The sequence below is a fragment of the Carcharodon carcharias genome, chromosome 15 (genome assembly GCF_017639515.1).
Source record: "Carcharodon carcharias isolate sCarCar2 chromosome 15, sCarCar2.pri, whole genome shotgun sequence".
NCBI classification, from domain to species: Eukaryota; Metazoa; Chordata; class Chondrichthyes; order Lamniformes; family Lamnidae; genus Carcharodon; species Carcharodon carcharias.
Genome location: NC_054481.1, coordinates 46,112,214 through 47,265,646, shown reverse-complemented (window position 1 = coordinate 47,265,646; position 1,153,433 = coordinate 46,112,214). Strand labels below are relative to the sequence as shown.

At 42.5% G+C, this 1,153,433-nt stretch overlaps 1 protein-coding gene and 1 non-coding gene across 2 annotated transcripts; one reads left to right on the top strand and one right to left on the bottom strand.

The window, feature by feature from the left end:
* Window positions 1-54,124: 54,124 nt before the first annotated feature.
* On the bottom strand, window positions 54,125-54,231 carry LOC121288747. Its single transcript, XR_005945428.1, has one exon. It is a non-coding gene; the product is annotated as a U6 spliceosomal RNA (small nuclear RNA).
* A 138,739-nt stretch (window positions 54,232-192,970) lies between these two features.
* sdk1a (sidekick cell adhesion molecule 1a) lies at window positions 192,971-1,147,755 on the top strand. Its single transcript, XM_041207300.1, has 45 exons — window positions 192,971-193,656; window positions 514,302-514,461; window positions 522,505-522,611; window positions 560,462-560,609; window positions 665,940-666,073; window positions 796,185-796,296; window positions 813,499-813,686; window positions 814,790-814,873; window positions 815,035-815,229; window positions 824,101-824,217; window positions 825,720-825,887; window positions 866,623-866,725; window positions 867,475-867,651; window positions 871,391-871,527; window positions 891,298-891,445; window positions 900,105-900,245; window positions 902,156-902,337; window positions 908,891-909,006; window positions 933,329-933,524; window positions 941,480-941,578; window positions 964,263-964,454; window positions 964,708-964,829; window positions 970,805-970,914; window positions 976,507-976,657; window positions 981,303-981,540; window positions 990,654-990,769; window positions 994,489-994,678; window positions 1,014,352-1,014,450; window positions 1,029,866-1,030,060; window positions 1,041,585-1,041,786; window positions 1,045,090-1,045,193; window positions 1,046,610-1,046,680; window positions 1,066,636-1,066,771; window positions 1,076,834-1,076,890; window positions 1,084,389-1,084,490; window positions 1,084,592-1,084,707; window positions 1,089,227-1,089,413; window positions 1,105,500-1,105,637; window positions 1,106,026-1,106,187; window positions 1,112,805-1,112,930; window positions 1,115,661-1,115,825; window positions 1,134,940-1,135,077; window positions 1,137,619-1,137,739; window positions 1,144,920-1,145,049; window positions 1,147,338-1,147,755. Exons 1-45 carry the CDS (start codon window positions 193,041-193,043, stop codon window positions 1,147,614-1,147,616), a joined length of 6,975 nt encoding a protein of 2,324 aa, XP_041063234.1. The 5' UTR covers window positions 192,971-193,040; the 3' UTR covers window positions 1,147,617-1,147,755.
* Window positions 1,147,756-1,153,433: the final 5,678 nt, after the last annotated feature.

Below are 1,153,433 nucleotides of genomic sequence, written 5' to 3'. Positions count from 1 at the left end.
ATTTAAATATTTTGATGAGGCAGCGTTGTTCTGTTTTTTTTCCTCTCTCTTCCAGTTTTAATTTAGCAACTAAAGGGAGGCAGTGACTGCTGCATGAAACAGCTAAGTGCCTTTTTAGCACTACCTGTGGGCCAGCAGGAGAAGTGCTTCCCCTAAATCCCCAAGTAATCTGTTAACCTACACAGCAATGGCCCTCCACCCCCAAGAAATCTAATGCTTTCCAAATCTCTCCTGGTGCCCCCACCCCACCCCATCCCATCAATGTCTCATCCATACCCTTATTCCCATCTTCTCCCCAACCATGGCCTGGTGTCAAACGCATACCCACCCTCAACCCTCTCAATCTGCCTTGATTATCATATTATAAAGGTGAATTTAATCTACATCTATTATAATGGTCAAGGATTTCTCTGAACACTTTTAACTTGTGTTTAAAGCAACAAGGCAATTTCAATAAGTAGGCCATCTCCTTAATCCATCATGCAACTTACAATTACTAACATGGGATTTACAATTTTACTATCAACCCAAGGGATGTTCCTAAATGCTGTTGCAATGTAGTTACATATACTGACCAGTGTGATTTTAGCCCCCAAGGCAGTTATTCATTCCTTCATGAAAGACAGGAATCAACACAGCACCATTTCTGGTGGGCCTTATTCCCATTGGAGCACAGGAACCAGAATAGGCCATTCAGCCCTTTGACCCTGTTCCACCATTCAATTAAATTGAATGTCCAATCTGAATTTTAAACTCCATCTACCCATCTTGGTTCTGTAACTTTTAATACCCTTGTTTAACAAAAGTCTTTCAAACTCAGTTCTGAAATTCTCAGTTGATGCCTCAGCATCGACAGCTTTGTAGAGGACAGAAATTTCACAATTCAACTATCCTACTCCCAAATGATCTAATCTTTACCTGATTTGAATCTGTGCCTTCAAACTTAAATATCCTACTTACATTTCAGCATTTTAGTACCACTCTGTTTTAAATCACATTCTTACTGGGTATTTTTTTCTCCAAAGAAAAAAGTTACATTCTGTAATTCTTCCTCATAACTTGGAGCTCTAATTGCCGTTAGCTCTTCATGTGACCCCCCTTGCAGTGCTTCAGTGTTCCTTTGAAGGGAGGGACCCCAAACCACAGAAATATATTAAATGTGGATCCTGTGAAGTCACTAGGATGTTTTACTACATTAAAGGCTTCATATAAATACAGGCTCTTCTTATTGTTGTAATTGGAAGAGCAAGAAAAATAAAATGACTATTGTCAGTGGTAGTGATCTTCCAGAATCTTCCATGACAGAACATTTATAGTATCATGTATCTTGGAGACACCCATATGTTTAATTTAAGTTATATACAGTTCATTCATGTTAACTCTGCCCAAAGGCAGGTCCTTGGCTCATTGCTTGCTGATGCTTCATCCTGAGCCATTTCCTTCACTGTTTTTGTCACTGGCGGTTTGCCATTGCCTTCTACTTTCAGGGGCAAGGCAAAGAGCCAGACCCCAAGTTGACCTAATCCAAAAGAGTAATTGGACCCATGCTGTTGGTATTATTCTGGACCACACACTAGCCATCTATGCAACTGAGCTAACCGATTAAATACAGCAACAGATGCAATATTTTCTCTTGCAATCAGATCTGACAAGTCAACATCAATCAAAATCACACCACTTTAAATGGTAAATGTACATTGTATCTCCCCCACTGTCAGGCTGTACAGTGTTTTGGATTTTAAGTTAGCTGAGTGGTATCATGCTCGTCTCAGAGTTAGAAGGCTGTTGCTTCAAAGTCTCATTCCAGAGATTCTAACATATAACCTAGGTTGAAACTACAATGCAGTATTGTAGGAACATACAAAATTGGAGGAGTAGGCCATCTGCACCTTCGAGCTTGTTTCACCATTCAACTAGCTCATAGCTGATCTTCTACCTCAACATCATTTTCCTGCACTATCCCCATATCCCTTGTTATCTTTAATATCTAGAAATCTATCCATCGCTGTCTTGAATATACTTGATAACTGAGCCTTCACAGCCCTCTGGGAGAATTCCAAAGATTCACCACCCTCTGAGTGAAGAAATCCCTTCTCATCTCAGGCCTACCTCTTATTCTGAGTTCTAGACCACCACCTCCAGCCAGTGCAAACATCCTTCCTGCATCTACCCTGTTGAGCCCTGTAAGAATTCTGCATGCTTCAATGAGATCACCTCTCATTCTTCAAAACTCTAGAGAATACAGGCCCAGTCTCCTCGATCTCTCCTCATAGGACAATCCTGCCACCCCAGGGATCAGTATACTGGTGAACCTTTGTTGCACTCCCATTATGGCAAGCATATCCTTCCTTAGGTAAGGAGACCAAAATTGTACACAATACCCCAGGAGTGGTCTCACCAAGGCTCTTTTTAATTGCAGTATGACTTAACTCCTGCATTCAAATCATAGGAGTGCTTCACTGTTGGTTGGGCCACCTTCCAGACAAGACGTTGACCTGAGACCCTGTCCACCTGTTCAAATGGATGTAAAAGGTCTCATAGTACTATTTGAAAATAAGGAAAACTTGTGTGGAATTCCTATAAGGGATGGAGTTCAGTTAAGGTTACCTCCATAGTGTTTTTCTTGCAGCTTTCTGGTACTAAATACTATTACGTAAGGAGAGGTGATCATAACTTGACCAGAAGAGGTGGAATGGTCGTACAAGACATATTTTACTCAATGGTTCAGTCATAGGAAACTTAACAGGAAATAGATCCTGGCAGAGAACAACAGTGAGGTACAATGATATGAATTAAAAAGGAAATGAATATCGGTTCCAAAACATTGCACTGAGACAGAGGTAACAAAAACCAGCATACTCCTTATTAATAAATAAAAGCAAAAAATAAATACTGTGGATGCTGTAAATCTGAAATAAAAACAGAAACATTTCTACCTCTCTTTAGTCTGAAGAAGTCATAAGGACTCGAAACATTAGCTCTATTTCTCTGTCCACAGATTTTGCCAGGCCTGCTGAGGTTTTCCCTATTAAACAGGGATACATAGTCATCTTAGAACATTAAAATACAAAACCTAAAGAATAAGTGAAGTATGCCTTAACTATCCAATAAACAAAATAAATGATATAGCTTGCAATAATTTTGGTGCAATAATATTACTGAGTTCCTAAGTAATTTTTGGCTCAATGATTCATAGAGATAAGCAATCAGGTAGGGCATGGAAAAAGCAGAGGTCAAAAGAAATGACCAGATGGCGGATAAGAGAGCCCACCAGAAGGAAAAAAGCCAATGCTATTCATTTGTATCAACTGTGGAAGGGACTGCCACTCACAAATCGACATCTACAGCACACATATGTTCAGTACAAAAGTGACATACACCCTGGGCACAGTCCATCGAGATGGACAGATGCCATCATCATCAATGGTTCAATCAAGTGAATGTTTTAAAAAAAAATCTTTAATTCATACCTTCCCTCACTACCATTTTGTACAAGTGAACATACATTCTGTTATCACAGCATCTACAGCACGTCACTCCAGTAGTGAGATTACATGATTGGATATACCCATCATGCACACATGCAGGAAACCAATTAACCTTTGAGGACAGTGTTAGCATTTCTGCACTGAAAGCAAATACAACGCAAAAAAAAAATTTGTTTATTCTATGCATTTCTCCCAGGCTCCAATGGGAGAAAAGCACTAATGTCAGTTGTCCTCAAGTGCTTTTTTAAATGTTTCTGAACAGATAGAAAAACTGAAGAAGAAAATCAAATTTCTTAGAATCTGATCCAGATCTTTGGCCAATATCTGTAGCCATATTCACATAGATAGAACCTTATTCCTTGTGAGCTGTGGCTCAGTGGGCAGCACCCTTACCTCTCAGTGAGAAGACTGTGGGTACAAACCCCAATCCATGCACATCGCTACCAAGGCCAGTAGCTTGAGTCGGGAAATTTCCCGGTTCCCTTAACCCACCTCAGTATAAAGGCCTCCAAATTGCACTAACTTCACTCCGGGGAGTGTGGTGGAGGGGGAGAGATATGGATGGGTGGCAGGCGCAGAATAGAGTCCGGCTCACTGCCCCCAAAAGCGGAGCGTGGGTAGCTGAGTGCTGAGGTGGGCTGCTTAAAAAGCCCACCTTGGCGCTCTGGGACTCCATCCCACTTGTATTGTGATATTTTAGACCCACTAACCCCCCTGCTCCAACCTCCGATCCACTCCCCATGCCAACTCATGCACCCCACCCACCCCAATGGCCCCTCATATCCTCCATGCCAACTCATGGCCCTTCCATGCCCAATCCAGGCCATAAGCACAAAATCTAAATTGGGATTCTAGTGGTGTGCTGCAATGTTAAATGAGCTACATTTTGGACTACATGCTAAACTCAGGTTCCATTTGCTCTCTTGGGTGGATGCAAAAAATCCCATGCACTATTTGAAAAAGAGCAGGGGAGGTTTCCCCAGTATCCTAACCAATATTTATCCCTCAACTAGCATCACTAAAATAGATTATCAGCTCATTTTGTGGGACCTCGCTTTCTCCAAATTAGCTGCCACATTTTCTACATTACATTAGTGATTACACTTCAAGGGCTTTGAGTAAGGCAGCAGTATACCTGTATCGCTTTCATATATCACAGCCCAGTGATCTGGTAATTGGGACAGTGTGCACTCTTAACCTTTGCACATTTTACCTTTTTAGTTCTGAATGTGTGGACAATTTGTTAAATGTACACAGCATTTTTTATTAAATCTTTACATGTTATTTCAAACTATAATTCCATCCCTTCATCCTGCTAATGGTGAGAGAGGTTCCTATGCCAAGGAACTCCCTCCCTAAATCCTCCATCTCACCACATCTCTCTCCATCTTTAAACACCATCACAAACCTATCTATTTCACCAAGCTTTCCATCATCTCTCTTAAATCTCCTACCATGACTAAGCATTTGCTTATTCATTATCTCTTTAATTAATTTTTTCCTTCCCTTAATGTCAAATGTTTTGGAATATTCTCTAAGTGAAAGATACAACTTGGTGCTGTTAGTTGTTAATTGGTTAGAGTCTTCTGTGCCTACTAGCAGAAGAGACAACCTGTTTTTTCCTGTCCAGAACAAGGTGTCTGACTCCAATCGGAGCATCATCTTATCTTAGGTCTAGCAGACTGCAATTTTCCACAGTTAATTTTTACACTTGCAAATCTGTGACAGGCTTGTCTCATCTTTGGGTCATTTCCATAATGAAAGGCAGATCGTCAGTATAATTCACAACATATTACCAGAAGGACCATTAGGCTGCTCTTCAGAATGGCTCCTTCCTGGCTCCACTGGAATTTATACTCTGACCAACACAGCTCTCAGGGTCACGAGAGTGGGCAATCCTTCCTGTCACATTGAACTGTTGTTAGCAGTTAGCTGCGGTTGTTTTCCTTAGAAAAGAGAAAGTTAAGGGGAGATTTTATAAAGGCTATAATGGAGGGATTGACAGAGTAAGTAAGGAGAAACTGTTTCTAAAGGCAGAAAGGTCAGTAACTCGAGGACACAATTAAGGTAATTGGCAAAAGAATCAGAGGTGAGATGAGGAGAATTTGTTTTATGCAACCAGTTGTTGTGTCTGGAAAACACTGCCTGAAAGAGTGGTGGAAGCAGTATCAATAATAACTTTCAAAAGGGAATTAAGTAAATACTTAAAGGGAAATATTTGCAGGGCTATGGGAAAGAGCAGGGGAATGGAACTAATTGGGCTCTTTCAAAGGGTTGGCACAGGCACAATGGGCCAATTGGCTTCAACTACTGGGTATCAGGCTAGGTTTTATTGCTGTCAGGTGATGTTTCCACGTCAGGAGGGATAATTGGCTACCCTCAAACAGGCAAGAGATGAGAAAATTTATCACAAAGTAAGGCCAATTTGCCACTCAAGACTGGTCCCTACATAGACCATTTGTTTACTGTGCCATGAATTCTACCTCACCTATTAAATCTGCTCAGGGAAAGTCCTGCCTAGATAATCCCTGATGTAGTGGTAATCAATTTTTATTTGTTTTACATCCAGAATACGTATCCATTCCTTCTGGCTGAGACACTGAGGAGAAAACAATATTTTGATAGAGTTCACCTGAATAAAATGTGCGTAAACCATAATACAGTACTAAGGTAAAAACAGGATATGATTCCTTTATTACTGGGACACCCTCATTTACCGATAACAGAGTGCACACTCTCTCCCCAAAGGCACACCTTCATTCACCCAAATGCAGTGCAGAGTCCCTATCTATAGACACACTCGTATTCACCATGTTACTTAGCACACACTCTGCACAAAGACACACCCGCACTCATCCTGATACTGTAAACACTCGGCGTGTGGACACATCTGCACCTCACCCTGATATGCCCCTGGGTCACACTATCAATTCACTAGAGCTGTAAAGATACTGGAAAGATTACACGGAGGTTTGGGGTCAACTTATGGGAGTGACCAATGATTCTGAACCCAAAGTAACATAGACGGAAATTTGTAACACATGCCCAGGGGTTCTGAGGGACAAAGGAGAATTATTTGGACATGTCTTTTACGCCACCTATGCCTTGAGATGTTTACTACAGTAAAGGTGTTGTTACTAAGGCATTCTGTATATATAACACAGGAATGAAGATTGGATGAAGAAATGCTAAATGGAATGGCAAGGGCTAAATTTCATTATATGAGTACCGGAATGCCTAAACATTGAAACTGAGGCATTTAGCAATTTCACCAAATACTGTATAATCCAAATCATTTTGAAGAATATCCAGAGAGAGCTCACATAATTTAATTTCTGTGAGTATTAAACCTGATATTGGCTTCTAAGAAGGATGTTAAGTTTAAGAATGCCTGGCATTGTGTATTTTACTTTAAAATCTACAAATTGTCATTTTATCTAATGGGTTGATTGTGGCTGTAACACCGTATCATACTTATAGAACCATAGAATCTTTTACTGGAAGCCAATCAGCCTGCCATGGCTGTGCCAGCTAACTAATTAGTCCAACTGCCCTGCTTTTTCTCCTTAGTCCTCCAATCTTTTCCTTTTTCAAATACAAATCCATACTCATTTTCACTTTCGTAAACTGAAAGGTTTTTGTGGTTAAAAATTAAATTATTCTTCTCCCCTTCCAGACAGTGGAAACAAACTCTGACATTTGAATTATAATAAGAATAGAATTTGCTTTTATGCAGTTTTATAATCTGTGCACCTGAAACACAATTGTTGATTCACATCTTCATAAGGCCTAGACTTTTCAGAGTCATATTTTGCCCTGCTAAACACTTAAGCAAGAAACTCTCTACTTGTTTTAAATGTAAGTTAATACAAAGTCTTTCACAGAAAACACCAAAATACTCAGCAGGTCAGGCTGTCTCGCTACACAGATGCTAGCTGACCCGCTCAGTATTTCCAGAATTTTCTGTTTATACTCCTAATTTATATTTCCAGCATCCGCAGTCTTTCACCTTTGTATTTATGCCATTAATTCACATTTATTTGTATGTTAAAATTGTACTTTCTCCTCCTCTCAACTCAGATTTCCAGCAGCTGCATGGAATTCCAGCACCCTTCGGTTGACCATTCATAAATAACCATGGATGATGATGCTAAAAGTAGTTTTAACTTGCATTCATATAGTTCCTTTCATGACCTCAAGGTGTCCCAAAGCGCTGTGCAACCAATGAAGTACGTTTGAAGTGTAGTCACTGCTGTAATGTAGAAAATATGGCAGACAATTTGTGTGCAGCAAGCTCTCACAAGCAGCATTGAGATCATGACTATATGATCTGATTTGGTGATGTTGGTTTAAGGTTAAATACTGTCCAGTTCTTCTTCGAAATAGTGCCACAGTATCTTTTCACACATCTGTAAGGACAGACAGGGCTTTTGCTTAACATCTCATCCAAAAAGTAAATTTAAATGCATTACTTCAGTGGTTTTATTCTGCCTCTGGGACAGAATCATCCATTTTGGAGGTGGGACATACATTGTAGACATTAGCTTCTGATTGGTTATACAGTGACTCTAATTGCAGATTTTCCAACCAATTGTTTGTCCGGGTCAAAAGATTGAAATGATCATGTCAAAGACACAATTAGGTCAACTTTTAACTTTGTTGTCTATTGTTAGAGAATAACCTCTACAGATAAAGTAGTTCTCAAGCTGCCAATGCTGGAAATCCAATTACACCTCAATGACATAACTCAATAGATATATTCCAAAGTTTAAACCCATCCTATGTCATGGACTACTCCACCACCTAGACAGCGGGCAAGTGACCTGTTCCCAAACTTCTGTCATTGCAGCTCTTTAACCAACTATCAGGAAGTGCATGGAGCCACAAACTGACTCACAGACAACTTTTATTCCCCCATTATATGGGTGAGTCCTTCTATTTGAAATCTTCCTGATGGCCCTATTTGGCTTAAAACCCGTTTCTAGGTTAGTCAGAGACTAAATATATAAATTGACTTAATCCCAACACTGGAGCAAACACATGAAACTATTAGCTAAAATTGACTGACATTCTAAAGCCAATACTGACCCTGATAAAGATAACATAGCAGTGTGACAGACAACTGAATGGACCATAGAGATCTGGAGTTCTTTATCCCAAAAAGTTACAGATGCTGGGACAAAAGTATCTGTCAACACTGAGGTTGCTAGATTTTTGTTGAGTAAGGGGATAAGGAAATGGAACTAAGGTGGCTAATTGGAGTTGAGGTATAACTGAATGGCACAGCAAGCTCAAAGAGTTGCATTCCTGTTCCAGTTCCTAGCTAAATGAATTATTTCATCATTAGGACTCTAAGGTAAAACCTGACAACATCTTTATGAAAATGTATTGAATATACTCTGATTTACATAACCAATTACCTAGACAAAACCAAACAGGTTTTAATGCCTGAATTTATTTTAAACCCAAGTGTGAAATTCGGTGCCAAGTTAACTTGTGGCAACATATAAACTTAAGTGTGGGTGGAAAACGTGGGAAAAGCTTTGCAACATAATAGCTGGACAATGTGATTTGGCTGGAGTTATATGCTCCTTCCAAGATGTTCCAGAGCTGAAGGTTTTCTGTGAAATGTTGCAAGAAGGTGATAAGAGGTTTTCAGTTGTCAGTCTAACTGTTTCGGCTAAATATCTAATTCTTGTAGCAATGAATGAGGTGCCGTGAATTTACCAAGGCCTTGTTTGTAGCTCAGCACTCTAATGTAGATAATGCTCAAAGTTTACATTTGTAATTGGATTATAGGCATGTGTGTTTTTTTTTAAATTTACTTTTAAATGATTCATATCACACAGTGCAGTGTATTCAACAGCTTTCAATTTCACTAGCACAACAAATTAAGGTAAAATGACTTGCTTTAAAGCGAAGGCACTTACCCCAAGAGGTACCCAAAGTAATCTTTAAATGAGAGTTTTATTCTAAAAGATGAATTTTAATTGCCTCTCCACAAAGACCCAGCAGTTTTTAATTTGCTCAAAGTGGAGCAATTGCACTCCAATGGCATCAGCTAAAGCGGGTGTCTTGCAACATGTCTTCTAAAGGACATTGGTGTCAGTGTGATCACTCTTCCTCAGAGCAGTCACAAGTCATTAGAGTTTATTTGCCCTAATTTGCTGTCAGATTGTCATGAAAACAGAACACAAATATATCCAGAGCAAGCAAAAATGAAAAGATGATTTATAATGGATCTGGTGCTAACTAAACCATGCCAGCTGTCTTCTAATTATGAAGGAAGTAATGCATTTTCTCCACTGCAACATGTTTCATCACATACACAAACACACCATCTCAACAATGGATTGCTTGGGGAGGAATGGGGGAGAAGAGGTAGGAAGGAAAGAAGGAACAAATTGAGGACAGGAGGAAGGAAGAAGGGGTTTGCATTCAGATTATACCTTTCACAGCCTCAGGATACTCCATGTGCTTTACAGTCAATTAAGTATCTTTGAAGTCCTGAAATGTTATTTAATCATTGCTTCCAATGATTAAACTCACCAATTGATGCTGTGCCACCAATTGAGGTTTCATAGGCCAGGTACGTCACAGATTGTGCAGTGCCCCGATCTTGGCTGGAAGGGCAATTGAGCAAGCATCATCCTAGGCCTGAGGAGGGGGAAGAAATCAACTCCATTCCTGCCCCCATTGCTATCCAGGGGACTCCTGATAGAAAGTGTAAATCTGTGTGTGGATGAAGGCAAGGACCAGACAGAATAGGATCTGACCATGTTGCTATTAACAGCTAAAATAGTATTCCAACCCTCAAAGAATTGATCCCCCACAATTTAGCACTTTAAGAGAGGGACACAGTATTATTCAAAACTACTTAAGTATGAGTAATCCAGTAATGTGATATGTGCAGTAAAAGGGAACACTCTTTAAATGCTTATAAAATGTTAACTAAAGTCATATTATCCAAGTTAAATCCATACATTCAAACACTTTATATTTGTTTTATTATGAATCTTAACATAGGTCTCCAGAGATACAGCAACTTTAAAAACATCTATTAATTGAGTGTAAGCCAGTTCCACAGTTGTTATATTCATTGCATAAATGTCATAAAGAGCATCGAGAATGGATGTCGAACAATCATCACCTTTTATCACACTGTTGGGCAACTTATTATAAAAAACACTTTCCCTTGCTCCACATAACAACTCCAGTAGCTGAGCATGTCCAAGCAATAAAACAGCTCTTCAACAAGAACTCAATGGTTAACTCTCGAGATTTTCTGGTTCTAATGTTTGGCTGTATTCCAAACTAAGCCCTATTTTACATATTTCTCATTTTTAAAAAAAAATGTACCATAGATGCCAACTTAAATATGTGTGTCAGCCATTTACACAACTTGTTTGTTCAGAAACTTTTAAAATCAAGAGTTTCTTGAAGCTGGTTACTTCCCTCATGAGCTTCACAAAACAGAAATCCCTTCCATAAGCAGTACAGGTTTTACTTGCAGATCAAACTACACCAAACTTGCCCTATTATTCTGCTCTCAAATGCATGGATAAGTAATTTACGTTTCTCATCCGGCTCAAGGTGAAATACGTGATTCCGCTCGTCGTTAAGACTTGTGCAACTCAGGGGAGAGCTGCGACGAAGTTTGCTTTTCAGGCAATAAGGCAGAAACAATCAGTCTCAAAGTCTGTGGGCAAACTCCCATTGCCGGTAATGGTTCCCATTCGTTTAATATTGTCATTATCTGATACTCAACCAAACATTGCAGTATGTACGTCTGTGGGCTTACCTTGCAGACTCATTTTCATTGATCTCTCGCCGCTCCTGCCTTCCAACTGCTCCGCGGATTGTAGTTCATAGTTGCTTCGATCAAACAAAGTGGAGCTCACTCAGCTCTGCTTGAGTCGAGTACTTTCAGGTCGATCGGTTTGGAGATGCTGGCTTTGACAAAATGAAACCCACATTGCTTCAGAGCTGCTGTCAAGCATGTGGGCGGAGAGTTTTCAAAACCACACCAACACATTGTAATTTAGATGAACCCATGTAAACTGAAACTTTCTGCGTGCAAACCTGCCCCGACCCCGTGATCAGGGACCCGCAGATAACAAGTTAGCTTAATTCAATTTCTGTCGTACAAAATAAACGTCATTGACAGTACCACGATTGAGAAGGGAAATCATTTATCAACTCCTTTAGAAAAGAGCCAGATACAACATCTGGTTAGGCACAGAACTGATTGAAAAATTATATGAAACAGAGTGGTCACTATGACGCTAGGGTCAAGGAACTATGGTTTGTGAAATCCAACTAGTCTGGGTGCTCAACGTGTGCATTTGCATTGTCAGTAGAATATATTTATATATAGGCTACAGTTTTGCTCGTCTAAATGTAGCAGTATGTTGCATTGTTTGTAAGTGTTGCATGTGGGTATGAGGTGATATAATTGTGATCATTAGGATTCTAAAGACTAGGTGATTAAGCACAAAAAAATCAACGCTGACACTCCAGTGTAGTACTAAGGAAGTGCTGCGCTGTGGGAGGTGCTGTCTTTCTGATGGGACTTAAACTGAGCCCCCTCCTCCCCCAACTGGGTGTACGATTTCAAAGAAGAGCAGGCGAACATTTATTTCACAATCAACATCACTAAATGAGATAAGCTGATTATTATAACTGCTATTTGTGGGAGCTTGCTATACATAAACTGGCTGCTGCATTTCCCACACTACAATAGTAGCTACTCTTCAAAAGGCTTTCATTGGCTGTGAAGCACTTTGGGACATCCTGCCATCATGAAAGGGACTGTATAAATGCAGGCCTTTATTTATTTGTTCATAGGATGTAGATATCGCTGGCTAGACCAACATTTATTGCCCACCCCTAATTGCCCTTGAGAAGATGGTGATGAACCGCCTTCCTTAACTGCTGCAGCCCATGTGGTGTAGGCACATCCACAGGGCTGTTAGAAGGGGAATTCCAGGATTTTGACCCAGTGACAGTAAAGGAATGGTGATATGGTTCCAAGTCAGGATGGTGTGTGTCTTGGAGGGGAAATTGCAGGGGGTGGTGTTTCTATGTGTCTGCAACCTTCCAGGTGCTAGAGATTGCGGTTTGGAAGGTGCTGTCTGGTTTGGCTTGTTGCCCTTTACTAGTGTTGTCTTCTGGCTTGCTGAGGTTTCTTTTATTCTAGGCATAACTTAGGAGAAAGTCAGTACTTAGTTTTTCTTAAAACTATTTATTTACACTATTAACATCCAACACCTCCTGGTAAGTAAAAAAAAACAAAAACAGAATTACCTGGAAAAACTCAGCAGGTCTGGCAGCATCGGCGGAGAAGAAAAGAGTTGACGTTTCGAGTCCTCATGACCCTTCGACAGAACTTGCGTTCGAGTCCAAGAAAGAGTTGAAATATAAGCTGGTTTAAGGTGTGTGTGTGGGGGGCGGAGAGATAGAGAGACAAAGAGGTGGAGGGGGGGGTGGGGGTGTGTGGTTGTAGGGACAAACAAGCAGTGATAGAAGCAGATCATCAAAAGATGTCAACGACAATAGTACAATAGAACACATAGGTGTTAAAATTAAAGTTGGTGATATTATCTAAACGAATGTGCTAATTAAGAATGGATGGTAGGGCACTCAAGGTATAGCTCTAGTGGTTTTTTTTTATATATAATGGAAATAGGTGGGAAAAGGAAAATCTTTATAATTTATTGGAAAAAAAGGGAAGGGGGAAACAGAAAGGGGGTGGGGATGGGGGAGGGAGCTTACGACCTAAAGTTGTTGAATTCAATATTCAGTCCAGAAGGCTGTAAAGTCCCTAGTCGGAAGATGAGGTGTTGTTCCTCCAGTTTGCGTTGGGCTTCACTGGAACAATGCAGCAAGCCAAGGACAGACATGTGGGCAAGAGAGCAGGGTGGAGTGTTGAAATGGCAAGCGACAGGGAGGTTTGGGTCATTCTTGCGGACAGACCGCAGGTGTTCTGCAAAGCGGTCGCCCAGTTTACGTTTGGTCTCTCCAATGTAGAGGAGACCACATTGGGAGCAACGGATGCAGTAGACTAAGTTGGGGGAAATGCAAGTGAAATGCTGCTTCACTTGAAAGGAGTGTTTGGGTCCTTGGACGGTGAGGAGAGAGGAAGTGAAGGGGCAGGTGTTGCATTTTTTGCGTGGGCATGGGGTGGTGCCATAGGAGGGGGTTGAGGAGTAGGGGGTGATGGAGGAGTAGACCAGGGTGTCCCGGAGGGAGCGATCCCTACGGAATGCCGATAAGGGGGGTGAAGGGAAGATGTGTTTGGTGGTGGCATCATGCTGGAGTTGGCGGAAATGGCAGAGGATGATCCTTTGAATGCGGAGGCTGGTGGGGTGATAAGTGAGGACAAGGGGGACCCTATCATGTTTCTGGGAGGGAGGAGAAGGCGTGAGGGCGGATGCGCGGGAGATGGGCCGGACACGGTTGAGGGCCCTGTCAACGACCGTGGGTGGAAAACCTCGGTTAAGGAAGAAGGAGGACATGTCAGAGGAACTGTTTTTGAATGTAGCATCATCGGAACAGATGCGCCGGAGGCGAAGGAATTGAGAGAATGGGATGGAGTCCTTACAGGAAGCAGGGTGTGAGGAGCTGTAGTCGAGATAGCTGTGGGAGTCGGTGGGTTTGTAATGGATATTGGTGGACAGTCTATCACCAGAGATTGAGACAGAGAGGTCAAGGAAGGGAAGGGAAGTGTCAGAGATGGACCACGTGAAAATGATGGAGGGGTGGAGATTGGAAGCAAAATTAATAAATTTTTCCAAGTCCTGACGAGAGCATGAAGCGGCACCGAAGTAATCATCGATGTACCGGAGAAAGAGTTGTGGAAGGGGGCCGGAGTAGGACTGCAACAAGGAATGTTCCACATACCCCATAAAGAGACAGGCATAGCTGGGGCCCATGCGGGTACCCATAGCCACACCTTTTATTTGGAGGAAGTGAGAGGAGTTGAAGGAGAAATTGTTCAGTGTGAGAACAAGTTCAGCCAGACGGAGGAGAGTAGTGGTGGATGGGGATTGTTCGGGCCTCTGTTCGAGGAAGAAGCTAAGGGCCCTCGGACCATCCTGGTGGGGGATGGAGTTGTAGAGGGATTGGACGTCCATGGTGAAGAGTAAGCGGTTGGGGCCAGGGAACTGGAAATTGTTGATGTGACGTAAGGTGTCAGAGGAATCACGGATGTAGGTGGGAAGGGACTGGACAAGGGGAGAGAGAAGGGAGTCAAGATAACGAGAAATGAGTTCTGTGGGGCAGGAGCAAGCTGAGACGATCGGTCTACCGGGGCAGTTCTGTTTGTAGATTTTGGGTAGGAGATAGAAGCGGGCCGTCCGAGGTTGGGCGACTATCAGGTTGGAAGCTGTGGGAGGGAGATCCCCAGAGGAGATGAGGTCAGTGACAGTCCTGGAAACAATGGCTTGATGTTCAGTGGTGGGGTCATGGTCCAGGGAGAGGTAGGAGGAAGTGTCTGCGAGTTGACGCTCAGCCTCCGCGAGGTAGAGGTCAGTGCGCCAGACAACAACAGCACCACCCTTGTCAGCGGGTTTGATGACAATGTCAGGGTTGGACCTGAGAGAATGGAGTGCAGTAAGTTCAGAGAGAGACAGGTTAGAATGGGTGAGAGGAGCAGAGAAATTGAGACGACTAATGTCGCGCCGACAGTTCTCAATGAAAAGATCGAGAGAAGGTAAGAATCCAGAGGGAGGGGTCCAGGTGGAGGGAGAATATTGGAGATGGGTAAAAGGATCCGTTGAACTGGGAGAGGACTCCTGCCCAAAGAAGTGAGCCCGGAGACGAAGACGGCGGAAGAAGAGTTCAGTATCATGCTGAGCCCGAAATTCATTGAGGTGAGGGCGTAAGGGTATGAAACTAAGTCCTTTGCTGAGCACAGAACGTTCAGCATCGGAGAGGGGAAGGTCAGGGGGTATAGTGAATACACGGCTGGGGTTGGGATTGGAAGAAAGGGTGGGGACGGAGGAACAGGCAGGGGTGGGGGTCCTAGATGGGTGTTGGTGTCGATGAGTTGTTGTAGCTTGCGTTCCTTAGCACTTGAGAGAAAGAGAAAAAGTTTCTTGTTGAGGCGTCGGATGAGCCGAAGGATAAAATGAAACTGGGGGCACGCGCAGCTTTGAAAAAGGGTACGGCGGTGCTGCTGGAGGGAGAGGTCGAGTGTGTTCATATGGCAGCGCATGGCACTGAGTGTGGATTTCAGAATGTGACGGGAACAGCAGTCCGAGAAACGTTTTATGTCCCGGAGATACCTGTAATCCTGGGTGGGTTCGAAACATGAGGGGTGGAACTTCAGTTGAAATCCACGTGGGGTAAGTCGGAGACGGAGACAGTCACTGAGAAAGGAGATATGGCTGTGAAAGCGGGTTTTAGTAAACACCTTGTCAAACACTAGGAGGGAAATGGAAAGCAAAGAAGGTGAGCAAGACAACAGAGAGATACGGAAATCTTGTCGCAGAGAGGAACAGAACTTCTTCAAGGAGGTAGGCATTTCTTGAAGAGCAGTGGCAGTCAATTAAACACAGAGATAAAAACAAAAAAACTGCGGATGCTGGAAATCCAAAACAAAAACAGAATTACCTGGAAAAACTCAGCAGGTAAGTTGTTCTCTGGCCACAGACTGTTCTGTGTCTTGTTTCCTTGGAGTCTCTTGGTCATCTGGCCCTGACATCATGCTTATATAATCATTTACATCTTTGTGTAATTAACATAACCATTGACCCTTTACTCCAAATCTCCCCCAAATACAATCTCAAAACTGTTAAATTATTTTGTTAAACATTTCCACCATCTCCCCCCAAAGTCATAACATCATAAGGTGAGATCAGGGAGAGACATAAAAGCACCAGATGGGCTCAACCTGATTATTCTTGGTTGAGTGTGCTGGCTGACGCTTGGTTCCGTGACTCGCGCGTCACTTCTTGAGGTGTTTGCTGTAGAGTCCATCTCACCAATCCCATCATAGTAATACTGGAATGATTGTCTCCTTGTGGTTTCTAAGAATATCAGAGCGTGTTTCTTTGGAGAACCCAAGTGCTGCTTGTACAAAGTGGCTGCTGAGTTTGCTGTCTGACTGTACCTTTTGCCTGACAGTCTCTTATCCACTCTTTTTGCCCAGGCACTAGCATGGATAGTGTTTTCACTCTGTGCTGCTACTTATACCAGCTGGACTATTTCTCTTTTGTGTTTGCTCACGACATCCTACTCAGTCATGATCTTATAAGATGATGCTGGGTCTGAGTTTATGTTGCAATGAAGGAATTTGGATCTTTAGCATTCTCCGCATCAATGATTCTGCTGGTGAAAAGCTATTACTTAATGATGTTGCCCTATAATTGAGTAAGGCTAACGCTAGGTCATTGTTCTTTTTCATCGACATTTTGATGGGTTTTACATCTCTCTCTGCTTCTCCATTAGCCTGCGGATGTTGTGGCAAACTGGTCACATGGTGAAATCCATATTCCACTGTGAATTGTCGGAAATGTCCATTGATAAACTGTGGACTGTTGTCCAAGACTATCTCATCCCAAATATCATGTGTAGAGTAAATGTGTTTCAAAGCTTTTATCATGGCTTCTGCAGTTGTGGTATGGTGTCTGCTGATTTCCAACCAGTGAGAGTAATGGTCAATGACTATAATGTAGATTTTTCCACTTGAAGTCAAATAGATCAGTCCTGGCCTTTGCCAAGTTCTGGACAGAAATGTTGACGATAGTAATCATTCTGTTGGTTTCTGGCTGTTGATGGCACAAGCATGGTACATCGAAATAAGTTCTATGGCTTTCAAAACTCCAGGCCACCATACTGATTGGTATGCTTGTGCTCTGCATTTGGTCATATCCAAATGACCACTGTGGAATTTTTTAAGATGTCTTCTTGCATCGCTCTCCGGATTACTGGCCTGTCATGGAACACTAAAAGGTCATCAACAATCATCAGATGCTTTTGTTGTTCATGGTATTGTCTTAACACCTGATTGCCTGGGACATATTCAGGCCAACCATTTTGGCAGTATGTTCTGACCTGACTGCATTCTGTGTCCTTTAACTGGGCTTCCCTAATCTCTGAGTTTGTTTGCAAAAGCTGATAGGTTACTTTTTATTGAGGAAGAATATGCTTCCACTTCAGGAATAAGTGTCAAGTCTTGTTGTGTAGCCTGGTCAACTGTAACTCTTGACAGTGTTTTGGCAGTTGTTTGACTTTTCCCTGGCACGTATTGTGTTATAGAGTCATAGGCATATGAGTTGTAGTCGGAAACGCGCATCTTTGCAATTTCCTTGGAGTTCAGGAGAGTAACCAGAGGTTTATGGTCCATCTTAATCCTGAATTGTAAGCCTATTAAGTCATCTGACAATTTTCCACAGACCCATGTCGCCACTAATGATTCCATTTCAATCGCTGCATAACCTTTTTCAGTCTCTGTCATTGATCTAGAGGCATAATAAACTGTTTTTCTCCTGCCATTTTCCTGAACCTGTAGAAGAACGCTCCAAGCCTTGATGATGATGCATCAGCTATCACCATTGTCGGCACTTTGGGGTCATAATGTGCAAGCATGTCTGAAGAGATGACCGGCTCTTTGATCCTGTTAAAGGCATTCTTTTGCTCGACTGCCCAATATCATCACTAACCTTTTCTCAGAAGGTCTCGTAAAGGTTTGTTGATGCCAGAAGGATTTGGGATGAATTTCCCCACCTGGTTGGCCATGCCTAAAAATCTTTGTAAGTCAGCAACAAACTTGAGCTGTGGAAATTCTTTAATCGCCTTTGTCTCTTGGGGGTCTACTGTTGCCCCTTTTTGCAGTGTAATATGGCCTAAAATCTGACAGTGGTTTTCCCAAACTCTCACTTTTCATTCAGAGTGAGACCTGCTTGTTCAAGCACTTTTAAAACCTCCTGGACTCTATAATAATGCTCTTCTTTGGTAGCAATATGGATGAGCAGGCTGCAAATAATTCCTTCTCTGCCTTTGGTAATGTTGGACATAATGCGTTGAAAGATTTCTGGAGCAGGGGATATGCCAAAGGGAAGTTGTTTGAAACAAAAGCAACTGAAGGGAGTGATAAATGGTGTCAACAACCTTGATTCTTGGCCACGGGGCATCTGTCAAAAACCTCTGTTGGCATCGAGCTTCGTAAAAAGAACACTTTTGGGCAACTTCACCAGACTGTCACTAACAGAAGACATCAGGTGTATCTTTCTTTGAACAGTTTTATTTAGCTGTGTCAGATCAACACAGAGCCTGTTTTCGCCATTAGGTTTAGGGATTATCACTAGCCCTGTGCACCATTTTGTAGACACTGTAACAGCACAGATAACTCCTTGATGTAGCATCCTGTCAAGTTGCTCTTTGACTTTGTCGATCAGTGGATGTGGTACTCTCCTAGGGGTAAATAAGCAGATGGGGTTTGGTATCAGGGAGTAGAGTGATGTGATACTCACTTTTGAGCTTTCCCAGTCCCTGGAACAACTTATGAAATCCATTACTAAATATGGCTCCGCTGTCGTCTGCGTTACCTCATCGAACCTTCGTAGAAGACCAAGTCCTGAACACGTTGCTGTGCTAAGCAGAGGAATTTGCTGGTTCTGTAAGATATAAAGAGTTTCATTAATTTCTTTATCTTTATGTTGAAGGGTTGATATGATCTGACCCTTTATTTTGAGGCCTATGCTTCCTGTTCCCTTTAGCTTTATTTTTGATCATTATGCCAGTCCAATTTATCTGATCAGACTGAGAGTCCTAGCCCCAGTGTCCATTTTAAATTCTGTTCTGCATCCTTTGACTTCCAGCTCTACAGAGCAGAACTGTTTATTAGGATCTTTGACTTCTCCTAAGAAAACATCAGGTTGAACTGCTATTTTTCCAATTTCCTGGACTTCCAAATAGTTGGAAGCTTGTTCCAGCTTTCTTGTTTTAAGTTATGCTTTAGATCTGCAGAATTGTTTAAAATGCCCATTCATGCCACAGAGAAAGCATTCAGCTTCCCCGATGGGCATTCTTCATGGCAATACTGCTTTATAGCACCTCATCTGGAACATTATAAAATAGTTGGAAGGGTTCTTCCCACCCCTTTGGCTTTGGCAGACTTTTCAGTGCGTTGGGCTCCTAGCTTTGGGCCTACATACTGGATCAACCCCTCCCAAGCCTCGACATCTCCCCAAAGTACATTCTGATTCTGCATTTGCAGCTCCTCCTGCCTTGTAAACTTTTCGGCCTTCTCTAATGTTAATTCCTCCTTGGTTCGCAAGAAGTCTGACAGCAACTTGTTGAGCACACCGACTACAATGCGGTCACGAATTCAGTCACATTTTAAAGCTCCCTAGTGGCAGCTACTAGTCAATCTATACAAGTCGTTAATAAATGAATTGATAGATTCACCCGGCCTTTGGTTCCTTTGGTTGAATCTTGCCTGTTCAATTTCCAGGTCCTCCTTAGGACTGAAGTAATTATTGAAGGCCCTCAAAACCTCCTTATAGGATGGTGAATCCTTGTGTCTCCAGGACATCATCAACTATTTCCCCAATTGCATATAGAAGAGTACTGACCTGATGTTTTTATGCCCTCTCTTGTAAGCCCAAAGCTATTCAGTACCTTACAAACTGTTGGCATTAGAGCTCCCATTGCTGTCTTTGCTGCAGACCATCAATGTGTTGAAAGGACTGTGGAAGGGATAGTGGCTATTCAATGGCTGTAGACGTCGTGAGTTGTTCACACATTGTCCCTTACCAAGGTATATCTTGGTTTTGTTCTTCTTCTTTGTGAAGTCAAGCTGTTCCTAGGTCTTGACTCATGGGTTACAAATCGGTGGTCTCAGTTTTCTTAAACTGCAATCTCCAGCACTGCCACCATGGGTTTGTTTATTGCCCTTTAATAGTGTTGTCTTCTGGCTCGATGAGATTTCACTTACTCTAGGAGTGACTTGGAGAAAGTTAGTATTTATTTTTTCTTAAAACTATTTATTTACACTACTTACATCCAAGACTTCATGATAAGTACCTTGTTCTCTAGACACAGACTGTTCAATGTCTTGTTGCTTCCTTGGAGTCTTTTGGTCATCTGACCCTGATGTCATGCTTACATCATCATTAAGGTCATTGTCTAATTTACATAACTGTCAACCTTTTATTCTACAATGTCGAAGGAGCCTTGGTGAGTTGCTGCAGTGCATCTTGTAGATGGTACACACTGCTGCCATTGTGCGTTGGTGGTAGAGGGAGTGAATGTTTAAGAAGGTGAATGTGGTTTCAGTTGAGCAAGCTGCTTTGTCCTAGATGGAGTCAAGCTTTTTCAGTGTTGATGGAGCTGCAATCATCCTGACTTGTGCCTTGTAGATGGTAGGCAGGCTTTGGGGAATCAGGAGGTGAGTTCACCTAAGAATTCCCAGCCTCTGACCTGCTCTTGTAACCAAAGTATTTATATGGCTAGTCCAGTTCAACTTCTGGTCAGTGGTAAACCCCAGAATGTTGATAGTGGCAGATTCAGTGATGGTAATGCCATTGAATGTCAGGAGAAATGGTTAAATTCTCGCTTGTTGAAGATGAAGATGGTTATTGCCTGGCGCTTGTGTGGTGCGAATGTTATTTGTCCCTTACCATCCCAAGCCTGAATGTTGTCCAGTTCTTGCTGCATATAGACATGGACTGCTTCAGTATCTGAGGAGTTGTGAAAGGTGCTGACATTGTCCAATCATCTGTGATCACCCCCAATCCCGACCTTATAATGGAAGGAAGGTCATTGATGAAGCAGCTGAAGATACTGGGCTTAGAACTCTACCCTGAGGAACTCCTGCAGTGATGTCCTGGGACTGAAATGATTGACCTCCAACAACCATAAGCACCTTCCTCTGTGCTAGGTATGACTCCACCAGTGGAGAGTTTTCCCCCAATTTCCATTGACTCTATTTTTGATAGGGCTCCTTGATGCCACACTTGGTCAATGCTGCCTTGATGTCAAAGGCAGTAACTCTCACCTCACCTCGGGAGTTCAGCTCTTTTGTCCATGCTTGGATAAAGGCTGTAATGATGTCAGGAGCTGAATGTCCCTGGCAGAACCCAAACTAAGTGTCAGTGAGCAGGTTATTGCTGAATAAGTGCCACTTGATAGCACTGTCAATGACATCTTCCACCACTGTGGATGATTGAGAGCAGACTGACGGTAACTGGCCAGGTTGGATTTCCCCTGCTTTTTGTGAACAGGACTAAATTGGGCAATTTTCCACATTGCTTTGTGGATGCCAGTGTTGTAGCTGTACTGGAACAGTTTGGCTAGGGGCATGGCAAGTTTTGGAGCACAAGACTTCAGTATTATTGCTGGAATGTTGCTGGGGCACATATCCTTTGCAGTATCCAGTGCCTTCAGCCGTTTCTTGATATCACGTGGAGAGAATCGAATTGGCTGAAGACTGGCATCAGTGATACCAAGGAACTCCAGAGGAGACCGAGATGGGTCACCCACCCAGCACTTCATGTTACAGATGGTTGCAAATGCTTCAGCCTCATCTTTTGCACTGATGTTCCAGGCACCCCCATCATTGAGGATGGTGATATTTGTGGAGCCTCCTCCTCTAGTGAGTTGTTTAATTATCCACCACCATTCACGACTGGATGTGGCAGGACTGCATAGCATAGATCTGGTTGTGGAATCAATCAGCTCTGTCTTTCACTTGCTGCTTATGCTGTTTGGCATGCAAGTAATCCTGTGTTATAGCTTCACTAGGTTGACGCCTCAGTTATAGGTATACCTGGTGCTACTCCTGGTATGCCCTTCTGCATTCTTCATTGAACCAAGGTTAATCCCCTGGCTTGGTGGTAATGGTAGAGTGGGGGATACTCTGGGCAATGATGTTATAGATTGTGGTTGAGTACAATTCTGCTGCTGCTGATGGCATATAGCACCTCGTTGATGCTCAGTTCTGAAATGCTAAATCTGTTCGAAATCTATCCCATTTACATTTATGAGTAAAGTCAGGCGTAATGATAAAGGACAAGCAGCAGATGATTATCAAAAGAGCAAACGTTACAAAACAAAAAATGCTGGAAATGTTCAGCAGATTAGGCAGCATCTGTGGAAAGAAACAGAGTTAACATTTCAGGTTGAGATGACCTTTCATCAGAACTGTTCAGAGCTTTAATGAGCTCATAATCATTTCCTTGAACAATTCCGTGACATAAAAATTTGAACTAGAAATGCCTCGATCTGCCCTGTGAGTGGATTGATAATAAGGAATCTCACTTTCTGACTCTCTAAAGGCACAAGTCAGGAGTATGATGAAATGCTCGACTTGCCTTAATGAGTGCAGCTCATCTGCAACAAGATTCAAGAAGCTCAACACCATGAAGGACAAGGCAACCTGTTTGATTAGCACCCCATCCACTAACTTATATACTCGCTCACCCCACCACTGACACACAGTGGCAGCCATATACATCTACAAGATGCACTGCAGCAGCTCACCAAGGTTTGTTCAACAGCACCTTCCAGAGGAGCCTCAGTGAGATTAGTTTAAGTTTTAAAAAGCTAAATAGAGAAAAAAAAAATTAAGACATGTCCCCTCATGTGACAGTGTCACATTAGCTGGGACAGGTCAATGAATTTTTAAAAATTTTTTAATTCAATTTATAAACACTTCATGAGACCTCATCCCGCCTGTGGATGAGGTTCCATGAAAAATGCAAAGGCCGCCTGGGCTCTTCGCCTGCCTGCCAACCTTAAGGGTGAATGGGCAGCTCAGTTTATTGGTTTAATTAGTTTTTAAATGGCCTTAGTAGGCCTTTGACAATGCGACAGGCACGCAGCCAAGTCGGCTGCGCGCCCGCCAAACTGAAAATTTAAATGACGCGCGGTGATGTCAGGACACACACCTGACATCTCGCCACATCATTTTTCACCTCGGCAAGTGGGCCCCGTCCTCGCTCACCGAGCCAAAAATTCTGGCCCAAGTTTACAACAAGAATAAATAGCTCCACAATGCACCTGACGTCCTGACTGTGAGCCCATCAATTCTGAAGGAAAGCAAGAAAAGTATACTTACCAGTCATGCCACTCTTCAGCAGAATCGACCCTTATGACTCATCCACGGGAGATTGGAGCCAGTACATAGAACACCTAGGTTTTTATTTTGTGGCGAATGAAGTAACAGCAGAGGAGAAGCAGAAAGCAATTCTTTTAAGTGTCTGCAGGAACAAAGCATATGACCTCATTCGTAGTCTGACGGCCCGACTTGCCCAATACTAAATCTTCTAAAGAGCTGATAGACCTCATGAAGACACATTTTCAGCTGAAGCCTTTGGTGATTATGCAATTATGCTCTGAAGAAGAGTCATACGGACTCAAACGTTAACTGTTTTTTTTTCTCTCCACTAATGCTGTTTGACCTGCTGGGTTTGTCCAGCATTTTCTGTTTTTGTTTCAGATTTCCAGCATCTGCAGTGTTTTGCTTTTATCTTGATGCAAAGATTTAAGTTCAACTCATAGTAGGGGCCCCCGGTGAGTTAATCGCAACTTATATCATGAAGTTAAAACAGTTGACTGAGCACTGCACCTTTGGATATAGACTCAATGAAATGTTGCGAGATTGTTTGGTTTGCAACATACACAATGACGCCATTCAGCACCGTTTATTTGCAGAAGTTAATACTGATCTGAAGCACGCCATGGAGATAGTGCTAGCAACAGAGAGTGCTGAGAGGGACTCACAGGCTTTGCAGAGTGTGCAGCATGGCGCCGTTCTTCAGTTGGGGCAACAGCCTACCACTGGGCGTGGCGCGAAAACCAGGGAGACAACCACAAAGCGGGAAACAGTCTCCACTGCTCGAAACATGAAAAGGCAGACTGGAAGCACCTCACCAGCAATTCAGAAATGAATTTATTACCGATGTGGGGGTAACCATGTACCAGAAACCTGCAGATTTAAGGAGGCCATTACTGTCACAAAAAAGGGCATGTTATAAAGTAATGCAGGGTGAAATCAAGACAGCCATTCAGACAGCAGACCAAGATGATTGAAATGCAAAATATAACTGAACCAGAAGCTGCTGATACTGATATCTGTTCCTTTTACAATGTCAAAGCAGTAAAAACTGAACCAATCACCGTCACCCTTCAAGTAAATGGCAAGACTCTAGTCATGGAGGTTGACATAGGAGCGTCGACCGCAGTGGCGGGAGAACATGTATTTAAATACCTAAGTGAAGGTACCCAGCCATTGAATCTGGAGCAAACCACGGCTCAGCTGAAGATATACACTGGAGAGGCAATGCAGATAAAAGGGATCACCTCTGTACCAGTATCCTACAGGCAACTGACAGTCCAGCTTCCAGTGGTTATTATAACAGGTGAAGGACCTAGTCTTCTGGGCCACGACTGGTGAAAAGAAATTAAGCACAACTGGTCAGAAATTTTTTAAGTTAGAACAGGAAAAATTCCTGAACTGTTAAGGAAGTATGAAAGTGTGTTTCGCAACGAATTGGGAAAGATAAAAGGCCTACAAGCAAAAATATATGTACAATCGGAGGCAACATCCCCCCAGTTCTTTAAGGCCAGACCTGTGCCTCACACCCTAAGGAAGAATTGTGCCGCTTAGAGAAGTTAGGCATCATCCAGCCAGTCCAATTTTTAGAATGGGCAGCGCCCAAGGTTCCCGTGATGAAACCAGAACAAATTATTCTCCTTTGTTAGGTTTGCTGGAGGAAAATCCTACACCAAACTGAACATGAGCCATGCATCCCAACAGCTTGAACTGGACAGCACGTCTAGAGGGTATGTATCCATCAACATGGACAAGGACCTGTACATGCCTACCCTTTGGTGTATCATCTGCCTGTGCAATTTTCCAAAGAACCATGGAAAGCCTACTACAAGGACTTCCCAGAGTTATAGTGTACATGGATGACATCCTGATCACAGGATCAACAGAACATTTAGCCAACCTAGAAGAGGTTTTAAGGAGATTTTTGGAAGCTGGTGTACGATTGAAGAAAGAGAGTGTACTTTCCAAGTAACTGAAGTCACTTATTTGGGTCGAGTGGATGGCCAGGGGTTGCATCCAGTGGAGGAGAAAGTCAGGGCAATCAAGGAGGCGCTCTCTCCTACTAGTGTCACTGAACCCAAGTCTTTTTTGGATGCAGTAAATTATTATGGTCACTTCTTGCCAAACTTGTCAACAGTGTTAGCCTTTTTACATTTATTATTGAAACAGAACCATAGATAGTCATGGAAGGCACAACAAGAAGCTTTCGTAAAAGTCAAGAAGCTATTACGCTCATCATATCGGCTAGTACATTTTAACCCATCAAAAAAATTAATATTAACCTGTGATACATCTCCCTATGGGGATGGGAGCTGTGTTGTCACACAAGATGAAAGATGGTTCCGAAAGGCCATTAGGATATGTCTCCAGAACCGTCTCTGCAGCCGAGAAGGGTAACTCACAACTTGAAAAAGAAAACTTATCTGTAATATGTGGAGTAAAGAAATTCCATCAATATCTGCATGGTCGACATTTTACCAGTGTCAGATCACAAGCCACTAATGGGTTTATTTAGTGAAAATAAAGCAATTCTGCCCTTAGCCCCTGCCAGAATTCAACAATGGGCCTTGATTTTGTCAGCATATGAGTACACCTTTATGCACCATTCGGGTGTGCATATAGCAAATGCAGACACCCTCAGTCATCTTCCTTTGCAGATAGCATTACACGTGCCCCGGTACCACAAGAATTGTATTTGTGTTGAATTTCCTGGACTCCTCGCCAGTCTGTGTGAAGCAGATAAAGAATTGGACAAACCGGGATCCAATTTTATCAGAAGTCCAAGACCAGGTATTGCAAGGACAGTTGAATGCACCAGTCTCTGAAGAGATAAGACTAAGTCTATGCCCCATAAAATTGAGTTAAATTGTCAAGATGGAATCTTGTTGTGGGGAGTAAGTGTCATCATCCCTTTGCAAGGAAGAGAACCACTTTTGACAAAGCTTCACAGTGCGTATCCAGGCATTTCGAAGATGAAGATGCTTGCATGAAATTATGTCTGGTGGCCAGGTGTAGAACAGTGATATAGAAAAAAATGGCCAAACACTGTCCCCAGCGTCAGCAACAACAGAAGTTGCCTGTTTCAGCTCCAATGCATCTGTGGGAATGGCCTGGTCGACCCTGGGTTGGACGACATATAGACTATGTATGTCCATTTTTAGGTGCCTTGTTTTTATTGATCATTCTAAGTGGATGGATGTTTATGAAGTTAGATCACCGACATCATGTGCAACTATTAAAAAGCTGTGCCAATGTTTTAGTATACATGGCCCACCAGAAGTCATTGTTTCAGATAATGGTACTGTCTTCACTAGTACAGAATTCCAGAGATTCATTAGTTTATATGAGATTAAACATATTAAAATAGCACCATATCATCCAATGGGTTAAGAGAAAGAGCAGTGCAAACCTTCAAAACAGGAATGAAGAAGCTATCCAAAGGAACATTAAAACTTGAATTTGACGATTTCTTCTCAACTATCACATGACTCCTCATGCAACTATGGGTTCAACACCGTCTGAATTACTGATGAAACACCGCCTTCATACAAGATTGAGTCTGGTGTTTCCAAACTTAGAAGGGAAGGTATAGAAGAAACCGAATAGTCAGAAAGTAAATCATGATATTCACAGCAAAGCTCGAATATTTACTGTGCGAGCAACAGTTTTCGTGTGAAATTTTGGAAATGGGCTCCTGCTATAATTGTCTCTGAAACTCGACCTTTGTCATTCCAAGTGGAAGTGGAAGGCCAAATTGTTTGAAAACGTGTGGATCATCTAAGGAGCAGAGAGATTCTCCAATAACCAGTTATTCCACCTGTAGTTGATGTCGAACCTTTAATCCCTGAGGTGCCAGGTCAAACTAAGATAGACATTCCTGATGTCTCTGTTAAATGAAATAATTCTGAACTGCCATTGTTTAAGGATGACCCGGATGTTGCAGTTCCTGATCATGTCGATCCAGTGGGAGGATCTCAAGTCACAGGGCTACATTGCTCTAACCAAATTAGAAAATCACCTCAGAGACTTAATCTGGAATTGCATGACCTGTGTATATATGTATATTATATGGATTAAGATATTCTTGTAAATAAGAGATGTAAAAAAATTAAAGGGGGAGGAATGTGGTGATTATAAGTAAAACATTTCCTACTGTTTTAGGGGTCATGTGTTTGTATTAATGAATCAGCCCTAACCGCCGATAATCTTAGGAGCAGAGTTTTCTATGGACCTGGTTCAAGCATGTAGCTTCTTTGGCGGCTCTGTAAATAAAGTTAACTGTTTCAGGTAAGAAACCTGTCTGGCACACCAAGTTCATTACAGAGCCCAGGGAGTGGGGAGAGTCAGGGACCGTGTTCTGTGGGGCAAGTGATGCAGAGGGGGCGGGGGGGGGGGGGTGACATATTGGGGCACCAAGCAGGGCAACACCCCACCCCACTGCCCTGAATGAGATGTCACCCTTCCTTCCCGCCTTTGTTCATATAGGCTTTTAAAAATGGCCAGACCACTCCCACCTGACTTGCCACATGTGTTATGGCATGGGCAGCATATTATTCAGGTCAATAGGCTTGCCAACATGCCTAAATGACCCCTAATTATTTACATGTGGTGGGTGGACTGCCAATTGTGGCACCCGTCTACCTAGCGTATCAAAGGGGTGAGTTTAGGGGTGGGCGACAAAGTGGTGGGCTAGCTGCCCCCACTGGAAACTGCCGCCCAGTGGCGGCACATAAAATCCAGCCAATTATCTAATTTATTTAATCCCCTGAGGGAGTGAACGAATCACAGAAAAAGCTTATTAAACTGGTGAAATCTCTCCCTAACACCATACAGTAAATTCCGTAAAATTTCAATAGCAGGTATACATCATAGACTCCTCATAAATATGATAGCCTGCTAAACCACATACAACACTTGAATATATATTTCCACTTGCATGGATCAAATACATTAAACGTTTTTTTCATAATACACACTTTCTGTAATCATCACAAGTGTAATTATCAAACATAGGCTGAAATTTTCTAAGCTTCGTGGACACAATTTTGGTGGTGGAGGGGGGAGTGAAAAATTGAACAGAGATGGGGGAACCAAGAAGGCAATTAAGACAGTTAAGGGCTCCATTATGGCCATTGGTATAGAGGGAGGAAAGTTTCCTGATATCATACATGCCATCCACTGGATCAGAAGCCCAGCAATCTGACAATCCCAGCAATGCATCAGAGGCGGCTTCACATCTGGAGGTCTGAGATGCATAATAATTAAGAACTTTTAAACATTTGGTAGTAACTTTCAATGTTGGCATATCCCCAAGCAGAAGACAAGCCGTTGCAGCCAGTTCATAGAGATTGATGTCTCCACGACTGTTGTACTTGACACAGTGGTAGCTGTAACCCTCTCTATTGAAGGCACCATTGCTGTTCCTGCTGCTGACCCCTCATCAGCATCCACACTGTGAAGGTGGCTGGCTGCATTGAATGCACCTCTGGAACCTGTCATCATTCCTCATAGAATAGAGCTCCTGGGTCTGGCTTGTTAATTCTCTGCCTTCTGTGAGATTATGCCAAGGGGATGCTGATCTCAGATGCCAACCAGGGGTTGGAACCCTGAAATGAGGCTTCTTTTGGTCAAAGATTCCGGACTTAGTTTCTGCTGCATTTTAATTGCCACACTTTAGATGTCACACTTCATGTATCTTCTAGCTTGCCTTGAGTAACCCTATAGGAGGTTTCTCACTATATTGACTATTGGATATGACTATTACATTCACCCTCATTAGAGATAAAAGAAATGTGCACATTGGCCCCCAAGCAACTTTACTATCAAGTAGCATGACATGGGCAAGGACATTAACACCCTGTCTGGATCCACTAAATATGAAACCAACAATTACAGAACAGTAACAATGTTTTATTACACACTTAATTTTCTTAGAAAATTGGACTCTAGAAAAGGAAATAATACTTGGCACGATGAGATTGCATTGATCACAGAAAATAATTTCTTTAGAATTCAGGAAGTTTCTTCAGTAGTACTGAAGAATGTCAAGCACAAAGGCATTTTAGACAGTCTTCTGCATTAAGCTGATTGCTGAAATATTTAACATGAATATTCTGATCTCTTAACCTACAATTGCTGTTGAGTAGATATCTGATTAAGTGTTCCGAAGAAGTCATTCTGTTTCTCTCTCCACAGATGCTGCCAGGTCTGCTGAGTTTTCCAGCATTTTCTGTTTTTATTTCTGACTCCAGCATCCGCAGCATTTTCTTTTTATCTGATTAGGTGTTAGTTGAAATTATTCAAATTTAACACATGCAAAGCAGAAATCAGCCACCTGTTCTGGACAGTGAATACAACAGCATTCAGACAATGAGGGGCAGAAGTGGCAATGAATGACAAAACACAAAACCGGACCGCAATTTAATAGGAAAAGAATCAATGGACAGCATGATGCATTCTAACACTTCTTCTTTTGGCATTAAAACAGAACTGTTCACAACAGCCTCAATAACCCATATCAGGACAGTGAGCAAAGAAATATAGAGGAATACAGGCAGCTTCAGCATAACTTTACAGAGCATATCTAAATTTAAAATATATTATAAAACCTTTTAAGTTTCAGCCTGCCTGTTATTGATTCCATATTCTCTCTAACCTGCCCAATACTGGCTCGAAAGTCTTCCATACCAACCATTACATTGGTTGTTCTTTCCCTCAGACCAAACATAATCTACAATATTGTATATATCACCATCGATTCCTAGAACTTGAATATTACTGAAAAGAGAGGCATGTTACTGAAGCTTTTTGTCTTGCCGTCATCAGGACAAATGCAAGAATGCCAAATTTCAAATGATCACAACAACTTACACTGCAGGAGGAAAGGATTTTTTGGCAAGCTGACTCCGATTGGCCAAAGCGTTGCCATGGAGAAAGCAATAAAGAACTAATGGTTCCCGAAGTTTCCAGGCAATTCAAAAATGGTGTAAGGCTTGAATATATTCCTTCTGTTTGCCTGGAATGTGTTCCTATGTATGAATGTATGTCGCTTCTAGCAAGCGTAAATGAACCATGTTACAAGCTCAGCTAATTATCTTAAATTGGTTGTTAGCGTAGCATAACTATGCCTATGGTTCTTCATTGCTTTCTCCAAGGCAAATCCTCAGCCAATCAGAAACAACTTTCCACCAAACAGCCCCTTTTCTCCTATAGTATAAGTTGTTATGATTGTTTAAAATTTGGCTTTAGAAACATAGAAAACATAGAAATAGGAAGAGCAGGTCCCTTGAGCCTGCTCCGCCATTCAATGTGATCATGGCTGATCCTCTATCACACCACCATACTCCCACCTCTCGCCATATCCCTTGATGCATTTAGAGTCCAGAAATCTATCTGTTTCCTTCTTAACTGTATTCAGTGACCTGGCTTCCACAGCCAGGTAGAGAATTCCACAGGTTCACTACTCTCTGAGTGGAGGAGTTTCTCCTCATCTCAGTCCTAAATGGTCTACCCCATTCCCTGAGTCTGTAATCTCTTGTTCTAGACTCCCCCAGCCAGAGAAAACATCATCCCTGCATCCAGTCAGTCCATTCCCATCAGAATTTTATACGTTTCAATGAGACCCCCTCTCATTCTCCTAAACTCCAGTGACTACAGGCCTAGTTGGCACAATCTGACCTCATACGACAATCCTGCCATCCCAGGAATCAGTCTGGATTCTTGCATTTGTCCAGATGAATGCAAGACAAAAAGCTTTGGCAACATGTCTCTCTCTTCAGCCATAATCAGATTTCTAGAATAAACATAACAATTGAGAACAATTGAGAATTGTTGTTGACATCTTTTGATGATCTGCTTCTACCACTGCTTGTTTGTCCCTACAACCACACCCCCCCTCCACTTCTCTCTCTCTCTCCGCACCCCCCACACACCTTAAACCAGCTTATATTTCAACTCTTTCTTGGACTCGAACTCAAGTTCTGTCGAAGGGTCATGAAGACTCGAAACGCCAACTCTTTTCTTCTCCGCTGATGCTGCCAGACCTGCTGAGTTTTTCCAGGTAATTCTGTTTTTGAATTGAGAACTTAGTTGATCAGCATTTGAAAACACTGGAAAAACTCAGCAGGTCTGACAGCATCTGTGGAAATAAAGACAGAGTTCACATTTTGAGTCCATATGACTCTTCAAAGGTGAAGGGAAGTAGTAATGTGATGAAATATATTTTTTATATTTCACCACATTTCTACTTCCCTTCAGCTCTGAAGAAGAGTCTTACGGACTTGAAACATTAACTCTGTCTTTATCTCCACAGATGCTGTCAGACCTGCTCAATTTTTCCAGCATTTTTTGTTTTTGTTTCAGATTTCCAACATCTGCAGTATTTTATTTTTATCACAAAACACTTATTGGGCGAAATTTTAACTCACTCAAAATCCACTTATTCTGCAGAGTTAACATCAATCACAATGTGACCGATTACAATCTTCACTAATGTTACAAAAATGTGCTTTTTAAAGATACAGTTTCCAATTTTTTTTCTCTGGCTGAATTTTAAAAAGCCAGCACCCTCTGAAGACAATGGAAACTGCCCAGACTACTACAATATACAGGTTATATTCTACCAAGTAGGATGAAAAGAAAAGACACTCAACTCCCTGAGGAATATGAAAGAGTCCATCTCTTGTTGGTTTTACACTATCCTGAGACTTTTCAAAAGTTTCTGAAATAAGATATCAAAATGCAATTACTTGTGCTGAAACAATAACTGCAGCAGACATAGACTAAGAGAATTTCTGAGGAAATACAGCCAGCAGAGTACTTAAAGGAATGCTTACCAAGCAGGAGAGAAAAAAAAAAGACAATGCTATACTGAATCAAGCTGCTGAAGGTGTGCCCTTTCTGTATCTCCCTTCCTCTCTCCTCACTCCGAAGAATTGTGCCCGGATTTAAAAGGTAACCATCCTGAGAAAACTACTGCAAACTGAGATTTTTTGGGAATAAAACATGGAAATCTGTTCTATACAACTACACCCAGGGAGACAACTGGACAAACTAGCTGCAACATGAAATCATTGCATTGAGGCCAGCCAAAGAACAGCTGACCATATACTCCTTTGATTTATCTTCTTCACAAACTGTAAAAAATCCTTAAGCTTAAAATCCTAAATCCTTATCCTCTTATTCCGCCATCTGTATTGGTGTGTGTGTATGGGCCCAACAGGAATGTGATTGTAATTTACCTTGGCCAGGATTTTATATTTGTCAGGCGGGCTCAGCGGGAGCAGGCGGGTTTTGGTCGAGAATCCGACGGCCACCTGCAATCGGCTCTGCACCGCGATTTTACACAGGCCAATTAAGGCCTGCCCAGCATACAATGCAACAGCAGCATCAGCAGAAGGGGTGGGCGGGGGCAGGAGCTCAACGTCCGCCAGGTCCAATGGTGACCTGGCGGCCAATTCAAAAAAGACTGTGGCAGCCATGCGAAGGTCCCAAGTGACTCCGAGGTCTATGAGTGCTATGAAGAACTTCAGTGCTGAATACAGCAGGTGGGAGGGCAAGTCGATGGGGCAGTCGGCCTCACGTTTTCCCAGCGAGTGTCTCGCTGCCCTCCTGGAGGAGGTGGCAACATGTCAGGATATACTTGTCTCCAGAGGCAGGAGGAGGAGGCCCCACAACCTCACCAGAAATGCCTGGGAGGAGGTGGCATCCAGGGTCAGCTGCCATGATGTGGTGAGATGCACATGGGTACAGTGCCGTAAGCAGTTCAATGATCTCCTGCAATTGGGAAGGGTGAGTACCATGTTGGCATAGGTCACTTAGCACAGCAGTTAGGAGCGGCCCTCCCCACTCCTCCCCTGGACCTCAGAGTTCTTAGAGTGCAAGTGGCAAATGTCAATGAAGCAACATCTGGGAAAGTGGGTGAACCTTGGCTGCTTGGAATGAGTGTCTTGCGGCTCCGGGGTCACGATATCTGCCGAGTATGCGAGGTGTTCCTCAGGTGGGGTTGGCCAGGCTGCAATGGCAATGCAGGTACAGGGTGAACTAATCAATGCTCCTCTGTCCTTTCAGGAGAAGACATCCCATAGAAATGCAGAAAGGCTGCAGGCTGGCAGAGGACTACCCCACTTTCTAATCTTGACCATATACGAGCAGGAGGCCATGGAGCTGGAGAGGCGCCATGCGCCTAGGTCAACTGGCCGCAGTGAGGTTGGGGTGCCACAGGGAGATAAGAGTGCAGTGCACTGAGGTCAGAATGTCTGTCATAGCAACCATTCCATTGCTGTCTCTATATTAATGTCAGCCTCGAACATGGAATCCCCATTGATAATGGAAAGACGAGGGCACCCTGATCTGGGTGTCAGGTATGCACAGTAACAGTGTTATGACTTCAACTAATGACATGTCCTTGTTCTTCTTTTCAGGCTCACCAGAAGCCCGTTGGGGTCAGGAGCCTGAAGGCATGCCTCTCACCCCAGAGGATACAGATTATAGAAATGCACCAGTGTCACACCCTCTCAGCCAGGCAGGCACCAGCACAGATACCAGCAACTTGTTGGGCATTAGATCCTTGGATAGTATCTCAGTGCACAGTGGTGAAGCCACTTCACACTCGCTTGAGGTGCAGGCGGAGGCAGAGAGTGCCCAGGGCGCCAGCAGTCAGAAGACTGCTGGAGACCAGGAACATGCTCAGTCGGCGGCTGACAATGGGCCTCTGGAGTCATCCCTGAGGCAGCAGATGCTGGAAGTCCAGCAGGGTGTGACGGAGGATCTGGTGGAGATACATGAGGGAGTGCATGCCATGGTCTCCATTGTGGAGGGGTCCATGCGGAGCATGAGCAATGCAATGACCCTCATGGCCGAGTGCACTGCCCCCTCCATGGAGAGAGTGGCGATTCTCATGGGGAGGCTGCTCCAGGAGCTCAAACAGGGGATCCTGGGGATGCGCTTGGACCTGCAAGCCCTCACACCGGCAATGACCTCAGGTGGTCACTGTCAGTGTGGGAGATGGATTGGGCACCCAGTATCCCAGCTAGGTGCCCATCCATCAATGGTGAGCAGGGAGGTCCAATGCAACCTGACATTGGTGTACGAGCTGCTTGTCATCTCTTCAGGGCACTCTGGATGATGGCAGCAGCTCCTCCGCCCCTCTGCCAGTGACCATGGTATCCGATGAGGCTGTGGCAACTGGGGAGATGCCAGCCATGCCACTGGCTGCTCCCTCCCAGGCAGAGCCAGCACAGGCTCCACGGGCCAGAGAACGCCCGCCATGGTCACCAAGGCAAACAAGGCAACAGAGTGAGCAGGCGATCTCCAATGTCAGTGCCAGCAAGGGGGGAATACCGAGGTGTAGTACCTACAAGTGAAAACTTAAAGCACCTTAAGCACGACATGGGCTTATCATTGGTGATATTTTGTTCCTCCACCTTTAAGTTAATTGTTATTAGGTGTAATGGAGAACACATTTTCATTTAATTTGTTTTATGTATGCCAAGCACCACACCATTAAATGTGTTTGTATTCAACAAGCCTCTGGGTGCTTCATTAATTCTTCAGGTGCAGGGTATCCATGATGTTATGAGTGACTTGTTTGTCATTGAACTTTATTGCAATGGCACATTATGTATGTTGTTCACCAAGCAAATGTTCCTGTCAGGTATCGTGTATGGATCCTGCAACCCTGGCATGTGGTGGTGATTCTTCTTTGGTAGGCAGGCTGAAGGAGCGTTTGATCAAAGTCTCCCGGATGTCCCTGCCTCCCTGGAGGTTGCCCAGGTCAGCAGATGTCCTGCTTGTCCTTGGACTCACTACTGGACTCATCGTCTGTTGTCAGAACAGCTGCGTCAACATCTTCTTCCCTTCACTGAGTCCCCCCTTTTCCAGCGCTAGATTGTGGAGAGCGCAGCATGCAACCGCTATCAATGACACATAATCTGGGGGGTATTGCAGTGCACCCACTGAACAGCCCAGGCATCGGAAGCGCATCTTGAGAAGACCAATGGTTCTCTCTACCACTGCCCTTGTGGAGGCCTGGCTCCTGCTCGGCCTCTGTTCTTGGATGGCGGAGAGGCATCATGAGCCATCTTTTCAGGGGATAGCCCTTGTCGCCCAGCAGCCATCCATCCAGCCGGGCTGGAACACTGAACAGCCTCGAAACCTGGGAGTGTCTCAGGATGTAAGCATCATGGGAGCTGCCTGGTTACCTTGCACAGACTTGCAGAATCTGCATCCTGTAATCACACACTATCTGCACATTCATGGAGTGGAATCCCTTTCTGTTGATGAAGGCAGCAGTCTCACCCACTGGTGCCTTGATGGCCACATGTGTGCAGTCGATTGCACCCTGGACACGGGGGAACCCAGCAATTGCGGCAAAGCCTCTGGCTCACTCTGTCTGGCTGGCCTCGTCCGTGTGGTCATGAATGAAAGTCAATGCACGCCTGAACTGAGCGTCTGTCACCAGCTTGACACAACTGCGAACAACTGAGTGGGAGACACCACAAAAATCACCCACCGACCCCTGGAAAGAGCCAGAGGCATAGAAGTCGAGGGCCACTGTGACCTTCAGCGCCACTGTCATGGCATGTCCACCCACACTGTCGGAGCTGATCTCAGGGCTGATCATCTGACAGATGGAGGTCATGCTCTCCCTTGAGAGGCAGAGCCTCCTTTGGCATTGCACCTCATACATATTGAGGTAGCTGCATCACCACCTGTAAACCCTGGCAGCAGGATAGTGGCATCTTCTGCGGCCGCTTCCGCCTTGGACTTCCTGCTGGCCCGGCGCCCCTTGTGCCTGCGCCTCTCCTCCCATGGTCGCTCCCCTGGAGGCTGAAAAGAGACACCTGGCCTCCTCCCCCTTCTGGCCCTCTCTTCCTCCTCAAAGGATGTGCCTCCAGCGAAGACCACAATCCCCATTCCCTGGGTAAGGAAAGGCTGTCTGATACCTGGAAGGCCCCAAGTGGTATGACTCCTCCGGAGTCCTGAACTGAAGCCTCTTATTTCTGCCAGAGCAGCTCTGAAATGTAGATGTCCTGTTCACACAATCAAGCAGCATCAACTTATAATCTAAAGTTCTAACAACTCGCATTAACAAGGCCACTCACCCCTCTTATTCAGCCCGTGGATGAGGTTTTTGAAAATGTGGCCTACCCGCCTGCCTGTTGCACCCGTGCAATGCCCTGAAAATCACCTGGCTGCTTTAAATCACAGACAATTGGTGCCTCAAGGGCCTTAACTGGCCCGTTAATTAATGGCCAGCGCGCCTCCGCCCTCATAGTCTAGTGAAATATCGCAACAGTGCGCGGTGACGTTGGAACCATGCCCGACATCAATGTGTGTCATTTTACACACCGGAGTGTCGGGCACGCACCCACAAGCTGAATGTAAAATTCTGCCCCTAGTTTTTTTCATTCAAGAAATAGTTTCGATACAATTATCTTGTTCTTTGTTTAACCTAAGGAAACCTGTTTGACTAATTCTTTGCAATCTGAATTCTTTGCGGATGACACAAAGATTGGCCGGGTGGTTAACAGTGAGGCTGAATGTCTTGGGCTATAGGAAGATATGGACGGGATGGTCAAATGGGCAGATAAGTGGCAGATGGAATTTAACCCTGAAAAGTGTCAGGTGATACACTTTGAAAGGAGTAATTTGACAAGGATGTATTCAATGAACGGCATGGCACTAGGAAGTTCTGAGGAATAAAGGGACATTGGCGTGTGTGTCCATAGATCTCTGAAGGCAGAGGGGCATGTTAGTGGGGTGATGAAAAAGGCAAATGGGACACTTGCCTTAATCAATCGAGGCATAGATTACAAAAGTAGGGAGATCATATTGGAGTTGTATAGAACCTTAGTGAGGCCACAGCTGGAGTACTGTGTGCAGTTCTGGTCGCCACATTATAGGAAGGATATGATTGCACTGGAGGGGTTGCAGAGGAGATACACCAGGATGTTGCCTGGGATGAAACATTTAAGTTATGAAGAGAGGTTGAATAGACTTGGGTTGTTTTCGTTGGAATAGAGAAGACTGAGGGGGCGACCTGATCGAGGTGTACAAGATTATGAGGGGCATGGACAGGGTGGATAGGGTGCAGCTGTTCCCCTTAGTTGAAGGGTCAGTCACAAGGGGGCATAAGTTCAAGGTGAGGGGCAGGTTGTTTAGGGGGGATGTGAGGAAAAACCTTTTTACCCAGAGGGTGGTGACTGTCTGGAATGCACTGCCTGGGAGGGTGGTGGAGGTGGTTGCCTCACATCCTTTAAAAAGTACCTGGAAGAGCACTTGGCATGTCATAACATTCAAGGCTATGGGCCAAGTGCTGGTAAATGGGATTAGGTAGGTAGGTCAGGTGTTTCTCACATATTGGTACAGACTCGATGGGCCGAAGGGCCTCTTCTGCACTGTGATTCTGATTCTGTGATTCTATGAATAGTGGGACTCCTGCAGCACTGGCAAAGCATATCCTCTCTGAATTAAAAAAACCATGTTGTAATCAGACCTGGAGTGGGAGAATAGGGGTGTCATTTTACCCTGCCTCAAGTGGTCATAACACTAACGAATATTACCAAACATTATGTAGAAATTACAGTGAGGCCTGACTATTTTGGTTATTAACTAATGAATGGCACAATACTGTTTATTGTATAAAATAACAAAGAGGCTAATTTAATTCAAAATAGCTGCAGAAACCTCAGGGCTCATTTGATGTTGGAGATCATTAAAATTGCAATTTGCAGTGTCATATCATTACTATCATATTTATAATTGTAATAATCTCTTAACACACACTCATGCATTCATGACTTTGCAGGTAATACAATGTGACATGACGCTAAACACTGATGTGAAAAATTTACCTTATCTTTAACGCTTATTTTAGCTAACCTGCACAAATGTTTTCTTCTTTCTATGTATTTCTCTCCATGTTTAAAATATTTCTTCTTTCCTCTTAGGTTCTTTGGAGTAATTCAACTATTGTGGCCCTGGTTTTACATTGTTTCTTCTTCTATTGGGATAGACTTCCCATGTCTGGAGACGCACAATAAAATTTCTGTTTAAAGAATATAATTACAGGAAATTAAAATACTTAACTAAAAATCATAGCAGTTAAGGTTTGAGTGTACTTGAAAAAAAATGTTGTTGAACTAAGCAAAACTGTTTCGTCCAACTCTCCTCTGTGATTCAGGAAATAATCTGCTTTCATTAGTAAGCTTGATATTACTTCTTTGAATTTATAGTGTAGTTACCAAACGATTTTGACACAAAGACTTGGGAAAATTCTTATATTTTCTACGTTTCTTGTTTCTAGTAAAGATCAATGAGGCCACCAGACTTTGTTCTAATAACAGGAAATAAAGGATAAAACAATACATAAATGGGACTCAGTGATGAAATAAATCATTAAAAAGTGATTGTTTTCATTCAGTTTTCCATACTTAACAGTAGTTTCTTTGTCATCAGTAGTGAGTGTGGACATTTCTTTTTCTGGGAGGTAAGGGGGAAGCAATTCCACTTTGCTTTTGCTGTTGAACTTCTGCAGCCTAATGTATATTTTAGCTATTGAGGAATACTGTTATGGAACAGTTGATGGTAAATGCTGAGCAGCTCAAATCCCAGAGAGAAACTTGAAACAGCTGCCTTAACTGTTTTTACAATTTGTGCTTTTATTTCGAGATGCGTGCCTTGAATTCAGGAGAAATAAGTCCACCAAAGGATTTTTACAAAACTAAATTAACCATTAATAAAAGTAATAATTTTAAGCACACACATTAGGTCTACAAATTACTGTTATGATAACTCTTAGCTCCCTTAATTAATCTGACTCCCAGTTACACCTCCGTTAATGCAACAATAAAAACAAAATAGATTTTAACAGACTCAGGCAAAGCACACAATACCCTGGACAGGGATATTCACAGTGAGTTCTCTTAGCTTCTGTTCCTATAGGCAGCAACTTGGTACATAGAGGCTGGAGGCTTTTCACACTTGTTAGATCTGAGAATGCCTTCTTCTTACACATAACTTCAACTCCTTTATACAGGTTTCTCCCTTTTTAATGTAAATCCCATTATCCCAATATGTCTTTGCAACTTTACCTTTCTAATAATAAAAATCTTTCATAGTAACAATTTTATCAGTAAGCTTTTGGAAAAATAAACACACTGTTTGGCTTCTTGTGGCTAAGTGTAACATTTCACTCTCTCCTTTGAAATTCAAACTACTCTGGCTTATCTAAACATGCAAATTTTTCTTTACACCTCACATTCTAAAATGCCAGCCATGTTTACTTATTTAGCATTTCAAACCTAGCTTCTCTTCTGATACATCAAAGCCTTCAGACCAGCTGTCTTTAATTCAATTAAGTCCCACACACATACACATACAGACTATTCAGGCTTGGCCTAAATAGCCAAGTGGTTATGGTACTAGGTTTGTAACCCCAAGATCAAGAGTTCAAATCTCACAATGGCAAACTATGAAACAATGTAACTTCATCTGAAACAGATGGAAATGGGTTTGTACTCGAAAGAGTTACAGACTATCCAGACTCCACTATTCCTATTTTGCAATAAATCTCAATAACATTATGAAAATTATTATATTTTCATGAGAAATACACTGTAATCTCACCAGTTCAGAATACTTGGGACTAAGTCATTTCTGGATTTTGGATTTTTCTGGATTGTAGAATTATGTTAGAATGCCTAACTACAAGTGTGTGAACCGGAAAACAAGATAGATATAGATATTTACCTGAAACATAAAACAGTGCTAAAATATTATGAAACAGTCATAAAAATAGTTTTACTTATCCAAATACTCTATCTTCCATGTTTCTGATCCCAAAGTACTATCTAAAAGGATGCCAATGATGTTGAGGGTCTGCTCAAAAAAATCCCGGACAACTTTTGTTTCTGGGCAATAGATTTCCAGAGCGGAGAGCTGACAGTGGACCAGGATTTGGTTTCTTAGCTCAGCCATTTGCTATTTTGTGTCAGGTTAAAAAATAATCTCCATTTTACCTCCAATTTTGTAAACAAATACCAGATAAAGACAGGCTAGGCTGGATTTTAATCTGCAGGAGCACATGGGTTTGGGAGTGGGTAGGGTCTTCAAACTGGTAAAATTGACACCTCAACAGAAACCCAGCTCCAACCTGTTGTTTTCCAAGTTTCACTGCAGTGCGTTAGACTGTGTGAGCAATCCAAGGGAGAGGCAGGTTTCTACTTACATTCAATTAGAATGATATTAACAAGGATTTTTCAGTTCAACTTTGTATCTATGGGTTTCCCTGAGCTTCCTGGAACTCACCAGTGAATGTAAGGTAAAAACACAGGGGCAATTAAAGGGCTGAAGTAATGTCAGGGAAAGATGCCAATAAAGGCTCAGTACTCATAACTGCTTTCTTACCTGCTTGTGGGAAAAAGCATTTGCTTACAAGTAGTGCTGAATGGTTACTTTACTCAATTTAGAGGCTTCTTCAACAATTCGGAGGCTTGATCTTCAATTTGGTGGTCTTTCAGATCAGGCTGTATGCTTCTTCTGCTGCCTTACATTGGATCTCAGATGAGGAACAATAACCAGCAACAGCATAAGCAGCAGTAGCAGCCTTCTAGTCATTGACTCCTAACCTTACAGGAGAGGGAACCAACAGAGAGATATAGCTCACGAGGTGTCATACCCAGCACACAAGGTCTTACTGGAAGAGGATAAGCTTCCTCAACATGTTGGGATACCTGCGTCTCGGGAGGCTCAAGCTGTCAGTTCAGGTGGCACAGACATTTGTAGCTGAACCTGGTGACCATGCTTTACCAGTGGCTTTCAAAGTCACCACTGCCCTCACTTCTTTGCCTCTGATCTTTCCAGGACACTGCTGGAGACATTGGCAGGATCTTACAGTCAGCGATTTACAAAGGGTAAGTCAGGTGACTGATGGATTGTTTACCAGGGTCACTAATTATGTTAACTTTGTCTGCAATGATGTCAGTCAGAATGAGCAGGTGTTTGAATTTGTAGCTCTGGTGCTTCCCACAGGTACAGCGCATCATTGACTGCATGCATATACATCACTAAGGGTTTCCACCCCATGAATGCGCAGCTGGTGTGTAACCACAGAAGGATCTTTATTTAGATGTGTGCAATATTCCTGGAAATTTTGCTTTCATTCTGTTGCATTCCACCCTCCCAATCATCTTTGCACCTGGAAGCACCTCCGATTCTCTGTTTCCCCTGGTGTTCTGTGCTCTCTTCTCCTCCAAGGAGGGAAAGAAGAAACCTATGCATTAGAGTAATGGCATGAGTCCACCCAATGGATGGAGAGCATTTCTTGAGACTGACGAGGCATGACATTGCATAAGGAGTATTAGAGATGAGTGGATAAATGGAGATGTGAGGTCATGCATAGACAGGGATGGGATGGGTGCAAAAAACAAAAAAACTGCGGATGCTGGAAATCCAAAACAAAAACAGAATTACCTGGAAAAACTCAGCAGCACCTGCAAGATAAGTGGATGTGAGGATTATAGGCTTGAGTAGGTTTGAGAAGGCAGAGTGAGTGTGTTGGGTGATATGTACATCAGGATGTAGGTGAATGTGACACTGTTCTCACCTTTCCTGCCCCAGTTATGTCACTGAATTTAGGAGCATGTTCCTGCTGCTGACTTCTTCTGCCACTTCCAACCACATCTTCTTTGTTTCCCCAGCAGCTGGTTTCTTCCCATTGGTAGCGAAGACACTACAGCTCCTCACAAAGCCTGACAGCACATCCAGGGAGTTGTCCGTAAAGTGCAGCACAGCCTTTGACCAGCTACCTTCCATTTCTAACCATTCTTCTCTCCTCCTCCCAAAACTGCTTCAATTTGCATGTTTAGATTTTCCTTTTAAATATTGAAGTTGAGGTTGCATCTCTTGGTCGTCATCATGTTGGCTGACAATTGGACAGCACACCAGGAAACAAAAAGTTAATGAAGTGGCTGCATTAAAAAGTGACTGAAAGCTGTGCTTCATATATTTCTGGATTTCCTACGTGTTGTCTAGCTTCTGCCCATTCCCAGCCCACCTGCACATTAAAATCTAGCCCAGAGTTTCAGTGGGGTTGTTAGAACAGCTGCTATACTTCACTCCTCGGCCTAAGAATAAGGAAATAACAAACCCTGACAAGTGTCCAGAGACCCTTGCTGTACATGTTTGTGTGCGGATATCAAGGGAAGACCACATTGAGCTCTGCTGTGATAGAAGCCTCCCAACAGTCGCTGCCTGAACTCACAAATGAAAAATGGACAAGGTGGTGTGCAGTACCCAGCATGGAAAGAATTCTACCTCAGCATGATTCAGCACCTTCAGCAAAGGAGAGAAAACAGCAACAGAAAAGCAAAGTGCTGAGGAAATCTGAAATAAAAATAGAATATTCTAGAAGTAGAAAGAAACAGAGTCAAAGTTTCAGGTCAATGAACTTTCACCAGAATTGACAAAAATTAGAGATGTAATAGCTTTTCAGCAAGTAGCACAGCAGGGAAATAATGGAGGGTTGGGTGGGGGGAGGGGATAAAAGACCAAGGGCCAAGTTTTCAGAACCTGATACAGGCGGGATTTCAAAATCAGGGTGCCACAGGTCATCTCAGGATCCTGATGCCTCTGGGACAGTTTGGAATTTTCAAAGGGCCTGGGGGTGGGGCGGGGGGTTACAGGGAACTGGAATGGGAAACCTGCTCTCTACCAATTAATAGCCCGTTGACCAATCCTGTGGAGATTGTGATTTTTAGTGTTTCTTCGGCAGACCCGAACAATCTGGTGCACATTAGTGCAGAGCCATCAGGTTCATTGCAGGGACGTCAGAAATTTCGCTGCATTTGATTAAACCTATTCATTCCTGGACCTACTTGCACCAGTGTGAGCAATGGACCTTCATTTTGCCTGCATGGCCTCTTTAACCTGTATCAATGCTGCTGGCCCTCTGAGGAGCTGCCTGCTTTACTCAGCAAGGCAATGGCAGGCCCCAGCAATGCTGCTGCCTGCTTTTGCTGTGGGTCCCAAGCAGGTAGCTCCTGCCTCCTCACAATGCTTGGTGCCGTTAATCGGGCGCTGAGATCACCTCATAGCCAATTAGGGCATTTGAATTTAAAAAGGCTGCATTTGCTGCCACTGCACTGCATGCACAGTTATATCGTTTCTCTCTGCAATGACATTGTGAGCGACAGAGATCAGAACTCTACTTATTCTCCCAGCCTCAGTGTAATACTTAACCTCTCCATTTAGTTTCTAATGTTTTTAGGATTTTGAAACCAGTAAGGGCTGTTTTGTTCAGAACATAACACAACACCCATTTTTTCCTAGGCAATTTCCTTTAGCTTTATCTTTTTCTGTGGCATGCACCCATTTCAAACAAGCAAGCATGTACTTGGAGGCTGGAGGGTTCGGTGCTCTGTACCTGGATGATTCAATATGCCCACATTATGAGCACAAAAAATCTGCACAAATTTTTCAAAATTTCAATGATAATACTAAATATATAGATTGTGCTTTATCGAAACTCAAATTCTGAGTGGCAGTTTAAATTTGTGTATCTGTTTTCCATTGCTGGCAAGGGCAGACCCTTGTTTCATCAATGCCAACCTGGATCTAATGCTGGGGGCCTTCTGGGAGAGGAGGGAGGTCCTCTTCCCAGAGGGTAGCAGGAAGAGGCTACCTCATCATGCAGCAGGGGCACTTCCCTCTGCCCCAATTCATCCTCCTCTTATACCTCCTGCTTCTCCCCCATTCAGCTGTCTCCTTTCGGGGCATCACCGTGCGCAAGGTCCATAGCTCTGTGAAGAGGGCCATGTTATGGAGAGTGCAGCAAATCGCCACAATGACCAAGATCCTTGCAGGATCAGTCCAGGAACCAGAATCGCATCTTCAGAAGCCCATGGTTTGCTCATTGGTTATCCTGCTGACCAGGCGGCATTGGCTGCATCATCGCTGTGCCGCTGTCCATGACTCTTATAGACAGATAAGTAGCCATCTCTTCAAACAATTTCCCTTTCTCCCACGCACCTAGATGGTTGGAGTGAAAATCATAAACAGCCTGGGCTGATGGAGGATGAAGGAGTCATGGCAATGGCCATGAAATCGAGCGCACGCATGGTGGAAGCTCTTATTGTGGTCACAGACCAGCTGAACATTGAGAGTGTAAGTCCTTCCTATTGATGGATCTCACTGGCTGGTCATAGGGTACCTTGATGGCCACATGGGTGCAATCGATGATGCCTTGCACCTGGGGAATCCTGCAATGGAGGTGAAACCCACTGCCCTCTGTCCCTGTGAGGTCGTGTGCGGCACTAATGGATGTGCTGTTCAGGTCTGGCAAAGAGGGCATCAGGGACCAGCGAGATGCAGTGGTGTTTAGCTGTTTTTGAGATGCCACTCAGGTCTGCATTTGAATCTTGGAAGGCATAAGCAAAGAGATTCAAGGCCACGGTAATTTTGATGGCTACTGAGAGGGCACAACAACCAGTGCTATGACATGTGAAGTCTTTAGCAACAAGGTCACAGGTGTCAGTGACCATCTGCCTGGAGAGTCGCAATCTCCTGAGGCACTGGTTCTTGGTCATCTCCAGGTAGCTCTGTTTTCAGCAGTTGATCCTATGTTGAGGGGTTGGCCTCCATTACCTTCCTGCCCCCTTTCCTCTCCAATTCCCTCCTGATGCCTGGGATTCCACCCTTCCTGTGGAGCGTGTTCTCCTTCAGCATCACTGGTCCTAAAATCTGACAGTCCTGTCCCCAGTGCAAACTAGAGCCTTCCTTCTGAGCAAGTGGGCATCCAAATGTCTTTGGCAGACTGGGGCCTCTGCTCTTCTGCCCACATGATGCCAGGGGATGTCAATCCCAATCAATATCCGAGTCCTAAGTGCCCGCTCTCTCTGATACCTGTGCAGCCCCAAGGACATCCCCTTACCATGTGCCCTGTCCTCCTTTGTCCTGCTGACCCTCCTATAGGGCCGGGGTGATACCCAGGGCAGCCTTGACTGGCTCCCCACAGTGTACCCACCTCCCCTCACCTGAGCTTCTGAAACCCATGCACCTTTTTAAATATTCCACCTTTCTCCTTCAACAAACTCTAAACAAGCTTTTCAGCAAATTTAATTGGGAGGACAGTAGGATTCCTGTCCCACCCTTCCCCTGCCCTGAAGATTATTGCTGGTGCGGGGAACGGTATGAGTATTTTCAGTCCTCTGATCCCTCCCCCAACCCACCCCTTTCCCATTCCCTCCCTGCCTCAGCTTTCAGCTTTGTGGATGGGAAGGGGCCTGAAAATTCAGCCCCAAGCTTTAAAGATTAATGTACTCGACAATGCTACAGGCAACCGAGAAGAAAAGTCAAAGGAGCATTAAGAAAATATGATTTTTAAAAATTTTCTTACAACATTTTCATTTTCCTGTTTTAAATGTAAAAAGAGTATAGGTAGATGCAGGGTGTGGGGAGGCTGTTTTGCTAGTGCAGATGCCTAGTGGTGGGAGATCATGTGATAAAATCACCAGGAATATGCCCAATCAGAAGTAGCGCTCTACCTATACCAGTTGGAGCGCACTCAGCAAGGAGGAAATGCTACAGACAAACTGAGAAAGGGAGCATAGCAAAGAGGAACCAATATGGTTGAGAAGGCAGAAAAACCCCATTGAACTCTGCAGCACAAAACTGCTAGCCAGCAGCAGTAATAGTCGTTCTGAAACTGAAATGGTGCTCACACAAAATAATCGTGATCAACGTGCTGTTGGTGTAGTATACTGAGAATTATTCATCAGCTACTAAATTACTTTCAATGTGTGAGGAGTGGGTTGGAGGTGTTGAGAGGAACAAGGCCGCAAAATGGCAGGCTCATAAATTTCTAACACACCATGTGGACTCTACCCAATGTATTCAGTCTCCTAGGCAGGTGAATGTATGGATAAAACTTCAAACATGATAAAGGAGTTAATAATTTCTTCCTCTGTTTCCAACTCTCTCCTTACAAAAAAACTAATCTAGTGAGACTCAAGGGCATGAATCCAACATCAAGGCTGTAGTGAAGTGCATATGTTCATTTAGCAATCCTTCACAGCACTTGGTGAGTGATGAATCTGTGACATATCTGTGTATTTTTACCTGAGACTATGGGCGTTAGTCCACCAATGGTCCACTCTGACATTTACTGATATTAAAGAGCATTAATTATTAATGTGCACAATTTTTGTAAAAAACAATTGTTGTAAAGCCCTTGAAAGAATACATGACATGTGAATCATTTGCTCAACCCAAATGGATGAGCAGGCAACATATATCCAATGTAAGAACATGAGAAAACAGCAGGTTGCGAATTGGCCATTTGGCCTGTGGAGACCCTGTTTTCCACAAACCATGTACAATTCACACTATCATAGGTTCTGCTCAACATGTTCACTCTCCTGCAGGGTGATAGTTGCAGGGAATACATCCAAATAAGACTAATGATATCATCCTTTCTCCTCTATCCGTAAGATAATCAAGTAAAATGCTGAAGCATATCTCTATAATATTGCAAATAAAGGACTTGCACTTATGCACCTTTCACAATCTCAGACCTTCCCAAAGTGCTTTGTAGCCAATGAAGTACAGTCCCCACTGCTTCCAGTAGGGGCACTTGGATGGATGAGATTTGCCTCCTATCTGTGATGTAAACGCAGAAGTGCCAAACTTCTATCATAATTGTCATTTAAATTCACCAAAGGGATTTGGCCAGGGGCTAACAATATTCCCTTTGATTCCCATTTATTGTCAAAAGTTACATCAAAACCAAATTTAATGGCATCTGACAAAAAAGGAACTTTGACATCATCAAAACACATTCCTGTATTCAACTCACTTTTCAAACAGCCCCTCAGAGGATTTTGTGTTTAATATTTAAAATGAAGTAATATGATGTCAAGCTCAGCAAGAAGGGATCACAACAGAGACAGAAATTCCAAAGCCTTTTTAAAGTCATTTTCTCTTGTTAAACGTCAAGAAACATGTATTTTCAATGTGGGAAAGTGAATTGAGGACTGCTTGAAGCAACAGTCCAGCTTGCAAGCAATGACTAACTTCATGACGCATATGGCAAGGTTTTAATAGTTGTTTGAATTCCCCAAAATAGCCACCATGCTTAATGCAGTTTAAGCAGTGTCTGTCGTTGATGCAAATGGCAATGGGAAATGGTCAGCACCTTTAGCTTGAAATAGGTGGCTGTACTGGATAAGTGAAAGGTTGTAAGTGGTGGGGACTGTAATTTTGAACTGTAGGAATGTAGGAAACAGGGCAGCCAATTCGCACACAGCAAGATCTCACAAACAGCAATATGATATGACCACATAATCTGATTTAGTCATGTTGGTTGAGGATTAAATATCAGCCAATATTCTGGGCAGGGGAGGAATGGGAGCTCCCCTGCTCTTCTTTGTGTAGTTTGTGTTCACCTAGAGGGCAGATGAGGCCTCAGTTTTAACATCCCGTCCAAAATAAAGCACCTCTGACAATGCAGCACTCCCTCATACTGCACTGGAATGTCAGCCTGAGTTATATGCTGAAATCTCTGGGGTGGGGCTTGAACCCACAACCTTCTATTTGATTGGTGGGAGTGCTATAAACTGTGCCATGGTTGCCACCCAAGTCTATATTTGTTTCCATAACAATTAGAATCTACAGTGCATTACAGTGGTCTAGGGATAAAAAAAAATCTTAACTTCAGGGTACTGATCAAAAAGTAAATTAGCATCATCCCTTTTCCTTCCCTCTTCCCTCTAACTCCCCTTGATGATCTGACCATGAATTGTACATCTAGGAATATGGCACATGCTGAGAGAGCTTGGAAAGAGACCATATTCCAATAAGGGCATGGTTCAATATGTCTTGAAGAAAATAGAAATTAACTTGGAATTCATCCAAAATATACATATAAAGTGCTGTTTACAGTTTAAATCATTTTATCAATAAATTTTACTTGTGGGATATGAGAATTGAAGTTCAATGCTTGCACATCCCTGGAACTGTGGCAAGTTGACCTGGAGAAGGTATCATGACTTGTACTAAATTGGGCTCTGGTCAATCAGACAGCTGTCAAAGATAAACTCCATGAGACAAAGAGTCATAGAGGTCTACAGCACAGCAAAAGGCCCTTTTTCCCATCGAATCTGCGTCAGTAAAACAAGTACCTAACTATTCTAATCCCATTTTCCAGCACTAGGCCCATAGCCTTGTATGCCATGGCATCGCAAGTGCACATCCAAATGCTTCTTAAATGTTATGAGGGTTTCTGCCTCTACCACCCTTTCAGGCAATGAGTTCCAGACTCCCACCACCCTCTGGGTGAAAAAAATTCTTCCTCACATCCCCTCTAAACCTCCTGCCCCTTACCTTAAATCTATGCCCCATGGTTATTGATCCTTCCACCAAAGGGAAAAGTTCCTTCCTGCCTACTCTATCTATGCCCCTCATAATTTTATACACCTCAATCATGTCCCCCCTCAATTTCCTCTGCTCCAGGGAAAATAACCCCAGTCTATCCAATCTCCTCATAACTAAAACTCTCCAGCCCAGACAGCATCCTGGTAAATCTTCTCTGCGCTCTCTCTAGTGCAATCACATCCTTCCTATAATGCGGATTCCAGAACTGCACGCAATACTCTAGCTGTCGCCTAATCAACATTTTATACAGTTCCAGCATAACCTCCCTGCTCTTATATTCTATACCTTGGCTAATAAAGGCAAGTATTTCATATGCCTTCTTAACCACCTTATCTACCTGTCCCGCTACCTTAAGGGACCAGTGGACATGCACACCAAGGTCCCTCTGATCCTGGTGGCATCATAAACATAGTGGACATTCATCCCCTTATTTTGTTCAATTCACTTCTCCTAAACCAGGCAACTCGTGACAAAATACACCTTCAAACGATCTGCAAGATTATTGTTAGCATTCAGCCTCTTTCCTTCCATGTTACACTATGCTTGTTACACTAGTCATCAAAGTTAAACTTTAATCACTCATGGCTGATATCATTACTCTTGCTTATTTCCTTGCACAAGTATTTCTCGTATTTAGCACTCAACACTAAAAGCAAATTCAGGATGATGGACTGGAAACCCATAATGCTTTGTTTGACACACTGCAAATTTAAAATATATCTACTCTTCCCCTGTGTTAGGAGCGAGTGTGTGACTCTCAGCTTCTGATGATGACAGTTTGGGAAAGCACATGGGAACTGAGTTCTTTAACTAAACCTGTGTGATATATATTATAGCGAAAGAAATTTCCACAATTAATCTTGTTCTAATGGGGTTTATTGTGTTCCTATATTCAGTCACATCAGTTTGGGGTAGCTTTGGGATCAGAACACATCCAGAGAAAATGTGTAACTCTGCTTTGTCTTGTCAAAGCTAACATGTTTATAATTATAATCTTGCAGTCATGTGCTGCTTGCAAATCATTTCATCCGATAGGGAAAATCAGGTAATGAAATCTACAACTTCTCATTTTGAAGCAAAGACATTACGGAGCTGGTGATCCAGCTGTCAGTAAATTTTCCATTCAATTTCCACAACATAGAAAATAGGATTTTCAACAAGGTCTGTTTTAGCCAATGTTAAACCAATTTGATTTTTATACCCCATGTTTCTTTGGATAAAAGCAGTTTTTTTAAAACAATTCCGTAACTAGCAATTTAGCCAATTGTCAGGAGTGCAATAAATATTACAATTGTATCGATTTTCTGCCTCTGCTGTTTTACTCAAAAGGTGAAATTTGGGAATATCCCCCTTTATCCTTCCATTGTAAGTAACTATAACAGCAAAGTAATAACTCATATGTGAATGACTAGGGTCCAGTATCATCTCTGAAGACGGGGAAGAATCATTGATAGGGATACAATGGAAAAAAACTTTGCTTAACTAGCATTAAAAATAACCTGAGTGAAATTAAAGAAAAAAACAATTAATTATAGATCAATCATATTTACATAGATTGAGGAATAACCGACTTTTTTTCAATGCCTAAGGTTATTAAATGGTCACAGTTGAAAGATTGTAATATATGAAGCATTAAAACATTATTAAACTTTGGAGAGATTGTGCAGGAGGGAGGGCTTTAGATGCTTGGGATATTGGGATTGGTTCTGGGGACCTGGAATTGTACAGACTGGTATGCATATCTCCATTTCATATATTTAAGACAAACAAAGCCAGGACCAATTTCCTCGCAAGTGCATTGCTAGTGCTGTGGGAGAGTTTAAATTAATTTGTCAGGGGATGGGAAGCAGGCTGTAGCATTAAAAATAAGGTGTACAAAGGATTAGGAGGGACATAGTGCTGGAGTAAGGAATTACACTAAGACAGAATACAGTAAGATTTAATTTAGGTTTTCCAATGCATGTATGTAAACACATGAAACATTGTAAATAAGACTGGTGAGCTTCAGGCACTAATAGGCACACAGCAATATGATGTAGTGATGACAACAGAGAACTGGCTCAAAATAAGGCTGCACTGCGTTCTATATATTCCTGCATACTAAGTGTTTAAGAAAGATAGGGAAGGAAAGAAAGGAGCAGAGGTGGCAGTATTGATTAATGAGAATATTGCAGGGCCAGAGAGAAAGGATGTTCTAGAAGGGTCAAGGACAGAATCTATTGGGTTCGAGTTAAGATACAATAGAGGTGCCATTACACTACTATGTATTCTACAGGCCACCAACCACTGGGAAAGATACAGATGAGCAAATTTGAAGGGAAGTTATAGAAAGGTGAAAAAACTATAGAGCAGTGACAATGGGGACTTCAATTCTCATCATATACACTGGGATAGCAATAGTATAAAGGGCAGAGAGGGAGAAAAGTTTCTGAAGTATGTTCAGCAGAATTTTCTTCACCAGCATGTTTCAGACTTGCTGAGGAAGGAGATACTGCTGGGTTTGGTTCTGGAGAATGAAGTAGGCCAAGTGGATAAAATGTCAGTTAGGGAACAGTGATTCATAAGATTTAGATTAGCCACGAAAAAGGACAAGGAACAGTCTAGAGTGAAAATACTTCATTGGAGGAGGGCCAATTTCAATGGTTTGAGAACAGACCTGTCCCCAGTCAACCGGATGAAAGATTGGCAGGTAAAACTGTAATGTAACAATGGGCTGCCTTTAAAAAGATGATAGTTCAGATACAGTCAAGGTGCATTCCCACGATTGGGAAAGGTGGGAGAAAGAAAACCAGAGTTCCCTGGATGACAGGAGTCAGAAAGTATGATGAAGCAAGGAAAAAGTGCATAGCACAAATCTCCAGCTGATAATACATGTAAGAAACAGGCTGAATATGGAAAATTTAGCGGTGATGTACACAAGGAACGAAGAAAGGCAAAGTGAGAATGAGAAGAGAATGACAACTAATGTAAAAGAGTTCCAAAGGTCTTCTATAGACATATAAATAGTAAAAAGGTCGTAAGAAGAGGAGTGGGGCTGATTTGGGACCAAAAAGAGGATTTATGCATGGAGGCAGTGGGCATGGCTGAGGTACTAAATGAATAATTTGCATCTGTCTTTACCAAGGAAGAAAATGTTGCCAAGGTCATAATGAAAGAGGAGCTGGTTGAGACACCAGATGGAGTAAAAATTGATAAACAGAAGATATTAGAAAGGCTGATTGTACTTAAAGTTGATACATCTTCAGGACCAGGTGAGATGCATCCGAGGATGCTGAGGGAACTAAGGGTGGAAACTGAAGGAAATCCTCGCCAATCCTTCTTAGGTGTGGGGGTGGAGTACCAGAAGACTGGAAAATTATAAACACCGTTGTCCAAAAAAATAGTGTAAGGATAACCCCAGCAACTACAGGTTGTTAAATGTCATACAGCCACTTGTTGAAAGAAGAAACTAGAAGTCAATCTTTACTCAGCTTTAGATATGTTCACAAAGTAGACAGTACAAATGCATAACTCCTAACCCTTCAACCCACCCACCACCAGTGTTAATAAGTATCTCTTTATACTCTTTTTGAGTAAATGATAAATAAATAAACAAAGTAACTAAGTAAAAATCCTTGAAGGGGTACTGTAAATAAAACAAAAACTACAAAGGGAACTTATGAAATTAAAATAACATTCCCGGGGCTGATGATGCGCTCCAGCCCCTGCGGTGCCCACTGGTGGCGGAAGGTCTTGAGCATACCAGCAGACACCATGTGCTTCCTCTCCAGCAACACTTGGGTGCAGACATAACCACGGGAGAGAGGCAGGCAGTTGGGAGGAACGACCCTCTCAATCGCCCACTGTCACTTTTGCCAGGCCCAGGAGCAGGCGAACAAGGAGGTCTTCCATCTGCCTGCCACCCTCTGCACCGGGTGGCCAAAGATCAGGAGTGTGGGGTTGAAGTGCAAACGAAACTCAAAGAGTCGCTCCCTCAAATAATTAAAAAGGGGTTGCAACCTCTCACAACCTACATAAGCATGGAGCACAGATTCCTTAAGGCTGCAGAAAATAAAGATGGTCTAGGAGTCCATGAATCATCTTAACCTTCAATAACATGGGTCTGCCACATGCAAAACCTTTCACGCCAAATCCGTGATGGAAAAGGGGAGGACTCCCATGTAGAGAGCCTACCTCGGGACCCCCTGCCTCCTCCAGATGGCAGGATGGAGCGCCACAGCGTGTCCTAAATGGCTGACTAGAGCAAGGATGTGGAGAGTGCACAGCAGCAGCCTGTACAGGAAACCCCTTAGCACGGAGGGAATTTCCATGAGTTGGCTCAAATTGTGGGGTTAGGGTTCCTCAGGGAGGTTTCAGGGCCCAGGGCCACTGTGAAATTCCGCCCAAACAGGAGTCAATTTGGATGGGAGTCCAACGCACGCTTGTGCCATCTCGACACCACGAGTGCAGTCAGGACTGAGCACCACATTTTTGAGACTCTGAGTGGCTTTGGCTGCAAGCTGGACATCTAGGGACCCATGTTGCACAGTTAAAAGTGTTTCTTTACACTCGTTAATAAATCAACTAAGCAAATAAACTATCCAACTAATGAACCATCACTTAAAGGGATACTATAACAAACAAAAACTATAAAGGAACCTGAACAAATTAAAATAACGTTCCCATGGGCTGGTGAGGCATTCCAGCCTCTGTGGCTCCCACTGGTTGCTGAAGCCCTCAAATATACCAGTGGACACTGCACTCCCTCTCCACGGACATCCAGACGCAGACGTAACTGCGAAAGGGGGCAGGCATTTGGGTCTCACAACCCCCTCAACAGCCCACCAGGCCTAGGAGCAGGCTACCAAGGAGCCCTCTGCCCTGGTTGCCCCCTCCTGCATTGGGTGGTGAAAGATTAAGAGTGTCGGGCTGAAGCTCAAGAAATGGTCCCATGGGATCTTTTGCACCCACCTGCACAAGCAGATGGGAACTCATAGCTTTAACTTCTCATTGAAAATATGGCACATCCAACAGTGCAGTATTCCCTCAGTGTGGCACTGAAGTGTCAGATTTGATTTTTGTGCTCAAGTCTTGAATGGAAATTGAAGCCAAAACATGCTGACTCAAAGGCAACAGAACTACCGACTGAAATGTTTTGAAAGTCTAAAATATGGAACGCTTCACGAATTTGCGTGTCATCCATGCACAGGGGCCATGCTAATCTTCTCTGTATCGTTCCAATTTTAGTATATGTGCTGCCGAAGCGAGCACAGAACTACCAACTGAGTTGCAGCTGGTGTTACACTCTGTTAATTATACCAAATGAACAAAATAAACTAATTAACTGATGAACCACCCCTTAAAGAGGCACTGTAACAAAAATAAAACTTCAAAAGAAACTTAGCAAATTAAATTACAACGCCATTTTGGGTTGAGATAATGCACGCCAGTCCCTGAGGTGCCCACTATTCGTGGAAGGCCTCAAGCGAACGAGTGGACACTGTATGCTCCCTCTCCGAGGATACCCAGGCGCAAACATAGCCGCGGAAGAGAGCTGGGCTGTGCGACCCTATCCCCCCAAAACCACCTGTTGCTGGACCTGAGTGGCCACCTTGGTTGGGCCAAATTAAATTTTAACTTCCATAGGTATTTGAAGCTATGTTCCCAGAGTATTAGCCTAGACCTCTGGATTAGTTCAGTGATAATACCCCTACGCCATCGTACAAACCACCAATATATACGTCTCTTTAAAGTCTTTTGAGCACAATAGTGAAACAAATAAACTAATGAACTAATTAACAGCCCCTCAAAGGGGCAGTGTTTATTTATACTCTTGAGCATACCAATGAAATAAACTAATTAACTAGTAACAAATTAACTCATGAAGGGGGAACTGTAGCAAAATCTCAAAGGAAACTTAATAAACTAAAATGTTGTTTTGGGGGCTGATAATGCACTTCAGCCTCTGCAGCGCACACTGGTCGCAGAAGAACAGTCTCTTTACATGTTCTTTTAAAGAAACCCTTGAAACAATAAAATAACTAAGTAATGTTGGAGGGGCGAGGAGAGGGGGGGCAGGGCCGATGACAACCCCCTAAAGAGGCCCTATAACAAAAATCAAACCTACCAAAGGAAACTTGTCTAATCAAACAATAATGTCATTCTTGGGCTGCCAATGCGCTCCAGCCCCCACTGTGCCCATCAGTTGCAGAAGGCCTCAAGCGTACCGGTGGAGACTGCATGCTCCCTCTCCAGAGATATCTGGTATGAACATAGCCATGGAAGAGGGGCAGACAGTCAGGTCAAAAGACCCCCTTGACTGCTCCCTGCCTTGACCTGTTAATGGCCACTTTGGCCAAGTCCAAGGGCAGACTTACAAGGAAGTCCTCCTCCCTCCTTGCCCCCCTCCACACTGGGTGACCAAAGATCAGGAGCGTGGGGTTGAAGTGCAATAAAATTTGAGGAGCAGCCCGTTCAAAGAGTCAAAAAGGGGCTGCAACCAATTACACCCTATATAGACAAGGAACACCTCAACACTGCAGCAAATACAGGCAGCCTTGGAGTCCGTGAACCACCTTATTCTCCTATTGCACGGGACTACTCCATGACACACCCTCCATGCCAGGTCCCCGATGGAAAAGGAGAGGACTCCCACATACAGCGCCTTCCACTGGGAACCCCTGCCACAGACAGATTGTAAGACAGAATGCCTTGGCGTGTCCAGATGGTTAATGAGGGTGAGGAAGTGAAGGGTGTGCAGCAGTCTGTACAGGAAAACCCTCCACGCCAAATGAAAAGGCACAGAGGGAATTTCCACGAGACGGATCAAATTGTGTGGCTGATGTTCCTGAGGGAGGTGTCAGGACACAGGGCCAACGTGAGATTCCATCTGAACGGGTCAGACGGCAGACCACCACACGCTTGAGATGCCCCAACAGCTTGTGTGCAGTCAGGACTGAGCATCATAATTTTAAGGCCGTGGATGACTTTGGCCGTGAGCTGGATAAACCAAGGCCCTGCCTGGTGATTTAAAACAAAAACCTGAGGGGACAACTGCACTGTTAGCCTTGAATATGAATTTAAGGCCCTAGATGGTGCTTGAACTGCAAGAAGCTGATGTGAAGGCTGCCAACTGAGCCAATCCAATAAGTGCAATGCTCGCTCAGTACTTGTACTGTCAATGTTGATTTTTACTCTCAAGCCCAGGAATGAAATTTGAATTTGGAACCTTACAATTTAGAGGTGTATATGCTGCCATCTGAGCGTAAAGACATGAGTGAACCAGATGGGTTTTTACAACTATCAGTGATAGCTTCATGATCACCATTCCTGGGACTGGTTTTCAATTCCAGGTTTTTTTACTCATTGAATTTAATTTCCACGAGCTGGCATGGTGGAATTTAAACCCCTGTTCTCCAGAAGATTAGCCTGGCCTTCTAGATTACTGGTCCTGTGAAATTGTCACTGTGCCACCATCCCAATTAATGATTGTTTCATGGTTACCATTACTGAGACTAGCTTTCAATTCCAGAATTCTTTTTCAATTGAATTCCAATTCCACCAGCTGATGTGGTGGGATTTGAACTTATGCCCCCAGAACATTAGCTTGGCCTCTAGATTACTAGTCTAGTGACATTACCACTATACCACCATCACCCCTGGGGACCAGTGAACTAAATAGGTTTTTACAATAATTGCCATAATCAGCACTACTGAGACTAACTTCTCATATTCCAGATTTATTAATTGAATTCCAATTCCACCAGCTACCATGGTGGCACTTGAACCCCTACTCCCCAGAGAATTAACATGAATCTTTTGCCAAGTGACATTACCAGTACACCACCATACAAGCCACCAATAGATCTTTTTATACTTTTTTGAGTACAACAGTGAAACAATTAAACTAATGAATTAATTAATAGCCTCTTAAAGGGACAGTGTCTCTTTATACTCTTCAGTATACCAATAAAATATACAAACTAACTAATAAATTAATTAACCAATGAAAGGGGTACTGTAACAAAAACAAAGCTTCAGAGGAAACTTAATAAATTAAATTAAAATGTCATTTTGGGGACTGATGATGCACTCCAGCCCCTGAGGTCACAAAAGGTCAGTTTCTTTAGACTTTTATTGGATTCAAATTTCACCATCTGCTATGATGGGACTCGAACCCAGGTCCCCAGAGCATTACCCTGGCTCTCTAGATTATGGGTCCAGTGACAATACCACAACAACATGACCTTCCTGTTTCTTTATAGACTCCTTTTGAGAAGCAAAATCAACAAATTAAACTAAAAATCAGAGGGGGTGACAGCCCCTAGTGGGGCACTAACTAAAACAAAAATGTGAAAGGAAACTTACAAAATTAAACCAAAATATTATTTCTGGACTGTTTCTTTATATGTGCACAAGGAATTATCCAATAAGTGCACCCCCACCCACCTGTGGACACTTAACCTTAATTTATTCAATTAACATGACTGGTTAGTCTAACCTCGGTGTTGGGAAAGATTTTAGAAATTATAGTCCAGAACAGAATAGACCTGCAGAGTATAAAACAAAGTTATGGTGAATCTTTATAAAACACTTGTTTGGCTTCAACTGGAGTATTGTGTTCAATTCTGAGCATCACATTTCAGAAGGGAAGTGAAAGTTTCAGGGAGGATGCAGAAAAGATTTACGAGAATCGTTGCTGGGATGAGAGCTTTCAATTATATGGATAGATTGGAGAATCTGGGGATGTTCTCCTTAGACAGGAGAAGATTGGGAGGAGATATAATAGAGGTGTTCGAAATCCTGAGGGGACTAGACAAAATAGATCGAGAAAAATTGGTCTGATTGGCAGAAAGATTGAGAACCAGAAGACACATATTTAAGGTGATTGTCAAAAGAACCAAAGGCAACATGAAGAAAAACTTTCTATGCAGGAAATGGTTAGGACCTGGAATGCACTGCGTGTTGGTGTGGCAGAGACAGATTCAATCATGGCTTTGAAAAGAGAATTGGATAATTGTCGGAAAAGAAAAAAATTTGCAGGACTGTGGGGAAAGGGTGGGGGAGTGGGACTAACCATATTGATCTTGCACAGAGTGGGCACACATTTGATGGGCTGAATGAGCTCCTTCTGTGCTGTAACCATTTTACGATTCTATGAAATTGCCCAATATTAACTGGAGTAACTGAGTTATCAGTGCATGAAATATTACAGCTGTTCTTCAATCCTTGTTGTTTTTTTCTCCCATGTGGACACCATTCTTCTGTTTTCTAAAAAATTAAAAAGAGCAAAAAGTTGCAATTTGTTGACATGCCTTTGATATTTTCAGGCTTTTGTCTTTTGAGATTTAGTCTATTCCTTCGGAAATTGTTTGTCCATGATTTTTGAGAACAACTTATAATAACATTTAGAATATCATGGAGAGTTTGGCCTAGAAATTTGATTGGTCCCATGGGAGTGCAGGCAGTGTGGGTTTGGTGACAGTCTCATCCATCCTTTCTTGTGGGAGCAGACAAAATATGAAATCTGTGATGCAAACTCACTGCCATAAGACAGGCGTGCAGCCAGAGTGACACATGCTGCTTATTGACTACGTGTTTATTAGAGGAAATTGGGCCTCTCCAAAGCCACATAAAGGCAGCCAACACCTCTTAAACTGAAGACTCACCGAGGCAACAGGGAGGGAACAATTGGGAACAGGAACAAGGCTGGAACACATTTAGATCAGGCTGCCTGGTTCTCCAATGTCACTTTGAAGACCATGGAGCAGGGAGTAGACACAATGAAAGAGATTCTCTTCTGACAACACTTCCATTGCTTATTGGGAACAAGTCACTGCAGAGGTATACTCAAGGGGCTTAGTTTCCAAACCATGACTGTAATGACAAAAGAAGTTCAACAACCTCAGCAGAGTTGTCAAGATAAGAATATTACCTCTCCCTTCAACTAGCCTTTCGTCACACCCACATCATCTAAGGCCTCATGACTCACAATACTCCAGTCATCCTCCTCCAATCACTACACCACACTTTACCTCCTTCTCCTCCAAGTCACTCCTCAGATACTGAAGCAGTCCCTGTCCATATGCAACAAGAACTGGAAAATATTCAGGTTTGGGCTGATAAGTGGCAAATAACATTTGTGCCACGCAAGTATCAAACAATGACCATCTTCAACAAGAGAGAACCAAGCCATCTCCCCTTGACATTCCATGGCATTACCATCACTGAATGCCCCATTATCAACATCTTGGGGGTTAATTGACCAGAAACTGAACTGGACCAGCCATATAAATACTGGCTACAAGAGCAGGTCAGAGGCTAGGAATCCTGCGGTGAATAATTCAAGTCCTGACTCCCTAAAGCCTGTCCACCATCTACAAGGCACAAGTCAGGAGTGTGATGGAATACTCGCCACTTGCCTGGATAAATGCAGCTCCATCAACACTCAAGAAGTTTGACACCATCCAGGATAAAGCAGTCCACTTGATGGCACCCATCCACCACCTTAAACATTTACTCCCTCCACCATAGATGCACAATGGCAGCAGTCTATGCCATCTACAAGATGCACTGCAGCAACTCACCAAGGTTCCTTCAGCAGCACCTTCCAAACCCATGACCTATACCACCTAGAAGGACAAGGACAGCAGATGAATGGGAACACCACCACCTCCAAGCTCCCCTCCTAGCCACACACCACCCTGACGTGGAACTCCAGTCACTCTCCTACAACCACGACACTATACTTCACCCCCTTCTCCTCCAACCCACTCCTCAGATACTGAAGCAGTCCCTGTTCATATGCAGTAAGACCTGGAAAACATTCATGTTTGGGCTGATAAGTGGCAAGTAACGTTCATGCCGCGCTGTTCCTTCACTGTCTCTGGGTCAAAATCCTGGAACTCCCTTCCTAACAACGTTGTGGGTGTACCTACAACTACTCTTTCCTCACACTCATGTCACCACCTTCTCAAGGGTAATTAGGGATGGGCAATAAATGCTGCCCTAGCCAGTGGTGCCCACATCCCATGGAAGAATGAATAAAAACAGATGTACTCTGCACCCTCTTCACTCACCACTATTGCAACCCTAACTTCCCCACACCCTATCTTGCACACAATATCCACAATATTTGACCATGATGGATATATTCACAAAACAGTTGACAAAGCCATTCCCTTCTTTCTTTTTGGACATGAGGATGGAGATTGGAGAAGTTCCACTCATTATAGTCTGTCTAAAATATATCTGACCAGATGAAACAACATAATGGAAGTTAGAATGGTGAAAGTAAACTCCACAAGCAATGAAAGCCAGGACCAGATTTTTAAATGAACTGTCCAGTAGCTTTACAGGCTACACAGTGCATAAATTAAACAAGTAAGATATAAGGCAGGGGAGAGCATTTTGGGGGAATGGGTTGAAATTTTAATTGCTCCTGTTTGATAGTAATTGTATTGGCTGGACAAATGTTTCCCAACCAATTTGGAGAGAAAGTTGGCAAAAGGTATGCTAATGAGACCCAGCTGTCAAAATCTGCCAGCCTCCCTGTCACTGGATAGATCAGGAATTCACTAAGCTGAGTTCCCGCCTGGGAGTTAAAATTGAGCCCGTTGCATAGTACCTCCTCAGAGCTTACCTTTTCACATTTTTTTATTGCCTGGATAAATCAAGCTGTGAAAAGTGGTCATGTCCCCAGTGAGAGAGGCTCAGAGTGGTAATTCATTTCATAAGTGACATGTGAAGCTGCTATGCCCCGCACGTCACTCTGAGCACACAGGAGGTCACTTTTTCACATCTACCAACAGTTACACTCCAGACAGTTGCCGTGATTGGCACTGTTAAACATTACAGAGTCACAGAATGATCACCCAGGACTTATATTCTGCAACAATCTCCTGAGCCTCTTTGATAAATTGGCTCATCTCTTTTCATTTATCTGTGGGAATGGTCGAGGATAGCAATGGCAGAAAAATGGAGGAAGCTTTATGGGATTACTTTGCATCATTTTATTCTGCATCACTTTGCACTTCCACTAATCCTGCTCCTGTCAAATTATGCAATATTTACTGTAATTGTCACTTACACACTAAAGCTGTCCAGACAGTGCTTAGCTCAACAGAGGACCATGCCGTGTACGGTATTCAAAGAACTATGGCTCCATATCATTTTTTTATACTGGGATGCTTGTTGAACAAGTGTTGAGTCCTAACATTAATGCCAGTAAGAAATGCAAAGAATGCACTGATCCGGCAATTGATAAAGCTGCTGGAGCACTTTGATGAAGCCACTTGTCAAATGAATGCTGGCTTTACTTCTGTTTGCAGGCAAGCCTTAACTGTGAATATTGCTGTTAATAATTGAAGCACACAGAGAGCAAAGAACTGGCTTCTCTCATGGCCCCCAAGGATGTTGCCATCCTTATTATTCTGTTGGCAGACTGTCTCTAGATCCATTGTAGTTTCACCTTCTATTACAGTCATTGTTTATTATACCTGATTTATCGCAAAATCTTCTTTTGAAAATTGAGCTTTTCTTTAAGAGTTTTTCTAATTAAATCATATATAGGATACATATTGTATGGACAAAACATGCACGCAAAAATCATTTATTTCTGCAAATGTCCCATATTTCCAGAGAAGCACTGTACCAAGTGCAAGTTAATGACTTTGTTCAGTCAGGCTAGTGAAAAAGAAAAACATGCATTTACTAAGTGCCTTTCACCACCCCAGGACATCCCAAAGTGCAGGGGAACACAAGACAGAATGCCTCTGGAGGATTTCATATGTGGGTTGCAAACTACCACCATTTCCCATTTCATTATCATCTTCCTTGTCATCATCTCAGTTGAAAAGGAGGTAATTGCATCTGTGTTTTTCCTCCTCCACATAATTATCATCTCCCTTTTTGTGTGACATCCCCATTGCTATAAAGGATCTGAAGGAGAGTAGAAGTTAAAAATGGGTAGGTATAACTTGGGTAAGGAGTCAGAGAATGAAGAGAAAAGTTGTGCCTGTGCTGTGCCAGGGTGGTAGGGTGTTCGATCACTGACTAGCACTGGCAACATGCTGTCGACCTCATCATCTCCCATGGCAAGACTGTTGCCCAAAGACCTTCATAGCCTTCACTTTGTGGGGCATGAAGGGTCTAAAGGTGGTTATGCCTCTCTTGTGCCCTGCCATTAGCATGCATTTATGCACCATCCTGCAGGCTGATTGAATGGATAAGGTGAAGGCTTGCAGTTGAGAGTGTTCACCAAGTAGCTTGGGAGAGCTGAAGCAAGAAATGTGGAAGTATCATCAGCCTGTTAAAGTGGATAAAAGTGTTTTAGAGTTGTGCCTGTAAGTAATTGCTGTTTGAAAAACTGGGAAGACATGGTGCAAGATCCCAAGTTTGAGCACCACAATGACTAGTTTGCAGAGTCAAATGTCCCTTTAATAAGGTGAAGAATGTGTTAGGCGCCTGGGTTAGCAAGGAAGAAAAGGGAGCGTGTGCATTGTATTGTACTTCTCCTGTGAAGTAGTTGAACTTCTTGCAGTCCTGGCACGTGAGAATGTTGGCACTCAGTGCCAGTGTCACCTCCCTCCAGGTGACACAAGTGATATATTCAGTAACATTTTGACTGTGAATGGCAAACATATCATTTCTTGCAGCTGTAACATGCTTCCAATAAATTGGAAAGATAATAACCCACATTTCAGGGAAGGTGTTTTATGCAGCTGTAATGTATCTTCTCTCACAAGAAATTTTTCGAATGGAATGCATTGTGATGATTTTCACAATCTAATGGAATTACAAACTACATATAACATAAAAATCATTTAACCAGTCAAGTCACCTACTGGGGACTTAAAAAGCGCCTCATGAAGCTGAATAATGGGGGGCAGTTTGGATTGCGCACTACATTTTTAGGACTTGGATATATTAGTGGAATGGCTGGTGCAGTGTTGAAAGACACATGTCCAGCAGGCTGTGCTTAGCTGCTGAGTGTTTTTACTGCTTTCTTTATGAATCGCACTACCAGTAATCATTAAGTTACTGACTTTAAAGCATGATGCATTTGCAGCTAAATAGTGTTTACATTTTGAGAAGTGCAGCCCTAATAATATACAGTGGCTCTCACTGAAGGGAAGACCACATAAAGAATGCAGAAAGGAAAATCCTCCTAAATCAAACGAAATCAAAGAATATGTGTATTTGAACTGAACAGGGGAAATTAATACATTGATTACTAACGAACATTCAGAAACAATGCAAAAAAGGAGCATTAATCAATAGGCTGTATTACACAACCTGTTTGGGTAGGAAATGGTCATTACCTTTGACAAACTAAGTAGCGAATATTCAGAAAAGGTGTATGAAAAGACAGACAGCAAGAAAGAAAGAGCGAAAGATATTCCCCACATACTCGATTAATGCAGGATAACTGTTATTTGTATATTCATTCTATATAATTGTATGCAGGTGGTGGGCATTAACTAGGTTTTCACTTCTGCTCTGTTATGGCCACAGCTGATGTTATTGTTGAACAAGCCAGACCCTAGAGTGAAGTCTGTCTCGTTGATCATAAACCTTTTTTCTTATTGTGATAAAGAGGAAGAAGAGCATAGAACTCCAGTAACACCTTTATAATTTTTTTAATTAAAAGATTTATTAAAAAGAAAAAAATGTAAGCACACAAGATAAAAGTTACACAGTTAAAACAATCTTCCAGAACAACTTCTCAGACACTTCCACTCTGATGTGAAATTCCAAGAGGAGGTTCAGAAACAAACTGTTTCCTAAAACAAAGGCATTCCTGGCTTCGCAGTGGAATTGTTTTCTTCAATTTAAGTCTTTCACAGCTTTACATCACCGCAGCACACCGAAGCTGGCATCCCCATAACAACTCTCTACAGTTAAATAACCCTTTCCTTAAGTATCTTTTTCCCCTTTCACTTCACGTTCTATTGTCCTCAAACACCTCTTTGAAACTCAACTTCTCTAAATATAAAAAAGTCTTTCATGTTTTCTATTTTGTCTCTACTTTCATAAAATCTAATATACCTTCCCTTGTTTACTCATGGAACCCCTGTAAGATGCAAATGTTCCCTGTTACCTCTTGAACTCCCTTTTGAAACTTAACAGCCGAAAACCAATTTCCCCACTTATCTCACAAGCAAATTTCAGATCCAACCTATTTACTTGTAACCCAAACCCACCATAACCTCTCATTACAAATGAACAAACCTAACACCTTTAACCTTTCAGCTCTTAGCCACCTCACAGCCAACCTGTCTCAAGTAACCTTCCTCCTGTTTAACTAACCCTGGACAAACACACACCCACAGCTGCTAACACAGAAAATATAATCACAAACATATAAAATTATACATCTCTCATCAAAGCCCCTATAATAGAAACAGACCGAAACTGTGGTCAGGTTAGAAGGTTGTAATGTGTATCTTTGTAAATAAAGGCTTTTATAAATGTGTAAAGAGTGGCTCCAGTTCTATCCTTCACCACTTGACCTCCTGGATTGTAACACTGTAGCAGAGAATGGTTGCCTAAAGGTGATGGTTGGAAACTACGAAAAACTTTTCATACAGTGAACTAAAATCTGAGTGGTCATTGTGGAAACGGGCTGAAAGCACGTGTAAATTGAAGAGGTATGGTTATCTTCCAATATTCTCAGAGGCTGAACCATACAACCAGTGGAAGAATTAAGTGGATGTGTTGACACATGTCACCGCCCTACCAAAGAGAAAACAATGTATGGCCTTGGGGTTGTTACTTTCTACAAGAAATAAAATCAGAAGTGATGTTATTTGTGAGATGGATGCCAATTAGCTGGATGGTGATGAAGGTTTGGACCTTCTAGAGCTCTTGGATGAAATTTACATGAAAGATAATCTGTTAAATGCCCATGAGGCACAGTCAGAATTTAATAGATTCGGGAAACAGATGGTAATTCCATAGAAGAATATATCATGGGCTTGAACAGATTTCATTAAAAAATGGATTGGTACTAGCATTTAAATGATTGGATTATGCTAAAGTGTCTTATATGGACAGGCAGCTGGTTCTAAATGGTCCAGTTCTCAGAGGTCAGATGCAGTATCTGCTGTTGGATCAGATAACTCCTGTCTAAAAAAAATCCTGGGAACAGTCATTTCCTTCAGCCTTTGTGGAACAAATGAGACTTCCCACAGTGACACAAAGAATAGAGGACTCAATGATTGCCAGATTTCAAAATCGTCCAGATACTGGATGTAGGCATCAATACAACAGAAGGATTCAAGATAGACAGAATGAGGATGAAAGCATCTTTAGTACATCTGTCTATTACATCAGAAGACAAAATTGGAACCAAAAGAAGGGGTGAATGAATCCCAGGAATGCCACAGGAACAGTTAACCGGTGTTTCAGGTGTAATTGGTCAATTGAGCTGGTTGTATGTTCAGATCTGATGTTAATTTTGATGTGTTAGAGTTAAGTACAATGATAAAACATCTTAAAGTCGAAAATGTTTTAAGGGCAAATAAAGCGCAAACAAAGTTAAATCAGAATAAAAGTATACTTAAATTTCCATCCTTAGGTGAGCCAGAAAACATGAAGCTAGTCATTTTTAGTAATGTTGCACACACTCACTCTCATACACACAGACATACTCACACACTCACTCTCACACACACACACTCTCACTCTCACACACACACACACTCTCACACACACACATATTCACACACTCACTCTCACACACACACTCTCACATACACAAACACACACTCACACACTCACTTTCACACACACACACTCACATACTCACTCTCACACACACACACTCACTCTCACACACACACACTCACACCATGCTAATCTTGCTGATAAGTGTTCTAGTGCATCTGATTTCATAATATTTCTGATGGGTGAGAATGAAGATGTTGTCCTTTAGCTGGGGTGCAAAGAAAATTAAAAGTGTCATGACCACGGATCCTATCCCCGAATTACCGATGGACATACTGAACATTTGAGTAAGACATGTGTTTTTTTAAAAAGGCCATACAAACAAAAACTAGCTGAAACTGTAAGGTAACCACTTGCTGGAAAATTCCTATGTGGATTATTTGACCAACTAGTTCAGAGAGAATGGAATGTTGCACTTAACAAGGTGTAACACGGCCTACATCAGACAGAGGCAATTCAAAGGAAAAGATACAATGCAAACTGAACTGTAATCTCCTGTGGTTGCAGAGATAATGGAAAATTATTACCATCTCAGCCAAAACACCCTCCTGTTGAGTTATATCCCAGACTGTGAACATGAACTGAGTTGAAAAAACAGATCTGGGTGAAAGACGTTTGTTTATCCCTTCCAGGAAAACACAAGGAAAGGGGTTTTAAAAAGCCAACTGAAACCTTAGTTCTGTGTCCTAGTCTGGTGTTCTGATGTGGTGTGTGCATCTGCTGTGGAGGTGGGCATCCCTGCGCTTGCAGGTTTAAAAAAAATCTCTCTCTCTGGTTGCTGGAAGCAAGTCACAAGTCTGCAAAGCCACAGTCGAAAAGGAATCAGGACAACTCCTTTCAGCTAACCTGCAGAATCAGGAATCTCCAACCCAACTGCTCAACTGCCAAAGTCAGTGCTACCTGAATCATCACAACTTAACAGCCGCAACATTTCACCATCTATTCCTTTGGCAAGCCAAAGGACTGATTTACATATCTTTTTTAACTTTTATTTTTGGACTTAAATTCTCATTTCTAATTTGTGTGTGTTCCGTTTTAATTATTTTTTCTCATGTTTAGTGACTAATAAGCTCACTTTATTTGACTCAAGACAGCCTGGTTAAGTTGGCTTCTTTTAAAACATAAATACATTTGTACTGGGAAAAGGTGTCCATGAAGGAAGGGATTCTTTTTAAATTAACCTGGTTGCAACCAATTGAGGGGATTGAATAAAGAAAGGGAGCCAGTTCATCCTTCCTCACCCGGGAGCATAATAATTTGGGGTACCTCATCCGGGATCATAACAAATTGGGCAAACTTTGCCTGGGGACCGGTCATAACAAATGGGTTGTTGATAGAGTTATGATCCTAGACCAGACCCCCAAGTTTTTCGTAAGATCCAGTTAGGGACCAATAACGTTTTGTTTAAAGTAGTCAAAGTGTGAGATTCAGGACACTTGTTAAAAGCCACATGATTCAACAGGTTTTGAACAAACAAAAATAAACTTTCTAAACAAAAGTCAAAGAGATAAAACAATTTACAATATCTATTTTATACTCTAACAATCAGGGTTAATATGAGGTACATGTGAATTAAGAGGTAAACTGCAATTGAATACACAACACTGTACAATAAACAGCAAAAGCAACCAAGACAAATCCCACAGATTTCTCAGCAACCCACCCAGATGTCAGTAAACACCGTGAGTCAACCAGTCTCACTGGAACTCTCTCTTCCTCATGAGGGACTCCAAACTTTTCACTGTCAGAGCCAGCTAATAGCAACAATTTTTCTGCCTGGAGCCTGCTAACAGCAGCTCCTTTACAGTATGGCCTTTACCCCTGCTGCAGAACACTCCCTCCCCCAGCAAACACAGAGATAAATTAAAACCCTAGAACTTTTTTAAATTCCACCTGTCTCCATGTCTTCCAGGGCTCACTGAATGCTTATAAAGTAATTGGAGCTTTAACTCTTAAAACAAAACAACTCTCTGGACTGCATTTCTTCGCAAGCAGTGCAACACTTAATCTCCAATTCTCCAGCTAAGTAAGCCCACCTACTGTTTTGTGAAACAAAAACAGAATTACCTGGAAAAACTCAGCAGGTCTGGCAGCATCGGCGGAGAAGGACAAAGTTGACGTTTCGAGTCCTCATGACCCTTCAAATTGGACTGCTGTTTTGTGATCTTACCTTTCTAGCTGTTAAATCAACATGGTCCCAACCTTTTAAGCACAATAGTCTTCAAGCTGCTTTAGTTCCATTTATCCCATTTTCTATAGTTAAACTTTAATCTTCCCCAAACTAAAAATTACCCCTAAAACATTACTGTAAACCATGAATTAGGCATTTATAACAATAGTGCTCTAGCTGCCAAAACACTGACTCTTGTGCAGGCAATGGATATGGGATTCTATTTGTCAAATATTTTAAGTGAGATTCTGTACAACATACGTGCTGAAGATAGTATATCCGTTGAACGATATATATATTATTATTCCTTGTAGGATAACATGTACTCTATGAAGAGTGAGCAAATGTTATGGATTGGCCTTGCTGGCTTTAAACAAATACTGGAGAGAAAGGAAATCTCTAGAATTAAATATAAATAAAAACAGAAAATGCTGTAAAAACTGATCAGGTCTGGCAGCATCTGTGGAGAGAGAAACAGAATTAACATTTTAAGTCTGCATGACTTCTCCACAGTTGAAGAGAGGCAGAGAAGTGATGGATTTTATACTGTGAAAGAGGTGGAGAGGTAGTCAGGGATTAGTGGGAACTCAGAAGAGATTAGACAAAAATGCCATGGACATGAGACAAAGGAAGTGTAAATGATCATGTTAAAGACTAAGGAAGATGCTAATAGTGGCATAAAGGTCAGACGGCAGAATGTGTTAATAGCAGAACAAGCGTCAGTGCTCTTTGAAAGTAAAACATAAGAACAAGTTGAAACTGGCCCTGTGAGAGGGTGTTGGGGAAAAATAAGAAAAAAAAATTTTTTTAAATGATCACAATGGAGGACAGAGTTCATAGGCAGAGGTTTTTGAACTCAATATTGAGTTCAGAAGGCTGTAAAGTGCCTCATTGGAAGGAGGTAATGTTCCTCCCATTGGCATTGGGCTCTGCCTGTCTTGTTGTGGGTGTGTGGAACATTCCTTCTTCTAGTCCTACTCAAGCCCCCTCTCAACTCTTTTTCTGGTACATGGATGATTATATTGGTGCCACTTCCTGCTCTCGTCTGGACCTGGAAAAATTTATTGATTTTGCTTCCAATTTCCACCTCTCTCTCACCTTCACATGGTCCATCTCCGAGACTTCCCTTCCCTTCCTTGACTTCTCTGTCTCCATTTCTGTTGATAGGCTGTTCACCAATATTCATTACAAACCCACCAACTCCCACAGCTACCTTGACTACAGCTCCTCACACCCTCATTCCTGTAAGGACTCTATCCCATTCTCTCGGTTCCTCTGCCTCCATCACATCTGTTCCAATGATGCCACCTTCTAAAACGGCGCTTCCAACAGGTCTTCCTTTTTCCTTAACCAAGGGTGCCTCCCCGCTCTGTTTGACAGGGCCCTCAACCATGTCTGACCCATCTCCCACACCTCTGCCCACACCCCTTCCCCTCCCTCCCAGAACCATGACAGAGTGCCCCCTGTCCTCACTATTCACTCCACCAGCCTCTGTATTCAAATGATTATCTTTTGCCATTTCTGCCAACTCCAGCATGATGCCACTACCAAACACATCTTCCCCTCACCCTCCCATCAGCATTCCATAGGGACCGTTCTCTCTGGGACACCCCGGTCCACTCCTCCATCATCCCCAACTCCTCATCCCCTTTCCACAGCACTTTCCCATGCAATCACAGAAGGTGCAACACCTGCTCCTTTACCTCCTCCCGCCTCACTGTGCAGGTGAAGCAGTGCTTGTTTCACTTGCACTTCCTTAAATTTGGTTTACTGTATTCGCCGCTCACAATGCCTCCACATTGGGAAGACTAAACACAGACCGGGTGACTGCTTTGCAGAACACCTCTTCTTAGTCCGTAAGCAAGACGCAGGCCATTTCAATTCACCTCAGTTCACCATCTTGCTGTCATGCTCACATTTCCGTCATTGGTTCTAGTGAAGCCCAATGCAAACTGGAGGAACAGCATCTCATCTTCCGATTAGGCACTTTACAGCCTTCTGGACATTGACATTGAGTTCAACAATTTCAAACCATGAACTCTCCTTCATTTTGATCATTTTTTAAAATAATTTATTTTTTTTCCTTTTTTTTCCCCAACCCCCTCCCCCAACAGGGCCAGTCTGTAACTTGTTCTTACATTCTACTTTCAAAGAGCACTGACCCTTGTTTTATTATTAACACATTCTGCCATCTGACCTTTACAAGACTGTTAGCAGCTCCCTTAGTCTTGAACACTATCATGAACACTCCCTTTGTCTCGTGTCCATGACATCTTTGTCTAAACTCTCCTGAGCTTCCACTAATCCCTGACCTTCTATTTTATTCCACCTCTTTTACAGTAGGAAATCCATCACATTTCAACCTCTCTTCCGCTCTGAAGAAGAATCATATAGACTCAAAATGTTAACTGTGTTTCTCTCTCCACAGATGCTGTCAGATTTGCTGAGCTTTTCCAACATTTTCTATTTTTATTTTAGATTTCCAGCATCCGCAGTAATTTACTTTTATTGTAAAATTACACAGGTGGATACAAATCATTAACTGTTAGATTGTTTTGCAAGGAGAAATGCAACTATGAATAAATTGTTTGGATGCCATTGAGGAATTCTTTGACGTATGAAACCATCTAAAGCAGGGAAATCGCATTAGCGCCAATGTGCCTGCTATAGATGATGGAGACTGTAATTGGTTTCAGCAGACTTTGCCTCAATAGATCAACACAGCACAACCAGTTTTTCCCCTTCAAGATACAAATTCCACTTTCGTGCTGAAGCTGCAGAAGATAAAGGCAACAGTGACCAGCACTCACTCTTATACTCCTTCAAAAGCAGAGAGTGATTTTAACCCACCCGCCTAGTAGGAACTGGCTGGTTGCACATTTAAAATTGCCTCTGACAACATAACGCCTTGTGTCTGCTCAGATTCCAACTACTGTCACTTTAACTGCATTCTGTTTTCAGATGGCTGAAACACCCAACTGATGCTAAATATCACAATCGCCTCCCTAATATAGGAAAAAATGATAAGTGCTGCATGATGTCTACGGATATATACTATTATAAAATTAAAGGAAATTATTGGAGATACCAGCTGAGGCTATTAACCAAAACAAATTAGATTAAAATGCCATTTAGTAGAGACATATTTGTTATCTCAAATAAGATAATGATGAACATTTCGATTATGAAACAAATATAACATCTATTACAGTTTATAAGGCACAATATCTGCTTTAAAGTTATTTAGAGCACAAATATTACTATGAATAGAGTTTCATTTCATACAAATCACATCATTGTTTCCAGCCCATTTGTAAACTTTCATTTCTAAGGCAAGTTAATACAATTAAAAACAATCGTATAATTCATTTCAGCAGATTTTTATATTAATTGCAACTCAAAATATTAACAGTCACAATATATTATAGGTGGTGAAATACTAATATTGAAAACACTGCTGAGGAGATGGAGAAATTGAAAATTGGCTATGATACAAATTTTTTGCTGACCTTTGCATCTGCGCTGATTTGTTAAGCAGTTTAATGACATTCAGAATAAATAATAGCATCACTAGTATAATTTCTGGGTTACCAAAGGTTCGTCAAATTGAGCTCTGTTTTAAGTACCCAAGCACTAGGTGTTTTAATATTTTTTTACATGTTAAGAATGTTACATTTACTGAGAAACTGACTAGAGTACCCTAGTGAAACCAGTAAATGGTACAGTCTATTAAAACAAATACTGCAAATCTGAAACAAAAACAGACAATGTTGGAAATACTCAACTGGTCTGCCAGCATCTGTGGCAAGAGACATAGAATTAATGGGCAGAATCTTGCTCTTGTTGGGTGGGCTCAGTGGGGGTAGGCAGGCGTGGTCAGTAAGCCGACTGCTGCCTGCGATCGAGGCCGGACCATAATTTCATGCTGGCAGGCCAGTTAAGGTCCGCCCAGCATGAAACATGAGCGGCAGTGCTCAGAGCTGCCTGTGTGGGCGGGGGGAGGAGGGTGAGCAGGGTGAGCACTAACTTCGAGCATGCGCACAAGTGTGTGTTTGAGAATCTCCCTGAGGCAGAAGCATTTTCAAAAAAAAAATTAAGAAATTAAAAATGTAATAAAACATGTCCCCTCATATGACTCATATGTCACATGTTATTAAATAAATTTTAAAATTTGTATTTTATTTTTATTTAGGAAACTTCATCCTGCTCGTGGATGAGGTTTCCTAAAAAGTGCAAAGGCCACTTGGCCTTTTCGCCTGCCTGCCAACAGTAAGGTTGGACGGGCAGCAAAAAATTTCTTTTAATTATATTTTTAATGGCCTGAATAGGCCTTTTAATTGTCATCGGGTACGCTGCTGACTCTGGCACCCGCCCGCTTGCCCGACGTCCTCGCACGTCATTTTACCCTCGGTCGGGTCGGGCACACACCCGTCCAACGAGCTAAAAGTCTTGCCCAATTTTTCAGACAATGAAATAGATGAAAGGTCACTGACCTGAAATGTTGGACTGAATTTTACCGCAGGCTTTGGGATCCTGACGTCGAGTTGAAAAGTGGGTTCCGAGCCTGCTCTTGTTTCGGCGATTTCACTGCAGGTGGCCTCCGAATTGGCTGCCTGTAGGCTCAGTGTCCACTTAAAACAGGCAGGTTCCTGATGCTGCCAGCCCAAGCAGAGGGCTGGAAGCTCTGGAACCTCAGCAGCCCCATCAGAAGAGGCCCTCGGACAGGTAAGTACGAATCAAAAGTTAGGGTGCAGAAGGCGGTAGGTTCCATGAGCCGGGGTGGGGGGGAACCCTTCCGGGTGCATCACTGGGCCCTGAAGCTGGTTTTCCTGCCCATGGCTTCCATTTTGGACTATGGAGTCTCTGGCTCTGTTGGCCTCCTGAGTTACCAAAGAAAGGTCGCCTCCATGAAGCTGGCAGCCTTCCCAGGCGGCAGGCATCCACTCTGCCATCAGCAAATGCCAGTGGCCCCATTAAATAGCCTTTAATAAGGCCTTTAACTGTGCAAATTGGCTGCTGGCAAATTTATCGCCACATCGCCCACCTCTGCCACCCCCCACCCCCACCCCAATCATTTGCCATCCCCACCTCTATCCCCACTACCTGGGACCGATAAAATTCAGTCCATTAACTCCATTTTTCTCTCTCTATAAATGCTGCCAAACACACTGAGTATTTGAAGCATTTTCTGCTTTTATTATGGATGGTACAGTGGAGTGTTTTTACGTCATTTTTCAGTGAGTTAAAATCAGGTTACTCAAAGGTAGCGAACTAGACATTTATGAAAAATGCTTATTTTTGTGATAAATTTGTTTTAAGCTGTATTAATAAGAGTGGATCAGGTTAATTTCATGATTGTGCAAATGAATGGGACAGAACCTGAACCATAAACTCACTTTGGAAAAACAGTGCAGCTTGTGCCAGTTTCACAACCCTCTGAATGAAGAAGCTTCCCCTTATCTCAATCCTAAATGATCGTCCCCTTCTCCTGAAACTGTGCCCCAATGTTCTAGGTTCCCCAACCAGGGCGTCCCAATGTCACCGCACGTCATTTAGATTGTCAGTTCAGCGGGCACGCAGCTGCGTCGGCTGTGTCAACTATTAAGGCCATTAACAAAGTAATTAAAACTGTTAAGAACGCTTAAGGTTGGCGGGCAGGCGAAGAGCCCAGGCGGTCTTCGCATTTTTCATGAAACCTCATCCACAGGCGGGATGAGGGTTCATGAAGGGTTTATAAATCACATAAAATGTTTTGAAAAAATTAATGGGCATGTCCCAGCTCATGTGATAGTTTCACATGAGGGGACATGTCCTTAAAATTTTTTTTTGCCTTTATTCCATTTTTCAAAACTTAAAAGTAATCTCCCTCAGGCACCTCCGTGCTTCAGGGAGATTTCTGTGCTCTTTCGTGCGCATGGGCGAAGGGGCACAGGCCCTGACTCAGAGAATCCCGCCCCCACCCCTGCCCGCACAGGGAGCGCTCAGCATTTCTAGGTGTGTGTCACACTGGATGGGCCTTAATTGGTCCGCCCACATAAAATGGTGGCACACACCCGAGTGGGGGCGCCAATCGGGTTCGCGCTCGTTCCCGCCCGCCCCCGTACAACCCCCCCAACAGGGGGAAATCTCTGCCCAATGTTTCAGTGTCTATCCTGTCAAGCCCCTTCAGAATCTTGAAGGTTTCAATGAGATCATCTCTCATTCCTCTAAACTCCAGAAAATATGGACCCAATTTACTCAGCCTCTCATTATAAGACAATTCTCTCGTCCCAGGGACCATTCTAGTGAACCTTCATGTACCACCTCCAATACGAATATATCTTTCCTTAAATGTGAAGACCAAAACCGTGCACAGTATTCAAAGTGTAGTTTCACCAAAGCCCTGTACAATTTCCTTTGGTGGGGAATCCAGTTAAAGGGTACAATCTTAAAGTTAGGCCATCCAGGAGTGAAACCAAGAGGCACTTTTTGCAGAGGAAATCTAGAAAACTTGCCCCTCCCCCCACTGAAATTTTAAAGGCTGAAATCAATAGATTTTTCTTGGGGTACAGCAGCAAGCGATATGGAACAAAGATGGGCAAATGAAGTTGAGGTACACATCAATCATGATTTGCTTGAATGTTGAAACAAGCTAACGGGGACCTGATAGCCAAGTTCCTAAATTTCATTAAAGCAAAATAGTGCGGATGCTGGAAATCTGAAATAAAAACAGAAGATGATGCAGAAACTCAGAAGGTCTGGTGGCATCTGTGGAGAGAGAAACAGAGCTAATGTTTCAATGTTTCTGCAGAGCTCATGATTTTTGCATTCATGCTCCTTTCTAATTCAGATTCCTAAGTACCACTCACAACATTCACCAGCTTGATTCCATGAGGTCCAGTATCTGTGGTATTTTGCTTCTAATTCAATTGCAGAGCCCAGCTAACAAGTTCGAGGCTGCATCGAAGTTGTAACCATTGGTCTTAGAGAAAAAGGGTGTTTCCCCTTGATCAGGAGCTTCCAGTAGCTTTGAAGACATATATTAGTAACATGGCCCATACATGGTCAAGAGAATCCATCGCTTTACTCACTTTCCATTTGTTCCATGCCTGCCTCACCCTCAGCAACAAGCTACCCTGCTGTGACACATCAATCTCCATTTTCTCCTCCTCCACTGGTATCACCACAACAATGAATGGCACTCCACCAGCCAGGCATTGAAACTCCCTGGCATTATGAACACACTTCTCCAGCAAGCACATATGTACACGGTGTCACTCCTGTTTCATGGCCCATCTGTGCTGCTCACTCTCAGGCATGTGCAGCACCGCATCGTTGAGATGGGATGCCTTCTCAAAGCTGCGTTCATCCACTATTGACCATGGAGTTAGAGTGTGCATGAAGTGGTGCCTTGGGTTGCATCATGCATGGGTCTATCACCTGGCATCACATTTCATGGGCACCTATTAATTTGTGCTGGGCTTCCAGTTTATAATTCTAAATGCCACTCACATTTCCAAACTGCACTAGGTCATTAAATCTCTTCCAGCACATTCTTACAACCAATTCCTAGCTACCGATTTCATTAGCCACCTCCAGCCATGCCTTCCTCATGAGGCTTGCTCACCTCCACCTCCCATCCCTGGAAAGAGCACCTCTCTTCATTGCCTTGCTGCTGCACCTCGAGGGTGGCATCACTGAACCTTGGAGTGACCCTTCCTCACAATAAAGGCATTTCTCTGCAGCCTCTATTGCTCTGCACCTCTTCCTCAGGGTTTTTTAGCTGCAGCCTACCTGAAGGCCCCCTTTAAAAATGACAGCTTTCAGCTGGCTGCCAGCAATAGTAGCTGTCCGCCACCAGTAACTGACAGCTTTCCTACTTTAGTTGATTTTTGATCACAATATCGCCGTGGAAGTCCACCACCTGCCCATCTGGTTGTCACTCCACTGTTAAGTCATCCACCCAATTAATAAAATCAAGCCGAATAAGTCTGAACTCTCAGTACAGTTAAATAAGCTCAAGGTAAGTTTATAAAGCAGCATTTTGTTTTTGCTGTTTTTAATTCTCCCAGCATGGAGTTTTGTGAGATAGGAATTAATTTTGGAAATCTTCTCCAACATCTGCTTTCCTGACAAATTTTCAACACAAGAAGTTTTGCAGCAGGATCTATGGATGAAATGTTATCCCAAAAAACTGCTGTAATCCCTGAACATCCTTCAAGCCTCTGGTTGGCATCACACAGGATTTATACCCAATGCAGCATCAAACTCAAGCAGTGTGAGACTGTCCTATATACAATCAGGTCATAACACTGTTCCAGAGCTAAACCATCTCAGCTCTAGTTTAGGTTGGTCTTGGCATTACACGTTTAAATTCCTTCCCTAAACACACAGCCTCCCGCTTCTCCTTTAAGACTCTTCCCTGAAGACTACTTAATTGGCCAACATTCTGTCACCTCTCCTGATATCACTGCCTAGATCAGCGTCAATTTTGCCTGTGAAGCGCCTTGGGATCTTTTTCTACATTGAAGGCAAAATAAAAGTGCACATCGTTGCTGTTGCCATTTAGTGCACTACAAAGTGGAAAATGTTTCCTGTGAAGTCTAGACAAGTGTCAGGCAGCTTTCAGCTGAAACTTCGCCACCCACTAATCACAAGTCAAGCTCTTTCATTCTCTCTCCATCATGTTCACACATTCACAAGTTACTAGGTTCATCCTCAGCATAAATTCCTTTCCTGCAAAGAGGTACTGATTATTCTAAAATGATGTCTCATATTTGGGGTTATGTATCCTATATTCGGTTTGTAAAAAAAACTTTTTTTTCATTCCCACGACTTAAGGCAAGTTAATTGACCGCAACATGAACTACGGGAGTGTCAAATGGGAATACTGTACAATAAAAAAAACTGTTAAATGCACATAATAAGATTGTCTGTGGAACCATTCAATATCACAGAGGCAGACATCTTTCAGTAACACTGGTACTCCCTGTCAAACAACATGGTGCACCTTAGGGTTGTTTTACTTTCCTGATGTACTTTTCTAACCTTCCCTGAAGTCACTCAAGTTACATCAAGCCAATAGGACAGGAATAAGTCTTTTGTCACAACTGACTTATGCCAGACTTTGTGTTCTACATGAGCTTCCTCCCAACCCTCATCATCTCAGCCTTTCAGCAGAGCCTTTTAATCCTTTCTCCTCATGAACTTGTCTAACTTCCCCTTAAGTGAGTCTTTAGTATTTGCATCCACTAATCCTTGTGGTAGCACATTTCACATTCTCACCACTCTTTACAATTATAAGATTATTATGTTTTTGGACTGTGTCTTTAACTTAGGGAAAATGAAGGGAGTTATGTAACCTGTTCTGAAGTCTGCCTGACAGCAAGGCAGGGTGGTCTGATCATTAGAGATTAAAGGAGGCTTAGATTGCTTTATTGGGAAGAAATTATGTTAGGAAATAGAGATAGCTTAAGTAAGTTATACTTGTATTTGTGGGTGTTCGGAATGAGTTTTAGCTTTAAAGTTTAAGTTTGATTTGTATTTCTGTTTCTGTGTTAAGAAATAGAGTTTTAGTTTCACTTCAAAAGGCTGCTTGCATTTCTTATGAGACGTTTACGGCCCCTATAAAGTGAAAGAAAACAAACAAGAGTAGGAAGAACAGTGCTGTTGCCTAGCAACATGGGGCCAGATAGGCAAGTTCCACCCACAGACACACAAACAGAAGAAGAAAGACTGCAGTTTGTTTTGGAAGCTGTTTGAGTTCAGTTGGTTTGAGGGCAGCTATGAAGCGGAAGCATCGTAAAAGGGGACAGGTAGCAAGTCCCAAGCTAAGAAAAACCAAAGAAGTCCAGGGGAGTGGAAGAAGAGAAAGCCCAAAGAAGACCTTCTAGTTAAAGGAAGGACAGGAACCTGGGAAGAGGTCCTGTTAGGTGAAGTTAAGAGTGAGGGGTAGAGAGGAAGGCCCCACACTTCACATTTAAAGTGGGAACAGCTTGTAAGAAGCAAGAAGGTTCAAAGAGACAACTGAAGGTCTGTAATTCTTTGCTATGGGCATGTGAAGCAGTGGTGTACTGTTAATGCTGAGTTGTTGAAAGAGAGTGCATGGAAGACAGCTTGAGTGCATGTGGTGGCCCAGGGAAGAGGAACATCAGAAGGAGAGTTCCAGACCCTGGAGGTGAACCCTTGTGGAAGGTACCTGAGCGAAACTGACAGTTTGGGAAAAGTTTCCAAGGCTAGGTCCTGGAGAGTGGAGATTGGAATCCCCCTTGTAAAGGACGGACTTCAAAGAGAATGGTTGGCTCATGGTGTGACAAGGTCTGGGGGGAGTGGAAGAGAGATCCATAGCATCTGGTTGAGGTGGCATCTGTCACTTGGCTTCAGGGTGTGGTGTGTCTGACCACAGGGTGCCATAGGTTTACATGGACTGTGTATTTAGTGTGAACATTAGAATATAAGATAAGTTTTGTAACTTGTAGTATCCTTACAAATCTATATACATCTGTAAAGGTATAGTTGTGGATGAAGGAGTATTGTAATATAGTTCATCTTTTCTTATTGAATAAATGTTTTATTCTTCTGTTAAAAGTTCATTTGCTGACTCTGGTGACTCTGTTCAGTAGCTAATCTCCACATATCTAAACAAACAAATAAAAGTTAGGATCTATCGAGCTGGGTTCCACTCTGCGATCAGGCTTGTCTAGGGGTAACCTCAGCTGGGGATCATAACAAGGGGCAAGGTGTTTATACTTAAAGCCAATGTCAGCAGCCTGTGTGCTAACAGTAGATAGACTATGGCCAGGATTTTCTGGCCCCAGTGGCATTGGGCGGCATGGCGAGTGGTGTACAGGGGGAGCAATATGGCAAGAAGGCCAAAAATCGGTTTCACACAGTCATTAAAGCAGGTTGTGGTCGTCGGCTCCATCGTGGGCCATGTTTCCCACCACCACATATCAGGAACCTAATTTCAATATTTTAGCATCTCATTATAAGCCTTGCTCACCAGAATCATCCCCCCACACGGGATCATCAGGCACATCGGCATGATTATACGCCGATGTGTTTCGCAACTGTACTCAAGTGACGTGCACCTGGTGAGCTGCACTTCATTTGAGACTTCGAGCATTGTTTGCCTACCTTACTTTGGGCAGCACTCACAGTCGTTAGTGCCAGACTTCACAGGCAGCACCACACTGTTAATAGGGAGTGGCTCGAGGGCAGGTCTCTACCTACCAGACAAGCCATAAGGTGAGGGTGGCTTTTCAACAGCTGCAGGGCTAGAGCTTACTTGGGAAAGAGGGAGAAGTGGCCTCAGGTAAGGGAAGAGGCTGCAGGGCGAGGGCATTACTGAGGAAGGAGGGTATCCCAGGGTGTGTGTAGGGGCACACGTTGATCTGTGCAAGTGGTCACAAGATGGTGAGGGCTGAGGAGGCAGTCTCCAGAGGAGATGAGGCCAGATGGAGATGTGAGGGTATGTGTGAGAGAATGAGTGGTGATGCCCCTTGAGCTGGCAGTGAGTGAGATGCCAGTGAATGTGTGTTGGCCTTGTGAGAGTGGGCAAGTTCAAATTGATGAGATGGTTTCCTTACCCTGCTGGCATAGGTGAGATCATTCATCCATTTTCTGCACTGGATGGCCGACCTCTTGTGTGCAATATTGGCATTGACCACCTCTGCCACTGCCTCCCAAGCCAGAGCGTTGAGACTGATGGGCCTCCTGCGGCTGGAGTAGAGGTAGAGGACTTCGTGGCAGGCTTCCACGGTGTCCGGAAGAAATCCCAAGGATGTGTCACTGAATTGGGGAGGGCAGCACTCTTCTTGGCTTCTGGGGCTATGTCTTCACTGGAGCAGTCCTGGGCTGCAATTATTGAGAAGTGTGCACATGGCTGCAGTTTAAATATAGCGCTCTGTGTGAGGAAGCGGTGAGGTAAAGGCAGGGCAGACAAATCGGAGGCCAGCCACCAGCAAAACTGTGTGTTTCCTGTGGCTGCATAATTAATGAGGAGGTAATGGGACGATACAGTGCAAAAACCCGCCATTACGGCCGGCGGGTAAAATGGCTTCTCTTCCGCCTGCTACTGAACTTTGTGCAAACCTAGGATGATTCCACCCTGTGAATCTCCAAAGTCCCAGAAAAATGTTCAGGATGCCAGGTTGTAAATACTTGTGCTTTAAACTTCCAAGGTAAAAGAGAGTTCGGGTCTCAAGGATAACTAATCAGTATTTCTAACTGGTTGCAAGGCTCATGTGATTCATATGGCCTGGATGATGGGCTTTGAGATGGGAAGGGCACAGAGGCTTTCCTAAAATATCACTGAATATCAGACAGGTTTGCCTGCCATGATCTAGGAAAGGGAGAGCAGCTGTAGGCAGGAAGTTGTTGGCGTTCACCACACATGAATGTGGGTGGGAACTCACATTCAGATTGGAAAGACCAAATTTCTGAGGAGTTAAAACAAGGCTGGAAGATTTGCCTAGCTTTAGCCAGAGGGAGAAGTCTCCAGGAAAATTCACACCGTGAAAGACAGTTCTGGAGTTAAAAGTTTCCAGGCTGGAAAAGAAGAAGATTGGAAGTAAACCCTTGGAAGCTAAGAGTCACTTTGGACTAATTCCGAGAGAATTGAATGTCTATAGTACTTAAAGGTCAGTGTAAAGTATATCTGTGAAGTGTGTTTTCTTGATTGTGCGAGAAAAAAAAGGGGAAAATGCTGTTCTGTGGTTTAAAGTACATGTTGCCTACAAAACTGGTGTTGATTCAATGGTTTTTTTCAGTCTTGTGTTACAGTAGAAGTCTTAAAACGTGAACTCTTGTCATGTTATCATTTCAGCTATTAACTGAAAGTTCAAATTTCCTTTTAGAAGTTATCAGTCTCTAGGGAGACCATAACAGCATCCTTTCCAATGCCTCTATATGCTTTATATAATATAAAGCTAGATTTTCCAGCCCCTGGAAGCAGTTTTGCAGATAGGGGTGCTGGTAAAATTCCATGGGAGCCATGCCTACCTCCTACCCACCTGCCACTGCCACAAGTTTACCAGGCTTTGGCACCAGCCCTCACAGTGAGAGGTGCCAGGCTAGGTGCTTGGCGTGGGCCTCTCCTGCTGTGAGTTTATATCCCAGCTGCAGTGAGATAAGGCCCTTAAACAGCCATTAATTGGCCCCTTAAGGGCTTCTATTGGCCCACGGCTGGGTGGATTGCCCAAAGTCTGTCCAAAGAGATGGGTTGCAACATTAATTATGATATTTGGACTTTGAGCCTCATTGTTATTCGACTGTTGAATCTTAATGGTGGTCGGTCAGGTTTCCTGAACGTTAGGGAACCTAGCAGCTTCAGCAAGGTGAGGACTTAGTGGCTTAAGGAGGTAAGTGTCTTCACAACTACCTCTTGGATTCAGATGCCTACCTGCGGAGTCTCCTCAACCAGGCCCCACCATAACAACCTCAACCCCAAGACTTCCATCCTCACTCCCACCCACAACCAATTTTCTAATTATTTTTTATGAATATGATAAATTAATGCAACAGTGCTTCTGATCCTCTTTAAGTTTAATTAGTTTCTCAATTATCTTCCCCCTTTCTATCTTAAGTGTCTTTATAGCTTATTTGATTTCTGCTAATGACATGCCCACCTTATTAATCACCATGGTAAATATCGAGGCAAAGTAATGATTCAATATTTCTGCCATTTTGCTGTCATTAACTGCCAACTTAACTTGCTTAGTGTTCATGTCCCGAACCTGACTTTTCTTGTTATTAATGTGCCTGTAGAATACTTTGCTATTTCTTTTTATATTCCATAATTATTTAATTTTGTAGTTGGAGCATATTTCCACTGATGACGGAAAACCTTTAGGGCTAGATTTTACCGTCGGCAAGCTGGGGGGTTGGGGCACGCTCAACGACACATAAAATGACACGCAGTGACATCGGGCCGAACTCCTGACGTCACCGCGCCCCATTTAAATTTTCAGGAAGGCGGGGGCACAGCAAAATCAGCTGCACACCCGCCGACCTGTCAACGGCCAATTGATAGAACAATTAAAGTAATTAGTGGACCTGCCCGTCCAACCTTAAGGTTGGTGGGCAGGCCAGGAGCACCAGCAGGAACTAGAAGAAACATGAAACCTCATCCACGGGCGGGATGAGGTTTCATGTAGGGTTTTAAAAATTTTAATAAAGTTTTTTTGGAAATTATGAACATGTCCCAACTCATGTGACAGTGTCACATGAGGGAACATGTTAGGGAAATTTTATTTTTCCATTTTGAGCTTTTTCACATTTAGAGCCGATCTCCCTGAGGCAGCATTTAGCCTCAGGGAGATGAGTGCACTCTTTTGTGCGCATGTGCGAAAGAATGCACTCTCGATTTTAGGAATCTCCACCCCCCACAGCCCGCACAGGGAGCACATAGTTCTTCCCTGCGGACGTCACACTGGGCGGGCCTTAATTGGCCCGCCAACGTAAAATGTCGCCGCGTCTCCAAGCGGGGGCATCAATCGGAAGTGCGCCCGTATACGCCCGCCCATCAACTTCCCCCAACAATGGTGGGAAAATTCAGCCCTTCGTGCTTTCATCAACTTTTTTCATTACTATTGTTATATCCTCCATTCTCACACAAATGCCACCAACTATATAAGAGGTTATTGAAGGGGGACTCCACAACCTGGACAGATTTAACAAGGACAACTTCCTGAATTTTGAAAAAAAATTCTTTGCGTATTACCCAAAAGAACAGTCGAGTTGGACAGAATCACAGAACGCATCACTGTGGCTGCAGAATGTCTTCACAAATGATAACTAATGGTAACTAATTGTGAAAACATTGAATTCTGAGACTGCTACGGTGTTTTAAACTATGCCAAACCAATTTAACATTTTATTATGATTGTGAATGAATTCTAAGCAATTTCGACTGGGGCCCTTGGTCTCTTTCCAACACATCTCTCAAGGCCATGAAAGGCTTTGATTATTTTTTACATAATGATGTTCCGTTGGAGTGGTGAATGAGGTTGAATTTAACAAAATGCCCATCTGGTGATAATGCAGAAAACTAGTTATTAAATATTACAGCTCAGGCCACATCATACGCAGTTGATCATACTGGGCCCCTTTGAGCATGAGTGAGCAAAACAATTTGAATCAGGTAATTATGTTGTTACAGACATCGCATAGGGCCCACAATTAATCAAGGATTATTTCTCCATGATCAGAGGCAACTGAAAGCTGCAGCCACAAGCCCTGGAATGTCTCCCTTCAATATCTGTAGTTCATATACACTGAGGTTTCTCTGCATTAACTTTACACAATGCTGTCAAGGAAGCTGCAGAAAACCTTACCTCAGAGGATTGCGGAAGTGATGACATCATCTCTAGAGGAGGCTTCTGGATGTCAGCATGCTTAATTTTGAAATTGCATCCAATTTGATAATGGTAAAGTGATACTATTTCCTCCTGTGTTCTGCAGAAGTAGAATTTTTGTTTCCATTTAACATGGGCCTCACCACCGACTGATACAATTTAGAGTCACGACGCTGGTAAATTCTTCAGTTTCACTTAGAGGCATTCAGTTAAGATCAAGGTTTTTAATTGTGACAAGATTTATAGCACTACACTTTCACATCTCAGCACACAGATTTTAATTTTTCAATTTAACCATCAATCTTATTTCAGTTTCTGTTCACTGTTGATTGTGGGTAAACAAATTTGCTGTTAATAGATTATGTGGAGTTTTTCTTTAAATACTAGGTTGGTGCCCCCTTAGGAAATTTCAGGAAAATTTTCAACATCAAAGAAAGCTAAGGTCTTATCTGTCATCTAAAAGCAGATCATATTTGCCTGTTCCAAAACATATAGAAATGTCTAATGGATCTGCGCAATGCACCATAAAACACCCCACTGCCCCACCACCACTCCAAGGAATAACAGGATGTTTCCAGATTTAAACCCAGTCAGTGATGAATTAGGTGGTTTCCACGGGATGGCAATACAGCTAATGCAGTTAGCCTCAGAACTCCTGGGTTAGGAAGGGCAAATCAGCAAAGCTTTCCATTCATGGTTAGAAGGTTGTGGGTTCAAGTCCAGGAATTGAGCACAAAAATCAAAGCTGACTCTCCAACACAGTACTGAGGGAGCGCTTCATTGTCAGAGGTGCCTACTTTCAGCTGAGATGTTAAACTGAGGCCTGTCTGTCATCTTAAATGGACATAAAAGATCCTACGGCACCATTTCGAAGAAGAGAATGGGAGTTATCCTGAGTGTGCTGGCCAATATTCATCCCTCAATCGACATCACAAAAGCAGATTATCTGATCATTATCACATTGCTGTTTGTGGGAGCTTGCTGTGTGCAAATTGGCTGCTGTGTTCACAACAGTGACTGTTTCAGAAGCACATCATTAGGACTCTCTATATTCATGAAAGGTGCCATATGAATGCAAATACACATCTTTTTATATGGTTACACTTCCTGGGAGTTTATGTGCTAATAATGGATAAAAAGAGTTTTGCATTTAACTGTGAAGGCCCTTGACCCACTTTTGTTGTCATAGTGTTCAGCTGACTTGGTCCTCCTTTTTGGAGCTCTCTACCTAAAACTCCCCTTTCCACCTTTGAAAACCCAAGGCTTGAGTCTCTTTGACTCAGTTTTTGTCACCATAAAAAAATAACTAAAACTCATGGTGACAGGATGTAAAATTTGTTGACAGGAAATGCATGCATTCTCAAACTTTTAATAAGATACTGCATAACATTGCTGGCCAAATGTATTGGCAATATTAAAAATCAATCCACCAAATTAACAAAACAAAAGTCAGAATGAATACATTAAGTATGAAAAGAACCAGAATTAAGTTGATTTCTTGAAAGAGGAAACACCAGTGAGGAGTTATTGAGGTTTTTGCTTAGCAAAAGGAAGAGACACATGGCAGTTTTCATGCAGTACTGCACAATTCTATGAAAGGTATGGAAAAAAGACCAAATGAGAAGTTTTCATTGAACTGGCAGAGGCATGATGACCTCTTTATATTCTGCATAACTCCATGATGAGTATGGGGAAATTGGGCAGGTTGCCCATCAACCCCCCAAACTCCTCTCCACCGAGTCTGCAGAAATCGAATGAATTGATACTTGCAATGCAAATTTCTCAATGCTCTTCATTTTTGTAAGTAATTGCTTAATTTAAAACAAATTCATATTCATATGCAAGCACGTGGTGGTAAAACTATGTTTTTGTGAAGCCATTTTGCTGATTCATTCTTGAGGCTTTTGATCCAAAGGCAAGTTCCTAATATTTTGTTCCTTCTTTAAGACTGCTGGACACTCACATAACTTCAAGTCAGCCTGAGTATTTATTTTAAAATAGATCATCCAATTTATTTCTTTTTGGTGTGTGGTTCCACGGGTGCTCATGGCCTGCTGCTCCTCACCCAGATGTCCACTGTTCATGTGAAAGCCTACATTTACATATATGTGCGTGGGTCCAGACTGGATTGCAATCAGAAATATGAAACCTGCCCAATTTCCCCATGCTCTTCATGGAGTTATGCAGAATATAAAGAGGTCATCATGCCTCTGCCAGTTCAATCAAAAACTTTTCATTTAATCTTTTTTCAATGCCTTTCATAGAATTGTACAGTGCAGGAGACCATTCAGCCCACCATCCCTGTGCTACCTCTTTAAAATAGCTATCCAATCAGTACCACTCACTTGTGCTTTCTCCATACCACAGCACTGAAATGGCCCACAATTACAAACACAAATAAACATTGTCTGTGGCTGTGGTGCACAATCCAACCTTGTCCCCACCGAGCTCTCTGCAGCTTCTGACACAGTCCAGCACATCATCATCTCCAACCCCAACAAGTGACATAGAAACATGGAATCATAGAATATGGGCAGCACAGAAGAAGGACATTCAGCCTGTCATATCTGTGTTGGCTGTCTGCAAGAGCAATTCAACTAATGTCACTCTCCAACCATTTCCCTGTAACACTGCAAATTTTTCCTCTTCAGTTAATGATCCAATTCTCTTTTGAAAACCGCAAATTGAATTTCCTGCCACCACACTCACATGCAGTGCATTTCAGATCCTAACCACTCACTGTGTAAAAATGTTTTTCTTTATGTTACCACTGTTTCCTTTGCCAACAACTTCAATCAGTTTGCTCTGGTTCTTGATCCTTTCGCCAATGGGAACAGTTTCTTTCTATTTACTCTGACCAGATCCCTCATGATTTTGAATACCTTATCAACTCTCCTCTCAATCTCCTCTTTTCCAAGGAAAATAGCCCCAGTTTCTCTAATTTGGCAATATAACTGGTTCCAAGGATGAAGAACTTAATTCTTGTAAATCTTTGCTGCACTTTGCTAGTGGCTTCACATCCTTCCTAAACTTCGTGCCCAGAACTCAGCACGATAGTCCAGTTGAGGAAAATCAGTGTTTTAAATCAGGTTTATCATAACTTCCTTGCTTTTGTACTTTATTTCCCTAGTTATAAAGCCAAGGATCCTGGATGCTTTTACTTTATTTTATATTGCCTCTCCCGATTCTTCCTACTAAAATTAAGCACTTCACAATTCTCTGCATTAAATTCCACCTGTCACACTTTTTCTCCAATTCCACCAACTTGTCTATGACCTTTTAAATTTAACACTATCCTCACAGTTCACAATACCTCCAAGTATCATGTCATCTACAAATTTTGAAATTGTGCCATGTACGTTAAAGTCTAGTTTATTAGTTCATATCAAGAAGAGTAAGGGTCCTGACACAGACCCCTGAAGAACCCCACTCTATACCTTCCTCCAGTCTGAAAAACAACCATTCAAAAATCTGTTTTCTGCCACTCGGCCGATCTTGTATCTGTGTTGCCAATGTCTCTTATTCCATGAGCTCTAACTTTGCTCGCAAGTCTGTTTTGTGATTCTTAGTCAAATGCCATTGAAAGTCCATGTGCACCACATTAGCTGCTCATCAAAAAAATGAAGCAAGTTTGTTAACATGATTTGTTCTTAACAAATCCATGTTGGCGTTCCTGAATTAACCCGCATTTGCCCAAGTAATAATTCTTGTTGCCCTCAATTATTGTTTCTAAAAGTGTTCCCCTCCCCCGAACCAAGGTTAAATTGACTGTCCTGTTCTTGCTGAGTTTGTCTTTACACCCCTTTCTGAACAAGGGTGTAACATTTGCAATTCTCCAGTCCTCTGGCACCACCTGTATTCTAAGGAGGATTTGAAGAATATGGCCATTGTCTCAGCAATTTCCACTCTTACTTCCCTCAGTATCCTTGGATGCATCTCATCTGGTTCTGGTGACTTATTAACTTTTAAGTACAGCCAACCTATGTAGTAGCTCCTCCTTATCAATTTTAAACCCAGCAAGTGCTTCAACTACCTCTTTTTTCACCATGACTTATTGGCATCTTCTTCTTAGGTAAAGACAGATGCAAAGTACTCATTTAGTATCTCAAGCCATTCGCTTTAATATTATCCATCTGACATCTGCCACATGCACCCTTTTTTCTGTTTCATTTTATCTTCTATCTCTTTCGCCATCCAGGGAGCTCTGGATTTGTTTGCCCTATCTTTTCCTCTCGGGAATGTATCTCAACCGAACCTGAACTATATCCTCATTAAAAGCAGCCCACTGATCAGTTACAGTTTGGCCTGCCAATCATTGCCAGATCTGTTCTCATACCATTGTAGTTTGCCCTTGCCCAATTAATTAATCATACTTTTGATTGCTCCTTGTCCTTTTCCAAAGCCAAACTAAACATTGTGATCTAACATTCGCTATCCCCTAAATGTTCCCTCACTGACACTTGATCTACTCGGCCCACCTCATTCCCAAGAACGAGACTCAGCAATGCCTCCTTTCCATTGTTCAATATGTTCCACATTATATGTGCATTACCTTAAATGACTTGTTTCAAGAACAGACTTAAACCATCCAGCATTCAGAATTGTTAAATAGTAACTAAATGGCAGCAGATCATAGAATCATAACAGTGCAGAAACAGGCCATTCAGTCTACTGGGCCTATGCCTGTTCTTGAAACAGCTACCAATTGGTTCCATATTTTCCCCATAGCCCTGATATTTTTTTTTCCTTTTCAAGTACACATCCAATTCAGCTTTGAAAGTTACTATTGAATCTGCTTCCTTCACCCTTTCATGCAATGCATTCATACTCACTTGCTGAGTAAGACAATTTCTCCCGGTAAATCACTTCTGCAGTCTCCAAGGCCTTGACACCTTTTCTATAGAGTGGTGCCAAGAAATGGACACAATATTCCAGCTGAAGTCTAACTATTGATTTACCAAGATTTGGCATAACTTCCTTGCTTTTTGTACTCTATGCCTCTATTTATGAAGCCAAGAATCCCCTAGGCTTACTTAATAGCCTTATTGGATAACTGAATAAGGAATTAGTTTCTTTATAACCTTTCTGTTGTTAAAATACTCTACTTAATTAGATCATACAAACAAAGTTTATTTTCTATTATTAAATATAAAAGACTCGTACTTCTTGTCCAAATCATGCTCCCACCATGTTTTATTACTCAAATGGAATTATCCCTTGAGAGATATACACAGGAACGAGAAGCTGCCACTACCATCATTTTATCTGGATTAAAGAAGATGCTTTCTGATGGCTGGAGAGGATCAGCACAGCGCGCTCTGATTACAGGAATGAGAAACTGCTGGAAAACATCCACTGTAATTGAACAGAGGAAACAGTGAGCCAACTAATGAAAGGAATGGCATCATCACTTTGGTTTGGATCCTGTGTTAAAATAAACAACTACACAACCACCATCAATTCTGAAGTTAATTGAACCCTTGTTAATATCCAGAACCACAATTTCTAAAATCTTGAATCTCCATTTCAAGTGTTACTGGTAACATGGCTGTTTTGTAGTCATGTTTTTCATACAAAAAGCTGAGCTGAAATGCACGTGAGATTCAACCTACAACAATCAGTTTAGAGTGAGGAGCCCAATGTAAATTCGATAACACTAAAGGCATATTAAATATTTGAATTAACATTTCTGGTTGTGACAAGGGTCATCTCTTGCTCAGATTGTTAGTAGATTTATGACAACAGAGAGTGGGAATTTACATTATAGAGCTGAGATTACCATGCTGCTAACAGAGCATCATAATTTCCACCCTTAAGCCTTTTAGGAATATAGAAACAAGAGTGAGTCATTCAGTAAGTCCATGGGCAGGATCTTTAGGTCGGCGAGCGGGTGGCAGGGCCCGCTCGCTAACACATAAAATTACGTGGGATGATGTCGGGCAGAACTCCCGATGTCACTCCGTATCATTTCCATTTTCAGGTCGGCGGGGGCGCAGCTGAATCAGCTGTCTGCCCCCCAACCTGTCAACACCCTATTGAGGCCATTGACAAAGTCATTAACCTCATTAATGGACCTACCCGTCCAACCTTAAGGTTGGTGGGCAGACCGGGAGCCCTGACGGGCTTCAGAAAAAGCATGAAACCTCATCCACGGGTGGGATGAGGTTTCCTGAGGGTTTTTTAAAATTTAATAAATGTCTGATTTAAAGTGATGAACATGTCCCAACTCATGTGACAGGGAAATTTTGCTTTTGTAATTTTTAAATTTGGTGCTGATCTTCCTGAGGCAGCACTTAGCTGAAGGAATCCTGCCCTCCCACCGCATCCACCCCCCCCCCCCCCCCCACCCCCAACCACCACCACCGCACAGGGAGTGCATAGCGCTTTCTGGCAGACATCACACTGGCTGGGACTAAATTGGCCCACCCATATAAAATGGCGGTGCGCCCCCAATCCAGGGCGCCAATCGGTGGCACTCCTGCCCGCACCCACTCCTGCACTTCCCCCCACCCCCCCCACGGGGGGAAAATTTTTCCCCATGAAAGCATAATGGTAGACTATTGTGGTAGACTAACAGCCCAAAGATCGTGAATTAAATTCCCACCGTATCAAATTATGAAATTGATTCAATTAACAAATTTGAAGATCTTGCAGCAAAAGAAATCCAAAAAACAAGCTGCATTTTTATATAAATCCACAACTGGGGCCCATAATGTAATTCAGGGAAGAGAATCTACCATCTCTTGGTAGGAAATTCTTGCAAAGAGGTCCAATTCAGGGTGACCCTAATGGCTATTATTTTAATAACAGGAATGCTGCTTCTGAGTGTGCTAATAAGAGGCTAATTCCTGTTTTAAGACCCAAACCCAAATCTGGTTTACATTGAATGCGTCAGGCAGAGGCATGATATAACAAACATTACTAAAAACTGATTATCCAGTCATTATCTTATTGATGTTTCTGGGATATTGCTGTGTATAATTTACTGCTGCATTTGCCACACTACAAGCATAATAATTATACTTCAAAAGTACTTTATTTGCTGCAAAGCACTCCTGAGGTCATTAAAGACAACGGGCGGAATCATCCCAGGTTTGCACAAAGTGCGAAAGTGGGTGAGGAAAAAAATTGTCTTACCCACCAGCCGCAATGATGGGTTTTTGTCCCGCGTCATTAATTATGCAGCCCCAGGAAACACGCCGTCTCACTGGCAGGCAGCCTCCGAATTTCCTGCCATACCGTTACCTCGCCACTCAAGGGACGTCACCACTCACTCTCTCTGATACACCCTCACATCTCCATCTGGCTTCAAATCCTCTGAAGACTGCCTCCTTAGCCCTCATCATCTTGAGGCCACTTGCACAGGTCAACATGTGCCCCCACACATACCCTGGGATACCCCCGTTCCCCAGTACAGCCCTCGCCCTGCAGCTTCTTCACTTGTCTGAGGCCACTTCTTCCTCTTCCCCAAGCAAGCCCTAATCCTGCAGCCAATGAAAAGTCATCCCCACTAATTTGGCTGCCTTGCCATATTGTCATCTCCACCCTGGCCCGCCATGACTCCTGGTGCCAACAGGACTGGAAAATTCCGGCCAATATATTTGCACGTTCATTATTTCTGTCTTTCTTTCATCAAAACACTACCAAAATGACATTAAATAATCAGGTGCTATTAAATGTGTTCGTGCTGTGCGCAATTTAGCAGCTGTATTTGCTTGCATAACAGTGACTGAACTTCAGAAATAGTTTCATCTTTTGGTTATCTCCACCTATCACTGGCCCTCTATCCAGCTCTTCTTGTCCCACCCCCACCTTAAACCAGCTTATATTTCACAAAGATAAAACCAAAAAACTGTGGATGCTGGAAATCCAAAACAAAAACAGAATTACCTGGAAAAACTCAGCAGGTCTGGCAGCATCGGCAGAGAAGAAAAGAGTTGACGTTTCGAGTCCTCATGACCCTTCCATAGAACTGAGTGAATATAAGGAGAGGGGTGAAATATAAGCTGGTTTAAGGTGGGGTGGGGTGGGGTGTGGTGTGGTTGTAGGGATAAGCAAGCAGTGATAGGAGCAGATAATCAAAAGATGTCACAGACAAGAGAACAAAAGAACACAGAGGTGTTGAAGGTAGTGATATTATCTAAACAAATGTGTTGTTCTTTTGTTTGTGACATCTTTTGATTATCTGCTCCTATCACGGCTTGCTTGTCCCTACAACTACACCACCACCCCTCCACCACTTCTCTCCCCTCCGCAACACCGCACCGCCCCCCCCCCCACCGCCCCCCCCACCCCCCCGCAACTTAAACCAGCTTATATTTCACCTCTCCTTATATTCACTCAGTTCTGTTGAAGAGTCATGCGGACTCGAAATGTTAACTGTGCTCCTCTCCCCTCTCCACAGATGCTGCCAGACCTGCTGAGTTTTTCTAGGTATTTTTGTTTTTGTTTCAGAAATAATTCATTGGTTGTAAAATGCTTTGGGCCTACCTAAAGATACAATAAGATGCTATAAAAACACAAATTCTTTCTCTGCTGGTTGCTATTGAAAATGCCACAAAACTCCCATAAATGTCTTTTACAATTAAAATTTAGGCTAATGTAAAATGGTAAATTTACACTTAAAATCATGTAACATGCAAAGGTTGATAATCATAGTTGCAACAATTAAAAATTCGTACTGGTTTTAAGTGATTTTTATGATATCATAAGAGATAGCAAAGCTATAACTGATTTATATGAACAATATTTATTCACTTTCACACTTTGTTTTTAAGTTACCATTCATTGCATGCTATTCTCCAGCAGAGAAGTTGGAAGCTAGTCTGCTGACTATGCTGCTGTGTAAATACATATTAGGTGGTTGTTAGGTGGTTGTTAGATGGTGAATAACTTGGGTGAGTGACTTAAGGGTTGATCTTGCCCCAGCACATGAGATTAAAAAAAAGCTCATGTCTAAAAGGTCACAAAACTCATAAGTGCCCAGTCCAGATTCACAAAGGATTAACGTTGTCAATGCTTATAAGCATATAGGACCATTAACGGATAGACAGGATAAAGCTACATGGAGCAATAGAGAGATGGCAAAAATATTGAATAATTATTTCTCTTTGTATTCACCATGGAGATAGAACAGATAGATATGATATTAAATGATGAGAAGAGTAATGAGACAAGTACATTTAAAATTTAAAAAGGATGTATTGAAGAAACTAAACAAACTCAGAAACCCCTAATCCAGATGGATTGCAACCAAATATTTTAAAAGAATCTAGGGAAGAGACAGCAGAGGCACTAACTACACATATTTAATAATTTGTTAGCAATAGGTGTAGTGCCAGAGGACTGCCAGATGGCTGTGTAATTCCTGTATTTAAGAATGGGGACAGAATGTTTCCATGGAATTACAGATCAGTCAGCTTAACATCGATAGAAGAAAAAATAATGATATCCCTACTAAAGGAAGGAATTGGAAGAAAATCTGGGAATGATAAAACATAACAATGGGCAGAATATTCTGCCTGTCGGGTGGGCGTGGACCCGATTGGGGTGGCACCACAATTTTGCGCAAGCGGCCCAATTAAGGCCCGCCCAGTGCATTTCCGACTCCTGTGAATAGCAGGAGTGTGTGGGCTGCACCGGGCGTGCACAGACCGCAGGGTCCAATGGCGACCTGGCAGTCTGTTTAAAGGAAAGCCTGGCAGCCTCCTGAAGGCTGCTCACAATGGCCACTTCCAGGTCACACAGCAGGGGGTCGGGTGAGCAGGCCAGGCTGGAGGGAAGGGCAGAGGAGCAGGGCAGGCTGCAGGGTAGGCCAGCTATAGTTTTGCGTGCAGTTTTGCGCCCTGCAGCCTCTTCACTTGCCTGAGGCCACTTCTTCCCCTTCCCCAAGCAAGCCCTAGCCCTGCAGCCAATGAAAAGTCACCCCCACTAATTTGTGGTGGAGAGAACCATCGGTCTTCTCAAGATGCACTTCTGATGCCTGGACGCACTCCAGTACCCCCCAGATCGTGTGTCGGTGATAGTGGTTGCATTAAAAGCACCCCTCGCTTTTCTGATGACTGCCTTACTGCCCTCCTCAAGGAGGTGGCAGCACGGTGGAAGGTGTTGGTCCCCCAGGATGGGTGGAGGAGGTACCCTACACGATGAAGCGTGCCTGGGAGGAGTTGGCGGAGGTGGTGCTTCAAAAATTTGTTGCACTCTGGAAGGATGAGTACTATGTTGGCATTGGGCATTTAACCCAGCAGGTAGCTTTAGCCTTTGAGGGCCCCTTCCACCCCACTCAAGTCTTACTGTTGTGACTGCATTGAATCATGTTGGGCATTTCTCGTACACTGGGTGGCCAAGCAGATAGTGCCCATGTTTACATCAGCCTCAGTGGTTCACGAGAAGATGTGTTCTCCCTTGCACCATGTGTTGCTCTTAGTTACACATGACTAGTCTGGGGGCAACCTGCAGGAGATGCAGCTGGGCGCATGCTCCAAACTCCAACACATGTCCTATTCATGGTGATGAGATTGTGGAAGGGGAGCCTCAAGGTCTCGTGGCCAAGAGCCAACTGCTGCCCTCGAAGCTGCACGTAGTTGCGCCTCCTTGCTATGGGATCTAAAACCGTGTTTCCTGAAGTGATGGAAGCAGAATGTGTCCATGGTGGCCGTTTGTGGGGTGGTCGGTGGGGGTGGGGGGTGCTTGGGAGCAGGTGTACTATCTTTGTGACTGATCAGCAGTATCGGGGAAAGGAGGCACTGGAGGCCTGATATGGGCCACTGTGGTTGGGGTGGGGCTTGCGCATGCAGAGTCCATGTACGATTAACTGCAATGAATGGTCTCCTCTGTTTTTGAGGAGAACAATGCTCACAATGCCCTTGAGCGTTCGAGGACTAGAGGCGGCCAGGTCCAGTTCATGACGTTAAGCCGTTTCGAACAGAAGGCCCTGGAGCCTGAGAGGCCCCATGAGCCCAGGTCAACTAGTGTCGGTGAGGCTCGGGTGGAATGGCCAGGTATTTCAGGCCAACAGTGAGATCTGCTCCGTCCTTCCAACATCCATAACGTTGATGATTGTTTGATTTGTTATTATTGCAACATTGCTCAGTCATGGAGTGATAGAGTCAGAGGTGTGGGTCATAGACAAAGGTCCCTTGGCCCTTTGAAGATGCGCGTGTCAAGCACTTTCCAAAGTCGTCTTATTCCCATGGCCTTGTATGCCATGGCATCGCAACTGCACATCCAAATACTTATTACATGTTAGGAGGGTTTCTGCGTCCACCACCCTTTCAGGCAGTGCGTTCCACATTCCCAACACATTGTGTATGCAAATGTTGTTCATCACATCATCTGTCAACCTCATGCCCCTTACCTTAAACCTATGCCACATGGTTACTGATCCCTCCACCAAGGGGAAAAGTCCCTTTCTGTCGACCCTATCTATGCCCCTCATAATGTCATGAGCCTCAATAATGTTACCCCTCAATCTCCTCTGCTCCAGGGGAAATAACCCCAGTCTATGCTATGTCTCCTCATAAGTTAAACTCTCCAGCCCAGCCAGCATCCTGGTCAATGACCTCTGCACTCTCTCCACTCCAATCACATCCCTCTCGTGAAGCGCATTTCACAATGCACGCAAAACTAAAGCTGTGACCTAGGCAGCATTTTCTGTACTTAGAACATTACCTCCCTGTTCCTATATTTTATTCCTCGGCTAATAAAGGCAAGTTTGCCTTTACCTTCTTAAACGCCTTATGCATCTGTCCCGCTCCCTTAGCGGGCCTGTCGACGTGCTCAGCAAGATCTCTCTGATCCTTCTTACTTTCCACGGTCCTACCATTCCTCGTGTATTCCCATGCCTTGTTTCTCTGGCCCAAGTGCGGCACCTCACACTTATCCACATAACATTCCATTTGGCATCTCTTAGGCCATCTGACCAGCCCGTCTGTATCCGTCTGTAATGTAAGGGTCTCACCCTGTCTATTTGCCACCCCATCAATATTAGTGTCCATAGGTTCGGGAAGGTTGAGCGCATAATGAGCCGGGGGAAAGGGATGAAGTGTATCACTGTGTGCACTCTAACTGATCCACTGTCCTTGTTGTTCGTTTCAGCATCATCAGAGCCTGGCCATCAGGAGGATTTCCTGAAGCCCCTCTCACACCTGAGGGTCCTCAAGTGTCACCTGCGTCACACCATTTCTGCAAGGCAGGCACCAGCGCAGATACTAGCACCTCAGTGGGCACTGGAACATTGGCTAGTGTCCCGGGGCACAGAGGAGAGGGCACTTCACAATCGCTGGAGGAGCTGGCAGAGACAGAGAATGCCAATGGTGCAAGCAGTCAGAGGACTGCAGGGGACCAGGTACATGCTGAGTCGGGGCGTGATGATGTGCCTCTGGAGTCGTCCGCCACGCAGCGAAATGCGGGCAGGAAATGCGGCCGGATGTGTGGGAGCATCTGGGAGTGTTACATGAGACTATGCTTCGCTTGGTGTCCGTGGTGGAGGACTCCACGCAAAGCATCACTGATGCAATGAGTCTCATGGCAGAGCGCATGCTTCCTCCGTGGAGAAAGTGGTGACTCTCATGGAGAGGGGCTTCCAGGAGAACAAGCAGCTTCTCCTGGGGTTACACTTGGACCTGCAAGTCCTCACAGCGCCAGTGGCCACAGCTGGTCATTGCCAATGTGGGAGATGGTGTGAGCTTCAAACTTCCCAGCTCGTTTCCCATCCATCGATGGTGAGCGGGGAGGTCCGGGGTGACCTCACGTCGGTGGAGCAGCTGCCTGTTGCGGGCTCCTCTCACAGCGCTCTGGATGAGGACAACTGTTGCTCCACCCCTCTCCCAGTGACCGCTTCATCGGGTGAGGCTGCAATGACTGGGGAAATGCCAGCTGTGAACCTGGCAGATCCCTCCCAGATGAGGCCAGCACAGGCTCCACAGGCCAGAGGGCAGCCGCCAAGGTCATTGAGGCCAACAGGACAGCAGAGTGAGCAGGCTGTCTCAGATGCCACTCCGAGCGAAGGGGCGGCACCAAGACATAGCACCCGTAAATGTAAGCATAAGTCATCTTAGGCACACCACGGGTTTCTCATTGGTGCTTTTGTGTTGGCCCTAGATTAGAGACTTGTTATTTGTTTCTGCTTGAAAAACACTTTGTTTTGACTTTGTGAGAACTTCTGATGGTGAAAATTAAAACCAGATGTGTTACCATGGCTGAAGGTGGCTCCTTCGTTCTGCATTTGTATGTTCTACATACATGTCATGAGTGTTTGAGTGGACATTGAAATTTATGTCCAAAGCCCTTAGTTGCAGCTGATGACCTGGCAGATGTAGCATTTAAGTGCCGAGTAGGGAAGCACCAGGCAAGGCTGGTCCTCCTGATCCATTTGTGTGGAACTAACTGAAGGTTCGTTGGATTAAAGTGTCCCAGGTGTCCCTGCCTCCTTGGTGTAGTCCCGGGTCAGTGTTTAGCTCCTCATCACTCCCATGTGTTCCCTCATCTTCAGAAGCACTACTGGACTCATCGTGTGCAGCTGCATCCACTGTGTCAATGTCTTCAATGTCCACTGCGTCCCTCCTTTCCAGCGCAAGATTGTGGAGAGCACAGCATGCAACCAGTATCACCGAGACACGATCTGGGGGGTACTGGATGCGCCCCCTGAGCGGTCCAGGCATTGGAAGCACATCTTGAGAAGACTGATGGCTCTCTCCACCACCACCCTTGTGGAGGTATGGCTCCTATTGTACTGCTTCTCAGCTTCTGATATTGGATGGCGGAGAGGTGTCATGAGCCACCTTCTGAGGGGATAGCCTTTGTTACCCAGCAGCCATCCATCAAGCCGAGCCAGAGCACTGAAGAGCACCGGCACTTGGGAATGTCTGAGGATGTAGGTGTCATGGGAGCTGCCTGGGTACCTGGCACAGACTTGTAGAATCAGCATCCTGTGATTATACACTATCGGCATGTTCATGGAGTGGAGTCCCTTCCTGTTGACAAAGGCACCAGCTCACCTGCTGGTGCCTTGATGGCCATGTGTGTGCTGTCTTTGGCACCCTGGACACGGGGGAATCCAGCAATGGCCGCGAAGCCTCTGGCTTGCTGTGTCTGACTTGCCTGGTCCCAGCGGAAGTGGGTGAAGGTCAATGCATGCCTGAAAAGAACGTCTGTGACCTGCTTGACACAAGTGTGGACAGATGATTGGGAGACACCGCAAAGATCACCCACCGAGCCCTGGAAGGAACCAGTGACCTTCAGAGCCACTGGCATGGGGTGTCTGCCCACACAGTTAGGGGAGATCTCAGGGCCAATCATCTGACACATGTAGTTGACTGTCTCCCTTGACAGTCAGAGCCTCCTTCAGCATTGCACCTCAGTCACATTGAGGTAGCTGCTTTGCCGCTTGTATACCCTGGCAGCAGGATAGTGGCGTTTTCTGCGGCCCATTCCACCTTGGACGACCTCTTGGCCCTGTGCCCCTTGTGCATGCGCCTGTACTCCCAAAGGTGCACTCCTGGCCTCCTTATTCTAGCCCTCCCTTCCTCCTCAGAGGAGCTCCCTCCAGTGGAGATGTCAGAACCCATACCCAGGCTAAAGGGAGGCCTCCGGAAAGCTGCAGGCCTGGTAAAGATTACTAACTGCAGAGTACTGAGGTGAAGCTTCAAAGTACAGAGAAAGCTGCTGGAATTTGTTCTGAACTGCTACAGATCACACAGGCAAGTTTAAAAAGCTTTCTGCAATAAATACTCACAGACCAGATTGACAACCCCACTGGGCCCTCTTATCCTGCCTGTGGATGAGTTTGTTTAAAAAGTCCCTTACCCGACCCAAAGATCACACGGACAGCTGAAAATCACCATCAATTGACGATTTAAGGGCCTTAACTAGCCCATTAATTAATGGCGGGCGTGCATGGAACTTTATCGCGCGCCCGCCCAGCGACATATCACGATGGCGCACGGTGATGTCGGAACGCTCGCACAACGTGACCGCGCTTCATTTTACATGCTGACATGTGGGGCCCGCCCCCCACACGCTAAGCAGAAAATTCTGCCCAGTGAATATTCAACATGGATTCCAAAAGGGAAAACCTTGCTTGACCAACCTTATTGGATTTTTGAGGCCGTAACACAGAGAATAGACAATGGTTATGTCGTAGATGTAATTTATCTATATTTTCAAAAGACCTTTGATAAGGTGCCCTGTAATAGACTAATGAATAAGGTCAGGGGATGTGAAGTAAGGGGACAGGTGGCAGAATGGATTGCTAGCTGGCTTCAAGACAGGAAGCAGAGAGTGGGAGTAACGGGTAGTTATTCAGAACGGCAGAAGGTGGGAAGTGGTGTTCCATTAGGGTCAGCGCCTGAGGTTCCCAATTTACATTAACGATTTGGACTTTAAAATCAAAAACACACAATTTCTAAATTTGCAGATGTCACCAAATTGGAGGGGATGGTCAATACTGAGTCGGACTGCAATAAATTATGTTAACATACTTGCAGAAATGGCAAATAATTGATAAATGAAGTTCAACATGAAATAAATATGAAGTAGTCCATTTGGTGGGAAGAATAGGAAGGCCACATTACTTCGAAGGTCCAAGTATAGTTGGGGTAGAGGAACAGAGAAATTATAGCGTACAGATACACTGATCACTAAAAGTTGTGCCAAACATCAGCAAGGCAATAAAAAAACATACCAAGCAACTAGGCTTTATTTCTAGAGGGATAAAATTGAAAAGTAGTGAAGCAGGGGTGAAGTGCTACCAGAGTGCACTGGAGCTATTTACTCCTGTTTAAAGGTTTTTATGGATAGTCCTGTAACCCATTATCCCACGTGATTCATAGGAACCATAACAAATAGTTACCAATGCTGCGTGCAGCAATTTAGACACCCATCCTTAACTCAAAGAGCTCTCAGGCTAACTCAGCTGTCGAAATCCAGCTTCTCTTTCCTGACAACAATATAAAACATTGCTAAAGAAGTGAAATTACTCACAAAAGATGCATTGATATAAAATTCCAGAGGTCAGCTGTGAATTTTAAAACTAACGAGAACAGTCCCAAAGATTAGTAGTTTGGAAATGTCACTGGATTTTCTCTAACTCTGGCTCCAGCCTTCCCCATTTCTGATACCTCCTATTTTACCTCCAGTACCTCCTATCTCAAAGCCGGATCGGCACCACACGCCAACCCCAAATAATCGGGTAATATCACTTACTCAATTTCTGCATAACCATTGCTTTGATCTTAAGTAGAGCATACTTGTTTTCCGTCCTTTGGTAAATCATATAATTACCCACAAACTCATTGGTCCTGACCCAATTTTGACAGATAATGGGCCAGACTTTGTGATCCGTATCACATACAAATGGCTGGATCTTGCAGTTCCGAAGGCGGCGAAAGCTGAGATGTTCACTGCTTTTGAGAGCCGGAATGACACAGTAAACTCTGGGGAGCCCACTCATGATCAAATCCAGAATTTACGGGTGAGCCTTTTTGAACTCTGGCGAAGTCCGCACTGCCGGTGCCAGTTCATTATTGGCAGTTTCAATCACAAATAAAGGAGATTCCCTCAGTCATATCATCAAGCAAAGCCTGATAAAAAATATAGAAGGAACTCCCACACCCCTGCTAATTGACGTTAAATGACTTATGCGGTATTGCTACAAAAATTCATTGAAATGCACTTAACTAAGTTATGTATGAAATGCCGTAAAAAAGATAAAAGCAGAATTTTATCTTTTTCTCTCACAAATCTGATGGTAAAGTCTTGATGGTAAAGTCTCCTTTGCTGATCGGCCATCCGTTATACACCCCACTTGATTTTCCTTACCACTGATCTCAGTGAAATCCACTCCATTAATTGACTGGATTTTCAGTCTATAAGACTGGTTTTGATTTTAATCCTCACTGTCTCCAATATTGAAGCTATTTGTTTTGCAGAAGTAACACATGCAGGGGAATTTGGATCATTGATGGCAACAATCAGAACAGGAGAACAATCCTCTTGCAACCATGTGGGACTTGTGACACAGAGGCAGCCGGCATGGGGATCATATCGAGTAAATTTCACCTGCATTATTATGTGAAGCACAAGGGAAAGTTTGGCCCTGTGTTCCTGGAGCTTGATTTCATAATAAGAGTTGGTGGAATATCTGGAGCTCAAGTTGTGGCTGTGAATCCGGAGCCTGGGGAGGTTAAGAGATGGCAGAGGGAAGGCTGGGCCCAGGCTCCCGGGCCTCAGGCTGCTGCCGATGAATGTTACTGAGTCAATGTGCAGCAGCAACGATAACAGTAACCCTCCCCTGACTAAAAAAATACAGACCTTACAACCCCCTGCAAACAGCTTTCTCATAAACAGGCATTTTCAGGGTCTTTGAAGCTCCAGCTTCCCAGGATCTAAGACAGCATCAATATCCCTAAACATCCTGTGGTGTTTGCCTACTGAACATTAATTTCTTGGCTGTGATGGCCTGAGGATGCGAAGCACAGTTTCGTGTTTGTATTCCCTGCTGGCAGCTTTACATGGAATTTACAGAACAAACACAGGCCATTTGGCCCATCTCATCTTGGTGATATTTATATTCCACACAAGCCTCCTCCCACCCTTGATTACACTATCACAGTAACTTTCAGCTTCTTTCTTCCTCATGTGAATATCAAATTTTTTGAATGTATCTATACGAGAATCATAAAATGGTTACAGCAAAGAAGGAGGCCATTCAGCACATTGTCTCTGGGCAGAATTTTCCCAGATTTGCACTGAGTGCGGTAGCGAGCAGGTAAAACAATGTCTCATCATCGGCTGCGATGATGGGTTTTCATGCTGTATTGTCCCAAACCTGCCTCATTATTTACGCACTCCCGGGAACACACTATTTCCATGGTGGGTGGGCTCTCCTTCACCTGCCCACTATCACCCTGCCGCTGCGTCACGCTGGGCATCATGTTTAGAGTTCAGCCTCAAGCAAAGTGCTCACTGCTTCCAGCTCACCACTGCTGCACAGAAGACATGGCCAGCAAACTAAAAAAGACTGCAGCCCCCCGCTTCAACAACGGGTCCCTTGAGCGACTGCTGGATGCTGTGGAGGCCCACCAGGATGTCCTGTACCCCTGCTCTGGCCGCAGGATGGGCAGCAATGTGACCAATCCAGCTTAGGAGGCGGTGGCAGTGATGGTCAGCACCAATGCCCTACAGAAGAAGACAGCCACAGTAAGTCACTCTTCTTATCACTCTCAAACCCATCACACATCTTCAGGGCCCTCACTCACTGCCAGTTCAAGGGACATCACCATTCACTTTCTCACACTCACCATCATTGTCCTCATCCCGTCCATGGGACCGCTCATCACCCACACTTGCCAGGCTTATCATCTGGCCTGGCAGGCATCTTGCTCACTCTTTATCCATCTCTATTCATGCAGGCACACAACAAGAGGGAGAGGTTGCAGACTGGTGGAGGAATGCCTGAAATCAAGGTCCTCACAGACTTTGAAAACTGAGCCATCCAGCTGGCCGGTGAGGATCTGGACCGTTCCTGTGCTGACGGTGAGATCAGTGCTGCTCTACCAAGTGAGGATCCAGCGGTGCAACATCCATCAGACTACCGTGCCAGGAATAGATGTCTGCTGCACTTCTCAGATTGCAAGGCACGATGGAGGAGTCTGTTCGCCTTCAGGCTTAGGTGATAGAGCCAGCATCGCAATGCACTGAGGCCAACACTGGTAGGACGGCGGCCACCATGCAGAACCTTGGTCCAGGATGTCGCTCCTGCATTGCTGTGCGGGCGCAACTCCATCACTGATGCCACAGTTGGCTTTCAACAGCACATGTGACAGAGGGATGCTGGGCAGCTCGACTTCACTCCAACTACCCCTGCTCCTCAAGCAGTCAGCCTGGGGCACCCAGAGGGAGGATAAGCAGGTGTTCACCCGCGGGGCTGTCCATTCAGGTGACTCCGTGAGTGTCCGGCCAATCCGACTCCCCTCTTCCTGTGATCTCAGCAGCTCCAGCTCCACAGGCTGAGAGGATGCCACTGCCACACAGCATAACCCCAAAAACAGGCCGGGGTCCTCCAAGTCTTGGCCCTTCAGAGGATGCCCACCAAAGTTATTGCAGACAGGTTGTCACAGTCAGCAGGCTGCCTCCACTTCTGCTGTGGGTGTCCAGGGAGCAACAAGACGTAGTGGCAGGGTTAGGAAAGTTAAGGAGAATTTGTTGCACAGCCTGGGCACAGGTGTTGATCACTTGTACATACTGTTCACTATTGTCAATAAATTCCCAAAAATGACTCCCTGCCTATGGCTCCTTGTTCTGATGAGCAGTGTTCTTATCATTCAGATGTAAAACTTTTCTGCACAAGATAAAGGCAGGTGTCTCAGTCCAGGGCCTCTTCCCTGTGCTTTGTGCAGCCTTCAGACCGCAGTGATGGTCTGGCCTCACGCTCACTGGAAACATTTCTGATGCCTGCACCTCGACAGCGCTTATTGTTGCTGCCAGAATGTAGTGGGCAGGTGCCACAGAGTTCCCTCATTCTCTCTGTGTGCTCTCAGAACCTGTAAGGTGGGGCTGGCCCCCCATCTCTTCAGCATCTGTGACCAGTGATGCTGTGCTCCAGCTCCTGAAGGACACAGGTGCTGAAGGCAGACAAAGGATCAGAACTTCTGAAGTTTCATGGCTGTGTCTCTCTGAGATGACCCTGATCACAGAGTGCAAGTGAACTGCCCTCAGCCAGACAGGAGTCAGACATTCTCAGAGGCTATGTGAAGATCTGTGGAGTGTCCTCACTGCATGACGTCATCATCCTCCTGTAATCGAGCGACTATTAAGGCCTGTATTGCATCTCCATGACAGGAGCATTCTCACAGAGGGTATTCGTGCTGCCATAAGCCAGACTGGAGTCAAACTTTCACAAGTGCAATGTGAGGATCTATGGGGTCACCTCACAGCATGTCATCATCTTCCTCCACAAATCTACCAACTATGAGGGCCTCCTGAGCGCAACTGCCTCCTCTAGCCAGTGTGAGGGCCTCATCCCCATCATTATTGCTTCCGAGGACCTCCTCAGCCTCAACCCCATCGGCGTCTTCCTCATTGGAGTGGACGTGCAGCTCCTCCACCTCCTCCTCAGTCAGCTCCACTCCCTGTTGCAGCGCCAGGTTGTAAACAGGGCAGCAGACGACAATGATGGGTGACACCCTCTGCAGATTATAGTGCAGGGGTCAACCAGACCGGTCCAGGCACCAGAACCACATCTTCAGCATCCCGATGGTTTGCTCCACCAAGTTGTGAGCTGCTGCACGACCGTCGTTATACCGTCTCTCAGCTGCAGTCTGAGGCTGCTGCATGGGTGTCATCAGCCATGGCCTCTGTGGGTAGCCCTTGTCCCCGAGGAGACAACCCTCCAGCCTCTGTGGACCCTGGAAGACATCAAGGATCTGTGACTGACTGAGGATATAGGCGTCGTGCACACTCGCTGGAAACTGTGCACACCTGCCAGATGTGTTTCTGGTGGTTACATACCAGCTGTTGTTTAGTGAGTGGAAGCCTTTGCTGTTGATGAAATCCACCATGTGTAGCAACGGAGATCTGAGCGCCACATGAGTCCAGTCAATTGCACCCTGCATCTGTGAGAATCCTGAGATCAGAGCGAATCCAATCACTCTTACATCCTGGCTGTCCCGGTCTGGGCGAAATGCACAAAGTTGTATGCCACAGAGAAGGTGGCATCCATGACCTCATGGATGCATTTGTGGGTGGCGGATTGTGAAATCCCACAGAGGTCACCTGTGGAGCACGGAAAGGTGCCACTGGCATAGAAATTGAGACTTTCATGTCCACTGGCAGTGGATGCCCTCCATGTCCCCTTGGCGCCAAGTGCTGCAGTAAGTGGCAGATGTGAGTGACCAGGTCCCTAGACATGCGCAGTCATCGGCGACACTGGTTCTCAGTCATCTGCAGGAATGACAGACAGCGTCAACAGACCCTGGGTGCTGCTAGGCGCTGACCAGCCACGGCTCATTGTCACTCCTGGGCAGTGTGTGTGGGAGCCCCTGCTGCCCCTTCTTCCTGACGTTGCTGCTCCTGCCTTTGTGTGTCCAGGAGCCTCACTCGCTCTCTCCTCCGTCTGCTCCACTCTCTGTAGGCCATCAGGCTTACAGCTAGGTCACCAGGCTCCATGATTCTGACGTGGTCCTCCTGCGGCATGAAAGAGAGATAGAGATGCGGTTAGCATGGCTGTACTTAGCACCTTTCCTGGCCCAGCGTGACCGTCCCTTAATGCTTCGGAACGTGCTGGTCGCCCCTCGGATGGCCACAGATAAATGCGCTGCATGGCCGTCCTGTCAACCTGAGACATGAGGGACAATGGTCCAAACCAGGATGCTGAGATTGAAAGGGGCTGTGAGTGCCTCCAGCAGTGACTGCTTTGTGGCCAGTGTTGGCGAGGAGATTGTACAACGTGTGCAGTCCAACTGCTCTGCGGTCCAAGGAAGTGGTCGCAAAATCGCAGTCTGTGCTGGGGTGGGGGCACAGGGCTGGAGGTCTGGAGCACTTGGTGGCATTTTGGTGCCTCCATGTTGCTTGCATGGGCGGGCAGGCTAGGAGCCCGACCCCAATCATATCACTGTGGCTGCACCTGAACTGTTTCAGTTACAGAGGCCTGGTCAGTTTATACAGGTGTCCCTACTGCGTGGCCACATCCCTGGCTTACCCTGCCCCCCACCTCAATTTCTTGTGTGTGGGATGCAACCCCAGGGCAGCATTTGCCCCGGACACCACCCACACCACCCTCCCTCGCCGACAACAGTCATCTCCATGGCAGGGTGGCACATCACCCAGGCCCCCTGGTGCCCCTGAAGCCTGCCAAGCATTGGGCAACCCTGGCGAGCTCGGCAGAACGATGCTGTTCACTCACTTTCCGTTCCCCCAAAGTGAAGGCTGCCAAGTACACATTGCCTGCGCCTGTTGTGAAACACATCGACGTGCTTTCCCACTGACAGGAACGGATGATCCGGTGGGGGTCCAAGAACCTGGCGGGATGGCCTTTTAATGATATGCTGATGTATTACAATGAGCTCCAAACGACCCCTGGCAGGAAACGTGACCCAACTTCGGCGGGCTGAGCAGGTGATCACGACCTGCCTTCCCACTGTCATGAAACCGAACGCACCTTATTGTCCACATACACCACCGGGCCAGCGGGCATGGAAAATTCATCCCACTGTGTCAGTTTTCTACAACAGAAACTCAGCTAGTCTCACTCATCTACCTTTTCCCTGTAGCCCAGTAAAATCCTTTCTCTTCAGATAATTATCCAGGTCCCTTTTGAAAACCACAATTGAATCTGTCTCCACCATGCACTCATGCAGTGCATTCCATATCCAAACCACTTGTTGTATTAAGAAGTTTTTCCTCATTTAACCACCGGTTCTTTTGTTAGTCACCTTAGGGTTCTCAACCTTCTGCTGATTGAAACAGTTTCTCCCCATTAACTCTAACCAGACTCCTCATGATTTTGAATACATCAAAGAAATCTCCTCTCAGCCTTCTCTTTTCCATAGAGAACAGCCCCAGCTTCATCAATCTAGTCACATAACTGAAGTCTCTCATCCTCAGAACCATTCTTGTAAATCTTTTCTGTACCCTTTCTAAAACTTTCACATCCTTCCCGTTGAGGCTGACTCAGTGTTTTATGAAGGTTCATAACTCACCGTGCCCCTATTTATAAAACCCAGGATTCAGTATAATTTATTAACTATTTTCTTAACCTGCTGTGCCACCTTCGATGATTTATGCACATATACACTCAGGTCCCTCTGCTCCTGCATTTCCTTTAGAATTGTACCCCTTATGTTATGTGACCTCTACCTATCTTCTGACCAAAATTTATCACTTTGCATTTCGCTACATTAGATTTCATCTGTCATGTGTCTGTCCATTCCACCAACTATCTATATCCTGTTGAAGTCTATCACGATTTAACTCACAGTTCACAATACTTCCAAATCTTGTATTATCTTCAAATTTTGAAGTTGTGCCCCATACATCCAGGTCTAGGTTATTAATATAAATCAAGAAAAGCAGTGTCCCCTCTATATACCATCCCCAGTCAGAAGTAAATAAAGTTTTCTGTAATTAATCTTCTAATAGGCTTGTAATAAATAATTAAACTGTTGCATAATGAAATTCTAGCTATGCTAAAAAATTAATGATTCAAAACACCACATGGTTCAAAATAAAATGTCTACAGGCAAGAATATTTTTCACTTAAAAAAGCATAGTTTTACTGATGTCTGGGGATTCAAACAATTAATACATAGGAAAACAACATAATAGTAGATTTAGAAATGGGATGGCCAACACATTTTCTTAGATCACCGGAACCTCAAAATTTGGCACCACGCCCCTGCAGTGAAGTTATGTTAAACTTGTATCAAACCTTGGTTAGAAGATCATATTTAGAGTATGGATGCAGTTCTGGTCATCATATTACAAAAAGGATATAGAGGCACTGGAGAGGGTGCAGAGAAGATTTCTAAGGATAATACCAGAAATGCATGAGTATACATATCAGGAAAGGATGAACAGGCTGGGTCTCTTTACTCTTGAAAAAAGGCGGCTGAGGGATGGTGCAATGGAGCTCTTTAAAATTATGAGAGCTTTTGATAAGAGTGGATACAAACAGAATATTTTCTCTTGTGGGGAAGAACATTACTAAGCGGCCATTAATATAAGATAGTCACTAAGAAATCCATAGGGGATTCAGAAGAAACCTCTTTACCCAAAGAGTGGTGAGAACATGGAAATCGCTACTACAGGAAATAGTTGAAGCGAATAGTGTAGATGCATTTAAGGGGAAGTCAAACAACCAAATAAATGAGAGAAAAGGAAATAGAGGGGTATGATGATAAATTTAGATGAGGAAAGATGGAAGGAGGCTTGGGTGGAGCATAAAGACCGGCATGGACTGGTTGAGCTGAATGATCTTTTTCTGTGTCATATATCCAATTTTTGTATTCCTCCATAAGCAATGAATGTACAGTATCCTACAAAATCACATCAAGAGTGTCATGACATCAAAGATGTAAGACGCAAAGTACAATAATAATGGTGAGACATTTGCACTTTGCATGTGGATGGTGAAAAGCATTCTGAGAAATAGTGATTAAGATTACTACTACTCCCCTAAGTATAAGAGCAAGTTTTAAATAGATTTATTCATAGGTGGTGCAGTGAAATTTGGATGTAGAGGGAACCATTTTCAAGTAGGATCCAAAATGAGCTTGAAGTAGCTGAGGAATCTATTGCATCCACCCAAATCTGCCGATGTGAAGCATATGCCATTTTGGTGGGCATGCCTTATTTCCATTGCGGAGGCAAGATATTTGCATTACTCGTGTTCGACAATTAGGGAAACAGGAAATCTGATGAGGCTCCCGCAATTTAAAGGCATCCCGCACCTCTTAAAGGGGAATTACTAAACAGGTGAGTCCTACTGAAAATTGTCCCTGGAGTTTCCACTATTATCCCTTATCCCCACTAGGACCAGAAAGGAACAGAGGAAGGAAAGGAATAAGATTGTGCATAATTTGACTCCAGCTTATAAGAACAGTTTTATCAGAGTGTAATTCCAACCAACATCTCACAAATTACAGATGTTGGCAAGTGTGCTTTCACATATCAGGTCAAAATTAAGCATTGAGAGCCAATGTGAAATCTTAAGCAGGAAACTTTTACTAAACATAAAGCTGCAAAAACAAAACCTCAAAACAACGATTTTCCAATCATTGCCACCTGATTAAGTTGGGCAGTTTCAATTGGAAAATTGGCAGATTTCTACCACTCCAGATCACAAGTCACTTTTGCACGTGCCCCACTGTTCAGTAGGATTTTGAGCAAATGTAGAAGATCTTGTCTATTTTTGGGATATTGCCATGCAAATTCATTAAAATAACATCAAATTATCATATTGTCATCATTTTTGCCTGATATGCAATAGTTCTTTTTCACTCCATGCTATATCTCCAAACTCCTGCTGATACCCAAACTCCAAATGAGGGGTTATACTGCTGCCAAAGAACTAGAAAAAAAATTTGATCCCCCACTTGTTGGAAATTGGGATTCAGAAGGTCAGTTAACCCTTTATACCCTTTTTCCAAATTCTAAAATAATTTGAAGAGATAACCCTTATTGGTGACAGTGGTTATATTTTATTCAGCACATATAAGACCTGAGACATGCTGATGTCTGAGTAGTAGTGTCAAAGCACAACAGCATTACTATTACACTCTGGATATAAACACAACCTCCACTGTTACAACGAGGTGAGAAGGGGTGCAATGACACCTCTATTTTGCCAGTTTTTGTTTGGTTGCAGAAGAGATTTTGAATTTTGAAAGGATGCTGTATTGCCAATTTGATATGTACTTGACAGTGTACAGTTTGTAAGAATTAAGCCAGACAGGTATTCTTGAGTTAAGCACGTAAAGGGTTAGTTTTATTGTGCTAAAACCCACCCAGGTGAAAATATTTTAAAATATTAAAAATGTACAAAAACCTCCTACTTTCCACTAACATGTGCAAACACACAATCAAATGTCAAGCATGCAGAAAAAAAATACAACTTTACTGAATGTCAGATGTTAAAATTGGCCAAGTTAAAATGTAGATTTAAAAAAATGCCAAGTCAATAAAGATTCACTGGTTGCATTTGGAGGAGTTGGTTCTTCAGCTGAGGCAGTTGGTTTAAAGTTGTGGCCGGTAATCCAGTGACTTCCAGGAGAGAGTCTCTGTCTGCTGTAGGAATGTAGACCAGGTGGCCAACCATTCCTCGTCTTATGGGATTGGCCAATATCTGAGTCCACTGTTTCAAGCTGAATGCTACAGAGATGCTGTTTGTCCCGTAATTCGGACCTTTAAATTTGCGCATGTGCAGTACCCACTCCCCTCCTGTTTGAGTACTATAACAGCTTTGGCAGGACACCAACCCACACCACCACCCCCAACCCCCCAACTCACACAGTTCTGGCAGTGCCCCCCCCCCGACCATCCCACTGCAACATGGCCGGCAGTCCCTTAATTTTCTCTACTAGTGTTGGCCATCTTGATGTTGAACACTTTTAACTCAACAAAACAGTATTCAAAATTTAGTTGAGATATTGCACAGAGTGGAGGAAAGAGACAGCCGCTCTCTCCAGCAGCTAGAATATCGGCCAAATCCCAAATTCAAGCATCCACACAAAAAGTTGTATTGCATGATCTCTCTCCATGTTGGCTGTATATTCTAAAAGGAAGTTGATCAGCTCATGTCTGGCACAACTCCTCTTAGCTAATGTGATAACCCAAGTGATTATTTTTTAATGTTCCATCAAAAATCTCCTGAATGGTTCACTCTTCCATTTGATGAGATAGGAAGGAAGCTTTTCACACCTCAAAGAAGGTCATTGTCTGTTGGGGCTTCTATCCCAAAGCCTCCATGAAATAAGGCTACATAGATGCAAATTGGCAGCAATTTTAAGTCAATGTCATTGTGTTCCAGTGAAATTTCCCCTTTTAAAAAAAAGCTTTATTTGTGAAACCAGCTGATGAGATATCAAATTAATTCCAAACAGCATATTTGCATGGCACCATGTTAAACGCTCCCTGTTCTGCCCAAGATGCCATGGCACCAGTCAATGCAATATGTAAAACCTCTACAAATATGTACTCAGGGAATCCCTTCTTCTATTTTTTTAAAGAGCAAGTCTATAAAGACTGACTTAACCCAATAACTGCCTAGCTATCATTTGAACAGACCAAATACAAAACATGTCATTGAACCTAAACAAAAACAGAAACAGAAATACCTGGAAAAACTCAACAGGTCTGGCAGCATCGGTGAAGAGTACAGTTGACGTTTCGAGTCCTCATGACCCTTCAACAGAACTAAGTAAAATTAGGAAAGAGGTGAAATATAAGCTAGTTTAAGGGGGGTGGGCGGGGTGGTGGTGGTGGTGGTGTGTTGGGACAAGCAGCCAGTGATAGGTGGAGATAACCAAAAGCTGACACAGACAAAAGAACAAAGAGATGTTAAAGGTAGTGATATTATCTAAAGGAATGTGCTAATTGAGAGTAGAAAGCAGGACGAGCAAGGTACAGATAGTTCTAGTAGGGGTGGGGGAATACTAAAAGGTAGAAATAAACAATGGTGGAAATACATTTAAAAATAATGGAAACAGGTGGGAAAAGAAAAAAATCTATATAAATTATTGGAAAAAACAAAAAGGAGGGGGAAGAAACGGGAAGGGGGTGGTGTTGGAGGAGAGAGTTCAAGATCTAAAATTGTTGAACTCAATATTCAGTCTGGAAGGCTGTAAAGTGCCTAGCTGGAAGATGAGGTGCTGTTCCTCCAGTTTGCATTGAGCTTCACTGGAACAATGCAGCAAGCCAAGGACAAACATGTGGGCAAGAGAGCAGGGTGAAGTGTTGAAATGGCAAGTGACAGGGAGGTCTGGGTCATGCTTGCGGACAGACCGAAGGTGTTCTGCAAAGCAGTCACCCAGTCTGCAGTTGGTCTCTCCAATGTAGAGGAAACTGCATTGGGAGCAATGAATGCAGTAGACTAAGTTGAGGGAAGTGCAAGTGAAATGCTGCTTCACTTGAAAGGAGTGTTTGGGCCCTTGGACGGTGAGGAGAGAGGAAGTGAAGGGGCAGGTGTTGCATCTTCTGCGTTTGCATGGAGAGGTGCCGTGGGAGGAGGAGTAGGGGGTGATGGAGGAGTGGTCCAGGGTGTCACGGAGGGAACAATCCCTATGGAATGCTGCCGGGGGAGTTGAAGGAAAGATGTGTTTGGTGGTGGCATCATGCTGGAGTTGGCGGAAATGGCGGAGGATGATCCTTTAAACGCGGAGGCTGGTGGGGTGATAAGTGAGGACAAGGGGGATCCTATCATGTTTCTGGGTGGGAGGAGAAGGCGTGAGGGCGGATGCACAGGAAATGGGCCGGACACGGTTGAGGGCCCTGTCAACTACCGTGGGTGGAAACCTCGGTTAAGGAAGAAGGAGGACATATCAGAGGAACTGTTTTTGAAGGTAGCATCATCAGAACAGATGCGACGGAGGCGAAGGAACTGAGAGAATGGGATGGAGTCCTTACAGGAAGCGGGGTGTGAGGAACTGTAGTCGAGGTAGCTGTGGGATTCGGTAGGCTTGTAATGGATATTGATGGACAGTCTATCACCAAAAATTGAGACAGAGAGGTCAAGGAAGGGAAGGGAAGTGTCAGAGATGGACCATGTGAAAATGATGGAGGAGTGGAAATTGTAAGCAAAATTAATAAATTTTTCCAGGTCCCGAAGAGAGCATGAAGCAGCACTGAAGTAATCATCGATGTACTGGAGAAAGAGTTGTGGGAGGGGGCCGGAGCGTTCCACATACCCCATAAAGAGACAGGCAAAGCAGGGGCCCATGCAGGTACCCATAGCCACACCTTTTATTTGGAGGAAGTGAGAGGAGTTAAAGGAGAAATTGTTCAATGTGAGAACAAGTTCAGCCAGATGGAGGAGAGTAATGGTGGATGGGGATTGTTCGGGCTTCTGTTCGAGGAAGAAGCAGAGAGCCCTCAGACATCCAGGTGGGGTATGGAGGTGTAGAGGGATTGGATGTCCATGGTGAAGAGGAGGCAGTTGGGGCCAGGGAACTGGAAATTGTTGATGTGTCAGAGGAATGACGGATGTAGGTGAGAAGGAACTGGACAAGGAGAGAGAGAAGGGAGTCAAGATAGCGAGAAATGAGTTCCATGGGGCAGGAACAGGCTGACAAGATCGGTCTGCCGGGACAGTGCTGTTTGTGGATTTTGGGTAGGAGGTAGAAGCAGGCCGTCCGAGGTTGGGCAACTATCAGGTTGGAAGCTGTGGAAGGAAGATCTCCAGAGGAGATGAGATCAGTGACAGTCCTGGAAACAATGGCTTGATGTTCAGTGGTGGGGTCATGGTCCAGGGAGAGGTAGAGGTCAGCGCGCCAGACAACAACAGCACCACCCTTGTCAGCGGGTTTGATGACAATGTTAGGGTTGGACCTGAGAGATTGGAGTGCAGTAAGTTCAGAGAGAGACAGGCTAGAATGGGTGAGAGGAGCAGAGAAATTGAGATGACTAATATCACGCCGACAGTTCTCAATGAAAAGATCAAGAGAAGGTAAGAATCCAGAGGGAGGGGTCCAGGTGGAGGGAGAATATTGGAGGTGTGTAAAAGGATCCATTGAATGGGGAGAGGATTCCTGCCCAAAGAAGTGAGCACAGAGTCAAAGGCGGCGGAAGAAGAGTTCAGCATCGTGCCGAGCCCGAAATTCATTGAGATGAGGGCGTAAGGGTATGAAACTAAGTCTTTTGCTGAGCACTGAACGTTCAGCGTCGGAGAGGGGAAGGTCAGGGGTATAGTGAATATACGGCCGGGGCTGGGATTGGAAGACGGGGTGGGGACAGAGGGACAGGCAGGGTTGGAAGGTCCTGGATGGGTGTTGGTGTCGATGAGTTGTTGGAGCTTGCGTTCCTTAGCACTTGAGAGAAAGAGAAAAAGTTTCTTGTTGAGGCGTCGGATGAAACGAAGAATAAAATGAAACTGGGGGCACGCTCTGTTGAAGGGTCATGAGGACTCGAAACGTCAGCTGTACTCTTCTCCGCCGATGCTGCCAGACCTACTGAGTTTTTGCAGGTACTTCTGTTTCTGTTTTTGTATTGGATTTCCAGCATCCATAGTTTTTTGTTTTTATCTCTTTTTTATGTCATTGAACCATCTGTGCTTGCCCAAGCCACGTCAAACTCTGAAATAATTGGCTTCCCATGTTTCATCCCCGGTACATGGAATCAGCATTTCCATGCCAAGCAATGAAAACATGATGGCCTTGGAACCTAGTTGTCTTGTCGAGGATTCAAGGCACCATTGTTTTCTCTGTCCTCTGGGAGCTGTTTATCTCCCTGTTCCCACAACATGTTGTCTGTTCTCACACTTTACTAAACTATTGCTTTTTGACCTTATGGACCAATAAAACATTTGGTTAATGAAGGCCTCAGTTCCCATCAAGTCACCTGCCATCCTTACCCAGAGCATAATCACAAAAGAAAAAAATAGTATAACAATAAAATTAAAAATAGATGCACAGCCAGTCATAACGTTTAATTTAGTGTTTGTTAATTAGTAAGAAAATGCAAAATAGCAGTCCACCAGGATTCTTACAAACTACTGGACTATTATTCTTATACTACTACTGTTGTGTCACTGTGAAAAGTGGAAACTGATTTTCATCAACAATAAAGTAACAGTACTACAGCAGCCTCATTGTCACTGGAATGCCACCACACCTCTCCCACCAACCCCACCCCTCCCCCTAGCCTCCAACGTTCAGCTACTCTTGCAAAACCATTCCATTTTTCATTTCCCGTTTAAACAATGGAAGTGTGCTTCAGTCAATCAGGTAATCAATCATTAAAAAAAGAAAGATTTGCATTTCTGGAGCATTGTTCACAATCTCTGGACCTCCCAGAGTGCTTTACAGCCAATTAAGTAGTTTTTGATGTGTAGTCACTCTTGTATGAATATAGCATCTACAGTAATTGAAGCAACAGCACCTCCTGTGGTCATACAAGGTTCCAGTTGTAAGTGTGAGTATATAACCTGTAACATATACACTCATATCTTCAACAGAAACTTACAATAATCAGATATAAAACAAGCAAATCATCTGCTTGTTACATAACAGAGTAACCTCTACAATAATTAATGTCTGTTCCTACTGAATTTTCATATGAACTGAATATCTGCTGGTTCTGTATTCAATGCAAATTTATTCCAGCAGTCAAAAAGGCAAAGCTGTGAATGATGTAGTATTTACTGGGGATGAAAGGGATATACTGTATGAACTGGACTTAAAATTAATTTTTTGTAGATGCAATGTAATAGTCATATTATGTATTTCACCTTCTCAGATGTCTTTTATCCACTTACCCAGCTTCTCTGAGCCTCTCCACATGTGATGGACCAGGTTATTAGCACAGCCCAGGCTGATATTCAGCATCATGCTGAGGGAATGTTGCACTGTAAGAGGTGCCATAAGGAAATAAGAAATAGGAGCAGGAGTAGGCCTTATGGTCCCTCATGTCTGCTCAACAATTCAATCAGTTCACAGCTGATTTTTCCTGTCCAATCCCCATATCCTTTGATTCTTTTAGTGTCCAAGGGTTGCATCTTTGGGGCCTGAATCAGGCCTGAACAGAAGCCGGTGGCCAGAAAAAAAGGCAGCAACGTTGTGCGTGCTGATGTCCTGACTCTGTTCTGGTCATCAGAAATTTTTACAAGGGCAGGGGAGAGCATGGGCCTGCAGAACTTGTCTGTGGTCCTGTTGAAGCCAATTAAGCTAGTTAAGAGCGGTATTTATTGTGGGACAAGGCCTGTGCTGTACCTTCCAGGTGGTTGCACGTGCACATGGCTTAACGAAACACCAGTTCTAGACTGTCCAGACGGCAGAAACAGCCTTTCACATCTCACGTCTTTCAATGAAACATTTAACAGAGGCTCCGTTTGTCCTCTCAGGACAGCATGATTTATCTGACATTTCAAAGAAAAGCAAGGAAAAGCTACCCAGTATTTCCACGTAGTGCCAAGACTAGGCCTGAAAACAAGCCCAGACAACCCTTTCACCCTATGAATTTCATTGATGCGGTTTTCTATCAGTTGCAAACAAGAAGCAGAAGCTGGGGGTTCCCCACAAAGGTATTGAGAAGGAAAGAACAGAGATCTCGATTCAGATAGTGAAGTTATGCATGGTTGAGACTTAGCAACAGTTTAATGTGGGCCCAACTCCAGCCTGGTAAGTATAATCAAGGGCTAATAAGAAGAGATGTTCCAATTTTCACTGTCACTTTATGACCATCCCGTGCCTCCTTGGACAGTGTGGTTCTCATCAGGAACCAACTGTTGGAGATTTCTTAGGCATCTTCTCTGTAGCCATGCTGGTGAACAAAAAATCTAAGCAACATTGAAAATTAGCAGTGTCCCACAAAATGAGCATTGCAAATGAGCTGATCTTCACAGATGTTGCAGAAATTTAGTCTGTTCGAAATACTCCCAGAAGGGAATTGGAATCTCTTTAAGGAAGGCAGACAGATGTATAGATTTTTTTTCAAAAAGTAATAACTTAAAAAGAGAAAAGTTATAGCATCATAATAAAGAGAGATGAACACATTCCTCTGGAGCATTCATTTAATCAGCACCGACTTCAGCAATAACATCTATTATTAAAAGTATTATTTCCCCATAATATTTGAATGCTGCTGCTGTATTTTTTGTAGGAAGAGGTGAAAATTATTTCAGCATGGAGAAAATTAATTTAAAAATAGAGGCTTCCAGAACATAAATTAGCAGCAATGAAATAGAAACAGTCCAAGGGTGCTTACAGCGATTAGGAATGGTAACAGAAAATGCTGCAATAAGAGGCAAGGGTTGCATTCACAAGGAACACAGGCAGATACTACATTATAATATATTGGCTATGGCTGCACTCCTGAAAACTCTTACCCTCCTTCCACTTATAAGAAATAACATCTGGTTCACACTACTGTACCCAATTTAAATACACATTTCTCAATATCATTTTTTTGTTTTAATTTGTGAGCATGCTTAAAGGTTTGCATGGTAAATATTGTTGTAGTATTGTACTGCTGCTTTAATTTCAGTTGTATTGAAAACAGGACATGGAAACACGCTGAACAGTAATTATTTATTCAGCGCAGATGTAAATTAATACCAGCTCTTTCTATAATAAGGTATTGTGTAAAACAGGGTGAGACCAATAGCCATGAGCAACATCTTTCAATTCAGTTGCGGTTTTGTCTGCAAAAGACTTGATTATATAGGGATACCATTGTTGTATAGAGCATCAATACGACATTGTTTAGTAATAACAGAGTTGGTCAAAAAATTGTCAAAAATAACTGGCCCCTATATATTAAACTAATGGCAGAATGTAAATCAAAATAGGATTATTGTCATTCTTGTTAATGATGTGCTGCATCAAGCTTTTTTATCCAGAATATTTCAAGCTTTAAAGATTAAAAAATAGACTATCAAAGGAGGTTTTCAGTTCAGTAGTTGGAGATTGCATTGCACCATTGAAGAATGTCGGAATATGATTTGTTCAATATAATGCAACACCCACAACAACTAGTCCATTCATGGAAAACAAACACCCAGGTCATATTAACCTTTAGAGAACAATAGTGGCATTTCTTCACCGACTTTAAAAAAAAATGTATTGAAGGGTGGCCAACACTATTTGCACTGTGCAATGGGAGTCCAAAACATGGGGTTATGACCTTTGAATACTGGCTTAAATGATAGTGAAACTTGCCAGGGTGAGGTTTGAATACCCTGAATGTTTTCCATTCCCTTCCTGAAACTGCTATACTGCTGCTGGGATGTGGATTCCCAGGGCTGGCAGTCTTCTGATGCTCCACCATTATTTAAGTAGTGCAAATTGTCAAGCTATTTGACTACATAGGACATCACAGCTAAGCCTAGTGTTGATCTCACTAACACATAAACGTGCACAGACACACAGGGCTCACTGAATAACAATCAGGAACAGTAATCCTCATTTATTTTCCCCATATTTAGCTTGGGGATTCTGAGACCAGCTGTAGGTCTCAAAATGCTGCCTGATCAGCTAACTTAGCGTATCCGAGGGATTGAATCCGAGATCTTTAATTCAGTATGGCTAAGTCTCACAGCAATCCCCTAAATCATCTGGAGACATATGATTAGATCTCAACTGGGTTGCTGGAGTGAGTATTGTGAAGCGAGGGAGAAAGTGAGAACTGAACAACAGCTGTCCTGCTTCATAGAAGTATGTGTCTTTAGCTAAACCAAAGCTTTTGGTAGGATTATGGGTCTGGATCATCTGATAAATGAACCAACAAAACGGAAAGCAACAGTTAGGGATCTCCCATCAAAAGGGCATTTTAAACAGAAAATGTTCAAACATCACAGACATGAGGCAGAATTTTACAATAAGCATGCAGGTGCAGGTCCAACATGCCAGAATGTAAAATGACATGCGATGACATCGGGCGTGTATCCCGATGTCAACGCACACCCTCGCTAGGCGGGTGTGCAATGAGGACAGAGGCGCGGCCGCCATTAATTAACGGGCCAGTTAAGGCCCTTGAGGCACCAATTGTCTTTGATTTTGCACAGCCCATGCGATTTTTCAGGATGTTCCATGGGCACAATGGGCAGGCGGGTAGGCCACATTTTCAAAAACCTCATCGCTAGGCGGGATAAGTGGGGTGAGTGCAAGTCGTTAGTACTTTAGATTATAACTTACAGCTGCTTGCTTGTGTGAACAGGACAACTTCATTTCACTTCAGAGCTGCTTTGACAGAAATAACAGACTTCAGTTTAGGACTCCGGAGCAGTCATAACACTTGGGGCCTTCAGACAGCCTTCCCTTACCCTGGGAATGGGGATTGTGGTCTCCGCTGGAGGCACCTCCTCTGAGGAGGAAGAGAGGGCCAGAAGGGGAAGGAGGCCAGGTGTTCAGCCTCCAGGGGCGTGACCTGTGGGAGGACAGGTGCAGGCACAAGGGGCCAACACAAAGTCCAAGGTGGAAGGGACCACAGAAGATGCCACTATCCTGATGCCAGGGTTTACAGGTGGCGAAGCAGCTACCTCAATATGTCTGAGCTGCAATGCTGAAGGAGGCTCTGCTTCTCAAGGAAGACCGTGACTTCCATCTGTCAGATGATTGGCCCTGAGATCAACTTCAACAGTATGGGTGGACACCCCATGACAGTGGCGCTGAAGGTCACAGTGACCCTCAACTTCTATGCCTCCAGCTCTTTCCAGGGGTCGGTGGATGATCTTTGTGGAGTCTCCCAATTAGCTCTCCATGGTTGTGTCAAGCTGACAGACGCTCTGTTCAGGTGTGCATTGACTTTCATTCACTACCGCACGGACGAGGCAGCCAGGCAGAGTGCACCAGAGGCTTTTTCGCGACTGCTGAGTTCTCCCGTGTCCAGGGTGCAATAGACTGCCCACATGTGGCCATCAAGGCACCAGTGGGTGAGCTCGGTGCCTTCATCAACAGGAAGGGCTTCCATTCCATGAACGTGCAGATAGTGTGTGATCACAGGATGCAGATTCTGCAAGTCTGTGCAAGGTATCCAGGCAGCTCCCATGATGCTTACATCCTGAGACACTCCCTGGTGCCGAGGCTCTTCTGTGCTCCAGCCCAGCTGGATGGATGGCTGCTGGGTGACAAGGGCTATCCCCTCAAAAGATGGCTCATGACACTTCTCCACCATTCAAGAACAGAGGCCAAGCAGCAGTACAATAGGAGGCACGCCTCCACAAGGGCTTTGGGAGAGAGAACCATCGGACTTCTCAAGATGCGCTTCCGATGCCTGGGCCGTTCAGGGGGCGCACTGCAATACCCCCCACACCGTGTGTCACTGATAGTGGTTGCATGCTGTGCTCTCCACAATCTGGCACTGGAAAGGGGAATGCAGTGGAGGAAAATGATGTTGATGCAGCTGCTCTGGCAGCAGACAATGAGTCCAGTAGTGAGTCCGAAATGAGCACACTCAGGAGAACGCTGAGGGGATAGATGCTGACCTGGGCAACATCCAGGGAGATAGGGACACCCAGGAGGCTTTGATCCAACACTCCTTCAGCTAGCCTACCAAAGATGAACCACCACTACATGCCAGGGCTGCAGAATCCATACTCGGTACCTGACAGGAACATTTGCTTGGTGAACAACATGCACTATGTGCCATTTCAATAAAGTTCAGTGATAAACAAGTAACTCATACAAGTAACTTTACCTGCAGAACTAATGAAGCACCCAGAGGCTTGTTGAATACAAACACATTTAATGGTGTCCTTGGCATACAGAAAACTAATTAAATGAAAAGGTGTTCTCCATCACACCTAATAATAATTAACTTAAAAGTGGAGGAACAAAATATCACCAGTGATAAGCCCATGATGTGCTTAAGGTGCTTTAAGTTTTCACTTGTAGGTGCTACACCTAGGTACTCCCCCCTCGTTGAACACAAACACATCTAATGGTGCCTGGCATACAGAAAACTAATTAAATGGAAAGGTGTTCTCCATCACACCTACTAATAACTAACTTAGTAATGGGGCAAAAAAATATCACCAGTGATAAGCTCGTGTTGCGCGTAAGGTGCTTTAAGTTTTTGTTTGTGGGTGCTACGTCTTTGTGCTCTTCCCTCGCTGGCACTGACATTGGAGACAGCCTGCTCACTCTGCTGTCCTGTTGGTCTTGACCTAGGTGGGCGTCCTCTGGCCGGTGGAGCCTGTGCTGGCCCCGCCTGGGAGGGAGCAGCCTGTGGCACAGGTGGCATTTCCCTGGTCGCCGCAGCCTCATCAGATGCCATGGTCACTGGCAGAGGGGCAGAGGGGTGGAGGAGCTGCTGCCCTCATCCTTCTTCTTGAGAGGAGCCCACAGAGATGACAAGCAGCTCGTGCGCCAATGTCAGGTTGCCTTGGACCTCCCTGCTCACCATTGATGGATGGGCACCTAGCTGGGTTACTGAGTGCCCAATCCATCTCCCACACTGACAGTGACCACCTGAGGTCATTGCCGGTGTGAGGGCTTGCAGGTTCGAGCGTATCACCAGGAAGCCCTGATTCAGCTCCTGGAGCAGCCTCTCCATGAGGGTCGCCACTCTCTCCATGGAGGGGGCAGTACGTTGGCCATGAGGGCCATTGCATTGCTCATGCTCCGCGAGGACTCCTCCACAATGGAGACCATGGCATGCATTCGCTCATGTATCTCCACCATATCCTCCCATACCAGTCCATCCCTGCTGGACTTCCAGCATCTGCTGCCTCAGAGACAGCTCCAGCAGCACATCATCAGCCACCAACTGAGCATGTTCCTGGTCCCCAGCAGTCCTCCAGCTGTCAGCACCCTGGGCACTCTCTGCCTCCGCCTGCACCTCAAGCAAGTGTGAAGTGCCCTCACCGCTGTGCAACAAGATACTTTCCATCGACCTAATGTCCACCAAGTTGCTGGTATCTGTGCTGGTGCCTGCCTGGCTGAGAGGGTGTGACGCTAGTGCATTTCTATAATCTGTATCCTCTGGGGTGAGAGGCATGCCTTCAGGCTCCTGACCCCAATGGACTTCTGGTGAGCCTGAAAAAAAGAACAAGGACATGTCATTAGTTGAAGTCATTACACTGTTACTGTGCATACCTTACACCCAGATCAGGGTGCCTCGTCTTTCCAATATCAATGGGGATTCCATGTGCAAGGCTGACATTAATATAGAGACAGCAATAGAATGGTTGCTATGACAGACATTCTGACCTCAGTGCACTGTACTTTTACCTTAATTGGCCCGCCTGCATAAAATGGCGGTGCGGAGCCGATCGCAGGCGGCGGTCGGGTACCCGACCACCCCCGCCCACTTCCGCAAAGTCCACCCGACCAATGTAAAATAATTTTGTTTTAGTTCATAATGCTGTCTAGAATCATAATCAGTGGGCTTTTTATTAATCTGGACAAAGAAGCTTAGCCAACCACAGCAACACCTTCAATGTATCAAAATATCTCAAAGCACTTCACTGGAGCATTAAGAAAGAAAATTTGACACCAAGCCACAAAAGGAGATAATACAGCAGATGACCACAGAGGAGCACCTTATGGAAGAAAGAGAGATGGAAAGGCTGAGAGATTTAGAGAGGGAATTCTGCGCTTTGGGCTTTGGAAGCTAAAGATTGTGGCTACTTACCCATGAGCCTATGTAGGTCAGCAAGCACAGGGTTGAGGGGTGAAAGAAGTTTGGTGCAGGTTAGGACACTGGCAGCAGTTTTGAATGACCTCAAGTTAATGAAGGATGGAAAGTGGGAGATCAGACAGGAGTGCACTGGAATAGTCAAATCTAGAGGTAACAAAGGCATGCATGAGGGTTTCAGCAGCAGTTGAGCTGAGACAGGGGCGGACAGGTTCATGTTATGGAGGTTGAAGTAAGAAATCAAATATGGATAGTTAACCACAGCTGCTCCAAGGAATTTACTTATTTAATTAATGGCAGCTTGAGACATTGAAAACTGAAGTATGTGTGTTTATGGCCAAATACATTTAAGTTTCCTATCATACGATGTTTCTCTAAACTTATTTTAAATATTTAAAATTAGAATATTCTCGTTACAGGAGGAAAAAGAGATCATGTGGTCAAAGTTTGTATTGAGCAATATGACTTTGTGTCCATGGAGGGGGAATATAAGTACCTCAAATTTTGCCAATAGTCAATTCCCCACTCTTCTGTTTTTAAATTATTTTTGATCTTGGTCTGACAGAGCTGGTGATATTGGCAGATAAGTTAATTGCCTAATGGCTTGTTGAAAATACAATTGTTTTGGTACTGCCTCTTTAATTTCAGGTAAAATGGAGGATTGAAAGTGGTCATATGACCTGCTTGAATTTTGCCCAACAACTAGCCTGTGTAGCTTAGCTGTTAAAGATTAAAGGGTGCCCAAGTTGACTTATTGGGAAGGAGGTTCAGGGTGTTCATGTTTGTAGACAATGATAAAAGCTGACTGTGGATAGACTGTTAGATCTGGATTTTGACTACCGAAGCAGGTAGTTTGAGTTGGGAAATTTCCTGATGCACTGATCTGCCTCAGTAAAACATACCCAAATGCATGAGTTTTGCTCCAGGGGTGTGGACTGGTGTGGGACAGAGTCAGGCCCACTGACATATGTGGCACGGGGAAGGACAAGTGCTGAGGCAGGCTGGTCAGAAGATCCACCTTGGTTTTCTGGGACTTCATCCCAGTTGTTTTAGAAGTTGTGAGGCCCTCTATCCCTCACCTCTCCTCGCCCGCACCCACCCCCATAGGCCCTCATACACTCTATGCCAACTCAATGCTAACCCATGCCATCACCCAACATCCATGGCCCTTCATACTCTCAATGCCACTTACATAGCCATCACTAAGTATCCATCATGGACAGGCCTCAGAAACCATGGGCAGAATTTTGCCATTGGCATTCGGGGTCCGGAACACAATTTCATGCTGGCGGGCCAATTAAGGCCCACCCAGTGTGAAACGCAAGCGGCTGCGCTAAGCGCTGCCTGTGCAGGCGGAGGGGAGGAGTGTAAGCTGGGCAAGCGTGAGTACATGCTATATAATCTCGCTGAGGCAGAGAGCTGCCTCAGGAGATGAAGATATATGAAAAAAAAATTTAAATAGAAATGTAATGAAACATGTCCCCTCATGTGACTCTGTCACATGAGCAGGGGTATGTTATTAATGAAAAATAAAGTTTTTATTTTATTTTTATTTGCTTTAGAAACCTCATCTGTGGGTGGGCACACTGCTGAGTCCAATGCCGCCTGCCGACCGAAATATAGTGCATGTGCGTGATGACATCAGGAACCTCGCCCGATGTCATCAAGCATCATTTTATGTTTGGTCAGGTCAGATGCATGCTCGCTCACCGAGTGAAAAATTTTACCCCATTTGGAGATGAGAAAAGCTAACAATCTGCAACTGTCACTCCTATATACTTGATAGTGAAAAACTCCCATTCATAAAATCTATTCAAAGATTTAAATTTCCTCAAATGATTAGTTGCTTACTAAAAACAAACTTCTATTCAGTAGCCGTATCAAAGACAGCTAAGCCTTTAATAGACGCTCTAAGCTGTCAACCAAACTGCAAACTCAGACTCCCTGCTGAGATAATAGTAGATTTTGAAACTCAGCCAAGCATTCATAATGACATAATGCTAGCCCTTGGGGAAATACCAACAAAGAACTTTATTGAAACTGCATGACCAAATGCTGCTTTAAAAAAAAATCTATGCCTGTCAATTGAAGCAGTCCAACAGAGGTTTTTTTTGAACTCCCACTGAGAGCTACAGCCCTTTTTTAAGTTTAGAATGGGGCATTTAAAGATTTTCAGATAATGACAGTTACACAGGCTTAGCTGGCCTTTAAGAGGGTTTACATCTACTCCATCAATTCATGACTCCCACACTGCAGGTTAAGGCCCTTGGACCAGGCAAAATGGGGTTTGTTTGAACTTAACACAGAGTTCAAATGGTCTTGCTGAGTTCAGGTTTCCCTCATGTGTGAATCATGTCCAGTCCCCTTTCCCTTAATGGCAAAAAGTTGATCTGTCAGAAATAGGAATCTGTCAGAAACTCAGACTTCCACATCTGGGTTTTGCCCTCCCCCGTTTTTAAAAGTACACAGAATCTTCCCGACTCTGCAAACATCCAGCCCTTAGTCTCCAAGTCTCACAGGAAGGTATTAGGAGCATCAAGCTTTATTAACAGGCACACTTCAGGCTGTTTGTGTAATTCCAAAACTGAATGGAGTTGGTGGGGGGGGGGGTCTAGAAGATATCTAATTAGCATTTCTACCTGGATACAAGGCCCATATGATTCACCTTACCATGGAGATGAGCTTTGGGAATCCATAGAAAGCCATTATTGTATTGAGTTACATGGTTTCTAAGACATCCCTGAACCTCACAGGTACAAATCAGTCTGTAAGAATCTGAGAAAGAGAGAGAAAACAGGTAGTAGAGGCAGCTAGCTATGCATCTGACGCAGAGAAAATTCTGACTATTGTTTGCCACTAAGATTGCAGGTGAGAACTTGTGCTCAGATTGAAGAGACTGAGTTGTGATGATTTAAAGGGGGCTGGAAGATTTGCTGAGCTTGGACTGGATGGAAGGAATCTCTAGTGTAACGCTCACAGTGGAAGTAAGATCTGGGAAAGGAAAAAGGAAACAAGCCATCAGGAGTGGAGAATAGCTTTGGACTAGTTCCAGAAGAGAAAGTGTTTACTTAAGAACTAGTCCAAAGTAAAACCATGGCATGGAATTGTCAGTCATGTTAAAAGTCACATAGGGGATCTTTTCTGTGGTTTAAAGTATAAATTGCCGACTAACATGTGGGCTGTCAATGCTGCTTTTAATTTGTTTGTGATAGTAAAAGTCTTAAAACTTGAAATCATGTGTGACCCTTTCAGTCAGTCACACATTCAAACATATTTTTAAAAGTTATCGGTCTCTACGGGAATTGTAACAGGCTACATATAACATGAAATGGAACCCATGCTGTCCTAATACAAAACAAATGTTATTTGTCATGTTCGAGGGAAATACAATTGTTGAGAATTCTTCACTATAACAGGGATAGTGAAGCTTTGGTTCTTGGCTTCTCCTGACCATAGCTCTTAATCAAATTGCTAGTGGAGAGAGGGCGGGGCATAGTGTTTGTTTGGAATAATGCATTTCAGCATTTCGTTAACATATTTCGATTGACTGAGTACAAGGAGTCTTAAGTTCAAGACTTTGTTAAACCTACATTCCTGAAGTCTACCATTATTACTCAAGGAGGTCATTTATAGTCTCTATTCTCTTCAGTGTTTTTCTTTTCATTAAATTTCACACAAGCACACTGATTTGTGGTAATTCTGCAGGACACAAAACATTAGTCATAAAGCTTTCTCTACAAAACCTGTAAATCCAGTCTTGTTGGAACAGAATCTTAATAATTAAGAGATCAGCATGCAAATTCTGCATCAAGTAGCAACTTCAAGCCATGTGCAGCACTTGTTTGAGTAAATTGGTAATGTTCCAGAATTCCCAAGAAAAGGATGAGAAACATATTTCAATCTTATTTCATTAACAGAAACAACAACTTGTTTTATATAAAAGCAAAATATTGCAGATGCTGGAAATCTGAAACAAAAACAGAAAATGCTGGAAAAACTCAGCAGGTCTGACAGCATCTGTGGAGAGAGAAACAGAATTGATGTTTCGAGTCCATATGACCCTTCTTCAGAGCTGATCTGTTTCTCTTTTCACAGATGCTGTCAGACCTGCTAAGTTTTTCTAGCAGTTTCTGAACTTGTTTTATATAGTGGCTTTGATTTAGTAAAATATCCTTTCTCCTTGTCAGAGGGGTTGAGTGGGAGTGGGCGCAGGCGTGCACACAGCCGATTGCTGCCCGTGATCGGCTGAGCGCTCCCTGTGCGGGCGGTGGGGGGGGGTTGCCTGAATTGGGGCCTGTGCTCTTTTGCATATGTGCGCGAAAGAATGCAGGAATCTCCCCGAGGCACAGAGCTGCCTCAGCGAGATTAGTTTCAGTTTAAAAAAGTTTAATAAAGGAAAAAAAATTTTGTAAGACATGTCCCCTCATGTGAAACTGTCACATGAGTTGGGACATGTCTATTAATTTTATGAAAACATTTTCACAAAACTTTAAAAACTTTCATGAAACCTCATCCCGCCCGTGCTCTTCGCCTGCCTGCCAAACTTAAGGTTGGACGGGTAACTCAGCTAATTGCCTCAATTGATTTTTAAATGGTCTTAATAGGCCTTTGACAGTTCGGTGGGCGCACAGCCAACTCAGGCGCGCGTCCGCTGAACTGAAAATGTGAATGATGCACGGTGATGTCGGGATGCACGCCCAATGTCATCGCGGTTCATTTTACACCTCGGTGGCGAAAATTCTACCGTAAGACATTTCACAGAAGTGCTATCAAAAAAAATTTGATACCAAGCCATTTAAGGCAATATTAGGGTGGATCAAAGGCTTGTTTAAAGAGGTGGTTTTAAGCAGCATCCTAATGGAGGAAAGAAAGATAGAAACATGGGAGGAATTTAGGAAGGGAATTTCAGAGCTTAGGGCCTAGACAGCTGAAGACGTGGCAACCAATGGTGGAGCAATTAAAATTTGGAATGGTTAAATTGCTAGAATCAGATAAGCGCCAATATTTTGGATGGTTGTGGGCTGGAGGAAGTTACAGAGATAGAGAAGAGTGAAAAACCATGGCGGGATTTACCAAAATTTTACAACTGAGGAATCCAAATTCAGGCACTCCACCCCATCTCCAACCCCAATTCACACGTGTAGCATTCAATTATTTGTTAAATTGCAGTTTGATTCCAGAATTTTTGCCTCTGCTAATCTGTTCAGAAACTCATTCCACATGTTGACCACATTTGGTTTGAAGGCTAAATTGTGAAATTCGTCCTAAAATTATCTTTTGCTGAATATAATATTCAATCTATGGTCTGTACAGTTTGATCATCACTTCCTCTGACTTGCATTTACTATTTTGGCTTTTTGTTTTAACATTTTCTTGGTGTTATTAAATGCTGCATCTCATCGGTTGGACATGTTAAATCAGGTTAGTACTTTCCAGATCCCTTTCAACTTCATCCTCAGGTACTTCAACACTATTCATGAAGAATATTTGTTGCCTAGTTTTCCTTCCTCTGTGCAATATTTTACATTGGGCCAAATTTTCATCTCCCTATGGAGGTGTAAATCGGGTCACCCCACTGAACTTAAGTTTTTTTTGCTGGAAAAATAATTTTCCTCTGCCTTCTTGACCCCACACCATGTTTGTTTGGCCTTTAGTGGGTCAGGCAGGTCTTTGTTTATAAAAATAATAGGTGCTTAAAGGCTTATAAATATTTTTGCACTGGAGGAGATTTTTTCCAAGTATCAATGATAGTGTTTAGAATTCTGTTTTTTTTAATTAAATCTTTTTCAATGATTTTAAAATAATTCCCTTTGCTATAACATGGCTTCGGAGGACTGCATTTTGTGCAAATTGGGTGAGTGGCTATGGAGGATACATTGGGGTATTGGAAGTGGCATAGGGTGGTATGGGTGATCTAAGGGGTCATGAGGTTGGCACAGACAATCTGATGGGCATGGAGGAGGCCTGGTTGATCTGAGAGGGCAGGGGTGGCATGGAGGGTGGAGGGTGAGGAGGAATGGAGGTGGCATGGGTGATCTGAGGGGGCATGGGGGTGCAACAGTAGCACGGGGAGTTGGTGGGGAACTAAGAGGGGTGAGGTTTATGGGGCCTTTAAACAATGTTGGGAGCTGGGCTGTTGTATTAGAGACCAAGACGGGCCATCTAATTGGCCCACCTCTGCAACTACACTCTTCACGCACTCTGTTGTGGTTTACAAAATGCACTGCGAACCAGGCCCGTGCGAAAGGGCAAAAATCCCGGGAATAGTCACATGAACGAAATTTGCATTTCAGAAGGTGCAAATGTGCGCAAGTCGGGTTTCCCCGAGTCCTCATGAAAATCAGGGCCTATGTCTGCATGAAATTTGATCTGCCATTGTTAGCCCATTCACACATTTTCATTGAAGTCAATGGAAATAAAAATAAGTGATATGTAAAACAAGTTGCCAATTTGCTATTGCCTGTTTTACACCATCAAAGTCAAGATCTACCCCACTGTCTTTATTCTTTTATCTTTCCAATGCAATGCTTTCCTCTCCTACTTATTTGTAAAGTAATCATGTGATATGAAGCCCAGATTGCAGCAAGATTATCAAACAATTTAGCACCTTCAAGGAAGCATCACTATCCTGATTTTAAGACATATTATTTGTTCGGGTAAAAAATATACAGATCACTTATTCAAGCTAGAGTGGCAGGCTTACTCTCTTCACTATCAATAGACAATTGAGCCAGAGATATTACCAAAAGCTTTAGTTGAAATGCTGAGAGTTACTCTCCCAAATCTGACAATCCTCAGTCTCTTTTGTCCCTCGCTATCTTTCATGTCTATAGTCATGTCCTGAAACATCCATTTGCCCCTATACATTGTCTGAATAGCTGAGCTACACTAAAAATTCGACAGAGAGTTTAGCTGGATCTTTGAGAATAGATGTTGTGGACAGGAGCAACAGACTTTCTGAGATTATCTATGTATCTCCATAGGGATAAGAAGCCACTAAAATTGGAGGACTGCTTTCATTTTAAACAAGTCAAGCTCAAAGCCCTCCATGCAAGAAACCAAGAAAAAGATACAGAAATACTTTTACTCTGAGGTCAGCCTCTAAAGTTGAATATTAACATATCCTATGAAAACAGAGTACAAGGAAAAAGGAAGTGCCTTTATCTACTGAAAATAAGGAACTCCTTTTGCTAGGTCTTCCATAAATAGTTAAGTATCTCTATTCCTCACTCACACTCCATCACCAACGAAATAGTTTTGAAGAACACCAGGGAAGGTATCCCTGGTGCCCAGGCTAATATTCATCCCTCACCCAACATCATTAAAACAGATTATCTGGTCATTATCCCATTGCTGTTTGTGAGACCTTCTGTACCAAAATTAGCTGCTGTTTCCTACATTATTATAGTGACTACACTTCAAAAGTACTTCATTGGCTGTAACTTTGGGATGTCCTGAGGTCATGAAAGGCACAATAGAAATGCAAATCCTTTCTTTCTATCCATGTTATTGTTTGTGTAAGTGACCACATGTAATAAAAGGAGTGAACTACCACTGCAATGGTTCCTATCTGAAATAAAACACCCAAATTCAGATGCGATACTGTTGCAATGCATACTACATGTGTCTTTGAGACCAGTGGCAGTGGTGCAGGAAATTGGTCCAGTATTCTCATTTATCACCAGCAAGCTGTGGGTGCTAGTTGCAGCCCCAGAGACAGCTTGTTGGTCCTGAAAAGCACAAAAATCGGTCACCTTGGAGCAGCCCAAAGTGGTAACAGGCTCTGAGACATGGGGAGGCATTTGGGAGGTGGCCAGCAAGACATTGCCACTGTGGTTCATGAAGTTAACACAGGGCTAGGGGGAAAAATGAGCAATGTACTTTTCAAGACACAGCCTTCACCAACCTGTTTAAGGATCTGGTTTGGCTGCTAAGCACCTGAATACGCTGATTGCTAACAAATTGTGTGAAGGGAGCCTGAACCAAATGGTTTATCTTCTATTTCCAAATAATTGATGTTACAAATGGTTCAATTCAGCTTCAATGGACACCTCCCTGGTGTTGATACTGGGGCCTTTGTAACGGTGATGCTATTGAAGGTTAAGAAGTGATGACTTAGCTCTCTCTTACTCCAGCTAGTCATTATTTGACATGTGTGCCACAAATGTTGTCTATCACTTGTCAGCTCAAGCCTGGATATAAGTATGTTTAACTGGTTTAAGGAAACAAGACGTTTATGTAGAATTTTATTCTCATTTTCTGTACTGTTTGCAAACGTGGGCATTAAAATAAGTGTAGGAGATGTTGTAGTGCAGTGGTAGCATCCCTACCTCTTAGCCAGAAGCTCTGGGTTCAAATCCCACACCAGGACTTGCTGGCCATGGAAGGAGTGTTAATGATGTGGTTCCACAGGCTCATAAGCAGCTTGGTAATGCTTATGCTACCTCCCCACTATTCCCCAATGGGAAAAAATATACACATAAAAAATTACAAAGAAGGGTGAAGGTGATAGAATTAAAATAGGAATACATTGAAAATTCCTTATGTGGTATACCCCTATCAAGTCAATGCCCAAAATCCTTTAGAGACTGGTGCTATTGTAGGATTCTCCATTCCCAATTCTCTCCATTGATTGGAGACCCCAATCTGTATTTTATTTCTTCAGCCTTCATTGACTCAAGCAGTTTCTATTCCTTTCTTCCTGTGCTCTCAAATGATTTGTAGCTTTTCTACTTGTTCCCTCCTCTCACTCCTTCATTGATGAAATTGTTCTAAACAGATCAAGGCAGCATTAGATCCAACAATATGTCAAGTGCTGCCTGTCGAAAGCACTCAAGCCATCACCATTTGGCAACATTCTCATATGTAGTTTGGTTGTTCTTCCAGTAGCTGCTATTATCGTAATTAGTAAATCCCATTTACTCAACGCTACCACAGACATCCCCAGACAAAATTCCATTGTCAACCTTTTCTTCACTTTGATTCCTACAACACAATATTACACTCTTAATAAATGTCCAAAACCACTGAGACCCTGAGCTCTGAAAGTTCGTCCCTAAACCTTTTCGCCTTTCAATTTCTCCCTCCTCCCTTAAGTCGCTCCTTAAAACTTACCTCTTTGACCAAACCTTTAGTCACCTGACCTAATATCTCCAGAGTCAAGTTTTGATTTGATAGGAATTTACTATGCTAAGGTGCAATGTAAATGCAAATTGTGGTTCTTCTTGAATGGAGCTGTGATTTCAGAATCCTGGAGATTGCAATTTTGTTGCTGTTTAGATGCCTCCTAATCCTTTTCCTTGCACTTTTTCCATAGGTCCTGCAACTGATAGAAGATAACAGGAAAACTAATGAAGGACAACATTAGCTGAAACATAAGCATGTAACTTCTGCTGCCATGGAAACTGGTCCAAACATTGAGGGGCAGAAACATGCAGCTGCAGCTCTGGAGGCTGATGTGCATATAAATAGCATCTCCAAAAATAAAAAGTTGGCGCAGATCCATCAACTTTAATTAGTTTGAGGTACCAGGCTTACATGTCCAATGTCTGAAACTGAGATAGCTCAGACTGCATATGATCCTACCTCAAAGAGGTATGAAGAGTGGGAGAAAAAAAATCTATTAATACAAGTTGTTGTTGTTGCTGCTTATGTGGATGTGTGGGGAAGAACTTGAAGTTACATGAATGAGACAGTTTGGAAACCTCACTAAGGAAAGAGGGCAGGACAGTTCAATTGCAGCATGTTGAATTCCAAGCGTTCTGACCTCCTTTGATTATCTTGATAGAAAAGCTGAACAGAGACGAGATGGTACCCCTGGAGAAAGTCAATGGTGAGTGAGTTGGCAACTGGTTCAAAAACAGCATAGAAAGAAGCCTGGAAGCAGGTGACCTGTCCAACTTCCTACTTGGAAAATTACGGGCAGTAAGGAGCAATCTACAGGATAAAACTAGTGAGCTTGGAATTTCCTTGAATGTTTTCATCATAATTACAGCAGAAAAGCAACACCGTGCCTTTTATTTCTGAAGAAACTTGCACATAATTGATTTATGTTGGTTATACGCTGAAACACCACAAACTCAAAATTTATTGATCTTTTGCACCACTTCCAAGATACATCTGCTGAAACCTCTGCTGCTCATTTACAAAGCTCTGCCCAATAACCCGCTCCATGCAAAAGACCAGCTCCCATAACTCTCCTTTGCAAATAATTTGTTGATGAATGCCCAAATATTTAGGGTGCAGAATGGTTCAGCATCACCTAATTACATACAGCCTATGGCACAGAAACAGACCATTCCATTCACCTGGTCTGTACTCAACTTTATGCTCCAAATCCTTCATCTAACACACTAGGAGTGGAGGTTGGGGGTGGGGGCAGGTGGTGAAGAGCAGGTGGCGGGGAAGGGAGGTGTCACTGGATCTTTCCCCTGGCATGATGGTTAACATGAATTAAAATACAAGCTTTGCCACGCTATCCTTGAGTAACCTGAGCTGTGCTGGGTTCGCTGCTCCTACTCCTGCACTTAAGCCTTGTGCTGAGCCCTGAGTGCACAAAGGATGCTGCCACCTTACCCATTGTTATGTCTAATATTGGTGTAATTGGGTTTTCTAGAGATTGATGGTGATTTTTTTCTCAGTTGCTTTTGAAGTTTTATTACTGAGACCAGCACTATACTTAAGCAAAGTCTCAGTGGCAATTTCAGTGCACCTGAAAGTTTTTGGAACCCAAGCCCATCACTCCTCACACACACACTCAGAAGAAATGAACAGTTGAATAGTTTTCCCAATGGGTATGACCCCATTCTGGATAATAATGGAAGAGGACGAGGTGCAGCAGAGACATTGAGAGTAAAATGTCATGGCAGAGGACAGCAGCGCACTTGATATTACCTTTATTGTTGGCACAGCATTTGCATTTGTCTTATGCCAGTTTTTTAGTCCCAGTGTAGGCACATGAGCTCTGCAGGAAATTTAAACATACATTCTTGTTGGCAAAATTAGCGCCAAAACTGGAGAAAATTTCAGTGTAATTCCTATGCACGCTGAATCCAGAACAATCAGAGATAGCATTATGTAAATAGATTGCCACCAGTACACTGCTGTATTCATGTTGGAACTTTTCAAACAGCTTCATTAAAATACACAGAATTTAGACAATTGATCATTCCATGATTAATCATAGTACTAAACAATTGTTCAATACAGGCTGAGCCAATTTGATGATACCTGCATCAGCGTATAAAAATAGCCAACATCCAAATTTTCAATTCATTCACCATGGACTATGGAAGTGTCTGTAAATAATTACCATACTTAGGAACATAGGAACAGGAGCAAGCCATTTAGCCTCTCGAGCCTGTTCTACTCTCCAATGTGTGTGGGTGAATCTGCGACCAAACTCCACATACTCACCTCTGCCCTATATTCCTTAAAATCTTTGGTTAACAAAAATCAATTTAAAATTAACAATTGATCTAGCATCAACTGCTATTTGAAAAAGGGAGTTTCAAACTTCTACCTTTTTTGTGTAGAAATGTTTCCTCATTTTGCTTTGAAAGTGCTTGGCTCTAATTTTTAGATAGTGGTCTCCAGCCCTACACTCCCAAACCAGTGAAAACAGATTCTTTCTGTCGACCATATCTGTTTCCTCTATACCTTGAAAACTTGAATCAAATCACCTCTTATTTTTCTAAATTTCAGGGAATACAACTTTAATTTGTGTAATCTCTTCTCATAATTTAACTCTTGGGGCAGGATTTTCCTGTGAGATTCTGAAACCCACTGTAGGCGCAAATGGGGTCAGAAGCCTGCACTGTGTTGTCACTCACTTGTGACTTTCCCCAAATTGGCCAATTATTGGCCAGAGAACAGGCTCATCATCCAATTAAGGATGGTGGTGGGCTCTCAAAGCTGGAAGGCCAATAGGAGACCTACCAGCCTGAAAGCAGCAGCAGGATGCCATGGCGGAAAAGTGAGCCTTTGGGCGCTCCAAAATAGAGGTGCTCTCTCTCCAGCTTTTTCAAATTTAAACTGATAAAGGCTTTGTACAGCTGGGCCCATCGTTAAGGGTGGGTGAGAGAGAGAATCTCCATAGGGCAACCTAAAGCTATGGCTTCACCCAGGCAGCCAGCAAGGGCCTCTAAGCCTGTCTGGAGCATTGGCCTCCAGCTCTGCTGCTGGGAGATTGCCTCAAGGTAGCCAAACTGTCTGTCGCCATCTGCAGGACCTGGAAGCTAACTGGAAAATCACAGTTGTGAGTTTATTAGGCTACCCTTGCTTGTAGACTTGTAGCCCTGCCATTCTGCCTCCGGAAAAATGACCTGGGGATGTGATGGAGCAGGGGACCAGCACGGAGGCCAGTGGCGCGAAGTTCTGCACCTACCCTCCTCTGTTGCCGCTCTCGGCAGGGGCTCAAATCAAGCCCCTGCAATCCAGCTATCATTCTAGTAAATCTACACTGCAATCCCTCCAGTATATGCCTCATAAGGTGGAGTGTCCTGAACTTGCAAAAAAGTGTTATCGAATCAGAGCTTTGTATAGCTGAAGTGTAACTTCTACCCCCTTGTAGTTTCGCTCTCTAGATGTAAAGGTACTTTTAAAACTCTTCAATAATTTCCTGTGCCTGTTTGTGACATTTTAATGATCTATGTATCCCAAGTCTCTTGGACCTTCTAGCTTCTCATGATTTAGAAAGTACCCTGTTCCATATTTTTAGGCCCAAATTGGATGACTTGATATTTGCCTACACTGAAGTCCATTTACCTGTGTTTTCCTCTCACAATTAAACATACTTTTATTACCATTTGATACACTACATAAAATGTATTGTTTATTGTACTGCCTGAAAGTTTTGATGAGTCAAATGAACAAACAAGTTTCCAATAAACATTCACGTACAAACTGAGGTGGAAGATACATAAGTTTTGTTAGCCACATTTATCTCTTTAATAATAAAAAAACCAGATTGTTATAATGCATAACATTTCAGCTTCCTGTAATTGTAAAGCAGAGGCGTTCATACTTTCCTGTGTGTGGGAACCCTCCCGTACAGACTGACACTCCCAGGAACATTATGTCCCAATTTGTTTCAGGTGCACAGTGGAAAACAATGCTGTCATTGTAAAGAAGATTTGTATTAGTATATAATGACAACAAGTCCACAAATAATGAAAGAAAAATATAGAATAACAATTTCTCAAGACACAGCGCTGGTGCCAGACAGCCAGAAATCTGATGATCTTTGGCCCCTGGGATCTACAGATCCTTGTTTGAAACACTGTCAAACCTCAGAACTAACATAGAAAAAGCAGAACATCAAGTAAATCTGAAAAATAAAACTTCTCCATTTTGGCTGCATTATAAACAGGCAAAGGGGAAGGTGCAAGAACTGGAAATAGCAGCTATATGAGGAGAATTCAAACTTGTTAATTATATTGAATCTTAACTGAATCAAAAGCACTGCTTAAAGTAGTGAGGGTAGAATTTTTACTGTAACAGAAATGTCCCTAAATAAACTGCTAGAGTACTCTCACAATGAAACACATTTTTATTGTTTCCTTACATATTGCTAAAAACATATTATTTACCATATACCCTGAAATTTTTGGTGAGTCTATTGAACAATCAAGTTTCAAATAAACTCAAATTGATAAATCTGGACAATATCAAAACCTATGCCTCTTCCATATTGGTTTTACAGTGGCTGCTTATTGGAAATCACATCATTCATTCAGCCCACCAAAAATTTCAGGCAGTACAGTTCATATTAAGGACATTCCTTCTGCAACTTCAACAATAATAACCTGCATTTATACACCATTTTAACACAGTAAAACATCCCAAGGCATTTCAAAGGAATGTAATCAGACAAAATTTGACATTGTTCCGCATAAGGAGGTATTCATACAGATGACCATAAGCTTGGTCAAAGAGATAGGTTTTAAGGAGCATCTTAAGGGAGGTAGAGAGGTTTAGGGAGAGAATTCCAGAGCTTAGGGCCCACGTAGCTGAAGACATGGCCACCAACGGTAGAGTAATTAAAATCAGTGATGGGCAAAGTGCATGTGCAAGAGGAGCACAGTGATCTTGGAGGGTTGTAGGGTTTGATGAGGTTACAGAGATGAGGCCATGGAGGGCTTTACAAACAAGAGGTTAGATTTTACCACCCTTTGGAGGAAGGCTGGATGATGGGAAGGGTGGCAGAAAAGATTGGGAAGGTGGCAGGTAGCATGCCTGTTGTTTTCTCATGCCATGCCATTTTTCCTGTGGCTGACACTTTGCCCACCTGGAGCCCAGGTGAGTCACTTAAGTGGCCATTTATGGTCCTCTTTCATCTCCGCCAGAATTTTACCAGCACATGGGGGGCCCTCTGGCATGTGGGGAGACTGCTAGGTAAACCCTGGTAGCTTCCAGCAGTCTCCAGTGGAAAAGGCCCTTTTTTGGGCATTCTTTGCCCCATGGAGGGCCCCCTGGCAATGAAGGCCACAACTTTTTTTATTTGTTCATGGGATGTGGGCATCGCTGGCTAGGCTAGCGTTTATTGGCCATTCTAATTGCCCTTATTCAGAGGGCATTTAAGAGTCAACTACATTGCTGTGGGTCTGGAGTCACATGTAGGCCAGACCAGGTAAGGACAGCAGGTTTCCTTCCCTAAGGGACATTAGTGAACTAAATGGGTTTTTATGACAATTGACAATGGTTTTGTGGTCATCATCATCATTTAATTCAAGATTTTTATTGATTCAAGTTTCACCATCTGCCATGGTGGAATTCGAACCCAGGTCCCGAGAGCATTGACCTGGGTCTCTGGAATACTGGTCCAGTGACAATACCACTATGCCAGCCCCTCCCCAAGAAACTGCAGCAGCGGTGCCACCTGCCCTCAGAGAAACCCACCCCACCCTCACCAGGTTCTGACTGAGTGGCCCGATCGCACCCAGATCCCACTTTGAGGGTGCATGGCCTTCGATACACCCTCAGCCTTTAGGTGCAGCCCCAGCGGTGGTGCTGCTGAGACTGCTGCCCCTCTGATTGGCTGGCATTTCTTGGGGGACGGACAGCTGTCCTTAATAGCAATGGTAACCACTTAATTGAGACAAGATGTGACACCAGGTCCTGCTGACCACCGAATGGCTTTGCAGCTGCAACCCCCTCCCACCACTCCACCCCTCACTTTCAGCCATGGAAGCAGGACCCCTTCCGCCTCCATAAAATCCAACCCAAAGAAGAGAATTTTAAAATTGAGGCAGAAACCTGGGAGAAATTATGTAAATGGCCATTTACATCTTTTCTCCAGGGTTTCAGCTGATCTTCTGCCAATATTCGGGCAGGAAATTAGCAGGACACCAATGGAAGTTCTACTTACATGAGTCTGAACTGACCAGCCACATTTTGGTTCTCAGGCTGGGGGGGCAACACTGACAAGAGACCCACTCCTAGTTCTTGTTTTCCCTGAGTAGTCAGTGTTGAGCCTTCATCCAAGAGGGATCATGTTCACAAATGTGTCCAATTCAGAAGGCGTTAAGAATTAACGTTTCAAATTGGAACCACATGTAGACCAACTCCTGGTATAATTTCCTGTTGGACATTATTGAACCAGCTGGGTTTTTACATCAAAACAGCACCTTTCATGCCATTTTTTCTGGTGCTAACTCATGAATTATCAAATGTACTCAATTCAATTTCAAAGATTGCCAGATTGAAATTTGATACCCAAGATAATGGCTACCCCATTACCATAACTAGCACTTGGAAATGGGTACAGTAGTGTAATAAAAACAGGAAATGTTGAAATACTCAGTAGGTCAGGCAGCATCTGTGGAGAGAAGCATAGAGTTAACATTTCGGGTCTGTAACCTTTCATCTTTTATTTTAGATTTATAGCTTCTGCAGTAGTTTGCTTTTGTTTAGGTATAATAGTGTAGTAATCTGTGGCATCATGCAGAAAAAAAAGAAAAACTGTGCAAAGGTAAAAGGGATAACAAACAAAGATGTGTACATGGTAACTCCCCTGGAATTCATGTGATAATGCACATGTCCACATCAGGTTTACTTATCACTGTCAGACACCAATCAGCAGAGGGTGCTGTCTGACCTGAGTGAGTACATTAGCATCACTTTTGAAAAGTGCATTGTTCCAGTTTGTAATACAGCAATCAAATACATTATAATACATTCATGAGCATACATTATGTAATGCAATTAAAGCTCTTATTTTGCCTGATAATTTAGTTCTTCTTTCAGGTAAAAGTAGAATAATTTGCTGCATCAAAACCCTACTTGCCTTTCATATTACAAAATGTTTTGCTATTTAACAACTGGAAGCATCACACAAAATTGTAGCACAATACTGCACAGGCAACCATGTGACGTGTGAAATCAAAAAGGTCCCACAATTTCAAAAGCTTTAACAATTAATTTATGTTACACTTTAAAAGCCCCTAATAGTGGGGAGGTAGTTTTACAGAAAAAAAGATCATACTTACTAAGGGGAAACTTTCAGCCATTATTTTACCACTACATCAAGACTGCATCAATGCCCTGAAGCACTCCTTGTTCTCAATCAGCTATTCATTCCTTGAACCCTTTCCCTGAAAATGTTGCTTCAGTGCTTTCTCTAAGATGCATTAAGATCTCATTTGGATCTCTTCCAATCTTCTCACTCTCCATACTTTCACTAACCCGCATGCCTTAATATAATAATAGTATTGTGTTTTTCTTCATTTATTTTATGTCCTTTTTGTTTTCCATCTAACATAGCTCCTATTTGAAGTATTAGGCTTCCTGTTGTAATCAGACAAACAAGCTGAGTCTTTTGTTTGCTCCCTTGATGAATTATTTATAGGTACATATTAATATTTATCTTGAATGTGTGAAATGTCTAAGTTGATATCTGCACCCTCCCCAGGTGAGAATTCTGGAAGCTCATCATGAGTGAGTTGTAACAACCATCGGATCTCTAGTATTTCATACAAACATTAAATAAATAAATAGTTTATTAAACAATGAAGAATCCAGTGCATAGCATCCAGACATTTAACCTCAGATTTGGGAGAGCTGTAACCAAGGCAGCAAGGTCAAATGCAGGCTAACCAAAACAATTTAAAGGTGCAAGGCTTTGAGATATATTGGATCAGAAATTCGTTATTGCTGCTTAGCCGGCGCAAACTGGATGCAGGTACAATCCCCAAACAGCCTTTATGCCTCTCATTAACATATTCAAAGGTCCCTAAGCCTGTTTAAGATGACTGTTAGACCACCTGCAAAGCCACCTTTAGCAATTTTACGGTACTCGTAACACAAGCAAAGATCAGGCGCACAACACTGCATCGTGAAATCGATCCTTCTTGCTCCCATTTTCCGACCTGACAAAGGGTTTACTGAGGGCCAGTTTCTATCCAATCATTCTTAGAAATGATGTTACCAGTGCATTGATGAACGGCATTATACAAATTATAGCACAGAACCAGGCCTTTCTTTTTACTGACCACATCTAAGAGTGTTTGCTCTTCAATGGAACTATCTAGTCTAGCCCAGTTTCACTGCTTGTTTCCTGTATATACATCCTACTGTTTCAAATGCTTAATCAATTTCCCTTTGAATGATGCAATAGCCTCAAACTCAAAAGCTACTTCTGGTGAAACATTATTTTCCTATTAAGTACCTACATTCACCCTTCTTTCTTCCAATGATAATCCAGAGTCTTTGGTGATTTGCCACTGTACCATTTGGCAACCAATGTAAACTGATTTTCTCTATTCACCTTCTCAAAGCTTTTCATACTTCTGAAAACCTCTCAATATATGTCCCTTTGCCTTTCATTGAAAAAAAAATCCAATTTGTCAAGCTTTCCTTCATGACTATAATCCATTTTCCCTTGTTTCATTTGAATGAACCTTTGCTGTAACCTTTCCATGGCTGCAATATCCTGTCTTGGGTCCACATGCAATATTCCATCTGAGGCAACCTAACCAACAAGTAATGCAAATTCATCATCAATTTCTTGGCGGAGTATTTGACTAATCCCCATAAACAGAGATGCTTGGTAGTACGGAACTTGAATATTGCTGAAAAGAGAGACATGTTGCTGAAGCTTTTCATCTTGCACTCATCAGGACAAATGCAAGAATGCCAAATTTCAAATAATCACACCAATTTATACTAAAGGAGAAAACGGGTGCTGATTGGTTGGCAAATCAACTCTGATTGGCTGAGACATTGCTATGGACAAAGTAATGGGGAACTACCAGCTCCCCTTTCTTCTGGGTGATTAAAGAAAAGTGTAAGGCTTGAGCATATTCCTTTTGTTTGCAGAGAATGGGTCCGTGCGTAAGAATGTAGGTTGCTTCTAGCAGGTGTAAATCAGTCACATTACAAACTCGACTGATTATCTTGAATTCAAATTTGTTCAGCAAATGCTGACCAATTGCAAAATCACATCTAACAGTAGACGTTTTGTTTTGGGTTTTGCAAGCGCTTTGTATTCTGCCTATCTATTACAAACAGTCAGAGGAACATGTTGTTCTCTGCTAACATAAGGAATATAAGCCTTGTGTCTTTTTTGAATTATTCAGAAGCTTGGGGAGACTATAGTTGTTTTCTCCATGGCAACGTCTCAGCCAATCAGAGTCGACTTGCCAACCAATCAGGGCCCCTTTTCTCCAGTAGTATAAAATGTTGCGAAATTTGCCATTCTTGCATTTGTCCTGATGACTGCAAGATGAAAAGCTTCAGCAACATGTCTCTCTGTTCAGCAAGAGGGAAGTGTGGAAGGGCAATAGTGATAGGGGATTCATTAGTGAGGGGAGTAGGCTGGTGCTTCTGCAGCCGTAGATGTGGCTCCAGGATGGTATGTTGCCTCCTGCGTGCCAGGGTCAGGGATGTCACGGAAGGCTGCAGGGCATTCTCAAAAAGGGAGGGTGAACAGTCAGAGGTCGTGGTCCATGTTGGGACCAATGATATAGAAAGAAAGAGAAATGAGGTCCTGCAAGCAGGCTTTAGGGAGTTAGGTAGGAAATTGAAAAGCAGTATTTCAAAGGTTGTAATCACCGGATTACTCCTGGTGCCACGCAGTAGTAAGTATAGGAACAGAAGGATAGAGCAGATGAATGCGTGGCTGAAGAGATGGTGCAGGAGGGTGGGGCTTTAGATTCCTGGGGCACTGGGACCATTTCTGGGGGAGGTGGGATCTGTACAAGTTGGACAGAAACAACATCCTCGCGGGGAGGTTTGCTAATGCTGTTGGTGCAGATTTAAACTAAATTGGCAGAGGAATGGGATCCTGTAAAGTAGTTCAGAGGGGAGAGAAGCTGAGATGGAATTAGAAGTTAAAGTGTGAGTAAGTGAGTCTGGAAAGCAGAGGAAACATAGGCTAGATAAGAAAGAAGAGAGCTTAGAATGGCTAAATGGAATATATTTTAATGTAAGGAGCTTGAGGAATAAGACAGACAAGCTGAGGGCACAGATAGGCGCATGAAAGTATAATATCATAGGGCAGAATTTTGCCCTCGTCGGCCACGCTTGGTGAGGGTGTGTGGGAGCGGTCAGGAAACCAACAGCCGCCCACAATCGGGGCCAGACTGCGATATCATGCTGGTGGGCCAATTAAGGCCCACCCAGCATGAAATGCACGCTCAGCGCTACCTGTGTGGGTAGGGGGAGGAGGGCAAGAGCCCAAGTTTGCGCATGCGCTTAGATGCACCTTGCAAAAGCTCCCTGAGGCACAGAGCTGCCTAAGGTGGATGAAGATATGAAAAATTAAAAATAAAGATTTTTAAAATGTTATGAAATTTGTCCCCATGTTATGAATGAAATGTTAACATTTTAATTTTATTTTTATTTGCTGTTGGAAACCTTATCCCACCTGTGGATGAGGTTTCCTAAAAATATGCGAAGGCCGCTTGGCCTTTTCACTTGCCATCCAACCATAAGGATGGGTAGCGAAAACATTTTTTCAATAATAACTTTAATGGCCTTAATAGGCCTTTTAATTGTCGAAGGGCATGCTGCCGACTTCCAAGCTCGCCCAGTGACCGAAATATCATGCAAGTGCACGATGACATCAGGATGCTCATCTGACATCATCGCATGTCATTTTATGCTCATTCGGGTCAGGCATGCACTATATTCTGGCCGTAGCTATGACCGAGACTTGGCTAAAAGAGCAGGATTGGCAGCTCAACATTCCTGGTTAAAGGGTATTCAGATGAGATAGAGAGGAAGATAGGAGAGGAGGGGGCATTGCAATATTAATCAAGGAATCAATTATAGCAGTGAGGAGGAATGTTATCCTGGAAGGATCATCAAATGAGGCCATATGGTTAGAAGGTAAAAGACACAAAAGGGGCAAACACACTGTTGGGTGTATACTATAGGCCCCCAAACAGTCATGGGGAGATAGAGTATCAAATATGTAATCAAATTTCAGAGAAGTGTAAGAATAATAGGGCAGTAAGAGTAAGGGATTTTAACTACCCGAATATTAACCGGGATAGTTTTACTGTGCAAGGTAGGGAGGGAGCAAAATTCTTAAGTTGCATCCAGGAGAACTTTTTTAGCCAGTACATAGAAAGCCCAACAAGGGAGGGGGCAATGCTGGACCGAATATTTGAAAATGAGCCTGGGCAGGTGGAAGGCGTATCAGTAGGGGAGAATTTTTGAGATAATGACCATAACTCAATTAGATTTAAAATAGTTATGGAAAAGGATAAGATTGGGCCGGGAATAAATGTTGTAAACTAGGGAAAGGCTAATTTTATTAAGATGAGATAAGATTTCACCTAAGTGGACTGGGAGCAACTACTTGTAGATAAAACTGTGTCAGAGCAGTGGGAGGCATTCAAGGAGGAAATAGCGAGAGTACAGGGCAAATATGTTCCCGTAAAGACAAAGGGGAGGGACCAGGTCTGGAGAACCCTGGATGTCAAGGGACATAATGGTTAGGATTAAGGAAAAAAGAGATGCTTATGGCAGATACCGAGGGCTCAATATGGCAGAGTCCCTTGAGAAGTATAAAAAGTGCAGGGGGACCTTATAAAAGGGACTTAGGAAAGCTAAGAGAGTGCATGAGAAAGCATTGGTGGGTAGAATAAAGGAAAACCCAAAGAGTTTTTAAAAAATATATAAAGAGCAAGAGAATAACTAGGAAACAGTAGGGCCAATTAGGGACCATAGCTATAACCTGTGTGTGGACCCAGAAGGTGTGGGTATAGTCCTCACTGAATACTTTGTGTCAGTCTTCACAATGGAAAAGGATGATGCAGATATAGACACCAGGGTAGAGGACTGTGAAATATTAGAGGAAATTAACCCAGAGAGAGAGAAGGTTCTGGGGGGTTTAGTGGCCTTAAAAGTGGATAAATCGACAGGCTCAGATGAGATGTATCCCAAGCTGTTGAGGGAGGCAAGGGAAGGGATATCAGGTGCCCTGGCAGTAATTTTCAATTCCTCTCTGGCCACAGGTGAGGTGCCAGAGGATTGGAGGACTTCTAACTTTCTCCCATTATTAAAAATGGAAGGGAAATTACAGGCCAGTCAGTCGAACCTCAGTGGCGGGGAAGTTACTAGAAAGAACTCTGAGGGACAGAATATATTTGCACTTGGACTGGCATGGATTAATCAGGGACAGTCAGCATGGATTTGTTAAGAAAGGTCAAGTTTGACAAATTTTATTGAATTTTTTGAGGAGGTTACCCGGAGTGTTGATGAGGGTAATATATTTGATGTGGTCCACGTGAACTTTAGCAAGGCTTTTGATAAGGTCCCTCATGGCAGACTGGTCAAGAAAGTAAGAGCCCATGGGATCCAAGGCAAAGAGGCATGTTGGATTCAAAGTTGGCTGAGAGGCAGGAAGCAGAGAGTGATGGTAGAGGGATGTTCTGTGTCTGGAAGTCTGTTTCCAGTGGGGTTCCACAGGTCTTGGTATTGGGGCCCTTGCTATTTGTGATATACATAAATGATTTAAATTTAAATATAGGGGGCATGACCAAGAAGTTCACGGATGACACAAAAATTGGTAGGGTGGTAAATAGTGAGGAGGATAGCTGTAAACTGCAGGAGGATATCAATAGACTTTTCAGGTGGGCCAAGCACTGGCAAATGGAATTCAACCTAGAAAAGTGTGAGGTAATGCACTTGGGGACGGCTAACAAGGCAAGGGATTACACTGTGAATGATACGACCCTGCAAATTACTAAAGATCAGAGGGACCTTGGTGTGCATATCCACAGATCCCTGAAGGTGGCAGGGCAGGTAGATAAGGTGGTTAAGAAGGCATATGGGATACTTTCCTTTATTAGCCAAGGAACAGAATACAAGAGCAGGGAGGTTATGCTGGAACTGTATAAAATGCTGGTTAGGCCACAACTGGAGTACTGCGTGCAGTTCTGGTCACCACATTTTGGAAGGATGTGATTGCACTGGAGAGGGCACAGAGGAGATTTACCAGGATGCTGTGTAGGCTGGAGGGTCTGAGTTATGAGGAAAGATTGGATAGGCTGGGGTTGTTTTTCTTGGAGCAACGAAGGTTGAGAGGGGACCTGATACAGGTGTATAGGATTATGAGGGACATTGATTGGGTGGATAAGAAGGCACTTTTTCCATTCGTAGAAGGGTCAATAACCAAGGAGCATAGATTTAAGGTAAGAGGTAGAAGGCTAAGAAGGGAGTTGAGAAGAAAGTTTTCACCCAGAGGGTGATGGGAGTCTGAAACTCACTGCCTGAAAGGGTGGTTGAGTCAGAAACTCTAGTAACATTTAAGAAGTATTTAGATATTCACTTGCCTCCAGGGTTGTGGGCCAAGCACGGGAAAATGGGATTAGTGCATTCAGATCTTTGTTGACCGGCATGGACATGATGGGCCGAATGGCCTGCTTCTTTGCTGTGAACATCTGATAGTCTATGTGAGTCAATGGAGAAAGAGCTGGGAGTGGGACCAATTGGATTGCTCTTCAAAAGAATTGCCATCCACCTGATGGGCCTTATACCCTCCTTCCGTGCTGTACTATTCTATGATGCAACATCACCCACACATATTCCAAGGCACACACTGATGCGCTTCCCTCTTTCTTGCAAAAGAAGCTGGCACCTGATAGCAGGCAGAAGTGAGGGACGAGAGGTGGACTCATGTGCCTGCATGTTTCAACCCCCTTAGGCCACTACTGTAACTTCAACCCCCACCTATGGCACCTCCCCATGCCCATGCAAAAGATGCAACACCTGCCCCTTCACTTCCTCTCTCCTTACCGTCCAAGGGCCCAAGCACTCCTTTCAAGTGAAGCAGCATTTCACTTGTATTTCCCCCAACTTAGTCTACTGCATTCGTTGCTCTCAATGCGGTCTCCTCTACATTGGAGAGACCAAACGTAATCTGGGCGACCGCTTTGCAGAACACTTGCGGTCTGTCCGCAAGAATGACCCAAACCTCCCTGTCACCTGCTATTTTAACACTCCACCCTGCTCTCTTGCCCACATGTCTGTCCTTGGCTTGCTGCATTGTTCCAGTGAAGCCCAACGCAAACTGGAGGAACAGCACCTCATCTTCTGACTAGGCACTTTACAGCCTTCTGGACTGAATATTGAATTCAACAACTTTAGATCTTGAACTCCCTCCTCCATCCCCACCCCCTTTCTGTTTCTTCCCCCTTCCTTTTGCTTTTTCCAATAATTTATATAGATTTTTCTTTTCCCACCTATTTCCATTATTTTAAAATCTTTTATGCCCTGCTAGCCTTTCCACCCCACCCCCACTAGAGCTGTACCTTGAGTGCCCTACCATCCATTCTTAATTAGCACATTCGTTTAGATAATATCACCACCTTCAACGCCTCTGTGTTCTTTTGTTCTTTTGTCTGTGACATCTTTTGATCATCTGCTCCTATCACTGCTTGCTTGTCCCTACAACCACACCACCCCCACCCCACCTTAAACCAGCTTATATTTCACCCCTTTCCTAAGATTCACTCAGTTCTGTTGAAGGGTCAGGAGGACTCGAAACGTCAACTCTTTTCTTCTCCGCCGATTCTGCCAGACCTGCTGAGTTTTTCCAGGTAATTCTGTTTTTGTACTGTAACTTCAGTCTCTGCTTTGCCAAGATTGAAAAGTATTTCAGTGGTTTGTCATTTACATTAATGTCCATCATTTCTGCCACTTCTTCCAGGCAATAATTTTCAATTATTGAAATTTGAATTCAATAAAAATTTGGAATTAATAATCTAATGATGACCATGAAACCACTGTCGATCCATTCGGTTCACTTTTGTCCTTCAGGGAAGGAAATCTGACATCTCAACATGCTCTGGCCTACGTGTGACTCTGGACCCTCAGCAATGTGGTTGATTCTTAAATGCCCTCTGAAATGGCTGAGCAATCCACTCAGTTGTATCAAACCACTAAAAAATTTAACAGGAATGGAACTGGACAGACCACCTGGCATCGACCTAGGAACCGGAAATGACAAAAACAAACTCAGCACTGTTGACCCTGCAAAGTCCTCCTTACTCACATCAGGGGGTTAGTGCCAAAATTGGGAAAGCTGTCTCACAGACAGGTGAAGCAACAGCCTGACATAGTCATACTCACAGGATCATACCTTACAGATTATGTCCCAGACACCACCATCACCATCCCTGGTTATGTCCTGTCCCGTCAGCAGGACAGACCCAGCAGAGGTGGCGGCACAGTGGTATACACTCGGGAAGAAATTGCCCTGGGAGCCCTCTACATCGACTCCAGACCCCGTGAAGCATCATGTCAGCGGGTCAAAAATGGGTACTGCTCCCCCTCAGCTGATGAATCAGTGCTCCTCCATGCTCAACACCACTTGGAGGAAGCACGGAGGGTGGCAAGGGCATAGAATGTACTCTGGATGGGGATTTCAATGTCCATCACCAAGAGTGGCTCGGTAGCAGCACTACAGACTTAGCTGGCCAAGTCCTAAAGGGCATAGCTGCTAGGCTGGGTCTGCGGCAGTTTGTGAGGGAACCAAGAAGAAGGAAAAACATACTTGACCACATCCTCACCGACCTGCCTGCTGCAGATGTGTCTGTCCATGACAGATTCGGTAGGAGTGACCACTGCACAGTCCTTGTGGGGACAAAGTCCTGTCTTCATATTTGATGAGAACCTCCATCGTGTTGTGTGGCACTACCACCGTGCTAAATGAGATAGATCTAGCAGCTCAAAACTAGGCACCCATGCGGCACTATGGGCCTTCAGCAATAGCAGAATTGTACTCAACCACAATCTGTAACCTCATGGCCCGACATATATCCCACTCTACCATTACCATCAAGCCAGGGGATCAACCCTGGTTCAATGAAGAGTGCAGGAGGGCATGCCAAGGGCAGCACCAGGCATGCCTAAAAATGAGGTGTCAACCTGGTGAAGCTATTACACAGGACTGCTTGCATGCCAACCAGCATAAGCAGCAAGTGACAGACAGGGCTAAGAAATTCCACAACCATCAGATCTAAGCTCTGAAGTCTTGCCATATCCAGTTGCAAATGGGGGTGGACATTTAAACAACTCACTGGAGGAGGAGGCTCCACAAATATCCCCATCCTCAATGATGGAGGAGCCCAGCACATCAGTGCAAAAGATAAGGCTGAAGCATTTGCAACAATCTTCAGCCAGAAGTGCCAAGTGGATGATCCATCTCGGCCTCCTCCAAACGTCCCCAGCATCACAGATACCAGTTTTCAGTCAATTCGATTTACTCCACGTGATATTAAGAAACGGCTGATGGCACTGGATACTGCAAAAGCTATGGGCCCTGACAAAATTTGGACAATAATACTGAAGACTTGTGCTCCAGAACTTGCCACGCCCTTAGCCAAGCTGTTCTAGTACAGCTACAATGCTGGCATCTACCCGGCTATGTGGAAAATTGCCCAGGTATATCCTGTACACAAAAAGCAGGACAAATCCAACCCAGCCAATTACCCCCCATCCATCCACTCTCCATTAAAGTAATGGATGGGGTCAGCAACAGTGCTATGAAGCAGCACTTGCTTAGCAATAACCTGCTCACTGACACCTATGTTGGGTTCCACCAGGGCCACTCAGCTCCTGAACTCATAACAGCCCTGGTTCAAACATGGGCAAAAGAGCTGAACTCCAGAGGTGAGGTAAGAGTGGCTGCCCTTGTATTAAGGGAGCATTTGACTGAGTGTGGCATCAAGGACCCCAGACAAAGCTGGGGTCAATGGGAATCAGTGGGAAAGTTCTCTGCTGGTTGGATTCATACCTAGTACAAAGGAAGATGGTTCTGATTGTTGGAGGTCAATCATCTCAGTTCCAGGACATCACTGCAGGAGTTCCTCAGGGTAGTGTCCTGATGTTCAGCACCATTCATGACTCCTCAGATACTGAAGCAGTCCATGTCCAAATGCAGCAAGATCTGGAAAATATCGAGGCTTGGGCTGACAAGTGGCAAGTAACATTCGCGCCATAGAAGTGTCAGGCAATGATCATCTTCATCAAGAGAGAATCCAACTATCGCCTCTTGATGGTCAATGGCATTACCATCACTGAATCCCCCGCTATAAACATCCTGGGGATTACCATTGACCAGAAACTGAACTGGACCAGACATATATATGCTGTGGCTACAAGAGCAAGTCAGACGCTAGGAATCGTGCGATGAGTAAGCCACCTCCTGACTCCCCGAAGCCTGTCCACCATCTACAAGGCACAAGTCAAGAGTGTGATGGGATAATCCCCACTTGTCTGGATGAGTGGAGCTTCCACAACACTCAAGAAGCTTGACACTGCCCAGGACAATGCAGCCCACTTGATTGGCACCACATCCACAAACATTCACTACCTCCACCATCGACGCACAGTAACAGCAGTGTGTACCATTAACAAGACCCACTGCAGGAATTCACCAAGGCTCTTTCGACAGCACTTTCCAAACCAATGATCACTACCATCTAGGAGGACAAGGGCAGCAGATAGATGGGAACACCACCAACTGGAAGTTCCCCTCCAATTCACTCATCATCCTGAATTGGAAATAATGACTTTTGGGATCACTTAGCTCTGTCTTTCATGTGCTGCTTATGCTGTTTGGCATGCAAGTAGTCCTGTGTTATAGCTTCACCAGGTTGACACCTCATTTTTAGGTATGGCTGGTGCTGCTCCTGACATGCCCTCCCACACTCTTTACTGAATCAGGGTTGATCTCCTGGCTTGATGGCAATAGTAGAGTGGGGATATGCCGGGCTATGAGGTTGCAGATTGTGTTTGAGTACAATTCTGGTGCTGCCCAATGGTCCACAGAGCCTCACGGATGTCCAGTCTTGAATTGTTAGATCTGTTCGGAATCTATCCCATTTAGCATGGTGGTAGTCCCACACAACATGATGGATGGTACCCTCAATGTGAAGACGGGACTTCATTTCCACAATGACTGTACAGTAGTCACTCTTACCGATACTCTCATGGACAGGCAGGTTGGTGAGGATGAGGTCAAGTATGTTTTTCCATCTTGTTGGTTCCCTCACCAACTGCCGCTGACCCAGTCTCGCAGCAATGTCAATTAGGACACGGCCAGCTCAATCTGTAGTGGTGCTACTGAGCCACTCTTGGTGATGGTCATTGAAGTCCCCCACCCAGAGTGCATTCTGTGCCCTTGCCACCCTCAGTGCTTCCTCCAAGTAATGTTCAACATGGAGGAGCACTGATTCATCAGCTGAGGGACGTGGTAATCAGCAGGAGGTTTCCTTGCCCATGTTTGACCTGAACCATGAGATTTCATGGGATCCAGAGTCAATGTTGAGGAATCCCAGAGAAACTCCCTCCTAACTATATACCACTGTGCCACCACCTCTGCTGGGCCTGTCCTACCTGTGGGACAGGACATACTCAGGGATGTGCCGGTGGTGTCTGGGACATTATCTATAAGGTATGATTCTGTGACGATGACTATTTCAGGCTATTGCTTGACTAGTCTGTGAGACAGCTCTCCCAATTTTGGCACTAGCCCCCAGATGTTAGTAAGGAGGACTTTGCAGGGTCGACAGGGCTGAGATTGGTGTTGTCGTTTCCGGTGCCTAGGTCAATGCTGGGTAGTCCATCCGGTTTCATTCCTTTTTTGTGATCAACTGAGTGGCTTGCTAGGCCATTTCAGAGGGCATTTTAAGAGTCAACCACATTGCTGTGATCCTGGAGTCACATGTAGGCCAGACCAGGTCAGGACGACAGATTTCCTTCCCCAAAGGGCACTGGTGAACCAGATGGGTTTTTACAACAGTCAACAGATTTTTATTGAATTCAAATTCCACCATCTGCAGTGGTGGGATTTGAACCCGGGTCCGCAGAGCATTACCCTGGGTCTCTGGCCCCCCACATCACTGCAGGAATTCCTCAGGGTAGTGTCCTAGGCCCAATCATCTTTCAGCTGCTTCATCAATGACCTTCCTTCCATCATAAGGTCCGAAGCGCGGATGTTCACTGATGATTGCACAACGTTCACCTCCTCACAACTCCTCACATACTGAAGCAGTCCATGTCAAAATGCAGCAAGACTTGGACAATATCCAGGCTTGGGCTGACAAGTGGCAAATAAGATTTGCACCACACAAGTGCCAGGCAATGACCATCTTCAACAATAGAGAATCTAACCAACTCCCCTTGACATTCAGTAGCATTAGCATTGCTGAATCCCCCATTATCAACATCCTGGGGGTTACCATTGACCAGAAACTGAACTGGACTAGCCATATAAATACTGTGGCTACAAGAGCAGGTCAGAGGCTAGGAATCCTGCGGAGAGTAACTCACCTCCTGACTCCCCAAAACCTGTCCACCACCTACAAGGCACAAGTCAGGCATGTGAAGGAATTCTCTCCACTTGCCTGGAAGCGCGCAGCTCCAACATCACTTAAGAAGCTTGACACTATGCAGGACAAAGTAGCCCCCTTGATTGGCATCCCATCCACAAACATTCACTCCCTCCACCACCAACACACATTGGCAGCAATGTGTACCATCTGCAAGGTGCACTGCAGGAACTCACCAACATTCCTTAGACAGCATCTTCCAAACCCATGATCACTACTATCTATAAAGACAAGGGTGTGAGACAGGTGGGACAACACAACCTAGAATTTCCCTTCCAAGCCACTCATCATCCTGACTTGGAAATATATCGCGGTTACTTCACTGTCTCTGGGTCAAAATCCTGGAACTCCCTCCCTAATAGCACTGTGGGTATACCTACACCACATGGGCTGCAGCAGTTCAAGAAGGTAGCTCACCACCACCTTTTCAAGGCTGGCTGACCCAGCCAGCGAAGCCCACATTCCATTAACGAATAAAAAAAAACTAATCAGTGTAAATAGGAAGTGGACTTTAAAATGCACAAGAAAGACCAATATTTTTAAAAATACATTTATGATTGCAGAGTCCAAAGACAGGGTTGGGTTTAGGAATTAGCTCCGTTTTGCTATTCAAATCCAAATCGAGCCAATTTGTTTCCTTAGATTTTACGATTTTTCCCAGTTCAGAATAAGTTGATACTTATAGTTTGCATCTTTTTCTATGCCAGATATAGCATATTCTCCTAGAACCATTACAATCGTAACTGAAATTTCTGAATAATGGAACCTAAATTTGGATTCCCATTTAATCAACCACACTCATCCCTAATCAAGCTCATAATGACGCGTCTTGATATAAAAGGTTAAAAATCATTCATATAAAATTCTAATGTCAAACTGTCTACTTGAACATTAAGAAAGAATGATTTCAGATCAAATGCTGCTTTCAAAGCAATGCGTTTTCCATGAATTTGCAATAAGACACGAAGTTCATTCTCTGAATTACTGAAACTATTAAGTGAGTAGAATTTTCTTAAGTGGTATGATGACCTTATCCCATAACTATTGTACTCAAGGTTAATTGTACATATTATTAAATATTTGCTTTGTTGACCTTTACATATTGGTGCTTTGTTGCAGGTTCTTTGAGTGACAATTCTGACAAAGACCATGTACAAAACTATTCAGAGAAGTGCACAATAAGTTCATTTCAATTAATAACATCTCACCCTCCTTTTCACAGATGAACAATTACATTATTACCATAACGTATTCTCTATGTCTTTTCTAATAATAGCCTAGTCATGTTAACATGCATTGAAACAGAAAAATATATATGTTTAAACTGCTTTCAGGAAGCTTTCTTCCCTGATAGATATGGTTTTCAATCATACGGATGTGGAAATTAGTATATTTTATCACAGTCATTTTGATCCAAGAGGTTCCTGCTTTAATGTGTTTTGATTAGTCTAACAGAGGACAGTTGGATATATGTTTTAGTGTATATTATTTCTGTTCTTGGAATTTGTGTGATTGAGATAAGGCTGCTTATATTATCATATCCTAGGTAGAGAGCATGGAGTGAACTTTTAATCCGTAATGTCCACCTTATCAGAAAATTTGATTCTTATCTTGAAACCCATGGAATTTTGAGAATTTCTGTCCCTAGTTGTGAAAAAGCTTATAACAGATTGAAAATAATTTTTAAAAACTTTCACTGCAAAATTTGATTGTATTGTGCCTTATATTCGGTGCTAAAGGTACAGATTTTGGTGCAAAATGCCACCAATGCTGTGTGAACATTCCTGGTGTTGGCCATGCCAGATGCAATTTGAGCAGGTTGTTAGTGCACACATTAGAATCAGAATAGGCAGAGTGTGCCATCAATCAGTGTGTTGCTCTGATTCGACTCTGGTGGTGCCATTTTCAACCTCAGCACTCCAGCCTTGTTAACCTTGTTAAGCATTCCTGAACATGCAATCAACAGCAGGAAGAACCCACTCATCCTCTCCCCACAAGCCCTATTTAAAGGTATCGGAACCTATTCTCAGGTTAGTTGCTTATTTATTTCTGCTGGTTGTTGCAAAGTTGGTTAAACACTTTTGTACCGCTACTTCAAGTTCCACAAAGGGTTTGACTCAGTGTCCAGACAGAGTAGGACCACACAGTGCATCGTTCAGGTCAACGCTGCTGCCATTATTCTGCATCAATCTACTATCAATACTATCAGTATTTGAGCCGCTGTGAAAAAACAGTGTATGGCTACTGGGCAACAAGGTTTATCCGCAGGCCATGTCTCTGGTGCACAGCCTGTGGGCAGAATGCGTGGAATAAAAGCCATGACGCCACATGATATGTTATCAAGAAAACCACTGAGGTGCTTAAGCAACACATCTGCTGCCTGAACCATTCTGGAAGAGCCCTGCAGTACTGGATCAGCATAGCGCATGTCACCATTTGTCATGGTCTGCTGCATCCTGCACAATCTCACCATCATGAGGGCACAGCCCCTGCCACCAGGTATACAGTGAGCAGCTGAGGAGCAGGAGAAGGAGAAATGGAGGAGGCAACAAATGAATCCACGTTTTGGCCAGGCTCTCTGTGATTAGCTCATGTGATTGTGGTTCCAGGGAACACAACCCCTATTCCCCATTCACCAACAGTCCTATGCTTTAACTTCCCTCAGTAAGGTCATCATAGTGTTCTCTTGTCACAATGCAGACACAAAAGCCGCCAAAAAACAAATATTCCAAACCAACTTTACCAAACAAATCATCCAATATTCCATACAAAAGTCAACTAATCACCCTTATGCATCCCTTAGCGCTTGGCTTCTATGTGCTTTGCCAGTCCCAGTGCTCTGACACAGTGCATCCCCAATGGCTGGAGCATGGCTGCAGAAGGCTGCAGACATTCAATGCGGGAAATTGGAGATGGCCTTGCAGGACAACTTCAGACATCAAGCAGCTCTGGCCCTGGAAGGCCAACTTTGAAAAGCACCATCTCAGCATGGGCAGCAGTAGTCTGGGGTGGCTGACTGGCAGGAAACAGCAAGGGCAGTGATGTAGCGACTGTGGTGGGAAGATAAACGCTGTCATCATGAGATTTGTTCTCTATGGAGCCACTGTCACTCCCCTATGACAGTATCTCACAAATCCTAGTAATGTTGGAGGACGGATTGCTGGACATGTTAGAGCCTGCATGTCCTTTTGAACATTGGTATCCACAGCCATACAACAACAGCCTGAGCATGTGTGGCAGCAAGCTGAGCCTTCATTACTTCCCTCTGAGCTACCACAGCAGTACTGAGGCATTGGGTGGCTTCTGCCTATGTTACAACGGAAGCTGAGACATCAGCCATCATGGTCAGGTCCATATGGGTTCTCACTGATTTGGCCACCACTCCTACTCAGGAAGGGATAAATGCTAAGCTCTGTGCAAAGCCCTGTGCAAGGTTTCTGCCAGATCTCTTGCTTCTTGACAGTGACTGTAAGCTTTCTGGCAAGTTTGAGTGCAGTATTTCATTGAACATGCCTGTTAGCTTTTTTTTATGTACACTGCACGATCAAAGTCCTCATGTGAGTCTGCTGCAGAGAACTTGTGTGTGACCTTACCCTTTGATGAGCTGGCACCTTTGCTACCTTTCCCCAGTCTTGGCTGCAGGCCATTCATGCCCGGTGACTCGCTACATGCAGATCTCACCTCTAAGCTACCCTCGAAAATACATGCAGTATTGGAGGCGGTGCTTGTGAATGTAAGGGTGGGCGATGGTGCTTCTACATCATCAATCTCTTGCTTCTCTTTTACTTCTTGCTCCTGCACTACTGCCTGGCCAGTTGGCAGTTCTCGGGTACTTAAAAAGAGAAAGGTACAAGAGTAAGGTTGTCGTGAGGGAAGTGGGAAGATATGTGCATGCTTACACCATCTGCAGCTTGTAAATGAGAAGAGATTATGGGATGTGGGTGAAATGGGATGAGAAGGATTAGGTATGGATACTATCATCGTGAATGCTGTCAGCCCTGCCAATGTCCAGGACCTCAGTCACGGCTGCTCCAAAGTTTGTGGGCACTGTCTCCTCCACTGGGGTGAGGACATATAGCCCCTTGCCTGTCCTCCTTTACCTAGGTGCTGCTGCCTGCAGTTTGTTCAGTCATGTATTTCAAGAGAGAGTTAAGCCCATCAGTGAGTGTTGCGCAATGTGTTTAAGTGATGTATCGGTCATGATTGAACAGCAGCAGTGTGTGCAACCTGTGAGATGTTGGTGTGCAGCTTGCAGCAGTGCGAAGTATGTGAGGTTGAGTTAAAGTTATGAAGTATGAGTTGTGGCTGATGGAGACAGTTGGTAGGTAAGTGAAGGGGTGTGAGGCTACAGCTTCAGTTTTAAGAATGTGGCATCTGAACATGCATTCTCTGACCTTGATCAGTCATGTGGGATTATTAAATTTCTTATGGTACTGAATCAAGTCTTCAGAGCTGTACTTCCAGCATTGACTGCAATGGCTATCTGCTCCCACTGCCTTCACCGTGGCTACCTGCAGGGCTTTTTGGTTCCCTGTGGATATAGAATCCCTCTCCTCCTGTCCACCTGCTGTACTAAAGTCTCCAGTGCACTGTTGTAGAACCTTGAAACCTGCTTTCTGCCATATTGTGTAATTCTTGTTTCTTTCTCAGGGGAAATTCACTGCTGGAATGACTTCCAGCACCTGCTCCAGTCAAAATGAGGTACAGGTTAGCTTTTGATAGTGCAGGCTAAATTGAACTCATGCTAACCTCTCACTATTTTGCACCCATGCTTAGGTGTATGGCCACTCAACAGCATGCTCAGCACTGGCTGCACACTGCAATTAAGCAAATGAGCAGCCAGCATAGGCTTGCGAATTTACTGCATTCCAAGCAGTATTAATCTTGCATTGTGATTCCTGCTTCCATTTCTGAGGCCGGGATTTTCTGGCCCCTTCGCGGGCGGGACCTGTCGCGGGCAAGGCGGTGCCCCAGCCAGAAGTTCATTAACTTGTGGCGAGACCAGAAGATCGTAGCAGCAGGTGGGCGTTGAAAATCCCACCCTCAGCTTTTTTAAAAATTTATGACCCTTTCCTTCAAATATGGTAAACAACAGTTTACTGTTGCAAAATCAGGTAACTTAAAAGTGTAAGGTGTTTCTTGAAGCATTAGCGCCCATACTTAGTTTAGAGAGAGCAATATTTTGCATTGATACTTGAAATAATATTTTAATTTTTTTTAAAGAAAGCACTTGAATCTGCAGAAATGAAACACAATTTTTACATTTCTAATTGGTGACTGGAATATTATAGGCAGGCTTTGGCTGATAAATGCCAGATGTTTTCTTGTAACTGTTAAAATAAAACATTGAGCTTGATTATCAGTTAAGATTGAGAAGTAGAAATTTTACATAAGGTCCTGCTTATTGAATCAAATCAAAATGATACCGATCTTGCAAAATCACCAGAGGCTCAATGGGCCCACTGCAATTTTTTTCATAAATAACTGTTCTGCTATATCAGCAGCTGGGATTTGGACACAGCTCTACTTTTGATCCATAAACAAAGACTGCAGGGGCTAAAATGGATGACAAAGAACCTTTATATACTAAGTGGGAATCTTCATTCTATGTACCTCAAGCACATTTGTCATTGTATATCCTTCCACTGGAAATACTGAAGAGAATGAAAGCAAAATACTGTGGATGTTGGAAATCTGAAATAAAAACAGAAAGTGTTGAAAATACTCGGCAGGTCTGGCAGCATCTATGGAGGGAGAAACAGAGTTAACATTTCGAGTCAAGTAGGACTCTCCTTCAGAACTGAAGGAAGGAAGAAATGTGATGTGTTTTGTGCTGTTGAAAGGGAGAGAGAGAGAGAGGAAGAACAAGAGGGAAGGTCTGGGACACGGTAGAGGGCAGGAGAGATTAAATGACAAAGATGTCATGGAACAAAATGCTAAAGTAGTGGTAATTGTTATAGCAAAGAAGCAAAACATTTGTACAGCATAAGTGTGAATGGCAGAAGAATAACCAGCTCTGTCCAAAAGCAAAAACATGAAAAATAAGATTCAGATCAGCACCTGGCAAAAAGACCAGAGTCTGTGTACAGGAAATGCATACAATGAGAAATTAGCAGAGCATTTAAATTTAATGGTGAGGAAAGGTGCACAGTTCCATTTGAGTTTTCTTCTTTAAGCTGTGATTCCTTTCATTTTTTGTTGTTGTTGTTATTGCAGCTTTGGTTTGTGGTGGCCATGCACAACCTTTGCTATTTTACTTTGTCCCATCACTAAACATTGCTGCTTTATTGTTACTCCACTTTTCATTTTCCAGCTTGCCACCCACATGTGGAAAGACAAATATTTAATAACAATAAAATACAGAGACAGAAAGAAACTCTAATGAGAATTTTGCTTCAGGCATGGGGAAACAGCTGAAAGAAAAAACATGGATTAAGAGATCTAAGTAACCACATTCAAAGACTTGGCCCTTTTAAAGAAAAAATAACCTTCTATAGCTCATTGCTCTTTTGTGAACATTTTAAAAAGTTCATTGTTCTTTCATACAGCCTTTTAAGAATAATTTTGAATCCATTTTGTTTTCCTGATGTCTGTGTACCAAGACCTAATAAGATGTGCCCCAGCCAGTGCTTCCTTACAACACCTTATTTAATCTTTGTTTATGCGTGGTTGATTACTTCTATTATGAACAAATTGAACAGGTTTGCCATGTTACAGAGTCACAATGCGGGGCTGTTTAAGGAAAAGTAACACTTTTGTGGGTCTGTGGAAAACTAATTAAAGCTGATGGTGGTAAAGGGAACTTGAATTAGCTTGTCTATTCCAAATCAAGCCTAAATGTAGTAAGAACGTCTTGCTTCTAGTTGCACTCCCACATTATAAACACAGTCCAGGCATGTTATGTCTTGTTAAGAGATCTCTGTTACAAGTGGATTTCTGTCAAACCACCATAGTCATAGAAAAATGGATAAGGACTGAAAATGAGCATTGGGTTGCATTGTGTGATTAAACTATGTCTGTTTGTTGCAATGGAAGCAACATGCAAACTTCGCGCTGCCTGCTAATTTTAGTCATGTGCAGCCCAGAGCTAAACGCACTGTGGAGTGGCTGTATTCAATCTTCAGTCACCTACCAACATTCTCTCAGAAGCTTGCCTCATATTTAATATTCAGAGCCTCACTTCACCCTTACAGACTGAGCATTGCACTCACATCTCTCAACTTGCACACACTGCCAACTATTCAACTTTAACAGGCACAGCACCCGAGCACACCACTCACTAATACACTTCTGTTCTTCCTCCAGGATAAGATAGCACATACAGCAACATCTAACCTGTGGCGAACAGGCATGACTAGTTATCCTCCTCCAAATGGAGGAGATGGTGCTGGCTATTATTGGACTGACCATAGCTGAGGATGTGGCCAGCAATGGGATTGAATCCATAGAGGGTATGTTCCTACCTATTCCACCTTAGCACAACCCACTTCCCTCTCATCCCATAATGTCCTCTGATTTACCAGTCACAGATGGTGTAAGCATGTACCTCTTGCTTTCCCCCAGTCTCCTCACATTGAGCCTTTTTTCTTTCAGACATCCAAGAACTGGCAGCTGGTCAAGCAGTGGTGTAACAGAAGCAGGACGTGAACAATGAAGAAACATCATCACTCGCTCTCACACTCACAAGCACCAGTTCAGGGTACCGGGTGAAGTTTAGAAGATATCATAGGGGTGTGATCTACATGTGGTGAGTCACGGGACATGAATGGCCTGCTGTCAGGGTAGAGGAAAAGGGTAATATAGATATCACCTCACTGGAATGCAAGGGTCCACATGAGTTCTGCTGCAGGGGACTCAGCTGAGGACTTCGCTGAGGCGGTGTGGGGGAAAAAGGCTGATGGGCATGCACAATGAAATGCTCAGTGCATTGGCAGGTCTTCTAGAAAGACTGCAGTCACTGTCAAGAAAAGCCTGGCACCAACTTGGCACAGGATTTAGCACAGAGCTTGGAGCCCATTCTTTCCTGTATGGAAGTGGTGGCCAAATCCATAACAGCACTTGCAGACTCAATTAAGATGCAAAGTTGGATGGCTGATATCTTGGCTTCCATTGCAGCACAAGTAGAAAACACCCAACGTTTGAGTGCTGCAATGGAAACACGGACTAAGGTCATGAAATCTCAGACTGCTGCCATCATGACTGCAAATACAATGCTCAATAGAGATTTGTCCTGCGGTTGAATACTAGGACTGCTGAGGCATCAGGCTGGGGAGTGGTAATGGTTCTGTGGAACATGAACCTGCTGCCTTCTCTCATGGTGACAAGATTTGACCTCACAGCCCTGCCATTCCACCAGTGCCTGAGGTGTTATAGTCCAAAGCCTGGTCTTCTAGGCCCTGAGCCACTTCTGTGTCCTGCAATGCCATCTGCAATCTCCTCCACTGAAAGTCAGCAGCCTACAATCAACTATGCTGTAGCTACTGGAGTACCATTGCATAGGAGTACCACGACAGACAAAAAATGACAAGGACCAAGGAAATGATCAAGGGTGATTTTTGTATGGAAGATTGGATTGTTTGTTTGATTAAGTTAGTTGGTATGGTTGTTTTGTGGTGTTTTTTATTTCAGCATCATGACCAAGAGGAAATTGTGATGTGCAGTGACTGAGGGATGGTAAAGTGTCAGACTGTTATAGAATAGGGATTTTTGGATTGTATTCAGTGGAACTGTGGTCTAATGAGGTGATAATGGACAACCTGGCAAGAAAGTGAATGTATTGGTTGCCTCCTCCCTTCCTCCTTGCTGTATCCCTGGTGACTACAGCTATGCCCTTATGATGGCAAGGCTGTGCCAGACAAAGCAGACTATTAGGAATTGGGACACATGCTCAGGTGAGTACCAGAGGGCTCCCAGAGCAGCCCAGGCACAGGAGCTGTTGCTTGAGCAACCCAATCATCTGTTCATATTCATGTGGCAACATGGTTTTCATTATATACATGCTGACCACATGTGGTTGGGTTATGCAGCAGAACTTTGAGAAAATCAGCATTTAGATCTTGTCATCCAGCAGCCACCCTTTGTTTTCAAATGGTGGCTCAAATACTGAGGGAACAGTGGACTGACATAGAATAAATACATCATGACTGCTGCCATGATAGTGGGCATTCACCAGCATGATGTACCGAGTATGATCACACACCAACTGCACATTCAGGGCATGGAACGCATGGTATTTAGATGCAGCGCTCACAAAATCCCGTGTGTGCAATTGATGGCATCCTGCACACGGGGAAGCCTGCAATTCTGGCAAAGCCGAGTGCACATTCCACCTGCTTCTCTCTGGTCATACAGAAGATAAACTCCCCTCTCCTGCCATATATTGGCTCACTGACCTCCCTTATGCAGCCATGGATGGCAAACTGGGGGATATTACAAATGTTACCTCCTCCTGCCTGGAAATATCCTGATTTAAAGCAACTTATTTGATGTGGAGCTGGTGATGGTGTAGTGGTACTGTCACTGGACTGGTAATCCAGAGACCCAGAGTAATAATGCTCTGGGGACCTGAGCTTGAATCCCACCACAACAGATGGTGAAATTTGAATTCAATAAAAATTTGGAATTTAAAGTCTAATTAAAGGGTTCACTAATGCCCTTTATGGAAGGAAACCTGCTGTCCTTACCCACAGCAATGTGGGTGACTCTGAAATAACCTATCAAACCATTCAGTTTTATCAAACCACTAAAATGTCTAAAAGGAATGGAACCGGATGGACCACCCAGCATCGACCTAGGCACAGGAAATGACAATGACAAACTTAGCCCTGCAAAGTCCTCCTTGGTAACATCTGGGGGCGGGTGCCAAAATTGGGAGAGCTGTCTCACAGACAGGACAAGCAACAGCCTGACGTAGTCATCCTCACGGAATCATATCTTGAAGATAATATCCCAGATACCATCATCACCATCCCTGGGTATGTCCTATCCCACCGGCAGGACAGACACAGCAGAAAGTCATAGATAGTTGTGAGCTAGTTGACCCTGGACCCCATGAAATCTCATGGCATTAGGTCAAACGTGGGCAAGGAAACCTCTTACTGATAACCACATACCATCTCCCCTCAGCTGATGAATCAGTGCTCCTCCATATTGAATACCACTTGGAGGAAGCACTGAGGGTAGCAAGGGCACAAAATGTTCTCTGGGTGGGGGACTTCGATGGCCTTCATCCAAGAGAGGCTCAGTAGCACCACTACTGACTGAGCTGGCCCAGTCCTAAAGGACTGCTAGACCTTGTCCATGACAATATCAGTAGGAGTGACCACCGCAAAATCTTTGCGGTGACAAAGTCCCGTCTTCACATTGAGGATACTCTCCATTGTGTTGTGTGGCACTACCACCATTCTTAATGGGATAGGTTTCGAACAGATCTAGCAACTCAAGACTGGACATCCATGAGGCGCCGTGGGCCATCAGCAGCAGCAGAACTGTACTCAAACACAATCTGTAATGTCATGGCCTGGCATATTCCCCCATACTATCATTATACCACCAACCCAGGGGATTAAACCTAGTTCAATGAATAGTGCAAGAGGACATGCCAGGAGCAGCACCAGGCATACCTAAAAAAAGGTGTCAACCTGGTGAAGCTACAACACAGGACGACTTGCATGCCAAACAGCATAAGCAGCAAGTGATAGACAGAGCTAAACAATTCCACAAACAACAGATCAAATCCAAGCTTTGCAGTCCTGCCACATCCAGTCGGGAATGGTGGTAGACAATTAAACAACTCGCTGGAGGAGGAGGTTCCACAAATATCCCCATCCTCAATGATAGGGGAGCCCAGCACAGTGCAAAACATAAGGCTGAAACATTTGCAACAAGCTTCAGCCAGAAGTGCTGACTGGATGATCCATCTCGGCCTCCCCCAGAGGTGCTCAGCATCACAGATGCTAGTCTTTAGCCAATTTGATTCGTTCCATGTGATATCATGAAATGGCTGAAGGCACAGGCTACTGCAAAATCTATGTGCCCTGACAATATTCCGGCAATAGCACTGAAGACTTGTGCTCTAGAATTTCCTGCAACCTTGGCCAGGCTGTTCTAGTACAACTATAATACCAGCAATGTGGAAAGTTTTCCAGGTATATCCTGTACAAAAATAAGCAGGAAAAATCCAACCCAGCCAATTACCACCCCATCAGTCTACTCTTGATCATCAGCAAAGTGATGGAAAGAGTCATCAACAGTGCTAGCAAGAATCTGCCAAAGCTGCTCGGCTCCTTACCTCATTACAGCCTTGGCTCAATCATGGATAAAAAAAACTAAACTGCAGAGATGAGGTGGGAGTGACTGCCCTTGACATCAAGACAGCATTTGGCCAAGTATGGCATCAGGGAGCACCAGCAAAACTGGGGTCAATGGGAATAAAGGGGAAAACTCTCTACTTGTTGGAGTTATACCTAGAAGGAAGGAAGATGATTGTGGTTGCTGGAGGTCAGTCATCTGAGCTCCAGGACATTACTGCAGGAGTTCCTCCAGGTAGTGTCCTCGGCCCAACCATCTTCAGCTGCTTCATCAATGACCTTCCTTCCATCTTAAGGTCAGAAGTGGGGATGTTTGCTGATGATTGCACAATGTTCAGCACCATTCACAACTTCTCAGAAACTGAAGCAGTCCATGTCCAATTGCAGCTTGACCTGGACAACATCCAGGCTTGGGCTGACAAGTGGCAAATAACATTCGCGTCATACAAGTGCCAGGCAATGACCATCCCCAATAAGAGAGAATCTAACCATCTCTCCTTGACATTCAATGGCATTAGCATTGCTGAATCCCCCACTATCAACATCCATTGACCAGGAACTGAACTGGACTAACCATATAAATACTGTGGCTACAAGAACAGGTCAGAGGCGAGGAATCCTGCGGTGAGTAACTCACCTCCTGACTCCCCAAAGTCTGTCCACCATCTACAAGGCACAAGTCAAGAGTGTGATGGAATACTCTCCACTTGCTTGGAGTGCAGCTCCAACAACTCTCAGGAAGCTTGACCCAGGACAAAGCAGTCGCTTGATTGGCACCTCATCCACAAACATTCACTTCCTCCACCACCGATGCACGGTAGCAGTAGTGTGAACCATCTGCAAGATGTACTGCAGGAACTCACCAATAATCCTCAGATAGCACCTTCCAAACGTACGACCACTGCCATCCAGAAGGACAAGGGCAGCAGACACATGGGAACACCACCACCCGGTAGTTACCCTCCAAGCCATTCACCATCCTGACTTGGAAATATATTTCCATTCCTTCACTGTCACTGGGTCAAAATCCTGGAACTCCCTTCCCAACAACACTGTGGGCGTACCTACACCACATGGACTGTAGTGGTTCAAGAAGGCAGTTCACCACCACCTCTTCAAGGGCAATTAGGGATGGGCAATAAATGCTGGCCTAGCCAACAATACCCACATCCCATGAATGAATAAAATAAGACAACTTCACAGCGATTGGCAGTGCTGTCCATGCCTTGCTCTGAGGTTGTAGGTCTGGTTTCAAGAAGTAGCAGATTACCATGAGCACCTCCTTTGTAAAATAGAGAATGCACACACTGTTCCTGGCTTAGGCTGAGGTGGAAAATGGCATCACTGGCATCAAAATCAGTGTTAAACACACTGATGTCACAAGCTGTCTATTCTGATATTTCCAGAACAGGCTCCTAATGCCCACACTTCTGACTTCCCAATTCCAGTGCAAGCTGCAGCAGAAGTGCATGTGCACAGCTTAGAAGCCATTTGGAACCAAAACAATATCAATGGCACCAAAACTACAGGCACTATGGAGCCAAATTTCATGGGTATCCTACTTATAGCTGAGAATATTGGCGAACCCTGGAAACAGATAAACATAACAATACGGAAACAAAATGGAGGGGCAGAGATTAAGGTCTGAAATTGTTGAACTTGATGTTGAATCCAGAAGGCTGGTAAATGCCTAATTGAAAGATGAGGGGCTGTTCCTCAAAACTGCATTGAGCTTCACTACAAAACTGAAGTAGGCTGAGGAAAGAGACATCAGCATGAGAGCAAGGTGGAGAATTAAAATGGAAAGCCACCAGAAGCTTAGGGCCATGCTTGCGGATTGAATGGAGGTGCTTGAAAGTGGTCATCCAATCTGAGTTTGCTCTCCCCAATGTAAGGGGTCTCTGTGGTCAACAATTTCAGATTGTAATCTATGCCCACCTCCACCTCCAAGCCATCCCCGCCCCACCCCGCCCATTTTGTCTCCTTTTCTTCGCATGTGTTGGTCTTAACCTACTTTTCTTGTTTTTGCTTTCAGGCAGCAGCTGTTCATTATTCTGCTATTCACACCTTCTCTGTACCATCTTTGTTTCTTTACTTGTCACATTACAATTTCCTTTACCTCCTCCCACCAACCCTTTTACTCCTGCCTTCTACTTTACCACAGACCCTCCCTATTTTTTGGAACCTCCCCATTGTACCTCCTTTAAAGGTTATTATATTTCTAACTTTTCCCAGTTCTGTAGAAGATCACAACCTGAAACTTTAACTCTGTTTCTCTCTCCACAGATGCTGCCAGAACTGCTGAGTATTTCCAGCATTTGGTGTTTTTATTTCAGATTTCCAGCATCCACTGTGCTTTGCTTTTGGATATCAACACATAAATCTATTTTTATGATCTCCATTGAGACCAATAACTTTTAAAAAAATGTTTGAATTCCCAATGACAAACGTAAAGGAATTGCTTGACAAGATTAAGTTTTAGGACTTTTACTGTAACAAACTAAAAGCAACATTGATTAAACATTTTTTGGTTAGCAACTAGTACTGTAAATGACAGAAAACATGTCCTCCCTTTAACATAAATGAAAATCCCACACCACAGTTGTATTTCACTGCCTGCTCTCTGCAGAAGTGCAGTTTTTATAAGAAGGGCTTGTTGTTAGGCAGAATTCAAAGCAGATCACATGACCCTCTTCATTCCTCCATTTTACCTTGAAAGGGAGAGGCCCAAAGCATCTTATAAAACTTCACATTCATCGCACTATCTTTAGTTAATATCTACAATAGGAAAGAAAAACTTTAAATATGTATAGCACCTTAACATATTTCTTGGAGATATCTGCCCTTTACATCCATTCAATGAAGTACATTGACTAAAAGCAGCCATTTTGCATCTGGGAATGAGATGAATGCATAGGTATGCTAGAGGGAAGAAGGTCAGCCAGGAAAATGCCACATTCTAAAGTAGCACCATGAAATCTTTCATGTTCACCTGTATAGGGCTTTGGCATGACATAAATGAAAAACAGCACCTAGAATTCAGTACTAGGTTATGTGCCCAAGCCCTGGACTAGGAGTTAGACCCCTAACCTTCTAACTCAGAGGCCAGAGTATTACCAACAGAGCCAAACTGACATGAGAGTATTAAAAGGAATGTGAAAAGTGAAGATTTGGTAGCCCTGGAAGAGGATGAGTATGTTACACTATTAAGACCTTCCAGCACCGAATCTTGGGAACACAATCCCAAAATCAAATTTCCATCCCTTTTGCTACACTCATCATAATATCATTGCCTATGTTGTCCTGCTCAATAGCTCACTTGGTTCTCCCTTTGACACTCTTATCCTCATCAGGTTGTTCATGCTCCTCCATCTTGTTGTTTCACCCAGTGCCCTTCAAAACTGCCATCATCACTCCCCTCCCTGAAAAAGCTCTCCTTTGAAGTTTCCATCATCTCTGACCATAGCCTTGACTCCAGTTTCCTTTTCCTTGCTAAGATTCTTCAGCTGTCTCAGCCTTAAATTCTGCAAATTTCTCCGCAAACGTTCGCCGCATTGTTATCTTCAACAGCCTCCTCAAAACCTGTCTGTTTGATCACGCTTTAGGTGCTCTCCTTAATGTTTTATCACTTCTGGTCATCAATTTCTCCTCTGTAAGTACTCACTATGTTAAACAAGCTGGATCAATCTAAGTTGTTGCTGCCGCTACTAACGTTGAGTGGCCATGTGGCATGATAGTATGGCAGTATCACTGTATCAGTACTGCAAAATACCACAGATGCTAGCAATATGAAACAAAATCAGAAAATACTGAAAACATTCAGCAGGTTAGGCAGCATCTGTGCAGAAAACACACAAGTTGACATTTTGCATATGAACTCTTCATCTTAAACTTGCAAAGGGCATTTTGTTCTTTTGAATCCTCACCACAATCAGTTATTTTATGATCATTCACTAAGAGATGCACTCATCAGAAGGCAGCCCAGGTTACTTTTTTTATTCTTCAGGTAAAATGCCTCATCATCATAAATTCCAGCCAAGAGTTGTAAGTGTCCTTATTTGTCTATACTTGAGGCAAGTGTTTTACTACCTGTACTATTCCAGGGACTGATGACAAAGTGTGCGAGAATTCTTGAACAGTTTTGAATCTCGTCCAGACAGATGAGTCAAAATAGCCCTCTCTCAGATGATTGTTATGATTGCTAAATGAAATGAGTCTGGGAATTTCAATCTGGTGTTGTCTGAACATGAATACACAACACAAATGGCTTTAAAATTGATCGTTGAAAAAAACATAAAGCATACAAATCAAATGGTATGATGCAGCCAGATACAAACAAAACTAACCATATAGTAAACAGTCTTAAATCCTCATGTCCCTGCACTCATACATTTGTCAGACATCATAGCTATTTTCTCAGCGGGTTTTCCAAATACTATCGAAATGAGAAATCTAAGTCAGCAATAACTAACAAGTGTGGCACCGACACAAACTCAGTTAGCACATGTATTAATGCTCAGGCACCATACTGTGGAATATTCAGGAGAATTCCCATGATTCCACACAGTAACCTCACCAGGCTAAATGCAGTCGTGTAAAGATTTTTCAATATTCAACCCCATAATTACAATCAGATGCCTATAAACAATTACACATCACAAGCCATTTAATTGACCATCTAGATTGATTGAATTTGGGACTATAATTAACTGGAATATTCCAGTAATTGAAGTAAATAGCTAAGTAGCTTATGCAAGAACAGCTATTAATATTTTTTCACAGCCATAGAGCACACTTACACAAATTTGTAAATTATTCAACAGCATAGTGGTACATTTTAATATTTGATATATTCAATTACACACCTAGTTTTGTTCCTTCTTGCTGTGTGTTAAGTGACTGCTGCTAATCAGTCTATACAAACAGTGAGCTTTTTTTCCCTGCTTCCTTGCTCACCCCATGAAAACCACAATTTAAGTCTACAGCATTTGTGCTGGAGAATATAAATTGCACTCCAGTGCAGCCCTTCCTAGAACAGCAGTCATTTTTTTCCGAATAGAACTGATTGTTATAGTCATGCAGAAGTCATATTGAAACTAGCACCAGCTAATGACATGGACCTGAACATCTGTTTTTTTGTGTTTAAAGAGGCAATATATTTAATGAGCTGATTTATAATCCCTCAGCATTATAAAAGGATGTATTTGCAAGTCTCTTGTTACCATATTAAACTGCTGATGAGAAACAGCCTCAGAGCAGCCGTTTTGCATGGAACTCTCCCTTATGTGAATGGGGAGTCCTGCTCCTGGCATATCTGTCCTAAATATGATGCCAATCATTGGGAAACTGCATATGAAATCACTGTACTTAGCTCTAATCTAACCAGCAACGCTAAAGCATTAAGTAGTGTAACAATAACAGCTGAGGAACAGCAGTAACATTTCAGATATCCCTCTTTACAATATTTAGGACTGTAAAGCAATATAATTCCTGTAAAGAATTTTATCCTTTTGCCACAGAAACAGTAATCAGAAGAAGTCAATCTTATAGCCAGATCCCTAGGGTTGCTAAGAGTTTCCTACAGAACTGGATGATGGATGAGATCGATAGCTTGAAGCTATTGCCAAGAAGAATGTTCTGCTCAAGGTTAGTTCAACACCACACAGGTTATTGGAATGTGTAAACTATGCTTCAAGCTGGTAAATCAGCACAATGAGATGAATAACTACTCTTGTTGATATGTTGGGCATTAGTGAATGCCATTGGCCAACAGCTGACTCCATAAGGATGGTGAAGGAAAATAAATCCATACTATATTCATTATGCCAGAAGGTATCAAGGAAGGTGCTGAACTGATCATTATTGAAGCTCAACTTGTTTTTATGGAATAGAAATCTATCAGCAGCAGATTGCTACATTCGAGGTTCCGGACACATTTCTTCAAAATGGCCAATATACAGCACTATTCACCCATAAATGAATACTGCTGTGCAGTTAAAGATTCTTGAACGTGTACAGGTTACCTAGGAAAGTCACATTATCAAGATTTTGCATCAAGGAGCTGAATGCTCAATGAGAATAGACAATGAGCTACCTGACTGGTTCCATATAACAACTGGTGTCAAGAAAAGCTGAATCTTGTATTAGGCATCCCTTGGACCGGTGGAGAACTTGGGGACCCAGACTTTTCAGATGATATCTTATTAAAACAAATATAGAAGACTTGCAAAGAAAATCAAACAATCTCACAAAAATGATAGAAAAGTTGTGCTACATATTAATGGTGTAACAACCCAGATCATGAAAGTTAACATTGCTCCCAACAAAAAAAAACGTCTAAAATGACTTCACACTGCATTTCATTTACTTAGGCAGTGCAGTACACACCAATGGAGGCTGCATGTCAGATATCCAAGTTCCCATTGGGAAACTAGTGGAGCTTTTCAAATTCCTCACTCAATCTCGAAAACAAACATGACTGGAAAAAGAATAAAGCTGAGAGCTTTTACGAGCAACGTGCTGGCTATCTCCTATACAGAATATAAATATGGTGATCCAACGAAGCCATCTAAAAGAAGCTCACCAGCTTCCAGTGTAAATGCCTAGACAGCTCTTTAAAATCACATTTGTTTAACAAAGTAAGAAAAGTGCCAGACAGCACAAGTGTCTTCACTGATTATAACAGTGCTGAAAGCAGATGGATCTTTTATTGGCTACATTCTGAGGATACCTGACACAAGAATCTCTAAGCAGTCATGGAATTGAGAGCCACAGGGGAGAAAAGCTAGAGGAATTCTATGCAACACATTAACAACATGTGCACCCGCAGTGTACTTGCAGCTCCGGGAGCTGGAGGCAAAAGGCCTAGACAGAATTGGATTGTTTTGAGTGTTTATTGCATTATACGGCTCAATAGCACAGGAAGGACTTTGATGATAGTCCACAAATAGAACCTGGGGTTGGTGGGAGTGTGGTGTTGAGGAGGGCTTCAGGCTTGCTACCATGGTCAGAATCTTCCAGGTTACCCTGCAAAACCGATACTCTACTGGGTAGTTGGACCCTGCTGGACAAGCAACAGGGAGCTTATTAGTACCTTGTGCCCAGTTGCACAAGCTCTCTTGATTCAAGTCTAGAACTTGGTGCGAGTCGGTAACTGAAAAAAGAATATGCACTGCCTATCAGACAAACACAAACACTACTTAAATGATTTAAGGACATAAAAACATAAGAAATAGGTGCAGGAGAAGACCAAATAGCCCATCAAGGCTACTCTGCCATTCAATACGATCATGGCTGATATTTCGCCTCGATTCCACTTTTCCATCTGCTCCCCATACTCTTTGATTCCCTGAAAGCCCAAAATATGTCTATCTCAACTTTAAATATATTAAATTATGGACTACCACAGCCCTATGGGGTAGAGAATTGCAAAGATTCACGACCATTTGAGTGAAGAAATTTCTCCTCACCTTGGTCCTAAATGATTGGTCCTGTATACCTGAGATTGTGCCCCTGTGCTCTAGGTCCCCCAGCCAGGGGAAACAACCTTTGTGTCTAGCCTGTCAAGACCCTTCAGAATTTTGGATGTTTCAATGAGATCACCACTCATTCTTCTAAACTCCAGAGAATTGCAGCAATTTACTCAGCCTCTCGTCATAGAAACCAATCTTGTAAATCTTTGCGGTATCACCTCCAATGCAAGTATATCCTTCCTTAAATATGGAGACCAAAGCTGCGCACAGTACTCCAAGTGTGGTCTCACCAAAGCCCTAATTAATTGTAGCAAGTCTTCCTTATTCTTGGACTCCAATCCCCTTGTAATAAAGTCCCAACATGCCATTTGCCTTCCTAATTTCTTGTGTACCTACATGCTAACTGTATTCCTTGTACGAGAGTACACCCAAATTCCTCTGAACATCAACTTTTACAAGTTTCAGGCCTTTTTAACAAATTGTTTTTCTGTTTTTACTGCCAAATAAATAATCTTGCACTTCTTGACATTATATTCCATGTGCCACCTTGTTGCCCACACATTTAACCCACTTACATCTCTTTGCAGCCTCCCTGTGTCCTCCTCAGAGCTTGCATTCCAACCTGACTTTGTATGATCAGTAAACTTAGATACATTACTCCCGAACTCTTGGTTGAAGTTATTAACATAGATTGTAAATAGCTGAGGCCCTAGCACTCCATTAGTAACTTGAAAATGCCCCATTTATCCCTACTCATTGCTTCCTATCTGTTGATTAACCTGCTATCCATGACAATGTATTACCCTCCATCTCCTTGAGCCTTATCTTGCCTATTAATCTTTTGTGTGGCATCTTGTCGAAATCCTTTCCGGAATAAAAGTATACTACATCTACAGTTTCCTCTTTATCTATCCTACTGGTTATATCCTCAGAAAAATTCTAATTTGGCAATAATTATTCCCCTTTTGTTAAATAATGTTGATTTTGTCTGATCGCGCTACAATTGTCTAATGGCATTGTTAAGACATCCTTAATAATAGATTCCAGCACTTTCCCGATGACTGACGTCAGGCTAACTGAGCCTGTAATTCCGTGCTTTCTCTCTCCTTCCTTTCTTAAACAGTGGTGTTACATTTGCTAGCTTATCTGCTGGAATCATTTCAGAATCTGGGGAATTTTGGAAAACAATAACCAGTGCAGCCACTATCTCTGCAGCTACCTCTTTTAGAACCCTAGATGTAGGCAATTAGTTCCAGGAGATTTATCATATATTCATACTCTAAGTTTCTCTAATACTTTTTCTCTGCTGATATTAATTACCTTAAGTTTCTCATTCTTGTTTGTTCCTAGGTTACCTTCTATGCCTGGTATATAATTTGTGTCTTCTATTGTGAAGACAGACCCAAAATATTTATTCAGCATCTCTGCCATTTCCTCATTCCCTATGATAATTTCTCCAGTTTCAGCCTCATGAGACCAATGTTTACTTTAGCTATTCTCCTCTTTATATAGTTGTAAAAACTCTTAAAATCTGTTTTATTATATTCCTGACTAGTTTACTCTCATATTCCAATTTTTCCCTTATCAAGTTTTCAGTGGCCCTTCTCTGGGTTCTAAAACATTCCCAATCCTCAGGTTTACTGTTATTCCTTGCAACCTTATAAGCTTCTTCTTTTAATCCAATACTGTCTTTAACTTCCTTGGTAAGCAACAGATGGATCTTTCCTGGTGAATTTTTTTAATGGAATGTGTTTTTGTTGAACATTTTAAATTGTTTCTTTAAATATTTCCAACTGTTTTTTTTATCACCATACCATTTAGTCTATTTAACCAATCAGTAAGATCTCCCTTTGTGCCAAAATAATTGGCTTTAAGTTTCTTGTTTGGAACTGGAATAATTCACTTTCAAACTTAATGGCCAAGATATTCCTGTCGGCAATTTGGGGGCGGGGCCTGCTCGCCGAAGGGAAAATGACGCGGGATGACATCGGGAGGAATCCCCAACGTCATCCCAGTCCCTTTAAATTTTTAGGAAGGCAGGCGGACAACAAAATCAGCTGTCCACCCGCTGACCTGTCAATGGCCAATTGAGGCCATTGACAGGCTAATTAAAGTAAGTAAAGACCTGCCCGACCAACCTTAAGGCTGGTGGGCAGGCCAGGAGCCCCAGTGGGCTCCAGATTATTCATGAAACTTCATCCACTGGACATGAAGTTTCATGTCCATTTTGTAAAAAGTAATAAAGTTTATGTGTTTTTTATTAACATGTCCCATCTCATGTGACATTGAGAGGACATGTGAATAATTTTTTAATGTTTCTATTTTTACACTTAACTTACCTGTCACAAATCTCCCTGAGGCAGCATTTTGCCTCAGGAAGCAGTGCGCTCTTTTGTGTGCATGCGCAAAAGAGCGGACTTTAACAGATGGGGAATCCCTCCCCCACTCCCACCGCTGGCCTGGTCTTAATTGACCCGCCCACTTAAAATGGTGGCGGGACCCATTTCAGTGGCGGGGGTCGGCTGGCCATCCTCCGCCAAGCTGGTGGGGCCCGCACACCATCCGAGGGCAAAATTCTGCCCAATATGGTGCTGAATCTTCAGCTTGGCGAGCAAAGGCAGGCCTCGCTTGCCGAGGCGTAAAAAGACGCGTGGTGACATTGGGCGTGTTTCCTGATGTCATGGCGTGTCAGACATTCAGTTCGGCAGACGCGCGCCCGAGTCAAAGGCCTATTAAGGGCATTTAAATGTCAATTAAAATAATTTATGGAGCTGTCCATCCAACCTTAAGTTTGGCAGGCAGGCGAAGAGCCCAGACGGCCTTCGCATTTTTCATGGAACCTCATCCATGGGCAGGATGAAGTTTCATGAATGATTTTAAATTTTGACAAAATTTTTATTGAAATTAATGCATATGTCCCAGCTCACATGACAGTTTCACATGAGGGGGCATGTCATAAAAATTCTCTCGCCACTTTTTAGACATTTTGGACTTAAAACTAATCTCCTTGAGGCACCTTTGTGCCTCGGGGAGATTTCTGCGCTCTTTCACCCGCACTTCTGACTCAGGCAACTCCCACCCTGCCCACACAGAGATGCACAGCACTTTTAGGTGCATTTCATGTTGGGCAGGCCTTAATTGGCCCACCTACGTAAAATGGTGGCGCCGATCAGATCCGCTCACGCACCGCCTGCCCAACAGGCAGAAAATTCTGCCCATGGAGTTCATTTGCATTATGATCAATTTTTCCCAGTGAATCTTTAACTATGAGATAATTAATTAACCCTGCCTCATTATAATACTATAACAATACTAGATCTAAAAAGGCTTCAGCTTTGTTAGTTCTGCAATGTATTGTTCCAGGAAACAGTTGTGAAAGCACTTTACAAAATCATCTTCTAGCCTACGGCCGGGATTTTCCGGCCCCATTGCGGGCAGGACCCACCACGGGCAAGGGGGCACCCCAGCCAGGAGTCCTTTGAATTACGGCAGGACTGGACGATCCCAGCGGCGGGCAGTGCGGAAAATCCCGCCCTATCTGTGCCAATTTGATTGATCCAGTTTATATGAAGATTAAAGTCTCCCACAAATATTATATTGCATTTGTTACAAAAACTTAAGAAATAGGAGCAGGAGTAGGCCATTTGGCCCCTCATGCCTGCCCTGCCATTCAATAAGATCATGGCTGATCTACCCCAGGCCTCAACTCCTCTTTTGTGCCAGCTCTTCATAGCCCTCAACTCCCCAATGTTTCAAAAATCTATCCACCTCCTCTTTAAATACTTTCAGTGATCTAGCATCCACAACTCTGAGGTAGAGAATTCCAGACATTCACTAGCCTCTGAGAGAAGAAGTTCCTTTGCATCTCAATATTAAATGTGTGTCCCCTTATTCTGTAACTATGACCCCTATTTTGAGGTTCCCCCACGAGTGGAAACATCTTTTCAACATGTCAAGCCCCCTCAGAATCTTGTACGTTTTAATAAGATCACCCCTCATTCTTCTAAACTCTAATGAATAAAGACCTAACCTGTTTAGCCGTTCTTGATAAGTCAACCCCTTCAGCCTAGTGAATCTCTTTTGAACTGCCTCCAATGCCAGTATATCCTTTCTTAAATATGGGGACCAAAACTGTACATAGTACTCCAGGTTCAGCCTCACTAACACCCTGTACAGTTGTAACAAACGTTATGACCGATGCAGTTGGTAAAGCAGAGATATTTAAAACACCCAGAGGGAAACTTTAAACAACTGTCATAACCTATAATTTTAAGTGTTATGTTTGAGACACAACTCTAAATTCAGGAATCAGACCATCAGTTCTAGAGGCTTTATATTAAACTAATTGAAACATTTTATTAATTTATACAGGTTAAAATTTATATACACATGGCTACAAATTACTACTAACGTAACTTTTAACAAATTTCCAAACTAATCTCCATTAAGGCAACAGCAACCCATAGACTTAACCAAACACCAAGCAATGCATTTTTACCTTATTAATTCAAGATGGTTCTTTTCACTGTGGAGCCAGTTGGAGGCTTGCAGCTGTCTTTTGATCTTACATTGCCTCTGCTCTGCACACCCAGAAACTACTGAAGTTGTACTTGCCACTACTGATTGAATTCAAATTCTCATTGTCTCACCAGCCTCTTTGAACTTTACCTTTTAACAATGAAACCCCATTCATTGTACCAAATTTTATTAGTAATATAAACATATGGCTTGGTAGCTGCTCGAAAGGCGTCAAGTTTTCACCCCACCTCTTGAATGCTCTGTTCAAAAAAATGCAAATGCACGCTATCTTTCTTATATATCGAAACTAGTACATAGCAAGGCACCAGATTAGCTGGCTTTAATCCAATTAAGACACACCCACAGAACTTAACCTGTATTTTAAAACAAAACTATTTTCCAAAATATATACATTAATAGCTTCATGACACAAGACTTCCCTGTTTTTAAACTCCAAACCCCTAGCAATACAGGCCAAAATTCCAATCGCCTTCTTAATTACCTGCATGCTAACCTTTTGTGTTTCTTGCACAAGAACACTTAGATCCCTTTGTACTGCATATTTTGGAGTCTCTCTTCATTTAAATAATAGGTTGCCTTCTGATTTTTCCTACCAAAGTCAATGACCTCACACTTTCCTACATTAAACTCCATCTGCCATGTTATTGCCCACTCACACAACTCTTGCAGATTTCTTAAGTCCTCATCACAACATGCCCTCCCACCTATTTTTTTTATTGTCAGCAAATTTGGATACATTACATTCTGCCCCCTCCTCCAAGTCATTAATATAGATAGTAAATAATTGAGGCCCTAGGGCTGATCCTTGTGGCACTCCACCAGTTACGTCTTTCCAACCTGAAAAAAACCCATTAATCCTAACTCTCTGTCTTCTGTGTGTTAACCAATCCGCAATCCGTGCTAATACATTACCCCCAATACCATGAGCTCTTATCTTGTGCAAAAACCTTTTGTGTGGCACCTTATCGAATGCCTTCTGGAAATCCAAATACACTACATCGACCGGTTCGCCTTTATCAACTCTGCTTCTTATATCCTCAGAGAACTCAAGCAAATTTGTCAAACATGATTTCCCTTTCACAAAACCATGTTGACTCTGTTTAATTGCGTTAAGCTTTTCTAAATGTCCTATTTCTTCCTTAAGAATGAACTCTAGCATTTTCCCAATGACAGATGTTAGGCTGACTGGCCTATAATTTCCTGCTTTTTGTCTCCCTCCCTTCTTGAACAGGCACTGGGACCCTCTGGAAATCCAGTGAGTTCTGGAATATTTCGACCAATGCCTCCACTATCTCTGCAGCCACTTCCTTTAAAACCCTTTGATGCGGGCCATCAGGTCCTGGCGATTTGTCTGCCTTTAGCCCCATTAGTTTCTCAAATATTTTGTTCCGAGTGATAGAGACTGTTACAAGATCTTTCCTCTCATTAGCTCCTTGCTTATCTGATATCTTTGGGATGTTTATAGTGTCCTCCACCATGAAGACCGATGCAAAATATTGATTTAAATTATCTGCCATTTCCCTGTTCCCCGTTATTAATTCTCTAGTCGCATCTTCCAAGGGTCCTATGCTCACTTTAGCTACTCTCTTTTTAAATACCTGTAGAAGCTCTTGCTGTTTGTTTTTATATTTCTTACCAATTTACTTTCATAATCAATTTTCTCCCTCTTTATTGGCTTTTTAGTCATCCACTGCTGGTTCCTAAAATAATTCCCAATCCTCTGGCCTACTACTAGTTTTCGCGCTTTGTATGCATTAGTTTTTGAATGGATAGTCTCCTTGACTTCCTTTGTTAGCCATAACCATTAAGCTCCAATTATTTGTTCCTTAATGCACTATTCAATGGTATAACTACTGTTGCCTGCAGCCACGAGGAGATGTCCTTAACTCTGGGACAGGCCGGCAACATAACCTTCGAAACTCATAGTCATAGCTGCAAAGGATAACATCTCTGAAAGAAAAGAGACATACTGTTGAAGCTTTTTGTCTTGCACTCATCAGGACAGAATTGCAAAACCACCAAATTTCAAAGGAATCAACAATTTATACTGCATGAGAAAAGGCAAGTGATTGATTGGCAAGTGGACACTGGTTGGTAGAGGTTGTCCCCCAAACTTTTGCTTAGTTGAAAAAGGTGCAATGCTTGGACATATTATTTGTTTGCAAAGGACAGGGCCCTGCGTATGAATATAAGAAGCTTCTTGCAGTATCTATCCCCCTGTCTGTATTGTCCCCTATCACTATCACATTCCTTTTCACTCCCTTCACTTCAGTGGTATCCTGCACCATGGTGCCATGGTCAATTAGTTCATCCATCCTGGAGTTCTTGTTCACATAGGCAGCAAGTATGTCATACCCATTGGTCAAGTCAAGCACTGACGCTTCTCTATCACTAAATGCTGGAGCCCCATACTTACTTGATTCACAGTCATACCTTCCTGTCCCTGACCATTGACCAACTCTGCAGTTCTACTTAACCTAAAGGATTTCCCTGCTGCCCATAACAAAATTCCCAGGTAACTCTCCTCCTCTCTGATGCCCTGTAATGTCTGCAGCTCAGACTCCAACTCAGCAACTCTGAGGTGAAATTGCTCAAACTGCAGTCACTTAGTGCAGATATGGTTGTGTAGGACTGCAATACATTCCACAAACTCACAAGTTGCAGACAATGTACATCACCTGCCTGGCTATGTCTGTCTCAACGTATTTATTTATTTGATTTGTTAACCATGATAATTTCATGAAGGAGACAAAGCATAGAGACAATAGAATACTCACTAGACACTGGAAGTAAAAAGAAAAGAATAAAAATCAGCACCTCCCGCTGCGCAAATTCTGGTTCATGAAGCACACTTTCCCTGGTCACTATGTGTGATAGCAAACTGTTCACTTATATAAACAGCTTATGACTCACACCCAAGTTACAATTGCTAAGTCAGCTTCCTGCTATAATAATTAACACTTATTCAGACAACTTTCAACTGATTGACATTTAACTGTCACTGCCAGGCTGTTTCTGTTAACTAGGTATCTCAAGTAGCTTGCAGTTTCTTTTACAGTTTTAAGGTTCTAAGTCAGATTCTAACTGTTAGTTCAAATTACAGCTTGAGAAATACTTCCCACAGAGACCCCATTTGCACCAAATTCCCAATTTAGCATGCAGTTCACGAAGCCTGTTGACCCCGAATCACTCTGTGCTCCCTACTCTGTGCTGTATCTTTTCAAAATGTCTATTATTTCTCATTGGCTTGGTTTGCAGACTCTCAAACATATTGGTGAATTTTTCACAGGTCAAACACACAGCCAAGCAAAAAAACAAATATACAAAAACAACCTGCAGGTTAATAAATGTGAAGCCCCATCATACTAATCACATTTCTCACAAAACTTTTGGTCTATTGTATTATTCTATCATCAACTTTCAATTTGTGTAAGTGTAAACAGTCTTTGGTCTGCTCTGTAAGGAAAATAATCAGAAATCTTAATGGTTGGGTGGGTGATTCACCTCATGAACAGCTGATCTTCTGCCATCTTTGCATAGAATATGTATGGGCTAGAAGCTATAAACCACATGATGGGTTGCGGTAGAGTTGCCATTTTCTGCCGTATATAGTTGAAAAATGGGTAGCCTGCTATTTGTGGTAGCGTAATAAAAGGAAAATTGTTATAGAATTACATAGAGTGAGATGAAAATTCTATCAGCATATCCTTCTATTTCTTTCTCACTCATGTATTTATCTTGTTTGCCCTTAAATGCATCAATGTTATTCACTTCAACTACACCATCTGGCAGTGAGTTGCACATTCTTACCACTCTCTGGGTAAAGTAGTTTCTTCTGAATTTCCAATTGGATTTTATTAGTGACTATCTTATATTGATGCCCCTAGTCTTGGTTTTCCCCTTATTCTGCAATAGGTTTGTATCAAAATATATTGAATGCGATAAAGAATAAGCAAGCAATGTTCATCCAAGGACAGGCAGCAGTGAATAGCTGCCTCAGATAAGATTGAAACTATCACCTAACATACATTTTTATAGGAAATACAATTGTGGAGACTTTTCACATTTGGATTATCCACTAAGCACAAGACATTCATATGAAGGCATCAAAGCTGAGCAGCAAGGAAAGTGGCCAATGCACCTTTTAATCCAAAAGATGCCAAGTTTGCACATTTAATATAGGGAACCCTTCCTCCACACCAAGCTTTTTAATAAGATCCAGCTATTTGAGTCTTCATAGTTTTCCCCAACTTTTCAAATACCTAGCTGATTGTTTCTTCTTTAGAAAAACACAATTGCTCCACATTAAATACTTTGAGTGAGATCTTAACTCATTGAAACACTAACCATTCACACAGTTAAAATCAGACCTTAACAACATGGCATTAATGCCACGTCTAAAGCACGTTGGAAAGTTGGAGCTAATATAATCAGGCTTCACCAGCTCAAATCCTCATCATCACAATAATCCAAACATCAATTTTCTCAGTTGCTCACACTTACTTCTGAGTCAGAATATTGTGGATTCAAGCTCCATTGAAAGATGTAAATGTATAATCTACGTCGACAGAGAAAGGGTCTTGCATTTATACAGCACCATCATGACTGTAGGACATCCCAAAGTGCCCTACAGGTGGGCTGGGTTTTACATTCCCCGGCAGCAGGTTTGAAGGTGGGAAGCTTGTGAAATCAAGTAGTTGGCAGTCCCATTGCCTACCCACCCACCCTCAACCTGTCTGACATTTTACAGGGCCTGGGGAGGTGTCGGATGAGCCAGCCACCCCTTACGCCTATCGAGGCCCTTAAGTGGCCAATCCATCCCACCAGTATTTTACCCACAGCAGGGGGAGGCCCACACCATGCAGGAAGCCCGGCAACTTTAGCTGAAGGGTGGGGGGGGTTGTGGTATAAATCCTTCGTGAGCTCCCTAAGTCCAAGAGCGAGGTGTACACAGTGCCAGATTTCAGGCAGCTGCTGCTGAGTTTCTTGCTGAAGGAGAACGAGAGGCTCACAAGAAGTCTGACTGCTTTTTGGAGGGCCGGCAAAAGAAGCTATTTTTGCTCCAATAAAAACAGGAAGTTTTGGAAATGCCAGCATCTGTGCAGAGAGAAACAGAGGTCAGTGACCCTCATCGGAACTAGTGCAGATCATGGACTTTATGTCTGGCCTGCTGAGTATTTCTAGCATTTTCTGTTTATATTTCAGATTGTCAGCATCTGCATTACTTTTACTCCTGTCATATGCTTTGTGCTGGGCATTTTGCAAGTGTGGTTAATTTCAATTTAAAATGAGAAAATATTTATTACTCAATGCAAAGTGTAATTTCTCTGTTCACAAAGCCCACTAGTGTGGATAGAAATAGCACATTATTGCCAGTGAATAGGTTTGTGCTAATGTTCTGGAAGGTTTTGCCATTTTTAGACTTGGAAGTGAAATCAGAAGTCATGTGCCATTAGAATCTGTCACTGTCAGTTCAAGATATTCTCAGTTGTACATGAGGTTGTTGTTTGCAGTGCTTAGGAAGTTCAAGTTTTTTGGATGTTGCTGTCTGGATACTGCATAGGGCCAGGTTCAAAGAAGCAGAGCTGGTTGCACAATCTGAATGACCAAGTTGTGTGTAATTGTCTGAAAAAGCTGTGATTGTAAAGTGTATCATACTGAAGCCTGAGTTTTTGATAGGCTTTATAAATGGAGGCATAGATTACAAAAGCCAAGAAGTTTTGCTAAACCTATATAAAACAGTTCAACCCCACTGTGACCATGGTTCCCAATTCTTGGCACCCGAAGGATGTGAGGGGGTGGGTTTAAAGGGTGCAGAGAAGTGGATAAGCTGCCCGGAAACAGGCAAAGCACCAAGGCCCATGGTTTCTCTCCTTGGTCCAACCCAAGGTCATACTCCCCTTTACCCACCTCCCTGGCCTCTCTGGCTGTAGTCCCAGCAGTGGACACCACTCTCACCAGTGCTTCTGAGACAACAGAGCTGCTGGCCATCTGATGGCTGGTAGTTCTCTAAGGCAAAACATCTCCCCAAGATAGAGGCAGACGTTTTGCCTTGAAGCAATTAATGTTGTTCCTAGCACTAAATTGACGTGGGGTAACTGTCAGGATCATGGACAGGCTTTTTATCCAGGGTGGCAGGAATCACAGCTCCTCATAAAATACAGTTCAATATTTCACTGCTTGGTCCCAGCAGCATTTCTAGCTCAATTAAAATTGCAGGGGACAGATCACATCAATTGCAATGTTGCAACACGCCCAAATTTATTGGTTTATTGTAAAATCACAGCTACTTGATGTACCTGCCATTATTTTTACTCCAATTAAACATGCTGCCAGGGCTTGAGATGTGTGGTATTTGCTGATATCTATTTTCTACTTCAAAGTAAACAGATGACACTGAAGCTTTGGGAAGTGACTTTTACCCAAAACAATACAGACAATTGAATGTAGCAATTTAAAATACCCTAAACCAAATGGACACATCCACTAATCAATAACTAAAGTGGTGACAAGCTCACCACAATCTTCTCAACAATATTATTTTGTATATGTCAAATTGAGCAGTTGTCGTTTAAAGGGTGTTATTTAAACTCTTCAAAAATAACCGCACAGATAAAGAAAATACAATGAATATGCAGCCTTTTGAATATCGCTGTCACAACTGCTAACGTGTAGGCTGCTCTGAGGAGATATAATTGTTCACCTCTTCCACTCTCCGTTGAGGTCATAATACCCATTAAAATAACTGCACTCACTACAGTACTGTACTGCAGTCAGCTTCTGACTTTTCAGAGGTGTGTATGGAAAGTCCCAGAGCAATATTTTCAGATTAGTCTACTTTTTGCACATTCTTAAATGCCATTAAATACAAGGAGTTACTTTCAAACAATTTGCTTTTGCAAGAAGAATATTTTCTCACTTGTGCCTTAAATGGCTCATGGAATTATACAGAAGGCTTCTAGAAATTTGAATTATGCTTAAACTAAATCATTGGAAGCAGCTGAGAAACAGGTGGCAGATGTTGCAACTTTTTTTTGAATATGCCAAACAGTCACAAAACTACACGATTTTTAGAAGACAAATTTTGCAGAGGTATGGGTTGCAGAATAAGCAGAGACTGCAATAAAGAAATGTAAGAACTTGAAGATAATATTCTCAGAGTTGACATGGTTCACTGAGTTGATGCACTAACATACTTCGTCATACAGAGAATGCATTATTGGGTTTCCCATCACAATTATCTTCAATGCAAAGCTCCTGGTTTCAATCTAGATTTCAGGCAGGCACAAAGAAAGAATGAAAGAACTTGCATTTATACTGTGAATGCCACACCTCAGGACTTCCTAAAGCACTTTACAGCCAATATGGTATTTTTGAAGTTTGGTCACCATTGTAGGAAATGACGCAAACCTTTTTCCTGTAGAGAAGTCAGTGTCTGAATTTTCAGGCTCCTCTGAAATACCTCCCAGCAACTGGTTGTATTATGCAAGAATGCAAATATGGCTATCTGTTCTTTTGGAGCAACAACGGTGCCTGGAGCAGGGACAATCCAGTAGAAGAACAGGAATAATTAACAACAATAACTCCTTGGCCTTTTCAGGTCATGTATTATCTGCGGGAAGTAGGCAGGATAGGCAAATAGGTCAATGATCTACTTCCAGGAGTCCATCACTACAGCCCCAATGTCAGCTTCAGCAAAACTACAAAATAAAACTGGAAAGAAAAATTTATGATCATGTAAATAATGTGGAAAAATAAAGAAGAATTTTGAGAAGGAACAAAATAATAGATTAAGCAATTTCACCTTAGCAATATTGCTACAAATTTACTCTGGGGTATCGAATAAAAGAATGTTTACAATGTGAATAATTTGAGATCAGAGGTTCTGGGAAGGCAAGAACAAAATATCTTTGGATATTAAGAAAGTTTGATAATGTGATAGAGAAATAGGGTGGGATTTTGGGTTTTGGGTCAGGACCTCAAGGTCGGGGTCAAAGGGGGGCTCTGACCCTATACCATGTCGGGAACAGTCACCCAGCAGTGATCTTCCCTGAACTGGTCAATTAGTGGCCAGAAGGTATCCTTGTCACTTAAGGATAGCGAGCGGGCTCTAGAAGCTAGAGGGTCCGTAGGAGGCCCTCCAATTCTGAAGGAGCCGCAGCCTGCTGTTGCAGGTAAGGGAGAGTGTGGGCACCTCCATTTTGAGGCTTTAAAAAATCTAAAATAGAAAATAACCAGAGCTGCTGGGTAACTATTGTCAAGGGGAAACCCCTCCACAGGGCAGCTTGTGGTTGTGGGCAGAAATGTATAGAGAGCCTCAAAGCCGGCCTGGAGTGCTGGGAGGCTGCCTACAGCAGCTGACCTATTCTTGTGTCGCTTGCGGGCGAGGAGGCCTCCTTCCTCAATCTCGCCTCTGGGAAAATGATTAGGAGGGTGAAGTGGTACTGACAAATCAGACCATTGGTCAGAAGTGTGAAATTAAGCACCTGCCCATCTCCATTCTCACTCTAACATTGGGGCGAATGGTATCAAAAATGATGCAAAACTGCAGCTTGCATCTGTCAGTTTAAGATATCTAATATTTTTATCAGTTTTGTTCAATCAATTAATCAACTTTGTTGTGTTACAGTGATGAGTGATTGGCTGTCTCATTTAGGCTGTGCTGGAACTGTGGTAATTTATAACCCAGGCCCTGAATTCATCTGCAAGTAATTACTCAGGAGTTACATTACATTTTACTTTAATTCAAAGGTTGAATTTTGTCGAGTATTTGTAAAACAGAATGTGAATCGCTGTAAGAAATGTCAGTTTTAAAATTTCAAGCAATTGTTCTATTTTTAGAAATCTGGACAATATTAGCACTTAAGCCACATTTAATATCCAGCCAACTCAGTACAAGAATCTTTCATCCTGAACATCGACCTCTGTGGCTATATTTTTTAAAAGGTTATACTCATCAAAACTCTTGCCCCAAACTATTTAGAGAGAAAGACTGACTGAAATGCATGACGTAGGAATGATAAAGATAAAACAAGCTGACATTTTGGATTATCAATGACATTCATTGGATTTAATTGCAAATATTACAGACTAACCTGACTTGATGAAAAGTTGGTAATTACTAACAACTCAGAATGTGTCAAGTGATTTCAGCACAATGCATTCCACAGATTAATCTGTGACAGATAAGAAAGGGAATTTTATAAAGTGTAAAGGGAATAAAATTAATCCCAAAAGCACAGTTTACAGCATTTGTTGTTCTCACCATTGCACTTACTGTTTTTATAGCAGAGTAAGTTCATAATGTGATTTCATCTAGAGAGCAGGATTTCTGTGCTTCTATTTTTATTTGCTACATGTGGAATTGGAAGAGGTGAGGGATTGGAGGGCTATGGGGAAAGCGCAAGGGATTAGGACTTATTGGATAGCTCTTTCATAGATCTGGCATAAACACAATGGATCGGATGGCCTCATGTGATGTATGATTCTACAATTATGTACATTTTTACTGTCAAAATTGAGATCATAAAAGTGTCATGCCCATAAGACATGAAAGAGTATATATTGTGTGTGTGTATATATATATATATATATATATACACACACACATATGCATATATATATATATATATATCTCATCCTAGCTACTTTATAAAATTATTTTTTTCATGGACAAAGGCTTTATACTGACTGAAGCCTGACTAGCTACGGTTCACACAAAAGGAATTTCTAGCCTTCAGAAAACAATAAGGATCTTGTTCAGTTGAAAGAGGTGCTAATGTCCCTTGTGACAGAAGAAATCAAATTCCAAGGAAATGTACAAAGACCCTTTACATTTCTAAGGCAGAGATCTGGCCAATGATGACATACATCTGCGAGGACAAAGGGGCTCTGAAACCACTGGAACTTATTAATGGATGCAATATAAATCCAGACCAGGAGTATACATCCTTTGTCCAAACCAAGGGGAAGAAGTGAGGGTTATGTCACATGACCCCACCACACAGCTACTAGACCCTGTAATATCGCCTTCCAGAGCTGACGCCAGGTAGTCTGCCATCTTCCACCAACAAAGCAGCCACAGAAACAGAGCTCTGTCCAGGTTTAAATTGCCTGGCCCTCATCTGGACTGTTTTCTACTGGAACATCTGTACCAGTGCCTACTGCAAGACTGATTCATCTCCAAGTGCTTCTACCATCGTGGAAGTCAGTGCTGGTCAAGTGGATCACCCCGCATCACTTTCAGCCAGCTAACCTCTCTGCAGGAATACACCATTGGACTTTTGACTCTGGACTCTTGATTCATGTGAAACAATAATTCTTATTTTGTCTGTGGTTTTTGCCTTGTACCTCTTTCTTTCTCTTATCCCTCTTTTATTGTGTGAATGTACTGGAGGCTATGTTGTGAACCTCCTTCCTGCATTTTTGAGTGTGTGTAAAATAAACTAACCCTCTGATTTTACCTTGTCTCGAGTTTGCTGTGGGGTTATTAATAGAAGATTGGATCAACTCAAAAACTTAAGGGTTGGGGAAAATATGCCACCACTTATAAAGGGGGAAATCAAAAATCAAAAACACAGTTCTGTTTACGGGTGGGTGGTGAAAGGATAAATCAGGGCTGTTTTAAATTAAATCCCCTCCTGTCCATAACAAAAGAAACTATTAAATGAGGTAAAACCTCAGTTCAATCCATAATTCATGATTAGAACATCACAGACAGCCCTAGCAGAAGGCTAGAGAGGGGGAATATTGAATAATTGGCTGAACCCAGGCTTTTCTGGTGTAACTCCTATCTCTAATTACAAAGAACTGGAGCTGATCTGGGAATGACTGGATCATTCCCCTCCTTAGTCATCAAGGTTAAGTAAAATTACAATTTTGTACTGTAGTATTTTTCAATAACAATTAGTTGCTTAACTTACTAATTCCTGACTTTTCATAAAAACACTTGGGCAATATTATAAATTGTGCTACTAGTTTATGTAAATTCAACCTGTCTTCATGACTACAGTTCTATATCTGACACTTACCTGTTTCGTAATTCATTGGATGATCACATCAGAATAAAAACATGAAATGCTTGGCTAAACATTTCCAAATATTAGTGCTGGTTGTTATATTTGAAACAGATTTTTTTGAAGTTTATCCATTGCATTTTAAGAGTTACATAGGAAAAACTATTTGACACATCAGTAAAGATGTCAGGGTCAACTGTACCAATTTTCCTTTTTGTCTTGTTGCTTTACTCCATCAGTTTTCTCATCACTTCTTTTTTGAAGGAGTTATTGGACTCGCATTCCACGACCACTAATCACTCTCTATTATCTTGTATTATTCATATGTGAAGTTTTATAGTGAATGTCGGCAGGCTATTTGGTTGAGTGGGTTGGAGGAGAGTTGGGGAGGAGGGGGACATCCCAGCTGAATTGGTCCAGTCTTTATTTGACAACAGAGTTGCTCTTCCAGCAGGAATTGCAATCAGGAGTAGAAATCTCAGCTGATTTTTCCCAACCCAACTGAGCACTGAAGCCAATTGTTGTGCCACAGCCATTGTTCTGACTGAGATCAGCAAACATAGCACAGCATGGAGATCAAGCGAAGAGCCTGAGTTTCTCACTGGCTGAGCCACCAAACCAACACTGCATTAGATTTTAGTGGGGCATTGTCTGCTTTAAATAAAATTGCAAAATCTTTGCTTAATTTGTTTGCAAACATGTTGTGCAATTGCATTGGACATTGGCCAGGATTTTCAGTTCGGGGTTGGGAATCTGAAGTTGGGACCAGTTCTGGGTTCCGACCCCACAAAGCATGTTTCAGACACAGCCGCCCAGATTTTTGTGTTTTTTATTTAACATTATGCTAACTATTTACGAGGCAGTTTCTACACAATGTTCTACATGGAACTATTTCTTTCCATGCTCTGTAATCATGTGATCGTATGTCATTGATGATGTAAACTATATATTTCCTTCTCCTCCTTCAGATACCATGCCTTAAGAGGGTGTTGGAGACCGTGGACTTCCATTGGATTGGGCCATGATAATGCTTGGCAAAGTAATGCAGGAATTTGCCATTGCTTTCTGCAGTATGGCTGACCAGGAAACTTCTCACTCTTACTGCCTGCCATCGGGCACATTGAAAGGATTTAGAGGTTGATAATCAACCTGTTATGAATGTAACTTCTGTGGCCATCATGTTCTGAAGTGGGACTTGAACCCAGAGCTTCTGGCCCAGAGGTAGGGGGATGCTACCACTGCACCACAAAACCTCCCGCAGTCCAGATTTTTAAAGGACCAAGCTAATTAATGGCGGGCAATGGATTTGCTGTCTAATGGTGGACACACTCAGGAGGGCCAATGGGAGGCCCTCGAGCAATGATGCATCAGCAGCCACACTGGCTGAGGTGGGAGCTGCTGATTCATGATGGAGAGAGAGAGGATGCCTCAAAATGGAGGCACCCTCCGAAGAAGAGGTCAGATATTTTTAAAATTTAAAATGGCCACAGCTGCTTGGTCATGATTGTAGAGGGACACCCCTTCCATGGGACAGCCAGTGGCCATACTGTGGCTCAACAGCCATGACTGGTGTGGATCTGGGGTTGTCTCTTGTGGGATCAAGTGTAGCCCGTCCCCATTTTGCCAACATGAGCCCACCATGAATTTTCTAGCTGTGATCCAGGTCTTACTCGCATTGAAGACAGGAAATTCCTGTTGACTTGGGAATGGGCATAACTGCACTCAATTTGCTACCCACTATCATCTCCAATCCCGACCCTGACCTGTTTCTAAAATCCAGCCCAATATTATAATGACTAAATTAACATGCCACTTCTCCCTTCTAGAACAAGAAAGATTTGATAAACACTTTTGCACAAAGATTGTACAACACTGACTCTTAAAAGGAGTTACATGATGCCACAGTATGGCCACTGGCTGTCCCATGGAAGGGGTGTCCCTCTACAATCATGACCAAACAGCTGTGGTTTTCAACTTTGAAGCCGTCATGATTTTTCCTATAGATTTCATGTTGTGTAGCCTCATAATTTTCCAATTATATCAGTAAAACATTACATTGAGGGAAGTCTGACACAGCAGGAAGTCTTTCTGGGGTTTCTGCAGCTCTTCTGCCAAAGTTGCATCAGATGAGTGGAAGAACCCCTGTGGAAATTCATTCTCAGTATGTGTAAGTTAACTTTGTAACATTATAAATGTGGAATACACCTTCTTTACTGGAGTAGTAAACTATTTGCACCACTGTTTTTCACTGAAAAGCTTTTAGTAACCATAGAAACGCAGTTCATTCGGGGTTATGATCTAAGAAGCACTACAAGTATTATTGTTTGTAGACATATTGGATTTTACTGAAGGAACACATTCATAAAGTCTTATGTGAGGTCACATTACCAATAGTTGATTAGCACATGGTGACCTTTGATTAAATATCTGTGAAAACTCTGGCAATCATAATTTCATTATCACCTAGGTTATCCACTGGAACTCTATAAATATGCCAAAAAGAAATAAAGTGGATTTTTGACTATAGCTGAAATAAGGAGAGTTTCCTGATGAACAAAATAAAAAGGAAGAAATGGAGGGCTCTTGTCAAAAATACAAAGAAAGGAAAGCTTGGAAGGAGTTGGCTTCCATCTCACCCTCATTTTTCAACAAATGATAGCTCACTGATATATTTTGTATCAAATCAATGTAGGGTTTGCAACAGGCAAACCTTTCTAAGGACTGAAATCGGTACTTGAATTCCTAACAAATTTGGTTATATCTTAGGCCTGCATCACTTGGACAAGGCTTCACCCTCAGAAAATGTTCCTTGTGCTGTAAGGTTTCTAACAAGTTTGCTCAGAGATGAAGATAAACCTACTTCAATGCTAAAATTATTATTTTTTATTCAGCAGGCTTGGTAATTTGCTACCATATCTGCGCTATATTTTATAATGTTCCTGTACAATTTCTTGTTTATAAAAAATCTTTCTGTATAATTATTGTTTATAGGAGTCCTATAAATATACTTATACTTTGAATTCCTTATGGAGAAGATGCAAAGGGATAATGGCTATCAGGAGATCCTCTTTAACATGTTTGTACTCTTAAAAATTAAGATTTCTGTTAACTTCCAGGGACTGATCAAACTAATTTTGGGGGGGATTTTCAAACTTCTGCTGAGTATCAGTCAAGAAATTCCAAAAATGATGCTACTAGAAATGACAAGAAATGCTCAACAACTTTTGAAATGGGCCTTTTACTGTTTAATCAAAAGCTGTAGACTTTACTGAATGCCTTCTGTTTGGTCCCTTCAGTGGCTCCATACAATGTACTTCTACAAAAACAGAATGAAGTATTAAAGAGTTCCATCCTCAAGGGAAGAATTTTCCCCCGGTGGGGGGGGGGGTGGAGAGAGTGCAGGAGTGGGCACGTGCAGGTGCGCCTCCGATTGGGGGTGTGCTGCTATTTTACGTGGGCAGGCCAATTAAGGCCCGCCCAGCTTGAAGTCCACCAGGAAGTGCTAAGCACTCCCTGTGCGCATGGAGGGGTAAGCTGGGAGTGCACTCTTTCGCGCATGCATGTGAAAGAGTGCACTCATCTTCCTGATGCTAAGTGCTGCCTCAGGGAGATCGGCGCCAAATTCAAAAATGGTCAATGCACAAACATAAAATTTCCCTGACATGTTCCCTCTTGTGACATGTCCATCACTTTTATTCAAACTTTTTAAACATTTTTAAAAACCCTCATGAAACCTCATCCCACCTGTGGATGAGGTTTCATGCTTTTTCTGAAGCCTGTCTGGGCTCCTGGCCTGCCCACCAACCTTAAGGTTGGATGGGCAGGTCCATTAACTACTTAAATTATTTTTTAAATGGCCTCAATTCGGCTGTGCCCCTGCCGACTTGAAAATTAAAATGATGCGGGGTGATGTCGGGAGTTCTGCTCGAGGTCATCCTGTGTCATTTTACGTGTCGGCGAGTGGGCCCTGACCCATGACCTCAATATCCTGGCCCAAGATGCATTTCTTTGTCATCAGCTACAGAAATATGCAAATCTGTCAGACAACAAAGGGTTGCTTCTCATCAAAGATAGTATGTCTGTTGTAGAGCTAGACAGCGTTGTCTTGTATAAAATATTATGAAATACTGAGCAGGCAGATTTTAGTACACAATGGGTTGGCCTTGGGTCAGGTGCTTAAATTTTAAATATGAATCCTCACTCTCAACCCACCTCTTTCTGGGTTTTATGGAGGTAGGACAAGGAATGGGTAGCCAACCCATTCCTTGGAGGTGAGTTGGAAATTTAAATATTTTGTTGAGGAAGGCAGCCTCTAATTTAACCAGTTTTCAGGTTTAACTTTGGGCGGTCGGGTTTCCCAGGCTTTGGGAAACCTGGCACTAAATTGAGGTAAGGACAGCTTCAGGAAGAAGGTAAGTATTTTCACAGCACTGCTTCTGAGCCAGAAGGAGCAGGAGTGCTTCTCCCCTCTCTCAAACTGCACTCCAACACACCTGCTTCCCCCATACACATGCCCTCATGGTTGGGGATTAGATTCGCCTGGAATCAGATCCCCCTGAGATCTGAGATTGGACATCCTCTGGGGATTTTGGATCAGACTTACTTGGTCCTGCAACCTGGCTGGAAAAAAGGCATGTTAATCAGGCTGCCTTCCAGGCGAGGAATTTGTCAGGGCCAAAAGATGCACACTGTGGAGTTAAACCCCATATCTAGAGCTTTGTTTCTGTCCTTAATACTAGATAATGTAAAAAAAAGTTTCTATAGCTCATTTTTAGAAATAATTAGCAGTGGAGTCAAAGTATGAATGCTTATGCCATCAATAAATGAATCTTAGAATAGCTGCTTTTAAATCAACAGGATGAAAACTGACTGTAGAACAGAGACCACGGGAGAGATTTTAACTCATTCAAAAATTATCCACTTAGAGTTAAAACCTGGCTCTACAACTCCAACTTAGAGCACTCCTGTCCAACATTCCTATTAAATTTTTACATTATTTTACCTCGGAGGAAGCACTTTACAGCAGTAAAGTGGAAATTATTAAAATAGGTTCTAGTTTCCTGTAATTCCACCTATAGGTTTCTCAGCAGAATAATATATATTTTAATAAACAAATTGTTTCAGGAAAACTTGGTTGTGCTGACCCAGCTTTATGCCCAACCAGATCAAGACAGTTATAGTCTCTACCATTTTAGTTACAGTTTGTAATCTATATTTTATATATTTTTTTCAAGGTACAGGACAGTGCCATCTAGTGCTTGTAAAAGAAATAATGCTTTTAGATTAAACAGAAATTACATTTTCAGTGACTAATTTTTAGCTTAAGAAATATGGGAAGAGACACATATAATATCTGGACTGTAGTAAACGTGTAAAGCATTTGTAGAGGAGAGTAGCAGTGGATAATTGTGGCCTTTGGAAAGATAATGGTATTGTAAGGGTGACAGCATAAGTGGCCTGGATACCAAAAACAACTAAGCTACTCAAACTTGCTAATGACAGAAAATAGGGGGAGTGGTTGAGACACAGAATGCAGCAAAATGCTCTCCAAAGAATTCAGGTTGAATATGCAGATATATGGCTGATGAAATTTAGACTGCTAAATGAAAAGTATTACACAAGGGTCAAAAAATGTGAGTCACAGTATACAGTGAATGGAATTGAATTAGCAGAAGATGATATAGAACGAAACCTGGGAGTAATAGCTGGTATGCCATTTTCAACATTGAGGTAATGTAGTGAAGTAATTTAAAAGGCTATAGAATGTTTCCAGAACAATGCCAATACTTTACAATGCATTGTTTATCCTTAGATACTGTGTACAATTGATCACAAAGCTAAAAACAATGATATACCTCTGTGACAAAATGTATTAAAAAAAATCCAATTTTTAAATCCAGGTTAAGGTGGATCCTTACCTAATTTAAAAAGCAGAAAGAGATGGTTTACCTTTTCAAATAAAGGAAGATTTTTTGATCAATAATTAATTAAGATAAAATCTTTGCTCGGGGTGTGATTGGAGACAATGAGCGTGCATTTCAAATAGAAATTGCAAGGTGCAACAGTTGAGCAAATATTCTAATAAGACTACTATAAATGATATCTTTGTACTTTATAACAGGTATTTACTATCATTACATTTTAAGAAGATTCCCATTAGCCATCTGTAGGACTTAGTCCCTGCAGATTGCATTTTAACCTTAATTAGTGAATGTTCTTGGCACATGTGAAAGGAGTGTCATTGTTTAGTTCATGATAAATTGACTGTCCAAAAAGTAAATTTGACATTATGAGTTGGAAGATTTTGCTACTGAAGAGCATAATAGACAGTGCTTCTGAGAGCCTCTGGAAATTTCTAAGAATTTCTCTTTAGGAGTGTGTTTGAGAGAAATCGCATTTTAAAAAAATCCTTGAAGAAATAATCACTGAACAACCACTTGAGCAAAGGGAGGTTAACCCTATTGTGACCATTCTGGTTTTCCATAGAAGATAAGTTGTAAAGGCAACTGTCCCTTTTGGTGCACATTCTAGAAGCACATTTATTTTTAACTTTTCACTGTAGTATACTACCAAGTATCGATGCTTCATTTTGAAATTCATAAATGTATTAATTTTAAGAAATCCAAGTCCACTGTGATATTTGCAAGTGTGTCAATACAAGATATTGTATAGAAGATACAAGGTATTGCTGCAAAGTAGGACATTTTTAATCCTTAACTACATAACCTGAGATGTACACTTCCAGATCATGAGGGCAACTGCTTACTTATAGGAAGCCAAAAGAACACAAGAAATAGGAGTAGGCCATTTGGCCCTTCGAGCCTGGTCCACTATTCATTACAATAATGGCTGATCTTCAGTCTGAAATCTGTACACTATTGAAAGGGAAAACATAGACTTCATTATCCAAAAAATGGTTAAGTGTTTGGAATAAGTTATTGAAAGAGGAAACTTGAGCAATCATATTAAATTTAACTTAAGGCTAATGGTCCTGATGGGAGAAACATTGTTCAAACAGGATGAGTTCTTAGTCTAAATTGTCATTTCTGATCCGTGACAATTTTTTCTATCCCTAAATTAAATTTGATTATAAATGCCTTGCAGCGCATTGAGGTTTCCCATGATGGTGTTCTGGGAATTTGCCAGTATTAAAACTAAAGGACACTAACTAAAGTGATTAGCCTGGTGCCACTGGGGAAAGTGTCCATCCTAGATGAGAAATGGCGACGCCCTCGACAGCGTGTGAATCTGGGCAGTGGTTTGGCTGTATGAAGAAGGGGCCCGTTGATTTTTCAGGGAGATAGTGATGTGGTGGAGGATGAAACTGCGGTGTGAGAATCGGGTTATCACAAAGTAAGGTGTTGAAAGGTGGTCTTATTGAGACATTACGACTACAAAACAGGCTTATTTTGGAATTCTCCCTTTTGAAAATGACTTAAGTACTCAGTTAAGATAATTATTATTCTTGCACCTTATTGAAGACCAGTTGCTCGATATACTCCATTTTCTGCGCTCGAGATTAGTTCCAACGAAGAAACAATCAACATTGTCTCCTCTTTTCTTCCCTCTATTGGTTGGCTGGGGCTCATTGTAAGAGACCAATCCCCGGCGATACAGTCTCTTTTCCCCCTTTACCAATTAAAGAACCAGCGCCGATCTGCAGATCAATCAGAGTGGAGATCTCAATTTAACCAACCAGGATGACAGACACGGTCCCAACTGCAGCGAATCAGCGAGTGGGAAAATCGCACTCGAGCAATCAGAAGTCAGGATTGTTCCCCCCCAACGCCGTGCGGATTATTAGCCAATCAGGTTTCGAGTTGTGGTCGATGGTCTTGACCAATCGGAAACACGCTCGAGCTTGCTCCAGCTCTAACCGAAGGAGTTTGTCTGGTGATAGGGAAAGCGGCGGGGAAGAAGAAAATTGAAAGCTCCCGTTAGAAACCGGCTCAAAACAAGAGGAAAACCTGGAGGAAAGTCATCGGACAAGAGGCATTTACCTCAAAATTAAATTTTTGCTCTCTTCCAGGGGCTTAAAGTTTGAAGATTTTTGTTTGCAAGAAGCGCATTAGACGTGTAAATCTGAACCTGTATCTGCGTGTGTGGAGAGCGTCCCTGGTCCCGCTCCACTGGCTGATAAACTTCAAACTTTGCCAACTGCAGCTTTTCCAGTTGGGAAGCAAATTTAATTTTTTCAAAGTAAAAGTTTGGGAATTATTTCAATAATGAGTTGAAACTTTATCTCTGAGACTTACCTTTAAGATTTGGGATTTTCTCCCCCAACGCCCCCCCCCCCCCCTTCCCTCCTCCCCTCCTCGGTTGGAAGAAGGAAACTTTCATTCGAGAGATAAGTTTGCTTTTTCAAAATAAAACAGACCGTTGGAGTTAATCATCAACCAGGTATTGCAAGAGGCAGGGGTGGAAGTTCAGAGGGATTCGTTCTTGCTGTCTGGAGTTTCCTCGGGCTGCTGAGGATTGGAATTTTAAAAAAAGATAGCGAGGATCGGGAAGGAAACGCGTCCATTTCCACCTCTGCTTTCCCCTCGGGGGAGTGAAGGCAGTCTGTCGGAGCAGGGTGTCGCATTCTCCATCCAGGAAATCAGGACTTTGGGGGGAAGAGAGAGAGATCCGACCCCTAATCAGGGAGGTGGCAATCATTAAAAGGCGGCAGGAGCTTAAACCAAACCCGAACCTCCTCCCGAAGGCAACCAGCCAAAAAAAAACAACTCGGCCAGCGGCTTGGAGGTGGTGTTCATTCAATTTAATATCTATATACATATTCGGTGGGGGGGGGGGGGGGGGGCGGAGGTGGTGGTGGAATCAGTAAATACCAAAGCGTATCGATTGCTGGAGCGAGCTGACTGTACTAATCGAGGTGATCAACAGATGATGGGAGACGTGAGTTGTGGGCTGGTCGATGTTCAGGTCATCGCCGCGCTACTTGCGGATGATGATAGGTATCCAGAGGTGATCAATACCCCGGAGGCTGCAAACTCGGGCCCGGAAACGATGATCGGTAATCCAAGCAGGGAGACCAGGAAGAGGAAACCGCACTCTGGGGCTACGAGCCATGAACTAATTGTAAACCCAGCGACATCCGTAATCAATCATACGGAGGATCGATGCCAAAGGATTGCCCTGCAGGGACCGATCGGGAGCCTTCAAACAGAAGGAATCGATGAGCGGGGGTCGATCCAGCGCCAGAATCCAGCTCTTAACCAGGGGTTCGGAATTGCCAAAGAAAACGGGAGTACGGATGATACAATCAATAACCAAAGGGAAATGAAGCAAAGGCCTTGTTTGAGTGGAGTAATCAATAACCAGATTGGAAACCGAAGTGCTGATGAGATCGATGCATTGATCATAGGAGCGAAATCGAGAGTATTTAGTGGAAAAGTCGGATTTGCTGGTGCGAGAGGAAACTTTAATTTGTTTGGGTGTTCTGGTAGATTGTGGACGTTTGTGCTGTTTCATATCCACGTGCTGCAGACCCTGGCCCAAGGTAAGATTAGAGCGCAACATTAAATGAGTCTAATGTTCTCCCAACGCGCAGTATTGAAGTGATGTTTTGGGACTCGATTTTATTTAAAAAAAATCTTACAGGTGATATCAGGGACGGTTCACAGTACACACTCCTACTTTAAACGTTGACATGAAAATTTTAGTTTTCATTTGGTTAATTTGCATGCTGTTAGTAAACAAAACGGCATTTTGCAAGCTGCAAAAGCACTCAAGGGTTAAATGTGAAACGTGGAGGATTGTGCACAATTAGTTTTCGCAGTTTTACTTTCTAAGCTGACTTTTGTAGCATTAAGGAACAATTATACACTGGCGGGTGAGTTAATGAGACTGCGTCCTTTGTTTTTTGCCATGGGAACAAAATAAAGAATTGAAATGTTATTAGCCAGTCTAAATTAGCACTTCTACTGGTTCCGCTTTTCAATACAGAATTGCAACGCTAAGTAGCAGCATAATGTGCGTATTTATTTTATCGACTCCATGCAATCTCTCAATCTCCTTGTTCTGTACCTTTCCATATGGCATTGTGGATTACTTATTTTCGTTATTTTAAACAATCTTTTTTTCCGTATATAAGCAAAGCCTGACTGGCAAAAAGTATAAATAACGCTTTGCTTCATAATCATTATCTGATACGTTCCAGAAAGTATTCGAAACCGGTTTGTTTTACCCAGTGAATAAAGCGATATTGTACCGTATATGGTGTGTTGCTGAACTTCTTTTGCTTGAGGGACACGCCATTATAATGTATATAAATGCAAGCGCCTCGTTTATTCAAGTGCCAGCGTTCTAAATTAAATTCGTATCCCTGTAAGTAGTGATATGAATTCAGTACAAAGGACTTCTATGTTATACTCATACCACTCCTTAAAAGGGTTCATTTTTTAAAAAAATTGGAGTACCTGTCTATTAATTCTAACCTTTTTATCATATTTGTATTCGGTTTCATACTCAATAATTGTTTTTAACCTTTGAATCCTTCCACTACCTGAAACTGTTCTCTAAGGAAAATGCTAAGGTTCATTAACATCTGACAGGCCATGATGTCAATGCTTCTTTCATGGCAGTAACCATCTTTTTATACCAGCTGGTAGGATGGTTAGTCCTATACAGCAGGACATTTTTATGGGCTGCCATAACTTAGAATAAGGAGGAGCACCCGCGCCCACTAGATATCAGTTGGAACTCCAGTGTCCACTTGCTGGGACTGCCTAGAGGAGTGTTTAAGTGCTGCACCTTTGACTCTTGAGTTTGGAAGGCTATTACTAAGCCTAAGGCACATACCATTGGTCCTAACAAAATTAAAGGTAAATCGGTGATGGGGAAAATGCCAGTTCTTTGCAGCACATTATTCAAGACACTCTGCAATTGGAAACTTCAGGTTATATTTTGTGGCGGTTATTTTCGATTGTGCATCCCAAGTGGAGCAGAGACCAGTCATAAAACTTAGGCTTTACCTAAAAACATTTGCATTAATTCATTTGCTTCAGTAGTGCAAAGAATCATAGTTTATTTGTTTGCTATAATATTCTATTTGGCCCATCAGGTCAGTACCTTTTTTTTCAAACTCTTCAGGAATTGGCCCTATTGATTGATTGGAAAATTGCCATTGCCACTGCACTATTTAAGAAGGGTATAAGAGGAAGTTATAGATCTATTAGTCTGGTATATTTTATGGGGAGATTACTAGAATCTATTAATGGAGACAGAGTGATGCACTTGGACAAGCATGAACTGATTGGAGAGCTAGCAAGAATTTATAAAAGGCTAATCATGCCCAACAAATCTATTTGAATTTTGAGATAAAACTAATGTGGTAGATAAGGGAGAGTCAAAAGTTGCTCTTTGTGAACTTCTAGAAGGCATTCAATAAGGTTCCAAATGAGGCTGCTTTAAAAAAAAAAGCACATGAAACTGGAGGCAACTAATGACATGCATAGGGAGATGGTTTTGAGGCAAAGAGCAAGTACCATGGGTATATACTTCAGTTGGAAAGGCGTGATGTGCATTGTGCCCCAGAGATCTATACTGGGGCCTCAGTTTTTCACCAAGTTTATTGACAACTCAAATTTAGGTGGCGTAGTAAATGGTGTAATTGGGAACTATTGTGACACAGCTGATGGTAAATGCTGAGCTGTTCAAATCCCAGAGGGAAACTTGAAACAATTGTCATAACCAATTTTGCAATTTGTATGTTTCGAGATGCAGGCTTTGGATTCAGTAGTAATAAGACCAACAAGTCTCGAGGGTTTTATTAAACTAAATTAAACATTTATTAATACAAGAGATTGTAAGCACATATATATGTTTTACAAAATTAGTACTATAATAACTGCAAAAATCCCCTTATTAATCTGACTCTTAGTTACACCTCTGTTAAGGCAACAGTAAAATACACAGATTTAAACAGACCCCTGGCAAAGCACCCTGGACAGTCCCATTCAAAATGAGTTTCAGCTTTGGGTCCTTGCAAACAGTGTTTCGAGGCTTACAGGCTGGAGGTTTTAGATCTTAGAATTCCTCTCCTTTTACCAACAGTCTTCGCTTCCTTTATACGCACTTGTTTCTTTGAATGCAAATTTTCATTGGATCACTAGGTTATTTGAACTTTACCTCTTCTAACAATAAAACCCTTTCATAATGCCAATTTTAATAGCTTTGGAAAACAAGTTGCATGGACTGGTCTTGTGTGGACCCTTGAGTGTAGAAGATTGAGGGATGATCTAATTGTGGCGTTTAAGATGACCCTTTTACCTTTCCATCTCACATGGTCTCTTGTTAATCCTACGGGTCGAGTATCCATCATCCAAAATCCTTGGGACTGATCGCGTTTCAGATAATCTTGATTTTCAAATACTGCATATGGAATTAGCTCTACTTGCATTGCAATAGCCTGGGCTAGCTATAGTCTTAAGTAATTAAAATGGCTTGAAAAGTAAGATGTCACTGAGTAATAAATACATGCTACCTGTAATTTCCTACCTGTGGCATCATTTGTGATCCTGCCTATAGGAGAGGGTTCAGAGTCTTGATGTACATTCTTGAGTAGTTCTTCCAGTTTCATCTGCCTCACTAACATTGGTTTTTATTTCATAAGTTTTTTAATAGATTCAAATTTCATGCTCGCTTATAAATGCATGTTGTTTGCGTGCATCTATCAACCCGTCGCTATCTTAATATGGTCTATAGGCACTTTCTCTACCATATTCACTGTCATCCTCACTTTCAAGTTAATCATGATGTAACACCGTTTATGCAATCTCCCTGTCAGTCAAAGAATGCGTGATGGGAGCATTGTTATCAACGTTAAACAATTCTTCCTCGATATTCTCAGCTTCCAGCATATTCACACATTCCATTGATATACCTTTTGCATACTCAAGCAGCTGGTTTACTGGATTATTTTCTTTGTTCACACAAAAACCTTCAAATTCTTCTTCAATATTATCATCTTCAGTGAACATTGTTGTGGGCCAAAGGCTATGCCACCCGTTGGCCAGGGTGTCTTTATCAACAAGATACCAGGCTTTAGCAGATGTGTAAATGGTGTCCTTAACTATGAACTCCTTTGGGAAGCATTTCACCCCCAGCCTTCTGTTCATAACATCAAGCATACTATTCAAGAAGGAGTCTTTATATTTATGCTTCATGGACCAAAAATGCCCTGGTCCATCAGTTGAATTAATGACATTATGTTGGGGGAAATAAATGGCAAAAGCATTGTTCTTCACCAGCAGTTCAGCAGGGGGAAATGCTGAACAATTGTCTAGGAGCAACATGATTTTACAGTTTTCTTCAAGTCCAGCTATCCAAAATACACATGTACCTCTGGTACACAGTGGTAGTGAAACCAACCAGAAAACAGGCTCTCTCAAAGGCATAATAATGAACAGGCAATGTCTGAATACTCTTGAAGCACCTGGGGCATTTGCCATTCATGATTACAGCCAATTTATATTTGTGTGCCAGCTGCCTTGACACATCCAAGAACAGCCAACCTATACTTTGCATTCTTAACACCTGTTGTTAGTCTTTTCTTAGGGACATAAAGCCAGAACAGACTCATTTAGTCAACATTGTAAATTCGTTCAGGCGAAAAGTGTTCATCTGAAATTAGCGTAGCAAACTCATCAATAAATTTTCAGCAGCATCAGCCTGCAGATGCTTTATCACCACAAACTTTCAAAAGCTTGATGCCATGACACATCTGAAAACAGCCTGTTGTGTATTCACATGCACCTTCAAGCCTGAGTTCTCCATTGTAGCTCTTGGCTTGCTGCATGATCAATGGGCCAGTCAGCGAAAATCTTTCACTCCTATGCTGATGAATCTATTCCATCATGTTCATTTTTCCTGACTTATGCAAAATTTTCCTATTGCTCCTTAACTTCTTTGGATCACTTTCAATATAAAATTTCAACAGTTTGCCTTTTTGCTACTTTAAATCATGTATGGCGGTGATACCCACCCCATACTCATCACTCAATTGCCTCACAGATGCACCATGGTCAAGTTTTTTGCAACAACTCTACTTTCTTAGCAGTTGATAACGAATTATGCTTCGTTTTCCTTTTCTCATTGTTAGCCATCAGGGTATCTGATGGTCTTTTTGACATGTCCACCATTAAAATCAAAAGATAAACAGTGCAGACAAACAAGACTTCCTGTGCTATAAGGTCGGGTGTGGTCGGTGAGGTTCATGTTAGCTTGTGTTTAAAGGTTGAGGCTCAAAAACTGTGATTTTTGGATGCTTTCTGTTTTCGGATTTATGGATAAAGGGTACTCTACCGGTAACATATAAATTACTGATTGGACCATCTCTGATCAATTCCTTGGATTGCTCACCCACATCCCTTTTCCATGCCCCAACCCTGCCTCCTTTTGGTATTTTTCCCTTGGGGAGAGGGGAACTATACTCCAGTTCACTTCTGACCTTTCAAAATCTAAACTATCTAGCCTTTGGCCCTCCTTTTGCCACAACATTTATTGCAGCTATTGATTTACTGAACTGCACCCTCATGTCCACCTTTTCCCTAGTCCCCAGTCAAACCATTAACCCCTCTTTCACCCTGACCATTTCTCCTGGGTTGTTCCTCATCTCTGCTCCCTTGAGTCCAAGGGAAGCTGACTTGAATGGATAAGGCAGACAACTGGTTTAGCCATCCGCTACCAGATCTGGATGCACCTTTTAAACATTATTAGGCCCTGCTCTCATCCAGGGTCATTCTGGAAGTCAAAAATAACCTTTGATTTATTTTCTGTGCTGCAAACCATTTTCTTAAACCCTTCTCTGTTGCTTGCACTGCCCTCTGCAGCTTCAAGTGCCAGGAGCTCATGGATGACTTTCTCACTAAGATTGAAACAACCTGATCAGCTACTGCTGCTCTTTTCCCCCTCTTCCACTAGCCCAGCTAGCTAACCTTTAATGCTTTCCCAACCCCTGTCTTATCTCTGAACTCCCATCTTTATTTAGTTTTCCTCCTATCTTCCCCCATGCCCCCTTTGAGCGCACCTTGTCCTTGAGACCGCCTCCTCTTAGTCCTGTTCCTACCAAACTGCTGATCGCCCAACTTCTTTTCCTAGTCCCATATTAATATTGTAAACAATTCTTGCTATTCTGTAGTTATCCCCTTATCCTCACGATAACAGCCCCTAACCCCATCCTCCTTGCAAACTACTGTTTAATCTCCCCCTCCTTTCCAAAGCCCTTGAACATATAGTCACCTCCCAAACGCGTTCTCACCTTCCCAGAAACTCCATATTTGAATCCCTACAATTGAGTTTTCCTGCTACGGTACCAAAATGGCTCTTAGCAAAGTCACAAATGGCATCCATCATGACTGTAACAAAGGTGAACTTTCTCTCCTGTAAGGAACATATCTTTTCATTTTCTGTTGGACTGGGGATTAAAAATACAATGGCTGCAGTTTGAAAGACACATCCACTGGAACAGGATGCAAGATATATACAGTGTTGCTATCTTGGAACAGTGTGTGCCATGAAAGACAGGATGGTGCCAGAAAGGAGTCCTGAACCAAGGGAGCTGCCTGGCAATGATGTTTTTAATTGGCTTCTAACCAGGTGACCAAGTTTTGTGTGAGAGTAGTGCAGAATAGCTCCTAGCCTGAAAGGAACAAGACCTAAAACATCTTTCTCCTGTGTGTGGAAGATTCCAGTGATTCTACAATAATAGCTAGCTGACTTTTCTTCCCATACCTCTATAACCTGCACTCTCATGGAAAACCCCTGCCAAGAAGCATTGGGGAAAATCACTTTTAGAGACATTGAAAGGCAAGGGCTCAACCAGTGAACTAAATACTGAAAGTGCTGGAAGACCACTTCATGTCACCTACAAGAACTGAAAGGAATTTGGAAAGTATCAATCAAAATCAACCCATTGAATCCTGTAGCTCCAGAATTGGTGCTATTGAACTGTTTTATCCTACCCTTAAAATCCATGTTTTTGTGTGTTTCGTGTGTGTATAGGGATTTGAGAAGTGGGTATGGTTTAAGCTATAGTGTTAGAAGGTAGTTCATATTTCTTTCTTTTGCTACTGGTTAAAGACAATTTGTTCAATAAACAGTTATTTACTTAAGTTTACAAACCTGGTGCTCGTATTCTGTTAATCTAAATTAAACAGGTAGAATTGGGGCAGTCTGATGGTTTGACCAAACTTTACATTTCTAGCAGCTAGGGAAACAGTAGGGCTTGATATCGCAGCGCACTATCCTCCGTGAGTTGTGACACTCCTTGTCCTCCTTGACCTGTCTGCAACCTTTGACATGGTTGACCACATTTTTTTTTCTCTCCGTGTCTTCACTGTCGTCCAGCTGGTTGGGAATGCTCTCATGTTCCACTGTTAGCTATCTAACCGTACCCAGAGATTCACTTGCAATGATGTCCCTTATTCAGCACAATTAACTTTGATGTCCCCCAAGGATCTATCCTTGGTCCCCTTCTATTTATCAACATTTATTTATCGATGACATATAAAGACTTGACTATTCTAACACACTCCTGGCTAGTCTCCCATATTCTAACCTCCAAACTTGATGCCATCTAAAACTCTACTGCTCATGTCTTAATTTGCACCAGGCCCTGTGCTCACTGACCTACGTTTATTGACTGGGAGCTAAAATCGAGTTTAAAATTCTCATCTTTGCTTTCAAATCCTTTAGTGGTATCACCACTCTCTATCTCTGCTTTCTGCTCTTGCCCCACAACCCCCTTAGATATCTGCACTCCTGCAATTTTGGCCTCTTGTGCATTACCAATTACAGTTGGTCCACCAGTGGTGACCGTGCATTCAGTTGCATAGGCCCAAGCTCTGGAATTCTTTCCCTGATCCTTTCTGCCTCTACCTCGCTTTCCTCCTTTAAGACACTCCCTTGATCAAAGTTTGTTTTTAAGCTTTTGATCATCTGACCTAATTTCCTTGTGGCTCAATGCATATTTGGTTTTATAATAGTGCTGTGACATGCCTTGGGATATTTCATGATATTAAAGACACTACATAAATATAAGTAGTTGATTTACTGGAGTTTATAGGGTAGATGGAGAGAAACTAATTCCCTCTGGTGGGGAGCTAAGAACAAGGGAGAATAACCTTAAAGTTGGAGCTAGGCTGTTTAAGGGTGATGTCAGGAGGCATTTCTTCACATGAAGGATAATGGAAATCTAGAACACTCTTCGTGGATAAGTTATTGAGGCTAGACCAACGGAAAAAGTAAAAACTAGAGATTGATAGACTAGAGTATTGAGGGTCTTGGAACTAAGGTGAGTAAATAGTGTTAATACTGAGCAGCCGAGTTTTACGAACCACTCTTCAGTTGTAGTTCTGATAAACTTGTGTCACATTAACCTTTCTAGCAATAGAAGTATAAGCCTTCATAATCTTGAACTTTGAAGTACAGTGAAAACATTGAATTTAACTGGCTGTACTGTCATAATGTAAACCAAAGATCAAAAATTTGTTGGGCTAATAAAGGTTTATTTTAAGCTAGTATGTGTGTAATTAAAAAGGGGGGGAGAGAAATCAACCAATGCAAGTCTTTTTGCTTGAATTGATGTTTCATGCATCTTCTGCTAACAGTGCATACAGTCAAAAGTACTTCATTGACTGTAAAGTGCTTTGAGACTTCGGGTTGTGAGAAGCGCTATATTAATGCAAGTCTTTCTCTTTTTGAAAATCTGGCTTTTCAATAAAATAGGTGTTTGTGTACTGGTGATGTAATTAAGTTAATGTCCTGTGGTATGTTCCATCCATCTTGCCTAAGAATATAATAAAGCTCTAAAATTTTGAACTGTTTGACCAAAGGCATCCAATTACTTCTGAAATTTTGATGGCTTGTTCGTGGTTGCAGATATGTTTCCTTTGAGACTATGGTTTTTTAACCAAAACCTTTTTTTAAAACTCCCTGGGGTTCTAAATACATGAATGGAAAGGTTAGCCAAAGAATTATTTCAAAAGTTTTAGAACAAAAGCAAGATGTGATAACTCTGCTTCATGGCCACAATTCAAAAATACTCCCCTGTCTCCAATTTCTTTAAGTTTTAAAGATACAGCTTCAGTATCAGCATTAGCTAGTTAGATTCAGTACTTGGTGTACTTCATTTTTCTTGTTAAAAGGGGTAAAGCCGCCATCTGACGTGACAAAATAGATCACACTGAAAACACTTGGTATCAGAGAGGAAGCATATTGGAAAGATTTAGGAAATGAAAGACATGCAAAGATGTAGTCTTCCATTCAAAGATGCTGGTGGAAATTGGCTCCCCCCATTCCTCTTTCACTGCTTATTGGAATTGGGCAACATGCCAATGGATTAGAAAATAGCAATGTGATATCTTCCTTTTAATTAAAAATAGTAATGAATCTTCAGTTTACAGACATGAGGCTTACCCCGTTATGGGGCAAAATGATCAAGGCTTTAATAAAGTATAGGAAAAGGTATAATCTGGAAGGGAAGATTTTGATTAGAGAGCACCAGCATGGGTTCAGAAGAAAATGTCTGCATTTGAACAATTTACTGGTTTTCTGAGTTATAGGTTAGGTGGATAAAGATTTGGTAATGGGTGTTGTCTCATTTGGATTTCAAGAAAGAACAGACTTACATTAATGTTGTTTGAGTTCTTTGGCTATTCCAAAGTACTTTTATTAAAGCCTGTTAATTACATTTTCAGGTAAGCATTTAGACAGCCAAATTGCAAACAAACGCGTGGTTTGAAGGATAAATGTTGGCTAGGACATGAGAATTCCCCTACTTTTAAAAGTGCCATGGGATCTCTTCTGCCCATGCGAACAGACAAATGGGACTTCAGTTTGATATCAGACTGTGACACATCCTTAGACTTGAACTGAATTGTTAACCTAAGTTATGTGCACAAGTCCTACTGTGGGCTTTGAACTTGAGTCTTTAGCTCAGTGTTATCAATCATTCCTGAATCAAATCTGTTATTTGACACTGAACAGGCCAGTTCCCAAGCTGTTTTCCTATAGCATAGTGGGTAAAGTATTAGACTGGATTGACATGATATTGAAAGCTAAATAACAAAAGATGATGTAGTGTCAGATTGTTGGAGTGGAAACCAATTATCAGTGGAATCTCATAAGGTTTGATATAATTTTAGTTACTGATTAGAGATGGAATATTGTAATCTTAACCAAAATGCAAAGACGTTGCAATAGGTTAGGTCAATAGGCAGAGAAGTGTCAGATGGCGTTCAACATGGATAAGTTATAGAGTCATGAGATCGGATTGAATAACTGAATATTGATTGCCATGTTATATGGCACCATGCTTGAGCTGACAGACTAGGTAATAAATTTGAGGGGCTTATTGGATAGGGTGTTAAAGTTGTTAGTTCAGCATTCTTAGGAAGTGACAGAAGTACAGGCTGGATGTTCCATATCTGGCATCTCTATCTGATCGTGCCGGAATTTGGAATTTCTCGGATTTTGGACTCCCCTGATTTATTACACTCACTATGCTAACCTAGTTGCTGAAGTTATGTTTTAATCATCCATGGTTGATTGCTTGCCCAGTCACTATTTCCTTGCATAAGTATTCCTCGTAGAATATACTGATGCAAGGAAGTTTGATTATTAATCCTCAAATCTTCCAAGATGTCCATCATCCCATCTTTCACAGAAGCAGAGGAAGTAGACTACGCCATTTCAAAAATGTCTGATTTTCAGACAGCTGGATTTTGGATGTTCAACCTGCAATTAAAATGTTACAAAAGGTTGCAATGTCTGGTTCAGGGTGTAAAATTAGTTTAAGGAGGTGAAATTTTATTTGGCTTTGGTGAATGAATAAGGAATATTGTGTGGTTTTGGTCTTCATTGCAGGAAAGATGTAGAATTATTGCGGAGAGTTCAGAAGTGTTTTGAAGCTGAGTTCTGAAAGACTTGGTTAGGGGGAAAGGTTGTTTATCTTGGGGCTTTAGTCTTTGGAGGACAGGAGAATGAGCAGGGATTTTCCCAGCAGAGGTGACAGCACACACTGTATAGTTGGGAGTAAGTGGCCCTGGGAGTCCTCAACATAACTCAAGACCCCATGAAGTTTCATAGTATCAGGTCAATCTTGGGCAAGAAAACCTCCTGATTACTATCCTCCACCCTTCCTCAACTCATGAATCAGCACTCCTCCATGTTGAACACCACTTGGAAGAAGCATTGAGGGTAGCAAGGACACAATGTACTCTGGATGGGGTCTTCAATGTATGAATGGCTCAGTAGCACCCAACTGTCCAAGTCCTTAAAGACCTAGCAAGACTGGGCCTGAGTGGGTGCTGAGAGAGCCAACACAAAAAAACTTGAAAACAAAAACAATTACCTAGAAAAACTCAGCAGGTCTGGCAGCATTGGCGGAGAAGAAAAGAGTTGACGTTTCGAGTCCTCATGACCCTTCAGCAAAAGAACTTGATCTGGCCCTCACTTTCTACTAAACATAAATGCATCTGTCCATGACAATATTGGTGGCAGTAAAGACTGCACATTCTCAAGTCCCACATTTACCCCTGTGGTACCTGCTATATCGTTTGACACTACCATGTTGCTAAATGGGATAGATTCAAAAAAAATCTAGCAGTTTAACTGGATATCCACAGCATGTCACGGGCTAAAAGCAGCAGCAGAATTGTATTCCACTGTATTCTTTAATCCTGTGGCCTGGCCTATCCATCTCTCTAACATTACCATCAAGCCAAATGTTTAATGAATGCAGAAGAGCATGCCAGGAACAGCACCAGGCCTACCTTTTTTTAAAAAAACATGTTAACCTGATGAAGATGCAACATAGGCTACAAACATGCTAAATAGTGGAAGCAGTGCACAAGTGACAGAGCTAAGCAATCCCACAATCAATGGATCAGATTGAAGTGCTGCATTCCTGTCACATCCAGTATTGAATTGTCATGAAACATCTAATGGTAGGAGGAGGCCCCAAAAACATCGCCACCCTCAATGATGGCAGAGCCCCGCAAGAGTGTAAAAGGAAAATCTAAAGCATTCGCAACCACCTTTAGCCAGATGGAGTGGGTAGTCCATGTTGGTCTCTGTGATTCCCACTATTGTGAATGTCAATTCTACTTCGCTGAGTGATATTGGGAAACAGCTGCTTTTGTACTGATGAGTGGCAAGTATTATTCACTCCAGGCAATGACCATCCCTTCTTGCCTGTGCCTGATACACTGGCCAAGGACATGGCCCCAAAGAAAGGGCCAAAGCAAGTGGTGAAAGGGGCGAGAGCAAGCGCAAATGGAGACGGTAGGAGACTTACAGCCTCTACATCCACTGGGTTTTGAAACAGATCCAACCCGAGAGCAGCTTCTCCTCCAAGGCCACGTCTGCCTTGGACATGTTAATCATTACCTGCGAGGCTTCCCGCCTGGTTGGCTACAGCAAATGGCAGACCTTGTCCTTCAGGGAGACCCAGACTGCCGTCCACCTCCTGCTGCTGGGGGGACCTGGCCAAACATGCTGTCTCCAAGGGGACCGAGGCAGTTACCAAGTACGCCAGTTGCTAATAAGATTCACGGGTGGCTCCAATTCAAAAAGGCTCAAACAATAGAGTTTCTTAACTATCTTCCCTTGACATTCAACAGCTTTAAATTGTCCATCAATATTCTGGGGTTCACCATTGGGTAGAAAGTGAAGTGGACCAGCCACACAATTACTGTGGCTACAAGACATGTCAGAGGTTGGGAACTCTGTGTGGTGAGTAACATGCCATCTGATTCCCTTTAACCTGTCCACGATCTGCAAGGCACAGATCAGGAGTATGATGGAATACACCCCATTGCCTAGAAGAATGCAGCCCCAATAACACTGAAGAAGATCAGTAACATGCAGAATAAAACAGCCTGCTTGATTGGTATCTTAACAATATTAAAACACCCACTCCCTCTACCACTGACACATTGGTTGCTCTGTGTATGATCTACAATATATATTGCATCAGTGGCATATCCTAATCCACAATCTCTCTTGCCTGGATGGACAAAGGCAGCAGATGAATGGGAATACCACCACCTCCAGGTTCTCCCTCCAAGCCACACATCATCCTGACTTGTAACTATATCGCCATTGCTTCAGTGTGACTGAGTCAAAATGCAGGAACTCCCTTCCTCGCAGCATTAACTACTCTATGGACTGCAGCAGTTCAAAGTGACTCCCCACCACTTTCTTGAGGGCAATTTGGAGATGGACAATAAATGCTGGCCTTTCCAGCGACACTTGCATCCATTAATGAATTAAAAAAACAATTCCCTCCATACTTTGAGGAAGGATGTTCTTGCTATAGAGGGAGTGCAGCGAAGGTTTACCAGATTGATTCCTGGGATGGTGGGACTGACCTATGAGGAGAGATTGAGTCGGTTAGGATTATATTTGCTGGAGTTCAGAAGAATGAGGGGTATCTTGTTGAAACCTATAAAATTCTAACAGGGCTGGACAGGGTAGATGCAGGAAGGATGTTCCTGATTTTGGGGGGAGTCCAGAACTAAGGGTCACAGTCTGAGGATCCGGGGTAGACCATTTAGGACTGAGATGAGAAATTTCTTCACCCAGAGTGGTGAGCCTGTGGAATTCGCTACCACAGAAAGTAGTTGAGGCCAAAATATTGTATGTTTTCAACAAGGAGTTAGATATAGCTCTTAGGGGTGAAAGGGATCATAGGTTATGGGGAGAAAGCGGGAGCAGGCTGTTGAGTTAGATGATCAGCCATGATCATAATGAATGGCGGAGAAGGCTCGAAGGTCTGAATGGCCTATTCCTGCTCCTAGTTTCTATGTTACCCCACTGAGTTTCCTCATTTCTGATCTCCCCTTGCTATGCATTGAATGTTATTGGCAGAAGCCTGGTTAGGTTAAGGTCAGTGTTGGTTTGAACTGAGCATTTGGATTAGAGCAAAAGTGACCTAGGATTTTTAATTGCTCTGGTTCTGGGATGGAGGAATTGGACTTCACATAGTGCTTGCTCTTGGTAAAATTATATTTTCAAATGGGCAATTTTGTGCTTTGACCAAAGCCCCCCCCCCCGCCCCCAAAACAACCAGAACTGACATATGACTTAAAGGTAAATATAACAACCATGGGGCAAGAAAACCATGAGCCATGGAGAAAACTTGCTTAACTAAACAACAGTTGTCCAACATAAAACATCTGTATTAATCTGAATTGATAATGTCTGCTATTTTGTATTTAATTATCATAGCAATTTACTTTACATTCCTATCTATCTGAGAGGATAAATGGCATTTGAAATTGCTTGGCTGTGAAATAATTTTTATTTGGACAGGCGGATGTGGATTTTTTTTTTTCTCGCCATTATTAATGCTTTTATTTCTTAGACGAGTTGTCACAGAAGGTCGACTTCAAGAATAGATGGTTTGTGTACTTAACGTGCTAACCCCTGCTCTTTTCCTTTGGACTTTGGATTCCTTCAAATCATAGTGCCAGAGGTGAAAATTGCTAAATCTTGACAGAAATGAAAACTGACATTGTGAATGGATCCTTTCACTCATTCCATATGGTTGATTTGAAGGAAAACTGTTTCTAGTCATTGTATTTCACACACAAGAAAATAATTCATGAACTGTCTCTCTCTTCAAAAGATGCTGTCAGTGGTTTTTAGACACTTAAGTACTGAAGAAATTCTCAGTATGAGCTTACTGTAACAAGTACGAGACCAGGACAAGGTTATTGATCCAGGTCTAGTTTTTTAGAAGTTTTTTTTTTTGCTGGAGATTGGGGAACTCTCATGGAAATTGCAACTATTACAGGTACGCTTTCCAGCTGGAGTTACTACATTCCAAACAACAGGAATCTGCTGTTTTCTTTTTGCACTTTAACCAGCTGCTCAAAAATGCTGAGGCAAATTGTAGCATTGCAATTGCCACTGGAGTTGAAATTAACTAACTTAAGGAATAAATCTGTGGCATTCTGTACCAGTGTATCTTTGTATTCAATTGTCCAGACCATTGACCTAAGCCATTGAGTGAACTCAAATCTGATTTTTAACAACAAATTTCTAAAATAAATTGAAATGCTAACTAATTGGTTTGAAGCACTTAATTGTAAAGATCAAATCTAAAACATTAGATTTGAAATACTCAAATGGCATTTATTTCACATGTTAATAAATTCCTAACAAAATAAAGGTATTTGCTGAGATTTCAGATTTTTGTTCCCCTTTTAATGACTATCTAACGGATAGTTGTTGGTGATAAGAAGTCTACACACAGCTTTTTGTAGTTGTTGCCAGATCAGTGATGAATTAAAGGTTGAAAGTTTTTTGGTCATTCATAAAGATTTGCACGTCTTTAAAAAAAAAATTCAAGCAAATACTTATTTTGAGTAATTGCATCTGTAAAAGTCAACTGACATGGTAGAAGTTTCTGAATAATAATGCTAATAACAGCATGTTTTCTTTCTGGTGTAAGTTTCTCTTTCTGCTCTAGGCCTTTTCTTTACTATTTACTTTTAATATGAAATTTGAGTACTTTATCCATTGCTATCGAGATACATCCCTGCCATGCCTAAACTTTTGGTTTATATTTGCAGTGTTTGAAATTGTACCCAGGTGTGCTGGACTAAAATCAGTAATTTTTAACAATAGGATTATGAAGGGTTTAGGACTGTTACTTATTCACACATGTCCCTTCAGCTTTCATTTGAAGCTCTCTTCTGTTCTTTTAAACAGAAAATGAAATGACGTGTCTTGAAATTGGGGGTGAGATGGGGAACAAAAGTGAGAAAAATTGCTGAACCACCATGTATTCTGTTTGTTGTGTTCTCGCTCCTCATTTTATTTTGTACAGTACTTTTTGTGTACCCCCTACTAATCAAACAATAGGGAATGTAAGTGACTGGTAAATTACACAGAACAAATCTGTTGTACTCATGTAACTCCAGCAGCACAAGCACATTTGTTGCAACTACTGCACGACTCTGTCTCCTGATTACATTTTTTTTAAAAAAAGCTCAATTTTCAGATTACTCTATTTACAAGTGAGGAATTTTTCATAATTGTTCATTATTTGTGATGGTATTGTTCATATTCTCAGTTATTGCTGCAGTCCATTTGAGAAAGTTGTACTACTTTAATTCTTTGAAAGATTTTTGAATTAACTGCAGTACCTTTCAGAGTTTATCATTATCAAAGCAATCAATCAGGATTCAAGTGCAACTAATTTGGTGACATGTTGAGTTTTTTAAATAAGAGTTTAAGACAGATTACAACATCACTAGCTATACGGCAAAAACATAGGATTGTGAGAAGTAGCAAATACTGGTCCAGATCGGGCAGGATGGCTGGTGTACGCTTTCTCCTCCCAATTCATCTCTTGGTGCCAAGGCCTTCTCAAATGCCTCAAGGAGTGTTTTGACCAGAGTCTTCCTTCAGAGTACGTTTTCCAATGTCTACTGCACTGAGCTTTCCCAAAAGTCTTTTACTTTCTACCCTTTTTCAGGGGCTGATACCTGGATGGATTATTGACAGGGTATTATAGGCCTATAAAGATTTACTTCAGTCCTATCAGGTGTTGAGATCTTTGAGTTGAAAATCCTGCCTTTGATGCCATTAGCTTTTTGAGCCTTAGCATGTACCTTCTGGCCATAATTAGTCACCTCTTGCCTCGTAGCCATAGAGTTATACAGCACAGAAACAGGCCCTTCGGCCCATTGTGTCCAAGCCAGCCATCGAGCACCTATCTATTCTAATCCCATTTTTCCAGCACTTGGCCTGTAGCCCTGTATGCTATGGCATTTCAAATGCTCATCTAAATACTACTTAAATGATGTGAACGTTCCTGCCTCTACCATCCCTGCAGGCAGTGTGTTCCACCTCTTGGGTGGAAAAAAAATTTCCTCAAATCCCCTCTAAGCCTCCTGCCCCTTACCTTAAACCTATGTCCCCCTGGTTATTGACACCTCTGCTAAGGGGAGAAGTTTATTTCTATCTATGCCCCTCAATTTTGTATACCACTTTCAGGACCTCCTCAGCATTCTCTGCTCTAAGGAAAATAACCCGAGCCTATCCAGTCTCTCTTCATAGCTGAAATGCTCCAGCCCAGGCAACATCCTGGTGAATGTCCTCTGCATCCTCTCCAGTGCACTCACATCCATCCTATAGTGTGGCAACTAGAACTGCACACAGTACTCAGCTGTGGCCTAACTAGCGTTTTATACAGCTCCAACGTAACCTCCCTGTTCTTATATTATATACCTTGGCTAATAAAGGCAAGTATCCCATATGCCTTCTTAACCACCATATCTATCTGTGCTGATGCCTTCAGGGATCTATGGATATGTACAAGGTCTCTCTGATCCTCTGTATTTCCTAGGGTTCTACCATTCATTTTGTATTCCCTTGCCGTGTTAGTCCTCCCAAAATGCATCACCTCACACTTCATCTTTTCGTTATCACCTCAAGTTGTTCTTCCCAGACTTGTTCCATCCTCCTGGTATTATTCCATACCAAACTAACTCCCAAAGATTTCATTCATTCCACTCTTATTTATGTCCATATTATAGCTGACGAGCTATTCATAATAGCCACTCTGAGCTGTCCTTGTTCCTAATCAAGTTGTTGAACCCTGTTCACTAAAATCACTTCAATTCTACTTCCACACACTAATTAACTTGCCTACTTCAAACATCTTAATTAAGTAAGGTTAAATGAAAAGTTTAGCACAGCGCTATGATTGTTTGAATATCTACTAGTTTGTCTGCCACTTTTGTAAGAGGCCTTGTTTGCCCATGGGCCTCTTTTTGGGCTAGCGATTGTTACATAAGACTAATTATCCCACTGGTCTTGTTTTTAGAGAAACTAAACCTTGAGCAGCACTAACATATTCCTTTTACTTATTTCAAGCTAATTGTATAGATACTAAGCATGTAGGTAATTTCTAAGTGGATTTTGCAGGATTTGTGGCATTATTCCAATAGCTCAAGTGGAGAGCATTGGTAAAGAGGAAGGAGAATTGAGATATTGAAAAGAAATAAGTGGTTAAATTTGAAGAGAGACAGAACAAATGCAGTGAATGGTGAGGGTGAGGTCATGAATATGATGATGAGTTTAGAAATAGCTTGGAAGAAAGTGAACAACTGTGTGCCAGAGAGCAGGAACAGGTTTTGTCAGTGAACTGTAAAATATGGAATTTGTTTCTGTACTGGCAAACAAAACCTATGAATAATTTACAAATCCACATAATGGTTAAAATTTGGAATAATGGATGTTTGAGGATGTACTGCAACAGTGTAGTTTTTGAGTAGGTTTTGTGCTTGAAGAACATGTGCAAATCACAAAGCCAAGGATTCACACATAGAAAACTCAACCAATGATTTAAAGCTCTTCAGTACTTGTTCTAGCTATGCAATATTTTATATAATCGAAGTTGACTCTCAAACGGCTAACATTCCAGGGAAGGAGAAAGAAAACACTTCAAAGATACTCCGAAGTGCACTGACATTGATCTTGATGACCAGGAGGAGCTTGCTACCAATCGTTGAGAATGGTGACGATTTGTTCATAAAGCTGCATCATGCTTTTATGATGAAGCAGAGCAGTGGCAGAGAAGGAAAGAAAAAGAAGCAAATCTGGGATGCCCTGCCCCATGTGCGCAAAGATCTGTGGGTTAAGAATCTGCCTGTTCAGTCACATGAAGACCCATGGTAAAAACTTGCAACCCTGAGTAGATGTATCCTTGAAACAAGGGACAGCTGTTGACTATATTATATATTCTTCTTTGTCTTCATAGCTTAATAGGAAAATGAATATCTTTTGATTTTAAGTGCGCAATATATAGTATATCTGCAAACAATTTTCTCATGCCAATACTAACAATACTTGTTGCATTTCACATGTGCACAATGGTAGTATGTCATGTATGAATATTATTGAATGTTTACAATTCAAATGAAATAATCTTGTTTCTGAATCATCAACTCCCCTCAACATGGTCAAACCTGCATTATATATTCTCCTAATGGTTTTTTTGTGGTGATGAACAATGGATCTTCATAACTTGGGATTCAGAATAATAAGGACTCTTTTCTTGTGCATGCCTGTCTTGTTTTGTAGATGCTGTGCCAAACAATAACAATTTGTATTCATATAGTGCTTTTAGCATAGTAAAAGTTTCCAGAATGTTTAAAAGGAAAATTATCAAACATGGCCACCGTGGTGGATTGAAGAAAATTGGGCCTGCAAGAGGCCAGAGTTGGAGATAGCTCAGAGGATTTACAGCTGGAGGAAGTTACAGAGAGGGGGGGGAAGGGCCAAGGCCAAGGTGGGATTTGAAAACAAGAATGCAAATTTTAATATTGAGATATGGCTGGACCTGAAGTTAGTGTAGGTCAATCAGTCCAGGAGTGGTGGTGGATGAACAGGAAATGGTGCAAGTTTGAATGTGAAGTTTTGGATGAGATCAAGTTTGTGGAGAGCCCAAGTTAGGAGCCTGGCGAGGAGAGAACTGAAATTGTAGAGTCTAGAAGTAACAAAGGCAGATGAGCTGAGGAGGGGGCAGAGATGGATGATACGGAGGTGGAAGTAGGTGGTTTTGGCCATTCGCTGGATATGGATTCAGAAGCTCAACTCGATTAAATAAAATGCTAAACTGCGAGCGGTGTGCTTCAGCAACAAGTTGTGTTTATATAGTGCCTTCACTTAAAGTTGTGTATTTCAGGAACGCAGCTGCATTCTCTACACACACCCACACACCCACACACCCACACCCCGCCCCGGTCCCGACAACCTTTTGGTTTGGATATTTTTCTTGGAGCACTTTGCTTCAGAGATTTGGAGAAAAATTGCTGTTCCCTTACATGAAAATCTCCAATCACACTTCCTTCATGATGGCGCTGATTGGGTTACAGGACCCAACAACACATCAACTTGAAACAGCATGAAATCATGCAAAATGGCCTTGCAGTGATGCGCAACAATGATGCACAGTAACACAAAATGATGACGTCGGGACTGCTGGCCCTAAAAGCTCCGTCACTTTAATGTGGCTCAACTTAAAACAGGGACCAGCTGACAAAATTTGACAGAGCCACATATCAAGGGCAGTTGGTCACAGAGGTAGGTTTTGAGTGTCTGAGTGAACGGAGAGAGAATTCCAAGGCATCATGCCCAGGCAGCTGAAAGCACTTGGCTGCTATGGAGCTGTCAAGTGGATTCGATAGTCCATGTTTTGGAAATTACTTTTTGACAAACTTGGGATGAAGTTCATTGCACACCTCTATGTTGCTTGTGAGAGTGCTCACATACTCCCATGCTTGTTGTCTTTTTATTTTCCTTTCTATATCCAATTGTTCCACATCTTTTTGGGTATTATCCTCGCGAGGTTTATTTATACATATGCAAGGATTGAACAGCTCTTGTAGGACACTGGAAGTGACTGTCAGGTTGGTGTTGGGTGATCACATATATTATATCATTGATGAGGTGGGATTTGGACATGTCCCACGCAAGGAGACTTTGTTTTGTGTAGTCCTCCTTGTCTCAAATTCCACACTTCTTTGATCCATTTCTTGCGATTGCCCTCATCCATCCAGTCTTTCTCGTGAATATGGATGACAGCAGCTTTCTGAAATTTTTCTTTGGGAAGTTTTCCCTTTTGAATGTTACTATCTGCTTTAATTTTGTTCCAAACATCTTACAGTCCAGTGGTTCCATCTTGTATCTTCTCTTGGCCAGTTGTCTTTACCGTCACTATTTTTAACCAAACTTGGTAATCGTCTTGTTTGCTGGCATGTTGAAGTTTATGGTGTTTCGTACTGATTTCAGTGCAGGCCCATTGGTATGCATTCTTCTGTCAGATGACAAAATTGTTACTATTTGGTGATTTAACCTTGACTACAGAAGCCAGATGGTGTGAAATTCTCATTTTCAAATGGAGGACTGAATTGTGCCTTTTCATGAATCTTGAGCACTACCTGGCACTAGCCTTGATTCTGGAAAACCATCTTTCCTTGCTACTCAGGACGTAGAGTCAGTTGGCTCCGCTAGTGATATGAGCATTTTTGCCACTCTTTCTTCCTCCAGTTTAAATGAGCTGTGTACTTGTTAGTCTTTCTCGAAGGCATTGTGATAGAAAATGTGGCACACATTAGTCTTGTTAATTGGCTGGGAGATTGATATTAGAATTGGAGAGGGCAATTCTAAAGGTTCTCTCACGTGCCTTTTAAATTAATGAACCATAGTAATAATCGCTAAGTGATTAACATTTACAACATGGTGTGGTCCCTGAAAAGCTTGGGTCGATGTTCAGATTAGTTACATGAAAAATTACTTTTTTTTTTAGGCAAAAAATCACGGTTGATTGTTCCATGAGTAACTTTTGTTTGAATGTTTTATATTCCCTCATTAGATGTGGGTGTTGTTGGCTAGGCCAGTATTTATTGCGCATCCCTAATTGCCATTGAGAATGTGGTGGTGAGCTGTCATCTTGGATCTGCTACAGTCCCACAGTGCTGTTAGGGAGAAAATTTTGACCCAGCAACATTGAAGGAACAGCGATATAGTTCCAAGTCAGGATGGTGTGTGGCTTGCAGAGGAACTTGCAGGTGGTGGTGGTGTTCCTATGCATCTGTTGACCTTGTCCTTGTCAGGCTTGGCCAAACTGCAGCTCACAAGCCACATACAGCTCTTTGATACTTAAGTGCAGCTCATGGAATAAGATTGGCTGAATTGCCTTTTTGCACTTCAATTTAATATGAAATGTTATGAAACTTGTCAGGAACAAAGGTTGGGAACTCCAAGCCCCGACAGGCTTTGGGCTTCCAGCATGCACAGGAGATTGTTTTATAATCTGGAAAACAAGTCTGCATGCTCAGATAATACTATGAGTGTTTCACTGTCATGTTTCTTGATGGCATGTTCCCTTAGTTACATTCACTACCTGACGGGAATTATTTTTCTTTGTTCTCTTTCCTGTTCAAATATCATTACTTCAGGTCATTCTCGAGGGAATTCTTTTGTCTTTTTACAGAAGAACATAAGAAATGGGAAATGGATTAAGCCATTTGGTCCTACGAGACTGCTCTGTTGTTCAACAAGACCATGGCTGATCATATGCCTCAACTGCATGTTCCCGCACTATCCCCATATCCCTTTAATTCCCAAAGCATATTGAATGCTGTTTTCAATATACTCAATAACTGAGCATCCACAACTCTTTGGAGTAGAGAATTCCAAAGCCTCACAACCCTTGTAAGTGAAGTTTCAGTCCTAATGGTTGATTCCTTATCTTGAGACTCTGACCCTATTTTCTAGACTCTCCAGCCAAGGGAAATTTTTTTTTCAGCATCTTCCCTGTCAAGCCTCAAGATTTTTTTGTTTCAATGAGATTACCTCTTATATTTAACTCTAAGGAACATAGGCCTAGTTTCTTCAAGGGACAATCCCGTCATCTCAGGGACTAATCTAGAGGACCTTTGCACTCCTCCAAGGCAAGTATGTCCATCCTTTGGCCAGGAGACCAAAGCTGTTCACAGTAATCTGTGAGATCTCATCAACGCCTAGTATAATTGTCATAAAACTTCATAATTCTTACACTTCAGTCAATAGCACAAAGGCCAACATACCCTTTGCCTTCCTAATTACTTGCTGTACCTCTATGTTAAGCTTCTGTGATTCACATATAAGGGCACCCTGATCCCTCTGAATCTAAAATATTTCCCAGTCTCTTAGCATTCTAGAAATGTTCTACTTTTTCAAGAAAAAAGTGTTACCTACCGAAGTAAACAGCTTCCATGCTTTGTCACATTGCATTCCATTGTCATATTCTTGTCCTCTCGCCCAACCTGTTGATATCCTTCTGCAGCTTTTTTTGTGCCTTCCTCTGCTTTATTTTTCCACCGAAGTTCTGTATCATCAGCAAAACTGAATACTTTCCCCTCATTCCCCTCAGCTAAATCATTAATATAGATTGTAAATAGCTGAGGCCCAAGTACTGATCGTTCAGGTACACCACTAGTTATCAACTCAAACATGTCTCATTTATTTCTACTGGTTGTCCATTAATCAATCCTTGATCCATGTTAATGTTATCCCCAATCCCATGAGTCTTAATTTTGCATAATAACTTTTCTGTGGCACCTTTAAAAATACTTTTTGAATATCCAAATCCACTACATTCACTAGCTCCCACGTATTTAGCCTACAAGCTAAATCCTCAAAAACTTGGCAGATTTGACAAACATGATTTCCCTTTCATAAATTTGTGTTAACTCTGCTTGATCATATATTATGATTTTCTAGTGCCTGTTACATGTCCCTAATAATAGATGCTAGCATTTTTCCGACTAATGGGGCTAACTGGCCTAAAGTTCACCATTTTCTCTCTTCCTCCTGTCTTAAATAGCTGGCCACAAACCCTTCCAATTGGGAGCTGTTCTTCAATCTAAGTAATTCTGGAAGATTAAAACCAATGCATCCACTATCTCTGCAGCTACCTTGTTTAAAACCTCAGGATTCAGATCAAGTCCAGGGCATTTGTCAACACAGCCCCATTAATTTCTCCAGTGCTATTTCTTATACTTCACCAAGTTCTTTTTGAAAATTGTGCATGTTTGGAATGGCATGTGGTACAGTGCAAGATCTTGCTTTTTGATCCTTCACGTGTTGAGTTATTTATTTGCTCTTATGCCACTGAGATGCTAACTAGATGCCAGTGTTTCCCGTCAGTAAGCCTTTGGGTATCTTTTTTGTCAGCTGACTTCAGAATGAGCATTCTAGGCTACCTGATCATAGGGTAAATGGGGAAGAGTACAAAAATAGCTTAGAGTTTGGACGAGCAGTTGGGGTAGTAACTGCACAGGTACATGTCTGTATTTAATTTGAATTTGATTTGGTGCTATGGAACAATGTGATTGTATAATAGGATGCAAGTCTGCACCTGTAATTTTTGAATTTGTGGATTCCTAGCCTATTGGGGTATATGCTTGGTTGAAGTAAAAATGTATAAATGTCTTTGTTTGCTTCAGTCCCTCCCCAGTTGCAAAGGAACTGAGGCTTTTGCATACATACATACGAACATATGAATTAGGAGCAGGAGTAGGCCAATTGGTCCCTTGCCTGTTCCACCATTCAATAAGATCATGGCTGATTTGAATGTAACTTCAACCCCACATTCCTGCCTACCCCCTGATAACCTTTCACCCCCTTGTTAATCAAGAATCTATCTAGCTCGGCCTTAAAAACATTCAAAGATTCTTCTACCACCTTTTGAGGAAGAGAATTCCAAAGACACTCAAAAAATTTCTCATCTGTCTTAAATGAGCGTCTCCTTATTTTTAAACAGTGACCCCTAGTTTTAGATTCTTTCACAAGAGGAAACATCGTCTCCACATCCATCCTGTCAAGACCCCCCGAGGATCTTTAAAGGTTCCAATTAAGCTGCCTCTTGCTCTTCTAAATTCCGGTGGATACAAGACTAACCTGTCCAGCCTTTCCTCATAGGACAATCCATCCATTTCTGATGGTATTCGAGTAAACCTTCTCTGAACTGCTTCAAACGCATTTACATCTTTCTTTAAATAAGGAGACCAGTACTGTACACACTGCTCCTGAAGTGGCCTTGCCAATGCCCTGTACAACTGAAGCATAACCTCCCTATTTTTGTAATCAATTCCCCTTACAATAAATTATAACCTTCTATTAGCTTTCCTAATTAGCTGCTGTATCTGCATACTAACCTTTTGAGATTCATGCACTAGTACACCCAGATCACTCTGAATCTGAGCTCTGCAATCTTTCACCATTTAGATAATAAGCTTTTTTATTCTTCCTGCCAAAATGAATGATTTTACATCTGCCCACATTATACTCCATTTACCAGATCTTTGCCCACTCACTAAACCTATCTGTCTCACTTTGTATTCTCCTTCTGTCCTCTTCACAATTTACTTTCCTGCCTCTTGTGTCAACATCAAATTTAGCAACCACTTCCTTGGTTCTTTCATCCAAGTCATTTATATAAATTGTAAAAAGTTGAGGCCCCAGCACTGATCCCTGTGGCACACCACTTGTCACTGCCAGCCAGAAAAAAACCCATTTATGCCAACTCGCTGGCTAGCTAACAGGAAGCAATCTTCTATCCATGCCAATACGTTACTCCCCTACACCATGAGCTTTTATTTTCTGCAGTAACCTTTGATGTGGCACTTTAACAAATGCCTTCTGGGAATCTAAGTACAGTACATCCGCCTTTATCCATGACACATATGACTTCTTCAAAGAACTCCAGTAAATTGGTTAAACACGATTTCCCTTTCACAAAACCATGTTGACTCTGCCTGATTGCCTTGAAGTTTTCAAAGTGCTGTGCAATAACATCTTTAATAATAGCTTCTAACCTTTTCCCTGTGATAGATGTTAGGCTAGCTGGCCTATAGTTTCCTGCTTTCTGTCTCCCTTTTTGAATAAGGGAGTTATATTTGCTATTTTTCAACCTAATGGAATCTTCCCCGAATCTAGAGAATTTTGGAAAATTAAAACCGATGCATCAACTACCTCACAAGTCACTTCTTTCAAGACCTTAAAGGTGAAGTCCATCCAGTCCTGGGAACTTGTCAGCCTACAGCTCCAACAATTTGCTCAATACCACTTCACTGGTGATTTGTAATTTTCCTGAGTTCCTCCCTCCCTTTCATTTTCTTATTTACACCCATTTCCAGGATGTTACTCGTGTCATCTGTAGTGAAGACTGAAGCAAAATACCTGTTAATTCATCCACTATGTAATAACTTTCCATTTTCGTTTCCCCAGAAGCACACTCTATAGGACCAACGCTCACTTGTCAACTCTTATTTAAATATCTATCTATATAAACTCTTACTATCCGTCTTTAGAGTATGAGAGAAAGCTAGCTAGTAATATTTTTCTCTCCTTATTAATCTTTTTGTGATTCTTTGCTGCTGTTCATATTCGTTCCAATCTTTTGACCTGCCACCCGTCTTTGCAAAATTATATACTTTAAGTTTGGCACTGTCCTTAACTTTTTTAGTTAACCACGGATGGTGGGCCCTCCCCTTGGAATTTTTCTTTCTCATTGGAATATACATATTCTGTGCATTCTGAAATATCCCTTTAAATGTCTACCATTGACTTATCCTTTTAACCTCATTTGCCAGTTTCCTTTAGCTAGCTCTGCCCTTATTTAAGTTTAAGATACTGGTTTCTCCCTCAAAATGAGTATAAAATTCAATCATATTATGATTGCAGCTACCTAGGTGTGCTTTCACTAGGAGGCAATCAGTTAATCCAATCTTGTTACTCAATACCAGGTCTAGTATAGCCTCGTTTCTGGTTAGCTCCAGAAAGTTTCTTAGAATGTTTTTCAGATTGTGCTTTTCTATGATCTCCTCATCTACACTATCTTTGCCCATCTAATGTTTTCAGTCTATAAGAAGATTAAAAACCCCCATGATTATTGTTGACTTTCTGGCAAGCTCCCATTATCCCTTTTATATTCTGTCCTATTGTGTAGTTGCAATGAGGGGGCCTGTACACCACTCCAACAAGTGAGTTCTTGCCTTTGTCATTCCTCATCTCGACTTGAACCACTTCTACATCCTGGTTTCCTGAACTTGGGTCATCCCTCTCTAATATGCTAATACCATCTTTAATTAACAGAGCCTCCCCTCCACCTTTTTGCTAACTTCCTGTCCTTATTAAATGTCTCACACCCTTCAATATTCAGGTCCCAATCTGTCATCCTGTAGCCATGTCTCTAATGACTATCAGGTCATACTTATTTATTTCCATTTGCGCTGTATGCATTTAGATACAAAGCCTTTAGTTTTGTCCTTTTATTATTTTTATAGCAACTGGCCTTATCTGCTGATTTACTCTTAGATGTGTACTGTCTGTCCCTTCCTGTCACAGTCTGTTTATCATTTCCCATATTAATACCTGTCTCTTTTGCCCTGCCTCTACTCTTTGATCTTCCAAATTTGATCCCTTGCACTCACTATTCAGTTTAATATCCCTCTCTACTTCCCTAGTTAGGCGGCTCGCGAGGACACCAGCCCCAGCATGGTTCAGGTGTAGACTGCCGCAATGGTACAGATCTCACTTTCCCCAATACTGGTATCAGTGCCCCACAAACTGGAACCCACTTCTTCCACACCAGTCTTTTGAGTCACACATTAATTTCTCTAATTCTTTTTTTCCTATGGCAATTTGCACATGGCTCAGCTAATAATCCAGAAATTTCTACCTTTTGAGGGTATGCTTCTTAATTTGGTGCACACCATACTGACTATGCAGAGCCTGTTCCCTCATCCTGCCTATGTCGCTGGTACCTACATGGACCACGACCACTGGATCCTCCCCCTCCCACTGCAAGTTCCTCTCCAGCCGTGAGCAGATGTCCAAAGCCTGGCACCAGGCAGGGAACAAAGCCGTCTGGACTCTCGCTCTTTGCTACAGAGAACAGTGCTAATCCCCCTTACTATACTGTCCCTTGCTACCACTATATTCCATTTCTCGCTCTCCTCCCCCCCCCACCCCCACCCCCCAAAACTTGGATGGCTTCTTGTACTTTGGTGCCATGGTAAGTTTGCTCATCCACCCTGCAGCCCCCACTCTCATCCACACAAACCTGTTGGATAATTGCAGAGGCCCACAGTCCTAGAATCTTGTCCTCTGGGTCCCCTTACCTGTCTCACTTGCAGTCACACCGTCCTGTCCCTGGCCACTGATGAAATCAGAAGACTCCTATCCTAAATGGTGTGACTGGTACAGAGCATCCAGCTAACTTTTCCCCCTCCCTGATGTGTCAAGAGTCTGCAGCTTGGCCTCCAGCTCAGTGACTCTGAGCTGAAGGTCCTCAAGCTGCAAACACTTGCTGCAGAAATGTTTGCCCTGGATCACAATGTTATCCAGGAGCTCCCACATGCTGCAGGCTTGACTCTTCACCCGCCCTTAGTGTTTTAAATAAATAAGTGATTAATATAATTAAGTAATTATGTTGCTTTCTTATATATTTTATTAACTCTACCACCAAATTGTGTACTATTTTAAACCTTAGGGATAGAATAGAACTTGCCCACTTACCAGATACTGCCCAAACAGCTAGCTCCTTTCCCTGTAGTAGAGCAAGCACCAATTTTCTATGGGGCGAGAAAGATAGAAAAAGGCAACGAACAACTTCTTTTCCTCCTAATTCCCACTTCCCATCAAACCCCAATTATTTACTCAGTTAGTCAGCGGCACTTCATTTGCTGAAGCTGCTCTGAAGAACCCTGAATTTATAGTCAACAGAACTGGGACTACAGTAACCAGATTCAACCAGTTCGCTGGTTAACTACTCAGCTCCTACAGCTGAGAGTGAGTTTACACTTTCTAAACTGCAAGAAAGAAATAACTTAGCCTGCTTACATAGTACTTTCCAGTTACTGCTAATTACAGACTACGTTAAATTTTAAGAGCAAAATTAACACTTAAATTAATCCTCAGGTTGGTCCCCCCCACCCTGAGTACGTTCTGCGCCCTTGTCACCCTTGGTGCTTCCTTTATAAGGTATTCAACATGGAGTACTGTTTCATCAGCTGAGGGGAGTTGTTCGTTGCCTCTTTCTGTCTTTCTCGTCCCATAGAAATTTGTGCTTGCTCAACTGCAGAGAAAGGAGCTAGCTGTTTGGGTAGTATCTGGTAAGTGGGCAAGTTCTATTCTATCCCTAAGATTTAAAATAGTACACACATTGGTGAAGTTAATAAAATATATAAAGCAACATAATTACCTAGTTATATTAATCACTTATTTATTTAAAATAATTGTGGCCTGTGGTAATTGGCAGTAGGTTTCCTTGACCATGTGTTTCCTGATGCCATGAGACTTCATCGGTCCTGAAATTGATGTTGAGGACTTCCAGGGCAACTCCATCCCAATTGTATACCACTGTGCGGCCTGCTGGGCCTGTGCTGCTGGTGGGACAGGACAAATCCAGGGATGGTGAAGATGGTGCCTGGGACTTAGTCGTGCTCACGGAATGATACCTTACAATGTTAGATTTTTGCTTGACTAATCTGTGGGACAGTGCTCCATAATTTGGCACTAGCCCCTGGATGTTAGTAAGGAGGTCTTTGCAGCGCTGACAGGGCTGGATGTACTGTTGTCATTTCTGGTGCCTGGATCGATGCCAGGGGGTCTGTCTGGTTCCATTCTTTTTATCTGTTTAGCGGTTTGACACATCTGAGTGGCTTGCTAAGCCATTTCAAAGGGCAGTTAAGAGTCAACCACATTGCTCTGGGCCTGGAGCCAGACCACAGCAGGTAAGGATGGCAGGTCTCCTTCCCTTAAGGATATTAGTGAAAATGTAACATTTTTGAAACCAAGCTGTGTTTGACCCTTTTAACTTGTAAGTTATAACTTGCAGTTTGCAAATCCTGATATGGCTTAAATTAAAAGCAGTCATAAGATCATGAGAATCTGACAAATTGAATTGATTAATTATCTTTCAGCGCTTGTTTTGAATTAATTTAAAAGCTGAACTTTGATATGTTAAATAAATTTAAAATTCTTCCTGAATATCTTCATTGAATTCTTTAAAAGGATATACAGTTCTGTCTGTGTGTCATGAATATAACTGTGGTTTAAACTGTATGAATCTGTCCTATAGTGGCACTTGTTGCCAGCTGCTTGATACTCAAAAGAATAAAAAGATGTCTTGAAAATCTGGGGGTAGAGTGTGCAAAATTGGGTTCTGTAACTGTTTCTTTTGGTAATACGGGTGCAGTTCAGGACCTACAGTGGTATCCAGTATGCACGCATTTCTGCTGTGAATAGTGCTGGATATCATCTTTAGTGAGGGTGTCAGCACCATGTTAGGTAGCATCAACATTCAAAGCAGGCTGTTTATGACATCATGCTGATTTGAACCACCAGTGATGCTATTTTGGAGAGCAAATCTCTAACTGATGTCCTTTCTGAACCTTGGAAACCTGAATGTCAGTTAAGCATCTGGAAGGACTTTTTTTTTCCCACCCAACCCTCCCAACCCCAACCATGTGCTATTTAAAGGGATCATCAATTGGTTGATTTCTTCTAGTTGTTGCTATTATTTGAGAAGTGTTTGGTGCTTTCTGTAGCTCTGGCAAAAGTCTGCCAGGAGTGTTGTTGTATTTACTGATTTCAGGGCTTCAGCACAAACACAGATGTGGAAATGTGAGTAGGCATTTCCCTTGGAATAGTGCATGGCTGGGAGAATGAATAGAAACAACTCAGGACAAATTGGCAGGTGGTTGGGGGGATGTGGATGGGAGGGAGGAAGAGAGAAGGACTCTCGAGCAAGAGGCCATAGGGTGTTTAGGGAGCATTCTCTGTTCTTTGCTGTAGTTCATGTCAATGTGTGAGACACCTGTGCTTCAATAATTACCGTCTGCTGCAACCGCAACTGAACATAACAGAAGAAATAGGAGCAGGAGAAGGCCATTCGGTCCCTCGAGCCTGCTCCATCATTCAGCCAGGTCATGGCTGATCTGATTGTGGCCTCAAATTCTCTTCCCTGCCTGTCCCTCAAATCTGATCTACAAGCAAGTCAATAGCTGTCTGTCCAGCATTGAATATATTCGGTGACCCAGACTCCACTGCCCTCTGGAGTTGAGAATTTTAAAGATCAACGACCCTCTGAGAGAAGTTCCTTCTTACCTCTGTCTTATTCCGCAACTGTACACCCTAGTTCTAGATTCCCCCACAAAGGGAAGCATCCTCTCAGCATCTACCCTGTAAAGCCCCCTCAGAATATTCTATGTTTTAATAAGATGACCTTTCATTCTGCTAAACTCCAAGTATAAGCCTAACCTCACCCTTTCTTCTTAATACAACCCCTGCATCCCAGAATTCGCTCAATGAACCTTCTCTGAACTGCTTTCATTGTAAGTACATCCTTCTTTAAGGAGACCAAAACTGTACACAGCACTCCAGGTGTGGGCTCACCAAGCACAGCACAGTTGTAGCAAGACTTCCCTACTTTTATACTCTGCCCCCTTATAGTAAAGGCCAAAATTCCATTTGCCTTGCTCATTACTTATTGTACCTGTGTGCTGACTTTTTGTGATTCCTGTACAAAGACATCCAGATCCCCCTCAGAGCAACGCAAAGACCTCATTGCCAGTGGCTGTGAAGATGACAGCAATTAACATCTACGTGCCTGGTTCCATCCATGCTGGAGCTGGTCAAATTTGCAATATCTCAGGTTGCCGTCCACTGTTGCATGAGGGATGGCACTGAGGCGCACTATTCAAAGATAGTCAATTGGATTTTATTCTCCCTCACAGCAGACCAGTAGACATGGTGAGCTTTGCCAGGATTACAGACTTTTGCATGTATGAGGTGCCATTGATTGCACGGACATCACTTTGCAGACGCTGCATATGAATTCTAAGATGTGCTGCAACAAAGTGATTTCATTTCATTGCCTCAATGTCCAGCAGATGTGTGACCATAGGCAGTGAATATTGCAGGTCAGTGCCAATTCATTTCACTCCATGCGATATCAAAAAACAGCTGAAGGCAGTTGATACTGCAAAGACAATGGGCCCTGACAACTTTTTGACAGTAGTACAAGACTTGTGCTCCTGAATTAGCTCCGCCCCTAACCAAGTGGTTCCAGTACAGTTACAACACTGGTATCTACCTGGCATTGTGGAAAATTGCCCAGCTATGTCCTGTCCACAAAAAGCAGGACATACACAACCTGGCCAATTGCAGCCCCATCAGTCTACTCTTGATTGTCAGCAGACAATCAAGAATATTGTTGACGGTGATATCAAACGGCACTTACTCAGCAGTAACCTGCTCACTGACGCTCAGTTTGGGATTACAGCCATGGTCCAACATGGACAAAAGAGTTGAACTCCGGAAGTGAGGTGAAGATGATGGCATTTGACATCAAGGCAGCATTCGACCGAGTGTGGCATCAAGGTGCCCTAGCAAAACTAGAGTCAACATAAATCGGTGGGGTGGGGGGAGCTTTGGTTGGAGCCATGCATAGCACAAAGGAAGATGGTTGTAGTTGTTGGAGGTCAGCCACCTCAGTTCCAGGACATCACTGCAGGAGTTCTTCAGGGCAGTGTCCTCAGCCCAACCATCTTCAGCTGCTTCATCAATGACCTACCTTCCATCATAAGGTGAGAAGTGGGCATATTCGCTGATGGTTGCACAATGTTTGGCACCATTTGTGATTCCTCAAATTGTGAAGCAGCCTCTGTCAATATGTGACAATATCTGGACAATATCCAGGCTTGGGCTGACGAGTTGCTGGTAATATTCGTGCCACACAAGCACCAGGCAATGACCATCTCCCTCAAGAGAATTTAACCATTGTCCCATGACATTCAATGGCATTACCATTGCTGAACCTCCCCAATCTCAATAACTGGGGGGGTTACTATTGACCAGAAACTGAACTGGACCATCCATATAAATACTGTGGCTACAAGAGCAGGTCAGAGGCTAGGAATCCTGTGCTGAGTAACTCGCCACCTGACTCCCCAAAGCCTGCCCACCATCTCCAAAGTATAAACCAGGAGTGTGATGGAATACTCTACTTGTTAAATGCAGCTCCAACAATACTCAAAGCTTAACATCATCCAGGACAAAAAAGCCTGCTTAATTGACACCCCATCCATTGCCGTAAACATTCACTCCCTCCACCACCAACGTGCAGTGGCAGCAGTGTGCACCATTTACAAGATGCACTGCAGCAACTTGCCCAGGATCCTTTGATAGCACTTTCCAAACCCATGACCCCTACCGCCTGGAAGGACAGTGGCAGCAGAAGCAAGGGAACACCACCACTTGCAAGCTCCCCCTCCAAGCCACATACCATCCTGACTTGGAAATATATCGCAGTTCTTTCATTGTCCTTCATTTCTAAATTTGCAGATGACACCAGAATAGGTGGGAAATAAGTTGCAATGAAGAAATAAGAAATTTACAAATGGATATGGACAGGTTAGGTGAATGGGCCAAAATTTGGCAGATGGAATTTAACGTGGATAAGTGTGAGATTATCCATTTTGGTTTGAAGAATAAAAAATGACACATTTAAATGGAAAGAAACCTCAATGCTTCAGTGCAGAGGGATCTAGGTGTCCTCGTGCATGGATCGCTGAAAGCTAATATGCAGGTACAGCAGGTAATAAGGAAGGCAAATGGAATTTTGGCATTTATTGTCAAAGGAATAGAGTATAAAAATAGGGAAGTGTTGTTGCAACTGTACAAGGCATTGGTGAGACCGCACATAGAAACTAGGAGCAGGAGTAGGCCATTCAGCCCTTCAAGCCTGCTCTGCCATTCATTATGATCATGGCTGATCATCCGACTCAGTAGCCTGCTCCTGCTTTCACCCCATACCCTTTGACCCCTTTCACCTCAAGAGCTATATCTAACTCCTTCTTGAAAGCATACAATGTTTTGGTCTCAACTACTTTCTGTGGTAATGAATTCCACAGGCTCACCACTCTCTCTGGGTGAAGAAATTTCACCTCACCTCCGTCCCAAATGGTCTACCCCATATCCTCAGACTGTGACCCCTGGTTCTGGACTCCCCCACCATCAGGAACAACCTTCCTGCATCTACCCTGTCTAGCCCTGTTAGAATTTTATAGGTTTCTATGAGATCCCCCCTCATTCTTCTGAGCTCCAGCGAATATAATCCTAATCGACTCGATCTCTCCTCATATGTCAGTCCCACCATCCCAGGAATCAGTCTGGTAAACCTTCGCTGCACTCCCTCTATAGCAAGAACATCCTTCCTTAGATAAGGAGACCAAAACTGCACACAATATTCCAAGTGTGGTCTCACCAAGGCCCTGCACAATTGCAGCAAGATATTTCTGTTCCTGTACTCAAATCCTCTGGCTATGAAGGCCAACATTCCATTTGCCTTCTTTACCGCCTGCTGCACCTGCAGGCTTACCTTCAGAGACTGGTGTACGAGGACACCCAGCTCTCATTGCACATTTCCCCTCTCTCAATTTATAGCCATTCAGATAATCTGCCTTCCTGTTTTTGCTATCAAAATGGATAACCTCACATCTATCCACATTATACTGCATCTGCCATGCATTTGCCCACTCACTCAGCTTGTCCAAATCACACTGAAGCATCTCTGCACCCTCCTCACAGCTCATCCTCCCACCCAGCTTTGTGTCACCTAGAGTACTGTGCAGATTTTTGGTCTCCTTACTTGAGGAAGGATGTAACTCTTTCGAGCACAAACACGTTTCCATCTGTTCCTATTCAGATGAAGTTACATTGTTTCATAGTTTGCCATTGTGAGATTTGAACTCTTGATCTTAGGGTTATAAACCCAGTACCATAACCACTTGGCTATTTAGGCCAAGCTTGAGGAAGGATGTAGTTGCATTAGAGGCGGTTCAAACGAGGTTCACTAGATTGATTCCAGTAATGTGGGGCCTGTCTTATGAAGTGAGATTGAGCAATTTAGGCCTATACTCGAGTTTAGAACGATGAGAGGAGATCTAATTGAGGTATATAAGATGCTAAAGGGGATAAGACAAAGTAGATGTGGAGTGGATGTTTCCCCTTGTGGGGCTTTCTAGAATGAGAGGCCATAGTTTTAGGCTAAGGAGTGGTAGATTTAAATCAGATGAGGAGGAATTATTTTTCTCAAAGGATCATGAATCTGTGGAATTCACTACCTCTGCAATGGATTCTGGGATGCTGAATAAATTTGAGGAGGAGATAGACATTTTTAATTAGTAACGGGTTGAAAGGTTATGGGGAGAGGGCAGGAAATTGGAGTTGAGACTGAAATGAAATCAGCCATGATCATATTGAATGGCAGGGCAGGCTCGAGGGGCTGAATTGCCTACTCCTGCTCCTAGTTCTTATGTCACTGGGTCAAAATCCTGGAACTCCCTTCCTAACAGCACTGTGGGTGTACCTACACTACATGGACTGCTGCAGTTCAAGAAGATAGGTCACCCACACCTTCTCAAGGGCAGTTAAGGATGGGCAATAAATGCTGGCCTAGGCAGTGATGTCCACATCCCATGAACAACAATGAAATGTCTATGCCTGTTGTCCTATCATCTGGCAGTTTGTTGCCTGCATTTGAGCCACCAAGACAAAACCCAAGGATAGTTATACTGGGCGCCACCTAAGCACAGTTGTGCAACATGCTTAGTGACTGCCTTGCTGCCATGTGAAAAGTGTTCGGGCAAACCATTGGTTTGCTGAAACAATGCTTCTACTACCTGGATGTCTTTGGAGGAGCATGGCAAAATGGTGTTGAAATTTGCCATCATGAAGGTACAGTCCTTGCCACTAGAAATATGGTGAGTGGAGGAGCAGGATGAACAAAATGAAACCTTGATGGCACCTTTCTGGCTGGACTGTTTGTGAATGACCAATTTGAGTGCAATACCAGTAACCACAACCCCAATTACTCATTCACCAGTAGTCCCATATCTATCTTTCCATCTGTTGCTGACAGTGTCTGCTTTGCCACAATACCAAAATTAAAACTACCACAAACCAAACAAATCACTCAACTATGGCATCAAGCTGATTAGATGTTTCAATTTTTTTTTTAATGCTGTGATTTCCAAGCTTTGCCAATTTACAGACGAGAAGTCTATCGTCAACCTGGAAAGTCTGTTGTTGATGTGACACGCATTGTAGCTGGGAGCAGCTGGCATTTTCAGTTCCTGGTATTCTGACAATATATAGCATCAGGGTCTGAAGAGAAAGGAACAATTTAAAAAGGAAAAAAAAATGATCGCATACACATTTCAGTCATTTTTAAGATACAGAGCATATTGCACAGTCGATGACTTGGTAACGTCAGCTGGCTTATAAATATTTGTATCCTGTGCTGAAATCTGGTGGCCTGAGAAAACCCACATGATGGGTAGAGGAGGAAAGGCCAGTGGTCCCAGGTGGGCAAGGGTGTGAAGGTGGAAACAAAGGGAAATACAAGTGAGGCAGTGATATTCCTTCATTCTGTTCCATGATCCTGCTCAGTTTCAGGTGGAGAACTAGCGGAGAAGTTGAAGTCATGCAGTCAGCTGCGCATCAATATTTTACTGGCCCCAGTAGTTTTGCATGTTATATTTGAAGTACAACTAAGGACACAACTTGCTATATAATTCTAGAATTCTGTTTTGCTAACAATTCATTGACATTATTTGGACAGTTAGCAAGATCTTTGGTTTGCTAGGAAAAGATTTCATATTACATCTAATAATTTTGGCTCTATTTTTATTTTCTGCTGGTGCAATAGCTCTTCTAAATATATATTTAGAGCACTTGATGCGAGTGAAGATGTGGGCAGCAGAATTTGAGGTCCTGAAGTTTAGAGGATAGCATGTGGGACACCAGACAGGAGTGCATCAGAATAATAGAATCTAGAGATATTGAAAGCAGCAGATGAACTGAGACAGAGGATGGTACAGATGTGGATATAAGCCATTTTAGTGGTGGCATGAATGAGGTTACAAGTTCCTTGTTGAATTAGCAGTTACCCTGATGCTTGTTTAGTATGGTGGCTGCTTGTGTTTCGTTAATTTGCAGGTCCCTTGTGAGGTCATACTGGGTGAGCAATGTTGATTTTAGTGTAATGATAATGCCAAGGTATCTGACACAATTGACCACTGCACCCTCCTTCAGAGCCTCCCCATTGTTATCAGCTGGGTGGGACAGTTCTCACATGGTTCCACTCTTATCCATCTAGTTGTAGCCAGAGAATCACTTGCAAAGGCTTCTCTTCCTGCTCCCACGTATTAACTCTGGAGTCCCCCAAGGATCTATCCATATCTGTACCATCCTCTGTCTCAGCTCATCTGCTGCTTTCAATCTGAGATTAAGCCAGTCAGCTTACAGCCTTGGTATCGCACTTGATCCAGAGGTGAACTTGTAACCTCATGTTCATGCCACCACTAAGATGGCTTATATCCACATCTGTACCATCCTCTGTCTCAGTTCATCTGCTGTCAATATCTCTAGATTCTACCTTTCTGACGCACTCTCGTCTGGTGTCCCATATTCTATCCTCTAAACTTCAGGACCTCAAATTCTGCTGCCTACATCTTTACTCGCATCAAGTGCTCTGAATATATATTTAGAAGAGCTATTGCACCAACAGAAAATAAAAATAGAGCCAAAATTATTAGATGTGATATGAAATCTTTTCCTAGCAAACCAAAGATCTTTAAACCTGCTGCGAGAGGGTTTTAATAATGATTTACTAAATCTTGTGCTTGTGACTGACATTAGCTCCTGGCCAACAATGCCTCATTCTTGTTTTCAAATCTCTCCATGCCTTGCTCTCATCTTTTGTAATCTCCAGCCCCATGAACCTCTGATATATCTGTGCTGCTCTAATTGTAGTCTGTTGTGTATTCCCAATTATAATTGTTCCAGCATGCTGCCTTTGCCCAGTTATCTGGACCCAAGCTCTGGAATTCCCTCCCTACACCCCTCCACCTCTACCTCACTTTCCTCCTTGTAAGATGATTCTTAAAACTGATCTCTTTGACCAACTTTGGGTCTTCTGAGCTAATATCTCCTTATGTGGCTCAGTTTTTTTAATGCTCCTGTGAAGAGCCCTGATGTTTCACTGTGATAAAGGTGTGATATAAATATTTGTTGTAATGCTGGATTGCTGATTCCTGAAAATGCAAAGCTCACTTTATAGAATGACGTGAAGATTTCTGTTGCATTGCAGTTGGGTGAAAAGCTGCATCAGAAGCTTATTACATGGTGCAACAATAGGATCCAAGGTTAAGTTAATACATTTGAGCTTTGTCCACCAGCTCAAGATGCATGGTTCTTTTGTGTTTTGCCATATTCACATGCTTTCTTCCTTTCCTGGTTCCTTTTCCACTATTCAGCCTTCCTGAAGTATGCTTTAATTGACAGGATGTAGAGATCCTGGCTGCAGACTGTTTGTTTCATGACTGCTGTCAGTTCTGCTGTGTCATCAACTTACTAAGATAAACTTGCAGTATGGAGAGACCTTCTCATTATATATTTCTTGTAAATTTTCCCTTCTCCCCCTTTACCTTAGTATGAAATATTCCAAATTGTGCAGTTACTTGTCAGGGAATAGATGAAGCGCAACCAAAATATAGAAGGTTTAGGAGACTGCTAAGTCTGACTCTGCATCCTTGGTATAAGTCTACTTATTTTGTTCTAAGGCTGCCGGATTCTGTTCCCCTTGCCAGCTTGTTCTGTTGCAGTTTCAGACAGGCCCCTCCCCTTCTTCGCACCCAGTGCCTTAGCATTCTTTCTTTTAAATTGTCTGTCTTTCTATTCTTCTTTTGTCTTCTGTTTAAGACAACATCCATCCAGGACAAAGCAGCCTGCTTGATTGGCACCCCATCTACCACTATAAACATTCACTTCCTCCACCACTGATGCACTGTGTACCTAGACCATATGGGCTGCAGTGGCTCACTGCCATCTTCTCGAGGGAAAATAGGGATAGGCAATAAATGCTGGCCTAGGATGCAGGAGTCACTGGCATGAAAGAAAAAAAGTCATTTCATACATTTTATCATTTACTGCTTTTTTTCCTCTTTTTAATCACTTTACACACTGTTCTACTTCATCCCTTGTGTTTGTGTTCCTCACCCTTCCCTTTGGTCTATTTCTTTTAAAATGCTGTTTCTCTGATTTTTCTGCCCCCCCCCCCCACCCCCAAGTTCTGATGAGGGATTATATCTGAAACAAGTTCTGCAGATGCTGATAAGAGATGCTGAGCAAAGCCAACATATTCTTTTTGTTTCAAATTTGCAGCATTATCAATTCTTTTTGATGTGTGGAGGGTCATTTATTGGGGGACAGCACTGTCGCTTCTAGGTTATTGTTAGTTCAAATTTAAATCTTAGTGGTAACAACTAGACTCCAGAGAATTCTGTATTTTCCTGGGCTACCTGTTTTTTTGCACAAAATTGCAACTTGTGCACTGTGATGTTGAAAAATGATCTAATATTACAGCACAAATGTTGAGAGTTTGGAAGATTTTAGCTTGTTCTGTGTATGTCCGGTATGAAACATACATTCTGGAGCTGTGACCTCTATCAGTAACATTTGTTCAGTGTCGATAATGACTTTAAAAGCTGATTTTCTTTCCAGCAAATTGAGAACCAGAATATCAAAGTCTGACCTGGTTGTAACACTGCAATGATCAGACCAGGTTGATGACTTTTCAGGACCACTTTGGACACTTCAAGTGCATGATTAATCCATTTACCGGCAACCCACAGAATTGGTGATACAGAAACAGATGATTGCATTGGTGATGGTCCAGCAGAAAACTGCAGTTCCCAAATAAATTCTGTGCCACAATGCACTTCCAACGTCCAGTTTTTAACTCCGGTGTATAACTATTATAACTCATCTACACAGTACAAGGAAAACCAGTTTGGAATTTATTGAGAAGGTGTTAACTGCTTGAGAGATTGTAGGCAGACTTTTATTATCAGAAAATGTTGCATTGATTTTTGCTGGCTGGAATTGTGTGTCTAAGATGTTTTTTTGATGCAAGGCTTTTTCATTTCACCTGAAAGCAGTGGTCACTAACAAATAGAAAATTTGTGGTGTTTAATTTTAATCACTGATGCTATTACATTTTAAATAAACAATCCTGTATTGTATTTCTATTTTTCTATGCATTCAATATTATTTGCACGGCAAATCAATGCACATGGCACCTTTGCCCTACTGTTCATTTTGATAGAATTTCAAAGTGACCTACATAACACATGCTACCAAAATAACTTCCTACAATATTGTCAGAAATGTTCCCAGTCTTGTCGCTTCTTGATTTTTGTTCTTGAAGCCATATTTCCCAGGTGTTTCACTATTAACACAGGGCAAATTTGAAGAGGGAAAGAAGCCCAGTTGAGGAGTACTTGTTCTCCCTAAGTATTTTTCTAGTGACTTGTGTAGCACATTTTCCTATGTTTAGGCACCTTGATATTTACTCCCACATCACTGCTTTCCATTTAAAAAGTTGCAAGCATCCTGCTATGCGGATGGATTCTGCCGTCGCGAAGACCATCAACTTCTGCTTCTGTAACATTGCCCGACCACCCCTGCATTTGCTCAGCATCTGCTGAATAATATGAACATACGCATCAGGAGTAGGCCATTTGGCCCCTCAAACCTGCTCTGCCATTTGATGGATGACCTGATGTGGCCCCAGCTCTACTTTCCCATCTACTTCCCATACCCTTTGACTCCCTTGTCAGTCAAGAATCTATCTAACTTGGCCTTAAAAAATATTCACTGACCCTGTCAGCACTGTTCTCTCGGAAGAAAATTTCACAGACCTGTGACCCGAAGAGAAAAATTCTCCTCACCTCTGTCTTAAATGGGAGACCCCTTATTTTTAAACTCTGTCCCTTCGTTCTAGTCTTGCCAAAAAGGGGAAACATCCTCTCGGCATCTACCCTTGGGATCTTGCATGTTTTAATAAGATCACCCCTCATTCTTCTAAACTCCAATTATATAGGGCCAACCTGTTCAACTTTTCCTTATAAGAGAGCCTCTTCATCCCAGGGATCAGCCAAGTGAACCTTCTCTGAACTGCTTTTAATGCAATTATATCCTTTAAGTAAGGAGACCAAAAGTGCACACACTACTGCAGATGTGGTTTCACCAACAGTAACCAGGAAAAAAAATCCAACCACTGAAAATGAGTCAATTGAATCATTCGTAATGCTTAAAAGAAAAAATATGCCAGCCTTTACTGCACTCGCTATCATTTCAAATAGATAAAATAAAGTTAGTGATTTTTAAATTATTTTGCAATAATTAAATTTAAGTAAATTGTCTTTTGTCTCAAAGTACATTTACACCTTGAATGTCTGTTCTCTGTCTCTCAACCTGGATTTAGACTTAAATAAAAGCAAAATCTTGTGGATGCTGGAGATCTGAAATAAAAAAAAATGCTGGAAAAACTCAGCAGGTCTGACAGCGTCTGTGGAGACAGAAACAGTGTTAAGGTTTTGAGTCCCACATGAGTCATCTTCAGAACAAGTTGTTATTAGACTGGAAACATTAACGTGTTTCTCCTCCACGAATCTGCCAGACCTGCTGAGTTTTTCTAGCACTTTGTTTTTATTTCTGGATTTGGACTTTTTTTTTGTTGCTGCAAGCTGTTTTCTTATAGCAATGCATTTGTCAGCTACTAATGTACTTAGTGGGCTATGTGTTAATAGATAATGTTACATTTTTATACTTTCATAGGATATGAGCATTGCTCGTAAGGGCAGTGTTTATTGCCTAACCCTAATTACCCTTGAGAAGGTTGTGGTGTGCTGTCATCTTGAACTGCGGCAGTTCAGCTAGTATAGGTACATTGCTATTAGAAAGGTAGTGCTGGGATTTTGACCCAGCAACAATGAAGGAATGGCAATACAGTTCCAAGTCGGGATGGCGTGTTGCTTGCAGATGGTGGTGTCCTTGTAATCTGCTGCTCGTTGTTTTAGGTACTAAAGGTTTGGAAGGTGCTGCAGTGGATCTTGTACTGTATATGGTACACATGGCCACTACAGTGTGTTAGTGGTAGAGTGTGAATGTTTTGAGTGGTGGCTGGGGTGTTGATCAAGTGGTTGCTTTGTTCTAGATGGTATTGAGCTTTTCAATGTTGCTGGAGCTGAACTCATCCAGGCAAGTGGGGAGTATTCATCACACCCCTGACTTGTGCCTTGTAGACAGCGGATAGACTTTTGGAAGTCAGGAGGTGAGATACCTGCTGCAGAATTCCATTTTTTGATCTGTTGTAGCCACAGTATTTATATGGATGATCCAGTTCAGTTTCTAGTGAATGGTAAACCACCCCTTCCCCCCCACCGTCCCCATAATGTTGATATTGAGGGATTCAGCAATGGTAATGCCATTGAATATAAAGGGGAGATGGTTAGATTCTCTCTTGTTGGAGATGGTCATTGCCTGCTATGGGTGTGGTATGAATGTTACTTGCCACATCAGCCTAAACCTGAATGTTGCCCAGGCTGCACTGCATGTGATGTGGGCTGCTTCAGTATATGAGGAGTTGCAGATGGTACTAAATACTGTGCAACCATTCCTGCTCCTGACCTTTATAATAGAGTGGAGGTCATTGATGCAGCTGAAGATGGTTGGGCCTAAGACATCACTCTGAGGAACTCCTGTAGTGATGTCCTGGAACTGAGATGATTGACCTCCAACAACCACAACCATCTTCCACTGTGCTAGATATGAATCCAACCAGTGGACCGTCCCCCCTCCGATTGACTTCAGTCTTGCTTGGGCTTCTTGATATCACACTAGGTCAAATGCTGAATTGATACCAAGGGCATTCACTCTCACCTCCCCTCTAGTTCAGTTCTTGTATTCATTTTTTGTATCAAGGCTGTAATGTGGCCTGGACCTGTGTGGTCCTGCTGGACTCCAAACTGAGTATTCGTGATCAGGTTATTGCTGTGCAAGTGCCACTTGATAACACTGTGATCCATTACTTGGATCGAGAGTAAGCTGATGGGATGGTATATGGATTTGCCCTGCTTTTTGTGGATGGGATGTACCTGAGTAATTTTCCAAATTGTCGTGTAGATGCCCGTATTGGAGCTGTACCGGAACAGCTTGGCTAGGGTAGTTCTGAAGACGTTGTCAGGGTCCAAAGCCTTTGCTGTATCCAGTGCCTTGAGTTATTTCTTGATATCACGTGGAGTGAATAGAGTTAGCTGAAGACTACCATCTGTGATAGGGAACTCAGGTAGAGGCTGGGATGGATCATCCACTTGGCATTTCTGGCTGAAGATGGCTGCAGATCGTTCAGCCTTGTCTCTTGCACTGATGTGCTGGGCTCCCCCATCATTTGAGCATCGGGATATTTGTGACGTTTCCTCCTTTAATTGTCTACCGCCATTCATGACTGGATGTGGCAGTACTACAGAGTTTTGATCTGATCCCTTTGCTGTGGAAACACTTAACTCGGTCTCTCACATACTGCTGATGTTTGGCATGCAAGCAGTCCTGTGTTGTAGTTCCACCAGGTTGAGGCCTCATATTTTTAGGTATGTCCAGTGCTCCCTCTGGCATGCCCTCCTGCACTCCTCATTGAACCAGGGTTGATCCCTGGCTTGATGGCAGAATAATGGCAATACCAGGCCGTGAGATTACATATTGTAGTTGTGCACAAGCCTGCTGCTTATAATGGTCCATAACACCTCATGGATACCCAGTTTTGAGCTGCAAGATCTGTTCTGAATCTATCCAATTTAGCATGGTGGTAGTGCTACACAACATGATGGACGGTGTCCTCTGAAGATGGGACTTAGCCTCCAAAGAATTGTGTGGTGGTCACTTTTAGTCATGGACATCTGCAGCAGGTAGTTTGATGAGGTCAAAGTCAAGTAGGTTTTTCCTTTGTTAGTTTCCTTGCCGCTGCACCAACCTGGCAAGATAGTCCTTCAGAACTTGGCCATCTCTGTCAGTAGTGGTACTATGGAGTTGCCCTTGGTGATGGACATTGAATTCCCCCACCCAGAGTACGTTCTGTACCCTTGCTATCCTCTGTGTTTCTTTAAAGTGGTGTTCAATATCTAGGAGTGCTGGGTCATCAGCTGAGGAAGGGTGATAGCTCGTAATTAACAGGAGGTTTTCTTGTTCATGTTTGAGCTCTGGTATCATGAAGCATTTGAGGTCTCGAGTCAATGTTTAGGACTTGCAGGGCAATTCCTCCTTGACTTGCATACCACTGTACTGCCACACCCTAGCAGGTCTGCCCTGCTCTTGGGACAGGGCATACCCAGGGATGGTGATTTGAGGTGTCTGGGTCATTGGTTGTAAGGTATGATTTTGAGAGTGTGACTATGTTGAGCTGTTGTTTGGGTAGTCTGTGGGCCAGCTGTCCCAATTTTGGCACAAACTCCCAGATGTTGGTAATGAGGATTTTGCAGTGTTTGCTGGGTGTGCCATTGTCATTTCTGGTCTCTTGGTTGATGCTGGGTTCTCTGTCTGGTTTTATTTATTTTTTCACTTTTTTGTAGTGCTTTTGTACAACAAAGTAGCTTGCTAGGCCATTTTGCAAGGCAGTTAAGGGTTGACCACATTTGTGTGCATCTGGAGTCACGTATATGTGAGACTGGGTAAGATTACAGACTTCCTTAGGACTTAATGGGTTTTTGACAATAAACTGTCAGTTTCATGATCACCATTAATGTAATTCCAGATTTATTAATTAGTTGGATTTAAATTTCACCAGATATTGTGGGATTTGAACCAGTGTCCCCAGACTACTAGCCTGGTTCTGTGACATTACCACCACACCATTGTCCTGTAACCCTTCTCTTCCCATCCTTCAAACCTGTTGTCATCACCCCTCTTGGAAGTGTGGGGGTAAAGGAAATATTGACTTGCATTTATATAGTGCCTTTCACAAGCTGGATATTGCAAAGCCAATCATTAAAGTGTGGTCACTGTTGCCATGTAGGAAATGAGTGCCAGTTCACCATTGAGAGCCATGTGATCATGACTGGTTAATCTGTTTTTGTGATGTTGATGGAGGGATAATTACTGGTGAGGACACTGGGGATAACTCCCCAGCTATTCTCTGAAATAGTGCCACGGCAACTTTTTTATGGCCACTTGAGAGCAGACAGGATCTTTGTTTTACGTTCTCATCTGAAAGACTGTACCTCTGACAGCACAGTACTGGAGTGTCAGACTAGATTTTTGTGCTGAAGTCCTGGAGTGGGACATGAACCTTTTGACTCATAGGCGAGAGTGCAATCAATTGTGCCACAGCTGATTAAACATTGTTACAGCTCTTGTTTAAAGTGACAAATGACATTCTTTGTGACAGTGATAAACTATCCCTTCTCACCCTTCTTGATCTGTCTGTTTTCAACACAATTTATCACACCGTTCTCCTCCAATGCCTCTCCTCCAGCTGAGTGGAACTGCCTTAAATTGTTTCTTGTTTTATCCATCTAATTGTAGAGAATCACCTGCAATGGCTTCATTTGCCACTCTCACTCTGTTAACCTCTGAGTTTCCCAAGGATCTATTCTTGGCCCCATCCTGTTCTCATCTACATGCTACTCCAGAGCGATATCATCCAAAAACGCATCCGATTTCACCTGTATGCCACCAACACTTAGTTCTAATTCAACACTAACTCTTTGGACCCCCTCAACTGTCTGATTTGTCCAATGTTTGGATGAGCAGAAATTTCCTCCAACTTGATTTTGGGAAGACTGAGGCCATTCTCTTTCGTACACACAAACTCCATCCCTTATCGACCATTTGCTGTCTAAGTGTTGGGTTGAGTTTCCAATCACGCATGTACACCATCCCCACGACCGCCTCCTTCCACCTTGGTAACATCGCTTTACTCTAATCTTCCCTTCCTTCAACTCCTCTACTGAAACCCTCATCCATGTCTCCAGTTATTTCTAGATTTAACTATTCCAAAGCTGTACTGCCTGGCCTCCCATCTCCCAACCTACGTGAAGTTATGCTCATCTAAAATTTTGCTGCCTTTATCTTAACTTGCTCCAAATCTCATTCACTTATCCCCCTTGTGCTTGCTGACCTTTCACTGGTTCCCTATCTGATGAAATTCAATTTTCAAAATCCTTATTCTTGTTTTAAAATCTCTCCATGGCCTCATCCCTCTCCATCTCTGTAGCGTCCTCCAGCCTTACAAGCCTTTGAGATTTCTGTGCTCCTTCAGTTTTGGCCACTTGTGTGCTCTGATTTAAATTGCTTCATCTGCCTTCCTCCTTTTACCCATTTCTCTTTTAAAGATGCTCCTAAAAATCTACCTCTTGATTCAAACTTCTGGTCATCTTATCATTTGGTGTCAAATAAGTCACTTTTTATTGATATTGGCCTTGTTAATACCTTTGAACATTTTTCTACATTTAAGGACACTATATAAATGTAGATTGTAGTTGTTGATGTGTTCTAGGACATTTTCCATGTGCTCAGACTGCAGGATCCAGCTTCAGCTCATAGGTAAAAATATTAAGCCTAAGACCAAAGTTGAGTGATGCTGAATCCTTGAAGTAAAAACTTCAGAAAGAAAGCATTACAAATGCAACAAAATAAATTTGGTGGGTTAATTGAATGCTGTTTTATAAAACTTTGGGAGGGAAAAAGAATGTTTATCGACCTTATTTTGGATATTACACCTGTTTCACTAAGGAAAAAAAATGAAAATGACAGTTGAGTTTTTGTTTTCAAAAGGCATTTTGAGTGATCCATTTGGTTCAACAAGCTAAAGATGAAATGTTGATATGATTAGATATCTCTTTGCAGTTATTAATATTGGTGTCTAGATTTTCATAAGTTTTGCTATTGGCAGTTTCTGGGTTGAATGTTGAACTAACAAGTATGACTCAGAACCTTGATATAAGGTCATGAATTTTGTGCACAAGTTAGACATGCCATACTAAAGGTTTTTTTAATAATTTATAGATGCATAAAGTTTTATATATTTCAAAATTGATTTTAACTTGCGTTTCCTTTTCCCTAAGCCCACACAATTAACAACTTTCTAATACATCATTTGGTCTTACTTTCTAATTGCACATTTTATTACAGTTTCAATATAGGTTGACAATATACCATAAAATCCTTCAACTTTAAGAGCAATGCCATAGGAGATCTGCTAGTATATTAAGTAAAGGTCACCCATGAATATAAGATTAATCAAAGCTACTGATTTACGGTTTTTACAGAAAAATGAGCAATCGCAGAATTCAACCCCAAAGCAGAATTTGGTTGCTTTAAAAATCTGAATTTAACTTATTCATTTACCACAGAACATTTGATCCTGCTAATATATTGTTTCATGCTATAATACCCCCTTTTGTTAACATCTGAAGTTCAATTTCTGAGGTATCCTGCTGAAATTCTGTCCAGCCTGTAAAATATTCCTGTTTACACCTAATTTTTCTTAATAGTTACTTGTCCAACTTAATCTTCTATTCTTTGACTCATTACTGCAGCCTATTTATTAAATATACATAACCTATTAATTATAGATGCAGTTCCCCAAATTCTGAGCCCTACGACCTACTTGTTAAATGGCTGTTTTCTGGAACATATGACAGACTTTAGAGCTTATATCATCATCCTGGCCTAAACCCTTTATTTCGTGGCCACCCTTTTCAGAGCGAGAACATTTTGTAGTCTCTCTTATAAAGTTACAGCATGATTACAGCACAGAAGGAGGTCAGTTTAGCCCATCAATTTTGTGTATAATCTAAATGGGGCATAGACACTGCAGATCCAGCCCAAGTCTGAAATGTGAACTCCGCCCACAGTAGATCTGACTGGTTTATTGTGCACCAAGCCATTGGAGTTTGGAAGCCAGGAAATTTTACTAGCTTTTGAACAGCATATAATAACAGCATTTCCCCTCCCACTATGTCAGTAATGTCTTTGAACAATTTCTTTTACTTAACTGTGCTACTTTTCTTTAAGAGCTAATGCTTTTTCCAAGTGTTTTTTCAGGATATCTAATTTCAAGAAATAGCCTATTTCAAGTCCTTTGATGTTGGCACAGATTTCAAATTTACAAAAATGTTAAACTATTGGCTTCAGCAAGTCACCTGTGCTGAGTTAGCAGATCACTGTTGGAGCAGCAGCATTGGTGCTAAAATTGGTCTTGCACCTTACTACATTTCAAAAGTAGTTCATTGGCTGTAAAGTGCTTATTCCTGGGGTCTGAAAAGGTAGTATATAAAGTTCTTCAATTTTGAAAGGAGGGGTAAGTAGAGCTTCACTGATTTTAATTACCATTATCTTTTAAATAATGTAATTAGTTGATTGGGAATAATTTAAAATTGTGAATGTGTAAAGTATTATTGTATTTAAATTTCCATTGAGATCAAATATGTGTGCGTCTGTCTTTTTTTGGCACTGTTTGCAGGTTACACTGACCTTGCTGTTCCAGTATGAAGTAGAACCATTTATGGAGCAAGTGGAAAGTGCAATTGAGCTCATGCTGTTTGTAGATCTACATTTTACTTAAGTAGGTGCAAAGAGGATTGTGTTAGCAACATTTCAGTCCCTAATTCTTCAAATATTGCAGCTAATAAGCTAATTGCACATTTAATTAAGTTTTATTTTAGTATTTAGTGGTGTTGATAGCCTAGGAAGGGGGTGGTGTGTGTGTGTATTTCATGGAGTGAGATCCAATATTCTGCTGTTAGAGCTAAAAGATTACTCTTCATTTTTATTTATTTTTCTTTCATTCTTCAGTTCAGGGTGGTGTTTGAGTCAGGAATTTGGCACTTTGCAAATGCAAACCAGGGTTCTATCACTGGCTCAAAAACAAAATGCTGGAAAAACTCAGCAGGCCTAACAGCACCTGTGGAGAGAAAAACAGAATTAACGTTTTAAGTCTGTATGACTCTTCAGCCCTGAAGAAGAGTCATACGGACTCAACGTTAACTCTTTTTTTCTCTCCACAAATGCTGTTAGACCGGCTGAGTTTTTCCAGTATTTTCTGTTTTTGTTTCAGATTTCCAGCATCCACAGTATTTTACTTTTATTTTCTCACTGGCAGTAGGACCCAATTGGAGTTTGTATATAAATGGTCAGATCTTGTCATGCAAACTCCACCAGGTTGTGTCATCTTGAGTGACCAGAGGGCACAAATTTTAGTGGTTGGCAAAAGAACCTGAAGAAAGTCCTGCTTGCGCACCAAGTGGTTAGGTTTTGGAATGTGCTGATAGGGTGGCAAAAACAAATTCAGTTGTAATCTTGAGATGGAAATTAGATAATACTTGGAAGGAGCAAAGTTCACAGGGATTTGGGCAAAGAGCAATGGAGTGGTACTAACTAGATTGCATCTTTGAAAGAGCTGGTGCAAACCTAATGAGCTGAATGACCTTCTTTTGTGCTGTGCCATTCTATGATTCTGTGACTTAACCTTTTAAAGAGACTTCTGGAAACTGCTCAATTGGAATGAGGCCCAATACCAAATTTCAGTCGTGCCTCTGGTTGGTTGGGACCACAAAGCAATTGCTTTGGCAACTTGCTGTCCATTTTGTGTAAGTTCAGTTTCTTGGCAATTGTGTTTAAAGTGGAAGACATCTCCAGAATTTCTTTCCAATTCAGTATCCAATACTTGCAGTCATGGCAGTGTTATGCTTTTGCTTAGAGAAGAAGTTTTGTACCATATTTGCATTGTAGTACAGGTCTAAAGCAAAATTGATAATATAGAGCGCCGCTCCCAAGTGTTTCCAAAAGAGCCAACTTCACGAAGTCCAATCGAAGATTCTATTCTTAACAGTGAAATATTATTTAAGCAACTCTGCTTGTCATGAGATTACAGTGAGCAATATCATTTATAGCTATCCACTAGTGTGAGTGTGACTCATTGCATCCGCACATAAAGCATGAAAGTAGCTTCAGTAGTGTCCACTTCGTAGCCAAGGTAATCTGGCCAAATGCTGCTTTGAGATAATTTGAAATCCTTCACTTACATGAGAAGATTAAGTATAAGCATATTGATTTCCCAAAGTTCATGAACCTCTGATCACCCTAATCCTTATTCTTTACTCATTAAGACCTTTACCACTGCATCAATGGAACCAGTGTTGCCTCTGAGGTTTGGTTGGGTGCGCAGCCAGAAAGCACGATGCAGGCTGCTCTCAAATTGTCCCGTTTAAGATTGTATACATGGGGTCGTGCAAAACAAGGTACCCATGCATTGAAATGAACAGGCTGCGCATAATAACAAAAAAAAAGAAAACATTGGAACTCCTATATGGCTCTGGGAGTCAATCCAATGAGCAGCTGAACATTGCATAGCAAGGCCTGAGATTTCATCCACTATTTAATCTGATCCTCAGCAATGGAGAATGTCTACAGTTAATCTCGGGGTGTGTACTTTAGATAGGGGAACCTTGTCTAAGGTTCTGCTCCTGATTGCTTTCCAGCAATCGTGTATTTGTGAGTTACAAGTGGTGAGGACAGAATCCAGCTCAGTTGTGATCTTACCTCCTCCCTCGTGGTCAAACAGCTTACCAATGCTCCCACCAAGACCCACATGCAAAAAGCAGCCAGTTGGGTGGGGCTACAGGATGGTGCCTGCAGCACTTTAAATTGAACCATGGTTAACAGCTTCAGGAGGGAAAGGAAGAAAATTGATTTCCTGTTTGAATGAATGAAACTATCATTATCTGTCTCAGTTGTGCTGAGCACAATCCTGGATTAAGAGTTATTCAGAATGACTTGGCTGTATAAAATTATGAATGAGTTTAAGGAAACACCTCTACCTAGTTACTGTATTATGTTAATACTGAGAAAACCACAGATGCACTTTTGATGAAGCTAATCCCATGGATTCTAAAGCTAAATTGAGAAGGTTATAGAATGTGCTAATCCATTCAAGTTGTGGCTGTAAGCTTTTTAAATTTGCTGCCATATTTGTTGGCTTACTTGTGGAATTCTAAACTGCTTTCCCATTCCATATTCTGTGTGTTTAGCACATATGAAAATACAAATTAGGAGCAGGATTTGACCACTTGGTCCCTCCAGTCTGCTCTGCCACTCAATAAGATCATGGCTGATCTGAATGTAACATCAAACCCACATTTCTGTCTACCCCTGATAACCTTTCACCCCCTTGTTAATCTCGAATCTATTGAGCTTTGCCTTAAAATATTCAAAGACACTGCTTCCACCGCCATTTGAGAAAGAGTTCGAAAGACACTCAACCCTCAAAAAAAAAAATTTTCCTTCCTCTGTCTTAAATGAACAACCCCATATTTTTAACAGTGACCCCCACTTCTAGATTCCTGATTACTTGCTATACCTGCACACTAACCTTTTGTGATTCATGCAGTAGGACACCCAGACCCCACTGAATCTGAGCTCTGCAATCCTTCACCATTTGGATAATCTTTTTCATTCTTCCTGCCAAAATGAATGATTTCACATTTGCCCACATTATACCCCATTTTCCAGATCTTTGCTCACTCACTTAACCTATCTATTTCACTTTATAGCCTCCTCATGCCCTCTTTCACAATTTACTCTCTTACCTATCTTTGTCATCAGCAAATTTAGCAGACACTCCTTTGGTCCCTTCATCCAAGTCATTTACATAAATTGTAAAAAGTTGAGGGCCCAGCACTGACCACTGTGGCACACCACTCATCACTGCCAACCAGAAAAAGATCCATTTATGCCAACTCTCTGCTTCCTGCTAACTAGCCAGTCTTCTATCTATGCCAATGCTATCCCGACACCATCAGCATTTATTTTCTGCAATGATGTTTGATGTGGCACTTCATCAAATGTTTTCTGGAAATCTAAGTACAGTAATCCACCGGTTCCCCTTTATGCCCAGTACATGTGACTCCTTCAAAGAACTTCAATAAAATGGTTAAACATTTTTTTTTTACAAAACCATGTTGACTCTGCCTGATTGCCTTGAATTTTTCAAAGTGCCCTGCTATAACATCTTCAATAATATTGTCTAACATTTTCCCTGTGGCAGATGTTAGGCTAACTGGCTTATAGTTTCCTGCTTTCTGTCTCCTTACCCTTTTGAATAAGGGAGTTATATTTGCTATTTTCCAATCTAATGGAACCTTTCCTGAATCTAGAGAATTTTGGAAAATAAAAGCCAATGCATCAACTGTCTCACTAGCCACTTCTTTTAAGACCTTAGGGTGAAGTCCATCTGGACCGGGGGATTTGTCAGCCCAGAGCCCGAACAATTTGCCCAATACCATTTCACTGGTAATTGTAACTTTCCTGAGTTCCACCCCCCTTCCATTTCCTGATTTAGATCTATTTCCAGGATGTTACCTGTGTCCTCTATAGTAAAGACTGAAGCAAAATACCCATTTAATTCATCCGCCAAGCCACTATTTTCCATTATTAATCCCCCAGACGCACACTCAATAGGACCAATGCTCACATTGTTAACTCTTATTTCAATATCTATAAAAACGCTCTTACTTATCTGTCGTTATATTACTAGCTAGCTTTCTCTCATACTCTAATATTTCCATCCTTATTAATCTTTTTGTGATTCTTTGCTGTTCTTTATATTGGTTGCAATCTTCTGACCTGCCACTTGTCTTTGTGTAATTAAATGCTTTTTCTTTAAGTTTGATACAGTCTTCAACTTCTTTAGTTAACCACAGATGGTGGGCCCTCCCCTTGGAATTTTTCTTTCCCATTGGAGCATACATATTCTGTGCATTCTGAAATATCCCTTTAAATGTCCACCACCTAACTTCTATTGGAGGCCTGTACACTGCTCCCTTAAGTGACTTCTTGCCTTTATCGTTCCTCATCTCAACCCAAACCGCTTCTACTTCCAGGTTTCCTGAACTTAGGTCATCCATCTCTATTGTGCTAATACCATCATTAATTAACAGAGCTACTCCTCCACCTTTTTCCTAATTTCCTGGTCCTTCTTAAATGTCTCTCACCCTTCAATATTCAGGTCTCAATCTGTCATCCTATAGCCATGTCTCTAATGACTATCAAATCGTACTTATTTATTTCCATTTGCACTATCAGTTAACTTGTTTTGTTTTGATTGCTATGTGTGTTTAGATACAGAGCCTTTAGTTTTGCCCTTTTTATTAATTTTGTAGCAACTAGCCTTATCTGCTGATTTACTCTTAGATGTGTACTGTCTGTCCCTTCCTGTCAGTCTGTTTATCATTTCCCATTTCAATACCCATCTCTCTTGCCTTATCTCTACTCTTTAGTTTACCTCATCTTCTAAATTTGATCCCTTGCACTCACTATTCAGTTTAAAATCCTCTCTACTTCCCTAGTTAGGTGGCTCATGAGGACACCAGCCCCAACACGGTTCAGGTGTAGACCATCCCAACAGTACAGATCCCTCTTTCCCCAATACTGGTATAATTGCTCCACAAACTGGAACCCACTTCTCCCACACCTGCCTTTTGAGCCAAGTATTCATTTCTCTAATCTTATTTGTCCTATGCCAATTTGCACGTGGCTCAGGCAATAATCCAGAAATTATTACCTTTTGAAGTTCTGCTTAATTTGGTGTCTAGTTCATCATACTGACTATGCAGAATCTCCTTCCTCATCCTGCCTATGTCGTTGGTACCTACATGGACCACAACCATTGGATCCTCCCCTCCCACTGCAAGTTTCTCTCCAGCCCTGAGCAGATGCCCTGAACCCTAGCACCAGGCAGGCAACAAAGCTGTCTGGACTCTCGCTCTTTGCCACAGAGAACAGTGTCAATCCCCCTTACTATACTGTCCCCTACTACCACTACCTTTTTTGCTGCCCCCACTTGGATGGCTTCTTGTACCACAGTGCTATGGTCACTTTGCTCATTCACCCTGCAGCCCCCACACTCATCCAAACAAGTTGAGAGAACCTCAAACCTGTTGAACAATTGCAGAGCCTCATAATCCTGCACTCCTGCCTCTGGGTCCCCTTAGTTGCCTCACTTGTGGTCATGCCCATCTGTCCCTGGCCACTAAACAAATCAGAAGATTCCTTTCCTAAATGGTGTGACTGCCTCCTGGTATAAAGCATCCAGGTAACTTTCCCCCTCCCTGATGTGTCGCAGAGTCTGCAGCTCAGCCTCCAGCTCAATGACTGAGTCAAAGTTCTTCAAGCTGCAAACACTTACTGCAGAGGTGTTTGCCCTGAACCACAATGTTATCCAGGAGAGCCCAGATGCTGCAGGCTTGACACATCACCTGTCCTGCCATTCTTAATGTGTTTTAAATAATGATTTAGTTATATTAATCACTTACTTATGTTGCTTTCTTATACATTTCATTAACTTTACCACCAAATTGTATACTATTTTAAACCTTAGCGATAGAATAGAACTTGCCCACTTACCAGACACTCACCAAACAGCTAGCTCCTTCGCTGTAGTAGAGCAAGGACCCATTTCTATGGGATGAGGAAGAAAGAAAGAGTAAACGAACAACTCCTCCTTCTCTCCCTTCACTGAACTCCCCTCTCTCCAAATTCCAAGCCTTCATTCAGTTAATCAGCCACACTCTCTGGTTTTATTCATTAATGTACGTGGTTCTGGTTTCCTTCAAGTAACTTTTTAAATTATCTATAAAAACACAATTCTGCCAATTTAGGATAGTAGTATGATTTATTTAATTGACATGCCCATCTTTTCAAGACGTCTTACGTTTGTGATGTAACACCAATTCCTTTGAGGGTTAATTGCACTTTGTGAACTGTTTCTTGTTAATGTTGAAATTGTTTCAAAGTTGACCCTAGACCTCTAGTTGAAGTCCTCTGTACCATGGTGCATGATCCCTCCTCACCTTCTCGACAGTCTTTGACACGGTTGACCACATCATGCTCCTCTAACACTTATCCTCCCTTATCCATCTCAGTGGGATCCTCTGGAGAGGGAAGTGTGAATCCTAATCTAATCATAGTGGTATCTCTGGCAATTATTTTTCTCCGCCTTTGCAGTCCTGTAGATCTGTCCTTCCCCTCCCTTCCCTTCCTCATCTACCTGCCTTGGCGACACCTACCTCGCAACATGGGTTATCTTTGATATGTATACGGCCACCTAATTTGTCCTCTTCACCACCTCTCGATTAACTCCCTTGTTTAACTCCCTTGTTTACATGCTGTAAAACGGTGTCTGACATTCTGCTTGGATGAACTACACTTTCTCTTGCTAAACACTGGTAAGTCTGAAGCCCCAGCATAAACCTTTTATCCTTGCCAGTGAAGCCATTGCTTTTTCCAATTGCTGTCTAAGCCTGAAAAAAAGTGTTCACCACCACCACTGCACCCTATTCAATCTTGCATCTGCTCCATCTAGCTACTTCCATGTCCAAAAAATTGCCAACTTCTTCCTTTGTCTTTGCTATATGTTGCTGAAATCTTCATCCATGCTTTTGTCACTTCCAGACTTCTAATACTGTACTCTCCAGCCGTCCTTTCATTCTCCACCTTCTGTAAACTTGGCTGCTGCTTCTGCTATCCTATCCTGCACCAAGTCCTTCTCACGCATTACCCCTACCCTTGCTGACCATGTTGGTCCCTGGTTCTCCCAAAGACTAAATGAGAATTCTCACCCTGGTTTTGAAATTCCTCCATACCCTTGCCGCCTTTTTCACATAGTAATCTCCTCCGGCCCAGAACTCTCTCCCCACCATCCCAAAACGCACTTCACCTGACTCTGGTTCTCATTTTTAAAGTGTTACTTAAACTCAACTTTTTGGTCTTCCCTCCACTATCTCTTTTTTCATTGAGGTTTGTGAAGCATCTTAGGATGCTTTTCTACATTAAAGATGCTATATTTTGTAAATTGTAACCCTGGGTCAGTGGCATAGCCACCTGTTGCCCTTCGAAGATAGATGAATTTATTTTCAGCTATGTTGAAATTATTTTCACCCAGTTATTATGAAGAATTAGATTTACCATAGCAGTTCTCTATTATGACCCCTAAATCTATCTAAATTCAGGTTCTAAGATTGATTTATTTCTTAGCACTCTGCTTTATTGAATTTCAGTTGTTTATTTTCCTGTTACTGATTGAGTCCCTTTCATCAGGTATGTTTTACTCTTGTGGAAATTTACATTCCTGGGTTATTCCCACCTAAATAAAGTGTCAGGTGCCTACAATTGGCTTCAATCTGAGTGGCAGCATTTTTCCTGCCTTAAGATGTGGGGAGGGAATGCTTGTCAAATTTGAACAATGCACTGGCTTTTAATTGCTTGAACTAACTTGCTGTTGCAGGGGAGCCATAAACGTGCTAGCACTTGTTATCAGAAGTGGTGCTGCAAATGCTGTACTGATGCAAGCCTTGCTTATCAAATATAAAGCATAACTAGTTGCTTTCTTATTCATTGCACAGTTATTAATTATCAAATTATTTATATAACAAAATGTGAACACTCTGAAATTCGCAAATTGGACTAGTCATACAAGGGAATAAAATGGTATTGGATAGTTGAAATGAATGAACCTTTTCATCTGTTAACGGAGTGAGAGATTCTGGAGCTGCTGTTTGATAGCACCCATGACCTGACACAGCTGGTTAAGTAGCCTTGGAAACGAAAGAAAGCATCGACTCTATTTCCTTTTATTTTGTAGGTTTAAATTTGCATCTAAAAAGTGTCAAAACAGCAAAGCTACATGACACTGTAACTAATATATTGGGCTGTAATTTCTGAGCTCTGTCATATTTGGGGTTGAGGGGGATGGAGGGTAGGGGTTGAGATAAGGTTTGTACCAGTGCAAACTTCCCCTGGGAAATTGCCTTCCACTGAGAACCATTCAAAAAGGCAATTTTTAAGCGGCAAACTTCGATGGTTCCAACTGGGTTACGTCAATAGTTCCCCAAAGAAAGTTAGAATTAAAGCATCTTCTAACTTCTGTGTAACAATTGCACAAACCAAAAAAAAAATCCCACTTACACTATACATTTCCCTTTTCCATGGCCTGTCAATGACGTTTTAAACAACTTAAACCCTTAAACTTAACTGGTTTACAGCCATAAAAAAGGGGGCGTTGCCTCCTTGCATCCGACAGAGCTGCACTCGACGCTCAGCCCTGGGGACGAGCTGCACTGACTGGACCTCGCCCAGCCTGAGTTGGAAGGTCAGGCGAGACAGGGTCGAAGGATCAAAATATGCTAGGAGCAGAGTGGCGATCTGACTCTGCCACTCCGAGGAAGTTCAGGCCCAATTCTTTATTACATTTTCAAATTTTAAAGCAAATCACAAAATTAAATCCTTTTTCTTGTGCTTATGTAGGTTGCAACTTGGAAGTTATTTTCTAGGTGTATCTTTTTACCAGTCTTCAACTTTTGAAAGATTTTTCTTGCTTTGATAATGAAATTCTAGCTTGAAGGTAAACAGTGTTGGGATAATGGCAGGTAACTAAATTGAAGTTCAGTTTTACTGAATTTCCTAATAACGACATATGACCTAGTTAAAAATTATAACCAGGTTTCTATGCCTTCCAAATTTTGATCCGATCATTTTTTCATATTCTGCTGAATTGTATTTCTATTTAACCAGTACTTTTTTGAATAACTTCTCTCTTATCCTGTATACATTTGAATGTTAACCAAGAAAAGCAACAAAAAATTAAACTCCTAGCATTGTTGCATTCAGCGTGTGGTACTAAAAATACCCACAATGGTAAAGGAAAATATGTAAAAATTACAATTCTGTTGTACACTTGACATAAAACCTTAAGTTGGGATTAATTTAAAAACGAAAGCAAAATACTGCAGATGCTGGAAATCTGAATTAAAACAGAAAATACTGGAAATACTCCGATCTGGTGTATTTTTGGAGTGAGAAACAGAGTTACCATTTCAGATTGATGACCATTGGGAGTACGATAAGTTAGAAATATATGTTTTAAGTAGGTTAAATGGAGGAAGAATGGAAAAAGAGTAGAAGAATAAGTCTGTGATGGGGTGGAAGACTGGAGATATGAGAGAGGAGTTGGTGGGGCAAAGTCAGTGTAGTAATGGGACAAGTTGAGACACAAAAAATCTGCCTAAAGGAAGTGGTGAGTGACAGAATAATGAATGATGTGGTGCTGGTTGAGAGTTTGCATCTGAAATTCTTGAACTCTGCATAGTTCAGAAGGGTGTCAAGTGCCTAATGGAAAGATGAGGTGTTACTCAAGTTTACATTAAGCTTTTTGGAACACTGCAGTAAGCCGAGAACAGAGATGTCAGTGAGAGAATTAAAATGGCAGACTGCCAGGAGTCATGCTTGCGGACTGAATGGAAGTGTGCTTTAAAGTGGTGTGAAGAACATATTTTTAATTTTTCTTGGACTGTGGCTTTTAAAAACTACCATGGCTGCAGTTTAAAAGAGAGCTTCACTGGAGTAGGAAGAAGAAAATTTACAATGTTGCTATCTCCTGGAACAGTGTGCGCCAGGTTGGACAGAATGGCGCTGGAAAAGAGACCTGGTTCAAGAGGGAACTGCCTAGCGACAGCATTTTCATTGGCACCTGACCAAGTGGCCAGATTTTGTGTGAGGATGGTGTAGTAGATCAGCTGCTTTCCTGAAAAGAGGAAAGACCTGAAACCTCTTTTTTTGTAAGACTCCAACAATCCTGCCATAGTAGCTCGCGAGCTGTTCTTCACATTGCTGTACCCTTTCTTTGAGAAACCCCTGTCAGGAGGAAAAGGGGAAAAATCGCCAGTGGAGACATTAAGAGCAAGTTTCAACCAGAGAACCATGGACTGCAAGAGCTGGGAGTCAGCCACGACAACCTGCAAGGAATTTGGAAGAAAGCAATCAAAATTAACTAATCTAACTGGCCTAGCTTAAATGTGACTCCAGACCCACAACAATGTGGTTGACTCTTTAATGAATACACTCAGTTGTACCAAAACCAGTACAAAGTTGAAAAGGAATGAAACCGGATGAACTATCCAGCAGAAGCCTAGGAATCAAATGAACATGGCAAACTCAGCCCTGCTGACACTGCCAAGTCCTCCTTAACTAATATCTGGAGGCTTGAGCCAAAATTGGGAGAGCTGCCCCTGCAAACAATCATGTTTAACTAACCTGCTATGCTCACAGAATCATACCTTATAATATCCCAGGCACCACTATCACCATCTCTGGGTATGTCCTATCCCATGGGAAGGACAGACCCAGCAGAGATGATGGCACAGTGGTATACAGAGGGAGTTGCCCTGAGAGTCCTCATTGACTTCATCCCCATGAAGTTTCATGGCATCAGGTCAATCAGGGGCATGGAAACCTCCTGCTGATGACCACGTACCCCACTAAGGTGATGAATCAGTATTCCTCCACGTTGAACACCACTTGGAGGAAGCACCAAGGGTGGCAAGGGTACAGAATGTATTCTTGTTGGGGACTTCAATGTCCATCACCAAGAGTGGCTTCGTAGCACCAGCACAGACTGAGCTGGCCGAGTTGTAAAAGACTTGGCTGCTAGACAGGGTCTGTGGCAGGTGGTGAGGGAACCAAGAGGGAAAATCATACTTGACTTAATCTTCACCGTCCCGCTTGCTGCAGATGCATCTGTCCATGACAGTAGGAGTGACCTCTGCACAGTTCTTGTAGAGATGAAGTCCTGTCTTCGCATTGAAGATATCCTCCATCGTGTTGTGTGGCACTACCACAATTCAAAATGGGGTAGATATCGAATAGATCTGGCAACTCCAGACTGGGCATCCATGAGGTTCTGTGGGCATCAGCAGCAAAATTGTACTCGAACACAACATATAACGACGTATCCCCACCTCCATGACCGTCAAGCCAGGGGATTAACCCTGGTTCAATGAAGAGCGCAGGAGCAGCACCAGGCATATCTAAAAATGAAGTGTCAACCTGATGAAACTACAACACAGGACTATTTGCATGTCAACCTGCTAGTTAGAGTGAAGCGATTCCACAACCAACAGATCAGATTTAAGCTATGCAGTCTTGCCACGTCTAGTTGTTTTGTGGACAGATAAGTCCAACAATCAGCAATGAGATAAATGGCCAGATAACTTTTTGCCACTGGTTGATAAATCCTAGTCAGAATGTCTGAAGTACTCTGCTGCTTTTGTTTGAACAGTGTTCTGGGATCTTCTACATCCACCTGCAATTAAGGTATGTTGCCTCCCTGGTGCCAGGGTCAAGGGTATCACTGAGCAACTGCAGAGGATGAACAGCCATTTAGTTGTGGTTCAAATCAGTACCAGCGACATAGGTAGAGGAATATGGCCCTGCAGGCACACTTTAGGAAACTAGGAAAGAAGCTAGCAGGGAGGACGTCAAAGATAGTAACCTTCAGATTACTTCTATTATCATGTGCAAGTGAGTGCAGAAATAGGGAGATTGAACAGATGAATGTGTGGCTGGAGAGAGAATGCATGAGGACGGACTTCAGATTCATGGGGCATTGGGGCCAGTTCAAGGAGATTGGACCTGTACGGGCCAGATGGGTTGTTAGTACTATTTGAGAGAGTTCAAACTAACTTGTCAAGGGTGTGGGAACCAGGAAGTAATGTTAACCAAGGTGCACAGAAAATTGAGACACACAGTAGAGTAGGAAATTGTGAAGTATTAGATGAGGTCAGAGTAAGAGGGAATGCAAGGCCTAAATTAGGGTTATTGTGCATACATGAGAGTGAGTGGAGTATGGTAAATAAGGTTGGTGAACAGCAGGCACAGATTGTCATATATTTCCATGTGGCTTTGTGGTGACAACTGAAACCTGGCCGAAAGAAGAGCAGGACTGAGCACTAAATATTACAGGGTACAAGGTGTTCAGCAAAGATAGGCAAGGAAGAAAGGAGGAGAGACAGCAGTATTGATTGAGGAGATCATTACAACGCTGAAAAAGAGAGGATGTCATGGGGATCAAGGACCAATCTTATTTGGTTAGAGCTAAGAGCTAAGAAACAATAGAGATACTATTTTGCTAGTGGGAAAGATGTAGAGGAACAAAGTTGCAAGTAAATTAGAGAGGTGCAAGAAGAGAGTTATATGGGGGGACTTTAATTACCCCAATATAGACTGGGCTGGTAATAGTGGAAAGGCAAGAAGGGCAAGATTTTCTGGTGTGTGTTCAGGAGCACTTGCGGATCAGTGTGTTACCAGTCCAACGAGGAAAGGAGGCATTGCTGGACCTGGTTTTTGGGAATGAGGTGAGCCGAGTGGATCAAGTGTCAGTAGGAGAACATTGAGGGAACAGTGCTCAGTGCCATGAGGATTAGGTTGTCTATGGAAAAATAAAGTACAATCCGGAAGGAGCATAATTAATTGGGGGGCAGGGGGCAGCGAACATGAATGGATTGGGCCCAGATAATTTGCAGTCCAAGCTGACAGCCAAAAGTGTAATGGAGCAATGATCTGCCTTTAAAGAAGAGAGTAATTCAATTACAGTGAAGGTATATTCCCATGAAGGGGAAAGGCAGCAAGAGAATGGTAAAAGGAAGAGTGGGGCCAATTATGAACTTTAAAAGAGGATTTTCCAATGGAGGCAGGGGGCAGGGTTGAGGCACTAAATGAGTACTTTGCATCTGTTTTTACTAAGAACGTGCTGTGCAAGAGGGCTAATAATTAATGGAGGTAATAGGAATGATGGCTATACTTAAAGTTGATAACCTCACTAGGACTGGATGAGGATACTGATAGAACTAAGGATGGAAATTATGGAGTCACTGGCCATAATCTTCAAACCCTCATTGGCTAAAGGGGTGGTGCCAGAGGACTGGAGAATTACAAATGTTACACTCTTGTTCAAAAAAGGATGCAAGGGCAAGTCCAACAACTACAAACCAATCAGGTTAACCTCAGTGGTGGGAAAGCTTTTAGAAATGATGATCCAGGACAAAATTAACCATCAGTTGGACAAATATGGATTAATTAAGGAAAGCAAGCATGTATTTGTTGAATGACAATCATGTTTAACTAACCTGCTTGAGTTTTTTGGTACAGTAACAGAGGGTGGATGAAGATAATAGGGTTGACCTTGAACTTCCAAAATGCATTTGATAAAGTGCCATATAAAAGGCTTGTGAGCAAAGTTGGAGCTAATAGCATATTAGCATGGATACAAAACTGGCTGAGTGACTGGAAACAGTAGTGATGAATTATCGTTTTTCAGACTGGAGGAAGGTTTAAATTGGGGTACAAGGTTGGTGTTAGGACTTCTGTTTTCTTGATCTATATTAATGACCTAGACTTGAGTGTACACGGCACAATTTCAATTTGCAGATGATGCAAAACCCATGGAAGTTTTGTGAACTGAGAGGTAGATCGTGATAAACTTCAAAAGGACATAAGGCCAGTGGAATGGCAGATAAAATTTAATTGAGAAATGGGAGGTGATTCATTTGGTAGAAACGAAGAGAAGCAAGAAAAAATGAAGGTACAAATCTAAAAAGATATAGGGGCAGATGTTTCAAAGGTCTTTATTTTCTCTCACAGATCTTTATCTATTGTCCAAGTTTCTGAAGAATACAGGCAAGTGAATAGATCATAACATGAGTTTTTTTTCCTTGTTTCAAGCTCAGGTTCTCGTGTTGCTAACACATCCTTCATCTTCACGAAGTTACTTCTGGCTATCTCCATCTTCCTTCTGACTCCAGCATCGCATCTACCATCTTCTGCTATCATTTGTCCTAAATAGACAAGTTTATCTATTTGTACCAGTGAGACACCATCCACTTCAATATTCTCACTGGTTTCTTCTAATGTATTTCTTCTGACTAGCATTGCTTTTGTCTTTTTGGTTTCCATCCTTGATCCATATTCTAAGCTTCTGGGTTTTACTTGATCTACAATATTGTTGTTTTTCATTCATGAGATGTGGGTGTCGCTGGCTAGGCCAGCATTTGTTGCCCATTTCTAATTGCTCTTGAGAATGTGGTGGTGAACTGGTGCCTTGAACTGCTGCAGTGCACGTGGTGTAGGTACACCCACAGTGCTATTAAGGAGGGAGTTCCAGGATTTTGACTGAGCGCCAGTGAAGGAATGGTGATATATTTCCAAGCCAGGATGGTAAGTGGCTTGGAGGGGAACTTTTCAGGTGCTGGTGTTCCCATGTGTCTGCTGCCCTTGTCCTTCTAGATGGTAGCAGTCATGTGTTTGGAAGGTGCTGTCTAAGGAAGCTTAGTGAGTTCCTGCAGTGCATCTTGTAGATGGTACATACTGCCACTGTTTGTCAGTGGTGGAGGGAGTGAATGTTTGTGGATGGGGTGCCAATCAAGCAGGCTGCTTTGTCCTGGATGGTGTCCAGCTTCTTGTGTTGGAGCTGCACTCATCCAGGCAGATGGAGAGTATTCCATCATGCTTCTGACTTGTGACTTGTAGATGGTGGGTAGGCTTTGGAGAGACAGGAGATAAGGTACTTGCTGCAGGAATCCTAGCCTCTGACTTGCCCTTGTAGCCACAGTATTTACATGGCTAGTTCAGTTCAGTGTCTGGTTAATGGTAAGCCCCAGAATGTTGTTAGATATGCAGCAATGATAATGCCATTGAATGTCAAGGACTGGTGATTAGATTTTCTCTTGTTGGAGGTTGCCTGGCACCTGTGTGGTGCAAATGTTACTTGCCACTTGGATATTGCATTTGGACATGGACTGCTTCATTTCGGAGGAGTTGCGAATGGTGCTGAACATTGTACAATCATCCATGAACATCCCATTTATGACTTAATGATGGAAGGAAGGTCATTGTGGAAACATCTGAAGATGTCCGGGCCTAGGACAGTGCCCTGAGGAATTCCTGGAACTGAGATGACTGACCTCTTAACAGCCACAATTATCTTCCTTTGTGTTAGGTATAGAGACAGTTATATTTGTATTTGTGGGTGTTAGGAATGAGTTTTAGCCTTAATTTTGAAGTTTGATTTGTATTTCTGTTTCTCTGTGTTAAGAAAATGTCAAATTGAGTTTGTTTCACTTAAGGTGCCTGCATTTCTAACAAGAATTTCAGGACTGTTGCAGCTAAGTTAAGTGAACAAGAGTAGAGAAACAGGGCTGTTGTCTAGCAGCAGGGGTCCAGTGAGGCAGGTCCCTCCCACAGACACACACACAAAACTAAAAAGTGGTTTTGATTTGGAGGCTCGTTGAGTTCAGTTAGTTTTGAAAGTAGCTGCTAGGAGAGACTGGAACAAAGAGGACAGATAGCCAGTCCTAAGCTAAGGAAAAGACCCCAAAATCCAGGGGAGTGGAAGAGGGGAAAGTCCCAAACATGTCTTCTAGTCAAAGAAAGGTCAGGAACCTAAAGTGAAGTTGAGGGGCAAGAGAAAGGCTCCAAGCTTCAGATTTAAAGAGGTAAAAGCTGCAGAAAGCAGATTTTAAGTGAGAACAGCTTGCAAGAGGCAATAAGGTCCAAAGAGCTTGCTGAAAGCCTGCAACTCTTCACTATGGGTATGTGAAGCAGTAACACCCTGTTGACGGCTGAGTCAGAGAGAGAGTGCGTGGAAGACAGCTTGAATGCATGAAGTGACCCAGGGGAGAAGAGCATCGGAAGGAGAGTTCGAAACCCTGGAGATGAGCCCTTGTGGAAGACGCCTGAGAGAAAGCGTTGTTTTGGGAGAAGATTCCAAAGCGAGTTCTTGGAGAGTGGAGATTGGAAACCTTCGTGTGAAAGACGGGGTTCAGTGAGACTGGTTCATGGCGTGACAGGCGTCTTGGGAAAGTTGAGAGATCTATAGCATTTGGTTGAGGTGGCACCTGTCACTTGGCTTCAGAGTGTGATATGCCTGACCACAGGTCACCAATTGGTTTACATGGACTGTGTGCTTACTGTGAACATTAAAGTATAAGTTAGCTTTTGTAACTTGTGTTATCCTTACAAATCTAAGTTGTAAAGGTATAGCTGTGGGTGAAGGAGTATTGTAATATAGTTCATCTTTTTTGTTTAATATTTTATGCTTTTGTTATAAATTCGTTAGCTGACTCTGTTCAGTAGCCCCTCTCCAAGTATCTAAACAAACAAGTAAAAGTTAGGATCTATCAAGCTGGGTCCCACTCTGGGATCAGGCTTGGCCAGTGGTAACCTCAGCGGGGATCATACCACTGGGTATGACTCCAACCAGTAGAGATTTCCCTAATTCCCATTGGCTCCAATTTTGCTAGGGCTCCTTGATGCCACACATGGTCAATGCTGCCTTGATGTCAAGGGTAGTCACTTTCACCTCGTCTCTGGAGTTGAGCTCTTTTGTCCATGTTTGACAAAGGCTGTAATGAGGTCAGGAGATGAGTGGACCTGGCAGAATCCAAGCTGAGTGTCAGTGAGCAAGTTTTTGCTAAGCAAGTGCAGCTTGATAGCACTGTTGATGACCCCTTCAATCATTTTACTGATGATCGAGAGTAGAATGATGGGGCATTCATTATCCGGGTTGGATTTGTCCTGCTTTTCATGTACAGGGTATACCCGGGCAATTTTCTATATTGCCAGGTAGATGCCACTGTTGAGCTGTACTGGAACGGCTTGGCTACGGATGCAGCAAGTTCTGGAGCAGAACTCTTCATTACTATTGACGGAATATTGTCAGGGCCCAGAGCCGTTGCAGTATCCAGTGTCTCCAGCCATTTTTTGGTATCACGTGGAGTGAATTAAATTGACTGAAGACTGGCATCTGTGATGCTGGGGACCTCCAGAGGAGGCTGAGAAAGATAATCCGCTTGGCACTTCTGGCTGAAGATTGTTGCAAATGCTTCAGCCTTGTCTTTTACACTGATGTACTGGACTCCCCCATCATTGAGGATGGGGATATTTGTGGAGCCTCCTCCAGTAAGTTGTTTAATTGTCCACCAGTTGTGATATGTTGCTGCCTGTTTTAGATCCCTTGGAAACCAGTTTGGAAAGAAGTTCAAAGTGGACTTGGAAATCATGAAATCATGATGAATGTGGAAGGGATTATTTCTGTATTACTTAAGAATTAGTCACTGTCTGCTTGCTTTGTGTATCATGACTCAATTTTGAATCAAAGAGCTGGAATTGGCTCTGTACATGCACAAAGCTGAAACAGAAGGTGTCTAATTCAATCACAGAATAGAAACCTAAACTCTCCCTTGGCCTTGAAACTTTTTAATCACCTTTTTTATCTGATGTCTGCTGATAGTAAGAGAAATGTGCATCAATGACTAACTACTATATCAAGGTAAAAGTACCTCATATTGAACAGCTGATACTATCATTGTAAAGAGATAAATCACTGACAATTTTAAATGAACAAATGCCAAGATATTGTGATCAGTGGAAGGCCAAAGTTTAATAAGGGAGGTGGATGGAAATTTTTTTTTCTGCTGATGGGGTAGCGATGAATGACTCATTGGGCCCTTCGGAGAATTCCAAGAAAAATGCAGAGAACATCTGTGGGCTTAGTTGACAGGCATTTGAAGCAAGAGAGTAAGAAGGCTGCACAGCAGTAATGGGTTAGGGTAGGATTTGAGGGAACAAAATTTATGGAGGGGAGAAATGAAAGCTAGTATGGGAAGGTCACGAAGGAGGAAACCAGTGACTTAGATGGGAGGAGAGAGGAAGAAAGGCCTGAAGGAAAGAAAAAACAGTAGTCAAAATGTGTATACAGACATAATTTGGATTGCACAAGAATGAAAATCCAAATTGCACAAGAATGAAATAAAGAGTTGCATTTCTACACTTTTTTCATGACCACTGCACATTGCTTCACACTGAATTAAGTACTTTTGAAGTGTAGCCACTTGAAATGTAGGAAGCGTGGCAGCCAGTTTGCACGGAAACTCCCAGGAACGGCAATGCCCAGTTTTTTGCAATGTTGGTTGAGAGATTAATGATGGCCTGGACACGGAATAACAACTCTGTTCCTCTTAGAAATAGTGCCATGGATCTTTTCCGTCCACCTTGATAGCACTGATGGGGCCTTGGTTTGAACTTTCTTCTGAAAGACTCAGTACTGCACTGGAGTGTCAGCTTAAATTGTTCTAGCCCTGGATTGGGATCTAACTCTGCAGTAATGCTTTCAACTGAATCATGGCAGAAGTTTGTGTGAAGCATTTTGTGGCCATAAACAGGAGACAATATGAAATAGTCAGAAGTTGAGTCTGGAACGCAACTCCTAGACAGCACGGCATCAGCTCAGAGCACTTTTCTTAATAAAACAAGCCTGAAAAATACTTGCAGTGAATCTATTAACTTTATTGTAACAGTACTTTTTAAAAATCCCCATCCCTTTCTATTTTGTCCTTCCCTTGCCATCCTTCTTAAACCATACCCCTTCTATTTCTTTCATTCCTCTTATATCATCCCCATTCCACCCCACATCTTTTTTTCAATGCTATCCCCATCCTCCACTCCATTCCTCCCATGCCATCCCATCCCCATTCCATACCTCCCATGCTCTGCCTTCCTCCCCCCCACATCTTGGTATCCAAGGCTGGGAGACAGTATCCAAGGTTGTGGAGCAGCAAGTTCGGGGCCTAGTAATGGAGGCCGAAGATTGGTGAGAGCTAGAGTTGGTAACTGAATCTGGGAGTGACTGGGAACAGGAGCCAGTAAGTGAGATGTGTGCACCAAGTTTCACTTATCAAAACAGCACCAACCAATATGTTATTGTGTTTAGTGGCTTCTGACCTGTGCCAAACGTGATGAGAATATATCTTCTGTCTATCAAAGTTGAGGAGAGCACATGGTGGCACATAATATGGCAGTAAATCAGGGTACAATGATGAAGGTTTTCTGCTCTACCCCTTGGTCTCAGTGCACTGTCCTAGATAGTGGGCAAGTGAAGATGCTGTATAATCAGAAAATACTTACGTCAGGCAGAAGGTAATAATTACTTTGGTTCATAGAAATCCATGTAGTATCTTGAATAATTGTAAAAGCTCAACCTTTGCCACCTCCTGTAGCACATTGAAACTTGATCACCCTCTGGGTAGAGTAAAATTTCCAGATATTCAAATTCACTCATTAGTTCGCATGGGAATGTATCTAAGATAAAGACCTTTTGTTATTGAGCTGTACATTATGGACCAAATCCCACTTGAGTGGTTTTGTAATCTTATTTTTGTGTCCTATGACTTTGATAGTTTTGCTTATAAAATCCTGTTGATCAATGCAATAAAAAAAAGTGAACCAGATGTTTTTTTTTGACAATTGGCAATGGTTTCATGGTAATCATCAGACTTTTAATTCCAGATTTTTATTGAATTCAAATTCCACCATTTGCCATGGTGGGATTTGAACCCAGGTCCCCAGAGCATTACCCTGTATTACCAGTCCAGTGACAATACCTCTATGCCACTATCTCCCCAACTTGTTATTCATTCTGGCTAGGCTGGCATTTATTACCCATCCCTTGAGAAGGTGTTGGTGAGCCATTGCAATCCATGTGGTTTAGGTATATCACAGTGCTGTTGGGGAGGAAGTTGTAGGATTTTGAGCCAGCTACAATGAAGGAATGACGATATAGTTCCAACTTTGGTGTTTGACTTAGAGATTACTTGTACATGTTAGTGTTCCCATGCATCTGCTGCCCTTGTCCTCCTTGATGATGGTGGTCATGGATTTGAAGGGAGCTGTTGAAGGAACCTTGGCACGTTGCAGCAGTGCATCTTGTGGATGATGCATACACACACACACTGCTGCCACTGTGCGTCAGTGGTGGAGGGAGTGCCAGTAAAGTGGGCTAATTTGTCCTGGATTGTGTCAAGCTTCTTGAGTGCTTTTGGAGCTGCACTCATCCAGGCAAGTGCACAGTATTCCATCACATTCCTGATTTGTGCCTTGTAGACAGGGGACAAGCTTTAGTCAGGAGGTGAGTTAACCACCACAGAATTCCAAACCTTTGACCTCCTGTTGTAGCCACAATATTTATGACTGGTCCAGTACAGTTTCTGGTCAGTCGTTATCCTTAGAATGTTGATGTTGGGGGATTCAATGATGGTAATGCAGTTGAATGTCAAGGGTACATGGTTAGAAACTCTGTTAGTGATGGTCATTGCCTGGCACTTGTGTGTGCAAATGTTACTTGTTTCAGGCCAATGACCTTTCACAAGAAAACGTTAGCAATATAATAGGTTTTAAGCAAGTGAAAGGGGGCGAAGATAGGAACAAGAACAAAAGGAAAGACCTGTATTAGGGTGGAAAACAGGAGAGATTAAATGAGAAAATGTTTCATGGTTTGATGTCAAAAGAAGTGGTAAAGAAGAACCTGTGAAGAAACAAAAGATGTCCTGAAGAGTCGTGAATGGCAGAATGAGGATCAGCTGCCCTCCGAAAGCAGAAGAGAGAAAAAACAAAAGCAGCCAAGGTATAAAACAAAATAGGGACAGCCATTACGATCAAAAGTTGTTGAACTCGGTGTTGTGACTGGAAGCCTCTAAAGCGCCCAGTCGAAAGATGAGGTGACCTTCAAACTTGCATTGAGCTTTATTGAAACATTGCTGGAGGGTGAGGGCTAAGGTCAAAGTGGGAGCAAGGTGGAGAATTCAAAAGACAGGTGAATGGAAGCCGAGTCCCATTTGTGGACTGAATGGAGGTGTTCCGCAAAGTGGTACCTAATGTACGTTAGCCTCCCCAATCTAGAAGCAACTACATGGTGGGCAACGAATACAGTATACAAAATTAGGTACAAGAAAATCATGGAGACGAGTTTTGGGGTCATGGGCAGTGAGAAGAGAGAGATGAAAGGGCAGGGGATTGTACCTCCTGCATTTGCATGAAAAGGTGCAGTGGGAAGGGGAGGGGATGTTGGGAGTGACTGAAGAGTGGACCAGGGTACTGCCAGGGTTGGAGGGTGGTGGTGGTTGTGACCGAGGAATGGGCTAGAGTATTGAACAAGGGATGGGTTTTTCAGAATGCTGACGGGGAGGGGAGTGAAAGACTTTCGTGGTAACATCAGGCTGAAGCTGTTGGAAATGGTGGAAGATGTTCTGTTGATTATGAAGGCTGGTGGAGTAGAAGGTGAGGAGAAGGGAAACTCCATCGTGGCCCAAGGGAGGATGAGAAGGTGTAAGAGCAAAAGTGTGGGAATTGGATTGAACATGGTTGTGGGCCTTGTTGATTTATGGTGTGATCAAAACCTCAGTGAGGAAAAGATGATATTTTGGAAGTGCAAGCATGGAAGGTTACACTTTTGGAAATGTGCGACAGAGACGGAAGATTCTGAGAGCATGGAATCAAGTCCTTGGAGAAAGTAGGTATGACCGAGTGTTTTTAAGGTAGCTGTGGGAGCCGGTGAGCTTATGATGAGTATTGTTGTTAACCTTTCCCCAGAACTGCAGACAGAGAATTTTGAGGAAGGGACAGGAAGCGTTAGAGATGGATCATATGAAGGTCCGATTGATGCCTCTACTTTAAATGTTTTTGTTTGGATACTGAAATAACAGCAGTAATGTCTGCACTCTGTATATGTGGCCATGATCTTTGCATAGACTGCTGTAAGGTACATATTCCAACTGACTCAATGGATATTGCACAAGAATAAAACTTCAGTTTTTTTAGTTTGCATGGTCTTGTACCTAAGATGAGAAGTAACACACATTACTTTGCCTTAATAGTTGTGCAACTAAACTGACTGATTTCAATGTGCAACTTTTGAGGGAAGAATGTGAACTATTCATATAGTTAAGTAAACATTGTGTGTAAGAGTTGCAAAACCATATGCTTCAATTAAAAACATATTAAGTAGGATTGTTTTCGATCTGTATTATTAAGCATCAAGCAATACTTGCATACAATTTGTCTGAGGGGAGGAAATGAATAATGGATTCCAGACAATTGAATTTTATGTTGAACTTATATTTTATATAATTTTTAATATAAAATATTTGAAGTACTAAGTAAATTCACTGAAAAGTGATAATAGCTGCAAGTAAGTAATCTAGTTGAACTTTCTACAGCTGTTTGCACTTCTATTTGCACAATGTATTGGACAATTTACCTTGTGGCAAAGGAATTTACTTGATGCATTGGAGCTTGTTTTCATGACAGCAAGAAGAAAGCCCTTCAGCATTTTAGTTTACATTCTGTGATTAATCTTTGTGCCACAAATCATAGATTTGAGGGTCTTGTTGCAGCATACTGTAATCTGAAAGTAAATCTCTCCTGTCAGCTGGGAATGTTTATGTGGGATCTTCTTAGAAGGTCTTGTTGCATGGTGTGAAAACACTCTCTGTAGGTCTCATAGCCATAGAGACATTTGCAACACAGGAGGCCATTTGACCCATTGAGTGCATACCAGTTTTTCTGTGGAAATAATTCTTGATGTGTGTGCTAAATTCACCCCTTGCACACCTGAGTCAGTGCCCCATTTTGTTGTTGTCAGACATGCCTCAAAGTATCATTTAGTATTTAATTTTACTATTCAAAAAGTCTTCCCTGCAATTTCTGTTTTCAACATTGTCAAACCCTGGCTAATTAAGTTGTTCTTCACTGCTAATTCCTACAAAACCAGGGATCAGTCTAATTTTCTTCCTCTTAACACCTCTAGAGCCTGAATGGTCCACTTTGTCATGGTTACCAGAACAGTGTTTTATTCTGCTGGAACAAATTGACCAGAGTATTCTGTAGAGCTTCAGCGTGATTTTTGGGGATTTGAACTTGAATGATTTGGCAATCTAACCCATGGTGAGTGACAGGTCAACTAATGTCCCTGGTCTTTTTGTTTCCTCTTGGTTGAGTTTTCTGTTTCATTGCTTTAGTATAAACAGCTCCTCTTGCAAACTTGAGTACCTCGCACCTGTCTGTTTTGAACTAGATTTGCCATTGATCAGCATAATCATAATGTGCTCGTTTGGCAAGATGATGGCCATCTTTCCTAAGCCTGCAGTTTCCCTTAGCTTGCTGAGTGGAAAAAGTGGGATCTCACTCAGTAACTTTCTTTTTGACTTAGCTCCTCTTGTATGTATCCTCCACTTCCTTTTTTGGCCAGTTTCTGATTCACATTCAAATCTTGCCCACATTACCCTTTTAACTTGTGTGGATTTTCTCAAAAGCCTTTGAAAGTCAAAGTTCACCACATTTCAACAGAACAATTTACCTTGCATCACATCAATGACTGCACCCTTTGGGATGTCCTGATGTTGAGAGGCACTATATAAAAGCACATTCTTTTTTCCTTATCATATCCTACTATCACTTCAAATGTTGCAGAGGCTTTGTGTCACTCTACACTTTTCTGATTGGTCAGGGAGATGATTTGGTAGGTGGAACCTGGCAAAAGCAGAGACATGGCCTGCACGGAGAACTGGAGCATGTGATGTATCTGTGGCCACCAGTGGTTGGTGTTGGTGGGTGGAATAGTTGGTGGGAGAAAAAAAAGTGGAAGATAAGGGGAGCCCAACAACAAAGTTACCCACTGGAGCGATTGGGGACAATGGTGGGGTGGTTGGGGAGGGGCATGGTGTTGGGAGTGTGTGGCAGCATGGGATAAGGATGGGTGGGAAGGGGTGGCTGCATGGGAAACATTTGAGTGGCATGAGAGAAGTGGAAGGGAGGGGTTGGCACTGAAGGGACGACATGGGAAGGATGGAATGGCTTGGGATGCAGCTGGGATGGGAGGGATGGGATGGTATGGGGAAGATGAAATGGCATGGTTGGGGATGACATGAGTGGGATGGAATGGTATAGAAGAGGTGGATGAAATGATGGAATTGGTTTTGTATATTAATTTGACTGTGAATGATTTGTGGGTCTCTGCTAGTACCAAAATAGCATAGCATAAGGATTTTTTTTTCCTGAAGACTTTTGTTAATGCCAAAAGGACTGAAATTCCAGAGCTTCACACCGCAGTTCAAAGTGTGATGGAATGGTACTTGCAGTATTGAGCTTTGCTGTAGACCTCTTCATAATTGGGGGCAGTATTTGGACCTGAAGAGTTGCTTGTGGTCGAAGTGGCACTCTGCCTCCTCCTCATTAGGGATGCTACCAAGGCTTAAAGGGCAGAAGAATTTTGTCGATAATGAATGCTGAGATCGATTAATTCCCACACTTGGGCCACATCCCCAAATAATCAATGGATATAATAGAGGTAGGCCTAAGAAGTGTTCCTGCCTTCCATCCCAGACTGTAATTTGAGATTAAACTTCCATGGATTGAAAATCTGGGTGTTTTGCACTACATTTATGCCTCGGTTGCAGCCTTCCGAGCCACAGAAATTTTAATTTCAAATTGCATAATGAATGTAAAAATGCTACTTGTGATGTTGTACTTCTAAGACTTAAGCTTTTCAAGTAAATAATGAGGCTATAGCAATTTGAATTGTTCGTCTGACATTCTGTTCTTTCTGAAAATGAAAATGTACCATAGCCCTATTTGTAGCCAGAATAACTAACTTTAAAAGTATTTACATTGTATTAGTCTCCTGTGAATCATTGATGCAAATAAATGTTTTGAAACCATGAACTTATTCAACTTTTTTAGCTGTGGAAAAGAAATGTTCAGCCCTCTTAAAGGGTACTGTAGTATCCGATGGTGCAGGAAAATAATCCTTGAAAACTGGAAAAACCTGGAAGCCCAAGGTGTATAGATCTGGGTCATTGTTGAATATTGTCAAAAATTGAGTACCTAACATTTGAGCATAAGAATTTAAATATATGAAATCCTGGAAGTTTGTCATCATGGTGCTAGAGGGGGAACTGGTTACCAGTGGTTATGCATGATGAATAATACCAGAAAATGAATACTAGGAAATGTGATATGTGTAGATTTGCAGTGCATTAATGTGAGGAAATCGGGGGTTCATGGAGTCAATTAACCCTTTATCTCTTTTGCCTAAACTCTGACATTTTTTGAAGTGATTATCCTTATTGGTAACATGGGTTATCTTTTATTGTGTAGGTAAGATGTGACACATGCTAATGCCTGAGACAGTGTCAAAGTGTAACAGCATTACCATTATACCCTGGGTGGGAGCATAATCTCCATGTAAGCACTGCTTGGTCGATCCCAGGTACCATGGCATCAGTCAGTGCAATATGTAAAACCTGTACAAATCTCTGTGCTTGAGGAATTCCTTCTTAGACTTTGCAGTGTTAGGAAGGCTATGATTATTCAATTAACCCAATCATTGTCAAGCTATCATTTGAATGGACTAATTACAAAAAATGTAATTGAACCATCCGTGACCACCCAAGCCATGTCAGACTTTCATGATCTTGGCTTCCAGTGCCAAGCACTGAAAACATAGTGACCTTGACACCCAGGTGTTATGTCTCTGATTCAGACACTATTGTTTCTCTCTGCCCTCTGGGAGCTGTTTATTTCCATGTTCCTACCCAGCAAGTTGTCCTTCTTACACTACTGGATTACTGCTAAAAGTTTGCTTTTTTTTTTGACCATTTGAACTTTTCTATATCTTTAGGGCCAATAAAACATTTGGCCAATGAGGGCACAAACCACAATTTAGATCAAGTCGCTTTGCAACTGCTTCTACGCAGGGTGCATTAAACAACAGCATTAAAAAGAGGGTTTTGTGTAACAATGTGTGGAATTTAATGGAGTGTGCTGGAGTGGGCATGATTTCAGGGGGGCCATGAGAACTGGGTAGGAGTAACCACACCTGATTACCAATAACGGGAAAACCGTCCTGAAATAAGTGGCAGTAGCTTGGTCTGAAAAGGGAATCCTATCCACCAGTACTGGGGTGTCAGTTAGGCTCATTAATGAGTCACTTAAAGCCAATTATCCGAGTCCACTGGGATTTAATGGTGGCATAGGGGTTTAAAGGGATTTGCATGGGTCTCCCGTGCCTCCCGAAACTCACCCACCCATTGGGTTTGTAAGTGGACTAGCGAGAAGATCCCTCATTGACAGGCACTTGGTGCCTTATAGTGACTGGGAAAGGGGGTTGGGGCCTGAAAGCCCCATCCCCTGCTTTTGCTTCCCCTCTCTCTCACCAGTGACCCCTTCCCCACAACTCTCATTCTGCAACTTACCTCTCAGGGACCCAGCAATGGTCCTTGATGAAGGCTTGTGGTGGTGCTACCAATCTCTGGGCCAGCCGCTCTTTGGGGCATGGTTTCCATCCAACTGGGGCCTTGATTACATGACACAAAGCTCCTATTTCTTGTTTATCTTTACAAGGTATGACTTCATTCTTCTCTGAATTGTATCTGTCATCTACCTGTTGTGTGTCTGCATGCCATTGTAATATAAAGGTGCTCGGCAGAGCAAAGGTTAATGTGGGACTGGAAAAAGCACTGTCCATGATCTGATGTAAAGAGTCACATGGTAATAGACTCTGAGAACATTCTAGAAGGAGTCTGCATGGAGATAGCAGCACCATGCATGGCAGTAACTGGGATCTGTACATAGTTAAAGATTAACAATAAACAGCTCATGTTTAAACATGTCTCAAGACCTCACCATTGAGACACTAAGACGAGCCTTTAACACAACACCTGCCTCTCCTCTTGAAATGTTTTACAGTCCTTCACATTATCAACTCTCCTGTTTTGTATCTTCAGTTTTGTCCCTTTGCCCACATCCTGCTCATCATATAATCAAGCACAAATATTTACCCAGCATGAACCCCTTGGGGTGCTTTACTTCTGACCATGCTTCAAAATGAGAGACACCCTTTGCACCTAATCCTTTGTTTCTTGCCATCATCCAACCTTTTGTCTTTCCTGCTACCTTTCATTTTGTATCAGATGCCAGAATTTTGGTAATGAGCCTCCTGTGAGATGCCTTAATGAATGCCTTCTAAAAGCCCATGTGCACCACATTTCTTGTCTGTCCATTATCTAACCAGTTAACTATTTAAGTGTATTTTTTTATTGGTCCTTTTAATGAACTAATTATGTAGAACCACTTTGGCAGCATTTCGAAAAGAAGCCTGAACTTCACCCATTACGACCCCATAAGTAATTGCACATAATTCACTATGCTTGAAAGTGCACTTGCAGTGTTTAATTTAAGTAATGGCAAAGCGGCAAGAGTGTGTGCTATTACAGTATAATTACAGTGAAAACAGTGATTATTGAGGATTGGCAATGCAGTGTCAGCTCATGAGACTGAAAGACTGGGGAACAAGGAACAAAATATCAAACACTGAACAATAAAGAATCTGTCGGGATTGTTCTTGGTCTAGGTTATGTGCCTTTAAATTGTAAGGTAATTTACATGAAGCAAAATAAAACCATTGTGACTATGACGGGCAAAATATGTCAGTGCCAGAGTACCAGTATGAAATATGATGTGCTGCTGAGTTTCTCATTTTAACAGTGCTGCTTTAAATGGTGCCATCTTAACAATGTTTGGTGATGATGACCATCTTGATTATCCTTGCTGGTGATATCTTGGCAATATTTATTTAAAGCTGAACCTAATTGCACATTTTGAAGTATATATGAACAATCCAATGGAGATATTTCTCTTCCTACTGCCCCCCACCCCCCCCTCAATTGATACAATAAAGTGGTAATTGAGAAAAGATGGAGGAAGCTCGAGTGCGGCATAACTGTCAGCTTGGACTGGTTTGGTTGAATGGCCTGTTTCTGTGCCATATACCTGATGTAACCCTTAGTTGGGTGGGGGCCTAATCTGCATTATGAGGTATTAGGATAGTAACGTGTAGTGCTACTATTCTAAACTCAATTTGGTACTCATTTTGAAGAGTGGCTCGGAGGTCTAGGAATAGTTTTTCTATCCATCTGCTGTAGTTACTATTTTGGCCTAAAGGAGGTGGACAGAAGTTATTTTACTATTACAAAAATTTAAATTCTCCCAAGTAAGTAGCTTGCTAAATCTGAACTGTGTTTTAATGGCCTATGTAAGAACATGTAAGAAATAGGTTATTCAGAACCTCAAGCCTGTTTTGCTGTTCAGTGATATCATGGGTGATCTGTACCTTGACTCAATCCTGCCTTCGCTCTGTATTCTTTTATACTCTTAGCTAGTAAAAATCTATTGATCTGAGATTTAAAATCATTTATTAAGGTAACATCTGCTGCTTACTGTGAAAGGGTTCATTCTTTCATTTTTGTGACTTTCAAAGGCTCTTATAGATTTTTCTGGAAATATTCACTTGTTTGTAAAATTGCAAACAAGAACTGACACGGGTGCTGATTTTTTTCTGCAGATATTGTTTGGTACTGTGATTTAGTTAACATTGCTTTAATTTTAATTTTCTACATCCTGGCATTCCCTTCCTAAATCTTTCCATCCCTCCTCTTGCCACTTTTTAAAAAGTGACTTCAGAGCCATCCTTTTGAGTAAGCTTCTGGCCATCAGTGGTGTGATGAAAACTACGACACAACCACAAGCCATTTGACCCAGTCAGCTCATGCTGGCATTTATGCTTAAGTCATGTTGGACAAATGTGTTGTTGTTTGAATTTGAAATTTCTGTTGTAATGTGAAGGGTTAGATAAGAATTAGGAATGTTTCAAGCAGTTATTTGTTAGTAAAATGAACCTCCCTGCAACGAAAGATAGGAAATAGAAAATTGTAGCAGCCATTAACATTTGCAAATTAGTCAGATCCCTTTAGGACTGTATCGTGATATACAAAATGATCTATTGTCCTTAATTATCTTTTAATTTTTGGATCATGCCTGTAGAGGTCATTCTGTAGCCTCATCAATATTGAGTGATAATTGCTTGAACTTTAAAACATGGTGACAGAAGAAATGAATTAACTGGTTGCAAAATTGTTATCAAAACTTTTTGAGGTGTATTCTGTGAAGATTTCAGCAATGTTTAAAAAAAAACTCCTGCATATCACATGATATAAAGTTTTTTTGGATTGCAAAGGACTCCATTGTATTTATTATTACTAAATTCAAAGAAATATGAAAACAATCATGCATGATTTTTTTCTTAAAATTTAGTGATTAAATTTGGGTTTTTTTGTTTAAATCAACCACTTGCGTACTAATTATATATTTACCAGATGGTTGGCATTTGTATTTGGAAACAAGGGAATAGTAAATGTCAGAAGCCTAAAGCTTACGGAAAACTTGATGCAGGTTCTTCAAGGGTACCTATTTATCATGTGATATGCAGGAGTTTTTTTTTAAACATTGCTGAAATCTTCACAGAATGCACCTCAATCATATACCAACATGTAATCCAGGAAATGAGTAAAGTATCCCCCTGCAGTGACTTCTGGCGCACACACCAGATTGATTATAATGACAATGCTGTGGGTAGAATTGTTCTTTTTAAAAAAAATACTTCTGTTTATCTGACCCCAAACGTTTCGGTTACAATTTTTTCTTCCACACTTCAAATTGTGCTTCGTTGTGTTTCAACCAAGTGTCTTATGCTTTCCTAGCTGTAAATTGTTGCTGTACAGCCAGCAACACCCAAATGAGCAATACCCGAGGCACTTATGGTCAGGTTAATATGCACAAAAATATTTTATTCTGACAACAGACTTCTTGTCCATGTTGTTTGTTGGCTTCAGTAACATCTTGATTCTGTTTTGTAGTGGTTCTTGTTCTCTAGCAGCTGTTAATGGAAAGTTTGCATGATCACCATTTGTTAAGTGCCATGGGAGGAAAAATAATTATTGCAGCGCATTTTGCTGGCTGATTGTAACAGAGGAGTTGATTATTTTTCTCCCTTGCCCTTTTTGTTCAGTGCTTTTCTATTTAATATTCCTGTTTATTGATCTCACCAGAGGCACTGTTCTTTGCTTTAAGGTAGATCTTTGGGAAATCTGGAATGTTCTTTCCAAATTTAACCTGACAGAGATGGGCTCTAATCACAATTGTCTGAGATAATTATGTATCATTGAGTGTTAAGTAAAGCACAAGTGTCTCATTGAGTATTTAAAAAAAAACATTTTTTTCAAAGCACTTTCATTTGTGTTTTTACATCTTTACTGCAAACAATCCCAATTCCGTGTTGATATTTTGGGATGTATGTTCTTGCTTTAAACATTCATCCCTTTAAAATCATAATTGCTTTTTAAAATGAAACTTCTTGTGCTTTCAAGCTACAAATGGATTTTAAATTGTGTGCCAATATTCTAGATTTAGCTGATAAATATTGGCATTTGAAATCTTTAAAAGTAAGAGTCAACATTCTGCTGTGAGTGATTGTATAAATAGGAGATACAGTTTGTTTAAACAGGACAGAAATGCAGCTATTGATGTAACTGCAGTTTGTTTTCCATAGCTCGTAGTGCATGAGACATAAAGGCAATGAGAAGCTAGCAGCATGGTCCCCTTCTGTTGGAAGTACTAAACAACAGCTGTTCAACTATCCAAAACCATTGTGGATTGAACCCCGGTTCTATTTTGGATTTAAATCAGTATGTTAGCTTGGATATATAATCCATGTCTTTTTGATTGTTTTCACACTTTTTTATTGTTTTAAAATGTGGATTGGATATATTTTTCAGGTTGGAATAAATGGAAAAAGGATTTAAATATTTTAAACTTAACTGGCAAGCATAAAACTTTACAGACTAAAACAAAAATAAAAATACCTGGAAAAATTCAGCAGGTCTGACAGCATCTGCGGGGAGGAATACAGTTAACGTTTTGAGTCCGTGTGACTCGTCAACAGAACTGTCCTGTTGAAGAGTCATACGGACTCTAAACGTTAACCGTATTCCTCTCCGCAGATGCTGTCAGACCTGCTGAGTTTTTCCAGGTATTTTTATTTTTGTTTTTGTTTTGGATTTCCAGCATTTGCAGTTTTTTGCTTTTATCTTTTTGCTTTTAAACTTTACAGACCAGTGCTTTGGATGTTTAGTGTCTGGTGAAATAACTGACACTTAATTCACTGACTCCTTTGTCTACTGTTTCTACTGTAATTTCCTCTCCGCAATTTTGCTGAGACCATTCTTTGAACTCGAGTACTGTTACTGCAGAAAGTTGGATGTAATTACAAGGAATTACACATTATTGTAGAGCGAGGGCTCCTATGAACATGTTTGCAACCCCTCCCAGGATTACCCAAACGACAACCGATTCAACTTCCTCCCTATGAATAGATCTCGCTGTGGTATATGAATATGAATATTATGACTACAGTGATACCATAGATGTTTTCCATTGTAAAATTGAAGTAAAATGAGAGGTATACTGAGGAACTAACTTGCTGAGTGAATGCTGCTGGTGATGATCCTTGCCCACCAGCAGGCCATATTGAAAGATTGTAGGCAGCATTACTGGTGATTTTATTTTACCTGATTTCTTGCTATGAATGCAGCGGCAAATTTTGGAAAATGGAGAAGTTTTGTGCTTGTAAACACTTGGCAAATGTTTTGATAGGTTTCTAGTTGGGTAACTGTCACAGCACAGGTTGACTGTGCATGTTGAAAATTTTTTCATAAATGTCTGCTCAAGAAAGCAATATGTAGACCTTTTATTATTAAATCAATTATTTTAAAAAGATTCGAGCAATTAAGAAACATCAGAGAAAGTGAAGCTGTGCACCATTGAAGCAAAGGAGCTGAGGTGGAACCTCATCAAAGTATATTAAGTAATGTAGGTTAGCTCAGCTCAAATTATTACTTCAAAATACATGAAAAGTAACAAAATTCTGCTTTGACTTAGGCCAGTAGAACATTGGCGTTACTCAAAGTACCGTTCGATTCTATGGTGGTAAAGTTAATGGAGGAGAAGAGCAAGCTTTGGCCTGCATATTTACTTATAGTTAATGTTTTTCTGTTATGTCCTTTTCTATGATGTTAAAGGCTTAAAAACTAAAAATGAAGCATGCAGTAGAGTGCATGATCTCCAGCTGCTTAGGATTCACTATTGTAGAGTGCAATGTTATAAACATAACTTTCTACAATTTAAAAAAAAAACAAATTGATGTAGTCTATGCTGCTTTGTACTCTTAAAACATGATATGCTTTCTTACTGTAAGACTGATTTAACTCAAATTATACTTAAGGTTTTGTGTTCAATTAAGTGTTCCCTTTGGTTTGTTTATCATGGCTGACTGTGCAACGCCCTTTATTTAAATCCTTTTAATGGAAGCTGCAAGAGACAACGCTAAAATTTTAAATTCTTGCCCTGTTTTTTAATTTTTTTTCACTGGCTAGGCCAGCATTTGTTGCCCATTCCTAATTGCCTTTGAGAAGGTGATGGTGAGCTGCCTTCGCGAACCACTGCAGTCCATGTGGTGTAGGTACACCCACAGTGCGATTAGGCAGGGAGTTGCAGGATTTTGCCCAGTGACAGTGGAGGAGTGGTGATATAGTTCCAAGTCAATATGATGTGTATCTTGGAGGGGAACTTGGAGGTGGTGATGTTCTCAAGCATCTGCTGCCCTTGTCCTTCTAGGTGGTTGAGGTTGTGGGTTTGGAAGGTGCTTGACGAGTTGCTGCAGTGTATCTTGTGAATATTGTACGCTGCTGCCACTTTGTGTCAGAGGTGGAGGGAGTGAATGTTTATGGTTGTAGATGGGGTGTCAGTCAAGCAGGTTGCTTTTGTCTGGAGTGGTGTCGAGCTTCTTGTGTCTTTGGAGCTGCACTCATCCAGGCAAGTGGAGCGTATTCCATCGCACTCTTGACTTGTGCCTTGTAAATGGTGGACAGGCTTTGGGGAGTCAGGAGATGAGTCTTAGCAGAATTCCAAGCTGCTGACCTCTTGTAGCCACAGTATTTATATGGTTCGTCCAGTTCAGTTTTTGGTCAATGGTAACCCCCCAGGATTTTGTTAGTGGGGGATTCAGCGATGTTAATACCATTGAATGTCAAGGGGAGATGGTTAGATTCTGCCTTGTTGGAGATGGTCATTGCCTGGCACATGTGGAGCAAATGTTACTTGCCACTTATCAACCCAAACTTGAATGTTGCCCACGTCTTGCTGCATTTGGGCACGGATTGCTTCTTTTCTGAGGAGTCATGCGAATGGTGCTGAATATCATGCAATTATTGGTGAATATCCCCACTTCTGACCTGTCTGATGGAGGGAAGGTCATTGGTGAAGTAACTGAAGATGGTTGGGCCTAGGACACGACCCTGGGGAACTCAGTTGATGTCCAACAGCCACAACTATCTTCCTTCATGCTAGGTATGGCTCCAACCAGTGGAGAACTTTCCCCTGATTCCCATTGACTCCAGTTTTGCTAGGGCTCCTTGATGTCATACACAGTCAAATGCTGCCTTGATGTCAAGGGCTGTCACTTGCACCTCAAATCAAATAGAAGTGATGATATATCATTGCAGAATAAAACATATCCAAGTTTGATAGATTTAAAATGAAAATAGCATGTGAAAGGAACTGAAATGCTTTATTATTTGTATTATTTAGTTTTGCTTTTGTTTTTGATATCAGATATTTGCCTTGTCTGATTGCTATGGCATCGATTGTAATGTCTAGTTTGCCGCTACATTGGGCATTAAGTGGTTCACTAGGAAAGAACTTGCATTCATGTAGTTCCTTCCATGTCCTCTACATGTCCCAAAGATTTTACAGATGATTAATTAGGTGTAGCAAATGCAGCAGTCAGTTTGGATTTTTTTTCTTTGAGTATATTTGTTTAACCTACCCTTACAAATGGTGCACTTCAGTTCATTCAACTATTAGTTGAACCTGGTTATGTGGCTGACTCCATGTTGTTCTTAAATCAAAAAGAACTATGATGTAATAGACCTCAGTTAACCAATTATCCTCTTAAGGGGGAAGTGAGAGGTGCAAGTTACTTTTAATAAAGTATTTGGTGATGGAACTTGGTTACAAAGTTTGTCTCCTGGCTGTTTAAGAATCCCTTGCTCGGGCCTGGGTGGCATTCTGAAAGGTGGATTTCAGAATTGCTATTTGGAATCCTTCCTCGGGAGTCATGAAGAGCAGGAGTGCACCCCCGACTTCGCTGAAGTCACAGTTGCAGCACTCCCACATCCAACTTGGTGCAGCCTGCTCCACCCTCCCTGTGGGATTTGCCTGAGGGAATGCTATCTGTGGAAGTACCACCGGTACTGACAGCTTTCTGCAAATATGTTAATGAGACCTGAAAGCAATTTTCATTGATCCATGGGTCTTTTGCTGCACATACCCAGAATCTGGCCTGACAACTATTTATCCTTCTATGTGGATTTCTTAGCTTGGTTTGAGAACTGTTAAATATGTTTGTGTGTAAGGTATTTAGCTAAGCAACAAACAACCTATACCAATGTATAAATGCTTAGAGAATAACAATGGAAGATACTCTCTGCAACACGTCTTTTTAGCTCTTCAGTGTTGAGGTTGAAAAACATAAAGTATTCTGCCATCAGTCTTGTTCATCAATTACCAGACATCTGTCAACAATGAAATTGATGAGTTTTGACCAGTGGGCAGAATCCATGTGCTTTGCAGCCAAACCTTTAAAGAAACCAACCATTGGGTTGGCACCTTCATGTCAGTGGGAGAGGGAAGAAAGGGGAAGCAGTAGAGAGAGGAAAGAAATTGAACAATAGGACCAGTGAGAAAACAAATCATGAATGTCAAAAAAGCAGAAGGGTTGGGAGTAATATAACTTCAGATAAAAACTCAAGTTACCTTTCTTTCATTTTTCACTCAGTACATTACTTTACAACTTGTCATGAAGAGATTAATGTCTTTAATGTTATTGGAAATTATTTTTAAAAATAGAGTTTAGTGGTGTCTGCCTGTCTGTCTTAATTGGATTAAAGCCAGCTGGTCTAGAGACTTTCATGTATAGAAAGAAGTAGGTTTGAAATGGTAATTGGATAAACATGGGGAGGTTTAAAAACATAGGTGTCAAGAGGGCAATTTTAATTTTTAAATAAACCATTCAAAAGAATAGGAGAGATCTTGCACCTAGCTAGAAGATGCCAAGCAAACCTTTATTTTTTTTCAGCTTACTAACAAAATTGGTGGAATGAAAGGATGTTATTGTTAGAAGAGGCAAAATTAAAAGCCTAGTGATACTATGGAAAATTTACATTCGAAGAGAAAGATATATATGAAGAAGAAAGGAGATTGTGTGTAAGGGAGGTGTTTTAAGATCCATCAAGTGTGAGATAAGAACGTGAGGAGAGCGGCGGAGACGCAGGATGAAAGTACGCGGGGAGAGCAGACCCGCGTGAGAAGGGCAGCGGCAGCGGGAGATAAAAACCAGCAGCAGAGAGCCCCTTCAAGCTGTTTCTACTTGTCAGAGCCAAAGCGTGACGTCACAGGAAAACCAAGTAGGTGATTGGTGGATATCTCTTCCGTATCTCTTTTGATTGGCCAAGTGATCTAAATCAGGAGACTTTATTACAGCTGAAGAGTACAGTTCAACACTCATTTAAGATATTTAACACCCAAATTAATTAAGTAAATAGAATAGAGATGGCTGTTGCAGCTGTAGTATGTGGGAGCTGATGGGCGCTGGTGTGATCCACTGTGACCACATCAAGTGTTGGCTGCTCAGGGTGTCCGAGCTGCGGACGCAGCGACACGCTAAGGAGAGGGAGAGTTACCTGGACACAGTTTCAGGAGGCAGTCACGCCCCTTAGATTAATTACATTAAATTGGACCATGGTCAGGGAGAGGAGGGTGTGACTGTAAGCAATTTGGAAGAGCCCCAGCCAGTGCCTTGTCCGTTAGGTGCAAGTTTATTGCTCCATGTGTGGACGAGGGCACAGACTGCAGGGAGGATGAGTGAACTGACCACAGCATTTCGTTAGGGGTATAGGTACTGTTCTCTACAGCAAAGACAGAGTCACGAAGGCTGTGTTGCCTACCTGGTGCCAAGATTAAGGACATCTCTTCTGGGCTGAAGAGGAACTTGGGAGTGGGAGGGGAAGGATCCAGTTGTTGTGGTCCACATAGGTACCAATGACATAGAGGTAGAACTAGGAAAGAGGTTCTGCTGAGGGACGACGAGCAGCTCGGGGCTAAATTAAAAAGCAGAACCACAAAGGTGGTAATCTTTGGATTACTACCTGAGCCACGTGCAATTTAGTGTAGGGTAAATAAGATTAGAGGGGTAAATGCGTGGCTCAAAGGTTGATGTGGGAGAAATGGGTTCTGATTCATGGGGCACTGGCACCAGTACTGGGGAAGGAAAGAGTTGATCTGTTGGGACAGGCTTCTCTTGAACCATGCTGGGACCATTGTCCTGGCGAATCGTTTAACTAGGGTTGTAGATAGGACTTTAAACTAATGAGTGGGGGGAGGGTTCAATTGAAAGGAAGTTTCAGAAATCAAAAAGAAGTGAGAAAGCAGTGGTGCAGCGTAGTGAAGAGGCGAACGATAATCAGATTGAGAGAGGATGGGTCAGAAAATGTAAGCAGAAGTGTGCAGCAGAAATTAGAACCAGAATGAGTAATAATGGTAAGAAGTCAAAGCTTAAGGCTCTTTACCTGAATGAACACAGCATTTGTAATAAGATAGGTGAGCTGACGGCACAAATAGAAATAAATGAATATGACTTGATAAGCTATTATAGAGATATGGTTGCAGGGTGACCAAAACTGGGAACTCAATATTCAAGGGTATTTGACATTCTGGAAAAAAGGCAATAGAATAAGGAAAAGGAGGTAGGGTAGCTTTGTTAATAAAGGAAGGTATCAGTGCGGTGGTGAGTAGTGATAGAGGTCCAATAGATTGTGATGTGGAATCAGATTGGGTGGAAATAAGGAATAGCAAGGGGAAGAAGTCACAGGTGGGAGTCATCAATAGGTCCCCACTCATTGTAGGGCAAAGTATAAATTGGGAAATTATGGAGGCATGTAAGAAGGGTGCTACAATTGTCTTGGGTGATTTTAATCTGCATATTGACTGGACAAATCCGATTGGCAGGGGTAGCAAGGAAGACAAGTTTGTAGAGTGCATCAGGGGTTGTTTCTTAGAGCAATACAATGCAGAACCTACCCGGGAACAGGATATTTTAGATCTAGTAAAGTGTAATGAGGTGTGATTAATAAGAGCTATCATAGTTAAGGATCCTGTAGGGGGTAGTGATTACAACATCATAGAATTTCAAATTCAGTTTGAGGGCAAGCAACTCTGGTCTCAAACCAGTGTCCTCAACTTAACTAAGGGCAATTACAGAGGCATGAAGAAAGAGTTGTCTAAAGCAGGCTGGGAAAATAGACTAAGGGGAAGGTCAGTGGATGATCAGTGGCAGACATTTTAAGCAGATATTTGATAAAGTTCAGCAAAAATTTATCCTGGTCAAAAAGGAGGACCTGATGAGAAGGATGAACCACCCATGGTTAACAAAGGCGATCAAGGAGAATATCCTATCAAAAATAAGGCGTACAAAGTGGGCCAGAGGATTGGGAATTTTTTGGGAACCAGCAGCAGATGACTAAAGCTAATAAGGTGGGAGAAAATTGATTATGAAAGTAAATTGGCAAGAAATATAAAAACAAACAGCAAGAGCTTTTACGGGTGTATATAAAAACCAAGAGTGGCTAAAGTGAGCATGGGACCCTTGGAGGATGCGACTGGAGAATTGATAACGGGGGAAAGGGAAGTGGCAGATAACCTAAACCAATATTTTGCATTGATCTTCATGGTGGAGGGCACTATATAAATATTCCAAAGATATCAGATAAGCAAGGAGCTAATGGGAGGAAAGACCTTGTGACAGTCTCTATCTCAAGGGACACAGCATTTGACAAACTTATGGGACTAAAGGCAGACAAGTCATCAGGACCTGTATCAAAAGTGTTTTAAAAGGAAGTGGTTGCAGAGATAGTGGAGACATTGGTCAAAATATTCCAGAACTCATGGGATTCCGGGAGGGCCTCAGCAGATTGGAAAGCCACCGATATGACGCCCCTGTTCAAGAAGGGAGAGAGACAAAAGGCAGGAAACCATAGGCCAGCCTAACATCTGTCGTTGGGAAAGTGCTGGAGTCCATTATTAAGGGAGAAATGCAGGACATTTAGAAAAGCTGAACACAACCAAACAGAGCCAACATGGTTTTGTGAAAGGGAAATCATGTTTGACAAATTTACTAGAGTTCTTTGAGTATATAACAAGCAAAGTCGATAAAGGGGAACCAATAGATGTAGTGTATTTGGATTTCCAGAAGGCATTCGATAAGGTACCATGTAAAAGGTTATTGCACAAGATAGGAGCTCATGGAATTGGGGGTAATGTATTAGCATGGATTGAGGATTGGTTAACATACAGAAGACAGAGTTGGGATTAATGGGTCTTTTTCAGGTTGGAAAGACGTAACTAGTGGGGTTCCGCAAGGGCCTCAATTATTTACCATCTGTATTAATGATTTGGAGGAGGGGGCAGAGTGTAATGGATCCATATTTGCTGATGATACAAAAATAGATGGGAAGGCATGTTGTGATGAGGATATAAGGAATCAGCAAGGGAATATAGATTGGTTGAAGGAGTGGGCCAAAACTTGGCAGATGGAGTTTAATGTAAGAAAGTGAGAGGTCATGCACTTCAGTAGGAAAAATCAAAAGGCAGAATATTATTTAAATGGAAAGAGACTCCAAAAAAATGCAGCACAGAGGGAACTGGGTGTTCTTGTGCATGAAACACAAAGTTAGCATGCAGGTACAGCAAGTAATTGAGAAGGCAAATGGAATTTTGGCTTGTATTGCTAGGGGGTTGGAGTTTAAAAATAGGAAAGCCTAGTTGCAACTGTGCAGGGTGTAGTTGAGGCTGCACCTGGACTACTGTGAACGGATTTGGTCCTCATATTTAAGAAAGGATATACTGGCATTGGAGGCAGATCAAAAGAAATTCACCAGGCTGATTCCAGGGATGAAAGGGTTGACTTAAAAAAAACGGCTAAACAGGTTAGGCCTTTATTCATTAGAGTTTAGAAGAATGAGGGGTGATCTTATCGAAACGTACAAGATTCTGAGGGGGCTTGACAGTTTGAGAAGATGCTTCCACCAATGAGGGAATCTTGAACTAGGGGACATCATTTGCAGAATAAGGGGACACATTTAAAACTGAGATGTGTAGGAACTTCTTCTCAGAGTAGTGAATATTTGGAATTCTCTACCCCAGAGTTGTGGAGGCTAGATCACAAAGTATTTGAAGAGGAGGTGGATAGATTTTCGAAATATCAGGGAGTTGAGGTCTATGAGGAGCTGGCATGAAAGGGGAATTGAGGCCTGGTGCAGATCAGCCATGATCTTATTGAATGGCAGGGTAGGCTTGAGGGGCTGAATGGCATGACATACTCCTATTCCTTATGTTCTTATGAGAAGCCTCCAGCCAGTGACTGCAAGCACCCAAAGCTGAAAGAAACTAATTTTGAATGCTACAATCCAGGGTGTGCTCTGCTAGGTGCCTCTTTAAATCTGAGTTTTACTGTTTTAAAGGAGATGGAACAGATTAGGGGATTTTTGTAGTTATTATAGTAATTTTCTAGACATATGTATCTGCTTACCATTTTTTTTGTATTAATAAATGTTTAATTTAGTTTTATAAAACTCTCTTGAGACTTGATGGTGTTATTACTACTGAATTGAAAGCCGGCACCTTGAAACATACAAATTGCAAAAATGACTTATGACAGTTGCTTCAAGTTTCCCTCTGGTATTTGAACATCTCTGCCTTTACCATTGGCTGTGTCATCATAGACTGATTCTGATGCTTATAATTTATGCATTTGTTGACTGAATTGCCCCATCAACTAATTCCTGAGTAATTAATTGACAAAAAACTTGAGCCCAATAATGTACCACCCACACACTGTTCACGAGCTTGGCCTAAATAGCCAAGTGGTTATGGTACTGGGCTTGTAACCCCAAGATCAAGAGTTCAAATCTCACAATGGTAAACTATGAAACAATGTAACTTCAACTGAATAGGAACAGATGGAAACGTGTTTGTACTCGAAAGAGTTACAGTGAAATTGGGATGGGAAGTAAATTTTGGCTTTGTCAGTGAAATCCACTTCATATGAACGTATGAAAAAAAAACATTTGTCCTATGAACTTTAATGTAATATTCAACATTTGGGGTTGAATGTTATAAATGGTCTCGGAATGGGAGAGCCTAGCTAAAGCCTCATTGCAGGGGTAAACTAATCTGTCTTGACCAATACTGTGGAGCTGCTTCCCTATGGTTGATTAACCTCACTGATAATCACTATAATTTAACTAGATTCTTTCATTATGTGATGAACAATTGTGTCTGATGTCTTTTTATTTGCTTTTTGGTTATTCATGTTAGGCATTGTTTTAGATTATCTGCACCATGTTAATTACCTGTGTTTATTCGCTTTAAAGACATATCCTGATTCGTAGCCCATCCAAGCAACGTATGTAAATTCCTTGTGGAAATTTCGAAACATCAAGAAATTGTGGCGCTTTTAAAATATAATTGTATAAAATGAGCATTACTTTTGATTTTATAACAATCAGGTAGGTAAGCTACTGCTGGAAAGTAGTGGCCATTTAACTTGCCTTGAATTACAATAATTGACAAATGTTCAGTTTACTAATAATTGTTTTATCAATTTGCATCAGATGTAATTTAATGGTGCAACTATTATGCCACTATAGTGTTGCTGTGAAGCAATTTTGCTGTTTTACTGCTGTGTTCATGTGCTTTTAGTTCTTTAATTCTGCTGCAGCTCAGGTTCAGAGTAGATTCTTGGCCAACTGTAGCCTGGTGTGAAATATTTGCTGATTATTTTCTCCCAAAAGAGTGAACAGTATATCTCACTTCTTTGTCTTATATTTCATGAATACAAACTTAAACTATATGGCATTGATCAAGAAAGCAACAATCATTGAGAATAATTGAGTGGGCACACGGTACTTCTGCTGTGGAAAGTGTAATCTTTGGCCCATATCTGTCCCATTGCCTCTCATACACTAATGTGAGAACCTTGAGATAACTGTCCCCTCTTGCTGTCAGCACAGGATCAGAAACTTCTTACCCAGTGTTGGGAGACATTGGATTGGACAAATCCCTGAATTTAAATTCACTGCTTTCAAGTTGTATTTTTCTACCAATTGTTAAGAAATAGAGTTTAAGTAATTTGGCTATGTTGTTATTTGTAGGTGTTAGCAATGAGTTTTAGCTTTAAAGTTTAAGTTCGATTTGTATTTCTGTATCTGTGTTAAGATGATCAAAAGGAGTTTGTTTCACTTTAAGAAGGTGCTTGCATTTCTAATGAGTTTAATGACCCCTAAAGAGAAAGTAAACGTACAAGGATAGAGGGATTGGACTGTTGCCTAGCAACACGGGCCCAGAGAGGCAGGTCCCACATGCGCGTGCACACACATACACGAGAAATAGCAGCTTGTTTTGGAAGTTTTTGAGTTCAGTTAGTTTGAAGGCAGCTGTGAAGCAGAAGCAACCTAAAAGGGGACAGACAGCAAGCTAAGGAAAACCCCACAAATCCAGAGGAGTGGATGAAGAGAAAGTCCAAAGATGACCTAGTCAAAGGAAGGACAGGAAGCAGGAAAAGATCCTGTTAAGTGAAGTTAAGAGTGAGGGGCAGAGGGAATGGCTCCAAACTTCAGATTTAAAAGAGACAAAAGCTGCAGAAAGATTTAAAGCGAGAACCGCTTGCAAGAGGTAAGAAGGTCTAAAGAGATGGCTGATGGTCTGTAACTCTTTGCTATGGGCATGTGAACCAGTAATGTACTGTTGACGGCTGAGTCAGAGATATATTATGTGGAAGATGGCTTTAATGCATTTGGTGACCCAGGGAAGAGGAACATCAGAAGTTGGGTTTGAAACCTTGGAGATAACTCTTGTGGAAGGCGTCTGAGACAGAGCGTTTGGGAGAAGATTCCAAGACAAGGTTGTGGATATTGGAAACCCTTGTGTGAAGGACTGAATTCAGTGAGACTTACTGTATGAATTAGAATATACGATAGCTTTTGTAACTTGTGTTATCCTTACAAATCTGTATACATCTGTAAATGTATAGTTGTGGGTGAAGGAGTATTGTAATATAATTCATCTCGTTCAATAAATGTTTTATTCTTCATCTGACTCCTGTGACTCTGTTCGGTAGCTACTCCACGTATCTAAACAAACAAATGAAAGTTAGAATCTATCAAGATGGGTTCCACTCTGGGATCAGGCTTGTTCAGGGGTAACCTCAAATGGGGATTGTAACACAATGTAGAATAAATAGATTTGCAATTACATAGGTTTCTGTGAAATATGAGCCACTGTCAAAAGTGGTCTGGTATGAGATGCAGTTATTGTAACCAAGGAAAATTGGTTCCATCTGGGGAAGGAAAAAAGTTTGTGCTGGTGGAGGAAAGGCAATGGGAGAGTCCTTAACCTTGGGGGAGATCCAAGACTTAATTTTTTGTCTTGTTTAGTTGTTCTCTTTGTTTGCTTGTGGTTTTCCTTTTCATGCTTTCTTTCATGTGTCATGTTCTGCTGCTGGTAGAGAGTGCCAGTTTCTTATCAATGGAGAGAGATTATAACTACTGCTCACCAAGAATGAAAGTGTTCATAACTTTTAGACTCAGAAATTTTGTAGTCTGACATCAGCGCTGGAATTTACTAGTCTCAAGTAACATATTGTAGATCGTGCAGTGGTATAGTTTTGGTTTCCATTTGATCATTTTGAATGAATAGGAGTGTCTTTTGTTTTTAAATCCTGGCATAATGATGTGCAAGTATCTTTCATCATTTGCCATTAATTTGCTTTAAGATGCATTATCTGCATGCTGAACATGCTGCCTTAACTGTAGCACTGATATGCTCACTGGTTGGAGCAAGCATGGTTTAATAGATACCCATTTTCCTATATGATTTCCACCACAAATTTGTAATTGGTCTGGAATGCAGAGTGGTATATCTGTTTGAACAGGATGCTTTTGAAGTCTGCTCCTTGAGGATGTATACAGCACAGGGTGTTGAAATAATACTGGTTAGACAATTATCATGCAGGATACAAGTTCATTAACAAGTATCTAACTATGGTTGAGATTATTAAACAATCTAAGACATGCATTTCATCCAGCAAAGCAGAACTAATCTTGAATAAAAATTACATAGGAACATAAGAAATAGGATTAGGAGAAGATCATACGGCCACTTGAGCTTGTTCTGCCGCCATTCAGTATGAAAATGGCTGATCTTTGACTCCAACTCCCCTTTCCCACCAACACCCCTTATCCCTTAATTTCCTGGGAGAAACAAAATCTGTCTGTTTCAGCCTTAAATAAATTAGATAATGGCACGTCTACTTTCTGGTGTAGGGAATTCACGAGTAAATTTATTTTCATAATTGATCTTGAGACTAATCTGCATGTGGTGAGAGTGCAAAGATGTGACAATATAACTGCACTTCTGCAAAATCAGAAGGGTTGACATAACTCCAGAATCTCACCCAACCAATGCTCAAATGATGTGAAATCCTTTGAGGAAGCAGCCTTTCACTACTTGATTTGACACTGCATCAACCACACGCACACTTAATAAACTTGCATTAAAATATAACAAAGTGGAGTTGTAGCTCTCTGCGTGTATATGCATGCACGCCCAAAGTTCTCTGGCCACTCTGAATTCAGTTTAGAGCCAGGTCCTGATTGCCTGGAGCTGGTTTGACTGCTGCTGCTTCTCAGATGTTAGATACAGATGAGTGTAAAATTAAAGCAGTTTTTTTTTCATTTGTAGCACCTCAAGCTTTGCCTTTCATGATTTACTACTTGTGCATTTGTAGATCCCTTACTGTTTTCTCATAGAAGCCCTTAACAGATATTATCAAATCAATGAAAGCAAAACTGCAGATTTTGGAAAGCTGCATCTGTGGAAAGAGAAATAGGTTTAATGGAAGAAGTTAGATATTTAACAATCTTTAAGCAAGTACAGAGTTAGGGAAGAGGAGTAAACCAAAGGAAAGGTCTAATAGGGTGCATTAAATGATGAAGGAGATGATAGTGCCAGATTTTTAATCAGTTGCTTGCTCACTTGGAAAGGTGTAAAGAATTTGTTTGATAAGCTGCTGGATATATTTTTTAGTTCCCTTCTCTTATTGGTTTTGTTTTTAATATTTATAGCATCCAGTAGTCTCTAAAGACATGAAATCAGAGGAACTAAAATAAAAATCAAAAGTAGTTCTCAACATGAGAGCAAAGAAGTAGGACTGCATTTCCATAGAATAGAAAGAGGCAGATTTGATTTTCCCCATTCTACTTGAGCTGTGCTGAGTCAAGAAGTGCTATATGTGTTAGACTTTTTTAGGTGTTTAATTTGTGGCTTTGTCTTGACTTGCAAAACTCCTAAGCAAGGTTCAAGGAATTAAGTAGCTGTCACTCCCATGCTTGTTGAATTGTGGAACAGACTAGTAAGCAATGTAATGGATTCTGGCTCTTGTTCAAATATTAACATACACTACATATTCAGCTTCAAAGGTTATAAATTTAGATTGAATATGGATGCCAATTGTTAGATTAGAAGATGAAACAGAACCAGGATGAACAGAAGGAACTGGTTGACTTAAATAACCTTTCTCTTCTCTAGCGTCTTCTCTTTTTAATTTAATGGAATTGTGGAGATTTGCCTATTTTAGTTTTAGAAATCTACTCCATGGCTGGATTTTTCTGACATGAAGTTTCAACTTTCTGACTTGTGCCTTGAATCCTGACATGTCAGCTATTGTGATTTCTTGAGGTAATTATGGCGATCTTGTGGGAAGGCTGCAAAATCGCAGGATTTTGCTGTGCAATGGTACTACAAGGTCAGAAGTTAACGTTGGGTGGAACCAAGGAGCTGATGATGGCTAAAACTGAGTAAGTTGGAGGCCTGGGAATGAGATAAAAGGGAGAGAGAGCTTGCCAGCAGCTGTTGCCTTTGGTGTGAGACTTCTATGCAGTGATGGTGGTTCTTGATTTCAGGGGCTGGGTGCAATATTCTACAGACCATTGTTTGTGTCTTGGTCTGGAATACTGAGCTATTAACAGATTTTTCTGCTGTCTAGGCCAGTTAGACACTGGATACTGTTCCTGTGCTCAGTATGGGCTTAGCTGAATGGTACATGAGTCCTGCAGTTGGCGCCTCATTGTCGAAAGAGCTATCGAGTGGAAAGGTCAGACAGAGTTTCTGCTCCTAAATTGCTGTGTAGTGATCTTTAGGAGCATGGACATTACAGGTGTGGATTTGTGCATGACTGTTGGGTGAAAACAAGATTATACTTGTCTATTATACCCTTTGTGGTTGAATAGCTGATTGAAGGGCTAGTCGGATGTGGAAAGGGGTTTCATGAGGGAGGCTCCCCCCTTCCTGTTATTTAGGGGCCCCAATTGGGCCAAGGGTGGGCCACACAAAATTGGGGACAGGTCGTGGAAGGCCACCCAGAAAATTTAGGGAATTTTACACAAGATTATTTTTTTAAGGCCAGTGAGCTTTTTCAGCAGTATTTATGAACGAGGTACACCAGTTAAAAACCAAGTTACACCGCATTGAACAAGATCAAACTTTTTTGAGAGTTTTTACAGCGAGACTAACAATGTAAAAGGGAAGAGTTCTCCTCCATTCAGTGATTCAGAATTGATTGTAATTTGCACTGATTTCAGAGGAATAATGATGGCGAGTGTTGAAAGTTTTGCTGCCATTACTTGTGCAAAGTCTGGGTTGTAAAGTCTCTTCACATTATTTCAGTGCCCTCATATCACTGTAGTCTTGAGTGTCCTGGTGTGCACTGGAAATTTCAGAACAAAACTAATTATTTTTGTAATATAAAAGCAAAATACTCCGGATGCTGGAAACCCGAAACAAAAACAAAAATAGCTGGAAAAACTCAGCAGGTCTGACAGCATCTGCGAAGAGGAATACAGTTAACATTTCGAGTCTGTATGACTCTTCATCATGACTAAGGAAATAGAAATGAGGTGAAATATAAGCTGGTTGAAGGGGGTGGGACAGGTAGAGCTGGATAGAGGGCCAGTGATAGGTGGAGGCAGAGAAGAGGTTGCCAAAGATGTCATAGACAAAGGGGTGATGACATTATCTAAGGAATGTGCTAATGGTGACATTAAGGGTAGAAAGCAGGACAAGCAAGTGACAGATGGCCCTAGAGGTGGTGGGGTGGGGGGGAACGTATCAAAATGGGCTAACAGGTGGAGATAAAATGATAAATTGAAATAAATTTAAAAATTGTGTAAAGAAAAATATATTTAAAAAATTATTGGAAAAAGGGGAATCAGAAAGGGGGTGGGGAAGGAGGAGAGAGTTGGAGGAGACAGTTCGTGATCTGAAGTTGTTGAACTCAGTGTTATGTCCGAGTGGCTGTAAAGTGCCTAGTCGTAAGATGAGGTGCTGTTCCTCCAAAACAAAAACAAAAACAGAATTACCTGGAAAAACTCAGGTCTGGCAGCATCGGCTGAGAAGAAAAGAGTTGACGTTTCGAGTCCTCATGACCCTTCGACAGAACTCCAGTTTGCGTTGAGCTTCACTGGAACATTGCAGCAGGCCAAGGACGGACATGTGTCCATGAGAGCAGGGTGGTGTGTTGAAATGGCAAGTGACAGAGGTCTGGGTCATGCTTGTGGACAGACCGAAGGTGTTCCGCAAAACGGTCACCCAGTCTGCGTTTGGTCTCCAATGTAGAGGAGACCGTATTGGGAGCAGCAAATGCAGTAGACTAAGTTGAGGGAAGTACAAGTGAAATGCTGTTTCACTTGAAAGGAGTGTTTAGGCCCTTGGACGGTGAGGAGAGGGCAAGTAAAGGGGCAGGTGTTGCACCTTCTGCGGTTGCATGGGAGGGGGTTGAGGTGTAGGGGGGATGGAGGAGTGGACCAGGGTGTCCTGGAGGGAACGATCCCTGTGGAATGCCGCCAGGGGGTGTGAAGGGAAGATGTGTTTGGTGGTGGCATCATGCTGGAGTTAGTAGAAATGGTGGAGGATGATCCTTTGAATGCGGAGGCTGGTGGGGTGATAAATGAGGACAAGGGGGACCTTATCATGTTTCTGGGAGGGAGGAGAAGGCATGAGGGCGGATGCGCGGGAGGTGGGCCGGACACGGTTGAGGGCCCTGTCAACGACCGTGGGTGGAAAACCTCGGTTAAGGAAGAAGGAAGACATGTCAGAGGAACTGTTTTGGAAAGTGGCATCATCAGGACAGATGCGACAGAGACGAAGGAACTGAGAGAATGGGATGGAGTCCTTACAGGAAGTGGGGTGTGAGGAGCTGTTTCGAGGTAGCCGTGGGAGTCGGTAGGCTTTTAATGAATATTGGTGGACAGTCTATCACCAGAAATTGAGACAGAGAGGTCAAGGAAGGGAAGGCAAGTGTCAGAGATGGACCATGTGAAAATGATGGAGCGGCGGAAATTGCAAGCAAAATTAATAAATTTTTCCAAGTCCTGATGAGAGCATGAAGCAGAACCGAAGCAGTCGTCGATATACCGGAGAAAGAGTTGTGGGAGGGGGCCTGAGTAGGACTGGAACAAGGAATGTTCCACATACCCCATAAGAGACGGGCAATACTGGGGCCCATGCGGGTACCCATAGCCACACCTTTTATTTGGAGGAAGTGAGAGGAGTTGAAGGAGAAATTGTTCAGTGAGAGAACAAGTTCAACCAGATGGAGGAGAGTGGTGGTGGATGGGGATTGTTCGGGTCTTTGTTCGAGGAAGAAGCGGAGAGCCCTCAGACCATCCTGGTGGGGGATGGAGTTGTAGAGGGATTGGACGTTCCAGGTGAAGAGGAGGCAGGTGGGGCCAGGGAACTGGAAGTATTTGATATGATGTAGGGAGCCAGAGGAATCAAAGATGTAGGTGGGAAGATTCTGGACAAGGGGAGAGAAAATGGAGTCAAGATAGCAAGAAATTGGTTCCATGGGGCAGGAACAGGCTGACACGATTGGTCTGTTGGGACCGTCCTGTTTGTGAATTTTGGGTAGGAGGTAGAAGTGGGCCATCCGAGGTTGGAAGACTGAGGGAAGCTGTGGAGGGAAGATCTCCAGAGGAGATGAGGTCAGTGACAGTCCTGGAAAAAATGGCTTGATGTTCAGTGGTGGGGTCATGGTCCAGGGGGAGGTAGGAGGAAGTGTCTGAGTTGACGCTCAGCCTCTGTGAGATAGAGGTCAGTGCGCCAGACAACAACAGCACCACCCTTGTCAGTAGGTTTGATGACAAAGTCAGGGTTGGACTTGAGAGAACAGTGTGGGCAGGTTCAGAAAGAGACTGGCTAGAGTGGGTGAGAGGAGCAGAGAAATTGAGATGACTGATGTCACAGTGACAGTTCTCAATGAAAAGATCAAGAGAAGGTTAGAATCCAGAGGGAGGGTTCCAGATGGAGGGAGAATATTGGATGCGGGTAAAAGGATCCGTTGAACGGGGAGATGACTCCTGCCCAAAGAAGTGAGCACAGAGACGAAGGCGGCAGAAGAAGAGTTCAGCATCATGCTGAGCCCGAAATTCATTGAGATGAGGGCATAAGGGCATGAAACTGAATCCTTTGTTCAGCGTCAGAGAGGGGGAAGGTCAGGGGTATGGTGACTACACGGCCGGGGTTGGGATAGGAAGAAGGGATGGGGCCAGAGAGACGGGCAGGGGTGGAGGGTCCTGCATGGGTATTGGTGCCAATGAGTTGTTGGAGCTTGCATTCCTTTGTACCTGAAAGAGAGACAGTTTCTTGTTGAGGCGTTGTTTTTGTATCTTGAGAGACTTATCAGCAAGCCAAATAATGTTGTTTCTAGACACAAATGCACAGTGTGCCCTCTCTGTTTCAATATGGTGTCATCTTCAAATATTTGTCTGCAGATCTAGCATTTCGAAACATTTTCTAGTATAATGATGACTATAAGACATAGGAGCAGAAATTAGGCCATTCGGCCCATTGAGTCTGCTCCGCCATTCAATCATGGCTGATAAGTTTCTCAACCCCATTCTCCCGCCTTTTCCCTGTAACCTTTGATCCCCTTACCTTTCAAGAACCTATCTATCTCAGTCTTAAATACACTCAATGACCTGGCCTCCACAGCCTTCTGTAGCAATGAATTCAATGGATTCACCACTCTCTGGCTAAAGAAGTTTCTCCTCATCTCTGTTCTAAAAGGTCTTCCCTTTGCTCTGAGGCTAGTGCTCTTGGGTCCTAGTCTCTCCTACTAATGGAAACATCTTCCCCACGTTCACTCTATCCAGGCCTTTCAGTATTCTGTAAGTTTCAATCAGATCCCCCCTCATCCTTCTAAACTCCATTGATTATAGACCCAGAGTTCTCAAACATTCCTCATATGTTAATCCTTTCATTCCTGGGATCATTCTCGTGAACCTCCTCTGGACCCTCTCCAGGACCAGCACATCCTTCCTGAGATACGGGGCCCAAAATTGCTCACAGTATTCTAAATGTGGTCTGACCAGAGTCTTATAAAGCCTCAGCAGCACATCCCTGCTTTTATATTCTAATCCTCTCGAAATAAATGCCAACATTGCATTTGCCTTCCTAACTACCGACTCAACCTGCAAGTTAACCTTTAAGAGAATCCTGGACTAGGACTCCCAAGTCCTTTTGCACTCCAGATTTCTGAATTCTCTCCCCATTTAGAAAATAGTCTATGCCTCTATTCTTCCTACCAAAGTGCATGACCTCAAACTTCCCCACGTTGTATTCCATCTGCCACTTCTTTGCCCATTCTCCTAACGTGTCTAAATCCTTCTGCAGCCTCCCCACCTCCTCAATACTAGCTGTCCCTCCACCTATCTTTGTATCATCTGCAAACTTAGCGAGGATGCCCTCAGTTCCTTCATCTAGATCAATAATGTATAAAGTGAAAGGTTGTGGTCCCAACACTGACTCCTGCGGAACTCCACTAGTCACCGGCCGCCATCCTGAGAAGGACCCCCTAATCCCCACTCTCTGCCTCCTGCCAGACAGCCAATCTTCTATCCTTGCCTCTAACACCATGGGCTCTTATCTTACTGAGCAGCCTCCTGTGCAGCACCTTGTCAAAGGCCTTCTGGAAGTCCATGTAGGTAACATCCATTGGCTCTCCTTTGTCTAACCTGCTCATTACCTCCTCAAGGAATGTGTGTAAAGAAAAATTAATGTCTCGTAGAGCATCAATACTCAAACCAACTGAAAGCCTGCCTATCAGGCAGATCTTTCAAAAAGGTTTTAAAAGAAGAATTTTCTTTTGAATGAAAATGAGTGCTGTTATAGGAGTCTTTTTGTAAGTGCTTTACTTACTGAGCACTCAGTTCTGCTAGAAAATTAAATGGATATTCAAATAGCGGGGCAGGGTAAGGAATTCAGAGTCAAAATTCCAACATTTCCACTCCCAGAAGCAATTGGAGAAAACTAATTAGGCATAACAGATGCAGATTTTATCCAAACTGAATTATGTTCTAAAAATCTAGCTGCATGAAATTCTAAGTGGTTTGGTCAAAGTGGTGGAAGGTCACAAACTCAGTTTCCAAAAAGCTTTAATTAAAGGTGTATTAGTAGGCTGTGTCTTCCAAAGTTATATTTTAAATGTAAATTGTTCATCATTGTACTTCCAGATATATTATTTTTTCACTTGATGCGTCTGCTGAATGCTTTAATATACAAATCACTTTTATCAGTTGTCACCCCAGCACAAAACAAAATCCTGATACCCATGCCGGGAAAAGATGCAAATTTTTGTATTTGCCTATCTGTAACTCCTCCAGTCTATCAATGGAAAATCCATAACTGAGATGTGTTAATGACTTGTATATTGGGAACTGACTGTCTATTCATCTGTCCTGTTGTCATTTAAAAAAAAATTATCAATAAAATTTGTTTTTGCCTCTCCTGGTGACATGGTATGTTTCCGTGGGTGCTGGCCAACCCTTTGGTACCTTGGTGAGCTACTTTATCAGGCTGAGCTAGATCCTAACCTCCCCTAATATCCACATGTGCCTTGCAATGAAAGGGTGCGCTGAATAATAATGAGCAAGGAACATTGGCTATTTCCCCCCGTCTGTCGGCAAAGAACACTGATAGCAATTGCAATAACTGCTGTGATAGCCGCGGTCAGTGAGGTTAGCACAAGCTGGGCCATCCGGTCTGTTGGACTTAATGCTACAACTGGCATGTTTTACCCAGTGTTGTTTGGAGGAATTTCATCTGAATTTTCTCCCAACATCCTGGTGTAACTCTTATTTTATGGCCCACATTTTATTAAAGTAATTTATCCGTGTGCCAAGCAATCCTCTGTATTTAGAGGATGTTGCAGTCTGTATAAAGGTTTGCCTTGTCTGCATTTCAATTCTGAAATTCACATTTTTAGTTTTATTGAGAGTGCTGTTGGAAAATTGCACCGAATTAAGGAGGTTTAGATGATTTTGGGAATGGCTGTACACCAAGGTTGCATGTTGAACTGTTAGGCATGTGAACAATTTAAAACAAGTACTTTCCGTTATTAGTGAAAGGGCACTGCTCTCCCTTTATATTTTCCCCTCACTGGGCAAATAATAGTATATTTAGTTTGCACATTGCATGGCTTTCAAAAGAGAATTGGATAATTTTCTTCTGAAGGGAAGAAATTTGTAGTGCTATGAAGAACAGGCAGGGGAGTGGGACTAGAACATCAACAACAACTTATACTGCTTTAAGTTTGAGAAGGGGGAAGGTGGTGCTCTAGTGGTAATGGCACTGGACCAGTAATCCAGAGGCTCAGGTGAATGCTCTGGGGACAAATCCCATCACGGCAGCTGGTGGAATTTAAATTCAATTAATAAAATCTGGAATTGAAAGCTGGTCATGAAACTATCATCGATTGTTCTAAAAATTCATCAGGCTCACTAATGTCCTTCTGGATTTGAAAAGATAGTCTGTGATGGTAACCATGTAACCATTGTCAATTGACCTAAAACCCCATCTAGTTCACTGATGTCTTTTTAGGGAAGGAAATCTGCTGCCCTTACCTGGTCTGGCTTACATGACTCGAGATGCACAGCAATGTGGTTGACTCTTAACTGCCCTCTGAAATAATGTGGCAAGCCACTTGGTTCAGCGGCAGTTAGGGATGGGCAACAAATGCTGATGCCCACATTCCATGAAAGAATAAATGAAAAATATAAATGTCCCATGTACTTCAAAGGAGCATTATAAAAACAAAGTATGACATTCAATCACATAAGGAGGTATTAGATCAGTTAGCCAAAACCTTGGTCAAGTAGTAGGTTTTAAGGAATTACTCTCTCTAATCATCAGTGTCCCTTTCATCTTAGTGGCAAATGCCCACACTGGAGACATTTCAATTATGATTTTGGTGAAGTGAAGTGGTGAAGGCAACAAAGCAAAATCACTATACTTCCAAGGTAGAATGTCCAATACGTTTAATCCCAGAAATGTGGTATCATGAGATTCACTTGATGACCACTGACAGAGTAGCTTACATTGCTTTATTACAGTTGAGAACTTTGACCAAGCTGATCACAAAGCCATTGCTGATGCAATATGTTCTCACTTTGCATCCATTGGAGATGATTCACAGCTGCTGAACTCCTCCTCCTTACTCCCAGTGTACCTACTGTCCCTTCCAATTTGCCAGGTTTAACCGTAGGAGGTCTGTCGCATACTTTGGAAAATCAAATCTTGTAGCACAGATGGTCCTGGTGACGTCTCAGCCAGACTTTTCCTTCAGTTCTCTTATGAAGTTGCTGCACCTTTGACAGGCATATTTAATGTATCATCATGCAGCAGAGAGCCCCATACAGTGGAAAACAGCATATGTCGTCCCTATTCCGAAATCATCACCTGCCAACATTGGCAACTTGCGCCCAGTTTTGCAGAACATTTTATAGCACAATAAACAGTGGAAGCAATGCAGCACAGCCTTGACCCTAAACATTGAAAGCATCAAAGGTGTGTCAGCTTCACATTGCCTGATCAATATACTTCATGCACACCAGGATCACACTGATAGGTTGGGATCAGTATCTTCGGTGATGCTTATAGACTTCTCCAAAGCATTCAACCACATCGATCACACAATTCCCATCTCAGAACTCCTACAAATGGGAGTTGATTCATCTCTCGTTTCTTGGATAAGCGACTTCGTTTCAAATTGCGACCAGTTTGTCAAGTTTGCTGGTCATGTCTGTGTGTACGCGTGTGCATACTGGAGTTCTGCAGGAAACTAAGCTGGGGCCCGATGTCTGACTTGCCATGGTCAACAATGCTGGCTGCAGAGAAGTTGATACTGGCATTTGATGCTTTCAATATGTTGACGTCCAAACACTCAGTCAAAAAGCATAGCATCCACACTGAATTCTGTATGCCATCTGTTCTTGAACAACTTTACAACTGGTTTGTAGATCACCTTAACCCTAAATAGTGCCCTATTCTTGACATCATTTTTGCTCGAAACAAGCTGCCCCCTTCCAATGTGCCACTGAATGACATCACAATCCAGCATCATAACACCATTAAACTGTTTTTTAAACTTGCATTTATCGAGGCAGATCTAAAATGGGATGTACACATCAGTTTAATTTTTAAATGAGCTGACAGCCATCTGTACGTAATTCGGAAGCTGAAATACCATTCCCTCTCTGACAATGATAGGCTTGGCCTAAATGGCCAAGTGGTTATGGTACTGGGTTTGTAACCCCAAGATCAAGAGTTCAAATCTCACAATGGCAAACTATGAAACAATGTAACTTCAACTGAAACAGATGGAAACGTGTTTGTACTCAAAAGTTACAAGAGCTCAGACAATAATCCTGTAACCATTTTCACATTTGTTTTTATCACTGTGTGGGAATATGAGACACCTGTGTGGTCGAGTGGGAATCACAAAGCAGCAATGCAAAGGCATTGAAAGAGTTCAGAGAAGGGCTTGCAAAGTCATTCTTTGCTCGAATTGCCATAGTTACGCAGACAACTTGCATGATTATGGTCTGGAGATACTCTAGAACCGATATGATTAACTTAGCCATTCTTTTGTGAGATCACTGCCGATCTCCAAACTTCACTACTTGTTTCCTGTACACAGATCTTCCTGGCTACCAGCTATGTAATTCAGGTCAACCAACTGAATTAAGATGCAAAACGACACCAATTTTTAATAGTCCAATGCCATACCTCATCCATGCAATGAACAAACTCGACAGTTAAACTTAACCGTGATAACGCAAAGACCCTAATCTAATGATAGGTATCTTATTCTACCCTGTTCTTTCTTCCTTTTTTGGTATTTTATATTTTACTTGGAATTGATTGATTGTAAAATTTGCCTTGGTCCTGATATAACTTGATTTTTAAATATTTAGGTATAAGTAAAGGAGGAAATCAGGTTGAGAGGTGGAAAGATGTAGGCAGGGTATTCCAGAGCTTGGGGCGTAGGCAACTGAAGGCACAGCCACTGATGATGGAGCCATTACAATTGGGGTTGCTCAAAAGGCCAGAACTAGAAGAGCGCAGATCGCTTGGAGAGATGTGGAACTGGAAAATTGTAGAAATCGGGATGTGTGAGGCTATAGAGGGATTTGAAAACAAGGATGAGAATGCTAAAATCAAGCTATTGCTTGACTAAGAGCCAATGCATGTCAGTGAATGCAGGAGTGATAGTGGAACAGGACTGGATGTGAGTTAAGGCACTGGCAGCAGAATTTTGATTGACCTAAAGTTTATGGAGGGTAGCATGTCAGAGACCAGCCAGGAATGTGTTGGAATAGTTAAGTCTGGAGGTAACAAAGGCACAAGTGAGGATTTCAACAGCAGATTAGCTGAGACAGGGCGATGTTGGACGATGTTAGAGGTGGAAATAAGCGATCTTGGTGACGACCCGAATATGAGCTTGGAAGCTGATCCTTGGATCAGATGTGACACCAAGGTTCTGAACCGGCTGGCTTAATCTGTCTGTTGTTTGGGAGAGGGATGAAGTCAATAGTTGGGGAACAGAGTTTGGAGCAGGGACTGGAAATGATGGCTTCAGTCTTCCCAATATTTAATTAGAGGAAATTCCTCCTCATCCAGTACTGGATGTCGGATAAGCAGTCTGATAATTTAGCAACAGTGAGAGCTGAGAGGTGATGGTGAGGTAGAGCTGAGTGACATCAATGTACATGTGGAAACTAACGTTGATGGCCAGGGGAAGCCAGTTAATGAGAAATAGGTGGGGGCCAAAGATAGGGCCTTGGGGGACACAAGAGATAGTGGTGCAGGAGCAGAAAGAGAAGCTATTGCAAGTAATTCTCTGGCTACGGTTAGATCCACAAGAATGGAACTTGGTGAGGATAGTCCCATCTAGCTGGATGACAGTAGAGAGGCATTGGAGGAAGATGACTTCGTCAATCATGTCAAAGGTTGAGAAGGACGAGGAGGGAAAGTTTACCTTTATTGCAGTCAAATAGGATATCGTATATAACTTTGATAAAAATCCATTTTTGCACTGGTGTGGCAGAAACCTGATTGGAGGGATTCAAACAAGGAGTTCCAGGGATGAGCGAACAAATTTGTGAGGCGTCAAAATGTTCAAGGACTTTACAAAAGAAAGGGAGGTGAAGATGGGTGGCAGTTAGCAAGGCAATAGGGTCAAGGGTTAGTTTTTTGAGGAGTGGTGATGATGCGAGATTTAAAAGTCTAGCTTTGTTGCTGGAAGGGGTATGGACAATAAAGGTTGAATGGCTGACTCATATGCTGCAATAATTCTATGACTATGATTCTATGTACAAATGCAGCAATTTCATGCCATTCAATATGTTTCAATGGTGAAGCAGTCAGCAAGTTGCCATTTTACCAAAGCTACCAATAGAGTGGGGCAATTCGGACAGCAACTTTTACATATTTGCATTTAACTGTGCACCTGGCTGTCACTTGAAGATGCTGCTCCATTTGTGCATAAATAACGGTGATGCTATTTTGTAGAAATGTGTAAGATTTATGACACAGAAGAGGACCATTTGGTCCACCATTTCTGACAGTTTCACTGTTGTTTTGAGATCCATACCTGGCTGAATATATTCTTCTGCCACCCAGAATCAAGTCTCACTCGTGAACTATATAATCTAATATTTTTCTTTTTAAAATATTTTCATTTTACAGTGTAGAAAATATAACCAGAATAACATGTAATTTTTATAAACTGTTTTATCCTCCTTCCCCAACCGCCCCCCCAAAAAAAAGGGCCATCTGTTACTTGTCCTATGTTGTTCTTTCAGAGTGCTGACCCTTATTCTGCTATTAACATGTTCTGCTTCTTTGCCTTTATGCAATTATCAGCACCTTTAGTCTTCACCTCTACCATTAACACTCCCTTTGTCTTGTGCCCATGACATTTTTGTCAATGTCTCCCTTGCCCCCATCTATTGCTGACCTACCCTGCTTCACCTGCTCTCCCCCCACCCCCAACCCAGCCAAACAGTATAAATTCCGTCACATTTCTACTTCTCTTTAGCTTCGAAGGGTCATACGGACTCAAAACGTTAACTCCGTTTCTTTCTCCACAGATGCTGCCAAACCTGACTTTTTCCAACGTTTTCTATTTTTATTTTATCTTAATGTAATTTTTATAATTGGATTTAGTATCTATAAAGTTAGATGAGATGCAGTTAGATTTTGATGAACTAAGATCTTGAAGTTTCATTATTTCCTTCGTCATTTCCTTTAATTTACCTTTTAATGATTTAATTTAGAGATGAAAATATTTCAGCAATTGTTCAACAAAATAGGCTGCAATCAAAATCTGGCTTTTGGCTCAAAGCTTCTTTTAACATTACATTTTTTTGTATAACCTTCCTTGAAATATCTCAATTTGTGCATGCGAAATTGAGGATTTATTTTAAACCTCAGCATGATTCAAATGAATGCTAGTTTAAAGAGATGATCCTGCTGAGTGCAACTTGCTGCCCTTGCGCGCCCCCACCCCCCCAATCCCACCATATGTTCTGTATTGAACACCTGTGTTAGTTTGCCAGAATGGTTCAGTTTGTAGCTATTGGGTAGTGCAGCAGCACTCTTGCTGAATCTAACGTAGTAGTTGTCTTAACCAGTACCCTGGCAATTACTTTTCCTGCATAGAATGCCATAAAGCTTATTGGGTTGATCATTTTTGCAGAAGTTATGAAAAGTGCTTCATTATCCAAAATTAATGAACACGAATGTTACAGAATTAATTTACAAGCTCTGCAAAAGGATAGAATAGATCACTGACTTGCAATAAATTTTGAGGTGTGAAGCTTTCTGTATTTGGAATTTTAAAAAAAATTCTGTTTAATCTGTGCTAGGATTATTCTAATGTAACATAAATACAAGCCTTTGTCAAACTATGCAATGAGAAACCAAAAAGCAAAGCAAGCAAAAATAATTGTTTATTTATTGCTGTTTCTAATGGAGCATTGTTTTTGCTTATGGTTTTTATAGAAGGAACAGTTGAGCAGAAAAATGGAATGTAAGCCTTCTAGCCAGTTTTGTGTCTCTGTTAGACCATTCTGGTCATATCCAAATGCTGGGAAGTTGACATGATCAGATGATTAAATGTGACTGGAGCAGAGTAACTAAGAGAACCCCAGCTGAGGCTGATCGGAATTAATAGCTTTACCCAGGCAATCAGCACAGACTTGGATTGGTGCCTCACTTGGCCTAAATAGCCAAGTGGTTATGGTACTGGGTTTGTAACCCTAAGATCAAGAGTTCAAATCTCACAATGGTTAAAATCATGAAACAATGTAATTTCATCTGAAAAAATAGATGGAAATGTGTTTGTGCTTGAAAGAGTTACAGAGTGCACTCCAAATTTTAAGCTTGGCCTGAATAGCCAAGTGGTTATGGTACTGGGTTTGTAACCCCAAGATCAAGAGTTCAAATCTCACAATGGCAAACTATGAAACAATGTAACTTCATCTGAAACAGATGGAAACAGGTTTACTCAAAAGAGTATCAAGAGTTCAAATCTCACAATGGCAAACTATGAAACAATGTAACTTCATCTGAAAACAGATGGAAACAGGTTTACTCAAAAAGAGTATCAAGAGTTCAAATCTCACAATGGGAAACAAGTAACTTCATCTGAAACGGATGGAAATGGGTTTGTACTCGAAAGAGTTACAACTATAATATCATGTGACTACCAGGATGGTAGAAGATAAACTAGTTGGACCTTGGCCTTTTAAGGCTTGGCCTAAATAGCCAAGTGGTTATGGTACTGGGCTTGTAACCCCAAGATCAAGAGTTCAAATCTCACAATGGCAAAAAAACTATCAAGAGTTCAAAATTTAAAAGATTTAAAAGATTATCAAGAGTTCAAATCTCACACTGGCAAACTATGAAACAATGTAACTTCATCTGAGTAGGAACAGATAGAAAAGTGTTTGTACTTGAAAGAGTTACTCTCTGAATCGGTGAAGAAAGACTCACTTAAAAGAAAATAAATTGTCCCCTTTGGTTTTTTTTCCTGTTCAAGTTGCTTTATTTGGTGTTAAGCCAAAGAACATTTTCTACAAGTACACTTCAATAATCCACCAATATGTAGCTTAATCAAACCCATTCAAGTTTATGGTGGCATAATCAATTACATAATTGGGTGGTGTCAAATCTGCTGTCAATAGCTATTTGACTATAAATTGATGATTGGAATTTTTTGACACTTCTGATAGACAATTTTAATTCCCACTTGGTATGTGTTAATTGGTATATTCTGTATCCAATCAGTTATGATATATTGCTGTTTTAAAAATACAAAATTTGTCAGTGCAATTGTGATCGTTATATTGTGAAATGTTGAAATGCGACAGCATATTTTGCCTGTTAAACATTTGCAAGCCTTTCTAGAACTTTATTTGGTTTTAGTGAAGTGCTTGTGGTTTTTTGGTTGCTGAAGGTGTCAAGGATGACAAGTTCCGATCAAACGAGTAATTCGAACTGCAGTTACTATTCTTCCATGCGCTATTCATTTTGTCTTCATTTTCCAAAAAAACCAGCATATGTTGTAGATATCATAAACCATATGTTATGTAGAGAGATCAGCTTGGCTTCAGCAATTACAAATGGAAACCTTTAGACGGCTGGAGAGGTTAATCTCATTTATAGAGATGAAATTATTGTCACTCTTGAATACCTTTTGTGAAATTATGTCCCAACAGTGCAGTAGTGAAGAGGCTGAGAGGACAGAAATTAACATAACTGGGGCCGGGGTTCCTTCCAATTAATGCCTAGTTACAAGTAGGTGGAGCAGGCACGGTGCACGTTTATGTCTGAAATTTGCAAGTGGTGTATATTATTAATGCTGTTCAAGTCACAGTGCCAATGTTTTAAAAACAAAATAGTTCGGATGCTAGAAATCTGAAATAAAAACAGAAAATGCTGGAAAAGCTCAGCAGGTCTGGCAGCAAATATGGAGAGAGAAATGAATAACGTTTTGATTCCGTATGCCGTCTCTTCGGAGCTTGAGGAGAAGAAGTGTGATGGGTTTTATACTGCTGAAAAGGGGTGGGGGTGGAGCCAGTGGTGCAAAATAGAAGGTCTGGGATAGGTTGAAGGTCAGGGATAGATTGGAGGCCAGGAGAGTTTAAATGACAAAGATGTCATGGACACAAGACAAAGGGCGTGGTAATGATAACACGAAAGACTAAAGCAAGTGTTAATAGTTCCTTAAAGATCAGCTCTGTCTGAAAGCAAGGTAGTAGAATGTGTTCATAGCAGAACAAGGATTAGTGCTTTCTGAAAGCAAAGGATGAGAAGCAAGAGGAGGACAGAGTTTATGGACTGAAGTTGTTGAACTCAATGTTAAGTCCAGAAAGCTGTAAAGTGCCTAATTGGAAGATGAGGTGCTGTTTCTCTAGTTTGCATTAGGCTTCACTGGAACATCGTAACAGGCTGAGGACAGAAATGTGAGCATGGGAACAAGGTGGTGAATTGAAATGGCAAGCGACAGGAAGGTTGGAGTCATGCTTGTGGACTTAGCGAAGATGTTCCTCACAGCGGTCACCCAGTCTGTTATTAACACATTTCTATCTCAACAATGCCGTTATTTTGTTGACTTGTGCAGACTTACCTATACCTGCAGGCAGAACAAATTGCCTGGCTTTTGTTGCTCATGGCACTTAACCTTCAGAGAGAATGCCACTAAATCAATCTGATAGGGAAAGACACCAACTGGAAAATTAGAGAAAAGGTGTTGCAGTTTGGACCAGCTGAGTTCAAGTGTTCAGTTGAACTCTGATGTCTGTATTTTGATGGAAAGTGGCTTCTTCTCTCCTCAAATGGTTAATTGGACTTCTAAATATTAAATGCAACTTGGTACATGTATGCATCAGGTTAAGATTATTAAGTCCAAAAACTTGTTGTAGACATTATTGTAGTGTGTTCTGTTTTTAATTGTTTCCTGATGCACATGGAGCTTTTAAAACAATTGTGCTTCCTATTAACTTCTCAGGCATTCAATGTGTGAGCGGCACGCAATAACTGAATTTAATTAAATCCAAAAATACACTTTAAATTTTCATTACTTGTGTTAACTGCAGAATATTTATAATGAATGCTAAGACAATGACAAAAATATTGCAAAGTATCTTCTCTAGGCAAAATAAATGACTCTCATTGTAATATGCCATGCACTAATATTGTGATATGATGCCATGTACTTTTACCTATTGCATAACTTCAAACTCTATTTTAGCTTCAGAGAATTGGGTAATTACTTGGGATGGAAACTTGTCCACTGCAAAAATCAGGCTTGGCTATTTTAACTTGTCTTCATTAACATGTTGTTGATCCACCTCCAGTCTGGAATGGGTGGAAAGTGGCTGTTGATTCCATTAAATTATGTGACCTGTGACCACCTGATGGTTTTTGGCTAATTGTGGGAAAGACGATCATTGGAGAGTGCTGCCTGAGCGAAGATGGGGGAGGTGATGGGTGGGAGTGATATGAGTGCAGAAGTTCAGGTCATGGGGCCTAAAATAAACTTAGGACGAAATGAGCACTCCTATTCCAACTAACTCTACAAAGTAAAACTTAAAAAAAATACCTGTTTGGCCTCTTCATCTTCCTGATGGGAAAGCCATAATAGTTTCCCTGTTCAAGCCCAAGTTAAAATTGCATTTGTTACCTGATGACATCATGGAACTCCAATTTGCATATTTTAAAATAAGACCATACCCTTGGCTTTGGACAGATGGCTTAGCTGCTGGTCCAGCAGTGTATGTAAAAATTATAGTTGGTAGGGTCCGTGTGGCTTGAAGGCAGGAAAGTAACCTGGGTGATTTTAACTGCCCACCTGCGCATTTTATGCTGGTGGGTAGGGATAAAATTACCTCATAGTTTTCGTTAGCCTTTCACTTCTGTCACACTACTTCTATTATGTCAAACATGCATCTGTGTAACATTTGAGTTCATGCATAGGTTCTCTGAACATTTGCAGTCATTTAGTTTGTGCAAACCATGTGATTGCCACATCTCACCTATAATTTATTTTCTCCTGTTCAAGTTTGAATTGTAGAATACGGAAGGGGGGCATTCAGCCCATAATGTCTGGACCAACTCTCAGAACATTCTATCCAAAGAATTCTGCCCTTTCCTCCGATTTTTACATACCGTGGATGTCGCCGTATAAGTCAACCTTTGAAGCCTTATAGAATCCCTCCAAAACAACTATAAAAGTGAACTGCTGGTGCGGGTGATCGATCGCCATTTTGAAATATCATCGCCCTCTAACACAATGGTGGCATCTTAAATTCCCATGCATATTTGCAACAGAGCCTGTATCACTGGCTTAATCCCTTGCACCCAATTATATGATACTGGTTAGTAAAACATGCATTTGTGAAGTGAACAATTGCAGCTGACTGCTAATGTGAGTACAGCATGTTGTGGCTGAAAAGGGGGTTTGACTTATATGCCCTATATGTGCAAAATTATGGTTTTTGGGGTTAGAAAAATTGGGTCATTAGATATGTTGAATTGACTTATGCTGTGATTTACAGTATTTCCTATGAAAAATATTTATATACTTATATAATCTATTATGGATTCTCTTTCAAATACCTGGCTTTGTTCAGGCATTCCATGTTTTAATAATCATCTTGTGTTTAAAAGAAAATCATAATCTCCTCTTTTGATGGCCTTGAATTTTTGCCTCTAGTTAATTCACCCACCAGTGAAAATGTACATAATTCCGAACAGCTCTAATAGATCTCTCTTAACCTGTGTCCTAATCAAGAGTCCAAGTTTCTCTGTTCACTCCTCATAACTAAACATAACTCAAACCTCTTGCCCTCCTTTTATTGTCCCAGTGAATCTCTTCCTCAATACTCTTAAGACCTTGAAAGGTACCCCAAATTTGCACTTGGATTACGCCTGAGTGGTTAATGAGTGCCAATCATATGTAACACTCAGCATTTCACTTGCATTTTCTGTTTGCTAAAGGTGGTCATTGGAAACATTAGTCCATTTTATATGCTGACCCCTGACCCTAGCAGGCTTCAGAAAAAGCATGAAACCTCATTCACTGGCGGGATGAGGTTGCGTATGGGTTTTTAGAAATGTAATAAATGTTTGATTTAAAGTAATGGATATGTCCCAACTCATGTGACAGTGTCACATGAGGGGACATGTCAGGGAAATTTTGTTTTTGTACCTTTACCATTTTAAAATTTGGAGCTGATCTCTCTGAGGCAGCACTTAGCCTCAGGGAGATCAGTGCGCTCTTTTGCGTACATGCGTCAAAGAGCGCAATCTCGGCTGAGGGAATCTCCCCCCCGCCCCCGGGCCTGAACAGGGAGTGCTTAGTGATTCCTGGTGAATATCACGCTGGGCAGGCCTTAATTGGTATGCCCACTTAAAATGGCGGTGCGCCCCCGACCGGGGGAGGCGCACCTGCCCGTTTCCGCTCCTGCAACACGTGTCCCCTGCCCCGCCCCACCAAGACTGGGAGAAAATTCTTTCCTAAGAGTCATCAGATTGTTCAAAAAATGTGGAATATCCAACTCGATGGAAAAGAGAATGATTCAGAAAGCGATAAGTGCCACACCTGATCCAGAGTGGGATCCTTATGATGATGTCATTGACAAAGTGACTCAAAGAATTCAATGAAATCTTTGCATCAGATGCCCAAGGTTATGAAGTTGATGAATTTTAAAATGCTCACTGCTTCAATTGTGGTTAAAGGTATTTTTGTACAATTAATTACTTCAATAAACCATGCCGCATTAGTTAATATGAATTACCGGTGTTATGTTTTATTTTCACATTTCAAATTGATGACCACCCATGCCCACGGTTCAAATTTTATACTTGCTGTAGAAATTAAACCACTCACCCTTTTTTTGGGAGGAATTTTTGAGGCTTCAAAGGTTGACTTATACCCCACAGCCTACGCTGGTTCGATACATTCCCAAGAGGAGCTAAAAATTGATGAAGATATATCAGATAGGCTGGCTTTATTTAAAGTTGATGCATCACCAGGGCCAGATCAGATGCATAAAAGGAGAGAAGTAAGGATGGAAATTGAGGAAATGCTGGCCATAATTTTCCAATCCTTCTGGCACCATCCCTGAATCTAGATGCCTGGAGAATTTCAAATGTTACACCCTTGATTAAGAAAGATGCAAGGATAAGCTCAGCAACTACAGGCCAGTCAGTTGAACCTCAGGGAAAGCTTAAATTAACAGTCACTTGGCAAATATGGATTTGTTAAAGAAAACCACCATGGATTTGTATGGGCAGATCTAATTAACTAGAGTTTTTTTGATGAGGCAACAGAGAGGGTTGATATGGTAATGATGTGGTATTGATGGACTAGCAGGCTTGTTAGCAAAGTGAGAGCTCATAGAATAAAAGGGACAGTGGTCACATGTGAAGTTGGCTGAGTGACAGAAAACAGTCATGAGGGATAGTTGTTATTGGACTTGAAAGTATGCAATGGGGTTCCCTATTGGTCGGTACTAGAACCACAGCTTTTCTTGGTCTATGTTAATGACCTAGACTTGGGTGTGCAGGACATGATTTAAACATTTCTGGATGACAGAAAACTTGGCATATTATGAACTGCGAGGAAGATAGTGATTGAGTTCAAGGACTTGACAAGGCTTGGGGAATGGGTGGACAAGTAGCAGGTGAAAATTAATGCACAGAAGTGTGGTAGGAACAATGGGAGGCAATATAGAATAAAGGGTACAATTCTAAAAAGGGTACATGAACAATGGGACTTGGGGGTATATGTGCGCAAATTGTTGAAGGTGGCAGGACAGGTTGAGAAAACGGTTAATAAGGGAAAGCAAAGACGTTATGGTGAACCTTTATAAATGCTGATTTAGTTTCAGCCGGAGTGTTGTATACACTTCTTAGGTGGTTAGGAAGAATGTGAAGGCTTTAAGAGGGTGCAAAATAGATTTGAGAATAGTTCCAAGGATGAGGAACTTCAGTTATGTGGATAGGTTAGAGATGCAGATGACGAAGAACCGTAGTACAACTGTGAATATAAATGTATAGATTTTTAATGCAATAGCCTAATTTATTAAATAACAAGTAGAAACAAGCTACAATATTCATGAGGTAGCGAGTTCAAATCCAATTCTAAAATGATGTTTGTGCGTTTAAAAAGAAAATGTTTGGTGAGGAACTGCTATTTCGAGCATACCTTACTGGATTGCCCAAGTTGCATTAGTCACATCACTGGTTTTGTTGCTGTACTGAGCTGACTGTCTTTTCATCATGGTATGTATACTGAGGTTTGCTTGGAGAAAGAAAGGAAATGTTACTTTCTTAGGTGGTTAGAAATATATCATGGCATTGGTGTCTGATGTCCAAATGATGGGCAAATTTAGCGATTCTGGCACTGATGAGTGAGGCGCACCTCTACTGTACCAACATTTTTACGTTCCCAATAGAAGCCATCCTTATGTCCTTTCACTGAAAATGATTGTGTCAAATTGTAGGTCGTTAAGTAATGTAAACTTACATTCACTGGGCACTCAACACTGCCAAACCTATTTCACATAAGGCTTGTGCAGTCAACAATTTTTATCTTTCAATTTGAGTTGGATTTGAACGTTAGTCCCATGACAGGTAATGTGCTTAAATGTAACCTAGTGCAGTACTCAGGTCCCTGCAGAGTGCTTCTAGCATATTCTGTTTTCATTTGAGTTCCAACATCCGCAGTACTTGCTCTTGTACCCAGAAAAAACATTTTAAGTATAAAATTATTAATCATTAATTCAGTGTCCTAGTTGCATTTTACGTTTTGTTTCTAATGTATGTCACTTTTGCATAAGTGTATAAAGGTTTGGTGCTTTTGAGAGTAAATCTAATGCTTTTTGGCACTGGTCGAAACTCGAGCATTTCTGCCTTTTAAGTTCAAGTCATTCCTTAAACTGAATCACAGGTTAGGAAAGCCTCATCTATTTCAATGCGATACCTTTGCACTTCTGAGCAACACTTTTAACAGCCTGAATTTGCTTAGGGAATTGCTTGAAAAATTTAATTCAAAACCATTGCAATCTGAATGTTGACTTAGAAAATTGTCAAATTGTCGTTTGCCAGACTTTAAACACTAAAGAGTTAATTTTGGGTGTGAAATTAGTGTTGTCAGCTTTTAGCTTAAGGCTAAAAGACTTCTGCTTTACATTGAAATATTTGGAATGCTACAATTTTCTTAAGTCAAATATTCTTAAGTCAAATATTCACTTAGATCCTTGACCAAATAACAAATGAACAATGTAGCTAGTACTTATGTGTATTTACATTTAATAGTAAAACAAGTGGGACATAGGGCTTTTTGTTCATGTGCATTATTTGACTATGGGAATGTTCCTCTTATTTACAGAATAGCATGAAATAAATATTTGAATCGGTTCCAGCAGTGAGGCTTTTTGAAGAGTGAACAAGTTGGAGATGGTCAAGTGATCATATAATATAGATATTTTTCAATATTTTTTAAACTTAATCAATTTGCATATTTTATTTCACTTATACAGATAATCCATGTTGAAGTACAATTCATATAGGTTGATGGTCCAGCGCAGCACCGAGGGCGTGCTGCACAGTTGGAGGGTGCCATCTTTCGGCTGAGATGTAAAAGATCCCACGGCACTACTTCAAACAAGAGCATGGGAGGTATCTCAGGTGTCCTAGCCAATATTTATCCCTAAATCAACATCACAAAAACAAATTATCTGGTCATTATTGCAATGGCCCGATTATCACATTGTTGTTTGTAAGAGCTTGCTTTGTGCAAATTGGCTTCTGTGTTTCCCCCATAACAATATTGACTACAATTCAAAAGTATTTCATTGGTTATAAAGCATTTTGGGGCCTCCTGGGATGGTGAAAGGTGCTTATAAATGCAGGTCATTTTTTCTTTTTAACAATATTGATTTTATTGGTTCATGAACCAAAATGCTGCTGATATTACAGTCAATTTGATTTTTTATTAAAAAAATCAAATTTCAGTCATCTTGTCTCACCCGATGATCAACTGGATGAAGACACAACATAGCACTAAGATGACAGAAGTTTCCAAATTGTGCTATGTTCTTGGTTAGTGGATCTTAGATTGCAATGCAATTTGTCTGTTAAAAGTGCATGGACATTGGTTGAGAGCAGGGTGAAGTTCAGTTATGCATTTTCTCCAAGGTCACAATAGCTTGCTATTCACTTGAATGTGGCCATTTGCACACTACTCATAGAATTTGCAGGACCAAGAGTCAGCATCTTCAGAAGATTATGGGAGGAAGTTGGCTTAAAAACCTCTTAGAACCATCCCAACCCATACACATGAAGAGTGCAGGAGGGCATGCCAAGAGCAGCACCAGGCATACCTAAAAATGAAGTGTCAACCTGCTGAAGCTATAACACAGGACTACTTGCATGCCAAAGAGCATAAGCAGCAAATGATAGACAGAGCTAAGCAATCCTACAACCAACAGATCAGATCTAAGCTCGGGAGTCGTGGCCTGCTGCATGCTACACAACCTTGCCATCATTTATGGACAGCATTTGCTATCAGCTTTAAGACGAGCAGCTGATGAGAAGGACGATGAGGAACAAGGAGGGAGGAGGCTGCCAGGGCAGCTCCTTTCTAGCTGGGCTACTTGTGAAGAACTCAACCATGTGATACCAGTAACCAATATAGCAATTGCAATTCCCCATTCACCAATCTTACCTGCCCTCTGTCACTGACCATCAAAGTGTCTGCTTGCTTGCAATGCAAAAATAAAAGCCATCACAAAATAAGTGTGTGAAGGTATGGTAGAGCACATGAATGTCAGGTATTAGTCATTTTTGAGAGGTTATTGGTAGGAGTGATAGGTCTGAGGCAAATTGAGCAGTGTCTGAGGCTGGTGGTGCAGTTGATAGGATATGGCATTTGAGCATGCATTCTTTGACCATGACCACTCCTGTAAAATCATTTGAACGTATGGCGTTACATCCAGGTCCTCAGGGCTTGATTCCTGGCATTAATCTCTATGGCTATCTGTTTCAACTACCTTCAGAGCCTTTGTCTGGAAGGCTTCCTGGCTCGCTGCTGATAAACGGCACCTCTTCTTTCCATTTCCTTCATGAAGGCCTCCACTGCAACATTCAAAAGCCATAGAGCCCACTCTCTTCCATGTTGTGCCGTTCTTCAACATTTGCTAGGTCAGACTTTCTTCCTGCATGACTTCCAGCACATGACCCAATCACAATGCTCTTACCCTTTAAGACACGCTGGCTAGCTTTAAGTAGTGAGACTGGCTTAAAGTGGTGTTAGCCCCTCATGAAATTGGCCCACTGCTGGGATGTCCAGGCCGTCAGTAGTGCAGCTAGCAATGGCTGGACACTTGAAAGTTGGCATGCCGCCCTGCATTGCAGTCAGTTAATCATGCATTGTGATTTCTGTGCCAGCTTTTGGGGCTATTGAATTTAGCCCCCAAAATGTGGTGCTTTATAGTTATGCATCTCCATTAAAATGTAGCCTCCCAGAGTCGCAATTGAACTGTTGGTGTGTATTGAAGACCAAATAATTGCCTCGATCAGAAAAACACAAGAATTATGCAGTTTAGGATATTCAGGCATAAGTAAATATCCTAAAAGCTTCAAATACAAATAACTGTGATCAAGGGTAGCTTAACTGCAAAATATGTTTGGAATAAACTCTGCAGTTGTACATGGATAATGATATTTTGAAATTCATGTTATAAAACATGGCAATAGAGGAGATGAAGCTAAGAGAATGTAATAGCAGAAGCAAAGATGGTGGAAGTGACTTGTGTGAAAATAATTACCATTGAGGAAATTAAAATAATGGTTGGAAATGTCATTCATAACGAGCTGAAGGTGAATAGGTAGGTAATGAGTTCAGGTTAGTTAAAATAGGAAGCAGTGAATAATGGCAGTAAACAGACTAGAGAGAACCTGAGACAACCAAAGGTTGGAAGTACAAACAATTTGATAGAGTTGACGTGTAACTTTTTAAGCATTATTTAAAGCAATATATTAGTCTACTGCCTATAGTATTTGGTAGTGCGTTAGTAATGATTCGAAGCTTGGAATTGGATTAACAGTTGGATTCTAACAGTTGGATGCTTGGGTTTAATACTCTATGCTTGGATTTGAAATTTTAATAGAGGCTAAGATCATCAACAGAAAATTGTATTTATACAGTGCCTTTTATGTAGTAAAATGTTCCATGGTGCTTTAAGGGAGCATCATCAAGTTGTCACCAAGCAACATTAGAATGGATGACCAAAATCCTTGTCAGAGATATAGGTTTTAAAAGAGCAGGGGATGATATAGTGAAGCAGGGAGGTTTAGAGGGAATTCCAGAGCTTAGGGCCTTGACAGTTGAAGGCTCATCTGCCACTAATGGAGTGTTTAAAATTGGGGATGCTCAAAATGCCAGAATGAGAGGACTGCAGAGATCGGAGTAATAGAGCTGGAGAAGGTTGAGGTGGGAAGGGGTGAAGCCTTGGAGGGATTTGAAAGCAAAGATACGACTTTTAAAATTGAGCTATTGACTGATGCAGTGTAAGTTAGCGAGCACAGGAATGATGGCTGATTGGGATTTGGTGAGTGTTAGGGTACGGTGACAGTTTTGGATGAGCTCAAGTTTATGGTAGCCTGAGCACAAGAGTGTTTGAATAGACAAATCTGGAGGTAAAGGCGTGGATGAGGGTTTCATCAGCAGATGAGTTGAGTCAGGGGTGGAGTCGAGCAGTTTTAAAGAGGTGTAAGCAGGTGATCTTGGTGATGGACCAGGTAAGTGGTTGGGAATTACTTGGTTTTCAAATCTGAGCAGTCTGACTTGGCCTTAGACAGCTGCCAGGAAGGGAAGTAGAATTGGTGACTAAGGGATTGTGTTTGCGATGAGGACCGAAGATGATGGGCTAAACTTCAACTGTCAGACCTTCTCACATTGAGGGCCGCCTGGCAGCACTTTGGGGACCTGGAGGTTTCAGCAGTGTTTACCATTGGAATCTTAACCCAGCCACTGCATTTGCATCTGACTTCTGGATTTTCTGATCAATTAGAGCAAGTTGGCATGATGTTGACTGGTAGTAATCCAATTTCAGCTTAATTATTTAAAGGGACCCTGGAAGGATCAGACTTGAAAGCTTGTTGAGGTCTTCAGGCAGAACCAGAAGTTGTCGAAATGGCACCACAAAGTGGCAGGGCAGTGCCACGCTTCAATGATGCACCTAAACATGATGCTTCAAGCTGTAGATCCTGCAGGAAGATTTTCTTCCCCTTGGATGGGAGGAAGAATGTTGCTTCCAAAAACAAGCAGTGTGATTGGAAACCGGAGAGGTCAGCAGCAGGAGTGTGGCGACTCGCTCTTGAACACAATACTGTAAAAGATTCAATGACTTAATCAGGGCAAGAAAGTCAAATGGCATGGCACATTCAAATACAAATCCCCTCACTCTTCCTTCCCAACTCTTCAGAGTAAAACACCTTGCAGCTGCACCCATCCCTCTCTGATGCACTTCCTCATATCCCCATCTGAATGACCATCACTGACACACTCATCTTTGTGCAACATCGCACCCATCCTTAATAGTGACTCTTCACAAATGTTATCCTTCAGTCCTCTCTAAATGTTCCACTTCACATCCTCATAAGTCATCTCTCCTTGTAGGAAAAGAAAGCATAGAATATCAGGAAGAAGCAGGGAACCAGAGATGGTCCTCCAGGCATTTCCATTTTGACAACTATAGAGGCATTGTCACTGGCAGATCTTAGCATGCTGCTCATTGGAGTTGGAGTGATGGAGTCTCCCAGCTATCAGCTGACAGAATAAATATCACACAGCCACAGAGCATACTCACTTGCCCTCATTGACTTGATGTCAGGAGGCAAGGAAAAAGAATGATATGCACAATGGTGACTTAGAATCCTCTAACCTTGTTAGTTCTGATTCATGTCTTTCATTTCCCACAAGTTTTTCAAGTGTTCCTCGGGAGGTGGTGCAGTGGGGGGAATGAAGACTCCTCAGGGGAGGTGTCTAACTCTGCAGATACACTGTCTGCCACTTGAGATACACACTCCTTGGTGGGACCGCTGCTATAGGTAGTTAGGTTGTCATATGGTGAATCACACATCTCGAGTGAGTAGCAACATGTGAAGGAGACTGGTACAGCAATGGAGCTCCTATTGGAGGGCATGGGACCATCCAAGTTCTTCTCAGCTGGGTGCAGATGCTGAGTGTCAGGGCAGTTGATGAAGAGAACTACTCTGAAACAGCTGCAGAAAGGATGAGCTTCCTTCATCCTTTCCAACTGCACTGAGTACGACTGGAGGGAATGGGTCTCTAGCATGAATGCTATGGTGCCTCAGGAATTTGCACAAATGTCTGTCCATGGTAACAGTAATTACCTGCATGCAGTATAGGTGTTACAGTCAATCAAGTGCATGCTGACCCTTGCCAAAGGCCTGCACGCTTGGTGTCAGTTTAAGCAAGATTGAGGAAAAGTTTTGAGCAGTTCAGGGTCTCATTGAAATGAGTAAAGGACTCTACAGCTCTTGGCTAGCAGGAAAGTGAGAGTGGACCATAAAAGGGAGCATGGAGAAAGAAGAGTGGATTCTGCTGGAAGGCTTTCCACTATTGACCCCTGAAGCAGAGGATGTAGGGGAAGAGCATCTCGGCACTTAGAGTAGGGATATGAGCAGCCTGACTCTAGCTTTGCTGAAGCCTCAAAGATAGCACCTTGTAGATGTAGTATAAATAGGAAGGTAAAGAATCTGTAGTTGCACAAGGCTTTTCACTTGGACCTTTAACACAGTCTTATAGTGGTCACATTTGTTTCATGTTTATTTACCATAACATTTATTTCACACTCCAGTTCCTGTCTAGCCCTTTCTTTTTGCCTCTTATTTTCTAGGAGAAAAATGTCAGCAACTTATGTCAGCAACTACCTGACAAGAAACCAATGCCTCCTGAAGTACTGGTGCTTAGTTATGTCCGTGAAGCTTCTCATCTGCCCTTAAACCCTCTGTTGTGGAGTATAGCCTCCAGTGAGCTGGAGTTTTGTGCTCATCAACACAACAGTTATAGAAAGGATATATGTATATTTGTGTTTATGTATCTACTCTGTATCGTTAAGGGTAAGCTGTATCTGTGTCCAGGGTTAGTCCAAGGTGAGGTTGTTGGAGACAGATTGTAGAAAATAAGGAATGAAAGACTATAGGCATTATTTTCTTGCATTTTGTAGTGAAGCCTTATGGTGGATGTTAACTTACAAGTAACAGATTAGAGTTGAAATTTGCATTTGGGGTTGTTTTGAAATTGATTTGTAGCTGTTGCATTTCAGAGGAGTCTCTGAAGTCACAAAGGACATTTGCATTTTACAGGAGATTTGTGAGTAAATGGGAGTCGTTTTAAATTTTATTGACCCAAAATTGAGGGGGAATAGGAACATGAGAGGGTTTAATATTTGAGAATGAGTTTTCAAAGGATATTTGAAGACCATGGAGGACTAAGAGGAAAGGGGTGTGAAAAGGGTATTTATGAAAACAGGATTTCAGCTGCAGTGAGTTGCTGCAGATGAAGTCCCATTGAAGGCCAATTCTTGTGTGTTTGGAGTGTGCTAGAAAAGCTGTGAAGGTCTTTTAATTGGAAAAAGCAACTCCGTTTTGGGCCAGGAGAAAAATTGTCCTGAGAAACAGTTTGTTTCAAACTTCTCTTTGGAAAAGCCACATCAGCATGGAGCTGTTCTGGGTAGTTGTGGATCACACTTCTGATTAAAAATGAAAGCAATTTCTCGATTTGGGTAATATTTCCTGGATTTTATAGTTAAGAATCTATAAGAGCTGTTGCCAAATAGTTGTATTGTATACCTTTGATAAAGCATTTAGGGGGTTATTTTGTAATATTTTTCTAACTATAATTTATCTTGTGTGTTTATTTTTTTCTCTTTTAATAAACATTTTAATTCTTCAAATTTTAAAGCTATCACTGGGGCCCTGCGCTTTTGAGTTCAGTACCTTTTCCTCTTTCTACAATACAAAAAAAAAATGAGAATCTCATGAGACAGATTTCATCCTGATATCTGGTTTGTTCAGCATTGCCATCAGTTGCAGTCATAACACTGTTGCGTGACAGGTGGTTGCAGAGAAGGCTATTAATGCTCCGCCTTCTGCTGTTCCTGGTGCTGCTGCTCATCTTATTCTTCACCCAAGATCTAAGGTGGAACTGTGTAAGTGGCTTCTATGCTGATCTCAGGATTGACAGCTGGGAAGTGCAGATCAAAGGCAAAAAGACTCCCAAGGTAGTAGAAATATCCTCCAAAATATTGCAAATCACATCCAAGGCAGTGAAATCACACTTTCAGACTAAAAGTACTGTGAACAAAAGACTTTCACTTAGGCAGGTAGGTGTCAGATTTCAGCATTTAAGACTTTTACCTGTTAATTGCTCAGCCCCCTCAAGTTGCCTTGCTTCCCCTGGCAAGTTCCAGGAAGCTTAGGAAGCCCGTCTGTATGCAGAAAAGCTCAGATTTAAGTGTTAAAGAAGCAGATAATGAGCATTTTACATATTTAAATACCAGTTCTGTAACAAGTGTCCCATGTGGTGCAGATTGTGCCCTGATTAAAAGTTAGTTAGCTGATTCCTGCTACTTTCCCGACACGCAGTTTCAGCTGTTTTAACCTGCTGACTGCTCCAGATTCCACTCATCTTGTTAGGTAAAAATTCACTTTCACTCCCCGACCGACAACAAACCCCCCCCCCCCCACCGCCTTTGGTATTCAGTTGGAGGAAATTTCGCATTGAGCATTTGTCAAGCATGACAAATTAGAAACAGTGAAGGGATTGATAAAGTGGTATAGTTGAGCTGTTTGTCTTCAGCATACACGTGAAACCTGATGTGTTTTTTGATCAAGTTGCCAAGAGGACAGCATGTAGTTAGGAAATAGAAAGGGGCCAAGATATATACTGGGGTGATTCCAGAGATGATGCTCATTGCTGTGACACTGGAAGTGGCTGCAAGCCCAATTCTTGAGTGGCAGACCTTAGCACACATTTTTCTGACGAACATCAGAGGATCAGCATTGATCAGAAACTATTTGGCTGAAGTGAAGAAACAGTAGAGGTACCATTAAATTACTGGCTGTACTATGTAGGTCACTGTCTATTAGGAAAGATAGAGAGGAGCAAATTTGCAAAGAAATTGCAGAGACATGCAAGAATTGTGGTTATAATGGGAGATTTTAATTATTCTCTTTTACACTGGAATAGTAATAGTGCAAAGGACAGAGGGAGGGAAGAGTTTCTGAAGTATGTTCAAGAGAATTTTCTAGATCAGTATGTTTCTGGCCCAAAAAAAGGAACGAGGTGAGTCAAATGTCAGTAGCGGAACATTTAGGGGACAATGATCGTAGTATCATAAGATTTAGATTAGCTATAGAAAAGGACAAGGTGCAGTCCAGAGCATAAATAATTAATTGGGGTAGGGCCAACTTCAGTTGGATGGGAACAGATCTGGCCTAGGTAAATTGGAATCTAAGATTAGCCAACAAAGCTCTGATGGAATAGTTCCAGTATAGTCGAGGTACATTCCCATTAGAGGGAAATGTTGGACAAACAAAGCACTCCCTGGATGATGGTGATAGACAGTAAGAGGAAGCAAAAATAGTGTGCATTTGGTAGCTGTCAGGTGGATAATACAAATGAGGACCAGGCTGAATATAGAAAGTTCAGAGTGGAAATGAAAATGGGGATCCAAAAGTCCTCTATAGGCATATAAATAGTATAAGGGCAGTAAAAGGAGGAGTGGGGCTGATTATGCATAAATTTCCTTTTTGGTCCAAAGCAGCAGGAAGCGTGGTTAAGATATTAAATGAGTATTTTGCACTTGTCTTTACCAAGGAAGAAGAAGCTGCTGAAGTAATAGTGAAAGAGGAGGTGGTTGAAATGCTGGATGGGCTAAAAATTGACAGATGATGTATTGGATAGGCAGCCTGTTCTTAAAAGTTGATGCACCACTTCGGCTGGATGAATTGCATTCGAGGATAAAGAGGGTAGTTAGGATGGAAATTGCGGAGGCACTAGCAATAATCTTCCAACCTTCCTTAGATACAGGGATGATGCTAGAGGATTGGAGAATTGCAAATGTTACACTTCTGTCAGTGGCGAAAGATAAGTCCAGAAATGACAAGCCAGAAGGTTTCACCTCAGCCGTGGAAAAGCTTTTAGAAATGTTAATATGCGAGAAAATTAGCAGTCACTTGGACAATGTAGATTAATTAAGGAAAGCCAGCACAGATTTGTTAAGGAAAAATCATGTTTAACTAACTTGAGATTTTTTGATGAGTTGATGTGGTGTACATGGACTTCCAAAAGACATTGGATAAAGTACTAACTAACAGGCTTATCGACCAAGTTGAAGCCGTGGAATAAAAGGGACGATGGCAGCATGATTACAAGGTTGGCTGAGTGGCAAGAAACAGTAATGGTGAATGTATTTTTTCCAAGCTCTGTAATGTGCTTCCCAAGGGGTTGATATTAGGATCGCTGCTTTTCGTGATTTATGTTAATCAGCTAGGCATTGGTGTACAAGGAAGAATTTCAAAGGTTGTGGATGACACAAAACTTGAAAGTATTGCGCTGTGCGGAGGATAGTGTTAAACTTCAATAGGACTTAGGTTAGTGGAAGGGGTGGACCTGTGGCAGATGAAATTTAATGCAGAGAAACGTGAAATTATACATTTAAGTGCAACAAGGAGAAGCAATATAAAGGGTAAATTGTAAAGGAGTTTAAAGGAGCAAGGGGGCCATGGGGTATATGTGCACAAATCATTGAAGTGGCAGGGCAGTTTGAGGAAGCAGTTAATAAAAATAACTGATAAAATAGGTACCCTGAGCTTTATAAATAGGGGCATAGAGTACATAAAAAGTTAAGATGAACTTCTTATAAAACCCTGGTTGCAAATTATGTCCAGTTCTGGGCACAGCAGAAGGATGTGAAGGTATTTGAGAGGGTGCAGAAAAGATTCAAGAGAATGGTTCAGGGCATAAGCAACTTAAGCTACTTGGATAGATTAGAGAAACTGTTCTCCTTGGAGAAGAGTAGACTAAGGGCAGATTTGACTGAGGTTTTCAAAATCATGAAGGGTCTGCACAGAGTAGATGGGAGGAATCTGTTTCTATAGGCATAATGGTCTAGAACCAGAGGACATAGATTAAGGAGTTTGACAAAAGAAGTGACAGTGACATGAGGAAAAACTTTTTTTTTAGTGTGTGGTTGGGATCTGGAATGTTCTGCCTGAGGATGTGGTGGCAGCTGATCCAATGGAGGCCTTCAAAAGAGAATTGGATAATTATGTGAAGTGAAAAATTTGCAAGGCTGCAGGGAAAGCTGGGAGAGTGGGCTGATGCGATGTTCTGGTATGGATACTGTGGTCAAATGGGCTCCTCTGTGCTGTGAACATCTTATGATCAGATGCTGAAGTCACAGCTTTCTCCTTGAACATCAGTAAAATCTTTGGGTGAACCCGACTACCACAGAAATGCAGTCGAATCGATGGCCAGGAAACTACTGCCATCACTATCCCAGTCAGCACCTCTTGATTTTCTTCCACAACTGCTTAACTGTTTTGTTTGTCAAATCTTTTCTTGTAAGGTTATGGGTTTTTGGGAGGCTGGGGGAGAGCTGGTGTCTAATCTAATTTTGATCTTCATACTGATACTTAAATAAGTCATTCCATGAGAAGACATGCATTTATATAATGCTTTATTATGTTCACAGCAGGTCCTAAAGTGCTTTACAGTTTTTGAAGTTCAGTCATGATTGCTCTATAGGTAACATAGCAAGAAAATGAATGAAATAAAATGACAAGGCAATCTTTCGTTTGGTGTTGGTTGAGGGAGGTAGATTGACCTAGATACCAGGATTTACTCCCTGCTGTCTACATGGAATTAAATGGAATAAATAGCACAGAAACACGTCATTCGGTCCTGGGGTTTATACTCAAGACATGATTCCTTCATTTCATCAACCTCATCTTGGCCTTTCAATGTAATCATTTACTCTCTTCAAGTACTTGTTCCTGGTGTCCTTCTGAAATTTTCTAAACTATTTTGAACAATACTTGGGTTCTTTTATGTATGTTTAAGCAGGCACATGGGTCTTCTGTTCTATAACTTCCTGAAAGATAGAAAGGATGATGCTACACCAAACAGCACGTGCTATCTCACCCATCTATTGCAACAAATGCAGCTGAGAAAGAACATGTGGGCTTGGGCTGGAACAGTGAATGAAGAGCAATGCACAGACTGGCTGTATTTCCTTACCTTTCCAAATGACTTGAGCTGAGTACTACATTAAAACTTATTATTAAATGACACTCTCAATAAAAATTTTTTCAAAAAATATTTTGTCAGCACTTTTAAATTAGCTTTTAACCCTACAGATGATGAGTTGCAGTTTCTGCCTTGTGGTCTGTGACCTGAGAACAGGATTAGGTGAGACAACTGCTTGAGTCTGCTCTGCCATTTAATAAGATCATGGCTGAACTTGTACATCAACTCCGCTTTCCTGTCTTATTCCAATATCACTTGACTTCCTTGGTGCCCAAAAATCTGGCAGTCTCAATCTTGCATATACATATTGACTAAACATCAACAGCATTCTGGGCTAGAGAATTCCAAACATTCTCGACTTTGAGTGAAAAATTTCTCCTCATCGTGGTTCTGAATAGCTGACCCTTATTCTGAAACTGTGACCCCTAGTTCTGGACTCTCCAGCAAGGGGAAACAGTTTCTCAACATCTATCCTGTCAAGTCCTCTGAGAATTTTATACATTTCAATGGCATCACCCCATATTCTTCTTAACTCCAGAAAATACAAGCCCATGCCACTTGGTCTCTTGTTATAGGACCACCCTCTCATCTCAGCAATCAACCTAGAGAAGCTTGGTTGTATCCTCTGAGTCTGAGGCAAGTATATCCTTGGGTAAGGAGGACAAAGCTTTTTATTTTTAACAGGACATGGGCATTTCTGGCTAGCATTTATCATCCATCTCTAATTCCCTTTGAGAAGGTGGTGGTGAGCTGCCACCTTGAATGGCTGTAGTCCGTGTGGTGTAAGCACACCAAAGTGCTATTAGGCAGGGAGTTCCAGGATTTTGAAAAAAAAAAGCTTTGTTCTCCATACCCAAGGGTATACTAGCCTCAGACTTGGAGAGGACACAATAAAGATTTACTATGTTGTATGAGCTGTACTTAGCACTCCAGCTGAAGCCCTATATGTTTGTAGCAAGAATTTCTCACTCTTAGATTTCAAAACCCTTGATTTGCCTACCTAATTGCTGATTGTACTTTCATATTAACTTCTTGTGATTTGTGTACAAGGACTAACAAATCCCTCTGAATGCCAACACATACTAGCCTCTTAAAATTGTTCTGCTTTTCTATTCTTCTATTCACACTTTAACATATTTGCCACAGTATTGATCAATCACTTAACCAGTCAATATCCCTTTGCAACATCTTTTACATCCTTATACCCCACCTAGCTTTGTGTTGTAACTCTTTCGAGTACAAATCCGTTCCCATCTGTTTCAGATGAAGTCACATTGTTTCCCATTGTGAGATTTGAACTCTTGATCTTGGGGTTACAAACCCAGTACCATAACCACTTGGCTATTTAGGCCAAGCCTAGCTTTGTGTTGTAGGTGCAGTTGGATATATTACACTCAATCCCCTCATCTGCATCATTAATATAGATTCTAAATAGCTGAGGCTCTTGTGTCACTCCACACAAGCCTGCTACCCATTTATTCTTAGTCTTGTTTTGTGTACATTAACCAGTCCTCCTATGTATGCTAATACACTACCCCCAAATATTCTGCAACAGTATCTGTGTCGCACCTTAATCAAATGCCTCCTGAAAATCCCAATGAGGGTATGATAGAATTGTGGTTATGTTACTGGGCTAGTACTCCAGAGGTTTGGACTAATAATCTCAAGACATGATGTCTCAGACAAGCAATCTCACCACGACAGCTGGAGAATTTAAAATTCAGTTAATTAAATACAAAACAATCTGGAATAAAAAGTCTCACTAATGGTGACCATGAAACTACCGGATTGTTGTAAAGTCCATCTGATTCACTAACGTCCTTAAGGAAGGAAATGCTCTGGTTTACATGTGACTCCAGACACAGCAGTGTAGTTGCCCTCTGACATGACCTAGCAAGCCACTTGGTTGTATCAAATCATTACAAGAAACAATAAGAATAGAACTGTGGACATGGCAAAATTAACCCTGCAAAGCCTTTCTCACTAATGCCTGGGAGCTTATGATAAAATTAGCCAAATTGTCCCACAATCTAGTCACATGGCAACCTAGTGTCAGAATTATACCTTTCATCCAATATCCCCAATGCGACCATCATCCATCTTCATGACCTGTTCACCACCAAGACACGTCTAGCAGAGCTGGTGCAGTTGGGAGGGTTTGGCGCTGGGAGCTCTGAACAGTGACTCTGAACCCAATTAGGTCTCATGGCATCAGGTCAAACATGGACAAGGAAATCTTCCGCTGACTACCACCTCCTATCCTCCCTCAACTGATGAGTCAGTATTCCTCCATGTTGAACACAACTTGGAAGATGCACTGGGATTAGCAAGGCTGCAGAATACGCTCTGAGTGAGTGACTTCAATGTCCATCACCAAGAGTGACTTGGCAGCACCACTACTAATCAAGCTGGTTGTCTGGAAGGATAGTTACCAGACTGGGCTTGTAGTAGGTGGTAAGAGGAACAACAGGATGGAAAACTACTTGTGGCCTCATCTTTACCAAGCTAACTCTTACAAAATGACCTACCCGGCAGAGTATTGGTAAGGGTGACCACTGCACAAGCCTGTCTTCATATCGGACACTATCTATTGTTGTGTATGGCAGTACCATTGATTCAGAAGAGATTTAGCCACTCAAACTGGGATATATGAGGTGATATGGGCCTTCAACAGCAGCAGAATTGTATTCCATCACAATCTGTAACCTCAGTATAGCCTAGTATAGCCCTCGTTGTGTCATTAGTATGAAGCCAGAGATCACTCTGGTTCAACTGTAGTATAGGAAAGTGTGCCAGGAGTAGCAGCAGGCATACCTGAAAATGAGGTGTTAACCTCGTGAAGCAACATTGAACAGTGGATAAAGCAACCTGCTGGATTGACACCCTGACCACCCCTTTAAGCATCCAATTCCTGCACTGCTGCTGCATAGTGACTGCAGTTTTCCCATCTACAAGGTGCAGTGCAGCAACTTGCCAAGACTTCTTTGGGCTTGCAATCTCTACCATCTCGAAGGACAAGGACAACGGACAGATGGGAACATCACCACCTGCAAGTTGCTCTGCAGGTCGCACACCATCCTGACTTGGAACTATATCACCATTCCTTTGTTGTCACTGGGTCAAAATCCTGGAACTCAGCCTAACAGCACTGTGGGAGCATCTTCACCATATAGGGTATGGCGGTTTAAAAAGGGAGCTAACCATAACCTTTTTGAGAGCAATTAGATTTAGGCAATAAGTGTTGGCAAACAAGCAACACCCAAATCCCATGACAAAAAAAAACACTTACCTACCCTGCTGGTCACACCCTCAGAAATCTAATAGATTTGTAAAATGATATTTCTGCCTGATCTTATTGAGATTTTCTAACGGCCCTGTTACCACTTGATAATGGATTCTAGAATTTCCCCGACTAGTGATGTCAGGCTAACCAGCCTCTAGTTCCTCTTTTTCTCTCCCTGCTTTTTTGAACAGTGGGGTTATGTTCACTATCTTTTTTTCTTTGGGGACCATTCTAGAAACTAGGGAGTTTGGAAGACCAAAACCATTTCATCCATTATCTTTGCAGCCATCTCTTTTAAAACCCAAGGATATAGGCCATCGATGCCAGGGATTTGTCAGCTTTTATTTCCATTAATTTTTCCAGTACCTTTTCTTTATTAATAATTTTTTCAAGCTCCTCACACTTATTAGACCATTGGTTTCCTTCAATTTCCTGCATGTTCTTCATGCTGTCTACTGTGATAATGGATGTATTTGTTTAATGTCTGCCATTTTATTATTCCCAAATATAGTTTCTTCGCTCTCTGCCTCCAAGGAACTCACAATTACTTTTGCTAATCTCTTCCTTTTTACATATTTGTGGAAGCTCTTATAACCTGATTATATATATTTCTCACTGGTTTCCTTCAGATTCTATTTCCATCCCCTTCTCAATTTCTTGATCATATTTTACTGATTTTCTTTTGAAAACCCACCCAGTCCTCAGATTTACTATTCCTTATGACAACTTTGTATGAAATTTCTCCTCATCTCTGTCTAAATGGCAGACCCTTTATTTGTAAACAGTGTCCCCTAGTTCTAGATTCCCCTTCGAGGAGAAACATCCTCTCTGCATCTATTACTTAAAGAAGAGCAGGAATGGCAGCTCAACATTCATGGTTACATCTGCAACATACGGACATGTATTATCCTTTATTACTTAGCCATGGTTGTGCCACTTTTTCATGGGTTATTATTCTATGAGGGAATTTGTTGCGAGTTACGAACTTCTGTAAAAACATGCCATAACTTATATGCTGTCCTAGCTTTTGAACTAAGTTACCCACTTACCTCCGCCATCTAGCCTCTCTTGCCTTCTTAATTAGCTTCTTTTAAATTTAAAAACCTTGGTTTGGATACATTACTCTCAACCTTAATATGCGATTCAACCATCATTTATCCATTCATTCATTATGATCACCTTTCATGAGGACCCTTTTTTATAAAATAACTAATCAACTCTTGTGTCATTACACAATACTAGTCTAAAATAACCTTTTTCCAAGTTGGATCCTCAACATATTGTTCTAGAAAACTGTCTCAGATGCAGTCCATGAACACATCCTCCAAACTACTTCTGCCAGTTTATTTCCCCAGTTAAATAGAGATTGAAGTTCCTCATGATTATTGCATTACCTTTGTTACATACTCTTCTAAATTTCCTTCTTTAGACCCTATCCAGTACTTTGGTGACTGTTAAAGGGCCTGTAAATTATTTATACCAGTGTTTTTCTGCCATTTATTTCTTAGCTCCATCCATACAGTAGGGGGCGCATAATCAGATCAGTAAGGGGCACGGGAGGAGACAGGAGACAATGCCGGAGTGAGATGGAGACCGAGTGAGTAGCGAATTAGGTTCACGTGCGAATTCAGTGCATGGGGAAAAAAGGTGCAGTATACGTAGGAATTATTCTAAGTTAATTAAGTAGTTAATTATACGAAGTTAACTGAATAGCTTTTGGACGCCAAGGCGATCCATGACAGGCACTTTTGCAGAAAGCTTAAGCAGCTGGAGGAATTTCAGATCAAGATTATTGGCCTAGAAACTGAACTGTCTGCATTTCTGCACAACGTAAGGAAGGGGGAAAAATATCTGGAAACTTTGTTCCAAAAGACAGTCACAACCCTTAGAATAGGGTCGTCTGTTTTGATCAGCGGTGAGGGACAGGAGGATGTAACTGTGACTGAGGTACGTAAAGGGACTGAGCAGACAGTAGTAAAGGAGCCCCAGATTTTGCAATTGTTAACAGGTCTGAGGTGCTCACAACCTGTGTGGGCAAAAGTGAGGCCTGCGAGGTGGATGACCAGACTGGCCATGGCAATGTGGTACAAGAAGCAGTTCAAGTGGGAGGAGCAAACAGAATGTAGTGGTAGTAGTGGACAGTATAGTGAGGGGGATTGACACTGTTCCCTGCAGCAAAGAGCAAGAGTACAGAAGGCTGTGTTGCTTACTGGCGCCAGGTTCTTGACCTCGGCTCAGGGCTGGAGAGGAACTTGCAGTGGGATCGGGAGGATCCAGTTGTCATGGTCCATGGAGATACCAATGACATAGGCAGGATAAGAAAAGAGGTTCTGCATAGTTAGTCTCAGGAGCTAGGTACCAAATTAAAAAGCAGAACCTCAGAGATAATAATCCCTGGGTTACTACCTGAGCCCCATGCAGATTGACATTGGGCAATTAAGGTTAGAGAAATTATTGCATGGCTCAAAGATTGGTGTGGGAGAAGTGGGTTCCAGTTTGTGGGGCACTGGCATCAGTATCGGGGAAATGTGGGATCTGTACTGTCGGGACGATCTACACCTGCTGGGACTAGTGTTCTCGTGAGCCACGTAACCAGGAAAGTAGCGAGGGTTTTAAATAAACGGGGGTGTGGGGGGTGGGCGGTGTGGTGCGGGATCAAACTTGGGTAGATGTAGCAAATCAAGGGGTAGAGTCAATGCAAGGTGAGTAAAACAGTAATATGGGAATGAGAGTCAGAGAATGGCAGGAAGAGACAGAGAAAAAATACCTAAGAATACATCAACAGTCAAGATGTTGGAAAGATACCAAAAGGACAAATTAAAGGCTTTGTATCTGAATGCATGTAGCATGCGTAACAAAGTAAATGAATTGATGGCACACATTGAAGTAAATAAATATGATCTGATAGTCATTACGGAGACGTGGTTGCAGGATGATGGATTGGGTCCTGAGTATTGAGGGGTATATGACATTCAAGAAGAATAGGAAACTAGGTAAAGAAGGGATAGCACTGTTAATCAAGAATGGCAATGGTGCAAAAGTTAGAGATGACTTTTTAAAATTCATTCACGGGATGTGGCATTTATTGCCGATATGCCCTTGAGAAGAAGGTGGTGAGCTGCCTTCTTGAACTGTTGCAGTCCATGTGGTGTAGTTATACCTACAGTGCTGTTAGGAAGGGACTTCTAGGATTTTGACCCAGTGACAGTGAAGGAACGGCGATATATTTCCAAACCAGGATGGTGAGTGACTTGGAGAGGAACATCCAGGTGGTGGTGTTCCCATCTATTTGCTGCCCTTGTCCTTCTAGATGGTAGTGGTCGTGGGCTTGGAAGGTGCTGCCTAAGGAACTTTGGTGAATTCCTGTAGTGCATCTTGTAGATGGTACACACTGCTGCTACGGTGCGTCGGTGGTGGAGGGAGTGAATGTTTGTGGATGTGGTGCCAATCAAGCAGGCTGTTTTGTCCTGGACGGTGTCCAGCTTCTTAAGTGTTGTGGAACTGTACTCATCTAGGCAAGTGGGGATTATCCCATCACACCCCTGACTTGTGCCTTGTAGATAGGGAACAGGCTTTGGGGAATCAGGAGGTGAGTTACTCGTCACAGAATTCCTGGTCTCTGACTTGCTCTTGTAGCCACAGTATTTATATGGCTAGTCCAGTTCAGCTTCTGGTCAATGGTAACCCCCAGGATGTTAATAGTGAGGGATTCAGTGATGGTAATGCCATTGAACATCAAGGAATGATGGTTAGGTTCTCACTTGTTGGAGATAGCCATTGCCTGGCACTTGTGCGGCGTGAATGTCACTTGCCACTTGTCAGCCCAAGCCTGGATGTTGTCTTGGTCTTGCTGCATTTGGACATGGACTGTTTCAGTATCTGAGGAGTTGCGAATGGTGCTGAACATCGTGCAATCATCAGCAAACATCCCCACTTCTGACCTTATGATGGAAGGTAGGTCATTGATGAAGCAGCTGAAGATGATTGGGCCGAGGACACTACCCTGAGGAACTCTTGCAGTGATGTCCTGGAGCTGGATGACTGAACTCCAACAACTACAGCCACCTTCCTTTGTGCTAGGTATGACTCCAACCAGCGGAGAGTTTTCCCCCTGATTCCCATTGACTCCAGTTTTGCTAGGGCTCCTTGCTGCCACACTGTCAAATGTTGCCTTGATGTCAAGGGTAGTCATTCTCACCTCATCTCAGAAGTTCAGCTCTTTTGTCCATGTTTGAACCAAGGCTGTAATGAGGCCAGGAGCTGAGTGGCCCTGGTGGAACCCAAACTGGACATCAGTGAACAAGTTATTGCTGAGCAAGTGCCACTCGATAGCACTGCTGATGATCCCCTCCATTACTTTACAGATGATGAAGTGTAGACTGATGGGGTGGTATTTGGATGGGCTTGATTTGTCCTGCTTTTTGTGTACAAGACATACCTGGGCAATTTTGCATGTAGCCTGGTAGATGCCAGTGTTGTAGCTGTACTGGAGCAGCTTGGCTAGGGGGGTGGCAAGTTCTGGAGCACAAGTCTTCATCACTATTGCTGGAATATTGTCATGGTCCATAGCCTTTGCAGTACCAGTGCCTTCAGCCATTTCTTGATATCACATGGAGTGCATCAAATTGGCTGAAGACTGGCATCTGTAATGCTGGATGCCTTCAGAGGAGGCTGAGATGGATCATCCACTCAGCACATCTGGCTGAAGATTGTACCAAATGCTTCAGCCTTATCTTTTGCACTGATGTGCTGGGCTCCTCCATCATTGAGGATGGGGATATTTCTGGAGCCTCCTCCTCCAGTGAGTTGTTTAATTGTTCACCACCATTCACGACTGGATGTGGTAGGACTGCAGAGCTTAGATCTGATCTGTCAGTTGTGGGATTGCTTAGCTCTGTCTATCACTTCCTGCTTATTCTTTTGGGCATGCAAGTAGTCCTGTGTTATAGCTTCACCAGGTTGATGCCTCATTTTTTAGGTATGCTTGTTGCTCCTGGCAAGCCCTCCTGCACTCTTCATTGAACCAGGGTTGATCCCCTGGCTTGATGGTAATATTAGATTGGAGGATATGCTGAACTATGAGGATACAGATTTTGTTTGAGTCCAAGCCTGCTGCTGCTAATAGCCCTCATGGACAGTGCCTCATGGATGCCTTGTCTCGAGTTGCTAGATCTGTTCGAAATCTACCCCATTTAGCATGGTGGTAGTGCCACATAACATGATGGAGGGTATCCTCAATGTGAAGGCAGGACTTTGTCTCCATAACGACAGCCATGGACAGATGTATCTGCGGCAGGCAGGTTGGTGAGGATGTGGTCAAGTATGTTTTTCTATCTTGTTGGTTCCTTCACCAACTGCTGCATGCCCTGTCCAGCAGTTATGTTCTTTGGGACTGGGCCAGCTTGGCCAGTAGTGGTGCGACTGATGCACTCTTGCTGATGGACATTGAAGCCCCCCCCACCCAGAGTACATTTTGCACACTTGCTGCCCTCAGTGCTTCCTCCAAGTGGTGTTCAACATGGAGGAGCACTGATTCATCAGCTGAGGGTGGGGGCTGTATGTGGCGATCAGCAGGATCTACTGGAACAGTGTGAGGGATATGTACAATATTGCTGTCCTGGAACAGTGTGCCATGAAAGATAAGATGGTGCCGAGGAGGAGTCTGGTCTAATGGGGAACTGCCTGGCAGCAAGGCTTTAATTAGCTCTTGACCAGGTGACCAGGGTTTGTGTGAGAGCAGTGTAGCAGAATAGCTCCTAGCCTGAAAAGGGAAAATACCTAACACCTTCTGCTCCTGTGTGTGTCAGATTCCTGTAATCACCCTGTCCACATTTGATCTGATGCCTCGGGAGTTCATGAGGTCCGGAGTCAATGTTGAGGACTCCCAGGGCAACTCCCTCCCGACTGTATACCACTGTGCTGCCACCTCTGCTGGGTCTGTCCTGCTGGTGAGACAGGATATACCCAGGGATGGTGATGGTATGATTCAATGAGGATGACTATGTCGGGCTGTTGCTTGACCAGCCTGTGAGACAGTTCTCCCAATTTTGATCACTTGCCCCAGATGTTAGTAAGGAGGACTTTGCAGGGTGGACAGGGCTGAATTTTCCATTGTCTTTTCTGGTTGCCGGGTGGTCCATCTGATTTCATTGCTTTTTTATTGCGGTTCAATACAACTGAGTGGCTTGCTAGGCCATTTAAGAGTCTTGAGACACATGTAGACATGTTTCATGGTCGTCATTAGACTTTTAATTCCATATTTTTATTGAATTCAAATTCCACCATCTGCAGTGGCGGGATTCAAACTCAGGTCCCCCGAGCATTACCCTGGGTCTCTGGATTACTAGTCCAGCAACGGTACCCACACCGCTTGAGTTCAGGGGAGAGATCAGGATACAGAATCAGTTGGGTGGAGATGAAGAATAGTAGGGGAAAGAAGTCACTAGTGGGAGTGGTCTACAGGCCCCTGAACAGTAACCACAATGTAGAACGAAGTATTCAAGAAGACATATTGAGTGCTTGTGATAAAGGGACGGCAATAATCATGGATGATTTTAATCTACATATAAACTGGAAAAATCAGATTGGCAGTGGTAGCCTGGATGAGAAGTTTATTGAATGCTTTTGAGATAGTTTCTTAGAGCAGCCCATTCTGGAACCAACCACAAAGCTGGCTATACTAGACTTGGTATTGTGTAATGTGACAGGATTAATTAATGATTCCGGCTAAAGGGTAACAGCAACCACAATATGATTGAATTTTACATCCTGTATGAAAGCAAGAAGAGTGGGTCTAAGCCTAAAGCTGAGCTAGCTGAATTGAATTGGGATACTAGGCTAGGGGATAGATCAAAGAGAAGCAGTGGCAGACATTTAAAGGGGTATTTCAAAATACTTTTAAGTATATTCCTACCAGAAAAGAAAAATTCTAAAGTGAGGACCCACTTTAACCCACTTTTTAGTTAACCATCCCTGGTTAACTAAAGAATTTAAGGAAAGTGTCAAACTCAAGGAAAAAACACATAACTGTGTGAAGATGACTGGCAGGTCAGGTGATTGGTCAGAATATAAAGAATGGCAGAGAATGACTAAAAGGTTAGTCTGGAGAAAGAAATTAGAGTATGAGAGGAAGCTAGCTAGAAATGTAAAAATGGATAGCAAGAGTTTCTACAGGTATTTAAAAAGGAAAAGAGTAAGTAATATGAGTGTTGGTCCTCTGGAGAGTGAAAATGGGCGGTTAATAAATTATAAGGAAATGGCAGATAAAATGAACAAATATTTTGCTTCTGTCTTCATATAGAGGATACAAAAAACATTCTAGTAATAGCTGCAAATCAGAAGGCGGAAGGAAGAGAGGAAATTGGTGAAATTACAAACACTAGGGAAGTGGTACTGAGAAAACTGATGGAGGGGCGGGCTGTCAGGTCTGTATGGTCCTGATGGACCTTATCCTAGTGTCTTAAAAGAGTGGCTAATGATGTGTTAGTGTTCATTTTCCAGAATTCGCTAGATTGTGGACAGGTTCCATCAGACTGGAAAGTAGCAAATTTAAGACCAGAAACTATAGGCCAGTTAGCTTGACTTCTGTCTTGGGGAAGCTGTTAGAGTTGATCATTAAGGAGGTTACAGCTGGTGTAGAGAATATATATTTTTATTTCAGTTGGATTGTGGACAAAAGTTATAATGGCTACAGTTTGAAAGACACGCCTACTAGAACAGTGTGAGGGATACATCCGATGTTACTGTCCTTGAACAGGTGCCATGAAAGACAGGATGGTGCTGAGGAGGAGTCTGGTCTAATGGGGAACTGCCTGGCAACAAGGTTTTAATTGGCTCTTGACCAGGTGACCAGGGTTTGTGTGAGAGCAATGCAACAGAATAGCTCCTAGCCTGAAAAGGGCAAAGACCTAAATCCCCTTGCTTCTGTGCGTGTCAAATTCCAGTAATTCTACAATAATAGCTAGCTGGCTTTTTCTCCTCATACCTCTATAAGCTGCTCTCTTTGAAAACCCCTGTCAAGAGGCAAAGTGGAAAATCACTGTTGGAGACATTGAAAGGCAAATGCACAACCAGTGAACTAAATACTGAAAGTGCTGGAAGACCACCTCATGTCAACAGCAAAGAACTGAAAGGAATTTGTAAGACATCAATCAAAATCAACCCATCGAATCCTGTACTCTGGAATTGGTGCTATTGAACTGTTTTAGCCCACTCTTAAAATCCATGTTTTTGTGTCTTATGTGTCTTGTATGTGTGTGTTTAGGGATTTAAGAAGGAGTAGAGTTTAGGTTATGGAATTAGAAATTAGCAGTTCATTTTTGTTTCTTTTGCCACTGGTTAAAGACAATTTGTTCAATAAACAGTTATTTACTTATTAAATTTACAAACCTGGTGCTCGTATTCTGTTAACCTAAATTAAATAATTAGGTGGTTCGATCAAACTTTTTCACATTTGCCGCGGCTCGGGGAAGGGTGGGGCTTGATATCACAGCACCTTATGCCCAGTGAGTCGTGACACTGGGCACTTAGAAATACTCAAGGTAATCAGGAAGACTAAACAAGGTTTTGTGAAAGGGAAATCACATTTAACCAATTTTTTGGAGTTCTTTGAAGATGTAACATGTGCTGTGGTTAAAGGGAAGCCTGTATACTTAACTGTGCTTGAATTTCCAGAAGGCATTTGATCAGGTGCCACATTAAAGGTTATTGTGGAAAAGAAAAGCTCATGGTGTAGTGGTTAACATATTATTTTGGCAGAAGATTGGCGGGCTGGCAGAAAGCAGTGTATACATAAATGGGTCTTTTTCTGATTGGCAGGATGTGACAAGTGGAGTCCCGCAGAAGTCTGTGCAGGGGCCTTGACTTTTTACAATTTAGATCAATGACTTAAATGAGGGGAGTGAAGGCATGGTAATTAAATTTGCAGATGACACAAAGGTAGATAGGAAAGTATGTTGTGAAGAGGACATGAGGTTGTGGACAAAAAGAGGTTGAGTGAGTGGGCACAAATCTGGCAGATGAAATATAATGTGGGAAAATGTGAAGTAGTTGACTTTGGAAGGAAGAATGAAAAAGCAGAGCATTACTTAAACGTGAATGACTGCAGAATTCCAAGATGCAGAGGGATCTAGGTGTTCTAGTGCACAAGCCATCAAAGATTAGTATGCAGGTATAGCAAGTAATCAAGAAGGCTAATGGAATGCTACCCTATATTACGAGAAGAATTGAACATTTTAGTAAGGATGTTATGCTTCAGTTATACAGGGCATTGGTGAGACTGCATCTTGAATATTGTGTACTGTGTGCAGCTTTGGTCTCCTTATTTATGAAAGGATGCACATGCATTGGAGGCGGTTCAGAGGAGGTTTACTAGATTGATGCCTGGAATGAGTGGGTTGTCTTGAGGAAAGGTTGGACAGACTAGGCTTGTTTCCACCGGACTTTTAAAGAGTGAAGGGTGACTTGATTGAAGCATATAAGATCCTGAATGGCCTTGACAAGGTGGACGTGGAAAGGGTGTTTCCTCTTGTGGGTGAGTCTAGAACTAGGGGACACTGTTTTAAAATTAGGGATTTCCCTTTTTAGGACAGAGACGAGGAGAATTTTTTTTGAGGTTCCTGTGACTTTGGAACTTCCTCAGAAGGCGGTGGAAGCAGGGGTCATTCAATATTTCTAAGACACAGATAAATTGATTCCCTTGCTTAACAAGAATCTAAGGTTATTGGAGGTAGGTGTGAATGCGGAATTCAAAACACAAACAGATCATCCATCATCTTATTGAATGGTGGAGCAGGCTTGAGGGGCCAAAGAGCCTACTTCTCCTATTTCTCCTATTTCGTATGTTCGTACACTGATTCTATATCCTAATTTTCTGCATTAAGGTCTTTTCTCACTTCTGCCGTTATCTCATTCTTATGATCAGGGCAACCCCACCTTCTTTTCCATTTTGCCCATTCTTAAAAAAATTCAAGTGCTATGGAATATTTGGTTCCTGCAACCATGTCTATGTAATGTCTACTCGGTCAAAGTAATTTTGCCATCAATTTGTTTATTTTGTTGCAAATGCTTTGTTCATTCAGATATGATCACTTTAAATTTAACTTTAGTTATTTTTCATTGATGTGGCCTTAGTCGCTAATGCCTTATTACCATTGTTAAACTCTCCCTTCCTGACGCAACCCACTTGATTTTACCCAAATCGCTTCATGATCTTGACTTTTCTGTTTAGAATTATGTATTTACCATCTGAATCCACTTTCCTTCATTCTTATTAGCTTAAAGCATGAAACCTGGTAGGTGTGATGAACTTCTTTAAAATTTAAGAAGTAGCATAGATGGATATGCCTTGGAGAATATTTTTCTTCTATGTGATTTAATAGAATTTGACTGGGAGAAAACTGGAATTTATTCGATAGGTTTTGCATAATATTGGGAAATAGCAAAAGTAGAAAATAACCTGTTATAAAGTAAAATAATGCAGAGGAATCCTGGGCAGTATTGCAAAACAAGCGATAGCAAATCTGTAACCTGTTATGTATCTTGCCCAGTCTTCTTCTTCCACTGGATATGGGTATATAACTTGCTTTTTGTAACCCTGAAACCGGGTTTCCTCACCCTGTTTCTCTGGTATATCAGGAAGTATTGTTTCAGGTTTGCTATCTTGATCACAGGATAATCATAGATTAAGAATACCATATGGCCCACCTTAATTTATCCATTCATTCGCACTTTAGTTCCCATCTATTTCTTAAACAATTTCAGGGTTTTTGCTCCCACTGCCCTTGCTATAAATTTATTCCACACATTGATCACACTCTTTGTCATATTAGTCCAGATGATACCATTTATCCTGTTAGTAATGTTGTTTAACTCTGTGAGCCCCTTTCTGAGGCAGTTCTATTGACTGCATTGAAAATTGCCAAGCTTGATGCATTTTAATACTTTTTTTTGCAGAATTGTTGTTTTTGCGTGAACTCATTATTTCTGTAGTTTGTAAACTTGCAACTGAGAACTGCTGAATACAGCATAGTCAAAAATGGTATATGTTCTTCATGTCCTGACTGCTTTTAAAAATATATGGAAATGCCACATTTTTCATTCTCAATGGACTTAATAGGGCATGAGTAAATTATCATGCAAGTTGCTTATGGCTCTTGATGTAATAAGACACAGAGAAAGGATACATTTTCAACATTTGATTTTTATTACCTTCAGCAGATTCAATAGGATTCTTCCCCTACAGAGCAAGAAAACTTGCAGATTATGTGGTAATTTGTGTATTTGGAATTGCTTTCCTAAAAAACTTCTGAAGATGAGGGCAAATGTGATTTTCCTGCATACTGATTATTGAACCAACAGTTATATATCCTGCAGAATATAAAATATGCATGAAATCTGATTTCTTTTGAGTTTTACTTTATTTTTTAACCATTTGATTGAAATTATTTTTTCTTTCACTTCAATGAAATTTTTAAAATATATACTCAAAAAAAATAACGCGAAATGATAAACAAGTTTTAGATTCATGAGCATGTAAAATAACTGCATCATTGCAAAAAATATTGAACATCCTAGTCTTGGAGAAGTGGTCTTATGTGGCAAAGCAGTGTGGGGTAGCTACAAAAGATTAAAGTTGAATTAGAGCTAAACCTTTAGCACATGACAGAAAATGTCCTGCAGCTTCTCCTTGCAAAGTATAAAACAAAAATGAGCAGACAGTAATTTTAAAATAAGAAAGGCACCTTCCAGCTAATTTCTATACTTAAACAGACCAACTGTAGTGTTATTGAATGGAAATGGATGCATGTACCCACAAAGAATTCTGTACCTGTTACCCACTTTAATGTAAGAGATGGATGCCAAAGGTCTCCTTGCTGAAGGATTGTCCTGTTCTTACACAACCACAAATCTGACCCATCAGAGGTAGTGAGGATCATTCATTTTGGAATCTTACTTTTAAAAATATAACTTAATTCCAAACATTTAAATATTTTTCTATAATTTCTTTGACAATAGACAACTCTGCTAATACCATAGGAAATAGAAGACTGAAACACTTCTCTTTTTTGTACCCAAATATAAAATTACCATCTTTAAGTCTCACTGCACTAATAAAATTCCATTAATGTAAACTCCACTCACTTGCTCCAAATAAAAGGTGTTGGCATGGGCTGCTGCATGAGTCCCAGTTATGCCTGCCCTTTTTGTGGGATATGTGGAACATTCATTATTTCAGTCCTACTCAGGTCCCCTCCTTCGTCTCTTTTTTTTTGGTATATTGATGACTATTGGTGCCACCTCCTGCTCTTGCCTAGAAATGGAAAACTTCATCAGCTTTGTTTCCAACTTCCATCCTTCCATCGTCATCGCCTGGTCCTTCTCTGACTCTTCCCTTCCTCGACTTTTCTGTTCCTATTCCTGGAGAGTAGCTATCCACTAATATTCACTACAAATCCAGGAATGCCTACAGTTATCTCAACTATATTTTTTCACACCCTGATTCCTGTAAGGACTCAGTTCCATTCTCCCAGTTTCTCCGTCCCTGTCGCATCTGTTCTGATGATGCAACCTTGCACACCAGTGCTTTGAAGATGTCTTCCATTTATTTCATTTACCTCAGGGATTCTATCCCAGCATGGCAGTCCACTGTGTTCCAAATCCATTTCCTGCACTTATCTCACCCCTTCCCCTCCCTCCTAGAACCATGATAGTGTTCTCCTTGCCCTCACCTTCCATCCCAAGAGGCTCCATATTCAATGGATTACCCTTTGCCATTTCCAACAGCTCCTGCATGATGCTACCACCTAACACATCTCCTACTCTCCCCTTTCAGCATTCTGAAGGGACCCTCTGTGACATCCTAGTCCACTCCGCAGTCACCACAAAGAGCCCGTCCCCTTCCCTATGGCATCTTTCTATGCAAGCATAGGAAATGCAATATCCATCCTTTTACCTCCTCCCTTTTCACCGTCCAAGGCTCCAAACACTCCTTCCAAGTGAAACAGTGAATTTCTTGAACTGCTTTCAATTTAGTATAGTCTATTCACAGTTCACGATGTGGCAAACTCTACATTGGGAAGACCTGATGCAGACTGATCATTTTGTGGAACACCTTCACTCAGTCCTAAAGCAGGACCCTGAGCTTACAGTTGTTTATCATTTTAATTCCCCAACTTATTCCCATGCTGACCTTTCTGCCCATGCCCTCCTACAGCGTTCCAGTGAAACTTAACACAAGCTTGAAGACCAACTTAACTTTTGATTCAGCACTGTACAGCCTTTTGTACTCAAGTCAAGTTCAACAATTTTAGATCATAACCTCTGCCTTCATCTTGTTCTGTGGGTTGTTTTTTTTTTGTTTTGCTTTGTTGTCTTGTCTTATTTCTTTCTTTATCCCTTTATGTTGCATTCAGATGGTTTTTATATATCCCACTCTGTTTGGCTGATGCATCATGAAATCTTTTGTTGTCCCCTGCCCTCCACCCTATCACAGATCCTCCCTTTTGTTCTTCCCGTTTCCCACCGCCTTCCGCAGGCTTAAAAACTCTTATTTCGATCTTTCTTCAGTTTTCTGATGAAAGGTCACTTGACCTGAAAGGTTAACTCTGTTTCTCTCCACAGGTGCTGCTTGACATGCTGGGTTTTTCCAACAGTTTTTGTTTTTATTCCACCAGTATAAACTTCCCTTCCAAGGAAAAGTTGCTGTAAATGTTGTCTTTCTTTTGCCACTGAAACACCAATGGTGGTAGGAAGCTGAACGTGAAATTTCCTTCTCAGGAATGGGTTTGTATTATTGCTTTATAGGATCTGCATGCATTAGTCAATTTCTGTCACCTAAAATTCCACGTTAACAAACTGTTGAAATGCCAATGGACTCCAAAATAAATGGGGCCGAGGATGTGGCTGCGATTATTGACCAACACCCTGTCCCATTGAAAGTTGGAGTGCTTTTGAGCTATCCATGTTTGTGCATTGTGGAATCTATTCATTTTTCAGAAGCTGCAAGGGACTAGGGGTTACTTGATCCTAGGCAGACCTTTGGATGTCCTTGCAGAGCATTTCTTGATTGTTTGTTGCTCCTTCTGGATAACTGCAATGTGTCAGCCCTGGAGCTTCAGAAGTGGTGCAAATTCTTCCTGCAGTAATAGTTGTTTTGTTTCTTGCACACAAATTATATTGGAATCAGCATAAAATTCAGAGCTGCATAGCAATCGATCATATAGCTGTGAATAGCTTGGCATGCTGTCTTGCTTTCCAGTTGCAGTGTTCTGGAACGTATTGTGGTTATCGTCATTGGGATCAGTGTGTTGTGCTACTTGCCAGAAGTGAACAATTGCACAAAATGTTCCTTCATAATTTTTCTGTTTACTATAGTTTATTGTGTATTCAAGTTTCAGAAGGGTAACTCTGGGCTATGAACAATGAGGGACAGTTGTGGTACTCTCCATTAAGCCCATGAGCACATCCATAAGGACTGAAGAGACTTTGCTGAATTTATGTGTGATGTCAGGGATTTTAATCTGATTGGAATATGGAAAGGGTGGAGAGTGCATGGCAAAAAAATAAATTACTTAACTAGTTCCACGGGAGTACATGGATTCTATATTGTATGCCTAGCTAGTGGGAGGACAACACACAATGGTAGTCATATAAATTCACAGAAACTGTTGCAAACAAGAGGTAGGGAATAGTACTGGGAGCCACAGATTTGCCTCTGAGATTGATAAGGATTCTGTTTCATTAAGCATATCTTTTTATATTCTAGAGTTCAGCTGTGATTTCTACAATTAAGGGTATCCTAGTGGATCTTGGGATTTTGCTGTTATCAGTAGCACTTAAGATGGTTCTCTGGGCTGCCAAGTAATCAAAAAAAGAACTTGCTGGATTTTATTTTTCTGTGGAATTTGTAAAATAGGTTATATGAGATTGTAGACATTGTGAGGCTCAGGACAACCAATTTTATTTGTTTCAAAGGCTTTCAATCCACTGCCCATGTAACCCTTTAGAAATTAGAATTTCTTAGGGCACGTAGCAAAATCTGCACTTTTATATGCCAAGTATACTTCCGTCAGAAAATGCTTATAAAAGCCAGTGAGAGAATTATGTATATCGTTTGAAGGAGCAGTGAGACAAGAACATTCAGCTACACATGAAGACTATTGACATACTTCCTTCCATCATAAGCTCAGAAGTGGGGATATTCACTGCTGATTGCACAATATTCAGCACTATTCATAACTGCTCAGATAGTGAAGCAGCCCTTGTCCAAATGCAGCAAGACCGCAACAATATCCAGGCTTGAGCTGACAAGTAACATTCGTGTCACAAAAGTGCCAGGCAATGGATATCTCCAACATGAGAGAATCTAACCATTGCCCTTCACATTCAATGGCATTACCATCACTGAATTCCCAACTATCAACATCCTGGGGAGTTACCATTGACTAGAAACTGAACTGGACTGGCCATATAAATACTGTGGCTACAAGAGCAGGTCGGAGGCTAGGAATGCTGCGGTGATTAACTCATCTCCTGACTCCTCAAAGCCTGTTTACTATCTGCAAGGCACAAGTCAGGAGTGTGATGGAATACTCTCCACTTGCCTGGGTGAGTGAAGCTCCAACAACACTCAAGAAGATTGACACCATCCAGGACAAAAGCACCTGCTTGATTGGCACTCCATCTACAAACATTTGCTCCCTCCATCACCGATGTACGGTGGCAGCAGTGTCTACCATCTACAAAATGCACTGCAGCAGCTAAATAAGGGTCCTTAGACAGCACCTTCCAAATCCACGACCTCTACCATCTGGAAGGATAAGGGCAGCAGACACATGGGAACACCACTGCCTGGAAGTTCCCCTCCAAGCTACTCACCATCTTAACTTGGAAATATATCGCCGTCCCTTCACTAATGCTGGGTCAAAATTCTTGAACTCCCTCCCTAACAGCATTGTGGGTGGACCTACACCACATGGACTGCAGCAGCTCAAGACAGCAGCACACCACACCTTCTCAAGGGCAATCAGGGATGGGCAATAAGTGCTGCCTAGCCAGTGACACCCACATCCCATGAACGAATTAAAAAAAGAGAATTGCAGCTTCTGCCACACATTGTAATTCAAAAAAATTAATATTGCTCATCAGGTCTCCTGGCTCTCCATGTGGTTTTAATGATGCCTGACCCTTTAATGGTGAGTGTGCCGTTAAAGCCCAGGCTTCCTCTTCTGTCTGGTTCCTGCACTGAGGAGTGGTCATAATGTGTACCTGCTTCATTAAAAGGGAGTCCCAGAGGAAGTTTGGTCACAGACTAAGTTTGTCTAGCAGACCTTACTGTTACATTTATTGCTTGCGAATGGTGATGGGAAAGGAGGATGATCCCCATATTTTGACTTGTAAATGACTCACTGCAGATTGCCTAAAATCGAGATTCCCAGCCAGAAGAGATCTATCTACCTGGCTTATTTATGAGCATCAACTGTCAGTGATGATAATTTGGACTAAAACATGAAGTAATGTCAATGAGCCAAATTTGTGAATGTTTCTGTGCTATCGGGTTCATTTGAAACCAGCTTCAGGTGGTGAGTAGCTACTATTTATTCCTTGTAGAGGTATTAAGCCTCTGAGCTTGATTGAAACTCTAGTCTCAGAGTTAAAAATATTGTAGTTAAAACAATTCAAACTTAATCCCATTATTAGATTTTGTCATGGTTTCTGACATTAATTTCATCCCAATCAATGGCTAAAATAATCTGATTAGAGCCCACGAATATTTTACAATTAACTGCAGGCCAAATAAAAATCCCATTCTTCAAAGCTGTCTAGTCATCAAAAGTAGAGGTGAAATGAAAGCTATAATTACTAAATTAAGATTCCTCAATAATGTAGGATAATGGTTATTGGCATTAGTAAGTACCGTTTAAGTGTACTATTTCTTAAAGAAATAACTAAATGCCAGTAACATTGAATTTCTAGCTAATAATGGATGATTGAATCCTCAATAAGATTATAAACAACGTCTAATAGTGATCATTTATTTTTACAAGTAAGCAAAGGGACATTTCAGGATAGCTTGCAATTGAAGATAAGACAGAAAGCTTACTCTTAACAAAATATGGCTGTAACTTCAAGCAAGCATTCCCCTTGTTTTGGAGTTAGACAGACCACTTGCACTCTTAGCATTGTGTACTTTGAGGACAAAGTTATTGGCCTTTTCATTAAAGTTACATCCTTTGAGGAAACAAATGGCTCCGATACTAAGTGTGGTTTTAGAGCAAGGGGATGGCAAGAATTACGGATTGAAGTTTTAACTGCATGATGTGCATCATTTAAAAAAAAAATTTCCTGATTGACAGGTGTGGCTACCTGTCAAGCGGGAATGCTCCAAAAAGGGCCTGGACCAAGAGCAGGTAAGTTTCATGGCTGTTGAGTTCTTGTGTGTTGGGACCCAAGAGTGGTGGTGTGATGGGAGTTGGTGAATACAGTGTAGTTCGAAATGTTGTCGATGATTATGATGATGGGCTGAACATGTTGGGGGATTGGAACAGATTGGAAGAAAGTCAGAGATGGGGCAAGTCAGTGATGAGGGTTTCTTGAGGGGAGATTGTGGAGGTGAGTTTTTTTTTTTACAGATTTGCTTGTTGGGCCTAGAGGAAACACTCCTGCCCCTCGTGGTTTGCAAGCAATGTTGTAAAGACGTTTACCTGATGGCTCTGGCCTTTCTTACCTCCATTTGGTTTCCAAAGGCCTGCCCAACATGGGTCTAAAATAGAAATCCTTTTAACAATGAAGGCATGCAGCCTCCGTGAAAGGCTGTAATGGCTGGCCTGTCTCCTGAGTGAGGGCTAATCTCCCACCCCCATCCTTTCTGCATTAAGGGTTTGAGTTGGATTGAGCTCCTGCTTTTTAACACTTCATAGTTGACCCAAACTCATCTGTTTTTTGATGGCTAAAATTTCTGACTTGACTACAGGATATATATAATACAAACGGAAAATATTGCACACATGCAGCAGGGTCTGTCAGCGTATGTAATGAAAAAAAAAGTTAACATTTCAACTTCATGCCTTGGTCAAAAGGGTTCTAAAAGGACTTGTAACTAAAATGGTAACCAACCTGCTCCCAATGCTAGTAGGCCAGCCACAGTATTGCCAGGAATTTCTGAATTGCAGCAAACTAAGGTGTTTGTATGGACCTCCATGTCTAATGATTAGCAGGTCAGTACTATATTTAAGAATGGTAGAAGAATTGGAGCAGTCCGTTTTCACTCACTTCCTTCACCATGCTTTCTAAGATGTTAGTAAATATGTTTGTGGCAGAACACAAGATGCACCTTTGTAGTTCTATTGGTGTAAATTGTTGCTGCCTTTGTTCTTGGTGCTCAAGTTCTCCTAATGCATGCTACTAATGTTGGAAATGCTGAATAAGTGCCACATTATTATGTCTTGTGATTCCCAGGAGTTTGAAGTAATCACACTTTTAGACACACATGCTGGAGCTTCTTTCGAGTGTATTTCACAGATAATCACCACATGCTGCGGGCTGATACTTTTTGCTTTGTACTCTGAACATAGCGCAGTAACGAGCTGTGATGCCTCTGTAGAGCAGACTGGTTTCATCAAGAAATAGTTAAACTTCATTACAGAGACATTTTTAGTGCTTGAACGCTTGACCAGATCTCTCATTGGAAAACCATACCCCACGGTTTGCCTGCGCTAAGAGCTCAGTGGTCGGAGTCCCCATAGTACATCACATTACTGTGATTGACTGGAGGGATTGAGTATACTCCAGTTACCACATTTACTCCCCCTTTTAGATTTTACATTTACTCTTTACAGAAAAACATTTAAGTAATGCCACAAACACATATACAATTTCAGATGATTATAAATCAAGTCTCTGAGGTGCTCCTCTTTTATGGCTAGAGCAGGATCGACAGGATCTGGAGGCGCACCATGCGACACATCATCGGAACTGGGCAGCTCAGGATGTGGCAACTCTTTGGCAGCACCTGGAATATCTATTCTAGGTCGATCCCACAGCTTAGAAGTCGACAGTTCAACGTTAATCACAGGTTGATCAGTTAATTGTTGGAATGTCACTCTGGCACGAATGTGATCTGTATACTTATGGACGATTCTGTCTCTCATTTGTACTTGGAAAGATAATGGACTAGTCTCTGAAACAATGGCTCCCGGAACCCAGCAGGGTCCACTGCCACAATTTTGCACATATACCGTGTCGCCTACACTGTGTAAGTCTTACTGTGTATGTCATGATTATATTTTTGATTTACTCTGGTTCTGCGTTACCTTCCCCTCTAAACTCGGAAACACCACGTGTATGTAGACAGTATTTTTAAAAATAACTCTGATGGCGTTGAACCCATAATTGAATGTGGCGTTGTTTGATAACTGAAGAGAAACCGGGAAAGTTGAGATTCCAGAGTGCCTTCTGATAATTTTCACACCAGACTTACAAGTTTGTACTGCCCTCTCAGCTAGACCATTTGATGAGGGATGCCAAGGGGCTGTTTTAATATTTCAGTTTCCATTCAGATCCATTAATTTTTGAAACTTGGTGCTGATAAAGGCTGTACCATTATCAGAAATGACAATTTCAGGTAGGTCATGTATGCTGAAGCAGTGACGTAGCTTCTCGATAGTTGCCTTTGACATTGGCGATCTGACTTCGTACACATCCATCCATTTTGAATGTGCATCCACAATTAACAAGTACATGGTACCTAAGAATGATCCTAAAAATCGATATGTAGTCGAATCCAGGGTCGACCAGGCCACTCCCACAGATGCAGGGGAGCTGAAACAGGCAACTTCTGTTGTTGCTGACAGTGGAGATTGTGCTTGACTGTGCTTTCAATGTCACTGTCAATGCCTGGCCACCATGCATAGCTTCGTGCAAGTATTTTCATCTTCAATATGCCTGGATGTGCACAAAGGAGCTCTGTCAAAAGTGGCTCTCTACCTTGTGGTGGTACAAAAACTCTTGAACCCCACAACACAATTCCGTCTTGATAGCTTAAGTCCGTGTTTCTGACATGGAATGGTCTCAGTTTCTCAGATACATGCGATCCTTGCAAAAACAAAATCTCCCACTTTCAACAATATTGGATCTCTGTTTGTCCAATTTCTAATTTGTTTTGTGCACACAGGCGAAAAATCTAGCACTAATTCTTGTGGAATGGAAGTATTTACAATACTATCTGGTAATGGGAGATGACTGAGTGTATCTGCATTTACAATGTGTAGGCCAGGGCAGTACATAAACTTATACTCATATGCAGATAACGTCAGAGCATTGTATTCTTGCTAATACTATTGGTGGAATGGCCTTATCCTCGTTGAATAATCCCATTAATGGCTTATGGTTGGATACAATGGTAAAATACCGCCCATACTACTGATAATCCTCCTTTTTCTAACTGAGAATAGCCCTTCTCGGCTTGGGAAAGGGTTCTTGCAACATAGATAATGGTCTTTTCTGATCCATTTTCACCTTATGTGACAATACAGCTCCTACACCATAAGAGAGGCATCACATGTTAAGACCAGCTCTTTTGATGGGTTGTAGTGTACCAATAAACGTGACAAATGCAGCAATTTCTTTGCTTCCACAAAGGCTTCTTTCTGTTGTGAACCCCAAGACCAACTGTGGTTCTTTTTGCAGCGAGTGTAATGGTGCCAAAATAATTGACAGGTTGGGTAAGAAGCGGCTATAGTAGCTGACCATACCCAGGAAGGACTTGAGTTCTGTTACGTTGGATGGTGATGGTGCATCTTTTATTGCCTGAACTTTATCTTCTACCCAATGCAAACCCATAGCATCCACCCTGTGACCTAGATATGTGACATCTGGTGCTTGAAATGTGCATTTTTCCTTCTTTAACCATATGCTGGCTTCCATTAACCTTCTTAGTATCTCCTCCAGGCTGACCAAGTGTTCAGTCTCAGTTGACCCAGTCATGAGAACATCATCCAAATGTACTACCGCTCGCGGGAGTCCTTGCAAAAGACTCTCTATTGTTCTTTGGAAAATAGCGCATGCTGACGAGACTCCAAAGGGCAGATGAGTGTACTGATCGGAGACCCTTGTGCGTGTTAATAGTCATGCTTTCTCTCAACGTGCTATCCAGTTCTAATTGTTGGTAGGTGTGGCTCATATCCAATTTCGTATAGGACTTGTCTCCAGCCAGCTTGGCGTATAAGTCATCCATCCTTGGAATAGGGTACTTATCTAGTTTTGCTGCCTTTTTTGCAATCAATTTATAATCTCTACAGATGCATATGGTGTGGTCAGACTTAACCACTAGAGCTATGGGTGCAACCCACTCCGAGAATTGGACAGGTTGGATGATGCCCGGCTTTTCTAACCTGCAGAGCTCTGCATGCACCTTTTCTTTCAATGTGTAAGGCACAGGCCTGGCTTGAAGGAAATGTGCTGTCCCTTGAGGATCAACATGTATCTTGGCGTGCTTGCCTTTTAACTTCCCTAATTCATCCAAAAAACCATGTTGTATTTTCTTAGAAGTTCTGGATTCCATCTGATTTTGGGTGAAATATCTCAGATCAGTCGAGTTTGATCTTCTGTAGCCAGTCCTGACCCAAAAGACTGGGTCTCCCTTCTTTCACTATTATTAAGCAGTTGGACTATTTGTCACTTGTAAGAGACTGGGACAGTGGCGTTGTCCTTTATTTGAATAGATTCTCCCATGTAAATTCTTAATTTAGTGGCTGGCTGCTCCAAGTTTACTGGCTGTCTGTCTTCATTAAGGTATCTGAAAATGTGCTGTCCTACCCCATAGTTGAGGCATCGTTGTCAGTGGCTTCTCATTCACTTGTACTGTCACCGTCATAGGCTCAGTCTTCACATAGTAACATTATGTAAGGAGTAAACATCAGGAGCAGCAGCTTCAGCCTTTGCTGTACCCACTACTCCGATCATGTTTGCTGTTTTGCCGACTGCTTCAACTTTGTTTGGCATTGCCTAACCACGTGACCCTTCTTTTGGCAGTAATAGCATTCTGCCTGTTTGAATTTACAGGTATCTGTTCTGTGGTCACCTCCACATCTATAGCAATTTTGAATTGAAAATGGTGATGAGCAAGCATTCCTGTTAGGCTTCTAAATGTTTCTTGCAGTGGCCATTGAATCGCACTTTAATTCTGCAGGTTTGGCTTTCATGCCACGCTTGGCAGCAGGTTCCCGCCCAACTTGAAGTACAGCGCCATTGTCCATGTGTTGCAATGCCTGCCAGTCTCTCGCAGCACTTTCCACGGTAAGGGAGATTTCTAGGCTGCGTTTATGTCGATTTCGACCACTGCAAGCAGTCGGCGCTGAATGATGTTCGCCTTGATTCCACACACCAATCGGTCCTGCAGCATATTGTTTAAAATGTCTCTGAAGTCACATTATTCTGTTAACTGCTTGAGGCTCGCTACATACATTGCGATGGACTCTCCCGGATCTGAACTCTTGAATTTAAAGCGCTGCATTATCACGGATGGCTTCCGTTGGAAGTAAGTTTTCACTAGATCCACTAATTCACTATTTGACTTGAAACTAGGCGCGCTCGAGGCAATCAGGTTACGAATCAAGTTATATATTTTACTGCCGCACACACTTAAGAGGATCGATTGCCGTTTATCTTCGGCAGTTATTTCATTTGCTACAAAGTAAAATCTGAGGAGCTCAACTTACTGGCTCCAATCTTCAATATTAGCATTGCATGGATCAGTTCTTCCAGACAGTGGCATGACTGGTGAGTAATTTTTAGTTAATTTGATTTACTCACAGTAACAGGGTGAGGTGCAGAGTCAAAGTAGATTTTACCCTCGTCGCCAAATGTGATGACTCTGTGCAGCAGACTGGTTTCATACAGAGACATTTTCAGTGCTTGCACGCTTGACCAGATCTCTTGTCGGAAAAGGCTCTGCCCTGTGGATTGCCCATTCCAAGCTCTCACTAATGAGAACCGCTGCAGAACATCACATTGCCTGTGATTGACAGGAGGGAGTGACTATGCATCCAGTTACCACACAATTGATTAGGCACTTTGGATACTTAAGCATACATATGCATGAACGTATAATTCCTAAATCACATTGGAATAAGTTGACAATATGACATTCCTCTTTATTTTGTTGCTATATATTAATATAACTGTTCCAATCAGGAACTTTTTAATATATTATGCCTAAACTAAAAAAAGTTAACCATTGACTTTTATGGTTAAATTGAACACCTTAAGAGTCTTTTATAACTTGTTTTCTTTTCTCAAAACCATTATCCACTTAGGTGGTCAAATGTTGTGTCTCTTTGGTTGGTCTTTGGCCTGGCAGTGCTTCTCATCAATTTCTTTGTTACGATTCTGCAGCTTATGTTTCTCTTCCAACCACTCTATGCACCTGTCTTCCATCAGTTTTCCAGCTTCCTGCTGTGCCCACTCTGCTTGGTTTTTTGCATTTTGTATTTCCTTTTTTAAATGCTCCAATATTTCTTGCAGTTGATTTTGGTCTCCAGTAAGTTATTCTCTGACTGTGCTATAATGTTAAGCTGTATTTGTAGTTCACTAATTTTTTTATGAACTCAGCACTGTCGTTCTTTTCTTTTTCAAGTTCTTCTGTTTGAAGCACATGCTGTTGAAGTTTTGACCTGAAGTTCACAATCTCCCTCTTGGATGACTCTTCTGCTAAATGCAGTTTCTCTTCCATATGCTTGTTTTCAGCCAACATGTTATGTTCTGCTCAGCCTTCATTTTTTCTAGGTCAATGACTTCATTCTGTAGTTCTAACCTTTCACCTTGGAGTACTACTGTAAGTTTCTGGAAATCTTTAGCTGCCTGAACTTTCCAAATTTAGATCTCTTTCCTTTTCTGTCAAGATCATTTCTTGTCTTTCAATATTGGCTCTGTTATGATCTTTGTAGAGATCAAAAATTTTTAAAGAGAAATTCAAACTTCCAGTTATTAGCTAAATGACATAATAAGATTTCATGTTTTAAAATGTTTACTTTATCAAATAACAAAACTAAAAAGAATACATAACTAAACACTATTTTCTTCTCAGAAGCAACCAAATTACTGAACAGAATGTGCCCTTTTAATGACAACCAAAAACCCCAATTTCATTAGTTAGTCTTTTCAGTAGTCATCCAATTCTCCTGGAACTAATCCAAAGTGATTCACAGCTCTCAAAGATTTACTTTTGTTACGTTCCTTTTCCAATACTATTTTCCACAGTGAGAGTTTTACTGGGGATTCTAGCTCCACCTATGCAAATCCTCCAGCTTTGCTTTAGCTCCTCACCAACTCAGTCTCCAAACTGAGTGTGAGCTCCCACACCATTGCCATCCATTCTTAATTAGCACATTCATTTAGATAATATCACCACCTTCAACACCTCTTTTTGTTCTTTTGTCTGTGACATCTTTTGATTATCTACTCCTATCACTGCTTGCATGTCCCTACAACTACCCCGCACCACCGCCGACCCCCCCCCCCCCCCAAACCACCACCACCACCAAACCAGCTTATATTTCACCCCTCTCCTAATATTCACTCAGTTCTGCTGAAGGGTCCTGAGGACTCGAAACGTCAACTCTTTTCTCCGCTGATGTTGCCAAACCTGCTGAATTTTTCCAGGTAATTCTGTTTTTGTTTTGTGAGCTCCCACATATCTTCTGTGTGATGATAGTCAGCATTTTTTCTGCTTAATTCTGTCGCTTTTAGCGCTCTTCCTCCTCAGTTGGCTGCAGACCACACAAGACCAAAAACTGCAACTGACTTCCCTCTGTGGTACTTCGGGGTTTATAGGGAAATCTGTAACTTGGTTCTCAAAACGGCTTCCTCCATCCCCTTCTCTATGGTTTTGTATCCAAGCTGAAATACTAATCAGCTACCTCTGATTACAACAGCCTTTCATCTTAGAAACAAAGGGACTGGTTCCAGCATAACTGTTTACAACATTAGGGTCTTCTCATTGTTAACTTAGAAACAGCTGTCATTGTCTCCAAGTATAAATATTTGGCACCTCTCTTTCAATAAAACAATCTGAGTATTTCTTTAATCTTTAACAATTAAACCATCCAGGTTTACTGTCAGACTCCAGTATGGGTCACATGACCCCTTTCATCCATTTTAAGATCGCCCCAAAGCATGATAATTTTATAAACCAAAAGCTATTGTTCTAAAACATTCTTATAAATATCATTCGTAACAGCTCTCTGACTCTGGCAATCACTTTTTTGCTTCTATTCAGAGGATACTTTTCAATGCATATTATCTTAAACCTTCAGTGAAATCTCCTTTATCTCATGGTTTAGTAAGATCAGCTGCTGCCCCTTAGCAAATGCTCAAACCCAGGATAGCAGAATGGTGACATAGAACATGCAATTAGCGTCTTTTCCTTTTGGGGGCAGCCTTCTGATTTGGATTGTTCCTTGCTGTTGAATCTCAGTTCCACCATATGCTGTCATCACAGTGTTGCTTGGTTTCAGAGCATCTTTCTTTTGAGTACCCACTTTCTTACAAATTTTCAGGAAAGATCCTCTGGTATATTCTTAGCGGGATGAAGTTGCTTTGTACTCTGATATCAAGCTTCACCTTCACACTTATGGTTGATGTCTAACTTCTCACCTTCCTGATCTGAATGATTGTGTGAATTTCTTTTCTCTGGCAACTGTTGCATCCAGACATTTCATGCAGTTGTATGGTTCCTATGTCTCTTGTATCCTCAAACTCATTTCATCTTCCAGGGTATGGATGTTTTAGTTTCTTTCCTTTCTCATCTGCCTTGTTGCTCTGCCCCTGGTAACTTGTTCACCATTTTCTTTCTTTGTTCTGCACATTTTCAGTTTGATCCATATGTGAGGCATTTCATTCTCTTTTGAACCCATGGTCATCCACAGCTCTTGCGCATCTTTTTTCTGTCTGGTGTGCATTCTTTTGTTGCTGTTTCACTGCATCAACCCTATTGCCTTTCTTATGACCTAACTGAAGGCTAGCCATTTGGGTAGTCAGCGTCTTCATCTGTCTACTTGTGGCTTCATGTGCTTTTGCATGTTTATAGCCTGAGATATTGTGAACTTGTCCATTCCAATCAGATACTTTTGTACTTCAGTGTGTGCAAAGGTGCAAGTGAGCTGATCTACCAACCTTTGATTTGTTTCCTTGAATTTATACCTGTTGGCTTCATTTATCAAACGCATTAAGATATTGTCAACAGGCTCACCTGGTTCCTGCATCAGGCTTTAAAATTCATATTGATGGTTTGACTTTGGTCAGAGGTGTGTGATGAATTTGTCAAAAGTTTTGCCTGGGTATTTATTGATGTTCTCACTCATCTCCCAGCTATTAAACAAATCTAAACCTTACCCGAGCGCACAAGGATATAGCTGACCCTTCGCTCATCACCAGTGCCTTTTAAAAAGCTAGTAAATGACAATTTGCACTTTTGCTTAAACTTCTCAAATGCCTCTACGACATCAGTTTCCCAATTCAGCATGAGCTGGAGCTGTGCATTTACTGCTGTAGCAGCAGCCATTTCATTTTTGCATGATTCACGCTATTTTTTTCTCTCTCTGGCACTAGTTCTGGCACTGATGGTTTTTCTCAGCCTAATTCAGCATTTATTTCGTTTATAATTCTTGAATTTACTTTCAGCTGCCTGCTGTCACCGCCATGTTATGTCTTGTGGCTCCCAGCAGTTTGAAATAATTATACATTTGGACACAAATGTAGGAGCTTTCTTTGAGTGTTTTTCACAGATCTCACCATATGCTGTGGACTGATGCATTGTTGCTTGGTACCTTGACTGTAGTGCAGTGGTGAGTGATATGTGTGACAGACAGGAGGGGAGTTAATTTTAACAGCACTAATTTCTCCTCTCTCCACCTGTTTGTAAACAGAAAGGTTTTTCAGATTTGCTTCCCCCTTTATAAGTGGTGGTGTATTTCCCAACCCTTCAGTTTTGGTGTGATCCAATTTTCAATTAATAACCCCACAGCAAACTCAAGATAGGATGAACCCAAAGGATTAGTTAAAAGTAAAATACTGCGGATGCTGAAATCTGAAGTAAGAACAGAAAATGCTGGAATAACTCAGCAGAGAGAAACCGAGTTAACGTTTCTAGTCCATATGATTCTCCTTGAGAGCTGAAGAGAAGTAGAAATGTGATGTGATGGATGTTATACTGTTTAAGAGGGAGTGGAGCAGGTGGAATGAGATAGAAGGTCAGGGATAGGTGACAGCTAAGCAGAGATTGATAACTTGATTGGCCAGCCTGGGTTAGAAAATGCAGATCGCTGTCTTGGAATTTGGTCTGTGAGGTCCACAGGTTGTTGGTGACTTTTAAGGGATAATAATGTGCAAGTTTCCCCGATACTGCCAGGTAGCTTCTTTTGTGTTTGGGGTGACAGACAGACATAGATTCAGCCATGTTAGGTCATTGACCACTTTGAAATTTTTAGAGATAGCAATGAGTATATCTTTGTACATTTTTACAAAAAAAAAATACAGGATTACAGGATGAAGTCTTAGACCCTCACATATGATACACTGAATACTTACATAATATGCACGAACACCACTGCCTACCTGCCTACCCATGACCTGTGTCCAATTTTATGGGGGAGGGGCTGGAGGCATTAGGTGACCCCCCCCCACCCCAGACCTATTGAAGCACTTATTGTGCGGTAGTCTTAACCTTAGCCAATTAATGCCCCGCAGAATGCTAATTGCTGGGAGGCATTCCCCACTGACACTTCAGGTAGTAGGGTGGGAAACCCCACCAACTGAAAAATCTTGCCCATTGTTCCTAAATCATATTGGTATAAAAATAACAGTATAAAAGTCAAAGTTTTCTCATTTTTGTTGGTCTTCTAATTTTGATGGCTGCAAATATTTTAAAAAATTGATTTTTGTGGAAACAGCAAATGCTAGAAATACCCAAGAGGTAATTCAGTGTCTGCAAAAACAACATGAAATTAAGGGTGCACACCAAAAATTTTATAACTATGTTTTCTCTTTGCTGAGATTCATTAACCTGCTGTGTATTGCAGAGCATTTTGTTTCTATTTCATCTTTTAGGGAATTACAGTTTTTCTTTTAATATTTTAGTAAGGCTTTCTGCCAGGCTTTCATCCAGGCTTAGAAGTAATACAGACTCCTGAAAAACATCCAGGATTTCTGACTTATAATAACAATACTGTTACTGAAACTATGGAATTAAAATTAAAACTTGCCAAACTTTCCTGTCATCTTAGCGTGCTTCATCCATTCTATCCAACCCATGCCCACTGAGAGAAAATCCTGCATTTATCTAGCTCCTTTGATGTTGTAAACTGTTCCCAAGCACTTAATGGCAGCACACTCAGACACGGTATGTAGTATTGTAAAACAGAAGTGACATACTGCAGAATCTGCCGATCTAATATAAAATCAGAAATATTTATCAGGTCAGGCAGCATCTATGGAGAGAGCGAGGTAGGGTTGGAATTTTGGGTCAATAACTTTTCATCAGAAATGGAAGATGTTGCAGATGAAATACTTATAAGGAGAAACAAAGCCAAAGAAAGGGAGCAGGGAGAAGGAAGAAAATTGTATCTGATGAATCCTACCTTTTCTGTCCACAGATGCTGACTGACCTGCAAAGTATTTCCAGCAATTTCTGTTTTAAGCTTTGTAAATGTAATGTGGGAGTAATCATTCTACTGGACACAAACAGGGAAACTTTTATTACTCTGAGAAAAATCCCATCGATTTTCCTGCTCATTTTTGTTCTGGAAGATCTGATGCTTCTGTTTCTGGACAATAGATTAATAGGGAATCAAATTGTTTTTTTATATTCACTGACATCCTTTAGATGAATGCTGTTCCTGATAATTGATGTCATTCTTCTTTAACAAAAGCTAACAAAAAAGATGATAATTATAGGTGTCATCAATAATTCTTAATGATGACTCATTGCATTGAAGTTTGTAAAAAATACGAATCAAAATTCATTTCTTGTGGGATAATTATAGACAAGCAAGTCCATTTAACACATTTTAACTTATCCATTTGGAAAGACCTAACAATAGTGCCTCAGTCAGCCATTACCTCATCTGGAGTATTTTGTTCAATTCTGGGCACTGCATTTTAGAAAGGATGCGAAGACTTTGGAGAGAGTACACAAGAAATTGACTGGAATTATTTCAGGGATGAAGGATTAAAGTTACATGGATAGACTGGAGAAGCAGGTGTTGCTCTTACAGCAGAGAAGTCTTGAGAGGCGATTTAACAGAGGTGCTTAAAATCATGAAGTGTTTAGGTAGAGTAAATAAGGAGGAACTATTTACAATGGATTAAGGATCAATAACGAGTGGGATAAGTTTGAGGTGATTGGCATAAGTAACCAGAAGGGACATAGAGGGAAAAAGATTTTTACGCAATTAGTGGTTAGAATTTGGAATGCACGGTCTGATAGGTTGTTGGATAGATACAGGTGCATCAGTAGCTTTCAAGGGGAATCGGATAAATTCCTTGAATTGGGCAAAGCATTGAAGGAGAGAAATTTGAAGAGATATGGAGAAAGCAAGAGGCAGTGGGGCAAACTGGATTGTTAATGCAGACTCTGAGCTAAATGGCCTCCTTCTATGCTGTACTGTACTATGTTGGTATGAATGTCCTCCCCTGTTTCAGCATTTGATTGTGTCTTTGATGATTCCAGTATTTTTGCCTCCATTATAGTTATCCATGTTAGATAAAAACAAAAAACTGCGGATGCTGGAAATCCAAAACAAAAACAGAATTACCTGGAAAAACTCAGCAGGTCTGGCAGCATCGGCGGAGAAGAAAAGAGTTGATGTTTCGAGTCCTCATGACCCTTCAACAGAACTGATTTTTCTTTACAATGAGTGGGGTGGGGTGAAGTATAAGCTAGTTTAAGGTGGGGAGTAGGGGGTGAGAGAGAGAGAGAAGTGGGGGGGGGGTGGGGGGTGTTGTGTAGGGACAAGCAAGCAGTGATAGGAGCAGATCATCAAAAGATGTCACAGACAAAGGAACAAAAGTACACAGGTGTTGAAATTGATGATATTATCTAAACAAATGTGCTAATTAAGAATGGATGGTAGGGCACTCAAGGTATAGCTCTAGTGGGGCTGGGGGGGGCATAAAAGATTTAAAAATAATGGAAATAGGTGGGAAAAGAAAAATCTATATAAATTATTGGAAAAAAAAACAAAAGGAAGGGGGAAGAAACAGAATGGGGGTGGGGATGGAGGAGGGAGCTCAAGACCTAAAGTTGTAGAATTCAATATTCAGTCCGGAACGCTGTAAAGTGCCTAGTCGGAAGATGAGGTGCTGTTCCTCCAGTTTGTGTTGGGCTTCACTGGAACAATGCAGCAGGCCAAGGACAGACATGTGGGCAAAAGAGCAGGGTGGAGTGTTAAAATGGCAAGCGACAGGGAGGTTTGAAATTTTAGGTCTTGAGCTCCCTCCTCCATTCCCACCCCCTTTCTGTTTCTTCCCCCTTCCTTTTGTTTTTTTTTCCAATAATTTATATAGATTTTTCTTTTCCCACCTATTTCCATTATTTTTAAATCTTTTATGCCCCCCACCCCCGTTAGAGCTATACCTTGAGTGCCCTACCATCCATTCTTAATTAGCACATTCGTTTAGAAAATATCACCAATTTCAACACCTGTGTTCTTTTGTTCCTTTGTCTGTGACATCTTTTTGATGATCTACTCCTATCACTGCTTGCTTGTCCCTACAACAACACCACCCCCCTCCACTTCTCTCTCTCTCTCTCTCTACACCCCCCCACTCCCCACCTTAAACCAGCTTATACTTCACCCGTCTCATTGTAAAGAAAAATCAGTTTTGTTGAAGGGTCATGAGGACTCGAAACGTCAACTCTTTTCTTCGCCGCCGATGCTGCCAGACCTGCTGAGTTTTTCCAGGTAATTCTGTTTTTGTTGTAGTTATCCATGTGTTGATTACTCTTTGTGTGAAGAAATACTTTCAGTTAATTAATTTTAACCTGTGTTCTCTTGTCCTATGAAATTTAACCTAAAGTAAACTTGGCTTTTTCAATCTCCTAACTAATTTGGATCCCATAAAAACAATGGTAATTGTAAGTTAGTCACTTTACTCATCAGTACAATCTTATCTAAGAGCAACAAAATAGATTTTTCAAGTGTATACATTACATGTAATTATATTGCTGGTTTATTTTGTGTAATTTACTGGTAAAAGGTTTGATGACACTACTTCATACTTTGTTTCCTGTGTAGACTAATTGTGGCTTATGTTTGCTAGGTGCCCTGGCCCCATTCTTTGCCATTTGTTTCTTCAGAAATGGATCTCAGCAATGTTCAAAAGACAAATTAAAAGCAAATTTTTTTTTGGTCTTCCTTTCTCTGTCTTTCTATTTTTACTTCATCTCCCACTCTCTTTCCTCTTGGGACTTCCACTTTTTCTGTATTTTCTATCTTTTTTCCCACTCTACCTCCAAAGGTATGTCACGTTTAGATAATTGGGCTATGCTGTTCTTACATTCTTAGCAAAATTTAAGAGTTCAGCCTGCTCACAATTAAAGTAAGATTTATTCCAGATGTTACATTTCAAGCACTCTCCTGATAGTTTTATTCCAATGCTTCATACAAAAGTCATCTCCATAAACAAATCTTCATTCCATATGATCAGAAATGTGATGCATCGAGTATGTAACATGCAATGAGCCCTTTACCATTGGTATACTATTGGAAACAGTATGGGTTACCTCCATATATTGTGACCTCTGAAACTGTTGGAAAATAACATGCTGACAGAGACCATATAGTCCAGCCTGAAACTTGCAAGTTACAGTTTATTAAGAGACAGCTAATATGCAAAAGTGATCAAACAGTAGAATGAGATCAGTAATAGAATACTTAATTTATCACAGGTGCTTTTAATCAGTTGTAACAACAAGAAAAATAACCCTTATTTCTATAGTGCCTTTTCTATAGTAAAACATCCAAAGCTCTTCACAGGAGCATTATAAAACAAAAAAAAACACCCAGCTACATAAGGTGATATTGGGTCAGGTGGCCAAAGGCTTCTTCAAAGAGAAGTTTTAAGGAAGGAAAGTGAGGTAATGGGGTGGAGAGGTGTAGGTAGGGCACTCCAGAGCTTAGGGCTTTGCAGCCAATGATGGAGCTATTAAAATTGGGGATACTCAAGAGGCCAGAATTAGAGAAGTGCCGAAATCTCGGAAGGTTGGGTGGCTGGATGAGTTTGCAGAGATAGGGAGGAGTGAGGCCATGGAGGGATTTGAAAACAAGGATGAGAATTTTAAAGTCAAGATGTTACTTGACCAGAAACTGAAGTAGGTCAGTGAGCACAGAGGTGATTGATAGGTGAATGGACTTTGTGCAAGTTAGGTCACACGTAGCAGAATTTTGGCTGATCTCAAGTTTACGGAGGGTAGAATGCGGGAGATCAGCCAGGGGTGCGTTGGAATAGTCGAGTCTGTAGGTGACAAGGGCTTTAATAGGGGTTTCAGCAGCAGATGAGATGAGGTGAAGTCAGGTACTGTTATGGAGGTAACAAAACCCCCTAAGCTGTTGAAATATTCTGCAGTACTTTCATAATAAAACCATGAGAAGGATAACAGTATTTCATAGTATTCCTTTAGCTTCCAAATCTTATTATAGTAGCAAGAAGACAACTGAGGGAATACAAGGATGCCAGATTCAATTATATATTGCTCTTTCTTTGACGTTCAAACCAACATAAAGGAAAATGGATATCTTTCACAATTAATTCAAACTTATCTACTACAAAGTAGTGACAGATCCTGCAATCAAATTGAGCTTCAAAGGCATCGGGCAGCATCTTGGATAATTCACATGGGCAATTCACCTTTACTCAGGACAAAGCAAATTGGCAGACATGGTAAGCATGACCCATTGTTCAGACAAATATTATAATTAGCAGATCTTAATTTGAAATAAACTGTATACGCAATGGGGAAGCGGCAGCTTAATGGTAATGTCACTGGACTAGTAATCCAGAGGCCCAGGCTAATGCTCCAGGGTCACAAGTTCAAAACTCACCACAGCAGCTGGTGTAATCTAAATTCAATTAATAAGTCTGCAATTAAAAGCTAGGCTGATGGTGACCACAAAACCATGGTCTTCTGGCTTACTAATGTCCTTTAGGAAAAGAAATCTGCTGTCCTCATCTGGTGTATCCCTAGCTGTAACTCCAGACCCTCAGCAATGTGGTTGACTCTGAAGTGGCAAAGTAAGCCAATCCGTTGTATCAAACTGCTCCGAAGGCTAAAAGGAATGAAACTGAACAGACTACCTGGCATCGACCTAGGCATAAGAAACTACAATGGCAAACCCAGCCCTGTTGACCCTGCAAAGTCCTCCTTACCTGTAGACTAGTCCAGCAGCAGCCTGACATTGTCTGCAAGTATGATTCCGTGAGCATGATTATGACCCAAACACCACCACCACCATCCCACCAGAGGTGGCAGCACCTCTGGTAAAAAGTCGTGAGGGAATTGTCCTGGGAGTCCTCAGTGTTGATTCTGGACCCCACGAAGTCCCATGGCATCAGGTCAATAATGGGCAAGGAAACCTTCTACTTGTTGCCACCTACTGTAACCCCTCAGCTAATAACTCCTCCATATTAAAAACCAGTTGAAGGAAGCACTGAGTATAACAAGGACACAAAATGTACTCCCGCCTTCATATTGAGGATATCCTCCATTGAGTTGTGTGACACTACCACCATGCTAAATGGGATAGATTTCAAACAGTCCTAGCAACTCTAAACTGGGCATCCATGAGGCACTGTGGACATGTGCCTTCAATGTCCATCACCAAGCTCAGTGGCAGACTGAGTCTTTGGCAGGTAGTGATGGGGACAACAAGAAGGAAGAACCTAGTTGACTTAATCTTCACCAATCTACCTGTTGCAGATGTATCTGTCCAGGACAGTACTGGCAGGAGTGACCACTGCGCAGTCCTTGTGGAGCCGTATTCCTGCCTTCATATTGAGGATATCCTCCATTGAGTTGTGTGACGCTACCACCATGCAAAATGGGATAGATTTCAAACAGTCCTAGCAACTCTAAACTGATCATCCATGAGGCACTGTGGACATGTGCAGCAGCAAAGTTGTACTCAAACACAATCTGTAAATTCATGGCCTGGCGTATTCCCTGCTGTAGCATTTCCATTAAGCTGAGGACCAACTTGGCTCAATGAAGAGTGCAGGAGGGCATGCCAGCAGCAGCACCAGGCATACCTAAAAATGAAGTGTCAACCTGGTGAAGCTACATCACAGGACTACTTGCATGCCAAACAGCAGAAGCAGCATGCAATAGAACTAAGCGATTCCACAACCAATGGATCAGATCTAAGCTCTGCAGTCCTGCCACATCCACCATGAATGGTGATAGACAATTAAACAACTCGCTGGGGGAGGAGGCTCCAAAAATATCTCCACCCTAATGATGGGGCAGTCCAGCACATCAATGCAAAAGACAAAGCTGAAGCATTTGATACAATCTCCAGCCAGAAGTGATGAGTGGATGATCCAACTCAGCCTCTTCCGGAGGTCCCCAGCATCACAGATGCCAGTCTTCAGCCAATTCGTTTCACTTCATGTGATATCAAGAAACGGCTGAAGGCACTGGTTACTGCAGAGGCTATGGGCGCTGACAACATTTAGGCAATAGTACTGAAGACTGCCCATCAGTCTGCTCTTGATCATCAGCAAAGTGATGGAAAACATTGTTGACAGTGCGACCCAAGCAGCACTTGCTTAGCAATAACCTGCTCACTTTGGGTTCCACCCGGGCCACTCAGCTCCTGATCTCATTACAGCCTTGGTTCAAACACGGACAAAAGAGCTGAACTCCCGAGGTGAGGTGAGAGTGACTGCCCTTGACATCAAGGCAGCATTTGACCGAGTGTGGCATCAAGGAGCCCTAGTAAAACTGGAGTCAATGGGAATCAGGGGGAAACTCTCCACTGGTTGAAGTCACACCTAGCACAAAGAAAGATGGTCAATCATCTCAGACTCAGGATATTGGTGCAGGTGTTGGCGCAGGGTAGGTGTCCTAAGTCCAACCATCTTCAACTGTTTAACCAATGACCTTATCAACACTTCTGACCTTCCCTTCATGATATTTGTGGATGATTGAATAATCTTCAGCAGCATTCGCGGCGACTCAGATACTGAAGTAGTCCGTGTCAATATGCAGTAAGACTTGGACAGTGTTCGGACTTGGACTGATAAGTGCCGAGTAACGTTCTTGCCACACAAGTACCAGTCAATGACCATCTCCAACGAGAGAGAGCCTGTCCATCTCCCCTTGACATTGAATGGCATTACCATTGCTGAATTCCCCACTGTCAACAACCTGGGGCTATCGTTGACCGGGAACTGAACTGGACCAGCCATTTAAGTGCAGGTCAGATGCTGGGAATTCTGCAGGGAGTAACTCCTGACTCCTCAAACCCTGTCCACCATCTACAAGGCACAAGTCAGGAGTGTGATGGAATATTTTCCACTTGCCTGGATAAGTGCAGCTCTAACAACACTCTAGAAGCTTGACACCATTGAGGACAAAGCAACCTGCTTGTTTGGCACTCCATCTACCACCTTAAACGTTCACTTCCTCCACCATTAATGCACAGTGGCAGCAGTGTGTACCCATCTACAAAATGCACTGCTACAACACACCAAGGCTCCTTAGACAACACTTTCCAAACTCAATACCTCTACCACCTAAAAGGATGAGGGCAGCAGCTATATGGGAACACCACCACCTGAGAGTTTCCCTCCAAGTCACACACCATCATGACTTTGAACTATATATCACTGTTCCTTCACTGTTGCTGTGTCAAAGTCCTTGAATTCCCTTCCTAACGGCACTGTGGGTGTTCCTATAACACGTGGACTGTGGCAGTTCAAGAAGGCAGCACACCATCACCTTCTCAAAGATAATTAGGGATGGGCAATCAATGCTCACCAGTGATACCCACATCCCAGGAACAAATGAGAAAAACTGACAACACAGTGAGCAATTATATCTATCCATTTCAAGAGTATCATCTATAGCTATTTGTCAGATAATTTGAATAGCTTGGTCCCAGATGATTGCTTAAACAATCAAACTTTTTGAACTTGATATACTTGCCTACAAGTAATCAACATGACCATGGATATGCCATTTACTTGAAGCAACTAGATATATACATTATTGGTGTTTTGTTTACTTCAGCTTTGCCCCTGCAGCAAACCAGACACAAAAGACAGTTAAACTATTATAATTAAATATAAATTTCTAATTTAAAATAAGCACTGTAAAAACTCTTGTGATCTGAAACAGGACATCAAAGTCCAGGCCTAGCAAGAGAGCCAAGACCAGAGTCTCTTGGGCATTGAATAACCAGAGGAGGGGAATGACCCCTTTCCATGATCTGTATAAGTACTATATAAAAATATGTCATGCCTTTTAAGCAACTATAATTATAGGAAACAGCACAACAAACTGTCCGTCTCAGGTCAGGTGGGAGTAGGGGACAAGTCCAAACCAGGAATAACCAAGGTTTTGTCCTTAGATTCACTGAGATTTTGAACAATGTCAGTAGGATCATGTTTTAGTTGATTTACCTTGAATTAAAACTGTTGATCAGGATGGCACAATTGTTTCACCCTGTACCTCGTACTCATCCTAATCTCTCCATTGGAAAATGATGTGGGGAGGAAGGCAAAAGGTAGGTAATTTCCTTTTTTTCATAAATTTAAAACAGATATCAAAAGAAGAAATATTTTCTCCCCCATAGGTTTTCTGAGGTTGCAAGTAACTCACCCAAGCAAAGTTGTTCCCGCATATTTAAATCAATTCCATTACTACAGCAGTGGTGGAAATTGGACTGTTTTGTAGACAAGACCTGCTGTATTTTGCGCTTGTTTATGTTCTGATTAACAAATGGAGCAGGAAACATGAAACATGTGCTGGGCGTTGATAACATGATTTTTACTTCGAAGAAATGTAGGCAGCCACTGAACAATGGAAAAAGCTGTGTGAAGATTGATTTTAAAGCAAGCGTAAAGCTCCCTGAACTGCACGAGCCAATAAAAACCAACTCCAGTAAATGAAAAGAAACAAAATGAGAACATAAGATGTTTTTTTAAAAAGCTGGATTTTGTAGATTTGCTGCTCTAAACCAAAAAGCTAATGAGACTAGCAGGTATTGATTAAAGAAGGCCTTCAAGTATATGTTTAAAGCAAAGATTTGTTTACAATACAGACCATTAGAAAATATTACAAAAACTAGAAAAGTTTTACATTTGCCAAAATTTTAAATGTCATGAGGCATGTGAAGAAAAAACATTCTGGAATATATGAGGTTAACAAAAGATTTACATCCCACAGTATTTTATATGTACTTCAAAAATATTTCAATATTTATCAAAGGTAACCCTCCCTCCAAGTTTATTAATTAGTAATGGATTGATTTTTTTGCATTCCCTGGAAAAAGCAGCCCTCATTTCTAAAGATTTCATTTGCTCCATTAGCATCAACTCCTGTTAATGTGCTATTGGCCATAACTCCGTCTAACCTCTGTGCATAGTTAGGTGTAATGTTAAAGGATATTGCCAATTCATCAGAACAGGTTGCTTTGAAAAGCAACTTGTCTCAAAAATTTGTAGCAGCAATATTACCACCAGATATGTTTGTACCACAATAAATGCATCCTCAAGCGTGAGTTATGGAATCTGCTTGGTTAAATGATGTAGTTGTTGTAAATTTTGTGGATTCATACACACACATAGATCTGACAACTTGCTAAACCCTTTCAGTGGTGACTGTATTACTCAAGATAGGCAGAAGAAAATGGGGCTCAGATAAGCTGAGGCTGTATATATAGAACTAATTAGCAAAAATGCTTGCTAAGGAAAATATGCCATTTTTTCACTGACAGCATATAGTAGGAAAGGACAGGACTTGCATTTATATAATGCATTTCATAGCCTCAGGATGTCCCAAAACGCTTAATGACGTACTTTTGAATTATAGCCGCTGTTGAGGGATAAATATTGGCCAGGAAACTGGGAATACTCTCTGCTCATCTTAGAATAGTGCCATGATATCTTTTACTTTCACATGAGGGAAAGGACTTTAAAGATTGGTTTCATATCTCTGACAGTGTATCACTCTCTCTGATGTACCATTCTAGATTGTGGAATCTTTGGAATGGGACGTGAACCCATTACCTTATGATTCAGTGGCGAGAGGGCTGCCAGTGAACCACAGCTTAATTCCATTAATTAAACTCTTAATCAAGAAAACCCTACATCTACAAGATGCACTGCAGCAACTCACTAATCCTCCTCTGACAACACCTTTCCAGCCGCTAGGTTTGGAAGGATAAGGGCAGCAAACACATGGAAATATCACCAACTGCAAGTTTCCCTCCCATCTACACACCAACTTGACTTGGGACTATACTACCATTCCTTCACTATTGCTGGATCAAAACCCTGGAACTCCTTCCCTAATAGTGCTGTGGATGTACTTTGACCACGTGAACTGCAGAGGTTCAAGAAGGTGGCTCACCACCACCTTCTTGAGGGCAATTGGAAATGGGCAATTAATGTTGGCCTTGCCAGTGATACTCGCATCCCAAGACCAAATTTAAAAACAACATACATGGAAAGAAGATTGTTATCTTTATTGTGATTTTCAGTTATTTTAATAACTATTTAATTCAACTAACTTTTCAGATGCCCTTGATACCACAGTGAAACAACTGATACCACTGTTGGTGAAACGTGCCAAAACTTGTTCTAATTGTTTTTAGCTTGGCTCGCTTCCACCTCTGAGTTACAGGTTGTGATTTCAAAGCCTACTTGATAAAGTATAGGTTGACACACCAGTGCAGAAGTGAGGGAGTGCTGTATTGTTGGAAGTGCTATTCTTCAGATGAGGTATTGAACCAATTTTTCATCTGTTCCTTCTGGTGGACATTGAAGATCTTCAAAGAGCAGTGATTTCACCCTCATGTCTTAATTGACATTTTTCACTCATTAACACCTCAAAACAGATTATTTGGTGTATTTAGATTTTCAGAAAGCTTTTGATAAAGTCCCACATAAGAGGTTAGTGTCTAAAATTAAAGCACGTGATTGGGGGTAATATATTGGCATAGATTGAGAATTGGTAAACAGACAGGAAACAGAGTAGGAATAAATGGGTCTTTTTTGGAGTGGCAGGCAGTGATTAGTGGGGTACTGTAGGGATCAGTGCTTGGGCCCCAGCTATTCACAATATATAACAATGATTTGGATGAGGGAACCAAATGTAATATTTCCAAGTTTACTGACAGCACAAAACTTAGGAATGTGAGCAATGAGGAGGGTGTTAAGAGGCTTCAAGGCGATTTAGACAGGTTGAGTGAGTGGGAAAACACATGGCAGATGCAGTATAATGTGGATCAGTGTGCAGTTATCTACTTTGGTAGGAAAACAGAATGGCAGACTATTATATAAATGGTGTTAGGTTAGGAAGTGTTGATGTACAAAAGGACCTGGGTGTCCTTGTACACAAATCACTGAAAGCAAGCATGCAGGTGCAGCAAGCAGTTAAGGCAAATGGTATGTTGGCCTTCATTGCGAGAGGACTTGAGTACAGGAGCAAGGATGTCTTACTGCAGCCGTACAGGACCTTAGTGAGACCACACCTGGAGTATTGTGTGCAATTTTGGTGCCCTTACCTGAGAAGGGGTACACTTGCATAGAAGCAATGTAGTGAAGGTTCACCAGACTGATTCCTGGGAAGGCAGGATTGTCGTATGAGGAAAGGTTGGGCCGATTAGGCTTGTATTCACCGGAGTTTAGAAGAATGAGAGGGGATCTCATTGGAACATATAAAATTCTGACAGGAATGGACAGACTGGATGCAGGGATGATATTTTCTCTGGCGAGAGAGTCTAGAACAAGGGGTCGCAGTCTCAGGATACAAGGTAGATCATTTAGGACTGAAATGAGGAGAAACTTCTTCACTTGGAGGGCGGTGAACCAGGCTGTGGAATAAAAGTCACTGAATATATTTAAGAAGGAAATAGATTTCTGGACTCTAAAGGCGTCAAGGGGTATGGGGAGAGTACAGGAGTACGGCGTTGAGATAGAGGATCAGCCATGATCATATTCAATGGCAGAGCAGGCTCGAAGGGACGAATGACCTACTCCTGCTCCTACTTTCTATGTTTGTAATTCATTTCTTGTTAGTGGAATTTTGCTGCACATGAAATAGTTGCTGTATTTGCTCACGTAACAAGAACTACCACATTTGAGAAGCATTTTCAGAAATATATATGGTGCTATATTTTATTTAAAGTCTTGAGGCCACCTACAAATCCGGACTATGGAACCTTGTTTCCTGTGACTTTTCTTGCCTAATTTTTGTGTCAGCTTTTGTCTGGATGTTCTTATGTCCACATTTGTAACGAAACTTGCCATGCTGCCAGTATACCCTTCCAGAACATAGAGGTGCTATAGGATCTCTGAGCTCCTATACTCCTTTTCAAAATGACTGTAAATTTTAAAATTTAACTGTAAGTAACACAAAATCAAACCTTTTTAATGGAAATTCTGAGCCCAAAATGAATAATGTATATATTTTATCAATTCAGAACTGGTCTCTAAAGGTTCATATGGTGCTGTTGTGTAACAGTATACAACTCATTAATTTAAGTTACTTGGCAGACTCCTTTGGAAGCATGTATTTTGAGAATGCTTGAAACTCTGTTTATTTATGAACTTTTCCTTACTTGCATTGCATAAACTGACTGAAAGCTAAAATGTGAGTTGTCTCCATGGGTAATTTATTATAACAAAAGCAATAAGTGTCATCAACAGAAGTGCCAATATTCAATGCCCCAAATGGCAAGGACCAGAGAGTTCAAATTCTTAAGTTCAGAAAGCTTTCCTTAATTTGATTTTGTATTAAAGAATGAGAAAATTATAAAGCAGGTTGTTTTCAAATACAATTTATTTGAGTGGAGAGTTATTCACAGTGGCTGTTGCCCCCTTCTCTTTTCAGGAGCTCAAGAATAGACTCAAATTTGGGTATTTTTTGTCTACCAACACTTCGGGTTCCGGTTTGGGTTATCCAGATGAGTTCTGATGCCTAAAATAAAAAAAAGGACGTGAGCATTGAAGCACATCTCAATTTTGGTTTTACCCCAACGCTCCAACCCTGAATTCCACAAACTGCTCTTCTCATTTGGCCTACTACAAGACAGTGGCTTCCAGTTCAATTCCATTTTCTTGTGGTAAAGACCTTCGATTTACCCCCTTGGTCCCTTTGTTCCTGAGCTTAGCAATCCAGATTTGAAGCTGAAAGCAGAAGAAGATTGCAACGTTATTATGCTAGGTATTTTCCCCAGGTCAATTCTAGTATTTGGTGCGGCCAGTTCCTGGATTAAGATCATATTTATTATTTACCTGATGATAAGATGCCTGGCAGAGGTGGAAGATGTCGGGCTACAACCTCAATCCATCAGAACTTTAGTGCAGAGGGGCAGCAGTTTTAATAGCAGTATGCTACAGAACTAAGTGATCACACAACCAATGGATAAGATCTCAACTCTGCAATCTTGTCACATTCAGTTGTGAATGATGGTGGACAGTTAAGCAACTAACAGGAGGAAGAAGTGGCTCAATGACACCCCCATCCTCAATGACTGAACAGTGCAGCAAGTTCATGCTAAAGACAAGCTTGAAGTGTTTGCAACCACCTTCAGTCAGAATGTCAAGCAAATGATCCGCCTTAACCTCCTGAGGTTCCCGCCAATGCAGAATCTAGCCTTCAGTCAATTTGTTTCACTATGTGATATCAGAAAACGGCTGAGTGCTTTGGATACAGCAAAGTCACTGTAGCATCCCAGCTGCTAAGGACTTGTGCTCTCAAACTGTCCATGTGTCTAGCCAAGCTGTTCCAGTGTAGCTATGTAGCTACAACACTGGCGTTAACCCGATAGAATGAAAAATTGGCCAGATATGTCTGTCCACAAAAAGCAGGACAAATACCTCTCCATCAGTCTACTCAATCATAGCAAAGTGATGGAAGGTGTTGTTGGATGTACTCTAAAGTGGCACTTACCTTACATGATCTGGCCTACATATGACTCCAGACACACAGCAATGTGGTTGACTCCTAACTGGCTTCTGAAATGGCCTAGAAAGCCACTCAGTTGTACCAATAACCTGCTCACTGATGTCCAGTTTGCATTCTGCCAGGAGCACTTGGCTCCTGGCCTCATTACAGCCTTGGTCCAAACATGGACAAAAGATCTGAATTCCAGAGGTGAGGTGAGAGTGACTGTGCTTGACATTAAGGCAGCATTTTATCATGTGTGGAAGCAAAAAGCCCTTATAAAATGTTTGGGAATCAAGGGGGTAAGCTCTGCACTGGCTAGAGTCACACCAAGCAAGAAGGAAGATTTTGATGGTTGTTGGAGCCAGTCACCTCAGCCCCAGGACATAACTGTATGAGTTCCTCAGGGCATTGTCCCCGGCTCAGTCATTTTCAGCTGCTTCCTTAATGCCCTTCCTTCCATCGTAAGGTCGGAAGTGGGGATGTTTTCATATGATTGTGCAATGTTCCATTCCATTCACAACTGTTCAGATCATGAAACAGTATCTGCCTACATACAACAAGACCTGGATAAGATTCAGGCTTGAGCTGATGAGTGGCAAGTAACACTCACATCACACATGTGCTGGACAATCCCATCTCCAACGAGAGAATCTAACCACTCCCCATTGACATTTAATCAAATCCCCCACCATCAACATACTGTGGGTCACCATCAACCAGAAACTTAACTGGATGGAATGCCCTCCCTAACAGCACTTTTGTGACATCTTCGTCATGTAGACTGCAGTGTTTCAAAGAGACAGCTTACCACCACCATCACAAGCATAGTTGGGGATGGGCAATAAATGCTGACTTTGCCAGCAGTGTCCATATCCCATGAATATACAGTATAATTTTTGAAATATTTGTTAAATATTTAAAATAGTTGTCTCTCCCAATTGGAATAGTTGCAAACTTCTCCAAACATGGACAAAAGAGCTGAACTCAAGAGGGCAGGTGAGAGTGACTGCCCTTGACATCGAAGCAGTATTTGACTAAATGTGTGTAGGGGTTCTCTTTTTCTCTTAGAGATCCTCCCCACACTCAAGTTCGTGACACCAGATTCACAAATGTATGGCTTGAACAAAATGACCAGCGAGACGGGTTTCTTTTGATAATCCACAATTGCTTTATTGAATCACCCACAACCCCACAGTACAGAACCCAAAATTTAAAACAACATATTCCCAGTACCCGACACAAAGTCACCATGACTTGGTTAAAGCTTACAAAAACACAGGCAAAACCTCACATCCTGTCCTGAAACCTTAAGAAAAAAATCCTTCACACCAATATCACCAAGATATGGCAGAAACAAGTTACAAGGTACTGGCAAAAAACACCAAGTTTTCACCCCCAGACCTTTACAAAACCCTCAGACCAATATCACTAAGATTTGGCTGAAACTTACAATCTCCAACATGGCTGGCCTGTCCAGTGTTGACTGTAGGCCTGAGTCAAGGTGACCAAACTCTACCCTTCCAACTGCAGCCCAGATACTCAGATGCGCTTTTCTTTTATAATTATTTAGCTCAGACATGTCAAACATATTTCCTGTTGTTCCAATGTCCATTTAGCTGATTCCAAGCAAAGTCCAGACAATGTCATCAGCTCCTGCTGGTTAAAACAATGCAGGGTCTTCCATGGAAGATGTATCCAGATAAATATTCTCCTGTTGTAATTCACCTGCAGTTTGAGGTGACACAGTAACAGCACCTGGCTCCAAAGTTAATGAGGATTTGAATGATCTATTCCAGTACTATTGTCTGTGGTGGTTGAATAATTCCTTGAGTGTATTGTATTGATATGTCCTTTGTGCCATTGTATTGGGTAATCAGAATTCTTGGTTGTGTTAGTCAATGTCGAAACCCTTTTGATGAGGCCCTTTGTTTTCACTAAATATCTAAATGAATCCCTTGCTGCTGACTGCAACTTATCTTTTTGAAATTTATAGTTCCAATCATGAGGTCAAAACATGTCATGGGTTTGAAATTATGTTCCATAAATTTTCCAGTTGGAGGGGATTTTGATCCTACATGTGGCATCAAGAAGCCCTGGAAAATTGAAGTCAATGGGAGGGAAAGAACCCCACTGGTAAGAGTCAGACCTAGCAAAGTGGAAGATGGTTGTAATTATTGGAAGCTAGTCATCTCAGTTCCAGCTGCAGGAGGTTTTCAGGGTAATGTCCTAAGCTCAACCATCTTCAGCTGCTTATCAAATAACCTTCTTTCCTTCATTAGATCAGAAGAAGGGCTGTTTGCTGATGATTGCATTTGCAACTCCTCAGATACCGAAGAAGTCAGGATCCATATACAGCATGACCTGGACAACATTCATGCTGGGGCTGATCAGTGGCAAGCAGCATTTATGGTGCCATACAAGTGCTAGGTAATGATCATCTCCAACAACAGAGCATCTAACCATCACCCGATGACATTCAACAGCATCACCATTGCTTAATACCCTACTATCAACATCATGGAGTTACCATTGACCAGAAACAGAACTGAAACAGCTACAAGAGCAGGTCAGAGGCTGGGAACTCTGAGGCAAGTAACTCATCTCCTGACTCCCCAGAGCTTGTCCACCTTCTACAAGGCCCAAGTCAGGAACGTGATGAATACTCTCCACTTGCCTGGATGAGTGCAGTTCCAACAACATTCAAAGCTCAACACCATCCAGGACACAGCAACCCACTTGATCGGCACCCCATCCACACCTTAAACATTCACTCCCTCCACTGCCAATGTACACTGGCAGCAGTGTGAACTATATGCAAGATGCATTGCACTAACTCGCCTTTGACAGCACCTTACAAACCCGTGAGGTGCAAGTACGCCTCCAAACCTCTCACCGTTCTGGCTTGGTACCATATCGCTGTTCTTTCACTGTTGCTGTGTCAAAATCCTGGAATTCCCTTCCTAACACTACAGTGAGCGTGTCTACAGCAGATGGACTGCAGCAGTTCAAGAAGGTGGCTCATCACCACCATCTCAAGAGCAATTTGGGATGGGCAAGAAATGCTGGCCTTGCCAGTGGTGCCCACATCCCATGAATGAATTAAAAAATTGTAAATAGAATATCTGTATTGTATGTGGTATAATAATTACATATGCAGCAGTAATTATAGATTCATAAAATTTTCTATCTCAGCTACATGTAGCCACAGTTGGCTGCTCATTTGCCACAAGCCTGTTTCACACTGCTGCCATGGACCAATTTCATTCCGTGTTGCTAAGGAGCATCTGGGTTCTGTGAGACATCTGCAGATGTTTTTAGAGCTACAGCTTGCTTTAGGATACTCTACAGTATACAAAATCTCCACGAAAGATGCTGTAGTGTTTGCCATCTGCTGCACATTTCTGCCGAGTCTTTGCAGTGCCTTCATATGGTGTTTATTCTCTTTAAGCATTGTCCTTGGGATAGCAAGATTTTTAAAAGTCTTTGTTCAAATGTGCAATAGCCAAGATATGACACCTCTTAATCTCTGCTGGGCACATCATGCTTTATCCTCACCGCCTGATCCTCTTGTTGTATTGTGTAGTGAATCCTTTATGTTAACTGTTCATCTAAATTAATCTGTATCACGCCAAGTTAAGAACATAAGAATTAGGAGCAGAATATGTTCTGTATTTACAGCTGAGCATTCACAGCTCTCTGGTGTAGGGAATTCCAAAGATTTACAACCCTTTGAGTGAAGAAATGTCTTTTCATGTCAATGCTAATTGGCCAAATCTTTACTCTGATGCTGTTAGTTCTTGACTCCCCAGCCATGGCAAACCACCTCCTAGCATATACTCTGTCAAAACTTTAAAGAGTTTTTTTTGTTTCGTGAGATCATCTCTCATTCTTCTTAGTGCTGGTCAGTGCAAATGAGGGGTTCATGACAGAGTGGGTCAGTTCCTGAATGGAATGCCAAATGCTGAAAGTTTTGGAACTAGCAATTTTTCCTCCTCCTTTCTTTTTAATGAGTCATCTCATTAAAGTGATCTTGTAAATCATAGAAATAATAACACATTTGAAGCAGAAATTGGTGAAACTCAGTCTGGATTTAAGATCTGGAATAGGAAGAAGAGAGGATATATTTAACCGAAGAACAATCTTCGATAAATAGCGAGAAATAAACAAGAGCATTTACTTATGCTTCATAGACTGAAAAAGCATTCGATCGTGTTTATCACCAAAAGCTAATAGACAAGTTGCTGAAATGTGGTGTTGACAGTAAAGGTGTGAGATTTATCAACAGCTTAGAAGATGGACAATCAGATATGTTTCAAGTGAAGAGATGAGTGCGACAAGGCTGTGTACTGTCATCAAAATTATTCAACCTGTACATGGAACAAATATTCAGAAAATTAGGTATACTTCCAGGAGTAAAAACTGGAGGCAATAACATAACAAATTTGTGGTATGCTGATGAAACAGTACTACTTGCAGAATCAGAAGAGGGCCTACAAAGTATCATAGATCAAATAAAATCAGGAAGATTATAGTATGGATTGAGTATGTACACCAAAACGATAAAAACAATGGTGGTTAGAAGGAATACATTAAAGAAACTAGAGTGAGGATTGAAGTTGATGGTGTCACACTGCAACATAGGAGTTAGTAGATATGATGCCAAAGTCAGAAGATGAATAGAGAGTTAGAAGTAATTTCGTGAAGCTGAAGGATGTGTTAACAACAAACTCAAGCTTATGTTACAGACAGGAGGAGGGGTCAATTTAAACAGCCCTGATTTCTCCTCTTACTACTCATCCGTTAACAGAAAGGTATTTTGATTTGCTTCCCACTTTATAAGTGGTGGCATGTTTCCCTTCCCCTCCATTTTGGTGCAATCCAATTTTCTATTAATAACCCCACAATAGACTTGAGAGAGGATGAAATCAGAGCGTTAGTTTATTTGTGCACAAGAAACTCGGTGGGGCAGGGGTAATGTTGTTATGTATCCCCTTGTGCATTCACACAGTAAAAGAGGGATAGAGAAAGAAAAATTTACAGGGTTAAGACCACAGAGAACATAATTATTGTTTCTTGTGAGTCCAGAATCAAAGCCAATTTTAGCAACTATTCCTTCACAAATGTTGGCAGGTTAAAAACTGATGCTGGATAATTCACTTTTCCAGTAGAGATGACTTCCACGATGAGATAGGCACAAAAAGATGAATTAGTCTAGTAGGCAATGGTACAAAGGTTCCCATAGGGGTCAGGTAATCTGCCTGGCAGAGCCCCTTTCCTGTGCCGCTGCTAGGTAGATGGAAAAATGGAAGACTGAGCTTTGCAATATTACTGGTTCCATAAGCTACGGGGACATTTCACATGACTCTCACCTCTCCACATTGGTTTTGACAAAGGTGGTATCCCTTTGTCAGGTCACTGAGATTGTTAGTGTTCTGACCAGTAAGCCTTAAAGGGTGGTTGCGGGATCTTTTGTCCTAGCAGATCCGGTTGGTCAGGCCTGACTTATAATGGCCTTTGAATATTTCCCTTTGAATTTGGTCTCTGCAGCCCACATGGGGTCACTAGGGTTTCTTCAGAGATAACGAGATGTCAGTTACTGCAAACCTGCATTATTAGCTCGTGTTGCTCGAGGGTCACAGACAGGCATAGCTTCAGCCATTTTTTGAAAAAGGGTCTTTGTCCAGTTTTTCTCATTTCCAAAATTAGCCATAAGGAAAATATATTACAGCCATTAGATCAGAGCTGAAAAGTTATAAATATCTCTTCTAGAGGGCAGCAGAAAGAGGGGACAACCTAGGTGCAGTTGGATGACACTCATCACTTCTGATGTGGCCCGTGCATTGCTGAATGCAGGGAAGGATGCTAGCATGGGACTGCCATGCTAGAAGCATTCCAACTGGAAGTATTGAGGAGGCATCGCAATGCTACTTACTCTGTAAACAATTGGGAAATATAATAGGCTATGCGGAGAAAAATCTGCGCAGAGGGAGGAAGAGGAGCAATCAGAGAAGAAGCATCTAGGACATCTTTGCTCCTGATGGGCTGCCTGTGAGCACCTACTCAGACTGTGTTTCCCTTAGGATGGCATCCCTTCATAGTTGCTTCAGTATACCCCACCTTCCATTTCACCTGCAATGCTCATCATCTGTCCTCTGCTTTAAATTCTGCTTTAAAAGACACCAACAAAAACCTTATGATGACATCTTTATCAAAGAACACATCCAAGTATACAAGCAAGAATGAATTATTCTTGTGCATTCCCTTACTGCCTCTCTTGCAGGTGCCGTAGCCTATCCTAGCCCTTGTACATAATAGCTGGATGGTAGAAAACTGATGATTTTCAATGGTGGAGATAACAGATGGTCGTGCAATACAATTTGAGCAAGTATGGGCCTTGAGAGCCCTGTTTCAGATTGCACCACAAGACAAGTGCGACAGTAGCCTGGGCTGGTTGAAAGGCAACAGCAAGGGCACTGATGGAATGACAGTTCTGGGTGTACAAATGCCGTATTTATGAGAGAAATCAGCAGGTTTGTGCACTATGGATCCACGCATTCCTCCAGGACAACATCTCAGTAATCCTAGTAATCTGTTGGAGGACATGAGAGCCTACTTGCCCTCTTGAGCACTGAGATCTGCAGCCATGATAGCAGCAGTCTGAGCCTGCATGGTAGCAAGAATGGAAATTATGACATCAGCCTGAGCTTCCACTTCAGCCCTAAGACATTGTGTGGCTTCCGTCAGTGCTACAGTGGAAGCTGAGACAATGGCCATCAGATTCTGCATCATGTTGGGTCTGCAATTGCTGACATGGTGTTGACTGCCACTTCCATACTGAAAAGGATGGATCATAACCCCTCTGTGGTCTTTTACAGTGACAGGACGCTGTCTGGCAGGCCTGCCAATGCACCAAGCATCTTAGTGTGTATGTTCATCATTGTTCTCCTATATGCCACCTTGCAGTGGAACTTGACTGCGACCTCACCATCTGGTGAGCTGGCCCCTAACCTGGCTGCAGCCCACTTGTGCCCATAGACTGCATAGGTGCAGATCCAGATTCAATGCTAGCCTCTAAAGCTAGTGCAGTTCCAGTATCGGAGCTGGTTGCTGTGAATGTTAGATGAAGTGTTGGTGCTTCCTCATCAGTGCTGCAGTTTTTTTCAATATATATTCGTTCATGGAATGTGGGTGTCACAGACGAAGCCAGCATTTGTTGTCCATCCCTAATTGCCCTTAAGAAGGTGGTGGTGTGCTGCCTTATTGAACAACTGCAGTCCATGTGTTGTAGGAACACCTATAGTACTGTTAAGAAGGGAGTTCTGGGATTTTGACCCAGTGACAGTGAAGGAATGATGATATAGTTTCAAGTCATGATGGTGTGTGACTTGGATGGGGTCTTGCAGGTGGTAATGTTCTCATGCATCTGCTGCCCTTGTGCTTCTAGGTGGTACAGGTCACAGGCTTGGAAGGTGCTGTCGAAGGAGCCTTGGTGAGTTGCAGTAAATTTTGGCGGTGGAAGGAGTGAATGTTTAAGGTGGGGGATGGAGTGCCAATCAAGTGGGCTCCTTTGTCCTGGATGATGTTGAGCTTCTTGGGTGTTTTTAGAGCTGCACTCATCCAGGCAAGTGGAGAGTATTCCATCACACTGCTGACTTGTGCCTTGTAGATGGTGAACAGACTTTGGATGATCAGGAGGTGAGTTACTCTGTGCAGAATTCCCAGCCTCTGAATTGCTCTCGTAGCCACAGTATTTAAATGGCTGGTCCAGTTCAGTTTCTGGTCAATGGTAAACCCGAGGATGTTGATAGCGGGGGATTCAGCGATGGTAATGCCCATTTAATGTCAAAGGGAAATGGCTAGATTCTCTCTTGTTGGAGATGGTCATTGCCTTGCACTTGGCATGAATGTTATTTGCCACTTATCAGCCCAAGACTAAATATTGTCCAGGCCTTGCTGCAAATGAACACTGACTGCTTTGGTATCTGAGGAGTCATGAATGGTGCTGAACATTGTGCAATCATCCATGAACATCCCCACTTCTGACCTTATGATGGAAGGTAGGTCATTGATGAAGCAGCTAAGATGGTTGGGCCTATGAAACTACCCTGATGAACTCATGTGCCAATGTCCCAGGACTGAGATGACTGACATCCAACAACCACAACTGTCTTCCTTTGTGCTAGGATGACTCCAACCAGTGGAGAGATTCTCCCTGATTCCCATTGACTTCAATTTTGCTAATGCTCCTTAATGCCACTCTCTGTCAAATGCTGTCTTGATGTCAAGGGCAGTCATTCTTAGCTCATAACTTGAATTCACCTCTTTTGTCCATGTTTGGACTAAGGCTGTAATGAGGCCAGGAGCTGAGTGGCCCTTGCAGAACACCAGTTAGCAGGTTATTGCTGAATAAGTGCTGCTTGATAGCACTGTCGATGACACTTTTCATCACCTTGCTGATGACTGATGGGGCGGTAATTGGCAGGGTTGGATTTGTCCAGCTATTCACGGTATATATGAATGATTTGGATGAGGGAACCAAATGTAATATTTCCAAGTTTGCTGACGACACAAAACTAGGTGGGAATGTGAGTGGTGAGGAGGCTGCTAAGAGGCTTCAGGGTGATTTAGACAAGTTGAGTGAGTGGGAAAACACATGGCAGATGCAGTATAAGTGTGAAGTTATCCATTTTGGTAGGAAAAACAGAATAGCAGAGCATTATTTAAAGTGGTAGATTGGGAAATGTTGATGTACAAAGGGACCTGGGTGTCCTTGTACACAAATCACTGAAAGCAAGTATGTAGATGCAGCAAGCAGTTAAGGCAAATGGTATGTTGGCCTTCATTGCGAGAGAACTTGAGTACAGGAGCAAGGATGTCTTACTGCAGCCATACAGTACCTTAGTGAGACCACACCTGGAGTATTGTGTGCAATTTTGGTGCCCTTACCTGAGAAGGGGTACACTTGCCATAGAGGCATTGTAGCGAAGGTTTACCAGACTGATTCCTGGGATGGCAGGATTGTCGTATGAGGACAGATTGGATTGACTAGGCCTGTATTCACTGGAGTTTAGAAGAATGAGAGGGGATCTTATTGAAATGTATAAAATTCTGACAGGGCTGGACAGACTGGATACAGGGATGATGTTTCCTCTGGCTGGAGCGGGGGTCTAGAACAAGGGGTCACAGTCTCAGGATACAGGGATACATTTAGGACTGAGATGAGGAAAAATTTCTTCACTCATAGGATGGTGAACCTATGGAATTCTCTACCTCAGAAGGCTGTGGAGGCCAAGTCACTGAATATATTTAAGAAGGAAATAGATTTCTGGACTCTAAAGGCATCAAAAGGGTATGGGGAGAGAGCGAGAGTATGGCGTTGAGATAGAGGATCAGCCATTATCATATTGAATGGCAAAGCATGTTAATATGGCAATCACATTGTTAAAACCAATTGCTAGTTAAACAGGTGATGGGCATTGATTATCCCATCTAAATAGAACAAAAAGATACAGGTGCTACACTGTGGCAGCTGCTTGGAAGTCAGTAGCACTGAGGAGTTGTCTTGAAAATAAACCAGCTTAAACCAAAAGACCAGTCTGGATTAATTCTTCCACCTCAACCTCTTATTGTGACTAACAAAGCAGGCTTGAAGGGCAAAATGACCTACTCCTCCTATTTTCTATTTCTACGTAAAGCTTGATAAACTCAAGTTTCTCTCATTTTCCTCATAAAGCAGCTCTCTAATGTGTGGTATTGGGCCCATGACTCTTCTCAATTGCCTCCAGATCTTAAATGTCTCCTTTGTCTTGGCAGTCAGGTGTGGCCTGTAGTTCCTCTACCTTATATTGGCTATGTAGTTCAACATTCTGTTTGCTTTGTGGAATGTCTCTTCACAGCGATTGAACATGTTAAATGCAGAATCCACTGAAACCATAGATCTCTTTTAGGTTTCAGTCCTGACACCTCTAGTACTTGTAAAAACTCTTGTGGCTCTTATTCAAACTGCACTGTAAGATCCTATTGTATACATATATGTGTAAGATTATGATTTGGCTAATCTCATACGATTAAGGTTTTTACTTCTAAATAGCTTGTAAAGTTGTAATGCAGCCACAAATAATAACATGATTAAGTTGCTTGTTCCCAGAACTCTTCATGGTATGAATGATATTTAATAAGAAAAACTTAGCAAGGAATTCTGAATAAGGGATCAATGGTCTCACACAAAAGAGGGTAGCTTATTTCACAAGCAGGCAAGACAATGATCAACACATCAGTTGGGTAATAAAAATAAGCTCTTAATAAGAGATTGCTCTGAGTAACTAGAAAGCGCATCTATGATTTCAGGTCAGCGAGAGTCAACTCTGCCATCAGGAACTGGGAAAAATTGACTTTGAGTTCATTGGAATTATTTGACATTTGAATCATGGCAAACTTTCTGAAAAAATATTTCACTACTATTTTTAGGTTGGTTGATGTGTATTTTGAAGGTTTTGTTGCAATTTAAGTATAAGTTCTGTCAAGGATACAAATAAGCCAAAGGCGGTGGCAAAAATAAGTTTGCAATTGACTTCTTGAGCTGAATTTATGATATACTACTTTTAAAAACATTAACAATAGCTGATCAGTATGGTTTGAATTAATAGTTGCAACGTTACTCATTTTGACATTCTGTAATGTGAAGTGAAGCTATTCTTTTGTAGAATATTGCAGGTTGCAGTTACTTTAGTCACTTTACTGAACTGTGTATAGAGAAAATAGAATTTATGGTTACAACCATTTACAAAGTGTAAAACACAACCAGTGATAAGGTCAGACATTGTGTGCTTTGTTGCTGATGAAAATTCATCGAAAATCTCCACGTGATGGCGTAGTGGTATTGCTGCTGGACTAATAATCCAGAAACCCAGGGTAATGCTCTGGGGACCTGGGTTCGAATCCCGCCATGGCAGATGGTGGAATTTGAATTCAATAAAAATCTGAAATTAAAAGTCTAATGATGATTGAAACCATTGTTGATTGTTGCAAAAACGCATCTGGTTCAGTCTTTCAATGTCCTTTAGGGAAGAAAACCGTACCTGGTCTGGCCTATGTGTGACTCCAGACCCACAGAGGTTGGCTCCTAAATGCCCTCGAACAAGGGCAATGTGGGATGGGCTATAAATGCTAGCTTTGCACATCCCATGAATGAATAAAAAAAAATTCTGATCAGGTAAAAATGACCAATTTCCGTCTCTGATCAAACAATTAAGTACCCACTTACCTTCCTCCAATTTTTCTGGCCAATTTTCCAATGGAGGATCCTACAGAACTCTACAGCATATGAAACCTCAGAGACATGAGTGAAGGGAATCCATGCAGAAGCCATACCCTTTTTTTAAGATAATAGCTGCCGTATTCTGGTAAGTGTTCACTAACACACTGAAAAGTTTTTTGGGACATTTAAGCAACATTTCAGTGAGTTAGTGAATGAGTGTTTTAGGGTGGGTGAGGTAAGTGGGTAAGGAAGTAAGGTGGATGAGGTAAGTGGGAAAGTGGGTAGGATGGGTCAGGTAAATAGGTAAGGGGTAGGTGGATGATGTTGGTTCAGGTTGGGTTAATGGGGATTCTGGGGGGTCAGAGGGAGGCGGGTGGTGGGGGCTAGCCAAGTCAGGTGGGGAGGGGTTTGGGGGATACAAGGGGTCAGGGAGTTAGATGTTGAGGGCTAGTCAGGTCGGAAGAGTTGGGGTAGTATTCAGGGGGTCACGGGGATGGTCAGGAGGATCAGTTATATAGGTGCGTGGAAGTTATATTAGGAATTTTCTGTCTATACAACATCTCCTGGGTAATTATTCAGGTAACTAAGTCAGAACCATCCAAAGTCTCTGACTTTAGCTCAGAGTTGGAGACTTTTTCAGAGGGTCACAGGGAATAGGAGAATTGCTCATTGGAAGCTCAAATTTCCTGGGCAATTCCCACGGAGTCAGTACATTGGGACTTCTGAGTGGTCCCTTTTGACATCTTGGGGTCTGTCAGGTCTCCAACGACCTGGGGTCAAAAAATATGGACCAATCAATAAATAATACCTTCACACCTAAGAGACAGAAGCAAAGTGGAAGAAAATGACTGCTACTTTATGTTTGATTTATATTTTAGAAATTTGCAGATAACGCACTCAAATGTTGGCTTGTCTGGTTCAAAAATGGACAGGTGACAACTCCATTTACTCCAAACTTTTATCATTTTTGATTGAATCTGACAGCTTGATAATATTTATTATATGATGCAGAGCCTCCAGGTACATGCGCTGTGAAGCCATTTAATTCATACATCCATTTACTTATGATGTATTTCTAATGATGTACAATGTCGCTGATATTAAATCCTGTATCCAACCTGCATCTGTCACATCACACTTTTCTAAAGAGTCACAACAGAATGGGTGTACTGCAAGAATCACACGTCTAAAGCATCACAGTCATAGGTTGAAAAATCATGATGGCTTCGAATAACCTCATACCTGTTAGGTTATCAATCAGATTTGACAAATGGGAACAAATCAAACCAGAATTGTTAACTGAGAAAAGGCTACAGTCCAGCTACTTTGCCTTCTAGCATCCTGGTAGTTGCATGATACAATTGACTAATCATAGCAATCAATCTTTATCAACTAGTCTACCACAGATCAAACATGAAACAAGGAAAAACCCTAGTGGCGGAAATCCTTCAGAACCAAAGGTCCTGAGGCACCTATTCCACCTAAACCTGCTACTATTTCCATATGTCATGTCTAATGAAGAATGAGCAGAAAACCAAGCAATCAAATTGCTCAAATAATTACCTAATACTATTTTCAACCATTATTTCCCTCCTTCATTCAAGTTAGCGAACACAGTTGGAAATTAAACAGCTAAAATTCCATTGGCCACAAGAAGCGGAAGCATAACTGTTGGGATTGTGCTGAAGATTTTCTGGGCCAATGAGTTTTGTTTTCCAAAATAAGTATACAATTTCAAGAACTGCAACTTGATCAGCCAATTGAACTGGAATTAAAATAGCATAGATATGGGAAACTGGAATATAACTAATATTGCAGTGTGAGCTTTCTTGACTAAATTATATTTTTCAAAACAGTAAGGTAATATTTACAAAAGCTATACAATGAAAACATAATTTTTGAGCTTCAGAAAAACACTCATCCGTTAGAGTAGTTTCACCTTTTTTGGGAATTTTTGTGTAACATCATGTGATTTATTTACCCATTGAGTCACGATGGGAAACACAGAGCTACATACTTCAAAGACACAAAAACAGCAAGTATATACTCAACATAATGGATAGGAGGATATTTGCCTCTTTCAGAGGACTATAACCATGCATCTCCAAAATCACAATGTGGTTATGTATGTGCCTTGTGAAATTGGGCTTTGTGGGTTAATGATGTGTTTCAGTCTCAATCAGTGATAACTGTTCTATCTCATTAATTATCCCCTTTAGCAGTGCAAAGTGTTACAAATACGAGATTTTGTAAGATTGTTATGTTTTATGATTGTGCCTTTCATTTAGAGTAAAATGGAGGAATGAAGGGGGTCATGTGATCTGTTCTGAATTCTACTGACAGCAATCCTGGGTGACTTGTGTGTTAAAGATTAAAGGGGGGCCAGGTTGTTTTAATGGGAAGAGGTGCAACGGGTTCATGCCTGCAACAATGACCAAACCATTTGTTTGGACAATGAAAATAAAATTAATAAAATATTGTATTTTAAATGAAATATTAATGCTCTTTTAAGAATATATGTGCACTTTTTTTGTACAGAATCAAATCATCTTTGTAGATAATTAGTCTCCAGGAAGGTGTTAGGGATGTCAGGTTTTGTAAATGGTTATAAACTGCCTGTTTAGTTTCAAGGTAGAATGAATATTTTCCAGGCCAATGAATTTTGTTTTCCAAAATATTTGACAAGCATGTAATTTCAAGAACTCTAACTTGATCATATAGAATGAACTTGGGAGTCTAAAGGATAGCTAATTAGCATTTCTACCTGGATACAAGGCCTATGTGATTCACATTGCCATGGAGATGGTCTTTGAGATGGGGAGAGTCCAGAGGTAATCCACTGACATAGACAAGGCCCTGTTCTTTGTAGACAGAAAGAACTTGTACACACATTGCACCTGTTTCAGTTAAACAAACAAAGTGACAGCTATTTGCTGGCTTATTCCTCAGGGAAATGCTTTGACCAATCAGAGTCCACTTGTCAACCAATCAACACTCTCTTCTCATAAATTGTTGTTCCCTTTAATTTGGTATTTTTGCAAATTGTCCTGATAAGTGCAATTCTGACAAAAAAATCTCTCTTTTTCAGGAATACTTGAAATCTTGCCATGTAATTCCTTTATGTTGGCTGCTGGGAATTCAGATTTTTTTTTTAAGTTATTGGCCTCTACAGGTTTTGTAATAAAAGTGGGAAGCAAAGGGAAAACCACCAAAGAAATACAGATGTCAAAATGTAGCATTGGTGGACTTTTTTTTTCCTTATTCTGTCACTGGTGAGATCAGCATTTGTTGTCCGCCCCTAATTTCTCACAAACTCAGTGGCTTGCTTACTAGGCCATATCAAAGAGCAGTTAAGAATCAACCACATTGCAGGGGTCTGAGTCACGTTAGTCAGACCAGGTTAGGATGGCAGATTTCCTTCCCTAAAGGCAAGATGGGCTTTCACAACAATTAATGATAGTTTCATGGTCACAGTTACTGAGACTGAATCCAGATTTTATTAATTGAATTTAAATTCCACCACTTGAATTTGAACCCATGTCCCCTCTGGATTACTAGTGACATTACCACTACGCCACCATTTGTCTGATAATGATCAAGGATATTTTAGTTATGTTAGGAGTTGGTTGTCAGTCGCATTGAATTGAATATTTATTGCAAATAGTAATATATCACTGGTGAAAGCAGCAGCACTTTGCACGAACAGTGACTTGAATTCATGCAAAAGATTATCATATACTATATTTAAGATAGATTGCTTGTGTTAATTTGGTACATTTGATGAGAGGAAGTAATCCAAATTGCATGTTACAGAAAGGGAGTGAACTGGAATTGTATGAAATCCAAAATGCTTAAATAAACTCCCAGGTAAGAGTCTCCCAGATAGTAGTGCCAGGAGACTGGCACTATTCCAGCTGTGTTTTTGTGTTGGCATGCCTGACCTTTGCGACATAGCTCAACAGAGATGAATGTCAATATATGTATGTCAAACTAATTGAATGTAATTGAAATATGTTTATATTGAACAACAATACAGACAAACCAGCTATTCTCTGCAGAAAACCTGGAGTATCTACTTTTTTCCAGGCAAAATTTATGAAGACCCTGGGCTGCCCAAATGGTCAGGGTCCCCTCTCGACCTGCCTGGTTGGGTCTAAAGGAGTGCAAAGGACCAAGTTTGGCATTGACTTGGTTGGAGGAGTTGCCGGAAAGGTGACATATTTAGACATCGGTCCTCTTTTGGGTGCCACTCCAGATTTTTTTGTTAGCGTTTCCTCCCTTAGCCTTCAACCCTTGCAGCTTTCTAGCTTAGTACTACATTAGGGCCTTCAAGATACATTGACAAGTAGAGAAAGGAGATTTTAGAATATGTTTGCTATGTAGTAAATTGTGTGGAAAAGTTGTATGTACTGTTGTTTGCAAATTTTCAATGTTATCACCTCTACACAGTAAGCACTTGGGGCCAGCATATTATGCTGCACTAGACACATTCATTCTGTAGGAAATCTTGGGTCAGTCCTGATAGAGTGAGCAGCTGTGATGTGGAAGGCCTTTAGTGAAGTTAATTCCTCATTCGTTTAACCCACATAATTAATTTTAATTTTGATCAAAACATGACATATTTTTAAGGATACGTTTATTAGAAGTATTTTTAATTTAAAAGCATGCGGTTATTAAAGCAGCCTAAAACAAGTCACTGCTTTTACTTAAGGTACAAAATTTCCTTTCCTGCCTTAAAAGTCCCACAGGGCAACAAACCTTGGGTCACTGGCACTTAAAAGAATTTGAGTAAATGAGAGATGTCAAACAAAATTAACATGAGTGATATAACATTGCTAACAAGAGAATAAATTTGCTGTATCCAAACACATAAAAGAATCCAATTAGATTATAGTTAAGGTTTGTGGAAAATTAATGACTACAGTACATAATTATAAAGAAATAATGGAATAAAATAAAAGCCAGGGGATATAGTGTCTTAAACTTGAGTAAATTGAAAGTAATTAAGGAATATTTGGAATATTTTTAATTTCAGAACTAAATTTAGAACTGAGGGCATGTTCTCATCCCCTTGTTTGTATCAATGTTTTAATGTTACGTGCATCAAAGACATTCTATTCAGGATATGCCAGTGGACAACTATCCAATCAGTTATATTTTTCCTTTTATGCCATTGAGCAGTTTCCTATGGCTATACTTAATTTCAAATTACTGGATGTGATGTGGCAGTAGTACCTGAATAATGTGGAATTAGTCAATGCATGCTGCATGTTGGGTGCAGCAATGACTGAGGTGCTCATGCCTAGGTAGGTGCTGTAGAATAATGGCTGTGATTTTAAAGCAAAGTACATGCATGAATCTTTTGCATTCAATTGATTTGGTCACATTTTTTATTCAGAGGCACTCAGCTTAAGATAGATTCTGATGTATCTGATGTTTGCCTTTAGCAGTTTTTCAGACTGAGACTTTTCTGTAGCTTAGATGGATAATTAAGGAACTGCATAAATGTAGTCAGTGGCATTTGGTAAGAAAACTTCATTAAATCACAAGAATATGTAATTATGTTCACTTTTTTTCCCCCTCAATAACTATAGAACTGTAAATTGTTTTAGTGTGGCTTGGGAATCCTTCCCACTCTCATGCCTAGCTGCTTCCCTGGCTCCCTGCAGCAACCCCAGTGCAAACTAGTGGAGCAGGCAGTCAAGTGTGATTATCAGTCTAGACTGTAATTGAAACTTCAGCTTTCCAGTCTGGCAATAGATTTTTGTTTGTATTATAGCTGCTATTCTGTTGTGATTCAGTTGAGATCTATATTTTTTGGCTGTTCTGCTGAATCTAAAAACAAAAATCGCCAATTCAGATCTATTAATTTCTTGATTGGCAAAATACATCAAAGTTTCCACATCATATATTCCTAGGATCTAAGGCAAAATGCTTAATCTTGTTGCTTGTTGGGCTCATACTGTCTCTGAAATAGAAAAAGAAAATGCTGGAAATACACAGCAGACCGATCACTATCTAAATAAGAAAAACGGTTCAGATACTTCACCCTGCATAAGAAACCCTATGTAACTGCATATTATTATTATTATTGTTGTTGTATTTTGAGTGGATCAAATCTAAAATTTCATCTCTTCTGTATGCTGATGGACCTGTTGTGTATTTTCAGCTTCCCCATTGTTTTTCTTTCCCAGAGTACCTTTTCTTGTGATCCTGTGTTCTGTCTGCTACACTCCAGTCGCAAGTTACAGAAATGTGATGACCTATTGTCTGAAAATCAAGTACTGATGGTGATTTTCTATATTTGTACTTCCATATGATTTGTCTATTAATCACAATATAAAATTATTTACAGATCATTACATTTTTTAATAGATTTTAACAGCATGCGATTTCAAATTACTGAAATAAATGCATCAGGGAACAAAATTGGCTCCTGCTGGCTCTACACAGACTTATGTTGATTTATGTGCGGCTTGCACAGGTAGCATCCCATGATGCTGCCTGCCCCAGGGAAATTGGCATATTCGGCCTAGTGCCGCTTACAAAAATGAATTTCTCCTCCATGGTGTTTGTTAGAAACAGACTAGCTTATTATGGACTTCTATTGATAATATCTAGGCCATACCACCTGTAATCCAGTGCCTAATCAGGGGTGGGCAAACTTTGCACCAGAGGGCCACTTCTAGGTATGGGAATTGCATGGGGTACAAATAAACATAAAACCTTTATTATTATGATTATTATACCATTATAATGATGCATTACATACAATTACAAAACCAAAATTGTACCCTCTTTTTCATGTCCACTTGGCTTAATGTGAACAATGCAGTTTGCCACCCCTCTTTACAATAGCATCAAAGTCCACTTTCACTCTTTTTCCCTCTCCATTGTTGCTACCAGACCTGCTGAATACTTAGAGCATTTTATCTTTATTTGAGATTTTCAGCATCTGCAATATTTTGCTTTTCTCTTGTCAATATAAGTGCTGCTTTACTGTGATCTACAATATGGTGCAAGAACCACAAGGGAAGAAGAGTAAAGAAAAAATATGGAGACACCAAAAAGGCATCTCGGAAGCAATCATCACATCTTGTGGGGAGTACAGTGATCTTTACCCCCTCTCTACCTCTCATTCCTAGGGCTGGGATTTAATAACCCATGGCACATTTTAAAAGAGGTGCTACCAAATGCATCTGTAATCTGTTCCACGCCTGTTAGGAAACACACTCCTAATTTTCAATTTTCTCAGAAGACAAAACCCTAAACTAACACCACACACTCTTCACTTTCTATTACATTCATCATCCCTCTTCTAAAAATCTAAACCTTAACTCTACCTCTGGCAGGGACAGAAAATGCTTTTTCTGATTTTTGGAAATGTATAATTAACTAATCTGTAAGATGCCAATCTCAAAATGTTAAACCCAGATCGATTGTTGGAGTCATTTGGTCATACATACATTGGGACCCACTGCAGGTAGCAGCATTTATGCTTCAATATTTTAATCCCTTGTCCACCAGCAGAATTATCGATCAAGTTTTTTGCTGGGTCTACAGATTTGCAGTCCGAGTTACCTTAAATCTGTGTCCTCTGGCTACTAGTGTCCTTCTGCCTGTTTACCTAAGAACATAAGAAAAAGGAGCAAGAGTAGGCTGTTTTTTCCTTTGAGCCTGCTCAGTTATTCAATAAGATCATGGCCTCAACTTCACTAATCAATACCCCTCATGATTTTGAACACCTCTATTAAATGTACCCTTAACATTCTCTGCTCTAAAGAGACCAATCCCAGCTTTTCTCATCTCCCCACTTAACTGAAGTTCCACATCCCTGGTAGCATCATAAACATGTCTATAGGAACTTATAATTTAAAAAGTTGACAGGATGTACAGACAGATGCAGTTTTTAAAATAGGTTTTACTAATAGCTATAATACCCATTCTAGTGGATAAAGACACGCTTCAGTGTATTCATATGCCAACAGAGACTGAAGGTCCCAGGTTCAAATCCTGGGCTGACAACATCCATAGCACCAGATCTTAGCACCTTCAGTGAGGGAATAAGAAAAATGGGGAAAGAAAACTATGGCCAGGATTTTTCCTATGGCGGGCAGGCTGGGTGGGGACAAGCGCAGAGTTGATGCCGCCCACGATTGGCTCTGCGCTGTCATTTTACGTGGGCAGGCCAATTAAGGGCCACCCAGCGTAATACGCAGCCAGTAGCGCTCTGCGCTTCCTGTGCGGCCAGTGGGGGAGAAGGGAGAGTCAGGACCAGCACTCCTTCACACATGCGCGCGAAAGAGCCCAGCAATCTTCCTGAGGCACAGAGCTACCTCAGGGAGATTGAATGAATATTAAAATAATTTAAAGAATTGAGTTAAAAATTTATTTAAACGTGTCACATGAGTGGGGACATGTTTTTATATTTATGAAAATTTATTTATTGAATTAAAGCTTCAGGAAACCTCATCCTGCTCATAGATGAGGTTCCCTGAAAAATGCGAAGTCCGCTTGGGCTTTCCGCCTGCCCGCCAACCTTAAGGTTCTCAAGCGCCTCAATTAATTTCTTAATGGCCTTAATATGCTGTTTACATTTCGGCAGGTGTGCAGCAGACTCGGTGCATGCCCGCTAAACAAAAAAGTGATGGTGCGCGATGACGTCGGGACATGCCCAATGTTATCGTGCGTCATTTGGCGTGTTGGGCCTGACCCCGCGCATTGACCAGAAAATTCTGCCCTATATAACCAGTTGACTTGACTTTTCATAGAGAATATTTTCAAGTAAAATAATAAGTAGTTTTGAGATGACAGTGCATTTTGGTTTTGCAAATATATACAAAACAAAACTCCAGTAATCTAATAAGTAATCTTGAATGCATACTTACCTTGTGCTGCTTTCACTGCTCCTCCACAAGCTCTCGGTTTCTCTAAAATGGCAGCTGCTCCCCTCAAGAAAAGCTTGCCTCCTGCCTCCTATCATTGGCCAACTTTACCTTAGCTGGAAGTACTTCCATTGGCCATGAAGTATTTCCCTTGAAGTTCACCACAGGATCTACATTTCATTTTCGCTGTACAGGAACATTTACGCATGTGCACTTGACTTGCACTACATCCACTGGCATGTGTGCAGTTTCTCACACCACTGGTCTGCATATGACTTACGTACTTTCCTTGGTGCTGCTGCAGGCTGAATTGGAGGTTTCCATGGCTCATACTTTGCCCAGATGTGTCCTAGACCCTGGTTGAGTTGAAATTTTAAGTTCCTATTTTCTTATTGGCTGTGAAAAGTTGCCTATGTTTAGATCATCAATCACTGTGCTTAGTGGAATGTGATAACATTATTTTTGAATTGTGTTTAAAAGTACATTCCTAACTCTCCCACCAACCTCAGAAGAATGACTTGGTGCTAATGCGTGGCATTTGCTGAATCTGATAGACCAGGAAGTTCTTAACTTTCATCCCTGGGGCGCACGGGATGACAGGCGACTATGCCAGAGTGAGATGGAGACCAAGTGAGTAGCAAATTAGTCTCATGGTGGTGGAATTTGGTGCACAGGGGAAAGAGGTGTGGTATATGTAGGAATTATTCTAAGTCAGAAATAGGAGCAGCTGAGCAGAGACAGACCTGGGTGTAAACCTCACCTTCAGAGCTGAGTTTGAAAAAAAATTGAACATTACAGGAGAACCGTAAGTTCATTAGTTGGTAAGAAATTGCTGTTAGGGAGTGTTTTTAAATCGCTGTAGATTAGAAAAGTGTATTATTTTTAAAGTAGCTTCTTGGATTTGAAATACTAATAATAAGGGGAAGTCAGTGCCAGTACCATAAGAAATACTAGGAATAAGGGGAAGTCAGGGCCAGTAACGCGAAGTAATATAAGTAAACCAAAGTAAAATAAAGTTAACGCAACAGAAGTAAAGTTAAGACATGGCAGGGCAATTCGTCATGTGGAATGCATGTCCTGTATTTTGTGGGAAGCCGTGGACACTACTGATGACCTACACAAGCACATGTGCAGCAAGTGCTGCCAGCTGCAGAAACTTGAAGCTCTGGGCTTCAAGTCTGGTCGAGTGGCGGATGGAGTCACTGTGGTACATTCGGGAGATTGAGCGCTATGTGGAAAGCATGTTCAGAGAGGTGATCACATTGCAGGTTAGGAGCATGGAGGCAGAAAAGGAATGGGTGATTGCCAGGCAGTCCAAGAGAATTAGGCAGGTAGTGCAGGAGTCCTCTGGCATTCCGCTTGCTAATCATTTTTCAGTTTTGGATACTGGTGAGCATGTTGATTCCTCAGAGGAGTGCCGTTAGAGCCAAGTTTGTGGCACCATGAACGGTTCGGCTGTACAGGAGGGAAGGAAGAAGAAAAGTGATAAGGGATTCATTAGTTAGGAGAGCAGACAGGCGTTTCTGCAGCCGTAGGCATGACTCCAGAATGGTATGTAGGCTCCCTGGTGCCAGAGTCAAGGATGTCGCAGGACATTCTTCTGGGGGAGGGTGAACAGCCAGAGGTCATGGTCCACATTGGTACCAATGACTTAGGTAGGAAGGGGGATGTGGTCTTGCAAGCAGAATTTAGGGAGCTAGGTAGAAAATTAGCAAGCAAAACCTCAAAAGTAGTAATCTCCAAATTACTCCCAGTGCCACGTGCAAGTGAGTATAGAAATAGGAGGATAAGGCAGATGAATGCGTGGCTGGAAAAATGGTGCAGGAGGGAGGGCTTTAGATTCCTGGGACACTGGGACTGGCTCTGGGGGTAATGGTGCCTGTACTAGCCGGATGGGTTGCACCTGAACAGAGCTGGGACTGAGTTCCTTGTGGGGCATTTTGCTAGTACTGTTCGGGGGGCTTTAAACTAACTCGGCAGGGGTGTGGGAACCAGGAGGGAAGATCAGAGGGTAATACCAAGGTGCACAAAATACTGGGAGAGACAGATAGCACTAGAATGGAGAATAGCAAGTCAAAAGGCGAAGTTGGAGTAAGGGAGAAAGTAATGAAGTCTAAATCAGGGTTATACTGCATGTATGTGAACGCATGGAGTACAGTAAATAAGATCGGTGAGTTGTAGGTGCAGATTGCCATGCGGACTTATGATGTTGTGGCGATAACAGAGACCTGGCTAAAGGAAGGGTAGGACTGGGTGTGAAATATTCGTGGGTAGAAGGTGTTCGGGAAAGATAGGGGAGGAAGAAAAGGAGGAAAGGTGGATATATTGGTTAAGGAGAGCATTGCAGTGCTGGAGAAAGAGGATGTCCCAGAGGATTCAAGGATAGAATCAATTTGGCTAGAGCTAAGGAACAAAAGGGGTGCAATTACACTGCTCGGTGTAGCCTATAGTCCACCAACTAATGGGAAGGATGTAGAGGGAAATTATGGAGAGGTGCAAACTTTATAGAGCATCTATAATGGGGGACTTCAATTACCCGAATATAGACTGGGATAGTGGTAGTGTAAAGGGCAGAGAGGGGCAAGAATTCCTAAGGTGTGTTCAGGAGAATTTTCTACAGCAGTATGTGCCCAGTCCACCAAGAACGGAGATACTGCTAGACCTGGTTCTTGGAATAAGATGGGCCAAGAAGATCAACTCTCAGAGGGGGAACATTTAGAAGACAGTGATCATTGTATCATAAGGTTTAGGATGATGGTAGAAATGACAATGGGCAAATCAGAAGTAAGAATGCGGGAGAGTCAACTCAATGGGACTAGAATGGAACTGGGCCAGATAGACTGAAACCAAATTGAATATTTTTAAGGCAGAGGTAGATAGATTCTTGTTAGGTAAGGGAATCAAAGGTTATCAGGATTAGATGGGACTGTGGAAATCGAAACACAAGAAGATCAGCCATGATTTTATTGAATGGCGGAGCAGGCTCAAGGGGCCGAATGATCTTCTCCTGTTCCTATTTCTTACGTTCTAAAGGTTGGCGGGAAAAACTGTAGCTGAACAATGGACTACATTCATAGAAGGTATGGCTCGGGCACAGTAAAGGCATATTCCCTCAAAAGCGAAAGGGAGGGCAAACAAATCCAGAGCTCCCTGGATAAAAAATCAGACAGAAACTAAGATAAAGAAGAAAAAGTGTGCTTGCCAGGTAGAAAATACAATTGAGAATCAAGCTGAATACAGAAGATTTAGAGGAGCGGTGAAGAAGCAAATAAGAGAAGCAAAGGGGGATTATGAGAAAAGATTGGCAGCCAACACAAAGGGGAATCTGAAAGTCTTCTATAGGCACATAAGTAGTAAAAGGATGGTAAAAGAAGGAGTAGGTCTGATTAGGGACCAAAAGGGGGATTGACACATGGAGGCATGAGGCATTGATGAGGTGTTAAATTAATACTTTGCATTTGTCTTTACCAGGGGAGTAGATGCTACCTGGGCCATGTTGACCGAGGAGGAAACTCTGTCACTAGAAGGGTTCAAAATTGATAAGAAGGAGGTGTTGGGTAAACTGTTGGTGCTTAAAGTTGACAAGGCACTGGGACAGATGGGATGCATCCAAGGATATTGAAGGAAGTGAGAGTGGGAATTGCAGTGGCACTGGTCGTAATCTTTCAGTCTTTCCTAGACTCGGGAGGTGCCAGAGGACTAGACAATAGCAAACATTATGCTCTGTTCTAGAAAGATTGTAAGGATAAGCCCAGCAATTACAGACCAGTCAGTTTAACTTCAGTGGTGGGCAAGATTCTAGAAACAATTATTTGGGATAGAATTAGTAGTCACATGGAAAAATATGGGTTGATAAGGAAGAGCCAGCATGGATTTCTTAAGGGCAAATCATGTTTAGCTAACTTGCTGGAATTTTTTTGAAGAGGTAACAGAGAGGGTTGATGCTGTTCATGTGGTGTAAATAGACTTCCAAAAGGCATTCAATACAGTGCTGCACATTAAACTTGAGATAAGTTATTGCTCATAAATAAAAGGGACAATAGCAACATGGATACAAAATTTGCTGATTAATTGGAAACAGTGAGTAATAGTTAATCGATTTTTTTTCGGATTGGAGGAAGGTTTATAATGGAGTTCCTCAGAGGTCGGTATTGGGACCCTTGCTTTTCCTGATATATATGAATGATCTAGGTTTTGGTGTACAGTGGACAATTTCAAAGTTTGCAGATGATACAAAACTTGGAAGCATTGTAAGCTGTGGGAAGGCCGTGTAGAACTTCAAAAGGACATAGACAAGTTGGTGGACTGGGCAGATAGGTGACAGATGAAGTTCGATGCAGAGAAGTATGAGGTAGGAAGAACAAGGACAGACAATATAAAATAAGGGGTACAAATGTAAAGGGATGTAGGAGCAAAGGGACCTGGGTGTATCTGTGCATGGGTCATTAAAGGTGGCAGGACAGTTGGAGAGAGCAGTTAATAAAGCTTACAGTATCTTAGGCTTTATTAATAGCAGCATAGAGTACAAGAGCAAGGAGGTTATGCTGAACTTATGTAGGACACTAGCTAGGCCTCAGCTGGAATATTGTGTACAGTTCTGGGCACCACACTTAAGGAAGGATTTGATCGCACTGGAGAGAATGCAGAAGAGGTTTACAAAAATGGTTCCAGGAATGAGAAACTTCAGCTATGAAGATAGATTGGAGAAGTTGGAACTTTTCTCCTTGGAGAGGAGATGGCTAAGAAGAGATTTGATAGAAGTGTTCAAAATCATGAGCAGGGCTGGACAAAGGAGAGAGGGAGAAACTTTTCTTGCTTGTAAAAGGATCAAGAACAAGAGGGCACAGATTTAGAGTGATTTACAAAAGAAGCAAATGCAATGTGAGAAAAAACTTTTTCACACAACGAGTGCTTCAGGTCTGGAGTGCACTGCCTGGAGGTGTGGTAGAAGCAGATTCAATCGAGGCATTCAAGATGGCATTAGTTGATTATTGCAATAGAAACAGTGTGCAAGGTTACGGGGAAAAGGCAGGAGATTGGCACGGGGTCATAAAGCTCATTTTGGAGAGCTGATGCAGACATGATGGGCTGAATGGCCACCTCCTACACTGTGACAATTCTGTGATTCTGATCTGTGCTGATGTGCCAAGGTGGCATTTGACAGCAGCCTTAGAATTAGGGAGGAAAAAATCAATTAGAACTACTGAGTCCCTGGTGCAAGTCTATATATATGGATATTGAATGAGAAAAAGACTGGGCTTGGCTGTGCTTACTCTCTTGATCTAATAAACTGGCAATTTTCATAGCTGAAGTTCACACATAAAGAATTATTTCTTGGGTGAGATACTAAAGGAACAGTTTTGCTGTAGAACTTGTGAGTTGGTGTCTTTGGGAAGAAATGATTGGGGCTGTGGTGGGAGGAAGCAGATTTGTATAGAATAATATTAAAAGAAGTGATCTGGGATATTAATTACATAGATTTACAGAATAAGTTGTTTCTTCTGCCTTTCATAAATGGAAGGGTCTATGTGTTATGTTGCAATCCTGTTAGGTACCATTAACGTTTAAAGAGAAATCCAAACACCCTATAATTAGCTGACAGAACATTTCACGTTTTTAAAACAAAAGCAAGCACCATTAACGCTATATTTTATGATTATTTATACTATGAACTCAGTTCTACTTTTCACTTCCCCAAGAGTGTCCTTATACATTACAAGAATCTTGAAGGTTCATTCACTTCTTTAGGGATTAACTCAAAGGTATGTCACAGCCCTCCAGAATGTTACAGAACACATTTTAACTAAATATTCTTTGTCCCATAACTCCCATGCACTGATGGAATAAGGCACAAATATGGCTTTGATTTATTCCAAGTCTGATTTACAACAGTGACATGTGGAGTATGTTTCATTGAAGAATGAAGAAGATCGTACAAGTAAGGACTTGATTATTTTTGGCTTGAAGCTCCTCCATTGGTAAACTGAACTGCTGAGCCTCAATGATCACAGCTAATTAGATACTTGTTCAAAGAGGTTCTGGTTCTTTAATCAGATCAATCTTATTTGTTATGTTTTCAGTGCTTTTCACTTCTGCTTGACTAAGTACAAGTAAATGTAGCAATAGACTGATTAGTGAACAAATTCTGAGGTGGTTGTATCCTTTTTATTTTGCTTCCATACTTAGGAAGCTTTCTATTTAAAGTAAGCAGATTTTTTTTTCCCCTAAGATGCTGGAAGATGTTTGTCAGTTGGCAATCCTGTTGTCTGATTGGTCCTGTGCTTTAAAAGGGAATAGTCAATATGCCCAAGGGTTTATAAGGTCATAACCTCAATAGATGGGTTCAGGTAGTGTATAAAGTGGAGCTCAGATAATTTAAAATTGCCACCTGAATATTTCTGTTAAATTATTGCCATGTAATCATACCCACCTTATGACCATTTTTTTGTAACATATTGTGGAGTTAGGGGCATTGTTTGGATTTTCATCAGCTTTTTCCACCAAGGAAATTGTTACCCTGGGCTGTTAAGCTTCTTCACAGAGTTAGTACTTGATAATGTCTCTTGTGGACATTAATTATTTTTTGTTGCATATTGCTGTATGATGATCTGTGGTGTTGCTGATAAATAACTATTTTAAACCTATGTATCAAAGTACTCAGTTTTGTGTATACTCTGAAACAGTTTGACTGTGTTTTTCATCTTCCATTCTTTGGTCTCTGAGGAAATGCTTTGTTCACCCAGGCCAACAACAACACCTTCTGGACCTGGTGGAGTAAGAGGGAAACTATTTCAGCAATTGTTTTGTGAGCATGTGAATATAAGAAATAGGAGCAGGAGAAGACCATACGACCCATCGAGTCTGCTCTGCTATATAGTGTGATCTTCAGCCTTAACTTCACTTTCCAGCCCCCATATTGCAGAATTGTTTCAGCGCAGAAGGAGGCTATTTGGCCCATCGTATCTGTACCTACTCTTCAGTTGAGCAACTTAGTTAGTGCCATTCCCCTGCCTTCTCCCCATGACTCTGCAAATTCTTCCTTTTTGGATAACCATTTAATTCCCTTTTGAATGCATTGATTGAACCTGCCTCCTCCACGTTTTCAAGCATTCCAGACTGTACTTATTTGCTGGATGAAAAAATTTTGCCTCATAGTGCCTTTGTTTCTTTTACCAATTACTTTAAATCTGTATCCTGTCATTCTCGATCCTTTCACAAGAGGGAACAGTTTCTCCCTATCTACCCTGTCGCAACCCCTCATGATTTTGAATTCCTCTATCAAATTTTCTCTTAGCCTTCTCTTCTCCAAGGAAAACAGCCCCAATTTCTCCAGTCTATCTTTGTAACAGAAGTTCCTCACCCCTGAAACCATTCTCATGAATCTTTTCTGCACTTACTCCAATGCCTTCACATCTTTCCTAAAGTGCGGTGCCCAGAACTGGACGCAATACTCCAGCTGAGGCCAAACTGGCTTATAGAATTTCAGCATAACCGCCTTGCTGTTGCACTCTACATCCCTATTAATAAAGCCTAGAACACTGTATGCTTTATTAACCACTCTGTCAACCTGTCCTACCACCTTCAATGATTTATGCACATATACACCTAGGTCCCTCTGCTCCTACACCAACTTTAGAGTTGCAGTTGCACCTTTTATTTTATATTGTCTCTCCATGTTCTACCAACTGATAAATCTGCAATAAACTTGCTTCAGCAGCATCTAATTCTCAAATTGCTACAACTGCAAAAAATGTTCTACTGTCATTTGCCAAGTAGACCATTCACATACTTTTTTGCAGCATCACAGCAACTTATGTACAATTCAAAAAGACATTGGTGGAGAAGATATTCCTGGCATGGACTCAATGGGCTGAATGGCCTTCCCCTGTGCTGTAATGACTCTGATTTTAAAATGAATCACTTCACATTTTTCTTCATTGGATTTCACCTGTCACTTGTCTGTCTGTTCTACCAACTTGTCCATGTCGTCTTGAAGTTCTACACTATCCTCCTTACATTTCAAAAATTTCCAGGTTTTGTATAGTCTACACATTTTGAAATTGTGCCCTGTACAACAAGGTCTAGGTCATTAACATATATCAGAAAGAGCAAGAGTCCCAACACTAACCCTTGGGGAACTCCATTATAAACCTTCTAATCCGAAAACATTCATTAATCGCTACTCTGTTTCCTGTCACTCAAACAATTTCATATCCATGTTGCTATTTTCCCTTTTATTCCATGAGCTAAAACATTGTTAATAAGTCTTTGTGCAGCACTGTATCAAATGGGAGTCCATGTACATCACATTAACAGTATTACCCTCATGAAGCCTCTTTGTTATATCCTCAAAAACTCCTGCAAGTTAATCATACACAATTTTTCCTTAATAAATCTGTGCTGGCTTTCCTTAATTAACTCGACTTTGTTCACATAACTAATAATTTTGTCCTGAATTATTGTTTCTAGAATCCTCCCCACCACTGAAGTGAACTAACTGGCCTGTAATTGCTGGGCTTATCTTTTCAGTGTGTGACATTTGCAATACTCCAGTCTTCTGGTACTATCCCAAGTGTAAAGAAGACTGAAAAATAATGGCCATTACCTCTGCAATGGTGCCTTATCAACTTTAGGTACCGTCTACCCAACACCTAACCTTCTCAACTTTAAATCTTTCAGATGTCTGAATTACTTTCTCTTTCACCATTGCCTGTGCAGCATCTACTTCCTTGGTAAAGACGGATACAAAGTACTCATTTAATACCTCAGCTATGCCCCCCCACCTCCTTGTATAAATCCCCTTTTTGGTCCCTAATTAGCTACACTCCTCCTTTCACCACTCTTTTACTATTTATATGCTTATAGAAGACTTTGGGATTATCTTTTATGTTAGTTGCCATTCTCTCTTCATACTCTTTCTTTGCTTTTCTAATTTGCTTTTTCACTTCCCCTCTGAGCCTTCCATATTGAGCCTGGTTCTCCATTTATTATCCATCTGACATCTGTCACAAGCACACTTTTTCTTCATCTTAATTGCTATCTCTTTTGTCACCCAGGGAACTTTGGATTAGTTTGTCTTACCTTTCCCCTTTGTGAGACTGTGCCTGAACTATCTCTTCTTTTAAGGTAGCCCAAAGTTCAGTTACCATTTTTTCCATCAACATTTGATTCCAATTTATGTGGCCCAGATCCATTCTTATCCCATTGGATTTGGCTTTCTCCCAATTAATTATTCTTACTCTGGATTGTTCTTTGTTCTTTCCCATAGCCAGCCTAAATCTTATGATAAAATGATCACTGTCCTCTTAATATTGTCCTACTATTACTTGATCCACTTGGACCACCTGCCATGAAAATATAATAATTTTCATAATATTGTAATTTATTGTCAAGGTAGGTTAATAGTAGGGATTGGATTAGTTTCTCTGTGTGTGGGGGTTTTAATTGAGTTACAGACTGTTGATCTGGGTGCTTTGATGTATCAGAAGGGAAACTAGATTTGAAATGCTAAATACATAAACATGACTGAAGTTTTAGAATGCGAGGTGTGAAGAACATTTGCATTTTTAGATAACCCAGACTTATGAATTTCAAATAGCTAGTAAGGTGCTACACCTAGCCAACAGTGTGTTTATTTTTTCCCTAAGATTACTGATAATATGAGTGCTATGAAAGATTTATATTATGAAAAAAGTAAAATTGCAAAGACGTATTGGGATAATAGAATTTACATTAAAAAGGGAGGAACCTGTATAAAGCAGACGAGGTTAAGTGTATGAAGAAGGCAATCTAAGATCTAACAAGTGCGAAAAGCCTCCAACCTCTCACTGTCCAGGGGGTATTGTGTGTTTTGCCTGTGTCTGTTGAAATCTATGTTGTTTTACTGTTGCCTTAGTGGGGGTATAACTGGGAGTTAGATTAATTATGGGAGCTAGGAGTTTTCATAGTAATTTGTAGGTCTATATATGTGCTTAAAATCATTTATTTTATTAATAAATGTTTAATTTAGTTTTGTAAAAAAGCTCTAAGACTCAGTGGACTTATTACTGCTGAATTCAAGGCATGCATTTTGAAATAAAAATACAAATTGTAAACACAGTTGTGGCAGCTGTTTCAAGTTTCCCTCTGGGATTTGAACAGCTTAGCATTTACCGTCCGCTGTGCCATAACACACCTCATTCCCAAGAACCAGGTGCAGCAGTGCCTCATTTCTCGTTGGACTGGAAACATATTGCTGTAGAAAATTTTCCTGAATACACTCTAGGAACTCTTGCCACTCACTGCCCTTTATACTACTACTATCTCAGGCTGTATTTGGATGATTGAAATTCCCTATAATAACTACTTTATAATTCTTACATCTCTTTGTAATATCCTTGCAAGTTTATTGCTCTACTTATTTCCCAATGTAACCTTTTTTTTGTTCCTTAGCTTTAGCCAAATTAATTCTGTCTTTGACCCCTCTGGGGCATCCTCCCTCTCCAGTGCTTCAATGTTCTTCTTAATCAATACCACCACTCCTCCCCCTTTTCTTCCTTTGCTATTCTTTGTATCCAGGAATATTTAACACCCAGTCCTGTCCTTCTTTGAGCTAAGTCCTTGTTATAGTCATAATCCGTGTCCAGAACTCACCAATCTTATCTACCCCACTCCTGCATTCCCATATCTGACAAAAGTATAACAATTTTCATAACATTTTTCTGGTTTCTTGTGAAGCAGGTTTATGAAGTTAACTATAGGTGGTTTTGTCTGTGTGATTTCATTGTATTTGGAATCAAGTAGACTGCAAGGTTGAATTCATCAAAAGAAGGTAGGTGTGGAAATGTGCTTGACATGTTAATGAGTAAACATGGATGCTGGCTTAGCCTGTAAGGTGTGAAGGGAATTTGCATTTTTAGATAAATGAAGGGATTGTTGGATTTCAAAGAGATGTTAGTCTGTTTACAACTAATCAGATAAGCAAGGCTAAGGAGTGTGTTTATTTTTCCCAAAGGTCACTGACAATATTGGCAATGTGAAAGTTTTTATATTATGAGGAAGATACAGTTTCAAAGACATACGGAACAATAGAATTTACATATTAAAGAGCCAGGAACATATATAAAGGAGAATGTATGGCGATGTGAGCAAAAAGCCATGTGACCTTACAGGAGTGTTTGAAACAGCCTTCAAGAAGCCTCCAGCTATTTGTGCAGAAGTCTGCTATGTAAAGTAACTAAAGTTGGAGAAAAACCATTTGGAATTCCACTGTCAAGTGGGTACTGTGTTAACTTGCTGTGCTTGTTTTAAACCTAAAATCTATTTTGGACTGTTACCTTAAAGCGGGTGTATAACTGGGAGTCAGGTCATTTAGGCATTTCAGGATTTGTTATAGTATTAATCAATGTAGTCTTATGTATGTGCTTGAAATCCTTTATTTTGTTAATAAATATTTTAATTTAAAAAAGACCTCTAAAGGTCTTGGTGGACTCATTACTTCTGAATTCAGTGCATACATCGCCTCATAATAAATATAAATTGCAAAACAGTTATGATAGTGCGACCAAGTTTCCCTTGTGGATTTGGTCCGCCTGGCATACATCAACTGTTATGTCGTAACACATACTTGCACAGTAACCTAGATTTAGACTTCATTATTTTCTCCCTTACTTTGATCTTTCCTATTAACTAACTATTCTCTAATCTAGTGCCTTCCATCTCTCCCAATATTCTGTGCTATTCCTCTCTCATATTAGCTGCAGTTCCCACAGCCCTGCTACGTTAGTATAAACCCTCCCCAATAGCACTAGCACATTGGCCTGCAAGGAACTCAGTTATGGCTCTATTTTTGTATAACCTGTCTGGCCTGTATAGGTGCAGTCTCTCCCAGAGTCGTCCCAGTGTCCAAGAATTTAAAGTCCTCCCTCCTGCACCATATTTCCAATCACGCATGCAGCTGCTCTATCTCCTATTTCTGTACTTGCTTGTGGTACTGGGAGTAATCTGGAGATGACTACTTTGAGGTTCTACTTGCTAATTTCCTACCTAGTTCCCTAAATTCTGATTGCAGGACCACATCCCTCTTTCTGTCTGGGTTGTTTGTACCAACGTGGACCTTGACTGCTGGCTTTTCATCCTTCCTCCTCAGGGTGTTCTGCAGCTGTTCAGTAACATCCTTGACTCTGGCACCAGAGGATGCAACACACCATCCTGGATTCATGTCTGCAGCTGCAGAAACGCTAGTCTATAATCTTATTGAATCACTTAATGCTATTGCTCTTGCGGCCTTACTTGTACCCCCTGTACAGCTAAACCTGTGGTGCCATGGACTTGGCTCTGGCTGCCCTCCTCAGATGAGCCATCACTCCCATCAGTATTCGGAATTGATATCCTCTGATTCCCCGAGAGACCAAAAATCTGCCTATCTCAGCCTTAAATATATTTGATGCTGGTGTACCTACAACCCTCTGAGGTAGCAAATTCCAAAGATTCACTTCCTTTGAATTAAGACATTTCTCCTCATCTCACTCCTAAGTGATTGGCCTTTTATCCTGAAACTGTGGCCCCTTGTTCCACATTCCCCAGCCAGGGGAAACAAACTCTCAGCATCTACCCTGTCAAGCCCCATCACAATCTTGAATGATTCAATGAGATCACCTCTAATTTTTCTAAGTTCTAGAGAAAAGAGACCCAGTTTGCTCAGTCTCTCATCATAGGACAACAATCTCGTCCCAGGGATCAATCTCGCGAACCTTCGATGTACTGCCTCCACTGTATGTCCTTCCTTAAATATGGAGACCAAAATTGCACAGTGTTCCAGGTGTCATCTCACCAAAGCCCTGTACAATTGTAGCAAGACTTCTTTATTCTTGAACTCCAATTCCCTTGCAATTAAGGCCAACATGCAATTTGCCTTCCTCATTTTTGGTGTACCTGCATGCTAACTTTTTGTGTTCCTTGTCCAAGTACACCCAAGTCTCTTTGACGAGCAACATTTGCTTTTCAATTCTTCATTCAAAATTATTAACTGTATTCTTCTCCACATTATATTCCACTGCCACCTTGTTGCCCATTCACTTAACCTGTCTATATCTTTTTTCAGCCTTCGTGTCTTCCTCACAGCTTGTATTCGCACCTAGCTTTGTATCACCTGCAAACTTAGATATATTCTTCTCTGTTTTTTTGTCTAAGTCATGAATATAGATTGTAAATAGTTGAGGCCCCAGCACCGATCCTTCCAGCAGTCAACTATTCACAGCATGCCAACTTGAAAATGCCCCATTTATCCCTACTCTCTGCCTCTTATCCATTAGCCAATCCTCTGTCCATCATCCTCTATATCATCCCAAGTCTATGAACCCATATCTTGCATATTAACGTTTTGTGTGGCACCTTATCGAGTGCCTTTTGGAAATGTAATATGCCACACCTTTATTTACCTTACTAGTTACATCCTCAAAAAAACTCTAATGAATTTGTTAAATAGGATTTCACTTTTGTAAAACCATGTTGACTTGTTCTAATCATATTGTACTTTTCTAAGTATTGTAAAGACTTCCTCATTAATTGATTCCAGCATTTTCCTGATGACTGATGTCAGGCTAATTCGCCCGTAGTTCCCCAAGTTCTCTCTCTCTCCTTTCTTGAACACCAAGTTACATTTACCAACTTCCAATCTGCTGGGACCATTCCAGAATCTAGGGAATTTTGAAAAATCATAGCCAGCCCATCCACCATCCAGCTATCTGGTTTAGAAACCTAGGATGTAGACCATCAGGTCTTTGTCAGATTTTACTTCCTTAAGTTTCTCCAGTACATTTTCTCTGTTGATATTAATTACATTAATTTCCTAGGTTACCCTTTCTTTATGGTAGGTAATATGTGCTTTCTACCGTGAAGGCAAATACAATGTCTTTGCCCACATTCCGCATGATAATTTCTCCTGTCTCTGTTTCTAAGGGAGCGACATTTACTTTAGCTATTCTCTTCCTTTTTATATACTTGTAAAAGCTCTTCTAATCTGTTTTGATATTCTTGGCTCATTTACTGTCCTATATTTTCCCTTTTCATCAACTTTTTGGTGACCTTTTGCTGTTTTCCAAAACACTCCCAATCCTTAGACTTACTACTATTCTTTGCAACATTATAAGCCTCATGTTTCAATCCAATGTTATCGTTAGCCTCCTTAGTAAGCCAGAGATGGATCTTTATTACCGAGATCTTTTTTTAATTCTTAATAATGGCTTTATTTAATTTGAAATATTCATTCATTTACAATGGAATTTGCTGAGATTTTTGGTGAACATTTTGAATTGTTTCTTTAAATGTTTCCCACTATTTATTTACTGGCATACATTTAAGTCTACTTTCCTAATCAGCCAGTTCTCTCCTTATTCTTATTAATTTTGCTTAAGTTTCAGATTCTTATTTGTGATTTGGGTATGTTGTTTCAAACTTTGTAGAATTCAGTTGTATTAGATTTCTACTTCCCAGTGGATCTTTTAATTATGACATTACTATTTAACCCTATATCATTGCACAATACTAGGGGCTGCATCTTCCAGTCGGCAAGCTGGGGGCGGGGCCCACTCGCCGACGCATAAAATGATGCAGGGTGACGTCGGGTGTGCGTCCTGACGTCACCCCATGTCATTTAGATTTTCAGTTCGGCAGGCATGCAGTCGATTCGGTCACTTAAGGCCTTTGAAAAATTAATTAAGCCAATTAATGGACCTGCCCATCCAATCTAAGGTTGGCGGGCAGGCCGGAAGCCCAGGCGGGCTTCTGAAAAAACATGAAACCTCGTCCACAGACAGGATGAGGTTTCATGAGGGATTTAAAAATTTCAGAATATTTTATAATATAAGTTATGGACATGTCCCAACTCATGTGACAGTGTCACATGAGGGGACATGTCAGTAAAATTATTTCTATTCTTTAATCTGTCTTTCATATTTGAGCTATTCTCCCTGGAGAGAACAGAAGAGGCTTATGAGAATGGTTCTAGGGATGAGGATCTTCAGTTATGAAGTAAGATCGGAGAAATGGGGACTCTTTTCCTTGGAGGAAAGCAGGCTGGGAGAAGATTTGATCGAGGTATTCAAAGTCATGAGGGATCTGGACGGAATAGATGGGGAGAAATTGTTCCCACTTGTGAAAGGATCAAGAATGAGAGGGCACAATTTTAAAGTAATTGGCAAAAGAAGCAGAAGCGCTATGAGAAATACCTTTTCACACAGCGAGTGGTTAGGGTCTGGAATACTCTACCTGATAGTGTGGTAGATGCAGGGTGTGGTAGAGGTAGGTTCACTCGAGGCATTCAAGAGGGAATTGGATGATTATTTGAAAAGAAACAATCTGCAGGCTTATGGGGAAAGGCAGGAGAATGATACTAGGTAAAATGTTCATTCGGAGAGCTGGTGCAGACACGTGCTGAATGGCCTCCTGCACTGTAACGACTCTGTGATAATAAATGCCTTTGAAGATTCACCAGCTACTGAAAGCTGAAAAGTAATAAAAAGCAGCACCTTCTTCCCCCTCTGCACCAAATTCCCAACCTTGCACTTGTACCTCAAAGCACTCTGAATTCAGCTCATTCTATGCTCCCACATTCTCATGTGTTGGGTTATAAACAACTCGTATGCTGAAACTGCAGGTAAGGCATTTAATCAAATTGACTGAGTCATTTATTGCCAAAGACACAACTGACAAAACTGAGGTTATCAGCATTATACTGAACTTTAGGAGTATGATTTAATTTATTTGTTTTAAATGGTTTTAGTTATACATTTAGATATCAGCATTATTACTGATCAAGATGACAGCACAACTGTATGATCCATCACACAGGAGCACAGCACAAGTGTAAGAGTTAGATTTCCTGCCCTTTCAAAAACTTGTAAACCGTTAACTACATTTGTTTTGGTCTTAACAGGCTTAACACTTTAAAGGAGTCAAGATGGTTCTCTGTCCTCCAAATCTTTAAATATTGAACTTTTTGAAGGGCTCACACAATATTATTCTCAGATTGCTCAGAGCTACAGGGCTATGTCTTTCACACAATTTAAACCTTTAACTTTAGAACATCTAAAATATTCAGCAAGCTTGAAATCTGTTGGCAAAGCTTCAGTGCCTTGAATTTTCCCGTTGGTAATTTGTGGGCAGGGCCCACTCGCCAATGGGAAAGTGACACGGGATGATGTCGGGAAGAACCCCCAACGTCATCCCGGTCCATTTAAGTCTTTAGGAAGGCGGGCGGATAGCGAAATCAGCTGTCCACCCGCCAACCTGTCAATGGCCAATTGAGGCCATTGACAGGGTGATTAAGATAATTAAGGACCCTGCCCATCCAACCTTAAGGCTGGTGGGCAGGCCAGGAGACCCAGTGGGCTTCTGATAATACATGAAACCTCATCCACCGGTGGGATGAAGTTTCATGTGTGTTTTTAAAAACTTTAATAAATTTTATGTGATATTTATTAACATGTCCCATCTTGTGTGACATTGTCACATAAGGGGGACATGTTAATTTTTTTACTTTTCTATTTTATAACTTTGTAACACTTTCACTGATCTCCCTGAGACAGCACTTAATCTCAGGGAGCAGTGCACTCTTTCGTGTGCATGCGCAAAAGGAGCGCATATTGATAGATGGGGAATCCCTCCCCCCCAATACAGGAAGCACTTCCTGTCGGGCAGGCTGCTGGGTGGGCCTTAATTGGCCCGCCCACTTAAAATGGCGGCGGGGCCCGCTTCGGCGGTGGAGTTCGGCTGCCCGCCTGCCAACCGAGAGCAAAATTCTGCCCAAAGTGATATTGCAGTCTTGATGAATTACCTGATACAGTCCTATATTTGCTACAAGTAATTTGTCATGGTCTGATATTTGCAATACATCCCATAAAGGTCTGCACTGATTTGTTGTCTGCTATAATTTTGCACAAAAATTCCCAGAAACGGTTAAAATTTCCACTTTAAGAAATCTGAACAATAATAAATTGCTTGCCATAACAAATGACTTGGCTTACCAATAATTGCTGATAGAATAGTCCAATTCTAAGTGTGTAATTACATTATAAAGCTTGGTATAATTAAGTGATATACCTTGAATTATGGAGGTTATAAAACATTAAAAAGCTTTCTGTGTGCCAAATGAATGCTAATGTCCATAGGTGAGGTGTTAATCAACATGGGCACTGTTGTAATGCCAAGAAACGTCTGCATATCTTAATTGTATTGCTATTTATGCAAACTGTGTTGTACAGAACAGAATTGTGTTGTATATTTAAAATACAGAACTTATTCCATGTAAATGCAATTACACCCAGTGAGCATTACATTTGAATCTGTAGTCATCTTTGGGGGAAGAACACAGACCTCCCCACCAAGGCTATATCCTGATAATCAGCCAAACATTCTGCTTCATTGCTTGTTACTGAATAAGTTACAAGTGGTGATGTGCGCTCTACATTGTTCACAAAAAAATCATTGCATTGCAGATCATAACTGCATTTCTGACATGCATACTATGCTACAACAACACAGAAGCTAAATACTGCAGATGCTGGAAATCTGAAAAAAAATAACAGAAAATGCTGGAAATACTCAGCAGGTCAGGTAGCATCTGTGGGGAGGAACAGAGTTAACGTTTCAGGTTGATGACCCTTCATCAGAACATATACCATGCTAATGTTGTAAACAAATGTATTTTTGTATCAGTACTGGGCTGTGTTTTAATCTTTGCATCTGCTTTGCACCATCTGTAAATTCTTCATTTTATCGTTCTTCATGAGGAAGTAGGATTTTAATGATTTCTTTAATTTACCACTCTCCTACTCTTTTTCTATCTTGTCCTTAATGATACTAGTTTTAAATGGCCCATGTAACATTCTGTCTATTTGGCATTCGCTGCTGATTTACCTCTTTTGGCTTTGTAACAGCTTCCTGATTTGCCTGTACATCTGCCTACTTTCCTTTCAGATGTCCCTTGCTCCTCACATTGATGCCATAGGTCTTCACCATTCAGTGGCTAAACTGAATATGCTCACTCTAGTATTTCATGCACAGTTGGGAACCAAAGAGGCTTAAGTAAATGTTAGAACTCTGTTTTGTTCTACGTGGTTTTTGCTACACATATATAGGGAAGCAGTAAATATGGAAAGCAGACACACACTTGCTTAGCTGGATAATTGTTTTTGCTGCCTAACTGTAAACTAAGTGGCTTGTATTTCTCAATTATTGATTTTTTGTAAACCTTCCGTTCTTCATGTGCCATGTATTTTATATCAACTATCCTCTCTAATACAGTCATAGATAAAGGACTATCTTCTTTCAAGTGCTGATGGTATTTAAATTCCAGTTTTTCTTTGAATTCCCCTTAGCCTTGGAGGATCTAAAGAATATTGCTTGTAACTCTAAGCAGTTGTTCTATATCCATTATTTGATCTTGACATTAGAAAAAGTACTATTGCATTTGTTATCAGAGAGACCTCCTTTAGATGTCCAAGAACATCTTCATACAGTGAAAATGATCTTTCTGCTTGGTGTGGAACCAAGTCTTATGGTGACACAAGGAACCATAATACCATAACAATCATGTGCATTGGGCAATTTTCTGGACTGTGACTTATAGAGTTGTGAAAGCAAGAACCTAAAATTGAAATCATAATTTAAATATATGATATATATTCATGCAGAATATTATATAAAAATAACTACTTACATTTCTGGTGCTGCTTGGTTGCATACGTTCACTGTATAAAGATTTCATCATTCTAGAAAACTGTAGGAGTATCCTCAAGTTGTACAAATGTATCAGGATAGAGTATTCATAATGTTGCTACTCAGTTTATTTGGAAGGAAAAGTTATGTACATTATTAGTACAGAATATTATCATGCTGGTGATAGAATGAATAGAATTTGTAGTGAATTGCTAGTCTGTGAAAGTACAGACAATAGATATCACTGATTTTCAGGTATTAGTAAAAAGGACCAAGGGAAGCAGTCAACCAAAGCCAATAACCATTGCAAAAGAGATCACTTAAAAGCAAATTTCATAAAAAATAAAATGCATATTTGGGACACAGCCTGGAAGCTACAGCTGATTAAGTATTGGACTGACACTAATTTTGCTTGTCCATCTAAGCTGAGATTCAAACTATTCTGCCATCATTGTGCATTTTTTGTCATTTCTCAAATCAGCTGCTGGGAATAGAACATACTCGTTGTAGAATGTTTCAACACTCAAAAATGTAAAAAGGTCAGAACTAGGCACACCTTTTCTCAAGGAGATGTGTTTGGGGATAGTGTGAAAATTTTGGTGGCTCAGATTACTACATGTAATTCTAAAGAATAACACTGATGACTGCCAAGCCTAGGAAATGCAACTGGGGACAGAGAATTGAAAAAAAGGGAAGAGAAGGGGCAAGTAACTTTTCATGGATGGCAGCAAAGCTAGATTTGCCCAATTAGTACATTTCCTTGGGCTTGTAATTTCTGTTTGAATAGATACATCACAAGAATAAATAATATAGTGCATCTTATTGTAGCAAGGTGTTGCTCAACTGTAAGCTCTGGCTTTCCATTTATATTTGTGCTTTAGAAACACTGCAACCTCTCCAGTCTGGAATGCTTGGCACCAAGTCATGACTGAATTTCTGAATTTTCTGGATTATTGAATGATGCTGGGATGCCTAACCATAAGTGCGCGAACTGGGAAGCACTGTAGATATAAATCTTTACCTGAAACATAAAACAGTGATAAAATATTATAAAGCAATAATAAAAATGATTTCAATTATCCAAATATTGTATCTTCCATGTTTTTATTCCCAAAGCACTGTACTAACATGATGCCATTGATGGCAAAGGAATGCTTGGGTCTGCTCCAAAAGTTTCTGGGGAACTGGGCCTGAATATTTCAGGTAGCAGGCGGACTCGGCTGGAGTGAGCGGGCGTGGTCACGGAGCCGATTGCCGCCCGCGATCGGCTCCGTTGCTGCCATTTTATGTGGGCAGGCCAGTTAAAGCCCACCCAGCGTCAGATGTGAGCCATAGCACTACCTGTGTGGGTGCGGGGAGGAGGGAGAGTCGGGGCCAGCACTCTTTCACACATGCGCGTGAAAGAGTGCTTCAATCTCCCTGAGGCACAGAGCTGCCTCAGGGAGATTGAATCGATGTTGAAAAAATTAAATAAATGTCTTGAAAATTTATTTAAACATGTCCCCTCATGTGACACATTTTTATCTTTCATAAAAATGTTTTATTTAATTAAAAAACGCTTTAGGAAACCTCATCCTGCTCGTTGATAAGTTTCCTAAAAAAAATGTGAAGGCCATTTGGCATTTTTGCCTGCCCGCCAACCTTAAAGTTGGATGGGCAGTGTTATCAATTACATGAATGACCTCCATAATGGCATTAGTAGGCCAGTTAAATGTCGGTGGACACGCAGCCAACTTTGGCGCCCGCCGAATGAAACATCATGTGTCATCGCGCGTCATTTTACGTGTCAGCATGTCGGGCCCACCCCAGCGTGCCGACTGAAAAGTCTTGCCCCTGATATTGCCGAATAACAGATTTCCAGACTGGAGAGGTTACAGTGCATTAGATTATATTTATTGAAATGAAAAGGAAAGGCATTGTCAAGTGAAAGGAAAAGAAGCTCTCTGCCAGTTCAGGACAGGTACAATTCCTTCATGAATAATTGATTTCCTCTGCTCTTTATCCTCTTCAACAGTTGAAATACCAGAATAGTATTTCATTATTACTAGAATAGTATTACAGCAATGATGCTGTTTGGCATACAACTGTGCAATTTGTAATAAATTTAAAAATTAGGGGAAGACAGTTACGTTTATTTGAAGGATTTAACACATTTCAATTTTGTATTGTATATGGATTAAATTCTGTTCTATTCTCCATCCTTTTGGTGGAATTTCATTGCAAAGTATTCAAATAGTAGAAATTTCTCTGACCTCTTTGGCCTCACTCTTTCCCTATTTCGGTAACCATCTCCAGCTCTACAACCTTCCAAGAGCTCTGTGTTGCTTTAACATTGGCTGTTGCACATTCTCGTGTTTAAGCCCTTTCATGGCCTCACTGCCACCCTCCTCCCCACACCCCACCACCGCCTTCTCTATAACCTCCTCCAATTGTACAACCCCCACCCACCCTAATCTGTCGGTCTCCCTGGCCCTGGCCTTTGTGCATCATTTCCCAGTGTTTTCTGCTGTACCATTTGGTGATTGCGCCCTCAGATGCCTAGGTCATAAACTCTGAAATTCCCTCCATAAGCCTCTGCATCCTTGCCTCTCTTTCTTTTAAGACACTTCTTGAAACCCACGGCTTTGACCAACCTTGTGGCCACCTGCCCTAATGTTGTCGTCTTTGGTTCGGTGTTGGTTTTTGACTATGCATGCTTCTATGAAGCATCTTGGGACACGACTATGTTAAATGTGTTATATAAATGCAAGTTATCATTGTTTGTTATGTTGGTTTTACATAAGTGTTTTCCAAATTTTGTCTTATGTACAATTAATGAAAAGCTCACTACTGTTAGATGTAAAGTTCACATGGAGATAATTGGAATGCTACTGTTGCTGTAACTTATTGTAAGAAAAAAATATAGCCAGCAGAGTATTCCAACAAACAAAACTGTAATGAACGGTTATTATACAGATTCACTTTTACATGAGATAATTGCAGTATTTTCGGGATAGTACTCATTTCTACCAGTGGCAGAAAACCACTACTCCCTGAGGCCTAGTGATAAGGTATGGTAGGGTTTGTGCAAGCTGTGTGTGATGGGATTGTTGCAGGAGTTATAGACTACTTATGGCACTGTAAAATGGAGAACCGGAGTTGAATTGTCTGTCTAATCTGATCTAAACATGATTCGTGATGCATGTTAAAGCTCCCCGGGGAGGCAGAATTAGGTTTTAACACATTAAGTGGCCTGGTCTCTATTTAACAAAATATTTTTTTTTTTGTTCAATTTACAAGTGATATTTTGAATGTAGTTAAATTTAAGATTGAGGCACAGGTTGATGCCGCAATATCATTGTGGTTGAGCAGTTCCCCAAGGTCTTGTTTGTTCTTTCAGTTAATTGTATCCTGTAAGGCAGTGATAGTGGTGCATTGTGATAAGCCTGAATGATTGCCTACTCTGGGTAAATTTTAAAACTTTTATTTGAAAATCATTTTTTCTTCAGAAAAGAATTGCAAGAGGTAACACTTCAATATGTAAGGCTATTTCAATGATACTGCTTGTCAAAAGAAACTGGGGGTATAAAAGAACCTTTTTATTTAACAGGATCTCCATAGTTTACTAGCTCACACTAGAATCTTTTCATAAATTGTTTTATTTAGCTGAAAATATAGATAGAAAATAGAACCTTGCTGGAATGTTGATTATTTAAATTGAAAAGGCACATCAAGTTAATGAGAACATATTGCATGTTAATGTTTTCAATTTAGCAATTTATTCTCTTTCTGTTCTACATCTGGATAACATTGCTGAAAAAAGACAGTTTTTGTTGAAGCTTTTCATCTTGCACTCATCAGGACAATTCAAGGGAAGAACCATTTATACTATGTAAGAAGAGATTGGTTGGCAAGTGGACTCTGGTTGGTGGAGGCATTGAGTCCACTTGTCTACCAATTAGTACGCTCTTCTTATAGAGTATAAATTGTTGTTCCCTTTACATTTGGTGTTCTTGCGAATTGTTCTGACGAGTGTAAGATGAAAAGCTTCAACAAAAAATGTCTCTTTCTTCTGCAATATTCAAGTTCTATCCTACCAAACGAATATCTGGTTAGCATTTTATTTTAGTGAAAAAGTCTGGGAGTGGAATGACTTGTATACTGAATTTGAAATCTTCAACTAACTTAACCAAAACCATTAAACTCTGTGACAGAGGAAGCAGGAATGTAGATTGTGTGGGGAAGAAGAAAAAACAGGTTTCCTATGGATAGAATAAAAGCCACACAATTCTGGAAGAATTCGTACTGTACTGATATTTACTCTTACCCATAATAAAAGCAAAAAATGCTGGGAAAGCTCAGCAGGTCTGGCAGCATCTGTGGAGAGAGAAACAGAGTTAACGTTTCGCGTCCGTATGACTCTTCTTCAGAGCTAAGGAGAAGTAGAAATGTGATGAATTTTATACTGTTTAAGAGGGGGCGGAGCAGGTGCAGCAAGATAGAAGGTCAGGGATCGGTGGGAGCTAAGGAGAGATTGACAAAGATTTCATGGACACAAGACAAAAAGAGTGTTAACAGTAGTGGTAAAGACTAAAGAAAGTGCTGATAGTGGCATAAAGGTAAGAGCAGAATGTGTTAAAAGCAGAACAAAGGTCAGTACTCTGTGAATGCACAACGTAGAAACCAGTGTCAGATGGCCCTGTTGGGGAGGGGGGTGGTTGGGAAAAAGGATTTAAAAATGAATAAATAGGTAAAAAATAAATTAATCATAAAAATAAAAACTAAAACTATTAAAACAAAAAAAAACAATGGGTTTAAAAAAGGGGTAAAGATGGAGGAGAGAGTATTCATGGTCTGAAGTTATTGAACTCGATGTTAAGTCCGGAAGGCAATATAGTGCCTAATCAGAATATATGGGAAGGAGGTAGAGGCGGGCTGTTGGGGGTTGGGAGACAGACGATGGAAGACCGACAGAGGAGATGAGGTCAGTGACCGTCCTGGAAACAATGGCTTGATGTTCGGAGTGGGTTTTTACCCATGTTTGACCTCTATACTGGAAACCTGGTTGTTTTAATTCTAAAAATACATTTTAAAGGTACTATATAGTCTTAACTTATGTCTTAAATAATTGTATCAGCAAGTCTGTATTTATTCCTTCTATATGGCTGTTTGGATTTCAGGTTTTTTTTCTATAGCTAAAACACTTATATGGTCCTCATACTGCTAGATGTAAATGTTTGATCTAGCAAGTTAGTAGACTTAATGATAACTGTCAATTTTTTTGAATTTATTAAAAGATTTTGCAATATCATGAGTGTCAGGTAATCTGTCATTTTTGTGGAAAGACACATTGAAGTTTGCACTTGAAACTATCCAGTCCCAATAATCTTTCAGGCAAAACTGCATATAGAGCAATAACTTTCATAGTATTGTCAGTGTACTTGAGGATGTTAAATTAACATGCAATACCTTCTTTATTACATGCTTTATATGGATTAAAGAGTAATTTTCTTGGCCAACACATTTGTAATTTCAATGTGCATTCTATGTAAATGTATAAAAATATCATAATGTGGAATGCAGACTAATAAATTGTTCAGGGAAAGATTAGGCTATAGTAGCAGTCATGTGACAATGATTATCCTGGACAAGTGCCATCACACTTGATTACACCCTTTCTCCTAATTCGCTGTACATTCTCATCCATGGTGTTACCGGCAAAATTAAACACAACATTAGAAAATGCCAGAGAAATTAATATTTTCACCAATTTTAACAGTCTCTCTTTAAAACCCTTATCTACTGAGTTTAATTAAGTAACAAAGTAGACAGTAAAGTATATATTGCAACAGGGAAGTAAGAAAATACAGTTAGTGACATTTGCTTTGGGTAACTTGAGGTGAGTACATGAGACATTCATCCAAGCACTTGACAGCAGCTTTCTTTTATCTTTTCACTTTACAAAATACAACTATGAGGCAGTTGAGCCGGATGTTCAGTTATTTTGGGCACTGTGAACTGGTGGCTAAGAAGCCAGAGCTACACTGATTTATTTTTCAATGCAACAGAAACAACTTTTAAAAAAAAAATGATCAAAGCAAAAAAATTATTTCTTTGAGACTCAGAATGTGTCAATACCAATTTTGATCCGTTCCCTATCATACCGATAGAGAACTTATTTTTTATCTAGAACCACAAGGCTACAAGGTCTAAAAATATTGGTTCTTGTTCTGTTTTTAACTGCTGATATTCTTATGTTTGTAACAAAAGCAGAACACTGCGATTCCCTGCATAATAACATTCCTGTAGTGTATTACTTTTTGTGTTTTTTTAAGATAAAAATATATTTTATAATCAACTGTAGATAACTGCGTTCTTAAAATAATCCTCATGGCTTTGTGTGTGGTAGTGAGACAATTCATAAATCTCTAGCTGTCGCTTCTGGTAGAAGCGGTTAGTTTGTTGTCCAAAGTTTGTCAATTGCCTATGCATCCAAAACTTGCAAATGACTGTCACGCTCAAGATAGTTTTTGGAGCCAGTCTATCTGTTGTCATTCAGATGCCAATGTAAGTGAAAGCCAAATTTCATGATTTATTTCTTGATTCTGTGTAAGTATGATTATTTTAAATAAATTCAACTAAAATAGGATGGGTTTAACCCTGCTCAGTGAAGGGAACCAGGTGGATGAGCAATTAAAATCGCCACGACTACTTTCCTGCCAGAAACCTGCCAGGAATTCACTGGCCAGGTATTTTCAGTCGGCGTGCGGGGTCAGGCCTGACACACTGGTGCATAAAATGATGCGCAATGATGTCGGGCGTATGTCCCAACATTATTGCACTGTCTCATGATGTTTAGTTCGGCGGGCGTGTGCCAGAGTAGACTCCGCACCTGCCGATAACTTATAGGCCTGCTAAGGCCATTAACAAATTAATTGTCATTGTTTACGCTGCCCGTACAATCTTAAGGTTGGTGGACAGGCGAAAAGGCCAAGCGGCCTTCATGTTCTTTTAGGAAACTTCATCCACGAGCGGGATAAGGTTTCCTAAAGCTTTTCCTACTTAAATAAAAATTTCATATGAAAAATAAAAACATGTTTCATCTCATGTGACACAGTCATATGAGGGGACATGTCTCATTAAATTTTTAATTTCTGTAAAAATGTTTACAAACTGCTGCATTCTCCCTGAGGCAGCTCTGTGCCTCAGGGAGATTGAAGTGCTCTTTTGTGCGCATGTGTGAAATAGCGCGGGCCCCGACTCTCCCTCCTCCCCCCACTTGCACAGGTAGCGCTGGATGCTACCGCTCGTGTATTGTGCTGGATGGGCCTTAATTGGCCCGCCTGTGTAAAATGGTGGTGCGGAGCCAATTGCGGGTGGCGGTTGGCTCTGCGACCGCTCCCGCTGAGCCCGCCCGACGTGGGAAAAAATTCAGGCCACTGTGCCAAATTTTAACTTGCTTTACCCAACAGGCTGTAAGATTGCCAGCTCACAGCCGCAGGGTTCCTTTTTACATTTGCGTGTCTGGTCCTCATAACCATTGGGACTCAATTGCAATTTTAACTGGTGCTCCGAATGCGGAATCTGCTGTAGTTTTCCTATGAAGGGAATTAGAAAAGGAGTCCAAACAGGACCAAATACTTCATTAGTGGCGCCTTTGTGGACATTGAGAACACAAAACCCCATGAGACACAAATGGAGTTGGGACAGAGTCCAAATAGTGATGGTGCTGTAATGAAAAAGGAAAAGCTTTACTTACAATAATGAAACCCTATTTCGATCTATATTTTCTTTCTAAAACTGCCCATTTTGAGAAGTGCATGGGCAAAGTAAAGGTGTGGCATGGCTTTGCACCAAAATTCTGCTGCAAACATTGGCTGGCAGAATTTCCTTCCCATTGTAATCCTGATCCACCTTCCTGAAGTCAGAGGGTGTGGCTTAGTTGTGTATGAGATTTCATTGATTTATTGCCAATTAACCAACCCCTAAAAAAATCACCTGTTTTGCACAGGGCAGTACTACGGCCCCTGTTCTAATGAATATTTTAAAAATAAAAAATACTTACCTGCGTCTGCTGCCAGCTTTCACTAGCACATCAGAGGTTGTGTGGCCCTCAGTTGCCCCGCAGTTAAAATGATGTCCACATCCGAATGACGTCATTGGACTGCAACTTCATTTAAATCAAGCCCTTATTTCTTTGGGGGTGGCCATTCTCTTATGTTTGATTGATATGTTAAGCTGGAGGGAGGTGGTGCAACCACTCTCCCCATCCCTTGTTATCCTATCCCTCTGATTGCACCGTACCTGCCAGAATATTGAGGTGGGGGAGAGGTTAAAACCAGGGCTATAGTCTCATCTGGTGGTCATGAAAATCATTATATAAATGCAACTTACTATTTTAACTATATCAAGAGTGTTTCCTTTCACAACCTCACAATCCTCTGTGTAAAAACACTCCCTCTTTTTCTTTGTCCAATATACCTTAGATTTACCCTTATATCTAAGGCCCCTTGTTTTAAACCCCTCCAGCACTTGAAACAGTCTGCTGCCATAATTTTGAACACCTCGATCAGAATCGCCCTTTTATCTCCTCTGCTCTAAGGAAAACAGCTGCATTTTTTGTGAATTCTTCAAAACTATGAAGCATCCCACATTTTAAACACCCTTCGCTGCCACTTGATTAACTATACAGCATGTCTGGAGTAGCTAACCACTTTTGAGAAAACTTCTACTCAAAACACATTTCATATCTGGGTCCTATTCATGGAAAAATAGGCACAGAATCCAGAACTGAGAGAGCATGTTTCTTCCTTGCAAAGAACACACAGATTTAGACCACGGACAATGCATAATTTCATTTCATCCTGGTCTCTGCAAAAATGAGTCTTTATTTATAGGAGTATAATTTAATAAATTACATTATAATCTTGTAATTTAACTTTAAGATTTGAATGTAATAATAGCTGAAGTCTCACCAAGGAGTAAGATGATGTTTGATTTATATGGTCATCTTGCCCTGAGGTAGAGAGCTACCCGATAATTACGCAGCTGCATTTATGTGTTTTCTTATATTACATACTTAGGGTGGAATAGGGTGGAATTTTATGGCCCCTCCCACAAGTGGGATCTTTTGAATGGCTCGCTGCATTTTCCAGCCCTGGCCCTATCCCCACTGCGGCGGAGCAGGAAAATTCCACCCATAAGTACTGTGGAGCTCAGTTTTCCATTTTTTTTCCTTTTGTTTTGCATGTCATCGGTGGCCTTACAGCTGATATAGAGTGAAGTCAGTACCTAAAGGTTAACAACTGTGTCATTATTGCTCAATATATTTGCAGCAATTATCAATAGTTGATTACTGAGTAATAAATTATCCATTTATATGTATGCATATAGGGTTGGGATGATGTGCATGTTTAATGGATCATAGCACGTCATGCTTGTTGTTCTTCATTCTGTTTATGCTGAATCAGACAGCTAGAGCTAGACAAGAGGACCGATGATTGCTACAAACATTGAGGAAATGATGAGTATCCAATTTTGAGTTCAGTAGAGACCTAAACCGAATTGACATTTCCGAATTGCTCCTTACTGAGCTGCATTTCAGTGTAGGCTTTATAATGTAACACGAGTGACCATCCTGCTGCAGTTTGTTATTTATGACTTAATTGTTGGCATATTTCCTGTGGTTACTATTGCATCAAAGGTTGTTCTACCTACAACAGTAATCTCCATGTGATTCAGGCCTGAGTGGTTTCAAACAACTTTTAAGATACATTGACAAATAACAGCATTTTCTTACGCAGTCGTTCTACAATTGCATTAAATGGCAAGTAATTATTACAACCTGGTTCTTAGACTCTGAGTGATTCGTTCCATTCTCTAGGTTACCATCAAGGCAAAAGGATTTACGACTGTCCCAAGAGCAATTTTAACTTTTGGAGAGAACAGGTTCAACCATTATACTATTGGGCTACCTTAGGTTGCACGTACTTCTAACAGTATCCTGCCAAATTGACAGCACACTTGAGGTGTTTACTCCACACCTTAATTTTTTTGGCATTCAATTCTGTCCTACAATTTTTTGTTATTGTACTTGGAAATGCCTAGGCTAGTCCTTTTCGAGTTATGGCCTTGCAGGCCGTTATAGTTCTGTCTTAGCAGTAGGCTATCAATTTCTCTAGTATAAAAACAAAAAAACTGCGGATGCTGGAAATCCAAAACAAAAACAGGATTACCTGGAAAAACTCAGCAGGTCTGGCAGCATCGGCGGAGAAGAAAAGAGTTGACGTTTCGAGTCCTCATGACCCTTCGACAGAACTTGAGTTCGAGTCCAAGAAAGAGTTGAAATATAAGCTGGTTTAAGGTGTGTGGGGGGGGGGGGCAGAGAGAGAGAGAGAGAAGTGGAGGGGGTTGGTGTGGTTGTAGGGACAAACAAGCAGTGATAGAAGCAGATCATCAAAAGATGTCACCAACAATAGAACAAAAGAACACAGGTGTTAAAGTTGGTGATATTATCTAAACGAATGTGCTAGTTAAGAATGGATGGTAGGGCACTCAAGGTATAGCTCTAGTGGGGGTGGGGAGAGCATAAAAGATTTTAAAATATTTAAAAATAATGGAAATAGTTGGGAAAAGAAAAATCTATATAATTTATTGGAAAAAAAACAAAAGGAAGGGGGAAGCAGAAAGGGGGTGGGGATGGGGGAGGGAGCTCAAGACCTAAAGTTGTTGAATTCAATATTCAGTCCGGAAGGCTGTAAAGTGCCTAGTCGGAAGATGAGGTGTTGTTCCTCCAGTTTGCATTGGGCTTCACTGGAACAATGCAGCAAGCCAAGGACAGACATGTGGGCAAGAGAGCAGGGTGGAATGTTAAAATGGCAAGCGACAGGGAGGTTTGGGTCATTCTTGCGGACTAGGCACTTTACAGCCTTCCGGACTGAATATTGAATTCAACAACTTTAGGTCTTGAGCTCCCTCCCCCATCCCCACCCCCTTTCTGCTTCCCCCTTCCTTTTGTTTTTTTTCAAATAAATTATACAGATTTTTCTTTTCCCACCTATTTCCATTATTTTTAAATATTTTAAAATCTTTTATGCTCTCCCCACCCCCACTAGAGCTATACCTTGAGTGCCCTACCATCCATTCTTAATTAGCACATTCGTTTAGATAATATCACCAACTTTAACACCTATCTGTTCTTTTGTTCTGTTGTTGGTGACATCTTTTGATGATCTGCTTCTATCACTGCTTGTTTGTCCCTACAACCACACACCCCCACCCCCCCCTCCACCTCTTTGTCTCTCTATCTCTCCGCCCCCCACACACACACCTTAAACCAGCTTATATTTCAACTCTTTCTTGGACTCGAACGCAAGTTCTGTCGAAGGGTCATGAGGACTCGAAACGTCAACTCTTTTCTTCTCCGCCGATGCTGCCAGACCTGCTGAGTTTTTCCAGGTAATCCTGTTTTTGTTTTGGATTTCCAGCATCTGCAGTTTTTTTGTTTTTATCTCTGTGTTTAATTGACTGCCACTGCTCTTCAATAAATGCCTACCTCCTTGAAGAAGTTCTGTTCTTCTCTGCGACAAGATTTCCGTACCTCTCTTTTGCCTTGCTCACTTTCATTGCTTTCCATTTCCCTCCTGGTGTTTGACAAGGTGTTTACTAAAACCCGTTTTCACAGCCATATCTCCTTTCTCAGTGACTGTCTCCGTGTCCGATTTACCCCATGTGGATTTCAATTGAAATTCCACCCCTCATGTTTCGAACCCACCCAGGATTACAGGTATCTCTGGGACATAAAAAGTTTCTCGGACTGCTGTTCCCGTCACATTCTGAAATCCACACTCAGTGCCATGCGCCGCCATATGAACACACTCGACCTCTCCCTCCAGCAGCACCGCCGTACCCTTTTTCAAAGCTGCGCGTGCCCCCAGTTTCATTTTATTCTTCAGCTCATCCGACGCCTCAACAAGAAACTTTTTCTCTTTCTCTCAAGTGCCAAGGAACGCAAGCTCCAACAACTCATTGACACCAACACCCATCTAGGACCCTCCACCCCTGCCTGTCCCTCTGTCCCCACCCCATCTTCCAATCCCAGCCCCAGCCGTGTATTCACTATACCCCCTGACCTTCCCCTCTGATGCTGAACGTTCAGTGCTCAGCAAAGGACTTAGTTTCATAACCTTATGCCCTCACCTCAATGAATTTCGGGCTCGGCATGATGCTGAACTCTTCTTCCGCCGTCTTCGTCTCCGGGCTCACTTCTTTGGGCAGGAGTCCTCTCCCCATTCAACGGATCCTTTAACCCACCTGCAATATTCTCCCTCCACCTGGACCCCTCCCTCTGGATTCTTACCTTCTCTTGATCTTTTCATTGAGAACTGTTGGCGCAACATTAGTCGTCTCAATTTCTCTGCTCCTCTCACCCATTCTTATCTCTCTCTCTCTGAACTTACTGCACTCCATTCTCTCAGGTCCAACCCTGACATTGTCATCAAACCCGCTGACAAGGGTGGTGCTGTTGTTGTCTGGCGCACTGACCTCTACCTCGCGGAGGCTGAGCGTCAACTCGCAGACACTTCCTCCTACCTCCCCCTGGACCATGACCCCACCACTGAACATCAAGCCATTGTTTCCAGGACTGTCACTGACCTCATCTCCTCTGGGGATCTTCCTCCCACAGCTTCCAACCTGATAGTCGCCCAACCTCGGACAGCCCGCTTCTATCTCCTACCCAAAATCCACAAACAGAACTGCCCCGGTAGACCGATCGTCTCAGCTTGCTCCTGCCCCACAGAACACATTTCTCGTTATCTTGACTCCCTTCTCTCTCCCCTTGTCCAGTCCCTTTCCACCTACATCTGTGATTCCTCTGACACCTTAAGTCACATCAACAATTTCCAGTTCCCTGGCCCCTACCGCTTCCTCTTCACCATGGACGTCCAATCCCTCTACACCTCCATCCCCCACCAGGATGGTCTGAGGGCCCTTATCTTCTTCCTCGAACAGAGGCCCGAACAATCCCCATCCACCACTACTTTCCTCCGTCTGGCTGAACTTGTTCTCACGCTGAACAATTTCTCCTTCAACTCCTCTCACTTCCTCCAAATAAAAGGTGTGGCTATGGGTACCCGCATGGGCCTCAGCTATGCCTGTGTCTTTATGGGGTATGTGGAACATTCCTTGTTCCAGTCTTACACTGGCCCCCTTCCACAACTCTTTCTCCGGTACATCGATGATTACTTCGGTGCTGCTTCATGCTCTCGTCAGGACTTGGAAAAATTTATTAATTTTGCTTCCAATCTCCACCCCTCCATCATTTTCACGTGGTCCATCTCTGACACTTCCCTTCCCTTCCTTGACCTCTCTGCCTCAATCTCTGGTGATAGACTGTCCACCAATATCCATTACAAACCCACCGACTCCCACAGCTACCTCGACTACAGCTCCTCACACCCCACTTCCTGTAAGGACTCCATCCCATTCTCTCAGTTCCTTCGCCTCCGTCGCATCTGTTCCGATGATGCTACCTTCAAAAACAGTTCCTCTGACATGTCCTCCTTCTTCCTTAACCGAGGTTTTCCACCCACGGTCGTTGGCAGGGCCCTCAACCGTGTCCAGCCCATCTCCCGCGCATCCATCCTCACGCCTTCTCCTCCCTCCCAGAAACATGATAGGATCCCCCTTGTCCTCACTTATCACCCCACCAGCCTCCGCATTCAAAGGATCATCGTCCGCCATTTCCGCCAACTCCAGCATGATGCCACCACCAAACACATCTTCCCTTCACCCCCCCCCCCCCCTATCGGCATTCCGTAGGGATCACTCCCTCCAGGACACCCTGGTCCACTCCTCCATCACCCCCTACTCCTCATCCCCCTCCTATGGCACCACCCCATGCCCACGCAAAAGATGCAACACCTGCCCCTTCACTTCCTCTCTCCTCACCGTCCAAGGGCCCAAACACTCCTTTCAAGTGAAGCAGCATTTCACTTGCATTTCCCCCACCTTAGTCTACTGCATTCGTTGCTCCCAATGTGGTCTCCTCTACATTGGAGAGACCAAACGTAAACTGGACGACCGCTTTGCAGAACACCTGCGGTCTGTCCGCAAGAATGACCCAAACCTCCCTGTCGCTTGCCATTTTAACATTCCACCCTGCTCTCTTGCCCACATGTCTGTCCTTGGCTTGCTGCATTGTTCCAGTGAAGCCCAATGCAAACTGGAAGAACAACACCTCATCTTCCGACTAGGCACTTTACAGCCTTCCGGACTGAATATTGAATTCAACAACTTTAGGTCTTGAGCTCCCTCCCCCATCCCCACCCCCTTTCTGCTTCCCCCTTCCTTTTGTTTTTTTTCCAATAAATTATATAGATTTTTCTTTTCCCAACTATTTCCATTATTTTTAAATATTTTAAAATCTTTTATGCTCTCCCCACCCCCACTAGAGCTATACCTTGAGTGCCCTACCATCCATTCTTAATTAGCACATTCGTTTAGATAATATCACCAACTTTTAACCCCTGTGTTCTTTTGTTCTATTGTTGGTGACAGCTTTTGATGATCTGCTTCTATCACTGCTTGTTTGTCCCTACAACCACACCAACCCTCTCCACTTCTCTCTCTCTCTCCGCCCTCCCCCCACACACCTTAAACCAGCTTATATTTCAACTCTTTCTTGGACTCGAACTCAAGTTCTGTCGAAGGGTCATGAGGACTTGAAACGTCAACTCTTTTCTTCTCCGCCGATGCTGCCAGACCTGCTGAGTTTTTCCAGGTAATCCAATTTCTCTAGTATGTTGTGTCTCAACAACTGCACCCCTTAACTGCTGCGTTTCGTCAGGTTTGCTTTCAGTGTTTTATGCAGTCAATCTTGGTTTAATGTGTCGGTTTGATAGTTAACAATTTTAATATAATTTACATGGAATACACAGTCTAGTATTGGAGAATTCAGTTTTGATGATGTATTGGATGTAGATTTGTAGTGAATATCTGATTCTATAATTCATGTGTTTCAGAGGTATGAGTTGTACTTTTGGGAATATAACTTTTAAGTTGGAGATTAAGGTGCTAAATGTAAGATAATTGGAAAATCTGATTAAGAATTTAGTAAGCAATCCTAAAATTCATGCAAATCAAACAAGTCTGAGTTGATTACAGTTAAAAGGTAATCTGTGTTTATCTTACAAGGTCACATTTGAAAGTGAATAAACTTAAACAATGGATAACCCATTTCTGGATGTCTTAGTGGATCTAGAGAGCCTGGAGAGAGGGCAATTATATCTTTTAGAGATATAAATTAATCATATGGGCCTCAGAATCAAAGGGATTGGTTTTGAAGGCAAAAGGTAGTCAATTTACATTTCTGTTTGGAACACGGCAAGTATGCCACATAGTGGAGATAGGTTGTGGGTTAGAAGATTCCTTTGTTTAATTTATCTGGATGTATCTCACAGAAAGCAGTCGTAGATTTGGTCTTGTGTAGGTTGCAGCTCACTTAGAGTTTGTAAAAAAAAAGAGTTTCAATGATTTGTTTAGCTTGGAGCTAGAGGAAGAATTCTACAATGACCGTCACAGTAAAAGCAAGCAACTAGCTTGGAGAATTCAGTGAAGCCTATATTTGAGTTAAGTCCACAGTCCTGAGGTTTTGAAAAAAAATGAAGGATTGCTTAGCCAAAAGCTATTGAAGGATCGCCATTAAATTTCATACCTCGGAGAATAGCTGGAACACTGAGGAGAAATCAGTGAATTTTGGAGAGCTGTGGCATACCTTTTAGTTAGGTACCAGGAAAAATGAATGAACCTTCAAGATTTCATAAAATAAGGCAACTCTTGGGGAGGAGGTGAAGTAAAAGTAAAATTCATAACGTGTAGTTATAAATGATAGTGTTGTTAGTAATGTTTGATTTCTTTAATTTTTTTTTATATACAGTAATGTTTGTTTTTGTTTAGAAGCGTGAAATCTTGTGACATAATTTCTTTCAGTTAATCACTGGGTGTTCAAATTTCTTTTTAAATGTTAACGGGCCCTACTGGGATCATAACAGATTATATTTTGTATTTTACTACAAGTGGGCAGCTACTCAGTCATTATTACTTCAAAGACACATTATTAATTACATAGAGAAACCTTTGTGTTTTCAGAATCCTGGGTCATGGCTTGATGGATGTGTCCATGATTTTCATCGGCAACAGAATGCAGGATGTTTGCACAGAGTACTCTGGAGAACAGTATCCGCAACAAGGTGCCATGAAATACTTTGGTGGCTTCTGGAGTGGCAGCTACCAATGCTTCAATAGGTGTCTTAACATGATACCATTACTGTTTGGTATCTTCTAACACCAAACCAGTAGTACAGCTGGCACCAGTGAGCTCCAAGTAGTGGTGACTGATATTTTTGTCTTTCATGAGAGAAGAGATTCCTGGATTGTGTTGGTATATCATGCAGTTTCATTTTATTCTTTTTACTGCTGCAAATTTGCCCAAAAGGGACAGTTCTGCAAAGGAAAATCAAGCCCAATGAGACAATAGTAGTTCGTATTTCCTTTTTAAAAGTTATTTCCTCTGGAATCTGATCAGTAAGAGTACCTCTGGATGAGAAAGTCCAGTTTGTTTTTGGCAATCTTCCTAAATGTGTTGTGCATGGATCGCACAAATTACAATTTGCCCATAGTTAGCACCTCCTATCAGAACTTAAAACTACAGGAGAATCCAACAGTGAAGTGGATGCTGTTAATCAAACACTCTAAATAGAGATGACTGCGTGGAATGCTAATGTCCGTCTTAAACACCAGTAAAGCCTTGGGAATGTATAATTAAGTTTGCAGCTAGACAATGTCCATCTCTCATGTTTAATTTTCAAATCAATCAACTTAGCCTGGTTCCAATTAGGGTTGTCAACTACCAATGGTTGGATTAATTCCTGGAGATTTATTTATGTCAAATTAACCAACAGTCCCCCTCGCACCACTTCACCATTGGTTGCCTGTGTGATCTACAGTACTTCAGAACGGCTCCCAGTAGCTTTTTCTGGACTCTTAACCTTCAGGTCAGCACTCTGCAGTGAGGAATCTTTTCCAGGCATGCAGGTTTCAGGAAGCCTTCCATTAGCCTGATCTGTGCACTGGAGGCAGCTCCTCTGAGGAGGAAGGGAGGGTTAGAAGGGGGAGGAGGCCAGGAGTGCACATTAAGCCTCCGGGGAAGCCACCTTTGGGAGTACAGATGCAGGCACAAGGGGCGCAGGGCCAAGAGGTAGCCCAAGGCGGAAGGGGCTGCAGAAAACTGCACTATCCTGCTGCCAGGGTATATAGGCGGTGAAGCAGTTACTTCAATATATCTGAGGTGCAGTGCCGAAGGAGGCTCTGACCATCAAGGGAGACAGTGAACTATATCTGTCAGATGATTGGGCCTGAGATCTCCCCTAACTCTGTGGGCGGACACCGCATGCCAATGGCTCTGAGAGTCACAGCTGCCCTCAACCTCTACGCCTCTGGCTCTTTCCAGGGCTCAGTGGGTGATCTTTGCGGTGTCTTCCAATCAGCTGCCCGCACTTGTGACAAGCAAGTCGCAGACGCTCTGTTCAGGCATGCATTGAGCTTCATCCACTTCCATTAGGACCAGGCAAGCCAGATACAGCGAGCCAGAGGCTTCGCGGCCATTGCTGGCTTCCCCTGCGTCCAGGATGCAATAGACTGCACACACATGGCCATCAAGGCGCCAGCAGGTGAGCCCGGTGCCTTCGTCAGCAGGAAGGGCTTCCACTCCATGAACGTGCAGATAATGTGTGATCACAGGATGCTGAACTTACTAGTCTGTGCAAGTTACCCAGGCAGCTCCCACGATGCCCACATCCTCCGACACTCCCAGGTGCTCTTCAGTGCTGCGGCCTGGCTTGATGGATGGCTGCAGGGTGACAAGGGCTAGCCCCTCAGAATGTGGCTCATGACTCCACTCCGCCATCCAAGAACAGAAGCTGAGCAGTGCTACAATAGGAGCCACACTTCCAAAAGAGCTGTGGTGGAGAGAGCCATCGGTCTTCTCAAGATGCGCTTCCGATGCCTGGACTGTTCAAGGGGTGCACTCTAGTACCCCCCAGATCGTGTGTCGATGATGGTGGTCACATGCTGCGCTCTCACAATCTTGCGCTGGAAAGGGGGGACACTGTGGATGATGAAGGCGTCAATGTGGTGTCTGCGGCTGCACCTGATGAATCCAGCAGTGAGTCCAAGGATGAGCATGCACAGGGAAATGCTGAGGGGTTGGATGCTGACCCGGGACTGCTCCAGGTAGGCAGGGACACCCGGGATGATTTAATCCAGCGAATCTTTTGCTAGCACAACATAGGTGGATCACCAGGACAAGCCTGAGCTGCCGCCTCGATACTCGACACCTAAGTGTAAAATCTGCCTGGTCAGCAACACTAACTAATGGCCTTGTACAGAAAGCTGAATGTCCAACAAATCACTCATTACACTTTCCTCACATCTGGCATTTAATGTGTGAAGCAGAAGTTATCACAAATGGAAAACAATAGTGTTAACAATAAAAAAAAATCATAAGGACCTAATCCCAGGCTAACACAAAAGCACCAGTGAAAATCCCATAGTGTGCCTAAGGCGCCTTGTGCTTTCGTTTACGTGTGCTTTGACCTGGTGCTGCCCCATTGCTTGGAGTGGCTCGAGAGTCGCCACTCTCTTCATGGAGGACGCTTGGCGCTCGGATATGTGGCTCTTTGCTACAGCGAGCGCCTGTGTGTACTCCACCACGGACACCGTGCCAAGCATAGCCTCATGTATCTCCCCCCCAGATGCTCCCACACACCCAGCTGCATTTCCTGCACCTGCTGCATCACAGATGACTCCAGAGGCACATCATCAGGCACCAACTGAGCATGTGTCTAGTCTCCTGTAGTCCTCCGACTGCTGGCACCATGGGCATTCTCTATCTCTGCCAGCTCCTCCAGCGAGTGTGAAGTGCTGTCACCACTGTGCCCCGGGACACTAACAGTTGTTCTAATTCCCAGAAATGGTGTGATGGTGGTGAGACTTCAGGCCTCTCAGGTGTGAGACGGGGCATCTGCTGCTCCTCCTCTCAGCTGTGCTCTGATGATGCTGAAAGGAAGAACAAGAACAGTAGATCAGTTAGCATTGCAGACAATAAGAAAGTTCATCCCTGTCCCCCTGGCTCATTTTGCACTCAACCTTCCATAACCAATGGCCCAGCAATGTTGCAACAATAACTAATGTAATAATCATCAGTGCTATGGCTGTTGGGAGGACAATGCGGACCTTACTGTTGGTCTTAAATACCTGGCCATACCACCCCAGCCTCACCGACACCAGTAGACCTGGGTGCATGGCGCCTCTCCAGTTCAAGGGCCCTCTGCTCGAAGCGGCTTTGCATGGAGAGCTGTGCCTGGCCGCCTCCCGTCTTCACATGCTCGGCCGCGTTCTGCGCATTCTTCTCCTGAAAGAGAGAGAAGAGCATTGATTAGGGCAAATTGCACATGGAATCTATACGCGCACAGCATACCCCAACCAGAGTGGGACATATCAGGCCTCCAGTGCCTCCTCACCCTGCTGCTGCTGATCACTCAGATGAAGATGCTAGGCCTGCTCTCCACTACCCCCCGGCCCACCCCCCACACACACACACACACACACACACACACACACACGGGGCATACGGTGCCTACTTCACATTAGGAACCACACGGTATTTCCTCCTATAGCAAGGAGGTGCAAGCATGTACAGCATAGAGGGCAGCAGATGGTTCGTTGCCATGCCACCTTGAGGCTCCCCTTCCACCATCTCGTCCCCCTGACTAGGAAGTGTCTTGGAGCTCTGAGTCTGCGCCTAGGTGCAGCTCCTCCTGGTTGCCCCTCAACCAGTCATGTGGGACTAAGATCAACACTGTGGGGGAAACTCTTCTCATGACTCACTCAGGCTGACCTCATCATGGGCACTATCTGCTTGCCCACCCAGCAAAGGAAAAATGCCCTTAATGATTCAATGCAGTCACGACACTAAGACATTGAGTGGGTGGGGGGCAGTGCAGAGGGTAAGGTTACGTGCTGGGTTAAATGCCCCATGCCAACATGGTACTCAGCCTGCCAGAGCGCAATAGATCGTTGAAGCGCTTGTGGCACTGGATCCAGGTGTGCTGCACCACGTCGCGGGAGCTCACCACCTCTGCAACCTCCTCCCAGGCACGTTTCGTCATATGGGGTCCTCCTCTCCCATCCTGGGGGACCAACACCTCCCACCGTGCTGCCACCTCATCGAGGAGTCACGCAATCATAATAAAAAACAAGGGGCACATTGGCCCCACGCTGGCCTACCCTGCAACCTGGCTTGTTCCGTTGGCCTATACTCCAGCCCGGCCTACTCCGCTGGCCTACCCTCCAGCCTGGCCTGCTCCCCAAACTACCTCTGCTGCCGTTATGAGCAGCCTACAAAAGGTTGCCAGGCCTTCTTTTAAACAGACTGCCGGGTCGCCATTGGACCTGGCGGTCTGTGTACGCCCGCTGCCACCAGCACACTCCTGCTATCCATGGGAGTCGGGAAATACGCTGGGTTGGCCCTAAATGATGGCACGGACCTGATTGCAGGCGGTGATAGGGTCCACGCCCGCTCCCGCCAAATGGAAATTTCTGGCCATAGAGAAGGAAAAGGAGTCAGGGGCAAGGGAGATTTCTCATTGAACACAGTAGAATTACGGCAAGCTATGGTGGACACATAAGCTGTTCAGTCTTAATACAGGGTAAACTCGACCCTGTAGTTAAAAAGTATTGTTTGTATCATTCACTTTCTTTAGTGCTATTCCAGATTTCCCTGTGGAGCCCTACACAAAAAACACCTATTCCAGGATGTCTCTATTACAATTTTAAAAGTTTTTCTATTCTAAAAAGGGACGTGGGCTTCGCTGACTGGGCCAGCATTTATTGCACATCCATAGTTGCCCTTGAGAAGGTGGTGATGAGCTGCCTTCTTGAACCGCTGCAGTCCATGTGGTGTAGGTACACCCATAGTGCTGTTAGGAAGCAAGTTCCAGGATTGTTATCCAGCAACTGAAGGAACAGCGAGATATTTCCAAGTCACGATGGCGAGTGACTTGGAGGGGAACCTCCACGTGGTGGTGTTCCCATCCATTTGCTGCCCTTGATCTTCTAGATGGTAGTGGTCATGGGTTTGGAAGGTGCTGTCAAAGGAGTCTTGGTGAATTCCTGCAGTGCATCTTGGTAGATGGTACACACTGCCACTCCTGTGCATCAGTGGTTGTGGTGCCAATCATGCGGGCTGTTTTGTCCTGGATGGTGTCAAGCTTCTTGAGTGTTGTGGGAGCTGCACTAATCAAAGCAAGTGGGAGTATTCCAACACACTCCTGGCTTGTGCCTTGTGGATGGTGGACAGGCTTTGGGGAGCCAGGAGATGAGTAACTCGTCGCACGATTCCTAGCCTCTGACCTGCTCATGTAGCCACAGTATTTATATGGCTAGTCCAGTTCAGTTTCTGGTCAATGGTAACCCCCAGGATGTTGATAGTGGGGGATTCAGTGATGGTAATGCCATTGAACATCAAGACACGATGGTTGGATTCTATCTTGTTGGAGATGGTCATTGCCTGACACTTGTGTGGTGCGAATGTTACTTGCCACTTGTGAGCTCAAACCTGGATATTGTCCAGGTCTTGCTGCATTTGGACATGGACTGCTTCGGTATCTGAGGAGTCGTGAATGGTGCTGAACATTGTGCAATCATCAAAGAACATCCCACTTCTGACCTTATGTTGAAAATAAGATCATTGATGAAGCAGCTGAAGATGGTTGGGTCTAGTACACTACCCTGAGGAATTCCTGTACTGATGTCCTGGAGCTGAGATGGCTGACCTCCAACAACCACAACCATCTTCCTTCATGCTAGGTATGACTCCAACCAGTGCAGAATTTTACCCCGATTCCCATTGACTCCAGTTTTGCTTGGGCTCCTTGATGCCACACTTGGTTAAATGCTGCCTTGATGTCAAGGGCAGTCACTCTCACTTCACCTCAGCAGTTCAGCTCTTTTGTCCATGTTTGAACCAAGGCTGTAATAAGGTCCGGAGCTGAGTGGCCCTGGCAGAACCCAAACTGGGTGTCAGTGAGCAGGTTATTGCTAAGCAATTGCCTCTTTATTGCACCATTAATGACCCCTTCCATTATAGTCAGAGACTAGGAACTGTGCGACAAGTAACTCACCTCCTGACTCCCCAAAGCCTGTCAACCAACTACAAGGCACAAGTCATGAATGTGATGGAATACTTCCCACTTGCCTGATTGAGTGCAACTCCAACAATACTCAAGAAGCTTGACACCATCCAAGGCAAAGCAGTCCACTTGATTAGCACCACATTCACAAATATTCACTCCCTCCACCGTCGACACACAGTAGCAGCAGTGTGTACCATCCACAAGAAGCACTGCAGGAATTCACCAAGGCTTCTTCGACAGCAACTTACAAATCCATGACCACTGCCACCTAGAAGGATAAGGGCAGCCGATAGATGAGAACACCACTGCCTGGTAGTTCCCCTCCAAGTAACTCACCATCCTGACTTGGAAATATATTGCCGTTCCTTCACTGCCACTGGGTCTAAATCCTGGAACTCCCTTCCTAACATCACTTTGGGTGTACCTACACTACATGGACTGTAGCGGTTCAAGAAGGCAGCTCACCACCAGCCTCTCAAGGGCAACTAGGGCTGGGCAATAAATTCTGATCTAGCCAGTGAAGCCCGCATCCCATGAATGAATAAAAAAAAGACTGATGGCATGGTAATTGGCTTGCTTGGATTTGTCCTGCTTTTTGCGTAGAGGACATACCTAGGCAAGTTTTCACATAGCTGGATGAATGCCAGTGTTGTAGTTGTACCGAAGCAGCTTGGCTAGGGACGTGGCAAGTTCTGGAGCACAAGTCTTCAGACGAAAACATAACCACAACCATAAACACAATCAAATTACAGATGAGAAAGGCCTTTTTGTCTGTCTCAGTTCATCAATCTAGAGTAACTGAAAGCTCCACAAGAGCATCTAATTGGTTTTCGAGTGGTTGTGACCTTTTTGCACCCACTCTTGTCTGAATGTCCAATACATAAATTGACAACTCTTTGTGTGAAGCGCCCCTACTTGGTGGTGTCCTTGCCGCACTCCTCTCGGCGCCCCTCCCCCACCATCATGCATCAGCCCTCCATCTTCACCAGAAGATAACAAATGTTTATTATTTTCTGCGCTTTAGCTGATTTTTTTTCAAAGATTTAATTTGAATCTCACAGTTTTGATATGGCTTAAATAATAGCCTCTGTTTGGAATTTCATCAGATACTTTCTGGAAGCAAAGGTACAACACAAGTTAACATTTTATTTTCCATTGATTTTAATGGGAGCAAAACTGCAGGCTGTGCACCTCTGATTTTCCAGTATGTTGCCACTACATGCAAGGCTGTGTCAGTGGGGCCCTCAAATTTTGGTCTTAGTCTTTATTCCTGAATCTTTCATCCAAGGACTTTGGATGGGAAAATGAGTTTGGAAATGGAACAGTAGTTTCCAGGGGGGACCAAGAGTGGAATTTTGAAGACATAGGTGATGTCAGAAGATGTCGAGAGGTGGGGGCAGTATCTGTGGAAAGGGAGCTGTTCATAATGTCAAATAGCATGGGTCCAGCAAAGGAAGTTAGCTGGTCAACAGTTTGGTTGGAACAGGGTTGAGGGAGGAGGAGATGAGCCTCATGGACAAGGTGAGCTCAGAGAAAGCATGAAGGAAGATGAGAGAGAAACTAGATTAAGGTGTGAGATTAGTGCTAAGACAGGGGGAAACCTTGGAGGAAATTGGACTTTTTGGATTGGGGAAGGGAGGAAACTGGCAGAGCCTGTGAACAGATGGTCTGAACCTTAGTGACAAATAAAATTTGTTGTTGGAGGTAAGGGTGGAGGTGGCAGGTGAGAGCAGTTTGCAGTGAAGAGAAATTGGATGTTATCTTTGCATTCTAGGACAATCCTGGAATATTGAACAGTTTTGTCAGAGGAGTGCAGGACCTATTAGTGCTTTATGTGGTCCCGCCAGGCATAACGATGAATAGCTAAACCAGTTTTGTCCACCATAAAATTTCAAGTATGTCCCTTGAACCTAAGGGAGCAGAGATGAGGGCTGTCCCATGGTGATGATCAGGGTGATACGATAGAAGTATAGAGGCCACTTGAGATGTAAGCTTGAGGAGATGGCTGTGAATATGGGTGAGGGAGAAATTCAGGAAGGAATGAAAGATAGTGAGCTGAAAGGAGAGAGAGCACTATATGCATGTGCTCAAGTATAATTTTTTAATTGAATGTCAGTTACCTTCAGCCATTTCCCATTAAGTAGCAGCAAAGATTAAGTAGAGGCAGACCTTCTGAACTGATCTTGCAACTGTTCTTCCACAATGTTGGTTAGAGACTGAAATAGCATACAACCTGCTCATAATGAGGCAATATTTCCTGTGCACAAGGAAGGGTGTAATCTATGACTATCCTTTTTTTCCATTTCCTCTTCCCAAAACTTTGATAAATTTTTATTTTGAAACTTGAACATTTTGTCTATTAATTTTGGATTGGAGTAAGCTAAGTTTGGCCATCCTACAAGCTTTGTGCACCAAGTCTTTGAAGCCTGTAGTTTCATGTCAGTTCTAATTTAATGTTGTTTTAAATTTAGTATTTTGAAGAAGATAAAATGCTGTACATATTTTTCAGTTGCTTTGGGTGGAATGGTTTGAATTTGCTCAACCCTTTGTTAATTCTGATACGGTACTGATACAGAACATTGAGTCAGAAATTACTGGCAACTAACAGTGAGTTTAATGTGACTGTGCAAATAGCCTAGAAATTTGTGGCAAATTTACCAAATAGTGCAAATCACCATAATTGTTGAAGTTCTGTTCAAGGGGCATGAGGACTCAAAACGTCAACTCTTTTCTTCTCTGCCGATGCTGCCAGACCTGCTGAGTTTTTCCAGGTAATTCTGTTTTTGTTTTGGATTTCCAGCATCCGCAGTTTTTTGTTTTTATAATTGTTGAATGATTTGCACTGCTTCACCTTAAACCTAGCAAAACCAGGAGCTTACCATCAACTTCCCTGTGACGTTCAAGAAGCTGAGATGAATTAAACGCGTTGCAAAAATATTTCATGTTGAAGGTTGTAATGATGTACCATTGAGAGACTTCTTTAGTTGAACAACAAACTTTATATGCAGAGCTGCTGGATTAGCTGCAGGCCTCTAGCAAGGCTACAATACACACTCTAGACCAGGAAAACTCCGCCTCTTTTAAGCTTCCCTGTGTTCGGTGCTGATTGGCTGTTCTGGCCACCTAACCTTTACTCAGGCTGGCCTTAAAGCAACAATCACCACATCCCTCCCCCATTAATTCCTTGTTTTACATTCCTTATTTACACAAGTTACGTTATACAGGTGAATAGAAAACAATATCAACTATCTTAGAAATAATCACACTGACACTTTGTATGAATTCAGATTATACACTTTTCTATATACATAGGTCCAGTAATAACAAATCAAATCATTGAGCGGGTTTTCTGTTCGGGGTAGTGCGGCATAATTCTATAGCTTGCGGCTCTCCTACTGGATTGACACTAACAAGAACTGTGATAACAGGTACCTCTTTTGGCACAGGCAGTTCATCACTCTTTGATTCAGTGGAGACATCAGTTATGTCTATAACAGGTCAATCAGGTACTTTGGTGCTTATGGGTTCGATGATATTCCTTGGTGGCAACACTAATTGTGGAAGCGTCTCTCTGCTCCTCACGTGATCCACGTGTTTATAAACAATCTGGCCTTCCACGTTTACTTGGTATGAAAGAGGTCCGGTCTCACAGACAATAATTCCTGGGATCCAACTTGGACCACTACCGAAATTTCTTACATATACAGCTTCATCTACTATAAATTTCTGGGCTCTACTGTGCAAATTGTGGCCTGTTTTCTGATTATCTTGGTTCTTCCCTACCCTCCCTGGCAAATTTGGAAATATGAGGCTCAGTCTCGTTCTGAGACAATGCTTCATAAGCAGTTCTGCCAGTGGAACTCCCATTGTTGCATGTGGAGTCATTCAGTAGCTAAGAAGGAAGCATGAGATTTTGGTTTCCAAGGTTCCCCCCAACAATTTTTTTAGTCCTGACTTGAAACTTTGGATGGTTCTCTTGGCTAGTCAGTTTGGTGCTGGGTGGTGAGGCAGTTTGGATGTGTTTAATGCTGTTTAGATTGGTGAAATTTTGAAATTCAACACTGTGAATACTGCTCCATTGTCTGATACAATGACTTCAGATAACCTGTAAGTCGAAAAGCATTGGCGTAGTAACCTTTTGATGGTCGCGTGTGATATAGGTGATTTCACCTCAAAAAAATCTCCATCCATTTTGAGTGTGCATCGATTATGGGCAAAATCATTGTGCCTAGGAGTGAACCCATGTAGTCCATATGGATCCGCACCCATGGTTGGCCAAGCCATTTCCAGGCTTTCATACCAAGTAAACGTGGAAGGCCAGATTGTTCATAAACACGTGGATCACGTGAGGAGCAGAGAGACGCTTCCACAATTAGTGTTGCCACCAAGGAATATCATCGAACCCATAAGCACCAAAGTACCTGATTGACCTGTTATAGACATAACTGATGTCTCCACTGAATCAAAGAGTGATGTAGGTGGGCTGCGGCTGGCTACTTTTGTTGCAGTTGGCATTGTTAACAGTGCTTGCCTAACTTCTCAGTATCTGCATCTATACCAGGCAACCACACGTAACTCCTGGCGAGCATTTTCATTTTAGCAATGCCAGGATGAGTGCTGTGTAATTTGGTTAGGAGCAGTTCCCTGCCTGGTGTAGGAACGACTATTTTTGCTCCCCAGAGTATGATGCCATTGTGACAATTCAATTCAGATTTACGGGTAAAAAATGGTTTCATTTCCTTGGAGACTGGCACAGTTAACCACCCTGTAAGTATCTGGTCTCTCACTTTGGACAGAAGCAGATCTCAATTGGTCCAGTTCCTGATCTGCTTCGCGCACATGGGTAATGTGTCTAAAAAATTCAATGCAAGGACAATTTCTTGGGGCACAGGAGTACACGAGATGCTTTCTTGCAAGGGTAGGTGGTTAAGGGCATCCATGTTTGCTATGTGTATCCCAGATCAGTGCTTGAAAGTGTATTCGTAGGCAGACAGAGTTAATGCTTGTCACTGAGTTCTTGCCGAGGCTGTTGGCAGGATAGCCTTGTCTTCTTTGAAAAGGCCCAAGAGCGGTTATAAGAACATAAGAACTAGGAGCAGGAGCAAGCAATTCAGCCCCTCGAGCTAGCCCCGCCATTCAATATGATCATGGCTGATCTCATTTTGGCCTCAACTCCAACTTCCTGCCATCTCCTCATAACCTATCAACCAGTTACTAATTAAAAATCTGTTTGTCTATCTCAAATTTATTCAGTGTCCTGGCATCCACAGCACTCTGAGGTAGTGAATTCCACAGATTCACAACCCTTTGAGAAAAGTAATTCCTCCTCATCTCTGATTTAAATCTACCACCCCTTAGCCTAAAATTCTGGCCTCTCGTTCTAGAATGCCCCATAAGGGAAACATCCGCTCCACGCCTACTTTGTCTATCCCCTTTAGCATCATGAATACCTCAATCCGATCTCCTCTTATCCTTCTAAACTCCAGCATGTATAGGCCTAAACTGCTCGATCTCTCCTCATAAGACAAGCCCTGCATCTCTGGAATCAAACTAGTGAACCACCTCTGAACCACCTCCAATGCAACTACATCCTACCTCAATAAGGGGACCAAAACTGTGCACAGTACTCCAGGTGCGGTCTCACCAATGCCATGTACAGTTGCAACAACACTTCCCTATTTTTATATTCCATTCCTTTAGCAATAAATGCCAAAATTCCATTTGCCTTCCTTATTACCTGCTGTACCTGTATTCTAGCTTTCAGGGATTCATGCACGAGGACACCCAGATCCCTCTGCACTGAAGCATTCTGAAGTTTCTCTCCATTTAAATAATAAGTCGCCTTTTTATTCTTCTGACCAAAATGGATAACCTCACACTTAACCACGTTAAACTCCATCTGCCAAATTTTGGCTCATTCACCTAACCTGTCCGTATCCATTTGTAAATTTCTTATTTCTTCATTGCAACTTACTTTCCCACCTATTTTGGTGTCATCTGCAAATTTAGCTAAGGTACTTTCTATCCCTGAATCCAAGTCATTAATATAGATTGTAAATAGTTGGGGCCTAAGGACCAAACCCTATGGCACTCCACTAGTTACAGCTTGCCATCCAGAAAAAGACCCATATATCTCGACTCTCTGCTTTCCATTGGTTAGCCAATCCTCTATCCAAGCTAATATATTTCCTCTAACTCTGTGTGATCTTATCTTGTGTATTAATCTTTTGTGCGGCATCTTATCAAAGGTCTTCTGGAAGTCCAGATATACTACATCTACAGGATCCCCATTATCCACTTTGCTTGTCACACCTTCAAAGTACTCTAGCAAATTAGTCAAACACGATTTACTCTTCACAAAACTATGCTGACTCTGATGGATTGCATTTTGATTTTCCAAATGCCCCATTACTACTTCCTGAATAATGGATTCCAACAATTTCTCAACGATAGACGTTAAACTAACTGGAGTATAGTTTCCTACTTTCGGCCTCCCCCCCCCCCCCTTTTTGAATAAGGGCGTTATATTAGCATTTTTCCAATCCACTGGAACCTTTCCAGAATCCAGGGAATTTTGGAATATTATAGCCAATGCATCCACTATCTCTGCTGCCACTTCCTTTAAGACCCTGGGATGTCGGCCATCAGATCCTGGGGACTTGTCATCCTTTAATCCCAATAGTTTGCTCAGTACTTTTTCTCTAGTGATGGTGATTGTTCTAAGTTCCTCCTTCTCTAAACCCTCTGCACTACCTGTTACTATTGGGGTGGTACTAGTGTCCTCCACTGTGAAAACTGAGGCAAAATATTGATTAAGTATCTCTGCCATTTCTGCATTTCCCACTATTAACTCCCCAGTCCCATTCTCCAAGGAACCAACATTCACTTTAGGTACTCTCTTTCCTTTTATATGCTTGTTAGAAGCTGTTGCTATCAGTTTTTACATCTTGCGCTAGTTTTCTTTCATAATTTGCCTTTGCTCTTTTTATTATTTTTTTAGTAACCCTTTGTTGATCTTTAAAAGTTTCCCAATCTTCCAACTTGCCGCTGACCTTTGCATCGGCGACGATAGTAGAGTGCCTGCCATGTAAGTACTAGTGGAATTTTTTCACTTCAAAGTTTATTGACAGACCTTCCTCCTTTATCTGCGAATAACCTTTTTTGGCAACTAGAGGGTTCTTGATACATAACCTGTTGGCCTTTCAGAGCTGTCGTACATTTCATGGGACAAAACTACACCAGTACCATATGGAGAGGCGTTGCAGCTCAATATCAATTGTTTAGATGGGTTGAAATGCACTAACAAGGTTGAGGAGTGCAAAAGTTGTTTTACTCTGTTGAAGGCTGCCTCCTGTGGAGCCTTCCAGTACCAACGATGGTGTTTCTTCAGCAGTATGTGCAAGGGGGCCAGTGCAGTCAATAAGTTGGGTGAAAATCACCCGTAGTAGTTTACCACCCCTAAAAATGATCTGAGTTTGGTGATATTTGTTGGGGAAGGCGTCTCCTTTACCGCCTTAGTCTTTTCTTCCATGGAGTGTAATCCATGTGTGTCTACACATTCCCCCAGATAAGTAACCTCGGTGGCTTGGAAAGTGCATTTACCCATTTTTAGGCGGATTCCAGCTTCCAGAAATCTTTTTAATAACTCCTCTAAATTTTCTAAGTGCTCGGCCTCTGTCGATCCTGTTATGAGGATGTCGTCAAGGTATACTACAACCCATGGTATTCTCTGTAGCAAACTCTCCATCGTCCTTTGAAATATTGCACATGTCAAGGACACACCAAAAGGAAGATTTGTGTACTGGAATAGGCTTTTGTGTGTGTTTATTGTGACATACCCCTGGGATGTGTTTCCTAACTTGAGTTGCTGGTACGCGTGACTCATATCCAACTTATCGTAGGATTGACCTCCTGCCAGCTTTGTGTACAAGCCTTCAATTCTTGAAATTATACATTTAAATGTTAGCTTATTATTGCTGCAAATGCAGACGGTCATATCTGGTTTCAGTACGCGGACGATGGGTGCTGCCTATTTCGAAAATTGGATTGGCTGTCTGATGCCGAGTTCCTCCAACCTGTTTAACTTAGCATCCACTTTTTCTCTTGAGGCATATGGTACCAGTCTTGCCTTAAAAAATTGGGGAGTTGCCTCTGGATCAACATAAATCTTGGCTTGCAAGCCTTCAATTTTTCCTAATTTGTTGCGACGTATCTTTTTAACAATTCTAGCAGCACTCCTGACTGCACTTGAAAAATTTCTGACCCGTTTAACTTGATTTCTTTCAGCCAATCACGGCCCAGAAGGTTTGGTTCTTCCCCAGTCACTATTATTAGTGGGAGCTGGGCTGACTGCTACCCATAGTTCACAGGTACTGTGACGATGCATTTTACTTCTGTAGCTTTTCCCATGTAAGTCTTCAACTGGCAGAAGTTCTGTCCAGGCTTAAGGGTTGGGTACCTTCTCTCAGGCACTGAAATGTATGCTCACCCATTACTGTGGCTGATGCCTCTGTAACTGCCTCCATAACCAGAGCTTCCCATTTACGTGGAGTGTGACAGTAATAGGGTTTGCCTTGACTGCTTTAAGATTAAGAGAGTGAATGTCAGAATCAGTTATTTCAGCCTCATTCACATTATGTACTTCGAACATCTTTGCTGGTTGGTTACTTGGCAGTCTGGACTTAGCTCTGCACTGCTTTATCAAATGTCCTCTTTTGTGACTGTAATAGCACTTGGCCTTCTTAAATCTACATGCTTCAGGAGTGTGGTTACCCCCACATCAGTAACATTCCAACTTCACTGTCTGATTGCCTCTGGTATGTTTTTTGGATTTATAGCTGATTGGGAATGATTCCTGCTTCGCGACTGCTTCTGCGGATTTGGCAGCGTATCTGTCTGCAGGCTCCCACCCTAACTAGTAAACGACGCCATTTTGTAAGCTCTGTAGCTCCTGTGAATCTTTTTTCAGTGCTTTCCATGGCCAACACTATCTCCATTGCTCGTTAAAAATTTATACTGACTTCTGCCATCAATCGACGCTGAATGGCGACGTTGTGCATGCCATAAAAGTAACTGATCCTGTAGCATGTCATTCAAGGTCACTCTGAAATCACAATGCGCTGACAATTGCTTCAATTTAGGAGTGTATGTCGTAATCGATTCCCCTGGGGCCCTCACTTTCCTATTAAATTTGAATCTTTGCATAATGACTGATGGTTTGGGCTGAAAATGGCCTTTCACTAAATCCATGAGTTCACTGAACAGTTTGTTGTCTGGCATGTTTGAGGCTCTGAGACTAAAAATAAGGTTGTAGGTTTGACTCCCAAAGACACTTGGAATTGCTTTGCACTTTGCCTCCTCCCCTATTTCGTTGGCCTGGAAATAAAACCCGAGGTGCTCATGTATTGAGTTCAGTCCTCCAAGGAGGAGTCAAATGGGTTGATCCTCCCAAAGAGAGGCATCCTGGTGAGTATATTTTTTTTCCTTCTTTAAGATGGGATACTCACAGTTGTAGAGTGGGAGGCAGCACCAGGATCATTTGTCCTCATCGCCAGATGAGATCCAGCTATGAGGATGTCTTTAGTTGAACGGAGAGGCTTCTTTAGTTGAACAACGAACTTTATTTACAAAGCTGCTGGATTAGCTGCAGGACTCTAGCAAGGCTACAATACACTTCTTTCACTATGGTATAATGTATTCACTACTTGTTATCTCCTCTGCACTGGGGAGACCAAATGTTGATTGGGTGAGTGCTTTGCTGAACACTTCCCTTTGGTTCGTGAATGTGATCCTGAGCTTCCGGAAATCTCCTCCCCTTATAAGCTTCCCCGCGCTCGGAGCTGATTGGCTGCTCTGACCTGGTGACCCTTAGTAAGGCTGATCTTAAAGCAACAGTCACCACATTCAGCAACACCCCAGTGTACATCTCAATCACCCCAAACACACCCTTCCCTGCCCATGGTACCTTCCCATACAAGTGCAGGAGATGCAAAACCTGTTCTTCCACCTTCTTCCTTCTCATTGTCCAAGGCCCCAAACACACCTTCCAGGTGATACAGGGATTTACATGGACTTCTTTCAATATAGTATAATGTATTCACTACTCATGATGTTGTCTCCTCTACACTGGTGAGACCAAATTTTGATTGGTGAGTGCTTTGCTGAACACTTCCCTTTGGTTCGCGAGTGTGATCCTGAGCTTCTGGTTGCTGGCCACTTTAATTTTCTACCCCATTCCCACTCTGACCTCTCTGTCCTCGATATCTTATACTGTTCCAGTGAAGTTCAATGTAAACTTGGGGAACAGCCCCCTCATCTTTCAATGACGTAGCCTTATGGACTCCATATTGAGTTCAGCAATTTCTAAAATTCTTTCACTGGATGTGGGTGTCACTGGCTAGGCCAGCATTTATTGCCCATCTCTTGAGAAGGTGCTAATGGGCTGCCTTCTAGAACTGCTGCAGTCCATGTGGTGTAGGAATGCCCACAGTGCTGTTAGGAAGGGAGTTACAGAATTTTGACCCAGTAACAGTGAAGAAATGGCAAGTTCCAAGTCAGGAAGGTGTGGAGCTTGCAGGGGTACTTGCGGGTGGCGGTGTTCCCATGCATCTACTGCCTTTGCCCTTCTAGATGGCAGAGGTCGCAGATTTGGTAGATGCTGTTGAAGGATCCTTGGTGAGTTGCTGCAGTGCAACTTGTAGATTGTACGCACTGCTACCACTGTGCGTTGGTGGCGGAGGGAGTGAATGTTGAAAGTGATGAATGGGGTGTCATTCAAGTGGGCTGCTCTGTTCTGGATGGTATTGAGCTTCTCCAGTGTTGTTAGAGCTGCAATCATCCAGGCAAGTGGAGAATATTCTGTCACACTCTTGACTTGAGCCTTGTAAATGTTGGACACGCTTTGAGGAGTCAGGAGATGAGCTACTCTGCAAAATTCCCAGCCTCTGACCTGCTTTTTTAGCCACATTATTTATATGGCTAGTCTAGTTCAGCTTCTGGTCAATGGTAACCTTCAGGGTGTTAATAGTGGGGGATTTAAGGATGGCAATACCATTGAATGTCAGGGGTGGATGGTTAGATTCTTGCTTGTTGGGGATGGTCATTGCCTGGCATTTGTGTGGTGTGAATGTTACTTGCCACTTATCAGCCCAAGCCTGAATATTGTCAAGATCTTGCTGCATATGGACATGGTTTGTTTCAGTATCTGTGGAGTCGCGAATGGTGCTGAACATTGCGCAATTATCAGCAAATATCTCCACTTCTGACGTTATGATGGAGGGAAGGTCATTGATGAAGCAGCTGAAGATGGTTGGTTCTAGGGCATTACCCTGAGAAACTCCTTCTGTGATGTCCTGGGACTGAGATGATTGGCCTCCAACAAGCACACCAATCTTCCTTTTGTGCTAAGCATGACTCCAATCAGTGGACAGTTTTCTTCCTGATTCGCATTGGTTCCAATTTTGCGAATGCTCCTTGATGCCACACTTGGTTAAATGCTGCTGTGATGTTAAGGGCAGTCACCTCTGGAATTTGTTCTTTTGTCCATATTTGGACCAAGGCTGTAATAAGGGCAGGAGCTGAATGGTCTTGGTGGAACCCAAACTGAGTGTCAGTGAGCAGGTTGTTGCTGAATAAATGCCGCTCAATAGCACTGTCAACGACACCTTCCAACACTTTGCTGATGATTGAGAGTAGATTGATGGGGCGGTAATCGGCTGGATTGAATTTGTCCTGCATTTTGTGGACAGGACATACCTGGCAATTTTCTACATTGTTGGCTAGATGCCAGTGTTGTAGCTATACTTGAACAGCTTGGCTAGGGGCGTGCGCAGGTGGTTCTGAGCACAAGTCTTCAATACCACTACTGGAATATTGTCAGGGCCCATAACCTTTACAGTATCGAGTGCCTTCAGCCATTTCTTGATATCACGTGAAGTGAATTGAAATGGCTGAAGACTGGCATCAATGCTGGGGACCTTCGGAGGAGGCCAAGATGGATCATCCACTTGGCACTTTTGGCTGAAGATGGTTGCAAATGCTTCAACCTTGCAAATGCATTGATATGCTGGGCTCCCCCATCATTGAGGATGGGGATATTTGTGGAGCCTCCTCCCCCTGTTAGCTGTTTAATTGTCCTCCAGCATTCATGATTGGATGTGGCAGGACTGCAGAACTTAGATCTGATCCGTTGATTGTGGGATCGCTTAGCTCTGGCCATCTCATGCTGAAACAGAGTTGATCCCCCAGCTTGATGCTGATGGTAGAGTGGGGAAATATTGGGTCATGAGGTTACAGATTGTGGTTGAATACAATTCTGCTGCTGATGCCCCACTGCCTTATGCATGCCCAGTTTTGTATTTCTGGTTCTGTTTGAGATTTATCTCATTTAGCATGTGGTTATCCAACACAACATGATGAAGGGTATCTTCATTATGAATACTGGATTTTGTCTCCATAAGGACTGTGCGGTGGTCATTCCTACCAATACTGTCACGGACAGATGCTTTTGCGACAGGTAGATCGGTGAGGAAGAGGTTAAGTAGGTTTTTCCCTCTTGTTGGTTCCTTCACCACCTGCATCTGACCCAGTCTAGCAGCTATGTCCTTTAGGACTCGTCCAGCTCGGCCAGTGATGGTGCCACCGAGCCACTCTGGGTAATGGATGTTGAAGTCCCCCACCCTGAGAACATTCTATGCCATTGCTATCCTTGGTGCTTCGTCCAAGTGGCATTTAACATGGAGGAGTACTGATTCATCGGCTGTGGCAGGTGGCGGGGGTGGTAGGTGGTAACCAACAGGAGGTTTCCTTGCCCATGTTTGACCTGATGCCATGAGACTTCATGGGACCCGGAATTGATGTTGGGGACTCCCAGAGCAACTCACCCCACCGGCTGTATACCATTGTGCTGCCACCTCTGGTGCCTCTCCGTGTCGATGGGACAGGGTATACACAGGAATTGTGATGGTGGTGCCTGGGACAGTCATATTCACAGAATCATACCTTATAGACAATGTCAGGCTATTGCTTGGCTAGTCTGTGGGACAACTCTCTGAATTTTGGCAGAAGCCCCAAGATGTTAGTAAGGAGGATTTTGCAGTGTTGTGTCTAAGTTGATGCCGGGCGGTCCATGGGTTTCATTGCTTTTAAACTTCATAGTGGTTTGATACAACTGAGTGGCTTGCTAGGCCAATTCAGAGGGCATTTAAGTGTCAATCACATTGCTGTGGGTCTGGAGTCACATGTAAGACAGACCAAGTAAGGACAGCAGGTTTCCTTCCCATAAGGACATTAGGGAACCAGATGGGTTTTATGACAATCGCGAATGGTTTTGTTGTCACCATTAGACTAGCTTTTAATTCTAGATTTATTAATTGAATATAATTTCCACCAGCTGCTGGGTGAGATTGAAGGTGGGATTTGAACCTGTGTCCCCAGAACCTTATCCTGTGCCTCTGGATTCTAAGTCCAGTGATGTTACTACTACGCTACCATCTCCCCAGATCATAAGCACCGCCCCTATTTTTTTCAGATGGCAGCTGTTGCCAATTATTCTGCTTTTCCCATTTATGCCTCCACTAAACCATCTTTTGTTTCTTTACTTATCCTATTACCATCTCATTCTGCCTTGTAGCATCAGTTTTTCTTGCATTTAACCTCCCCTGCCTACTACCCAATCACAAATTTCCTTGTTTGTTCTTAGTTCCACCCACCTTTTCCCTACCTTTTTGTTCTTGCTTAAAACATGTAACATCTCTCAATTTCTCACACAAGATTGTCAGTGTAAAATGTTGGGCTGGATGGGAAGGTTGAGGGTGGAGACGGTGAGGAGCATGGGAAAGTAGAGGGAAACCCCATTGGAATGCCTCTAGGTGATTGCCCCAGGGGCGAGCTGCCATAGGAAGCAGCAGACATGGGCAGGCATTAAAGCCAACTAAGGCCCTAATGAAGCGCTGCACCTTTCTTGGTATTGTATGGCTCTCTCTATCTCTCTCTTCCTCTCTTTCCCCCCCCCCCCCCCACTGTGTCGGGAGCCTGGCAATGCTATGGAGGTGACCTTTTGTCAGGAGTTTGGTGGGTCATGGGAGAATTAATTTGGAGCAGCAGGGGGTTGCAATGCTCACGGGGGTTCAAGAGCAGCCGCAGGCATTGTTCAGATCCCTGAAGCCCCTCACAACACATTGTTACCTTTTTCACTATAGAAGAAGTAGGCCTCCACCCACTAGGTCTCCCTGTACTCCAACAGTACTCACCTCTCCTAATGGGGCTGGATATTGCTGCTACCCCTACTATTGGGCCTTCTGCTTTCCTAGTTCACCCACTTTCCTTAATTGGCTGATGAAAGCGGAGGGGTCTAATTATGAGGCCGCTTTGTGTAAGGTGGTTTTATCGGACATGCTGAGACTATACTGGGGACCCGCACGTGTTCCTGAATCAGGGTCCCGATGGCTGTGGGAAAATTCATCCCATTATTTCTGCTTTTCTTTCCACAGGTGCTGCCTGATCTGCTGAGTGTTTACAACATGTTCTGTTTTTATTCCAGCACATTCCATATTATCAGCAAGCACCATAAAAGTGGGCTAAATTTTAGCATCTAAAATCAAGTTGATTTTAATAGTACCCAGCCCAGAGATTTTTAACTACCAGTTAGTTACATGAAGTCCAGAAGTAAGGGCTGTATTTACGACTTTCTGACTTTAGATGAGGATGCTACCAACTGAGCTGAGCTATTAAGGCTCTTACGTGAATAATGACTACTTGGACATGAAGGTGCTCAATCGTGGCAATCTGTACCTCACCAAAGAGTCCATGATTGCAGGAGAGGAGGAGAAAATATCATTAAGGGGATTATAGTGAATTGAAGACACTTAATGTGTCACATACTACTTCTCAATTCATGGTATTGAAATAAACTATTCTAATGTTTGTATTGGACACAGAAGCCCATTTTTAGTCAAAATTTTACATTGTGTAATGATTGTAAATATGAATCTTATAAATGCTACCCAGTAGATTACATTTGCTGGCAGTAATCCCAAAAGATGCTTTAAAAATATGCAATATATCCTTGTATTATTTCCCTCCTTGCTTTGATGTTCTATAGATAGTTGAGTGTACTATAACATTATAGTACATTGTGTAATTATTTTGGTGGAGTTTGCAGTTTATTAAGAACATATATGAAGATGAACAAACTCCTGTAGTAGGGTTTCAGATTTAAGTTAAACAAAATATTAAGCTAGTGTAGATTTTTCTTACTTCTCTTTGAGGCATTTAATCAGCGTATCTAACCGTTCTTTAAGGTTTTACTGAGACTTTACATTTATAATGACTCTTGAGTTAAAATATAATGAAACCTATGTATTCGTATTTATTCATATTCGTTTGTTCTTAATCACATTTGGAAGTTATAAAGTTGCAAGAAACAAAGGTGATTACAAAGGTTACAGTGGTGTCTGTCAGTAATTTTAAATATCTCACCTATTGATTTAGTATTGCAAGTCTTGCATGTACAGTAAAGTTACCATTGGGATAAGAGCACACATAAGCCTGCCATTTTAATCATGTGTGGTTCTACAAGAAACAGGCATATAAAATAGGTTGGATTACAATAGTTTCTCTGTTAAGAATTTCACAGTATTGCAACATACTGATGTGCACAATTATGTAAAATAAATGATATTCAGGGTGCCCTCCTCCCCACTCTGGTTATAATATGCCATCTAGATTAGAATAATTTTAATATAAGTAGATAAAGTTAATTGTATTATTGCCCTTTTTCTTAGAGCACAACAATTTCAATCTTAAGAAAAGTTTCAAGATTAATACTTTTGTTGGTTTTGTTCAATTAAATGTATGGGGCCTTGCTGCTTTGTAAGAGTCAGTGATGATTGGATGTTTTAGGTACACACTTCAAAATATAAACTCATTGGTAACCAAAGTAATATATTTATTGAGATCTCCTTTGCCTGTTTCTAATCCATGATTAATTTAACATGGTACTTGATTTACTCAGCTGTGAGCCCATGCAAAAAAACTGTCTGAACTCTCTAATGACTACTTATTTGTCTGAAAGTCCTCTAGAATAGAGTTCAGCATTTTGTGTGTTTTGCTGATGGCTAGTTAAGAGTACAACAAGGCTCACTCGATGTAGCTTTCAAATAAACATACAGAGCAGGATCTTGCAATAACATATCATGTTTAGTGGATGTACTGGATAAAGATCCTGCTGACCTGATGAGAGTCATTTTGCTTCAATAAAATGTTGTTTGGCTTGGATCCACATAGCAAAAGATAATTATTCTGAAGTTATTCCAGTCGAAAGTTTAAGTAGAATAAATTGCTTAGGTATATGTAAGAACTGAGTACTTTAAATTGTAAATATTTTTCCCTACATTTATCTTCTCACTTAGTCATAATACAATTTAAGTGAAAGAAATGAAGTGTTGGGCTGCTCGCCTGCCCTTGGGCCAATTGAAGCCCTTAAGTGATCAATTAATGGCCACTTAAGGGCTTTTCCCCACAGTGTCTGTTATTTTACAACAACTGGGATGGGTGTGTGGGGGGCACCGCCATCTGGGGAGGCTGCCCAGTAAAACTTGCCACCTCCCTATGGGCTCGGTATGGAGGGGGGCTCACTCCTGCCCCAAGGAGGCCGTGCCCCCGCCCCCGCCCCCACCAGTGAGAGGAGCCATCCCTTGCTTCATCACCTTTCCCAGCTTCCTGAGCACCACAACCCACCAACCCTCCTTTGGGCCGCCCCACTTAACCACTTTTTCAGCCTCCATCACTGCACCTGGTTGGAGCCTAGCTGCAGTTAACAGTGGCTACCCCTCCTGGTGGCGCTCCTGGCAGTGGAAGCTGCTATCCATTGTGACTGGCTGGCAGCTCATGGATGTAGGACGCCCTGCCATTGGGGTGGGATGGGGTTGGGAGGGTGGTGGGTGGGATGGGGTTGGGAGGGTGGTGGGTGGGACAGCAATGACTTAAGGCAACTATTGATGACTAAAATCAAGTTGTGGCTTTCAGGGCCAGCGGAGGCCTGCTCAACCCCTAACTTTCCAGCAGATGGGCAGGGTCTCCACCTCCATGTTAACTTCCGGTCACTATCTGCACTGGAAAGTAATTGGACCCAAGGACCTTAACTTTGTTCCCTGGGTTTAAAATATAAATCATTTTCTTTGATTTGATTCTGGACTCTGGAACTCACATAAGCCAATATTTATTTTCTCTGTGGTCTCTGTACTGTAAAACCTTCTTTTCTCTATCTCTCTCTTTACTGTCTGAGTGTGGAGATGATGTTACGAACCTTCCTTCCTACATTTTGAGTGTGTGTCAATAAACTGACCCTTGAGCTTATCCTATCTCAAGATCGCAGTGTGGGGGATTGTTAACAGAAACTTGGATTGCGCAAAAACTGAGGGGATGGGGAAATACGCCACCATTTATAAAGAGGCAAACAAATCAAGATACCTTTCTGTTGATGGACAGATGGTGAGAGGAGAAATTAGTGCTGTTTAAATTAGCCTCCCTCCTGTCCGCAACACCAGGGATTCTTTCCACTCTAGTCTAAATTAACCTGCATGACACTGTAGTAACTCATAGGTATTCCTAGCTGGCTAAGTATCAGTGAATTCTGAATATAATAAAAGCAAAAATACGCCAGATGCTGGAGATGTGAAAATTCAGGAAGTCCGGCAGCATCTGTGGAGCGACAAACAGAGTTAAAGCTTTGAGTCTAATATGACTTTTCTTCTTGTTCCTGCTGAGTTTTTCCCAGCACTTTCTGTTTATATTTCAGCTCTGCATATAAACTGTACTGTCTTAGTTAAGCACCAACATCTTTGTCTCTTGGGGTTGGGTGGTAGGATGAGCCTGAACCCGGATCCAAAGCACCAAAGTTTTGACTCAATTATGCATAGGTTTTATGAGGAGAGTGTGCACACTCCTCTCTTTATACATGAGGATTTCTCAGTACTATTGCATGAAGTAATGCCTCTGGTTGATATACTATTGAGCAAACTTAGAACTGTGAGCCAATAATTTCCTCTTTAGCACTTCCCCAGGGGTGGGATGGGGTGGGGTGGCGTGGTGTGTCCCTTTAAGGCACTCAGTGCCTGATCAAAGGACCTGGTGGGATCCCCCCTACCATTGTCTCGATGGCGAGCCTTCCCCAAAGGAGGCAATTCAGGGCTCTCACCAGTACTCCAGCCAGTGGGTGAGACCCCGTCATCTGGAGTAAATTCCAACTCATATTTTGGAGTGCAATTTAAACCTATGAATTTGACAAAAAAAATTAATTTAACTGAATGCTTTATTAACAAGAAGATGGTCTGTGTGGCTCATCTGTGACTCAGTGGATGAATAAAATACCCAGGAAATACAAAGTGACTCAATGAATGAATACAACACCAGTTTGGCTCATTTGATCAGAGTCGGAAGGTTGTGGATTCAAACTATAAAATAGAGCAGGGAATTCTCCTGGTGCACTGGCCAAAGTTCTTCTCACAATTTAAAAAAATATACATTATCTAACTGTATTTGGTTTGGTAACCATATTTTGGGGGGGGCGGGGTGGGGTGGCATGTGGTGGCGTAGTGGAATTTGAGTTCAATAAAAATCTGGAAATGAAAGTCTAATGATGACCATTAAACCATTGTCAATTGTTGTAAAAGCCCAACTGGTTCACTAATGCCCTTTAGGGAAGGAAATCTGCTGTCCTTACCTCGTCTGGCCTACATGTGACTTTAGACCCACTCCAGACTCCTGTGGTTGACTCTTAAATACCCTTTGAACAAGGGCAATTAAGGATGGGCAATAAATGCTGGCCTGGCCAGCGGCGCTCACATCCCATGAATGAATACAAAATTTGTTTATGAGCCTTTGCTGTGTTCAGATTGCTGTGCTTCATAGCAACACTGCAAAATTAATCCATTGGTTGTAAAGCCCTGTGAGCATGTGAAGGATTCCATATAAATGCAAGTTCTTTCTTTTTACCTAGCATTTTATTCCTGGTCTACACTGATGTTAAATGGGCAACAGTTGAAGACCTGCAATTGACTTTAGTATCCATGTCTTGGAAAGGCATAGAATCAGCAGGGAACCCACTTATGATCACTGCCAATTATTGTCTGCTGCAAAATATATGTCTGTGGACTTTGGGTGGAGTAAAGATTGGGTTTGTCTCTCAATAAAAGCAAAATGCTGTGGATGCTGGAAATCTGAAACAAAAACGGAAAATGCTGGAAAAAGTCAGCAGGTCTAACAGAATCTGTGGAGAGGAAGACAGAGTTAACATTTCGAGTCCATATGATTCTTCTTCAGAGCTAAAGAGAAGTAAAAATGTGATGAAATTTATACTGTTTAAGGCAGGTGGAACAGGTGAAGCTGGATAGAAGGCCAGTGATAGGTGGAGGCAAAGGAGAGATTGACAAAGTTGTCATGAACAAAAGGACAAAGAGGTGTTAATGGTAGTGGTTCTGGCTAAAGGACGTGCTGATGATGGCATTAAGGTCAGAAAGCAGAATGTGGTAATAGCAGGACAAAGGTAAGCACTCTGGAAAGAACAACATGAAGAAGTGACAGATGGCCCGAGTGGGGGTGGGGTGAGGGGAGGGGGCAGTGGTGGGAAAAAGATTGAAAATAGGATAAAAGTTGGGCATAAAACAATGAATCAAAATAAAAATGAATAAAAATAAGTGGATGAAAAAAATTTAGGATAAAAATGAGTATTGGAAAAGGGGGTGAAGAAAGAGAGTTTATGGTCTGAAGTTGTTGAACTCAATGTTAAGTCTGGAAGGCTGTAGAGTGTCTAATTGGAAGATGAGGTGCTGTTCCTCCAGTTTGCGTTGGGCTTCACTGGAACATTGCAGCAGGCCAAGGATGGAAATGTGGGCATGAGAGCAGGATAGTGTGTTGAAATGGCTAGCAACAGGAAGATCTGGGCCATGCTTGCGGACAGACCGAAGATGTTCTGCAAAGTGGCCACCCAGTCTGCATTTGGTCTCTCAAATGTAGAGGAGACTGCATTGGGAGCGGTGAATAGGTTTGTCTGTGATGCCTTTGGTTACAAAATCTGCCAATAGCTAGAGTCCAGATTTAAAGAACTACTTTGGCATTGACACTGGGGGGATACAAATACCTGTGGAACAGTACCTCAGCATGAATATTAATACAGTTCTGTTGAAGAGTCATAGGGACTCGAAACGTTAACTGTGTTCCTCTCCGCAGATGCTGCCAGACCTGCTGAGTTTTTCCAGGTATTTTTGTTTTTGTTTTGAGTATTAATACATATTGTTTTGCCTGTGTTTTCATAGAAAAAAGAAAATTATGAAGAGGGTTGCAGAAAAGAGGCATGATTGTTCACACAAATTCATTAAAATTGTTGAGTAGTTAATTTCTGACCCTTCAGTCAAGGTCTTTAATCATAATAAAGCAACTGCTATAGTGTACTCTGCCCACGTTGCAAAGTATCGTAACCTCTTATTTGAATTCAAGAGCTAAGATGCCAGTTTCAATTAGCACTTTGTAGGTGGTGATAGATCCATATTAATAGGAAAATAAAATGCTAGCATCAACTTAGAAGTGATACTGAAATGTGCTTTTCCGTTTATGTTTAGACATCTTTAACCCATGCAAAATTGGTTCATTTGCTGTGCCACGTATTGAAAAGAAGACATTTACATGTCCTTTTTTTGAAGCTGCAGCCATCATTGTGCAAACCATTTCTCAGAACAAGCAGGCTTAGCAGAGACTGGGGGCTTCCTTGTTGGTTTTCATTAGTTTGGGGCAGGCAAAGGCAAGCAAAGACAATAATGCTGTAGATATAGGAATTGGGCAAATCTTCTCACGATAAGGTGGTTTCATTCTGAAATTTCCAAGAAGTAATACAGAAGACTCACGGTGCTGAAACTTAAAATAATAAGGTCTTATAGGCTGCCAGATCAGATTTCCATAAGAACACAAGCTCTCTACAACCGATAACCAAGTTAAGAGTTTTTCTCCAATTCATTTTACTTCTTTCCATTATTTTTGATTAAGCGATTTGAATTCTATGGGCACAGTGTGGACATGTCCTCACAAAGAAAAGGGGTGGTAGTGCCAAATCTAGAGCACCCTGGTTATCCAGAGCAAGCGGGACGAGGTAAAGCAGAAAATGAAAGCTTATGACAGTCACAAAAGATTTAATACTATAGAAAACCTAGAGGAGTATAGAAAGTACAGGGGTAAAATAAAAATGGAAATTGTGGAAGCAAAGAGAGGATATGAAAAAAAAATATTGGCAGGTAAAAGCAAAGAAAATCCTAAGATTTTTACCAGTACATTAAGAGCAAGAGAATAACTAAATAAAAGGTAAGACCTAGGTAAGGCCTATCAGAGATGTACATGGTAACTTGTGGGTTGATGCATAAGATGTGAGCGAGGTTCACAATGAATACTTTGTCTCTGCCTTCACTAAGGAGAGGGATGATGCAGACATTCTAGTTCAAGATGGGGTGTGTGAAATATTAGATACAATAAGCATACTGAGAGAGGAAGTACCGGAGGGACTGGCATCCTTGAAGGTGGATAAATTACCAGGGCCAGATGGATTGTATCCCAGGCTTTTGAAGGAAACCAGGAGGAAAAAGTGGATGCTCTGAGGATCATTTTCCAATCCTCACTAGATACAGGCGAGGTCCCAGAGGATTGGAGGTCTGTGAACGTTGTACCATTATTTAAAAAGGGTACGAGGGATAGACCAGAAAATTATAAGCTGGTCAGTCAGGCATTTGATGAGGTGCCACATCAAAGGATACTACACAACTTAAGAGCTCGTGCTGTAGGGGGTAACATATTAGCATGGAGAGAGGATTGGTTAACTAACAGGAAACAGAGAGTAGGGATAAATGGGTCCTTTATTTGGTTTGGCAAGCTGTAACTGGTGGACTGCCGCAGTCATCAGTGCTATGGTCCCAACTATTTACAATCTATATCAATGACTTGGATGAAGGGACTGAATGTATAGTTACTAAATTTGCTTATGACCCAAAGATAGGTAGGAGAATAAGCTGTGAAGAGGACATAAACAGTCTGCAAAGACAGCTTAAGTGAGTGGGCAAAAATTTGGCAGATGGAGTTTAATGTGGGAACATGTAAACCTGTCCACATTAGCAGAAAGAGTAGAAAAGCTGTATACTGTTTAAATGGAGAAAGATTGCAAAACTTGGTGGTACAGAAGGATCTGGGTGTCCTGGTACATGAATCACAAAAAGTTAGTATGCAGGTACAGCAAGTGATTTGGAAGGCAAATGGAATGTTTTTGTTTATTTCAAGGGGAATGGAATATAAAAGCAGGGAAGTTTTACTGCAGCTGGTAAGACCACATTGGGGCACTGTGTACTGTTTTGGTCTCTTTACTTAAGAAAGAATATAATTGCATTAGAAACAGCTCAGAGAAGCTTCCCTCAACTGATTCCTGGGATGAAGGGGTTGTTGTATGAGGAAATGTTGGACTTGTTGCCCTTGTGTCCATTGGAATTCAGAAGAATGAGAGGCGATCTTATTGATGCATATAAAATCCTGAGGGGACTTGACAAGGTAGACGCTGAGAGGATATTTCCCTTATGGGAGAGATTAGAACTAGAGGACACAGTTAAACTAAGGGGTCTCCTATTTAAGACATGAGATTTTTTTTCTCTGAACGTTGTTAGTCTGTGGAATTCTCTTTCCTAGAGTGCAGTGGAGGCAGAGTCATTGAATATTTTTAAGGCTGAGTTGGATAGATTCTTGATTAACAACGATATCAAAGGTGGACGGGAAAGTAGAGTTGATGCCACAGTCAGATCAACCATGGTCTTAACGAATGGTGGTGCCGAATGGGCTAATCCTGCTCCCAATTTGTAGGTTTGTAAATTGAAGCCATGTGTGGCATGCTCAGGGGCATATAAAAGGTCCTATTACACTCAATTTCTGTCTTTACTGTATAATCAATAATCTGGCTGTCTGGATCAACATGCATTATAGAATCCGTTCTATAACGTGGTTCCTCCCTTCTGCCAGATTTCCATTCAGGCAATGAAGGTGAAGACCCACCCCAGTGTTGAATGTCAGTTTGACTATGGGAGTCACCATAGCCAAACTTGCTCTTGTTGGCCACATGTGCACAAACCCACTGGATAGAGGTTAGGGCAAAGTTTTCTGAGGCTCAGTGTTAATAGTAATGTCTTTCTCCACCTCCAGAAGTCCATGGATAATAGAAGCAATTGTAAAACTCCTGTCATGAAATCAACCAGTGGCAGAGTCTGTGAATGTAGCTGAGCCTGTGATTGTTCAGCTATCCACTGAATTATTGCATCATGTAGAATTGAAGTAGTTAGTATCGGTGTGCCAAATACAATGGAGTTATCAAGACCCTCCTAACTCTTTAATTATAAATAATTTGTCAGTATTACAGATGCAGGTGCAAGACCAGATGACAGTGGTCAACATGTTGTGGCTCTTGAGAGTCAGCTATTGAGCTTTTTAAGTATCTTTTTCAAAGTTTACAATGTGCTTGTAATTCCCTGTTCAAATATTGTGACTGTTTTTGCAGACTTGTAAAAGTAAGTTTGTAAAAATGGTAAATCAGATCCTGACACTAAGATTTGCTTATGTGATGGAAGTATTTAATGCTCTCAGGTAAGTGATAAATGACTGATGGTATAAATTCAGTCTTATGAATGAGGCCCCAATTCAGTTTCTATTTAAAATCTGATGTATTTCCTTAGATAGAACAAGTGAAAATTTGGGGCTGTTTGAATTGAAATTTATAACATGATATTGAGGCTCTTTCAAAACAATCCACTGTACATTGTGATAAATCCCTCCTGTTTCTAGTACAGAGAAGATCAAACCAGCAGGAATGAGAAGGTGACATGTTTAAAAAAAACAATTCAACTATCTTCCATTCCATCTCCTGCAGTTGAAAATGTTTAAACAATCTTTACTTGACACATGGTTCTGATACTTGACAATCTAAAACTGGACAAATATGACTCCTGAAATAAATCTTTCTGGCCTTAAAGAAATATAGATTTGCCTTTCACATTCTCAGGATGTCCCAAAGCACTTCAAAGCCAATGAATTACTTTTGAAATGTAGTCATTTAATGTGGGAAAACATGACACCCGATTTCTGTACAGCCAAGCTCCCAGAAACAACAAATGAGGTGACAAGGAGGCTCTGTGACATCCTCAAATATTGCTATGGGATTTTTTACATCCACCTGAGTTGTTGGATACTCGACAAGGACTTAGTTTAATGATTCATGTGAAAGAAACTCACTCTACTGAACTGAAACAAAAATAAAAATACCTGGAAAAACTCAGCAGGTCTGGCACTATCTGTGGAGAGGAACACAGTTAACGTTTCAAGTCCGTATGACTCTTCAACAGAACTACTGAACTGATGTACTGGTGTGAAGTATGTGCTCGAGCCAAGAATGGGGCTTGAACTTACAATCTTTTGTCATAATGATGTGACTTAAAATAGCATGAGGAGTAATAGAAGTAAAGGGTTGGTGGCTCATGTTTTTGGCCACAGCTAACCAAAATTTCATTGCTGCCAAAATTTATAATGGAGGAAAGTGAAGTCAAAAGGTTGTGAATTATTTTGTCAACTTTTGAAAACTCGTTTGAAAGGAGTTTATTCTTTCTAGTCATTTTTAGTTTTGTTTATTATGATAAATGGGAGCTTGATCATATTCTGGTTTGCTACAATAAAACAGGGATAACTGAAAATTATGTGAGGACTTCAATTGTTGAATTGTACCTTTCATGTCAGCTTGCTACACCCGAGGAGAATGGGGAGGTAGTCCCTCTCATTTCCTAATAAACTTGTGGAAGGAAAGCTAAATTTCTTTTGAAAATCTGATTTTTGCAGCATTTGGTAGAATTAAACAATAAACAAATTTTAGTGGTTGATTTTGAATAGTATCCCATTGTTAGGTAGTGCTTTGGAGAGGATGATTTCCATGATTATGTGCAAGGTTGGGGAATGCCTAAAAGAAACTGACCTTCAGTCCTATTAAAAGTGCCATATGCAAACCATTAATGTATCTTTTTCATTTATCTGCCAATTGATATGGTATGCATTTCCCACATTTTCTTCCCCAAATGTTTAGCCCTGTTATTTTTTTCTGTACATATATGAACCTACTTCAGTTATACAGAGCTTTTCATTCAGTCGGGCAGTTCTGTGTTAAAAGCACATTTTGGTTCTTTTGATATGTACACACAGTGCATTTCTTCAAGTTAAAATTTTTTCTGGCTTCCTTTATTTCTTGTTAAATTTAAATTCTATTGACAAGTAGAACAGAATGATATGCCAGATTGTATGGAGCAGGATGTGACCTGTAAAATCTGATAGGGAGTGGATATCTGTTAAGTGCAGTGGATCATGTGTCCTGCCAAGTTGTATTGAATAATTCCAAGATTCTGGTAGCGTAAAAATAGGCCTGAAGTTGGATTAGTTTATATTGGCACCAATTTGGAGAGCACAGTTGCTCTGCATTAAGTGGATTTTGGCGTACTCGAGATCAGGACATGTGAAATATAGCAAAACCACAGCATAATGTGGTTAATCTCATTCATAAAACACGAAAGAAAACCTGTACATGTTGCAGTGTAGTATCAAATTGGTGTATATACAAGATATTAATGATTTGTAAAACCATGTGTATTCTTTATGAAAACTCGCACTGTCATCATTGCTGATTTAGCATTATGGAGTTTGGAATAATAGAAATTTATGGCACAGAAGGAGGCCATTTGGCCCTTTATGTCTGTACCATGTGCAAAAATGCTATCCGGCCTAATCCCACTTTCTAGCTCATGGCTCATAGAGAGCACTTTAAATTATGGCACTTGGAGTGCATATCTTAGCACTTTTTATATGCGATGAAGATTTCTTTCTCTATCCCTGTGTTCAGGCAATGAGTTCCCGACCATCACTGTTCTGAACGCAGCAAGACTTGGACAATATCCAGGCTTGGGCTGATGAGTGGCAAGCAACATTCGTGCCACACAAGTGCCAGGCAATGACCATCTCAGCAAGAGAGAACCTAACCATCTCCCCTTAACATTCAATGGCATTATCATCACTGAATCCCTCACTATCAACATCCTGGGGGTTACCATTGACCATAAACTGAACTGAACTAGCTATTTAAATACTGTGGCTGCAAGAGCAGTTCAGAGGCTGGGAATTCTGCAGTGAGTAACTCACCTCCTGACTCCCTAAAGCCTGTCCACTGTCTACAAGGCACAAGCCCGAATTGTGATGGAATACTATCCACTTGCTTGGGCGAGTGCAGCTCCAACAACACTCAAGAAACTTAACACCATTCAGGACAAAGCAACCTGCTTGATTGGCACCCCATCCACAAACATTCACTCCCTCCACCATCAACAAACAATGGCAGCAGTGTGTACCATCTACATGCACTGCAGGACCTCACCAAGGCTTCTAAGATAGCACCTTCCAAATTCACGACCACTATCATCTAGAAGGACAAGGGCAGCAGACACATGGGAACACCACCACCCCTGGAAGTTCCCCTCCAAGCCACTTACCCTCCTGACTTGGAAATATATCGCCATTTCTTCACTGTTGCCGGGTCAAAATCCTGGATCTCCCTCCCTAACAGTGCTATGGGTGTACCTACACCACATGGCCTGCAGCGGTTCAAGAAGGCAGCTCACCACCACCTTCTCAAGGGAAATTAGGGATGGGCAATAAATGCTGGCCTAACCAGCAACACCCACATCCCATAAATGAGTTTTAAACAAAACAGCTGGTTCATTTAAGTCTCTGGGCAATGGTGACCCAGGATGTTGATGGTGAGGATTCAGTAATTGTAATGCCATTGAATGTCAAAGAAGACGGTTAGATTCTCACAGAGATAAAAACACAAAAACTGCGGATGCTGGAAATCCAAAACAAAAACAGAATTACCTGGAAAAACTCAGCAGGTCTGGCAGCATCGGCGGAGAAGAAAAGAGTTGACGTTTCGAGTCCTCATGACCCTTCAACAGTTCTGTCGAAGGGTCATGAGGACTCGAAACGTCAACTCTTTTCTTCTCCGCCGATGCTGCCAGACCTGCTGAGTTTTTCCAGGTAATTCTGTTTTTGTTATGGTTAGATTCTCTCTGGTTAGAGTCAGTCAATGCCTGACCCTTGTTTGGCACAAATACCACTTATCAGATCAAGCCTGAAGTTTGTCTAGGTCTTGCTGCATGAGGACAGGAATTTCTTCAGGAACTAAGAAGTTGAGAATGGCACTGAACACTGCAAACATCAGTGAAGATCCTCCTTTCTGACCTTATATTGGAGGTAAGGTCATTCATGAAGCGGCTGAAGAAATTTGGGTCTGTGTCTTTACCTTGAGGATCTCTTGCTATGATGTCTTGGGGCTGTGACGATTGGCCTCCAATAAGCACAACCATCTTTTTGCTAAGTGTAATTCCAATCAGTGAAGACCTTCGCCCCCTGATCCCTGAAGATTTACAAATTTCCTACAAATTGGCCACTTGTAAGAAGAGTGACAGAAAATTACAATACAAATTAAAATAAGCAGTGCACAAAGGCCACCTACATTATTAAAGAAGAATTTTATCAGATTCAGGCAGCTGTCCTTCTCACATTCTCATTAAAGTAGAATAAAATTTTGTGGGATATTGGTGGGCAAGTCTCCTGCTCTTTTTAACTGCTGCTGGACAGACAGGATTAAAATGTAGCCTTGGATGAACCGTAATTTCTTCTACCTGAACATTGAGAAGATCAAATCCTTTGCTTTCTGCTTTCATTATAAACTCGTTTTTTGCTCCTCCATAACTATGCCCACCTTGATAGCTCCTACCTCAAACCATCTGCTACTGAAACCCTTATCTATGCCTTTGTCACCTTTGGACTCAACTATTGCAATTCTATCCTGGCTATATACCAATCCAACAACCTAGTTAAATTTTGGTATATGCAAAGGTATCCCACAACAAGCCCGACTCATCTATTTCCCCTGTCCTTGTTGATAAACATTGGCAGCAGGTCCCCTGACAGATCAATTTCTCATACTCATGTTTAAATTCCTTCATGGCTTTTCTTGTATACCCCTCCCATGTAATCAGCTGTTGGAGGCATTTCCAAAATCTAGTATACTGTATACTTCTTATGCTATAGTAAGAAGTTCATTGATAAATTCACAGATTTGAATTGATTGCACGTTGCCAAAATGAAAGTCTGTTGTGGACTATACTAATGGAGTTGTGCGTTGATTTAACCCAAGGCAAAACCATCCCCAATGAACAATTTTTGGCACAGCATGATGAGTGGAAAAAGACAAATGATGCTTTGGTCCAGTAGGAGTTCATCTTCAGAATCTGGAATAGAGCAAGCAGAGCTTGCTCTGTACCTTTGTGTGAACTGGCAAAATGTTTCATTTTGAAATATTAAGATCCCTCATCTTGAGCACAAGAAGTGATCGAAAAATTCCAAAATTAAAATTATTTTATTACCTTTTTAATCAGTTTATTAGAATACCGTAATGCAATTTTGGGTAAGGGGGAAAGCATACTTGCAGAATATTAATGCCCAAGTACACCTGTACTTTCATGTGAGTTACAAATGTATGAATATCACAGAAATGAATAATATTAACAGGTGCACAGCAAATTAAGATTTTTTTCTTAATGTATCCAATTCTACCGTTGCAAATTTTAATGACTGTTGGCAAAGAATTAGATTTGCAGTCTAAAAGTAATTAATGGCATAGCCAATGTCTGATTTTTTTTTTGAACAAAGCGTATGAATATAAATAAGAGAAGTAAATAGGAGACAAATTTTTCAGATTTTTCTCACTCAAAACCCATTCGTGTAGACAGAGTTAAAATCAAGCCCATAAAATTCCTCTTCATAATCTCCCTCCAAAAAACATCAAATCAATCTAAATGGCAGTCCTATAGTGGTATTGTCGCTGGACTAGTAATCCAGGCAGATGGTGGAATTTGAATTCAATAAAAAAATCTGGAATTAAAAGTCTAATGGTAAGCACGAAACCATTGTCGATTGTTGTAAAAACCCACCTGGTTCACTAATGTCTTTTAGGGATGGAAATCTGCTGTGCTTCCCTGGTCTGGCCGACATGTGTCTCCATACCCACAGTGATGTGGTTGACTCTTAAGTGCCCTCTGAAATGGCCTAGCAAGCCACTCAGTTGTATCAAACCACTACAAAATCTCAAAAAAGGAATGAAACTGGACGGACCAACTGGCATCGACCAAGGCACCGGAAACGACAACAGCAAACTCAACCTTGTTGATCCTGCAAAGTCCTCCTTACTAACACATGGGGGTTAGTGCCAAAATTGGGAGAGCTGTCTCATAGACTGGACAAACAACAGCCTTACATAGTCATCCTCACGGTATCATATCTTATAGATAATATCCCAGACACCACCATCACCATCCCTGGATACGTCCTGTCCCACTGGCAGGACAGACCCAGCAGAGGTGGCGGCACAGTGGTATACAGTTGGGAGGGATTTGCCCTGGGAGTCCTCAACATCGACTCCGGATCCCATGAAGTCTCATGGCATCAGATCAAACATGGGCAAGGAAACTTCCCACTGATTACCATGTATCATTCTCCCTCAGCTGATGAATCAGTGCTCGTCCATGTTGAACACGGCTTGGAGGAAGAACTGAGGATAGCAAGGGCGCAGAATGTATTCTGGGTGGCAGACTTAAGAGTCCATCAGCAAAAGTGGCTCGGTAGCACTACTACTGACCGTACTACCACTGTGCTAAATGGGATAGATTTTGAACAGATCTAGCAACTCAAGCTTGGGCATCCATGAGGCGCTGTGGGCATCAGCAGAATTGTACTCAAACACCATCTGTAACCTCATGGTCTGGCATACCACACTCTACCATTACTATCAAGCCAGGGCTTCAACCCTGGTTCATTGAAGAGTGCAGGAAAGCATGCCAGGAGCAGCACCAGGCATACCTAAAATGAGGTGTCAACCTGGTGAAGCTACAACACAGGACTAGTTGCATGCCAAGCAGCAAGTGATAGATCTAATCAATCCCACAATCAGACCTAAGCTCTGCAGTCCTGCCACATGCAGTTGTGAATGGTTGTGGACAATTCAGCGACTCATTAGAGGAGGCTCCACAAATATCCCCATCCTCAATGATGGGAGAGCCCAGCATATCAGGGCAAAAGATAAGGCTGAAGCATTTGCTACAATGTTCAGCCAGAAATGCTGTGTAGATGATCCATTTCAGCCTCCTCCCCAGCACCACAGATGCCAATCTCCAGCCAATTTGATTCACTCCACGTGATATCAAGAAACGGCTGATGGCAGTGGATACTGCATAGTCTAAGGGCCTTGACAATATTCCGGCAATAGTACTGAAGACTTATGCACCAGAACTTGGCACACCCCTAACCAAGCTGTTCCAGTACAGCTACAGCACTAGCATCTACTTGGCTAAGTGGAAAATCGCCCAGGTATGTCCTTTACACAAAAAGCAGGACAACTGTTTATTCCTGTCGGGCGCAAAAATAAAATGGGAAAGGTGGCCAAACTATGGCTTACAAGGGAAATTAGAGATATTATTAGATCCAAGGAAGAGGCATGCAAATTTGCCAGAATAAACAACAGACCTGAGGATTGGGAGCATTTTAGAATTCAGCAAAGGAGGACCAAGGGATTGATTAAGAAGGCAAAATAGAGTAAGCTTGCGGGGAACATAAAAACTGACTGTATAAGTTTCTATAGGTGTGTGAAGAGAAAAAGATTGGTGAAGACAAATATAGTCCCTTACAGTCCGAAAGAGGGGAATTTATAATGGGGAACAAAGAAATGGCTGACCAACTAAGTACGTACTTTGGTTATGTCTTCATAAAGGAGGACACAAATAACATACCGGAAATGTTGGGGAACACAGGTTTAGTGAGAGGGAGGAACTGAAAGAAATCAGTATTAGTAGGGAAATGGTGTTAGAGAAATTGATGGCATTGAAGGTCGATAAATCCCCAGGGCCTGATAACCTACATCCCAGAGTACTTAAGGAAGTGGCCCGAGAAATGGTGGTTGCATTAGTGGTCATCTTCTGAGATTTTATAGACTCTGGAACAGTTCCTACAGATTGGAGGCTAGCTAATGTAACCCCACTGTTTAAAAAGGGAGGCAGAGAGAAAGCAGGGAATGAGAGACCAGTCAGCCTGATGTTGGTAGTGGGGAAAATTCTAGAGTCCATTATAAAAGATTTAATATCTGAACACTTGGAAAACAGTGGCAGAATTCGACAGAGTCAGCATGGATTTACGAAAAGGAAATCATGCTTGACAAATCTACTAGAATTTTTCGAAAATGTAACTAGTAGAGTTGATGGGGGGAGCCAGTGGATGTGGTTTATTTGGACTTTCAGAAGGCTTTCGACAAAGTCCCATATAAGAGATTAGTGTGTAAAATTAAAGCGCATGGGATTGGGGATAGTGTATTGAGATGGATAGAAAACTGGTTTGCAGACAGGAAACAAAGAGTACGAATAAACAGGTCTTTTTCCGAATGGCAGGCAGTGACAAGTGGGGTACCGCGGGGATCAGTGCTGGGACCCTGGTTATTCACAATATATATTAATGATTTAGATGAGGGAACTAAATGCAATATTTCCAGATTTGCAGATGACACAAAGCTGGGTGGGAGGGTGAGCTGTGAGGAAGATGCAGAGATGCTTCAGCGTGATTTGGACAAGCTGAGTGAGTGGGCAAATGCATGGCAGATGCAGATAATGTGTATAAATGTGAGGTTATCCACTTTGGTAGCAAAAACAGGAAGGTAGATTATTATCTGAATGGCTATAAATTGAGAGAGGGGAATGTTTAATGAGACCTGGGTGTCCTCGTACACCATTTGCTGAAGGTAAGCATACAGGTGCAGCAGGCGGTAAAGAAGGCAAGTGGCTTGTTGGCCTCCATAGTGAGAGAATTCGAGTACAGGAGCAAGGATGTCTTGCTGCAATTATACACGGCCTTGGTGAGACCACACCTGGAATATTGCGTGCAGTTTTGGTCTCCTTATCTGGGGAAGGATGTTCTTGCTATAGAGGGAGTGCAGCGAAGGTTTACCAGACTGATTCCTGGGATGGCGGGACTGACATATGAGGAGAGATTGAGTCAGGTTTATATTCGCTGGAGTTCAGAAGAATGAGGGGGGATCTCATACAAACCTATAAAATTCTAACAGGTCTAGACAGGGTAGATGCAGGAAGGATGTCCCCGATGGTGGGGTAGTCCAGAACCAGGGGTCACAGTCTGAGGATACAGGGTAAACCATTTAGGTCGGAGATGAGGAGAAATTTCTTCACCCAGAGAGTGGTGAGCCTGTGGAATTCGCTACCACAGAAAGTAATTGAGGCCAAAACATTGTATGTTTTCAAGGAGGAATGAGATATAGCTTTTGGAGTGAAAGGGATCACAGGATATGGGGAGAAAGCGAGAACAGGCTATTGAGTTGGATGATTAGCCATGATCATAATGAATGGTGGAACAGGCTCGAAGGACCAAATGGCCTTCTCCTGCTCCTATTTTCTATGTTTCTAAGTCCAACCCGGCCAATTACCGCCCCATCAGTCTACTCTCAATCATCAGTAAAGTGACGGGAGGGGTCATCAACAGTGCCATCAAGCGGCACTTGCTTAGCAATAACCTGTTTACTGAAACCCAGTTTGGGTTCCGTCAGGGCCACTCAGCTCCTGACCTCATTACAGCCTTGATTCAAACATGGACATAAGAGCTGAACTCCCAAGGTGAGGTGAGAGTGACTGCCCTTGATTTTAAGGCTGCATTTGACCAAGTGTGGCATCATGGAGCCCTAGCAAAACTGGAGAATTGGGGAAAACTCTCCACTGGTTGGAGTCATACTAGCTCAAAGAAAGATGGTTGTGGCTGTTGGAGGTCGGTCATTTCAGCTCCACGACATCACTGCTGGAGTTTCTCAGGGTAGTCTCCTCGGCTCAGCCGCCTCATCAATGACTTTCCTTCATCATAAGGTCAGAAGTGGGGATGTTCGCTGATGATTGCACAATGTTCAGCACCATTCGCAACTCCTCAGCTACTGAAGCAGCTGAACTGGTTGGGCCTAGGACACTACCCTGCAGAACTCCTGCAGTGATGTCCTGGAGCTAAGATGACTGACCTCCAACAACCACAACCATCTTCCTTTGTGCTAGGTATGACTCCAACCAAGGGAGAGTTTTTCCCCTGATTCCCATTGACTCCAGTTTTGCTAGATTTCCTTGATGCCATACTCGGTCAAATCCTGCCTTGACATCAAGGGCAGTTACTCTCACCTCACCTCTGGAGTTCAGCTCTTTTGTCCATGTTTGAATGAAGTCTGTAATGAGGTCAGGAGCTGGGTGGCCCTGGCGGAACTAAAACTGAGTGTCGGTGAGCAGGTTATTGTTAAGCAAGTGCTGTTTGTTAGCACTGTTGATTACCCTTTCCATCACTTTACTGATGATCGAGAGCAGATTGATGTGGCGGTAATTGGCCGAGCTGGATTTGCCCTGCTTTTTGTGTACAGGACATACCTGGGCAATTTTCCACATTGTCTGTTGGATGCCAGTGTTGTATCTGTACTGGAACAGCTTGGCAAGGGGCGCAGCAAGTTCCAGAGCACAAGTCTTCAGTACTATTGCTGGAATATTGTCAAGGCCCATAAGCCTTTGCAGTATCCAGTGCCCTCATCAGTTTCTTGATATCATGTAGAGTGAATTGAGTTGGCTGAAGTCTGGCATCTGTGATGCCATGGACCACATGGAGGAGGCCGACATGGATCATCCAGCCGGCACTTCTGGCTGAAGATAGTAGCAAATGCTTCAGCCTTATCTTTTGCACTGATGTGCTGGGCTCCCCTATCATTGAGAATCGGGATATTCGTGGAGCCCCCTCCTCCAGTGAACCTCTTTCACCATTCCCAATAGGATGTGGCAGCACTGCATAGCTTAGCTCTGATCCATTGGTTGTGGAATCGCTTAGCTCTGTCAATTGCTTGCTGCTTATGCTGTTTGGCATTCAAGTAGTCCTGTGTTGTAGCTTCGCCAGGTTGACACCTCATTTTTAGGAATGCCTGGTGCTGCTCCTGGGATGCCCTCCTGCACTTTTCATTGAACTAGGGTTAATCTCCTGGCTTGTTGGTAATGGTAGAATGGGGGATATGCCAGGCCATGAGGTTAAAGAATGTGTTCGAGTACAATGCTGCTGCTGATGGCCCACAGTGCCTCATGGATGCCCATTCTCGAGTTGCTAGATCTGTCTGAAATCTATCCCATTTAGCACGGTGGTCGTGCTACAAAACATAATGGACGGTGCCCTCAATGTGAAGATAGGACTTTGTCTTCACAAGGACTGTGCAATGGATACTGTCATAGACAGATGCATTTGCTGCAGGCGGTTGGTGAGAATGAGGTGATGTATGTTTTTCCCTCTTGTTGGTTCTCCGATCACCTGCCGCAGACCTAGTCTAGCAACTAAGTCCTTTAGGACTCAGCCAGCTTGGTCTGTATTGGTGCAACTGAGCCATCCTTGGTGATGGACATTGAAGTTCCCCACCCAGAGTACATTTTGCACCCTTGCCAGCCTCAGTGCTTTCTCCAAGTAATGTTCAACGTGGAGGAGCACTGATTCATCAGCTGAGAGGAGAGGTGGGGGAACGGGGGTGGTATGTGCTAATCAGCATAAGTTTTTCTTGCCCATGTTTGACCTGATGCCATGAGACCTCATGGGGTCAGAAGTCGTGTTGAGGATTCTCAGGACAATGGCCTCCCAATTGTATACCCCGTGCCGTCACCTCTGCTGCGTCTGCCCTGCCGGTGGGATAGGACATACCCGGGAATGGTGATGGTAGTGCCTGGGGCATTGCCTGTAAGGTATGATTCCGTTATATACTATGTCAGGCTGTTGTTTGACTAGTGTAAGGGATGGCCCTCCCAATTTTGGCACAAGCCCCCACATGTTAATAAGGAGGACTTTGCAGGGTCAATTGGGCTGGGTGTGTCATTGTCATTTCAGGTGCCTAGGCCGATGCCGGTGGTCTGTCCGGTTTCATTCCTTTTAATCTTCGTCGTGGTTTGATACAACTGAGTGGCTTGCTAGGCCATTTCAAAGGGCAATTAAGAGTCAACCATATTGCTGTGGGTGTGGAGTCACCTGTAGGCCAGGTAAGGATGGTAGATTTCCTTCCTTAAAGGGCATTAGCGAACTAGATGGGTTTTTACGACAATCAACAATGGTTTCATGGTCATTATTAGATTTTTAATTCCTGATTTTTATTGAATTCATATTCCACCATTTGCCTTCAAACCCAGGTTCCCAGAGCATTACCTTGAGTCTCTGGATTACTTGTCCAGTGACAAAGCACTGTGCCACCACCTCCCCAAATAGTTCTGGCTTATTTTTAACACTTCTGAGTAATCTTGAAGAGTGCCTGCAACCTACTACAGTAACAGAAATGTGCCAGTTTACAATGAAAATAGCTTAATATGTGTTATTTCAGCTATATTCCACATTTCTTGTTTTTCACTGGTACATTTAATGACACCATCAAAATTAGTGGAACTAGAGAACTGTGCTGGCATGTCCTGTGAACAGTGCAGCTGCATTAGCAATCATAGGATTAATTTAATTTGACTTATTGCCATGCAGTATGCCTGTCGATGAACTCAGCTAAGGGACCAACTAATCATAGACTAATCTAATGAGTGAGTTGTCTGTAAGATATGATTTAAGGTGTTTATCGAATAGAGTGCTACATTCACTTCTGCGGTGTGATTGATGGAATTTGATTGTAATTTTGTTCTGCAGGGTAAGGGTTGTGAGTTGTTTGTGATCTGCTCCATATTTTTAAACTTTGGTGTGCTAAGAATCTTAATGCCAATAAGATTTCAAAGGAATTAGTTTAACAAAAGTAAAGGGTATTGGTATTAAATATGAGCGTATCTGAGTAACTACTATATGTGAAGCTAGTGTGGATGCAGAAGCTTGGATCCATTCCAAGATCTATTTTATTGCCTTGTAATGCAAATTACAAAGTAAATAAGGAATCTGAATTGGCCAAACCATGAAATAGCAAATGACCTGACTTTGGTGACTTGCAAAGAATCTCTTCCTTGTAAAAGCAATCTCAATTCCAAACTCTGCAAAGTAGCTTGTTTGCTTGGGACTTGCATAATCTACTTTGACAAAGTGTGAATTCTGCAGATATTTCCCAGTGCTGATTTTTTTCCTGTTTTTTCTATTTGAATGAAGATGGCTGGTGGTCAACTTAATATAACATAGGCCTTCTGTTATTTTTGTAATACATATTATTTTATAAAATGTTATAGGCATAATTTTACAAACTAGTAAATGCCCAGTGGTGTTGCTCATGGTGAATTTTGTGCTCCCCTGATCTGTGTTTGTCATTCAGTCTCTTTTGTCTCACCTATATCCATGTCTTTTTTCTTTACCAGATCATTTTCTTTGCAACGTCTCTGTGCATTGACTTGTTGGCTTAATGTTTACCTCCATACCATATTGCCTGTTGCTAATCTTTCTCATTTGTTGGGCTAATCTCTTCCTTTGTTTCTATTTTTGTACACTAGCCTGTGATATTTTCCAGAAGCATTTTTTCCTCATGACTTGTTTGTTTAGCTTTCAGGCTCCCTCAGAGTCTTGAATGTATTTGATTCTGCTCTGTTTCATGTCTCTTTGAAATGATGTCTGTTCACAATATTTGTCTCTCAGTGATGTATTATTCCTTTTTGTTTCTCACCTGATTTTTATTCCAAATATATTGGCTTTTCCATTGGGCACCCATGTCTTTTGTCAGACTTCATCCTCACAGTATCTTCACTCCATATCTATTCATGTCTTTTGTGCACTCATTATTGTCTGTGTGAGCTGTATATTGTAGCCTAGTGGTTGTAGTCCTGGGCTATCATTGCAGAAACTATGATTTCAAATTGAAACAGGGCAACCTGAGAAATTGAATTCAACAAATCTGGTCATTTGTGGGCTAGCACCAGGAAATAACTATGAAAGCTGCCAAAGTGTTATAAAAACCCTGTTGTTTCACTAATACCCTTAAGGAAAGAATATCATACAATGTGCTTGACTCAATGCTTTCAGGACAGCTACGCATAGGCAATAAATATTAGCACTCGTCAGTATTGTCCATGTTCCAGGAACAAATAAAAAGAACCTCTTGCCTGTCCTTTTCCTTACCCTTTTTGTTTCTTCTCTGCATAACCTCATGCTTACCAGCCTTTTTGACATGTGCCTCTCTGTGACAACTGCCATGTCAGCATTCGATGTTTGAGTGGGAAGTGATAAGTACTCTATATACAGGCGAAGTGGACCATAGATTAAAAAAAAGGAATGTCCAATAGGGCTGAAGGAGTGGGGCACGGTAGAAGGTGGCAGCAACAAAATGGTTGAGACCATGGTACTACGATGAAGGCTATGTGGTTCCTTTTTTTTCCCTATTGGGAGAAGTGGGTTATGTATAGCTGGGAAACAAAGTTGAAAAATGACAATCGGAACTGGGTGACTTGTGGTATATCAAACCACCACCTGGTGGTGGATCCTGTAATAACAGCATGGCAAGCAACTGTTTACATACAGGGTTGCTGCTATATACATGTACAATTTCCATGTTAATTGCTGAAATAAAAGCATCTCCAAAAATTTGTGAAATGAACAAATATGCAAGATTTTGAGTTATATATATATTTAATATACTTTGTATTTGCGAGATAATTTGAAAAAAAATTGTCTTTGTTTAGTTGCCACTACCTTCAGTTTATTCTCTTTGCCATGTTTGCTGCATGACCTACAGTTCTTTCAGTTTCTATTTTCAATTTATAGACATTTTTTTGTTGAGAACTTATACTGTTGTCAGACTAGGTGTGGGGCAATTAAGGTTCTTATACAAATGGATTTCCAGTACTCAACTACAGCTGCTGTATTGATCATTACTATGGCATTTGCTATTGCTACAACAAATTGGTGTCCATTGCAGTTATCAGTTTCTGCATGTGTGAGGGCAATGTGGAATCTGCAAATTATTTCACTGCAATACTTAAGGGATAAAGAACACTAGCTTGGCATTTAATGTATACATATTTTTTCATTAATTCACTACTTTTGGTACATGGCCAAAAATGTCATCAAAAACCATTTATGAAGTAATGAAATATTAAAAGTTTTCCTTTTTGGAATCCAGATTTTATTGTAGCTAACTTGCCAGAAGTTTGGAGAAAAAAATTGTACCCAGTTATAATTTATTTGCAGGATCCAATGCACTTAAATACTTACTGAGGTAAGTAACTCAGCACCTCTATGAATAGTATTGTGAATGCAGGGCTACCAATATCAAGCCAGTTTTAGGAGCAGCATTTACACGGTAAATGAAAAATTAACAGCCCATTCAGTCATTTGCATCTGTAATTTAGGAACCTATAAAAACTGACCACATTTTGGAAAGAAAATCAGTGATTTACCTTCTCATGAATGCCGGTTGGGGGCAATTGCAGATAAAGCAGGCAATGTATAAAGGATCCTCCGCCCCACATTTTAGCTCAGTCGACTGATTTTTTTTTAAGGCTTTCAATGGCAGAAAATTTAGAAAACTAAAGGCTCTGCCTTTAGCAGCAAGAGATTGAAATTTCCTGCACTCGGGGGAACACCCTATTAGTTACCTCTCTCCTCAGCATGGTATATTTGATAATGTAGTTCAAAGAAAGGAGCGAGACAGTATTGTGGAAAGTGGGCAGGAGACTTATGCTACAGAGAGTAAAATTAGATATACAGATAGAGAATTGTTTTGTGCTGAAAATATTCAACATACGCCTTTTCTTCTCGAGAGGCATGCTTGCTTTAAAATAAACTGTAAAAAAGGATAAGAAAGGAATTACGGTGGAAATGATCTTTGTAACTTTGAATTTACAGTGTGGTGGGACTCCGTCTTTGACGGTCCCTGGGTGCAGATTGATTATAGTGTTTGTCCATTATACTTGCAGTGCTGGAACATAACAAAAGACTTAGTGATTAATCATGTATACAACATTGCTCTAGCAATGCCCTGCAGAGAGTAATAAGATCAACCACTGACTAATGTTTTTTTGGAAGTATATGTTGAGGTGTGTGGATAACTGAGGTTTCACGTATTTGCTGTATATTGGTGTTACTCCTAACAATTCTAAATTTGTCAGAAATTAAATATGAGCCACATATTTGACCAGTAGTTGTATTCCATTGCGATCTGTGTGAAATAGTAAGAAATTTTCGATTTATTACAATTGATCACTTATATATGCAAAAATGTTTTGTGAAGTAACCAATAGAAGGTCCTGACTCTTATTTTTGTTTTTGGTGCCCTTTAGAGAGCAATTTCAGCCCAAGATACTGGAACTATTTCTATTTCTTTGTCAAGGATCAGGTTCAGCATTCAATGAATATCTGAATCAACTGTTTTTCAGAAGGTCCAACTCAGGGCCATGCTAAGGAATGTAACTAGAAGAGTTGTAAGGCTGGCATTTCTAGTGAAGGAGTAAAAATATTCACTGTAACCTTTCTTCTTGATGACATCCCATGTGTAAAAACACTTGACTTTTTCAGAATATATGAAAATTAAATTCTGCTGGTCTTGTCAGCTAATGTAATGGATGTATAAACTGGAATGGCAGCATTATTTGAAATATCACATTTAACTTTATACTGAGCTGCCTTCCATCCTTTGCCTGGGTCTACTTTTCCCTCTATCATTTCCCATTTTATTCCATTATAGCCTACTTGATCACTGGCTTCTCTTTTTGGGTTCCAAGTTCAATCTTTCTAAACACTTCTAACAAGTGAGCAATAATTGCTGGTCTTGCCTGTGATGCTCTCACCTCTTGAATGAATAAAATAAATCTTTCAGCATCCCTCATTCAGCAAGAACAAGGCAGCAGACGCATGGAAACAACACAACCTGAAAGTTCCCCTCTGAGTCAGACACCATCCTGACTTGGAACTTTATCGCTGTTCCTTCACTGTTGCTAAGTCAAAATCCTTGAGCTCCCACCCGAACAGCACTGTGAGTGTTCCTATGCAGCGGTTCAAGAGGCAGCTCACCAGCACCTTCTCAAAGGGAATAAATGTTGACCTTGCCACTGCTGCTCACATCCAATCAGAGAATTTAACAAAAAGAGATTTTGAAGATTTGACTGCTCATGATAAAGAAACTGGTGACAAATTGTTTCTATTGATCAGGTAGAAGGCACTCATTTACAATAATCACAAAAATATTAAACTGGAGGAAAGAGAAGGTTCTTTTATACATAGGTTTGATGAAAATGTGGTATTGTATATAACAAGCAGAGATCACAAATTCTTTTAAAAGGGAATTGCTTGAAAAAGTGGAACATTAGAAGGCACAGGAAGTGGGCAGGAGTGTGAGATTAAACTAGGTTGTGTTATATACAGAGGTGCAAACTTGATGAGCTAAATAACCTGTTTCTCTGCTGTTAATTTCTGTGATCAGGGAGAAATAATTTTCTGAGACACTTATTGTGTATTTTAAGAAACCATTTACAAAGGCTTAGGAGTGACTTTTTAAGGAAGGGTAGTTTTTCAAGATTTTCCACAGCAGTGGAATATTGCTAATTATCGTTTAATAATTTTTATCTTTATAAATATCTAGGACCCTGATTTTAATTCTGGACTCTTAGAAGGTGAGATGATTTTGAAACTCACCCACTACTCCAGAAATTAAGCCTGGGCTATGTGAACTCCCTCATTTAAACTTTTCTGGCCAACTTCCCATTAGAACAGTTAGAAAATTGGCAGAAAGCAAATGAAAATAGCATGATTTGGAGGCTGCCTTCCAGACGTAAGGTGGGTCCCAGGATCGAATACATAAGGTATTTCATGTGGATTTGGTGTTCCAGAAGAGGAGGCCTTAACTTTCCTGGTGGTGTTCAGAAGAGTACTTCTGCTTCCCCTGCTTCACAAAGGAAGAAAATAAACTTAAATTTTTCAGCCCCGGGGGGGTGGTGGAATCGCTTCTGACTTGGTTCAGTCCACCATGAAAGTCACATCAGCTTTCCACTCAGGCCTGAGTTAAAATTGCAGTTGGGTCCCTGTGATGCTACCGGGATCCGACATTCAAATGTAAACAAGGGCCTCACCGGCTTTGGGCAGGTGTACAGCAGGTCAAAATTGCAGGTAGTGGAATCTTGGTAGCTTTTCAGATAGTAATTAACTTGGGTGATTTTAACTACTCGTTGTTGGGCGGTACACAATATTGACCGATTGGTATTTCCTCCACTCTCAGAAAATGCCCTCTGTTTTGAATGGAGTTTCTTTCAATAAAATGACTTGTATGCATTCTACTGTTAAGCTCATTACTCTTCGTTATATTATAATTATTTGGAGTCCAGGGTCAAGCAAAATTAAACCATTGACATTGATTAGAAATGCAGATAATTTTAACTAAGTTGAAGTTTATACGTTTCACTGTTTTAACTAGTTTGTGAAATCTTATTTATTGAACCTGTTCAATAGTGTACTTCTATAGAATATTTCATAGCCTGAGTTAAACCAATGTCGGTGGCATACTCACTACTTATCTAATGAGTTTTGTAGCTTCTCTGCTAAATTGGTATGATTTTTAAAAATTCATTCATGGCATGTGGGCTTCGCTGGCTGGGCCAGCATTTATTGCCCATCCCTAGTTGTCATTGAGAAGGTGGTGATGAGCTGCCTTCTTGAACTACTGCAGTCCATGTGGTGTAGGTACAACCACAGTGCTGTTAGGGAGGGAGTTCCAGGAATTTAAGCCAGCGACAGTAAAGGAACGGCGACATATTTCCAAGTCACGATGGTGAGTGACTTGGAAGGGAACTTTCAGGTGGTGGTGTTCCCATCTGTCTGCTGCCCTTGTCCTCCTAGATGGTAGTGGTCATGGGTTTCGAAGGTGCTGCCTAAGGAGCCTTGGTGAATTCCTGAAATGCATCTTGTAGATGGTACACACTGCTGATCCTGTGCATCTGTGGTGGAAGGAGTGAGTGTTTGTGGATGTGGTGCCAACCAAGCAACTGCTTTGTCCTGCATAGCGTCAAGCTCCTTGAGTGTTGTGGGAGCTGCACTCTTCCAGGCAAATGCGGAGTATTCCACCACATTCCTGACTTGTGCCTTGTAGATGGTGGACAGGCTTTGGGGAGTCAGGAAGTGTGTTACTTATCGCAGGATTCCTAGCCTCTGACCTGCTCTTGTAGCCACAGTATTTATATGACTAGTCCAGTTCAGTTTCTGATCAATGGTAACCCCCAACATGTTGATAGTGGGGGATTCAGTGATGGTAATGCCATTGAACGTCAAGGGGCGATGGTTAGATTCTCTCTTGTTGGAGATGGTCATTGCCTGACACTTGTGTGGTGTGAATGTTACTTGCCACTTGTCAGCCCAAGCCTGGATATTGTCCGGGAAAATTGAGGCTTACTTTTCCCAAACACCAAATCCACATGAAATACCCATTTACAATAAGACATTACTCATTATTGTCCTGTTTCACACATTCTGTTCAGAAATTTTGTCAGTTAAGCCCTCACAGGTTCTCAGTTGGTACCTTAATTTTATTTTGTTTAAGAATTCACCATTCAAACCTCTTTTGATTGTGTTGTGATGGCTCATATGCTGGGAAAAGCCTGTATTTTCTTTTGTGCAATGCTCCTTTAAGAACAAAATGTGCTGGGGCGTATTTTGAAAGAGTGTTAATTGGCTTCTTGATTGTGATATCATTAGTTTTCAATAAATAATAAATAAACTCCATATGACCTGGGGTTACCGTTGGAATGAACAGCTAAGCAGCTGAGGGGTATATCGAAAGCTAATTGCAGTGACCATATAACGCAGCACAGAAACAGGCCATTCAGCCAATCGAGTCTTCTGTACTGTTCAATGAGATCGTGGCTGATCTGATAATCCTCAACTCCACTTGCCTGCCTTTTCCCCATAGCCCTTGATTCCCTTACTGATTAAAAACTGTCTCTCTCAGCCTTGAGTATACTTAACGACCCAGCCTCTACAGCCCTCCATGGCAAAGAATTCCACAGATTCACTACCCTCTGAGCGAGGAAATTCCTCCTCATCTCTGTCTTAAATGGGCAGCCCCTTACTCTGAGATTATGCCCTGGCGCTAGGGGAAACAGCCGCTTAGCATCTACCCTGTCAAGCCCCCTAAGAATCTTACATGTTTCAATAAGGTCGCATCTCATTCTTCTAAACTCCAGTGAGTATAGGTCCAACCTGCTCAGCCTCTCCTCATAAGAAAATCCCTCCAAACCCCAGAATCAACCTAATGAACCTTCTCTGGACTGCTTCCAATGACTGTAAACCTTTCCTTAGATAAGGGGACCAAAACTGTTCACAGTATTCTAGGTGTGGTCTAACTAGTGCCTTGTATAGTTTAAGCAAGACTTCCCTATTTTTATACTCCATTCCCTTTAAAGGCCAACATTCCACTTGCCTTCCCCATGACATGCTGAACTTGTATGTTAGATTTTTGGGATTCATACGTGAGGGCTCCCAAACCCCTCTGTGCTGCAGCTTTCAGCATTCTTTTTCCATTTAAATAATATTCAGTCCTCTATTCTTCCTGCCAAAGTGCATAACCTCTCACATTTTCCCACATTATTTTCCATCTGCTAAGCTTTTGCTCACTTACTTAACCTGTCTATATCCCTCTGTAGACTCCTTGGCCAGGATATTTAGGTTGGCATGTGGGAGAGCGGGACAGTAGTATTTGTCTCTACTAGCTACTGCTTTTAATAGCTGCTCTAAGCTTTAGATCCAGGAGCTGTATGCAGCATACTTTCTTTGAACTAGCATAAGGATGTAGTAAGGAAGGGTACTAGCTCATTCACTTAAATGGAAAAACTCAGGTTATTATGTTAAAAGCATCAGTATTCTAGACAACATTTCATTCATTGTCTTCCATTAAACTTTTTCAGTGTGAGAGCTGAAAACCCTAATAAATTTTGCTTTTGGATAGACTTATTTTTTTTTCTTAGTAAATTTCTGTACAAATTCAAGGTGAGGATGCCATTACTGAGGGATAGGACCCTTTCCCGAAGCAGATATCCAGTGTTGGCATCAAGAACTGCGAGGTCAGTTACAAGGCCTGCTTCTTTTCGACCCCAGCTTTGGATGAGTGTGTTTGCACTGGTGGGAATTTGTTTTGTCTCACACCAGTTATATTATGGTCTCTCATTCAGAGTTGAAGTAAAGGCCGTTTTGTGATATTTTGTCGCGTTCACTAGGAATCAGGTTGAGACTGGCCAAGATGAACTCAGGGACGTCCCTATATATTGGTAGAGAGCAGGAGAATGCAGATACATTTCACGTGGATTGAAAATTAAGAGGTAAAATTTCCGCCGCTTACTAATTTTAATAAAAAGTTAAATGTAAAATGGTAAGCAATGTTAGACTCTTTTGAATATCCAAATTGGACAAATTTGTGCAGTTTTACTATTTCGTCATTTGTTGTTTTTATTTCATGCCAGTGCCTTTTAAAATCATTTAGTAGTCCTAGTTGCGTTTTCTATGCACAATTTTAATCTCACCAATGCATCATCTTGCATCCTAAATGGGATGGTAACAAGAAATCATTTTGATGAAATTTGATAGTGCCTTGCCATTGGAGGCTGGCCCTTTGCGACTGTTGAGCAGATCTCAATTTAGGTGGTCAACCTTCATGCCTGAAGCAGGAAAGAACCTCATTAATGTATTGAAATATGACTTCTGTAACACAATTATGAATCTGGTGTAATTTAATGTGCGAGGTGTACCATTGAATGTCTCTTGGAAGGTGTTCATGTTAAGTTTTTAAAACTATTATTGTTACTTCAATAGCAAGGAAAATTGTGTGTGATGTAAAAAGGGGGCTGATTCACTGAGTCCAGTTCACACTCCTGGCATTGACCAATTTCACACCCTTTGTGCACAGTTTCTGTATAAAAGCTCACTTGTATCTATGTTATCCAAACACTTCATAAGTAAAACAGTTCTGTCATATCACCTAATTCTTCCATTTCAAGGAAGATAGTTATTGCTGTTGGAGGTCAATCATCTCAGTCTCAGGACATCACTGTAGGAGTTCCTCAGGGTAGTGTCCAAGGCCCAACCATCTCCAGCTGCTTCATCAATGATCTTCCCTCCATCATAAGGTCAGATGTGGGAAAGTTTACTGATTGCACAATGTTCAGTACCATTCGCAAGTCACAGAATCACAGTGCAGAAGAGGTCCTTCAGCCCATTGCGTATGCACCGACAGTCCTCAGATACTGAAGCAGTCAGTGCCCATTTGCAGCAAGACCTGAACAACTTTCATGCTTGGGTTGATAAGTGGCAAGTAACATTCGCACCTCACAAATGCTAGTCAATGACCATCTCCAGCAAGAGAGAATATAACACCCTTGGCATTCAATGGTATTACCATTGTTGAATCCCCCACTATTGACATCCTGGGGGTTCCCATTGACAAGAAACTGAACTGGACCAGCATATAAATACTGTGGCCACAAGGGCAGGTCAGAGACTGGGAATTCTGCTGAGAGTAACTCACTTCCTAACTTCCCAAAGCCTGTCTGCCATCTACAAGGCACAAATCAGGAGTGTAATGTAATACTTTCCACTTGCCTGGATGAGTGCAGCTCCAACAACACTCAAGAAGCTTGACACCATCCAAGACAAAGCAGCCTGCTTGATTGACACCCAATTCATCACCTTCAACATTCACTGTTTCCACCACTGACACATAGTGATAGCATGTGTACCATTTACAAGATGCACTGCAGCAATTCATCAAGGCTCCTTCGACAGCACCTTCTAAACCTGTAACCTCGACCACATAGAAGGAAAGGGCAGCTGATGCATGGAAACACCACCACTTGGAAGTTCCCCCCCAAGCCATGTACCATCCTGATTTGGAACTATCGCTGGGTCAAAATCCTAGAACTCCCTTCTAACAGCACTGTGGATGTACCTACACCGCATGGACTGCAGTGGTTCAAGAAGGTGGCTCACCACCACCTTCTCAAGGGCAATTAGGGATGGGCAGTAAAAATGCTGGATTAGCAGTAATGCCACATACCGTGAAAGAATAAAAATAAAGCAATGAAGGACCCAAGGTAGCCAATCTTTCCTGGTACATCATTTCTCTAAGTTCTAACATCATCCATGTAGCCGTTCTGCCTAACCCTTCCAATAACTGAATAACCTGTTTCAAACAGAGAGAGCAAAATTACACACATTATTGCAGATGTGTTCTTACAAGGGCCAAATGCAGTTTTAAAACAAATAAGAATTGGGGTTGGTTGGCTTAGTTAGCTGGATGGCTAGTGTGTGGTGCAGAATGATGCCATCAGGGTGGGTTCAATTCCTATACTGGCTGTGGTAGTCCATGGAAGCCTAACTCCTTACCTTGCCCCAGGCTTGATGTGGAGTGGTGCCCCTCAAGCTATATAACCAATTGTCTCTCTCTAATGGAGAAATGCCTATGGCCCTTTATGGACTACGGCTAATTGCCTTACTTACTAATTGTCCTTCGCAGTTTGTTGTAGAATGAAGACATTGTAAAGTTAACCAAATGATTGTTTTACAGTGAGCTGGCCAATACTAAATCTGTGAACGCTGCCTTGAAATGCCTTGAAGAAAGCTGAGGAGTTGATTTTAATGTCATCAGGCTGGTCAACATCCTGTATTATCCACACTGTGTTGGGTGGCATAAATCTGGAGATTATTGTGCCTATCATAGCATCTGATTCCTTGCAGCTCACTAGCTCTGAGTTTCTGTGGTTACATTTCCTTTTGATCTGTTGAAGAATATTTTACGTACTATCAACTTCAATCTTTTAGGACTTTGTATCCCTTATACATCAAAATAATTTTTTTTGTCCAACAACAGAAGTTAGAGTAACATGGTTGAGTTACAAGATATCCTTCTTCTCATCCTTATTCTTCCTCTTCTGGATTTTATATGGAAAAAAGTCATAACATAGTTCCTGAATGTAAAATTTCTACAATAAAAATAAGAGCAAGAAACATAACAAAAATAAATTAGTTTAAAAAGCAAAGCAAGAGGAAAATTGAGGATAAGAAACAGATACATGAACAGTTTCTCCAGTGTATAAGTCCCTAAAAGTGCATTGGTGCTGAGATTGTCTCCCTACTGAACCCTTGTTTCATGCAATGCTTACAGTTACATTGTAGAACTTTCAACAGTTCCTATAAAAGAGAAGATACAAACAAAAGTCATTCTGCTATCTCAAAATGATCTGCTTTTTGGTTATACCTGGATATGTCGTATTAAAATTAAGAAATAACATTAAACTAAGTGTAAAAGAAGAATTAAACATGGTGCAAGCTTAAATTTTCAATATTCTGACATTTTTAGCTGTGAATCTTTCCTCCGATATGTTTAAGTTGTAAACAGCTGTGGTCTTTGTGCATCCTGTAGCCTGGCACACGCTTCTAGGAATGGCATACTGTATCTACTTAATTTACTTGATTTTTTTGAGTTTACTGCCTTCTTTTCAATGTATATACTTTAATAAAACATGAAAGGTTTATTCAAACTCACTTCTAAAGTAAATAAAAGTTTCAGCCTTTACTTACTGAGCAGAAATGGACTCAGTCATGTTGAAAATGTCACCAGTAAGCCTGAGATGAAACCAAAAATAGAACAACTGGATGGTGCAGTCATAAAGCAACCACTCTGCCTCAAATCATGATCCATATAGTGCTGTAGTCTATATGATTATATTACTGATCACTTACTTCAATTTGAAATGCTTAGCTTTGTGTCAGTTCCTGGCATGAATTTTGGAGTTTACTTTGCTGAAGAACCCAAGATCTTAGTGAATATTTGTTGTACTTTTGATATGGTTGTGAAGTTGTACAATCTTTGGTCAGACTAAGCTACTCTTATTAGTCAGGAAGAAATGGGGTAGTACTTTAATCTTGAATGTTCAGCTGCTCAGCATCATTGAAGTCAGCTGTTTAAACTGTAAATTTCCATAATATAAATTCAATATTTGTGTGCATGCATATGATGATGTGATATACCCTGACCCCTTGGTCATATAACCAATATTCACCACTTAGACTCGCACATAAAGAATGTGTGAGGTATTGGAGAGGAAATGGTGCCTTAGAATTGGCAGCAATCACACACTTCAAGAAAGGAAGAAAAATGGTTTTGAAAATGAAAGAAAGAATTTTACATTATTTTCTTGTGTTTTTTTAAAGATGAGAACAGTGAAGTGCATACGTTTTCAGGAAGATAGCTTGATGTTTGGGGGAATGCAATAACATGGATAGAGATGACCATTATTTTGGATGAGTCAGTGATTGCGTTAATTTTAACATTGTGCTTTTATTCTCCAGTGTCACATTGCCTGGGTTACAGATTCCTCCCAAGTTCATTTCCCAATGAATGTGAAAGCACTAATTTACTCGTTTGGTTAGAATGTTGTTATTTTTATTATCTTTGTTTCATATACATCAATATTTGATCATGTAAATCTTGCAAAAAGGAAAAATAGGAAAGGTGGAAATAAATTGCAGTTTTTGCTTAATTTAAAGGGAGATCATAATTTAAGTAGACCATCTAGTATTGCAGTGTGTGTGTTTTAAGTAAAAATGTATGTAAAATCTTTAATTAAAAAAATTATTACACTTCTTCATCTTACTGAGTCTGTCAAACAAAAGGGTAGAATGATTTGATCTTGGCCTAATTTGTGGCTTCTGCTAGAGATGCCATCTGATCAACTGGCAGTTGACAAGATTAGAATAAATCTAGAGAGTGCATGCAGAATACTTCAGTTAATCACAGGAGACTCTTCCAGCAATTCAGTTGAGTATTGACTATTCTTAAATGAAAAATAATAAAAGTGATGGTCAGAAAATAGGCCTGATCTTCCCTTAAACCATATCACTGTACATGGTACATGGAGTCATTTTTGTAAGCAAGCAGGATTGGCGATCAGGAGAGAACAAACAACTTACAAAGACTTGGATCTAAAATGTCAATTGAGGTATATAGTCTGTTTTGTAGAGGTCCTATGGGTGGGGGAGGGAAGCGGACTTCTTGCCCCCCGACTCCTTTTCTCCCCCCGCACCCCCGAGAAGGAAAGTTGACCAGAAGCCTTCATGACTGGAACAAGCCTGCCCTGCAGCTTAACATGCTGGGACTGGGCTAAATTGGTTGATTGTGGAACTTCTTCCCCTCAGTGGAAGGAAGTCCTGCCCTTGGGAGCTGCCAGCCAATTTGATTAACCGGCAGCTCCAACAGTTCTAGCAGTGCCAGAGCTCAGGTGTTGGGACTGCAGTAAGCAGGACGAAGAAGATAATGGCTGCCCCAAATAGGTAAGTCCAAGGGTTTTAGGACAGGGAGGGATCTGAGATCCCAGGAAGGGGGTTGGGAGGGTAGGCTGCATGGGAGGAAGGAGGGGTGACATCTTAGGGTGCCTCCAATGAGCACGGATGAGGTACCCCCCCTTCCTGCCCATGCCAGCAGTATCTTGGTAGCAAGCCTAATTGATCGTAAATTATTTATTTACGTGTGGTATGCAGACTGCTGATTTCAGTAGCAAGAAAGATCATCAGTTGTTCTATTAAAGTAGTTCTTTAGGAGATGTCTGTTAGTGTAGGAAGGCGTGCAAGGCTAGGTGGGATAGGAGTGACCACTGATCTGGCAAATGAAAAGTTTTATTTGACAAGGATCCACTCTTTTGTATCAGCTCTGTTCTGACATCATCTGTGTTATCACATTGCCATTTGTGGGAGGTTGCTTTGTGCAAATCGGCTGCCACGTTTCCTACATTACAACAGTGAGCAAAAATACTTAATTGGGTGTAATGGGCTTTGAGACTTCTGATGGTCATGAAAAGCACTATATAAATAAATCTTTTTTTTCTTTTCTCCCTCTACCTTCTTTCCCCTAAGTTGGTCAATAATATATTGTGGAGTATAATGAGGGATACTAATGTCATTCAACATCAAGCATACCCACTTCAGAAGACAACCCCACAACAGCAACTCCTCATTGTCTGCAACACTTCAACTTGCTATTAGTGTTTAAGACATATGTATTTGAAGAGAAATTTGTTTTTTCCAATCTGTCAACAATTGTCAGAAGATGAAATAATTATCCTATATAATACCGTTGTAAAACAGCCAATATCCAGCTTCTCAATATAATCAAACATATGACTGGTTTGACTGCAGAATTTCATCCTGAAGTCCCATTTACAGTGACATTTCTCTTAGCAGTGTTTTGCAATCCTGCGTTTGTAACAAAATATTCTTTGTTGAATGCAAGTCCTTTGAGGATATGTTAAAATGCTGCATGCACAAGGTCAGTGCAAGGACATTAAAAACCGTACTTCTCTTTGTTGATTTTTATTTGTATTTTTTCAAAAACTTATCTTGCCTTTGGGCTGAGATGACATACCTATTATATGAATGACCTGTCAAGCCATCCATTAACGCAATTGGCTGAGATCTATTTTGCAAAGAGAGTTAACTGTAAACCATGGACATACTAAAATGTGGCCACAGAATGCGAAACAATTTTTCTATGTTGTAAATATATATAATTACCGATGCTGCCATAACCATTGAGAACTGTTTTGAATGTATACTTTGGCCCTGATTTTCACTGCATCGGAAGAACTCTGGAGCCATTTAAGAATTGCAGGCATGACCAGATTCTGGGATTCCCACCCCATTCTCAGTGCCCCCAGTTTTGGCTGGTGTACTCCTGGCCTGGCTGGCTCAATTGTGGGGGTAGACATCTCCTAGTCCCTGCAATTTTCGTAGAGTTGGTCCAAACTTCTCCATGACTCGCCACAGAGCTCATGGGAGTTATGAAGCATAATCTGGAACCTTTTGAAAAGTAAGTTTGAAAGGTCTTACCCACAGCCCCCATGTCTCTCAATGTCACACCCCCCCCCCCATGCCCCCTTATAGCTCTAGGCCAACTTACAGCCCTTGCATGCCCATTCGCTCATTATACACTATGTGCAGAACCAATGAAATCTATAGAAGCAATGGCATGTCTGAAACTGCTTAGAAAAACAGCAGGCCATTAAAGTACCAATAATAGATTCTTCAAGTACTTCACACCCCTTGTGCAGTTAATATTGAGACATTGACAAAATAAATTAAAAAGAAACTTCTCATAACTGCATAAATATGTCAATCAAGCAAAGACAACAATGCTCTCCAGCTGTGTAAACAATCTCCCGCTTACATAACCCTTTTATGAGTCAGGATTCCAGCCAAACCTGACTTTATCCTGCATTCCCCGCCCCCCACCCCCGAGCAAAGATCCCACCTTTCTACTAAGGCAGGTGCAGCGCGCTGTGAAATTTCCTGACTTGAAACATCCAACTCAGTAGTGAAAATCTGGGCCTTTATCTGGGTATTCCTGGAGAGTTTCAGAAATTTTGATGTGAATCTGATTATACTTCACTGCTGTTCTGGAAGGCTGTTCTTTCGTACAAATTACTTGGAATACAGTTTTGTTCTATAACTTGTTTAAATTTGAACTAATCAATTGTTAGTAATTATGACACTTAATACTAGACTCTTGACTGAATTGTATTTAGGAAGAGCACCCCTGCCCCAGGTATTTTGGATATTAGGTCTCGTTTTGGTTTAAACTAAACCTTTACTTATGAAAATTAATTTTTGTGCTAAGAAGGTCAAACTGTATAGCTGGTGCCATATTTGTCTTCATATTTCTCAAAATGGAATATATTTTCCATCTCTGATCATAATTTTTGCATATCAAATGGGTAAGGTCAAGACCCTTTTAGATTTTTAGGTTAGGCTGATACACAATTAGCTAATTAAATTGTTTCAAAATAATTTTACCGATTGCTGTATCTGCAAATGAACTTAGAAGTGCAAATGAGTGAGTGTCCAGACTAAATTGAGCATCGTCATGAGGCTGGCCCTCAAACTAATTGTTGCATTCACATTTTGTAGCATTATCCCAGACAGTTAGATACAGTTTTTCAGAGAAGTACTGCATATACCTGAGTAAAAGGTGAGTTTTTTAGATAATTTTTTAGCCAAAAAGTTAAGGGTCTACTTTTACATGAGACATATTTCTGAGGGGTTTACATGTGTGCTTGATTTGGGCCCATACACCATCTTTTACATGGATTGGCTATCTAGATGAGTCCACTGATTGGCCAGCTGCTCCTGACCTGTTGCTATGATACAGAAGGGTGTACCCTGGCAGGTATGGTGTGGTGCAGAAGGAGGAGTTCCGAGCCCTTGTGTGGCGGTATTGCAGTTGTGCCTCCTTGGGAAGCACTGTGAATCGGGTTGTCTGCGATGACGATGCTAACGAACTGTCAATTCTAATAGTTCCTGGCAGAGAAGCAGATTGATACCAGGACTTTTCTGGACAGGGTCACCTGCTTGCTGCCTTTTGCCAGTAAGTGTGTTAAGGGGCTTCAGATGGAGCAGGGCGAGGAACGGGATAGTCAGTGGGCTTTGAGCCCTGAAAAACTAAGTCTTACATGAGGTTTATGAAAAATTACAAAATTTTAAGCCAAAAATATTGGCAGGATTTTACAAGTTGGCGAGCGGGGGCAGGGCCTGCTCACCGACACGTAAAATGATGCGCGATGATGTCGGGAGGTGCTATTGATGTCACCGCGCCTGATTTAACTTTCCAGGTAGGCGGCGGCGCCGCAAAATCAGCTGCACGCCTGCCAACCTGTCAGTGGCCAATTGAGGGCATTGACAGAGTCAATTAAGTAATTAAAGGACCTGCCCGTCCAACCCTAAATTTGGCGGGCAGGCCAGGAGCCCCGGCGAGAACTAGAAAAAACATGAAATCTTACCGACGGGATGAGGTTTCATGTAGGCTTTAAAAAATTTTAATAATGATTTTGTATAAATTATGGACATGTCTCAACTCATGTGACAATGTCATTTTATGAAATTTTGTTTCTATTTTTATCTTTTTTACATGTACATTTTACATGTACAGCTGATCTCCCTGAGGTTGCACTTAGCCTCAGGGAGATGAGTGCGCTCTTTCATGCGCACACGTGAAAGAGCGCACTCTCGATTTTGGGATTCGCTTCTGTGTGGACGTCACACTGGGCGGGCCTTAATTGGCCCACCCACGTAAAATGGCACCGTGCCACCGATTGGAAGTGTGCCCGTATGTGCCCACCCATCAACTTCCCCACCGACCGGGGGAAAATTCAGCCCCATGTGTTGACTTTTACATGGGTACATATGATAAACCCTTTGCCATGTCATCTTTGTTTTTTTCAAAGCTATATACAAGTAAGGAAGAGTTATTTTCCCTTACTTGTAAGCTACTTGGGTGGTACAGATCAAATATAATGTGCTCTGCCCAAAGGCCTATTGTCTGCTGATGCTTGACCCTGAGCCATTTTCTTTGCATTTTTGCCAGTGGTGGTTTGCCATTGCCTCCCATACTCAGGGGCAGGGTGAGGAGGGGGTTCGAATCCACGCTTTTGGCATTATTCTGAACCAATATGCTTACCATCTAGCCAACTGAGCTAACCAGCTGCTAAAATATTATGTGGAACTGCCTAATCACAAAAGACAATTGGCAAAGTGTGAAGAACTCAATTCTCATTGTCTTCTCCTTAGAGTTTCTCTCTTACTTCTTTGAAGAGAACTCCATCCCAGAGCTAAAGTTGCACTGATAATACTCCTCCTTGTGACAGCTTAAAATTGAAATTTTGTTTCTTCTTATTACCTGGCTTCCAGTGGCTTATGGATGTTTCAGTGGGACAGACAGAAGCAAAAACAATGTCCCTTACATGCTGATGTCGGTTCCTATGTTTGATTAATGTAGAAGCTACATTAACATGCAATGTACAATGATCGTGTTGCAGCCTATGAACTGTGTATGTATTGTGTTTCTGCAAAAAACTTAATTTCTTAAAAAAATGCAAGTTTATGTTCATGGATGGGTTCCAGAATAATAATAGATAAGCAAAGACGTGCAAAACATTTGTGACAAAATCAGTATTATTACAATAATACTTCTAAATCCCCATCCCATGCCATTTACAATGGCATTTTCTAGTGGTCATATAATCTTAATGACTTTGAACTCAGAAGGATAAATATACAGCCTAAAATCCATTTACCGTTCCCTATAATGTTTGAATTTTACATTGTTGATCTCTGTTTCTGTCCCTTTCAGTCTGCAGGCTAAAATTATCACAATAACTGTGAAATGAAAAAAAGCATCACTTTAAATATGATGAGATTTTTTTCTCCTCTCTGATGGATTACAGATGAATCTCTTATGCAATTACTGTGCAGCAAATCATGTTTTCAGTGACCATTTTCTTCAGGTTTATTTATTCATTTCCGATTTAAGCATTCACTGCTCATAATGTTTAGTGCCTATATAAAATTTTCTGTTTATTTTTATATCCTCCCATATAGTGCTTTTAATTGCTGAAAGAGTTACAGAATTCAAATTAAAAACAATGGGCAAAGAGGAAATAACAGTTAAGCAGAAGGTAGCAGTTAACAATACAAGTGGGATTGATTAAAGAAGAAAAGTAAAGCCTGGAAACATGATCAGGAACTGATGCCAGCCTGTGTTTGTGGCAGGACCGATGTTATTGTTTAATTTGTTAGGTGTGACCAATGTTACAAATCCTGCAAAACTATTGAAAAACTCTTTTGTGTTGAAAGCTGTGTTTTTCCACAATAATTTAATAATAATTGCATTTTTAGCTTTCTACCATTTCTCACATTGGCAGGTCAATGCCACTGTTCCTTAGTGTATTTGTAGTGAGGATGTAGAGAATGTCAGTGTTTGGTTGCTTAAATGTGGAAGACTTATGTTTTAGTTCCTTGTTATTTCTCTTAGAGAACCCTACTTTCATCTGTATGGTGTACATTTATAGAACTAAAATATATAATTCTAGACCTATCGATGTTTACAGCACAGAAGTAGACCTTTTAGCCCGATGTGCATTCTTATCAGTTGTTTCCTAAGGCAGTCTAAAACTAATCCCACTGTGCCTAGTCGCCTCGTAGACCTGTACTCTCCTACTTAAATATTTATCCTTTTTTTCTAAAAAGACAGAATTATTTCTGCCTTAACTACTCCAGTGACAAATCATTCCATGCTGCAACAATACTCTGTGTAAAAGAAATGGCTCCAAACACCACTCCTTCACTTTCTTAGTGACAGTTTAAAATTGATGACTATTTGTTGCTGACTCACCAACCAAGGAAAATTATGTCTCTATTTACTCTATAGAAGCCATTCATAATTAAAAAAAAACTTCCTTTTAGCACTATTTTAGTGAGAGCAAAAATGGCTAGTTTTTGAAATGACTCCACATAACTATAGTTTCTCAAATCTGACATCATCCTGATAAATTTACATTACATGTGTTCCATGTTTCAATGTCCTTTCTATAATTGGGCACCCAGAACTGCACACAGTACTGTAACTGTGGCTGAAAGAATGTTTTACATATAAATATCATTATTCCTTTACACTTGAACTCTGTGACCTATTTCTGAATCTAAAATCACCTTTTTATGGCTTTATCTATCTGTACTTATGTTTCCAATGAGTTATGTATATGAACCCCTAGGGTGGAATTTTACCATCAGAGATCCTGGCCAAATGACAGGATCATTTTTAGTCAGGAACCCAAATAGTGAAGGTGCAGTCTTTGCTGAGGCTCTTCAACTGAGCCACGGCATTAGCATCCTGTCTTTGGGTTCCCTGGTGACCCAGGAGGTTGGGTGCGATGACATGCTGACTCTGTCAAGGGAAGGATTTCTAATTTTAGGGGTTACAACATAAGTTACAATTGCTCACTAGGACTTGGAATTTTGAGGCTGCAGCAACCACAGGAATGGAGAGGATACCTGGACAGGCTGTCACCTGGTGGTTCTGCTGTAGGATCTGAGGGATTGCAATGTAGTGAGCTCTCTCAAGGTTGGGAGGAAATGTACAGCCTTTTCAACCAAGCAGGTGTGGATGGTACTGACGGAGGAAATCAGCAGAAGTCTGGTGCCTCCAACCTGAAGACAGTGCACCAAGAGGATCCTGGACCCCAGGAGGAAATGACGGGTGAGTGCATAACACTTTCAGGTGCCAAGCCCCACTTTGACTTCCTCAGCAGTTATGGTCACCAACCCTCCCAGAATGGCCGGGAGTCTACTGGAATTGACATCAATCTCCCAGTGCCCAGAGTAAGCATTGTGGGAGATTGGGCCGTACCTGCTTCCTTGTTTGCCAATTTCCATGTGCGCAGTGCCATTATCGTGCACTGCAACAAAGGTGGCAAAGGGAGCAGGGTAAGCAGGGTTGCGAAGCTTTCTTCTGTGTTGTTTGGTCTGCGCCATCTTTAATGTAGGTAGCTGACACAGCACATCCGCACATGTGAGGCCTGCACCCTCAGTGCCTTGCTTAATGCCAGGAGGAAAAAGCTTACAACTGGAAGTAGGACCCGGTTCCAAAGACTGTGGCAGAGCTCCACTCTCGAGCGGAAGGCAAGAGGAACTCTCATGTTTGAAAGGAGTATTTTTTCCCCCAGTACGTACAGCACGTAGATTTAATTGCACCTTCTGCACACTTTTACAACGCGGAGGGTTGACACTTTGCCACCATTTCTTGCTTTGAAATATCAGAAAGATTTCAAAGAAACTGCTTTGAAACGCGATGTGGCTTATTTTTAAAATAACTTTCATGCCGTGTTGCCAGCTTTCTGTGATGTCGCTTTTGCCAATGTCTCCTAGAATATTTCTAGCCAGAGTTGTCGATCCTACCAGCAATTCCCTGCACAGCACTCCTCAGGCCAACATATTTTGCAGCTCTGTTCATTCTTCCTCTTTGCAGGCACCTCACACCTTGTTATGTCTGCTTTGCCATGGTGAATGCTGGCAGCAGGGAAGTGAAGCTGAAGGTGAATGAAGTGCTAGACAGAAAAGTGCCTTTGAAGAAGTTGGTGATCATTTGTGAAGCAGTAATAGCAATCTGAGAGAAAAAGTGCTTTAACTGCAGTCTCTCAATGGCCATGGCCAGATTTTCACTTTCAAAGCTTTCCCAACTTTTCAGTTTGACTGAAGAAGCTCTTCCCACTATGCAAATACCTCAGTGATCTTGAGGCATTGCTTATAGATTGGAAACAGGTGTTCTAGCTGATAAGTCCAGGATTTAGAGTTAAACTGGATGTTCCCCACTTGCCTACAATCCCTCCCTCATGAAAGCCAAAAAAAAAGGTGGGATGATGTCAGGATTCTGACTCGAAGCCCCTTTAATAGGATTGAACTACTTGCACACAAACTCACCTCACCATGCCTGGCAAAATTCCGCTCTTAGGGCCAGATTTACATGGGGGAGAATTTTATCCCTGTCGAGCGGGCTGGTTGGGAGTGGATGTGGAGTCGATCGCCACCCGCGATCGGCTGCGCGCTGCCATTTTATGTGTGTGGGCCAATTAAAGCCTGCCCAGTATGACACACACTCGGCGCTACCCGTGTGGGCGGGGGGGACAGGGAGAGTTGGGGCCTGTGCTCTTTCGCGCATGCACGCAAAAGAGCGCAGAAATCTCCCTGAGGCATGGAGCTTCCTCAGGGAGATTAAGTACAAATTGAAATTTTAAATAAAGAATGATTAAAATTATTTAGACATGTCCCCTCATGTGACGCTGTCACATGAGCTGGGACATGCTTATGAATAGTATGAAAAATATTTATTTATTTAATAAAACCTTCAGGAAACCTCATCCTGCCCGTGGGTAAAGTTTCCTGAAAAACGCAAAGGCCACTTGGGCTCTTCGCCTGCCCACCAACCTTAAGGTTGGACGGGCAACCCTGTCAATGATCTACATTGGTCCCCTAATGACCTTAACAGGCCTTTGACAGTTTGGCGGGTGCGCAGCCGCCTCTGGTGCGTGCCCTCCGAGTAGAAGATTGGAATGACACGCGGTGACATCGGGACACGCACCCAACGTCACCGTGCGTCATTTTACCCGTTGGCCCACCCCTGCACGCTGACGTAAAAATTCTGGTCATGAAGTCGGAAGGTTTCTGGAGCCATTTAAAATTGGCGGGTGGGTGTTCAATTATGGGATTCCTACCCCCATTCCTAGCACCACCAATTTTGACTGGTGCAGGTAGCAAGCCTTGCATTCCTGACCTGACTGGCTCCAATGCGGGAATAGGCATCTCCCAGCCCCTTGCAATTTTCATGGAGTTGGGCCAGCTTCTCTGTGACTCATGGTTCATGGCCCCTCAGAGGAGTTGTGAACCATAGCCTGGATTTGGGAGCCTTTGAAAGGTAACTTTAAAAGATGTTACCCATGCCTCCTCCATGCGAACTCATGTCTCCTCATCCCTTATAGCTCCGGTGCTAACTCATGGCCCTTTCATGACCATTTGCTCAGTATACAAAATGTACAGAACCAATGAACCCTATAGTAACAATGGCATGTGTAAAGCTGCTTAGGAAAAAACACCCATTCATAATTTTTTGAAAAAAAAACTTGTGTTCCCACAACCCTATAAAAGTGTCAATCAAATAGTCCATTAAATATCAGCATCAGAAACTTCAAGCACTTGACACCTTTTAACCTTGTGTAAATAAACATTGTGACATTGACAGAAGATATCACAGAAAAAATAACTTCTTATAACCCCATAGAGATATTCTATCAAGCAAAGTCAACATTTCTCTGCATCTGTAAACAAACTCATTACACATGATCCTTTGAAAAGAATCTGGGCTTGCTTGGCTGAAAGGTGAGGGCTGATGGGGTGTGAGGGGTGAGGGCTAGAGGGCCTAAAATGTAACCAAACAACTGGGATGACACCTCAGAGAACTGAGGCGGGCCTTTTAACCAGTCTGCCTTGGCACTCTGCTGCCCTGTGACTGCCTCCAATCTGCTTCTGGAGGCAGCGGGCCTGATTGTATCCTGCCTCTGCCTGCCTGGAGCAAGAATAGTATGTTAAGGGGCACTTTATTCCGAGGCAAGTCTGCGGGGTTGGAAAATTTCCCAACTCAATCTACCCTCCTTGGTACCAAAAATCTAATCCTTAGTCTTTGTTCATCCACATCTTCCAGTGTCTTTCCATTCAGTATATACTCTCATAATGTATTACATCATGTTTATAAAAATTGAATTGCGTTTTCCATCTATCCAACCCATTTACTGTTCTGTGACCTTCTGAAGTCTTTTATTAAGAGCAAAGCACACTTAGCTCCTTGAACCTGGTCCGCTGCCATTCAATGAGACCATAGATGATCTGCTACCTAACTCCAAATACCCACCGTTGCTGCATACCCCTTAATACCTTTGGTTAACAAAATCTATCCAATTCTAAGTTAAAGTCAACAACTGATCTAATAAAAATTGCTGTTTGCAGAAGACAGTCCCAAACTTCTACTGCTCTTTATCTATAGAAGTATTCCCTAATTTGACCCCTGAAAGATCTGGCAAATTTTTAGTCTATGCCCCCCAGACCTAGACTCCCAAACCTGGAGAAGTAGTTTATCTCTATCCACCCTAGCTGTTGTTCCCCTTAATATCTTGAAAACCTCAATCAAATCACCCAATAACCTTCTAAATTCCAGGGAATAAAACCCAACTTTTGTGTAAACTCTCCTTGAAGCAGAATTTTTCCCTTGTCGGGTGGGCGTGCGCCCGACCTGAATGTGAGAAAAATAGTACGTGATGATATCGGGTGAGCGAACCAACATCATCGCGCACTCGCAGGATATTTCGGTTGGTTGGTGCGCGTGGGAGTTGGCAGCGCGCCCACCAACAATTAAGCCCATTAATTAAATAGAGTTTTTACCTGCCCATCCAACCTTACGGTTGGTGGGTGGGTGAATAGGCCAAGCGGCCTTTGGATTTTTGAGGAAACCTCATCTATAGGCGGGGTGAGGTTTCTGATGTTAATTAAAAATAAAATGAAAGTTTTTAGAATTCACTTCCATCATGTCCCTGCTTGTGTGTCAGTCACATGACGGGACACATTTTCCTTTTGTTTTGAAAACTTCACTTTTAATGTGAAAAATCTTCAGCTCCCTAAGGCAGCTCTGCGCCTTCAGGGAGCTTTTATTGAGCATACCCGCCCGCATGCGCTGACTTCCGCGCTCACCCTCCTCCCCTCCCACCCCGGCAGCACTGAGGTTATCAGCGTGCGTTTCAATTGGCCAGCCAGCATGAAATCACAGTTGGGGCCTGATGGCATGTGACAGTCTGATGAGGTAAAAATTCTGCCCATAGAGTCCAGGCATTGTTCAGGAAAATCTGTGCTCAGTCCCTCCAAGGCCAGTACATACTTCCTAAGTGTTGTGCCCAGAATACCCAGGGTGAATCTAAGAAGTGGCGAATTGCCTCAGTACCTGATAAGTCAAACACTGAGTTTCATAATGATTGACTTTTGAATGGTTTACATTGTACTATTCAAGGGAAACTATTTTGACTTATGCACATTTTTTTTTACCTTGAATAAAATACTTTTATATTGTCATTAACTGATGAAGGCTTGAATTCAGTCTATAATTAGAAATGTGTAAAACTGGTCATAGAGACACGTATGTTGGAACTTTAGAACTTTGTGTCATAAAATAAAGGGGAATTGGCTTACTATTTTTATGAATCCCTAACATTATTCACAGGAAGATGCTGAGTAGGAGGCAAGAGCTGGTAGCAGGGTCACCTGATTGCTGTATTGATGAGACTGAACGGGGGAAGGGGAGAAAATAGGGTGTGTGATGGGAGGGAACTCTATTATAGTCTTGAAACAATTTATATAACTACCTAAATTTTTCTGTGACCATATCAGGAATGGTTCTGATTGTGCACATTTTTAGCCAGGTTTCTCTCATGGCAAGAAGCAGCTAAGGCTGCAAAATGTATTTTTTTCAATTTTGTGAGAAAGAAGGTACAGTACCACTTGTCCTGTCTTTCGACTATAGCTTTTGTTGTCACTTTGAAAGTTCCTTTTTAAAGAGAAAATACTTCAATTGGATTGAATTTAGTTTTTATTGTGGTACCCGAAGACATGTTGAATTGCTTTGCATTAAACTAAATACACACCATAATCACAAGTTCTTTTGAAAATTGATAGTTTTGCCAACTTTCATAATATCTGTTTTAGTATTACTATCTTCTATGGATTTGCATTCCACCTAGTAGTATGCAGTAAAACCATTCAGTGGGAAATGCGTTTGAATGTTTTTCAATGTCTCTCTACAGGCGCTGTCAGACCTGCGGAGTTTTTCAGCATTTTCTGTTTTTCTTTCAGATTTCCAGCTTCCACAGTAATTTGCTTTTATCTGAATGTGTTCTATCAGGCCTGTCCCAAAAATACTACACGTAGCCCCTTGATTTCCTCATCGTCCCATTAAAGTCCGTTTTGGTAATGTTAAGGATCTTTATTGTGACCCTTCCCTTCTCCATATAGAAACCTGACTTTAAATTTGGCTACTTTGTGTTTCAAAGGTGAACTCAAATTGTATCCTCTTTTCCCATTTGATGTAGCAGTCCATTCGTATGCTTCTTTAAGCCCCAGTTTACATTCCAATTTATCTTTGTTAAATCCAGCATCCCATACTGTCATAATACGTAATTATAATATTATAGATTTTAAGGACAACTGTTTTAAAGGTACATTTTTGCTTTTAAACCATTAAATTGAGTTTAAAGGTCCCTTTTGAAATGGAGGTATGCACAGACATCTTGGCACCTGTGTTTCTTCAGACCTCGTCAGACTCTGTTGTCTCCAGAACTAATCACAGAGTCATTAAAATGCAAGACTCCTCCAGGGGTGTACACTGAAACTTATAAAGATGTGAAGACTCCTTGGCTTCTGAGAGAACAGCAGACAGAAAGGACTTGAAAGGACCTCAATGTAATTAACTTCTTTGCCTGATGGAACAATGGATCATTCAAACTTAATGTAGCAACCATTTTGCTTTGGTTGGGATAAAGACAGGCTACGATACCCATGTGTGCAGAACCACCAGGAAGAACTGTGAGAGACATCATCTAACAGTGTTCTCAGCCAAGGGAGAACAAAGTGAAAGGTACAGGGAGTCCCCATTTTAACTGTCCCCTTTTAAAGTGGTTTTGTTTGAAAGGATTTTTTTATGTCCGTGTGCAGTGCTCCCCATTTTAATGGATGTGAGCGGTGTGATGACTTCATCACGTGCCTGATGTGAAGACGTCATTGAGTCCATGGTGTGATGATGTAATCGTGAGCAATATGAGTAGAGTCTGGCTTGTGACTGTGTTGGTGCCATTTTGTTCTTACATTCAAGGAACATCTTTTTTTGCCATATTTTTGGGTGCCTCCTGCACTAAACTACACTTAATCTTTAAACTTTTTACTGTACCATGTACTAGTTGAAGAACTCTATGGACTTTGTTTTTTGAAATAATTCTCTGCTGCACTGTGCAGATGCTGTGGACTTCTGTTTTAAAAGAATTATTTGCTGTACAGGAATACTGCTCTGTACTGTACAGTACTTCTGTTATATATAGTGATTTATTTTGCAAGTTATTTCAGCTAGGAATGCACAGTGCCGCACATGTATGGTACAGTGTTTCAATTTTTACATTGATTTTTCTGGGTAAAAATTGCCCTTGGGAGCCTAACACTGGTTTAACTTGACTCCTATGGAAAGCCATGCTTCATTTAAAGGAGTTTCACTTAAAGTGGTGAATTTCAGGATCGCAACCACCATTTTAAGTGAGGACTCCCTGTATCCAGAAACCAACTACTGTTCTACTAAGAAAAATCGAAATAATCTTCAAGTGTTGTCACTGCAGAACTAGCGAGGAACAAGAAAACTTCCTTCATTCCTAAAACCTGCTTGACCTGCTGAGTCCATCTGAAAAGGCAAACACTGATTAATCAACTACAGAAGTCATTGCAGCTGCTGAACACAATGCTTAAAATTCAGCCCATGATTCCAGACAACCAGCACTTCAGTGCAAACTATGGACCTACAACACATCTCAAAAGACTGAACTGAAGCTAATTTTTATAGTATCTTTTATCCTTATCTACATTTAATCTTTGTATGTATTCGGTTAGTAATTTTATTACTTTTACTTAAGTAACTTATAGCAGTAGTTTGGAAATAAACAAACTTTTATCTTGTTTAAGTCTAACCCTTTGCTGGTTATTTCTCAATTGAATCACTCGCAAATTTTAAAAGGGGGTTACAAATACACACACACACACACACACACACACACACACACACACACGCACACACAGACACACACTCTTAGCTACGGACCACTTTGAGGAAACGCTTTTTATGTGGTCATGACAATACCAATTGCCTAAAATATCTCATGCATTTCCCCAGTTTTGTGTATAAAGTTTCCAGTGTAATCTGTTGCATTACAACAGATACCAGTGGTTCATTTTTTCCCACCTTAAAATTCCTTCTCAATCTTTCCAACTTATCATCACTTTTTATGCTAGTGCACTTCAGTAACTTCAGAAATTTTCCTCAGATTTATTAAGTAGAATATGTAGTACAAGGGTCTGGCACATAAAACGTTATCGTGGGACTGAGTACAGTACTGCCCACATGGTGATTTAAGAGAGCACATGATCCTCACTTAGGGGTCAGTCTCGTGTTGGACAGAGCGTGTGCACAAGCAAGCATGGAGACAGCTCCTAGCTTTAACCCTTTGTGTATATATGCTGTATACATAGTTCTTGTAGTCAATGAATACATACAGGGCAGAATTTTCTGACGTCACTGCATGTCGTTCTGATCTTTTGTTCGGCGGGCAAGTGCCGGAGTCGGCTGCGCGCCCGCCGAACTGTCAAAGGCCTGTTAAGGCCATTAATACATCAAATAACCAAATTGACAGGACTGCCCTGTCCAACCTTAAGGTTGGCGGGCAGGCAAAGAACCCAAACGGCTTACGTATTTTTCATGCCATTTTCCATGGGCGGGAGGAGGTTTTCATGAAGGGATTAATAATTAAATAAATATTTTTACCACAATTAATAAACATGTTTCAGCTCGTGTGACCGTCACATGAGGGGACATGTCTAAATAATTTTCATCTATCTTTATTGAAAACTTTCATTCTGAACTTAATCTCCCTGAGTCAGCTGAGGGAGGTTTCTGCGCTCTTCCATGCACATTTGTGGAAGAGTGCAGGCCCCAACTCTCCCTCCTCCCCCTGCCTGCATAGGTAGCATTGAGCACTGCTGGGCAGGCCTTAATTGGCCCAACCACATAAAATGATGGTGCGCAGCCGATTGCGGGCGGCAATTGGCTTCGTGCCCGCCTGCGCCCACCCCTGACCCGCCCGCCTGACAGGGAGAAAATTCTCCCTATAGTTAACCTATTTTAAACTGCAAAAACTTAATTAACACCTATTGAAAGGTAACCAACACCCTTAAGAATACAGAATACAGGTATCATATTATAAAGCAAGTACCATATCTTCAAGAAGATATCATCACTTCTACTCATGCCAAAATTAGTAGCCAAATTGTATTTCAAATGCACGGTATTATTTTCTTTAAATAATTTGTAAATTGGCTAAATTGTAACTAATGAAATTGGGAATATATTTTCAACTAATGTATCTTTTAGGAAGCAGCCAAATAAAATCTGAAATCACTGACATGCACCTCAGCTGAAGCAATTCAGTACATTGAACAAAACTTTCAACTGGCAATGAATATTAAAAGGAATGAAAGTAGGAAATAACTAATTAGTAAGGAGAAAAATGTAACGATTTAAACAATTAACCAATGAAGAAGAGGGGAATTAATTGATTACTTACAATGACATTATAACCCACAGATTCAATGTACAGGACAAATACAAGCCTGTACTGCACTGACAAATGCTGCACTTTATATTTGGCTTCTCTGTTACAATCCAGCGATTTCTCCTTGCAGTCTAGTCAAAAGAAACTTTAGTAACAGCATTTTTATAACATTTTATAAAGCACAACAAAGGGACACTTCCACCTTTGATTTAAAGATGGATAAGGATAATATAACATAGCAGAGACAAATTACAAACTAATCATTTTCTCCTTTTGTTATGGGCAAAAAAGTTGAATGCCTTTCTTTTCTTATTGTAATTGCCAATGGACTCTTATTCCATTTCTGTAACTCCTAATGCTGTGTGATTTGCTTCAAAGTATTTCTATTATGATTTATATGTTTTAAAAAGTGAATACCACTTGTCTTTAGCTTTGCTAAATAATTTCTAAATATTGGTGCTCTTCATAGCTGTTTTTATGGAAGAACTTGTTCATAAATCTTTACCAATGGTATATATCAAAGTAAGCTCTCTACTATTAGGTAAGAATTATAATCCCAGTTTATATTGTGTCTATGGGCTGCAACTTCTAGTCGGCGAATGGGGGGGCGGGGCTGTTCGCTGATGCATAAAATGACGTGGGGTGACATCGGGCGTGTGTCCAGACATCACCCCGCATCATTTAGATTTTCAGTTCCAGCTGCGCACCCGCCGAACTGTCAACGGCCACTTAATGCCTTTGAAATGCTAATTAAGCCAATTGATGGACCTGCCCTTCCAACTTTAAGGTGCAGGGAGCCCAGGCAGGCTTCTGAAAAAACACGAAACCTCGTCCACGGGCGGGATGAGGTTTCATGAGGGATTTTAAAATTTCAGAATATTTTATAATAAAAGCTATGGACATGTCGCAACTCATGTAAACAGTGTCACCTGAGGGGGGCATGTCAGTAAAATTATTTCTATTCTTTAAATCGCTTTTCACATTTGAGCCGATCTCCCCGAGGCAGCACTTTGCCTCAGGGAGACCTGTGCACTGTTTTGCGCGCATGCATGAAAGAGCGCATTCCTGGTTCAATGAATCCCCCCCCCGCCTGTACAGGGTGTGCACAGTGCTTCCGAGCGGACATCACACTGGGCGGGCCTTAATTGGCCTGCCCACGTAAAATGGCGGCGCGGTGCCTATTGGGAACCCGCCTGCCCGTTCCTGCACATTTCTCTATACCCCCGCCCCAATGGGAGGAAAATGTTGCCCTATGATGTTAATGGCTAAAACAAAATTAATAAAACTAAGTTGCCTTAGTTGCAGAATTTGTATTAATATTTGCTGCACAAAATCAAGTTGTGTCTGTAGTTATATTTGTTTTTATTTACTTTTTCTTACATATTCATCCATCTTATCAAATGTTATTCCATAAGTAATAAGAACATAAGAACTAGGAACAGGAGTAGGCAATTCAGCCCCTCGAGCTTGCGCCGCCAATCAATACGATCATGGCTGATCTCATTTTGGTCTCAACTCCAATTTCCTGCCCTCTCCCCATAACCTTTCAACCCATTACTAATTAAAAATCTGTCTATCTCCTCCTTAAATTTATTCAGCATCCTGGCATCCACTGCACTGTGAGATAGCGAATTCCCCAGATTCATGACCCTTTGAGAAAAGTAATTCCTCCTCATCTCTGATTTAAATCTACCACTCCTTAGCCTAAAACTATAGCCTCTCATTCTAGAATGTCCCTCAAGGGGAAACATCTGCTCCACGTCCACTTTGTCTATCCCCTTTAGCATCTTATATACCTCAATTAGAGGTCCTCTCATCCTTCTAAACTCTAGCCAGTATAGGCCTAAATGCTCAATCTCTCCTCATAAGATTGTGTTGACTGGTGATTTGGATCCGGTTCTATCGTTCCCACTGGAAGAATGGTTTCTCTTGTATTGTGTTGGGTTCCAGACTGCATCATTTCAGGATGGTTCTTGGAATAATAAGATTTGGCTGAGGACACTGGATAAAGCAAAGGCTGTGGACCCTGATAATATCCCAGCAGTAACGCTGAAAACTTGTAGGCCTCTAGCCAAGCTGTTTCAGTTCAATTACAACACTGACAATATGGAAAATTTAATAAAATGGAAAATTGCCCAGAAATGCTTTGTCCACAAAAAGCATGACAAATCCAATCCGATCAACTACTGCCTGATCAGCCTACTTTCAAACATCAGCAATGTAATTGAAGGAGTCAGCTTCAGTGACACTTAATAACCTTCTCCTAGATCCTAGTTTTGGGTATTGCCAGGACAACCTCTCTCCAGACCTAATCTTGGTCCAAACATGGACAAAAAAGCTGAAATCCAGAGGTATGGTGAAAGTGACTTCCCTTGACACTAAGGCAGCTTTTGACTGAGTTAGGCATCAAGGAACCCTCATAATGTTGAAGTCAATGGAAATATCCACTGGCTGGAGTCATTTCGAGTACAATGGATGATATTTGCGGTTGTTGGAGTCATCTCAGCTCTAGGACATTGTTCTAGACGTTCCTCAGTGCAGTACCTGAAGCCCAATCATTCTTTTCTCCACAAATATTGAGCATTCCATGACTGAATGTGTAAGACCTGGATGACATTCAGGCATGGGCTTGGTCTGATAAGTGGCAAGAAAGATTTGTGCCACCACAAGTGAATATAGTTTCTCTTTATCCATCTTATTAATTCCTTTAATTATTTTAAATAATTCAATTAGATTACCCTTTAATCTTTATACACTTTTTCCCAACACCTTTTCCTTGTAGAAATGACTTGACAATTTCCAAGAGCAGAGTAAGTTATTATTCTTTGCCATATTTAGTCAAGTCTAATACTTAAGCAGATTGTATTAGATTGCTTATTGGATAATGTTTAGGAGGTCTTTTCTTCTCTCCTTTCCTGCAAATGGCACCCTGCTGGACACTTAATGCAAGATACAATTGGAAAGTAAACAAATGTCCTGATAAACCTGATAGTGCCCTCCTATTTTCCTGTCAAGAATTATGGGGATAGGCGGGAATGTGAAGTTAAGGCCACAATCAGATCAGCCATGATCTTATTAAATGGCAGAGCAGGCTCAGTGGGCGGAGTGGCCTACTCCTGCTCCTATATCTTATGATCTTTTAAGTGCCAGGCAATGACCACCTCCAACAAAAGAGAATCTATCTCCTTCCCTTGACATTCAACAGCATTACCATCATTGAATCCCAACATCAACATCTTGTGGGTCACCACTGACCAAAAAGTTAATTGGATCAGTTACATGAATACTGTGCCTACAAGAGCACAAATGTGATGGAATACTTTCCACTTGCCTGGGTGGATGCAGTTTGAGCAACACTCACAAAGCTTGAAATGATCCTCGATAAAGCGTTGCATAGGATTACCTAGAATATACAGCACAGAAACAGGCACTTTGGCCCAACCAGCTCATGCCAATGTTTATGCACCACTAGAGTCTCCTTCCATCATTCCTCAGCTAAGTCTATCTTCATAACCCTCTATTCGCTTCTCCCTCAAATGCTTGTCTAGCTTCCACTTAAGTACATCTATAAAATTCACTTCAAACCAGTTTTTGGTGAAAGAAGTTTCTTCTGAATTCCCTTTTGGATTTCTTGGTGACTATCTTATATTGATGGTCTCTAGTCACCCTCTTCCCTACAGAAGGGAACATTCTCTCTATATCCACTCTCTCAAAACCTCTATTTGATCACCCATCAGCCTTTTTTCAAGAGAAAAGAAACCTAGCCTGTCAATTCTTTCCTGATGTTTACACCTATATGTTTCTGGTATCCTGTTTGATTGACATCCAATCCACCACCTTAAACATTTAATCCCTCAATCAAATTGGCTGTAATATATACCATACACATGGTGCACTGCTGCAACTCGCCAAGCCTTCTTCGACAGCACAACTCAAAACCTACAACATCCTACAAGGGCATCAGGCACATGGAAAGATCACCAACTCCAATTTCCCTTCCAAATCACTCACCACCCTGACTTGGAAATATAGCTCCATTCCTTTATCGTTGTTGGGTCAAAATCCTGGAATCCTCGACCTTGCAGCACTGTGGGAGCATCTACAGGGAGCCAGCTTGCCACCATCTTCTCAAGGGCCTTACCAGTGATATTCACATCTCAAGAATGAACAAATTTTTAAAAAAAAGCTTTTACAAAGCAATGTACTGTGGATGCTGTAAGTCTGAGAAAAAAGCCCAGAAAATGCTGGAATACTCATTAGGTCTGGCAGCATCAGTGAAGAGAGAAACAGAGATAACATTTCAGGCCCATTACCTTTTGTCAGGACTTGTCAAAAAATGCTCATTTGAAAATCAGCCTTGCAGGAAAGCTGATGCCATCTCCGTTTCAGTTCTGAAGGTCTGAGAAGGAAAGTAAAAAAGGATGCAAATCTGGGTATACTTTGATGAATATTGCAACGAGTAGTTAGGCAGTTAGGATAATGACCCCATTGGCTATATGAGATAGTGCAGTTCGCCACAGGGGAATTAAATCTTTTTTACTTCATGAATTAAATTGGACAGCACTTAGACCAGATTGCTTTTTTAATAGAAAATATTAAGTTATGAAGAGATTTGTGGCGTGCCAGAAACCTAATCCCCCCTTGCCCTTGAGTAATTGAAAGACCTTTCAATCCAGCATTTCCATTTATGCTGGAGAGTGCAATCCCATCGAGACAGAGAAGTGTTTATGGAGTTGGGTAATATTGCTAGTTTTTATATGAATTAAAGTGTAGACTTTACAGACGTGTAGGTTTAGGATTTGGTTAAAACACTCATTAGCTTCCCACGAGAAATCGTTCAAACGTCAACAAGAAATGAACTAAGCTCATTTTGACACGAAACACAAATTCTGCAGGTTTGGCCTCCTAAGTCAAATAGAAGGGTATGGCAAAAGGTAATGTGGCGCAGGTGCAGTGAAAGGGTACTTTTCCTGAATTTACAGTTAAGGAGGTATTATTGTTATACCATTGAGAGATTTTGTATTGCAGTGAAGATAAGATCATAGAAATAGGAGCAGGAAGAAGACATGCAGCCCTTTGAGCCTGCTCCATCATTCTATAATATCATGGCTGATACAATCTTGGCTTCAACTCTACTTTACTGCATGTTCCCCATAACCCTTGACTCCACTGTAATTCAAAATCTGTCTGACCCAGCCTTAAATATATTCAGTGACTCAGCTTCTATAGCTCTCTGGGAGTGAGAATTCCAGTGATTTATGACTCTCTGAGAGAAGAAATTGCTCTATTTCCAACTTAAATGGGCGATCCCTTACTCTGAAACTATGCTTTCTCATTCGAGATTCCCCCACTAGAAGAAACATTGCGTAAAATCTTGTTGTGGCGTTGGGGTCTTGCCTGCCAGCTGGAGAGCCGGCTAGAGACCTACGTTGCCTCTTTTCAGGAAAGCCCGCCAAACCACAAGTCAATCAGGCAATTGCGAGGCCAGAAGTGGGCCTTCACCTGGAATCAAGACCCTGGGAGTGGATGTCTCGTCTGCCGGGAGCTGCTGGCCAATTAGAGGCCGGCAGCTTGCACTCAGCAGCGCCACTAGAGAAGCTGTGGCTGCTGCCAGTAGGACAGGCACCGGAGTCCCAGGATCACAAAGCGACTGAAGACACAGTTAAGTATTGTGGGAGGGGGGTAGAGGCCATGGAGAGAGTGGTGCAGGGGTGTCAGCAGAAAGGGCAGGGTCTTGGTTCTCAGTGCCTTTGAGGGCCCCCCACCCCAGGAGGTGACAAGCTGGCCGTACAGTTTTAGCTGTTGTTCTAGGCAAGTGGAGAGTATTCCATCACACTCCTGACTTGAGCCTTATAAATGGTGGACAGGCTTTGGGGAGTCAGGACATCAGTTACTCTCAAATTCCCAGCCTCTGACTTGCCCTTCTTGCCATTGGTTGTTCCAATTCAGTTTCTGGTCAATGGTAACCTCCAGGCTGTTGATAAAGGAGGATTCAATGATGGTAATGCCATTCAATGTCGTGGGGAGATGGTTAGATTCTCTTTTGTTGGATATGATCATATCCACTTATCAGCCCACGCCTGAATGTTGTCCAGGTCTTGCTGCATGTGAACAGGGACTGCTTTCAGTAGTTGAGGAGTCGTCAATGGTGCTGAGCATTGTGTAGTGATCAGACAACATCCCAACTTCTGACCTTATGATGGAGGGGAATTTGTTGATGAAGCAGCTGAAGATGGTTTGGTCTAGGGCGCTACCCTGAGGAGCTCCTGCAGCAATATTTGAATAAGTGTTGCTTGATAGCACTGCCGACAACTCCTTCCATCACTTTCATTATTTTTATATTCCATTCCTCTTGCAAAATAAAGGCTAATGTTCTATTTTCATTTCTAATTCCTTGCTATACCTGGTAGTCAGCCTCTAATCAAATAATAATTGGTTTTTCTATTCTTTTTAACAAAGTGGATAACCTCCCATTTTCCTACATTGTACTGCATCTGCCAATGTTTTGTCCACTAACTTAACCTATCTATATCCCTTTGCAGACTCATAAATTATAGATTGTAAATAATTGAGGCCCTAGCACTGATCCCTCTGGCACCTCACTAATTACAATTTACCAACCTGAAAATGACCCATTTATCCCAAACCATATTTGGGTGGCACTGCAGCAGGAAGTAAGTTAACGTTTCCTTCTTATTATTTAGATTTTATTCTTGTCATCAGATATGGGTAAGATCAATGAAATCACTGTTCCTTTAAGATTTTATATTCAGAATCATATGACCTTATCTTGCTATAACTGTATTCAAGTCCCTGATGTAAATGTTATATAAGGAAGAAGCATTTCATTCTTGGAGATCTGCCTTACGAATCCTAGATCATGTTTTTATTATTACCATATTACTTAATAGCATAAGGGAAATATTTTCCCCCTATTGTTTGGGGATGGGGGGGGGGGGGGGGGGTACCTGATTGGTGCCCCCAATTGGGGCCAGGCTGCCATTTTACGTGGGCGGGCCAATTAAGGCCCACCCATCATGAAGCTGGCCTGGAAGTGCTGGGTGCTGGGGGGGATTCCCTGAGTCGTTTCCTGTGCTGTTTCGCGCATGTGCGTGGAAGAGCACAGAAATCTCCCTGAGGCACCCCTGTGCCTCCGAGATTAGTCTGACATGTGTAAATTTAAATAAAGGAGAAAAAAAAACTTTTAAAACATGTCCCCTCATGTGACACTGTCACATGAGCTGGGACATGTCAAAGAATTGATGTAAACATTTTTATTATATTTTAAAACACTTCATGAAACCTCATCCCGCCCGTGGATGAGGTTTCATGAAAAATACGAAGGCCGCCTGGGCTTTTCATCTGCCCACCAACCTTAAGGTTGGACGGACAGCTCACTTAATTGAGTTAATTAGATTTTAAGTGGCTTTAATAGGCCTTTGACAGTTCGGTGGGCCTCTGCCGACTGGGCAGCGCGCCTGCCGAACTGAAAATCTAAATGACATGCGGTGACGTCGGGACGCCATCCTGATGTCACTGTGCGTCATTTTATGTGTTGGCGAGCGGGCCCCGCCCCCACTTGCTGACTGGAGAATTCAGCCCAAGATATTCATCTCCTCAAGACTGCTCCACCATTCATTAAGATCATGATGGGTCTTCTACCTTAGCTGCACCTTCCCACTCTATCCTCATATCCCTTGATTCTCTTAATATCCAAAAATCTATCAATCTCTGATGTGAATATACTCAACGACTGAGAATTCATTGCACTCTGAGGTAGAGAATTCTAAAGGTTCACAGTTCTTTGAATGAAAAAAATTCTCCTAATCTCTGTCCTAAATGACTGAGACTTTGCCCTGAGAGAGATACTTGAGGGAGAGAGACAGATACTGGGAGAGAGAGAGACTGAGGGGGAGCAAGAAAGTGAGATTGGGGAGCGAGAGAGTCAAGTGTATTTATTTATTTCTTATCGGAATCAGAAGACATAACAGAGAGACTGGAGGGGAGAGAGAAAGAAACTTGGTGAGGAAAAAGAGATGCGGTCAGGGTCGGGGAGACTGGTTGTCAACATGCCATCTGGTACCACTTAATTCCAACTGGTTTTCTTGGACTCGAACTCAAGTTCTGTCGAAGGGTCATGAGGACTCGAAACGTCAACTCTTTTCTTCTCCGCTGATGCTGCCAGACCTGCTGAGTTTTTCCAGGTAATTCTGTTTTTGTTTTTAATTCCAACTGGTTACAGCTCTAAATATGTGCCTGCCCATTGGTTCCACTTGGACCAACTAACATGTCAACAGGTTCCACTAAATTTCAGCTGGTTCATGTGCATATGTCAACTGACTCACCCAAACCACAAGCCAATTGGTTCCAGTTAATTACAGTTGGAGCCTGTTATTTCCAGTATGGCCAGTTAGACCCAGTTGCAGTTGTCAATTGGTTTCAACTATTTTTTTGCGCCACATCTTCCCGGCGTCTACCCTATCTAGCCTTTAAAGAATTTTATGTTTCAATGAGATAATCTCTCATTCTTTTAAACTCTATGGTGTATGGGCCTAGCCTACTCAATCTCTCCCCATAAACTAATCTTCTTATTCCAGGAACAATCGAGTGAACCTTTGTTGCACTCTGCCTAAGGCAAGAAAATCCTTCCGTGGGCAAGGAGGCCATTCCCTACTCAATGAGCCTTAGGATCTTCAAAAGACAGAATTTACATTTTCACCTTTCTAAGCTGTGTGTGTCAGTGCAACCAAACATAAACTATATTACATAATGCCTTGTCTTTACCAGTCTGAAATTTGACACACCATTGCCTTTTCTACCTCAGAAAAGAGAAAAGCTTCATTTTCTGTGGCTTTAAAGTACTGCTAATTAATTTTCAGTGAACCCATCGAGAAAAAAATAGCCATTTTTGTAGCTCAGGCAGTGATGTTGAAATTTAATTTTCATACTCAACCTGATGGGATGCTGGTACATAATGGGACTCTTTTAAGAAGATAAATTTCCTCTTTATTTCACCTGCCTCAATCTCACTGAAAAGTTGTATAATGCATTGGGTCATATCACAAAGGGTTTCTTCAACCTACTTGCAATCATCCATTTGTGTACCATGCAGTCTTGTCTGTTCTTGCAGACCAATAGCTTGTTGATTATTGTAGACTAACTGTAGCTACGAGCACCCCTGCCTTTTACATTTTCATTTTTAATTCGTTGGTGAAATGTGGGCACTCCTGACAAGATCAGCATTTATTGCCCATCCCTAACTGCTCTTGAAAAGGTGGTGGTGAGCCATCTTCTTGAACCTCTGCAGTCTGTTTGGTATAGGTGCATTCAGATTGCTAGGTAGGGAGTTCCAGAATTTTGCCTTTTGTCCTGTTTCTATAGCCTTAATTTTTATCCATGTGTAACGTTTAATGGTGAAAAGAATTTGGAGGAATAATTGAATTTATTATTAATGTAAATTAGTATAATGTGTGTTGGTTTAGTGGTGGCATTCTTGCCTCAGAGTCAGAGGTGTTGTTTAAAGCCCAACTCCAGAGGTGTGATTTTAACCCGATCGGCAGAAACTTACCAATCCTTTCCTGAAATATTCCATTTTAACCTGCTTTCTGCAGGGCCAGGAGATGCTCCCTAGGGCGATCAGAGGCCCTCCCGAAACCCCTTCCCCTTGATTTACCTGTGTGCTAAAGACTGTTCCCTTTGTTCCCACCAGCAACCTTCTGCTGCCCAACATTCTGCTCCTGCCTGCTGACCAACTGCCAGTCTTTGAGAAGGGAAATGACCAGAGTCATTCGGATGAAGTCCAGGGGTTATAATCTCAGAGCCTCGTACTGACAACATCTGGACATTTTTCCAGATGCCTGAGTTAAAATCAGGGCTTTGAACATATAATCAAAAATGAACTTCACTGCAGTTCTGAGGCAGCACTGTCTCTTGAATGAGAAGCTAAACCAAGATCTGTGCCCCCTCTCAAATGGTTGTAAAAGTTCTCAGGACATTATTCAAAGAAAAACAGGAGAGCTCTGCTGCTGTCCTAGCTAACATTTATCCCTCAACCAAAGCAGATTATCTGATCTTTTATTTCATTGCTGTGGGATCTAGCTGTGTGCTATATCGTCTACCATATTTCTCTATGGACAGCATTTTCCCCTCTTCGGGGGCGTTGTTCGGGTGCAGGTGTGGGTGGGCAGATTTCCAATCAGCGCTCCCAGTTGGGGGTGCGCCACCATTTTACGTGGGCGGGCCAATTAAGGCCTGCCCAGTGTGACGTCCACTTGAAAGTGCTGTGCACTCCCTGTGCTCGGCTCAGGTTTGAAAACTTTATTAAAGGGAGAAAAAAAGTTCCTGACGTGTGTCCCCTCATATGACACTGTCACATGAGCAGGGACATGTCAATTACTTTTACTTAAAACTTTTATACACAATTTAAATCCCTCATGAAACCTCATCCTGCCCTTAGATGAGGTTTCATGTTTTTTCTGAAGGCCGCCTGGACTCCTCGCCTGCCCACTAACCTTAAGGTTGGACAGGCAAGTTCATTAATTGGGTCAATTACTTTTTTAAAGGCCTTAAGTGGCCGTTGACAGTTTGGCGGGCACGCAGCTGACTCCGGTGTGCGCCTGCCAAACTAAAGATTGGAATGACGCATGGTGACGTTGGGACGCACACCCATTGTCACCCTGCGTTATTTTACGTGTCGGCGAGCGGGCCCAGCCCCTGCTCGCTGACCGGAAAATGCAGCCCTATATTGCAAGAGTGACAACTTCATTAGTTCTGAAGTGGGTGTGAAGTGAAGGACATTTTGAAATTGTGAAACATGCTGTGTAATTGCAAGTGGTTTCTTTCTCATTCTGTAAGGACTCATATACTCTAAAGGAGATTATTGCACTCTTTAACCTTTTGGATTGGGCCCTCCACACATAGACTGTGGTTTCATCATGATTATTTGTGTTTCATCGAGGTTACAAAAAAATTGAAAACTTACTGAACCTTGTCAATTTGAATATATTTCATAGTGATTTTTCTAATAAACTCTTTTTCTCCCATTTCAATAATTGCATGGTCAGTAAAAATGAAAGTACATTGTGATATACCTGCCAAAGAGCTGTTTTTGTGATTTTCGTGATTCAGTTGAGTGGTTTCTTAGTTGTCCAGCAAGTGCCTCATTTGCCTGGATATCATTGCAATCTGCAAGTCTTTCGACTTCAACGTGAATAATCACCTTAAGCAACTATTGTTTCACCCCAGCCTAGTTGTAAAAAGTATATCTACCACACCAGTGGATCTCCCAGAACATTCTTCATCACAGCTCAGCCACTGCTGTTTACTGCTCCCCTGAAGCTGCAACAGCCAACCTATTTAATGTCAATAGTTGCCTTACCAATTGATATTTAACCTCCTTAGCATTTTGACTCATGTTTGGGTGACAATGATCATGTTAATCAGTGCTGAAGCTCCGCTAGAGAGTTATTTTTAAAAAAGCAATAATTCAACCATTAATTCTATAAAATCAAACAATCACGCCAATCTTTTCATTTCTTAATGGTTTCGTGTAACCATTACAGTAGTTCCTGGGCAACAAACTCTTACTGTTTTCCTAAGAGCAGCAGTTCAACATACAGTTGTGCACTGCTGAGCATATGATCTTGTAACCTCTTGCTCAATCCCTGCTGCTTGTCAGGATTTGTTTGAAGACAGATATGATCTCTGTGGCATCAGTTTTGGGACCATTAGCTTTAATTTCTTTTTCACGACCATGCACAGTTACTTCTTAAGATGAATATCTTGTGCGTGACCTGTGTGGTAACTCCTGAGTTGCCACACAGCTTAAAGGGAACATTGGTTCCACCCATTCCTACATGAAGGTGGCATTTAAGTTACATTCAATGTAGATCTTAATCTGCATATATAAACAATCTCCCACCTGTTTTGGATGGTTGAGTGCTGGGTGCTTGTTTAATGTTACTGAAAATTGAAAGAAGCAAACCTTGGATGTTGAAGAGGTGTCTGAGGTGCCCACCAGTTTTCTTCTGTTTGCTTTTCAGGTGAGAAATGGGTGAGCAGCAATTGAACTTCACCCCCATGTAAGTGAGAACTTATGAAATCAATGTAATGCAGGTTTTCAATTATGTGGAGAGGCTCAGGTTGCTCTCCTTAGAACAGAGAAGGTTGAGGTTGGGGTAGTGGGATTTAATGGAGGTGTTCAAAATCATGAAGGATTTTGATGGAGTAAATAAGGAGAAAACTGTTTTCACTGGCAGAAGGGTCAGTAATTAGAGGGCCCAAATTAAGGTAATTGGCAAAGGAACCAGAGGAGTGATGGGAAATATTTTTACATAGTGAGCTGTTATGATGTGGAATATCCTGCTTAAAAGAGTAGTGGAAGCAGATTCACTAATAACTTTCAAAAGTGAATTGGATAAATACTTGTAAGGATAAATTTACGGACCAGTGGGGAAAGAACAAGGAGAGTGGGACTGATTGGATAGTTGTTTCACTGAGCTGGCATAGTCACGATTGGCCGAATGGCCACTTGATTGTATAATTTTACATACTTTTGATGTACACTGGGTGCTACGTATGTTAGCTGTCTTTAACATAAAGGTTAGTAACCCAGAGCGAATCCGCTGTCTGGCAAGTAGTGTGTCATAATGAAGAACCTGCTGTGGCTGATTGCACCATTCACACGGATGTTTCTAATCCCTTTGCTGCTGGACTGTAATCTGATTGATGGTGTGATTATGATGCCTTAATAAATTTCAATGTCAGTTTACTTGAACATTTGGTTTAATTTGTATGCTGCTCCCTACACTGTTTATAACAAAATTGATTTGCCTGTAACTGCAGACTGATTATTATTAATCTGAAAGAGCAAGTTATGAAATCGGGTCATAAATTAGCCTCAACCCTTTTGATTGGTCAGTGCTGCACTCATCCCTCTCTAGAAACATTTCTTCATCAATTGACAGTTATTTTCTAGACTTGGAACATGGGAACACTGCCAGGCCGACTCCCAAATTTCAGACCTCACCCAGTAATGACCTTATACATTTTAAAAATATTGTCTGAAAAAGCTTCCTGTATATAATTATAATTATAAAAGAATGAGGTAATGACCAAAGATGGGATGGTTCTGACATAAGTGAACCTTGGCAGGAAATGAAGGAGAGAATTAACTCCAGGATATATTATTCCTGATCTTACTGTTTAAACTAAACACTTGGGAATGAATCGAGAAATAGTTACAACACAGCAGGAGGCCATTTGGCCTTTTGTATTCACGCCTGCTCTCTGCAAGAGCAACTCAGTTGGCCCAAAACCCCTGCCCTTTATCCAAAACCCTGTAAATTTTCTCTCTTCAACTACTTATCCAATTCCCTTTTTAACTTCATGATTGAATCTGCTTCCACCACACTTTCAGGCAGGACATTCCAGTCCCTAACCACTCACTGTGTTAAAAAAAAAATTCTCGTGTCGCTTTTGGTTCTTTTGCCAATCACCTTAAATTGGTGTCCTCTGGCTTTTCTCTATCTTTTGTGAGAAATGGATGTTTTTAAAAAATATCTTTGGGGAATATTATGTTATTCTGTGAAAAAGGGTGTGTGTGTGTGTGTGTGTTTGTATGATTTAATTAAGCTAGGCAGAGATAAATAGGAGACAGGTTGTCTGGGGGGTTTAAATTGTGAAAAGAGTAAAGGTGTTAGGTTTGAGGTACAAGTGAATAGGTTAGATCTAACATTTGCATTTTTAGATAAGTTGGGAGTTTGTTTGAATATCAATGGGAAGTCATAAGTGACAAGTAATAAGGATCAAGCTGAGGGATGCCAGTCTATTAAGGATGGAAAGATAAATTTAAAAAGTGATTTGAAAGCAGGAGAGGTGATTGTTGGGGTAGTGGAGAAATTGCCTATTGCAAGGGTTCAGTTTATTCTAGGGAATTTTATTGCTGGGTCACAGATATTGACTATGCCTACTGTACTAGAACAGCCTGTTGAAACACAATCAACAGAGGTTTTGCAGAAAGAGCGTCCTGGATTGTTTCCAGATTGTGTGGTGATGAGATCACAAACACACAAGTTTAAGCAGGAAGAAGAAGATCTTAAAAGACTAGAGAAGGATGCTGAAATTCTGTTGCCTGGACCAATCTTTGAAAAGATTACTGAGGAGGAGAAGATGAAAGAGGATGAGATTGCGGTGTTTAATTCATTCAAGTTAGTGGAGTTTCAGTAGAAAGACCCAGACTTGAAGCAATTATACCAGTCAGCTTATTCTGAAACAGAAGCAGGATACGCTGCAGAGTGTTAAGAACAACGTGTTATTGAGGAAATGGAGACTGCCTCATGTTCCGACAGATGAAAAGTGGGAGATAATGCACCAAGTAGTATTACTACCTGGGTACTGGAATGAAATTTTGAGAGTTGCTCATGAAATTCCAATGGCTGGATATTTGGGACTCAGGAAAACTCAAGCTGAGATACAAAAACATTTCTATTGGCCTGGACTACATAAAGATGTAGTCAAATTCTGTCAAACATGTCACATATGTCAGGTGATAGGAGAACCTCAAGCAGTGATTAAGCCTGCACCTTTAATTCCAATTCCAGAGTTTGAGGAACCTTTTAACAGGGTTCTGATTGATTGTGTAGGCCCCCTCCCTTAGACTAAAAGTGGGAATCAGTATTTGCTGACAATCATGGATATGTCCATGAGATTTCCAGAAGCAAAACCTTTAAGGAAAATTACAGCAAAGATGGTTATCGAGGAGTTAACCAAATTCTTTACAAAATATGGATTAAAAGATTAGGGTTCAAATTTCATGTCACAGCTGAATAAAGAAGTAATGAACAGCCTAGGAATAAAGCAATTTAGTTCATCAGCCTATCACCCTGAATCACAAGCTGCCTTAGAAAAATGGCATCAGACTTTAAAGGCTATGGTTAGAACATATAGTCAAGATTATCCACATGATTGGGACCGAGGGATTCCATTCTTGTTGTTTGCTATTATGGAATCCCCTAATGAGTCCTTTTGAGTTAATTTATAGTCATGAAGTAAGGGGACAATTCAAACTGATTTAGGTGAAATTAGTGAGTCAAAGTTCTGAAATGACTCTCCTAATATGACGAAACTCAGGGAGAGATTAAGTAAGGCATGTAAGCTAGCTCAGAAACATTTAAAGGTATCTCAACAAGCGATGAAGGCAAAGGTAGATAAAAGTGCAAAGGCTCATAGTTTTGTGGCTGGGGAAAAAGTGTTAGTATCGTTGCCATTGTCAGGTGGACCGTTGAAGGCAAGGTTTAATGGATCTTACCAGATTGAAAAGAGACTGAGTGAGGTAAACTATGTAGCAAATACCCCAGATAGATGGAAGAATCAGGGAGTGTGCCATGTAAAATGCTCAAAAGATACTTTGACAGAGATAATAAACAGGAGGTGGTACTGGCTGTTGTAAGTAAGGAAACAGGAGTAGAAATTAAGGATTCTGAAATTGACCCTCCTCTGATTAAATTGGGCAATGAGGAAGCCCTTAAAAATCTAAGTGTGATGTTGGGTTACCTTCCAGAAAAGCATTGGAGCGATTTAAAAGAACTGTTGCAGTCACAAAAAGCAATTTGTGGAAACAAACTGGGGAAAACAGATTTAGCTATTCACGATGTTGATGTAGGGAATTAGGATTCAATAGAGCAACACTCATATAGATTAAATCCACTAAAATTAGCTCATGTGAAAAGAAATTGAATTTATGCTTCAAAATTACATCATACAGCCCAGTCACAATAATTGGAGTTCTCGTGTCACTTTTGGTTCTTTTGCCAATCATCTTAAATTGGTGTCCTCTGGCTTCTCTCTATCTTTTGTGAGAAATGGATGTTTTTAAAAAATATTTTTGGGGAATATTGTGTTATTCTGTGAAAAAGGGTGTGTGTGTGTGTTTGTATGATTTAATTAAGCTAGGCAGAGATAAATAGGAGACAGGTTGTCTGGGGGGTTTAAATTGTGAAAAGAGTAAAGGTGTTAGGTTTGAGATACAAGTAATGGCATCGTAATGGTGCCAAAACCGGATGAATCACAAAGACTATGTATTGATTACTGAAAAGTGAATGCAGTAACAAAGGCAGATTCATATCTTATTCCACAATTGGAGAATTGTATCGAGAAAAAGGGACAGTCAACATTTATCACAAAAAGTGACTTGCTGCGAGGATATTGGCAAGCACCCTTATCGGAAAGGGCAAAAAAGGTTTCAGCTTTTGTGACGCCTGACGGTCAATATCAATGCCAGCTAATGCCCTTTTGTATGATAAATGCACCAGCAACATTTCAGAGACTAACAAACACAGTGATTGAGGGACTGAGCAATTGTGCTGTTTTACTTGATGATTTAATAATATTCTGTCAAATGTGGGAAGAACATTTACACCATTTAAAGGAACTGTCTGATTGATTGCAGGAGGCCAATTTGATTGTAAATATGGCTAAAAGTGAATTTGCACAAGAGCAAGTTACATATTTAGGCCACACTGTTGGACATGGTTAAATGGCCCCACGAGATGCAAAAGTTAAGGCTATTGTGGAATCCCCAGTGCCTGAAACAAAATGGGAAATTTTGAGATTTCTAGGCTTGAGTGAATTTTATTGGAAATTCGTACCAAACCTCAGCAGTGTAGTTGCTCTGCTGACTGCATTGTTAAAAACCGAAAAATTCCAATGGACACAGGAGTGTCAGAATGCATTTGACAGCTTGAAAACTGTACTTACTACTTACTAAGCCTGTTCTATCAGCACCTGATTATACAAAGCAGTTTAAGTTGGCTATTAATGCCAGTGATGTGGGTGTTGGTGCTGTGTTGCTACAAGAAGATGAACTGGGAATTGAGAAGCTGGTGGGATATTTCACATGGAAGTTGAATGTAGAGACAATATTCAACTATAGAGAAAAATACTTTAAGTTTGACGTTAGCTTTGCACCATTTTGAAGTGTATGTTGCAAACAATTCTTCAGAAACAGTTATATATACTGACCACAATCCTTTGAAGTTTCTGGAAAAGTTTTGGGACAAAAATGTAAGACTGTTTCGGTGGAGTTTATTATTCCAACCATTCAATTTACAAATTATACATGTGGCTGGATGAGAAGATTTAATTGTGGATGTGTTGTCAAGAGGTTAAAATTCAAAAGAACTTGGATATTGGCAAATGAAGAATGGCTGGAACGAACTCTATTTTTATGCAAGACTTGTATCTATTTTCATGGTTAAAGCATATACACCAAAGTGTAATAGTTTTGTTTGTATACTTAAATATAGTAAGGATTCGAACTGGGTGGGAAAATGAAATCATCTTTTTGAAATTATGATAGTTCATTTTTTGCCAAGAAGGAAGGTGTGAGAAATGGATGTTTCTAAAAATATTTTTGGGGAATATTGTGTCATTCTGTGAAAAGGGCTGTGTGTGTGTGTGATTTAATTAAGCTAGGCAGAGATTAATAGGAGACAGGTTGTCTGGGAGGGGTGGTTTAAAACATTGAAAGGATAGAGTGTTAGGGTTGAGGTACAAGTGAATAGGTTAGATCTAACATTTGCATTTTAGATAAGTTGAGAGTTTGTTTGAATATCAAAGGGAAGTCAGAAGTGACAAGAAACATGTTTGCATCTTACAGAAGTTCCATAGATAAATAGAAGGGGGGATATTATATTTTATATTATATTATATATATTATATAAACTTTTCTATTTTTACTTAGTTCTGTTGAAGAGTCATACGGACTTGAAATGTTAACTGTGTTCCTCTCCGCAGATGCTGCCAGACCTGCTGAGTTTTTCCAGGTATTTTTATTTTTGTTTTGGATTTCCAGCATCCGCAGTTTTTTTTGCTTTTATTATATTTTATTGACCTGAAAGCAAACACAAGATGGAAATATGAAAGATCTTATATTTGGAAGGATTTGAGTTTCAAAAATTTGTGAAAACAATGGGACCTGAGATGAAAGGAGGAAAAAGTTATTTTAGAGTTACTGTGGAGAGCTGTTGTAGTTGTAGATCTGGAGCTGTGTGATGTAGCAATTTGAGCTATGGCTACAGCTCTGGGCTGGGAGAGGATGCAGGTTGAATCAACCATCCAGTCAAGCCAGAAAAGTCTTGGGTTGCCAAAAGCAGTTTTATTCTGAACTTTGGATTTTCACAGCAGAGTGGAAGAGAGTTACAGGTCATGTGGTATGGCTTTATTAAAGCTGCAGCAGTTTGCCTTGGGAATATCACTGGATTTTTATAGCTAAACATCTATAAGGGAGTGTTGCCTGGAAGGTGTTTATTTGTGGGTCCGACCAAGTAGAGAGTCTTTTTGGGGGAATGTGTTGTAAGACTAACCTTAATTGTGCAACTGTAGACTTGTATGCTTAAGTTTTCTTTTATTATTAATAAAACTTTTACTTTTATTTTGTTAAATCCTAAGTGTTACTGGACTGCTGAGATCAGAATGTCGTGCTCTTGTTTTCAGAATGCAAAAAAAAAAGGTGTATTGAAATAGCCAAGTCCAGAGGTAGCAAAAGCATAGATGAGAGTTTTAGCAGTAGATGAGCTGAGACAGGGGAGATTACAGAGGGCAAGGCCACGGAGGGATTTGAAAACAAGGATCAGAATTTTAAAATCAAGATGTTGCTTGACTGGGAGGCAGTGTATGTCAGCCTCTGACAACTCCCCGAAAACTCAGGAGGATTGAAATATTGTATTTGTACTTCTGCAGTTTTCACCCTTACTTCTTGGATACACCCCATTCAAAGTTGGTGACTTATCAACTTTAAGTACAGCTAACCTTCTAATACCTGTTATTTATTAATTTTTAGCCAACCAGGTATCTCAACTATCTCCACTTTCACTATTGGCAGGATTTTTCAGATTGGGAGGTTATCTGCCCAGTGACCTGAAGTGTCAGAGGGGATCACATCCCCACCAATACCAGCTACCCGCAGCTACTTAATGCTCTAAAAAGGGTTAATTGGCTAGAGACAGGACTTCTGTCCCTCCCTTGGGACAAAGTCCCTTCTCAGAGGGCTGCAGGCCAATCTTATTGGCTGGCAGCTCTATAGTCCCAGCAATGCCTGTAGCAACAGTGGGCAAGGCTGAGACTGCAAACAGCCCCCAGATTCCAAGCCCTGAAGACCAGGACTAGGTAGGTGCAGGTAATTTCGTGGCAGGGTCAGGAGGTGAGGCCTTGGGAGGTGGGTTTCCCCATACATCCATGCCTCCGTGCATTAACCCCCTTTTGGGTCCATAATCGCTCCACTCTTACCACCTGTTTCCTATTTATATGCCACAGAAGACGTGGATTCTCATTTATGTTAGCTACCAGCCTTTTCTTACACTCTCTTTTTGCCTGTCTTATTTCCTTTTCACTTTCCCTCTGAACTTTTTATATACAGCCTGGTTTTTACTTGTATTATCAGATAGATATCTGTCATGCTGCCTCATTTTCTGCTTCATCTTACTCTTTATCTCTTTCATCATCCATGCCCAAAAGGGAGTGGTATTGGGACAAGTAAAGAAATAAAAGATGTGTCTAAAGGAGATGTTATGGCAGAGTAATGAACAGCTGCTATCCAAACTCAAACAAAAAGAGAAAAACAAGAGAGAAAACACAAAACCAGCAAAGAGAAAGGAAACAAATTCAGGACAGAGGTTACGATTTGAAATTGTTGATCATAGTGTTGAGTATGGATGGCTGTAAATTCGAACTGACATTGAGCTTCACTGGGACATCAGGCGCAGAGGAGAGAGCTCAGAGTGGGAGCAAGGTGGAGTATTAAAAGTACAGGCGACTGGAAACAGGGGGTCACTCTTGTGAATTGAATGGAGGTATTCTGCAAAATGGTCACCCAATTTGTGTGTGATCTCCCCAGTCCTTTTGAGCGCAGCTTTCCATCTGGGGCAGGATTGCAGAATTTGTTGAATTTACCATTACCCTGATGCCATATGTTTTTCTATTAAATGGGGCTGAAAGATCTCTTGCTAATTCTATAGTTTAATGCTTAGAGCTTTCAGGCTCCATTTTAAATTTAACCCTGCCTGGCTGGGTGTCCCAGTGTTGGAACATTCAGGAAATAATGGGAGGCGAGGAAGAGGCAAGTGCTTTTCCAGCATTGTTTGTGGGCCAGGAGGAACAGGAGTGCTTTCTCCCAGCATTCCCAGGCTAACCTACCTCCCTCCCTGTGATCACTGACTTAGCCAGTGCTCTCCCAATGCCCTATTTCTGTCCCTGATCCCCCTAAGTCACCCTTGGACCTACAAACTATTATGATTTCCAGGTTGCCTGACCAAAACTTCCCCTGCCCCCATTTGAAAATCCACCTGGTGTACATTGTGACCAGCAGTTTGTTCATCACTTGCTGCTTAAAGAAAATTTTTGCTTATTAACCTTGTCTGTCTGGTGTAGGTTTTGGGAGGAAGTCAGAAGCTTTTAGTTTTCTTTTGTGCCTTGTTCTGTGGTTGAGAAAGCAGTGGACCAGCTCTTGGGCTCACACTAATACTGCTCTGAATCAATCAGAATGGAGTGCACACAGTGACCAGGTGTCAATTCCTTGAGTGTTTTTCTTCCTCCCAGTGCACCTGACCTTCACAGCATCACACTCTAGATTGGTAACTCAGTATTGAGAAGGAATCTCCCATCTGTAACATTGGAAATTAAATATTCTTATAAACAATTGTATCTGATACTGAATTAATTTAAAAATAAACTTGCAGAAAGGCACCTGCACTACCACATAATGCATCTGTATACAGTGGTCTGTTGCCGTAATTTAAAAACCAGTGACTGGATTTTCAGTAAGTTTTATTAATTACTTTCTTTTCATATCCCCAGGATCCTGTCAAAAACAATTGGTAGGTGCCACCACAGAACCGTGAACACCAATTTGTCACCCTGATAATTTAAAAATAATTTATTGCATGCGCACCAAATGTGGTGTGATTTATTTTCTTCAAGCTATTCTCTAATTGCTGGAAACCATGCTGTATACAGAGGGCAGAAATTTCCCTTCATCTGGGGACGTTGTGCGGGGGCGGGCGGGAGCAAGTGTGAACCCGATCGGCGTCCCCATTTGGGGACATGCTGCCATTTTACATGGGCGAGTCAATTAAGGCCTGCCCAGCGTGGCGCACACCCGGAAGCGCTGTGCGTTCCTTGTGTGGGCAGGGTGGGGGGAGGGGTGCGGGATTCCCTGAGTCGGGGCCTGCGCTTGCACGTGAAAGAGCCCTCAAATCTCTCTGAGGCACGGGGGTGCCTCAGGAAGATCAGTTTAAGTTCTGGAATATTTAATGAAGGTGAAAAAAAAATAAGGCCATGTGAAACTGTCATGTGAGCTGGGACATGTCCATTAACTTTTTTCAAAAATTTTTATTTAAGTAATAAACCCTTCATGAAACCTCATGCCGCCCGTGGACGAGGTTTCTGAAAAATGCAAAGGCCGCCTGGGCTCTTCGCCTGCCCGGCAGCCTTAAGGTTAAGCTGTGTGCCCACCAAACTGACAATTTAAATGACACGTGATGACATTTGGCGGGTGTCCCGAAGTCACCGCGCGTCATTTTATGCATCAACAAGTGGGCCCCACCCCCACTCACCGATGGGAAATTGCTTCCCAGAAGTACTGATCTGTAAACCAGGCACTCAATACACAGATCATTGTAGTGCAAGATTAGGGCAGTATTCAGAGGAGAACCAGAACAGATTAATTGGTTGTTTATTTCATTTCCTGTTTGTGGCACCTTGCTGTACATAAATTGACTATTGTGTTTTCTTCGATAACAACAATTTACTTGGTGCTTTGAATGTAAAAAAAAATCAAAGTGTTTCATGGAGGTGTAAGAAAGACAAACCCCATGCCAGAGAGAGATTATAAGGAGTGACCTAAAGTTTATTGACAGAAATGGATTTTAGGGGTGTTCTTAAAAGAAGAAAGGGAAGAGGCGGAGGGGTTTAAAGACTGAATTCTATAGCATGTCATCAACATCCTGGGGTTACAATTGATCATAACCTGAATTGGACCAGCTATATAAATACTGCAGCTAGAGTACTAATATAGCTGCATGAGCAGATGAAAGGCTGGGAATTCTCCAGCAAGTAACTCATGTCCTGACTCCCCAAAGCCTGTCCACCCTCTACATGCACAATTCAGGATTGTGATGGAATACTCTCCACTTGCCTGGATGGGTGCAGCTCCAGCAACACTCAATAAGCTCAACACCATCCAGGACAAAGCAGCCTGCATGATTACCACCTCATCCACAAACATTTACGCCCTCCACCAACGCTCAGTGGCAGCAGTGTGTACCATCTACAAGATCCACTACAACAACTCACCAGAAATCCTTTGACAGCACCTTCCCAACCGTGACCTCTACCACCTTGAAGGACAAGGACAGCAGATGGATGGGAACACCACCATCTGCAAGTTGCCATCCAAGCCACTCACCATCTATATGGAACTATATCACCATTCCTTCACTGTCACAGGCTCAAAGCTCTGGAACTCCCTTTCTCACTGCACTATGGGTATACCTATACAATATAGAGTGCAGTGGTTCATGAAGATGGCTCCTCACCACCTTCTCAAGCACAATTAGGGATGGGCAATAAATATTGGCATTGCCAGTGATGCCTATGTCCCATAAAAGAATTAAAAAAGTTAAAATGTGGCCTGAAAACATGTCAGAAAGATGACAAAAGAATTAATGACAATTTCGCTTAGAGATGTGTTCTTGTTGGGAGAGAGGCAAAAGATGGTATGGATCAAAAGCAGGCAGTCTTCATAATAGAGAGGATGCAGGATAAAATAGGAACCTGAGGTTGCAAACAATCTGAAATCATTGATAAGAGTACTGAGTTTGTGTTAGGATGCTGGCTTTGGTCTTCTGAGGACCAAATGAATCCGCAATAAGATTTTGATAAATGGGCAACACATGGCAGACAGAACTCAATGTCAGTAAATGTGGGGTGGTCCATACCCTGTATTTAAAAAAAAAAATTAAACTAATGATTCCACTTTGTACAGGGAAAAGTTTGGTGATATGGAAGAGGTGAGGGTTTTGAGCCTTTGGGTTTACAAGACCTTTAACTAGACTAATACCAGGAAAGGGAGGGCTGTCTCATGAGGGGAGGTTGCTCAGGCTATGCTTATATCCGCTGGAGTTTAGAAGAGTAAGCGGGAACTTGATTTATACATATAAGATCCTGAGGCATCTTGACAGGGTGAATGTGGAGTGGATGTTTCCTCTTATGGAAGAATCTAGAATTAGAGGTCTTGTTTAAAAATAAGGGGTCACCCATTTAAGACTGAGTTGAGGAGAATTTCTTGAAGGTCATGAGTCTTTGGAATTCTCTTCCTCAAAAGATGATGGAAGCAGAGTTTTTGAATATTTTTAAAGAAGAGGTAGATACATTGTTGATAAGCAAGGGGATGAAAGGTTATCGGGGGTAGGCAGGAATGTGGAGTTGAGGTTACAAACAGATCAACCATGATCTTATTGAATGGTGGAGTGGGCTGAAGGGGCTGAGTGGCCTATTCCTGTTCTTAATTCATATGTTTGTATGCTAAAATGTTAAGGCCATTAAAAAAAAAGTTAATGGAATATTTGGTTTTATGGCAAGAGGTACAGGGAGTATAAAAGTTGAGATGTGGACCAGGAAGAACAGGAGGGTGAATGGATACGAAACCTTAATTGGATTATTGTGTGCAGTATACACTGACATTTCTGCAATTTGTGATGCTAAAAAGTACAGAGTAGTAACGAATTAATTTGTCAAGGAAAATAATGCAGATTGCATCAGTTCTCCTATAAAACTGCTACATCTCCTGCTCCTTCTGACAATGTTATTGGCTCAGGCCATTTTACAGCATATTCTTTAACCTTTACACATGATCATGGTGAGTGACATTTACTCCACTGAATTTCTTTCTGTTTTAGATCATTAGTCACACCAAGGATGTTTGCTGTACTTGGGTATATTTGTAAAGATAACTAAGATAGTGAGGGGCTGAATACATTGAGAGAATTAACTGTTCTCCCTTTCTGCCCAATCAATTTCTGCACAATAATTTCAAAATACAATCGTTATAGTGCTACTCATACCGTGAAAGTAAGGTAGTTTGTGTTGCTCATGGCTATCACATTTCTCCTGTATTTGTATTTATGTCCCATTCTGTAGTTTCCTCGTTTCTCACAAAGAGACTGTCGAAAACTCATAGAAGTGAGAAGTGATTTTTCTGTTGTGGGTACAAAAGGTGAAGTAGGGACTAGAGCTCTGTAATGGGAAATGTAGGGAACAGGGGTAGCACCCAGAATGGAATATGGAGAGGGGCATAAATAACTTGGGGCTGGGATGTCCCTGAAATGATGGGGGCTATTTTTAAACTTATGTACTGTGGCTTTATTATTGGATTTTCTGAGCATAGCACAGAGCAACCGGTATGACAGGGAGCAGAGCATGCATATAATTGGTCCTTGTACCCTCATGATGAATGACACATTAACAGTCATGCGGTCACTGCAGATAAATGAGGTGTCTGGAAATGGACATACTTGGATGAACACAATCATTTTTATTGTATTATTAAGATTGCTGTTGAATGCTGTTGTGAAGTTTTAACTATAATCCAAGAAAGTCTGTAAGAGTTCTGCTAGGACTGTCAAACTGAATTGGATGCAACATGTTCATCTTAATATGATATTACTAATTTCTGTCACTGTGCAAGTTTACAATCTGCCCATTCTTTCTTCCAGATGATGTTCCACCATATTTTAAGACTGAGCCAGGGCTGCCACAGATTCACTTGGAGGGGAATCGCCTCGTCTTAACATGCTTGGCAGAGGGAAGTTGGCCACTTGAGTTTAAATGGTTACGAAATGATACAGCTATCACAGCATTCTCTAGTGAATACAGGTAATGATAGAGAACACTATTCCATAATTGAAATCAGTAAAACCTCAGTTATTTGGATATCTAAACAGGGTCTGTTCATTTGATTTAAAAGCATACTTGTAGGCTAGTTTTACCATTAGTTCTGCATTGATTTGATGCAAAGCATTTTCAAATAAGCATCAACACAAAATTTGCAATATAACTCAGGAGTCTAAGTGATCATTTTATTGTAGACTGCATTGCTATCTGTTAGGATATTGATTTGCAGGGTTATCTAGGACAAATTGACTGATCAGATCAACCACCATCTTCCATTAATAAACCAGTCTGATTGATTGATCACCAGCAGCATCCTAGAATGCTATAATAAAAACAAAGTGCTAGAAAAGCTCAACAGGTCTGATAGCATCTGTGGAGAGAGAAACAAGGTTAATGTTTTGAGTCCAATATGACCCTTCTTCAGAATTGAAGAACAGTAGAAATGTGATGGATTTTATGTTATTGAGAAAGGGGAGGGTCAGGCGAAACAAAAGTGAAGGTCAGGGATAGGTTAGAGGGTGAGGGAGATTAAATAACAAAGGTATCAAGAAACAGGGGACTGGTAATGCTTGTAGTAAATAAACAAAGCATTGGTCTAGAGTAAGTGTCAATGGCAGAATAAAGCACAGCTCTGCCTGAAAGCAAAAAGGTGAAGAAAATACTGTTCCTCATTCAGGTTCCATATTTTGAAGTCTTGTCACAAAGAGGTGACTTGGTTCAATCTTATATCAGTGGGTCTGTCCTATTGAAGCCAACTCAACTCCAAAAAGGACTTTTAATTATTTCCTGCCACCAGAGCTGGTTGGTCATTAGGTAACTGATGATCAGGGATTGCACTCCACAATCTCATAAAAAAAGTTTCTCCTGCTCCATTTCTTACTTCTCTTCTCATAGGCATTGATAACATAGAAGGGGGCCATTCGGCCCATCATGTCCATGCCAGTCAACAAAGACCTGACTACATTAACCCCATTTTCCAGCACTTGGCCCATAGCCCTGGAGGCTATGGCAATGCAAGCGAATATCTAAATACTTCTTAAATGTTACGAGAGTTTCTGACTCAACCAACCTTTCAGGCAGTGAGTTCCAGACTCCCACCACTCTCTGGGTGAAAAATTTTCTCCTCAACCCCCCTCTTAGCCCTCTACCTCTTACCTTAAATCCATGCCCCCTGGTTATTGACCCCTCTACTAATGGAAAAAGTGCCTTCCTATCCACCCTATCTATGCCCCTCATAATCTTATACACCTTTAACAGGTGCCCTTTCAAACTTTGTTGCTCCAATGAAAACAACCCCAGCCTATCCAATCTTTCCTCATAGCTCAGGCCCTCCAGCCCACGCAGCATCTCAGTAAATCTCCTGTACACCCTCTCCAGTGCAATCACATTCTTCCTATAATGTAGTGACCAGAACTGCATGCAGTACTCCAGTTGTGGCCTAACTAGAGTTTTATACAGTTCCAGTGTAACCTCCCTGCTCTTGTATTCTGTGCCTTGGCTAATAAAAGCAAGTATCCCATATGCCTTCTTAACTACCTTATCTACCTGCCCTGCTACCTTCAGGGATCTATGGGTATGTACACCAAGGTCCCTCTGATCTTCAGTACTTTCCAGGATCCTACCATTCATAGTATAATCCCTTGCCTTGTTAGCCCGCCCCAAGTGCGTTACCTCAAACTTTTCTGGGTTGAATTCCATTTGCCACTGCTCTGCCCACCTGACCAGTCCATTGATATCCCCCTGCAGTTTACAGCTATCCTCCTCACTACCACCTTACCACTTTTCGTGTCATCCGTGAACTTCTTGATCATGCCCCCTACATTTAAGTCCAAATCATTTATATACACCACAAACAGCAAGGGTTTCAACTGAGCCCTGGAAACAGACTTCCAGTCACAAAAACATCCCTCTACCATCAACCTCTGCTTCCTGTCTCTCAGCCAGTTTTGGATCCAGTGTGCCACTTTGCTTTGGATCCCATGAGTTCTTACTTTCTTGACCAATCTGCCATGAGGGACCTTATCAAAAGCCTTGCTAAAGTTCATGTACACCACATCAAATGCATTACCCTCATCAACACTTCTGGTTACCTCCTCAAAAAATTCAATAAAATTTGTCAAATACGACCTTCCCTTAACAAATCCATGTTGACTATCCCTGATTAATTTGTGTCTCTCCAAGTGCAGACCTATCCTGGCCCTCAGAATTCTTTCTAGTAACTTCCCCACCACTGAGGGTAGACTGACTGGCCTGTAATTTCCTGGTCTATCCCTTCCTCCCTTTTTTAATAATGGGGCAAACCTTAGCAGTCTTCTAGTCCTTTGGCACGTCATCTGTGGCCAGAGAGGATTTGAAAATTACTGCCAGGGCCCCTGATATCTCTTCCCTTGCTTCCCTCAACAGCTTGGGATACATCTCATCTGAGCCTGTCAATTTATCCACTTTTAAAGCTGCTAAACCTGTTAGTATCATCTCTCTCTATGTTAATTTCCTCTAATATTTCACAGTGCTCCACCCTGGTGTCTATACCTGTGTCATTCTTTTCCATTATGAAGATCTACGCAAAGTATTCATTGAGGACTGCACCCACGACTTCTGTGTCCACGCACACATTACCTCTGTGGCCCCTAATTGGCTCATTTGGTTCCCTAGTTATTCTCATGCTCTTTATATATTTAAAAAACCCGTTTGGGTTTTCCTTTATCCTACCCACCAATGCTTTCTCATGCACTCTCGTCGCTTTCCTAATTTCCTTTTTAAGTTCCCCTCTGCACTTTTTATACTCCTCTAAGGACTCTGCCTTATTGAGTCCTCGGTATCTGCCATAAGCTTCTCTTTTTTTCTTAATCCTAACCTTTATATCCCTTGACATCCAGGGTTCTCCAGACTTGGCCCCCATCCTTTGTCTTTATGGGTATATATTTGCTCTGCACTCTTGCTAGTTCCTCCTTGAATGTCTCCCGCTGTTTTGACATAGTTTTTACCTGCAAGTAGCTGCTCTCAGTCCACTTGAGCCAAATCTTATCTCCTCTTGGAAAAATTAGCCTTTCTCCAGTTTAGAAATGTTATTCCCGGCCCAACCTTATCCTTTTCCATAACTATCCTAAACCTAACTGAGTTTTGGTCACTATCTCCAAAATGCTCTCCTGCTGGGTACACCTTCCACCTGCCTGGACTCATTTCTGAATATCAGATCCAGAACTGCCCCCTCCCTTGTTGGGCTTTCTAAGTACCGGCTAAAAAAGTCCTCCTGGACGCGACTTAAGAATTTTGCTCCCTCTCTACAATGCAGACTAAAACTATCCCAGTTAATATTCGGGTAGTTAAAATTCCGTACTATTACTGCCCTATTATTCTTACACTACTTTGAAATTTGATTACATTTTTGATCCTCTATCTCTCCCTGATTGTTTGGGGGCCTATAGTGCACCCCCAACAGCGTGTTTGCCCCTTTTGTGTTTTTTCTTCTACACACATGGCTTCATTTGATAATCCTTCCAAGATATCATCCCTCCTCACTGATTCCTTGTCCAATATTGCGACTCGCCCCTCCTCTTCTATCCCCCTCTCTATCTCATTTGAATACCCTATAACCAGGAATGTTGAGCTGCCAGTCCTGCCCTTTTAGCCAAGTCTGAGTCATAGCTATGATATCATACTCTCATGTGCCTATCTGTGCCCTCAGCTCATCTGTCTTATTCCTCAGACTTCTTGCATTAAAATATATTCCATTTAGCCTTGCTAAATTCTCTTCTTTCTTATCTAGCCACGTTTCCCCTGCCTATTTATGTTCCGATTGTTCTATCTATTTATGTTTTGATTGTAACTTGGAGCAGGAATCAGGCAAGTGTGAATCAAGGCAGGTAGTAGACTAGCCTGACCGTGGCAAGGTGAATTTTGTGCGATTTTAAGAACTGTGACTCATCTTTATGCCTTGGGTCAGTTGCTAACTTGAAACTTACAGGAAGGGCAACTGGATGGTGACTGGGGTTAGAATATCAGGTGACTGGAGGCTTCCGCCGGCGATTGAAGGAACAGTCCTCAAAAGGTTAAAACTGCTACTTTAATCATGTATCTATGTCCTCTTGTTCTAGACCCCTTAATGATTGGAACTGTCGATTTCTATTTAATCTCTGGAATCCCCCCATAGTTTTAAACACTTCTAACACATCACCGTGTTATCCACTCTGTTCTATTGAAAACAGCTTTAATTTTCCAAGTTTTTGCATTTTCTTGTACCAGACAGCTTTCCAGTGAATCTGCACTGAGCCCTTTCTATTAGTTCAATATTTTTTGTATGTAGTGGAATATGAAACTGTACTCTACTCTTGCTCTGTATCACCAGCATTTTCTGTTTTTGCTTGTTATTTTGAGCTAGCTATATATGGCCTTGTATATGTGTATACCTTTGTTTTATTTGGCCACTGTGTCTCCTTTACTGGGGTGTGTGAACTCCATTGTGTTTCAATTCTGGAATAATAGCTAATGCAAATGCTCTTGAGAAGTGATCACAAGTTCAAACTTGCGTATCCTACTGTATCTTTATGTTGGTGTGAACACAATTTTGAATTGATTGGAAACGTGCAACATCTATTGAAATTCAAGACTTCTAATGTGATGAAAGGATTCTGCCAACATATTAAAACCCATATGAGTGCATTTGTAACTCATTATTGAATCTCAAGTTGCCTAATATGTAAACCAGACACAGTGTTACAAATGAGTTGACGTTTCGAGTCCTCAAGACCCTTCAACAGAACTGATTGAATATTAGAAGAGGGGTGAAATATAAGCTGGTTTAAGGTGTGTGGGGGGGGGGGAAGAGAAGTTGGGGGGGGTGGAGGTGGTGTGGTTGTAGGGACAAGCAAGCAGTGATAGGAGAAGATAATCAAAAGATGTCACAGACAAAGGAACAAAGAAGTGTTGAAGGTGGTGATGTTATCTAAACAAATGTGCTAATTAAGAATGGATGGCAGGGCACTCAAGGTACAGCACTAGTGAGGGTGGGGTGGAAAGACTAGCAGGGCATACAAAACTTAAAAATAATGGAAATAGGTGGGAAAAGAAAAATCTATATAAATTATTGGAAAAAACAAAAGGAAGGGGGAAGAAACAAAAAGAGGGTGGGGATGGAGGAGGGAGTTCAAGATCTAAAGTTGTTGAATTCAATATTCAGTCCAGAAGGCTGTAAAGTACCTAGTCGGAAGATGAGGTGCTGTTCCACCAGTTTGCGTTGGGCTTCACTGGAACAATGCAGCAAGCCAAGGACAGACATGTGGGCAAGAGAGCAGGGTGGAGTGTTAAAATGGCAAGCGACAGGGAGGTCTGGGTCTTTCTTGCGGACAGACCGCAGTTGTTCTGCAAAGCGGTCGCCCAGTTTACGTTTGGTCTCTTCATTGGGAGCAACGAATGCAGTAGACTAAGTTGGGGGAAATACAAGTGAAATGCTGCTTCACTTGAAAGGAATGTTTGGGCCCTTGGACGGTGAGGAGAGAGGAAGTGAAGGGGCAGGTGTTGCATCTTTTGTGTGGGCGTGGGGAGGTGCCGTAGGTGGGGGTTGAGCAGTAGGCGGTGATGGAGGAGTGGACCAGGGTGTCCCGGAGGGAACGATCCCTGCGGAATGCTGCCGGGGGGCGTAAAGGGAAGACGTGTTTGGTGGTGGCATCATGCTGGAGTTGGCGGAGGATGGTCCTTTGAATGTGGAGGCTGGTGGAGTGATACGTGAGGACAGTGGGGACCCTATCATGTTTCTGGGAGGGAGGAGAAGGCGTGAGGGTGGATGCGCGGGAGATGGGCCGGACACGGTTGAGGGCCCTGTCAACGACCGTGGGTGGAAAACCTTGGTTAAGGAAGAAGGAGGACATGACAGAGGAATTGTTTTGAAGGTAGCATCATCAGAACAGATGCAACGGAGGCGAAGGAACTGAGAGAATGGGATGGAGTCCTTCCTCTTCACCATGGATGTCCAATCCCTCTACACCTCCATCCCCCATCAGGATGGTCTGAGGGCTCTTAGCTTCTTCCTCGAACAGAGGCCCGAACAATCCCCATCCACCACTACTCTCCTCCATCTGGCTGAACTTGTTCTCACACTGAACAATTTCTCCTTTAACTCCTCTCACTTCCTCCAAATAAAAGGTGTGGCTATGTGTACCCGCATGGGCCCCAGCTATGCCTGTCTCTTTATGGGGTATGTGGAACATTCCTTGTTCCAGTCCTACTCCGGCCCCCTCCCACAACTTTTTCTCCGGTACATCAATGATTACTTTGGTGCTGCTTCATGCTCTCGTCGGGACTTGGAAAAATTTATTAATTTTGCTTCCAATCTCCACCACTCCATCATTTTCACATGGTCCATCTCTGACACTTCCCTTCCCTTCCTTGACCTCCCTGTCTCAATTTCTGGTGATAGACTGTCCACCAATATCCATTACAAGCCTACCGACTCCCACAGCTACCTCGACTACAGCTCCTCACACCCCGCTTCCTGTAAGGACTCCATCCCATTCTCTCAGGTCCTTCGCCTCCGTCGCATCTGTTCTGCTGATGCTACCTTCAAAAACAGTTCCTCTGACATGTTCTCCTTCTTCCTTAACTGAGGTTTTCCACCCATGGTCGTTGACAGGGCCCTCAACTGTGTCCAGCCCATCTCCCGCGCATCCACCCTCACGCCTTCTCCTCCCTCCCAGAAACATGATAGGGTCCCCATTGTCCTCACTTATCACCCCACCAACCTCCGCATTCAAAGGATCATCCTCTGCCATTTCTGCCAACTCCAGCATGATGCCACCACCAAACATATCTTCGCTTCACCCCCCCAGCGGCATTCCGCAGGGATCGTTCCCTCCGGGACACCCTGGTCCACTCCTCCATCACCCCCTACTGCTCAACCCCTACCTATGGCACCTCCCCATGCCCACGCAAAAGATGCAACACCTGCCCCTTCACTTACTCTCTCCTCACCGTCCAAGGGCCCAAACATTCCTTTCAAGTGTAGCAGCATTTCACTTGTATTTCCCCCAACTTAGTCTACTGCATTCGTTGCTCCCAATGAAGGGACCAAACGTAAACTGGGCAACCGCTTTGCAGAACACCTGCGGTCTGTCCGCAAGAAAGACCCAGACCTCCCTGTCGCTTGCCATTTTAACACTCCACCCTGCTCTCTTGCCCACATGTCTGTCCTTGGCTTGCTGCATTGTTCCAGTGAAGCCCAACGCAAACTGGTGGAACAGCACCTCATCTTCCGACTAGGTACTTTACAGCCTTCTGGACTGAATATTGAATTCAACAACTTTAGATCTTGAACTCCCTCCCCCATCCCCACCCCCTTTCTGTTTCTTCCCCCTTCCTTTTGTTTTTTCCAATATTTATATAGATTTTTCTTTTCCCACCTATTTCCATTATTTTTAAATCTTGTATGCTCTGCTAGTCTTTCCACCCCACCCCCACTAGAGCTGTACCTTGAGTGCCCTGCCATCCATTCTTAATTAGCACATTCATTTAGATAATATCACCACCTTCAACACTTCTTTGTTCCTTTGTCTGTGACATCTTTTGATTATCTTCTCCTATCACTGCTTGCTTGTCCGTACAGCCTCACCACCCCCCACCCCCAACTTCTCTCCCACCTCCGCCGCCCCCCACCCTACCACCACCCCCCACTTTAAACCAGCTTATAACTCACCCCTCTTCTAATATTCAATCAGTTCTGTTGAAGGGTCATGAGGACTCGAAATATCAACTCTTTTCTTCTCTGCCGATTCTGCCAGACCTGCTGAGTTTTTCTAGGTTATTCTGTTTTTGTTTTTGTTTTGGATTTCCAGCATCCGCAGTTTTTTGTTTTTAATCACAGTATTACAAATAATGGAAACAAAATGAAAGGACCCAATTTTGCTGGTGGAAAAGTGGTAATTAGTTATATTATGATCAGTGGTACAAAAAAGGGAAAGTTACTGGTTTCTGTCCAGGTTAACTCCTGTCCAGATTAATTCCATGCACTGAACTAAACATTCCTTTTTGTCCAAGGTATGTTATTCCATCCCTCCAGCGCTCCGACACTGGGTTTTACCAGTGTGTGGTGCGGAACAGACGTGGAGCACTTTTACAGAGGAAGACACAAGTACAAGTAGCATGTAAGTGAATTTCACTTTTTACACCATGATGCACAGTATCTAAGTTGTAGACCCAAGCAGTTCCTTTTGCTTCATATAATAAGCAACACCATTAAAAATAGTTTACATGACTATACCATGAAATGTACCATTTACTGAAACAATAGCAATAGATGATCCAATTTATGACATGGCCATTCCAAGAAAAGCTTTCATGCTGATGATGTAAGTTGAATTGTTTTATTTATTAGTATATACCAATAAACAAGAAATTAAAAAAGAAAGCAACAAATATTAGACCTGTTTGATGCCGTTTTTGTTCACCAGAAATGACTGGTTCTTGCATTTGTCTGATACCTTGTAACTCAACTAATGGAATCAAATTTTAGCTAAAAATGGTAATTTTAATCAAGCTAGTTCTTCCCTGTGTTAACTGATTTTAAATCAGGAAAATCAACTGTGCGGTTTTCCCTTCTTGATGATGTATACATTTTTTCTCTCCAATTTCTCTGCTTTTCATCCCTTGATGAGTTGTCACTGTCAGCATTGGTGGTTTGAATAGGATGGAGAAATTTATAACAATCATCATCGATTAATCTCATTGTTAAAGTACAAGATGGCTTCTTTCTCTTGCTGTGTTGTCAGTTCTTATGCACTAGATCAGTGTTGTCCAATAGAAATTGCTGACTATCCATAGGTGTGACCAAAGAGGTACTATTTAAGCCTAATGCATTAATTGTAGTAGAAATTACTTTACACACAACACAGGTTTATGTACCTCAAGTTTATTTTTATGTAACAAACATTTATCACCATTCAGAGCGAATCTTTGCAGTCTTTCATTTTCACCAAAGTTTGGAATTCTGAAATATGCATGTGTTAGATGTGACACATCGTACTGCAGATTAAGGCATTTTTCCAGCAATTATGAGCAGTATTATGAGTTCACTGTGATTGCTGAGAATGTTGACTTGCATGTTGAGGAGCAGCAGCCCCTTTCTCCATCCAGACCCAGGTCCAGCTGTCCAGTTGCACCCCCAACTACCCTTCTCCTTCCAAACCACCTCCCACAACCACACTGTTCTTCATCTGGCTCCATCCCTTACCCTCCAAACAGCTTTGCCTCCTGCTTTCCATCCAGCCCCAACCCCCTGCTCTCCATCCAGCCCCACCCATTGCTCTCAGTCTGGCTCTGCCCTCCAACTGGCCTCAGCCCTGCTATCCATCTGGTCACCCCAGGTTCTTTATTCACACCTGCCCCCATTCTCTATTACACCCTCCTGATTCACAAAATAACTAAGATCAGGAGGAGGCCATGCGCCCCTTAAGCTTGCTACGCCATTTAAAAAGATCACGACTGAATACCTATATCAATTCTACTTCCCCACACAATCCCCAGTGTATTAATTTCCTTAATTTTTGTTTTATTCTTTCATGGGATGTAAGCATCGCCTGGCTCAGTCAGCGTTGTCTGCCCATTCCTAATTATCCTTGAGAAGGTGATGGTGAGCTGCCATTTGAAACGCTAACGTAGGTATACCCAGAGTGCTGTTGGGGGGCGGAGTTCCAGGTTTTTTATCCAGCAACAGCGAGGGAACCATGATAACCTCCAAAGTCATGATGGTGTGTGGCTTAGAGTGGAACTTGTAGGTGGCGGTGTTCCCATCCATCTACTGCCCTGCCCTTCTAGGTGGTAGAGAATGAACCCCAGGAGTAACCGAGGAATGGTTAACAGATGTTTCAGATATGACTCGAACTATCATCATGTGATGAATTGTCTGAAATGGAATAACAGGGCTTTTGAAATGACACGTAACAAGGAAGGGGCAGATGACAATACTGATCATTCAGAAGCTTTGGTCCAGTAATGGGTGTTCTAGTTGCAGACTCATTCAGTTGTGCTGTGTTAGACAGTGGGCACACATCCACATTATGTGGAGTGGATTGTTTAAAGTGTTACCTGGATTCTCTAAATAGTAAAGACCAAACTAAGGTTAAGGAATATGAAGTTCTACTTACTTCAGGTTCAGGGGCAATACTACATTAAAGTCACCAAAGAGAGTGTTGATTCTGTATAAGATAGCCGGGGTAAACCATTTTATCAGCACAGATGTGGTATCCAGTGAAATACCCTTACTATTGAGTAAGCCATCTATGAAAAAGGCACAAATGAAATTAGATATGGAACACGATAAGGCAGTTTTTGGGAAATCTGTAGATCTAAAGTTTACACAATCTGGACATTATTGTATACCCTTAACAAGACCTAATCACAATGTTAAAGAAGTGTTGATGACATCCGGGGGTAGGAGTTTAAAGGTAAAATAGGCAAATTGCTTTAAAACTACATCGGCAATTTGCCCATCCATCTTGTCGTAGGTTAAAAATCTTGCTAAAGGATGCAGGAGTAATGGATGATGAATGTACTCAACTTATAGAAGAGATCAGTGAGAAATGCGACATACGTAGAAAATGTAGGAGGACACCGTCATGGCCCATAGTGAGTCTTCTGTTAGCAAGAGACTTTTATGAAATTGTAGCAATGGACTTGAATATATGGGATAAGGACAAAAACAGTTTTCTCTTACACTTCATAGACATGGCAACTAGATTCAGTCTGCTAACAGTGATGTAGAGTAAAGACAAAAATGTAATTGTGGACAAAATAATGTAAAAATCGATAGGAACTGGACCGGGAGCACCAGCTAAATTCCTAACTGACAATGGGGCTTGGGGTGGGGTTGGGGGGGGTCTGGGGGTGCAGGCTGCACAGGTGGAATTTGCCAATGATGAATTTAAAAGTATGTATGAAAATATAAACATTGTAGTAATGAATATGGCAGCAGAAAGTCTCTTTAGTAATGAGGTTTGTAAAAGAAATTACGCAGTAATTGATGAGATGCTTCACAAAATTTTAGCTGACCAACTGAGCTGTAAACTGACATCTACCCTGGTGTGGACAGTCTGTGTGAAGAATTCATTTCAAGTGGGGGTGGTGGCGGTGGCGGTGGCGGCGCTACAGTCCTTATCAATTAGTTTATGGGAGAAATGCAAAAATACCTTGGAAGGGACTATGATTAGTTCAGTTTTTTCTGAGCACTTGACTGCCCTGCATGCAGGGAGAAGAGCATTTATCAATGCTGAGGCTTCAGAGCAAGTTTGGCGAGTCTTAACAGTACCGCATAAGGCCATCAGAAATAAATTTTAATCCGGGGACATGGTATGTTACAAAAGCGAAGGACTGAAAGAATGGAAAGGACCTGGTAAGGTTATAGGCAGTGATAGAAAAACAGTAATTTTACAACATGGGAATCAATCTGTTTGGGTACATTTCTCGAGGCTAATTGACACTGAATATACATTTACAGAATCTGAACAGGTAATATAAAGAGAAGGAGCAGCGTGCACTTCACAAACACACCTATTGGAAAATTACGAGGTTATGGCAGATAAATGGATGACTGAATATAAACAAAGTGATACTGAAGTGCAGGACAAGGCTATTTATCCTAAAGGACAGCCAGTCAGCCAAAGTTGGCACGAGAGTAACATATGTGCCAGTAGGGACCAGTGAATGGAGGGATGCCACCATTATAAGGAGAGCAGGAAAAGCCACCAGCAAATACAAACGTTGGCTGAATGTGCAAGATGAGAGACAAAAGGTAAGACTGATGGATTGACAAAATGAGGTAAAGGTGTGGAAGGCTAGAAAGTGCAGTGTTAAGTTCTGAAAGTGGACTGGGAAGTGATCACGCCCTAAGAAAAGATCATGGACTTAGGAAAGGGACTCTGATCTAAGGAGGGAGAGATTGCGTAGCAGTAGTCTAGAAAAAGATAGGAGGATGATTGTAGTTTGACAAGAACCATAGAACAGTCTAGGAATACCATGAGAAGTAGAAGCTCTTATGATCGAAGTTTTAATGTCTACTAACAAATGAGACAATAGTTGATAAAGGATGTCAAACCGAAAGAGTTGGAAAGAAATTGGTGTATACACTGAAATACCAGGTGTGGTGTTTCTCAGTTAGGTCCATCTTGTTGAAAACAGGTTGTATTCAGCTAAAAACAGATCCAGCAATGTTCTATTAGTGTCACAAGGAGAAACTAGCAGGCATCTTTATCATCCGCATTGATAATTTCCTGTGGGAAGGTTCTGCAAAATTTAAGCAATGGGTGATAGATGAAATAAAGAAGGAATTTAAAATTGGCAGTAAGACTTCGGGGGCCTTTGAAATATATATGGTTAGACATTAAGCAAAATAATCAGGACTGTCCCTGAATCAACAGCCTTATTTATAAAATGTGGATCGCATTTCGATAAATCAGGCCAGGTCCCAACAAAAAGAAGATTCTGCGTTTAAGGAAGAAATGGACCAAATAAGAAGTTTAATTGGACAGTTGAACTGGTTGTGCGCTCAGATTAGACCTGATGCTAGTTTTGATGTATTGGCATTGAATGCTATGATGAAACTTGCTACAGTTGATGAAGTTCCAAGAGCAAATAAACCATTAAAGAAATTAAATTCAGAAAAATATGCACTCAAGTTCCCAGCCTTGTACAATCCAGAAAGACATGAAGTTGGTCATTTTTAGCGATGTATGCCAATCTTCTGGATGGATATTCTAGTATCATATTTTTGGTAGGAAAGGACAACAAATGTAGTCCATTGGCCTGAGAATCAAAGAAAATAAGAAGGGTGGTTAAAAGCACCTTAGCTGCAGAAGCACTGGCTCCAGTATCACAGAATCACAGAATTTTAACGGCACAGAAGGTGGTGATTCAGCCCATCATGTCTGCAGCAGCTCTCCAAATGAGATTATTACCTAGTGCTATTGCCCTGCCTTTTCCCCGTACCCCTGCACATTGTTTCTATTCAAGTAATCTTCTAATGCCCTCTTGAATGCCTCGATTGAATCTGCCTCCACCACACTTCCAGGCAGTGCATTCTAGACCTGAACCACTCGTTGTGTGAAAAAGTTGTTTCTCACGTCACATTTGCTTCTTTTGTAAATCACTTTAAATCTGTGCCCTCTCATTCTTGATCCTTTTACGAATGGCAACAGCTTCTTACTATCTACTTTATCCAGCCCCCTCATGATTTTGTACACCTCTATTAAATCTCTTTTTAGCAGCCCTCTTTCCAAGGAGAACAGTCCCAACCTCTCCAATCTATCCTCATAACTAAAGTTTCTCATCTCTGGAACCATTCTTTTAAACCTCTTCAAAACTCCATCCAACGTGTTCACATACTTCCAGGTCTTTTTGCTCCTGCACCCCCTTCAAAATTTCACCCCTTATTTTATATTGTCTGTCCATGTTCTTCCTAGCAAAATGCGTCACCTCACACTTCTCCGCATTGAACTTCATCTGCCACCTCTCTGCCCACTCCACCAACTTGTCTGTGTCCTTTTGAAGTTCAACACCGTTCTCCTCACAGTTCACAACACTCCCAAGCTTTGTATCATGCGCACACTCTGGAATTGTCCCCTGCACACCAAGATCTAGATCATTAATATATATCAGGAAAAGAAAGTATTCCAATACTGACCCCTGGGGAACTCCACTACAAAATTTCCTCCAATTTTACTGTTGCCTTAACAAAGGTGTAACTAGGAATCAGATTAACTAGGGGATTTAAAAGTTATTGTAGCAGTAATTTGTAGACATATGTATGTGCTTAGAATCTTTTCCTCTATTAATAAATGTTTAATTTAGTTTTATAAAAACCTCTTAAGACTCAATGGTCTTATTATTACTGAATTCAAAGCCCGCATCTCGAACATATAAATTGAAAATTAGTTGTGACAGTTGTTTCAAGTTTCTCCCTGGGATTTGAACAGCTCAGCATTTGCCACCTGCTGTGTCATAACAAAATTTGGTGGCTAATCTAGGATATATTTGAAATTCCTTGATTAGTTTGAAGTTGCTGAATCTTAAGGTTACAAGTGCGAGAAGCACTTTGAATTCAGGAGTTGGTGTGAGGTTTTTTTGGTTGTGGTAAGACTGTAAAATGGCTTTGGGAATTTCTAAATCTTGCCTGGGAGTTGAAGTTACAACTTTGGTTGGTTTACAGAAGGTATATAAGGGCAAGTTGATGGAATTGGTAGGTAAGTTACAATTAGGATTACCTGCAGGGGTGAGGAAATCAGACATAATTGAAGGTATATCATAGTATTTGAAATTGGAAGGAATACCTGAGAGACCGAGTTCTCCAAGGGGTGGTTCATTGGGAGGGGCTCAAATTCAATTGCAAATGAAAAAATTGGAGCTAGTGGCAGCAGAAAAAGAAAAGGAAAGAGAAAGGGCTTTTCAAAGGGAACAATCAGAAAAGCAGGAATGGGAAAAAGAGAGAGACAGAGAATTCCAGCTTAAAATGCTGGCAGTTAAAAAAAGAGACACCAAGAGGTGAGGAAGGACTTATTTCATGATCAAAACCCAGTGGAGAGATGTTTAAATTTGTACAAGCTCTTCCAAAGTTTGAGGAAAGAAATGTTGAAGCACTCTACTTCATTTGAGAAGATAGCTAAACAGATGAAATGGCCACAGGAAATCTGGACATTGTTGTTACAACCCAGGTTGCTGGGTAGAGCACATGAGGTTTATGCTTTGCTGTCAGAAGAGGTATCGGTGAATTATGATGTGGTAAAAAAAGGCTTTTCTGAGTGCATCTGAGTTGGTTCCTGAGGCATACAGGCAGAAATTTAGGAAAATGAGACAACAACCTGGTCAAACTTATATTAAGTTTAAGAGAGTAAAACAAAGTAATTTCGACTGGTAGATACGAACGTTATAGATAGAGACAACATATGCAGCTCTTAGTGAGGTAGTTCTTTTGGAAGAATTTAAAGATTCACTCCCTTTGGTAGTGAGAACTCATATGGAGGAACAGAGAGTTGAATCTGTAAGGCAAGCAGCAGAGATAGCTGATGATTATGAGTTAGTTTATAGAGCTAAGGCTTTTTTTTCCATTACCCTTTCAAGTCAGGAAAGGATAGAAAGTGGGAATGTGAAAGGAACGTGGGTAGTCAGGAAAAAGGAGTAGGTGGAAATTCCCAGGAGGTTTCTTTTTCAGAATAAAAAGGAAGGTGTTGAGGGTAGAAGTGACATTTGAAGGTTAAGGTGTTTTCATTGTAATAAAGTTGGACACACACAGTCAATGTGCTGGAAATTGCAGGGAAAATCTGTTGGAATTAGCGGAGGAAAGCGCTGGAAAGTTCTGGAAGTAAAAGTACTGTGGGTTCTGAGGCTCAGGAAAATCCAGTGGTTTGTGTACAGGTAAAACAGGAAAAATCAGTGATAGGCAAAGAAGAGGGAATGTATTCATAATTTACTCGAGAATTCTGAGGAGCAGGTTGCAAGATTTTGTGTGTGAAGGGAAAGTCTTTCCATGTGTACAGGGTGGAATCAATAAAGATGTTAAAATTTTAAAAGACACAGGGGCTAGTCAATCCTTAATGTTGTGGGATAGTGATATTTGTTGTTCAGAGGGAGTATTGCAGGAACAGGTGATAATAAGTGGGGTTCATAGAGATGCTAAACCTATTCTCTTATAGAAGATAAAATTAAAGAGTAAATGGAAAACAGACGAAGTGACTGTTGGAGTGGTGGAAAAATTGCCCATTGCAGGAGTTCAATTTATCTTGAGTAATGATATAGCTGGATCACAAATGTGGGTGATGCCTATGGTAGTTGAGCAGCCTGTAGAGGTATCTTCAACAGAAGTGTTGCAGAGAGAACATCCTGAATTGTTTCTAGATTGTGTAATAACAAGATCATAGGCTCATAGGTTGAAACAAGAAGAATAGGAAGTTCAAAGTCAAAGTGAAGGTGTTGGAAGTCCAATTATGTGGCACTGTGTTTGATAACATTGTTCAGGAGGAAAGAACAGAGGACAATTCAGCTGAAGTGTTTAACTCAAGGCAGTTTGTAGAGTTACAGAAAAAGGATTTGCAAATAAAACACATATCAAACAGCTTACTCAGAAACAGAGGCAAAATGTATTCCAGAATATTATTACCTTAAGGCTAATGTTTTAATAAGAAAATAGAGGCCGTATTGTGTTTCAGCAAATGAAAGCTGGAGAGAGGTACATCAGATTGAAATACCATTTGGATATAGAAATGAGATTCTGAGGATAGCTCATGCAATTCCAATGGGGGACATTGAGGAATTAGACACAGGCGAAAGTACAAAATTTTTGGCCTGGCTTACATAGGGATGAAGTCAAATTCTGTAGAACATGTCACACATGTTAGGTGATAGGGAAACCACAAGCAGTGATTAAGCCGGCACCTTTAATTCCAGCATTTGAAGAACCTTTTACTAGGGACATGATTGATTGTGTAGGATCCCTCCTTAAGACTAAAAGTGGAAATCAGCACTTATTGACAATAGCGGATGTGTTTACAAGGTTTCCTGAAGCAATACCTTTGAGAAATATTAAAACAAAGAAGATTGTGGAAGAGGTAACTAAACTTTTTACAATACATCTTTTACCTAAGGAAATACAGTTCAAATTTTATGTCACAGCTGTTCAAGGAGCTTAAAACAATTTAAGTCAACAACTTATCATCTGAGACACAGGGAGCTTTGGAAAGATGGCATCAAACTCTGAAAACTAATGTTGAGAGTGTATAGTCAGGATTAGCCACAGGATTCGGATAGAAGAATTCCATTCTTGTTATTTGCTATTAGGGACAATCCTTATGCATCGATTGGTTTTAATCCTTTTGAACTGGTCTATGGTCATGAAGTAAGGGGATCACTGAAATTGATTCATGAGAAACTGATGGGTCAAAATTCAGCAACTGCTCTCCTGTATTAGGTATCAAATTTCAGAGAGAGATTAGATAGAGCATGTGAGTTGGCTATGGAACATTTAAAGATATCACAGCATGTGATGAAAGTGAAAGCAGGTAGGAAAGCCACAACTCGGAATTTTGTTGCTGGAGAGAAATGCTAGTTCTGTTACCAGTACAGGGTGACTAGTTAAAGGCATGGTTTAGTGAGACTTACTGGATTGAAAAGAAACTGAGTGAAGTAAATTAGTTAATTAATACTCCAGATAGAAGAAAGAAGCAGAGGGTGTGTCATGTAAATACGCTTAAACGGTACTTTGACAGGGAAGAGGACCAAAAGGAGGTGTTAGTGGTATTAGATAATGAGAAAGAAGAAGAAATGCAAGATTCCAAAAATTATTTTCCTCTAATCAAATTGGATAATGAAGAGGTTCTTGAAAATTTAAATGTAATATTGAATTATCTTCTAGACAAGTGTCAAAGTGATTTGGAAAAGCTATTGCAGTCACACAAAGCTATTTGTGGAAATAAGTTGATTTAGCTGTACATGATGTTTCTGCAGAAGTTTCATCTTTGGTAAGGCAACACCCTTATAGTTTAAATCTGGCAAAGTTATCACAAATACAGAAAGAAATTGACTTCGTGCTTCAAAATGTTATCATTGAGTCTAGTTGCATTAACTGGAGTTCGCCTAACGTACTGGTACCGAAAACGGATAGAACACACGGACCATGTGTGGACTATCGAAAGGTGAATGCGGTGACAAAAGTGGATTCACATCCTATACCATGGTTGAAAGATTGTGTTGAGAAATTAGGACAATCAAAATTTATCACAAAGGTTGACTTGCTAACAGGATATTGGCAAGTACTGTTATCGGAGAGAGCAAAGGAGATATTGGCTGTTGTAATGCCAAATGGACTACATGAGTTTAAAGTCATGCCATTTGGTATGAAGAATGTACCTGTGACGTTTCAAAGACTGACAAACAAAGTAATTGCAGGCCTAAGCAATTGTGCTGTTTATGTTGACGACTTGATAGTTTTCAGTCCTATGTGGGAGGAGCATTTGCAGCATCTGGAAGCATCGTTTTTTCAATTACAAGAAGCCAATTTGGTGATGAACTTAACTAAAAGTGAATTTGCAAAAGCGCAAGTTATGTATCTAAGCCATACAATTGGAAATGGTAAGGTGGCTCCGAGAGATGTGAAAAACAAGGCTATCGTGGATTTTCCAGTGTCTACAACATAACATAAGAATAGGAGCAGGAGAAGACCATTCAGCTCCTTGAACCTGCTCCACCATTCAATAAGATCATGGCTGATCATCTTGCGCTTCGATTTCCACATTCCCACCTAACCACAATACCCTTTGATTCCCTTGCCTAACAAGAATCTATCTACCTCTGCCTTAAAAATATTCAATAACCCTGCCTCCACCACCACCTGAGGCAGAAAATTCCAAAGTCACACACCTCTGAGAGAAAAATTTCTCCTCATCTCTGTCCTAAAAGGATGACCCCTAATTTTAAAACAGTGCCCCCTAGTTCTGGACTCACCCACAAGAGGAAACATCCTTTCGACATCCACCTTGTCAAGGCCTTTCAGGATCTTGTATACTTCATTCAAATCACCCCTCACTCTTCTAAACTCCAGTGGAAACAAGCCCAGTCTGTCCAACTTTTCCTCATAAGACAACTCACTCATTCCAGGTATTAGTTTGTAAACCTCCTTTGAACCGCTTCCAATGTATTTACATCCTTCCTTAAATAAGGAGACCAAAACTGCACACAGTATTCGAGGTGCAGTCTCACCAATGCCCTGTATAACTGAAGTATAACATTCTTACTTTTACGTTCAATCCCTCTCATAATAATGGATAGCATTCCATTGGCCTTCTTAATTACTTGCTTTACCTGCATACTAATTTTTTGTGACTCATATACTAGAACACCTAGATCCCTCTGCACCTCAGAATTATGCAGCCGTTCTCCATTTAAGTAGTACTCTGCTTTTTTGTTCTTCCTGCCAAAGTGAACAAATTTACATTTTCCCACATTGAACTCCATTTGTCAGATCTTTGCCCACTCACTCAACGTATCTATATCCATCTGCAACCTCCTCATGTCCTTTTTACAAACATACTTTCCTACCTCTCTTTGTGTCATCTGCAAATTTAGCTCCCATGTCTTCACTCCCCTCATCTAAGTCATTGATGTAAATCATAAAAAGTTGAGGCCCCAGTACAGACCCCTGTGGTCTCCACTCGTCACATGCTGCCAATCAGAAAAAGACCCATTTTTGCATACCCTCTGCTTTCTGCCAGCCAGCGAATCTTCTATCCATGCAAATATGTTACCCACTTCACCATGCACTTTTATTTTCCGTCATAATCCTTGATGTGGCAGCTTATCAAATGCCTACTGGAAATCCAAGCACAGTACATCTACAGGCTCCCCTTCATGCACTGCGCATGTTAGTCCTTCAAAAAACTCCAATAAACATGATTCCCTTTCACAAAACCATGCTGACTTTTCCTGATTGCCTTGAGCTCTTCCAAGGGCCCAGCTATAGTCTCCTCGATGATCGATTCTAATAACTTACCCATGACAGACGTCAAGCTAACTGTCCTATAGTTTGTTGTTTTCTGCCTCCCTCCCTTCTTGAATAGAGGGTTATATGTGCTACTTTTCAATCTGATGAAACCTTTCCAGAATCGAGCGAATTTTGGAAAATTAACACCAGCGCATCAACTACCTCATTAGCCACCTCTTTTAAGACCCTAGGATGTAGTTCATCGGTACACGGAGACTTGCCAGCCTGCAACTCCATCAATTAGCTCAGTAGCGTTTCCCTAGTGATTTCAATTTCACCAGGTTCCTTTCCCCCATTCACCTTCTGATTTGCAGCTATTACTGGAATAGATTTTGCATCCTCCATAGTGAACACAGAAGCTAAATATTTGTTAATTTCTTCTGCCATTTCCTTACTATCTACTGTTAACACCCCAGTGTCACTCTCCAGAGGACCAACAATCACTTTACTTACTCTTTTCCTTTTTAAATACCTGTAGAAACTCTTGCTATCTATTTTTACATTTCTAGCTGGCTTCCTCTCATGATTAACCTTTTAGTGATTCTCTGCCATTCTTCATATTCTGTCAAATCATCTGTCCTGCCACTCATGTTAGCGGAGCTGTATGCTTTTTCCTTAAGTTTGATGCTTTCCTTAACACCTTTAGTTAATGATGGGTCCTCCACTTAGAATTTTTCTTTATACTAGGAATGTACTTATTCTGAATACTCTGAAACATCCCCTTAAATGTCTGCCACTGTTTCTCTATTGATCCATCCTCTAGCCTAGTTTTCCAGTTCACTTCAACTAGCTCAACTTTCATCCCCACATAGTTGCCCTTATTTAAGTTTAAGATACTAGCCTTCGACCCTTTCAAACCGGATGTAAAATTCAATCATATTGTGGTCACTGCTACCTAGGGGTGCCTTTACTCTGAGGTCATCAATTAATCCTGTCAAGTTACACAATACCAAGTCTAATATCACCTGCTCTCTGGTTGGTTCCAGAACATGCTGCCCAAAGAAACTACTTCAAAAGCATTCTAAGAACTCCTCATCCAGGCTACTACTGCCAATCTGATTTTTCCAGTTTATCTGGAAACGAGAAGTTTTGAGATTTTTGGGCATGAATGGGTTTTATCGGAAATTTGTACCAAATTTTAGCAGTGTGGTTGCACCACTGACTGAACTATTACAAAGGAACACGAAGTTTCATTGGACACATGAGTGTCAGAAGACATTTGACAGTTTGAAAACTGTATTAACTATGACACCAGTTTTGGCAGTACCCAGTTACGCCAAGCTATTTAAGTTGGCCGTTGATGCAAACAATATAGACATTGGGACCATACTGTTACAAGAAAATGAAAATGGAATTGAAAAACACAGGTTTTTTCATGGAAGTTGAATGCATATTAGGGAAGATATTCAATGATCAAAAAGGAGATTTTAGATTTGGTGTTAGCGTTGCAGCTTTTTGAAATTTATGTGGCAAACAATTCATCAGAGACAGTTGTTTATACAGACCACAATCCTTTAAAGTTTCTGGACAAATTTCAAGACAGAAGTATTGGGCTATTCAGATGGAGTTTATTACTGCAACCATTTAATCTACAAATTATATATGTCGCTGGATGAGAAAATCTGATTGCAGATGCTTTATCAAGAGCTTGAAGCTTAAAGGGAAAATTGGACATTTGAAAACCTGGACTCTGAACTGGAATGATTTCTGTTGATGCAAAGGGTTTGTATATATATTATGTTAATACATGCATCTGCTAATGTAATAGTGTAGCATATAGATAAGTACAGGAGATAGTATGGTTTAATGAAAATGAAGCCGTCTTTTTAAATTATGACAGTTCATTTTTTAATAAGGAGGGGGATGTCACGAAGATATAACAATTCTCATTATGTTATTGGACTTTATTGTAAATGTAAATGTATATATGTGTGAGTGTGAGACTTAATTGGATTAAAGGCAGCTGGCCTGAAGGCTTTGATATAAACATGGTAAACATGGGGGAAGTTTAGAATGTAAGGTATAAAAGGATATTTGCATTTTTAAATGAACCAGACTAGATTGTTTTCAAAGGAGGGGTGAAGTGTGTCACCTAGCCAGGTGACATTTAGAAACAGTGTTTATTTTTCCCAAAGATTACTGGTAAAACTTAGTGCTATGAGAGACTTTTATTATCAGGAAGGTAAAGTCCAAGGACATAGTGAAACAATGGGTATTTATTTTCAAAGGAGAAAATATGTATAAAGGAGTGAAGGCTGTGTGTAAGGCAAGGCAGTCTAAGATTCAACAAGTGTTAAACGTCTTCAGCCTGTATGTACCAAAATGCTGCCTCCAGGGACTGAAGTTAAGAGAACTCATTTTGAATTCCAATATCAGTCCTTATCCTGAGACTATGCCTGCTTTGTCTAGACTATCCAGCCAGGGAAAACAGCCTCTTCACATCTACTTTGTCAATCCTTCTAAGAATATCATGCCTTTCGTGGCCTGTCATTATTCTACTCTCTTTCTACTCAATCTCTACTCATAGAACAGACCTAGCATCCTAGGAATTGATCTGCTTTGGACCCTGCCTCTGTTTAACAACTAGTCCTCTCGCCTTTCTCTAGTAGACCTTGGCTGCTCTTCCAATCTCTGTCCGGCTCCCATCTCCTGCCCTCCATCCAGACCACAGCCCAGATTTCCAAACACCCTTTCCCCTGCTGCCCATCCGGCCCTGCCCCAGTTCCTCAACCACACCAGCCCTTGGTCCTATTCTTCCACCTGACTCTCTCCAGGCCTCCACCAGCTCTTCATCTGGACCTGCTCTTAATTGTGCCCTGGCCCCATTCTCCGTCCAGACCTCATCCCTCCCTCTTCCTCCGCTCCTCATCTGGTCCTTCCCCACTCTCCATCCAACACCCCTCCACCCCCAACTCTCCATTCAGGCTTCTGCCCTAGCTTTCCATCCATCTGGACCCATGTTCAACTAGGCTGTGGTCCTGCTGTCCGACCAAACTCGCCTTAGATCTCCATCGGGATAAAACCTCCCCTGCTTTCCATCCAGACTCTACTTTTGGCTCTCTCTCCAAACCCCAACTCTGCACTCTCTCTAATCGCCACCCCACATGGTACCCTTGCTCTTCTTCAACACTCCACATTCAGTTCTCCTACTGACCCCATACCCTCCCTGCCACCCTCCAGATTCCACTCCCCACCCGCCCTCCTGTTTTACATCCTGAGCCCTGCTTTCCACCTGGAGTGCAATTGACTGTCGCACGATTGGAGCTGCTCATTATTGGTTGGACTTGCTTCTTGCTGCTAGCTGAGAACATTTATTCTGATTGATTGGGTTGACCATGCTGCCAACTCTGCCGTGCATATACATCTGGATCTTGTGGTCAGTGGCAAAGCGTGAGTGTATAACTGACTGCATGTAAAACTATGTGCCTGCCTTTTGCATACACGGGCAGGAAAATAGAAAGCAAGGAATTTAGAACAGGGTAGAAGAGACAAATAGAAATCCCATCGGAGAGAAGAACTTTTTCATGGACATATCTGGAACCGAAGTGTCAGTGAAATAAACATTAATACAAACTGCTGTAGATGCTGGAAATCTGAAATAAAAATTGAAAATGCTGGAGCTACTCAGCAGGTCAGGCAGCATCTGCGGAGAGAAGCATAGTTAATGCTTTGGGTCGATGATGGACCCTTCACCAGAACTGACTCTCCTTATAAACCCCATCCTGATGAGTTTTGATGAAGTGTCATCATCGACTCAAAACATTAACTATGTTTCTCTTCACAGATGCTGCCTGACCTATTGGGTGGAATTTTCCATGCCCGCTGCCATTGGATGTGTTTGGTGGCATGAGTGGACAATATGGCGAGAAGGCAAAAAATCAGTTTCACAATGTTGTGAAACCAGTTTGCAATTGTCCACTCTGCTCATCAATGGCGGGCCATGATTCCTGCAGTTGGATGTTGAGAACCTCGTATTACATCTGCATATCATTATAAGGCCAGCGCACCAGAATCGTTTCCCCATGCTCTATCATCCACCCACGTCAGTGGGAAAATGTGCTGGTGCAAAACACGTCTTGACAAGTGTGACGTGCAGAAGTTAAGACTTACTGCCAAGGCCTTGCTCACACAGCGGACATCTGAGGAGCAGAAGATACTGGAGCCCAACAGCAAACAGACCCTGGAGGAACGTCCATAGCATGCTGGGTGGATTCTCATGGACATGGCTCTGCCATGGAGCAGCTCACTGATAGTGGAAAGTCAATGTTGAGGGTCTGCTCACAACGGATGAAGGTCGAGGGATGGAGAGGAAGGTCCAGCTGTGTTTGAGAGAGGAAGATGTACTGGGGGATGGAAGAGGAAGTTTTAGGATCGACTGGGAGAGGAAGATGTGTTGGGGGGTTGTGAGGTTGGGAGTGAGGGTAACGAAGGTGTTGGTGGGGGGGTGGGTGCGGTGGGGTGAGGTTGGGAGTAGGAAACAAAGGTGTCAGTTCTGGGACGTTGGGAGGGTTGAACGAATGTGTCGGGGGTATGTTGGGAAGGGTGAACAAAGGTATCTGGAGGTGAAGTTGGGAGGGTCAAATGAAGGTGTCGGGGATGAGGTTTGGAGGAAGGGGTAACAGGGGAGAAGACGGCAACTGGGGAGGTAGATGTAAGAGAGGTGGAAGGCGTAAGAGAAAGATTTGGGAGGGGGTTAGGAGTCCTGGGGGAGGAGTGAGTCCGGGAGGAGTGTGGCGAGGGGAAGAAGTAAGGTTGGAGGAAGAAGTAAAGGTTTTTAAAAATTCATTCACAGGATGTGGACTTGACTGGTTGGGCTAGCATTTATTGCCCATCCCTAGTTGCCCTTGAGAAGGTGGTGATGAGCTGCCTTCTTGAACCACTGCAGTCCATGTGGTGTAAGTACACCCACAGAGCTGTCAGGAAGGAAATTCCAGGATTTTGATCCAGCGACAGTGGAAGAATGGCGATATAATTCCAAGTCAGGATGATGAGTGACTTGGAGGGGAACTTCCAGGTGGTATTTTTCCCATCTATCTGCTGCCCATGTCCTTCTAGATGGTAGTGGTCATGGGTTTGGAAAGTGCTGTTGAAGCAGCCTTGGTGAATTCCTGCAGTGCATCTTGTAGATGGTTCACACTGCTGCTACTGTGCGTTGGTGGTGGAGGGTGTGAATGTTTGTTGATGTGGTGCCAATCAAGCGGGCTGCTTTGTCCTGGACGGTGTCAAACTTCTTGAGTGTTGTGGGAGCTGCACTCATCCAGGAAGTGGGGAGTATTCCATCACACTCCTGGCCTGTGCCTTGTAGATGGTGGACAGGCTTTGGGGAGTCAGGAGGTGAGTTATTCGTCACAAGATTCTTAGCCCCTGACCTGCTCTTATAGCCACAATATTTATATGGCTAGCCCAGTTCAGTTTCTGATCAATGATAACCTGCAGGATATTGATAGTGGGGGATTCAGTGATGGTAATGCCATTGAACATCAAGGGGTGATGGTTGGATTCTCTCCTATTGGAGATGGTCACTGCCTGGCACTTTTGTGGCGAGAATGTTACTTGCCACTTCTCAGCCCAAGCCTGGATATTGACCAGGTGTTGCTGCATTTGGATATGGACTGCTTCAGTATCTGAGGAGTTGTGAATGGTGCTAAACATTGTGCAATCATCAGCAAACATCCCCACTTCTGACCTTATGATGGAAGGAAGGTCATTGATGAAGCAGCTGAAGATGGTTGGGCCAAGGGTGTCTGAAGGAGTCAGGAAGGGGGAAGGGCTGAGTGGGGGAGTAGGGGGGGAAGCTGTTCCGAGTGGGGGAGGAGTTCCAAGGAGGGGGGAAGGTGACTGGAGGGGGATGTCTAGGTGAATGTGCAACAGAGGACTCTGATGAGTCCATGACCACCTCCTGGGGAGCAAAGTGTGGGTGGGCGTGGTATGAAGAACTGGTGAGAATGACCAAGGACAGAGTGAGGCATTAGGGTTGGAGGGTAAGGGTTCAACGGAAACTTTAGATGGGATGACAAGGGTGGTTGGTGGGTACTTGGAGGCAGACAAGGACCCGGGGCGTGAGAAGGAGGAGGTCGGGGAGGTTAATGTGGATATGGGTGGGATTTTCGGAAAGGAAGGAAATGTGCACATTCACCTGGACATACCCGAAAGAAAAGGGTTGTGGCTGGTAGGTCACGGAGGAAAGCTGGAAGGCAATGCCGGGGGGCTGATAGTGATGGGGAAATTAAATGGGTGACTGGGGGAGGGGAAAGGACGAGAAAGCGCAAGATAAACTAGCACTACCATGTTGATTAAATGGAAACTGGAATGAGATTCATCATGGGCAAGATCAGTGGGTGGGCATGATGCAGGTTAGCTCAGAGGGTCAATTGAAAGCGAACCCCAAAAGGCAGCATTGAAAATGGAGGGGATGTAGTGGGAGGATTTGCAAAGCCTGTCAATTAAGCTGAAAGACACCATTACATATTATTCAGTGAATTCCATATTATTCAGTGAAAGTGAATATCTTTCCAGATTGTAAAGTGACAAAATGTGTTCACCCATGCAGCCAAATGCCATCAGAATTTCTTAACTTTTGGAAGCCTTAGACTTCTAGTTGCTGCCCTGACATCAGCAGGGGTGGAGATAGCTTGTGCAATGGTTGGCCCTGTTGCCTCTGATGCCTTTGGCGTGGGTCCTTTGAAGTGCCAAGGCCTTGTGGACGCTGGCTTGTTTTGGCTATCCTCCTGTGGGCCAGCTGCTTCCCCTGCGTTGACAGATGACTAGGTTGAGGGGGGTCACAGGCAAAGGGGACTCAGAGCGAGCAGACAGCTTCTGAGATTCCTAAGTGGAAGACCCATGGGTGTTCAGCTGCCACTCCTCCTCCCTTTGGGTGCCCGAGGACCCAGGCCTGACTCCTTGAGGGGAAAGCACACCTGGGGCAATGTCAAGGTAACCCGTTTCCCTCTTGTGCAGGAATTCACCCATGACTACCATGATTGAGTACAGGTCTGCACACATCTCCACGTTCTGCTGGACCAGAGTCTCCATCGCGTCTGCTATCCTCCCCATGGAGACCTCCATACACATACACATGGGTACCACTTCATCAGAGAGCAGGCAGACGCACTCCTTAGCCACTCTGAGGGCTTCCAACAGCTCTGTGTGATGTTCCCCTGCCTCCTGCTGGCTCTCAAGGATGAATTGGAAGGCCAAATCCAGAGGCTTGTCATCTGACTCGGACCTCACACATGTCACTTCCCCAGCAGCCTTCCGAGCGCCAGGGAGCCTGGCTGAACCTGCCTCCTTCTGCTGCAGGAAAGTATCCATGCGGTGCCCACCAGATTGTGAACCCAAGTCTGCATTGGATCTGGGCCCCATCGCGGTGTCTATCTCTGTGCTGGTGGAGGGTGCGGGTAGGTTTTCCAGGCTGCTTATTTCCAGCTTTTCAATGGAGGAGAAGCCCTCTTGGCTAGAGGTGAGGACATGGATGGAGCTGAGGGACTGGCTGGCTGAGGATGCCAGTCGCTTGGCAGGGTTCCATCTAAGCCAAAGTAGAGATAATTTGTGCATGACAGCAGAGTCAAAAGCAGGAGAGAGAGCACTCACATTTGCATCAAGAGAGGGATGATGTGGTGCAGGATCTCCACGAGAGTGTTTGCCGCCGACCTCAATGTCACCGCAGGCATGGTCCACATCATTGCGATGGCACGCTCCTCAAAGTGAGTGAGGGGCCTCATGTGGGCCACTCCACCCCCGATCTGGGACCTCTCCCTGCTGTTCTGAGCAGGCTTCTTCCCTTGCATGAAAACAGATGGAGAGAGTGTGAGCAGGACATATGACACTGCATGGAATGTTTGTATGGTGAGGGGACACATGGACGGGATGAGGACACGAGCTCTAGAGGATATGAGGCTCAGGAAGATGTGAGGGTGTGTGTGAGAGTTAGTAGTGTTGTCCCATGAGGCGGGAGATCCCTGTGGATCTGTGATAGGTTTCTGAATGTGTGTGTTGAAAGTGGTGAGAAGAGTGACACCCTGGCAGAAAGGATGAGACCATTCATCCTGTTGCAGCACTGGGTGGCTGTCCTCTTTTGAAGGGCATTGGCACTGGCCACTGCTGCCCCTGCCTCCCACATTGGATTAGAGATGCTGCTGCTCATCCTGCAGCCAGAGCGGGTGTAGAGCACATCTTAGCGGGCATCCACTGGGTCCAGAAGGTGCTTGAGGGAAGCATTATTAAACCAGGAGGCTGCAGTCTTCTTGCCTTTCGGGGCCATGTCTTCTTTGCAGCAATCATGAGCTGGAAGCATTGAGAAGTGTGCACGCGGCTACACTTGAAATATGGCACCCGGTGTGATGAAGCAGCGAGGTGATGCAGTGGCAGGTGTATTAGATCCTACTCGCCATCGAAATGGCGTGTTTCCCGGAAATGCATATTTGATGCAACGGGATTGGGATGGTATGGCATGAGAAGCTGCCATTGCGGCTGGCGGGTAAAGCGTCGTTTCTCCTGCCTGCTACTGCAGTTAGTGGAAATCTGGGACGATTCTGCCTATTGCGTATTTCCAGCATTTTCTATTGCTACTTCAGATTTCCAGAACATGTGATAGCTTGCTTTTGTGACTGCCTTTTTCATCGGCTTCAGTGGAATTTGCTCTGCTGGCTGGAGCATTGATCTATTGGCGAATGGACCTGAGTGGCCTAATGGTGTGTTGCAATCGCAGTGAAGCCATGCTGCCTCTGATGCCGTGAGCAGAAGATATTCCCTGATGTCAGTCTTTAGCCCCATGACTGCCTCTGATTTAATGGCCCACTTGCAGACCTTTTAAGTGTCTCGTTTACTCATTCTCAATCTTAGATTTAGTTTTAATCACAGCTCCTGCCAGCCTCGCCGTGCCCCCCCCCCCCCCACTCTGCACAGTGACCCCTGACCTGGCCCCCCACTGGCTCCCTCACCCAGCTTCTGCCCTTCCACACACACACAGACACACGCACGCACACACACATCCGGCACCCCCAGCTCACCATATATGTTTCAGGTAGGCTGGAACAGTGGTTTATGATCAGATTAAACCAATGACCCTGTGAGGTGAAATTTCAAATGACTTTACATTTCACAAATAATACCATTTCATTTCAAAACATTGAAAATAATTTTGTATAAATTGTGATCAATTCTCTTCAGTAATGTGCTTCACTGTTTTCTGTCTTTCGCTGTGAGGCTCATCTCTTTCCTATTCTCTAGATCAGTCTTACCATCTAGTGATTTACCCTATTAACTGATCTGAATCCTTTAAGTTCATATCAAATTTCAGTAGTGGCTTGTTTACTTAAAGCTTTTGTACACTTAAAGTACACAATCAAGTTTAACTTTAGAAAATAAGTACAGTTGGGCCTATTTGTTGATTCAGTGAGATGATCGCTATTGACTGCTAGGAAACTAACTTCTTCAATGCTGGTTTTTCCATCTGTGTAATGCAGCACTTACATTAGTTTGCCCATAACTGTTCCTTTTTTTTTGAGAAACAATATCATTGTTTAATTTTGTGAATAAGAATTAGATTAAGAGATTTCAATTTTGTAAAAGCATCTTTTAAATTCTCAATTGTATTTTTGAATAATTGTTATCCCACCCCACTCCAATGTATGTTACAAGGGTAATACACTAATCATGGGGTACTTCAATCTACGTATAGACTAGGTAAACCTAATTAGCAGTAATGCTGAGGAGGACAAATTCCTTGCATGTATATGCAATGGTTTTCTCGAACAATATGTTGAGCAACCAGCCAGAGAACAGGATATTTTAGACCTAGCATTGTACAATGAGAAAGGGCTAATTAATAATGTCTTTGTAAAGGAACGTTTAGGGAATAGTGATCATAATATCATAGAATTTTGCACGCAGTTTGAAAGTGATATAGTTCAATCATAAACTAGGGTCTTTAATCTAAACAAAGGAAACTACAAAGGTATGAGGTAGATTGGGGAACTACATTGAAATGTATGATAGGTATGAGGTAGACAGGCAATAGCTTTTATTTAAACACGGAATACATGGTTTGCAGCAAAATTACATTCCTTTAAGGTACAAAAAGCCAGTAGGGATAGTGATCCAACCAAGGGAAGTTAAGGATTCTATCAGATAAATGAAGAAGCATATAGAGTTACCAAAAAATGTAGTAAGCCTGAGGATTGGGAGCACTTTAAAATTCAGCAAAAGAGAATCAAGAAATTGATACAGAAAGAGAAATTAGAATACGAAATTAAACTAATGAGGAACATAAAAATAAACTCTAAAAGCCTCCATACTAGTGAGGAACATAAAAATAAACTGTAAAAGCCTCTATAGGTATGTAAGAGGTTAGTAAAGATAAATGCGTGCCTAATACAGGTAGAGAATTGGTTGTTATGGAAAAGGACAAGGATGGGCCAGAAATCAGAGTTCTAAATTGGGGAAAGGCCGATTTTAATAAGATCAGATGTGATTTGACCAGAATGGACTGGGAGCAGCTACTTTTAGGTAAATCTGCATCAGAGCAATGGGACCCATTCAAGAAGGAAATAGGGAGAGTACAGGGCCAACATATTTCAGTGAAGACAAAGGATGGGACCAACAAATCCAGGGAATCCTGGATTTCGAGGGATATGCAGGATTGGATAAGAGAAAAAGGGAGGCTTCTGGCAGAGACTGAGGGCTCAAAACAGCGGAAGGCCTAGAGGAGTATAGAATGTGTAGGGGGGAACTTGAAAAGGAAATTAGGAGAGCAAAAAACATTGGCAGGTAAAATGAAGGAAAACCCAAAGTTATTTTACAAGTACATTAAGAGTAAGAGGATAACGAGGGAAAGAGTAGGGCCCATATAGGACCAAAGTGGTAATTTGTGTGTGGAGTCGGAAAACATAGCTAGGGTCCTAAATGAATACTTTGTGTCGGTGTTCAGAAGTAAGAAGGACAACGTGGGTATGGAAATCAGGCAGAAGGACTGTGATATAATTAAAGAAATTAGCATAGAAAGGGAAGAGGTTCTAAGTGGTCTGGCAGGCTTAAAAGTAGATAAATCTCCAGGCCTGGATGAAATGTATCCCAGGCTGTTGAGTGAGGCAAGGGAAGAGATAGCAGGGGCGCTGGCAATAATTTTCAATACACCTCTGGCCACAGGAGAGATGCCAGAGGATTGGAGGACTGCCAATGTGGTATTGTTATTCAAGAAGGGGGGAAGGGATAAACCAGGGAACTACAGGCCAGTCAGTCTCACCTCAGCGGTGGGGAAACTATTGGAAGCAATTCTGAGGGACAGAATTAATCTTCACTTGGAGACGCAGGGATTAATCAAGGACAGTCAGCATGGCTTTGTTAAGGGGAAGTCATGTTTGACCAATTTGATTGAATTTTTTGAAGAGGTGACCTGGTGTGTGGATGAGGACAATGCATTTGATGTAGTCTACTTGGACTTCAGTAAGGCTTTTGATAAGGTCGCATATGTGAGACTGATAATGAAGGTAAGAGCCCATGGGATCCAAGGCAATTTGACTATTTGGATCCAGAATTGGCTGAGTGGCAGGAAGCAGAGGGTGATGGTTGAGGGGTGTTTTTGTGACTGGATGTCCAGTGGGGCTCCACAAGGATCGGTGTTGAGTTGCTCGCTGTTTGTGGCATATATAAACGATTTAGACTTGAATGTAGGAGGGTTGATTGGTAAGTTTGCGGATGACACGAAAATTGGTGGGGTGGTAAATAGTGAGGAGGATAGCCTTAGATTTTAGGAGGATACAGACAGGCTGGTCAGATGGGCTGATCAGTGGCAAATGGAATTTAATCTGGATAAGTGTGAGGTGATGCGCTTGGGCAGGACAAACAAGGCACGGGAATACACGATGAATGGTAGGACCCTGGGAAGTACCGAGGATCAGAGGGATCTTGGTGTATATGTCCACCGGTCCCTTACAGTAGTGGGACAGGTAGATAAGGTGGTTAAGAAGGCATATGGGATACTTGTCTTTATTAGCCGAGGTATAGAATATAAGAGCAGGGAGGTTTTGCTGGAACTGTATAAAATGCTGGTTAGGCCACAGCTAGAGTATTGCGTGCAGTTCTGGAATCCACATTATAGGAAGGATGTGATTGCACTAGAGAGAGTGCAGAGGAGATTTACCAGGATGTTGCCTAGGCTGGAGAGTTTTAGTTATGAGGAGAGATTGGATAGACTGGGGTTATTTTCCCTGGAGCAGAGGAGATTGAAGGGGGACATTATTGAGGTGTATAAAATTATGAAGGGCATAAATAGGGTAGACAGGAAGGAACTTTTCCCCTTGGTGGAAGGATCAATGACCAGGGGGCATAGATTTAAGGTAAAGGGCAGGAGGTTTAGAGGGAATGTGAGTAAGAATTGTTTCACCCAGAGGGTGGTGGGAATCTGGAACTCATTGCCTGAAAGGGTGGTAGAGGCAGAAACCCTCATAACATTTAAGAAGTATTTGGATGTGCACTTGCAATGCCATGGCATACAAGGCTATGGGCCTAGTGCTGGAAAATTGGATTAGAATAGTTAGGTACTTGTTTGCCAGGCACAGACTCGATGGGCCTTTTTCTGTGCTGTAGACCTCTATCACTCTTTGGCTCTATGAGAATGGAGAATTTATAATGGGAATTAAAGAAATGGCAGAGAAACTAAACCAATGCTTTGTGTTTGTCTTCATGGGGAAGGTACACAAAACCTCCCTGAAATATCAAGGGATTAGTGAGGTGGAGGATCTGAAAGAAATTAGTACCAGTAAAAAAAAAAGTAGTGCTGAAGAAATTAAAGGGATTTAAAGTTGATAAAAAAAACTCTGGACCTGATGATTTACATCCCAGAGTGTTTGAAAGAGGTGGCTGTAAAGATAGTGGATGTGTTGGTGATCAGCTTCATAATTCTATAGATTCTGGAATGGTGTCTGGAGATTGGAAGGTAGCAAATGTGATCCCACATTTAAGAAAGGAGGGAGAGAGGAAACAGGGAACAGCAGATCTGTTAGCCTGACATCAGTAGTAGGGAAAGTATTATTATATATTCTAAACGATGGGATAACTGGGCATTTAGAAATTAATGGTGAGATTGGGCAGATACAACATGGATTTATCAAGAGAAATCATTTTTGACTAATCTATTGGAGTTTTTTAAGTATGTTACTAGCAGAATAAAGAGAGAACCAATGGATGTGATGTATTTGGATTTTCAGAAGGCTTTCGATAAGGTCCCACACAAGAGGGTGGTAAGCAAAATTAAACCACATGGGATTGGGGAAAATGTACAGGCATGGATTGGGAAAACAGAGACCAGGGATAAAGGGACCTTTCTCAGGTTGGTGGGCTGTGACTAGTGGGGTACTACAAGGATCAGTGCTTGGGCCTCCGCTCCTCACAATCTATATCCATGATTTGGATGTGAGACCAAATGTAATATTTCCAAGTTTGCTGATGACACAAAACTTGGTAGGAGTATGAGTTGTAAAGATGATGCAAAGAGGCTTTAACGAGATTTGGATAGATTAAGCGAGTGGGCGAGAATAGAATATGGAAAAACGTGAAGTTATCCACTTTGGTAGGAAAAACAGAAATGCAGGGTATTTCTTAAGTGGGGAGAGATTGAGAAATGTTGATGTCCAAAGAGACTTGGCTGTTCTTCATAAGTCACTGAAAGCTAACATGCAGGTTCAACAAGCAATTAGGAAGACAAATGGTATGTTAGCCTTTTTGCAAGGGGATTTGAGTACAGGAATAGAGCTTTGGTAAGACCACACCTGGAGTATTGTGTGCAATTTTGGTCTCTTTACATAAGGCAGGATATACTGGCTATAGAGGGATTGCAACAAAGATTTATTAGACTAATCCCAGGATGGAGGGATTGTCCTATGAGGAAAGAAAGAGGAGACTGGGCATGTATTCTCTAGAATTTAGAAGAATGAGAGGTGACCTCATTGAAGTGTACAAAATTTTTACAGGGCTCGACAAGGTAGATACAGGAAGGATGGTTCCCCTGGTTGGGGGGGTGGTCTAGAACTGTGGGACATAGGATAAGACATAGGCCATTTAGGACCAAGATGAGGTGGAATTTCTTCAGTTAGAGGGGGTAAATCTTTGGAATTCTCTATCCCAGAGGACTATGGAGGATCAGTCACTTTTTTAAATTCATTCATGGGATGTGGGCATCTCTGGCTTAGTCAGCATTTATTGCTCATCCCTAATTGCCCTTGAGAAGATGGTGGTGAGCTGCCTTCTTGAACTGCTGCAGTCCATGTGGTATAGGTACACCCTCAGAGCTGTTAGGGAGGGAGTTCCAGGATTTTGACCCAGCGACAGTGAAGGAACGGTGATATATTTCCAAGTCAGATGGGTGTCTGACTTGGAGGGGAACTTCCAGGTGGTGGAATTCCCATATGTCTGCTGCCCTTGTCCTTGTAGATGGTACTGGTCATTGGTTTGGAAGGTGCTGTCAAAGGAGCATTGGTGAATTCCTGCAATGCATCTTGTAGATGGTACACATTTCCGCCACTGTGCATTGGTGGTGGAGGGAGTGAATGTTTGTGGATGGGATGCCAATCAAGCAGACTGCTTTGTCCTGGATGGTATCAAGCTTCTTGAGTGTAGTTGGAGCTTCACTCTTCCAGGTAAGTTGAGAGTATTCGATCACGCTGCAGAGTTGTAGATGGTAGACAGGCTTTGGGGAGTCAGGGGGTGAGTTACTTTGACCTGCTTTTGTAGCCATAATATTAACTGGCTAATCCAGTTTAGTTTCTGGTCAATGGTAACCCCGGAGGATGTTGATATTGGGGGATTCAGCGATGGTAATGCCATTGAATATCAAGGGGAGATGGTTACATTCTCTTTTGCTGGAGATGATTATTGCCTGGAGCTTGTGTGGCACGAATGTTATTTGCCACTTGTCAGCCCAAGGCTAGATATTGTCCTGGTCTTGCTGCATTTGGACATGGACTGCTACAGTATCTGAGGAGTCGCGAATGGTGCTGAACATTGTGCAATCATCAGGGAACATCCCCACTTCTGACCTTATGATGGAAGGAAAGTCATTGATGAAGCAGCTGAAGATGGTTGGGTCTAGGACACTACCCTGAGGAACTCCTGCAGTAGTGTCCTTGAATTGGGATGATTGACCTCAAACAACCACAACCATCTTCCTTTGTGCTAGGTATGACTCCAACCAGTGGAGAGTTTTCCCCCTGATTCCCATTGACTCCAGCTTCGCTTGGGTCCCTTGATGCTACACTCGGTCAGATGCTGTCTTGATGTCAAGGGCTGTTATTCTAACCTCACCCCTGGCGTTCAGCTGTTTTGTTCATGTTTGAACCAAGGCTGCAATGAGGTTAGGAGCTGAGTGGCCCTGGCAGAACCCAAACTGAGCATCAGTGAGAAGGTTATTGCTAAGCAAGTGCTGCTTGATAACACTATTGATGACCCCTTGTATCACTTTACTGATGATCAAGAGTAGACTGATGAGGTGGTAATTTGCCAAGTTAGATTTGTCCTTTTTTTTGTGTGCAGGGTAGACCTGGGCAATTTTGCACATTGCCAACTAGATGTCAGTGTTGTAGTGTACTGAAATAGCTTGGCTAGGGGTACGGCAAGTTCTGGAGCATAAGTCTTTAGTTCTTGATATCACATGGAGTGAATCAAATTGGTTGAAGCCTGGCATCTGTGATGCTGGGGACCTCTGGGGGAGACCGAGATGGATCATCCACTCGGCACTTCTGGCTCAAGATTGTTGCAAATTCTTTAGCCTTATCTTTCATACTGATGTGCTGGGCTCCCCCATCATTGCGGATGGACATATTTCTGGAGCCACCTCCTTCAACAATTTGTTTAGCTGTTCATCATCCTTTCCGACTGGATGTGGCAGGACTGCAGAGCTTAGATCTGATCTGTTGGTTGTGGAATCGCTTAGTTTTGTTTATCGCTTGCTGCTTATGCTGCTTGGTATGCAAGTACTCCTGTGGTGTAGCTTCACTAAGCTAACACCTCATGTTTAGGTATGCCTGGCGCTGCCCCTGGCATGCCCTCCTGCACTCTTCATTGAACCAGGATAGATCCTTTGGCTTGATGGTAATTGTAGAGTGAGGGGTGTGCCAGGTCATGGGGTCACAGATTGTGGTGGAGTATAATTTTGTTGCTACTGATGGCCCGCAGTGCCTCAGAAGACCATAAGACATAGGAGCAGAATTAGGAGGCCATTTGGCCCGTTGAGTCTGCTCCGCCATTCAATGGGATCATGGCTGATCAGATTCTCAAATCCACTTTCCTGCCTTTTCCCCCATAACCCTTGATTCCCTTACTGATTAAATATCTTTCCTTAGGTAAGGTGACCAAAACTATTCACAGCATTCTAGGTGTGGTCTAACTAGTTACTTGTATAGTTTTAGCAAGACCTCCCTATTTTTATACTCCATTCCCTTTGAAATAAAGGTCAACATTCCATTTGCCTTCCCTATTACCTGCTGAACTTGTATGTTAGTTTCTTGGGATTCATGGACGAGGACTCCCAAAACCCTCTGTGCTGCAGCTTTCTGCAGTCTTTCTCCATTTAAATAATATTCAGCTCTTTTATTCTTCCTGCCAAAGTGCATAATCTCACATTTACCCACATTATATTCCATCTGCCAAGTTTTTGCGCACCCACTTAACCTGTCTATACCCCTCTATAGACTCTTTGTATCATCCTCACCACTTGCCTTCCCACCTATTTTTGTGTCATCCACAAACTCGGCAATAGTACATTCACTTCCCTCATCTAAGTCATTAATACATTTTGTAAATAATTGTGGCTCTCACACTGATCCCTGTGGCATTCCACTAGTTACAGGTTGCCATCCTGAAAATGCTCCCCTAATCCCAACTCTGTCTTCTATTGGTTAGCCAATCCTCTATCCATGCTAATATACAACCCCCAACACCATGGGCTCTTATCTTATTAAGTAGCCCTAAGTGCGGTACCTTATTGAACGCCTTTTGGAAACCCAGATATATCATATTTACTGGTTCCCCTTTATCTATCCTGCTTGTTAGCTCCTCAAGGAATTCTAATAAATTTGTCAGGCATGATTTCCCCTTCATGAAGCCATGCTGACTCTGCTTGATTATATTATGCATTTCTAAATGCCCTGCTATTACATCCCTTATAATAGATTCTAACATTTTCCCAATGATGTATGTTGCTAACTGGCCTATAGTTATCTGTTTTTATCTCCTTCCCATTTTGAAGAAGGGCATAACATTGGCAGCTTTCCAATCTTTTGGGACTTTTCCAGAATCTAAGGATTGTTGGAAGATTACTCCCAGTTCATCCACTATCTGTGTAGCTACTTCCTTTAATATCCTAGGATGCATCCCATCAGGTCTAGGGGACTTATCGGCCTTTAGCCCCATTAGTTTCCTTAGTATTATTTTCTCTGGTGATTGTCATTGGGCAGAATTTTTCATATGGTGGACAGGGGCGGTTGCGGAACAGATCGCTGCCTGCAGTCGGCTCTGCGCTGCCATCTTACGCAGGCTGACCAAATAAGGCTCACTAATAGTAAGATACAATCGGTAGCGCTCAGGGAGATTGAATCGATGTTCAAAAAATTGTACATGCTTTGTGCATACTGTTCACTATTGTTATTAAACTCCTAAGAATGTCTCCCTGCCTGTGGCTCCTTGTTCTGATGAGCAGTGTTTGTGTTACTCAGATGGGAAACCTTACTGCACAAGACAAAAGGCAAGTGTCTCAGTCCAGGGCCTCTTTCCTGCCCTCTGTGCAGCCTTCAGACCACATTGATGTTCCAGCTTCTCACTCCCTGGAAACATTAATAATGCCTGCACCTCAGCGGTGCTGGTCATTGCTGCCAGAATGTAGTGGGCAGGCGCCACAGAGCTCTCTCATACCCTCTGTGTGCTTTCAGCACCTTTAAGGTGGGGCTGGCCCCCATCACACCAGTATCTGTGACCAGTGATGATGTGCATCAGCTACTGAAGGGCTGAGGTGCTGAAGGCGGACACAGCATCAGATGCGTCTAAAGTTTCATGGCTGCATCTCTGAGCTGGCCTTGATCATGGAGCGTAAGCGAGCTGCCCTCAGCCAGACAGGAGTCAGACATCCTCAGAGGCTATGTGAAGATCTATAGAATGTCCTCACTGCATGTTGTCATCATCCCCCTGTGATCGAGCGACTGTTAGGGCCTCCACAGCATCTCCATGACAGGAGCATTCTCACAGAGGGTATTGGCGCTGCGATAAGCCAGACTGCAGTCAAGCATTCACAACTACGATGTGAGGATCTACGGGGACACCTCACTACTGTCATCATCCTCCACAAATTTGGCAGCTATGAGGGCCTCCTGAGTGCGCCTGCCTTGTCTAGCCAGTATGAGAGCCTCATCCTCATCGTCGTCACCACTGAGGACCCCCTCACCCTCATCCCCATTGGCATCCTCCTCATTGGAGGAGACGTGCAGCTTTTCCATCTCCTCCTCAACCAACTTCTCTCCCCGTTGCAATGGTAAGTTGTAAAGGGCGCAGTAGACGACGACGATATGTGACACCCTCTGTGGAATGTATTGCAGGGCTCCACCAGACCTGTCCAGGCACCGGAATTGCATTTTCAGCATCCCGATGGTCTGCTCCACCAAGTTGCGAGCTGTTACATGAGCTTCATTATAGCATCGCTCTGCTGCAGCCTGAGGCTGCCGCACGGGTGTCATCACCACGGCCTCTGCAGATAGCCTTTTCCCCGAGGAGCCATCACTGCTGCCTCTGTGGACCCTTGAAGACTGCAGGCTCCTGAGAGTGACTCAGGGCGTAGGCATTGTGCACAGTCACTGGAAACCGTGCACATACCTACAGGATGCGTTTCTGGTGGTCGCATACCAGCTGCACGTTCAGTGAGTGGAAGCCCTTGCAGTTGATGAAGCCCACCGAGTGTAGCGACAGAGACCTGAGCATCACATGGGTGCAGTCAATCGCACCCTGCACCTGTGGGAATCCTGAGATAAGTGCGAATCCATTGGCCCTTGCATCCTGGGTGTCCTGGTCCTGGGTGAAATGTACAAAGTTGTGTGCCATGGAAAAGATCCGTGACCTCCTGGATACATTTGTGGGTGGCGGATTGTGAAATCCCACAGAGGTCACCTGTGGAACTCTGAAAGGAACCACTGGCATCGAAACTGAGTGCCGCGGTCACTTTCACAGCCACTGGCAGTGGATGTCCTCCATGTCCCCTTGGCACCAAGTCCTGCAGTAAGTGGCAGATGTGAACCACCAAGTCCCTAGACATGTGCAGTCATTGGTGACATTGGTTCTCAGTCATCTGCAGGAATGGCAGGAAGCATCTATAGACCCTGGGTGTCGCTAGGTGCCGACCAGCCATGGCTCACTGTCCCTTTTTGGCAGCCTATGCGGAAGCCCATGCTGCCCCTTCTTGATGAGGTTGCTGCTCCTGCCTTTGCGCAGCCAGGTGCCTCAGTCGCTCTCTCCTTCATCTTCTATGGCCTCTGTAGGCCAACAGGCATACAGCTAGGTTACCAGGGTCCATGATCCTGACATCGTCCTCGTGCAGCATGAAAGAGAGAAAGAGAGAGAGATGTGGTTATCATGGCTGTACTTAGCACCTTTCTTGACCCTGTGTGACTGGCCCTTAATGCTTCTCGGAGAATGCTGATCACTCCTCGGATGGCCAGAGGTGAGTGCGTTGCATGGCTGCCCTGTCAACCTGCGACGTGGGAGACACTGGTCCAAACCAGGATGCTGAGATTGCAAGGGGCTGTGAGCGACTCCAGCAGTGACTGCTACATGGCCAGCGTTGGTGAGAAGATTGTACAACGTGTGCAGTCCAACTGCCCTGCTGTCCAATAAGATGATGGCAAACGCAAAGTCTATGCTGAGGCGGGGGGGGTTGTGGATAGAGGTGGCCCTTTGGTGCCTCCGCATTGCTTGTATTGTCGGGCAGGCTAGGAGCCTGACCCCAACCATATCACTGTGGCTGAGCCTGATCTGTCTTAGTTGCAGAGGCATGGTCAATTTATATAGGTGTCCCTAATGCATGGCCATTCCCCTCACTTACCCTGCCTCCCACCTTGATTGCCTGTGTCTGGGATGACCTTTTTATTCTATGCTAATGTGTTGCAATTAGCTCCCCACCAACCAATGATGGGAAACATGGCCCGCTGTCGGCGGGTTGAGCGGATGATCGCGACCCGCCTTCACACCGTCATGAAGCAGGTCGCGCCATAGTTTCCGCACATGCCACATATCACGCCTGCCGCCAGCAGGCTTGGAGAATTCCGCCCAGTAACAGCATAGCCAAGTTTGGCAGTAATACATAGTATTTGTGCTTTGCAGATTCTGTTTTCTGCTTTGTAACTTGCTGGTAGTTGTGGCTTGTATTTATTATATGATATAATTGGTCTTGTGCACCCAAGGTAATCTACATTTTGTTTTTTTTTCATTTTCGATGGAGCATTGACAGTTTTCTATGTTTACAAGATTTGATCTGAGTCTTCCAATTCTAGTCTCCTGCTTAAAGAAGCTCTCAATATAACAAGTTAAAATATCTTGACAATATGTATGCTTTTAGATTATTAAATTATTGTGAGATACTTACAATCACAACATGAAGCTGCTGTTGCACTTAAATTTTATGCATGAAATTACAGCATTTTTTAGATCCAGTTAACAACTTCCCTGTCCTAAAGTATTTAAGTGATTTTAGCTTGGGAGAGAAATCCTCATGTAGTTCTATTTACTTTTATCTATGAAGCTCAATGTTTAATAAAGGATATTTGCATGTTAGCAGATGGCTACTTAATCCAGATGTAGGTCATATTTAATCAAATTAGCAATCTGTCAGCTCTGGGAAAAGTTGGCAGAAGCTCAAGGCAGCACTAAGGAGAATTTCACTATCACGACTAAAGATGAACAGATACTGCTCAAATTCAATGTGTATTTAACAGAATGAGGTTAGGTTGGAATCTCATGGTAGAAACATTTTATACTTAAGTTTTGAAGCCAGAATTAGTGCAATATTTACTTTGTTCTTACATAAATAGTATAATTTTAAATCAGAAATTATGCTAGTATTAAATTAATTCTGGATTAAACATTTCACCATCCATTTGTGACAATTCAATTGTTTAAAATTAACATTAAATGCTACGAAAAGCAGACAGAACAAATCTTACAAGTAAACTTCTAAATACAGAGTACTTATAACAATCAGTTTGGCAATGGTTCTAATTTTTCTTCACATAATCATAAAAAACATATTGGTCCGATTTTAACTGTGTAAGTGGATAGATTTTGAGTGAATTAAAATCTTGTCTATTATCTGGTCAGAAAGCCCTCTGGTGTCTGCTACCATATCATCCAATAATACTGTCATTTAGGAAATGGATTGTTCACCTGACAGTCGGCGAACGGAAATGTAACTGGCTGTAAAAGTAGAGGTCAAAATAGTGTGCCAATCTGTCAAATACTTAGTTCTTATTTTTGTTCTAGCACATTTGTCAGAAACCTTACTGATTTTTGGGATGCTTAGATGCTTCTCTGATGAACACTTTTAGGGAATCATGTTTTCAAAAGGAAATTTCCATCTATAGATGAAACATTTTTGACAGTAAAATGCATATGTCTAAATTCACTTTGAAATTAAAATTTATTAAAGTTGATTCAAATTTTATTCAGAAACAAATTCTATGGTTTCTGTCATTTAAGTGGGAACTGAATCTTGAATCTGCCCCTATACTTCAGTGGGAATATCAGGAGGTTATACCCTACATCTGCATTAATCAATTTTCCTTGTCTTTCAGTCTAAATCTTAACTAACAGCTCCCACCCATCACTACCACCATACGTACATACTTATACAATCATTTTATTCACAGTTGAAATAGGGGTGGATCACAGTTTTTATTTTAACAAACTGGAAGGTAAACATGGAAGATATGCTGCCAGGGTATACAAGCCGCAAAGCAGCTATCTTAATAAGACTGAGGTGCAGTGCCGAAGGAGGCTCCATCTCTCCAGGGAGACAGTCAACAATATCTGTCAGATGATTGGCCCTGAGATCTCCCCTAACTGTGTGGGTGGACACCCCATGCTAGCAGCTCTGAAGCTCACAGCTATCTTCCACTTCTATGCCTCTGGCTCCATCCAGGGCTCGGTGGGTGATCTTTGCGGTGTCTCCCAATCAGTTGGCCACACTTGTGTCAAGCAGATTACAGATGCTCTGTTCAGATGGGTATCCACCTTCATCCACTTCTGCTGCGACCAGGCAAGGCAGGCACAGCAAGCCAGAGGCTTCGCGGCCATTGCTGGCTTCCACCACATCCAGGGTGCTATAGACTGTACACATGTGGCCATCAAGGTGCCAGGTGAGCCAGTGCCTTCGTCAACAGGAAGGGCTTCCACTCCAAGAACAGAAGCTAAGCAGCAATACAATAGGAGCCAGGGCATCACAAGGGATGTGTTGGAGAGAGCCACTGGTCTTCTCAAGAAGAGATTCCGTGACCTGGACCGCTCAGGGGCACACTCCATTACCTCCCAGATCGTGTCTTTCTGCTAGTGGTAGTCTGCTGCGCCCTGCACAATCTTGCGCTGAAAAGGGAGGATGCAATTGACGTCCTGGATGAGGCTGCACATGATGAATCCAGCAGTGCCTCAGAGGATGAGGAAGCACAGGACAATGATGAGGGGCAGAATGATGACCTGCATTTACACCAAGCAGGCAGGGACACCCGGGACAATTTAATCCAAAGAACCTTCAGCTAGCTCCACACACATGGATCAGCAGGAACAGCATTGCCTGGCACTTCCACACGTGGCACTTAGGTGTCACATCTTCCACCTGTTCAGTTACAAATAAGGGCTTAGTACAGAAACAATGTCCACTCAAACACTCATGATAAATATGTGAAAAAGAAAAATGCACCACGAATAAAAGACCCTCAGCCATGGTTATAAAGGTGGACTTTATTGTGTCCAAAAGAAAAGTACACAACACCTTTTTGCGATCACAAAAATACGGGTGCCTATTCCAAGGTCAACACAAAATCACCAGTGACATACCCGTGGAGTGCCTAAGGTGGCTTATGCTTACATTTTCAGGTGCTACGTCTACGTGCCGCCCCATTGCTCGGAGTGGCTTGAGAGACAGCCTGCTGACTCTGCTGTCCTTTTAGCCTCGATGACCTTGGCGGGTGTCCTCTGGCCCGTGGAGCCTGTGATGGCCCCACCTGGGAGGGAGTGGCCAGTTCCTGAACTGGCACCTCCCCAGTTGTCGCAGCCTCAAAAGAAGAAACGTTGACTGGCAGAGGGGTGGAGGAGCTGCTGCCTTCATCTGGAGCGCCCTGAAAGGAGCTCGTAGCAATGACAGGCTGCTGCTACGCCGACGTGAGATCCCTTTCGACCTCCCTGCTCACCGCAGATGCATGGAAGCCGAGTACCGATGCTTGGTGTCCACAACATATCCCACATTGGGAATGACCAGTACCGCTGTGAGGGCTTGCAGGTCAGAGCGTATCCCAATCATAAAATGTTCCATTCGATTGAGGCCCCTCTCTATGAGAGTCACCAATCTCTCATTGGCGGAAGCCTGAACCTCTGCCCTGAAGGCCAAATCTTCACGTACACTCTGCCTGGACTTCTCCGTCACAGAGAGCAACTGAAGCATTCCCTCATGCAACCCTGCCAGATACAAACGCACTTCCTGCCACCTGTCCTGCAGCTACTGCATTGGGGACAACTCCAGAGGTATGCCATCAGTGCCAGACTCAGTATGTGCCTCGTCCCCTGCAGCCCTCTGGCTGCTGGCGCCATCGGCACTCTCTGCCCTTACCATCTCCTCCAGTGATTGTCACGTGCCCTCTCCAGCGATTGTGATGTGACCCGTGATATTAGCTGACCGAGATGTGTGTGTCTGCGCAGGTGCCTGGCTGGCCGAAATGATGTGCTGCAAGTTGCACATGTTGGTCCTCGGGTGTGGAGGAGGGGCTGCTGGGCCGACGTGTGGGTCGCTCCTTAGCTTCATAAGTCGCTCACCCTTCAAGACCTGAAAGAGAAGAACATTGGTGAGGTGGAAAAGAGTCAAGACGAGCCCCAACCATTAAACGTACATGCAGACAGGCTGGTCAGATGGCCTCAGGAATGCCACATGGCATGTTATGAACCATAGGAGTGGGGAGAGTGCAGAGGTACCTGACCTGGATGCATTGTGGCCTGGATAGTTGCAGGGCTGAGGAAACATCGCCAACAGTTGTGACATTTGCCATCGATCACAGGAGATTGAGAGGTCACTTTATTGGCCTCCATTCTGCAAGGAGGGGCATAGACCTGGTGGGCAGAAGGCAACATTTCCCCTTGGTGCAGGGATGAGTAACGTGGTGGCATTCATCTAAGTTGTGTGTTATGAGGTTCACAGCTGAGGTGCTGAGGACCTTTTGGACAAAGTAATGTGGCTGAAAGGGTGCTGTAGGTCCCAAACCCCCTAAGATGAAGAGTCATGCGGACCCAAAACGTTAACTATGCTCCTTTCCACTGATGCTGCCAGATGCTGAGTTTTTCCAGGTATTTTTGTTTTTGCTTTCAATTTCCAGCATCCGCAGTTTTTTGCTTTTATCTAAGATGAAATAAGTCTTTAGCTGTGCAGCAGCGATCCAATGGCATGTTAGACCATGGTGATAGTGGTCACAAATGGGATAAGATGACTTTGGAAGGTGATGGAGACACGATTCCTCAAGGGGACGAGGGTCCCTTCTGTATGACCCACACATCAGAACGTCTCAGTCTGTGAATGAGCATTGTTTCAGCATTAACGATTGCAGCAACCATCTGTGATTTGGATGGTGGGCAGACGGAGTGGATGGGAGTGTGGACCTCAATTACCTGGCCGCTGGACCCCAGCCTCGCTGCCCCCCGGCTGCCCTGGCCTCCTGACTCATGCCCAGCTCCATGGCCTGCTCTTCAAAGGGTGTGAGGCACTGGAGGAGGGTGCACCCACCTCCAGTCCTCTGGCACTCCCAGGCATTGTGGTGACTTTTTGCCTGTAAACAGCGAAGAGGATTTATTGGGGCTGCTCGCTCATGTACTCTGCACGTACACGCTGCACCCCAACCATTGTGGCCCATCTGAGGCCTCTAGCAGCTCCTGTCCTCATTACTGGTGATCAGTCCCCAGAATATGGTACGGCTGGTCCCAACCCCCTCCCCCAATGGCCACCTTGGATACATTCAGTGTCCATCACTTTGAATAGCACACGGGTCTTAGTGCCCATGGCAAGGAGGCGCAACTCGGTGCGACGCCAATACCAGCAGATGGCACTTGCCCAAAACACCTTGAGGCACCCCTTGCACCAACTCATTACCATCAATATGACATGTGTTGGAGTTCTGAGTATGTGTCGTGCGGCCTCCCCTGCAGGTTGCCCCCAGACTAATAAAATGCCACAAAGACCAACATATGCTGCAGGGAGAACCCTTCTTCTCCTCAACCACTAAGACTGATGTAAGCATGGTCAGTACCCATTTGCCCACCCAGCATGCGACAGATGCCTTATGCAGTAACGACAGCAAGACATGGTGGGGGGTGCTCAAAAGCTAAGGCTGCCTTCTGGGTCAAATGGCCAAGACAGACATGGTACTTACCCGTCCAGAGCATAGCAAATCATTGAATCTTTTCCTGCACTGGGTGCCAGTGCACCGCACATCATCATGGGCGCTTACAGCATCACCCACCTCCTCCCACGCCTGGCTAGTGATGTGGGGGGCCCTCCTCCTCCCATCCTCAGGATACAGAATGTGCTGATGGATAGCCACCCCTTGCAGGAGGACAGCAAGGCATGCATCTGAAAATCAGGGGGTGCAGTGGCCTCCTGCTGGCCTCTCCTGCAGCCTGCCCCCCTTCTCCTCCTCTTCTGCCCTCAGTCCAGCATGTCCTTCTCTATGAGTGGTCATGGTGCACTGCTTCAAGCAGACTGCCTGGCCACTCTTTATACAGGCTGCAGGCTTCCCATTGGAACCGGCAGTCTGAGGCTGCCCGGCCCCGTGACTATTTTCCCATTCTCCATGGGAGTCGCTTACCCACAGGACGGGCCTTAATTGGCCCGCCTGTGGAAAATGGTGGTGCGGCCCGTTTCTCCAGCGGCAATCGGCCACCTGCCAGCTGCTGAGTCGGCCGGGCCCGTCTGACCGGCAAACGGAAAATTCTGCCCTGAGTTTTTCCAGCATTTTCTGTTTTTATTTTAGATTTCCAGCACCTGCAGTATTTTTCTTTTCCCATAGATTGCTCCAGGTGGCACGAGTAAGTATTCCTCTTGCCAGTGAATAGAGTATCTTTTACTTCTTTTACCTGTTTAGTTTGCTCCTTAATATTTTAATCACAGATGTAGCATTGGTATTATGGCCTGTTTCATAGCTTTTCTCATTTTTCTCATTCTCATTTCTCAATTGAAACATTTCACATTTTTTTCTATAGACATGGGAAACTTTGAAGGAGGTGACCAACAGATCGTAGTATCGCAGAATCAGGCTGCAGTACTAAAACCTCCAGACATCAACAGCTACCCACAACCACAAATGACATGGTTCCGTGATGGTCAAAAGATTATCCCCGGCAACAGGATGTGAGTGAGCATGTTTATGGCTGCTAATGTTATTACTGATTTTTTTAAATTTAAAATTAATGATAAAGTGCCCGAAATGTCTTTTATACTGATACCATAACACAGATTTTAAGAAATTACACTTATGGCATTTGACATCATGTGCTGGGAACACACATTTGGGTGCAGAGATCAATGTAATAAGAACATAAATAGGAGCAGGAGTAGGCCATTCGGCCCTTCAATAAGATCATGGCTGATCTGCCCTAGGCCTGAATTCCTCTTGCGTGTCAGCTCCTCATAGCCCTCAACTCCCTGATATTTCAAAAATCTATCTACCTCCTATTTAAATATTTTAAGTGATCTAGTCTCCACAACTCTCTGGGGTGAGAATTCCAGACATTCACTGCCCTCTGAGGGAAGAAATTCCTTCGCATCTCAGTTCTAAATTATGTCCCCTAGTTCAAGATTCCCCCACTAGTGGAAACATCTTCTCAACATCTACCCTGTCAAGCCCCCTCCAAATCTTGTACGTCTCAATAAGATCACCCCTCATTCTTCTAAACTCTAATGAACAAAGGTCTAACTTGTTTAGCCGTTCTTGATAAGTCAACCCCTTCATCCCAGGAATCAGCCTAGTGAATCTGTTTTGAACTGCCTGAAATGCCAGTATATCCTTTCTTAAATACGGGGACAAAAACTGTACACAGTACTCCAGGTAATGTACTCTTCCATCTATTACTTCACTGAAGAGTGTACTCTGTAAAATTAGCAATAATGTATGTCCTGACTACAGAGTTCCTTGACTTTGAGTTCCTCTGCCACTATAACCTCACTGAGATGTGGTAGAAATGATCCACAACTGGGGTTTCCACTGCACTTCCCATTATGGAGACAGACCAGGAGCAGCTTCAAGAAAATTCCCTTTCCCTGCACAATGATTGTGACTTTAGGTCCTTATTCGTCTTTTCTGTTTCCCTGTTCTCATGTTGAAGCTTTAGCAAGTCTTAAAAATGTTGGAAAAGCACTTGATAAAAACAAACACATCATGTGACTGAGCCAAGAGTGAAAGTATGCCTCAAAAATATATAAATGAAATACTGTTTACTGTAGAGCTTATGTTGCTCCAACCAAATTAGGTATGGGTATCTTAAAAAGGAGAAAGAATCCAAAGCAAATTTGGGCAAGTATCTGCTGAATTTAAAGATTATCAATCTTAAAATAAGATTGGGCAGAGAATTAAGAGGAGGAATTTTGCAAATATGTATCTTTGGATGAATATAAAAGCAATTTGTTAGCAATGGAGGGAAGGTAGGAAACAGAATGAAGGTTAATGAAAGAAAACCAGATGAATGAAAGGCAGAGAGAAAGCGTAATAGAATAAAGGAAGAAAAGAAAGGGACTAAAACAGGAAAAAGGTTGTATCTCTGAATCCTTGTCTGTAAATGCTTTCTATAGTTTGGACCATCTGGACCATTTCAACCAGGAAAGTCCCAAGTGAGCGAAGTGTTGGAATCCTCCTATCTAACTCTTTTGAAAACCAGAGCTTAATAAACAGTTGAGCAGAAAATAAGTATATGGAACAAAAGAAGAAACAAAGAGATAGCTTTGGTAATAGAAATCCAATGAAGGCAGTAGAGAAGGTGGTGAGGCCAAGATTGACAATAGCTGAAGATTTGCGTCAGTATCAGATTTTGCACCAGGATTGGGTAGGCTGTCAGTCATCTATAGAGTAAAATATCACCAAAAGGCCTTTAAGCCAGACCACCATGTTGAGATCTTGCATTCTCTAGCAGATGAAAATGTGAATGTAGGATATCAACTATGAAACTTCAAATGATTTTCTGCATTTGAAATTAATCAACGCTAAGCATTGCTAGAGAAAGTATTGGACTCTGACTGAATCTGAGACTTGCTGTTGATACCCCAATGCAGTTTCTCTAAGACTTCCAAAAGAGTTGAATTTGCCAGACATCTGTTATTGTTACAGTTATGCAGATGCTCCATGTTGCTCATCACTTACACATTGTTAATACTTCTTTAAGCAGTGGATAAGTTGCAGGCTTGTCAGATCAAACTTTACTTGTAATTCATATCAATTTAATGTCTTTTCACCAAATTAGTGTCTGTGTCCAATGTGATATTTTTGTTCTTTTTTAGAAAGAATTGTTGTTATGACGCTTAACATCAGGGATTGTTACATTTAGCAGATGTTTCCACATCTATCTATAACTAGTGGTGAATCACAGCTATTTGTGAAAGAAGACAGAATATTTCTTGCAGTTATTTGCAGTCCATTATTTGTAGGTAAATCAGGCTCTCTGGGCTGAATTTTGTGGAGTTGGCAGAACTCCTGCTACTAGGGCTGAAAACAGGGGTGTCCCTGCTTCAGAGCGTGGAGGGACTCGGGGCTGCAGCGCATATTAAGTATGGTGCCCACCCTTAAGAGGTTCCAGCCTAATCATACGAACAAACTAAAAAGGAGCAGAAGTAGGCCATTTGGTTTCTTGAGCTTGCTCCACCATTCATTAAGATCATGGCTCATCTGATTGTGTTTCGAATTCCACATCCCTATCTACTCCCAATCACCTTTGATTCTTTTGCCTAACAAGAATCTATGTACACTACCTTAAAAATATTCAATGACCTCACCTTTACCACCTTCTGAGACAGAGAGTTCTAAAGTCGCACAATCCTCTGAGAGAAAAAAATTCTCCTCATCTCTGCCCTGAAAGGGCAACCCCTAATTTAAAAACAGTGCCTCCTAGTTCTGGACTCACCCACAAGAGGACATCCTTTCCATGTCCACCTTGTCAAGCTGTTCAGGATTTTATATACTTCAATCAAGTCACTCTTCTAAACTTCAGTGGAAACAAGCCCAGTCCTGCCTAACCTTCTCTCATAAGACAACCTGTAGTTATCAGCCTAGTATACCTCCTATGAACCGCCTCCAATGCATTTACATCCCTCTTTAAATAAGGAGACCAAAACTGCACACAATATTCTAGATGTGGTCTCACCAATGCCCTGTATAACTGAAGCTTAACATCCTTACTGTTATGTTCAATTCCACTCATAATAAAGATTAGCATTCCATTAGCTGCCTTAATTATTTGCTGTACCTGCACACTAGCTTTTTATGACTCATGCACTAGAACACCTAGATTCCTTTGCAGCTTGGAATTCTGCAGCTGTCCCCTGTTAAAGTCATACCCTGCTACTACTGTGCTACTCAAAGGGCTGGCAGCTCAGTCATGCCACCACTTTCGATAGCTATTGCTAGTGCAGCACCTGAGAATGAAAGCATATCGATGGTTGCGTCCTCAAGAGGGTGAATGGGTTTGGCAAAATGGCGTGGCAGTGGGATCGCCATCGGATGCCTTCCTGCACCATTTTGCCAGCTTTCCCAACTCCAAGCATGCCCCCAAAAGTCTGTTAAAATTCAGCCCTCTTTTTCTACATTTCAACAGTGACTACAAATACTTCATTGGCTGTAAAGTGCTTTGAGACATCCAGTGATTTTGAAAATGCTATATAAATGCAACACTTTTTTCTTCTTTTAATATAACCTGGTGCCTTCTGCTGCAAACTGTAATCAAAGCTGCTAAAAGAAACAAATCACTAAATTGCAAACAAAGTTCAGATGTAAATCATCAGACGTATTAAGTGACTTAATGTACGAATTGATATTTGGAGGGAGAATTTATTGCCAAACAAAAAATGCAGTCCCTGACATTAATGATACTTTTCGTGATGGTAATGGAACAACTTCCAGTGCTGAGTGTTCTTGCCTTCACCCTCAAGCCCTTTGACGTGCATGCCTAAGTTTCCAGGAGACTGGCCAAATCCCTGAAGAATTTTGGCCCTTCTATAGTGTGATATTTCAGAATCCTTACTGTACCAACATTGGAGGTAATATTTAGAATCAGTTTTGTTAACCCCAGTAAAGGAAATAGAATTGAATGAAGTTAGCATACTCTTGACATATGTATGAAGATATAGGAAGAAGTACAGCAAAAAGTCAAGAATCAGACCAGGATCCGGCTTGATATTTGGCTTCTGACCTTCGTCACCAGTTTTTGGGATGCCTTCTTTGGGGCGGCACCTCCATTCATACCCAAACATTGTCTCCTGCATAGGAATTATTGCTGGGAATTTATTACCCCTGATTTCTGCAACTTCCAAAATATCAAATAAAAACAAGTGCATCCATGCAGTTGCATCTGCAAGTGAGGATTCTTGATAAGATGCGCAGGCTGGGGCTTTGTGTGGGATTGTTTGGAGTCATTTGCTGGATCACTGAGCATTTTAAAAACCTTTTGGCTAAGTTGGAGATACTCATCCATCTTTCAGATTGGTGGGTGGTGAGTAGGCTGGTAACTCCCTCCCTCTCTTCTATTCTAGTCGCTGGCATGCTGAGGTTTCCTTAATTGGCGCACCTCTAGCGGGACAGGCACACAATGCTGGTACTATAACGAGGTGATGTGCCCCAATCCCACCCATACTCCATCAGGGACAACAATAGATATCATCAGTGTCTCATACTCGCACTTGTGTCAGGATGTCAGGCCTGCGACTATTTGGCTGCGTTTAATATAATTTTTAATATCTGACATAATTTCAAACAAATGAAGTGTGATCAAACCTTACAAGTATGTTAAGGTGCATCATACACCTCTCTGGGTGAGAAGGCATTCATTATTAGCTTGATTTCTGGTCACTCTGCTGGTAGTATAAATCATCTGATGCGACTTATGTGTAAGTAGTGCAAAACAAATGGTTTCCTTCCTATTTTTCTAAACCTCCCATTGGGGAGAGCTGCTTGTTGACCTCCATTGAATACCCTACTGAAACCAAGATCCTCCTATGCATGGAATCAAGGACACGAACCAGTTTTTTACCACTTCATGAGACTGCGTGCCAATACTGTACATTCTTTGTTAGTTCATTAGGAAAAAAATGCAGTGTCACTTTTCAGATAAACCTTTTCCAGTCTTTAATAAGTTAATTGCTTTGCCGACAAAATATTTACTAAATTTCTGGAAGGTTCTCTCATTAAAGATGTATAGATTTGGGGTAAAACACAGCCCTATTTTTTAGGAATGCAATTACATTATTTCACTGGATTTCTGATCAATACTTCAAAGAATAATTTTCAAAGGATCAAAATTTACAGGGTCATATAACTGTAATACAATGTAAAATTTAATTCTCAGTCAATAGTTATTTTAGGTACAGGTCAGTACATCAGTTATTGGAATATAGATACTGTAACTATTCTTATAGTCAGATTGATTAAATTATGTTATTTATTGACTTATTGATAAAAGCTCAGCTAAAACTTATAAATTATTTGCCTTAATGTAACCAATAAATATGACAGTGAATAAAATTGTTCAAATACTCATGACAAAATACTGTGGTTAACTAAAAAGTGGATATTGATTATGTAGATTTTAGCTGCCCATGCACTGTCAATTATTGCCTGACTTAATTTTATTCTAATATATGCCAGATCTGCACCAGTGTACCAAAATTATTATGATTATGGGTTCAAAACTTTCTCTAGGATTTGAGCACATAATCTACGCTGGTATTTTGGAGGTCCAATCCTTCAAGTGAGATGGTCTGCTCAGGTGACATAAAAAATCCCATGGCAATGTTCAAAAGCTAGGGAATTGTTCTGGTTTCTGGGCCAATGTTACTCTCTCAACCACCACCAACAAAACTAGATGAACAGGCCATTATTTCAATTGCTGTTTGTAGGACAGCAATTTGGCTGCTGTATTGGCAGCAATGGCCATATACTTTGAAAGCAATTAATTTGCTGTGAAGCACTTTGGAACAACTTATGGATGTGAAAAGCAGGATAGAAATACAGGACTTTCTGCTCCTGCCTATGGTGGGCGTCATGATGGCTGAGAGCAGAAAATATCATGAGAGTGAAAAAAATCCACTTTGCTCGTGACTTCAAGGTTTGTTCATCTATCTTGCATAGGGCAGCACTCATTGCATTTCACACTAGCGCCAGGCTACACAGGCAGCATCACATCACTTTCAGGGGGCTTTTACAGATAAGGCCCTACCTACCAGATCAGTGGTAAGGTGGGACTGGCTTGTAATGTGCTGCAGTGCAAGAGCTTGACTGGGGGAGTATGGAAAATGATCAGAATCAAGGGGAGGCACCACTGGGGTTTGGGGGTTGGGGGAAAGGGTGGCAAAGGTTACACTCAGACACATGACCTAGGGAGGTAAGCATTGGAAGCGTCCTCTGGGCCAGTAGTGTCTTAGTGAGGGACATAAGCGAGATGGGGCCAGAATGGGAGAATGGTGGAGTGAAAAAGCTCTTCAGTTTATATTGTTGACCTTGCAAAGACTGTCCTTGTTTCAGTCCAGGGAGGGGATGGGCATCAGTCCAGTGTCAGTTGTGTCCAACATGTTGTGCACAGGGCCTGGTGATACACCTGGCACATTGGTCCAGGGGCTTTCTGGCTTAATACTGGGCCACAGATGGCACCCCATAGTCAGGATAGGTCTCTGCAGGCTATAGATGGGGAAAAGGTAGTGTAGGGCTATTCAAAGGTCTCATGTGGGTGGGATCTCAATATTTCACTGTGCAAAAAGCCTCAAGGTGGGGATTGTAAAGTCCAAATGGGGCATAGGCACCTTCACCTCAAATGATTCAGGGGTTACACAGGGATATCCTACACAATCACAATAGGATCAAGCATTGGAGGGGGAGGCCTTAGAGTTATTAGAAGGAGGGAAACCTGAACATTATGATCCTCCAGGATGATGGAAGGGATTTCCACAGTCACACAGGGAGGGCCCAAACTGGTCTGGTAATGAGACCTCAGTAACATCATCTTGCAGCCTGAAATGATGGTGCAGCACAAAATCAGACTGAGGAAAAACTCTACTGCTGAGGGCTGAGGGCCAATTGGAGGAGCACTGCACTGGGGGACCAATTAAAGGAGCACCCAACTGAACTGTGTGTTCCCAAATGCGGAGAGATGTACAGCTGAGACATGTTAGGAGCCTTTCAGTGACGATGCAGGGAATCAGGAGGTGAAGCAATAAAGCATATTCATGCGAGACTAATGCCAAATTGTGGCACTAAAAGTTCTCCTTATATTAACCCCTTGTTCCAAGTGTGCCAGTTGCCCAGAGTGATAAGGAGGCCAAGAGCAACTGGGCAACTGAACAAGTTGCAGATGCGTGTTAAAAGCAGGAACTCAGTCTTGACGCTGACAGGTCACAGACAAGAAGCCTCAGCACCCCCCTTCAAATAATCTCAGTTCCTCAATGAACATTAGACTTCATGTGTATTCCAAAGAGTGTAGCATGAGAGTGCAGTGAATGAGAATCCAGTGCCTGGCCAAAGTAATTTCATAGCAGTTGGTCATGTAAAGGTTGGGGGAGAGATTGGGGGAAAAGTATCTTTGTTGACCAGGATTTCAGTGGTGAATTAATGCCAATACTGGAATCAAACCCTTGAACCCACAGTCACTCACTAGTCATCAATATAAGTAGGACCTTTGGAGCTCACGCTGACTCATGTCCTTTTCTCATTGTTACTATAGAGAGGAGACTTTCAGGCTGATGGGGGATGGATTTATTGTTACCTGCATAATCACACATAGGCAGGAGAGAAGGGGGAGAAGATTGTGATGGCGCCAGGCTTGCCAAAGGGAGGAGTTCCACCCTCATAAGCAAGGGGCAGCAGTGCCCCCTCCGGACACTGAGGATGAGGCTCACAGAAAAGTTGTGCGTAAGTGGCTCCCAAGATTGAGGGTGTACAGAACACACATGTCTGTTCTGCAGATGAGCGAGAGACAGTGTTAACCATGCATTCTCACGTCTAGGGATGTGGTGGTTCACATCTGCCACCTTCTCCAGGGTGGAATTTTATACCAGTGGGATTTTATGGTCCCGCCAAAATCAATGGAGGTTAGAATGGCTCACCATATTTTACAGCCCTGTTCCTGCCGCAACAGGGTCGTAAAATTCTGGCCCAGGATTTGACGCTATGGGGACTGGGAGGACCTCCATTGCCAGTGGCTCTGAAAGTCACCGCTGTTCTTAACTTCCATGTAAGTAGCTCTTTCAAGGGCTCTTTCACTGGAGACCTCTGTGGCATCGCTCAAGCTATCATACACAAACGCATACAGGAGGTGACAGATGCCCTTTTTGCCAAGGCCCACAATTATGTTGACTTCGCTAGAGATCAAGCAAGTCAGGACGCCAGAGCACTGGGCTTTGCTGCAATTTCCAGATTGCCACAGGTGCAGGGTGCCATCGACTGGACTTGTGGCTATAAAAGCTCTCTGGCAACAGGCACTCCAGTACATCAATGGGAAAGGCTTCCACTCACTTAATGTGCAGCTGGCCTGTGACCACAAGAAACTAATCATATAGGTTTGCGCAAGATACTCAGGAAGCTGACATAACTCATACATCTTGAGTAGACATCCCCGACATCTTCGAGGGACCACACAGAACCCAGGGCTGGCTCCTCGATGACAAAGGGTACCTGCAAAGGATGTGGCTGATGCTGCCCGTGCAGCAGCCACAAAATCCTGAGAGAAGGTACAACGAGCTCATGCCGCTACCCGAACATTGGTGGAGCACGCCATTGTCATCTTGAAGATGCTTCGACAGATCTGGCAGTGCACTTCAGTACACTCCCTAGAGGATGTCTCGGATCGTCATGGCTTGTTGCATGCTGCACAACCTGGTGCTGCAAAGGCAGGAGGACTTGTCAGATGCCGACATGGAGGAGCTGCATGTTTCCTGTGATGAGGAGGACATTGAAAGGTGAGGTCCAGGAAGCTGAGGCTGCATGGGAAGAGGCCGTAGCACAATCCAGATGAGGCAAATGCGCACATGAGGCAAATGCGCACAGATTCTATGAGGTGGATGCCGTGGATAGGTGCCCTCCGTCATGGAGCACAAGAACACCAGCATTACTATCCCTCTCATTTCAATGATGCATTTTAATCTGTGAGTCAGTACTTACTCATTTAGCTAACTATTGTCCTGATCCTTTGAAGTATGTTGAAGCCTTGGGAGCATGCTAACATGAGGTGCTACTTGGAGGAGGGATCCCAGAATCAGATGTCAGAAGGTACTGTCTCTTCTAGCATATCTGCTGCATCCCAGTCAACATAGCAGCCGAGTAGAGGCAGGAGCTGCTCTACAACCGTCAGTGGACTCATAGCTATATGCTTTCAGTCTGACAAAGCTCCTCAAGGAAATCCATCTCCACCATTGGGACAGCACATTCTGTGTCACCTCAATGGTGATATTGATCTGTCATACTTGGGCCAAGGCAGCTGAGGATGTTCCGCAGGTCTTAATCCATTTTGAGATCACCTCTGTGTCACCTTCTTCGCCATCACATTGACATCCAGCACGCTAAAGTTAACAATGCAGGCTTGCATTCATCCTGATCTTTCCATGGATGTGGATCACCTGAGGATCACGATGTTCACACATTTGCCTGCCATGCATCAAAATGACTCCTCTTTAACAAAGACATTCTGCCCTGATGGCCAGCCTTGACCCTTGCGAACTCCAAAATGATAAAACACTATATGCGCTTCCAGAGGATGCTCAAAGGCTGTATTGATTGCAACACATCACCATTTGGATCTATCATCAATGACATCGGCAAGGGTTTAGGTGAAGGGGCGCTGCGCAGAACGTATGGCACAGCACTGTATCCCTACATTGTGACGAGAGCCTTGTGGCCGCAATACAGACAACGACAAGGTGAGAAAGGCTCAAAGCTGTTGGGTCAAGTGACAGCGCAATAATATGGCTTTGAGGGGCAGAGATCCAGCACATTGAGGTTGGAAGGCTTTCACTTGTCGGTGAGCTTAGCAGATGTGCACTTGGAGAGTGGCCAATGTGCAAGGATTACACACGAACTCTGAATAAGGACTTATAGATTGAAAATCCTGGTGAATGACAGTGAGTACATGGAGTTCCAAGATATATGATCCTTCCCCATGCATTAAAAAATCTCTCCTTGCATATGACACCTTCATCTTTCAATAATGCAAACTAGACAGGTGAACACCTCAGCCTCAGTCTTAAACAGCCGAGAGCGAACATGACATGACCCAGCAAAAGATATGAACGAAGTGACTTGCACAAGCGTGCTCTACTTTAAGGATGAGGCATCACTGATGTAGAACGGACACACACTGTGGTGATATAGAAGCAGACAATGTCGACCAGAGGCACATGATAGCGACATCTTTGATAAGTGGGGGGAGGGACTATGTGTTACACCTGATTGACACCAACACAGCTTATCATAAAGAGGAGGCATACACAAGAGGAGATGTGCAATGGGTGCGATTCTAATTACATTGGTGAAAATTATATTCACGTGGTTAACACCCATACATTCGATGTGCTCCCACTATTTCTTCATTTTCTTAACTCCATCTTAATGCATCCCTGACATCCACAGCAGAGGTGAAGGTAGCCCGCTGACTGCTACGCCCCATTGTCTGTGATGACTTTGGAGGCCATTGTTTTGAGAGCCGAGACCTGGACAGCCCCAGTCTGCTTTGGGTGTCCTGCTGTGGGGCAGGTGCACCCTCCTCTGCCTGTGAAGTTGTAGGTGATGGGGTCACGGGAAGAGGGGATTGGGATCAGCTGGAGACTCCTGGAGTCACCAGAGTGGATGACCCTGCGGTGCCCAACTGTTGGTCCTCCTCCCTATAGGTGCCCAAGGGCCCCTAGCTGACTTCTTGAGGGAAAGGGGCAGCTGGAGTGAGATAGAGTTTCCCTGCCCCCCCTCTTGCATAGCCACTGATGGATGCCACCAGTGCCTACACCGATGAAATGCAACTCCTGGTGCTGCGCAGGATCTATATCTTGGACCGAGGTCTCCATGGCGGCTGCCATCACACCAGTGTTGACTTTGGTGTGTTGGCATGCTATTACCTCAGACTGAACTCAGACTCCTCCATTGCGCATTGTGTTCTGTGGAAAGCAGCTGACAGCCGCCCTGATATTCCCCTGACTTTCTCTGCAGCTTTTTTAAAAATTCATTCATGGGTTGTGGGCTTTGCTAGCTGGGCCAGGATATATTGCCCATCCCTAATGCCTTTGAGAAGGTGGTGGTGAGCTGCCTTCTTGAACAGCTGGAATCCATGTGGTGTAGGTACACCCACAGTGCTGTTAGGAAGAGAGTTCCAAGATTTTGACCCTGTGAAGTGAAGGAACGGCGATATATTTCCAAGTCAGGATGGTGATTGGCTTGGAGGGGAACTTCCAGTTGGTGGTGTTCCCATCTATCTGCTGCCCTTTTCCTTCTAGTTGGTAATGGTCGTGGGTTTGAAAGGTGCTGTGAAGCCTTGATGAATCCCTGCAGTGCACCTTGTAGCTGGTGTACACTGCTGCTACTGTGCGTACAATGGTGGAGGGAGTGAATGTTTGTAGATGTGGTGCCAATCTAGCGGGCCGCTTTGTCCTGGACAGTGTCAAGCTTCTTGAGTGTTGTTAGAGCTGCACTCATCCAGACAAGTGCGAAGTATTCCATCACACTCCTGACTTGTGCCTTCTTGATGATGGACAGGCTTTGGGGAGTCATGAGGTGGGTTACTAGCTGCACGATTCCAAGCCTCTGACCTGCTCTTGTAACCACAGTATTTATATAGCTAGTCCAGTTCAGTTTCTGGTCGATGGTAAGCCCCCAGGATGTTGACAGTGGGAGGTTCAGTGATGCTCATGCCATTGAATATCAAGGGGTGATGATTAGATTCTTTCTTTTTGGAGATGGTCATTGTCTGACACTCGTGTAGCATGAATGTTACTTGCCACTTGTCAGCCCAAGTCTGAATATTGTCCAGATCTTGCTGCATTTGAACATGGATTGCTTCAGTGTCTGAGGAGTCATGAATGGTGCTGAACATCGTGCAATTATCAGCTAACATCCCCATTTCTGACCTTAAGATGTGAGGAAGGTAATGGTTGAAGCAGCTGAAGATGGTTGGGCCCAGGACACTACCCTGAGGAACTTGTGCGATGAAGTCCTGGAGCTGAGATGACTGACTTCCAACAGCCACAACCATCTTCCCTTGTGCTAGGTAAGACTTCAGCCAGTGGAGAGTTTTCCCCCTGATTCCCATTGATTCCAGTTTTGTTAGGGCTCCTTGATGCCACATTCTGTCAAATGCTGCCTTGATGTCAAGGGCAGTCACTCTCACCTCACCTCTGGAGTTCACTTCTTTTGTCCATGTTTGAACCAAGGCTGTACTGAGGTCAGGAGCAGAGTGGCCCCAGTGGAACCTAATCTGGGCATCAGCGAGCAGGTTATTGCTAAGCAAGTGCCACTTGATAGCACTGTTGATGACCCCTTCCATTACTTTACTGATGGTCGAAAGTAGACCGATGGGGTGGTAATTGGCCAGGTTGGATTTGTCCTGCTTTTTGTGTACAGGACATACCTGGGCAATTTTCCACATAGCCGGGTAGATGCCAGTGTCGTAGCTGTACTGGAACAGCTTGACTAGGAGCGCAGCAAGTTCTGGAGCACAAGTCTTCAATACTATTGTTGCAATATTGTCAGGGCCCATAGCCTTTGCGGTATCCAGTGCCTTCAGCCGTTTTTTGATACGACGTGGAATGAATTGAATTGGCTGAAGACTGGCATCTGTGACGCTGGGGACCTTTGGAGGAGGCCGAGATGGATCATCCACTCGGCCCTTCTGGCTGAAGATTGTAGCAAATGCTTCAGTCTTATCTTTTGCACTGATGTGCTGGGCTCCTCCATCATTGAGGATGGGGATATTTGTGGAGCCTCCTCCTCCAGTGAGTTGTTTAATTGTCCACCACCATTCACGACTGGATGTGGCAGGACTGCAGAGCTTAAATTTGATCTGTTGGTTGTGGGATTGCTTAGCCCTGTCTATCACTTGCTGCTTATGCTGTTTGGCATGCAAGTAGTCCTGTGTTTTGGCTTCATCAGGTTGACATCTCATTTTTAGGTATTCCTGGTGCTGCTCCTGGTTTGCCCTCCTGCACCCTTCATTGAACCAGGGTTGATCCCCTGGCTTGATGGTAATGGTAGAGTGGGGAATATGCCGGGCCATGAGGTTACAGATTGTGTTCGAGTACAATTCTGCTGCTGCTGATGGCCCACAGCAACTTATGGATGCCCAGTCTTGAGTTGCTAGATCTGTTCGAAATCTATCCCATTTAGCACGGTGATAATGCCACACCACACGATGGAGGTACCCTCAATGTGCAGGTGGGAGTTCCTCTTCACTTTATCTCCGTGATGGTCACTCCTGCTGATACTGTCATGGACAGATGCATCTACGGCAGGCAGGTTGCTGCGGATGAGGTCAATTATGTTTTTCCCTGTTGTTGGTTCCCTCACCACCTGCCACAAACCCAGTCTAGCAGCTATGTCATTTAGGACTCAGCCAGCTTGGTCAGTAATGGTGCTACCGAGCCACTCTTGGCAATGGACATCGAAGTCCCCCGCCCAGAATACGTTCTGCGCCCTTGCCACCCTTAGTGTTTCCCCTAAGTGGTGTTCAAGATGGAGGATCACTGATTCATCAGCTGAGGGAGGGCGATACATGGTAATCAGCAGGAGGTTTCCTTGCCATGTTTGATCTGATGCCATGAGACTTCATGGGGTCCAGAGTCGATGTTGAGGATTCCCAGGGCAACTCCATCCCTACTGTATACCACTGTGCCACCACATCACCATTCACTCCCTAACACAAGCCTTCACATCTCCATCTGTGCTTATATCCTGTGTAGATCACATCCTCACACAGTAAGGAGGATTTTGCAGGGTTGACAGGGCTGAGATTGCCATTGTCGTTTCCGGTGCCTAGGTTGACACCAGGTGATCTGTCCAGTTTCATTCCTTTGTGTGACTTTGTTGCGGTTTGTTAAAACTAAGTGGCTTGCTGGCCATTTAAGAATCAACCACTTTCCTGTGGGTCTGGAGTCACATGTAGGCCAGACCAGATAAGGCCAACAAATTTTCTTCCCTCAAGGACATTAGTGAACCAGGTGGGTTTTTACAACAATCGACAGTAGTTTCATGGTCATCATCAGACTTCAAATTTTACCATCTGCAGTGGCAGGATTTGGACCTGGGTATCCAGAGCATTACCCTTGGTCTCTGGATTACTAGCCTAGTGACAACACCATTATGCCATCACCTCCCCCAACCAATTGAATTAAGTTCCACTCTGGAGGTTTGTCATCAGACTCGGACTCGGCAGTATCCTGCCTTCTAGCAGCCCTTCGAGTGCCAGTTACCTTAGTTGTCCCTGCCTCTGCCTGATTTGGATCAGATTGTGTGCTGTGCTCACCAGATTGTGATCCTGAGGCTACTGTAAAACTAGGTCCCACTGAAGTCTATGTCTCTGCGCTGGTGGAGGGCGTGGGTGAGCACTGATGGTCTTCTATGGTGCTATCCTCTGGTTCCTCATTCAAACTGTCCTTGGGGCTGGAGATGAGGGCCTGGCTTGATGACGCCCTTGGGCCCTTTCCCCAGGTGCCTATGAAAGAAAGTAGAGATAATTAGTGCACAGTAGGCAACTGGAAGACATGACAACGGACTCGTCATCTGAGGGATGAGCTGGTGCGTCACATGGGGATGCGCTGCCGATCTCACCATCGCTACTGTGGTCCCGGTCTACTCTGGTCAGCATGAAGGCATGCTCCTCATAAGGAGTGAGGGCCTTGATATCAGCCACTCCACTCACGATCTGGGAACTCTCTCTCCTATTGCGTGCAAGCTTGTCCTGCATAAGGATAAATAGAGAGAGAGTGTGAACAGGACACATGCCAAGGCAGAGGATAAAGATGCCTGCCTTGGGTGGGTAGTGAGTGGAGCTGTCCAGGGGATGAGGACATGATTTACACAGGATATGAGTCCAGATGGAGATGTAATGGTTTGTGTGAGAGAGTGAATGGTGATGTACCTTGAGCTGGCAGTGTGTGAGATCCCTGTGGAGTGTCATCCTACCAATGCCTGATGGACTTGTGTATGTGAGAGTTGAGAGCGAGTTCACTTACCTTAGCGGAACAGATGAGGTCATTGATCCTCTTTCTGCACTGGACTGCTGACATTTTCTGTGCAGTATTAGCGCTGACCACTGCTGCCACGGCCTCCCAAGCTGGAGTGGTGGCATTAATGGACCTCCTCCGGCCATGATTGGGTAGAGGACATCATGGTGGGCCTCCACGGCGTCTAGCAAGTGGCTCAGTGAGGCCTCGCTAAATTTGGAAACAGCATGCTTCTTGCCTTTGGGAGCTATGTCTTCTGTAGTCCAGCCCTGGGCTGCAGACATTGAAAAGGCTATGCGCAGGGTGGGCGAATCATGGGCGGGCAGCCTCTGATCAATTGTGTTTCCTGCTGTTGCATAATGAGGCGGGAATTGGACAATAAGGTGTGAAAGCCCATCATTGCCCTCAGCGAAAAAAATGCCACTTTCCCCCATTTCACTGTACTTAGAGCACGGATGGGAAAATCTTTCTTTCTTTATGGATACTTGTGGGCCAGGATTTTCCGGTCGGGGCGGGTCCCGCTCGTCAACGCGTAAAATGATGTGGTATGTTGTTGAGTGGAGCTCCCGACATCACCGCGCCCCATGTACATTTTCAGGTAGGCGGGGGCTCAGCAGAATCAGCTGTGCGCCTGCCAACCTACCAATGGCCAATTGAGGCCATTGACAGAATCATTAAACTAATTAATGTACCTGCCCGTCCAACCTTAAGGTTGGCAGGCAGGCCAGGAGCCCTGGCGGGCATTAGAAAAAGCATCCCACGGGTGGGATGAGGTTTCATGTAGGCTTTTAAAAATTTAATTAAAGTGTATTTAAAAATTATGGACAGTGTCACATGAGGGGACATCTCAGGGAATTTTTTTTTTCTATTTTCCTGATTTCTTAATATACAGCCAATCTCCCTGAGGCAGCCCTTAGCCTCAGGGAGGTGAGTGCGCTCTTTCGTACGCATGCGCCTAAGAGCACACTCTCGGCTTAGAGAATTCCCCTCCCCCGCCCACACAGGGAGCACTTAGCGCTTCTGTGCAGACATCATGCTGGGTGGACCTTAATTGGCCCACCCACGTAAAATGGCAGTGTGCCTCTGATCAGAGGCGCCGATCGGAGGTGTGCCTCCGTGCGCCCGCTCTACAACTCCCCCCCCTCCCCCCCACCCCGTGCTGTTGCTTACTCATTATGTTTCTGCAAGAATGACAGTCCACTTAAAGCATTATATAGGATGTGTTCTAATCTGACGCAATCATAAGGTCCTTCCTTTAAAATGCTTATATTATTATATTCCTGTAACCTAGAAGAATAAGTACCTTAAAAGAATTAGTGAATGAATAGTTTGTTTTTCTTTAAAATGGTGGGTAGCTATGCTAAGGGGTGCATTGCTGCTCTCCTCTTTTTCACCATCCAGCTTAGCAACTATATTCCAAAGTCAGGCAAAGCACAGTCCGACAAGGAATAATATTCACCAGATACTACATTAGCAGTATTTACGGCCTCTGAGTGGCATTCAAATATTAGCAGTTAAAATTCTGCTGTTTCAAACCTTGATGCATATTCCAAAATCATGGTCTGGAAGTGCACGATTTTGCAAACATGCACCCAGTGCATACCACTAACCAACACAGTAGAAATTTTAACTGTTAGTACAAAATTTGAGGCTATTTTCTGTCATGGGTCTATGCCTCTTTGGAACTTGGTTGAGATTACCCAAATTAATTTCCTTTACAAATAATAGACAGAAGAGACTTCGATCCCATCGTTGTCTCAGCTTAATTTGAGCTCCGGCAAAAGGTTTGTATCTAATCTACTATGCCACAGACTGTAGGCCCAATTTTAACTCTGTAAGTTAAAATTTCGCCCAGCCACTCCCAGACCAACCTTCCCAATAACTTTTGACCTTTTAATAATCAACTGCAATGTGTAATATTTAGCAAAATAATTTATTTATTGCACTGTTTACACTTTTCAAAGATGTGTTTAGTTCTTAGTTATCAATGTAAATTTGTGAAATGATGCAAAATCTTTTTGATAAGAGAGCAATTAGGAATTAACAACTTACCCTTGCAGCCTTATGAGCATAAGTCACTATTCCAGCAATGTAGTACTCATTGGATGTTACTGTTGCTATCAAGGTCAGCTTTTGTTGCCCATCCCTAATTGCTCTTGAGAAGGTGGTGGTGGAGTAGCCGCTTTGAACTGCTGTCATCCATTTGGTATAGGTCACCTACAATGCTGTGAGGAAGGGAGTTCCAGGTTTTTGACTGGCAACAGTAAATTAATGGCGATATTATTCCAAGTTAGGCTGATGTATGATTTGGAGGAGAACTTGCAGGTAGTGGTGTTCCCATGCATCTACTTGTTCTTCTAGAAATATAATATAAGCATTTTGGGATGTTTTCCTGCAAGTTGCTGTATTCTTATTTTGTTAAAGGTACTCTTACAAAAAAAAATCTTCCAGTCTTTTCTAAACGGAGTACAACTGGTGAAAGCTTGTACTTGGATCTACCATCTCTAGAGATTAAATTGTAAACAAGCAATTAACTGTGGAGTTATTCTTTCATCTTCTACATTAAAAATCTGTAGCAGAGTGACACTGCTGCTCAGCTGCTGAACTGGAGCACAAGGAGACTTTAGTTGCAGATCCTTTATTGACCAGAGCTAGTGCCATAGTGGTACAGAAAACCCAAGGAAATGGTTGCAGTGTAATCTACCTGCAGTGGGCCTGCTTTGTTCAGAGGCTGATAACTTATTACATACCAAGTTTTCATAAGCCAAGCATGTTAATGTCTATGCTTGTTCAGACAAGATTATCAGTTTTTCCAGACCAGGTTCAGGCTAGACAAAGCTGCTTTGACTCAGTGATGCTGTCTGGAACTTCACTGGCTCGTCCTTTCCACCAGCATCTCCCATAGAGTAAATCAGATCATAGCCGCCTGACTGAGAATGCTGTTTTGATGATGGCCTGTGAATGAAGGCGCATTTGCACTTGGTTCAGTTAAGCTAAGGCCTCACTGGAGTACAAACCTCTTCTCAACCAGCACCTGGGAGTTAGATGCAATACTGCCTTGTGTGCAGACAAGAAAGCATCTAGCGAGAGTGATTAAGGTAGTTCCATTTGCTTTGTAGAAAGGCTTGGCTTTGAATTTGTTATTTTCATAATTCTCAGGCTTTAATGTCTAGTTCAGGATGACCTGATTTGTTTGATTGCAGTGAATATCAAGGAAAATGGGAAAACATACAAGTCTAGATGGTTTAGTGCACAGTAAGCAATTTACATTGTAATTGCATAGACAACTGAGACAAGCAATAGAAAGAAAGAAAACAGAAACTGTATCTATTTTTTAACTTGTTTATATTGTTAGTAGTGATTTATTCTGAACTGTTCAAGTTCTTCTGTATGGACCGGTGTGCTCCAAGTAACTCCCATTGTAATTACAAAGAAAACTGGGTAATGAAATAGAATGACAAGGTAACCTCTGGTTTTGTTATGACATATTTGTATTATGTGTAGTGTTTTAATCTTGTGTTTGAATTTAAGTTCCTGTTGCTAAGTGAGTTTGACCAAATTTAATTTTTTGGGTCACCTTAATGGTCATCACAATACTGAATTGAAGTCCCGATACCAAATTGCTGTCTGTTGTACTAAGCTACACTACTAGATTTGTGTTAAGTGTACCTGTGCTAGGGAAAAGAAATCTGCCAGCATTTCCTCTCCTGATTTCTATACAATGTTTGAATGTTGATGAGGAGAGGATAAGGTTGGCTATGTTATCCATCATGGTTGGATAATCTGCCAGTGAGTGCTGTTTAGATTTAAGAATGAATTAATACCAGAGGGCTACTTGGAGACTGTAGAACCATAGTGTAGTGACAGATTTTCATAATTGTATATTGTGAAGCAATTGATTCAGTCATGTATCTGTAAGACTTTGTTGAAACTTAGTTTTGGGGCTGTTTAATTATGACACTATTCTTGGAAAGAAATATCTGATCCAATTTCAGTCCAGCTGGGGTTTTGCCATGTAACTGAGTTTTATACATATATGGCCTGAAATCAGTGCATTGGCATTTATGAGAGCTTACTTGGGATTGGAAACTCAATAGCGCTTGTTACTTTTTCCAGCAAGGAATTCATCAAAGCTCCGTTGGTCATTTCCTTATCTACATTTATATTTCATGCTCTTTCCATACTTAAAATGAATTTTTCTATCTTAATTTATTTGAAATTATTAGTTATCTTTCATCACTTAGTCATCGGAAAAGAACTTAACCTTCAGGATACTGGAAGAAAATTTAGTTTTCACAGCAATTGCACCCTCCTTTCTTTCTTATAAACATTTCAAATGTTGTCCTGTTGAAAATGTTTAAAGAAAGCTGTTGTAAATTGCAATAGAACCAGAAAATGTCTTCCTATTTATTAATTTAATGACATTTCTTTGGGTATAAAAAGTACATTTTTATTTTGGTGAAACTTGTGTTTGGAGCCCTTGGAGAAGGATTAAAAAAAATCTTGCATTTTTAAAGCTGTTTCCAAGTTGCAGTAATCTGCAAGCCCTATTTTCAGTTTTTTTTAATACTCTTTCACAGAATGTGGGTGTTGCTGGGTAGACCAGCATTTGTTACCTATCCCTAATTGCCCTTGAGGGCGCGCTGGTGAGCCATTGCCTTGAACAGCTACAGTTCATGTGGTGTAGGTACACCCACAGTGCTGTTAGGAAGGGAGTTCCAGGATTTTGACCCAGCAACAGTGAAGGAATGACAAAGAAAGGATGGCGTGTGACTTGGAAGGAACTTGCAGGTGGTGGAACTTGCAGGAACATAGGAGCAGGAGTAGGCTATCTGGCCCTTCAAGTCTGCTGCACCATTCAATAAGATCATGACTCGTCTGGTTGTGGTTTCAGCTCTCCTTTCCTGCTTGGCCCCCATAACCCTCGACTCCCTTGCCTAACAAAAATTTGTCTAATTTTGCCTTGAGTACATTCCAAGATCTCGCCCCCATTACTTCCTGGGGAATAAAATTCCACCAACGACCCTATGGGAGAAAAAATTTCTCTTCATCTCTATCTTAAAAGGCAGATCTCTTATTTTTAAACTATTGTTACGATCCCAGCTAAGATTACCCCTGGACAAGCCTGATCCCAGAGTGGAACCCAGCATGATAGATCTTAAATTTTATTTGTTTGTTCAAATACGTGGACAGTAAGCTACTGAACAGAGTCACAGGAATCAGCTGATGAACTTTTAGCAAAAGAATAAAACATTTATTAAACAAGAAAAGATGAACTATATTACAATACTCCTTCACCCATGACTATACCTTTACAGGTATATACAGATTTTGTAAGGATAATACAAGTTAAGAAAGCTATCTTATGTTTTAATGTTCACAGTAACTACACAGTCCATGTAAACCAATAGGCACCCTGTGGTCAGACCCACCACACTCACCAAGTGACAGATGCCGTCTCAACCAAATGCTATCGATTTCTCCTCAACTTCCCCCAGATACTTTGTCACAGTGAGCCAATCAGTTTTGCCAAACTCCATCTTTCACACGAGGGTTTCCAATCTCCACTCTCTGAGACCGCGCTTTGGAATCTTCTCCTAAACTGACACGTTTTCTCAGACTCCTTCCACAAGACTTTACCTCCAAGGTTTCAAACTCTCCTTCAAATGTTCCTTTCCCCTGGGTCACCACCTGCATTTAAGCTGTCTTCCACACACTCTCTCTTATCAACTCAGCTGTCAACAGTGCCACTGCTTCATATGCCCATAGCAAAGAGTTATAGACCTTCAGTTGTCCCTTTGGACCTTCTTGCCTTTTGCAAGCTGTTCTCATTTTAAGTATGCTTTCTGCAGCTTGAAGCTTTAAACTTGAAGCTTGGAGCCTTTTTCTGCCTCTTAGTTTTAACTTCACTTAACAGGACCTTTTCCAGATTCCTGCCCGCCCTTTGACTAGAAGGTCTTATTTGGACTTTCTGCTGTTTCCACTCCCCTGGATCTTTGGGGTTTTTCTTTAGTTTGGGCCTGGCTATCTGTCCTTTCCAGGTGGCTTCTGTTTGTCAGCTAACTCCAAAAGCTTCCAAATCAAATTGCTGTCATTCTTCTTCTGTGTGTGTTTGAAGGACGGACCTGCCTCTCTGGTCCCCTGTTGCTAGGCAACAGACCAATTCTTCTACCCTTGTTTGTTTACCTTAGCTTGAGTCGTAAAATTCTCATTAGAAATGCAAGCACCTTTGAAACTAAAACTCAGTTTGACCTTTTCTTAACAACAAGATATAGAAAAACAAATCAAACTTAAAGCTAAAACCCATTCCTAACACCTACAAATACGAATATAACTTAATTAAACTGTCTCTATTTCCTAACACTATGTCCCCAAGTTCTAGTCTCCCCCACAAGAGGAAACATTATCCCGGTATCCACCCTATAAAGTCCCCTTGGGATCTTATATGTTTCAATAAGATCACATCTCATTCTTCTAAACTCCAATGGATATAGGTCTAACTTGTTCAACCTTTCTGAATGATTCAACCCCTTCATCCTAGGAATGAGTCCAATGAGTCTTCTCTGAACTGCTTTTAAAGCAATTATATATTTTTTAAAATAAGGAGACCAAAACTGCACACACTACTCCACACCTGGTCTCACCAAGGACCTGTACAGCTGCAGTAAAACTTCCCTACTTTTATATTCCATTCCTCTTACAATAAACACCATCATTTGCCTTTCTAATCACTTGCTGTACCTGCATACTAACTATGATTCATGTACCAGGACACTTGGATCCCCCTGTACCACCGAGTTCTGCAATCTTTCTTGAATTAAATAGTAGACTGCTTTTCTATTCTTCCTGCCAAAGTGAACAAGTTGACATTTACCTGCATTATACGCCATCGGCCAAATTTTTGCCACTCACTTAACCTGTCTGTAACCCTTTGCAGACTCTCTACCCATTCTTGACAGCTTACTTTCCTACCTATCTTGGTGTCATCAAATTTAGTAACCATACATTAGGTCCTTTCATCCAAGTTATTGATATAGTTGTAAATAGTTGAGGACCCATCACCGATCCCTGTGGCACTCAACTAGTTATGGCTTGCCAATCTGAAAAAGACCCATTTATCCCTACTCTCTGCTTCCTGTTAGCCAACCAATCCTTTATCCATGATAATATGTTACCCCCTACACCATGTGGAGCCTCCTCCTCTGGTTGGTTATTTAATTGTCTCCCATCTTTCATGACTGGATGTGGCAGAAATGCAGAGCTTAGATCTGATCCGTTGGTTGTGGGATTGCTTGGCTCTGTCTATTGCATGTTGCTTCCACAGTTTGACATGCAAGTATTCCTGTTTTGTTGTTTCACCGGGTTGACACATCATTCTTAGGTATGCCTGATGCTGTTCCTGGCATGCCCTCTTTCACTCTTCATTGTACCAGGGTTGATTCCCCAGCTTAATGGAAATAGAGGATATGCCAGGCCAAGGTGTTATAGATTGTAGTTGAATACAATTCTGCTGCTGCACATGGCCCACTGTGCCTCATGGGTGTCCAGATTTGAGTTGTTTGAAGTCTATCCCATTTGCACAGTGGCAATGCCACACAACACTATGGAAGGGGCCCTCAATGTGAAGACTTGACTTGTCTCCACAAGGAGTGTGTGGTGGTTACTTCTACCAATATTGTCATGGACAAATGCATCTGTGGCAGGTAGAGCAGTGAGAATGAGGTCAAGTAGGTATTTCCTTTTTGTTGATATTTTCACCACCTGCCGCAGACCCAGTCTAGCAGCTATATCCTTTAGGATTCAGTCAGCTCGGTCAGTAGTGGTCTCCCAGACGACTCTTGGTGATGGACATTGAAGTCCCCATCCAGAGTACATTCGTGTCCTTGCCACTTTCAGTGCTTCTTCCGAGTGGTGTTTAACATGGAGGAGTACTGATTCATCAGCTGAGGTGGGGGCGGGGGTGCAGTAGGTGGTAATCAGCAGAAAATTTCCTTGCCCATGTTTGACCTGATGCCATGAAGTTTCGTGGCATCTGGGGCCAATGCTGAGGACTCCCAAGGCAAATCCCTCCTGACTATATACCATTGTGCCCCCACCTCTGATGGACTTGTCCTGCCGTTGGGACAGGACATTCCCAGGGATTGTGATGGTGGTGTCTGGGACATTGTAAGTATGAGTCAGTGAGTATGACTATGGCTGGGATTCTGCATTCCCGCCAGCAGCAGGCATCGGGCTTTTGGTCGCTCTCCAAATTTTCCCATCCTGACGGAAGACAATGCCTGCCGCTGGCAGGGCTGGGAAATCCCGCCCTATGTCACACTGTTGCTTGACTAGTTTGTGAGACAACTCTCCCAATTTTGGCACAAGCCTCCAGATATAAGTAAGGGAGGACCTTGCAGCGTTAACAGGGCGGGGTGTACCATTGTTGTTTCCAGTGCTTAGGTCGTTCCCAGGTGGTCTATCTGGTTTCATTCCTGTTTGACTTCGTAGGGATTTGATACAACTGAATGGCTTGCTAGAGGCATTTTAGAGGACGGTTAGGCGTCAACCACATGCTGTGGATCTGAAGTCACATGTGGGCCAGACCAGGTAAGGGCGGCAGATTTCCTTCCCTAAAGGGCATTGATGAACCAGATGGGATTTTTTTTTAATGACAATCGATTGATGGTCACCATTACTGAGACTAGCTTTTCATTCTAGATTTATTAATTGAATTTAAATTCCACCTGCTGCTTGGTGGGATTTAAAACAATGGGGCCCGAAAGTCACCCCCCCTGCCCTTGCTTCCCCCCACTCCTTCCCTTAACCAGCGGCCCCGTCCCCACAACTCTCATCCCACAATTTAACCTCTCTATAGGGACCCAGCGATGGTTCCTGTTGAAGGTCTCAGAGCATTACTAGCAACAGCCACTACTTGCATGGCGCTACCGATCTCTGATGGGCTGGCAACTGTTGAACTGTCGGGGGTGGTGTTTCTGCCCTGGGGCCTTGATCGGGGGGGGTTGCTGCCTGTGATCAGGTAAATGCCTGAATGCACTTGAATTATGTTAGTTCTGTGACAGAAGCAACACAGGGTACCCATGGATTCTCCAGCAAGTGCAAGGGCAACCTCTCTCCCCCACCCCCTGCCCCCCGCAAACTAAATTTCGCCCAGTTAAATTACAGGAGTATACAGTCAGCTATAGTATTTGAGTTCCTTACCATTAATTAGCAAGAAAACTTGATGAAAGAGTTCTGGGAAATTCCTACAGTAAAGTCATCAGTTAAACTCTGCTGTGAAAATAAACTAATGGTTCATTTTTGATCAATCTGCATAAGAGATCCTAAGGTAGTACATTTGTTTAAAATATTCAAGATAATGTACTAACTGGGTCGGAGTAATATTGTGTCTTGGGCTTCTTCTCTCAGCCACCCTCTTCCTAATTTTTTTAATTTTGAAATTTACTTGCCTTTTCCTAACAAATTGATCTGAACTATCAGAATAAAATAGCCTGGCTGTTTTTTTTTGATGGTCATCGTAAAAGTAAAATTACCGCTAAGTGCTGGACGCACTTCATACTTTAAAATTGCAACCAACCAGGTAATGCCGTAAGTTGTAGGTAGTGGATTCAGATATATTCCTTGGCAGTGAATTATGTTGGCTGCACTTGACCAACTTCCAGATACTTTCCTGGAAGGGACAAAATGGTTGGCCACAGTTGTGCAGCCCTGGTGCTGACAAAGGATGGGAGTATGCTGCATGTTTGCCCTTTTGGCTGTGTTTAGTGTGTTGGGTGGAAGATTGAAGAGAAAGGGGAGAAAATGTCTCAAAGCAGTAATCCTGTCTTTAAATAACTGAAATATTTTCAGGTACAGTGCAGAAGGATTCTGTTTTATGGAACTGAACGGTGCAAGATGCCGTACTGTACGGTGAAAGCTTAATGGGTGTCGACTTAGAACTACAATAGTTAAAACACAGGAGACCGTTTAGCTCATTGCGTCTGTGCTGGCTCTTTGCAAGAACAGTTCAAAAAATTAACCTCAACCTTGGCCTCTCCCATACCCCAGTATTTTCTCCTGCTTCAAATATTTATCCAGTCTTCCTCTAAATGATGAATGCTTTTTCCTCAACCTGGGCTACATAGCATAGTGGTTATGTCACTAGACTAATAATCCATATGCCTGGACTGATGACCTGGAGGCACAAGTTCAAATCCCATTATGACTGCTGGGAAATTTAAATATATATAAATATTTTTAAAAATGGAATTAAAAGCCAGTTTCAGTAGAGATCTCAATGAACTTTTAGATTATCATAAAAACCCATCTGCTTCACTAATGCCCTTTAGGGAAGGAAACCCACTTTCCTTACCTCATCCAGCCTCTGTGACTCCATGCTCACTGCAACGGACTTGACTTTTAACTGCCCTCTGAAATGACCCAGCAAGCCACTCAGTTGTATTCAGGAAGGTTTCTGGCAGCCATCTTCTCCAGGGCAATAAATACTGGCCTTACCAGTGACACCCATACCCTGTGAATAAATTAAAAGCACTCCCTTTGGTAAAGCATTCCATGTCCGAACAACCATCTGCTAAAGACGTTTCTTCAAAATTCTCTTCTCCCTCCCTTAGAGATTATTTAAAATTAAAAATTTCTCAGATGTAAATGTGCTAGAAGCAGTTCTGAGAACGTTTAGTAGACTAATAGCTGGATTGGGTGGGCTGTTTTATGAAAAAAGGCTGAACAGGTTAGGCTTATATGTACTAGAGTTTAGAAATGTAAGAGGTGACTTGATTGAAACATATAAGAACTTGATAAGTCTCGACAGGGTGGATGTGGAAAGGATGTTTCCTCTTGTGGTAGAATCTAGAACTAGGGGTCATTGTTTAAAAAATAAGGGGTCACCCATTTAAGACAGAAATGAGGAAAATTTTTTCTCTTTGAAGATCGTGCGTTTTTGGAACACTCTTCCTCAAAAGGTGGTGGAAGCAGAGTCTTTGAATATTTTTAAGGCCAAGGTAGATAGATTCTTAATAAGCAAGAGGATGAAAGGTTATCGGGGGTAGGCAGGAATGTGGATTTGAGGTTACAACGGATCATGGCTTATCTTATTGAATAGCGGATCAGGCTCGAGGCCTAGCCCAGTACTTTACCACTATGCCACCATCTCCCCAAAAGTTCTTTGTAGCCAATGAAGTGTAGTCACTGTTGTAATGTAGGGAAATGCAGCACTCATTTTCTGCACAGCAAGGTTCCAAAATAGCAATGAAATAAGTAATCTAATAATCTGTTTTAGTAGTGTTACTTGAGAGGTAAATGTTGGCCAAGACACAAGAGAGCTCCCCAGATCTTATTTTAATAGTGCCATGGAATCTTACATATCCAGTTGAGAAGGCCTCAGTTTAACTTCTCTTTTGGAAGACAATGCCAATGGAATTGCACCATTCCCTCCCTATCACAATGAAGTGTAAACCCAGATGATGTATTCTAGCCTCTGGAGTAGTCTGCTACCATTGATGAAAGACTGACGCTCCAATGCAGTTTGTGCATTCCCACTGGACTGCAACAGATTTCGGAACATTTATATTCAGCTCCACTAGGATGTTTAGGTTGATTGGAGTTTGGGTAGAAGCATAAAACCCAAGTTTAGTTCATTAGGATTTTGAGAAATTTCTTCCCCTTAAGTTTCCGCTCAAACACATTTGCATGTTGTTGGACATAAAATCTGCCATGGACCAGCACAAATGTACAGCATTTTAGAGCATCAATTTTTAAAACTAGTTTTGTGTTAAAATATATTCCTTAATATGTTTAAGAGTAGCAATTTGATATAGTTTGATTAATGCATCTAAAAATGGGTTCATCCCAAAAACCACTTTTAATCAGTGTCTAGTCAATCACCTGTGAGTAACTTGATTTTTAATAATTGAAAGTTACTTTAAAAAATTTAAAGATTCGGATCCATTTGCTAGTTATACTGGTGTACAGTAGTGAGTTTCTTAGTAACTTTTGAAAAAAATATATACATTCAAATCTTTTAAAATGCACCTAATAGCATCTTTGCACCTTTTTTTAAAAAAAACTTAATTTTTAGAAACTCTTTGAAGGTCCCCAAATGGGTGTAATTAATGGGGACTCTCAATGATGCTCAATTTAATGTGGTCTGGGACCAGCTTCTGGTGTGATGTTTCTTGAACTAGCACAAATGATCCTGGGAACTCTCTTTGACCTGATTTGTGCTTGAAATTCAATGACCTTTTGCTTAGTTTGGCCAACAGGTATATAAGACCAGACAAGAACTGGAAGGTTCTTTGAGGAGGAGAGAAAGGGTACAAAAGGTGTATGGTTGGCGGGGTGAGCGAGATGAAGAGCAACGTGCTATTACAGTTGTTACCATACAATAGTTCAGCTCATCACTCAATTTAGATATGCAGTTCTATACAGTATGTATAGCCATGTTTGATATTTTATTTGGAAGTTGAAGATCCAGTTAGTTGGAGCTGACATGGGTCTTCATAATCAAAGATCATTTAGCCTGTGTTTTATTTCACATGCCACTAAATAAGATTGTTTCTTCTCTATCTTGGAGAGGAATCTAAAATGAAACTAGGACAAACCTGAAACTCAAAATGAAAGTCGCCACATTGCTTTAAAGTATTAAGTTGCCACATAATTTGATATGGTGCTTTTATTTTTAAGGTTATGAGAAAAATAGATGGGGGAAAAGTAGTGCATGGTTTTATGTACTTCTCATGACATTTGACATCTTGTTTTTCATAACCTACTTCAATAATAGCTTTGAAGTGAATTTTTAAAGTACTACTTTTTAATTACACATCATAATTAATTTTTGTAATTACGTTATATATTTTTTCATTGATCAATGTATTGCTGTTTGATCTGAAAATCATTTCTGGAGCTGTAGCCAGACTTTTTTTATTTTAAAACTTCAACTTGTTATCTTACTACATGTTGGAAGTGTTCAGATGAATTATTGCAGTAGGTTAATAATTATGGAGTGAACAATCTAAGTTGTGATTTTAACTCTGAGTGGACTGATAGCGGAGTGAGTATGAAACTCGCCCTTTGCCCGAGAAATCAGAGCTGTAGTCTCACCAAAAGGTATCCCACCTGATTGGAGCAGAATTTCCAGTGTCTTAGCCTATTGAATTCAGAATGTTCCTCTTAAAATGAGATTGCAATATTTCTGGTTGATTTCGCTGTCGTGGAGGAAGGAACTGATTCAGTGTGAGGGGCAAGCAAGCATCCAGGATCTCTGAAGCCTCTGTGAATCGCCTACTTGAGGAGGGCAGGGTATGGAGGAATGTTGTCTTTCTAGCCAATTCAAAGAGGATCCTGAAAAATCAAAACTACCAGACATATGAGATTGCTGTGCTATCAACATTAGGAGAACTCCCAGAACCTGGATATAGTGCACCTTTCAAGTCGAGCAAGGGTATGTACTGCTCTTCATTTCTCTAGTCTTTCATCAACATATGGCAATTTTGCTTCCTCCACCACACTTAATAATTCCCTCCCCTCCATCACATCTCTTCCTACCTACCAGAAGGTTAAATTATACTACTACTAGTTCACATTACAAACACACACTTACCTTGTGCTTGGCCCCTTCGCAGCAACTACTAGCTCAATTTTCTTCAAGTTTGCTTGCCTTTGCACAAATGCCATAGCTCCTTCCCAATTCATACTCTGTTCATCTACATTCAACTCAACAACTTTTCATCCTGATTGCTTCTTCTCCATCTTAGCATAACAAGCAGAAGCTCCACACATCAGCTCACCTTTCTAGAAGATATTCACTCTTGCAGTACGAAAAGCAGGGAAGAACCACCCAACCTCATGATGCTGTCTGATGAGGAGTAGCAAAAACTAGAGACTCATTGCCTCTACAGTACTGGAGATTTTGAGGCTGGGATCTTCTGTAAACAGTGTCCCTGATTTTTTTCGTGCATCCCTATATGACCCTCTGAAAAACAGGCAATCACGTAGTGCATTGTAATGCTTGTCATCTGCTCTATCTAACCTCTCATGTACATTTTCTCTCTTCTAATTCTCCTTAATTATATAAACCATGATCTTTATCGCAAGTTACTTTCTTTTATTTTGCAAATGCTTTTTGAAAATTCCTATTAACCATGTGCACCTCATTTTCTTTATCTATAGGGTAGGTCATGTCTAACAAACTGAATTGTATTTTTTTAAGGAAGTAACTAAAGAGATAGACAGGGAAATGTCTATGGATATGTTTATTTGGATTTGCAGTAGGCAATCGATAAGGATCCACTTAAAAATTAAAGCTCATGGAATTAAAAGCAAATGTTGACCTGGTCTCAACTATTCACTAGATTTATTAATGATTTAGATAACACAATAGAGAGCCACGTGTTCAAGTTTGCTGATGACACAAAGATTGATGGTATATAAGAAATGTAGTTGGGAGCATAAAATTATAAGGATAGATGAACTGTAGTATATTGGTTTCAATGCAGGCCATCCATTTTGGATCAAAAAGGATAGATACAAGTGTTACTTAAATGATGAAATTCAAAGGTTAAATGGAGGGAAACATTTTCGCTGGTGGGGAAGGCTAGAACAGCTGGTCATGTCCTTAAAATCAGAACCGGTCCATTCAGGAGAGAAGCTCGGAAATGATATTGTATGGAAAGGGTGGTAGAAGTGTGCTATTTTCTCTCACAAATGGTAATAGATGCTAACTCAATTCATAGTTTTAAATCTGGGATTAATTTTTGATAGACAATGGTATCAAAGGATATGGAGCCAAGGTGTATGTATGAATGTTAAGATGCAGATCGGTCATGATTTCATTATGTTGCAGAATAGGCTTGTGGGGCTGATTGGTCTATTGTTATTCCTCTGTTATATCATCAGATAATTCTGAGGTTAGTCAAACATGACCCGTCTTTCAGAAGTCTGTGCTAACTGGTTCCTATTAACCTCCTGTTCTTGATAATTTCATCCTATGTTATGGACTCCATTTGTTTACCAACAACTAAAGTAAATCTAATTGACCCATAGCTTTCTGAAATGGAAAATACATTTGTCATGCTGTAATTTCTGGCACAATTTTGCTTTCCAGAAAATTATTGTCAATATCTTCATTACTTCTTCCACAGCTTCCAACTGGATCCACATATTTAAATAATCAGATCCCATTGATCAGACTTAATTTGAAGGTTGTCAAAGAAAAGATGGCTTGTTTAAAGCTTTTACACCTTCCTTGATGGGGGAAAGAATAGGGATCCAAAGTTTGAGTTCCCTGAATAGCTAAAGATATAGAGATTTAAATGTAACAGAAAAAGGAGGTGCATGACAAATTTAAGACTCAACACCATGGAGAACTCAGCTTAGTATAAAATTGTACAGAGGAAGTCTAAAAACAAGAAATAAGAGGGGTAGGGAGAAAGCATGAGAATAGTGACTTATGTAAAAGGGAGCCCAAAAATAATGAATAAATATGAATAATAAGAGTAGTCAAAGGTAGGGTGAAGCCAATTAGGGACCAAAAAGGAAATCATATTGTGAAGGCAGAGGGCATGGCTGAGATACATTAAGTGAGTACTTTGGCAGTCTCTTCGCCAGTGAAGATGTATTCAATAAGGGAGGATGTAGTAGCATTACTATGTAGAATAAAAAGAGAGGTGGTGCTTAAAAGGCTTGAAGTCCTCAAAGTAGAAAAGTCACTAGTCTGGATGTGATGTATTCTAGGCTACAGATGCAAATAAGGATGGAACAGCATTGGCTCTGATCTCAATCTTCAAATAGGAGCAAAGGGACAGGATTTATTTAGCCCCTTGAGCCTGTTTCACCACCATTTAAGGAGAACATGGCTGAATTTTCATCTCCCAATACTGAGCAAACCTGTACCAGGAGGACAAAATGAGAGGCATGTGGGGCTTCATTTTTAAACCTCTCCTCCAATTCCCATCATCCCCCCACACCCCCGCACACAATGTCCGCCATCTTTGTGCAATTAATATACAATTAACACATTGGTTTTTTTTGATATACATTGATGACCTGGACTTGGGTATACAGGGAATAATTTCAAAGTTTGCAAATGACGCACTGAGTTGTACTTTACAACGTGGAGGATAGTGACAAACTTGCAGAAAGGGCAAACAGATGGCATGGCAGATGAAATTTAACACAGAAGTTTGGTAAGAAGAATGAGGAGAGGCAATATAAATTAAGGGGTGAAGAACAGAGAGATCTAGGAATTTATGTACACAAATCTTTCTATGTGGCACAACAAGTTGAGGAGGCTGTTAAAAAGCGTATGGGAACCCTGGTTTCATTAATAGAGGCCTGGAGTACAAACTCAAGGAAGTTAATTATGGCTCATTGGAGCTCCTACAATTATAATTTCATTATTAATAAAGTGTGTTTCTTTTGTCTACAAATTTCAGCCTTTAGTTTCCTTCTCCACTGTTTGATAGTCTATAATATATTTGCACTAATGTTACTGATGCCTTCCTATCACTCAGCTCAGCTAAAGAGTTCCTGTTTGGGTAGTAACAGAATCCCCAGCTGGTTTACCTCCACTTCTCTAGCCCAATGATGTTGAGACCGATTTCAGTACCTTCTACGTACATAAAAAATCCAGCCTGGCATTTATCAGGAATTGATTCCAGAACCGTTGCAGTCTGTAGGGCTCTCTATTCCTTTCAAGATTTTATTCTGGATTCTGTAACAATGCAGAAACATGGGCTATAATTCATTTTGGACATTGGCACAAAATGAATGATAGTGAACTGACCATTTGTTTTGCCCTCAGGCCAATTTTGTTTTCCAAGAGGGTCAGCAAGGAAGAAATTTGGGCCTGTTTTGCATCACCATCCAAAACAAATTCGTACTCCACTGTAATTTATAAGTGAAAGTGTGAGGAGTAAGCAATAAAAAATAGTTCTTTATATATTCTTTTATTTCTTTGAATATTCTTATATTAGATATTATACCCTAGCTGAGCGGATGGACAGAATTACTGTGCACTGCTTTGCTAATTGATCATCAGGAGCAAGGGGACTCTCATTTGCTATTCATACACCAATCCACTTTGCCACTGGCATCTGTCATTGGGAAAATGTTAGAGTCTATTATAAAGGATGTAATAGCAGAGCATTTATAAATGCATAATATAATTAAGCAGAATCAGCAAGGCTTCATGAAGGGGAAACCATACCTGACAAATTTATTAGAATTCTTAAGGAGGTAGTTAACCAGTAGATGTAATATATTTGGATTTCTAAAAGGCGGCCAATAAAATACCGCACATAAGGCTACTTAATAAGATAAGCGCCCATGGTTTTGGGAGTAGTATATTAGCATGAATAGAGGATTGGCTAACTAATAGAAGATAGAGAGTTGGGATAAGGAGGGCATTTCCAGGATGGCAACCTGTAAATAGTGGGGTGCCACAAGGTTCAGTGCTGGGGCCACAATTATTTACAATATATATTAATGACATAGATGAGTGAAGTGAATGTACTATTGCCAAGTTTGTGGATGATACAAAAATAGGTGGAAGGCAAGCAGTATGGATGACACAAAGAGTCTAGAGAGATAAAGACAGGTTAAGTGAGTGGGCAAAAACTTGGCAGATGGAATATAATGTGGGAAAATGTGAGATTATGCACTTTGGCAGGAAGAATAGAAGAGCTGAATATTATTTAAATGGAGAAAGACTGCAGAAAGCTGCAGCACAGAGGGTTTTGGGAGTCCTCATGCATGAAGCACAAAAAGCTAGCCTACAAGTTCAGCAGATTACAAGAAAGGCAAATGGAATGCTGGCCTTTATTTCAAAGGGAATGGAGTATAAAAATAGGGAGGACTTGCTAAAACTATACAAGGCTGTAGTTAGATCACACCTAGAATACCGTAAACAGTTTTGGTCCCCTTATCTAAGGAAAGATATACTGGCATTGGAGACAGACCAGAGAAGGTTCACTAGGTTGATCCATGGTATAGAGGGATTTTCTTATGAAGAGAGGTTGAGTAGGTTGGTCTGAGTTTAGTAGAATGAGAGGTGGCCTTGTTGAAACATATGGGGCAGAATTTTTCGTCCTGTAGGCGGTCGCGCGCCTGACCCAAGCAGGAGTGAAATAGTGTGTGATGACATCGGGCGAGCGTTGCATTGCACACTCTCACAATCTTTCAGCCAGCGGGCGTGCGTGAGAGGAGACAGTGCACCCACCAATAATTAAGAAGCCTATTAAGGCCCTTAAGCAATTAATTGATTTGTATTTTTCACTGCCCGCTCAACTGTTCAGTTGGCGGGCAGGCAAATAGGCCAGATGTAGCCTCATTCATGGATGGGATGAGGTTTCCAACGGTTACTTTAAAAAACAATTAAAAATGTTAACATCAGTTTTTACACGCCCCTCTTCATGTGACTGTGTCACATGTCAGGACATGTTTATATAATTTCTAAAATCTTTATTTTTGTACTTAAAATTCATCAGCCCGCTGAGGCAGTTCTGTGCCTTCAGGGAATTTTTAGTACACGCTTTCCCATGCTTGCGCAAACTTCAACACTTGCGCTCGTCCAGCCCCCAACCTGGCAGCGCTGAGTGTTTCAGCATGCCTTTCACGCTGGCTGGCTGTTAATTGGCCAGGCAGCATGAAATCACGGTCAGGGCCCCATCGCGGGTGGCAATCTTTTTCACTGCTGCTCCCGGGCCCGCCCACCTGATATGGGGAAAATTCTGTCCATTAGATTCTTAGGTGGCTTGACAGGGTAGATGCTGAGAGGTTGTTTCCTCCTATGGGAGAGTCTAGGACCAGACTGCTCTCAAAGATCTCAGAGCAAGGGGTCACCCATTTAAGACAGAGATGAGGAGGAATTTCTTCTCTCAGAAGATAGTAAATCTGTGGAATTCTTTACTGCAAAGGGCTGTAGAGGCTGGGTTGTTAAGTATATTCAAGGCTGAGATAGACAGATTTTTAATCAATAAGGGAACCAAGAGTTATGGACAAAAGGCTGGAAAGTGGAGTTGAGAATGATCAAATCAACCATGATCTCATTGAGTGGCAGAGCAGACTCGATGGGCCGAATGGCTACTTCTGCTCCTACGTCTTAATGGTCTATATGGATTGCATCAACAAGTCCCCGTTTTCATTCTTCTGAATTTTTCTTTATCAGAAGAACTGATACATATTTAAAAATCAGCTCAGTGTTAAAAGTTTAGGAGCAGGCCTAGATAGGTACACCATGCATAAAATAATTCACACATTTTACTTAGATTTAGAGGACTTCCCATGTCTAGAGATGCACGAATTAGGCAAAGCAATGCTTACGTATGTTTTTCATTGTTTGGCTTCAGGGTAGTGATCTGTTGCAGGAAAAACAGAGGCTATAGCTTGAAGGGATGCCATTCTGCATCAAGCTTGGCTGACTAGGTGTCTCCCCTGCTCTTACTAGCTGTTGGAAAGATTTGCAAGTTGATAATCAAATCTGTTTGGCTGCATTATGAATGCAGCTCCCATGGCCATTAAGTCTTGGAGTGGGATTTGAACTCTTGAGTATCTGGCTCAGAGGCAGGTTGCTATCCCCTGCGCCACTAGACCTCCTACAAACATTTTAAGGAGTTGAAAATGAGGGATATATTGTATTGAAGACTGACCTTTAAAGGTTGCTTTTGGAGCAAGCATCACCTGGCAATTTTGATATTAATATCCTCTGAAAAATTATTAAATTACAGGCAGAGTACCTCAAATCTGGCTACCTGAAAACTGGTGATGTCCGAAAACCGGACTTATGAACTTGCTTTAAATTCAATATTTAGATCTTAAATACCTGAATATATCATATCTAAATTCCTATTCAAAATTGGGTTTCTTGCCAATTCCACCATCAGTGCACAAGGTCATTACTGAATATGGAGAAGCGGTATAAAGTAAAGGGGGAAGCTCTTAAGGAGGTGCAGGAATAGGGGGACCTCAGTGCATATGTACATAAGTCTGTTAAAAGTGATTCTGGTGGATCCACGCAATCAAGTCCTACGGGAGAAGAGCTGTGAAGGTTCTGAAGAGTGCGCCATTTTATGAAGATTGTACCCCTGGAACTCTGATTGAGTGGGAGCTGATGTGAGATAAAAATTGGTGGCTAAATCCTTGAAGTAAAGGAGCTGGAGTTCTACCCGAGGAAAATCCGGGTCATGAAGGAATTTGTGGCTCAAATCGGTGCCATGTATGCTGAGTGGGCTGCCTGATAAATCTGGGAGATCTTTGTTGTATCTGCTTTATAATATGTAATTTATAGCGACCATGATTGGTTCAGTTAAGCTAAGGCCTAATTGGAGCACAAATCTCTTGTCAAGTGCAGATGAAGTTCAATGCAGAGAAGTGAGAGTTGATTCATTTTGGCAGGAAGAATATGGTGAGGCGTTATATAATAAAGGGAGAAACTCTTAAGGAAGTGCAGGAACAGAAGGACCTCTGTATATTCACATAAATCATTTAAGATGGCAGGGCATGTTGAGAGAGCAAGTAATAAAGAATATTGTAACCTAGGCTTTATTAATAGGGGCATTGAGTAAAAGAGTAAGGAGGTCATGCTGAATTTGTGTAAGACACTAGTTATGCTTCATTTGGGCCTGAATCTTCTGGTCGGCGTGCGGAGGAAGACCCCGCTCGCCGGCAGGTAAAATGACGTGCGGTGACATTGGGCGTGCATCCCCAGAGTTGGCTGTGTGCCCACCAAACTGTCAAAGGCCTATTAAGGCCATTTAAATAGTAATTGAAATGATTAACAGGGCTGCCAGTCCAACCTTAAGGTTGGTGGGCAGTCGAAGAGCCCAGGCAGCCTTCGCATTTTTCATGGAACCTCATCCACAGGCGGGATGAGGTTTCACGAAGGGTTTAAAAATGTGATAAAAATGTTTATTAAAATTCCTTGACATGTCCCAGCTCATGTGACACAGTCACATGAGGGGACATGTCTGAATAATTTTTTTCCTCTTTATTTCAATCTTTCATACCCAAACTAATCTCCCTGAGGCATGGAGCTGCCTCAGGGAGATTTCTGCACTCTTTCCCTCGCATGCACAAGAGCGCAGGCTCTGACTCTCCCTCCTCCCCTCGCCCACACAGGGAGCGCTCAGCGTCACGCTGGGCGGGCCTTAATTGGCCTGCCCACATAAAATAGCAGCACGCAGCACCTGCTCAGTCCTCCCAATAGGGAGAAAATTCTCCTCCTGGAGTACTGCATTTAATTCTGGGCACCGTACTAGGGGAAGGATGTGAAGGCATTGGGGAGAGTACAGAGGAGATTCACAAGAACGATTCCAGGCATAAAGAACTGTGCCTATGAGGATAGATTGGAGAGGTTGGGACTGTTTTCCTTGGAGAAAAGAAGGCTGAGAGGAGACTTGATAGGGGCATTCAAATTTCTGAGGAATATGGACAGGGTAAATGGTAAGAGGCTGTTCCCACTCAGGATAGTATCAAGAACTAGAGGGCACAGATTCAAAATAATTGGCAAAAGGAGTAAATGTAATGTGAAGAAATATTTTTTCACCCAGAGGGTGGTTGGAATCTGGAACGAATTTCCTGAGAGGGTGGTGGAGGCAGGTTCGATCGAGGTATTCAAAAGGGAATTGGATTGCTATCTGAAAAGAGAGAATGTGCAAGATTTTGGAGATAAGGCAGGGGAGTGGGACTAGATAGAATGCTCTTACAGAGAGGCAGTGCAGACTCAATGGGCCGAAAGGCCCCCTTCTGCACTGTAAAGATTCTATAATAAATTCTGATTTTGGTTTGATTGTTCAAGTAAACATTAGAAAAGGGTGAAATCTTGTCCATTGCTTTCCATTGGGGGGCGTTCAGTGAATTTGGTTCTTTTGGTTTGTTGATATCCACGGGGATCGTAACAGCACACTTTTATGAGTTGCTAGGAGCTGAACAATTACAGTCTAAAATAACACTTTCACATCCACAGGGTATCTCAAAGTGCTTTACAACTTTTGAAGTTGTAAATCAGTATTCTTATGTAGGCATATCTGACAGCTAATTTATACACAACAAAGTCCCACAAGCACCATATAAATGTTTTTGGTTGTGTTTGAGTGACAAATATTGGCTAGGATATCAGGAGAACTCTCTGTTCTTCACGTTGTGTCATAGAATCTTTTATATCTACCTGAAGTTTAGGCAGGGCTTTGTTTTAACATCTGATTCAAAAGGTAGCACTTCTGACAACACAGACTCCAGAAGTCCACTAAAGGGATTGATTTTAACTCTGGGCTCATTCAGGGTAGATAAAAGGGAAACTGCCATGGAGATTTGAATGTGAAGCCTAGGCCATTTTTACTCCAATTAGCATGTGACTCAACCATCTCCCACCCAAAACTCTCAAGAATTATGTCATGGTCAGTGGACGGGAACGAAAATTGGCACATGGATCTGAGGATGCTGGGGACCTAAGAGAACGGTCCCCGGCATGGCTAGTGCCAGAAGTGCAGGGGGTGTGACGGTTTTGATAGGACATGGTGGTGCTGGAATGGAGCAGCAAGGCTGGGTTGAGAGATGTGGTTTGACTCTGTGGAGGCCTCCTGAACCTTTGAGTTAAAATATTGTCATTGGGCTGTGAGGTTTGAAAGTAAAACAGACCCCCACTTGCCTGAGGCAGGAGGCCCTCCTCTGCCTATTTCAAGCTGGTGCAGTGTTGAAATGCAACACAATTCACCACCTCTAAGCTCCCTTCCCATCTCCCTGCCATTTAATGGCCGGCCCACAAATTCTAGTTAGGAGACACAGATGCTACCAGCTGTGCCAAGATCACATCTGGAAGTGGCACAAATTTGTGCACTATAATTTTAGACCACATCATGTTGGAGCACAGGCATGTTCTTCTACCAGAAAAACAAAATGTACATGCATGATACTTGCAGAGTGACATTTCCAACATGTGGCTGCATTTGTAAAAATACTACAAAACTCTGGAGAGTGTTAATTATTGCCAGCATTATATTGATTAAAAATAGAGGAATTTAGGTGCAGATTGGCAAGACTGCCCCCACATTGATCATCTGCCTCTTTCCCTGAAGTCTGATAGTAGTTCTCTATCATGAGAAGAGGAGAAAATTGAAAACCTGGCAGCTGGTAGTTTTGTCACAACTGAAAGGTAGTATCATCAAAGGATGTGTTCAAATTTGGTTGGAGGCATTTGTCCTGTTTACCATTGCGTCTTTCCCTCTTCCTTGGCTTCTTCCAGGTATGGCAGGAATATATAGGCCCGTATTAATATTTCTCTAATCAGTTGTTTGAATTAGCTAGATTATTAGGTGCAGAATATTTACTGTGGCTCTCAAATGATTAAATGGACAGGTTAAGTAGAAAACCTTGACCATTACAGTTCATGCCAATCATTCAGAATTTTTTTCAATCATACTGTGTATATTCTGAATCCCATATCCTTTTAGTGCTGTTTGAGTTACTGATGACAATAGATCTCTTGAGAATGGTGTTTTGTAAGAAAAGAACAGTAACATGAAGGAATTTCCCTTATGTATTGACAAATTCTACTGCACCTTCATTCTACCTTAAAAATACATGGATTAAATAAATGGTGCTGTAGTTAGAAGATTAGAAATGACTCATTCGTACCATTGGAATTTGTCAAAATTACGCTTTGTAATATTGCAGTCAGGCACAGCTACAAGCCCCAATTTCCAATGTAGTCCTTGCTGCAATTATTTTTGTTGCAGCATGGTTCAACAAAATGAAAAGTGAATTGTCAGGAATTTTTGGAATGTAAAACAGAATTTCAGACAGAGAGAGCTTGTGTATATATATATATATATATATATATATATCGCATCATAGTGTGTTCCTTGGAAACATCCATAATGCACCTTGTGGAATAATTTACATTTTGAAGCACAGTCACTGTTTTTACGTGGGTAAATGTTATAGCCATTTTGAAAGCAACAATGTTCCACAAACAGAAATAAGACAAATAACTAATCTGTTTTTGTTGGTGGTGGTCAAGGGAACAATGTTAGGACATCAGGAGAACTCCGTGTTCTTTTTCATTTGTACCATGGAATCTTTAACATCTGTTTGAAATGCCAGGACAAGATCTTGATTTAATATCTCACGCGAAGGATGGTGGGTGGAATTTTATGCTGGCAGGATTTTGCGATCCTGCGTAAGTCAGTGGACTTTTGAACGGCTCACGCATTTTATGGTCCCGCCCCCGCCACAATGGGGCTGTAAAATTCCGCCCTGTGCCTCTAACAATGCAGCAGAACTCCCTGAATATGGCACTGAAGTGTCAAATTAGAGTTTATGCTCAAATGATTGAACCCAAACCTACTGACTTAGAATTGTGATTGTTACCAACTGAACAAAGATGATATTTTATGCAAGTCAACTACTTATATCTCATTAGCGAACATGATAGAACATTTTGACTCTTCACAAGTATCTGCTGTTCTTGTAGAAATATAATGGTCTAGTGTTTGTGACGGGACCGGAAAATGCAGCGGGCCAGCCAAAAGTCCAATGGCAGGACCATAAAATTGCAGCCTAGGTCAGACATACCATAATTTGACCCTGTTAAAGCTGTACTCAAAATCTGTCTTTCACAATTCAGCTGAACCATTTTGTTTACATAGCCCATTTGTACACAATCAATCTTAATTTTTGTTGTCCTCATGTAATTTAATTATTGTGCATTAGAAACATATCAATTAAAAATATAAATGGAAACATTTGAATTAAAAAATGCGAGCATATGCAAGATTATCATCTATTAGTCTTCCATGGCCTTATTTGCAAGTTGTTGCTTTAAAATTTTGTGAACCTATTCCCCAAATCCCTGTACTTTTCCAAATTACCCAGCTTCCTTCGAATCGTTTGCTGAGTTCCTATTTTAATATTATCTGCAAATTTGGACTCAACTGCTTTGACTCTATATCAAAATTGTAAATCAGTCAATCCAAACATAAGCGAGGAGCATATCATTTTAGTTATTCAAAACATGACTTAGCATGTTAAAATACCCTATGGGGTAATACTGAGTGATAGAAAGCAAGAAAGTTCCAGGTTTAACTCTTTTTCTGCTGAATTAACTGGTGGCAGGGGTGCTACAATTGGCCTCAGTCTGGTAGACAGGAGAATATGAACCAGGATTTTCATTCCTGATTGTTATTCAGTGATTTTTTGCTGAAAAGTGCAGATCAAATGAGGAAAGGATTAGAATTTGCTGTTATGACTACATGACCAATGAGTTGACACTTAGACAAGGTACTGAATGAGTACTGTGACTGTCAACCTGCAGCCCCATTTTCAAAGAAAATTTAAAAATGGAAGTGAGAAAAAGAACAATTTGAGTGGTTTGGATTATTTTTTATAGCAGTGTATCTGATTCAAGCAATCTAATGAATAAATGCAACATTTTACAAATCATAATGTCACCACCAGCCTTATAAATTACCTTATTGGTGGGATGATTTGACTTCTTATCTCATAACGAAACTATCACATTAACCACCACTCATTCAACTATTCCACTTATTCTGCCTTTGCTGACATCGTTGCCATTTAAAATCTCATGGTCGTCATAGCTGATATTGAGGAAGTATCTTATATGTGAGAAAGAAAAATACAGCCATCAAAATATGATTCATGCAGTTTCTTCTTTAACCAGGAATGATAGATTTCTTGAAATACAGGTATTAATTATTTTGCTTCTCTCTGTGTCCTGTGGTCAAATCATACCATTCAAAGTGCAATGCTGAGAGCATGAGTAGGTACCTGTATGCGGCTGGCTGCTAAAGAACATAAGAACTTAGGAGCAGGAGTAGGCCATTCAGCCCTTTGAGCCTGCTCCCCATTTAATAAGATCCTGGCTGATCTGGTTGTGGTTTCAATTCCACTTTGCCATCTGACCCCCATAACTCTTGATTCCATTGTTTATCAAAAATCTATCTGATTCAGCCTTGAATAAATTCAATGGCCCAGCCTCCATTTCTTTCTGGGAAAGAGAATTACACATATTAACGTGCCTTTGAGAGAAAAAATTCTCCTCATCTTCATCTTAATGGTAGACCTCTTGTTCTTAAACTGTGTCCCCTGGTTCTATTCAGTGGAAACATCCTCCCTAAACAGTCCCCTCAGGATCATACATGTTGCAATAAGATCACCTCTCATTCTTCTAAACTCCAGTGGGTATAGGCCAATCTTTCTTAATAAGACAAGCTCCTGATCCCAGGAATGAGTCGAGAACCTGACAGAGGTCCAGACTGACAAACATAAGTCTTTTGACTTTGATATGCTGCTGGTTTTCAACATCAACAGCTTGCATTTAAATAAAATCTTTAAACATAATAAACAACATCCCAAGGTGCTTAAGTGAAGTGTGAAAAACAGTTCCCGTGGTTGTCAGGCATATATTAATATTTAGATATCGTTAGTTGAATGGCTCAAAGTATGTTACGTTTTCAGTATGAAAGGAAGAACTGATGAATCTTTCTTCACTAAGTACAAAGATATATAACAAAATACTGACTAATAATTTCTAAAGATGTTTAAAGAAGGCTTTGGGAGGCGGTGGTTGTGGGCTGAAGGTTAGATGCCAATCCTAGCAATTTTAATATGCCAACAGATAACATGTTTGCATGGGTTCCCTCTCGGTTATTTAACCAGTTATTAACCCATTTAGTTTAAAGTAGCAGGCAGAAGATTGTCACACTAAGCTCACGATAAGCATTTATTCACTAATATCATCACCAGAAGTTGTTTCTTACATTAATTCATGACATGTGGCAGTTCCTGGCAAAGCCAGTAATTTTTAAAATATTTTTCATTCATGGGATGTGGGTGTCACTGGTTAGGCCAGCATTTAATGCCCTTCCCTAATTGCATTTTAAGAGGGCATTTTAAGAGCCAACCACATTGCTGTGTGTCTTTTATGATCAGCAATAGTTTTGTGCTCATCATTAGACTTTTAATTCCAGGTTTTTATTGAATTTAAATATCACCATCTGCCGTGGTGGGATTTGAACCCGGGCCCCCAGAGCATTACCCTAGGTCTCTGGAATACTGATACCACCTTCCCCAAATTCCAAATTACTTTGAGAAGGTAGTAGTGAACTGCCTTTATGAACCACTGCAGTCCATGTGGTGAAGTTACTCCCTTGGTTCTGTTAGGTAGAGAGTTCCAGGAATTTGACCCATTGACAATGAAGCAACAGCAATATATTTCCAGGTCAGGATGGTGTGTGAGTTGGAGGTGGTGGTGTTCCCATGTGTCTGATGAAATTGTCTTTTAGGTGCTCACGGCAATGGGTTTGGGAGCAGCTATTGAAGAAGCCTTGGTGAGTTGATGCAATGCATCATGTGGATGGTACATACTTGAACCGCATCATGTTGGTAGTGGAAGGAGTAGATGTTCAAGGTCGTGGATGGGGTCCCAATCAAGTGGTTGCTTTGTCCTGGATGATATCAAGTTTCTTGAGTGTCATTACAGCTGCAGTCGTCCAAGCAAGTGAAGAGTATTCAGTCACATTCCTGAGCGGTGCCTTATAGGTGGTGGTCAAACTTTGGGAAGTTGGGAGGTATTTCGTTCACTGCAGAATACCAGACTCGAATCTGCTCTTGCATTTATGTCTCTCGTCCAGTTAACCTTATGAACAACTGACCAAGGGTATTGATGGTGGTGTTGCAACATGGTAATGCCACTGAATGTCAAGGGAATATATGTAGACTTACCACATATCAGCCCGAGCCTGGATGTTGTCCAGGTATTCCTGCAAGTGGACACAGACTGCTTCATTATCTGAGGATTTGTGAATGGAATTGAATACTGTTCAATCAATAGCCAACATTCCTACTTGATCTTGTGATCGAGGGAAGGCTGTTGATGAAACAGTTGAAGATGATTGGACCTTGGACACTACCCTGAGGAACCCCTGCAACACTGTTCTCGAGCTGAGATGATTTGCTTGCAGCAATCACAATCATCTTCCTTTATACCAGATATGGCTCCAGCTAATGAGAAGTTTTTCCCCTGATCCCCATTGACTTCAATTTTACAAGGGATCCTTGATTCCACTCTCAGTAAAATGTTGCCTTGATGTCAAGGGCAGTTTATCTCACCTCATCTCTGGAATTCAGCTCGTTTGTCCATGCTTGGACCAGATTTGTAATGAGGTCCAGTACTGAGTGACCCCGGCAGAAGTCATACAGGGCATTGTTGAGGAGGTTATTGGTGTGTCGGTGCCACTTGATAGCACTGTTGACGACAGCTGCCATGACTTAGCTGAGAATTGAGAGTAGGCTGATGGGCAATAATTGACCAGATTGGATTTGCCCTCCTTTTGGACAGGATGTATTTTGTTGGATAGAAGCCTGTGTTGCAGCTGTATTGGTCCAGCTTGGCTAGAGACACTGCTTGTTTAGGAGTACAAACCATCAGCTGTATAGCTGGTATATTGTCAGGGCTTTTGCTGTATCCAGTGCTCTTAGATACTTCTTGATATCACATGAAGTAAATCAAATTGGCTGAAGTCTGCTATCTGCAATGCTGGGGACCTTAAGAGGGGCCAAATGGATCACCCACTTGGCACTTCTGGCTGAAAAATATAAGAAGTAGGAAAAGGACTAGACCATATGGCTCCTTGGGCCTTCTCTACCATTCAGTACAATTAAGGCTGATCTATTACCTCAACTTTACTTTTCCACCCACTCCCCTTGCTTCCCTTAGAGACCAAAAACTTATCTATCTTGGCCTTGACGATACTCAACATTGGAACACCCACAACCCTCTGTGGTAGAGAATTCCAGAGATTCACAACCTTAAAGAAATTCTTCTCATTTCAATCCTAAAGGATCAACCCCTTATCCTGAGACTGTTTTCCTGTGTTCTAGATTCCTCAGCTAGGGGAAATAACCTCTCAGCGTCTACCCTGCAAAGCCTTTTCAGAACCTTTTACATTTTACTGAGATCACCTCTCATTCTTTTATACCTCAAAGAATATAAACCCAATTTACTCAACCTTTAATCATAGGACAATCCATTCATCCCAGGAACCAATTTAGTTAATCTTCACCACCACCTCCATAGCAAGAATCTCTTTCCATAGCTTTGGAGACTACAACTACGCACAGGACTCCAGGTTTAGACTTACAAAATCTCTATACGGATTGTAGCAAGTCTTCTTTATTCTTGTACTCCAGTCCTCTCACAATAAAGGCCAACATGCAAATTGCCTTCCTAATTACTAGCTGTGTCACCATGCTGACTTGCTGTGTTCCTTGTATGAAAATACACAAATCAGTTTGCCCATCCACCTTAGAGTCCTTGTTCTTATCCACAAAGGTCGCAAGTACCTCATACCTGTTGGACAAAGACAAGGTCCAAGGCCTTGAGAGTCATTTTATTTATGTGAAATGAATTTAATTCTTAAAAGCAGCATGGATCAAAATAGATTTTCCACTATTTCAGCATCTGCTCTGTGAAGGCAAGTAAGTTAATATTGACATGTGAGCTGTGCTTTGGGTTTTACTTTCTTGTAACCACCTGAGAACAGTAGTTCTCTTATTCAGCTATCAAGTATATTGGGAAAAATACTTCTGATAATGTGATTTGGCAACTTTAATGATGAGACATTCAATATTAATGTGTAATTATTCAAATTGTAATCGATCTCCAATTACAATTTGTTGTGTTTTATTCCAAATTTAAAATCTTGAGAAAGGCCCAAATAAGGAAGCAAATTTTTTATAAGTTTAAAATACTGAATACAAAATCTAGTTTATTTTCTGCTTTCCAATTCAACTGTCGATTTCATTGGGAAAGCCCTTTTAAGTAAAATGTACTTGTTTCTACCTGCATGTATATCTATACATGTGTCTTGATTTGACTTGTTTCTCTTTCCATCCGCATAATTAAAATATGACCATTTTCACTGAGGCTGTCAGTCCTCAGGTTGCGATTAGTGATCTTTAAAGGTGAAAATTTACCAACAAATAATGCATTTATTCCTAACATTGTAGCACGTTTTGGATGATTCACATTCAGTCTTATACTCCATTTGGGTTACAGTGCAGTTTCTGGATGCACCACTGTGATGTAAATGATGTGCTGCTGTGGATCTGGAATCAGGGAATACCCCGAGTTTCATTCCCTTCTTCTGGGAGGGAAATACTGTTAACAAATATTAATAGCCACAAACTGCACTGTTTGCTGTGGGACTACTGAGTTGTTCTGGTTGTGGGAGAGCTCAACTAGCCTAAATAGGCCAGCAATAGCATTTACACATTTTCACACATGAAGCCTCCTAATACTGGGGAAGATGTTCCACTGAAATGTTGGTTTCAAAATCCACCCTGCAGTAAAACCACCTCACTTGTAACAGTTCTGCCGTATAAGTGCTTATGTTTTGTACAGGGACTGGAAAGTCAGCAGTATTTCTGTTAATGGTGCAGTAATCTGTTGATAATTACCTTGTCAACCCAATTGGCAGATCATTATGAATGTGTCTAATTTTGATTGACATTGGCAGAGCATGTATCTTAAACCTGACATGTTGAACATCAGCCTAATAAAACAAGGGAGCTTGTCGTGCATTTTGCTTACAGATTGATGTAGTCATTAACCCCTGTTGAAATGCATTGATTTTTACCTTGTAACATAACCTATGATCAGCAAATATATCATTCGCTCGTTGTTTACATGGGCAGACCCAATCAATTTGGATTAAGTTTCAAAGCCAATGCTGTCCTTCTATTGATTTTTGTCGTCTTTTTCTACATCTAATGTTGTAATCAGTCAGAATGTTCTGAGACTTATAAAGAATCATTTCATACTCTATCATAGATGTACAGAATTGGTAAAAGCACAGGCATTTAAATTAGGTTTGGCAAAACTAATGACCTATTTGTTAAATTATTGTATTTGTTTGTCAGGAGTAATCACTTAAAACTTTGATTTTGCATTGTATTACGTTAGGTATAAAAATTAGTGTCTTTTATGAGAAAATGGTGGCATGTTGTCGCATTCATAAATTACAACATTTAACTTAACATCATCCTTTAAATTTCATTTTCTGCACTAAGCTGCAGCCTTAACACATGTTTCCTTTAATGTGATTTGTAAAATAATTAATAAAAAGCAGTGAGAGATATGATTGGATTGCCTTCACTTGAAGGAAAAGTTGATTTTTGTTTTTATGCATAATATTTTTGCTCTTGGGTACATTTCAGTTTTAATATATTCAATGAAGAGCTTAGAAAAATGATCCTTTTCATTTGATAATTTTGCAGAAGGAAAAGGTGAACCCTTTGATTTAATCTCCAACATTATGTATTCATCTGTATCTATCTGATTTGAAATAAGTATCATACCACAGCAAATATACACACGACAGAAATATTATGAAAGGATTTTTTGAGATATCAACAACAACTTACATCAAATTTAAATGCTTAAGGAATGTATCAATCTGTTTAATTATATATGTTCACCTCTGTAAGAATAATATTAACAAATTAAGTGAAAAGTGGAATGTCAAACATTTTCCAAACTCTGCAACTAAACTTGTACGAGAATAAAGTTATTTCCCTTTCAAACAATTAGTTCTGCTGGAATCATAGTGATCATAGCAGCATTTTTTATAGCAAATAAATAATAGCAACAAAAATGTAGAGCAGCATCTGAATAGCACCAAGATTTACAAGCAAGTTCCATCGTATTTTTTCTCCATTTGAAGTTTGTTTTCATCTTGCAAACAAAAGAATAGAACAGCATCTTTGGGCTGAACAATGCGACCTGGAAACAGGACTCCTGCAGTGTCATAATATCTGACATGCTGACGTTGGGCCATCTTCCCAATGTTAGCTTGCTGGTATGCAATAATACAGCGGGTGGGTGGCCCTTGAAATTGGGAGCCTGCCCGCCATTTTCAAATTGTCAATTAAGGGATAGTTGAACTCATTAGCAGCCTAATCGACTGCAATAATACATTCTGCATGCAATAATATGCTCTCAGCATGGGAAAAACGCCAGATGGGAAACTTTTTTTTCCCATGGTTGCTTGTCACGGTGGTTTAAAGGCTTCAGTTGGGTCAGTGTGTGACTTCAGCAGTAGAGCCTGCTATGAGGTTTATGAGTACCTCTACAGGGAAGGATTCACTGGCATCTATAAGGATTTTAATCCTGAGATTTTCCTGCAGACTTTTGTACTTAGTGTTTCATCTGCATTGCTGCTTTTGGGCTTTGAGCAACATGGGTATTGCAATTCCATGGGGGAGACATCTTCTGGAGAGGAGGAGAAAAAAGAGGAGATTGACAAGGAGAGGGAGAAGGCCATATGGTCAGGGTAGGAGGCACAGGGAGAGCATGAGGGTCCCAACCTGCACAGGAGCAAGGGGCTGCTGAGGGTAGGATGCTGCAGCCATGGAGATGTGGCGGGAGGTGTTATCCACCCTATCGCGTGTACAGGATGAGAATAACATAAGAACAAAAGAAATAGGAACAGGAGTAGACCATTCAGCCCCTCGAGCCTGCTCTGCCATTCAATAAGATCATGGCTGTCTTCGTGTGTTTCGATTTCCACATTCCCATCTAACCCAAATAACCTTTGATTCCCTTGCCTAACAAGAATCTATCTACTTCTGCCTTAAAAATATTCAATGACCCACACCTCCACCACCTTCTGAGGCAGAGAGTTCCAAAAGTCTTTCAGTCCTCTGAGAGAAAAAAATTCTCCTCATCTCTGTCCGAAGAGGGCGATCTCTAATTTTAAAACAGTGCCCCCTAGTTCAGGATACTGCAAATGGCTGAGGCACAGAGCCAGAGGAGATTCTGGCTGTCAAGAGCTACTGTGTCCTCTCTATGTGAGATGATGGATGGGAACATCACTTCCAACTGTGTGGATGGTCATCCAATGTAACTTGCCTGGAAGGTCACTGTAGTACTGAATTGTTTTGCATCTGGATCATTTCAGACTGCATGTTGGGTCCTCAGTGGCGTAATGTAGCCTGCTGCCCACTACTGCATAAAGCTCTTCACCGATGCAATGTTCAGAAGAGCATCAGAACGAGCCAGAGGTTTCGGGGCAATGGCAGGTTTCCCAGGGTGCAGGGCATGATAGACTCAGGCTCCAGCAGACCAGCCTGAGACATCTATAAACAGAAATAGCTACCACTCTCTGAATGTTCAATTAGTTAGCCATCCATCACTCCTGACACATATTCTGTTTGGACTTCATCTCCCTCCGTTCTCTCACACCTGAAAAAAAACACTTCACCTCTCTATGATGTCTAAGCAAAACATAGAGCTGAATTTTATGGCCATGGCAGGGGCGGGGCTAGAAAATATGGTGAGCCGTTCAAAAGTCCATTGACTTTGGCAGGACCTGAAAGTCCCACCTGCGGGAGGGGCCGTCAAATTCCACCCATAATTTATTCACATAAGGCCCATTGGGCCTTTGGCAGTGGAGCAAAATGTAAATTCATCTATGTGCAACAAAATGTGGCTATTGTGGCATTTTCTTGATTCTCTACTAAGTGCTGCAGCATTGTCCTACCAGCTGCGGTGGATACAGGCTGCTGACCCGTTTGCCCCCATGTTCGAGGAGAAGAGAGACCAGCCGGAGATGAAGATCCTGACTGTGGAGCCGCTCTTTGCTCTGCCGGTGCAACGGGACCGTGTGGTGACTGTGCATCTCTACAACCCCTATGTCCCTGCTACCGACGTGTTCACCATCCTCGCCAGGTACGTCGACAAGATTGGGAGCTGCACCGAGGTTAGAGATGCCTTCGGGATTTGGACATGCAAATGCCAGGTCAAGGTCACGCTAAAGACGGATGGTAAGGGAGCCATTTTCCACCCTCCTTCCAGCTTCGCTATTGCGGGAAGCCATGGCTACCTTGTCTACACTGGGCAGCCCAAACATTGTCGCTCATGTGGCAAGTCTGGTCATGTGGCGGCCAACTGCAGCATCGCCCTGTGCAAGAACTGCAAACAAGAAGGACAAAGGACTGCAAACAGACTAAGTGCTGCAACCTGTGTGGTGAGGCAGGCCACCGCTACAGGACCTGCCCTAAATGCTGCCTCACTTATGCACAGACAGCCAAAGCCAATGAGGGGGAAGCAGATGAAATGCTTCGTGTCACTGCTACCAAGGACACTTACAACCCGCCAACCACCAAGGCCCCCAGGGAGAACAACGGGACAAAGGAGGGCACAGAGAGAGACAAGGTGGAGGAAAAGATTGAGGCAGCAGACAGCCAGTCAACAGCACTGCCCCCTGAACCTCCCACTCCTCAGGAGAGCGAATCAATGGAGGAGGAAGCAGTGGAAAATCAGCAGGGGGAGTGGCAGCTGGTGAAGAGAGCCAAAAGGAAGAATGGGCTAAGAAGGGACCAAGCCACTTCCCAGACAAGTGGCAAGAGGCGTCTCCCATCCAACACGGATGACAAGGGCAGCTGCTCTTCGGACGAAGAAGGGCCAGGGCGGCACCGACAGTAGCAGCGGCAAAGCTTTAGGGAGTTGGAGGACGAGACACCCAAGCTCCAGAACATTGGAGACAACGAGGAGACCAGCACACCCCAGCTTTGCCCACAATCCGAAGAGGCCAGCGCACCCCAGCCCCAGGAATCTGGGAGCAGTGAAGCGCTCAGCGCACCCCAGCTCCGGGAAGCCGGGAGCAGCAACACCCCAGAGGAGGAGAGGATTGGAGAAGCTTCTCCAACAGAGGACATTTTAAATCCCGTTCTTTGCACGAAACCCCAGATGCCACTTGAGCGGAGCATCTCCAATGGGGAGGTTCAGGACAGTTACCTCAGCCCATCCAAAGTGAGGCAATTTGTGAACACTATGGGTATGCAGGAGCAGACCAAAGTTCTGGAACCCTCAAAGACAATAGATTTGGTAAGAGACTAAATGCTTTAAAATGGGTGTAAAGATTGTATCCATAAATGTGCGTAGCATTAAATCTACGACACGATGTGTTGCGACCTTGGATTACCTTGCCAAGGTCAAAGCTGACCTGTTGTTTCTTCAGGAGTGTGCGATACCGCACCTCAACTCCTACAGGCAATGGTCACGATGGTGGTCCCATGGGCCATCGATCTGGTTGGGAGGAAACGACTCTCGTTCCTCTGGCCTGGGTATTCTGCGGGGAGGCAACTTCACCGTCTCCGAGGTTAAGGAGGTGGTAGGCAAGCGCCTCCTCGTAGCAGACGTAATGTACAAGAACGTTCCACTCCGATTAATTAATGTGTACAACCCGGCACTAAAGGGCGAGCGGCTGGCAGTCTTTGAGCAGCTCCCACTGCTGCTGGTGACCTCCAGGCCGGTCATTCTGGGTGGTGACTTCAGCTGCATCATCGATGCGGCTGGACGATCCGGCAGGGCCGACAGCAGATTGGATGCTACTTCCAGATCCCTGATGGAAACGGTAAAGGATACCAAGCTGCACGATATCTTCAGCAACCCTGCAGACGGAGCGCAGCGTAGATACACCTGGTCGCGGCCAGACGGGTCCATCCGTTCCAGGATAGACATCCTGTTTGTGTCCCATGCGTTCACAGTCAGATCCACCGACATCAAGTCGGTGTTCTTCTCTGACCACTGCCTCCTACTGGCTAACAGTCATTTAGAAGAAGACCAGAGAGTGGGCAGGGGGGCATGGAAGCTAAACGTGCAATTGCTGACCCCAGAGAATGTTGAGGAGCTCAAGAGGGATTACAGAGGTTGGAGAGCCATGAAATCGGCTTTGAGTCACTGACACACTGGTAGGAAGCGATCAAGGGAAACATCGAGGTTTTTTATCCTCAAAAGCACCCAGAAAGCTAGAAAGGAACAGAGGGAAATGTCCCAACTCCAGAAAAACATGCAGAATCTGCTCCGGCTGCAGTCGATGGGGGTCAATGTCAAGGAGGAACTCCAAGAGCTGAAGAGCCAGTAAGTCTCACTCTTTGCCTCGGAGGCCTCCAAGATCATCTTCCGTTCCAGAGTCCCCTCTGTGGAGCAGGATGAGACGTGCTCACGTTTGTTCTTCCAAAAAGTACACAGAGAGAGCTCTGTGATCAGCAGCCTGAAGGAAGAAGACAGCTCATTAAAGTCATCGCAGTCCGACATTTTGAGGATCAGCAAATCCTTCTATGCCGGATTGTATGATGTGAAGCCCACAGACAGCACAGCCTCCCAGTCCTTCCTGTCCTCTATCACGGATGTTTTAGATGACAGTACACGGGAGAGCCTAGACAAACCACTAACTCCTGACGAACTGACTGAGGCCCTTAAGTCCTTCGAGAAGAGTAAAACTCCTGGAAGCGACGGCTTGCCAGCGGAGTTGTATTCGGCTGTGTGGGACTGGATCGGCCCAGACCTGCTAGAAGTGTACGAGAGTATGCTTCTGGCCGACAGCACGTCAGAATCCATGAGGAAAGGCATCATCACCCTCATCTACAAGCACAAGGGGGAAAGGGAGGAAATTAGAAATTGGCGACCCATTTCACTGTTGAATGTGGACTATAAGATTCTGTCCAAGGTCATTGCCTATCGGGTCAAGTCCGCTCTGGAATTGGTGATCCACCCTGACCAGACCTGCGCTGTGCCCGGCAGGAAGATCTCTGACAGCCTCGCGCTGCTCAGGGATACGATTGCCTATGCGCAGGACAGGGGTGTGGACACCTGCCTCATCAGCCTGGATCAGCAGAAGGCCTTTGACAGAATATCGCACACCTACATGCTGGATGTGCTCTCCAAAATGGGGTTTGGGGAGGGAATTCGCAATTGGATCCAACTGCTCTACACTAATATCAGTAGCACAGTCTCAATCAATGGGTGGGAATCAGATAGCTTTCCAATTAAATCTGAGTCAGGCAGGACTGCCCTCTCTCTCCTGTCCAGTTTGTGTGTTGCATAGAACCCTTTGCTGAGTCCATCAGGGAGGATCCGAGCATAAGAGGAATGACGATCCCAGGCAGTGGAGGCACTCAGGTCAAAGCCTCCCTGTACATGGATGATGTCACCGTTTTCTGCTTGGATCCACTGTCGGTGCACAGACTGATCCACATCTGCGACCAGTTCGATCTGGCCTCGGGAGCCAAGGTAAATCTTGGGAAGATCGAGGCCATGTTCTTTGGGAACTGGGCTGACCGATCCTTTGTCCCCTTCAATGTCAGGGCTGACGGCCTGAAGGTGCGGGGGATATGGTTCGGAGGAACCAGGACATGCATTAGAAACCGGAAGGATCGAATGTCTATGGTGAAAAGAAAACTGGGCATGTGGGAGCGACACTCCCTCTCCATTGTGGGTAAGAACCTGGTCATCAGGTGTGAGGCACTCCGGCTGTTGCTGTACGTGGCGCAGGTCTGGCCCATTCCAGACTCCTGCGAGATGGTGATCACCCGAGCCATCTTTCGCTTTATCTGGAGGTCGAAATTGGATCCTGTCTGCAGGGACACGATGTACAAGTCTCTAGATAAAGGGGGAAAAACCGTGCCCAACATCGCCCTCATACTGATGGCCACCTTTGTGTGCAGCTGCATCAAGCTGTGTGTAGACCCTTGGTATGCAAACACCAAGTGTCACTAGGTGCTGAGGTTCTGCCTGTTCCCAGTGTTGCGAAGGATGGGTCTGGCCATGCTGCCGCGGAACGCTCCAAGCAATTGGACCGTGCCGTACTACCTGTCCCTCGTGGAAAAATTTATGCAGAGAAACAGCTTTGACCACAAGTCCATCAGGCAGTGGTCGGCACATAACGTCTTAGAGGCCCTGCGGAAAAATAAAGGGTGGATCCTGTGGGATGGTTCCCTGAGCAGACTGTCAAAGTCATTTGGCAGAATGCCTCATTGCCAGAACTTTCCAACAAGCACCAAGATGTAGCTTGGCTGGTGGTGAGAAAGGCCCTCCCCGTCAGATCCTTCCAACATGCCAGGAGCCTCAACCCCTCCGTATGTTGCCCTCGAGGTGGCAGGGAGAGAGATGAGACCATTGTTCTCCTCCTTGTGGATTGTGCCTTTACAAAGAAGGTCTGGGGAGAGATGCAGTGGTTTCTGTCAAGGTTCATCCCGAGCAGTTCTGTGACACAGGACTCTGTGCTCTACGGGCTGTTCCCGGGGGGGACACTGAGACAAACATCAACTGCCGCTGGAGGATCATCAACTTGGTGAAAGACACTCTTTGGTCTGCCCCAGACTTGTTGGTCTTCCAGTGCAAAGAGCTGTCCCCGACCGAGTGTTGCAGACTGGCACATTCCAAGGTCCAGGACTACGTGCTGAGGGACGCACTAAAGCTGGGGCAATGGGGAAAGGTTGCCTTCTAAGACCTTTCTGCCACAGTGCACCGAGGGACTGTGAATGGTTGAGAGCCCCTCAGGCTGTACAGCTCAAAATGAATGTATGCATTGAATACTAATTGTATAATAATTGTATTGAAGCACCTCAGAGTGCAACATGATGAATGTTGATAACTCCAATACCATTGTCTGATTGTCTGCATTGACCATATTGAAATGATTGTAATATTCATTGATTGTATTGATGCACCTTGTGATCCATGTGTAAAAGTTGAATTTGATTGTACTTTTGTGATGGTGATTTTGAAATGTTTTGGAATGTTCTTCCAGATACTTTATGAATAAAATATATTTTTCAAAAAGAAAAGTTTGCCCCCTTGCACTAGATGACTTTGGTGGGCGTCCTCTGGGTGACTGCGGCTGTGAGAATCCTGCTGTTGTAGAAGTCTCCTGCAGGAATCCCTTCTGTTACCATGACACTCGAGGATGACTGTGCCACTAGCAGAGGAATAAGAGTGCCCCCATCAGAAGTACCCTGAGAGGTGCCTCCAAATGGTGGCAGCAGCTGCTCACCCTCCGTTATGACATCCGATTGGGTCTCCCTGCTACTCTGAGAGGTACTCGACACTGGATGTGACTCCAGGCTCCCAGTCTCTCTATTGCTCTGGATCTGGGCCGCTCAGCACATGGACTGCAAGGCAAAGAGTGAATCCCCACAATCACTTCTGCGATCCGCTGGGACTGGCCCTCCAAGGCAGTCACCCATCTGTCCACAGAGGAAGCTCTGTAGAGTGGGTGATCACAGTGCCCGTGGCCTTGATGGACATCTGCGAAGTCTGTGCCAGAATGTGCAACTCTCCTGGTGTATCTCCACATACATTGCACTGGATGTCCAGCATCTGCCTTCTCACGTATGACTCCAGAGGCTTGTCATTTGACTGGGGCTCAGTATCTGGATCACCTCCAATAGTCCTCCAACTGCCAGAGGCCTGCTCCATCACAGTCTCCTGCAGCTGCATGTGTGACTGTGAAGTGCCCTCACCAGATTGTGCTTGCCTTTGTTCCGAGGCACAATCCACTACCGAGGTGCCAATATCTATGCTGGCGCTTTGTGCGGAGAGAGAATGTGTCACTGCACTTTCTATGGCTTCCTCTTCCTCTTCAGAGGCTAGTGTGGGACCCTCAAGGTTTGTCGCAGCAGCAGTCGATGGTGTACCTGTGCAGGAGGCAGCAATAGGAAGTTTATGGCTATCGCCCACCCTTGCGGTGAATGCAAGGAGCCAAACTTTCACTTTGTCAGCACTGCAAGCATAGTGATATAATGTGTTAACTACTTTTTGTTTGGATTTCACCACTTACAGCATGCAATCACTCTTTCCTCCCCAATGCCATCAAAATCTCAAACCATCATTGGGTCATTCGTTACAGCATCACGCACCCCTCCCCTTAACCTTCTTAACAGTTCTCTCGTTCAATTGTCGATAATGCTCCTTGCAATCTCACCACCTTGGGGCCTTCCTCCTATGTTGCCTTTGCTCATTTGCAGCACGCTTCAACAGCACCTCCTTGATAGGTGTGATGATGGCCAGGTTCGCAACACTGCCTGCTGTCTTGCTCCTCTCCCTGGCATTGTGTGCCCTCTTCTCATAGAGTGTGACATTATAATGAATTAGAATCTCCTCTACATTCATTCCTTCACACTCCACAAGGTGCACAATGATTAGCACCCAATAACCAGTGGGCTGTGCATAACACCCCCCACCAAAACCTCTCCCTACACCTCCTCATCTGCCTCAGGGCCATGTACAGTGACATTTCTGCATCATGTAGCCTTGCAGTTCTAGGCAGTACACAAGGCAATACCCAAAAAGAGCCTTCCCAAATCCTTCCGTGTATGTACGTTTCCATAATGGAGCTTCACTCGCCCTTGCTGATCTTAAAAGGTCATTGAGGCATTTTTGGCGCTGAATCCAGGCTCTTTGGGTGACCACAAGGTTGCTGACCTCTGTTGCAACCTCATCCACACTGTTTTGATCTGGTTGTGAGGTTTCATTCCATAAACTGGCATGAGAACCTCCCCCCGTCACCTACAGCTTGGAGGACGGTTTGCAGGGAGTCGTTGTCGAACCTTGAGGCCGGCCGGCTCCTTCATTCCCCATCATCTGGCCCCCTTCTCTTGGCCATCTGTGGAGAGATAAAGACAGTTATCAGCCTGAACCGCATATATCCCTATATTCATCAGGGTTATGCTTCAAATGCATTCCATGGCTTTGTTTTCCCTGCCAAAGGTTCAGAAATCTTCTCTTCGTGAAAACAGTGAAAAATAAACAAAAAATTATTCAATTGAAATTGACTTCAATAAAAATGGAATTAAAAGTCTAATGATGACTGTGAAACCATTGTTGATTGCCATAAAAACCCATTTGGTTTACTAATGTCCTTTAGGGAAGGAAATCTACCATCTGGAATCTGGCCTACATGTGACTCCAGACCCACAGCAATGTGGTTGACTCTTAAAAATGCCCACATCCCATGAACGAATAATTTTTAAAAATTAGTGTATTATTTGGTGTCCTGGAAAAATGGCGGAGGGAGTTGGCAATCCATCAACTTCCAGGTCAGACTCCCACTCATCGCCACAGATTGTATTATTCTGCCCCTTGCTTCGCAGATTTCAATACCTTTTTAAAAATATATAATCTTTTTTCACAGTTGGATCTTCAATATCCTTTTAAAAATGTCATCTTTTTTCAGTTCACAGTCGGAATCTGACAAAAACCGAGGTGTTTAAAATATGAACAGTCCTGCTTGATATGTGACTGTAAAATATATGCGTACAGTGCAAGGTTGACTATTGTTCCTGTAATGCAAAACACATTGTACAATTAGTGAAAGATTGTGCAGCAGTCACTGCCTTTCAAATAGATTTTCAATGAGAACTTTGGAACTAGTGAATCCTGCACACGTTGAGTGAAATGCTTGCCAGATTCCAGCAGAGATTGCCTTGTGTTGTTTAGATGACTCTGTGCTATTTCATGCAGTCAGTTCATTTAAATAGAAATAACAAGGTTTCCTAGGATGGTTACTTTTTGCTTTGGGAGTTCGTCTAATTTTGCAGGGGAGAACGGATGGGAAATCTCAAGAGTACAGCATTCGGAAAACTGCAGTTCACATTCAAAGAAATGATATTATTTAAAGGTAAGTGGCTAAATATGAGGATAACAATTCAGAGGTTTTAAATAAGGGCTCAGACTGAAGTTAGAATTGTCAGCAGTTTTTGTGAAAGCTGTATGAAGCAGTTGGAATCTTCTCAGTAAAAATGAAGTGAAGAGCATATGTCAGAGTGGTACCACACTTGACCCCTTATTTGGTACTTAGAGTACTGAGTAGTTGAGCCGTGCAGACACAAGGATCCAATTGTGATTTTCATTTTGTGCTAAATCTGCTGATCTCAGTGAGTTAATGATAAGGGCATTATAACTGGCTTCAGCATCCTGGGTTAGGACCAAGAAAATTGACCACGGTCTTAATGGGCAGAACTTTTTGCAGAAGGAGCACCCGGCTGAAAGGTTAGGGGCGAGCCTGCCTTGCAGGGCTGGGAAGCCACGATTTCATTTTATGCCCATTAGGCCAGATGGCTGGCTGCTCCTCAGTCTCAGCAGTGGCTGCTACTGGAACAAGGAGCAACGATGGAGGCCGGACTGCATAATAAGTAGGGTGGTTTCGCCAAGGTCAGTCAGGCAGGCCCAGGCGAAAGAAGGAACATACCCACCCCCCAGCAACCCCCAAACCTTCAGCCATCAGGGTTTACCTGCTGTCTGAAACCTACCCACCGCTGATAAAATTCCAGAGGAGGGGGTAGGCAATAGACAAGTCACTTGATTGTGCCCCCACACCTGCTAGCCCACTCTCGGGGGTGGGGTTTGTTGGGCATAAAATTCTAGCCAATAACCCTCACCACTAGTGTATTTTGGTGGATGTCAGTTAGGGGAAAGTATATTATGGTACCTTACAAAATGTAGCACTTGGATGAACTGTGTAATCCTTTCAATAACATAGTCATTCTTTGCTTAATGAGGAAAATGCAGTAGGATTCAGCTTGGATAAGAAATTGGCTTAGGGACAGAAGAAAGTGAATCATGGTAAATGATTGTTTTTCAGACTGGCAGATGGTAAACATTGGTATTCCCAAGGCTCAGCGTGAGGACCACTGCTGTTTTCGATAAATATCAATGACTTGGATGTTGGAATGCAGAGTAAAATTTCAAAATTTGCCGATGATACCAAACTTGGAGGAGAGGCAAAAGTAAGGATGATAACAATGAACTTCAACTGGACATAAATTGGCTAGCAGAATGAAATTTAATATAGAGAAGTGTGAGGTGATGCATTTTGGCAGAAGGGACAGGGAGAGGCAATATAGAGTTAATGGCACAGCTCTAAAGAGTGTGCAGGGACAGGGGGATCTTGGGGAGTGTGGGAGTAGTTCATGTGCATTGATTTTTGAAAGTAGCAGGACGTTTTGAGAGAGTAGTTAGCAAATGGAATCTTGGCTTCATAAATAGAAGTATTGAGAACAAAAGAGTGGGTACAGAGGAGATATACCAGAATGGTTCCAGAGATGAAGGATTTTAGCCACATGGTTATGTTGGAGAAGATGGGGTTGTTCTCCTTGGAGCAAAGGAGATTGCGGGAAGATTTGATTGAGGTGTACAAAATTATGACAGGTTTAAATAAGATAGATAAAGAAAAGCTGTTGTTCCCATTAATTGATGTTGCATGGACTAGATGACACAGATTTAAGACTTTGGGCAAGGGACATCTGAGGAAGAATTTTTTTAATGCAACAAATGGTAGTAACCTGAAACTTGCTGCCTATGAGGGTGGCAGAAGCAGAGACGCTGAATGATATCTAAAGGAAATTAGATGGCATTTGAGGAAAATAAATTTGCAGGGCTAGGGGATGGAGCAGGGAAATGGGACTGACTGGAATGCTCAACACAAAGCTGGTGTGGAATCAATGGGCCGAATAGCCTCCTGTGTTGTCATGACTCTGACTCTAAGAATCGATTAGGTATGAAGCTGTTGTGGTACACAGTTGGTGGTGACCACTTAAGGTGAGAAAAAATCTACACAATTAGAAATTGTAATAGTTACAAATTACATCTATTTTTGAATTAATTTAAACAAGTACAGCTCAGTACTTGTGGCATCATGAGATGCTCTTACCTTTGTTGAGCTCAAACAATTTTTAATTCGCTTGTTGAGATTTTTTGTAGAAATCAACTTTTAAAAATTACCAGCATCCTTTCAAACTTCAAATACAGGTACATGAAAACTAACCATTTATTATAAAACTCACAACTTGAAAATACTAGTTTTTTTTGTTTTCAATTGATAGCATACATGGATAAGAAACAATCAGCCTTATCTGCAAATTAATTTATCTTTTTGCCTTCATAGCAATCCATTTGCTTTACAAATAATTTTCAGGAAAGCTTAAGGGAAGTCAGACAGATTTACCAAGTTATGTAAAATAAGGTGCATTCAGGCCATTGTTCTCTACAACTCACTAACGTATACAATTATTACTATATAACGAACATGAAAATGTTATAGAAAATAGCAAAGGTTTCAGAGAGGAACATGATCCACAAAGAAACAATCAAACTGCATCAATTAGAGGCCTCCTGGTTGTGCATTCACTATTCCCTTCAGACATTGGTAGTGTTGTCAGGACTGGGCAAGTACAGAATGGAAAGAGAAGGCACAGATGGAGGTTAGATATTTTTCCACAGGGGAATAAACAAGGATAGTGCAAAACTAGGAGCCAGATTGGAGATGATGCTATGTCATCTGGAGCCATATTAATTTTCACAAAGGGGCAATTCTAGGTTTCAGTATTTTGCTGCATGTTTTCTTAGGGAATAGGTTGTTTAAGGAAGGGCATCCTGCCAACTCCATGCCATTTTTTCCCTTCTATTTATTTACAGTAAAGTCCCACCGTTCGCGGGAGCTATGTTTCAGTGAAACCTCGCAAATGGCAAAATCACGAATGAAATTCTTTTCTTGTGCCAGAATAGTGAGATCGAAAGGTTCCCTGATATTGGGCCCTAGCTCTATTGCTGTAGAGCTTACTGGCAAAGAGTGAAGAGAGAAAATGGATCACATATATTGTCTGCAATAGCATTCAGGCTGCTTTCCGGGAGACCTTGGAGTTACAGGGAAGAAGTTGGGGAATTTTGTAGGGTGGGAGATCAGAACTTGAGGCTAGGATTAATGGACACTGGACCCTTTAATGTAGGACTTTGAGGAGCACAACCATCAGTCACTCCCGTAAGTGATCTGAGCATCTTATTTTTGTAGGTATTAACTTATACTGCCCTATGTCTACTTGCACAATAGTGTAGTCCAAAGTGTAATAATGTACTCTAAAGTGTAGCAGCAGTATCTCCTTGTGATTGGAACTGAATATTTCTTTGCATCTGTGCATCTTCAATATCTCCAAAGGCAACTGGGGAAACATTTGGTGAGATTATGGTTGATACTGTTGCAAAAATCTAGTTCATAATTCCAATATTTTCAAATATAACTTTTAGTTTAGGAGTTAAAGTTTTACCGTAGATGAATGGCGACATCTGGTTGAGAAACTGAACCCCGAAATAAATGTAATTCAAACAAGTTAATTACAGTTAAAAGCCAACCCCTATGTTTATCTTCCCCACCAGAAAATTTTGATGTCATTTTTGCATTCAGCGATCATTGGACATCAAGTATTCTAATTTGGAATGAGTTTTTCATGTAGTCAGCAGCCATCTTTGACATCAAATGCGATCAAAGGCAAAAGGTGCTTGAAGGCATCAAGTATGCTCAAAGGCATTAAATGCATTTGAAGGCATCAAAGGCATCAAACATTCTCAGCAATCTGCATGGAAAAATACCAGGGCATTAATTACTTAAATAATATCTGAATTTATTAATTTTTCCCCTTTAGTCCGAAAAATCTTCCACTATACATGCTTGAGGGCAAATCCCCATTAATTCTTAGTTCATTTTATTCATTCATTAACTGCCATCCTAGGAAGAAAACAAGCAGAACGTGGGACGATCAGCATGAGTCTCGGCGTCCTTGGTCCCTCCCACCCCTCGATCTCCTTCCAGTGGCCCAGCCCCGTCCACACTCTGAGGACTGTCTTATCTAACCCCATGCTAGTCTACACACCCATTCCCTCAGAGCAGGCCTCACTGTCACATCCGATTCTGGCTGGCCCTGCAACCTGAGCTCTCCAGGGATTGAGGGGGAGGGGGGAGGGGTGGTGGCAAGAGAGAGGGTGAGGGAGAGAGAAGAGGAAGGAGAGGGGGAAGAAAACTTCTACAACCCGGAGTGGAAGGAAGGGGTCAGGGCTGTGCTGCACTCGTTATAGGTTATGAAAAACATAAAACTTGCTTATCAAATATATGTTAAAGCAGAGCCTGGTTTTTCTAAAGTTAGCTCAGTTGTAGGATGTTTGAAACTATATGGACAACAAACAAATGCTTTAGTGCTGAAGTTTAGGGCAATTGATGATACTAATGTCAATTTCACTACTTGCAATGTTAAAAGATAGCCAAATGATTGCTTTTGAGTGGAAATGATATCAAATAGCTAAAAATTGTTTTTGAGCACAAATGGTATCAAATGATAGCTAAATGTTTGATTCTGAGCGCGATTGATGTCAGATGAGTGCAAATAATATCAAATGATGTCAACATTTTCTGGCAGTAAGGTCAGAAGTTGAAGTGTAAAACTTAAACAATGAATGATAATCCGTCTGTAATGGCTTGTAATGGAGCCAGAAGGTCTACATGTGTGTAGTTTCCAAATAAATAGCAAGTAAAAAACAGGCTGTAAACAAGAAAGTTTATTAACAGTGCCAGCAATTCTGAGAGGTGGCGGGATGGGGTTGGCAGGGTAGTGGCGCGGTGTGATCGTAAACCCCATTACAGTTATAAATGATTCATATGAGTTGCAGAATCTAAGAGTTGGATTGAAGGTAAAATAATTTCCTTGCACTTCTGTTTGAATCATCCCGAAGCATGCCACTGCCGTAGAGATAATAATTCAAGGTGGAGCCTTGATTAGAAGGTTCTTTTTAATTTATCTGTGTACATTTCCTCACAGAAGCAGGCCATTCAGTTTGGGTTTTGTGAGGGAAAAGCAGCTGTACTATTTGCTCTAGCTAGCATCTAGTGGAAGAAGTCTACAGTGGTCCTCAAAAAGCCTTGTGGCAGAAAGCAGTCAACTTGAATAGTTAGCTTGGAAAGAGCTATACAGAAGCTGTGGGTAAAAACAGTCTATGGGCAAAATTTTCCCCTCGTCGGGCGAAGTGCGGGAGCAGGTGTGGGCGGGCAACCCTCCGATCAGTGCCCCCAACTGGAGGCACGCCGCCAATTTTTCATGGGCAGGCCAATTAAGGCCCGCCTAGTGTGACGTCTGCATGGAAGCATTATGCGCATCCTGTGGGGGGATGGGGGTGGTAATGCCAAATGCGGAAGTGCGCTGCTTCGTGCACGTACAAAGTAGCACTCTGATCCCCCTGAGATTAAATGCTGCCTCAGGGATATCGGTTCCCAAAGTGAAGAAGTTATTCTGTCGAAAATTTCATTTACCACTCCTGTCCCTTCATGTAACAATGCCACATGAGTTAGGACATGGACATAACTTAAAATAAAAGTGAATCTTAATTTTTTAATTCAGTCATGAAACCTCATCCCGTCCGTGGATGAGGTTTCATGCTTTTTCAGGTGGCCGCCAGCACTTCCAACCTTAAGGTTGGACAGGCAGGTCCACTAATTGGTTTAGTTGTTGTTTGAATGGCCTCAATAGGTTGTTGACAGGCTGGAGGGCGCACAGTTGACTCGGCTGTGCCCCTGCCGACCTGAAAATGCAAAGTGTCTTCATTCTGCGTCATTTTATGTGTCGGCGAGCAGGCCCTGCCCCTGCTCTCCGATGGGAAAATTCTTCCCTATGTCTGTCCTAAGCAAGGACAAGGAGCTGAAGAGTCCACAGTTGTGAGGTCTTTAAAGAAAATTGGAGGATTGCTTAACCAAAAGCAAATGGAAGGATCCCAATGTAATTTGTATCTCAGAATAGCTGAGATACTAAGGAGAAGTAAAATTAAATTTGGAGGGCTGAGGCATACTGTTTGAGTTGGTCCCTGGAAATGTGAATGAACCTTCAAAATTCCTTAAGATAGGGGAACTCTTGACAGGGAGTAAAAAGTAGAACTGAATTTCCAACATAAGTCCTTAAAATTTATGGTGTTAAGTTAGTGGTGCTTGCTTTGTTTAAGTTCTCTTTATGTATACGATAAAGTTTGTCTTTGTCAAAAAACGTGAAAGCACGTGGCATTATCCTGTCGGTTAATTTCCAGGTGTTCAGATTTCTTCTTTAAATGTTTACGGTTCCTTACAGGATCATAAAAAAATAAATCAATAATCTTCTTTGTTTCACAGTAAGGTGAACATACAGAATGGCAGTTATAATCGGACTCATTTCATTCAACTGGTATAACTTACCTTTGTGCAAAGAACAGTTATCAATATCAACAGATCATCATACTTGACTTAAATTAGGCTTTTTCCTGCATCCCAGCCTCTGTTGCTTGACTACCTGGTAGTATTCTATTTCAAAATGTCTCTGCTGGACTGCCTGTGTCTGTGTTTTATTTCTTCTTGTTCACATCGAGAAAGAGAAGGCTCATCAGGCCTCTTGCTGGGACCAAAAACTCCACTGTACAGTGAGTTTGAGCTGTTTATCTTGGTAATCCATAAAATATCAAAATGCTTATGTTTTAGTCTATGAGGAAATAATGTCATTAGCACCTTACCTACCTATCCTCTCTGCCATCTTTTTATTCTAATTTGGATAAATATTTCATGCTTAAAACACAACATTTAAATTAATTAATTTTCCAAATCCTTTTTGCAGAAAATGATAAAAAGATTCCAAAGTATGATTAAAAACTAGATTTTCTATTAGAACCATGCTTAAGTTTTGTGACGTAGCTTGTTGTAAATCTATAGCTGTTCTGTGTCTGGGGCATGGCTACAGAATAGACCTGAGAAAAGATGATGAGGTGCATGGGGTGTTTGTACCTTTTATAGCAGGACTTCCTATGTACTATTAGTGAGTTTTAATAGGACTGGGGCAAGTGTGGGGATGAGTGTAAGAAAGTTGGATATAGGCTACAAGGAAGGGTGACATGTTAGGAAGAGATGTGCCCAAAGAAGGAGCTGGCTGGAGACATGTGGGTCAGGAAATGGACAAGTAGTGGAAATACCACAAAAGAAATACTTTGCAAGGAGTTGGGGGGGTGGGGTGGGGTGGGGGGGGGGGGTAAAATACAAGGAATACCATGTTGATGTTTTTCTTTGAAATATATGCTTCTAATATTTTTGTGTGAATATGATGAATACCAGGACCCATTGCCCAGTTACAATTATGTGCATTTTAAAATTTGCGCTCTCATGAAGTGAGTGTCGCTCGCTAGGCCAGCATTTGTTGCCCATCCCTAATTGTCATTGTGAAGAAGATGGTGGGCTGCCCCTTTGAACTGCTGCAGCCCATCAGGTATAGATACACCCATGAAAGTATATGAAGTAATAGTGCTGGAAACAATCTATGACAGGCTTATTATTATGACATAAAGCAACAACAATAACATCAAAACTTGCATTTGTAGAACAAACCCCTTTCCTGCTGTTGTAAAAAAATTGAATAAATATGTGACAAAATGAGTATTACTTGTGTATTGCTCTGAGTTCATGTTCCAAATATCACTTTCTTCAAAAATTTAAATTAACCTTTTTATTAATCTTTCTTGCTGCGCAATGTGAACCAAACGTGATGGGAAGTAGTGGGCAGCAAGTTTGATTACAGTGATGAACATATTACTAAGAATTCTCCTTGTAGTTCTCTGTTTTATTTTAAAACCTTGGATAACCTTGTGCATTGTAGTTATGGAAAAGCTTTGTGAAACAGTACTTCTGCACTCAGGGGGTTCGATTATTATAAAGTGAATTATTTTAATCGGCTTCTGGAGCCGTTCCATCATTAATTGTATTATATCCTACAGAGTTTTCAGATAACCCTTCTCTATCTGGCCTCAGCAGGCTAAGAAACAGAGCAGTGAGACTCTGAGTGAATTTGGAATGTCCCAGCGCCCATGATTGCAATGACAGTGTGACCTGGTATCCAAGCAACAGAAAACTCCTTGTCAATATGAACAATTCAAAATGAGATGAAAAGAAGTCAAATTCATAGCTACGAAAGTATCTTTGTTTGCTAGAAAGTATTGCTGAAGAGCTGAGCGAGCTCTGTGATGGTGTCGAGGCAGGCTCATAGTTATGGGTGTTTGGCTGTTAATTAATGTGAGGAGCCCTGAAAACACAAATCCCAATTATCCTCGACATTTAGGTCTTTAAAACTAAACAGGATTTTAGCTCCTCAATTACAATCAATACACTCCTGTGTTAATATTTGTATTTTAGAAACCATCATTTTTTTTAATTTATTCAGTGAAAACTGAGAAGAAAACTTTGGTTTAATTTTTAAGTAAAATTCACTGATCTGGAAAGAAAGTGATTTGAGATATGTGAATGACGTCTCCATTATCCACTGTAAAGTAGGACAACTTCCCCTTCCTGAAGCCTGGCTGAAAATGGGGGATAACTGAGAGCCCTGAGATTTTCCTTTGATACACATTGTGCAGCAATATCCAAGGCATGGAAATAAAGACTATATAATATGTTACAATACAAACATATTTTAACCAGCAGCTGGAGGAATATGAGGGCTGCTGGATCTAGGTGGATCTGCTGGATCATGTTCTTTGTTTCAAGTTCATGGGCAAAATTGTCCCAGATTTGCACTAAGTGCGGTAGCGGGCAGGTAAATTGACGTTTAAACGCATGATGGCAGGTTTTCACGCTATATCATCCCAAACCTGCCATATTATTTATGCATTCTAGGAAACATGCTGTTTCCATGGCGAGAGGGCTCCAATTCGCCTGGCATGCCATCACCTCGCTGCTTCATCATGCCAGGCACCACATTTAAACTAAGGCTGAGCTCAGTCCAGGACTGCAGCCACGAAGACATGGCCCTGAAAGACAAGAAGACTACGGCCCTCAAGCGCCATTTGGACGCCATGGAGGGCCGCTGTGTTGTCCTCTACCATCGCTTTGGCCGCAGGAGGGGCAGCAACATTACCACCATGGCTTGGTAGATGATGGCAGTGTCAATGATGCACAGAGGAGGTTGGCCTTTCAATGCAGATAGACAATGAATGATCTCATCTGTGCAGCCAGGGAATGGCAACCATCTCAGCACTCCAAACTCACACACTCAAACCCATCGCACATTCACTGGCATCTCACTTACGACTTGCTCAAGGTACATCACCATCCACTCTCACACAAAAACCCTCACATGTCCATCTGGCCTCATCTCCTCTGGAGACTGCCTCCTCAGGCATAACCATCTTGAGACCACTTGCACAGATCAACATGTGCCCCTCCACACACACACACCCTGGGTTACCCTCCTTCCCCAGTGCAGCTCTCATCCTGCAGCTTCTTCCCTTGTCTGAGGCCACTTCACCCCCTTCGCCAAGTAAGCCCTAGCCCTGAAGTCATTGTGGCTGATCTGGTAGGTAGAGACCTGCCGTGAGCCCCCCTAAAAGTGATGTGATGCTGTCTGTGCAGCCTGGTGCTGATGACTGTGAGTGCTGACCGAAGCAAGGTTGGCAAACAAACCTTGAAGTCTCAAGCGAAGTGCAGCTCCCAAGTGCACATTGCTTACGCGCTGTTGTGAAATATGTCGGCGTGTTACCCTGCTGACATGGGCGGAATATCCAGCGGAGGGGGATGATTCCGGCAGGCAGATCTAATAATGATATGCTGATGTATTACAGTGAGGTCCCTGATGTCAGTTGGTGGGGAATGTGGCCCGCCATTGGTGGGCTGAGCGGACAATCACGAATTCGTTTCGTGCCATTGTGAAACCAATCGCGCCATACTGTCTGCCCATGCCACCAAACATGTCCGACACTGGCAAGCATGGAAAATCCTGGCCCACGTGCTTTGCCTTGCGCCCCCCTTAGTTGGAGACCATTTTGGTCTCCCATCTCTGCTCACCACTGCACCCCCCTGCCCCCCACAAAATGAAAAATCCCCACCGACAACTTAGGTTTCTTCTCTGATTTGTATTCTGGCTTCTGATCTTGATTCTGCCCTCCAATCTCCTACTTGCTTCAAGACCCACTCTTCTCCTGCTCCCTGAATCTGATCCTCCCCCAGCCCCGACCGCTGATCTACACTTCGCTCTGGTTGCCAAATTTCACCTGCAGCCAACTTTCAGTCTCCCCTCTGACCACAAACCTTTCCCCCACCTCTCACTCTCACCCTTCCTGGCCTTTCCAATTCCTTCTCTCTGCTACCTGACTGCAGCTTGGACCAAAGGCCTACCACCCAACACCTAGCCAGCATCTCAATTTGGTTGGTCATTTCAGGAATCTGACATAAAAAGTGGTAAGTCCTGCTGTCAAATCTGGCAGGATCTGAGGGAAATCCATTCGTTCCAATTTCCTGATCACAAAACAGTCCCCTAACAGGAAATTAGGCCATTAGCTCAGTATTTTCCTCAGAACTGCCGTAGTTTAAACATTGGGACGGTATCTTTGACACTTGTTTCTGTTATTAGTATCTAATACATGAGTTAGTGCTCCTCATTTCCTATGTCTGTTGTTACATACATTCAATATACATGTTTGTCCTCGTTTTCATGTCCAATTGCTGGAATTTGGCATTTCAGTGGATTACAATGCAACAGGAAAACTGTGTGTTTTTCTGTTTTATGGACCAAGTGCTAAAGGAGTTATTCTTTCAAATTTCCTCTAAAATGATCATTTACAAAATGATGATGAAAGCTAGAGAATGATGTCATCATATTCAATGCATGATTATTTTTATCCCAGCACTCTTTGAATTCAGCGTAAGGCTCTTCACAGAATCCAGCTCTTAGAATTCATTATTTTTTTTTCCTTAAAAAGGGGAAGGGGCAGCAACTATGTCGAAGATCTTGGGCAGAATTTTCTGTGCCCACTGGTGGCGGGCGTGATAGGAGATGCGAGCTGACAATGTGGCGTGATCGGTTTCATGACTGCGGGAAGGCAGGTCCTGATTGTCTGCTCAGTCCGCTGATGGCGGGCTGCATTTCCCACCATCAGTCATCGGGAACCTTATTATAATACATCAGCACTTCGTTATCAGGCCATCCCACCAGGCTCTTGTGCCCGAGTTGGATCATCCATCCAAGTCGGCAGGAAAGCATGCCGACGTGTTTCACAACAGCGCAGAGGCAATGTGCACTTGGCAGCCTGCACTTTAGGTGAACTGGAGGTGAGTGCACAGCAACGTTCCGCAGAGCTTGCCAGGGTCGCTTGTTGCTTTGCAAGCTTCAGGGGCGCCGGAGGGGGTCAGGGTTAAGTACCGCCCTGCCCGACTGGCCGGGCTTTGGTGGGGTTGGAGGGGGGTGGCAAATGCAGCCTTGCCATTGAGGCAACTGTTGGCAGGTTGTGGGGGGGCTGGTGGTTAACGCAGGCCTTCTTCTGAGGCGACAGGTGGGGGGGGGGGGGCGCAAGTGCTGCCCTGCCATTGAATATAGCGCACCAGCATTCGGGATGGGGCAGTATGGTGGGCAAGGGAAGTGGCCATGCATTCAGGGAACCTGTAGAAAGTGACCATTCCTCTGAAACTGAGACAGTTCAGGCCCAGCCACATTGATACGTTTGGGGTCGGGCTCCTAGATTATCTGCCCACTTAAGCAACACAGAGGCATCAAAGTGCCACCAAGGTCTGCTGAGCTCCCCCCAACCCTCCCCACTGGCACATACTGCAAAATCATGAGCACTTCAGTGGACTGCAGAACAGCTGGAGTATACACGTTGTACAATCTCCTCGCTAAAGCTGTCCATTTAGCAGTCTCTGCTGGAGGCACTCTCAGCCTCTTGCAATGTCAGCATCCCAGTTTGGACCAGTCTCCCCGACGGTTCAAACTAACAGGGCAGCCTTGCAGCGCATTAATCTCTGGCCATCCAAGCGGTGGCCAGCATGCCCCAGGAAGCATTAAGGGGCTGTCACACTTAACCAGGACAGGTTCCTAGTACATCCATGCTCATCCTGTGTCGCTCTCTTACATCTTGCAGGAGGAGCACATCAGGATCATGGAGCCTGGTGAACTAGCTGTATGTCTGATGGCCTACAGAGTGCAAAGAAGCCAGAGGAGAGAGCGACTGAGGCTCATGGCTGTGCAGAGGCAGGAGCAGCAACCTCAAGAAGAAGGGGAGTCTGAGGCTCCCGCACACTCCACCCAAGAGCCACAGCGAGCCATCGCTGATCGATGCCTAGTGACACCCAGGGTCTACAGACACCGCCTTTCGTTCCTCCAGATGACTAAGAACCAGTGTCGCTGAAGACTGTGCATGTCTAGGGAACTGGTTGCTTATATCTGCCATTTACTGCAGGATTTGGCACCACAGGGACATGGAGGGCATTCACTGCCAATGGCTGTGAAAGTGACTGCAGTACTTAATTTCTATGCCAGTAGCTTCTTTTAGGACTCCACAGGCGACCTCTATGGGATCTCTCAAGCCTCCACCCACAAATGCATCCATGAGGTCACGGATGCCATCTTCACAAGGGCACACAACTTTGTACATTTTGGCCAGGACCGGGACAGCCAGGATGCAGGAGCGATTGGATTCAGCCAGATCTCAGGTTTCCCACAGGTGCAGGGTGCCATTGACTGCACTTGTGGCACTCAGATCTCCGTTGCAACACATGGTGGACTACATCAACCAGAAAAGGCTTCCATTCGCTGAACGTGCAACTGGTGTGCAACCACCAGAAACGCATCCTGCAGGTGTGTGCATGGTTTCCAGGGAGTGTGCACAATGCCTACATCCTCAGTTGGTCACTGACCCCTGGAGTCTTCCAGGGTCCACTGAGGCTACAGAGATGGCACCTCTTGGACAAGAGCAGAGGCTGTGACTGATGACACCTGTGCGACAGCCTCAGACTGCAGCAGAGCAATGATATAATGAGGCTCATGCTGCAGTTTGCAATTTGGCGGAGCAGATCATCGGAATGCTGAAGATGAGGTTCCGGTGCCTGGACCAGCCTGGTTGAGCCCTGCAATACCATTGTCTGCTGTGCTATTTACAACCTGGTGCATTAATAGGGAGACAAACTGGCTGAGGAAGAATTGGAGGAGCTGCACGTCTCCTCCGATGAGGAGGACGCCAACGGGGATGAGGCTGAGGAGGTCCTTGGAGGCAACGATGATGGGGATGAGGCCCTTGCGCCAGCTAGATGAGGCAAGCGTGCTTGGGAGGCCATCATATCTGTGGATTGGTGGAGAATGACGACAACATGCAGTGAGGTGACTCCATAGTTCCTCAATGCATTTGTTTGACTCCAGGCTGGCTTATGGCAGTGCAAATACCCTCTGTGAGAATGCTCCTCTCATGGAGAGGTGGTGGAGGCCCTAAATAGTCGCTTAATTGCAGGAGGATGATGACAACATGCATTGGGGACACTCCATAAATCTTCACACAGCTTCTTAGAGTGTCTGACTCTTGTCTGGCCAAGGGCAGTTCGCTTGTGTTCAGTGATCAGGGTCAAATCATAGAGACGCAGCCATGAAACTTTAGAAGCATATGACGCTTTGTCCGCCTTCAGCACCTGAGCGCTTCAGGAGCTGGAGTGCAACATCATTGGTCACAGATGCTGAAAAGATGGGGGCCTGCCCCTCCATAAAGGTGCTGAGAGCACATCGAATGAGAGATTGCTGTGGCGCCTGCCCACTACATTCTGGTAGCAATGACAAGCACTGGTGAGGCGCAGGCATCAGTAATGTCTCCAGGGAATGTGAGGCTGGACCATCACTTTGGTCTGAAGGCTGCACAGAGCACATGGAAGAGACCCTGGACTGAGACACCTGCCTTGACTGAGACACACTTTGGAGGCCAACTATGACATCAGCAATAGAGTTGAGCCTGTGCAGCTGTGCAGGAGCAAAGGCTTGACCAAGGTCTCCATGGCGGCTGCCATCCTACCTAAGACTGAAGGCGGACAGACTCCACCATTGTGCCTTGCAATCTGAGGAGTGTTGCAGACATCCCTTCCTGATGTTCCCGAGCTTGCCTTTGCAGCTCCAGCAACTGTGACATGACCGAATCAAGAGGCATGTCGTCTGACTCGGACACAGCAACGTCTTGGCCTCCAGCAGGCCTCTGCGTGCAGGACACCTGAAGTCCCTGCCGCTGCCTACAGTGGATCAGACATTGCAATGTGCTCACCAGATTGTGATCCCGGGGCTACTCTAAAGATAGCTCCCACCGAGTTATGTGCCTTTGGGCTGGTGGAGGGTGTGGGTGAGCGCTGTGACAAGACTTCAGGGAGAGTGCCTCCAGATTCCCCTAAAGAGGTTTCTTCAGGGCTTGATTGGAGACCCTGGGTCATGGACTCTGTCGGCTGTTTGGCAGATGTGCCTGCAAAATCAAGGGGAGATAACTAGTGCATGGCAGTGACCTGTGAGAAAGGACACATCACTCACAGCATGGTAGTTTGATGGATGTTGCACTGCTGTTTCCTCACTTGGTAGAGCACCGCTAACCTCACCATTAGCACAGGACTGGTCCAGATCGTGGCCGGCCAGCTGGATGGCCCCGTTTTCAAAGTCCTTGAGGACCTTGATTTTGGGCATTCTGCCACCGGCAGAACCATACCCTCCCCCCTCCACCTCCACTTCTCTCCTCTCTACCCCCTTCCCCCAACCCCAGCACCTTAAACCAGCTTATATTTCACCCCTCTCCTTGGATTCACCTAGTTCTGTTGAAGGTTCATGAGGACTCGAAACGTCAACTCTTTTCTTCTCCGCTGATGCTGCCAGACCTGCTGAGTTTTTCCAGGTAATTCTGTTTTTGTTTCAGATGACAAGTATGCCTGGCCTGTGTGGGTGTTGAGTGGTCCCAAGGATGGGATGAAGACAATGACGGTGAGTGTGAGAGAGTGAATGGTGATGTCCCTTGAACCGGCAGTGAGTGCAGGCCCTGTGGATATATGATGGGTTTGTGAGCGTGTGAGTTGAGTGATGAGAGGAGTGACTTACCCTGCCGGAACAGAGGAGATCATTCATCCTCTTGTGGCACTGGGGGGCTGGCCTCTTTTACAGGGCGTTAGCACTGACCACCACTGCCACCACCTCCCAAACTGGGTTAGTGCTGCTTCTGCCCATCCTGCGGCCAGAACCGGGATAGAGGACGTCCCGGTGGGCCTCCACTGCATCCAAAGGTTGCTCGAGAGATGCGTCGCTGAACCTGGGGTCTTTTTCAGTTTCAGGGTCATGTCTTCCATGCAGCAGTGGTGAGCTGGAAGCACTGAGATGTGTGTTTGCGGCTAAACTTAAACATGGTGCCTGCTGTGTTGCAGTGGTGGGGTGATGCCAGGTGGGTGAATGAGAGCTTGCCCACAATGAAAACGATTTGCATAAATTATGAGGCAGGTTCGGGACGATACGTTGTGAAAACCTGCCATCGCGGCCGGCGGGTAAAATGTCATTTTACCTGCCCGCTACTGCAGTTAGTGCAAATTTGGGAAAATTCCACCCCTTGTATTTATCACAGAATAACTTCAGTTGTGTATTGTTTTTGACATAGTCACAGATGTTTTCCAGTGCCAAAACACCAGAAACATCACTTGGAACTTAAATAATGGAAAGAATTGTTAGCATGTCAATTTAGTTCTTCTTCCTTTTTCTGTTCTATTAAGAAAGAATAACTGAACACACCCGTCATTCTGCGGTGGAACAGTTAAAGATTTTCCTGCTTTTATGTTGCATGATACAACATTCCAGTTATGGTGCCAGGCAGGGAAGATGACCTGGATGATAGCCTGGGCAGAAAAAAATACCCTTATTTTTCAACGACAGCAAGTAAGATTCTGTATATTCTGGCCAGGATTTTCCTGTTGGCGAGGGGGGGCGGGGGGGTGGGGGGGGCCCGCTCGCCAACGTGTAAAATGACGCATGGTGACATCGGGCAGAACTCCCGACAGGCCAATTGAGGCCATTGACAGAGTCATTAAAATAATTAATGGACCTGCCCGTCCAACCTTAAGGCCCTGGCGGGCATTAGAAAAAGCATGAAACCTCACCCACGGGCAGGATGAGGTTTAATGTAGGTTTTTAAAAATTTAATTTAAGTGTTTTTAAAAGTTATGGACAAGTCCCAACTCATGTGACAGTGTCACATGAGGGGACATATCAGAGAATTTTTTTCTATTTTTAATATTTTTTTAATATACAGCCGATCTCCCTGAGGCAGCACTTAGCCTCAGGGAGATGAGTGCGCTTTTTCATGTGCATGCGCGTAAGAGCCCACTCTCGGCTTAGGGAATTCCCCCCCTCCCCACCCACACAGGGAGCGCATAGCACTTCTGTGTGGATGTCACGCTGGGTGGGCCTTAATTGGCCCGCCCACATAAAAAGGCGGCACACCCCTCCATGCGCCTACTCTTCAACTCCCTCCCAGCCCCCCAAAAGGGGGAAAATTCTGCCCTCTGTTGCTGTTTCTAGAGTATTATTCACAGTGTACCACCATCAACTCTTCATGGCCAGAGCAGTCCTGCAGAATGTAGATGTGGCTTGTTCTAGATCTGAGGAACCTACAATCTCTTCGCCTCCCTTAAAGCTCAGTTTTTTCTCAATCTATCAGGAATCTTAACCTAAAAAGTTGAGTGGGTTTGATACTGGATAGATGGTTTAAGGACTAAAATGGACAGTGCTTTGGGAAGCCAGCTTCAACCCGCTGACTTCTGCTGTTAATTTCAACACGCTCAGTTAGGTGAGAGCAACTTAGTATTATTTTATCTGTGTAAATTATGAATTAATTGTCTAAATAAATAAATAAGGTTGGACAGAAATGGCATGGCTGATGATGTGCTGTGACTGTAGCATGTGGGAGCCTGTGGCATGCACTGCAATTCTGGGCAACCATTTCTACAGAAAATATCTGCTGCTTAGGCAACCTTGGCTCCAAGTTGTTGAACTGGAGTCTGAGATGTGGACAATGTGGGGCATCAGGGAGGGTGCGACTTACATGGTCACTTTGTTCCAGGAGGCAGTCTCCACCGCTGCCACACACACACACACACACACACACACACACACACACACACACACACACACACACACACACACACACACACACACGGTTAGGCAGAACTTTGGAGTTGGTCACTGGACAAAGACAGGACGATGTGGCTGCGAGTCAGGCATGTAGTCATGGTGGTGCTTCAACCCCTGATATTGTCCCAACAGGTACAAGGTGCTTGCTAGGTTCATGTAGGTATTAATGACATAGGTAAGACTAGGTAAAGGGTTCTGCCTAGAGAGTATGAGGAGCTAGGCACTAAGTTATAAAGCAGAGCCTCAATAATATGTGGATTATTGCCTGAGCCATGTGTAAATTGGTATAGGGTAAATAAAATTCGAGAAATTAATGAAGAAAGACTAGTGTGGGAGAAAGGGTTCTGGTTCGTGGGGTATTGGCATCAGAACTGGGGAAAGTGGGGGCTGTACCGTTGGGACAGTCTACACCTGAACCATGCTGGGAGCAGTGTTCTAGCAAGCCGCATGACCAGGGAAGTAGAGAGGGTTTTCAACTAAATATTGGGGGCAAGAGATCAAATTTGGAAAGATGTGGTAAATTAAAGAGTAGAGACAAGGCAAGGAAGAAAGGTATTAATATGGGAAATGCTAAACAGACTATGATGGGAAGGGACAGAGAGTACACGTCTAACAATAAATCAGTAGATAAGGCTAGAGGTTGCAAAAAAGGCAAAAGGACAAAATTAAAGGCCCTGTATCTGAATACATGTAATATTCAAAGCAAAACAGATGAACTGATAGCACAAATAGCCATTACAGAGACTTGGCCACAGGATGACATAGATTGGGACCTGAATATTGAAGGGTACATGACATTTAGAAAGGACTGGAAGCCAGGAAAAGGTGGAGAGGTGGCCTGTTAATTAATTATTGTATTAGCACAATAGAGAGGGATGACCTAGGTTCAGGAGCCCAGAATGTTGAAACAGTTTGGGTAGAGATGCGAAATGATAAAGGCAAGAAGTCGCTTGTGGGAGTGGTGTACAGACCCCCGAACAATGTAGTTTGTGTTGGATACTTTTCCTGAAGTATATATTACTGCATTGGAGAAAATGCTTATTATATAGCAAGGAGTGTAAAAAAAATCACTGTAGTGTGTTTTAGTCATTTATGACTTTTGCAGTCGTGGATATTTTTGATTGCTCTTTCCATTTTGAAGGAGCTGTCAGCATTTGCACCTGAGTAATGTGACAGTAAAATGATGATGCATTGTAGATTGGCATGAACATTTTGTGTATGAAAAGTGACAGTTGGTAGGAATTAATGAATAAAATGACATCTGATTTTAAAAATATCAAATGATACTTTAGAAAGGAAGTCATTATCAGGATGATTAGGTACTCAATGTTCTGTGAATTTGTATTGCAGTTGAGTGGATGGTTAGTAAAACTAGTAACTTATGATTTTACTTTAATTGCTGTTGTAAATTAGATTACATCTATTGCATTGCACAAATGCTAAAATCAAATTCACTATCAATGCAAAATACATAAGGGGCAATGTTTGACATTTGATTAGCTACCTGTTATTCAGCTATCCTGATTTTCATTTCCATTGACTTCAGTGGACGTGAAAATCAGGAGATGTGCTTAGACAGTTACATAAAGTGGCAACATTATTTTACTGAGCGCATGTTAAACTAAAGTCTATTTTGTTTATGATATTTGTGCAGTTGTGATAAACTAATGTACCTTTCAAACCTGTATATTATCCTGTTTCATTTTTACGAAGTGATAAATGTAAAAATATATTCTAATTGGGCCCTATATTAAAATTGTGCATTTGTAAATATTTTGGATTTCAATTGCTGTATATGTTTATATTCTTAATGTAAGTTAATGACATTTAATAGCACAGACATTTTCACAAAAATATCAGAACTTTTAATCAATAGTCAGCTCAGCTGAATTGTCAGTGTTTTTGAAATAAACTAAGACAGAATAATTTACCTCTCATTTATTGCTAATGAATGTTATGTGCCTATAATCTTTTGCTCAGTGGTCACGCACTCCTAACAAACTTAGAATTCACAATATCTACCTGCATGAAATAAGTTTAAAACTCTCACTGCATTCTACTATTGGCATCTGTCAATTATTCATTGTCTTTGTCCCGGTGGGGGTGGGTGTGGGATGGAGCAACAGTGGGATAAAAGTTGAGAGAGATCAGATTCTGAGAGAAAGATAAGTGGAGTTTATTTTGGTGAAAGGGTGAAAACAGACACTCAATGGGTGCTCTACTAATTAGGCACGCCTGTTTGAAAATGTTGTTTTAGTACACAATTTTGTTCTTAATTGCTGATTAATGCAAGTTAAAACTGCTTGGCACCGTGTTAAAACAAACAGGTACCTGCAGTTTTAGAACTCAAGTCCTGATTAGAGGCAATTTTGGTGGAACAGTTTGGGTGTGCTGCACTCACCCCTAGGTGTAGATGTTTCCATCAAAGGTGTAGTGTGTGCTGGCTGACCCACAATGATACGTTTCAGGATGGCTCAGGGACTGATGTGACAGGCACAAAGATTCTCGGAAGCAGCACCACAGATGTGCTGGTGGAGGAGGTCCAGAGGAGTGATTTCTTGTACCTGCATTGGGGAAAGTGTCCACCTCGGTGTCCTGTTCCTCACTGCTGCAGCAGCTGGTGCTGCTCTGTTCAGCCTCATGTCCTCTACCCATTCCTCCTGCAGATCAAGGGAAACCACCAGCAAGATGCCCATGAACCCTGCTTTTATCTTGGTGGCTCCTATCAGGTGTGCTAAGTGGTAGATTAGTACAACATTCACTCTTTTTTAGGCAAAGTCTTCAGAAAATTTCTGTGATAAATTTTGATAAAGTGTTCGTAAATTTTTGACCAAGTATCCAAGAAAATCTCCTGATGTTTTCAAAGTCCTCTTCCAACCTCCAGCAACAAGTGAACAGTAAAAGATGATATACCTTTTAAGTGGCGCTTGAAATCTTGTGCAACAGTTTCTTCACTTCCAGTCAGCTGATCGCTGTTAGGCGAAGGCGTTAGGGCGCTATCTATCAAAATGCAGTGCAGCCTCAATGATGGTTTCTGCCAGACAATTTAAGTGGCAATCAGCCTCTTAATAATTTTCCAGATGGCCATTACTAGTGGTAGTATCAGCTCTTCTCCCAAGTAACATCTTGCACGAAATGTATGCTAAAACCTATCTTGATCACCTCTTTAGCACCTGAAGGAGCCATTGAAAATCATGTCACCAAGAAATTTCAGGGCATGAAGCAGTGCTGGGAAAGGTTCAAGCTGCCTGTTATATTATTTGTAAAGATAGGAACTAATTGTTATCTTTATATAAATCCCAAGGTGCCATATGCACTGTCACACTGCAGTAATATGCAAAGTAGCAATGTATCAGACTACCAGCCGCATGGAGAGCAAGGAATACACTCAATGAAATTACAGCATTCAGAGTCTAAAGTGTGATTATTTCTAACTTATGGGAACTAGAAGACATAACATTGGCGCTTTTTCAGTTCTCAAAAGTAGGCTAGTGAAATGTTGATTGGCTGCTCCATTTTTTGTAGTAATTTTAAATCAGCGATAAAATCAGTTCTAATTACCTGAATGCTCTAAGTGCTTACAATGCAGCATTTATTAACAGTTGAGTCAACAAGTACCTCAACAAAGAGAGAATGTTGCACCCTCAACATGAGCTTCTTCAGCACAAATAAACAGGAACTATGATTTAACTAAGTAATGCTTGTAAGCAGACTATTTCAGTTCCCTTCTTGCTATACCTAAAAGCATGACTTTAATCTCCATCTCACTTTGTACTGTGGATGTGATTGTGTAGGAAATTTGCTTTGATTCTTTTTCATAGAAAAAAAAGCTGTAAGAAAAATATTAAAGCAGTGTTACATTCAGAGTGTAATGGCTTTGATCTGACCATCAAAGGGTACCAGTTTTTGAGCAGAGCTGTGGAGAAGACTAGTTTGGATTTCAATGATCCGGATTGCGTAGATAGTTCCCAATCTAAATTAGATTGTCATGAGGATTTGGTTGGTTAAATCCATGCTATAATTTATGATTTCAATTATGATGATAATGGCACCAGTTGACGAGTTTAACAGTCTTGGTTAGATCATCACGTAGAATGTAAAGGACAGGTAAACTGCTCAACTAATGGATATAATGCAACGTCATCTGAGATTGGACTGTACTCCCTCTTAATGTATAGTAATTGGATTGTCCCTCCCTCCTGTCAGTTCACCAGAGGTCAACAGCTATCGGAGGGTTTTCTGATAAAAAGATGGTGATAAGCGTGTAAACATCACGATGTGTCCTCAGTAAAAGTTTAGTTTATCTGCATTGAACCTGCTCCTCCTTCAAGTCATTACACTTGGCGACGAGGATAAAACCGACTTATGCTGCACACTTTGCCCTGGTTGCTGTGAGTAACACAAAGTTGGGAAATACCTACTGATCATTCCATTGTTCGGGGGATTGATCCGTACAATGCAGATGCAGAGGATTGGAGTTAGTATGTCAAGGGACTTGGTTTCTGTTCCATTGTGAATGAAATTACTGATGAAGGTAAAGGTAAAGCTATCCTGCTCAGTGTGTGTGGAAGCAAAATGTATAATCTTATCAGAAACCTGACTGCCCCAAATGCACCCAGTTCTAAGTCATCCAACGAGTGGAGCTTGTGAAATCACATTTTCAGTCAAAACCGTCTGTAATTATGCAGCGCTTCAAATTCAGCACGAGAGTTTGTGCTCCAGGGGAATCTACTGCTACCTTTGTGGCGAGCCTGAAACAGCTGACCGAGTACTGTACGTTTGGGGATGCCTTGAATGATATGCTGTGGGACGGACTTGTACACGAGGTGAATGACAATGCCATAGCACCATTTGCTTGCTGAATTGGATATTGATTTCAAACACACCATGGAACTTTACTCTTGCAATGGAAAGTGCCGCAAAAGACTCTCAGGATTTGCAGTTCATGAATATTGGAGCAGTGCACCATGTTAGGCAGAAGCCTGCCGCTGAGCATGGCGCAAAAAGTGGCACAGCAGATTTTCAGCATGATTCCCTGTCTACCGAACCACGAGTTAGGAAGCCTACTTACAATGCGTTAGCTGACAAGATATGCATTTGCTATACATGTGGTGGGAATCATGGAGCAGATGAATGCAGATTTAGAGAGGCAGATTGCAACTATTGCCACAAGAAAGGACACTTGGCTAGGCAATACAGAGCAAAAAAATAAACAAAGAGCAAAGCAGAGAATGAATCTGATTGAGTCAACTGACACTGCAGAAGCTGATGTTGTTGATGCATACTCTCTGTATCGTGTGACTGCTGTTAAATCTGAGCCCATTGCAGTGATAGTGCAAGTGGATGGCAAGTAACTGCAGATGGGGGTGGACACCAGTGATTCAGCTACTTTTGTTAGGGAGCACACGTTCAAGTACCTCAGTGAAAGGAGTCAGCCATTGACATTGGAGCGCACGTCCACCAAGCTGATAACCCACACTGGAGAATCCATTCATGTCAGAGGCATTGCTGCTGTTCCAGTCTGCTACAAACAGCAGACAGCCCAGTTTCCTGTGATAGTCGTAGAGGGGAAGGGGCCCAGCCTTTTGGGTCGAGATTGGCTGTAAAAAATAAAACTAGACTAGTCAAAAATATTTCATGTGAAGTCCAGTGGAATTCCAGAGCTCTTGAAAAAACCTGGCACTATTTTTCAAGATGAACTGGGAAAACTGAAGGGCATGCAAGCGTTGATCCCCAGGCATCACCATGCTTTTTCAAGGCCAGATCAGTGCTTTACTCACCAAAAGAAAAAGTGGAAGCAGAGCTGCGTAGGTCGGAAAACCTGGAAATAATTCAGCCTGTTCAGTTTTCTGGATGGGCCACACCCATTGTCCCAGTTGTCAAGCTAGACCAGACCATATGCCTTAAGTCATTCCTAGGGATGATAAATTATTACAGTTGTTTCTTATCTCATCTGTTCACTGTACTGGCACCACTCCACCTGTTGCTGGTCATGGGGTTCACAGCAAGAAAAAACCTTTGCAGCAGTGAATAGCTGCTTCGTTCATCATACTTGGTGATACATTATGATGCAGCTAAAGAGCTAGTGCTAACGTGTAATGCTTCTCCTGTACTATCACATCAGTTGGAGGACAGGTAATGAACGCTCCATTTGGCTACGTTTCAAGGACGCTCTCCCAGGTTGAAAAGAGCTACTCCCAGCTGGAGAAAGAAGGGCTGTCGGTTGTGTTTGGCGTCAAGAAGTTTCACCAATATCTGTACGGGCAATATTCCACAATTGTGTCCGAACATAAGCAGCTGACAGGCTTGTTCAGCGAGGACAAAGCTATTCCACCTACAACTTCAGTGAGAATCCAGCATTGGGCCCTGATGCTATCAGTTTATGAGTACACGTTTATGTACCACATTGGCTCGCATATAGCCAATGCAGACGCACTTAGTCATCTTCCATTACCAGACAGCTTTGCCAACGCACCCGTTCGACAAGAGTTAGTGTTGTTAAATTTCTTGGATCCGTCACCTGTATGCACTAAACAGATCAAGAATTGGACGGGCAGAGACCCAGTACTGCCAAAAGTTAAAGACTTCATTTTACAAGGCTGACCAAGTACCCTTGTCTTGGATGACCTGCGCCCCTTTTATTCCAGAAGCACTGAACTGAGTTGTCAGGATGAAACCTTGCTGTGGGATTCCAGAGTTGTGGTCACTTCCAGGGCAGAGAGTCACTCTTGGCTGAGCTCCACAGCGCACACCTAGGCACGTCAAGAACGAAGATGTTGGCACATTGTTATGTCTGGTGCCAGGAATAGATAGTAACATCAAGCACATGGTTAAACACTGTTTCCTTTGCCAGCAACACCAGAAGCTATCTGCTTCAGCTCCTCTTCACCCATGGGAAAGGCCTGGCCATCCTTGGGTCAGACTAATTATTGACTGTGGGACCGTTTCTAGGCTCCGTGTTCCTGTTACTCAACGATGCGCATTTAAAGTGGCTTGATGTCTTCGAGGAAAAAACGCCAACTTCAGCTGCAACTATTGAGAAGCTTCATCACTTCTTTAGCATACAAGATTTGCCTGAGATTATTGTCTCAGCCAATGGAACAGCTTTCACCAGCGTAGAATTTCAGAGGTTCACAGACCTGAATGGCATCCGGCACATAAAGACTTCTCCCTGGCACCCTTCATCAAATGGTCTCACCGAAAGAGCTGTCCAGACCTATAAAGCCGGTATGAAGAAGTTGTTTGGAGGTACTTTGGAGTCTCACCTTTCCAGATTCCTCCTGAGTTAACTGCACAACATCACAGACTACTACTGGCTCCACGCCGTCAGAGCTGCTGATGAAGCGCCGCTTGCGCACCTCTCTGGATTTGGTGTTTCCCATTTTGGAGGGGAAGATGAAGCAGAAACAAACCACTCACAAACTGAACCACAACCTACACAGTGGTGCTCGTACGTTCAAAGTAGAAGACCCTGTATGCATGTTTAACTTTGGAAATGGACCGTGCCGGACTCCAGGAGCCATCATTTCAGTAACCTGCTCCCACTTCAAGTTATTATATATTGGCACACTGCACAGCGGAATTTTAAAATGGTACATGGTCTAAGAAAACTACAAACTGGAGAAAATAGGGCTTTCGGGAAGAAATACGCTGGTTAACATATGTAATAATATCATCATTACATTCTTTTGGAATATAATATGTTGCTAAACTGTTCTTCAGTAATTGTAAAAATCTTTTTTTTAGAGCAATTTTAGTGTAATCTCGCTGTCAGGTGATTTTGCTCATTGTGTGACTTTTTTTTATTCCAAATCATCGTAGTTTATAAACCACTCAGGTAATTTCAGAAAGCTGCACTCATGTGTATTGCACACCTTTTCGATTTCATTTCGTGAAAACAAAATAAAATTGGGCTCATGTATTCTGCTTTCAGTTGTCAATGGTGTTATATTGGTGATGGCTGAATACATGAATTAAGTGAAAACCAGCGGTTTACTTCATTTAATGGAATGAAAACTAAGAAGAACTGTTATCCCAGAATTATCGTAACTGACTAGCACTTGATCAAGTCAGGGATCTTGCTTGTATTAGTCCCAGGCCTACCCAGAGGCAGTTAAGTTTTTCATAATTGTAGGAATTTTCCAGCTGCTCAATAGATTTTGGCTTTGGGAGCATAATTTTCTCCAGAAGTTGCACTATGTTTATAAATTAACTTGTTATGACTTGAATTTATTTACAAATTTAGTGATCTGATTCCATTTCCATGCTTGTTATATTATTGCAAGGGAATATTGAAGGATACTTTCTGGAATTGTTTTTAGTGTAGGACAGCTGTTTGAATAATGAAAAATACTCAAGATGCCAAATAAGCTCAAGACTGAGAAACTGCAGGAGTAGTTTTGTGTCCAAGCACCATACAATGGTTTGCAGAGGGGCTGGTGACATCTTGCTTCAATGTGTGATTTGACCAAGGTGGCATATTATAGTGAGAAATAGACATAGAGCAAGAGAGATTAATTAGATATAATGCTAATCAAGGCAATCTGATTAGGGAATTTGACCAGGAAAACCTGCTCATTAGCCAATAAAAACTCCAAAATTGTGCTATCTGTTTATGCGATTCTGAACTATCAAGACATTCTTTAGACAAAAATAGAAAGAACATGAAAAAGCAGAGAAAACAGTGGATTGGGCAGGCAGGTAATAACCCGAGTCTTGAACTTGGCAGTGCTTGTGCTCAGCTGGAAATAATAGCTACAGTTTGTGACAAGCCTTTTCTCCACGAAGTGATGATAAGAAAGAAGTCATTCACATATGTAAATGTAACAATCGCACAGGTATCTGAAATTCAGAGACATTTCGAGTAATGATTTTGTTTTCCATAACAAATAATCAAAAAAAGCTATAGTCTGCTTGTTACTGCAAGTTGCATTACACCATATTGGAGCATTTTGATGTGCTGCTGGGCTGGGGCTTTAATTGAACTTAGACAATAATTGATTTTATAATCCTGTTATTTTGTGACAGTTGACGTATATGCTTAGGAAATAAATGTGCAGAAATTAAATAAAGTGAGATGGCTGATTTTGAGATTGCAGTTTCAGATAAGATTAGTATTTTTTCTACATTTATTGACATTATCAATTTAGCTAAAGGTTTTTTAGTAAATAAAAATGTTTTCCATTCAGACTCTTGAATTTATTTAAAATACTGTAAGTGGATGGAGGGCAGATGGGCGTGCACTTATCAAGGTGAGGAATGGTGCTAAATAACTAGACTTGATTAAAACATCTGATACTTAATATTTTATACGTGGCAACCGAGAAAATATTGGCCAATACCTTAAAAAAAAAAGTTGATACTGCCCACAAAAAGCTGACAAGTTCTCAAATGTCCTAAATATAAGTCAATAACTTGTGAAAATAAGTTATTACACAGGTGAGGGTCCATCAGTTCACTCACGAAGTGGGCACATAGCAGCACAAGACGTGCCCTGGCCCATGTGAATGTGCTGCAATCCCATGGACCCCACTCCATTGGGGTTAGCTCCATCAGGAATAATTCCAGTGTAACTAGATTGTGAGCCAGGAATTTTCAGGGTTGGCATCTTTCTAATGATTTGGTATTGCTGATGGAATTTCAGTGATATAGTGCTCCAAATAAAACCTATCTCTTCTCCACACTGACATTTTTAGGTTATATTGGGGGGGGGGGAGGAGCCCTTGAGAGGTCAAAGTGCATTTATAAGTACAGCTATTTTAAGCAATGGTTGAAACGTATTTTTAAATATATTGTTACATTAGCTTATGTATTTCATATTGAAAGCTTTAAATTAAGTATACATATAGGGCAGAATTTTCCACCCGTCGGGGGGATGTTCAGGAGTGGGCGCGTGCAGGCGTACCTTCGATCGGCATCCCCGATCGGGGGCGTGCTGCCATTTTACGTGGGCGGGCCAATTAAAGCACCCCCAGCATGACGTCCGCTCACGCTATGCTCTCCCTGTGCGGGTGGGGGGGATCCCTAAGCGGAGAGTGCGCTCTTTCATGCATGTGCGTGAAAGATTGCACTCATCTCCCTGAGGCTAAGTGCTGCCTCGGAGATCGACGCTAAATTCAAAAATGTTAAAAACAGAAAAATAAAATTTCATGTGACACTGTCACATGAGTTGGGACAAGGCCATCATTTTTAGTTAAACTTTTATTAAATTTTTAAAAACCTACATAAAACCTCATCCCGCCCGTGGATGAGGTTTCATGCTTTTTCTAAAGCCCGCCGACCTGAAAATTGAAATGTTGTGGGGGTGACCGGGAGTTCTGCCCGACGTCATCCCGCATCATTTTACGCGCTGGCGTGTGGGTCTCTCCCCCCCTGCACACTGACCAGGAAATCCTTTCCATAATTATAATAATGAAATTGAGACTATATAATGAGGTGAATCTGATAACCTAACTCTCATTTCATGTCTAAAAATTTGCATCACATGTAGCATATATTCAAAATAACTTTTGGATTTGTTTTTAATCTTATGAAAGTTATCCTAGTTGGGACTATTTTGAATGTAACAGACAGTTTAAGGCAGTCTAAAGTATCTGATGAGCTGCCTCTTGCCTGACACTATTCTTACCTTAAAATCACAGAAATAGTCGAACTTTGGTGTGCCCATTGTGTGATGTTTTTGAGGGGGAGCGGGGCAGGATTCAGTCACTACACCTGAAAAGTAAGGGCTGAAGCATCCCAGACATTGGCGCTCAGGCCTTATCTCTGTTAAGCCAGCAAGGAGTGAACAGCCCACTAGTGAAAAATAGTGACAATTGAGCAGCTGCGAGTGTCACAGTGGTCCTCTGTTAAGTGAAGGCCTGATATGGGAGAGTTGGAGGCTCAGGTGGGGCCATCCATTTGTCCTCTCCAATTTTTTTTGCGCGCAGCCTTTAAAATCTTTTACACAACTGAGCATATGCATGTGTGGTTACTTACAGGAGCCATCTTGTGCTCAGCCTGGGAGAGAATTTCTGGGTTGCTGCACAAACTAGAAGAAACTTTGAGAGGGGTGGAAGGAGTGTAATGGAAAATTATTATGTTGGTGGAAGGGTTGGGGAGGGCAACGATGGAGGCCATGGGTAGAGTGAGATTGGTGCCTGGCGCCATGGGGAGTGGTGCAGCAAGTTGGAAGGACATTGATAACCAGGAGGAGAAACACAGGAGGAGATGATCTGATAATGTGTTGGGGTATGTGGTGGCCCACATTATTTAAATGTGTGGTTGGAAAGAGTACATCCCTCCGAGTCTCCATACTCAGATGAGTATATTTCAAATGCTTACATTGTTGGGGACAGGCATCTCAACGCATGTTTTTCCTGAGTGCCTCAGGACAAATCAATCTTGCAGTAGAGCTTCAAACAGGTGTTTGGAACTCTTATGTGAATTTGGAAAGGATCAGATGCCTGTGTCAAGGATGGACACTGCATCACTATGTTTTTCCTTTCCCAATATGTTGGGCAGCACACTTCTAGTTGAATATGTGCATGTGATTCCTGCCCTCCATATCAGGGGCTCAGTAGGCCTATTAGCACTTGAAAAATTGTCATTTTGCATTAAATTTAAAAGCCACCAGCTTCAAATAGAAGTTGTTCTATTTGGTGGGGTACTAGGAGAGCAGTGTGACTTTTTAAACCAATTAAATCACGAAAATATCTGTTCAAAATCCATCATTAAATGTACTAATACCTTTACTTTGCATTTATGATTCATAAAATAAGTAGTGAATATGAATATAGAAAATGGCATCCTTGCCATAGGAGTACTGCAATATTAGGTCTACTAAATGTTCTGAAGTAGTAAGTACAGTTAATGCTGGTACATCTCTTGTGGTGCTGCTCAGAGAAATTGAAAAAAAAACTAATCAAGTAGGTAAATAAATCTGTTTCACTCACCTGTCTAGGTTATATCTCTGTATTAGGCTCCTCATAAATCAGCTCTCAGGGTTGTGTAAGCCCAAGCCTTTGCACATTAGCAGACTCATAAATTAAGTTGCAGATCTTTGGGAGCCAAGCACCTATATTCCTCAAGAAATGATCTGACAAAGCCAGTTGTGAGCCACTACCCTTAGAATAAAATCTTTCAATACCAGAAAACTTTCTCTGATTCTGAAGCAGGGTGTCACACTCACAATGGCTTAATTTCTTCTTGATAACATCTCAGAATATAATTGGCGGCTTTTGTGCAATTCGGTTAAATAGCCAAAATTGAAATTCTACACGAGAATAATTATGCACTACAACCATTGCAATTTATAAAGTACACAATAGAATTCACTCATAGATTGTCCATTTTTCAGGCCCTTCATTGGTCTTTAAAATGGAGGATAGACAATGCATGCTCATCCTGAGTTCATTGTGTGAAATCCCCACTGCAACATAGATATGTTGCTGACCACAGGAAATCTAGACCTACGGGTAGTTCCTAAAGGGACACCCTATTACGTGACAATCAATAAGATACTTAACTAAATGTGGAGTCAGGTGTAGTATGAGTGCTCTTCCTGACTCCAAGTTAAAAGAATGCAATCGTCTGCCAGCTGTACCTCCAACCCTGATCATCCAAGCACTACCAAGGCCATCCTGGCCACCACTGCCTCCTAATCAAGTTGACCTCTTCCTGATAGGATTGCTCCCCCGTCCTCTGCCTAATCATTCCTTTTCCCGAGATGATTGCCGCTTTCCTGATCCGATTTCACCCAAACCTGAACCTATTGTCTTCCTTCCCGAAACAATTGCCTCCCCACTTCCTGATCTGATTGGCCCCCTTCCAAACACAACTGCCCCCCCTTTCCAACCTTGTTTCCCCTCTTTGACATTTACCTGGGGACATTGCTGGCCTCACCCAATGTGGCCCAGTCTTCAATCCTGCTTCACCATTGATCTGCCTATTGCTCACAATAGCTCGCTGACTTGATGAAAATGAAGCCCAGAGCCCAGTGTTGGGGCCAACATGAGTTTCACAATTGCCTTCACCAACCATCCACCCCACCCTCCCTTGCACAGCTAAAAATGCTATGCCTGAGTTTCTAGGCCAATGTTTCTGAACATTTTACTATTTGAAGTATTACATTTATGAAGTATATATGTTAAAAACTGCTGTAGAATGCAAATGATAAGTTTAAAAAACTCATCACATGCAAGAATATTGAATTACAGACATCTACCTGGAGATGCTTGATGTTCCTTGAGCCTTTTCTTGAGGACAAATATTAGCCTGTCCCTGCAAGATTCCTTTTTAAATAATTAAAAGTTCCCCTATCCTAACATATTGATCAGCAAGCATATTTGCGACTTAGGTTTTAGGCCAAAACACTCTGACTGAAGCAGATAATGTTTTTACTCAGGACTGCTTGCAGGCCAGACAGCATATGTAGCAAGTGATAGACAGAGCTAAGTGATTCCACAAGTGATGGATCAGATCTAAGCTCTGCAGTCCTGCCACTTTCAGTCATGAATGGTGGTGGATGATTAAACTACTCACTGGAGGAGGAGAGTCCACAAATATCCCCATCCTCGATGGGGGAGCCCAACACATAAGTGCCAAAGATAAGGCTGAAGCGTTTACAACAATCTTCACCAAGATGTGCCGAGTGGATGATCCATCTTGGCTTCCTCCAGTGGTCCCTCGCATCACAGATGCCAGTCTTCAGCCAATTCAATTCACTCCACATAATATCAAGAAATGGCAAAAGACAGTGAATACTGCAAAGACTATGGGCCCTGACAATATTCTGGAAGTAGTACTGAAGACTTGTGCTCCAAAACCTGCTGTGCTCCTAGCCATGCTATTCCAATACACTACAACATTGGTGTCTACCTGGCAATGTGAAAAATTGCCCAGGTCTGCCCTGTACACACAAAAACAGGACAATTCTAACATGGCCAATTACCACCCCATCAGCTTACTCTTGATCATCAGTAAAGTGATGGAAGGGATCATCAACAGTGATATCAAGTGGCACTTGCTTAGCAATAACCTGCTCACTGACGCTCAGTTTGCGTTCCGCCAAGGTCACTCAGTTCCTGATCTCATTGCAGCCTTGGTTCAAACATGGACAAAAGAGCTGAACTTGAGAGTTGAAGTTAGAGTGACTGCCCTTGATATTAAGGCAGCATTTTACCTAGTGTAGCATCAAGGAGCCCAAGCAAAACTAGAGTCAATGGGAATTAAGGGGAAAGCTCTCCACTGGTTGGAGTTATACTTAGCACAAAGGGAGACGCTTGGGGTTGTTGGAGGTCAATCATCTCAGTTCCAGGACATCACAACAGGAGTTCCTCAGGGTAGTATCTTCAGCCCAACCATCTTCAGCTGCTTCATCAATGACCTTCCTTCCATCATAAGGTCAGAAGTGGTGATGTTCGCTGATGATTACACAGTGTTCAGCACCATTTGCAACTCCTCAGATACTGAAGCTGTCCATGTCCAAATGCAGCAAGACTAGACAATATTCAGGTTTGGGTTGACAAGTGGCAAGTAACATTTGCGCCACACATGTGCCAGGCAATGACCATCTCCAACAAGAAGAATCTAACCATCGCCCTTGACATTCAAAGGCATTACCATTGCTGAACCCCCCACTATCAACATCCTGGAGGTTACAATTGACCAGAAACTGAAATGGATTAGCCATATAAATACTATGGCTACAAGAGCAGGTCAGAAGCTAGGAATCCTCTGGCGCGTAACTCACCTCCTGACTCCCCAAGCCTGTCCACCACCTACAAGGCATAAGTCAGGCGTATGAAGGAATACATTCCACTTCCCTGGATGAGTGCAGTTCCAACAACATTCAAGGAATTTGACATCATCCAGGACCTAGTAGTCCACCTGATGTCACCCCATCTAGAAACATGCACGCCCTATACCACAGATGCACAGTGCAGCAGTGTGTACTATTTACAAGATGCACTGCAGGAACTCACCAAGGCTCCTTAGACAGCATCTTCCAAAACCACCAATGCTACCATCTAGAAGGACAAGGGCAGCAGACATGTGGGAACACCACCACCTGGAAGTCCCCTTCCAAGCCACTCACCAGCCTGACTTGGAACTATATCGCCTTTCATTCATTGTCGCTGGGTCAAAACCCTGGAACTCCCTTCTTAACAGCACTGTAGGCTTACCTATACCACATGGATTGCAGCAGTTCAGAAAGGAGCTTACCACCACCTTCTCCAGGGCAATTAAGGATGGGCCTAGCCAGCGACGCCTACATTCCACGAATGAATGAAAAAAAAGGAACCTCAATTTCTGTGTTAATGTTAGCTTAATAGTCTTAAAGCTGCCACATATCCATGCCTGTTTTTTTAATTGCTATGCAATATTCCTGACCTAATGTCACTTTCAGTCTGACCCTAAACAGAGAGTATCAGATTTCTTTGTAAAGATCAGACGAACCACCAACTGGCACACACCCTTATTAACTCCTTGAGGAAAGTGAACCCATTTAGTAATCAAATCTTACAAAAGGCATTTAATCAAGTATCCAGTTTAAGAAGTTTTGCTTCTTCAGAGCTCTGAAGAAGGGTCACATGGACTCGAAACATCATCTGTTTCTCTCTCCACAGATGCTGAGTTAGTCCAGCATTTTCTGTGCTCATTTCAGATTTCCAGTATCTGCAGTATTTTGCTTTTAAGAAGTCTTCCGTTCATTCATCATACATTGCTGGAGTTCAGCTGGCTGATCAGCTTTTCTGGAGAAACCCCTAGGTGGATGGTATTCCTGGAGAGACAGTGGATTCTTTTGATGTTGGACATCAGTCACTGCCAGCTCTACTATGCTGTGTAGAAGGTCCTCATGTACAGAGTTCACTTTTCTTCAGGCTGGAACACTGTTCTGCACTTTCAAGTGCATACCATTTGGTTTGTAAGGCTAGATTCTTAGATGGTGGGGAGAAAAATATTTGCGTGGCGCTGCTTAGAAGTAGTGCTTTGTGAACAAATTTCTACCCATTGTGCTGTATTTTATCTTATTGTGCGTTGTTGGTTTTGTTAGTTGTTAGCGTGGTTGTTCCTATGTTTGTTCTATTTTTATTGTTTGTGGACAGTTTTTGTAATTCTCTCACTGATGTTACAATTCAGGCAATACCTTTTCTTAATGTTAGAGGTAGCTGATTATAGTTTATTGCTGCTGCATTCGCATTGCTGTTTGGAGAAGCACAAGCTGTATTACCTGCAGTATTGGTTGAAATTTCAGTACTCTTAGAATTTGAATATGCTATGTACTTCTCATCAACAAAATGGTGTCAACATTGTTCCAAATACAATTAGTGATGACCAAATAATGGCCTGAAATATGTGCCTTAAAAGACACTTCTATCTAACAGAACTTATGGGGGGAATTTTTCATTAATGAAACAAAGTGCAGTAGTGGAAGGTTTTGGCAGTGCCACCCTGCTGGCCAGAATAGCGGGAACTCGGGGCCAATTCTGTACTTGGAGGGTCATTAATTATGCAAAGGCACATATCGGTCCAAATCTCCTGATGGGCTGGGAGCTGATTTGTCCGCCTGTCGTCAGCTGGCTGTTTCAAAGCTCCGGGCACCATATTTAAAGAACAGTCCAACACACAATCTCACTCTGTCCAGCCCACCAGAGATGTCTTGCAGCCAGAAGAAGGAGGCCAAGAGCCTGAAGAAGAAAGCAGCATCCTACTTCAAACACCAGGCCCCCCTGGCCTTGATCTGAGGGTCCAGGCACACAGACAAGTACTGTGTCCCACGGATGGCTGCAGGAAGCGCAGCAGCCTCACCTCCCCGGCCTGGGAGGCTGTCGCAGAGCAGGTCAGCTGGCAACCGCGCCTGAAATGCCATCCAGTGCAGGAAGAGGATGAATGATCTCAACAACTCCGCCAGGGTAAGTCATCCTTCAACTCCCTCCAATATTCCTCTCATCATGGCATCATTCACTCAAATGGCTGCTCTCTTCAGGGATCTTATGCAACCATTAGTCGGGGACACACATTAACACTTATTCTCTCACTGAGACTTTCAACATCACCACCATCTCATCTATTGTGTTGCTCATACTCCATCCCCTGGCCCTTCTGGGGAGGGCTCACCACACATAGGGGACATGAATCTCACCCAACCTCTGCTCCCTCCCTTCTCATCACAGGCCTTTCTTTCTTCTTCATACAGGCCAAGCTGGCACACAACAGGGCAAGCGAGTGCAGGCTGGGGGAGGGATGGCCAACATCATTGCCCTCACTGAGTTTGAGGAGGCTGCAGCTGAGCTGGCTGAGGTGGACAGGAATCGTTCCTGTGGGGAAGGGGAGATTTGGCTTCTCCCTGCAAGCTAGTGTGGATCACAGCTCCATCACTTCATCAAGTTCTGACAATCACAGTGAGTTGCATGCAGTCTTATGTAGCTCATTAACTGAAACTCTATTTTCTAGGCACCAGCAGGTTGAGGACTCAAAGCCAGTCCAGCACCAGTGCGAGCCCACAGACTTCATCCAAAGAGGAAGCTCCGAAAGAACCATCAGCGCACTCATGCGTACCCTCTACCATCTCAGAGACACACACGTCGGTGGGGCACAGCTATAGGTTAGGCATGGGCTCACTTTCTGGGGAATACATCACTGACACGTCCCCACAGCAGTCAGAGGCAGGGACTGCCCAGGTCTCTGTCACTCAGGGCTGCTGGAGATCAGCCACCTGCTCAGTCTGAGTCCGATGATGAGCCTCTGGAAGCGGCTGCCACTCAGTGTTGGAGATGCAACAACAGGCGGCGGAACACCAGACAGTCACTCAGCAGGCTAGAGCAAACAATGGAGGAGTTTGTCCGCGTTCTGCCTGATGTCATGGCTCTGACATGTGAGCGCCTCAAGGTCACCATGGGAAGGCTGGCAACCACCATGGAGACCTTGGTCCAGCAAGTGTTGCTGGATTTGCGCATGGCCCTGCACTCCATGGCCACACACCCTGGTGGGCACCATCAGGATGTAGGCAACACAGGGATGAGGCACCTTGACCTCCCTCCAGGTGCACCATCTCTTGCAGGAGTCAGGACAGGGCCCTCAGACACCCACAGGGCAGATGAGTGTTAGCCAGACACCCCGGGGGCCTCCTCTCAGGACACTGCAAGGGTGTGCAGCGCTCACAGCCCCCTCTGCCTGTGACCCCATCCATTCCAGCTTCTTAGGCCGCCGAGGATGCTTCTGTCCCTGAGCAGGTGACCTTTATCAAGCCCGGGCCCTCCAGGCCTCTGGCCACCAGAGGACGTCAGCTAAAATCATCACAGACATCAGGATGAAGCAGTCAGCAGGCTGCCTCCACCACTGCTGCAGATGTTGGGGCTACACCCAGGTGTAGTGTTAGAGTTAGGAAAGTTAAGAAAAATTGATGTGACTTTTGGATCACTGGTGTGCTAGACATGTAAAGAAGTTGCACTTTTGTGAAAACGTTTGATGGTTATGTGAATGTTCTTGGCAGCTGAAGGCGTTGTGATTTTGCACTTTGGAATTCTCTTATTTCGAGGTTTAGCCTTTCTCCCATTCAGTGTCCCACTGAGATTCACATTCCTGTGATATCACCCTCAGTTGAACTAGTCTTCACACCCTTGTGTAGTGCCAGGGAGATGTGTCTAAATCTTTATTGGAAGTGTAAGATGTAAGTGTTTCTAACCCTTCTTCCTCAAGGAACACCATTGAGTGAAGGCAGCTCATCAGCATTGATATTCTAGTGCCATTTGTGTCTCCTCAGTGATAGTGGCAGAAGAAAAGACATGCTTGGGAGAAGGAAATCCCTAGACATGTCCACATCTCAGTCATGACAGCCTCATTAGATGGTGCCGAAAGCTTCAAGTCTTCACTCGCATCGCTCTTGTTCTTAAGTGGACTCTCAGTTCCCAGAGTGAGCTCACTCAGAGGGCCCCATGGACCAAAGCAACAATCATGGCCTGGCGATTCATGAGGCCAGAATGCGCATGCAGGACTCGTTCTCGCTGCAAGTGGGTGGACATCCCATGAGATGAAAGCAAATGACACTGAGGGTTAGGAGAGATGCGGCTTTATTCCCTCACTTAACTTCACTCTCCCTGGAATCTGTCAGAAATTAATGTATCACGGGCATGTCTCCCATGTCTTCCTCCATGGCGCAATTGCGTTCATCCTGATCCTCAACTGACTCTTGAGGATCCTGGGCCTCAGGATTGTCATCCTCTGATGAGCTCTCATCCTCCTCCTGTTCATTCTCTAGCAGAAGTTCACCTTTTTGTGTAGCTAGATTGTGAAGGGCACAACACACTGTGATAATGCGGGAAATGTTGTCGGGAATGTATTTTAGTGAGCCCCTTGAGTGGTCCAAGCATCTGAAGCGCATCTTCAGAAGCCCATAGTCTGCTCTATAAGGGAGCATGTGAAGCTTTGTGAGCAGCATTTTACCTCTCCTCGTAACGACTCTTGAGGATGACGCACCGGTGTCATCAGCCAGCGCTTCAGTGTGTACCCCTTATCGCTAAGCAGCCATCCCTGCAGAAGCAATGGTCGCTCAAATCTCAGGCACCTGGGAGTGACTCAGGATGTCTGGTGAACATGGGACAGGCCTTTATTGATGGAGTGCCATATATGATACAGCTGTGCCTTCTTCATTATTGCCTGCCACAAATTCAACATTTCTATGTGTTACTCTTGGGATTCAGTGACTGTGATGTGAAGCTACTGTGTTCTGAACACCCTCTCTTGCCTCTCACTCATTTTGAAATAGGAGACTCTTCTACGATGAACCCTAGGCCTGGCGAGTCGCCCCATTGTCTGGGTCTCTCCTCCTGACTTTCCTATTCATGCTCTGACTTTGCTTGACCATGTCCCTCCTGATGGAGCTGCGCGTGGAATCCCCTCTCCTTTCTCCTCCATGGCATTGGGGCCCCGACAAAGGCAGCATTGAGCCCTGGATCCATATATGTTTTTTCCTTCTCTCTGAAAGGAAACATTGAAGACATTAATGAGTCAAGGGAAAGTGAAGCTCAGAAGATGACACATTTGGGAACTGTAAGGGTCCATAGTTTTTCCTGACCTACTTGCATAGTGGCTGATGCTGTCTTGTCCCTGAGACACTAGTACACACATCAAGGTGACTAAGAGGGCATCGCAGATATGTCACATCTTGAGCCTTGCTTGGAATGCTAAAGCTTCAGTGAGATGATTGACTCAACCTAGCTCTGTGCTCCATTCTCTGATGTGATATATTAATGGCCAATCAGTTGCTCATTGTCAATGAGTGGCTGTCCTTTGGCCTGTTAGGAATGTCAAATCTGGTGAACGTGGGACAGGCCTTCATTGATGGAATGCCATATATGATACAGCTGTGCCTCCTTCACTATTGCCTGCCACAAATTCAACATTTCTATGTGTTACTCTTGGGATGCAGTGACTGTGATGTGAAGCCACTGAGTTCTGAGTAGCCCTTTAACAGTGTTAATGAAGCCATTGGCTTTCAATAACTTTCGTCTGAAGGAGCTCTTTCTCCTTTCTTTCTAAGCAGATTCCTGTTCAATCCAACAAGAGGTTAGAGTGTGACCCCAGAAGGGCCCTCCTCATGTTCTCCCTTCCCCCTGACTGCCATTCCACAGCTTTCCCTCCCCATAATCCCTCTTGTGTTCGCCCTTCCCCCGACTGCCATTCCACAGTCTTCCCTTCCTGTTGTCCCCATCATGTTCATGAACTCCACCCTTGCCTCACAGCTCACCCCTGGTTGAAGTGTTTCTGAAAGTGGAGGCCTGCATGAGTACCACAGTACAGTTGTGTTCTACGGGACAATGTAGGTAAAGAACAGAAGCAGACCAACCCTACAGTCCCAGCAGTGAGACGTTCATCGCTACAAGACCGGCGCGGTGCTGTGAAAGGTAGACTATGTATGTTCCACCCACCCTGAAGTTACCAGTGAACTGAGTTCCGACTAGTGCATGCCAGCCCTTTTTAAAAGGGTTTAAAGCTGATGTAATTTCCTGCTGGCATGACGCAAGATTGGAAGGCCTGACAAGATTCCCGTAAGCAGCTGTTTTAGTGAGCATTCATGACATGTTAATGAATGCAAATATTGTTCACGCTGCTAGTTGGAGGGATAGGCAGCTTGCTCTAAACCCACCATTGGGAGAACTGCAGGCTGATTTTAGGCTGGCAGATTACTGACTTTTTACCTGCTGCCAGATTCTCCGCTCCCACCCACCACGAAACCCGCTGTAGGCAGGATGGGAAAATTCCATCCTATATTTCTGATGCCTGCTGAGACAAGCCCAGAAATTTCTTGAAAGCTGATGGGAATTGAATGTGATTGGACAAGTCCATCAGCATAACGTGATAGTTTTGGAGGTGTTGACACATGTAAGTACCAATCATTTGCTAGGTAATACCCAACTAAATGATGCCCAACTAAAAAGAAATTTGGAAACCAAGCTAAACACCTGGTCTTGTCTTGATACAAAAGCTGCTTGGTGTGGACTGGCATTAACAACAACAACAACAAATTGTATTCATGTAGTGCCTTAAATATAATAAAATGTCAAAGCGCTTCATAGGAGCATTGTGAAGCAAAACTTGACATGAGCCAAATAAGATGATTTTCGGGCAGATGGCCAAAGGTTTTGTCAAGGAGTATCTCAAAGGAGGAAAGCGACATCGGCCAGAGTTTTATGTTGAATCAGTGGGCGTGTGCCCAACCCAAAATTGCATGAAATAGTGCGAGAAGGTGTCGGGTGTGCATCCTGATGTCTTCGTGCTCGTGCGCAACATTACGGTTGGCGGCTGCGGACAGGAGTCGGAAGTGTGCCCGCTGACAATTAAATAGAAAAGTAATCCCTTTAACAACCCAATTGAACTGAATTTTACATTGCCCATGTGATTTGGCACTTGTCGCATGGGCAACACAGGTGGACGACCAATCCGTTTTTTTCTCATTTCTCATCCAAGAGCAGGATAAAAGAGGACCAGAGCATTGGCTGTGTGAGTTGTTAGGATTTCAGGTGAGAATTTGCTGCTGCTTTATTGCTGAGCGTTCATACCTTTTCCTGTGGTTTCTGAAGTATTTGCTTTTGTTAGCATTGTTTTGAAAATATTTTTGTTTTGTCAACTCTCTTGGAGGATTTCTGACGAATGCACCCTTCAGTGCACGAGACAATGCCATGTACATTTCAGCAGATGGGGATTGTTTACTCTGCTGGTGGGACTACTTCTAAAGAGATAAAGAGGGGCAGAAGGGAGAGGAAGTCAGTTGTCTGCACGAAGCATCCCAGGGAGAGACTTGTGGTAGAAGAGGCACAGGGGTGTAGGGGCAGCAGAGAGACCAAGGCAGAAGGCACTGCGGAAGAAGCTACTATCCTGCTGCCAGCGTCTACAGGAGACGATCCACCTACTTCAACATGTCTAAGGTGCAGTGCCGCAGGAGTCTCCACCTCTCTTGGGACCCCTTGACAACCGTATACCAGATGATTGGGCAGGAGATCGCCTCCAACAGTGTGGTTGGGCACCCAATGCCATTGACTCCAGTGGGTGATCTGTGTGGAGTGTCCCAATCAGCTGTCCACAGTTGCATCAAGCTGGTTACTGACACTTTCTTCACACAGGTCATGACATTGTTATGACCGATGCAGTTGCTACAGCTGAGTTATTTAAAAATCCCAGATGGAAACATTAAGCAATTGTCATAACCTATAATTTTAAGTGTTATGGTTGAGATGCGACTCTAAATTCAGGAATCAGACCACCAGTTCTTGAGGCTCTACATTAAACTAAATGAAACACTCCAGTTCAGTGTCCAGGTATTTTTTTTAAATGTCCCATTTTCCTTTAGCTCAAATCTTGATAACACATCCGCGAACAGATTTTCTCTTCCAGCAATATGTATAATACGTAGATTAAATGATTGTGATAATAGACTCCATCTGAAAAGCCTTGCACTTTTGACATGAAATTTGTCCAAAAACTTCAAAGGATTATGATCTGCATAAACAATTGTTTCTGATGAATTGTTTGCAACATAAATTTCAAAATGCTTCAATGCTGACACCGAACTCAAAATCTCTTTTTCAATCGTTGAATATCTTCTCTTTTTTACATTCAGCTTCCATGAAAAATACCCTATTGGTTTTTCAATTCCAGTGTCATCTTCTTGTAACAGTGCAGCCCCAATGCCTATATCGCTTGCGTCAATAGCCAACTTGAATTGCTTCACATAATTAGGTACTGCCAACACTGGTTGTCATAGTTAATACAGTTTTCAGACTATCGAATGACTTCTGACACTCTAGTGTCCATTGAAATGTCTTGTTCTTTCTTAATAGTTCAGTCAGTGGAGCAACCACTTGGCTAAAATTTGGCACAAATTTCCAGTAAAACCCACTCATGCCCAGAAATCCCAAAGCTTCTCGTCTTTTTGTAGACACTGAGAAATCCACGATAGCCTTGATTTTCTCATCTCTCGGAGCCACCTTACCATACCCAGTGGTATAGCATAGATATTTAACATGCGCTTTTGCACATTCACTTTTAGGCAAGTTCATCACCAACTTAGTTTCTTGTAGCCGAATGCATAATTCTTCCAGATGCTGCAAATGCTCCTCCCATGTCTGACCGAAAACAAATAGATCATCAATATAAACTACACAATTGCTTAGACCTGCAATTACTTTGTTTGTCAGTCTTTGAAATGTTGCAGGTGCATTCTTCATACCAAATGGCATGACTTTAAACTGATATAGTCCACTTGGCGAAACAAAAGCTGATATCTCCTTTGCTCTCTCTGACAACAGTAGCTGCCAATATCCTTTTAGCAAGTCAATCTTTGTGATAAGTTTCGATTGTCCCACTTTCTCAATGCAATTCTCCAACCGTATTATGGGCTATGAATCCGCTTTTGCCACCACATTCACCATTTGACAGTCCACACAGTCTTTGTGTTCTATCTGGTTTTTATACCAGTACATTAGGCAAACTCCAGTTACTGAAACTAGACTCAATTATATCATTTTGAACCATGAAATCAATTTATTTTTGTACTTTTGATAACTTTGCCGGATTTGACCTATAAGGTTGTTGCCTCACTGAAGATGATGTTTCTATACATACATCATGTAAAGCTAAATGTGTTTTGCCCAACTTATTTCCACAAATAGGTGACTGCAATAGTTTTTCCAAATCACTTTGACACTTGCTTGAAAGGTAACTCAATATTTCATTTAAATTTTCAAACACCCCCTCATTATCCAATTTGATTAGAGGAAAATCAGTTTCAGAGTCCTGCACTTCAACCTCTTTCTCATCATCCACCATCACTAATACCTCTTTTTGTTCCTCTTCCCTGTCAAAGTACTTTTTTAAGCATATTTACATGACACGCTCTCTGCTTCTTTCTTCTGCCTGGAGTATTTATTGAATAATTTATTTCACTCAATTTCTTTTCGATCCTGTAAGGCCCACTAAATTTTGAATTTAATGAATCACTTAGAACTGGTAACAAAACTAGTACTTTCTCTCCAGAAACAAAACTGTGAATTTTAGCTGCCTTATCTGCTTTCACTTTCATCACTTGTTGTGATACCTTGGAATGTTCCCTAGCCAGCTCACATGCTCTGTTCAATCTTTCCCTGAAATTTAATATGTAATCCAGGAGAGTAGTTTCCACTATCTCTCTTACATATCAAAACTAGTACACATCCAGCAACCAGACCAGCTGGCTTTAATCCAATTAAGACACACCCACAGACTAAACCTCTGTTTTAAAAGAAAAATACTTTCCAATAATGTTATATACATAATAGCTTCATGACAACATACATTCATTACTGGACTGATGAAGCCAGCAATTGTTAGGTTCCCCCGCTTCCAGGGTGCCATGGACTGCATTCGTGGCCATCAGGGCACCAACAGGTCAGCTAGGTGCCTTCGTAAACAAAAAGGGCTTCCACTCCATGAACATTCAGATAGTATGTGACCACAAGACACGGATTCTGCAAGCCTGGGCAAGGTACCCTGGCTCCCAAGATGCATATATCTTACAACGCTCCCAGGTGCCTAGGCTGTTCATGGCTCCAGCTCGGCTGGATGGTTGGCTGCTGGGTGACACCCTTGAAACGGTGGATCATGGCGTCACTCTGGAACATGAGGACAGAGGCGGAAGAGAGGCACAATTGGAGTTATGCCTCCACAAGGGTGGAGGTTGACAGGACCATTGGGCTGCTGAAGACAAGGTTCCGCTGCCTGGACCAAACTGGGAGTGCACTGCAATATCCTCCAGAGCGCGTGTCGCTTATCGTTGTTGTGCAGAGTGCAGCATACGTTCTGGCACTGGCAAGGGGGGACCCACTGGAGAATGAGGATAGCGAGGCAGCTCAGAGGGTGTCTCTACTGATGAATCAGATGTGTAGCCTGGGGAGGGACAGGGCAAGGACATCAAGGCGGACTTGAGGAACTACAGGGATGCAGGGAGGCCTTGATTCAACACACCTTCAGGTCGGCTGCCAAGGCATGGCCTCAGTCTCATGGCAAGGGCGCCACCACCTTACCATACATTTCTGAGGAGGCAATCGCATGACCCCAATGTTGCTTCACAACCCCTGTAATAAAGCTTGTTCCCCCTGTCATCTATCATAAGGCACTGATAAGCCCTCCATCTGTGGAAAACATGAAGGACAGTCAGGGCATTGAAAACTAATCTAGATTTATATCTTTTACAAAGTCAAAAAAAAAGGGACAACATAATTTTGTTGCTACTGTTACACAAAAACAATGCATAACACTGATGAAATAAATGTCACCTATGAAAAGCCCATCCTGTGCTCATGGTGCCTTAAGCTTACACTTGTGAGTGCTGTGTCTTGGTGCCCAACCCCCTTGCTGGCAGTGGAGGCAGATTGCTGACTCTGCAGTTGTGTCAGCCCTGATGACCTTGGCAGTCGGCCTCTGGCTAGCAGGGCCTGAGCAGGCTCCACCTGGGAGGGTGCGACTAGCGATATGGCTGGGCACTCCTCAGTAGTCTCAGTGTCATCAGATGCCATCGTCACTGGCAGAGGGGTGGAAGAGCTGCTGTCCTCATCTGGAGCGCAATAAGAGGAGCCAAAAGAGATGGCAGACAGCTCATCTGGCAGCGTCAGGTACGTCTGGACCTCCCTGCTCACCATTGATGGACAAGCACCTAGCAGAGAGACTAAATGCCTCATCCATCTCTTACACTGACAGTGACCTGTCGGTATGTGGACTTGCCCCTGATTCTGTTCCTGAAGTTGCCTTTCCATGAGATTCATCATTCTCAATGGAGGAGGCTGTGCGCTTGGTGCTCAGGGTCAACGCAGTGCTCAAGTTCCTCAAGACTCTTCCAACAGAGACCATGGCATACAGACCCTCAGGGATCTCTTCCAGAACTTCCTGCGCATCCTGCTGGACACCCAGCACCTGCCGCCTGATTGACAACTCCAGAGGCTCATCATCTGTCTTGGACTCAGCATGGTCCTGGTCTCCAGCAGTCCTCCGACAGCTGGCACCCTGAGTAGTCTCTGCCTCCACCAGTTCCTCAAGTGAGTGTGCTATGCCCTCCCCACAGTGCATTACCCTCTCAGCCAATGAACGAATGCCTACTGACGTGCTTGTTTCTGTGCTGGGGCCTGGTAGCAAGAGAGGGAGTGATGCTGATAGATCTGTCTGCGGCTCCTCCTCAAGTGTCAAGGGAGTGTCCTTGGGGTCCCAGTAGCCTCTGGAGGTGGCTCATCTGAGGGAGGAAGACAAAGTGCTAGAATTATTAATCGTCACAAAGCCAGTGTGCATGCTAGATGGGTGGGTGAAACTATGGACAACTGAATCATGGTGGCATCATGATGGCTGGATCACTGGAGACTCTTGCTTAGAAGTCCTTATTTGCGATGAGAGGACCCATATTGTTTACACTCTCCCCCAGTCGTGCATCTGCCCTTCCTCCGACACCCCCTTGCTGGCACTCTAGCTCAAGGGCATCCATCTCAGATTTGGGCAGTATGAACAGGTTGGCCACCCTATCATTTGTTTGTCTGCGCTCCACAGCATTGTGGCTGCTCTTTTGTTCCAAACAAAGCGCATTCATTAGTCCACCCTCTGCCTTCAGCACCATACCAGCCTTGCCCCACCCCCCACCCTGGAAGACCAGTTTGAGGAGCTGGTCAAATTTACACATTCCATCCTTCTATGTACCCAAGTCTTGCAGCCACATCTCCCAGCCTTGGCCGGCACAGGTATATGTGCCATTTGTCACTCTGATTCTTACATCCCTGAGCACCACCAAGGACAGCCACCCTTCACAACATCTCCACACAGTACCATGCCAACTCGGTACTCGCCCTTATTGACCGCAGAAGATCATTAATCTCTTTGCGGCACTGGATCCAGGCTACATCACACCCACCTCTGACCAGGACTCCTTTGTCTGGTGAGGTGGCCTCCTCTTGCCAATCCACAGCTTCAGAATGTCCTGCCTGGCATTCACTATCTCCATTAGAGTGTGCAGGCATTTGTCTGAGAAGTGGGGGGAAGAGTGTCCGCCTATGTTGCCTTCACGCCTTACATGCCCAGCAGGTGCTGAGGCGATAACTCCTGCAAATATCAAAAGTCTCTCCAAGACAGCTCCCTAAGGCTCCTCAAAACCCCCTGGCAGCCTTCAGGGAGCTGCTTCTACTGTTTTGAAATGCTCTGCTGGGTCCCCATTGGACCCAGCACCTGCTGCCAGCGCACTGCCAATGCCCAGGCGTGTTTCGCACTGGCCGTCCCTTAACTGACTAGCCAGTATGAAATCACGTTTGGGGCCTGATTGTGGGCTGGAAGCGGGGATCACAGCCACTTCCAGGCCTGCTGCTCAAGCATGCCCGACGAGTGCAAAATTCAGGTCATAAAGAAGTGGAGAGTTTTAGAGAGAATTCCAGAAATTAGAGTGTAGGTAGCTGAAGGTATGACCACCAGTGGCAGAACAGTTAAAATCAGGGATGCTCAAGAGGCCAAAATTAGATGAGTGTAGATATCCTGGACATTGTGGGGCTGGAGGAGATTATCGATAGAGCGGGCCAAGGCCATGGACAGATTTGAAAGCAAGGATGAAATTTTGAAATTGAGGCATTGCTTGACTAGGAGCCGAAGTAGATCAGTAAGGACAGGGGCAATGTGTGATGAACTTGGTGCAATAAAGAATTAGGGCAGCATAGTTTTGGACTATCTTCAAGTTTACGGAGGGTAGAATGTGGGAGGCTAGCCAGGAATAGTTAAGCCTAAAGGTAACAAAAGCATGGATGAGGGTTTTGGCAGGAGACGAGCTGAGGTGAGACAGATTCAGGCTGACAGTACTCCTTGATGTTAGCTACCACTTCAACATATCCTGTAACTTGCCATTGGTACAGATTGGAACAGACTAGTTGAATCTCTTCTGGCTGTCCTTGGTTTCTCAACCCACATTAGCAAGTGACCATGATGCTGGTAAGTTAAAAGAAAGTAAAAGGTCCACTGCTAGCATTAATTGATGCTGAGCTGAAATAATTGTGTGAGATCTTGTTACCGTTATGCCATTTGTAACAGATTCCCTGAAATACTATGAGAAGCCAGTGGGGTTGGACAGATTACAAGTAGGCATAATTTAGATGGCGATACTCAAATGTGATTAGAATTGATATATTTTAATTAAAACAAAAAGCTAGTCATAAAATTCCTTGTTTTCTTATTCATTATTGTTGATTCCAACAGTAAATCTATTGGCAATATATTATAACTTTTAAATTAAAAATAAACTTAATAAAATGCAGAGATAGTGAAAATAGGTTTATGGAAGTCCTACAAAGGCCATATATGAAGTTGATGATAACACACATTGATGACATGCACACGCACACATACAGATTAGCTCATTGAAGTAACTATGTTTGCACTCCCCTGCTCGCTGTCAAATGCTACTGTGCAGGCATTCAAGGAACCATCTGACAGGATTCACCATCTCCTTTTCTTGCAGGGCCTCTTGGAGTTTACATGCAGGCCACTGCCTGATAGACTTATGGTCAAAACAGTTGAACCATACTGTACCACCATCCCTCGTGGAAAAGATTATGTAGGCCCTAAGTTCTGAAATATTCTCCCTACACCTATCCATCTCTCTAATTCACCTTTCTTCTTTAAGGTGTACCTTAAAGGCTAGCTCTTTGACCAACCTTTTGGTCTTCTAATCTAATATCTCGTCATATGTCTCAGTGTCAAATTTTGTTTTTCAGGGCTCCTGTGAAGCGCCTTAGGACATTTTATTACATTAAAGATGCTGTTAATAGTATATTAATTATATTGTTAGGATAGACAGGTGAAGAGCATTATTTTGCTTAATTAAGTACTTGGAGCACATATAAATATGGGACACTGGGTGTTACAGGAGAGCAGTGAGAGTGAACAATGTCAATAAATTCCCTCAGTATAGCAAAGCTCTGTGTCCTGGTTTTGACTTCACCAACTGGCTTGGATTCTATTAACTGATGCTATATAAATATATGTTGTTGTAGTGAATTTTCCATGAATTTTATTTTCTGCTGAAAATCTGAATTTTACTCTTTATGATGAATAAAAATTAAAATAATCACTGCTGGGTGAATTCCCAACCGTTCTGTGCTGCAATGGCTTTCTCTTGGCTGCTGCGAGAACCTGCAAAACCAATAGAAGGCAATTCTATCTGTGCCACATATTTGACATCTAAATAAAAATTAAAAGGCAATTTTATTTTCAATATGAGTGGAAAAGTAACAAACATATTTTAGCATGCTGAACTGTAATGCTATCCTTTGGAAGGTGGAACTCCAGTCTGTAACTACGGCTGTAATGACCCTGAGTCGAGGTCAAGCAATTTTACAGTTTGTGCCATTCAACAACAAATAAAAATAGTGAGACCCCATTGACACTTGGGTTAAAAAAATCAGCAACCTGTTGCTCATGGGAAAATTTGGGAAAAATATGGAAGTTGAGGCTCTGTATCATTTCAGTATTTTAAGCTGAACAGCTGCTGTAATATTGGTTTCAACATTGCTGTCTTAGGAAGAGTAATATCAGCCTGTTAGACGAGGAAAACTAGTTGTCTTTGGGTGCTGTATGGTTCTAATTTGTTTCAGGATTTTCTTGCTTCATTTGTTAGCTGGTTTACTGTTGTGTACCTCTCCCTGAACAAACATGCAGAATTTTTGAATTTAGCTGGAAAGTTTTGCCTATTTTTAACTTGCGATCTGTGTTTCACTACTGATTTTTCATGCGAAGCCTTGAGTTGATGTTCTTATATGAGTTTGTAAAATCCAATGTAAAACAAAAATATCTGATTCAAACAAAACTCCTCATTGCCAAAGGTTTTCTCAACAGCTGTCAATCTGTCTTTTCTGCACTTTAAATTTGCTAGATGTCTCTGCACAATCTCAAAAGATTGGCTGTAATCTGAATATTTTGAAATCAGGCTGACAGAAAATTAAATGTAGCTGCAGTGTTAATTCTTTATTATAAGGTAAAAATGATAGTAGTTAACTGTAAGTTATAAATTAAACTTCAATCAAAGGTTTTGGATGTGAATTGATGTGCTAGATAGGATTCAACAAAAAGTAACCGAGTTGATTTTAAAGAAATGCTCTTTGAGATTCACTTGCTTTAGCTGAAGAAAAGGAAATTAAGTCATGAGCAAAATATTTTAAAAACTGAAAGATGTAGATCATGGCACAAAGATCAAGGCAGTGAGGAAAGCCATTCATCCCATCTAGCTCATATTTTCATTGAAATTCAATGGTACCCCATCACAGCATCTAACTTCGTCATGAATGATTCTGCAGTGCTTCCTGAAGTGCCTAAAGGCATTACGAGACTGTCTCTTGCATCCAACGTCATCCACATCAGACAATCCAGGCAGCTTGATTCTGATTGGTGAAGGCATTTCCCAAAGACTGGCGGATTGTATCAAATAGCATTTCCCTTCTGCTATTCGCCATGGGTAAGGTAGAGACCGTTTCCAACCAGCCCATGCCTACAAAACTCAAAACACAGTGTCCAACATTAAATGTGATTCTGCGATTGGACACTATTTGCTAAATAGTCCTCAGCATGCTAAGAATTACGCTGACAACCAACTTAAGATTGTCAGTCAGGCTCACAGTGTGGTCCATTTGCATGTACTAGGAGCTCAATATATTAATACACAAGGCCCTATTCTTTGCAGACTGAAAGATTATGTTCACACATTGCACGTGTTTCAGCCAAACAAAATAAATGACAGCCATTCGCTGACTCATTCCTCAGGGCAATGCTATATTGTTGGAAGTACTATCTTTTGGGTGAGACCTTAAAACTGAAGTCATGTTGTTTGTTCAGGTACACCTTAAAGGTCCCATGGCGTTTTTCCGATGAAGGGCAGGATGTTCATCTAATGTTATGACCATCAGTCTCCTTCAGTCTAAAAACAGGTTAACTGGTCATTCATCACTAAGCTTCTTCTGCAATATGCTGGCGCAGAATGGCTGTTACATTTGCTTACACAGCAATAAAAATAAAGTGCTTTGGAATGAGTTTATATGCATAAATACATGAAACTAGTACTTTGATGTGATTATGGAGAAAGTTTTCAACATTCACTAATTCCCAGCATTATATTTTGCCAGTTATTTGACTTGTATTTAGAGGTTCCTAATGATTATACTTCATCTAAGATTGGGCTGGTAGCACTCATGTTTTTGTGTTTTTTAACAGAGCTATAACTCTCGACAATCGTCTGGTGGTGCTTTCAGCGGCTGCAGCAGATGCAGGAAATTACTATGTACAAGCAGTCAATGAAAAGAATGGGGAAAACAAGACTAGCCCATTTATCTACCTGAAAATCACAAGTAAGTGTGAAACCTAAGTGAATTATACTTGTATTCAGGAGGAATGGGGGTTTCCTAAGGAAAAGTAGAGTATATAACCTTCATAATGTGAGACTTACAACATTCTGAATTTATATTTTTCACACATTATAGGTAGGAGCACCTTGTTAAGTCAATACAAACTATAGAAATTGACTGAAGTGCATTACATCTAATAGATTTAACACAGAACTTCCTAACCTTTGAATTAATACAAAGTAGAACTGTAATAAATTCCAGTTATGATTAGGTTCAAAGCTTTCATACCTCTAGCTTCAGTCATCACAATACCATGAACACTGTTTATCCAGCCATAATTTCCTCTTTACTAAAAGCTATTTAGGTCCCTCTGTTAACCAAAGTAGCTGGTTGGCAGTTTGAAGCTTTACTATTCTGTATGTGACTTGAGCTATGAAACTCGACTAGACCGGTTTACTGCTAAACTAAGGTAAAGAAACAATTTGTCCATGCTCATTTAATTTGAAACTTGGAAAATGCAAAGAACATTTATCCCGACTCTCTGCTTTCCATTGGTTAGCCAATCCTCTGTCCAAGTTAATAAAATACCCCTAACTCAGTGTGATCTTATCTTGTGTATTAATCTTTTGTGCGGCACCTTATCAAAGGCCTTCTGGAAGTCCAGATATACTACATCTGCAAGATCCCCATTATCTACTTTGCTTGTCACATCTTCAAAGAACTCCAGCAAATTAGTCAAACATGATTTACTCTTCATAAAACCATGCTGACTCTGATGGATTGCATTTTGACTTTCCAAATGACCCATTACTACTTCCTAAATAATGGATTCCAACAATTTCCCAACCACAGGTGTTAAACTAACTAGAGTATAGTGTCCTAATTTCTGCCTCCCCGCTTCTTTGAATAAGACCGTTATATTAGCATTTTTCCAATCCACTGGCACCTTTCCAGAATCCAGGGAATTTTGGAATATTATAGCCAATGCATTCACTATCTCCGCTGCCACTTCCTTTAAGACCCTGGGATGTAGGCCATCAGATCCTGGGGACTTGTCACCCTTTAATCCCAATAGTTTGCTCAGTACTTTTTCTCTAGTGATGGTGATTGTTCTAAGTTCCTCCTTCTCTATATCCTCTGCACTACCTGTTACTATGGGGGTGGTACTTGTGTCCTCCGCTGTGAAAACTGAGGCAAAATATTGATTAAGAGTCGCTACTATCTCTGCATTTCCCACTATTAACTCCCTAGTCTTGTCCTCCAAGGGACCAACATTCACTTTAACTACTCTCTTTCCTTTTATATACTTGAAGCTTTTGCTATCAGTTTTTGCTATCAGTTTTTACATTTTACGCTAGTTTTCTTTCATTATTTACCTTTGCTCTTTTTTTTTAGAAACCTTTTTTTGATCTTTAAAAGTTTCCCAATCTTCCAGCCTGCCACTGTCCTTTGCAATTTGGTATGCCTTAGTTTTTGCCTTTAAGTTATCTTTAACTTCCTTGCTTAGCCATGGATGCTTTTTCCCTTCTTACCATCTTTCTTCCTCATTGGGATGTATTTTACTTGGGAGGAATTGAATATTTCCTTAAATATCTGTTCATCAACTGTCCTACCTTGTAGTCTTCCTACCCAGTCCATGAGGGCCAAATCTGCCCTCATACCTATGTAGTAACCTTTGTTTAACTCCAAAACACTAGTGTGGGACTCAGGTTTCTCGCTCTCAAACTGAACTTGAAATTCTAGCATGCTATGATCACTCTTCCCTAGAGGATCCTTTACTATGAGATCATTAATTAATCCCATCTCATTACACAAAACCAAATCCAGAATAGCCTGCTCCCTGGTTGGTTCCACAACATATTGCTCCAAGAAACAATCTCTAATACACTCTATGAACTCTCCCTCAAGGCTACCCTTGCCAATTTGATTAGTCTAGTCTATATGCATATTAAAATCACCCATGATTACTGCCGTGCCTTTCTTACATGCTTTCAGTATTTCCTGGTTTATACTGTACCCTACTGTTAAACAACTGTTTGGGGACCTATAGATTACTCCCACCAGGGACTTCTTTCCCTTGCTATTTCTTATTTCTACCTAGATTGACTCTACATCCTGCTCCCTAGTGTCTATATCACTCCTCACTATAGCACTGATCTCTTCCTTTACTAAAAAAGCTACACCACCTCCTTTTCTTTCCTGCCTATCCTTCTGAAACACTGCGTACCCTTGGATATTCAACTCCCAAAGCTATTCTCCCTGTAACTACGTCCCAGAAATTGCCACCAAATCATACCTATTTATCTCCATTTGCACTGTTAATTCATTAGTTTTATTCCAAATGCTACATGCATTCAGATACAAAGCCTTTAAGTTTGCCCGATTGTCAATTTTCCCTACTCTTATATGATTCTTTGGTGCTATATGGCGTTCACACACTCTGTCCCTTCCTTTCACCTTTTGATAGCAATCAGCCTCATCACTAACCTGCACTCTTACCCTCTCCTTAAACTTTGAATTTTTATATTTCCATGCAACTGAACCCTCACCCCCACTATTTAGTTTAAAGCCCTATCTATGACCCTAGTTATGTGACTCCCCAGGACACTGGTCGCAGCATGATTCAAGTGGAGCTCATCTGAATGGAATAGCTCCCTCTTTTCCCAGTACTGGTGCCAATGTCCCATGAATTTGAACCCACTTCTCCCACACCAATCTTCAAGCCACACATTTAGCTCTTTAATCTTATTGACCCTGTGCCAATTAGCTCGTGGCTCAGGTAGTAATCTGGAGATTATTACCTTTTTGGTTCTGCTTTTTAATTTAGCTCCTAGCTGCTTGTATTCCTTCAGCAGAACCTCTTTCCACCTTCTAACTATATCATTGGTACCTACATGGACCATGACAACTGGATTTTTCCCCTCCAACTCCAAGTTCCTCTACAACCCAGATGAGATATCCTTAACCCTGGCACCAGGTAGGCAACACAGCCTTCGGGAATCTCGATGCTGGTTACAGAGAACAGTATCTATTCCCCTAACTATGCTATCCCTGATTACAACTACATTTCTCTTTTCTCCTCCCACCTGAATGACTCCCTGTACCACGGTGCTGTGGTCAGTTTGCTCATCCTCCCTACAGTCCCCGCTCTTGCCCACACAGGGAGCAAGGATCTTGAACCTGCTGGATAAGGGCAAGGGCTAGGCTCCTGCAGTGCTACTTCCTGGATCCCTCTACTTGCCTCACTCATTGTCACACCCTCCTGTCCCTGACCACTGACCAAATTTAAGTTAGTTAATCTAAGGGGTGTGACTGTCTCCTGAAACACAGCGTCCAGGTAACTCTCCCCATCCCTGATGTGTCGCAGTGTCCGAAACTCAGACTCCAGCTCATCAACTCTGAGCCGGAGTTCCTTGAGCAACCAACATTTGCTACAGATGTGGTCACTAGGAACCACAATGGGGTCCACCAGCTCCCACATCATGCAGCTACAACACATTGCCTGGCCCTGCGTCTCTATTCTATTTAATTTGTTTTTAAATTTGTTTTTAAATTTCCTACTGGTCTTTAGTTTATCAATCTGTAAAATATTTCTCCTATTTACCTTTAATCTGAAAGCAAGTTAGAAGTGAGATTCAAAATATACTTTTCAAAATCAATTGGAACTCGCTCTCTCTGCTGAGTTGAAGCTGAAGTATTAGACCTCCGATTCTGGGCCCCAATAGTCACCCTTAATCTGAAGTTAATTTAGAATAGGTAGTTCAAACTAGCAATTACTTACCAACCAATGAACTTATGGTTTTCCTGTGATGTCACTTTTTTTTTCAATCAGCCATGGTGACTGCAAAGGACACTCCTCTCGCTCTCTCTTCTAGCTGCTGCTGACTGCCTGTCCCAGAGTCTTCCTCTCGCTCTCTCCTCTGGGTGCTGCCGACTGCCTGTCCCAGGGTCCTCCTCTTGCTCTCTCCTGTAGCTGCTGCTGCTGACTGCCTGTCCCAGAGTCCTCCTCTTGCACTCTTCTCTAGGTGCTACTGACTGCCTGTCCCAGAGTCCTCCTCTCGCACTCTCCTCTAGCTTTATGGAGTTCTGTCTGACGTGTTAAAAATGATTTTTGTTTGTTGAAATATAAGCACCTTATTTTCCAAGTTACTCAAGTTTCTTTGGTCTTCCTAACTGAACATCAACTGGAAGGATGCATGAATGACCCTCTTGCACATCTCTGCCAATGATACTCCGAACTAATTGCTTGGAAGTATATGAAAATGGCCAAATTAAGCCTGTCCTGATAATTTGTGTCTGAAGCCATAATTGAGAATCTACCTTATTTGCATAGATTGCCCAGATTTTAAAGTGTAAAACTGAAAATATGATGATATTGCGTGGAACATCCCTGGCATCCATTGAGAATACAATCAAACCAACGGACAGGATCATCTGCTGAATTGTTGTTGAAATGGACAAGGATGTAGTAGATCTTTGCACTAGATGACCTCTAGTTGGATATTATTTAAAGTGTGGAATGTCTCCTTCCTCCGAATTGATACCCTTAAATATTCTGAAGATTAAGGGTATACAATGAGAATACTTTAGAATCCTTGATTACTATCATTACCATTTACTCCAATGCCACTGCCCATATAGAAGCAAACCCCTAAATCAGTTGAGATATCAATATTGGGCCTGATATTAACCTATTCAAAACACATCTACTTACGCAGAGTTTAATTTGAGATCATTAAGTGTGTGTGTGTGTGTGTGTGCGTGCGTGCGTGCGGCCCCTCATGCCAACGTATGTCCCATACCCACCCCCTATAGCTGCTCATGCCCATTCACCCGCAAGATGCTGTATAGAGCCAATGAGCCCTATAGTTTATTTTTATTCTTTCACAGGGTGAGGTACTGGCTGGGTCAGCATTTATCGGCCATCCCTAATTGCCCTTGAGAAGGTGGTGGTGAGCCGCCGCCTTGAACCGCTGAAGACCAAGTGGTTTTAGGAAGGGAGTTTCAGGATTTTGACCCAGCGACAGTGAAGGAACGATGTTGTAGTTCCAAGTCAGGATAGTGTATGACTTGGAGGGAAACTTGCAGGTGATGGTGTTCCCATATACCTGCTTCCCTTGTCCTTCGCGATGGTAGAGGTTGCAGGTTTGGAAGATACTGTCAAAGGAGCCTTGGTGAGTGGCTGCAGTGCATCTTGTAGATGGTACAGAGTGCTGCCATTGTGCTTCAGTGGTGGGGGGAGTGAATGTTTAAAGTGAAAGTTGAGGTGCCAATCAAGTGGGCTGCTTTGTCCCTGGTGGTGTCAAGCTTCTTGACTGTTATTGAAAGTGCACAAATCCAGGCAAGTGCAGAATATTCCATCACACTCCTGAATTATGCCTTGTAGTTGGTGGATAGGCTTTGGGAAGTCAGGAGGTGAGTTCCCAGCTTCTGACCTGCTCTCGTAGCCACAATATTTATATGACTGGTACAGTTCAGTTTCTGGTCAATCATAACTGCCAGGATGTTGATAGTGGGAGATTCAGTGTTGATAATGCAATTAAATGTTAGGAGGAGATGGTTAGATTCTATCTAGTTTGACCGTGACAATAGGATGTGTAAAAAAGCTTTAGAAATAAACAGTCATTCATTGATTACTTTCTACTTTCTTAAAAAAACTCCTTTTTACTACAGGCCAATGAAAATGTCATCATCTAGACCCTTTAAATTATCAATAGGGGAAACTGCAAGCATTTGAGACCCCTTTATCTCATGTAAATAAACATTGTACAATTGACAGACGAGGTCAGAGAGCCAGAGCTGTTAATCGAGCAATGTTTTCCCTGGGGTTCAGATGTCTCAACAGTCTAATGGCTCTCTGGGCTCTCAGCCAAGCTTCATTGTGCATTCTTGACATGTCCCTAAACAGGAACCATCTAGGTCGGGAGTGCAGGGTGCAGACACATGACCTGAACCAGCCCGCACCCTTAAAAAGTTCTACTGAAAGTCAGAAACATCAGGAATAGGGTTGGAAATCTGAGAATCAGGTCCCAGTCACCATTTTCATCCCCCCTGACTCCATGAAAATCCAGCCCAACATCTTTGTATTTCCAAATGATGAACAAATTCTAATTGTACCAACTTTGCCCTTTGGTGTTTTATATAGGCCAAAAAGTTATTACAGATAATCTCTTGGTAATTTGACTTCATGGACTTTCTTCTATATCTCCACATTGAGGCGATCAAACTAAGTCTGTCAAACATTCAAACAACATGTAGTAGATAGAGTTATGATCATCTTCATATTGCAGAATTATCTGTTCCTTACTTTGCTGAAGAGCAATTCCTGAACATTTAGAAACATGGAACAGAAACCAAGGGCATATCATAAGCACTATTAAAAGTTTTGAAATTGGTGTCCGTTGTCACGAAGGAAAAGTTAAAATTATAAATTTTTCATGACTGTTGGAATTTAGTGGTACTGGAATTCCTTTTTTCACTGAGGGCTTGATTTATTCTGCTGGTGTGAGGTTGAAACCACTAGATTAGGGAAGGGGCCTCAATTCCTGAAGAAAATAAATCTTTCTCTGGGGATTATGTTTGGGTGAGTTAGTGAGCAGTGCAGTTGGGGGAGTTGCCTGAATAACCACCTTCTGGGCACATATAGATGCCATAGAAGTGTACAAAGTGGCAATTTCACCTGGCTGCTCCATGAATTTTAGCTGGTCTCCCACTGACCCCACAGACCTTTACAGAACTAGAAGTCACTATGACATGTGTGGCTGTGATTATTTGCCAGAATTGTCTCCGAAGCAAATTTGATCCCCTGTATGGACAAAGAGAAGGTGAATCAAACCATTAGCTTCAATCCTTCCCTGTACAATTTGTCCTGTCATATACAATATCCAAATTGGCCTTGAGGGGAGCATCCATCTACAAGTAGAATCTGAAGTGCCATAACGCTTTGGAAATTTAGCCAAACTCGTGAAGGTAATGAACAAAACTCCAGAATATTAATCCCAATTTAAAACCCTAACATTTTACCCTGACTAATTCCAAAGCACAGAATGATCATAAAGCACAGGAATCAGTGTGTTCCAATTTGAATGTCTATGTTAACCTTTATCTTTACATCCTGCTAAACAGATTATTGATTCGTCTTTTCAATATATTATTTAACTTGGGATCCTTTGCATTTATCAGCTACTATTTTTGGTGGAGGAGGAATATTGGTAATTTACATCTCAATTCAGGCTTGTTAACTTTGTTCTTAAATTGTACATTTTAATTTAAATATGTAACCTGTTGATATCTATTTTCTGTATTCCCCTTGTTACCTTAAAGATTGGATCACTGACTTTCTCAAACTTTATAATATGAGCCACATTTCAAAACTCAGAGCCCCAGATTCTGTACCGATAATTGAACTTTCTTAATGCTCTTTGGTGTATCTTGAACCCTGTGAAGATAACAGCCACAAAGTTCGATAAGGCCCAAACATAAATGAGGGGATCGTAATATGTGATTTCTTTGTGCCCGTTGCATCCAATGCAGGCAGCAAGCAAACTTTGCTGCATGCCTGAGCAGCGGACATAAACTCGTGAGAGGGTAGCATTACTTAAAGCTAACCTGTCCTACTTAAAACCAGCCTGCATCACTTAAGGGGGAAGTGCATTGTAGCTGCAGCAATTGCTGGAATTGACTGGCAGCAAATGTCTGAACAGGAAAATACTGAAAAATGATGCAAGAGGCAGAGAGCCCACACTGAGGCTCTATGACACATCCCTTGAGGGATTGAGGCAGAAGATGTACGGGAGGAGAGAGGTGCTATGTCCATGTGGAACCAGGAAGCCCACCAGACAGACACTGCGAAGACTGTGGGAGCAGGTACCTGTCACAGTCAGTATCAGAAGCGTAGCCTTGAGGAACTGGATACAGTGCTGCAAGAAGTTCATTGACTTTGCATGAGTAGTCAAGTCATTGGATGCATCTTCAAATCCCGTATTCTTATGTATGAAAGACTAGCCTCACTCACTGCTCCATTCACCACTGCCCCTTCTCTCACCTACCAACAATCTCTATCATCTGTGACATTGCCGCACATTTATAGCTTTATCTCTCCCTCACACACCAAGCACTGCTGCAAGCCTAATGCTCGCATCTCACAACACAGTGTGAGCTATTCAACCATGATAGGTACATCACCCTTATGTATTGTACCACAGTCACTGACACTTGTCCCTCTCTTGTAGGACAAGATGTCAAATAAACACAGGCAGCAGCAGCTAACATGAAGATAGGGATGGTTGCAAACCCTTATCTCATTGGAGTGGCCATGATTGAAGCTGTCGCCAGTGGCAGGGCTAATTGTGTCGAAGATGGCAGTATGCTCATACCTAATCCTCTCTTTCACATCCCACTTTGCTCCATCTCACAATCTTTTCTCATATAAAAGCTGCAGATAGTATAGGCATGCAGCTCTTGTGTCCAAAGCCCCCCAGCTCCCCTTACCACAATTCTGCACTTGTGCCTTTCTCCTTTCAAATATGGAAGAACTGAAATGTAGCCAGGCACTGGTGGAGGAAGAAGAGCCTGATTCTTCTTTTTATTCATTCATGGGATGTGGGCTTCGCTGGTTGGGCCAGCATTTATTGCCCATCCCTAGTTGCCCTTGAGAAGGTGGTGGTGAGCTGCCTTCTTGAACCGCTGCAGTCGATGTGGTGTAGGCACACCCATAATGCTGTTAGGAAGGGAGTTCCAGGATTTTGACCCAGCGACAGTGAAGGAACGACAGTATATTTCCAAGTCAGGATGGTGAGTGACTTGGACGGGAAGTTCTAGGTGGTGGTGTTCCCATCTATCTTGTGCCCTTGTCCTTCTAGGTGGTAGTAGTCGTGGGTTTGGAAGGTGCTGTTGAAGGACCCTTGGTGAATTCCTGCAGTACATCTTGTAGATTGTACATACTGCTGCTACGTGCGTTGGTGGTGGAGGAAGTGAATGTTTGTGGATTTGGTGCCAATCAAGTGGGCTGCTTTGTCCTGGATGGTGTTCAGGTTCTCGAGTTTTATGGGAGCTGCACTCATCCAGACAAGTGGGGAGTATTCCATCACACTCCTGACATGTGCCTTGTAGATGGTGGACAGGCTTTGGAGAGTCAGGAGGTGAGTTACTCGTCATACGATTCCTAGCCTCTGACCTGCTCTTGTAGCCACTGTATTTATATGCCACCCTGGAGCGGTAGTGGTGCTGTGGAGCACAAACCTGTTGTCTCTTCTAAGTATGGTTTATGAGAACAATATATTCTAGAATCAACCAGGAACAGAGTGTTTTAGACCTGGTAATGTGTAACGAGACAGGATTAATTAATGGCCTCATAGTAAAGGATCCTCTTGGTAAGGGTGATCGTAATGTGATAAAAATTTTACATTTAATTTGAGGCTGATGAATGTAGGTATGAAGCTGGAGTCTTAAACTTAAATAAAGGCAGTTGCAAGGGTATGGAGACCAAGTTGGCTCAAATAAACTGAGAAAATAGATTAAAAGATAAGACAATAGAGAAGCAGTGGCAGACATTTAAGGAGATATTTCATAATTCTCAACAAAGATTAATTCCTTTGGGAAAAAAAGACTCTACGAGAAGGGTACATAGTTAACTAAGGAAGCTAAGGATATAATCAAATTGAAAGAGAAGGGATAAAATGCCACAAACATTAGTGATAGCCCAGAAGATTGGGAACATTTTTGAAACCAACAAAGGATGGGTAAGAAAATTAATAGAGGGAGAAGTAGGAGTTTGAGAGAAAACTAGAAAGAAAAATAAAAACAGACTTGTAAAAGCTTCCATAAGTATATTAAAAGGAAAGTAGTTAAAGTGAGCATTGATCCCTTAATAATTAAAATTAAAAATTAATAATAGGAAACAAGGAAATGGCAAAGACTTTGAGATCTGTCTTCAGAGTAGAAGACTCAAAAAGTATCCTAAGAATAGTAGAAAAACAGGGGGCAAAATGGAGAGAGGAACTTAATGCAACTAAAGGCTGACAAGTCCCCTGGATGGCATTATCTTGATGGCATGCATCCTAGGGCATTAAAAAAGTGACTGCAGAAATAGTAGATGCATTAGTTGTAATCTTCCAAAATTCCCTAGATCCTGGAGAGGTCCCGGTGGATTAGAAAACTGCAAATGTAACACCTCTATTCAAAAAAGGAGGGAGACAGAAAGCAGGAAACCATAGGCCAGTTAGCCTAACATCTGTCATTGGCAAAATGCTAGAATCCAATATTAAGGAGATAGCAGCAGGATATCTTGAAAATCATAAAACAATCTGACAGAGTCAACATCGTTTTGTGAAAGGGAAATTGTTTTTGACAAACTTATTAGAGTTTTCTGAAAATGTGACAGTCAGGGTGGATTAAGGGGTACGATTAGGTGTAATGTATTTGGATTTGCAAAAGGCACTTGTCGATAAGGTGCCGCACATAAAAGCACAAGATAAGAGTTCGTAGTGTTGGGCGTGATATATTAACTTGGATAGAGAATTGGCTAATTAACATGAAACAGAGAGTCAGGTTAAATGGATCATTTTCAGGTTGACAAACTGTAACAAATGGAGTGCTACAGGGTGTGGCTCCAACTATTTGACATCTATATTGTTACGGACAGGAGAGAGATAGGCAAACTGCACTGATTTCTTCTTACCACCTGTGCATAAGCAGAAGGTATTTTGAATATTTTTTAAAGCATGCGGGGGCATGGTTTCCCAATCTCTTTCTCTCTCTCTCTCTCACACACACATACACACACACACAGACACACACACAAACAAACAGTACAGGGGAGATAGAGAAAAGGAGTTTTACAGTACAGGGAGCCCCCGTTTTAAGTGCCGCCTTTTAAAGTGGTTTCGTTTTAAAGGGCTTTATTTATTATGTCTGGGTTTCATTTAAAGTGGTGTTCCCTGTTTTAATGAGTGTGAGCAGTGTGATAATGTCAGAATGCACCTGTTGTGATGATATCATCACGCGCCTGGCGTGATGATGCCACTGACCCCCAGCGTGATGATGTCATCACACCCCAATGTAATGAAGTCATCACGTGACCAGGCCCAGTGATTCTGAGAGTAGAATCTAGCTTGTGATGGTGTTGGCACCATTTTGTCCTCACTATAGATTCAAGGAACATTTTTGCTGCATTTTCAGATACCCCCTGTACTAAACTTAATTTTTAAACTTTTACTGTACCTTGTACTAGTTGAGGAACTCTGCGGACTTTGTTTTTTGAAAGAATTCTCCACTGTACTGTGCAGTACTGCACTGTAAACCTTATTTTTCAAATTTCTCTGCTGTTTGTACAGCATGTACCAGAGGAACTGCTGTGGACTTCTGTTTTTAAACAAATTCTTTGTTGTACAGGGGTACAGGGGCACTGTACAATACTTGTGTTTAAAATTATACAGTATCTGTTATATTCAGTGATTTCTTTTATGTTGCAAGTTATTTCAGCTAGGAATGCACAGCGCTACACATATATAGTACAGTGTTTCAATTTTTACTTTGATTTTTCCAAGCAAAAATTGTCCTCAGGAACCTAAATCTGACATTAATATTGATTCCTATGGAAACCATGCTTCACTTAAAGGGGTTTCACTTAAAGTGGTGATTTTCAGGAACACAACCATCACTTTAATTTAGGAAGCCCTGTACAAAAACCGCAGAAATGAACATGATTTCCAGAGTCTGAGAAGTCAAAGTCCAGAGAGTATTTCCTCCATGGCGGGGTTCAGTTCCGATGAGTTTCAGGTTGGAGATAACAACTTGAAAATCCTTGAAACAAATGATGCTGCAACACGATGGGCTTTCTGTGCTTCGACTGCTTGGCAGGTGTTGATCAGAGACTTGTAAAATCAAGCAGGCTTCGTGGAGTTGAGAGGTGGTAACTGATTGCTTGTTCAACCAGGCTGAGAAGTCCTTTCTAGTTGATGTCAAGACAGCAGCCTGAGGATTTCTCAGATTTCAAAATGGTCACTCAAGTCATGTGACCTTCTTTCTCCACACTAACTTCCAAAAGAGAAATTTATCCAGTGCCTGGAACTGGCCTTGATTTCAGGACAGGTAATATCCCAGTTGTTGTTGAAAGAACTACCATCCATATTGAGGATCTGGTGTCAGGAAACCATTGTCCAGGTAGACCCACTGACTCTGCTACCAAGGTGAGCTTATCAGATACAAATCCCTCTTGAAATGGGCTTTGACAGTAATATGAGTCTGTTAGCAACTCTGCAGGCATAATGAAATTCAATGTGCAAGTCCCCTGGTTTTTGTGATTACAAGGGTCTGTATAATGCAGTGTGAGATACGACCGACTGAGAAAATAATTATTTTGTTCTTGTAACCCCTGGGGGTAGCTTCTAGAAAAAGGGTCAACCCTATGGTCAGGTGACTTTTGGCAGCCATCTTTTAGGTTCAACAAGAAATCCATTTTTTAAAAAATAATAAGAATAAAGTTCTTGATTTATTTTCATTTTCCAGGAACCCAACAATATTAATAACTTAGATGAAGGGTCTGACAGTATTGTAGCCAATTTCCTGATGGTGCAGATAGGTAAGAAAGCAAGCTGTGAAGGGGATACAAAGAGTCTGCAAAGGGATATAAATAGGTTAGGTGAGTGGGAAAAATTTTGGCTGGTGGAGTATAATGTGGGAAAATGTCTACTTTGACAGGAAGAATAGAAAAGCAGAATACTATTTAAGAGGAGAGAGACTGCAGAATGCTGCAGTACTGAGTAATCTGGGTGTCCTTGTGCATGAATCACAAAAAAATAACATGCAGATGCAGCATGTAATTAGGAAGGCAAATGGGGTGTTGGCCTTTATTCCAACAAGGGTGGAGAATAAAAGTAAGAAGTCTCGCTACTATGGCACAGCGCATTCTTGAGACCACACCTAGAGTACTGTGTACAATTTTGGCCTCGTTACTTAAGGAGAGATGTACTTGCATTGGAAGCAGTTCAGAGAACGATCATGAGGCTGATTCTTGGGGTGAAGAAGTTGCCTTATGAGGAAAGGTTGAGCAGGTTAGGCCTATACTCACTAGAGTTTAGGACAATGCGAGGTGATCTCATCGAAGCATATTATCTGAGGGGGCTTGACAGGGTTGATGCTGAGAGGATGTATTCCCTTTTTGGGAGAATTTAGAACTCGGGCACAGTTTAGAAATAAGGGGTCTCCCGTTTAGCAATCAGGAGGAATTTCTGCTCTCAGGGAGTCATCAATCTTTGGAATTCTCTTCCACAGAGAGCAGTGCAGGCTGTATCATTGATTATATTCAAGGATGAGCTGGACAAACTTTTAATCTACAGGGGAGTAAAGGATCGGTGGCAGTCAGGAAAGTGGAGCAAAGGCCACAATCAGATCAGCCATGAGCTTATTGAATGGCGAAGCAGGCTCAATGGGCTGAATGGCCTATTCCTACTCCTGTTTCTTATGATCTTAACAGGACAGCATTTACCTTCCCACCACTACCACTCAACCAGGGCACTTGGTGTTGCCTATCAGCCAGCCAGTTCAGACTGCTGCCTCCCCTTCCGAGGTGGTGCAATTCATAACTCGAGGGCCAGAACTATTCAAGGTGGTTACCTGAAGTCTCCCCAGTGAAATTCAGTAGCCTTTCATTAGCCATGCTGAAGCCACTGGGGTAACACTGCATAGGAGCACTAGGACATGCAAAGGCACTCTTAAATCAGGCACTAAGGAAATACACAAAGATAAATAGTTGAATTTTGTATGGAATATTGGTTGGTTTGATTGAGAAAGTTGGTGTGGAATGTTAGTTTGTTTTTCTAATTTTTTAAACATTTCTGTTCCTTGAGTCTTAACAATCACTAATGAGTAACAGTACAGAAAATAGCTTACAATACCGCAATAATTTAATAAACATACATTTGGAAGAGAAAGAGAAAGAAAGGGGAAAGGGAACGAGAAGTAATCAACAACAATCATAGGGCAGACATAGTTTCTCATGATATAATATATAGAGCCTAATTAGGGTCAGTTACATGAAAGTAGAGAGCTGTAGTTCCTCAAAATAATCTAGGGAAGGTTGCCAAGCTACATAAAGTCCTTCAGCGGAGCCTCTTTACCTGGTATCTTGACATCCACATTTAAAAGGAAAATAAGCCAGTATGAACTGCAATGCAGCGGAATCTTATCCCTCTTTAAAAGAATAGACAAAGATGCCTCATGGGGAAGGAGCATTTTAGAGAGATGCATTCCGAAGACAGAGACAATTATAATGGAAAAAGTTGTGATAAGAATATTTTAGAAAATACTATTGGAAATCTTTCAGGTCCTGGTGCCTTATTACTTTAGATGGATTTAATTGCCTTTATTATTTCTTCTTGGGAGAGAGGTAGTCTTACGCATTCATAGAGTCAGATGTTAAAGTTCAAATGTCAATATTATCAAAAAAAATTGTGAAATAAACCAGGATCTGAAAAGGAGTCTGAAGTATAAAGAGTGAAATAAAAAAGTTTAAATTGATCATTGATCTCCTGGTGATCAGTGATGGTTGACCCTGTTGGTAAGTTGAGAGAAAGCAGACTGACGAAGCTGGTGAGCCAGAAGTCTACTGGTTCTTTCACCATGCTCATAAAATGTACCACATGATCTAAGTATAAGTGTTTCTGTTTGTTTAGTAGAAAGAAGATCAAATTCAATCTGGAAAGCCAGACGCTGTTTGTATAATACTGGGATAGATGCAATAGCATACTGCTGGTCCACTTAGAGAATATGGTCAATCAATTGGGACAATTTGTGGAATTGCGTTTAAGCTGAGCAGTATATGACATTATTTGTCCACGTAGGTAAGCCTTCATACTCTCCCAAACAGTAGCAAAGGAAATACCTGAAGTAGTAGCAAATGAAATATCTGGAGTAGTATTAAATTCTATAAAAATGTATCTATTTGTGAAGAAATTAATTTAGTAAAATCTGCATCCTCCAGAAGAAGAGAATTAAGATGAGGCGGACAAGAAAACGGATTGGTCATGGAATTGTATTGCTAAAGCTAAGGTGGCATGATCAGAGATCACAAAACTATTGTATGCATATGATTGAATAAACAGGAACAGCCTCTTGTCAAGGAAAACTAATCAATACACAAGAAAGTGTGGTGAACGGAGAGAAAAAGGAGTATTTTCTTGCTGGTGGGTATAGAAAACGCCATGAGTCTTTCCAAAAAAGACCTGAAGGCTGAGGCTGATTTTGACATTGGAACAGATTTTGTAGATAAGCGATCTAAATTTGGGTTAACAACACAGTTAAAGTCCCCTCCAAGAAGTAAACGATATGAGTCTAAATCAGGTATGGAAAATAAAAAAGTTTGAAATAAAACGGTGATCATCCCAGTTGGGTGCATATACATTAGCAAGAATCAATGGATAGTTTTAAAGTCTGCTTGTACTATAACATAGCAGCCATTAGGATCAGCTATAACCTGAGAGTGAAAAAGGGAATGCCTATGTGGATTAGAATTGTCGCTCCTCTTGCTTTACTATGAAAATTGGAATGAAACATCTGCCCAGCCCAATCCTTCCGTATTCGAAAATGATGAGATGTATGTAAGTGAGTTCCTGCAGGAAGGCAGTGTCCACTTTCAACTGATGTAGATGGGAGAGAACTTTATTTCTTTTAATTGGGTGGTTTAGACCGTTCACCTCCCAGGCAATAAGATGGGTTGGACAACCACCCTGTGAGGCCTTAATATTAGTGGACATTATGATTTTAAAAAGTATCAAAGCATATGGTCCCCATAGGTTAACCATTACAAATAAAAGATTAAATATTTTTGAACCAGAGCTCACCCACCTGAAGAATGTTAAGAACTGACCAAAAGCAGAGTATACATATATATTTGAAAAATAACAAGAAAAAGAAGAAAAAGAGAGAAGAAAAGGGAGAAAAAAAGAGAAGAAAAGGGGGAAGAAGGAAAGAAAAGCTTACATGTTGGTTTGTTTTATGGTGGTTTTTGCTTCAACATTGTGGCCAAGAGGATGCTGTTATGAGAGAGAAGGTAAGATGTGGGACCTTTGGTGAATGGGGAATTGGTGTTGCATTCACCGGTACCACAGTGATTGAAAGAGCAAACCACGGACAGCCTGGCTGGAAAATAGATGTGTTGGTCATCTCCTCCCTTTCTCCTTCTCCTCCTCCTCTTCCTTCTCATCCTCCACTGCTCGCTGTATAGCTAGTGACTAAGGTAACACTCTGCCTACTGTGCACATTTCCAGCACATGGTCCCTGCATCCATGCTGACGACCTATGCAAAAGGACATCTGACGTGGCCTGTATCTGAAGTGTGCATGTGCAACGTAGGTGTCAATTTGAACCTGAAATGGCACCTGTAGTGATGAAAATGCAGGCAGTATGCAAATAAGCTTTGGAGCCAACATGTCCTAAAATACATAAATATTTGCTTTACCAATACGTTACTTAGTCCAATGTTCCAGTGCCTGAATATTCCTCTAAATAACAGTTTTACATTGACTGATTTTACTCATTTACGGGATGTGGGCTTCGCTGGCCATGCCAGCATTTATTGCCCATTCCTAATTGCTCGTGAAGGTTGTGGTGAGCTGCCTTTTTGAACCGCTACAGCCCCTCTAATGTAAGCACATCCACGGTGCTGTTAGGGAAGGAGTTCTAGGATTTTGATCCAGTGACGGTGAAGGAATGACGATATATTTCCAAGCCAGGATAGTGAGTGGCTTGGAGAGGAATGTCCAGTTGGTGGTGTTCCCATCTATCTGCTGCCCTTGTCCTTCTAAATGATAGCAGTCATGGGTTTGGACGGTGTTGCCTAAGGAGTCTTGGTGAGTTTCTGTAGTGCATCTTCGAGATGGTACACACTGTTGCCACTGTTTGTCGGTCATGGAGATAGTGAATGTTTGTGGGAGGGGTGCCCATCAAGCGGGCTGCTTTGCCCTGGATAGTGTCAAGCTTCTTGGATGTTGTTGGAGCTGCACTCATCCAGGCAAGTGGAGAGTATTCCATCACACTCCTGGCTTGTGCTTTGTGGAAACTGGACAGACTTTGGAGAATCAGGAGGTGAGTTACTCGTTGCAGGATTCCTAGCACCTGACTTGCTCTTGTAGCCACAGTATTTATATGGCTAGTGTAGTTTGGTTTCTGATTAATGGTAACCCCCCAGGATGTTGCTAATGGGGGAATCAGCGATGGTAATGCCATTGAATGTCATGGAGTGATGGTTAGATTCTTTATTGTTGGATATGGTCATTGCCTGACACTTGTGTGGCGCAAATGTTACTTTCCACTTGTCAGCCCAAGCCTGGATATTGTCCAGTTCTTGCTGCATTTGGACATGGACTGCTTCAGTTTCTGAGGAGCTGCAAATGGTGCTGAATATTGTACGATCATCAGCAAACATCCCCACTTCTGACTTTATGATGGAAGGAAGGTCACTGATGAAGCAGCTGAAGATGGTTGGGCTGAGGACACTAACCTGAGGAACTTGCAGTGATGTCCTGGAATTTATATGATTGGCCTCCAGCAACCACATCCATCTTCCTTTGTGCTAGGTATGACTCCAACCAGCGGAGAGATTTTCTTCCACTTCCCATTGACTCTAGTTTTGCTAGATCTCCTTGATGCCACACTCGGTCAAATGCTGCCTTGATATCAAGGGCAGTCATTCTCACCTCACTTCTTGAGTTCAGCCCATTTGTCCATGTTTGAACCAAGGCTGTAATGAGGTTAGAAGTTGAGGGACCTGGGTGGATCCCAAACTGAGCATCAGTGAGCAGGTTATTGCCAACAAGTGCCACTTGATAGCACTGTTGATGAACTCTTCCATTACTTTACTGATGGTTTAAAGTGGACTGATGGGGCAGTAATTAGCCAGGCTGGATTTGTCCTTTTTTTGTACAGGACATATTTGGCAATTTTCTACATTGCCGGCTAGATGCCAGTGTTGTAGCCATACTGGAACAGCTTAGCTAGGGCCTGGCAAGTTCTGTAGCACAAGTTTTCGGTATGATTACTGGAATATTGTCAGGGCCCATAGCCTTTGCAGTATCCAGTCCCTTCAGCCGTTGCTTGATATCATGTGGAGTGAATTGAATTGGTTGAAGACTGGCATCTGTGATACTGGGGACCTCCAGAGGAGGCCAAGATGGATCATGCATTCGGCACTTTCGGCTGAAGATTGGTGCGAATGCTTCAAGCCTTATCTTTTGCACTGATATGCTGGGCTCCTCGATCGTTGAGAATGGGGGATATTTGTGGAGCCGCCTCTTCCAGTAAGTTGTTTAATTGTCCAGCACTATTCACGACTGGATGTGGCAGGACTGCAGAACTTAGACCTGATCCATTGGTTGTGGGATCACTTAGCTCTGTCTATTACTTGCTGCTAATGCTTTTTGGCAAGTGGTCCTGTCTTGTAGGCTCACCAGGTTGACACCTCGTTTTTAGGTATGTCTGGTGCTACTCCTGGCATGCCCTCCTACACTCTTCATTGAACCCGGATTGATCCCCTGGCTTGGTGGTAATGGTAGTATGGGGCTATGAGGGGCCATGAACTACAGGTTGTGGTTGTATACAAATCTGCTACTTCTGAAGGCCCGCTGCGCCTCATGGATGCCCTGTCTTGAGTTCCTAGATCTGTTTGAAGCCTGTCCCATTTAGCACGGTGGTAGTGCCACACAACACAATGGAAGGTATCCTCAGTGTGAAGACGGGACTTCCCCTCCACAAGGGCTGTGCAGTGGTCACTCCTATACTGTCATGAACAGATGCATCTGCAGCAGGCATGTTGGTGAGGATGAGGGCAGGTTTGTTTTTCCCTCTTGTTGGTTCCCTCACCACCTGCCGCAGACCCAGTCTAGCAGCTATGCCATTTTGGACTTGGCCAGCTCAATCAGTAGTGGTACTATTGAGCCAGTCTTGGTGATGGACATTGAAGTCCCCCACCCAGACAACATTCTGCACCCTTGCCACCCTTGGTGCTTCCTCCAAGTGGTGTTCAGTGTGGAGGAGCACTGATTCATCAGTTGAGACAGGGGGTGCGGGGAGCACTGTATGTGGTAATCAGCAGGAGGTTTCCTTGCCCATGTTAATCAGCAGAAGATTTCCTTACCTATATTTGACCTGAAGCCATGAGACTTCATGGGGACCATAGTCGATGTTGAGGGCTTGCAGGGTAACTCCCTCCCTATTGTATATCACAATGCCACCTCTTCTGGTTCTGTCTTGCCGGTGCGACAAGACATACCCAGGGATAGCGATGATGATGTCTGCGACATGATCTATAAGGTATGATTCCATGAGTATGACCATATCAAGCTGTTGCTTGACTAGTCTGTGAGACAGCTCTCCCAATTTTGGCACAAGCTCCCAGATGTTACTAAGGAGGACCTTGCAGGGTCGACAGGGCTGGGGTTGGTGTTGCCTTGGTCATTGCTGGGCGGTCTGTCTGGTCTCATTCCTTTTTATTGACTTTTTAGTGATTTGATACAACTGAGTGCCTTTCTCGGCCATTTCAGAGGGCGGTTAAGAGTCAGACAGATTACTGCAGATCTGGAGTCACATGTAGGCCAGACCAGGTGAGGATGGCAGGTTTCCTTCTCTAAAGGACATTAGTGAACCAAATGGTTTTTTACGACAGTCGACAATGGTTTCATGGTCATCATTAAACTTTTATTGTAGATTTTTATTGAATTCACTTCCACCATCTGCTGTGATGGGATTTCAACCTGGGCCCCAAAGCATTACCCTCAGTGTTCCCAAGCATCTGCTCCCCTTGTCTATCTAGGTGGCAGAGGTTGCGGGTGCTGTCGAAGGAGCCTTGGTGAGTTGCTGCAGTGCATCCTGTAGATGGTACATGCTGCTGCCACTGTGTGATGGGGGTGGACGGAGTGAATGTTGAAGGTGGTGAATCTGGTGCCAAGCAAGCAGGCTGCTTTGTCCTGGATGGTGTTGAGTTTCTTGAGTGTTGTTGGAGCTGCACTGATCCAGATAAACGGAGAGTATTCCATCACACTCCTGACTTATGTCTTGTAGATGGTGCACAGGCTTTGGGAGTCAGGAGATGAGTTACTCACTGCATAACTCCCAGCCTCTGCCCTGCTTTTGTAACCACAGTATTTATATGGTTGGTCCAGTTCAATTTCTGGCCAATGGTAAGCCCCCAGGGAGATTCAGTGATGGCAATGCCATTCATTGTTAGGGGGAGATGGTTAGATTCTCGCTTATTAGAGATGGCCATTGCCTGGCACTTGTGTGGGGTGAATGTTACTTGCCACTTATCAGCCCAAAGATGAATATTATCCAGGTCTTGCTGGACACAGAATGCTTCAGTATCTGAAGAGCCATGGATAGTGCTGAACATTGTGTAATCATCTGTGAACATCCCATTTGTGACCTTGTAATGGAATGAAGGCCATTGATGAAGCAACTGAAGATGATTGGGCCTAGGACACTACCCTGAGGCACCCCTGCAGCAATGTCCTGGGGCTGAGATGATTGACCTCCAACACCACAACTTTGTTCCTTTGTACTAGGTATGACTCCAACCAGTGGAGAGTTTTCCACCTGATTCCCATTGATTTCAGTTTTGTTCGCGCTCCTTGATGCCGCCCTCTGTTAAATATGCTGTCAAGGGCAGTCACTCTCACTTCACCTCTTGAGTTCTGCTCTTTTGTCCATGTTTGGATTAAGGCTGTAATGAGGTCAGGAGCTGAGTGCCCCTTGCGGAACCCAAACTGAGCGTCAGTGAGCAGGTTATTCCTGTGTAATTGTCACTTGATATTCCTGTTGACGACACCTTCCATCACTTTGTTGATGAGAGTAGACTGATGGGGCGGTAATTGGCCAGGTTGGATTTGTGCTGCCTTTTGTGTACAGGACATACCTGGGCAACTTTCAACATTGCCAGGTAGATGCCAGTGTTGTTGCTGTACTGAGCTAGGCAGCCAGGTTGGAAGCAGGATAGAGTGCCAGGCCCACTGAAAGAAGATTAGTAGAAAAGAAATCAATTTGAAAATATGAACATGGCAGCATCCCACATGTAAGCCATAGAGGCATGGCAGCGGGAGCAATGTGCAATCAGAACCAGGGGATACAGTAAGCAGTTGGCAGAACCAATATGGACTGCAACAGGGAGAAGAGGAGGAACATTGGATATTACCCCAAGGTAAGGATGTACCATATCAGAAGGTCCTATCTTTACATGACCGAGACCCAGTGCAGGCAAAGGCTGCAGTCTCTAATGAAATGCTTGCAGAGATACGTGCCATGGTGCAGCAATTTCCGGTGCCACAGATAACTGATCTCCATGCCCTACCATTTGCACTGTCCCTCATTTTTTATGTGGCTGGCTCCTTCCAGGCGTCTGCCACAGACATCTATGGCATTTCCCAATCAGCTGCCTACCGATGCATAACAGCCATCACAGATGTGCTCTTTGCTTGGACCGAGGATCACGTCAACTTTCTAATGGATATGGTGTCGCAGCCACAGCGGGCCAGGGGCTTCGCCAACATATCTGGCTTCACGCAAGCTTATGGAACGGTAGACTGTACACACATGGCTATAAGTGCACCAATTCATCAGCCAGTTAGCCTTGTGAACAGGAAATATTTCCACTCACTGAATGTCCAAGTGGTGTGTGACCACAACTAAGTGTTCCTGCACGTATGTGCATGTTTTCCAGGAAGCTGCCACGATGCATTCATCCTGAGGAATTCATGGCTGCCTCAGCTACTCCAGTCCACACCACAGGTCCATGACTGGCTTTTGGGTAACAAGGGGTGCCCTTTACAGATGTGGCTATTGACCCTCTTGAGGCTGCTGTGGATGGTAATAAGATAGCAGCTATGTGCAGACCAAGAACATCACTGAGGTAGCTATTGGAATTCTGAAGATGCAGTTCAGATATGTCTACCACTTTGGAGGAGCATTCCAGTTTTGCCTGGAAGGGTCTCAGGATAGTCGTCATTTGCTGTATGCTCCACAATGTGACACAGCAGAGGGGCCTTCACATTTAGGGTCAGACCTTGTGAGAGAGCTAACATACCTGAGGAGGAGGAACCCCCATGTCCAAGATAATGGAGATGACATGGAGATGGACGACAGCAGTGGGATACAACCTGAGGGACAGGCCCATGTAAGCATAACCGATTCCTTACGCATGGGGATTATCGCCAGGTAACTCTTTATACAGAGGAGATTCATCTAGCCGGTCTGTATGATCTCAAAGCAAGTTCATGCGCCAGTACCCTGGAGAGCAATAACCACATAATTACCTTCTACACTGATGCCACACATCTTCAAGGAAATCCCCAACTAGAGAGAATACTAACAGGATACATTGAATGTCAGTGTCATCAGCATGGCTGAATCCAGCACCATCCCCACCCTTGCGTTCAACATTGTCCACAGATTAACCTTGAGATGTCCTTCACTAGCTGGCCCATATAAATTGCTATTTGAGACTGCTAAATAGAGAAGATGTCACCTTGTGTCTAGCTAAACCATGCCCACTATGGCAAGAGTTTAGCTTAAGGTACAGGACCTGCAGACATGATTGTATCTGCCAGAAAAACTGCAACGAATGGACATTGCTTAGGGTTATGCCATTATCCACCCACCTCTGGCGCCCAGTGTCAGCAGCATGTAACACCTACAAAATGTAGTGCTGCAAAACACCTAGGCTCCTTGTTGACCCACAGCATCTACCACGTAGAAGGACAAAAGTTTCAGTTCAACATGGGAGATCCCACACAAACATGCTTCTGAAACATACATTGCAACCTGACAAACAGAGCAGCCACTTCTGTCACTGTGTAACACTCACGTGTGTCTGACTGCCTTCTGTCAAGCACTCATGGTTGAAGTACACCAGATGAATTGCATTTTATCAATAAGTCAGATCATTGCTCCTCCCTCAAGACCACCTATGATGGACAATAAAAGCTGCACTGACCTTCTCAATCACAACCCTTAGTGGACTATTACCTTATGTGAACATCTGGATATGAACCAGCCTTCCACTACTGAACATTCATAAGCACACCCTTAATCCTCATGCTGTCACTGAGTGATGGACTTCTGGCTGAAGTCTCCAGTGTCAAAGTTAAGAACTTTCTGCTTTCAGTTAACATGCTAATTGAAGCTATTAGTGTACAAAGACAGACCAATACATCCATTGCACAAAGTATGTGTATTTACAAAGTGAACTATTATTCAATATCTTAACATTCATGGGGCACTGGGACCAGTACTGGGGAAAGTGAGAGCTGCACCTTTGGGACAGTCTTCACCTAAACCTGCTGGGACCAGTCTTTTGGCATTGTGTAACTACGACAGTAGAGAGGGCTTCAAAGTAAATAGTGGGGGAAAGGGATCATGTGGTGGGGGAAGATGTAATAAATTAAAGGGAAACAACAAGGTAATAGAGCAGAGCAGCAATTTGGGTAATGACTGTGGCTAGAAGGGACAGAGTGCACGAACTGAAGAGCGCACCAGCAGATAAGGCCAAAGAAAATTGTAAAATGGTAAAAAGACAGAGTTAAATACTCATTGTCTGAATGCACGCAGCATTTGTGACAAAATGGATGAATTGTTAGCACAGATAGAAATAAATATGTGTGACCTGATAGCCATTACAGATTATGGCTGCAAGGTGACCAAGGCTTGGACCTGAATAATGAAGGGTATTTGGACAGGGACCTCTGTTTTTCTGTGAAACAATTTGCCTTGCCAGAGCATAGCAAATCATGGAACTTGGATCCCCGATCATGCATGTTCCCCTGCTGTGCTCATGGTGGAGGCAATCTCCTGTCATCCCTGTTTAGTAACAGTAGGTGGGTTCAACCATCCTCTAGGTTATATTGCATCCCTCCTATCTGGACCTCCTCCATTAGGATCTGGAGGTCCTGGTCACTGCAAGGCATGCTGTCACCATCTGGCCTCCTCTGTGACATTCTGGCATGACATGAGAAAAGTACATTGGCATATAAGGCATCTTCATTTGGCACCGCACATAACCTATGTCCACTTTCATGCAGAAACCTTCAGCAGTGGAGGCGTGTGGGTGGCATATGAATGCAGGATGGCCTGGCATCTGCTCCTGTCATGCCAGCATGGCACGTTGCGCTCCCAAGGGCTCCTGCTGGCCTGTTCCCTCTGAGTCACACTAGTCTGCAATGACAGTTTGCTGCTGCGAGAGCCATGAGCAAGGCAATAATGCCTGTCTGTAATCTGATAGATGGGTGGAAAAAGGGTATGTGGAAGGGTGAAGTTTCTGCATGCAGTGCCTAACAATTAACCTGAAGACATTATGCTAATCTGAATGTCGGTAGCAGCTGATGCTGCCAACATGCTTCCATGTCTGATTCTTGTGAAGCTTTGACAGTCTTAACTTACTAGTGAGCGCTCTTTCATTACAAGGTGAATAAGCAGCAATAATCCCTATATTTTCCCATGGGGGGCCCATGATGGACCATTTCTTCCAGTGTCAGCAAGCAGTTGGACAACTATGAGAGTTAGTATTGACCTGACTTGTGATGAATGTCCCCTCCCACGGCCAACTGCTCTGCCGGGAACTTCCTGCCTCACAGCAGGAACTGTTTACAGGTTGATCTTTTATAACCTGCCCGAGACATGTTTCGCATGCAGGGCCTGCCTCAGCATCTCTATTGTTTCCCGGGGCAGCACGCCCAAATCGATCCCACATCTGCCCCCACAATCCCGGAACATAGATCAGGGGAGTTCTTCCCCGCGGAGGGAACAGTGAGCTGGAAGATTTCCTGACTCCCGCTCAGGAACGAAAATCCAGACCTTAGTGTGTGAATCCGCAACTTGTCCCAAAGATTGATGAACCCTCTTAGAAACGAAAAACTCCTGCCATCAAACCTATGGTTCTATGCTTTTGTAATTGAAATGCATGTTCTCTGCTACTCAGTAAATAGCAATGAATAGCCTAGGCTATCCCCTCATTTGATTATTTTTCCTTTTTCTTCTCTGTGGGGTAATAATCTCTGACCTCTGAAAATTATTTTGGCATGGCTGAAGTCAGAAAACATTGGCCATCCTGGGCATGAAACTATGGGCAGGATTTTACATCCCACAGACGGGTGCATGCCGGACCTGATCAGGTGTAAAATCGTGCGCGATGACATCGGGCGAGCGTCCCGACGTCATCGCACACTTACGCGATCCTTCGGTTCATAGGTGCACGTGGAAGTTGGTAGCATGCCCACCGACAACTAAGAGATCTGTTAAGGCCCTTAAGCAGGTAATTGATCTGTATTTTTTGCTGCCCGTCCAACTGGTTGGCAGGCGGGCGAATCCAAGCAGCCTTTGGATTTTTTATGAAACCTCAGCCACAGGTAGGATGAGGTTTCCAGAAGTAATTAAAAAATAATAACTTTTAAACATCATTTTGAATATGTCCATCTTCATGTGACTGAGTCACATGTGTGGACATGTTTCTCTCACTTTTAAAATATTTATTTTTGTGTCCACAATTCTTCAGCTCCCTGAGGCAGCTCTGTGCACTCAGGGAGCTTTCAGCGCGTGCTCCCCCGTGCAAGCGCAGACTTCTACACTCACAGTGTCCCCCGTTCCCCCCCCCCCCCGGCAGTGCTGAGCTCCTCTGCGCGCATTTCACACTGGCTGGCTGTTAATCGGCAGCCAGAGTGAAGTCACGGTTGGGGTCCGATTGCCGGCGGCGGTCCGTTTTGCAGCTGCTCCTGGGCCTGTCTGCTGTGCCCGCCTGACGACCTGAAAATCCTGTCCTATGTCTTACTGGGTTGTGGATTTGAGTTCCAGCACACTGCCACTTGAATGAATGTTTAATTACATCTGGTTTATTATGAGAAATCTAGCCAATTTGTTGAAATTAATTGTCCTCAATAAAACCACCAACAACAACCCTATTAAGTCTAACTCATTAGGAGTGGCATAATTAGGACTCATTAGGAGGTTTTGGTCTAAAATGTAACTTATTTTTTCAATCACATCATTTTCCAAAGTAAACTATATTTCTTTAAATAGGTTTGCAATTTGCATCACTGCTTCTGATCATAAATCTCACTTCTAACATTCTTGCTGAGTTCCCATGTGGACTGTTGTACAAAAATCACAACCTTAATCCATTAGGTTTTTGAAATGCTAAAATCGAAACCTTGCTGAAATAAATTTTAATCAGTTTTTGTTGCTTTTGTTTGTTTCGTCCATTACCCTATTGATCATGTTGACTTGCACTATATCAGCCTGTTTGTAAGCTGAAAGCTGTCTCACATTCTAGATTAATTTCCCTGTTATCTTGAGGAGAACTGAATAGATACCATAAAAGGGCAGTTTAAAAGAAAATAAACAGATGCTGAGAAAAAGCAATGGTTTAAAAATATTTCTGATCTTTCTTGGAAGAGGGTGGAAATGTTCAAATCCTAATTATGATTGATGGGTTGCTTAAATATATCAGCAAATTAAAGAGTGAGTACTTGTAGCTCTAAATATTTTTGCAACATTCAGCCTGCAAATTGGCTCACTCACACTGGTCACTATTGGTTAATTTTAAATTTACATAAAATTACCTAAGCATTTGATAAAATCCAGCACAATCATCTCATGAAAATGCTGGAAGTCATCAACGTCAACAGGAAAGATCTTCGATTCATCAGGAGTATATATTGGAATCAGGTAGCAATGGTAGAAATGAGAACGAACTTGGTGATTGGAAAGTGATCAAAAGGCTTTGTTCTGTCATTGGACTGTTTCCGGACTGTTCTGTACAGTGATCGTATTCTCAGAAGGGATGGATGGTATAAAGGTAGGAGGGCGAGTAATCAACAATACCCACTGTGCTGATGAGACTGTACTTTCAGCAATAAAATGAAGAAGACTTGCAAAATATAATCTGTGCAGTTGTAAAGAAAATTGGTGGATACAGGCTAACATTCAACTGCAAGATAACGTACATGACAACATGATAATGACAAAGAAAAAAGACATTCCAATAAGTAAGTTAGAGCAGGTAAATGAAGTCAGCTATCTGGGAAACACAGTAACTTCCGATGTCGAAAACAGTACTGACAAGCCAAAAGTTGTTTTACAAAATTAAACAACATTCTTAGAAACACAGCTTGATTCTTGAAATGAAACTCTTGTGTACTAAAGTGTTATGTCTGGTCAGTAATGAATTCTGGATGTAAGGTTTGGAGCATTGGGAAAGAGGAAGGAAAGAAAATAAATAGCTTCGAAACGTGGCTGAGAAGGAATCTAAGGATAAGCTGGATAGAGAACTAAGGAAGAAGTACAGAATGACATGCGGAAGAACGAGAGTTCTTTTAAATAATATCAAAAGAAGATAAATAGAATTCTTCGGACATGTTATCCTTGCAGAAGGGTTGGAATGCCTAATCGCCGCTAGAAAGATTAATGGAAGTGCAAGACGCCAAAAGCGAAGGAAGCAGCTGGACAATATTAAAGACTGGCTTAACCAGAACTCCCAACAATAAGATTATCCACTATTGCTATTATCGGAAAGTTTGGAAGACTGTAGTTGCTTACACTACTCTGCAAGGCACTTAGAAAACGACCAAATGGGACATGGGATATATGGCACATAAATAGACCAATCGGCCCAACCAGTCCATGCTGGTGTTTATGTTAGCCTACCTCTTAACCCTTTGGATCTAACACTTTACCACTTTGCTTTGCTTAGCTCTCAGATTATTCTTTGAGTTCAATGGAGTCCAATAATATTGTCAATATTAGAGAATAAACTTTCATAATGGCTAATTTTAATAATCAGCAGCAAACTCTGATTATGGTTGATATGGCTGGTTTTAGTGGGAGAAGGGTATGATAATCTCTAAATCATTGGAAAGAGATACTGCGACGTTGACTGCTACTGATTACAGATGCATACTGCAAAAAGATTGCTGCAAGGGAAAGAAAGGAAGTGCTTTACTATTGCAGTGTTCGGTAACATGAGCAGATGTTAAGATGAAATGTTTCTGGCTAGGAACATATTGTAACATGAATATTTGATATTTTCAATAACTCAGATGCATAAAAGAATGGGGATCAAAAGGAAACCCTCTGGAGATCTGCCACTAATTATCAAGATCAAATGTGGGTAAACTGATAGCCAGTTTGCTGTGAAGTTTCTTCAGGTTTCCAGGAAAATCATTTGAATTAGCATGGCTGCAAGTAAATCCTTCAAGATTAGTGAGTTTTAATGTGGCTGATGAGGTAGCATATTTCATGATATGGCCATTAGTGTCTTGAGTATACAAGAAAGATGGAATTGCATTTATATTGTGACTTTTGCATTTACAGCCTTTGAAATACTTGTTGACATGTAAAGCTGAATTTTCGTCTGGGCTTAGGAAAACCTGATCTGTGCAATTTAGCAGCTCGCAAAATGCACACCTGACTGATGTGTGACTTTAAGAGGGATTTTCATCTTTTCACGCAGGTTGGGTGCGCAATGCATTTTGCGGGTACAGAAGCAGGCTGGTTAGTTGGTGCTCCTCGGTTCTCCACACAGTAACCCAACTCCCAACATTGTTTAAAGGCCTCTAAACCTCACCACTAACCTTTCTCACTCCCCACCCACCCCCATGGTACCTTGTATTCCCTAATGCCACCCTTTGCCCCTTCAGATTACCCCATGCCATCTCATACTCCCCATGCCACCCCATGTCACCTCACATTCCCCATGCCACCTCTGTACCCCCATGTATCGTCCATAGCCACTCACTCAGTATGCACTATATACAACTCGCAGGAGCCATGCAATCAGAATTGTTTTAAAATCATTGGAGAACCATTAAATCTCTAATAATCTAAGAAAATCCTGAATTCATACTTGCTATCCTTGATATTGGATCAAAAAACCAAAGGGGAAAAAATTTGTAATCCTTTAAGTGCCCATTAGGTTTGTAAACAAACAAGATACCACATCAAGTACATATTCTGTTATTATAGGATCACAAAAGTTTCAGTAGTTTTTTAATCAATAAGACCACCTGCTCAGTGAAGCATTCATAATGGAACAGCTGTCAAAACAAAAGTTTCCAGCTCAACCAACAGAACAGAAATCCATTTCCATTTCAAAGCAGAGTGCCTATCACTCAAAGAAGGGGGAACAAGTGCAGACCATTTTTTTCTACTTTCAGAAGCAGGTTTTTTTAAAAACAGCCAGATCTACCAGTCCAATTAAGTCAGATCACAAAAACATGACAGCAGGAGACATTTTTTTGCATTTTTTAATACCTTATGGTACTTTCGCCATTGGAAAAACACTGTAATACATATTTACAATTACACAATGCTGGTTACTGTAAGGTCAAATTAACTTGGAAGGATAGACCTCTATAATGAGTCACTGCATTAAAAACACATCCACATTACAATATAGCACCTAATAGTGACATTTGAAGGTGTCAAAACATTTTATGCTTTCCTTTCAGAATGTTCCCAACTTCTCTGTAGGCTTTCCATTTTCTTCACAAACTCTCAAACTTGGTGTGCTTTTAAAGGGCTTCCAAAACCCCACACTGCCAGATGAAAATGGTGTGTGGAAGAAATCTGTTTTTCATCGCCCCATTTAAAATTGGGAACCTGACCTCCATGGGGGCAGTTGTGCGTTTTGCACACTAGGCATTCCTGACCAGCAGAAAGGCCAGAAGAAAATGGCACAGCCTCAGAAATGTGGAGGAAAATTGGATTTCCTCTAAAAAATATATTGTGGTCATACTCACTGAAACACACCTCCGGTCCCAGATGAAAATTCGATCTGTAATCACTGTATTGGAAGCTTATAGAGTAAAGAGATGGTAAGGTTAACTAAATATGCCAGGGTAAATAGTTTATAGCACAGGGTTGGTAAAACTTACTGAACCCAAAGCAGCATACGATAATCTTCAGATGTTCAAGAGCCGCAAGACATGAACAAACTTTACACAGGCTAATTACTGCTCGAGTAGGCCTTGTGTGTCTCCATCCTGGCCACAAGTCTTTGAAGTCCAGCTGATATGTTGTCAGGGCTGTACGAAGGAGCTCCATTAAGTATTGATCTGTAGAGACTGCTCAATGTTTCAACTTTACAAACTTGGTTATGGAGTACAGCAATTCACAGCTGTTTGTTGTGCTCAAAATTATGAGTTACACACTCATCTTCTTGAGTTGAGGATGTTTTGTTTCTGCCACTTGCTTCCTGAACTCGTTTGTAGATTATGATTATGCATCATCTTTAGACCCTCATCCTTGTGGAGGTCCAATAGTTCCTTTTCTACAGCGGATGTTTCCGTAACCAGAGGTTTGAGAATCGGACAACCACAGTTGACCACATCAACCATGACTGGGCTTACAAGAAGGAGAAGTAGGATCTCAAATTCTGCAAGTCAACAAACCTGGCTTGAAAATTATCAAGCAGTTCTTATAATTTATCTCTGTATTCTTCAAGTTTGTGATCTTTTATTACAATATCAGGGAATGTGTTTACCCTCCTTTTGAGATGGGGAAAGTGGTTGAAGTCTCTTGACAGTATGTCCCTTTGCAAAAGCATTACTTTATTCTGGAAGCTGAAAAATGCCTGAGCAAGGTCAGAAATAATCTTATCCTTGCCCTGGAGTGCCAAGTTGAGAGTTTGTAGATGCTGCATAATATCAGTCAGAAACATCAGATCCTGCATCCATTCATTATCTTCCAGCTGTGGATAGGATCTTTTCTTCAAGAAAAGCAATGATAGTCTCCAGCCATTCCACAAATCTATTCAAGACATTGCTGGTTGATAACCACCTCACAATGCAGAGTAGAAAGAGACATTGTCAGGTCTTTAAGCTCCAGCTCTTCAATAACATTTTTGTACTGTTGGGGAAAAATTCTCCCCCCGTTGGGGGGGAAGTACAGGAGCGGGCTATGCGCTCCCTGTGCAGGCGGGGAGGGATTCCCTCAGCCGGGAGTGCATGCACGCAAAAGAGCGCACTGATCTCCCTGAGGCTAAGTGCTGCCTCAGGGAGATCAGCTCCAAATTTAAAAATGTTAAAGAAACAATAGCAAAATTTCCCTGACATGTCCATCACTTTTACTGAAACCTTTATTAAATATTTTAAAACCCTCATGAAACCTCATCCCCACCTGTGGATAAGGTTTCATGCTTTTTCTTAAGCCCACCAGGGCTCCTGGTCTGCCTGCCAACCTTAAGGTTGGATGGGCAGGTCCATTAATGATGTCAATTACTTTTTAAATGGCCTCAATAGGCCGTTGACAGGTTGGCAGGCACACAGCTGATTTGGCTGCGCCCCCGCTGACCTGAAAATGGAAATGACGCGGGGTGACGTCGGGAGTTCCACCTGACATCAGCCCGCGTCATTTTACACATTGGCGAGTGGGCCACGCCCCCGCTCGCTGACCGGAAGATCCTCCTATTTGAGCGGATGTAATTGACAATTTCAAAAACTGTTTTCATACCATTTTCATACTTACAGTATCTGGTTGCTCAATGTTCATGATGAATGATGCAATGAATAGGGAGAAACTCCAGAATTTTAGATCACTTTTTAAGAGTGCCATTAGGCCTACTTGTTTCTCCGCCATTGCAGGTGCCCCTTCTGTTGCAGCAGTGACGAGATTATCCAGTGGTACATCGGCATTTGTCAAGTGCGTTTTTCTTATGTCAACACCATGAGTTGTTTCTTTTAGTGCCACTAAGTTCAACATTTTTTCTTTCACAATTACACCCAAGGAAACATAACAGCCAATTATTGCCAGTTGTGGGTTGGCTTGTATGACTGTGGATTCATCAAGAGCTTAGCTGAATGCTAGCGAATACTTCAGATCGTTTTGTGCCTTGCTTGCAACATCACCATTGATCTGGGAGATACACCTCGCCGTAGTGTGGCATGAAATTGGAACCTGTGTTATTTCTCTCAGAGGTTTTGTGTTCTTTGGATCTAAAACTGCAACAACTTCAGAAATATTCTTCCAGACAAATTCTCATTCAGAGTATGGACATTTAGCACAAGTAAGATTCCATGCCATAAAGCTAGCTTCGATTGTTGTGTCAGCTTCCTTACTGAACGTTGAAAGTCTGCTGGCTATTTAGGGATGATTTTAATATGGTTAAATTGTTTTCCCGTAATTCTGATTTAGGAGGATGCTAAGACAAAAAGATTTTGTGATTCGTTTTGTAGTGGTGTTTCAGGTTACTGGCTTTATATTGTGTGAGTGATGCATTGCAGATAAGGCACATAGGTTTCCCGCCTTTAATGGTGAATGCAAAATCTTCCTCCCATTCTGGCTTAAAATTTCTGTTTTCATCTTCAAACTTTCATTTACAATTTGGCGATGTCATTTTTGTTCACAAGTTTACACAGTATTAACACTTAAATCTTCAGCATTTTCCTCTCTAACCTTCCAGGCTTCCTTGGCACACCTTGTTCCACTCTTATCTTCCAGGCTTCCTTCATACATTTCTATGCAGATTGTGGTGAAATAGATCTGCTTCACAGACCCACATCAGAGCTAGCACATGCCCACTGCTTAACTGATTCTTGCAGCCTTGCTCTTCCAATGTGGAAAATTAGTCAAGAGGTTTAAAAAAAGATTCAATTTTACTTGAAAAAAGCCTGTAGCCACCTACTGAACAGCAAATTTGAATCAGAGTATCTCTGTCCCAATAAAGTAGATTCCTGTTCTGTGTTAAACTGTTTCCTCCCTTTCCAGACAGGAGCCGCAAGTTGGAGGGTCAGCAGTGAGAGAGTAGGTTTGGAAGCTGGAGGAAATGGCCACAGAGGGTCACACGGCCCTACGTGGGGAAGCTACAAAAGAAATCTCATGGCAGTGCTAGACGAATTGGTAACTTGGAGGAGGGTTAAGAAGATCAATTATTTGTCCTAACACTATTGCGAGATTTCTTTTGTACAGCTACCCATTGGTTCTATATAGGGCCGCATGAGTCATGCGGCAGCACTTTAGATATGTTTAACCTCAGTGACTGCACCTGTGTGCTGGCACATAAACGAATAGAACTCAGTATTGTTGTAACAATTCATATTTTAAATATTCATGATCATATGGAATGAGAGATTCTATTGTCAGATTGATCTGACCAGGATGACAGGTTTCATTTTCTGGAAAAAATTGTAGAGATGTATTTAACAACAAAGGATGTTGTTTTGACCATTTCTGTTCAGACTCTCAATCCCCAAACGTTTCACGGTTGGTGAGGTGAGCCCTGTAAACTTGAAAGAACCTCAAAATATACCTTTTCTAAAAAAAAAATTAAAAATAACCTTTTAAAATATGCATTGGTAACTTCTGATCGCCATGGATTTAAAAGAAATCATCTTGCAATTAAGCCACATCTTTAAACTAAATACAGAATTTTTTTGTTTGATATTAAATCTCAAAAAGCAGCAGTGAAGCAAGGAAGTATTTGTTTTAAAATGGCGCTCTGAAAACTTATAATAAAAATTGCATTCCTCCTTTCTTTTATATTGTCAGGGGCAATAAAAAGAGAAACACCAACAAGTTACTATTATTATAAGATGTTTAATCTCAATTCAGCCAGAATGGCGTTGAAATAACTATTTTGTAACATAGTTTTAAACTTAGTGGCCATTTTCTCCAGCTTGTTAATCTTGTTAACCTCCCTCTTCCCTCCCTCCTCCCAATGTTGCTGCCTGTTTCAATCAGACCTGCATCCAAAGGGCGATTAACTAGTTTTGCAGCACAAGATTGGAGCTGCACTCTATGACTGGGATTTTACGGCCCTGCCATGGCGGGACCCTCCGTGAGGGATGTGGTGGGCCAGCCAAAAGTTCATTGACTTTCGGCGGGACCAGAAGATCCTGGCAGCGGGCAGGGCTGGAAGACCCCGGCCTACGTGTTGAAGAGCCGCATGCGGCTTGTGAGCTGTGGTATGGCCACCCCTGTTACAGCAGTTCCTTTCTTCTGCTCTGTGGTACGCTGGTGAGATTCCTCAAATGATTTTGGCAGTTTTTAAGTTCCAGTGAATACTTTATATCATACTAGGTTTAAAAAGAGTTGTTCTGTGCAGTGAGTGTTAACAGGTTTCAACTTCATGCTTTGCTAAAACAGCAAGATTATATTGAGGGAAAAAGTTTAGAAACAGTTGAATCAGAGTGTGGTAATCCAGTCAGTTAAACCATGGCACCAGTTCGTTAGGTGTGTTAAATGCTTGGTTTCCTTTTCTTCAGTCTTTATATACCACATATATTTTCTGTGTCAAAAATGTTATAGGGAAACACTTCTTCGGGTGTCAACTTTTTAAAGCAAATACCGATTGTTCCAATAAGTAACTCCACTTTCAGAGATCAAGCCCTGGAATCATCAGATTTATTTGGCCTTAGAAAGATATTTCCTTGTTGATTGCCTTCTCCATTCAAAAGAAATTGAAACTAGCATATGTAGAAAGGATAATTCTCTGAAAGAAAACAAGGCACGATTATGCCACATTTAGGTGAAATAGAATGGCTTCTAATTGAAGCAATTCTGTTTGTTTTGAATTCTACAATCTGTGGGATGGATTCCCAGAGTACTGTTGGCTACACAGATTTATTGGTGCATTCATATTCCACAGTAGAATCTTGTTACAGTGATTGATTTTGCCAACTGATGAGTACATCAAAAGAATAACAATCACTTTTTTTTTTAAATTTGATGATGGGATATGGACGTCATGGGCAAGGCAAGCATTTATTGCCCATCCCTAATTACTCTTGAGAAGGTGGTGGTCAGAAGTCTTCATGAACCGCTGCAATGCATGCGATGTAACTAAACCCCCAGTGCTGTTAGCGAGAGAGTTCCATGATTTTGACTCAACAACAATGAAGGAACAGTGATAACGTTCCACGTCAGGGTGGAGAGGAACTTGGAATTGGTGGTGTTTCCACGTGCCTGCTGCCCCTGGTTCTTCTAGATGATGGAGGTAATGGGTTTGGAAGGGGGCCGTCAAAGAAAAGTTACTGCAGTGCCTCTTTGTAGATGGTGCACACTGCTGTAACTGTGCTTCCTTAGTGGAGGGAGTGAATGTTTAATCTGGTTGCGGGGAGGGGGGTCAGTCAAGCAGGTGGCTTTGTCCTGAACGGCATCAAGCTTCTTGAGTGCTGTTGGAGCTGCACTCAGCCAGGCTAGTGGAGAGTATTCCATACAATCCTAACTTGCGACTTGTAGGTGGACAGTCTTTGGGGAGTCAGGAGGTGAGTTGCTTGCCGCAGAATTCCCAGGCTCTGATCTGCTCTTATAGCCACGGTATTTATATGGTTGGTCCAGTTCAGTCTCTGGTCAGTGGTAACCCTCAGGATATTGAGTGTGAGGGATTCAGTGCTGCTAATGCATTTAAATATAAAGGGGTGATGGGTTAGATGTTCCCTTGTTGGAGATGATTATTATCGGCACTTGAATGGCATGAATGTTACTTGCCACTTATCAGCCCAAGCCTGGATGTTGTCCAAGTCTTGCTGCTTACAGGCCTGGACTGCTTCATCATCTGAGGAGTTGCGGGTGGAACTGCACAATGTGAAATCTTCAGTGAATATCCCCACTTCCACCCTTATGATGGAGGAAGGGTCATTGATGAAGCAGCTGAAGATGGTTGGACATAGGACACTTCCCTGAGAAACTCCTGCAGTGATGTTCTGGGGCTGAGATGATTGGCCTTCAACAATAGGGGGAGGTGGTGATGTGGTGGTATTGTCACTGGTAATTCAGAGACCCAGGGTAATGTTCTGGGGACCCGGGTTTGAATCCCACCACGGCAGATGGTGGAATATGAATTAGATAAAAATTTGGAATTAAAAGCCTAATGATGACCATGAAACTGCTGGTCATAAAAACCTAATTCGCTCACTAATGCCCTTTAGGGAAGGAAATCTGGCCTACATGGGACTTGGCTCTTATGGCCTACTCAGCCACTCAGTTGCATCAAACTGCTAGAAAGCCAATAAGAATTGAAACCGGCATCGACCTAGGCACTGTAAACGACAATGGGAAACTCAGCCCTGTTGACCCTGTAAGGTCGTCCTTGCTGGGGGCTTAAGCCAAAATTGGGAGAGCTGTCTCAGACTAGTCAAGCAACAGCCTGTCATAGTCATACTTATGGAATCATACCTTACAGATACCTTACATCTCTGAGTATGTCCAGTCCCACCGGCATTAGTAAATGCATTGGGTTTTTATGACAATCAACAATGGTTTCCTTCCTCCAAATAAAAGGTGTGGCTATGGGTACCCGCATGGGCCCCAGCAATGCCTGTCTCTTTATGGGACATGTGGAACATTCCTTGTTCCAGTCCTACTCCGGCCCCCTTCCACAACTCTTTCTCCGGTACATCGATGATTACTTCGGTGCTGCTTCATACTCTCACTGGGACTTGGAAAAATTTATTAATTTTGCTTCAAATCTCCACCCCTCCATCATTTTCACATGGTCCATCTCTGACACTTCCCTTCCCTTCCTTGACCTCTCTGTTTCAATCTCTGGTGATAGACTGTCCACCAATATCCATCACAAGCCTACCGACTCCCACAGCTACCTCGACTACAGCTCCTCACACCCTGCTTCCTGTAAGGACTCCATCCCATTCTCTCAGTTCCTTCGCCTCTGTCGCATCTGTTCTGATGATGCTACCTTCAAAAACAGTTCCTCTGACATGTCCTCCTTCTTCCTTAACCGAGGTTTTCCACCCACGGTCATTGACAGGGCCCTCAACCGTGTCCGGCCCATCTCCCACGCATCCGCCCTCACACCTTCTCCTCCCTCCCAGAAACATGATAGGGTCCCCCTTGTCCTCACTTATCACCCCACCAGCCTCCGCATTCAAAGGATCATCCTCCGCCATTTCCGCCAACTCCAGCATGATGCCACCACCAAACACATCTTCCCTTCACCCCGGCGGCATTCCGTAGGGATCATTCCCTCCGGGACACCCTGGTCCACTCCTCCATCATCCCCTACTCCTCAACCCCCACCTATGGCACCTCCCCATGCCCACGCAAAAGATGCAACACCAGCCCCTTCACTTCCTCTCTCCTCACCGTCCAAGGGCCCAAACACTCCTTTCAAGTGAAGCAGCATTTCACTTGCATTTCCCCCAACTTAGTGTATTGCATTCGTTGCTCCCAATGCGGACTCCTCTACATTGGAGAGACCAAACGTAAACTGGGCGACCGCTTTGCAGAACACGTGCAGTCTATCCGCAAGAATGACCCAAACCTCCCTGTCGCTTGCCATTTTAACACTCCACCCTGCTCTCTTGCCCACATGTCTGTCCTTGGCTTGCTGCATTGTTCCAGTGAAGCCCAACGCAAACTGGAGGAACAGCACTTCATCTTCCGACTAGGCACTTTACAGCCTTCCGGACTGAATATTGAATTCAACAACTTTAGATCTTGAACTCCCTCCTCCATCCCCACCCCTGTTCTGTTTCTTCCCCCTTGCTTTTGTTTTTTCCAATAATTTATATAGATTTTTCTTCTCCCACCTATTTCCATTATTTTAAAATCTTTTATGCCCTGCTAGCCTTTCCACCCCACCCCCACTAGAGCTGTACCTTGAGTGCCCTACCATCCATTCTTAATTAGCACATTTGTTTAGATAATATCACCACCTTCAACACCTCTGTGTTCTTTTGTCTGTGACATTTTTTGATTATCTGCTCCTATCACTGCTTGCTTGTCCCTACAACCACACCACCGCGCCCCCCCCCAACTTCTTTCCCCCCACCCAAACCCTCCCCACCTTAAACCAGCTTATATTTCACTCCTATCCTTAGATTCACTCAGTTCTGTTGAAGGGTCGTGTGGACTCGAAATGTCAACTCTTTTCTTCTCCGCCGATGCTGCCAGACCTGCTGAGTTTTTCCAGGTAATTCTGTTTTTGTTTTGGATTTCCATCATCCGCAGTTTTTTGTTTTTATATAATGGTTTCATGGTCATCATTAGACTGTCCCAACGGCAGGACAGACCCGGCAGCGGTATACAGTCGGGAGGGTGTTGCCCTGAGAGTCCTGAACATTGAGAGTCCTCAGGACCTCATGAATGCCCCATGGCACCAGGTTAAACATGGGCAAGGAAACCACCTGCTGATTACCACATGCCACCTCCTTCTCCTCCCCCCCACACCCCCACTGATGAATCCATGTTGAACACAAGTTGGATGAAGCACTGAGGATGGTGAGGGTGCAGAATGTATTCTGGGTGGTGGACTTAAATGTCCATCACCAAGACTAGCTTGGTAGCACCGTTACAGACCACGTTGGCCGAGTCGTAAAAGACATAGCTACTAGACTGGGTCTGTGGCAGGTGGTGGGGGAACCATCAAGAGGGAAAAACATACTTGACCCCCATCTTCACCAACCTGTCTGCCGCAAAAGCATCTGTGCACGACTGTAGTGATAGGAGTGACCACCACACAGTCCTTGTGGAGACAAAATCTCATCTTCACACTGAGGATACCTTCCATTGTGTTGTATGGCACTACTGCCATGCTAAATGGGGGAGATTTCGAACAGATCTAGCAACTCAAGACAAGGCATCCATGAAGCGCCATGGGCCAACAGCAGCAGCAGAATTGTCCTCAACCACAATTTGTAACCTCATGGCCCGGCATACCCGCACACTGTCGCTACCACCAGGCCAGGGGATCAGCCCTGGTTGAATGAAGAGTGCAGGAGGGCATGCCAGGAGCAGCACCAGGCATACCTACACATGAGGTGTCAATCTGGTGAAGCTACAACAAAGGACTACTTGCATGCCAAACAGCATAAGCAGCAAGCAATAAATAGAACTAAGTGATTCAACAAGCAATGGATCAGATCTAAGCTCTGCAGTCCTGCCACATTCAGTCATGAATGATGGTGGACAATTAAACAATTCACGGGAGGAAGAGGCCCCACAAATGTCCCCATCCCCAATGATGGGGGAACCAGGCTCATGAGTGCAAAAGCCAAGGCTGAATCATTTGCAACAATCTTCAGTCAGAAGTACCGAGTGGATCATCCATCTCAGCTTCCTCTGGCGGGCCCCAGCATCACAAATGCCAGTCTTTAGTCAATTTGATTATATCAAGAAATGGCTGAAGGCATGGATACTGCAAAGGTTATGGGCCCTGACAATACTATGGCAATAGTACTGAGGAGTTGTGTTCCAGAATTTGCCGCACCCCTTGCCAAGCTGTTCCACGACAGCTACAACACTGGCATCTACCCAGCTATGTGGAAAATTGCCCAGGTATGTCCTGTACACAAAAAGCAGAAACAAACCCAGCCCGGCTAATTACCGCCCCATCAGTCTACTCTCCGTCATCAGTAAAGTAATGGAAGGGGTCATTAATGGTTCTATCAAGTGGCACTTGCTTAGCAGTAACCCGCTCACTGACGCTCAGTTTGGGTTCTGCCAGGGTCACTCAGCTCCTGACCTCATTGCAGCCTTGGTCCAAACATGGACAGAAGAGCTGAATTCCAGAGGTGAGGTGAGAGCGACTGCCCTTAACATCAGTGCAGCATTTGACCGAGTGTGGCATCAAGGAGTACTAGCAATAGTGGACTCAATGGGAATCAGAGAGAAAAATCTCCACTAGTTATAGTCATACTTAGCACAGAGACAAATGGTTGTGATTGTTGGAAATCTATCATCTGAGTTCCAGGACATCACTGCAGGAGTTTTTCAGGGTAGTATCCTAGGCCTAACCATCTTCAGCTGCTCAATCAATGACCTTCCTTCCATCATAATGTCAGAAGTGGGGATGTTTGCTGATGATTGCTCCTTGTTCAATACCATCCGTGACTCCTCTGATACTGAACCAGACCATGCCTAAATGCAGCAAGACCTGTGCAAAATCCAGGCTTGGTCTGATAAGTGGCAACTATCATTCACGCCACACAATGGTGACACGAATGCCGCATTTGTGCCGGGCAATGACCATCTCCAACAAGAGAGAATCTAACCATCTCCCCTTGATATTCAATGGCATTACCATCGTTGATTTCCCCCATTATCAACATCCAGGAGGTTATCATTGAAAGAAAGTGAACTGGACTAGCCATATAAATACTGTGGCTACAAAGAACAGGTCAGAGGCTGGGAATCCAGCAGTGAGTAACTCACCACCTCACTCCCCAAAAGCTGTTTACTATCTACCAGGCACAGGTCAAGAATGTGATGGAATACTCTGCGCTCACCTGGATGACTGCAGCTCCAAAAACACTCAAGAAGCTTGACACTATCCAGGACAAATTAACTCGCTTGATTGGCACCCCTTTCACAAATGTTCACTTCCTCTATCACTGACGCACAGTGACAGTAGTGTGTACCATCTACAAGATGCATGCAGGAACTCACTAAGTTTCCTTCAACAGCACCTTCCAAACCCATGACTGCTAATATTTGGGAGGTCAAGGGCAGCAGATGCATGGGAATATCACCACCTGGAAGTTCCCTCCAAGCCAGTCACCATCTTGACTTGGAAATATATCACCGTTCCTTCACTGTCGCTAGGTCAAAATCCTGGAACACCCTCTCTAACAGCACTGTGTGTGTACCTACACACTTGGACTGCAGCAGTTCAAGGAGGCAGCTTACCACACCACCTCAAGGGCAATTAGGGAATGACAAATGTTGACCTAGCCAGCAACACCCATATCCCATGAATGAATATAAAAAAAAACTATAATCATTTTTCTTTATGTTAGGTCCAGTCAGTGGAGAGTTTTCCCCCTGTTTTCTGTTGTCTTCATTTATACTGGGACTCCTTGGTGCCACGCTCAATCAAATGCTGTCTCGATGCCAAGGACAGTCACTTTCACTGAACGTTTGGAATTCAATTCTTTTGCCCACTTTTAGATCAAGGCTTTATTGATGCCAAACAGTCCTGTCAGAACCCAAATTGAGCATTGATGAGCAGGTTATTGGTGAGTAAGTGCTGCTTGATAGAACTGTTGACTACACCTTCCATCACTTTGCTGATGATTGAGAGCAGACTGATGGGGGGATTGGGAGAGTAATTGACCAGATTGGTGTAGTGAATTGGATTTTCTAAAGACTGCCATCTTGGCCTCCGGAGGAGGCAAAGATGGATCATCTATTCGGCATTTCTGGCTGAAGATGGTTGCAAATGCTTCAGCATTGTCTCCTGTACTGATATGCTGGGCTGCATCATCATTGAGGACAGGAATGTTTGTGGATCACTCTCCTCTTGTTTGATGTTTAATTCAGCACCACCATTCACAACCAGATGTAATGGAACTGCATAGCTTTGATCTGACCTGTTGGCTGTGCCTTAGCTCTGGCTATGGAGTGTTGCTTGCACAGTTGAGCATGCAGGTAGTCCTGTGTTGTAACTTTGCCATATTGACACCACATTTTTAGGCATGCTCTTGGCATGCTCTCCGACAATCCTCATTGAATCAAGGTTGGTCCCTGGCTTAACAGTAATCATAGTGAAAGATGTGTTGCATTGTGAGGTTTACAGATTGTGGTGGAATACAATTCTGCTGCTGCTGATGTCCACAGCATTTCAGTTTTGAGCTGCTAGATCTGTTCTGAATCTACCCCATTAAGCACAGTGGTAGTGTGTCAGAACATAGTGGCCTAAGTGTGAAGACAGGACTAACTCTCAACAAGAACTGTGCAATGGTCACTTGACTAACATTGTCGAGAACAAATGTATCCTTGACAGATAGATTGGTGAGGAAGAGGTCAAGCAGCATTTTCCCTCTTCGTAGTCTTTCATCACCCTACCTCCGGCCCAGTCTGGCCGAAAGGTCCTTCAGAACTAAGCCAGTTTGGCCAGGGATGGTGTCACCAAGCCACCCTTGATGATGGATGTTAAAATGTCTAACCAGAGTACATTCTGTGTCTTTGCTACCTTCAGTACTTATCCTTAGTGGTGTTCAATATGGGCGAATGCTGATTCATCAGTTGAGGAAGGGCAGTAGATGGTAATCAGCAGGGAGTTTTGGGCCCATTTTTGACTTCATGCTGTGGAACTTCGTGGGGTCTGATGTCATTGTTGAGAACTCCCAGGGCTATTACCTACCATAAGAACATACAAAATAAGAGCTTGGATGAACTATATGACCCCTTGAGCCTGTTCTGCCAGTATGATCATGGCTCATTTTCTGCCTCAACTCCACTTTCCTGCCTACTCCCCATATCCCTTGATTCCCTGAGAGATTAATAATCTATCTATTCCAACCTTGACTTTATATTCACTGATGGATAATCCGCAACAGTCTGGAGTAGAGAATTCCAAAGATTTGCAAACCTCTTAAGTGAAGATATTTCTCCTCCCCTCAGCTCTAAATAACCAACTCTTTATCCTGAGGCTGTGCCCCAATGTTCTAGATTTCCAGAGCCAGGAGAAACAATCCCTCAATGTTTACCCTGCCAATCCTCTAAAAAATTTTGTATGTTTCAATCAGATCACTTTTCATTTTTCTTAAGTCCAGAGAGCATAGACCCAATTTGCTCAGCCTCTCATTATAGGCGATCGTCTCCTCTCAGGAACCAGTCTACTGAACCTTCAGTGTACTGCCTCTGTGGCAAGTACAGTATATCTTTCCTAAGCATGGAGTCCAATACTGTGTGCAGTACTCTAGGTGAGGTCTCACGAAAGCCATAAGCAATTGTAGCAAAACCTCCTTGTTCTTACGTTGTAATCCCTTTGCAATACAAGCTAACATACCATTTCCCTCCTGAATTGCTTGCTGTAGTTTCTGTAATATTCCAACTGTATACCTCTGTACTGCCACCCCTCCCAGTAGGACAAGGCATACCCAGAAATAATGATGGAGGAGTCTTGTGTGATTCAATGAGAGCGATTGTGTTAGGCTATTGCTAGATGCTGATGATATTGCTGATCCCATGATCCACATTATGTGCTGCACCTATCAGCACTGACTGGCAATTTAAACAACTTATTCAGCTTTCATTACTGTGTTGCTCAGAATATTGTTGTTTTTGATTTGCCTTGTTCATTGGTCTCAACTCAAAACTGACAGCCTGAGTAGCACTTTGCCTAGTTGTTTAAAGTGTTGGTAAGCGCTCAGCAGCAATGCAGTCATTCAGATAAATCCAGCAATCCTACATTCTCAGCATTAAGTCATGAGAATGTGTGGGTCTGAAACAGGGGCTGGGATTTTCCTGAGCCAGCAGAGGTCCTGCTGATGGGGCGAGAAACAGGGAGGATGACCCCGCTATGATCGGCAACAGAGCTTGTGGCCAATTTTTCTGGTAGGGTCCAATTAAGTGGCTGTTGCTGAGACTACCATCCTCTTCAGGACAGCAGGCCACCCCCAAAAGTTGCCAGCCCAATCGGGACCGGTAGCTCAACAACCTCAGCAGTGCCACCACTGAGGCAGACAGGAGACCTGGGCCTACAACAGGTCAGTGAAAAAATTATAGAGCTGCGAGCTATAGAAGAAGCCTCTCTGGGGAAATCGGGGCTCGGAAGGCTGCATATGTTGTCCGTGTCCCCTCTTTGCTTCATGAAACCTTCGTGCTGGGCTGCTGATAGGAGGTCACTCCCATTTAAATGGCAACTTGCTGAGGCAACAGGGTGTTATTCTGCCATTGACCAAATCCTGTCGACACTATTACATGGCCCTTAATTAGAATTGGGTATGGAAATTTGCTGCCCACTTCCCTTTCCCCTGTCAGTAAAATGTCCCCACAGTGGGACCCAGATGCAGTTCCCTGCAATTTTACCAATTCTCCAGCCTCCCACCTTGGTGGCCAGTAACATCCCGTCCAGGGATACAGTATCTAACCTTCTCACCTGGCCTGCACTCCATTCAAAATCTGTTTATTACTGGGAACTCATGGCCATGGAATGTATCCTATGGAGTCATCCTCAGAATCCTTTACACTTAACCAATTAAGAATAGTGAGCAAGCAATTCATATGCTAGATCATACAAATTAATAATTGTAACCAAGGTAGTTGTCATTCAATAATGCAGAATTGCAGCTCACCTAATCACAACAACCAAACTACACGAATCACCATAAATATGCACGTTCTAATAAATCGCTTTTGGAAAGCAGATTTTGATTATTATAGGTAATTGATTACTGCAAATGATGATCAGCATCATAAGATTCCACTGTAGAAAGTATATATATGATCATCACACAATTAATCGGGTCACCCTTTTGAATAGAAAAAGATGCTGCCGTTTTCTGATTTCTTAAAAAAATGTAAACATAGTTCTCTGAAAAAATTCATATTGTGACAGCCTAAATACCTGGTACTGTGTTACCACTGATGAGCAGTATGCTTTGTGTAAGCACCTTTGTATTATTGCGAAATACTATGTATTCCAGTCTGTCACCTTTCCAGCAAAATAAGAAAAACATTATACATTACTATAGCAATTAATCTCCCTTATTGTAACAGAACACTGAAAAATGAAATGCATTGTTTAATAACAAGAATTTTCTGAACATAGTGCGGAATGCTAATCCTGCCATAATAAAACTGGCAAGATAAAGAATTGGTTTTCCATACTTCTGAAAGTTTAGAAAAAATAAGCAACACGGTTTCAAATCACTGGTCAGCTACACTAGATTGGCTGCATATAATGAGCTCTCCCCAAAGCCCTTGGAGCGTCAATGTCTTCATTGTTTATTAATGAGTGAAAATGTATGTGACACGAATGATTTGCCCTGAAAAATGACTTGTATAATTCTTCCCACAAAAACAAATTAATTTTAAAAGTGGAAATCTGTTTTTGTGTTTAATTTTTGATTCAAATGGAATATAACTATTAAATAATGTATCTTTTCCGCATTGTATTCCAAGACATTTATAAATTCACAGCCTGTCAATGTGCAAAACAATAGGCTAATGACCTTCTATTGGGAGGTGTGTACAAAGCACATCCTATTCTGGTGACAAAAACAGAATTACCTGGAAAAACTCAGCAGGTCTGGCAGCATCGGCGGTGAAGAACAAAGTTGACGTTTCGAGTCCTCATGACCCTTCAACAGAACTGAGTAAAAATAGGAGAGGGGTGAAATATAAGCTGGTTTAAGGTGGGGGTGGCATGGGGGGAGAGAAGCTGTGGGGGGTGGTTGTAGGGACAAGCAAGCAGTGATAGGAGCAGATAATCAAAAGATGTCACAGACAAAAGAACAAAGAGTGATAGGAGAACTTTGTTCTTCTCCGCCAATGCTGCCAGACCTGCTGAATTTTTCCAGGTAATTCTGTTTTTGTTTTGGATTTCCAGCATCCGCAGTTTTTTGTTTTTATTCTATACTGGTGAGTTTTTTCCATTCTTTCATGAGCCTGGTAAATTTTCTGTATGTAACTGACCATGCCCCTGACAAGGATTTGTGAGATCTTCAGTAAAGTTGAAAATTACATCTAAATTTCCTGCTTGTTGATGATGAATCTGTTTAGTTCATGAATTTGCTGCTGTTGGTAGAGTCTTACATTCGACTTTAATCTAGATGAAATGCTTTACTCTGCTGCTGAAATAAATTGTGTATTATTTACAATTTTCATGTTTCATTGGCATCCTTCCGACTGCGTAAGATGATGGGCATATAGCAAATCAAATCTGTGGGGAAATGGGCAGCTTCATATGGTGCACTTCTGCTGATAGCTTAAGACACTAACATGTAAGAAACAGGTTCTGCCACAAGTGCTGCATATGAAATGGTTATCAGGTGTTGTGGTTAATGTTTTTGATGTCAACATCTGTTGACAAGTTGCTATAGCCACTGATCATCATGGTGGCGCATGCCACAGTTGATGTCACCATTTTCCACTATCATCTGCTAGTGTCTCCCAGGTGTGAAAATTGATGTTTAAGGCTTTCATGCCGCACTTGCAGGCATTCTGGAAGTAAAGATCTGGGTGTCCTACTGGCCTTCTGACTCTGGCTACTTCACCATACAGAAAGTCCTTGGGTATGGGACAATCTTACATCCCGTGAATATGCCCGAGCCAACGAAGTTGCCTCTGCTTGATGAACTCCAGCATATTTGGGAAATTTGTTTTTGAGAGGACAGCTGCATTCATGGTTTTAACCTTACATGAGATGCCAAGAATGCACTATAAACATTGAAGATGAAAGCTGTTGGTCTGCCTTTCCTGATATTTGTAAGTTGTCTGTGTTTCATGGCCATACAATAAGGTGCTGAGAACACAGGCCTCATAAAGCAACATCTTGGTCCTAAGAGTCAGCTTGATTTTATTCTATCCAGGTTTCATGAATCAACCAAAGGTGGTAACTGCTCTCCCTATGGGTGTATCAAATTCTACTTCAGGAGATAGATTGTCACCTGGACCTAAGGGAGCAGAATTTGCTAACCACTTCAAACACAGTGTTATTTAGTGTGATCAAGGTTGGAGATGTGTAATAACAGTAATACTGGCATTGGAATGATCATTGCTGATTTGGAATTTTCTTACTCTGCTTGAATCTCTCTTTTTCTTCATGATGAAACAAATACTTACAAGCATGAAATGATCCTCTTGCTAGTTACAGACCAGAATGGAAACAGTTCAGAAGCGTTCAGTAGCTGATTAAAGTGATTAAACTGCCATATAGCTTGCATTATTAACCTTAGTTCAGCTGCCAGTTTTTGCCAATGTTTAGAGCTGATGTGTCATGTTGAATGGTAGAATGTGGCTACTTACCACAAAAGAACAACAACAACAGAAGGGAGATAAAGCCTAGGGCAGGATAAGAGAGGACCAATGTTTTCTTTTGGGGTCCAGAGGATAAAATGGCAGATCGTACCACAATGACATTATTGGGATTTGGTCTGCATATTTAAAGAGGACCTGCCGGCTTTGAGCAGGTACCCTTGCCACCTTCAACTTAAAATTCTAGTTGGCCAGATTAAAATGGGAAAGACATGGGCCCTACCCAGTTTCTGCCTAATTATGGCCACTTGCTATGCATGGCATTGTCACTACCTGCAAAGTTCACAATTGCTTGAAGGCTAGATGATTTAATTGTTTCCAGTGTTGCATCCACGATAGCAATTGTCACAGTTTAAGCATTCGTGGCAGTAGCTGAAATTGTCTTTAGGGCTTCTGTCCTCTGGCCCTTGCTGCAGATCAAACTGGAGCAGACTCTGGTAAGCATTACAACATTGCACAATCATGGCACCCCAGATGGGGATGATAGATTTGATTGACTTACTGAACATTGTCATAGACCATCTGCAATGTTTGTACAGACATATGATATTCTGCAAGAATTAAAAAAAAAATAGGATTCAGGATCTTGACACTAAGGCTCAAAAGAGTGCTCTGTGACCATATAGACAACGAGGTTGGAATTTTACGGCCCCCGTCACAGTGAGGGTGGGACCATAAAATGCAGCAAGCCGTTCAAAAGTCCAGTGACTTCGGCAGGACTGTAAATCCCATTGGCTTAAAGTTCCATCCCAATTCTTCACCCCAATTCCTTGTGCCCATTCTTTTGTTATATGCCATCCTGCTCACATCTAACTCACTGTCAGATATCCCTTGGATGACTGGTTCTGAGTTAATGCTAGACAGGTGGAGGATGAATGACAGCACAAATGATGAAGTGCTGGAAGATTTGGAAGATATTGAAAGAAGAGGGCTAATTTGTTTTAATGTGATTGGAATGATGAAAGTACATCCTTACGTCTTTATTTGAAGAGGTTCAAAGAATTTTCCATGATTGCTTAATATAAAAGAAAAATCTGCTGTATAGTCAATCCTGGGACCTTCCTGCAAATATGTCTGTCACGCATATTAAACTGTACAATTTGAAAGAAAATTCCACCCTTCTCTTGCCTCATATTGTCTTTCTCATACCTGAGTCTGCTGAAATCCTTCTGTATACTGTAGTATGCTACACACACGTGATATCTAATTAATTTCTGACCAATGCACTAATTATAGTAGCTTGCCAGAAATATGATCAGTGTAGTCTCAACAGATCAGCATTGATTTGACATCTGGATATTAATGGTTCCAGTATTTGATGAAGAATTTGGACAACATATTTAAATACTTTGGCAAATTATATATTTTTAAAGTTTAGTCTAATGATGTTGTAAAGCAATAAAATCAATTTAGCTCTGCTAAAAAAGCAAAAAACAACAAATGCTGGAAAGTTGAAACAAAAAGTGAAAAGACTAGAAGCATACATCAGAGAATCGGTCAGCATCTGCTGAGAGTTTACATGTTGGGTGCATGCCCTTTTTCAGACCTGAAAGATAAAAGACCTCTAGAACTTCACAAGTACAGAGAGGAAGTGGAATGATGTACATTATAATGTCAGTCAAGTAACAGTAGTATTGAAAAACTAAAGCACAAAGGAAAAAAAAGTAGAATAAATTGGCTAACACCCAACTATGGGTGTGAAATGGGCAGTACAACTTTGTGCACCCAAAGTAGTTGGCCCAAGGATTGTCCCAATTTGGTCTTGGACCTTATTACCATGAAACCAGTGAGTTGCAGGTGTCAGTCAGAAAGGAGGTCACACTGAATAGTGATTAAAACATGCTAGGTTGGAGAAAGTACATGCTCATTCACATAGGAGCAGTATTTGCGATCAATGGCAATGGCTTTGGAGTAGATCGATGTTGTGATTCCGCTATTTGGATGGAAATGTGACAGGTGAAAGATAGCTCAAAACCCAGGACTGAATCAGGGTGTCATGGACAGAATAATCTGTCCAGAAAGTAGATAGAAGAGAAGAAATTGTAGTTGGTGGGAGGTTCATGTAATTGATACAAATAGTGGAATATGATTTGATTGATGGAGGAGAAGATGAGGATCCGAGAACTTTGTTGTGGTTGTCAGAGGAGTGAATGGCGGGGGTAGGTGTTGTGGGAGTGGGTCTGGGTCAGGGGAGAAGCAAGAGAAATATGACGGACCTGATCAATGATTCTCTTGACACGCGCAGTGGGAAATCCTTAGCTGAGGATAAATGGACATTTTAGAAGTCCTGGTGCAGGAAATAGAATCATCAGAACAGAAATGACTGATGTAGAAACTGGGAGAATTTGATGGTCTTTGGCCAACAGCGTGGAAGAAGTGTTCCCCAGATAGTTCTTGGAAGCAGTAAACTTGAAATAGGTGTTTGTGGAAATCACTTTGCCAGTGATAGAGAGGGCAAAGACAGGAAAGAAAGACAGGAATCAAGGTGGACCACTTAAAGTTGAGGGTTAGAAACTGAAAGCATAGTTAATTAACCTGCATTTTTCAAATAAGTAACTTTTGTGACATGGAATGGAAGACAACTTTGTCTGATTTGAATATTGCTGAAAAGAAGAGACATGTCGAAGCTTATCTTCTCATTTCACAAGAACACCAATATAAGGAGACAACATTAAATATACAGTATGAGAAGAGAGTGCTGATTGGTTGGCAAGTGGACTCTGATTGGTAGAAGCATGCCATTGTTATGATCCCAGCTGTGATTAATCCTGGACAAGCCGGATCACAGGGTGGAATCCAGCATGATAGATCCTAACTTTTATTTGTTTGTTTAGGTATGTGGAGAGGGGCTATTGAACAGAGTCACCAAAGTCAGCTAATGAACTTTTAACAAAAGTATAAAACATTTATTAAACAAGAAAAGATTAACTATATTACAATACTCCTTTACCCACAACTATGTCTTTACAGATATATACAGATTTGTAAGGATAACACAAGTTACAAAAAACCATCTTATACTTTAATGTTCCCAGTAGGTACACAGTCCATGTAAATCTATGGCACCCTGTGGTCAGACACACCACACTCTGAAACCAAGTGACAGATGCCACCTCAACCAGGTGCTATGGATCTCTCCTCAACTCCCCCTAGATGCTTGTTACACCGTGAGCCAACCCTTCTTGCTGAACCCTGTCTTTCACATGAGGGTTTCCAATTTCCACTCTCGAAAGACTCACTTTGGAATCTTCTCCCAAACTGATGCTTTCTCTCAGACGCCTTCTGCAGGGGTCCACCTCCAGAGTTCAAACTCTCCTTCTGATGTTCCTCTCCCCGGGTCACCATATGCTTTCAAACTGTCTTCCATGCACTCTCTCTCACTAACTCAGCCATCAACAGTACTCCACTGCTTTACATGCTCATAGCAAAGTGTTACAGACCTTCAAACGTCTCACTGGACCTTCTGGCCTCTTGCAAGCTGTTCTCACTTCAAATCTGTTTTCTGCAGCTTTTGTCTCTTCAAATCTGAAGCTTGAAGCCTTTCTCTCTGCCCCTCAGCCTTAACTTCACTTAACAGGACACTTTCTTTGACTAGAAGGTCTGCTTGGAACTTTCTCCTGTTCCACTCCCCTGGATTTTGGGACTTCTTTCTTTAGGTTGGGGCTGGCTTTCTGTCCCCTTTTCTAGTCTCTCCTGCCAGTTACTTGCAATCAACATTGTCTTGAAACTGGCTGTATTCCCCTGATTGGAATTGTGGTGAAGAAATTTGTGCCCACCTGATATTATGAAGTTTGACTGTGCTTTAATTAACAGGGTCACCATCATTATAGTATTTTAGGTGAACTCCAGTGCCTCAGATTGGAAGCTTGCCGATTAGGAATGAGAAGTAGCATTCTGATATAGGATTTAATTAGCTTAAAGGAATTTGCATCACAATTTGTTCTCCATTAACATTCAGTGAAGGAAGAATATTTGGCTAGCCTTCAAGAGGTCAGAGAACTCTGGTGATTGCAGAAGCAGCGACATATCTTGTCTCTCCCACCAGCTTCCTCTGATTTCTGCATGTATGGCAGAATAAGCATGGGCCAGGCTTTCCAGCACAAAGTATGTCCTCTTTAGTGGGATCATGTCAGGACTTGGGTATCATGGGACAAGAGCCACTTCAGTGCAAAGAGGACCTTACTACAGTACAATAATCTACTAGCTCACAAACCTATGCTATTGAACTAACATGTTGGAGAGCCACTAAATTTATGTCTAAGCATAGTTTTGGCACAGATAATGAAGTTGCTTTTGCCAGGTGACCTGAATAGGATCTTAGTTCTATACAGAGATGGGTTGAATTTATGGAGAGAAGGAGGATGATCTAGACAGGACTGTTGATATGTAGGTGTCAAATTTGAGAGGAGGTCTCCTGTATGACAGTGCGGGGAGCTCCTCTTGGAGAAGATATTATACCAGCTCACTTAATCTAATTGGGATATTAGGTCTGCTGTCCTGTGGATGTTTTTCTCAGGCCAAAGGCAGATAGTAATGGATTTTCCTCCAGATTCTTTTTACACTTTGCTAGTTCTCGTGTAGATCCCCTTGCAGTCTGTGAGGATCTTGCTCATTTGGAGACTCTGGCAATATTAGGCTCTGGCAATAAGGTGCTTGTGCCTCTTTAAATTTGAAAAGTTGTTGTTCCATTTGCAGCAACTGGCTACTCAACCTGATGATTTTGTTTGTAAAACAACCTTTCTTCCTTTTCCAAAAAACAAAAATATTGATAATTCCCAGTCTGCCCTGTGGGAACTGAAGAAGGGAAGATGTAGGCCCACAGGAAATGGTTTAAATATAATATAAACAACAGCGGGGGAGAAAAAACACAAACCACCAAAAATGAGTCAGAAATATGCTTTAAATCAATGCTACAAATGTTGATGCTAGACTCTTAAATTCTTTTGTGCCTTTTCTAACAACCCTATGGGCAGAATATTGTGCTCGATGCGCAAGTGTGCACCTGACCTGAACAAGTGTAAGATGATGCGCGATGACATTGGGCGAGCATGCCAATGTCATCGTGCACTCATACAATATTTTGGTCGGCGGGCGCGCGCGGGAGTCGGCAGCACGCATGTTGACAATTAATAGGCCTACTAAAGCCATTAAAGATCTAATTTAATGAAATTTTTTGCTGCTCATCCAACCTTAGAGTTGGCGGGCAGGCAGAAAGGCCAAGCAGTCTTTGGATGTTTTGCAAAACCTCATTCACGGGCAGGATGAAGTTTCGATCAGTGATTTAAGAAAAAAAACATTTTCAAACTAATTTCTAACATGTCCCTACTCATGTGAAAGAGTCACATGTGGGGACGTGTTAGTAACGTTTTTAACTTATTTATTTTTTATTTTCAAAATTCTTCAGCTCTCTGAGGCAGCTCTGTGCCTCGGAGAGCTTTTAATGTGCGCGTCCCCGTGCATGCGCACACTTTCGTGCTTGCGCTCCTCCCGCTCCCCCCACTCCAGCACTCCATTAATTGGCCAGCCAGCGTGAAATCGCGGTCGGAGTACGATCGCAGGAGGCAGTCGGCTTCCCAGCCGCTCCCGGGCCCACCTGTCGGGCCCACCTGTCAAGCCAGCTCGACCACCGGAAAATCCTGTCCTTAATGTCTGTTCAGACAGACCTTTGCCCATACTTCCAATTGAAAAATTCAAACTAGGCTTAGTATACATTAAAACTATCAACTATGAAGCTGTGCTATTTAGATTGAAAAAGGACTCATTTTGTAAGGATTCTCATTGTGTTTGGGGATCGTTTGGAAGTAATTAAAAGTTGCAAGCTGAGTAATGTTTCTGCATAATTCTGCACAATGCACAAGACTTCTACAAATAACTATGTAACTGTGTCAGATGTAAATGGAAAAAACGCTTCAATACTTGCAATCACATTGGGCTATGCTATCTTTTGATGAAATACAAGAGTCAGGTTACTTTACATTCTATTCTTATTGAGGCAGAAAATAGGTATTCAATATAATTCTCCTCAAATTTAAAGATGCAATCTTATTTTGCATTTGAAAATTCTGATTTACTTATCACCCTTTTCTGATTTATCAAGTTCGGAAAAATTAGTATTTGTATCTCATTAATTAAACATCTGCAAATGTGAGTGTAACTGAACACATCCACCTAACAATGTTTTTAGTTTCATTTTTAGACATGTTAAGCTGGGTTGATTCATGTAGAATAATAATACAGTAAATATCTCCTCTGTAATTTAGCATGAACATTTGCAATATAGCAGATAATTAAGCAGTCTATGTCCACAACATCCAGCCTTGGGCTGATAAGTGGCAAGTGATGCTGGCACCATTCAAGTGCTTGTCCTACTGTTAGTTGGCTAATTGTCCACCAATATTCACTGTATGTAGCAGGACTGCAGAGCTTTGGTCTGATCTGTTGGCTATGGGATCGCTTAGCTTTGTCTGTAGCATTCTGTTGTTTAACATGCATGTAATCCTGCATTGTAGCTTCATCATGCTATTCTTTATCTCGCCGAATCAGAGTTGGTTGCCTGGCTTGATGGTAATGGAACTATGATTGATATAGGGTGCAGACTGTCATTGAATACAATTTTGCTGCTAGCTCACAGTGTCTTATCGACATCCAGTTTTGAACTCCCAGATCTGTTCTGAACCTATCCCATTTAAAACTTCCCACAACATTCTCATTCCTATCCTGCTCTCCATTAGTTTACCCAAGATCTTTACAAAAGTGGTCCATGCACCAACTTAAATTGTATAAATATGCTATGCCCATCCCCAGCCCATTTGAACGAGGCGGTGAGTGGCATAGTTAGTGGTCCAGTAAGGGCAATGGAAAGCCACTCACAAAAGGGCCCATGTTTTTGGTGGGGCCAGTAGGACTGGGAGTGCTCTTTGCGTGTCAAGAAAAATTAAACCTTGGCCAGTCCCTAGTTGCCCTTGAGAAGGTGGGTTTGTCTGCCAACACCCTCGGATCAAGTCCGCCTTCCCAAACCCCAACTATCAGTTGGCTCAGCATGAAAGCCAGTCGATTTAAAGTTAATCGATTTGCTCCCCTTGCTGCCCTTGACAAGTTGGCCTAATGTTGGCACCTGCAGGTCAACAGCAGGGTGGAAGTGAGACTCAGCCACTGAATGACTTGGGCCTCCAACTGGCAAGAATGAGGACGTGATAGACACACACTGCCTAATGTCTGCGCTTTGTACGTCGAGAACTAAAATCTGCCTTAACATATCCGAGGGTTGAAATGAAGTTGCTGAATAACTCGGGTTTCTTTCTTGCAGTCCTCACTACAATTTCAACACAAAAATTCACTAATTCAGTGAAGATTGGATAACAGATTTACAACTCTAAGAGTGCACCAGTCTCTCTGCAAGAACATTCTGTGATCTCACTCAGAGATTATGGTTTCAAGATGCTGAACCATGCACATTACCATACTGAAATGGTGCATAAAGCATTGACTGAAAACTGCTGTTTTCAAGATGCCACCATGTATGCTCTGCACCTTACCTTTGGCAGTAGGAAAGGCCTGTCAGCATGAAATTCAGAGAGGCATTTATTACCAAGAGTGGATACTTGAAGTTAGCTGTGAATGTTTGTATATTTAAAAACAGGATCAGGTTAAAACATGCAATTTTGAACTCTGTAAGAGATGATTTTGACAGGAAAAATGTTGTAACTACATACAAGAAATATTAATCTGTATAATAGCATTATAACTGCTGTCCAGAAGCAATAATTCACAATACATACTGACACAACAATAACAATAATACAATCAGAGCTACATCAGCAGGCCTTGCCTATTTTCCCTTTTTAAACCAGCCCCAAGCTCAACCGCTAGCTTCTTTTGCTCATAAGTTACAAGATGACACACATCCACACCCCCGCCCCCAAACTCCAAGAGAGAGGAGCTCATTTCCGGATCTATTAGAGGGCTGTAGTCCCAGCTCGCCTTCCGTGTCTCCTGGTGAATGTGATGGAAAAGGAGAGAGTGTAAAACACACAAAAAGTCATAAATTTGCAGAGAGGAATGGCAGTGTGAAGAGGCCTACAGAGCACCAGACATAATGAAAATTATTTGAAAGAAAGGCATAAAGATAGAGAACTCAAAGTGTGTTAGAAAGAAACAGAAGAGAGGTGAAAGAATTATAGGGAAATTTGCACAATGAGAGACAGAAAATTTAGGAACTGAGATATAGGATGGTATTTAATGAAGGTGATGGGGTCTCACTCACTGGCTGGAAAGCCAGCAAAAGCCTCATATCACCCCTATTTTTATTCACTCACAGGATGTGAGCTTCACTGGCTGGTCCAGCATTTATTGCCCATCCCAAGTTGTCCTTGAGAAAGTGGTGGTGAGCTGCCTTCTTGAACTGCTACAGTCCATATGGTGTAGGTACACCTACAGTGCTGTTAGGAAGGGAGTTCCAGGATTTTGACCCAGTGACATTGAAGGAACGGTGATATATTTCCAAGTCAGGATGGTGAGTGACTTGGAGGGCAACTTCCAGGTGGTGGTGTTCCCACCTATCTGCTGCCCTTGTCCTTCTAGATGGCAGTGGTCATGGGTTTGGAAGGTGCTGGCGAAGGAGTCTTGGTGAATCTCCCTATGGAATGCCTATCAAATTAAGATTCAGGCACTTAACGTGGCTTGACTTGACATAGCTGCTAGACTGGGTCCGCGGCAAGTGGTGAGGGAACCAACAAGAGGGAAAAACATACTTGACCTCATCCTCACCAACCTGCCTGCCATAGATGCATCTGTCCATGACAGTATCAGTAGGAGTGACCACTGCACAGTCATTGTGAGATGAATACCCGCCTTCACATTGAGGATACCCTCCATCGTGTTGTGTAGCACTATCACCATGCAAAATGGGATAGATTTCAATCAGATCTAGTAACTCAAGACTGGGCATCCATGAGGCACTGTGGGCCGTCAGCAGCAGTAGAATTGTACTCGAACACAATCTGTAATCTCGGCCCGGCATATCCCTCACTCTACCATTACCATCAAGCCAGGGGATCAACCCTTGTTCAATGAAAAGTGCAGGAGGGCATGCCAGGAGCAGCACCAGGCATACCTAAAAATGAGGTGTCAACCTGCTGAAACTACAACACAGGACTACTTGCATGCCAAACAGCATAAGCAACAATTAATAGAGAGAGCTAAGTGATCCCACAGCCAATGGATCTGATCTAAGCTCTACAGTCCTGCCACATCCAGTCGTGAATGGTGGTGGACAATTAAACAACTCACTGGAGGAGGAGGCTCCACATATATCCTCATCCTCAATGATGGAGGAGCCCAGTACAATAGTGCGAAGAATAAAGCTGAAGCATTCGCAACAGTCTTCAGCCAGGAGTGCTGAGTGGATGATCCATCTCGGCCTCCTCCGGAGGTCCCCGGCATCACAGATGCCAGTCTTCAGCCAATTCAATTCACGCCACGTGATATCAAGAAACAGCTGAAGGCACTGGATACCGCAAAGGCTATGGGCCCTGACAATATTCCAGCAATAGTACTGAATACTTGTGCTTCAGAACTTGCAGTGCCCCTAGCCAAGCTGTTCCAGTACAGCTGCAACACTGGCATCTACCCAGCTATGTGGAAAATTGCCCTGTACACAAAAGGCAGGACAAATCCAACCCAGCCAATTACAGCCCATCGGTCCACCCTCGAACATCAGTAAAGTAGTGGAAGGGGTCATCAACTGTGCTGTCAAGCAGCACTTGCTTAGCAATAACCTGCTCACTGATGCCCAGGTAGGGTATCGCCTGGGCCACTCAGCTCCTGACCTCATTACAGCCTTGATTCAAACATGGACAAAAGAGCTGAACTCCCAAGGTGAGGTCAGAGTGACTACCCTTGTCATCAGTGCAGCATTTGACCGAGTGTGGCATCAAGGAGTCCTAGCAAAACTGGAGTTAATGGGAATCAGGGGGAAAACTCTCCACTGGTTGGAGTCATACCTAGCACAAAGGAAGATGGTTGCGGTTGTTGGAGATCAGTCATCCCAGCTCCAGGACATGATTGCAGGAGTTCCTCAGGGTAGTGCCCTCGGCCCAACCTTCTTCAGCTGCTTCATCAATGATCTTCCTTCCATCATAAGGTCAAAAGTGGGGATGTTCGCTGATGATTGCACAATGTTCTCCAACAAGAGAGAATCCAACAATCTCCCTTGATGTTCAATGGCATTACCATCACTGAATCCCCCCCTATCAACATCCTTGGGGTCACCATTGACCAGAAACTGAACTGGACTAAGCATATAAATGCTCTGGCTACAAGAGCAAGTCAGAGGCTCGGAACCATGTGATGAGTAACTCACCTCCTGACTCCCAAAAGCCTGTCCGCCATCCAGAAGGCACAATTCAGGAGTGTGATGGAACACTCCCCACTTACCTGGATGAGTGCTGCTCCCACAACACTCAAGAAGCTGGACACCGTCCAGGACAAAGCAGTCCACTTGATTGGCACCACATACACAAACATTCACTCCCTCCACCACCAACGCATGGATAGAGATGGGGAGAGTGTATCAGGACGCCTGCCAGGCCAGATGCTAAGTATGCCTGGCCTGTGTGGGTGGTATGTTGTCCAATGGATGGGATGAGGACAATGATGGTATGTGTGAAAGAGTGAACGGTGGTGTCCCTTGCACTGGCAGTGAGTGAGGGCCCTGTGGATGTGTGATGGGTTTGTAAGTGTGTGAGTTGGGCATCATGAAAGAGTGACTCACTCTGGCGGAACAGAAGAGCTCATTCATCCTTTTGCAGCACTGGGTGGCAGCCCTCTTCTGCAGGGCATTTGTGCTGACCACCACTGCCACTGCCTCCCAAGCTGGGTTCGTGACTTTGCTGCCCATCTTGCTGCCAGATCGTGGGTAGAGCACATCCTGGCATGCCTCTGCGGCATCCAGCAGCCGCTCGAGGTACCCATCATTGAAGCAAGGTGCTGCAGTCTTTTATTCCTTTGCCGGCCATGTCTTATGAGCAGCGGTGGTGAGCTGGTGGCGATGAGCACTTTGCTGGCGGCTGCTTTTTAAAGATGGCGGCCGGCATGACACAAAAGCGGGGAGATGGTGAACGGGCGAACGAGAGCCCGCTTGTCATGGAAACAATGTGTTTTGTGAGAGTGAATAAATAATGAGATGGGCTCAGGGGTATACAGCACAAAAACCCACTATTTTCGGCGGTGGGTAGGACTCCATTTTACCCACCCACTGCTGTACTTAGTACAATTATGGGAAAATTCCACCCAAGATTACAGTTAGACAGTTTTTTAGTCTTATAACAGTGACAAAATATTTCTACTTACTAGACTCCCTACTACACATCCCTTTCAAGCAACAGTCCAAATAGATTCTTAATCAATAAAACATCCTGCAATGTTACCACAAACACCCACTGTTGGTATTAGAGAGTTATGTCCCAGCTTCTCTCTCCCTTGCTCGACAATGGAACTCCAAAGGCTTTTAACACAACCTTACTGGAACAGCAAATTCTCCAGGGTGTTTAGAGGCTTTTTCCACAAGTCTGTTTCACACAGTGCACCTTTCAAGTTTCACACAGCCACACCCATACAAGCTTTCCATCATTCTTATATTTCTCCCTTTTGATCTGTAACCCCATTGTTTCAATCTTTCTTTGGAAGTTACTTTTCCCAAAATATAAAATCATTCATTTTGACATTTTGTCCAGCACTTTCAGGAAAAATAACTTTAATGGGCAGAATCTTGCCCTTATTGGGCGGGCTCAGCAGGGGTGGGCAGGTACCGGCCAGAAGCCAATCACTGCCCACAATTGAGGTCGGAAGTCGATTTCGCGCTGGCAGGCCAGTTAAGGCCCACTCAGCGTGATACACGAGTGGCCATGTTCAGTGCTGACTGTGCAGGCCGGAGGGGGGAATGCAAGCAGCCCGAGCGTTACCTTTCCGCATGTGCCTGAGTGTGTACTTCATAATCTCCCTGAGGCACAGAGCTGCCTCAGGGAGATGAAGAGTTTAAAAAAGAAATAAATTAAAAATGTTGTAAAACATGTCCCCTCATGTGACTCTGTACATGAGCAAGACACATTAAAAATTAAATTTTATAATTTTATTCGCTTTACGAAACCTCATCCTGCTCGCTCCTAAAAAGTGCAAAGGCCGCTTGGCCTTTTCGCCTGCCCGCAACCATAATATTGGACAGGCAGCGAAAAATGTCGGTCAATTGATACTTTAATAGCCTTATAGGCCTTTTAATTGTTGGTGGGCGTGCTGTCGACTTCAGCGCACGCCTACCGACCGAAACATCGTGCGACTGTGCATTGATGTCAGCATGCTCGCCCAACGTCAGCACTCGTCATTTTTCACTTGAGCAGGTTGGGCATGCCCACCCAGCGAGCTAAAAATTTTGCCCAGTAACTTTGCCTTATTTATCTTACCAGTTGTAAACATCTTATCATGTCACTTTGAAAATCAAACGACCTCTAAACTTATCTAAAAATGCAAATTCCACTCACACTATATCTGCTGAGACTTCATCCTAGCTTACCCATTTCCATTTCAAAAATGCCTGTTTACACCTAAACCCTTTTGATGATTCAAATCTTGCAGTCTGACTGTCTGCAGTTTAATTAAATTAGACACACACGCACAAACATAGATACTCAGTCCCCATAAGCCTGCTTCAGTATCCCACTAATATTCAGAGAAAAATGCTATTTCCTTTACATAAAGAACATTGTCTAGACCAAATTTCAGGTACACTGCACAGTTCTGGTCTCCTTATTACAAAATGGATATAGAAACATGGTGGATGGTGCAAAAAAGATTTAGAAAAGATACATAAAGGAGAGATTGTAAGTATGAGGAAAGATTCCATATGTTGGGACCCTTCTCTAGAAAAGAGAAGGCTGAGAAGTGACCTAATAGAGGTCTTTAAAATGATATAGGAGTTTAATAGGGTAGACTTAGAGGAGTTTCTACTTGTGAGAGAGTCCAAAACAGGGCTTATAAATATGAGAGCTACCAATGAAGGCAATAAGGAATTCATGGGAAAATTGCTGCCACATGGAGTAGTTGAGGCAAATAACATAGACACATTAAGAGGAAGCTAGATAGGAAGTCTATAAGGAGGAATGGGACAGAAGGATGTGCTTGATAGGGTTAAACGAAGTGGTGTGGGCAGAAGGTACTGTGGAGCATAAACATCAGCATAGACCTGTTGGGCAAAGTGACCTGTTTCTGTGCTGTAAGTTCTATTTAACTTTCTTAGTATTTACTATTTCAGCCTCAAAATCCCCTTTAATAACAAAGTGCAAGGGTGTCTGCTTTCTGACTTCAGTATTCCTGAACAGCCAATGAAAATATATAAAGGCATGTATCATTCAATCTCTAGCAAAAAAAAAATATTTTACCCTGAAGAGTTGCAGCTATTTCAGTCGTAAGTCTGGCAGAAATCTGCTGGAACACACACACTTGTGGCTGAAACCTAGGTACTTACACCAGGTCCTGGTCATGCGCTGTAGTTTCCAGGGTTGCACTGTGATAGTGGATCTTTCGTCTTGCCACTACAGGGTCATCAACATAAGAGGGCGGGATCTGTAAGGGCAAAGGTTACCACTCCTAGGCACTCAGATGATAATGTATCCCATTTTAAAAAGTCACAAAAATGTTCCTGCATTTCTACTTATGCAACATTGAGAATATTCAAAAATATGTTTCTGCAAGAGCTGTGGCCTATGTATGTTTTTCACTGCAGATGCTTCAGATGCTGCCATATGATCACTAGTAGACCATGGTGTGGGCACCTATTATTCCAGATTTTGCCCATGTGAGATGGCAGTGCATACCTGGGTATTGGATCCTCCCACACTAATAGAAACACAATACTTCCACTGCTCAGTGCATTGGGCCAAGTGACTTCTTAGTATGATACTGTTGCTGTAACAACCACCAACTGAAAATAGGTAACTTTAAGGTATGTCTATTGCTAATCAACTAGCATGCCAGTTGTTTGCTTGTGCCAGCAGATGCTTCTAAGTGAGCATTGTAATGTTTGGTGCAGTGTGTGGTGCTCTTTGGATGTAGTTGGTGCTCTATTGAGTTGTTTTTCTTTGTGAAAAGAGCAGATGGCACATTGTGAGAATACGAACATATTCATCCAGTTATTAGATTACGCTAATAAATGTTTGTTCACAATCGGTGCATGGTACGTGTTGATGTAGCATTTGTGTAAATCATAATTGATGATTAATAATTGCACGTACCAATAGTTCAGTGCTGCTCTCAAGATTTCATGTTCCCAAGGCCTTCCCAACATTCCATCCTCAAATGAGCTGCTCCATATGAGGTGAGCTATATGGAATTGGGCCCATCATCTGTTCCACATTGTGCCACCACATTGTGCCCGTTTGAACTCGAAACATGCAAACACTAAGTATTGAGACATAATATCTGGCACTATTTAACAAGTTTGGTGCCATTTTTGCAAGATTTCCCGCCAAAAATATTGTTGCATTGCTCCATTGCAGAGGTTATCAGGACTTGTAAGATCTTGCCACTAAACTATTTCTTTTTTGCAGTTGCTATTTACAGCAAAAATTGTTCACATTACAGCTTTTTCAATGTTTTATGAGTCAAGTGGCTCATTAGCCAGTTGAGATGTGCTAATGGCCAATTGCAATATGACTGGTTGTTATCTTTTTGTTACCAGTGACCAAACCACATAATCAGAGATTGTATGTTTCAAAGCCATGTATTACCAAATTTTTCGTTGGCCATTAGCTTTAGAGAAAAATCAGCACTTCTCCCATTTTCTGTAAAGGAAAATGTTGGACTTTTAATGCCAAGGTCTGCATTGGCATTAATGCCATTGGTCAGTGAACCTACACCTGGATTTAGACTACCCAAATCCTTTCATGCAGTCAGTAGCTAGAAGAGAATTTCATGCCACCATCCAAGACTGGGTTTGAATCTAGTCCCTAGAATTTAAAGGCAGCATGCTAACTCAATATTATCCTTGTTCATCATTATAACTTTCAGTCTCAGTTGTCTATTTTTATTTCTGTGAAGTTATTTTCTTATCTATATACAGCTTTGAAAGAAAACAAATTAAAAATTATTTCAAGTGCATGCACCAATTTTATATAATTAACCTAAATTCCATTGAGACATTAATCAAGTTGTTATTTTATCTCAGCATAAGGATTCCACTTTCCTAGTTACATAGATGGAGCTTGGTGTTTTTTACTTCGAATAAAAATAATTTGCATGTATAAATTATGTCTAATTAATATTCCTCATAACAGGACCCATGAAACCTGCAATTCTCATAAAAATAGGACTTAGTTTCAGTTATCAGATAAAGTATTGTTTCAATTAATATCATTCACAAACCTAGTTAAGGTTTTTGAGCTGTTAATTGAAATTGGAAGATGCCAGTGAAGATACAGCTATTCTATTGCATGGAAGTGGGAAAAATGAGTCATGAAAAGTGAAGAAAGCCAGCACATATTAGAAAATTGCAGCCCCACCAGTCCTCAGTTCTCTGCTGACTTGCATCCATTAGTATTAAACCTTGTAAAGTTTATCCTATTGAGTATGTTGGTTCTGATTTGTAACTTGTTTATAGTGGTCAGAGTATGCAGAGTTAGGGATAAATAGCAGAATAGATAGTTATCTGACTGGATGTGAGGTAACAGGTATAGAGGTAAAATGTAACTAGTCAGAATGGCAGAGGTGGAAAGGTGGTCACAGTTGTTCACAATTTACGTTAACAATTTAAACTTTTGAATCAAAAACACAGGGCGAGATTTTGTTGAAGCGGTGCAGGTCCCTTTATTTGGATGATTTTTGCGCAACCACTACACTCGAGCAAGAGGCTGGACTTTCTCCACAATATTGCCAGGGGCAATTAAGAGCTTGCTGTTGGGAAAGTGACAAACTAAAGAAGGCGGCAGGCCCCCCATGCTGCTGGCCCAATCAGAGTACCAGAAGCTCTGATTCGGCAGTATCACTGAGAGAGGTAACTGCTGCTGAGGCAGCAAAGAGAACACGAGGGCACCTCCATTTTGAAAGTGAACATTAAATAAAATTTTACATTGACCAAGGCATGAGCTGGAGAATGGCGGTGAAACCTTTCTAGCAGCAGTTGGATCTGCAGGGGCCTCAATTACTGGCGGCAGCCCTCTTCCTGCATCATGGAGCCTCTCTGGCTCTGATGTTCCATTGGAAGCCGCTGAGTGGGTGTCTCCATTCAGCTGGTGGCCTCCCCCATGTGGCCTCTTTGCCATTGACAAAATGCCAGTGTCCATTAATTATGCAAATTGTATGTTAATTCTGTTGCCCTTCTCCATTCAGAAGACATTTGAGCTGCCAGTGGCAGGACTATGTCAGGGCCCTGTCCCATCATGGTTCCCTGGCTTTTTACCATGGATTTCTGATAGCCTTGTGGTTGTTGGACAAAATGCCTTAATGAAGCTCAAACTTTTAACAAGTAAATCTTGCAGCAAATTTAAACATTTTAAATGCAGATAGATCAAAAATATATGTGCCTCTGGTGCATCAGTGCCTCTGGTCAATGAATGGTGTTGAAGCACTGATATCTACTAGGATCAAACACTGCCAGTGATGAGAACTCAGAAGCAAATCAGTTTTAGCCTTTTAAATATTGCCTATGGGTAATATTACTTGTCGTGAACTCATTACCTTTGGAAATTGTAGAAGCTGAGTGTAGATATTTTAGGCATTTCTGCTTGTTTCCGGAAATAAAATTGCAGTCTTATAGATATTTCATTGTCACATTTGATTGTTAAGTTGTTTACTAGTCACTCTGCCTTCTCAGTTTACATTGGCATCCTTCTTCCCTCTCCAACCCCACTTTACAGAGTCAACTTTCCTTAGTTCATCCTTTATCACTGTTCCTAGCTACCATCTGATGATATTGCTACTCTAGGGATCAAATTGTGTTGTATACTGTTGATGGGAACTGCTAATCTTTAAACTTGCAAAAGCATGAAATACTATTGAAGTAAACAGATTGATTTAGCCAGAAAGTTAGTTACTCATTGCAGAACCAAGAATGGCAGTTTTGGGTAAGTTGAAGAGTGGAGAAGGATGATTTTTATGGAACTTGGTATGCTTTTCATAGATTCCACAATAAAGATGAAACCATGATTTTTCAGTGGCTCTGCTTGTTCAATGACCCAGCCTCCACTGCTTTCTGGGGAAGAGAATTCCGCAGACTAGCAACCCTTTGAGAGAAAAAAATTCTCCTCATCTCTGATGTAATGGTAGACCTCTTATTCTTCAACTGTGTCCCCTAGTTTTAGCCTCACCCACAAACATCTTTATATTTATAGAAGTTATTTCAGCTTCTACCTTAATCCCATGTGTATGTTGCAATCATGTTTTTTTGTAGAAAAAAAACTGGCCAGAGGTTGGGTATTCTGCAATGAGTAACTAACTTCCTGACTCCCCAAAGCCTTTCACCATCTACAATGTACAGGTCAGGAATTGATAGAAATACTCTCCACTTGTCTGGATGAGTGCAGCTGCAACAGCACTTGAGCAGTTCGACATTATCCTGGACAAAACAGCCCGCCTGATTGGCACCCTATCTACAACCTTAAATATTCACTTCTTCAACCAGCCTTGTGCAGTGCAGTGTGCACTGTAGCAACTTGCCAAGGCTTCATTGACAGCACCCTCCAAACCTGAGACTTCTACCAGCAAGAAGAGCAAAGGCCGCAAATGCATGGAAATGCCACCGCCTGCAATTTTCCTGCCAAGTCACACACCATCCTGATTTGGAAATATAGTGCTGTTCTTTATTGTTGCTGGGTCATAATTCTAGAACTCTGTCCCTAACAGCACTGTGTGTGTACTTACGCCAAGCAGACTGTAGTTGCTCAAGAAGATGGTTCACCACCACCTTCTCAAGGGGAAATTAGGAAGGGACAACAACGCCTGGTCGCTTGAACGAAAATAAATGTTCTTTTAAAAATGACTTGCAATTTTGTGCTCTCTTTTTGCTGTTCTCATTATGTTGTCATGTTCTGATAACTTTACCCTAGTTTTGTACTGTTCAATCTGCTCTCTTCCTATTGTCCATTTTTGAAAGGAAAAGAGTGTTCTCTCTACCAAGTTTGGAAGGCCAAAGCCTATTGTTGTATTGATAGCTGCAGTTCATGTGGACATACTCTGAACGTTTTACATGCCATAATGCTTATTGAAATGCTCATGGCAATACTGGTGAAATTGCGGTGGTGTGATAATTTAACTTGCCATTGGAAGGCAGTGGGAACTTTACATGAACATCTACACTTGGCTGCAGCGTGTCATTTAGAAACTCATTGACTGAAAAAAATTGCAGAAAATTTACAGATGTGCTGAATGAGTTCTGAATAATGAGCAGTTGTAATTCATTGTATATTTCAATTTGTTATGTTCTGATCTGTTGCAGCAGGAAAAGGGTTACTATTAACATACTATGAGAAAGATTAACATTTTTAAAACCTTTAAATTGGCCAAATAATTGATCATCTGTATCCCACTAGAGTTTCTTTCTCCCTGTTATGTTCTGTGGTCATTATAATGATCAGCAAAAAGGCGTTCTATAACACCATAATATTTGGTGTATAAATAGCATAATTTCATTTTTACTTGCCCTTTAAATAAGCAGACATGACTTATATACCAGTATTACTGATTTAAGATTTCTAACCAAATTAACAGCTGTAAAATTGGGGAGTAACTCTTTCATATGTGGTTTTAAGTCCCACTGCAGGATATGAGCGCATAATCTAGACCAAAATGGCAATGTCCTACTGAAGGACTGCCATCTTTTTAGTCTTAGCTACTTGGCCTGATGGATGTAAAAAATCCCAGGGCCTTATTGGGTTAAGAGTAGGGGAATACCAACTCGGCCAGTATTCCTTCCTTAACCATCACTAACACAACAGCTGTCCATTTATCTAATTTTCTGAGTTGGTTGTCACATTAACTGTGTAAAGACACTTCAGAAGCGATGTTACGGCTGTGAAGAGTTTTGGAAGTCCTGAAGCCATGGGCCAGGATTTTGCAACGGGCGGGTGCGTGCCTGACCCGCTCGAGCATAAAATGATACATGATGACGTCGGGCAAGCGTCCTGACATCGTCATGCACTCACGCGATATTTCGCCGTCTGGCCCCGATTGCATGTGGCAGTCAGCTTCCTAACCGCCTGCACCAAGCCCGCCTGATGAGGGCAAAACCCTGTCCGTGGAGTGTGTTATGCAAATGGAGATTTTTACTTTCCTTGTACATCACTTTACAATAATTCCAAAAATAGATGCAGTTTGAAGAGAGAGGTCAGGTGCAAGCAGGTGATAATTTAAAATTAAACTGATAATGATTTTTGTGGAAAAAAGAGATATATGTGGAATTTATTACCAGTTTGTACTGAGATTTAGCAAGCTTAGAGTGACAGCCTGGCAATTAGAGTATATACCAGAACCACAACTTTCATTGTGATATTCATCCATAATTTTTGGACTGAAGGAACAATGATAGGAAACAAAAGGAGTAGGCATTTTCTCCCTTTTGTTGTAGAGTTGCCTGGCTCAATAAAAGCTAATAAATATGTAAAACAAAAGTAGAAAAACAAAAGATTAAAAACATTGAAATTGTGAAAGTGAGAAGGCATTCAAAGTACAAAAGATTAAAAAAGTCGGGGGGGGGGGATGAAATTGAGGAAAAAGACCAAAATAAAACATTAAAAAAAGAAAAGAAAGGCAAGGTGGAATTAATAATGGGAAAATTTGTTTAAAAAAGAAAGATATGAATTAAATAACACAAAATCAAGGTCGTGGTGAGACTGGAGACAAGGCTTCGATGAACAGAATGTTATTGGATGGAACAGTAATATGATCTATTTTGTCTTTTCAAGTTTAGTTGCAGTGTAGATTGCATCAGGAATATAATGGAAAGCTGAGGTGAGATGACAGGTGTTAGATAACGCCACATTAAATTCTTTTTGGTGTTACATATCAAATTGACAACTTAAAAAGGTGCACAAATTTGCCCAATCTCACTTAGGACAAATTTCCAGGATAAAATTATGGTGTCAGGGGCCCAGACTTCCACAAAGTGGCAGTCATCGTCGGGTTTTCTGTGACCTGCTCTACATTTCTGGCCAGGTCTACCAAGCCCGGCTTCCTCAGAAATTAGAAGGGTACAGTCCCACGAGAAACTTCAGCACACTACTGGAGCATTGGGGGTGGGAGGTGGGGGAGACAAGAGATGCCCCCTTTTCATGGCACTAGCTGCCATATAGTAAGTTTAAAAGTCCAATATGAATGTCAGTGAATGGATGAATATTAATGAATGGGTGAGTGGATGATTGAGCAAATGGACAGGGTGGTAGGTGGCCAGATGGGTGAGGGAAGTAGGTAGGGTGGCAAATAAGTGATGCGGGTAGGGCAGCAGGTGGGTAAGGTGGCAGGTGAGTAGGCTGGAATGTGGGTGAAGTGGCTGGTAGGTAGGGTAGCAGATGGGCGAGGTGGTAGGTGGATATGATGATAGGTGGCAGGTGGGTAGGATGGCATGCATGTGAAGTGGCAGTGGGTAATGAGCTAGTTAGGTGGTGGGATGTGAGTATGCTCAGGAGGGGTAGTCGGGTTGGGTAGGGGTCTGGGGATCGAGGGGTTGTGGTCAGTGTGAGTAATTGGTTTCAGTTCTATAGTTAACTAGGAGTTAGAATAGGGTTTTTCTGTCTAACATTTTCTGGGTAACTACCCAGGTAAGTACTGCAGAACTGTCCAAAGTCTCCGACTCTAGCTTAGAGTCTGAGATATTTCCGGAGGATCCCTGGTAGCATGGGAATTGCCCATTGGAAGTTCAGATTTTCCATGGAGGTTAGCGCATCGGGACTTCCACAGGGTCCCGGCGCGCATCTTGGGTTGTACATACAGTCTCCATCAATCTGGAGCCCGGAAGAACAGTAAAGTTGGCACCATCACAATCAGTCAAATGGCAGAAACCAAATAGTGTACAATTAATCATCAGTACCTGATAGTAAGTGAACTTGGCAGAATTTTATTACAGTACTGCCTATGTATATCATAGTTCAAAAAGTGGAAAGAAATCATTATTCAACTGTTTGGAATATCAAAACCGATAATACATCAAGTTTTCGAAATATCAATAAACTTTAATACAATGAAATATTGAAATTGCTAGGAACATATGCCAAACACATACTGCATGCAGCCGCATTACTGATTAATAACTTCAACCTGTACATCTTGTAATTAAGATTTACTATATTATGTGCAACAAACTACATTAGTTTATTTAAACAAATACAAAAGGGTATGGCAGTTTTATAACACCATACAATAAAAGCATGAAGTACTTGGAAACCATATTAAACATTTAAAAAGTACTATATGTACTATTCAAATACAAATCAAATGGGTATAAACATTAGTTAAGTATTAATTAATAATGATAAAAGCAAAAGACTGCGGATGCTGGAAATCCAAAAACAAAAATATCTAGAAAAACTCACAGGTCTGACAGCATCTGCGGAGAGGAACACAGTTAACGTTTCGAGTCCGTATGACTCTTCACCAGAACTAAGGAAAAACAGAAAAGAGGTGAAATATAAGCTGGTTTAAGGATGGGGTGGGACAGGTAGAGCTGCGTAGAGGGCCAGTGATAGGTGGAGATAACCACAAGATGTCATAGACAAAAGGACAAAGAGGTGTTGAAGGTGGTGATATTATCTAAGGAATATGATAATAGACGTTATTAAGGGTAGAAAGCAGGATGAGCAAGGTACAGATAGCCCTAGTAGGGGTGGGGTGGGGGGAAGGGAATGAAATAAGCTAAAAGGTAGAGATAAAACAATGAATGGAAATACATTTAAAAATAATGGAAATAGGTGGGAAAGGAAAAGTCTATAAAAATTATTGGAAAAAAGGGAAATTGGAAAGGGGGTGGAGAAGAGAGCTCATGATCTAAAATTGTTGAACTCAATATTCAGTCCGGAAGGCTGTAAAGTGCCTAGTCGGAAGATAAGGTGCTGTTCCCCCAGTTTGCATTGAGCTCCACTGGAACAATGCAGCAGGCCAAGGACGGACATGTGTCCATGAGAGCAGGGAAATGGCAAGCGACAGGGAGGTCTGGGTCATGTTTGCGGACAGACCAAAGGTGTTCTGCAAAGTGGTCACCCAGTCTGCGTTTGGTCTGTCCAATGTAGAGGAAACCGCATTGGGAGCAGCGAATGCAATAGAATAAATTGAGGGAAGTGCAAGTGAAATGCTGCTTCACTTGAAAGGAGTGTTTGGGCTACTGGACGGTGAGGAGAGGTTAAGTAAAGGGGCAGGTGATACACCTTCTGCGGTTGCATGGGAAGGTGCCGTGGGAGGGGGTTGAGGTGTAGGGGTGATGGAGGAGTGGACCATGGTATCCCGGAGGGTACGATCCCTGCAGAATGCCGCCGGGGGTGGGGTGAAGGGAAGATGTGTTTGGTGGTGGCATCATGCTGGAGTTGGCGGAAATGGCGGAGGATGATCCTTTGAATGCGGAAGCTGGTGGAGTGATAAGTGAGGACAAGGGGGACCCTATCATGGTTCTGGAAGGGAGAGGAAGGTGTGAGGGCGGATGCGCGGGAGATAGGCCGGACACGGTTGAGGGCCCTGTCAGCCACCGCGGGTGGAAAACTTCGGTTAAGGAAGAAGGAAGACATGTCAGAGGAACTGTTTTTGAAAGTGGCATCAGCAGAACAGATGCGACAGAGGCGAAGGAACTGAGAGCATGTGATGGAGTCCTTACAGGAAGCGGGGTGTGAGGAGCTGTAGTCAAGGTAGCTGTGGAAGTCAGTAGGCTTGTAATGAATATTGGTGGACAGTCTATAACCAGAAATTGAGACAGAGAGATCAAGGAAGGGAAGGGAAGTGTCAGAGATGGACCATGTGAAAATGATGGAGGGGTAGAAATTGGAAGCAGAATTAATAAATTTTTCCAGGTCCAGACAAGAGCATGAAGCAGCACCAAAGTAATCAATGTACCGGAGAAAGAGTTGTGGAAGGGGGCCGGAGTAGGACTGCAACAAGGAATGTTCCACATACCCCATAAAGAAACAGACATAACTGGGACCCATGCGGTTACCCATAGCCACACCTTTTATTTGGAGGAAGTGAGAGGAGTTGAAGGAGAAATGGTTCAGTGAGAGAACAAGTTCAGCCAGACAGAGGAGAGGAGCGGTGCATGGGGATTGTTCAGGCCTCTGTTCGAGGAAGAAGCGGAGAACCATCAGACCATCCCGGTGGGGGATGGAGGTGTAGAGGGATTGGACGTCCATGGTGAAGAGGAGGCGGTTGGGGGCCAGGGAACTGGAAATTGTTGATATGATGTAGGGTGTCAGAGGAATCACGGATGTTGGTGGGAAGGGACTGGACAAGGAGAGAGAGAATGGATTCAAGATAACAAGAAATGAGTTCCGTGAGGCAGGAACAGGCTGACATGATCGGTCTGTTGGGACAGTCCTGTTTGTGGATTTTGGGTAGGAAGTAGAAGCGGGCCATCCGAGGTTGGGAGACTATGAAGTTGGAAGCTGTGGAAGGAAAATCTCCAGAGGAGATGAAGTCAGTAACAGTCCTGGAAAAAATGGCTTGATGTTCAGTGGTGGGGTCATGGTCCAGGGGGAGGTAGGAGGAAGTGTCTGTGAGTTGACACTCAGCCTCTGCGAGGTAGAGGTCAGTGCGCCAGACAACAACAGCACCACCCTTGTCAGCGGGTTTGATGACAATGTCAGAGTTGGACCTGAGAGAACGGAGTGCAGCAAGTTCAGAGAGAGACAGGTTAGAGTGGGTGAGAGGAACAGAGAAATTGAGATGACTGATGTCACGCCAACAGTTCTCAATGAAAAGATCAAGAGAAGGTAAGAATCCAGAGGGAGGGGTCCAGGTGGAGGGAGAATATTGGATGTGGGTAAAAGGATCCATTGAACGGGGAGAGGATTCCTGCTCAAAGAAGTGAGCACGGAGACGAAGGCAGCGGAAGAAGAGTTCAGCATCATGCTGAGCCTGAAATTCATTGAGTTGAGGACGTAAGGGTATGAAACTAAGTCCTTTGCAGAGCACTGAACATTCAGTATCGGAGAAGGGAAGGTCAGAGGATATGGTGAATACATGGCCGGGGCTAGGATTGGAAGACAGGATGGGGACAGAGGGACAGGCAGGGGTGGAGGGTCCTGGATGGGCATTGGTGTCGATGAGTTGTAATAATGATCTTCTATTGCTGTCTGCTAATGATCCCCCTGTACTTGATTGTCGGGGGGGCAGAGGTGAGAATGGTGGCCATTACCAAGGAGAAGGTGCTAGGAAAACTGAAAGGTCTGAAGATGGATAAATCACCTGGGCCAGATGGATTACACCCCAGAGTTCTGAAGGAGATAGCTAAAGAGATAGTGGAGACGTTAGTGGTGATCTTTCAGGAATCACTGGAGTCAGGGAGGATCCCAGAGGACTGGAAAATCACTAATGTAACCCCCCTGTTTAAGAAGGGAGTGAGGCAAAAGACGGGAAATTACAGGCCAATTAGCCTGACCTCAGTCGTTGGTAAGACTGTAGAGTCCATTATTAAGGATGAGATTTCAGAATACTTGGAAGTGCATGATAAAATAGGGCAAAGTCAGAATGGTTTCATCAAGGGGAGGTCATGCCTGACAAATCTGTTAGAATTCTTTGAGGAGGTAACGAGTAGGTTAGACAAAGAAGAGCCAATGGATGTTATCTGCTTGGACTTCCAGAAGGCCCTTGACAAGGTGCCGCACAGGAAGCTGCTCAGTAAGATAAGAGCCCATGGTGTTAGAGGCAAGGTACTAGCATGGATAGAACATTGGCTGTCTGGCAGGTGGCAGAGAGTGGGGATAAGGGTGTCCTTCTCAGGATGGCGGCTGGTGACTAGTGGTGTTCCGCAGGGGTCAGTGTTGGGACCACAACTTTTCACTTTATACATTAATGATCTAAATGAAGGAACTGGCTAAGTTTGCAGATGATACAAAGATAGGTGGAGGACAGCTAGTATTGAGGAGGCGGGGAGGCTGCAGAAGGATTTGGACAGGTTAGGAGAATGGGTAAAGAAGTGGCAGATGGAATACAACATGGGGAAGTGTGAAGTCATGCACTTTGGTAGGAAGAATAGGAAGACTCGATGGGCTGAATGGCCTAATTTCTGCTCCTATATCTTATGGTCTTATTACAGTTTGTAATGCATTGAAATTTGTTTGCACTTGGATATCAACATTTTAACATCAGAGAACATCTAGACAATTTCTTTCACTATTGATAATGGGTGACTAGTCATGCATACTGTCATTACATTTTTGTTCCTTCTCTCTTTCAGTCTTTACTGCAGTGACAGCAGAAATTACTCCTTTAAACTCAGCCCTTGACTTCAACATTATTTAGGTGCGAAAGTCAATTGCTGGCATTTGCTGCTGTCATCCTCAACTGCAATTGCAACTGCAGGAAGAAGCTTTTTCATGGTTACTTCTGATTAAGTTTTTTTTATTGTGTTCTTTCTTGAGATGAGGGTGTTGCTGGTGAGGCCAGCATTTATTGTCCAACTCTAATTACCCTTGAGAAGGTGGTGATGAGCCACTTTCTTGAACCGCTGCAATTCATGTATTGTAGGTACATCCACAGTGCTGTGAGGAAGGGAGTTCCAGGATTTTGCCCAGTGACAGTGAAGGAACAGTGATATAGTTCCAAGTCATGGTAGGGTGTCGCTTGGAGGGGAATTTGCGGTTGATGGTGTTCCCATTCACCTGCTGCCCTTGTCCTTCTAGGTGGTAAAGGTCGTGGGTCTGGAAGGTTCTGTTGAAGTGGCCTTGGTGAGTTGCTGCCATGCACCTTGTAGATGGTACATATTGCTGCCACTGTGCTTCACTGACAGAGGGAGTGGATGATCAGGTGCCAATTCAAGTGGGCTGCTTTATCCTAGGTGATGTCAAGCTTCCTGAGTGTTGTTGGAACTGCAGCCATCCAGGCAATTGGAAAGTATTCCATCATACTCCTGACTTGTGTCTTCCAAATGGTTGACAGGCTTTGGGGAGTCAGAAGGTGAGTTACTTTATGCAGTATCCCCTGCCTCTGACCTGCTCTTGCAGCCACAGTCTTTAAATGATTAGTCCAGCTCGGTTTCTGGTCAATGGTAACCCTCAGGATGTTGATAGTGAGGGATTCAGAGATGGTAATACCATTGAATGTCAAGGAGCAATGGTTAGATTCTCTCTTGTTGGAGATGGTTATTACCTGGCACTTTTGTGGTGTGAATGTTACTTGCCACTTATTAGCCCAAGCCTTGCTGCATAAGACATGGACTTCTCCAGTATCTGAGGAGTTGTGAACTGTGCTGAACATGGTGCAATCAACCGTGAACATCCCCACTTCTGACCTAATGATGGCAGGAAGACCATTGATGAAACAGCTGAAGATGGTTGGGCCTAGGACATTATCCTGAGGAACTCCTGCAACATGTCCTGGGACTGAAATGATTGACCTCCAACAACCATAACCATCTTCCTTTGTGCTCAGTATGATTCCAACCAGTGGAGAATTTTCTCCCTGATTCCCATTGACTCCAATTTTGTTAGGGCTCCTTGATACCACACTTCATCAAATGCTGCCTTGATGTCAAGTGCAGTCACTCGTGCCTCATCTCACCTCTTGAATTCAGTTCTTTTGTCCGTGTTTGGACTAAGGCTGTAATGAGGTCAGGAGCTGAGTGGCCCTGGCAGAATCTAAATTGAGCAGGTTATTGTTGGATAATTGCCACTTGAAAGCAATGTTGATGACTCCTTCCATCACTTTGCTGATGATAAAGAACAGACTGACAAGGCAGCAATTGGCCGGGTTGAATTTCTCCTACTTTTTGTGGACAAAATGCAATGGTGGTAACACTTTCTATGTGGTGGGTAACTAATCAGCATGGCTTATTTCCTGATGTCTTTCTGCATCTGTCTATATAGTCACTATGCTCATCAGGTATCATGAGATGACACCATGAGGTTTCTTAACATAAAGGTTGTGACTTGGCATGAAATTTTAACCCTGTCTGGTGGAAACCAGTTAGGGGAACAGTTATTTGGAGCAACGGGTTTATCTGCTTCATTCCCATTCAATTTTAAATTGCATGTGTCAGCAACAGCCACCCCAAACCAATCAATTATTTTAACCTGAGCAGGAGAGCGAGTTTGTCTACTTGGAACAGGGGCCAGAAGAGGCCTGGCAAAGTAACTGAATTTTTAGTTAACTTGGAGGCCAGCTGCAGGAGTGAAATTCCCCTCAAAGCCACCTGTGCCAGAAACCATTTCTGGTGGTGGGCTCTGAGATGCATGATTTTAACAGTCATGCAGCCACTTTCTGGCCTTTTTGACAGAAAGTGTCATCGTATTGAGACCCAACAATTGAAAACATTTGAAACTGCTTACTGCCACTCCCAAGCTGACCTGCTGCTTGCTTGGCCATGACATTGAAAACAATTTGATTTTAAAAAAATGAATGCTAGTTATAAAGCCAGAACCTAGCATTTAGAACAATTGCATTTACCTTATGAGTGTCTTCAACTCTGAAAGCCAACGTAGATTCATGGAATTACCCATGTAAATCAGTAATCTTAAAAGAGCAGGCCAAGTTAGTACCTAAACATGGCACATCTGCTCCGGTGCCTGGAAAAAGGGATGTTTCAGCTTTTTTTTTTGCATTGCGTTAATATTTTTATTAGTACTTTTAACATTATAAATAGGAGTTGTGTAGTTTAATGCAGCTAGAATAAATCCACATTCATTTTTTAATGTTTGAGAGATGAAATGGGAGCATGCTTCTATTTTTTAGGTACCTTTTAACATGTTAAGGTTTGATAGATACAGCAATAAAGTTAATGTTATGGTGTAGTGACAAATAGCGTGTAATTCAATTATAGGAAAGAACCTTCTGAGTCAGTGACCACTGCAAAGTTCCTTACAAAAGATTACTGTAAAGCCCAGTGAACACACTAAGCAGTGCCTGATTGTTCATAACATTTCTCTTTAGCTGATATCATGATGCTTTAAAATGATTTTGTAGTTGATAAAGAAAAGTTCACTAATTTTGTTTGTCTTCATGAGATGATCAGTACTTTTCCCGTCAAATCAGCAGATACAAGATTAATAAAGTACTATTTGATAACCACTGCATGATGAAAAAATAGCAAATATTCTAACAATACAAATCTTTTGAGTACTAACTTTTGAGCCTTTAGACTGGATTTTACAGTCCCTGCTGGTGGGTTTGAAGGGGAGATGTCTTGTAAAATCTAGCCTTACTGCCGCCTACCTGCCTGCCCTTAATCTGTCTGAAATTTTACAGAGAGGGCATGGAAGGTGTCAACCACCTGTCTTTGAACCCAGTTAATGGCCACTTAAAGGCTTTACCTCACTTCTACTGGTATTTTACCTGTGGCGGGTAAGTCCATGCCATGCGGTAAGTCCATCAGTTTCAGTTGTGTGGGCTGGTGTCAGGGTGGGGGGAGAGGATCCTCCTTTGCAGGGGTCCCTTGGGACCATTGGAGGTACCCACTGCCACAAACCCCCCACACCCAAAAAGGTCATATCCTACCACACTGGCCTTTCAAACCTGGCCCCTCCACCCTTCTCACGTGCCCCCCCCCCCCCCCCCCCCATCCCTTTCCCGGGCCTGCCCGGCTGCCCCAGCACTACCTGCACTTACCTATGAGTTCGGGCTACTTTTCGTTGGGATTACCTGTGGTCTCAGCGGTGGCCACCACTGCCCCCTGGGACTGCTGGGACTACAGATTGGCCGGCAGCTCTCTAAACCAGGACATCCTATTGAGATAGGGACGGAAGTCTCACTTTAAAGCTCCCAGCATTAAATTGCTGAGTGGCAGCCATCAAGATTGTGGGTGGCCTCCCCGCTGACATTTTAGTCAGGGGCAGGGTAGGGTCCACCGTACTCTGTAAAATCCAGCCCACTGAGATATACATATGTTGTATGACAATTTTCAAGAATGTTCTCACATAAATTTCCAAAGCTAATTATTAAAGCTCAGAACTGATTAAATTTGTGCAACTGCAGAACATTTCTTCATTTGTGACCTAGCTAATAAATGATGTAATATATGTGTACTCATCTGTGAAACTGGGTAAGTCTCTTGCATAATATTTGTCTTAGTAGAAATATAGCTGTCACTGCTTCTATGTATGCATAGCAAACTAGAAAACTCAAAAGAACTTTGAAGAGCTTCAGAAAGCTGATGCAGCTTCAAAAAAGCTGACAACTCGAAAAGAAAACTTTGAATGTAGGTGTATCACCAAGGTGACTGAATAAGTTAAATTTCTTTTTTATTACATGGGATTTCTGGATTTTTAACAAAGTTCTAGGAATCATGTTTTGCTATTTCATTTATTTTTCTGTGAGACTGTAACCCAATGGTTTTATAACTTAAAAATAAATCATTGCAGTGAGTGTGCAATAGGACATGAGTTTACTGCAACTGGATTTGCTTGTCTGGACAGGACATTAAAATGCAAATTACCTTTTGGGACGTTCCATTAAGAAAACATTAAAATGCAACAGATCTTTCTTGTGGGTTTAATGACTATTGTTGTCCAAATAACCTGCAAAAACTAATGTATAATGGCCCTGCAGACTTCTTGGCTGCAGAATGGAATTCCATAGAATGGTGGTGATGAGAAATCCATTTTACCACAAGGGGATGCATATGGCTGAAACTCAGTCCTGTTGTACGTCATCATGTAAGTCGTCAGGGATCATTTGTGTGGACAATGGGAAAACATATTATGGTCATCTGACAAATCAGGCTGTGATAAGGAACATTTATTAACACACATTTTGAGAGCTAGGTGGTCCGTCTTGGAGACAAGAAGACTAATGGGAGAATTCCAGCCCAGAAAAGGAAGGTAAAAGCAAGCAGAAAAGGAAGGACCCTGCCTAGAATCCACATAACAGACAGAGAAGTGGGGCTAGCCTTTTACCTACCAATTTGAAGAACGAAGCCAGATCTTCGCTGCAGGAGCTTGATTGCTCTTCGAGTGGAGGAAAGCCTGAAAGTTGCTGTTGCAGGTAGTAAGCTGCTGCAAATTTGTCACCAGTAACTTTCAACCTCCATTTCTTCAGTGAACCAAAAGGAATCATCAGGCCTGCAACATTTCAAGCTTCCCTCTCAAAAGATTCGAATATAACATTGAATTTTTGAACTTTTAAAAACCTATATGCATGGGTAATTACCTTTTCTTCTGTGTGTGTGTGTGTGTGTGTGTGAATGGGTGCTGTTGTGAATACATTTGGGTGTTGAGAAATAAATATTTATTTTTTTTTTTGAACTTGAGAGAAGATCGGTGTTGCCTGTTCTTAAGAGTCACTGCACTCAAAGGGGTTAAAACACTTCTTTAAAATAGATTTACCTGAGATCAGTCGAGAGATGGAAAAAAAGGGGGATCCATCCTACCATCTCTCCCCAATCCATAACACCTGCTCAATCGTAACAGCAAGCGGCCTGAACCACCTTTGGTGGTCAGACCTCATTAGCATGAATCCCTGCTCCTCCTGGATCCATAAAAGTTTTTTAAAAATTCTTCCTGGATTGGCCTGCAGAAGTCTCTTTTAGGACCACCCGTTAGGCTGATTTACAAAAGACCACTCACCCATTAGTGAATGAAAATTGCAGCATGGTCCTACAATAGGCATAGAGCTTGGCCTAAATAGCCAAGTGGTTATGGTACTGGGTTTGTAACCCCAAGATCAAGAGTTCAGATCTCACAATGGCAAACTATGAAACAATGTAACTTCATCTGAATAGGAACAGATGGAAACGTGTTTGTATTCGAAAGAGTTACAATAGGCATAGAACCCTGATTTAATTATTGAAAGAAGGATCCACCTATTTTGGGCAGGGATGCTGAATACCCCATTACTCTGGGACAACCAGTGGGTGGACTATTTGTCCCAAGTTTTGATTGCCTATTGCCCCTTTTTCTAGCATAGATCAAGTGACATGCATATTTAAAGCAATCCCAATATATCCTACACATGAGATCCCATTGTGTCATAGCAGCAATAGATTGATAAAATTGTGAACTCTGAATGAGTTCCAGCACTGTAGTCTGTTTTAACTTAGGATCAAATTGGGAAGGCAATGGGTTGTTCTGTAGCAATCTGCTAATGAAGGTTTCATCTGTTAATTGCCTTGTTGGTGAGTTGATTGGTTCAGCAGTGGACGAACCAAGTTTTTTATGTGTATGATATATATTATATAGTGTGCAATTACCAGCATGATAGACTTTTGGCTTTGTAGAAACATAGAAATTCAAGAGGACAGATTTCCAAAAGGAAAACAAAGCACACAATCAATTTCAAGGAATTGGCAGATTGGTGCAAGTATTGATTTTGGCAAGGACTACATGAGTTGGCAGCAAACTGCTGCAATTATGTTTATTTGTTGGGTGCTTGCAGCTGCTTGGAAGCCTTGAATGCAGCCTCATATTACTACAGGATAATTATGAAGCAATATCACCAAATTGCGGGAACTTTGAAAGCTATTGATTTTTATATGGTCAACGTGATCGTGCATGGACTATGGCTGAAATACTAACAACAACTTATATCTATATAGCAAATTTAACGTAATGAAACATCCCAGGGTGATGCACATGAGTGATATAAAGTTAATTAGATCCCAAGCCACATAAGGTGGTATTAAGACACATAACAAAGAGTTAAAATTGTAAGACTACCCAGTATGAACAATGTTTTATGCAGCAGAGTTGCATCTTTTTCTTCATTTATAAACATGATGGCAAGTTTTGTTATTAAGTAACTTTTGTGAGAGATCAATTAATCAATGGAGTTCTCATCTGGAACAGCAAGTTGGATGAAGGAAAGTAACTCTCTAGAGTGAGAGATGGAAATACATATAAATAAAGAGTATCTGGTGATAAATTGTTTGAATAGCATGTTATTATTTGCAGTACGTTCAGTGGTTGACCAAGACATCATTTGTCAATATTGCCAAAATTGATATTAATGCTGTTTCCCATTCAATTGTACTTGAGTTGATCATTGGTATATTTGGTGAAGATCTGTTTTTAGCCTAATCTCTGCCATTCCAACAGGAGAATAAATTCAGTGCTTGGAACTAAATAACATTATGTTTGTAATTCTCCTTTGATGCTGCAATTCAGATTCACGTAAAGAAGTAGAGCACCATGAGGCAATCCAGGCACAGTGTGGAATCTTTTAACCCAATTTAATAATTTGCCTAAAATATTGATCATGCTGTATTCCGATGCTTAATAGTTTCCCCGTTCTGAGCATTGTGAGTGGGGCATATCAGACAAGAATTGCAAATTTATTTTCCACTTGTGTGTTGTTCCAAGCATTTCTCTCACTCTAGCTATGAAAAACATCATGGGCAGAATTTTATGTTCTGCAGGTGGGTGCATCCTGACTGGGCGTAAAATCACGTGAGATGGCGTTGGGCGAGCCTCCCGACTTCACCCCGCACGCGAGCAATCTTCAGATAGGCGTGGGTGTCAGAGCTGCACCCGCCATCAATTAAGAGGTCACTTAAGGCCATTAAAAAGGCAATTGTTCGTGATTTTACATTGCCCGTACGATTTCGTGCACATTGCATGAACAAAACGGGTAGGTGGGCAGCCCACTTTTTACAAAACCTCATACAAGGGCAGAATAAAAAGGGTCAGCAGCATTGCCATTGTGAGTATTGAAGAGTTTAGGAGATAGTTTGCTGCTGGTTGCTTATTTGAACTTGACAGCTTCATCTCTGCTCTGAGCTTCAGTTTTAGCATTTCCAGACTTCATTTCAGGACTCATTGGTGTCCCCAAGGTCCCTGGGGAACTTTGACTGTGTGGGCCCTTCCAGGTATCAGTCAGCCTTCTGTAACCCTGGGAATGGGGATAGTGCTCTCCGACGGTGGTACCTCCTCTGAAGAGGAAGAGATGGGCAGAGGGGAGAGGAGGCCAGGTTTCCCTATGCAGCTTCCAGGGGAGTGACCTGTGGGAGGAGAGGTGCAGGAAAAGGGGGTGCAGGGCCAGCAGGTAGTCCAAGGTGGAAGGGGCCGCAGAAGACACCACTGTCTTGCTGCCAGGGTTTATAGGCAGCGATGCAGCTACCTCAGTATGTCTGAGGTGCAATGCTGAAGGAGGCACCACCTCTCCAGGGAGACAGGGACTCCATTTGTCATATGTTTGGGCCTGAGATTACCTCTAGCTGTATGGGTAGACAGCCCAAGCCTGTGGCTCTGAAGGTCACATTGGCCCTCAATTCCTATGCCCCTGGCTCTTTCCAGGGGTCAGTGGGGGACCTTTGTGGAGTGTCCCAGTCAGCTATCCACAGTTGCGTCAAGCTCATGACAGAAACTCTGTTCAGGTGGGTAATGACATTTATTCATTTCTGTACGGGCGAGGCCAGCCAGGCAGAACGATCCAGAGGGTTTTCCAGCAATTGCTGGGCTGTCCGGTGTCCAGTTTGCAATCGACTGTACATATGTGGCCATCGAGGCACCAGCAATCAGCCAGGTGCCTCTGTCAACAGGAAAGGCTTCCACTCGATGAATGTCCAGATAGTTTGTGACTGCAAGACACAGATTCTGCAAGTCTGTGCAAGCACCCTGGCAGCTCCCATGATACTTGTATCCTCAGACACTCCCAGATGCCAAGGCTCTTCAGTGCTCCAGCCTGACTGGATGGATGGCTGCTGGGTGACAATGGCTATCCCTTGAAAAAGTGGTTTGTGATGCCTCACTGCCACCAAAAACAGAGGCAGAGCAGCGTTATAATAGGAGTCATGCCTCCACAAGGGCGGTGATAGAGAGGACCATAGGTCTTCTGAAGATGCGCTTCCAATTCCTGGACTGTTCGGGGAGCATTACAATACCCTACAAAGCAGGTGACTGAAAGTGGTTGCATGCTGCGCTCTCCACAATCTGGCACTGGTAAGAAGGGACCCATTGGAGGAAGGGGATCTTGGGGCAGTTCCACAGGCCTCAGAGGATGAACCCAGTAGTGAGTGAGAAGAGGAGCACAGTGAGCAGAACACTGAGGGCATGGAGCCAGACCTCTGTATCCTTCAGGGAAGCAGGGACACCCGGGATGCCTTGATGCAACGCTCCTTCAGCCAAAGATCATGCCACAGCTACTGCCTTCATCCCAGATGTCTGAAATGACCCTTTCATTTGAACCCAAAGTCCACTCAGTGCCTGTGCAATAAAGTTTAGAGCCATTTACATCTGGCATTACATACTGGCATACCTTGCGTCAAAGGAAAAAGGTGAAGCATACTCAGGCAATTAAAATTAAAGCAAAATTTATATAATTTTGACACTCACAATGACTGAACATTACCATATCTGGTATTAATGCCCACACCAGTAAACATATAAACAAAACATGGCAGAACAGAAGATAACCTGTGAACAGTCCCTCTTGTGCTCATGGTGCCTTAAACTTATTTATGAGTGCTGCGTCTTGGTGCCCCCACACCCTTTCGCTGACAGTGGCATTGGAGACAGCCTGCTGATTCTGCTGTCTTGTTGGCCTTGATGATCTTGGCAGTTGTGTTCTGGTCAGTGGAGCATGTGCTGGACCCACCTGGGAGGGAGCGGCCAGTGCCATGGCTAGCATCTCCCCAATCATCGCAGCCTCATCAGATGCCACAGCCACTGGCAGAGGGGCGGTGGAGCTGCTGCCGTCATCCAGAGTGCACCGAAAGGAGCCCGCAGAAACAACTAGCAGGTCGTGCGCTAAGGTGAGGTTGCTCTGGACCTCCCAGCTCGCCATTGATGGACAGTCACCTAACTGGGATAATGGGTGCCCCTCATCCATCTCTCACACTGGCAATGACTACCTGAGGCCATTGCCGCTGTGAAGGCTTGCAGGTCTGAGCCCAGTCATAGATGCCAGCCGTGACATTGGCTGCTCCTTCCCAGGCGGGTCCAACACATGCTCCAGGAACCCCTCATTCTGTCCCTGGAGCTGCCTCTCTCAATGGAGGAGGCAGTGCGCTCAGCCATGAGGGTCAATGCAGTGCTCATGTTCCGTGTGGACTTCTCCACAGTGGAGATCATGGCACTCATACCTTCATGGATCTCCGCCAGATCCTCCTGTACATTGCACTGGACATCCAGCATCTGCCGCCTAATGGCTGACTCCAGAGGCTCATCATCTGCCTTTGACTGAGCATCGTCCTGGTCTCCAGCAGTCCTCTGACTGTCAGAAACCTGAGCACTCTCTGCCTCCACCTGCCCTCACCGCTGTGCGCCGACATTCTAGCCGATGATCTAATGCCCACCGAGGTCCTGGTGTTTGCGCTGGGCCTAGTTCAGGGAGTGGGTGTGACACCGGTGCACTTGAAGCCCGGCGGTCCTCTGGCATCAAAGGTGGCTCTTCGGAGTCCTGCATACAAGTGTGTGTTGGCAAATCTAAGGGAGAGCAATGACATGTCATTAGTTTAAGTCACCACACTGTCACTGTGCATGCTGGGCACCCTGGTGAGACAATGGAGATCTGCACCATGGTGCCATCGTCTTTCAATGATCAATGGGGACCATAGGTTTGAGGCTTCCATTAATGATGAGACTACACAAGAATGTTCGCACAATCCAAAGCTCTCACCTCTATGCACTGAACTCTTACCTTCATCAGAGACCCCTGCCTCTCCATGACCATCTGACTGTGGTAGGTGGCGGTTCTAAGCTCCAAAGTGCCCATTTCAAACCTCATCACGATTAGGAAGTTTGGTGGGTCGCCCTCTGTTCTTGACCTCTCAATGCTGTTAATGGCTCCTCTTCTACTGAAAGGACAGAGGAGCATTGATTAGTGCACTCTCTACCTGCAGCACCATTGAAGCCTGGGCAACCCCACCTGAGGGACACCTTGCAGGGCACATCCGAGTCATGGCCCTCGAGCCGCAAGGCACTCCGTTCAAGCAGCCAGGGCTCACCCCCTTGGCCAGCTCTGGCATCATTGATGGTTGACACTCAGACTCTAACACCCCTTAGCTCTGTGGGGGACGGCCAGCTCTTAACACTTCTCCACACTGATCCTTCCCAGCACGGTAGGCACCCTTGTTGAGCACAGCGGGTCGTTGAAGCTTTTGTGGCACTGCATCCATGCGCGCCTCACAAAGTCATGGCTGCTAACCTCGGCTGCCATCTCCTCCGAAGCTTTTTTGATCTGATGCAATGGCCTCCTCCTGCCATCCTTGAGAACAAGACACCCACCTCCTCCATGAAGGCGGTGAGGCACTCATCCGAGAAACGGGGCGCCGAGTGCCCGCTCGACCTGCCTTCCTCCCTGACATCTCCAGCCACTGGTGAGGCCATTGATAGCATCCATGTTTACTCATTAGCATTTCGAGTACACTTCTATACCTAGCTTCTTTTGATAATTTCAAGCTTGCAGTCTACCTGATTCTAAATGCAATTAAATCACATAGACAGAACCATCTACTGATGAGGCCATTGCTCCAGTCCCTAGACCAAAGAAAGGTTCTCCCCTGGCAGCCTTCAGGGAGCTGCCTCTGCCAATTTTAAAACGTCCACCAGGTCGCCATTGGACCCAGCACCCGACAGAGCGGCCTGTCCCAACCATTTGGGAAACGTGTTTCACATTGGGCGGGCCTTAATTGGCCAGCCAGCGTGAAGTCGTGGTCATGGGCTTATCACGCTCGGGGGCCTGCTTCCATAATGCTCAGGGGCCCGTCGATTGCATGCGCCCAACGAGGGTAAAATTCAGGCTCATGACTGCAAGATTAGATGAGAGTTGGTCATAAAAGGAGGGAGAAAAAAGTAAATATTTGGAAATTTGGAATCAAAACATAAAATGCTAGAAATATACAGCAAGTACATCAACAGCTGGAAAGATAAAAGATGGATTATATTTCCAGTGCTAAAGATATTTCTACTCAAAATGTTCTTTTTCACATGCTATGTTGATAAGCTTGCAGGTTTCATAGAATCATAGAACAGTTGCAACAGAGGAGGCCATTTGGCCTGTCAGGTGTGTGCTGGCCCTCCGAAGGAGCAATTTACGTTGTGCCACTCCCCCACCTTTATCCAACAGCCCTGAACATTTTTCCTTTTCAGATAATGATCTAATTCACTTTTGAATACCTTGATCGAATCTACCTCCACCACACTCTCAGGCCGTGCATTCCAGATCTTAATCACTCACTGTATAAAAAAGTTTTTCTCATTTTGTCATGGCTTCTTTAGCTGATTGCCTTAAATCTGTGCCCTCTGGCTCTTGATCCTTCCACCAATGTGGACAACTTCTCGCTATCTACACTGTCCAGACCCCTCATGATTTTGAATACCTGCACCAAATCTCCTCTCAACCTTCTCTTCTCCAAGGAGAACAGTTCCAACTTCTCCGAATTATCTACATAACTGAAGCTCCTCATCCCTAGTACAATTCTCATGAATCTATTCTGCATGCTCTCTAATGCTTTCACGTCCTTCCTAAAATGTGGTGCCCAGAAATGGGTGCATTATTCCTGTTGAGGCTGAACCAGTGTTTTATACAGGTTTAACATAACTTCCTTGCTTTTGTACCCTGTGCCCCTATTTATAAAGTCCAGGATGCTATATGTTTTATTAGCAGTGCTCTCAACCAGTCCTGCCATCCTCAGTGATTTAAATGTTTTTACACCCAGGACCCTCTTCTTCTGCACCTGCAAATGCTTGTAGCATTTCTGTTTTTATTTGAGAGTTTGTTATAGCATGGGGGTGAATTTCACTGCCCTCCGCCGAAGCACATAAAATAAAGTTGGTGGCCAGCCTGCCGCCTTCCTGCCCACCCCCGACCAACCCCCATCCTTACTCACTGCTATGACGTGGCAGATGATTTGTGCCAGGAAGGCTAAATCCACAAGGGAAACTTGGCCACGACATCACAACGGTTTTGCAAATTGTATTTATTACAAGACAATGTGTGTATTGAATTCAGAAGCAATGAATCCACAAATACCTTTAGAGATTTTAAAATTTAAATTAAATATTTATTAACAAAATAAATGATTTCAAGCACAAGCATAAGACTACAGTTACTTAATACCATAATAATACCTAAAAGTCCTAATTAACCTGACTCCCAGTTACACACCCCTTTAAGGCAACAGTCCAAAATAGATTTTAGATTAAAAAAACAAGTTAAGACAGTACCCACTTGATAGTGGAATTCCAAATGGTTTTCTCTAACTTTAGTTACTGCACATAACAGACTTATGCACAAATGGCTGGAGGCTTTTTCAAGGGTGTTTCACACACCCCTGTTAGATCTTACATGGCCCTCAACATAGCCATTCATTCTCCTTTATATATGTTTCTCTCTAATATGTAAATTCCATTGTTCCATCTGTCTTTGGAACTGTACCTTTCCCATAATATAAAAACTTACACGTTGCCAATACTGTAGGCACCTTTGGGAAAAATAAACATACTCCTTAGCCTTGCATACCTAGCTAGTTGTAAACAGACTAGCATCCCTTTGAAATCCACACAATCCCTTCAGTTATCTAAAAATGCCAATTCTCTTCACACCTTACATGCTAAGACAGCATCCATGTCCACTCGTTAGCATTTCAAGTACACTTCTACACCTAGCCTCTTAGTAATTTCAAGCTTGCAGTCTACCTGACTCTAAATTTAATTAAATCACACAGACAGAACCATCTATGCTCACAGCTATAAACCTACTTTACAACAAACCAAAACACCTACCCCCATGTTATGGGGGCGGGGAAGGCATCAGGCAACCCGCCTGCCCTTCGACCTATTGAGGCCCTTAAGTCAATAATTACTGCCACTTCAGGGCCACATTCCATTTCCGCTGCAATTTTTTGGTCTGTGAAGGAAGGCAGGGGCGAACAGAGCAGTCCAGCAGTTTTGTCATCACAGGTTGACGTTATGCAAGAAGTGGGTACCTCAGGTAACCCCTTTGGCAATCAAGGGAACCCACTCCTCAAAGATAGTACCCCCTCTTTGTCTTCCCCTCTCCCACCCCCCTCCCACACCAGCCCAATCTCCCACCACTCTAATCTGACCACCAACAACCCCCTCCAGTAGGGTCTCCCAACCATGCCCGCCCAAAATCCCTGGACTTAGCTGAAGTCTGGAAGACATCTTCACTTTTTTGTGGGGTCTGGGTACAGCCCCAGCAGTGGCCACTGCTGTCTTCTGGCATTGCTGAGACTACAGAGCTACCAGCCAATATGGACTTGAGGGGCAGAAGTCTCAATCTGCACTAATTAAGGTTGTCCTATGCATAAAATCGCTGCTGGAAAGCCAGATTTCATGTCGCCGAGGTGACAACCGACTTTAAGGTCTGGGGTTGGTGGGTAAATGTCCCCCTGTAAAATCCACCCAATGGTGTTAACATCTACTTTTGCAGTGAAGTAATGTCAATTTGGAATCCATAATATTAGCAACACTGGCAGCTTACAGAACTTCATTGATGTAAGAAACTGAAGTAGTACTAATAGGTAACGTGGAATGTCTCAGAATACTTTATTTTCTCTTAATACCATACGCAATTTTGGCTATCCAAGCAACAACTTTGCTTTTTAGGATGCTGCTGTTTTCAACTTAAACTTGTTTCTGCCAGTTATGGAGGTGGGAGGTTCTTATAATTTTCTACTAATCATGTTGACTTTATAATTTTTAGATTTATATTTCTGTTGTTTGAATTAAGATGGCTTAAGTACTGTGTAATGGACTTTTTTTATTAGTTAAGGATAAAAAAAATTAATAACGCGTCAGATTCTTTCTGTACTTAATGTACTTTCATTTTAATATCTCATAAAATGGTAACTAATTACTTCGACTTTTTTAGAACAATAGCAAATTGATTTTGAGATGATGTAATTTATTGTAGTTGCAGATACCAAACAGAGCATGATTATTAGATCTATGCTATAGTGCTAGAACTTGTGCTCAAATTCTGCATTCCTTTAATGGACTCCATTTTAACCGGCAGTGGTGTCATTCCACCCATTGTCAATTGTCATTGTTGATTTTTTAAAGTACTACATAATTTTTTAAAGTATATTTTTGTGTTCATCAAGGTGATTAATGGCAGAACTAGAATTGTCAGTTTGAAGATGTTAATATTTTGGGTCACACTTACTAAAAATTGGCTTGAAACTGCCCACGTTGATTTTACTGATTAAAATTTACAGGCAACAGAAAGAAAATACTTTTTCCCCATCAGTTTAGTTGATTTGAACCTAATTCCAAAGGTAAAAAGTGTGCCATTAACTCAGTGGATTTCCCAGCCCATTTTGCTACAAAATATTCCTCATCATTTTATTTTCATAATGATAATGAGGGAACTCATCTGAAAATCAGAACATCACAAAATATTCCTCCATAGTCTAACAAATTAATACTGATAGAGACAACTGCTGGGATTTTTCAGCCTTCTGCCACCACGATCTTCCAATCCTGCCGAAAATCAATGGACTTTTGGCTGGCCTGCCACAGCAGGGCCAGAAAATCCCAGCCAATAGTACCAGCTAGATTTTTTTTCCCTGTTATTTTAAGGAATTAAATGAAAACATACCACAACTCCTTGGAGTACAGACAAATGGAATTGGAGTGCAGTGATGCCAAGTAGAAATAGCGCAAATTTCTAGGAAAAGCTGCTGGATTTTCCCTTTGATAGAAGCACAACTATATAGATTGTGCTGACAGACCCAAGAAATAACAAAAACAGAAATACCTGGACAAACTCAGCAGGTCTGGCAGCATCGGCGGAGAAGAGCAAAGTTGGCGTTTCGAGTCCTCATGACCCTTCAACAGAACTAAGCAGAAACAGGAAAGGGGTGAAATATAAGCTGGTTTAAAGAGCTGGGGGGGTTGTTGGGACAAGCAAGCAGTGATAGGAGGAGATAACCAAAAGATGTCACAGACAAAAGAACAAAGAGATGTTGAAGGTGATGATATTATCTAAAGGAATGTGCTAATTAAGAGTGGAGAGCAGGACAAGCAAGGTAGCTCTAGCGGGGGTGGGGTGAAACAAGCGATGGGTGGAATATATTTAAAAATAATGGAAATAGGTGGGAAAAGAAAAAATCTATATAAATTATTGGAAAAAACAAAAGGGAGGGGGAAAAAACAAAAGGGAGGGGGAAGAAACAGAAAGGGGGTGGGGATGGAGGAGGGAGTTCAAGATCTAATGTTGTTGAACTCAATATTCAGTCTGGAAGGCTGTAAAGTGCCTAGTCGGAAGATGAGGTGCTGTTCCTCCAGTTTGCGTTGAGCTTCACTGGAACAATGCAGCAAGCCGAGGACGGACATGTGGGCATGAGAGCAGGGTGGAGTGTTAAAATGGCAAGCGACAGGGAGGTCTGGGTAATGCTTGTGGACAGACCAAAGGTGTTCTGCAAAGTGGTCACCCAGTCTGCGTTTGGTCTCTTCAATGTAGAGGAAATGGCATTGGGAGCAATGAATGCAGTAGACTAAGTTGGGGGAAATGCAAGTGAAATGCTGCTTCACTTGAAAGAAGTGTTTGGGTCTTTGGACGGTGAGGAGAGAGGAAGTGAAGGGGCAGGTGTTGCATATTTTGCGTTTGCATGGGGATGTGCTGTAGGTGGGGGTTGAGGAGTAGGGGGTGATGGAGGAGTGGACCAGGGTGTCACGGAGGGAACAATCCCTACAATCCCAAGAAATAACATGTTATGGAGGAAAACGATGAGGGAGCATTTCTTTGCTTCGGGAGAAACAAACAACGTGCCAATCCCTAATGTCAACAATCAAATTCATAATTTAAGCCTGTCCAGTCTTTCCCAGCTGCAGACTTTGCATTTGTGTGGTTTGCAATCACCACTTATTATGGATTCATCTTCTGTTGAAACCCTCATCCATGCTTTTGGTACCTCCAGAGGCGATTGTTCAAATGCTTTCCTGATTGGTCCTCCCATCTTCCACCATGCATGAACGTAAGCTCATCGAAAACTCTGCTGCTTGTATCCTAATTTGCATCAAGTCCCATTCACACATTACCTCTGTGGTTTTTCACTTACCTTGGCTCCTGATCCATCAAACCTTGAATTTTTAAATTTTCGTCGTTATTTTCAAATCTCTCTGTGTACTCATCCCTCTCTATCTCTGCAAGCTCCTCCAAGAGCTCTCTGTTCCTCCAAGACCTGAACTCCTGTGCATCCCCTGCACCCTTCACTTCATCATATGGCACTCACAGTGTAAGCCAAATGGGCTCTAAGCTCTGGAATTCCCTCCACAAAACATTCCACATTTCTTTAAGACCTTACTTAAAATCTACCTCTTTGATCAAGCATTAGTTACCCATCCTAATGGCTGCTTCTCCAGCTCAGTACAATTTTTGTTTATGTTCCTGTGAAATACCTTGGAACATTTTCCAATGTTAAAAGCACCATATAAAATGCAAATTATTGTTGTAACATGGCCCTTAATTGGAACTGAAAACAAGATTTCTGATTTCAAATACTTAGAATTCCCAGTGAAGTCTTTGAGGAGGGAGGGGAAGTTTGCCTCATGGGTGTTAGTAATCTAAGCAAATAAATCGGGGGTGAAACTTCAAATTAACAATGCTTATAGCAAGCATTAAAAAAACCCCGCATTTATAGTGCTTTTCACAGCTCCTGGACATCTGAAAGTCCTTAATGGCCAATGAAGTACTTCTGGAGTGTAGTCACTGTTGTAATGTAAGAAATGCAGCAGCCAATTTGTGCACAGCAAACTCCAACAAACTGCAAGTGACAATGACCAGACATTTTTGAAATGTTAATTGAGAGATAAATATTGGCCTGGACCAGGGATAACTGCCCTTGCATTTCTGCGAATAGTGCCTTTGGATCTTTTACTTCTATCTGAGAGGGCAGACAAGGCCTCGGTTTAAAATGAAAAACGATGAGGCTGATTGTGATCAACAATCCTACCTACTATTGAAATAAAATACCTTCTAGTTCAAATAAATCAGTAGCCTATTTGATTGGGGATTTCGATTTCGACGTTACTTTTTAAAAACTAAATATTGCGGAGTTTCTCTCTTTTTTTTGCCCGTTAATTATTTGTGCTGTAACATGTAACAGGCTGTTTCTAACCTTTCCTCTATGCGCCATATGAAGCTGTCTACTTGCAGAGATTACACTTGCTCTGTATTCAGCACACCTACCAAAACTGGCATAGAATAAAACCTATTAATTTTAAAGATTTATAAACATATCTTGTTATACTGATAACAATACTGCAAAATATCATTAATTCATTGTTTTCCTCGAAATCTAGTTCAGCTCAACACCCTCAGGTCAAATAGTATTACAGGTAAGAAGATTCATTTCTCACCAGATGAAAGGGCCATGTTAGGTTCTTTCTTTCCTTTTTTTCTGTTGGTCGTCATCGTGATTTGTGGCTATCACTTGAGGGGGAAACAAAAGGGCCAATTCAAATTGTGTTAATTTTACATATCCAATATCAATCTTGTGATTATAGTGACACTGTGACTGCTAGAACATCTGAAACTGGGTCATGGAGGAAAAATTCTTTACTGAACGTCCCTATTTGATAAATGCCAAAGGGACAGCTATAAATTTCAGGAAGGGTGCCAGCTAATTTGGTGGTGATGGTCATCAGATAGCTTTGTTGCTATAAGGCAGACAGAAGCATTCTATCAGTAGAGATAAAAAAAAAAGCCACAAAATGCTAGGAATCTAAAATGAAATCAGAAAATACTGAAGTGAACAGCAGATGGTGAACATTTAAAAGAGATCAGATAGTTTAACATTCTAGGTCTAATGCTTCATTAGGTTGGTGTAATGAATGTAAGTTAAACCATTTCTCACTGCACTGAAGATCATGTGACAGTATAGGCCAATCAGCCCTAAGCGCTGGAAATATTAGGGGCAGAGATTTTTAGCCTTGGTCTTGGAACAAGCATGTAGCCTCACCTGGAGTCTGTTAATAAAGTTCACTGTTTCTTACAAGAAATCCATCCTGCACTCTTAAAGTTTATTACGGTTAGCTCAGATGCAACAGGATTCCAGGTCTGGCTTCGGCAGTGAAATAAGGTTTAGGAGAGCCTGAGGCAATAGTAGAAATTTGACAGGTCGCCTGAGGCAAAGGTAGCAGAATTGTTCCTGCACTTAGGCTGCCTGAAGTGCCCACTCCAATCCTTGTTTTCAGTTAGGGCCTGGCTTGGTTGCTTTTATTTTTTGACAGGGCACCAAGGTAGAATTGTGAATTGGCTTCAGTGATGAGAGGCAGTGAAAGCTGGAGGAGTTATGGTTCGAACCTTGACTGGATGGCCTAAAGCAATGGTTCTCAAAGTGTGGTCTGTGGATTGGTCCAAAATTCAAGTCATTGATGTGCTCGGCCACAGCTGAAGCCACGAGAGAACAAGCCGGAACTCTCATTGCCACTACTTGTGTGACATCACACAACCAGACCAGCTCCCATGTGCGTGGCACCAAATGTTATAAGCAATAGCAATGTAGTTTAATGAGCAAGATTTATGTTACTCTTACAACATACCATACAACTGTGAGGTTGGACTTTCAACTCTTGGGCTGCAAACAAAGGAGAGGAACCTGATGAACGTGAATCCTGACATGAGACTGAAGTTTTCCAGCTTGAAACCTGACATCACCTCATTGGAACCTCATCAAAAACAGTTCTTCCCATTAATTCTGATACGTTTTTTGCATTGGAAAGTGAAAGAGGGTGGGTTGGGACAAGTAGGTGCTCTACTGGGTCTTTTGCCCCATCTAGGTGATCTGCGAATGAAAGTATTTTGAGGTTTAGAAGCCTGGGGTCAGGTCTTGGGAGTGGGTGCTGTATGGGGAGAATGAGTAGTGGAGCCCAGCAAAAGATGAATTAGGGTTGGACCTGAAGGGAAGCCAGAAGGTTCACAGGGAATGTCAAACATGGCGTGAAGCAAAAGTTTACAAAATGAAAGATCTTGCATTTATAACTTGCCTTGCGCAAACTCAGTGCTTCACAGGTAATGAAGTATTTTTGAACAACAGTGACTGTTGGAAATGTAGCAGCCAATTTGTGCGCACACAACACAAAAACAAGAAATTAGGAGTTTTGACATGTGCACGTTCTGAATGGATTTGTTTTTTCTCTGTGCTTTCATGCTGTCTGGCAGTAGACAAGGCAAATCAGACATACTCTGGTAAGATTTTTATAGGTTAGTTATAACAACCCTTAATGCTTTAGCTTATGCATTATTTTAATCTGTCAGCATATTTTCCAATTCTGATTACCTGGTATAATTTACTGAGTTACTGAGCAACAAATGAAGAAGGTAAATCCACTTTGAAAATGTTCGTGCATGCCTGAAAGTAACCCTCTCATGGATATTAAAACTCAATTCTTTGAAAGCTAAGCTTATCTTCCATGTCCAAATCTTTCAGGAGATAACTTTTTCAATGTGAAATGGGTTTACTGATTATCTGAAGCACTCTCATGTTGCCTTGTCTCAGCTCCCAGGTTGTTTGTAAAATGCCATCCATTTGCGGTATTTCTAAGTCTGTGATCCCTGTCTTTATCTGAATCATTAGCTGATGAGGCCCATGACCATCAAGACCAAAATTAAGAAATGCACATCAGCAGCTAACCAGCATGTTTTGCATTTTCTAAGACTGGATTTTGTTCTCTATCAGGGAAAGGTCCCAAACCCATGAAAGCTGATCCGTAATCTGCGTTTCACAGGGTCTTTGTGCCAAGCTCCTGAGATATAATTGTTTTATTGGCCAACCACAGAGTTAGAATGCTTCCACGCCAAACGTGAACAGCATTCTTTCTCAAAGCTAATGTGATTAATGGGATAAGACTTGGCCAGGATTTTCCAGCCCTGTCATAGCGGGACCCACCGCAGGAGATTCGGCAGCCCAGCCAAAAATCCATTGACTTGCGGCAGGACTGGACAATCCAGGCGGTGGATGGGGCTGAAAAATCACACCTATAGTTTCCAGCACAAAATATTTAAGGCTGTTTGAACTCAACCTTTTTTGCACAATGATCATCAAAATACTCTGTCATCCTGGGACTTAATAAATACACCCTTTTACTTTCAGAATTGAATTAACAAAACAATAAAATCCTTCACTTTGGTGCACATTTCCTGTTTCTCTCGCTGCAATGGCAAATTTTATGTCTTAATTAAGGGGGCAAAACATCAAAAGAAACAAAGGCAGTAAGTTGAAATGTACAGATGAACTTTCAAGTAAAAGGAAGCTAGAGCCACAATGTCTGCAGACACTTAAACTGACCTGTGTATGAACTCACTCAGTGTTGACTTAACATCAGCTCTTCATTGTAATTTTAAATGGGTTTAAGCTTGCACTTTAGAAGCAGAATGTACTACTTTGGTAATCTTATAAATAAAAAGAGCATTCTTTGATTTAATAAATTAAAAATGTTTTTTCATTTGTTCATGGGATTGGGCGTTGCCGGCTAGGCCATCATTTATTACCCATCCCTAACTGCCCTTCAGAAGGTGTGGTGTACTGCCTTATTGAACTGCTGCAGTCCATGTGGTGAAGGTACACCCACAGTGTTGTTAGGAAGGGAGTTCCAGGATTTTGACCCAGTGACAGTGAAGGAATGGCGATATGGCTCGAAGTCAGGATGGTATGTGACTTGGAGGGAAACTTGCAGATGATGGTGTACCCATGCATCCGCAGCCCTTGACCTTCTAAGTGGTAGAGGTCGTTGGCTTGAAATGTGCTGTCTAAGAAGTCTTGGTGAGTTGCTGCAATGTATCTTAGAAATGGTACGAACTGTTGCCACTGTGCATCGGTGGTGGATGGGGTGCCAGTCAAGTGGGTTGCTTTGTCCTGGATGCTGTCGAGCTTCTTGAGTGTTATTGGAGCTGCACTATTCCAGGCAAGTGGAGAGCATTCCTCACACTCATGATTTGTGCCTTGTAGTCGGTGGGCAATCCTTAGGGAGTCAATGGTGAGTTGCTCTCCGCAGAAATCGCGGCCTCTGACCTGCTCTTGTAGCCAGAGTATTTATATGACTGGTCCAGTTCAGTTTCTAGTCAATGGTAACCCCCACGATGTTGATAGTGATGGATTCAACAATGGTGTGCCATTGAATGTCATGGGGTGATGGTTAGATTCTCTTTTGTCGGAGATGGTCATTACCTGGCACTTCTGTTGTGCAAATGATACTTGCCACTTATCAGCTCAAGCCTGAATAATGTTCAGTGCTTGCTACATATGGACATGGACTGCTTCAGTATCTGAGGAGTCGTGAATGGTGCTGAACATTGTACAATCATCCGCAAACATTCCCACTTCTGACCTTATGATTAAAGAGAGAGTAACATATGTAAAGAAAAATGGAAGGCTATGTTGTGGGGCCATGTAGGGCCATGTAAAATAGCCTTGGGGAAAAAAGCCTCCAGCCACTTTTGCAGAAGTCTGCTGTGTCCAGTAACCAAAGTTGGAGAAATGCCTTTGGAATTCCACTGTCATGTGGGTGCTGTGGTAAACTTGCTAGATTGTCTATCTAAATTTAAAATCTATTTTAGACCATTGCCTTAAAGTGGGTTTGTAGTTGGTAGTCAGGTTAATTAGGAATTTTGAGATTTGTTATAGTATTAAGTAACTGTAATCTTATGGTATGTGCTTGAAATCTTTTCTTTTATTAATAAATGTTTTAATTTAATTTTTAAAAATCTCTAAAGGTTTTCGTGCACTTATTACTTCTGAATTCAGTGCACAAATCTTCTCATAATAAATACAAATTGCAAAACCGCTGTGATAGCATGGTCAAGTTTCCTCTGCCTGGCACACACAACCTGACATGTCATAACAGACCGCTTAGCTATTGCATGTTTCTTCTGTTTAGCACACATTTTGACATCTCATTTTTAGATATGCTTGGTGATGCTCCTGGCATGCCCTCCTGCACTCTTCATTGAACCAGGGTTGATCCCCTGGCTTGGTGGTAATGCTAGAGTGCGGGATTTCCGGCCATGAGGATACAGATTGTGGGTGTGTACAATTCTGCTACTGCTGATGGCCCACAGCACTTCATGAATGCCCAACTTTGAGCTGCCAGATATGTTTGAAATCCATCTCATTTAGCACAGTGGTAGTGTCACACAACATGATGGAGGGTATCCTCAATGTGAAGATGGGATGTCTGCACAACGACTGTGCAGTGGTCACTCTTACCCGTACTGTCATGGACAGATGCATCTTTGACAGGTAGATTGATGAAGATGAGGTCAATTAGATTTTACCCTCTGGCTCCCTCACCACCTGCTGTTGGCCCAGTTTAGCAGCTATGTCCGTTAGGACTCTGCCAATTTGGTCAGGAGTGGTGCTACCGAGACACCCTCGGTGATCAATGTTAAAGTCCCAGAGTATATTTTGTGCCCTTAACACCCTTAGTGCTTCCTCCAAGTGAAGTTCAACAGGAGGAGTACTGATTTGTCAGCTGATGGGGTGGAATGGTAGGTGGTAACCAGCAGGTGGTTTCCTTGCCAATGTTTGACCTGATGTCAAGAGACTTCACAGGGTCTGGGGTCGCTGTTGAGGACTCCCAGGGCAACTCCCTCCCGACTGTATGCCACTGTCCAGCTGGTGGGACAGGAAACACCCAGGGATGGTGATGGTAGTGTCTGGGACATTATAGGCAGGACTTTTACCTTGTTGGGCAGGTGCAGCAGGCAGGCCGGGAATGGTCGTGAAATCGAGCGCCGCCCGCGATCGGGCCCTGCGCTCGATTTCACACTGGCTGGCCAATTAACGGCCAGCCAGCATGAAGTGCACGCTGGGAGCCCCACTGCCTGGATGGCGGGAGGGGCAAGCGCGGATATTTGAGCATGCGTGTGCACACTGAAAGCTCCCTGAAGGCACAGAGCTGCCTCAGGGAGCTGAAGATTTTTAAAAACATAAATAAAGATTTTAAATATGTCACATGAGCAGGGACGTATTATAAATGAGATTTTAACATTTTTATTTTATTTTTAATTCCTGTTGGAAACCTCAACTTGCTCGTGGATGAGGTTTCGTAAAAAATCCAAAAATATCCAAAGGCTGCGTGGCCTTTTCTCCCGCCTGCCAACTGAACTGTTGGATGGGCAACAAAAAAATCAGATTGAATGAATTAATTAAGGGTCTTAATAGGCCTCTTAAATGTCAGCGGGCATGCTGCTGCTTCTCATGTGTGCCCGCCGAGCAAAATATTGCGAGAGTGCGTGATGACTTCAGGATGCTTGCCCAACGTCATTGCACACTATTTTTCTCTCATTGGGTCGGGCGCATGCACGCGAGAAACATTCTACCCTATGTGTATGATTCTGTGAGTGTGTCAGTGTGAGGCTGTTGCTTGACTAGTCTGTGGTACAGGTCTCCCAATTTTGACACAAACCTCCAGATGTTAGGAGGACTTTGCAGGGTTGACAGGGCTGGGTGTGCCATTGTCGTTTCCTGTGCCTAGGTTGATGTTGGGTGGTCCATCTGGTTTCATTCCTTTTAGGCTTCTTAGCGTTTGATACAGCTGCAGTGATTTGCTAGACCATTTCAGAGGACACTTAAGAGTCAATTACATTGCTGTGGGTCTAGAGTCACAGATAGGCTAGATTTGCTTCCCAAAAGGGGATTAGTGAACCTGATGAGTTTTTACGACACTTGCCGATGGTTTTGTGGTCACCATTAGACTAGCTTTTTTAATTCCAGATTTATTAATTGAATTTAATTTCCACCAGCTGCTGTGGTGAGATTTAAACCCCCAGAGCATTAGCCTGGACCTCTGGATTACTAGTCCAATGACATTACCACTATGCCAGGTACTTCACTATACCTAGATGTTGCCCTCCTTCTACACTGCAAGTTGAAACTGGCTAGCAGATTGCAATTACTTGACAGTTAGGCCAGGATTCTCTCTACTTTGGCAGTGTTCTGGTGGGGCAGGATCTACTCCTGTTTCTCCAACATGCGGCAGCCTTGACCCAGGTATCTCTGATGGCATTTATCAGGAACATATAGCAAGCTCTCGATGCTGTCAAAATCCTGATATTGCAGATGAGGCATCTGGGCAGTTATAGAGGTAGAAAGCACCCAGAAGACTTGCACAGGAGCAGGTTTTGACAGAGGCTGAGGCCTAGAAAGCAGGGTCAGTGGAGGCCAGAATGGAAGGAGAGGATGTCATGAGGAAGCATCTCTTCCATGGGAGAAGCTCAGGTCTATTATTGACACTGCTTGATACCTACTGCCGCTCTCCTGTGACAGTCCTGGGGAGTAATAGTAACCAATGGAGGAGCACATCATCTGCCCCTGCACACACATCTCGCAGTACAGGGTAGACACAAATTCCTGACAGAGCTGAAGATCTTGCATTTTATAATCTTAGAAACATGAGGGATAATTTTAATTTTCCTACCTAGTGGGTAGCCTGGTAATGTGAAGTGGCAACTCATTGAAATCAATGGAATAAAAATGAGTGAGTTCTGCAAAGGGTGGGTACTCTGCTTTGTCAGAAAGTGAAAATTACCACCATGGTGTCAGCCCTCAATCATTGAAATTTTTCTACATCAGGATTTTTAAAATTGAAAATGGTTGATTGTGGCAGGTAATTATACAATAGCTACTTTGCCCCAATCAGGTTCCTGATTCTATTCGTGCAGAGCAGTGTTTTGGAACTGGATCTTGCATAATAGTTTAAAATCTTCAAGACTGGTGAGTTTTATGAGTATATAAGTTTTTGGTGTAGATGTTCACTAGGACCACAGTATTATAGTGTTTTGTAATTTCTAGAGGATCAGGTTTTCAGTGCAGCAATTCTCTCATTCAGAAAAATCACATATTAGGAATCCTAAAGGGAGAAAGGAAAGGACTTGTGTTCCCATAGCCTCTTTCACAACCTCAGGACCTCCCAAAGCACTTTTGAAGTGCTGTAATGTTACTGCTGTAATGTAATGCAGCAGCCAATTTGCACATAGTATGATCCCACAATAACAATGAGATAATGACTATATCGTCTGTTTTTGTGGTATTAGTTGAGGTATAAATATTGGGAGGGATAAATATTGGCCAGGACACTTGGCAAATTCCCCTGCTTTTCTTTGAAACAATGCTATGGGATCTTTTAGGTCAAACGAGGCCTTGGTTTAATATCACAACTGAAAGGTGAACTCTCCAGCAATGCAGCACTCCCACAGTTCTGCACTGGACTATCAAACTTGATTGTGTGCTCAAGTCTCTTGTCTGACTTGAACCCACAATCTTCTGACTCAGAAATGAGTGCTACTAACTGAGCCACAGCTGGCATTGCTATGAGCCTCTGATATAGTACCTAGAGTGTTGGGTTGTAGTATTAGCTATTTAGTATCTCTGTAGATTGGCAAATATTATCATTTGTTCCATTCTATTGTGTTACTGAATGGCTTCCACTGATGACTCTCAATCAGATTTCTTGTGAGTGATAGATGCCATTACACATAACGTTTTAATATGTGTAGTTAGGATCTGGAATGCATTGCCTGAGACTGATGGTCGCAAATGCAATCGTGGCTTTCAAAAGAGAATTGGATCATTATCTAAAAAGAAAACATTTGCGCGGTTGCAAGGAAAGGCAGGGGAATGGGATAGGATGAGTTGCTCTTACAGAGAGCTGGCACAGACATGATGGGCCAAATGGCCTCCTCCTTTGGGGAAACCATTTTATGATTCTATGATCTATAATTATGAATGTAATATTGTAAAATATTGTACAATCATAGTATAAATTTATTGCATCTACAAATTTAGCTGATATTAGTCAATGAAGCAGTTAACCTCCTTTAATCTTTTGGCAAGAGTCGATATCTGTAATAAATACTTAATCACTTTTAACCAGTAACTCAGAGTAAGAATTTGAGATGAGCACTGAGCAAGCACTCAGCTGGCACAGAATGTCATTAATCATGTGGCCCTGGAGAAGACAACAGCCCAGGACTGTTTGACATTTGACTAAAATGCAGCTGGGGAATAGCTGAGAGAAGGAATTGAGTTTTTACGACACTTGCCGATGGTTTTGTGGTCACCATTAGACTAGCTTTTTTAATTCCAGATTTATTAATTGAATTTAATTTCCACCAGCTGCTGTGGTGAGATTTAAACCCCCAGAGCATTAGCCTGGACCTCTGGATTACTAGTCCAATGACATTACCACTATGCCAGGTACTTCACTATACCTAGATGTTGCCCTCCTTCTACACTGCAAGTTGAAACTGGCTAGCAGATTGCAATTACTTGACAGTTAGGCCAGGATTCTCTCTACTTTGGCAGTGTTCTGGTGGGGCAGGATCTACTCCTGTTTCTCCAACATGCGGCAGCCTTGACCCAGGTATCTCTGATGGCATTTATCAGGAACATATAGCAAGCTCTCGATGCTGTCAAAATCCTGATATTGCAGATGAGGCATCTGGGCAGTTATAGAGGTAGAAAGCACCCAGAAGACTTGCACAGGAGCAGGTTTTGACAGAGGCTGAGGCCTAGAAAGCAGGGTCAGTGGAGGCCAGAATGGAAGGAGAGGATGTCATGAGGAAGCATCTCTTCCATGGGAGAAGCTCAGGTCTATTATTGACACTGCTTGATACCTACTGCCGCTCTCCTGTGACAGTCCTGGGGAGTAATAGTAACCAATGGAGGAGCACATCATCTGCCCCTGCACACACATCTCGCAGTACAGGGTAGACACAAATTCCTGACAGAGCTGAAGATCTTGCATTTTATAATCTTAGAAACATGAGGGATAATTTTAATTTTCCTACCTAGTGGGTAGCCTGGTAATGTGAAGTGGCAACTCATTGAAATCAATGGAATAAAAATGAGTGAGTTCTGCAAAGGGTGGGTACTCTGCTTTGTCAGAAAGTGAAAATTACCACCATGGTGTCAGCCCTCAATCATTGAAATTTTTCTACATCAGGATTTTTAAAATTGAAAATGGTTGATTGTGGCAGGTAATTATACAATAGCTACTTTGCCCCAATCAGGTTCCTGATTCTATTCGTACAGAGCAGTGTTTTGGAACTGGATCTTGCATAATAGTTTAAAATCTTCAAGACTGGTGAGTTTTATGAGTATATAAGTTTTTGGTGTAGATGTTCACTAGGACCACAGTATTATAGTGTTTTGTAATTTCTAGAGGATCAGGTTTTCAGTGCAGCAATTCTCTCATTCAGAAAAATCACATATTAGGAATCCTAAAGGGAGAAAGGAAAGGACTTGTGTTCCCATAGCCTCTTTCACAACCTCAGGACCTCCCAAAGCACTTTTGAAGTGCTGTAATGTTACTGCTGTAATGTAATGCAGCAGCCAATTTGCACATAGTATGATCCCACAATAACAATGAGATAATGACTATATCGTCTGTTTTTGTGGTATTAGTTGAGGTATAAATATTGGGAGGGATAAATATTGGCCAGGACACTTGGCAAATTCCCCTGCTTTTCTTTGAAACAATGCTATGGGATCTTTTAGGTCAAACGAGGCCTTGGTTTAATATCACAACTGAAAGGTGAACTCTCCAGCAATGCAGCACTCCCACAGTTCTGCACTGGACTATCAAACTTGATTGTGTGCTCAAGTCTCTTGTCTGACTTGAACCCACAATCTTCTGACTCAGAAATGAGTGCTACTAACTGAGCCACAGCTGGCATTGCTATGAGCCTCTGATATAGTACCTAGAGTGTTGGGTTGTAGTATTAGCTATTTAGTATCTCTGTAGATTGGCAAATATTATCATTTGTTCCATTCTATTGTGTTACTGAATGGCTTCCACTGATGACTCTCAATCAGATTTCTTGTGAGTGATAGATGCCATTACACATAACGTTTTAATATGTGTAGTTAGGATCTGGAATGCATTGCCTGAGACTGATGGTCGCAAATGCAATCGTGGCTTTCAAAAGAGAATTGGATCATTATCTAAAAAGAAAACATTTGCGCGGTTGCAAGGAAAGGCAGGGGAATGGGATAGGATGAGTTGCTCTTACAGAGAGCTGGCACAGACATGATGGGCCAAATGGCCTCCTCCTTTGGGGAAACCATTTTATGATTCTATGATCTATAATTATGAATGTAATATTGTAAAATATTGTACAATCATAGTATAAATTTATTGCATCTACAAATTTAGCTGATATTAGTCAATGAAGCAGTTAACCTCCTTTAATCTTTTGGCAAGAGTCGATATCTGTAATAAATACTTAATCACTTTTAACCAGTAACTCAGAGTAAGAATTTGAGATGAGCACTGAGCAAGCACTCAGCTGGCACAGAATGTCATTAATCATGTGGCCCTGGAGAAGACAACAGCCCAGGACTGTTTGACATTTGACTAAAATGCAGCTGGGGAATAGCTGAGAGAAGGAATTGAGGTAACAGCCAAAATGGTGCAGAGGGAGCACTGGGATTCTTGAGTGTGTTATAGAAACCATTAGATACAGTCAGTATTTGGGTGTCCTTTTTATGCTGCCTAAAATGAGTGGATTACTCAAAAACTTCCCTGCCCCTTCTCTCCAACCCCCGCACCTCCAGCTCCGTTCCTGTTAAGCTGGTTACCAATGCACGTGTCAAGCTCCACTTCTCTTTGTGTGCGATCTGAACTATCTGTAGAGCACCACTTTAACTCCTCTCATTCCCACTCTAATCTCTGTTTTGGTCTCGTACACTATTCCACAGAAGTTGAAAGATATAGATTGAATAATATTATATTTTTAATTGACTTAACAGTCTTGCAAGACTTGTCAGCATCTAATTATCTAATTAACCTGACAGATCGAATATATTTGTGCCCTTAAAGGAACATAAAGCTAAATTTTAGCAGCAAACTAATGCCACTAGCCTTATTTAAATAAAACTATTTGGTAAGGAACTGGAGACATCTCATAGTATTATAGAATAAATTTTTACATTTCAGAAAGATAATTTTGGTGCTGATGGTGTTAATGAGAAAGGAAAGCTAAACAATTGAGGAAAACTTATCCAAACAAAATTGAATGTATTTAATTTTAATATGAAGAAACACCCTTTGTTTTTTAACATTCATTTTGACTGTTTATAAAAGTCTACCAAAACTCTTAGTGATATCCATTATGACACTAGAACATGAAAATCCAAGCATTTACTATTTGTCATTTCTAATTGCTCTTTTCCTCATTCTTCATGTCTGAACGAAATTGCTTTTTTAAATTTGAAATCACATCCCCATGTTTATTGGTTCCAACATCATGTTTGTTGTAAGTCAGCAAAGAATCATTTGCTTTCTGCATTGCCATTAACAGTTCTAAGGGCAGAATTTTCAGGTCGGTGTGTGGGCAAGCGCCCGATCTGCTTGAGCATAAAATAGCGCTTGTGACATTGAGCGAGCGTCCTGACGTCATTCCATGCTTACAAGATATTTCAGTCAGCGGCGTGCTTAAAAGTCAGAAGCGTGCCCACCGACAATTAAGAGGGCAATTAAATCCATTAAAATTGTAATTGCCCCCAATTTTTCGTGGCCCGTCCAACCTCACAGTTGGCAGACGGGCGAATCGGCCAAATGGCCTTTGCATTTTTTCATAAAATCTCATCCAAGGGCCAGATGAGGTTTCCGTTATCAAATAAATAAAAAAAAATCCATGGACAGAATTTTTATAATGTATATGTTCAGGTGACTGTTTCTGATGCTTGGACATTTTAGATCTGATTTTAAAATCTTTATTTAATACTTTTGAAGTCATCAGCTCCCTGAGGCAGCTCTCTGCCTTCAGGGAGCTTTCATTTTGCGCTCGCCCGCGCTATGTCAGTGCCGTCCTCCTCCTGCCCCCACCCCAGCAGCGTTGAGCATTTCAGCGCTCGCTTCACACTAGCTGGCCATTTATCGGCCAGCCAGCGTGAAATCACGGCTGGGGGCCAATCGCAATCGGCAGTCTACTCCCCAGCCAATCCCGGGCCCACCGATTGCGCCCGCCTGCCAACCTAAAAATTCTACCCTATAATTCCATTGCAAGCTAACATAATTTTAGAGGCTATTATAACCTTGATTGTACCATGAATAGCAACTCGAGGATAGTGGTGGCCATAATCTCTGAGCAAAATTATGTTCTAACAGTTGTCATTCCATTAAGGTAAAAGCTAGAGTTGCATTTAAAATCCCTGATGATTGTTGTACAATAGAAAATTGGCCACATTGCTAATGTTATGTAATTTTTAAGCCAATTAATTTATCTTGGTGGTTATTTTATGCTTTAATTTCAATAAAGACAAATTATTGTAAAATAATTGTGATGAATTGCCTGAATATTCATTAAATTGCTGTTCATAACTATAGGATGGTGTCCCTACATATAATTTTGATAGCTTCTAAAATTAAACTCAGATACCATTTTGAAAGAAGGATTTCCACCAATTTGGCTAGACCACAGCAAGCACCAGTCCTGTTCTCCTCTACCAAAACCATTGACTACTCCAAGATTATCCAGGAGAGCAAAGCTTTGGCTTTTTTTTACTGGCATTGTTCTCCATGAACCCCTCACTGCTGATATCCCTACTTTTATCTTAAACAAATGCAAAGAGCGCCAGGATTTTTTGCCACTGAGATTAAAACCATTCATTTAGCTACCTCTGCTGATTCCCCTGTTCTCCTAGTTTACCAAGCAAAACCTTCCCCACAGCCCCGCTAAACCTAACCCTAAACCTGTATCCCTCTCTTCTCTCCCACCACCCCACATGCCCTCTCCAAGTTCATATCATCCATGAGATGCACCTCATGCCAGCTTGACCCCATTCCCCTAGTCCCACTGAAGTGCTGATTATCTGTCCACAAAAAGTCTACTCATAATTCCTCTGCTCTTGCAAATCTCCAATCTCCTCTTCCTCTCCAGAGTCCTTGGGGAAAATTTTCTCCCTGTTAGGGGGAGTGTTGGGCGGGAATGGGAATGGGAGGGTGTGCAGCCGATTGCTGCCCGTGATCAGCTGCGCACCGCCATTTTACATGGGTGGGCCAATTGAGGCCCACCCAGCTTGACACGCACCCAGAAGCACTGAGCGCTCCCTGTGCTGGTGGGAAGAATAGGCTGAGTTGGGGCCTGTGCTCTTTCACGCATGCACGCGAAAGAGCGCAGAAATCTCCTTGAGGCACAGAGCTGCCTCAGGGAGATTACTTTGATTTTAAAAAATTTTAATACAGGAAAAAAAAATTTTAAGATACGTCCCCTCATGTGACTGGAACATGTCTATGAATTTTATTAAAAATTTTTATTAATGTTTTAAAACCTTCATGAAACCTCATCCCACCCGTGGATGAGGTTTCATGATAAATGTGAAGGCTGCCTGGGTTCTTTGCCTGTCCGCCAAACTTACGGTTGGACGGGCAACTCAGTTAATTATTTCAATTAGGATTTAAATGGCCTTAATAGGCCTTTGACAGTTTGGAGGGTGCGTAGCCGATTCTGGTGCGAGTCCACTGAACTGAAGATCTGAATGATGCAAGGTGACGGGGCGCACGCCCGACATCACAGCACATCATTTTACATGGCTCACCCCTGCTCGCTGACCCAAAGCTTCTGGCCCTCGAATCTATTGTCATTTACAAAATCCATACCCAGCAGTCTTGCAATTCATTGTTAGAACCTCCAATCATTTTTCCGCTCCTGCCACAAAACTAAAATGGGCCTAGCCAAAGTCACAAATAATATCCTCTTTAATTATGACTGAGGTGCATTATCCTTCCTCATTTTCCACAACCTCTCTGCAGACTTTGACACAGTGAACCACAATACCCTCCCCCAGCACTTCTCCTCTGTTCACCAGTTAACTGAGACTGCTCCTGGTTGGTTCCACTCTTGTCTAACCTGTTTTAGCAATAATATTTCTTGCATTGACTTCTCTCCTCGCACTCACATCATTACCTGTAAAGTCCTCAATTAGTTTTGGTCTCCTCCACTTCCTCATTTAGATACTGGCCTTTGGCAACATCAGCTGCAAACATGGATTCAGATTTCACCTAAACATTGACGGCATCCAGTTCTACCTCTCCAGCACCTCTTTTGACCCTGGCTTGCCTGTTATCCAGCTACAATAGAGCTGCAGTTTCGTCCATTGGTAAGACAGAAGCCATTGTCTTTGGGCCCCACTACAAGCTCCTAACCCTTTACACTGATTCCATTCTTCAGCCCTGTGGCTGTCTTGGGCTGAATTAAATTATTCACAACTTTGGCATCCTTTTCAGCCATGAGTCAGGCTCCCAACCCAGTATTCTCTCCATCATTAAGGCCACCTATTCCCACCTATCTCATGTCCCTGCCCCGTCACTGTATACTTGCTGCTAAAGCCCGATTTGTAACCTCTAGACTAAGCTGTGGTGCTTTCCTGGTAGATCTCAATATTTCACCATTCATTAACCCTCTGGTCATCCAAAATCCCACTCTCCATATCTCCTGCACCAACTTCCATCGTCCATGTCCTAGCTGGCCTACACTGACTCTTTAGATAAAAACAAAAAACTGCGGATGCTGGAAATCCAAAACAAAATCAGAATTACCTGGAAAAACTCAGCAGGTCTGGCAGCATCGGTGGAGAAGAAAAGAGTTGATGTTTCGAGTCCTCATGACCCTTCAGCAGAACTGAGTAATATTAGAATATTTTTTGTTTTTATTTTTGTTTTTATTACATTGACTCTTCTCCCAATTTCCCAAATTTAAAATTTGCATTATAGTCGTTATATTTCTTTATGATTTTGCTCCACCCCATCTCTGTAACTTCCTTAAGTTATAAAACTATCCCTCTAAAATCTCCTTACCTCTGATTATCACCTTTTATGACCCCCTTTGTCCCACTGTTTGCAGCCATGCCTAAAATATTGAAATAGATTAGCTGGCCATTACCTCATTGCTGCTTGTGGAATCTCACTTTGTACTGATTGATTGCCACATTTCCTACTTTGCAATAGTAACTACACTTCAAGTATACTTCACTGGCAGTAAAGCATTTTGAGACATCCTGGAAAGCACTATAGAAATGCAGGTTCTTTATTTCTTTCCTTATTTCCACGATCCCTACACAGGATTATATGATTGATGACATAGAGCCACAGCATTCTTGGAAAAACTTAAGTTCCCAACACAATTTTTGATTAATTTTACTTCAGTGAAGGATTGGATTATTTCCATAAATCTTACAATCACATCATTTAGTCAGCTTTCTTTAAAGTATTCATTGGCCCATATAAGTATGCAATAAAAATTAAAACTTAGTTTTGAGAAGGTCTGTTCTGCAAATCTGAGTCAATACTTCATTTTTCTGTCAATATCACACCAGCAAATTTACTGTAATCCATTATTAAGTTTCAGCAATAGCATATTAACAGTACATGGTGATGGGCAGGGATTCATTTATACTTAATTTTATGAAACATTAATGCTAACTACAGTCAGAACTTTAAAAATGCTATTTTTGCCTTTTACATTTGTTTATTTTATTCACTTTACTGTTGTCATTCATAGTTTAAATTGCATTGTTGCTAAAATAAAGCTGCTCGCATTTCTGTAGATTCTTTCAGTGGTGGAGAGTGGCTGAGAGTATAATTCACCCTGGAAAACATGGGCAGTTTGTGTGGTTCCATAGGGACACACACACAGACACACGCGCACACAGACATACACACCTCCACGCTTTCTCATTGTGGAATCAGGATAAAATCCCTTCAGCCAGAAAAAGAGGAGACATCTTCAAATTTATACATTAAAAATTATATGAATGTTCCAAAAAACAGAAAATCATCGATTTGATGGCTTTTCCTCCAAACACAAAAACATTAAGGGCAGAATATTTCGCTCAGCATGCGGGCGCTCACCTGACACACTCGAGTATAAAACAGCGCACGATGACACTGGGCGAGTGTCCTGATGTCATCGCGATATTTTGGTTGGTGGGCGTGAGTGGGAGTTGGAGCCACACCCGCCATCAATTATAAGGCCAGTTAAGACCATTAAAAAGGCAATTAAGCTAGATTTTACATTGCCCGTGTGATTTCGCACTTGTTGCACAGGCAAAATGGGCAGGTGGGCAGTTGACAATTTCAAAACCCTCATTCAAGGGCAGGATAAATAGGGTCAGGAGCATTGCCAGTGTGAGTAGTGAGGAGCTTTGGAGATAGTTTGCTGCCAGTCGCTTATTGGTACTTGGCAGCTTCATCTCTGTTTGGGGCTCCATTGTTAGCATTTCCAGGCTTCATTTCTGGACTTATTGGTGTCTTCAAGGCCCCGGAGGATTCAGACCATGTGGACCCTCCCAGGTATCAGATAGCCTTCCATTGCCCTGGTAATGGGGATTGTGGTCTCCACTGGTGGCACCTCCTCTGAGGAGGAAGAGAGAGGCAGAAGGGAGGAGGCCAGGTGTCCCAATGCAGCCTCCAGGGGAGGGACCTGTGGGAGGAGAGGCACAGGCACAAGAAGTGCAGGGCCAGCAGAAAGTCCAAGGCAGAAGAGGTCACAGAAGACGCCACTCTCCTGCTGCAAAGAGTTACAGGCGGTGATGCAGCTACCTCAATATGTCTGAGGTGCAATGCCAAAGGAGGCTCCGCCTCTCCAGGGAGATAGCGACCTCCATTTGTCAGATGATTGGGCCTGAGATCACTTCCAACTGTGTTGGTGTACAGCCCATGCCAGTGGCTGTGAAGTCAGAGCGGCCCTCAACTTCTATGTCTCCAGCACTTTCCAGGGGTCAGTGGGGGATCTTTGTGGAGTGTCCCATTCAACTGTTCGCAGTTTTATCAAGTTGGTGATAAAAGCTCTGCTCAGGTGGGTGCTGACACTTATTCTTTACTGTACGGACGAGGCCAGCCAGGCTAGGTGAGCCAGGGGCTTTGCAGCAATTACTGGGTTCCTCTGGAACCAGGGTGCCATCGACTGCACATCAAGGCGCCAGTGTGGTCAGCTGGGTGCCTTCGTCAACAGGAAGGGATTCCACTCCATGAACTTGAAGATAGTGTGTGACCACAGGATGCAGATTCTGCAAATCTGTGCAAGGTACCCTGACAGCTCCCATGACGCTTACATCCTGAGACACTTCCAGGTACTGAGGCTCTTCAGTGCTGCAGGCCGACAGGTTAGATGGCTCCTGGGTGACCAGGGCTATCCGTTGAAGAGGTGACTCATGTCACCTCTCTGCCACCCAAGAAGTACTGCCTTTACATTGAGGATACCCTCCATCGTGTTGTGTGGCACTACCACCCGTGCTAAATGGGATAGATCTTGAACAGATGTAATAGTCAAAAGTCTGGACATCCATGAGGCACTGTGGGCCTTCAGCAATAGCAGAATTGTACTTGAACACAACCTGTAACATCATGGCCCGGCATTTCCCCACTTTACCATTACCATCAAGCCAAGGGATCAACCCTGGTTCAATGAAGAGTGCAAGAGGGCAAGTCATGTGCAGCACCAGGCATACCTAAAAATGACGTGTCAACCTGGTGAAACTATAACACAGGACTACTTGCATACCAAACAGTATAAGCAGCAAGTGATAGACATAGCTAAGTGATCCCACAACCAATGGATCAGATCTAAGCTCTGCAGTCCTTCCAATCCAGTCGTGAATGGTGGTGGACAATTAAACAGATCCGAAACTCTCACCTATGTGCACTGCGTTCTTACCTTCATCTGACAATCCCACCTCTCCATGCCCAATTGCGTGTGGCGTGTGCCAGCTCTCCAGCTCAAAGGTGTCCTGCTTGAACCTGGTGAGTAGCAGCAGGTTGGGCGGGCCTTCACCTGTCCATGACCTCTCCAATTGTTTATGGCTTGTCTTCTCTTGAAAGGACAGGGGAGCATTGATTAGTCCACACTCTACCTGCATCGCCATTGCAGCTTGGCCAACCCCACCTGAGGAACACCTCACAGGGCACATCCGAGTCATGACCCTCAAGCCACAAGGCACTCAGTCCAAGCAGCCAGGATTCATTACCTTGGCCAGCTCCTGCGTCACTGACAGTTGGCACTCAGATTCTAGCACCCTTGAGGCCCACGGGGGGATGGCCACACCTTTACAGTTCTGCACACTGACCTATGCCAACATGGTACTCATCCTTCCTGAGCACAGCAGGTCATTGAACCTCTTCTACACCCATTTGCGCCGCACCACATCATGGCTGCTAACCAGCGCTGCCACCTCCACCTGTGGCCTCTTTGTGAGGTGTGGTGGCCTTCTCCACCCATCTCTGGGGTCAAGGATGTCCCTCCTAGCAGCCACCTCCTCCAGGAGGACCATGAGGCACTCATCCGAAAAACAGGGAGCTGAGTGCTCACTCGACCTGCCCTCCCACCTGGTGCCTCCAGCCGCACTCGACTCCATTACTTTACTAATGCAGAAGAGAAGTTCTTCCATGGCAGGCTTCCAGGGGCTGCCTGGGCCGTTTTTAAACCTGCTGCGAGGTCGCCATTGGACCTGGCGGCCGACCCCACCTCCGCTCAGCCCTTCCCGACCAGTGAGGAACTGTGTTTCACGCTGGGCGGGCCTTAATTAGCCTGCCAGCATGAAGTCACTGTTGGGCAGCGGCCTGTTTCCCAGCCACTCCTGGGCCCGCCGATCATGCGCTCTCACCAAGGGTAAAATTCGGACCTAGCTGAGAGGCCAACATAAGGTGTGAACAATCTTGACACTTTTGATGATTACAGTGGGTAAGGAGTCTTTGGATAACTGTAATGGAATTACCGCTGGTCTTATATGGAAAAAGACTTGGCATTCCTGTACAGGTCAAATGATAACGGTAGCCATCTTGTCTTACCTGCAAAAAGCATTGAAAAGGGCAGGAAGCGGGCAGATCCTCAGAGATCCATCTTGAAGAAGCTTCAACCCAGGGAGAAACAGAGAAAGACATTTTGAAACAGCCATGGCCTCTGCTAAAAGTAAAATAAAAGCAATTTATAAGTACCATGCCTGCAGATCCAGAAGAAACTAACCTTCTCTCCTCCCTGTAAACCCCAATTCCATCTACTAAGCTACCTGTTAAAGCAACTTCCGGCAATTTGACAGCCATTGCAACTGCACAGACAATTCTGCAACCTCAAGACCTTCACTTCAGAAAATGCAACAGCTCAAATTAAAAATACATCAGGCCTGCATCGCATATGGACTAATCTTGATTTACGTGTATAAGTATTATATCTTCACTTGATCTTCATTTGTAACTAACCTTCATGTTTGTGTTAGTAACTTTATCTTTCCTTAGGTAACTTCCAGAGCTATCGAGTGAAGCAAACAAACTTTTTCTTTAAATAAAAAGACTTTGCTGCTTGGTTCATTTAAACTGAATTTCTCACTCTACAGGTATGAAAATACGCATACACGTACAAATACATTGTTCACAGGCAGCTTTGGGGAAACACCTTTTAAAGTGTCCGTGACAGTGTGTTTAAAAATAAAATGAACTGGCAAACAGAAGCGATAAGATGGAATTGATTCTTTTACTTTTCTTGCAAATGAACATTTACAAAAGAAATAGGAGCAGGAGGTGACCAATCAGTTCTTCAAGGCTGCTCAAACATTCATTTAAGTCATGACCGATCTTCACTCTCAGCTCCTCCTCCATGTACTATCCCCAAATCCGTTGATTTCCTTAGTATCGAAAAATCTACTGCTCTCTCTCTCTCTCTTATACCCCCCTGAATAAACCCAATGAGTGAAGATCCACAACTTTCTAGGTAAAGACTTCACAAGTTTCACTGCTCTGAGTAATGAAATTTCTCCTCATCTCATTCCTAAACACCTGATCCCATTTCTGAGACTGTTACAGGAACAGTGTTCCATTTCATTAATAGGTATATTTTTCGTGCATTTTAAGTTCTTTTTTTCATTTAAGGGAGAACCATATTCTCTAAAATTGTCACAAATTAAATCGTTACCCTCTCCCTCACCTAGCCATTCCCCTGGTACTGCCCTCATCTCTGATCCCTTAATTCCATGGGACATAGACATGGATATGGCGGACAAATGGTTTAGTCATCTATCGCCAGACCTGGTGGCACTACATAACGCACTCTCGGGTCCTACATACATCTTCTAAAACTGCTCACTATTCCAGGATCATACTGGAATGCAAAGATAACCCCAATTCCATTTCTCTACAGCAAACATTATTCTTAAATCGCTCTCCTTTATCCCAACCACCCACACCTCCAGCAATAAGTGTGACAAATTCATGGGTTTCTTTGTCAGTAAGATTGAGACCATCCAATCAGCAGCCTCTACTGTGACCCATCCTCCCACTTGGCCAATCTTCCATTGAAGTTCCTGCTGCCCTATCCCTGAGCTCACATCTTTCTCTAGTTTCCCTCCTGTCTCCCTTCATGCCCTCCTGAGCTCACCTTGTCTGTGAGACCCATCTCTAGGTCCCTTGACCCAATCCCCACTGAATGCTGACCACCTAACTGCCCCCTCCTGCTTGAAGTACAGTACAGTATGCGAATGTGAAGTGCTACTGTCAAGCAATTCAAACATGTTCCCATGTTATCAAATATTGTCAATTCTCTCTTCAGATGTTGACTCTCTCTGCTTTAACTCTGCTGCCATCACCCCTCTTAAGAAATCAACCCTTGATGAGCACAGATATCTCAGATGGTTGTGAGTAGGTAATAGATAGGGAGTGGCAAGACCATGGAGAGGGTTGTAAACAAGGATGAGAATTTTAAATTGTTGCTTGATTGGAAGCCAATGTAAGTCAGAAAGCACACCATCACTAAGAGTGCCTATTTCCACAAGTGCAACGTCACCCAATTTCACACTTGCCTCAGCTTATCTACTTCCAAAATTCTTGCATTTGTTACCTCTAGACTTGACTATTCCAACACACTGCAGACTGGTTTCCCACATTTACCTTCTGTAAATTTGAAGTCACCCAAAACTCTGCTGCCTATGCCTTAACTTGCATCAAGTCCCATTCCTCTTTAACTTCTGTGCTTGCTGGTTTACATTGGCACCCAGTCAAGCAATTGATTTTAAAATTCTCATCCTTGTTTACAAATCCCTGCAGGGGCCTTGCCCCCACCTAACTTTGGAATCTCCCCCAGCCTCACAACTGTATGAGTTACCTGTGCTGATTTAATCCTTGGATGAACATCTCTGACTTTGATCATTCCACCTGTGATGACTGCCTAGGTCCGAACCTCTGGAATTCTTCCCTTACACTTCTCTGTGACTCTACCTCGCTGACCTCTTTGACCAAGCTTTTGGTAATCTGCGCAAATATCTCCTTGTGTGGTTTAGCGTCATGTTTTGTTTTATAATGCTCCTGTGAAGTGCCTTGAGACACTTTATTACATTAAAGGTGCTATACAAATATAAGTTGTTGCTAAGAAGGGGAGTACAGTATGTAAATGTGAAGTGCTACCTTCAAGCAATTCATAATACAAATTAATTAAATTACCAGAATAGAACTTCTTAATGTCACAGCAGGAATTCTGCACATACTAGCTTCTCTCTCACTGTTGAGATGAGCAGTTTTAAACGTTACGTGGTTTCCTTAAAATTTTTAGGATTGTTTGATAATTTAGCAAGATGCTCTTCCACTATGTTTCACTTCATAGATTTAATTTTTTAGATTTAAGAAGGATTTGTTTCACTGAATGGCCTTGCTGTCTTTTTCACTGTTTCCTTTTTTTCCATTTTAACTTCTTTGGTCCTTAAGGTATTAGTAGACTGATCCTTGATGGCTCAGTTGATAAGTACTCTGTCCGTGTAATAACGTAGACAAGGAAAGCCTTGGGTTCAGTCCGTGATCTGTGCTATGTCAGCTGATCTCAGCCATGGTGAGAATAGAGATGTAATGGTTGAACTAAGCAACATGAACTGGTGAGGGGAATAATGTGAGCTGAGGCTCCTTCCTATGACTGGTATCCAGTGATTCCTGCTGAAACTGCATATGTGAGCATTGGGTGAGGACAGGATCAAACTTTGTTGAGATACCACTGAATAATGTATCTTACTGACACTCAGGGCAGAATATTAGCTGGCAAGGAGGGACCAGGTGCAGCTGGGAGGGGGGTGCACAATTATTCTCCAAAAAAATGCTGGCCTGTGTTAGAATAGAAAATATTTTGAAGAGAAGACATGATTATGCTCATTTCCGACTTTTAACGGGGAGTGTTTGTAGGTCTGCAGGAAAGCTACATGAAGATGTCAGGTTAGTAATTTAAATATGTAATGAGCCAATTAAATCTACCTTTAACACCGTATTCCTGCTTTATCAGTCAGCGCATGAGTTTTCAAGCATCGTGGAACTCGCCAGGTTCACAAGGCAAGAGCAACAATGCCTCAGGGACCTCAGGCAGTTCATTACTGACAACTGTAGCCTCCTCAAAAAAGACCTCTTTCAAAACGAGCCAAGTGGGCACGCATTGTCAGTGGCTATCAAGGTCACCATAACCATGAATTTCTTTGCTCTTAGGTCCTGGTGTTGTGTGTTACCTTCTGCAAGGAGATAAAGCAGAGGGTAGTGAGTATGAGAAATGGAATCTTTGGAGAGGATGAAATGACCCCAACATTTGTGCAAGGTGATTGTGTGGGATCAGTGTGAGCTAGCAAAATGATGAGAGTAAGTGTCTGTGTTGGTTGTTCAAATGGGAATGTGAGGAGATGCCTCGAGAGAGAGAGAGAGAGAGAGATGAATGAGTGGAGCTGTACAGTGTGTTAGTCTGAGAAGTGCTACGCAGGAGAATGCTGGGTAATTCAGAATGTGAGGAATGGCATCTGAAAATGGGATGTCACTCAACTTTTCTGCACCTTGTGGCACTGAATCCAGTTCTAGAGACCACAGTCCTCCTGTTCACTATTTCTGTGACTTACAGCCACACCTGCTTGTTCTGCGAGGCTGTCCTCTTCCAACCATCTGTAGGAAACAGTGCTTTTTGGGGGTACTCAGCCTCAGCATCACCTCCAGAGAAGAGTTAAAGGACCAAGTGGGGGGGATATTAGGCAGCCTTCCCACGTCTCACTTTCATTCTTGTTATTCCTGAAGCCTAGAGTGTTAATATTGCAAATGCTATGACAGTTGAGTGCATGCTCTAGCTGTGATTAAGACGAGCTGATACTGATTGGGGAAAGATTAGCACACATATATAAGAACAAGTTTCCACCTGTGATGAGGATCTATGTGGATGGGAAAAGTAGTCTGCACTTAGGTTTATTCACAAAACTCAGTATAACATATGTTGAAAATGGACTTGCTCCAGCTTCTTCCTTTGCCAGATGGATGTTCACTGGGGTAACATAGAGACCAATGAAGGATGCAGCCATTCTGCTGGGTCTCTTCGAACAAAAGATGCAGGCCCTGACAATATTCTGGCAATAGTACTGAAGACCTATGCTCCAGAACTTGCCGTGCCCCTAGCCAAGGTGTTCTAGTACAGCTATAAACACTGGCACCTACCCAGCTATGTGGAAAATTGCCCAGGTATGTCCAGTAAGCAAAAATCAGGACAAATCTAACCCGGCCAATTAACACCCCATCAGTCTACTCTCGATCATCAGTAAAGTGATGGAGGGGTAACAACAGTGCCAACAAGTGGCACTTGCTTAACAGTAACCTACTTACTAACACTCAGTTTGGGTTCCTCCAGAGCCATTCAGCTTCGGACCTCATTAGAGCCTTGGTTCTAACATGGACAGAAGAGCTAACTACAGAGGTGAAGTGAGAATGAGTGCCCTTGACAACAAGGCCACATTTGACTGAGTGTCAAGGGGCCCTAGCAAAATTGGAGTCAGTGGAAATTGGGGGAAAACTCTCTGCTGGTTGAAGTCATACCTAGCACAAAGGAAGATGGCTGTGGTTGTTGGAGGTCAATCATCTAGTTCCAGGACATCACTGGAGGAGTTCCTCAGGGTAGTGTCCTAGGCCCAACCATCTTCAGCTGTTTCATCAATGACCTTCCTTCCATCATAAGTCAGAAGTGGGGATGTTCGCTGATGATTGCATAATGTTCAGCACCATTCGCAGCTCCTCAGATACTGAAGCAGTCCATGTCCAAATGCAGTAGGGCCTGGGCAATATCCAGGCTTCGGCTGACAAGTGGTAAGTATCATTCACGCCACACAAGCACCAGGCAATGACCATCTCCAACTAGAGAGAATCTGACTATCGCCCCTTGACGTTCAATAATATTAACATCTCTGAACCCCACACTATCAACATCCTGGGGGTTACCAGTGACCAGAAACTAAATTGAACTGGCCATATAAATACTGTGACTACAAGAGCAGGTCAGAGGCTAGAAATCCTGTGACGAGTAACTCATCTCCTGACTCCCCAAAGCCTGTCCAGCATCTACAAGGCACAAGTCAGGAGTGTGATGGAGTACTTTACACTTGCCTGGATGAGTTCAGCTCCAACAACACTCAAGAAGCTTGACACCATCCAGGACAACGCAGCCCGCTTGATTGGCACCCTTGCCACAAACATTCACCCCCTCCACCACCGACGAACAGTGGCAGCAGTGTTTACCATCTACAAGATGCACTGCAAAAACTCATAAGGCTCCTTCGGCACCACCTTCCAAATTCACGACCTTTACCATCTAGAAGGACAAGGGCAACAGGTACATGGGAACACCACCACCTGGAAGTTCCCCTCCAAGTCACTCATCACCCTGACTTGGAAATATATCGCTGTTCCTTCACTGTCGTTGGGTCAAAATCCTGGAACTCCCTCCCTAACAGCACTGTGGGTGTACCTTCACCACAGAGACTGCAGTGATTCAAGAAGGCAGCTCACCATCACCTTCTCAGGGCAATTATGGATAGGCAATAAATGCTGACCCAGCCAATGATGCCCACATCCTGTAAATGAATTTTAAAAATTGTACCCACATTCGATGATTGAAGATACCCAAAAGCAGATGTCATTGCAGTGTTAAACAATGTTAATGCTCAGCTAAACAGCCACAGCAAAGCCCACTCCAGCAACAATCGGGTTTCTAACACACTTCTGCACCCTCCCTCCCCTAACCCCTGCTTTGAGTGGGTCAGTTTCATTAAAAGTCTGCCCTCAATGTCTAGATTCGTGCATAAAGGCAGCTGAAAGTGGCTTGCACTTGTGGAAGTCTATTCCAGCAAGTATCAACACCTCCAGAAAGAAGAGAAAATTGGTTGGGGAAAATGGAAAAATGATGTGAACTACCTAAAAAATGAAAGAATGCTGCGCGTTTCACTATTATTTACTGACATTATAATCAAAAGGCATCTTTGTAATCTCTCTTATTTTACTTTTTATTCTGAAGTATCTCATGATGTTCCAAAGAGCTTTGAGGCCAATTAAATACTTTTAAAGTGTAGTTACTCTAGTGTAGGAAACATAATAGCCAATTTATGCACAATCAGGTTCCAAAAACAACTATGTGATATTCACCAGATCATTTGTTTTTCTTTGTGATGTTGGCTGAGGGATAAATATGTATGCAGAATTGCAGGTTTGGTGCAGGGTGGACAATGACACTGTAGTCATCCGCAAACTGTAAATCATGTATATTTACGGTGGCCAGTTTAGTTTTGGCATGGAGGTGGGTTAAAGAGTTTTCCACCTAGACAGTATTTCTTCCTGACACAAGAGAGCAATTGATCTTCAATGAGGTGAATATGTCAGGGAAATTGTTAATGGTATGGGGCCTATAACACATTCTTGCTTAACTCTGGTCTGGATTTTGAAGGTGTCTGTTTCAGATCTCCCTGTCAAGACAGGTACAGTCATATCATCAAGAACTAATTACAGGATTGTGATGAAGTTTTTTGGATATCCAAATCTTTGGAGCACAATCTACAGATCCACATCAGATTTGCAAGCCATTCTCAATGCATTCAATTCTGCATGCAAGAAACTTGGCCTTTCCTTGAATGTTATCAAAACAAAACTCATTTATCAAGCCACACCAGGCCTGGCTTATGAAACGTAGATGTCATTTCACAGGGTCGTTAAGGCCTCTTCAGAGATAACAAGTTGTAAATTTCTTCGATACTGCTAGATTAGCTCTTGTTGTTTGAAGGTCACAGCCAGACATGGCTTCAGTCATTTAAAAGGTCATTGTCCAGTTTTAAAATTTTAGGAAGTAGCAATGATGTGTATCTTTATTTCATAAAAATGTAGTGTGAGGTCTTAGCTCTGTTACACTAGTGAAGCTACAACACAGAACTACTTGCATACCAAACAGTAGAAGTAGCAGCAAGTGACTGCATCATGTTTTGAGTCCCAACGTCTTAATGCAGAGAAGGAAAGAAAAGGTCGCAAATCCTGCACACCAGATCCCACTACTTTGTGCAATATCCTGCCTCGTGCTCAGAGATCTGCAGGTCAAGTATCGGCCTGAGTGGACATCATCCTTGAATTGAGGGACTACCAGCAAAATATTGGCCAGAACATCCCTGCTGTCTTTTACATTCACTTGAGAGGGCAGACATGCTCCCAGTTTAATGTCTCATCTGAAAGACAACACCTCCAACATTGCAACACTTCCTCAATACTCCATAGAGGTGTCAAACCTAAATTTTGTGCTCAAGCTTTTTCAATTTTCCAACTCAGAGGGCGAGTGCTGCCAACTAAGTCACAGCTGACCTGAAGTATTTAATTTTTATCCCTTACAATGTTAAAGCAGTGGTTACACAGCTAAATAACACGTGATGAGATAGAGTGCCATTTGGAGACGTGAATCTCAAGAGCTAGAATGGCTAAAAAGTAATCATTCTGTAAGTGTGTAAGTATGCGTTAATGTTAAAGCTCAGAAACTTAAACACAATACACAGTATGGTGTGACCCTCCTTTAAGCACTGGAAGTGCATGCTCTTTAAAGCAATATTGACAGATGAAATTACACACATGCATACACACACACTCAAACACATCTCTAACAAACAGTGTTATCTGGCTTTGTTTTATTCATGTACAAGGATGTAGTGTTGATATCATACCATGCAATATATTAGGGTCCAAATCAGTAAGTTGTTATTTCAGGTAGGTATGTCACTGAAGGGTTTATTGCATTAGACTTAATTTTGCAAACATTAATTGAATGGTTGGAGTTTGAAAACCAGTATTCACACTTTGGAGAAGTTTGTTGGAGTTTTCCACAAGCAACAATTACCTATTGTTTAGAGCCAGGAGTGACTGGCTAGGAAAACTGTACCTTCATAGCAATATGCACATTTACAATTGAATCATTTGCCAGAAAACCCAAAGGGATCTTTACGGGAACATGGATTACTACAGTACTTTTCTCAGCTAAATGTTCACTGTTGCAGACAACAGTTGTTGTATTTTGTGATGTGGTGTCTCAGAGCAAGGATAGTTGTCCGTGAATCATTACAACAGCCATTACACTTTCACTTTGTGGCCAGATTGCTCTGTTGAAGGGTCATGAGGACGCGAAACGTCAACTCTTTTCTTCTCCGCCGATGCTGCCAGACCTGCTGAGTTTTTCCAGGTAATTCTGTTTTTGTTTTGGATTTCCAGCATCCGCAGTTTTTTGTTTTTATTATTTTTGCTCTGTTGTTGTTGGCTATGACTTTCTGTCCTCATCAATATTCTCCCCAGAATGCCATCCTGTTGTCATATAATGCCAAGGTCTAGAACTATGTGCAGTTTTTATTATTTTGCTCTTGATTTTAAGACAAGTGCAGGCAATTATACCAACTCTGACTCTTCAAAAAATATGATGCTGAAAATATGGAAACCAAGCGCATTTAATATGATCTGCAGCCAATTTTTTTTGCTTAATTGTCATTTTATAGTCATTAAGTAGACAGGAAACATATGTAGGCAATTTTCTGAGTTCATGTAATTATTACCCTTCTGAGGCTTAGACAAGCTTATTTGGAAATTATAGATTATTAGAATTAAATTTAAAGGATTATTCTGGGATAAGTCTTAATAATAGATTTATTCTGGAGCATTCTTGAGTAGTTATGGAGAAAAATAATTCAGCCACTGAAATCCATGGAGAAATTAACCCCCATCCAGATCTACATTGAACCTCCAATAACATTTTTCAAATATTATTAAATATCTTCAACAGAAAACATCTGTTCCCACTCCAAAATGCTTCCTTATGGAGGCCAATGAGATTTATTTGACACCAAAATGATACTAGCTTAGGTGGAATTATTTTTCCTGCTCTTACTTAAGGATAAAGCAGCCCTCTTGCCTCTGAGTCAGTAGATTGTGGGTTCAAGCCCCGCCTACAGAGCCATGAGCTCAAGATCCTGGCTGACACTTCAGTACAGTACTCAGGAAATGCCGTGCTGTTGCTTTTGAATGAAACTGAGGCCCTATCGGCCCTTTCAAGTGGGTATAAAAATTCCATGGCATTGTTTTAAAGACGGGCAGGGGATTTTCTCCCATGTCCTGGCCAATATTTATCCCTCAACTGACATTGCTAAAACAGATTATCTGATCACTATTATCATTTCATTGCAGTTTGTAGAACCTTGCTGTATGTAACTTGGCTGACGTATTTCCTGCATTACTATAGTGGCTATACTTCTAAAAGTGCTTATTTGTTTGTACAGCATTTTGGTATGTCCTGACTTTGTGAAAGGTACTACATAAATGCATGTTCTTTCTTTCAAGTTCTGATTCTCAGTGTTGAACCCTTGTGCAATGCATCCTGTATGTAGCTCTGAGTTACTTTGAATAAAATTTAAGGGGATGGCACAAGAGCTGTTCCAAAAGTTCCAAAACTATCATCACGCTTCAGAATTCAGTGAGATGTAAAAGTCCAAGAAATAGGATACAGTACCTTAAAGGCGGTACAAATTGATTTATGTCAAACTAAAACAAAATGCTTTAATTGGTTAAAATCCATAAAATGTTTCCAGATTAAACCTTTAAAAATGATTGAGAAATTTGATTAGCAGGCTCAAGAGGTCAAAGCTATTCAGCTCACAGAAGCACATTTCAAAATTTTCTGCCCTTACTTTGTCATAAATAAAGGCTTCAGTGGCTGGATTTATTGCACAGGAATACATTAAATTAAAAGTGGTATCACCTTTATTTAGGTTTTTTTATATTCATTCATGGGATGTAAGTGTTACTGCCAAGGCCAGCATTTATTGCTCATCCCTGATTGCCATTGAAATGGTGGCGGTAAACTACCATTTTGAACCACTGCAGACTTATGATGAATGACCTTCCCTCCATACATAAGGATCAGAAATGGGGATATTCACTGATGTTTGCACAGTGTTCAGTTGCAATCGTAACTTCACAGTTAATGAAGTAGTCCATACCCACCTGTAGCAAGACCTGGACAATATTCAAGCCTGGCTGATAAGTGACAAGAAATATTTGTATCAGGCAATGATCACCTCAAACAAGAGAGTCTTACCATTTCCTTTTGACATCAACAAATTATCATCGCTGAATCAGCATCAGCTTTTACATCATAATGGATGGAATTTTCCCGTTGCATGCTCTGCAGCATTATGAGCATTCTTCTCCTGAAAATGAGAGAAAAGCATTGATTTGTGCAAATTGTACATGGACTCTCTTCGCGCAAGGCCCGCCCTAACCAGAGTGGGACATATCAGAGCTCCAGTGCCTTCTCACCCCACTGCTGCCAAACACTCACACAAAGGTGCTAGGCCTGTCTCCCCCCCCCCCCCTGCCCCCCCCGGGCACTTGCTGCCTACATCACATTAGGCACCACACAGTATATCCTTCCGTAGCAAGCACGTGGAGCGCAGAGGGCAGCAGATGGTTCGTTGCCACACCATATTGAAGCTCCCCTCCCAGCATGTCATCACCCTGACATGGACATGTCCTGTAGTTCAAGCACTGTGCCTAGGTGCAGTTCATCCAGGTTGCCCCCAAAACAGTCATGTGGGTCTCAGTGTACCACAGAGGTGGGCACAGAACCCATCTCTTCACCACCCTCTCAGGCTGACCTTGGCATGAGCAATATCTGCTGGCCCACCCAGCAAAGGACACGTGCTGTCAATGATTCAATGCAGTCACTACACTCAAACTTGGAGGGTGGGGGGAAGCAGCAGGGGGGAAAGCCGACCTGCTGGGTCAAGTGACCAATGCCAACAATGTCCTTACCTTTCCCGAGCGCAACAAGTCATTGAATTGCTTGCAACACTGAATCCAGATGCACCGCACCATGTTGCGGGAGCCCACCGCCTCCACCACCAGGCAGGTTTCGTCATGTGGGGGGGCCTCTTCCTCCCGTCCTGGGGAACCAGCACCTCCCACCGTGCTGCCACCTCCTCAAGGAGGGCAGCAAGGCAGCCATCGGAAAAACGAGAGGCACACTGACCCCCGCCCTACCCTCCGGTCTGGCCTGCCCCAATGGCCTACCCTCTGGACTTGCATAACCTCCATTGCCCCTCTGCAGAGCCCTTCGCCCAGCCATTGTGAGCAGCCTTTCCAAGGCTGCCAGGCCTTCCTTTATACCGGCCGCTGGGTCACCATGGACCCGGCAGGCTGAGCGGCCCGCCGCCTCCCACCCACCCCAGCTGTGCACGAGAGTTATGAAGTACATTGGGTGGGCCTTAATTAGCCCGCCTGTGTAAAATGGCGACGCAGACCCAATCAGGTCCGTGCCCACTCCCGCTCCGCTCCCCCGCCATCCAGAAAATTCTGCCCAGTGTGTCCCAAAACACTTCACAGAAGTATTATAAACCAAAAAATGACACTGAACCACTTTAGAAGATATAGAAAATAGCCAAAAAGCTTGATCAAAGATTTAGATCTTAAGGAGTGTGTCTTAGAGGAGGAAAGCAAGTTAGGGAGGCATAGATTTGTTGGGAAGGAATTCCAGAGGTTGGGGTGTAGGCTGCTGAAGGCATGACCGTGAACGGTGAAGTAATTAAAATTAGGGATGCTCAAAAGGCTAGAATTAGATGCGTGCAAAAAAACAGAGGATTGTGGGGCTGGAGGAGGTGGCAGAAATAAAGAAGGGCAAGGCTATGGAGGGATTTGTATTGATGAGAATTTTAAAATCTATCTGTTGCTTGGCCAGGAGCCAATGTAGGGCACGGTGCACAGGGTTGAAAGGTGAACAGGATTTGATGTGAGGTAAAACATGGGCAACAGAATTTTGGATGACCTCAAGTTTGTGGAGGGTTGAATGTGGCAGACTATCCAGGAATGTGCTGGAATAGTGATGTCAAGATCCCAACAATTCTCTGAGTGAAAAAAATTCTCCTCAAATCCCCTCGATTTCTATTGTCAATGATTTTTTTAAATTTATGACCTCTGTTATTGATCCATTCACCAGATGAAATGATTTTTTCTATCTACTTTATGAAAACCTCTCATCATCTTGAAAACCCCTATTTGTTAGCATGTTTTGGGCTTTGGTTTCCTTTTTCGATATATATTTCTACCATTGTCTGCTTGTAGAAGCACCAAAGATTAAATACTAACTTTTTCTTTTGATACAAGAGCAAAATACTGTGATTGCTGAATCGGTAGCGAGAGAAACAGAGTTAATGTTTCAGCTCTGTGACCTTTCTATTTTCTGATTTTCTGTTTCACCCCCTATCTGGCATGAATTTGATGGGCCAGTGGCCACCTCCTGTGCCATAATAACTCTCTCTATTTTTTGTCACAATGCATATTTTTTTCCTGCTGAAAGACCTATTTGTAAAATAACAGGGCAAGCCTTAGGTAATATTGAATCTACTGCAAAGGTAAGCAAGAATTCTGTAATGGAGAGCACTTTAAAATCTTGGCTTAGAAATTCCACACTTTCTTCAGCAAAATTCAAGCATACAATTGAGGGTATTAAATTTTTTGGCACCAGATGGTATATGCCGATTCTTCATCTCAAAATCAACCCTTCTGAAGTCTCTAACACTTGGGCCATTTTTGTAATCTGCCTGCCGAGACTTGATTAATCTCAATTACATATACTATAAGGAGGATCAGTAGCACTGCAACTGTGGGTTTCTCACTTTTGCACTCATAAAGCACTGACGTACAGCAGACAAGTGGAAATAAGTAAGGTGTTGAGCCTAAAGAATGTGAAGAGTTCATTTGTGATTTCTTAGCTTGGTATGATTATTTGCAGCAAGGTTCTTCAGCATACTACCTACACAGACCTGGACTACCTTCTGACGTTGTGAAAACTTAAGTGATCCTCAGCCTCATTCTCCTCACCCACAATGAGTTCTTCTTAGGAGCAGGTATAGCATATCCCATGGGCATTTTCATGGAAGGAGGAGCAACATAATTTGGAGCTGAAGAGAGTGAAGCAGCATTTAAGAAGAATGTGTCCCACCATCTTATTACCCCTGCCCAACCTATAAAATATACAAGCAACGCCTGAGATGTTTCAAAGAAACATTCCCTTCCCTTAACTATTCAAGTGCATCACCGTGCAACTGGAGAACACTATGGCAAGTGTTGGTTGGTTGCTTATGTTCTACAGAGAGTCATGGGACTGAGGTGAGCTGTTAACCGTGGTTCTGTTGCTAGCTCTCACTTCTGAGTCATAAGGACTTGAGCACAAAAATCATAGCTGACACTCCATTGCAGTATATTTGGTTGTGCTGTCTTTTGGATGAGATGTTAACCTGAGGCCCTGTCTGCCCTCTAAGCTGAACGTAAAAGATTGCATAGCACTATTTTGAAGATGAGCAGGGAAGTTATACTTGTTTTCTGGCCAATATTTATCTCTTGGCCAACATCAAGAAAACAAATTATTTGATCATTATCACATTGTTGTTTGTGGGAACTTGCTATGTGAAAATTGGCTGCCACGTTTCCTACATTAAAACAGTAACTACAATTCAAAAAATACTTGGTCGTTTGTAAAGCGTTTTGAGACATCTGTTGGTCATGAAAGGTGCTATATAAATGCAAGTCTTTATTCTCTTTCTTTCCTGTCATGAGGTTTGTGTCTGACAGAATTTCACCACTGGCAGCATCACTGAAGTTTGTCCCTGACTCCTGCCACATTCCACAAGTGCATTGCTCTGAGGAGGAATAGGCCAGAGACTTGGTATGTACTGCTATCCTGAGAGATGGCAGTATCAAGCCATCTTGCACTGAATCCTGGATTTGTGCCTCCACTGATTCAGGAAATTCTGTTGTAAATAGATTTCTCGATCATCAGCACGCATGACTCTCTCTACATTTGTGTAAATGCAGTGCAACATACTGTATGGAATGTCTAGTCATTTATCCTTTTTCCAGAAGATCTGTATTGTTTAACTTCTCAATACAAGTGCTGGTCTGACTTACAACATAAATGTATTTGCAGAGAAAGAAAGATGGATTTTTATCACATCTCCGAGAAACATCTTAAAGCCAAACCCATAACCAATTATGTTGAAGAATACTGATTGTTCCGTAGCCATTTTGCATGCAACAGGATCCAAAACCCAACAATGAAATTGTTATCACTGAATGTATATTTGGTATCAATTGAGGGAGGAATATTGGCGAGGTCCCAAGGGAAAGTTGTTCTTTTTCAAATAGTGCTGTTGAAAGATTATCTTTGTGACAGGCATTTAATTGGTTTAGTATCTTAGCCAAATATGACACCAATATTTGACACGGCACCAATGCTACCATCCAGTATGATACCTTTGTAATGCTTTTAATTTAATCAAGAAGGAAGGTTTAAAAGAGAGTGTATGGTTCAAAGTACTTTCTTTTTAAGGTAAATACAAGTTTTTTCTTGCAGTAAATTTCTTCGATAGTTTCCTGGGCTACTTGCAGAGCAGCTTGCTTGTAGGCAATGGCAGCGAGAAATGAGTGGTGGTGGTGCAAATTCAGTCTAACATCTGCAATTACCCTAAAAAACTGTGCTGCAGGCCTCCTGGAGTTAAACGGCTTATATATTTGACATTGTGTCTTGTTGCTTGCATTGGGAACCTGTCACTAATTCATAAGAATGTTCACTTTAATCAACTTATCCTGCATAGAGTGGAAAGTCAACTATGTGCTCTTCTTTAAATGAAAAATGAAGTTTATTGTAGCAGTATTATTTTCTTCGATAGAAGATAGACGGGGAAGTAGACTTTTCAGCCCTAATTTTATGATCCTGGCAAAAATGAGGCAATGCTAACCCATGGCACAGGAGCATATGCACCAACAACTTGGAATGGTTTCCACTATATTTTATGATTTAAAAAATCATTGTCCCCACTTTCAATAGGATGCTGGCACACATGAAACTTTCTCAGAGTGGGTGATCACACTTGGCTAGAAATCTCAGCAATGGCTGCAACTCAAGGAATTATAGTTTGTCTTACAGGTGTTGAAAGAAGAGTAGCCTAATTGTTCATAGTAGTGATGTGTGAGCAGCACTTATTCCTTTGATTCTGTAGAGTTGGAAATGTTACTGCTCCAAAGTAGGCTTTTACCCCTTATCTCGTGCCCCTCATCAAATTCTTCTTCCTGCATTTTGTGAGTCAGGTAATCAGGCTACAATTTGTAACCCTGTCACAGATCAACATTTTCTGCAAGCATGCTTTCCCCACTGGGAGATTAATTTTGCAGAGTCACACCATAAATGTAACAGCAATTGAGAATAATGGAAAAAGAAGACTGGCCAGAAAAGAAACCCCAATAAGACCAGCTGAAATGCATGGAACAAAATACAGGAGGAGGAATTTACAAGTGGGAAAATTGAAACAAAAGAGCATCCATCAACCTTTATGAACCTATATTAACAAGGCAGTTCCTGGGGCTCCTCATGGAGTCTCTTGTTTTGAGCATGCCTTGTGTTTTGATTGGAAGTTTGCCTGGAGATTTGAAATTTGATTTTTTTAAACAGTTAATTTACATATTTGAGAAGCCTCAGTTTTTAACTCCAAATCACTCACGAGAAAGCTGAGTTGCAAATCTGCTGCATGCTTGATTTTCCAACCTGCATATCTCTTAGCTTTCCTTCCCTTTTAACTCCTATTTGTCCAGACTGTGTTTTGTTGATGGCATTATAAATATTGGGAGCTATTTATTGTCACTGAAATGCCTACAAGCAACAGTGACCTGCAGTCTTTGATTAGCTTTTATATTTTTGGAACACTTAAAAGTAAATTGTTTTTTTAAATTATGCAAGTCTATTTGCTTTTCTTACATAGGCATGTTGTAGGGCTTTAAGAAACATTTTGCACTTTGAAGTGCTACTCATTCCATATTACCTACTATCTGGTTCAGAGCAGTTGTTGGCTGCACTACTCTAACTTTTTTGGACAAATCTATTTTGGCTGAGTTCTCACTTCTACTTCTGAACACAAAATCTTGCAATATGATGAAAACAAAGGCTCAGCTTGCTGCCACACAGAAAAAAATGCAAATGTTTTGATTTATGAGACACCTAGTCACAATGGACACTTCATGCACCAGGACCAATAAAATCAATTTAAATTACTTATCTTCACCCACTCCCTCCCCATAAAAAAACTTTTGTGGATGCCCGTAATTGGTGCAAAGCAGTTTTGAGATAATGCTATAACTGATATGTTATCCGTTATACTCCAGTGTAATTTTTAGCCAGCGCTATCTGTATGAAAAACTTAGCAGACTTGTATTCTGTGCACTTCCTTTTTTCATAGGTGTTATTAGTCCATTTATTTTACCAGCAACAGTATTATGTTACACACAGGGAGTGCAAGATAGAGAGTTGGTGCACTATTTCTCATAATCCTTTTCAAATCTATCAACATCAATATCCTGGGGTCGCCATTGACCAGAAGCTTAACTGGACCAGCCAGATAGATACTGTGGTTACAAGAGCACCTCAGAGGCTTGGTATTCAGCAGCGAGTGACTCACCTAGTGACTCCACACATCCTTTTCACCATCTATAGGGCACACATCAGGAGTGAGAGAATACTTAACATCAATAGATCCAACAACACTCAAGAAGTTCAACATCATCCAGGATATAACAGCACACTTGATTGGTATCTATCCACCACCTTAAACATTCACTTCCTCTGCCACCCATGAATAGTGGCTGCAGTGTGTTGTCAAGTAAAAAGAAATTGTAATATTTTTTGTCTGGCAACATCACTGTCATATTTCTTATGCACTGAAAGACAGGCTGTTGGGGGTTGTAAATATGTTCATTGGAGTAACAGCCAGTGTGACTGCTAAAGTCTAAAACCAATAGTAAGGAGTGTTTTTTTAATTCATTCAAAGGATGTGGGCTTTGCTGGCTAGGCTGACAATTATTACCCACCATTATTGCCCTTGAGAAGGTGGTGGTAAGCTGCCTTCTTGAACCACTGCAGTCCATGAGGTGTAGGTACACCCACAGTGTTGTTAGGGAGGGAGTTCCAGGATTTTGACCCAGTGACAGTGAAGGAATGGCAATATATTTCCAAGTCAGGACGGTGAGTGGCTTGGAGGGGAACTTCCAGGTGGTGGTATTCCCATGGATCTGCTGCCCTTGTCCTTCTAGATGGTGGTGGTCGTGGGTTTAGAAGGTGCTGTTGAAGGAGCCTTGGAGTGTATGCAGTGTATCTTGTAGTTGGTACACACTGCTATCACTGTGCGTCAGTGGTGGAGGGAGTGAATGTTTGTGGAAGGGGTGCCAATCAAGTGGGCTGCTTTGTCCTGGATGGTGTCAAGCTTTTTGAGTGTTGTTGGAGCTGCACTCATCATGTGGAGAATATTCCATCACACTTGTTCCATGTGGACAGGCTTTGGTGAGTCAGGTGATGAGTTAATCACCACAGGATTCCTAGCCCCTGACCTGCTCTTGTTGGCACAGTATTTATATGGCTAGTCCAGTCCAGTTTCTGGCCAATGGTAACCCCCAGGGTATTGATAGTGGGGGATTCAGCGATAGTAATGCCATTGAATATCAAGGGGTGATGGTTAGATTCTCTCTTGTTGGAGATGGTCATTGCCTGGCGCTTGTGTGGCGTGAATGTTACTTGCCACTTGTCAGCCCAAGCCTGGATGTTGCCCAGGTCTTGCTGCGTTTGGACATGGACTGCTTCAGTATCTGAGGAGTTGCAAATGGTGCTGAACATTTGCACTGATCAGCGAACATCCCCACTTCTGACCTTATGATAGGTCATTGATGAAGAAGCTGAAGATGGTTGGGCCTAGGACATGCTAATGAACCAAGAGAAACTTAAATCAGAGTTTTGCGTAAAGCAATAACAGGAGTATTTTTGAACTGAGTTGTTTTAGTTCAAAGGGGGATATATGCAGGTTGTAAACAACGTAAGTAAGGTAAAGATAGGATAAGTTTGTTTTTTATAAGTCTAAGATCTAGGATAAAGAAACGAGTAATCAATTCTGGGAAGGAAACATTTCTGAAGAGACTGGTTGAGATAATAGATCAAAGGGAAGGAACGCTTTTAAGGAAATACTGAAGCCTAGGTGGGGGTAACTGCTTAGATCTCCCAGAAGACAGCAGGGTAGCTGTTCAAACATCCCAGAAGACAGTATGAACAGGGCCAGATGGGAAGAACCAGTTGTTGTCAGCCTCCAAGGGAAAAGGCACTGGTAAAATAATACTGGAGTTCTATATGTTTTAAAATCTATAAGGATAGTTGCTGAATAGAAAAGGGGAAGGTTAGCTCTGAGGGTAGTTAGAGTCTTGTGGAATCGTTTTAAAGTACTGTTTACTGTGTGAAGCCATTCTTGTGTTTAAGTGTACCTTGGATATTTTTGCTTTAACTTTTTTAATAAACGTTTACCTGACTATAAACTCATCACAAGTAGCCAGGGACATAATTTCCTCATATACAAATTTCAGGAACCTCTCCTCATATACAAATTTCAAAACCATTTTGGAAGCTGTTTCAAGTTTCCCCTTGAGATTTGGGCAGCTCGGCATTTACCATCAGCTGTGCCTTACGTGTATCATCCACAAAACACACTGCAGCAATTTGCCACAGCTTTTTTGATAACACCTTCCAAACTTGTAACCTCCACCACCTAGCAAGACAAGGGCAACAGGCAGATGGAAATACTACCAACTTCAAGCCATACACCACCCTGACTTGGAACTATATTGCCATTCCTTCATCGGCTCTTGATCAAAATCTTGGAACTCCCTATCTTACAGTGCTGTGGGAGAACCTACACCACGTGGACTGCAGCAGTTCAAGGTAATGGCTCACCACCCCCTTCTGAAGGACAGTTAGGGATGGGCAATAAATGCTGAGCTTGCTAGCGACATCCAAATCCACGACTAAATAAAATAAAAACCCAGGGCAGAATTTTTCATATGGCGGATGGGCTTGGCGGGAGCGGATGGGGGCTGGTGCGGATCCAGTCGCCACCTGCAGTCGGCTCCGCGCCGCCATTTTACGCGCTCTAAGGAGCTGCCTCAGGGAGATTGAATCGATATTAAAATCCTTAAATAAAAGGTTTAAAAATTTATTTAAACATGCCCCCCATATGACACAGCCACATGAGATGGGACATGTTTTTATATTTATGAAAAAATTTTACTTATTAAATAAAAGTTTTAGAAAACCTCATCCCGTTCTTGGATGAGGTTTCCTAAAAAACGCAAAGGCCACTTGGCCTTTTCGCCTGCCTGCCAGCCGTAACGGTTGGACGGGCAGCATTAACAAATACGTCAATTAATTTCTTAATAGCCGTTTACGTATCGTTGGGGGCGCAGCCCACTCTGCTGCGCGCCCACCGAACGAAACATCACTACTGAGCGTGATGACGTTGGGACGTGTCATTTTATACGTCAGTGTGTCAGGCCCACCCCCGCACGCCGACTGAAAAATCCTGCCCCCCAGAATACAGTGTCAGCCATGTGAAGTTGAATGGCTGCAAACTGTATCCCAAATTTGATTGTGCTATTAAATCAAGAATCAAAGTGATAACTTTTTTTTTCTTGATAGACCACAGATAATTCAAAGGCAACAGCAGATGGATTTCCTTACCATTCAGAGAAAATTGTTTGCTTTGGTCATGTGGCATTTCCCTTTTCTTAATTTGCCTCTTTATTTTTCATATCCTACCATATAAATCAGAATCATTCTGGTTCTGTGTGTATGAGAGAGAGTGAGTTCCAGTTCAGGGTCTGTTTTCAGTCGACTCGAGATTCAGTAAATTTCAGTTATGGTTCTGTAACTTCTGGTAAAAAAAATTACAAAATGATCACTTTACACCTAAAATTTGCTTTATATTTTTCATCATTGAGAAGAATTTTTCTATTATGGACATTACGGCATTGTTTGTGATGTCTCTGTGTGACCTCAAATTCAAATTTGTGACAAAGGTTGATGGTTTTAGAAATGACCTGGGAGCTTAGTAAGCGTAATGTGCAAGGTAGTTGAGCCAGCATGTTTGACATTCTAATATCCACACAACATTTGCGATAAAATTAGATAAGATCCTTTGCCCTTTGATCTCTGCTTGTAACTTACATTCTTGTCCGTACAGATGCTGGCGACCCAGCTGACCCTGTGGCACCAACAATTGTTGTTCCTCCGAAAAACACCAGTATAGTCGCTGGCACAAGTGAGGTCACTTTAGAATGTGTTGCCAATGCAAGGTTAGTGGAAAAAAAACGAGGTATGTATTGGTGAATGCTGGTCCGTAAAGAAAAAAGTAATGACTGTACACCTGTTATATATTCTTTATCTTCTATAAATGTCAGAGAATGTTTTAAGCCAAAAGCAAAAGAGAAGCAGTCAGTCAATCTTTATTCAATTTTTTTAAAAAACAGTCAACATCTTAAAGCCTGCTTGTGTTAGGGTCAATGCTAATTACATATAATTCTCAGGTTGAGCTTCTCATTTAATGCCCATCTGGCAGACAAAGAGGTTATATATTTAGGGTGAGCGAGAGAGACACACAAATAGAGAGAAAGGCAGGCAAATTCTCCCTTCATTCTAATTTTATTTTTTAAAAAGGGTTTGAATTCTGAAAGCAAACTAAACCACTTTAAGAGTGCTGGAGTGGTGGGATAGTAGGAAGGTGAAAGGATAAGGGAGAAGTGTGAGGAAATGGATAACCTGGGGGAGAAGCGGGGTGACTGGAAGGTCTCAGCCTAAAGACTCTCACTCCCATCCTAAATACAACATTTAATAGCTCCTTTATCTTTCACACTACGCCATACCATCCACCACCTGCCACCCAAAAGTAAAAAAGGAAAGGAACAAGCAGAAGCGGACAAAGAAGCTATGATGAGTTGAGGGAACAGAGGCAGAAAAGAGAATAAGAGAGCAACACAGACAGTGAAGATAAAAGTCCTCATTTTGTCTTATTTTTTGTGTGCATACTAACAAATTTTTAAAATCTTTCAGTTCTGCACAAACTTTCTGACAGCTGTTTCTAGTATAAATTATTATGGCCACCTTTATAATGAAACTTGCATGTATAAGCCTGTCATACTGTAATGCCAAACGTAATACTGTTATGTCGCCATAGGTAGAAGAGAGCACTTAAAGCACAATAACCTAAGTATAGGCATAGTGATTTATCATGGCAATACATCAAGTTTGAAGCCAATTTATTACCCCAACCATGTTCCATTGACTGTTAGGATCAAAGCTATACATTTATGACTATTAGATAGAAATTCTAGTTTTAATGCTTAACTGAATTACATTTGGATTCCTTGGTCAAATTCCCCCAGCCATCTAAGGTTGCAAGTTTGGCAGAATCAGCAAGCTGCAATAGAAATGGGTCGATCAGATCTGTTGTGGCCTGTCCACCCTGAACTGGATTTTCCTCTCACTGGATGACCACCGGTGGTTCCTACCCACCTACTGTACATGAATTACAGTGCAACCCCATGTTATTTTCCAACTATCAGCCAGGCTCCAGGATAGCCAGGAGAAGAGTGTCAGTAATCTCCAGGGCTGGAACAGAAGGCCCTGCCAAAGTCACTTTCAGGAGGAAAGGTCCTCATAATGCACGCCAATCCATCTTGTTAGGCTGAATTCTATAACTTCGGTTCAGTCCAAAGCCCAAAAATTTAAATGACTCTCTGAACAACCGGGGCTTTTGGTCCCTTTTACCCTCTTTTTCAAGTAACAGTACCCACTGTAGCCCTGCCAGAATTTCCCTTACCAGCAGCAATGGGCAGATATAATGATGCTCGATCAAGGAAAATAACTTGGGGTGGGATGACAGGTTGAAGTCTAACTGAAAGTTATACAAATGTGGACAATGCCTAGGATTGCACATGATTTTCTGATTGTATTACCTTTTGAGACACTTGTGGCTGAAATTTCTTGGCGATTCTGCAAATCTATAGCTGTAACTCTGGCTAGTGATGGCAGAACCTCCCAGAAGATAACCTTATCAGAGATAGAACTTCCATTTGGCCCCTTACAAGACAAAGACTGCGGCTGGAGGTAGGATCTCCCTATGTCAGGAGTTCCCTTTCCTTTGGCTCAGTCAGATCTATGTATATCAGTGGGAAGGATTGTACACCCAGTGAAGTTAGGCACTCTGGCGTCCACAAGAACAGATGTGGTCCCCTTCCATGGGGAGCATTCCAGGGAACTGGCTTGGATCTAAAAAGAGAAGGATTTGTTTTTAACAGATTGGTCATCTGAAGTATGGATCTGCTGTGGTTATGAATTAAGTTAGCTAATGCTCAGGCAACCTCCCTTTCCGAAGATAGGTGGATGACAGTGTATTATCCATGATGGCACATGCAATCACATCCTGACTAAACTGGTGCCCTTACACTGACCATACTTCGACCAGGACAACATTGGAAGGCACAAGCTGCTGCTTAGCCAAAGTAACAATCAGAATTATGTCCTACAGATTTTCATCTCCTTTTTGTTCTGTTAGATTCTGTTAGACATTTGTTAAAATGCAACCACATAACATCCTACAATATCTCCATTTACTTACGCCTATGATTTATGGTATAGTTTAATTTTGGTCTGTTTTGCCACTGGAAATTTATTACTGTCAAGAAGATATAATAATGTCTATAACATTATTGGAAATTATTTTGAAATAGAGTTTAGTGGTGGCTGTGTATATGTGTCTTAATTGGATTAAAGCCAGCTGGTCTAGAGGCTTTGATGTAGAGAAGAGAAGTAGGTTTGAATTGGTACTTAGATAAATATAGGGAAATAGAAGATGAGGTGTAAAGGGGGCAATTTGCATTTTTAAATAGACCATTCAAAAGAATGGGTGAAATATTACATCTAACCAGGTGAAGCTCAGAAACAACGTGTTTATTTTTTAAAAAGCTTACTATTAAAGTGGGTATTATGAAAGGATTTTATTGTTAGGTTTAAAATTAAAAAAAAACCCAGTGACAATGAGCATTTGCATTCAAAGAGGAAAATATGTATAAGGAAGAGAAGGCTGTTGGTAAAAGGAGAAGGGATTCTAAGATCTAAAGCTTCCAGCCTTTTAGCCTCAAGTCTGCCTGAAAGGGCCCAGAGCTGTAAAAAAACTCATTTTGAATGTGACTGTCCAGGGTCCGCTTTGCCAGGTTTCTGTTTAAATCTATGTGTTTTACTGTTGCCTTACCAGGGGTCTAACTGAGAGTCAGATTAATTAGTAGTTATTAATTAATTTGTAGTTATTATAGTAGTAATTTTGTGTATATGTACTTACAACCATTATTGTATTAGTAAACGTTTAATTTAGTTTTATAAAAAAAACTCTTGCGACTTGGTGGTCTTATTACTACTGAATTCAAAACCTGCACCTTGAAACATACAAATCGCAAAAATGAGTAATACCAGTTTTTTCAAGTTTCCCTCTGGGATTTGAACAACTCAGCCTTTACCGTCGGCTGCATCATAATATTGCCTTATATTTATTTGTTTGTACTGCTGTATTTCTGAACATTAACTTTGATATTTGACCTTGTTCAAGACTTTGTTTATTGTTAATTGCATCTCTAAACATTGGGAACACAATTGATTTTAGAAATGCCAAACCGATAATTCAGTGCACCAAAGATGAGAGATAAGGAAGGTAATGGAAGTTTTTTTGTGTAAGTTGAAAAATTGCCAATAAACAGTCACTTTCACCTTAAATTATCCAAATCAACATCCCAAACAGAATAACACTGACAGCTATAAAACTGATGAAAAATATAATTAGATTCGAACACCGAATACAATTAAAATGGACACAATGGAAATGAATTTCCTTTGCCATTCCAGGGCCTCCCACCATAACTCAGGGCAGAATTTTCCCCCCGTTGGGGGGGAAGTTTAGGAGCAGGCACACGGAGATGCGCCTCTGATCAGCGTGCCGCCATTTTATGTGGGCGGGCCAATTAAGGCTGGCCCATTGTGACATCCGCCAGGAAGCGCTATGCACTCCTTGTGCGGGCAAGGGGGGGATTCCCTGAGCCGAGAGTGCGCTCTTTCGCACGTGTGCACGAAAGAGCACACTCATCTCCCTGAGGCTAAGTACTGCCTCAGGCAGATCGGCTCCACCATAAAAAATCTGAAAAATAGAAAGAAAAATTCCCTGACCTGTCCCCTCATGTGACACTGTCACATGTTGGGACATGTCCATCACTTTTAAATACACTTTAATTACATTTTATAACACCTACATAAAACCTTATCCTGCCTGTGGATGGGGTTTCATGCTTTTTCTAATGCCCATCAGGATTCCTGGCCTGCCCACTGACCTTAAGGTTGGACGGGCAGGTCCATTAATTAGTTTAACCACTTTGTCAATGGCCTCAATTGGCCATTGACTGGTTGGTGGGCGCATAGCTGATTCTGCTGAGCCCCCGCCTACCTGAAAATTGAAATGGGGTGCAGTGATGTCAGGAGTTCTGCCCAACGTCATCCCATGTCACCTTACATGTTGGCGAGTGGGCCTCACCCCCCCGACTCGCCGACCGGGAAATCCTGGCCTCAGAGTCCAGTGAATGGCTTGGAATATGGCCACGGGCAGCCTGTTAGAACAAGGTTGTGTAACTAATTAGCTACTACTTTTTATCCAATTATTATAATAACTGAAAATTGAAAGATGCCCTTGAAAATGCATTCAAGCTCATTGCTATTCACCATTTATTTCCAAATTGTATTTCTGTGTTTTTGAAAGCTCATTGTCCCATTTCACCAACTTAAGAAAACAGCACCATTTTCTTATTTAGAGACGGAAGACCTTAAGTATTCATTCCAAATATAATAAGACATGATTTTCAAGTGAATGTCCTTTGTTTACTAACACTGTTGACCATCTCATTGCAAAATACAGATCATAGCGCCTATTATTTAAGTGTCATAGATATCATTTGAAATACAAAATGTTGCCTGAGGCATGCACGCAAAATTCAGGGGCGAGAGCATTCATGTGCACAAAGAGAATGCCTTCTGGAAGATTGCAAAGTGGGCAAGTCATGTTGTTAATTAGCATGCAACATTGATTTGATGCCAGCACTGCCATTTTGGACCTCATTGCTTCAGCTAATGCTGTTTCTTGGTCGCACATAGCCAAACACCTATTTAGCACAGGGATGACCATTCCCTCTCCACCAGCACTATTTAAAAGGATTGTCAAATACTTACAGGCTGGATGCTGGTTGATTTCTTCTGCCTATTCTAATGATTCAACAAGTGTTTGGTATTTCCTACAGTTGTTTCAAGTGGCAAAAATCTAGTGGTATGGCAGGTGATTAATCTGCAATAGTTCACGGACTGGAAGAATACCCGTTTCCAAAATGAAAATCCATTATATGCATGTTCATCAATTGTTTCATTTCTGATTTTTATTTGTGCACAATGAATTTACATTGCAGGCAACATGATAATATATGGAGAATTTCTAAGTGTTGAACCGTACGCAAAGACACAAGAAATAGGAAGGAATGTGCCTGTGACCACAGCCATCTGGATCCACCATAGCTTTTGTACATGTGGTGCAAGATGCCTACGCGGCCAATCCTGGAGTTGCTGAAGAGGAGGAAGTGGAGCTGGCAGAGAGGAGGTGGAGCTGGCAGAGAGGAAGAGGAGGTGGAGGTGGTGGAGAGGAAGAGGAGGTGGAGGTAGCTGAGCTAACTGGAGGAGACCCGAGCGCTCAGGGAAATGTCGCCTTGATGAATGTATGGGACCTGGGCACCATCAACCACTCATTCTCCCTTACACTCACTACCGTCAGTCTCACGCTCCCCCTCACTCCTCGCCACTCACTTAACCTTCAATCACTTGCCCAACCCTCACTCACTCCCCCCACCCTCACTCAACTCTCACTCACATACACACTCAACCTCACAGTCAAACTCTCTCACACTCACTCACCTCTCACCCACTCACTCAATTCTCACACACATACACAAACTCACTGACTCACCCTCACCTGTGGGGGGGGACGGCTGCTGGTGATGCTCGGTGGAGCGAGGTCTGAGGCCTAGCAGTGCCCGAATGCTGGTGTGCCGCTGCCGGGAGCAGTGAGAGCTGGGGAGAAGCTAGGGAGAGGAGGGAGCTAGAGCCAGAAGCATGGGACATTCTGGGGGATCACGGGGAGAGTGGGGGAGATGCGGGACAAGTGGGGGAGAAACCAGGGCCTAACAAGAAGTTCAGCGTTTGTTTTCATTCAACTTATAATTGTGCTTCCTTAAATTCATGCTTCAGAAATATGGCTCTGAGGGAACCATGTCGGCAGTGGTTTCCAATCATTGGCCCAGTGAGATTTTGGCGCCTGTTCCTGAACATGCCCCGAATCTCAAAATCTGAGATCTCCCCCAGCTTCATACTGATTGGTCACACCTCAGCAAAGCTGAAATATGATTGGCCATTGCAAATGGTATTCAGCAGGACCAGACAGTTTGAATCTCCATCCTACTAGAAGCCATCCACATGGACTGTGGCAGCTGTAGAAGAGAGAGAGATTTCAGCAGTCAATAATCCCTAAAGTTCTGAAGATGTGTATTTCTGGGCAGTTAGGAAATCCATTTTCATTTACTTTGCATAAATTTGTAGAGAAATATAGAGAGAGGAGCTATTGAGAAAGTTTGCATTTTTGAGACAGTGCTGCTTAAATGTGCTATTAGAATGTCTTTTTTTGTTGCTGGAATTGATCTATACTTTTCTCTGTTCTTAGAACACCCATAATATAGCTGTGGGACTTAGTCTGGCCAGATTAATTATTTGTGAAGTCCTGCATGGCCGTTAGGCATCTCTATTGTTGTTCTTGACTCCCTTGCAAGGGCAACAGTAGAGATGCTAAGACAGAGATGAGAATTTTTTTCTCTCAGAGGGTTGTGAGTCTTTGGAACTCTCTTCCTGAAAAGGCAGTGGAAGCAGAGTCTTTGAATTAATGTTCTTGATTAATGTTTCATCCAATTGTAATCGGCGGTGGGCAGGAATGTGGGGTTGAGATTCCAATCAGATCAGCCATGATCTTATTGAATGGCAGAACAGGCTCGAGGTGCCAAGTGGCCTACTCCTCTTAATTCGTATGTTCGCATGTTTGTAAGAGAAGAATGCAGAGTGGCGGCAGAAAGTGGTATGACTGAGGAAAAGGAGGGCAGCCCTGTAGCAGATGATGGAGGGGGTGGGGGGGTGGGGAACAGCTCTACACCACGGTGGAGACGCTCGAAGCACAAAACATAAAGCTGGAAAATACACTGGCAGAGTCAGGTAACTTGTCTATCTGTATATCCCTTCCCCTTCTACCAAAGCAGCATTGGGTGGGAGAATGGCACTAATAATTTTCCAGCATTACAGTTCGAAAGGCAGCACCCAGAGGTGCAGCAACGGCAAGGTCAAGCCACCGCCAAATGCTTCTGGAACCTGGAGACACAGCTGCCAGCTCTATAACCCAATTGATGGTAAAGTAATTCATCTTAAATGATGCTCATCATCTGGGGCTTAACTGTGTGTGTAATATAAAGGCACCGACTGCAATGTGAACCTTAATAGAATATGTGACTTTTACTTAATTTTTTTAGATGTGTAATAACTCTGTTCTTTTTTCACTTTCAGGTTTAATTGCTGGGTGTGGCTGAGATCCTGGAGTAGCTCTGGGACTCAGTCCACAGTCAGCAGACGAATTGTAAAGCTGACTTCAGCTTACTGCACAAACAAATTACTCCAATCTTCTTGAAGTACGCATGACTTGAAGAATGAACAGAGAGCGTGCAGAGCAGAACAAGCAGCTGGAAGAGGGAGGAGGTAGTTGGAGGAGGAGGAGGGGAAGAAGTACTCTGAGCAGGAGGCATCATGGCATTCAGGGAGCAATTCTCCTGCCGGAAGCTCAGTGAGTAACAAGTGTGTGAGATGTCTGTGCTTTCATAAGGGCACCCTCACTGAAATCTGTTATTTGCTTCAGCCACAACCTCAGAGCAGGGTATAACAAGGAACACTTTGCCAATGGCTGTCAAAGTGACTATGACGATGAACTTTTATGTGTCTGGATCCTCCAGGCTGATTTAGAGCTGGAAATATATTTTAAAAATTTCCAGTTTGCTGTCCACTGTTGCTTGAGCAAGGTCAGTGAGGCTCTATTTATTGACAGCTGACTATGTTTCATTCTCTCCAGAGGAAAGCAAGTAGAGCTAACCCACGGCTTCAGTAGGATTGCAGTTTCTCCATGGCGCCATTGACTACATGTTGCTTTGCAAGTTGTTGTATGTTAAATCCACCCTATACTGCAACTGAAAAGAATTCCAATCCCTCAACAATCTATTGGGGTGTGACCATTTTCAGAGAATCATCTGGGTCAGCTTCTGATACCCTGGCAACAGTCAGTCTGCTGGGCAAGCTGCAGTTAAGCCATTATGACAAATCAAAGGATGGTTGTGAGTGTCGCAGATATCTGCTGATCACATAACTGATGACTCTGGTGTGCAACCCACGCAAGCATGCACAACATGCAATCAATGAAAGCCATGCCACCACAAAAAATATGATAGAGCATTGGTATGCTGAAACAACGCTTCTGATTCCTGTACCATTCTTGAGGAGCCCTGCAGTACTTGGCAGAGCAGGTGTCAAGATTTATGGCCTGTTACATGCTGCACAATCTCGCCGTTATGAAGGGGAACAGTCCTTGCCACCAGCTATACGGCTAACAACTCAGGAGCAGGGGCATAAAAAGGAGGAAGCGAAGAAGCAATGTACACGCTCCTTTTTTGCCAGAGTTGTCCATGATGAATTAATTTGAACATGATACCAATAACCGCAACCCCAATTTCCCATTCACCATCAGTTTCACAACTTATCTTCCCTTTGTCACTGACCATCACGCTATCCACTTGGCCACAATGCAAAAATAAAACATAGCACAGAATAAGATTTTGAAGCCATATTTATAAATCAGGTGGTTGTATATTGTATACATCAGTCAACTAATCAATTTAGTGCATTCCGTAAGTGACTGCCTTGCGTGAGACTTTGCCTGTCCTAGTGCTCCAATGCAGCTATCGAATGGCTGCAGCATTGCTGGTGGAAGGCTGCTGATCACATAACTGATGACTCCGGTGTAAGGGCGAATGCAAATGGCCTTGGAAGAATGGCGAGCATTTCCGATCCTAAAAGGCTCAGCTGTGAACTCCTGCATGGATGATAGCAGTGTGGACTGGCTAACTGACAGGCAATAACTAATGCTCTTGTCGTGTGGCAGGGGCGGGAGGACTAATCAGACAACCTGAGAGAGCTCAGCATGTCCATACTCCATGGAGCCACGGCCACTCCCAAGGGCAGTGGCTCAGCAATCTTAGCAATCTGTTGAAAGACAGATTGCTGGACTGCTGTGAGAGCCTGCAGCCTGTAATCCACATGCTTGGTGGCAGCAGTCTGAGTTTGCATGGCCGGAATCTGACCATGCATGACTTTACTCTAAGGTCCCTCTCCAGTACTCAGGCGTCTGGTTAAAGTTGTTTATGCTGCAGTGGAAGCTGAGGTATTGGCCATCAGATATTGCATCAGGTTGGGTATCTTGATTGTATAAGTTAGTTCATGTGAAAGTACCTTTTCTTTAGTTGGATGTATTGGTTACCTGTTAAATAATATTTGGTCTATTTTGATTTTAGTTGTTTTATTACGGTAAATGTCTTAAAATGTGAAATTCTGTCCTTTGGTGATTACCATCAGTTGTTGGGAGGTTCATCTCTTTTTAAAAGTTATCAATATCTACGAGATCGTAATTGTATCTAAACCTGCTGGCTTAAATCTTACCTCCCATGATTTCATGGAAACTTGTGCATCTATGCTACATACTTGTATCTAGCTTGTATAACTGCCCTATAAACATCCTCTTTATCCATTACTGTAGCATTTTTTGATATTACAAAAGCACCCTTCTAGACAAAAACATTTCTGCCTTCTACTACAAAGACTATTATAAAAACTAAATTAAGGACTGAAAACTTGAATGCTAAAAACACCACCTTATATATTTTTAATTTTCAAAGAAGCCTCCTCAATTCTACTGACCAATCCGAGTGGCACAAGATGTTATCCCTGCTGTGTCAACCATTTCACACAGCTCTGTTAGTATCCTTGGTGACCTCAGAACTAATGTAGCACTGTTTCCTAGCCATGCCAGGTCACTTGTTTACCCCTTAGCTTCTCAGACCTTTACACACGAAGTGGTCATGTGCAGAAGCAGGTAAGGTAGGATATCTTTATGTCTCCTTTAACAAGTCACTTGTGATCTTGATGGCTTGTTTTCTGTACTTGTTAAGTAATGTTTTGTTTGTATAAGCTTTCATGGTTTAACTGACATAAGCCTTTTCCATTCTTAGAATTCAGTCTGATTACTGAGGACGCTTTTAAGGCAATTTTAGGGCATTACTCCTATAATGGTGCTAGTGGAAGTTTAACCATCTTCATGGTCTAACATTTTGAATCCTTTCTCTTGTCATTTATAGTTTCAGAAATATATATATGGTAATCCAAACATTATTGTTGGTGGCAGTAAATAACCATTGTCATTGAACTGTAGAATCCTTATCCTGTGTTTTACATGACAAAATGAAGAGGCTATTTTTGTTTGAACAATCTGATATTGAAAGTTGACTGATGGAGCAGGAATAAGTCGCAATGATTCGGATATTTTAAAAATAAGAGACTTAATCAAGTAAGTTATTTCATTTAGTCCTGTGTAGATATCTTTTGAGTTCTTGAAAACATAACAATCCACACCACCATATGAAGCACTACAAAGAATGTGGATATAATTATCATTGGTACATTTCATCTTCTAAAAGTGTTCTCAAATTCTCAGGTACCTGCCAGTATTTCCAATGAGGTTGTCTCAGATATCCTTTCATCACTTCTATGAAAGGTCTCTGGGATTTCTGAATTATAATGCTAATTTGGAGCCAAGCATAAATGCATCATTACACAAGAAATCTCCGTGGACTGAATATGGCATTACACTGAAGAGCACTAATGATTAAATGATGCGTTGAACTAGGGAACTGCAGGCAGTCCATTGGTACAGTGCATTTGTTGACTAAATGCTATTCCAGTGAGTGATAACAAACTGTTTGCCCCTATGAATTACAACAATGTGATTTTTCATATCTAGCAAGCTATCTTGGGGTTGTCAAGTGGAGGTTAGGTTTATTCCCCAGAGGAAAGGAAGAATAATTGAAGAATGATGAGTGGCATTCTTTGACACTTTCTTGCAGCAAACTAAAAAGCAACTTCAGCATTGTCCTGCGATAATATTGCCAAATGGTGTGTTGCAGGGAGACCTAAAAAGGGGGCAAAAAACTGGAATGTTACATTACATAACTAATCTCTGTTCAATAGTGTGCTGCATGCACATATAGTTTTGTGAATAGTGCTTTTACAGGAAAATGCCTTTGGGCAAATAAAAAATATTCCATTTGGAAAAGAATATTAATAGATTTTAAATGAAGCCAAAAGTTTTCTAAAAGCAAAACACTGCAGATGCTGGAAATCTAGAACAAAAACAAAAATACCTGGAAAAACTCAGCAGGTGTGACAGCATCTGCGGAGAGGAATACAGTTGACATTTCGAGTCCGTATGACCCTTCATCAGAACTCCATGGCGCATCCCTGGGTCACCTTCTAGAGGCCATGGAGGCCCACTTCAATGTCCTTTACCCCCACCATGGTCGCAAGAGGCTCATCAGCCTCACCACTCCGGCTTGGGAAGAGGTGGTCAGTGCCAATGCTGCATGCAAGAGGTCAGCCATCCAGTGCAGAAAACGGATGAATGATCTCATCCATGCTGCCAGGGTAAGGCAACCATCTCATCACTGTAAACTCATGCGCTCACAAGGCATCACACATTCACTTGCATTTCACTCACTGTCAGCTCAAGGGATATCACCAATCACTCACTCACACACACCCTCACATCTGCATCCGGCCTCATGTCTTCTGGAGACTGCCTCCTCAGCCTTCATCATCTTGAGACCACATGTACAGATCAACATGTGTCCCCACACACAGCCTGGGATACCCCCCTTCCCCAGTACAGCCCTCACCCTGCAGCCTCTTCCCATGTCTGAGACCATTTCCTCCCTTTTCCCAAGAAAGCCCTAGCCATGCAGCCATTGAAAAGCCAACCCTGCCTTACAGCTCCTCTGGTAGGTAGAGACCTGCCCGTAAACCCCCCCTAAAAGTGATGTGGTTCTGCCTGCGAAGCCCGGCACTGATATCTGTGAATGCTGCCCGAAGCAAGCTAGGCAAACAAACCTTGAAGTCCCGAGCGATGTGCAGGTTGCCAGGTGCATGTTGCTTATGTACAGTTGTGAAACATGCCAACGTGCCTAGATGATTCAGCATTGGGGGATGAATCCAATGTGCAGGCTTATATTGAGATGCCAAAATATTGAAAGTACGTTCCCAATATGCAGCGGCAGGAAATGCAGCCCACCATTGATGGGTGGAGCGGACAATCTCAAACTGGTTTCACGATGGCATGAAAACAATTTTTGGCCTTCTCGCCATATTGTCCTCTCAAGCCAGCCATGATGTCCGCCGCCAATGGGACTGAACAATTCCACCATGTGTCTGTCTGTGACCCCAGAACAAAATTAACCACTTTTCCGTTTTGGAAATCTGACATGTCATCATCTCTGAGGAACTACTAATGATCACCTGGGAACTGCACAGTTCAACTTAAAAGGGAGCTATATCGAAGGCCTTTGTATTTGATAACTCAGGCTTGCCAGCGGAGATGCAATGTCTACTAAGACAATGGCCCCTCAAATATTCTTTTTAACTCATAATGGCAATCCTGAAGACCAAGCGGAAGTCCATACCCTGAATACACACCCTTATGGCCTCTGTCTTGTGCAAAAAGTGATATTGCCTTGCTGAACTGTATAGCTCAGTCTGCTGTTTATCATCTGACTAGAGGTTCTGTGCCATCGCCTACAAGACTGACTCATCTCTACAGCAGTGGTTTTCAATCTGCTGACCTCTGTGAAGGAATGCCATGTTGGACTTTGATTCTGGACTCTGGAACCCATGTGAAACAATATTTCTTTTCTCTTCAGTCTCTGTACTACAAACCTTTCTTATTACTATCCCTCTCATTACTATCTGAAGGTGAGGGGGACATTGCAAACCCTCTCTTTGCATTTTGAGCATGTGCAAATAAACTAACCCTTTGTGTTGATCCTATCTCAAGTTTGCTGTGGGATTAATAATCAAAAATTGGATCGCACCAAAACCGAGGGATTGGGAAATATGTCCATGCTTATAAAGAGGGAAACAAATCAAAACACCTTTCTGTTTATGGACGGGTGGTGAGAGGAAAAATTAGTGCTGTTTAAATTGACACCCCTCTTGTCTGTAACAGTATCAATTAAGTTTAATCCAATGCTTTCCACTTTAGATCAAAGTGACCAGCAAATTGTTACATTGATTTAATTGCCCAGATTTTGCTTGAGCAGCGTATCTTATTACTTATACTTTTCCCTACACTTCAGTTTAAAATATTTTTGCCCTGCAAATTGCTGGAAGTGCAAGCTGATAACAGGGCACCTAGACCTTGGTGAACAATAGAACTGATGGTCCTTAATGGGATTTAAGGTTTGAGTAAGAGACAGGAATAACAGAGAAGGAAATAGGATGAATCAGAATCAAATAAGCTATAGAAAATGAAATAAAAAGGAATGAAAAATTGAATTGAGAGAGAAAAAAAGACAAAGTAAAAGTAGGAAGACAAATATACCTTTGTTACAATCTCAAACAACAGTTTACTACCTGTAAGAATAAGAAATCATAGTTAAATTGTTCCCATGCTGGGCTGGAGTTTTGAATCACATTGTAGGAAGATAATTCTCCTCATTAAAATGATACGTATGTTGTTAAGTTCTAGCCCTAGCTTTCTACACTGAGTTTAATTAGCAACTAATGTGCAAATACAGCAATTTCGTGAAACTCATGGGGATGTTTATGGCAAGCTGCCATTTTTATAAAGCTAAGGAGCGACAAATCATCCAGCAACTTGTGGCGTTTCGCAATTCCAAAAGTACATTTTCCTTGTCACATGGGCAATATACACATTGATAGCAGCATGTACATTAAACTTTACGGTATGTTTTGTTACTGTAATTTTTTATATTTTATAGAACCTTTTCATCTTGCACTCATTGGAACAGAATTGCAAGAATACCAAATTTCAAAGAGAACAGCAAATGTATACTGCATGAGAAAAGGGTGCTTATTGGTTGACAAGTGGACTCTGACTGGTAGATACGTAGCCATGAAGAATACACCAGGGAACAGTTATTCTCCATGCTTTGTCTAAATTCAAACCACACAAGTTGATCTTGGTCAAGGCATTGCCATGGAGAATGCACCAGGGAACAGTTGCCCTCCAAGCTTTTGGTTAGCTGAAAGAAGTGCAATGCCTGCAGATGTTCTTTTTGTTTGCAGAGAACAGGGCCTTGCATATGAATATATGTAGATTTTAGCTGGTGTAAGTGAGCCACATTGTGATCCCAACTGATGGGGCAACATTTTCCCCCCCATTGAGGGAGAAGTGCGGGAGCAGATGTGGGTGGGCGGGCTTCCGATCGGCACCCCCAGTCAGGGACGCGCTGCCATTTTATGTGGACTGGCCAATTAAGGCCCGCCCAGTGTGATGGCCACTAGGAAGCGCTATGTGCTCCCTGTGCAGGGGGGTTGGATTCCCTCAGCTGGGAGTGCGCTCTTTTGCGCATGTGCGCGGAAGAACGCACAAATCTCCGTGAGGCAAAGTGCTGCCTCAGGGAGATCGGCTCACATTTTAAACTTTCAATAAAGCTAAGAAAAAAATTTCCCTGCTGTGTCCCCTCATGTGACACCGTCACGTGAGTTGGGACATGTCCATAAATTTTATTTTAAAATATTGTGAGATTTTTAAATCCTCATGAAATCTCATCCTGCTCGTGGATGAGGTTTCATGCTTTTTCAGAAGTCCTCCAGGGCTCCCAGCCTGCCCGCCAACCTTAAGGTTGGATGGGCAGGCCCATTAATGACTTCATCCACTTTGTTAATAGGCCGTTGACAGGTCAGCAGGCGCACAGCCGACTCGGGTGTGTGCCCGCCGAACTGAAAGTCTGAGTGACGCGCCGTGACGTTGGGATGCATGCTGACCGGAAGATACAGCCCATAATCTTAATTTGGGTGTCAGTGTAATTTTTAGCACACTCGCCATTTTTTGATGTTGTCCAGTCACGGAATCACATCTAATGTTGGACACCATGTTCTGAGCTTTGCACGCATGAGCTGTTTGTTGGTACTCTACCTGTTGCAAACAGCCGAAAGGACACACTGTTTGATGTGATCCACCAGTCATTGGGACATAGGCACATATGTACGAACATACGAATTAGGAGCAGGAGTAGGCCACTGGGCCCCTTGAGCTGCTCCACCATTCAATAAGAGCATAGCTGATCAGATTGTAACCTCAACTCCACATTCCTGCACATCCATGATAACCTTTCACCCCTTTGTTTATCAAGAATCTATCTAGCCCTGCCTTAGAAATATTCAAAGACTCTGTATCCACCACCTTTTGAGGAAGGGAGTTCAAAAGACTCACGACCCTCTCTGAGAAAAAAAAATTCTGCTAATCTCTGTCTTAAAATTAGTGACCCCTTATTTTTAAACAGCGATCCCTAGTTCTAGATTCTCCCACAAGAGTAAACATCCTTTCCACATCCACCTTGTGAAGACCCCTCAGGATCTTCAATCAAATCACCTCTTACTCTTCTAAACTCCAGTGGATTCAAGCCTAGCCTGTCCAACCTTTCCTCAATAGATAACCCGCCCATGCCTGGTATTGGTCTAGTAAGTCTTCACTGAAGTGCTCCCAATGCATTTATACCCTTCCTTAAATAAGGAGATCAATACTGTTCACAGTAATCCAGATGTGTTCTCATTAATGCCCTGTATAACTGAAGCATAACCTCCCTACTTTTGTATTCAGTTTCCATTGCAATAAACAATAATATTCTATTAACTTTCCTAATTACTTGTTGTGCCTGCATACTAGGACACCGAGATCCCTCTGCAATCTCTCACCATTTCGAAATTATGCTTCTTTTTTATTCTTCCTGCCAAAATGGACAATTTCACATTTTCCTACATTATTCTTCATTTGGCAGGTCATTGCCCATTCACTTATCCTATCTATTTCCCTTTGTAACCTCTTTATGTCCTCTTCACAACTTACTTTCCTAGCTATCTTTGTGTTATCAGCAAATTTAGGAAACATACCTTTGGTCCCTTCATCCAAGTTATTTATATAAATTGTAAAAAGTTGAGGCCCCAGCTCTGATCCCTGTGGCACACCACTCATTACATCTTGCCCACCACTAAAAGTCCCATTGATGCCTTACCCTCTTTTTCCTGTCTGCTAGCCAGTCTCCTATCCATGCTATTTTGCTGGCAACCCCCTACATCATGAGCTTTTATTTTCCGCAATGACCTTTGATGTGGCACCTTATCAAATGCCTTCTGGAAATCTAAGTACAGTATATCCACTGGTTCCCCTTTATTCACAGCGCATATTTCTTCTTCAAAGAACTCCAATAAATTGGTTAAACATATTTCCCTCTCACAAAATCATGTTGGCTCTATCTGATTATCTTGAATTTATCTAAAGGCTCTGCTATAATATCTTTAATAATACATTCTAACATTTTCCCTATGACAGATGTTAAGCTAACTGGCCTGAAGTTTCCTGCTTTCTGTCTCCCATTTTGAATAAAGGAGTTACATTCACTATTTTCTAATCTAATGGAATCTTCCCCAAATCTACGGAATTTTGCAAAATTAAAACCAATGCATCAACTATTTCATTAGCCACTTCTTTTAAGAAGGGACCTATGACCTACATGCCTGGCATGACACAAGCACTGAAGTTCATACACCACATATAAATATATATCAGGCTCCCGTCCTCTGCAAACAAAAGGATCATGTTGCAGTCATTGTGCCTTTTTCAACTAAATAAAAGTTTGGAGGACAACTGTTTGCTGGCATATTCCCCACCTAGCCTGGTTTGAATTTAAACAAAAACTTGGGGGATAACTGTTCCCTGATGCATTCTCCACAGCAATGCCTCTGCCAATTATAAACCAATCAGCAGCCTTTTTTCATGCAGTATAAATATGTTGCATCCTTTGAAATTTGGTTTTCTTGCTATTCTGTCCTGATAAGTGCCAGATAAAAACCTTCAACACCAAGTCTCTTTTTATTCAGCAACATTTTTAGTTAGCAGGTCTGAGCCAATATATCTACACCTCTCTTTCTTGACTGGTACAACTGATGGATGGTTGAATGCTTATATAGAAACTAATGCCCTTATCATTCATTTCCAATAGGCCTGTGGACAGACTGCGTATTACCTGGAAGCAAAATGGTGTGAAACTGATCAGTGGAATCGGTGCGTTTGGAAGGCGATTGTCAATCTTAAATCCAACCTCAGCTGTTATTGGCATGTATGAGTGTGAGGCCACATTGCAGAGCAGCAGTGTTTCTGTTTACGCACATGCCTACCTGTCCATTATAGGTAATGACTTGTGTTTGATCCTCAGAAGAATTAATTTTGCCTCCAATTCTTGAAATGCAAACATTTATTTACATCATTGAAAGTTTTCAATCACTTTTTGAGTATGTTTTATGATGTTGATTACTATGAAGCAAAACCAGTAAGCTTCTCAATAGAGATTTACAACTCTACAGAGAATAAGGAAGATTTTATTTATCTTGATGAAATCAGTTCTAATCTTTAAATGATTTTTAATAATGAACAGATTTAAATGAAACCATTAATTTCATACAATTTTGGGATGGCTGAAGTAATAGATTTCCATCTACACTTATACTTTGTTTATTAAACTTAATGGCTGTAAAAATCCATGGCAATTCTGGCATTACAATAGGGATTCCTCTAAGTTCTGCTGGCACCCTCTGGCTGTTATAAACATCGCAGTAAGGGGGTTTGGGCTGAGGTTGGGAATCCCTACTTCAGGAGTTCCAATGCAGCAGGCCTTCATTGGGGTCTGATATATCATCATGCCAAGCATACATCTCTGATAATCTGTGGTTGTGTAGACCATCTTGCAAACAACCAAAAAAAAAAGGCAAATTTTATTTTACTGGACCCTTTGTAAAAATGGCCACCTTGGCATCACTTTGTTGGTTCTGGGGAATTAGTGGTTGCAGTAATGAATGGAAGGTGATCTCCCAGATAAGAATCTTCAGCAGCTGGACTTTATGGTCATTTCAGCAGGCTAGTGCCGCAGATGCCCACAATTGGAATTTAAATTAGAGAATCTCGTCATGACCTTAGACAGTTTACCAGTGTCGTTAGTGAAGGTTCCCAGCGACTGCAGTTAAGCAATTACACCAAAATATATCCATCATGGATTTTCCGCATCTGTTCTAGTACTTGTGTGTTCTACTTGAGGGTTATTCCTGCCCTGTATTACTGGAATCCCATAAATTTGTTAGGCCAAATGCAAAATTCATGGACTATATGGTAAAACCTTCTTTCTGGGATGATTATAAGTAAATTAGAAGTTTTGTCCCAAAACCTACTTGTATCTGTACATTGTTACATCTAACTGTACATTTGGTTTTTCTTTTAATATCACAAATCTTTTCCCATAGAACCTCCATACTTTACTGCAGAACCTGACCGGAGGATTCAGGGTGAAGTAGAAAAAACTGTTGATGTTCCATGTAGAGCTATGGGTGAGTGTTGAGAGCAAAATAAATTATACCCTATTTTTGTAGGGTGTTTTCTATATCTGCAAATAGCTCAAAGAGGAACAGTACTGTTGGAAAAGTATTTTCATTCTGAAGTATTAAAAATGTATAGTCATAGTGTGGTTTTAACTCTTTATTACGTGCAGGTATACCTCTACCTAGTCTGGAATGGTACAAAGATTCAGTCCCAGTAATAATGTTGAACAACAGCAGATATAAGGAGATGGTAAGCGGGATCCTGCAGATCCAGGGTCTGGTCCCTGAAGACTCGGGAATATTCCAGTGTTTTGCTAGGAATGAAGCAGGAGATATTCAAACGTCTTCATATCTCACTGTTACCAGTAAGTATTGTTACAGATAGGAAGTTTGGAAGATTGTTATGTTTTGTGTCTGCCTTCAATTTAGGATAAAATGGAAGAATGACCTGTTCTGAATTCTGCTGACAGCAAGCCTAGGTGACTTGATAGCTAAAGAGGAGCCCAGGGTGTCTTACGGGGAAGAAAGTGTGAGATATTCACACCTGTCAACAAAGATCAGAGCAGCTATGCTCATCATAGATAGATTGTTATTCTCCAAGCCCCAGGGAGGTAGAAGCCCAAAGGAAGTCATTGTAGGATCAGTGTGTAGAATTTTTCAAAATATCACTGAACTGCACAGACAAGGTCAGTCTACAAGAATCCAAGAGAGAGAGGCAGCAAGTCCCTATTGTTCACCACACAGGGTGTGGGTGGGAGTTCATTCTCAGTTTGAGACAACCAAGTCATGAGAGTTTAAACAAAGCTGGAAGATTTGCCTAACTTTGGCTAGAGGGGAGAATCTCCAATTCATCCCTCACCATGAAAGTCAGGCTGGGATTAGGAGTAACCCAGCTGGGGAAGAAAAAGGAAGCAAGCCCTCGTGAGCTAAGAATCACTGGACTGGTTCCAGGAGAATGAATTGTTCACTTAAGGGGCAGAGTAAAGTATAATCGTGGCAGAGGGATTGCCTACTGAAATAGTGTTTAATCAAAAGTATAAGTCTTAAAACTTGAAGCCTTATTGTGTGATCCTTTCAGTCATTCACTGGAAGTTGAAATTTCTTTTTAAAAGTTATTGGTCTCTATGTGGATCGTAATAGTTTCAATCTGGTCTCACTGCACTTGGGTGGTAATGCAAGCCTGTCTCTGGCTGTTAAGGTCAAAGGAAAGTTAGGATAGTGGTATAAGTTTACAGTTAACTCCAGATAATCACATTCCTGAGCCATGCACATTACTGTGCGTTCCAGATTGCTTCCCTCCTTATTTAGTTGGATGGTGTTCCTGATTCAGGCATAGTACTGAATTATTTCAAACTACACTAATAGTGTAACCCTATGTTCAAAAATAATATGCACATAATTGCTTTTGAGTGTGCTGTAAACATAAAGAGGTTCCATATGTATGAAGCTTACCAGTAGTTAAAATTATGACATCCCACATTATTGTAACAAAATTACTTTTGTAAATAGTATGTTAATTTGTATATCAATAGCATAATTAAGTCCTTCAAATCTCAAAAGATACATGTGCTCATGCATAGCATTTCCTTCCGTATACACACACTTCAAAATCCTTCCAATCCACTGACTCCATCATTATCCCTTACTTGGGGGCAAACACAGCTGGAGCTGCTTAGAGGCATTTGTATGGTTTTGGTTTACATTCCAGTAATGTTTAAGCAATCAAAAGTTTTAGCAAACTATAGTTTGAGAAAATATATGTCATTATATTTTGAAGCACTAACAAACCTCTATTTAAGATTTAGCAATAACAAATATGATCTTTATCTGGTTGTACTTAATTTATATCAAAATATAATGCAATTCTGCAAATGAATAAAAGGATTTGCTCCAAACAGCCTTCCAGTTTGTGTGCATATGTGCTTCAAGTTATCGCAGCTGCAGGATTATAAAAGCAAAGATCCCAAATGAAAAATCTGAAAGAACGCATTAATATTGCATCACTTAAGCTGTGGGAGCAGCTTAAATTTATTCATCACTCCTTAAGTAAAAGGTAGAATGGCAGACATAAATCAGGAAGTGGGAATATAGACTGGAAAACTGAAGGCAGAGTTAAAGAAATGTGTATTGAAGAAATGTGCTTTGTAAGGTAGGAAGGAATTTAACAAGATGAATTGGTTTTGGGAGAGACTTTTGAAGAATAAGGCTTAGTGACTGAAAGATTGGCATCTGAAAATGGAACAGAGGGAATAAAGGAAAAGCAATAAATCCAGAATTAGGGGAGCTGAGACATGTGGCTAGTGAAGATCACTCTGAATGAATGGAGTGAAGCTATGGAAGGATATAAAAGTAGGGATACTAAAATCAATTTGTTGGTGCATGGATAGGCAACAGCACTTGGCAAGGATTTTGTGCAAGAAAGGACAGAAGCCAGAGAGTTCTGGAATAATCAAGGTTTGAAAAATACATGCTTTTATTCTTTCATGGGATGTGGGCGTCACTGGCAAGGCCAGCATTTGTTGCCCATCCCTAATTACCCTTGAACTGACCTTGCTAGTTAAGAATCAACCACATTGTTGTGGATCTAGAGTCACATGTAGACCAGACCAGATGGCAGATTTCCTTCCCTAAAGGACATTAGTGAACCAAACAGGTTTTTATGACAATCAATGATAGTTTCATTGCCACTATCACTGAGACCAGCTTTATATTCCAGATTTATTAACTGCATTCAAATTCCACCAGCTGCAGTGGTGGGATTTGAACTCCCCAGAGCATTAGCCTGGGTCTCTGAATTACTAGTCCGTCGATGTTACCGCTATGACACCATCTCCCCGATAAAGATATCAGAAATGTTCAAGAAGATGTAGTGATGTAAGCGCACCATGTTCTGAAGGTGGAATGAATTTTGGCAACGGACTGTTTGTGAGGCGAGGAAACCTGTTGCATTCAATCAGGATTAAGGCTGTGAAGTTAGACTCCATAGTGCTACTGGTGCCGATATTATGGAAGCCATAATCACTAAATGTTGGCTGGATTGCTTGCTGCCACTTCCGGTGTAGCCCACACGGTACAGCATGACTGTAAGGGTGTAAAGTGGGTGTACTGTGAAATCAAACAGTGTCAAATCATACCTTACAGATAATGTCCTAGACTCCACCATCACCATCCCTGGGTATGTCCTGTCTCACCAGCAGGAGAGACCCAGCAGAGGTGGCACACCGTGGTATACAGTCGGGAGGGATTGACCACCGCACAGTCATTGTGGAGACGAAGTCCTGCCTTCACATTGAGGATGCCCTCCATCATGTTGTGTGGCACTACCACCATGCTAAAGGGGATAGATTTCGAACAGATCTAGCAACTCAAGACTGCGCATCCATGAGGCACTGTGGGCCTTCAGCACCAGCAAAATTGTACTCAAACACAATCTGCAACCTCATGGCCCAGCATATCCCCCACTCTGCCATTACTATCAAGCCAGGGGATCAACCCTGGTTCAATGAAGAGTGCAGGAGGGCATGCCAGGAGCAGCACCAAGCATACCTAAAAATGAGGTGTCAACCTGGTCAAGCTATAACACAGGACTACTTGCGTGCCAAACACATAACAGCAAGTGATTGACAGAGCTAATCGATCCCACAGAACCAATAGATCAGATCTAAACTCCGCAGTCCTGCCACAACCAGTTGTGAATGGTGGTAGACAATTAAACAACTCACTAGAGGAGGAGGCTCCACAAATATCTCCATCCTCAATGATGGAGGAACCCTACACAGCAGTGCAAAAGATAAGTCTGAAGCATTCGCAACAATCTTCAGTCAGAAGTGCCGAGTGGATGATCCATCTCAGCCTCCTCCGGAGGTCCCCAGCAGCACAGATGCCAGCCTTCAGCCAATTCGATTCACTCCACGCGATATTAAGAAATGGTTGAAAGCACTGGATACTGCAAAGGCTATGGGCCCTGATAATATTCTGGCAGTAGTACTGAAGACTTGTGCTCCAGAACTTGCCGCATCCCTAGCCAAGCTGTTCCAGTACAGCTACAACACTGACATCTACCCAGCTATGTGGAAAATTGCCCAGGTATGTCCTGTATGCCAAAGACAGGAAAAATCCAATCCGGCCAATTACCGCCCCCTTCAGTCTACTCTACTTTATCATCAGTAAAGTAATGGAAGGGGTCATCAACAGTGCTATCAAACGACACTTTCTTAGCAATAACCTGCTCACTGATGCCTGGTTTGGGTTCCGCCAGGGCCACACAGCCCCTGACCTTATTACATCCTTGGTTCAAACATGGGTAAAAGAGCTGAACTCCCGAGGTGAGGTGAAGCGAGAGTGACTGCCCTTGATGTCAAGGCAGCATTTGACTGAGTGTGGCATCAAGGAGCCCTAGCAAAACTGGAATCAATGGGAATCAGGGGGAAAACTTCCGCTGGTTGGAGTCATACCAAGCACAAAGGAAGATGGTTGTGTTTGTTGGAGGTCAGTCATCTCAGCTGCAGGACATCACTGCAGGAGTTCCTCAGGATAGTGTCCTCGGCCCAACCATCTCCAGCTGCTTCATCAATGACCTTCCTTCCATGATAAGGTCTGAAGTGGGGATGTTCCCTGATGATTGCACAATGTTCAGCACCATCTGCGACCCTTCAGATACTGAAGCAGTCCATGTCCAAATGCAGCAAGACCTGGACAGTATCCAAGCTTGGGCTGACGAGTGGCAAGTAACATCCATGCCACACAAGTGTCAGGCAATGACCGTCTCCAATAAGAGAGAATCCAACCATTGCTCCTCGATGTTCAATGGCATTACCATCACTGCATCCCCCACTATCGACATCCTGGGGGTTAACATTGACCAGAAACTGAACTGGACTAGCCATCTAAATACTGTGGCTACAAGAGCAGCATATCCCTTTATGCCGTTGGTATTTAGAAATCTGTCAATCTCTGCTTTAAACATGCAATGACTGAGCTTCCACACCTCGCTGGGGTGGAGAATTCCAAAGAGTCACAACCCTCTGAGTAGAAATAAATTCTCCTCATCTCGGTCCTAAGTGGTTTCTCCCTTATTTTGAAATAGTGCCTCCTGGTTTTAGACTCCCCAACCAGACGAAACATCTTACCTGCATCTACTCTATGTATTTTGTGGGTTTCATTGAGATCACCTCTCATTCTTCAAAACTCTAGAGAATACAGGCCCAGTTTTCCCCAATCTCTCTTCATAGGACAGTCCTGCCATCCGAGAACAAATCTGGTGAACTTCATTGCACTCTATGGATATACGGTCATTTCTAATGTCAAGGGACCAAAACTGCACACAGTGGTCCAGGTGTAGTCTAACCAGGCTCTATACAATTGAAGCAATACTTAGGGTGGAATCGTCCCAGATTTGCACAAAGTGTGGTAGCGGGAACGAAAAAGTTGTTTTACCCACGGGCTGCAGTGGTGGGTTTTCATGCCGTTTTGTCCCATTCGATAATTATGCAGCCACAGGAACTACTTTGTCTCACTGGTGTGCAGCCTCCAATTTGCACGCCACACAATTACCTCGCCACTTCCTCATGCAGGGCACCATATTTAAACTGCAGCCGCGCACACACTGCTCACTGGTTGCAGTCCAGGAGGACACTGGTGAAGACACAGCCCCAAAAGCCAAGAAGAGTGCAGCATCCCGATTCGGTGACACATCCCTGGGACACCTGGACATCGTGGAGGTGTGTCGCATTGTCCTCTACCCCTGCTCTGGCTGCAGGAGGCCCATCAGCCTCAGCACTTTGGCTTGGGAGGCGGTGGCAGAGGTAGTCATTGCTAATTCTGCGCACAAGAGGTTGGTCATCCAATGCAGGAAACGGATGAATGATGTGCCACTTGCACAGATCAACATGTGCCGCCACACACACCCTGGGACACCCACCTTCCCCAATACAGCCCTTGACCTTTTGCCTAATCCCTTGTCTGAGGCCACTTCTCTCCCTTCCCCAAGCAAGCCCTAGCCCTAGCCCTGCAGCCGTTGAAAAGCCACCCCTGCCTTAAGGCAAGTCTAGTAGGTAGAAACCTGCTCATGAGCCCCCCTAAAAGTGATGTGGTGATGCCTGTGAAGCCTGGCACTGATGACTGTGAGTGCTGCCCGAAGCAAGGTAGGCAAACAAATCTTAAAGTCCTGAGCAAAGTGCAGCTTGCCAGGTGCACGTCGCTTATGTACAGTTGTGAAAAACGTTGACGTGGTGCCTGGATGATTCCGGCGAGCATGGCTTATAATGCGATGCTAAAGTACTGAAATTAGGTTGCCGACATGTGGCAATGGGAAACGTGGCCCGCCACTGACCCGTGGAACGGATGACCTCAAACTGATTTCACAATGGCATAAAACCGATTTTTGAGCTTTTTGCCGTATTATCTGCTCACATCCGCCATGATACCCACTGGACAATTCTGCCCTTAGCTATTCCTGTACTCAAATCCTCTTGCAATAAAGGCTAATGTACCATCAGCCTTCCTAATTCTTTGCTGCACGGCATGTTAGCTTTCAGCGACTTACTGATGAGGACGCCCAAGTCCCTTTGTACATCTACACTTTCTAGTCCCTTACCATTTAAGAAATACTCTGCACATCTGTTCCTCCTACCAAAGCGGATAACCTCATTTTTTCCACAATATATTCCATCTGGCATCTTCTTGCCCAATCTCGAAGCCTTTCCAAATCCCCTTGAACTTCTTTGCATCTTCCTCACAACACACATTCCCACCTGGCTTTATGTCATCAGCAAACTTGGAAATATTACATTTGTGCCCACATCCAAATCATTGATATATATTGTGAACAGCTGGGGTCAAAATACTGATCCTTGCGGTGCCCCACTAGTCGCAGCCTGCTTACGCAAAAATAACTCGTTCATTCCTACTTTGCTTTCTGCCTGTTAAATAATCCTTAATCCATGGCAGTATATTACTTGCAATCCCATGTGCTGTAACTTTGCTAATCACTCTCCTGTGAGGGACTTTATCGAAAGCCTTTTGAAAATCTAAGTATACTACCACTGACTCCCCTTTATCAATTCTGTTAGTAACGTCCTCAAAAAACTCTAACAGGTTTGTCAAACAAGATTTCCCATTCATAAATCCGTGTTGACTGTGCCCAATCATATCATTATTATCCAAGTGTCCTTTTAACATCCTTTAGAATAGGTTCTAGCATTTTCTCTACCACTGACGGAAGAAGGTGCTTAATCCAGAAGCTTGCCATCATCCTAAATGTTCCCAGTGACGCAAAATTCATTACCTCAATGACTCCGGCCCTGTAGTGTGGAGCACCATCTCATTGGGGCTCAGTGATGCAGGTGTGTCTGTCCCCACAGGTTTGCCTTTTTGTGCAAGAGAAAGAAAAATATCAGTGAGTGAGTTGCAATATGTTTGGGCGATGTGCTTGTTATGTGGAAAGTTGAGAGTTGGATGTGAGGCTGGCAGCATTGATAAGTTTGTGAGGGTGAGGTAGAGCATGAGTCCTCATTGCTGATGGATGAGCGATGGGGCTTTGGTGCATTAAACAGGATAGTGGTGCAGTGAGTAGAAGATGCACTCACAGACCTAGGCCATGGGTTTTCAAGAAAGAGTTAGATATAATTCTTGGGTGAAAAGGATCAAAGGATATGGGGAGAAAGCGGGAGCAGGCTATTGAGTTGAATGATTAGCCATGATGATAATGACTGGCGGAGCAGGCTCAAGGGCCCGAATGGCCTACTCCTCCTATTTTCTGTGTTTCTATTCATGTAGGGTATATGAATTTTTTCTGGACTGCAGCTAGACCCTTGTGTCCAGACTCTGGGGATTGATCTCTGTGGATACCTGCTCCTGTTTCCTTCAGAGAGTGAGCCTCAAAGGCCTCCTTACCCCCAGTGGAAACATGACCTCTCCTTTCTGCCCCCATCCCAAAGGCCTCCAGCTGCATACCAGAAAACCTGGGAGTACTCTCTGGCCTGTCATTCCATTTGCAGTCTCTTGTCTTCCTTTCTGATACTGTTCTAGCAGCAGTCGTAGCCAGAGTGCACCTCTCCTTTAAGAGACGCAGGCTTTCTTTCAGAAGTTCAGGTTAACTGTGTAATGTGTTAGCCACACACACTTCTGGGCTCTCTACTGAGCATGAAGCCAGGCGATGGGCTGCACGCTACAATCATGTTGATAAGGTAGCACAAAGTTTGTATGTTGCCTGCCTCAACTCAACAAGGCACGGGGTAATCACAGATTGCTATCCTGGCACCCAGGAATAGGCCTTATAGAATCTTCAAACCCTGCCCTAAGAAAGAAAGACTTGCATTTATGTAGCTGTTTTCATGACGTTTCAAAATGCTTTACAGCCAATAAAGTACTTTTGAAGTGTAGGCACTATTGCCATGTTGGAAACATAGCAGACAATTTGTGCGGTGCAAGCTCTCACTCACAGCATGTGATAATGACCAAATAACCTGTGATGTTGATTAAACGGGATACCAGGGAATAACTGCCCTGTTCTTCTTCAAAATATGGCCGTGGATCTTTTATGTCCCCCTGAAAGAGCAGACAGGACCTCAGTTTAAAGTCTCATCTGAATGATAGCACCTCTGACATTGTAGCACCCCTTTAGTCCTGCACTGGAGTGTCACCTTGATTCTTTTGTGTTCAGGCCCAGCTGGTGGGAATGAAATCCAGACCCTTGTTACTCAGGGAGAGTGCTACCAACTGAGCCACGGCTGATGCTCAAGTTTTCACACCACCAGATTTCGCATCCCTGGGCAGTGAAAAGGTTGATACAATCAGACCCAGAGGCAAAGGTGCCAGAATAGCCAAAAAGGTGGCTTCAGTTTTGTTAATGTGGCAAGAATTTTGTTATCAATAGCTTGTCTTAAGTTGCATCAACTTCGAAAGGGTAGTTTCTTTTATTGAATGCATTATTACGGCTGACAAAAAGACTAAGGGTTTGGCCAGAAATTATCATTAATCTTCTACACATGAGGTCTTACAAGAGATAAATTTTGTGAAGAGAAAATCTAAGGTGCCCACTATGTTCTGTCTTGTAATTACCAGATTGCTTATACACGCAGTCAGCTTAGAAGGGAAGGAAGTTTGTCTGTGATTGAGATAATGCGATGGGATGTTTAAAAAAAAAGGATTTTGTATCAAAGCAAATTAGGTTTATTTATCCTGCCCAAATAGAAATTCTAAAATTATTATTCTAATTTTGTTGATGTATTTTTCAGACATTGCACCATCCTTCATCAGAGCTCCATCAGACACTGCAGTAACAGATGGAGCAGCTGCAATTTTACACTGTGAAGTTTCAGGAGCACCAAAGCCCGGCATTACATGGAAGACAGGCAAATATTATAAAACATTACTTTGGGGGAAAAAATGAACAATTTGCTTTCACTTTTCACTCTATCACAAATATTAAAATATCAATATCTGAATTGCTTTCCTATGCGCTGCCAACAACAATCAAGAAAAATTCTTTCATCCAGTCCTAGTGGTCAAAATGTTTGCTTCAAAATTTAAAAGGTCTCTCTTTATGAACTCTGCACTCCTCTAATGAAAGTTTGTTTTTTTCAAAGTATGTAATTCTCACCAGAACTAGTAATGATGGACAGGGGAGTCAGCTGCAGAATCACTTCATGCTTTAAGTGGGAATGACTATGAGTACAAATGTTACATTCTGTAATACCAGGCTTTCCCAGATATAATAATGAAAGTATATAATCAGTCTCCAGCCAGATCACCATTCTTCTTTCAAAAAACTCATACCTTTCTTTTAGTTTTTTTAATTTGTAAAGGACAGAACAAAGAAAGGAGCTTTGTGGAAGTTTGACTTGCAAATAGTTCTTCTGATTTGACCATTAGTTTTATAGTCAAAATGTGAAACTTTTGTTGGGGCATTTATTGTATTACGAAGAAATGTTTGCACTTTTATTCCCAATTTCCTCAACTTATGAACTCCCTTCACTTCATATATGTAATTCACATATAATGCACATTACAAAGAACAGGGTAGGTAACCTTCCTCCAGACCAATGCCAACCTCACTTTTGGGCAGGAATCACATATCACTGACAGGTGGTTATCCCACCCATTCAACATTTTTCTTCCTTAGCAGAATAGCTGAGAATCTCATTGGAAGAAGTATTGAATCTGCAATTAACCAATCAAAGGGACTCTTACCTCATTGTTGCAACCACTAGGCACAAGAAACATTGATTATTAATATTTAAAATTTTACAAAATTGATGCAGGTTGAAGAACTGCAGAGAAACTTTATAACTCACAAAGATGACATGATTTATCGCACCATGTCCTATTCAGCCAACACCTCAGTGCTTGCTGACCAACATTGGCTCCCGGTTAAGCAACAATGCAATTTTAAAATTATCCTGCTTGTTTGCCTCCATGACCTCACACTTCCTACCCCCATTCCATTTCTGATTTCTCCTCTAGCCCTACAATCCTCCAAGATATCCAGGCTCACTTAATTCTGGAACATCCTTGATTTTAATTGCTCCAGCATTGGTGGCCATGCCAGGACATAAGCCCTGGAATTCCCTCCCTAAACCGCTTCGTAAAATCTATCTGATTGATCAAGATTTTGGTTATCTGTCTTAATATCTCCTTAAGTGATTCAATATCAAATTTTGTTTGATGATGTTCCTAGGAAGTGCAATGGGACACTTAATATTTTGTAAATAAAGTCGTTTTTGTTGCCTTTTCTCTCACTCTTCCTTTCATTTTATAGATTTTTTTTGCATTGTCTACATTGCTGTACCTGTGTATCACTGGGAGATGTCTGTTTGTGCATGTCTGCATTTACTGAATAGCTTTTTTGTTACAGGTAATAAGATTTTGGCGAGTGGTTCAATACAAATTCCACGATTTGCACTTCTGGAATCGGGTGGATTGCTGATAAAACCAGCCCTTGTTCAAGATGCAGCGACATATACCTGTTTTGCAGTGAATTCCAAGGGAGCGGTCAACGCATCAGCTCATCTCACTGTGTGGAGTAAGTACATAAAAATAAGAATGAAATTGGAATTGGTATCAACAAATCTATTTTCTTAAAAAGCCTTAAGAGTCTTCTTAAAAAGGCTCTCAGCAGTTTTCTTCATTATTTTTCTGAAGATGTGAATGTCTTTATGGGGCACAATTCCATCATTGCTGGCAGTTTTCTAGTATTCCTGCCAAATGGCTATTATTCATGAGTGAATCTTGATAGGCTGTTCAACCCCATGGACACCAGAGACAAGCTCAATCCTATCCTTGTCCAATACCCACACATACTCAATTTTCAGCAGGGGTCACAATCAGGAGTGGGAAACTCAACCAATGTTCCCCCAGTAAGAGAGGGGAACTAAGGCCAATTGTAGTGCCTCTACTCTGGTTGAGATAAACTAAATCAGAGTATGAACTCGATATTGCACCTGGGGTTCGCAATAATTTGTATGATTTAACTATTCATGGACTAATGGAGTATTTAACAACTATTTATTGGTAACAAGCTATTTTGATTTTATATTATGGAGTATATTATGAACATGCTGCAATTAGGGCATATATTTTATTATGACACAGCTGATGATAAATGCTAAGCTGTTCAAATCCCAATGGGAAACTTGAAGCGACTGTCATAACCAATCTTTGCAATTTGTATGTTTCGAGATGTAGGCTTTAAATTCAGTTATAATAAGACCACCAAGTCTTGAGAGTTTTTATAAAACTAAATTAAACATTTATTAATTAAAATATTGTAAGCACATACATATGTCTACAAATTACTTCTACAATAACTTCCAAAAATCCCCTAATTAATCTGACTCCCAGACACACCTCCGTTAAGGCAACAGCAAAACACATAGGCCAGAATCTTTGGGTTGGTGTGCGGGGGTGGGCCCTGCTTGCCGACGGGTAAAATGACGCGCGTTGATGTCGGGCATGCGTCCCGACGTCACCGCATATCATTCCGATCTTCCGTTCGGCAGGCGCACACCGGAGTCGGCTGCCGGACTGTCAAAGGCCTGTTAAGGCCATTTAAATTCCAATTGAAATAATTAATTGAGTTGCCCGTCCACCCATAAGGTTGGTGGACAGGCAAAGAGCCCTACTGGCCTTTGCATTTATCATGAAACCTCATCCACAGGCGGGATGAGGTTTCATGAAGGTTTTAAAACATTAATAAAAATTTTTAATAAAATTCATAGACATGTCCCAGCTCATGTGACAGTGTCACATGAGGGGACATGTCTTAAACTTTTTTTTCCTTATTAAAATTTTAAAATATCAAAGTAATCTCCCTGAGGCAGATCTGTGCTTCAGGGAGATTTCCGCGCTGTTTCATGTGCATGTGCGAAAGAGCGCAGGCCCCGACTTTGCCTCCTCCTCCGGCTGCACAGGGAGCACTCAGCACTTCCGGGTGCGTGTCACGCTAGGCAGGCCTTAATTGGCCCGCCCATGTAAAATGATTGCGTACAACCGATTGCGGACGGCAATCAGCTGCGCGCCCGCTCCCACCCAACCCCCCCTAACGGGGAGAAAATTCTCCCCACAGATTTAAACAGATCCCTGACAAAGCACACCCTGTACAGCCACATTCAAAATGAGTTTCTTTCAGCTCTGGGTCCTTGTAGACGGCAGCTTGAGGTTGGAGGCTTTAGATCTTAGAATCCCGCTCCTTTTACCAACAGCCCTCTCTTCCTTCATATGTATTTTCCTCTTTTGAATGCTAATTCTCATATATCACTAGGTTTTTTGAACTTTACCTCTTCTAACAAAAAAACCCTTTCATAGCACCAATTCTGTTAGTACGCTTTGGAAAAAATAAACACATTGTTTGGCTTCTTCTGGCTGGGTGTAATATTTCACCCATTCTTTTAAATTCTTTTAAAAATGTAAATTTCTCCCTTTACATTTCACCTTCTAGCTTTCCTATGCTTACCTAATTAACATTTGAAACCCACTTCTCTTCTATACATCAAAGCCTCTAGACCCGCTGGCCTTAATCCAATTAAGATACACACACATAGACACAGACAGCACTAGAACTCTATATTAAAATAATTTTCAATAACACTGTAGACATTATTATGGCTTCATGACAATTTGTTTATTACTCAAGGGTGAGTCCCAAGCCTGTGAGTGCCATATCTGAGGTCAATTCTATCACCTCTCTAGGCACCAGATCGGAGCTTTGTGTTAGAGAGAGACATTTCATCTCAGTAAATGAACACAAATTAAATTGTCCTGCTGAGAGCACCTCTCCCTGCCTAATCAGAACACAGATCATGTTTGTCCAATGCCCCACCCCCACTCACATTCACCCTTTTGTGCCCGAGAATCTGAGTAAATAATCAAGGTAAAATAGAAAAGCAAAATTTATTTATTTTTAAAATAGGTTATTTTAAAATTATACTTAAAAATATATTAGAAATAACTCAAGGTGAAAAAGCTAAAAAACAATGAAGGAAAATATGACTTTGGCACAAAAGTAATTTGCAGCAGGGACCTGTGAAATGGAGTAATCTGTGGAAGTAAATGCAGTTTCTAATAGATTTTTAACATGCTTTATGTCAGTAAATTGTCAAAGCAAATGATTTAAATGCAGCTACCTTTTTGAGCCTTCATTCAGCTTCCATTGATCACTTAACATTTTGTAGCACATTTCACTTTTCATCCTGAGTGTAAATCTTGAGTTAATTCCCATTTTAGCACCTTTATGGATAATTGCTTGCCCCATTTACTGCCATTGATGATTACATCTGCAACCCACATTATCATTTGTGACTTTCTCAGAAATTGATCTGTCCACTTAGCACCTGTGGGCCATTTTTTGCACAAAGCTCATTTGAAAAGGTTTCAGAAAGGCTTTGACAGAAGTCAGCTGAATGTTAAAAGCAAACTAGGCACAACTTCAAAGCGGAAGGAAGTTGATGCTTTGAATGAAGTCCTCCTTGTTGCATTGTTAAAATGCTTTTAGAAGCTCCTTGTCAGGAGGGGTGAGCTTTTAACTGCTTTTAACTAGGGTAGGAATTTAGGAAGGGAAGAAGGAGAGCGACAGCGGAGGCAGGTACTTTATGTGCTTTTTCTGAGCCATTTTTCAAATTCTACCATGAAGAAAGCTCAGTCCTCAGAATTTTGCTCTCGTCAGGCAAGTGGGGGCAGTTAGGAAGCCGACCGCCGCCCACAATCGGAGCCGGACCGCAATTGCCACTTAAGGCCCGACCAGCCTGAATCGCATGCTGCAACGCTCAGCGCTACCTCTGTAGCGGGGGGGAGGAGGGTGAGTGCGAACTGCGTGTATGCGCGGAGATGCCCGCTGGAAAAGCTCCCTGAGACAGCTGTGTCACATGAGCAAGAACGTGTGAGAAATTAGAATGAATTTTTAAAAATTTCTTTAATGAAGGTGCGAAACCTTGTCCCACCTGTGGATGAGGTTTTGCAAATATGCAAAGGTCTCTTGGCCTTTTCGCCTGCCCGCCAACTGTAAAGTTGGATGGGTAGCGAAAATTTTAAATCAATTGGATTGTTAGTGGCCATAATAGACCTTTTAATTGTCAGCGACCACACTGCCAACCTCCGTGTGCACCCGTCAACCGAAATATCTTATGAGTGTGTGATGACATAGGGATGCTCGCCTGATGTCATCGCGTGTCATTTTATGCTCGAGTGGGTCGGGTGCGTGCCTGCCTGCCCAGTGAAAAGCCTTGGCCCTGATTTTGCTGGTTTTTAGTACAGATTGGTTTTGCCCTGAATGTATTTTTTACAGAACAAAATGATGTGATATGGACAAATTTTTCTTTCATCAGCCAAGGATTGAAATGTGATTGCATTATTAGTTTGAGATAAAAAGGAAAAAAATCAAGTGGTAGGAATCTAAAATAAACAAAAATGAAGCTAGGAATGTACACGTCCGTATTAGAAAAGAGAAAAGATGGGTTAATATTTTGACTGGAGACCCTTTTATTTTATTTCTTTTATTTTAGTATTGTGTTGGAACTGTTCTTGATGTTAAGAATGGATTCTTTCTACATCTTCCAATTATTTGGATGACAGTCAATGCCTGTACTCCTACATATTATCACCGGAGCTGGGAGACTTGTCAATCAGCCCCAGATAACTTCATAAAGCAGGGGCTGATGGTGAGGATTGCCATGCCTGAACAAACATCAGGAAGCTTACATGGAGATCATAGAATCGTACAGCACAGAAAACCCTTCAGCCTGCGGTACCTGTATCAGTGCAGCATGTTTGTCGGCTGCAAAATGTTTAGCGTTAGGCTGGTGATTAAATAGCCAGCAGCAATCTTACACATACAAAGAGTCTGCAAACTTTGGCTCTTTCCAGTCTAGTCTGTGTCTATGTTCTTCGGACTTGGGCATGGAAGTGTTTTCCTTTGAAGAAGAGAGTTTACACTTCATATCTGGCAGACTGGTAGAAACTACTTTGTGTGGATTTCTGAGTAACTTGATTCAGAGACATCCACCTAATCAGGAAGAGTTGTTGCAAAGTACCGTTTTTAAGTGAACTCCCCCATCGTTCTATTTTAATAATTTTGCTGTAGTAGCTCTGTACATTTTGTAACATAATTTTCTATTTATATGCTTTTGCCTGATGAATATTTTCTGATTGATCAAGTAAAGGCATTGCCTCATTCTCTACAATCAGTTAGCATGTGTCAATTGAAAATACAGCATTCTACGTGACTGAATACGACATGCCCTCAACATTTAACCGGACATCAGACAATTAATTGCTCCCTAGGAATCGTGTTTTCTGTTACTATTTGAGTCTTCCTAATTTTATTTAAAAGCTGTGACGAGACTGGAAAAATAAGGAAATGCCTTAAACAGCATCAGATACCTCTCCTGGTGTCACAAAAGTATTTCCAGCCTGCTGCCAGTCCCATTTTCTCATGATTAAAACATTTCATTTCTGATATAATCAAGAATTAAATCTCTCCTTATGGTCCTTTCTAAAATAGAGTGCCATAAACTTAACCTAGTATTCTAACTGTGACTTAACCAATGATTTCTATAGGTTTAGCATTACCTCATAACTTTTGCACTTCATGCCCCTTTGTATAAAACTTAGGATCCCATATGCTTTATTGTACAACACTATGGCTACAGTGATTCTGCCCCCCAAAAACATATACATTTTTTGTTGTTTTCATGTTTTCACCGTGCAACTGGTTTTATCAACTAACAACAATCATGTATCAGACTAAGATTAAAAATCATGGCTGTGAAATTCTAGGGGGGTTGTACTGCTGTCCCACTGGAACTCCACCAGGAGGCCAGCGGAACCCTCAGAAAAGCAGTATAAATGGATAAAAACAGCTCTACACCATTTCAGTAGGAATTCTGCCAGTCATCACCAGAGATCATAGAAATAGTCATTTCTACCAGTTATCACCATAGATCATAGAAATAGTCATTTGGTAGTACAGAACTTGACTATTGCTGAAAAAAGAGACATGTCAAAGCTTTTCAACTTGCACTCATCAGGACACTTCGCATGAATACCAATATAAGGGGAAAACAATAATTTATACTGTACGTGAAGAAAGTGCTGATTGGTTGGCAAGTGGACTCTGATTGGTAGAGCGTTGCCATGGAGAATGCACTAGGGATGGTGACTGACAGTTAACTGCCAAGCATTGTTTGAAATTTAACCCAATGCTTTGCCCTGAGGAATAAGTCAGTGAATGGCTGTTACTTATTTTATTTAGCTGAAACAGGCACAATATATGTACATGTTCTTTCTGTCTGCAAAGAACAGGGCCCTGTGTATGAATAGATGTAGCTTCCAGTACACGTAAACGTGCCACACTGCGAGCCCGACTGGCAATCTTAAATTGGTTGTCAGTGTAATTCTTGGCACACTGAGAATTATTTAGCAAATGTTGTGCAATCACAGAATTGCGTCTAATGTTGGACACTGTGTTTTGAGTTTTGCAGGCATAGGCTGGTTGGGTACGGTCTGTACCTTGCCATTGTGAACAGCAGCTGGGGCATGCTGTTTGATGTGATTTGCCAGTCTTAGGGACGTATGGCCTATATACCTAGCATCACACTGGCACTGAACTTTATATACCACATTACTCCTTTGTGTGATAGGCAGAATGTCTTTTTGGCTTGACAGCAGCATCCTGTTAGTGGTGAATACTACTTGTGTTGCTATCTGCATAGTGGCAGCGTGAAACAGCTAGCTTCACCTGTTGCCCAAGTTTTTGAGATACCTTACCTTTCCAGGGTTATCTGAGGTAGACTGGGCACTTTTCAGGGCCAAAAGTGATAGCTTTAGGCTCGTTCATGAGTTCGCGTGATATAAGCGCGAAATGATCTGATCAGGATAGCTGTTATCCTGCAGGATACCTTTGATGTGCTCTATTTCAGCATCAAGCTTACATGCTGAGCAAATGGCTCAGGCCCTTTTTTTTTATTAATTCACGGGATGTGGGCTTCGCTTGCTGGGCCAGCTTTTATTGCCTAGCCCTAATTGCCCTCGAGAAGGTGGTGATGAGCTGCCACCTTGAACCGCTGCAGTCCATGTGATGTAGGTACACCCACAGTGCTGTTAGGGAGGGAGTCCCAAGATTTTGACCCAATGACAGTGAAGGAATGGCGATATATTTCCAAGTCAGGATGGTGAGTGGCTTGGAGGGGAAATTCCAGGTGGTGGTGTTCCCATCCATCTGCTGCCCTTGACCTCCTAGGTGGTAGTAGTAGTGGGTTTGGAAGGTGCTGTCAAAGGAGCCTTGGTGAATTCCTGCAGTGCATCTTGTAGATGGTACACACTGCTGCTACTGTGCATCGGTGGTGGAGGGAGTGAATGTTAGTGAATGTGGTGCCAATCAAGCAGGCTGCTTTGTCCTGGACAGTGTCAAGCTTCTCCAGTGTTGTTGGAGCTGCACTCATCCAGGCAAGTGGAGAGTATTCCATCACACTCCTGACTTGTGCCCTGGTGGATAGGATTTGGGGAGTCAGGAGGTGAGTTACTCGTCGCAGGATTCCTAGCCTCTGACCTGCTCTTGTAGCCACAGTATTGATATGGCTAGTCCAGTTCAGATTCTGGATTGACCATAAGACCAATCTTATAGCGTGTGGAACTGTAAGAATACCAACGTGTATACTGACCAGTGAAGGTAAGCTTCCAGTGGACCGTGATAGAGAAACCCCGGCAGATTCCTGAACTGGTACATCAAGGAAGTTGTACCTGTATCTTTCGGCACTGAAAAATGCCCCGGCTACCACAGGTTATTCTGGAAGGGCAAAGTATCTCAAAATTTTGAGCAACAGGTGAAGCTAGCTGTTTCATGCTGCTACTATGCAGTAGCAACATGAGTGGTATTTGCCACGAACAGAATAGAGCTATCCAATTGGCCCCACTCCCCCATTCTTTCCCCATTGCCCTGCAATTTTTTTTTCTTTTTCAAGTATATATCCAATTTCCTTTTGAAAGTTATTACTGAATCCACTTCCACTGCCCTTTTAGGCACCCAGATGAGTTCAGAGCTTAGGAATTGTGTGACAAGTAACTCCCCTCCTGACTCCCCAAAGCCTGTCCACCATCTACAAAGCAGGAGTGTGATGGAATACTCCCCACTTGCCTGGGTGAGTGCAGCTCCCGCAACACTCAAGAAACTTGACAATGTCCAGGACAAAGCAGCCCACTTGATTGGCATCACATCCACAAGAATTCACTCCCTCCACCACCGACACACAGTAGCAGCAGTTGTACCATCTACAAGATGCACGCAGAAATTCAACAAGTCTCCTTAGACATCACCTTCCAAACCTATGACCACTGCCATCTAGAAGGACAAGGACAGCAGACACATGGGAACACCACTATCTGGAAGTTCCCCTCCAAGTCACTCATTATCCTGACTTGGAAATATATCACCGTTTCCTCACTGTTGCTGGGTCAAAATCCTGGAACGCCCTCACTAACAGCACTGTGGGTGTACCTACACCACATAGACTGCAGCAGTTCAAGATGGCTGCTCATCATCACCTTCTCAAGGGCAACTAGGGATGGGCAATAAATGCTGGCCCAGCCAGTGAAGTCCACATCCCGTGAATGAATAAAAAAAATGATAATACACTGCACAAAAAAAGTCTCTTAATCTTTTCTCTGGTTCTTTTGTTTTTTATCTTAAATCTCTGCCCTCTGATTCCAGACCTTCTGCCTGTGGAAACATTTTCTCCTTATTTATTTAATTATATTTCATTACATATTTATATTTCATTATTTTGAGCTGCTTTATTAAATCTCCCCTTAACATTCTCTTCATTAAAGACATCCATCCCAGCTTCTCTACCTTCTTCACATAACTGAAATGCCTCTTCCCTGGTATCATTCTGATAATTCTCTCCAAAGCCTTAACATTCTTCCCGAAGTGTGGTGCCCAGATTGACCATGATACTCTGTCTGAGATCTGTATTGCAGTCATTTATAAAGGTTTAGAATTACTTCCTGATTTTTGTCCTTATTAAAAAAAAACAGGAATTTCATATGCTTTTTAAAACAGCTTTATTAGCTTGACATTACTGCTTGTCTCATTACAACAGGAGACAGAATGAATCCTTGCAAAATGTCAGAGCCCATAAAGTTAATTCATGAAATGATAAACTTTGTTGTACAGAATACTCAATTGTCCAAAACTCCACTAAAACATTTTAGGAACTAATTTTAACTCAGTTACATTCTGTTCAAACAATTATGCTTAGCAGTTATACATCAATAATTGAAATTTGTATCTATATATCCTTGTTAATTATTTATTTACACAAATCAACTTTTAAAATAATGAAGTAGAAATGTTCAGCAGTTGTTTCCCATTAAAGATGCATTTTAATTGGAAAAGAACTACAAATATTTTCAACTAAAATCACATTATTTAAAAGTCATGAGTACATATACAAGCTTCACATGAGACAGAAAATCTGCATCATTCTCACATACATCATTTTCACTCGAGGTGCTCTACCATCTCACTAATTAACACCCTCATGCACTGTGATGATGGTAAAATGTACATTTGTTGTATTTGGTCAGATGAGCCTCTGTTCATATTTCAATTGTGCAGCTTTCAAAATTACATTAAAAGAGATTATTATATTGCTGTTGCAGTACACCTACCACAAAGTTATAAATTCTAGGGAAAACCCAGCTTTCTCAAATGGTGAGTGATCTGAGCCATGGCACGAGCGTTTTCTTGTCTTACTGACATGAATGCTGATATATCGCAATTCTCTGTAGCAATAGCATTGTTCTCTCTTTGGGTGAATGACAATATTTTTCAGCAATCAGAATGGTTTTGTATCAATATTTCGACGTATAGAAATGTTTGAAAACTAGTGCGGTATAGATTAACCCTGGTCCAGTACTTCCACCTCCTAGCAACCTACTCAACAGGTTATCTATCTTTTAAAGAAGCATATTTCGTCGGCAAACTTGAAATGGATGTGATTACGTCATTAGGGAATGTATTTACAAAAGATGTACAGCGCAGAATAGGCCATTCAGCCCAACCAGTCCATGTTGATGTTTATGCTCCACTCGAGCCTCCTACCATCTTTTCACATCTAAACCTATCATCGTAACCACCTATTCCCTTCTCCCTCAAATGCTTGTCTAACTATCCCTTAAATGCATTTGTATTATTTTCTTCAACTACTCCCTGTAGTAACGAATTCCAATTTCTTACCACTCTTTGGGTAAAGAAGTTTCTTCGGATTTCTCAATGGAATTTCTTGGTGACTATCATATATTTATCGCCTCTAGCTATGCTTTTCCCTTCAAGAATTCTGCCACTTGTCCCCTGACCCCACGTTGTCTAATCTTATTCAGTAGTCCATTATACACTTTATCAAAGGCCTTTTGAAAATCTAGATAAATTACAATATTGCATGACCATTGTCTACTCTTTCTTTTACCTTCTCGGAAAAATCAATAAGGTTGGTCAAGCAAAGATTTCCCCTCTGAACTCCATGCTGACTATACATGATTATATTTCTCATTTTTAGATGTTCTTCTATTCTCTACTTTAATAAGGATTACGTTAGTTTTCCTACCATTGACTTTAAGCTGACTGGTCTGTAATTCCCTGGAAGGTGGCAGAAGGTCACTGGCTCCGTGTTGGAAAGGATTAGGGCTCAGAAGAAGCCCTGGGAGCCATTTCTAGTTTGGTGTAGGTGAGATACTGGAGCTTGGTGAAATCCAGGGGCAGTGCCAGCTCAGTGAAGCTAGCCAGCTATTAAAGAGCTGAAATTGTGCCACTTAGTAGAAGCTGGAGTGAAGACTTGGAAATCCAGTGGAATGGAGTCTCGGGAGATGAGATTAAAACCTTGAGAGGTGTGCAATCATTGAGGCAGTCTGAGTTGGGAGTGGCTTTGAGGGAATTCAGAGCTTTGATCTTCAAAAGTGAAAAGTTTGGAGACCCTTGTCTTAAATACAAGAACTATATTCGCTATCTGCCATCTTATTCTAATAAATGATTAGATATGAATAGTGATGCTTCTGGTACCTCTTCCCTGGGTTCTTTTAAAGCATGTGGATCCAATCCATCTGAACCAGGGGATTTGGCTCCTTGTGTTTGCTTAGTTTGTTCAGTGCATCCCCTCTATTTTAAAGGCACTTATCTCATTACTCATCTCATCAATATCATGTCTACCTGTTCTGTCTCTCTGGCAAATATTGTTTTACAATAGGGGATGGTAAATGCTGAGCTTCTCAAATCCCAGAGGGAAACTTGAAATAGCTGCCACAACCATTTTGCAATTTGTATTTTATTTTGTGATGCATGCCTTGAATTCAATACTAATAAGTCCATCGAGACTCAGAGGTATTTATATAAAACTAAATTAAACATTTATTAATAAAATATTTTAAGCACATTTTTAGGTCTAAGAAGTTACTACTATAATAACTCCTAACTCCCTCAATTAATCTAGCTCCCTGTTACAGCTCCGTTAAGGCAACATAGAAACAAATAAATTTAAACAGACCCCAGGCAAAGCACACAATACCCTGGACAGTGATATTTACAGTGAGTTTTCTTAGCTTCGGTCCCTGTAGTCAGCAGCTTGATGCATATAGGCTGGAGGCTTTTCACACTTGTGTTAGATCTTAGAATTCCTTCTATCTTACACATTTTTTTATATATGTCTCTTCCTTTTTAATGTAAATTTCACTGTTCTAATATGTCTTTGCAACTTTACTTTTCTCATAATATAAATCTTTCATAGTACTCATTATTAGTAACCTTTGGGAAAAATAAACACACTTTGGCTTAACTTCTTATGGTTAAGTATAACATCTTACCATCTTTTTGAAATTCAAACTACTCTGAATTATCTAAAAATTCAAATTTTCCTCACACATTATATTCTAAAACTTAAGCCATGTTTACGTATGTAGCATTTCAAACCTAGCTTCCCTTTTGATCACTCAAAAACTCCAGACTAGCTGTCTCTAATTCAATTAAATCACCTCACACACACATCCACACAGAGCAAGTAATCCAAACCCACTATTAACCTACCTTTACAACAAATCACAATAAAATTATGAAAATGATTATATTTTCATGACAATACCAAAATGAAATAATTATTTAATATTTCTGCCATCTCTGTATTGTTACCTGTAGTATTATCCTGTCTATCCCATAATCGTTCTATTCAGGACCAGACTCCTAAGTTTTTGTTACAATCTGTTAGGGGCCAGCAACTTTTTGTTTAAAGTAGACAAAGTTTCACATTCAAGACTCTTTCTAAGGCCGGGTTTTTCCGGCCCCATCGCGGGAAGACCCACCACAGGAGATTCGATGGCCCAGCAAAAACCCCATTGATTTTCTGTGGGACCAAACGATCCCCACGCCCTAAGAGAATAAAACCACAAGATTCCATGGGTTTTAAACAAACAAAAATCACCCTTTACTCTACAAGTTCAAAAAGATGAAACAATTTATAATATCTATCTTATACTCTAACATTCAGGGTTAATATGAGGTACATGTGAATTAACAGGCAAACTGTTGAACACATCATACTGTACAATAAATGGCAATTGTGACCAAGACACATCCCATGAATTTCTCAGAAACCCACTCTGACATCAATAAACACCGTGACTCAACCAATCTCATTGAAACTCCTCATGGACAAGGGCTATGCACGAAGGACGTGGCTGATTTCACTTGTGCGGTGGCCTCAGAGTGCAGCAGAGAGGAAGTACAATAAGGCTCATGCTGCAACTTGCACCTTAGTGGGGCAAACCATTGGAATGTTGAAATGACTGGTGCCTGGACTGGTCTGGTGGAGCCATGCAATACTGTCCACAGATGGTGTCATGCACCGTCGTCACCTGCTGCATCCTTCACAACCAGATGCTGCAACGGGGAGAGGACCTGGCTGAGGAGGAGATGGAGGAGCTGCACATCTCCTCTGATGAGGAGAACGTCAATGGGGATGAAGGTGAGGAGGTGCTCAAAGGCAAGGATGACAGCGATGAGGCCAACGCACTGTCTGGGGAAGGCAGGTGCACTCGGGAGGCCCTCCTATATGCTAGATTTGTGAGGATGATGATGACGTGCAGTGAGGAGACACCATATATCCTCACATTGCATCTCTGAACATTTGACTCCTGTCTGGCTGATGGCAGCACACATACCCTCTGTGCTAAGGCTTCTGTCATGAGACGCAGCGGATGCCCATCATCCATACATTCCAGGAAGATGATGACAACACGCAGTGGGGACACTCCATAGATCCTCACACAGCTTATGTGAATACCTGACTCCTGTTTGGCCATTGGCACCTCACTTGTAAACAGGGTCATATCATGGCGATGCAACTTTAACTTCCCCTTAACCCAAGGCATCCTTCGTGTGCTGAACCCTTCAGAACCACACTTATCACCAGACACAGATGCTGATGAGATGGGGGGCCAGCTGCACCTCAAAGGTGCTGGGAACACACACAGAGAATGACGAAACTCTGTGCTGCCAGCCCAGGACATTGTGGCAGGAATGATAAGCCTCATCGAGGTGCAGGCATGACTCTGTAACCAGTGATGGTGAAGGCACACCTTCAGTGTGCAGGGAAGGTTGCACGAAGCACAGGGAAGCGGCCCTGGACTGAGACACCTGCCTTTATCTTGTGCAGGGACCAAGGTTTCACAGCTGAATAACATGAACACTGCTTATCAGAACAAGGAGTCATAGGCAAGGAGATACTCTTGGGAGTTTATTAACAAAGTGAACATCATGTACAAGTGTTTAACACCTGTGCCCATGCTGTGCAACTACATCTTCTTAACGGCTTGGCCTAAATAGCCAAGTGGTTATGGTACTGGGTTTGTAACCCCAAGATCAAGAGTTCAAATCTCACAATGGCAAACTATGAAACAATGTAACTTCATCTGAAACAGATGGAAACAGGTTTACTCAAAAAGAGTATCAAGAGTTCAAATGTCACAATGGCAAACCATGAAACAATGTAACTTCATCTGAATAGGAACAGATGGAAACGTGTTTGTACTCGAAAGAGTTACATCTTCTTAACGGCTTGGCCTAAATAGCCAAGTGGTTATGGTACTGGGTTAGTAACCCCAAGATCAAGAGTTCAAATCTCACAATGGCAAACTATGAAACAATGTAACTTCATCTGAAACAGATGGAAACGTGTTTGTACTCGAAAGAGTTACATCTTCTTAACGGCTTGGCCTAAATAGCCAAGTGGTTATGGTACTGGGTTTGTAACCCTAAGATCAAGAGTTCAAATCTCACAATGGCAAACCATGAAACAATGTAACTTCATCTGAATAGGAACAGATGGAAACGTGTTTGTACTCGAAAGAGTTACATCTTCTTAACGGCTTGGCCTAAATAGCCAAGTGGTTATGGTACTGGGCTTGTAACCCCAAGATCAAGAGTTGAAATCTCACAATGGTAAACTATGAAACAATGTAACTTCATCTGAAAAACAGATGGAAACGTGTTTGTACTCGAAAGAGTTACAAGTAAGCATAGCAGCCACAGTGGTATGCCATCAATGGTTTCCTCCAAATCATGTAGAGTGGTTTGAGGTCGATTCCTCTGCTTGGCCTAAATAGCCAAGTGGTTATGGTACTGGGTTTGTAACCCCAAGATCAAGAGTTCAAATCTCACAATGGCAAATTATGAAACAATGTAACTTCATCTGAACAGGAACAGATGGAAATGTGTTTGTACTCGAAAGAGTTACATCTTCTTGGCTTGGCCTAAGTAGCCAAGTGGTTATGGTACTGGGTTAGTAACCCCAAGATCAAGAGTTCAAATCTCACAATGGCAAACTATGAAACAATGTAACTTCATCTGAAACAGATGGAAACGGGTTTGTACTCGAAAGAGTTACATCTTCTTAACAGCTTGGCCTAAATAGCCAAGTGGTTATGGTACTGGGTTTGTAACCCCAAGATCAAGAGTTCAAATCTCACAATGGCAAACCATGAAACAATGTAACTTCATCTGAAACAGATGGAAACGTGTTTGTACTCGAAAGAGTTACATCTTCTTGGCTTGGCCTAAATAGCCAAGTGGTTATGGTATTGGGCTTGTAACCCCAAGATCAAGAGTTCAAATCTCACAATGGTAAACTATGAAACAATGTAACTTCATCTGAAAAACAGATGGAAACGTGTTTGTACTCGAAAGAGTTACAAGTAAGCATTGCAGCCTCAGTGGTAGGCTAGTCAATGGTTTCCTCCAAATCATGTAGAGTGGTTTGAGGTCGATTTCTCTGCTTGGCCTAAATAGCCAAGTGGTTATGGTACTGGGTTTGTAACCCCAAGATCAAGAGTTCAAATCTCACAATGGCAAACTATGAAACAATGTAACTTCATCTGAACAGGAACAGATGGAAATGTGTTTGTACTCGAAAGAGTTACATCTTCTTGGCTTGGCCTAAATAGCCAAGTGGTTATGGTACTGGGCTTGTAACCCCAAAGATCAAGAGTTCAAATCTCACAATGGCAAACTATGAAACAATATAACTTCATCTGAACAGGAACAGATGGAAACGTGTTTGTACTCGAAAGAGTTACATCTTCTTGGCTTGCCCTAAATAGCCAAGTGGTTATGGTACTGGATTAGTAACCCCAAGATCAAGAGTTCAAATCTCACAATGGCAAACTATGAAACAATGTAACTTCATCTGAATAAGGAACAGATGGAAACGTGTTTGTACTCGAAAGAGTTACATCTTCTTAATCTTCCTAAATCTGCCACTATGGCTTGGTGTTGCTCCAACATCCGCAGTGGAGGTGGAGACAGCCTGTTGACTGCTACGCCCTGTCTGTGATTAACTTGCTGGGCACCCTCTGGAGGGCCAAGACCTGCTTTCAAGGTCCTGCTGTTTGGCAGTGGCACCCTCCTTGGCCTGTTGTGCTGAATTTGCTGGACTTACAGGAAGAGGGGATTCGGATGGGTCGGACACTCCCAAAAGTCACCTGGGTGGATGGTCCTGGGGTGTCAAGCAGCTGCTGCTCCTCCCTATGGGTATCTGAGGGGCCTGGTCTGACTCCTTGAGAAGAAAGGGAAGCTGGAGTGAGATAGAGCTGCCTTACATCTGTCTCACGTTGATACTGTTGGAGGTCAACTATTCCGTCAGCGATGAGCTCAGCCCACGTGGTAGTGCGGGACCGATGCCCTGGACCACGGTCTCCGTGCCGGCCGCCATCCTACCAGTGTTGACCTTGGTGCGTTGGCATGCCGGGACTATCACCTCAGGCTGAAGGCGGATGGACTTGTCCATCATGTCTTGCAATCTGAGGAGTGCAGCAGACATCCCTTCCTGATGTTCCCAAGCTTGCCTTTGCAGCTCCAGCAATTGAGGTATGATCAAGTCCAGAGGCTCGTCATCTGACTTGGACTGAGCAGATTTCAGGTCTCTAGCAGTCCTCCAAGCGCCAGAAACCTGGGAAGTCCCTGCCATCACCTGATGTGGGTAAGGCAGTGTGATATGTTCCCCGGATTGTGAACTTAAGGTAACTCCGAATCTTGGTCCCACCGAGGTATGTGTCTCTGCGCTGGTGGAGGGTCTGTGTGACGGGTCTTCAATGATGGTTTCAGCAGGTTCCTCTTCTGAGGTGTCCTTGGGGCTTGAGTCAAGGACCTGGGTCATGGACCCCCTTGGCTGTTTCCCAGATGTGCCTGCAAAAGCGAGGAGAGATGATTACTGCATGGCAGTGGCCTGTAAAACAAGACACATCACTCACAGCATGTTTGTCTGATGGATGTTGCAATGTTGGATCCTCACTTGGTACAGCACCGTCAACCTAACCATCGGCACAGGAACGGCCCAGATTGTTACTGGCTAGTTGGATGACTCTATTTTCAAAGTCTGTGAGGACCTTGATTTCAGGTATCATGCCACCAGTCTGCGACCTCTCCCTTTTGTTGTGTGCCAGCTTGTCCTGTATGAATACAGCTGGAAAGAGTGTAAGAAGGATGCCTGCCAGGCCATATAAGTATGCCTGGCATGTGTAGGAAGAGAGTGGTACCATGGACGGAAAGAGGTCAATGAAGGCGTGTGTGAGAGAGTGACTGGTGATGTCCCTTGAGCTGGCAGCGAGTGAGATTCCTGTGGATATATGATGGGTTTGTGAGTGTGTGAGTTGAGAGTGATGAGAAGAGTGACTTACTCTGGTGGAAAGGAAAAGATCATTCATCCTGTTTCAGCACTGGGTGGCTTTCCTCTTTTGCAGGGAGTTGGTCCTGACAACCGATGCCACCGCCTCCCATGCTGGATTTGTTACCTTGCTTGCTGGCCTTCGCCCAGCGTGGTGGTAGAAGACATTGCGGCAGGCCTCCACTGTATACAGTAGGCACTTGAGGGAGGTGTTGGTAAATCTGGGGGCAGCATGTTTCCTTCTTTGGCAGCCATGACTTGCAGCAGTTTCCTATCTCTTGAAGAGTGCTGGCTCTTTGCAGGGGTGGCCTTTAAATGTGGGGTTTCATATTTAACCATCTTTTTACATTTCCGTTCTATAATTCTATTTATGCTCTTGCCATCAATATCCTCCCTTACTTTATTATTTCCTATGATCTCTTGCCTTGTTTTGCTTACATTTAGGTTGCTTGCATTTTTTGTAGATTTTCACCCCAAACCCCTCGACTAATTTAAAATCTTTAAAATCTTTAATTTAAATCCCCCCCACTCCCTGTTTACGGGTCCCATTCTGGTTCAGGTAGAGCCCACCCCATCAGTACAACTCTCTCCTGTCCTGGAACTAGTGCCATTGTCCCATGAAAGGGATACCTTTTTTCCATAGCAGTCATTTACTTAATTCTCCTGATCTGTCTGCTTTTATCTCAACTTGCAAGTGGCTCAAGCAATAATCCAGAGATTATTACCTTCGAGGTCTTGCTTTTTAATTTAGAATTAACTCCTGATACTCATCAGCAGGATCTCCTCCCTGTTCGTGCCTATGTTCCACAACAGCTGGATTTATCCCCCCTCTTTCCAAGCTCCTCTCCCCTGCTGTGAAATACCCCTTACCCAGACATTGTTAAGGTAACACAACTTTCGGGATTCTCGTTCTTGGCTGCAGACAATGCTAAATATCCTTTTATTATAGAGTCCCTCAATAGTACTACATTCTTTTCCAAGTCCTTCACTATCCTCCTCCACCCCCAACCTCTGAACATCCTTCTGAGCCACCATGCCTTGGTCTGCATTGTGTCTGTCCTTTCTACAGTTTCTCTCCAGGTTCTCACAGATATAAATGCATCATACCTGGTTGACAGGGCCAGTGTCTGCAGGACCTCCTTCTCAACCTCTCCTAAATCTCTACGACCTGGCTCCCTGTCAGTCACATGCTTCCTTTCCTTTTGTTCTTTGGGGTGTGACTGTTTTCTGGATAAAACTCCTGCCCCTTCCTTATGTGTTGGCATCTCTCCAACTCCCACTCTAGCTTAATGATTCTGAGCCAGAGAGATTTGAGATGGAGGTGTCCTGGGCTGTCTTGTTTGCTTGGGATATTGTGTGCCCCACGCCCGCCTCCCCCCCCTCAACACACATTCTGTAGTCCAGACACGCAACCTGCTCTAGCCTTAAAGGTTTTTTTCATGTTATATCATGTAGTTTAACTGGTTAAGCTATAAATTTAATACGGTATTTATACCCTTCTGTCCTGGTTTAAACCTGTACCCTAATTTAGAGGAAAAAAAACCTTAAAACTTGCCAACCACTTGCTTACCTAATTAATGCCCCTGGACTTCAGCTCTCAGGTCTTGCTGTCTTTCACTCCCTCTCTCAGGTCACTCCTTGTTCTGTAAAATATCCAAAAAAGTACCTCTTTTCTCACTTTGCCGAATTCATCAAATTTCCAGAATTAAATAAGTACTCTGTCGCAGAAGTATTCCATTGAGCTGGACTTGGTGCTAATTAATTAATGAATAAAACAATTATAATTTAACAGCCATATAAATTATATACATAATAACATCTGTGTTTTCATTCATGGTGATGCCAGATTTTCCACTATAACTTGACAAAAAAAATGTTACTTATTTTTGTTAAATGTTGTACGTATTTTCTAAAATTATCTATAAACTTCAAAGACTACATTATTTATTTGGTACAGGAAGGATGAATAGAGCTCCTGCAATAAAATATTTATTCACTTAACTGCTGTTGATTTTGCAGTAGTTTTCAACCAAAGGGGCGCTGTTAAAGAGAGAATCTCATAATTCATAGTGACTGGAAGATTAGATATTAAGAGAAAATAAAATTGTAGTTACTTTTGATCTCTTCTCTGTTTTCTCCACTGCTCTAAATTCTGCTATATACATATGTTCTAAATGCAAGAAGCTTTTCCCCGCATGGTATGGGCTGATTAGTCCCATTGGAGCATTTTTTAAATTCTTTCACAGGACATGGATGTCACTGGCTAGGCCAGCATTTATTGCCGATCCCTGTTGCCCTTGAGAAGGTGGTGATGAGCTACCTTCTTGAACCGCTGCAGTTCTTGTCGTGTAGATACACCCACAGTACCCTTAAGAATGGATTTCCAGGATTTTGACCCAGTGATGGTAAAGGAACAGCAGTATAGTTCCAAGTCAGGATGGTGTGTGGCTTGGAGTGGATCTTGCAGACGGTGGCGTTCCCATGCATCTACTGCCTTGTCCTTCTAGCCAGTAAAGGTTGCAGGTTTGGAAGTTGCTGTCGAGGGAGCCTTGGTGAGTTGCTGTAGGGCATCTTGTAGATAGTACACACTGCTGCAACTGGGCATCAGTGGTAGAGGGAGTGAATTTTGAAGGTGGTGGATGGGGTGCCCATCAGGCAGGCTGTTTTGTCTTGGATGGTGTCAAGCTTCTTAAGTGTTATTGGAGATGTACTCATCCAGGCAAATGGAGAATATTTCATCACACTCTTGACTTGTGCCTTGTATATCGTGGACCCTTTGGAGAGTCAGGAGGTGAGTTACTCATTGCAGTATTCCCACTCTCTGACCTTCTCTTGCAACCACAGTATTTATAGTCCAATTCAGTTTCTGATCAATGGTACCCGCCCCCTCCCCCCGCTCCCGGATGTTGATAGCGGGGGATTCCGCCTTGGCAATGCCTCTGAATGTCAAAGGGAAATGGCTGGATTCTCTCTTGTTGGAGATGGTCACTTGTGTGATGTGCATGCTACTTGCCACTTATCAGCTGAGGCCTGAATGTTGTTCAGGTATTGCTGCATATGGGCACAGAGTCTTTCAGTATCTGAGGAGCCATGAATGGTGCTGAACATTGTGCAATCATCAGCGAACATCCCTACTTCTGACCTTATGATGGAAGGAAGGTCACTGATGAAGCAGCGGAAGATGGTTGGGCCTAAGACACTACCCTGAGGAACTCCTGCAGCAATCTCCTAGAACTGAGATGATTAACCTCCATCAAGCACAACTATCTTCTTTTGCGCTAGTTATGACTCCAACCAGTGGAGAGTTTTCTCCGTTATTTCCATTGACTCCAGTTTTGCTAGAGCTCCTTGATGCCACACTTGATCAAATGCTGCCTTGATGTCGAGGATAGTCATTCTCAACTCACCTCTTGAGTTCATTTCTTTTGTCCATGTTTGGACCAAGACTGTAATGAGATCAGGAACTGAGTGGTCCTGGTAGATACTAATCTTGGTGATGGACATTGAAGCCTCCCACCCTGAGTACCCTTGCTACCCTCAGTGCTTCTTCCAAATGGCTTTCAACATGGAAGAGTTCTGATTCACCAGCTGAGGGGGCCAGTAGGTAGTGACCTGCAAGAGGTTTCCTTGCCCATGCTTGACCTGATGCCATGAGACTTCATGGGTTCCAGAGTCAATATTAAAGTTATTACTTATATGCTTACTTATGGTCTTTGTAGCTCTGGCAACTAAAAAAAAATAGAAGTTCCTCTGCTTTCTTCTCAAAAGTACTATAAATCTTTTCATGCGTCACTCACTTTTCCCATTTGTGAGGCAGACCAAAATGGAGATCATAAATATAAGATAGTCACTAATAAATCCAATAGAGAATTCAGGCAGAGCTTTAGCCAAAGAGTGATGAGAATTTTGAATGTGCTACCATAAGGCGTAGTTGAGACAAGTAGCTTAGATGCATCTAAAGGGAATTTAGATAAGCACATAAACAACAATAATAACAACTTATATTTACATAGATGACATGAGGGAGAAAAGAAAAGATTGGGTTAGATGATCGGGTCAGAGTGCAGTGGATGCTGGGACACTGAATAAATTTAAGGAAGAGATACAGATTTTTAATTAGTAATGGGTTGAAAGGTTATGGGGAGAGGGCAGGAAATTGGAATTGAGGCCAAAATGAGATCAGCCGTGATCATATTGAATGGCGGGGCAGACTCGAGGGGTTGAATTGCTCTTCCTGCTCCTCGTTCTTATGCAGGTATTTGGAAGTAGGCTCGTGTGGAGCATAGATGCTGACTTAGATTAGTAGGTCAAATAGCTTGTTTCTGTGCTGTAGATGTGATGTAATTTATGGCCTTTAACTTCTGATCTCAGGATAGTCATACCATGGCAGCACTCTTCAGAAGTCCACACACTGACTACGTGGGAATTGCCTAGGAAGTTTGGACCCTCCAAAACTCAGAGCTAGAGTTGGAAAATTTTGAATGGTTCCAACTTACCAGAATAGTTACCCAGGAAAAGTTAGAAGGACGAAAACCAGTTCTAACTCCTGGGTAACTATACTGCTAACCCCCTTGACTCCCTGCTGGACACCCCGACCACAATCACCCCCACCCCCTCCCTGACCCGACTACCCCCTCACCTACTTACCTACCACCCACCCACCTGCCAAATACCCCTTATATACCTGCCACCTGCCCCCCACCTATCTAACTGCCACCCTACCCCCTCACACACTTAGCTGATGTCCTACCCCCTCACCCATCTGCCACCCTACCTCCTCACCTTCTTACCCACCCTACCCCCTCACCCTTTAACTACCATCCTACCCCCTCACCCACACCTATTTACCTGTCACACTACCCCCTTACTCACTTATCTGCCACCCTACTCGCTCATCCACTTACCTGCCACCCTACCCCCTCACCCACTTAGCTGACACTCTACCCCTCACCTACCTGACACCCAACCCCCTCACCCCTCTGATACCCTATCCCCTCACCTACTTGCCATCCTACCTCCTCAACAACCTACCTGCCACCATGCCCCCTCACCCCTTAACTACCACCCTACCCTCCCACCCACTTACCTTCACCTACTTAGCTGTCACACTACCCCCTTACTCAGTTACCTGCCACCCTATTCCCTCACCTACCCAACTGCCACCCTACCCTCACTCTTATACACTAATCTTCTCTCTGTAGCTTCTCAAAGTAGCTTTGGGACCTTTAATCTTAGCAGAATACTGGAGCTAACACTCTGTAACAATGTCACAAAAAAGGAATGAAACCGAATGGACCACCCGGCACCTGGAAGCAACAATGACAGTCGCAGCCCTGTCAACCCTGCAAAGTCCTCCTTACTAACATCGTGGGCTAGTGCCAAAATTGGGAGAGCTGTCTCAGAGACTAGTCAAGCCACAGCCTGACAAAGTCATCTTCATGGAATCATAGATTACAGATAATGTCCCAGACACCACCACCGCCATCCATGGGCATGTCCTGTCCCACCGGCAGGGCAAACACAGCAGAAATGGTTTACAGTTGGGAGGGAGTTGCCCTGGGAGCCTTAAGCATCAACTCTGGACCCCATGAAGTCTCATGTCATCAGGTCAAACATGGGCAAGGAAACCTCCTGCTGATTACCACGTACCGCCCTCCCTCAGCTGATGAATCAGTGCTCCTCCATGTTGAACATCACTTGGAGGAAGCAATGAGGGTAGCAAGGGTGCAGAATGTACTCTGGGTGGGGGATTTCAATGTCCATCACCAAGAGAGGCTGGGTCTGCGGCAGGTGGTGAGGGAACCGACAGGAGGGAAAAACATATTTGACCTCATCCTCACCAACCTGCCTGCCACAGATGCATCTGTCCATGACAGTATTGGCAGGAGTGACAACCGCACAGTCATTGTGGAGACAAAGTTCTGCCTTCACATCGAGGATCCCCTCCATCGTGTTGTGTGGCACTACCGCTGTGCTAAAGGGGACAGATTTCGAACAGATCTAGCAACTCAAAACTGGGCATCCATGAGGCGCTGTTGGCCATCAGCAGCAGCAAAATTGTACTCGAGCACAATCTGTAACCTCATGGCCCAGCATATCCACCACTCTACGATTACCATCAAGCCAGGGATCAACCCCAGTTCAATGAAGAGTGCAGGAGGGCGTGCCAGGAGCAGCACCAGGCATACCTAAAAATGAGGTGTCAACCTGGTGAGGCTATAACACAGGACTACATGCATGCCAAACAGCATAAGCAGCAAGTGATAGACAGAGCTAAGCGATTTCACAACCAACAGATCAGATCTAAGTTCTACAGTCCCACCACATCCAGTCGTGGATGGTGGTGGACAATTAAACAACTTACTGGAGGAGGAGGCTCCACAAATATCCCCATCCTCAATGATGGAGGAGCCCATCACAGCAGTGCAAAAGATAAGGCTGAAGCATTCACAACAATTTTCAGCTGAAGTGTCGAGTGGATGATCCAACTCAGCCTCCTCCGGAGGTCCCCAGCATCACAGATCCCAGTCTTCAGCCAATTCGATTCACTCCACATGATATCAAGAAACGGCTAAAGGCACTGGATAATGCAAAGGCTATGGGCCCTGACAATATTCTGCCAATAGTACTGGAGACTTGTGCTCCAAAACTTGCCACTTCCCTAGCCAAGCTGTTCCAGTACAGCTACAACACTGACATCCACCCGCCTATGTGGAAAATTGCCCAGGTATGTCCTGTACACAAAAAGCAGAACAAATCCAACCCTGCCAATTACTGCCCCATCAGTCTACTCTCGTTCATCAGTAAAGTAATGGAAGGGGTTAATAACACTGCTATCAAACAGCACTTGCTTAGCAATAAGCTGCTCACTGATGCACAGTTTGGGTTCCACCAGGGCTATTCAGCTCCTGACCTCATTACACCCTTGATTCAAGCATGGACAAAAGAGTTGAACTCCCGTGGTGAGGTGAGAGATACTGACCTGGACATCAAGGCAGCATTTGACCGAGTGTGGCATCAAGGAGCCCTAGCAAAACTGGAGTCAATGGAAATCGGGGGGAAAACTCTCCGCTGGTTGGAGTCATACCTTGCACAAAGGTAGATGGTTGCAGTTGTTGGAAGTCAGTCATCTCAGCTCCAGGACATCACTGCCGGGAGTTCCTCAGGGTAGTGTCCTCGGCCCAACCATCTTCACCCTCCTTTCATCATAAGGTCAGAAGTGCGAATGCTAGCTGATGACTGCACATTGTCCAGCACCATTTGTGACTCTACATATACTGAGTAGTGCATGTCCAAATGCAGCAAGACCTGGACAATATCCAGGCTTGGGCTGACAAGTGGCAAGTAACATTCGCACCACACAAGTGTCAGGCAATGACCATCTCCAATAAGAGAGAACCTAACCATCGCCCCTTGATGTTCAATGGCATTAGCATCACTGAACCCCCCACTATCAACATCCTGGGGGTTACCATTGACCAGAAACTGAACTGGACTAACCATATAAATACTGTAGCTACAAGAGTATTGGCTAGGAATCGTGTGACGAGTAACTCACCTCCTGACTCCCTAAAGCCTGTCCACCATCTACAAGGCAGAAGTCAGGAGTGTGATGGAATACTCCCCATTTGCCTGGATGAGTGCAGCTTCCACAACAATGAAGAAGCTGGACACCATCCAGGGCAAAGCGATTGGCACCACATCCACAAACATTCACTCCCTCCACCAGTAGCAGCAGTCTGTACCATCTACAAGATGCACTGCAGGAATTCACCAAGGCTCCTTTGACAGCACCTACCAAACCCTCAACCACTACCACCCAGAAGGACAAGGGCAGCAGATAGGTAGGAACACCACCACTTGGAGGTTCATCCAAGTCACTCACCATCCTGACTTGGAAATTTATAGCCGTGCTTTCACTGTCACTGGGTCAAAATCCTGGAACTCCCTACAGCACTATGGGTGTACCTACACCACATGGACTGCAGCAGTTGAAGAAGGCAGTTCATCACTATCTTCTCAAGGGTAACTACGATTAGATAATAAGCGCTGGCCCAGCCAGCAACGCCCACATTCCGTGAATGGATAACAAAAAAGTGGGTGTGGCTTGACCTTCCCGAATGATCCTGTAATATGAAGAAGGACTCCCAGAACAGGTATGCTGCACATTTCTGAGGAGGCCTGGTTCAGAAGTCCAAGGGAGAAATGCGGAGCTCCAGTGCAAGGCAAGTAAATAGGAGCAGAATGGCAATCTGATGGTGGTTATCACTCCTTGGAAGATTCGAGAATATTAGGTTTTTTTTACATACGGTAACCCTGACACACAGTACTCCTGCTGGTTCCCTTCTCTAATGTTGAACTGCCCCTCTGTGCAAATATATATTCATTTTTAAAAAGTTGTAGAAGCGCTTTGATAGCATATGAAACCAGATTTAATATTGCCCATTTACAGTCCTGTATGGTGCAGATTCACCCTTGAATACAAATTTATTTTATTTGGCTTAATATGGCATTATGAGTGCATTGTTGCTGTTTGCTTCTAGTTGCAGTAGTTTCAATGATGAGAAGAACCATCAGGGTATTCATGGGCACCATTCACTGTGTCAAACAAAAGCAGCGTTGGGAAAAAAATAAACAGGCTCCATCAGACAGTAAGGATTACAACCAGCTTAAATGGTATTTTTGTACAGCAGGGAAACTTTTTATTGTATATGTTATGTACATAATTTGCACATTTTCATACACACTATCTTCACCCATCCCCTTTTTATTTCTATTGTGGGATTGTTCATAAAAATGATTTTATTTTATTTATTGCTAATCCATATTTGTCATCAGAAGGCATTGGTGTTTCTTCTTGAAACACTGCAGCTTGATATTCTTTGTAGCAACCTGATGGAACTGAGCTGCTTGCTGCCACTTTAGAGCGCAGTTAAGAGTCATCCAATGTGTGTCGGACTGGAGTCACGTGTAAATCAGGCAGTATAAGGATGGCAATGTTCTTCTCTAAAGGACATTAATAAACTAGTTTGGTTTTACAACAACCCAACAGCTTCATGGTCACCTTTACTTGTAACCAGTACTTTTTAAGCAAGACTGGAGTATTAAAGGACTGCAGTTATAGTTATGTGAAGATGGGGGTAGAGTCTTTGCTGAGTAAGAGTAAAACCATGTAAGACAATGCTGTGGAAGAGCATGGAATGGTCAACTGTACTGAATGCTATGGAGAAGTTAAGGCTTAGGACGAAATGCCACCCTTGTAATCACAAAGGACAGTGTTGATGACTTTGACTACAGTGGTCTCAATATGTTGGGTAGGGCAGAAGCTAGACTGAATAACTTAAAATGGAGTGGCATGAAATATGAATACAAATTTTCACTGAGTTGGGTTGACTTGAGAACTTTAAAAATAGTGGAAAGGTTCTAATTCCAGGATTCCTGACCCCATTCCCAGGCCGTCTAGTTTTTGGAACTGCTTTTAAAGGGTGCGGGCTGGTTTCTGTCAAAAGCCTGCATCTGGCATTCTTGACCTCGCCGGCTCCATTGGGGAGATAGGCATGTCCTCCATCATTTTCATGGAGTCGGGCCAAGTTTTTAAGGAGTTGTGGTTCACGGCCCCTTAGAGGAGTTATGAGTGTGCATAAGGGTACCTTTTAAAATGCTAGTTCAAAAGATCACCCACATGCCCCTATGCCAAGCTCTGCACTTCTACACACCGCCTCAAGCCCCTCATGCCCCATACGCCAAGCTATGGCACTTCCATGCCCATTGACCCATCATACATTTTCAAGAACCAATGAACCCCATTGTGTATAATGGTATGTGTAAAATAAAAGCTTTGAAAAAGTAATCCATTTCTCTATTTTCCTATGCTTGAAAAAAAGTCTGGACTGCAAGCTGATCAAAGGGCCTGGATGATCGACACTTTTAAGTTTCAAAACCACAAACCCTTGAGACCACTCAACAAACATTGTAAAATTGACTGAGATCAGAGCGCCTGAGCTGTCAATCAAACAATGTTTCCTCTGGGGAGCAGGTGTTCTCCTGTTATGTCTGGACTCTTAGCCAAGCCTCATTATAATAATAGAAATGTTCAGAACCATATGAAGGGAAGAGTTAGAGATGGAGGCACTTGGAGAGGACTGAGGAATCTAGTGTTGTCTTTTAAGAGGAAGATAGCAATTTTGAAGGATGAAGGATTGCACGTGTAAAAGGCATCTTCTCATGTTCAAAATGTATTGCTCTAAGAAATAATAGCTGGGTCATTGAGGAAAATGTGTGGCAGAAGTAACATTTGTGAAGGCAATATGCATTACAAGGAAGAAAGCAAAGGAGTTTAGTTGTAGAGCAATAATGAGTTCTGGCTGCTACAGTACAACAGAAAAAGGATTATTGGCTTTGCATCAATGAATTGAGAAGACTATGGAGTCAACCTGTATTGCCAACTATTCTTAGTCCAATTGCAAATTATTGCCCAATGTAGCCATGAATCTGTCATTGTTAACGGCCTAATCAAGCAGCTATAGCCCAGAAGCCGCTGTTGGCATTAAGCCACCTGCCAGTGACATATGTATAATAGTGGTTAGTATTATCAGGACTGTGGTGTAGCATTATAGCCATTATAAAATTGCCGTTGAATGAATATTTAGGTTGAAGACAAAACTTCTGAAGAAATGAAAAATGCAAATGAGCTTTGTTAAAACCAAGAGATTATGTACTTAAGTGTGAAGTTTTAAAAGCTTAGTGTATTTGTGTTTTCATACAAGTTTTAAAAAAGACTTGACAACAGATAGCTAAGATGCTAATGAGATAGAATGTTTCTTTCCCATCTACTATAAATAATAATCAGTTAATTAGACTGTCTTGGCAATGGCAAGCATCTCACATGCATTCTGTTGGCTGGGAACAGAGAGTACTAAGACTGGGTCACAAGCAGGTGTTTGGAAACAAGATGGCTAAGAAAAATCAGTTTTACATGTTAAAGAGAAAATGAGGGATCTCAGTGCTGTCCACCAAAAAAGCTGCAAATTGTGGTCCAGCTGTTCCAGTGGAGTTTGATATTTCCATTTTAATACAGGAAGGCCTAATTTGCTATGACTGAAGGATATAACTAAAATCACCTTTGACTTAACTTCAAAGAATAGTATAAAGGCAAAATACTGCGGAGGCTGGAAATCTGAAACAAAAACAAAAGTAGCTGGAAAAACTCAGCAGGTCTGACAGCATCTGCGGAGAGGAACACAGTTAACGTTTCGTGTCCGTATGAACTGATGAAGAGTCATATGGACTCGAAACGTTAACTGTGTTCCACTCCGCAGATGCTGTCAGACCTGCTGAGTTTTTCCAGATATTTTTGTTTTGGTTCAAAGAATAGTATATCTGTATATTGTAATAATTTACAAGCTGCATTCTATTAAAGGTTGGAATTTAATGCCTCACTTCATGGCGATTTCAATGGCGGGGCATTGAATCTGGTGGGAGGGAAGATCCCATCCCCCCTTTTCAGTGACTCAATTAAATCCATGGCAGGAAGGACTGTGATCAGCCTTTCCATTGTACTGCCAATTGAGGCCCTTACTAATGCCCACTTAAAGACCTCATCCCACCGCCGCCGGTATTCACCCAGCAGAGGTGGGAGATTTACCATGCAGGGAACCTCTGATTGCCCGTCAGCTCTTGGTGAGCGGGATGTCTGCCCCCAGGATCCTTGATCTCAAGGAAGGTTTGCTGCTGCCCAGTTAAGTGCCTGATCGGCACTTAATTGGACAGGTCTTCCAAAAATAAGTGACATGTAGCTTTGCCAGTTTTCCAGCTGGTGCACGAGACTCCCATTGGTCACGTTAAATACCACTTAAAAGCTCCAATTATGAATCACTGTGCAATTCATTATAACCATTGTAAATGCTGTAATACTAGCAAAGTACTGTGGTAACAATACTTTGTTGGTGCTTTGGGGTTAATGAACTTTGATTGCTCATTGCCGCTGGTTGCTGGATTGGAACTTTATAATTACACTTGTGAAAGAGTGGAGACTTCTTTTAATTCTGCTAGATGCACAACATGCAGCAACCTGAGAATAATATATGAAAAATGTAAATAGCATTGTTTTTCAACTTAGCATTTGTTTCAAACAATCAACAAGAATTTTGCTTTCCACAAAAGGAAACAAAAAAAGCAAACATATTCATGGATCCTTATTAAACATTGAAATATTTGAATAAAGAAACAAAGGCACATCAAACAAATGAAGAGGCTCTATAATGAGAATTTTACACATATGCAAAAATAAAATTGATTCTTTTGCATACCACCTGCTGAAAGAAGGCGTTTGGTCATGGCATCAGGTCAAATAGAAAGCAAACAGATGGAACTAGAGGGAAAAAAAGGAGTCACTGCCATGATTAAAAAAGAGAAATTAAGTCAGAAATGAATGAAAATCACACAGAGATGAAAATTAATTGACAAAGCAATCCTTGGAGATATGAGCATCCACTGGATGGTGGACAAAACCTCATAATACATTCATGGAATCATAGAATGGTTAGGCACTGAAGGAGGCTATTCAACCCGATGTCAGCACTCTGCAGCAGCAGCTCAGTGAGTCCCACTCCCCTGCCCACTTGCCATTCTGTTTAATTCATTGACCTTCAATCACATCAACTCTTTCAGAGTCACTGTATATCGTGCTTTATTATTTTCAAATATAGATTTAAGACATTTTTCACTCTTGCTTTGTGACATTACTTACTGCAGCCTTTTGGTTAACATAAAATAAAACTTAGGTAAAGCTGTATCTTGTATCCCAAACTTGCTGCCCTTGGGAGGCCAGTTATCTCTTTATAGGGAGGGAAACTGATTTAAGAATGGCCCACCCTCACACAATTGCTACCAGCTTCAGATTTCTAGTGTTGTTGCTAGTATAAAACAAAATCCCGAATCAGTCAGCATCTGAAAGAGAATGATGCTAATATTTCAAGAGGGAGCATTCTTTGTGAATTTATTCAATTTCACGCAGTCAATGCTGTGTGAAACATCAATGACATGTAAGGAAAGAGAAATAGACAATATTGCTTTAAAATAAATGAAATGTATTACAGCTTATATTGCATTAGTATTTATACTAATAATTATATTGTGAAACAATCTTCAAGGAAAAAAATCAGAAAATGTTAGAAACACTTAGTAGGCCAGGCAGCATCTGTGGAGAGAGAATTCCGATGAAAGTTCATCAATCTGAAATGTTGGCTCTGTTCTCACTCCATGGATGCTGCTAGACCTGATGTGTGTTTCCAGCTTTTTCGGTTTCCATTTCAGATCTTCAGCATCCACAGTATTCTGCTTTTCAATTAGAATCCAAAAGGAATGCTGGGAAGTTCATGAATCCCAATGTACTCTGCACTCATGTTAGAATCAACCAAGGGGAAAAAAAAGACTTACATTTATATAGCACCTTTCGCAATCTCATAATTTCCCAAAGTGCTTTACAGCCTATAAGGTACTTTCGAAGTGTAATCACTTTGGGATATAGGAAATGTACATAAGGAACAGGAGCAGGATTGGGTCTTTCGGCCCTTCAAGCCTGCCCTGCCAATCAATAAGATCATGGCTGATCTGCCCCAGGGCTCAACTCCTCTTTTGTGCCAGCTACTTGTAGCCCTCAACTCCCTGATATTTCAAAAGTCTAACTACCTCCCCTTTAAATACTTTCAGTGATCTAGCCTCCACAACTCTCTGGGGTAGAGAATTCCAGACATTCTCTACCCTCAGAGAAGAAATCTCTTCGCATCTCAGTTTTAGTTGAGTGTCCCCTTATTCTGTAACTATGTCCCCTAGTTCGAGATTCCCCCACGAGTGGAAACATCTCAACATCTACCCTATCAAACCCCCTCGGAATCTTGTACGTTTCAATAAGATCATCCCTCATTCTTCTAAACTTTAATGAATAAAGGCCTAACCTGTTTAGCTGTTCTTGATAAGTCAACCCCTTCATCCCAAGAATCAGCCTAGTGAATCTTTTGAACTGCCTCCAATGCCAGTATATCTTTTCTTAAATATGGGGACCAAAACCGTACATAGTAGCCCAGGTGTGGCCTCACCAACACATTGTACAGTTGTAACAAGACTTGCCTATTTTTAATCTCCAACCCCCTAGCAATACGGGCCAAAGTTCCATTTGCCTTCTTAATTACTTGCTGCACCTGCATGCTAACGTTTTGTGTTTCAAGCACAAGAACACCCAGTTCCCTCTGTGCTGCACTTTTTTGGAGTCCCTCTCCATTTAAATAATAGTCTGCCTTTTGATTCTATCTACCAAAGTGCATTACTTCACACTTTCCTACATTAAGTTCCGTCTGCCAATTTTGTGCCCACACACTCAACCTATCTATGTCCCCTTGCAGATTCCTTATGTCCTCATCACAACATGCCCTCCCACCTATTTTTGTATTGTCAGCAAATTTGGATACATTACACTCTGTCCCCTCCTCCAAGTCATTAATATAGATAGTAAATAATTGAGGCCCTAGCACTGCCCCTTGTGGCATTCCACTAGTTATGTCTTTCCAACCTGAAAAAGACCCATTAATCCCAACTCTTTATCTTCTGTGTGTTAACCAATCCTCAATCCACGCTAATATATTACCCCTAATTCTGTGAGCTCCTATCTGGTGCAATAAACTTTTATGTGGCACTTTATCGAATGCTTTCTGGAAATCCAAATACATTATGTCTACTGGTTCGCCTTTATCAAGTCTGCTTGTTTTATCCTCAAAGAACTCTAGTAAATTTGTCAAACATGATTTCCCTTTCACAAAACCAAGTTGACTCTGTTTGATTGTGTTAAACTTTTCTAAATGTCCTGCTATTTCTCCCTTAATAATGGACTCTAACACTTTCCCAACGACAGATATTAGGCTGACTGTCTTATAGTTTCCTGCTTTTTGTCTCATCCCTCCCTGAACAGGGGAGTCACATTAGCGATTTTCCAATCTGCTGGGACCCTCCCAGAATCCAGTGAGTTCTGGAATATTTCGACCAATGCAGCACTCCCTTTAAAACCCTTGGATGTAGGCCATCAGGCCCTGGCGACTTGTCTGCCTTTAGTCACATTAGTTTGTCAAATATTTTATCCCTCATGATAGAGACTGTTATGAGATCTTTCCTCCATTAGCTCCTTGCTTATGTGATATCTTGGGATGTTTATAGTGTTCTGCACCATGAAGGCCGATGCAAAATATTGGTTTAAATTATCTGCCATTTCCTTGTTCCCCATTATCAATTCCCCAGTCGCACCCTCCAAGGGTCCCACACTCACTTTAGCCACTTGCATTTTACATATCCATCAAAGCTCTTGGCTGTTTGTTTTTATATTTCTTGGAAATTTAATTTCACAATCAATTTTCTCCCACCTTATTAGCTTTTTAGTCATTTGCTGCTGGTTCCTAAAAAATTCCCAATCCTCTGGCCTACCACTAGTTTTCACCGATTTGTATGCATTAGTTTTTGATTGGATACTCTCCTTCACTGTATTTGTTAACCATGGGTGATTCATCCTTCTCAACGAATCCTTCTTTTTGACCAGGATAAGTTTTTGCTGAACGTTACAAAATATCTGCTTAAATGCCTGCCACTGTTCATCTATTGACATTCCCCTTAGTCTATTTGCCCAACCTGCTTTAGAGAACTCTTTCTTCATACCTCTGTAATTGCCCTTATTTAAGTTGAGGACACTGGGTTGAGACCCGAGTTGTTCGCCCTCAAACTGAATTTGAAATTCTACTATGTTGTGATCGCTACCCCCTAGAGGATCCTTAACTACAATATCTTTTTTTAATTTCACCTCTTTACACATTATTAGATCTAAAATAGCCTGTTCCTGGGTCGGTTCTGCAATGTTTAGCTTTAAGAAACAATCCCTGATGCACTCTACAAATTTGTTTTCCATGTTACCCCTGCCAATCTGATTTGTCCGGTCAATATGCAGATTAAAATCATCCATGACAATTGTAGCGCCCTTCTTACATGCCTCCATTATTTCCTGATTTATACTTTGTCCTACAGTGAGGCAACTCTTCACCTACATGGATGACTCCCACCCGTGAGCTCTTCGCCTTGCTATTCCACTGTCCACCACGTCACAATCTATTGCACCTGTATCATTACTCACTCCCACACTGATTCCTTCCTTTATTAATAAAGCTACCCCACCTCCTTTTCCTTTCTGCATGTTTTTCCAGAATGTCGAATACCCTTGAATATTGAGTCCCCAGTCTTGGTCACCCTGCAACCATGTCTCTGTAATATCTATCAAGTCATATTCATTTATCTCTATTTATCCATTAACTCATCTATCTTGTTACAAATGCTGCGTGCATTCAGATAAAGAGCCTTAAGTTTTGATTTTTTTAACCACTATTACTCATTCTAGGTCTAATTTCTGCTGCATTCTTCTGTTTATTTTCTGCAACGTCCTGTCACACTTTGATCATTCTTCTCTGCAGTACCCTGCACCTCTGTTCTCTCGTTTCTTTTTCATTTTTTAAATTTCTCTTCAATTGAACCCCACCCTCCCCCAACTAATTAGTTTAAAGCCCTGTCTACCCTAGTTATACGATTCACCAGGACACTGGTCCCATTATGGTTCAGATGAAGCCTGTCCCAATGGAACAGCTCTCTCCTTCCCCAGTACTGGTGCCAGTGCCCCATGAATTGGAACCCATTTCTCCCACACCAATCTTTGAGCCACACATTTACCTCTCTAATCTTATTTACCCTATGCTAATTTGCACATGGCTCAGGTAATAATCTTTAGATTATTACCTTTGTAGTTCTGCTTTTTAATTTAGCCCCCTGCTGCTCGTAGTCCCTCAGCAGAACCTGTTTCCTAGTCCCACCTAGGTCCTTGGTACCTATGTGGACCATGACAGTTGGATCCTTCCCCTCCCACTCCAAGTTCCTCTCCAGCCCAGAAGAAATCTGGCACCAGGAAGGTAACACAGCCTTCGGGACTTTCTGTCTTTGCTGCAAAGTACAGTATCTATTCCCCTAACTATGCTATCCCCTATTAATATTACTCTTTTATCCCCCAACTTGAATGGTGCTCTGTACCACAGTGCTGTGGTCATTTCGCTTATCCTCCCTGCAGTCTGTGCCCTCGTCCACACTGGGAGGAAGAACCTTGTACCTTTTGGACAAGGGCACTGGCTGATGCTCCTCTAATGCTAAATTCTGGATTTCCATACCTGTCTCACTTGCAGTCACATCCTCCTGTCCCTGACCACGGCCGAAAATTGATGTCATTAATCTAAGGGGTGTGACTTTCTCCTGAAACACCATGTCCAGGCAACTTTTTCCCTCCCTGATGTGTTGCAGTGTCCGCAGCTCGGACTCCAGCTCATCAATTCTGAGCCAAAGTACCTCGAGCAGCCAAAACTTGCTGCAAATGTGGTAACCATGGATCGCACCAGCATCCACATACTACAGCTGCAACACATTACCTGTCCAGCCACCTCTATTCTATTTAATTAATTAATTTGGATGATAAATATTTTAAAAGTGAATTTCTTAACTGTACTCTTCAGCTGTGAGAATGTCTCCTGATTTAAACCACTTGACCAATCAAAAGAGACATGGTAGAGATACCCACCAATCACCTACCTGTTTTCCTTTGATGTCACGCTTCGGCGCTGACAGGTAGAAACAGGTTGAAGGAGCTCTGTTCAGCCGGTTTTTATCTCCCGCCGCTGCTGCTCTTCTCGTGCAGGTCCGCTCTCCGTAGGAGCCAATTTGCACACAACAAAATCTCATAAGCAGCAGTGTGATAATGACCAGATAATCTGTTTTAGTAATGTTGTTTGAAGGTTAAATATTGGTCAAGACACCAGCAATAACTCCCTGCCCTCCTTTAAAATAGTGCCAAGGGATCTTCTGCATTCACCTGAGAGATCTATTAAACGTAACACTTGCAAAAAGTATCAAATTCAATCCTTTTCTATCGATTTAATATTGACCTGTCTGCATGATAAATTTAATTTCTATTCGTGATCACCAGGTTAATTTACATTTCCAAGTAACTATGGTGTCAACCATGGAGGAAGAGCAATGTTTGTCAAATGATCCAGACTGCCATTTTAAATGAGAGAATATCCATTCCATTGAGCTTTTGGTGATATGGAGGTGAACATAATGCCAATTTAAGTGAGATGATGGTACCCATTTATTGCGCATATGTTATACATGGAGTACCATTTTTTAGCAACTTGGCTACTTCTTCAAAAGGTAGCTTAGAGTAACGCAGGAGTAGAAGAAGACCATTCAGCCCAATTCTTAGTGATAAATTTCTAGAGATAAAAGCAATGGGAGTCACATTTTTTCATGGAAAAATGTAAGTTGGTTATGTGCTTGTTCGAATAATATATTTCACAATATCAGCATGTAATTGAGAAAAGCAATGATGTAGTAAATTGAGTAAATGTTTGCCACATGTGGAAGTTATTTCAGCATGTGTAATCCCTAGTTTACATTCAAGAAATGTGTGCCACTAAAAAGCTGCAGTTAGCTTTTACATGTGCAAGGTTTGTGTTTGACAGCCACATATTCTCAGAGAGTTGAATGTGTGGCTTAAAGATTGATGTGGGAGAAAGGGATTTCAATTTATGGGGCACTGGCACCTGTACTGGAGAAAGAGGAAACTATTCACTCAAACACCTTGGGATAAGTGTCCTTGCAAAATTTAATAACTAGAGTTGAAGAGAGGGCTTTAACCAAAATTGGGTGGGGTGGGGTTGGGAGGGTTCAGGTGAGGAGAAATTTAGAAAGTTAAAAGAGTAAGGACAAGCCAATAGTACAGGGTAACAATATGTGAAGGAAGGACAGAGCTTACCATGCAACCAACAAGTAGGGTTGGAGTAGGAAAAAATAGTAAAAAGACAGATTTAAAGACTATTTATCTGAATACACATAGCATTTGTAACAAGATAGATGAATGGATGACACAATAGTCTAAAAATTGTTATGATATGATAGCTGTTACAGAGACATAGTTACAAGGTGATCAAGGCTGGCAACAGAATATTCAAGAGCAGTTGAGATTTCAAAAGGATCGGAAGCAGGGTAAAGGAGGTCAGGTAGCTCTGTTTAATAGAGGATGAAATCAGTACAATAGTGAAAAGTGATCTTGGCTCAGAAGATCTAGATGTAAAATCAGTTTGGCTAGAGATACGAAATAGGTAGGGAAAGAAAAGCGGGCAGATGTTAGGCCCCCAAAAGAAGCTACACTGTTGGACAGAGTATAAATCAAGAAATAATGGGGCTTGTTGTAAGGTGCTACAATAATCGTGGGCAATTTTAATCATCATATAGTTTGGAGAAATCAAATTGGCAAAGGTAGCCTTAAAGATGAGTTCATAGTTTATATTTGATATAGTTTCTTAGAGCAATACAATGTGGAACCAACCAGAGAACGGGACACTTTAAACCTGGTAATGTGTAATGAGACAAGATTAATTAATGACCTCATATTAAAAAATCCCGCGGAAGAGTTATTTTATAACATGACAGAATTTTACATTCAGTTTGAGTGTGAGAAACTTGGGTCTGAAACTAGTGTTGTTACCTAAAGTAAAGTCAATTAGAAAATATGAAGACAGAGTTGTATGAAGTAGACTTGAAAAATAAGTTAAAAGGTAAGATATTAGATAAACTTGCAGATATTTGAGGAGATATTTCGTAGCTCTGAACAAGGATATATTCCATTGAGAAAGAGACTCTACCACAAGAATGAACCATCTGTGACTAACTGAGGAAGGTAAGGATTATATCAAATTGAAAGAAGACATAAAATGCTGTGACGACTAATGGTAGTCCAGAAGATTGGAAAAATTTTAGAAACCAGCAAAGGATGATTTTTTTTTAAAAATGAAGAGAATATGAGAGTAAAATAGCAAGACATATAAAAACAGACAATAAGCTAATCTTCAAATATATAAAAAGAAAGAGAGTATCTTAGGTAAACATTAAAAAAATCAAATGCTTCAAGGGCGGAAAGGAAGCAGGGCGTCGCTTTTCAGGGGCTGCCTTTTGGCGGTCGTGGAGCAGTCTCCCTTAAGTCCATCCCCTCTTCTTTCCCACTGTCCAGCGGGGAGGCTGCAGAAGGATTTGGAGAATGGGCAAAGAAATGGCAGATGGAATACAACGTGGGGAAGTGTGAGGTCATGCACTTTGGTAGGAAGAATAGAGGCATAGACTATTTTCTAAATGGGGAGAGAATTCAGAAATCTGGAGTGCAAAGGGACTTGGGAGTCCTAGTCCAGGATTCTCTTAAGGTTAACTTGCAGTTTGAGTCGGTAGTTAGGAAGGCAAATGCAATGTTGGCATTTATTTTGAGAGGACTAGAATATAAAAGCAGGGATGTGCTGCTGAGGCTTTATAAGGCTCTGGTCAGACCACATTTAGAATATTGTGAGCAATTTTGGGCCCCATATCTCAGGAACGATGTGCTGGCCCTGGAGAGGGTCCAGAGGAGGTTCACGAGAATGATTTCAGGAATTGAAAGGTTTAACGTATGAGGAACCTTTGAGGACTCTGGGTCTATACTCAATGGAGTTTAGAAGGATGAGGGGGGATCTGATTGAAACTTACAGAATCCTGAAAGGCCTGGATATAGTGGATGTGGGGAAGATGTTTCCATTAGTAGGAGAGACTAGGACCCGAGGGCACAGCCTCAGAGTAAAGGGAAGACGTTTTAGAACAGAGATGAGGAGAAACTTCTTTAGCTAGAGAGTGGTGAATCTATGGAATTCATTGCCGCAGAAGGCTGTGGAGGCCAGGTCATTGAATGTATTTAAGACGGAGATAGATAGGTTCTTGATTGGTAAGGGGATCAAAGGTTACGGGGAGAAGGCGGGAAAATGGGGTTGAGAAACTTATCAGCCATGATTGAATGGTGGAGCAGACTCGATGGGCTGAATGGTCTAATTTCTGCTCCTATTTCTTATGGTTATGATATGGCAGGTGGTAATTGCCAGGCTGACCAAATCTTGGAGGGAAGCTTGGTCAAGCTACCACAACGATTTGCAGTTTGTATTTTTATTATGAGAAGATATGTGCACTGAAGTCAGAAATAAAGAGTCCAATCACAATTTTGGAGATTTTAAAGATTAAATTAAAACATTTATTAACAAAAGAAAAGAAAACTTAAACACCCAAGATTACAGTTACACAGTTAAATTTAGTCTTACGTTTCCCAAAAGGTTTCTACTTAACGAGAATCCCAAATAAACACCCTTTTCCCGGCAACAGTACAAGTAAGTTCTTAATCTAGAAAACATCCAGTAATATTACCACAAGGTACCCACTGTTTCTATAAGGGAGGTTTTTCACATCTTCTCACTCCCTCTCACTAGACAATGGAAACCCAAGGCATTTAACGAAACCTTGCTTTCTGGAACAAGCAAACATTTCTCTGGGGTGGCAAGAGACTGCTCTTTCACAGGTCTGTCTTCACACAGTCCACCTTTCAAAATTTCAAATGGCCACACCCATATAGTTTTCAATCTTTACTTAAATATGTTTCTCCCCTTTGATCTCTAAGTCCCATTGTTTCAACCTTGCTTTGGAAGTTACTTTTCCCAGAATATAAAAATCTTTTATGCTATCCTTATTGCCAGCACTTTCGGGAAAACTAAACTTAATAACTTTGCCTTATTTATCTACAATTTTGCCTGTTGTAAAATATCCTATCATGCCTCTTTGAAATTCAGATAGCTCTCAACTTATCTACAAATGCAAATGTGAGCTCTAACCTCTTTACTTGTCTTGCATAGCTCATTCATTTCCATTTCAAAATGCCTGTTTCTACACTGATCCCCCTTAATGATTCAAATCTTGCAGTCTGACTGTCTTTAGTTTGATTAAATTAGCCACACACACACACACAAACATATACACTCACAGCCCCCACAAGCCTGCTTCAGCATCCTACAGTAATATTAGGAAAAGAATGAGATTTCCTTTACACCTAGCCCCTCCCTCCCTTAAACCTACTCCCTCTCCCCTGCCGCCCCTCTCCATAACTTACTCAAATTCTCTCGCCCAAGACCCCAGACTTCCCTGCTCCAGGGATCCACATGCCTTGATTCTCTTCTCCTGTAGTCCTAGCAGCTGGCCACTGACACTTAGTGCTGCAGGGACTGATGGATCTGCCGGCCAATCCACCCTCCTCAAGAACAAACTCCTCACTTTTTCAGAGTATATGGTCAGAGAGATTTGTTATGTGTTTAGTGGCATCATTAATTGCATTGTTGCCGCTTAAGTGAGCTTATGGTGCAGACATTTTTCAAACTGGTACTGTTTATGGTACAATCATCTATTGAAGCAAAATAGCAGCATAAACGGATCAAATCCAAACATGAAACAAATTTGCACACCTCAGACCAAGCGCAGTGTAGGGCACAGTGTAAATTAGTAACCCTATTATCAGTCACAACCTTGTAAATAGGACTCAATCCATTTGCTCACCATGCAAGTTTAATGCTGAGGTAGGGTGCATCAAGGGTATTCTGTGGGATAATGGCTACCTTGATCAGATCACTTCACACTGTATTTCACGCAAACTCATGAATGGGCCTAAGGCCGTCACTTTCAGCCCTGGAAAGTGCCCAGTCTACCTCAGATTACCCTGGAAGGGATGGTATCTCAGAAATTTGAGCAACAGGTGAAGCTAGCTGCTTCATGGTGCTACTTTGTAGTAGCAACCTAAGTGTTATTTACCACTAACAGCATGCTGCCAACAACCAAAAAGACGTTCTGCCTATCACACAAATGAGTAATGTGGCATATGAATTTCAATGCCAGTGTGATGCTAGGTATGTAGTCCATACATCCCAAAGACTGGCAGGTCATATCAAACAGCGTGTCCCAGCCACTGTTCCCAAAGTACAGACCGTACCCAACCAGCCCGTGGCTGCAAAACACAAAACTCAACTGTCCAACCTTCGTTGTGATTCTGTTACTGGACAACATTTGCTAAATAATCTTCAGTGTACTAAGAATTACGCTGACAACCAACTTAAGATTGTCATTCTGGCTCGCAGTGTGGTGCATTTGCATGTACTGGACACTACATATATTAATACTCAGGGCCCTGTTGTTTGCAGATAGAAAGAACATGTACACACATTGCTCCTGTTTAAGCTGAATAAAATAAGTGACAGCCACTCGCTGACTCGTTCCTCAGGGTGATGTCTTGACCAATCAGGGTTTAAAATTCAAAGAATGGTTGGCAGTTAACTGTCAGTCACCAGCACTGGTGCATTCTCCATGGCAATGCCTCTACCAATCAGAGTCCACTTGCCAGCTAATCAGTACTCTTCACATAAAGTATAAATTGTTTGCCCCTTATATTGGTGCTCTTGTAAGTGTCCCGATGAGTGCAAGATAAAAAGCTTCGACATGTGTCTCTTTTCAACAATAAAAAAGTTAAGTTGTAAATATGACCATTAGAGTTTGAGAGGGTCCAACTCACTCACCCTTACCCACTCTGAGTTTGTGGGGGTAAGGGTGAGTGAAAACCCTGAGACTGGGAGTGAGCCAGATATAAATATACACTCACTCACTCTCTCTCTCTCTCTCTCTCTCTCTCTGTCTCTTTCTCTCTCTCATACACTCTCTTTCTCTCTCACACACACACTCACTCTCTTACTCCCACACTCACTCTCACACATACTCATTCTTACACACACACACACACACACACACCAGCAGCAAATCTCTTCATCCTGGGCCTCACAGCCACCCAGGCCCTACGCCACTCCCCCAGACCCCACAGTGTCTTTACCCTCTTCCCCACCAGATCCCACAGCGTCTCTCTTTCCCCCCCACGCCCTGGGGCCCTGCAGTGTCTCTCGCCCTGGTCCCCACAGTGTCTCTCCCTTGGGCCCTTTATAGTAAAAATAAAAATCAGGACGTGTTCTCTATGTCATAATGAGTTAATATAAATAGCTGAGCTTGGCGAAATACTAGTGCAGCATCAATAACTTAAGGATGCTAACTTCCTTATGTTTCTCTTAGCCCGTACTGTCATCTCAGACCCACCCAAGGACCGCAGTGTAATCAAAGGAACGACAGCGGTACTAATATGTGGAGCATCTCATGACCCCAGGGTCACAATCCGGTGAGTGACTCTGGTACAAAGTCTGCAATTAAGATAACCATTCCAAATAGTTAGCTTTGTATAGTATTTATGACCAGGTTTGGAGTGCATTCACAAATGGGGGCCATTGGGGAGGGATGGGCGGAAAGTGATGGGGCAGTCAGGAAAAGATCAGAATGGGTCAGAGAAAAATCAGAGGAGAAATGAGGTTGTGGGGAAATCTTAAGGGGGGCTTAAAGAGAAATTGGAGGCAGGAGGGTTTGGGGAAAGCTGATGACCACCGGCTTGGAGGGGATTTGTTGATTGCAGTGGAGGTGGGTCTGATTGCTAGGGAAGTTAACAGGTTTGCTTCAGGTTCAAGAGAAAGCACTCCCACTCCTCTAGGCCCACAAGCAACACTGGAAAGACACCCATTCCAGGTAGCAGACCTTGCTTCCCTTTAACTGCCAAAGCCTGGGAAACCTGGCTGGCCAGCATTGAAGCTGAAACAGAGAAATAAATCTGAGGCACATAGCCTTATTAAAATATTTAAATAAATGATCCATAATCCCAGAATTGGATTGTTTGCCTATTCCCCAGTTGAAATTTGTTAAAACCAGAAATGGGCGAATTCAAGACAGATTGGGTTTGGGTTTGGGTTTGACATTTTTTACAATTTTATTTGCCATCTGTCCCAAACTTACCCATGTTTGGGGGTTAAAGAAGTGCCATTTGACTGCATTAATGGTGTTACTTTTGTGGAGCCTTGAAAGTGTTTATTATTTCTTTAGGTTTGTCTGGAAAAAGGATGGAATTAGTATTAATGCAAATACTGTACCCAGAATTATCGTAGGGCAAGATGGTTCACTTCACATTAGTCAGACTTGGTCAGGTGATATTGGTGACTACACCTGTGAGGTTCTGTCCTTGGGAGGAAATGACTTTAGAACTGCCCGCCTGGAAGTCATGTGAGTATACTAGATTTCATTTTCCCATCAAGCTAAATAACCATTTATCCAGTGGTTTTACAATGAATTGCTGCTGTTATCCTTAGTTCAATGTATTAGTGCATTCATGGTGAATAACAATTAAATTTAGCAGCAAAAAGTATTTTGGTACAGATAGCATTTTCAAAACAAATGTTTGCTATGCAGCTGTTTATTAATTTACAGGTTTGGGCTACTCTAACAAATATGTTAACTCATTTAAAATAAATAGTTAATCATTGTTTTGATAGCAGACGAGGAATATCAAACAACACCTTAAGAGGTTCCGCAATTCTATCTCATAGTAATTTTTATATTTTTGTGGAGTATACTTGTTATGCATTAGTGCAATGTGAATAAGTTTACAGTCTTTTTTTGAGCATTAAAGCTATGACAGACAGCCCAGTCTGGCACATGACCTATTTTGTTTTTCACTGGTTTAAAAGTTTCAATTGATATTTAGAAGTCATTGCCAATATTTCTATATATTTATCTATAATTCTAGTTTATGCCTAGCGTGCAGTACCACTAACAAGATTAAACATAGTCTTTATGTGAAGCAGCTTCATGGGTTGGGAGATAATTAGGCCAGGACACGTAGAGACACTTTAGTCACCATTTTAAATTTATATATTCTGTTTATTTTTATATTCACACTAAAAATTCCTATGTCCTCATTTATAATGGAAAGCACCTACATAAACTTGTACTTATGTACTCTTGATGGTCCTGACATCATAGCACTTCAATTTTACATCTCTCAGCTACTCAGCCTATACTACAGAGAATATCATGGGAGCAATTTTTCAGCTGCTAACCAACTATTTACCTGAAATAGGGCAGCCAGCAATTAAAAATCAGTAAATTGAGGCTCACCTCAGCTGCTTTCTTGATGCTCAAGGTCCATCCACTGAAGTAATTTTTAGTTGGACATGTAAATGGGTGAGCATGCTTTGGCATTTTGTGACAGGTGTTAGACAGCCTGACCAGCAGTCCTGAAAGGAACACTGGTGACTGCTCAATAAAAACAGCTCAGGAAACTTTACTTTTTTTTTATGAACCCTGGAGGGGCCCAAATAGTCATCTGCAGCTTTCAAAACAAGAATCTGGCCTGCTGCCACCTCATTGAAGGTTCCCATTGTGGGCTCAGGCCTCATTCCAGCATCAAAAGGTGGCATCTCAGCTACTGTGCCAACTTCATAGAATCATAGTTTACAGCACAGAAGGAGGCCATTCAGTCTTTCATGTCTGTGCTGGCTCTCTGCAAGAGCATTTCAGCTAGAATCCACTTAGATTAGGAGAAATAAACACGAGAGGACATGGCTTTAGGGTGAAAGGGGAAAGTTTAGGGGGAACATTAAGGGGAACTTTTTCACTCAGAGTGGTGAGAGTGTGGAACGAGCTACCATCTGATGTGGTAAATGCGGGCTCACTCTCAAGTTTTAAGAATAAATTAGATGGATACATGGATGGGAGAGGTCTGGAGGGTTATGGACTAGGTACAGGTCAATGGGACTAGCGGAATAATATTTCAGCACAGACTAGAAGGGCCGAATGGCCTGTCTTCTCTGCTGTAGTGTTCTATCGTTCTATGGTTCTAAATGCCCTTTCCCCTTGGCCTTGCAAATTTTTTCAGATAATTAACCAATTCCCTTTGAAAGTCACAACTGAATCTGTCTCCACCATACTCTCAAGCGGTGCATCCCAGATCTTAACCATTCGCTGTGTAAAAAGGTTCCTCATGTCACCTTTGGTTATTCAGCCATTCACGTTAAAATGATGGCCTCTGACTCTGGACCCTTCTACCTCTAGGAATAATTTTCTCTACCTATTCTGTGCAGACTCCTCATGATTTTGAACACCTCTATCAAACCTCCTCTCAATCTTTTCCTCCCTAAGGAGAACAGCCACAGCTACTTCAATCTATCCATGTAACTGAAATCCCTCATCCGCAGAGTAATTCTCGTAAATCTTTCCTGTACCGTCTCCAATGCCGTCAGACTCCCCCATGAAGTGCAGTGCCCAAAATTGGACACAGTTCCAGTTGAGACTAAATCAGTATTACATGAAGGTTCATAACCTCCTTGCTTTTGTCTTCTATGGGCAGAATTTTGCCCTTGATGGGCAGGCAGGCCCCACCGCCATTTTAAGTGGGCGAGCCAATTAAGGCCCACCCAGCGGGCTGCCCGATGAGAAGTGCTATGCGCTTCCTGTGCGGTGGGGGAGGGTTTCCCTAACTGTCAAAGTGCTCTTTCACGCATGCGCGCGAAAGAATGCACATCTCCCTGAGACTAAGTGTTGTCTCAAGGAGATTGGTGAAAGGTTTATAAAGTTCAAAATTAGAAAAATAAAAAAATTATTTACATGTTCCCCTCGTGACAACGTCACACGAGATGGGACATGTTAATAAAAAGCACAGAAACTTTATTAACCTTTTTAAAAACAGACATGAAACCTCATCCCGCCAGTGGAAGAGGTTTCATGTTTTATCAGAAACCCGCTGGGGCTCCTGGCCTGCCTGCCAGCCTTAAGGTTGGACGGGCAGGGCCTTTAATTGGGTTAACTACCCTGTCAATGGCCTCAATTGGCCATTGACAGGTTGGCGGGCAGACAGCTGATTTCGCTGGCCACCCACCTCCCTGAATATTTAAATAGGGCGGGATGACATCATGGTGAACCCCCGATGTCATCCCGCGTCGTTTTCGCGCTAGCGAGCGGCTGCCCCCACTCGCCGACGGAAAAATTCTGGCCTATGCCTCTATTTATAAAGCCCAGGATCCTATATGCCTTTTTTTTTTACCACTTTCTCAAGTTACCCTGCTATCTTCAATGATTTGTGCACATATACCCCTGGTCCCACTGCTCCTGAACCCCCTTTAGAATTGCAGCCTTCATTTTATATTACCTCACCTCATTATTCCTACCAAAATGTATCACTTCACACTTCACTGTATTAAATTTCAACTACCACATGTCCACCCATTCCACTAGTCTGCCTATGTCTCCTTGAAGTCTGTTTTATCACTGCCACCCTCTTAAGTTCACAGTACTTACAGATTTTGTCATCTGCAAATTTTGCAATTGTACCCTGCATGCCCAAACCTAATTAATACTATAAATCAAGAAAAGCAGTCGTCCTACTATTGACCCCTGGGGAGCCCTACTAATACTTTCCTCCAGTCTGATAAACAACTATTATTCATTATTCTGTTCCTGTTACTTCGTATCTATGCTGCCACTGTTCCTTTTATTGCATGGGCTTGGACTTTGCTGACAAGCTTTATCAAGTGCCCTTTGGAAGTCAATGAATACCACATCAACTGCATTATCCCCATCAACCCTCTCCGTTACCTCATCAGAAAACACAATCAAGTTAGTTAAACATGATTTACCTTTAACAAATTTGGGCTTGTTTGTCTTAAGTAATCCATCTTAATCCACCTCATTTCTGCTTCAAATGAAATTGAAAACCACTCTTTTTTTTACTTCTCTGTTTCCCAAATTGCTTCAGGATTTGCTATTTAACCAAAAATAATATGAAATCAAAGTATTACTTAAAATTCCAAACAGAAAGTATGATTAAATCATTTTTGTGCACCTGAGACCAATCATCCCCTGACTTCTAATCACACTTCGCCTGAAACCTGGCCCTGGTCTTGACATGTGCAAGCCATGGTAGATTGACTAGCACGTGATTATTACTTTTCTCCATTTTTTTTAGTGAGCTGCCTCACCCACCCAGAAATCTGCAGGCAAATTTAAACTCTTCAAGCAGCCGAGCAGTGGATTTATCATGGACACGGCCCTTTGATGGAAACAGCCCCATCCTGCACTATATTGTGGAGCTGTCTGAAAACAGTGAGTGCTGTTTACAGTGCTGTGTTTAGCAGTGTTATCAACTGTGCTAACAATGTTTTATAAAATGACACAGACAAGCTGGTTTTTTGATGAGCATCTTCCATGAAAGGGATATCAATTTAGCAATGAATGTGTGGAATTTCTTGCTGACAGAAGCCTTATTTAATGTTAGTTAAATAATTCTGATGAATTTGAATTCCATTGTAATAGGCTAGCTGAGAGGGGACATTAAAACATTGAATTACCCTACTTGGCAGTGGCTTCTCTGATAACTAGAAATTCACAGTATTGTATAGTGAAAGAAATTTTCCATACATTTCTTTTCTCCTTTAATATTTATTGACTAAGTGCAGCATTTTCTCTCAAGCTTTTTGAACCCTTTTGTTTTCGTTATGACTACATGTGAAAGAGCTATTTCTTTCCTCTGGAAAATGGGGAAAAATTAGGGCAGAGAGCACCTCTGGAAATTGGGGAAAGGTTAGGGCAGAGAGCGCCTCTTGTTATCTCAGTGTTCAGCCAGCTCATTAACAGTGGCAATTTTAGTTTTATCTAAAATCATGAATTTAAAAGATGTCAAAGTTTGTGATAATTTGGTTTAATTTTTAGCATGGTTGTCGCATATAAGACTTTGTAGTGCTGACATCATTGCAACATGTTGTTAAAAAAGTTAAACAAGCCTAAAAATGGAATATTACATTTCCTTCCATTCAGCAATGCATGTCTGTACAACTATAACATCTCCTTATCTTCCTCCTCCATCCTGAATATTTTACTGTATTGCTTTATAAAGAATTTATGGCCTTTACACTTCTTTTGTTCCTTTAGAAGATGGTTTGTATCTGTTTCTTATAACCTGTCCTTTGTATCAAATGGTGCGTACTGTTTAAATTTCTTACTTTAAAATGCACATTCATTTCTTCCCCCATAGGCCTTTTTCATATTTGCCCTGATAAATGTAAAAAAGATCAGATTCAAATAAATTTCAAATTATTAATAGGTTTCTGTGTAAGCTGTTGTACAGTAATGATATTTTCTTCAGCTGCTGGACTATCTTATTTCAAAGTTTACAAGGGTTTGCTTTTAATTCTCACAGGTAATAAGTTGTACCAGGCTGCCGTAATTTAAAAAGAAATGAATTTCTGGTCACTCTTCACTTTAGGGCCATTGTTGTCCTGTTAAAGAGGCAGTCATATTTTAGCTGTTGTCTGTAAACAGATTTGCAATTGTGTCTGTCTGTAAAATAAAACACGGACCAGAATTTTAAGCTACCTCACCAGCGGGTTTTTAGGTAGGGGAGCATATAATTGAAGGGATGGGATTTCATCCGGGTTCCTGCCCACCCTGATCACACAGTAATTTTACGCTGGGGTCGGCAAGGCCTTGGACGGGAAGGTCGACCTTGCTCTAATTGAGGACCATAAGTGACCAATTATTGGCCACTTAAGGGCCATTTCCCGCCAAGCCTAATATTTTCTATGGGGGGAGCCTGAAAAAGAACAAAGTTGCACCTTGGGCGGGAAGCTGGGGTGTCTCCAGCAGAAGCACCCTTCTGAAGTTGGGCATGCCCCCCCTCCTCCCCCTCCCTGCCGGCCTCTCCCCTGAGACCCCAATCACTGCCTTCACCACCCCTCCCCCCCACCTCCAGACCTTCCCTACCCTCCCTGTCCTGAGACCCCTTGAACTTACCTGGGCCACTGGTGCCCGGACTTGGGCTTCTCCGTCCTCCTGCATTTCTTCTTCTGTCCATTGTGGTGTTATTACTGCAGGGACTGGAAAGCTACAGGCTAATCTGATTGGCTGGCAACTCTCTAAGGTGGTGCTTCCCCCTGATGAGAGGGGGACGTCCCACCTGAAGCTCCTTAACTTATTCGAACGCGAAATGGCTGTGGTCACTCGGAATCCCTGCCAACTCTTCAGATGGTGGGAAGCGAGACACTGCCTTCCAAAAAAGTCAGGCCATGAGAATAGCTTGCATTCCAGCAAATTCTACATTGACTGTAGGGCAGCTAAACAACAGTTTTATGAACAGTTTCTTTTATCGTGTTCCTGAACTACTCAGAAATTCCAAGCTAGGCAAGAGATTTCAGAAGCACAATTTTTGTTTCTTGGAGCTGCTGGCGATTGTTTGTCTCGGCGCTCTGAAAAAATAATGATGGAAAGTCCTGATGACCTCAGTAGAAGAACTGATCGAGTCATTATCTATGACAAAAGAAGCTGAGTTATATGAGGGTATTAATCTGGTATTCACTATTTTTTTCCTCTTCATTCATGGGATGTGGGCATTGCTGGCTAGGCCAGCATTTATTGCCCATCCTTAATTGCCCTTGAGAATGTGATGGTGAGTTGCCTTCTTGAACCGCTGCAGTCCATGTGGTGCACTGTGCTGTAAGAGAGAGAGTTCCAGGATTTTTACCTAGCGATAGTGAAAGAACAGTGATATATTTCCAAGTCAGGATGGTGAGTGGCTTGGAGGGAAAATTCCGGATGGAGGTGTTCCCATGAGTCTACTGCCCTTGTCCTTCTAGGTGGTTGTGGGTTTGGAAGGTGCTGTCTAAGGAGGCTTGATAAGGTCCTGCAGTACATCTTGTAGATGGTGCCACTGCTGCCATGGTGATGGAAGGAGTGAATGGCATGGTATCCACAAACAATAAAGTGGGCTGCTTTGTCCTGGATGGTGTCAAGCTTCTTGAGTGTTGTTGGAGCTGCACTCATCCAGGTAAGTGGAGAATGTTCCATCTGTAAGGAACATATCTTTTTGTTTCTGTTGGACTGTTGTAAAGAATATATCTTTTTATTTTCTGTTGGACTGTGGATTAGAATTACAATGGCTGCAGGTTGAAAGATATGTCCACTGGAACCGGATGAGAGAGAGAGATACAATGTCGCAGTCCTGGAACAGCGTGTGCCATGAAAGACAGGATGGTCCCAGACCAAGGGAGCTGCATAACAACAGCATTTTAATTGGCTCCTGACCAGGTGACCAAGGTTTTGTGTGAAGAGCAGGATAGCAGAAAGCTCCTGGTCTGCAAAGAGAAGACATCTAAAATCCCTCATCCTCATACCTCTATAATCTGCTGTCTCTCTGAGGAAACCCCTGTAAAAAGGAAAAGGGAAAACCACTGTTAGTGACATTGAAAAGTAAGTTCTCAATCAGTAAACTAAATACTGAAAGTGCTGGGAAATCACCTCATGACATTAACAAGAATTGAAAGGAATTTGGAAGACATCGATCAAAATCAACCAATCAAATCCTGTACTCTGGATTGGTGCCATTGAACTGTTTTATCCCACCCTTAAAATCTATTTTTTGTGTGTCTTATGTGCCTTGTATGTGTGTGTGTTGGGATTTAAGAAGGGGGTAGAGTTTAAGTTATAGGCCAGAATATTTCCCTCATCGGGTGGGCTCAGTGGGAGCGGGCAGGAGCAGTCAGGAAGCCGACCGCTGCCCGTGATCGGCTCCGCACCGTGAATTTACGTGGAACGGCCAGTTAAGGCCCGCCCATTGTAAGATGCGACTGCGGAATGCCCACTGGGTCCAATAGTGACCCAGAGGCTGATTCAAAAGTAGCTGTGGCAGCCATTCGAAGGCTACCAGTGAAGCACTTGGACCTCGTGATGGAGATTGTAGCTGGCGAACACGGCAGGAGGGAGGGCAGGTCAGTGGGGCAGTCAGCCCTGTGTTTCTCTGATGAATGTCTCGCTGCCCTCCTGGAGGAGGTGGCAGCACGGAGAGAGATGCTTGTCCCCAGGGACGGGAGGGGTAGGCCCCCCCCACCTCACTAAAAATGCCTGGGAGGAGGTGGCATCCAGGGTCAGCTGCCATAATGTGGTGAGGCGCACTTGGGTGCAGTGCTGTCAGCGCTTCAATGATCTCCTGCGACCGTGAACGGTGAGTACTGTGTTGGCATGGGTCACTTAGCACAGCAGTTAGGAGCTGTCCACCTCCCCCCGGACTTCAGAGGTCTTAAGAGTATGAGTGACAAATGTCAATGAGGCAGCATATGGGCAAGGGGGTGTGAGCCCTGGCTGCTTGGAATGAGTATCTTGCAGCTCCAGGGTCATGAATCGGCTGAGCCCTGCAAGGTATTCCTCAGGTGGGGTTGGCCAGGCTGCAATGGCAATGCAGGAATAGGGTGGACTAATCAATGCTCATCTGTCCTTTTAGGAGAATACATCCCATAACAATGCCGAGAGGTTGCGGACTGGCTGTGGAGCGCCCTACCTACTCATCCTCACTCGATATGAGCTAGAAAGGCACCATGCGCTTAGGTCAACTGGCCTCGGCGAGGTTAGGGTGCCACAGGGAGGTAATAGTACAGTGCATTGAGGTCAGAATGCCTGTAATTGCAACCATTCCACTGTAGTCTCTATATTGATATGAGCCTCGAACATGGAACCCCGTTGATAATGGAAAGACGAGGGCACCCTGATCTGGGTGCCAGGCATGCACAGTAACAGTGTAATGACTTCCACTAATGATATATCTTTGTTCTTCCTTTCAGGCTCACCGGTAGCCCATCGAGGTGAGGAGCACGAAGGCCCACCACTGACCCCAGAGGACAGCAACCATCACAACGCACCTGCGTCACACCCTCTCAGCCAAGCAGGCAGCAGTGCAGATACCAGCTACTCAGTGGGCATTAGACCGGTGGCTAGTATCTCGGTGTACATTGGTGAGGGCACTTCACACTCAGGCGGAGGCAAAGAGTGCCCAGGGCGCCAGCAGTTGGAAGCCTGCTGCGGACCAGGAACATGCTCAGTTGGAGGCTGATGATGTGCCTCTGGAGCCACGCCCTGAGGCAGCAGATGCCGGAAGTTCAGGAGGGTGTGTGGGAGGATCTGGTGGAGATACATGAGGGAATGCGTACCATGATCTCCCTTGTGGAGGAGTCCCTGCGGAACGTGAATAATGCAATGACCCTCATGGCCGAGCACATTGCCTCCTCCATGGAGAGAGTGATGGCTCTCATGGAAAGGCTCCTCCAGGAGCTGAATCACTTGCGCTCGGACCTGCAAGCCCTCACACCGGCAATGACCTCAGGTGGTCACTGCCAGTGTGGGAGATGGATTGGGCACACAGTATCCCAACTAGATGTCCGTCCATCAGTGGTGAGCAGGGAGGTCCAAAGTGACCTCACTTTGGCGCACGAGCTGCCTGTCGCTGTGCGGGCGCCCCTCAGGGTGCTCCAGTTGATGGCAGCAGCTCCTCTGCCCCTCTGCCAGTGACCGTGGCATCCAATGAGGCTGCAGCGACTGAGGAGATGCCAGCCATGCCACTGGCCGCTCCCTCCCAGATGCAGCCAGCACAGGCTCCATTGACCAGAGGACGCCTGCCGAGGTCATCAAGACCAACAGGACAGCAGAGTGAGCAGGCTGCCTCCAATTCCAGTGCCAGTGAGGGGTGAGCACCTAGACATAGAGCCACAAGCAAAAACTTAAAGCACAACACGGGCTTATCACTGGTGATATTTTTTTCCCCTACTTTTACGTTAAATATTAATTGGTGTGATGGATAGCACCTATCAATTTCATTTGTATTATGTATGCCAGAAATGTGTTTCTGTACAACAAACCCCTGTGTGCTTCATTTGTTCTGCAGGTGCCGGGTAACCCATGATGTTATGAGTGACTTGTTTGTCATTGAACTTTATTGAAATGGCACATGGTGCATGTTGTTCACCAAGCAAATATTCCTGTCAGGTATTGAGTATGGAGCCTGCAGCCCTGGCATGTGGTGGTGGTTCTTATTTGGTAGGCTAGCTGAAGGAGCGTTGGATCAAATCGTCCTTGGTGTCCCTGCCTCCCTGGAGCTTGTCCAGGTCATCCTCTATACCCCCGCTGTTCTCCTTTCCGTGCTCGTCCTCGGACTCACTACTGGACTCATCATCTGTTGCCAGAGCAGCTGTGCTAACATCATCTTCCTCTACTGCGTCCCCCTTTCCAGTGCCAGATTGTGGTGAGCACAGCATACAACTACTTTCAATGACACATGATCTGGGGGGTATTGGAGTGCGCCCCCTGAACAGTCCAGGCATTGGAAGCGCATTTTGAGAAGAGCTATGGCTCTCCCTACCACTGTCCTTTTGGAGGCGTGGCTCCTATTGCACCACTGCTCAGCCTCTGTTCTTGGATGGCGGAGAGGTGTCATGAGCCACCTTTTAAGAGAATAGCCCTTGTCACCAGCAGCCAACCACCCAGCCGGGTTGGAACACTGAAGAGCCTCAGCACCTGGGAGTGTCTCTGGATATAAGCGCCATGGAAGCTGCCAGGGTACCTCGCACAGACTTGCAGAATCTGCATCCTGTGGTCACACACTATCTGCACGTTCATGGAGTGGAATCTTTTCCTGTTGATGAAGGCACCTGGCTCACCCACTGATGCCTTAATGGCCACATGTGTGCAGTCAATTGCACCCTGAATGCGGGTGAGCCCAGCAATTGCTGCAAAGCCTCTGGCTTGCTCTGCGTGGCTGGCCTCATCCGTGCGGTAGTGAATGAAAATCAATGCACGCCTGAACAGAGCGCCTGTCACAAGCTTGACACAACTGGACAGCTGATTGGGAGACTCCACAAAGATCACCCACCGACCCCTGGAAAGAGCCGGGGGCATAGAAGTTGAGGACCATTGTGACCTTCAGCGCCATTGGCATGGGGTGTCCATCTACACAGTTGGAGGTGATCCCAGGGCCGCATCTGACAGTTGGAGGTCACCCTCTCCCTTGAGAAGTGGTGCCTCATTCGCCATTGCACCTCAGACATGTTGAGGTAATGGCATCACCGCCTGTAAACCCTGGCAGCAGGAAAGTGGTGTCTTCTGCGGCCCCTTCTGCCTTGGTCTTCCTGTTGGCCCTGCGCGCCTTGTGCCTGCACCTCTTCTCCCACAGGTCACTTTCCTGGAGGCTGAATAGGGACACCTGGCCTTCTCCCCCTTCTCGCCCTCTCTTCCTCAGAGGAGGAGGTGCCTCCAGCGGAGACCCCAATCCCAGGTTAAGAGAAGACCATCTGATACCTGGAAGGCCAAGTGGTATGACTCCTCTGGAGTCCTGAACTAAAGCTTTGTATTTCTGTCAAAGCAGTTCTGAAGCAAAATTAAGATGTCCTGTTCACACAAGCAAGCAGCAGCAACTTCTAAGCTAAAGTACAAACAACTCGCATTAGTGAGCCCACTCACCCCTCTTATCCCGCCCATGGATGAGGTTTTTGAAAATGTGGCCTACCCAGTTGCCCGTTCCGCCCATGCTGTGTCCTGAAAATCGCACGGGCTATGTAAACTCCTAGAAACTTGGTGTCTCAAGGGCCTTAACTGGCCTGTTAATTAATGGTGGGCGTGCCGCCGTCTTCATTGCACACGCGCCTACCAAAATATCGCAAGGGTGCGTGATGATGCTGGGACACACGCCTCCCATTAATATTACGCTCGGGCATGTTCATGCTGAACATAAAATCCTGCCCACAGTTTTAGAAGTTGGCAGCTCAAATTTCTTTCTTTCACCACTAGTTAAAGACAATTTGTTCAATAAACAGTTATTTACTTATTAATTTTACAAACCTGGTGCTCGTATTTTGTTAACCTAAATTAAACAGTTAGGTAGAATTGGGGAAATCTGGTGGTTTGGTCAAAGTTTTCACATTTGTTGCGGCTCGGGAACAGTGGGGCTTGATTTAAAGTGCACTATCCCCAGTGAGTTGACACATCACACTCTTGACTTGTGCCTTGTAGATGGTGGACAGGCTTTGGGGAGTCAAGCGGTGGGTTACTCGCTGGAAGGTTCCTCACCTTTGACCTGCTTTTGTAGCCACAGTATTTATATGGCTACTCCAGCTCAGCTTCTGGTCAATGGTAACCCCCAGGGTATTGATAGGGTTTCAGTGATAGTAACGCCTTTGAACATCATGGGGTGATGGTTAGATTCCTTCTTGTTGGAGATGGTCATTGCTTGACACTTGATTGGTACGAATGTTACTTGCCACTTGTCAGCCCAAGCCTGGATATTGCCCAGGTCTTGCTGCATTTGGACATGGACTGCTTCAGTATCTGAGGAGTAGCGAATGGTGCTGAACATTGTGCAATCATCAGCGCACATCCCCACTTCAGACCTTATGATGGAAGGAAGGTCATTGATGAAGCAGCTGAAGGTGGTTAGGCCCAGGACACTACCCTGAGAAACTCATGCAGTGATGTCCTGGAACTAAGATGATTGACTTCCAACAACCGCAACCATCTTCCTTTTTGCTAGATATCAGAGTTTTCCCCTGATTCCCCTGATGCCACACTTGATCAAATGCTGCCTTGATGTCAAGGGCAGCCACTCTCACCCCATATATTATACCATATATCATATCACATATATATATATTTCCATAGTACACTTTAATTCAACTCACATTGAATTTTGAGGGGCAATTCCACCCACTTCTGGATTTAACAATCTTCTAAGTGACCACAATGATGCCATTCCTTTCACTTTAAACAATGTCCACCTGAAAACCATATTGATATTTTTGCATTGTTTCTTTTAAGGCGTTCTAGTGAGAATTTCTTTTAAAACTCTTAAACAAAACATTTTTTCTCATCAAAATTGATCAGATTTTATCTTTCAGAAAATTATCTAATATTAAACCACAATTCTGTTGCTAGAACTGCACCAGTTCTTCAAATTTAAGCTTCGTGCTTATCTGTTCTACACAGCAGTGGATTTTACTTACCTTCTGCCACTTCTCGTGCTGGTTTAGTCACTATATATACATTGACTTCAAATTACTTCAAATTACATATTATAGCTCTCTTGACCATAGATGGTGTGATACTGTTTACAGGCTTTTCTCTCCCGTTCTGGCCAGGAGTATGCTTAACTCTTACCATAACACAAATACAGCTACAGATGGTTATATTAATTACATTATTATTATCTCCCTTATTTTCAGTAAAAAAAATGTATTTGATGTCCCGATGATTTGAATTTAGGTGTACTTATTTTTTTTTACAATTTAGACAACTGGAACAAATTAAAATTTATTCTCATCCCTTTCATGGGCAAGTGGGGATTGTCTTAATTTTTTTCTATGAAAAGCATATAGGAGTCACTAAGTTAATGAGGCAACAATTTAAAACATGCTGCTTAATCATTGTGTGGATCTATCTGCAACATTGCCTTTCTTCTCAATAATACAGTAATTTCATATTTCTGGTTTTCTTTGTTATTTACACTGTTCAAATAGTAAAACTGTACAGGGACAGAGCCCATGGTGAAGGACACCATGTAGGCTGAAGAGCAAAGGAGGAGTCATAGCACATTAGTTAGTAGTGTTTAGGGTAAAGCCAATCTTATATTTTGAAAAACTAATTGTGAGGAAGAAAAGATTGGGAGATAACTAATTTTGGGTTTTGAGATCTTTGGAAGGAATGGGGAGAATTTTATGTTCCCTGCTAGTGGGTTTGTATGCAGTGGAAGGGGGTTGGGGGGTGCGGCTGTCAAATTCCTTGGATGGCCTTTCCACCTGGCTCCTGCCCACCTGGACCTCTCCGCAATTTTATGCTGGGATGAACAAGACCTAGGCAGCCTGCCCGCCCTTGCCCCAGTTGGAGCCCTTTGGTGGCCAATTATTGACCACTTAAGAGCTGTTTCCTGCCCAGCCTCAATTTTCAGGCTGGTGGGAGGAATTCAGGGGTGGGGGCGTGGGTGGGGGGAAGTCAAAAAGTAACCCTGTTCGGGCCTCGGGTGGGAAAGGTGGGAGGGTCGCCTCCATCAGCAACTTCCTTTTAAAATCAGCTGCACCCACTCTCTGAACGTACTGGCACCTGCAGGTCTAATCAAATTAGCTGACAGCTCTCTGAGGCAGGACTTCACCCCAAGTGAGGGGCGAAGTTTTGCCACCAGCCAGTGGACCCTTGTTGGAGCAGTAGGTGGCTGCAGGACAGGCAGTATCAGTGGGGATGTGTTCTCTGCTGACCCCTTGAATGATAAGAAGGGAAACCCTGCCATCCTAAAAATCCTGACCAGTGAACTGGGACAGAAAACTGCGACAAAGTAGGATCATTGGGAAGAGGTTTAAGATGTACATGGATTAATTTTGTTAAGGACAGGAGAGAAAGAGAAACTACACTTCTTTATCCTCTCTCCATCTGTCCATAAGCAGGGGTGTTTTGGAATTATTTTTGAAGTAGGCTATAGTGTGTTCCCCCAGTTCCTTAAGTTTGTGTGATCCAGTTTAACAATCACTCGCAGCAAACTCACATTGTGATTAACTCAAAGGTTAGCTTATTCACATTCAAACCTGGTGGGGGCAGTGGGAGGCAGTGTTTGCAACCACACATACACACACACACACACACACACACACACACACACACACACACACACAAGAACCGAAAAGAAGAATATTTGCAACTATGGCCAACAACAATAAAAGAACCACAGGAATGAATTAGTTCATGTGATTTTCAAAGTCGACGTCCAGAAGGCATTCCTTCCTGTTGGATTTCAGTCCTGATGAGATTCTGGTTGGAGACAACAACACGAGTTACTTCGAGGAGTTGAGAGATGGTAAACAGCTGTTTGCTCAGCCAGGCTGTTGGAGTCCTTTCCAGTTGGTGTTAAATCAGCAATCTGAGGGCTTCTCAGTTCTGAAAGGACAATAGAGATTTCAAAATGGTCACTCGAGTCAAGTGACTTTCTTTCTCTGCAATGATGTCAAAAGGGATGTGTCTCTATTACCAAGAACTGGATTTTGTTTTCATGACTGATAATGTCCCACCCATTAGCTTTTGAAAGAGTTATCGTCCATTTTGAGATTCTTGTGTCGGCCATTGTCTAGGCAGGGGTCTCTGACCCCACTACAGAGGTAGCTTATCAAGATGCAAATGATGTCCATTATCCCTCAATGGTCCTCTTTTGAAATGGACCTGGACGGTCCCAGGTGTCAGATGGGCCTGTTAACAACTCTGCAGGCGTAATGAGTTTCGATTTGCAAGTTCCCTGGTTTTGTGATTGTAATGGGTGTGAGATTCCACAATGATGAGAGAAGATTCTTTTAGTCTTATAACTCCTGTTGGTAGCTTCCAGAACAAAGGACCAATTCTGTGGTCATGTAACTTGTAGCAGCCATCCTTTTGGTTCAGCAGAAAGTCCATTTTAAAAATAACAAAAAACCAAATTTTGGATTTCTTTTCATGTCTTTCTGACAATTTGCTTGTATTTATGATTTCTAATTCTATGCTTAGCTTTAGGGTTCACTCAGTGTAATCTTTGAGCTGTCATGTAACATTAGGTAGCAACCCAAATCTTCCGATTGGCCTGTAACAGTGTGCTAACTGCATCTATGGATGCAATATTCTGGAATTTGAGTGACAGCTGGGGCACTACGGTGCATTCACGAGACTGAGAGGTTCATGGATAGTATGTTTCAGGACATGGTCACCCTGCAGCTTAAGGAAGTGCAAGCAGAGAGTGAATGGGTGGCTGCCCAACAGAAGAAAGGGACCAGGCAGGTAGTGAGGGAATCCCCCGCATGCATCCCACTCGCAAACTGTTTTTTAGCCTTGGAATACGGTGAGAGTGATGGTTCCTCTGTGGAGACCAACCAGAGCCAAGGCCATGGCACTGTGGGTGATCCAGCTGCTCAGGGCGGGGAGGAAGAAGTGTGGAAGGGCAATAGTGGTAGGGTATTCGTGAGTGAGGGGAGTAGACAGGCTCTCTTGTGGCAGACAAGTGGTATGTTGTCTCCCGGGTGCCAGGGTCAAGGATGTCATGGAATGGCTGCAGGGCATTCTGAAGGGGGAGTGTGAACTGTTAGAGCTCGTGGTTCATGTTGGGACTAATGACATAGGAAGAAAGAGAAATGAGGTCTGCAAGCAGACTTTAGTGAATTAGGTAGGAAATTGGGATTACTCCCAGTGCCACGCAATTGTGGGTGTAGGAACAGAAGGATAGAGCAGATGGATGTAAGGCTGGAGAGATGATGCAGAAGGGAGGGCATTGGGACCATTTCTGGGGGAAGTGGAACCTGTACAAGTTGGATGGGTTACATTTGAACAAGAACGGGACCAACATCCTTGCGGGGAGGTTTGTTAATGCTGTTGGGTCTGATTTAAACTAAGTTGGCAGGGGGATGGGATCCTGAAAAGTAGTTCAGAGGGGAGAGAAGCTGAGAGGGAATTAGAAGTTAAAACACTAGTAAGTGAGCCTGGAAGGCAGAGGAAACATAGGCTAGATAAAAAAGAAGTGAGTTTAGCAAGGCTAAATAGAATATATTTTAATGCAAGGAGCCTGAGGAGTAAGACAGATGAGCTGAGGGCACAGATAAGCATGTGAGTGTATGATATTGTAGCTATGACTGAGACTTGGCTAAAAGAAGGGCAGGATTGGCAGCTCAGCATTCCTGGTTATAGGGTATAGGGCGAGATAGAAGAGGAGGGGTGTCTCAATATTGGTCAAGAAATCAATTATAGCAGTGAATACGAATGATATCTTGAAAGGATCATCAAATGAGGCCGTATGGGTAGAAGTAAAAAATACAAAAGGGGCAAACACGCTATCGGATGTGTACTTTAGGCCCCCAAACAGCCAGGGAGAGATGGAGGATCAAATATGTAATCAAATTTCAGAAAAGTGTAAGAATAATGGGGCAGTAATAGTAGGGGATTTTAACTACCTGAATATTAAGGTAACCAAGAGTGTTGATGAGGGTAATGCGTTGGATGTGGTCTACATGCTTTTGGCAAGGCTTTTGGTAGGAAGCAGTGGGTGATGGTAGAGGGATGTTTCTGTGACTGGAAGTATGTTTCCAGTGGGGTTCAGCAGAGCTTGGTGCTGGGGCCCTTGCTGTTTGTGGTGTATATAAATGATTGGGGGTATAATCAAGAAGTTTGTGGATGACACAAAAATTGGTAAGGTGGTAAATAGTGAGGAGGATAGCCATAAACTACAGGAGAATATCAATGGACTGGTCAGGTGGGCAGAGCAGTGGCAAATGGAATTCAACCCAGAAAAGTGTGAGGTAATGCACTTGGGGTGGGCTAACAAGGTAAGGGCCCTGGAAAGTATTGAAGATCAGAGGGACCTTGGTGTGTATATCCACAGATCCCTCAAGGTAGCGGGCCGGGTAGATAAGGTGGTTAAGAAGGCAACTTGTCCTTATTAGCTGAGGCATAGAATACAAGAGCAGGGAGGTTATGCTGGAATTGTATAAAATGCTGGTTAGGCCACAACTGCACGCAGAGTTCTGGTCAAGACATTATAAGAAGGATGTGATTGCATTGGAGAGGGTGCAGAGGAGATTTACAGCATGCTGCCTGAGCTGGAGGGTCTGAGCTATGAGGAAAGATTGGATAGGCTGGGGTTGTTTCCTTGGAGCAGCAAAGGTTGAGGGGGGACCTGATAGAGGTGTATAAGATTGAGGGGCATAGATGGGTTGGATAGGAAGGCACTTTTTTGATTAGTGGAGGATCAATAACCAGAGGGCATAGGTTTAAGGTAAGAGGTAGAAGGCTAAGAGGGGAATTGAAAATTTTTTTCACCCAGATGGTGGTGGAAGCCTGGAACTCAGTGCCTGAAAGGGTGGTTGAGTCAGAAGCTCTCGTGACATTTAAGAAGCATTTAGATATTCACTTGTGTTGTCATAGCCTCCAAGGCAATGGGCCAAGTGCTGGAAAATGGGTTTAGTGTAGTCGGATCTTTGTTGACCAGCGTGGACATAATGGGCTGAATGGCCTCCTCCTGTGTTGTAAACGTCTCTGAATATAACCATGAGGATATTGGATATTACAGACTGTAAGATCATGCTTCGTGAAAGTGTCCACAAAACTTGTTAAGCTGCAACCTAACCTGACTGTGGGTGTTTAAACAATGGAACAGATTCTGTGGCCAATATTTAGTTAAACATGGGCCTGAATAAGGGCATTTTGCAGCCACCTGTTAAATTTAAACATCTCGCTGTTTAAGGATGAACCAGTGTTTCAGGAATATGGGATCTCTAGACTGTTGACCTTCAAGTGCCATATTGAACAGAGAAGAGTATTTGAGCTCCAGTTGGGGGCAGAGATAAGAGTGAATGAGCATTACAACTGCAGTTGTATCTTGGTGGTTTGGAGCCCAGAAATGTTAACCCTACAGTTATGTGACTGAAATGAACTTTCATGGACTGCACTTCAAAATATCCTGAATAAAGCAAATCCAGCAGAGAAACATCTAAAGCACCATAGCTGAAAGTCTTCTAATGCAGCCAAAGTAATTGCACTTGTTCCAGCTTCCAAGTCCACCTGAGAACCGATCTCCTGGCTACTTGTCTACATGAGGCTTCACAACTTCATGAGAATCCTTTGTTTCTAAAAGGCCTTCACTCCAACTAAAGGATCAGCTCAACTAAGAAGACATCAGGCCTGCATTGACATAGAGACTGAGTTATAAATTCCATTTTTATAATTACAGCTTTAACTTCACCTGCATCCAATCTTTGCGTGTGTGAGTGAGACAAGTGATTGAGATGTTGCATTTCAAACAGATGGGGCAAGTATGTGATAATAAATAACCTTTTTTATTTTTAAAACCACCAAAAAGGGTCCTGCTGAAATTTATTTTTAAATTAGAAAAAAATGACCGAGGGTCAGGAAATACATACATCTTACTCACAAACATGCTGATTATGGATTGGAAGGGACCACAAATTCTGTCCCTAATATTAGAAATTTCTTTATAATTCTGAATCGCAGAATGATTAGAGCACAGAAGGAGGCCTTTGGCCCATTGTGTCGATGTTGGCTCTCTGCAAGAGGAATTCACCTGGCCCTGTTCCTTCTCCTTTTTCCTGTAATCCTACAAATGTTTTCTTCTCAGATAATTATCTGATTCTCTTTTGAAGGCTTCAATTGATTCTGCCTCCACAGCACTGTCAGGAAGCGCATTCCAAACCATAACTACTTGCTGCATTTTTTAAAAAAAGGTTCTTTCTTGTGTCCTTGCTTCTTTTACAAATCGTCTTAAATCAGTATCCTCTGGTTCTTGATCCTTCCGGCATTGGGAACAGTTTCTCCCTATCTGCTCTGTCCAGACCCCTTGTGATTTTTTACACCTGCCAAATCTCCTCTCCAAGGAAAACAGCTCCAGTTTCTCCAATCAATCCATGTAGCTAAAGTTCTTTTATCCCTGAATCATTCTTGTGAATATTTTCTGTACCCTCTCTAATGCCTTCACATACTTCTTAAAGTGTGGTGTCCCCAGAACTGAACACAATACTCCGGTTGAGGCTGAACCAGTGTTTAATACAGGTTTATCATAACTTTTTTGCTTTTGTAGTCTGTGCTGCCATTTATAAAGCCCAAGACCCTGTCTGCTTTATTAACCATTTTCTTAACCTCCCTTGCCACCTTCAGTGATTTGTGGACATATACCCCCAGATTCTACTGCTCCTGCATTTCCTTTAGAATTGTATCCTTTATTATATATTGCCCTTCCTCATTCTTCATATCAAACTGAATCACTTCACACATCTCTGCATTAAATTACATGAGCCACTTGTCCGCCCTCCACCAACTTGGCTGTGCCCTAACTTTATCACTAAACCCCTCACAGTTCACAGTACTTCCAACTTTTGTGTCACCTGCATATTTTGAAATAGTGCCCTATACACCCATTAGGTGTCCTAGGTCATTAATATATATCAAGAAAAGCAGGAGTCTAACACAGATTCTGTTGAACCCCACTATATATCTTCCTCCAGCCCAAAAAAGAACCATTGACCACTGTTGTGTTTTCTGTTTATACCATGGATTCTAACTTTGCTGACACGCTGGTTATGTGGCACCTTATCAAGCTCCCTTTTGAAAGTCCATGTACACCACATCAACTGCATTACCCTCATCAAGAAACTCAAGAAAGTTCAACAGAAATTGCCCCTAATAAATCTGTGCTGACTTTCCTTAATGAATCCACATTTGACCAAGTGGCTGTTAACCTTGTCCCAAATTATTGTTTCTAAAAGCTTTCCCGCCGTCAAGGTTAAACTGATTGGCCTATAATTGCTAGTCTTCCTCTTACAGCCTACCTAGATGCTCTTCTCAGTGCTGGCCAGTTTGGGACCAGGAAGGCTGTCTGCTCCATGTTGGTGGTGGGTGGGGGGCAGGCAATTAGTCTCATTAGGAGTCTTGTTAAAGATAAGTTTCACGGGCACCTGGGATTTCCCAGCTGATTTCTATTGGGCTGAATCTGCCTCCTCATGCTGTGGACATGTGTCCATGCAGTAACCACCAGATTGTGAACCTGAGCCTGCTCTAGATATAGATCCCACCATGTGTGTTTGCACTGGTGGAGGGTGTGTGTAAGCCCTGTGACAGGTCTTCCAGGCTGTTTATTTCCAGATCTTCAATGGAGGAGAGTCCTCTTAGCTAGAGGTGAGGACGTGGATGGTACTGAGGGATTGGCTGGCTGAGGGTGTCGGTCGCTTGACAGAGCTCCCTGTGAACTAAGGTAGAGATAATTAGTGCATGTCAGCTCAGTCAAAAGCAGGAGAGGGAGCACTCACATCTCTGTTGAGAGACGGATGATGTGGTGCAGGATCCTCACGTGGGTGTTCACCGCCGACCTCACCATCACCGCAGGCACGGTCCACAATCTCACCAGTCAGAGCGATGGCTTGCTCCTCAAAGTGAATAAGGGGCCTAAGGTGGGCCACTTCACCCCCGGTCAGGGACTTCTCCCTGCTATTGTGAACCAGCTTCTCCTGCATGAAAACAGATGGATAAAGTATGAGCAGGACACATGGCACTGCATTGATTGTGTGATGAGCGGAGACATGGATGGGATGAGGATGCGAGCTCCAGTGGATATGAGCCTGATGGAGATATGAGGTGTGTGTGAGAGTTAATAGTGTTGATCTTGAGGTGTGAGATCCCTGTGGATGTGTGATGGGTTTGTGAGTGTGAGAGTTGAGGGCGATGTGAAGAATGACTTACCCCAGCAGAATGGATGAGACCATTCATCCTGTTGCAGCACTGCGTGGCTGTCTGCTTTTGCAGGGTGTTGGCGCTGACCAACACTGCCCCCACCTCCTATGCTGGATTAGTCATGTTGCTGCCCATCCTGTGGCCAGAGCGGGAGTAGAGGTCATCAGGGCGGGCCTCCACTTCTTCCAAAAGACGCTTGAGGGATGTGTCATTAAACCGGGGGGGACTGCAGTCTTCTTGCCTTTTGGGGCCATGTCTTCTTTGCAGCCGTCCTGAGTTGGAAGCACCCGAGAGGTGTGTGCGCGGCTGCACTCTAAGTATGGCACCTGGCATGATGAAGCAGTGAGGTGATGGTGTGGTGGGAAAATGAGAGCCCGCCCGCCATCAAAACAGCATGTTTGCTGGAAATGCATTATTAGTGAGGTAGGATTGGGATTAAACGGCGTGAAAAGCCACCTTTGCGGCCGGCAGGTAAAACATCCTTTTCCCCGCCCACTACCACACTTAATGCAAATCAGGGACAATTCCAAAGTTTATTTTAACCCTTCTTAATGCCTCCTCCCATGTTTTTATCTTATACTGCAGCCAGGTCCTCTAAAGCTGGAAGGCTTCTGATTGGCCCTCCAATTTCGAGAGACCACCCTTAACTGGACAGGAACCGGGACTCCATGCCAATTAAGGACATATCCATGTGAAAATCTTAATCAGCTTGCCCCCATAAGTGACCCAAAAACAAATCTGGCTTCTGTTTCCTGCCTTTAAATTCTCAACCAGGGAGGCGTATGCAGAACACAAGAAACAAAAGTTGTCCCAACAAATATTACTGTCCATTGATATATGTCTGCTGTCACAAAGACATCAAGAAGCTAGACTAAGTCATTTTCAAGCTGAAGGAAGAATCTTCAGCTGGGATTTTGCATGGAGGCAATGGCCCACCTGCCCATTGGCCAGAGAGTCTGGGGCAAGCTTGCCTTCACCAGCCCTGGAAGGCATGACTCCATTTTATATTGATCAGGCAGTTAATTGCCTTCAGTCGTGGCTTCCACTATGTTTTCCCTCCAACTTTCAAGAAGGTGGGTAGCTCCTCAGCCTCATCAAAGCCACCAGGAGCAGTGGTCATTGCTGGAACCGCTGCAGTCCCGGGATCAGCATCAATGGAGCAGCCCTGGAGTGCGGTTAAATGGGGTTGGGGCCAATCAGGCCGGGTGGGGGTGGGAGTGATCAAGCATGGGCAGCCCTTTCTTGGGGGAGGGGGGATGTGGGGGGGTTGCGTGGTGGTGAGGGTGGTGTTGCTCATGATCAGTAGGGGTGCACAAGCCTACCAGGTTTTATTGGGTGGTCTCCTTGGGTAACTAAGGGCCACCCACCTGCTGATAAAGTATCAGTGGTGCCAAGAAGTGACCCTGAAGTGGCCACCCACCATCTTCCCAATTGCTGGTAAAATACCAGTGAAGGCAGGGAGGTGACGTGCATGGAACTCCCCACCATACCACTTGACTTCACACTTCACACGCTCAACCCCTCCCCTGCCTCCCAGCTTGCTCCTGGTGTGGTCAGGGTCGCATCAAATTCTGGCCTATGTGTGAAAGCGGTGTGCTTACCTAAAGGATTAATGGTTGGAAGTGTAATATTTTTAAAATCGTTATTGCTTATGTACTTTTATTTATGTGCGTATGTATATCGATATGTATTTCTCCCCAAGTGTTTCTGTGCATCTCCTATTTTCATCACACCAATACTGGTAACCTTGCCTTCAGCTGTCTGTGCCCTAGCTGGAATCCCCTTCCCCTAAACCTGTCCGTCTCTCTAACATCTCCTCTAAGGTACTTTTTAAAACCTACATCTTGGATCCCAGGCAGGATTTTTAGGCCCAATGGGGCAAGTGTGGTGGTAGGAGGGCAAATATCTGTCAGAGTGCTGGTTTGCTGGCACCATGTGTTCCCACGGCATTTTCCCAAAGGCAGAATGGGGACGGTGACAGGTCTAACCACCTGCAAGCGACAGGTGGCCAATTAAGGACCGTTAAAGGCCTTTTAATGAATATTGTCAGAGGCTGACTGGAATCTTCCAGTTTCCAGGCCTCTTCATAGCATCGGGGACTAGGCCAGCTACCTAGAGGCAGCCTCTTGGTGGCAGGTTAGACCATGGATCCAGCATTGCAGGAAGGCTTTGAGGCCCTTCCTTTGCTTGGAGATATAGACCACCTATGGAAGGCTCTCCATTCACTATGGTGGCCCGGCTGCTGAAAACAAAGGTATTAAAAATTGGAGAGAGGACACCTCAAAATGGGGGCTCTCTCTCTCCCACTTACCTGAACTGAAAGCTGCTACTGTTCTCATGCTGGAGGGCCTGCTATGACCCTTCAGCTTCAAGAGCCCATCCACTTTCCTTAATTAGATGGCAAACCTGCCTTCTACCACTAATTGACCAATTTGGACACAATCACTATCAGGTTACTGTTCCCCACAAGGTCCAGTGTTATGACCCCCATTTGACCCTGACATTGGGGTCCCAACCCACAGGATCTTTGAGCTGCTGAAGCAGGGAAGAGCGGAAAGGAGGTTTTCTTTTCACAGTGAGGGAAAAGTGAAATTAATCTGTCAGGATACACACCCATGGAAATGCTTATAGAATAACAGTGCCCTAGGGACAGTGGTTTTATTACATGAAATAAACAAGTGTAGAATTTAACTTAAATCTTTTGCAGAATTACAATAAAGTTTCTTGACATGAATTTTGTTTTTGTGACTATATGTTGAGAAGAACTTTAAAATTGATAAATGTGCTGTCTAATCTTTGGAACTTTCTTCTTTGCTATTTTGTTTGACTCTGTAGACTCACCGTGGAAAGTACAGTTACCTAACATTAATCCAGCAGTGATGCACATTACTGTGAGTGGGTTGACACCAGCTCGTTCATACCAGTTCCGAGTATGTGCAGTGAACCAGCTGGGGAAAGGACAGTATAGCACAGAAACCAGCAGGTATGTTATTTTCCCAAGGGGTAAGCAAAGTTTGCTTAGTGTCACATTCAGTTTATCCAAAGTATTTACAGTAAGAGACAAGATAGAAATGTCTTTGATGTTAACCACTTCACTTCTTCAACCCCATCTACCTACTGATCCAACAGGAGATTGATTTTTTAAACAAAAAATAAGTTCAATTAAATACCTTTTACAATTTTTGTATATATTTATTTGAACGCTTAAAAATATTACAAGTTCTGTCTGAAACTTTGTTTAGATACAGCTCTCTACATTTTCACTGAAACAAATTATTATGAAGTACTACTTCTAAGCAGTACAGAAGTGGGAAAAAACAATATCAGTTTCATTGTGGTAGTCCCTTAAATGGAAAGTAATGTCCCACAGCACTTCACAGACAAAACAAAAGAACTTGCATTGGTACAGTGCCTTTCCTGACTTTGGAACACCCTAGAACATTTTACAGCCAATTATGTACTTTTGAAGTGTGGTGGAATTGAAATGTGTGAGAAACGGAGAACAAGGAAATTAGCAGTAAGGTAGAAGAAATAGGTCTTTGGCAAGGAAATTTTTTTTGAAGAGACTCATAGAGATGGACTCAAGGAGAGAGTTTGAGAGTTGAAGGTTATGCGACCAATATTGGGGTGACAGATGAGCAGGACAAATAGAAGGACACAGAGAAACAGAACATTCAGGAGAAAGTTTAAGCTAGAAGAGTTTAGCAGAGATGGGGTGGGATGTGGCCATAGAGTAATTTATATAGACATGATAAGGATTATGAATTTAATGCATTGGACAGTAGGAATATAAGTTACTGAGGTCAGAAATGATGGATGTGTGGGATTAGTGTGGGTCAGAATACATAAGGCATAGTTTTGAACAAAATTAAGTTTATGGAAGTGGAGGATGGCAAGGGGGCAAGGATTACACTAGAATAGTGGTCTGGAAGAGAAAAAAAGAAAAACTTACTTTTGTATACTGCCTTTCAATACCTCAGCATATTACAGGACCACATGACTGGCGTGACCAGATTGTAATGGGAATGCTGCTGCACTTTAATATTGCTGCTTAGACACCAGCATGTGTCAAGTCTTTCTTAATGAATAAACTATAATTGCTGTCCAATGAGGGTTATCACTGTGAATCATTTCAGAGTTTGGGAAAGGGGATAAAGGGTTGTGACACCCTGAACCCGAATTCCAAGAAAATGCAGTTACTGTTGTAATGTAGGAAATGCAGCACACAATTCACACAAAACAAAGGTTTGCAAATAACAATGTGATAATGACCAGATAATCTGTTTTTTGGTGGTGTTGATTGAGGGATAAGTGTTGGCCAGAATACCAGGAGACCTCCCCTGCTCTTTGAATGGTGCATGGGATCTCTTATATCCAAATGAGGGGACAGAAGAAGCCTTGATTTAATGCCTTATCCAAAAGATGATATATCCAACATGGCACAGAGAAGGGCAGGCAAATGTTCTGGAGGTCACATACGATGTGAGGGACTAAAGCTCAGCTTGGGGTCAAACAGGACTCAAATAAGGTTGGGAATAGTCTGTTTCAAACAAACAGATTGACAAGGCAGGGAATGGAGTAGGTGGTGAGGGAACAGAGTCTGTTCTAAATGGGGAAGAAAATGCCATTTTTCTTGAAGAAATATATGATTCCTTTAAGGCTTGATGTTAGGCAAGGAGGCTGACATCCTAAAGTCTGTCAAAGGCTTCAGAGAAGTATTAGCAAGGTAGACTCAGTACCTCAACATCATTGTCAAAGAACTTGAGGGGAGCCGGGGTAGAGATGAGAACTATTTTTTGAACACAGGATATTGCTATGATCTGGAGTACATTGCCTGAAAGGATTGTGGAAACAGATTTAACAGTAAATTTCAAAATGGAATTGAATAAATACTTTGAAAAAGAATAATTTTTCAAGGCAATGGGGAAAGAGCAGGCTAGTGTGACTACTTGGATAGTTCTTTCAGAGAACCGTAGTGGGCATGATGGGCCAAATAGCTTCCTTCTGTGCTGTAAGATTCCGTAATCCAATGAGTATATATGAAAACTGACTCCATGCCTCTGGATGATGTTGTTGGTAGATAACATGTTGATCAAAAAATTGAGGGACCATGAATAGATCCTTGACTCCAAAGATGGTGGTACTGGGGAGAGCAGGGAAACCTTTTGCTAGAGATGCACTGACTGCTTTTGGATGAGTCAAAATAGAGCCATTGCAAAGTCATTCCCCGTAAAGAGAGGAGATGATGTCATGGTCAAGAGGTATCAAGCTCTGTGGGGTGGTGCAGGAGGATAAGTAGAGATAACAACACCTGCCTATTAATAGTACTGGCCAAGGTTCTTTTGGTGCAGTAAGAAACATGTGAGGTGGAGTATGGGATTCGAATACAGAGTTTCGGGAGAGATGGATACAGAGTTCAGAATGTTTGAGGAACCTAGAGAAGTAAGACTGGAGCAGTATCAGATGCATTTTAGAACACCAGTGATCCCAGTGTACACAATGCAATGCCTTTCACAACCTCCGGTTGTCCCAATGCACTTAATGGACAACATAGTACTTTTGCCAAAAAAAATCACTATAAATCCTGACATGGCAAGTTACAATGTTAACTGTTGATGGGCATGACCAAAAATGTAAAATAGAAATTTACAGTGGTAAATGTTGACAAAATTTTAATATAAATAAATGTGAGATGGTGGGTTGAGTGGGGTTAAGGAAACCAAATACTCCTTGGGAAGTAAGAGTCTAAATGGGCAGAGGAGAAATGGGATCTATGGGTGCAAATTCACAAATTTTTAAAAGTAAAAACATGGTTTTCAAGAGCAAAATAAATGCAAACAAAACTTGGAGATCACTTCCAAGATGAATAGAATTGAAATGTTGAGCGGTTATGTTAAACTTACACTGGGCCTTTTTTCTTTAGAAAGGAGGAGGATGAGAGGTGACCTGAAAGAGACTGAAACAAAGGGCCAATAATATGGGGCTGTGGTTAGAGCTTTCAACTAAAAGAATTGGGGAAAGGGTACAGATGAAGAGAGGCTTACAAAATATAAATAGAAAAGTCAGGGTGATAGAACAGTGTAGTGATTTCGATAAAGACAAGTAGAATGGGACAGCAGGGATGCAGAGCTTAATGGTATTAGTGCATCAGTGAATAAGGTCCATGCTAATAATAAAGTCTTTAATTTTTTTTGCTGAAATATTCAAAATAAGATAGATAACTAGCAGTACAAATAGAGATAAATGATTTAGATCTAATTGCCATTTCAAACATGGTTACAAGATGACCAGTTGGGAAATAAATAATTCAGGGAATGCAATGTTTTGAAAAGGCAGACAGAATGGAAAAGTTGGAGCAGTAGCCCTGATAGTAAAAGATGACATAAGGACAGTAGTGGGAAAGCATCTTGGCTCAGAAGATTAGAAGTATGGGTGGAGATTAGGAATAACAAGTGTTAGAAAAATCTGGTGGGAGTAGTTTATAGGCTCCCTAGCAATAGTTATGCTGTTGGACAGAGCATTAAGCAAGAAATAATTGGAGCTTTTAACAAAGGCAGTGTAATAATTGCAGGGGACTTTAATCTTAATATAGACTGGACCAATTAAATTGGCAAAGTTAGTAATGAACGATAAGTTTGTAGAATCTTTGTGGTAACTTTCTGAAATAATACATCGTGGAACCAACCAGGGATAAAGCATTTTTGATCTAGTTTTGTGCAGTGAGGCAGGATTGATTAGTAATCTGTGCTGGGAGAAAATGATCATAACACAGTTGAATTCCATATTAACTTTGAGAGCAACACACTTCAGTCTTAAACAAGAACCTTAGACAAAGCCAATTCCAATTATGTGGGGAGTACTGGTTAAGGTTAGTTGGATAAATAGATTAAAAGGTGTGGCAGAAAATGTACAATTGGAAACATTTAAAGAAACAATTCAATATGTTCAACAAAAATACATTCCATTAAAAACTAAAACTTAGCAAGAAAGATCCATCTCTAGTTTATTAGGGAAGTTAAAGACAATATTAGATCAAAATAAGAGGCTTATACTGTTGCAAAGAATAGTAGTAAGCCTGAGGATTGGGAATGTATTAGAAACCAGCAAAGGGTGACCAAAAAGTTGATTCTAAAATGGAGGAAAAATTGAATATGAGAGTAAATTAGCCAGGAATATGAAAACAGATTGTAAGAGCTTCAACAAATGGAAAAAGGAGGAGAGTGGTTCAAGTAAACTTAGAGACAGAGATAGGAAAAATTATCACGGGGAATGAGGAAATAACAGAAACTTTAAACAAATATTTTGTCTGTCTTCACAGTAGAAGACACAAGTTACACACAAGAAATGAAGGGAACCCTAGGGGCCATGCAAGAGTGATACGTTTTAGAAATTAATATCAGCAGAGAAAAAGTACTGGAGAAATTTAAGGGACTAAAATCCAACGAATCCCCAGGACCTGATGGCCTACATCATAGGTGTCTCAAAGTGAAAGCTGCAAAAATAGTGAAAGCACTGGTTTTGATTTTCCAAAATTCCCTAGACCCTAGAACATCCAAGCGGATTGGAAGTTAGCAAATGTATTGCCATTATTCAAGAAAGGAGAGAAAGAGAAAACACGGAAATACAGATCAGCTAGCCTGACATGAGTCGTTGGGAAAGTGCTGAAATCTATTATTAAGGAAGCATTGACAATGCACTGTTATGGACGGGCTGAGATGTGGGATAATTTCCAAGCTTTTCTTGGCTCTCAGCTGAATGCAACAATATGTATTTTTAATGAGTGTTTTTCTCCTTTTTAGAATAGACACAAAACAGGCTTTCTTGTAAGCTTAAATCAAAAGAAAGCATAAACGTTTATTTTTCACCACCCCAGAAATGTAATCCCGACAACACTCATTCCTCACACATATCTGTCCTTGCGTGTGTATCTAATACATTCTAAGGATGTAAGCTGAACTTAGATTACTTAAAGGGTAAAACAAAAGTCACTTCAAATCAGACCTCATGATGGTAGTTGAAATGTTGCTGCCCTGAAGGATTCCCTCTTGATGCACTGAAGAAAAATTAAGGTCGGAGGTTTCTGGTGATGAATTCGCACTGATTCACCCGAAGCAACAGCAAGCTTCTGACTTTTCAGTCGAAGTTGGTTGAGCCCTTGTAGTAAAGTACTACACTCTGACAGGTAAAATGAATAAACCCCAATTCTCTGCCTAAGGTGATTTTTGCGTTAGGGTCCTGTGACACCGGTATGATGTTTTCCGTTGTCCATGCAATGGGTTGACAGCTAAGCAATTTGTCCCACATTTGAGGGTGTTTCCTATCTCATCAACATTCCAGCTATGATTACCCTCTGAAATATCTTTATTTGAACTTCCATCGTCATGGGGCCAGCCAGTCTGGCAGCTATTGCAATTTTAAGTTTCATTTGAAATGGTGAGGGATAGTCAGTCAATACCTTGGAAGGCCATTTGCATTTTAAGTAACTTCCCAGAAATATATTCAGACTTGTCTGTCTCTGTCTCTGTGCAGAAACCTCAAAAAAGTCACCTGATTCTCTGGTGTGAAGGTAGAGTGTCCATAACCCATTGTTTTTTAAGCTCGACAGGCATTTGACGTGACCGTAACAGCACTTAGAAAATTATAGTATGATCAGACAAAGCGAACACGGTTTTACAAAAGTGAAACTGTGTTTGATAAATTGATTAAACTTTTTTGAGGATTTAACTTCTAGGGTAGTTGAAGTAGATATGATATATTAGATTGCCAAAAAACATTCGCTAAGGCACTATGCAAAAGGTTAAATGAAAGATAAGGACTCATGGAGTTGGGGGCAATATTACCATGGATAGAGGATTGGCTAACAGATAGGAAGCAAACAGTAGGGATAAATGAAGCATTTTCATGTTGGTACACTGTGCTAATAGAGTGCCGCAAGGATCTTTGCTGGCACATGACTTAGATGAAGATAGAGGGAATAATGTATCCATGTTTGCAGACAGTACAAAGCGAAGTGGGAAGATATGAGGAGGACTTGGGCTGCAAATTGAGTGGGCAACAAGGTGGCAGATGGTGTATAATGTGGGAAATGTGGAAGTGTGAAGGTGCTCACTTTCGTATTAAGAGTGGAAAAAAGTGGAATATTTTAAAAGTGATACTTTTAAATGTTGATGTTAAGAGGAACTTGATTGTGCTCATAGAAGGAGCACATAAATTAGCACGCAGATACAGCAAGCAATTAGGGAAGTGAATGGCATGTTGGCCTTTATTGCAAGGGGATTAGAGTACAAAAATAAAGTCTTGCTACAATTGTGCAGGGCTTTGATGAGATCACACCTGGAGTATTATGTGCAATTTTCATCTCCATAATCTCAGGAAAGATATACTTGCCTTGTGGGCAGTACAGCAAAGGTTCACTAGATAGGTTCCTGGGATGAGAGGATTGTCTGATGAAGAGAAACTGAATGGTTTTCTTAAGGCTGCGTGATTGAGAAAAATGTTTCATTTTATCTGAATTACATCATGAGTATCTTTTTTTTTATTAGTGAGAAAATGAATTGTTTAAAAAAAAGAGTTGTGTATGTTTTCTACTTACAAGTAGTATCATTCCTTTGGGTCTGCAACTGACACCTGCAGCTTTCCAGCAATACTGTCATAAAGCTATTAATATATATAATGTTATAGGAAAATATTTTTCTTTTAAAGTAGAGGTTTAGTCTGTGGGTGTATCTTAATTCGATTAAAGCCAGCTCATCTGGGTGCTTTGATGTGTACTAGTTTTGAGATGTAAGAGAGGTAGAGTGAATTTGCATTTTTTGACTATAGCATTCAAGAAGTGGGGTGAAATCTGGCACCTAGCTAGCAGAGATTAAGCAATATGTTTATACTACTAATAAAACTGGTGCTATGAAAGGGTTTTTATTGTTAGAAGAGGCAGAGTTCAAAGAGGCTAGTGATACAATGAGAATTTACATTCAATGAGATGAGCTGGATATAACCAATAGCAGTTTTCGTGTATGCAGAGCAGAGGCAATGAAATATTAAAGTAGCTGTAAGCCTACAACTGTCTTCGCAGAAACCAAAGTGAAAGAAACCTCATTTTGAGGTTCATCATAAGGTGAAAATGCTTTGCCTGGTGTCTGGTTAAACCTATGGGTGCTGCTGCCTTAATGGAGATTAGCTTGAGAATTTGTTATAAGTTATGATAGTAGTAATTTGTAGCTATGTATATGTGTTTGGTGTGTTGTAACTTAATAAAATGTTTCATTTAGTTTAATACAAAACCTCTTGAGAACTGGTGGTCTGATTCCTGAATTTAGAGTTGCATCTCAAACATGCCATTTAAAAATATAGGTTATGACAATTGTTTAAAGTTTCCTTTTGGGATTTTTAAATAACTCAGCTTTACCAATTGCTTGGTCATAACAATACATAAATAAGATCGGCGGACTAATTGCTAGTTTTGGGCACAAGCAACCCAGATTGTGATCCAATTTAACCCTGATCCAATTTTTAGGGCATTATCTTTAGGGGTAGTGACATAATTAATTGTGCACCACCATGGAAATCAGCACAAACAATTTTTATCCATATAAAATAATTCATTTCCCATTTTTCTATTCCTAACTTGGTAAAAACAAGCATGCAAGATAAATGATACTGTTCACCAGCAGGAATGTTCATTTTTCTCTTTCTCCATCATCCTACAACATGAAAGGAACTCGAAGAACTTAAGCAAAAGAAGGATATAAATAAATGCATGTATCCTCTCACACTTTTGTTATAGAATCATAAAATGGTTACAGCACAGAAGTCCATTTGTTTGGACTTCAATTATTTTAGTTCAGTTAATGTTGCAATGACATTTCCTTCATATTGCTTCCTGTCTCTATTTTTTTTACCCCTTCCTCCCACAAAATAAAATTTATTCCATGTTAGAAAGCATTCCAATTTAAACAATCTTGAGAAACTGAGACATGTCAACTGTAACTGTTAACCTAAAGTTGTTGAGAAATCGATGGACATAATTGACCAGCAAAGTATTAAAGTGACAAAAACAAAATATTGAGAGTGCTGGAAATCTGAAATCAAAACATAACATGCTGGAAATACTTAGCAAGTCATAGAGCATCTGGGGAGAGAGAGAAATGAAGTTATGATTTCAGAAATGAGTTTTAAAGGGACATTGCCAAATATTTTTTAATAACAGCAAATGGTGTTTGTTTGCTCATGATGTAACCTGAGTCTATTTTGCAAAAGAAAAGTAATTTTTTAAAACAATTTCCCTGAAAACTGCTCAAGCAAACGATATGGCTTCTGCACAAATGTTTTAGTTTTAGTACCTGACTGAAAGTCCTAGAAATGAGTTTTTAGAGTAAAATAACTTTAAAAAATCTTCCTAAAGCAAACATTGCCCCCCCCTCCCCGCCAACTTTAAAATTGGGTCACAGAATATTTTCTAATTCTCCATGGCGCATTTTATTTATTTAGCATTTTGAAGAATACCCATTGGAAAAAAGTGGTATTACTTTTCACCTGCTTTATCTTGCTTACATACATGGACTATTCAACAGCAGGAGAATGTATTCATATAGCTTCCTATATTTCTAATGTTTTGATACATTGTGCAATATGCTTGGTTTCAGGCTGCTGTTACCTGAAGAGCCTCCTAGTGCCCCTCCTCAGAATATTATGGCCAGTGGTCGAACAAACCAATCCATAATGGTACAGTGGCAGCCTCCCCCAGAGCAAGAGATCAATGGGGTCCTCAAAGGATACATCCTCAGGTACAGAGTAAAACCGTAATAAACTCTCCAAAATCAGGAAAATTCCACTTCAAAAGAAGTGGAATCCAGGTAGGAAAGTTGCCAGCAAAAGGTTTTAAAGAAAAGATGTAGAAAGTTATTAGGAATCTTTATACAATAGCAATTATCAGTTTTTTACAGTTTATTAAATGCTCAATTTTTCTTTATAAATGACACAACAGAAACTGGATGGGGAAAGACCTGGGGGAGGATCTTCCAGTTGGCAAGCAGGGGCAGAGCATGCACGAAAGAGTGCACTCCTGGCTGAGGGAATCCCCCCGCCCGCACAGGGAGCGCACAGCAGTTCCTGGTGGACGTCATGCTGTGCGGGCCTTAATTGGCCTGTCCAATTCCCCTGGAGTCTGTCTTTTGGAAATTGAAGTTTTAATAAAATATCACAGTGCAAGTTAAGAATAACATTGTAAACCACCATTGATGCTGTTACTGCTGTTTGTGGAAACTGAACACTTTACCCCGGTTTTTTTAAATGCTGCGCTGGTTTTCTTATGGAATTTTCTACTGAGTCAATTCTTGGAGGGACTGCTGTGCAATAGATTAACACAATTTTCTTGCACCTCTGGGACTCAAGATTAAATCTATCATGGACTGACTGAATGAAAGTGTGTTTTTTCTGCTGGCGATAAAAGCCCCATGTGAAACTGAATTTAGTCGATCTCAGTCCAGTTGCTAATGGGCATAGAACACACAACACAAAATTGTCCATAATTTGACCCCAATTGACATGAAATTGTTAGCCTCATGGGGAAGGCAGGTGTGGGAAATGGAAATGATCATATTGATGGCATAGCATATCATTGTGGTGGTAAAAAGGGAGTTTATCATTTTGTCTTAATGTACTACACTGACAAAGGAGTGCTTCAAGCTGATGCTGAGTGCCCAAGGTCCAAGGTGATCCATTCCCTGGTCTCAACATTGCTAGCTTTAATCAGCAGCAAAAAAATTGATGAATAATGTGGTGCAATTCCCACCGCAGTCACTGCCCTGCGATGATACCAGATGGAATATTTTAACAGCTGTGCTGGCTAAGTGCAGACAGTAGTGGAGATGGTGTGTAGCAATTTAGCCCTTTGCTGTTCTTTTCATCTACCACAATTATCATGATTTACAATGATCACACCAGAGAGAGAAGTTGTAATGAAAACAGCAAAATTATCCCAGGATATTAATGGCACCAATATTGGAAAAACAACTAATAAAAGTAGTTTAGGGGACAGTCATGATATGTAAAGCACTGTAAAAAGCAGAAGAAAGTGGTTTGTTATCTGAATTTGAATATGTTTTTTTCTACCCTATTTACTGCTCATTCCTTGGTGCTTTCAAAAATGTTCAAAACGAACTATTTTGTGGAATGTCACTAGTCCTGATTTTGAGATTTTCCAGGTTGTAAAAACAATAAATGCTATAACCAAGTCTCACTTTAATACAGCATTTTTGACTGATTCAGTGGCACAGCTGATTAAGGACAATAAATCTTGGTGCAACTTTTATATCTGTGCAGTCATTCTAGTGATAGTTTAGCACAATCCTAATCCACCTCTCTCTCATTTTCATCCATTACAATTATCAAATGTGTTGTTTTTAATCATCACATTACAGACAATATAGAGATTTCGAAATGGACATCTCAGTATTTTGTGATATTTGACATTTTTAGTAATATCCACCAAACTAAAAAATGAAACCGCTTGTCATATTTGTAAAAGATTAACAAACTTTTGCAAAGTGTTAAAGTTCCTATCAGAGGTGTGTATTACAAAATATCAAAACTGAAAAAAATTGATTATTAATTGCTTTGTTTATGCATCTGAAGTGAATCCAATCCACTGCAATTCCTGTGATACCACTTTGAGATTCAGTTTATTCCTTTGTAGGTATCGACTTGCAGGCCTTCCAGGTGGATACCAGTTTACAAACATCACTAGCCCTGAAGTGACCTATTGCCTCCTTAAGGACCTCATTATTTGGACCCAATATGAAATCCAAGTTGCAGCATACAACAGTGCAGGGCTTGGTTTATACAGCAGGGCAGCAACTGAGTACACGCTGCAGGGAGGTGAGAAAATTATTTTAAAGGTTCACTTTTTAAAAATTATGTCTTTCCTTACTCCCTGACATTCTTCCCTTCGGGGGCTGCCATTGTCCTATTTGCAGCTGCTTCAACTAGTCAGCTACAAAATGAGACCTGGGCATTTGAAAACTTTGACACTGTCAGTCCTTGCTCGATAAAATGGAAACAGATTTTCTTTAGCAGAGTTGTAGTGAAATGCAGAAGTGTTGTAAATGATCAAATTGCCCCATCTTTGTTTTAAGTTTAATATCACATGTCCCAAAGAGCAGATTATCTGAAGATTGATGAATCTCTTCTACAGGATGGCTGAAAATTTTAAATTTCCCTGAGTCCTGAGAGTAAGACCCATCACTGCAGAGTTGCATAACAAACATCTTTTTAATACCAGATCTCCTGTGACATTTGTTCCAGTAATTTGGAGTTTAGAGCTGCAAAAATCAAGCTCTATTTAATCTGGACTATTCCTTTAAATCCTCTGCTCAGATGTTTTCTGTGGAGAAGTGGTCAGAATAGGTATGCCCTGAGACTAGTTGCCATGGGAAGTTTCTGTAAATAAAGCTGCTAAAATGAAATTGTGTATAGTATGATCTGTCCCTTGAAAGCATAAATCTGAGGGAGGTTTCAGTCAATGAGCAGCTGCTTGAAAATTCTTAATTCCAAGGCAAGAGACCAAATTATAAAATTCAGAAAAATCAACATGAAAAGATTGACCTGGATTTTGCAGTGACAATGATGGCAAAACTGTCAGCATTGACCTGAACCATCATTACTTCACTCAAACTGTCAGCAACTTCGGAAATCCACATATGCCTAGAATAGAGCAAAGCTTATGGACCCTGACAACATCGAGGATGTGGTACTGAAGACATGTGCACCAGAACTAGCCAATAGCCAAGCTGTTCCAATAGAACTATAACACAGGCATATACCTGACAATGTGGATAGTTGCCCATGTATGTCCTATCCACAAAAAGCAGGGTAAATCCAGTCTGGCTGGTTATCACAACATCAGTCTACTCTCAATCATCAACCGAGTAATGGAAGGTGTTATTGTGTCATTGGCGGTGTTATCAAGCAACATTTACTCACCAGTACTCAGCTTGGGCTCCACCAGGGCCACCCAGCTCCAAAACTCAAATATTGCACCAAAGATCTGAATTCCAGAGGTGATATGAGGGTGACTGCTCTTGACGTCACGGCAGCATTTGACTGAGTGTGACATCAAGGAACCTGAGTAAAGTTGAAGTCAAAGAGAATCGGGGAAAACTCTTCACTGAATGGAGTCATACCTAGCACAAAGGAAGATGGTTATGGCTTTTAGAGGCCAATCACCTCTGCCAAAGACATTGATGCTGGGTTCCTCAAGGCAAGATTCTAGGCCCAATCATCTTCAGCTGCTTCATCAATGATCTTCTCTCCATCATAAGGTCAGAAGTGGGAATGTTTGCAGATGATTGCACTGTTTAGTTCCATTCACAGCCCCTCTGATAATGAAGCAATCCATGCCCGCATGCAGCAAGACCTGGACAGTATTCAGGCTTAGGTTGATAAGTGGTAAATAGCATTCATGCCGCATGAGAGCCAGGCATTGACCATCTCCAACAAGTGAGAATCTAACCATCTCCCTTGACATTCAACAACATTGCTGAATTTCCAATCATCAACATCCTGGGGGTTACCATTGACCAGAAACTTAATTGGAACAGCTATATAAAAACTATGGCTACAAGAGCAGGTCAGAGTCTGGGTATGCCACGTCAAATATCTTGCCTCCTGACGCCCTAAACCTATGCACGTCTGTAAGGCAGAAGGCAGGAGTATGATGAAATACTCAGGCTTGCCTTGATGAATGCAGTTCCAACAACAAGGATAGCTGAAGAGGATAGCTGTGGACTCCAGGATGATATCAATGGTTTGGTTGAGTGGGTGGAAAAGTGGCAAATGGAATTCAACCCAGAAAAGTGTGAGGTTATGCATTTTGGGAGGGCAAGCAAAGCAAATGATGATTTGCATTATGATAATACTATTAGCTTTTTGGAGCCCATGAAAACATTTGGAGTCACCATGTTAGTTAGTTCTCGATTTTCTTACCACTGGTAATTTCTTATAACTGGTTCCACGACTTCAATTGAAAAGGAAATATAAATGTTGGAGTGTGATTTTTAGGCCTCTCACTCTGGGCCATTGCTGGCAAGTGTGCTGTATCTGCCCAGAACCATTGGAATTTCCTGGTCTAGGCACGTCTTGCAAATGCCTGGCAAAGGGAAAGTGCCTTCCTAACTGGCTTCACATTTCATTGCAATATTGAAACCAGATAGATTTTGATAAACGGGAGGATATTGAGAGAGGTAGAGAAAGTGAGAGGCCTTAGAGTGTATGTCCACAGGTCCCTGAAGGTGGCAGGACAGGTATATAAGGTGGTAAAGAAGGCATATGGAATTCTTTCCTTTATTGCATGAGGTATAGAATACAAAAGCTGAGATGTAATGCTGGAATTCTATGAAACACTGGTTAGGCCACAGCTGGAATTTTGCATACATTTCTGGTCACCACATTACAGGAACGACATAATTCCTCTGGAGAGAGTACAGAGGAGATTTACAAGAATGTTGCCAGGGCTGGAAAATTGCAGCTATGAGGAAACAGTAGGTAGGCGAGGAGTGTTTTCCTTAGAACAGAGGAGGCTGAGGAGTGACTTGATTGAGGTGCACAAAATTGAGGGGTCTAGTTGGAGTGGACAGGGAAGACTTGTTTCTCTTAACGGAGAGGTCATTTACCGGGGGCACAGATTTAAGGTGAATGGTAGAAGGATTAGAGGGGATATTAGGGAAAAACTTTTTCACCCAGTGTTGGCAGATGTCTGGAATTCACTATCCGGATTGGTGGTTGAGGTAGAAATCCTCAACACGTTTAAAAGGTATCTGGATCTACACCTGAAGTGTAGTAAAATGCAGGGCTACGGACCAGGTGCAGGGCTACTGGAAGATGCTGGAAAATGGGATTAGAATGGGCAGCTAGTTTTGTTTTTCAGGTGGCACAGACATGATGGACTGAATGGCCTCTCTGTGCCATAACCTTTCGATGGTTTCTAAGTAGAGATGTGCAACAAATGCTGGCCATGTCAGCAATACCCACATCCCATGTCAGAATAAAAGAAAGAATAACAGAAAAATCTAGAAGTTACTGTCAATGATTCTACACTTCTCGAGGGTGCACTGTTGAGGCTGGGCACCCTGACCACCACCCCCCTCACCCAACCTAGACTGCAGTCAATGGGAAATCTTACAAATTGACGAAAACTTCCATTCTTATGCTGTTGGTCTCAGTAAAAATTCTGGAAAAGGTTACATCTTGTTGAATAAGGTGTTGCAGGATTTTTAACAGGGTACTAACGTCATAATTACTGTTAAACACCCACACTGGCCCCTAGAAGCTAAGTTTATATTGTAGAATGTTAAATTTCTCCATGAAGATAAATCTAATTTTTTTTTTAAATTAGAAGCTAAAATAAACAAACTATCTTAATCCATTCATAATTATTTATTTTACTATCTGAAATTTAAATTAAAAGAAAAAGACATTTAAAGTGATTTTAACTTCCTGGTTTGCTATTTATGAATACTTCAATGTGATTGGCTGCTTACTTGCTTGCAGACATCACCACTGATGCAGACCAAGATCTCCCCTTGCTTTGGTGCCAGATTTCAGCTACCATCGGGAAAGGGGAAACCAGGCCACAGAGGTCACCATAGATCTTTGAGGGCAGCTTTTTTCAAGATCTGCAGTGATCTCCAGTGCTTCTTTTTAAATACTTTTTAATTAAGTATGACATCCGGGATGTGGCAGGTACAAGCTTTTACGGGCCAATTTTTCTGAATATTGTGCCCATTTCCTAGGTAGAAAGGTTACAGAAAAGAATGAAGGTCAATCCTGGGCTCTGTCTTCTTCTTCCTGTCTCTGTGGCTATGGGGTGGCGATTAGCCTAGTATTGGGTTTAAAAGTGTCCAGTAGCAAGCCAATGAAGGTCATAGAAGTTATGCATTTCATTTTTGTAAATGTAACCAACCAATCTTCGGGCCTTGAAGCGATCTTGCTGCTGTTTTCCATAAACAACCAGAAAGCTCTGAGGCCATCAGTTAGGAATGCACTTTTCCTTTGTCAGGCATGAGTAAGAAGTGCCCAGACCAGGAAATTCCAATGGTTCTGGGCAGATGCAGCACACCTGCTGCGCTGCACCCATCCAGCAATGGCCCAGAGTGAGAGGCCTAAAAACCACACTCCTAACATTTATGATTCCATTTCAATTGAAGTAGCAGAGCCAGTTATAAAAATTTACCAGTGATAAGATAATCGAGACTTTAATTAACATGGTTAACTCCAAATGTTTTCATTGGCTGCAGAATTCTAATAGCATTATGATAATGCAATGACCAAATCCATGAGCAACTGCTTTGAGACCAATAGGTTGTTTTAATCTGTGCTTGTGTTGCGACAACTTGAAAAATGGTTTGAAAAAGCAGCTTTAGGTAACTTTTATTTAAAACCAAGCTCTCTCCCTATCAGCTCCAAACACTAATTCCATCATTTCTTTTCCAGTCAGTTTGATTTTTTTTCATGCTGTTTGTTATTAAAGCCAGGAATAGCAACTGAACTTGTTAGTCTCACTGCAATTATTTCCTTTGTGTGATTATTCCATCTGGATACCCTGTGCCACAAACCTACTGCATAATAATTTGAAATTATAGTTTTTGAATGTTCAGTAGCCATCAAAAAAAGCCTTGTATGAATGAAGCATTGTGTGCCAGGTTAGCATTGATGCCCTTCAAGTAGTATGGCTAGATTATGAAATTTCAAGTCTTGGCTTCAGCTGCATGATTGTTTTGAACTACTCTTAAAACTATTGGATGAATTGCAGCTTAAGTCTCAAGTTTATGCAATAGCTTGCTGCAGGATTTTGTTTGGACCAGACTCCAGCCATTGTCCTGTTGTGTGGTCAGGATCTAGGTGGCCTTGAGTCTGTAGTTTCTCAAAATCGTTACTAATATTTACAAGTTTTTGCACCTTTGGACCTCTAGATGAGGTTGGAGCTTCTCCTCCTTCCAGATCTCTCTTATTTCACTGTCATGCGATCTGACATTATTACATCATCATTTATGCTTCTGATGTTAACATTTTTTTCTACAGTCATGTTTTGGAAAGTTTTTAGTTCTATTTTCTCCCCTTGGTTAGGTGTCCATGTGGCCAGTTACATTTCCTTACCTGGGAGAGTGGGTAGGCAATATGTAGGTAGACCATACTAATGGCATCATCAAGAGAATGTATACAAGAAGAACCTGTGGTGACTGACCCCTATTCACCCTTCCATGTGATAATGTTTAGTCATTTTTTGTTAGGTCACAAATGGTTAGAAACTGACTATGGATGTGACCCTGTGCCCCATTGTCTCATACTCCAGCACTGCTACAAGTAATATGTAGGTAGACCATACTAATGGCATCATCAAGAGAATGTATACAAGAAGAACCTGTGGTGACTGACCCCTATTCACCCTTCTATGTGATAATGTTTAGTCATTTTTTGTTAGGTCACAAATGGTTAGAAACTGACTATGGATGTGACCCTGTGCCCCATTGTCTCATATTCCAGCACTGCTACAAGTAATTTTTAAAAATTTCTTTTGTAAAACAACTTTTTAAGTTTTACTGTACATACTAAAAGGAAACTGGTTTCAGCATATCTTGGGGAGTTGGACTTTGTTTGATGGTATTTTCATACCTGAGCATGTTTTCTCCTCATGATGTGCCTAACTACTTCTACAACTATGTTGTGAATGCTAATCTGAGTATTTCAAATGGATTAATGTGCAGAGTGATACTTTCAGATTGACTTCCTCAGAAAGGAAGGATGAATTAACCTGCACCACTCCCAGTAGCTTTCATTATCATTCCTTCAATAAAATGTGACATTCAATGTAAAATGCATTTTAGCAGATCTCCTGGACTATTGACATTATTCTGCTATGATTTTACAAAAACCAATTAAGGTCAGAAAGCCTAATTGCATTTAAGTAAACAGAAGCTCCTGCCATTGAGAGTTTAATTATTATTCGATCAGAGAATTTTGCAAATATGCTTGCGAATTTCAGGCTCCAAGCAATTTCCTGTGGTATTTCTCACAATAAGTCAGATGATGAGCTGTTTTATCAGGCAAAGAGTATTAAATTATATAATGCACAGTATATTCCATTGCAGCGTTACTGTGTCCCTTTAAGGCCAAAAAATCTAATTGCCTTGAAGTAAACAGCAGCCTAGATAGTTCAGACTCTATTGTTGCTTACTCACCAAACTTTGTAGAATGGAAAATGCTCATCAGTTTCACACTGCAAGAATGGTGGAGCATTTAAAGGCTGTTTTGCATCTGTGGTTCATATTAAGAAAGGATTTGCAAAGCTCATCAACTGTTATTAGGCATATTTAAGTTGATTATACCTATTTGTGAAGTGAAAAAGAATATGACTGGTTGTTCTGGTTGTGTGCAGTACCAACAGCACCCCCACAGAATTTGGTAGTGGAAGCTGTGAACTCCACTGCTATCAAGTTTACATGGGATCCTCCTCCTCAGCAGTTCATTAATGGTATCAACCAAGGTTACAAGGTAATAAAACAGAATATAAGATGAAAAATTGAATAAAATATCGTGTGGCTTTTGAAATAAAAATATATTACTGTAATCTATCTTCAGCCATATGCAATAAGTTGAGAGACAATGTGAAGAGGAAAATAAGGTTGGTAAAGAAAACATACAATGATTGTTAACATAAATGGGAACCCAAAAGTTATCTGCCAGCAAGTAAGAGATGGGGTGCAGCCTCGGGGACAAAGAGGGTAATATATGCTAAGAGTGTGTCAACAAGTCGATGTGATGCGCCTAGTGTGTGGTGGCTAAAGAGAGTTGGTCTGCTTTTTGCTTTGTGTTTACAAGTGAGTTTCTCATTTTTAGGCCACACTGTGGATTGACATTGACAAGAACAAATGCATAAGGCTCCCTATCAATACGTAGCCTCTCCATTGGCAAGTCTTCTGCTGTGCTCTGCATGTTGACACAGAGAAATTGGGTCCCTTGCAGCCCCAGGATATACTTTCAGAGGAACTTGCAGGTTTAGCTCCCTGACATGCAGTGCACAGGCCAGCTGGCATGCGGACACAGCCTGGTGCTCAAAACCATAAGACGTGGGAGCAGAAGTAGGCCGTTTGGCCCATTGAGCCTGCTCTGCCAGTCAATGATATCATAGCTAATCTGATTGCCCTCAACTCCACTTTCCTGCCTTTCCCCATAATCCTTGAACCCCTTGCTAATTAAAAATATGCCTATCTCAGCCATGAATAAACATAACAACCCAGCCTCTACAGTCCTCTGCGGTAAAGAATTCCACAGATTCACTAAACTCTGAGGGAAGAAATTCCTCCTCATCTCTGTCTTAAATGGGTGACCCGCCTTACTCTGAAATTATGCCCTAGACTCTCCCACAAGGCAAAACAACCTCTCAACATCTACCCTGACAAGCCCCTTAAGAATCTTATGTTTCAATAAGGCCGCCTGTTATTCTTCTGAACTCCGATGAGTACATGCCCAACCTACTTAACCTGTCCTCATAAGAAAATCCCTCCATACCCAGGATCAAACTAGTGATCCTTCTCTGGACTGCCTCCAATGCCAGTATATTTTTCCTTAGCTAAGGGGACCAAAACTGTTCAGAGCATTCTAGGTGTGGTCTAACTAGTGCCTTGCATAGTTTTAGCAAGACTTCCCTATTTTTACACTCCATTCCCTTTGAAATAAAGGCCAACGTTCCATTTGCCTTCTCTATTACCTGCTGAACTTGTATGTTAGTTTTTGGGATTCATGCACGAGGACTCCCAACTCCCTCTGTGCTGCAGCTTTCTGCAGTCTTTCTCCATTTAAATAATGTTCAGCTCCTCTATACCTCTGCCAAAACGCATAACCTCACATTTTCCCACATTATATTCAATCTGCCAAGTTTTTGCCCACTCACTTAACCTGTCTATATCCCTCTGTAGACCCTTTGTGTCATCCTCACCACTTGCCTTCCTACCTACGTTTGTATCATCCGCAAACTTGGCAATAGTACATTCGCTTCCCTCATCTAAGTCATCAATATATATTGTAAATAATTGTGGCCCCAGCACTGATCCCTGTGGCACTCCATTAGTTACAGGTTGCCATCCTGAAAATGCCCCCCTTATCCCAATTCTCTGTCTTCTATTAGCTAGCCAATCCTCTATCCATGCTAATGTACTACTCCCAACACCCAATGGGCTCTTATTAAGTAGCCTGATGTGTGGTACCTTATCGAACACCTTTTGGAAATCCAAATATATTACATCTACTGGTTCCCCTTTGTCTGTCCTGTTTGTTACCTCCTCAAAGAACTCTAATAAATTTGTCAGACATGATTTCCCCTTCATGAAGCCATGCTGGCTCTGCTTGATTACATCATGTATTTTTAAATGCTCGACTATTACATCCTTTATAATAGGCTCAAATATTTTCCCAGTGACAGATGTTAAGCTAACTGGCCTATAGTTACCTATTTGTTTGTCTCCCTCGCTTTTTGAATAAAGGTGTTACATTGGCAGTTTTCGAATCTTCTAGGACTTTTCCAGAATCTAAGGATTCTTAGAAGATTATTACCAGTGCATCCACTATTTGTGTAGCTACTTCCTTTAATATCCTAGGATGCAACCCATCAGGTCCAAGGGACTTATCGGCCTTCAGCCCCATTAGCTTCCCTAGTATTTTTTTCTCTTTTCTCCCCCGCTTTTGCCCCTTGATTATTTAGTATTTTTGGAAAGTTATTAATGTCTTCTACTGTGAAGACTGATGCAAAGTATTTATTCAACTCCTTTGCCATTTCCTGGTTCCCCATCATTATTTCCATAGCCTTGTTCTCTAAAAGGCCTATGTTCAATTTGACCCCACTCTTCCTTCTTATATATTTAAAGAAGCTCTTACTGTGCGTTTTTATATTTCTTGCCAGTTTACCCTCAAAGTTTATTTTCTCCCTCTTAATTTTTTTGAAGATCCTCTGGGTTACCACTAATCTTTGCCACATTGTATGTTTTTTCTTTCAATTTGATACTATCCTTAACTTCCTTGGTTAACCATAGTTGATTCACGCCTTTTCTAGAATCTTTCTTCCTCACTGGGCTATATCTTTCTTGTGAGTCATGAACTATTTTCTTAAACGTCTGCCAATGTTCATCAACCGTCTTTTCTGCTAAACTCTCAGTCCACTCTAACCAATTCTGCCCTTATTCCTTTGTAATTACCCTTATTTAAGTTTAGCATAGTTGTTTCCGACCCGAGTCTCTCATTCTCAAACTGAATACTCAATTCTACCATGCTATGGTCATTGTTTCCTAGGGGACCTGTTACTCTGAGATCATTTATTAAACCTGCCTCATTACACATTACCAGATCCAAAATAGCCTGGTCCCTGGTTGGATCCACAACATATTGTTCTAGTAAACAATCCCAAATACATTCTATGAATTCTTGCTCATGGCTCCCTCTGCCAATTTGATTTTCCCAATCTACATGAAGATTAAGTCACCCATGATTAATGTACATGCCCTCATTATCTCCTGATTTATTCTCTGTCTTACAGTGTAGCTACTGTTAGGGGGCTTATGGACTTCTCCCACCAGTGTCTTCTTCCCCTTATTATTTCTTACCTCCACCCATATGGATTTTACATCTTTCAATCCAAGATCATTTCTTGCTATCATACTTATTCCATCTCGTACTAACAAAGCTACCCCACCACCCTTTTCTTTCTGCCTGTTTTTTCGAAAAGCAACATACCCCTGAATATCTAGTTTCCAGCATTGACCTCCTTGTAACCATGTCTTTGTAATAGCTGTAAGATCTACCCGTTAACCTCTATTTGTGCCGTTAATTCATTTATTTTGTTCCCAATACTGTGTGCATTTATGTAAAGAACCATTCATTTTGCTTTTTTTACTATTTTTTCCCCTTTGACTCTATTTGCTGCTTTTTTTATGGTTGTACACCCTGTCCCTTCCTTTCACACTCTGCGTATCAATGCCTAAACAGCTGCCCTGCAATGCTGCCATATCCTTTCGCTTTGTTAGCCTATGTATCCCCTCTCCAGAACCCTCTCCCCTACTATTTAGTTTAAAGCCCTCTGTACAGCTCTAGTTATTCAATTCACCAGGACACTAGTCCCAGCAGGTTTAAGTGAAACTCGTCCCATTGGTTCAGCTCCCTTCTACCCAAGTATTGGTGCCAGTGCCCCATGAACTGAACCTTATTCCTCCCACGCCAATCTTTGAGCCACGCTTTTAACTTTACTTACCCTATGCCAGTTTGCCTGTGGCTCAGGTAGTAATCCTGAGATTATTACCTTGGAGATTCTGCTTTTTAATTTAGCCCCTTGCTGTTCAAATTCTTTCAGCGGAACGTCCTTTCTAGTCCTCTCAATGTTGGTACCAACATGAACGCCGACAACTGGACGATCCCTCCCCTCCCACTCCAAGTTCCTTTCCAGCCCTGAGGAGATTTCCTTAACCCTGGCGCTGGGGAGGCAACACAGGCTTTGGAACTCACGCTCATGGCTGCAGAGTACGGTATCTATCCTCCTAATTACACTGTCCCTACTACCTAGAAGTTCCCCTCCAAGCCACTCACCATATTGACTTGGAAACATATCGCCGTTCCTTCACTGTCGCTGTGTCAAAATCCTGGAACTCCATCCCTAACAACACTGTGGGGGCACCTACACTACATGGACTTCAGAGATTATAGAAGGTAGCTCAACACCACTTCTCAAGGGCAACTAGGGATGGCAATAAATGCTGGCCTAGCCAGTGCAGCCCACATCCTGTGAATGAATTTTTTTTAAACTACTACGTTCCTCTTTCCTCCCCCCATGTGAATGGCTCCCTGTACCAGGGTGCTGTGGTCAGTTTGCTCATCCTCCCTAAGGAAGTAAACCGTAATGAGAAATCTTGAGTAGAACCCAAAGGCAGAGTTGATGCCTAAATATGTCACCTTTCCATCAAGCCCTGTGACCAAGCCATTGCCAAACTAAGTGCTCTGCGTTCCTTTAGACCAACTGGGGAGGTTGAGAGGGGCTTCATAATGTTTGGGCAGCCTAGGGTCTCCATTGCCAGGCCTCTGCCCTGGAGGGGACACTGCAATTTCATTGCAGAATGCTACTACAACACGAGAGACAGCAGTTATGAGTAATAAGCCCAACTTGATTGACATAGAGAATGGGTACCATGGGCTGTCTCTGATGGCGGTAGGGGCCATCCCTTCCCACTGCCCAACTATCTTAAGCCAGCTTCCGACTAGTGAGGTGCTGAGCCGTCACAACCCATCTGCTTGAACTAGTGCATGGAGCTTAGAGTCTCAGTTGAACAAGTGGACCAAATCCATCGCAACAGATAAATAAATGAAAAGAAAGAAGATATCAGCTCTTCAGTTGGCAAGCTGACCATCAGGACCATATGCATGGAACTGACAGATTAATTGTAGCCAGTTGACAATGCCTGCAAGACAGCTGTGATTGATTTGGAACTTGATAGACTGAATGTTGGCATACCTTCCCTACAAGGGATCAGGCTCACTCAGAGTGGATCACTGAACAAAAATATTAGATGTTCATTTGGTCTAGTTCGAAGGAAACGTGAGCAGGTTGTAGGCCAGGGGTCAAAATAATTTTTTTTAGGGCTCTTTTAAGAAAGAAAACTGCCTAGGTTAATTTTGTCAAGTGCAACCTTTTGATTTTTCGATGCTATTTTTCAGATTTTGGGGCTCCTTTTTGGTTTTCACATTGAGTTCAGGATACCATTTTTCATTAGTTCCTTGGTATTTCTTCTCAAATTTGGATTCTAAATACAATTCCCAATAATAAACTAAGATCCGATTCATCTAAAATCCCTACTATATGACATAGGGCAGAATTTTCCCCCTGTTTGGGGAGAAGTTGAAGAGCGAGCGCGCGGAGGCACCCATTTTACGTGGGCGGGCCAATTGAGGCCCGCCCAGCATGATGCCTGCACGGAAGTGCTATGCGCTCACTGTGCGGGGAGGGGGGCGGGGGGGGCGGAGTGGGCGGAATCCCTCAACAGAGAGATGCTCTTTTACTCTACAGCAAAAAAATATTAAAAATAGAGAAAAAAAATTCCCTGACATGTTCCCTTATGTGACACTGTCACATGAGTTGGGACATGTCCTTAACTTTTAAAAACACTTTAATTAAATTTTTAAAACCTACATGAAACCTCATCCCACCCGCGGATGAGGTTTCATGCTTTTTCTAATGCCCACCAGGGCTCCTGGCCTGCCCACCAACCTTAAGGTTGGACGGGCAGATCCATTAATTATTTAAATGACTCTATCAATGGCCTCAATTGACCATTGACAGGTTGGCGGGCGCACAACTGATTTTGCTGCGTCCCCGCCTACCTGAAAATTTAAATGGAGCGTGGTGACGTCAGGAGTTCCGCCCGCTCGCTGATGGGAAAATCCTGGCCAAAATGAAACAGAAAACAGACAGGCGTAAGAAGCAGTTTTTCTAGGTTAGTAACAGACTGAATGAATTTCTGCATGGTTGATCATGGAGACTATAGTGTGGCTGATGCAGCTTTGTGTCACTCACGAATGATTGAATCAAGCAATGACATTCAACGGGAAGCTGCAGAATATGGAACTTGGGAAATGGAATATGCAAGCAGAAAAATAATAAGCATAGCTGGTAAGAATGAAGTCAGTCACAACCGGGATAAATTCACTGTACAGTAGCTTGCTCATTGATTGTGCAAACTGCGATACAAATCTTATCACAACATAAGCAGATGTATAGTCCTTCTTCCAAGAGGAACTTGTCCACGTTTGAGTTCCTTTACCAGCTTGCTGATTGTAATAATTGCATCAGCTTCAGAGAAGTGTTTAAAGTTGCGAAAGGTTTTGATAAAGTAAATGAGAAGAAATTGTTTTCAGTGACAGAAGGGTCAGTCACAGAAGAGACGGATTTAAGATAATTAGAAAAATAATGAGGTACAACATGAAGAAAAAATAATTTAACAGCAAGTTGTGATCTGGAAGGGTAGTGGAAGCTGAACAATTACTTGCGAAAGGATATTTGACAAATATTTGAAAAGAAAAATTTTGTTGGCCAAATGGGAAGAGCATGGTTATGGAACTAATTAGATGGCTCTTTCAAAGAGCTACAGCAAGTTTAGTATGCCAAATGGCTCACTTTTGATTTGTATCAATCCATGAGGCTCCTTCTTCCCTTGGGTGTATCTAACCCATTTCTTCAACATTTTTTCGCATGCCTTTGTTACAGCTGAAGAGTACAGTTAAGAAATTCACTGTTAAAATATTTAACATCCAAATTAATTAATTAATTGGATTAGAGATGGCCGGGCAGACAATGTGTTGCAGCTGTATGTGGGAGTTGTTGGATGCCGGTGCGATCCATGGTGACCACATCTGCAGCAAGTGTTGGTAGATCGAGGAACTTTGACTCGGAGTTGATGAACTGGAGTCTGAGCTGTGGACACTGCGACACAGCAGGGAGGGGGAAGAGTTACCTGGACACGGAGTTTCAGGAGAACGGGAGAAAAGATCTTGAACAGTCTCTTTCACGAGGGACAAAGCATTTGACAAACTAATGGGACTAAAGGCAGACACATTGCCAGGACCTGATGGACTGCATCCAAGGGTTTTAAAGGAAGTGGCTGCGGAGATAGTGGAGGAATTGGTTTGCTAGAGTTCTTTGAAGATATAACAAGCAGAGTTGATAAAGGTGAAACGGTCAATGTAGTGAATTTGGATTTCCAGAAGGCATTCGATAAGGTGCCACATAAAAGGTTATTGCACAAGATAGGAGCTCACGATATTGGGGGTAATATATTAACATGGATTGAAGATTGGTTAACACACGGAGAACAGACAGTCAGAATTAATGGGTCTTTTTTAGGTTGGAAAGATATAACTAGTGGAATGCCACAAGGCTCAGTCCTAGGGCCTCAATTATTTACTATTTATATTAATGACTTCGAGGAGGGGACAGAGTTTAACGTATCCAAATTTGCTGCCAATACAAAAATAGGTGGGAGGGCATGTTGTGATGAGGACATAAGGAATCTGCAAGGGGACATAGACAGGTTGAGTGAGTGGGTGAAAACTTGACAGATGGAGTTTAATGTAGGAAAGTGTGTGAAGTCATGCTCTTTGGTAAGAAGGATAAAAAGGCAGACTATTATTTAAATGTAGAGAGACTCCAAAAAGTGCAGCACAGAGGGACCCGGGCCACCTTGTGCATGAAACACAAAAAATTAACATGCAGGTGCAACAAGTAATTAAGAAGGCAAATGGAATTTGGCCTGGGTTGCTAAGGGGTTGGAGGTTAAAAATAGGGAAGCCTTGTTACAACTGTACAGGGTGTTGGTGAGGCTACAACCTGGAGTACTGTGTACAGTTTTGGTCCCCATATTTAAGAAAGGATATACTAGCATTGGAGGCAGCTCAAAAGAGATCCACTAAGCTGATTCCTGAGGTGCACGGGTTGACTTATTGAGAACAGCTAAAAAGGTGAGGCCTTTATTGATTAGAGTTTAGAAGAATGAGGGGTGATCTTATTGAAACATACAAGATTCTGAGGGGGCTTGACAGGGTTGATGTTGAGATGTTTCCACCAGTGAGGTGGGAGTCTCCAACTAGGAGACGTAGTTACAGAATAAGGGGATGCTCATTTAAAACTGAGATGCAAAAGAATTTCTTCTCTAAGGGTAGTGAATTCTCTACCCCAGATAGATGTGGAGGCTGGAGCACTGAAATATTTAAAGAGGAGGTAGATAGATTTTTGAAATATCAGGGAGTTGAGGGCTAAGAGGAGCTGGGACGAAAGAGGAGTTGAACCCCGGGACAGATCAGCCATGATCTTATTGAATTGTGGGGCAGGCTTAAGGGGCTGAATGGCCTACTCCTGCTCCTCTTCCTTATGTCCTTATTTTTTTCAGTCGGGGAGACTGACTGAATTTCTTTCTGGTAATTATGTTGATTTTTAATGACATAATTAGAAAGAGGGATGAGGTCCTGCAACAAGAATTTAAGGAGCTAGGTAGCTGATTGAAAAGCAGGACCTCAAAGGTTGTAATCTCTGGATTACTTCTAGTGCCATGTGCTAGTGAGTGTAGGAATAGACAGATAGAGCAAATGAATGCATGGCATAAGAGTTGGTGCAGGAGGGAGCGCTTTAAATTCCTGGATCACTGGGGAAAAGGAGGGCACTCACATTTCTGAGAATGTACCATAGACCACCAAACAGCCAGGTAGAGAGATAGAAGGGTAGATATGTAGACACGTCTCAGAAGTGTAAAAATAATAGGGTAATAATAGTAGGGGATTTTAACTTCCCCAATATTAACTGGAATAGACAAAGTGTGAAAGGCTTAGAGGAGGTGGAATTCTTCAAATGTATCCAGGAGAGCTTTTTTAGCCAGCTTGTAGAAAGTGCTACATGGGAGGGGGCAGTTCTAGACCTAGTTTTGGGGAATGAAGCCGGGCAGGTAGTAGAGCGGGGGAGCATTTTGGTGATAGTGCCCATAACTCAGTAAGATTTAAAGTAGTTATGGAAAAGGGCAAAGATGGACCGGAATTAAAGGTTCTGAATTGGGGGAAGGCCAATTTTAATGTGATAAGACAGGATCTGGCCAAAGTGGACTGGGAGCAGCTACTTGTAGGAAAATCTGCATCGGAGCAGTAGGAGTCATTCAAAAAGGAAATAGTGAGAGTGCAGGGCCAACATGTTTCCATAAAGGTGAAAGGTGGGACCAACAAGTCCAGAGAACCCTGGGTATCGAGGAATGTACAGGATTGGGTAAGGAAGAGAAGGGAAGCTTATGATGGATACCGAGAGCTCAAAACAGTGGAAGCTCTAAAGGAGTATAGAAAGTGCAGGGGGTTACTTAAAAAATAAATTAGGAGAGCAAAGAGGGGACATGAAAAATCACTGGCAGGTAAAATAAAGGAAAACCTAAAAATATTTTGTAAGTATATTAGGAGCAAGAGGATAACCAGGGAAAGAGTAGGGCCCATTAGGGACTAAAGTGGCAATCTGTGTGAGGAGTCAGAAGACGTTGGTGAGGTTTTAAATGAGTATTTTGCATCTGTATTCACTATAGAGAGGGACAACATGGGTAAAGAAATCAGGAGGAGGGATTGTGATATACTTGCACAAATTAGCATTGAGAGGGAGGAGATATTAATGGTCTTGTCGGGCTTGAAAGTGGATAAATCTCCAGGCCCAAGTGAGATGTATCCCAGGGCTGCTGTGGGAGGCAAAGGAGGACATTAATTTTCAGATCCTGTCTGGCCACTGGAGAGGTGCCAGAGGACTGGAGGACAGCTAATGTAGTAATTAATTAGTATGTCATATAACCATTTCCATTATTCCACAATGTTGGCACACTGTGTACCAACATATTACACCACAAGCCAATGTTTGTTTATAGCAGAGAAAGTTATTTTTGCCTCATCGTTTCCCTCCCTGCCTCTCCCACTTGCCAACCCCCTGCCTGCCACTCCCACTCGCACCCTCTCCTGCTCACCACCTCCCTCCATGACCCTCCTGCTTGCTGCCCTCCTCCCTGACCCTCCTGCTTGTTGCTTCTCCCGCTCGCTGCTTCCATCCCCAACCCTGCAGTTCGTTGCCTCTCCTGCTCATGACCTCCATCCTCAACCCTCCCACTCATTGCCTTCCTTCCCAGACCCTCTCACTTGCCACCCCTCCTGCTTGCTGCCACCCCCAACCCTCCCATTCACCCATTTCTCTGACCCTCCCCTCTCATCACCCCTCTCCCGAGCTCTCACAGTGTAACTGAGGCTCGTGTGGCACAGAAGTTTTATTCAGAGCTGGTTGGAAGGGAATGGTCCGCAATTCAGTATTTCAATGTTTTCAACTTCTGGTGTAATTTATTTTTATTTAGTTACCATCCAAGCATCTGAGCTTTCTTACAATGTAATGAATGGAATTGCAAAATACATTTGGGCTATATTAAAAAACTCAAAGTGTAGTAACTTAAGCACTGTTCCTTGACTCCCAATCATAGACTCCTTACCTCCCTGCCCTTCTTACTTCTCTACTCGTGGATTCTGCTTCTGGAGGAGCAACAAGAGCAGGAGAGAGGGAATCTGTAGTTAGAGAAGCAGCTCCTCATGGATTCTGTCTTCCATGCTCACAGCTCCTCCAATTAAAGGGGTGACCTTTCTTGAACTTTTTACCTGTCTTTTGAGATTTTACAGGCTTGTTTGTGAGGCTTCCATGGCGAATTTGCCCTCCCCCTCCCCCTCCCCATGTATTTTGAACCTTGATGTAGGCTTCGCTGTAAGAAATTTGCTGCTCTCAATTATAAAACGTCCGTTAAATGATTCGGAACATGTTCTGCCTATCTGCTTCTCAACTCGAGCAGTGCCAGTTAACCGCATGAGTATCTATGCTCCGATGCTGTACTCCACTATAGAGATGAAAGCCAAGTTCTATGAGAAGCTTGATACCGCTGTCAACAGAATTCCAGAGCCAGAACATCTTTACCTAATAGGTTTTCAGGGCAAGAGCTGGCACGGAAGGTGAGCATGACCCACTTGATTCAGACATCGCAGCATGGGAAAGATAAATGCAGAGACTATTTGAACTTTGTGTAACTTACACTTTTTAAGAACAAGTCATAACACAAGGTGTCTTGGAGACATCGAAGGTCAAGATAATGGCATCAGTTGGACCTGATCATCACCAGACATGACTCTCTTGGATGTTGAGGGATATACAGGATTGGATAAAGAGAAAAAGGGACGCTTATGGCAGATACCGAGGGCTCAAAACAGCAGAAGCCCTAGGGGAGTATAGAATGTGTAGGGGGGAGGGGATGTGAAAAAACAATGGCAGGTAAAATAAAGGAAAATCCAAAGTAATTTTACAAGTACATTAAGAGTAAGAGGATAACTAGAGAAAGAGTAGGGCCCATTAAAGACCATAGTGGTAATTTGTGTGTGGAGCTGGAAGACATAGGTAGGGTTCTAAATGAATATTTTGCACCCGTGTTCACAATGAAGAGGGACGACGTGGGTATGGACTGGGTATTTACCTAACAGGTTTTCAGGGCAAGAGCTGGCACGGGACTTGAGCATGACCCACTTGACTCATACATCGCAGCATGGGAAAGATAAAGGACTGTGACATAGTTAAAGAAATCAGAAAAGAAAGGGAGGAGGTTCTAAGTGGTTTGGCAGGCTTAAAAGTAGATAAATCTCCAGGCCCGGATGAAATGTATCCCAGGCTGTTGAGTGAGGCAAGGGAGGAGATAGCAGGGGAGCTGGCAATAATTTTCAATACCTCTCTGGCCACAGGAGAGGTGCCAAAGGACTGGAGGACAGCCAATGTGGTATCGTTATTCAAGAAGGGAGGAAGGGATAAACCAGAGAACTACAGGCCAGTCAGTCTAACCTCAGTGGTGGGGAATCTATTAGAAGCAATTCTGAGGGACAGAATTAATCTACACTTGGAGAGGCAGGGATTAATCAAGGACAGTCAGCATGGTTTTGTTAAGGGGAGGTCATGTCTGACCAATTTGATTGAGTTTTTCGAAGAGGTGATCAGGTGTGTAGATGAGGGCAATGCATTTGATGTAGACTATTTGGACTTCAGCAAGGCTTTTGATAAGGTCCCGCATGGGAGACTGCTAATGAAGGCAAGAGTCCTTGGGATCAAAGGCAATTTGGCAAATTGGATCCAGAATTGGCTTAGTGGCAGGAAGCAGAGGGCGATGGTCGAGGTATGTTTTTCTGATTGGATGCCTGTGCCAATGGGGTTCCATAGGGATCGGTGTTGGTATATATAAATGATGTAAATGTTTATGGTATATATAAATGATTTAGACTTGAATGTAGGAGGGTTGATCAATAAATTCGCAGATGACATGAAAATTGGTGGGCTGGTAAATAGTGAGGAGGATAGCCTTAGATTACAGGAGGATATAGACAGGCTGGTCAGATGGGCTGATCAGTGGCAAATGGAATTTAATCCGGATAAATGTGAGGTGATGCACTTGGGCAGGACAAATAAGGCACGGAAATACATGATGAATGATAGGACCCTGGGAAGTACCGAGGATCAGAGGGATCTTGGTGTGCATGTCCACCGGTCCCTTAAGGTAGCGGGACAGAAAAATAAGGTGGTTAAGAAAGCATATGGGCTATTTGCCTTATTAGCTGAGGCATAGAATATAAGAGCAGGGAGGTTATGCTGGAACTGTATAAAACACTGGTTAGGTCACAACTAGAGTATTGCATGCAATCTGGAATCCGCATTATAGGAAGGATGTGATTGCACTAGAGAGAGTGCAGAGACTTACCAGGATGTTGCCTGGGCTGGAGAGTTTTAATTATGAGGAGAGATTGGATAGACTGGGGTTATTTTCCCTAGAGCAGAGAAGATTGAGGGGGGACATGATTGAGGTGTATAAAATTATGAGGGCCATAGATAGGGTAGACAGGAAGGAACTTTTCCCTTTGGTGGAGGGATCAATAACCGGGGGCATAGATTTAAGGTAAGGGGCAGGAGGTTTAGAGGGGATGTGAGGAAGAATTTTTTCACCCAGAGGGTGGTGGGAATCTGGAACTCACTGCCTGAAAGGGCGGTAAAGGCAGAAACCCTCATAACATTTAAGAAGTATTTGGATGTGCACTAGCGATGCCATGGCATACAAGGCTATGGGCCTAGTGCTGGAAAATGGGATTAGAATACTTAGGTGCTTGTTTGACCGGTGCAGACTCGATGGGTCGAAGGGCCTTTTTCTGTGCTGTAGACCTCTATGACTCTTAACAGTATCCTCAGCATATGCAGCTACCACAGAACTGACTGTGATTTAGATCACTCTCTAGAGTGCAGCAAGGTCAGGATGCAACCCTTGAAGCTTTTCCATTCAAAGCAGAAAGGCTGTCTGCATTTCAATCTCAGCTATACTTCCTATTCAGTTCAGAACCAACAGCTCCTTGACTCAATTGAACAGGCACTCTCAGCATTTCCACAAAGTGCAGAAGTAAAATAGGAGATGTTTCAAGACTACATTCAACATATGGGAAACAAGGACAGATAAACTCGGACTGATTTGAGGCTAACATCACTGTAATGGAACCTGTCATTCAAGCCAAACAAGCTGTCCTTGTTAATTACAAGAGCAATCCAGGCAAGAAGACTCTGACTGGTCTAAGAATTGCCTGAAGTAAAACCCAGCAGACTAGTGGGCACTGTGCTAATGACTATTGGTTACAATTTTATCAGCATGTCCAGATGCCCTCTGACACAGGGAACACTAAGGACATGTATAATGGGATCAAAAAGCCAACAGGTCCATCAGCAAAGAAAACTGCTCCATTAAAAACAAATTTGGGGCAGATCATCACTGAAAGCAAATAAACAAACGGATGGAGAGATGGATGGAATATAAACTTGAGTTGTACTCTAAGGAGAACACTGTCACCGGGGAAGCTGCAGACATCATGGAGAGCTTGTTTGTCATGAAGGTACCGAATTCACAGTGGAGGAGCTTAGCAAAGCTGTTGACCTGCTTGTCATTGGCAAAGTTCCAGGTGAACTTATACCATCTGAACTTATCAAGCACCAGAAACTGACACACCTGCAGCACCTGAACTAACTGCTCTTGTCTCTGTTGGAGGGGGGGGTGGCGTCCTAGAATGTGCATGATGCAAAAATTGTGACCTGTACGAAGAACAAGGGTGACCACAGTGATTGCAACAACTATTGAGGCATCTCCCTGCTGATTATTGTGGGAAAGTATTTGCCCCATGTTCCCTTTATCAAACTGCAGATCTTAGCTGAACGCTTCTACCCCGAATCCCAGAGTGGATTCAGAATTGGAAGATCCAGGCCATGATTTTCTCAATCTGGCAGCTATAAGAGAAATGCTGTGGACGAAGGAGACCACTATATGTTGTTTCATCAACCTCACCAAGGCATTTGACCATGTGAGCAGAGGGTAAGCTGTTAGAAAATTGCTGCCAAAGTTGCTCAATGCAAGCTGGGTAACATCGGAACTCTTCGAGATCAGCATTGGGATGAAACAGAATTGCGTTCTGGTGCCGATATTCTTTAGCAAGTTCTTCTCTTTACTGCTGTCAGATGACTTCCATTCATCTACAGATCACTTACATACTAGAACTCACGAGCTGTTTAGCCTTACCTGCCTGAGAGCCGAGACAAAAGTATGCAAAGTCCAGAGTTGCTTTATGCTGATGATGTTAGCATTCCATACTGAGGAACATTTTGTCAGTAACAAATGAACAGACTCTTTCACACCTGGAAAAGAGTTTGGTTTGACCATCAGCATCAGGAATACAAATGTCAAGGTTGTCATACCACCATCAGCATTTATAATATGACACTGGAGGCTGATGACAGCTTCACACATCCAGGCTCAGCAATACCAGCGCTTTTTCACTTGATACTCAAGTCAACATGCATTGCAAAAGCCCCAGCTGTTATGCCAAAGCTGAGTAGGGAGTGTGGAACATAGTAACTTCACAGAGAATGTCAAACTGCGAGTCGACCAAGCCTGTTTCTTTATTACAGTCCTCCACTGTAGTGAGATTTCGACAATAATTGCCAGGCATGAGAAAAGGCAGAACAGTTTCCAGCTTTGCTGTCTCAGACATATCCTTGGCCTCTTTTGGCAGGACAAGGTAGCCAACATAAGTCTTGGAGCAGACTAATTCCATGAGCATACACTCATTGCTAAGCTAATAGCATCTGTGACGGCTCAGCCACATTCATCAGATGGATGACATTCGTATTCCCGAAGATCTTCTATATGGTGACTGGCTACTAGGTCATGACCTGCTCAGCGCCTATATCTTCACTACAAGGACACCAAGCAAGTTATGAAGATGTGGACATTGACGTAGACAACTGTCTCTGGCTGTCTATGACTGGGAGCTCTGGAGGCTGACTTGGAGGGGCTTTGGAAAAGTGAAGAGAAAAGGAAAGCTTAGTTGTTTCAGAAGGCAGCCCAGAAAAAACAGAGGCCAGCAAATCTTGCACCTTCTGAGCCCACTGTCTTCATCTGCAGCAAGTATGGCAGAGACTGCCATGCAAGGATGCTGATGAAATATTGGTCAGGTGGAAATGGTCGATGTAATGTTTGGGTGAAAATTGATCGGGAGGATGTACTCGAAAAGCTGGCTGTGCTTGGTGGATAAGTTCCCTCTCTAAATGGTTTGCTAAGGGAAATAGGGTGAAGATAGGGGAAGGGCTTGCCATAATCTTCCCCTTTAGGAGGAGGTGCCAGAGGATTGGAAAATAGCAAATGTGACACCTTTGTTCAAGAAAGGATGTAAGAACATTGCTAGATGAAGGGACCAAAGGTATGGTTGCCAAATTTGATGATAACACAAAAATAGGTAGGAAAGTAAGTTGTGAAGAAGTCACAAGGAGGCTGCAAAGGGATATGTAGAGGTTAAGTGAGTGGACAAAGATCTGGCAAATGGAGTATATTGTGGGCAAGTGTGAAATTGTCCATTTTGGCAGGAAAATGAAAAAGAAGCATATTATATAAATGGTGAGAGATTGCAGAGCTCTGAGGTGCAGAGATCTGGGTGTCCTAGTGCATGAATCACATAGGGCTAATATGCAGGCCCAACAAGTAGTAGAATGTTATTCTTTATTGCAGGGGGAATTGAATATAAAAGGGAGGTTATGCTTCAGTTGTAAAGGACACTGGTGAGACCAGTATAGTATTGGTCTCCTTATTTAAGCAAGGATATAAATGTGTTGGAAGCAGTTCAGAGAGGTTTATTAGATTAATACCAGGAATGGGAGGGTTGTCTTATGAGGAAAGGCTAGGCTTGTATCGGCTGGAGTTTAGAAGAGTAAAATGTGACTTGATTCAAACATATGAGATCCTGAGGAGTCTTGATAAGGTGGATGTGGAGAGGCTGTTGCCTCTTGTGGGAGAATCTAGAGTTAGGGGCCATTGTTTAAAAATAAGGGGAATTTAGGACAGATGAGAATTTTTTTGATCTCAGAGGATATTGAGTCTTTGGAAAACTCTTTTCTCAAAAGGCACTGGAAGCAGTCTTTGAATATTTTTAAGGCTGAGGTAGATAAACCTTGATAAGTAAGGGGGTGAAAGGCTATTGGGGAGGCAGGAGTTTACAATTAAATCAGCCATGGTCTTACTGAATGGCAGAGCAGGCTCGAGGGGTCAAGTGGCCTTCTCCTAATTTGTATGTTCGTAACCATAGTCCAGTCAGTTTAACATCAGTGGTCAGTAAAGTTTTAGGAACAATAATCAGAGAAAAAAATTAACAGACACTTTTGAGAGGTTTGAGTTAATTAAGGAGATCCAGCACGGATTTGTGAAACACAGATTAGTTTAGCACAATCTAATTGAATTTCTTAATGAAGTAATGGAGAAGCTTGATGAAGGGAGTCCACTGACTATTTTTTAAATGGATTTTAAGAAAGCATTTGACAAATTACCACAAAAAAGCTGATTAATTAAATTGAAGCTCATAGAATAGGGGTTCAGTGTCAGGTCCAGTAAAAGAAATTGGCTTAAGGAGTTGTGATAAATGATTGTCTAGCGTCCTCCAGTCTGAAAAACAGTGGTGTTCCCCAAGGGGATAGTGCGAGGACCACTGTCTTTTTTGGTAAATGTAAATGACTTGGATATTAGAATACAGAGTAATACCAATTGGACACCAAACTTGGAGGTGGCAGACGGTGAGGATGATACCAATCGACTGCAAGAGAACATAGACAAGCAGAATGGACAGACAAATGGCAGATGGAATTTAACACATTGAAGTGATGCATTTTGACAGAAAAAACATACAATGTGGCGGAGATTAGTGGTAAGCCAGAGGATTGGGAAAGTTTTAAAAACCAACAAAAGATGACCAAAAAAATTAAAGAGGGAGAAAATAAACTTTGAGGGTAAACAAGCAAGTAATATAAAAATGGACAGTAAGAGCTTCTTTAAATATATAAAAAGGGAAAAAGAGGTCAAAATGAACATAGGCCCTTTAGAGAACGAGGCTAGAGAAATAATAAAGGGAACCAGGAAATGGTAGAGGAGTTGAATAAATATTTTGCATCAGTCTTCACAGTAGAACACACCAGTAGCATTCCAAAAATACTAAATAATCAAGGGGCAAAAGAGGTGGATGGAAGAAAGAAATACAATAACTATCACTAGAGAAAAAGTACTCGGGGAAACTAACGAGGCTAAAGGCCGATATGTCCCCGGACCTGATGGGATGCATCCTAGGATATTAAAGGAAGTGGCTACACAAATAGTGGATGCACTGGTAGTAATCTTCCAAGAATCCTTAGATTCTGGAAAAGTCCCAGAAGATTGAAAAACTGCCAAAAAGTGAGGGAGACAAAAAACAGGTAAAACAGGTAACTATAGGCCAGTTAGCTTAAAATCTGCCGTTGGGAAAACATTAGAGTCTATTATAAAGGATGTAATAGCAGAGCATTTAGAAATGCATAATATAATCAAACAGAGTCAGCATGGCTTCATGAAGGGGAAATCATGCCTGACAAATTTTATTAGAGTTCTTTGAGGAGGTAATAAGCAGCATAGACAAAGGGGGACCAGTAGATGTAATATATTTGGATTTCCAAAAGGTGTTCGATAAGGTACCACGCATCAGGCTACTTTATAAGACAAGAGCCCATTGGGTGTGAGGGGTAGTATATTAGCATGGATAGAGGATTGGCTAACTAATAGAAGACAGCGAATTGGGATAAGGGGGGCATTTTCAAGATGGCAACCTGTAACTAATGGAGTGCCACAGGGATCAGTGCTGGGACCACAATTATTTACAATATGTATTGATGATTTAGATGAGGGAAGTGAATGTACTATTGCCAAATTTGTGGATGGCACAAAAATAGGTGGGAAGGCAAGTGGTGAGGATGACACAAAGGGACTACAGAGGGATATAGACAGGTTAAGTGAGTGGGCAAAAACTTGGCAGATGGAATATAATGTGAGAAAATGTGAGGTTATGCCCTTCGGCAGGAAGAGTAGAGGAATTGAATAATATTTAAGTGGAGAAAGCTGCAGCACAGAGGGAGTTGGGAGTTCTTGTGCATGACTTCCGAAAAACAGCAGGTAATAGAGAAGGCAAATGGAATATGGCCTTTATTTCAAAGGGAATGGAGTATAAAAATAGGGAAGTCTTGCTAAAGCTATGCAAGGCACTAGTTAGACTACACCTAGAATACTCTGAACAGTTTTGGTCCCTTTAGCTAAGGAAAGATATACTGGCATTGGAGGCAGTCTAGAGAAGGTTCATTAGGTTGATCCCAGGTATGGAGGGCTTTTCTTATGAGGACAGGTTGAGTAGGTTGGGCCTGTACTCATTGCAGTTTAGAAGAATGAAAGGAGACCTTATTGAAACATATAAGATTCCCAGGGGGCTTGTCAGGGTAGATGCTGAGAGGTTGTTTCTCCTTGTTTGTGAGTCTAAGGCAGAATTTCAGAGTAAGGGGGTCGCCCATTTAAGACAGAGATGAGGAGGAATTTCTTCTCTGAGGTTAGTGAACCTGTGGAATTCTTTACCTCAGAGGGCTGAAGAGGCTGGGTCATTAAGTATATTCAAGGCTGAGATAGATTATTAATCAGTAAGGGAATCGAGGGTTCTGGGGAAAAGGCAGGAAAATGGAGTTGAGGTTTATCAGATCAGTCATGATCTCATTGAATGGCACAGCAGACTCAATGGGCCGAATGGCTTACTTCTGCTCCTACATCTTATGGTCTTAATGGCACAGTTCTAAAACTGGTGCAGGGACAGAGGAACTTGTGGGGGTGGGGGCAGTGGGAAGATTTATGTGCATAGATCTTTGAAGTGTACCCAATTGCGGCTCCTCACAGACCACATGGATCGGTTGGAACAGCAGTTGGATGCACTTAGGAGCATTCAGGTGGTGGAAAGCCTCATTGACAGGAGTTTTGCAGACGTGGTCACACCCAAGGTACAGACAGATAGATGGGTGACCGCTAGAAGCGGCAGACAGTCAGTGCAGAAATCCCCTGTGGCTGGCCCCCTCTCTAACAGGTATACCATTTTGGATACTGTTGGGAGGGATCAGGGGAAAACAACAGCAGTAGCCAGAGCAGTGGCACCATGGCTATCTCTGTTGTTCAGCAGGAGGGGTCAAAGCACAGAAGAGCAATTGTCATAGGGGACTCTATAGTCAGGGGCTCAGATAGGCGCTTCTGTGGTCGTGAAAGAGACACCAGGATGATATGTTGCCTCCCTGGTGCCAGGGTCCAGGATGTCTCTGATCGGGTACGGGACATTCTGAAGTGGGAGGGAGAACAGCCAGAGGTCGTGGTACACATTGGTACTAATGACATAGGCAAGAAGAGTGACGAGGTCCTGCAGCGGGACTTTAGGGAGTCAGCCACATGCCAGTGAGACTAGAAATAGGAAGATAGTGCAGCTGAACCACGTCGCTGAACAGATGGTGTAGGAGGGAGGGTTTCCGATATCTGGATCAGTGGGATCTCTTCCAGGGCAGGTGGAACCTGTACAAGAAGGACGGGTTGCTTCTAAACTGGAGGGGCACCAATATCCTGGCTGCGAGGTTTGCTAGTGTCACTCGGGAGGGTTTAAACTAGTCTGGCAGGAGGGTGGGAACCAGAGCACTATGTCAGCAAGTGAAATAAATGACTGGGAACCAGTGAATATGGCCAGTAGGACTAAGAGGAAGGGCAGGCAGGGAGGAATTGCTGAACACAGTGGGACTTGGGGTCTGAAATGCACTTGTTTCAATGCGAGAAGTATAACAGGCAAGGCACTTGAGCTTGGTGCTTGGATTAGTACTTGGGACTATGATGTTATTGCTATTACAGAGACTTGGTTGAAGGATGGACAGGATTGGCAGATAAACGTTCAAGGATTTAGATATTTCAGGCAGGATAGAGAGGTATGTAGAAGAGGTGGGGGAGTTGCACTGCTGGTTAAGGGGAATATCACAGCTGTACGACAGGAGAACACCTTGATGGACTCATGCAGCGAGGCAGTATGGGTAGAGCTCCGGAATAGGAAGGGTGCAGTTGGGGGTTTGCTATAGGCCTCTCAATTGCCGGCGGGAGATTGAGGAACAGTTATGTAGGCAGATTTTGGAAAGATGTAAAAGCAATAGGGTTGTTGTGGTGGGTGATTTTAACTTTCCCTATATTGACTGGGAATCACTTAGTGCTAGGGGTTTGAATGGTGCAGAATTTATAAGGTGCATCCAGGAAGGCTTCCTGAGACAATATGTAGATAGTCCAACTAGGGAAGGGGTAATACTGGACCTGGTATTAGGGAATGAACCCGGCCAGGTGGTCGAAGTTTCAGTAGGGGAGCATTTAGGGAAAAGTGACCATAATTCAATAAGTTGCAAGGTACTGGTGGATAAGGATAACAGGAGTCCTTGGGTTAAGGTGCTTAATTGGGGAAAGGCTAATTATAACAATATTAGGCAGGAACTGAGGAATCTAGACTGGAGGCGGATGTTTGAGGGCAAATCAACAACTGACTGGGAGGCTTTCAAACGTCAGTTGATAAGAATTCAGGACTGGCATGTTCCTGCTAGGATGAAGGATAAGCATGGCAAGTTTCAGGAACCTTGGATAACTAAGGATATTGTGAGATTAGTCAAAAAGAAAAGGGAAGCATTCATAAGGGCTAGAAGGCTGGGAACAGATGAAGCCGGTGGAGAATATAAAGAAAGTAAACAGAAACTTAAGCAAGGAGTCGGGAGGGCTAAAAGGGTCATGAAAAGTCACTGGCAACCAGGATTAAGGAAAATCCCAAGGCCTTTTATAGATATGTAAAAAGCAAGAGGGTAGCCAGGGAAAGCGTAGGCCCACTCAGAGACAGAGGTGGGAACTTGTGTGTGGAGCCAGAAGAAATGGGAGAGATACTAAATGAATTCTTCTCATCAGTATTCACCAAAGAGAAGGACTTAGCGGTCGATTTGTCTAGGGAACAGTGTGTGGATAGCCTGGATCATGTTGAGATCAAAAAAGAGGAAGTGTTAGGTGTCTTGAAGAATATTAAGGTGGATAATTCCCCAGGGCCAGATGGGATCTACCCCAGAGTGCTGAGGGAGGCAAGGGAGGAGATTGCTGGGACCTTGACAGAAATCTTTGTATCTTCACCTGCTACAGGTGAGGTCCCAGAGGACTGGAGAATGGCCAATATTGTTCCATTGTTTAAGAAGGGTAGCAGGGATAATCCAGGAAATTACAGGCCGGTGAGCCTTACGTCAATGGTAGGGAAATTATTGGAGAAGATTCTTTGTGACAGGATTTACCACCATTTGGATGCAAATGGGCGTATTAGTGAGAGGCAGCATGGTTTTGTGAAGGGGAGGTCATGTCTCACTAACTTGATCGAGTTTTTTGAGGAAGTGACAAAGATGATCGACGATGGAAGGGCAATGGATGTTATATACATGGATTTCAGTAAGGCCTTTGACAAGGTCCCTCATGGCAGACTGGTACAGAAGGTAAAGTCGCACAGGATCAGAGGTGAGCTGGCAAGACGGATACCGAATTGGCTTGGTCATAGAAGACAGAGGGTAGCAGTGGAAGGGTGCTTTTCTGAATGGAGAGCTGTGACTACTGGAGTTCCACAGGGATCAGTGCTGAGACCTTTGCTGTTTGTAGCAAACATAAATGATTTGGAGGAAAATGTAACTGGGCCAATTAGTAAGTTTGCAGATGACACTAAGGTTGGAGGAGTTGCAGATAGTGAAGAGGATTGTCAAAGGATACAATAGATCGGTTGGAGATTTGGGCGGAGAAATGGCAGATGGAGTTTAATCTGGACAAATGCGAGGTAATGCATTTTGGAAGGTCTAATACAGGCAGGAATTATACAGTAAATGGCAGAACCTTTAAGTGCATTGACAGGCAGAGGGATCTGGGTGTACAGGTCCACAGGTCACTGAAAGTTGCAACGCAGGTAGATAAGGTAGTCAGGAAGGCATCTAGCATGCTTGCCTTCATTGGCAGGGGTATTGAGTATAAAAGATGGGAAGTGATGTTGCAGCTATATAGAACCTTGGTTAGGCTAAACTTGGAATATTGCGTGCAATTCTGGTCGCCACATTACCAGAAGGATATGGAGGCGTTGGAGAGGCTGCAGAGGAGGTTTACCAGGATGCTGCCTGGTCTGGAGGTTATTAGCTGTGAGGAGAGGTTAGAGAAACTCGGATTGTTCTCACTGGCTGTGCATTTATAGAGTAATTATGGCACAGGATAAAGTCATTTGGCCCATCTCATCCATGCTGGTTCTCAGAATCCAGTCAGTCCCAGATTGAGGGGCGACTTGATAGAAGTTTACAAAATTATGAGTGGCATGGACAGAGTAGATAGTCAGAAGCTTTTTCCCAGGGTGGAAGAGTCAATTACTAGGGGACATAGATTTAAGGTGAGAGGAGAAAACTATAGAGGAGATGTGTGGGGCAAGTTTTTTACGCAGAGGGTAGTGAGTGTCTGGAATTCGCTGCCAGAGGAGGTAGTGGAAGCAGGTACGATAGTGGTGTTTAAGAGGCAGCTTGACAAATACATGAATAGGATGGGAATAGAGGGATACGGACCCCGGATGTGCAAAATGTTTTAGTTGACGGGCAATATGATCGGCGCAGGCTTGGAGGGCCGAAGGACCTGTTCCTGTGCTGTACTTTTCTTTGTTCTTTGTGGCAGGACATAGAGTAATTAGGAAGCATTTGGGATCTTGGACTTCATTAATAATGGTATTGAGCACAGAAGCTGGGAAGTTTGAGTCTTTATAATGTTTTGGTCAGGCCATAACTACAGTATTACATCCAGTTCCGGTCATCATGATTTAGGAAGGATGTGAGGGTTCTTGAGAGAGTCCAGAGGAGATTTACCAGAATGGTTCCAGGAATGGAGGATTTTAGCTACAAGGTTGGGTCAGAGAGCTTGGGGTCGTTTTTCTTGGAGGAAAAGAAGTTGAGGGGAGATCTGATAGAGGGTTACAAGATTATGACAGGTTTAGATATAATGATACAAGGACTAGGGGACACAGCTTTAAAGTCTTGGGCAAGAGATACAGGGGGGATGTGAAGAAGAACTTTTTTACACAGCAAATAGTAAAAGCCTAGCTGAAACTTACTGCCTTTGAAGTTGGTGAAGCAGAGACAATTGATGATTTCAAAAGGAAATTGGTAGGCACTTGGAGGGAAATAAACTTGCTGGGCTATGGGGCTAGATCGAGGGAATGGGACTGACTGGATTGTTCTGAGAACCAGCATGGATGAGATGGGCCAAATGACTTTATCCTGTGCCATAATGACTCTATAAATGCACAGCCAAATATAGTACTGAAACAAGTAAATCTGGATGCAGCTTTGATCCCTAACCTGTGTTGAGTTAGCTGATCTCATCCAGAGAGGGCCTCTGTATCCTTGGGCTGGAGAGGGGGAAAATCAGCTGGAGTTTCCACACTTCGTTGTGCTGTTCCACACTTTCCACTCCATTGTCAATCAGTGCCCACCCCCCCGCCTCCCCAACCCAATCTCTGTTGGAAAGTGCACTTTGGATATAGGATAACGGAAATCAGTTTGCCAAAGTGTCTAACACAGTTGAAAACCCTGTTGATATTCACTGTCAAAATTTTCATATGAAGTGACCATAAAACTGAAGTACTGGAAAGCCACCAGTACGTGTAGAACCATATTTCAGCATGTGTCATATCTTGAAGAAGGGTGGGGAAAAGAAAAAGAAATATTCCATTTTTAAAGTGTAATTTTTTTTAGTGTCTTTACAAAACTTCTCTATCCTTAGTTCTTCTAACTTTCTCTCATCAGCTCCTTGCTTGGACTATAGACTCAACAAATGCAATTGCAGTGGTGACCATCACCCCCGATTTCCATGGAACACGCCATGAAGGATTCTTTACAGGCCTCCGCAAGTTCACAAAATACTACGCATCTGTATTGTGTTTTACAACACCAGGCGATGGTCCTAAGAGTCCACCCAAGCTTGTACAGACCTACGAAGATAGTAAGTATTTGAGAACAGTTGTCTGACACTATGTAGCCATATTATTAAGACACAGCTGATGGTAAAGGCTGAGTTGTTCAAATCCCAGAGGGAAACTTGAAACAACTATCATAACCCAATTTTGTAGTTTGTATGTTTCGAGATGCAGGCTTTGAATTCAATAATTTGAATAAGACCACCGAGTCTCAAGAGGTTTTCTATAAAAGTAAACTAAACATTTATTAATACAAGAAAAATTGTAAGCCTATACATATGTCTATAATCTTACTACTGTAATAACTACAAAAATCCCTTAATTAATCTCTCAGTTACACCCCTGTTAAGGCAACAGTAAAACTCATAGATTTAAAGAGACACCTGGCAAAACACAACCTGGACAGTCACATTCAAAATGAGTTTCAGCTCTGGGTCCTTGTAAACAACAGCTTGAGGCCTCTCACACTTGTTGAATCTTAAAATGCCTCTACCTTACACACAATCTCCTTTCTCCTTTGTACATATCTTTCTCTTTGAATGTAAATTTTCCATTGTATTACTAGGCGCTTAACTTTACCTCTTCTAACAATAAAATCCTTTCATCACACCAATTTTATTAGTAAGCTGAAAAAGATAAACACATTGCTTGGCGTCTTCTAGCTGGGTGCAAGATTTCACCTATTCTTTTGAATGGTTTATTTAAAAATGCAACTTGCCCCCTTGACACCTGTGTTTCTAAACTTCCCCATGTTTATCTAATTACCTACTTCTTGCTATACATCAAAGCCTCTAGACCAGCTGGCTTTAATCCAATTAAAACACAGACATAGACACTGACACTACTCTATTTTTAAAAATAATTTCCAATAACATTATAGACATTAATCTTTTCAGGACAGTATTAGACAGGTATTGAATCACATTCACAGTGATAACTGAAAATGATCTGTGGTAATGTTGGAGCCAGTTTGAAGCCACATTCGGATGTCTAGCAAAGCATATGGTGATTTACCTTTGTTCGTAAACTTAATCTTCACAGTGGCTCTGCACTCTGCAGAGACTGAGGGAATAATTCTCTAATCTTTATAGTAGACCAATGCAACCCTGACCCAGAAAAGTTAAATGTGTGATTTGTGTAATTTAAATGGAGAGAGACTACAGAATGCTGCTCTACAGAGGGATCTGGGTGCCCTTGTGTATGAATCACAATAAGTTAGCATGTAAGTGCAGCAAGTAATTTAGGAAGGCCAATGGAACGTTGATCTTTATTGAAAGGGGGATAGAATATAAAAGCAGGGAAGTCTTGCTACAGTTGTACAGGGCGCTGGTGAGAACATGCCTAGAACACCACCTTAAACACTCACTCCTTCCACCACCGATGCACAGTGATCGCAGTGTGTACCATCTACAAGATGCACTGCAGCAACTCATCAGCTCTTTGGACAGCAGCTTCCAAACCTGCGACCTCTACCAGCTAGAAGGACAAAGGCAAGAGATGTGTGGGAACACCACCACCTGCAAGTTTTCCTCCAAAAGTGGTGGATGGGGTCCCAATTAAGCGGGCTGTTTTGTCCTGGATGCTGTCAAGCTTCTTGAATATTGTTGGAGCTGCACTCATCCAGGCAAGTGGAGAGTATTCTATCACACTCCTGACTTGTGCCTTGGTGGAAAGGTGGCTGCGGAGCATAGTTTGTTGTTGGCACCAAAGATAATGCCCCCTCCCCCAATATTTAATCAAATCAATTAGAGGATGTGGGACAAGCTGCTTGACAATTTGAATGATCCTGACTTGGAAATGTGTCATCATTTCTTCATTGTCACTAGGTCAAAATCCTGGAACTCCCTTCCTGACAGCACTGTGGGTGTACCTACACTACATGGACTGCAGTGGTTCAAGAAGGCAGCTCACCATCACCTTCTCAACAGAAATTAGGGATGGGCAATAAATGCTGGCCTAGCCAGCAACCCATGAAAAGAATAAAAAGCCCAAATCCATCCTTCTCCCTGGCAACTAACTGACTGAAACACTCATCCATGCCTTTGTTACTTCTAGACTTGATAATTCAATACAAGCCTGGCCAGCCTCCAACACTCCAACTCTATAAACTTGAGGGCATCCAAAACTGTGCTGTCACTACATTAGCTCCCACCAGGCCCTATTTACCCAACACTCCTGTGCTTGGTAACCTATGTTTGACTCGAGTTGAGCAACGTCTCATCCTTGTGTTCAAATCCCTCCATGGCCTTGGCCCTCCCTATTTCTGTAACCTCCTCCAGCCTTACAATCCTCTGCGATATCTGCACTCCTCTAATTCTGCTCTCGTGAGCATTCACAATTTTAGTCACCACTGGTGGCCCTGGCTTTTCCTGCTAAGGTCCTAAGCTCTTGAATTTCCTCCCCAAACCTCTATCTCTCTACCTTTCCTCCTCCTTTGAGAATATTCCATAAATCCAGCTGCTTTCACTAAATATTTGTTCACTGCCCCAATATCTCCTTATGTGGCTCAATGTCAAATATTGCTTTAATACTTTTAATTGCTTTAACACTCCTGTCAAGTGCCTTAGGACATTTTAGTATGTTAAAGGTGCTGTATAAATACAAGCTGTAGTTGCATATCTTATGGCAGAAATGATAACTTTTAGAACTCTGATGAGACCAACCTAACCTAAAGGTGCAATAAAGACCAATATTCCATTGTCTTTCCTAAATTACTTACTGTACTTACTTGCTAATTTCTTGTGACTCGGGCATGAGGACACCAAGATCCCTCTGCAGCACAGTTTTCTGTAGTCTTTCTCCATTTGAATTACACTAATTACACATTTAACTTTTAGGTTAGGTTGTATATTTTACATGGTTGTATCTTAGCCATTAAGTGGATGCTGGAAATCTGAAATAAAATCAGAAAATGCTGGAAAAGCTCAGCAGGCCTTCAGAGCATTTTCTGTTTTTGTATCTTAACCATGGTGGGTGTACATTTCCACCCTCTCTCACTTCCAGCAGAATTCAGGGAAGAACTTAAATGGATGATAAATTAAGCAGGCCATCTCTCATCCTTAAATTCTAACTTCACCAGAAGAATGCATCTGGATTTATACCCCGTCAATCAGAATGTTGGGGGCCAGGTTCTTCTGTGTAAAAGAGTATTATCACTCCTTTTCACTTTCAAATGTAAAGTACATTCTTCATATTAGCCTGTCAAAATCAATTCAAAAATGTGGACATTATACTCTTAATACTTAATACTTAACTCCCTTATGGATCAAAGATATGTCTAAGTCGGCCCCAAATATATTCGGTGACCCAGCCTCTGCTCTGTGGGGTAGAGAAATCAAATGATTCACAGCTCTCTCCAAGAAGAAGAAACTCTTCCTCATCGCGGTCTTAATTGGGACACCCCATATTCTGAAACTATGCCCCCTAGAATTCCCCCAAGAGGGGAAACATCCTCGCAGTATCTACCCTGTCAAGCCTCCTCAGAATCTTATATATTTCAATAAGATCACATCTCATTCTTCTGAACTCCAATGAATAGAGCCCCAACCTGTTCAACTGTTCCTCATAAGAAACCCCTTCATCCTAAGAATCTTCTCCGATCTGCCTCCAATGCAAGTATATGCCTCCTTAAATAAGGAGGCCAAAACCATATGCAGTACTTTTAATAATTATTTCATGGGATGTCATCACTGACAAGGCCAGTGTTTGTTGTCCATCTCTAACTGCCCTTTAGAAGGCAGCAGTGAGCCACTGCCTTGAACCACTGCATTCTATCTTATGCAGGTACGCCCACAGTGCTGGTAGGAAGGTACTTCCAAGATTTTGACCCAGAAACAGCAAAGGAATGGCGATTTGGCTCCAAATATATATAGAAAATATCCAGAAGCAATAAGTTCTAGACTTAAAATCTACATCTCCGGTGGTGCACCCTTGCACAAGTCCAGGAGTGCAACCAAAGACCTTCACTTTTGGTTTTCAGAGACTCAAACATAGCCCATCCTCAGAGGAGGGCCAGTCAGTGAGGTGCTGGGAATTTCCTTGACCTTGGCCTGGATTAAGCTGAACAGCTAGATTGTTAGGCTCGATGAGACATGCCAACTCTTCCCTGCAGCGCCCCTTGGGGTCCAGGACCCTCTTTGTTTATTCACCCACCTTCACAATGACACTGGTGGCACCAGAAGAAAAGGTTTTTGGCCTGATGGCCTCCAGCTAGCCCAGGCTTTGTTTCTACCTCTTCTGGTGAATACCAAAGCTATGCAAATGACTCTGGATACTTTGCTAGAGACAGGACTGAATATTCTGACAGACATACCTCAGCACTTAGTTACATAGAATATATTGCAGAGAAACAGGCCATATGGTGGAACCAATCCATCTCCTTATTTATGCTCCACTTCAGCCCCTTCCCAACCTCTGTCATCTAACTCTTTTCAGCATAACCCTCTATTCCATTCTCCCTCATGTGTATCTAGCTTCCCCTTTAAATGCAGCTGAACTATTCGCCTCAACTACCCATTATGATAATGAGTTCTACATTCTCACTACTCTGGATATGAAGTTTCTTCTGAATTCACTATTTAATGCCTTGGTGACCATCTTACATTGATGGCCTCTAGTTTAGCTGTTCCCTAGCAAAGGGAAACAATGTGTCTACTCCATCAAACACTCCATTATTTGAAGGATCCTATTAAATCACCTGTGAGTCTTCTCCTTTGAAGAGAAGAGACTAAACTTGTTCATTCTTTCGTGATGGGTATAATATTGTAGTTCTAGTATCATCTTTGTAAATCTTTTTTATAGTGCCGCTATATCTTTTTTATACTGTGATGGCCAGAACTGTACACAGTATGCTAAATGTGGTTTGGACCAAGATTTGATACAAGTTTAACATAACATCTCAACTCTTCAATTTGTCCCTTTAGAAATAAACCCTGATGCTTGGTTTGTTTTTTTAACCTTATTAATCTGGGTCACTGCTTTTGGAGATTTGTGTATGTGTATACCAGAGAACGCTTTACTGCTCTACCCCTGTTAGATTAGTATTTTCCAAGTATTATGTGGCTTCCTTTCTTGTGCCACGGAGCTAAGACCTCAAGCTATATTTTTAAGAAATATATATATCAACATGGCTACCAGCTAAAATTTTAAAAACTGGACAAAACTTTAAAAAGGCTGAAGCTGTGTCTGCCTGGAACCCTGAACAAGAGGAGCTTTCTGGCAATATCTGAGAAGCTGACACTTTTTTACCCCTGAAGAGAAGCTAACTACCCCTGTTGCTGCAGAGATCAAATTCAAAGGGGATTATACAAAGGCCATCCACATTTCCTAAGCCAGACCTGGCCAACGGAGACTACTAGCCTGCCAGGACAAAGGATCTGCTCCCTCCTTTGAAATTCTTAATAGTTGGGACATTAACAATCTCAAGAATCCAGACAAAGGAATATTCATCCTTTGTCAAAGCCAAAGTGGACAGGTGAGAGTGACATGACCCACTGGCTAGAGGAATGTGCAACATTGTCTTGCTATACTGCCAATCAGTCTGCTATCTTCCATCTAACAAGCAGCAGCTCTGAACAAAGGTTCAGTCCAGGTGAATGACTGCCCACCCTTTCATCCACACTGTTTCTATTAGAACTCCTGTACCAGCACCTATAAGACTAATTCACATCTACATGCCCATCCCATTGTGGAAGTCATCTCTACTGGAAAATTGAATTATCCAGCATCAATTGACAACCTGCCGACCTCGGTGAAAGAATACACCATTGGGCTTTGATTCTGGACTCATATGAAACAATAATTCCTTACTCTGCGGTCCTTGGCCTGTAAATCTTCCTTTCTGTCCCCCCCTCTAGTGTTTGAGTATGTATGAATTAACCACCCTTCTGAATTTACCCTATCTCAAGTTTACCCCCTATCCCAAGTTTGCTGTGGTGTTATAAATAAAAATTGGATCACACCAAAACTTAGGGGTTAGGAAATACACCACCACTTATAACGGGGGAAATCAAAATATCTTTCTCTTTACCTATGGGTGGTGAGAAGAGAAATCAGGGCTGTTTAAATTAAACCACCTCCTCCCCATACCACTTGCCAAAATATAATACCTCATGCTTACCTACATTGAAATTTATTTGCCAATTATATGCCAATTATGCAAATTTATTAACGCTACCTCCGTGTTGTCTATCCACAAATTTAGAATTTAAGTTTAAATTAGTAAAAATCGTGAACAACTGTGATCCTAGCACTGATCCTTGTGGGGCTTCATTTTACACCTCCTGTCACTCTGAATAGCTACCTTTCACCCTTACATTGTACTCTATGTCTAGCAGCCAGCTAGCTATCCATTCTGTTACTTATCCCCTGACTCCACAGGCTCTGACTTTATACATTAGACTGTTATACCACTACCCCTACTCAACTCCCCATAATCCAAAACAGAGAGCCATGTTCGTATCTAGAACAAAAGGGAAAAGGTCCAAAGGCAGACACCTCAATCATTGTTTCACAGCTTTTAAGCAAATATACAATATCTAGTGTAACAAATCCCAGAGTTTTGTCAATCAGATTGTGAATAAAACCTGAAACGTTCTGATCAATATGGTGCAGTTAGCATAGCCTAGAGAGCAAAGACACATTTACGGAAACTCAATTATTTCTGCTAATTAGAGTTTCAATGCTCTATCTTGTCATTGTGCCACTTCAGACTATACACACTAGCCTCTTTTTGACATTTTGGCAGGAGGCCTATATTTTAACTCTGTTGTTCAATTAATTGGGGGAAATTAAAAGACAATTATTAATTTGGACAGATAGGACAAGCATTTGAAAGTGTAAAACTTGTTAAGCATAGGTCAGCAGCATTGTGAGTTTTTAGATAATTTGGACTTGCAGCTGTTTGTGCACACTGTTGCTGCAATAAAATTCTGAAGAGGAAATCCATGGAATCAAAGATCTGTTTCAAAGTTTTGCTTTCATTTGTACCTTGTGAATTTCAATCACGTATTTTCCTTTTCTCCAGTACAATACTTCAGAATTTTTCCCCCAATTTAAGATATACATTAAGGATTTGCACATCTTGTTTCTGAGCTGACTGTCTCTATGGTCATACATTTGCACTTTTTATTCTGTTATTACTGTTTATTCTTTTCAAAAGGTGGTTTATCTGTTTTGATTTTTGTTTACTGTAATGCAGTTCTAAGCTTTGTTTTGTTATCCATTTCTCGATTTACATCCATTTACCATTGACGCTATTCTATTTCTGAAATAACGTGCTTTAACTGACAAAGTGGATGTGTTCAAAAAAGATTTATCTTGCAGGCAAAGGAAATATGAGAGCTAAAATAAATTGAAAAATGCAGTGTGATCCCAGACAAATTACTTTCACCAATCATCCATATAGGATAATTTGGTTTAAATCAAACTAGTTATTAAAAAAAGTTTTAAAAAAGATTAATATACAGCAGAAAGGTTTATGTGACAAGCACTCCTGGATCGTTAACCCACAACAATTCGGTTGTGAACTGAGTTCTGGTAACCCTTCAATACAAACTGCGTAATACCCAATTCCAGCAAAACAAACCCTAGTTCAGTATTTATATATGGAAGTCATTCTTGACAATGTATTGTTCTATGATTTAATCTAGCACTTGTATGACGCAAGGAAAATAAAATAAATGTAATGTATTGTGCCACACATAATTTGGTTTCAGCAATAGTTTTATTTCTCCTCAGGACTGGTGCTGAAAATATTTACTGATTACATTAAAAGTGCAAATAGGATAAGTGACATGTGGGCAGTGGTTTATTTGAAACCACCTTGTGACATTGGAGGAATACACAGCCCTTGAATTTGTGGATTATGTAACCTTATGTCCTGCAGGGCTATTTTTGCAGTAACCTACTGCTCTTTGTGATTTATCTAATACAAACAGAAGCCAGCCACTGTCTCTAACTGTTACATTTAAAATTTCTACAGGACCGGGAGCTGTGGGGCACTTGAGTTTTACAGAAATACTTGACACCTCTTTGAGAGTCAGCTGGCAAGAACCGCAGGAAAAGAATGGGATCCTCACAGGTAGAGAAAAAAAGTATTCAAATTTATCTTTTGCTGAAAGGAGGAAAGTGTAGATCATTCAAGGCACTTTTCCTTTTACCTATACTTATCAAATTATCTGTAAGCATTCCAATTAGTCAAACCGTATTGATTACTGAATTAGTATTCTAATTAGTTAAGCTCTATTAATTACAGAATTAGTAAACAATCAGCAACTGCAGTGAATTTTGTATTTTAAATTGGCTTAGACCAGAAACCAGGCTGTGTCTCCATGGAATGTGGCATTAGAAAAATATAAAGACCTTGTATTTGTATGGTACCTTTCATGGCCCCCAGACGTCTCAAAGCACTTTACAGCAATGAAATATATTTGAGGTGTAGTCATTGTTGTACTATAGGAAACAGAATAGCCAAATGGTGCACAGCAAACTCCTACAGATAGCAATGTGATAATATTTAATTGGTTTAGATAAGTAATTGGTTTATTGAAAAATCATCATGGTGGCATGTGCCGAATTGTGATGCTGATGCAAATAAAACAAGTGATCATAGTTCATAGTTATAGACAGTCATAAAAATAAAGTAAAATTTTAAAAGGATTGCACAATTATGAACATTTCAGAATACAAACAACTGCAATACGTTGCAAAATGCAGGTCTCCTTAATTTACAGAATAAAAATGAAATGCCTACTGCATTTTGTATTAAAGTCATAAGTTGACATTGAATTCATTAAATTCTCAATTGCTTACAGTCTATTTGAGTTTTATGAAGCAGGGGATTGAGCTGTCTCGTAGACTATATTTTATATAGTTCTATATTTTATTTGTGGAATGGTGTCTTTTATCCTTAATTCCATCGCTCAATTACTTTTGTGTGGTTGTGGCAAGAGTGCAATGAGAAGTGGGATTCAAGAGTTTTCTAGCAAAGTCCAGATAGAGCTTTTTCTACCTTTCAACAAGGCAACACATATTCAGTTGTTCGATTGTCAGAGTAGCTTTGATACACGTTATCTAGGATCAGTGCTTGTTTCTGAATACTTTTAATTATGTTCACGTACTCTTTGGCAAGTCCAGTATTCCAAACCGGTGCTGTTTGTTCAACAATGGGTCTTATGTAACTATTAAACACAGTGAATAGGACAGTTTGAGATACATTGCGATGTTTGAGAAGCTTGTGAAGTCTTCCATTTGCTCTCTCAAGCATTTAAGGCATTTGGTAATTCCATATGAGATCACTTTGAATGTAGATTCCTAACAGTTTAATGCACACTTGTTATGCAATCTCAGTATCATCTGAAATTGATGAGGTGGGTGGGGAGATCAGGAACGTTGCCCATGTAAAACAAATTCCATAACACTGCACTTTTGAAGGTTCAGTCTCATGTGAATGCCCAGCAGTGAATCACTCAACAAAGTGATTGCCCCTTGTATGTGAGGTGCGTTGCCTTGATTACTCTAAGAGGGTCAGGTCATCGACAAATTTATAACAAATCAATACAGGCATTGTTTACTGAAAATATAATAGAGCCTGATTTGGTTCCTTTGGGACCCTAGCAGATAGCATTATCCAACTGGATGTACTTGATTTTGTATTGAACACATTGTTGCCTATTGTTTGGAAAGTCCAAGATCCAGTGTACACATGATGGACTCACTCCTAACTGAAGCAGATTGTTGATAGCAGTGTTATGGTCTAGAAGGTCAAATGTTTTAAAATCAGTTAACACTACTGCTGATGGTGTTTTCTGTTTGCCAGCATTAAGACACAGCTGATTGAGGAGATCCATGAGACAATGGACTATGATAATTATGTTCTGTTACTAAACTGCTGGTGAAATCTTTCATCATAGCAGATTAGATAATGATCAGATTATTTTTGTGATGTTGATTGAGGGATAAATATTTGTCAGGACACCGGAGATATCTCTTCAAAATAGTGCCATGGGATCTTTGATGACCACCTGAAAGGGGAGTGAAGGTTTGTGGGGTTTTGGTTTAACATCTCATCCAAAAGAAGGGAATTGAACCCACAATTTTCTGACTCAGTGCTACCAGCTGTGAACAACGGCTTACATTACAGTATTTGACAGCAAAGTGTGGACTGATCCAGATTCTTCTGTACACTCTTCCCCTTTAGCGTTGACACAGGTATTTAATGGAGCTGATTGGGTCTTGCCCGCTAGTTTGAGAGCCGGCCAGAACTCCACATTGTGTCTTTTAGAGAAAGCCCGCCAAATTAGTTACCACTTGGGCACTTAACTGGGCAGTGATAAACCTTCCCAGGATTAAGGAATCCAGGGATGGAAGTCCCACCTGCTGAAAGCTGCCAGCCAATCAGAGGTTGGCAGCGTTATTGAACAGCAGCCTCCTGGGAGGTGGTGACTCACCTGAGGCTCAGTATTGGTGCTGGACCCCAGGCCACAGGTGAGTGATGGCAGGAGGGGGATTGGGAGAGGGGATGTGAGGGGTCGGGGAGGTTGGGAGTAAGGGCAGGGTGGGGGGATGAGTTTGGCAGCAAGGGCTGGAGGTTGTCCACCTTCCTGATGCCAGGTCCCTTGGGCAGGCATTGAGTGCCTGACAAGGAGGTCCCCTGTCCGCACATCCAGGGAGCCTGCTAACAAACCTGACATGGTTTGCTTTTCAGGCTTCCCGCATGGTGAGTCCCTGCCTGCTGTTGGGTGAATACTATTGGCGACAGGATAAAGTCCTTAAGTGGGAATTAATTGCCAACTTAAGGGCGTCAATTGGTGGAAGGTCAGGGAGGCAGTCCACGATCTTCCCACCACAGACTTAATTGGGATGGAGATAGAAAGGTGCTGGGGTCTCCACCTGCTATCCTCCCATCTGATTAATGTCCAATAATCCCTTAACTGCCGCCAAACTCACCAAGGGGTAAGGTATTAAAATTCTGCCTACAGAACCTACCCCTACCTCAGCCCCAGTGCTCCCAGACATCAAGATCCACCTTGGTGCCAAGTCTTTAATTCTGCCTCCTCAATGTTACTAGACTTGGGACTCAATCCTATGTGCTTTTGGATCATGGTATCAATTTCCCTTATATTCCCAGACCCAAGGTTCTCCCTTTAAATGCTTTGAGACCAAGATGTCATCCTTCAATACTAACATATTCCAGGATACCATCTCCCAGAGCCTGCTATTATTTTGCCAAGAGCCACAACCACATTTCAACTTCTTCTTCAAATCCATTGCATTTGCCTCCCATCTTAATTTGTATTCTTGGCTTTAAAAAAAGAGGTAGGAGATAAAAGTCTTGTACATATATAAAGAGCATATCATGTTCAAGGTGTTCTCTGGCAGAAAAACTGATGTCTTTTTTTAAAAAGGTAACATCAATTTTCTTGTATAAAAAGGGAGAGAACTTTGAATAAAAAGTTCTCCCTTTACTCCTTCCTTGCTCTTTAACTATCAGGAATTTTGTACATTTGGCACAACTATTGTTGGGATGCTAGAAGGTTTAATAAGTTTGAAGTGCTTTCAAGCATGCTGTGGCTAGGCACCTTATCAGACTCGATCACTACCAGCATTGCAAGACTCATTGGCCTGTCAGAAATATACTGAGAGTAAACAAATCCTCCAGCAACTGGATGAGGTTGGCTGATGCAACTGCTGTGCAGTCTTCAATAGATTTTCTATTTTATGGAATTATGTCCAAATCTCTAAGCCAATGACCATACAAGCATTATTTATTTGTATATTGTTGCATGTATGTTCTTAGAACAGTTCATTGTCAGTCACTACTCGATCATTTACAATATGGCTCATCTTGTGCTCTTGATTTAATTGTTAAGCAATGTGTTGTTTTTCCTTTCTTTTTCTTAGACTTGATTTAAAAGGCAAGATATTTTTCATTTCCTGGCCTTGATCTGTTCTTGCACTCATTCAGAATCGCTTGAAAATGAATGTACATTTATGACCTTGATTAACATATTAGTAATTGCCTTCACTTTATAATCCACAGGCTATAGATTCAAGTACCAGTCTGTCTTCCTGATACTTGAAGTTGCTAATCTGAATTGAAGTGAGTTCAGTCAGTTTTTGGCATTGAAAACTTAACTTAAAGTGGAGCTTTCCTTAGTGGATGAAGACAACTGACAAGTTCATAACTTTCATTATCTATACTTAAAGGCTTGAACTTTCATTGAACAAGCCCACAGGTACCCTCTATTCCTCCCTCAGCATTCCTTGACAGGTCCATTACAGCACACTTTTCTGTTTCTTCAAGAACAATAAACCAAACTATATCCTCCACTCTCATTAACTTCACCACCCACTGTACTAGTTAGGAGCTGATTGCCTTTCCATCCCGCTCACCCTGTCCTCCGCCCGATGGGCTCAACCGCTGGATCATCAGTGACTGTTTTGTCCTCTGGAATGGCCACGATCAATGTCCGTGCCATCCATAGCCTTAATGTGGATGATTATATTGACATCAGCTTTGAGCGAAACTTGGGACACTTGCCCTTATTGAAATATCCCACCTTGTTACAATTCCTACAACCTGTCCTGTCCAAACCATTGCACTGGTAGCTTGGCCTTTATCACCAAGCGATACGATGGCCTCTTCACCAAATCCTTTATCACCTTCCCCTACATTACAACAATGACTACAGGCAGAATTTTGCCCACGGATGGTGGGTGGACAGCCGACCCCTGTCACCGAAATGGGGCCCGCTGCCATTTTGAGTGGGCAGGCCAATTAAGGCCCGCCCAGCAGCCTGCCCAACAAGAAGCGCTATGCACTTCCTGTGCGGTGGGGGGGGGAGAGGGGGAGGGATTCCCCATCTGTCAAAGTGCGCTCTTTCACGCATGCCATACGAGATGGGACATGTTAATAAAAATGACATAAACTTTATTAGACTTTTTAAAAACAGACATGAAACCTCATTCCGCCAGTGGATGAAGTTTCATGCTTTATCAGAACCCCGCTGGGGCTCCTGGTCTGCCCGCCAGCCTTAAGGTTGGACGGGCAGGTCTTTAATTATCTTAATTAGCCTGTCAATGGCCTTAATTGGCCATTGACAGGTCAGTAGGCGGACAGCTGATTTCGCTGTCCACCCGCCATCCTAAAAATTTAAAGGGACTGGGATGACGTTGGGGGTTCCTCCCGACGTCATCCTGTGTCATTTTCCTGTCGGCGAGCGGGCCTCGCCCCCAAATTGCCGACTGGAAGATTCAAGCCTACATTTCAAAATTACTTTGGCAGCTGTGAAGAATTTAGGATATCCCCTCTCTGGCTAATGTCTAGGCTGAACTAGGTTGTGTAACCTCAGTAATAAAAACAGGAAATGCTGGAAGTATTCAGCAGGTCAGACAACATCTGTGCAGAGAGAAACAGAGTTAATGTTTCAAGTCAGTAATCTTTCATCAGAGAGCGCTGTAGCTTGATTAATCCCTCCCATCACCCCATAATTAGCAACCATGCCATCAGCCATGTAGACTCATTTGCCTAGAATTTCCATCTCAAACTTTTCCCCCTTTCCACTTCACTCATCTCCTTTAAGGCCCTGCTTTCTTTCCATTGGCTCTACATCTGTTTTTCCCTCATACTTTGTGATGTGCTTTGGGTGTATTTCTACATTAAAGATACTACATAAGTAAATTAATTATTACATCGTAATACCATTTAACAATATGAACATCAGAACATCAGGAGCAGAAGTAGGCCATTCAGTCCCTCGAGCCTGCTCTGCTATTCAATAAGTTCATGGCTAATATGTTTGTTTTTCAAATTCCACATTCCCATCTACCCCCGATAACCTTTGGTTCCCTTGCCTAACAAAAATATATCTATCTCCGCCTTAAAAATATTCAATAACCCTACCTTCTAAGGCAGAGAGTTCCAAAGTCACACAACCCTCAGGAGAAATTTCTCCTCATCTCTGCCCTAAAAGGGCAACCCCTAATTTTGAAACAGCGCCCCCTAGTTCTGGACTCACCCACAAGAGGAAACTTCCTTTCCATGTTCATAAAATCATAGCAGAATAATACCAATGATCCAGAAGATCTGCTAAAATGCATTTGAGATGGAAATTCTAGGCAAATGAGTCTACATGGCTGATGGCATGGTTGCTAATTATGGCGTGATGGGAGGGATTAATCAAGCTACAGCGCTCTCTGATGAAAGATTGCTGACTTGAAACATTAACTCTGTTTCTCTCTACACAGATGTTGTCTTTCATTGTTCTTTCATTGAAAGAATGATAAAAGCTAGTGGGAGTGGTGCAGGTTGATTCACCCTTCCTTTCTGAGGAAGTCTGTCTGAAAGTCTGCACACTAAATTCACAATATCATCATAGAAGTGGTTAGACACTTCATGAAGGGAAAACGCACTCGGATATGAAAATGCCATCAAACAAGCGAAGTCCAGTTCTTACTTGTAGCAGTACAATATCCTTAATTTCATTGCACAGTGCAATGAAGTGATACAATTCATATTTAGGATTCTTAATGTACACAATCCTCACTTTATCAAGGAGGGAGAGTATTCACAAACTGTTTTGAGTAGCTGATTGCATTGGCAGAGGCCAAAGATCTAGTTGCTCACTCACTAGATTAGCAATGTCCTGAATGTTACATTGGAATTTAAAGAGAATGAAACAGAATGTACTGCAGGGATGGGGGTTGCAAATTTGATTGAAAAGGTTGATTCTGCTGCTATTAAGTTATATATATTATTGAGTTGGGTATTTATGTAGTTCACTCCTTTTAAAGGTCAACTCATCAAAATACCTCAGTGAGGTCTATCCTTTATGCCAATGTCATCCTAACTCACTTAGCCTGCACAAATCAATTTCAGGGTAATGGATTGAAAGCAAATACTAATTTATGAAAATAAAGATCTAATAAAGATCAGCAATTAACCCTCAAGTCACAAGCATTTTAGTAATTCAGCAAAATGTTGCTAATGCAATTGAATATTAGATGCTCTAGTATGCTACAGAACAATAACCAGTGCAACAGCTGTGTGGAGGTGGAGAAGATTTAATTGTTGATTTAATAACCATTCATACATGTTGAACCTTTCACAAGAGTGCCCTAGGAAGAGAGGTAAATGCTTCATGTAAAAATGCATACAAATCATTAGTTACTACCTTTATAAGATATCTTCTTAGATTTGAGGAGAAGATTGGTCTTTGTACTCTTGAACAGGCCATTCAGAACATTTGAAAATTTAATCAAAACGGTTAGCTCCTTAATCTCTTATTGAGAGGGCTTACATGGAGAGGGCAGCTTCTACATATTGCAGTGTTCCTACCTAGATATGCACTTCACAAATCTGAGTACATTGTCTTGTGTTCAGACAGCTAGTTCATGGAAAGTAATAGTAAAGAAATGAGAAAAAAAATGATTTGCCAAGTTCAGACTGTTATTGTTGCTACAAAAAAAAAATCAAGACTATATAGCTGACTTGCGTATATATACATGAAACACAACATCGTTAACTGATACACAAGAGACTAAATGAAAATTCTAATTGAGGTCGAGTAAGATCTAACAATCAGCAGGTTAACAATTCATCATCTAGTTTCAAAGTTCTTAAAACGTTAATACTAAATCTGAAGAAACTGATGATTACTTAAATGTAAGTGAAAGTAACTAGTTAGTAAAATGTAAAAAGCATAAAAGCCAACTCAGCCCTTAGGCGGTGTGGGTGAAATTAGAAAATAGTGAAATGATTGTCTCAAAGCATATTTTACAAGTTAGGACATAACAGCAGGACAACCCCCGTGGAAATTCAAGGTGTTGAACTTCGGATTGGCAGTGATCCAGGAGCAAACAGCAGAGAATAGCAAAGAAATTGGTCTCTGCTTAAACAAAACTTCCAGCATCTTCACACAAGACAGAAAATATGGAATTTTTTTTGCACGTTTCAGTGATGTTGGTTTCAGTCAACAAAAAAAAGAGGTTGTCCTGCTCCCTTGCCATTCTTCTTCTGTAACTTTATTTCATTTCTTTCTCTCTCCCTATTTTTCTCACTCTTTCTCCCTTTCTCTTTCACCTTTTTATTCCTTCTCTTTCTCTCTTATTTTCTTTGTTTTTCCCCTTTCACATTTTTTCTCTATGTCGCACAGTTATACATTCTTCTTCCTCTCTCCGTTTCTTTTTTGCCTTCCCCTTTGCTCTCTTCCTCTATCTTCTTTCTTTTTGTCTCTGTTTTTGGTTTCTCTCTGTCTCTTTCCTCTCTCTCTCTTTCCGTTTCTCTCTCTTCCTCCTTTTCCACCTTCTCAAGGGCAATTAGGATGGGCAATAAATGCTGGCAAGCCAGTGATACCCACAACACATCAAAGAATTAAAAAAACCTACAAAGACTTAAATGCAGCCTCAAGGAGCTGAATTTTCAGGTGCCCCTGGAGGTGGGAATGGAAGGTGAGGGATAGGGCAGTCCCAAATTCCCGCCCAATTAATTAACGACAGTAGTTAAGATTGTTAAAGAACTCATTCAGTGCTCCTTGAGGGGCATGTTCTGATTTTGATGGCAATTGGTCTGCATGCACTGTCTGGGGCATACCAGGTGAATGAGGCCGCCCCAGGGAATTAGGTGGGCCCCATGAAAGGGTGAATGATGCAGAGAGGGGACTGAGCCATTGGCACACAGGTGCTATTGGTTCAGCGCAGTTTGTGGTGGGAGGGTAAGTAAGGGCTTGGAGTGCAAGGGCTTGTTACCCTCTTGGCTTCGTGGGTCCATAAGAGAAGGGGGCAAAGCTTCCAAACAATTCTGGACCACCTGACACAAGGAAGGCCTCAGCTGGTAATGGGAATATGACTCTGAGATTTTGGGTCCAATGGTGATGAGGAGCAACAACCTCTGCAGTAAGGGCAGATCCTTGGGCATCTGGAGGACAGAGAAGAGGGACAAGGGACAGGAAAGGCACAGAAACCATATCCACGACATAGGATTTAGTGGCGAACAAGCTTTTACCTTGTGATAACCAAGAACCACTGCTGCTGGTGACTGTGACTCTCCAGGCAGATTGTCTCAGAGACCTGTGCCCTCATTGCTGAAGTTCTCACATCTCACAGACCGCTCACAATGACCTGCCAGTGACCAGCAAAGTCACAGTCGCCTTGAACCTCTTTGCTTCTGGTACCTTCCAAGGATCTACTGTGGACCTTAGCGGCACCTTGAAAGCAGCTGCACAATATTGCACCTGAAAGATCACATGCCCTATTTGCCAGAGGTGGACAGTAATTCAATTCTAGGCAGATGCAGCCTTGCAGGCACAGCAGGCAGTGGGTATCACCTCCATTGCTGCACCCCCAGTATCATCAATTGCACCCATCAAGGCACCTATGTCATCAAGTTGAAACTCTGTTTCTTCCTCTACAGATGCTGTCAAGACCTACTGAGTATTTCCAACATTTTCTATTTTTCAAAGAGCTTGCTATATGCATGAGCTCACTTTCCTGGCAGCTGCCATGATTCCTTCATCCTCCGGCAGCCCAGCCTGCTGCAACTCTTCATTCCATCGCCCAAACTCCATGGAAAGTTTCTAGGTGACAAGGGATATGCTGAAGGAGATGGCAACTCATCCCTGCATGAGAGCCTGAGACAGAGGCACAGTGACAATACAACCAAAACCATCTGCTCATGAGGACAACCATTGAGCAGGCCATTGGGCTTCTGAAGTTGCGGTTCTGGTGGCTGGACTGGTCATGTGGAGCCCTGCAATACAATCCTGCAAGGGTCTTGCTCATTCTAATAGTCTGCTGCATTCTCCATAACGTGGCCCTCCAGAGTGGTATGGACATTGAAGGGGGTGACACCCTGCAAGGATAGAGCTCATTGGAGGAAGAAAAAAAACAGGAGGTGGAGGTAAAGATGTAGAACTAGATGTAAAGATGTAGATGTAGAGGTGGTAAAAACAAATACTGCGGATTCTGGAAATCTGAAATAAAAACAAAATGCTGGAAAAACTCAACAGGTCTGGCAACATCTGTGGGGAGAGAAACAGTTAATGTTTTGATTCCATATGACTTTTCTTGAGAGAATGCACTGCAGAAGTTAGCGGTGAACACTTGAGGTGCCCTGGCTGGGCAGGGAGTTGACTAGGTCCAGCGCAGGAGGTCCAGAGGAGGAGAATTATGCTGTATACGTGCCTGCAGGCTAGGTGTTCACCTCACCTACCTGGCCTTCTCTCCTGCAGCAGCTGTTGCTGCTCTGCCTGATCTTATCTCCTCCCATTCTGTCTGGGAACCACAGGGGATCCATTGCAAAATGATCATGACCAAGCGCTCACTTTCTCCTGGGGTCTCATATAAACTGCCCAATATGATAGAGTAACACAGCCCTTTTTTTATAGGTGAAGTTCTCGGTAATTTCTAGAATAAATGTTGTTAAGGTCTTGACAAAATGTTCCAGAAGTCCCAGATGTGTTTAACAGTCCTCTTCAAACCTCCAGCTTCAAATGAACAGTAAAAGATGATTAAAACCTTATAAGTAGCACTCAATCCCCTGCAATGAATTGTTTACTCACAATCAGCCTTTCCTATCGCATGTTTCAAGTTCTTTACCAAGGGTTTAAGAAGCCGTTTTGTCCACATAGGAGACTATAGTATCCAGGGAAGGAACTGAGAACATGAGAAACATTTTTACAGTGTTTTGAGGCTGAGCAATGCACTACAGAAGTTAGTGATCGAAGCGGAAGCAGTATCAGCACTTAAGAATAGGCTAGATAGTTGAAGGAAAGGGATATAAGGGGATATGGGAACTGAACAGGCGTTTGGGATTAGGATTATTGCTCATTTGGGGAACAAGCACTAATATGGTCAGGGTGGCCTCCTTCCATGCTGTAATTTTTAAACTGGGAATGAGTGGATAAATCGTCACCCTCAGTATCCCAGTTAGTTCTCTTTTACAGGCAGGCTGCCCAATTAGACTCCACACAATTTTTGTCAAAGAAAGTAAAAATTGCACAGAGTACAAAATGAGCTGGGTGTGAAATGGGTCCACACAGTGGTAAAAGTGAAAATTCACACTTCTGTGCTGCAATCACTAAGTTTGTAAGTGCCCCTGTTAACGGCACTCGTTGGAGTACATTCACCATATGGACTGCAGCCATTCAATAAAAAGTTACACCACCACCTTCTTGAAGACAACTAGGGATGGACAATGAACCGTCAGCCATTCCAATGATGTCCGCGTCCTGAGAATGAATAATGAAAAAAATGTGCTGTTGTACGGTACAAAAATTGTTAATGTTGGCAGCTGAAGATCAATTTAATTCCTTCCAATCCAGAAATCTGAGTTGAAACTTTGCTGCCAGATGTTTTAGATTTAGATTATTTTAGATAAATTCAGATACAGTAAAACATACGTTATAAGAATTAGAATTCTAGCAACTGATCAGTTTCAGGCTTCTAGCCAGCTTCAGTCTTTCAAACCTTGTGGATATCGGTTACTAATGAATTCTGTTGTATTCTAATGCAGCTTCAATAATTTAGCTGAAGGCTTTAGATTTTTAGTTTTGTTAATTGAGACATAACAATTATGGTATAATTAATCTATTTAAATCAATTTCCTATTAAAGTTTTTAATTTCATACTAATGACAGGAAAACAAATGCTGTCTCTATTGATGAAACCCAATGATGACAATGATTTATTGATGGCAAAACGTAAATGTATGTTGCAAAGAAAATGTTAATTTGCTCAATTTTCATTTTAGCTTTTTACTTCTCCCAGAAGAAAATTGAATGCTGTTATAATTGTATCCTACCCTTCTACCTATACTGTAGTTCGCAGCATACAAGATGACCCCTTTTTTTGGCACCAATTTCATGTTTAGGCTTATACTCGACTTATAAGCTGACGCTCTTTCCTGCTACGAAATACTACACTTGTATTAGGAGTTGGTCTCAAATTTTCACCTCGGAAATGCATGTTTTACTCGCCTTATAAGTTGGTGCTTGGGATCAAACAGGAAGTACGAGCCATGTTGCTAAGATGATGTGGAAACTTAAGACCCCCTACGTAGATCAGACTGCACATGATGAATGACAAAAACAGGTCTTCCGGCAATAAGAATGAAATACGAAGGTGATTTCAAGCTAAAAGTTGTAATGGTTGCTAACTCGTCAAATAACTGTACTGTAGTGAGGGAATTTAGTGTTAGTGAAAAACTGCTGCAAGAATGGAAGAAGGAATCCGCTTTGAAGAAAATGCCCAAGACCAAATGTGCCATCAGAACAGGTACCAGTCATCGGCCTGATCTTGAGCAAATGTATAGGAATGGGTCCTCGCAAATCATCAGAATGGTTACATCGTCACCATAAATGCAAAGAAGTGGGCAAATCAAGCCGCAAGTCCAGCACTGGTAGCAGCTTTATGGAATGAAAATATCTAGCCTTGTGGCAGAAGACCCAGACTGCTAAGAGACCACCAAAAATATAATTTGCCAAAATTCAGTTTCCAGAGATTCTTCATCAGGCAGCAGCAAAAGCGTGAGTACTTATGTCACGTTGGCAACATGAGTGAAATTCCCCCGAATTTCAATAAGCCCAGCAACTGATCTCTGGAGTGCAAAAGTAGCAAACAGTTCTAGTGAAAAACCACAGAAGTCAAGATTCACAGTGGTACATACCTGCATGGCTGACAGAACAGAATGAAAGCCTATTGTAATTTTCAAACATAAAACCATGCCAAAAGTCAAGCTCTGTACCAGAGTTTTTGTGCCTATTCATGACAGCAATTGGATGGTTGAGGAACGAGTGAAGTTCTGGATCAATATGTGTAATAGGCATCTGGTGGCCATTGCAAAAAATGCAGCTTATTAGTGTGGGACATGCTTAGATCCCATATAACCAATGGGATCAGGAGGCACCTATGAAGAAATAACACCCAAATTGTAGTTATACTAGAGAGTCTTATGTCCATGTTTGCACTGAATGGAATAGGTGGGATAGTTGATGAAAAAACCTTCAAAAGTAGCAATGTGCATGTGGCTTTATGTTTTGTGTGTTTTATCATTAAGTCGTGAGATGCTGTTAATGCACAAATTGTCTTCAGAACATTCAAAAAATGTGAAATATCCAACTTAGTGCCTGGAGAGGAAGGTGGTTTGTTGTGGAGGGATGATTTTGAAAGCACCAAATCTGATCCAGAGTGGGATCCTCACAATGATGCCATAGCCAACGTGACTCAAAATTAATTCGATTAACCCTTTGCTGTAAGGATTTTTGGATGAGTGCCCAATTGGAATCAACCCAATTTACCAGTAATTTGTTTTAACTCTTGGGTTCAAATGAGACTTTAGACCCACAGTGTAAACCAATACTGTTCAGATAGTAAATTCAAAGAAAGTTATGATACAGAATTAGTGAAGTACAAATGTATAAGAATCATATATCCACACATTAAAACTTTCTCAGTTTTAATGCACACTGCATGTATCAGTAACGAAAATCATTCCCCATTCTTTTTCTACACTAGACTAATTTTTAACCAAATAACCCAAAAAGAAACATGACATACTTATCACATCCAACAGACCTTCACAGCATTGAGTTAATCAATTCCACAAAAGCGTGTATCCCCTTCCTTCTCATGAATAAGTATCCTTCAGTCAGAATGCAGCTAACCTGCGAGAGGTATCCCTTGAGGTGGGATTTTAGCCCCCTTGGGAAGGTTCAAGACCCTCCTTCACCACGTGCTAATAGGGTCGCATCATCCTTTGATTTGGCAGACATGTTCTTTAATTTAGCTTAATTGGTCTTAACCTTAGTGCATAATTAACCTTGATAATAGAACAATGAACTGTTCAATGTGGTAATCTCATTTTGAACACACAACTTTTATATTTTGTATCAGATTTTTAGCTCCAAGCTTGTTCTAATCAAAGTTATGAATTTGGTCACAGTCCACTTATCTGGTCATGAATGTCTTAGTTTCAGTTCTTTGCCACCATTTTGTGTTATAAACTTGAAGTTGAGTATCTTCTGTCTTTATGCAAAAAACCTTATCACATATTTAATATAAAATTGTGAATTTAAAGTCCGTCCCTATAATAGAACTAATAATTATTGCTAATCAAATCTGTTGCCAGGTGCCCTTACCTGTTGTTGTCATGGCTACACATAATGGAATGTAAGGTCATTTGTTTGCAGTATTGGTCTTAACATATATGAACTCTATTTTATGATCAGGTCATTAAGCTTAAAAGAATATGGGTATACACATGTATATAGATTTTAAAAAACTATTCTATCTTAATACTTTTAAACTTAAAAGTGTGAATGTTCAGTGTCCGTTCTGCTAATTGGGATTAATTCTTTGGCATGCCACCAAGATACATTGCTTTCAATTAAACCATTTATTCTGGCATGTGTTTTGGTACGTTTGTTAACATGGCTAAAGGCGCACACATCCCTATGTTGTTTCTACAACTAAATGCATTAAATATTAAGATTACATACTGTTCTTGTTGACCCACAGAAATACAAAAAAACTATTCTAAGATGTCCGGCAGGTCACATGCTGAACCTGAGATGTTTGCTTCTGGCTATGTTGGCACAATTCGCTGAAAATTAGGTGAATTAGCTTAAAATGGGCCTAAAAGTGGCTTAAATTCCATCGGATGGTAGGGCACTGAGGAGTGCGGAGGAACAAAGGGATCTAGGAGTTCAGATACATAATTCCCTGAAAGTGGCGTCACAGGTAGACAGGGTTGTAAAGAAAGCTTTTGGCATATTGGCCTTCATAAATCAAAGTATTGAATATAGGAGTTGAGGTGTTATGGTGAGGTTGTATAAGACATTGGTGAGGCCAACTTTGGAGTATTGTGTGCAGTTCTGGTCGCCTAACTACAGGAAGGATATCAGTAAGATTGAAAGAGTGCAGAGAAGATTTACTAGGATGTTGCCGGGTCTTAAGGAGTTGAGTTACAGGGAAAGATTAAACAGGTTAGGACTTTATTCCTTGGAGCGTAGAAGGATGAGGGGAGATTTGATAGAAGTTTACAAAATTATGAGGGTTATAGACAGAGTAAATGCAAGTAGGCTCTTTCCACTTAGATTAGGAGAGATAAACACGAGAGGACATGGCTTTAGGGTGAAAGCGGAAATGTTTAGGGTGAACATTAGGGGGAACTTCTTCATTCAGAGAGTGGTGAGAGTGTGGAACAAGCTGCCCTCTGACATGGTAAATGCGGGCTCACTCTTAAGTTTTAAGAATAAATTAAATAGATACATGAATGGGAGAGGTCTGGAGGATTATAGACTGGGTGCAGGTCAATGGGATTAGTGGAATAATATTTTGCCACAGACTAGAAGGGCCAAATGGCCTGTTTTCTGTGCTGTAGTGTTCTATGGTTCTATGGATGCTGAATACAATGACTTTGAAGGTTTTCAAAATGTTCTGAATGTGTTTGAAGGTATCCTTGTAGAACTATTTTTTTTTACTCATTCATGGGATGTGGGTGTCACTGGCTAGGCCAGCATTTATTGTCCATCTCTAATTGCCCTTGAGAGGTTGGTAGTGAACTGCCTTTTTGAACCACTGCAGTCCATGCGGTGTAGGTACATCCACAGTGCAGTTAGGGAGGGAGTTTCAGGATTTTGACTGTGCAACAGTGAAGGAATGGCAGTATATTTCCAATTCAGGGTGGTGAGTGGCTTGGAGAGGAATTTCCAGGTGGAAGTGTTCACATTTGTCTGCTGCTCTTGACCTTCTAGATGGTAGTGGTCGTGGGTTTGGAAGGCGCTGTCTAAGGAGGCTTGGGGAGTCCCTGCAGTGCATCTTGTAGATGGGACACACTACTACCACTGTGTGTCAGTGGTGGAAGGAGTGAATGTTTGTGGAAGGGGTGTCATTTCAAGTGGGCTGCTATGTCCTTGATGGGGTCAAGCTTCTTGTGTTGTTGGAGCTGCACTCATCCAGGCAAGTGGAGAGTATTCCATCACACTCCTGACTTGTGCCTTAAAGATGGTGGACAGGCTTTGGGGAGTCAGGAGGTGAGTTATTCGCAGCAGGATTCCTAGCCTCTGACCTGCTCTTGTAGCCACAGTGTTTATATGGTTGAGGTGTATAAAATTATGAGGGGCATAGATAGGGTAGACAGTAAGGAACTTTTCCCCTTGGTGAAAGGATCAATAACCAGGCGGCATAGATTTAAGGTAAGGGGCAGGAGGTTTAGAGGGGATGTGAGGAAGAATTGTTTCACTCAGATGGTGGTGGGAATCTGGAACTCACTGCCTGAAAGGGTGGTAAAGGCAGAAATCCTTATAACATTTAACAAGTATTTGGATGTGCACTTGCAATGCCATGGCGTACAAAGCTTTGGGCCTAGTGCTGGAAAATGGGATTAGAATAGTTAGGTACTTGTTTGACCAGCACAGACTCGATGGGCCAAAGGGCCTTTTTCTGTGCTGTAGACCTCTATGACTCTTTGGCTAATCCAGTTCAATTTCTGGTCAATGGTAACCCCAGGATGTTGCTAGTGCGAGATTCAGCTATGGTAATGCCATTGAATGTCATGGGGTGATGGTTGAATTTCTCTTGTTGGAGATGGTCATTGCCTGGCACTTCTGTGGCGTGAATGATACTTGCTACTTGTCAGCCCAAGCCTGGATATTGTCCAGGTCCTGCTGCATTTGGCCAGATACTTCTTAAGTACCTGAAGTGTTGTGAATGGTGCTGAACATTGTGCAATCATTCAAGAACATCCCCACTTCTGACTTATGATGGAAGGAAGGTCATTGATGAAGCAGCTGAAGATGGTTGAGCTTAGGATACTACAATACAACTTCATTGAATAAAACGTGTCACATTCACTTTAAATTGTGTTGCCAGTGTTGTTATTTTCACATTTCAAAATGGCGATCGCCTACACCAACACCCACATTCACATTATATTCGGTGTATAAGTTGACCCCCATTTAGGGAAGGATTTTTAGAGGCTTCAAATGTCGACTTATACATCGTGATCTATGATAAATGCCAATTGACATGCAACTTAAACCAATACTTCAGGGGTTCACAGTTTGGTATTTAGAATTTGAGGTGCATAAAGATTGACTGCATACTAATGCTCACTCTGTTTTTAGTTGGGCAACATTCCTAAACATTCTGTTATCACACTCAAAACCATTACCTCCACATGTTGTGTCTGCTTCTCCTGCCAGTTCTAAGCTATTTAACACAGGCTGTTAAAAGATCAAAGCTAGTAGAAGCAGCATGCGCCATCAGATCTATTTCATTATAACACAGAAGCTGCACTCTTCAGACAACAAAAAATGCCTCTGTCTTAATTTTCTCAGATATCAATTGCCATAAACAGCAGATGTTTGGGCCAAGGGCCAAATATGACATTTGTGTTCTAAGAAGTCTACCATATTCAGCAGTTTGAGTTTGGTTATATGCTTGCTGGTGGCAAATCAGGGCATAAACTATCATTGTATCTTTAAACATTTTTTGCATATAAAATGCTTCATAAAAATGTTCTAAAGAAATATTAAAGTTCATATTTAAACATTATGTATAGCTGGCAAATTTTCCTGTCCCCAATATCAAGGCCAAGCAATCATAGAAAAATTGGAGTGGGGAAGCATTGCCAGTAAAGGAGCATCATCCATTTAAATTAATGGATTGAAAATTGGGTAGGTTCCCTTGCAGGAGTGGAATTTCTATATTAGCATCCCTCCCCACCCGCAACTCACCTGTGGTCCATCTGGGCAAAGTGCCAGGCAATCAAATACACTTAGAGCAGGATAATCTGCTTCATATCGTGCAGTAATATTTCCCTCAACCAAATAATTATACAGTTTGCTACATTTACTCTGATATGTCCTCGTCTGTTCTTGCAAGTCAGTTCACAAAATTTATTTAGTCTACCACAGTCCATGCTGATGGTCTTAATTTCTGTGTGTGTGCCAAATCTCTATTCTGCTAGCGTCTTATTCCCTCAAAAATTGTCGACAGGAGTGGAATTAATCTGTATACAGAAATCTTGAAAACATTTCTGGATGTTCTGTAGAATCAACCTTCTACTTTTTAACTCTTAACTACAAATATTTTGCCATTACTTAGCTGCTTTTAGAAGGAAGAGGCCAATGAAAGGGGACTTTCCATTAGTAGTACAGACTGCCCGGCAGTTGCTTTGAGAAGCAACAATTAAAGGAGTTAAAACTGCAGCTTCAGACAAACTGTATAAATGGGCACAGGGCTCAAGATGCACAATTAACCTTTCCCCATGGCTTCCGTTATAAACAGCATTCAAAATACGCGCTCCCTGCTAATTTACGAGACTGTAACTGGCAGTTGAGTGGTTGCATGCCTGATTAGGTGCAAAATTGTGAGAGGCCAGCATGAGTTCAAGCTAACCCGTGCTTCTTAAAGCCAGCCTGGTCCTGGATGGAAATCATTCTGGCAGTGAATTTTCCTTTAGAAAGAAACAAGAATGGAGCACAATCTCTGCCATGTTGTGCCTACGTTCTCAGACAGCCTTAAGAATGTGGACAGGAGGTGCTATATTCACACAGCACTAGGAGGCCCTCTAAATTGACAATGCAGAAGCAGTAGGAGCAGATAGCCATTGCAGTCATTGCCAACAGGCTAGTCCTGAGAAACTGGATACACTACTGCAAGAAGTTCAATGACCTCATATGAATGGTCAAGCCAAGTGAATGCAGCTTCAAATTCCATATCCTTAGAACTGAATGACTAGCCTTACACACTGCTCAATGCATGTTCCTCACTTACCTACCAATGAATACTATCAGTCACTACCCACATCTCTCATTCATAGCTTCACCATACCCTCACACACTTAGAACTGCTGCAAGCCCCACACCTACATCTCACAGAGGCCTTGGCCAGCAGCAGGGCTGAAAGCATCAAAGATGATGGTATGCTCACACCTAATCCTCTCCTTCATTCCCCATTTGCCCCCTCATTCTACACCTAATCCTCCCCTTCATTCCCCATTTGCCCCCTCATTCTACAATTTGTCTGATGTACAATATGCAGATGGTGCAAACATGCCTGTCTTGCTTTCCTTCCCTCCACTCGCCGCCACCCTTTCTTGTGTCTTTCTTCTTTCAGTTAACCAAGAACTGCCACCTGGCTAGACAGTTATTTAGGACCAAGATGTGGAAGAAGAAAATGTGACTGATGATAAGAACATAACAAGAATTGGAACAGAAATAGAACTTTCGGCACAACCAGCCTGCTCACCATTTAATAGGGTCAGGGCTGACCTTCCACCTCAACTCCACTTTCCTGCCTGTTCCCCATATCCTTTGATTCCTTCGGAGATCAAAGATCTATTCATGTCAGTCTTGAATATACTCGATGGAGCAGCCACAGCCACTTGGGGTGGACATCCCAAAGGTTCACAACCCTTTGAGCGAAGAAATTCTCCCCATCTCAATCCCAAATGACCAACTCCTTATCTTGAGGCTGTGCCCCTGTGTTTCAGATTCCCCAGCCAGGAAAACACCCTCTGCGTCCATCCTGTTAAGCTCCTTCAGAATTTTGTATGTTTCATAATGATCATCTCTCATTCTTCTAAACTCCAGAGAATATAGGCCCAATTTGACTCAGCCTCTCATCATAGGACAACCCTCTCATCCCAGGAACCAATCTAGTGAACCTTTACCACTCCAAAGCAAGTATGTCCTTCAATATGTAGACCAAGATTGCGCACACAGTATCAGGCACAGTCTCACTAAAACCCTATACAGTCGTAGCAAGGCTTCTTTCTTTTTGTACTGCAATCCCCTTGCCATTGCCTTCCTAATTGCTTGTTGCACCCCCTACTAACTTTGTGTTCCTTATATATGTACACATAAGGCTCTGAATGTCAACATTTAAAGGTTTCACACCTTTAAAAAATATTCTATTTTTCTGTTCTTACTACCAAAGTGAATAACCTCACACTACCCTACATTATACTTCATCTACCACCTTGCTGCCCATTCTCTTAACCTGTCCATATTTATTTGCAATCTGTGTTCTCCCCACAGCTTTCATTCCCACCTCACTTTGTATCATCAGTAAACTTAGAGACATTATTCTGTCTTTTTGCTTAAGTCATTAATATAGATTGTAATCAGTTGAGGCCCCAACACTGACACTTAACAACATTCCACGACAGCCTGCTAACTTGAAAATACCCGTTTATTCCATGCTTTCTGTCCATTAACCAATCCTTCATAATATGTGGTTCCCAACTCCATGAGCCCTTATCTTATGTATTAACCTTTTGTATGGCACCTTATCGATTGCCCTTAGGAAATCCAAGTTTACTGCATCTACTGGTTCTCCTTTATTTAGTGTACTAGTTGCTTCCTCAAAAAGATTTCAATAAATTTGCCAAATGCAATTTCCCTTTCATAGAACCATATTGACTTTGATCACACTATGCTTTTCTAAGTGCTTTGTTAAGATTTAATAATAATTAACAATGCACTATTAATAGATTAAATTAATAAATAGATTAACATTTTCCCAATGACTGATGTCAGGCTAACTGCACTGTATTTCATGTTTTCTCTCTTTCTTGAATAAATTCCAACCTGCTGAGACCTTTCTAGAATCTAGGAAATTTTGAAAAATCATGAGCGGTGAATCCACTATCTCTGCACCTATATCTTTTCGAACTCTGGGATGTAGTCCATCAGGTCCTGGGGATTTATCGACTTTTAGTCCCTTAAATTTTTCCAATATTTTTTCTGATATTAATTACCTTCATGTCCTCACTGTTATTTAACCTTGATTACCCTCTATTTCTAGTATGTGATTTGTGTCTTCTACATGAAGACAGACACAAAATATTTTTTCAGCATCTCTGCTATTTTCTCATTCCCAAGATAATTTATCCTTTCTCTGCTTCTAAGTATTTTTTGATGAAGAAACACCATCATTCATTCTCTCACTCGCAGCCACCAGCTCAAAAACTGACACTGCATGTTCTTTGGAGGGTAGCTTTCTGGCGTTCAGAACTCTTCAGTTCTGAAGAAGAGTCAATGATATTTCATGTGGCAGCATGGCTCTCATTGTGCATGGATTGAAGGGCAAAGACATGAGCCAGGTGTCCAGGTGCCCAAGTAGCCATCCTCTGGTTTCTCACAATGCCTCAAATGCTGATGGTTAAGCGGACTGGCATAGAATAAAGCCTTCATGACTGCTGCCTTGATACCAGGCAAGAAGTTGCATGATTTTCTGAGTATGGTCGTAGATCAACTGAATGTTGAGAAAGTGGAATCCTTTGCAGTTGTGATACATCTCTGAATTTACACGTGATGTCCAGAAAGTAATGTGCATGCAGTCATTGGCATCCTGCATCATGGGGAAGCCTGCTATCCTGGCAAGGGATGCCTGCTTCACCTGTTTCTCTCGGGAATACATTGCATTCTCTCTTTCTGCTCTCATTGCATACAGTACATCAACAATGGATGATGAACTGCAAGACGTTGAAGATGTCGCCTGCTCCGATGTGGAAGGAGCCCGTGCAAAGAAGTTGAAGGCCATGGTCACTTTCACAAACACTGAGGGTTCTATCACTGCCCTTCTCTGAGGTTGCAGGTCTGGTTGTAAGAAGTGGCAGTTTTCAATGAGCATATCCTTAGTGTAACAGGAATGGTGCACACACTGATACTCACTGAGGTTGTGAGAGGAGAAATGCTCCCTCGAGACCCTGGATAGATATGGCTTTCTGCTGAGAGCCCTTTCCCCATGCTCCCCCACCTCCTTCAAGTAATCCTACTTTGTGTTGACTCTCCTCATTTTCCACATCATGCTTTTGGCCAAAGATGATAAAAGCTACAGCACCCTCGACTGGGTGAAAGTGTTGTGGACAGAACCCTTGAAGTGAACCAAGATCTTCACCATGTGCCATATCATTCCCTGTAGACTTCGACTTTTAAGTAGCAGTACAAATCACCAAACGCACCTATTAACTCAGCAAAAATCAGGAGAAATCAATCAGCAAGTAACCTGAAAATGGTTGACAATCCCTTCAAATAGCACTGTTAGGGGGTCCTTCCTGCTGCTGAATGCATATTCAGCTGTTCAAGTTTAAGGGAGGATGTTAGCTGAAGTACTGAGGTTGAAAATGGCACCACCAGAGTTAAATCAGTATTACATGCTGACTGATGCCACGATCTGCCTACTCTGCATACTTTTGGTACAGGCTCCAGGGATAATTCATAAAGCTTCTTTAATATTAATGTTATTGTTAATGCTGTTAATGATGCTGAAACTGATGGAAAATGGTGCAGTAGAAGAAAAGGAAAACTGTTGGAAAATCAGATTCAACTGTGTATCACAAAATATGACAGTATGTTGAAGCCTAGAAATTTGAACTCTTGTGTAAAAACTTTAGAAATTATGCTTTTGTGCATCATTTACAGTTTGATCCTATTGTATGTACATCGAAAGTTATTAAAGTTTAAAGCTCCACAAGGACTTTATTAACAACCTGTACATTCGGACTTTATTTTCTGAATTTGTTTTCTGTACATGAACTGTCTTCAAACCTGCCTCGTGAATTTGTTCATTTCATTATTGCCGGATCCATTTCTCTGTAGAAAGTATTTGATGCATGACATCTTAAATGTATCATGTCACAGACTGACAAAAACAGACTGGTATTTGCTGAAGGAGCATGTATTCGAAGTTGATACCAAAGTACTTGTAAAATACTGACAGAGATCAATCTCTGTTGAACACCTTTCTGTGCTTTGTAGGTTACCAAATTTCTTGGGAAGTGTATAACAGAAATGAAAGTCGTTTGAGACGCAAGTTGTCAAATAGAACATGTGAATACAAGGTAACAGGACTTAGTTCCCTTACCACCTACACCATTGAAGTGGCAGCCATGACAGCAGCTGGAATTGGAGTTGTGACAGTATCTACCATCTCATCTGGAGTACCACCAGGTGAGACATCCTTTTATTGTAATAGGAGTGTAATTGGCACAGCAACTTTAACTTACTCGTGACTTGACCCTTTTAATTGATTAAGATTTGTTAATAAATAAGAACATAACTCTGGCTCTACACTGCACAGGTTACATGATTTCTAGATCAGTTGCTTTCACTAATGTAATATCCTGCTTGCCTTCTCGTCAGTGCTCGATGAAAGGAAAATAAAAGGGAAGACATTGTGTATTAAATTTCTGCATTTTTTCAGAACTCCCAGGTGCTCCATCTAACCTTGTGATCTCAAATATCAGTCCACGATCAGCCATGCTTCAATTCCGGCCAGGGTTTGATGGGAAAACGTCCATCTCAAAATGGATAGTGGAGGGACAGGTCTGTGGCACATTTTTAGACGTACTTTGCAAAATACATAAGTTTTCAGCTGTAGCACATTTCAATTGAGCAAATCAACAGGGAGTGAGTAGAAATCTGAGTTTGAACTAGCCTCTGATTAAACCTTTTTGCATTTCACATGAAGCAAATTATAAGCTCCCCTATCCACAAGTTGAGCTTTCAAATTGACCTGGTAGCTCTACCAGCTGAAATGAAGGATTGTATTGTTTTGAGCTGTGCTTGTCCTCTATATTTTAGAAGAAATCTTTATCATGTGTTGCCATATTATAGAACAAATGGCCAAGTTTTCATAGGCCGCTGTAAAGCCGTTTTCAATGAAATTGTGGGGGAAAAAGATCTTAATCTGCCGAAAGCACTAGAAACTAATAAAGGCAGGAAAGTTTTATATTTCGCTGGCTTTGGGTGCACTACAAATAACCAATCTGAGGAAATATCAGATCACCCTCTTTCATAAGGTATGCTTGTTTTCTCTGTTTAGAAGAAAGAAAAGTTTAGATAAACACCAAGCTGTGATTCATGTTTATGATTAAATTTCTTTTACACTATAGCAGTAAGTTCAGAGTTAACCTGAAACCAGAACCCATTACTATCCATTGAAACAAATTTGTCAGCTGCACAATTCTTTGTAAACCCCAGAAGCCGTCCCAATTTTCCCCAGGTCAGGAACTAATTGGTTTCATGCCAATTTTTCAATTGATGAATTTGCTTTCACTGAAGAAGTGCTACCACTCAACAAATAGACGAAAAGATAATTATACGTTCTGATGTCTGCTGATAAGCAATTTTTGCTGCAATCATTTTATTCAGTGAGAACAGCAGCAACAGTAACAACTTAATGTTTATATAGTGCTCTTCACAAAATACCACTTTGTAAAAGAAAGAACTTGCATTTGTGTAGCACATTATCATATCCTCAAAGTCAAAAAGCACTTCATAACCAATGAATTACCTTTGGAGTGTTGTCAATGTTGTTGCATAAGCAAATATGGCAGTTAATTGAACACTGTAAAGTGCTCACCAGGCAGGCGAATGAGATAAATGACATGTACAGTTGTGTTTATTTTCTCTATGCCTTTAGATAATAAAGGGGGACATGTAGCCAAGGAGCAAGACATAAAGGAACTTAGGAGAGACTGAAGGCACAGCCAGAGATAGTCTTTTGAAGATGGGTAAAGGGAGATAGTAGGGTGACATGGTTTTTGAAGAGAATACCAGAGATCACAGCAATGATTGAAGATCAACCTCTGAAGGAACAGAGGGGAGAAGGGAGCATCACTAACCCAGACTCAGAAGAGTGGGGATTGTGGACTGGTACATATGATTAGAGAAAATTACCCAACAATGTGGAGTGTTTTGGCTTTAGGAATGAGGAGCAAGAAGTTTGGAACAAAACAGAAAATGCTAGAATCACGTAGGTCAGGCAGCATCTGTTGAAAGAATAGGGGTGAGAAATTCATCTCCATTGCAGTGCCTCCACCATTGACTCTTACAAAGGGCAACTGCACCAGCATTCTTAGCATGCGTCAAAAGGATGTGAATAGATGCTATCCTGGTCTAACGTAGCTCAACCAGCTGATGTGAAACCAGGATATCAAACTTGAACCATGCGGTTCCTGGCAACTAGCTTATCAATCACTCAACAACCAGCATTGACCAAAAGATGGGTCCTGAATAAGCATTCCTTAAAGGGCCAGGCATCCAAATTGCAGCTAAGGCAATTTTTGAGAACATCTGCCATTGCAAAGCGTCAGGAAGTACTCTGGAGTGTTTTTGAGTTCAGTTGAGCACCTGAATTTGACAGAGATTGTAGAGATGTGGGTGACCTGCTCACTCAAAGGCATGGGATAGCAGTGGCAGTTCCTTTTTTTATGTTAATTCATGGGATGTGAGCATCGCTGACTGGGCCAGCATTTATTGCTAATCCCTAGTTGCCCTTGAGAAAATGCTGTTGAGCTGTCTTCTTGAACTGCTGCAGTCCATGTGATGTAGGTACACTCACAGTGCTGTTAGGAAGGGTGTTCCAGGATTTTGATCCAGCGACAGTGAAGGAACGGCAATATATTTCCAAGTCAGGATGGTGAGTGACTTGGAGAGGAACTTCCAGGTGGTGGTGTTCCCATCTATCGGCCGTCCTTGTCCTTTCAGATGGTAATGGTTGTGGGATTGGAAGATGCCGTCTAAGGAGCATTGGTGAATTCCTGCAGTGCATCTTGTAGATGGCACACACTGCTGCTACTGTGCATCATTGATGGAGTGAATGTTTGTGGATGTGCTGCCAGTCAAGCGGGCTGCTTTGTTTTGGATTGTGTCAAGCTTCTTGAGTGTTGTAGGAGCTGCACTCATCTAGACATGTGGAGAGTATTCCATCACATTCCTGGTCTGTGCCTCAGATGGTGAACAGGCTGTGGGGAGTCAGGAGGTGAATTACTTGTCGCACGACTCCTAGCCTCTGACCTGCCTTTGTAGCCATCATATTTATATGGCTGGTCCAGTTCAGTTTCTGGTCAGTGGTAACCCCCAAGATGTTGATAGTGGGGGATTCAGTGATGGTAATGCCATTGAATCTCAAGGGACAATGCTTAGATTCTCTCTTGTTGGAGATGGTCATTGCCTGTCACTTGTGTGGCGCGAGTGTTACTTGGCACTCGTCAGCCCAAGGCTGGATATTGTCCTGGTTTTGCTGCATTTGGACATGGACTGCTTCAGTATCTGAGATGTTGCAAATGGTGCTGAACATTGTGCAATCATCAACGAACATCTCTACTTCTGTGCTTGCTTGCTGTGCTGCAGACACCTCTGTGTCTGTAGCATAATAGGCAAGAAGGAATTAAGGCAGCAGAGATACAAAGCTCTTCACAATGTTCTCTGCCAACTTGGAGCCTGGCTCCTTCATGGTTCTTGACAGTGACAGGAGGCTGCCTGGCATCCCAGCTGATGCACCCAGCATTTCGGTGTGCATGTCCATCAACAGTGTCTTGTATGCCGCCCCATCGAGTTCCTCATCTGAGTCCTTTGCAATAGAATTCATCTTCCATCTCACCCTCCACTGAATTGGCAAATGAATCATCCTTTCTCCCTCCCTTGGCTGCAGCCTACTCATGCCTAGATGACTCAACATGTGCTGATCCCATTCCTATACTCCCACCTAATGTATGCAAAGTGCCATTATCTGAGCTGGTGGCCCTGAGTGTCAGATCAACTGACTGGTTTCTGCATTGGTGCTGTGTTGCTGTTGCTCTCTTTTTTTTCCCTTTGTGCTGCTGTGGCTGGGCATGCAGCAGTTCTTATCTGCCTGAAGTAGGAAACCAGAAGGGAAAGTTTGGGGGTGAGAGAAGGGGTTGGGAAGCAAGAATTCCTTAATCACACCATCAGCAGCTTGCTCATCATACCAGATTACAGGATGAGGCTGAACTGAGGTTGAGAAAAGGCATGAGGCAGGAACATAATGTCACGTTCTTGGGCTGTGGCATCTGGTGTCACTTTGTTCTACAGTCTTTGGGTGTGAGCTTGGCTGTATTAGTAGATGTATGAGGGTGAGGATCTGGATGTTAGGCATAATTCAGAGTGCCAGGAATTGCTGCTAGTTGAGTGATAGGGTATGTTGCATTGAACAGCGTGAGAGGCTGGTGGAATGGTAGGTAGGAGACCTAGCACAGAATTTAATGCCCTTCCCCATAGCAAGTTTATTGACTGGGGGAATTTAATTTGGCAGGAGGGTGGCATGTGGGGATCCTGCCGCCTTCCCCCTCCCCATCCCCCATGCCCCGATTAAATCCATGGCAGGAAGCCTTGTGGATGGCTTTCCTGCCAGCTGCCAATTATGCCCCTTAAGTGGACAATTAATGCCCACTTAAGGGCTCATCCCGCTGCTGCTATTATTCACCCATCATCAGGCAAGGGTGCTTGTCACGTGGGAAGCCTAATAAACAAGCACTGTCAGGATTGCATGCGGGCTCCTGGGGTGGCAGGGATGCCTTTGTTCAAAAGCACTCAGTGCCTTATCAGGGGACTTGGTACTGGGAAGCTGGGGCCCACTAAGAACCATTCTCCTTTCCTTGCTGCCTACCCCCATTTCCCTCCTCCCCCACAACCTCCACCTTGATATCCTCCTCCTGCTATCACTCATCCCTGGCTTGGGTCTCTCTGCGATCCTCGGTCTCAACTGGGACCATTATCAGCAGCAGCCCCCATCTCCCTGGTGGCGTTGCTGAGCAATGAAGAGCGGCTGCCTCTGATTGACTGGCTAGCTCTCAGCAGATGGGACTTCATCCCCGTGGTCCTTGATCCCAGGGGAGGCCTGACTCTGCCCAGTTAAGTGTCTGATTGGCATTTAATGCAGAGGGCCTTTCACAAAAAGAGGCGAGACCACCATTGTCTACATTAACTTCTGCCCATAATGTGAAGCTGCATTCACTGACCTTGATCATCCATGTGAAGTCATTAGACTTCCTGTGGCATTGTTGCCAGGTCTCGGGTCCATGTTCCAGAAGTTGATCTTCTTGGCTATCTCCTCCCGCTCCTCCATTCCAAGATTCTTGGAGAAGGTATCTCGGCCACCCACAAAAGAATGGCTTCTCTCTTCCTGCTTGCCTTCCCCACTAATGCCTCTAGCATTGCATATGTCACCTTGGAACCCTCTCTCTGCATTAGTGTTCCATTTTCCATCTTTTAAATTTCAGCAATATTAATCAGTGCAGCTTTCCTTTAAGAGGGACAGTCTACCTTTACAAATAGGACGCTGGCTGGACCAGGTGTTCTCAGTGCAATAATGTTTGGCTGCCTTGTTGAGTGGTAGAGGCAGCCAACAAGACCAAGAGGATGCTAGCATTAAGGTCCCACACAGCCCTATGCTACAATCAAGTAAATGAGGCGGCAGCACCAAGATGCTTGATGCCCACCTCCAATGGAACTGGCACAGGCAGTTCACAAAACACAACCCCAAAGCCCAAAGAATGGGGAAGACGAATCTTTAGCCCTCCCAGTGAATCAAAATTTTGGATATCGAACCCTTCCTCAATGTTTGTTTTCTAGCCTGTTTTTCTTTTATTGTCTATGTCAGATCGCCTTCCAGTTTGCCACATGTTGAGGCTCTGTGAGATTGGGAGCTAGGGGAAAGGGAATTTTATTACCATCTCTCTAGCTCAGGCAGAGAAAGGCAGGCTCAATGCCGAAAGCAGCTTTAGAGAAAAACTAGAGGAAATTTCTCTTGCTTAATTGCTATGTGTGCCAACCCTGGTGTATTTGGAGAAACTATTTTCTAAAACAGAGCACCGGATTGCACTTGAGCACAAATAGGAAATTCCTGGTGCTGATCTTTGAAGATTAGGCAAAATCACAAGTGTGCTGAAAATGCAGGTTTACAGCTACTCCAGAGATATTAACTGAAGATATTGCTATCACCAGCAACAAGGTCTGAACTTGGTGTCAGGAGTCCCTCTTCACTAAAGGTGGAAAATACCTCACTCATCCAAAATTAATGTACCTTTTCTGAACTAAATTGGATAAGTCATTTGGCAGCAAGCATGGAGGAGTCCAATGTTTAATTCTTTGGGTATTAACAATATGTATGTGAGGAAATGAAATTACTATTATCTGAATTGTTTATATATAATCTCTATTAAAAAAAGCATTTATTTTAATTTTAAGTTCTCCCTAGACTATAAAACTGGTCTTGCAATTAAATTCATTATCTGGAAAATGACTTCTCTATAGTTTGATTGTAATAGAAATTTAAAACAATTGGTAGTTTATTTAGCTAAAACAAAGTATTACGTATCAAAACAGTAGAATCACATTTTTTGGTTTTAACTTTGAATAAAAAATATTTTGTTTTACCTATTGCCTGTTTGCTTATATTAATGATAGGATATCCCATTTTATCAATTATCTAACAACTTTTCCTTCCTTATTACATAGATTCTAGCATCAGTTATGATTAATATTTTTACCTTCAGATAGGAGTGATTGGAGAAGATGAAGAGTGGGTTTTACTATATGAAGCAGAGAATGAACCAGATGCCCAGATGTTAGAAATCCCAAATTTGACTCCTTATACATACTACAGGTGAGTCAAAGGACACTGGTTTGTAAAGTTTGTATACTTGTTTTAACCTTAATGTAAATGCAGTCATTGTATTTTAATTTACTTTTACATAAAACTTCTGTGGAAAATGAACTCAAAGAACTTGGGGAAATGAATCGCCAGAGTGTTAGCACTCTAGCATTGCCATTTGGTTTTCATCCATCACTGGCTTGATAGGCTGTAGGTGTCTGTGAACATTTAAGATCTCCATGTGGAATAAGGGTGGGAGTCTCAAACCAGTTATGACCAGCTGTGGGCCCAAAGCATAAAACTGCTCTTATCACAAGGTTGGCCATTTCACTTGGGCCTTGGATGGCAGATGGACGAAGTGAAAACATTCACATAAGTACAATAAAGGGGGCTGCATCAGAGGTTGGGTTTAACACACATTGTTGGGTAGCATAGAGGGAGATTTAGGTCCCTCCATGTCGCATCTGACTGCGGGTGACGAAAATTAATAAAAAAGAATGATTTTTGTCCCCAGGATACTTTGTTCACATTGAGCACAAAAATTCACCAGAACAGGAAGAACTGAAACTGTATTTACAAAGGAATTGCATAGAAGCACATTGCAAAAGCTCTCTTTGATAACCTCAAGATAACCTCTGTATTGCCTCAGGAATGAAACCAAGCCATATCCATAACTTTATGGAAGTACTTTTTATATCAACGCCACAGATCATCTGGAGTACTGAGTTGCTTTTCAACTAAGCATTCCTGTCCCTGGTCCTAACTGGCAACTTCCAGGAAAATAGCTTTAAGCATCCATGCCATCATGGGAAGATGAAGGATATTGAAGGGTCCTTTGCTGTCATAACAATATGAAATATAAAAAATAAAGTAATAATTTATAATTTGTGGTATGACCAGGACTAAAGTGACACATTTCCACATACAACAATTATTCTGTCACTCGGGAGTAATCTGGTTATCTTGTTTCTGGAGATATAAACTCTGTTATGTGGGTGTTCTAGGCACGTTATCTGTTTTTGCAGCATGAAGGAACAATATGTGAGTGCAATCAACATTAAAAGGAAACTCATGACTTGTATTTGTGCACCTAATGCAGTCATTTGTAGCAAATGGAAATTGTTTAATTACTTGCAGCTAAAAATGTCACTCTTGTGATTAAAATAGTGTTGCACCTTTGGAACCCAAATAAGCTATAATAATGAAATGAAAAAAAAACACACTGTCACCTTAATTCTACCTACCAAGGCATAGGGCAGAATTTTGCCCTTGATGGGCGGGCGGCCAGCTGATCGCTGCCGCCGAAATGGGCCCCGCTGCCATTTTGAGTGAGTGGGCCAATTAAAGCTATGCGCTTCCTGTGCGGGGGGGAGGGATTCCCCAACTGTCAAGATGCGCTGTTTAGAACATGTGCGCGAAAGAGCGCACATCTCACTGAGACTAAGCGCTGTCTCAGGGAGAGCGCTGAAAGTTTTATAAACTTAAAAAATAGGAAAATAAAAAAATTATTAACGTCTCCCTCATGTGACAATGTCGCACGAGATGGGACATGTTAATAAATATCACATAAGTTTATTAAAGTTTTCAAAAACAGACATGGAACCTCATCCTGCCGATAGATGAGGTTTCATGTTTTTTCAGAAACCCGCTGGGGCTCCTGGCCTGCCCGCCAGCCTTAAGGTTGGATGGGCAGGGCCTTTAATTGGCTTAAAAACAAAAAACTGCGGATGCTAGAAATCCAAAACAAAAACAGAAATACCTGGAAAAACTCAGCAGGTCTGGCAGCATCGGCGGAGAAGGACAAAGTTGACATTTCAAGTCCTCATGACCCTTCAACAGAACTAAGTAAAAATAGGAGAGAGGTGAAATATAAGCTGGTTTAAGGTGGGGGGGTAGCGCGGGAAGTGAGGGGTGGTGTCATTGGACCGAATATTGAGTCCAACAACTTTAGATCTTGAACTCCTTCCTCCATCCCCATTTCTTCCCCCTCCCTTTTGTTTTTTCCAATAATTTATATAGATTTTTCTTTTCCCACCTATTTCCATTATTTTTAAATCTATACCTTTTATGCCCTTTTAGTCTTATTTCACCCCACCCCCACTAGAGCTATCTGTACCTTCCTTGTCCTTCTATCCATTCTTAATTAGCACATTCTTTTAGATAATATCACCACCTTCAACACCTCTTTGTTCTTTTGTCTGTGACATCTTTTGGTTATCTGCTCCTATTACTTCTTGCTTGTCCCTACAAACACCCCCCTCCCCCCCACCGCCACTTCTCCCCCCCACCCCCCACCTTAAACCAGATTATATTTCACCATCCCTTATTTTTACTTAGTTCTGTTGAAGGGTCATGAGGACTCGAAACATCAACTTACTTTAATTGGCTTAAGTATCCTGTTAATGGCCTCAATTGGTCATTGACAGGTCGACGTGCGGACAGCTGATTGCGCTGTCCGCCCGCCTTCCTGAATATTTAAATGGGGCGGGATGACGTTGGGGGTTTCTCCCGACATTATCCCGCGTCATTTTTGCATTGGCGAGCGGACCCCGCCCCCAACTCACCAATAGTAAAATTCTGGCCATAGTGCTAGAAGACAAGATCGTACCATGTTACTTGGATATTTTTCATCTGTATTGAAAAATAATTTTACATTCTATCATTCTTAAACAAGTCCAATCATTGTACCATTAGGTGAGATTTTGTAGTATTTTTAACTTTTGAAAATGGCTTTGTCCCCTGTGGGTAATGGATCTGTTATACTTGTTCGGGCAATGGATCTTTCATTTTTGTTCAGTTACCACAGTAATCGACTAAAGTCTCCTATTAAATACATAACTAATGTCTGGGACATTTTTCAGATGTTGCCTTGCTATACTTAATATGTTCTGTTTAATACAACTGTTTGCCATGATTGATCAGTAATGTTTGACAGTAAGCTAGTGTGACAGGTCGAACACCTGATTGACATAGCTTTTATTTAATGAGAGCAGTTTACTTAAGATTTGCAAACTAGAAGTAAGGAATTTTTTTAGATACAATTCCATTAAATGTATGCAAAAGACTTCCATTTAAGACAGTCACAGGATGAATTTTTGTTCAAGCTTGTCATTAGTTGAACCCCTGAGTGCATTAATTTGCATATGTAGAAACTCCTTGGGTTGGTAATTCTGTAGTTTAGTGTGGTGTGGTGCTCCTTTGGGGGTATGAATTATTTTACAGCCAATCAATGTGATAATTTCCTCCTGTGAAAAAATTAAAACTATAATTCAGGTGACTGATTTATCTCATAATAATCTTGTCCTCATTTTAGAAAATCTTTTTAAAAAATTGAAAAATATCAAAACAATAAATGAGATTGCTCCTGAATGATGTCTTACTTATTTTATTTGAACTGATTTGAAAGAAAAAATTCAAAAGCATCAAAAATATTTATTTTCCTTTAAGTGCTAGTGAAATTGGTAGCTAAGCATCAAAGTTCACTGTTCGCTCAAAACCTAAGAAAAGGTTTGTTCTGCTTATTTTCCAAGACATTGGCTATGTGTTTTTCTTTGTGACCATTTAACAATGTTATTTTGCTATCCCACACCTCGTTTTTTGGATCCCTGAATACCATGCTCCAAATTGTGGCTGTAAGAATAGGTACATCATTTGCTGCCACTTTCTGATAAGAAATTGTGAACTAGGGAGGTGTACCCCTGATCGCTTGCTAGGCAAATGCACAGGTTTGTGTGGTTCTGAACTATACAGAGGATCAGTTCACCACTGATGTGTGCTGACTTCACTAATAATGTTAGAAGATTGATGGGGTCCCTGTTAAAGGTCTAAATTTCCCTGGGATAGGGAGGAGTGGGGGGTGGGGTGGGGAAAATGGGTGAGGGGCAGAGGGCGAAATGGGGTTGTGGGGTAAGGTTTCCACTACTGAATGCTGTCCAGTAACTCTTACTGCAAAATGTGTGCATCTGGACAGAAGGTGAGGTCAGGATCACACAGAGCAGAACACCTGCGGTCTGTCCGCAAGAATGACCCAAACCTCCCTCTCGCTTGCCATTTTAACACTCCACCCTGCTCTCTTGCCCACATGTCTGTCCTTGGCTTGCTGCATTGTTCCAGTGAAGCCCAACGCAAACTGGAGGAACAACACCTCATCTTCCGACTAGGGACTTTACAGCCTTCCGGACTGAATATTGAATTCAACAACTTTAGGTCGTGAGCTCCCTCCCCCATCCCCACCCCCTTTCTGTTTCCCCCTTCCTTTTTTTTCCAATAAATTATAAGGATTTTCCTTTTCCCACCTATTTCCATTATATTAAAAAAAAACCCCACTAGAGCTATACCTTGAGTGCCCTACCATCCATTCTTAATTAGCACATTCGTTTAGATAATATCACCAACTTTAACTTTAACACCTATGTGTTCTATTGTACTATTGTCGTTGACATCTTTTGATGATCTGCTTCTATCACTGCTTGTTTGTCCCTACAACCACACCCCCCCCTCCACCTCTCTGTCTCTCTATCTCTCCGCCCCCCACACACGCACCTTAAACCAGTTTATATTTCAACTCTTTCTTGGACTCGAACTCAAGTTCTGTCGAAGGGTCATGAGGACTCGAAACGTCAACTCTTTTCTTCTCCACCGATGCTGCCAGACCTGCTGAGTTTTTCCAGGTAATTCTGTTTTTGTTTAGGATCACACAGCATGTTTTCCCAGGTCTAAATGCTGCTGATACTTTCTTTACCTCATCTGTGATGATTGACCATGGGACACGTTTTGGAATAGGCAGCTGGAAAATGTGGAAATGTATTGTACCAAGAGGTATTGCATCATGGAGGTAAAGGAAAAAATTTGAAAAAAAAACTGTGACTTACCCTTCAGCATTGTGTATTTATTCTTGCTGCTGTGTTAGCATTTGACATCTACTCTGCACCTCCCTGTAACGGTCTAGCTGAGATTTTAGAATTTAGCGTGCGTGTGTCGTGAGTGAGAGAGCGCAAGACACTGGCCAGGATTTTATGGTCAGTGGGAATGGACACAAAAGGGGCTGCCGCCCGTGATCGGGACCCAACTGCAATTTCACACTGGCTGGCCAATTTGATTGCCTATTCAACATGTTTGAAATCAGAGCAAAAATTCATATAAGAAATATGTCTCTTAACCAAGGCAGCCTGGTGGCACAAGTAGCTTTTTTTTGTTGTGCCCTAGTGATGTAGCGGTATATAAGTCACACACACACACAGATGGGAGGAGGTGAGCGCGTCATTTTATGCTCGTTCAGGTTGGACGCACGCCCGCCCAATGAGCGAAACATTCTGCCTTGTGTGTGTGTGACTTATGTACCGCTACATCACTAGGGCACAACAAAAAAAGCTACTCGTGCCACCAGGCTGCCTTGGTTAAGAGACATGTTTCTTATTTGATTTTTTGCTCTGATTTCAAACATGTTGAATAGGCAATCAAATTTAATAAGTAAACATAATATGCCTGATTACCTCGCTAATGGGAAAATTGCATTTCTACTCCTGCTAACATTGTAAAGATCTATATTCGATATTGTTCTGAACAATTAACTTAATTCTTGTGTTAAATGTATTTTGTCATTAGGTTTCAAATAAAGCAGATGAACATAGTGGGCTCTAGCCCTGTAAGTTGGCCTTCCCGCATAATCCAAACTCTGCAGGCTCCACCAGATGTAGCACCTGCTAGCGTCACAGTGCGAACAGCAAGTGAGACCAGCTTATGGGTTCGCTGGGTGGTAAGTGAAGATACTGTGTTAAAAAAATAAGAAGGATTGAATAAAATACAGAGGCACATAACTTTTGATCTCTGGGGAATTGTACCCGGGGGTACCCCAGAAGATGCGTTGGGAACCCCACGCAAGGCCTGCACACGAATTGCCCGGGAAGTTCAAACTTCTGTTGAGCAATTATGCTGCACTGGGAACCAGCTGAAACTCCAAGTTAACTCAGAGACTTCGGATTGTTCAGACTGACTTGCCAGAATAATTACCCAGGAAAAGTTGGAATTAAAACCACTTCTAACTCCTGATTAATGATAGTACTGAACCACAGGAGCCTCCGAATACCCATCCTACCCCCAAACCCCAGACTACCTTACTGACTTGCACTTCCCCTACTGCCCCCGCCGACCACCTTTCCATCCCTTAACTACTTTTCCATCTCCCCCAACTACCTTTGTGTCCCAATCAACCACCCTTCCAACCCTCTGACTACTCCCCCCCGCCTTCCCTACCCTCAACTGCCCACCTCACGCACCCCCCACCCACCCCCCCCCCCCCCCCACCAGACTACCCCAATCCCCCCCTCCCACCACCAGACTGAACTGAATATGTAAGTGAGTAGAACAATGGTGATAGAATTTAAAACAGGCAGGTGTAAAGTGCTACAGGTAGGAAGGAAATATAAGTGATGCACATACCCCTTGGTTGATGTTGGAATAATTAAGAATGTGTGGGATCCATGAGCAAAGTTCCTGATAAGTTGCCTGGATGTGCAGCAACCTGGAAGGCACCAAATGGTCTTGTTCTGTGATAAGTAATGTGCGTGAGTGACCGTGTGCTGAGAAAACTTGGCCACACATAACGATTAAATTTTAATGGAAATCATGAGTCTTATACTGTATGCTAAATATATTTGACCAATGCCAAGCAGGACAAGTAGACATTAGACAAATTAGGACAAGCAAATTTAGAACATTCTTCACACAAATAATGATCAAACATAGAATTGGTTTCCAGGTAGAGTGCAATGGTGAGAACCTGGAATAGTTTAAGAATTTAGATGTTTTGATAATGGAATCTTTCTGGATGGATGAATTAAAATAAGATGTATGGTCTATCCATGGTTATCTTGTGAGTATAGTTTCTCAACATTTCCTATCAGTCATTGGTGGACAATATTCTTGAGTTCTCTGCCCAAAGGCAGGTCCAACCCACAGCACCATGCCTTCACCACTCTGTTTGCACCAATCTGATCCACACCAAACATCTAGCCTACTGAACTAATGGCCCCTCCTACCTCTTCAAGGAGTCCAAGTTTCTGTGGCAACATACAATTTAAGCGCTTGTTGTAGCCTGGAGCTACGGATGATAGAGGCTATAATTTCTTTCCATCACACGGCTGATCAGGAATCTCTCTCACTCTTACTGCCTGCCATTGGAGTATGTTGGAAGGATTTACAAGTCGATACCTAACCTGTTAAGCTGAGTTTGAATGCTTCTTTGGCCATCAAGTCCTGAAGTGGGACCTGAACACACAGCTCCTGGCTTAGAGGCAGGGAACTCTACCATGTGCCACAAGACCTCCTTTGGATGGACAATGCACAATGGTAAATCACTTGATGATCAGGGTTCCAGGACCCAAGTTCTTTGTAAGGGAAAGCAGCTGCTTGAAGAAAGGCCACAATGTTCCTAACTGTCAATTGTCCAGGTGGAGTTCTGAACACTCTGGCAATTCTTTACAATATTTTGTGAATGGATGGTGCATCAGGTTACCATTCTTAATATTCCAAAAATTAGGTTCACCAAGAAATAGACTTTTTGTTGCAAGTGACAACTGGCAGCTGAGTTATTTGCTGAAGCTGCGAAAATCATGTGACCTTGTGTTGCAAATATGGAATGTATGAGATTGTTTTCCGACTGTACCTTTAATTTAGGGTAAAATGGAGGAATGAAGGGGATCACGTGGCCTTTTCTGAATTCTGCTAATGACAAACCTGGGTGGTTTGACTGCTAAAGATTAAGTCTGGGTGGGACCAGGTTGTTTTACTGGGAAGGGAGTGCAAGGAATTCACCCTTGTAAACAATGGCAGAAGCCAGGATGACCAACTCTGGTTGAAAAGAATAAGGGGCACTTCACCATGAAAGCTGATCTTGAATGGGGGTGGAGAGAAGGGGGGCTGCTGACAAATCTGAGAGATTGGTTGGTGGGGAGTTTGGTGAACCTCAGGGCAGTGGGGAGCAACCTCTGAGAGCAAGGGGATATGTGATGGCAAGCCTATGAGAATGGGATTGGTGGGGATTGTCAGGTTAATCAACCTGAGAGAGCAGATGGCAGGTACTGCATGGCGCACCCAGATTCTGATGCTGCCATCTGTCAGTTCTACCGCAGGATGGCCCCAGACATACCAATCGTGCCCAATGCATTCGCCAAACGAGGCCTGCTGAGATAACAAAGATCCAGCACAAAACGCGTCCCGGGAAGGACTGACCCAGGACATGGGATGAAAGGCCAAATTACAGGGTCCCAGAAAATCCAGAGGGTTGGTCATTCTGGCAGAAGCATCTGTGCTGACGGTGGATAGACTAAGCCTCCAAAGTGCTAGGAAGGTGTAAAGAATGTCAGGTTTTGTAAACGGTTATACTTAACTGTCTATTTATTTCAAGATAGAATGGATTTGGGACTCTAAAGTATAGCTAATTAACTTTTCTACCAGGATACAAAACCTATGTGATTCATGTTCCCGTGGAAGTGGGCTTTGAGAAGGAAAGTGTCCATAGAAAATCACTTGTAGGTTAAATTTACAGGCTTTCCAAAAGATATCCCTGAAACTCTCAAACAAGTCAGTCTGCAGTAATGTGAATATGCTCAAATTGAAAGACCAAATTCCTGAGGATTTAGAACCAGGCTCACAGATTTGCCTACGTTGAGATAGAGGCAGACTGTCTGGGAAAAGCCTTTCACTGTGAAAGACAGTTCTGGGGTTAAAAGTTACGGGGCTGAGAAAGGGAAAGAATGGAAGTAACCCTCGAGAGCGAAGAATCACTTTGAACTTGTTCCAGGAAATTGAATGTCTACTTAAGGGACAGTGTAAAGTATAACCATGAAATGAAATTTTTGGTTATGTTAAAAGTAAAAGGGATAAGCTATGTTTTGTAGTTTAAAGTATATGTTGAAATAGTGTTTAGTCAATGCTGCATTTAGTTTGTTACAGTAAAAGTTTTAAAACATGAAATCCTGTTGTGTCATCCTTTCAGCTGTTCACTGGAAGTTCAAATTTCTTTTTTAAAGTTACCATTCTCTGCAGAGATGGTAACACCTTATCAATCAACAATCTTATCAATGCTGTTGGCTAGGAAAACTATTGATCCTTTTCTCTCAGAATCCTGGAACTGTGGTAAAGCCAAGGGAAAAAAGAAACAATGCTGATTATAGTTCCTCAATAATCCTCATTGAAATATTTCACTTTTGGCGCCGAGTTCCAGCCAGCTTACTGCTGATTGCTTGGCTGGTGAGTAAGCAAGGACAGCGACCAGAGGTTTTCGACAGCACTATGCGTCAAGCAAATTTAGTGCTCACAGGACAAGAACAACACATGACAAAGATCTGTTATCTGGTGTCAGAATAACAGAGAAATATCTCATCCTCTGGAGAATTCCTAAATTTCCTCAGAAACTGTTAGTGAAAGTCTTAAAGCTTACTTGTTTCTTACTCCATAGAAAGGCTGATGATAATTTTGAAAAAATTATTACTGAATAATCAATAGCTGCACCTTTCACTGTTAACAAATATTTTACACCTTCCCAAAATTTCCTTACCTTTATAGCTTGCAGCAACCTTTCATCTGTAATTTGTAGTTAATATGTGCAATATATATTCTCTATACCAATTTTACAGAAACTTCTGTTCAAAATATAAGGCCAGAAAGTTCTTCTGTGTGTTTTCTGGGTCACGTGGATTACTCTCCCAAGTCTTACTAATCAAATTTCTAAGACATTTCCTCAGATTCAATATGAAAATGTTTTATTATTTTAACAGATTAATGTGGTCAGCCATTGACAAAAATCAACTGTTGACACTTCTAAATCCATAGCATTCTAATTCTTGGATCTCTTAACATATTTTGAAAGTGTAAGAGATTGGAATTATTTCATCCTTTTTTTTAGAAAGATAAGGGAATTTGCACAGGATGACATAATGGAACAAGTTTTTAAAAAATTCCAAATTATAAAAAGCTCGCAATCTGTTGTTGTTGCCAGGGAAGAGTTTCCCCCATAATGAAGACATTTTATTCAGATTTGTCTGGGTGGCTTTTCTTCTTCCTGCTTCAAGGTATATTGATCACCTGCACACATTGATTAGAGGAAAATCAGTCAGGGAACAAAGAATACTTGAAGAGAGTCTGCTCAATTTTCCATCATTTTCCAGAGTTGACTACACCCTTGCATTATAAAACAAGCAGGTCCCATTACCTCTTCAATCTCAAGTATCACTGGCTATTGTTTTCACAGGGATTAGCAAAAAATATTTTCCAAATTGAAATAATTAGCAACTTAGTGGTTGAAAAAAGTTGCCAAGTACCACCCTTGGCTCCGGACCAGAATTGTATCTTAATCAACGTGTATCTTTTGATTCTGAATCTATTTACCTGTTTGTTCACAGCCTGTTCCAGAGTCTGAGTATAATGGTAACCCCGAATCAGTTGGATATAGAATTAAAAACTGGAGACTGGACGGTGTTGGCACACCTGTAACTCAGATTATTAATGACCGTCTGGAACGGGAGATCACCATTGAAGATCTAGAGGAATGGACTGACTATGTATTCCAGATCCAGGCTTTTAATGCCATTGGTTCAGGACCTTGGAGCAAACAAGTCCGAGGGCGTACAAGAGAATCAGGTACTGATGCAAAAACCAGGATTAGGAAGTTATGATATTGGGAGGTTTGGGGGGTGGGGGGGGGGGTGTGTGAGGTGGTGGTAGCAAGTGTGAAAAAGCTATCCTCAGGCTGTTTTTTAAAATATATTCTTTGTGGCAAACTTTACCACACATTAAGGTGAGGAATGTCAGTACTGGGACATGGATTACTTTGCTAATTTTGTGAGCATCAAGCACTACCAGGTCAGATATAGCACAGACTGATACAAGGTTACATTTTTCTCTCTCTGACCCAACATGGGCCCTTAACTGCAGCTTTAGGGCAGCACCTTCTACTGCACCAGTATGATTACAGCAGGCATCATAATGGCCTGTTTGAGCAGTTTTGCTATTTTCTGCCGTGAAAGCAGTATAGTACAGCAGGATACCCATTAAACACTGGGTTGAATCTGTTAATTGTATTTCAGTTATGTTTTATTATATGCAAATGGGGAGTTTTTTAGTGTTAAACTTGCACACATAGAGACACTACTGAAACTATTGGAGTGGGGTTTGGGGTGTTAAATTAAGAGGTACATGCTTGTAATGTTTCATTCTGTAATGTTAGTCAGAGTAAAGATTGGCCCCAGTACTATCCTCCCTTCAGCAAGTACTGAAGTACTTGCTTTCTAAATTATAACTATCTGTCCAAAGCATTTTTTTTTATTTTGGATGCTTCTGAGACTTTTATGTGGAATCACATCCAGGGCATGAAAGAGATGTGCTACACTATACCGTAATTGTCTTTTATTTACAATTATCCTACAGAAGTTCCAATCCATATTAAGCATAATTTTGTATTTTTCTCTAACTTTCCTTTGATATTTTTGTTCACTATACAGTTAGTGCTTATAAAGCCTGGTTTTGAGGAATGATTCAGACTGACATTCTGGTGGCGTCGAATTAATGTCAGTGGAGATAAAGTTGTTCACCTACGGTGTTTCGGCATCTTAGTCATTTCAACCATGTATGCTAATTCAGATTCCTTCTACTGCTGGGCTCAGTGAGCTTTGTAACTCCCCCCAAGCCAACTCACTCAATGGTGTCATCATCATTCAGAGTTCAAGCAAACTATTCAAAAGAATCAGAAATGCACAGAAAATATGAAACTTGTTTTTTTAAATAATCACTGTTGTTTTGAAGCATTAAGTTTTCTAATTTATTGGTGCAATGTCCTTTCTAAAAACCTGAAAAAGGAAAGTTGATACTTTATTTAACATCTCACTAACATCCAGGTATTGCAAGCAGTGTACCACCAAACCACAGATTCAAGTTCTATAAGAATATTAATAGTGATTTTAAGAATATACAATTCATTGTTGCATTGTATGTCATTCAAAACATGTATTTTAAAAGTAAGGGAAAAAAGGACTTGCATTTATATAGTGTTTTTCATGACCACTGGAAGTTTCAAAGTGCTTTACAGCCAATGAAGTACTTCACGTGTAGTCACTGTAGTAATGTAGGAAACACAAAATCCAAGTTGCACATGTTAAAGTCACTGCTCATACTTTTGAGTAAAGGACAAATCTGGAGTCAGTCTTTTCCTTAATACAGGCTTATTCACAAAACCACAGAGCACAGGCAAGACTCCCCTTTTCCTTTTCCACACCAGTGTAAACCAGTTTCTATATACGTAAGAATAATTCCCTAATCTTTTCCCAATTAGTAACAGCTGCTCTCACTTGCAAACAACAGCATGCACTTCATTGTAACAGGATTCCAACATTAATAACGCATAGCAAACTTCCACAAACAGCAATGTGATCATGACCAGGTAAATATTGGCCAGGCCGCCGGGAATAACTCCCCTATTGTTCTTTGAGATAGTGCCATGAGATCTTTTACATCCAACTGAGCAAGCAGATGGGGCATCTGTTTAACGTTTCATCCAAAAGATGGGAACTCCAACAGTGCAGTACTCCCTCAGTACTCCATTGGAGTGCCAGCCTTAATTTTGGTGTTCTAGCCCTGGAGCGGGACTTGAACCCAGAACCTTGTGATTCAGAGCTGAGCATGCTACCAACTGAGGCACAGCTAACATTAATATAACACAAAATAAATTCAAATCAATGGGTAGAATCTTATCAATGGTGGGCGCGGGCAGATGCGGCGGTGATCGGCTGTGCGCCACCATTTTACACGGGTGGACCAATTAAGGCCTGCCCAGCGTAACACGCAGCTGGTAGCACTCAGCGCTACCTGTGCGGGTGGGCGGAGGAGGGGGAGGGGGGAGAGTCGGGGCCTGCGCTCTTTCGCTTTACAGCCATGTGTGTGAAAGAGCGCAGCAATCTCCCTGAGGCACAGAGCAGCCTCAGGGAGATTAAGTAGATAATAAAAGTTTTTAAAATATAAAGTAAAAAATTATTTAAACATGTCCTCTCATGTGACAGTGTCACATGAGCTGGGACATATTTATTTATTAATTTTATAAAATCTTCAGGAAACCTCATCTCGCCCGTGGATGAGGTTTCCTGGAAAACGCGAAGGTTGCTTGGGCTCTTCCTTTCCCACCAACCTTAAGTTTGGATGGGCAGCGTTGTTAATAAAGTAAATTGCTTTCTTAACGGCCTTAATAGGCCATTGACAGTTTGGCGGGTGCGCAGCTTTCTTCGGCACACACCCACCAAACGTAATATCAAAATGACGCGCGATGACATCGGGATGCATGCCCGACGTCATCTCGCGTCATTTTGTGCATCGGCGTGTCGGGCCTGCCCCTGCACACCGACAGCAATATTCTGCCCTGTGGGTTGCTGTGCAGCACTGGACTTCACTAGGAGACTATCTGAATCATTTGTCTGACATTTGAATTTGCCTGCCCTCTTTTTTGAGGGAGTTCTGCTTACCTTGATCTGGCTCAAAATTGGACAGAGCAATGCATAGCAAAATATCCTAAATCTCAGGGGAGAATCACAACTTTCAGTGCAAGCCCTGAGGCAGACTTACTATTAGCCAGTCTTAATGTAGTTACAGAGTGTCCAACTCAGCCGGTGCTGATTAAAAATTGAAGTGTGGCAGCAAAATCCTTATAATGTAAGGATAGTTACAAATTTTACTAAGATGAGATGCGATTTGGCCCAAGTGAACTGGGAGCAACTACTTGCAGATAAAACTGTGTCAGAGCAGTAGGAGGCATTCAAGAAGGAAATAGCGAGAGCGTAAGGCAAATATATTCCCGTAAAGACAAAGAGAGGACCAAGTCTGGAGAACCCTGGGTGTCAAGGGACATAAATGTTGGATTATGAAAAAAGGAGAAGCTTATGGTAGATACTAAGACCTCAATACAGCAGAGTCCCTAGAGGAGTATAAAAGTGCAGGGGAGAACTTAAAAAGAAAATTAGGAAAGCTAAGAGAGTGCATGAAAAAGCATTGGTGGGTAGAATAACAGAAAACCCAATGAGTTTTTAAAAATATATAAAGAGCAAGAGAATAACTAGGGAAAGAGGAGGGCCAATTAGGGACCATAGAGGTAATCTGTGTATGGATCTGGAAGATGTGGGTACAGTTCTCAATTAATACTTTGCATCGGCCTTCACAATGTAAAAGGGCAACACAGGTATAGACATCAGGGTGGAGGACTGTGAAATATTAGTGAAAATTAACATAGAGAGAGGCGGTACGAGCGGGTTTAGCGGCCTTAAAAGTGGATAAATCCGCAGGCCCAGATGGGATGTGTCCTAGGCTGTTGAAGGAGGCAAGCGAAGCGATATCAGGGGACCTGGCAGTAATTTTCAAATCTTCTTTGGCCGCAGATGAGGTACTGGAGGACTGCTAAAGTTGTCTCATTATTAAAAAAGGGAGGAAGGGATCTATCAGGAAATTACAGGCTAGTCAGTCTAACCTCAGTGGTGGGGAAGTTACTAGAAAGAATTCTGAGGGACAGAATATATCTGCACTTGGAGAGACACAGATTAATCAGGGATAGTCAGCATGGATTTGTTAAGAGAAGGTAACCAGGAGTGTTGATGAGGGTAGTGCATTTGATGTGGTCTACATGGACTTTAGCAAGATTTTTGATTAGGTCCCTCATGGCAGAGTGGTCAAGAAAGTAAGAGCCCATGGGATCCAAGGCAAAGGAGCATGTTGGATTCAAAGTTGGCTGAGAGGCGGGAAGCAGAAGGTGATGGTGGAGGGATGTTTCTGTGACTGGAAGTCTGTTTCCAGTGGGGTTCCACAGGGCTTGGTGCTGGGGCCCTTGCTGTTTGTGGTGTAAATAAATGACTTGGAATTAAATATAGGGGGTATGATCAAGAAGTTCGCGGATGACACGAAAATTGTTAGGGTGGTAAATAGTGAGGAGGATAACTGTAAACAGCAAGAGGATATCAATGGACTGGTCAGGTGGGCAGAGCAGTGGCAAATGGAATTCAACCCAGAAAAGTGTGAGGTAATGCACTTGGGGAGGGCTAACAAGGCAAGGGATTACACTATGAATGGTAAGACCCTGGAAAGTACTGAAGATCAGAGGGACCTTGGTGTGCATATCCATAGATCCCTGAAGGTAGCGGGTCAGGTATATAAGAAGATTAAGAAGGCATATGGGATATTTGCCTTTATTAGCCAAGGCATAGAATACAAGAGCAGGGAAGTTATGCTGGAACGGTATAAAACATTGGTTAGGCCACAACTGCATGCAGAGTTCTGGTCAAGACATTATAGGAAGGATGTGATTGCATTGGAGAGTGTGCAGAGGAGATTTACCAGGATGCTGCCTGGGCTGGAGGGTCTGAGCTATGAGGAAAGATTGGATAGGCTGGAGTTGTTTTCCTAGGAGCAACGAAGTTTGAGAGGGGATCTGATAGAGATGTATACGATTTTGAGGGGCATAGATAGTGTGGATAGGAAGGCACTTTTTCCATTAGTAGAGCGTTCAATAACCAGGGGGCATTGATTCAAGGTAAGACATAGAAGGCCAAGAGCGGAGCTGAGGAAAAAGTTTTTCATCCAGAGGGTGGCAGGAATCTGGAACTCACCGCCTGAAAGGGTGTTTGAGTCAGAAACTCTGGTAACATTTAAGAAGTATTTAGATATTCACTTGCGTTGCCATAGCCTCCAAGGCAATGGGCCAAGCACTGGAAAGTGGGATTAGTGTAGTCAGATCGGCACGGACACAATGGGCTGAATGTCCTACTGTGCTGTAGATGTCAATGAGTCTATAAATTAAACATCTGTTTGCCAATAAAATTAGTGGTGTTAAGTAGTGTGTGACTTGAGCATGGATAAAACAATAAACTTGAGTTTAAAGTCCAGCTTAAACACATTTAAATGGACAAACTGTAGTAAGTAAAACATTCTGTAATATTGGAAATGTCAATACCAAATTAGAGTGAGCAAACTTTGGTTTATGCTTACCATTTCCTCAGAGCGAGATCCAAAGGATACTAAAAATGATCTCAGAGTCCAGGAATAAATGGTTCTCAATGCTGGTCGCTATCCATGGCCCCTGTTAGTGCATGGGTTAAATATTGAAAAAGGATAGGATCAGGCTTGGAGGTAATGTCTTGCATGAGCAAACAGCCAACTTACAGTCGCAACCCAACTTCACACAAGAAGAATGGATACTAAGTACTGAAGGTTTGCCAACACCTATGAAACCATATATCAACAAGAGTTAGCACCTTAAGGAAGGAAACGTGAAACTGAATTTTATTTGTATAGTTCTTATTGCTTGCTTATGAATATAAAATAATTATAATTAATAGTAAAATATTGATAGAATACACAGTTTCAAATATCTGTTGCCACTTTTACTTTGCACTTTGATAATGATTGTAAGGAGAGGGAATAAAATACTTGACAAAATAATCATACATAAACTCTGGATGTAGTGAGATTGATGCGCCTTTTCTTGCTCTAAACCTGGTTCCTATTCAAGAGTGCTTTCACTTTCATAACCATCCGTGGTTACTAAAGAAGCTAAGAAAAGCATCTAACTTAAGGAAGAAGCATATAACTGTGCAAAGGTGAATGGCAGGTCAGATGATTGGTCAGAATATAAAGAACAGCAGAGAATGACTAAAAGGTTAATCAGGAGAAAAAAGTTAGAGTATAAGAGAAAGCTAGCTAGAAATGTAAAAATGGATAGCGAAGTATCTACAGGTATTTAAAAAGGAAAAGAGTAAATAAAGTGAGCGTTGGTCGTCTAGAGAGTGACAGTGGGGAGTTAATAGTAGTTAATAAGGAAATGGCGGATGAAATGAACAAATATTTTGCTTCTGTCTTCACTATAGAGGATACAAAAAAACATTCCAGTAATGGCTGTAAATCAAGAGGTGGAAGGGAGAGTTTATTTAAATGGAGAACAGCTGCAGAATTCTGAGGTGCAGAGAGATCTAGGTGTTCTAGTGCATGAATCACAAAAAAATTAGTGTGCATGTACAGCATGTAATCAAGAAGGCTGATGGAATGCTATCCTTTATTACGAGAAGAATTGAACATAAAAGTAAGGATGTTATGCTTCAGTTATACAGGGCATTGGTGAGACCACATCTCAAATATTGTGTGCAGTTTTGGTGCCTTATTTTAAAAAGGATGTAAACGTGTTGGAGGCAGTTCCAAAGAGGTTTACGAGATACCTGGAGTGAGCGGGTTGTCCTATGAGGAAAGGTTAGACAGACTGGGTTTGTTTCTACTGGAGTTTAGAAGAATGAGGGGTGACTTGATTGAAGCATATAAGATCCTGAATGGTATTGACAAAGTGGATGTGGAAAGGATGTTTCCTCTTCTGGGTGAGTCCAGAACTGAGGGGGCACTGTTTTAAAATTAGGAGCCGCCCTTTAGGGACAGGGATGTTTTCTCTGAGGGTTGTGTGACTTTGGAAATCTGCCTCAGAAGGCGGTGGAAGCAGGGTTATTAAATATTTTAAAGGCGGAGGTAGCTAGATTCTTGTTAGGCAATGGAATCAAAGGTTATCAGGGTAGATGGAATGTAGAATGCAAAACGCAAACAGATCAGCCATTGTCTTATTAAATGGCGGAGCAGGCTTGAGGGGCCAATTGGCCTACTTCTGCTCCTATTTCATATGCTCACATATGTATGTTCATGTAATAGGCATCAGTTCTGGCTCAGTTGGTAGAACTTTGCCTCTGTATCAAATGATTATGGGTTCATGCCTCATTATAATGAGCACATAATCTAGACTGATACTTCACGCTGACACTGAGGAAGTACTACATTGTCAAAAGTGCATTCTTTTGAATGAGATGTTAAACTGAGACCCTGTCTGACCTCTCCGATGAACAGAAAAGATCTCACAGCACTATTTGAAGAAAGGCAGAGGTTTGCTGGCCAACATTTATCCCTCAACCAATATCACTAAAACTGCTATCTGGCCATTTATCTTATTGATGTATGTGGTCTTACTATGTGAAAACTGTTTGCTGCATTTCCCTACACTGGAAAAGTGACTCCAAATCAAAAATATTTCATTGGTTATGAAGAGCTTCGGGACATATACATGTCATGAAAGGCATTATATAAATGGAATTTCTTTAATAAATACAATAGTTGCCTACATCGATCGTTTGTGACTCCAATTGCCAGTTTTTGGGCATGCTCTTTAATTTGGTGAAGCTTTCACATAAACCTCATGCAGTGGTTTCACCTGTAGTAAAATTTGTGGGGAAAAAGTTCCACCATGATTAAGAATCTAAAAAAGAATTAGAATTGGAAAGGAGGAGCAAAAGGAGGAAGAATTAAGAAAACAATGTAGATTAAGTTTCGCTGAAACAGAATGACTGTTACCTTATCTTGATGCTTTTCAAAAAAGTGTTGTGCCTGCACTAGTAACTTTGCTGTCTAGTTACTAGATATAAAACATAAAATGTGTCATAGCTGGAGGTCAGTTGAAGAATCAAAATACCATGTTAGCACCACTAGGATTAGCTGTTTGTTTTGCAGAGGTTGGGAGTTCTGGTTGATTTTCTCCTATACCAGAGCATTTGTAGTGCTCAACTAAGATAGTTAACTTAGCTATGAGTTATCATGAAGGTACTATTACTTAATTGAGATAGTGGTCAGTTGTCTTGTGTTTAATAATGCTTTTTTACCTGATCTCTAAGAGATGTACAATAATGCAGTGCTTTATCTCCTCAAGGCAATTATGCATCTCTCCTAGATAGCTCAGAAGAGTTCAGTAATGCTTCATGTGGGGAATTAGTGTGATTCTACGCTGTCTTGTTAATCTGAAATAAGCTTAGGATATCCTGAATTAATTGTAGCACAATCATGAAATAGTATTGCCACAGCTTAGCTAATAATCTGAGTAAACTCTAAGTTGTACATTATATTGTCAGTGTCTAAACTGCCTCACAGACAAATTGAGTGTGAGAGAAAAAAATGGTACTATTGAAGATGTACTAATAAGAAGCGACACCAAAGCTGATACCTTTGACAAAAGCCATCTCAGCAAAGCTAATTTTAAACTACTTCCATTTTAATATGTTTTAAATTTGATAGTGACACACACAAGTACTATAAAATTATGAAACGACATCAATTAAAATGTAATGTAAATACTGTACTGTATAAACAACTTTTCTATTTGTCTTATTGACTTGTACAAGAAAAAAAAAACAAGATATCCAAGTATAAAAGGAAATAAGTTGCTCCTCCTTTTCCATCCTGATTGTTTTTTTATATTCTTAATCATGGCAGCATTTTTTCCCCACAAACTTTATTACAGACGAAACCACTTCATGAGGCTTATGTGAAAGCTTCACCAAATTAGGGAGCATGCCCAGAAACTGGCAGTTGGAGTCACAACTGATCGAAGTAGGCAACTATTGTATTTAATAAAGAAATTCCATTTATTTAGTGCCTTTCATGACATGTATATATCCCGAAGCTCTTCATAACCAATGAAATACTTTTGAAATGGAGTGACTGTTGCAATGTGGTGAAATGCAGCAAACAGTTTTTACATAGTAAGACCATGTGCATCAATAAGGTAAATGACCACAATAGCTCTTTTACTGATATTGGTTGAGGGATAAATCATCCTCTGCCTCAACGTTTAATGAACATGGAAGCCAAAATAGTTTCTATGATTTTAACTGTTGCAATGACATTTCTTCCCTTGCTCTTACTTACAGTTCCATCAGCTGCTCCAGGAAACGTTACAGCAGAGGCTGTGAGTTCCACACAGATTCTGGTCATGTGGGGACCAGTCCCGGAATCTGATCAAAATGGACTAATATTGGGATACAAGGTATTATACTGTGTACCATTATCTTAAAGATATGAATAACAAAAAAGACTGACCAGCTGGTTCATCAAGTGTCCCATTCATCTATGTTACAACTAGGAAACATGGTTGCTAATGTTCCTCTGCCAATAGCAGCCATGTAATCTGCCAGGAAAGGCACAAAGAAAACTTAGATGGCAACATCCTGTTGTCCAATATCCTGATGAAGAAAAACCAGGAAGCTTAAATTACAATTTTCTACTTCAGAGTACCCTCCCAGCATTGTTATGCAAACACAATTAAATATGGGCAGAGAGAAAACATAACTCAACATTTTACAAAATGTGGATGTTGAGTCAAAAATATTAATTCTAAATTCAATAGATTTTTTTAGGTAAGGGTAAAGGGATATGGATCAAGGGCAGGTAAATGGGATTCAGGTACAAATCAGACAGGATCAAATAGAATGGCTGGACAGCTGAATGCCTGTTCCTATGTCCCTAAAATTCAGCAGTGGGCAGATTGTGGATTGACAGTGAGTTAATGCATTGTTGTTATGTTGCCCTCCATACTACATACCAATAAAATTCCGCCCATCGGATTTTAACTTTGCTGCTGTGTAAATGAAAAGCAGCCCACCCAGAGTAACATAGAGTCATAGTTAGTTATGATGAATCCAACATGCTTTTGCGTTAAATCTTCCTCAGCTCTCAATCTAAGTTTCAGCTCAGCTTTACATATAAGCAGCTATATGCTCCATTGCTGAACTCTGGTTACCTTGTTCACTGTCTGTGTGCCATTAGATGAGTGATTCTTATCCATTGGCTTGTGAAATATCTGTTATGTAAATTAACCAGGTAAAATCATCTGATTGATAAATAAATGCAACATACTTTACCGTGTGGCTATGTAATGCAGCTGGACTGATTGAATCCAGTAACAGTATTGGTCTGCTCGCTAAATGCTTATCAGTTTACAAGCTAGTCAGGCTAGCTTTAGATGAGATATTTGTACTATTGACTTTTTTTTTAAGTAACCTTCACTATTTTCTTAACCCTGTCCTTCAAGTTACCTCCTTGCCATTAATCTTTAGGAGGTTGCAGCACCAGCCTGGTGCAATCATGATCAACACTGCCCCTCTATCACTTTGCTAACAGATACACTTCAAAAGGGTTTGAATTACTAATTAATAAATTTAAATGAATAATAAATTATGCATTCTGTTGGAGGTTGAGGCAATAAAGAACTCTAGGCAAATTTGTACAGTGTACCTGTTTCAAGACTTCGACTACAAAAGGGCTTGAACCGTAATTTTTTAACCTCTTCCTAATCTTGTGCTCTGAAGAGAATTAAAATGTGGATTAGTAACCCAGCTAATTTTTTCTCTGGAGGCAACAACATACTGCTTGAGAAATGAAAAGAATCTTTATTACACATAACTCAAAGGGTTAAAAATAAAGGATATGCTGCAGAGGGTAATCAAATTATTTATTTCCATACCTGAGTTATGGGCTGTCTCATGAGTGGAAATTAAAATCATCTTTCATTGCCTTTCATAGCCTATTCTATTTATAATAGTCGTGTGTTTTATAAACAAATCATTTTGGTAGGTGTTTAATTTAATTTATGTATTTTTATTTGTTCCCGGGTTGTGAATGATGCTGCCAAGACAGCATTTATTGCTCGCTCTTAAGTGAACCTGAGAAGGTGCTGATAGTTGTCCTACCCCTGTTGGAAGAATGGCAACATATGTCCAAGATAATGTGTGACTTGGAAAGGAAATTGGGGGTGTTGGTATATCGTTGCTTCCCACTGTCTTTCATGATGGTAGGAGTCCTAGGGGGCATGTACTGTTGAAGTAACAATGGTGAGTTTCTACATTGCAACCTATAGTTTGTACATATTGCAGCCACAGTGTGCTGATAAAAAAAAGGGGTGGATATTGAGTCCAGTGGCAGGAGTGTGATCAAGTGATTTCTCTTTTGGATGTTGTCATGTCTCTTGAATGTTTCTGTGGCTGCATCTGTCCAGACAAGTGATGATTGTTTCATCAGACTCCTGACTTGAGCCTTGTAAAACAATGTAGAGGCCTTGAGGAGTCACAAAGTGAGCCACTCAACAGAATTCCCAGTTGCTGCCCTGCTCATGTAGTCACAGTGCCAATACAGAGTTAGTAAACCTTTGGTCTGTGATTACAGTTCAGTGGTTTGTGAACTTGGGGATTTTGGTAACTGCAGGGTAAAGTTTTCACCATTTACACGATCAGTAAAAGACCTTTCTTAATGAAAGGGAGTCTACTAACTGATTCTGAAGACTGAGATGGCTTTGAAATGTGCAATATCTGTGAATTCTTTAATGGGTTCATACAGATAAAAACAGGCCTTCTCTCATACTTTTGTTAAAAAAGGAAAAGCACCTTTAATATGCTTTAATGTCAATCTCAAAAGAGCAGCCCCAATATAATTATAAGCATTTTCCATACTAGCCTTCATAAGAATATAAGAATTTTTAAAAACAGGAAGAGGTCATTGCAAGTTAAGCTTGGATAAAGAAAGCTCTTTAGCCCAGTTGACCACACTGTTCCAAAATACCAATCCTATAATGAACAAAATAACATACTTATGTAGCGCTTCCCACATTTCCAGACATCCCAAAATGGATTATCAGTGAATTAGTATTGATATCTAGTCACTCTTGTTCCATAGGTAAATGCAGCAGCATAACAAGATCTGACAAATGGAAATGAGTTGATGATCAGTTCAGCTATTTTTTTGAAATTGGTGGAATGATTTATGTTACGTCAGATACCTGGAGGATTCACCTACTCTTCTTTAAATAGAGCTGTGAGATCTTTTACACTCAGCTGAGCTGATAGATTAGACTTTAATATCTCATTTGAAAGAAGGTACCTCTGACAATCTGCACTTCTTAGTATTGCACGCAGCTATCAGCCTACATTATTTTCTTAAATTCTTAGAATGGAACGTGAAACTACAACCTTTTGACTTGGAGGCAAGAGTTCTACCACTGAGCCAAGCTGGAACATTACAACATATAGCTGAGTTCAACCCTACTGAAGTTTTTTACACCTCTACCTAGCAACCTCTTATCCTGGCCTTCTGAGATTTTGTTTGGGTCTTTTTCACTATCTTATTATCTTATTAAGTACCCATGATCCTCTAGCTGAGAGTTTTTTGCTCCAAGACAGAAGAAACACAGATTTTAATTTTGAATTAGCAAGTTCTATCTCACCCTCCTATTTTTATTTCTAGTACCCAGTACTATTCAGTTGCCTCTGTAGAACTTCATTTGCCACTGATCAGCCCAGGTGTAAACCCTATCAAGCTGTCTTGATAAGATCTTGGCTGCTTAGCCATAACTTTAGATTTGCTTGGTTCATCAATTTTTGTGCAACTAGGTAAAAATTAATTTCATGCAGAGCACATATAAAAAAAGTTTTTCATCTCGAAAATTTGAGCAGGATTAAAACATAGACTCCAGAAAAGAATTATGTTTTATTTCAAGAATCTTATGATTGAAGAGATGATGTTTGGTTTTGCAAATTTCTCTTCTTTTAACCTTAATATTGTTTAATGTTAGAAACTTTATTTTTTCTGTTTTATTTTGGAAACGTTTTACATATCTGTGAGCTGAATATCTTTCACTCAAAGTTAAAGATGCTTGGAGTAATAAAAATATAGTTTCATTCCTGTATATTAATATATATATATGTACTGTCCTAGATCCTGTACCGAGAGAGAGATTCTGAATCAGGTACTCACAATCATCTAGTGAAAGGAAACTTTACACAATCTGTTGTCCTGAATGGTCTGAGGAAGTACAGTCAATACGAGATTCAAGTTTTGGCATTTACCAGGATTGGGGATGGAGTTCCAAGTTCACCAGTTCTAATAGAGAGGACAAAAGATGATGGTAAGTTCTGTGATAACGTATTTAGTTAACCCAGTGCCTTTTATTATAACTGCCTTGGTTAGATGAGATAGAAACAGAAGTCCCTCTGTTGATGATCTTAATCATCTTGACCAGCCAACTGTGTTCAGTGGCTTGTTGCTAGTGTGGTAAGTAATCTCACTATTTGAAAATTATTATTTAAGGCTCCCTAGGCGGCTCAGGTGCTTTATTCCACGAGTACTGATCCGCACAGACCAAGAACATCCCAAATTGTTGGTTAGAATGCTACACCCAGGCTCAGTGCCTTTGGGTTTGAAAGAGAAAATTAGCCAAGTTTTTTGCTTTTGATTACACTTCATTACAAAGCATCATTACTGGAAATACACACAGATGAATGTTGGGTGAGGCCAGAATTGAGCTTGGTTATAATGTTCCTATGAATGAATAGTTTGCCAGCACTTGCTATGAATGTTCCCACTTTAAAAATGACTACTTGTAACTGGTCATTATTAAGACTGTGGGTCTGGAGTCAGACCAGGTAAGATTTCCTTCCCGTAGTTCCAGATGGCTTTTTACGACAGTCAGCAATGGTTTTGTGGTCGTTATCAGACTTTTAAATGCCAGATTTTTATTGTAATCATCAGCTGTGGTAGGACTCGAACCAGGGTCCGCAGAGCATTACCCTGGATCCCTGGAATACTAGTGCAGTGACACTACCACCATGTCATCACCTCCCCTGCTAATGTTACGATTCTGTTAGGGACCATTAATGTTTAAAGAGAAATCAGAACACCCGAGCGTCCTGACATCACCGCGCGCCATCGCGATATTTCGCTGGACAGGCGCGCAATGAAGTTCGACGTGAGCCCACCACTAATTAATGGGCTAGTTAAGGCCCTTAAATTGGCAATTGATGCCAATTTTCAGGCGCCTACGCAGTCTTCGGGTCAGTGCACAGGTGCAACGGGCAGGCGGGTAAGAGACTTTTTAATCAGACTCAGCCATGGGCGGGATAAGAGGGCTCAGTGGGGTTGTCAATCTGGTCTGTGAGTATTTATTGCAGAAAGTTTTTTAAACTTGCCTGTGTGATCGATCTATAGCAGTTCAGAACGAATTCCAGCAGCTTTCTGTGTACTTTGAATTTTCAGCCAGCACTCTGCAGTCAGTAATCTTTATCGGGCCTGCAGCTTTCCAGAGGCCTCCCTTTAGCCTGGGCATGGATTCTGACATGTCCACTGGAGGCACCGCCTCTGAGGAGGAAGGGAGGGCTAGAATAAGGAGGAGGCCAGGAGTGCACAATCAGCCTTCAAGGGGAGTACAGGTGCAGGCACAAGGGGCGCAAGGCCAAGAGGTAGTCCAAGGTGGAAGGGGCCGCAGAAGACGCCACTACCCTGCTGCCAGGGTACACAGGCGGCGAAGCAGCTACCTCAGTACGACTGAGGTGCAGTGCCGAAGGAGGTCCCGACTGTCAAGGGAATCAATAAACTATATGTGTCTGATGATTGGCCCTGAGATCTCTCCTAACTGCGTGGGCGGACACCCCATGCCAGCGGCTCTGAAGGTCACATTTGCCCTCAACTTCTATGCCTCTGGCTCCTTCCAGGGCTTGGTGGGTGATCTTTGCGGTATCTCCCAAACAGCTGTGCACACTTGTGTCAAGCAGGTTACAGACACTCTGTTCAGACATGCATTGACCTTCACCCATTTCCGCTGGGACCAGGCAAGCCAGACACAGCGAGCCAGAGGCTTCACGGCCATTGCTGTCTTCCCCCGTGTCCAGGGTGCAATAGACTGCACACATGTGGCCACCAAGGCACCAGCAGGTGAGCTAGTGCCTTCGTCAACAGGTAGGGCTTCCACTCCATGAACGTGCAGATAGTGTGTGACCACAGGATGCTGATTCTACAAGTCTGTGCAAGTTATCCAGGCAGCTCCCACGACGCCAACATCCTCAGACACTCCCAGGTGTTGGGGCTCTTCAGTGCTCCAGCTCGGCTTGATGGATGGCTGCTAGGTGACAAAGGCTATCCCCTCAGAAGGTGGCTCATGATGCCTCTCCGCCATCCAAGAACAGAAGCTGAGCAGCGGTACAATAGGAGCCACGCCTCCACAAGGGCTGTGGTGGAGAGAGCCATCGGTCTTCTCAAGATGCGCTTCCAATGCCTGGACCACTCAGGGAGCACACTCCAGTACCCCCCAGATCATATCTCAGTGATAGTGGTTTCATGCTGCGCTCTCCACAATCTAGTGCTGGAAAGGGGGAACGCAGTGGTCAATGAAGACGTTGACACAGTGGATGTGGCTGCACACGATGAGTCCAGCACTGATTCTGAGGATGAGGAAGCACAGGGGAATGATGAGGGGCTAAACGCTGACCCGGGACTACACCAAGGAGGCAGGGACACCCAGGAGTCTTTAATCCAACGAGCCTTCAGCTAGCTCCACACAAATGAATCAGGAGGCCCAACCTTGCCTGGCGCTTCCATACTCAGCACTTAAGTGCTAAATTTGCAAGGTCATCATCTGCAACTAAGGGCTTTGGACATAAACCTCAGTGTCCACTCAAACACTCATGACATGTATGTGAAACATCCAAATGCAGAACAAGGGAGCCATCCTCAGCCGTGGTAACACATCTGGTTTTAATTTTCACCATCATAAGGTCACACAAAATCAAATCAAAACGTTTTTCAAGCATAAACAAATAATAAGTCCCTAATCTAGGGCCAACACAAAAGCGCTATTGAGAAACCCGTGGTGTGCCTAAGATGCCTTATGCTCACGTTTACGGGTGCTACGTCTTGGTGCCGCCCCTTTGCTTGGAGTGGCATCTGAGACAGCCTGCTCACTCTGCTGTCCTGTTGGCCTCAATGACCTTGACGGCTGCCCCCTGACCTGTGGAGCCTGTGCTGGCCCCAGCTGGGAGGGATCTGCCAGGTCCACAGCTGGCATTTCCCCAGTCTTCACAGCCTCATCCAATGAAGCGGTCACTGGGAGAGGGGCGGAGCAGCTGTTGCCCCCATCCGGAGCACCGTGAGAGGAGCCCGCAGATACAACAGGCAGCTGCTCCACTGACGTGAGGTTGCCCCGGACCTCCCCGTTCACCGTCAATGGATGGGCAACGAGCTGGGAAGTTTGAAGCCCACACCATCTCCTACATTGGCAATGACCAGCTGTGGCCACTAGCGCTGTGAGGACTTGCAGGTCCGAGCTTAACCCCAGAAGAAGCTGCTTGTTCTCCTGGAAGCCCCTCTCCACGAGAGTCGCCACTTTCTCCACGGAGGAAGCATGACGCTCTGCCATGAGGCTCATTGCATCAGTGATGTTCCGCATGGACTCCTCCACCACGGACACCAAGCGAAGCATAGTCTCATGTATCATTCCCAGATGCTCCCGCACACCCGGCCACATTTCCTGCAGCTGCTGCGTGGTGGAGGACTCCAGAGGCACATCATCACGCCCCGATTCAGCATGTGCCTGGTCCCCTGCAGTCCCCTGACTGCTGGCGCCATCAGCACTCTATCCCTGCCAGCTCCTCCAGGGAAGTGCCCTCTTCACTGCGCCCCAGGACACTAGCCGATGGTACAATGCCCACCAATGTGCTAGTATCTGTGCTGGTGCCTGCCTTGCAGAAATGGTGTGACACAGGTGACACTTGTGGGCCCTCAGGTGTGAGAAGGGCATTTGGAATTCTCCTGGTGGCCAGGCTCTGATGATGCTGAAATTAACAACAAGGACAGTGGATCAGTCAGCGTGCACACAGTGACACACTTCATCCCTTTCCCCCGGCTCATTATGCGTTCCACCTTCCAGAACCTATGGAGGCGAATATTGGTGGGGTGGCAAATATCAGGAGGAGACTCTAACATTACAAGCGCATACAGACGGGCTGGTTAGATGGCCTAAGGAATGCCAAATGGAATGTTATGTGGATAAGTGTGAGCTGCTGCACTTGGGCAGGAGAAACAAGGCATGGGAATACATGGGGTGTGGTAGGACAGTAGAAAATAAGGAGAATCAGAGGGACCTTACTGTGCATGTTGTCAAGCCTGTTAAGGTAGCGGGACAGGTACATAAGGCATTTAAGAAGGTAAATGCCAAACTTGCCTTTATTAGCCGAGGAATAGAATATAGGAACAGGGAGGTCATGTTGCAAGTGCAGAAAATGCTGCCTAGGTCTCAGCTATAGTTCTGCGTGCAGTTGTGAAATGCGCTTCACGGGAGGGATGTGATTGGAGTGGATAGAGTGCAGAGGTCATTGCTGGGCTGGCGAGTTTGACTTATAAGGAGACACAGCATAGACTGGGGTTATCTCCCCTGGAACAGTGGAGATTGAGGGCTGACATTATTGAGCTTTATAACATTATGAGGGGTATAGATAGGGTCGACAGGAAGGAACTTTTCTCCTTGGTGGAGGGATGAGTAACCTGGTGGCATTGATTTAAGGTAAGGGGCATGAGGTTGACAGGTGAGTTGATGAGCAACTTTTGCACAAAGTAATGTGGGAAGCAGTGCCTGAAAGGGTGGTTGACGCATGTAATAAGTATTTGGATGTGCAGCTGCGATGCCATGGCATGCAAGGCCATGGGGATAGTGGTCGGAAATAGGATAAGGCGACTTTGGAAGTTGCTGGACATGCGCATCTTCGAAGGGCCGAGAGACCTTTGTCTATGAACCACACCTCTGACTCGATCAGTCTGTGAATGAGCAATGTTGCAACAATAACAATTCAAGCAATCATCAGCGCTATGGATGGTGGGATGTTGCCTCTCAAGCTCCAGGGCCTCCTGTTCGAATCGGCTTAAAATCATCAGCTGGGCCTGGCCGCCTCCAATCTTCGAACGCTCATGTACATTGTGAGCATTTTTCTCCTGAAAAACAGAGAAGACCATTCATTGCGGCTAATCGCACATGGACTCTGCATGTGCATGCTGCACCCCAACCACAGTGGCCCATATCAGGCCTCCAGTGCCTCCTCTCCATGCTACTGCTGATCAGTCACATAAAGATGCCTGCTCCCAACCGCCCCCCCCAAAGGCCACCTTGGACACATTCTGCATCCATCTCTTTAGGAAACACACGGACTTAGTTCCCATAGCAAGGAGGCGCAACTATATGCTGCGTCGAGGGCAGCAGATGGCTCTTGGCCATGACACCTTGAAGCTCCTCTTCCACAATCTCATCACTGTGAATAGGACAGGTGTTGGAGATGAGTATGCGCCTAGCTGCATCTCCTGCAGGTTGCCTCCAGAATACTCATGTGTGACTAAGAGCAACACATGGTGCAGGGTAGAATTCATCTCCTCATGAGCCACTCAGGCTGATGTAAACATGGGCACTATCAGCTTGGCCACCCAGTGTACGAGAAATGGCTGACTTGATTCAATGCATCACGACAGTAAGATTTGGCGGTGGGGGAGGGGAGGGGGGCTCAAAGGCTAAGGCTACCTGCTGGGTTAAATGCCCAATGCCAAAACGGTATTTACCCCTCCAGAGTGCAACAAATCGTTGAAGCACTTGCGGCACTGAATCCAGGTGCGCCGCACCACGTCGCGGGAGCTCACCACCTCTGCCACCTCCTCCCATGCATGTTTGGTCATGTGGGGGGTCTCCTCCAATCCTGGGGGACCAACGCCTCCTGCTGTGCTGCCACCTCCTCGAGGAGGGCAGCAAGGCAGTCATCAGAAAAGCGAGGGGCGCATTAGCCCCCTGCTGGCCTACCCTGCAGCCTGCCCTGCTCCTCTGCCCTTCCCTCCAAAGTGCCCTGCTCTGCCGACCCCCTGTGGTTGGATCTTGAGGTGGCCATTGTGAGCAGCCTATAGGAGGCTGCCAGGCCTTCTTTTAAACAGACTGCCGAGTTGCAATTGGACCCAGCGGTCTGTGCACGCCTGCCGCAGCCCCCACACTCCCGCTATCCACAGGAGTCGGAAATGCGCTGGTGGGCCTTAATTGGTCTGCGCTCACCCGCATCCACTCCTGCTCTGCCCACCTGCCAAACAGAAAATTTTGGCCCATGTTTCAAAAAGGAATTAATGATACTTTTGCATCAGTTATAAATTTAAGAATCTCAAAATTTCCAACCCCTATTTGTTGGTGTCTTGCTATTTATTAATACATGGGAAACACTTGTTGTCAAGAATATTTAGGGGATCTTGCACTTGTGGCTGATATACTACAGACACAATTTTCCGTGGCTGCTGGAGTTGGGTGTGTTCGGCAGTGGGAGATGACAATATGGCAAGAAAGCCAAAAATCGGTTTCACGACATCATGAAAACAGTTTGCAGCTGTCCGCTCAGCCCGTCGATGGCGGGCCGTGTTTCCTGTCATCGGATATCAGGAACCTAATTGTAATACACCTACGTATTGTTATAAGGTTAGCCCGCCGAACTCATGCCCCCATGCTGGATCATCTGTCCACGTCGGCGTACTACATGAGCGACGTCCACCTGGCAAGCAGCACTTTGCTCGGGACTTTGAGGTTTGCTCATCTAGCTTGCTTTGGCAGCACTTGCAATCATCAGCGCCAGGCTTTGCAGACAGTACCACATCACTTTTCGGGGGGTTCACGGGCAAGTCTCCACAGGCAGGTCTCTACCTACCAGACCAGCCATAAGGCCATTTGTATGGCTGCATGGCTAAGGCTTGTTTGGGGAAAGGGGAGAAGTTGCCTCAGGCAAGGGAAGAGGCTGCAGGGTGCGGGCTATACTGGAAAAGGGGGGGTATCCCAGGGTGTGTGTGAGGGTACAAGTTGATCTGTGCAAGTGGCCTCAACATGGTGAGGGCTGAGGAACCAATGGTGATGTGAGGATGTTTGTGAAAGAATGAGTGGTGTCCCTTGAGCTGGCAGTGAGTGAGATGCCAGTGCATATGTGATGGGCTTGTGAGCATGTGATTTTAGAGAAGATAGTTGTCTTGCTCTGGGGGCACGGATGAGATCATTCATCCCCTATCTGCATTGGATGGCCAACCTCTTCTGTGCAGCATTGGCACTGATCACCACAGCCATCATCTACCAAGCTGGAATGGTAATGTTGCTGCCCCTCCTGCGGCCAGAGTGGTGGTAGAGGACATCATGATGGGCCTCCATGGCGCTCAAGGGATGTGTCACTAAACATAGGACTGCAGTCTTCTTGCCTTTCAGGGTCATGTCTTATTTGCAGTAGTCTTGGGTTGGAAGCACTGAGAAGTGTGTGTGCGGCTGTATTTTAAATGTGGCACCCAGCGTAATGAAGCAGCAAGGTGATGGTGTGGCAGGTGGATTAGAGCCTGCCCACCATGGAAACGGCACGTTTCCTGGGAATACGTAACTAATGCAGCAGGATTGAGATGATCCAACGTGAGAAGCCATCATTGTGGTTGGCAGTAAAACATCGTTTTTCCCTCCTGCTACTGCACTTAGTGCAAATCTGGGACGATTTCGCCCTACACGTTTGAGATTTTTAGTTTGAGAGATAGTTTATTGCATCCTAAAGTAAGTTAGAGAATTAGCTTCTTGTTTTGGAGAACTAATGTTACTCATTTGGGCACTAGATTGTGGTGCCAACGTCTATGCTTTTTCTAAGATTTTGTTTGCCATTTCCCAATTTTCTCTCCTTCCCCTCTTCTCTCTTGAAAATCTTGACAACTAGTTATGGCTCAATAAGCATGGGTCACCCTCTAGTTCCTTACCCAACTGCCTATTCACTGTTTGGGCTTCAATAATTGAACGCCAGGAAGATCTATGATCATTGTGGCTTCAAGTCACCCATAATCCTATGTGCATCTGACACCCATGTTCTGATTCAGCAAGGTCATTGGGTGACAGTCAGAAGCAAGAACTCTGGCAACTCCCCTCCATAACATTGGGAACTGAAGCCAATAGTAGTCCTCCAAAATGTAGCTACCCTGGTCCTTTCACTTTATCCCAGTAATGTGCCTGAAGGTGCTCCCTACAACATCAGTGTGAATTTTCCAATGCCCATATCAGCCACCTTATGGGCTCCCCAACTGAGATTGACAATTTGTGCCACATTTTGGGTAATTCTATGACATGGCCAATTCAGTTAAGAGCTGGGTCAAGACTGTCCAAACTAATTTCACAAAGGGCTCATATAGCCAGCAGAGAGGGAGTAAACTCAGCTAGTCAGAATGAACTGCTCTACCACCCTGCTTTCCCTTAGCCAACGTTAATTGTTAGTAGTTATAATGTAGTTTTAATTGGTTAATAGAATTTGGTTAGTTAATAATACAGTTACATGAAGAACATAGGAATGTGCAAGACCAGAAAAAAGGCATTTTAGCCAGTTCCAATATCTAGGAAATATGTTGGCCTCTAATATTTCATGAATTTCCTGAAACAATTAACACCGTGTTACCCTTGGCAGTCCATTCCATATGTACACTACCCTCAACCTCAAGCCATTAAATTTAAACTGTTTTCTCACCTTCCCACTTCCACCCTTTGTAGGATAAATAACAGTTAAATCTTCCACAATGTGAAGCTCCCCTAATATTTCTGGTGCCTACCAATTGCTGTAAATTGAGTTGCTCTTTATATCACTCTACCCAATGCCTGGAAACATTTCTCATAAAATGACAGCCAAAATTGTACACATTGCTCCAGGTTGAGTTAGATCAATCACTCTATACAAACAGAATGCAACAGAACTGGCGGCTCACCACCACCTTCTCAAGGGCAATTAGGGATGGGCAATAAATGTTGGCCCAGCCAGTGAAGCCCATATCCCGTGAATGAATTTTTAAAAAATTACCTCCTGAGATTACAAAGTATTTACAGCATAAAAACAGATTTGTGCTTGATTCCTCTAGCTATTCAGCCCAATATACAATTTGTCTTTATTACTACCTTGTACTCTGCTGATGGCATTAGTGATCCACCCACCAGCATCTCAAAATCCTTCCACTGTTTAATGTACATGGAAACGGGAGTAGGCCATTCAGTCCTTTGAGCCTGTCCACCATTAAGTTAGATCATGGCTGCTCTGTATCTCAACTCCGCTTACACATCCTTGTTGTATATCCCTTGACAATCCTTACCCAAAAAAAAATTGAGCGATCACAGTCTTGAAATTTCAATTGGCTCAACAACCAAAGTTTGTCGAGTTCCATGCTACTTTTTATGCCTCCCCAGAATGCTGAAGTTAGATCAAATAAATCGTGGTGGAAGGCTTGCCTGATCAGAACCTCACTAGCAGCAACCTCAACTGGTGGTGACTCCAATCTATTGAACAGACTAAGTGTTAGTTATACTTTTTGAACACCAAGTTCAAAGCTTCATCTGCATCTGAATGTTATGCTATCATTGATTTTTTTTAAATCAAAATCTTTGTAGCATACCACAATGATCTGTTTAAGACATTTGTCATAGAAGATATAATAATGTTTATAATGTTATTGGAAATTATTTTAAAATAGAATTCTAGTGGTGTCTATGTGTGTATAATTGGATTAAAGCCAGCTGGCCTAGAGGATATATAGAAGAGAAGTAGGTTTGAAATGGTAATTAGGTAAACATACGAAAGTTACAAGTTGAAATGTAAAGGAGGCAATTTGCATTTTTAAATAAACGATTGAAAAGAATAGGTTAAATGTTACACCTAGCCAGAAAAAGTCAAACAATGTATTTACTGTTTCCAAAGCTTACTAAAATAACATTGGTGTTACGAAAGGGTTTTATTGTTAGAAGAGATAAAGTTCAAAAAACCTAGTGATACAATAGGAATTTGCATACAAAGAGGAAAATATGTATAAAGGAAGAGAAGGCTGTTGGTAAAAGGAGAGGGATTCTAAGATCTAAAGCCTCCGACCTGTGAGCCCCAAGCCACTGTCTGCAAGGACACAGGGCTGAAAGAAACTCATTTTGAATGCAACTGTCCAGATTGTGCTTTGCCAGGGGTCTGTTTAAATCTAAGTGTTTTACTGTTGCCTTAACAGAGGTGTAACTAGGGCCAGGATTTCCCGGTCGGCAAGCGGGGGCTGGGGCCCAGGGTAGGGTGGAACTCCCTATGTCTCCCTGCTCCATTTAAATTTCCAGGTAGGCGGGGGCTCAGCAGAATCAGCTGTGTGCCCGCCAACCTGTCAGTGGCCAACTGAGGCCATTGACAGAGTCACTAAAGTAATTAATGGATCTGCCCGTCCGACCTTAAGGTTGGTGGGCAGGCCATGAGCCCTGACGGGCATTAGAAAAAGCATGAAACCTCATCCATAGGCGGGATGAGGTTTCATGTAGGTTTTTAAAAATTTAATTAAAATGCATTTAAAAATGATGGACAAGTCCCAAATCATGTGACAGTGTCATGAGGGGACATGTCAGGGAAATTTTTTTTTTCTCTATTTTTCACGTTTTTAAATTTGGCGTCGATCTCCCTGAGATCGAATGCGTTCCCTTCTGTGCATGCACGAAAGAGCGCACTTTCAGCTCAGGAAATCTCCCCCCCCCCCCCCCCACGCAGGGAGCGCAAACTACTTCCGTGCAGATGTCACACTGGGCAGGCCTTAATTGGCCTGCGCCGGCCCATGTAAAATGGCGACATGCCCCTCATCGGGGGCACCGATTGGAGGCATGCCTCCACGCGCACACTCTTAAATTCTCACCCCCCCCCCGGCAATAGGGGGAAAATTCTGCCCTAGGAGTCAGATTAATTAGGGGATTTTTGTAGTTGTTATAGTATTAATTTGGAGATATATGCATGTGCTTATAATCTTTCTTGTATTAGTAAATGTTTAATTTAGGTTTATAAAAACCTCTTGAGACTTGATGGTCTTGTTACTCCTGATTTCAAAGCCTGCATCTTGAATCATACAAATTGCAAAATGGGCTATGACAGTTGTTTCAAGTTTCCTTCTGGGATCTGAACAGCTCAGCATTTACCATCGGCTGTGTCAATACACTGCAAAGGAAAACAGAATTTTCTTCTCTGAGCATTCAAGATTCTGGTCAACAGAAGCTGAAAAAAATGAATACATCAACAATTTCTGCCTAATCAAAATGATTCAACTAATGAAACAATGCTTAATTAATCCCAATTTTTAATGTCCGAAAGAATAGATCAACAGTCAATGCAGATGCACATCTAATTTGGATATTTACAGCTTCCTTTCAATTAGATTTGATATCTGATTATACATAGTTTAAAAATTAAACTAGCATTTCTCTACAATGAGTTCCAGTTTTCCACTACCCTTTGTCTGAAAAAGTACAACCTGATTTTACTCTTAGATGTCCTACCACTTATTTTAATTTTGTTGTGAATTTCCCCATCAGAGGAAATTTTTATATCTATCTGATTGCATTTCTTTTCATTTTAAATACCTTCTAAACTCACAGGACTACAGACCAGTTCATACAATCTATCCTCACAAATCTGTGCTGAAATCCCTTCCTTCCAAGGCCAATACAACTTTCCTGTGATTCAGTGACCATAACTTATCACAGTACTCTAGATGGAGTCTGACCAAGGCTCTGTACAACTGAAGCAACACATACTCATTTTGTATTCCGGCCACCTTAAGTCAAAGACCAACATTCTGTTATGCTTTTTGATAAATTATTATTGCTGTTGACCAGTTTTACTGACTTGTGTAAATGACTACATAAATCCCTCTGTTCTCCATAGTTCCTAGTCTCTCACCATTAAGAAAATATTTTGATTTATATTTTTTAGGTCCAAAGAATAATATCATTTAACTTTGATTATCACCTGTTTCCTAATCTCTTGACTTTGCAATTATTCACATTAAACGGCATGTGCGACTCTTTAGTCCAAACCTCTTGATCTATACAGGTCCTTCAGTATTTGGCGAATCTTTCCAACTTTTTTGCAGTCCCTCCCAGTTTGGTAACATCAGTAAACAGTTCAGTTTATTTCTGTTTTCAAAGTAATTTATTTAAATAACAATAGATTCTGTACTAATCCATCTTTTCTATCAGCAGTTTCAAATACATTACATACTTTGGTTTACAATTGCACTGTGTAGCTGTTAATTTAATAGTTTGGTAATATATGTTGGCACAATGTCATTTATGTTACAATTGACTTGGCAAGGAAATGTCTGTTGAAATGTGAGAATGGTTGTTCCTAACTATGTGAATAGCAGAGAAATCTTCAAGTTGAAGTGTGAAACTGGGAGACCATCCAAGATCCTGGTTGATTAAGACCAGGAGTGAGAGTAATCCACTAATTTAAATAATCTTTTTTACATATAAACTATGGTTGATTGGCACAGACAGTAGATAAATAGTAGTTTAACTTTTAATCTAGCGTAATCTGATATGATCATCTAATTGGAAGGAAACTGTAAATATTCAAATCAGATGTGGATCCAGACTGATTGTTGGAACACCCATGGATTTGAAGCTACCTTCTGGGATCTTAAAAAATTGGGATTAATTGAGCATTGTTGCAGGAATTAAATCATTGCGATTGGGCAGAAATTGCTGATGAGTTCAGGTTTTTTTTTGCTTTAGCTTATTTTGACCAGACTCAAAGGTCATGGTTTGTTACTAAGTTTTTGATATTTAAAAAAGAATCAATAATCGCATAACATTCAGTTGCAGATGAAGCTTTGAAATTGGTGTTTAAGAAATGTAACTGACGCTTAGTCTGACTAGCAGCTTGGAATAAACACCTGTTGGTATTGGTGGTAGTCAAGTTCTCATCTAGCAAGCCTTCCACAACAATTTTTTTTGATCTCAAATGCAGTATTCTGGAGAGGCATAAAAAGCAGCATGACCACCTTCTCCCTGACAGCGAGGACTTAGGGCACAGCCAACTGTGTTACAGGTGCTCGTGTCTGAATTTGCACAGGAGAAGAAAATAATTGAGATAAAAACATACATCAGAAGTTAAAATTTAAAAAGTTGTACCAAAATCCTCAGTTCTCAAGCACTTGTAACAAAAAGCATAACATATAATGTCTCACCAAAATAAAACAGCTATTTAGGGGCAAAATAATTGCATCATTTTGATTTTGTTTCCGTTCTACAAGTCTCTCAGCAGTGCCAAGGTTTCAACAGCTTTTTTCAGGCTTTTTCATGAATATGGCTGATGGAGAAATTGAATCTTGCCAAAGAGATTTATTCAAAAAAACCATGCTGCGATCTTTTTTTTGATTTCGTTTCTATAAATCTGCCAGATCCCAAAAATAAAAAGAAATATTTACTGAGTACCTCTGAAAGCCAGTTCAAACCAAGCCATAGGACTACAGCTGTATTGTATGTGATCCTGTTGCCATTGACAACACTGCTGATAACCCCTGGCTGCATTTTTGTTGCTGCCACTTGCCTGTTGAAAGATCAAACTTTGCAGTCAAATCTATCTTTATAGCTGTCAAGAATAGTCCCAGTTACATTCCCTAAATCAATCTTGGATGAGAAACCATTTTAGTGGTGGTGCAAGAAACCAAATTGGGATCATTCACTGAAATGAAAATGTCTGTGCTTATAACAGTACTACTGACCAGATTTCTCCTATTCATATCAAAGATTTATTTAAGGATGGTAAGAAATGCGCATCATAAGTAGATTTTTGTAATGAAATAAGATCTTTGGCAGAAGACTTCAATTGTTAAATTCCATTTACTCTGTACTCATGGGATGGAATTTAATGCCCACCCCAATGGCAAGTTTGGTGATGGGAGGGGCATTTAATCAGGCAGGAGGGTGACAGGTAGAGACCCCGCTGCCTTCCCCCTCTACCCTGATTAACTCCAAGGCTAGAAGACTCGTGGACAGTCTTCCCGCCCTGCTGCCAATTAAGGCCCTTAAATGGGGGAACTTGCCATGCAGGAAGCCCAAAAAGCAAACCCTGTTGTCAGGGTTGCCTCGTTGTCAGGCAATTAGTGCCTGATCAAGGGGCTTAGCATCAGGAAGGGGTAGCCTGCTAAGAGCCTTCCCCCTAACCTTACAGCCGACCTCCATACTCACCCTTGTCCGTGAACCTCCACCTCCTGCCATCACTCATCTGTGGCCTAGGTCCCTCGGCGATTCTGGGCCTCGGGTCAGTGCATTAACGACAGCAGCCACCATCTCCCGATGACACTGCCAAGCAATACATAACTGCCAGTCTCTGATTGGCTGGCAGCTCACAGGGGATGGGATATCCATTCCTGGGATCCTAAATCCTGGAGAAGGCCCAACGCTGCCCAGATTAGCACTAATTCACTGGGCCTTCTTGAATGTAGGTGACATGGGGCTCTCGCTGGCTCCCCTATTGCCAACATTAAATTCCACCCATGGATTCAGCCTGCCAGTGCTTAGCAAATGGAGACTCTTTAAGCTGTGGGGTACTAGCAACAATAATGCAATGTATATATAAATAGATACTAATAGACAAACAACAGAACTTCAGGCGCCAATTTAGAAGAAAAAAACTACTACAATTTTCCGCACCTAATTCACTGTGTTTTATTTTCCATTTTATTGCTTTCGCTTACCTTTTAGAGCGCTGCTGCAGGATTTTGGATGCTTGTATCAGAAGCTGTGCCAAGGCTGGGCTATGCGTTCTGCTGTACTTGGGTCTCCAAGGCAGACGCCACCCTCCCTATGGAGACTTCATTGCTCTTGCATGCCAGAGTCAAGACATTAGACAAAAAGCGGACGGACTCCTCTACCTTTCATTCCAGTCTGTTGACTGCCACTGACAATCCTGTCTAATGTTCCCCTGCCTGTCTTTGAACCTCCAACATTTCTCCTAGGGCCGATTGCAGAGGCTTATCATCAGACTCTGCAGGAGCCTGGTCTCCAGCGGTCCTCCAAGTGTCAGAGACCTTGGCTGTCACTGCCTCCGCCTGTCGTGGACATGTGTCCATAAGGTGATCACCAGATAGTGACCTTGAGCCTACTCCAGAACCAGGACCTACTGAGGTGCTTGTATCTGCGCTGGTGAAAGGTGCAGGTGAATCTTCATTATTTGGATCCTCTGCCTCCTCATCAGAGTAGGGCTGGGGCTGAGGCACTTGCTGGAACTTTCCCTCTGCCTCTTGCTGGTAGCTGAAATAGGGAAAAGAGATTATTAGTGATTGACTAGGCAGGTTTCTACACTATAGGTCACTCACAGTCATTGCCTGCATGTTAATGAATACTGGATGGAGCCTCACTGGCTTGTTGGGGGAGGCTGATCTTGCCTTCCATGCATAAATGTTCTCTGTCCTCACCAGCTGACTCTGCAGCCTGCTCCTCATGAGATGTGAGTGCCCTCAGCTCCAGGGTATCCCCATCAATTTGGGCCCTCTCGCGCCAATTATGGGTGAGCTTGTCTTGGATAAAGACAAATGGATTGACTGTGAACACTACGGATGAAAGCGGTTCAGAAGCAAAAATGCCTGCTGTGTGTGCTGAGCCCTCCCCAATAAGGGATGACGATGTTGGCCCATTTGCTGGTAGTATGTGACACCCCTGTGGACTCTGACCCTTAGGCTGTCTGATGCCCATATGAGGGTGTGAGTTTGGAGTGAGGAGAAGGTTCACTTACCCTAATGGAGCACAGCAGATCATTCATCCTTCTGCACTGAAGGGCGGACCTTTTTTATTTCCCACGAGCGTTGACCTCCCTGGCAACCTGTCCCCAGGCCGGCGTGATCAGGTGCTCCCGTCCCTCAGAAAGAGGACCTCCGTCTTTCCTCTGCGGCCTGGAGGAAAATCCCCAGGGAGGCCATGCTGAAGCGTGGAGCAGACGGTTTTGAATATTTGGTCAGCATATTGATTTAGACCTTCAGAGCACACCTGGCCTGCAGTGAGTGAATGGCTGTACAGGTGCCATTTAATATGGCGTCAGGACCTTTGACCCCATGAGGTAATGGAGGGGTGGACAAATCTCGGCCCGCCCTGCCACGATTACATGATCTCCTCGCTGATGCATAACGAATGAGCTGAAAAGCGGAAGATCTGGCGTGAAGATTTGCTTAGTTAGAATCACACCGACTTTCTGCCCTCCATTGCACTTGGTCTCAGAACTGAAAATTTCACCCATTGGCTTTTCCCCATGGCCCTGTAAATTAAGGGACTCTGTGTGTTTCTGTTTATGCCGTAGTTTGGCTTCAGGGAAGTTTTATGCACTAGATTAAATCTTCGTACCACTTATGCATTCCAGTGATGATTACAAGTCAATCCGTAGCTTTATTTTAGGCTATATTGACCACGTTGGGTCAGTTTGGTTGGTTATTGTAAATTAGAGCAAGCCTGGAACTAGGCATGTCCTATTCCCACTTCCTGTTTTTACTTTTGCTTCAAAAGTAGCTGTTGCATGATATTAGGTTTTGCGTTAATTGTAGACACACTGATAATCACAAAGTCAAATTTGCCCTGTTATTGCTATTTACCATTGGATTTCCATCAATATTATTTTCTCCTTTGTACCTTCAGGGCAATATTGATGTTGAGTATGGTAGTAATTTGAAAATCATTCTCTCACCTCTAGAATTCCTGTGAGAGTAAACTTTGCCCTTTTTGACAAAGTTAAAGGATTTTATATTTATTATAGCAACAAAGATACCTAGACAGCAGATGAGCAGTTTCAAGGAGCAACATGAACTTTGAATCAGGGTTGTTGCTTTCTATCCGTTCAGATAGGATTTAATTGAAATTATCTTCCATCAGTTGGATGTAGGAATTGGCTTGGTTTAGGATGTTTGTCTGAGCTCCCTTCTATTCATAAAATTTAGCATAGATTTCTGATAGATGCCCCATGTTGTGACAAGATGTGCCTTTCCAAAACATTACTGATTTTGGAGACTTTATGTTGAACTTTTTTAATGCTGTTTATCTGCTGTAACTTTGTGGTCAAAATAGAAATCAAACCATTAATGGGCTCTTTCAACTAAAGAACATAAGAAATTGGAACAGAAATAGGCCATTGAGCCCACCAAGCCTGCTCCATCATTGAATAAGATCATGGATGAATATTTACATCAATTCCACTTTTCTGACCTATTCCCATATCTCTTAATTCCCTTGGTGTCCAAGATTCTCGAACCCTGTCTTAAATATACTTTTTTTCATTATTTCATGGGATGTGAGCACCATTGGTAAGGCCATATTTATTACCAATCTCTAATTGCTTTGAGAAGCTGGTGGTGAACCTTTTTGAACTACTGCAGTCCATGTGCTGTAGGTACACCCACAGTGCTGTTAGGAAGGGAGTTCCAGGTGTTTTACCCAATGCCAGCTCAGTTGGCAAAATGGCTTTAGTGTGGTGTAGAATGATGCCAACAGCACAATCCCCATACCAGCTGTAGTAGTTCATGGAGGCCTGCCTCCTTGTCTTGCCCCATGCTTGATGTGGAGCGGTGCCCTTCAAGCTATATAACCAATTGTCTACCCAACAGAGCGAGATGCCTATAGTCTTTCATGGACTACAGCTAATTATCAATTGCCAGTGAAGAAAAGGTGTTAATAGTTCCAAGACAGGATGGCGTGCATTTTGGAAGGTCTGCTAAAAAACCTTTGGCGAGTTGCTGCAGTGCATCTTGTAGACGGTACACACTGCTGCCATGTGCACTGTTAGTGGAGGGAATGAATGCTTAAGTCTGTAGGGTGCCGATCAAGCAGGCTGCTTTGACCTGGATGCTTTTGAGCTTCTTGAGTGTTCTTGGAACTGTGTTCCTCCAGGAAAGGGGAGAGTATTCTATCACATTTCTGGCTTATGCCTTATGGATAGTGGATAGGCTTTGAGGAGTCAGGAGGCTAGTTACTCGCCACAAAATTTCCAATCTCTGACCTGTTCTTCTAGCCACAGTTAAGTTTCTGGTCAATGGTAAGATGCAGGAAGTTGATGGTGGTGGAATTCAGCAATGGTAATGCTGTTGAATGTCAAGGAGAGGTGGTTAGATTATAATTATCAGTGAACATCCCCACTTCTGACCTTACATTGGTGGGCGGTGGTGGGGGGGGTGGTGGCAGTAGGTCATTGATTAAGCAGCTGAAGATGGTTGGGCATAGGATACTACCCTCAGGAACTCCTGCAGAAATGTCCTGGGGCTGAGATGATTGGCCCCCAACAACCAGTCATCATCTCTGTACTAGTTATGATTTCAGCCAGTGGAGACTTTCCTCCTGATTCCCTTTGATTTTAAATTTTGCTGGGGCTCCTTGATGCCACACTCAGTCAAATGGTGCCTTGATGTGATGGGCAGTCACTCTCACCTCACCTCTGGAATTTAGGTCTTTTGTCCATGTTTGGATTAAGGCTGTAATGAGGTCTGGAGCCAAATGCCCCTGGTGGAACCTAACTGAACATCAGTGAATAGGTTATTGCTGAGTAAGTGCCGCTTGATGGCACTGTCAAGAACACCTTCCATCACTGTGCTAATGATTGAAAGTAGACTGATGAGGCAGGAATTGACTTGGATTTGTGCTGCTTTTTGTGAACTTGAGCAATTTGAAAACTGGGATAGGATATGTTCTTTCTCTGGAAGCTTCTGTTTACTTTAGCTCTCTGAGGCTCCACCCAGCCTTAATCAGTCAAGCAAGTGTACATAGATCAGTCAGATAAAATCAAATACAGATAAATTAAACTATTGAAGACTACAGGATGCAGTGCAGGTAGCAAATGGTGGATCTTTTGAGACAGAAACACTTCAAGAGAACGTCAAGTTTGTTTAAAGGGAAAACTGTGATGAGTTTTGCTGAGGAGAAAGGTTAGAAGGCCTATGTTTAAGTCAAGTAAGATGATCCAGTATTGTGGGGTACAGAGTTTTTTTGAATTTTATATCATTACACAAAAGTTATACAATTGAACAGCATGAAACTGTTGGAATTGCTTCTCTTTTTGTGCACATTACTGTGAGATAAAGCAACTTAATGATTCATGTCAAGCCTAACAATGTGGCATTATCTTAGTCAGCCTTTGAATGAATAAAGAGGAGGGCTTGTGTGAAAGTCAGGATAACCACTAAGAATGTCAAGAGGGCACATTGTGCATTCCCTAAAATTTGGGAGCAACTGATGCTATTGAACCTGAGTTTGAAACAGGCATCAGTCTGTTTATGATATAATACAAAAACATAGTCTTTAACTCATTTTCCTTCTCCTTCCCCTCTTTGAATTTTTCCTCTGCTACACACTATCCCCGCCAGACAGAGGCCAGACTGGAGACTTATTCCAAGCATCATGATCTTGCACTGGGAAGTGGGCAGTACTGGTTCAAAGTAACTCACCTTATGACTTCCTATTCCTCGCTATGCAGAAGTATGTGACCTCTGCTCAGTGTCTTCCTGGATGGATCAGGAGCTCATTGTGTGGTGGAATCACGGATCAGGGATAGCTTCCTACTCCTTGGGACAACATGTTGGTATACCTGCCATCTGTACCCCTTGGAACAACACCTCCCTTAATGAATTACAAAAGAAAAAGTGAAAAATGTATAGTGAATACATAATTCAAAATAGATTGAAATATAAACTTGCAAAATTTGTCAATAATATCAAATCATATATACTGTAAGGAAAATGTGTTGTGTGTCTTTACTGCATATTTTGTACTCTCATAAGTATTTGACTGTTACAGGAATTGTGACCTACTCTCATTACTGGTTTGGATAGTCATATCCTAAATGCAGTGGAGATGAGTCCAAAGCAGAGATTTGCCTTTACAATTGGCACCAATAGCCAAGAAAAAAATAAATAAAATTTGTGGTTTAAAATAGGAATAAGGTTCAACAAATGATTATATTATGTCTCACTGTTTAACATTTTCAGTTCCAGGCCCCCCCATTAGATTGTTGTTCCCAGAAGTCCAGTTAACATCACTGAGAGTTGTCTGGCAGACACCCGAAAACCCCAATGGCATCATTCTAGGTAAGACGGAGAATGTACAAACTAGGTGAAAGCCTCTATAATAAATGCTATTGAATAACCTAGTCAGTAATGACTTGTTTTAAGTTTGTCTTTCTCCCAACTTTTTATTTCCTTTTGAAACCTTTATTCTCATGTGTATCCTTTCAACTAAAAGGAAACGTGGGACTGATTGATGAGAGACTTTACTATAACAACAATTGCCCTTCTGCACTCAGCCAGAAGAAGGTGTACTTACCTCAGATAGACATCTTCAAAATTTTCCTTTGCGTAGTATTTGGATGCAACATTTTACATGGCCTCCATTTTGAGGCCTAAGTGAGAACTGGCCAAAGGTAACAATGTTTTACACACAATCATCACACTGAGAATTAGCATAGCATAGCAACGTGTTTGTGCTTTGGGTAATAAGAGACCGCATAAATAACTGATGGATAACTAAATAGACACAGGACAAATGAGCTGTCCTTTGGTGACACTTGGTGGTGATAAAGTGGATTACAATATGAAGTGTTTTCATTGTACTTGGACATTTTAAGATACAGTTTACAGAAGTACATAATAATACACCACAGTGTTAAGTGCCGTGCATAATGAATAGTGTAAACTTTATGTTTCTTGAGTGTAGATGTAACTAGAGGCTCAAGAAATTTGAAAACACACTATAGAATCCTGATGAAGGAATCTTAAGTTAGTTCAGGTTCTAAAGTTCACACTGATTTTTTAACATTTTTATTCTGCAGCTGGGTTTATAGTACCAGCACCCCAGAATAATGTAATTGTAAGACCAACAGCTATACTGATAGTATAGTTTTGCAATCTATGTTGAAACTAGAATTGTATTCCAAACAGACTTTATTCAAAACAAAAACAAAAATACCTGGAAAAACTCAGCAGGTTTGGCAGCATCCGCGGAGAGGAGCACAGTTAACGTTTCGAGTCCGAATGACCCTTCAACAGAACTAAGTAAAAATAGAAGAGAGGTGAAATATAAGCTGGTTTAGTGGAGTGGGGGGGGGGAGACAAGAAGAGCTGGATAGAGGGCCAGTGATAGGTGGAGATAACCAAAAGAAGTCATAGACAAAAGGACAAAGAGGTGTTGAAGGTGGTGATATTATCTAAAGGAATGTACTAATTAAGGGTAGAAAGCAGGACAAGCAAGGTACAGATAGCCCTAGTGGGGGTGGGGTGGGGAGAAGGGAACGAAATAGGCTAAAAGGTAGAGATAAAACAAAGAATGGAAATACACTTAAAAATAATGGAAGTAGGTGGGAAAAGAAAAATCTATATAAATTATTGGAAAAAAACAAAAAGGAGGGGGAAAATCGGATGGAGGAGAGAGTTCGTGATCTAAAATTGTTGAACTCAATATTCAGTTCTGGAGGCTGTAAAGTGCCTAGTCGGAAGATGAGGTGCTGTTCCTCCAGTTTGCGTTGAGCTTCACTGGAACAATGCAGCAAGCCAAGGACAGACATGTGGGCAAGAGAGCAGGGTGGAATGTTGAAATGGGAGGTCTGGGTAATGCTTGCAGACAGACTGAAGGTGTTCTGCAAAGCGGTCACCCAGTCTGCGTTTGGCCTCTCCAATGTAGAGGAAACCGCATTGGGAGCAACGAATGCAGTGGACTAAGTTGAGGGAAGTGCAAGTGAAATGCTGCTTCACTTGAAAGGAGTGTTTGGGCCCTTGGACGGTGAGGAGAGGGGAAGTAAAGGGGCAGGTGTTGCACCTTCTGCGGTTGCATGGGGAGGTGCCGTGGGAGGGGGTTGAGGTGTAGGGGGTGATGGAGGAGTGGACCAGGGTGTCCCGGAGTGAATGATCCCTGCGGAATGCCACCGGGGGAGGGGGAGGTGAAGGGAAGATGTGTTTGGTGGTGGCATCATGCTGGAGTTGGCAGAAATGGCGGAGGTTGATCCTTTGAATGTGGAGGCTGGTGGGGTGATAAGTGAGGACAAGGGGGACTCTATCATGTTTCTGGGAGGGAGAAGAGGGTGTGAGGCCGGATGCGCGGGAGATGGGCTGGACACGGTTGAGGGCCCTGTCAACCACCATGGGTGGAAAACCTCAGTTAAGGAAGGAGGAGGACATGTCAGAGGAACTGTTTTTGAAAGTGGCATTATCAGAACAGATGCGACGGAGGCGAAGGAACTGAGAGAATGGGATGGAGTCCTTACAGGAAGCGGGGTGCGAGGAGCTGTTGTCGAAGTAGCTGTGGGAGTCGGTAGGCTTGTAATGGATATTGGTGGACAGTCTATCACCAGAAATTGAGACAGAGAGGTCAAGGAAGGGAAGGGAAGTGTCAGAGATGGACCATGTGAAAATGATGGAGGGGTGGAGATTGGAAGCAAAATTAATAAATTTTTCCAGGTCCAGACGAGAGCATGAACAGCACCGAAGTAATCATCGATGTACCGGAGAAAGAGTTGTGGAAGGGGGCCGGAGTAGGACTGGAACAAGGAATGTTCCACATTCCCCATAAAGAGACAGGCATAGCTGGGGCCCATGCGGGTACTCATAGCCACATCTTTTATTTGGAGGAAGTGAGAGGAGTTAAAGGAGAAATTGTTCAGTGTGAGAACAAGTTCAGCCAGACGGCGGAGAGGAGTGGTGGATGGGGATTGTTCGGGCCTCTGTACGAGGAAGAAGCGGAGAGCCATCAGACCATCCTGGTGGGGGATGGAGGTGTCGAGGGATTGGACGTCCATGGTGTAGAGGGATTGGACGTCCGTGGTGAAGAGGAGGCGGTTGGGGCCAGGGAACTGGAAATTGTTGATATGATGTAGGGTGTCAGAGGAATCACAGATGTAGGTGGGAAGGGACTGGACAAGGGAAGAGAGAATGGAGTCAAGGTAGCAAGAAATGAGTCCCGTGGGGCAGGAACAGGGTGGCATGATTGCTCTGCCGGGACATTCCTGTTTGTGGATTTTGGATAGGAGGTAGAAGCAGGCCGTCCAAGGTTGGGAGACTATGAGGTTGGAAGCTGTGGAAGGAAGATCTCCAGAGGAGATGAGGTCAGTAACAGGCCTGGAAACAATGGCTTGATGTTCAGTGGTGGGGTCATGGTCCAGGGAGAGGTAGGAGGAAGTGTCTGCGAGTTGACGCTCAGCCTCTACGAGGTAAAGGTCAAGGACTTTATTCAAACCAGGTTCAATGGAATAAAACCTATAAATAGAATTTGTACTGTCTTTGACCTGGACTCTTGAGTAACCTTTTCCTAAGTCTTTTCCAGCTTCCTTTCTACTACTTGTTATGATCCCAGCTGAGGTTGCTATTGGACAAGCCAGATCCCAGGGTGGAACCCAGCTTGATAGATCCTAACTTTTATTTTTTGTTAAGGAACATGGAGGACAGCTACTGAACAGAGTCAGCTGATTAGCTTTTAAACAAAAGAATAAAACATTTCTTAGCCAAGAAAAGATTAACTATTTTATAATACTCCTTCACCCACAATTATATCTTTTACAGATATATACAGATTCCTAAGGGTAACACAAGTTACTAAAGCTACCTTATACTCTCATGTTCACGTTAAGTATAAGTCTACGTAAACTAATGGGCGACCTGTAAACAGACACACCACACTCTGAAACCAAGTGACAGCTGCCACGCCAAACAGATGCTATGAACCTCTCATCAATTCCCCCCAGACGCTTGTCAAGGCAAGCAGGCAGAGTCAACATGGTTTTGTAAAAGGGAGATCATGTTTAACCAATTTATTTGAGTTCTTTGAAGGAGTCACATGTGCTGTGGATCCTGAGGGGTCTTGACAGAGTGGATGTAGAGAGGATGCTTCCTCTTGTGGGATAATCTAGAACTATGGTCACTGTTTAAAAATAAGGAGTCGCTCATTTAAAACAGAGATGAGGAGAAAATTTTTCTCTGAGGGTAGTGAGTCATTGGAACCCTCTTCCTCAAAAGGCAGTGGAAGCAGAGCCTTTGAATATTTTTAAGGCCGAGCTAGATAGATTCTTGATTAACAAGCGGGTGAAAGTTTATCAGGGGTAGGCAGGAATGTGGAGTTGAGGTTACATTCTGATCAGCCATGACCTTATTCAATAGTGGAGCAGGCTTGAGGGGCTGAGTGGCCCATTCCTGCTCCTAATTCATCTATATGTTTGTATGTATGTTGTCACGACTCACTGGGGATAGTGTGCTGAAATATCAAGCACCACTGTTTCCTGAGCCGTGACATACAAGACACATAAAAACATGGATTTTAAGGGTGGGATAAAACAGTTCAATAGCACCAATTCCGGAGTACAGTATTCGATGGGTTGATTTTGATCGATGTCTTCCAACTTCCTTTCAGTTCTTCTTGATGACAGAAGGTGGTCATCCAATACTTTCAGTATTTAGCTCACTGGTTGAGCACTTGCCTTTCAATGTCTCTAACAGTGATTTCCCCCTTTGCCTCTTGACAGGGGTTTTCAGAGAGAGCAGGTCATAGAGATATGAGGAGAAAAAGCAAGCTAGCTTATTGTGGAATTACTGGAATCTTCCACACACAGGAGAAAGAAGTTTTAAGTCTTGTTTCTTTCAGGCGAGGAGCTATTCAGCTGCACTGCTTCTCATACAAAACCTGGTCGCCTGGCCAGGAGCCAATTAAAATGCTGTTGTCAGGCAGCTCCCTTGGTCCAGGACTCCTCTCCAGCATCATCTTGTCTTTCATGGCACATTCCATCCCAGGACTGCAACATTATACATATCTCTCACCCTGTTCCGGTGTACATGTCTTTCAACCTGCAGCCATTGTAATTCTAATCCACAATCCAACAAAAATAAAAAGATATGAACTTTACAACAATCCAGCTGAAATAAAAAGATATGTTCCTTACATGCCTTCACCCTTAAAAAAGATTAAAACGCCATTTCAAAAATGCGTTTCATCACAAGGTATGTGACTCATGGACAACAAAACATGAGACTTACTTTCATTTGTCCTCCTCCCCCTTATAGTTTCTTGAACATTCCTTACCCCCTTAACTTATTTTTAGTATTTTACACCTTGGACAATGCAACCACTATCACATTATCTTTACCGGCAATGTGAACAATCTTTATATTGAATGGTTGAAACAATAGACTCCATCTAAACAGTCTCGCATTTCAAGTTTTAACCTTTTCAATGACCGCCAATAGATTATGGTCAGTGTAGATTAGTGTTTTTTTTTGTTACCGTGTCAGACATTAACTTCAAAGTGTTGAAGAGACAGCAATAATGCTAGAGTTTCTTATCCCATTGTAGAGTACTTCCTCTGATATCGATTTAGTTTCTTGGAAAAATTCCCCACCGGCCTCTCTATCCCTAACTGATCACCTTGTAAAAGACTGCACCTACACCCCGCTGCCTCTAAGTATGAGAACGCAGTGTTTAACTGCCCCAGTATTGTTGTATTGACCAGTCAAATTGTAGGAGGTTCACTTTGGGCACTGTCTACTTCTCCTTCTACCTTGCCCTTACTGTCTTTGTTATCCTCCACTACTCCTACCACCTGGAATACTTGCTCTGTGTTATCATCTTCTCTGCAATGATATTGCTTCATTTTCTTCTTCCTACACTCAGGAGCACCTATCAGATAAGTCACTTTACTAACTCTCTTGTGGGACCACTGAATTTCATTTCAGGGGTTCACCCTGCAAAGATAATAACACCAATACTTCATCTCCTGCTTGGAACTTTCTCGTTGTAGCATGTTTGTCTGCCCATTCTTTCATTTTGGCGTGGGAAATTTTTAAGTGCTCTCGTGCTACTTTAAGTGCTCCTGTGAGCCTTTCTAGAAACATGGACACGTAATCCAACATGGAGGATTCATCTTTCTGCTTTAGAAACTTTTCCTTAATCACTTTTAATGGAACTTTTATTTCAGGACCATAGCTCAATTCAAATGGACTAAATCCAGTAGATTCACTCGGAGAATCTCTGGTCGCAAATAATAAGAAATCTAATCCTTTGCCCCAATCCTTTAGATATTCATGGCAATAGGTCTTAATCATAGTCTTTGAGAGCCTGATGGTATCTCTCTAAAGCTCTCTGTGTCTGTGGGTGATAGGCAGCAGACTTTAGTTGTTTGATACCCAAATTACTAATTATGTCCTGGAAAATCTTAGACACGAAGTTCAAACCTTGGTCAGATTGTATTTCAATTGATAGGCCATAATGAGTGAAAAACTGAGTTAACTTTTCCACTACCACCTTAGCTGTAATTGTCCTTAAAGGAATAGCTTCTGGAAATCAAGTTGTCATATCCTTGATTGCAAGGATATACTGATGTCCTGCTTTTGTTTTGGGTAATAGTCCTACACAATTTACTCATACCCGATCAAATTGTTCTTCAAAAAACTGGTATGGGTATTAAACCTGCTGGTTTGATTACATGTTGAGGTTTACCTACTACCTGACATGAATGACACATTTACAAAATTGCACTACGTCCTTATGAAGTCTTGGCCAGGTAAAAGGCCTGTTTATCGATGCTTGAGTTTTGCGTATTCCTATGTGCCCTGCCATAGGAATTTCATGTGCTAGTCGCAGTATCTCCTTAGGATATTTGGGCGGTACCACTATATGATGAACAATCATCCATTCCTCATCCACAGATCTGAGGATGCCTCCACTTCCTCGTCAGAACTCCATTTTTAATGTAATAGCACTTCGGAACTCCTTCCTGCTCAGCTTCAGTGTGAGCTGACTGTGCTAACTTGTTTAAATCTGGAACTGCTTTCTGAGCCTCAATTGATGAAGACCTGCCAAACACTTCCTTTGAATTACCCCCATCCTTAAAGAAAGCTTCGGCTACTCTAACATCTGCTCGTGGTATTACTTTGATGTCTGGTGATGGACTTTGTTTAGCCATTGCTCTAGTCACCACACATGATGGAGAAATATCAGGAAACTGTTCTTGTAACTGCTCTGTCTCTTTAGCCTCTCTCGGACTTTGCATAGTTATGGGCGAAGTTATAACCTTCACTCCTGCCAAATCATTCCGCAGGAGTAAATCAACTCCGTCCATGGGTAATTTCTTAACCACTCCTACAACCATTGATCCAGACAACAAATCACACTCCATTGCACTTTGTACAATGGAACCAGGATATATTCTCCATTTATCCTGTTTACCAATACTTTAGCTTTCATTGAACTCTCTGGAGGGAAAACTAGGTCCTTCTCCAGCAAAAGAATTTGAGTAGCTCCTGTGTCCTTAATATAGTAATAGGTTTAGCTGCATCATTTGATGAAAAGGGGTTATCTTTCCTTTGAACAAAAACCTTTTCTATCTCTCATCTACCTTATTCACTTCACCTGCATTCACAGCAGTGTTTACCTCCAGGCCCTTATTTGTAGTTAAAGCTACAATTTAATCCATGGCATGTTCTTTTTGAGTTCCCTTTTCGGACTCACTCTTATAAACTCCAAAGTCCCATGGACTTCCCTCACAACTTCCAGCATCCTGAACAAATGTGTCTCACTGTTTTACAATGGAAACACTTAGGCCTTTGAGTTTCACCTCCACCCTTAGTACCTTCCTTCCTGATCTGGAGAGGAGATCTCAAGGTATTCCCAGCTATCCATTCTTTACCCTAGCTACTTGCCTTCCTTTCACTTTCTATGCTTTTCAAATTTACAGGGCTGATGGAAAAAATGTTTAGTCTTATGGATCAACTCATAATCATCAGCCATTATTGCTACCTATCTAGCAGTTGCAACCCTTTGGTCTTCAACATGAGTTCTTATTACAGAAGGTAAGGAGTTTTTAAATTCTTCCAAGAGAATAATCTCTGTTAGAACTTCATAGGTAGTTTTAACTCCTAATGTTCATTTCCACCTGTCAAAACTACTTTGCTTGATATTTTCAAGTTCAATGCAGTTCAATGCCCAGGCTGTTTCCTTAAATTTCGAAACTTTTGTCTGTATGCTTCAGGGACCAACCCATATGCACTCAAAATGACCTTTTCCATCACATCATAATCTCTAGAAACCTCCTCTGACAGTGAAGCATACATTTCCTGTGCTCTACCTGTCAATTTGCTCTACATGGACAATGTCCAGTTTTCCTTTGGCCAATTCATCTGTTTAGCTATCTTGTCAAAAGAAATAAAGAATGCTTCAACTTCCCTTTCTTCAAATTTTGGAAGAGCTTGTACAAATTTAAACATCTCCCCACAGGGTTCTGATGTGGAAACAAATCCTGCCTCGCCTACTGCTGTCACTTTTTTAACTGCTAGCATTTTAAGCTGGAATTCTCTCTCTTTTTCTCTTTCCTCTTTTTCTAACTTCGCCATTTCTAATTCCCTCTGGAGATCAGGTTTTCACATTTCCATTTCTCTATCTTTTTCTGCTGTCTCCAGTTCCAATTTTTTTATTTGTAACTGAATTTGAGCCCATTCCAATGAACCACGCCTTGGAGAACTCGGTCTTTCAGGTATTCCTTCCAGTTTTAAATGCTGTGCCATCTCTTTGATTATCTTTGCCTTCCTAGCTTTGGCAGGCAATCCTACTCTTAATTTACTTGCTAATTCAATTAACCTGGCTTTTGGGATCCCATGTAAAATTGTCAGGGACATCTCTTCCACTTGCAGGAAAGCTTTAGCAGTTTCCAGTGCCATCTTATTTTTGACAGAACAAACCTAGTGTTTCCTTTTAGCTTGTATTACTTACTAAATCTATACCCAAATCGTCATTGTCTTTTGTTCCAAAACATTCCAAAAAAGCCCCCAGTCTTTGTCATGATTCACTGGGGATAGTGTGCTATAATATCAAACCCCACTGTTCCCCGAGCCACAACAAATGTGAACAAGTTTGATCAACCCACCAGATTGCCTCAATTCTACCTGTTTAATGTAGGTTAACAGAACACAAGCATCACGTTTGTAAACTTAATAAGTAAATAACTGTTTATTGAACAAACTCATTAACCAGTGGCAAAAGAAAAAAATATGAATTGCTAATTTTTAACTCTATAACCTAAACTCTACCCCTTCTTACATCCCTATACACTCACATACAAGACACATGGACTTTGAGGGTGGGATAAAACAGCTAAATAGCAACAATTCCAGAGTACATGATTCGATGTATCGATTTTGATCGATGTCTTCCAGATTCCTTTCAGTTCTTGTTGATGACACAAGATGGCCTTCCAGTACTTTCAGTTTTTAATTCACTGGTTGAACATTTACCTTTCAATGTCTCTAGCAGTGATTTTCCCCTTTGCCTCTTGACAGGGGTTTTCAGAGGGAGCAGGTTATAGAGATATGAGGAGAAAAAGCCAGCTAGCTTCTTGTGGAATTACTGAAATCTCCCACACACAGGAGAAAGAGGTTTTAGGTCTTGCTCCTTTCAGGCTAGGAGCTATTCAGCTGCACTGCTTATCATTCAAAACCTGGTCACCTGGTCAGGAGCCAATTAAAATGCTATTGTCAGGCAGCTCCCTTGATCCAGGACTCCTTTCCGGCATTATCTTATCTTTCATGGCACACAGTTCCAGGACTGCAACATTGTATATATCATCCTGTTCCAGTGGACGTGTCTTTCAACCTGCAGCCATTGTAATTCTAATCCACAATCCAACAAAAAATAAAAAGATATGTCCTTCACAACAGTCCAACAGAAATAAAAAGGTATGTTCCTTACAAAGTTCGTATGTATGAGTCAACCGATCTCACTGAATTCCGTCTTTCACAAGGGGGTTTCCAGTCAATTCTTGAAGAACCCGCTTTGGAATCTTCTCCCAAATGACGCTTTCCCACAGACGCCTTCCACGAGGGTCCACCTCCAGGGCCTTGAACTCTCCTGCAGATGTTCCTCTCCCCTGGAATGCTGCGTGCATTCAAACTTTGTCTTCCACACACTCTCTCTCAGATACTCAGCCATGCCAACAGAAAAACCTTACTTCACATGCCCATAGTAAAGAGTTACAGACCTTCGGCTGTCTCCTTGGAATCCCTGGCTTCTTGCAAGCCTATTTTGCTTTAAGCCTGCTTTCTGCGGCTTTCTTTCTCTAAACTTGGAGCCTCCCTCTCTGCTCCTTGCTTTCACTTCCACTGAACAGGATCTTGTTCCAGATTCCTGTCCTTGTCCTTTGACTTAACTTGAAGGGCTTCATGGGGTCTTTCTCTTTTCCTTTAGGACCTGCTCCCTGCAGTTCTTTCTCACAGTAGACTGCTGACAACTTGGTATCTCCCTCGAGATCCAGAACCCACTTGACATTCACTGTTACTTTAACTTTAGAACCACTCATTTAAGATTCTTAGGCATATTCTCCTCAGCAATCTGCAAGCGTGTCCAGCTAAAGAGAGACTTAAACTGCTTTCTCCACCTTAGAGCATAATCACCAACTGAATTCAAACTGCTTTCGGTTTCTCCTCCGTGTATGTGTGGGTCCCCCTCTCTGAACCCATGTTACTAGGCAATTGCACTGTTTTTCCTACCTTGTGTTTAACTTCCCTTCATAAAATCTCATTAAAATGCCGACATCTTTTAAAGTGAAACTAAAACTCATTCCCCCTTTCTTAACACACAAATACAGAAACACAAATTAAACTTAAACTTAATTCCTAACACCCACAAATACACATATAACCTTTACTTAAACTATCTCTAGCTCCTAACACTTTCTTCAGTCGCAATGGCAAAACAGAAGATGGAATTCTTTTACTCTGGTTCAAACTGTCAGTGTTCCCTCTGCTTTCAGTGGACTACTAAAGGTTTCATTGTCTCTTTTCAGTTGTTTCAACTTTAATCTTGTTTGTGTTGGTCAAAAATGACATTAATGAAGAACAGATTGTAGTCTTTTAGTATCATGAAAATGCCTAGATATTTGCTGTTATTCAAATGGTTGAATATTTTCTGATTCCGCAACAATTCAAAGGGGACATTGTACATTGCTGATAGGTTTTAAAAAGTCTGTTCAGTTTTTAAAATCTGCCATAAAGAAGTATCAGCATCATTCAACACAAGCCCCCAGGAGAGAGCAAAAACTAACAACCGCAGCACAAAAATCACACTTCTAAAGTCAGACTACAAAAGTAAGTCACTGGGGAGTGGGAACAGTCCCACTTGGACTGGTGTTGTTGCTGATTGCCAGAGGCATTCACCTAAAATAGTATACAGCATGTTTTTTTTACAATTGCAAAATGGCTCTAAGGTGTCATATTATGTTTATAGTAAATCACCCATTGGCTTTTGCAGTACTTTTTTCTTGATTTGATTCTGTAGGAAGAATACATGTGGCAGTTTCAATTGGTAAACAAATGACTACCCAAATTAATAAAGAAATGCAATAGGCCACGTAATCCCTTGCAAGGTGCATTGTGTAAAGAATTCCTAGGTCAGATGAAGCATAGATTTGATATACTGGAAAGCTTTCCCATACTGCGCCAAAAATATACTTAAGAGCCAGTGTCAGAACAGCACCTCCAACCTGTACCAGACATTCCACACGGCTCTTATAGACTGTCTCTGAATGAATTTGCTGGATTGATGACAAATTTGAGATGAAGTATAAAGTTTTGTTCTGTGAAATTACATTCATTGGAAACTGGGTTGAGATTTGTTTGTAGAGTCTAGTGCCCATGAGATTGAGAGGATCCCCATCTTCTCCCCTGGTCCCAGAGATGAAAGGGCAGTTTTGCAATAATCGTAATGGCCTGACAATTGAGGAGAATGGGGTTCTCCATTTCTTGGGAAAGGTTATTGATCTCTTCCATGAGACAATAAGGTCTCCTTCCAATTTGTGTTGTGTTGCACAGTTGGAGTGAATCTCATATCTCAATCAGAACAAATTCCTGAACTTATGTTCTTTTCTTTAATAGTGATGCAGAAAAGCTGGCAGAATTCCCTGAAAGTAATATGTCAAGTGAAATATAATGGTCCAGATATCGCAGTCAACAGGGAAGCAAGGGAACTTGCTACTACCCACAATGATCCAGCCATCACAGTGGTGGGAATCTCCCTTTCCCAATAGCAGTTTGAATCTGAGCCAAGTCAAGGGTATTAACATGATCCAAGCCAGGTTGGTGAACCCAAAACCACGACATGGAACTTCTCTTTATTGAGAGAGATTATTGACTTGTTCAGTCTCACAACTCTCCTCCCAATCCCCCAGTGTCCCAGCTATCCAATATTAGCTGTGCCTGAAGACAATTAATACCCGTCATCTGTTTCATTTCACTGTAACAATATAATTGACATTAATAAATGGTAGCAATATAATCGATAAGATATTGACAAAGGGGACGACCTGACATGTAGCAGCAGTAATGTCAGCAAGAGAGGGACAGCCAATTACATCAAAATATTCACACATAAAAAACCAGGAACTTAAAAGCACTTAAAATTCTTTTAATTTAAATTTTCAGAATAACAAAATGATTGATTATGATTGGATTAAGATAGAAGTTAAAATAAAGATAAACAAGCTTTTTTGACAAAACATTAAATTTAAAATCATGTAGATGAGAAATTCCATATTTCATAAATATAAAATTTGCTTTTCAAGACCAATGACAATGTTTAACAGTAATTATATCCTGATAAGTGCAAGATGAAAAGCTTTGACAGCATGTCTCTTTTTTCAGTAATTATGAAGTTTAAAATATGCTGTTTGAAAACTCAGTTATAACTCATTCAAAACATCATTCATCTCATAGTGAAAGACAAGGTAGTTAAGTCACTGGATGGGCTAAAAATTGATGTAAAGAAGGTTTTAGAAAAGCTGACTGTACTTATAGTTAATTCACAGGAATGAATCCGATGCATCCAATGATCCTGAGGGAAGTAAGGGCAGAAATTGCGGAAGCATTGGCCACAATCTTCCAATCCTCCTTAGATGCAGGGGTGGTGCCAGAGGACTGGAGTATTGCAAATGTTACACCCTTATTCAAAAGGTGTAAGGATAAGCCCAGCAACTATAGGGCAGTCAGTTTAACCTCAATGGTTGGAAATCTTTTAGTTTTGTTCTGGATTATCAGTCACTTGGACAAATGTGGAAAGCTAACAAAGGAAAATTGTGTCTAACTAACTTGATTCAGTTTTTGATGTGTACCAGAGGGAGTAGATGAGGGTAATGCAGTTTATTGGTGTTCATGGACTTCCAAAAGGTGTTTGCTGACAAACTTGCATGGTACTTTAGCAAAGTTAGAGCTTCTGAAATAAAAGGAACAGCATTGATATGAAGCTGGTTGAGTGATGGGAAACAGTGTAGTAACAAGTTGCCCACATCCCAAGAATGAAAACCTGTTGTTTTTCGACTGGAGTAAAGTATATAGGGGAGTTACCTGGGGTTAGTATTAGGAATACTGTTGTTCTTGATCTGTATTAAAGACTTTGACTTGGGCATGCAGGGCACAATTTCAAGCTTTGCAGATGACACAAAACTTGAAAGTGTTGTGAACAGTAAGGAGAATAGAGATAGTCTTCAAGTGGGCATAGACAGGCTGGTAGAATGGCGAGCCAGATGGCAGATGAAATTTAATACGGAAAAGTGTGAAGTGATACGTTTTGGGAGGAAAAACAAGGAGAGGCAATATAAAGGGTACAATTCTAAAGTGGGTGCAGTAACAGTGGGACCCAGGGATATGTGTACAAATTGTTGAATGGCAGGAAAGTGGTTAATAAGGCATACAGGATCTTGGGCTTTATAAATGGAGGCATGGAGTACAAAAGCAAGAAAGTTTATGGTGAGCCTTTATAAAACACTGGTTTGGCCTCAACTGGACTATTGTGCCCAATTCTGGGCACCACACTTTGTGAAGGATATGAAGGCACTTAGACAGGGACATCAGTTACAAAGATAGATTAGAGAAGCTATGGCTGTTCTCCTTGAGAGGAGAAGGTTGGGAGGAGATTTGTTAGAGGTGTTCAAAATCATGAGGCATTTGGACAGAGTGGGTAGGGAGAAACTGTTCCCATTGGTGGAAGGGTTGAGAACCAGAGGACACTGATTTAAGGTGAATAATGAAAAAAACCAAATGTGACTTGAGAAAATGTTTTACACAACGAGTGGTTGTGATCTGGAAGGCGCTGCCTGATAGTGTAGTAAAGACAGATTTAATCATGGCTTTTAAAAGGGTATTGGATAATTATCTGAAGAGACAAAAATTGCAGGCCCAAGGGAAAAAGGCAAAGACTGGGACCAGCTGAGCTGCTCTTGCAGAGTGCCAACATGGACAGGATGGGCTGATTGATCTCCTTCTGTGCTGCAACCATTTCATGATTCTATGAATTTTTTCAAGGACTTTTATAGCGAGACTTAACAGCGTATGTGTGGAAGTTCTTGTTAATTCCTTTGATTTCCATGATTGCAGTTTGAGGGGTTGTCTCCACAAGGCACCCTCTGAGAAGCGTAGAATCACTGACAGCACCTTCTGGATTTCCGTGTTATTTTGTGCATGTGCAGGCTACAGGAGTTGTTCCCTGTTTCAGTGGAATGTTGACACTGAACATTTGACAATTTCATAAAATCTAGACCAATAACTTATATTTATCCCTTTGTCCAAGTTCTTTCTTTTCTAATCTTTCTCATACTCGTGCATCTTTTATCATCGTTCTGGTCTCTTTTTATTGCCAGCCCAGATTGCTGTGACACATTTGAACTATCACCATTACTCTTTCTTGCCGTGACAATTGAGAATGCATGCAATTTGGAATATTCAACAGCACATCTATCTTTGGGAAAGAATTTCTCATTCTTTTCATTATATTTGTATGGAACCAGACAATTTAAATGTTGTATTTTGATTAAACCCCCTTCCCATTACTGCAGTAGCTAATGGGACCCTATATTTGCCCCTATGGCTCAAATGGCAAACGAACCGCAATTTGAAACTGAGCCAGCTTTCAGGACAGTCTCCACTTCTGTTCCTAGCCTGTAATCTTTTGCTGATTTCTGCCAAAAGCACAATAAGGATGTTACAGTTGGTCTCAGTATTGAGCTAGAGAGGGGAATATTCAGCTAAGGTTCCTGCTCCTGACTGTCATATGGTGAAAGCATAACATTAGATGAGCACAGCACTGGGACCATCTCTGATGCCGTCCACAGTCTAATAACCTGCCACTGCTCGCTGTTTGGGCCCACAAATGACAAATAGTAACTTGAGTGAGGTACTGGGGATTGACTGGTCTCTCAGCATGAGCCACTGCCTTCAGGAGAACAGAAAATTGGAATGACAAAAATTAACATCAAATTGTCATGCTATAATATGCTCAGTTTTATTGAAATGTAGATGTTTTGGGACATCCTGAGGATGTGGTAAAATTCTGCATAAGTGCATTGCGTCATATTACAAAAACATGAAAACAAAAAGTTTATTAAAAAATGGCTTTATAACATGTACTATTTTTGTAACCCTTTTTCACTGTCTTCCATTCTTCTAAATACGTATTACTAATTTAAACTGCGATATATATTTTTTTCCTTTGCAGGTTACCAGATAGCTTACCGTCTGGCAACTGCTGAACCAAACAAGTTCATTATTACAGAAGTCAGTTCCAATGTCCGACAATACTCTGCAACAAAGCTGACACCTGAGTCTGCATATGTCTTCCGTGTGTCTGCAAAGACACGTCAGGGCTGGGGGGAGCCAGTGGAGGCGGTTGTGATCACCACAGAAACTAGAGGTAAAGTGTCAGGCATTGTGGGTATTGCTAGATCCTTCAAAACAGAGTACAGAATTTCATAAGTTTCTTTCAAAATAAGCAAATATTTCAGGACCTTCAGGTATAGTCCAAAAATAATTAGAGGAATACTGTAACTTTGGAGATTAGAATAACTCTTGTTCTGCATCCACTGAAGGCCTTTAATTCCAATGTTGTTAATGGCTAGTAACAATGCAAGGTTCCTTGTTAACATACTGACAATGTTCCCAGCTCCACCTTTGCAAAAAATTAAGAAATGATATCTATCATATTGATGTATTTAAATTCTCTGTATCATCAAAAGTCACAGGATGAAGAGGCCCCTCAGTCCATTTGATCTTCTTTTCCAGGATAACAACTCTACTGTCTCCCCATATAGTATTTAGTCACCTCTTCAATGTTTCCCAATGTCTTTAGGCACCTCAGAGATGAAATTCTGTGATTGATGTCGTATTTCTGCCATGAAAACAGGTCTACAGCAGTTTAGACCAAGGATCACCTTCAGCAGTTCAACAAAGTCATTTCTATTTCATTGTAATGCTAAATTTGCTGAAGTTATTAGTTGGTATGCAAGTAGAAATTCTTACCAGTGATCAAGCTGTGGATTGCTAGAATGTTAGAATTGAAATTGCCAATAGTTGGAAGCTTCACATCTAAACTGTGGATCGCAGGTAATGGTGTTGTCTCTCGGGATTTCCCACAGAGGTTTCCAGATTCTCAGCATTAACCTCAGTAGAAGATCCTCAGAAAGCTCAGAGAAAATGCATAACAACATTTAGTGTTTCTGTGTGCATGGTTTCTGTGGGTCTTCACCAAGATTGTTAAATTATTGTCAAAACTGAAAAAAACCACAAATGAAATGCAACTAAACACATGCAGAAATAGATTGACCTGTACAGAGGACTAGCATTACTTTGCTGGAGCTCGATACAATGCTGGCTGCTTCCTGCACAGCCTGCACTTCATCCCAACAGGAAAAGGGTGCACACGGGAACGAGCACAGTGTGTGTCGGAAGGCTGTGAATGTATGCTATCCTGATGTCACAACTGGCTGATGTGACAACAGAATACCAAATTTGGACCATGCAAGTTCAGACAACTAATTGATCAATTGCTCATCAAACAAGTGTGAATCCACAAACTGGGACCTGCACAATGGTTCCTTAAATGGCCAGGCACATAAACTACAAATAAGGCAATTCTTAACAACTTCCACTGTTGCAAACTGTCTAGAAGTACTCTGGGGTGTTTTTGAAGGTGTTGTGTGTTCCTGCATCCTCACAAGGATGGCAGAGGAGTAAGTGATCTGTGCTCAAGGGCTGCTTAGGTATGGGAGCAGCCATAGGTGCTGCCTCTGAGTCCACAACATGACAGGGAGATGGAGCAAAAGCTGTGAAGTGGGCAAGCTCTGCATGATGCCCTCTGCCAAGTTAGAACTTCTCCATACTCCTTGACATTACCAAGAGGCATCTGGAAGGTCAGCCAGTGCACACAGTAGTGTGCATGCCCATCAGTGTTCTGTATGCAATCCCATCAAGGCCCTCACCTGAACCTAGCAGAGCTTGTCAGCAAACTCACTCTCTAATGATTGTGCTGCACTGCATTTGAGTGATGTTCCTGCCATAGCTGAACATATGTGGAGGCCACTGAGGTGGGTGCAAGGCTGGCAGCATTGATAGTATGTGGGTTAGATGGGGGTTACCCATCTCACCCAAATGCAGTGCAGCACAATAACTGACATTCTGCCCCCTCTCTTGCAGGATAAGTTGGCACACAGAACCTGTGGACAGACAAGGACCACTGCATCTCCTGAGCCCTGCAGAGGAGATGGTTCTCAGCCTCATGGGCTGGCAGCAACAGAGTTCATGTCATCTGGTATTACTGAGAACATTGAGGATGCCGTTATATTCCTGCCTTTATTTTTATTATTTTATAATTGCCGAGACCAGCATTTATTGCCCATCCCTAATTGCCCTTGTTCAAAGTCAATCACATTGCTGTGGGTCTGGAGTCGCATGTAGGCCAGACCAGGTAAGGATGGTAGATTTCCTTCCCTAAAGGGCATTAGTGAACCAGATGGGTTTTTACGACAATGGTTTCATGGTCATCATCAGATTGTTACTGAATTTAAATTTCACCATCTGCCATGGTGGGATTTAAACCCAGATCCCCAGAGCATTACCTTAGTCCTCTGGAATACTAGTCCAGTGGCAATACTACTATGCCACCACCTCTGCCTCATGTCCCTTCTCAGATTCCAGCACAGCCTCACCCTCTGGATGTTAGGCATGAGCTCTGAGTGCCAGGGTATGTGATGTGAGCTTGATGTATTGAGCTGCATGTGAGGTTGGTAGTGTGGTGGGTAGGAGACAATATGAAGATGCATTCACTGAGTCGCACGAGGTCAATACACTTCTTGTGGCACTGCTGTTGGGTCCTCTGGTTCAGACACCTGAAACTGACCTCTTGGCTTCCTGCTTCTATTCCATTCTGAGGATGAACCTTGAGTGTCTCTTGCCCCAACCCCTCCCATCGTACCATGACGTCTCCCCTCCTGCGCAGCCCCACTACTAAGACCTCTTGTGCCGCATCTGTCATCCTGAAACCCTCTCTCTGCCAGAGGGTTTAATTTTTCAGCTTTTAAATTCAGCCAGTATTATTTAGTGCATCCTTACTTCCTTACATCCTTACAACCTGTCTTTAAGAAGAACAGGATGGGTGCATCATGCTATTTAACTCCCTGAGGAGTGTAGAGGCAGCTGGCAGCATGAAGTAGGAAGAAGCAACGCAGGACCCGCTCAATCATGCAGATCAGATGGGTGCAACAAATTTACATGCTGCCCACCTCGGTCAGGATCGGTGCAGACAGGTCTTGAAATGCAAGACGCTGCCCAAGAACCAGGACACACAAATTTTTAGCTCTATATGTAAGAAACAGGTGATCGTAAAATTGCAGAAGTGATATTAGCTTTTTGTGCACAGCAAATAGCTGAACGTTTTTCCACATTGTCAATTAGATGCTTTGTTGTAGCTGTAACTGAGCTAGAGGCAAGTCTAGTTCAGGAGTACAGGTTTTCAGCACTGGAACTGGGCTGCTGTTAAGGCCCATAAGCAATTCATAAGGCTTCTATGCCAAACCTGCAATCTCCACCACCAAGAAAGATAGGGGAAACAGGCGCTTGGGGAAGCTGTAACCTCCAAGTCACAGACTGGGAAGAATCTTTTAGAAGCGAGTGGAATCTTGGTCACCATCCATAGAAAGGTCAAGAATCCATGTTGCCTCTTTACAGGAAGGCCCACTGCATCTTGTGCCACTCTGGCACTTAACAGACCAGTGGCCGGCCTTTTCCCAGGATCAAGAACCCCAGGGAAAATTCCTGCCCGTCAAGAGCTGCCAGCTAACCACCAGGGATGCAGTGAGGCTACCCAGTAGTACACCTGCCCGAGGCTTCGGATCCAGGAGGGGCCCAGGGACAGGTGAGTGATGGTCACTGGGTGAGGTTGCGGAGGACTGGGGTTGGGGGGGAGGTGGGGGTTGTCAACAGCAAGAGCTGGAGAGCGGCTCTCATTGGGTCCATCCCTTCCTAATTCTGGGTCCCTTGATCAGGCACTGAGTGCTTTTGAATGAGGGACCCTGCTTGGGAGCCCACAAGCAAACATGCCAGAGTTTGCTTGTCAGGCTCCCTGCATGGCATGGTTAACACCAGTGGTTGTGGCATGAGGCCCTTAAGGGCCTCAATTGGCAGTGGGGCAAGAAGGCTGTCTACGAGATTTCCCTCCACAGACTTAATTGGAGTGGAGGTGGGAAGGGGTCCCCAGCCACCACCCTCCCACCTGATTAAATGCACCCTGCCACCAAACTCGCTATGGGGGAGGGCACAAGATTCCACCCACTATCCTGACTTGGACACACATCACTATTTCTTCATTTTTGCTAAGTAAAATCACAAAACTGCCTACCTAACAGCATTGGAGAAGCAATTTCCGCACAGACTACAGTGGTTCAAGAAGGCAGCCCACCATCACCTTCTCATGGATAGATAGGGACTGGCAACAAATATTGGCCTTTTCAGCAAAACACACATCTCAGGACTTCTTTTAAATGGCCTCTTGTTTATCAGTGCATTCATCGAGAAAATAGGGTGATAGGATGAGAAATTTTGTATTTCTTTAAAATTTACGAAAGAGGAAATAAGACTTAGCCAAGTGCATAAAAAAGTGAGTAGAAAACAAAGAAATTTCATTAAAAGCCAGTTGGGAAGTAAATGGATTAGTTAACCAATATTACAGCAATTTTGTGTTCCCTAAAGATTCTGAGATTTTGACTGATCAGTTCCAGATCTGGCCTTCTCTGCACAGATAGCCCACTAACTCATTTAATGTTCAGAATCACAGCAAGGGAATTGTACAATTCCTGAGAAGCCATCTGATTTCGTTTAAAATCTTGGCAATGAAATAACCTCATGAAGTAGTATACTAAAGTGTTGCATTCAGCCTTTCCCTAAAGAAATTGTGCTCAATTAGTTTTAAAGATGTAATATGTTATAATAATCTTTTCTATCTTCAATGGCAATATTATCTCTGTCTTTGTGAAAAGACTCATGGAAAAAAATGGTCAAAATGCAAATTTTGTGAAGGTAAGATTTCTCATAATTTATATTCATCTAGTCTCCATATGTTAGCTGAAGTACATTTTCTAGATTCTATTATATTTCAACTATGGCTCACTTGGTAGCACACCCACCTCTGAAATAGAAGCCACTCCAGAGATTTGGTCACAAAAATCAAGGCTGACTCTCCAGTGCAGTGCTGAGGGAGTGTTGCAGTGCCATGACATGGTTTTTGGGTGAGAGGGCGTACTTGTCCAAGGAACAGAGTTAGCCTAGGTGCAACAAGCAATTAGGAAAGCAGGACTTTTCCTGACCCTGCGATCCGGTCTCAAGAGCCCATCTGCCCTATTTTTGTGCTGACAAGGTGGGCATGGGCTGAAGAAGGGCCTGCTGCCTCTGGAGGCAGGCTCAAGGCAGAAACAGACAGAGGGATGGAGAGATTGGTAGGTTAGTTTACAGAGGCATTGACCCAGTTGTAATCATGACTGTTAGGCCCTCAACACTTCACCACACCCCTCCTTGTTCCCTCATATCCCCCATGCCCCCTCATATCCCCATGCCCCCAAGCATCCTTCATACCCACTCTTCAAATATCCACAATGCACAAAGCCATTGAGGTAATGGCAAGTTTTTGAAATGCTCCTGAAACTGACAACATAAGCAAACACGCTTTGGAAGTCATCTTTGTAAAAAAAAAACTGCAACCTCTTACAACCTTATAAAACTGTCATTCAACTACAGCCATTCATAATATCGATGATAAAAAGCTTTAACCCACTTCACACCTCTTAATCTTCTGTAAATAAACACTCCAAAGAAAGATTATGGGCAGAATTTTGCCCTTGATGGGTGGGCGGGCCTGACCGACTTGGCAGCAAGCGGACAGCCAATCGCAGCTGCCAAAACGGGCCCCGTCGTTATTTTAAGTGGGCGGGCTGCCCGACGGGAAGCGTTATGCGCTTCCTGTGCGGGCGGGGGGGGGTTCCCCAACTGCCAGAAAGAGCGCACATCTTCCTGAGGCAAAGTGTTGTCTCAGGGAGATTGCTGAAAGGCAGTGAAACATGAAAAATAGAAAAAATTTAAAAATCATTAACATGTCCCCCTCATGTGAAAATGGCACACGAGATGGGACATGTTAATGAAATACACAAAAACTATATTACAATTGTTAAATTCCGATTTCAAATCTCATCCTGCCACTGGATGAGGTTTGTAAAAAAATCACTTACCTGCCTGCCCGTTGGGCCCTTGTGCCGAGCTGAAGGTCGTACGGGCTCCTCAAAATCCTGGTTAATCCGAGAGTTAATGGCCTTAACAAGGCCTTTAATTAATGGCAGGCGCATGTCCAGCTGCATAGCGCGCCCGCCGACCGAAATATCGCAATGCCCAGCGCTGACGTCGGGACGCTCGTGCGAAGTCAGCACGCGACATTTTAAGCGCTGGTGTGTGGACTCTGCCACCCGCACGCCAGCCAGAAGATTCACCCCATGTCATTACAAGGTAATAAAGATAGCAATCAAACAAAGCTAGTACTCACCTGCAAGCTTATTAACATTGCCTAAAGGGCTGAGCCCATTAGCAATTCTTGGACAGCAGCCAAGCATTCATAGTGCAGTCATCTGGTAACTGTATCCACAAACGCAGTTTGAACAGGTGGCCAGCTAAATGTTTTTCCAGTGGTTTGGATTGGAGTGATTCAAATGTTTTCTCAGTGGGACTTTTACTGCCTGTTACTGATTGACAGCTTTATGAGATGGAAAGAAGGGCAGTGCTTTTCAATGGTAATGCTGAATTGCTGTCTTTTGTTCCCAACAGGATATTAGGGTTTCCCCCTTGGTTCATGACTCTTCCGAGGTGCTGTGAACCATGCCTGCAAACAAGTCAGGCTTGGCACCAGCAGAATTCTGGGCAGGAGGGTCGGGGGTGTTGTCAATGTCCATCCTCGCAATAGAGCAGGCAAGGTTGGGAGTGCTGAGTGTGGGCCAGCAAAATTTACCAGAAACGGGGATGGGATTCTTGGAATCTTGTCCCATCCACCATTTATTTTTAAAGGTCTCTCGACTCAGTCCAACTGCGCAAAAATCCCAGCCTTGTCTCCACATTTAAGAAATTATATACTTGCCTTTGAGGCAGAAGAGTGATAGTCCATTAAATTGATCCCTGGGATGAGAGGATTGCTTATGATGAGAGGCTGAACAGTTTGGGTCTATACCCTCTGGGCAACAAGCAATAAGGGCGATAAATAGCATGTTAGCCTTTATTGCACGGGGATTGGAGTACAAAAATAAAGAAGTCTTGCTCCAGTTGTACAGGGCTTTGGTGAGACCACACCTGGGGTACTGTGTGCAATTTTGGTCTCCATACCTGAGTCGGTATGGCAAAGGTTCACTAGATTGGTTCCTAGGATGAGAGGATTATATGTGATTAGAGGCTGAGTAAATTGGACCTATACTCTGGAGTTTAGAAGAATGAGAGATGATCTCATCGAAGCACACAAGATTGTGAAGGTGTTTGACAGGATAGACACTGAGAGGCTGCTGGAGAATTTAGAACATGGGGACACACCTTCAGAATAAGGGGGTAAATCATTTAGCACTGAGATGAGAAATTTCTTCATTCGGAGCGTTGTTGATCTTTGGAATTGCCTACTCCAGAGGATTGTGATGCTCCATTGTTAAGTCTACTCAAAGCTGAGATAAACAGATTTTTGATCTCTGCAGGAATCAATGAAATTGGGGGTTGGACTGGAAAGTGTGGTTGGGATAGAAGATCAGCCAGGATCATATTGAATGGCATTACATGCTCGAGGGGTCAAATGATCTACTCCTGCTCTGATTTCTTACGTTCATACGACATTGAACCAAAGCCTTATCTGCGCATTCAGGTGAATTAAAAGACCTCATGACACCATTTTGAAGAAGAGCAGGGGAGTTATCCCCGGTGTTCTGGCCAATATTTATTCCTTAATCAACATCGCAAAAACAGATTACCTGCTTATTTTCACATTGGATCTTGCTGTACGCAAATTAGCTGTTGCTTTTGCTAGACTACAACAGTGACTACACTTTAAAAGTATTCATTGGCTGTAAAGCACATTGGGGCATCCTGAAGTTGTGAAAAGGGTTATATAAATGTAAGTCTTTTTTCATACAAGGGTTCTCATAATAAAAGCATGGATGTTTTGCACCATGTGTTAAAAGTTGTTTAAATTTGGTAATTTAAGTCGACCATAAATATTTTGTGTTATTTTGAACTATTCTTATGTTGGACTAATAAGCTTTGCTATTGTTACTAGCAAACTTTTACAAGATGTATGCTGTGGTACATAAATCTTTATGAAGCTTTTAAAGCCAAAAGTGACCCAAATATATTTTTGATAGTTAAAAATCATTTTTTCTAGCCACATAGGTTAATAGTTGACAACTCACTAACAGTGTACGAGCATCCTGAGGTGGCTTTAGGAAATGCAAACAGGTTATAGGGTAAGATGTGAATACCAGAGAGTATAAAATAGAGGTTATACAAGAGTAGGAGTTAAGGAATATTTTGTCGAGTATTTGGAATTCTTTTGTTCTTTATTTTCTCATGGGATATGGGGGTTGCTGGCAAGACTAGCATTTGTTGCCCATCCCTAATTGCCCTTGAACTGTGTGACTTGCTAGGCCATTTCAGAGGGCATCACTGTGGATCCAGAGTCACATGTAGGCCAAATCAGGTAAAGACTGCAGATTTCATTCCCAAAAGGACATTAGTGTACCAGATGAGTTTTTATGACAACCGATGATAGTTTCATGGCCACCATCACTGAGACTAGCTTTATATTTTAGATTTTTATTAATTGAATTCAAATTCCATCAGTACCATGTGGGATTTGAACCCGTCTCTCCAGAGCACCAGTGACATTACCACTACTCTACCGTCTCCCCCTTAAAGTGAGTGACAGTGTTGCAAAGGATTCTGTAATGGATCTGCTCTGTTTTAACCATCATTTTCATATGTTCTTACAATAAATAAATTAAATATATTGTCTACCAAATCAAAGATGACACAACATCATTATTAGCTTAGAGCTATAACAAAATTCTGGAAAATTTACCACATAAATATCAAAACAACATTTTCTGGAGAGAATGTATATCCCTGGATTGCGCCTTCCCGGTTAGAAGATAAGTAGGATCCTTTGACAGAAGTGCCACTAAGCATACAAAGTTCTCCCTGACCCTTCCTGGGTCCCTTTAGACTGACAACTTCAGCTCTAGCACATAAATAAGACTGACACTTCAGTGATGATCTGTAGTGGTTGCAGCCAACAGATGAGACATTAATTAAAGTCCTGTCCGCTTCATCAGATGGATGTTAAAGATTGAACAAGACCAGGCATTTTTCCTGGTATCCTTGTCAACATTCCTCCCTTAACCGATGGAACTGAAAACTGATTAACAACACAATTACTTCATTCTTGTTTGTGGGATCTTGCTATATGCTAAATGGCTGCAGCATCTCCCTAGGTTCCAACAATTGCTAAACATTGAAGTTTTTCATTGAATAATGAAGTGCTTTGAAATATTTCTGAGACTTCACATAAGTATATATTAGCTTTTTTATACCATCTACAACTGCCCCAGCACTCCCATTTAATTATTTTAAAAGCCTTTGCCAATGAACATAGAACCATACCACCAATAGGAGGCATCATCTTCAACACAGAGGAAAAGATTTTTTTTTAAAGATTGGCATTGAATCTTCGGTTCTCTGGTTTTGGAGTGTGAATTTAACAGCTGTTACTATCTAGCAGAGCTTCCTAATTATCATTATTAACTAGTCTTTTTGCCAAAGATGGCAAGCCTCATGTTGAGAGATTTTAAAAGGCTAAATCTGAATGAGAAGCAAGTTAAGGGCTTAAGGTCAGAGTGCAGACTATTAAACTTGAAGAGGTCAGAAGAGAAAATGAGGCAAATTAAGAAATAGTAAGGTGCTATCGCCAAGCTTGTCAGAGGATATGGAGTACTTTTTGCTGCATCAATTCATTTTGTAGTTTGTGTGTTTACTGCTGATGAAGATTAGCACTTCCTTGGTGGCAAATGATGCAAACAGAAAGGCAACAGTGACAAACCAAAATAGAATCAAATGCTGAACTGTTTTGTTTTTTTACTGAGTCCTGGATGAGCAGATTGAGAGATGAATGTGTGTTGAACCATCAAAAACTGCTCATTGTACCATGATGATGGTTCCTTTACACATATCCAATCAATAAACTGTGTATTGCTCATGCACAACACAACAAACAAAATCGATCACTCCCAACATAACTTCTAAAAGTATTGCTTACTTGATATTTATCGATGAAAATTGATGAAGGCTTATGAAACAGGGAAGCCATGCCCTGAACCAATAAATCTAGTCACTGATAAGCCTTGAACAGTTAATGGCACACTTCAGTTAGCAGAGACTAGCTATGAATTTCATTACAAAACCCTTTCATCTTCAATTAATATTATTACATTTAGTGAAACCAGTGGGCCAAATTATTAAAATTTTAAATGAGCTGAAAGAGCATTTACAGTTATAGTCCAATTACTCCCATTTGACTTTATAAGAGGATCGCTCTGAGATATTCAGAGTCTGAGTTCAAATATTTTAGTCAGTCTTTTTACAGTTTGTTCTTGGAAAATTAAAATTTCAATCATTCATTTCATTTGAAATTGATATAGCTATGGGTGAAGTTGAAAAAGATCTAGGCCAGTTAGTAGATCCTTTTTTTTTAACATATCCCATCTTGAGGACAGCAAACATCAAAGCAAATAGAATGTTCAACAATATGGCCAAATCTGTAGGGCACATATCAAAGGATGCTTCATTAACACTATGCCCTATCCTGGTTAGACCACTTCTTGAGCACTCTATCCACTTCTGACTGGTTTAGAGAAGAATCAAGATCCTGATCTTAGTATCTGAGAAGACACTGAAGAAAGATGGGCTCTTCAATGTTGAGAGGAGTGAGTAAGGGACCTGATATTGGTGCACTAGACAGTAAATGATATAGAAAAGATAAATATGACACATTTCAAGATAAATCATGACACCAGGACAAGGGAATACATAATCAAACAAGAGCAAGGCAATCTTAGGACTGATTGTGGGATGATCTTCGCAGCATGTGATCAACACATGGACAGATTTTCAAGTAGGAAAATGGCAGCAAAATTCTTGGATTCATTCAGTAAACATTGGGTGCTGTGATAGAACATCATACTAAACTGAGGTATACCTTCTATGATGGAACCTAAATAGTAGGTTCTCCTGGATGGATGAGCTGGGTGGGTTGAATAACCTTTCTCACCTCTTCTGGAAGGTCATTTGAGGTTTGCAATTGTAGTTGAACAATGTAAACTTAGCCCCACCAATACCCAGGCATAGTTGGATATGGAACCAGATCCAGTAACTGATTTTTCATGGAGAAAAAAATTACAATGGAATCATCAATTAATTAAGTTAATGAATATTTCAATATTGTGTATAGGGATTCTGAATATGTTTAAGAAATTAGGTGTCAATCAAAACATTAGTTATCACAACCTTGTGCTGTCCAGCTGTATGGAAGATTTATTCTGTATGCTAGATGCGATGAAATTATAAATACATTCTTTATCAATCATTTTATAATTTCATTACACAGAGTGCACAAAAGAAATCTTTTGTGGTCATACAGATGTTGTGTAATTGCATCACCTCACTTTTCTGGTTCTGTAGTGACTCAAAAGCGGTGGTAGAAAACTGATCTTAAGTCTGCCTAGATTTTTTTTTGGCTTTGCTTGTTCTTATGCAAAGACAACAGTGGTGCTTAGAGACAATTGCAGGACCAAATTGTTTTGAAGCCATTTTTTTTTGTTTTGCAGACCACCCGCAGCCAGCTACCAACCTGACAATACCTCAGTCTGAGATTCGTGGTCGCAGCTTATTGTTGCAGTGGAAACCCGGCAGTGATGGTTCATCACCAATCCGCTACTTCACAGTGCAGACAAAGGAACTACCTAACAGGGAATGGCAGACACACACCTCTTCAATCAATCATGATGCTACATCATATGTGATAGACCGGTAATATGTACAGTCTGTTTATTGTGTATAAAATTCTATAGCTTATATACAAAGACTATCATATAAAGGTAAAATTGTACTTTTTGCCTGCCAATCAAGTAATGAAAGAAAATCAAGATTCCTGGAAATCTGAAATCACAACAAAAATGTTGGAAATAAGAGCCCAATCAGAACTGAAGGAGAAATATTGTGAAAGCTAATGTTTCACCAGTTCCGATCCGATGCTGCAAACAAAAACGTTCTTGCATTTTCTGCCATTCCAAAGTCTTGCCATGTCCTCCCATAGATACTATTTGACACTGTTTGCTCACTGGGAGAATATTCATATTGACTGAGAGGAGTAATTTGATGTGTTTTTATACTTTGTCGTGTTCTTCCTTTAAATTGGATCTCTGGTTTCAAGGATAAAGGCAGTTTTATCTTACAAACTTGCAATACAAAACACAGCAATACACCAACCTAGAACCAAGACAGACAAACAAACAAATGTCATATGCAATATCAATTGGCTACTTTATATTATTGGTAAACCAAACAATTATAGTCTGGTTAACAATTCCAATGGTGACGCCATTACTCAAGCTTGGTTTAAGAGTATAACAGGAATCTCCAACATGAGGATATTTGCCACTTTTATGTTGTTGTTAACTGAAACCATTCCCAAAGGCTGCTTTCAACAAACCTGCATCTCAAACATAGTGGAGAATCACAGATATTCTACTTTGTATTTTTTAAATTTAGTTACATCCAAGCTTTATATTGAATCATAAAATGATATAGCACAGAGGTGGCCATTCAGTCCATTGTGTATGTGCTGGCTCTTTAAAAGAGCTATCCAATGAGTCCCACTCCCCTGCTCTTTTATCTTATCCCTGCAAATTTGCCTCATGAAGCATTTATCCAATTCCCTTTAGAAAGTTATTATTGAATCTGTTTTCCCCACAGATCATTACAGCTCACTACATAGTTTTATTTCCTAGTGTCGCTTCTGGTTCTTTTGTCAGTTACTGTACCTTAAATCTGTGCTCTTTGGCTACTGACATTTCTGTCACTGATAATAGTTTTTCCTTATCAAAGCCCTTCATGATTTTGGATATCTCTATTTCATTTCCCTTAACTTTTCCCTTATCTATAGACAACGAACCTCAGCTTCCCTAGTCTCTACCCATAAATGAAGTCTTATATCCCTGTTGTCATTCTAGTAAATCTTATCTGCTCCCTTGCTAAGGCCTTGACATTTTTCCTAAAGTGTGCTGCCCAGAATTCACCACAGTTTTCCAGCTAGGAGCTGACTGGAAAGTCCATATCAACTGCACCACTCTCATCAACTTCTTGTTACTTCATCAAAGAACTCGATCAAGCCAAATAAACATGATTTGCCTTCAACAAATCCATGCTGGCTCTCATTTATCAACCCACATTTCACCAATTGTTAATTAATTTGGTCCTGGTTTACTGCCTTCAAGTGATTTCCCACCACCATTGTCGATCCTCCAAAGTCCTCCTTACTAACATCTGGGGACTTGTGCCAAAATTGGGAGAGCTGTCTCACAGACTAATCAAGCAACAGCCTGACTTAGTCATACTCATGGAATCTTACCTTACAGATAATGGGCAGGATTTTCCTCTCGTCGGACCTGCGGGCCTGGGAACGGCCGCAAAATTGACCGCCACCCATGATCGAGCGCCAACATCGATTTCACACTGGCTGGCCAATTAACGGACCCCACCGCCACTTTATGTAGGCGGGCCAATTAAGGCCCACCCAGCGTGATGTCCGGTGGGAAGTGCTATGTGCTTCCTGTGCGGGCGGGGGGGGATCCCCAAAAGCGAGAGCATGAAATAGCATGAAAGAGATGGGACATGTTCATAATTAACATAATAAATTTATTAAAAATTTTAAAATCCTGAATGAAACCTCATCCCACCGGTGGATGAGATTTCATGTTTTATCTGTTTGCCGCCGGGGCTCCTGGCCTGTCCGCCAACCTTAAGGTTGGACGGGCAGGTACACTAAGTACTTTAATTGATCTGTCAATGGCCTCAATTGGCCATTGACAGGTCATTGGGACCGCAGCTGATTTTGAAGGCGAGCCCGCCTTCCTGAAAATTTAAATGGACTGGGATGACGTCAGGGATTCTGCCCAACGTCACCCCGCATCATTTTACGCGTCGGCCAGTGGACCCCGCCCCGTTCGCCGAAGGCAAAATTCTGTCCATTGTCTAGACGTTCATAAGGCATGAACGACGTCTTGAAATTTCCCCTCTTTGTAGCCCCTCCTTGATATCAACTCTTTTTATATTGCATGTAATTACATTATATGCAATATGATGGATCTTTCATTAAGCAGCTGACACCAACAGAGAATTGCTGACATTTTCAAATATTTCTCCTGATGAGAGCCAAAATTTCGAACTTAATCCTCATTCATTCTGGAGTAGGTTAATTTCTGATTCTGGAGCAATATTTCTTAGCACAAACACTTCACAAATTTACCTCTTATTAGAAAGGTTGAAATTTGTATTGAAGGATATTATTTCAAATTGGTCCACTATTGTTCCCAATGTGCCTTACGACAATGACTTGTGCTTCTAATTTGCTACATTCAGCTCTTATGAGGTTTTAAATCCTTTTTTATATAAATGATCACAGGATCAGGAGTAGACCATTCAGCCTCTCTGCCATGTCCTCCCATTCAATTAGATTAGACTTTACATGTCTTTGATCCATTACCTTACCAAATAAAAACATATTGTTCTGTCTTGAAAAATTTCATTTACCCAGCATCCTCAACCTTTTAAGGGAGAGAAAATTAGATTTCCAGTTCCCTTTATGTAAGAAGTGCCTCCTGATTTCACTCCTGATTAATCAAGCTGAATTTTAAAATTGGGTTTTGAACTCTTTATTTTTGTGTATATGTGGGATGTCATTTTTTATGGAAGGAGACTGCAATTTTATGCATGGAGATTCACATTTCTGGATAACCTGATATGACCCAGTCATGGATATCTGACCAGCAATATGTCCCTGAACTGCAATCATATTGCTTTTATCAAGACAAGATCTTAGTTGTACACTTTACTGGTACACTGATGTCACTGCTGTTAAATCCGTATTTAGCCATGATAGCTAACATAGAAGCAGATGCTCTCAGTCATTCTTTTGTATTAAGTTTTATGAGTTTTGAAATAATTCACCACCGAAACAGTACAGAATTTTCATTGCACTTTGTACATTATAAAATCAATGCTGCAAGGAAAATTAAAGTACTGCAATGTTTACTGTTACTTGCCATTTTACAGCTTAAAGCCTTACACTTCCTACCAGCTACGAATAATGGCGACAAATGATATTGGAGACAGTGCTTTTAGCACACCAACAGAGCCAGTGACAACACTGCAGGATGGTAAGGATGCATTACAGTATTACTTTTCACTCTGTTCTAATTATCTATTATATTCTTTGATTCATATGAATTTTTAACTTATCCTTCTATCGTGCTCATATGAAAATTCTCAATTTTAGCTTTCAAATTTTGCTGCATCTTATTTCTGTTTGAGATTTGCTTAGATTAAAAAATATGTATTCAAGATAATAGATTGTTAATATTTAGCTTTGATTATCAAAATTGAAAAATCTTGATTGGGCACTAACTAAATTGTATTAAGACAAATAGTTGTGTAGGATGATAAACTCAGTTCCCCAGAGAGAGAGGAGGAAAATAATAATTCACTGCTAAGCAACAAGAGAATGAGATAAATGACTGACTGAGAGAAATAGATTTACTTAAAACAGTTTCAAATTGTGGCATGTTTCATGTATACATAATCTTCACACAGCCTGTAATTTAATCTCTTGTCAGAAGAAATAACTCTTACTTGTAGGTGCTGCGTTTAATTCCTAACTTATATTGTGTTGTTTCACAAAACTAAAGTGAGCAATTGATCTAATTGGGGCACAAAGATGTTGGAACACATTTTATGATGCCAATACTGGCAATTGATGCATTGAGGCCCCAAGTAATCTTGCAGCATTTCTCTGGTTGAACCTTCTCAAAAATTAAGTTGGAAAATGGAAACCATATTAGATTTTATTTTACAGCACCTCATCTATACAGTACAGTATATACCTGCATCTGTTCTCGCAGTCCAACATTGCAGACTACAGAACTAAGTAATGATAACAAATTGTAATTTTTAAAATTAATTCATGAGATATGAATGTTACAAGACCAGCATTTATTGCTGATTCCTAATAGGCCCTTGAGATGGTGGTGGTGAGCCGCCGCCTTGAATTGTTGCAGTCATATGGTGTAGGTATGCACACAATGCTATTAGGGAGGGAATTCCAGGGCATTGACCCAGAGACAGTAAAGGAATAGTGATGTATGTATCCAAGTCAGTCTGGTGTGTGATGTGGGAGGCAGCTTGCAGGTAGCGGTGTTCCCAGCATCTGCTGTCCTTGTTCTTTTGAATGGTAGAGGTAGTTGGTTTGGAGGTGCTTTCAGAAGACCCTTGGCGAGATATTTTCACATCTTTAACATAGTAAAATGCCCAAAGTATTTCTCTGCAGTGTAATCAGACAAAAACTAACATTCATACAGTTATCACAGGGAGAATCAGTTAGCTCAACCATGAAGATGGTTTCCCCAGCATAACGCAATTGTGAAACATTGTATGAGAACACCTATATGGTTTCACCTCTCATAAGACATGGAGATACTACACCCACCTCAACCTCAGCCCAGAATCTAATTGGTCAACAAGAAATATAAAATTGTGATGCATTGTTCAATTGCTTCACCTACAGTTCTGTTTTTCAGTTCCCAGTGAGCCACCAATTATTCTGTCTGTGATTCCACGCACCACTACCTCGGTCCTTGTTCAATGGCAGGCAAGTCATGTCCGTTGGTCTGTAATTAATCCTTTGTGTATTGAAAATGTTTGTTGGGTTAATGAAACACAAAGACTTTTTTTAACATTTATCGCAATGCATTATTTAAATGATATTGTAGAAAAGGCATAATTAGCAACCTTGCAAAACATAAGACAATCAGTCATAGTTATCATGGCATGATAATCATTATATCTCAGCATGTTATATTCATAATGTGATCATTTGGAACTGCCTTAAGAGCTTTGACTGTGATATCAGCACTGGCTAAACATTAACATATATTGATAAATTACCTCTAATGTGGTAAAAGACTACAAACTTACTTCTACTGTTATATGCTTAAGAATGGGCTTATAGATATATCAATAAATATTGGCCATGTAAAATCTATACACTTTAGTGAAGTGGCTTAACCTTTTTAGTAGTGTTTTCATCCATGAAACATGAATGAAGTTATGCACAACATGACAGTGAACTCTTGTCATGAAACATGTCTTGAAAATATCTATGATTCATATTTGTGATGTCAGAAGTATGCCGAGTTGGCAGACATGGCGTCACTGTGTGCAACACTGTTTTAACAACAGTGGTACAATTTTGGAGTTCAATGCTCCAGCTAATCCTTTCTCTTCACTTTGCACAGTTGAAAATGTGCTCAGCAGCAGGAAGGACTCCCCACCAGTGCCATTTAAGGGGATCATCAGCTACGTACATGCTAGTTGCTGATTGATTTCTTTGGCTGTTGCTTCAAATCTTGCATGTGTTTGGTGATTTCAAGTGTTGTTTAATGTTGCTGTGATTGCTGTGGCAAGTGCTCAAGGAGTTTTCGCTGACTTCAAGGTTTCTGCACAAAACAGTTTCTTCCAGCCTTCGGGAGCACTAGTAGGCATTCCCCACCTTCTCCCTGACCCTGCCCCCACCCTCCACTTCCTCCCACCTGGAACAGAACATGATTTGGAGAATGGGCAGATGTTACACAGAGCAGGACAAACGCCTGGAAGGGGGAGAAGGTTCTCAGCAGAAGACTCTTTTCTCCCAGGATGTTCAGGGAGTAATTCTCCTATCTGAAATTCAGAGAGAAAGTGTGTGCAATGCCCGTGCTTCAGTAAGGAAGTTCACACTAAAATCTGACATCAGCTGCAGCAGTAACTGCAACCTCAGAGCAGGTTGAGGGGGACAGCACTACCAGTGGCTGTGAAATTCATTACAGCAATGAACGTTTATGCATCAGCATCCGTCCAGGCTGGAGCCGGAAATTTTTGCAATATTTCAGTTTGCCATCCACTGCTGTGTGAGGGACATCATTGATGCTCTCTAGTCATTGAGACATAACTACAATTCATATGCTCTTGCCAGAGAGAAACAGGTGGAGTGAGCACACAGCTTCACTGGGATTTCAGGCTTCCCCTTGATGCAAGGAGCCATTGACTGCACATAACATCATTTTGCAGAAGCTTAATGTCAACTGTGCCCTATACCACAGCTGAGAGGGATTTCGCTCCCTCAACATCCAGCTTGTATGTGACCATAGGTAGAGAAACATGCAGGTCAGTGCCCAGTATCCTGGCAGCAGTCATGATTCTATCATTCTGTGACAATCCACTGTGTCAGCTGCATTTGAGCCACCATGAAACAAAAGGGTGGTCACTTCATGAGAAAACCTATTCACTGACCAGATGGCTGATGATCTAGTGTGCAATCCACAGGCATTTGTTTTGAAAGTATGCAGTGAGATGAAATTCGATAAAGCTGACCATTGACATGTTGAAACAATGCTCCTGCTACTTGGACTGCTCTGGAGGAGCCCTATAGTGTTCAGCAGGGCAAATGTTAAGATTAAGATTAGTGGTGGTCTGCTTCATGCTGCACAACTTCACCATCATGAGGCACAGCCCTTCCCACCCGCTGTACACCAGGCAAATGAGAAACAGGAGCATAAGGAAGAGAAGAAGGAAGGCAACCTAGTCAACTGCTTTCTGATCAGGCTTCTGTAAGGAAATTAACTGACTGTGATACCAGTAACCACCGCCCCAATTCCCCATTCAACAACAGTCCCGTAACTTGCTTTCTGTCTGTCATTAACTATCACAGTGCTCACTTGGCCATTATGCAAAAATAAAAGTTGTCACAAAATAAAAAACCAATTCAAATTTTTCAAAAATCAACTAACTGTCATCATGCATTCCTTTAATGCCTGTCTTACATTAGTCTTTGCCTGTCTTAGTGGTCAGAGTTACCCCATGATTGGTGGAAGGCTGCAGATTTTCAGAGGAGGAGATTACAGATGGCTTTAGAGGACAACCACAAGCACCTCTCAGCCTGAAATTAGGAGAGTTGTCTTGCGGACTAGTCAGGCGACAGTTAGTCCTCCTCACCAAATCATGCCTTTAGAGCCAATGTTCCCCAGATCCTCCATCACCATTCCGGGTGAGAGACCCACCAGAAGTGACAGCTCAGTTATATATAGTTGGGAATGAGAGACCCTGGAACTCCTAAACGTTGACTCCAGACCCCATGAGTTTCATAGTATATCAGGTCAAACACGGGTAAGGAAACCACCTGTTGATTACCACCCTTCCTCAGCTGCTGAATCAGTACTCCTCCATATTGTACACCACTTGGAAGAAGCACTGAGGGTAACAAGGGCACAGAATGTACTCCGGGAGAGGTCCCCAAGGTCCTTTACTAAGAGTGGCTCAAGAGCACCCCTAATGATTAAGATGAATGAATCCTGAAGGATATATTTATGAAACTGCAGCAGATGGTGAGAGAACCAAAAGAGGGAAAAACCTTCTTCACCTCATCCTCACAATCTACCTGTCACAGATACATCTGTCCATGACTGTATAAGTGGAACTGGCCACTGCACAGTCCTTGTGGAGACAAAGTCTCGCCTTCACACAGAGGATACCCTCCCTCATTGTGTGGCACTACCACCATGTTAAATGGGATAGATTCAGAACAGATGTAGCAACTCAATCTATGAGGAACTGTGGGGGCCAGCAGCAGCAGCAGAATTATATTCGGCCACGATCTGCAACCTTACAGCTCAGCATGCCTCTCACACCATTACCATCAAGCCAGGGACCAACCTAGTTTAATGAGGGTTGTAGCAAAGTATAAGAACACAAGAAATAGGAGCAGGACTGAGCCATTCAGCCCCTTTAGCCTCCTCCGCCATTCAGTAAATTCATCTGATCATGGCCTCAACTCTACTTTCCTGCCTGGTCCCCATAATCCCTGACTCCCTTGTAGATCCAAAATCTGTCTACATTATCCTTGAATGTATTCAATGACCCAGCTTCCACTGCTCTCTTGGGTAGAAAACTCCTAAGATTAACGGTCTTCTGAAAGAAGAAATTCCTCCTTACCTCCATCTTAAATTGGAGAGCCCTTACTTTTAAATTGTGTCCCTAAGTTGTAGATTTCTCCATGATGGGATACCTCCTCTCAGCATCTACCCTGTCAAGTCCCCTCAAAGTCTTATATATTTCAGTAAGATCACCATATAGGACCAACCTGCTCAACCTCTTCTCGTAAGGCAACCTCTTCATCCCAGAAATCAACCTAGTGAACCTTCTGAACTGTCTCCAATACAACTACACCTGTCCTTGTAAAAGGAGATCAAACTGTATAAGTACCCTAGGTGTGGCCTCACCATCACCCTGTATGATTTAAAACGGAGGTGAAGTGAAATTTTTTTTCTGAAGGTCATGAGTCTTTGGAACTCTCTTCCTGAAAAGGCGGTGGAAACAGAGCCTTAAATATTTTTGGGGCAGAGGTGAATAGATTCTTGGTAAGCAAGGGGGTGAAAGGATTTCTGAGGTAGTTGGGATGCAGATTTCAGGTTACTATCCGATCAGCCATGATCTCCCTGAATGGCAGAGCAGGTTCAAAGGGCCGAATGGCCTTCTCCTGCTCCTTGTTCATATGTGTGTAGGGGCACATGTTGATCTGTACAAGTGGCCTGGCAAGGGCAGAGGAGGCAGTCTCCAGAGAAGATGAGGCCAGGTGGAGATGTGAGGGTGTGTGTGAGAGTGAGTGGTGATGTCCCTTGAGCTGGCAGTGAGTGAGATGCCAGTGAATGTGAGATGGCCCTGTGAATGTGTGAGTTTAGAATGATAAGATGGTTGTCTTACCCTGGCAGCTTGGGTGAGATCATTCATCCGTTTTCTGCACTAGATGGCTGACCTCTTGTGTGCAACATTGGCACTGACCACCTCTGCCACCGCCTCCCAAGCCAGAGTGGTGAGACTGATGGGCCTTCTGCAGTCAGAGTACAGGTAGAGGATATCGTGGTGGCCCTCCATGGCATCCAGAAGGCATCCCAGGGATGTGTTACTGAATGGGGGTGGGGGGGGGACGGCATTCTTCTTGGCTTTTGGGGCCATGTCTTCATTGGAGCACCCCTGAGCTGCAAGCATTGAGAAGTGTGCGCCTGGCTGCAGTTTAAATATGGTGCCCTGCATGAGAAAGCCACGTGGTGGGCGAATCAGAGGCCACCCGCCAGCGAGACGGCATGTTCCCTGTTACTGCATAATTAACGAGGTGGGAATGGAATGATACAGTACGAAAACCCGCCATTGTGGCCGGTGGGTAAAACGACCTTTGCCCCGCCCGCAACCACACTTTATGCAAATCTGGGACGATTCCACCCAATGACTTCAGGGGAGTGTGAAGGACTCACATCTCCTGCCTCATTAGCAGGGCATCTATGGCAATCACCTGAGGTATTCAACTGTTGGACATGAGTCATTAAGACTAATCGCTTGGACAATAGGCCCTTGGCTAAGATAGCTTCCAGACATGAGCTAATCAAGTCTCCCTTGGAATACACGGACAATTTTTAAAAAATTCCCCTGGCAGTTGGAGAAGGAAGATCACCTGATAAGCCAACCCTTTGTGTATTTTAAGCACATGTTTTCTCAGCAGAACCAAGGACAAGCAGTTTAGGGAGAAGACTTAACTTTGTTTTATTCTTTCATGGGATGTGGGCCTCTCTGGTTATTGCCCATTCATAATTGTCCTTGAGAAGGTGATGGTGAGCTGCCTTCTTGAACTGCTGCAGTTCCTGTGGTGTAGGTACACCCACAGTGCTGATAGGAAGGCAGCTCCAGGATTTTGACCCAGCGACAGTGAAGGAACGGTGATATATTTCCAAGTCAGGATGACGAGTGACTTGGAGTGGACTTCCAGGTGGTGGTGTTCCCATCTGTCTGCTGTCCTTGTCCTTCTGGATGATAACGTCATGCATTTGGAAGGTGCTACCTAAGGAGGTTTGGTGAGTTTCTGCTGTGCATCTTATAGATGGTGCACACTGCTGCCACTGTGCATCGGTGGCGGAGGGAGTGAATACTTGTGGCTGTGGTGCCAATTAAGTGGACTGCTTTGTCCTGGATGGTGTCAAGCTTCTTGAGTGTTGTTGGAGCCGCACTCAACCAGGCAAGTGGGGAGTATTCCACCACACTCCTGACTTGTGCCTTGTAGATGGTGGATAGATTTTGGGAGTCAGGAGGTGAATTACTCACTGCAGGATTCCGAGCCTCTGACCTGCTGTTGTATCCACAGTATTTATATGGCTAGTCCATTTCAGTTTCTGGTCCATGGTAACCCGCAGGATCTTGATAGTTGGGGATTCAGCAATGGCCAGTGAATGTCATGAATGTTGGTAGTACTGGGTTCTCTTTTGTTGGAGATTATCATTGTGTAGTGCAATTATTGTCCAGGTCTTGCTGCATTTGGACATGTACTGCATCAGTATCTAAGGCGTCACGAATGGTCCTGAACCTTGTGCAATCACAATGGGGTCCCTCCTGCCTCCTTTTTTCTCCAACCCATCAGGTAAGCTTCGAGCCCTGTTTTCTGATCATCAAGCAATGTCCTGCTGCAGACAGAAATTTCTTAAAAGAATCCAACCCAGTACTACCAACTCAGTCTTTAACCAACATCTTTAAATCGGAAAGACCGAGACCATTGAATTCAGCCGAACACCAGCTGAGCAACCAAACTACGGACTGTATACACCTTTATGAGGCTGTTGGACTTCTTGCGGCACAGCATCCAAGTCCTTGGGGCTTGGCTTCTGGCATTGACTTGCATGGCTATCTGCTCCCTCTGCCTTTTTGAGCATGTGTTTGGAAGGTGTCCCTGCAGATGCAAGACCTATCCTTTGCACTTCACCCCCAAAACATCTAGTACAGTCTCCAAAAACCTTGGAACCTGATCTTTGCAATGTTGTGCCATTATTCAGTATTTCATAGGTCACATTCAATTCCTGCATGACTGCCATCTTCAGTTAGAATCAACCTCACCTTTAAGAGGTGCAGTTAAGATTTAAGTGGTACTAGTCACTCACGATATTCATCAGGCGTCCAGCCAACCAGCAGCACAATCAGTGCTGGCAGGGCACTGCTATCATTTTAAAACAGCAGGCAACCCAGAGTTGGTGTGTTGCCTGCATTGCAGTCAATGGGCAAGGGCTAATCACAAATAACAATCCCCACGCCCAGTTCTGGAGGGCTGTTGAATATAGCCCCACATAACATTTCATCAAATGAACCATGTGCAAGCCCACTAGACACACAATAGTATATATCACACTTCAGCTGGCACATTTTATTACACATACAAAATCATCTTATAAACAGAAAAAAGCCAGCTTTAAAATTTGCAGACTGTTTTGTCTGCGTTTTGGTTGATTTAAACAGTTTATAAATTAGGCAAATTTAGGTAATAGCACCATTAGAGATGTGAATAAAAAATTATCTCAACAACTTAGTTCATTCATTTTATGGTAACTGATGGTTGTAGATAGTTGGGCTTGAACAAAACTCAGCATATTAGATTGGTTGGTTTTGTAGTGCTTGCTCATTATCTTTACCAACAGTGAATGGAACTGGGTCTTGATTTTGCATTAAGTAAATGGGACATTCTGTTGGCAGAGTATTTTCTCATAGGCTATACAAAAGGAGAAAGGCCAAGACTTTTCTTTGAGAAAAACACCTTATTCCATGTTTTGTTCAAGTTATGGTTCAGTTTGGTCTGGCCAAACCAGTAGTTGGGGGTAGGGGGACAAAGTCAGAAAATGACAATGGCTGAATTCGTACCTAGCACAAAGGAAGATGGTTGTGTTCTTGGAAGCCAATCATCACTGCAGGAGTTCCTCAGGACAGAATCCCTGGCCGAATTATCTTTCATTACTTCATCGAAGACCTTCTCTCCATCATGAGATCAGAAATGGGTGTGTTTGCTGATGATTGCACAATGTTTAGTACCATTTGTATCTCTTCAGGTATTGAAGCAGCCTGTGTCCATGTGCAGCAGGATCTGGACAATCAGGCTTAGGCTGATAAATGGCAAGTAACATTCCCGCCACACAGGTGCTAAGCAATGACCATCTCCGGAATTCACTGGAATTGCTATCACTGAATCCCCCATCATCAACATTCTGGGGGTTAACATTGACTAGAAAATGAAATGGACCAGCCACATAAATAGTGTGGCTACAGTTCAGAGGCTGTTAATTCTCCAGTGAGTGACTCACCTCTTAACTCCAAAGACTATCCACCATCAACAAGGCCCAAATCAGGAGTGTGATGGAATACTCACCAATTGCCTGGGTGACTGCAGCTCCAAAAACCATCAAGAAGCTCAACACCATCCAGAACAGAACAGCTGGCTTGAATGGCACCCCATCTGCTACCTTAAATATTCACTCCCTTCACCACCAGTGCAAGGTGTCTGCATTGTGTGCCATCTACAAGATGCACTGCAGTAACCCACCAGTGTTTCTTCAACAGCGACTTCCAAACCCACAGCCTCTACTATCTAGAAGAACATGATCAGCAGGCGCTGGGATCACCACCATCTGCAAACTTCCCTCCGAATAACACCCCATCTTGATCTGCAACTGTATCGCTATTCCTTCACCATCTCTGAATCAAAGCTTGGGAACTATCTGCCTAACAGCACTGTGGGTGTACCTATAACACACAGACTGTAGCAGTTCAAGTAGATGGCTCACCACCACCTTCCCAATGGGCAATTAGTGGTGGCAATAAATGCTGGCCTTGTCAGTATTGCTCACATACCATGAACAAATAAAAAAAAGCATACCTGAAGTTGGAGATCTTTGTGAGACTTTATGGATATATGGAGTTTAATGAGGAGGAAGCTGTTGAAGGCATTGGAAGATGAACTGTTTAAGCTTTTGTTCTCATTTGTTGATTTTTTTTCTGCCCATTATATGAAATTTTCTTTAGGGTGTATATGGTGGGCTGGAAGAATTGTCATGGCTAGTGTTCTTGCAGTAAAACAACTGGAAAAATTTGGCAGGAATTGTAAAGAGTTTATGTAATAACATTAGTGAAATAATAAAAAGGGAATATAGCCAATTTTTAAAATTTATTCATTCATAGGATGTGGATCTTATTGTTCATCCCTCCTTGCCCTTGAGAAGGTGGCAGTGAATTGCCAGCTTGAAAGCTGCATTCCATGTGGTGTAGGGATATCCACAATGCTGTTAGGGGGGGAATTCCAGGATTTTAGTGACAATGAAGGAATATCAATATAGTTCTAAGTCAGGATTGTTGTGACTAGGAGAGGAGCTTTCAGGTGGTGGCGGTTTCAATGGTCCTGCTGCCCTTATTCTTCTAAGAAGATCACGGGTTTGGAAGGTGCTGTCAAAGAAGGCTTGACAAGTTGCTACAGTGCATCTTTAAATGTTGCACTCAGCAATCATGGTGTGCCAGTGGTAGAGGGAGTGAATGTTTAATGGGATGTCAATCAAGTAGGCTGCTTTGTCCTGGATGGTACTGAGCTTCTTGAATGTTGTTGGTGCTGTATTCATTCAAGCAAGTGGAGGGCATTCCAACACAATTCTGACATATGCCATGTAGATGGGGGAGAGATTTTGGGGAGCCAGGAGATGAGCTACTTGCTGGACCAGTTTAAGTTTCTGGTCAACAGTGACCATCTCCAGGATGTTGATAGTGGGGAGATTCAACAATGGTAAGTAATGCTGTTGGATATCAAGAAGAGGTGGTTAGGTATAACTCCAGCCAGTGGAGAGCTTTCTCTCTGATTTCAATTTTACTAGGATTTCTTAATGCTGCACTTATTCAAATGCTGCCTTAATATCACTGGCAGTCACTCTCACCTCACTTCTGGAATTCAGCTCTTCTATTCATGTTTGGACCAAGGCTGTATTGAGATCTGGAGTTGAGTGGTCCTGGCAGAACCCAAACTAAGCATCAGTGATTAATTGTTGCTTGGTATCCCTATCAATGACATTTTACATCATTATACTGTTGATTGAGATCTGACTGACGGAACAGTTATTGGCCAGATTGGATTTGCCCTGCTTTTTGTGGGCAGGACATAACCTGGCAATTTTCCAATTTGTCAGGTAGATTCTAGTGTTGTCGCTGTACTGGAACAGCTTGACTTCAGCAAGCCTTCAGCACTACAGCCAGGATGCTGTCAGGGCCCATAATCTTTTCTGTAGTCAATAAGTTTAATCGGAAGTAAATTTTCAGGCATTTGTAATGCTGGGGAGCTCAGGATGAGGCCAAAATGGACTACTCATTTGGCACTTCTGGCTGAAGATGGTTGCAGATCTTCAGCCATGTCTTTTGCAGTAATGTGCTGGACTCCGCCTTCATTGAGAACAGAGGTATTTATGGAACCACTTCTTCCCATTAGTTGTTTAATTGCCCACCACCATTTGCAACTGGATATGGTAGGCCTGTAGAGCTGTGATCTGATGGGTTTAACTATAGCATGCTGCTTCACTGTTTAGCATACATGTAGCTCTCAATTGTTACCTTCAGCAGGTTGGGACCTCATGTTTAGGTACAAGTGGTGCTGCTCCTGGAATGCTCTTCTACATGGCATTGAGCCATGCTTGATGTCAATGATAAAGTGAGGGATATGCTGGACTGTGAACTTAGATTGTGGTGCCTAGGCTAATGCTGGGTGGTGAATCCGCTTTTATTCTTCTTATACATTTCTGTATGATTTGATACATAGCTTGCTCATTTTAGAGGGCATTTATGAATCAGCCATGATGCTGTGGATCTGGAATCATATATAGGCCAGATTGGGTAAGGATGGCAAATTTCCTTCCTTTAAGGACATTGGTGAACCAGTTGGGTTTTTACAACAATGTGAAAATGTAATGCTTACAATTACTCGTAACCATTTTATATTCCAGACTTTATTTACTGAATTTAAATTCCTCAGCTGCAGGGGTAGGGTTTGAAGTCATGTGGCCTGCTTTTATCTCTGTACAAGTGGATGGATTGAGTGAGTTAAAATTTCGCCCTACATCTCTGAAACATTAGTTCTGGATTAGATGTCCAGTAACATAATCACTATGGTACCATAATCAAATAACAGATAGAAAATAACTCAGTTGAAAGCAGAAAAACACTTAATCAAAATAGAAGGAAATTACAACATGTTTACATTACTATCATGATGTTTCCATAGAAAGGTTGTAACTAAATATTAATGGATGGATAGGTGACTAGATTTCAAGGTAATAAATGAAACAGCAAAGGAAACTCCTCTTTGATAACTCTTTTTTTGTTCAGATTCCTCCCTTCATTTCCTTATTATTACTCTGGGATAATTTGACAGTCACCAATTGCTCTCTGAAACCTTGGTCTCAACTGACCATTTTTTATGTGTGGATTTAGTCTCTGAATGCTGGAAGACCTCATAATATGAAACACATCACAGCCAAGCCAATCCTAATCTCACTGGATAAGAATGTGTCCTCCATTAGGAGTTGCTGAGTAGCTGGCAGGGCAGGTTGAGGGTGTGGTAAATAAAGCATACGGGATCTTGGGTTTTATAAATAGGGACATAAGAGCACAAAATCAAGGAAATTATGCTAAGCTATAATAAACATACATAAAATGTTGGCTCGGCCTTAAATTGAGTATTGTGTCTAGTGCTGGGCTCCACACTTTAGGAAGGATGTGAAGGCATTAGGGAGGATGCAGAAAAGGTTCATGAGAATAGGGATGAGAAACTTCAATCTTTTTCTTTCATATGGTTTTAGGAGCAGAAGCTATCATCACAGTTTAATGTCAAGATCTCTAACCAATCCAATGCCTTGTTGTAGAGCAAGTGTAACTCCAGCATTTCACCCTCAAACTTGAGTCAGGGCAAGATGTTATTATGTGCTCCAAGGTTTGGTCAGGGTTTCTGCAGTCACAGAGATAAAAACAAAAAACTGCGGATGCTAGAAATCCAAAACAAAAACAGAATTACCTGGAAAAACTCAGCAGGTCTGGCAGCATCGGCGGAGAAGAAAAGAGTTGACGTTTCGAGTCCTCATGACCCTTCAGCAGAACACCTAGTCTGGCAGGTGTCCTGCTTACACTCTTTCCATCTGTATTCATGCAAGACAAGCTAACACATAACAAAAGGGAGAGGTTGCAGACTGGTAGAGGAATACCTAAAATCAAGGTTCTCACAGATTTTGAAAATAGAGTCATCCAGCTGGCTGGCGCCAATCTGGACTGTTCCTGTGCTGACAGTGAGGTCGGTGGTGCTCAAACAAGTAAGGATCCAGCAGTGCAACATCCATCAGACAAGAAGTCATATCGACTTGAAACATTAACTCTGTTTCTCCCTCCACAAATGCTGCTAGACTTGCTGAGTTTTTCCAGCATTTTTTGATTTAACCTACCAGACAACCATGCCGTGAGTCACTTCCCCTGTTCCGCAGTCCCCTGTCACGCATTAATCATCTCTCCTTTCTTTCGCTGGCACACCTGGAAAACAGCCAAGGGGGTCCACAAGCCAAGTGCTTGACTCAAGCCATCAAGAAACCTCAAAAGAACAATCTGATGACACGCTCATTGAAGTCCCGTCACAGTGCTCACCCACACCCTCAACCAGAGCATAGACACAGACCTCGGTGGGACCCAGCTTTAGAGTAGCTTTGCAGTCACGATCTGGAGTTGACATTGCACTGTCTGATCCGAAGAAGGCGGCAGCAGGTACTTTCATGTGAACATATGAAATAGGAGTAGGTCACACAACCCCTCGAGCCTGCTCCACCATTCAATAGGATCATGACTGATCTGAATATAACCTCAACCCCATGGGGAGGCGATGGTGTAGTGGCATTGTCGCTGGAGTAGCAATCCAGAAACCCAGGGTAATGCTCTGGGGACCCGGCAGATGGTGGAATTAGAATTCAATAAAAATCTGGAATTAAGAGTCCAAAGATGACCATTAAACCATTGTCAATTGTTGTAAAAATCCATCTGGTTCACTAATGTCCTTTAGGGAAGGAAATCTGTTGTCCTTACCTGGTCCGTTCAATATGTGACTCCAGACCCACAGCCCCATAGCAATGTGGTTGACTCTTAGATGCCTTCTGAAATGGCCCAGCAAGCCACTCAGTCGTAACAAACTGCTACAAAGACACAAAAAAGGAATGAAACCGGACAGACCACCCGACATCGACCTAGGCACCGGAAATGACAATTGCAATCGCAGCCCTGTCAACTCTGCAAAGTCCTCCTTATTAACATCTGGGAGCTGGTGCCAAAATTGGGAGAGCTGTCTCACAGACTAGTCAAGCAACAGCTTGACATAGTCATCCTCATGGAATCATATATTACAGATAATGCCCCAGACACCACCACCACCACCCCTCGGTATGTCCTGTCCGACCGGCAGGATAGACCCAGCAGAGGTGGCGACACAGTGGTATACAGTTGGGATGGAATTGCCCTGTGAGTCCTCAACATCGATTCTAGACCCCATGAGGTCTCATGGCATCAGGTCAAATATGGGCAAGGAAACGTCCTGCTGATTATCACGTACCACCCTCTCTCAGCTGGTGAATCAGTGCTCCACCATGTTGATCATCACTTGGAGGAAGCACTGAAGGTGGCAAGGGCACAGAATGTTCTCTGGGTGGGGGACTTCAACGTCCATCACCAAGAGTGGCTGGTAGCACCACTGCTGACTGAGCTGATGAGTCCTAAATTACATAGCTGCTAGACTAGGTCTGCAGCAGTATTGGTAGGAGTGGCCACCGTACAGTCATTGCCCAGGTACGTCCTGTACACAAAAAGCAGGACAAATCCAACCTGGCCAATTACCGACCCATCAGTCTACTCTCCATCATCAGTAAAATAATGGAAGGGGTCATCACAGTGCTATCAAGCGGCACTTGCTTAGCAATAACCTGCTCACTGATGCCCAGCTTGGGTTCTGCCAGGGCCACTCAGCTCCTGACTTCATGACAGCCTTGGTTCAAACATGGACGAAAGAGCTGGACTCCCGAGGTGAGGTGAGAGTGACTGCCCTTGGCATCAAGGCAGCATTTGACTGAATGTGGCATCAAGGAGCACTAGCAAAACTGGAGTCAATAGGAATCAGGGGGAAAACTCTCCGCTGGTTGGAGTCATACCTAGCACAAAGGAAGATGGTTGTGGTTGTTGGAGGTCAGTCATCTCAGCTCCAGGACACCACTGCAGAAGTCCCTCAGGGTCATGTCCTAGGCCCAACCATCTTCAGCTACTTCATCAATGACCTTCCTTCCATCATTAGATCAGAAGTGGGGATATTCGCTGATGATTGCACAATGTCCAACACCATTCGTGGCTCCTCAGATACTGAGCAGTCCATGTCCAAATGCAGCAAAACCTAGACAATATCTAGGCTTGGGCTGACAAGTGGCAAGTAACATTCGCACCACACAAGTGTCAGGCAATGACCATCTCCAACAAGAGAGAATCCAACCATCGCCCCTTGATGTTCAATGGCATTACCATCACTGAATTCCCCACTATCAACATCTTGGGGGTTACCATTGACCCCCACATCAATACTGTGGCTACAAGAGCAGGTCAGAGGCTAGGAATCGTGCAACGCGTAACTTGCCTCCTGACTCCCCAAAGCCTGTCTGCCATCTACAAGGCACAAGTCAGGAGTGTGATGGAATATTCCCCACTTGCCTGGATGAGTGCAGCTCCTATAACACTGAAGAAACTGGACACCGTCCAGGACAAAGCAGTCCGTTTGATTGGCACCACATCCACAAACATTCACCCCCTCCATGACCGACACACAGTAGCAGCAGTGTGAACCATCTACAAGGTGCACAGCAGGAATTCACCAAGGCTCCTTGGACAGCACCTTCCAAACCCATGACCACTACCACCTGGAAGGACAAGGACAGCAGATAAATGGAAACACCGCCACCTGGAAGTTTCCCTCCAAGTCACTCACCATCCTGACTTGGAAATATATCGCCACTCCTTCACTGTCGCTGAGTCAAAATCTTGGAACTCCTTTCCTAACAGCACTATGGGTGTACCTACACCACATGGACTACAGCGGTTCAAGAAGACAGCTCAACACCACCCTCAAGGGCAACTAGGGATGAGCAATAAATGTTGGCCCAGCCAGCGAGGCCCACATCCCGCGAATGAATAAAAAAAAAAATTCCTGCCTACCCCTGATAACCTTTCATTCCCTTGTTAATCAAGAATATACCTAGCTCTGCCTTAAAAACATTTAAAGACTCTGCTTCCACTGCCTTTTGAGGAAGAGAGTTCTAAAGACTCACTACCCTCTGAGAGAAAATAATTCTCCCCATCTCTGTCTTAAGTGAGCGACCTTTTATTTTTAAAGAATGACCCCTAGTTCTAGATTCCCCCACAAGAGGAAACATCTTCTCCAGATCCATTCTGTCAAGACCCTTCAGGATCTTAAAGGTTTCAATTAAGTCGCCTCTTACTCTTCTAAGTTACAGTGGATACAAACCTAACCTATCCAGCTTTTCCTCATAAGACAACCCGCCCATTCCTGGTATCAGTCCAGTAAACCTTGTCTGAACTGCTTCTAATGCGTTTACATCTTTCTGTAAATAAGAGGACCGGTACTGTACACGCTACTCCAGATGTGGTCTCACCAATACTCTGTGCATCTGAAGCATAACCTCCTTACTTTTGTAATCAAATCCCCTCGCAATAAATGATAACATTCTATTAGCTTTCCTATTTACCTACCGAACCTGCTTCCTAATTACCTGCTGCACGCATACTAACCTGCAGACTAACCGTTTGATTCCCAGGTTTCTGGCATTTGTGGGACTGCTGAAATCTGCTGAGTCCGAGTCAAATGAGGATTCTCTGGACTCAGTCATACCTCAGTTGCTGGAGCTGCTAAGGCAAGCTCAGGAATATCAGAAAGGGATATCCGCTGCACTCCTCTGAATGCAAAGCATAATGGAGGAGCCCGTCTGCCTTCAGTCTGAGGTGATAGCCTGGCATGATAATACACCGTGGTCAACTCTGGTAGGATAGCTCCATGGAGACCTTGGTCCAGGATATGGGTCCTGCACTCCTACATGGGTGTAATGACACAGGAGTTGGAAAGGCTGAGTTGTTTAAATCTCAGAGGGAAAGTTAAACAACTGTCTTAATCTATGTCTTCAATTGGTATGTTTGAGATACAGCTCTGAATTCAGGAACAAAACCACCGAGCCTGGAGAGGTTTTTATATAAAGCTAAATTAAACATTTGTTAATTTAACAAGAAATTAAACACATACACATGTCTACAAATTACTACCATAATAACTTTTAAACAAATCCCCAAATTAATCACTCCCAGATAAATCTTCACCAAGGCAACAAAACCCATAGACTTTAAACAGACACCAGGCAAAGCACATTTGACCTTACAAATTCAAAATGAGGTTCCTTTCAGTTTGGTTCCTTTGCACAGTTGTAGGCTTACAGGCTGATTAGATCTTACATGCCTCTGACTCACACACAAACTCCTTTCTCCTTACACCTAGCTACCCCTTTGAATGTAAATTTTCCATGGTATTACTAGGCTTTTTAAAATTTTACCTCTCTTAACAATAATCCTTTCATTCCACCAATTTTATTAGTAATATAAACATTGCTTGGCATCTGTCAGCTAAGTGCAAGATTTTACCCATTCTTTTGAATGGCTTATTCAACAAATGCAAATGTCCTCTTTACCTCCTACCCTTACTGTTTAGCCAATTAACATCTCAAACTACTATACATCAAAATACCCAAACTAGCTGGCTATATTCCAATTAAGCCACACACAGACACAAACATAGACCCAGACCCTACTACAATTCCAATTCAGCAATAATTTCCAATAACATTATTGACATTAATATCTCTTCATGTCAGTGGGCTGAACTCCATCATTGACACCATAGTTGGCCTCCAACAATGTCATCGCGAGAGGCGTGTAGGGCAGCTCAATCTCACTCCAGCTTCCCCTTCTCCTCAAGGAGTGAGCCAAAGGCCTTCGGGCACCCATAGGGAGGAGGATCAGCAGGCACACAAACAAGGGCCACCCAGCTGGGTGACTCCGGGAGTGTCCAGCCCGTCCGAGTCTCCTCTCCCTGTGACCCCAGCAGCTCCAGCTCCACAGCTCGAGGGGGGTGCCACTGCCACACAGTAGAACCCCAAAAGCAGGCTGGGGCCCTCCAGGTCTCAGCCCTCCAGGGGAAGCCCATCAAGGTCATCACAGACAGAGCGCAGCAGTCATCAGGTTACCTCCGCCTCTGCTGTGGATGTCAGGGTAGCACCAAGATGTAGCAGCAGGATTAGGAAAGTTAAGAAGATGTAGTTGCATATCTACACAGGTGTTAATCACTTGTACATAATGTTCACTATTGTAAATAGACTCCCAAGAATTTCTTCCTGCCTGTGCCTCCTTGTTCTGATGAGCAGTGTTCGTGTCACTCAGATGTGATAGCTTGGTCCCTGCATAAAATAAAGGCAGGTGTTTCAGTCTAAGGCCTCTTCCCTGTGCTTTGTGCAAGCTTCCCAGCACACTGATGGTGAGCCTTCACAGTCACTGGACACATCAGTCATGCCCACATTTCAATGGGGCTTATCATTGCTGCCAGAATGTCCTGGGCTGGCAGTACAGAGTCCCATCATTCTCTCTGTGTGCTCTGAGTATCTTTGAGGTGCAACTGGTCCCCCATCAGATCAGCATCTGTGTCCAGTGACACTGTGATCCTGAAGGGTTCAGTTCACGAAGAATGCCATAGAATCAGGAGAAGTTAAAGTTTTCCCACTGCATCTCCATGATATGATCCTGTTCACAGAGTGCAAGCGAGGTGCCATCCGCCAGACAGGAGTCAGACACTCACATAAGTGATGCAGGAATCTGTGGAGTGTCCCCACTGCATGTTGTTATCATCGTCCTGAATTCAAGGACTGTGGGTATGCCCTGTGTCTTCATAATAAGAGCTTTATCACAGAGGGTATGTGCGCTGACATTAGCCAGACAGGAGTCAAATGTTCACAGATGCGATGTAAGGATCTATGGTGTCTCCTTACTGCATGTCAACATCATCCTCCACCAATTTAGCAGCTATGATGGCCTCCCGAGCGTGCCTGCCTCGTCTGGGCCAGTGCGATGGCCTCATCGCCGCTTTCCTCGGCTTTGATGACCTCCTCACCTTCATCCCTGTCAACATCCTCCTCATCGGAGAAGAAGTCCATCACCTCCTCAGCCAACTCCTCTCCCCATTGCAGTGCCAGGTTGTGAAGGGGGCAGCAGGCAATGATGAAACGTGACACCCTCTGTAGGCTGTACTGCAGGGCTCCGCCAGATCGGTCAAGACACTGGAACCTCATTTTCAATATTTCGATGGTTTGCTCCACCAAATTGCAAGTTGCAGCATCAGCCTCATTGTACCTTCTTTCTGCTGCACTCTGAGGTCGCTAAACAGGTGTCATCAGCCAATTCCACTGTGGGTAGCCCTTATCCCGGAGAAGCCAACCATGCAGCTTCTGTGGACCTTGGAAGACATCAGGGACCTGAGACCTACTGAGAATGTAGGAGTTGTGGGAACCTGTAGGATGCGTTTGTGCTGGTCGCACGCCAGCTGAACATTCAGCAAGTGGAAGCCCTTGCGGTTGACATAGTTGACTACTTGTTGTCACAGAGATCTGAGGGCCACGTGAGTACAGTCGATGGCACTCTGCACCTGTGGGAAACCAAAGATCTGGGCAAATCCCAGTGCTCTTGCTTTCTGACTTTCCTGATCCCGGGCAGAATGCACAAATTTTTGTGCCTTAGCGAATATGGCACCTGTGACCACCTGAATGCATTTGTGTGTGGAGGCTTGTGATATCCTACAGAGGCCACCTGTGGAGCCCTGATAGGAGCCACTGGGATAAAAATTGAGTGCCGCAGTCACTTTCATGGCCACTGGCAGTGGATGTCCTGCATGTCCCTGTGGCACTAAATCGTGCAGCAGGTGGCAGATGTGACCAACCAGTCCCTGGGACATGTGCAGTCTTCAGCGACACTGGTTCTTGATCTTCTGCAGGAATGACAAGCACTAACTAAACCTTGGGTGTAGCTAGGTGCCAACCAGCGACAGCATGCTGTGGTTCTTCTGGGGGATGCGAAGGAGCCCCAGCCATCCCTTCTTCTTGAGGGTGCTGCTCCTCCCTCTTGCCAGCCAGGTGTCTCCATCGTTCTCTTTTCCTTCGTCTCTGCTCCCGGTAAGCCATGAGGCATACAGCTAGGCCACCAGGCTCCATGCCCCTGATGTACTCCTCCTGCAGAATGAAAGAGAAAGATGTGTGGGTTGTCATAGGTGTACTAAGAACCTTTCTTGGTTAAGTCTGAAGACCCCCTAATGCAACCCAGAGAGTGCTGACCACCACTTGGATGACCAGAGTTTAGTGCGGAGCGACTGCCCGAAACCTCACCCACCTCTGCCCCACACCACCTGACCAATTGCCGGCAGCTTCTCCCACTGGACTGCCTGCTGTGCTCTCAGCTCAGACGCAGGCATTCTCCTAACCTGTACTGCAAGGCTGCACTGTCAGCTTGTATCATGGGGGAGGCTGGTCAAAACCTGAATGATGACATTGCAAGAGTCTGTGAGTGCCTCCACCAGTGACTGCTCCATGGCTAGCTTTCACAAGGACATTGTACAACTTGCCCAGCCGTCCAATTGTTCTGCAGTACACTAAAATGCTCATTAGTTTGCAGTCTATGCCCAAGAGGTGAAAAGATCCGGAGCATTTGGTGACACTTGCATGCCTCTGCACTGCTTGAGTGGGCAGATAGGCTAGAGGCCCGACTCCAGAGTGAAGTTGTATGTCAATGTGAAATAAAAGCAGAAAAGACTGGTAAAACTCAGCAGGTCTTGTGGCATCTGTGGAGAGAGAAACAGAGTTAACGTTTCAAGTCCACAATGACTCTTCTTCAGAGCTAAAGAGAAGTAGAAATGTGATGTGACAGATTTTATACTGTTTAAGATGGGGTGGAGCAAGATAGAAGTTAAGGGATAGGTGACAGCTAAGAAGAGAACCAGAGGGCACTAATTTAAGGTGACTGGCAAAAGAAGCAACAATGACATGCGGAAATACTTTTTAATGCAACCAGGATTTAGAATCTCGACTGCCCGAGGAAGAGTCGTCAAAACCTTCAAAAGATAATTATCTAGAGAGGAAAAAGTTGCAGGGCTATTGGGAAAAGGTGATTGAGTGAGACCAGGTGAGAGCTGGCATGGACAAGACAAACTGAATGGCCTCCATGTGTGCTGTAACCATTCTATGATTCTGTGATTTTATGACCACGACCACTGGGTGACTTTTCTGTTCACTATTTCATGGGCTTTTAGGGCGGCTCTCGTGACACCACCACTGACCCACATGGAATGAGTTATTTTAGTTTTGACTGGGGTTAACCAGTTCCCATTTGTATGGCTAATACTTTTTCAGGTATTTTATTTACACTGTAAGCAATAAGGAGAGTTGATTAGTTTTTAGGGGAGGGAGGAGAGCAAGTTTATTACTTAGACAGAAGTAAAACATATTATGCACCAGGTTAAATCTCCCAGATACCATGAGGATATAGTCAAAATAATTTCTACATTTCATTTCTCCCTAGCCACCAAAAGAAGAAAGTTTAAACGGCATATTGTTGGGATTCCGCATTTACTACAGGGAGCTTGTGTATGAGAATATGCCAGTATACAACACACAGCCCATTGGGGACCCTTCTTCTCTGCAGACAGAGCTAACACGTAAGTAACAACAGATGACAGATTTGCGGACAGCCTTGATTTGTTTCAAAAATATTTTCCTAAAGCCTTTTGTTGTTTTAATGCACATGTCTGCAGGGCTTTAAATTTTGACTGCTTGGTTTCCACTATATCCAACTTGACAATGTTATTTCTGACAAAGCAATAAAAATGCAAATATTGCTTTTATTTAAACATATAACATAATTATCATATCAATCGTGGGATCTACCACTAGCTCTTCAGTCATATATACTTTTCTGACATGACAGATCTAACACTTGTGTTGATTGGAGATTATCTATGGCCTTGCTTTGAAGGAGATGTATTTCTTTTGAATGGTTGCCTCATGGATGTTTTGCAGTCAGAGTTTGAATAATTTAACGATCTATTTATGCCAAACTACTTTAGCTATCTATTTTAGCTAGACTGATGCTGTTTACATAGTATTTTTTAAAGAATTGTCTTCTTCATTTATACATTATTTTCCTCATGTTATTCTCTGATGCCAGAATTCATGTTTCAGGGAGCGATTTACTCAACATCTAATGTGAAGTCAATTTTTTTGTCTGTCACATCCAAAGCAGCTGAAAATATGTAGGTGTATTTAACAATGGAGAAAAAATATTTACCCAAATTGTGAAGAAACTTGTTGGACCTATATTTTAACCTCCCAACATTATTTTGCTTAAACCTTCATACATCTCAGAAGAGGGATAGAGAAACTGCCTACAGAATCGCCCATGGATTAGTATGATATTAGTCTGGATCCATTTTAGTATAAAAGACAGTTTATGTCCAAACTGAAAGGCCTAAGTATCGATGGAATTGGTCCTCGGGCCTCATTAACCTACTCAGCCTGAGTTATTGGCATTGATTGTGCTCCATCGGCAGCTTCCCCAAGCAAAGTCATAAATGCCAGACACCTGATTCACTGGGAACAGCCCATGGATAAGTCCAGGGATGGCGGATTTGTGTGAGGTATCTGGCCCCCAGTGCTTGTAGAGCTGAAAGTCACTGCTGCTGCTCCCGAATCCAAAAAAGATTATTTTTTCATCTTACCTGGCATTGACAGCCTGCTTTTGTGGGAGGTGAGGTACAGGGTGTGCTGAAGAACTGTAAGCGAGACAGGCCCAAAGCCTGCACCAAGAATTGCCAACTCACTTCGCAGTGGGGTCCTTCAGCAGATGTTATGCACCTTAAACATGTAAGTTTAGGTGCAAAACAGCTGTTCTAGGCATTCACCTGGAATGCTAATTTTGGGTGTTTGTATTTGTGTGTGGGCCACCCACTATAAATTTGTAGGCTTTGTGCTTTTTTATACCAGCTTACAAACAGGCAGAACATGTATGAATTTTTATCCCATGACTTTCCTCTAATAAATTCATTTCTCTCTGTGAATGGCCCAATTTGCAGAGAACTGGCAGTGTCATAAAACAAGGTCAACAGATCTGCTGTTATACGTAGTACTTCAGGGAAGAGGGAAATGCACCCTCTTCTGACTCACCTGTGCCAAAGGCATGCTGGTCAGATCATTTTTGCTCATAGTTGTGTTGAAGTCTAGTGCATAAATGAACTAATTCTTTCAACAAGCAGGATGTTTTTGAGATTTGATTGAATTATACAAGATCCTGAACAGCCTTGACAAGGTGGACGTCAAAAGGATGTTTCCTTTTGTGGGCGAGTCCAGAACTAGGGGGCACTGTTTTAAAATTAGGGGGCACCCTTTTAGGACAGAGATGAGGAGAATTTTTTTCTCTCAGAGTGTTTGGAATTCTCTGCCTCTAAAGATGGTGGAGGCGGGGTCATTGAATATTTGTAAGGCAGATGAAGGTAGATTCTTGTTAGGCAAGGGAATCAAAGGTTATCAGGGTTAGATGGAAATGTGGAAATCGGAACACAAGAAGATCAGCCATGATCTTATTGAATGGCGGAGCAGGCTTTGAGGAGAAAGTATGAAACAAAGAGATACAAGAAATTCTAGTAATATACCTGAGACAGATCTATCATTGCACCACATAGACAATCCATGAAAGAAGGAATTTGTCTTCGTTTATACTCTCAATTCTGAATTATACGTCTTTAGCCAAACAAATGTGTTCTATTGTCCAGAAATGGAAAGCCAATGCCCTTTAGCAGTTTTGAGATTTCAATTTGTAAACCATAATTGAATATTAAATGTGCATTCAAGATGTCAATCAAAAATAGTTCCAGTATTTCATTCTGCTGATAACAGATGTTAATTTAAACTGCCTGCCTTTTTTTATCTCACTCTCCAATATGTTGCTGCCTATCTATTGCACACCTTCTGAATTAATGTTTCCACTGCATGGGTCTTAATATCGAGCATAAAGTGATAAAAATAATACCATCTTGCACTTGTCAAGTTAGACAGTCACGGCAAGATGGTGAAGTAGTGCATACACATGCAGTGCCATCAAATGGCAGGACGTAGATTTGCATCCACATTGTTCCACTCACTGAATTCTTAATCTCAGCACTGTGGGGAAGTGTAGATGGATAGTCCATCAAACATAGATGGAGTGAAAGTCAGAGGTGGAGTCGTCTCAATTGGCCCAATATTAACTCAGGGCAGGAGCTGTGTGGTCGGGGACTGCAAACTGTGGCAGCATGAAGTTTGAACCCCAGAGCCCTATCATCATTAGCCCACCAGTCACTCGCCTGAAACCAGAGTGAAATGGTAGCTGAAGAATGCCTAGTGGCTGGAAGTGGAATGTCACACAGCAGAAAATCATCACTGGGGACCCAAGGATTGGTCCCTGGCTTGGGAATGGTGAGGTAACTTCTGCTCCTGTTGAAAGTTTTTTCTAAAAAGTAAAACAATTACCTTTTGGCCTCCTTTGCCCAAATCCTCTTTCCACTAGATTTGCTTGGAGGGAAAGCCAAAAGAGCTTCTCTGCACAAGTCTCTGGTCAAAATAGCAGTCAGGCCTGAATGATGTCATTGGAATTTTCAACCTGTGTATTTAAAGAAGAACCCCGCTGGTTCCTGGCAGGTGTCCTTCTGACTTGCTCAGAGGAGCAGATTTGAATTTAATCCTTTGGGAAGAGATCAGGACTGCGTCAGGTAAATCCCATGGACGTATTTAACTGCCTGCTAGTTTGACCACATTCTGGGAATCCATTTCAGAGCAGCATTAGGACTGGAACCAGAATAAACCCTTCTGTTCAGGAACGTTTCATGATTTAGAGATGTCAAAGTAGATGGGGTTGGGGGGTGGGGGGTGGGGGGGAGGGGGGCTTGATAAAGAAGTAAATTCTTGGCTTTGCAGAAGAATTAGGAGAAAACATATAGCCATATATTCTCTAAAAAAACCACTGACCTGATCAGAGGATCCAACTCGTACTTTCCAGTCTCCTATATTGGTGCAAAAAAAACAGCGCAAGCTCTTGTATCTATGTTCAGCAAAAATATCTCCCTCAAGGCCACAAGTCTATCTCTGTGCCCTACACAGTTTGCATAGTACCCTACAGTATAATTGGGTGCATTTATTGAACTTATTCTACTTAAAATACCTTCCATATAAGAACATAAGAAATAGGAACAAGAGCTAACCATTCGGCCCCTCAAGCCTGCTCCGCCATTCAATAAGATCATGGCGGATGATCTTGTGTTTAGATTTCCACATTCCCATCTAGCCCTGGTAACCTTTGATTCCCTTGCCTAACAAGAATCTATCTATGTCTGCCTTACAAATATTCAATGACCCCACCTCCACCATCTTTAGAGGTAGAGAATTCCAAAGTCACACAACACCCTGAGAAAAAAAAAATTCTCCTCATCTCTGTCCTAAAAGGGTGCCCCCTAATTTTAAAACCGTGCCCCCTAGTTCTGGACTCGCCCACAAAAGGAAACATCCTTTTGACGTCCACCTTGTCAAGGCTGTTCAGGATCTTGTATACTTCAGTCAAATCACTCCTCACTCATCTAAACTCCAATGGAAACAAGTCCAGTCTGTCCAACCTTTTCTCATAAGACAACCCACTCATTCCAGGTATCAACTTAGTAAACCTCCTTTGAACCACCTTCAACGCATCTACATCCTTCCCTAAATAAGGAGACCAAAACCGCACACAGTATTCTCACCAGTGCCCTGTATAACAAGCATAACATCCTTACTTTTATGTTCAGTCCCTTTTGTAATAATAGATAGCATCCATTAGCCTTCTTAATTACTTGCTGTACCTGCATACTAACTTCTTGTGACTTAGAACATCTAGATCCCTCTGCACTTCAGAATTATGCAGCCATTCTCCATTTAAATAGTAAGTAATTTGATCACATTTGCTCTTGATTGAGACAATTTATTGACAGATTTGACCTGAATTGGATCACCTTGTGTTCAATCATTTCCAGGTTACATGTGTTCTCATCATTCACATATGAAAAGAGGCTTTCAGATGATCCAGTAAAAATTTCTGGAACCATGAAAGGGACTGATAAAGTTGATCCAAAGCATTTTTTCATGATAATGAAGAATTTAGAAACTATGGGATACGTTTAAAAATAGTTTAACAGTAAACAGGAAATTCAAGCAATATTACTTCGCACACACTGAAGGCACTAGTAACTAAGTATTGTAAGTAACTTCAGGGAAGTGATCAGATATGTTTCTGGAGAAAGACTGGACTGCTTCATATAATGAGAAGCTTGGTTGAAAATGTACCATAAAAGCAGTTTCCTTGTTGGGCTAAATGGCCTTTTCCTTTCTTATTACAAGGAGTTTCACATTCAGTCAGAGGATTAACGTTTCCTCTGTCTTACTATCTTTTGTTTTGCCTTAGTTGACATTTTCCATTTGTTTTCACCGAGAGTGTGATTTCAACTCAGCTGAAGCTTGGTCAAAAATTGGTTGACATTTTCTTCTGGTAGCGGGAAGCCATTCTGGAAGAGAAACCCCTGAACACATCATCACCATTTTTCACTGATTTTAACGTCAGTACACTAATTGACATGGGGAAATGCTTGTCCATAGTTGGGAGATCTGATTGCCCTCAATTCATTGATGGCCTTCTTCATCCTCTTGCCAGGCTTACCAGCTTTTCCTTCAAGACATGTTTTAACTCCAAACATAATTGTAATGAAGTACTGAAGAACTTAGCTTCTTTGTAGCAGTTAGCTACAACTGAGTGTCTGCTAGACCATTTCAGAGGGAAATTAAGAGTTAACCTTGATGGTCACATATGAGCCAGACCAGGAAGGAAAGTAGGTTTCCTTCCTTAAAGGGCATTAGTGAGCCTGTTGGGTTTTTATAACAATCTGACACTTTCATGGCCATGATACAAACTCTTTATTTCAAAATTTCCATCCTGTGGATCATTAGTTCAGGCGTCTGGATTGCTAGCTCAGGAGCATAACTCCTATACTACAAAACTCAAATTTTACTTTTTATGCTAATTGAATAATTGCTCCCGGGTGGAATAATGGTACAGTGCTTTGGCGTGCCAATATGCATTATAAAGGCTTAGAGAACACAGATTATCTTATCCAGGCCATTAAGAATGGGCACAGGGTAATGCTAAGTACTTCCCTACATAGAGGGAAGGAAAACTGGAATATTTGCAGCAATCCAGTACAGGGTAGTATAGAAACCTAGAAACTGGTTAACTCCCTATTTTTCTCAGCTAGAGAGAGATGCAGAACAATCTAAAAAGGAAGGTGAAAAAAACTAACAACAATTAAAATAAAACTTAGGGCTCATGACATGCTGTGAGGAAAAATGCAGGAGACTAAGGGGCGCAAGGACAAAAGAAAGAGGAACAGAGACAACCAACATGGCCTGTTGCACCTGCTCCAACATTCATAATGATGATAGCTGATCTTGGGCTTCAACTGCACTTTTGCTCCCACTCCCCATATTACTTGATTTCCTGAGAGATGAAAAAAATCTTATCTATCTCAGCCTTGAATATATTTAGTGATGGCATATCTGCAACCCTCTAGGGTAAAGAGTTCCAGAGATTCACAACCCTTTGAGTGAAGAAATTTTCCTCATCTCAGCCCTAAAGGATCGTCCTTTTATCCTGAAATTGTGCCTCCTTGTTCTAGATTCTCCAGCCAAGGGAAACAACGTCTCAGTGTCTATCCTGCCAAGCCCCTTCATTATCTTGAATGTTTCAATGAAATCACCTGTTTTGTTCTTCTAAACTCCACAGAATATAGACTTAATTTACTCAGCCTCTCATCATACAACAACCCTGCCATCCGAGTGAGCAACCTAGTGAACCTTCACTGTGCTGCCTCCAAAGCAAGTCTATGCTTCCTTAAATATGGAGACCAAAATTGCACAAAGTATTCCAGGTGTGGTCTCACCAAAGCCCTGCACAATTGCAGCATGACTCCTGTATTCTTGTACGCTAATTCCCTTGCAATAAAGATCAACATGCCATTTGCTTTTTAATTGCTTGTTGTACCTGCTTGCTAACATTTTGTGTTCCTTGTATGAGTACACCTAAATCTCACTAGATATTGTCAACATTTACAAGTTTCATGCCGTTTAAAAAAAAATTCTGCTTTTTTGCATGAATCACAAAAGGTTAGTATGCAGGTACAGCCACTAATTAGGAAAGTTAATAGAACGTTATTGTTTATTACAAAGGAAATTGAATGCAAAAGTAGGGAGGTTATGCTTCAGTTATATAGGACACTGGTGAGATCACATCTGGAGAATTGTGTACAGTATTGGTCTCCTTATTTAAGAAAGGATGTAAAGAAAGGCAGTTCAGAGAAGGTTTACTAGACAAATACTTGGAATGGGTGGATTGTCTTGTGAGGAAAGGATAGTCAGGCTAGGCTTGTATCCGCTTGAGTTTAGAAGAGTAAGAAGTGACTTGATTGAAACAAATAAGATCCTGAGGGGTCTTCACAAAGTGGATGTAGAGGATGTTTCCTCTTTTGGGAGAATCTAGAACTCGAGGTCACTGTATAAAAATAAGGGTCGCTCATTTAGGACAGAGATGAGAAAGTTTTTCTCTGAGGGTTGAGTCTTTGGAACTCTCTTCCTCAAAGGTGGTGGAAGCAGAGTCTTTGAATATTTTAAGGCAGAGGTAAATTCTTGATAAGTGAGGGGATGAAAAGTTATAGGGGGTAGGTGGGAATGCGGAATTGAGGTTACAATCAGCTATGATCTTATTAAATGACAGAGCAGGCTCAAGGAACCAAGTGGCCTACTCCTGCTCCTAATTTGTATGTTCCTATTCTTAAGATCAAATTGAATAACCTCACACTACCCCACATTATATTCCATCTGCCACCATGGTGCTCACTCCTTTAACCTGTCTATGAGTCTTTGCAGCCTCTTTGTGTCCTTCTCAACTTGCATTCCCACCCAGCTTTGTATTGTCAGAAAACTGTCTCTGTGTCTGAGTCATTAATATCGATTGTAAATAGCTGATGCCCCGGCATTGATCCTTGCAGCTCTCCAATAGTCCCAGCTTTCCAACTTGAAAATGCCCCATTTATCCGGATTATTTGCTTCCTGCCCATTAACAAATCTTCTCTCCATCCTAATATATCCTCCCAACTCCATGGGCCTTTACCTTGTGTATTAACCTTTTGTGTAGCACTTTACCAATTGGCTTTTGAAAATCTAAGCATAATACATCTACTGATTCCCCTTTACCTAGTTACTAGTTACATCATGTTATGAACAGGGTAAACAATATAGGATAATTCCCCCCTTTTCCCACTTCTCTTTCTGACTGCAACAAGATGTATTTTAGAGAAGTGTTTTATCCCCTTTAGTGCTGTGATGATCAAGAACAGTCAAGACAAATTTTCTCATAGGTTGCATAAAAGAAGGAATAAATGTTTATTTTCTCAACACTGGAAATGTAAAATGTGACAGCACCCACTCACTCATTCACACAAAATGCACAAGAAAAGATGATTACTAAAAAAAAGAGGTAGCATGCATTGATATCTTTAGAAGAGCCTGAGAAATCACTATCACTTAAGTTCTTTGAGATGGTAGTTGGAGATGTTGCAGGTCTGACAATTCTCTTTTAGTTCACTGAAGAAAAAAGGAGGTTGAAGATTTCTGGTGAAGAACTCACAATTGTTTAGTCTAAGCAATAGAAGGTTTATGGCCTTTCCAATCAAAGTTTTGGTTGAGCCCCTGCAGTGGAAAAGCATAATCTTTGCAGGTAAAATGAATTAGCTTTCTACACAGGGTCCTTGCTTTTGCTGGGCGAGATGACTTCCCTCTGATCTTTGTATCCCAGGCTGCCTGCACTGGGCTGTCCTTGTGAATTAATAAGGTATTTCCTATCATGAGCCAGCTTCTGCCATGTGACCACAGTACTGATGTTTCCATTGTCCACACAATGGTTTGATGTCTAAGTAATTTGTCTCACAATGGAGGTTGTTAGATATCCTATCAACATTCCCATTATGAATAGCCCCCTAATACCTTTATTTGGAATTCCATTTTCATGGGGCTGGCAAGTTTAACAGCCATTGTTACTTTATGTCTCTCCAGTTGAATTGGAGAAAGGTTGTCATCAACACCTGGGTAGGTAGTTTGCATTTTAAGTGACTTCTAGGAGATATGCCCAGACATGCCTGTTCCTGTGTCAAGGTCACCTGGCTCCCGGACTCCATCCTGGGTTAAGATATATTATTACCCTTTCATTCTGTTCTGTTAAAAATTAGAGTGATCATCTTTTTATAAACCTGCGGCCTTATTACACAGGCGTAACATTCAAAAAACGCGAATAAATTTGTCAAACAGAATTTCTCTTTTGTAAAACCATGTTGACTTGTTCTAATCATACTAGGCTTTTCTACTACATTGTTAGATTCCAGCACTTTCCCGATGACTGATGTCAGGCAGACAGGCCTGTAATTCCATTTTCTCTCTCCCTCTTTTCTTGAACAGCAGTATTACATTTGCTAACTTCCAATCCGCTGATATATATGGGTATTGATGTTAAACCTCTACAGGATGATAAGTTCTGATAAGTTCAGCTACAAGTGATAAACTGTACAGTTTTGGGCACTCCTTTATAGGAAGCATATAGCCACCATTGAAAAGATGTGACTGATATACTATAATAGAATCAGAGACGAGAGAATACAGTTATACCCATGGACCTGGAAGGCTAGAGGTGTTTCGCTAGAACAGAGAAGGTAAAGGAAGACCTAATAAAAATGTTCAAAATGATGAAAAGGTTTGAGAGGGTAAACAGTAAAAGACAGATGTCAATATTTTCACTGGTCAATCAGTCATTACAGAATATAAATTTAAGGTTAGTACTAGATAAATTTAACCTTGCCCCTTACCACCCTGTCAGGCTTCTTCCAATCTTCAAGTGATTGATAGTAGGATTTTTCAGGAGTGCCATCAAAAAGATATTGAAAGGGAAAAATTCAAAGAAATGTGCTTCATGCAAAGGGTTATTGAAATCTGGAATACTTTACCATAAATGGCTATTGGAGTTGATTCAATCACAGTATTTAAGGGGAAGCTTAACACTTGAAGAAAAATATGGTAGGCTATGGGGAAAGAGCAGGAATATGCGTTTGGAATAGATAGCTCCGCTATTGAGCTAGAAATAACACAGTGAGCTGAAATGGCCTCGTGTGTTTAAATTACTATGATTCTATAAAATGTAAGTTATAGAGATGTTTTAGTATTGAAGAATAAGAAAATCAAACATTAGTGAAAAAGTATGTAGTATTAACTAATAGCATCAAGTGTCATGCATTGGGTCTAATGGTAGTTCATTTTAATTTGAAAAGACAACACTTTCAACTTGTGGGACACTGGAAAAATAAACACCGTTTCACATGTTTAAATGAGTTTGTAACGTGCCTCATTTTGCTCATAATAAATGTAACGCTGATATTTTCCCAACCTCAACAGCTCTGCTCTAAATTGGAATTTGAATTTATTATTAATTTCAAAGATATACTTCAAAGGGAACTTATGTCATTTTTATGTATTGTTTATTGATCCTTTTGCTCCTTGTTGTTAGCCAGCATTTGCAGATACTAATCTTCTAAACCCTAACTCACTTATTTTGCTTTGCTTACCTCACATAGCTGAGAGTAGCTTCAAGACAGTGAGCAGCTCCACAGTAACCGAGTTCGAACTAACACGTAAGTGTAGACACACCCTCCTTTTGTTTTAATGTTCTTATTCACTTATCATGATCATATTTCTTGACGTAGCTCAGGTTTCACAAGTATTCAGAGTCATTTCTATTGAGTCAAAGATTTGGCTATGCTGTACCTCTTTTGAAGTCAGTACTCTTGCACTGCTAGAAAGCAATGTGCCACTTTCCTATGTCTGCAATGTGCAAAGTATATTAGATACAGCTGGGTCTAATAACTTAATCTGACTTCAACAAACCATCTTGCTGTAAATATTTCTGTAATTCAGTCCCTTCTGTTTCTTTTCCGTCTTGCTGTTCTATCTCTCTGGGCTGAATGGCCTTCTGTTCTGTAAATGACTCTTTTCTTCTTCGAGACGGGTAGTGGAAATTGGGATAATTTCTGGCTCGGCTAACCCGCCTTGGGAGAAAGTGCCCACAAAGGCAGAATCTTATTGCCATGGGGTGGATGCAGGCTGGAGTGGGGCCAGCTGACCGGGAAAAACTTCAGAGGCAGAGACGGGGGGGTGTGGAGATGGGCTGTTTTAAAAAGCCCACCTCAGTGCTTTTGGACTTTGCCCTAGCTCAAATAAAAGCAAAAGGCTCTCCAGCCCTGGCCCCTCACATTCCCTCACCAACCCCTCTCATTCAGTAAGGGGGTGGGTGGGGGCTTGCCCATCCATGCTACCTCATGCCCCCTATGCCAACCTGTGCCCATCCACTCCCTCAAAATGGCCCCTCATGCCACCTATGCCAAGCTCTGCCCTTCCACTCACTCCCTATGGTCCTTCATGCCACATATGCCAAGCTATTGCACTTGCATGCCCATTGACCCACTATACACAGTATAGAACCAATGAAATTTAAGAGGAGGCAGTAGCGTAGTGGTAATTTCACTGGACTAGTAATCCAGAAGCCCAGGCTAATGCTCTGGGGACACTGGTTTAAATCACACAATGTCACCTGGTGCAATTTACATTCAATTAATAAATCTGGAATTATCGTAAAAACCTACCGAGTTTATTAATGTCCTTTAGGGAAGGAAATCTGGCTTATATGTAATTTCAAACCCACAGCAATGTGGTTGACTCTTAAATGCCCTCTGAAATGGCCTAGTAAACTACTCAATTGTATTAAACTGCTGCAAAGTGAAACCAGATGGAGAACCTGTCATCAACCTAGGCACCGGAAATGCCATTGGCACATCCAGCCCTGTCAACCCTGCAAAGTCTTTACTAACGTCTGGGAGCTTGTGCCAAAATTGAGAGAGCTGTCCCACAGACCGGTCAAGCAATAGCCTTAAATAGCCATACTCACCAAATCAGGGGAGGCAATGCGTAGTGGTATTGTCTCTGTACTAGTATTCCAAAGACCCAGGATAATGCTCTGGGGTTCAAATCCCATCACAGCAGATGGTGAAATTCTAATTCAATAAAAATCTGGAATTAAAAGTCTAATGACGACCACAAAACGGTGTTGATTGTCGTAAAACTAAGGAAGGAACCCTGCTGTCCTTACCTGGTCTGGCCTGCATGTGACTCCAGATCCACAGCAATGTGGTTGACTCTTGAAAAAAAATGCCCTCTGAACAAGGGCAATTAGGGATGGGCAATAAATGTTGGCCTATCCCATGAATGAATAAAAAAGAACTTAACAGACAATGTCCCAAACACCACCATTCTTGGGGGAGCCTTCAAAGTCCATCACCAAGAGTGGCTCAGTAGCACCAATACTGACCAAGCTGGCCAAGTCCTAAAGGACATAGCTGCTAGACTGGGTCTTGGGCAGGTGGTGAGGGAACCAACAAGAGGGGAAAACTTATCCTCATCCTCACCAATCTACCTGTTGCAGATGCATCTGCCCATGACAATATCAACAGGAGCAACCACCGCACTTGTTGTGTGGCATTACCGCTGTAATAGAACCAACCTAGCAACTCAGCTGAGCACCATGAGGTGCTGTGGACCATTAGCAGCAGTAGAATTGCATACAACTGTAGCTGTGACCTCATGGCCCAACGTATCCCCCATCCTACCATTAGCATCAAGCTGGGGGATCATCCCTGATTCAATGAAGAGTGCAGGAGAGCTTGCCAGGAGCAGCACCAGGCATACCTAAAACTGAGGTGTCAACCTGATGAAGCTACAACACAGGACTACTTGTTTGCCAAACAGCGGAAGCAGCGATAGACAGAGCTAAGCAATCCCACAACCAACATATCAGATCTAAGCTCTGCTATCATGCCATGTCCAGTCGTGAATGGTGCTTGGCAATTAAACAATTAACTGGAAGAGGAATCTCCACAAATATCTCCATCTTCAGTGATGGGGGAGCCCAGCACATTAGTGCAAGAGACAAGGCAAAATACATCTTCAGCCAGAAGTGCCGAGTGGATGATCCATCTCGGCCTCCTCCTGAGGTCCCCAGAATCACAAATGCCAGTCTTCAGCCAATTCGATTCACTCCATGTGATATCAATAAATGGCTGAAGGTACTGGGTACTGCAAAGGCTATGGGCCCCTGACAACATTCCAACAATAATACTGAAGACTTGTGCTCCAGAACTACCCGTGCCCCAGGCCAAGCTGTTTCGGTACAGCTACAACACTGGCATCTATTCGACAAAGTGGAAAATTGCCCAGGTATGTCTTGTCCACAAAAAGCAGGACAAATCCAATCTTGCCAATTACTGCTTCATCAGTCTACTCTCGCTCATCTGCAAAATGATGGAAGGTGTCTTCGACAGTGCTATCAGGCAGCATTTACTCAGCAATAGCTTGCTCACTGATGTCCAGTTTGTGTTCCGCCAGGGCCACTCAGCTCCTGACTTCATTAAAGCCTTGGCTCAAACATGGACACAAGAGCTGAAGAGTGAGGTGAGAGTGACTGCCCTTGACATCAAGGAGCCCTAATGGGAATCGGGGTAAAACTCTCCACTAGTTGGAGTCATATGTAGCATAAGGGAAGATGGTTGTGGTTATGGAAGGTCAATCATCTCAGTCTTGGGACATCGCTGCAGGAGTTCTCAGGGTGGTGTCCTAGGCCTAACCATCTTCAGCTGCTTCATCAATGACCTTCCCTCCACCATTAGGTCAGGAGTGGGGATGTTTGCAGATGATTGCACAATGTTCAGCACCATTCGTGACTCCTCATACTGAAGCAGTCCGTGCCATATGCAGCAAGATCTAGACAATATTAAAGCTTAGTGCCAGGCTATGACCATCTCCAATAAGAGAGAATCCAACCATTCCCCCCTTGACATTGAATGGCATTACCATTGCTGAATACCGCACTACCAACATCCTAGGGGTTACCATTGACCAGAACCTGAACAGGACTATCATATAAATACTGTGGCTATGAGAACAGGTCACAGGCTGGGAATTCTGTGGAGAGTGCACTTGCCTGGATGAATACAGCTCCAACAACACTAAAGAAGCTCAATACCATCCAGGACAAAGCATCCCGCTTGATTGGCACCCCATCCACCACTTTCAACATTCATTCCCTTGACCGCCAACGCACAGGTTGGTAGCTGGCAGCAGTTGGTACCATCTACAAGCTGCATTGCAGCAACTCGCCCAAGCCTCCTTTGACAGCACCTTGCAAACCGCAGCCTCTACCAGCTAGAAGGACAAAGGCAGCAGATGCTTTGGAACACCACCAACTGCAAGTTTCCCTCCCAAGTCACTCACCATCTTGACTTGGAAATATATTACTGTTACTGGGTCAAAATCCTAGAACTCCCTTCCCAACAGCACTGTGGATGTACCTGCCCCATGTGGACTGCAGCAGTTCAAGAAGGTGGCTCAGCGCCAACCTCTCAAGAGCAATTGAGGATGGGTAACAAATGCTGGCTAAGCAAGCGACACCCACATCACATGAACGAAATTAAAAAAAACCCTATATTTACCGTAGGATGTCTTTTTTCTTTGGGGAAAAAAAAACTTTAAAAAAGTAATTCATGTTTTCTCTGAGGCTCAGGTGTTTCAACAAGAGTAATGGTTGTCTGGACTCTCAGTCAAGCTTCATTATGATTACTTGGCTGGAAGTCCAGACAACCGTTACTCTTGTTGAGACAGCTGAGCCCCCACAAAACATTGCTTGATTGACAGCTCAGGCTCTCTGATCTCTGTGGTCAATTTCACAATGTTTATTTACACAAGGTTAAGTGGTTTCAAGGGCTTGTAGTTTTTTGTCATTGATATTTCAAAGGGTCTAGATTTTATTGCCTTCCAGCGGATTGACATTTTTAAAAAATATAGTAGAAAGTTACGAATGAATGACTTTTTAAAGCATTTTTTACACATCCTACTAATACTATAGGGCTCATTGGTTCTATACAGTGTATAGTGTGTTAATGGTCATGGAAATTTAGCATAGGGGATATGAGGGACCATAGGAGGTGGTATAACTTGGCATAGGGGTCATTAGGAGGGCCTATTGAACTTAACTTTTATAAGATCCTCTGAAGCATACTAGGGTTCATGACTCCTCTAAGGGGTGTGAACCACAACCTTTTAAAAACCTGGCCCCTACTCCACAAAGGAGTAGGTCACACCCATCTCCACAATGGATCTGGCCAGGTCAGTATTAATGGGTGCAGGCTTTTGACAGGAACCAACCCACAACATTTTAAGGAAAATTAGACAGGGAATGCTAGAATCAGGATCCTCTGGGATCTGTGCTGGGTCCCCTATTATTTGTAATTTATATAAACAACAGAGTGGGGTTAGGAATAGTAAGTTTGCGGATGACACAAAGATTGACTGCGTGGTTAACACTGAGTTAACAGAGTTTCTTGGGCTACAGGAAGATATAGACGGGATGGTCAAATGGGCAGATAAGTGGCAGATGGAATTTAACCCTGAAAAGTGTGAGGTGATACACTTTGGAAGGAGTAATTTGACAAAGAAGTATTCAGTGAACAGCATGACACTAGGAAGTTCTGAGGAACAAAGGGACCTTTGTGTCCATAGATCTCTGAAGGCAGAGGGGCATGTTAGTGGGGTGGTGAAAAAGGCATATGGGACACTTGCCTTTATCGATCGAGGCATAGATTACAAATGTAGGAAGGTCATGTTGGAGTTGTATAGAACCTTGGTGAGGTCACAGCTGGAGTACTGTGTGCAGTTCTGGTCGCCACATAATAGGAAGGATGTGATTGCACTGGAGGGGGTGCAGAGGAGATCCACCAGGATGTTGCCTGGGATGAAACATTTAAGTTATGAAGAGAGGTTGGATAGACTTGGGTTGTTTTCGTTGGAGTAGAGAAGACTGAGGGGCGACCTGATCAAGATGTACAAGATTATGAGGATCATGGACAGGGTGGATAGGATAGGGTGCAGCTGTTCCCCTTAGTTGAAGGGTCAGTCCCAAGGAGGCATAAGTTCAAAGTGAGGGGCAGGAGGTTTAGGGGGTTGTGAGGAAAACCTTTTTACCCAGAGGGTGATGACGGACTGGAATGCACTGCCTGGGAGGGTGGTGGAGGTGGGTTGCCTCACATCCTTTAAAAAGTACCTGAATGAGCACTTGGCACATCATAACATTCAAGGCTATGGGCCAAGTGCTGGTAAATGGGATTAGGTAGGTAGGTTAGGTGTTTCTCATGTGTCGGTGCAGGCTCGAGGGGCCGAAGAGCCTCTTCTGCACTGTGTGATTCTGTGATTCTATTCCTGAGTCACCCTAACTCGGTGAAGATCCAGGCCTAGGATTCAGACTCTACAATACTGATCCCTTTATTTCTCTCATTTCCCCATCTCCTGTCACTAGCAACTATCTTTATTTCCACTCATTGCTTTTCAAAGAGACTGTATTTAAATGCATTACCTTGGGCAAGGTAATAAACTTCATTGCTTAATTGTGATATTATATTGAAATATTTCTCCTTTCCTCCTTGGTTCTTTCCTCAGCTTTTGCAAGCCATCAGATTTTTAAAATTATTCCTGTGCAATGAGCCAGCTACCTATCTGGCTCTGTTCAAAAAAATAAGGAAATCAGTTTAAAGCATGATTTAATAGATTTGAAAGCCATCTTAATGTGTTGAAATGTGATAATTTTTCTGTATAGGTCATTTGACTGGGTAGGTAAACATTTAAATCAAATGAAAAAAAAATAGGTTAAATATAATTCAATGGAAATTATGCTTTCAACACATCTCCCACTGTAAACCATTATCTAACTATAAAACAAAAACAGAACCACCTGGAAAAACTCAGCAGGTCTGGCAGCATCGGCGGAGAAGAAAAGAGTTGACGTTTCGACATGAGGACTCGAAACGTCAACTCTTTTCTTCTCCGCCGATGCTGCCAGACCTGCTGAGTTTTTCCAGGTGGTTCTGTTTTTGTTTTGCATTTCCAGCATCCGCAGTTTTTTTGTTTTTATCTAACTATGCCCGTTTCTTACATTTTCCCTTTGTGAGTTTCACTGCACAATTAGTGTCATGATATATCAACATGCCTTGGCAATGTCAATGCTCCTGCCAATCTTCTTCTGTGTCAGCATGCTGAAGCAACATTTTTTATTGCACAATAGTGTTTTTATAGTTAATTGCCACATATTTAAACCCATTCAATCTCATCTCCCTTGCTCAATTGGTAAAAATTAAATAACTTGCCTTTTTAACCGTCTTCAGATACCACCTGCACTTATCCTCCCCCAGCATCCTGGGTAAGTGGCAGGGTTCAAATTCCAGGGTGGGCTAGGTGTACTTTATAGCTTGCCATTGGATATGTGAGAGGAGCCTTGCTCGGCTTGCTTATCAGATCGCCCTCCTGTATAGGGGAGGAACTGACCTTCACTTTTATACTTTTACTGATGCCATGGCCAAGATTAATATCTTGCTATATCTTAAAGAGTACATGTATCAGAATTTCCTCTACTTGCATGTGTGTATATATTACCGAGCCTAACATGCAAATGAGAATCTATACAAGTATTTATACAATATTCTGTAAACCTTCAAATATCTGCCTGCAACATATTTGCCTGCTGCAAATACATACCATTTCAGTCCGAGTACATGTCATTGAAGATCTTAGTTGGAAATGCTGCAGAGTGCAACATTGTCTTTCAATTTAGACGGCATTGCAAATTTTTTGGAAGTATGCAAACAGTTTAAATGGGAACAAAACTCAGGGATTTGAAGTACTAGCTAGTACTGTGGTTTAGTTAAGCTTGAGTGACAGGATTGATATCAAAAATGGTAAGGATGCTAAACTTCAGTCAGCTCAGTGATCACTTCAAGGTGAAGGCTCTTGCATATAATCATCTGAGCATGTCTTTCCTGGCCAAGAGATCCAACATGACTGAAAAATCACCAGAAAAATGGTGACTCTTTCTTCTATTTTTCTGAAAGATTATTTCTCACTTTCTTATTTCTTCCCCTCTACAAAGTATTGTTCTCCTTTGGTGAAAACCATTCATGAAATTATGTGTCAAGGCAAATATTATAATTATGCTCATTTGAAATATTTAAGACAGTTTTCATATCTTTTACTCTACAGAACTAAAGAAATACACAAGATATGAAATTCTAATGAAAACATTTAATGTAGTGGGTGAGAGCCCTGCCAGCAGCCCTAAAGAGGTCTATGTAGGAGAAGCAGGTAAGCAAATAGAGGCAAAAAACCAACTATTTTGATTTTCTTTTGGCCTTTTACTTGCTTTATTTGACTATCACTGAATCTCTGTATTGTTTCCCAACCAGTTCCCACAAGAGGTCCTCAGAATGTACAGGTACATCCTCTCACAGCAACTCAGTTGGAAGTTACATGGGATCCTCCCCCAACAGAGTCACAGAATGGCAAAATACAAGGTTACAAGGTAAATCTCAGAATTCATTACCTTGGTGAAATCCCTCAGTTTTATAAGTGGCTTCCACAGTGTTATAAAATCCATGTTATGCTTGCTGAGGACATCCCAATAATGCTCCTTTACATTCTAGAATTGCTTTGACAAATGTGACTTTACAATAAACTGACACTTTAGGTTCTGTAGAAATCGATCAATTTGCACTATAAAGTGAAATTCACAGTAACAAGAACAAAATCAGAGTCCATAACTTCATTTCTAATCATCAGATTTCCTCAATAGTTAAAGGCTTTTATCCAGACCAGCAAGCTAAGCACTGTATCACTGGCCTGCATGAGTGGGCTAGACACTAAGCCCATCCATATAAAGCCAGTGGACAATACCATTTATAAATGTTGGAGACAATACTTGTCCTTCCATTTTCATTTTCCAATGCTGTGATGTAACAGGATCATCAGGGTATTTGTTTCCATGGGTTTCCTTGTAAACATTCTGCCTGCTGAGCTTTGACAGATAGCCGTTGTAGACTGAACAATTTTTCGTCTTTTCCAATTTAAAGAATCTTCTGTAATTTTAAAAATGTTAGCAAAGTTTTCAGTAGTGGTGAGGTCAAGGTACTTTCATGTTATAAAATGTTATAAAATGCAGTGGTGGTTTTTTACTAACCATTGGGTGCAGTGGGAAATATAAACAGACTGAGCTGAATTTAGCATTCAGCGATGAAACAATGGTACTCATTGCTGACCTCAAGGAAAGTTGCTCACAAAGATCCAGGAATCTCTGTGGCTTGGATTTCCCCTTACCCAGTCAGAGTTTAAATCTGGCACAAAGTCATGAGGATCTCTGGGCTTCTAGCAGCAGTGATGTAAGTAAGCAGCCAATCACACAGAAGTGTTCTGATAGATAGCAAACCTGATTATCCTTCACTTTTAATTTAAATTTTCAGATAGTGAAATGGGTGACTGATTGGATTAAGAAAGAAACTTTAAAAATAATTATTTTAAAAATGTGGATTTTTTAATCATATCATTTGACATTCAGTATTTATGAAAATAGTATGCCATTAAAAGCCAAGTCCTTATCCTTTTACATGAATCACAAAAGGTCATCATGCAGATACAACAATTAATTTGGAAGGCTCATGGAATGTTGGCCTTTATTGCAAGGGGGATGGAGTATAAAAGTAGCGAAGCCTTGCTATAACTATACGCTGCATTGATGAGGCTGCATCCCCTAGAATACTGTGTACAGTTTTAGTCACCTTACTTAAGGAGGGACATACTCGTATTGGAAGCAGTTCCCAAGAAGGTTCACTAAGTTGATTCCTGGAATGAGGGAATTGTCTATGAGCAAGTTGGGCCTACACTCATTGGAGTTTAGAAGAATGAGAGGTGATATTATTGAAACATATCAGATTTTGAGGGGTCTTGGCAGAGTAGATGTTGACAGAATGTTTCATGGGAGAATCTAGAACTAGGGGATACAGTTTAAAAATAAGGGGTCTCCCATTTAAATGGAGATGAGGGTCATTAGTGTTTGGAATTCTCTTCCCCAATGAGCAGTGGAGACTGAGTCATTGAATAGATTCAAGGCTGAGTTAGACAGATTTTTGATTCACAAGGGAGTCTAGGGAGGGCGGGCAGGAAAGTGGAGTTAAGGCCAGAATCAAATCAGCCATGATCTTATCAAATAGAGGAGAAGACCTGATGAGCTGAATGGCCTACTGCTCCTATTTCATATGTTCTTACATCTCATTTAACAAGGTGTAACTTTCTTAAGGGTTTTTAATGTGAGATCTAACAGCATAAAAGTGGAAATTTTCATCAATTCATTGATTGTTTTAGGATTGCACTCTGAGGGTGCCTCAACAGTGCACCCTCTGGACATGCACTGAGTCATTTACAGCAATTTCTGGAGGAGTATTTTCTGCTCTTCCCCTATGGTAAGTTTAGAGGCGGGGGGGGGGTGGCATTTTATTGGGTAGGATGGTAGCAGATGGGGAGTCTGCCACCTTCCTGTCTCCACCCTGATTTAAGTCCATGGCGGGAAAGCCATCCCATGGACAGCCTTCCTGCCCTGCTGCCATTTGAAGCCCTTGAGTGGCAGATTAATACTCAATTAAGGGCCTTATCCCCCTGCCACTGGTATTAACTCAGCAACGGTTGGGCCTGTCATCACGTGGATAGTCAAACATCAAACCTGTGCAGGTTGCTTGTGGGCTCCCAGGGATGGTCCCTCCTTCAAAGGCACTCAGTGCTTGAATGAGGGACATGGCATTGGGAAACAATGGCAGGGTGGAGTGTGGGGCGGAGGGTGCGCTGAGAGCCACCCCCTTGTCCTTGTTGCCAACCCCCCTACAACCCCAACTCCATGAAACCCTCCAGCCATCACTTAACTCTGGCTTGGGTCGCTTCATGACCCTGGGCCTCTGGTGGGTGGTGTTCTGGCAGCAGCCACCACCTCTGTGGTGGTGCTGCTGCGCAAATTTGCTGGCAGCTCTTGGCAAGTCAGGCTTCTTGTCCCAGAGGTCCTGATCCTATGGAAGGCCTGTTAATTGCCTGATTAGCACGTATTCCAGCGGTCCTTCCCCAAAGGAACCAACATGGGTCTCTCACCAGCTCTCTGTCGCCTCCATAAAACTCGTCCCCAGATTTTCAAGTTATTCTGCACAAGTGCAGACTCTTGAAGTTGGTGGTAGCTTCTGTGGAGTAATGATGGCAGGTTAGCCATCGTTGCCACCTGCAAAATCCAGGCCCCTGAGTTACCTTCGTCGCACCAAAGCGCAACTCTTTGATGTAAATTGCCACCAGATTCATCAACTACTTTTGCACATCATTAAGACACCGACTGAGAATGTAAATGTGATAGAGTGACACCAGAAGGCCAGATTGGCACTCATGAAATTAGAACTGTAGAAAAATAAAACCTTCAAAAATGTAAGGCATCTTGATTTTTATAAAAGCAAAATACTGCGGATGCTGGAAATCAGAAACAAAAACAAAAATTGCTGGAAAAACTCAGCAGGTCTGACAGCATCTGTGGAGAGGAAGATAGAGTTAACATATGACTCAGAACTGATGAAGCATCATACGGACTCGAAACGTTAACTCTGTCTTCCCCTCCACAGATGCTGTCAGACCTGCTGAGTTTTTCCAGCAATTTTTGATCTTGGTTTTTATAAGTTGGTGTGTTGTTCCAATACTCTTCATGGTAACACAGTGGCATTATAAAGCTCGATTGTATTCACCTCTCCAAGTTCCTGAGAACCTATTTAAACAATTTGGTCAGATAAGCAGTTATTGCAATTTAAGGCAACTGGATACTGATATAAGAAGAGGTGGACTTGAAGCAATGTATAAAAACCTGTGTGTAGAAATAAGCATAGGTTAAGTGGAGTTCTTATCTAATGAATTCAGTAACTTCAAATTCTGAGTGAATGCTGCTAAATATTTTAAAAGTTGCATATTTCATGATTAAGTATTGTCATTGAAATGGGTGTCAAGAACCCAGGCCCAGGGCTACCTTTGTTAACATTCCATATCCAATCCTTTGTCTTCATAGGCGTACCATGGATTCTTGAGGGTCATATACAAAGTTTAAATCTGAGTTTCCCATTTATTTGTACAGACCTCACATTACAGATGATAATAAATATTGATGCTCAAGTTAGGCTTTAGCAGTCAATGAGACACCTGTGGTAAGAATATCCCTCCCCAAACCTATGGTCCCACAAAATTCAAACTGAATGAGCCAGCAAGTAAGAAATGTAAGTGTAAGGAATGAATTATCTGGACTTTAAGATTGCCTGAGGTTTCAGAGCCACACATTAGAACATCCTGTCATCATTGACAAATTATCCCAGACTGACAGATCAAGGCACCTTATTGTTAGCTCAGCAAATGAGAGATGACATGCCATTACAGAGATTGACCTGAAAACCTGCAGAATCCCTATAAGGAAAAATGCTGTTTCCCAGCTTTTAATTTGGTTAAGGCAGCTAAAACCTGAGCCACACAGACCAGGAAGGTCCTAGGTTCTATCCAGGATCAGCACTGATTTAGCAGGCCTGTGGTGGGATTGGTTTAATAAAGCTACAGTTGTCCTCAGTAACCTGGATTATAGGAGATTAAAATCAGCCAAGTTTCCTTCTTTGCATCTCTGTGCTGGAAATGTGGACATGTACAAGATATTAGGTGAGGACAGGATTGGAATTGGCAACATGACTGAACAGCCTGCTGTCACTTGTTGCCTAGGCTGACACATGAAGAACAGGCACTTGGGCAAATGCTGAGGATAAATAGCACCTGTGAAGCTGTATTACAGAAAAAAAATCAAGCCAGAAAGAAAATTGGCTAAAAAGGAGTGACTCTTCTTAATGTGATTTCGGATGCATGCTTGGATCAGCATAAGTCTTGAGTTTATATTTTATAACTAATACATAAATATTGAATCTCTCTTTCTTCATCCCATCTTACCTCCAGATCTTGCCATTATTAATCTGTTATAAAAACTGTGAATAATTCACCTACAGATCCATTACTGGGAGCTACAGAATCAGAATGAAACACACAAGCTGAAGATCCTCTTCCTCCCAGAGAACACCATCAGACTCAAAAACCTGACCAGCTATACCATTTACATGGTCAGTGTGTCAGCATTCAACGCTGCTGGGGATGGACCCAGGAGTGACCCGGTTGAGGGAAGGACACACCAGGCCGGTGAGAGAAGGGATTACTGTTTGTACAATATTCAGATCTTTTGTCAAAATGATGTATCAGTGTTATGCAAATATGATTATTACTGAAATCTCTATGGTATCCTGACAATCATGCTCTAATTATATTATGGAAATACAACAAATGACCTTTATGCCCCTGATATTTATGTTACACAGCAGTTCTATACAGGGCAATAATTGCCCTTATAGTTGTGTAGTTATTTGGAAGTCAAACTTAATTTTTTGGTGGCTGAACCTTTGCCAATATCTGGAGAAAGTCTGTAGAAAATGACTGGTAAACTAGATAACTGGACCTGTAAAGTTGGGCTGGATCACTCAGCCTGTCCATAATTGGAAAAAATAGTATCTTTAGATGCAGCACACCATATGAGAAGATAGCAGGGGCATCTCATTTACCTAACAATACTGTCATCAGGCTAGGTTCTGGTGTTAACAGCAGCTTTGTAAGTTAAATCAAATATAGCAGCACTTCACCAGTTCATCATTTGTCAACTGCATTATTCAGCTGCGATATTTCACTGTACCACAGTGTCTGTTGCCTTTGGAAAGAAGGAAATATTATGGTGCTTCTCCCCCATACAACCACTTTCAGCAATACCATGCCTTTCTTCAGCATCACACTGGAGCATCCTTGTTAAAGTACTGAGTCTACTTCCTCAGACAAGACAAAAAGGACGTGTAGAAATTAAAGTACACTGTATATTGACAAGGTAAAATATATAACGGGTTCTAAAAGGAATCAAGATAAAGCATCAGATCTGTATATAGATTATTTATATTCTGCTGTTAATAATGCTAGAACTGGTGTAGTGCCAGGGCCACCTGACTCTCAAACCTCTGATTCTAGCTTGATTTTCCTTCTCCCAGGGCAAAAGCAGTAGAATACCATTTTGAAAATATTATTTTACAACTGAATCACTCCAAAGTTTGTGTCACAGTTATTATGGGCAGAAATTTCCTGTCAGCGATTTGGGGGCGGGGCCCGCTTGCTGACGGGAAAATGACGTGGGATGATGTCGGGTGGAACCCCCGATGTCATCCCGGTCCATTTAAATATTGAGGAAGGCGGGCGGACAGCAAAATCAGCTGTTCGCCCGCTGACCTGTCAATGGCCAATTAAGGCCTTTGACAGGATAATTAAGCCAATTAAAGGCACTGCCCATCCAAGCTTAAGGCTGGCAGGCAGGCCAGGAGCCCCAGCGGGCTTCTGATCATACATGAAATCTCATCCACTGGCGGGATGAGGTTTCATATCCGTTTTTAAAAACTTAAATAAAGTTTATGTGCTTCTCATTAACATGTCCCATCCCGTGTAACATTGTCACATGACGGGGACATGTTAATAATTTTAATATTTTTCTATTTTTAAACATTTTTATACTGTCAGTAATTTTCCTGAGACAGCACTTAGTCTCAGGGAGCAGTGCGCACTTTGACAGATGGGGAATCCCTCCCCCCGTCCAGCACAGGAAGCGCATAGCACTTCCTGTTGGGCAGGTGGGCCTTAATTGGCCTGCCCACTCAAAATGGCAGCGGGCCCTGTTTCAGCGGCGGAGTTCGGCTGCCCACCTGCTGCTGAGCTAGTGGGGCCCTCCCGCCCATCAAGGTAAAAATTCTGGCCTATATGACAGAATCACTGCTAAACTCGACTCCTGATTATTACAACGCAGATACTCCAGACATGGTGCCAGACTTGTTACATGACAGAGTCACTCTAGACATTGGGTGGAATCGTCCCAGATTTGCACTAAGTATGGTAGCAGGCGTGAAAAAAGTCATTTTAACTGCATTGCGGGTTTTTATACCATATCATCCCATTCTCGGCGCACTCCACCTCATTAATAATGCATTCACGGGAAACACGCCGGATCGCTGGTGGGGCGGTCTCTGATTCACCCACCCCGCAATCACCTTCAATAATCCGGGTGCCTTATAAAAAGGGCACCCCTGCACAGAGCTAGCACTCTCTAAGGGATCAAAAGCTGCTGGAAAGTCATGGCTGCCAACGGGAGGAAACATGCTGCCCCCAAATTTTGCGACGCCTCCCTCGGTCACCTACTGGATGCAGCGGAGGCCCATTGTGAAGCCCTCTACCCCACTCTGGGCAAAGACCAGCAAGCAAGGTCAAGGTCACAAATCCAGCATGTGAGGCAGTGGTCAGCGCCAACACCCTGCGAGACGAGGACAGCCAGCCAGTGCTGAAAGAGTGTGAATGATCTCTTCCATCCCACCAGGATACGTCTCTCTTCTCATCACTTTCAACTCACACGCTCACAAACCCATCACACATCCACAGGGATCTGATTCACTGCCAGTTCAAGGGACATCAACATTCACTCTCTCACACGCACCTTCATCTGCCTTACAGATCATGTCTTCATCTCGTGCATGGTACCACTCACCACCCACACAGGCCAGGCATCGTTCTCAACTGGTCTGGCAGGCGTCCTGCTTACACTTGCTCCATCTGTATTCGTGCAGGACAAGCTGGCATACAACAAAAGGGAGAGGTTGCAGCCTAGTGGAGGAATGCCTGACATGAAGGTCCTCCCAGACTTTGAAAACAGAGTAATCCAGCTGACCAGCGATGATCTGGTACATTTCTGTGCTGCTGGTGAGGTTAGTGGTGCTCAAGTGGCGATCAGCAGTGCAACATTCATCAGACAGCCATGCTGTGACTTAGTTCCCCTGTTCCGCAGTCCCCTGCCATGCACTAATTATCACTTTTGCTTTCACAGGCACATCTGGGAAGCAGCCAAGGAGGTCCACGAGCCAGATCCTCAACTCAAGTCCTGAAGACACCTCTGAAGAGGAATCTGGAGGCACCTTCATTGAAGATGCGTCACAGCGCTCACCCACACCCTCCACCAGTGCAGAGACGCACACCTCAGTAGGACCTAGTTCTAGAGTAGCCCTGGGTTCATAATCTGGTGAGCACTTCGCACTGTCTGATCCACAGCAGGCAGAGGCAGGGACTTCCCAGGTTTCTGGCACTCAGAGGACTACTGGAGGCCAGAAACCTGCTGAGTCCAAGTCAGATGAATTGGCACTGGACTCAGTCATACCTCAATTGCTGGAGCTGCAAAGGCAGGCTCAGGAACATCAGGGAGGGATGTCCGCTGCACTCCTCAGATTGCAAGACACAATAGAGGAGTCTGTCCGTCTTCAGCCTGAGGTGATAGTGCCGGCATGCCAACGCACCGAGTTCGACACTAGCAGCATGGTGGTGGCCCAGGAGACCTTGGTCCAGGACATCAGTCCTGCATTGCTGCACAGGCTGAACCCATCGCTGACGCCATGGTTGGCCTCCAACAGTGTCAACGTGAGAGGGGTCCCGGGCAGCTCAATCTCACTCCAGCTTCCCCTTCTTCTCAAGGAGTGAGCCAGAGGCCCTCGGGCACCCGTATGGAGGAGGATCAGCAGGTGCACGCCACAGGGCCATCCACCCAGATGACTCCGGGAGTGTCCGACCTATCTGAATCCCCTGTCCTGTGGCCCCAGCAGCTCCAGCTCCACAGGCCAAGGAGGGTGTCACTGTCACACAGCAGGACCCTAAAAGCAGGCCGGGGCTCTCCGGGTCTCGGCCCTCCAAAGGACGTCCGTCAAGGTCATCACAGACGGCGTAGCAGTCAGCAGGCTGCCTCCAACTCCATTGTGGATGTCAGGGGAGCACCAAAACATAGCGGCAGGGTTAAGAAAATGTAACTCTTTCGAGTACAAATCCGTTTCCATCTGTTTCAGATGAAGTTACGTTGTTTCATAGTTTGCCATTGTGAGATTTCAACTCTTGATCTTGGGGTTACAAACCCAGTACCATAACCACTTGGCTATTTAGGCCAAGCTGAGTTGCACAGCCTGAGCACGAGTGTTAATCACTTGTACATAATGTTCACTATTGTAAATAACTTCCCAATAATGTCTCCTTGCCTATTGTTCCTTATGATGAGCAATGTCCATGTCACTCGGATGTGAAACCTTGGTTCCTGCACGAGGTAAAGACAGGTGTCTCAGTCCAGGATCTCTTCCCTGTGCAGTGTGTAACCTTCAGACAAAAGTCATGGTCCGGCCTCACACTCACTGGACACATTACTGATGCCTGCACCTCAGTAGTGCTTGTCATTGCTGCCAGAATGTAGTGGGCAGTCGTCACAGAGTTCCATCATTCTGTCTGCGTGCTCTCAGCACCTTTGCAATGGGGCTGGCCTCCTATTTCATCAGCATCTGTGACTGGTGATGCTATGCTCCTTAAGCAGACAGGTGCTGAAGGCTGACAAAGGATCAGATGTTTAAAGTTTCACATCTGTGTCTCCATGATATGACCCTGATTACAGAGCACAAGTGAGATGCCCTCAGCTAGACAGGAGTCAGACATTCAAAGAGGCAGTGTGAAGATCTATGGAATGTCCTCACTGCATGTCGTCATCATCCTCCTGGCATCTAGTGACTATTAGGACCTCTGCTGCATCTCCATGACATGAGACTGAGCACTGAGGATATGTGCACTGCCATCAGCCACAGCCACAGACATTTACAGATACAAGGTGAGGATGTCAGGACTGTCCTCACAGCATCTTATCATCATTCCTCCACGAATCTTGCGGCTATGAGGGCCTCTCAAGCGCACCTGCCTCGTCTGGCCAGTGTGATGGCCTCACTGCCATCATCTTTGCCTTCGAGGAGTTCATCACCGTCATCCCCTTTGGCATCCTCCTCATTGGAGGTGATGTGCACCTCTTCCATCTTCTCCTCAACAAGGTCCACCCCCTCTTTGCAGTGCCTGGTTGTGTAGCAAACAGCAAATGGCAATGATGCACAACACCTTCAGTGGACTGTATTGCAGTGCTCCACCAGACTAGTCAAGACACCGGAACCTCATTTTCAAGATGCCTATTGCTTGCTCCACCAGTCCAGGTTGTGGCATGAGCCTCGTTATACCATCGCTCTGCTGCAGTCATGGGCAGTCATCACAGCATTCCATCATTCTCTCTGTGTGTTCTCAGCACCTTTGAGGTGGGGCTAGCCCCCAATCTCATCAGCATCTGTGACCAGTGATACTGTGCTCCTGACGCGGACAGGTGCTGATGGCTGACAAAGGACTGCACAAGCGTCATCAGTCATGTCCTCTGTGGGTAGCCCTTGTCCCAAGGAACCAGCCCTGCAGCCTCTGTTGACCCTAGAAGATGTCAGGGATCTGAGACATGCTAAGAATGTAGGGGTTGTGGATGCTCCCTGGGAATCATGCACAGATCTGTAGGATGCGTTTGTGCTGGTCGCACACTAGCTGAACGATCAGCGAGTGGAAGCCCTTGCGGTTGACATTGTTGACTGCTTGTTGCCACAGAGATGTAAGCGCCACATAAATGCAGCTAGTGGCACCCTACACCTGTGGAAAACCTAAGATCTGCGGAAATCCCAGGGCTCTTGCTTCCTGGCTTTCCTGATCCTAGGCGAAATGTGCACAGTTCTGTGCCTTTGGGAATATGTGTGTCCATGACCTCCTTGATACACTTGTGCATGAAGGCTTGCGAGATCCCACACTGGTCACCTGTGGAACACTGGAAGAAGCCACTGACGTAAAAATTGAGCACCACAGTCATGTTCACGACTACTGGCAATGAATGCCCTCCATGCTCCTGTGGCACCAAATCCTACAGCAGGTGGCATATGTGACTGACCAGTTCCCTAGACATCTGCCGTCTTCAGCAACACTAGTTCTCGGTCATCTGCAGGAATGATAAGCCCCATCTATAGACCCTGAATCTAGTGAGACACACAACGAGCAATGGCTCTCTGGATCTTCAGCTGCGTGCGCAGTAGGCTCTGCCGCCCCTTCATCTTGAGGGAGGCACTCCTTCCTTTGTCGAGCCAGGCACCTTCGTCGCACTCATCTACTTCATCTTTGTCTACTCTGCTCCCTGTAAGCCATTAGGCATACTGCTAAATCACCAGGCTCCATGATCCTGATGTTCTCCTCCTGCAGGATCAAAAGCAGAGACACGTGGTTTAGCAATCCAGCTTCCTCTCTTGGTTAAGTCTGAAGGCCTCTTCATCCAAGCGGATGAGTGCTGGCCACCACTTGGATGGCCATCGTGTAGAATGCTCATTGACTGTCCGAAACCCCACCCACCTCCTCCTCGCTCTGCTTGACCGATTGGCGGTAGCTTCAGCCACTGCAATGCATGCTGTGCTCTCAGCTCAGGTGCAGGTATTCTCCTAACCTGCACTGCAAGGCTGCACTGTTAGCTTGAACCATGATGGATACTGGTCCAAATCTTAATAAAGACATTGCAAGGGCTGTGAACGCCTCCATCAGTGACTGCGCCATGGCCACTTTTTGCAATGGGATTCTACAACTTGCCCAGTCAGCCAATTGTTAATATTAATATGCAGCCTGCGCCCGAAGGGTCAAAAACTCCTGAGTGTTTGGCAGCACTTTCATGTTTTTGTGTTGCTTGAGTGGGCAGGAAAGCTTCAGAGGCCCAACTCCAAGCATGTCAACGGAGCTACTGCTGAATGGTGTCAGCTGTGGAAGCATGCTCACTTTTGACAAACTTTACAAAGTGCGTAAGTGCTTCCTTCACCCCACTCCCCACCCCCTCAGCATGTGCTTGTGTACTTCCTTCAGTCTGTGCTGCTTTGCCCACCACCCCTCCCCAACCACCCCCCCCGGCCTCACTCATACTGGAGCCCCACACTGCAACACCACACTGAAAGCCAATCTGGAAGAAGCGACTTGCTTGCGCAGCACCTCTTCTTTGATGTCCTACGGGCAGTGTTCATGAGCGCTGCCCAAAGTTATGCGCACTCACTCTGAGTTTCCCTCAAAGCTCAGGTTGCCAGTTGCACGCCTTTTAAAGTCAATTGTGAAGCACGATGTTCTGAAGCCATGCAAACGTTGGCAGCAAATTTGATGTGGGGGGGTGGGTGGGGGTGGATTCCAGCAAGCAGAGCTTATAATGAGATGCTAAAGTATTGAAATTAGGTTTCCGACATGTGTGTGTGTGTGTCAGAGTCTCTATATCACAGAGGCACTGTTGAATTGGTCTTGGGATTAGCATATTACAGAGATGCACCAGACTGTCTCAGGGTTGTTATGAGATACCTGCTCCAGTGCTCCCTTCTTTCACAACAATGATAAATTTCTTCCTAAACAATGCACTATTAATTAGTTGCCAGGTTTAGAACCCATTTGTTATCTATAAGAATATATACCTAACAATTAGAAAGATGAATCATTGCTAACTCCACTCCTGTACTTAGGGTTTACATATATTTTGCTGCTGTCTGCAAAGAATAAGGCAGACTCTGATTTTAGGGTTTTTTTCATACTTCTGAAATAGTTGCTGAGTCAAATCTTTAGAAATCAGTTTTTGCAACACTTGCAGCTTTTTCCACATGTGGAGGTTGCATCTATAGCTAAAAGTCTTTGATTCTCCAAACATAACAACATTAACAAGCATATTTATTGTTTTAATTATTTATTTCCCATTCTCCTAAGGCTGTCTCGTGCCATAGAACCATTCCACAGTTTACTGAAGAATTGTTTGCCCTTCCCTAACTGTCCTGAACTCGGGCATGTTTTGACACATAGTAACACAGTTAAAAGGCCAATCAATTTCACATATTTAACTTGGAGTCCCCTTTTACCTAATATCTTCTAGAGACGAGAAGATGAACTGAACAGTTGTTCTCTGGTCTCCAAGAAAGATTTTATTCTGATTTTATTCCATTCCCTCTTAGTTTGGGAAAGTATTTAACATTACTTCAGCCTAGCACCTCCATTTGCAGGATAGTTAAGATCAGCAAACTCACAACATGCAAAATTGCAGGCGCAAACTATCCTACTCTTCAGTACATAACTTGCTGAAATTTCATTCTGTGCCAGCTAGTTTCATTGCAGGATTATTTGGTCAATTTCTCTGATGACTCTTTTGGTAAACAGCCCTGCTGTTGTGATACTGAGCCACACATGTTAATGGTATGTTAACTGTATTTTTAAGATACACAAGTGAAGGGCATTGTTTAATTAAGTATCTAGAGCACTTATATTTAGAGACTGCTGGTACCCTGGGGACGGTAGGTAAAAGACAGACATATGTAATACGTTCTGTAAATAAACTTATTGTCAAGGAAAGGATTGGTATCTAGTTTCATTCTTCACCATCTGGTGTGGGATCCATTTAACATGGTGGCAGATCTAGAAGACAACAGGATTGGAGTGGTAATTATAGACGAATGAACCCCCAGAATGCCTGGGGAATTGTTAATAGGTATTTCAAATGTGACTCAAAATATCGTTGTGGGATAAACTGCCCAAAGCAGAAAAGCAGGGTTTTTGAAGTGACGCATAATACAGAAAATTCGGAAGTTGAAGACCTGTTATTATAGTCTTTGGTTTAGTATGGAGTAGTCATGGCCCTGGGCTTACAGATGAGGCTGGAGGTGATAATGTTAGCAAACTCTAACTTTTATTTAACTTTTAACATCTAACTATTTACAAGGTAGTCTCCACACAATGCTCTACATGGATCTGTCTCTCTCCATGCTGTTATCATGTGATCTTACTTCACTGTTGATGTAGACTATATATTTACATATTTAACATTAATCATTTCTACTACATCTCCCCCCAGGGTTCTGACTCAATATTTACATTATCCCACATTCCCCCCCACAAAGTTTCTGCCTTCACCTCTGGTTTACAGAGATAAGCGTTGTAGTGGTTTCACCAATCACCCCCACCTTGCTTGGATCTCTCTCTGAGGTTTCATAGGATTCAGGTTCTGCATGTCCCCTCTTGAACTCTGTGGAGTAGCTTGTGAATCTTCAGAGAATAGTGGTTCTTTGTTCAGCTTGTCTTCCTGATTATATAGATAGTTGGTCCATTCAATTGATGGTCGTCGTCTTGTTGATATGAATGCCTGTCTATTCCTTCTCACTATCCCATTCTCTTTTTCAAACAGATAAGATAAGAACATAAGAAATAGGAGCAGGAGTAGGCCATTCAGTCCCTCATGCCTGCCCCACCATTCAACAAGATCATGGCTGCTTTGCCTCAGGCCTCAACTCCTCTTTCATGCCAGCTCCTAATAGCTCTCAACTCCTCGATATTTCAAAAATCTATCGATCTCCTCTTTAAATACTTTCAGTGATCTAGCCTCCACAACTCTCTGGGGTAGAGAATTCCAGGCATTCACTACCCTCTGAGAGAAGAAATTCTTTCGCATCTCAGTTTTAAATGAGTGTCTTCTTATTCTGTAATTATGTCCCCTAGTTTGAGATTCCCCCACTAGTGGGAACATCATCTCAATATCTACTCTCTCAAACCCCATCAGAACCTGGCATTTCTAATCAGAATGTTAAAGACGTAGTAATGGCATAACGTGATAGGAGTTTGAGAGAGAAACAAACAAATTGTCATTAAGTTATATAGACAATTTGCTAATCCCTAATTGTCACAGATTAAAGATCCTACTAGGGGATGCAGGGATGGTGGTTGATGATGAGTATGCAAAGCTCATTGAAGAGATTCGTGAAAACTATGATAGATGCAAAAAATATTGGAGGATGCCATCAAAGTCTATTATAAGTTTCCCATTAGCATGACACTTTAATGAAGTAATAGCAATACATTTAAAGGCATGGGATTAGGACAGCAATATCTTCATCTTGCATTTTATTTACATGGCAACCAGATTCAGTTGTTCTACAGTAATATATGGTAAAGACAAAAGAGTGATTATAGAGAAAATCATGGCAAAATAGATCAGGACCAGATTGGAAGCACCAGCTGAATTCCTGACTGACTGAATTTGCCAATGACGAACTTAGAGACGTGTGAAAATGTAAACATTGTAGTTATGAACACCACAGCTGAAATCCTTTCAGCAAAGGACCCTATGAAGGAAATCATACAGTGATCGATGAAAAGTTCCGTATGGTCTAAGCCAACTAACCAAATTGAAAGCTAATTTCTGCCTTGGCGTGTGCAGTCCATGCAAAGAATTCGCTTAAAATGGTTGGGGACTATAATCCCTGTCATTTGGTCCATGGGAGGAATCCCAGCTGTGCTGTGTGACAATCTCCAGGCACTAGAAGGGACTACAGTTGGTTCCATTTTTCTGTGCACTTGAATGCCGCACATGCAGGAAGAAGGTCATTCATCAAGGCAGAAGTCTCAGAAAAAGTTTGGCAAGATTTACGGGATCACATAAGACCGTCCGAGATAAACTTTAACCCTGGGAATTTAGTACATATAGAATCACAGAAGCACAGAATTGTTATGGCGCAGAAGGAGGCCATTTGGCCCATCCTGTCTGCATCGGCTCTCTGAATGAGCAACTCATCTAGTGTCATTCCCCTGTCTTCCCCTTGTAATCTTGCACATTCTTCCTTTTCAGATAACAGTCTAATTCCCTTTTGAATGCTTCACTTGAACCTGCCTCCACCGCACTCTCAGGCAATGCATTCCAAACCATAACCACTCGCTGCATAAAAAAGTTTCTCCTCATATCACTTTTGCTTCTTTTACTAATTTTTAAATCTGTGCCCTCTCATTCTCGATTCTTTCACGAGTGGGAACAGTTTCTCCTACCTATTCTGTCCAGACCCCTCATGATTTTGAATACCTCTAGCAAATCTCCTCTCGGCCTTCTTTTCTCTAAGTCTTAACTTCTCCAATCTATCTTCTTAACTGAAGTTCTTCTACCTTGGAACCATTACCCGGAATATTTCATGCACTCTCTCTAATGCCTTCATATCCTTCCTAAAGTGCGGATCCAGAGCTGGACTCAATGCTCTAGCTGAGGCCAAACTGGTGGCATACAAACTCGACATAACCTCCTTGCTCTTGTACTCTATGCCACTATTAATAAATCCCAGGATACTGTATGCTTTATTAACTGTTCTCTCAACCTATCCTACCACCTTCAATGACATATGCATATATACACCCAGGTCCCTCTGCCTCTGCACCCCCTTTAGAGTTGTTCCCCTTGTTTTATATTGTCTCTCCATGTTCTTCCTACCAAAATATACCAAAGATGAACTTCATCTGCCACCTTTCCGTGCATTCCACAAACTTGTCCATGTCCCTTTGAAGTTCTACACTATCCTCCTCACAGTTCACAATACTTCCAAGTTTTGTTTAATCCACAAACTTTGAAATTGTGTTCCGTACACCAATGTCCAGGTCATTATATCAGGAAAAGCAAGCGTCTCAACACTGACCCCTGGGGAACTCCACTACAAACCTTCCTCCAGCATGAAGAACATCCATTAAGCACTACTCTATTTTCTGTCACTGAGCCAATTCCACGTTGTTACTGTACCTTTTATTCCATGAGCTATAACTTTGCTCACAAGTTTCTTGTGCGGCACCATGTCAAATGCCTTTTGGAAGTCCACGTACACCACATCAACAGCATTGCTCTCATTAACCCTCTCTTCAATAAACTCCAGTAATTTAATTAAACATGATTTTCCCTTAAGAAATCCATGCTGGCTTTCCTTAATTAACACGCATCTGTCCATGTGACTATTAATTTTGTCCTGAGTTATTGTTTCTAGAAGTTTCCCCACCACCAGAGTTAAACTGACTGGCCTGTAGTTGCTGGACTTATCCTTACACCTTTTCTGAACAAGGGTATAACATTTACAGTTCTGTAGAACCACCCCTGGAGTCTAAGGAAGACTGAAAAAAAATTATAGCCAGCGCCTTTGCAATTTCGATTCTCACTTCCCTCAGTATCCTTGGATGCATCTCATCCAGCCCCAGTGCCTTATCAACTTTAAGTACAGATAACCTATCCAATACCATCACCTTTTCAATTTAAACCCATCCAGTGTCTGAATTATCCCATCATTTACACTGGCATGGGTAGTGTCTTCTTCCTTTGTGAAGACAGATGCAAAATATTCATTTAGTTCCACAGGTATGCCCTCAACTGCCATGTGCAAGTCCCCTTTTTGGTCCATTATCAGCCCTACTCCTCCTTTTACAACCCTTTTACTATTTATATACCTATAGAAAACTTTGGGATTCCCTTTTTGGCTAGCTGCCATCTTCTTTTCATACACCCTCTTTGTTTCTCTTATTTGTTCTTCACCTCTCCTCTGAACCTAAAGTCAACTTGGTTTTCAATTGTATTTCTACCTGATATCTGTCATAAGCACACTTTTTCTTTTTTTTTCTTAATTTCTATCTCCTTTGTCATCCAGAAAGCTCTGGATTTGTTTAGTTTACCTTTCTCTTTCAATGGAATATTGACTATGCCCTCTCTTCTTTGAAGGTAGCCCATTGAACAGCTACCACTTTTATAGTCAACTTTTGAGTCCAGTTTATTTGGTCCAGATCTGTTCTTACCCCACTGAAGTTGGCTTTCCCCCAATTAATTATTCTTACTCTGGACTGTTCTCTATCCTTTGCAATAGCCAGCCTAAAACATATGATACAATGATCACTGTCCCCTAATTGTTCGCCTACATGATCATAATATTTCCACATGATCTACTTGGCCCACTTAATTTCCAAGAACCAAGTCCAGCAGTGCCTCCTTCCTCATTGGACTGGAAACATACTGTTGAACAAAATTTTCCTGAACATACTCTAGGAACGCTTGCCCCTCTTTGCCCTTTACACTACCACTATCTCAGTTTATATTTCAATAATTAAAGTCCCCCATTATAAGTACTCTATAATTATTGCACTTCTCTGCAATTTCTTTGCAAATCTGTTCCTTTACATCCATCTCACTAGTTGGTGGCCTATCAACTACACCGAACAGTGCAATTGCACCTTTTTTTGCTCCTGCATTCTAGCCAAATCGATTCTATCCTTGATCCCCCGGGAAATCCTCTTTTTCCAGCACTGCAATACTCTCCTTTATCAATACCACCACCTCTCCCCTTTTCATCCTTTCCTGTCTTTCCTGAACACCTTGTATCCAGGGTTATTTAACACCCAGTCCTGCCCTTCTTTGAGCCAGATCTCTGTCGTAGCCACAACATCATATTTCCACATACTATAAAAGAGAGGGTCAGAAAGAGTGGAAGAATCCAGATAAGGTGACAGAGTATCATAGGAAGATAGTGATTCTCTAACATGGTAGTCAAACTATTAAGGTTCATTCATTTTAGTTAATTGGGATTGATTATAAATTTTCAGAATCTGAGCAATTAATGGAAGGCGTTGAGGCACTCTGTACCTTACATACACATGTTTTACAGTTATGTGGAACAGAATATGGTCCATAAGGGGCTGGATGAAGATGGACAAAGTGATACTGGCGCACAGAGCAGTACTATTGTACCCAATGAACAACTGCCTAAAATCAGTATTGGGTGATGTACCAGAAGGGTCCAGTGAATGGAGTATAAAAACAAGCTAATTAAAGTTCTAACAGCATAGCTAAGGGAGTAATTATAATTGTCAGTTTGCAAGAACAAAGTTGAAGAGCCTTGATCTGATATATTGGGCCGTAACTTATGAGCTTCCCAGCGTCAGACTGGGGGGGTACCCCAAAGATGTGCGGGGGAATCCCCTTCAGAAGTTCACAGGTAAGGTTTATGTGGCAGTTGCCCAGAAGTACAAACACCCTCACCCCACCCCCCAGAGCTGACCTGATCCAAGGCCTGACACCCCCCCCCCCAATCTCTGCACACCTTCCTCATTGTAAATAGGATAATTTGCATTTATTTTACTTACTGTTGCATCCCCTTTCTTTAGTTTTCTCATCAAAATATATGAGCCCATATTGTGAGAGTTAAGATTTCAAGACTGTGTAATCCTATTTTTCACTTAGTTGTTAATATTGAATCAGTTCTATAAATTCAATTTAGCAAAGCAATGCATTTAAGATGATATAAAATATGCCATCAATAGCTGGATTACTGTAATGAAGTCTGAATGCTTTTATGTAACAGTCAAAATGAAATTATGATGAGAACTCAGATGAAATAAGGCTATTATTCTGTTACAGACTTTAACGTAGGACCAACAATTAGAAGATGCAAAAATTTTAGAATTGATATGCTTTTATAAGAATTTGACGTGCGTTTGGGTTTTTCGTTAATTTTTTGCTGAAGATTAGTCAACAAAATTAAATATATTTGTTAAGAACATAAACATAGAATGAATGATGTCATCTGGTCTATAAACCTTATTCCTTTCAACGGTCAATACATAATTTGCATGCTAAGGAACTTTCCCTATTTATTTAATCTCTGATGGAAATAGCCACAGTTTAAACCTCCGGCAAGAAAGTTCCATCTGACTCTCGAAAGCAAGTGAATGAAAACTCTCAAGAATCTGATCTAAGAATATAATCATTCAACCAGCAATCCCTACAGAACTGGACTAATTGTGTAGAGATTTCAACCCTTGAGTTTTCTCGATTATTACTTTTATTTTACTTCTTCACACACTCTGGTGAAGAAATATGAAACAAAAATAAAACGTGTTTTCGTTTTTTGCTGTTTTTGTGGTGAAAATAAATTCACGGGTGAAGGTTAACAATCCACATGCAAGGGAATGTTAGATCTGAACAGTTCATCGTTCTTGCTACAAAGGATACAAGAAAGACTAAGCACACATCGATATAAAAATGTTACACATCTTATAGTTATTTTATCTTAACTTCACAATTCCTTTTTTCGCTGCCACCCATTTATGATGATGTGTTATTTTTGATACTGGCTGGTTATACAACAAATTTTTGCATTGAAATGTATCCTGTTGTATTGCTCAGTTCAGCCACTTGGTGATACAAAGAAGCTCAGGCCGACACTAAATTAATGCAGCATTTACTATTGGCTATTAGGCTGGGAGTGTTTACTTCTGCTGAAAATGAGTAATAAGAAATGGGAATCATTGCAAGGAACATGGTTGATCTTGGCTCATAAGCCTTTGTAATGCCTGTTTCAATTTACTTGCTGTTACGCATCAGTAAAAGTGTTTCATCTCAGTATGAGGGCATTTACATTCTTCTTCATTTATTTGATTTTCATGTAAAACAAGGATTTGCTGCCTTCAAAAACGGAAGTGAGAATCACTCAGAAGACAAGCTAACCTTTATCAGCTTTGTGCTCCCCTCCATCAATCAATATAGGAAAAATGATTGTGGAAAATAGTGCAATTTGAAGAAGGCCAATACTGACTGAGAGCAATACAATATTTCATGAATCTGCTCAAGTCATGGTTCCTTAGTTGTTCCAGTACCACCTGACATTAGAAACAAGCAGAGCAGCTAAACCAAAGTCTTTAAACAGATGGTACTGACTCTGTCTTTGGCACACATTGGATCTATTTCCCATGATGTTTGCATTTCCGCCAGAACAGATTTTTTCCTCTTGTAGGAACATGCATTTGGCTCAATGGTGAGGATTTTTCTTGGCCCGTGAATGAAAATTTGTTGCAGTCTCTGTTACAGGCTGTATAAACATAGATGCCTAACGTAACATGTTATGACCAACTGGTTATGCCAAAGACACAGTTCTTAAAGAATTATTCAGGAAACCTCTGATAAAAACTGCACTGGTCCGGTCATCAGGATTATTCAGCGCAGTCACCTCTGGACCAATTCCAATCAGCTAACGATGTAAACAGAGGACCAGTTTCAGCCAATTTAACTTTTAACCCATGCACCTTTTACAAATGCAGTGTTTTATCAGAGGTTTCCTGAATAATTCATTAACAACTTAGTCTTTAACAACCAACCTCCTGTGATAACATACTGCAATAGGCATCCATATTTATACAGCCTGTAGCAGAGGCTGCAACAAATTTTCACTTGCATACCAAGGTAAATCTTCACCACAGAGTGAAGTGTGTGTTCTTACAGGAAGAGAACACTGTTTCTGGCTGCAGTGCATACATCATGGGAAATAGAAACTATGTCTACACTTCCCTCCTTTTACCTGTTTAATGGGTATTTTTCCTGTAATGCTCAAATGCCTAATGATATGGAAATGGTAAATTCTAACTAAAATTGACCGGTAACTGTATAAAATTGAAAGTACTGCATTACAATATACTTTTTTGTCTTTTTGTTTTATGCTGATTCACCAGCTCCAAGTGCTCCCAGTTATATCACATTTGCAGAAGTTACCACCACTACGTTGAAAGTGTTCTGGGGAGAGCCAGCAATGCCCAATGGAATTCTTGAGGGATACAGATTGGTCTACGAGCCATTGGAATCAGTGCAAGGTATAATATGTACTATAAAAGTTGGACACAGTGTTAAATAAAATAGCCTGTTTCTCTGTTGTGTAGGAATCTACCTAGTTTTTTTTACAAAAGAAACGGAAAGTAATTTTGACTTTGTACAATTGTGTAAAACAGTTGATAGCAAATCGACAGCCCATTTTCTATATCTCCCCACTTTTATTTCCATTGATCTGTTTTGCACTTTCCAACAAAGTCTAAATTACCACCATTGAGTTTCTAATTCATCTTAAGGGGGCAGCGCAACCATTAAACATCAGACTCAAATTGTACTGTTGACAAATGGTTACATTTTTCTTTGGTTCTAACACATTGCATTGTGTGTAGATTTTGGAATAGTTTCTTTATTCATTTTCTTTCTATTTTTTAGGTGTGAGTAAAGTGGTGACAGTCGATCTTAGAGGCAACAATCAACGCTGGTTGAAGGTTCGGGACTTGTTTAAAGGGGTTCCTTATTGTTTTCATGTCCAAGCTAAAACCTACACCTTTGGCCCTGAGATAAGGGCTAATGTTACACCGGGACCTGAAGAAGGTAAGGCACGCAAGTTGTGTTAGTCTGCATGTCAATATTACTGGATTAACTCTCAGATCCTGATATTTTTGTTGAGAGGGTGGATGTGGGGTCTCCCGGGCATGCAGAGATTCTACCGATATTAGTGCAGGACCTCATTATAACTTTCCTCCTCCGTTTCCTGCCTGTTAGCCAGTCAGATGGACAGCCTAGCCAGCTACCGGGCAAGAAAACTGGCAACAAGAGGCAACATCTGTGATGGTCCACAGCAATCAGAAGACATCAGGCATTTGTGAGGGGGCTTAGGGTCAGAGCCCAGCAATGGTAAGGGAGGGGAAGTTGGCCAGGGGGGTTGGGGGCTGTAGTTTGGCGATCGTGGGGCTAAGGGTTTATATTGTCGCTCTATTGCGGGGCAGGCCATTATCAGGAGTTGGGTTGGGGGGTTAGGCAGTCATGGGACAGGCTTGAGTTTGAGGGGCGGCAACAAGCAATGCAAGGCAGGCCAGAGATCAGGAGTTGGATGGAGGTGGGGTAGTAGTCAACCAATTGCAAGAGTGAGAATGGACACAATTAGAAAAAGGGAGGCCAAAGATTTGCTTGAGAAGTCAGGGGGAGCACTCTGGCCCATAGAGTGCTCTAAAAAATCCTTACCTGCTGGAGCCAGCTGCTCTCGTTTCCATTTCACTGCCAGGTTTCTTAAGCCCTAGCAACTGTTTCATTTAATTTAGGCTCCAAACTGCATTGTTGGAACCTGATTTAAATATTGCAATGAAGTGTTCCACTTCTACAAGACAGGACACTTGCACACTACACAATCTGCCATCATAAAAATGATGGTTGCTGGCTGGGGGCAGATTTCCTGATTATAAGATTTTAAACCCCTTAATCTCAACCATCTCATGCTTGTTCTGGGATTGGGTAAATAATGACCATTTTCATTCACCAAAAGGAATCAGTAGCAATGAGGTTGATTGCAAAAATATCCTCCTGTATAAAAATTGCAATCAAAACTATTTGGACAAATTATGCCATAGCATTTCATCTTCCTGACTGCTGCTTGCATTTCTTTTTACACCAACTGTCAGTCAATGTTGGGATGGTGGTAAGTTGCTTTATTACCACCATTCTTTGAGGGTGTTGGTTTCAATTAGGGTTACTAACTCTGCTCATATTTATTCCTGAAAGTCTGATTACATGACATTTGTTCACGTACTATTTGCAAATATTATTGCATTTATGTTATAATGGTTAGGTCCTTTGTAGTTGATTGTCTTTGCTTGTGGTTTTGTGTGTTGTGTGAAAGGTTCTGGGAATCAGGAGACCACCCACAAGCAACTGCAGAAAGCGTACAGGAGCAAACCGCAGGCATGAAACCCATGTCATACTGGACACATTAAGCAGAATTTAAAGCCCTCCCCCGTGGAAAGTTTAGTGGTGGAGGGTCATTTATTCAGGCAGGAGAGTGGTGGGTGGAGAAGGCTTATCCCATTGCCACTGGTATTAACCTAGCAGTGGCAGGGAGCATGACAAGCAAGCCTGTGCTTGATTGCCTGCAGGCTCCTTTGTTCAAAGGCACTCAATGCCTGATCAAGGGACCCGGCACCAGGAAGGAAGTTTTGGGGGGGGAGGTGTGAGATGCTAAGAGCCACTCTCTGAACTTGCCGCTAACTCACTTCCTCCCCCTCTGTGTGACCCACACCCTTTGACTCCCCTGTCACTATCACTCACCTGTGATCAGTATTGTAACTGAAGGCAGTTGATTTCAGATTAAGCAAACCAGATAGTCATTCACTTCAGCATCAACGGCTACAATTCAAAGGGAGACTTCATTATGAAACTAGTAATTATGCGGAAATAGCTATACTTGGCCAGAGTGTTGCATAGTGAACCTGAAATCCCAACTGCATTCTGTACACACATTAGATCTCTACACCTTAAGCACCAACATAAATGTCCACTCAATTCAAATCCATTGTGCATTTGCGGCAGATTGATGATTATCAATTAAATGACAAAATGATTATGATTGTCAGTAAACGCAGGTCTTAAGATGAGGTTTAAATTATTTATAACAAAAACAGAATTACCTGGAAAAACTCAGCAGGTCTGGCAGCATCGGCGGAGAAGAAAAGAGTTGACGTTTCGAGTCCTCATGACCCTTTATGTTGTTTTCCATTCACTTTGTCATTCCACTGATACCCACCAAAATATCTAGGGCTCTTGGAGGCAGTTGGGCGGGGAAATAGGGCCTGCCACATTGGAGTGGCTCCCCAGTGCATTCCCACCACTGAGGAGCTTTCCCAACACATGCTGGAATTAGAATTGGCTGTCTGCTCCACAATGTTAGGTCCAGTTTGGGGTGAATTAGAGGACCTGCTATCATTTTGAAACTGATGGAGCAGCCTCCCACTGAGCCCAGAGGCTGCCAGCTCAATGGAGGCAGCTTCCCTGCAGCAGTCTGGGGGGCAGAGGTTCCATGTACCATTGACGAGCCATGGGGAAGAAGTGCCGCATGAGTGATTTTTTTTTCTTTTTTTAATTCATTTAATACCCATCCCTAATTGCCCCTGTTGAGAGAGCATTTAAGAACCGACCACATTGTTGTGGGTCTGGAGTCACATGTAGGCCAGACCAGGTGAGGACAGCAGATTTCCTTCCCTAAAGGACATTAGTGAACCAGATGGGTTTTACAACAATCGACAATGGTTTCATGGTCATCATTAGACTTTTAATTACAGATTTTTTTATTGAATTCAAATTCCACCATCTTCCATGGCAGGATATGAACCCGGATCCCCAGAACATTACCCTGGGTCCCTGAATTACTAGTCCAGTGACAATACCACTACGCCATCGCCTGCCCCTGATTCATCCAGAGAGGCTCTCTCTCTGCTCCAAGGTGTCTACCAGCTTTGACCCTCTTAATTTTTTATTGGTATTTACGTGTCTGAGGACATCTCCACATTGAGTTGCCCTCCCAGCTCCTGACCTGAGTCAGCAGTGTTCTGCCAGCACTTCTGCTGGTTAAGCTGCTGAGGCTTCAGAGCTGCCGTCCCTCTGATTGGGTCTGCAGCTTCCAAAGCCCAAATGTGGAGATGGCCAATTAGGAGGTCGTCTCTGGGAAGATTGTGCCATCAGGCATACTGCTGGCAAGTGCAGACTCAAGATCTCCATTGGTCAAAATGTAAGGATCCTGGGGGACGTGGGATATTCCAGGCCATGCACTCAAGCAAAGGTGGATATTTGTGTTGATGTGCCTGTTCTTTCAAGCAATTCTGTAATTTCTGGCAAATTTACAATGAAAAATAACCAAAGAAATGCAACGTGGGATTTTTTTTTTAAGATTTAACATTCCCATTTTTATCAGAGATTTTAGCTGGATATGTAGTCAATCTGTCAGAACTGATAATTATTCTGAAATTAACTGAACCGCATAAATGGAAAATAGTCAAAGCTGCACTGGTTGTAAGCATTTTTTGAAATCAAAGAATGTTTTGCCTAGCTTATGATGGAATGGTGCTATATTTTATTCTTTTCCTGCTCCCTCCCCTTCCTCTCCTAAATGTGTTGATTTCTTGCTGGGCCTTAGTTACACAGGTGCCTGGCCATCCTCTGGTGCCTTATCCAAACACTCCAATTCCTGCCCCTGACCAAGAATCAGCACCCACTCAATCGACTGGTGCATGTGCGGTTTCTCCTGCTGTTGACAGTATTGTCGTGCGCCTGTTGCCTGCCTCCCATGTTGTCCACCTCCCTTCACCACATCTCACTCCTCATCACTCCCTTCTGCTTCCTGCTCCCTGCCACTCCCTCCCACTACCCACCACTCCATTCCAGTTCCTGCTGCCTCCGATTTGCTTCCACTTCCCACAAATTCTCACTCCCCACGATCCCATTTCACTTCCCACTCCCTGCTGCTCCCTCCCATTCCCTGCCCTTGCGCTTCCTGCTCATCGGTCTCTCCTGCTCAAGTGGCAAGTGAGAGGGTGCGACAAAGGGAGGCATGGAAGGAAGGGAACAGCGAGAGGAGGAAATGCGAACAGTGTTGTGTGTTCTTTTCTGGACCTGTGCCATTTTTGATGCAGGCAGCTACCCGGGAAGCCGTTGCCAGTGACATCGCAGGCACTGCAACTGCTTTTGCAGCGAATGCACCCTCTGCAGGCTTCAGAAAATGCACCCTTATCCATTTGAGCATTATATATGTATTAGCCTTGTCAGTGATTGTCAACAGGCTATTCCACCAAAAGGGGCTTCATAGCCAAGCACTTGGTGGTCATTGTGATATGAAATCTGAAAGAATCCTTAGCAACTTGAAAGTACAGTAATCATTTCTATGTGGGCTGACAAAACTTGAGAGCCAGAACAAAAACTTCCTTCTTTATCATCCTTTTATATAATTTTTAAATTCTGTTCACATCCTCCCCAATTCTAAAGTTTACTCAAAAACAATAGAGCTTATTTTCTCCCTGAATGTTAATTTTCACTATATTTTACTTGTAAAGAATTCCATTGCAAGCGTGTTAGAAAGTAGCTGATGACATATTGGAGAAGGTGAGAGAACTCATTTGTGACTCTTGTTACATCTAGCACACAGGAAATCGTCATCTGATGAGTTTCAGATATCAATGTTGTCAGGGAGGGCAGTAGCAAAGGCCAGGCATTTCATTAAAACAAGAGGAAAACTAAGAGTTAGCTTCCTCTCAGTTAACAAGTGGAATGACATTAACAGAACCCTGAGCGGAGGTTGCCTCCTAGCCAAGGCAAGCCTGTGCTTGGGAAGAATTAATTAGTGGGGTTGAAGACGACAGAGAGAAACCATGTTTTATTTTAAGACCTGTGTTTCCAACAGTGTTGAAGGATGCACTTTCATTTTGTGGAATGGGCATTTAATAATGTAGATCAGTAACATCACACAGTAATTCTCTAGTCCAGTCTCATGTGATCCTACTTTCAACTGTACATTTAACAGAAGTGCCTTGAATATGGGTTCACAGAAAATCTGATGAGCAATGTTTGTGCTGTGACTAGCATTTTCCTCAGAGACACCTGGCAGTATAACAAGTAGGAATGTTGTCATGACAATTTCTGATTCAGTCAATAACTTAGAGACAACTTCAACCAGCTAAAGCAATTTAGAGGTTATGACACTTTGGGATTAGGTGTGCATAGAGATGGAAACTCCTTTTAAATAATTTTAGTCTCATTGAAATTGTCACTATTTCCAGATTTTTAAAAATTGCCCAATACTTTAAATACAAATGATCAAATAAAGAGCCCTCTAATTAACAGCAGTCTTCATGCAATCGGAAATTGGCATGGATCAATAAAATGGGTGTTACTGCTAGTTTATAATCACTTATTTCAGTAACACAAAAACATCATCAAATCTTAACCAAACTTTAGAAATGATTTTTGTCTGAAAAAGACCTGCATTTTCCTCACTGTCCAGTCTATCACTGAAACTATACCAGAGGTTCACTTCTATCAACCAGGGCCACACTACCAAGAATCAGTGCAATATTCCTCAATGCACCTTTACTTAATATTCACGAAGAGCAATTGGTTTCCTCATTAGGAGCCTGCTACTTAGAGAGCAGGGATGAAAACCTGGCGTGGTGAAGCGTTAAGCTGACTGCAATATTTTAAATGGATAGCCCAACCATTGACTACATGCTTGCATTACTGTGCTGAGAGGGAAGGAAGGATATCAAAAGCTGCTGCATTAGAGTACAGAGCTACCCTCCCTACCCCCTACAAATGTTCACACTACTATGTTCTCCAAAATAAGATAAAGGAGGAAGGCTGTCTCCACCCAAGGGAAGCAGGATGTTGGTATTGAAGAGCCATATAAATAGAGGCACAGTGGGAAGAAACAGTCAGAAGCACACAGAAATGTTGGGTGCAATTTTATCCCTGTCCAGCTGGACAATGCTGGTTGGAGATGTTAAAATGAGGGCTGGCCTTTACCTGCCGAGTTCTCACCATATTTCCTACTTTTTGGGAATATCATGGTTGCTCATCGTAGGAAAGCAGGAGCCTCATTAAAATGGAACTGTAGGGGTCTGATGCCATCATTCGTATCGCAGCTCCATTTTAACTGGGGTCTCAGGCTTCTTCATGGGCCAGGAGGAGCAGGAACATTTCTTTCAGCCCCAGAGGGAAAATTGGGACCTGTCTGGCCCTGGTTTCTCTTTTCCTTCCCAGTCACAATTCTCATCAGATTATCTTCTCCCCTAACCCTACCACAGAACAAATGACAATACTGTTTGGGTTGAACTGAAATACTCCCTCAGATTCCCATTCACACTGGGAACAGAGGGCTATAATGAAAAAAAATTGTGACAGCCACCTGAAAACCAGTTGCAGAATAGTACTAACAGTCAAAGATAAGTCTTCATGGTGCATCACTCCTGTCCAAAACAGGCGATGATACAATAGTGTAATCTATGATTAGTTTGAGACAGATATTGCAGAGCATTGTATGCATGTGTGTTGGGGTAACATTTACTCTCTGTCGCTGTATAATCTTGTAATCTACAATATTTATTGAATATTGAAATTTCTAAAAACTGAGTTCGTATTTGGATGAGAGTTGCCTTTGTTCTTTTAATAGTGTAAGTTCTTGACTTTTTGCACAGGTTCCCCTGGTCCCCCGCTAAACCCTTCGATTACTGAAACATCATCTACTCTTACTATTCATTGGACACAGGGTTTGCTTGGAGCTGGACCATTAAAAGGTTATGTAATTGAGACACGACCCTCAGGTGAGCACAATCGACTTCGAGGAATTCTCTAAATACTGACCATGCCACACTCAATCCCCTCTAATTTAAGTAAAATGTATTAAAAGAGAACATCCCTTGTTAGAGAATTCCTTTGTAGATGTTGCTTTCTTTTTTCAATTTTCCTGTTAGAAAAAATCATAATGTATAGCACTGATTCCTACCCTGAGGGTATAAGTTTCAGGTCAAGTGGAGGTCGAATCGATACTCTCAAACCCTTTTAGTCCTTCCTAAAAGGTAGGATATTTAAGAAAATAAACCTGACAGAGTAGATCTCTTTTAATATATTTTTCTTAAGCTGAAAGAAAACGTTTATGTGGCACCTTTAGAAAAAAGTCCCAGAGCATTCCGCAGAAGCATAATCAAGAAAATGGATTCCAAGCCAAAGGAGATATTAAGAAAGGGGACCAAAAGCTTGGTTAAGGAAGTGAGTCTTAAAGGGGGAAAGGAAGGTTTTGTGGCAGAGGGTTTAGGGAGGGAGTCCCTAAGCATGGAGTTTATATAGCTAAAGTAATAGGTTTTGTGAAAGGAAAACCATGTTTAACATGCGCAGTGGATAAAGGGGAGCCTGTACTTGGATTTCCATAAGGCATTTGATACGGTGCCCTATCAAAGATTATTAAGGAAAATAAAAGTGCATGGTGCATGGATAGAAGATTGGCTGGTTGGCAGAGAGTATGCATAAATGGGTCTTTTTCTGATTGGCAGAATGTGACAAGTGGAGTCCTACAGGGGTCTGTACTAGAGCCTCAAATTTTTACGACTTATATCAATGACTCAAATGGGGGGGGTGAAGACATGGTAGCTAAATTTGCAGATGACACAAAGATAGGTAGGAGAGTATGTTGTGTTGCAGATGGATATAGATAGGCTGAGTGAGTGGGCAGAGATCTGGCAAATGGAGTTTAAGGTGGGAAAATGTGAAGTTGTTCGCTTTGGCAGGAAAAACAAAAAACAGTATTACTTAAATGGAGGACGGCTGCATAATTCTGAGGTGCAGAGGGATCTGGGTGTTCTAGTGCATGAGTCACAAAAAGTTAGTATCCAGGTACAGCAAGTGATTAAGAAGGCCAATGGAACGCTATCCTTTATTACAAGAGGGATTGAACATAAAAGTAAGGATGTTATGTTTCAATTATACAGGGCATTGGTGAGACTGAATACTGTGTGCAGTTTTGGTCTCCTTATTTAAGAAAGGATGTAAATGCCTTGGAGGTGGTTCAAAAGAGGTTTACTAGGTTGATACCTGGAATGAGTGGGTTGTCTTATGAGGAAAGGTTGGACAGGCTGAGCTTGTTTCCACTGGAGTTTAGAAGAGTGAGGGGTGATTTGATTGAAGTATACAAGATCCTGAACAGCCTTGACAAGGTAGACATCGAAAGGATGTTTCCTCTTGTGGGTGAGTCCAGAACTAGGGGACACTGTTTTAAAATTAGGGGTTGCCCCTTTAGGACAGAGATGAGGAGCATTTTTTTCTCTCGGAGTGTTGTGGAACACTCTGCCTCAGAGGGGCTGGATGCGGGGTCATTGAATATTTTTAAGGCAGGGGTAGATAGATTCTTATTAGGCAAGGGAATCAAAGGTTATCAGGGTTAGATGGGAATGTGGAAATCGAAACACAAGAAGATCAGCCATGATCTTATTGAATGGCGGAGCAGGCTTGTAGGGCCAAATGGGCTACTCCTGTTCCTGTTTCTCATGTTCTTATGTAATAGTTGCCACTGGAGGGGTGAAGGAACAGAGGCCAGGGGCAGAGGAACAGAGAGTTCAGGTCATGTGGAGTTGATAGATGTTGCAAAGATAGGGAGGAATGTAACATTAGGATGAGAGTTTTAAACCTGAGGTGTGAGGCACTGGGAGCCAATGTAGGTCAATGAAGATAGAGGTAATAGACGAGCAGGACTTGATGCAGGATGGAAAATGGGCAACAAATTTTTAATGAGCTAAAGTTAACAGAGAGTGGAGGATGGGAAACCAGTCGGTTGAACATTGGAATAGTCCTGCCTGGAAGTGAACAAGACAGAGTGTTTGAGCAATAAATGAGCAGAGGTGGAGCAAAGACAAGTAATGCTGCGGAAGTAGAAGTAGATGTTCCATATGAAAGGATATGGGGTTGAATGCTGAGTTCAGGGATGAATAGAATGTGAAAAATTGATTCAACAGGAGACAGAGGTTGGGAAGTGGGACACAGTCGGTGGTAAAGATTTTGGAGTTTTTGGCAGGGGCTAAAGACAATGGCTTTAGTTTTCCCAATGGATCTGAGGCCTAATGCACAAAATTTTAATCCATGACTGTATGTCAAACAAACAGTCTTAACAGACAGAGCAATGGGGAGATTGAATTGAGTGTCATCAGCATAAGTGCAGAAGCTGACCCCTTGACTGTAGATGTGATCAACAAGGGGCAACCTATAGATGAGGAAAAAGGGGACCAACATTAGATCCTTGGGAAACTATGGTGCAAGTGGAAGGTGAAGCCATTGCTGAAGATATCTGTGGCTTAATCAGATAGTTACGAGCAAAACCAAGCGCAGTCTCCTCTTCCTTTCTAAATTATTAATGATAAGATATGAAGCTAAAATAAGGAGCAAAAATATGTTAAAATCATTGCTAATGTTATCTAGTTGAACTGAAATCCTGAAGTTTTTTTTTGCTCTGTGGTATCTGCTTTTTAACATTTAGTTGATTAAACGTGATTGTTTTGCCTTTTTAGATGAAGGATTATGGGATACATTTGTGAAGGATATCCCTGGTGATGCAACATCCCACGTGGTTAACCGGGATCAACTGAAGCAAGGAGTGAGCTATGAATTTCGGATTATCGCGGTCAATCAATTTGGATATGGGGAACCAAGCACACCATCCACTGTGAGATCAGGTAATTAACTATCTGTTCTGCTGGCTGCTTAGTCCGGTTAATTGCTCATCGTGGGGGAATGGATTGACAGAGTGTGTTCTCCTGGATATTCTTGTCCACTTCCTATTTACAGGGTACAGAGCATTGACAGAATCCTGATTGCTAGCAAGCTGTTTCTTCATCAGCATAGTAGGGGAATGTTAATGATGCTGAGGATTGATGTCAGGAGGAAAAGATGAGACCACATTCATCATTGATTTAATTTATCGTTTTTTTCCATTATTTATGTAATCTTTTAAATGATGCCACCAATATCAACTTTGTGCATGAGTGCCTCTGTGTATGGGGGTGTGTGTGTGTGTGTAATAGTGAGGACAAATGTATCTGTGTTTGTGCATTTGATCACATTTATTCCGTATATTATAAATGTGTGTTTTGGTTTCTACTGCCAGCTGGTTTCTGCTGTGCTGAGAAAATAACATTAATGAAATGTATTGCAGTTTTGTATTAATCACCTGCAGAATGACCCAATCAGTAACAGTGTATAATATTTTATCAGATAAAGGAATGTTTTAATTTTTTGGACTTTTCTATCATTTAAATGTTTCTACAATTTTTGCTTACTAGCAATTGAAGAAACTGTAATATGTGGATGGAATAAATGTAGAGAGAAAGGAGGAGGACCTGGACAGCTTGCTCTAGACTCAGTCATATCTTGTACAAAGGTGCGGGATCATAATGGGGTTGGTGTGAACAGTAATGTACAGAGCAAGGGCAATGAGGTAAGATAGAAAATGAGATGCTGCAGAAATTGCTGCTATCCCGTAGGTACAATGTATCGCTGCCAGTGTGGAAAGGAATGAAGAATATTGGAAGGACAGTCAGAATGCTGACCAGGGCACCTTGAAGGAGGAGACTATCCAAAGGGAGAGGTGGGGTAATGTGGTAGTTGCCATGAATTCAATAATTAGGGAGATAGTTGGCACGCTTTTGTAAGCAGATCAAGAGTCCCTTATGTTTTGTTGACATGGTGCCAGGGTGAGGGGCATCTTGAACTGACGTGAAAGGATGTTGTAGAGCCTGGTAGGGGTGGGAGGATCCAGTCATTGTGATCCGTGTTGGGATTAACAACATAGGAAAGTTTGTTTTCAGAGGGTACCAGGAGCTAGGCACTAAATAAATAAACAAGATCTCAAGTATAATAATCTGTGCATCATTACCCCTGCCATGTGCAAATTGCTATACGAATAAACAGATTAGGGAGGTGAACACATGGCTGAAAGAGCGGTGTCAAAAAAGGATTCATTTTCATGAGACATTAGGACCAGTATTGGGACAGGAAGGAACTGTAGCATTGGAATGGACTCCACCTGAATTGGCTGGGACCAGGATCCTGGCCAAAAGAAGGAATAGGGTGGTCACAAGGGCTTTTAGCTAGTGAATGGGGAGAGGACTCAGGTGAAAACAGTAGCATAAGCAATAATTCTTAGACAAACGAAGTAAGAGTATAGTAGTAGTCAGAAATTGTGCTCTAGGCACTACAGGTAAAGGGAAACCTAAAAGATGTAAAGTAATTAAATCAGGAGAGAGATATAAGAAATGTATGAAAAAAATATTATAGCAGGAGGACAACGTATAGATGTGTGGCCCAAGTAACCGATCTTCATACAAATGCATGGAGCGTAGGAACAAACTGAAGGAATTGTGGACACAAATCCAACTTAGAGAGTACGATATGGCAACCATTACTGAGACTTGGACCAGGATTTTCCACCCCTGTTTGTGGCAGACGTTGTTACGGACGGGAGCAGAAAATATGGTGAGGTGGCCAAAAATTGGTATTACATCTTTGTGAAACCAGTTTGCGGTCGTCCGCTCGACTCAACAACGGTGGGCCGTGTTTCCCGCCACGGCACATCACGAACCTCATTTTAGTGCATTTTTATCTCATTGTAAGCCCTGCTTGCTGGAATCAGCTCCCAACATTGGATCATAGGCTACGTCAGCATGAAATTAGAACGACATGTTTCGCAATGGTATATATGCGATGTGCACCTGGTGACCTGCACTTCACTCATCACTTCGAGGTTAGTTCTCCTACCTTGCAGTGCACAGCTTTCACAGAAATCAACGCCAAGCTTTGCAGGCAATACCGTATCATTTTCAGTCAAGTTTCTACCTACTAGACCAGCAGTATGGCGGGGGTGGCTTTTAATGGGCTGCAGGATTTGGTCTGCAATGGGGAAGGGGGAGAACTGGCCTGAGGCATGAGAAGGGGCTGTAGGGCTAGGCCTGTACTGGGGGTTACGAGTGGGGAAGATTGTACTCAGGCATGCAACGGGAGGGGAGGGTGAATAGGGTATATATTTTGAACTGCGTAAGTGGCCTCAAGATGGGGATAGGTGAGGTCCACACTGGCCATATGCACATCCACTTCAAAATGTTCAGGGACTAGCAAAACAGACATGCAGCAGAAACACGACGGGATCTAGTAAAACAGGGGGTGGATGAGGAGGTCTGTGAGGGAGGGAAACCTGATCATGAAGCTCCTCTGGGACGATGGGAGAGGTTTCCATACTCTCACAGGGAGAGTCTAGCAGTGAGAGTTCTGCATCACCATCTTCCAACCTGCAGCAGTGACGCTGTGCAAAATTTAAATGAGGAGAAGCTATGCTGGTGAGGGTGGATTGGAGGGTAGGTGCATGCACAGTGTTGGGGGTGAGGGCAGATTACATGGGAGCACAACTGAACTGTGCCTTTCCAAATGAGGAGAGAGGCACAACTGAGACATAGTAGAAACCTTTCAACGGCAGTCCAGGGAATCGGGAAAGTGAAGCGATGATGCCCATCCATGCAAAACTATAATCCCACAAAGTGGCACTAATTGATCTCCTTATTTAATCCCTTGTTCACGGTGTAGAAATTTCCCAGAGTAATAATGAACTCCATCACAATTGGCTGAATGGACAAGCCCCAGAAGCCTGTTAGAAAGTTGGTGCTGGATGGTTCACTGAAGAGAAGCCTCAGGCACTCCCTCAAATGATCTCATTTCCTGAATGAACATTTGACCTCTCATTTATTCCCAAGAGTGTAGTATTAGAGTGCAGTAAATGAGGCTCCCAGCATCTGGGCTGAAAGCAGCACATCCAAGCACCTGGCCAAAGCAATCTCACAGTTAGTCATGTTGCAGGTGAGGGACCTTGTTACACACCCTGCATTGCCCATCATTCAGGGGCAAGAACTCATGTCATGGGAACAAAGCCCTTAAACCCATATTCACTGAGGAGTCATTCACAGAAAGAAGCCCTTTGGAGACAAATGCTGACACCTGCCTCTTTCTCACTGGCCAGAATTTTCCCGTTGGCGTGTGGGGGCAGACCCCGTTCACCCGCGTGTAACATGAAGTGCGGTGATGTAGGATGAGCGTCCCGACGTCACCGGGCGCCATCGCGATATTTGAGAAGGCGGGCGCGCTATAAATTCAGATGCACGCCCGCCATCAATTCACCGGCCAGTTTAGGCCCTTCGGGCAACAGTTGATCTCGATTTTTTTCAGTCCGTGTGATCTTCAGGATGTCACATGGGCATAACGGGCAGGCGGGCAGGAGACATTTGTATAAAACTCATCAACGGGCGGGATAAGAGGGGTGAGTGAGGTCACGAATGTTTGAGGGATTTAAGTGTGAAAGTAACTTTTACTTGCCTAAGTGAGCAGGAAGACTTCAAAACTAATACCAGCTAGGACAGAAGTAAAAGCCTTGGTCAGGACTCTACAGTAGAAATCATTTCTAGGGCCTGCAGCTTTCAGGAAGATCTTCCCTTAGCCTGGAAATAGGAGTTGTGCTCTCCACTGGAGACACCTCCTCTGAGGAGGAAGGGAGGGCCAGAAGCGGGAAGAAGCCAGGAGTCCACATTTAGCCTCCAGGGGAGCCAGCTTTGGGAGGAGAGGCGCAAGCACAAGGTTGCAGGGCCACAGGAAGTGCAAGGCGGAAGGGGCCATAGAAGACGCCAATATCTTGCTGCCGGGGTTTACAGGCTGCGAAGCAGCTACCTCAATATGCCGAAGGAGGCTCTGTATCTCAAAGGAGACAGTCACTTCCGTCTGTCAGATGATAGGCCCTGAGATCTCCACAAACTGTGTGGGTGGGCACCCCATGTCAGTGGCTCTAAAGGCCACAGCTGCTCTTAACGTCTATGCCTCCGGCTCTTTCCAGGGGTTGGTGATCTCTGCACCTCGGTGGGAATTAGATCTTTGGCTAGTGTCCCGGGGCACAGCAGTGAGGGCACTTCACACTCACTTGAGTTGCGGGCAGAGACAGAGAGTGCCCAGAGTGATCTCTGCAGAGTTTCTCAATCAGCTGTCCACACTTGTGTCAAGCAGGTTACAGACGCTCTATTCAGACGTGCATTGACTTTCATCCACTACCGCTGTGACGATGCCAGTCAGGCAGACCGAGCCAGAGGCTTCATGGTGATTACTGGCTTCCCCCGTGTCCAGGGTGCAATAGACTGTATACATGTGGCCGTCAAGGCGCCAGCAGGTGACCCTGGGTGCCTTCGTCAACAGGAAGGGTTTCCACTCCATGAATGTGCAGATAGTGTATGATCACAAGCTGCAGATTCTGCAAGTCTGTGAGGGGTACCCAGGCAGCTCCCACGACGCCTACATCCTCAGACACACCCAGGTGCCAAGGCTGTTCAGTGCTCCAGCCCGACTGGATGGATGACTGCTGGGTGACAAGGGCTATTCCCTCAAAAGGTGGCTCATGACGCCTCTCCGCCATCCAAGAACAGAAGCTGAGCAGCGGTACAATAGGAGCCACGCCTCCACAAGGGCTGTGGTGGAGAGAACTATCAGTCTTCTCAAGATGCGCTTCCAATGCCTGAACCGCTCAGGGGACGCATTCCAGTACCCCCCAGATCGTGTGTCGCTGATAGTCATTGCATGCTGCACTCTCCACAATCTGGCACTGGAAAGGGGCGACACAGTGGATGAGGAAGATATGGACGCATTTGCTCCGGATGCACATGATGAGTCCAGCAGTGAGTACGAGGATGAGCAAGCACAGGAGAACGCTGAGAGGGTAGACGCTGACCCGGACATACTCCAGGGAGGCAGGGACACCCAGGAGCCTTTAATTCAGAGAACGTTCAGCTAGCCCACCACAGATGGACCTTCAGCTAGCCCACCACAGATGGACCTTCAACACACGCCAGGGCTGCCGGCTCCACACTCGACACCTGAGTGCTAAATCAGCCTGGATAATAACACTAACTAAGGCCCTTGTGAATAAAGCTCAATGTCAAACAACCCAGTCATAACATCATGGCTTCCCATACACATGCAGAAGTAAGGAATCACCCTGAGGCGTGACAACATGTAAAAATTTATTGAGTAAACAAATGTAAATTCATAAGGCAAAACAAAAACGGTGTTGGACATCACACCAAGTCCTCAACTAATCACTGTGGGCCAACATAAAAGCACCAATGAGAAACCCGTGGTGTGCCTAAGGTGCCTTAAATTTACGCTTATGTGTGCTACGTCTAGGTGCTGTCCCCTCACTGGAACTGGCATCTGAGACACTGCTCACTGCGCTATCTTGTTGGTCTCGATGACCTTGGCGGATGTCCTCTGGTCCATGGAGCATTTGATGGCCCCTCCTGGGAGGGAGCGGCCAGTGGCATGGCTGGCTTCTCCCCAGTCGCCATAGCCTCATCGGATGCCATGGTCACTGGCAGAGGGGCAGAGGATCTGCTGCCCTCATCAGGAGCGCCCCGAGAGGAGCCCGCAAAATCGACAGGCAGCTGCAGCGCCGACGTGAGGTCACCTCAGACCTCCCTGCTCACTGTAGATGGATGGGCACTAAGCTGGGATACTTGGTGCCCAGACCATCTCCCACACTAGCACTGACCAGCTGTGGCCAATGCCGCTGTGAGGACTTGCAGGTCCGAGTGCAACCCCAGGAGGGCCTGATTGTTCTCCTGGAGGTGGCTCTCCATGGAGCAAGCATGGCACTCAGTCATGAGCCTCATTGCATCGGTGATGCTCCACATGGACTCATCCAGCACAGGTACCAGATCATCCCAGATACTCTGCTGCACTTCCAGCGTTCGGTGCCTCATAGACAAATCCAGAGGCACATCATCAGCCACCGACTGAGCGAGTACCTGGTCCTGAGCAGTCCTCCAATTGCCAGCGCCCTGGGCATTCTCTGTCTCTGTCCGCACCTCAAGCGAGTGTGAAATGCCCTCACCACCATGCCCCGGGACACTAGCCGAAGATCTAATTCCCACCGACGTGTTCTTATCTGCACTGGTGCCTGCCTGGCTGAGATTGTGTGACGCTGGAGAGTGCATTTGCTCGGGGGCTTCAGGGGTGAGAGGTGGGCCCCCTGTCTCCTCCTTCTGGCTCTGCTCCGGTGATGCTGAAAGGAAGGAAAAGGACATTTAATTAGTTACAGTGCAGACAATGTCAACTTGCATGCCGCTGCCCCAGATCATTTTGTGCTCATCCTTCCATAATCAAGGGTGAACTCATGTTGCTAGCTTCAATCACGGAGCATTCAGCAGTGCCATAGCTTCTGTGACACACATGGTGACCTGACTGCTCGCCAACATACCTCCCTGTGGCACCCCAGCCTCACCGCCACCAGTGGATCTGGGGCATTGCGCCGCTCAAGGTCCATGGCCTGCTGCTCGAAAGCTGTAAGGATGGCCAACTGGGCCTGCCCTCTGCCAGTCCGCATTTGTTCCGACGCATTGTGTGCCGTCTTTTCCTGAAAAGGAGCATTGTTTAGTCCGGCCTGCACCTGAATTCCCATTGCATCCCTGCCAACCCAGCCAGAGTGGGACCTTGCAGGATTCCAGTTATTTGTCACCCCACAGCTGCTGCACACTCACCCAAACAAGCCAGGGCTGACCCACCGCACCCCCCCCCCCGCCATTGCCCAAATGCTGCCTGATTCACATGTGGCACCACAAGGTGCCACTCTTCTAAGCAAGGAGGCAAAAGCACGTGGAGCGCAAACACCAGATGATGGATTGGTGCCCCGCCACCTGGAAGCTCCCCTCCCAGCATTTTAGCACCCTGAATTTGACATGCTTTGCAGTTCCAGTGCTCTGCCCAGGTGCAGATCCTTGACTTTCACCCCCATTCTATACTCTGGGTGTCAAGTGTCACACATGCTGCAGATGCAGAACATATCCTAGCTCAACCCTCTCAGGGTGAACTGGGCATGGGCAATCTCTGCTGTCACACCCAGCGAGGGATCCATGCCATGATGGATTCAGTGACGTTACTGCACTCAGAGTTGGTGGGGGTGTGGGGGGGTGTGGTTTGGGGGAAAGGGTGACGGCTGCATTAAGTGACTTGAGGCTTAACCTTCCCAAGCACAGGAGATCATTGAACCTTTTGCGGCACTGGAGCCATGTGTACCGCACCACATCACGGGAGCTAACACTCTTGGACACCTCCTCCCAGGCACGTTTGGTCAGGTGGGGGGGCCTCCTCCTCCCGTCCCTCAGAAGGACCTCTATCCGCGCTGCCACCTCCACCAGGAGGGAAGCTAGGCATTCATCTGAAAAACGAGGGCACACTGTCCCGACGGCCTACCCTCCTGCCTGGCCTGCCCCAATAGCTTACCCTCCGGACTTGCGTCACCAGCACTGTCCCTCTGCAGAGCCCTTCTCCCAGCCATTGCGAGCAGCCTTTCCAAGGTTGCCAAGCCTTCCTTTGTACATGCCGCCGGGTCGCCATAGGACCTAGCAGGCTGAGCCCGCCCACCCTCTCCTGCTATGCAAGGGAGACGTGCAGTACGCTGAGCGGGCCTTAATTGGCCTGACCACGCAAAATGGCGGCACCGACCCAATCGCAGGCGGCGATAGGGCCCACGCCTGCTCCTGAATGACCCGCCCTACGTGGGGAAAGTTCTCCCCATTGATACTGCAGAGAGAAAACCATCTGGAAGACAGAGACGAATTATCGCTGCCTGCATTATTGCCTATAGGTAGGAGAGAATAAAGAGAAAATTGTGAGGGAGGTACCCGGATCACCAAAGGGAGGAGCAAGACCAAGGGCCAGCAGGGCCTCCTCCAGATGCAGAGGAGGAGGCTCACAGAGACATCGCACATAGGTGGCTCACAAGACCCAGGGTCTACAGAACTGGCATGTCTTATCTGCAGATGAGCCAAGAACTAGTCGCTGACTGCTCTGCATGTCTAGGGATCTGGTGACACACATTTGCCACATTCTCCAGGAATTAGTGCCACGGGGACTGAGAGGGCATCCATTGCCGGTGGCGATGAAAGTAACGGCCACTCTGAACTTCTACGCCAGTGGCTCCTTCCAGGGCTCCACTGGGGACCTCTGTTGGATCTCTCAGGCATCCTTGCACAAATGCATACGTGAGGTAACAAATACCTTTTTTGCCTAGGCCCAAAATTACATCAATTTCAACAGAGAACAAGCAAGCCAGGATGTAAGAGCATTGGGCTTTGCTGAGATTGCCCGATTCCCACGGGCGCAGAATGTCATTTACTGCACTTATGTGGCTGTAAAAGCTCCCTGACAACCTCTCGCTCAATGTACAGCTGGTCTGCGACCACAAGAAACTGATCATGCAGGTTTGTGCCAAGTAATCAGGAAGCATCCACGACTCAAACATCTTAAGTAGATCACAGACCCGGACATCTTCAAGGGACTACACAGGATCCAAGACTGGCTTCTCAGTGACAAAGGGTATCCGGCAAAGGTCGAGGCTGATGACACCTGTGCGGCAACCTCAGACTCCTGCAGACAGAAGGTGCAATGACGCTCATGGCGCTAGCCAAGCATTGGTGGGGCACATCATAGGAATCCTAAAGATGTGATTCCGATGCCTGGACTGATGTGGTGGAGTACTCCAGTACAGACCCCAGCGGGTCTCACAGATCATTGTGGCTTGTTGCACGCTGTACAATCTGGCACTGCAAAGGAGGGAGAAATTTCCAGTTGATGAGATGGAGGAGCTGCACATCTTCTCCGATGAGGAGGACCTCAAAGGGGATGAGAGTGATGAATTTGAGGAAGCTGAGCTGCAGGAAAAGAGGCTGTAGCACAAGCCAGACAAGACAGGTGTACACGTGATGCCCTGATAGCCACTAGATTCCACCAGGAGGATGATGAGTTGTAGTGAGTACCCTATTGGACATGAACCCTCCTTCGTGGGGCCAGCATGAGCACTAGCATTACAATTCCTCTCATTTCACCCTTGCACTTCAATATGAGAGTGAATAGTTACACATCAGGCTCACATTGTCCTGATCTTTTGAAGGATGATGAACCCTCAGCAGCATGTGTCCTTGCTGAGATGAGTTGCTAACTGGAGGAGGAAGTCCCGGCATCAGACATCCGGTGGTGCTGCCTCTTCAAGTGTCTCTCCAACATCCCAGTCACAACGGTGCTCTACAAGAGCCAGCAGCTGTCGGTCAATCCTCAGTGCTCTCGTAACTGTGTGCCTTCAATGTGTCAAGGCTCCCCAAGGAGATCCATGAAAAGCAGTAGAACTGTGCATTCTGTGTAACACTGATTGTGAATCAGATAATTCAGACTTGGGCAAGGCAGCGCTTGACGTTCCGCTGCTATGAATCCATTTACAGATGATTCAGTCATCTGTGGTGTATACTTCCAAATCATACTGACATCTGGCACTCTCAGTAAGGGATTCTGGGCTGCATTTATCGTCAGCTTGATACGAATGTAGACTGCTTGAGCAAGACGGCGTCAAGCACTAACCTGCCAGATATTAAAATACCTCCTCTTTAACACAGACATTGTGCCCTCATGGACACCCCAGGCACTTGCCAAGTCCAGAATGCGTGCATACACTATGAAGCCCTCAAGGGCACCCGTCATTGCAAATAAAGAGAACACTTCAGCTTCAGGACATCCCCACTCCTATCCCATTGCTGCCCTACAGATTGGACAGAATTTTACGTCCAGTGGGTGGGCGCAAGCCTGACCTGATCAGGAGTAAAATACTGCGCAATGACATCAGGCGAGCGCCCCAGCGACATTGCACAATATTTCGGTTGGCAGGCACACGCAAGAGTCTGCAGTGCACCCACCAGCAATTAAGAAGCCTATTAAGGCTTATGGTTGGCGGGCAGGCAAATAGACCAGGCAGCCTTTGTATTTTTTAGGAAACCTCATCCACGGGCGGGGTGTTCATATGACTAAGTCACATGTGGGGACATGTTTCCCTTATTTTTAAAATCTTTATTTTTCATTGCAAAATTCTTCAGCTCCCTGAGGCAGCTCTGTGCCTTCAGGGTGCTTTCAGTGCATGCTCCGCCGTGCATGTGCAGACTTTAGTGCTCGCGCTCCTCCTGTCTCCCTGACCCCGGCAACACTGAGGTTCTCGTGCATTTCACGCCATTAATTGGCCAGCCAGTGTGAAAGTGCAGTTTCGCTGCCGCTCCCAGGCCTGCCCATCGTCCCCGCCCGAAGAAGGGAAAATCCTGCCCATTGTCTCAAGACCCATGTGACTCTCTAGAGTCTGCTCAAAGACTCTATTATCTGCCAGAAATGACTATTTAGAATTAGCATCAGTACCTCGACGAGTGATCGGGTGAGGGGACGCATAGCACTGCATCTCTAGTTTGTGATGAGAGCCTTATCCCCTCAAGATGCACAACTACAGGGTGAGAGACGCACAAAGTTGGACGATCAAGTGCCAGGACAATAATGTGGCTGAGATCGGCTGAGCTTCATCACCTTGAGGTGGCAAGGTGCCACACTTATTGGTGAGCTTAGCAGATGTACAGCCTGAAAGTTGAAGATGTGATTGGCTGACACCAGCGCACATGAGCTTGGAGTATGGGCCCATAGCATGAAAACTTTGCTAAGAGACAGCACATGGAGTTGCATGATATATACCCCTTCTCCATGTGTGAACACATCTCTCCCTGTACCTTTACACCTTCATATTTGAAGAGTGCAAATGAGATAGGAGAACACCTCTGCCTCAATCTTACACAGCCAAGAATAAACATAACATGACACAGCAGAGCATGCGAACGAGGTTCATTCCACAAGCACACTTAAGGTCGAGACATCACTGATGTCAAGAATGATGCGCAAAAATGGCACTCACTGTGGTGATATGGAATCACGCTACTTTGACGAGAGGCCCATGATAGCACAGGTGCGACAAGTCAGGGGAGGGACCATGTTGTGTTACCTGAGTGACTGCAACACAGCTCATCATAACCAAGAGGCATACACAAGAGATGTGGAATGGATGCGATTCTATTTACAGTTGTGAACATTACGAACATGTTGTGAACAGCCGTGCCATCGTTGTACTCCTATTATTTTCTTGATTCTCTAATCTTACCATGACATCTGGGTGCATCCCTGGTGTCCACAGTGGAGGTGGAGGCTGCTTGCTGACTGCTACTCCCTGTTGTCTGTGATGACTTCAGCCAGAGTCATCTGGAGGGCTTCAGCCTGCTTTGGGTCTCCTGCTGTGGGGCAGGTGCACCCTCCTTGGCCTTTGGAGCTGAAAGTGGTGGGGTCACAAGAAGACGGAATTGGGATCAGCCGGACATTCCTGCAGTCACCTGAATGGATGGCCCTGGAGTGTCCAGTTGCTGTTCCTCCTCCCTATGGGTGCCTGAGGGTTCCCTGGATAACTCCTCAAGGGGAAGGGGTAGCTGAAGTGAGAGTGAGGTGCCCCGCACCCCTTTCGTGTTGACACTGATGGCTGCCACCATTGTCTACACCAATGAAGTGCAGCTCCTGCAACAATGCAGGACCGATGTCCTGGACCAAGGACTCCATAGAGGCCGCAACCCTGCCAGTGTTGACCTCAGTACGTTGGCCTGAAGGCAGACGGACTCCTGCATCATCCTTTGAAATCTGAGGAATGCAGCTGACATTCCTTCCTGATATTCCCATGTTTGTTTCTGCAGCTCCAGCAACTGATTTAGAACTGAATCCAGAGGCACATCATCTGACTCGGACTCAGATGAATCGTGGCCTCCAGCAGTTCTCCGAGTGTCGGCAACTGCAGATGTCCCTGCCTCTGCTTGCTATGGACCAGGTCATGTGCTGTGCTCACCAGATCGTGACCCCAAGCCTGCTGTAGATCCACTGTGGTGTGAGTCTCTGCACTGGTGGAAGGCATGGGTGAACGCTGTGACAGGTCTTCAAGGCTGCTGTGTTCTAGCCAGGGGACCAACCCTCGTTCAATGAAAAGTGCAGCAGGGCATGTCAGGAGCAGCACCAGGCATACCTAAAAATGAGGTGTCAACCTGGTGAAGCTACAACACTGGATTACTTGCGTGCCAAATGGCATAAGCAGCGAGTGATAGACAGAGCTAACCGATCCCACAACCAATGGATCAGATCTAAGCTCCGCAGTCCTGCCACATCCAGTCGTGAATGGTGGTGGACAATTAAACAATTCACTAGAGGAGGATGCTCCACAAATATCCCCATCCTCAATGTTGGAGGAGCCCAGCACAACAGCACAAAAGACAATGTTGAAGCATTTGCTACAATCTTCAGCCAGAGGTGCCGAGTGGATGATCCATCTCAGCCTCCTCCGGAGGTCCCCAGCATCACAGATGCCAGTCTTCAGCCAATTCGATTCACTCTACATGATATCAGGAAAGGGCTGAAGGCATGGATACTGCAAAGGTTATGGGCTCTGACAATATTCTGGCAATAGTACTGAAAACTTGTGCTCCAGAATTTGCCATGCCCCTAGCCAAGCTGTTCAAGTACAGCTACAATACTGGCATCCACCCAGTTATGTGTAAAGATGCCCATGTATGCCCTGTACAAAAGAAGCAGGACAAATCCAACCTAGCCAATTACCGACCTATCAGTCTACTTTCCATCATCAGTAAAGCAATGGAAGGGGTCATCAACAATGCTGTCAAGCGGCACTTACTCACTGACACCCAGGTTGGGTTCTGCCAGGGCCACTCAGCTCCTGGCCTCATTATAGCCTTGGTTCAAACGTGGACAAAAGAGCTGAACTCCAGAGATGAGTTGAGAGTGACTGTCCTTGACATCAAGGCCGCATTTGACTGAGTGTGGCATCAAGGAGCCCAAGCAAAATTGAAATCAATGGCAACTGGGGGGAAAACTCTCCACTGGTTGGAGTCATGCTTAGCACAAAGGAAGGTGGTTGTCATTGTTGGAGGTCAGCCATCTCAACGCCAAGATATCACTGCAGGAGTTCCTCAGGTTAGTGTCCTCAGCCCAACCATCTTCAGCTGTTTCATCAATGACCTTCCTTCCATCATAAGGTCAGAAGTGGGAATGTTTGCTGAGGATTGCACAATGTTCAGCACTATTTGCAACTCCTCAGATACTGAAGCAGTCCATGACCAAATGCAGCAACACCTGGACAATACTTAGGCTTAGGCTGACAAGTGGCAAGTAACATTCATGCCACACAAGCCCCAGGCAATAACCATCTCCAACAAGAGAGAATCCAACCATCACCCTTTGATGTTCAGTGGCATAACCATCACTGAATCCCCCACTAGCAACATCCTGGGGGTTACCATTGACCAGAAACTGAACTGGACTAGCCGTATTAATACAGTGGTTGCAAGAGCAAGTCAGAGGCTAAAATCGTATGATGAGTAACTCACCTCCTGACTCCCCAAAGCCTGTCCACCATCTACAAGGCACAAGTCAGGAGTGTGATGGAATACTCCCTACTTGCCTGGATGAATGCAGCTCCCACAACACTCAAGAAGCTTGACACTGTCCAGGACAAAGCAGCCCGCTTGATTGGCACCACATCCACAAACATTCACTCCCTCAACCACCGACGCACCGTAGCAATAGCATGTGCCATCTACAAGATGCACTGCAGGAATTCACCAAGGCTCCTTGGACAGCACCTTCCAAACCCATGACCACTACCACCTAGAAGGACAAGGGCAGCAGATTGATGAGAAAAGTACCACCTGGAAGTTCCCCTCCTCACTATCCTGACTTGGAAATATATCGTTGTTCCTTCACTGTCGCTGGGTCAAAATCCTTGAACAGCGCTGTGAGTTTACCTACACCACATGGACTGCAGCGGTTCAAGAAGGCAGCTCACCATCACCTTCTGAAGGGCAACTAGGGATGGGCAATAAATGCTGGCCCAGCCAGCGAAGCCCATGTCGCGTGAATGAATTTTTAAAAATCCTCATCTGAGGTGTCCTTGGGCTGGAGCTGAGGGCCTGACTGGCTGAGGGTGTCGGGCGCTTGGCAGAGATGTCTATGAAAGAATGTAGAGATAATTAGTGCATGGCAGATGAGTGAAAAAAACAGAAGATTGCACTCACAGCATGGACTGATGGATGAGCTGGAGCAGGATCCTCATGTTGATGTTTGCTGCCGACTCGTGGTCGCCATAAGCATGGTCCACATTTTCTCCGGCCAGCCTAATGGCTCTGTTTTTGAACTCCATTAGGACCTTGAGTTCTGGAATCTCTCCCTGTGATTATGCACGAACATCTGCTGCATAAAAACAAATCAAGAGTTTGTGAACAAGACACATGCCAGGGCAGATGAGAAGGATGCCTGGCATGTCTGGGTGGTGTGTGATGCCATGGATGGGATGAGGATACAATCTGCAGAGGACGTGAAGGTGTCTGTGAGAGTGCGAGTGATGTCATCCATTGAGCTAACAGTGAGTGAGATCCCTCTGAATGCCTGATGGGCTTGAGTGTAAGAGTTGAGAGTGATGAAATGGCTGACTTACTCTGGCAGTACAGATGAGATCATTCATCCTCTTTCTACAGTGGGTGGCTGACTTCTTCTGTCAGCATTGGCACTGAACACTGATGCCACCACCTCCCAAGCTTTTGTGGTGGGGTTGGTGGACTTCCTGCAGCCAGAGCCGGGGTAGAGCACATCGCAATGGGCCTCCATGGCATCCAAATTCATTCCACTGAGGCGTCACTGAACTTTGGTGCTGCCATCTTCTTGGCCTTCAGGGCCATGTCTTGAGTGAAGCAATTCTGGCTTGCAGACATTGAGAACTGTGTGCACAGCTGCAGTTTAAATGTGGCGCCCAGGCTGAGGAAGAAGTGAGGTCATGGTGTCGCGGGCGGATCAGAGGCCGCCCACCAGAAATACGGCGTGTTTTCCGTCCCTGCATAATTAGTGAGGTGAGAAGCAGACAATAAGGCGTGAAAACCCACCATTGTGGCCAGCGGGGAAAACACCAATTTTTATAACTGCTACCGCATTTAGTGCAATTCTGGGAAAACTCCGCCCCTGGTTGCAAGACGGTCAGAATTGGGAACTGAATACACCAGGCTATGAGATGTACAGGAAGAATATAGAAACTATGTAGAGCAGGAGGTGAAACCTTGGTGGTTAAAGCTGTAATCACTTCACTTAGATAGAGGATCTAACGAGAAGTGTGCAGGCAATGGAGACTATAGATAGAATTAAAAATAGGAAAGATTTAGATTGTAGTTGGAGTTGTGTATGTGCCCCCAAAAGCAGATATGAAGTGGCAGAATACTGTATATAATTGCAGAGATTAGACAAGCATGTTGCAATGGTAGAGTGCTTTTAATGTGGGATTTTAATTTTCATATAAATTGGGACAAGCAGATGTCAAAAAGATAGTGAGTTTCTTGAAAGTGTTCAGGATCGTTTTCTGCAACAATAAATCCTAGAACCAACAAGGGGACAGGCCATATTAGATTTGATAGTGAGTAATGAGCGTGGTTTAGTTATCAATCTAATGGTGTGTGAACATTTATCTAATAGCAATCATATGATTGAGTGCAGTGTTGTGTTTGAAAGGGAGATACGCAAAGTTACTAAGATTCTAGATTTAGATAAGGTTGACTTCAACAGAATGAGACAGAAATGGGTAAATCAACAAAAGATCAATGGAAGGTGTCCAAAAACTTAAACTAACATGATGCAGAATCAGTTTATATTCATTCCCAAGGATCTGTTTGTCAAAAAAAACAGGCATAGATGATAAGAAAAGGTAAAGGACAACATAAAACTAAAAGAAAAAGCACATAAAGATGCAAAAAAGAAGGTTCTGGCAACTGGGTGAGCTACAAAGAACAAACAGAAGGTGACAAAACAGATAGTAAGAGCTTCAAAAAGGGAATATGAAAAGAAATTTGCAAGGCATATAGGAATTAACACAAAAATTTACAGTTACATTAGAAAAAGAGGACGGTGGAGCAATATGACCTCGTGAAAGCTTATGGTGATATAAATGGAAATAAGGAAATGGTGCACATGTTACAGTAGAAGAAAAAGATAGCATGCTGTACATCCACAAGGTAATAATGTTGAATTGGGAACAGATCTCATGTAAAGTAACAATAAAAATAACAATAATTAAGAAAATAATGCCGCCAGAAAGTGACAGATCACCAGGAGTGGATGGCTCCAATGCCATTTTTTAATAAAGGAAGTGAGAGCAATGCAGGTGGCTTAACTATAATTTTTCAAGGTTCTCTTGATTCAGGAACCATTTCTTTTGATTGGAAAATTGCATATGTCGTTCCACTATTTAAGAAAAGTGAGAGAGGAAAAGCAGGGCATTAATAAACCTGTTGGCCCTACATCTCTTGTTGGGAAATGCAAATCTATAATTAAGGTTAGAGTGACTGAACGCCTTGAAATTTTTTAGTTGATCAAAGAGCGCCAGCATGGATTTGTAAAGTGTTGGTCATTCCTTATGAACCTGATCGAATTTTTTGAAGAGGTAACTGAAATAGTGGTCAAAGATGTTATTTATATGGAATTCCAAAAGGCATTTAATAAAGACTTTAAGGAGAGACTGTTGGCTAAAGTTGAAGTTCATGAATTTGAAAGGAAACAGTTGACCTAGCTAAGAAATTTTCTAAGCAGTAGGAGACAGAGAGTAGGGATAAGGGACAGGTACTCTACCTGGCACACTGTGACTTGCGGCATCCCAAAGGGGCCTCAACCAATCACTATATTTATTAATTATTAATGACTTAGATGATTTGATGGAGAACCACATATCCAAGTTTGCTAATAACACAAAGAGAGGCAACATTGTAAGCACTGTAGGTGGAAGCATAAAATAACAGATATTAAACAAAACCATGGCAAATAGATTTCAATATAGGCAAGTGTGAGATTATCAACTTTGGATGTGAAAGTTATAGATCAGAATGCTTTCCAGATGGCAAAAAGCTAGAAACAGCGGAGGTCCAAAGAGACTTAGGAATCCATCTGTATAGATTGTTAAAATGTCATGGGCAGCTACAGAAAATAATTAAAAAGATTATGGAGTGCTGGCCTTTATATCTGAAGGATATAAGGACCAGAATGCACATGGGTAGAAGTTATGCTGCAGCTATACAAAGCCCTGGTTCACCCATATATTAAAAGCAAAATAGTGCAGAAATCTTAAATAAAAACAGGAAGTGCTGGAAATTTCAGCACATCTGGCAGCATCTGTGGGGAGAAAAACAGTTAATGACCTCGAATTTCACAGAGCCTGGTTGACTGTCATTCTAATAGATGATTTGGGCTCTCAGCCAAACTGAAAACCCAGACATTTGTTGAGTAACAGGACACCTGCTCCCTGGTTTAAATATTGTTTAATTAACAGCTCAGGCTTTCTGGTCTCTGCGATCAGTTTCATAATATTTATTGATGCAAGTTAAGTGGTTTCAAGTGCTTATGGTTTTTGAAACTTCAAGTAAGCCTGAATGATTGACACTTTTATTAGCTTTCAGTCCAGACCTTTCTTTTCATGGGAGAAATTTATCAATTGTTTACACTTTTTTAAAGCTTTTTTTCTGCACATCCCACTTTTATACTATGATGTTTATTGGTTTAGATAGTGTACAGTGAGTCAATGGGCATTGAAGTGTCAGAGCTTGACATGGGGAATGGGGGCATGAGAGGTCTGATGGCTGGGTGGAAGGGTAGAGCCTGGCATAGGGGGCAAGGTGTCTGAGGGTTGGGTGGGGCACATGAGGTAGCATGGATGGGGCATGGGGGGTGTTTGAGGTGTCAGGGCCTTTGTGTTGTTTTTTTCACTGAGACAAAGTCCCATGGCACCAATGCTGGCCTTTTTGACACTCCTGTGGCTGCTACCACACCATCACCTGGGTCAGCTGGCCCAACTCCAACCCACACCTGGCCCCCAGCAATGAAGACCCTGCCTTGGTGGGCACTTTTTCCTGAGGCGGGCAGGCTGAGCCAGGAGTTTTCCCAACATACCCCCCACCCCACCCGCCTTGAGGATGAAAATCTAGGCCAAGTTTTGAATTGAATTTGACTCTTCTTCAGAGTTCAGCCATACCTGGAGTAGTGTATTCAATTCTGGGTGCCACAGAGAAGGAATGAAGCACAAACTTACCTGATATCCAACTCCAAGGGCTAAATTACAAGGAGAGATTATACAAACTAGAGTCATATTCATGGAATTAAGAAGGTTAAGGGGTGATATTCTGGAAATTTAAGATATTAAGGGAAACAAATAGAATACATAGAGAGAAACTATTTTCAGTGGTTGGTGAGTGTAGGGCTAGAGTCACAAGCTAAAAGTTAGAGCCAGGCCTTTAAGGAGTAAAGTTAGGAAACTCTTCTACATGCAAATGGTGCAAGAAGTTTGGAACTGTCTTCCCAAAACCGCAATTGATGCCGGTTCAATTGTTCATTTTAAATCTGAGATTGATAGATGTTTGTTAACCAAAACTAGTTATTAAGGGAGATGGGACAAAGGTGGGTATATGAAGTTAGGTGACAGATCAGATATAATCTCATTGAATGGCGGAACAGACTCGAGGGACTAGATGGCCTACTCCTCTTCACGATGTTCAAGGTAGTGTAGCAAGCAAGTTTCAACATATGAAACATTTAAGTCATGTTGTGAATTTGCAAGCCTTTGACATCAAGCTATATATGACCAATTGTGTGTGTCTCATTCTAATGGAGAGGGATGCCTATGGTCCTTTGTGGACTTTGGCTAATTACTTACTTACATATTGCGTGCAGTTCTTCCAACTGTTGGCTGTGGAAATAATTAAGTGTAGTGAAGAAGGGGTCATGGAGATCTTTCATGCTGGATAGCAGTTATTTATGCCTCAATGTTTATTTTGGATTTTCCTACAGCTCAGCTTGGAAATCCTCCATTTTATGAAGAGTGGTGGTTTCTGGTAGTGATGGCTCTCTGCAGCCTTATTCTCATTCTGCTCATGGTGTTTGGGCTGATCCTACATGGACAGAGCAAGAAGTATAAGAACAACACTGGTAAGATGTTAATCTGCATATTATACAGAAAATAATGGTCATTTAATTAATGTTGTTTTAAAATTGACATTGAAGTGCAAATGTGCCCCATAATCCTTTGCTATTCAATTATCACTGAAAAGTTGATGCATATCTTGACATAGTCTCACTCTCTGTTTACAATATCACAATCTAGTAGATGTTGACCATCCTCATCCCGCTATACCCTCAAACTAACATCTATTTCTTATCTCCCCTTCTTTAAAGTCCTCAAAAGCATCATTGAAAGCCAAATTTGCAGTCACCTGCTTGAATCCTTTGAGTTTAGTTTCCATCCTACTCATTGCATCAAAATCACACTGCTCAGAATAACAAATGAGATACAAACAACAACAGGTGACTTCTCCAGGGATGTCAACAGTGGATCACTCCATCCTCCACTGCCACCCTTCCTTTGTGGCATTTCCCTACCATTCCTACCTGTGCTAATGGAATTAGTATATCTCCTCCCATGTCTGCACAGTTAACTCTGACATGCCCTAGGACTCTATACTTGGCTCCTTGATATTCCACACTCATTCACTGTCTCTTAGTGGCATTATCTGGAAGGACATTTCTTTCCATGGTTACCATGGACATCCTTGTGCCCTTACTTGGATGGGGGAGATGGTGACGTAATAGTAATGTTACTGGACTAGTAGTGTTCTGGGGACATGGGTTCAAACCCCACCACAGCTGGTGGAATTTAAATTCAATAAATAAAATCAGTAATAGTGACCATGAAACTATCACCAATTGTTGGGAAAAACCCATCTGGTTCAATATTGTCTTTTAGGGAAGGAAACCTGCCATCCTTATCTGGCCTGGCCTACATGTGACTACAGACCCACAGACTCTCAGCTGGCTTCTGAAATGACCTAGCAAGCCATTTGAAGGGCAATTAGGGAGAGCAACAAATGCCAGCGACGCCCACATCCCATGAAAGAATGAATAAAACAGTGTCGCATTTGCCACTTTACGATCCTCTGGCACTACCTCTGTATCTAGGAATGACACAAAACTTGCAAGTATTGTGAACTGTGAGGAGGATAGTGCTAGACTTTATGAGGACATAAGAGAGGCTGGAATGAGAGGGCGCACACGGCAATGAAATTTAATGCAAAGAAATGTGAATTGATACATTCTAGTAGCAAGAATGAGGAGAAGCAATACAAAATAAAGGATTCAATTATAAAGGGGGTCCAGGAGCAGAGGGACCTGGGGTACATGTGCACAAATCGTTGAAGATGTTAGGGCAGGTTGAGAAAGTGAATAATAAGACATACAGGATTCTAGGTTTTATCCTGCATGGAGTGCAAAAGCAAGGAGGTTATGATGAACCTTTATGAAACACTAATTTGGCCTCGGCTGGACTATTGTGTCAATTTTGGGCACACATTTCAGGAAGGATATAAGGGCATTAAAGAATGCTTCCTTGCCTACATTCCAGGCTGTTCCTTAAATAAACAGCAATTTATCCAGAAATCTACTGTTTCTTTCTTATTCCTACCAAGTCCTATAATTGAACCATTCCTGCCTGACCCTCGTGGCTACCAGGACCCCGAGAATATCATATTCACAATCCATGTTCTTGTTTTCATATTCCTCCATACTTTTCCCTGATACTTGTCTAATTTTCTCCAACTCTAACATCCCAGCTTCCACACTATGTTTTTCTGTCTCTGATGTGTTGTATGTTTGTCCCTCCCCTGCTCTAGAATCTTTGACCTACTACACACTTGCACTCTGACAGCATCTTGTCTTCCCTCCTTGAAAGCCTCCTAAGTTCTTTCATCCACCTCTCTGAATTAATCTCCCGCTTCCTCCCCTGACCACTAAAAGTTGTTGGATTTTAACTTTGTCTTCATTTATGGGTTTCTGATGTAAAGAACTTATTTACCAGATCTCCCATTTTCTGATATTTATACTCCGTGTACATCCATAAACAACGCTGAGATAATCTGTTGCAGTTGCAAGTGCCAGAAGTATTTAAAGTAAAGAGAAGACAGTAAATTTGAGGTTTTTCTTCTGAGCAGGAACTGTAAGCTTGCAAGAACCTGCATTATCAAGCAAACAGCAAACAAACTCTGGCCTCAGGCTGATTACTGACAGCCATTGGACTTTGTGGCTTTGAATGTGGCCAATGTAAATACAGCTCCTTTTAACAACCAAAAATATATTGTGTAACCTACATAATGACCTATCATTATACAATAGCCTATCATTTGACTCACTATCAATTCACAAAAGTAGTTATTTTAAAAAATCTTAAGAACAATGTGCCTTTTTATTGTCTTTTTATCCCTTAAATGCATTTAAGGTTGTTCTTCAAATCTTTACCTACAGTTCATTTCCAATGGCATCTGTTATTACAGAAAATCACAAATTTAAACTTGCGCTGCAATTGAAACCAGGGTTAGATTTTCTGCCCGTTAACTATATGTGGGCCATTAATCAAGCCCTCAATTTTATTTGGCAGCAAATAGCACCTCCTTTATTTACTGTAACTATCCTGTGCTTCAGGTAAAAATAGTACAAATGTGGAAGAAACTCTCACCTTAGATAATGGAGGGTTTACTGCACTGGAACTGCACAGCAGACACCTGACTGTCAAGAGCAATTTCTGTAAGAAGAATGGCACCAGGTAAGGACTGACACCAGATTACAGCTAGGCTCGGTTTGTGTTTAACACTGCATTTGTACTGCAGTTTCAATCTTTACAAGACACAGGAGAGGGCACTCTGCAATAAAAACAGAATATGCTGGAAATACTCAGCAGGTCTGGCAGTACCTGTGGAGGGAGAAAATCGGAGTTAATGGGCGGAATTTAATCGGTGAGATGCAGGCCTCGACAGCGGAAGTGGATATGTGCGCTATTTCTGTTTGTGTGCCAGCTGCCAGAGCACACGGAATTTAACGTTAATTTTAAAGATTGAATGGTGGCCATGTGGGGCCCAAGCAAAGATACAGAGCAGGGACAGGCAGGAAGTGGCCAAACCCCACCGTCTGGTGATTGCAGTGCAGCTCCAAGTGGGTTATAAAAGAGCCCCCAGGTCAAGCATGCAGGCTCTGAAGGCAGTTAACAGATCAGTGGGAGACAAAAGTTGCAAATTTGGAAGAATGTTGTCTGGGAGCCAAGTTCTAATTATTCTAACCTCATCATTCACTAACTCATAATTTCATTTCCTGGGACCACCCCCCCACCCAATTACTCTTGCCGCCCCCCTCCTACAGTCCAATCATCTCCTGGGAAGCCCCACATCACTCCCCACACACGCTGTCCTTGTCGTTACTAATAGTCCAGGTCCACAAACATTCTCCTGCTCCCCTTCCCTTTTCCTCAGTATTCAACAAAGACAGCCACTCACCCATGATCCAAATGGACCATCTTGCCTGGTGCCAATCAGATCGCACGCATTTCCTGCTTGCCGCTGACTTCATCCCTTGAATGTCTGACTTAATTTGGAGAAGTTGTGATTTAATGGCCAGAATTCTACATCTTTGGAGCTGGCATGCGGCAGTCCCAAATTCACGAGAAGACATTGGGCGGGTGCTCTGACGCCATCACACCGCTGCACAATATTATGGTCGGCGGACATGCACAGGAGTCAGAAGCGTGTCTGCTGACAATTAAAGGCTCGATTAAGCCAATTAAAACGGTAATTGTCTGGAATTTTATGTACAGTTTAACGCTCTGCACACAGGCCAGTCGGCCATCACGTTTTTAATTGAAACTCGGTACAGAGCGGGATAAAAGGCAACCAGAGCCGTGGCAACTTGAGTAGGTAGGAGTTCAGGTATGAGTTTGTTGGAGGTAGTTTTCATACAGTTCATTGCATTTTTTGCGTTTTCTGGAGTACACTTTGGGTTACAAGCTTTCTCAGAAGCTTTCTGCCGAGTGCCCCCTTCAGTGCACAGTCCTTTGTATTTCAGCAAGTAGGGATTGCCTACTCTGCTAGACGACCTCCTCAAAAAGGAGAGGGCCAGAAGAGAGAGGAGGTCTGTCCAGAGGCAGCATCCCAGAGCGCAACCAGAGGCACAGCCAGAGGGGTTGTAGGGCCAGCAGGAAGTGCAAGGCAGAAGGGTGTGAAGAAGATATCATTATCCTGCAGCCAGAGCCTGGACATGTCTGAAGTCCAGTGCTGAAAGAGGCTCCACCTCTCCAGGGATACTGTGGCCTCTATATGCTAGGTGATTGGCCCAGAGATCACCTCAAACTGTGTGGGTGGCCACCCTATGCCGATGGCTCTTAAGGTTACAGTGGCCCTGAACCTTTTCACCTCAGGTTCTTTCCAAGGGTCAGTGGGAGATCTGTATGGTGTTTCCCAACCTGCTGCTCACAGCTGCATCAAGCTGGTCACTGATGTTCTGTTCAGACAGGTCAGTAACTTCATTTCCCAACTGACGAAGTCAGCCAGGCTGAGTGGGCCAGAGGCTTTGCTGCAATTGCTGGATTCTCCCGCATTCAGGGAGCCATAGATTGCGTGCATATGGCCATAAAGGCGCCAGCAGGTAAGCCGGGTGCCTTTGTCAACAGAAAGGAGTCCCACTCCCTGAGGTCCAGGTTGTTTGCGACCACAAGACTCAGATTTTGCAAATCTACGCCAGGTGGGCATCTCCCATGATGCATAACATCCTGCAATACTTCCAAATGCCAAGGCTCTTGGTCAGTCCAGCTTGGTTGGATGGTTGGCTCCTGGGTGACAAAGACTACCCACTGAAAAGGTGGCCCAAAACACCAATCAGACACCGAAGGACAGAAGCGGAGGAGAGGTACAATCAAAGTCATGGTTCTACAAGGGCAGTAATTGAGAGGACCATTGGTCTGCTCAAGATTGAGGTTCCACTGCCTGAACTGACCTGGAGGAGCACTTCAGCATCCTGCAGAACATGTCTCGCTTATTGTCATTGTGTTCAGCACATTGCACAATCTGGCTCTGTAAAGGGAGGACCCGTTGGAGGATGCAGACAACCAAGGCAGCTCCACAGGCTGCAAAGGACCACTCAAGTGGTAGGTTTGAGGAGGAGTCAGAGGAGACCCAAGGTGACGACATGGATGCGGAAGTGAGGAACCTTATGGGAAGCAGGGAGGCCTTGAATCTCTGTTCTTTCAGCTAGGCGCCCAAGGCATGGCTTGAAATTGAGGGCAAGGGTGACACCTCCTTACTGAACGTTTCTGATAAGGCCATCCTGTCACACTTATGTCAAATAACGACCTCTGAAATAAAATTTGCAGCTCTCCCCGTCTGTCATAAGCCATTCCCATGCCCATCACCTATGAAAAACATGAAGCACAATCAGGCCATAACACACAGAGATCTTTATATGGTCATCCTGTTAACACAATTTGTACATAGTAGATGTATGAGCTAAAGTTTTATCACCTGTGACAACCCCTCTTGTGCTTACAGTGCCTTAAACTTCTACTTGTGAGTGCTGCATCTTGGTGCCCCCTCCTTGCTGGCAGCAGCATTAGAGGCAGCCTGCTGACTGTGATGTCCCTTCAGCCTTGATGATCTTGGCACTGCCTGGGAGGGAACGTCCAGCGCCATGGCTGGGCACTCGTCAGTCGTCATGGTCTCATTAGATGCAACAGGCACTGGCAGAGGCGCGGAGGAGCTGCTGCCTTCATCCGGAGCACCCTAAAATGAGCCTACAGATGCGACATGCAGCTTGTCCACCAGCAGGAGATTGGTTTGAACCTCCCCGCTCAACCATTGTTGGACAGGCAGCTAGCATAGTAACTAGGCGCCTCATCCACCCCTCACAAGGGCAGTGACCTGCTGAGTTCACTGCCAGTTTGTGGGCTTGAAGGTCAGAGCACAACCCCAGAAATCCCTGCTCCTGTTCGTGGAGTTCCCTCTCCATGAGAGCCACCACTTTCTCAATGGCGGAGGTTGTGCACTTGGAGCTCCGGGTCAACGTGGTACTCACGGCCTGCATAGATTCCTCTAAGACAGAGACCATGGTGCGCAGACCCTAAGGGATCTCCACCAGATCTTTCCGCTGGACATCCAGCATCTGCTGCTTGATGGACGACTCCAGAGGCTCATCATCTGTCTTGGACTCAGCATGGTCTGGTCTCCAGCAGCCGTCCAACTGCCAGTGCCCTAGGCATTCTCTGCCTCCACCAGTTCCACATGCAAGTATGATGTGCCATCACCACTGAGCCAATGGACAATTGCCCGCAAACGTGCCTGTGTCTTCACTGGTGCTTCGTCCAGAGGGAGATGTGACACAGGTGCTTCTGTCTGCAGCTGCTCCTCGGTTGTCGAAGGACAGTTCTCAGGGTCTCTCTTGTGTCGTGAGGGTGGCACATCTGAGGGAGGAAGAGAATATGTCAGTTGATAACATTATTACAAAGTGACTGTGCATGCATGATGGTTGCTTGTCACAATGAACAACTGCCTTACTAAGGCATTATGATTAGACAAGTAATGGGGACCCTTGATTTGAACCTCACTGGAGATGCCACAACCCTTCATCTTTTACACACTCCCCCAGTCTCTCACCTGTTCACTAGACTCTTACCTTCCTCTGACACTCCTGCCTCTCTGTGACCTGTGGACCTTGCCCCATATTCGCATTCCATGTTGAGGGCATCCATCTCAAACTTTGAAAGGATCAGGAGGTTGGCCACCCCACCACCCATTCATGTGCGCTCCTGCGAACTATGGATTCTCTTCTCCTGTACGAACAAAAATGCTTTCATTAGTCCACCCTCTACCTGCCACACCATATCAGCCTCACCCCATGCCTCCCCCACCACAGGCGACTCAGGCCGTCAGATTGGCACACCTCATTCTTGTACACACCCAAGCCAAGCGGGCATATCTCCCAGCCTTAGATGGTACAGGGATATGTGGCCACCCTCCAAGACATCTATACACAGCTCCGTGCCAAGTTGGTACTCACCCTTGAGGAGTGCAGAAGATCATTTAACCTTTTCTAGCACTGGATCAATGTGTGACGCATAACATCATGCCAGTTCACCTGAGCAACCATCTCCATCCAGACTTTCTTTGTTTGGATGGGTGGCCTGCTCTGCCATCCCATGGCATGAGGATCTCCCGCTGAGCACTCACTGCCTCCAGGGGAGCACGCTAGCAGAGAAGCAGAGGGCAGAGTGTCCACTGGCATTTCCCTCCTGCCTGGCGTGCCCAGTGGCTACTGAGGCTATAACTCTTGCCAATTCAAAATGCTTCAAGTCTCTCTTGAATAGCTCCCTGAAGCAGCTCACCAAGTCCTGGCAGCCTTCAGGGAGCTGCCTAGGCTACTTTTAAACCCCTCTTCGGGTCCCCATTGGACCCAGTGCCTGCCACGCTCCCGCCCCTGCCAGCAGCGCTGAGCGACTGTCAGCACAAGTTTTACGCTGGTGGCCCTTAATTGGCCAGCCAGCGTGAAATCGGGTTTGGCTTGCGATTGTGGGCAGGAGCAGATATCGCATCTGCTTCCAGGCCCACCGATCACGCATGCACAACATGCGCAAAATTCAGACCAATGAGTATTCATAAGTTGCAAATATAGGGAAAAGAGGTTCCTGGTACTGGATGCTATGAGTACCAACCTGCCACTGAAATGCCGCCAAGTTAATCCCTTAAACTCAACCCACCTATGGGAAGCCAAGATTTCGTCTTCTACCTGATTAAAGCCACTCCGCTACCACGATTTCCATTCCCAGTGGCGCCATTAAATTCCACCCATTGTTTCAGGTCACTGACCTTTTGTTAGAACTCTCTTCAGTGTCTAAACACTTAACTTGACTCCAGGTAGATTTAAAAACTGCCCAAAGGTTTGAAATACTTGTTAAACAAAATCAAAATCAAAACTAGAAATGTGAGAAAAACAGAAAATGCTGGAAACCCTGATTAGTTCAGGCAGCTGTTCTGACTATAGGTAATCAGCCTGAAACATAACTTACCTCTCCCCAGAGATGCTACCAGACTTTTTAAAATTTATTTATGGGATGTGGGTCTCACTGGCAAGACCAGCATCTACCGTTGAATCTTAAGTGTGCTTGACAAGGTGATGGTGAGCCGCTTTTGAAAACATGATGATATATTCCAGGTCAGAATATGATGTAGCTTGGAGAGGAACTTGAGGTGATGGTGTTCCCATGTGACTGCTGCTCTTGTCCTTCTATGTGATCAAAATCACATGTTTTGGAGGTGCTGTTGAAGAAGGCTTGGCGAGTTGCTCTGGTGTATGTTGGAGATGGTCCACAGTGCTAGTGGTGGAGGGTCTAAATGTTCAAGGTGGCAGATGGGGCGCCAAGCAAATGAGCTGTTTTGCCCTAGGTGGTGTCATTCTTCTTGAATGTTGTGGGAGCTGTGCTCATTCAGACAAATGGAGAGTATTCAATCACACTCTGACTTGTGCCTTGTGAGTTGGTGGAAAGGCTTTGGGGAATCAGGAGGTGAATTACTTGATGCAGAATACCCTGTTTCTGGCCTTTTTTGTAACCAAAGTATTTATATGTCTTATCAATTCAGCTTCTGGTCAGTGATGACCCCCATACTATTGATGCTGGAGAATTCAGTGATGATAAAGTGGGGAGGTGGGTAGATTCTCTCTGGCAGCCTGGCACTTGTATGGTGAGAATGTTACTTGCCACTTATCAGCCCAAGCCTGAATGTTATCCAAGTCTGGCTGCATGCTGGCATGAACTGCTTCATTATCTGAGGCGTTACAAATGGAACTGAAGACTGTGCAAACATCGCCACTTTTTACCTTAAGATGAAAGTAGGGTCATTACACTGAGGAACTCCTGCAGCAATGTCCTGGGGCTTAGACAATTGGCCTGTAACACCCACTGCCATTTTTCTTTGTGCTAGGTATGCCTCCAAACAGTGGAGAGTTTTCCCCGGATCCCTGTTGACCTCAATTTTACTGGGGCTCATCCATGCCACACTCAGTCAAATAGCCCCACTTCATCCACGGAATTCAGCTCTTTTGTCCATGTTTGAATAAAGGCTCAAATATGGTCTGAAACTGAGTGGCCCTGGCATGACCCAAACTGCATATTGTTGAGCAGGTCATTGTCAGTGCTACTTGGTAGCACTGGTGATGACACCTTTCATCACTGATGATTTAGAGTGAACTCATGGGGAAATAATTGGTGAGATTGGATTTGTCCTGCTTTTTGTAAACAGGACATACCTAGGCAACCTTCCACTTGTCGGGTAGATATTGTGGCTCTACTGGAACAGCTTGACTAGGGCACAATTACTTCTGGAGCACAAGCCTTCAGCAGTACAACCAAGGTATTGTCAGGGCCCATAGCCTTGGCTGTATTCAGTGTGTTCAGCTATTTCTTGATATCACTTGGCTCCAGCATTTTCCGTTTTTATTTTGAAGCATTTTTTCTCCATGCAATATCAGATCCAAAGCGTATGCGGGACCTCTTCAACGGAATGTCACGTTGCTTTTCTCCACAACCTGGTCATGACCGGGCTCAGATTCATACAGCAATTTTAGTTTCACTGCTTAAATTCCATATAAATACAAAGTTAAGCAATAAATTGTAACCTCTCCCATGGAGTATGCCCTTCCTTGGTTTCAATAGTCTGCTAATTAGGTTTATCACATTATTCTCGGGTAAGTAGATTTTTAAATTTACTGGTAATATTATTTATTTATAATTCTGTGATACCAAACTAAATACTTTTTGTCTCTAGTGACCATCTGCAATAAGTTAGGCTTCAGATCTGAAACTGTACTTTCACATGATCCAATTATTATTACTATATAAAACAATCTTTTAAATGTTTTTACTGTAAGGAGGTGCTAGTATTCCTAATTCTTTACTCTCACTGTGTTGCTAGGTTTCCACCCAGGCCCAGCCCAGGAGGGTTACGCTATTCTGATGAGGATTTATGTAATAACTACAATGGAATTGTGCTAACAGAAAGCACCACTCTGACAGAGAAACCCACTGAAATGTCAGAGTCAGAGGTAAACATTCATTCTTACGTTTAATCTTCTATCTCCTACAGACCACAGCCCAACCAGAGAAAGAGCACAGTCACAGAATGAGGCAAGCACCTTGTGTAAAATAAATCAAAATGGTGATTCCATGACACAATACATTGGTTTTTCAGTGTGCTGTGCTATGAAATGACCAAGTGCAGCTTCACGTCTAGTGACTTCCTAACTTAGGTTTTTGTCACAAAAGCTTTGAACAAAGGCCAAAAACTTCTTATATAGGACAAAGAGAAAATTAGTTTTAGTGTAGTCTTCAATTCATATCACAAGAGGAGGATAAAGATCATGGCCTCAACCTAACCTGATGGCCTACCACCATTTTCTCAAGACCAACTAAGGATAGGCAATAAATGATGGCTTGGCTAGCAACACCCAAATATCAAGAATACGTTTTTTTGAGAAGTGTTGCAAATATTTTTATTCAATTTGGTCTCGGAACATATAGCTTGAAGTCAAGCCACGTTTAATAAGGACATAAGGAATAGGAACAAAATTAGGCCATACAGACCCTCCATCATTCAGTAAGATTATCCCACTCTAACTCCATATCCCTTAATTTCCTTCAAACAAAAACATAATATGATTTACTCAGCTATGTACATCACAACCATTTCTTTTGAAGCATAGCTGGCAGTTACTCAAATCCATAATCACTGGGTGAGCATTTACTGGCTGGGATTTTTCGGCCCCATCACCGGCGTATCCCGCCGTGGGTGAGGTGGCGCCCCAACCAGAAGTCCATTGATTTGCAGGACCGGGAGATCCCGGCAGCGGGCGGGTATGGAAATTCCCGCACGCTGAGTGGGTATTTTACATTATTTTGGTCATTAGTCCAGGACATAGAGCATTGCCTGGCATAGTGCAGATGATGGAAATAAAGTCTGATGGACTCTGTTATGGGCAGTGATTCTCCCTGTATTATTTTTCTCTGTGCTGTACCCAAGTGGTATTTAACAGCAAAACTTGAAGATGAAAATCTACCTTATTGAGCCTGTTTGAAGTTTGCAATTAGATCCCATGGTGTAACAGTCCATAGAAAGGCTAGTTATAAACTAATGGTTTAGCATTGAAATTTTAAACATTTATTATTTCCAAGGGATTAGTTTAGCAGCCCCATCACAAAGACTGTCCATTTCCAGCTCTGTAACATTATCTGACTTCACTCTTGACTCAGTTCATCTGCTACTGAAATCCTCATCAATGCCTTTCTTGCCTCTAGACTTGACTATTCTAATGCACTTCTGGTCAGCCTTACACAGTCTACCCTCCATAAACTTGAGGCCGTCCAAGGCTCTAATCACCATGTCATAACTTGCACCACATCTTGTCCACCCATTATCCCCATACTTGCTAACCTAGACTGTTTAAGCAACACCTTGATTTTAAAAGTCTCATCCTTGTTTTCAAATCCCTCCATAGCCTCATCCCTAGCGACCTTCATAATCTGCTTCAGACCCACAACCCTCCCAAGATACCTGCGCTCCTCTAATTCTGACCTCTTGAACATCCCTGATTTTAATCGCATCTCCACTGATAGCTTTAAGCTCCAGAATTCTCTCCCTAATCCTCTCCGCCTCTCCATTTCGCTTTCCTCCTTTAAGACATTGGTTAAAACTCTTCTCTTTAACAAGCCTTTGATCATCTGCCTAGTATCTACTTACGTGGCCCTGAGTCATGTTTTGTTTCATAATGTCTCTATGAGGCTTCTTGCAACATTTTATTACTTTAAAGATGCCATATAAGTACATGTAATTTTTGTTGTACAGATAATGTGTTACCTTACAGCTGCTTATTCAGTTGCTCATCTGTTGCTTAAGAAACTTGTAGACTATTTAAAATCTGAAACCCCATCTGGTGTTATGGTGTTCTGCTGCTTTTTGAAAATGTGAGAACGATCCTGTGGAGTTAAGAGAAAAATTTAGGGAAAGGTTTTCTGTTTGTTATCTGGACATATTACCAAAATGTATCAAGTTATTACAAACACTGAAGGTTTTTGAAACAAGCTATGATATCACCTCTGAGTCAAAATACTTAGGAGAAGAATAACAGAAAAGGCCGAAAAACATAAAAGGCTACCTTTGTGTGTTTTTTCACTGATGCATCTCCAAGGAGTAGACTGAGTAATGAAGTTGAGGTCGTTAGATCAGATTACCAGCCTACCCGTTGTTGCAGGGTGTATGGTATATCTGAGGAATAAAATTAAAATTACTTACAAAACTAGAGACAAAACAAAATATAAAATATTACTCTTTTTACAGGCCACTGACAGTGATTACGAAGGTGAATTGCCAAAAAGCACACACTCATTTGTAAACCACTATATGAGCGATCCCACCTACTACAACTCATGGAAGAGACAACCAAAGGGACTTCCAAGAACTTCAGCCTACACTTATGAGGAATGCACAGATGGTGAACAGGAGCCATACTATCCAACTGTGATCACGACACAGAGTACAGGGGGTGCCTACACACCTACAGGACAGCCTGCTTCGGGAGCAAGGACTCCTGTGACTGGATTTTCTTCCTTTGTGTGATAATCCATTATGAACAGCGTAAGACAATTCCTGAAATATTGCTTCACTCAATGGACCAACGTGCCAGATAAAGTGACACACAATCACAGTGCAGAAGAAAGCAATCTTGTGGAAATTGTCATCTCCAAAGCTGCCTAAAAAGTGCCTTTTACATATTGGTAACTTGATTATACCAATACAGCAGTGGTGTTTATAAAATCTGTGTTCCATTCATTTGAATGAGAAATATAACAGATTCTATAAACATTTTTCTTGTCCTTAATTCCACTGTTAGAACAAAAGTGGTGGTGCCCTGCCGTCATATCCCTCATTTTGGGGAGCATTCAAATTTATCATAAAACAAATTATTTTTTAAACTTTGCGCAGATCCAGCCCAGGTATATGATGACTTCTGTCTGATAGTTAGTTCCTGCCAAAAAGACACCACAGCATAGAATTGGTCTTTCACAGGAAGACAGAGATTAACCAGAGACACTTTGTGCTCCAGTAAGCTCCAGGGCTGCTCATGTCACCACTGCACAAAAAGGCATGTTTCAGGCAGCTTTTATCATTGCCTTCTAATGTCATGTAACCTCAGTGCTGTGAAATTAGTTAAACCTACAGTACCACCACCAACAAAATAACTGAAAGAAATAGAAACATTTTAATTATTTTCTAGCTTTAAAAAAAAAGTGTCTGAATATGCTTCTGATTCTTTAGAAAATGTTAACGGTGGGGAGGCGTATGGGTTAACTTGCTGGTCGAGAATATATGGAAAGCATATAAAAAAAGGATCACTCACCATCCCACTTCTAATTTGGGGCAGTTTGAGAGGTCACAAGCTATTAAAGTGGGTTTCTTTTGGTATGAGTGAACAGGATTAAGTCTCAGAATTGCACTTAGTTAAGTTTGGTTTTGATTCTCAGGATGTTAGGAGTGCAATGACTTTTAGGTGCTCTCCTTCTCTCCATCTGCCCACTTGTCAAAACCAACCACTTTTCACCTTAAGTTTTTTAATTTATTCCAGGACTTTTTCTGAACCTTCATAAATACATCTTCTTCAGAACTGCCTGTGCGTCCTACTAAATGCACCAGCATGTCACTTCAGTGATTCAGAACTTAAACCTCCTCTTTTTGAGTCCAGTTATATTGTCTATATTGTATAGTGGCATAGTAAAAGACACCCAGTAATTTGCCCTTGGTCTGTCTCCCCATCTTCAGTTGGTATTGGATCTCTCAGATGGCAGATATATTGGCACATTCTAACACTTGCCAAGCAGGCAAGTGTGGAGACTGGTACTGAGCTGGAGAAACAATGGCTGGAGCTCTCTTGTACCCTGCGAGTTGGGCACTTAAGATAGTTCTGGTGCAGCTTTGGTAAAGACAGTGGCCAGACTATTCCTATTGAAGTTGTATAGAGTAGTAGCAAGAACAGATACAAAATATAAAAACATTGGAGGGACAAAAGTATTTGAAAAATGGGAGTATCTCATGTGATTTCTTCTTAGGAACATGGATTCCTCTCAGAGTCATCTGGCACTCTATTCTTGTCCTCAAACACAAGTTATCATATTTCACTAAATCAAACAAAGACCGAACTCCTTTGAAATGTGGATGTGCTCATATTTCATTGTATTTTATTATGTAGAGTGAACTTCTAAAAAATGTGTTCTATTTTTTAATTTTTTATTTCTAAAATATAATTTTAAAAGAATTTAAGCTGTAACTGTCTCTGCAAACATTAAACTGTCACCTCAGTAACTAAATAATGCGCTAACCTGATTTCCGCCAGGTGTATTTCATTGTCACCACTCTGGGTTCCTACCCAAAGGGCAGCATTTTCCGGTCAGCGAGCAGGAGCAGGGCCCGCTCGCCGACACGTAAAATGACATGGGGTGATGTCGGGCATGCGTCCCAATGCCACCCCGCGTCATTTAGATTTTCAGTTCGGTGGGCACACAGCCGAGTCGGCTGCGCGCCCGCCAAACTGTCAACGGCCTATTATGGCCATTAAAAAACAAATTAATGAACTTAATGGGCCTGCCGTCCAACCTTAAGGTTGGTGGGCAGGCAAGGAGGCCAGGTGGCCTTCGGATAATGCATGAAACCTCATCCATGGGCGGGATGAGGTTTCATGTAAGATTCAAAATTTCAGAAAAATTGTTTAATAAAGTTAATGGACATGTCCTATCTCATGTGAGAGTTTCACATGAGGGGATATGCCCTCCAATGTTTTTTCCGTCTTTAATTAGGTTTTTAAAAATAACGCTGATCTCCCCGAGGCAGCACTTTGCCCCAGTGAGATCTGTGCACTCTTTCATGCACATGCGCGAAAGAGCACACTCGCAGCTCAGGGAATTCCCTGCCTCACCGCGCAAGGAGTGCACAGCTGGACGTCACACTGGGTGGGCCTTAATTGGCCCGCCCACGTAAAATGGTTCACTCCTGCTCCCACACAACCCCACCCCCAATAGGGGGAAAATGCTGCTCAAAGTGAATGTGCTGAGGTGAAACTGTCCCATGTTATTGATTGCAAACTTACATTAACAATATCCATCATAAAAAAAGTGAAGCACTGATAGAATGTATTTTATTAACTAAACAAGCCATGACATTGCGTTGTGTAGTTTTTGTTTGGAAAAACATTTTAAGGGAAAAAATTATTTGTGGAAACTTGATTTTTTTTTACTGAGATAAAGAATCTTTAATGAAGGTAAAGCTAAATGACATTTGAAAGGAATGTTATTTATATTCCACAACAATATTATTAAACTAACACTCAAGACACTTGAATTTGAATCTGGAGTTAACCATTAGAATGTATTGTTTGTGGTATTTTATATTTAAATTTATCAGGCTAATTTTACGGTATTTTGAGCTCATTCTGACTTTCCAACCATTGAAGTACAATAGCTAGCCCAGTCCGTTATGACACTAGATGTAAAATAAATAAAGTTACTAAAGTTCATTTACAGTACAGTTTGCACTAAAATCTTCAGTATATCAATTATTACACAGAATATAAAATAGAAAATGTATTTATTATAACATAAAGCATTATGCTTTATGTATTTATCCCAAATTTTATATTTTACTATGTTCAATTAATTTGTATATGCTTTATGATATACAATATATTTTCTACTAATAATTGTGTTTCTTTATTACTCAAAATAATTTGGACAATTTAAATAAAACTACAAAAATATTACTTCTATAAAATGCTATTTGCCAAACTCACTATATTTCCAGTGGGTTTCTGAGCATCACTCACACCTTTTAAATGAAGGATATCATGGGCATAATTTCCTACGGGTGATAACACATTATAGAGACTTTGTTCACCATCGAGAAACTCACTGTAAGGTGTTTGTGACCTTTCACCTTCGACAATCATGATAAGGGAATATTCTCATTGTGACCTGGTGTAAAATTAAAGATTTCCAGTGCCCTCTCAACACTGCAGGGCAAAGCAGGTTCCTGAATTCCCTCAAGATTATGAGATGTTTCCGCTTTCCTCAGGCTTCCTAAAAAAGACTCTAAAATCCTTTGAGTTGTTGTCCACATGCTGGTCTGAATGTGAGATATTATTTCTGGAAGGATCTACTGTATTTGTGAGCACATTCCATCTTGTGGTAGTGCTCCTTGGCACCATGTAAACAAGTAGATTTTTCTTTTTGAAAAATTTAAGTTATTTTCAGTTGACTGGTGGATGACTGTAGGTGTCTTGTGATTTTTGAATACCAATCCATTACTTTTGGTGGGAGCTGTATTTAGCGATGGCCCATAGGAAAAAGATTGTTTAAACTGCTGTGGAAGAACACGAGACCTGGAGGACACTTGCTTTATTTTTATATTGGAGATTAGCCTTCAGTGGTGTCATGAGGCATTTGGATGATGATGATGATCCATGTCATCCTAGAATCAAAGAAAATACTGCCCAGCACACTTTGAATGCACTCTCAAGCCATATGAATATTGCTTTAATCAGAATGTCTTCATTTGCATTTTTATTTTTTCAATAAGTTTATTTGGTACTTTGTAAGGACATGACTGGTACATGTTTTGCTAGCAATATGTATATGAATGTGTATTTTTAAGATACTTTTTTGTACTGCTGAATTTATAACCCTTTATGAAATCCTATTGAAGTTTGAGTCGAGTTAAGACAGATGAAAGGTTGAGATCTGTCCCCAGCAAAATGAAATATTATACATTTCTTAGAATATTATTATATCCATTTTAGCAGTATACTTGGCTTCAGTAGTGCACTTTAAATGGTGTAATCCTACTGAGATCAATGGTGTAATCCTACTGAGATCAATTCTAAGCAAAAACAATTCCAAATGTAAATCCATGTTAAGTTAATTCTCTAGATTTGTTTGCAATAACAATGTAGTTAAGGAGAAAATTGCTGTAGATTCTACTTTATGCAACAACGTGTAGATGGTTCACCTTGTCTCTTTGTAAATATTATGTTGTAGAGGATGTTCGTAGAGACCTAATTTGGTAAAGAGTATCTCACCGATCACTGTGTAAGTAGAGTGAATCTCTGTGATTCTAAGCTTTAGAAAAACTGTTCATTTGTTTGTTAATTCTGTTTTCCTAAATGTGCTAATTTGAAGTGTTAATAATGTGATTAACAGCTCTGAACACCCTTTCACACAGTGGGCAACTTGTTGCTATGGTATAGGAAGGGCAGAAAACCTGTTACCTTAAATCTATGTTCTAGATGTTTATCTTAAAGTGAAATTTACCTTGCGTACTGAAACTGTTTGAGTTTATTGTAGAAACCTGGGATTGGATCAGAACAGAGTTGACCTAATGTTGGCTCTGTTGTTTTGCTGAAATGAAGATCATGCTACACTTGACAGAAAGTAAATTGGCTGATTGTCTCATACATAGGGCTGGACTTTACACTCCCAAATCGCACTGTTCTCCACCCCTCGCCACATTGACAAATAATTTGGCATGATGACATTGGATCGGCAACCTGATGTCATCAGACCAGTCTCCAATAATATGGAAGGACTCAGGCGCTGAAATGAGCAGCCCACCCACCTTTTTTGAAATCATTAACTAACAAGTTAGTAATGCTTTTTAACAAGCTAACCATCCTCAATTTTTTGTTTTCCACTGCATTTTTCAGGCATTGGACATAAAAAAGTTTGGAAATATTTTACACTAACTGCAATGAGGTGGCACAAAGACCATAGAGAAAGACTCCACTGGGACCATGGTTGAATGTACCACTGGGGAAGATGGCAGCGCCTGTATGGTTTTAAATGAAATTATTTTTGTACCTGCAATGAATAATAGGGTGATTCTTGAGAGCAGTGGGCTTTTACAATTCTAGACATGATTGTGGCTTTACCCCTCTACCTCATGATGCCCTGGCCTACAGTGCTGATTTCAGATCCCACAAGTTATGTATTCACATTAACATCTGATTCATATTCCATTTTGTATGTAGCTGCAACAAAATCTCAACACTTTTGTTAATAATAACTAAAAGTCACGAGCTGACTATGTTGTGGTATCTAAAAACAGAGAAACTGGCCCTGCCAATAACTGCAAGTTTGGAAGGGAGCAAGCTTTTTATGCACCTATAATTGGCCTCCTTCCTGTCAGACAGTCACTAATCGGCCATCCAACACTTTATTGGGTGTGCAGAGATGGCAGGGGCAGGAGCGAGCCGACCCCTCAGTTTCCATTCTGCCTCCATCACCTTACCAAGAAACATAAAATCCAGCCCATCGAATTACCAACTCTCCAGGATTATCCTGAAGTCTAAAGGAATTGAAAATTAGTCTGCTGCTGACAGCAAGACAGGGGAAA

What these genes read in the sequence shown, in the direction of transcription:
- sdk1a (XM_041207300.1), top strand. Translation starts at nt 193,041, where the DNA reads ATGATGGGAGACGTGAGTTGTGGGCTGGTCGATGTTCAGGTCATCGCC. An exon ending in TTCATATCTCACTGTTACCA is followed by an intron (nt 815,230 to 824,100) that starts GTAAGTATTGTT and finishes TGTATTTTTCAG; the next exon opens with ACATTGCACCATCCTTCATC. An exon ending in CTCAAAGGATACATCCTCAG is followed by an intron (nt 900,246 to 902,155) that starts GTACAGAGTAAA and finishes ATTCCTTTGTAG; the next exon opens with GTATCGACTTGCAGGCCTTC.